Source organism: Ambystoma mexicanum, chromosome 9 (assembly GCF_040938575.1).
Source record: "Ambystoma mexicanum isolate Mex_15411 chromosome 9, UKY_AmexF1_1, whole genome shotgun sequence".
Classification (NCBI taxonomy): domain Eukaryota; kingdom Metazoa; phylum Chordata; class Amphibia; order Caudata; family Ambystomatidae; genus Ambystoma; species Ambystoma mexicanum.
In genome coordinates this window covers 193,692,401-194,740,624 of record NC_090931.1, presented here as the reverse complement: position 1 = coordinate 194,740,624, position 1,048,224 = coordinate 193,692,401, and the positions used below count along the sequence as shown (strand labels likewise).

The window sequence follows — 1,048,224 nt, the reverse complement described above, 5'->3', positions numbered from 1 at the left end:
AGGCTGATGGGATTTTGAAAAGTAATGGTGGTCCAAATATATATTAGGGATAAGGTACAATGAGGTGTGATTAATGACAACAACTTAAGAAAGTATCATATTGCAACAAGAAAGTAATAATATGGAAAAACAGTATAGGATGGCTGCTGCTTTTACATGAATGAACACACAGTCCTTCCTTTATGTTCAGGGCATGTATAGAGATGTTAAACGGGCTGCCATGTCAAACTAATAATAAGGGATAGTCCTTTATTTATGTTGATCATGACAATTTAATCAAGAATCATACCGCTACAAGACTGTAATAATGTATAAAAACGTAATAAACTGGCCACCATTTTTACAAGAACTAAGGAACAGTCCTTCCTTTATGGTTGGCACAGGTATAATAGACATTGCCGCCTCAAAGTAATAGTAAAAGACAGTTCTTCATTTTTGTATGTAAGGACAAATATATAAATGCCAAAATGGCAGCCGAACACTGGCTATCCAGAGAAATAAGTCAGGTAAGCACAAGTATAATAATCTTGATTAGATCACATGTATACCCTAAGGATAATGTAACAATAAGTAAAGTAATAGAGTCAAAGGTCAAACAACTATGTAAACAGATAAATATTGGCACTACGTCAACTAAGGAGGGAATTTGGATTTGTTTCAGCCTGAACAACCAGAAATCAAACAAACAGTTTGATTGTTAATGAGGAATTGAAACATTTCATAGAGGAGTGGAAGACACTGCAATAAATGACAATGATGGAAACCTCTTTTAGAAGACTAGCAGCGTAAGGTGTGGAGAATCCTGCGGATCCCCCACGAAAACCTTGCCTAAAGTCTCCCAGGTGGCCAGAAGAGGGCACACGCTTCCTGATCCCAATCCTGGGGGTGGTGTACTGCAGGAGGATCACCTGGGTGGAGACATGGCCCGGGGCAGAGGGTTGATTTTGCAGGGTGAGACAGGGTGAGACACAGAGTGCCGATGCATACATCCTCCCCATTCCCCTTGAGTCCTATGGGACTCGAATGGGAATGAGGAGTTACTTTTTCCGGCGCCTGACTTCAGGGACTGCCGGGGCTGTAATGCCCCGGTGATTCCCCATTGCCAGGCACTGGAAAAAAAGCATAACTTCAGCGGCAGCCTGCCGTTTTACCGGCACAACTACCGCCAGAGTTATAATGAGGCCCAGTATTTTTCCTTAAAGAAAAATACTCTGAGGAATTGGCTTATTGCCATTTTTATATATCTTGTCCTCCTACTAAGGATGGAAAGGTAAACTCTAAAGAAGCCACTCAATATAGTGCTGAACCCAAAGAACAAATATTTTATATTCCTACATCCTCATATCCTCCACAATGCCAAAGGCATGCCAAAAGGAACAGTGAATATGTGTCTTTTCCTGTCCCATCTACCTCTCAAAGGTTAAACCTTATTACTCCTCTTTCAATAAAATCAAGGGAGGAGAAAACATTCTTAAACTGTTTAAAGAAGTAAGAAAACGAAATCTTTCTAAGGTGGACTGCATGTCCCAGAATCCCTCATGGACTGTGACGAAGAAGAGGGCTGAGGAGGCATGCAGGAGTCAAATATCAAAGACAGGCAGGCAGTCCTGGTAGCTTTTGACAAGGTCAGATAATTAGCCTTAAAGGCCTTCACCTGAAGCAATTTAACCCACCCGAGGGGCATAAAAAGCTGTAGCAGGAAGGAGCAGTAGAGAGAATCTAGAGCATGAACTGGAAGTTCGGTAGTATCAGAAGCAGAAGAGGCAGAACACTAGGCTGCAAGTTCACTAGAAGCGTGAACATAGAATGGACGCCGGAGCAGAGGAAGAGCAGATTGCACCTGAAGACTTTGAGTTGGTCCTGTTCTCACAAACCCTGTTTGGCTATGGCAGCATTGGAAGAGACGGAAGGAACAGGCAGTCTTTCCAGGGGTGCCTAATTGCTGTGAATGCAGAGCTGAATACGTGAATTCACCCAAGGCGTGGGTGCAGAAGCAAGCCAAGGGAAGCTAGAGAGTGGAAGAATCTCCTTTAATGAGGCCTTATCAGAGACAGCCATGCAGCAGAGGGGTGGGGGTCCTGAGAGTGCCTGTAGAAGTAGAAGAAACAGCTGGGAAGCAAAGGCTGCCTGCAGTCACTGTTATTGTGGAGACATTAAAGGGAAGCTGCCTACTCCAAATAATCAAGAAGACTTTGCTGGTCATTGTAGCCAGCTTATATTATACCCGCTTGCACTTAAAAGCAAGTAAAGGTTGTTTGCAGAAGTGGGAAGTCATTCTAACAAAGGAATTGTATCACACATGTATTTTAACAAAGCTGAAGTACCCGAGTGTAGAAAAAGCATCTCTTTTCCCCATTGGTCCCCATTGTTAGATGTAACCTGTTGCTGAGAGGTCGCGTGTCTCTTGTTAAAGAAGAGAACTTTGCTGGTAACCGAAATTAAGCTGAGAGGAACCTGCTTGCACAGTTGTATTGGCAGAAGGGGGTTGCTGGAGAAGTAGGAAACCCTAAGCAGAAGCATCCTGACAACTGTATTTAAATATTCCGCAGGAGTTGCAAGAAGAAGAGTTGTTGTCAAGCAGAAGTGGTACTTTTGTCATCAACTTTACCCACTCTTTCCAGGAAGGGGGTTATCCAGGAGGACCGTTGGTGCTGTTGTTTTCTTTGTAGAACTTGGAAAGGGAATCTTTTCATCAGGCAAAGAAGGAGCTGTCACCAGTGGATTTTTATTTGTGTGAACCTTTGTTTCTTTGGAACTTTTCAAGACTTGATTTAAGACTTTTATTTCTTTGGAAGAAATTGACTTTGGGACATTCCTGGGGGAGCAAGATGCGCCCAGGCCCAGGACGAGTAGAAGTCATCCAAGACACTGGTTGTTTGGTAACCTTTTATTTATGTTGTTTCTATGTTACTTTGAATGTTTCTGTTGTTTAGTGTGAGGGTTAGTTTTGTTTATGCTAGGAGGTTGTCCCTTAGATCCTAGACTAGGTAGGGAATCCCCTGATAGAGTAGATTTAGCTAGTGTTTATGTTTCTAATTTTGTTTAAAATAAAATGCCAAACCTTGAGAAAACTAAGCAGACTGTTGAGTCTCACATTACCGACCCCTCACAAAGGTTAGTGAATTACCAAAAAAGCACATAAAGTAAAAAGGCTAGTAGTTAGGGCATTGTTTACATTTAGTACCATGCTGATTACTTTCCAGACCCTTGCATAAGGAGAAGACATGAAATTAAGGGGAGACAAGAGTAGACAGTGTTGATACTGAATGGGAAATGGAATAACAGGCAAAATGCAACTATATCAAGTACATATTTGGGAAGTATTTGCTAACTGATTGCTAATCTAAATGCATTATACATTAAGGATATATTCAATAATATGATATCTAATCATAACAGTGAGAGGTATCACATTTAATATACATAAGAAATACTAATTGAAAAAGAAATTGGGCCTCATTACGGGTCGGGCGGTCCAGAATTAACAGTGGCGGTAAACCCGCCGCCACTGTTAATTCCGGACCGCCCGATCCCGAGTCCTGCAGGCGGGAGGTGATCTTCCCGCCAGGTCTGACCTGGCGGGTTGAAACCCCTCCCGCCTGCAGGCGGACGTGGAAACACCAGCACCATCACGAGCTGGTGCCGGTGCTTCTACATCCCCATTCCCATTGAGTCCTATGGGACTCAATGGGAATGGGGATTAACACCATTCCGCCTCCGTGACTCCCAGGACACCGGGGCTGTAATGCCCTGGTAATTCCGGGAGTCACGGAGGCGGAATGGTAATACAAGTCCGGCGGTAACCAGGCGGTTTTACCGCCGCGGTTACCGCCGGACTCGTAATGAGGCCCATTGTCTTTAGGAACTACATAATGTAAATACTGGATGTATTGAACACAAATGACAATATGGTTTGTTCTTATATTATTGTTTTGTCATTTCAGTGCAATTCATTTTGCAAGAATACAATACTTTACTTTACATCATTTATATAGCGCACTGTAGACCCTTGGGCATTAAGGCGCTAACAATAAGACAAATGAATACAAAACATGACATCGCATCTACAGGGTAATCTCTCCATTATGGTTTTTGGCAAAGCAGTCTGTGAAATTTATGCGAATAGATATGTTTTCAGATCTTTCTTGAAACTCTCCGGAGAGCTTTGGAATCTCAATGAGCAACAAAGTTGATGCAAACTGCACTTTCAAAGTAGATACTAGATGAGGTTGAGAGTAAAAGGAATGTTGAATTTTTTGGTGCTTATATATAATAATTATTAAACATCACGTTAACTAACAACACTGAATCGAATTGCAATTGCCCTGAAGAAGAGCCAATTGACTCAAAACACATGTCTGCAACAAACAATTGCAAGGCAACAAACAATTTCAAGCTAATTGTGTTTGGCAACAAACATTTTCAAGCTACTTGTATTTATCATAATCTAATTGTCACAATAACAATAAATACACATTTGATAAATAAGAAGAAATTACTACAGTGAAGGTGTTTATTGTACTGTTAGCAAGAACACACAAATGTAAATTAATGATTATATATCAACAAAGTTGCGTGGTATACTATTAAATATACGTGATTTAAATGAATAAGAATTAGTGAACACACTAATTTGTGATTGTATCAACATACCTATTTGTAAACAGTGTGCTGCCCTATGACTTACAAGTATTTCTTTTTGTTGTTGTTCTAATCATATATAAATCACACCATTTCTTACTTGCCAAGAGTCAATTACTGTCTGGTACAGTCAGGTACAGTAGGTGGCCAGTGGTTGTACATAGAGTGGGAAGGTGTTTCACTCAGGCCAGGTAGTAGGAGGCCAGTGGTTGTACATAGAGTGGGAAGGTGTTTCACTCAGGCCAGGTAGTAGGAGGCCAGTGGTTGTACATAGAGTGGGAAGATGTTTCACTCAGGCCAGGTAGTAGGAGGCCAGTGGTTGTACATAGAGTGGGAGGATGTTTCACTCAGGCCAGGTAGTATGAGGTCAGTGGTTGTTCATAGAGTGGGAAGATGTTTCACTCAGGCCAGGTAGTAAAAGGCCAGTGGTTGTACATAAAGTGGGAAGATGTTTCACTCAGGCCAGGTATTAGGAGGCCAGTGGTTGTACATAAAGTAGGAAGAGGCCATGTGTTAGTGTGGGGAATATCAATGGGTTGAAAGGGTCAATGGTACTTTCCATAACTAAAGTTGCTCAGGAATATCAAGCCAAGAGGAAGGAGTGGAGATTGAGGCTGATTGGCTGAGGAAACAAAGATAGTCATTTGGAATGCACAGAGAATTATTTAACTGCCTTTAATCCAAGTTTTGTCCCAGGCAGGTTGTGTTATCTTTAGCTTCCAAATTTAGGCCCCAAACACTATACAATCCTGAAGGAAATCTACAGGAAAAAGAACAGTGCAGCAGGCGAACAACTTGAGCATTACAGGAAGATCTCAGCTGGAAGCACAGCTTTCTAGATATTTGGAAATGCTCTGATTACTTACCGGTAATCTTCATTACTCCTAGTCCTACTCTTCCTCGTCACAGTACTTACTTCATGAGGCACCCGCCTCCGACACAGGACCTTCTTCTATTTCTTTAAATCCCTATAACTCCTCCCCCACATCCATGTCACTCAGTTTCATATTACCAAGCCGGAGCATGGGACCTTCCCCGCAGGGAGGGTGAGGAGGGTCGTCAGTACTGTGACGAGGAAGAGTAGGACTAGGAGTAATGAAGATTACCGGTAAGTAATCAGAGCATTACCTCCACGTCCACTCTTCCTCGTCCCAGTACTTACTTCATGAGGTATACCAAAGCATCAAAGGGGAAAAGGTCCCAATGAGACAGAGCCAAAAACAGTGCAGCAAAACACACCCACAATAACTCTTAAATCACATCCCCACAGACAAAAACTCCAACCACGAAGGAACCAACCCCCGAGTGGGAGAAACTCAACCCATAGCGGTTGATGAAAATGCCTAGACCAGACAAGGCGGCAGCCATACAAATCTCTTGCAGAGAAAAACCCTCCTTACATCGGGCCAGGAAGCCGCGAAACCCCTGGTAGACCGCCCCTGATTGTGCGCAGGCACAGGCAGGCCAGAAGCCACATAGGCCCTAGAGATCACAACCCGGAACCACCGGAAAATGGAAACCACAGATGCGTTATGCCCAGCCCCAGCCAGACCACAAGCAATCAGAAGACTATCAGATTGGTGGAAAAGGCAAACCAAGCCGAATACTCCAACGCGTCCCGCCGGACATCAATGTTAAGCCGAGCCACCTCCTCAGGTGTTCTTGGATCATGAAAGAAGTCAGGGAGAACCAGACCCTGAGAGGTGTGAAACCCGAGAGACAACTGAAGGGAGAAACTTCGGACCACACCCCGGCACCACCGAGTCTGGCAGCACCCTCAGGAAAGGAGCGTGACATAAGAGAGCCCCAATCTCCCCAAGCCTACGGGCAGAAGTGAGGGCAATAAGAAAAGCAGATTTCAGTGTAAGATGTTTGATATCAATCTCGGAAATGGGCTCAAAAGGAGGCCCGTGAAGGAACCGTAATACAAGAGGGAGATCCCAAAAGGAAAACCCTTTATCAGCACAAGGAAGGGAAGAAGAAAAACCCTGGATCAACTTCCCCACCAACACCTCCCCATCCAAGTGACCGTCAGAGTCCCCCAAAAGGAATTTCATGGAGGCCCGCTGAGAGCGAAGCCTGGAAAAACTGCCAGGCCCCTGTCAAAACCCCTCCTGGAGGAACCGAAGGATAGCAGAGGCCAGAACGCAGGGGAGGGATCCCAGACTGCCCATACCAGTCTCGGAAATGGCCCCAATGTCTGCCTAACACCTTCAGAGTGGAGGGTCTAAGAGCATCCATTTGGACTCAACTACAGGATCTGAGAACCCCTGAGATATCAACCTAGACTGAGCAATAGCCACACCGCCCATTGCATCCGGTGGAATTCTAACCGCAGATCCCCTTGAAGGGGACACGGCCACCTCGGAACCAGCCAAGGTTCCTAGGAACGAAGCTCCAACAGAGAGGGGAACCAACTCCGGCGGCACCAGAACAGAGCTAACAACAACACAGTCACCCTGGACACTCAGATGCGCCAAACCACCCGGGGCAGAAGGGGAATAGGCGGAAAGGCATAAAGGAAAACCCCAAGGCCACTGTACAGAGAGGGCGTCCATCCCCCAATCCCCTCAACCTGAAACCGAGAGCAGAAGAGAGGAACTTCTGCTGAGGCCGGGGATGCAAACAGGTCTAGAACCAAGGACCCTAATCTGACACAGGTCACCGCAAAGACCTGGGCCAACAGGACCAGTTCTGCAGAGGAGTGAAAACCGGCGTCTGAGAAGATCCGCTTGAACATTGTCCACCCTTCTGATACGTGAGGCCAGCAGATACACCAGATGAGATTCCTCCCAGGTGCCTATCAGCGCTGCCAGAGCATTCAAGGAACAGCCGGAACCCCTTTTGCAGTTCACATATGCCAAGGCCGTCGTAATGTCCGATCGGACCAAAAACCGCCGACCGTCCAGCAACACCTCGAAGTACACCAGAGCTTGCACAATGGCACAACTCTTGCCAATTGGATGATCACCGGCTCTCCCCAGATCTCACAACCCTTGAGCTGAGAGGACCCCCAATATATACCCTTTCTGCTGGTGTTGGTAGTAGGAGAGGTCACAGGAGGAAGGACCATGCACACCTCAGCCTGTAGACCTGAAACCCCCCGCCACCATAGCAGGGACACTCGCAGCGCTGGGGACACTGAAAACAAAACTACGAAAGCCGAGATGTCGGGAGCCAGTGGGAGAGAGTATAAGACACCAGGAGACGTAACCGAAGACAGGCTCAAGGAACTGGAAAACATGCAAGACGCCACGTGCCCCCTAACTTCAGCAACAGGTGAGTCGAGACATACTGCCTTCTGAGAACCCAGCCCAGAACAGCCAGCAAGCGCCCCCCCCTGCACAACATCCAGAGTACGCTCTCCCCAGACGTCCGGACAAGCAGTGCAGGGTCTTGAGACCCATAAGCAGGTGACACATCCTAGAAGGCATAGGGACCAGGAACACCCGCAAGTAGAAAACTTGACCCTGAACAGGGAGAGGAACGGGCAAGACGGTAACCCACAACAACCGTTCGGAGAGAACGGATCCCATGGCCAACTACTTGGACCGTGAGCTGGGTACCAAAGTCCTAACCATGCAAACCTGGACAGGAGGAGACAGGAACGGCAACTGATACCCCCTCCAGAAGGAGCCCCCTCCAGAAGGAGCCCATTACCCAGGAAGCCGAACCCCAACGGTCCCATACACCTCCGAGAAGATAGAGACGAGGAGCCAGGGAAAACCGCCAGTCACTGCACTTGCACCAGAGGGAAATCACAGGACGTTGAAACAGGCCTGCGCCACAATATAACAGCATGCTTGTCAGCCCACAAAAAGATTTGACCTATCAAAAGGAAGATACTGGACAGGCCAGAAGTCCAGCAGACTATGGCCCCCTCAGCCGACAGAGGAGCCACCAGGCTGGCGTCAAAAGGGCAGAGTACTGTCACAAAGCGGGGCAAAGCAATCCATCCCGGATAGCCGACAACAAAGGCAACCCCCTACCTGAGGTATGCCTATACTGGAAAACCCACTGAAGTGACATCCCCCTCCACCGGCACCAGGGGCTCTGAGAACCCCTCTAAGCACAGACATGTGCCACCATGTGCCCTATCACTTCACACAAGTCTGAGAGGAGGCGTGAAAGCAACACGTCAGCACCGGAGGACCTAGGGCCTAAAAGAAGAGACACTGGGAACCCCCTGCATGGCCGTTACTTCCATGATCATTTTCCATAATCCCATGCCGGACAAGGGAAAAGCAAATCAACTCCTTTGACTTTCCCTTGCGCAGTTTAGAGGAAGAGGACAGGACAAGGAGTCTGCGTCCATAGCTAGCACAGACCCAAACACACCACTAACACACCACATGACTGAGAGGTGGCTTGAGCCCTGTATCCAGTAGCTGGTAGCCCCATGCTCTAAATCGTTCCAATGCATCGGTCTAGGAAGGATGAAGGACCGAGTCAGCACCGCTGAGACTCGAACCCGAAGTGTAGACTATGCCAGGCCGGTACCCTTCCGGCCGCTTGCAGATGTGTCCAAAATCTGCGCCGTATTCACAGGCAGCACGCAAGGAATGCAGCCAACATCCGGTGCATACTGGGCTGTGTGTGTCTGAGGAGCTGGTGGTATGTGACATGTCTGTGACAGAACAGAACCCCGCACTTTCAAATACTCTGTCACAGTCACCCCACGACAAGAAGCAGAGAGTCCTCACAACAAAAAAGGAAGGCTAGCCCATACTGCCAAGTGCTTGCCATCATTTCCAATAAAGATGTGTACACAGAGCACGAGGTAACGGCCTTTCAAAGGAGTCAAGATGGCCATACCAGCAAGAGAGGGGAAAACATCAAGCACAGTCCTCCCCTCTCCTTACCTTCCCCCAGAGAATGCAGCTGACATCCGGTGCATCCTGGGCCGTGTGTCTCTGAGGAGCGGGTGGTATGTGGCATGCCTGCGACAGAACAGAGCCCCCGCACTTTCAGATACTCTGTCACAGTCACCCCACGACAAGAAGCAGAGAGGCCTCACAACAAAAGGGAAGGCTTAGCCCATACTGCCAAGTGCTTGCCATCATTTCCAATAAAGATGTGCACACAAAGCACGAGGAAAACGGCATGTTGAAGGAGTCAAAATGGCCATACCAGCAAGAGAGGGGAAAACATCAAGCACAGTCCTCCCCTCTCCTTACCTTCCCCCAGATAATGCAGCCAACATCCGGTGCATCCTGTGCTGTGTGTGTCTGAGGAGCGGGTGGTATGTGACATGCCCGCGACAGAACAGAGCCCCCGCACTCCCAAAGACTCTCTGCGACTGTCACCCCACGACAAGAAGCAGAGAGGCCTCACAACAAAAGGGAAGGCTAGCCCACACTGCCAAGTCGAATCAAGATGGCCAAAACAGGAGGAGAGGGGAAAAACACCAAGCCCAGTCCTCCCCTCTCCTTACCTTCCCCCGGGCCGTGCAGGACCCGGGACACAATGCTCACGCTGCGGTCCGGAGCCCAGCAAAGAACCGAGCGAGGCAATCCAGCTCAACTGTGACCCCAAGCCCCGCAGGGGGCCCAGGAGCAGTGCCGCACCTGAGGGAGCCGAGGGCCCCGCCACACAGCCCCCCCCCAGGGGGCCAGCAATCGGTGATCCCTGGTGCCCCGCACCGGGAAGAAAAAGTCCAACCTGCCGTAGGCAGGAAAAATTTAAACTGAGTGACATGGATGTGGGGGAGGAGTTATAGGGATTTAAAGAAATAGAAGAAGGTCCTGTGTCGGAGGCGGGTGCCTCATGAAGTAAGTACTGGGACGAGGAAGAGTGGACGTGGAGGTAATATTCAGCATTCACTACTTAATGACCGCGAGATTTCGAAGTGTAAATAGCTGCAGCGACTTGTGGAAGCTTTGTATAAAGTCATAATTAACATTAGCATCGTTTTGCTGAAGAAGGCTTACTGGGCCGGTAACGATGCTGCGAAGGAGTACGAGGCTGTGCACGTATCTGCAGAGTGCGAGAGGGCGCGAGAAGGAGCCTGCAGTGCACGCAGAAGCCACGCGTTGAGCTCCAGAGCACGTCAAAGAAAAGTGAACGTTGCGCGGCTCAGATTGTGTCTGGAACTGTTATCAGATATCGCCTCGTCGCGCATGCGTGGAGATGACTGATGAGATTGAATGAACCTAAAATAGTATGAGTGCAATGAGCGCATCATCCTCGTCCCAGTACTTCGAGTGGGACTGGAAAAAATATGTTTGAGAAGCTCTTAAAGTTAAAGTCAATTTTTTAGGAAGAAAGAAATGAAACAAGACAGAAAAATGCATTCAATAAATACAAGTACTCTATCACAGACATGGAAACGTGCTAACAGTGTAGAATTAGGTAAAGGTTGTGTTATGAATAGGGTGGCCAACTCTTTGATAGTCTTTCGCGGGACACCTGCACACAAGGTGGCGATGACGTTGTTGCCAGGCACTCGAGAGTTAATGAGTGCAGCCCCCGCCGTTGGGGAGGCAGAGTTATTGTATTGGGGAGCGGGAAGGAGAAACGGGGAGTTCTGGGTAAGGCGCGAAGGCGCCAGTTCCTGTTAGAGATTAGATGAATAAAGAAGTTGTTACATCCACTCCGTGTGCGCGTCCTCCTTACTGGCCCTTCTGAGAGGGTAACACTGGCGACGAGGTCTTCCAGTGCGCACCGCGGAGTCCTCCTCCTCCTTGGCAATCCGCCACGCTCGTGCTCGGCAGGCCTACCGGCTCCTCCGCCGCATGCACCTCCTCCTGCTCCTTCGGTGGCCGCACACGTGCCACCACCTTCCTCTTTCCGCTACATCGGGGATTTTTACCACGTGCCCTCCGGCAACTGAAGTACGCCACGGCCTGACTCATCTCCTCCCGACGAGCTACCGTCGCACATCGCCATGAGCAGAAGGGGCTCCACCTCAGGGTCCGGGCCCAGCTCACCTCAACTGCCCCGTGCGACGCAACCGATTCAACTACGCCTACCCCCACCTTTCACCATGACCCCACAGTCCACAAAAGGGCCGCGATGGACTGACTGGATGGAAGATTTTCAACACTACGTACGGGGGTCCGGCGATGGCGAATCGCCCAACATCAGGGACATTTTCCTCAACCTGGTGGGGGGAGAGATCAAAACCGTGGTGAAAACGATTCCCGCTGCAGAACAAAACACCTTCAAGAACTTGATTAAGGCGCTAGACAAGCTCCTCATAATTGAAGTCAACCGTGACTATGAACGCTACTTATTCAACAAGTGCACCCAAATGCCACAAGAGACGGTAGATGAGTTTATCACCCGCCTTCGGGTAAAAGGAGCGAACTGTCAATTTGACGCGTATTCACTGGAAGAAGCCATTAGACTGAGGGTCATCGAAGGGTGCCTGTCTCCGGCCCTCAAGAAACAGCTCCTGAAGAAACCTCTCACTATCCAAGAGGTGAGTGAACTAGCCCGCATTCACGAGAGGGTGGATGCCCAGGCCACATCCATGTGCAATCCGGCCCACCCCCAATTGGACACTGCTGAAACCGTCGCGGCGCTGCAGCCATCCCGCCCGGGAGATAGAGGCTCATACCCGTACAGGACGCAGCCCATGCAAGCTCCTCGTCTACAGCGGCAGTGTTATCGATGTGGGATGTCGTTCCCCCATGCCGGAGCGTGTCCAGCGCTATCACAACGATGCTCGAATTGCGGGAGAGAGGGCCACTTCCAGTCCGTATGCCGGGAGGGCATACCATTCCCGCCGGTGAGACCCCTCACACAGGCCAGGATGCCGTTCCGTCCGCCGTCCCCACAATACCACCAGCCCAGATTCGGCCAACCAGGAGGGGGGCAGAGGCGGTACATCAGAGCCATCGATGAGTATCAAACCCAAGGTTACCCGTTGCAACCTGAACAACCGGATCAGCCACAAGCTCTCACCGACGAATATGACCACCCCCCGATAGACTTCAGATATGGGTCTGCCTACCATGACGTGCAAGATGCGGCGTACGATCCGCCATACGACATGTATGACCAGGACGAATTCGTCAACCTGATACAGGACACCGAAGAAGCCAGAGAGGCCCCCAAAATCCCTGTCAAGATGGGCAATCAACAGTTCCTTTTCATGATCGACTCAGGCGCCACCGTCAACATCATGGGTGAACAGGACTACGCCAAAATTCTGAACCCACCAGCACTGGAGGCCCCCCGTTCCAGAATTTTCCAGTGGGGTGCCGCAACGCCCCTACAGGCTGTAGGATGTTTCACACAACGCTTCCTCCTGAACGGCCGGCAGATCGACACGACTATCCACGTCATCCGGTCGCTCACCAAAAGCCGATGCCTCCTCAGTTACCACACGGCATCTCGTCTGGGACTAATCGAAATCCATGTGAGAGCGGGAGACGTCATTGCCGCAACCTCGGACAGCCTGAGCTCGAGAGACTCAGTCGGCACTGTCACGTGCCATCAACCGCTAAATGTGATCACACAGGCCGACGTCGCGAGTGGTTTCCCGAAGCTGTGCAAAGGCCTGGGCAAGCTCAAGGCCCCCCCCACCCGGCTACACATCGACCCTTCGGTGACCCCCGTCCCGCAACACCCTCGGAGAGTTGGATTTCACCTACAGACGGCAGTGTCGGAGGCACTTCACCAACTGCTCTCCGACGGTATCATCGAACCAGCCACCGGGCCGACGCCGTGGGTGTCACCACTTGTGATCGTGCCCAAGGAAGGGGGCAAGATACGTCTGTGCGTTGACATGAGGGTGGCAAACACCGCCATCCAACGGGAGAGACATCCAGGACCGTGCATCGAGGACATGATCGTCCAACTGAACAACGCCCAGATGTTCTCCAAGCTCGACCTCAATCAAGGTTACCATCAGTTGGAGCTGCATCCGGAGTCCAGACCCATCACCACATTCGCCACCCACGATGGCCTCTACAGATACCGGCGGCTGAACTTTGGGATCTCGTCCGCCGCAGAAATTTTTCAGGAGGCCATCCGGCAGGTAATCAGACCCATCAAAGGCACCCTAAATTACAGCGACGATATCCTCGTGTTCGGATCGACGAAAGAGGCCCACGACCGAGCCCTCCTTGCCACGTGCACGGCACTCCAAGATGCGGGTCTCACCCTCAACATCTCCAAATGCAGATTCAGTAAATCGAAGCTGAAATTCTTCGGTCACATCTTCTCCCGTGAAGGGATGCTCCCGGACCCTGACAAGGTCGACACCATTACCAACCTGAGCGAGCCGCGGCAAGTGGCCGAAGTCCGTTCGTTCCTCGGCATGGCGGGGTATTGTGCCAGATACATACCCCACTACGCGTCCCTCACGGATCCACTACGTAAACTCCTGCAAAAGGAAGCAGCCTTCGAGTGGACCCCCGCGTGTCGTGCGGCATTCTCTGACATCAAGCGTGCCCTGGCGGAGGCACACCGATTGGCGTACTTCAACCCGTCATGGCACACCGAAATTGTCGTGGATGCTAGCCCGGTGGGCCTCGGCGCCATCTTGGCCCAGACCAGCGGGGAGGACATTCACCCACGACATGTGATCGCATATGCGAGCAGGGCGCTGTCCGCCCCGGAACTTGCCTACTCCCAGGCGGAAAAGGAGAGTTTGGCAGCTGTATGGGCCTGCGAACATTTCCACAATTTCGTCATTGGCAAAAAGTTTACGCTCATCACTGATCACCAGGCCCTGTTGTCCCTGTTTGGGAACCCTCACACCAAGATGCCCCCTAGGATCGAGAGGTGGGGCATCCGCCTGCAAGAATACAACTATGACATAGTACACCGCCCCGGGGGTGACCTCAACCCCGCTGACTACTTGTCACGACACCCCGTCGGGGCGCCAGTGACCCGGGAGGGTGACGTCGCCTACGTACAGTTCATCTCCACCAACTCACTGCCACCCGCGATGTCCCTCGAGAGAGTTGCAGCCGCATCGGCGGCCGACCCGACCATGGCCCTCGCCATCAGCCTCACCTCCGCCAACAAGTGGCACGACCACCGCAGAGCGACGCTGGCGCACCCGGGGGTATGCAAACAGGAAATTGAGCGGCTGGCCAGGATACACAGGGAGCTGGCTGTGAAGGACAAAGACATCCTCCTCAGAGGGTGCAAGATCGTCATCCCCACCACGCTACGGAACGAGGTCGTGCACATAGCACATGAGGGCCACAGGGGTGCGGACAACACAAAGAAACAGCTGAGGTGCCATGTCTGGTTCCCCTTCCTGGACACGGCAGTAGAAGAATGGGTGAGAAACTGCCATGCATGTCAGTGCACTGCCCCTCCAGAACACCCTCCCCCGCTACAATATACACAGATTCCAGAACGCCCGTGGGAGCGCGTAGCAATGGATTTTTACGGGCCGACGGAAGCTGGCGATTACCTCCTGCTTCTCATAGACGAGCACTCAAGGTTCCCGATAGTCAAATCCGTCACCACCACTGCATTCCCACAGGTAGCGGCGGTGATAGAAGAGGCATTCAGCGAGTGGGGGATCCCGAAGATGGTCAAATCTGACAATGGACCGCCATTCTGTGGCCACGAATTCAGGACACTAGCAGAACACCTAGGGTTTAAACACATGAAGGTGACCCCTCGCCACCCACAAGCGAATGGCATGGCCGAACGCTTCATGGCGTCCATCAAAAAAACACGACAAAGAGCCATGCTGGAGGCAGTCGACCCTCACCAGGCGTTGTGCCGACTCTTAAGGGATTATAGAAACACCCCACACGAAGCCACGAACAAGACGCCTGCTGAACTAATGCTTCGATACAAGGTGAGAACCCGCATACCTCACAACTTGTCACCGGAAGAACCGCCTGACATAGAGGTGCTCCAAAAGGATGCAGAGGTAAAAGAAAAAGCGAGATGGGACACTGACTCACGCCGCCATGCGACGTTGCCAGACTTCCACGTAGGGGACGAAGTGCTCGTACAACAACCAACCCTCAGGAAGACAGATCCGCGGTTTGCCCCAAGCCCCATGAGGGTAACCGCAGTCAACGGCACTATGGTGACAGCGGAGGACCAACATCGAGCTGTCACCAGGAACTGTCAACACTTCAAACACTACAACAGACAAGAGGGATCAGGAGGGCCCCAAAGGTCTGTCTCTCCAGAACCTCGAGAGCCGCGGGATGACCCGTGGATTCCCCCGGGAAGAGACCCGGACGAGCCGAGTCAGGAAGAAGGTGCCCCGGAAACCTCGGGACCAAGCGCCCTTGACGAGAGGCCTCGGAGAGTCGTCAAGAAGCCGGTGAGACTAGTTGAAGAGTGTTGACTCTGATGTTTGGACATATTGTTTGGGGGTGGTGTTGCCAGGCACTCGAGAGTTAATGAGTGCAGCCCCCGCCGTTGGGGAGGCGGAGTTATTGTATTGGGGAGCGGGAAGGAGAAACGGGGAGTTCTGGGTAAGGCGCGAAGGCGCCAGTTCCTGTTAGAGATTAGATGAATAAAGAAGTTGTTACATCCACTCCGTGTGCGCGTCCTCCTTACTGGCCCTTCTGAGAGGGTAACAGACGTCACGGCATTCACTTTTGTCCCGCCCCTTTTTAAATGTCAATTTTTTTAATGGCTCTTACTTCCTGGCTTAATCGAAATGCAAATGGTTTGTACTTGGGAGGTGATGGTCACGTTTTTTACTTGCAAACATGACCATCACGACCCCAGGAACAAAGCATTAGCATTTCAATTAAGCCAGGTGTCAGAGCGTTACAGCTCAACCTGTGGCTCAAAAGGAGCCAGGGCTGCAGAGCCGCCTGGGGAAAGAAAGCAGCGGGCGGAAGCGCCGTGCTGTGTACATGCCCACTTCAGTTTGCAGAGTGGCTGTGCTGGACGCAGGTTGTCCCGAAAGTCTGGACAACCTGCTTCCCGCACAGCCACTCTGCAAACTGCAGGACAGAGTCCCTAATTGCAGGACAATCCCGCGAAATCCCGGACAGTTGGCCACCCTAGTTATGAATGTAAATAAATAGTTTTAAGTTATGCTAAGCATTAATCTCTTGATAAGCAGTGAACACCTGCCAGGTGCCAGTGGAGGTAAAACAGGGAAAGAAGGGGTCTACAAAAGGGAAATGTAGAGACTCAGGTGACTCAACTCTCATTCAAGCAGGCCTGCAACATCACTCAATACGACACAGAAAGGCAGAGGCAGAGAGAGTTAGTCAACATGTCTTTATTCTTCTCTTCACATAACAGGAACTGACATTTCTGTGTGTTCCCCACCCCTCCCCTTCCCACTGCCCCGTGTCCCTTCCCACGTGACATGGGTGTATGACAATACCACCCCCGCCCCGATACTAAATATAAAGTTCTGTTGCTTGAAAACATTTCTTCAATAAGCCAGTGCAGTGTTTTCCGAGTTCTTTGGGGTCTCCGGCTGACTTCTTCCAACAGCCTGGTGACGTGCAGGGTGATGCCTCCGTGCTGGAATCCTCTTGATCTCCTTCGTAGGGTGCGTCTCATTCTGAGGGAAATTCTAGGGAGCTGTGGTTTGCAATTGGTATGATTTCGGGCATTCGTCTGAAGTGCGAGCAAGTACCTTGTTATGTTCTTTCTGTTATCTTCAGAGGAGACAAGGGAGCCTTTTGTCCCCACTATGGTGAGGGGTTCTTCGTTGAATGCAGCCATGTTCTTGCGGCTTTGAGTTTACTTCACAATGACTACATCACCTGGTTCTAGATCATTCTCCTCCGCCCTTCTCTTCTGATCGGCGACTCTCTTCATGTCGGCCTTCTTTGAGGTGTCTTGCTGTCTCATTTCAGGTTCACCTTTGTACTTGGCCTCTTCAGAAGAGATGTGGGGTACTCGAGTTCTAATGTTTCTTCCAAACATCACTTCTGATGGTGTTTTTCCAGTGGTGCTGTGCAGGGTGTATCGGTAGTCTCGCATTAGCTGGCACAGTAGTTTCTCCAGAGGCTCTCCTGTGATTCTCTGGCACATGAATCTCTCTATAGTGCCATTTGCCTGTGGCCATAAAGGTGTTATTTTGTGATGGTGAAAACCCATGTACTCCGCAAACGTTTTGAAGTCCTGACCCGTGAAAGGAGGACAATTGTCTGTTTTTACAACTTTAGGGATGCCATAGGTGGCAAACATTCTATCCAACGCGGGAATGACCGTGGTACGCCGCAGTGGATGGCACAATCTGTAGATCTGGGAATCTTGAGTATTCGTCGACCACCACTAGGATGTGTTCACCTCCTTCCAGTGGGCCATAGTGGTCCACAGCAATTTCCTCCCATACTCCCTCAGGCAACTCCATCATGTTGAGAGGTTCAGGTCTGGTATGAGGGTTTATAACTGCACAGATGGAGCAATTCTTGAGCAGTTCCTCCACATGCGTGTCGAGTTGAGGGAACCACAGTCTTTGTCTCAACATCCTTTTGGTGGATACTATCCCTCTATGTCCTTCATGCGCCAATTCTAGGACCTTTTGTCTCAAGCTGTGAGGAATTAACAGTTTAGTGCCTTTTATCAGTAGACCTTCATCTGATTTGACAAGTTCTTCCTTTACGGCCATCAGGCATGTGATGCCCTGTTTTGCTTCTTCCCCCATGCTTTCTTTGATTTGTTTTGCCTGCTTCCAATGGCCGTCTCTAGGCATCTCATTATGATCGGCAGTACTTGATCTGCTTTGGATTCTCGTGCTATCTGCTCAGCGTCAAGGGCTTGTGGAGTGTTCCCTTGAACCACATATCTGATGTATTGGTCTGCAATGGATGGGTCTGTGTTGCATTCCTTGTTTGGGTGCTGTGACAGAAATTCTGCTGGATTTTGTTCCTTTCCTGTCCTGTGAACTATGTCGAACTGATAGTTTTGTAGCCTCAATGCCCAGCATGCTATCCTTGGGGGGCATCTTGGCCTGTGAGTTGCTGTATAAGAACAATAAGGCCTGGTGGTCTGTGACAACTGTAAACGGCTTCCCATATAAAAACAAATGAAAGTGTGCACAGGCCCAGACCACTGCGAGGCCTTCCTTTGCGGCTTGCGAGCAGGCCTGTTCAGTTTTGGACAAACTCCGGCTTGCGTATGACACTATGTACTTGGCGTGTCCATCCCTGTCATCCAGTTGTGTCAAGATGGCCCCAAGACCGACAGGACTTGCGTCTACTATTAGTTCCATGTGTTTTCTGGGATCAAATTAAGCCATGTTGTTGGCATCAGCGATGCGCTCCTTGGAATGCTTCTTGGCACTTGTCAGACCACTTGAATTCTGAGTTGAGCTTGGTGAGTGCTCTGAGGGGTGCGCTGACAGATGCAAAATCTTGAATGTATCACGTGCAATAGCTCGCTAGTCCCAGAAAAGATTGAAGGTCGGTGATGGAATTTGGTGATTCAGCACCTGTGAGAGCACTGACTTTCTCGGGGTCTGGTGTCATTCCTCTCTCGCGAAAATGTGGGCAAAAAATCGCAGTGTCCTCTTTCAAAATTCACACTTCTCTTTATTTAGGGTGGGGTGAGCTTTCTCCAGTGCCATGCATACTCGCATGAGCGTGTCATTGTGCTGTTCCTGTGTCTGACCAAATACCAAGATGTCATCACTGTAGTTCAGACAGTTGGGTACATGTTTAATCACATTGTGAATTTCTGACTGAAACATTTCGGCTGCAGAAGAGACTCCAAAACATATATAGACCTAGATGAGTGGCACATGTTGTGATGTATCTTGACTTTTTACTGAGCTCTAGTTGATGGTACCCTTTGTTGAGGTCTAGCTTTGAGAAAATTGTGGCTCCATTGAGGAAGTGTATCATGTCCATGATTCGTGGAGCTTGGTGACGTTCCCTCATGATGGCTTCATTTGGTCGTCGCATGTCCACACATATACAGATATCGGATGAGTCTCTTTTGGGAACAGGCACTACGGGGGACATCCATGGTGTGGGGCCTTCCGCTGGCTCAATGATGTTGGCCTCTAGCAGTTTGACTAGTTCGTTTTCGACCCGCTTCTGTATTTTAATAGGGATTCCTCTGTAGTGCCGTGCCACTGGAGTGATGCTGGTGTTGATGTGTAGTTCGAATTGCCTGTCTTTCAGCTTGCCTAGTCCTTTGAATAATGCTGGGAATACCTGTTCGATGCTTGCCATGGGATACAGGTATTTATGCACCATAAGTCTGTAAAGGACTTGAATTAGGCCCATTGCGATGGCTGCCTTGTAGCTGAGGATGCATCCGCTCTCCGTGGCCGCTTCTAGGACATGCATGGGTATGTCTCTGGCGTGGTCTTTGTACTCGCATGATGCCGTGAAGAAACCTTTGCAGGCTAATGGTGTCTTTGACCCGTATGCAAAAAGGAGTGCTCTAGCCGGCTGTAGGCGGGGAGCATTAGGTCTGCTGTTGTATACCTCTTCACTGATCACATTAACTGTGGCTCCCAGTGTCCACCAGAAATTCGGCTGCCGTCCTGTAAACTTGGATCATTAAGGTCTGGCTGTTCTCCTTGGCCGTCGGGTTTCCTAAAGCATGTAGATAACCCATTTTCTGTGGTTCTCCTTTGGGTCTCATGCTTTTCTTTATGTTGTCCTCTGAGGAGGCACTTGACGCACTGTCAGACTGTGATTGTTCCACTAGGTACCTGACATATCTTCGATGTCTCCTCCTTTGTCTTGATGATGCAGGTTTGTTGTCTATCCACTCGCTTGAGGTTCTTTCCTGTCTTTTGTCCAGTTGTTCCTCTCGATGTTTGCGATGGGAGAGGTGCTCTGGTGGTGTGTCGGGCTGAGTGGGCTCATGTGTCTCTGATCCCTGTCAGGTGTGGACCGTGCGTTTCTCCCAGCTCCATGCATTTTGCTGCAAAATATGAAGCAGACCGCTTTGTAATGATTTTCTCCCCTACATGCGCAGCATACCTGACCCATGGCAGGGCATTGTCCTTCGTGCGGGTATTCATGCCCACATTTGTAGCAAAATGGGTCACTGTTGCCTCTTGAGGTACCTTCAAGTTTATTCAGGCTTTCATGTTTTCCGTGGCTGATTTTGATATCATCAAGTCCTTCTACCTGCGCTGCTAATGCTGCGTCAGAGCGCACTAGGCGTAGGATTTCCTCCAGATTGCGTGGTTTTTGTAATAGCCATTTTCTGAGGTCAGCACTCTTGCATCCGACTATGATCTGTGAGCAGAGTGCTTCCTCGTTGGAGTATTTGTTGAAGTCGCAATGTTTCATTTTTATTCTTAGTCTCATTACAAATGCGTCCATGGTTTCGCCTTTGGTTTGTTTTGAGGTGTGACAAATGTGTCTTTCATAGTCCACGTTTGTGTGGGGTGTGAAATAGTCGGTGAGGGTTGTCTTCAGATTGATGTACATGCCTGTGTCCTCTTTAGGAAGTTCATGTAGTATGTCCCTCACATTTGAACCTATTGCATGAATTAGTAGACTGTGTTTCTTTTTGTCATCAAGTGGGCCCACAGCTTTGAGGCACACCTCAAAGTCTCTCAACCATCTCTTCCACTGGGGTCCCAAAGTGCCAGTGTCACTGAGATCAAAATGTAATGGTAATTGGGATAATAGGCTGTCAGACATTTTTGTGGGCAACACACGGGCAGGCGCTATTTGTACAGTTAGTGACTCCTCCTCAGACTCACCAGTCATCTTATTTTGCTGCTTCTGTGTGCGAGAGAGGGTTGGTACACTCATATGAGTGGGTCCAACATGCTAACAACGGGCCCGTCATTAATGGGCCCATTGTTAGCATCCTCCCCATTCCCATTGAGCCCTATGGGGGCTCGAATGGGAATGGGGATGCACAGGGTCTGGGTTCCCTGAATGGGGAAATAACGGGCCCTCCAAGGTCAGAATGGCCCGGTATTTCCCCATTCAGGGAACCCGGGCCCTGTACCCAGAATGGGGGTAGCCATGCCACAAATAGCATGCCGCAATGTTGTAATGACCCCCCATTGTATTAATCTGGTTGGAAAAGGCAGCCATAGAATCAAACATGACACCTAGATCATGGGCCTGGAAATATCATATCATAAGGCCGCCTTGTACTGTCTGTCCTGGAGAAATGACTCAAACCAGCGTAGGTCTACCCTTCTCAAGACCATGACATGTGTAAGGCAATGAACGAGGATACGATACTCTGGTTCACCTTATTATAGATGCCAGACATGCCAAAAGAATGAGGGCTGCCGGTTATTTGGCGTAAAGTAGGACAGGAGCTTCTCCCTTATCCACGGTAGTTTTGGTGCTCCTGGTTGGGCAGAATCTGGCCAGGCGGTCGTGGAAGAGGTGGTTTTGCTCCTGGTATTTTTGTACCTAAGTAAGAACAGCTCTCTCCACCAGTTTCACTTTAAGAGAAGATTAGCGATAGGATGGTGGTTAGATAGTGTGGTGGTGTTTGTGTTTGCTCTTTTTATGATGCAGGTGTTGGGGCTTACTTTAGCAGAGGAGAAGACCCGAGGAGTGGGAGAAATTACAAAGAGTTGAGAATGATGTGGCCAGGGAGATATATTCCTTCATGAAAGTCACTGGAGAGGGGTATCTATGAGCAGGTGAGGCCTTCATGTGCATGGTAATCCCCATGCCATCTTGTATCTTAATTGGAAGGAAACAGATCACGGCCGGGAAAACCATGTGCGTAGATGGGATGGAGGAACAAGTGTCCATGTTGACTGCTGTTGGAGAGGGCATAATGGACTGTTGTTTCTTTTCAATTTTGGCAATCAAGTCGGCCAGGTTATTTTCCGGGGCCTGTGAGCTTTTGGAGTAAGATTTCAGTTCCAAAAGACTTACGGGGTAATTCATGGAATAAATGTGCGCCGAAAAGGGGAGCGCAAACGTGAAAATCGCAGCGCATGCGTGCCAAAGCCACGCATGCAGCCGTTGATTGATTCATGGAATGCGCTGCGCTAGTAAAAGCTGGGATGTGTGCCAAATCCGTGGGTGGCGCAAGCGGGCGCACACGTCACTAAACGGCGTGCGCTACACGCACAGGGAAAGTGCACATAGCGTAGCGCACACAAGAAAAGTGGGCGGAACACAGGGCGTAACACGCGGAATGGGAAACAAAACGTGAAAATGTGGGCGTTATGGGGGAAGTACAGGAGGTAAATGCTCGCAACGCCCACACGCGCGCTAACAACACGTATTCATGGAATCGAACAGGGGAAAGGCATGCGCCAAAAAAGACGCGCTAATCCGGAAACACGTACGCCAGCAGGAAGCAGGCATAAGCGGCCCTGCGCAGCATAAAAGTGCGTGCAAACAACAAACAAGCTCAGACGCTACAATGAATATACCGTTCCTCGCAGCAGTGGTCGTGGGACACCGCAGGAGGAGGAGGATAGCCAGGCCCCGCATTTTTTTTACCCAGGACCAGCCTCTTTGGGATGCCTGATGACCAGGTGTATGGGAGGTACAGGTTTCCACCACACATAATCCTAGACCTGGTGAGGGAGAGGGAGGATGACCTCACATCACCCACCATGTGCTCGCAAGCACTGAGCCCCTTGGAAAATGTGCTCAATTTACTGCACTTCTTGGCTACTGGTTTATTTCAGCGGACAAGTGTCATAGTGGGGGGTGTGTCACAAGCCACGCAGTCACGCTGCCTACACCAGGTGTTGGCCATCATGACTGCACGCCCCTCAGTCCGCAGGCACCTATACATGCCCAGAGCACCTGCAGAAAGGCAGGCTGTTGTCCAGCAATTTTACGGGGTGGCACACTTCCCCAAAGTCCTAGGTGCCATTGATTGCACCCGTGCGGCTCTATGTCCACCCAGGGCCACTGAGCATATCTATCGGAACCGCAAGCACTGGCATTCCATCAATGTGCAGGTTGTATGTGATGCCAAGGCAATCATCACCTCAGTATATGCCAACTATCCAGGGTCCAGCCATGATAGTTTCATATTCAGAATGTCACCCCTAAACCGGGACCTGGAAGCTGGCCGGCATGGCGACACATTGCTAATTGGTGAGTATAAATGCCTCTGCACATGCATGCATGTCAGAAAAGGAGAAATGGGAAAACCCCACTAATGACAACCATTATCACCTCCCCAGGGGACAGTGCCTACCCTCTGAGCACCTACATGATGACGCCAATTCGGAACCCCACCACACCACCCGAGGTAAGATACAACACAGCCCATATTGCAACCCAGGGCATAGTGGAGTGCACATTCGGAGTGCTCAAGTCACGCTTTCGCTTACTTGACCGCTCTGGTGGGCAGCTGCGCATGGGAGGTGAAAGGGCACGTGGTGAGGCAGCCCGGACCCAGCTTGTGGCAAATTACTTCACCTAAAATCCCACCCCTGCGGAGTGCACACAGGCCTGGCACATACCAGCTGACAATCAATGATGAAGACAAAAGGGACAGTCAACTGTCACAACCATACCAGCATGAGATTGTTAATCTGGAAGTGCTACATTGTGTGCATCCCTAGCTACTCATAGACACTCAATGCTGCGTCACAAAAAGGCACAAATTCATGCAGCATGAAGGACTGCCTCCTTGCAAAATACCACATCAAAATAGTGGCATGTCACCCAACACCTCCCCAACACACCATGGCATGGCATGCAATGTGAAAGCAACCAAATGAATGCACAACACATGACACAAGTGTCACAAAGTGCACTGTCTTAAATGGAAACAGGCCACAGACAATATGCTCTCAATTATGAATAAAAAACAACACACATGAACAAATACCAGCAAGAGAAAACATCAGTACATGATGAAACAGTGGCAATATATTACAATAAAAAATAAAAGTAGTGCAAGTGTCACAACCTGACTAAGGCAGCACATCGACCCCTTCCAACTGCAGATTGTTGCTGGAAGGCAAATGTATCAGTGAACTGCATACAACATGAACTGCATCTGCAAAGTAGATGGGCTTGTTAAGACATGAAGAAGGTACATGTATATAAGGAAAAAGCCCGGGATGTAGAACCATACTTAAATGCACCATGCAGTGGACATTTGTACAACAATACCCACTGGGGATGTATACACAGTTTTGACTACAGACTGTCCACACAACTTATGGGAGCCCAATGTCACTGTGTAAGTTACTGTCATTTGCTCACACCCTTTGCAAGCCCATGGAAAGGGGAAGCAGGAGGGGTGTATGTGTCAGTAACCCAAGCATCTAACCCAAAGACAAGCCTGCATGTGCCCAGCTGGAATACACAGTGGATGACTACGGGAGCCACACAAAGCAACACACTGTAAAAAAAAAATATTTAAAAAAAAGAATCAAAAATGGCCATGTGTGGACCAGGGGAGGGGGGGCACCCAGGAGGGACGAGGTACAGGGTGCACCCCAACACCCACATGCGTGGATGTTGAGAAAAAACAAAAATACCTCCATGGGCTCATGGCCTGCACGGCTACGCTACAGTGGGAGAACTGCCGTCGCTGTCATCACCCTGTTGTGGTACATCAGAAGGTGACCGTGATATGGGAGGAGGCCACGCAAAGCCCTGGCATACTCCTCCATGGCAGCAAGCATGCGGGTCTGTAAGGTTTGGTTCTGCAGGATGATGGTACGGAGATCCCCATGCAGCACCTCACGGGTAGCATGCATTTCTGCCTGCATGGCCTCGTGTGATGCCCGGATCTCCTGACGGGTTGCCTGGAGCTCAGCTGAGAGTGTACGTGTCAGCTGCTCCAGCTGTTGTTCTGCCCTTGTACTCCGGGACACCTCAAGTTCACCCAGAGTATCTCTGAGGGACCTGTGTTCTAACCTGAGGGCCTCCAGTCCAGCCCGTCGGTCCTTGTCGGACACCAACATGTCCTCCCTGTGTGAGTGGCAAATGGAGTCTGTTGCCTGCTGCAGGAACTCCACATGCCTTTCAGGGGGGAGAATAGAAGTGGCCACCCTATCCATTGCTTGAGCCATCATTTCACACAATGCCCCCTGTTGTGCTGCTATAGTGTAGATGGAGTTCTCCCACACAGTATTGCCTGGTGGTGCACGGCCACTGCGTTGGCAGGCACCACACCTGGTTGGGGCAAGGTGATGTTCACCTTGCTGTGCTGGCACTGCCTGAGGCTGCAGGACTGCATTCCTCCTTTGATCTGCTGGCCCAGGAACAGGAGCAAATATTGTGGAGTGTGACCCTGCATCTGTAACCGCCACAGGCAGACTTTCCAACACTGAAAACCCCATAGAGGGGTCTACCCCTGGTGCAGGGGGGGTTGGACAGAACAGCATCCCTGCCAGAAACACTCACCTCCGATGGCCCATATGTCTGAATGTCCGATTCAGCACCTGATTCATAGAGGTCTCCGGAGGTGTACCCAGAGACACCCGTGGACAGTATGGTCTGTAGGAGTGATGTGATTTCACCCACAACCACCCCATGTCCTCCACTGGTGCCCGGTTGTGGCTGTGAGTCCTCCTGGGTCTGCCCCATCGCCTCCTCCTCAACAGCATCAAGTGCCTCATCATCTGCAAAAACATGAAAGATAACAAATGGAAACAGGCATGATCACCATAGCAGACACACGTAGGCATGACGAGGCAGAGATCCTGTACATAAATGACACATGTCCCACATGACAATAGCTATGGCATGCATGCACTGTCAATGAGTTGGAAGGGGAGGCAAAAAGCACACACTGATGACTGCAAGATGGAAAACCAACACATGTGCTGCATGCTGGATAGCAGTGGCATCAAACATTAGCCTGTGAGTGGCATGGACAATCCACATACATGACACATGCCGGCACACAGACAGCACGTACCATAGCCATGGCAGATTTGACAAGAACACCCAGATGGTAGCAAATCAGTACTGTCACCCATCCATGTGAGATGGACATCATGAAATAAAACATGTAAAAAAGAGTGAGAAAACACGCATGTGCCACATGCTGCAACAAAGCCGTGGCACATGCGTGTTTTCACTGATGCAGTGATGGCAGGCACATGGATACATCAATGGTTGGTCACTTCGACATGAGAAGATACAATTGTCATGTTCAACATTCAAACAGGGCCCCAAAATGATAGTTTGCAGGCCATGTGTAGGTGCACATTACTCAATCAGCCTGATTGTACAAATCTTTCCCCTTATAAGTCAATAAATGTTGGCCATTGTGTGGAGTGATCTATGACAGACGTATGTCACATTTGGGACAGTAGGCCACAAAAATGTCTGGTAAATATGCTAATCATTTCATCAATCAGGCTGAATGCAGAGGAAACAATATGAACAATGTTGTGGCAAGAGGACAGCTGAAGGCCAAGTGGATTAATCATGTGCAAAAAGTGAACTGTGGTCAGAAGGGATACTGTGAAACAGAAACACAAGGCTGGGGAATGGTTTTGAGGGACCACATGGGTGACCCATAGCAGTCATGACTAGACAGCCTCACCTGGCACTCAATCAGATCACATCACCCAAGCAACATACACATGGATTGCACACACATGCATGGTCACTCACCGGACATTGCTTCAAGATCTGGTAGGTCTCCTACGCCTTGGATCTGATCCTCTGTGATGAATGTTCCAGCGACAGACTCATGTTCAGTGAGTTGTTCCTCCTCTGGTGGAGACCCACCGCCAGTCACCAGAGTAGAGGCATGATTTGAAGCCAGCTTGTTCTTTGCTCTGCGTTTCAGGTCATTCCAGCGCTCAGAGCAATCATCAGCTGTGCGCTTCACAAATCCAAGGGAACTAAAGCGGTCCGCAATGGTCTGCCAGTGGGCCCTACGTTGAGCAGTCATAGTCTTGCACCCTGCAGTCACCACCATTTCGCGGCTATGGGCTGACACATAGCCCACAAGTGCATCTAGTTCTGCATCATTGAAACTAGGCTTCCTTGACGTGCCGGCATGGGTAGCCGTGTCTGGGGTCCCAGCCTGTACTGCAAGAGCACCCTCCTTCCTCTTGGAAGGTGGTGCGGACCCTGAGTGGCTTACGCCGCTCTGGTTGGTAGGGGCAGAAGCGCAGGTGGACTGGGCACTGGAAGTTGCCAAAGGCACAAAGACCAGAGGTCTCACTGCAGGCATTGGCTGCTGGGTGATGTTGGCAGGGCCAACCTCGGTGTGATGGGCTTGGACCGACACTGTCCTGGCTGGGAGACTCGGAGCTGTGGTGGATTGAGCTGCAGCTGCCCCTGCAGCCTCCTCACCCTGGCTACTTGGGGCAGCAGATGACATTGCTGTCCCAGATCCACGTGGCCTGGTGACAGCAACTTTCACCGCCACACATGGCTTAGACTTGGTGACACGGAAGTCAGCCTGGGAGTCATCCTTTGCCGGTTCTGTTGACAATATGGGCCGGTTTAACAAGGGCTGAGCTTGGATGGTGTCAGCTACATCACCCCGAACCATTAGCGGGGTTGTATAGTTGTCCCTGATTGGTCCTCCACACACTGGCCTCTTGGGCCACCCTGCACATCCTGGCCACGTCCCCTACCATGCCCACCTCTTTGAGGTCACCCACCTTTGCCTCCCTTACTGCTTGGTCGCCTCCCAACCATGGCACTGATGTTGTTGTGCGTATGGGAGTTGCAGTAAACAATTGTCCTGGGCAATTGGGGGTGAAAGGGGTAGGGTACTAGATGGAATTCGTACCCTGGTGCTCTAGCAAGGCTGTCTGTGACCCCTGGGGGAAGAGGACGGGTCACGCAACGCACAGGCACCCCGAAAACAATATTTAACGTGCACGCAACCCCTGGTAGACCACGTGCGTGGAAAAATGAACCTGCACTACGCTGTGGCACCCAGAAACACAAAAATAAGCGTACGTGTGGTACACGCAGCCTACAATGACCTCTGAATGGGTACGCAACACACGGGGGTCACCACAGTTGGAAAATATGTGCGCGACTCACCGTCTGCCTGGAAAAAGAATGTGAAAAAGACACGCGTGTGCGCGTTGGCAACACCCCCGCCAAAAGAAGAATTGAACGCTGTCTGAGTAAACAGGCAGTACGAACTGGAACCATTGTGAAGTTATCGCGTGTGAACCGACAAGAAGTACAAGAATCACCCGCTCGCTCTCCACAAAAAGCACATACAAGAAAATGGTGTCCTACACATACCTTTTAAGCCAGACCACACATGCAACGTCACTTACGTGCGTATGCGCTAAGTCCCTTTCCTCCAATTGCACGCAGTGACACCCGGATGTGCAGTTTTTGCACGTGTAAAATCAACATGCACCTGTGTTGAGGGAAACGCCCTTGCGTGTCACGTCACAGACGCGCTTACGCGCTAAGGGCCTTTCCTTGAATTACACGCTGACGTGCAGTTTTTTCACGTGCCAAATCACTCCGTATCAAGCTGGCCACGTGACAACACACGGAAGACCACGCTCCTGCCCAGAAGGCCATTTTCCTGCCCCCCAGAGTCCCGAGCACGCTCCCACCTGCCATCTGCTGCTGCCTGCCTGCCTGCTGCCCACGTGCCCTGCTGTTTGGTGCCTGCACGTCAGCCATCTGCAGGGGTCCAGTTGCTGTGTCCACCCCTGCTGGAACAGAAGACTCCAGACTGGTATATCATCGCTCCACAGCCCAGCCCCAGGAGCCAGTTGCCCACCCACACCTGCCTCGGGGGTCGCCATGGGGGGGCAAACACCATCCAAGACCACTGGCGACCCCCAGCCAGAGAGGCAGAGGGCTACCAGCTTCAGCGATAAGGAAGTTGGTATCCTGGCGGAGCAAGTTCTGGGGCATTATGATGCCCTCTTCACACAATCGCGCGCCGACAAGGAAGGACGGGAGAGGTTCTGGGAGGATGTAGTGGTTGCCATCAACGCGGAGGGGGTGGCAACCCGCGACATCAAACACGTCCGGAAGCGCTGGGAGGACTTCAGGTCCAGGATCCTCAGCAAGGCCCGGTGCCTCTTGAAGGCAGAGGATGCAGAGGGGTGCCGGGTAAGCCTGACCAACATCCAGATGAGGGTCCTGGAATGCATTAGCCCAGCGCTCCACATCCAGATCCTTCAGAGGCAGACCCGTCTGGAGAGTCGAGCGGTAAGTGGCCATGCATTGCTGTGTGAAACAGGGCATGTTGGAGTGTGCTGGTAGTCAGCTACTTGCCTGTATGTGTGACATAGGCCATGTATGGATGTGTGTGTGCAGGGACATCATGGTGCTGCATGTGAGACCAGTCATGCGTGAACCACATGGATGGTGCATGTGTTCCAATGCAACATGGGGAGCAGCATGCGGAATGCACATATGAATGCCTGCCTGTCTCTGTTCTTGGACATGGATGGGGTGTGAAGGATAGGTTCTGCTGTCATGGACATGTATGGTGTACATGTCTGTGTGTCTGAGTAGCGTGTGTGTGACTTTTAAACATCATGGATGCATGACACATGTCTGTGACGATGTGTTGATTCACTGATGCAGTCTAGTCATGCTTGTATTCACTGTGTCTGTGGTGTACGAGGCCAGATGCATGCCCCTCCGGTGATGTGTGTGAGTGGGATCAGTATGACCCATGATGCATGTGAGTTTGAAGACAACAGTTATGTCAATAGAGGCCCTTGTACAAGGATGCTAATGTTGATTGCATGAGCCGTGCCTGTTTCTGCATGTGTGTTGCCTGCATTGACCCATGTGTTGTGGAGGGACAGGATGGAAGTGACGTTTGACAGTGCCACTCATGTGCTATTGCTTCCTGTCTAGGGGACTATTGCACAGTACCCTGATACTTGTGTTCTATGTCTCCCTCTACACAGTGTCGAGTGAAGAAGAGGGCGGAGACGGCGCTGTGGAGCAAAGCAGCGGGGATGCCTCCACCGGCCGGCGACGCAAGGCCCAGCCACCCTGCCAGGAATTACCATCATCCGGGAGCGAGGGGACTGGTGCCGCATCTGCCACTATGGCTGCAGCGGAAGGGCCGGGTGAGCCCCCACAGGGGCTTGCGATGGCAGAAGACGGTGCAGAGCCATCCAGGTTGGTGGTCTACACAGAGGAGGAGGAGGCCGCTACTGAGCCGCACATGGGGCCTTATGGGGGTCGTACCACTGGTGCAAGTGGTGCAGTCCAGGGCCATGGGCAGGAGGCAGCACAGGTCGCCGCGGAGGAGCCTGTGCATGTCACTGTCCCTGACCCTGTGACTGCACCACCATGCACCAGCAGGGATGCCCCGTCCCAGGCCCGTCCGCAGGTAGGGGGGATGCCCACGTCATCTGGCACTCCACTACCTGCGGACGAGGAGACCCATGACCGTATGGGGTCCGTCCTGATTGGTGTTGCGTTGCGCACGCGTGTCATTTGTGATGACATGCGTGCTTCCTGAGGGGACCACGCATGCCATCACGAAGAGCTGCATGCAAACGTGGCACAGTTGGGAGGGGCCATGGTCGGAGGGTTCCTACATGTGTCGAGCACTCTGGCGGCCGTCTCCTCCTCTGTGGAGACTATGCGCCAGTTGTTCTCCCTGCCGTCTTCCGGCCCAGATTCCACCAGGGCTCCCTGTGGACCTGGCCCGACCAACACAGCCAGCTTGGTGGAGATCATATCCCTGCCGCAGTCGGGAGTCTGAGGTCCAGCAGGGGTGGACATCCCACCAACTGGAGACCAGCAGATGGAGGATGTGCTGGCATCATCGGGCAGGGCACATGGACAGCAGCAGCAGGCTCAAGGTGGGAGCGATGATGGCTCAGGGCCATCAACATCAGTGGGGCATGTATCGGCCGGAGGGCAGGAGGACCCTGGAATGGGAGTGTCTTCCGTGTGGCAGCGGTTGGGCCAGCGGATAGATGCGGAGCGGTGGCGGGCAGAAGAGGCATGGCTCACCATGGTCAGGGTGGAGTTCTCCATGCGCTTGGCGTTGAGGCGGGCTGAGTGCCTTGAGGCAACTCGCAGGGAGTTGGAACAGGCCATGACTGCATCCCTGCGAGACCTCGGGGCCAGGGGAGAGGCCCGCCTCTGGGACATCCACATGGAGTTCGATGATGCCCTGGCCCGGGATATCACAGAGTGAGCCATAGGACTTGCCCGCCGCCATTGTATATAGTTAGTTAGTGTTAGGTTTCCTTTCTGTTTTTATTTATTTTGGGGCGCTTGGACAATGCCCCACCTTTTTCAATAGAGTTGTTCATTAGGTAGAGTTTTTTGTAGGTTTCCTTTTAATGGTTGGGCTCATGGACCCTGGATTTGTACTTTGTATATAGTTCAACAAGGGATTTCACTTCTTTTTTTTTTTTGTTCCATGGATCAATGGTTTTGTCTTGTTTTTTCACTTTGGATTTGTTTTGACGGACAGACACTTTGGACCTATGTGCTTTTGGATTGATTTGGATTCTGCTTTCACACATTTTTATTTTATATTTTGGACATGCAGCTTTTTCTTCATTATCTCCATTTTTGTGTGTTTCATTTAATTCCCTGGCTTTTGTGTTTAATACATTTTTATTTCATACTTCAATGTGTGGTATTCTCTCTTTGGTTTCATGCATGTCACGATGTGTGTTTTCTCTATCACGTGCACCCATTGTGTGTGTGTGACGGAAATGTGTTGATGTGCATACTTGCCATTTGGGATTTATCATGTGATGGGGATTTCAATGTGGGGTGGATGTAATACCTGGTTGTGTGTTTGGACTGGGGTGGCGTGGGGTGTGATTTGGGTGGCCATGAGGCCCATGATTGTGGATCGTCATGACGTGTTGGGGAGACATGATTCGGGGCCTGTTTGCAGGTGCCTGTCACTGCTGGGTGGGTGAGTGGGTGGGGGGACATGAGTCGGGGCCTGCTGGCAGGTGCCTGTCACTGCTGGGTGGGTGAGTGGGTGGGGGGACATGAGTCAGAGCCTGCTGGCAGGTGCGTGTCACTGCTGGGTGGGTGAGTGGGTGGGGGGACATGAGTCGGGGTCTGCTGGCAGGTGCCTGTCACTGCTGGGTGGGTGAGTGGGTGGGGGGAAATGAGTCGGGCCTGCTGGCAGGTGCCTGTCACTGCTGGGTGGGTGAGTGGGTGGGGGGACATGAGTCGGGGCCTGCTGGCAGGTGCCTATCACTGCTGGGTGGGTAGGAATTCAGGGGGACATGTGTCGGTGCTCACTTGTGCATGGTGACACGTGGGCTGGCTGGGGGGCATGGCCAGGGTGGATGGCTGCCTGCGGGGCATGGCCAGGGGTGCACAGTCATATCAACCGGTAGCCATGAAATCAGTAGTGAGCAAAGGATTAAATGGGTGTGAGTCCTTTAATATAGGGGTCATCATACTATGATCAGGGGTTGCCCTGTCCCTTTCTACCTATTTGGGGTCCCTCCAGTTTGTATTAGATGTAGGATACTCCTTTTCCAACCTCGCCAGTTTTTCTTTCTCAGCCCCTATCTCTTGATATTATGCAAAGATCTGAGCATTTTGTCCGGTTATCAGGGTTTTACTGGCCTCTATGACTCGCTCTTGCGCTGCCACTTGTTTGTGGAGCCCATCATTCTCTTCATAGAGGGCCTCGTTATCTCTTTGTGCTGCCTGTATAGTTTGGGTAGCCTGAGCCAATGTTTGTTGTAGGAGACTCACCTCCTGAGTTTGTGCATTTTTGGTTTGGGTGTTCTCTTCCAGAGCACCTTCTACCCATCTGGCGAGCTGCAGTAGATTTCCATATTCTGTTTGAAGTTCATTTAGTTTCTGGAGGCCTAACTCACTTCCCTGTAACTCTGTTTTTAATTTACTTACTTCCTGCCATAGGGCATCTTTCCCCTGATTTATGGTGCCTCTCTGTTCAGCCAGGTCATCCCTTTGTTGCTTGATGGTATTTAATTTTTGGCACTCTTGATCGAATTCTGCTTGCGAGTGACGTTCTTTAATAATATATTTGCTATTCTCCTCTTCCAACCTTTTGACCTGATCTTGCAGCATGGTTATCCTTCCTGAGCAGTTTGTGTTATACGTTAATTGTTGAGTGCGTTTCTGTTGACTCTCTCCTAGAGAGTCAACCTTTTACTGACACTCTATTTTTACTGCCTCTAGTTGGGCCCCTATGTCTACATTATTCTGCTGTTGGAGGGCCAAGTCCTCTTTTAATTTTATGATGTAATTTCCAGATTCTGCCTCAAACTCTTGGCTCTTCTGTAATTTTTGTTCTGCTCATTTTAGTTCAGCCTGTATCTGAGCTAAAAGTTCAGATTGATTTTGGCCAAGCGTTGTATTTTCCTCATGCTTTTCCTGCAACACTCCCAGGTGGAGACACATGTAGGCCACGATTCTGGCAATTTTAATTGGCTCCTCTTTAATATTTGGGGTCATATATAACTCACTCATAGCTTGATGTAATAGGCCACCGTCCTGCCACGTGTCCAGGTTCATGGCGGTGACCTGTTGTGTTATTTTTGTAGCCAGACTTTTTCATCCTGTTCTAGCCACTCATCTCTGACAAATAACTTGTGCAGAAGGTGCTCCCTAGCCATATTGAGCTCTACTAAAGCAGTCATTTTGGAAATGTTCTTTCTTTATTGATTTATTTATTTATGTAAGGGTAACCTGTATTCTGCTGCTTTCTGTCTATGTTGGGTTTGATTTAGTTTTACTTTTAGACACAGGCCTAGTACTTGGAGTATTTGTTTTGGGGAGGCTCTTGTACAGTGTAACCCAGTATTTCAACCACACAAAGTATCACTACCCTGCAGGTTAGTCTGCTGTGTTAGACTGCCACCGGTGGCAACCAAACTCAATTGCCGGCTATGAGCCCCCAAGTTTGTTAAGGATTTCAATCGGGCGACACACACCTTGGTCTCAGCCTAGTATGTAGCACACAACTGAGATGTCTTTTTCTTAATTTTATGCAAATTCAATTTGAGAGGATACACAACTCGTATCACAACCCCTTTTTCAAATACCCTTGGTCACTATGGACCATGGACCAGGCCGGTTGGTGAAATTACAATATTTATTTATTTTTAAAATTCAAAAGAAATCATACAATTTTTAATATGGGACAGCACAGCAATCACCAATGGGTGACAATTACAATAGAAATGTATGCAATGCACTTGGTTAGCCTTCTAGTAGAACATATACAAAGCACAAATGAATTGGAGCACTTTTTGAATTAAGAGAGATAGCACCCAATTTAAGGTTTTCCCCCTGCAATGTTCCCTCAACCCACAATTAATACAATTCTGAATGGATAGAAAGAAGCAGAAGGTAGTCAGGAATAAGAGGCAGTAAACAGAATCAAAATCCTTTGCAAAGGCCTAAAATAACACTAGAATTTTAACAAATAATCAATTAATGTGTTGTTAAATTATGATATACATGTGTTTTATCACAATAGCATGTGGGATATATCACTGGCAATCACAAGGCAATGGATCAGCAAAAGGTATACAATTTGAAAACAAGTGGAAAGTTTAGAGCATGCTGCAGCCAAATGACACGTTGGAAAACTTGCTATTTGCCTAATTCCTGTATAAAATGCCATAAATGGTTTGTATGAAAAACAGGTGAAATACTCTGATTTGCAATGCAGTTTTTGGGCTGGGGAATTATTTATATCACAGAGACAATATAAAGGTGAAAGGATGATGGTAGTTGAAGATTTGGATGAGATTTTCAGGGTGGAATGAGGTTCCGTTTTAGGAAAATAGAGCAGTTGAAAGTGAGAAAATCGGTTTTGAAAGAAAGGCAAATTTGACTTAAACTAAATGATCTAGACTATATTGTTAAAGAGGAACGCAGTAAGCTCCAAGGTTGATTCGCGAGGTCAACCTTATCACCCCAGCGTTCAACTTTAACTGGAAATTAGTACGATTTCCTCACAATATAACCAAGAGCTTACGATTTACACCAGACAGAAATGAAAAGAGAGATGGTGCTAGCACTTAGAAAGTCAAGAGCTGGGTGCACAGATAATTCTAACAGATTTAACAAGTTACCAGGGTATAGATAGGATTGCTTAGAGAGTATAATACAGACAAAAGGGTCAAGATGGGGTAGACTATGGGTTATGGGATGCGGGATACTCAAAGTCCACTTTTGAATTTGGGATTTTGGACAGTCAACGGGGTCTGGCCACCACACGGCAGGCGTGCCTTACAGCAAACAGCTTGGCAGTTCTGGTCACCGGATGGCAAGAACAGCTGGGCAATTCTGGTCACTGGATACTAAAGGTCAGCTGGATGGCAGGATTGCAGCGGGCATGCAGTTAGTGGGCCTCTAGATGGTCTGATTTCAGGATGCAAAAGGTACCACTGCTTTCCTCTTTTTGTTAATGGGATATTAGTGGGTTTTTTCTGGATCATTTGCCTTGCTGGGGTAGGAATCAGCTATGCTTGGGTTTTGCAGTGGGCTTTGGAGTAGGGTCAGCAATGCTTCGGCCTTGTAGGGAAAATCTGGAATCAGCAAGATGAATGGAGATCAGGAATGCAGCGCAGGAATTCAGGAGCAGGTGTCTGTAGAGTTCTGTTGGGGGCTCTTATTTATAATGCATAGTGACATCGTAGACTATATGGTTGGGCAGGCTTAGCTAAGCACTCCTCTAAACAACTGGATTGGAAAATCAATGGTGGTTGCTACAGCTAGGATGTGACTCAGTTTAGGGGTTGTACTTTATGATGTACAAAGCCTTCCCACAGTCCTTTATGCCAAAGATCAGTCATAACAGAATTTACACATTTGTACAGTTGCGGCACGGTAACAAATCACTTGGGCAGATTATTTATTTTGTGTAGAGTATAGCAGTCCGATCCTCACGGTTGTGGGACCTTGTTTCGCCGTTCTACCAGTTTTTTGCACTTTTCAATGAGAATTATATTGCTTAAAATTTTATAACATTATACGTGGGTGTGGATTATCATTAGGCATGTAAGTATTAAAACCTTATAATACCCAATTATCTGCCATTTCTATTCCCCATGTGTCAGTGAATGCTACAATGAGCCTCATTACGAGGAAGGTGGTAGAGGGTTAACAGCGCCGTTAACCCTCTACCACCTCATTACGAGGTGTGCTTGCGGGTCACGCTAAGGACGTCTGGTGGAACCAGGCATCCTTAGCGGAACCCGATAGCAGACCAGGATGCTAACAACAGGCCCGTCATTAACGGGCCCATTGTTAGCATCCGCCCCATTTCCATTGAGCCCTATGGGAGCTCAAATGGGAATGGGGAATTACCGGGCCCTCCAAGGTCAGAATGGCCCGGTAATTCCTCATTCCTGGAACCTAGACCCGCTACCCAGTATGGGGGTAGCCATGCTGCTAAAAGCGGCATAGCTACCTCCATGCTCGTAATGAGGCCCAATGTCTTAAATTATAAACCACAAAATCACATTTAAATGGTGACATTTTCACATTTTTGCAAAGTCCTGCTGCAGAGCTAAAAGTCTTCAAAGTTTATTTATACAATAGTCTCTGGAAACAGATGGGCTGTATTGTTCCCCATATTTGGGCATAGCTTCCCCAGCTACCTCCTCAGTCCAAGGTTGTCACTGAGATTTCCTTTGAAGCTTCTGGTGGAAGTCACAAATAGGTGTGATATTTCTCTTCGCACTTTGGTGTCCTAGAATTCTATTGTACAAGGCTGGAGCACAGACAACAGTCAGTCCAACCTAGTAATTATCACTTGTGTTTTCTGGAAGTTTATGGTGTTTCCCTTTTGTTTCTGGTATCCTCTCATCAGAAACCTGTTTTTGGGCTGACATCCCCCATGCAGCCACTGCAGTTTGATTTCATTTGATTTATTTTTGGCTCTGAATTAGAGGAAAACCTGCTGAATAGAACCATCTCATACATGTATCTTCACCGCACAATCCCCTTTCACATTGCTAGGGAAGGAGAAGTTTTTGTTCAACATTGTACTTTTTAAAACAGGCCTTTTTTTTCTTAGTTTGCAAAACCCATTTTGATACATGTGGTGCAAGATGCTAGCACTTTTTAAATTTTTTTTTTCCATCTGCCTTTCCAATGCTGTTTTGCAGCCATATTTAGTTTCTGGTAGGCAGAAGTTTGTTTGAAACATAGATGCACCGGAATTGACATTTGATTCTTGACACCCTGTAGCTCAAAAAGTGAAGCTTTTCCCATGTGGCAGAAAATGAAGTTTCTTTGGAACTTTTTTCAGATTTGGCTTGACAGAGCCTGTCATTCAGTGGTCATGCTTGGTTTTGCCGAAGCACAATGTGAATGTAGATTAGCATGGCAGGGTCTTATTAATGAAATATTGTGATAAGGAATCAGAGGAAAAAGAGCATCAGAGCGGCATCATTTTTAAATGTGAATGATTCCCTTTTTCCATGGAACTTTGGGCTGGCAGCAAAGCAGCGCTGCTTTTTCACTCTATTTCTTTTCAATACGTAAGAACGCACTGGCAGGCTTCCTCAGTGCGCCCCCTTGTTCCATCCTGCCCAATATGTGCTTGGAAAGATGGTGCAGCCATCTTTTTGTCACTGCAAAACGTAGTTTTGAGGCCATGATGCTCAAAGGAGCCAGCGCAGCCATTTCGCTGGTGACTGAAGATGCAGAGCTTGGTGATATGGGGAAGTACTGCTGAGTGGGTAAATATATCCCACACATGCTACATGTGAACACAAAAGAGTGATTGCCCAAATTAACACAGAGAAGGAAGAGATTACCAATATGTCTAATGCAGAGACAACCAAACAAAAGAATTTAGAAAAAATGTATGATATCCTGCGAGAATATCAGGATGAAATCAAATTGAGAAAATTCAGGAAATATTACAGTGACGATAAAGATTATAGACAGGACAAAGTTTACATCTTCCACCCTAAGTATGATAATTTTGCTCCAAGACAGAAACCGAGTTCATCAAACACCACTCCAGCCAGTTCGGATCCTGATTTGGAGGAAGATATAAACTCAACTGATGCTAATAGTAAATAAGTGTCTGAACCTATATCTAGAGGAGGTCAAAGTTTTTTAGAACAGGTACGAAGGCACAAAAAAGGAAATCAAAGACTTATAAACACCAAACAGGTCAGATTCACAATACAACCCATAGCATCTACACCAACACAGAGAGCCACACCAGGGGCAGGAGAGGGGGGAAGCGGGAGTGGAAGCTCCGACGAGGACATAGCCCGTCCGGGGATCCTGACCAGATCCAATACCAAGAAACGCATGGTGAAATAAACCAGTTAAATTTGGTTTGTAATTTGTCAAGAAGACATCTAACAAATGCTGAGATTTCTGTTCTTAATAAGGGATTGTCATTTGCACCCAGCATGGGTACATACTTTGTGAATTTTCAGATAGATCTTTTTAAATTTTGAAGGAAACTCAAACTGAAAAAATTCTCTGCAACAAAGGTAAAAATGCTGAGCCCAAAGCCACACTGGATCCTCTTAGCACATATTCTATATCAGACATAACTAACATTGCAACACTGATGACACTGAATCAGGAAACCCCCTACAGACGCGGATACCATCTGTCGAGATTTAGGGGTCAATACAAGACATTTAGAGACCAGGGAGCTCAAACCAAAGTCCAAATTTACCCCCCAACTAGGGACAGACAATGTAATTGAAACTTTCCATAAAGTCATTACCAAAGACATTCATGACTACTTGGATAAGAACTTGCATAAAAAACGAAAACACAGATCTAATTTAAGTAGAGAGGAATCAGAAGCCTTAGAGGTATTAGCCAAAGACAAATCCATCACAATCAAAGAAGCTGATAAGGGAGGGAACATTGTGGTGATCAACACCACTGACTGTATCTCTATGGCCATGTCTCATTTAAACACTCTGGGATGTTATACTTTACTTAAATCTAATCCAACAAAGAGGGTTGTTGCTCAGCTTCTGGATTTAATCAAATTCTGGTATGACAAGGGGTTCCTAACGGAAGCAGAAAACACTTTTCTGACAAACATAGAACCCATCATGTCAACCATTTACTTCTTACCAAAGATACATAAGCCTTATACCACTTTACCGACAGTAAGGCCCATAATGAGCGACATAGGCTGTGCAACGGAAGGGTTATCGCAATATTTGGATGAAGCTCTTAAACCTTATGTTCTTCAAATGCAACCATACATAAGAGACAGCACGCACGTTCTGCAATTTATTCAAATTCTAAAATGGGAACCAGACTACTTGTTGGCTACTTTAGATGTTTTGGCCTTGTATACTAGTATAGGTCATAATTTGGCCGTACAAACCATTGAATATATATTTTGAAATTCATCTGCATCTTATCTAAAACATGTCGACATGCTAAAGAGTTTTCTGAAATTTACACTGGATAACAATGTTTTCATATTTAATGACCAATTCAATACACAAGCAAAAGGGGTTGCCATGGGTGCAGCTCTAGAAGAAAATCTAGTGGCACGTTAATGACGCATGCACCACCACTTCCAAAGCCTCCAGGAGGGGCGAGTGGTGACAATTAGTCAGAAAACATTGAGTGAAAAATTAGATGATCGAAAGACCGCAGTGTTCCTCATTAGCAGGGTGCTGACTGCGTGGAAAAACGGAACTGAAGTGCGGGGCATAGTTGTGCAGTATATGTATGACGCCCGACGTCAAGTCCGGAGCCATTGATCGAGCACTGAGTAAAAGCTGATCGACGATCGACGACAGAGCCGAGGTCACTATTCCCCCTGTCGATGGGAATATCTATCTGATGAGGAATCTGCAGGAGAAAGGCAATCCATTGAATGACTCCTTTCTCCTGGTATCTGGGATTCACAGTTTAATACAACCAGGGAGAATGACTCTCTTCCCTTAGCCCCTTTTCTCTTGTTTGCACGGTTCGACAACACCAGGGCGAATGACCCCCTTCACTGGGCCTTTCTTTCACTTTTATATCAAAGTTCAACAACAGCAGGGGGAATTATAATTATATAATTATAATTAGTTATTTATAACATGCTTAATATCCAGAGGTTTCTAAGCGCGGACCGGGGGATCGAACCTGTGTTTCTCCACGTCGTCTTGCTTCCCAGGTGAGCGTGTTGCCCCTGAGTGATCCTCCCAAATGACTCCCTTAACCAGGTTTCTCTCTTACTTTGGTGAAGCAGGTTGTGACAAATCAAATTCTGGGGTACCAGTGGTCCTGGGGTGAATATGGGTTTCAAAACCATCAATCAGCCCCACATCTCTAATACACCAGAATGGATCCGAACAGATTGGATTAAACAAGCATACATTTAAAATGATAATCCTCCTTGCCCAATTTTGGTAACGTGCACAGAAAAGCAGGCTTATCTCCTCTAAAGACTGTGGATCATTGGTTATTTGCAACACAGCAAAATACAATTATTATTATTTTTTTCTTTTTATTTGCCAGCTATACCTCAGTCTGTGACCTTCATCAGTCTTTTATCCAATTAAACAATAGGTCTAAGAAGATCTAAGTTAACTTAGAGGCTTAGTCCTACTTGGGTCATCGTTACTAGAAGATTTTTGGATAGAAGGTATCACCAAGACAGCATAAATAAAGCTATGAACAAATATACTACATACAAACAGTCAGAGCTGAAATGTGAACATTCCAATTTGAAACCAGAGCAGAAGCATATTGCTATTATTACTCAATTCTCCACAGATTCATCCACTCTCTATCAGTTGGTTTCCAAACACTGGAATATTTTGAAATTAGACAAGGATTTACTACCCTTTTTGTCTGAGAAACCTAAATTTACTTATACAAGAGCACATACGATCAAGCAGAAGATAAGCCCTTCCTTCTTGAACACCAAAGATGACAACACAAATGAAAATTGGCTCAATCAAAGTATGGATTTTTTCAAATGTGGTAGTTGCAATTATTGTAAGTATGCACATGGTAACTGTCAAACCTTCACAGACAATAATGTAAGTGTTATTAAGATCAATGGGTTGAATAACTGTAAAACATGCTATGTAGTACATGCCATTATATGTGTCTGTGGTAAATTATATATTGAGAGCACTATTAGACAACTTAGAATTCGAATCAGGGAACATTTGGAAAGTCTAAGAAATTCTGATCCAAAATCTCCACTGGCTATACACTGGCAGGAACAACACCAGTGGAGCAACAAAGAGGACATACGCTTTATTGGACTCATTAAGGCTAAGAAAGGAAAAAGAGGTGGAAATTTAAGGCTCAAACTAAGACAATTAGAAGGCAAACTAATCTGTTACCTTAGGAGCACTCAGGTTGGCTTAAATTGTGATCCTGAGATGCGTGTGTTTTTATGAACCCTGTCTGAAGGCATTGGATGGCTATACGAAGAATTTCCATATATATAAAAAGAAATTTGTATGTCACATTGGATGATTATGTATTGCATATTTTGCACTTTGAAACCCCTCTTCCTTTCCCAGGATTGGTATTAACCTAATTAGTGGCACATAATTTGGATACCGTACAAAGCATTTCATGAAGAATTTATTGACTATTTTTCTAACAGAATACTGGACATTGTTTGGTTTGGACTAATAATTCCCCCAACATGTTGTACTTGTGTAAATCTGTAATATTCATCAAATTAGATGATAGGGCTCAACTGTTTTTATCCCAATCATGTGAAAACCCATTGCTGTTGCATCTTTAACAACTTTATTTATTAACCCTATACTTTATATTATCGCCCCGGGCATACAATGGTTATGTGATTTTGAAATAATTATCTCATCAGATCAATGCCACAACAGTTATTAGCAACATAATTCAATAATACCATGACCTTCAGGCTAAATACTTTGGCTCATAGTGCTGTAATTCTATTACAACAATGGGAGCACTCCATTATTATAGGGTCAAGTCCACATTCTGCTCAGCAGATCGTGTATTTAGAATTTCTCTTTTTTCATACAATGATGGAAGAATTGGCATATGGCATTTTTGTTATAGATGGTACAGGTGATGTTCATTTTGTTCATATCATTTCTCCTGGAGCAGGATTCCCGTTAAAATTGAAAGGAAATGACGTATCAGGATCTTTGTTTATCTCTGACGTTATGCATAGGGTGACGCATGATGTCATCACGTTCCAAACGCCATTTTTTAATATTTGCGGATTTCTCATTCGAATCCCGCGAGAGGGAGAATGGTTGCAGGCATCAACCGTATATATTTTATGAAGGGATGAAACCCATTCAAATTATTGGAATCACTTCAGCAGGTAAATACCTGAATCCCACCTCATTTAGGTCCTCACTTCATACCATGATTCTCTACTAAAATATAAAATATTTTTTTAAAGGTTTTTGATAATATGGTAATGTACTCAAACAATAAAAGTTTCAAATTGATTGGAATTCTAAGAGATTTACCAATACCAACATTCCTTTCAGGGTATGCAAATTTTGCAGAAAGGAGTCTGTAGATACTGCTGAGGAGTTCTCTTAGCGCCAATCTGGTTAATCCAACCTCAATAAGATTGAAAATACTGGAAGGTAAGCTTTATCACACTGATTTCACTTGCCATCTTCTCACCAAAAAAGAGGTTTGTAAGGACTTTATTTATTTAGTATCTTACAGAGTCTGAACAATTCGACTTCTTTCAATTATTGTCCTCGAATACAGTGCACTTAAACACCACATGCGAAAATCTTCCGGCCCAGTTAAGGGACTCTGGAAATTATATTCAGGGTGAGCGACATTTTACTTTCAAATATTCCTTTCACAATTTTGATAAAGTTTCTCCAAGCACAACTGTCCAATCTTATCAACAATTTTTATCAGATCAATACCAAAGATCACTTTATGTACCGTCCAGCATTTCAGTTACTGATAGTAACCACGACAGGATAATGGGGAATCTTACCTGACACTTAAATGGATGTGGTTTTCTGGTTTCACAGTCCACAAGATATTCAGGAATACTTAACAAATTATAAACAAATATTTCCGAAACAACATGTTTGCATGTTACAGGGATTACTAATCATACACAAGGTTTTGAGTTTCTGTGGGGTATAGTCACCTAATACAATGACTATACAAAAAATTCTTTGTTCATGCTAATTTGCGGCTTTCCCCTTCTGCCCCTTCCTTGTACGCCATCTCTCTTCAAATCAACCTGTCTCCATTTGCCTCCATTCCTCCATCCCTGACATCCCTGACCTGACCTGTGAAACAATGTGGTATGGTTTTAACTATGTAATAATGATGATATTCGTGAAATCATGGGACGATTGTACAATATTATTTGGTTTGACTTTATGCTGCTCATTTCTTTTGTATGTTACGTCTACTGATGACAGCCTTGACAACGACCAGGGGGTCGAAACACGTGTCGGCTGTCCATCCCTTCAAGAATAAAATATCTGATAACAGCCTTGACAACGACCAGGGGGTCGAAACACGTGTCGGCTGTCCATCCCTTCAAGAATAAAATATCATCTTTTCTATTATCTGAAACTCTCAGTGATATATAACTGCTAAATTGGTGGACTATCTAAAACTCAGGGTGTTGAGCATGAGATACCTTCCCGAATTCCATTACAATTTGTAAATTTTTTCAAACTCTATGGGAAGTTTGTGGGAAATTGTGTACTCGCTGCCACTCACCAACCATTTATTCTAAGGTTCAATAGGTATCAAGAGATAATAACCTATGAGTGGTAATTAGCGCACCTGTAGCGATCGATCCCACAAGAATCAAACTCGTCTGATCCTCCTCACCTAAATCTTCTTCTGATGTCTGAGAAGAGAGTTCTTCTTGTGGGGGCGGGGGGTGCCTTCTTTCTGGTAGATCATTTATCCTTGAAGAGGTATGGCCTGGCCCAGGGGTAAGCCACTATGCTCGCTGAGCAACAGCCAGGGCAAGAGACACCTACCACAGAACAGGCAATTTAGGGGAAAAAGCTGAATAAGGCAGAAAAACCCCTCAATCTTCTATGCCTGATTCTTTGTAAAAGTGGTGGTGTGATGGTGTCTCAGAAGACATGGCTATGATAGTCAAGCTGGAGTATTCAGAGAATAATCAGTCCTCCTCAGAAGCGGACTGCTGCGGATACTTGTGGTGCAGTCAGGATACAGCAGAGTAGCAGGCTGCTGCAGGCAGCAGGATCAGAAGAGCAGGGTGTCAGGCGGCAGTCAAAGAGAAGACTGCTGAGGATGGACGTCCATAATAGTACAGAGCAGGAGTGGGAAATGCTGGCAACACGGTACATAGCAGAGGAATAAAGCAGACATCATACGGATGACTGTAGCGGCAGGAGGATGCTGCGCAGGCAAGGAAGCTGGAAGGAAGGACCCGGGGATCCAGAACAAAGAACAGGCGAGCCGAGAGAAGGCACAAACCAAGGCAGGAGCAAAGATAGTGCAAAGCACAGAGTGGAAAACAAAGTGTCTTATCCAAAGAGGAGAGAACTGGGGTTGTAACACGCAGCACTGCTGAGGGAGACAGACTGGATAGTACCGAAGGGTGCCATCTTGGAAAAGACTAGAGCGGGGCTGCAGCTCTAGAAGAAAATCTAGTGGCACGTTAATGACGCATGCACCACCACTTCCAAAGCCTCCAGGAGGGGCGAGTGGTGACAATTAGTCAGAAAACATTGAGTGAAAAATTAGATGATCGAAAGACCGCAGTGTTCCTTATTAGCAGGGTGCTGACTGCGTGGAAAAACGGAACTGAAGTGCGGGGCATAGTTATGCAGTATATTTAGGACGCCCGACGTCAAGTCCGGAGCCATTGATCGAGCACTGAGTCAAAGCTGATCGACGATCGACGACAGAGCCGAGGTCACTATTCCCCCTGTCAATGGGAATATCTATCTGATGAGGAATCTGCAGGAGAAAGGCAATCCATTGAATGACTCCCTTCTCCTGGTATCTGGGATTCACAGTTTAATACAACCAGGGAGAATGACTCTCTTCCCTTAGCCCCTTTTCTCTTGTTTGCACGGTTCAACAACACCAGGGGGAATGACCCCCTTCACTGGGCCTTTCTTTCACTTTTATAACAAAGTTCAACAACAGCAGGGGGAATTATAATTATATAATTATAATTAGTTATTTATAACATGCTTAATATCCAGAGGTTTCTAAGCGCGGACCGGGGGATCGAATCTGTGTTTCTCCACGTCGTCTTGCTTCCCAGGTGAGCGTGTTGCCCCTGAGTGATCCTCCCAAATGACTCCCTTAACCAGGTTTCTCTCTTACTTTGGTGAAGCAGGTTGTGACAAATCAAATTCTGGGGTACCAGTGGTCCTGGGGTGAATATGGGTTTCAAAACCATTAATCAGCCCCACATCTCTAATACACCAGAATGGATCCAAACAGATTGGATTAAACAAGCATACATTTAAAATGATAATCCTCCTTGCCCAATTTTGGTAACGTGCACAGAAAAGCAGGCTTATCTCCTCTAAAGACTGTGGATCATTGGTTATTTGCAACACAGCAAAATACAATTATTATAATTTTTTTCTTTTTATTTGCCAGCTATACCTCAGGCTGTGACCTTCATCAGTCTTTTATCCAATTAAACAATAGGTCTAAGAAGATCTAAGTTAACTTAGAGGCTTAGTCCTACTTGGGTCACGCATCTCCTTAAAATTAGAGCATTTTTGCCAGATCTTAGTGGGCCCCTAACCCTGTGTAGTTCTCCATTTTTGGTTCAAGCACCTTCCAGTAAAATTGAACAGCAGCTATCAGCAGTGAGATTTGTGTACCTCCAATTAGCCATTGCCACCAGTCAACCTCAAACAATTTCGTTTTAACCCTGGACAGATTGGTTATCAAATCATGAACTGAACAGATTTGGTCTTCCAGCAATTTGGTTGCATAGTTTCCCCAGATGTTCAAGTATTTGATAGGCTTGGATCCCAGCATCTTGCGAATTTCATTGTTCATATAATGGGTGTCCGGACAGCTACATTTGCGAAACAGGCTCACGATTTTCCAATCAGCAGCAGCTTTAAGTGAACGCAGACCAAGTTCTTTCTGCACCACCTGCATAGGAATTGATCGAAGCAGCCCTTGAATTTTTTTCCAGAAGACACCCTCCATACAATGCCATAAAATAGCTGGTATCTCCGCAAAACATTCAGCTCCATATGTCAACACTGGGACGACCTTTGCCGTATAGAAGTCGATGAGGGGTTTCAAGGAAAACTTACAGTACTTCCTCTTCAATATAGATGCCTGTGAGGCCAGCATGACCGCTTTTTTAAGATGTTGCACAAATGACACAGAGTCTTTACTACTAATGGTAATCCAGATCCCGAGGTGCTTGAAAGAACTGACTTGTTCAATTTCCATATTATTCAATGACCAATGATGAGTCTTTTTGGTCTTTGGCAACCGATCTTGTCCTAATATAATAATCTTTGGTTTTTTACTATTAATCTCTAGGTCATTAAATCTGGCATAGTCAAACAGTTGATTAAGTTGCCTTTGAAGCCCCACTGGTGTATAGTCCATCAGCATCAGAACAAGGTCATCCGCATATAGCGGGTGTGTTACTCTCGTAGACCCTATCTTCGGTGGGAAACTTCTACAGGTGGCCATAAATTCATCCAAGTCTGCAAAATAAAAGTTATAGAGCGCCGGGGCCAGAGCACAGCCCTGCTTCACACCTCTGTGTGTATGAATTTCTTCAGTCAGTTCTCCTTTCATAGACAATATACAATAATACAATTATTACCCAATGATAAAAGCAGTGTCCAGTCAAGGTTGTATACAAAATATCTACTTTATTATTGTCACAGCAAACAATCTAACAATACTACTAAATAAAATCCACCTGGTAAAGGAATGCAGAGAACGGGCAGTTCCTAAGAGGGAAAAGGGATGCACTCTGGATACTGATAGGAGGGTAATTTCTATGGTTAATAACCACAATAGTTTTTAATGGCTTTTTGGCTTCAGCTAAAAAAGAGACAGGGTCTTAAAATGTCTCTAAGGGCATTCTGGGAAGGACAAGGGGGACAAAACCACAATGTACCTCTTGCTGTAGTTGTTGTTGCTGCTCGACAGCATCGAGTCAGCTTCAGGGCACTTCTGTGACAGCTCTCGAGATGGGAGTCAGCCGCGGGTATCCACCGGCAAGACCGTTCGGTGAGTAAAGCATGGAAAACGGCTGCAGACGGGCCTTCACAGCAACTGGGAGTCAGGAATCATTGTGTCAGTGCTGATCGGCGGTTCTGAAGCGCTGGTCGAGACGTCTCGGGTTCCTTCAGCGACTGCGGCTTGGCAGTGGTAGCTCGGGGCTTGATGGCTTTTAGCATTGCAGGTGGTTTTGGATGGAGGCACTCGACTGGCTCGAGAATGTCCTTTAAGGCGGACGGCGGCAGGTGCTTGTCGTTGCACTTATACCAGTCTCTACAATGGGGTTGAGTTGTCCTTTAAGGCGGACGACCCAGAGCTAGGGAGTGTGTTGCAGGTGGCTGCCTTTTCCTTGGTTTCGTGTTCAGAGACCTTCCGGCACTCCCTGTCCAGGGAACTTACTGCAGAGCCTAGCAGGGCATGCTGTGTACCGGCTGCGAAACGGTTCTGAAGCGGCTGGAGGATGTTCAGAGTTCTTTTCAGAGTTCTTTTCCCCCTGTGTTCCCTGGGAGAAGTTAATGGGAGGGATCTTGCTTCCCTCTTTGGAGGTTCCTGGCCTTCCTTCATTGGCGGAAGCTGTAAGGCAGACTGCACCTTGAGCCAGGGTCCAAGGATGAGTTCTTCCTCATGCTTTAAGGAAAGTCTTCAGATGATCTGTCTGAAAGAGGGGCTTCAGCCCTCTCTTAAAGCCAAGTGTGCCATAGTGGTTGGTGTAGGCTATGCCTACCTTAGTTAACCAATCCTGGGGTCCTTAACAACACTTTTCTGAATGTGTGAGGTCATAACCAGAGTGCTTTGCAACAGGAAAAGGAAAGGGGGTCCTACAGGAACAAGAGGTGTCCCAGAACCAAAATGGCTGAACCATCCGCTTAACAGAATGAATTCTGGCTGGCTCCCTTGTGATACTAGGTCCCACCCACCTGCTTGTCTGATGTGAATAATGGCATTTGGGTTATTTGACCGTGGTAGAATTGTTCACGGCGGAATTGACCGTAGTCAATTTCATCCCAAATACATTTTTACTGCAGCCAAACAAACCAAACCCATGTCCCCCCAATTCCTCAGTACATCCCCCACACCCACTACTTACCCTTTTCTCCATCCGCCGCCTCTCCTGTACCCTGTAGCATCAGTTCTGTCCCTCTAACGCGGGTTGGATCCAACGCCGCAGAGTCCCTTTTTCTTTTTTCATTCTTGTTTTTTTTTCTTCCCCGCCTCTAATATTGAGGAAGCGGGGGACACTCCTGCACCCCCGAAACCCAGAAATGGCCAACATGGGGAGCAGGGGACTCCCCCACAACCCCTGCACTCCATGTTCAGTATTTTGAAAAATCAATTGAATGGTACTGACTGAAATCGGTCGAATGTACCATTCAATCAATTTCTTTCAAGCAAGCTGTCTAATTCTGATTAAAGAATCTCTCTGGTTAATGGTTCTCTGATGGGGGGTTCCTTTTTTAAAGCACCAGATGTACCTTGAAGATGCTGAGAGACCAGACTCTCTGGCTTCTGCAAATCACATTCTTGTATCATATGAATGGGGTCCCCCTAGTGGGAGTTGACTACAGCAACAGTGGACTCAGACATGTCAGTTGACTGTCACTGATACTGAGTGGCGGGAGATAGCTTCAAGTTGGCACAGTTACCTATGAAAGGTTTGTTGGGTTTCCTGTTTCCTTTGTATGCTCTCCAGCCAGACAACATAGGAGCATGTTTGAAGAACCCTCTATCGGTATGTTAATCGCTGCCACTAGCTGCAGGGTTAACAAAGGAGCAGGCCGGTTCCATGCAGCCCTTGTCAGTGAATCAGGCTATCCATGGCAGAGGGAAGCTTTTCTCCCCCCTCCTTGGGATGACGTTGTGCTCTCCTCTCCTGTCATATTCCAACTAAATATGTCAGGGGAGGACTGTACCTGTAGGCTGTGTCCATGCCAGAGTGCATGGGTCTATGCATTTGTTGTGGAGTGAGCATAGGAAAATATGTATGGATTAGCATCACACATTTTCCTGAGGCAGGTCTACCATTATCCATTTACTTGGAAATAAAAAAAAAGCAGGTGGCCCCACACCCACCATGCGTACGGTCGAATTCCTCACACAGTTCATGAAAACCAGGAGGAATGACACCCGTCCACTGGCTTCTCTCTCACTTTGGTAACACAGTTCATCAACACCAGGAGAATGACTGCCTTCCCCTGGCTTCGCTCTCACTTTTGCAATACAGTTCAACACCAAGGTGAATGACTCCCTTCCCCTGGCTTCTCTCACTTTGGACACACAGTTCAACAACAACAGGGGGAATGACTCCCTTCTCCCTGGTTTGTCTTTTGCTTTCAGACGTCCCAACAACAGAGTTCATATACTGATAGGGTCCTGACCCGGGTTCCTCCCCTGCGGCTCACTGTGCACTACCCTGCCAAGTACTGCCACGAGGAAGATGGCTTGTAGTTTCCTTCTGTTTTGGGTGTGGGTCTCAGACCTTTACTTATATGCTTCTTTGCTTCTGCAAACTTGGTTTACTCCCCTGCCAAGTATTGCCACTCAGAAGATGACGCATGTTCTCTTTGTGATATGTGCCTTTAAGGTTGGGGGCCTGACATATGCCCCTATTGGGGAACCACTTCACCTTATGGCTCTCCCCACTTCTCTCTAGCTCAGGGTTTGTATCCCAGCCCCTGAGTTCTAGATCATTCCCTTTTATATGATTGTGTGGTAATCCAGACCCTCTGGTAGCCCCAACGACCAGCCTGTTCACTCCTGTATGTTCTGGGACTTCTCTGGTGGGATCTGATCTGCCTCACTGTTTGCCATCACTCGGTCCAGATCTCTCCGGGCTTCCGCTGACTTCTCGAGCACTGCGGCAGCTCCGCAGCTTCTGACCTGTTGCAGTACACAGACCGCTTGGCCCGCCTCCCGCCATCAGGCCATCAGGTGTCGAGATGTGCCAGCATGGATCCATGTCAGCTTCCGTAAAAAAGGCATAGCCACACGGGGATGATGTTGACATATCTGCGGTTAGCAATTGGTAGATTGTCTCTTTAATGGTTTGGCATACACTTAGGTGAGGTGAACGCTCTTCAGCAAACTGTGAATATAGAATTGGGAGAGACAATGTAGGGGCATAGGAACTTTGAACACAGAAGAAATAAAGAACTGGCCTTGTGGAGTTGCAGGACAACTGTTAATTGGCAGGGTGCACAGGTTGAACTTTCCTCATGGGACTTTGGCACAGCAAACTACCCGGGACTGTTTCCCACGTGCAACTCCTTGTACATATTCACAGGGGCCCTCTAACTACCTCTAACTACCAAACGTTGCTGAACTAGTTTACCCAATGCATGGGAGTGGTAGGCTTTTTCCAAAGCAACACCTAAAACAACAGAAACCAATAACATGGTGGCCCTGGTCCCAGCTAATGTCCCTTGTAAGGTTCTAAGTACCCTGATACAAGGTGCAAAATTTGCACTCGCCACTAGCGGTTGGCTAGTGATATTTGAACCTTGGCGCGTGAGAAATAATGTGTTGTGCGCATGTACAGAATTGAGGCAGCGAGTTACTTTTTTATGGTTGTGCACCCTACCCTGATAGGATAAGTTGGGTGGTCGGGACCCATGCAAAATACTAACCTGTCCTCTTATTGCCCAACTCTCCTATATTTTAAATAACAAGAAAAACTATGTCAAAGAATAATCCAAAGAACATCCAATAGAACTGTGAGACCCCGACAAATGGACTCAGGCTATCAAAGCAGTGAATCGTTTTTTCGTGTTGCAGTCATGCACTTGGTGCACAATAAAACAAGCGTTGAGCAAGTGTGTATGGAAATAAAAACAAAGTTACTCACCGTAGCGACTAACGTACTCCTAGTCCATAGTCCCCCTCTCTTCCATATTTGTGGGATTTTTCATTCATCGGGATGGGACCGGAGCACTATTTGACAGCATCCAAAGAATACTGTCCTTTTTCTATTTTGACACAGGGCCAGCGCAAGTGGCTTTAGCCCCGCCTTCTTGAGCCTCACCTAGCACATCGCCCTTCAGTCCTTTTCTATCGGCAAGGTTGGTAGACATGCTTAGCAATATTAGGGAACTTTTTAGAGGGGAAGGCGGCCAGGCGGATGAAGGAAAGGGGAACATGGACTAGGAGTATGTGAGTCACTATGGTGAGTGGCTTTGTTTTACTCCTACGCCAGTCCTCTTTCTTCCATACTTTTGGGAGATTCATAAGCACTTATGTATGGAACTGGGTGGATGGAAAAACTCCCTTAATTAAAGAGGTTTCTGAGGACCGCCTGACCAAACTGAGCATCAGCTCAAGAGAGGTCAAGACAATAGTGTTTACAGAACGCTGAGGGGGAGGGCCATGTGGCCGTCTTCGAAATGGGTTACCAAAGAACGTACTTTTGGAAAGCAACCAATGCTGCATTACTCTGCATTACATGTGCATGGTTGCCCTCAGGGGCTTGCAGGCCCTGTACTGTGTAGGCTTCTGTAATGCAGGAGACTATCCAGCAGGAAACTGAGGCCTTCGAGGTTTGCATTTCCTTTGTATTTCCAAAAGTCACAAAAAGTTGAGAATAGGTTTTAAAGTCCTTTGTCCTATTCAGATAGGACCTGAGAGCTCTCCTCGCATCAAGGTTGTGTAAGACATGCTCTGCGTCTGACTCAGGGTTTAGAAAGAACACCAGTAAGGTGATAGGCTTGTTAATATGAAACTCTGAAACGGTTTTCGGAAGAAAATATGGGTGTGTGTGCGGCACGACTCTATCTTTATGAAACAACATAAAGGTGTCTTCAATCAAGAGAGCATGTAGCTCGCCAATCCTTCTGGCTGAGGCAATGGCGACTAGAAAGACCACCTTCCAGGCGATCAGTTTCAAGTCCGCCGTTGCCATGGGCTCGACAGTTTATGGCAGAGCACGTTGAGCACCACATTGAGGTGCCATTTAACCTGAGGAGGTTTGACGGGAGGGAAGAGATGAAGACCAGTGAAATTATGTTTTATCAAAAGGTTTGTAACGGCAAACGAAAAAGAATCAGTGTTGAGGTATGCCCAGATAGCCAACAGGTATGTCAAGCACGAGTATATGTGAATGCCTGTGGGTGCACAGTCCGCGAAGAGAGAAAGGGCAAAATCCACTGAAGCTTGACGAGGATCAATCTGTTTGTGTTAGCACCAGTGACAGAAGCGGAGGCATTTGCTTCTGTACTGTGCACGTGTAGTGGGTTTGCGTGCTGCCTGGATGATGCACATATAATCATCGGATAGGTTGAACTGTGCTAGTGACTTGAGTTCAGGAAGCAGGCTGCCAGGCTGAGAGATTGTTGGGAGGTATGCTACACTTGTTGATGGTTCTGGCGCATGAGATTGAGTATCTCCGGCAACTGGATAGGAGGAAAGACTGACAGCGTCTTGAGCTCCGAGAACCAGAACCTGGCTAGCCAACAGGGTGCTATAAAGATCAGAGTGCAGTTGTGCGCCTACTGCGGCTTCAACACAGTACGATTGATCAAGGGGAGGGGAGGAAATGTGAATGCCAACATTTCGGGTGCCAAGAGGGTCCCCCCATCTACGGATCAATGTAGTGTAAAGCTGCCAATGTAGGAGGTAGCGATATTGCAGGTGGAAGGGGCATTCTCGGATTCCAATCCATTCTTGGGAGTCAGGATTTCTCCCCACGGTTCCAGACAGTAAAGGTTTGGGCCTCGCATTTGCACCTAACGCAGCTGAAGGCGCCAACAAAACGACCAACGCTATTTATGTATTTATTTATTGCATTTGTTATACGCCCAACCCCGTAGGTATCACGGTGTAGGTTACAGAGGGCTTAATTCTCTTGTTACAGTTGGAGAAAGATGAAAACATGAAGCATAAGAAGTAGCAGAACAAACTAGTCGTCATATCTGGTCGGCATGAATGAGGTTGCAAATATGAGAGATGGAGAGACACATGTGATGTGGCGGTAAGTGTAGGCTGATGGGAATGCTGGTAGCACTAGGGTCAATGCTTGGCATCTTGTATTAATATTTGTTGAATAGCCAAGTCTTTAGGAGTTTTTTGAATCTGGGGTGGGAAAGTTCATTTCTCAACGCAACTGGGAGGGAGTTCCAGGTTTTTGGAGCTAGGACTGGAAAGCTGCTACCCCCTGCCCTCGTGAGTTTGAAACGTGGGCATGGAGTTGGGAGTTGCTGTTAGATCTCAAGGCTCTTGTCGAGGAGTTGGGCGTTACTGTGTTGTTAAGGTACACAGGGGCCTTCTTAGCTAGGATTCTGTGTGTGATACAGACTGTTTTGAATAATATTCTTGTATTAATGGGCAGCCAGTGCACTTCCCTTCTGGTATTGGAGATATGGTCTGACTTTTTGTTGCCAAGTGCTGCTCTTAGCGCTTTATTTTGTAGGAGTTGGAGTTTCGCCACATTGAATTTTGAGGACTCTAGTAGTAGTACATTACAATAGTATAATTTAGACAAAATTAATGCACAGACAGGAGTGATGCAGTTGTGTGGGGTCAAGAATTGGCAACTTAGTGCTATAAGTTTGGCGGTGATGACACTGAGCGGACGGCATTTTGAGACTCTCTGTGGTGACATGCATCACAGATCTTTCAGAGACTATGGTGGGTGTGGCTGTTATTTTAGGAGCCTATGACGATTCTTTAGCCCTTTTTGGGGGATACCCAACAGAGCCAGTAGAAGTGGATTTTGGACGGGCTCTGTCCTCTTTGCCCCTTCAGACTGGCCGGTACAAAGTTTAGACCCTCTGAGGGGAACCTTTGAAATCAATCAGGTTTTATTAGCCCCGGAACGGAGATCTTCTGCCTTGCTGTTGGAATTCTTAGCCCCTTTCGGGGGAACATATGGAATGACCCCGGTACCTTTAGCCCCCAGTGGATGAACCTCAGCGGAAACGCGTGTACCGAGCATAGACCCCGACTGGGGTACTTCGGGGTGAGCTCTGGTGGTGCTAGAGTCTTTACGACCCCTCTCTGAACCTGAGGAAGGAGTCATCCGGATGGGGTGCTCCGAAAAGCAAGGTACTCACCGGTCGATTTTTGTTTTTTCCTCAATGAACCTTCCTTCGAGTGCACGGACCGCAAGCGAGTCACAGTAGAAGCATGTGTTCCAGCAATGGTCTGGGCCTAGACACTTGAGCGAGGCAAGACCCTTATGCTCCGGCATAGGAAACAAAACGACTGCGGTACCAAGGCAGGAAGACAGCTTGAAGGACAAAAAGCAGGGTAAGAAAAAACGCAAGATGCTAAGTGCGTCCGATCCCGATCGCATGGAGAAAAGGACTGAAGGGCGTTGCGCTGGGCAGGGCTCAGGAAAGCAGGGCTAAAAATCACACATGCTGGCTACATGTATAAATAGAAAAATGACATTTTAAGAAGGTTTTGTGTACATAATGGTTACCTATTTGTTACAAGGTTTGCAAGAGTTGTATTCCCGGGCGTGTTCTATCACACTCCAAGAAATGATAATTTACAAAATGTCACAATCATTCAGCAGTATTTGTCATTAACTTGTGATAAGACTTGGCCAGATAAATGGAGAGTTCTCAATGCAACATTAGGCCTTGCTCATTTTTTCCTTCCATTGCCAAATTTTTAAGAAAGTCTCCTTTCCAAACTGTTCTATAGGAGCGGCTGTTCGTCTGGTACAACAGAAGAGAAAGACTGGACTATATATATATAGGGAGCAAGTCCATGAAGATAGGCTGCAGCAATTAGAGAAATTCACAGGGTTGATGACAGAAGCCCAGCTGTCAGCCATATATGTGAATATTGGAGAATTGGATGTAATTGAAGAATGAGCACTGTCACAGAGATATTGCTAACAAGACTTATAACTAAAAATTGCTTCCACAGGTCGAACGGTTGAGTTGGATGTCGCATTTTTAGAGGTCCATGCTCACCTGAATGCGCAGCTGAGGGCTAACCGAGATGAGGTCTCCCATCAATCCATCAATCCTGGACCCAAATCCTAATTGAAGCCTCTGGGGTGCAACCTGAACTCGGATAGTGCCAAACACTGTGGTTATTTTCCAGCTGGCAGTGCAAGTTCTCAAAGTGTACCCCCCACCCCCGTTCATATGGGCCCATCTTTGGAATTTGGCTCATACCTACCGAATCCAGCCCAGACCCTGCCCTAGGTCCAACCAGTTTTGGGCTAATTCACCAAGTGTCTGAGAGATAAGGGGGTGTAAAGGATCGAGCAGGTTTACAGTAAGTACTGCTCAATTGACTCAGGATGTGTGGATCGGAAATGGAACTGAATGCACTCTAAGGTCAATGGAAGCAACAAAGATCTAGTGTATGAACAGACTCAGAAATGGTCAGGTGTTGACTGCCAGAAAAAGAGTTGGAAATTGGAAGGGTTGACACTAAACCAAACAAGGCTGTTTGGTTTATGAACCCAGTCCATCAATTGACTGATACAAGGGTACAACTTCTTTTCGTCGCCTGCCTGTTTATCCCCAGGCTTTTTAACGTGCACATTCCATCAAATGTGCGCATCTAATTTTTTAGGGGGTGGGAAAGGGCAGGTAAGGGTTTGGGTGGGTGAGCAATAGCAAAAAATAAGTGTGGGAGGGGGGTTTAGGGGGTACCCCCCCACAAAAAAAAAACAATGAGCACATTCGATGGAATGTGCACGTTAAAAAGCCTGGGGATGAACAGGCAGGCGATGAAATGACATGGACCCGATACAAGGGGAGCATGGCTATGTGCCTATAACATGGCTGCTGGAGCTGAAAGCTCTGTGAACAGAAACCTTTCATGACTTGAATCCATATGACTTCATCAATTTAATGCCATAATCTAAGTTTACAGTTTCAAACAGTGGTGGGGAAAAGCGCAAGGCGACCGCTTGTTGAGGTGAAAATAGTGTAAGGGTCCAGAAGAAGGAGGCTGACACAAAGGTGGTATGTTTGAGGCTAAAGACTTATTAAATAAGAAGGCAAGAGAAAACCTATCTTTCCCTATTCCTAGGAGGGGTTTCTCTGCCTCAACTAAAGATATGGTGTCTGTCAGGATGTCTGTCAGCTCAAAAGTGTCCACTATCCTATATCAAGAAAGCCTTCTGTTCCTTACACTAATAACTAAAGAACAAAGCAGCAATGTTCCAGTCCCAGGAGAATGGCTCCCTTCTCTTGGGTTATGCTTCCTAGTTATTGAAACAGTTACCAAATCATACAACCGTCTAATGTCTCACATGTTGTCAGGGTGAATGACTCCCTTCTCCTGATAGTAAAGTTCCTTCCCCCGATAGTAAAGTTTCAAACTATTCTTCCTCACACACTGTCAGAAGGAATGGTTCCCTTCCACTTATAGTAAAGTTCCAAACAAAACTTTCTCACATTGGCCACAGCACTAGGTCTATCTTGGCCATTCCACCTCACACTGGCCACAGCACTAGGTCTCTCTAGGCCATTCCACCTCACACTGGCGGTCTCTCTAGGCCATTCCACCTCACACTGGCCACAGTACTAGGTCTCTCTTGGCCATTACACCTCACACTGGCCACAGTACTAGGTCTCTCTAGGCCATTCCACCTCACACTTGCGGTCTCTCTAGGCCATTCCAACTCACTCTGGCGGTCTCTCTAGGCCATTCCACCTCACACTGGCCACAGTACTGGGTCTCTCTTGGCCATTCCACCTCACACTGGCCACAGTACTAGGTCTCTCTTGGCCATTCCACCTCACACTGGCCACAGTACTAGATCTCTCTTGGCCAATCCACCTCACACTGGCCGCAGCACTAGGTCTTTCTAGGCCATTCCACCTCACACCACTGGCCACAGCACTGGGTCTCTTTAGGCCATTCCACCTCACACTGGCCACAGTACTAGGTCTCTCTTGGTCATTCCACCTCACACTGGCCACAGTACTAGGTCTCTCTAGGCCATTCCACCTCACACTGACCACAGTACTAGGTCTCTCTTGGACATTCCACCGCACACTGGCCGCAGTACTAGGTCTCTCTTGGTCATTCCACCTCACACTGGCCACAGTACTAGGTCTCTCTAGGCCATTCCACCTCACACTGGCCACAGCACTACGTCTCTCTTGGCCATTCCACCTCACACTGGCCACAGTACTAGGTCTCTCTTGGTCATTCCACCTCACACTGGCCACAGCACTAGGTCTCTCTAGGCCATTCCACCTCACACTGGCCACAGCACTAGGTCTATCTTGGCCATTCCACCTCACACTGGCCGCAGTATTAGCTCTCTCTAGGCCATTCCACTCTCACACTGGCCGCAGCACTAGGTCTCTCTAGGCCATTCAACCTCACACTGGCCACAACACTGGGTCTCTCTAGGCTATTCCACCTCACACTGGCCGCAGCACTGGGTCCCTCTAGGCCATTCCACCTCCCACTGGCCACAGTACTAGGTCTCTCTTGGCCATTCCACCTCACACGGGCCACAGTACTAGGTCTCTCTTGGCCATTCCACTCTCACACTGACCACAGCACTAGGTCTCTCTTGGCCATTCCATTTCACACTGGCAACACAGTACTAGGTCTCTCTAGGCCATTCCACCTCACATCACTGGCCACAGCACTGGATCTCTCTAGGCCATTCCACCTCACACTGGCCACAGTACTAGGTCTCTCTTGGTCATTCCACCTCACACTGGCCACAGTACTAGGTCTCTCTAGGCCATTCCACCTCACACTGGCCCCAGTACTAGGTCTCTCTTGGACATTCCACCGCACACTGGCCGCAGTACTAGGTCTCTCTTGGTCATTGCACCTCACACTGGCCACAGCACTAGGTCTCTCTTGGCAATTCCAACTCACACTGGCCACAGTACTAGGTCTCTCTTGGTCATTCCACCTCACACTGGCCACAGTACTAGGTCTCTCTAGGCCATTCCACCTCACACTGGCCACAGCACTAGGTCTCTCTTGGCAATTCCAACTCACACTGGCCACAGTACTAGGTCTCTCTTGGTCATTCCACCTCACACTGGCCACAGTACTAGGTCTCTCTAGGCCATTCCACCTCACACTGGCCACAGCACTAGGTCTCTCTTGGCCATTCCACCTCACACTGGCCGCAGTATTAGCTCTCTCTAGGCCATTCCACTCTCACACTGACCGCAGCACTAGGTCTCTCTAGGCCATTCAACCTCACACTGGCCACGGCACTGGGTCTCTCTAGGCCATTCCACCGAACACTGGCCGCAGCACTGGGTCTCTCTAGGCCATTCCACCTCACACTGGCCACAGTACTAGGTCTCTCTTGGCCATTCCACCTCACACGGGCCACAATACTTGGTCTCTCTTGGCCATTCCACTCTCACACTGGCCACAGAACTAGGTCTCTCTTGGCCATTCCATTTCACACTGGCAACACAGTACTAGGTCTCTCTAGGCCATTCCAACTCACACTGGCCACAGCACTGGGTCTCTCTAGGCCATTCCAGCTCACACTGCCACAGCACTAGGTCTCTCTTGGCCATTCCACCTCACACTGGACACAGGACTAGGTCTCTCTTGGACATTCCGCTCACACTGGCCACAGTACTGGGTCTCTCTTGGCCATTCCAGCTCACACTGGCCACAGTACTGGGTCTCTCTAGGCCATTCCACCTCACACTGGCCGCAGTACTAGGTCTCTCTAGGCCATTCCACCTCACACTGGCCACAACACTGGGTCTCTCTAGGCCGTTCCACCTCACACTGGCCGCAGCACTAGGTCTCTCTTGGCCATTCCACCTCACACTGGCCACAGTACTAGGTCTCTCTAGACCATTCCACCTCACACTGGCCACAGCACTAGGTCTCTCTTGGCCATTCCACCACACACTGGCCCCAGCACTAGGTCTCTCTTGGCCGTTCCACCTCACACTGGCTGCAGTACTAGGTTTCGCTTGGCCATTCCACCTCACACTGGTGGTCTCTCTAGGCCATTCCACCTCACACTGGCCACAGTACTAGGTCTCTCTTGGCCATTCCACCTCACACTGGCCACAGCACTAGGTCTCTCTAGGCCATTCCACCTCACACTGGCTGACTCTCTAGGCCATTCCACCTCACACTGGCGGTGTCTCTAGGCCATTCCACCTCACACTGGCCACAGTACTATGTCTCTCTTGACCATTCCACCTCACACTGGCCACAGTACTAGGTCTCTCTTGGCCATTCCACTCTCACACTGGCCGCAGCACTAGGTCTCTCTTGGCCATTCCACCTCACACTGGCCACAGTACTAGATCTCTCTTGGCCATTCCACCTCACACTGGCCGCAGCACTAGGTCTCTCTAGGCCATTCCACCTCACACTGGCCACAGCGCTGGGTCTATCTTGGCCATTCCACTCTCACATTGACCACAGTACTAGGTGTCTCTTGGTCATTCCACCTCACACTGGCCACATCACTGGGTCTCTCTAGACCATTCCACCTCACACTGGCCACAGCACTAGGTCTCTCTTGGCCATTCCAGCTCACACTGGCCACAGCACTAGGTCTCTCTTGGCCATTCCACTCTCACACTGGCCGCAGCAATAGGTCTCTCTAGGCCATTCCAGCTCACACTGGCCACAGCACTGGATCTCTCTTGGCCATTCCACCTCACACTGGCCACAGCACTAGGTCTCTCTTGGCCATTCCACTCTCACACTGGCCACAGCACTAGGTCACAATGGCCACATCACTAAGTCTCTCTTGGTCATTCCACCTCACACTGGCCAAGTACTAGGTCTCTCTTGGTCATTCCACCTCACACTGGCCACAATACTAGGTCGCTCTTGGCCATTCCACCTCACACTGGCCACAGCACTAGGTCTCTCTTGGCCATTCCACCTCACACTGGCTGCAGTACTAGGTCTCTCTAGGCCATTCCACCTCACACTGGCCACAGTACTAGGTCTCTCTTGGCCATTCCACCTCACACTGGCCACAGTACTAGGTCTCTCTAGGCCATTCCACCTCACACTGGCGGTCTCTCTAGGATATTTCACCTCACACTGGCCAGAGTACTAGGTCTCTCTTGGCCATTCCATCTCACACTGGCCACAGCACTAGGTCTCTCTAGGCCATTCCACCTCAAACTAGCGGTCTCTCTAGGCCATTCCACCTCACACTGGCGGTCTCTCTAGGCCATCCCACCTCACACTGGCCACAGTACTAAGTCTCTCTTGGCCATTCCACCTCACACTGGCCACAGTACTAGGTCTCTCTTGGCCATTCCACTCTCACACTGGCCGCAGCACTAGGTCTCTCTTGGCCATTCCACCTCACACTGGCCACAGTACTAGGTCTCTCTTGGCCATTCCACCTCACACTGGCCGCAGCACTAGGTCTCTCTAGGCCATTGACCTCACACTGGCCGCAGCACTGGGTCTCTCTTGGCCATTCCACCTCACACTGGCCACAGTACTAGGTCTCTCTTGGTCATTCCACGTCACACTGGCCAAAGTACTAGTTCTCTCTAGGCCATTCCACCTCACACTGGCCACAGCACTGGGTCTCTCTTGGCCATTCCACCTCACACTGGCCCTAGTACTAGGTCTCTCTTGGTCATTCCACCTCACACTGGCCACAGTACTAGGTCTCTCTAGGCCATTCTACCTCACACTGGCCACAGCACTAGGTCTCTCTTGGCCATTCCACTCTCACACTGGCCACAGCACTAGGTCACACTGGCCACAGCACTAAGTCTCTCTTGGTCATTCCACCTCACACTGGCCAAGTACTAGGTCTCTCTTGGTCATTCCACCTCACACTGGCCACAATACTAGGTCTCTCTTGGCCATTCCACCTCACACTGGCTGCAGTACTAGGTCTCTCTAGGCCATTCCACCTCACACTGGCGGTCTCTCTAGGCCATTCCACCTCACACTGGCCACAGTACTAGGTCTCTCTTGGCCATTCCACCTCACACTGGCCACAGTACTAGGTCTCTCTAGGCCATTCCACCTCACACTGGCGGTCTCTCTAGGATATTCCACCTCACACTGGCCAGAGTACTAGGTCTCTCTTGGCCATTCCACCTCACACTGGCCACAGCACTAGGTCTCTCTAGGCCATTCCACCTCAAACTAGCGGTCTCTCTAGGCCATTCCACCTCACACTGGCGGTTTCTCTAGGCCATCCCACCTCACACTGGCCACAGTACTAAGTCTCTCTTGGCCATTCCACCTCACACTGGCCACAGTACTAGGTCTCTCTTGGCCATTCCACTCTCACACTGGCCGCAGCACTAGGTCTCTCTTGGCCATTCCACCTCACACTGGCCACAGTACTAGGTCTCTCTTGGCCATTCCACCTCACACTGGCCGCAGCACTAGGTCTCTCTAGGCCATTGACCTCACACTGGCCGCAGCACTAGGTCTCTCTAGGCCATTCCACCTCACACTGGCCACAGCGCTGGGTCTCTCTTGGCCATTCCACCTCACACTGGCCACAGTACTAGGTCTCTCTTGGTCATTCCACCTCACACTGGCCAAAGTACTAGTTCTCTCTAGGCCATTCCACCTCACACTGGCCACAGCACTGGGTCTCTCTTGGCCATTCCACCTCACACTGGCCCTAGTACTAGGTCTCTCTTGGTCATTCCACCTCACACTGGCCACAGTACTAGGTCTCTCCAGGCCATTCTACCTCACACTGGCCACAGCACTAGGTCTCTCTAGGCCATTCCACCTCACACTGGCCACAGCACAGGGTCTCTCTAGGCCATTCCACCTCACACTGGCCACAGCACTGTGTCTATCTAGGCCATTCCACTTCACACTGCCCACAGTACTAGGTCTCTCTTGGCCATTCCACCTCACACTGGCCACAGTACTAGGTCTCTCTTGGCCATTCGACTCTCACACTGGCCACAGCACTAGGTCTCTCCTGGCCATTCCATCTCACACTGGCCACAGTACTAGGTCTGTCTTGGCCATTGCAGCTCACAATGGCCACAGTATTAGGTCTCTCTAGGCCATTCCACCTCACACTGGCCACAGTACTAGGTCTCTCTAGGCCATTCCACCTCACACTGGCCACAACACTGGGTCTCTCTAGGGCATTCCACCTCATACTGGCCACAGCACTAGGCCTCTCTTGGCCATTCCAGCTCACACTGGCCACATCACTAGGTCTCTCTTGGCCATTCCACCTCACACTGGCCGCAGCACTAGGTCTCTCTAGGCCATTCCACCCCACACTGACCACAGCACTGCGTCTCTCTTGGCCATTCCACCTCACACTGGCCACAGCACTAGGTCTCTCTTGGCCATTCCACTCTCACACTGGCCACAGCACTAGGTCACACTGGCCACAGCACTAGGTCTCTCTTGGTCATTCCACCTCACACTGGCCAAGTACTAGGTCTCTCTTGGTCATTCCTCCTCACACTGGCCACAGTACTAGGTCGCTCTGGCCATTCCACCTCACACTAGCCACAGCATTAGGTCTCTCTTGGCCATTCCACCTCACACTGGCCGCAGTACTAGGTCTCTCTAGGCCATTCCACCTCACACTGGTGGTCTCTCTAGGCCATTCCACCTCACACTGGCCACAGTACTTGGTCTCTCTTGGCCATTCCACCTCACACTGGCCACAGTACTAGGTCCCTCTAGGCCATTCCACCTCACACTGGCCACAGTACTAGGTCTCTCTAGGGGGCCATTCCACCTCACACTGGCGGTCTCTCTAGGCTATTCCACCTCACACTGGCCGCAGTCCTAGGTCTCTCTTGGCCATTCCACCTCACACTGGCCACAGTACTAGGTCTCTCTAGGCCATTCCACCTCAAACTGGCGGTCTCTCTAGGCCATTCCACCTCACACTGGCATTCTCTCTAGGCCATCCCACCACACACTGGCCACAGTACTAGGTCTCTCTTGGCCATTCCACCTCACCCTGGCCACAGTACTAGGTCTCTCTTGGCCATTCCACCTCACACTGGCCACAGTACTAGGTCTCTCTAGGCCATTCCACCTCACACTGGCGGTCTCTCTAGCCTATTCCACCTCACACTGGCCAGAGTACTAGGTCTCTCTTGGCCATTCCACCTCACACTGGCCACAGCACTAGGTCTCTCTAGGCCATTCCACTCTCACAATGGCCACAGCACTAGGTCTCTCTTGGCCATTCCACCTCACACTGGCCACAGTACTAGGTCTCTCTTGGCCATTCCACCACACACTGGCCGCAGCACTAGGTCTCTCTAGGCCATTGACCTCACACTGGCCGCAGCACTAGGTCTCTCTAGGCCATTCCACCTCCCACTGGCCACAGCGCTGGGTCTCTCTTGGCCATTCCACCTCACACTGGCCACAGTACTAGGTCTCTCTTGGTCATTCAACCTCACACTGGCCACAGTACGAGTTCTCTCTAGGCCATTCCACCTCACACTGGCCACAGCACTGGGTCTCTTTTGGCCATTCCACCTCAAACTGGCCCTAGTACTAGGTCTCTCTTGGTCATTCCACCTCACACTGACCACAGTACTAGGTCTCTCTTGGCCATTCTATCTCACACTGGCCACAGCACTAGGTCTCTCTAGGTAATTCCACCTCACACTGGCCACAGCACTGTGTCTATCTAGGCCATTCCACTTCACACTGGCCACAGTACTAGGTCTCTCTTGGCCATTCCACCTCACACTGGCCACAGTACTAGGTCTCTCTTGGCCATTCCACTCTCACACTGGCCACAGCACTAGGTCTCTCTTGGCCATTCCATCTCACACTGGCCACAGTACTAGGTCTGTCTTGGCCAATGCAGCTCACACTAGCCACAGTATTAGGTCTCTCTAGGCCATTCCACCTCACACTGGCCACAGTACTAGGTCTCTCTAGGCCATTCCACCTCACACTGGCCACAAAACTGGGTCTCTCTAGGCCATTCCACCTCATACTGGCCACAGCACTAGGTCTCTCTTGGCCATCCCAGCTCACACTGGCCACAGCGCTGGGTCTCTCTTGGCCATTCCACCTCACACTGGCCACAGTACTAGGTCTCTCTTGGCCATTCCACTCTCACACTGGCCACAGCACTAGGTCTCTCTTGGCCATTCCATCTCACACTGGCCACAGTACTAGGTCTGTCTTGGCCATTGCAGCTCACACTAGCCACAGTATTAGGTCTCTCAAGGCCATTCCACCTCACACTGGCCACAGTACTAGGTCTCTCTAGGCCATTCCACCTCACACTGGCCACAACACTGGGTCTCTCTAGGCCATTCCACCTCATACTGGCCACAGCACTAGGTCTCTCTTGGCCATTCCAGCTCACACTGGCCACAGTACTAGGTCTCTCTTGGCCATTCCACCTCTCACTGGCCACAGCACTAGGTCTCTCTAGGCCATTCCACCCCACACTGGCCACAGCACTGGGTCTCTCTTGGCCATTCCACCTCACACTGGCCACAGCACTAGGTCTCTCTTGGCCATTCCACTCTCACACTGGCCACAGCACTAGGTCACACTGGCCACAGCACTAGGTCTCTCTTGGTCATTCCACCTCACACTGGCCAAGTACTAGGTCTCTCTTGGTCATTCCACCTCACACTGGCCACAGTACTAGGTCGCTCTTGGCCATTCCACCTCACACTAGCCACAGCACTAGGTCTCTCTTCGCCATTCCACCTCACACTGGCCGCAGTACTAGGTCTCTCTAGGCCATTCCACCTCACACTGGCGGTCTCTCTAGGCCATTCCACCTCACACTGGCCACAGTACTAGGTCTCTCTTGGCCATTCCACCTCACACTGGCCAAAGTACTAGGTCTCTCTAGGCCATTCCACCTCACACTGGCCACAGTACTAGGTCTCTCTGGGGGGCCATTCCACCTCACACTGGCAGTCTCTCTAGGCTATTCCACCTCACACTGGCCGCAGTCCTAGGTCTCTCTTGGCTATTCCACCTCACACTGGCCACAGTACTAGGTCTCTCTAGGCCATTCCACCTCCAACTGGCGGTCTCTCTAGGCCATTCCACCTCACACTGGCGGTCTCTCTAGGCCATCCCACCTCACACTGGCCACAGTACTAGGTCTCTCTTGGCCATTACACCTCACACTGGCCACAGTACTATGTTTCTCTTGGCCATTCCACTCTCACACTGGCCGCAGCACTAGGTCTCTCTTGGCCATTCCACCTCACACTGGCCACAATACTAGGTCTCTCTTGGCCATTCCACCTCACACTGGCCACAGTATTAGTTCTCTCTAGGCCATTCCACCTCACACTTGCCACAGCACTGGGTCTCTCTAGACCATTCCACCTCACACTGGCCATAGCACTGGGTCTCTCTTGGCCATTCCACCTCACACTGGCCACAGCACTAGGTCTCTATTGGCCATTCCACTCTCACACTGGCCACAGTACTAGGTCTCTCTTGGTCATTCCACCTCACACTGGCCACAGTACTAGGTCTCTCTAGGCAATTCCACCTCACACTGGCCACAGTACTAGGTCTCTCTAGGCCATTCCACCTCACACTGGCCACAGCACTAGGTCTCTCTTGGCAATTCCACTCTAACACTGCCCACAGCACTGGGTCTCTCTAGGCCATTCCACCTCACACTGGCCACAGCACTGGGTCTCTCTTGGGCATTCCAGCTCACACTGGCCACAGCACTAGGTCTCTCTTGGCCATTCCACCTCACACTGGCCGCAGCACTAGGTCTCTCTAGGCCATTCCACCTCACACTGGCCACAGCACTGGGTCTCTCTTGGCCATTCCACCTCATACTGGCCACAGCACTAGGTCTCTCTTGGCCATTCCACTCTCACACTGGCCACAGCACTAGGTATCTCTTGGTCATTCCACCTCACACTGGCCACAGTACTAGGTCTCTCTTGGTCATTCCACCTCACACTGGCCACAGTACTGGGTCTCTCTTGGCCATTCCACCTCAGACTGGCCACAGCACTAGGTCTCTCTTGGACATTCCACCTCACACTGGCGGTCTCTCTAGGCCATTCCACCTCACACTGGCCACAGTACTAGGTCTCTCTAAGCCATTCCACCTCACACTGGCGGTCTCTCTAGGCCATTCCACCTCACACTAGCGGTCTCTCTAGGCCACTCCACCTCACACTGGCCACAGTACTAGGTCTCTCTTGGTCATTCCAACTCACACTGGCCACAGTACTAGGTCTCTCTTGGCCATTCCACTCTCACACTGGCCTCAGCACTAGGTCTCTCTTGGCCATTCCACCTCACACTGGCCACAGTACTAGGTCTCTCTTGGCCATTCCACCTCACACTGGCCGCAGCACTAGGTCTCTCTAGGCCATTCCACCTCACACTGGCCACAGCGCTGCGTCTCTCTTGGCCATTCTACCTCTCACTGGCCACAGTACTAGGTCTCTCCTGGTCATTCCACCTCACACTGGCCACAGTACTAGTTCTCTCTGGGCCATTCCACCTCACACTGGCCACAGCACTGGGTCTCTCTTGGCCATTCCACCTCACACTGGCCACAGTACTAGGTCTCTCTTGGTCATTCCATCTCACACTGGCCGCAGTACTAGGTCTCTCTAGGCCATTCCACCTCACACTGGCCACAGCACTAGGTCTCTCTTGGCCATTCCACCTCACACTGGCCGCAGTACTAGGTCTCTCTTGGTCATTCCACCTCACACTGGCCACAGTACTAGGTCTCTCTAGGCCATTCCACCTCACACTGGCCACAGCACTAGGTCTCTCTTGGCCATTCCACCTCACACTGGCCGCAGTACTAGGTCTTTCTTGGTCATTCCACCTCACACTGGCCACAGTACTTAGTCTCTCTAGGCCATTCCACCTCACACTGGCCACAGCACTAGGTCTCTCTTGGCCATTCCACCTCACACTGGCCGCAGCACTATGTCTCTCTAGGCCATTCCACCTCACACTGGCCACAGCACTGGGTCTCTCTTGGCTATTCCACCTCACACTGGCCACAGCACTAGGTCTCTCTTGGTCATTCCACTCTCACACTGGCCACAGCACTAGGTCTATCTTGGTCATTCCACCTCACACTGGCCACAGTACTAGGTCTCTCTTGGTCATTCCACCTCACACTGGCCACAGTACTGGGTCTCTCTTGGCCATTCCACCTCACAATGGCCACAGCACTAGGTCTCTCTTGGCCATTCCACCTCACACTGGCCACAGTACTAGGTCTCTCTTGGTCATTCCACCTCACACTGGCCACAGTACTAGGTCTCTCTTGGTCATTCCACTCTCACACTGGCCACAGCACTAGGTCTATCTTGGTCATTCCACCTCACACTGGCCACAGTACTAGGTCTCTCTTGGTCATTCCACCTCACACTGGCCACAGTACTGGGTCTCTCTTGGCCATTCCACCTCACAATGGCCACAGCACTAGGTCTCTCTTGGCCATTCCACCTCACACTGGCCACAGTACTAGGTCTCTCTTGGCCATTCCACCTCACACTAGCCACAGTACTAGGTCTCTCTTGGCCATTCCACCTCACACTGGCCACAGTACTAGGTCTCTCTTGGTCATTCCACCTCACACTGGCCAAAGTACTAGTTCTCTCTAGGCCATTCCACCTCACACTGGCCACAGCACTGGGTCTCTCTTGGCCATTCCACCTCACACTGGCCACAGTACTAGGTCTCTCTTGGTCATTCCACCTCACACTGGCCACAGTACTAGGTCTCTCTAGGCCATTCCACCTCACACTGTCCGCAGTACTAGGTCTCTCTTGGTTATTCCACCTCACACTGGCCACAGTACTAGGTCTCTCTAGGCCATTCCACCTCACACTGGCCACAGCACTAGGTCTCTCTTGGCCATTCCACCTCACACTGGCCGCAGTAGTAGGTCTTTCTTGGTCATTCCATCTCACACTGGCCACAGTACTAGGTCTCTCTAGGCCATTCCACCTCACACTGGCCACAGCACTAGGTCTCTTTCGGCCATTCCACCTCACACTGGCCACAGCACTATGTCTCTCTAGGCCATTCCACCTCACACTGGCCACAGCACTGGGTCTCTCTTGGCTATTCCACCTCACACTGGCCACAGCACTAGGTCTCTCTTGGTCATTCCACTCTCACACTGGCCACAGCACTAGGTCTCTCTTGGTCATTCCACCTCACACTGGCCACAGTACTAGGTCTCTCTTGGTCATTCCACCTCACACTGGCCACAGTACTGGGTCTCTCTTGGCCATTCCACCTCACAATGGCCACAGCACTAGGTCTCTCTTGGCCATTCCACCTCACACTGGCCGCAGTACTAGGTCTCTCTAGGCCATTCCACCTGACACTGGCGGTCTCGCTAGGCCATTCCACCTCACACTGGCCACAGTATTAGGTCTCTCTTGGCCATTCCACCTCACACTGGCCACAGTACTAGGTCTCTCTAGGCCATTCCACCTCACACTTGCGGTCTCTTTAGGCCATTCCAACTCACACTGGCGGTCTCTCTAGGCCATTCCACCTCACACTGGCCACAGTACTGGGTCTCTCTTGGCCATTCCACCTCACACTGGCCACAGTACTAGGTCTCTCTTGGCCATTCCACTCTCACACTGGCCGCAGAACTAGGTCTCTCTTGGCCATTCCACCTCACACTGGCCACAGTACTAGATCTCTCTTGGCCATTCCACCTCACACTGGCCGCAGGACTAGGTCTCTCTAGGCCATTCCACCTCACACCACCGGCCACAGCACTGGGTCTCTCTAGGCCACTCCACCTCACACTGGCCACAGTACTAGGTCTCTCTTGGTCATTCCACCTCACACTGGCCACAGTACTAGGTCTCTCTAGGTCATTCCACCTCACACTGGCCACAGTACTAGGTCTCTCTTGGACATTCCACCGCACACTGGCCGCAGTACTAGGTCTCTCTTGGTCATTCCACCTCACACTGGCCACAGTACTAGGTCTCTCTAGGTCATTCCACCTCACACTGGCCGCAGCACTAGTTCTCTCTTGGCCATTCCACCTCACACTGGCCACAGTACTAGGTCTCTCTTGGTCATTCCACCTCACACCGGCCACAGTACTAGGTCTCTCTAGGCCATTCCACCTCACACTGGCCACAGCACTAGGTCTCTCTTGGCCATTCCACCTCACACTGGCCGCAGTATTAGCTCGCTCTATGCCATTCCACTCTCACACTGGCCGCAGCACTAGGTCTCTCTAGGCCATTCAACCTCACACTGGCCACAGCACTGGGTCTCTCTAGGCCATTCCACCTCACACTGGCCGCAGCACTGGGTCTCTCTAGGCCATTCCACCTCACACTGGCCACAGTACTAGGTCTCTCTTGGCCATTCCACCTCACACGGGCCACAGTACTAGGTCTCTCTTGGCCATTCCACTCTCACACTGGCCACAGCACAAGGTCTCTCTTGGCCATTCCATTTCACACTGGCAACACAGTACTAGGTCTCTCTAGGCCATTCCACCTCACACCACTGGCCACAGCACTGGATCTCTCTAGGCCATTCCACCTCACACTGGCCACAGTACTAGGTCTCTCTTGGTCATTCCACCTCACACTGGCCACAACACTGGGTCTCTCTTGGTCATTCCACCTCACACTGGCCACAGTATTAGCTCTCTCTAGGCCATTCCACTCTCACACTGGCCGCAGCACTAGGTCTCTCTAGGCCATTCAACCTCACACTGGCCACAGCACTGGGTCTCTCTAGGCCATTCCACCTCACACTGGCCACAACACTGGGTCTCTCCAGGCCATTCCACCTCACACTGGCCACAGTACTGGGTCTCTCTTGGCCATTCCACCTCACACGCGCCACAGTACTAGGTCTCTCTTGGCCATTCCACTCTCACACTGGCCACAGCACTAGGTCTCTCTTGGCCATTCCATTTCACACTGGCAACACAGTACTAGGTCTCTCTAGGCCATTCCAACTCACACTGGCCACAGTACTAGGTCTCTCTTGGCCATTCCACCTCACACGCGCCACAGTACTAGGTCTCTCTTGGCCATTCCACTCTCACACTGGCCACAGCACTAGGTCTCTCTTGGCCATTCCATTTTACACTGGCAACACAGTACTAGGTCTCTCTTGGCCATTCCACCTCACACTGGCCACAGTACTAGGTCTCTCTAGGCCATTCCACCTCACACTGGCGGTCTCTCTAGGCTATTCCACCTCACACTGGCCAGAGTACTAGGTCTCTCTTGGCCATTCCACCTCACACTGGCCACAGCACTAGGTCTCTCTAGGCCATTCCACTCTCACAATGGCCGCAGCACTAGGTCTCTCTTGGCCATTCCACCTCACACTGGCCACAGTGCTAGGTCTCTCTAGGCCATTCCACCTCACACTGGCCACAGCGCTGGGTCTCTCTTGGCCATTCCACCTCACACTGGCCGCAGCACTAGGTCTCTCTAGGCCATTCAACCTCACACTGGCCACAGCACTGGGTCTCTCTAGGCCATTCCACCTCACACTGGCCACAACACTGGGTCTCTCCAGGCCATTCCACCTCACACTGGCCACAGTACTGGGTCTCTCTTGGCCATTCCACCTCACACGCGCCACAGTACTAGGTCTCTCTTGGCCATTCCACTCTCACACTGGCCACAGCACTAGGTCTCTCTTGGCCATTCCATTTCACACTGGCAACACAGTACTAGGTCTCTCTAGGCCATTCCAACTCACACTGGCCACAGTACTAGGTCTCTCTTGGCCATTCCACCTCACACGCGCCACAGTACTAGGTCTCTCTTGGCCATTCCACTCTCACACTGGCCACAGCACTAGGTCTCTCTTGGCCATTCCATTTCACACTGGCAACACAGTACTAGGTCTCTCTTGGCCATTCCACCTCACACTGGCCACAGTACTAGGTCTCTCTAGGCCATTCCACCTCACACTGGCGGTCTCTCTAGGCTATTCCACCTCACACTGGCCAGAGTACTAGGTCTCTCTTGGCCATTCCACCTCACACTGGCCACAGCACTAGGTCTCTCTAGGCCATTCCACTCTCACAATGGCCGCAGCACTAGGTCTCTCTTGGCCATTCCACCTCACACTGGCCACAGTGCTAGGTCTCTCTTGGCCATTCCACCTCACACTGGCCGCAGCACTAGGTCTCTCTAGGCCATTGACCTCACACTGGCCGCAGCACTAGGTCTCTCTAGGCCATTCCACCTCACACTGGCCACAGCGCTGGGTCTCTCTTGGCCATTCCACCTCACACTGGCCACAGTACTAGATCTCTCTTGGTCATTCCACCTCACACTGGCCACAGTACGAGTTCTCTCTAGGCCATTCCACCTCACACTGGCCACAGCACTGGGTCTCTTTTGGCCATTCCACCTCAAACTGGTCCTAGTACTAGGTCTCTCTTGGTCATTCCACCTCACACTGGCCACAGCACTAGGTCTCTCTAGGCCATTCCACCTCACACTGGCCACAGCACTGTGTCTATCTAGGCCATTCCACTTCACACTGGCCACAGTACTAGGTCTCTCTTGGCCATTCCACCTCACACTGGCCACAGTACTAGGTCTCTCTTGGCCATTCCACTCTCACACTGGCCACAGCACTAGGTCTCTCTTGGCCATTCCATCTCACACTGGCCACAGTACTAGGTCTGTCTTGGCCATTGCAGCTCACACTGGCCACAGTATTAGGTCTCTCTAGGCCATTCCACCTCACACTGGCCACAGTACTAGGTCTCTCTAGGCCATTCCACCTCACACTGGCCACAACACTGGGTCTCTCTAGGCCATTCCACCTCATACTGGCCACAGCACTAGGTCTCTCTTGGCCATTCCAGCTCACACTGGCCACAGCGCTGGGTCTCTCTTGGCCATTCCACCTCGCACTGGCCACAGTACTAGGTCTCTCTTGGTCATTCCACCTCACACTGGCCACAGTACGAGTTCTCTCTAGGCCATTCCACCTCACACTGGCCACAGCACTGGGTCTCTTTTGGCCATTCCACCTCAAACTGGCCCTAGTACTAGGTCTCTCTTGGTCATTCCACCTCACACTGGCCACAGTACTAGGTCTCTCTTGGCCATTCTACCTCACACTGGCCACAGCACTAGGTCTCTCTAGGCCATTCCACCTCACACTGGCCACAGCACTGTGTCTATCTAGGCCATTCCACTTCACACTGGCCACAGTACTAGGTCTCTCTTGGCCATTCCACCTCACACTGGCCACAGTACTAGGTCTCTCTAGGCCATTCCACTCTCACACTGGCCACATCACTAGGTCTCTCTTGGCCATTCCATCTCACACTGGCCACAGTACTAGGTCTGTCTTGGCCATTGCAGCTCACACTGGCCACAGTATTAGGTCTCTCTAGGCCATTCCACCTCACACTGGCCACAGTACTAGGTCTCTCTAGGCCATTCCACCTCACACTGGCCACAGCACTAGGTCTCTCTTGGCCATGCCACTCTCACACTGGCCACAGCACTAGGTCTCTCTTGGTCATTCCACCTCACACTGGCCAAGTACTAGGTCTCTCTTGGTCATTCCACCTCACACTGGCCACAGTACTAGGTCGCTCTTGGCCATTCCACCTCACACTAGCCACAGCACTAGGTCTCTCTTCGCCATTCCACCTCACACTGGACGCAGTACTAGGTCTCTCTAGGCCATTCCACCTCACACTGGCGGTCTCTCTAGGCCATTCCACCTCACACTGGCCACAGTACTAGGTCTCTCTTGGCCATTCCACCTCACACTTGCCACAGTACTAGGTCTCTCTAGGCCATTCCACCTCACACTGGCCACAGTACTAGGTCTCTCTAGGGGGCCATTCCACCTCACACTGGCAGTCTCTCTAGGCTATTCCACCTCACACTGGCCGCAGTACTAGGTCTCTCTTGGCCATTATACCTCACACTGGCCACAGTACTAGGTCTCTCTAGGCCATTCCACCTCCAACTGGCGGTCTCTCTAGGCCATGCCACCTCACACTGGCCACAGTACTAGGTCTCTCTTGGCCATTCCACCTCACACTGGCCACAGTACTAGGTCTCTCTTGGCCATTCCACTCTCACACTGGCCGCAGCACTAGGTCTCTCTTGGCCATTCCACCTCACACTGGCCACAGTACTAGGTCTCTCTTGGCCATTCCACCTCAAACTGGCCACAGCGCTGGGTCTCTCTTGGCCATTCCACCTCACACTGGCCACAGTACTAGGTCTCTCTTTGTCATTCCACCTCACACTGGCCACAGTACTAGTTCTCTCTAGGCCATTCCACCTCACACTGGCCACAGCACTGGGTCTCTCTTGGCCATTCCACCTCACACTGGATCCAGCACTAGGTCTCTCTTGGTCATTCCACCTCTCACTGGCCACAGTACTAGGTCTCTCTAGGCCATTATACCTCACACTGGCCACAGCACTAGGTCTCTCTAGGCCATTCCACCTCACACTGGCCACAGCACTAGGTCTCTCTTGGCCATTCCATCTCACACTGGCCACAGTACTAGGTCTGTCTTGGCCATTGCAGCTCACACTGGCCACAGTACTAGGTCTCTCTAGACCATTCCACCTCACACTGGCCACAGCACTAGGTCTCTCTTGGCCATTCCACTCTCACACTGGCCACAGTACTAGGTCTCTCTTGGTCATTCCACCTCACACTGGCCACAGTACTAGGTCTCTCTAGGCCATTCCACCTCACACTGGCCACAGTACTAGGTCTCTCTAGGCCATTCCACCTCACACTGGCCACAGCACTAGAGGTCTCTCTTGGCAATTCCACTCTAACACTGCCCACAGCACTGGGTCTCTCTAGGCCATTCCACCTCACACTCGCCACAGCACTGGGTCTCTCTTGGGCATTCCAGCTCACACTGGCCACAGCACTAGGTCTCTCTTGGCCATTCCATCTCACACTGGCCGCAGCACTAGGTCTCTCTAGGCCATTCCACCTCACACTGGCCACAGCACTGGGTCTCTCTTGGCCATTCCACCTCATACTGGCCACAGCACTAGGTCTCTCTTGGCCATTCCACTCTCACACTGGCCACAGCACTAGGTATCTCTTGGTCATTCCACCTCACACTGGCCACAGTACTAGGTCTCTCTTGGTCATTCCACCTCACACTGGCCACAGTACTGGGTCTCTCTTGGCCATTCCACCTCAGACTGGCCACAGCACTAGGTCTCTCTTGGACATTCCACCTCACACTGGCCGCAGTACTAGGTCTTTCTAGGCCATTCCACCTCACACTGGCGGTCTCTCTAGGCCATTCCACCTCACACTGGCCACAGTACTAGGTCTCTCTAGGCCATTCCACCTCACACTGGCGGTCTCTCTAGGCCATTCCACCTCACACTAGCGGTCTCTCTTGGCCATTCCACCTCACACTGGCCACAGTACTAGGTCTCTCTTGGTCATTCCACCTCACACTGGCCACAGTACTAGGTCTCTCTTGGCCATTCCACTCTCACACTGGCCTCAGCACTAGGTCTCTCTTGGCCATTCCACCTCACACTGGCCACAGTACTAGGTCTCTCTTGGCCATTCCACCTCACACTGGCCACACCACTAGGTCTCTCTAGGCCATTCCACCTCACACTGGCCACAGCACTGGGTCTCTCTAGGCCATTCCACCTCACACTGGCCGCAGCACTAGGTCTCTCTAGGCCATTCCACCTCACACTGGCCACAGCGCTGCGTCTCTCTTGGCCATTCTACCTCTCACTGGCCACAGTACTAGGTCTCTCCTGGTCATTCCACCTCACACTGGCCACAGTACTAGTTCTCTCTGGGCCATTCCACCTCACACTGGCCACAGCACTGGGTCTCTCTTGGCCATTCCACCTCACACTGGCCACAGTACTAGGTCTCTCTTGGTCATTCCACCTCACACTGGCCACAGTACTAGGTCTCTCTAGGCCATTCCACCTCACACTGGCCACAGCACTAGGTCTCTCTTGAACATTCCACCTCACACTGGCCGCAGTACTAGGTCTCTCTTGGTCATTCCACCTCACACTGGCCACAGTACTAGGTCTCTCTAGGCCATTCCACCTCACACTGGCCACAGCACTAGGTCTCTCTTGGCCATTCCACCTCACACTGGCCGCAGTACTAGGTCTTTCTTGGTCATTCCACCTCACACTGGCCACAGTACTTAGTCTCTCTAGGCCATTCCACCTCACACTGGCCACAGCACTAGGTCTCTCTTGGCCATTCCACCTCACACTGGCCGCAGCACTATGTCTCTCTAGGCCATTCCACCTCACACTGGCCACAGCACTGGGTCTCTCTTGGCTATTCCACCTCACACTGGCCACAGCACTAGGTCTCTCTTGGTCATTCCACTTTCACACTGGCCACAGCACTAGGTCTCTCTTGGTCATTCCACCTCACACTGGCCACAGTACTAGGTCTATCTTGGTCATTCCACCTCACACTGGCCACAGTACTGGGTCTCTCTTGGCCATTCCACCTCACAATGGCCACAGTACTAGGTCTCTCTTGGCCATTCCACCTCACACTGGCCACAGTACTAGGTCTCTCTTGGTCATTCCACCTCACACTGGCCACAGTACTAGGTCTCTCTTGGCCATTCCACTCTCACACTGGCCTCAGCACTAGGTCTCTCTTGGCCATTCCACCTCACACTAGCCACAGTACTAGGTCTCTATTGGCCATTCCACCTCACACTGGCCACAGTACTAGGTCTCTCTTGGTCATTCCACCTCACACTGGCCAAAGTACTAGTTCTCTCTAGGCCATTCCACCTCACACTGGCCACAGCACTGGGTCTCTCTTGGCCATTCCACCTCACACTGGCCACAGTACTAGGTCTCTCTTGGTCATTCCACCTCACACTGGCCACAGTACTAGGTCTCTCTAGGCCATTCCACCTCACACTGGCCACAGCACTAGGTCTCTCTTGGCCATTCCACCTCACACTGGCCGCAGTACTAGGTCTCTCTCTTGGTCATTCCACCTCACACTGGCCACAGTACTAGGTCTCTCTAGGCCATTCTACCTCACACTGGCCACAGCACTAGGTCTCTCTTGGCCATTCCACCTCACACTGGCCGCAGTACTAGGTCTTTCTTGGTCATTCCACCTCACACTGGCCACAGTACTAGGTCTCTCTAGGCCATTCCACCTCACACTGGCCACAGCACTAGGTCTCTCTTGGCCATTCCACCTCACACTGGCCACAGCACTATGTCTCTCTAGGCCATTCCACCTCACACTGGCCACAACACTGGGTCTCTCTTGGCTATTCCACCTCACACTGGCCACAGCACTAGGTCTCTTTTGGTCATTCCACTCTCACACTGGCCACAGCACTAGGTCTCTATTGGTCATTCCACTTTCACACTGGCCACAGCACTAGGTCTCTCTTGGTCATTCCACTTTCACACTGGCCACAGCACTAGGTCTATCTTGGTCATTCCACCTCACACTGGCCACAGTACTAGGTCTATCTTGGTCATTCCACCTCACACTGGCCACAGTACTGGGTCTCTCTTGGCCATTCCACCTCACAATGGCCACAGTACTAGGTCTCTCTTGGCCATTCCACCTCACACTGGCCACAGTACTAGGTCTCTCTTGGTCATTCCACCTCACACTGGCCACAGTACTAGGTCTCTCTTGGCCATTCCACTCTCACACTGGCCTCAGCACTAGGTCTCTCTTGGCCATTCCACCTCACACTAGCCACAGTACTAGGTCTCTATTGGCCATTCCACCTCACACTGGCCACAGTACTAGGTCTCTCTTGGTCATTCCACCTCACACTGGCCAAAGTACTAGTTCTCTCTAGGCCATTCCACCTCACACTGGCCACAGCACTGGGTCTCTCTTTGCCATTCCACCTCACACTGGCCACAGTACTAGGTCTCTCTTGGTCATTCCACCTCACACTGGCCACAGTACTAGGTCTCTCTAGGCCATTCCACCTCACACTGGCCACAGCACTAGGTCTCTCTTGGCCATTCCACCTCACACTGGCCGCAGTACTAGGTCTCTCTTGGTCATTCCACCTCACACTGGCCACAGTACTAGGTCTCTCTAGGCCATTCCACCTCACACTGGCCACAGCACTAGGTCTCTCTTGGCCATTCCACCTCACACTGGCCGCAGTACTAGGTCTTTCTTGGTCATTCCACCTCACACTGGCCACAGTACTAGGTCTCTCTAGGCCATTCCACCTCACACTGGCCACAGCACTAGGTCTCTCTTGGCCATTCCACCTCACACTGGCCACAGCACTATGTCTCTCTAGGCCATTCCACCTCACACTGGCCACAACACTGGGTCTCTCTTGGCTATTCCATCTCACACTGGCCACAGCACTAGGTCTCTCTTGGTCATTCCACTCTCACACTGGCCACAGCACTAGGTCTCTATTGGTCATTCCACCTCACACTGGCCACAGTACTAGGTCTCTCTTGGTCATTCCACCTCACACTGGCCACAGTACTGGGTCTCTCTTGGCCATTCCACCTCACAATGGCCACAGCACTAGGTCTCTCTTGGCCATTCCACCTCACACTGGCCGCAGTACTAGGTCTCTCTAGGCCATTCCACCTGACACTGGCGGTTTCGCTAGGCCATTCCACCTCACACTGGCCACAGTATTAGGTCTCTCTTGGCCATTCCACCTCACACTGGCCACAGTACTAGGTCTCTCTAGGCCATTCCACCTCACACTGGCCACAGTACTAGGTCTCTCTAGGCCATTCCACCTCACACTTGCGGTCTCTCTAGGCCATTCCAACTCACACTGGCGGTCTCTCTAGGCCATTCCACCTCACACTGGCCACAGTACTGGGTCTCTCTTGGCCATTCCACCTCACACTGGCCACAGTACTAGGTCTCTCTTGGCCATTCCACTCTCACACTGGCCGCAGAACTAGGTCTCTCTTGGCCATTCCACCTCACACTGGCCACAGTACTAGATCTCTCTTGGCCATTCCACCTCACACTGGCCGCAGCACTAGGTCTCTCTAGGCCATTCCACCTCACACCACCGGCCACAGCACTGGGTCTCTCTAGGCCACTCCACCTCACACTGGCCACAGTACTAGGTCTCTCTTGGTCATTCCACCTCACACTGGCCACAGTACTAGGTCTCTCTAGGTCATTCCACCTCACACTGGCCACAGTACTAGGTCTCTCTTGGACATTCCACCGCACACTGGCCGCAGTACTAGGTCTCTCTTGGTCATTCCACCTCACACTGGCCACAGTACTAGGTCTCTCTAGGCCATTCCACCTCACACTGGCCACAGCACTAGGTCTCTCTTGGCCATTCCACCTCACACTGGCCACAGTACTAGGTCTCTCTTGGTCATTCCACCTCACACTGGCCACAGTACTAGGTCTCCCTAGGCCATTCCACCTAACACTGGCCACAGCACTAGGTCTCTCTTGGCCATTCCACCTCACACTGGCCGCAGTATTAGCTCTCTCTAGGCCATTCCACTCTCACACTGGCCGCAGCACTAGGTCTCTCTAGGCCATTCAACCTCACACTGGCCACAGCACTGGGTCTCTCTAGGCCATTCCACCTCACACTGGCCACAACACTGGGTCTCTCCAGGCCATTCCACCTCACACTGGCCACAGTACTAGGTCTCTCTTGGCCATTCCACCTCACACGCGCCACAGTACTAGGTCTCTCTTGGCCATTCCACTCTCACACTGGCCACAGCACTAGGTCTCTCTTGGCCATTCCATTTCACACTGGCAACACAGTACTAGGTCTCTCTAGGCCATTCCAACTCACACTGGCCACAGCACTGGGTCTCTCTAGGCCATTCCAGCTCACACTGGCCACAGCACTAGGTCTCTCTTGGCCATTCCACCTCACACTGGACACAGGACTAGGTCTCTCTTGGCCATTCCAGCTCACACTGGCCACAGTACTGGGTCTCTCTTTGCCATTCCAGCTCACACTGGCCGCAGTACTAGGTCTCTCTAGGCCATTCCACCTCACACTGGCCACAACACTGGGTCTCTCTAGGCCGTTCCACTTCACACTGGCCACAGCACTAGGTCTCTCTTGGCCATTCCACCTCACACTGGCCACAGTACTAGGTCTCTCTAGGCCATTCCACCTCAGACTGGCCACAGCACTAGGTCTCTCTTGGCCATTCCACCACACACTGGCCCCAGCACTAGGTCTCTCTTGGCCGTTCCACCTCACACTGGCTGCAGTACTAGGTCTCTCTAGGCCATTCCACCTCACACTGGTGGTCTCTCTAGGCCATTCCACCTCACACTGGCCACAATACTAGGTCTCTCTTGGCCATTCCACCTCACACTGGCCACAGCACTAGGTCTCTCTAGGCCATTCCACCTCACACTGGCGGTCTCTCTAGGCCATTCCACCTCACACTGGCGGTCTCTCTAGGCCATTTCACCTCACACTGGCCACAGTACTAGGTCTCTCTTGACCATTCCACCTCACACTGGCCACAGTACTAGGTCTCTCTTGGCCATTCCACTCTCACACTGGCCGCAGCACTAGGTCTCTCTTGGCCATTCCACCTCACACTGGCTACAGTACTAGATCTCTCTTGGCCATTCCACCTCACACTGGCCGTAGCACTAGGTCTCTCTAGGCCATTCCACCTCACACTGGCCACAGCGCTGGGTCTCTCCTCGCCATTCCACTCTCACATTGGCCACAGTACTGGTGTCTCTTGGTCATTCCACCTCACACTGTCCACAGTACTAGGCCTCTCTTGGCCATTTCACCTCACACTGGCCACAGCACTGGGTCTCTCTAGGCCATTCCACCTCACACTGGCCACAGCACTAGGTCTCTCTTGGCCATTCCAGCTCACACTGGCCACAGCACTAGGTCTCTCTTGGCCATTTCACCTCACACTGGCCGCAGCAATAGGTCTCTCTAGGCCATTCCAAATCACACTGGCCACAGCACTGGGTCTCTCTTGGCCATTCCACCTCACACTGGCCACAGCACTAGGTCTCTCTTGGCCATTCCACTCTCACACTGGCCACAGCACTAGGTCACACTGTCCACAGCACTAAGTCTCTCTTGGTCATTCCACCTCACACTGGCCAAGTACTAGGTCTCTCTTGGTCATTCCACCTCACACTGGCCACAGTACTAGGTCGCTCTTGGCCATTCCACCTCACACTGGCCACAGCACTAGGTCTCTCTTGGCCATTCCACCTCACACTGGCAGCAGTACTAGGTCTCTCTAGGCCATTCCACCTCACACTGGCGGTCTCTCTAGGCCATTCCACCTCACACTGGCCACAGTACTAGGTCTCTCTTGGCCATTCCACCTCACACTGGCCATAGTACTAGGTCTCTCTAGGCCATTCCACCTCACACTGGCGGTCTCTCTAGGCTATTCCACCTCACACTGGCCAGAGTACTAGGTCTCTCTTAGCCATTCCACCTCACACTGGCCACAGCACTAGGTCTCTCTTGGCCATTCCACCTCACACTGGCCGCAGTACTAGGTCTCTCTAGGCCATTCCACCTCACACTGGCGGTCTCTCTAGGCCATTCCACCTCACACTGGCCACAGTACTAGGTCTCTCTTGGCCATTCCACCTCACACTGGCCACAGTACTAGGTCTCTCTAGGCCATTCCACCTCACACTGGCGGTCTCTCTAGGCTATTCCACCTCACACTGGCCAGAGTACTAGGTCTCTCTTGGCCATTCCACCTCACACTGGCCACAGTACTAGGTCTCTCTTGGTCATTCCACCTCACACTGGCCACAGTACTAGGTCTCCCTAGGCCATTCCACCTCACACTGGCCACAGCACTAGGTCTCTCTAGGCCATTTCACCTCACACTGGCCGCAGTATTAGCTCTCTCTAGGCCATTCCAGTCTCACACTGGCCGCAGCACTAGGTCTCTCTTGGCCATTCCACCTCACACTGGCCGCAGTACTAGGTCTCTCTTGGCCATTCCACCTCACACTGGCCGCAGTACTAGGTCTCTCTTGGTCATTCCACCTCACACTGGCCAAAGTACTAGCTCTCTCTAGGCCATTCCACCTCACACTGGCCACAGCACTGGGTCTCTCTTGGCCATTCCACCTCACACTGGCCACAGAACTAGGTCTCTCTTGGTCATTCCATCTCACACTGGCCACAGTACTAGGTCTCTCTAGGCCATTCCACCTCACACTGGCCACAGCACTAGGTCTCTCTTGGCCATTACACCTCACACTGGCCGCAGTACTAGGTCTCTCTTGGTCATTCCACCTCACACTGGCCACAGTACTAGGTCTCTCTAGGCCATTCCACCTCACACTGGCCACAGCACTAGGTCTCTCTTGGCCATTCCACCTCACACTGGCCGCAGTACTTGGTCTTTCTTGGTCATTCCACCTCACACTGGCCACAGTACTAGGTCTCTCTAGGCCATTCCACCTCACACTGGCCACAGCACTAGGTCTCTCTTGGCCATTCCACCTCACACTGGCCACAGCACTATGTCTCTCTAGGCCATTCCACCTCACACTGGCCACAGCACTTGGTCTCTCTTGGCTATTCCACCTCACACTGGCCACAGCACTAGGTCTCTCTTGGTCATTCCACTCTCACACTGGCCACAGCACTAGGTCTCTCTTGGTCATTCCACCTCACACTGGCCACAGTATTAGGTCTCTCTTGGTCATTCCACCTCACACTGGCCACAGTACTGGGTCTCTCTTGGCCATTCCACCTCACAATGGCCACAGCACTAGGTCTCTCTTGGCCATTCCACCTCACATTGGCCGCAGTACTAGGTCTCTCTAGGCCATTCCACCTGACACTGGCGGTCTCGCTAGGCCATTCCACCTCACACTGGCCACAGTATTAGGTCTCTCTTGGCCATTCCACCTCACACTGGCCACAGTACTAGGTCTCTCTAGGCCATTAAACCTCACACTTGCGCTCTCTCTAGGCCATTCCAACTCATACTGGCGGTCTCTCTAGGCCATTCCACCTCACACTGGACACAGTACTGGGTCTCTCTTGGCCATTCCACCTCACACTGGCCACAGTACTAGGTCTCTCTTGGCCATTCCACTCTCACACTGGCCGCAGAACTAGGTCTCTCTTGGCCATTCCACCTCACACTGGCCACAGTACTAGATCTCTCTTGGCCATTCCACCTCACACTGGCCGCAGCACTAGGTCTCTCTAGGCCATTCCACCTCACACCACCGGCCACAGCACTGGGTCTCTCTAGGCCACTCCACCTCACACTGGCCACAGTACTAGGTCTCTCTTGGTCATTCCACCTCACACTGGCCACAGTACTAGGTCTCTCTAGGCCATTTCACCTCACATTCGCCACAGTACTAGGCCTCTCTTGGACATTCCACCGCACACTGGCCGCAGTACTAGGTCTCTCTTGGTCATTCCACCTCACACTGGCCACAGTACTAGGTCTCTCTAGGCCATTCCACCTCACACTGGCCACAGCACTAGGTCTCTCATGGCCATTCCACCTCACACTGGCCACAGTACTAGGTCTCTCTTGGTCATTCCACCTCACACCGGCCACAGTACTAGGTCTCTCTAGGCCATTCCACCTCACACTGGCCACAGCACTAGGTCTCTCTTGGCCATTCCACTCTCACACTGGCCGCAGCACTAGGTCTCTCTAGGCCATTCAACCTCACACTGGCCACAGCACTGGGTCTCTCTAGGCCGTTCCACCTCACACTGGCCGCAGCACTAGGTCTCTCTTGGCCATTCCACCTCACACTGGCCACAGTACTAGGTCTCTCTAGGCCATTCCACCTCACACTGGCCACAGCACTAGGTCTCTCTTGGCCATTCCACCACACACTGGCCCCAGCACTAGGTCTCTCTTGGCCGTTCCACCTCACACTGGCTGCAGTACTAGGTCTCTCTAGGCCATTCCACCTCACACTGGTGGTCTCTCTAGGCCATTCCACCTCACACTGGCCACAATACTAGGTCTCTCTTGGCCATTCCACCTCACACTGGCCACAGCACTAGGTCTCTCTAGGCCATTCCACCTCACACTGGCGGTCTCTCTAGGCCATTCCACCTCACACTGGCGGTCTCTCTAGGCCATTTCACCTCACACTGGCCACAGTACTAGGTCTCTCTTGACCATTCCACCTCACACTGGCCACAGTACTAGGTCTCTCTTGGCCATTCCACTCTCACACTGGCCGCAGCACTAGGTCTCTCTTGGCCATTCCACCTCACACTGGCCACAGTACTAGATCTCTCTTGGCCATTCCACCTCACACTGGCCGTAGCACTAGGTCTCTCTGGGCCATTCCACCTCACATTGGCCACAGCGCTGGGTCACTCTTGGCCATTCCACTCTCACATTGACCACAGTACTAGGTGTCTCTTGGTCATTCCACCTCACACTGTCCACAGTACTAGGTCTCTCTTGGCCATTTCACCTCACACTGGCCACAGCACTGGGTCTCTCTAGGCCATTCCACCTCACACTGGCCGCAGCAATAGGTCTCTCTAGGCCATTCCAAATCACACTGGCCACAGCACTGGGTCTCTCTTGGCCATTCCACCTCACACTGGCCACAGCACTAGGTCTCTCTTGGCCATTCCACTCTCACACTGGCCACAGCACTAGGTCACACTGTCCACAGCACTAAGTCTCTCCTGGTCATTCCACCTCACACTGGCCAAGTACTAGGTCTCTCTTGGTCATTCCACCTCACACTGGCCACAGTACTAGATCTCTCTTGGCCATTCCACCTCACACTGGCCGTAGCACTAGGTCTCTCTGGGCCATTCCACTCTCACATTGACCACAGTACTAGGTGTCTCTTGGTCATTCCACCTCACACTGTCCACAGTACTAGGTCTCTCTTGGCCATTTCACCTCACACTGGCCACAGCACTGGGTCTCTCTAGGCCATTCCACCTCACACTGGCCGCAGCAATAGGTCTCTCTAGGCCATTCCAAATCACACTGGCCACAGCACTGGGTCTCTCTTGGCCCTTCCACCTCACACTGGCCACAGCACTAGGTCTCTCTTGGCCATTCCACTCTCACACTGGCCACAGCACTAGGTCACACTGTCCACAGCACTAAGTCTCTCTTGGTCATTCCACCTCACACTGGCCAAGTACTAGGTCTCTCTTGGTCATTCCACCTCACACTGGCCACAGTACTAGGTCGCTCTTGGCCATTCCACCTCACACTGGCCACAGCACTAGGTCTCTCTTGGCCATTCCACCTCACACTGGCCGCAGTACTAGGTCTCTCTAGGCCATTCCACCTCACACTGGCGGTCTCTCTAGGCCATTCCACCTCACACTGGTCACAGTACTAGGTCTCTCTTGGCCATTCCACCTCACACTGGCCATAGTACTAGGTCTCTCTAGGCCATTCCACCTCACACTGGCGGTCTCTCTAGGCTATTCCACCTCACACTGGCCAGAGTACTAGGTCTCTCTTGGCCATTCCACCTCACACTGGCCACAGCACTAGGTCTCTCTTGGCCATTCCACCTCACACTGGACGCAGTACTAGGTCTCTCTAGGCCATTCCACCTCACACTGGCGGTCTCTCTAGGCCATTCCACCTCACACTGGCCACAGTACTAGGTCTCTCTTGGCCATTCCACCTCACACTGGCCACAGTAATAGGTCTCTCTAGGCCATTCCACCTCACACTGGCGGTCTCTCTAGGCTATTCCACCTCACACTGGCCAGAGTACTAGGTCTCTCTTGGCCATTCCACCTCACACTGGCCACAGTACTGGGTCTCTCTTGGCCATTCCACCTCACAATGGCCACAGCACTAGGTCTCTCTTGGCCATTCCACCTCACACTGGCCATAGTACTAGGTCTCTCTTGGTCATTCCACCTCACACTGGCCAAAGTACTAGCTCTCTCTAGGCCATTCCACCTCACACTGGCCACAGCACTGGGTCTCTCTTGGCCATTCCACCTCACACTGGCCACAGTACTAGGTGTCTCTTGGTCATTCCACCTCACACTGGCCACAGTACTAGGTCTCTCTAGGCCATTCCACCTCACACTGGCCACAGCACTAGGTCTCTCTTGGCCATTCCACCTCACACTGGCCGCAGTACTAGGTCTCTCTTGGTCATTCCACCTCACACTGGCCACAGTACTAGGTCTCTCTAGGCCATTCCACCTCACACTGGCCACAGCACTAGGTCTCTCTTGGCCATTCCACCTCACACTGGCTGCAGTACTAGGTCTTTCTTGGTCATTCCACCTCACACTGGCCACAGTACTAGGTCTCTCTAGGCCATTCCACCTCACACTGGCCACAGCACTAGGTCTCTCTTGGCCATTCCACCTCACACTTGCCACAGCACTATGTCTCTCTAGGCCATTCCACCTCACACTGGCCACAGCACTTGGTCTCTCTTGGCTATTCCACCTCACACTGGCCACAGCAGTAGGTCTCTCTTGGTCATTCCACTCTCACACTGGCCACAGCACTAGGTCTCTCTTGGTCATTCCACCTCACACTGGCCACAGTATTAAGTCTCTCTTGGTCATTCCACCTCACACTGGCCACAGTACTGGGTCTCTCTTGGCCATTCCACCTCACAATGGCCACAGCACTAGGTCTCTCTTGGCCATTCCAGCTCACACTGGCCACAGCACTAGGTCTCTCTTGGCCATTCCACCTCACACTGGCCGCAGCAATAGGTCTCTCTAGGCCATTCCAAATCACACTGGCCACAGCACTGGGTCTCTCTTGGCCATTCCACCTCACACTGGCCACAGCACTAGGTCTCTCTTGGCCATTCCACTCTCACACTGGCCACAGCACTAGGTCACACTGTCCACAGCACTAAGTCTCTCTTGGTCATTCCACCTCACACTGGCCAAGTACTAGGTCTCTCTTGGTCATTCCACCTCACACTGGCCACAGTACTAGGTCGCTCTTGGCCATTCCACCTCACACTGGCCACAGCACTAGGTCTCTCTTGGCCATTCCACCTCACACTGGCCGCAGTACTAGGTCTCTCTAGGCCATTCCACCTCACACTGGCGGTCTCTCTAGGCCATTCCACCTCACACTGGCCACAGTAGTAGGTCTCTCTTGGCCATTCCACCTCACACTGGCCACAGTAATAGGTCTCTCTAGGCCATTCCACCTCACACTGGCGGTCTCTCTAGGCTATTCCACCTCACACTGGCCAGAGTACTAGGTCTCTCTTGGCCATTCCACCTCACACTGGCCACAGTACTGGGTCTCTCTTGGCCATTCCACCTCACAATGGCCACAGCACTAGGTCTCTCTTGGCCATTCCACCTCACACTGGCCACAGTACTAGGTCTCTCTTGGTCATTCCACCTCACACTGGCCACAGTACTAGGTCTCTCTTGGCCATTCCACTCTCACACTGGCCTCAGCACTAGGTCTTTCTTGGCCATTCCACCTCACACTAGCCACAGTACTAGGTCTCTCTTGGCCATTCCACCTCACACTGGCCACAGTACTAGGTCTCTCTTGGTCATTCCACCTCACACTGGCCAAAGTACTAGCTCTCTCTAGGCCATTCCACCTCACACTGGCCACAGCACTGGGTCTCTCTTGGCCATTCCACCTCACACTGGCCACAGTACTAGGTCTCTCTTGGTCATTCCACCTCACACTGGCCACAGTACTAGGTCTCTCTAGGCCATTCCACCTCACACTGGCCACAGCACTAGGTCTCTCTTGGCCATTCCACCTCACACTGGCCGCAGTACTAGGTCTCTCTTGGTCATTCCACCTCACACTGGCCACAGTACTAGGTCTCTCTAGGCCATTCCACCTCACACTGGCCACAGCACTAGGTCTCTCTTGGCCATTCCACCTCACACTGGCCGCAGTACTAGGTCTTTCTTGGTCATTCCACCTCACACTGGCCACAGTACTAGGTCTCTCTAGGCCATTCCACCTCACACTGGCCACAGCACTAGGTCTCTCTTGGCCATTCCACCTCACACTTGCCACAGCACTATGTCTCTCTAGGCCATTCCACCTCACACTGGCCACAGCACTTGGTCTCTCTTGGCTATTCCACCTCACACTGGCCACAGCACTAGGTCTCTCTTGGTCATTCCACTCTCACACTGGCCACAGCACTAGGTCTCTCTTGGTCATTCCACCTCACACTGGCCACAGTATTAGGTCTCTCTTGGTCATTCCACCTCACACTGGCCACAGTACTGGGTCTCTCTTGGCCATTCCACCTCACAATGGCCACAGCACTAGGTCTCTCTTGGCCATTCCACCTCACACTGGCCGCAGTACTAGGTCTCTCTAGGCCATTCCACCTGACACTGGCGGTCTCGCTAGGCCATTCCACCTCACACTGGCCACAGTATTAGGTCTCTCTTGGCCATTCCACCTCACACTGGCCACAGTACTAGGTCTCTCTAGGCCATTAAACCTCACACTTGCGGTCTCTCTAGGCCATTCCAACTCACACTGGCGGTCTCTCTAGGCCATTCCACCTCACACTGGCCACAGTACTGGGTCTCTCTTGGCCATTCCACCTCACACTGGCCACAGTACTAGGTCTCTCTTGGCCATTCCACTCTCACACTGGCCGCAGAACTAGGTCTCTCTTGGCCATTCCACCTCACACTGGCCACAGTACTAGATCTCTCTTGGCCATTCCACCTCACACTGGCCGCAGCACTAGGTCTCTCTAGGCCATTCCACCTCACACCACCGGCCACAGCACTGGGTCTCTCTAGGCAACTCCACCTCACACTGGCCACAGTACTAGGTCTCTCTTGGTCATTCCACCTCACACTGGCCACAGTACTAGGTCTCTCTAGGCCATTTCACCTCACACTGGCCACAGTACTAGGTCTCTCTTGGACATTCCACCGCACACTGGCCGCAGTACTAGGTCTCTCTTGGTCATTCCACCTCACACTGGCCACAGTACTAGGTCTCTCTAGGCCATTCCACCTCACACTGGCCACAGCACTAGGTCTCTCATGGCCATTCCACCTCACACTGGCCACAGTACTAGGTCTCTCTTGGTCATTCCACCTCACACCGGCCACAGTACTAGGTCTCTCTAGGCCATTCCACCTCACACTGGCCACAGCACTAGGTCTCTCTTGGCCATTCCACCTCACACTGGCCGCAGTATTAGCTCTCTCTAGGCCATTCCACTCTCACACTGGCCGCAGCACTAGGTCTCTCTAGGCCATTCAACCTCACACTGGCCACAGCACTGGGTCTCTCTAGGCCATTCTACCTCACACTGGCCGCAGCACTGGGTCTCTCTAGGCCATTCCACCTCACACTGGCCACAGTACTAGGTCTCTCTTGGCCATTCCACCTCACACGCGCCACAGTACTAGGTCTCTCTTGGCCATTCCACTCTCACACTGGCCACAGCACTAGGTCTCTCTTGGCCATTCCATTTCACACTGGCAACACAGTACTAGGTCTCTCTAGGCCATTCCACCTCACACCACTGGCCACAGCACTGGATCTCTCTAGGCCATTCCACCTCACACTGGCCACAGTACTAGGTCTCTCTTGGTCATTCCACCTCACACTGGCCACAGTACTAGGTCTCTCTTGGACATTCCACCGCACACTGGCCGCAGTACTAGGTCTCTCTTGGTCATTCCACCTCACACTGGCCACAGTACTAGGTCTCTCTAGGCCATTCCACCTCACACTGGCCCCACACTAGGTCTCTCTTGGCCATTCCACCTCACACTGGCCACAGTACTAGGTCTCTCTTGGTCATTCCACCTCACACTGGCCACAGTACTAGGTCTCCCTAGGCCATTCCACCTCACACTGGCCACAGCACTAGGTCTCTCTAGGCCATTTCACCTCACACTGGCCGCAGTATTAGCTCTCTCTAGGCCATTCCACTCTCACACTGGCCGCAGCACTAGGTCTCTCTAGGCCATTCAACCTCACACTGGCCACAGCACTGGGTCTCTCTAGGCCATTCCACCTCACACTGGCCACAACACTGGGTCTCTCCAGGCCATTCCACCTCACACTGGCCACAGTACTAGGTCTCCCTTGGCCATTCCACCTCACACACGCCACAGTACTAGGTCTCTCTTGGCCATTCCACTCTCACACTGGCCACAGCACTAGGTCTCTCTTGGCCATTCCATTTCACACTGGCAACACAGTACTAGGTCTCTCTAGGCCATTCCAACTCACACTGGCCACAGCACTGGGTCTCTCTAGGCCATTCCAGCTCACACTGGCCACAGCACTAGGTCTCTCTTGGCCATTCCACCTCACACTGGACACAGGACTAGGTCTCTCTTGGCCATTCCAGCTCACACTGGCCACAGTACTGGGTCTCTCTTGGCCATTCCAGCTCACACTGGCCACAGTACTGGGGGTCTCTAGGCCATTCCACCTCACACTGGCCGCAGTACTAGGTCTCTCTAGGCCATTCCACCTCACACTGGCCACAACACTGGGTCTCTCTAGGCCGTTCCACCTCACACTGGCCGCAGCACTAGGTCTCTCTTGGCCATTCCACCTCACACTGGCCACAGTACTAGGTCTCTCTAGGCCATTCCACCTCACACTGGCCACAGCACTAGGTCTCTCTTGGCCATTCCACCACACACTGGCCCCAGCACTAGGTCTCTCTTGGCCGTTCCACCTCACACTGGCTGCAGTACTAGGTCTCTCTAGGCCATTCCACCTCACACTGGTGGTCTCTCTAGGCCATTCCACCTCACACTGGCCACAATACTAGGTCTCTCTTGGCCATTCCACCTCACACTGGCCACAGCACTAGGTCTCTCTAGGCCATTCCACCTCACACTGGCAGTCTCTCTAGGCCATTCCACCTCACACTGGCGGTCTCTCTAGGCCATTTCACCTCACACTTGCCACAGTACTAGGTCTCTCTTGACCATTCCATCTCACACTGGCCACAGTACTAGGTCTCTCTTGGCCATTCCACTCTCACACTGGCCGCAGCACTAGGTCTCTCTTGGCCATTCCACCTCACACTGGCCACAGTACTAGATCTCTCTTGGCCATTCCACCTCACACTGGCCGCAGCACTAGGTCTCTCTAGGCCATTCCACCTCACACTGGCCACAGCGCTGGGTCTCTCTTGGCCATTCCACTCTCACATTGGCCACAGTACTAGGTGTCTCTTGGTCATTCCACCTCACACTGTCCACAGTACTAGGTCTCTCTTGGCCATTCCACCTCACACTGGCCACAGCACTGGGTCTCTCTAGGCCATTCCACCTCACACTGGCCACAGCACTAGGTCTCTCTTGGCCATTCCAGCTCACACTGGCCACAGCACTAGGTCTCTCTTGGCCATTCCACCTCACACTGGCCGCAGCAATAGGTCTCTCTAGGCCATTCCAAATCACACTGGCCACAGCACTGGGTCTCTCTTGGCCATTCCACCTCACACTGGCCACAGCACTAGGTCTCTCTTGGCCATTCCACTCTCACACTGGCCACAGCACTAGGTCACACTGTCCACAGCACTAAGTCTCTCTTGGTCATTCCACCTCACACTGGCCAAGTACTAGGTCTCTCTTGGTCATTCCACCTCACACTGGCCACAGTACTAGGTCGCTCTTGGCCATTCCACCTCACACTGGCCACAGCACTAGGTCTCTCTTGGCCATTCCACCTCACACTGGCCGCAGTACTAGGTCTCTCTAGGCCATTTCACCTCACACTGGCGGTCTCTCTAGGCCATTCCACCTCAAACTGGCCACAGTACTAGGTCTCTCTTGGCCATTCCACCTCACACTGGCCACAGTACTAGGTCTCTCTAGGCCATTCCACCTCACACTGGCGGTCTCTCTAGGCTATTCCACCTCACACTGGCCAGAGTACTAGGTCTCTCTTGGCCATTCCACCTCACACTGGCCACAGCACTAGGTCTCTCTAGGCCATTCCACCTCAAACTGGCGGTCTCTCTTGGCCATTCCACTCTCACACTGGCCACAGCACTAGGTCACACTGTCCACAGCACTAAGTCTCTCTTGGTCATTCCACCTCACACTGGCCAAGTACTAGGTCTCTCTTGGTCATTCCACCTCACACTGGCCACAGTACTAGGTCGCTCTTGGCCATTCCACCTCACACTGGCCACAGCACTAGGTCTCTCTTGGCCATTCCACCTCACACTGGCCGCAGTACTAGGTCTCTCTAGGCCATTCCACCTCACACTGGCCACAGTACTAGGTCTCTCTAGGCCATTCCACCTCACACTGGCGGTCTCTCTAGGCTATTCCACCTCACACTGGCCAGAGTACTAGGTCTCTCTTGGCCATTCCACCTCACACTGGCCACAGCACTAGGTCTCTCTAGGCCATTCCACCTCAAACTGGCGGTCTCTCTAGGCCATTCCACCTCACACTGGTGGTCTCTCTAGGCCATCCCACCTCACACTGGCCACAGTACTAAGTCTCTCTTGGCCATTCCACCTCACACTGGCCACAGTACTAGGTCTCTCTTGGCCATTCCACTCTCACACTGGCCGCAGCACTAGGTCTCTCTTGGCCATTCCACCTCACACTGGCCACAGTACTAGGTCTCTCTTGGCCATTCCACTCTCACACTGGCCGCAGCACTAGGTCTCTCTTGGCCATTCCACCTCACACTGGCCACAGTACTAGGTCTTTCTTGGCCATTCCACCTCACACTGGCCACAGTACTAGGTCTCTCTTGGTCATTCCACCTGACACTGGTCAAAGTACTAGTTCTCTCTAGGCCATTCCACCTCACACTGGCCACAGCACTGGGTCTCTCTTGGCCATTCCACCTCACACTGGCCCTAGTACGAGTTCTCTCTTGGTCATTCCACCTCATACTGGCCACAGTACTAGGTCTCTCTAGGCCATTCTACCTCACACTGGCCACAGCACTAGGTCTCTCTAGGCCATTCCACCTCACACTGGCCACAGCACTGGGTCTCTATAGGCCATTCCACCTCACACTGGCCGCAGTATTAGCTCTCTCTAGGCCATTCCACTCTCACACTGGCCGCAGCACTAGGTCTCTCTAGGCCATTCAACCTCACACTGGCCACAGCACTGGGTCTCTCTAGGCCATTCCACCTCACACTGGCCACAACACTGGGTCTCTCCAGGCCATTCCACCTCACACTGGCCACAGTACTAGGTCTCTCTTGGCCATTCCACCTCACACGCGCCACAGTACTAGGTCTCTCTTGGCCATTCCACTCTCACACTGGCCACAGCACTAGGTCTCTCTTGGCCATTCCATTTCACACTGGCAACACAGTACTAGGTCTCTCTAGGCCATTCCAACTCACACTGGCCACAGCACTGGGTCTCTCTAGGCCATTCCAGCTCACACTGGCCACAGCACTAGGTCTCTCTTGGCCATTCCACCTCACACTGGACACAGGACTAGGTCTCTCTTGGCCATTCCAGCTCACACTGGCCACAGTACTGTGTCTCTCTTGGCCATTCCAGCTCACACTGGCCACAGTACTGGGGGTCTCTAGGCCATTCCACCTCACACTGGCCGCAGTACTAGGTCTCTCTAGGCCATTCCACCTCACACTGGCCACAACACTGGGTCTCTCTAGGCCGTTCCACCTCACACTGGCCGCAGCACTAGGTCTCTCTTGGCCATTCCACCTCACACTGGCCACAGTACTAGGTCTCTCTAGGCCATTCCACCTCACACTGGCCACAGCACTAGGTCTCTCTTGGCCATTCCACCACACACTGGCCCCAGCACTAGGTCTCTCTTGGCCGTTCCACCTCACACTGGCTGCAGTACTAGGTCTCTCTAGGCCATTCCACCTCACACTGGTGGTCTCTCTAGGCCATTCCACCTCACACTGGCCACAATACTAGGTCTCTCTTGGCCATTCCACCTCACACTGGCCACAGCACTAGGTCTCTCTAGGCCATTCCACCTCACACTGGCAGTCTCTCTAGGCCATTCCACCTCACACTGGCGGTCTCTCTAGGCCATTTCACCTCACACTGGCCACAGTACTAGGTCTCTCTTGACCATTCCATCTCACACTGGCCACAGTACTAGGTCTCTCTTGGCCATTCCACTCTCACACTGGCCGCAGCACTAGGTCTCTCTTGGCCATTCCACCTCACACTGGCCACAGTACTAGATCTCTCTTGGCCATTCCACCTCACACTGGCCGCAGCACTAGGTCTCTCTAGGCCATTCCACCTCACACTGGCCACAGCGCTGGGTCTCTCTTGGCCATTCCACTCTCACATTGGCCACAGTACTAGGTGTCTCTTGGTCATTCCACCTCACACTGTCCACAGTACTAGGTCTCTCTTGGCCATTCCACCTCACACTGGCCACAGCACTGGGTCTCTCTAGGCCATTCCACCTCACACTGGCCACAGCACTAGGTCTCTCTTGGCCATTCCAGCTCACACTGGCCACAGCACTAGGTCTCTCTTGGCCATTCCACCTCACACTGGCCGTAGCAATAGGTCTCTCTAGGCCATTCCAAATCACACTGGCCACAGCACTGGGTCTCTCTTGGCCATCCCACCTCACACTGGCCACAGCACTAGGTCTCTCTTGGCCATTCCACTCTCACACTGGCCACAGCACTAGGTCACACTGTCCACAGCACTAAGTCTCTCTTGGTCATTCCACCTCACACTGGCCAAGTACTAGGTCTCTCTTGGTCATTCCACCTCACACTGGCCACAGTACTAGGTCGCTCTTGGCCATTCCACCTCACACTGGCCACAGCACTAGGTCTCTCTTGGCCATTCCACCTCACACTGGCCGCAGTACTAGGTCTCTCTAGGCCATTCCACCTCACACTGGCGGTCTCTCTAGGCCATTCCACCTCACACTGGCCACAGTACTAGGTCTCTCTTGGCCATTCCACCTCACACTGGCCACAGTACTAGGTCTCTCTAGGCCATTCCACCTCACACTGGCGGTCTCTCTAGGCTATTCCACCTCACACTGGCCAGAGTACTAGGTCTCTCTTGGCCATTCCACCTCACACTGGCCACAGCACTAGGTCTCTCTAGGCCATTCCACCTCAAACTGGCGGTCTCTCTTGGCCATTCCACTCTCACACTGGCCACAGCACTAGGTCACACTGTCCACAGCACTAAGTCTCTCTTGGTCATTCCACCTCACACTGGCCAAGTACTAGGTCTCTCTTGGTCATTCCACCTCACACTGGCCACAGTACTAGGTCGCTCTTGGCCATTCCACCTCACACTGGCCACAGCACTAGGTCTCTCTTGGCCATTCCACCTCACACTGGCCGCAGTACTAGGTCTCTCTAGGCCATTCCACCTCACACTGGCCACAGTACTAGGTCTCTCTAGGCCATTCCACCTCACACTGGCGGTCTCTCTAGACTATTCCACCTCACACTGGCCAGAGTACTAGGTCTCTCTTGGCCATTCCACCTCACACTGGCCACAGCACTAGGTCTCTCTAGGCCATTCCACCTCAAACTGGCGGTCTCTCTAGGCCATTCCACCTCACACTGGTGGTCTCTCTAGGCCATCCCACCTCACACTGGCCACAGTACTAAGTCTCTCTTGGCCATTCCACCTCACACTGGCCACAGTACTAGGTCTCTCTTGGCCATTCCACTCTCACACTGGCCGCAGCACTAGGTCTCTCTTGGCCATTCCACCTCACACTGGCCACAGTACTAGGTCTCTCTTGGCCATTCCACTCTCACACTGGCCGCAGCACTAGGTCTCTCTTGGCCATTCCACCTCACACTGGCCACAGTACTAGGTCTTTCTTGGCCATTCCACCTCACACTGGCCACAGCACTGGGTCTCTCTTGGCCATTCCACCTCCCAGTGGCCCTAGTACTAGTTCTCTCTTGGTCATTCCACCTCACACTGGCCACAGTACTAGGTCTCTCTAGGCCATTCTACCTCACACTGGCCACAGCACTAGGTCTCTCTAGGCCATTCCACCTCACACTGGCCACAGCACTGGGTCTCTATAGGCCATTCCACCTCACACTGGCCACAGCACTGTGTCTATCTAGGCCATTCCACTTCACACTGGCCACAGTACTAGGTCTCTCTTGGCCATTCCACCTCACACTGGCCACAGCACTAGGTCTCTCTTGGCCATTCCATCTCACACTGGCCACAGTACTAGGTCTGTCTTGGCCATTGCAGCTCACACTGGCGACAGTATTAGGTCTCTCTAGGCCATTCCACCTCACACTGGCCACAGTACTAGGTCTCTCTAGGCCATTCCACCTCACACTGGCCACAACACTGGGTCTCTCTAGGGCATTCCACCTCATACTGGCCACAGCACTAGGTCTCTCTTGGCCATTCCAGCTCACACTGGCCACAGCACTAGGTCTCTCTTGGCCATTCCACCTCACACTGGCCGCAGCACTAGGTCTCTCTAGGCCATTCCACCCCACACTGACCACAGCACTGCGTCTCTCTTGGCCATTCCACCTCACACTGGCCACAGCACTAGGTCTCTCTTGGCCATTCCACTCTCACACTGGCCACAGCAGTAGGTCACCCTGGCCACAGCACTAGGTCTCTCTTGGTCATTCCACCTCACACTGGCCAAGTACTAGGTCTCTCTTGGTCATTCCACCTCACACTGGCCACAGTACGAGGTCGCTCTGGCCATTCCACCTCACACTAGCCACAGCACTAGGTCTCTCTTGGCCATTCCACCTCACACTGGCCACAGTACTAGGTCTCTCTAGGCCATTCTACCTCACACTGGCCACAGCACTAGGTCTCTCTAGGCCATTCCACCTCACACTGGCCACAGCACTGGGTCTCTCTAGGCCATTCCACCTCACACTGGCCACAGCACTGTGTCTATCTAGGCCATTCCACTTCACACTGGCCACAGTACTAGGTCTCTCTTGGCCATTCCACCTCACACTGGCCACAGTACTAAGTCTCTCTTGGCCATTCCACTCTCACACTGGCCACAGCACTAGGTCTCTCTTGGCCATTCCATCTCACACTGGCCACAGTACTAGGTCTGTCTTGGCCATTGCAGCTCACACTGGCCACAGTATTAGGTCTCTCTAGGCCATTCCACCTCACACTGGCCACAGTACTAGGTCTCTCTAGGCCATTCCACCTCACACTGGCCACAACACTGGGTCTCTCTAGGGCATTCCACCTCATACTGGCCACAGCACTAGGTCTCTCTTGGCCATTCCAGCTCACACTGGCCACAGCACTAGGTCTCTCTTGGCCATTCCACCTCACACTGGCCGCAGCACTAGGTCTCTCTAGGCCATTCCACCCCACACTGACCACAGCACTGCGTCTCTCTTGGCCATTCCACCTCACACTGGCCACAGCACTAGGTCTCTCTTGGCCATTCCACTCTCACACTGGCCACAGCAGTAGGTCACACTGGCCACAGCACTAGGTCTCTCTTGGTCATTCCAACTCACACTGGCCAAGTACTAGGTCTCTCTTGGTCATTCCACCTCACACTGGCCACAGTTCTAGGTCGCTCTGGCCATTCCACCTCACACTAGCCACAGCACTAGGTCTCTCTTGGCCTTTCCACCTCAGACTGGCCGCAGTACTAGGTCTCTCTAGGCCATTCCACCTCACACTGGTGGTCTCTCTAGGCCATTCCACCTCACACTGGCCACAGTACTAGGTCTCTCTTGGCCATTCCACCTCACACTGGCCACAGTACTAGGTCTCTCTAGGCCATTCCACCTCACACTGGCCACAGTACTAGGTCTCTCTAGGGGGCCATTCCACCTCACACTGGCGGTCTCTCTAGGCTATTCCACCTCACACTGGCCGCAGTCCTAGGTCTCTCTTGGCCATTCCACCTCACACTGGCCACAGTACTAGGTCTCTCTTGGCCATACCACCTCACACTGGCCGCAGCACTAGGTCTCTCTAGGCCATTGACCTCACACTGGCCGCAGCACTAGGTCTCTCTAGGCCATTCTACCTCACACTGGCCACAGCGCTGGGTCTCTCTTGGCCATTCCACCTCACACTGTTCAAAGTACTAGTTCTCTCTAGGCCATTCCACCTCACACTGGCCACAGCACTGGGTCTCTCTTGGCCATTCCACCTCACACTGGCCCTAGTACTAGGTCTCTCTTGGTCATTCCACCTCACACTGGCCACAGTACTAGGTCTCTCTAGGCCATTCTACCTCACACTGGCCACAGCACTAGGTCTCTCTAGGCCATTCCACCTCACACTGGCCACAGCACTGGGTCTCTCTAGGCCATTCCACCTCACACTGGCCGCAGTACTAGGTCTTTCTTGGTCATTCCACCTCACACTGGCCACAGTACTAGGTCTCTCTAGGCCATTCCACCTCACACTGGCCACAGCACTAGGTCTCTCTTGGCCATTCCACCTCACACTGGCCACAGCACTATGTCTCTCTAGGCCATTCCACCTCACACTGGCCACAGCACTTGGTCTCTCTTGGCTATTCCACCTCACACTGGCCACAGCACTAGGTCTCTCTTGGTCATTCCACTCTCACACTGGCCACAGCACTAGGTCTCTCTTGGTCATTCCACCTCACACTGGCCACAGTATTAGGTCTCTCTTGGTCATTCCACCTCACACTGGCCACAGTACTGGGTCTCTCTTGGCCATTCCACCTCACAATGGTGGCCACAGCACTAGGTCTCTCTTGGCCATTCCACCTCACACTGGCCGCAGTACTAGGTCTCTCTAGGCCATTCCACCTGACACTGGCGGTCTCGCTAGGCCATTCCACATCACACTGGCCACAGTATTAGGTCTCTCTTGGCCATTCCACCTCACACTGGCCACAGTACTAGGTCTCTCTAGGCCATTCCACCTCACACTGGCCACAGTACTAGGTCTCTCTAGGCCATTCCACCTCACACTTGCGGTCTCTCTAGGCCATTCCAACTCACACTGGCGGTCTCTCTAGGCCATTCCACCTCACACTGGCCACAGTACTGGGTCTCTCTTGGCCATTCCACCTCACACTGGCCACAGCACTAGGTCTCTCTTGGCCATTCCACTCTCACACTGGCCGCAGAATTAGGTCTCTCTTGGCCATTCCACCTCACACTGGCCACAGTACTAGATCTCTCTTGGCCATTCCACCTCACACTGGCCGCAGCACTAGGTCTCTCTAGGCCATTCCACCTCACACCACCGGCCACAGCACTGGGTCTCTCTAGGCCACTCCACCTCACACTGGCCACAGTACTAGGTCTCTCTTGGTCATTCCAACTCACACTGGCCACAGTACTAGGTCTCTCTAGGTCATTCCACCTCACACTGGCCACAGTACTAGGTCTCTCTTGGACATTCCACCGCACACTGGCCGCAGTACTAGGTCTCTCTTGGTCATTCCACCTCACACTGGCCACAGTACTAGGTCTCTCTAGGCCATTCCACCTCACACTGGCCACAGCACTAGGTCTCTCTTGGCCATTCCACCTCACACTGGCCACAGTACTAGGTCTCTCTTGGTCATTCCACCTCACACCGGCCACAGTACTAGGTCTCTCTAGGCCATTCCACCTCACACTGGCCACAGCACTAGGTCTCTCTTGGCCATTCCACCTCACACTGGCCGCAGTATTAGCTCGCTCTAGGCCATTCCACTCTCACACTGGCCGCAGCACTAGGTCTCTCTAGGCCATTCAACCTCACACTGGCCACAGCACTGGGTCTCTCTAGGCCATTCCACCTCACACTGGCCGCAGCACTGGGTCTCTCTAGGCCATTCCACCTCACACCGGCCACAGTACTAGGTCTCTCTGGGCCATTCCACCTCACACGGGCCACAGTACTAGGTCTCTCTTGGCCATTCCACTCTCACACTGGCCACAGCACTAGGTCTCTCTTGGCCATTCCATTTCACACTGGCAACACAGTACTAGGTCTCTCTAGGCCATTCCACCTCACACCACTGGCCACAGCACTGGATCTCTCTAGGCCATTCCACCTCACACTGGCCACAGTACTAGGTCTCTCTTGGTCATTCTACCTCACACTGGCCACAGTACTAGGTCTCTCTAGGCCATTCCACCTCACACTGGCCACAGTACTAGGTCTCTCTTGGACATTCCACCGCACACTGGCCGCAGTACTAGGTCTCTCTTGGTCATTCCACCTCACACTGGCCACAGTACTAGGTCTCTCTAGGCCATTCCACCTCACACTGGCCACAGCACTAGGTCTCTCTTGGCCATTCCACCTCACACTGGCCACAGTACTAGGTCTCTCTTGGTCATTCCACCTCACACTGGCCACAGTACTAGGTCTCCCTAGGCCATTCCACCTCACACTGGCCACAGCACTAGGTCTCTCTTGGCCACTCCACCTCACACTGGCCGCAGTATTAGCTCTCTCTAGGCCATTCCACTCTCACACTGGCCGCAGCACTAGGTCTCTCTAGGCCATTCAACCTCACACTGGCCACAGCACTGGGTCTCTCTAGGCCATTCCACCTCACACTGGCCACAACACTGGGTCTCTCCAGGCCATTCCACCTCACACTGGCCACAGTACTAGGTCTCTCTTGGCCATTCCACCTCACACGCGCCACAGTACTAGGTCTCTCTTGGCCATTCCACTCTCACACTGGCCACAGCACTAGGTCTCTCTTGGCCATTCCATTTCACACTGGCAACACAGTACTAGGTCTCTCTAGGCCATTCCAACTCACACTGGCCACAGCACTGGGTCTCTCTAGGCCATTCCAGCTCACACTGGCCACAGCACTAGGTCTCTCTTGGCCATTCCAGCTCACACTGGACACAGGACTAGGTCTCTCTTGGCCATTCCAGCTCACACTGGCCACAGTACTGGGTCTCTCCTGGCCATTCCAGCTCACACTGGCCACAGTACTGGGTCTCTCTAGGCCATTCCACCTCACACTGGCCGCAGTACTAGGTCTCTCTAGGCCATTCCACCTCACACTGGCCACAACACTGGGTCTCTCTAGGCCGTTCCACCTCACACTGGCCGCAGCACTAGGTCTCTCTTGGCCATTCCACCTCACACTGGCCACAGTACTAGGTCTCTCTAGGCCATTCCACCTCACACTGGCCACAGCACTAGGTCTCTCTTGGCCATTCCACCACACACTGGCCCCAGCACTAGATCTCTCTTGGCCGTTCCACCTCACACTGGCTGCAGTACTAGGTCTCTCTAGGCCATTCCACCTCACACTGGTGGTCTCTCTAGGCCATTCCACCTCACACTAGCGGTCTCTCTAGGCCATTCCACCTCACACTGGCGGTCTCTCTAGGCCATTCCACCTCACACTGGCGGTCTCTCTAGGCCATTTCACCTCACACTGGCCACAGTACCAGGTCTCTCTAGGCCATTCCACCTCACACTGGCCACAGCACTAGGTCTCTCTTGGCCATTCCACCACACACTGGCCCCAGCACTAGGTCTCTCTTGGCCGTTCCACCTCACACTGGCTGCAGTACTAGGTCTCTCTAGGCCATTCCACCTCACACTGGTGGTCTCTCTAGGCCATTCCACCTCACACTGGCCACAATACTAGGTCTCTCTTGGCCATTCCACCTCACACTGGCCACAGCACTAGGTCTCTCTAGGCCATTCCACCTCACACTGGCGGTCTCTCTAGGCCATTCCACCTCACACTGGCGGTCTCTCTAGGCCATTCCACTCTCACAATGGCCGCAGCACTAGGTCTCTCTTGGCCATTCCACCTCACACTGGCCACAGTGCTAGGTCTCTCTTGGCCATTCCACCTCACACTGGCCACAGCACTAGGTCTCTCTAGGCCATTGACCTCACACTGGCCGCAGCACTAGGTCTCTCTAGGCCATTCCACCTCACACTGGCCACAGCGCTGGGTCTCTCTTGGCCATTCCACCTCACACTGGCCACAGTACTAGGTCTCTCTTGGTCATTCCACCTCACACTGGCCACAGTACGAGTTCTCTCTAGGCCATTCCACCTCACACTGGCCACAGCACTGGGTCTCTTTTGACCATTCCACCTCAAACTGGTCCTAGTACTAGGTCTCTCTTGGTCATTCCACCTCACACTGGCCGCAGTACTAGGTCTCTCTTGGCCATTCTACCTCACACTGGCCACAGCACTAGGTCTCTCTAGGCCATTCCACCTCACACTGGCCACAGCACTGTGTCTATCTAGGCCATTCCACTTCACACTGGCCACAGTACTAGGTCTCTCTTGGCCATTCCACTCTCACACTGGCCACAGCACTAGGTCTCTCTTGGCCATTCCATCTCACACTGGCCACAGTACTAGGTCTGTCTTGGCCATTGCAGCTCACACTGGCCACAGTATTAGGTCTCTCTAGGCCATTCCACCTCACACTGGCCACAGTACTAGGTTTCTCTAGGCCATTCCACCTCACACTGGCCACAACACTGGGTCTCTCTAGGCCATTCCACCTCATACTGGCCACAGCACTAGGTCTCTCTTGGCCATTCCAGCTCACACTGGCCACAGCGCTGGGTCTCTCTTGGCCATTCCACCTCACACTGGCCACAGTACTAGGTCTCTCTTGGTCATTCCACCTCACACTGGCCACAGTACGAGTTCTCTCTAGGCCATTCCACCTCACACTGGCCACAGCACTGGGTCTCTTTTGGCCATTCCACCTCAAACGGCCCTAGTACTAGGTCTCTCTTGGTCATTCCACCTCACACTGGCCACAGTACTAGGTCTCTCTTGGCCATTCTACCTCACACTGGCCACAGCACTAGGTCTCTCTAGGCCATTCCACCTCACACTGGCCACAGCACTGTGTCTATCTAGGCCATTCCACTTCACACTGGCCACAGTACTAGGTCTCTCTTGGCCATTCCACCTCACACTGGCCACAGTACTAGGTCTCTCTTGGCCATTCCACTCTCACACTGGCCACAGCACTAGGTCTCTCTTGGCCATTCCATCTCACACTGGCCACAGTACTAGGTCTGTCTTGGCCATTGCAGCTCACACTGGCCACAGTATTAGGTCTCTCTAGGCCATTCCACCTCACACTGGCCACAGCACTAGGTAACACTGTCCACAGCACTAAGTCTCTCTTGGTCATTCCACCTCACACTGGCCAAGTACTAGGTCTCTCTTGGTCATTCCACCTCACACTGGCCACAGTACTAGGTCGCTCTTGGCCATTCCACCTCACACTGGCCACAGCACTAGGTCTCTCTTGGCCATTCCACCTCACACTGGCCGCAGTACTAGGTCTCTCTAGGCCATTCCACCTCACACTGGCGGTCTCTCTAGGCCATTCCACCTCACACTGGCCACAGTACTAGGTCTCTCTTGGCCATTCCACCTCACACTGGCCATAGTACTAGGTCTCTCTAGGCCATTCCACCTCACACTGGCGGTCTCTCTAGGCTATTCCACCTCACACTGGCCAGAGTACTAGGTCTCTCTTGGCCATTCCACCTCACACTGGCCACAGCACTAGGTCTCTCTTGGCCATTCCAGCTCACACTGGCCGCAGTACTAGGTCTCTCTAGGCCATTCCACCTCACACTGGCCACAGTACTAGGTCTCTCTTGGCCATTCCACCTCACACTGGCCACAGTAATAGCTCTCTCTAGGCCATTCCACCTCACACTGGCGGTCTCTCTAGGCTATTCCACCTCACACTGGCCAGAGTACTAGGTCTCTCTTGGCCATTCCACCTCACACTGGCCACAGTACTGGGTCTCTCTTGGCCATTCCACCTCACAATGGCCACAGCACTAGGTCTCTCTTGGCCATTCCACCTCACACTGGCCACAGTACTAGGTCTCTCTTGGTCATTCCACCTCACACTGGCCACAGTACTAGGTCTCTCTTGGCCATTCCACTCTCACACTGGCCTCAGCACTAGGTCTCTCTTGGCCATTCCACCTCACACTAGCCACAGTACTAGGTCTCTCTTGGCCATTCCACCTAACCCTGGCCACAGTACTAGGTCTCTCTTGGTCATTCCACCTCACACTGGCCAAAGTACTAGCTCTCTCTAGGCCATTCCACCTCACACTGGCCACAGCACTGGGTCTCTCTTGGCCATTCCACCTCACACTGGCCACAGTACTAGGTCTCTCTTGGTCATTCCACCTCACACTGGCCACAGTACTAGGTCTCTCTAGGCCATTCCACCTCACACTGGCCACAGCACTAGGTCTCTCTTGGCCATTCCACCTCACACTGGCCGCAGTACTAGGTCTCTCTTGGTCATTCCACCTCACACTGGCCACAGTACTAGGTCTCTCTAGGCCATTCCACCTCACACTGGCCACAGCACTAGGTCTCTCTTGGCCATTCCACCTCACACTGGCCGCAGTACTAGGTCTTTCTTGGTCATTCCACCTCACACTGGCCACAGTACTAGGTCTCTCTAGGCCATTCCACCTCACACTGGCCACAGCACTAGGTCTCTCTTGGCCATTCCACCTCACACTTGCCACAGCACTATGTCTCTCTAGGCCATTCCACCTCACACTGGCCACAGCACTTGGTCTCTCTTGGCTATTCCACCTCACACTGGCCACAGCACTAGGTCTCTCTTGGTCATTCCACTCTCACACTGGCCACAGCACTAGGTCTCTCTTGGTCATTCCACCTCACACTGGCCACAGTATTAGGTCTCTCTTGGTCATTCCACCTCACACTGGCCACAGTACTGGGTCTCTCTTGGCCATTCCACCTCACAATGGCCACAGCACTAGGTCTCTCTTGGCCATTCCACCTCACACTGGCCGCAGTACTAGGTCTCTCTAGGCCATTCCACCTGACACTGGCGGTCTCGCTAGGCCATTCCACCTCACACTGGCCACAGTATTAGGTCTCTCTTGGCCATTCCACCTCACACTGGCCACAGTACTAGGTCTCTCTAGGCCATTAAACCTCACACTTGCGGTCTCTCTAGGCCATTCCAACTCACACTGGCGGTCTCTCTAGGCCATTCCACCTCACACTGGCCACAGTACTGGGTCTCTCTTGGCCATTCCACCTCAGACTGGCCACAGTACTAGGTCTCTCTTGGCCATTCCACTCTCACACTGGCCGCAGAACTAGGTCTCTCTTGGCCATTCCACCTCACACTGGCCACAGTACTAGATCTCTCTTGGCCATTCCACCTCACACTGGCCGCAGCACTAGGTCTCTCTAGGTCATTCCACCTCACACCACCGGCCACAGCACTGGGTCTCTCTAGGCCACTCCACCTCACACTGGCCACAGTACTAGGTCTCTCTTGGTCATTCCACCTCACACTGGCCACAGTACTAGGTCTCTCTAGGCCATTTCACCTCACACTGGCCACAGTACTAGGTCTCTCTTGGACATTCCACCGCACACTGGCCGCAGTACTAGGTCTCTCTTGGTCATTCCACCTCACACTGGCCACAGTACTAGGTCTCTCTAGGCCATTCCACCTCACACTGGCCACAGCACTAGGTCTCTCATGGCCATTCCACCTCACACTGGCCACGGTACTAGGTCTCTCTTGGTCATTCCACCTCACACTGGCCACAGTACTAGGTCTCTCTAGGCCATTCCACCTCACACTGGCCACAGCACTAGGTCTCTCTTGGCCATTCCACCTCACACTGGCCGCAGTATTAGCTCTCTCTAGGCCATTCCACTCTCACACTGGCCGCAGCACTAGGTCTCTCTAGGCCATTCAACCTCACACTGGCCACAGCACTGGGTCTCTCTAGGCCATTCTACCTCACACTGGCCGCAGCACTGGGTCTCTCTAGGCCATTCCACCTCACACTGGCCACAGTACTAGGTCTCTCTTGGCCATTCCACCTCACACGGGCCACAGTACTAGGTCTCTCTTGGCCATTCCACTCTCACACTGGCCACAGCACTAGGTCTCTCTTGGCCATTCCATTTCACACTGGCAACACAGTACTAGGTCTCTCTAGGCCATTCCACCTCACACCACTGGCCACAGCACTGGATCTCTCTAGGCCATTCCACCTCACACTGGCCACAGTACTAGGTCTCTCTTGGTCATTCCACCTCACACTGGCCACAGTACTAGGTCTCTCTAGGCCATTCCACCTCACACTGGCCACAGTACTAGGTCTCTCTTGGACATTCCACCGCACACTGGCCGCAGTACTAGGTCTCTCTTGGTCATTCCACCTCACACTGGCCACAGTACTAGGTCTCTCTAGGCCATTCCACCTCACACTGGCCCCACACTAGGTCTCTCTTGGCCATTCCACCTCACACTGGCCACAGTACTAGGTCTCTCTTGGTCATTCCACCTCACACTGGCCACAGTACTAGGTCTCCCTAGGCCATTCCACCTCACACTGGCCACAGCACTAGGTCTCTCTAGGCCATTTCACCTCACACTGGCCGCAGTATTAGCTCTCTCTAGGCCATTCCACTCTCACACTGGCCGCATCACTAGGTCTCTCTAGGCCATTCAACCTCACACTGGCCACAGCACTGGGTCTCTCTAGGCCATTCCACCTCACACTGGCCACAACACTGGGTCTTTCCAGGCCATTCCACCTCACACTGGCCACAGTACTAGGTCTCTCTTGGCCATTCCACCTCACACGCGCCACAGTACTAGGTCTCTCTTGGCCATTCCACTCTCACACTGGCCACAGCACTAGGTCTCTCTTGGCCATTCCATTTCGCACTGGCAACACAGTACTAGGTCTCTCTAGGCCATTCCAACTCACACTGGCCACAGCACTGGGTCTCTCTAGGCCATTCCAGCTCACACTGGCCACAGCACTAGGTCTCTCTTGGCCATTCCACCTCACACTGGACACAGGACTAGGTCTCTCTTGGCCATTCCAGCTCACACTGGCCACAGTACTGGGTCTCTCTTGGCCATTCCAGCTCACACTGGCCACAGTACTCGGGGTCTCTAGGCCATTCCACCTCACACTGGCCGCAGTACTAGGTCTCTCTAGGCCATTCCACCTCACACTGGCCACAACACTGGGTCTCTCTAGGCCGTTCCACCTCACACTGGCCACAGCACTAGGTCTCTCTTGGCCATTCCACCTCACACTGGCCACAGTACTAGGTCTCTCTAGGCCATTCCACCTCACACTGGCCACAGCACTAGGTCTCTCTTGGCCATTCCACCACACACTGGCCCCAGCACTAGGTCTCTCTTGGCCGTTCCACCTCACACTGGCTGCAGTACTAGGTCTCTCTAGGCCATTCCACCTCACACTGGTGGTCTCTCTAGGCCATTCCACCTCACACTGGCCACAATACTAGGTCTCTCTTGGCCATTCCACCTCACACTGGCCACAGCACTAGGTCTCTCTAGGCCATTCCACCTCACACTGGCAGTCTCTCTAGGCCATTCCACCTCACACTGGCGGTCTCTCTAGGCCATTTCACCTCACACTGGCCACAGTACTAGGTCTCTCTTGACCATTCCACCTCACACTGGCCACAGTACTAGGTCTCTCTTGGCCATTCCACTCTCACACTGGCCGCAGCACTAGGTCTCTCTTGGCCATTCCACCTCACACTGGCCACAGTACTAGATCTCTCTTGGCCATTCCACCTCACACTGGCCGCAGCACTAGGTCTCTCTAGGCCATTTCACCTCACACTGGCCACAGTACTAGGTCTCTCTTGGACATTCCACCTCACACTGGCCACAGTACTAGGTCTCTCTTGGCCATTCCACTCTCACACTGGCCGCAGCACTAGGTCTCTCTTGGCCATTCCACCTCACACTGGCCACAGTACTAGGTCTCTCTTGGTCATTCCACCTCACACTGGCCACAGTACTAGGTCTCTCTAGGCCATTTCACCTCACACTGGCCGCAGTACTAGGTCTCTCTTGGACATTCCACCGCACACTGGCCGCAGTACTAGGTCTCTCTTGGTCATTCCACCTCACACTGGCCACAGTACTAGGTCTCTCTAGGCCATTCCACCTCACACTGGCCACAGCACTAGGTCTCTCATGGCCATTCCACCTCACACTGGCCACGGTACTAGGTCTCTCTTGGTCATTCCACCTCACACTGGCCACAGTACTAGGTCTCTCTAGGCCATTCCACCTCACACTGGCCACAGCACTAGGTCTCTCTTGGCCATTCCACCTCACACTGGCCGCAGTATTAGCTCTCTCTAGGCCATTCCACTCTCACACTGGCCGCAGCACTAGGTCTCTCTAGGCCATTCAACCTCACACTGGCCACAGCACTGGGTCTCTCTAGGCCATTCTACCTCACACTGGCCGCAGCACTGGGTCTCTCTAGGCCATTCCACCTCACACTGGCCACAGTACTAGGTCTCTCTTGGCCATTCCACCTCACACGGGCCACAGTACTAGGTCTCTCTTGGCCATTCCACTCTCACACTGGCCACAGCACTAGGTCTCTCTTGGCCATTCCATTTCACACTGGCAACACAGTACTAGGTCTCTCTAGGCCATTCCACCTCACACCACTGGCCACAGCACTGGATCTCTCTAGGCCATTCCACCTCACACTGGCCACAGTACTAGGTCTCTCTTGGTCATTCCACCTCACACTGGCCACAGTACTAGGTCTCTCTAGGCCATTCCACCTCACACTGGCCACAGTACTAGGTCTCTCTTGGACATTCCACCGCACACTGGCCGCAGTACTAGGTCTCTCTTGGTCATTCCACCTCACACTGGCCACAGTACTAGGTCTCTCTAGGCCATTCCATCTCACACTGGCCCCACACTAGGTCTCTCTTGGCCATTCCACCTCACACTGGCCACAGTACTAGGTCTCTCTTGGTCATTCCACCTCACACTGGCCACAGTACTAGGTCTCCCTAGGCCATTCCACCTCACACTGGCCACAGCACTAGGTCTCTCTAGGCCATTTCACCTCACACTGGCCGCAGTATTAGCTCTCTCTAGGCCATTCCACTCTCACACTGGCCGCAGCACTAGGTCTCTCTAGGCCATTCAACCTCACACTGGCCACAGCACTGGGTCTCTCTAGGCCATTCCACCTCACACTGGCCACAACACTGGGTCTTTCCAGGCCATTCCACCTCACACTGGCCACAGTACTAGGTCTCTCTTGGCCATTCCACCTCACACGCGCCACAGTACTAGGTCTCTCTTGGCCATTCCACTCTCACACTGGCCACAGCACTAGGTCTCTCTTGGCCATTCCATTTCGCACTGGCAACACAGTACTAGGTCTCTCTAGGCCATTCCAACTCACACTGGCCACAGCACTGGGTCTCTCTAGGCCATTCCAGCTCACACTGGCCACAGCACTAGGTCTCTCTTGGCCATTCCACCTCACACTGGACACAGGACTAGGTCTCTCTTGGCCATTCCAACTCACACTGGCCACAGTACTGGGTCTCTCTTGGCCATTCCAGCTCACACTGGCCACAGTACTGGGGGTCTCTAGGCCATTCCACCTCACACTGGCCGCAGTACTAGGTCTCTCTAGGCCATTCCACCTCACACTGGCCACAACACTGGGTCTCTCTAGGCCGTTCCACCTCACACTGGCCACAGCACTAGGTCTCTCCTGGCCATTCCACCTCACACTGGCCACAGTACTAGGTCTCTCTAGGCCATTCCACCTCACACTGGCCACAGCACTAGGTCTCTCTTGGCCATTCCACCACACACTGGCCCCAGCACTAGGTCTCTCTTGGCCGTTCCACCTCACACTGGCTGCAGTACTAGGTCTCTCTAGGCCATTCCACCTCACACTGGTGGTCTCTCTAGGCCATTCCACCTCACACTGGCCACAATACTAGGTCTCTCTTGGCCATTCCACCTCACACTGGCCACAGCACTAGGTCTCTCTAGGCCATTCCACCTCACACTGGCAGTCTCTCTAGGCCATTCCACCTCACACTGGCGGTCTCTCTAGGCCATTTCACTTCACACTGGCCACAGTACTAGGTCTCTCTTGACCATTCCACCTCACACTGGCCACAGTACTAGGTCTCTCTTGGCCATTCCACTCTCACACTGGCCGCAGCACTAGGTCTCTCTTGGCCATTCCACCTCACACTGGCCACAGTACTAGATCTCTCTTGGCCATTCCACCTCACACTGGCCGCAGCACTAGGTCTCTCTAGGCCATTCCGCCTCACACTGGCCACAGCGCTGGGTCTCTCTTGGCCATTCCACTCTCACATTGGCCACAGTACTAGGTGTCTCTTGGTCATTCCACCTCACACTGTCCACAGTACTAGGTCTCTCTTGGCCATTCCACCTCACACTGGCCACAGCACTGGGTCTCTCTAGGCCATTCCACCTCACACTGGCCACAGCACTAGGTCTCTCTTGGCCATTCCAGCTCACACTGGCCACAGCACTAGGTCTCTCTTGGCCATTCCACCTCACACTGGCCGCAGCAATAGGTCTCTCTAGGCCATTCCAAATCACACTGGCCACAGCACTGGGTCTCTCTTGGCCATTCCACCTCACACTGGCCACAGCACTAGGTCTCTCTTGGCCATTCCACTCTCACACTGGCCACAGCACTAGGTCACACTGTCCACAGCACTAAGTCTCTCTTGGTCATTCCACCTCACACTGGCCAAGTACTAGGTCTCTCTTGGTCATTCCACCTCACACTGGCCACAGTACTAGGTCGCTCTTGGCCATTCCACCTCACACTGGCCACAGCACTAGGTCTCTCTAGGCCATTCCACCTCACACTGGCGGTCTCTCTAGGCCATTCCACCTCACACTGGCCACAGTACTAGGTCTCTCTTGGCCATTCCACCTCACACTGGCCACAGTACTAGGTCTCTCTAGGCCATTCCACCTCACACTGGCGGTCTCTCTAGGCTATTCCACCTCACACTGGCCAGAGTACTAGGTCTCTCTTGGCCATTCCACCTCACACTGGCCACAGCACTAGGTCTCTCTAGGCCATTCCACCTCAAACTGGCGGTCTCTCTTGGCCATTCCACTCTCACACTGGCCACAGCACTAGGTCACACTGTCCACAGCACTAAGTCTCTCTTGGTCATTCCACCTCACACTGGCCAAGTACTAGGTCTCTCTTGGTCATTCCACCTCACACTGGCCACAGTACTAGGTCGCTCTTGGCCATTCCACCTCACACTGGCCACAGCACTAGGTCTCTCTTGGCCATTCCACCTCACACTGGCCGCAGTACTAGGTCTCTCTAGGCCATTCCACCTCACACTCGCCACAGTACTAGGTCTCTCTAGGCCATTCCACCTCACAGTGGCGGTCTCTCTAGGCTATTTCACCTCACACTGGCCAGAGTACTAGGTCTCTCTTGGCCATTCCACCTCACACTGGCCACAGTACTAGGTCTCTCTAGGCCATTCCACCTCACACTGGCGGTCTCTCTAGGCTATTCCACCTCACACTGGCCAGAGTACTAGGTCTCTCTTGGCCATTCCACCTCACACTGGCCACAGCACTAGGTCTCTCTAGGCCATTCCACCTCAAACTGGCGGTCTCTCTAGGCCATTCCACCTCACACTGGTGGTCTCTCTAGGCCATCCCACCTCACACTGGCCACAGTACTAAGTCTCTCTTGGCCATTCCACCTCACACTGGCCACAGTACTAGGTCTCTCTTGGCCATTCCACTCTCACACTGGCCGCAGCACTAGGTCTCTCTTGGCCATTCCACCTCACACTGGCCACAGTACTAGGTCTCTCTTGGCCATTCCACTCTCACACTGGCCGCAGCACTAGGTCTCTCTTGGCCATTCCACCTCACACTGGCCACAGTACTAGGTCTCTCTTGGTCATTCCACCTCACACTGGTCAAAGTACTAGTTCTCTCTAGGCCATTCCACCTCACACTGGCCACAGCACTGGGTCTCTCTTGGCCATTCCACCTCACACTGGCCCTAGTACTAGTTCTCTCTTGGTCATTCCACCTCACACTGGCCACAGTACTAGGTCTCTCTAGGCCATTCCACCTCACACTGGCCACAGTACTAGGTCTCTCTAGGCCATTCTACCTCACACTGGCCACAGCACTAGGTCTCTCTAGGCCATTCCACCTCACACTGGCCACAGCACTGGGTCTCTATAGGCCATTCCACCTCACACTGGCCACAGCACTGTGTCTATCTAGGCCATTCCACTTCACACTGGCCACAGTACTAGGTCTCTCTTGGCCATTCCACCTCACACTGGCCACAGCACTAGGTCTCTCTTGGCCATTCCATCTCACACTGGCCACAGTACTAGGTCTGTCTTGGCCATTGCAGCTCACACTGGCGACAGTATTAGGTCTCTCTAGGCCTTTCCACCTCACACTGGCCACAGTACTAGGTCTCTCTAGGCCATTCCACCTCACACTGGCCACAACACTGGGTCTCTCTAGGGCATTCCACCTCATACTGGCCACAGCACTAGGTCTCTCTTGGCCATTCCAGCTCACACTGGCCACAGCACTAGGTCTCTCCTGGCCATTCCACCTCACACTGGCGGCAGCACTAGGTCTCTCTAGGCCATTCGACCCCACACTGACCACAGCACTGCGTCTCTCTTGGCCATTCCACCTCACACTGGCCACAGCACTAGGTCTCTCTTGGCCATTCCACTCTCACACTGGCCACAGCAGTAGGTCACCCTGGCCACAGCACTAGGTCTCTCTTGGTCATTCCACCTCACACTGGCCAACTACTAGGTCTCTCTTGGTCATTCCACCTCACACTGGCCACAGTACGAGGTCGCTCTGGCCATTCCACCTCACACTAGCCACAGCACTAGGTCTCTCTTGGCCATTCCACCTCACACTGGCCACAGTACTAGGTCTCTCTAGGCCATTCTACCTCACACTGGCCACAGCACTAGGTCTCTCTAGGCCATTCCACCTCACACTGGCCACAGCACTGGGTCTCTCTAGGCCATTCCACCTCACACTGGCCACAGCACTGTGTCTATCTAGGCCATTCCACTTCACACTGGCCACAGTACTAGGTCTCTCTTGGCCATTCCACCTCACACTGGCCACAGTACTAGGTCTCTCTTGGCCATTCCACTCTCACACTGGCCACAGCACTAGGTCTCTCTTGGCCATTCCATCTCACACTGGCCACAGTACTAGGTCTGTCTTGGCCATTGCAGCTCACACTGGCCACAGTATTAGGTCTCTCTAGGCCATTCCACCTCACACTGGCCACAGTACTAGGTCTCTCTAGGCCATTCCACCTCACACTGGCCACAACACTGGGTCTCTCTAGGGCATTCCACCTCATACTGGCCACAGCACTAGGTCTCTCTAGGCCATTTCACCTCACACTGGCCGCAGTATTAGCTCTCTCTAGGCCATTCCACTCTCACACTGGCCGCAGCACTAGGTCTCTCTAGGCCATTCAACCTCACACTGGCCACAGCACTGGGTCTCTCTAGGCCATTCCACCTCACACTGGCCACAACACTGGGTCTTTCCAGGCCATTCCACCTCACACTGGCCACAGTACTAGGTCTCTCTTGGCCATTCCACCTCACACGCGCCACAGTACTAGGTCTCTCTTGGCCATTCCACTCTCACACTGGCCACAGCACTAGGTCTCTCTTGGCCATTCCATTTCGCACTGGCAACACAGTACTAGGTCTCTCTAGGCCATTCCAACTCACACTGGCCACAGCACTGGGTCTCTCTAGGCCATTCCAGCTCACACTGGCCACAGCACTAGGTCTCTCTTGGCCATTCCACCTCACACTGGACACAGGACTAGGTCTCTCTTGGCCATTCCAGCTCACACTGGCCACAGTACTGGGTCTCTCTTGGCCATTCCAGCTCACACTGGCCACAGTACTGGGGGTCTCTAGGCCATTCCACCTCACACTGGCCGCAGTACTAGGTCTCTCTAGGCCATTCCACCTCACACTGGCCACAACACTGGGTCTCTCTAGGCCGTTCCACCTCACACTGGCCACAGCACTAGGTCTCTCTTGGCCATTCCACCTCACACTGGCCACAGTACTAGGTCTCTCTAGGCCATTCCACCTCACACTGGCCACAGCACTAGGTCTCTCTTGGCCATTCCACCACACACTGGCCCCAGCACTAGGTCTCTCTTGGCCGTTCCACCTCACACTGGCTGCAGTACTAGGTCTCTCTAGGCCATTCCACCTCACACTGGTGGTCTCTCTAGGCCATTCCACCTCACACTGGCCACAATACTAGGTCTCTCTTGGCCATTCCACCTCACACTGGCCACAGCACTAGGTCTCTCTAGGCCATTCCACCTCACACTGGCAGTCTCTCTAGGCCATTCCACCTCACACTGGCGGTCTCTCTAGGCCATTTCACCTCACACTGGCCACAGTACTAGGTCTCTCTTGACCATTCCACCTCACACTGGCCACAGTACTAGGTCTCTCTTGGCCATTCCACTCTCACACTGGCCGCAGCACTAGGTCTCTCTTGGCCATTCCACCTCACACTGGCCACAGTACTAGATCTCTCTTGGCCATTCCACCTCACACTGGCCGCAGCACTAGGTCTCTCTAGGCCATTCCACCTCACACTGGCCACAGCGCTGGGTCTCTCTTGGCCATTCCACTCTCACATTGGCCACAGTACTAGGTGTCTCTTGGTCATTCCACCTCACACTGTCCACAGTACTAGGTCTCTCTTGGCCATTCCACCTCACACTGGCCACAGCACTGGGTCTCTCTAGGCCATTCCACCTCACACTGGCCACAGCACTAGGTCTCTCTTGGCCATTCCAGCTCACACTGGCCACAGCACTAGGTCTCTCTTGGCCATTCCACCTCACACTGGCCGCAGCAATAGGTCTCTCTAGGCCATTCCAAATCACACTGGCCACAGCACTGGGTCTCTCTTGGCCATTCCACCTCACACTGGCCACAGCACTAGGTCTCTCTTGGCCATTCCACTCTCACACTGGCCACAGCACTAGGTCACACTGTCCACAGCACTAAGTCTCTCTTGGTCATTCCACCTCACACTGGCCAAGTACTAGGTCTCTCTTGGTCATTCCACCTCACACTGGCCACAGTACTAGGTCGCTCTTGGCCATTCCACCTCACACTGGCCACAGCACTAGGTCTCTCTAGGCCATTCCACCTCACACTGGCGGTCTCTCTAGGCCATTCCACCTCTCACTGGCCACAGTACTAGGTCTCTCTTGGCCATTCCACCTCACACTGGCCACAGTACTAGGTCTCTCTAGGCCATTCCACCTCACACTGGCGGTCTCTCTAGGCTATTCCACCTCACACTGGCCAGAGTACTAGGTCTCTCTTGGCCATTCCACCTCACACTGGCCACAGCACTAGGTCTCTCTAGGCCATTCCACCTCAAACTGGCGGTCTCTCTTGGCCATTCCACTCTCACACTGGCCACAGCACTAGGTCACACTGTCCACAGCACTAAGTCTCTCTTGGTCATTCCACCTCACACTGGCCAAGTACTAGGTCTCTCTTGGTCATTCCACCTCACACTGGCCACAGTACTAGGTCGCTCTTGGCCATTCCACCTCACACTGGCCACAGCACTAGGTCTCTCTTGGCCATTCCACCTCACACTGGCCGCAGTACTAGGTCTCTCTAGGCCATTCCACCTCACACTGGCCACAGTACTAGGTCTCTCTAGGCCATTCCACCTCACAGTGGCGGTCTCTCTAGGCTATTTCACCTCACACTGGCCAGAGTACTAGGTCTCTCTTGGCCATTCCACCTCACACTGGCCACAGTACTAGGTCTCTCTAGGCCATTCCACCTCACACTGGCGGTCTCTCTAGGCTATTCCACCTCACACTGGCCAGAGTACTAGGTCTCTCTTGGCCATTCCACCTCACACTGGCCACAGCACTAGGTCTCTCTAGGCCATTCCACCTCAAACTGGCGGTCTCTCTAGGCCATTCCACCTCACACTGGTGGTCTCTCTAGGCCATCCCACCTCACACTGGCCACAGTACTAAGTCTCTCTTGGCCATTCCACCTCACACTGGCCACAGTACTAGGTCTCTCTTGGCCATTCCACTCTCACACTGGCCGCAGCACTAGGTCTCTCTTGGCCATTCCACCTCACGCTGGCCACAGTACTAGGTCTCTCTTGGCCATTCCACTCTCACACTGGCCGCAGCACTAGGTCTCTCTTGGCCATTCCACCTCACACTGGCCACAGTACTAGGTCTCTCTTGGCCATTCCACCTCACACTGGCCACAGTACTAGGTCTCTCTTGGTCATTCCACCTCACACTGGTCAAAGTACTAGTTCTCTCTAGGCCATTCCACCTCACACTGGCCACAGCACTGGGTCTCTCTTGGCCATTCCACCTCATACTGGCCCTAGTACTAGTTCTCTCTTGGTCATTCCACCTCACACTGGCCACAGTACTAGGTCTCTCTAGGCCATTCTACCTCACACTGGCCACAGCACTAGGTCTCTCTAGGCCATTCCACCTCACACTGGCCACAGCACTGGGTCTCTATAGGCCATTCCACCTCACACTGGCCACAGCACTGTGTCTATCTAGGCCATTCCACTTCACACTGGCCACAGTACTAGGTCTCTCTTGGCCATTCCACCTCACACTGGCCACAGCACTAGGTCTCTCTTGGCCATTCCATCTCACACTGGCCACAGTACTAGGTCTGTCTTGGCCATTGCAGCTCACACTGGCGACAGTATTAGGTCTCTCTAGGCCTTTCCACCTCACACTGGCCACAGTACTAGGTCTCTCTAGGCCATTCCACCTCACACTGGCCACAACACTGGGTCTCTCTAGGGCATTCCACCTCATACTGGCCACAGCAGTAGGTCTCTCTTGGCCATTCCAGCTCACACTGGCCACAGCACTAGGTCTCTCTTGGCCATTCCACCTCACACTGGCCTCAGCACTAGGTCTCTCTAGGCCATTCGACCCCACACTGACCACAGCACTGCGTCTCTCTTGGCCATTCCACCTCACACTGGCCACAGCACTAGGTCTCTCTTGGCCATTCCACTCTCACACTGGCCACAGCAGTAGGTCACCCTGGCCACAGCACTAGGTCTCTCTTGGTCATTCCACCTCACACTGGCCAACTACTAGGTCTCTCTTGGTCATTCCACCTCACACTGGCCACAGTACGAGGTCGCTCTGGCCATTCCACCTCACACTAGCCACAGCACTAGGTCTCTCTTGGCCATTCCACCTCACACTGGCCACAGTACTAGGTCTCTCTAGGCCATTCTACCTCACACTGGCCACAGCACTAGGTCTCTCTAGGCCATTCCACCTCACACTGGCCACAGCACTGGGTCTCTCTAGGCCATTCCACCTCACACTGGCCACAGCACTGTGTCTATCTAGGCCATTCCACTTCACACTGGCCACAGTACTAGGTCTCTCTTGGCCATTCCACCTCACACTGGCCACAGTACTAGGTCTCTCTTGGCCATTCCACTCTCACACTGGCCACAGCACTAGGTCTCTCTTGGCCATTCCATCTCACACTGGCCACAGTACTAGGTCTGTCTTGGCCATTGCAGCTCACACTGGCCACAGTATTAGGTCTCTCTAGGCCATTCCACCTCACACTGGCCACAGTACTAGGTCTCTCTAGGCCATTCCACCTCACACTGGCCACAACACTGGGTCTCTCTAGGGCATTCCACCTCATACTGGCCACAGCACTAGGTCTCTCTTGGCCATTCCAGCTCACACTGGCCACAGCACTAGGTCTCTCTTGGCCATTCCACCTCACACTGGCCGCAGCACTAGGTCTCTCTAGGCCATTCCACCCCACACTGACCACAGCACTGCGTCTCTCTTGGCCATTCCACCTCACACTGGCCACAGCACTAGGTCTCTCTTGGCCATTCCACTCTCACACTGGCCACAGCAGTAGGTCACACTGGCCACAGCACTAGGTCTCTCTTGGTCATTCCACCTCACACTGGCCAAGTACTAGGTCTCTCTTGGTCATTTCACCTCACACTGGCCACAGTTCTAGGTCGCTCTGGCCATTCCACCTCACACTAGCCACAGCACTAGGTCTCTCTTGGCCATTCCACCTCAGACTGGCCGCAGTACTAGGTCTCTCTAGGCCATTCCACCTCACACTGGTGGTCTCTCTAGGCCATTCCACATCACACTGGCCACAGTACTAGGTCTCTCTTGGCCATTCCACCTCACACTGGCCACAGTACTAGGTCTCTCTAGGCCATTCCACCTCACACTGGCCACAGTACTAGGTCTCTCTAGGGGGCCATTCCACCTCACACTGGCGGTCTCTCTAGGCTATTCCACCTCACACTGGCCGCAGTCCTAGGTCTCTCTTGGCCATTCCACCTCACACTGGCCACAGTACTAGGTCTCTCTTGGCCATACCACCTCACACTGGCCGCAGCACTAGGTCTCTCTAGGCCATTGACCTCACACTGGCCGCAGCACTAGGTCTCTCTAGGCCATTCTACCTCACACTGGCCACAGCGCTGGGTCTCTCTTGGCCATTCCACCTCACACTGTTCAAAGTACTAGTTCTCTCTAGGCCATTCCACCTCACACTGGCCACAGCACTGGGTCTCTCTTGGCCATTCCACCTCACACTGGCCCTAGTACTAGGTCTCTCTTGGCCATTCCACCTCACACTGGCCACAGTACTAGGTCTCTCTAGGCCATTCCACCTCACACTGGCGGTCTCTCTAGGCTATTCCACCTCACACTGGCCAGAGTACTAGGTCTCTCTTGGCCATTCCACCTCACACTGGCCACAGCACTAGGTCTCTCTAGGCCATTCCACCTCAAACTGGCGGTCTCTCTAGGCCATTCCACCTCACACTGGTGGTCTCTCTAGGCCATCCCACCTCACACTGGCCACAGTACTAAGTCTCTCTTGGCCATTCCACCTCACACTGGCCACAGTACTAGGTCTCTCTTGGCCATTCCACTCTCACACTGGCCGCAGCACTAGGTCTCTCTTGGCCATTCCACCTCACGCTGGCCACAGTACTAGGTCTCTCTTGGCCATTCCACTCTCACACTGGCCGCAGCACTAGGTCTCTCTTGGCCATTCCACCTCACACTGGCCACAGTACTAGGTCTCTCTTGGCCATTCCACCTCACACTGGCCACAGTACTAGGTCTCTCTTGGTCATTCCACCTCACACTGGTCAAAGTACTAGTTCTCTCTAGGCCATTCCACCTCACACTGGCCACAGCACTGGGTCTCTCTTGGCCATTCCACCTCATACTGGCCCTAGTACTAGTTCTCTCTTGGTCATTCCACCTCACACTGGCCACAGTACTAGGTCTCTCTAGGCCATTCTACCTCACACTGGCCACAGCACTAGGTCTCTCTAGGCCATTCCACCTCACACTGGCCACAGCACTGGGTCTCTATAGGCCATTCCACCTCACACTGGCCACAGCACTGTGTCTATCTAGGCCATTCCACTTCACACTGGCCACAGTACTAGGTCTCTCTTGGCCATTCCACCTCACACTGGCCACAGCACTAGGTCTCTCTTGGCCATTCCATCTCACACTGGCCACAGTACTAGGTCTGTCTTGGCCATTGCAGCTCACACTGGCGACAGTATTAGGTCTCTCTAGGCCTTTCCACCTCACACTGGCCACAGTACTAGGTCTCTCTAGGCCATTCCACCTCACACTGGCCACAACACTGGGTCTCTCTAGGGCATTCCACCTCATACTGGCCACAGCAGTAGGTCTCTCTTGGCCATTCCAGCTCACACTGGCCACAGCACTAGGTCTCTCTTGGCCATTCCACCTCACACTGGCCTCAGCACTAGGTCTCTCTAGGCCATTCGACCCCACACTGACCACAGCACTGCGTCTCTCTTGGCCATTCCACCTCACACTGGCCACAGCACTAGGTCTCTCTTGGCCATTCCACTCTCACACTGGCCACAGCAGTAGGTCACCCTGGCCACAGCACTAGGTCTCTCTTGGTCATTCCACCTCACACTGGCCAACTACTAGGTCTCTCTTGGTCATTCCACCTCACACTGGCCACAGTACGAGGTCGCTCTGGCCATTCCACCTCACACTAGCCACAGCACTAGGTCTCTCTTGGCCATTCCACCTCACACTGGCCACAGTACTAGGTCTCTCTAGGCCATTCTACCTCACACTGGCCACAGCACTAGGTCTCTCTAGGCCATTCCACCTCACACTGGCCACAGCACTGGGTCTCTCTAGGCCATTCCACCTCACACTGGCCACAGCACTGTGTCTATCTAGGCCATTCCACTTCACACTGGCCACAGTACTAGGTCTCTCTTGGCCATTCCACCTCACACTGGCCACAGTACTAGGTCTCTCTTGGCCATTCCACTCTCACACTGGCCACAGCACTAGGTCTCTCTTGGCCATTCCATCTCACACTGGCCACAGTACTAGGTCTGTCTTGGCCATTGCAGCTCACACTGGCCACAGTATTAGGTCTCTCTAGGCCATTCCACCTCACACTGGCCACAGTACTAGGTCTCTCTAGGCCATTCCACCTCACACTGGCCACAACACTGGGTCTCTCTAGGGCATTCCACCTCATACTGGCCACAGCACTAGGTCTCTCTTGGCCATTCCAGCTCACACTGGCCACAGCACTAGGTCTCTCTTGGCCATTCCACCTCACACTGGCCGCAGCACTAGGTCTCTCTAGGCCATTCCACCCCACACTGACCACAGCACTGCGTCTCTCTTGGCCATTCCACCTCACACTGGCCACAGCACTAGGTCTCTCTTGGCCATTCCACTCTCACACTGGCCACAGCAGTAGGTCACACTGGCCACAGCACTAGGTCTCTCTTGGTCATTCCACCTCACACTGGCCAAGTACTAGGTCTCTCTTGGTCATTTCACCTCACACTGGCCACAGTTCTAGGTCGCTCTGGCCATTCCACCTCACACTAGCCACAGCACTAGGTCTCTCTTGGCCATTCCACCTCAGACTGGCCGCAGTACTAGGTCTCTCTAGGCCATTCCACCTCACACTGGTGGTCTCTCTAGGCCATTCCACATCACACTGGCCACAGTACTAGGTCTCTCTTGGCCATTCCACCTCACACTGGCCACAGTACTAGGTCTCTCTAGGCCATTCCACCTCACACTGGCCACAGTACTAGGTCTCTCTAGGGGGCCATTCCACCTCACACTGGCGGTCTCTCTAGGCTATTCCACCTCACACTGGCCGCAGTCCTAGGTCTCTCTTGGCCATTCCACCTCACACTGGCCACAGTACTAGGTCTCTCTTGGCCATACCACCTCACACTGGCCGCAGCACTAGGTCTCTCTAGGCCATTGACCTCACACTGGCCGCAGCACTAGGTCTCTCTAGGCCATTCTACCTCACACTGGCCACAGCGCTGGGTCTCTCTTGGCCATTCCACCTCACACTGTTCAAAGTACTAGTTCTCTCTAGGCCATTCCACCTCACACTGGCCACAGCACTGGGTCTCTCTTGGCCATTCCACCTCACACTGGCCCTAGTACTAGGTCTCTCTTGGTCATTCCACCTCACACTGGCCACAGTACTAGGTCTCTCTAGGCCATTCTACCTCACACTGGCCACAGCACTAGGTCTCTCTAGGCCATTCCACCTCACAATGGCCACAGCACTGGGTCTCTCTAGGCCATTCCACCTCACACTGGCCGCAGTACTAGGTCTTTCTTGGTCATTCCACCTCACACTGGCCACAGTACTAGGTCTCTCTAGGCCATTCCACCTCACACTGGCCACAGCACTAGGTCTCTCTTGGCCATTCCACCTCACACTGGCCACAGCACTATGTCTCTCTAGGCCATTCCACCTCACACTGGCCACAGCACTTGGTCTCTCTTGGCTATTCCACCTCACACTGGCCACAGCACTAGGTCTCTCTTGGTCATTCCACTCCCACACTGGCCACAGCACTAGGTCTCTCTTGGTCATTCCACCTCACACTGGCCACAGTATTAGGTCTCTCTTGGTCATTCCACCTCACACTGGCCACAGTACTGGGTCTCTCTTGGCCATTCCACCTCACAATGGCCACAGCACTAGGTCTCTCTTGGCCATTCCACCAAACACTGGCCGCAGTACTAGGTCTCTCTAGGCCATTCCACCTGACACTGGCGGTCTCGCTAGGCCATTCCACCTCACACTGGCCACAGTATTAGGTCTCTCTTGGCCATTCCACCTCACACAGGCCACAGTACTAGGTCTCTCTAGGCCATTCCACCTCACACTGGCCACAGTACTAGGTCTCTCTAGGCCATTCCACCTCACACTTGCGGTCTCTCTAGGCCATTCCAACTCACACTGGCGGTCTCTCTAGGCCATTCCACCTCACACTGGCCACAGTACTGGGTCTCTCTTGGCCATTCCACCTCACACTGGAAACAGCACTAGGTCTCTCTTGGCCATTCCACTCTCACACTGGCTGCAGAACTAGGTCTCTCTTGGCCATTCCACCTCACACTGGCCACAGTACTAGATCTCTCTTGGCCATTCCACCTCACACTGGCCGCAGCACTAGGTCTCTCTAGGCCATTCCACCTCACACCACCGGCCACAGCACTGGGTCTCTCTAGGCCACTCCACCTCACACTGGCCACAGTACTAGGTCTCTCTTGGTCATTCCACCTCACACTGGCCACAGTACTAGGTCTCTCTAGGTCATTCCACCTCACACTGGCCACAGTACTAGGTCTCTCTTGGACATTCCACCGCACACTGGCCGCAGTACTAGGTCTCTCTTGGTCATTCCACCTCACACTGGCCACAGTACTAGGTCTCTCTAGGCCATTCCACCTCACACTGGCCACAGCACTAGGTCTCTCTTGGCCATTCCACCTCACACTGGCCACAGTACTAGGTCTCTCTTGGTCATTCCACCTCACACTGGCCACAGCACTAGGTCTCTCTTGGCCATTCCAGCTCACACTGGACACAGGACTAGGTCTCTCTTGGCCATTCCAGCTCACACTGGCCACAGTACTGGGTCTCTCTTGGCCATTCCAGCTCACACTGGCCACAGTACTGGGTCTCTCTAGGCCATTCCACCTCACACTGGCCGCAGTACTAGGTCTCTCTAGGCCATTCCACCTCACACTGGCCACAACACTGGGTCTCTCTAGGCCGTTCCACCTCACACTGGCCGCAGCACTAGGTCTCTCTTGGCCATTCCACCTCACACTGGCCACAGTACTAGGTCTCTCTAGGCCATTCCACCTCACACTGGCCACAGCACTAGGTCTCTCTTGGCCATTCCACCACACACTGGCCCCAGCACTAGGTCTCTCTTGGCCGTTCCACCTCACACTGGCTGCAGTACTAGGTCTCTCTAGGCCATTCCACCTCACACTGGTGGTCTCTCTAGACCATTCCACCTCACACTGGCCACAATACTAGGTCTCTCTTGGCCATTCCACCTCACACTGGCCACAGCACTAGGTCTCTCTAGGCCATTCCACCTCACACTGGCGGTCTCTCTAGGCCATTCCACCTCACACTGGCGGTCTCTCTAGGCCATTTCACCTCACACTGGCCACAGTACTAGGTCTCTCTAGGCCATTCCACCTCACACTGGCCACAGCACTAGGTCTCTCTTGGCCATTCCACCACACACTGGCCCCAGCACTAGGTCTCTCTTGGCCGTTCCACCTCACACTGGCTGCAGTCCTAGGTCTCTCTAGGCCATTCCACCTCACACTGGTGGTCTCTCTAGGCCATTCCACCTCACACTGGCCACAATACTAGGTCTCTCCTGGCCATTCCACCTCACACTGGCCACAGCACTAGGTCTCTCTAGGCCATTCCACCTCACACTGGCGGTCTCTCTAGGCCATTCCACCTCACACTGGCGGTCTCTCTAGGCCATTCCACTCTCACAATGGCCGCAGCACTAGGTCTCTCTTGGCCATTCCACCTCACACTGGCCACAGTGCTAGGTCTCTCTTGGCCATTCCACCTCACACTGGCCGCAGCACTAGGTCTCTCTAGGCCATTGACCTCACACTGGCCGCAGCACTAGGTCTCTCTAGGCCATTCCACCTCACACTGGCCACAGCGCCGGGTCTCTCTTGGCCATTCCACCTCACACTGGCCACAGTACTAGGTCTCTCTTGGTCATTCCACCTCACACTGGCCACAGTACGAGTTCTCTCTAGGCCATTCCACCTCACACTGGCCACAGCACTGGGTCTCTTTTGGCCATTCCACCTCAAACTGGTCCTAGTACTAGGTCTCTCTTGGTCATTCCACCTCACACTGGCCACAGTACTAGGTCTCTCTAGGCCATTCCACCTCACACTGGCCACAGCACTGTGTCTATCTAGGACATTCCACTTCACACTGGCCACAGTACTAGGTCTCTCTTGGCCATTCCACCTCACACTGGCCACAGTACTAGGTCTCTCTTGGCCATTCCACTCTCACACTGGCCGCAGCACTAGGTCTCTCTAGGCCATTCAACCTCACACTGGCCACAACACTGGGTCTCTCTAGGCCATTCCACCTCACACTGGCCACAACACTGGGTTTCTCTAGGCCATTCCACCTCATACTGGCCACAGCACTAGGTCTCTCTTGGCCATTCCAGCTCACACTGGCCACAGCGCTGGGTCTCTCTTGGCCATTCCACCTCACACTGGCCACAGTACTAGGTCTCTCTTGGTTATTCCACCTCACACTGGCCACAGTACGAGTTCTCTCTAGGCCATTCCACCTCACACTGGCCACAACACTGGGTCTCTCTAGGCCATTCCACCTCATACTGGCCACAGCACTAGGTCTCTCTTGGCCATTCCAGCTCACACTGGCCACAGCGCTGGGTCTCTCTTGGCCATTCCACCTCACACTGGCCACAGTACTAGGTCTCTCTTGGTTATTCCACCTCACACTGGCCACAGTATGAGTTCTCTCTAGGCCATTCCACCTCACACTGGCCACAGCACTGGGTCTCTCTTGGCCATTCTACCTCACACTGGCCACAGCACTAGGTCTCTCTAGGCCATTCCACCTCACACTGGCCACAGCACTGTGTCTATCTAGGCCATTCCCCTTCACACTGGCCACAGTACTAGGTCTCTCTTGGCCATTCCACCTCACACTGGCCACAGTACTAGGTCTCTCTTGGCCATTCCACTCTCACACTGGCCACAGCACTAGGTCTCTCTTGGCCATTCCATCTCACACTGGCCACAGTACTAGGTCTGTCTTGGCCATTGCAGCTCACACTGGCCACAGTATTAGGTCTCTCTAGGCCATTCCACCTCACACTGGCCACAGTACTAGGTCTCTCTAGGCCATTCCACCTCACACTGGCCACAGCACTAGGTCTCTCTTGGCTATTCCACTCTCACACTGGCCACAGCACTAGGTCACACTGGCCACAGCACTAGGTCTCTCTTGGTCATTCCACCTCACACTGGCCAAGTACTAGGTCTCTCTTGGTCATTCCACCTCACACTGGCCACAGTACTAGGTCGCTCTTGGCCATTCCACCTCACACTAGCCACAGCACTAGGTCTCTCTTCGCCATTCCACCTCACACTGGCCGCAGTACTAGGTCTCTCTAGGCCATTCCACCTCACACTGGCGGTCTCTCTAGGCCATTCCACCTCACACTGGCCACAGTACTAGGTCTCTCTTGGCCATTCCACCTCACACTGGCCACAGTACTAGGTCTCTCTAGGCCATTCCACCTCACACTGGCCACAGTACTAGGTCTCTCTAGGGGGGCATTCCACCTCACACTGGCAGTCTCTCTAGGCTATTCCACCTCACACTGGCCGCAGTCCTAGGTCTCTCTTGGCCATTCCACCTCACACTGGCCACAGTACTAGGTCTCTCTAGGCCATTCCACCTCCAACTGGCGGTCTCTCTAGGCCATTCCACCTCACACTGGCGGTCTCTCTAGGCCATCCCACCTCACACTGGCCACAGTACTAGGTCTCTCTTGGCCATTCCACCTCACACTGGCCACAGTACTAGGTCTCTCTTGGCCATTCCACTCTCACACTAGCCGCAGCACTAGGTCTCTCTTGGCCATTCCACCTCACACTGGCCACAGTACTAGGTCTCTCTTGGCCGTTCCACCTCAAACTGGCCACAGCGCTGGGTCTCTCTTGGCCATTCCACCACACACTGGCCCCAGCACTAGGTCTCTCTTGGCCGTTCCACCTCACACTGGCTGCAGTACTAGGTCTCTCTAGGCCATTCCACCTCACACTGGTGGTCTCTCTAGGCCATTCCACCTCACACTGGCCACAATACTAGGTCTCTCTTGGCCATTCCACCTCACACTGGCCACAGCACTAGGTCTCTCTAGGCCATTCCACCTCACACTGGCGGTCTCTCTAGGCCATTCCACCTCACACTGGCGGTCTCTCTAGGCCATTCCACTCTCACAATGGCCGCAGCACTAGGTCTCTCTTGGCCATTCCACCTCACACTGGCCACAGTGCTAGGTCTCTCTTGGCCATTCCACCTCACACTGGCCGCAGCACTAGGTCTCTCTAGGCCATTGACCTCACACTGGCCGCAGCACTAGGTCTCTCTAGGCCATTCCACCTCACACTGGCCACAGCGCTGGGTCTCCCTTGGCCATTCCACCTCACACTGGCCACAGTACTAGGTCTCTCTTGGTCATTCCACCTCACACTGGCCACAGTACGAGTTCTCTCTAGGCCATTCCACCTCACACTGGCCACAGCACTGGGTCTCTTTTGGCCATTCCACCTCAAACTGGTCCTAGTACTAGGTCTCTCTTGGTCATTCCACCTCACACTGGCCACAGTACTAGGTCTCTCTAGGCCATTCCACCTCACACTGGCCACAGCACTGTGTCTATCTAGGACATTCCACTTCACACTGGCCACAGTACTAGGTCTCTCTTGGCCATTCCACCTCACACTGGCCACAGTACTAGGTCTCTCTTGGCCATTCCACTCTCACACTGGCCACAGCACTAGGTCTCTCTTGGCCATTCCATCTCACACTGGCCACAGTACTAGGTCTGTCTTGGCCATTGCAGCTCACACTGGCCACAGTATTAGGTCTCTCTAGGCCATTCCACCTCACACTGGCCACAGTACTAGGTCTCTCTAGGCCATTCCACCTCACACTGGCCACAACACTGGGTCTCTCTAGGCCATTCCACCTCATACTGGCCACAGCACTGGGTCTCTCTTGGCCATTCCAGCTCACACTGGCCACAGCGCTGGGTCTCTCTTGGCCATTCCACCTCACACTGGCCACAGTACTAGGTCTCTCTTGGTTATTCCACCTCACACTGGCCACAGTACGAGTTCTCTCTAGGCCATTCCACCTCACACTGGCCACAACACTGGGTCTCTCTAGGCCATTCCACCTCATACTGGCCACAGCACTAGGTCTCTCTTGGCCATTCCAGCTCACACTGGCCACAGCGCTGGGTCTCTCTTGGCCATTCCACCTCACACTGGCCACAGTACTAGGTCTCTCTTGGTTATTCCACCTCACACTGGCCACAGTACGAGTTCTCTCTAGGCCATTCCACCTCACACTTGCCACAGCACTGGGTCTCTCTTGGCCATTCTACCTCAAACTGGCCACAGCACTAGGTCTCTCTAGGCCATTCCACCTCACACTGGCCACAGCACTGTGTCTATCTAGGCCATTCCACTTCACACTGGCCACAGTACTAGGTCTCTCTTGGCCATTCCACCTCACACTGGCCACAGTACTAGGTCTCTCTTGGCCATTCCACTCTCACACTGGCCACAGCACTAGGTCTCTCTTGGCCATTCCATCTCACACTGGCCACAGTACTAGGTCTGTCTTGGCAATTGCAGCTCACACTGGCCACAGTATTAGGTCTCTCTAGGCCATTCCACCTCACACTGGCCACAGTACTAGGTCTCTCTAGGCCATTCCACCTCACACTGGCCACAGCACTAGGTCTCTCTTGGCTATTCCACTCTCACACTGGCCACAGCACTAGGTCACACTGGCCACAGCACAAGGTCTCTCTTGGTCATTCCACCTCACACTGGCCAAGTACTAGGTCTCTCTTGGTCATTCCACCTCACACTGGCCACAGTACTAGGTCGCTCTTGGCCATTCCACCTCACACTAGCCACAGCACTAGGTCTCTCTTCGCCATTCCACCTCACACTGGCCGCAGTACTAGGTCTCTCTAGGCCATTCCACCTCACACTGGCGGTCTCTCTAGGCCATTCCACCTCACACTGGCCACAGTACTAGGTCTCTCTTGGCCATTCCACCTCACACTGGCCACAGTACTAGGTCTCTCTAGGCCATTCCACCTCACACTGGCCACAGTACTAGGTCTCTCTAGGGGGCCATTCCACCTCACACTGGCAGTCTCTCTAGGCTATTCCACCTCACACTGGCCGCAGTCCTAGGTCTCTCTTGGCCATTCCACCTCACACTGGCCACAGTACTAGGTCTCTCTAGGCCATTCCACCTCCAACTGGCGGTCTCTCTAGGCCATTCCACCTCACACTGGCGGTCTCTCTAGGCCATCCCACCTCACACTGGCCACAGTACTAGGTCTCTCTTGGCCATTCCACCTCACACTGGCCACATACTAGGTCTCTCTTGGCCATTCCACTCTCACACTGGCCGCAGCACTAGGTCTCTCTTGGCCATTCCACCTCACACTGGCCACAGTACTAGGTCTCTCTTGGCCATTCCACCTCAAACTGGCCACAGCGCTGGGTCTCTCTTGGCCATTCCACCTCACACTGGCCACAGTACTAGGTCTCTCTTTGTCATTCCACCTCACACTGGCCACAGTACTAGTTCTCTCTAGGCCATTCCACCTCACACTGGCCACAGCACTGGGTCTCTCTTGGCCATTCCACCTCACACTGGCCCCAGCACTAGGTCTCTCTTCGTCATTCCACCTCTCACTGGCCACAGTACTAGGTCTCTCTAGGCCATTATACCTCACACTGGCCACAGCACTAGGTCTCTCTAGGCCATTCCACCTCACACTGGCCACCGCACTAGGTCTCTCTTGGCCATTCCATCTCACACTGGCCACAGTACTAGGTCTGTCATGGCCATTGCAGCTCACACTGGCCACAGTACTAGGTCTCTCTAGACCATTCCATCTCACACTGGCCATAGCACTGGGTCTCTCTTGGCCATTCCACCTCACACTGGCCACAGCACTAGGTCTCTCTTGGCCATTCCACTCTCACACTGGCCACAGTACTAGGTCTCTCTTGGTCATTCCACCTCACACTGGCCACAGTACTAGGTCTCTCTAGGCCATTCCACCTCACACTGGCCACAGTACTAGGTCTCTCTAGGCCATTCCACCTCACACTGGCCACAGCACTAGAGGTCTCTCTTGGCAAATCCACTCTAACACTGCCCACAGCACTGGGTCTCTCTAGGCCATTCCACCTCACACTGGCCACAGCACTGGGTCTCTCTTGGGCATTCCAGCTCACACTGGCCACAGCACTAGGTCTCTCTTGGCCATTCCACCTCACACTGGCCGCAGCAGTAGGTCTCTCTAGGCCATTCCACCTCACACTGGCCACAGCACTGGGTCTCTCTTGGCCATTCCACCTCATACTGGCCACAGCACTAGGTCTCTCTTGGCCATTCCACTCTCACACTGGCCACAGCACTAGGTATCTCTTGGTCATTCCACCTCACACTGGCCACAGTACTAGGTCTCTCTTGGTCATTCCACCTCACACTGGCCACAGTACTGGGTCTCTCTTGGCCATTCCACCTCAGACTGGCCACAGCACTAGGTCTCTCTTGGACATTCCACCTCACACTGGCCGCAGTACTAGGTCTTTCTAGGCCATTCCACCTCACACTGGCGGTCTCTCTAGGCCATTCCACCTCACACTGGCCACAGTACTAGGTCTCTCTAGGCCATTCCACCTCACACTGGCGGTCTCTCTAGGCCATTCCACCTCACACTAGCGGTCTCTCTAGGCCATTCCACCTCACACTGGCCACAGTACTAGGTCTCTCTAGGCCATTCCACCTCCAACTGGCGGTCTCTCTAGGCCATTCCACCTCACACTTGCGGTCTCTCTAGGCCATCCCACCTCACACTGGCCACAGTACTAGGTCTCTCTTGGCCATTCCACCTCACACTGGCCACAGTACTAGGTCTCTCTTGGCCATTCCACTCTCACACTGGCCGCAGCACTAGGTCTCTCTTGGCCATTCCACCTCACACTGGCCACAGTACTAGGTCTCTCTTGGCCATTCCACCTCAAACTGGCCACAGCGCTGGGTCTCTCTTGGCCATTCCACCTCACACTGGCCACAGTACTAGGTCTCTCTTTGTCATTCCACCTCACACTGGCCACAGTACTAGTTCTCTCTAGGCCATTCCACCTCACACTGGCCACAGCACTGGGTCTCTCTTGGCCATTCCACCTCACACTGGCCACAGTACTAGGTCTCTCTAGGCCATTCCACCTCCAACTGGCGGTCTCTCTAGGCCATCCCACCTCACACTGGCCACAGTACTAGGTCTCTCTTGGCCATTCCACCTCACACTGGCCACAGTACTAGGTCTCTCTTGGCCATTCCACTCTCACACTGGCCGCAGCACTAGGTCTCTCTTGGCCATTCCACCTCACACTGGCCACAGTACTAGGTCTCTCTTGGCCATTCCACCTCAAACTGGCCACAGCGCTGGGTCTCTCTTGGCCATTCCACCTCACACTGGCCACAGTACTAGGTCTCTCTTTGTCATTCCACCTCACACTGGCCACAGTACTAGTTCTCTCTAGGCCATTCCACCTCACACTGGCCACAGCACTGGGTCTCTCTTGGCCATTCCACCTCACACTGGCCCCAGCACTAGGTCTCTCTTGGTCATTCCACCTCTCACTGGCCACAGTACTAGGTCTCTCTAGGCCATTATACCTCACACTGGCCACAGCACTAGGTCTCTCTAGGCCATTCCACCTCACACTGGCCACAGCACTAGGTCTCTCTTGGCCATTCCATCTCACACTGGCCACAGTACTAGGTCTGTCTTGGCCATTGCAGCTCACACTGGCCACAGTACTAGGTCTCTCTAGACCATTCCACCTCACACTGGCCATAGCACTGGGTCTCTCTTGGCCATTCCACCTCACACTGGCCACAGCACTAGGTCTCTCTAGGCCATTCCACTCTCACACTGGCCACAGTACTAGGTCTCTCTTGGGCATTCCAGCTCACACTGGCCACAGCACTAGGTCTCTCTTGGCCATTCCACCTCACACTGGCCACAGCACTAGGTATCTCTTGGTCATTCCACCTCACACTGGCCACAGCACTAGGTCTCTCTTGGACATTCCACCTCACACTGGCCACAGTACTAGGTCTCTCTTGGTCATTCCACCTCACACTGGCCACAGTACTGGGTCTCTCTTGGCCATTCCACCTCAGACTGGCCACAGCACTAGGTCTCTCTTGGACATTCCACCTCACACTGGCCGCAGTACTAGGTCTTTCTAGGCCATTCCACCTCACACTGGCGGTCTCTCTAGGCCATTCCACCTCACACTGGCCACAGTACTAGGTCTCTCTAGGCCATTCCACCTCACACTGGCGGTCTCTCTAGGCCATTCCACCTCACACTAGCGGTCTCTCTAGGCCATTCCACCTCACACTGGCCACAGTACTAGGTCTCTCTTGGTCATTCCACCTCACACTGGCCACAGTACTAGGTCTCTCTTGGCCATTCCACTCTCACACTGGCCTCAGCACTAGGTCTCTCTTGGCCATTCCACCTCACACTGGCCACAGTACTAGGTCTCTCTTGGCCATTCCACCTCACACTGGCCACACCACTAGGTCTCTCTAGGCCATTCCACCTCACACTGGCCACAGCACTGGGTCTCTCTAGGCCATTCCACCTCAGACTGGCCGCAGCACTAGGTCTCTCTAGGCCATTCCACCTCACACTGGCCACAGCGCTGCGTCTCTCTTGGCCATTCTACCTCTCACTGGCCACAGTACTAGGTCTCTCCTGGTCATTCCACCTCACACTGGCCACAGTACTAGTTCTCTCTGGGCCATTCCACCTCACACTGGCCACAGCACTGGGTCTCTCTTGGCCATTCCACCTCACACTGGCGGTCTCTCTAGGCCATCCCACCTCACACTGGCCACAGTACTAGGTCTCTCTTGGCCATTCCACCTCACACTGGCCACAGTACTAGGTCTCTCTTGGCCATTCCACTTTCACACTGGCCGCAGCACTAGGTCTCTCTTGGCCATTCCACCTCACACTGGCCACAGTACTAGGTCTCTCTTGGCCATTCCACCTCAAACTGGCCACAGCGCTGGGTCTCTCTTGGCCATTCCACCTCACACTGGCCACAGTACTAGGTCTCTCTTTGTCATTCCACCTCACACTGGCCACAGTACTAGTGCTCTCTAGGCCATTCCACCTCACACTGGCCACAGCACTGGGTCTCTCTTGGCCATTCCACCTCACACTGGCCCCAGCACTAGGTCTCTCTTGGTCATTCCACCTCTCACTGGCCACAGTACTAGGTCTCTCTAGGCCATTATACCTCACACTGGCCACAGCACTAGGTCTCTCTAGGCCATTCCACCTCACACTGGCCACAGCACTAGGTCTCTCTTGGCCATTCCATCTCACACTGGCCACAGTACTAGGTCTGTCTTGGCCATTGCAGCTCACACTGGCCACAGTACTAGGTCTCTCTAGACCATTCCACCTCACACTGGCCATAGCACTGGGTCTCTCTTGGCCATTCCACCTCACACTGGCCACAGCACTAGGTCTCTCTAGGCCATTCCACTCTCACACTGGCCACAGTACTAGGTCTCTCTTGGGCATTCCAGCTCACACTGGCCACAGCACTAGGTCTCTCTTGGCCATTCCACCTCACACTGGCCACAGCACTAGGTATCTCTTGGTCATTCCACCTCACACTGGCCACAGCACTAGGTCTCTCTTGGACATTCCACCTCACACTGGCCACAGTACTAGGTCTCTCTTGGTCATTCCACCTCACACTGGCCACAGTACTGGGTCTCTCTTGGCCATTCCATCTCAGACTGGCCACAGCACTAGGTCTCTCTTGGACATTCCACCTCACACTGGCCGCAGTACTAGGTCTTTCTAGGCCATTCCACCTCACACTGGCGGTCTCTCTAGGCCATTCCACCTCACACTGGCCACAGTACTAGGTCTCTCTAGGCCATTCCACCTCACACTGGCGGTCTCTCTAGGCCATTCCACCTCACACTAGCGGTCTCTCTAGGCCATTCCACCTCACACTGGCCACAGTACTAGGTCTCTCTTGGTCATTCCACCTCACACTGGCCACAGTACTAGGTCTCTCTTGGCCATTCCACTCTCACACTGGCCTCAGCACTAGGTCTCTCTTGGCCATTCCACCTCACACTGGCCACAGTACTAGGTCTCTCTTGGCCATTCCACCTCACACTGGCCACACCACTAGGTCTCTCTAGGCCATTCCACCTCACACTGGCCACAGCACTGGGTCTCTCTAGGCCATTCCACCTCAGACTGGCCGCAGCACTAGGTCTCTCTAGGCCATTCCACCTCACACTGGCCACAGCGCTGCGTCTCTCTTGGCCATTCTACCTCTCACTGGCCACAGTACTAGGTCTCTCCTGGTCATTCCACCTCACACTGGCCACAGTACTAGTTCTCTCTGGGCCATTCCACCTCACACTGGCCACAGCACTGGGTCTCTCTTGGCCATTCCACCTCACACTGGCCACAGTACTAGGTCTCTCTTGGTTATTCCACCTCACACTGGCCACAGTACTAGGTCTCTCTAGGCCATTCCACCTCACACTGGCCACAGCACTAGGTCTCTCTTGAACATTCCACCTCACACTGGCCGCAGTACTAGGTCTCTCTTGGTCATTCCACCTCACACTGGCCACAGTACTAGGTCTCTCTAGCCCATTCCACCTCACACTGGCCACAGCACTAGGTCTCTCTTGGCCATTCCACCTCACACTGGCAGCAGTACTAGGTCTTTCTTGGTCATTCCACCTCACACTGGCCACAGTACTTAGTCTCTCTAGGCCATTCCACCTCACACTGGCCACAGCACTAGGTCTCTCTTGGCCATTCCACCTCACACTGGCCACAGCACTAGGTCTCTCTAGGCCATTCCACCTCACACTGGCCACAGCGCTGCGTCTCTCTTGGCCATTCTACCTCTCACTGGCCACAGTACTAGGTCTCTCCTGGTCATTCCACCTCACACTGGCCACAGTACTAGTTCTCTCTGGGCCATTCCACCTCACACTGGCCACAGCACTGGGTCTCTCTTGGCCATTCCACCTCACACTGGCCACAGTACTAGGTCTCTCTTGGTTATTCCACCTCACACTGGCCACAGTACTAGGTCTCTCTAGGCCATTCCACCTCACACTGGCCACAGCACTAGGTCTCTCTTGAACATTCCACCTCACACTGGCCGCAGTACTAGGTCTCTCTTGGTCATTCCACCTCACACTGGCCACAGTACTAGGTCTCTCTAGCCCATTCCACCTCACACTGGCCACAGCACTAGGTCTCTCTTGGCCATTCCACCTCACACTGGCAGCAGTACTAGGTCTTTCTTGGTCATTCCACCTCACACTGGCCACAGTACTTAGTCTCTCTAGGCCATTCCACCTCACACTGGCCACAGCACTAGGTCTCTCTTGGCCATTCCACCTCACACTGGCCGCAGCACTATGTCTCTCTAGGCCATTCCACCTCACACTGGCCACAGCACTGGGTCTCTCTTGGCTATTCCACCTCACACTGGCCACAGCACTAGGTCTCTCTTGGTCATTCCACTCTCACACTGGCCACAGCACTAGGTCTCTCTTGGTCATTCCACCTCACACTGGCCACAGTACTGGGTCTCTCTTGGCCATTCCACCTCACAATGGCTACAGCACTAGGTCTCTCTTGGCCATTCCACCTCACACTGGCCACAGTACTAGGTCTCTCTAGGCCATTCCACCTCACACTGGCCACAGCACTAGGTCTCTCTTGGCCATTCCACCTCACACTGGCCACAGTACTAGGTCTCTCTAGGCCATTCCACCTCACACTGGCCACAGTACTAGGTCTCTCTTGGCCATTCCACCTCACACTGGCCACAGTACTAGGTCTCTCTTGGTCATCCCACCTCACACTGGCCACAGTACTGGGTCTCTCTTGGCCATTCCACCTCAGACTGGCCACAGCACTAGGTCTCTCTTGGACATTCCACCTCACACTGGCCGCAGTACTAGGTCTTTCTAGGCCATTCCACCTCACACTGGCGGTCTCTCTAGGCCATTCCACCTCACACTGGCCACAGTACTAGGTCTCTCTAGGCCATTCCACCTCACACTGGCGGTCTCTCTAGGCCATTCCACCTCACACTAGCGGTCTCTCTAGGCCATTCCACCTCACACTGGCCACAGTACTAGGTCTCTCTAGGCCATTCCACCTCCAACTGGCGGTCTCTCTAGGCCATTCCACCTCACACTTGCGGTCTCTCTAGGCCATCCCACCTCACACTGGCCACAGTACTAGGTCTCTCTTGGCCATTCCACCTCACACTGGCCACAGTACTAGGTCTCTCTTGGCCATTCCACTCTCACACTGGCCGCAGCACTAGGTCTCTCTTGGCCATTCCACCTCACACTGGCCACAGTACTAGGTCTCTCTTGGCCATTCCACCTCAAACTGGCCACAGCGCTGGGTCTCTCTTGGCCATTCCACCTCACACTGGCCACAGTACTAGGTCTCTCTTTGTCATTCCACCTCACACTGGCCACAGTACTAGTTCTCTCTAGGCCATTCCACCTCACACTGGCCACAGCACTGGGTCTCTCTTGGCCATTCCACCTCACACTGGCCACAGTACTAGGTCTCTCCAGGCCATTCCACCTCCAACTGGCGGTCTCTCTAGGCCATTCCACCTCACACTGGCGGTCTCTCTAGGCCATCCCACCTCACACTGGCCACAGTACTAGGTCTCTCTTGGCCATTCCACCTCACACTGGCCACAGTACTAGGTCTCTCTTGGCCATTCCACTCTCACACTGGCCGCAGCACTAGGTCTCTCTTGGCCATTCCACCTCACACTGGCCACAGTACTAGGTCTCTCTTGGCCATTCCACCTCAAACTGGCCACAGCGCTGGGTCTCTCTTGGCCATTCCACCTCACACTGGCCACAGTACTAGGTCTCTCTTTGTCATTCCACCTCACACTGGCCACAGTACTAGTTCTCTCTAGGCCATTCCACCTCACACTGGCCACAGCACTGGGTCTCTCTTGGCCATTCCACCTCACACTGGCCCCAGCACTAGGTCTCTCTTGGTCATTCCACCTCTCACTGGCCACAGTACTAGGTCTCTCTAGGCCATTATACCTCACACTGGCCACAGCACTAGGTCTCTCTAGGCCATTCCACCTCACACTGGCCACAGCACTAGGTCTCTCTTGGCCATTCCATCTCACACTGGCCACAGTACTAGGTCTGTCTTGGCCATTGCAGCTCACACTGGCCACAGTACTAGGTCTCTCTAGACCATTCCACCTCACACTGGCCATAGCACTGGGTCTCTCTTGGCCATTCCACCTCACACTGGCCACAGCACTAGGTCTCTCTAGGCCATTCCACTCTCACACTGGCCACAGTACTAGGTCTCTCTTGGGCATTCCAGCTCACACTGGCCACAGCACTAGGTCTCTCTTGGCCATTCCACCTCACACTGGCCACAGCACTAGGTATCTCTTGGTCATTCCACCTCACACTGGCCACAGCACTAGGTCTCTCTTGGACATTCCACCTCACACTGGCCACAGTACTGGGTCTCTCTTGGCCATTCCACCTCAGACTGGCCACAGCACTAGGTCTCTCTTGGACATTCCACCTCACACTGGCCGCAGTACTAGGTCTTTCTAGGCCATTCCACCTCACACTGGCGGTCTCTCTAGGCCATTCCACCTCACACTGGCCACAGTACTAGGTCTCTCTAGGCCATTCCACCTCACACTGGCGGTCTCTCTAGGCCATTCCACCTCACACTAGCGGTCTCTCTAGGCCATTCCACCTCACACTGGCCACAGTACTAGGTCTCTCTTGGTCATTCCACCTCACATTGGCCACAGTACTAGGTCTCTCTTGGCCATTCCACTCTCACACTGGCCTCAGCACTAGGTCTCTCTTGGCCATTCCACCTCACACTGGCCACAGTACTAGGTCTCTCTTGGCCATTCCACCTCACACTGGCCACACCACTAGGTCTCTCTAGGCCATTCCACCTCACACTGGCCACAGCACTGGGTCTCTCTAGGCCATTCCACCTCAGACTGGCCGCAGCACTAGGTCTCTCTAGGCCATTCCACCTCACACTGGCCACAGCGCTGCGTCTCTCTTGGCCATTCTACCTCTCACTGGCCACAGTACTAGGTCTCTCCTGGTCATTCCACCTCACACTGGCCACAGTACTAGTTCTCTCTGGGCCATTCCACCTCACACTGGCCACAGCACTGGGTCTCTCTTGGCCATTCCACCTCACACTGGCCACAGTACTAGGTCTCTCTTGGTTATTCCACCTCACACTGGCCACAGTACTAGGTCTCTCTAGGCCATTCCACCTCACACTGGCCACAGCACTAGGTCTCTCTTGAACATTCCACCTCACACTGGCCGCAGTACTAGGTCTCTCTTGGTCATTCCACCTCACACTGGCCACAGTACTAGGTCTCTCTAGCCCATTCCACCTCACACTGGCCACAGCACTAGGTCTCTCTTGGCCATTCCACCTCACACTGGCAGCAGTACTAGGTCTTTCTTGGTCATTCCACCTCACACTGGCCACAGTACTTAGTCTCTCTAGGCCATTCCACCTCACACTGGCCACAGCACTAGGTCTCTCTTGGCCATTCCACCTCACACTGGCCGCAGCACTATGTCTCTCTAGGCCATTCCACCTCACACTGGCCACAGCACTGGGTCTCTCTTGGCTATTCCACCTCACACTGGCCACAGCACTAGGTCTCTCTTGGTCATTCCACTCTCACACTGGCCACAGCACTAGGTCTCTCTTGGTCATTCCACCTCACACTGGCCACAGTACTAGGTCTCTCTTGGTCATTCCACCTCACACTGGCCACAGTACTGGGTCTCTCTTGGCCATTCCACCTCACAATGGCCACAGCACTAGGTCTCTCTTGGCCATTCCACCTCACACTGGCCACAGTACTAGGTCTCTCTAGGCCATTCCACCTCACACTGGCCACAGCACTAGGTCTCTCTTGGCCATTCCACCTCACACTGGCCACAGTACTAGGTCTCTCTAGGCCATTCCACCTCACACTGGCCACAGTACTAGGTCTCTCTTGGCCATTCCACCTCACACTGGCCACAGTACTAGGTCTCTCTAGGCCATTCCACCTCACACTGGCCACAGCACTAGGTCTCTCTTGGCCATTCCACCACACACTGGCCCCAGCACTAGGTCTCTCTTGGCCGTTCCACCTCACACTGGCTGCAGTACTAGGTCTCTCTAGGCCATTCCACCTCACACTGGTGGTCTCTCTAGACCATTCCACCTCACACTGGCCACAATACTAGGTCTCTCTTGGCCATTCCACCTCACACTGGCCACAGCACTAGGTCTCTCTAGGCCATTCCACCTCACACTGGCGGTCTCTCTAGGCCATTCCACCTCACACTGGCGGTCTCTCTAGGCCATTTCACCTCACACTGGCCACAGTAATAGGTCTCTCTAGGCCATTCCACCTCACACTGGCCACAGCACTAGGTCTCTCTTGGCCATTCCACCACACACTGGCCCCAGCACTAGGTCTCTCTTGGCCGTTCCACCTCACACTGGCTGCAGTCCTAGGTCTCTCTAGGCCATTCCACCTCACACTGGTGGTCTCTCTAGGCCATTCCACCTCACACTGGCCACAATACTAGGTCTCTCTTGGCCATTCCACCTCACACTGGCCACAGCACTAGGTCTCTCTAGGCCATTCCACCTCACACTGGCGGTCTCTCTTGGCCATTCCACCTCACACTGGCGGTCTCTCTAGGCCATTCCACTCTCACAATGGCCGCAGCACTAGGTCTCTCTTGGCCATTCCACCTCACACTGGCCACAGTGCTAGGTCTCTCTTGGCCATTCCACCTCACACTGGCCGCAGCACTAGGTCTCTCTAGGCCATTGACCTCACACTGGCCGCAGCACTAGGTCTCTCTAGGCCATTCCACCTCACACTGGCCACAGCGCTGGGTCTCTCTTGGCCATTCCACCTCACACTGGCCACAGTACTAGGTCTCTCTTGGTCATTCCACCTCACACTGGCCACAGTACGAGTTCTCTCTAGGCCATTCCACCTCACACTGGCCACAGCACTGGGTCTCTTTTGGCCATTCCACCTCAAACTGGTCCTAGTACTAGGTCTCTCTTGGTCATTCCACCTCACACTGGCCACAGTACTAGGTCTCTCTAGGCCATTCCACCTCACACTGGCAACAGCACTGTGTCTATCTAGGACATTCCACTTCACACTGGCCACAGTACTAGGTCTCTCTTGGCCATTCCACCTCACACTGGCCACAGTACTAGGTCTCTCTTGGCCATTCCACTCTCACACTGGCCGCAGCACTAGGTCTCTCTAGGCCATTCAACCTCACACTGGCCACAACACTGGGTCTCTCTAGGCCATTCCACCTCACACTGGCCACAACACTGGGTCTCTCTAGGCCATTCCACCTCATACTGGCCACAGCACTAGGTCTCTCTTGGCCATTCCAGCTCACACTGGCCACAGCGCTGGGTCTCTCTTGGCCATTCCACCTCACACTGGCCACAGTACTAGGTCTCTCTTGGTTATTCCACCTCACACTGGCCACAGTACGAGTTCTCTCTAGGCCATTCCACCTCACACTGGCCACAACACTGGGTCTCTCTAGGCCATTCCACCTCATACTGGCCACAGCACTAGGTCTCTCTTGGCCATTCCAGCTCACACTGGCCACAGCGCTGGGTCTCTCTTGGCCATTCCACCTCACACTGGCCACAGTACTAGGTCTCTCTTGGTTATTCCACCTCACACTGGCGACAGTACGAGTTCTCTCTAGGCCATTCCACCTCACACTGGCCACAGCACTGGGTCTCTCTTGGCCATTCTACCTCACACTGGCCACAGCACTAGGTCTCTCTAGGCCATTCCACCTCACACTGGCCACAGCACTGTGTCTATCTAGGCCATTCCACTTCACACTGGCCACAGTACTAGGTCTCTCTTGGCCATTCCACCTCACACTGGCCACAGTACTAGGTCTCTCTTGGCCATTCCACTCTCACACTGGCCACAGCACTAGGTCTCTCTTGGCCATTCCATCTCACACTGGCCACAGTACTAGGTCTGTCTTGGCCATTGCAGCTCACACTGGCCACAGTATTAGGTCTCTCTAGGCCATTCCACCTCACACTGGCCACAGTACTAGGTCTCTCTAGGCCATTCCACCTCACACTGGCCACAGCACTAGGTCTCTCTTGGCTATTCCACTCTCACACTGGCCACAGCACTAGGTCACACTGGCCACAGCACTAGGTCTCTCTTGGTCATTCCACCTCACACTGGCCAAGTACTAGGTCTCTCTTGGTCATTCCACCTCACACTGGCCACAGTACTAGGTCGCTCTTGGCCATTCCACCTCACACTAGCCACAGCACTAGGTCTCTCTTCGCCATTCCACCTCACACTGGCCGCAGTACTAGGTCTCTCTAGGCCATTCCACCTCACACTGGCGGTCTCTCTAGGCCATTCCACCTCACACTGGCCACAGTACTAGGTCTCTCTTGGCCATTCCACCTCACACTGGCCACAGTACTAGGTCTCTCTAGGCCATTCCACCTCACACTGGCCACAGTACTAGGTCTCTCTAGGGGGCCATTCCACCTCACACTGGCAGTCTCTCTAGGCTATTCCACCTCACACTGGCCGCAGTCCTAGGTCTCTCTTGGCCATTCCACCTCACACTGGCCACAGTACTAGGTCTCTCTAGGCCATTCCACCTCCAACTGGCGGTCTCTCTAGGCCATTCCACCTCACACTGGCGGTCTCTCTAGGCCATCCCACCTCACACTGGCCACAGTACTAGGTCTCTCTTGGCCATTCCACCTCACACTGGCCACAGTACTAGGTCTCTCTTGGCCATTCCACTCTCACACTGGCCGCAGCACTAGGTCTCTCTTGGCCATTCCACCTCACACTGGCCACAGTACTAGGTCTCTCTTGGCCATTCCACCTCAAACTGGCCACAGCGCTGGGTCTCTCTTGGCCATTCCACCACACACTGGCCCCAGCACTAGGTCTCTCTTGGCCGTTCCACCTCACACTGGCTGCAGTACTAGGTCTCTCTAGGCCATTCCACCTCACACTGGTGGTCTCTCTAGGCCATTCCACCTCACACTGGCCACAATACTAGGTCTCTCTTGGCCATTCCACCTCACACTGGCCACAGCACTAGGTCTCTCTAGGCCATTCCACCTCACACTGGCGGTCTCTCTAGGCCATTCCACCTCACACTGGCGGTCTCTCTAGGCCATTCCACTCTCACAATGGCCGCAGCACTAGGTCTCTCTTGGCCATTCCACCTCACACTGGCCACAGTGCTAGGTCTCTCTTGGCCATTCCACCTCACACTGGCCGCAGCACTAGGTCTCTCTAGGCCATTGACCTCACACTGGCCGCAGCACTAGGTCTCTCTAGGCCATTCCACCTCACACTGGCCACAGCGCTGGGTCTCTCTTGGCCATTCCACCTCACACTGGCCACAGTACTAGGTCTCTCTTGGTCATTCCACCTCACACTGGCCACAGTACGAGTTCTCTCTAGGCCATTCCACCTCACACTGGCCACAGCACTGGGTCTCTTTTGGCCATTCCACCTCAAACTGGTCCTAGTACTAGGTCTCTCTTGGTCATTCCACCTCACACTGGCCACAGTACTAGGTCTCTCTAGGCCATTCCACCTCACACTGGCCACAGCACTGTGTCTATCTAGGACATTCCACTTCACACTGGCCACAGTACTAGGTCTCTCTTGGCCATTCCACCTCACACTGGCCACAGTACTAGGTCTCTCTTGGCCATTCCACTCTCACACTGGCCACAGCACTAGGTCTCTCTTGGCCATTCCATCTCACACTGGCCACAGTACTAGGTCTGTCTTGGCCATTGCAGCTCACACTGGCCACAGTATTAGGTCTCTCTAGGCCATTCCACCTCACACTGGCCACAGTACTAGGTCTCTCTAGGCCATTCCACCTCACACTGGCCACAACACTGGGTCTCTCTAGGCCATTCCACCTCATACTGGCCACAGCACTAGGTCTCTCTTGGCCATTCCAGCTCACACTGGCCACAGCGCTGGGTCTCTCTTGGCCATTCCACCTCACACTGGCCACAGTACTAGGTCTCTCTTGGTTATTCCACCTCACACTGGCCACAGTACGAGTTCTCTCTAGGCCATTCCACCTCACACTGGCCACAACACTGGGTCTCTCTAGGGCATTCCACCTCATACTGGCCACAGCACTAGGTCTCTCTTGGCCATTCCAGCTCACACTGGCCACAGCGCTGGGTCTCTCTTGGCCATTCCACCTCACACTGGCCACAGTACTAGGTCTCTCTTGGTTATTCCACCTCACACTGGCCACAGTACGAGTTCTCTCTAGGCCATTCCACCTCACACTGGCCACAGCACTGGGTCTCTCTTGGCCATTCTACCTCACACTGGCCACAGCACTAGGTCTCTCTAGGCCATTCCACCTCACACTGGCCACAGCACTGTGTCTATCTAGGCCATTCCACTTCACACTGGCCACAGTACTAGGTCTCTCTTGGCCATTCCACCTCACACTGGCCACAGTACTAGGTCTCTCTTGGCCATTCCACTCTCACACTGGCCACAGCACTAGGTCTCTCTTGGCCATTCCATCTCACACTGGTCACAGTACTAGATCTGTCTTGGCCATTGCAGCTCACACTGGCCACAGTATTAGGTCTCTCTAGGCCATTCCACCTCACACTGGCCACAGTACTAGGTCTCTCTAGGCCATTCCACCTCACACTGGCCACAGCACTAGGTCTCTCTTGGCTATTCCACTCTCACACTGGCCACAGCACTAGGTCACACTGGCCACAGCACTAGGTCTCTCTTGGTCATTCCACCTCACACTGGCCAAGTACTAGGTCTCTCTTGGTCATTCCACCTCACACTGGCCACAGTACTAGGTCGCTCTTGGCCATTCCACCTCACACTAGCCACAGCACTAGGTCTCTTTTCGCCATTCCACCTCACACTGGCCGCAGTACTAGGTCTCTCTAGGCCATTCCACCTCACACTGGCGGTCTCTCTAGGCCATTCCACCTCACACTGGCCACAGTACTAGGTCTCTCTTGGCCATTCCACCTCACACTGGCCACAGTACTAGGTCTCTCTAGGCCATTCCACCTCACACTGGCCACAGTACTAGGTCTCTCTAGGGGGCCATTCCACCTCACACTGGCAGTCTCTCTAGGCTATTCCACCTCACACTGGCCGCAGTCCTAGGTCTCTCTTGGCCATTCCACCTCACACTGGCCACAGTACTAGGTCTCTCTAGGCCATTCCACCTCCAACTGGCGGTCTCTCTAGGCCATTCCACCTCACACTGGCGGTCTCTCTAGGCCATCCCACCTCACACTGGCCACAGTACTAGGTCTCTCTTGGCCATTCCACCTCACACTGGCCACAGTACTAGGTCTCTCTTGGCCATTCCACTCTCACACTGGCCGCAGCACTAGGTCTCTCTTGGCCATTCCACCTCACACTGGCCACAGTACTAGGTCTCTCTTGGCCATTCCACCTCAAACTGGCCACAGCGCTGGGTCTCTCTTGGCCATTCCACGTCACACTGGCCACAGTACTAGGTCTCTCTTTGTCATTCCACCTCACACTGGCCACAGTACTAGTTCTCTCTAGGCCATTCCACCTCACACTGGCCACAGCACTGGGTCTCTCTTGGCCATTCCACCTCACACTGGCCCCAGCACTAGGTCTCTCTTCGTCATTCCACCTCTCACTGGCCACAGTACTAGGTCTCTCTAGGCCATTATACCTCACACTGGCCACAGCACTAGGTCTCTCTAGGCCATTCCACCTCACACTGGCCACCGCACTAGGTCTCTCTTGGCCATTCCATCTCACACTGGCCACAGTACTAGGTCTGTCATGGCCATTGCAGCTCACACTGGCCACAGTACTAGGTCTCTCTAGACCATTCCATCTCACACTGGCCATAGCACTGGGTCTCTCTTGGCCATTCCACCTCACACTGGCCACAGCACTAGGTCTCTCTTGGCCATTCCACTCTCACACTGGCCACAGTACTAGGTCTCTCTAGGCCATTCCACCTCACACTGGCCACAGTACTAGGTCTCTCTAGGCCATTCCACCTCACACTGGCCACAGCACTAGAGGTCTCTCTTGGCAATTCCACTCTAACACTGCCCACAGCACTGGGTCTCTCTAGGCCATTCCACCTCACACTGGCCACAGCACTGGGTCTCTCTTGGGCATTCCAGCTCACACTGGCCACAGCACTAGGTCTCTCTTGGCCATTCCACCTCACACTGGCCGCAGCACTAGGTCTCTCTAGGCCATTCCACCTCATACTGGCCACAGCACTAGGTCTCTCTTGGCCATTCCACTCTCACACTGGCCACAGCACTAGGTATCTCTTGGTCATTCCACCTCACACTGGCCACAGTACTAGGTCTCTCTTGGTCATTCCACCTCACACTGGCCACAGTACTGGGTCTCTCTTGGCCATTCCACCTCAGACTGGCCACAGCACTAGGTCTCTCTTGGACATTCCACCTCACACTGGCCGCAGTACTAGGTCTTTCTAGGCCATTCCACCTCACACTGGCGGTCTCTCTAGGCCATTCCACCTCACACTGGCCACAGTACTAGGTCTCTCTAGGCCATTCCACCTCACACTGGCGGTCTCTCTAGGCCATTCCACCTCACACTAGCGGTCTCTCTAGGCCATTCCACCTCACACTGGCCACAGTACTAGGTCTCTCTTGGCCATTCCACCTCACACTGGCCACAGTACTAGGTCTCTCTAGGCCATTCCACCTCACACTGGCCACAGCACTAGGTCTCTCTTGGCCATTCCACCACACACTGGCCCCAGCACTAGGTCTCTCTTGGCCGTTCCACCTCACACTGGCTGCAGTACTAGGTCTCTCTAGGCCATTCCACCTCACACTGGTGGTCTCTCTAGACCATTCCACCTCACACTGGCCACAATACTAGGTCTCTCTTGGCCATTCCACCTCACACTGGCCACAGCACTAGGTCTCTCTAGGCCATTCCACCTCACACTGGCGGTCTCTCTAGGCCATTCCACCTCACACTGGCGGTCTCTCTAGGCCATTTCACCTCACACTGGCCACAGTACTAGGTCTCTCTAGGCCATTCCACCTCACACTGGCCACAGCACTAGGTCTCTCTTGGCCATTCCACCACACACTGGCCCCAGCACTAGGTCTCTCTTGGCCGTTCCACCTCACACTGGCTGCAGTCCTAGGTCTCTCTAGGCCATTCCACCTCACACTGGTGGTCTCTCTAGGCCATTCCACCTCACACTGGCCACAATACTAGGTCTCTCTTGGCCATTCCACCTCACACTGGCCACAGCACTAGGTCTCTCTAGGCCATTCCACCTCACACTGGCGGTCTCTCTAGGCCATTCCACCTCACACTGGCGGTCTCTCTAGGCCATTCCACTCTCACAATGGCCGCAGCACTAGGTCTCTCTTGGCCATTCCACCTCACACTGGCCACAGTGCTAGGTCTCTCTTGGCCATTCCACCTCACACTGGCCGCAGCACTAGGTCTCTCTAGGCCATTGACCTCACACTGGCCGCAGCACTAGGTCTCTCTAGGCCATTCCACCTCACACTGGCCACAGCGCTGGGTCTCTCTTGGCCATTCCACCTCACACTGGCCACAGTACTAGGTCTCTCTTGGTCATTCCACCTCACACTGGCCACAGTACGAGTTCTCTCTAGGCCATTCCACCTCACACTGGCCACAGCACTGGGTCTCTTTTGGCCATTCCACCTCAAACTGGTCCTAGTACTAGGTCTCTCTTGGTCATTCCACCTCACACTGGCCACAGTACTAGGTCTCTCTAGGCCATTCCACCTCACACTGGCCACAGCACTGTGTCTATCTAGGACATTCCACTTCACACTGGCCACAGTACTAGGTCTCTCTTGGCCATTCCACCTCACACTGGCCACAGTACTAGGTCTCTCTTGGCCATTCCACTCTCACACTGGCCGCAGCACTAGGTCTCTCTAGGCCATTCACCCTCACACTGGCCACAACACTGGGTCTCTCTAGGCCATTCCACCTCACACTGGCCACAACACTGGGTCTCTCTAGGCCATTCCACCTCATACTGGCCACAGCACTAGGTCTCTCTTGGCCATTCCAGCTCACACTGGCCACAGCGCTGGGTCTCTCTTGGCCATTCCACCTCACACTGGCCACAGTACTAGGTCTCTCTTGGTTATTCCACCTCACACTGGCCACAGTACGAGTTCTCTCTAGGCCATTCCACCTCACACTGGCCACAACACTGGGTCTCTCTAGGCCATTCCACCTCATACTGGCCACAGCACTAGGTCTCTCTTGGCCATTCCAGCTCACACTGGCCACAGCGCTGGGTCTCTCTTGGCCATTCCACCTCACACTGGCCACAGTACTAGGTCTCTCTTGGTTATTCCACCTCACACTGGCCACAGTACGAGTTCTCTCTAGGCCATTCCACCTCACACTGGCCACAGCACTGGGTCTCTCTTGGCCATTCTACCTCACACTGGCCACAGCACTAGGTCTCTCTAGGCCATTCCACCTCACACTGGCCACAGCACTGTGTCTATCTAGGCCATTCCACTTCACACTGGCCACAGTACTAGGTCTCTCTTGGCCATTCCACCTCACACTGGCCACAGTACTAGGTCTCTCTTGGCCATTCCACTCTCACACTGGCCACAGCACTAGGTCTCTCTTGGCCATTCCATCTCACACTGGCCACAGTACTAGGTCTGTCTTGGCCATTGCAGCTCACACTGGCCACAGTATTAGGTCTCTCTAGGCCATTCCACCTCACACTGGCCACAGTACTAGGTCTCTCTAGGCCATTCCACCTCACACTGGCCACAGCACTAGGTCTCTCTTGGCTATTCCACTCTCACACTGGCCACAGCACTAGGTCACACTGGCCACAGCACTAGGTCTCTCTTGGTCATTCCACCTCACACTGGCCAAGTACTAGGTCTCTCTTGGTCATTCCACCTCACACTGGCCACAGTACTAGGTCGCTCTTGGCCATTCCACCTCACACTAGCCACAGCACTAGGTCTCTCTTCGCCATTCCACCTCACACTGGCCGCAGTACTAGGTCTCTCTAGGCCATTCCACCTCACACTGGCGGTCTCTCTAGGCCATTCCACCTCACACTGGCCACAGTACTAGGTCTCTCTTGGCCATTCCACCTCACACTGGCCACAGTACTAGGTCTCTCTAGGCCATTCCACCTCACACTGGCCACAGTACTAGGTCTCTCTAGGGGGCCATTCCACCTCACACTGGCAGTCTCTCTAGGCTATTCCACCTCACACTGGCCGCAGTCCTAGGTCTCTCTTGGCCATTCCACCTCACACTGGCCACAGTACTAGGTCTCTCTAGGCCATTCCACCTCCAACTGGCGGTCTCTCTAGGCCATTCCACCTCACACTGGCGGTCTCTCTAGGCCATCCCACCTCACACTGGCCACAGTACTAGGTCTCTCTTGGCCATTCCACCTCACACTGGCCACAGTACTAGGTCTCTCTTGGCCATTCCACTCTCACACTGGCCGCAGCACTAGGTCTCTCTTGGCCATTCCACCTCACACTGGCCACAGTACTAGGTCTCTCTTGGCCATTCCACCTCAAACTGGCCACAGCGCTGGGTCTCTCTTGGCCATTCCACCACACACTGGCCCCAGCACTAGGTCTCTCTTGGCCGTTCCACCTCACACTGGCTGCAGTACTAGGTCTCTCTAGGCCATTCCACCTCACACTGGTGGTCTCTCTAGGCCATTCCACCTCACACTGGCCACAATACTAGGTCTCTCTTGGCCATTCCACCTCACACTGGCCACAGCACTAGGTCTCTCTAGGCCATTCCACCTCACACTGGCGGTCTCTCTAGGCCATTCCACCTCACACTGGCGGTCTCTCTAGGCCATTCCACTCTCACAATGGCCGCAGCACTAGGTCTCTCTTGGCCATTCCACCTCACACTGGCCACAGTGCTAGGTCTCTCTTGGCCATTCCACCTCACACTGGCCGCAGCACTAGGTCTCTCTAGGCCATTGACCTCACACTGGCCGCAGCACTAGGTCTCTCTAGGCCATTCCACCTCACACTGGCCACAGCGCTGGGTCTCTCTTGGCCATTCCACCTCACACTGGCCACAGTACTAGGTCTCTCTTGGTCATTCCACCTCACACTGGCCACAGTACGAGTTCTCTCTAGGCCATTCCACCTCACACTGGCCACAGCACTGGGTCTCTTTTGGCCATTCCACCTCAAACTGGTCCTAGTACTAGGTCTCTCTTGGTCATTCCACCTCACACTGGCCACAGTACTAGGTCTCTCTAGGCCATTCCACCTCACACTGGCCACAGCACTGTGTCTATCTAGGACATTCCACTTCACACTGGCCACAGTACTAGGTCTCTCTTGGCCATTCCACCTCACACTGGCCACAGTACTAGGTCTCTCTTGGCCATTCCACTCTCACACTGGCCACAGCACTAGGTCTCTCTTGGCCATTCCATCTCACACTGGCCACAGTACTAGGTCTGTCTTGGCCATTGCAGCTCACACTGGCCACAGTATTAGGTCTCTCTAGGCCATTCCACCTCACACTGGCCACAGTACTAGGTCTCTCTAGGCCATTCCACCTCACACTGGCCATAACACTGGGTCTCTCTAGGCCATTCCACCTCATACTGGCCACAGCACTAGGTCTCTCTTGGCCATTCCAGCTCACACTGGCCACAGCGCTGGGTCTCTCTTGGCCATTCCACCTCACACTGGCCACAGTACTAGGTCTCTCTTGGTTATTCCACCTCACACTGGCCACAGTACGAGTTCTCTCTAGGCCATTCCACCTCACACTGGCCACAACACTGGGTCTCTCTAGGCCATTCCACCTCATACTGGCCACAGCACTAGGTCTCTCTTGGCCATTCCAGCTCACACTGGCCACAGCGCTGGGTCTCTCTTGGCCATTCCACCTCACACTGGCCACAGTACTAGGTCTCTCTTGGTTATTCCACCTCACACTGGCCACAGTACGAGTTCTCTCTAGGCCATTCCACCTCACACTGGCCACAGCACTGGGTCTCTCTTGGCCATTCTACCTCACACTGGCCACAGCACTAGGTCTCTCTAGGCCGTTCCACCTCACACTGGCCACAGCACTGTGTCTATCTAGGCCATTCCACTTCACACTGGCCACAGTACTAGGTCTCTCTTGGCCATTCCACCTCACACTGGCCACAGTACTAGGTCTCTCTTGGCCATTCCACTCTCACACTGGCCACAGCACTAGGTCTCTCTTGGCCATTCCATCTCACACTGGCCACAGTACTAGGTCTGTCTTGGCCATTGCAGCTCACACTGGCCACAGTATTAGGTCTCTCTAGGCCATTCCACCTCACACTGGCCACAGTACTAGGTCTCTCTAGGCCATTCCACCTCACACTGGCCACAGCACTAGGTCACACTGGCCACAGCACTAGGTCTCTCTTGGTCATTCCACCTCACACTGGCCAAGTACTAGGTCTCTCTTGGTCATTCCACCTCACACTGGCCACAGTACTAGGTCGCTCTTGGCCATTCCACCTCACACTAGCCACAGCACTAGGTCTCTCTTCGCCATTCCACCTCACACTGGCCGCAGTACTAGGTCTCTCTAGGCCATTCCACCTCACACTGGCGGTCTCTCTAGGCCATTCCACCTCACACTGGCCACAGTACTAGGTCTCTCTTGGCCATTCCACCTCACACTGGCCACAGTACTAGGTCTCTCTAGGCCATTCCACCTCACACTGGCCACAGTACTAGGTCTCTCTAGGGGGCCATTCCACCTCACACTGGCAGTCTCTCTAGGCTATTCCACCTCACACTGGCCGCAGTCCTAGGTCTCTCTTGGCCATTCCACCTCACACTGGCCACAGTACTAGGTCTCTCTAGGCCATTCCACCTCCAACTGGCGGTCTCTCTAGGCCATTCCACCTCACACTGGCGGTCTCTCTAGGCCATCCCACCTCACACTGGCCACAGTACTAGGTCTCTCTTGGCCATTCCACCTCACACTGGCCACAGTACTAGGTCTCTCTTGGCCATTCCACTCTCACACTGGCCGCAGCACTAGGTCTCTCTTGGCCATTCCACCTCACACTGGCCACAGTACTAGGTCTCTCTTGGCCATTCCACCTCAAACTGGCCACAGCGCTGGGTCTCTCTTGGCCATTCCACCTCACACTGGCCACAGTACTAGGTCTCTCTTTGTCATTCCACCTCACACTGGCCACAGTACTAGTTCTCTCTAGGCCATTCCACCTCACACTGGCCACAGCACTGGGTCTCTCTTGGCCATTCCACCTCAAACTGGCCCCAGCACTAGGTCTCTCTTCGTCATTCCACCTCTCACTGGCCACAGTACTAGGTCTCTCTAGGCCATTATACCTCACACTGGCCACAGCACTAGGTCTCTCTAGGCCATTCCACCTCACACTGGCCACAGCACTAGGTCTCTCTTGGCCATTCCATCTCACACTGGCCACAGTACTAGGTCTGTCATGGCCATTGCAGCTCACACTGGCCACAGTACTAGGTCTCTCTAGACCATTCCATCTCACACTGGCCATAGCACTGGGTCTCTCTTGGCCATTCCACCTCACACTGGCCACAGCACTAGGTCTCTCTTGGCCATTCCACTCTCACACTGGCCACAGTACTAGGTCTCTCTTGGTCATTCCACCTCACACTGGCCACAGTACTAGGTCTCTCTAGGCCATTCCACCTCACACTGGCCACAGTACTAGGTCTCTCTAGGCCATTCCACCTCACACTGGCCACAGCACTAGAGGTCTCTCTTGGCAATTCCACTCTAACACTGCCCACAGCACTGGGTCTCTCTAGGCCATTCCACCTCACACTGGCCACAGCACTGGGTCTCTCTTCGGCATTCCAGCTCACACTGGCCACAGCACTAGGTCTCTCTTGGCCATTCCACCTCACACTGGCCGCAGCACTAGGTCTCTCTAGGCCATTCCACCTCACACTGGCCACAGCACTGGGTCTCTCTTGGCCATTCCACCTCATACTGGCCACAGCACTAGGTCTCTCTTGGCCATTCCACTCTCGTACTGGCCACAGCACTAGGTATCTCTTGGTCATTCCACCTCACACTGGCCACAGTACTAGGTCTCTCTTGGTCATTCCACCTCACACTGGCCACAGTACTGGGTCTCTCTTGGCCATTCCACCTCAGACTGGCCACAGCACTAGGTCTCTCTTGGACATTCCACCTCACACTGGCCGCAGTACTAGGTCTTTCTAGGCCATTCCACCTCACACTGGCGGTCTCTCTAGGCCATTCCACCTCACACTGGCCACAGTACTAGGTCTCTCTAGGCCATTCCACCTCACACTGGCGGTCTCTCTAGGCCATTCCACCTCACACTAGCGGTCTCTCTAGGCCATTCCACCTCACACTGGCCACAGTACTAGGTCTCTCTAGGCCATTCCACCTCCAACTGGCGGTCTCTCTAGGCCATTCCACCTCACACTTGCGGTCTCTCTAGGCCATCCCACCTCACACTGGCCACAGTACTAGGTCTCTCTTGGCCATTCCACCTCACACTGGCCACAGTACTAGGTCTCTCTTGGCCATTCCACTCTCACACTGGCCGCAGCACTAGGTCTCTCTTGGCCATTCCACCTCACACTGGCCACAGTACTAGGTCTCTCTTGGCCATTCCACCTCAAACTGGCCACAGCGCTGGGTCTCTCTTGGCCATTCCACCTCACACTGGCCACAGTACTAGGTCTCTCTTTGTCATTCCACCTCACACTGGCCACAGTACTAGTTCTCTCTAGGCCATTCCACCTCACACTGGCCACAGCACTCGGTCTCTCTTGGCCATTCCACCTCACACTGGCCACAGTACTAGGTCTCTCTAGGCCATTCCACCTCCAACTGGCGGTCTCTCTAGGCCATTCCACCTCACACTGGCGGTCTCTCTAGGCCATCCCACCTCACACTGGCCACAGTACTAGGTCTCTCTTGGCCATTCCACCTCACACTGGCCACAGTACTAGGTCTCTCTTGGCCATTCCACTCTCACACTGGCCGCAGCACTAGGTCTCTCTTGGCCATTCCACCTCACACTGGCCACAGTACTAGGTCTCTCTTGGCCATTCCACCTCAAACTGGCCACAGCGCTGGGTCTCTCTTGGCCATTCCACCTCACACTGGCCACAGTACTAGGTCTCTCTTTGTCATTCCACCTCACACTGGCCACAGTACTAGTTCTCTCTAGGCCATTCCACCTCACACTGGCCACAGCACTGGGTCTCTCTTGGCCATTCCACCTCACACTGGCCCCAGCACTAGGTCTCTCTTGGTCATTCCACCTCTCACTGGCCACAGTACTAGGTCTCTCTAGGCCATTATACCTCACACTGGCCACAGCACTAGGTCTCTCTAGGCCATTCCACCTCACACTGGCCACAGCACTAGGTCTCTCTTGGCCATTCCATCTCACACTGGCTACAGTACTAGGTCTGTCTTGGCCATTGCAGCTCACACTGGCCACAGTACTAGGTCTCTCTAGACCATTCCACCTCACACTGGCCATAGCACTGGGTCTCTCTTGGCCATTCCACCTCACACTGGCCACAGCACTAGGTCTCTCTAGGCCATTCCACTCTCACACTGGCCACAGTACTAGGTCTCTCTTGGGCATTCCAGCTCACACTGGCCACAGCACTAGGTCTCTCTTGGCCATTCCACCTCACACTGGCCACAGCACTAGGTATCTCTTGGTCATTCCACCTCACACTGGCCACAGCACTAGGTCTCTCTTGGACATTCCACCTCACACTGGCCACAGTACTAGGTCTCTCTTGGTCATTCCACCTCACACTGGCCACAGTACTGGGTCTCTCTTGGCCATTCCACCTCAGACTGGCCACAGCACTAGGTCTCTCTTGGACATTCCACCTCACACTGGCCGCAGTACTAGGTCTTTCTAGGCCATTCCACCTCACACTGGCGGTCTCTCTAGGCCATTCCACCTCACACTGGCCACAGTACTAGGTCTCTCTAGGCCATTCCACCTCACACTGGCGGTCTCTCTAGGCCATTCCACCTCACACTAGCGGTCTCTCTAGGCCATTCCACCTCACACTGGCCACAGTACTAGGTCTCTCTTGGTCATTCCACCTCACACTGGCCACAGTACTAGGTCTCTCTTGGCCATTCCACTCTCACACTGGCCTCAGCACTAGGTCTCTCTTGGCCATTCCACCTCACACTGGCCACAGTACTAGGTCTCTCTTGGCCATTCCACCTCACACTGGCCACACCACTAGGTCTCTCTAGGCCATTCCACCTCACACTGGCCACAGCACTGGGTCTCTCTAGGCCATTCCACCTCAGACTGGCCGCAGCACTAGGTCTCTCTAGGCCATTCCACCTCACACTGGCCACAGCGCTGCGTCTCTCTTGGCCATTCTACCTCTCACTGGCCACAGTACTAGGTCTCTCCTGGTCATTCCACCTCACACTGGCCACAGTACTAGTTCTCTCTGGGACATTCCACCTCACACTGGCCACAGCACTGGGTCTCTCTTGGCCATTCCACCTCACACTGGCCACAGTACTAGGTCTCTCTTGGTTATTCCACCTCACACTGGCCACAGTACTAGGTCTCTCTAGGCCATTCCACCTCACACTGGCCACAGCACTAGGTCTCTCTTGAACATTCCACCTCACACTGGCCGCAGTACTAGGTCTCTCTTGGTCATTCCACCTCACACTGGCCACAGTACTAGGTCTCTCTAGCCCATTCCACCTCACACTGGCCACAGCACTAGGTCTCTCCTGGCCATTCCACCTCACACTGGCCGCAGAACTAGGTCTTTCTTGGTCATTCCACCTCACACTGGCCACAGTACTTAGTCTCTCTAGGCCATTCCACCTCACACTGGCCACAGCACTAGGTCTCTCTTGGCCATTCCACCTCACACTGGCCGCAGCACTATGTCTCTCTAGGCCATTCCACCTCACACTGGCCACAGCACTGGGTCTCTCTTGGCTATTCCACCTCACACTGGCCACAGCACTAGGTCTCTCTTGGTCATTCCACTCTCACACTGGCCACAGCACTAGGTCTCTCTTGGTCATTCCACCTCACACTGGCCACAGTACTAGGTCTCTCTTGGTCATTCCACCTCACACTGGCCACAGTACTGGGTCTCTCTTGGCCATTCCACCTCACAATGGCCACAGCACTAGGTCTCTCTTGGCCATTCCACCTCACACTGGCCACAGTACTAGGTCTCTCTTGGTCATTCCACCTCACACTGGCCACAGTACTAGGTCTCTCTTGGCCATTCCACTCTCACACTGGCCTCAGCACTAGGTCTCTCTTGGCCATTCCACCTCACACTAGCCACAGTACTAGGTCTCTATTGGCCATTCCACCTCACACTGGCCACAGTACTAGGTCTCTCTTGGTCATTCCACCTCACACTGGCCAAAGTACTAGTTCTCTCTAGGCCATTCCACCTCACACTGGCCACAGCACTGGGTCTCTCTTGGCCATTCCACCTCACACTGGCCACAGTACTAGGTCTCTCTTGGTCATTCCACCTCACACTGGCCACAGTACTAGGTCTCTCTAGGCCATTCCACCTCACACTGGCCACAGCACTAGGTCTCTCTTGGCCATTCCACCTCACACTGGCCGCAGTACTAGGTCTCTCTTGGTCATTCCACCTCACACTGGCCACAGTACTAGGTCTCTCTAGGCCATTCCACCTCACACTGGCCACAGCACTAGGTCTCTCTTGGCCATTCCACCTCACACTGGCCGCAGTACTAGGTCTTTCTTGGTCATTCCACCTCACACTGGCCACAGTACTAGGTCTCTCTAGGCCATTCCACCTCACACTGGCCACAGCACTAGGTCTCTCTTGGCCATTCCACCTCACACTGGTCACAGCACTATGTCTCTCTAGGCCATTCCACCTCACACTGGCCACAACACTGGGGCTCTCTTGGCTATTCCACCTCACACTGGCCACAGCACTAGGTCTCTCTTGGTCATTCCACTCTCACACTGGCCACAGCACTAGGTCTCTATTGGTCATTCCACCTTACACTGGCCACAGTACTAGGTCTCTCTTGGTCATTCCACCTCACACTGGCCACAGTACTGGGTCTCTCTTGGCCATTCCACCTCACAATGGCCACAGCACTAGGTCTCTCTTGGCCATTCCACCTCACACTGGCTGCAGTACTAGGTCTCTCTAGGCCATTCCACCTGACACTGGCGGTCTCGCTAGGCCATTCCACCTCACACTGGCCACAGTATTAGGTCTCTCTTGGCCATTCCACCTCACACTGGCCACAGTACTAGGTCTCTCTAGGCCATTCCACCTCACACTGGCCACAGTACTAGGTCTCTCTAGGCCATTCCACCTCACACTTGCGGTCTCTCTAGGCCATTCCAACTCACACTGGCGGTCTCTCTAGGCCATTCCACCTCACACTGGCCACAGTACTGGGTCTCTCTTGGCCATTCCACCTCACACTGGCCACAGTACTAGGTCTCTCTTGGCCATTCCACTCTCACACTGGCCGCAGAACTAGGTCTCTCTTGGCCATTCCACCTCACACTGGCCACAGTACTAGATCTCTCTTGGCCATTCCACCTCACACTGGCCACAGCACTAGGTCTCTCTAGGCCATTCCACCTCACACCACCGGCCACAGCACTGGGTCTCTCTAGGCCACTCCACCTCACACTGGCCACAGTACTAGGTCTCTCTTGGTCATTCCACCTCACACTGGCCACAGTACTACGTCTCTCTAGGTCATTCCACCTCACACTGGCCACAGTACTAGGTCTCTCTTGGACATTCCACCGCACACTGGCCGCAGTACTAGGTCTCTCTTGGTCATTCCACCTCACACTGGCCACAGTACTAGGTCTCTCTAGGCCATTCCACCTCACACTGGCCACAGCACTAGGTCTCTCTTGGCCATTCCACCTCACACTGGCCACAGTACTAGGTCTCTCTTGGTCATTCCACCTCACACTGGCCACAGTACTAGGTCTCCCTGGGCCATTCCACCTCACACTGGCCACAGCACTAGGTCTCTCTTGGCCATTCCACCTCACACTGGCCGCAGTATTAGCTCTCTCTAGGCCATTCCACTCTCACACTGGCCGCAGGACTAGGTCTCTCTAGGCCATTCAACCTCACACTGGCCACAGCACTGGGTCTCTCTAGGCCATTCCACCTCACACTGGCCACAACACTGGGTCTCTCCAGGCCATTCCACCTCAAACTGGCCACAGTACTAGGTCTCTCTTGGCCATTCCACCTCACACGCGCCACAGTACTAGGTCTCTCTTGGCCATTCCACTCTCACACTGGCCACAGCACTAGGTCTCTCTTGGCCATTCCATTTCACACTGGCAACACAGTACTAGGTCTCTCTAGGCCATTCCAACTCACACTGGCCACAGCACTGGGTCTCTCTAGGCCATTCCAGCTCACACTGGCCACAGCACTAGGTCTCTCTTGGCCATTCCACCTCACACTGGACACAGGACTAGGTCTCTCTTGGCCATTCCAGCTCACACTGGCCACAGTACTGGGTCTCTCTTGGCCATTCCAGCTCACACTGGCCACAGTACTGGGTCTCTCTAGGCCATTCCACCTCACACTGGCCGCAGTACTAGGTCTCTCTAGGCCATTCCACCTCACACTGGCCACAACACTGGGTCTCTCTAGGCCGTTCCACCTCACACTGGCCGCAGCACTTGGTCTCTCTTGGCCATTCCACCTCACACTGGCCACAGTACTAGGTCTCTCTAGGCCATTCCACCTCACACTGGCCACAGCACTAGGTCTCTCTTGGCCATTCCACCACACACTGGCCCCAGCACTAGGTCTCTCTTGGCCGTTCCACCTGACACTGGCTGCAGTACTAGGTCTCTCTAGGCCATTCCACCTCACACTGGTGGTCTCTCTAGGCCATTCCACCTCACACTGGCCACAGTACTAGGTCTCTCTTGGCCATTCCACCTCACACTGGCCACAGCACTAGGTCTCTCTAGGCCATTCCACCTCACACTGGCGGTCTCTCTAGGCCATTCCACCTCACACTGGCCACAGTACTAGGTCTCTCTTGACCATTCCACCTCACACTGGCCACAGTACTAGGTCTCTCTTGGCCATTCCACTCTCACACTGGCCGCAGCACTAGGTCTCTCTTGGCCATTCCACCTCACACTGGCCACAGTACTAGATCTCTCTTGGCCATTCCACCTCACACTGGCCGTAGCACTAGGTCTCTCTAGGCCATTCCACCTCACACTGGCCACAGCGCTGGGTCTCTCTTGGCCATTCCACCTCACACTGGCCACAGCACTAGGTCTCTCTTGGCCATTCCAGCTCACACTGGCCACAGCACTAGGTCTCTCTTGGCCATTCCACCTCACACTGGTCGCAGCAATAGGTCTCTCTAGGCCATTCCAAATCACACTGGCCACAGCACTGGGTCTCTCTTGGCCATTCCACCTCACACTGGCCACAGCACTAGGTCTCTCTTGGCCATTCCACTCTCACACTGGCCACAGCACTAGGTCACACTGGCCGCAGCACTAGGTCTCTCTTGGCCATTCCACCTCACACTGGCCACAGTACTAGATCTCTCTAGGCCATTCCACCTCACACTGGCCACAACACTGGGTCTCTCTAGGCCGTTCCACCTCACACTGGCCGCAGCACTTGGTCTCTCTTGGCCATTCCACCTCACACTGGCCACAGTACTAGGTCTCTCTAGGCCATTCCACCTCACACTGGCCACCGCACTAGGTCTCTCTTGGCCATTCCACCACACACTGGCCCCAGCACTAGGTCTCTCTTGGCCGTTCCACCTCACACTGGCTGCAGTACTAGGTCTCTAGGCCATTCCACCTCACACTGGTGGTCTCTCTAGGCCATTCCACCTCACACTGGCCACAGTACTAGGTCTCTCTTGGCCATTCCACCTCACACTGGCCACAGCACTAGGTCTCTCTAGGCCATTCCACCTCACACTGGCGGTCTCTCTAGGCCATTCCACCTCACACTGGCCACAGTACTAGGTCTCTCTTGACCATTCCACCTCACACTGGCCACAGTACTAGGTCTCTCTTGGCCATTCCACTCTCACACTGGCCGCAGCACTAGGTCTCTCTTGGCCATTCCACCTCACACTGGCCACAGTACTAGATCTCTCTTGGCCATTCCACCTCACACTGGCCGTAGCACTAGGTCTCTCTAGGCCATTCCACCTCACACTGGCCACAGCGCTGGGTCTCTCTTGGCCATTCCACCTCACATTGGCCACAGCACTATGTCTCTCTTGGCCATTCCAGCTCACACTGGCCACAGCACTAGGTCTCTCTTGGCCATTCCACCTCACACTGGTCGCAGCAATAGGTCTCTCTAGGCCATTCCAAATCACACTGGCCACAGCACTGGGTCTCTCTTGGCCATTCCACCTCACACTGGCCACAGCACTAGGTCTCTCTTGGCCATTCCACTCTCACACTGGCCACAGCACTAGGTCACACTGTCCACAGCACTAAGTCTCTCTTGGTCATTCCACCTCACACTGGCCAAGTACTAGGTCTCTCTTGGTCATTCCACCTCACACTGGCCACAGTACTAGGTCGCTCTTGGCCATTCCACCTCACAATGGCCACAGCACTAGGTCTCTCTTGGCCATTCCACCTCACACTGGCCGCAGTACTAGGTCTCTCTAGGCCATTCCACCTCACACTGGCGGTCTCTCTAGGCCATTCCACCTCACACTGGCCACAGTACGAGGTCTCTCTTGGCCATTCCACCTCACACTGGCCATAGTACTAGGTCTCTCTAGGCCATTCCACCTCACACTGGCGGTCTCTCTAGGCTATTCCACCTCACACTGGCCAGAGTACTAGGTCTCTCTTGGCCATTCCACCTCACACTGGCCACAGCACTAGGTCTCTCTTGGCCATTCCACCTCACACTGGCCGCAGTACTAGGTCTCTCTAGGCCATTCCACCTCACACTGGCGGTCTCTCTAGGCCATTCCACCTCACACTGGCCACAGTACTAGGTCTCTCTTGGCCATTCCACCTCACACTGGCCACAGTACTAGGTCTCTCTAGGCCATTCCACCTCACACTGGCGGTATCTCTAGGCTATTCCACCTCACACTGGCCACAGTACTAGGTCTCTCTTGGCCATTCCACCTCACACTGGCCACAGTACTAGGTCTCTCTTGGTCATTCCACCTCACACTGGCCACAGTACTAGGTCTCCCTAGGCCATTCCACCTCACACTGGCCACAGCACTAGGTCTCTCTAGGCCATTTCACCTCACACTGGCCGCAGTATTAGCTCTCTCTAGGCCATTCCACTCTCACACTGGCCGCAGCACTAGGTCTCTCTTGGCCATTCCACCTCACACTGGCCGCAGTACTAGGTCTCTCTTGGCCATTCCACCTCACACTGGCCGCAGTACTAGGTCTCTCTTGGTCATTCCACCTCACACTGGCCAAAGTACTAGCTCTCTCTAGGCCATTCCACCTCACACTGGCCACAGCACTGGGTCTCTCTTGGCCATTCCACCTCACACTGGCCACAGTACTAGGTCTCTCTTGGTCATTCCACCTCACACTGGCCACAGTACTAGGTCTCTCTAGGCCATTCCACCTCACACTGGCCACAGCACTAGGTTTCTCTTGGCCATTCCACCTCACACTGGCCGCAGTACTAGGTCTCTCTTGGTCATTCCACCTCACACTGGCCACAGTACTAGGTCTCTCTAGGCCATTCCACCTCACACTGGCCACAGCACTAGGTCTCTCTGGGCCATTCCACCTCACACTGGCCGCAGTACTAGGTCTTTCTTGGTCATTCCACCTCACACTGGCCACAGTACTAGGTCTCTCTTGGCCATTCCACCCCACACTGGCCACAGCACTATGTCTCTCTAGGCCATTCCACCTCACACTGGCCACAGCACTTGGTCTCTCTTGGCTATTCCACCTCACACTGGCCACAGCACTGGGTCTCTCTTGGTCATTCCACTCTCACACTGGCCACAGCACTAGGTCTCTCTTGGTCATTCCACCTCACACTGGCCACAGTATTAGGTCTCTCTTGGTCATTCCACCTCACACTGGCCACAGTACTGGGTCTCTCTTGGCCATTCCACCTCACAATGGCCACAGCACTAGGTCTCTCTTGGCCATTCCGCCTCACACTGGCCGCAGTACTAGGTCTCTCTAGGCCATTCCACCTGACACTGGCGGTCTCGCTAGGCCATTCCACCTCACACTGGCCACAGTATTAGGTCTCTCTTGGCCATTCCACCTCACACTGGCCACAGTACTAGGTCTCTCTAGGCCATTAAACCTCACACTTGCGGTCTCTCTAGGCCTTTCCAACTCACACTGGCGGTCTCTCTAGGCCATTCCACCTCACACTGGCCACAGTACTGGGTCTCTCTTGGCCATTCCACCTCACACTGGCCACAGTACTAGGTCTCTCTTGGCCATTCCACTCTCACACTGGCCGCAGAACTAGGTCTCTCTTGGCCATTCCACCTCACACTGGCCACAGTACTAGATCTCTCTTGGCCATTCCACCTCACACTGGCCGCAGCACTAGGTCTCTCTAGGCCATTCCACCGCACACCACCGGCCACAGCACTGGGTCTCTCTAGGCCACTCCACCTCACACTGGCCACAGTACTAGGTCTCTCTTGGTCATTCCACCTCACACTGGCCACAGTACTAGGTCTCTCTAGGCCATTTCACCTCACATTGGCCACAGTACTAGGCCTCTCTTGGACATTCCACCGCACACTGGCCGCAGTACTAGGTCTCTCTTGGCCATTCCACCTCACACTGGCCACAGTACTAGGTCTCTCTAGGCCATTGAACTTCACACTTGCGGTCTCTCTAGGCCATTCCAACTCACACTGGCGGTCTCTCTAGGCCATTCCACCTCACACTGGCCACAGTACTGGGTCTCTCTTGGCCATTCCACCTCACACTGGCCACAGTACTAGGTCTCTCTTGGCCATTCCACTCTCACACTGGCCGCAGAACTAGGTCTCTCTTGGCCATTCCACCTCACACTGGCCACAGTACTAGATCTCTCTTGGCCATTCCACCTCACACTGGCCGCAGCACTAGGTCTCTCTAGGCCATTCCACCGCACACCACCGGCCACAGCACTGGGTCTCTCTAGGCCACTCCACCTCACACTGGCCACAGTACTAGGTCTCTCTTGGTCATTCCACCTCACACTGGCCACAGTACTAGGTCTCTCTAGGCCATTTCACCTTACATTGGCCACAGTACTAGGCCTCTCTTGGACATTCCACCGCACACTGGCCGCAGTACTAGGTCTCTCTTGGTCATTCCACCTCACACTGGCCACAGTACTAGGTCTCTCTAGGCCATTCCACCTCACACTGGCCACAGCACTAGGTCTCTCATGGCCATTCCACCTCACACTGGCCACAGTACTAGGTCTCTCTTGGTCATTCCACCTCACACCGGCCACAGTACTAGGTCTCTCTAGGCCATTCCACCTCACACTGGCCACAGCACTAGGTCTCTCTTGGCCATTCCACCTCACACTGGCCGCAGTATTAGCTCTCTCTAGGCCATTCCACTCTCACACTGGCCGCAGCACTAGGTCTCTCTAGGCCATTCCACCTCACACTGGCCACAGCACTGGGTCTCTCTAGGCCGTTCCACCTCACACTGGCCGCAGCACTAGGTCTCTCTTGGCCATTCCACCTCACACTGGCCACAGTACTAGGTCTCTCTAGGCCATTCCACCTCACACTGGCCACAGCACTAGGTCTCTCATGGCCATTCCACCTCACACTGGCCACAGTACTAGGTCTCTCTTGGTCATTCCACCTCACACCGGCCACAGTACTAGGTCTCTCTAGGCCATTCCACCTCACACTGGCCACAGCACTAGGTCTCTCTTGGCCATTCCACCTCACACTGGCCGCAGTATTAGCTCTCTCTAGGCCATTCCACTCTCACACTGGCCGCAGCACTAGGTCTCTCTAGGCCATTCAACCTCACACTGGCCACAGCACTGGGTCTCTCTAGGCCATTCTACCTCACACTGGCCGCAGCACTGGGTCTCTCTAGGCCATAACCACCTCACACTGGCCACAGTACTAGGTCTCTCTTGGCCATTCCACCTCACACGGGCCACAGTACTAGGTCTCTCTTGGCCATTCCACTCTCACACTGGCCACAGCACTAGGTCTCTCTTGGCCATTCCATTTCACACTGGCAACACAGTACTAGGTCTCTCTAGGCCATTCCACCTCACACTGGCCACAGTACTAGGTCTCTCTTGGACATTCCACCGCACACTGGCCGCAGTACTAGGTCTCTCTTGGTCATTCCACCTCACACTGGCCACAGTACTAGGTCTCTCTAGGCCATTCCACCTCACACTGGCCCCACACTAGGTCTCTCTTGGCCATTCCACCTCACACTGGCCACAGTACTAGGTCTCTCTTGGTCATTCCACCTCACACTGGCCACAGTACTAGGTCTCCCTAGGCCATTCCACCTCACACTGGCCACAGCACTAGGTCTCTCTAGGCCATTTCACCTCACACTGGCCGCAGTATTAGCTCTCTCTAGGCCATTCCACTCTCACACTGGCCGCAGCACTAGGTCTCTCTAGGCCATTCAACCTCACACTGGCCACAGCACTGGGTCTCTCTAGGCCATTCCACCTCACACTGGCCACAACACTGGGTCTCTCCAGGCCATTCCACCTCACACTGGCCACAGTACTAGGTCTCTCTTGGCCATTCCACCTCACACGCGCCACAGTACTAGGTCTCTCTTGGCCATTCCACTCTCACACTGGCCACAGCACTAGGTCTCTCTTGGCCATTCCATTTCACACTGGCAACACAGTACTAGGTCTCTCTAGGCCATTCCAACTCACACTGGCCACAGCACTGGGTCTCTCTAGGCCATTCCAGCTCACACTGGCCACAGCACTAGGTCTCTCTTGGCCATTCCACCTCACACTGGACACAGGACTAGGTCTCTCTTGGCCATTCCAGCTCACACTGGCCACAGTACTGGGTCTCTCTTGGCCATTCCAGCTCACACTGGCAGTCTCTCTAGGCCATTCCACCTCACACTGGCGGTCTCTCTAGGCCATTTCACCTCACACTGGCCACAGTACTAGGTCTCTCTTGACCATTCCACCTCACACTGGCCACAGTACTAGGTCTCTCTTGGCCATTCCACTCTCACACTGGCCGCAGCACTAGGTCTCTCTTGGCCATTCCACCTCACACTGGCCACAGTACTAGGTCGCTCTTGGCCATTCCACCTCACACTGGCCACAGCACTAGGTCTCTCTTGGCCATTCCACCTCACACTGGCCGCAGTACTAGGTCTCTCTAGGCCATTCCACCTCACACTGGCGGTCTCTCTAGGCCATTTCACCTCACACTGGCCACAGTACTAGGTCTCTCTTGACCATTCCACCTCACACTGGCCACAGTACTAGGTCTCTCTTGGCCATTCCACTCTCACACTGGCCGCAGCACTAGGTCTCTCTTGGCCATTCCACCTCACACTGGCCACAGTACTAGGTCGCTCTTGGCCATTCCACCTCACACTGGGCACAATACTAGGTCTCTCTTGGCCATTCCACCTCACACTGGCCACAGCACTAGGTCTCTCTAGGCCATTCCACCTCACACTGGCAGTCTCTCTAGGCCATTCCACCTCACACTGGCGGTCTCTCTAGGCCATTTCACCTCACACTGGCCACAGTACTAGGTCTCTCTTGACCATTCCACCTCACACTGGCCACAGTACTAGGTCTCTCTTGGCCATTCCACTCTCACACTGGCCGCAGCACTAGGTCTCTCTTGGCCATTCCACCTCACACTGGCCACAGTACTAGGTCGCTCTTGGCCATTCCACCTCACACTGGCCACAGCACTAGGTCTCTCTTGGCCATTCCACCTCACACTGGCCGCAGTACTAGGTCTCTCTAGGCCATTCCACCTCACACTGGCCACAGTACTAGGTCTCTCTAGGCCATTCCACCTCACACTGGCGGTCTCTCTAGGCTATTCCACCTCACACTGGCCAGAGTACTAGGTCTCTCTTGGCCATTCCACCTCACACTGGCCACAGTACTAGGTCTCTCTAGGCCATTCCACCTCACACTGGCGGTCTCTCTAGGCTATTCCACTTCACACTGGCCAGAGTACTAGGTCTCTCTTGGCCATTCCACCTCACACTGGCCACAGCACTAGGTCTCTCTAGGCCATTCCACCTCAAACTGGCGGTCTCTCTAGGCCATTCCACCTCACACTGGTGGTCTCTCTAGGCCATCCCACCTCACACTGGCCACAGTACTAAGTCTCTCTTGGCCATTCCACCTCACACTGGCCACAGTACTAGGTCTCTCTTGGCCATTCCACTCTCACACTGGCCGCAGCACTAGGTCTCTCTTGTCCATTCCACCTCACACTGGCCACAGTACTAGGTCTCTCTTGGCCATTCCACTCTCACACTGGCCGCAGCACTAGGTCTCTCTTGGCCATTCCACCTCACACTGGCCACAGAACTAGGTCTCTCTTGGCCATTCCACCTCACACTGGCCACAGTACTAGGTCTCTCTTGGTCATTCCACCTCACACTGGTCAAAGTACTAGTTCTCTCTAGGCCATTCCACCTCACACTGGCCACAGCACTGGGTCTCTCTTGGCCATTCCACCTCACACTGGCCCTAGTACTAGTTCTCTCTTGGTCATTCCACCTCACACTGGCCACAGTACTAGGTCTCTCTAGGCCATTCTACCTCACACTGGCCACAGCACTAGGTCTCTCTAGGCCATTCCACCTCACACTGGCCACAGCACTGGGTCTCTATAGGCCATTCCACCTCACACTGGCCACAGCACTGTGTCTATCTAGGCCATTCCACTTCACACTGGCCACAGCACTAGGTCTCTCTTGGCCATTCCATCTCACACTGGCCACAGTACTAGGTCTGTCTTGGCCATTGCAGCTCACACTGGCGACAGTATTAGGTCTCTCTAGGCCATTCCACCTCACACTGGCCACAGTACTAGGTCTCTCTAGGCCATTCAACTCTCACACTGGCCACAGCAGTAGGTCACCTTGGCCACAGCTCTAGGTCTCTCTTGGTCATTCCACCTCACACTGGCCAAGTACTAGGTCTCTCTTGGTCATTCCACCTCACACTGGCCACAGTACGAGGTCGCTCTGGCCATTCCACCTCACACTAGCCACAGCACTAGGTCTCTCTTGGCCATTCCACCTCACACTGGCCACAGTACTAGGTCTCTCTAGGCCATTCTACCTCACACTGGCCACAGCACTAGGTCTCTCTAGGCCATTCCACCTCACACTGGCCACAGCACTGGGTCTCTCTAGGCCATTCCACCTCACACTGGCCACAGCACTGTGTCTATCTAGGCCATTCCACTTCACACTGGCCACAGTACTAGGTCTCTCTTGGCCATTCCACCTCACACTGGCCACAGTACTAGGTCTCTCTTGGCCATTCCACTCTCACACTGGCCACAGCACTAGGTCTCTCTTGGCCATTCCATCTCACACTGGCCACAGTACTAGGTCTGTCTTGGCCATTGCAGCTCACACTGGCCACAGTATTAGGTCTCTCTAGGCCATTCCACCTCACACTGGCCACAGTACTAGGTCTCTCTAGGCCATTCCACCTCACACTGGCCACAACACTGGGTCTCTCTAGGGCATTCCACCTCATACTGGCCACAGCACTAGGTCTCTCTTGGCCATTCCAGCTCACACTGGCCACAGCACTAGGTCTCTCTTGGCCATTCCACCTCACACTGGCCGCAGCACTAGGTCTCTCTAGGCCATTCCACCCCACACTGACCACAGCACTGCGTCTCTCTTGGCCATTCCACCTCACACTGGCCACAGCACTAGGTCTCTCTTGGCCATTCCACTCTCACACTGGCCACAGCAGTAGGTCACACTGGCCACAGCACTAGGTCTCTCTTGGTCATTCCACCTCACACTGGCCAAGTACTAGGTCTCTCTTGGTCATTCCACCTCACACTGGCCACAGTTCTAGGTCGCTCTGGCCATTCCACCTCACACTAGCCACAGCACTAGGTCTCTCTTGGCCATTCCACCTCAGACTGGCCGCAGTACTAGGTCTCTCTAGGCCATTCCACCTCACACTGGTGGTCTCTCTAGGCCATTCCACCTCACACTGGCCACAGTACTAGGTCTCTCTTGGCCATTCCTCCTCACACTGGCCACAGTACTAGGTCTCTCTAGGCCATTCCACCTCACACTGGCCACAGTACTAGGTCTCTCTAGGGGGCCATTCCACCTCACACTGGCGGTCTCTCTAGGCTATTCCACCTCACACTGGCCGCAGTCCTAGGTCTCTCTTGGCCATTCCACCTCACACTGGCCACAGTACTAGGTCTCTCTTGGCCATACCACCTCACACTGGCCGCAGCACTAGGTCTCTCTAGGCCATTGACCTCACACTGGCCGCAGCACTAGGTCTCTCTAGGCCATTCTACCTCACACTGGCCACAGCGCTGGGTCTCTCTTGGCCATTCCACCTCACACTGGCCACAGTACTAGGTCTCTCTTGGCCATTCCACTCTCACACTGGCCGCAGCACTAGGTCTCTCTTGTCCATTCCACCTCACACTGGCCACAGTACTAGGTCTCTCTTGGCCATTCCACTCTCACACTGGCCGCAGCACTAGGTCTCTCTTGGCCATTCCACCTCACACTGGCCACAGTACTAGGTCTCTCTTGGCCATTCCACCTCACACTGGCCACAGTACTAGGTCTCTCTTGGTCATTCCACCTCACACTGGTCAAAGTACTAGTTCTCTCTAGGCCATTCCACCTCACACTGGCCACAGCACTGGGTCTCTCTTGGCCATTCCACCTCACACTGGCCCTAGTACTAGTTCTCTCTTGGTCATTCCACCTCACACTGGCCACAGTACTAGGTCTCTCTAGGCCATTCTACCTCACACTGGCCACAGCACTAGGTCTCTCTAGGCCATTCCACCTCACACTGGCCACAGCACTGGGTCTCTATAGGCCATTCCACCTCACACTGGCCACAGCACTGTGTCTATCTAGGCCATTCCACTTCACACTGGCCACAGTACTAGGTCTCTCTTGGCCATTCCACCTCACACTGGCCACAGCACTAGGTCTCTCTTGGCCATTCCATCTCACACTGGCCACAGTACTAGGTCTGTCTTGGCCATTGCAGCTCACACTGGCGACAGTATTAGGTCTCTCTAGGCCATTCCACCTCACACTGGCCACAGTACTAGGTCTCTCTAGGCCATTCAACTCTCACACTGGCCACAGCAGTAGGTCACCTTGGCCACAGCTCTAGGTCTCTCTTGGTCATTCCACCTCACACTGCCAAGTACTAGGTCTCTCTTGGTCATTCCACCTCACACTGGCCACAGTACGAGGTCGCTCTGGCCATTCCACCTCACACTAGCCACAGCACTAGGTCTCTCTTGGCCATTCCACCTCACACTGGCCACAGTACTAGGTCTCTCTAGGCCATTCTACCTCACACTGGCCACAGCACTAGGTCTCTCTAGGCCATTCCACCTCACACTGGCCACAGCACTGGGTCTCTATAGGCCATTCCACCTCACACTGGCCACAGCACTGTGTCTATCTAGGCCATTCCACTTCACACTGGCCACAGTACTAGGTCTCTCTTGGCCATTCCACCTCGCACTGGCCACAGCACTAGGTCTCTCTTGGCCATTCCATCTCACACTGGCCACAGTACTGGGTCTCTCTTGGCCATTCCACCTCACACTGGCCACAGCACTAGGTCTCTCTAGGCCATTCCACCTCACACTGGTGGTCTCTCTAGGCCATTCCACCTCACACTGGCCACAATACTAGGTCTCTCTTGGCCATTCCACCTCACACTGGCTACAGCACTAGGTCTCTCTAGGCCATTCCACCTCACACTGGCAGTCTCTCTAGGCCATTCCACCTCACACTGGCGGTCTCTCTAGGCCATTTCACCTCACACTGGCCACAGTACTAGGTCTCTCTTGACCATTCCACCTCACACTGGCCACAGTACTAGATCTCTCTTGGCCATTCCACCTCACACTGGCCGCAGCACTAGGTCTCTCTAGGCCATTCCACCTCACACTGGCCACAGCGCTGGGTCTCTCTTGGCCATTCCACTCTCACATTGGCCACAGTACTAGGTGTCTCTTGGTCATTCCACCTCACACTGTCCACAGTACTAGGTCTCTCTTGGCCATTCCACCTCACACTGGCCACAGCACTGGGTCTCTCTAGGCCATTCCACCTCACACTGGCCACAGCACTAGGTCTCTCTTGGCCATTCCAGCTCACACTGGCCACAGCACTAGGTCTCTCTTGGCCATTCCACCTCACACTGGCCGCAGCAATAGGTCTCTCTAGGCCATTCCAAATCACACTGGCCACAGCACTGGGTCTCTCTTGGCCATTCCACCTCACACTGGCCACAGCACTAGGTCTCTCTTGGCCATTCCACTCTCACACTGGCCACAGCACTAGGTCACACTGTCCACAGCACTAAGTCTCTCTTGGTCATTCCACCTCACACTGGCCAAGTACTAGGTCTCTCTTGGTCATTCCACCTCACACTGGCCACAGTACTAGGTCGCTCTTGGCCATTCCACCTCACACTGGCCACAGCACTAGGTCTCTCTTGGCCATTCCACCTCACACTGGCCGCAGTACTAGGTCTCTCTAGGCCATTCCACCTCACACTGGCGGTCTCTCTAGGCCATTCCACCTCACACTGGCCACAGTACTAAGTCTCTCTTGGCCATTCCACCTCACACTGGCCACAGTACTAGGTCTCTCTAGGCCATTCCACCTCACACTGGCGGTCTCTCTAGGCTATTCCACCTCACACTGGCCAGAGTACTAGGTCTCTCTTGGCCATTCCACCTCACACTGGCCACAGCACTAGGTCTCTCTAGGCCATTCCACCTCAAACTGGCGGTCTCTCTTGGCCATTCCACTCTCACACTGGCCACAGCACTAGGTCACACTGTCCACAGCACTAAGTCTCTCTTGGTCATTCCACCTCACACTGGCCACAGTACTAGGTCTCTCTTGGCCATTCCACTCTCACACTGGCCGCAGCACTAGGTCTCTCTTGGCCATTCCACCTCACACTGGCCACAGTACTAGGTCTCTCTTGGCCATTCCACTCTCACACTGGCCGCAGCACTAGGTCTCTCTTGGCCATTCCACCTCACACTGGCCACAGTATTAGGTCTCTCTTGGCCATTCCACCTCACACTGGCCACAGTACTAGGTCTCTCTTGGTCATTCCACCTCACACTGGTCAAAGTACTAGTTCTCTCTAGGCCATTCCACCTCACACTGGCCACAGCACTGGGTCTCTCTTGGCCATTCCACCTCACACTGGCCCTAGTACTAGTTCTCTCTTGGTCATTCCACCTCACACTGGCCACAGTACTAGGTCTCTCTAGGCCATTCTACCTCACACTGGCCACAGCACTAGGTCTCTCTAGGCCATTCCACCTCACACTGGCCACAGCACTGGGTCTCTATAGGCCATTCCACCTCACACTGGAAACAGCACTGTGTCTATCTAGGCCCTTCCACTTCACACTGGCCACAGTACTAGGTCTCTCTTGGCCATTCCACCTCACACTGGCCACAGCACTATGTCTCTCTTGGCCATTCCATCTCACACTGGCCACAGTACTAGGTCTGTCTTGGCCATTGCAGCTCACACTGGCGACAGTATTAGGTCTCTCTAGGCCATTCCACCTCACACTGGCCACAGTACTAGGTCTCTCTAGGCCATTCAACTCTCACACTGGCCACAGCAGTAGGTCACCTTGGCCACAGCTCTAGGTCTCTCTTGGTCATTCCACCTCACACTGGCCAAGTACTAGGTCTCTCTTGGTCATTCCACCTCACACTGGCCACAGTACGAGGTCGCTCTGGCCATTCCACCTCACACTAGCCACAGCACTAGGTCTCTCTTGGCCATTCCACCTCACACTGGCCACAGTACTAGGTCTCTCTAGGCCATTCTACCTCACACTGGCCACAGCACTAGGTCTCTCTAGGCCATTCCACCTCACACTGGCCACAGCACTGGGTCTCTCTAGGCCATTCCACCTCACACTGGCCACAGCACTGTGTCTATCTAGGCCATTCCACTTCACACTGGCCACAGTACTAGGTCTCTCTTGGCCATTCCACCTCACACTGGCCACAGTACTAGGTCTCTCTTGGCCATTCCACTCTCACACTGGCCACAGCACTAGGTCTCTCTTGGCCATTCCATCTCACACTGGCCACAGTACTAGGTCTGTCTTGGCCATTGCAGCTCACACTGGCCACAGTATTAGGTCTCTCTAGGCCATTCCACCTCACACTGGCCACAGTACTAGGTCTCTCTAGGCCATTCCACCTCACACTGGCCACAACACTGGGTCTCTCTAGGGCATTCCACCTCATACTGGCCACAGCACTAGGTCTCTCTTGGCCATTCCAGCTCACACTGGCCACAGCACTAGGTCTCTCTTGGCCATTCCACCTCACACTGGCCGCAGCACTAGGTCTCTCTAGGCCATTCCACCCCACACTGACCACAGCACTGCGTCTCTCTTGGCCATTCCACCTCACACTGGCCACAGCACTAGGTCTCTCTTGGCCATTCCACTCTCACACTGGCCACAGCAGTAGGTCACACTGGCCACAGCACTAGGTCTCTCTTGGTCATTCCACCTCACACTGGCCAAGTACTAGGTCTCTCTTGGTCATTCCACCTCACACTGGCCACAGTTCTAGGTCGCTCTGGCCATTCCACCTCACACTAGCCACAGCACTAGGTCTCTCTTGGCCATTCCACCTCAGACTGGCCGCAGTACTAGGTCTCTCTAGGCCATTCCACCTCACACTGGTGGTCTCTCTAGGCCATTCCACCTCACACTGGCCACAGTACTAGGTCTCTCTTGGCCATTCCACCTCACACTGGCCACAGTACTAGGTCTCTCTAGGCCATTCCACCTCACACTGGCCACAGTACTAGGTCTCTCTAGGGGGCCATTCCACCTCACACTGGCGGTCTCTCTAGGCTATTCCACCTCACACTGGCCGCAGTCCTAGGTCTCTCTTGGCCATTCCACCTCACACTGGCCACAGTACTAGGTCTCTCTTGGCCATACCACCTCACACTGGCCGCAGCACTAGGTCTCTCTAGGCCATTGACCTCACACTGGCCGCAGCACTAGGTCTCTCTAGGCCATTCTACCTCACACTGGCCACAGCGCTGGGTCTCTCTTGGCCATTCCACCTCACACTGTTCAAAGTACTAGTTCTCTCTAGGCCATTCCACCTCACACTGGCCACAGCACTGGGTCTCTCTTGGCCATTCCACCTCACACTGGCCATAGTACTAGGTCTCTCTTGGTCATTCCACCTCACACTGGCCACAGTACTAGGTCTCTCTAGGCCATTCTACCTCACACTGGCCACAGCACTAGGTCTCTCTAGGCCATTCCACCTCACACTGGCCACAGCACTGGGTCTCTCTAGGCCATTCCACCTCACACTGGCCGCAGTACTAGGTCTTTCTTGGTCATTCCACCTCACACTGGCCACAGTACTAGGTCTCTCTAGGCCATTCCACCTCACACTGGAAACAGCACTAGGTCTCTCTTGGCCGTTCCACCTCACACTGGCCACAGCACTATGTCTCTCTAGGCCATTCCACCTCACACTGGCCACAGCACTTGGTCTCTCTTGGCTATTCCACCTCACACTGGCCACAGCACTAGGTCTCTCTTGGTCATTCCACTCTCACACTGGCCACAGCACTAGGTCTTCTCTTGGTCATTCCACCTCACACTGGCCACAGTATTAGGTCTCTCTTGGTCATTCCACCTCACACTGGCCACAGTACTGGGTCTCTCTTGGCCATTCCACCTCACAATGGCCACAGCACTAGGTCTCTCTTGGCCATTCCACCTCACACTGGCCGCAGTACTAGGTCTCTCTAGGCCATTCCACCTGACACTGGCGGTCTCGCTAGGCCATTCCACCTCACACTGGCCACAGTATTAGGTCTCCCTTGGCCATTCCACCTCACACTGGCCACAGTACTAGGTCTCTCTAGGCCATTCCACCTCACACTGGCCACAGTACTAGGTCTCTCTAGGCCATTCCACCTCACACTTGCGGTCTCTCTAGGCCATTCCAACTCACACTGGCGGTCTTTCTAGGCCATTCCACCTCACACTGGCCACAGTACTGGGTCTCTCTTGGCCATTCCACCTCACACTGGCCACAGCACTAGGTCTCTCTTGGCCATTCCACTCTCACACTGGCCGCAGAACTAGGTCTCTCTTGGCCATTCCACCTCACACTGGCCACAGTACTAGATCTCTCTTGGCCATTCCACCTCACACTGGCCGCAGCACTAGGTCTCTCTAGGCCATTCCACCTCACACCACCGGCCACAGCACTGGGTCTCTCTAGGCCACTCCACCTCACACTGGCCACAGTACTAGGTCTCTCTTGGTCATTCCACCTCACACTGGCCACAGTACTAGGTCTCTCTAGGTCATTCCACCTCACACTGGCCACAGTACTAGGTCTCTCTTGGACATTCCACCGCACACTGGCCGCAGTACTAGGTCTCTCTTGGTCATTCCACCTCACACTGGCCACAGTACTAGGTCTCTCTAGGCCATTCCACCTCACACTGGCCACAGCACTAGGTCTCTCTTGGCCATTCCACCTCACACTGGCCACAGTACTAGGTCTCTCTTGGTCATTCCACCTCACACCGGCCACAGTACTAGGTCTCTCTAGGCCATTCCACCTCACACTGGCCACAGCACTAGGTCTCTCTTGGCCATTCCACCTCACACTGGCCGCAGTATTAGCTCGCTCTAGGCCATTCCACTCTCACACTGGCCGCAGCACTAGGTCTCTCTAGGCCATTCAACCTCACACTGGCCACAGCACTGGGTCTCTCTAGGCCATTCCACCTCACACTGCCCGCAGCACTGGGTCTCTCTAGGCCATTCCACCTCACACTGGCCACAGTACTAGGTCTCTCTTGGCCATTCCACCTCACACGGGCCACAGTACTAGGTCTCTCTTGGCCATTCCACTCTCACACTGGCCACAGCACTAGGTCTCTCTTGGCCATTCCATTTCACACTGGCAACACAGTACTAGGTCTCTCTAGGCCATTCCACCTCACACCACTGGCCACAGCACTAGATCTCTCTAGGCCATTCCACCTCACACTGGCCACAGTACTAGGTCTCTCTTGGTCATTCCACCTCACACTGGCCACAGTACTAGGTCTCTCTAGGCCATTCCACCTCACACTGGCCACAGTACTAGGTCTCTCTTGGACATTCCACCGCACACTGGCCGCATTACTAGGTCTCTCTTGGTCATTCCACCTCACACTGGCCACAGTACTAGGTCTCTCTAGGCCATTCCACCTCACACTGGCCACAGCACTAGGTCTCTCTTGGCCATTCCACCTCACACTGGCCACAGTACTAGGTCTCTCTTGGTCATTCCACCTCACACTGGCCACAGTACTAGGTCTCCCTAGGCCATTCCACCTCACACTGGCCACAGCACTAGGTCTCTCTTGGCCATTCCACCTCACACTGGCCGCAGTATTAGCTCTCTCTAGGCCATTCCACTCTCACACTGGCCGCAGCACTAGGTCTCTCTAGGCCATTCAACCTCACACTGGCCACAGCACTGGGTCTCTCTAGGCCATTCCACCTCACACTGGCCACAACACTGGGTCTCTCCAGGCCATTCCACCTCACACTGGCCACAGTACTAGGTCTCTCTTGGCCATTCCACCTCACACGCGCCACAGTACTAGGTCTCTCTTGGCCATTCCACTCTCACACTGGCCACAGCACTAGGTCTCTCTTGGCCATTCCATTTCACACTGGCAACACAGTACTAGGTCTCTCTAGGCCATTCCAACTCACACTGGCCACAGCACTGGGTCTCTCTAGGCCATTCCAGCTCACACTGGCCACAGCACTAGGTCTCTCTTGGCCATTCCAGCTCACACTGGACACAGGACTAGGTCTCTCTTGGCCATTCCAGCTCACACTGGCCACAGTACTGGGTCTCTCTTGGCCATTCCAGCTCACACTGGCCACAGTACTGGGTCTCTCTAGGCCATTCCACCTCACACTGGCCGCAGTACTAGGTCTCTCTAGGCCATTCCACCTCACACTGGCCACAACACTGGGTCTCTCTAGGCCGTTCCACCTCACACTGGCCGCAGCAGTAGGTCTCTCTTGGCCATTCCACCTCACACTGGCCACAGTACTAGGTCTCTCTAGGCCATTCCACCTCACACTGGCCACAGCACTAGGTCTCTCTTGGCCATTCCACCACACACTGGCCCCAGCACTAGGTCTCTCTTGGCCGTTCCACCTCACACTGGCTGCAGTACTAGGTCTCTCTAGGCCATTCCACCTCACACTGGTGGTCTCTCTAGGCCATTCCACCTCACACTGGCCACAATACTAGGTCTCTCTTGGCCATTCCACCTCACACTGGCCACAGCACTAGGTCTCTCTAGGCCATTCCACCTCACACTGGCGGTCTCTCTAGGCCATTCCACCTCACACTGGCGGTCTCTCTAGGCCATTTCACCTCACACTGGCCACAGTACTAGGTCTCTCTTGGCCATTCCCCTCACACGGGCCACAGTACTGGGTCTCTCTTGGCCATTCCACTCTCACACTGGCCACAGCACTAGGTCTCTCTTGGCCATTCCATTTCACACTGGCAACACAGTACTAGGTCTCTCTAGGCCATTCCACCTCACACCACTGGCCACAGCACTGGATCTCTCTAGGCCATTCCACCTCACACTGGCCACAGTACTAGGTCTCTCTTGGTCATTCCACCTCACACTGGCCACAGTACTAGGTCTCTCTAGGCCATTCCACCTCACACTGGCCACAGTACTAGGTCTCTCTTGGACATTCCACCGCACACTGGCCGCAGTACTAGGTCTCTCTTGGTCATTCCACCTCACACTGGCCACAGTACTAGGTCTCTCTAGGCCATTCCACCTCACACTGGCCACAGCACTAGGTCTCTCTTGGCCATTCCACCTCACACTGGCCACAGTACTAGGTCTCTCTTGGTCATTCCACCTCACACTGGCCACAGTACTAGGTCTCCCTAGGCCATTCCACCTCACACTGGCCACAGCACTAGGTCTCTCTTGGCCATTCCACCTCACACTGGCCGCAGTATTAGCTCTCTCTAGGCCATTTCACTCTCACACTGGCCGCAGCACTAGGTCTCTCTAGGCCATTCAACCTCACACTGGCCACAGCACTGGGTCTCTCTAGGCCATTCCACCTCACACTGGCCACAACACTGGGTCTCTCCAGGCCATTCCACCCCACACTGGCCACAGTACTAGGTCTCTCTTGGCCATTCCACCTCACACGCGCCACAGTACTAGGTCTCTCTTGGCCATTCCACTCTCACACTGGCCACAGCACTAGGTCTCTCTTGGCCATTCCATTTCACACTGGCAACACAGTACTAGGTCTCTCTAGGCCATTCCAACTCACACTGGCCACAGCACTGGGTCTCTCTAGGCCATTCCAGCTCACACTGGCCACAGCACTAGGTCTCTCTTGGCCATTCCAGCTCACACTGGACACAGGACTAGGTCTCTCTTGGCCATTCCAGCTCACACTGGCCACAGTACTGGGTCTCTCTTGGCCATTCCAGCTCACACTGGCCACAGTACTGGGTCTCCCTAGGCCATTCCACCTCACACTGGCCGCAGTACTAGGTCTCTCTAGGCCATTCCACCTCACACTGGCCACAACACTGGGTCTCTCTAGGCCGTTCCACCTCACACTGGCCGCAGCACTAGGTCTCTCTTGGCCATTCCACCTCACACTGGCCACAGTACTAGGTCTCTCTAGGCCATTCCACCTCACACTGGCCACAGCACTAGGTCTCTCTTGGCCATTCCACCACACACTGGCCCCAGCACTAGGTCTCTCTTGGCCGTTCCACCTCACACTGTCTGCAGTACTAGGTCTCTCTTGGCCATTCCACCTCACACTGGCCGCAGTACTAGGTCTCTCTAGGCCATTCTACCTCACACTGGCCACAGCACTAGGTCTCTCTAGGCCATTCCACCTCACACTGGCCACAGCACTGGGTCTCTATAGGCCATTCCACCTCACACTGGCCACAGCACTGTGTCTATCTAGGCCCTTCCACTTCACACTGGCCACAGTACTAGGTCTCTCTTGGCCATTCCACCTCACACTGGCCACAGCACTAGGTCTCTCTTGGCCATTCCATCTCACACTGGCCACAGTACTAGGTCTGTCTTGGCCATTGCAGCTCACACTGGCGACAGTATTAGGTCTCTCTAGGCCATTCCACCTCACACTGGCCACAGTACTAGGTCTCTCTAGGCCATTCAACTCTCACACTGGCCACAGCAGTAGGTCACCTTGGCCACAGCTCTAGGTCTCTCTTGGTCATTCCACCTCACACTGGCCAAGTACTAGGTCTCTCTTGGTCATTCCACCTCACACTGGCCACAGTACGAGGTCGCTCTGGCCATTCCACCTCACACTAGCCACAGCACTAGGTCTCTCTTGGCCATTCCACCTCACACTGGCCACAGTACTAGGTCTCTCTAGGCCATTCTACCTCACACTGGCCACAGCACTAGGTCTCTCTAGGCCATTCCACCTCACACTGGCCACAGCACTGGGTCTCTCTAGGCCATTCCACCTCACACTGGCCACAGCACTGTGTCTATCTAGGCCATTCCACTTCACACTGGCCACAGTACTAGGTCTCTCTTGGCCATTCCACCTCACACTGGCCACAGTACTAGGTCTCTCTTGGCCATTCCACTCTCACACTGGCCACAGCACTAGGTCTCTCTTGGCCATTCCATCTCACACTGGCCACAGTACTAGGTCTGTCTTGGCCATTGCAGCTCACACTGGCCACAGTATTAGGTCTCTCTAGGCCATTCCACCTCACACTGGCCACAGTACTAGGTCTCTCTAGGCCATTCCACCTCACACTGGCCACAACACTGGGTCTCTCTAGGGCATTCCACCTCATACAGGCCACAGCACTAGGTCTCTCTTGGCCATTCCAGCTCACACTGGCCACAGCACTAGGTCTCTCTTGGCCATTCCACCTCACACTGGCCGCAGCACTAGGTCTCTCTAGGCCATTCCACCCCACACTGACCACAGCACTGCGTCTCTCTTGGCCATTCCACCTCACACTGGCCACAGCACTAGGTCTCTCTTGGCCATTCCACTCTCACACTGGCCACAGCAGTAGGTCACACTGGCCACAGCACTAGGTCTCTCTTGGTCATTCCACCTCACACTGGCCAAGTACTAGGTCTCTCTTGGTCATTCCACCTCACACTGGCCACAATTCTAGGTCGCTCTGGCCATTCCACCTCACACTAGCCACAGCACTAGGTCTCTCTTGGCCATTCCACCTCAGACTGGCCGCAGTACTAGGTCTCTCTAGGCCATTCCACCTCACACTGGTGGTCTCTCTAGGCCATTCCACCTCACACTGGCCACAGTACTAGGTCTCTCTTGGCCATTCCACCTCACACTGGCCACAGTACTAGGTCTCTCTAGGCCATTCCACCTCACACTGGCCACAGTACTAGGTCTCTCTAGGGGGCCATTCCACCTCACACTGGCGGTCTCTCTAGGCTATTCCACCTCACACTGGCCGCAGTCCTAGGTCTCTCTTGGCCATTCCACCTCACACTGGCCACAGTACTAGGTCTCTCTTGGCCATACCACCTCACACTGGCCGCAGCACTAGGTCTCTCTAGGCCATTGACCTCACACTGGCCGCAGCACTAGGTCTCTCTAGGCCATTCTACCTCACACTGGCCACAGCGCTGGGTCTCTCTTGGCCATTCCACCTCACACTGGTCAAAGTACTAGTTCTCTCTAGGCCATTCCACCTCACACTGGCCACAGCACTGGGTCTCTCTTGGCCATTCCACCTCACACTGGCCCTAGTACTAGGTCTCTCTTGGTCATTCCACCTCACACTGGCCACAGTACTAGGTCTCTCTAGGCCATTCTACCTCACACTGGCCACAGCACTAGGTCTCTCTAGGCCATTCCACCTCACACTGGCCACAGCACTGGGTCTCTCTAGGCCATTCCACCTCACACTGGCCGCAGTACTAGGTCTTTCTTGGTCATTCCACCTCACACTGGCCACAGTACTAGGTCTCTCTAGGCCATTCCACCTCACACTGGAAACAGCACTAGGTCTCTCTTGGCCGTTCCACCTCACACTGGCCACAGCACTATGTCTCTCTAGGCCATTCCACCTCACACTGGCCACAGCACTTGGTCTCTCTTGGCTATTCCACCTCACACTGGCCACAGCACTAGGTCTCTCTTGGTCATTCCACTCTCACACTGGCCACAGCACTAGGTCTTCTCTTGGTCATTCCACCTCACACTGGCCACAGTATTAGGTCTCTCTTGGTCATTCCACCTCACACTGGCCACAGTACTGGGTCTCTCTTGGCCATTCCACCTCACAATGGCCACAGCACTAGGTCTCTCTTGGCCATTCCACCTCACACTGGCCGCAGTACTAGGTCTCTCTAGGCCATTCCACCTGACACTGGCGGTCTCGCTAGGCCATTCCACCTCACACTGGCCACAGTATTAGGTCTCTCTTGGCCATTCCACCTCACACTGGCCACAGTACTAGGTCTCTCTAGGCCATTCCACCTCACACTGGCCACAGTACTAGGTCTCTCTAGGCCATTCCACCTCACACTTGCGGTCTCTCTAGGCCATTCCAACTCACACTGGCGGTGTTTCTGGGCCATTCCACCTCACACTGGCCACAGTACTGGGTCTCTCTTGGCCATTCCACCTCACACTGGCCACAGCACTAGGTCTCTCTTGGCCATTCCACTCTCACACTGGCCGCAGAACTAGGTCTCTCTTGGCCATTCCACCTCACACTGGCCACAGTACTAGATCTCTCTTGGCCATTCCACCTCACACTGGCCGCAGCACTAGGTCTCTCTAGGCCATTCCACCTCACACCACCGGCCACAGCACTGGGTCTCTCTAGGCCACTCCACCTCACACTGGCCACAGTACTAGGTCTCTCTTGGTCATTCCACCTCACACTGGCCACAGTACTAGGTCTCTCTAGGTCATTCCACCTCACACTGGCCACAGTACTAGGTCTCTCTTGGACATTCCACCGCACACTGGCCGCAGTACTAGGTCTCTCTTGGTCATTCCACCTCACACTGGCCACAGTACTAGGTCTCTCTAGGCCATTCCACCTCACACTGGCCACAGCACTAGGTCTCTCTTGGCCATTCCACCTCACACTGGCCACAGTACTAGGTCTCTCTTGGTCATTCCACCTCACACCGGCCACAGTACTAGGTCTCTCTAGGCCATTCCACCTCACACTGGCCACAGCACTAGGTCTCTCTTGGCCATTCCACCTCACACTGGCCGCAGTATTAGCTCGCTCTAGGCCATTCCACTCTCACACTGGCCGCAGCACTAGGTCTCTCTAGGCCATTCAACCTCACACTGGCCACAGCACTGGGTCTCTCTAGGCCATTCCACCTCACACTGGCCGCAGCACTGGGTCTCTCTAGGCCATTCCACCTCACACTGGCCACAGTACTAGGTCTCTCTTGGCCATTCCACCTCACACGGGCCACAGTACTAGGTCTCTCTTGGCCATTCCACTCTCACACTGGCCACAGCACTAGGTCTCTCTTGGCCATTCCATTTCACACTGGCAACACAGTACTAGGTCTCTCTAGGCCATTCCACCTCACACCACTGGCCACAGCACTGGATCTCTCTAGGCCATTCCACCTCACACTGGCCACAGTACTAGGTCTCTCTTGGTCATTCCACCTCACACTGGCCACAGTACTAGGTCTCTCTAGGCCATTCCACCTCACACTGGCCACAGTACTAGGTCTCTCTTGGACATTCCACCGCACACTGGCCGCATTACTAGGTCTCTCTTGGTCATTCCACCTCACACTGGCCACAGTACTAGGTCTCTCTAGGCCATTCCACCTCACACTGGCCACAGTACTAGGTCTCTCTTGGTCATTCCACCTCACACTGGCCACAGTACTAGGTCTCCCTAGGCCATTCCACCTCACACTGGCCACAGCACTAGGTCTCTCTTGGCCATTCCACCTCACACTGGCCGCAGTATTAGCTCTCTCTAGGCCATTCCACTCTCACACTGGCCGCAGCACTAGGTCTCTCTAGGCCATTCAACCTCACACTGGCCACAGCACTGGGTCTCTCTAGGCCATTCCACCTCACACTGGCCACAACACTGGGTCTCTCCAGGCCATTCCACCTCACACTGGCCACAGTACTAGGTCTCTCTTGGCCATTCCACCTCACACGCGCCACAGTACTAGGTCTCTCTTGGCCATTCCACTCTCACACTGGCCACAGCACTAGGTCTCTCTTGGCCATTCCATTTCACACTGGCAACACAGTACTAGGTCTCTCTAGGCCATTCCAACTCACACTGGCCACAGCACTGGGTCTCTCTAGGCCATTCCAGCTCACACTGGCCACAGCACTAGGTCTCTCTTGGCCATTCCAGCTCACACTGGACACAGGACTAGGTCTCTCTTGGCCATTCCAGCTCACACTGGCCACAGTACTGGGTCTCTCTTGGCCATTCCAGCTCACACTGGCCACAGTACTGGGTCTCTCTAGGCCATTCCACCTCACACTGGCCGCAGTACTAGGTCTCTCTAGGCCATTCCACCTCACACTGGCCACAACACTGGGTCTCTCTAGGCCGTTCCACCTCACACTGGCCGCAGCACTAGGTCTCTCTTGGCCATTCCACCTCACACTGGCCACAGTACTAGGTCTCTCTAGGCCATTCCACCTCACACTGGCCACAGCACTAGGTCTCTCTTGGCCATTCCACCACACACTGGCCCCAGCACTAGGTCTCTCTTGGACGTTCCACCTCACACTGGCTGCAGTACTAGGTCTCTCTAGGCCATTCCACCTCACACTGGTGGTCTCTCTAGGCCATTCCACCTCACACTGGCCACAATACTAGGTCTCTCTTGGCCATTCCACCTCACACTGGCCACAGCACTAGGTCTCTCTAGGCCATTCCACCTCACACTGGCGGTCTCTCTAGGCCATTCCACCTCACACTGGCGGTCTCTCTAGGCCATTTCACCTCACACTGGCCACAGTACTAGGTCTCTCTTGGCCATTCCACCTCACACGGGCCACAGTACTGGGTCTCTCTTGGCCATTCCACTCTCACACTGGCCACAGCACTAGGTCTCTCTTGGCCATTCCATTTCACACTGGCAACACAGTACTAGGTCTCTCTAGGCCATTCCACCTCACACCACTGGCCACAGCACTGGATCTCTCTAGGCCATTCCACCTCACACTGGCCACAGTACTAGGTCTCTCTTGGTCATTCCACCTCACACTGGCCACAGTACTAGGTCTCTCTAGGCCATTCCACCTCACACTGGCCACAGTACTAGGTCTCTCTTGGACATTCCACCGCACACTGGCCGCAGTACTAGGTCTCTCTTGGTCATTCCACCTCACACTGGCCACAGTACTAGGTCTCTCTAGGCCATTCCACCTCACACTGGCCACAGCACTAGGTCTCTCTTGGCCATTCCACCTCACACTGGCCACAGTACTGGGTCTCTCTTGGCCATTCCAGCTCACACTGGCCACAGTACTGGGTCTCTCTAGGCCATTCCACCTCACACTGGCCGCAGTACTAGGTCTCTCTAGGCCATTCCACCTCACACTGGCCACAACACTGGGTCTCTCTAGGCCGTTCCACCTCACACTGGCCGCAGCACTAGGTCTCTCTTGGCCATTCCACCTCACACTGGCCACAGTACTAGGTCTCTCTAGGCCATTCCACCTCACACTGGCCACAGCACTAGGTCTCTCTTGGCCATTCCACCACACACTGGCCCCAGCACTAGGTCTCTCTTGGCCGTTCCACCTCACACTGGCTGCAGTACTAGGTCTCTCTAGGCCATTCCACCTCACACTGGTGGTCTCTCTAGGCCATTCCACCTCACACTGGCCACAATACTAGGTCTCTCTTGGCCATTCCACCTCACACTGGCCACAGCACTAGGTCTCTCTAGGCCATTCCACCTCACACTGGCGGTCTCTCTAGGCCATTCCACCTCACACTGGCGGTCTCTCTAGGCCATTTCACCTCACACTGGCCACAGTACTAGGTCTCTCTTGGCCATTCCACCTCACACGGGCCACAGTACTGGGTCTCTCTTGGCCATTCCACTCTCACACTGGCCACAGCACTAGGTCTCTCTTGGCCATTCCATTTCACACTGGCAACACAGTACTAGGTCTCTCTAGGCCATTCCACCTCACACCACTGGCCACAGCACTGGATCTCTCTAGGCCATTCCACCTCACACTGGCCACAGTACTAGGTCTCTCTTGGTCATTCCACCTCACACTGGCCACAGTACTAGGTCTCTCTAGGCCATTCCACCTCACACTGGCCACAGTACTAGGTCTCTCTTGGACATTCCACCGCACACTGGCCGCAGTACTAGGTCTCTCTTGGTCATTCCACCTCACACTGGCCACAGTACTAGGTCTCTCTAGGCCATTCCACCTCACACTGGCCACAGCACTAGGTCTCTCTTGGCCATTCCACCTCACACTGGCCACAGTACAAGGTCTCTCTTGGTCATTCCACCTCACACTGGCCACAGTACTAGGTCTCCCTAGGCCATTCCACCTCACACTGGCCACAGCACTAGGTCTCTCTTGGCCATTCCACCTCACACTGGCCGCAGTATTAGCTCTCTCTAGGCCATTTCACTCTCACACTGGCCGCAGCACTAGGTCTCTCTAGGCCATTCAACCTCACACTGGCCACAGCACTGGGTCTCTCTAGGCCATTCCACCTCACACTGGCCACAACACTGGGTCTCTCCAGGCCATTCCACCTCACACTGGCCACAGTACTAGGTCTCTCTTGGCCATTCCACCTCACACGCGCCACAGTACTAGGTCTCTCTTGGCCATTCCACTCTCACACTGGCCACAGCACTAGGTCTCTCTTGGCCATTCCATTTCACACTGGCAACACAGTACTAGGTCTCTCTAGGCCATTCCAACTCACACTGGCCACAGCACTGGGTCTCTCTAGGCCATTCCAGCTCACACTGGCCACAGCACTAGGTCTCTCTTGGCCATTCCAGCTCACACTGGACACAGGACTAGGTCTCTCTTGGCCATTCCAGCTCACACTGGCCACAGTACTGGGTCTCTCTTGGCCATTCCAGCTCACACTGGCCACAGTACTGGGTCTCTCTAGGCCATTCCACCTCACACTGGCCGCAGTACTAGGTCTCTCTAGGCCATTCCACCTCACACTGGCCACAACACTGGGTCTCTCTAGGCCGTTCCACCTCACACTGGCCGCAGCACTAGGTCTCTCTTGGCCATTCCACCTCACACTGGCCACAGTACTAGGTCTCTCTAGGCCATTCCACCTCACACTGGCCACAGCACTAGGTCTCTCTTGGCCATTCCACCACACACTGGCCCCAGCACTAGGTCTCTCTTGGCCGTTCCACCTCACACTGTCTGCAGTACTAGGTCTCTCTAGGCCATTCCACCTCACACTGGTGGTCTCTCTAGGCCATTCCACCTCACACTGGCCACAATACTAGGTCTCTCTTGGCCATTCCACCTCACACTGGCCACAGCACTAGGTCTCTCTAGGCCATTCCACCTCACACTGCGCGGTCTCTCTAGGCCATTTCACCTCACACTGGCCACAGTACTAGGTCTCTCTTGACCATTCCACCTCACACTGGCCACAGTACTAGGTCTCTCTTGGCCATTCCACTCTCACACTGGCCGCAGCACTAGGTCTCTCTTGGCCATTCCACCTCACACTGGCCACAGTACTAGATCTCTCTTGGCCATTCCACCTCACACTGGCCGTAGCACTAGGTCTCTCTGGGCCATTCCACCTCACACTGGCCACAGCGCTGGGTCTCTCTTGGCCATTCCACTCTCACATTGGCCACAGTACTAGGTGTCTCTTGGTCATTCCACCTCACACTGTCCACAGTACTAGGTCTCTCTTGGCCATTTCACCTCACACTGGCCACAGCACTGGGTCTCTCTAGGCCATTCCACCTCACACTGGCCACAGCACTAGGTCTCTCTTGGCCATTCCAGCTCACACTGGCCACAGCACTAGGTCTCTCTTGGCCATTCCACCTCACACTGGCCGCAGCAATAGGTCTCTCTAGGCCATTCCAAATCACACTGGCCACAGCACTGGGTCTCTCTTGGCCATTCCACCTCACACTGGCCACAGCACTAGGTCTCTCTTGGCCATTCCATTTCACACTGGCAACACAGTACTAGGTCTCTCTAGGCCATTCCAACTCACACTGGCCACAGCACTGGGTCTCTCTAGGCCATTCCAGCTCACACTGGCCACAGCACTAGGTCTCTCTTGGCCATTCCAGCTCACACTGGACACAGGACTAGGTCTCTCTTGGCCATTCCAGCTCACAATGGCCACAGCACTAGGTCTCTCTTGGCCATTCCACCTCACACTGGCCACAGTACTAGGTCTCTCTTGGTCGTTCCACCTCACACTGGCCACAGTACTAGGTCTCTCTTGACCATTCCACTCTCACACTGGCCTCAGCACTAGGTCTCTCTTGGCCATTCCACCTCACACAACCCACAGTACTAGGTCTCTCTTGGCCATTCCACCTCACACTGGCCACAGTACTAGGTCTCTCTTGGTCATTCCACCTCACACTGGCCAAAGTACTAGCTCTCTCTATGCCATTCCACGTCACACTGGCCACAGCACTGGGTCTCTCTTGGCCATTCCACCTCACACTGGCCACAGTACTAGGTCTCTCTTGGTCATTCCACCTCACACTGGCCACAGTACTAGGTCTCTCTAGGCCATTCCACCTCACACTGGCCACAGCACTAGGTCTCTCTTGGCCATTCCACCTCACACTGGCCGCAGTACTAGGTCTCTCTTGGTCATTCCACCTCACACTGGCCACAGTACTAGGTCTCTCTAGGCCATTCCACCTCACACTGGCCACAGCACTAGGTCTCTCTTGGCCATTCCACCTCACACTGGCCACAGTACTAGGTCTCTCTTGGTCATTCCACCTCACACTGGCCACAGTACTAGGTCTCCCTAGGCCATTCCACCTCACACTGGCCACAGCACTAGGTCTCCCTTGGCCATTCCACCTCACACTGGCCGCAGTATTAGCTCTCTCTAGGCCATTCCACTCTCACACTGGCCGCAGCACTAGGTCTCTCTAGGCCATTCAACCTCACACTGGCCACAGCACTGGGTCTCTCTAGGCCATTCCACCTCACACTGGCCACAACACTGGGTCTCTCCAGGCCATTCCACCTCACACTGGCCACAGTACTAGGTCTCTCTTGGCCATTCCACCTCACACGCGCCACAGTACTAGGTCTCTCTTGGCCATTCCACTCTCACACTGGCCACAGCACTAGGTCTCTCTTTGCCATTTCATTTCACACTGGCAACACAGTACTAGGTCTCTCTAGGCCATTCCAACTCACACTGGCCACAGCACTGGGTCTCTCTAGGCCATTCCAGCTCACACTGGCCACAGCACTAGGTCTCTCTTGGCCATTCCAGCTCACACTGGACACAGGACTAGGTCTCTCTTGGCCATTCCAGCTCACACTGGCCACAGTATTGGGTCTCTCTTGGCCATTCCAGCTCACACTGGCCACAGTACTGGGTCTCTCTAGGCCATTCCACCTCACACTGGCCGCAGTACTAGGTCTCTCTAGGCCATTCCACCTCACACTGGCCACAACAATGGGTCTCTCTAGGCCGTTCCACCTCACACTGGCCGCAGCACTAGGTCTCTCTTGGCCATTCCACCTCACACTGGCCACAGTACTAGGTCTCTCTAGGCCATTCCACCTCACACTGGCCACAGCACTAGGTCTCTCTTGGCCATTCCACCACACACTGGCCCCAGCACTAGGTCTCTCTTGGCCGTTCCACCTCACACTGTCTGCAGTACTAGGTCTCTCTAGGCCATTCCACCTCACACTGCGCGGTCTCTCTAGGCCATTTCACCTCACACTGGCCACAGTACTAGGTCTCTCTTGACCATTCCACCTCACACTGGCCACAGTACTAGGTCTCTCTTGGCCATTCCACTCTCACACTGGCCGCAGCACTAGGTCTCTCTTGGCCATTCCACCTCACACTGGCCACAGTACTAGATCTCTCTTGGCCATTCCACCTCACACTGGCCGTAGCACTAGGTCTCTCTGGGCCATTCCACCTCACACTGGCCACAGCGCTGGGTCTCTCTTGGCCATTCCACTCTCACATTGGCCACAGTACTAGGTGTCTCTTGGTCATTCCACCTCACACTGTCCACAGTACTAGGTCTCTCTTGGCCATTTCACCTCACACTGGCCACAGCACTGGGTCTCTCTAGGCCTTTCCACCACACACTGGCCACAGCACTAGGTCTCTCTTGGCCATTCCAGCTCACACTGGCCACAGCACTAGGTCTCTCTTGGCCATTCCACCTCACACTGGCCGCAGCAATAGGTCTCTCTAGGCCATTCCAAATCACACTGGCCACAGCACTGGGTCTCTCTTGGCCATTCCACCTCACACTGGCCACAGCACTAGGTCTCTCTTGGCCATTCCACTCTCACACTGGCCACAGCACTAGGTCACACTGTCCACAGCACTAAGTCTCTCTTGGTCATTCCACCTCACATTGGCCAAGTACTAGGTCTCTCTTGGTCATTCCACCTCACACTGGCCACAGTACTAGGTCGCTCTTGGCCATTCCACCTGACACTGGCCACAGCACTAGGTCTCTCTTGGCCATTCCACCTCACACTGGCCGCAGTACTAGGTCTCTCTAGGCCATTCCACCTCACACTGGCGGTCTCTCTAGGCCATTCCACCTCACACTGGCCACAGTACTAGGTCTCTCTTGGCCATTCCACCTCACACTGGCCATAGTACTAGGTCTCTCTAGGCCATTCCACCTCACACTGGCGGTCTCTCTACGCTATTCCACCTCACACTGGCCAGAGTACTAGGTCTCTCTTGGCCATTCCACCTCACACTGGCCACAGCACTAGGTCTCTCTTGGCCATTCCACCTCACACTGGCCGCAGTACTAGGCCTCTCTAGGCCATTCCACCTCACACTGGCGGTCTCTCTAGGCCATTCCACCTCACACTGGCCACAGTACTAGGTCTCTCTTGGCCATTCCACCTCACACTGGCCGCAGTACTAGGTCTCTCTAGGCCATTCTACCTCACACTGGCGGTCTCTCTAGGCCATTCCACCTCACACTGGCGGTCTCTAGAGGCCATTCCACCTCACACTGGCCACAGTACTGGGTCTCTCTTGGCCATTCCACCTCACAATGGCCACAGCACTAGGTCTCTCTTGGCCATTCCACCTCACACTGGCCACAGTACTAGGTCTCTCTTGGTCATTCCACCTCACACTGGCCACAGTACTAGGTCTCTCTTGACCATTCCACTCTCACACTGGCCTCAGCACTAGGTCTCTCTTGGCCATTCCACCTCACACAACCCACAGTACTAGGTCTCTCTTGGCCATTCCACCTCACACTGGCCAAAGTACTAGCTCTCTCTATGCCATTCCACGTCACACTGGCCACAGCACTGGGTCTCTCTTGGCCATTCCACCTCACACTGGCCACAGTACTAGGTCTCTCTTGGTCATTCCACCTCACACTGGCCACAGTACTAGGTCTCTCTAGGCCATTCCACCTCACACTGGCCACAGCACTAGGTCTCTCTTGGCCATTCCACCTCACACTGGCCGCAGTACTAGGTCTCTCTTGGTCATTCCACCTCACACTGGCCACAGTACTAGGTCTCTCTAGGCCATTCCACCTCACACTGGCCACAGCACTAGGTCTCTCTTGGCCATTCCACCTCACACTGGCCGCAGTACTAGGTCTTTCTTGGTCATTCCACCTCACACTGGCCACAGTACTAGGTCTCTCTAGGCCATTCCACCTCACACTGGCCACAGCACTAGGTCTCTCTTGGCCATTCCACCTCACACTGGCCACAGCACTATGTCTCTCTAGGCCATTCCACCTCACACTGGCCACAGCACTTGGTCTCTCTTGGCTATTCCACCTCACACTGGCCACAGCACTAGGTCTCTCTTGGTCATTCCACTCTCACACTGGCCACAGCACTAGGTCTCTCTTGGTCATTCCACCTCACACTGGCCACAGTATTAGGTCTCTCTTGGTCATTCCACCTCACACTGGCCACAGTACTGGGTCTCTCTTGGCCATTCCACCTCACAATGGCCACAGCACTAGGTCTCTCTTGGCCATTCCACCTCTCACTGGCCGCAGTACTAGGTCTCTCTAGGCCATTCCACCTGACACTGGCGGTCTCGCTAGGCCATTCCACCTCACACTGGCCACAGTATTAGGTCTCTCTTGGCCATTCCACCTCACACTGGCCACAGTACTAGGTCTCTCTAGGCCATTAAACCTCACACTTGCGGTCTCTCTAGGCCATTCCAACTCACACTGGCGGTCTCTCTAGGCCATTCCACCTCACACTGGCCACAGTACTGGGTCTCTCTTGGCCATTCCACCTCACACTGGCCACCGTTCTAGGTCTCTCTTGGCCATTCCACTCTCACACTGGCCGCAGAACTAGGTCTCTCTTGGCCATTCCACCTCACACTGGCCACAGTACTAGATCTCTCTTGGCCATTCCACCTCACACTGGCCGCAGCACTAGGTCTCTCTAGGCCATTCCACCTCACACCACTGGCCACAGCAATGGGTCTCTCTAGGCCACTCCACCTCACACTGGCCACAGTACTAGGTCTCTCTTGGTCATTCCACCTCACACTGGCCACAGTACTAGGTCTCTCTAACCCATTTCATCTCACACTGGCCACAGTACTAGGTCTCTCTTGGACATTCCACCGCACACTGGCCGCAGTACTAGGTCTCTCTTGGTCATTCCACCTCACACTGGTCACAGTACTAGGTCTCTCTAGGCCATTCCACCTCACACTGGTCACAGCACTAGGTCTCTCATGGCCATTCCACCTCACACTGGCCACAGTACTAGGTCTCTCTTGGTCATTCCACCTCACACCGGCCACAGTACTAGGTCTCTCTAGGCCATTCCACCTCACACTGGCCACAGCACTAGGTCTCTCTTGGCCATTCCACCTCACACTGGCCGCAGTATTAGCTCTCTCTAGGCCATTCCACTCTCACACTGGCCGCAGCACTAGGTCTCTCTAGGCCATTCAACCTCACACTGGCCACAGCACTGGGTCTCTCTAGGCCATTCTACCTCACACTGGCCGCAGCACTGGGTCTCTCTAGGCCATTCCACCTCACACTGGCCACAGTACTAGGTCTCTCTTGGCCATTCCACCTCACACGGGCCACAGTACTAGGTCTCTCTTGGCCATTCCACTCTCACACTGGCCACAGCACTAGGTCTCTCTTGGCCATTCCATTTCACACTGGCAACACAGTACTAGGTCTCTCTAGGCCATTCCACCTCACACCACTGGCCACAGCACTGGATCTCTCTAGGCCATTCCACCTCACACTGGCCACAGTACTAGGTCTCTCTTGGTCATTCCACCTCACACTGGCCACAGTAATAGGTCTCTCTAGGCCATTCCACCTCACACTGGCCACAGTACTAGGTCTCTCTTGGACATTCCACCGCACACTGGCCGCAGTACTAGGTCTCTCTTGGTCATTCCACCTCACACTGGCCACAGTACTAGGTCTCTCTAGGCCATTCCACCTCACACTGGCCCCACACTAGGTCTCTCTTGGCCATTCCACCTCACACTGGCCACAGTACTAGGTCTCTCTTGGTCATTCCACCTCACACTGGCCACAGTACTAGGTCTCCCTAGGCCATTCCACCTCACACTGGCCACAGCACTAGGTCTCTCTAGGCCATTTCACCTCACACTGGCCGCAGTATTAGCTCTCTCTAGGCCATTCCACTCTCACACTGGCCGCAGCACTAGGTCTCTCTAGGCCATTCAACCTCACACTGGCCACAGCACTGGGTCTCTCTAGGCCATTCCACCTCACACTGGCCACAACACTGGGTCTCTCCAGGCCATTCCACCTCACACTGGCCACAGTACTAGGTCTCTCTTGGCCATTCCACCTCACACGCGCCACAGTACTAGGTCTCTCTTGGCCATTCCACTCTCACACTGGCCACAGCACTAGGTCTCTCTTGGCCATTCTACCTCACACTGGCCACAGCACTAGGTCTCTCTAGGCCATTCCACCTCACACTGGCCACAGCACTGGGTCTCTATAGGCCATTCCACCTCACACTGGCCACAGCACTGTGTCTATCTAGGCCATTCCACTTCACACTGGCCACAGTACTAGGTCTCTCTTGGCCATTCCACCTCACACTGGCCACAGCACTAGGTCTCTCTTGGCCATTCCATCTCACACTGGCCACAGTACTAGGTCTGTCTTGGCCATTGCAGCTCACACTGGCGACAGTATTAGGTCTCTCTAGGCCATTCCACCTCACACTGGCCACAGTACTAGGTCTCTCTAGGCCATTCCACCTCACACTGGCCACAACACTGGGTCTCTCTAGGGCATTCCACCTCATACTGGCCACAGCACTAGGTCTCTCTTGGCCATTCCAGCTCACACTGGCCACAGCACTAGGTCTCTCTTGGCCATTCGACCTCACACTGGCCGCAGCACTAGGTCTCTCTAGGCCATTCCACCCCACACTGACCACAGCACTGCGTCTCTCTTGGCCATTCCACCTCACACTGGCCGCAGTACTAGGTCTTACTAGGCCATTCCACCTTACACTGGCGGTCTCTCTAGGCCATTCCACCTCACACTGGCCACAGTACTAGGTCTCTCTTGGCCATTCCACCTCACACTGGCCACAGTACTAGGTCTCTCTAGGCCATTCCACCTCACACTGGTGGTCTCTCTAGGCTATTCCACCTCACACTGGCCAGAGTACTAGGTCTCTCTTGGCCATTCCACCTCACACTGGCCACAGCACTAGGTCTCTCTAGGCCATTCCACCTCAAACTGGCGGTCTCTCTAGGTCATTCCACCTCACACTGGTGGTCTCTCTAGGCCATCCCACCTCACACTGGCCACAGTACTAGGTCTCTCTAGGCCATTCCACCTCACACTGGCCCCACACTAGGTCTCTCTTGGCCATTCCACCTCACACTGGCCACAGTACTAGGTCTCTCTTGGTCATTCCACCTCACACTGGCCACAGTACTAGGTCTCCCTAGGACATTCCACCTCACACTGGCCACAGCACTAGGTCTCTCTAGGCCATTTCACCTCACACTGGCCGCAGTATTAGCTCTCTCTAGGCCATTCCACTCTCACACTGGCCGCAGCACTAGGTCTCTCTAGGCCATTCAACCTCACACTGGCCACAGCACTGGGTCTCTCTAGGCCATTCCACCTCACACTGGCCACAACACTGGGTCTCTCCAGGCCATTCCACCTCACACTGGCCACAGTACTAGGTCTCTCTTGGCCATTCCACCTCACACGCGCCACAGTACTAGGTCTCTCTTGGCCATTCCACTCTCACACTGGCCACAGCACTAGGTCTCTCTTGGCCATTCCATTTCACACTGGCAACACAGTACTAGGTCTCTCTAGGCCATTCCAACTCACATTGGCCACAGCACTGGGTCTCTCTAGGCCATTCCAGCTCACACTGGCCACAGCACTAGGTCTCTCTTGGCCATTCCACCTCACACTGGACACAGGACTAGGTCTCTCCTGGCCATTCCAGCTCACACTGGCCACAGTACTGGGTCTCTCTTGGCCATTCCAGCTCACACTGGCCACAGTACTGGGTCTCTCTAGGCCATTCCACCTCACACTGGCCGCAGTACTAGGTCTCTCTAGGCCATTCCACCTCACACTGGCCACAGCACTAGGTCTCTCTTGGCCATTCCACCTCACACTGGCCGCAGTACTAGGTCTCTCTTGGTCATTCCACCTCACACTGGCCACAGTACTAGGTCTCTCTAGGCCATTCCACCTCACACTGGCCACAGCACTAGGTCTCTCTTGGCCATTCCACCTCACACTGGCCGCAGTACTAGGTCTTTCTTGGTCATTCCACCTCACACTGGCCACAGTACTAGGTCTCTCTAGGCCATTCCACCTCACACTGGCCACAGCACTAGGTCTCTCTTGGCCATTCCACCTCACACTGGCCACAGCACTATGTCTCTCTAGGCCATTCAACCTCACACTGGCCACAGCACTGGGTCTCTCTAGGCCATTCTACCTCACACTGGCCGCAGCACTGGGTCTCTCTAGGCCATTCCACCTCACACTGGCCACAGTACTAGGTCTCTCTTGGCCATTCCACCTCACACAGGCCACAGTACTAGGTCTCTCTTGGCCATTCCACTCTCACACTGGCCACAGCACTAGGTCTCTCTTGGCCATTCCATTTCACACTGGCAACACAGTACTAGGTCTCTCTTGGTCATTCCACCTCACACTGGCCACAGTACTAGGTCTCTCTAGGCCATTCCACCTCACACTGGCCACAGTACTAGGTCTCTCTGGACATTCCACCGCACACTGGCCGCAGTACTAGGTCTCTCTTGGTCATTCCACCTCACACTGGCCACAGTACTAGGTCTCTCTAGGCCATTCCACCTCACACTGGCCCCACACTAGGTCTCTCTTGGCCATTCCACCTCACACTGGCCACAGTATTAGGTCTCTCTTGGTCATTCCACCTCACACTGGCCACAGTACTAGGTCTCCCTAGGCCATTCCACCTCACACTGGCCACAGCACTAGGTCTCTCTAGGCCATTTCACCTCACACTGGCCGCAGTATTAGCTCTCTCTAGGCCATTCCACTCTCACACTGGCCGCAGCACTAGGTCTCTCTAGGCCATTCAACCTCACACTGGCCACAGCACTGGGTCTCTCTAGGCCATTCCACCTCACACTGGCCACAACACTGGGTCTCTCCAGGCCATTCCACCTCACACTGGCCACAGTACTAGGTCTCTCTTGGCCATTCCACCTCACACGCGCCACAGTACTAGGTCTCTCTTGGCCATTCCACTCTCACACTGGCCACAGCACTAGGTCTCTCTTGGCCATTCTACCTCACACTGGCCACAGCACTAGGTCTCTCTAGGCCATTCCACCTCACACTGGCCACAGCACTGGGTCTCTATAGGCCATTCCACCTCACGCTGGCCACAGCACTGTGTCTATCTAGGCCATTCCACTTCACACTGGCCACAGTACTAGGTCTCTCTTGGCCATTCCACCTCACACTGGCCACAGCACTAGGTCTCTCTTGGCCATTCCATCTCACACTGGCCACAGTACTAGGTCTGTCTTGGCCATTGCAGCTCACACTGGCGACAGTATTAGGTCTCTCTAGGCCATTCCACCTCACACTGGCCACAGTACTAGGTCTCTCTAGGCCATTCCACCTCACACTGGCCACAACACTGGGTCTCTCTAGGGCATTCCACCTCATACCGGCCACAGCACTAGGTCTCTCTTGGCCATTCCAGCTCACACTGGCCACAGCACTAGGTCTCTCTTGGCCATTCCACCTCACACTGGCCGCAGCACTAGGTCTCTCTAGGCCATTCCACCCCACACTGACCACAGCACTGCGTCTCTCTTGGCCATTCCACCTCACACTGGCTGCAGTACTAGGTCTTTCTAGGCCATTCCACCTCACACTGGCGGTCTCTCTAGGCCATTGCACCTCACACTGGCCACAGTACTAGGTCTCTCTTGGCCATTCCACCTCACACTGGCCACAGTACTAGGTCTCTCTAGGCCATTCCACCTCACACTGGCGGTCTCTCTAGGCTATTCCACCTCACACTGGCCAGAGTACTAGGTCTCTCTTGGCCATTCCACCTCACACTGGCCACAGCACTAGGTCTCTCTAGGCCATTCCACCTCAAACTGGCGGTCTCTCTAGGCCATTCCACCTCACACGGGTGGTCTCTCTAGGCCATCCCACCTCACACTGGCCACAGTACTAGGTCTCTCTAGGCCATTCCACGTCACACTGGCCCCACACTAGGTCTCTCTTGGCCATTCCACCTCACACTGGCCACAGTACTAGGTCTCTCTTGGTCATTCCACCTCACACTGGCCACAGTACTAGGTCTCCCTAGGCCATTCCACCTCACACTGGCCACAGCACTAGGTCTCTCTAGGCCATTTCACCTCACACTGGCCGCAGTATTAGCTCTCTCTAGGCCATTCCACTCTCACACTGGCCGCAGCACTAGGTCTCTCTAGGCCATTCAACCTCACACTGGCCACAGCACTGGGTCTCTCTAGGCCATTCCACCTCACACTGGCCACAACACTGGGTCTCTCCAGGCCATTCCACCTCACACTGGCCACAGTACTAGGTCTCTCTTGGCCATTCCACCTCACACGCGCCACAGTACTAGGTCTCTCTTGGCCATTCCACTCTCACACTGGCCACAGCACTAGGTCTCTCTTGGCCATTCCATTTCACACTGGCAACACAGTACTAGGTCTCTCTAGGCCATTCCAACTCACATTGGCCACAGCACTGGGTCTCTCTAGGCCATTCCAGCTCACACTGGCCACAGCACTAGGTCTCTCTTGGCCATTCCACCTCACACTGGACACAGGACTAGGTCTCTCCTGGCCATTCCAGCTCACACTGGCCACAGTACTGGGTCTCTCTTGGCCATTCCAGCTCACACTGGCCACAGTACTGGGTCTCTCTAGGCCATTCCACCTCACACTGGCCGCAGTACTAGGTCTCTCTAGGCCATTCCACCTCACACTGGCCTCAACACTGGGTCTCTCTAGGCCGTTCCACCTCACACTGGCCGCAGCACTAGGTCTCTCTTGGTCATTCCACCTCACACTAGCCACAGTACTAGGTCTCTCTAGGCCATTCCACCTCACACTGGCCACAGCACTAGGTCTCTCTTGGCCATTCCACCACACACTGGCCCCTGCACTAGGTCTCTCTTGGCCGTTCCACCTCACACTGGATGCAGTACTACGTCTCTCTAGGCCATTCCACCTCACACTAGTGGTCTCTCTAGGCCATTACACCTCACACTGGCCACAATACTAGGTCTCTCTTGGCCATTCCACCTCACACTGGCCACAGCACTAGGTCTCTCTAGGCCATTCCACCTCACACTGGCAGTCTCTCTAGGCCATTCCACCTCACACTGACGGTCTCTCTAGGCCATTTCACCTCACACTGGCCACAGTACTAGGTCTCTCTTGACCATTCCACCTGACACTGGCCAAAGTACTAGGTCTCTCTTGGCCATTCCACTCTCACACTGGCCGCAGCACTAGGTCTCTCTTGGCCATTCCACCTCACACTGGCCACAGTACTAGATCTCTCTTGGCCATTCCACCTCACACTGGCCGCAGCACTAGGTCTCTCTAGGCCATTCCACCTCACACTGGCCACAGCGCTGGGTCTCTCTTGGCCATTCCACTCTCACATTGGCCACAGTGCTAGGTGTCTCTTGGTCATTCCACCTCACACTGTCCACAGTACTAGGTCTCTCTTGGCCATTCCACCTCACACTGGCCACAGCACTGGGTCTCTCTAGGCCATTCCACCTCACACTGGCCACAGCACTAGGTCTCTCTTGGCCATTCCAGCTCACACTGGCCACAGCACTAGGTCTCTCTTGGCCATTCCACCTCACACTGGCCGCAGCAATAGGTCTCTCTAGGCCATTCCAAATCACACTGGCCACAGCACTGGGTCTCTCTTGGCCATTCCACCTCACACTGGCCACAGCACTAGGTCACACTGTCCACAGCACTAAGTCTCTCTTGGCCATTCCACTCTCACACTGGCCACAGCACTAGGTCACACTGTCCACAGCACTAAGTCTCTCTTGGTCATTCCACCTCACAATGGCCAAGTACTAGGTCTCTCTTTGTCATTCCACCTCACACTGGCCACAGTACTAGGTCTCTCTTGGCCATTCCACCTCACACTGGCCGCAGTACTAGGTCTCTCTAGGCCATTCCACCTCACACTGGCGGTCTCTCTAGGCCATTCCACCTCACACTGGCCACAGTACTAGGTCTCTCTTGGCCATTCCACCTCACACTGGCCACAGTACTAGGTCTCTCTAGGCCATTCCACCTCACACTGGCGGTCTCTCTAGGCTATTCCACCTCACACTGGCCAGAGTACTAGGTCTCTCTTGGCCATTCCACCTCACACTGGCCACAGCACTAGGTCTCTCTAGGCCATTCCACCTCAAACTGGCGGTCTCTCTTGGCCATTCCACTCTCACACTGGCCACAGCACTAGGTCACACTGTCCACAGCACTAAGTCTCTCTTGGTCATTCCACCTCACACTGGCCAAGTACTAGGTCTCTCTTGGTCATTCCACCTCACACTGGCCACAGTACTAGGTCGCTCTTGGCCATTCCACCTCACACTGGCCACAGCACTAGGTCTCTCTTGGCCATTCCACCTCACACTGGCCGCAGTACTAGGTCTTTCTAGGCCATTCCACCTCACACTGGCGGTCTCTCTAGGCCATTCCACCTCACACTGGCCACAGTACTAGGTCTCTCTTGGCCATTCCACCTCACACTGGCCACAGTACTAGGTCTCTCTAGGCCATTCCACCTCACACTGGCGGTCTCTCTAGGCTATTCCACCTCACACTGGCCAGAGTACTAGGTCTCTCTTGGCCATTCCACCTCACACTGGCCACAGCACTAGGTCTCTCTAGGCCATTCCACCTCAAACTGGCGGTCTCTCTAGGCCATTCCACCTCACACTGGTGGTCTCTCTAGGCCATCCCACCTCACACTGGCCACAGTACTAAGTCTCTCTTGGCCATTCCACCTCACACTGGCCACAGTACTAGGTCTCTCTTGGCCATTCCACTCTCACACTGGCCGCAGCACTAGGTCTCTCTTGGCCATTCCACCTCACACTGGCCACAGTACTAGGTCTCTCTTGGCCATTCCACTCTCACACTGGCCGCAGCACTAGGTCTCTCTTGGCCATTCCACCTCACACTGGCCACAGTACTAGGTCTCTCTTGGCCATTCCACCTCACACTGGCCACAGTACTAGGTCTCTCTTGGTCATTCCACCTCACACTGGCCAAAGTACTAGTTCTCTCTAGGCCATTCCACCTCACACTGGCCACAGCACTGGGTCTCTCTTGGCCATTCCACCTCACACTGGCCCTAGTACTAGTTCTCTCTTGGTCATTCCACCTCACACTGGCCACAGTACTAGGTCTCTCTAGGCCATTCTACCTCACACTGGCCACAGCACTAGGTCTCTCTAGGCCATTCCACCTCACACTGGCCACAGCACTGGGTCTCTCTAGGCCATTCCACCTCACACTGGCCACAGCACTGTGTCTATCTAGGCCATTCCACTTCTCACTGGCCACAGTACTAGGTCTCTCTTGGCCATTCCACCTCACACTGGCCACAGCACTAGGTCTCTCTTGGCCATTCCATCTCACACTGGCCACAGTACTAGGTCTGTCTTGGCCATTGCAGCTCACACTGGCGACAGTATTAGGTCTCTCTAGGCCATTCCACCTCACACTGGCCACAGTACTAGGTCTCTCTAGGCCATTCCACCTCAAACTGGCCACAACACTGGGTCTCTCTAGGGCATTCCACCTCATACTGGCCACAGCACTAGGTCTCTCTTGGCCATTCCAGCTCACACTGGCCACAGCACTAGGTCTCTCTTGGCCATTCCACCTCACACTGGCCGCAGCACTAGGTCTCTCTAGGCCATTCCACCCCACACTGACCACAGCACTGCGTCTCTCTTGGCCATTCCACCTCACACTGGCCACAGCACTAGGTCTCTCTTGGCCATTCCACTCTCACACTGGCCACAGCAGTAGGTCACACTGGCCACAGCACTAGGTCTCTCTTGGTCATTCCACCTCACACTGGCCAAGTACTAGGTCTCTCTTGGTCATTCCACCTCACACTGGCCACAGTACTAGGTCGCTCTGGCCATTCCACCTCACACTAGCCACAGCACTAGGTCTCTCTTGGCCATTCCACCTCACACTGTCCACAGTACTAGGTCTCTCTAGGCCATTCTACCTCACACTGGCCACAGCACTAGGTCTCTCTAGGCCATTCCACCTCACACTGGCCACAGCACTGGGTCTCTCTAGGCCATTCCACCTCACACTGGCCACAGCACTGTGTCTATCTAGGCCATTCCACTTCACACTGGCCACAGTACTAGGTCTCTCTTGGCCATTCCACCTCACACTGGCCACAGTACTAGGTCTCTCTTGGCCATTCCTCTCTCACACTGGCCACAGCACTAGGTCTCTCTTGGCCATTCCATCTCACACTGGCCACAGTACTAGGTCTGTCTTGGCCATTGCAGCTCACACTGGCCACAGTATTAGGTCTCTCTAGGTCATTCCACCTCACACTGGCCACAGTACTAGGTCTCTCTAGGCCATTCCACCTCACACTGGCCACAACACTGGGTCTCTCTAGGGCATTCCACCTCATACTGGCCACAGCACTAGGTCTCTCTTGGCCATTCCAGCTCACACTGGCCACAGCACTAGGTCTCTCTTGGCCATTCCACCTCACACTGGCCGCAGCACTAGGTCTCTCTAGGCCATTCCACCCCACACTGACCACAGCACTGCGTCTCTCTTGGCCGCCATTCCACCTCACACTGGCCACAGCACTACGTCTCTCTTGGCCATTCCACTCTCACACTGGCCACAGCAGTAGGTCACACTGGCCACAGCACTAGGTCTCTCTTGGTCATTCCACCTCACACTGGCCAAGTACTAGGTCTCTCTTGGTCATTCCACCTCACACTGGCCACAGTTCTAGGTCGCTCTGGCCATTCCACCTCACACTAGCCACAGCACTAGGTCTCTCTTGGCCATTCCACCTCAGACTGGCCGCAGTACTAGGTCTCTCTAAGCCATTCCAACTCACACTGGTGGTCTCTCTAGGCCATTCCACCTCACACTGGCCACAGTACTAGGTCTCTCTTGGCCATTCCACCTCACACTGGCCACAGTACTAGGTCTCTCTAGGCCATTCCACCTCACACTGGCCACAGTACTAGGTCTCTCTAGGGGGCCATTCCACCTCACACTGGCGGTCTCTCTAGGCTATTCCACCTCACACTGGCCGCAGTCCTAGGTCTCTCTTGGCCATTCCACCTCACACTGGCCACAGTACTAGGTCTCTCTTGGCCATACCACCTCACACTGGCCGCAGCACTAGGTCTCTCTAGGCCATTGACCTCACACTGGCCGCAGCACTAGGTCTCTCTAGGCCATTCTACCTCACACTGGCCACAGCGCTGGGTCTCTCTTGGCCATTCCACCTCACACTGGCCAAAGTACTAGTTCTCTCTAGGCCATTCCACCTCACACTGGCCACAGCACTGGGTCTCTCTTGGCCATTCCACCTCACACTGGCCCTAGTACTAGGTCTCTCTTGGTCATTCCACCTCACACTGGCCACAGTACTAGGTCTCTCTAGGCCATTCTACCTCACACTGGCCACAGCACTAGGTCTCTCTAGGCCATTCCACCTCACACTGGCCACAGCACTGGGTCTCTCTAGGCCATTCCATCTCACACTGGCCACAGCACTGTGTCTATCTAGGCCATTCCACTTCACACTGGCCACAGTACTAGGTCTCTCTTGGCCATTCCACCTCACACTGGCCACAGTACTAGGTCTCTCTTGGCCATTCCACTCTCACACTGGCCACAGCACTAGGTCTCTCTTGGCCATTCCATCTCACACTGGCCACAGTAGTAGGTCTGTCTTGGCCATTGCAGCTCACACTGGCCACAGTATTAGGTCTCTCTAGGCCATTCCACCTCACACTGGCCACAACACTGGGTCTCTCTAGGGCATTCCACCTCATACTGGCCACAGCACTAGGTCTCTCTTGGCCATTCCAGCTCACACTGGCCACAGTACTAGGTCTCTCTAGGCCATTCTACCTCACACTGGCCACAGCACTAGGTCTCTCTAGGCCATTCCACCTCACACTGGCCACAGCACTGGGTCTCTCTAGGCCATTCCATCTCACACTGGCCACAGCACTGTGTCTATCTAGGCCATTCCACTTCACACTGGCCACAGTACTAGGTCTCTCTTGGCCATTCCACCTCACACTGGCCACAGTACTAGGTCTCTCTTGGCCATTCCACTCTCACACTGGCCACAGCACTAGGTCTCTCTTGGCCATTCCATCTCACACTGGCCACAGTAGTAGGTCTGTCTTGGCCATTGCAGCTCACACTGGCCACAGTATTAGGTCTCTCTAGGCCATTCCACCTCACACTGGCCACAACACTGGGTCTCTCTAGGGCATTCCACCTCATACTGGCCACAGCACTAGGTCTCTCTTGGCCATTCCAGCTCACACTGGCCACAGCACTAGGTCTCTCTTGGCCATTCCACCTCACACTGGGTGCAGCACAAGGTCTCTCTAGGCCATTCCACCCCACACTGACCACAGCACTGCGTCTCTCTTGGCCATTCCACCTCACACTGGCCACAGCAGTAGGTCACACTGGCCACAGCACTAGGTCTCTCTTGGTCATTCCACCTCACACTGGCCAAGTACTAGGTCTCTCTTGGTCATTCCACCTCACACTGGCCACAGTACTAGGTCGCTCTGGCCATTCCACCTCACACTAGCCACAGCACTAGGTCTCTCTTGGCCATTCCACCTCACACTGGCCCTAGTACTAGTTCTCTCTTGGTCATTCCACCTCACACTGGCCACAGTACTAGGTCTCTCTAGGCCATTCTACCTCACACTGGCCACAGCACTAGGTCTCTCTAGGCCATTCCACCTCACACTGGCCACAGCACTGGGTCTCTCTAGGCCATTCCACCTCACACTGGCCACAGCACTGTGTCTATCTAGGCCATTCCACTTCTCACTGGCCACAGTACTAGTTCTCTCTAGGCCATTCCACCTCACACTGGCCACAGCACTGGGTCTCTCTTGGCCATTCCACCTCACACTGGCCCTAGTACTAGTTCTCTCTTGGTCATTCCACCTCACACTGGCCACAGTACTAGGTCTCTCTAGGCCATTCTACCTCACACTGGCCACAGCACTAGGTCTCTCTAGGCCATTCCACCTCACACTGGCCACAGCACTGGGTCTCTCTAGGCCATTCCACCTCACACTGGCCACAGCACTGTGTCTATCTAGGCCATTCCACTTCTCACTGGCCACAGTACTAGGTCTCTCTTGGCCATTCCACCTCACACTGGCCACAGCACTAGGTCTCTCTTGGCCATTCCATCTCACACTGGCCACAGTACTAGGTCTGTCTTGGCCATTGCAGCTCACACTGGCGACAGTATTAGGTCTCTCTAGGCCATTCCACCTCACACTGGCCACAGTACTAGGTCTCTCTAGGCCATTCCACCTCAAACTGGCCACAACACTGGGTCTCTCTAGGGCATTCCACCTCATACTGGCCACAGCACTAGGTCTCTCTTGGCCATTCCAGCTCACACTGGCCACAGCACTAGGTCTCTCTTGGCCATTCCACCTCACACTGGCCGCAGCACTAGGTCTCTCTAGGCCATTCCACCCCACACTGACCACAGCACTGCGTCTCTCTTGGCCATTCCACCTCACACTGGCCACAGCACTAGGTCTCTCTTGGCCATTCCACTCTCACACTGGCCACAGCAGTAGGTCACACTGGCCACAGCACTAGGTCTCTCTTGGTCATTCCACCTCACACTGGCCAAGTACTAGGTCTCTCTTGGTCATTCCACCTCACACTGGCCACAGTACTAGGTCGCTCTGGCCATTCCACCTCACACTAGCCACAGCACTAGGTCTCTCTTGGCCATTCCACCTCACACTGTCCACAGTACTAGGTCTCTCTAGGCCATTCTACCTCACACTGGCCACAGCACTAGGTCTCTCTAGGCCATTCCACCTCACACTGGCCACAGCACTGGGTCTCTCTAGGCCATTCCACCTCACACTGGCCACAGCACTGTGTCTATCTAGGCCATTCCACTTCACACTGGCCACAGTACTAGGTCTCTCTTGGCCATTCCACCTCACACTGGCCACAGTACTAGGTCTCTCTTGGCCATTCCTCTCTCACACTGGCCACAGCACTAGGTCTCTCTTGGCCATTCCATCTCACACTGGCCACAGTACTAGGTCTGTCTTGGCCATTGCAGCTCACACTGGCCACAGTATTAGGTCTCTCTAGGTCATTCCACCTCACACTGGCCACAGTACTAGGTCTCTCTAGGCCATTCCACCTCACACTGGCCACAACACTGGGTCTCTCTAGGGCATTCCACCTCATACTGGCCACAGCACTAGGTCTCTCTTGGCCATTCCAGCTCACACTGGCCACAGCACTAGGTCTCTCTTGGCCATTCCACCTCACACTGGCCGCAGCACTAGGTCTCTCTAGGCCATTCCACCCCACACTGACCACAGCACTGCGTCTCTCTTGGCCGCCATTCCACCTCACACTGGCCACAGCACTACGTCTCTCTTGGCCATTCCACTCTCACACTGGCCACAGCAGTAGGTCACACTGGCCACAGCACTAGGTCTCTCTTGGTCATTCCACCTCACACTGGCCAAGTACTAGGTCTCTCTTGGTCATTCCACCTCACACTGGCCACAGTTCTAGGTCGCTCTGGCCATTCCACCTCACACTAGCCACAGCACTAGGTCTCTCTTGGCCATTCCACCTCAGACTGGCCGCAGTACTAGGTCTCTCTAAGCCATTCCAACTCACACTGGTGGTCTCTCTAGGCCATTCCACCTCACACTGGCCACAGTACTAGGTCTCTCTTGGCCATTCCACCTCACACTGGCCACAGTACTAGGTCTCTCTAGGCCATTCCACCTCACACTGGCCACAGTACTAGGTCTCTCTAGGGGGCCATTCCACCTCACACTGGCGGTCTCTCTAGGCTATTCCACCTCACACTGGCCGCAGTCCTAGGTCTCTCTTGGCCATTCCACCTCACACTGGCCACAGTACTAGGTCTCTCTTGGCCATACCACCTCACACTGGCCGCAGCACTAGGTCTCTCTAGGCCATTGACCTCACACTGGCCGCAGCACTAGGTCTCTCTAGGCCATTCTACCTCACACTGGCCACAGCGCTGGGTCTCTCTTGGCCATTCCACCTCACACTGGCCAAAGTACTAGTTCTCTCTAGGCCATTCCACCTCACACTGGCCACAGCACTGGGTCTCTCTTGGCCATTCCACCTCACACTGGCCCTAGTACTAGGTCTCTCTTGGTCATTCCACCTCACACTGGCCACAGTACTAGGTCTCTCTAGGCCATTCTACCTCACACTGGCCACAGCACTAGGTCTCTCTAGGCCATTCCACCTCACACTGGCCACAGCACTGGGTCTCTCTAGGCCATTCCATCTCACACTGGCCACAGCACTGTGTCTATCTAGGCCATTCCACTTCACACTGGCCACAGTACTAGGTCTCTCTTGGTCATTCCACCTCACACTGGCCACAGTACTAGGTCTCTCTTGGCCATTCCACTCTCACACTGGCCACAGCACTAGGTCTCTCTTGGCCATTCCATCTCACACTGGCCACAGTAGTAGGTCTGTCTTGGCCATTGCAGCTCACACTGGCCACAGTATTAGGTCTCTCTAGGCCATTCCACCTCACACTGGCCACAACACTGGGTCTCTCTAGGGCATTCCACCTCATACTGGCCACAGCACTAGGTCTCTCTTGGCCATTCCAGCTCACACTGGCCACAGTACTAGGTCTCTCTAGGCCATTCTACCTCACACTGGCCACAGCACTAGGTCTCTCTAGGCCATTCCACCTCACACTGGCCACAGCACTGGGTCTCTCTAGGCCATTCCATCTCACACTGGCCACAGCACTGTGTCTATCTAGGCCATTCCACTTCACACTGGCCACAGTACTAGGTCTCTCTTGGCCATTCCACCTCACACTGGCCACAGTACTAGGTCTCTCTTGGCCATTCCACTCTCACACTGGCCACAGCACTAGGTCTCTCTTGGCCATTCCATCTCACACTGGCCACAGTAGTAGGTCTGTCTTGGCCATTGCAGCTCACACTGGCCACAGTATTAGGTCTCTCTAGGCCATTCCACCTCACACTGGCCACAACACTGGGTCTCTCTAGGGCATTCCACCTCATACTGGCCACAGCACTAGGTCTCTCTTGGCCATTCCAGCTCACACTGGCCACAGCACTAGGTCTCTCTTGGCCATTCCACCTCACACTGGGTGCAGCACAAGGTCTCTCTAGGCCATTCCACCCCACACTGACCACAGCACTGCGTCTCTCTTGGCCATTCCACCTCACACTGGCCACAGCAGTAGGTCACACTGGCCACAGCACTAGGTCTCTCTTGGTCATTCCACCTCACACTGGCCAAGTACTAGGTCTCTCTTGGTCATTCCACCTCACACTGGCCACAGTACTAGGTCGCTCTGGCCATTCCACCTCACACTAGCCACAGCACTAGGTCTCTCTTGGCCATTCCACCTCACACTGGCCGCAGTACTAGGTCTCTCTAGGCCATTCCACCTCACACTGGCCACAGTACTAGGTCTCTCTAGGGGGCCATTCCACCTCACACTGGCGGTCTCTCTAGGCTATTCCACCTCACACTGGCCGCAGTCCTAGGTCTCTCTTGGCCATTCCACCTCACACTGGCCACAGTACTAGGTCTCTCTAGGCCATTCCACCTCAAACTGGCGGTCTCTCTAGGCCATTCCACCTCACACTGGCGGTCTCTCTAGGCCATCCCACCACACACTGGCCACAGTACTAGGTCTCTCTTGGCCATTCCACCTCACACTGGCCACAGTACTAGGTCTCTCTTGGCCATTCCACTCTCACACTGGCCGCAGCACTAGGTCTCTCTTGGCCATTCCATCTCACACTGGTCACAGTACTAGTTCTCTCTTGGCCATTCCACCTCACACTGGCCGCAGCACTAGGTCTCTCTAGGCCATTCCACCTCACACTGGCCACAGCGCTGGGTCTCTCTTGGCCATTCCACCTCACACTGGCCACAGTACTAGGTCTCTCTAGGCCATTCCACCTCACACTGGCCACAGCACTGGGTCTCTCTTGGCCATTCGACCTCACACTGGCCCCAGCACTAGGTCTCTCTTGGTCAATCCACCTCACACTGGCCACAGTACTAGGTCTCTCTAGGCCATTCTACCTCACACTGGCCACAGCACTAGGTCTCTCTAGGCCATTCCACCTCAAACTGGCCACAGCACTGGGTCTGTCTAGGCCATTCCACCTCACACTAGCCGCAACACTGGGTCTCTCTAGGCCATCCTACTTCACACTGGCCACAGTACTAGGTCTCTCTTGGCCATTCCACCTCACACTGGCCACAGTACTAGGTCTGTCTAGGCCATTCCACCTCACACTAGCCGCAACACTGGGTCTCTCTAGGCCATCCTACTTCACACTGGCCACAGTACTAGGTCTCTCTTGGCCATTCCACCTCACACTGGCCACAGTACTAGGTCTCTCTTGGCCATTCCACCTCACACTGGCCACAGTACTAGGTCTCTCTTGGCCATTCCACTCTCACACTGGCCACAGCACTAGGTCTCTCTTGGCCATTCCATCTCACACTGGCCACAGTACTAAGTCTGTCTTGGCCATTGCAGCTCACACTGGCCACAGTGCTAGGTCTCTCTAGGCCATTCCACCTCACACTGGCCACAACACTGGGTCTCTCTAGACCATTCCACCTCACACTGACCATAGCACTGGGTCTCTCTTGGCCATTCCACCTCACACTGGCCACAGCACTAGGTCTTTCTTGGCCATTTCACTCTCACACTGGCCACAGTACTAGGTCTCTCTTGGTCATTCCACCTCACACTGGCCACAGTACTAGGTCTCTCTAGGCCATTCCACCTCACACTGGCCACAGTACTAGGTCTCTCTAGGCCATTCCACCTCACACTGGCCACAGCACTAGGTCTCTCTTGGCCATTCCACTCTAACACTGCCCACAGCACTGGGTCTCTCTAGGCCATTCCACCTCACACTGGCCACAGCACTGGGTCTCTCTTGGGCATTCCAGCTCACACTGGCCACAGCACTAGGTCTCTCTTGGCCATTCCACCCCACACTAGCCACAGCACTGGGTCTCTCTTGGCCATTCCACCTCACACTGGCCACAGTACTAGGTCTCTCTTGGTCATTCCACCTCACACTGGCCACAGTACTAGGTCTCTCTTGGTCATTCCACCTCACACTGGCCACAGTACTAGGTCTCTCTAGGCCATTCCACCTCACACTGGCCACAGCACTAGGTCTCTCTTGGCCATTCCACCTCACACTGGCCGCAGTACTAGGTCTCTCTTGGTCATTCCACCTCACACTGGCCACAGTACTAGGTCTCTCTAGGCCATTCCACCTCACACTGGCCACAGGACTAGGTCTCTCTTGGCCATTCCACCTCACACTGGCCGCAGTACTAGGTCTTTCTTGGTCATTCCACCTCACACTGGCCGCAGTACTAGGTCTCTCTAGGCCATTCCACCTCACACTGGCCACAGCACTAGGTCTCTCTTGGCCATTCCACCTCACACTGGCCGCAGCACTATGTCTCTCTTGGCCATTCCACATCACACTAGCCACAGTACTAGGTCTCTCTTGGCCATTCCACCTCACACTAGCCACAGTACTAGGTCTCTTTTGGCCATTCCACCTCACACTGGCCACAGTACTAGGTCTCTCTTGGTCATTCCACCTCACACTAGCCACAGTACTGGGTCCCTCTTGGCCATTCCACCTCACATTGGCCACAGTACTAGGTCTCTCTTGGTCATTCCACCTCACACTGGCCACAGTACTGGGTCTCTCTTGGCCATTCCACCTCACAATGGCCACAGCACTAGGTCTCTCTTGGCCATTCCACCTCACACTGGCCACAGTACTAGGTCTCTCTTGGTCATTCCACCTCACACTGGCCACAGTACTAGGTCTCTCTTGGCCATTCCACTCTCACACTGGCCTCAGCACTAGGTCTCTCTTGGCCATTCCACCTCACACTAGCCACAGTACTAGGTCTCTCTTGGCCATTCCACCTCACACTGGCCACAGTACTAGGTCTCTCTTGGTCATTCCACCTCACACTGGCCAAAGTACTAGTTCTCTCTAGGCCATTCCACCTCACACTGGCCACAACACTGGGTCTCTCTTGGCCATTCCACCTCACACTGGCCACAGTACTAGGTCTCTCTTGGTCATTCCACCTCACACTGGCCACAGTACTAGGTCTCTCTAGGCCATTCCACCTCACACTGGCCACAGCACTAGGTCTCTCTTGGCCATTCCACCTCACACTGGCCTTAGTACTAGGTCTCTCTTGGTCATTCCACCTCACACTGGCCACAGTACTAGGTCTCTCTAGGCCATTCCACCTCACACTGGCCACAGCACTAGGTCTCTCTTGGCCATTCCACCTCACACTGGCCGCAGTACTAGGTCTTTCTTGGTCATTCCACCTCACACTGGCCACAGTACTAGGTCTCTCTAGGCCATTCCACCTCACACTGGCCACAGCACTAGGTCTCTCTTGGCCATTCCACCTCACACTGGCCGCAGCACTATGTCTCTCTAGGCCATTCCACCTCACACTGGCCACAGCATTGGGTCTCTCTTGGCTATTCCACCTCACACTGGCCACAGCACTAGGTCTCTCTTGGTCATTCCACTCTCACACTGGCCACAGCACTATGTCTCTCTTGGTCATTCCACCTCACACTGGCCACAGTACTACGTCTCTCTTGGTCATTCCACCTCACACTGGCCACAGTACTGGGTCTCTCTTGGCCATTCCACCTCACAATGGCCAGGGCACTAGGTCTCTCTTGGTCATTCCACTCTCACACTGGCCACAGCACTAGGTCTCTCTTGGTCATTCCACCTCACACTGGCCACAGTACTAGGTCGCTCTGGCCATTCCACCTCACACTAGCCACAGCACTAGGTCTCTCTTGGCCATTCCACCTCACACTGGCCGCAGTACTAGGTCTCTCTAGGCCATTCCACCTCACACTGGTGGTCTCTCTAGGCCATTCCACCTCACACTGGCCACAGTACTAGGTCTCTCTTGGCCATTCCACCTCACACTGGCCACAGTACTAGGTCTCTCTAGGCCATTCCACCTCACACTGGCCACAGTACTAGGTCTCTCTAGGGGGCCATTCCACCTCACACTGGCGGTCTCTCTAGGCTATTCGACCTCACACTGGCCGCAGTCCTAGGTCTCTCTTGGCCATTCCACCTCACACTGGCCACAGTACTAGGTCTCTCTAGGCCATTCCACCTCAAACTGGCGGTCTCTCTAGGCCATTCCACCTCACACTGGCGGTCTCTCTAGGCCATCCCACCATACACTGGCCACAGTACTAGGTCCCTCTTGGCCATTCCACCTCACACTGGCCACAGTACTAGTTCTCTCTAGGCCATTCCACCTCACACTGGCCACAACACTGGGTCTCTCTTGGCCATTCCACCTCACACTGGCCACAGTACTAGGTCTCTCTTGGCCATCCCACTCTCACACTGGCCACAGTACTAGGTCTCTCTTGGCCATTCCACCTCACACTGGCCACAGTACTAGGTCTCTCTTGGCCATTCCACTCTCACACTGGCCACAGCACTAGGTCTCTCTTGGCCATTCCATCTCACACTGGCCACAGTACTAAGTCTGTCTTGGCCATTGCAGCTCACACTGGCCACAGTGCTAGGTCTCTCTAGGCCATTCCACCTCACACTGGCCACAACACTGGGTCTCTCTAGACCATTCCACCTCACACTGACCATAGCACTGGGTCTCTCTTGGCCATTCCACCTCACACTGGCCACAGCACTAGGTCTTTCTTGGCCATTTCACTCTCACACTGGCCACAGTACTAGGTCTCTCTTGGTCATTCCACCTCACACTGGCCACAGTACTAGGTCTCTCTAGGCCATTCCACCTCACACTGGCCACAGTACTAGGTCTCTCTAGGCCATTCCACCTCACACTGGCCACAGCACTAGGTCTCTCTTGGCCATTCCACTCTAACACTGCCCACAGCACTGGGTCTCTCTAGGCCATTCCACCTCACACTGGCCACAGCACTGGGTCTCTCTTGGGCATTCCAGCTCACACTGGCCACAGCACTAGGTCTCTCTTGGCCATTCCACCCCACACTAGCCACAGCACTGGGTCTCTCTTGGCCATTCCACCTCACACTGGCCACAGTACTAGGTCTCTCTTGGTCATTCCACCTCACACTGGCCACAGTACTAGGTCTCTCTTGGTCATTCCACCTCACACTGGCCACAGTACTAGGTCTCTCTAGGCCATTCCACCTCACACTGGCCACAGCACTAGGTCTCTCTTGGCCATTCCACCTCACACTGGCCGCAGTACTAGGTCTCTCTTGGTCATTCCACCTCACACTGGCCACAGTACTAGGTCTCTCTAGGCCATTCCACCTCACACTGGCCACAGGACTAGGTCTCTCTTGGCCATTCCACCTCACACTGGCCGCAGTACTAGGTCTTTCTTGGTCATTCCACCTCACACTGGCCGCAGTACTAGGTCTCTCTAGGCCATTCCACCTCACACTGGCCACAGCACTAGGTCTCTCTTGGCCATTCCACCTCACACTGGCCGCAGCACTATGTCTCTCTTGGCCATTCCACATCACACTAGCCACAGTACTAGGTCTCTCTTGGCCATTCCACCTCACACTAGCCACAGTACTAGGTCTCTTTTGGCCATTCCACCTCACACTGGCCACAGTACTAGGTCTCTCTTGGTCATTCCACCTCACACTAGCCACAGTACTGGGTCCCTCTTGGCCATTCCACCTCACATTGGCCACAGTACTAGGTCTCTCTTGGTCATTCCACCTCACACTGGCCACAGTACTGGGTCTCTCTTGGCCATTCCACCTCACAATGGCCACAGCACTAGGTCTCTCTTGGCCATTCCACCTCACACTGGCCACAGTACTAGGTCTCTCTTGGTCATTCCACCTCACACTGGCCACAGTACTAGGTCTCTCTTGGCCATTCCACTCTCACACTGGCCTCAGCACTAGGTCTCTCTTGGCCATTCCACCTCACACTAGCCACAGTACTAGGTCTCTCTTGGCCATTCCACCTCACACTGGCCACAGTACTAGGTCTCTCTTGGTCATTCCACCTCACACTGGCCAAAGTACTAGTTCTCTCTAGGCCATTCCACCTCACACTGGCCACAACACTGGGTCTCTCTTGGCCATTCCACCTCACACTGGCCACAGTACTAGGTCTCTCTTGGTCATTCCACCTCACACTGGCCACAGTACTAGGTCTCTCTAGGCCATTCCACCTCACACTGGCCACAGCACTAGGTCTCTCTTGGCCATTCCACCTCACACTGGCCTTAGTACTAGGTCTCTCTTGGTCATTCCACCTCACACTGGCCACAGTACTAGGTCTCTCTAGGCCATTCCACCTCACACTGGCCACAGCACTAGGTCTCTCTTGGCCATTCCACCTCACACTGGCCGCAGTACTAGGTCTTTCTTGGTCATTCCACCTCACACTGGCCACAGTACTAGGTCTCTCTAGGCCATTCCACCTCACACTGGCCACAGCACTAGGTCTCTCTTGGCCATTCCACCTCACACTGGCCGCAGCACTATGTCTCTCTAGGCCATTCCACCTCACACTGGCCACAGCATTGGGTCTCTCTTGGCTATTCCACCTCACACTGGCCACAGCACTAGGTCTCTCTTGGTCATTCCACTCTCACACTGGCCACAGCACTATGTCTCTCTTGGTCATTCCACCTCACACTGGCCACAGTACTACGTCTCTCTTGGTCATTCCACCTCACACTGGCCACAGTACTGGGTCTCTCTTGGCCATTCCACCTCACAATGGCCAGGGCACTAGGTCTCTCTTGGTCATTCCACTCTCACACTGGCCACAGCACTAGGTCTCTCTTGGTCATTCCACCTCACACTGGCCACAGTACTAGGTCGCTCTGGCCATTCCACCTCACACTAGCCACAGCACTAGGTCTCTCTTGGCCATTCCACCTCACACTGGCCGCAGTACTAGGTCTCTCTAGGCCATTCCACCTCACACTGGTGGTCTCTCTAGGCCATTCCACCTCACACTGGCCACAGTACTAGGTCTCTCTTGGCCATTCCACCTCACACTGGCCACAGTACTAGGTCTCTCTAGGCCATTCCACCTCACACTGGCCACAGTACTAGGTCTCTCTAGGGGGCCATTCCACCTCACACTGGCGGTCTCTCTAGGCTATTCGACCTCACACTGGCCGCAGTCCTAGGTCTCTCTTGGCCATTCCACCTCACACTGGCCACAGTACTAGGTCTCTCTAGGCCATTCCACCTCAAACTGGCGGTCTCTCTAGGCCATTCCACCTCACACTGGCGGTCTCTCTAGGCCATCCCACCATACACTGGCCACAGTACTAGGTCCCTCTTGGCCATTCCACCTCACACTGGCCACAGTACTAGTTCTCTCTAGGCCATTCCACCTCACACTGGCCACAACACTGGGTCTCTCTTGGCCATTCCACCTCACACTGGCCACAGTACTAGGTCTCTCTTGGCCATCCCACTCTCACACTGGCCGCAGCACTAGGTCTCTCTTGGCCATTCCACCTCACACTGGTCACAGTACTAGTTCTCTCTTGGCCATTCCACCTCACACTGGCCGCAGCACTAGGTCTCTCTAGGCCATTCCACCTCACACTGGCCACAGCGCTGGGTCTCTCTTGGCCATTCCACCTCACACTGGCCACAGTACTAGGTCTCTCTAGGCCATTCCACCTCACACTGGCCACAGCACTGGGTCTCTCTTGGCCATTCGACCTCACACTGGCCCCAGCACTAGGTCTCTCTTGGTCAATCACCTCACACTGGCCACAGTACTAGGTCTCTCTAGGCCATTCTACCTCACACTGGCCACAGCACTAGGTCTCTCTAGGCCATTCCACATCAAACTGGCCACAGCACTGGGTCTGTCTAGGCCATTCCACCTCACACTGGCCGCAGCACTGGGTCTCTCTAGGCCATCCTACTTCACACTGGCCACAATACTAGGTCTCTCTTGGCCATTCCACCTCACACTGGCCACAGTACTAGGTCTCTCTTGGCCATTCCACCTCACACTGGCCACAGTACTAGGTCTCTCTTGGCCATTCCACTCTCACACTGGCCACAGCACTAGGTCTCTCTTGGCCATTCCATCTCACACTGGCCACAGTACTAGGTCTGTCTTGGCCATTGCAGCTCACACTGGCCACAGTGCTAGGTCTCTCTAGGCCATTCCACCTCACACTGGCCACAACACTGGGTCTCTCTAGACCATTCCACCTCACACTGGCCATAGCACTGGGTCTCTCTTGGCCATTCCACCTCTCACTGGCCACAGCACTAGGTCTTTCTTGGCCATTTCACTCTCACACTGGCCACAGTACTAGGTCTCTCTTGGTCATTGCACCTCACACTGGCCACAGTACTAGGTCTCTCTAGGCCATTCCACCTCACACTGGCCACAGTACTAGGTCTCTCTAGGCCATTCCACCTCACACTGGCCACAGCACTAGGTCTCTCTTGGCCATTCCACTCTAACACTGCCCACAGCACTGGGTCTCTCTAGGCCATTCCACCTCACACTGGCCACAGCACTGGGTCTCTCTTGGGCATTCCAGCTCACACTGGCCACAGCACTAGGTCTCTCTTGGCCATTCCACCCCACACTGGCCACAGCACTGGGTCTCTCTTGGCCATTCCACCTCACACTGGCCACAGTACTAGGTCTCTCTTGGTCATTCCCCCTCACACTGGCCACAGTACTAGGTCTCTCTTGGTCATTCCACCTCACACTGGCCACAGTACTAGGTCTCTCTAGGCCATTCCACCTCACACTGGCCACAGCACTAGGTCTCTCTTGGCCATTCCACCTCACACTGGCCGCAGTACTAGGTCTCTCTTGGTCATTCCACCTCACACTGGCCACAGTACTAGGTCTCTCTAGGCCATTCCACCTCACACTGGCCACAGGACTAGGTCTCTCTTGGCCATTCCACCTCACACTGGCCGCAGTACTAGGTCTTTCTTGGTCATTCCACCTCACACTGGCCACAGTACTAGGTCTCTCTAGGCCATTCCACCTCACACTGGCCACAGCACTAGGTCTCTCTTGGCCATTCCACCTCACACTGGCCGCAGCACTATGTCTCTCTTGGCCATTCCACCTCACACTAGCCACAGTACTAGGTCTCTCTTGGCCATTCCACCTCACACTGGCCACAGTACTAGGTCTCTCTTGGCCATTCCACCTCACACTGGCCACAGTACTAGGTCTCTCTTGGTCATTCCACCTCACACTAGCCACAGTACTAGGTCTCTCTTGGCCATTCCACCTCACACTGGCCACAGTACTAGGTCTCTCTTGGTCATTCCACCTCACACTGGCCACAGTACTGGGTCTCTCTTGGCCAATCCACCTCACAATGGCCACAGCACTAGGTCTCTCTTGGCCATTCCACCTCACACTGGCCACAGTACTAGGTCTCTCTTGGTCATTCCACCTCACAATGGCCACAGTACTAGGTCTCTCTTGGCCATTCCACTCTCACACTGGCCTCAGCACTAGGTCTCTCTTGGCCATTCCACCTCACACTAGCCACAGTACTAGGTCTCTCTTGGCCATTCCACCTCACACTGGCCACAGTACTAGGTCTCTCTTGGTCATTCCACCTCACACTGGCCAAAGTACTAGTTCTCTCTAGGCCATTCCACCTCACACTGGCCACAACACTGGGTCTCTCTTGGCCATTCCACCTCACACTGGCCACCGTACTAGGTCTCTCTTGGTCATTCCACCTCACACTGACCACAGTACTAGGTCTCTCTAGGCCATTCCACCTCACACTGGCCACAGTACTAGGTCTCTCTTGGCCATTCCACCTCACACTGGCCTTAGTACTAGGTCTCTCTTGGTCATTCCACCTCACACTGGCCACAGTACTAGGTCGCTCTGGCCATTCCACCTCACACTGGTGGTCTCTCTAGGCCATTCCACCTCACACTGGCCACAGTACTAGGTCTCTCTAGGCCATTCCACCTCACACTGGCCACAGTACTAGGTCTCTCTAGGGGGCCATTCCACCTCACACTGGCGGTCTCTATAGGCTATTCCACCTCACACTGGCCGCAGTCCTAGGTCTCTCTTGGCCATTCCACCTCACACTGGCCACAGTACTAGGTCTCTCTAGGCCATTCCACCTCAAACTGGCGGTCTCTCTAGGCCATTCCACCTCACACTGGCGGTCTCTCTAGGCCATCCCACCACACACTGGCCACAGTACTAGGTCTCTCTTGGCCATTCCACCCCACACTGGCCACAGTACTAGGTCTCTCTTGGCCATTCCACTCTCACACTGGCCGCAGCACTAGGTCTCTCTTGGCCATTCCACCTCACACTGGCCACAGTACTAGGTCGCTCTGGCCATTCCACTCTCACACTGGCCACGGCACTAGGTCTCTCTTGGCCATTCCATCTCACACTGGCCACAGTACTAGGTCTGTCTTGGCCATTGCAGCTCACACTGGCCACAGTATTAGGTCTCTCTAGGCCATTCCACCTCACACTGGCCACAGTACTAGGTCTCTCTAGGCCATTCCACCTCACACTGGCCACAACACTGGGTCTCTCTAGGGCATTCCACATCATACTGGCCACAGCACTAGGTCTCTCTTGGCCACTCCAGCTCACACTGGCCACAGCACTAGGTCTCTCTTGGCCATTCCACCTCACACTGGCCGCAGCACTAGGTCTCTCTAGTCCATTCCACCCCACACTGACCACAGCACTGAGTCTCTCTTGGCCATTCCACCTCACACTGGCCACAGCACTAGGTCTCTCTTGGCCATTCCACTCTCACACTGGCCACAGCAGTAGGTCACACTAGCCACAGCACTAGGTCTCTCTTGGTCATTCCACCTCACACTGGCCAAGTACTAGGTCTCTCTTGGTCATTCCACCTCACACTGGCCACAGTTCTAGGTCGCTCTGGCCATTCCACCTCACACTAGCCACAGCACTAGGTCTCTCTTGGCCATTCCACCTCAGACTGGCCGCAGTACTAGGTCTCTCTAGGCCATTCCACCTCACACTGGTGGTCTCTCTAGGCCATTCCACTTCACACTGGCCACAGTACTAGGTCTCTCTTGGCCATTCCACCTCACACTGGCCACAGTACTAGGTCTCTCTAGGCCATTCCACCTCACACTGGCCACTGTACTAGGTCTCTCTAGGGTGCCATTCCACCTCACACTGGCGGTCTCTCTAGGCTATTCCACCTCACACTGGCCGCAGTCCTAGGTCTCTCTTGGCCATTCCACCTCACACTGGCCACAGTATTAGGTCTCTCTTGGCCATACCACCTCACACTGGCCGCAGCACTGGGTCTCTCTAGGCCATTGACCTCACACTGGCCGCAGCACTAGGTCTCTCTAGGCCATTCTACCTCACACTGGCCACAGCGCTGGGTCTCTCTTGGCCATTCCACCTCACACTGGCCACAGTACTACGTCTCTCTTGGTCATTCCACCTCACACTGGCCAAAGTACTAGTTCTCTCTAGGCCATTCCACCTCACACTGGCCACAGCACTGGGTCTCTCTTGGCCATTCCACCTCACACTGGCCCTAGTACTAGGTCTCTCTTGGTCATTCCACCTCACACTGGCCACAGTACTAGGTCTCTCTAGGCCATTCTACCTCACACTGGCCACAGCACTAGGTCTCTCTAGGCCATTCCACCTCACACTAGCCACAGCACTGGGTCTCTCTAGGCCATTCCACCTCACACTGGCCACAGCACTGTGTCTATCTAGGCCATTCCACTTCACACTGGCCACAGTACTAGGTCTCTCTTGGCCATTCCACCTCACACTGGCCACAGTACTAGGTCTCTCTTGGCCATTCCACTCTCACATTGGCCACAGCACTAGGTCTCTCTTGGCCATTCCATCTCACACTGGCCACAGTACTAGGTCTGTCTTGGCCATTGCAGCTCACACTGGCCACAGTATTAGGTCTCTCTAGGCCATTCCACCTCACACTGGCCACAGTACTAGGTCTCTCTAGGCCATTAGACCTCACACTGGCCACAACACTGGGTCTCTCTAGGGCATTCCACCTCATACTGGCCACAGCACTAGGTCTCTCTTGGCCATTCCAGCTCACACTGGCCACAGCACTAGGTCTCTCTTGGCCATTCCACCTCACACTGGCCGCAGCACAAGGTCTCTCTAGGCTATTCCACCCCACACTGACCACAGCACTGCGTCTCTCTTGGCCATTCCACCTCACACTGGCCACAGCACTAGGTCTCTCTTGGCCATTCCACTCTCACACTGGCCACAGCAGTAGGTCACACTGGCCACAGCACTAGGTCTCTCTTGGTCATTCCACCTCACACTGGCCAAGTACTAGGTCTCTCTTGGTCATTCCACCTCACACTGGCCACAGTACTAGGTCGCTCTGGCCATTCCACCTCACACTAGCCACAGCACTAGGTCTCTCTTGGCCATTCCACCTCACACTGGCCGCAGTACTAGGTCTCTCTAGGCCATTCCACCTCACACTGGCCACAGCACTGGGTCTCTCTAGGCCATTCCACCTCACACTGGCCACAGTACTAGGTCTCTCTTGGCCATTCCACCTCACACTGGCCACAGTACTAGGTCTCTCTAGGCCATTCCACCTCACACTGGCCACAGTACTAGGTCTCTCTAGGGGGCCATTCCACCTCACACTGGCCACAGTACTAGGTCTCTCTAGGCCATTAGACCTCACACTGGCCACAACACTGGGTCTCTCTAGGGCATTCCACCTCATACTGGCCACAGCACTAGGTCTCTCTTGGCCATTCCAGCTCACACTGGCCACAGCACTAGGTCTCTCTTGGCCATTCCACCTCACACTGGCCGCAGCACAAGGTCTCTCTAGGCTATTCCACCCCACACTGACCACAGCACTGCGTCTCTCTTGGCCATTCCACCTCACACTGGCCACAGCACTAGGTCTCTCTTGGCCATTCCACTCTCACACTGGCCACAGCAGTAGGTCACACTGGCCACAGCACTAGGTCTCTCTTGGTCATTCCACCTCACACTGGCCAAGTACTAGGTCTCTCTTGGTCATTCCACCTCACACTGGCCACAGTACTAGGTCGCTCTGGCCATTCCACCTCACACTAGCCACAGCACTAGGTCTCTCTTGGCCATTCCACCTCACACTGGCCGCAGTACTAGGTCTCTCTAGGCCATTCCACCTCACACTGGCCACAGCACTGGGTCTCTCTAGGCCATTCCACCTCACACTGGCCACAGTACTAGGTCTCTCTTGGCCATTCCACCTCACACTGGCCACAGTACTAGGTCTCTCTAGGCCATTCCACCTCACACTGGCCACAGTACTAGGTCTCTCTAGGGGGCCATTCCACCTCACACTGGCGGTATCTCTAGGCTATTCCACCTCACACTGGCCGCAGTCCTAGGTCTCTCTTGGCCATTCCACCTCACACTGGCCACAGTACTAGGTCTCTCTAGGCCATTCCACCTCAAACTGGCGGTCTCTCTAGGCCATTCCACCTCACACTGGCGGTCTCTCTAGGCCATCCCACCACACACTGGCCACAGTACTAGGTCTCTCTTGGCCATTCCACCTCACACTGGCCACAGTACTAGGTCTCTCTTGGCCATTCCACTCTCACACTGGCCGCAGCACTAGGTCTCTCTTGGCCATTCCACCTCACACTGGTCACAGTACTAGGTCTCTCTTGGTCATTCCACCTCACACTGGCCACAGTTCTAGGTCGCTCTGGCCATTCCACCTCACACTAGCCACAGCACTAGGTCTCTCTTGGCCATTCCACCTCAGACTGGCCGCAGTACTAGGTCTCTCTAGGCCATTCCACCTCACACTGGTGGTCTCTCTAGGCCATTCCACTTCACACTGGCCACAGTACTAGGTCTCTCTTGGCCATTCCACCTCACACTGGCCACAGTACTAGGTCTCTCTAGGCCATTCCACCTCACACTGGCCACTGTACTAGGTCTCTCTAGGGTGCCATTCCACCTCACACTGGCGGTCTCTCTAGGCTATTCCACCTCACACTGGCCGCAGTCCTAGGTCTCTCTTGGCCATTCCACCTCACACTGGCCACAGTACTAGGTCTCTCTTGGCCATACCACCTCACACTGGCCGCAGCACTGGGTCTCTCTAGGACATTGACCTCACACTGGCCGCAGCACTAGGTCTCTCTAGGCCATTCTACCTCACACTGGCCACAGCGCTGGGTCTCTCTTGGCCATTCCACCTCACACTGGCCACAGTACTACGTCTCTCTTGGTCATTCCACCTCACACTGGCCAAAGTACTAGTTCTCTCTAGGCCATTCCACCTCACACTGGCCACAGCACTGGGTCTCTCTTGGCCATTCCACCTCACACTGGCCCTAGTACTAGGTCTCTCTTGGTCATTCCACCTCACACTGGCCACAGTACTAGGTCTCTCTAGGCCATTCTACCTCACACTGGCCACAGCACTAGGTCTCTCTAGGCCATTCCACCTCACACTAGCCACAGCACTGGGTCTCTCTAGGCCATTCCACCTCACACTGGCCACAGCACTGTGTCTATCTAGGCCATTCCACTTCACACTGGCCACAGTACTAGGTCTCTCTTGGCCATTCCACCTCACACTGGCCACAGTACTAGGTCTCTCTTGGCCATTCCACTCTCACATTGGCCACAGCACTAGGTCTCTCTTGGCCATTCCATCTCACACTGGCCACAGTACTAGGTCTGTCTTGGCCATTGCAGCTCACACTGGCCACAGTATTAGGTCTCTCTAGGCCATTCCACCTCACACTGGCCACAGTACTAGGTCTCTCTAGGCCATTAGACCTCACACTGGCCACAACACTGGGTCTCTCTAGGGCATTCCACCTCATACTGGCCACAGCACTAGGTCTCTCTTGGCCATTCCAGCTCACACTGGCCACAGCACTAGGTCTCTCTTGGCCATTCCACCTCACACTGGCCGCAGCACAAGGTCTCTCTAGGCTATTCCACCCCACACTGACCACAGCACTGCGTCTCTCTTGGCCATTCCACCTCACACTGGCCACAGCACTAGGTCTCTCTTGGCCATTCCACTCTCACACTGGCCACAGCAGTAGGTCACACTGGCCACAGCACTAGGTCTCTCTTGGTCATTCCACCTCACACTGGCCAAGTACTAGGTCTCTCTTGGTCATTCCACCTCACACTGGCCACAGTACTAGGTCGCTCTGGCCATTCCACCTCACACTAGCCACAGCACTAGGTCTCTCTTGGCCATTCCACCTCACACTGGCCGCAGTACTAGGTCTCTCTAGGCCATTCCACCTCACACTGGCCACAGCACTGGGTCTCTCTAGGCCATTCCACCTCACACTGGCCACAGTACTAGGTCTCTCTTGGCCATTCCACCTCACACTGGCCACAGTACTAGGTCTCTCTAGGCCATTCCACCTCACACTGGCCACAGTACTAGGTCTCTCTAGGGGGCCATTCCACCTCACACTGGCCACAGTACTAGGTCTCTCTAGGCCATTAGACCTCACACTGGCCACAACACTGGGTCTCTCTAGGGCATTCCACCTCATACTGGCCACAGCACTAGGTCTCTCTTGGCCATTCCAGCTCACACTGGCCACAGCACTAGGTCTCTCTTGGCCATTCCACCTCACACTGGCCGCAGCACAAGGTCTCTCTAGGCTATTCCACCCCACACTGACCACAGCACTGCGTCTCTCTTGGCCATTCCACCTCACACTGGCCACAGCACTAGGTCTCTCTTGGCCATTCCACTCTCACACTGGCCACAGCAGTAGGTCACACTGGCCACAGCACTAGGTCTCTCTTGGTCATTCCACCTCACACTGGCCAAGTACTAGGTCTCTCTTGGTCATTCCACCTCACACTGGCCACAGTACTAGGTCGCTCTGGCCATTCCACCTCACACTAGCCACAGCACTAGGTCTCTCTTGGCCATTCCACCTCACACTGGCCGCAGTACTAGGTCTCTCTAGGCCATTCCACCTCACACTGGCCACAGCACTGGGTCTCTCTAGGCCATTCCACCTCACACTGGCCACAGTACTAGGTCTCTCTTGGCCATTCCACCTCACACTGGCCACAGTACTAGGTCTCTCTAGGCCATTCCACCTCACACTGGCCACAGTACTAGGTCTCTCTAGGGGGCCATTCCACCTCACACTGGCGGTATCTCTAGGCTATTCCACCTCACACTGGCCGCAGTCCTAGGTCTCTCTTGGCCATTCCACCTCACACTGGCCACAGTACTAGGTCTCTCTAGGCCATTCCACCTCAAACTGGCGGTCTCTCTAGGCCATTCCACCTCACACTGGCGGTCTCTCTAGGCCATCCCACCACACACTGGCCACAGTACTAGGTCTCTCTTGGCCATTCCACCTCACACTGGCCACAGTACTAGGTCTCTCTTGGCCATTCCACTCTCACACTGGCCGCAGCACTAGGTCTCTCTTGGCCATTCCACCTCACACTGGTCACAGTACTAGGTCTCTCTTGGCCATTCCACCTCACACTGGCCGCAGCACTAGGTATCTCTAGGCCATTCCACCTCACACTGGCCACAGCGCTGGGTCTCTCTTGGCCATTCCACCTCACACTGGCCACAGTACTAGGTCTCTCTAGGCCATTCCACCTCACACTGGCCACAGCACTGGGTCTCTCTTGGCCATTCGACCTCACACTGGCCCCAGCACTAGGTCTCTCTTGGTCAATCCACCTCACACTGGCCACAGTACTAGGTCTCTCTAGGCCATTCTACCTCACACTGGCCACAGCACTAGGTCTCTCTAGGCCATTCCACCTCAAACTGGCCACAGCACTGGGTCTGTCTAGGCCATTCCACCTCACACTGGCCGCAGCACTGGGTCTCTCTAGGCCATCCTACTTCACACTGGCCACAGTACTAGGTCTCTCTTGGCCATTCCACTCTCACACTGGCCACAGCAGTAGGTCACACTGGCCACAGCACTAGGTCTCTCTTGGTCATTCCACCTCACACTGGCCAAGTACTAGGTCTCTCTTGGTCATTCCACCTCACACTGGCCACAGTACTAGGTCGCTCTGGCCATTCCACCTCACACTAGCCACAGCACTAGGTCTCTCTTGGCCATTCCACCTCACACTGGCCGCAGTACTAGGTCTCTCTAGGCCATTCCACCTCACACTGGCCACAGCACTGGGTCTCTCTAGGCCATTCCACCTCACACTGGCCACAGTACTAGGTCTCTCTTGGCCATTCCACCTCACACTGGCCACAGTACTAGGTCTCTCTAGGCCATTCCACCTCACACTGGCCACAGTACTAGGTCTCTCTAGGGGGCCATTCCACCTCACACTGGCCACAGTACTAGGTCTCTCTAGGCCATTAGACCTCACACTGGCCACAACACTGGGTCTCTCTAGGGCATTCCACCTCATACTGGCCACAGCACTAGGTCTCTCTTGGCCATTCCAGCTCACACTGGCCACAGCACTAGGTCTCTCTTGGCCATTCCACCTCACACTGGCCGCAGCACAAGGTCTCTCTAGGCTATTCCACCCCACACTGACCACAGCACTGCGTCTCTCTTGGCCATTCCACCTCACACTGGCCACAGCACTAGGTCTCTCTTGGCCATTCCACTCTCACACTGGCCACAGCAGTAGGTCACACTGGCCACAGCACTAGGTCTCTCTTGGTCATTCCACCTCACACTGGCCAAGTACTAGGTCTCTCTTGGTCATTCCACCTCACACTGGCCACAGTACTAGGTCGCTCTGGCCATTCCACCTCACACTAGCCACAGCACTAGGTCTCTCTTGGCCAATCCACCTCACACTGGCCGCAGTACTAGGTCTCTCTAGGCCATTCCACCTCACACTGGCCACAGCACTGGGTCTCTCTAGGCCATTCCACCTCACACTGGCCACAGTACTAGGTCTCTCTTGGCCATTCCACCTCACACTGGCCACAGTACTAGGTCTCTCTAGGCCATTCCACCTCACACTGGCCACAGTACTAGGTCTCTCTAGGGGGCCATTCCACCTCACACTGGCGGTATCTCTAGGCTATTCCACCTCACACTGGCCGCAGTCCTAGGTCTCTCTTGGCCATTCCACCTCACACTGGCCACAGTACTAGGTCTCTCTAGGCCATTCCACCTCAAACTGGCGGTCTCTCTAGGCCATTCCACCTCACACTGGCGGTCTCTCTAGGCCATCCCACCACACACTGGCCACAGTACTAGGTCTCTCTTGGCCATTCCACCTCACACTGGCCACAGTACTAGGTCTCTCTTGGCCATTCCACTCTCACACTGGCCGCAGCACTAGGTCTCTCTTGGCCATTCCACCTCACACTGGTCACAGTACTAGGTCTCTCTTGGCCATTCCACCTCACACTGGCCGCAGCACTAGGTATCTCTAGGCCATTCCACCACACACTGGCCACAGCGCTGGGTCTCTCTTGGCCATTCCACCTCACACTGGCCACAGCACTAGGTCTCTCTTGGCCATTCCAGCTCACACTGGCCACAGCACTAGGTCTCTCTTGGCCATTCCACCTCACACTGGCCGCAGCACAAGGTCTCTCTAGGCTATTCCACCCCACACTGACCACAGCACTGCGTCTCTCTTGGCCATTCCACCTCACACTGGCCACAGCACTAGGTCTCTCTTGGCCATTCCACTCTCACACTGGCCACAGCAGTAGGTCACACTGGCCACAGCACTAGGTCTCTCTTGGTCATTCCACCTCACACTGGCCAAGTACTAGGTCTCTCTTGGTCATTCCACCTCACACTGGCCACAGTACTAGGTCGCTCTGGCCATTCCACCTCACACTAGCCACAGCACTAGGTCTCTCTTGGCCATTCCACCTCACACTGGCCGCAGTACTAGGTCTCTCTAGGCCATTCCACCTCACACTGGCCACAGCACTGGGTCTCTCTAGGCCATTCCACCTCACACTGGCCACAGTACTAGGTCTCTCTTGGCCATTCCACCTCACACTGGCCACAGTACTAGGTCTCTCTAGGCCATTCCACCTCACACTGGCCACAGTACTAGGTCTCTCTAGGGGGCCATTCCACCTCACACTGGCGGTATCTCTAGGCTATTCCACCTCACACTGGCCGCAGTCCTAGGTCTCTCTTGGCCATTCCACCTCACACTGGCCACAGTACTAGGTCTCTCTAGGCCATTCCACCTCAAACTGGCGGTCTCTCTAGGCCATTCCACCTCACACTGGCGGTCTCTCTAGGCCATCCCACCACACACTGGCCACAGTACTAGGTCTCTCTTGGCCATTCCACCTCACACTGGCCACAGTACTAGGTCTCTCTTGGCCATTCCACTCTCACACTGGCCGCAGCACTAGGTCTCTCTTGGCCATTCCACCTCACACTGGTCACAGTACTAGGTCTCTCTTGGCCATTCCACCTCACACTGGCCGCAGCACTAGGTATCTCTAGGCCATTCCACCTCACACTGGCCACAGCGCTGGGTCTCTCTTGGCCATTCCACCTCACACTGGCCACAGTACTAGGTCTCTCTAGGCCATTCCACCTCACACTGGCCACAGCACTGGGTCTCTCTTGGCCATTCGACCTCACACTGGCCCCAGCACTAGGTCTCTCTTGGTCAATCCACCTCACACTGGCCACAGTACTAGGTCTCTCTAGGCCATTCTACCTCACACTGGCCACAGCACTAGGTCTCTCTAGGCCATTCCACCTCAAACTGGCCACAGCACTGGGTCTGTCTAGGCCATTCCACCTCACACTGGCCGCAGCACTGGGTCTCTCTAGGCCATCCTACTTCACACTGGCCACAGTACTAGGTCTCTCTTGGCCATTCCATCTCACACTGGCCACAGTACTAGGTCTCTCTTGGCCATTCCACCTCACAATGGCCGCAGCACTAGGTCTCTCTTGGCCATTCCACCTCACACTGGTCACAGTACTAGGTCTCTCTTGGCCATTCCACCTCACACTGGCCGCAGCACTAGGTCTCTCTAGGCCATTCCACCTCACACTGGCCACAGCGCTGGGTCTCTCTTGGCCATTCCACCTCACACTGGCCACAGTACTAGGTCTCTCCAGGCCATTCCACCTCACACTGGCCACAGCACTGGGTCTCTCTTGGCCATTCGACCTCACACTGGCCCCAGCACTAGGTCTCTCTTGGTCAATCCATCTCACACTGGCCACAGTACTAGGTCTCTCTAGGCCATTCTACCTCACACTGGCCACAGCACTAGGTCTCTCTAGGCCATTCCACCTCAAACTGGCCACAGCACTGGGTCTGTCTAGGCCATTCCACCTCACACTGGCCGCAGCACTGGGTCTCTCTAGGCCATCCTACTTCACACTGGCCACAGTACTAGGTCTCTCTTGGCCATTCCATCTCACACTGGCCACAGTACTAGGTCTCTCTTGGCCATTCCACCTCACACTGGCCACAGTACTAGGTCTCTCTTGGCCATTCCACTCTCACACTGACCACAGCACTAGGTCTCTCTTGGCCATTCCATCTCACACTGGCCACAGTACTAGGTCTGTCTTGGCCATTGCAGCTCACACTGGCCACAGTGCTAGGTCTCTCTAGGCCATTCCACCTCACACTGGCCACAACACTGGGTCTCTCTAGACCATTCCACCTCACACTGGCCATAGCACTGGGTCTCTCTTGGCCATTCCACCTCACACTGGCCACAGTACTAGGTCTCTCTAGGCCATTCCATCTCTCACTGGCCACAGCACTAGGTCTCTCTTGGCCATTCCACTCAAACACTGCCCACAGCACTGGGTCTCTCTAGGCCATTCCACCTCACACTGGCCACAGCACTGGGTCTCTCTTGGGCATTCCAGCTCACACTGGCCACAGCACTAGGTCTCTCTTGGCCATTCCACCTCACACTGGCCACAGCACTGGGTCTCTCTTGGCCATTCCACCTCACACTGGCCACAGTACTAGGTCTCTCTTGGTCATTCCACCTCACACTGGCCACAGTACCAGGTCTCTCTTGGTCATTCCACCTCACACTGGCCACAGTACTAGGTCTCTCTAGGCCATTCCACCTCACACTGGCCACAGCACTAGGTCTCTCTTGGCCATTCCACCTCACACTGGCCGCAGTACTAGGTCTCTCTTGGTCATTCCACCTCACACTGGCCACAGTACTAGGTCTCTCTAGGCCATTCCACCTCACACTGGCCACAGGACTAGGTCTCTCTTGGTCATTCCACCTCACACTGGCCGCAGTACTAGGTCTTTCTTGGTCATTCCACCTCACACTGGTCACAGTACTAGGTCTCTCTAGGCCATTCCACCTCACACTGGCCACAGTACTAGGTCTCTCTAGGCCATTCCACCTCACACTGGCCACAGCACTGGGTCTCTCTTGGCCATTCGACCTCACACTGGCCCCAGCACTAGGTCTCTCTTGGTCAATCCACCTCACACTGGCCACAGTACTAGGTCTCTCTAGGCCATTCTACCTCACACTGGCCACAGCACTAGGTCTCTCTAGGCCATTCCACCTCAAACTGGCCACAGCACTGGGTCTGTCTAGGCCATTCCACCTCACACTGGCCGCAGCACTGGGTCTCTCTAGGCCATCCTACTTCACACTGGCCACAGTACTAGGTCTCTCTTGGCCATTCCATCTCACACTGGCCACAGTACTAGGTCTCTCTTGGCCATTCCACCTCAAAATGGCCGCAGCACTAGGTCTCTCTTGGCCATTCCACCTCACACTGGTCACAGTACTAGGTCTCTCTTGGCCATTCCACCTCACACTGGCCGCAGCACTAGGTCTCTCTAGGCCATTCCACCTCACACTGGCCACAGCGCTGGGTCTCTCTTGGCCATTCCACCTCACACTGGCCACAGTACTAGGTCTCTCCAGGCCATTCCACCTCACACTGGCCACAGCACTGGGTCTCTCTTGGCCATTCGACCTCACACTGGCCCCAGCACTAGGTCTCTCTTGGTCAATCCATCTCACACTGGCCACAGTACTAGGTCTCTCTAGGCCATTCTACCTCACACTGGCCACAGCACTAGGTCTCTCTAGGCCATTCCACCTCAAACTGGCCACAGCACTGGGTCTGTCTAGGCCATTCCACCTCACACTGGCCGCAGCACTGGGTCTCTCTAGGCCATCCTACTTCACACTGGCCACAGTACTAGGTCTCTCTTGGCCATTCCATCTCACACTGGCCACAGTACTAGGTCTCTCTTGGCCATTCCACCTCACACTGGCCACAGTACTAGGTCTCTCTTGGCCATTCCACTCTCACACTGACCACAGCACTAGGTCTCTCTTGGCCATTCCATCTCACACTGGCCACAGTACTAGGTCTGTCTTGGCCATTGCAGCTCACACTGGCCACAGTGCTAGGTCTCTCTAGGCCATTCCACCTCACACTGGCCACAACACTGGGTCTCTCTAGACCATTCCACCTCACACTGGCCATAGCACTGGGTCTCTCTTGGCCATTCCACCTCACACTGGCCACAGTACTAGGTCTCTCTAGGCCATTCCATCTCTCACTGGCCACAGCACTAGGTCTCTCTTGGCCATTCCACTCAAACACTGCCCACAGCACTGGGTCTCTCTAGGCCATTCCACCTCACACTGGCCACAGCACTGGGTCTCTCTTGGGCATTCCAGCTCACACTGGCCACAGCACTAGGTCTCTCTTGGCCATTCCACCTCACACTGGCCACAGCACTGGGTCTCTCTTGGCCATTCCACCTCACACTGGCCACAGTACTAGGTCTCTCTTGGTCATTCCACCTCACACTGGCCACAGTACCAGGTCTCTCTTGGTCATTCCACCTCACACTGGCCACAGTACTAGGTCTCTCTAGGCCATTCCACCTCACACTGGCCACAGCACTAGGTCTCTCTTGGCCATTCCACCTCACACTGGCCGCAGTACTAGGTCTCTCTTGGTCATTCCACCTCACACTGGCCACAGTACTAGGTCTCTCTAGGCCATTCCACCTCACACTGGCCACAGGACTAGGTCTCTCTTGGTCATTCCACCTCACACTGGCCGCAGTACTAGGTCTTTCTTGGTCATTCCACCTCACACTGGTCACAGTACTAGGTCTCTCTAGGCCATTCCACCTCACACTGGCCACAGCACTAGGTCTCTCTTGGCCATTCCACCTCACACTGGCTGCAGCACTATGTCTCTCTAGGCCATTCCACCTCACACTGGCCACAGCACTGGGTCTCTCTTGGCTATTCCACCTCACACTGGCCACAGCACTAGGTCTCTCTTGGTCATTCCACTCTCACACTGGCCACAGCACTAAGTCTCTCTTGGTCATTCCACCTCACACTGGCCACAGTACTAGGTCTCTCTTGGTCATTCCACCTCACACTGGCCACAGTACTAGGTCTCTCTTGGCCATTCCACTCTCACACTGGCCTCAGCACTAGGTCTCTCTTGGCCATTCCACCTCACACTAGCCACAGTACTAGGTCTCTCTTGGCCATTCCACCTCACACTGGCCACAGTACTAGGTCTCTCTTGGTCATTACACCTCACACTGGCCACAGTACTGGGTCTCTCTTGGCCATTCCACCTCACACTGGCCACAGCGCTGGGTCTCTCTTGGTCATTCCACCTCACACTGGCCACAGTACTAGGTCTCTCTAGGCCATTCCACCTCACACTGGCCACAGCACTAGGTCTCTCTTGGCCATTCCACCTCACACTGGCCGCAGTACTAGGTCTCTCTTGGCCATTCCACCTCACACTGGTCACAGTACTAGGTCTCTCTTGGTCATTCCACCTCACACTGGCCACAGTACTAGGTCGCTCTGGCCATTCCACCTCACACTAGCCACAGCACTAGGTCTCTCTTGGCCATTCCACCTCACACTGGCCGCAGTACTAGGTCTCTCTAGGCCATTCCACCTCACACTGGCCACAGCACTGGGTCTCTCTAGGCCATTCCACCTCACACTGGCCACAGTACTAGGTCTCTCTTGGCCATTCCACCTCACACTGGCCACAGTACTAGGTCTCTCTAGGCCATTCCACCTCACACTGGCCACAGTACTAGGTCTCTCTAGGGGGCCATTCCACCTCACACTGGCGGTATCTCTAGGCTATTCCACCTCACACTGGCCGCAGTCCTAGGTCTCTCTTGGCCATTCCACCTCACACTGGCCACAGTACTAGGTCTCTCTAGGCCATTCCACCTCAAACTGGCGGTCTCTCTAGGCCACTCCACCTCACACTGGCGGTCTCTCTAGGCCATCCCACCACACACTGGCCACAGTACTAGGTCTCTCTTGGCCATTCCACCTCACACTGGCCACAGTACTAGGTCTCTCTTGGCCATTCCACTCTCACACTGGCCGCAGCACTAGGTCTCTCTTGGCCATTCCACCTCACACTGGTCACAGTACTAGGTCTCTCTTGGCCATTCCACCTCACACTGGCCGCAGCACTAGGTATCTCTAGGCCATTCCACCTCACACTGGCCACAGCGCTGGGTCTCTCTTGGCCATTCCACCTCACACTGGCCACAGTACTAGGTCTCTCTAGGCCATTCCACCTCACACTGGCCACAGCACTGGGTCTCTCTTGGCCATTCGACCTCACACTGGCCCCAGCACTAGGTCTCTCTTGGTCAATCCACCTCACACTGGCCACAGTACTAGGTCTCTCTAGGCCATTCTACCTCACACTGGCCACAGCACTAGGTCTCTCTAGGCCATTCCACCTCAAACTGGCCACAGCACTGGGTCTGTCTAGGCCATTCCACCTCACACTGGCCGCAGCACTGGGTCTCTCTAGGCCATCCTACTTCACACTGGCCACAGTACTAGGTCTCTCTTGGCCATTCCATCTCACACTGGCCACAGTACTAGGTCTCTCTTGGCCATTCCACCTCACACTGGCCGCAGCACTAGGTCTCTCTTGGCCATTCCACCTCACACTGGTCACAGTACTAGGTCTCTCTTGGCCATTCCACCTCACACTGGCCGCAGCACTAGGTCTCTCTAGGCCATTCCACCTCACACTGGCCACAGCGCTGGGTCTCTCTTGGCCATTCCACCTCACACTGGCCACAGTACTAGGTCTCTCTAGGCCATTCCACCTCACACTGGCCACAGCACTGGGTCTCTCTTGGCCATTCGACCTCACACTGGCCCCAGCACTAGGTCTCTCTTGGTCAATCCACCTCACACTGGCCACAGTACTAGGTCTCTCTAGGCCATTCTACCTCACACTGGCCACAGCACTAGGTCTCTCTAGGCCATTCCACCTCAAACTGGCCACAGCACTGGGTCTGTCTAGGCCATTCCACCTCACACTGGCCGCAGCACTGGGTCTCTCTAGGCCATCCTACTTCACACTGGCCACAGTACTAGGTCTCTCTTGGCCATTCCATCTCACACTGGCCACAGTACTAGGTCTCTCTTGGCCATTCCACCTCACACTGGCCACAGTACTAGGTCTCTCTTGGCCATTCCACTCTCACACTGACCACAGCACTAGGTCTCTCTTGGCCATTCCATCTCACACTGGCCACAGTACTAGGTCTGTCTTGGCCATTGCAGCTCACACTGGCCACAGTGCTAGGTCTCTCTAGGCCATTCCACCTCACACTGGCCACAACACTGGGTCTATCTAGACCATTCCACCTCACACTGGCCATAGCACTGGGTCTCTCTTGGCCATTCCACCTCACACTGGCCACAGTACTAGGTCTCTCTAGGCCATTCCATCTCTCACTGGCCACAGCACTAGGTCTCTCTTGGCCATTCCACTCTAACACTGCCCACAGCACTGGGTCTCTCTAGGCCATTCCACCTCACACTGGCCACAGCACTGGGTCTCTCTTGGGCATTGCAGCTCACACTGGCCACAGCACTAGGTCTCTCTTGGCCATTCCACCTCACACTGGCCACAGCACTGGGTCTCTCTTGGCCATTCCACCTCACACTGGCCACAGTACTAGGTCTCTCTTGGTCATTCCACCTCACACTGGCCACAGTACCAGGTCTCTCTTGGTCATTCCACCTCACACTGGCCACAGTACTAGGTCTCTCTAGGCCATTCCACCTCACACTGGCCACAGCACTAGGTCTCTCTTGGCCATTCCACCTCACACTGGCCGCAGTACTAGGTCTCTCTTGGTCATTCCACCTCACACTGGCCACAGTACTAGGTCTCTCTAGGCCATTCCACCTCACACTGGCCACAGGACTAGGTCTCTCTTGGTCATTCCACCTCACACTGGCCGCAGTACTAGGTCTTTCTTGGTCATTCCACCTCACACTGGCCACAGTACTAGGTCTCTCTAGGCCATTCCACCTCACACTGGCCACAGCACTAGGTCTCTCTTGGCCATTCCACCTCACACTGGCTGCAGCACTATGTCTCTCTAGGCCATTCCACCTCACACTGGCCACAGCACTGGGTCTCTCTTGGCTATTCCACCTCACACTGGCCACAGCACTAGGTCTCTCTTGGTCATTCCACTCTCACACTGGCCACAGCACTAAGTCTCTCTTGGTCATTCCACCTCACACTGGCCACAGTACTAGGTCTCTCTTGGTCATTCCACCTCACACTGGCCACAGTACTAGGTCTCTCTTGGCCATTCCACTCTCACACTGGCCTCAGCACTAGGTCTCTCTTGGCCATTCCACCTCACACTACCACAGTACTAGGTCTCTCTTGGCCATTCCACCTCACACTGGCCACAGTACTAGGTCTCTCTTGGTCATTACACCTCACACTGGCCACAGTACTGGGTCTCTCTTGGCCATTCCACCTCACACTGGCCACAGCGCTGGGTCTCTCTTGGTCATTCCACCTCACACTGGCCACAGTACTAGGTCTCTCTAGGCCATTCCACCTCACACTGGCCACAGCACTAGGTCTCTCTTGGCCATTCCACCTCACACTGGCCGCAGTACTAGGTCTCTCTTGGCCATTCCACCTCACACTGGTCACAGTACTAGGTCTCTCTTGGCCATTCCACCTCACACTGGCCACAGCACTAGGTCTCTCTTGGCCATTCCACCTCACACTGGCCACAGCACTAAGTCTCTCTTGGTCATTCCACCTCACACTGGCCACAGTACTAGGTCTCTCTTGGTCATTCCACCTCACACTGGCCACAGTACTAGGTCTCTCTTGGCCATTCCACTCTCACACTGGCCTCAGCACTAGGTCTCTCTTGGCCATTCCACCTCACACTACCACAGTACTAGGTCTCTCTTGGCCATTCCACCTCACACTGGCCACAGTACTAGGTCTCTCTTGGTCATTACACCTCACACTGGCCACAGTACTGGGTCTCTCTTGGCCATTCCACCTCACACTGGCCACAGCGCTGGGTCTCTCTTGGTCATTCCACCTCACACTGGCCACAGTACTAGGTCTCTCTAGGCCATTCCACCTCACACTGGCCACAGCACTAGGTCTCTCTTGGCCATTCCACCTCACACTGGCCGCAGTACTAGGTCTCTCTTGGCCATTCCACCTCACACTGGTCACAGTACTAGGTCTCTCTTGGCCATTCCACCTCACACTGGCCGCAGCACTAGGTCTCTCTAGGCCATTCCACCTCACACTGGCCACAGCGCTGGGTCTCTCTTGGCCATTCCACCTCACACTGGCCACAGTACTAGGTCTCTCTAGGCCATTCCACCTCACACTGGCCACAGTACTAGGTCTCTCTAGGCCATTCTACCTCACACTGGCCACAGCACTAGGTCTCTCTAGGCCATTCCACCTCAAACTGGCCACAGCACTGGGTCTGTCTAGGCCATTCCACCTCACACTGGCCGCAGCACTGGGTCTCTCTAGGCCATCCTACTTCACACTGGCCACAGTACTAGGTCTCTCTTGGCCATTCCATCTCACACTGGCCACAGTACTAGGTCTGTCTTGGCCATTTCACTCTCACACTGGCCACAGTACTAGGTCTCTCTTGGTCATTCCATCTCACACTGGCCACAGTACTAGGTCTGTCTTGGCCATTTCACTCTCACACTGGCCACAGTACTAGGTCTCTCTAGGCCATTCCACCTCACACTGGCCACAGCACTAGGTCTCTCTTGGCCATTCCACCTCACACTGGCCACAGCACTAGGTCTCTCTAGGCCATTCCACCTCACACTGGCCACAGCATTGGGTCTCTCTTGGCTATTCCACCTCACACTGGCCACAGCACTAGGTCTCTCTTGGTCATTCCACTCTCACACTGGCCACAGCACTATGTCTCTCTTGGTCATTCCACCTCACACTGGCCACAGTACTACGTCTCTCTTTGTCATTCCACCTCACACTGGCCACAGTACTGGGTCTCTCTTGGCCATTCCACCTCACAATGGCCACAGCACTAGGTCTCTCTTGGTCATTCCACTCTCACACTGGCCACAGCACTAGGTCTCTCTTGGTCATTCCACCTCACACTGGCCACAGTACTAGGTCGCTCTGGCCATTCCACCTCACACTGGCCACAGCATTGGGTCTCTCTTGGCTATTCCACCTCACACTGGCCACAGCACTAGGTCTCTCTTGGTCATTCCACTCTCACACTGGCCACAGCACTATGTCTCTCTTGGTCATTCCACCTCACACTGGCCACAGTACTACGTCTCTCTTTGTCATTCCACCTCACACTGGCCACAGTACTGGGTCTCTCTTGGCCATTCCACCTCACAATGGCCACAGCACTAGGTCTCTCTTGGTCATTCCACTCTCACACTGGCCACAGCACTAGGTCTCTCTTGGTCATTCCACCTCACACTGGCCACAGTACTAGGTCGCTCTGGCCATTCCACCTCACACTAGCCACAGCACTAGGTCTCTCTTGGCCATTCCACCTCACACTGGCCGCAGTACTAGGTCTCTCTAGGCCATTCCACCTCACACTGGTGGTCTCTCTAGGCCATTCCACCTCACACTGGCCACAGTACTAGGTCTCTCTTGGCCATTCCACCTCACACTGGCCACAGTACTAGGTCTCTCTAGGCCATACCACCTCACACTGGCCACAGTACTAGGTCTCTCTAGGGGGCCATTCCACCTCACACTGGCGCTCTCTCTAGGCTATTCCACCTCACACTGGCCGCAGTCCTAGGTCTCTCTTGGCCTTTCCACCTCACACTGGCCACAGTACTAGGTCTCTCTAGGCCATTCCACCTCAAACTGGCGGTCTCTCTAGGCCATTCCACCTCACACTGGCGGTCTCTCTAGGCCATCCCACCACACACTGGCCAAAGTACTAGGTCCCTCTTGGCCATTCCACCTCATACTGGCCACAGTACTAGTTCTCTCTAGGCCATTCCACCTCACACTGGCCACAACACTGGGTCTCTCTTGGCCATTCCACCTCACACTGGCCACAGTACTAGGTCTCTCTTGGCCATCCCACTCTCACACTGGCCGCAGCACTAGGTCTCTCTTAGCCATTCCACCTCACACTGGTCACAGTACTAGTTCTCTCTTGGCCATTCCACCTCACACTGGCCACAGCACTGTGTCTATCTAGGCCATTCCACTTCACACTGGCCACAGTACTAGGTCTCTCTTGGCTATTCCACCTCACACTGGCCACAGTACTAGGTCTCTCTTGGCCATTCCACTCTCACATTGGCCACAGCACTAGGTCTCTCTTGGCCATTCCATCTCACACTGGCCACAGTACTAGGTCTGTCTTGGCCATTGCAGCTCACACTGGCCACAGTATTAGGTCTCTCTAGGCCATTCCACCTCACACTGGCCACAGTACTAGGTCTCTCTAGGCCATTAGACCTCACACTGGCCACAACACTGGGTCTCTCTAGGGCATTCCACCTCATACTGGCCACAGCACTAGGTCTCTCTTGGCCATTCCAGCTCACACTGGCCACAGCACTAGGTCTCTCTTGGCCATTCCACCTCACACTGGCCGCAGCACAAGGTCTCTCTAGGCTATTCCAGCCCACACTGACCACAGCACTGCGTCTCTCTTGGCCATTCCACCTCACACTGGCCACAGCACTAGGTCTCTCTTGGCCATTCCACTCTCACACTGGCCACAGCAGTAGGTCACACTGGCCACAGCACTAGGTCTCTCTTGGTCATTCCACCTCACACTGGCCAAGTACTAGGTCTCTCTTGGTCATTCCACCTCACACTGGCCACAGTACTAGGTCGCTCTGGCCATTCCACCTCACACTAGCCACAGCACTAGGTCTCTCTTGGCCATTCCACCTCACACTGGCCGCAGTACTAGGTCTCTCTAGGCCATTCCACCTCACACTGGCCACAGCACTGGGTCTCTCTAGGCCATTCCACCTCACACTGGCCACAGTACTAGGTCTCTCTTGGCCATTCCACCTCACACTGGCCACAGTACTAGGTCTCTCTAGGCCATTAGACCTCACACTGGCCACAACACTGGGTCTCTCTAGGGCATTCCACCTCATACTGGCCACAGCACTAGGTCTCTCTTGGCCATTCCAGCTCACACTGCCCACAGCACTAGGTCTCTCTTGGCCATTCCACCTCACACTGGCCGCAGCACAAGGTCTCTCTAGGCTATTCCACCCCACACTGACCACAGCACTGCGTCTCTCTTGGCCATTCCACCTCACACTGGCCACAGCACTAGGTCTCTCTTGGCCATTCCACTCTCACACTGGCCACAGCAGTAGGTCACACTGGCCACAGCACTAGGTCTCTCTTGGTCATTCCACCTCACACTGGCCAAGTACTAGGTCTCTCTTGGTCATTCCACCTCACACTGGCCACAGTACTAGGTCGCTCTGGCCATTCCACCTCACACTAGCCACAGCACTAGGTCTCTCTTGGCCATTCCACCTCACACTGGCCGCAGTACTAGGTCTCTCTAGGCCATTCCACCTCACACTGGCCACAGCACTGGGTCTCTCTAGGCCATTCCACCTCACACTGGCCACAGTACTAGGTCTCTCTTGGCCATTCCACCTCACACTGGCCACAGTACTAGGTCTCTCTAGGCCATTCCACCTCACACTGGCCACAGTACTAGGTCTCTCTAGGGGGCCATTCCACCTCACACTGGCGGTATCTCTAGGCTATTCCACCTCACACTGGCCGCAGTCCTAGGTCTCTCTTGGCCATTCCACCTCACACTGGCCACAGTACTAGGTCTCTCTAGGCCATTCCACCTCAAACTGGCGGTCTCTCTAGGCCATTCCACCTCACACTGGCGGTCTCTCTAGGCCATCCCACCACACACTGGCCACAGTACTAGGTCTCTCTTGGCCATTCCACCTCACACTGGCCACAGTACTAGGTCTCTCTTGGCCATTCCACTCTCACACTGGCCGCAGCACTAGGTCTCTCTTGGCCATTCCACCTCACACTGGTCACAGTACTAGGTCTCTCTTGGTCATTCCACCTCACACTGGCCACAGTTCTAGGTCGCTCTGGCCATTCCACCTCACACTAGCCACAGCACTAGGTCTCTCTTGGCCATTCCACCTCAGACTGGCCGCAGTACTAGGTCTCTCTAGGCCATTCCACCTCACACTGGTGGTCTCTCTAGGCCATTCCACTTCACACTGGCCACAGTACTAGGTCTCTCTTGGCCATTCCACCTCACACTGGCCACAGTACTAGGTCTCTCTAGGCCATTCCACCTCACACTGGCCACTGTACTAGGTCTCTCTAGGGTGCCATTCCACCTCACACTGGCGGTCTCTCTAGGCTATTCCACCTCACACTGGCCGCAGTCCTAGGTCTCTCTTGGCCATTCCACCTCACACTGGCCACAGTACTAGGTCTCTCTTGGCCATACCACCTCACACTGGCCGCAGCACTGGGTCTCTCTAGGCCATTGACCTCACACTGGCCGCAGCACTAGGTCTCTCTAGGCCATTCTACCTCACACTGGCCACAGCGCTGGGTCTCTCTTGGCCATTCCACCTCACACTGGCCACAGTACTACGTCTCTCTTGGTCATTCCACCTCACACTGGCCAAAGTACTAGTTCTCTCTAGGCCATTCCACCTCACACTGGCCACAGCACTGGGTCTCTCTTGGCCATTCCACCTCACACTGGCCCTAGTACTAGGTCTCTCTTGGTCATTCCACCTCACACTGGCCACAGTACTAGGTCTCTCTAGGCCATTCTACCTCACACTGGCCACAGCACTAGGTCTCTCTAGGCCATTCCACCTCACACTAGCCACAGCACTGGGTCTCTCTAGGCCATTCCACCTCACACTGGCCACAGCACTGTGTCTATCTAGGCCATTCCACTTCACACTGGCCACAGTACTAGGTCTCTCTTGGCCATTCCACCTCACACTGGCCACAGTACTAGGTCTCTCTTGGCCATTCCACTCTCACATTGGCCACAGCACTAGGTCTCTCTTGGCCATTCCATCTCACAATGGCCACAGTACTAGGTCTGTCTTGGCCATTGCAGCTCACACTGGCCACAGTATTAGGTCTCTCTAGGCCATTCCACCTCACACTGGCCACAGTACTAGGTCTCTCTAGGCCATTAGACCTCACACTGGCCACAACACTGGGTCTCTCTAGGGCATTCCACCTCATACTGGCCACAGCACTAGGTCTCTCTTGGCCATTCCAGCTCACACTGGCCACAGCACTAGGTCTCTCTTGGCCATTCCACCTCACACTGGCCGCAGCACAAGGTCTCTCTAGGCTATTCCACCCCACACTGACCACAGCACTGCGTCTCTCTTGGCCATTCCACCTCACACTGGCCACAGCACTAGGTCTCTCTTGGCCATTCCACTCTCACACTGGCCACAGCAGTAGGTCACACTGGCCACAGCACTAGGTCTCTCTTGGTCATTCCACCTCACACTGGCCAAGTACTAGGTCTCTCTTGGTCATTCCACCTCACACTGGCCACAGTACTAGGTCGCTCTGGCCATTCCACCTCACACTAGCCACAGCACTAGGTCTCTCTTGGCCATTCCACCTCACACTGGCCGCAGTACTAGGTCTCTCTAGGCCATTCCACCTCACACTGGCCACAGCACTGGGTCTCTCTAGGCCATTCCACCTCACACTGGCCACAGTACTAGGTCTCTCTTGGCCATTCCACCTCACACTGGCCACAGTACTAGGTCTCTCTAGGCCATTCCACCTCACACTGGCCACAGTACTAGGTCTCTCTAGGGGGCCATTCCACCTCACACTGGCCACAGTACTAGGTCTCTCTAGGCCATTAGACCTCACACTGGCCACAACACTGGGTCTCTCTAGGGCATTCCACCTCATACTGGCCACAGCACTAGGTCTCTCTTGGCCATTCCAGCTCACACTGGCCACAGCACTAGGTCTCTCTTGGCCATTCCACCTCACACTGGCCGCAGCACAAGGTCTCTCTAGGCTATTCCACCCCACACTGACCACAGCACTGCGTCTCTCTTGGCCATTCCACCTCACACTGGCCACAGCACTAGGTCTCTCTTGGCCATTCCACTCTCACACTGGCCACAGCAGTAGGTCACACTGGCCACAGCACTAGGTCTCTCTTGGTCATTCCACCTCACACTGGCCAAGTACTAGGTCTCTCTTGGTCATTCCACCTCACACTGGCCACAGTACTAGGTCGCTCTGGCCATTCCACCTCACACTAGCCACAGCACTAGGTCTCTCTTGGCCATTCCACCTCACACTGGCCGCAGTACTAGGTCTCTCTAGGCCATTCCACCTCACACTGGCCACAGCACTGGGTCTCTCTAGGCCATTCCACCTCACACTGGCCACAGTACTAGGTCTCTCTTGGCCATTCCACCTCACACTGGCCACAGTACTAGGTCTCTCTAGGCCATTCCACCTCACACTGGCCACAGTACTAGGTCTCTCTTGGCCATTCCACCTCACACTGGCGGTATCTCTAGGCTATTCCACCTCACACTGGCCGCAGTCCTAGGTCTCTCTTGGCCATTCCACCTCACACTGGCCACAGTACTAGGTCTCTCTAGGCCATTCCACCTCAAACTGGCGGTCTCTCTAGGCCATTCCACCTCACACTGGCGGTCTCTCTAGGCCATCCCACCACACACTGGCCACAGTACTAGGTCTCTCTTGGCCATTCCACCTCACACTGGCCACAGTACTAGGTCTCTCTTGGCCATTCCACTCTCACACTGGCCGCAGCACTAGGTCTCTCTTGGCCATTCCACCTCACACTGGTCACAGTACTAGGTCTCTCTTGGCCATTCCACCTCACACTGGCCGCAGCACTAGGTATCTCTAGGCCATTCCACCTCACACTGGCCACAGCGCTGGGTCTCTCTTGGCCATTCCACCTCACACTGGCCACAGTACTAGGTCTCTCTAGGCCATTCCACCTCACACTGGCCACAGCACTGGGTCTCTCTTGGCCATTCGACCTCACACTGGCCCCAGCACTAGGTCTCTCTTGGTCAATCCACCTCACACTGGCCACAGTACTAGGTCTCTCTAGGCCATTCTACCTCACACTGGCCACAGCACTAGGTCTCTCTAGGCCATTCCACCTCAAACTGGCCACAGCACTGGGTCTGTCTAGGCCATTCCACCTCACACTGGCCGCAGCACTGGGTCTCTCTAGGCCATCCTACTTCACACTGGCCACAGTACTAGGTCTCTCTTGGCCATTCCATCTCACACTGGCCACAGTACTAGGTCTCTCTTGGCCATTCCACCTCACACTGGCCGCAGCACTAGGTCTCTCTTGGCCATTCCACCTCACACTGGTCACAGTACTAGGTCTCTCTTGGCCATTCCACCTCACACTGGCCGCAGCACTAGGTCTCTCTAGGCCATTCCACCTCACACTGGCCACAGCGCTGGGTCTCTCTTGGCCATTCCACCTCACACTGGCCACAGTACTAGGTCTCTCCAGGCCATTCCACCTCACACTGGCCACAGCACTGGGTCTCTCTTGGCCATTCGACCTCACACTGGCCCCAGCACTAGGTCTCTCTTGGTCAATCCATCTCACACTGGCCACAGTACTAGGTCTCTCTAGGCCATTCTACCTCACACTGGCCACAGCACTAGGTCTCTCTAGGCCATTCCACCTCAAACTGGCCACAGCACTGGGTCTGTCTAGGCCATTCCACCTCACACTGGCCGCAGCACTGGGTCTCTCTAGGCCATCCTACTTCACACTGGCCACAGTACTAGGTCTCTCTTGGCCATTCCATCTCACACTGGCCACAGTACTAGGTCTCTCTTGGCCATTCCACCTCACACTGGCCACAGTACTAGGTCTCTCTTGGCCATTCCACTCTCACACTGACCACAGCACTAGGTCTCTCTTGGCCATTCCATCTCACACTGGCCACAGTACTAGGTCTGTCTTGGCCATTGCAGCTCACACTGGCCACAGTGCTAGGTCTCTCTAGGCCATTCCACCTCACACTGGCCACAACACTGGGTCTCTCTAGACCATTCCACCTCACACTGGCCATAGCACTGGGTCTCTCTTGGCCATTCCACCTCACACTGGCCACAGTACTAGGTCTCTCTAGGCCATTCCATCTCTCACTGGCCACAGCACTAGGTCTCTCTTGGCCATTCCACTCAAACACTGCCCACAGCACTGGGTCTCTCTAGGCCATTCCACCTCACACTGGCCACAGCACTGGGTCTCTCTTGGGCATTCCAGCTCACACTGGCCACAGCACTAGGTCTCTCTTGGCCATTCCACCTCACACTGGCCACAGCACTGGGTCTCTCTTGGCCATTCCACCTCACACTGGCCACAGTACTAGGTCTCTCTTGGTCATTCCACCTCACACTGGCCACAGTACCAGGTCTCTCTTGGTCATTCCACCTCACACTGGCCACAGTACTAGGTCTCTCTAGGCCATTCCACCTCACACTGGCCACAGCACTAGGTCTCTCTTGGCCATTCCACCTCACACTGGCCGCAGTACTAGGTCTCTCTTGGTCATTCCACCTCACACTGGCCACAGTACTAGGTCTCTCTAGGCCATTCCACCTCACACTGGCCACAGGACTAGGTCTCTCTTGGTCATTCCACCTCACACTGGCCGCAGTACTAGGTCTTTCTTGGTCATTCCACCTCACACTGGTCACAGTACTAGGTCTCTCTAGGCCATTCCACCTCACACTGGCCACAGCACTAGGTCTCTCTTGGCCATTCCACCTCACACTGGCTGCAGCACTATGTCTCTCTAGGCCATTCCACCTCACACTGGCCACAGCACTGGGTCTCTCTTGGCTATTCCACCTCACACTGGCCACAGCACTAGGTCTCTCTTGGTCATTCCACTCTCACACTGGCCACAGCACTAAGTCTCTCTTGGTCATTCCACCTCACACTGGCCACAGTACTAGGTCTCTCTTGGTCATTCCACCTCACACTGGCCACAGTACTAGGTCTCTCTTGGCCATTCCACTCTCACACTGGCCTCAGCACTAGGTCTCTCTTGGCCATTCCACCTCACACTAGCCACAGTACTAGGTCTCTCTTGGCCATTCCACTTCACACTGGCCACAGTACTAGGTCTCTCTTGGTCATTACACCTCACACTGGCCACAGTACTGGGTCTCTCTTGGCCATTCCACCTCACACTGGCCACAGCGCTGGGTCTCTCTTGGTCATTCCACCTCACACTGGCCACAGTACTAGGTCTCTCTAGGCCATTCCACCTCACACTGGCCACAGCACTAGGTCTCTCTTGGCCATTCCACCTCACACTGGCCGCAGTACTAGGTCTCTCTTGGCCATTCCACCTCACACTGGTCACAGTACTAGGTCTCTCTTGGTCATTCCACCTCACACTGGCCACAGTACTAGGTCGCTCTGGCCATTCCACCTCACACTAGCCACAGCACTAGGTCTCTCTTGGCCATTCCACCTCACACTGGCCGCAGTACTAGGTCTCTCTAGGCCATTCCACCTCACACTGGCCACAGCACTGGGTCTCTCTAGGCCATTCCACCTCACACTGGCCACAGTACTAGGTCTCTCTTGGCCATTCCACCTCACACTGGCCACAGTACTAGGTCTCTCTAGGCCATTCCACCTCACACTGGCCACAGTACTAGGTCTCTCTAGGGGGCCATTCCACCTCACACTGGCGGTATCTCTAGGCTATTCCACCTCACACTGGCCGCAGTCCTAGGTCTCTCTTGGCCATTCCACCTCACACTGGCCACAGTACTAGGTCTCTCTAGGCCATTCCACCTCAAACTGGCGGTCTCTCTAGGCCATTCCACCTCACACTGGCGGTCTCTCTAGGCCATCCCACCACACACTGGCCACAGTACTAGGTCTCTCTTGGCCATTCCACCTCACACTGGCCACAGTACTAGGTCTCTCTTGGCCATTCCACTCTCACACTGGCCGCAGCACTAGGTCTCTCTTGGCCATTCCACCTCACACTGGTCACAGTACTAGGTCTCTCTTGGCCATTCCACCTCACACTGGCCGAAGCACTAGGTATCTCTAGGCCATTCCACCTCACACTGGCCACAGCGCTGGGTCTCTCTTGGCCATTCCACCTCACACTGGCCACAGTACTAGGTCTCTCTAGGCCATTCCACCTCACACTGGCCACAGCACTGGGTCTCTCTTGGCCATTCGACCTCACACTGGCCCCAGCACTAGGTCTCTCTTGGTCAATCCACCTCACACTGGCCACAGTACTAGGTCTCTCTGGGCCATTCTACCTCACACTGGCCACAGCACTAGGTCTCTCTAGGCCATTCCACCTCAAACTGGCCACAGCACTGGGTCTGTCTAGGCCATTCCACCTCACACTGGCCGCAGCACTGGGTCTCTCTAGGCCATCCTACTTCACACTGGCCACAGTACTAGGTCTCTCTTGGCCATTCCATCTCACACTAGCCACAGTACTAGGTCTCTCTTGGCCATTCCACCTCACACTGGCCGCAGCACTAGGTCTCTCTTGGCCATTCCACCTCACAGTGGTCACAGTACTAGGTCTCTCTTGGCCATTCCACCTCACACTGGCCGCAGCACTAGGTCTCTCTAGGCCATTCCACCTCACACTGGCCACAGCGCTGGGTCTCTCTTGGCCATTCCACCTCACACTGGCCACAGTACTAGGTCTCTCTAGGCCATTCCACCTCACACTGGCCACAGCACTGGGTCTCTCTTGGCCATTCGACCTCACACTGGCCCCAGCACTAGGTCTCTCTTGGTCAATCCACCTCACACTGGCCACAGTACTAGGTCTCTCTAGGCCATTCTACCTCACACTGGCCACAGCACTAGGTCTCTCTAGGCCATTCCACCTCAAACTGGCCACAGCACTGGGTCTGTCTAGGCCATTCCACCTCACACTGGCCGCAGCACTGGGTCTCTCTAGGCCATCCTACTTCACACTGGCCACAGTACTAGGTCTCTCTTGGCCATTCCATCTCACACTGGCCACAGTACTAGGTCTCTCTTGGCCATTCCACCTCACACTGGCCACAGTACTAGGTCTCTCTTGGCCATTCCACTCTCACACTGACCACAGCACTAGGTCTCTCTTGGCCATTCCATCTCACACTGGCCACAGTACTAGGTCTGTCTTGGCCATTGCAGCTCACACTGGCCACAGTGCTAGGTCTCTCTAGGCCATTCCACCTCACACTGGCCACAACACTGGGTCTATCTAGACCATTCCACCTCACACTGGCCATAGCACTGGGTCTCTCTTGGCCATTCCACCTCACACTGGCCACAGTACTAGGTCTCTCTAGGCCATTCCATCTCTCACTGGCCACAGCACTAGGTCTCTCTTGGCCATTCCACTCTAACACTGCCCACAGCACTGGGTCTCTCTAGGCCATTCCACCTCACACTGGCCACAGCACTGGGTCTCTCTTGGGCATTCCAGCTCACACTGGCCACAGCACTAGGTCTCTCTTGGCCATTCCACCTCACACTGGCCACAGCACTGGGTCTCTCTTGGCCATTCCACCTCACACTGGCCACAGTACTAGGTCTCTCTTGGTCATTCCACCTCACACTGGCCACAGTACCAGGTCTCTCTTGGTCATTCCACCTCACACTGGCCACAGTACTAGGTCTCTCTAGGCCATTCCACCTCACACTGGCCACAGCACTAGGTCTCTCTTGGCCATTCCACCTCACACTGGCCGCAGTACTAGGTCTCTCTTGGTCATTCCACCTCACACTGGCCACAGTACTAGGTCTCTCTAGGCCATTCCACCTCACACTGGCCACAGGACTAGGTCTCTCTTGGTCATTCCACCTCACACTGGCCGCAGTACTAGGTCTTTCTTGGTCATTCCACCTCACACTGGCCACAGTACTAGGTCTCTCTAGGCCATTCCACCTCACACTGGCCACAGCACTAGGTCTCTCTTGGCCATTCCACCTCACACTGGCTGCAGCACTATGTCTCTCTAGGCCATTCCACCTCACACTGGCCACAGCACTGGGTCTCTCTTGGCTATTCCACCTCACACTGGCCACAGCACTAGGTCTCTCTTGGTCATTCCACTCTCACACTGGCCACAGCACTAAGTCTCTCTTGGTCATTCCACCTCACACTGGCCACAGTACTAGGTCTCTCTTGGTCATTCCACCTCACACTGGCCACAGTACTAGGTCTCTCTTGGCCATTCCACTCTCACACTGGCCTCAGCACTAGGTCTCTCTTGGCCATTCCACCTCACACTACCACAGTACTAGGTCTCTCTTGGCCATTCCACCTCACACTGGCCACAGTACTAGGTCTCTCTTGGTCATTACACCTCACACTGGCCACAGTACTGGGTCTCTCTTGGCCATTCCACCTCACACTGGCCACAGCGCTGGGTCTCTCTTGGTCATTCCACCTCACACTGGCCACAGTACTAGGTCTCTCTAGGCCATTCCACCTCACACTGGCCACAGCACTAGGTCTCTCTTGGCCATTCCACCTCACACTGGCCGCAGTACTAGGTCTCTCTTGGCCATTCCACCTCACACTGGTCACAGTACTAGGTCTCTCTTGGCCATTCCACCTCACACTGGCCGCAGCACTAGGTCTCTCTAGGCCATTCCACCTCACACTGGCCACAGCGCTGGGTCTCTCTTGGCCATTCCACCTCACACTGGCCACAGTACTAGGTCTCTCTAGGCCATTCCACCTCACACTGGCCACAGCACTGGGTCTCTCTTGGCCATTCGACCTCACACTGGCCCCAGCACTAGGTCTCTCTTGGTCAATCCACCTCACACTGGCCACAGTACTAGGTCTCTCTAGGCCATTCTACCTCACACTGGCCACAGCACTAGGTCTCTCTAGGCCATTCCACCTCAAACTGGCCACAGCACTGGGTCTGTCTAGGCCATTCCACCTCACACTGGCCGCAGCACTGGGTCTCTCTAGGCCATCCTACTTCACACTGGCCACAGTACTAGGTCTCTCTTGGCCATTCCATCTCACACTGGCCACAGTACTAGGTCTCTCTTGGCCATTCCACCTCACACTGGCCACAGTACTAGGTCTCTCTTGGCCATTCCACTCTCACACTGACCACAGCACTAGGTCTCTCTTGGCCATTCCATCTCACACTGGCCACAGTACTAGGTCTGTCTTGGCCATTTCACTCTCACACTGGCCACAGTACTAGGTCTCTCTTGGTCATTCCACCTCGCACTGGCCACAGTACTAGGTCTCTCTAGGCCATTCCACCTCACACTGGCCACAGCACTAGGTCTCTCTTGGCCATTCCACCTCACACTGGCCACAGCACTAGGTCTCTCTAGGCCATTCCACCTCACACTGGCCACAGCATTGGGTCTCTCTTGGCTATTCCACCTCACACTGGCCACAGCACTAGGTCTCTCTTGGTCATTCCACTCTCACACTGGCCACAGCACTATGTCTCTCTTGGTCATTCCACCTCACACTGGCCACAGTACTACGTCTCTCTTTGTCATTCCACCTCACACTGGCCACAGTACTGGGTCTCTCTTGGCCATTCCACCTCACAATGGCCACAGCACTAGGTCTCTCTTGGTCATTCCACTCTCACACTGGCCACAGCACTAGGTCTCTCTTGGTCATTCCACCTCACACTGGCCACAGTACTAGGTCGCTCTGGCCATTCCACCTCACACTAGCCACAGCACTAGGTCTCTCTTGGCCATTCCACCTCACACTGGCCGCAGTACTAGGTCTCTCTAGGCCATTCCACCTCACACTGGTGGTCTCTCTAGGCCATTCCACCTCACACTGGCCACAGTACTAGGTCTCTCTTGGCCATTCCACCTCACACTGGCCACAGTACTAGGTCTCTCTAGGCCATACCACCTCACACTGGCCACAGTACTAGGTCTCTCTAGGGGGCCATTCCACCTCACACTGGCGGTCTCTCTAGGCTATTCCACCTCACACTGGCAGCAGTCCTAGGTCTCTCTTGGCCTTTCCACCTCACACTGGCCACAGTACTAGGTCTCTCTAGGCCATTCCACCTCAAACTGGCGGTCTCTCTAGGCCATTCCACCTCACACTGGCGGTCTCTCTAGGCCATCCCACCACACACTGGCCAAAGTACTAGGTCCCTCTTGGCCATTCCACCTCATACTGGCCACAGTACTAGTTCTCTCTAGGCCATTCCACCTCACACTGGCCACAACACTGGGTCTCTCTTGGCCATTCCACCTCACACTGGCCACAGTACTAGGTCTCTCTTGGCCATCCCACTCTCACACTGGCCGCAGCACTAGGTCTCTCTTAGCCATTCCACCTCACACTGGTCACAGTACTAGTTCTCTCTTGGCCATTCCACCTCACACTGGCCGCAGCACTAGGTCTCTCTATGCCATTCCACCTCACACTGGCCACAGCGCTGGGTCTCTCTTGGCCATTCCACCTCACACTGGCCACAGTACTAGGTCTCTCTAGGCCATTCCACCTCACACTGGCCACAGCACTGGGTCTCTCTTGGCCATTCGACCTCACACTGGCCCCAGCACTAGGTCTCTCTTGGTCAATCACCTCACACTGGCCACAGTACTAGGTCTCTCTAGGCCATTCTACCTCACACTGGCCACAGCACTAGGTCTCTCTAGGCCATTCCACCTCAAACTGGCCACAGCACTGGGTCTGTCTAGGCCATTCCACCTCACACTGGCCGCAGCACTGGGTCTCTCTAGGCCATCCTACTTCACACTGGCCACAGTACTAGGTCTCTCTTGGCCATTCCACCTCACACTGGCCACAGTACTAGGTCTCTCTTGGCCATTCCACCTCACACTGGCCACAGTACTAGGTCTCTCTTGGCCATTCCACTCTCACACTGGCCACAGCACTAGGTCTCTCTTGGCCATTCCATCTCACACTGGCCACAGTACTAGGTCTGTCTTGGCCATTGCAGCTCACACTGGCCACAGTGCTAGGTCTCTCTAGGCCATTCCACCTCACACTGGCCACAACAGTGGGTCTCTCTAGACCATTCCACCTCACACTGGCCATAGCACTGGGTCTCTCTTGGCCATTCCACCTCACACTGGCCACAGCACTAGGTCTTTCTTGGCCATTTCACTTTCACACTGGCCACAGTACTAGGTCTCTCTAGGCCATTCAACCTCACACTGGCCACAGCACTAGGTCTCTCTTGGCCATTCCACCTCACACTGGCCACAGCACTATGTCTCTCTAGGCCATTCCACCTCACACTGGCCACAGCACTGGGTCTCTCTAGGCCATTCCACCTCACACTGGCCGCAGTACTAGGTCTTTCTTGGTCATTCCACCTCACACTGGCCAGAGTACTAGGTCTCTCTAGGCCATTCCACCTCACACTGGCCACAGCACTAGGTCTCTCTTGGCCATTCCACCTCACACTGGCCACAGCACTATGTCTCTCTAGGCCATTCCACCTCACACTGGCCACAGCACTTGGTCTCTCTTGGCTATTCCACCTCACACTGGCCACAGCACTAGGTCTCTCTTGGTCATTCCACTCTCACACTGGCCACAGCACTAGGTCTTCTCTTGGTCATTCCACCTCACACTGGCCACAGTATTAGGTCTCTCTTGGTCATTCCACCTCACACTGGCCACAGTACTGGGTCTCTCTTGGCCATTCCACCTCACAATGGCCACAGCACTAGGTCTCTCTTGGCCATTCCACCTCACACTGGCCGCAGTACTAGGTCTCTCTAGGCCATTCCACCTGACACTGGCGGTCTCGCTAGGCCATTCCACCTCACACTGGCCACAGTATTAGGTCTCTCTTGGCCATTCCACCTCACACTGGCCACAGTACTAGGTCTCTCTAGGCCATTCCACCTCACACTGGCCACAGTACTAGGTCTCTCTAGGCCATTCCACCTCACACTTGCGGTCTCTCTAGGCCATTCCAACTCACACTGGCTGTCTCTCTAGGCCATTCCACCTCACACTGGCCACAGTACTGGGTCTCTCTTGGCCATTCCACCTCACACTGGCCACAGTACTAGGTCTCTCTTGGCCATTCCACTCTCACACTGGCCGCAGAACTAGGTCTCTCTTGGCCATTCCACCTCACACTGGCCACAGTACTAGATCTCTCTTGGCCATTCCACCTCACACTGGCCGCAGCACTAGGTCTCTCTAGGCCATTCCACCTCACACCACCGGCCACAGCACTGGGTCTCTCTAGGCCACTCCACCTCACACTGGCCACAGTACTAGGTCTCTCTTGGTCATTCCACCTCACACTGGCCACAGTACTAGGTCTCTCTAGGTCATTCCACCTCACACTGGCCACAGTACTAGGTCTCTCTTGGACATTCCACCGCACACTGGCCGCAGTACTAGGTCTCTCTTGGTCATTCCACCTCACACTGGCCACAGTACTAGGTCTCTCTAGGCCATTCCACCTCACACTGGCCACAGCACTAGGTCTCTCTTGGCCATTCCACCTCACACTGGCCACAGTACTAGGTCTCTCTTGGTCATTCCACCTCACACCGGCCACAGTACTAGGTCTCTCTAGGCCATTCCACCTCACACTGGCCACAGCACTAGGTCTCTCTTGGCCATTCCACCTCACACTGGCCGCAGTATTAGCTCGCTCTAGGCCATTCCACTCTCACACTGGCCGCAGCACTAGGTCTCTCTAGGCCATTCAACCTCACACTGGCCACAGCACTGGGTCTCTCTAGGCCATTCCACCTCACACTGGCCGCAGCACTGGGTCTCTCTAGGCCATTCCACCTCACACTGGCCACAGTACTAGGTCTCTCTTGGCCATTCCACCTCACACGGGCCACAGTACTAGGTCTCTCTTGGCCATTCCACTCTCACACTGGCCACAGCACTAGGTCTCTCTTGGCCATTCCATTTCACACTGGCAACACAGTACTAGGTCTCTCTAGGCCATTCCACCTCACACCACTGGCCACAGCACTGGATCTCTCTAGGCCATTCCACCTCACACTGGCCACAGTACTAGGTCTCACTTGGTCATTCCACCTCACACTGGCCACAGTACTAGGTCTCTCTAGGCCATTCCACCTCACACTGGCCACAGTACTAGGTCTCTCTTGGACATTCCACCGCACACTGGCCGCAGTACTAGGTCTCTCTTGGTCATTCCACCTCACACTGGCCACAGTACTAGGTCTCTCTAGGCCATTCCACCTCACACTGGCCACAGCACTAGGTCTCTCTTGGCCATTCCACCTCACACTGGCCACAGTACTAGGTCTCTCTTGGTCATTCCACCTCACACTGGCCACAGTACTAGGTCTCCCTAGGCCATTCCACCTCACACTGGCCACAGCACTAGGTCTCTCTTGGCCATTCCACCTCACACTGGCCGCAGTATTAGCTCTCTCTAGGCCATTCCACTCTCACACTGGCCGCAGCACTAGGTCTCTCTAGGCCATTCAACCTCACACTGGCCACAGCACTGGGTCTCTCTAGGCCATTCCACCTCACACTGGCCACAACACTGGGTCTCTCCAGGCCATTCCACCTCACACTGGCCACAGTACTAGGTCTCTCTTGGCCATTCCACCTCACACGCGCCACAGTACTAGGTCTCTCTTGGCCATTCCACTCTCACACTGGCCACAGCACTAGGTCTCTCTTGGCCATTCCATTTCACACTGGCAACACAGTACTAGGTCTCTCTAGGCCATTCCAACTCACACTGGCCACAGCACTGGGTCTCTCTAGGCCATTCCAGCTCACACTGGCCACAGCACTAGGTCTCTCTTGGCCATTCCAGCTCACACTGGACACAGGACTAGGTCTCTCTTGGCCATTCCAGCTCACACTGGCCACAGTACTGGGTCTCTCTTGGCCATTCCAGCTCACACTGGCCACAGTACTGGGTCTCTCTAGGCCATTCCACCTCACACTGGCCGCAGTACTAGGCCTCTCTAGGCCATTCCACCTCACACTGGCCACAACACTGGGTCTCTCTAGGCCGTTCCACCTCACACTGGCCGCAGCACTAGGTCTCTCTTGGCCATTCCACCTCACACTGGCCACAGTACTAGGTCTCTCTAGGCCATTCCACCTCACACTGGCCACAGCACTAGGTCTCTCTTGGCCATTCCACCACACACTGGCCCCAGCACTAGGTCTCTCTTGGCCGTTCCACCTCACACTGGCTGCAGTACTAGGTCTCTCTAGGCCATTCCACCTCACACTGGTGGTCTCTCTAGGCCATTCCACCTCACACTGGCCACAATACTAGGTCTCTCTTGGCCATTCCACCTCACACTGGCCACAGCACTAGGTCTCTCTAGGCCATTCCACCTCACACTGGCGGTCTCTCTAGGCCATTCCACCTCACACTGGCGGTCTCTCTAGGCCATTTCACCTCACACTGGCCACAGTACTAGGTCTCTCTTGGCCATTCCACCTCACACGGGCCACAGTACTGGGTCTCTCTTGGCCATTCCACTCTCACACTGGCCACAGCACTAGGTCTCTCTTGGCCATTCCATTTCACACTGGCAACACAGTACTAGGTCTCTCTAGGCCATTCCACCTCACACCACTGGCCACAGCACTGGATCTCTCTAGGCCATTCCACCTCACACTGGCCACAGTACTAGGTCTCTCTTGGTCATTCCACCTCACACTGGCCACAGTACTAGGTCTCTCTAGGCCATTCCACCTCACACTGGCCACAGTACTAGGTCTCTCTTGGACATTCCACCGCACACTGGCCGCAGTACTAGGTCTCTCTTGGTCATTCCACCTCACACTGGCCACAGTACTAGGTCTCTCTAGGCCATTCCACCTCACACTGGCCACAGCACTAGGTCTCTCTTGGCCATTCCACCTCACACTGGCCACAGTACTAGGTCTCTCTTGGTCATTCCACCTCACACTGGCCACAGTACTAGGTCTCCCTAGGCCATTCCACCTCACACTGGCCACAGCACTAGGTCTCTCTTGGCCATTCCACCTCACACTGGCCGCAGTATTAGCTCTCTCTAGGCCATTCCACTCTCACACTGGCCGCAGCACTAGGTCTCTCTAGGCCATTCAACCTCACACTGGCCACAGCACTGGGTCTCTCTAGGCCATTCCACCTCACACTGGCCACAACACTGGGTCTCTCCAGGCCATTCCACCTCACACTGGCCACAGTACTAGGTCTCTCTTGGCCATTCCACCTCACACGCGCCACAGTACTAGGTCTCTCTTGGCCATTCCACTCTCACACTGGCCACAGCACTAGGTCTCTCTTTGCCATTCCATTTCACACTGGCAACACAGTACTAGGTCTCTCTAGGCCATTCCAACTCACACTGGCCACAGCACTGGGTCTCTCTAGGCCATTCCAGCTCACACTGGCCACAGCACTAGGTCTCTCTTGGCCATTCCAGCTCACACTGGACACAGGACTAGGTCTCTCTTGGCCATTCCAGCTCACACTGGCCACAGTACTGGGTCTCTCTTGGCCATTCCAGCTCACACTGGCCACAGTACTGGGTCTCTCTAGGCCATTCCACCTCACACTGGCCGCAGTACTAGGTCTCTCTAGGCCATTCCACCTCACACTGGCCACAACACTGGGTCTCTCTAGGCCGTTCCACCTCACACTGGCCGCAGCACTAGGTCTCTCTTGGCCATTCCACCTCACACTGGCCACAGTACTAGGTCTCTCTAGGCCATTCCACCTCACACTGGCCACAGCACTAGGTCTCTCTTGGCCATTCCACCACACACTGGCCCCAGCACTAGGTCTCTCTTGGCCGTTCCACCTCACACTGTCTGCAGTACTAGGTCTCTCTAGGCCATTCCACCTCACACTGGTGGTCTCTCTAGGCCATTCCACCTCACACTGGCCACAATACTAGGTCTCTCTTGGCCATTCCACCTCACACTGGCCACAGCACTAGGTCTCTCTAGGCCATTCCACCTCACACTGCGCGGTCTCTCTAGGCCATTTCACCTCACACTGGCCACAGTACTAGGTCTCTCTTGACCATTCCACCTCACACTGGCCACAGTACTAGGTCTCTCTTGGCCATTCCACTCTCACACTGGCCGCAGCACTAGGTCTCTCTTGGCCATTCCACCTCACACTGGCCACAGTACTAGATCTCTCTTGGCCATTCCACCTCACACTGGCCGTAGCACTAGGTCTCTCTGGGCCATTCCACCTCACACTGGCCACAGCGCTGGGTCTCTCTTGGCCATTCCACTCTCACATTGGCCACAGTACTAGGTGTCTCTTGGTCATTCCACCTCACACTGTCCACAGTACTAGGTCTCTCTTGGCCATTTCACCTCACACTGGCCACAGCACTGGGTCTCTCTAGGCCATTCCACCTCACACTGGCCACAGCACTAGGTCTCTCTTGGCCATTCCAGCTCACACTGGCCACAGCACTAGGTCTCTCTTGGCCATTCCACCTCACACTGGCCGCAGCAATAGGTCTCTCTAGGCCATTCCAAATCACACTGGCCACAGCACTGGGTCTCTCTTGGCCATTCCACCTCACACTGGCCACAGCACTAGGTCTCTCTTGGCCATTCCACTCTCACACTGGCCACAGCACTAGGTCACACTGTCCACAGCACTAAGTCTCTCTTGGTCATTCCACCTCACACTGGCCAAGTACTAGGTCTCTCTTGGTCATTCCACCTCACACTGGCCACAGTACTAGGTCGCTCTTGGCCATTCCACCTGACACTGGCCACAGCACTAGGTCTCTCTTGGCCATTCCACCTCACACTGGCCGCAGTACTAGGTCTCTCTAGGCCATTCCACCTCACACTGGCGGTCTCTCTAGGCCATTCCACCTCACACTGGCCACAGTACTAGGTCTCTCTTGGCCATTCCACCTCACACTGGCCATAGTACTAGGTCTCTCTAGGCCATTCCACCTCACACTGGCGGTCTCTCTACGCTATTCCACCTCACACTGGCCTGAGTACTAGGTCTCTCTTGGCCATTCCACCTCACACTGGCCACAGCACTAGGTCTCTCTTGGCCATTCCACCTCACACTGGCCGCAGTACTAGGCCTCTCTAGGCCATTCCACCTCACACTGGCGGTCTCTCTAGGCCATTCCACCTCACACTGGCCACAGTACTAGGTCTCTCTTGGCCATTCCACCTCACACTGGCCGCAGTACTAGGTCTCTCTAGGCCATTCTACCTCACACTGGCGGTCTCTCTAGGCCATTCCACCTCACACTGGCGGTCTCTAGAGGCCATTCCACCTCACACTGGCCACAGTACTGGGTCTCTCTTGGCCATTCCACCTCACAATGGCCACAGCACTAGGTCTCTCTTGGCCATTCCACCTCACACTGGCCACAGTACTAGGTCTCTCTTGGTCATTTCACCTCACACTGGCCACAGTACTAGGTCTCTCTTGACCATTCCACTCTCACACTGGCCTCAGCACTAGGTCTCTATTGGCCATTCCACCTCACACAACCCACAGTACTAGGTCTCTCTTGGCCATTCCACCTCACACTGGCCACAGTACTAGGTCTCTCTTGGTCATTCCACCTCACACTGGCCAAAGTACTAGCTCTCTCTATGCCATTCCACGTCACACTGGCCACAGCACTGGGTCTCTCTTGGCCATTCCACCTCACACTGGCCACAGTACTAGGTCTCTCTTGGTCATTCCACCTCACACTGGCCACAGTACTAGGTCTCTCTAGGCCATTCCACCTCACACTGGCCACAGCACTAGGTCTCTCTTGGCCATTCCACCTCACACTGGCCGCAGTACTAGGTCTCTCTTGGTCATTCCACCTCACACTGGCCACAGTACTAGGTCTCTCTAGGCCATTCCACCTCACACTGGCCACAGCACTAGGTCTCTCTTGGCCATTCCACCTCACACTGGCCACAGTACTAGGTCTCTCTTGGTCATTCCACCTCACACTGGCCACAGTACTAGGTCTCCCTAGGCCATTCCACCTCACACTGGCCACAGCACTAGGTCTCTCTTGGCCATTCCACCTCACACTGGCCGCAGTATTAGCTCTCTCTAGGCCATTCCACTCTCACACTGGCCGCAGCACTAGGTCTCTCTAGGCCATTCAACCTCACACTGGCCACAGCACTGGGTCTCTCTAGGCCATTCCACCTCACACGCGCCACAGTACTAGGTCTCTCTTGGCCATTCCACTCTCACACTGGCCACAGCACTAGGTCTCTCTTGGCCATTCCATTTCACACTGGCAACACAGTACTAGGTCTCTCTAGGCCATTCCAACTCACACTGGCCACAGCACTGGGTCTCTCTAGGCCATTCCAGCTCACACTGGCCACAGCACTAGGTCTCTCTTGGCCATTCCAGCTCACACTGGACACAGGACTAGGTCTCTCTTGGCCATTCCAGCTCACACTGGCCACAGTACTGGGTCTCTCTTGGCCATTCCAGCTCACACTGGCCACAGTACTGGGTCTCTCTAGGCCATTCCACCTCACACTGGCCGCAGTACTAGGTCTCTCTAGGCCATTCCACCTCACACTGGCCACAACACTGGGTCTCTCTAGGCCGTTCCACCTCACACTGGCCGCAGCACTAGGTCTCTCTTGGCCATTCCACCTCACACTGGCCACAGTACTAGGTCTCTCTAGGCCATTCCACCTCACACTGGCCACAGCACTAGGTCTCTCTTGGCCATTCCACCACACACTGGCCCCAGCACTAGGTCTCTCTTGGCCGTTCCACCTCACACTGTCTGCAGTACTAGGTCTCTCTAGGCCATTCCACCTCACACTGGTGGTCTCTCTAGGCCATTCCACCTCACACTGGCCACAATACTAGGTCTCTCTTGGCCATTCCACCTCACACTGGCCACAGCACTAGGTCTCTCTAGGCCATTCCACCTCACACTGCGCGGTCTCTCTAGGCCATTTCACCTCACACTGGCCACAGTACTAGGTCTCTCTTGACCATTCCACCTCACACTGGCCACAGTACTAGGTCTCTCTTGGCCATTCCACTCTCACACTGGCCGCAGCACTAGGTCTCTCTTGGCCATTCCACCTCACACTGGCCACAGTACTAGATCTCTCTTGGCCATTCCACCTCACACTGGCCGTAGCACTAGGTCTCTCTGGGCCATTCCACCTCACACTGGCCACAGCGCTGGGTCTCTCTTGGCCATTCCACTCTCACACTGGCCACAGCACTGGGTCTCTCTAGGCCATTCCACCTCACACTGGCCACAGCACTAGGTCTCTCTTGGCCATTCCAGCTCACACTGGCCACAGCACTAGGTCTCTCTTGGCCATTCCACCTCACACTGGCCGCAGCAATAGGTCTCTCTAGGCCATTCCAAATCACACTGGCCACAGCACTGGGTCTCTCTTGGCCATTCCACCTCACACTGGCCACAGCACTAGGTCTCTCTTGGCCATTCCACTCTCACACTGGCCACAGCACTAGGTCACACTGTCCACAGCACTAAGTCTCTCTTGGTCATTCCACCTCACACTGGCCAAGTACTAGGTCTCTCTTGGTCATTCCACCTCACACTGGCCACAGTACTAGGTCGCTCTTGGCCATTCCACCTGACACTGGCCACAGCACTAGGTCTCTCTTGGCCATTCCACCTCACACTGGCCGCAGTACTAGGTCTCTCTAGGCCATTCCACCTCACACTGGCGGTCTCTCTAGGCCATTCCACCTCACACTGGCCACAGTACTAGGTCTCTCTTGGCCATTCCACCTCACACTGGCCATAGTACTAGGTCTCTCTAGGCCATTCCACCTCACACTGGCGGTCTCTCTACGCTATTCCACCTCACACTGGCCAGAGTACTAGGTCTCTCTTGGCCATTCCAGCTCACACTGGCCACAGCACTAGGTCTCTCTTGGTCATTCCACCTCACACTGGCCACAGTACTAGGTCGCTCTTGGCCATTCCACCTGGCACTGGCCACAGCACTAGGTCTCTCTTGGCCATTCCACCTCACACTGGCCGCAGTACTAGGTCTCTCTAGGCCATTCCACCTCACACTGGCGGTCTCTCTAGGCCATTCCACCTCACACTGGCCACAGTACTAGGTCTCTCTTGGCCATTCCACCTCACACTGGCCATAGTACTAGGTCTCTCTAGGCCATTCCACCTCACACTGGCGGTCTCTCTACGCTATTCCACCTCACACTGGCCAGAGTACTAGGTCTCTCTTGGCCATTCCACCTCACACTGGCCACAGCACTAGGTCTCTCTTGGCCATTCCACCTCACACTGGCCGCAGTACTAGGCCTCTCTAGGCCATTCCACCTCACACTGGCGGTCTCTCTAGGCCATTCCACCTCACACTGGCCACAGTACTAGGTCTCTCTTGGCCATTCCACCTCACACTGGCCGCAGTACTAGGTCTCTCTAGGCCATTCTACCTCACACTGGCGGTCTCTCTAGGCCATTCCACCTCACACTGGCGGTCTCTAGAGGCCATTCCACCTCACACTGGCCACAGTACTGGGTCTCTCTTGGCCATTCCACCTCACAATGGCCACAGCACTAGGTCTCTCTTGGTCATTCCACCTCACACTGGCCACAGTACTAGGTCTCTCTTGGTCATTCCACCTCACACTGGCCACAGTACTAGGTCTCTCTTGACCATTCCACTCTCACACTGGCCTCAGCACTAGGTCTCTCTTGGCCATTCCACCTCACACAACCCACAGTACTAGGTCTCTCTTGGCCATTCCACCTCACACTGGCCACAGTACTAGGTCTCTCTTGGTCATTCCACCTCACACTGGCCAAAGTACTAGCTCTCTCTATGCCATTCCACGTCACACTGGCCACAGCACTGGGTCTCTCTTGGCCATTCCACCTCACACTGGCCACAGTACTAGGTCTCTCTTGGTCATTCCACCTCACACTGGCCACAGTACTAGGTCTCTCTAGGCCATTCCACCTCACACTGGCCACAGCACTAGGTCTCTCTTGGCCATTCCACCTCACACTGGCCGCAGTACTAGGTCTCTCTTGGTCATTCCACCTCACACTGGCCACAGTACTAGGTCTCTCTAGGCCATTCCACCTCACACTGGCCACAGCACTAGGTCTCTCTTGGCCATTCCACCTCACACTGGCCGCAGTACTAGGTCTTTCTTGGTCATTCCACCTCACACTGGCCACAGTACTAGGTCTCTCTAGGCCATTCCACCTCACACTGGCCACAGCACTAGGTCTCTCTTGGCCATTCCACCTCACACTGGCCACAGCACTATGTCTCTCTAGGCCATTCCACCTCACACTGGCCACAGCACTTGGTCTCTCTTGGCTATTCCACCTCACACTGGCCACAGCACTAGGTCTCTCTTGGTCATTCCACTCTCACACTGGCCACAGCACTAGGTCTCTCTTGGTCATTCCACCTCACACTGGCCACAGTATTAGGTCTCTCTTGGTCATTCCACCTCACACTGGCCACAGTACTGGGTCTCTCTTGGCCATTCCACCTCACAATGGCCACAGCACTAGGTCTCTCTTGGCCATTCCACCTCTCACTGGCCGCAGTACTAGGTCTCTCTAGGCCATTCCACCTGACACTGGCGGTCTCGCTAGGCCATTCCACCTCACACTGGCCACAGTATTAGGTCTCTCTTGGCCATTCCACCTCACACTGGCCACAGTACTAGGTCTCTCTAGGCCATTAAACCTCACACTTGCGGTCTCTCTAGGCCATTCCAACTCACACTGGCGGTCTCTCTAGGCCATTCCACCTCACACTGGCCACAGTACTGGGTCTCTCTTGGCCATTCCACCTCACACTGGCCACAGTTCTAGGTCTCTCTTGGCCATTCCACTCTCACACTGGCCGCAGAACTAGGTCTCTCTTGGCCATTCCACCTCACACTGGCCACAGTACTAGATCTCTCTTGGCCATTCCACCTCACACTGGCCGCAGCACTAGGTCTCTCTAGGCCATTCCACCTCACAAAACTGGCCACAGCACTGGGTCTCTCTAGGCCACTCCACCTCACACTGGCCACAGTACTAGGTCTCTCTTGGTCATTCCACCTCACACTGGCCACAGTACTAGGTCTCTCTAAGCCATTTCACCTCACACTGGCCACAGTACTAGGTCTCTCTTGGACATTCCACCGCACACTGGCCGCAGTACTAGGTCTCTCTTGGTCATTCCACCTCACACTGGCCACAGTACTAGGTCTCTCTAGGCCATTCCACCTCACACTGGTCACAGCACTAGGTCTCTCATGGCCATTCCACCTCACACTGGCCACAGTACTAGGTCTCTCTTGGTCATTCCACCTCACACCGGCCACAGTACTAGGTCTCTCTAGGCCATTCCACCTCACACTGGCCACAGCACTAGGTCTCTCTTGGCCATTCCACCTCACACTGGCCGCAGTATTAGCTCTCTCTAGGCCATTCCACTCTCACACTGGCCGCAGCACTAGGTCTCTCTAGGCCATTCAACCTCACACTGGCCACAGCACTGGGTCTCTCTAGGCCATTCTACCTCACACTGGCCGCAGCACTGGGTCTCTCTAGGCCATTCCACCTCACACTGGCCACAGTACTAGGTCTCTCTTGGCCATTCCACCTCACACGGGCCACAGTACTAGGTCTCTCTTGGCCATTCCACTCTCACACTGGCCACAGCACTAGGTCTCTCTTGGCCATTCCATTTCACACTGGCAACACAGTACTAGGTCTCTCTAGGCCATTCCACCTCACACCACTGGCCACAGCACTGGATCTCTCTAGGCCATTCCACCTCACACTGGCCACAGTACTAGGTCTCTCTTGGTCATTCCACCTCTCACTGGCCACAGTAATAGGTCTCTCTAGGCCATTCCACCTCACACTGGCCACAGTACTAGGTCTCTCTTGGACATTCCACCGCACACTGGCCGCAGTACTAGGTCTCTCTTGGTCATTCCACCTCACACTGGCCACAGTACTAGGTCTCTCTAGGCCATTCCACCTCACACTGGCCCCACACTAGGTCTCTCTTGGCCATTCCACCTCACACTGGCCACAGTACTAGGTCTCTCTTGGTCATTCCACCTCACACTGGCCACAGTACTAGGTCTCCCTAGGCCATTCCACCTCACACTGGCCACAGCACTAGGTCTCTCTAGGCCATTTCACCTCACACTGGCCGCAGTATTAGCTCTCTCTAGGCCATTCCACTCTCACACTGGCCGCAGCACTAGGTCTCTCTAGGCCATTCAACCTCACACTGGCCACAGCACTGGGTCTCTCTAGGCCATTCCACCTCACACTGGCCACAACACTGGGTCTCTCCAGGCCATTCCACCTCACACTGGCCACAGTACTAGGTCTCTCTTGGCCATTCCACCTCACACGCGCCACAGTACTAGGTCTCTCTTGGCCATTCCACTCTCACACTGGCCACAGCACTAGGTCTCTCTTGGCCATTCTACCTCACACTGGCCACAGCACTAGGTCTCTCTAGGCCATTCCACCTCACACTGGCCACAGCACTGGGTCTCTATAGGCCATTCCACCTCACACTGGCCACAGCACTGTGTCTATCTAGGCCATTCCACTTCACACTGGCCACAGTACTAGGTCTCTCTTGGCCATTCCACCTCACACTGGCCACAGCACTAGGTCTCTCTTGGCCATTCCATCTCAAACTGGCCGCAGTACTAGGTCTGTCTTGGCCATTGCAGCTCACACTGGCGACAGTATTAGGTCTCTCTAGGCCATTCCACCTCACACTGGCCACAGTACTAGGTCTCTCTAGGCCATGCCACCTCACACTGGCCACAACACTGGGTCTCTCTAGGGCATTCCACCTCATACTGGCCACAGCACTAGGTCTCTCCTGGCCATTCCAGCTCACACTGGCCACAGCACTAGGTCTCTCTTGGCCATTCCACCTCACACTGGCCGCAGCACTAGGTCTCTCTAGGCCATTCCACCCCACACTGACCACAGCACTGCGTCTCTCTTGGCCATTCCACCTCACACTGGCCGCAGTACTAGGTCTTTCTAGGCCATTCCACCTTACACTGGCGGTCTCTCTTGGCCATTCCACCTCACACTGGCCACAGTACTAGGTCTCTCTTGGCCATTCCACCTCACACTGGCCACAGTACTAGGTCTCTCTAGGCCATTCCACCTCACACTGGCGGTCTCTCTAGGCTATTCCACCTCACACTGGCCAGAGTACTAGGTCTCTCTTGGCCATTCCACCTCACACTGGCCACAGCACTAGGTCTCTCTAGGCCATTCCACCTCAAACTGGCGGTCTCTCTAGGCCATTCCACCTCACACTGGTGGTCTCTCTAGGCCATCCCACCTCACACTGGCCACAGTACTAGGTCTCTCTAGGCCATTCCACCTCACACTGGCCCCACACTAGGTCTCTCTTGGCCATTCCACCTCACACTGGCCACAGTACTAGGTCTCTCTTGGTCATTCCACCTCACACTGGCCACAGTACTAGGTCTCCCTAGGCCATTCCACCTCACACTGGCCACAGCACTAGGTCTCTCTAGGCCATTTCACCTCACACTGGCCGCAGTATTAGCTCTCTCTAGGCCATTCCACTCTCACACTTGCCGCAGCACTAGGTCTCTCTAGGCCATTCAACCTCACACTGGCCACAGCACTGGGTCTCTCTAGGCCATTCCACCTCACACTGGCCACAACACTGGGTCTCTCCAGGCCATTCCACCTCACACTGGCCACAGTACTAGGTCTCTCTTGGCCATTCCACCTCACACGCGCCACAGTACTAGGTCTCTCTTGGCCATTCCACTCTCACACTGGCCACAGCACTAGGTCTCTCTTGGCCATTCCATTTCACACTGGCAACACAGTACTAGGTCTCTCTAGGCCATTCCAACTCACATTGGCCACAGCACTAGGTCTCTCTTGGCCATTCCACCTCACACTGGACACAGGACTAGGTCTCTCCTGGCCATTCCAGCTCACACTGGCCACAGTACTGGGTCTCTCTTGGCCATTCCAGCTCACACTGGCCACAGTACTGGGTCTCTCTAGGCCATTCCACCTCACACTGGCCACAGCACTAGGTCTCTCTTGGCCATTCCACCTCACACTGGACACAGGACTAGGTCTCTCCTGGCCATTCCAGCTCACACTGGCCACAGTACTGGGTCTCTCTTGGCCATTCCAGCTCACACTGGCCACAGTACTGGGTCTCTCTAGGCCATTCCACCTCACACTGGCCGCAGTACTAGGTCTCTCTAGGCCATTCCACCTCACACTGGCCACAGCACTAGGTCTCTCTTGGCCATTCCACCTCACACTGGCCACAGCACTATGTCTCTCTAGGCCATTCAACCTCACACTGGCCACAGCACTGGGTCTCTCTAGGCCATTCTACCTCACACTGGCCACAGCACTAGGTCTCTCTAGGCCATTCCACCTCACACTGGCCACAGTACTAGGTCTCTCTTGGCCATTCCACCTCACACGGGCCACAGTACTAGGTCTCTCTTGGCCATTCCACTCTCACACTGGCCACAGCACTAGGTCTCTCTTGGCCATTCCATTTCACACTGGCAACACAGTACTAGGTCTCTCTAGGCCATTCCACCTCACACCACTGGCCACAGCACTGGATCTCTCTAGGCCATTCCACCTCACACTGGCCACAGTACTAGGTCTCTCTTGGTCATTCCACCTCACACTGGCCACAGTACTAGGTCTCTCTAGGCCATTCCACCTCACACTGGCCACAGTACTAGGTCTCTCTTGGACATTCCACCGCACACTGGCCGCAGTACTAGGTCTCTCTTGGTCATTCCACCTCACACTGGCCACAGTACTAGGTCTCTCTAGGCCATTCCACCTCACACTGGCCCCACACTAGGTCTCTCCTGGCCATTCCACCTCACACTGGCCACAGTACTAGGTCTCTCTTGGTCATTCCACCTCACACTGGCCACAGTACTAGGTCTCCCTAGGCCATTCCACCTCACACTGGCCACAGCACTAGGTCTCTCTAGGCCATTTCACCTCACACTGGCCGCAGTATTAGCTCTCTCTAGGCCATTCCACTCTCACACTGGCCGCAGCACTAGGTCTCTCTAGGCCATTCAACCTCACACTGGCCACAGCACTGGGTCTCTCTAGGCCATTCCACCTCACACTGGCCACAACACTGGGTCTCTCCAGGCCATTCCACCTCACACTGGCCACAGTACTAGGTCTCTCTTGGCCATTCCACCTCACACGCGCCACAGTACTAGGTCTCTCTTGGCCATTCCACTCTCACACTGGCCACAGCACTAGGTCTCTCTTGGCCATTCTACCTCACACTGGCCACAGCACTAGGTCTCTCTAGGCCATTCCACCTCACACTGGCCACAGCACTGGGTCTCTATAGGCCATTCCACCTCACACTGGCCACAGCACTGTGTCTATCTAGGCCATTCCACTTCACACTGGCCACAGTACTAGGTCTCTCTTGGCCATTCCACCTCACACTGGCCACAGCACTAGGTCTCTCTTGGCCATTCCATCTCACACTGGCCACAGTACTAGGTCTGTCTTGGCCATTGCAGCTCACACTGGCGACAGTATTAGGTCTCTCTAGGCCATTCCACCTCACACTGGCCACAGTACTAGGTCTCTCTAGGCCATTCCACCTCACACTGGCCACAACACTGGGTCTCTCTAGGGCATTCCACCTCATACTGGCCACAGCACTAGGTCTCTCTTGGCCATTCCAGCTCACACTGGCCACAGCACTAGGTCTCTCTTGGCCATTCCACCTCACACTGGCCGCAGCACTAGGTCTCTCTAGGCCATTCCACCCCACACTGACCACAGCACTGCGTCTCTCTTGGCCATTCCACCTCACACTGGCTGCAGTACTAGGTCTTTCTAGGCCATTCCACCTCACACTGGCGGTCTCTCTAGGCCATTCCACCTCACACTGGCCACAGTACTAGGTCTCTCTTGGCCATTCCACCTCACACTGGCCACAGTACTAGGTCTCTCTAGGCCATTCCACCTCACACTGGCGGTCTCTCTAGGCTATTCCACCTCACACTGGCCAGAGTACTAGGTCTCTCTTGGCCATTCCACCTCACACTGGCCACAGCACTAGGTCTCTCTAGGCCATTCCACCTCAAACTGGCGGTCTCTCTAGGCCATTCCACCTCACACTGGTGGTCTCTCTAGGCCATCCCACCTCACACTGGCCACAGTACTAGGTCTCTCTAGGCCATTCCACCTCACACTGGCCCCACACTAGGTCTCTCTTGGCCATTCCACCTCACACTGGCCACAGTACTAGGTCTCTCTTGGTCATTCCACCTCACACTGGCCACAGTACTAGGTCTCCCTAGGCCATTCCACCTCACACTGGCCACAGCACTAGGTCTCTCTAGGCCATTTCACCTCACACTGGCCGCAGTATTAGCTCTCTCTAGGCCATTCCACTCTCACACTGGCCGCAGCACTAGGTCTCTCTAGGCCATTCAACCTTACACTGGCCACAGCACTGGGTCTCTCTAGGCCATTCCACCTCACACTGGCCACAACACTGGGTCTCTCCAGGCCATTCCACCTCACACTGGCCACAGTACTAGGTCTCTCTTGGCCATTCCACCTCACACGCGCAACAGTACTAGGTCTCTCTTGGCCATTCCACTCTCACACTGGCCACAGCACTAGGTCTCTCTTGGCCATTCCATTTCACACTGGCAACACAGTACTAGGTCTCTCTAGGCCATTCCAGCTCACATTGGCCACAGCACTGGGTCTCTCTAGGCCATTCCAGCTCACACTGGCCACAGCACTAGGTCTCTCTTGGCCATTCCACCTCACACTGGACACAGGACTAGGTCTCTCCTGGCCATTCCAGCTCACACTGGCCACAGTACTGGGTCTCTCTTGGCCATTCCAGCTCACACTGGCCACAGTACTGGGTCTCTCTAGGCCATTCCACCTCACACTGGCCGCAGTACTAGGTCTCTCTAGGCCATTCCACCTCACACTGGCCACAACACTGGGTCTCTCTAGGCCGTTCCACCTCACACTGGCCGCAGCACTGGGTCTCTCTTGGTCATTCCACCTCACACTGGCCACAGTACTAGGTCTCTCTAGGCCATTCCACCTCACACTGGCCACAGCACTAGGTCTCTCTTGGCCATTCCACCACACACTGGCCCCTGCACTAGGTCTCTCTTGGCCGTTCCACCTCACACTGGATGCAGTACTACGTCTCTCTAGGCCATTCCACCTCACACTAGTGGTCTCTCTAGGCCATTCCACCTCACACTGGCCACAATACTAGGTCTCTCTTGGCCATTCCACCTCACACTGGCCACAGCACTAGGTCTCTCTAGGCCATTCCACCTCACACTGGCAGTCTCTCTAGGCCATTCCACCTCACACTGGCGGTCTCTCTAGGCCATTTCACCTCACACTAGCCACAGTACTAGGTCTCTCTTGACCATTCCACCTGACACTGGCCACAGTACTAGGTCTCTCTTGGCCATTCCACTCTCACACTGGCCGCAGCACTAGGTCTCTCTTGGCCATTCCACCTCACACTGGCCGCAGCACTAGGTCTCTCTAGGCCATTCCACCTCACACTGGCCACAGCGCTGGGTCTCTCTTGGCCATTCCACTCTCACATTGGCCACAGTACTAGGTGTCTCTTGGTCATTCCACCTCACACTGTCCACAGTACTAGGTCTCTCTTGGCCATTCCACCTCACACTGGCCACAGCACTGGGTCTCTCTAGGCCATTCCACCTCACACTGGCCACAGCACTAGGTCTCTCTTGGCCATTCCAGCTCACACTGGCCACAGCACTAGGTCTCTCTTGGCCATTCCACCTCACACTGGCCGCAGCAATAGGTCTCTCTAGGCCATTCCAAATCACACTGGCCACAGCACTGGGTCTCTCTTGGCCATTCCACCTCACACTGGCCACAGCACTAGGTCTCTCTTGGCCATTCCACTCTCACACTGGCCACAGCACTAGGTCACACTGTCCACAGCACTAAGTCTCTCTTGGTCATTCCACCTCACAATGGCCAAGTACTAGGTCTCTCTTGGTCATTCCACCTCACACTGGCCACAGTACTAGGTCTCTCTTGGCCATTCCACCTCACACTGGCGGTCTCTCTAGGCCATTCCACCTCACACTGGCCACAGTACTAGGTCTCTCTTGGCCATTCCACCTCACACTGGCCACAGTACTAGGTCTCTCTAGGCCATTCCACCTCACACTGGCGGCCTCTCTAGGCTATTCCACCTCACACTGGCCAGAGTACTAGGTCTCTCTTGGCCATTCCACCTCACACTGGCCACAGCACTAGGTCTCTCTAGGCCATTCCACCTCAAACTGGCGGTCTCTCTTGGCCATTCCACTCTCACACTGGCCAAGTACTAGGTCTCTCTTGGTCATTCCACCTCACACTGGCCACAGTACTAGGTCGCTCTTGGCCATTCCACCTCACACTGGCCACAGCACTAGGTCTCTCTTGGCCATTCCACCTCACACTGGCCGCAGTACTAGGTCTTTCTAGGCCATTCCACCTCACACTGGCGGTCTCTCTAGGCCATTCCACCTCACACTGGCCACAGTACTAGGTCTCTCTTGGCCATTCCACCTCACACTGGCCACAGTACTAGGTCTCTCTAGGCCATTCCACCTCACACTGGCGGTCTCTCTAGGCTATTCCACCTCACACTGGCCAGAGTACTAGGTCTCTCTTGGCCATTCCACCTCACACTGGCCACAGCACTAGGTCTCTCTAGGCCATTCCACCTCAAACTGGCGGTCTCTCTAGGCCATTCCACCTCACACTGGTGGTCTCTCTAGGCCATCCCACCTCACACTGGCCACAGTACTAAGTCTCTCTTGGCCATTCCACCTCACACTGGCCACAGTACTAGGTCTCTCTTGGCCATTCCACTCTCACACTGGCCGCAGCACTAGGTCTCTCTTGGCCATTCCACCTCACACTGGCCACAGTACTAGGTCTCTCTTGGCCATTCCACTCTCACACTGGCCGCAGCACTAGGTCTCTCTTGGCCATTCCACCTCACACTGGCCACAGTACTAGGTCTCTCTTGGCCATTCCACCTCACACTGGCCACAGTACTAGGTCTCTCTTGGTCATTCCACCTCACACTGGCCAAAGTACTAGTTCTCTCTTGGTCATTCCACCTCACACTGGCCACAGTACTAGGTCTCTCTAGGCCATTCTACCTCACACTGGCCACAGCACTAGGTCTCTCTAGGCCATTCCACCTCACACTGGCCACAGCACTGGGTCTCTCTAGGCCATTCCACCTCACACTGGCCACAGCACTGTGTCTATCTAGGCCATTCCACTTCACACTGGCCACAGTACTAGGTCTCTCTTGGCCATTCCACCTCACACTGGCCACAGTACTGGGTCTCTCTTGGCCATTCCACCTCACAATGGCCACAGCACTAGGTCTCTCTTGGTCATTCCACCTCACACTGGCCACAGTACTAGGTCTCTCTTGGTCATTCCACCTCACACTGGCCACAGTACTAGGTCTCTCTTGACCATTCCACTCTCACACTGGCCTCAGCACTAGGTCTCTCTTGGCCATTCCACCTCACACAACCCACAGTACTAGGTCTCTCTTGGCCATTCCACCTCACACTGGCCACAGTACTAGGTCTCTCTTGGTCATTCCACCTCACACTGGCCAAAGTACTAGCTCTCTCTATGCCATTCCACGTCACACTGGCCACAGCACTGGGTCTCTCTTGGCCATTCCACCTCACACTGGCCACAGTACTAGGTCTCTCTTGGTCATTCCACCTCACACTGGCCACAGTACTAGGTCTCTCTAGGCCATTCCACCTCACACTGGCCACAGCACTAGGTCTCTCTTGGCCATTCCACCTCACACTGGCCGCAGTACTAGGTCTCTCTTGGTCATTCCACCTCACACTGGCCACAGTACTAGGTCTCTCTAGGCCATTCCACCTCACACTGGCCACAGCACTAGGTCTCTCTTGGCCATTCCACCTCACACTGGCCGAAGTACTAGGTCTTTCTTGGTCATTCCACCTCACACTGGCCACAGTACTAGGTCTCTCTAGGCCATTCCACCTCACACTGGCCACAGCACTAGGTCTCTCTTGGCCATTCCACCTCACACTGGCCACAGCACTATGTCTCTCTAGGCCATTCCACCTCACACTGGCCACAGCACTTGGTCTCTCTTGGCTATTCCACCTCACACTGGCCACAGCACTAGGTCTCTCTTGGTCATTCCACTCTCACACTGGCCACAGCACTAGGTCTCTCTTGGTCATTCCACCTCACACTGGCCACAGTATTAGGTCTCTCTTGGTCATTCCACCTCACACTGGCCACAGTACTGGGTCTCTCTTGGCCATTCCACCTCACAATGGCCACAGCACTAGGTCTCTCTTGGCCATTCCACCTCTCACTGGCCGCAGTACTAGGTCTCTCTAGGCCATTCCACCTGACACTGGCGGTCTCGCTAGGCCATTCCACCTCACACTGGCCACAGTATTAGGTCTCTCTTGGCCATTCCACCTCACACTGGCCACAGTACTAGGTCTCTCTAGGCCATTAAACCTCACACTTGCGGTCTCTCTAGGCCATTCCAACTCACACTGGCGGTCTCTCTAGGCCATTCCACCTCACACTGGCCACAGTACTGGGTCTCTCTTGGCCATTCCACCTCACACTGGCCACAGTTCTAGGTCTCTCTTGGCCATTCCACTCTCACACTGGCCGCAGAACTAGGTCTCTCTTGGCCATTCCACCTCACACTGGCCACAGTACTAGATCTCTCTTGGCCATTCCACCTCACACTGGCCGCAGCACTAGGTCTCTCTAGGCCATTCCACCTCACACCACTGGCCACAGCACTGGGTCTCTCTAGGCCACTCCACCTCACACTGGCCACAGTACTACGTCTCTCTTGGTCATTCCACCTCACACTGGCCACAGTACTAGGTCTCTCTAAGCCATTTCACCTCACACTGGCCACAGTACTAGGTCTCTCTTGGACATTCCACCGCACACTGGCCGCAGTACTAGGTCTCTCTTGTTCATTCCACCTCACACTGGCCACAGTACTAGGTCTCTCTAGGCCATTCCACCTCACACTGGTCACAGCACTAGGTCTCTCATGGCCATTCCACCTCACACTGGCCACAGTACTAGGTCTCTCTTGGTCATTCCACCTCACACCGGCCACAGTACTAGGTCTCTCTAGGCCATTCCACCTCACACTGGCCACAGCACTAGGTCTCTCTTGGCCATTCCACCTCACACTGGCCGCAGTATTAGCTCTCTCTAGGCCATTCCACTCTCACACTGGCCGCAGCACTAGGTCTCTCTAGGCCATTCAACCTCACACTGGCCACAGCACTGGGTCTCTCTAGGCCATTCTACCTCACACTGGCCACAGCACTGGGTCTCTCTAGGCCATTCCACCTCACACTGGCCACAGTACTAGGTCTCTCTTGGCCATTCCACCTCACACGGGCCACAGTACTAGGTCTGTCTTGGCCATTCCACTCTCACACTGGCCACAGCACTAGGTCTCTCTTGGCCATTCCATTTCACACTGGCAACACAGTACTAGGTCTCTCTAGGCCATTCCACCTCACACCACTGGCCACAGCACTGGATCTCTCTAGGCCATTCCACCTCACACTGGCCACAGTACTAGGTCTCTCTTGGTCATTCCACCTCACACTGGCCACAGTAATAGGTCTCTCTAGGCCATTCCACCTCACACTGGCCACAGTACTAGGTCTCTCTTGGACATTCCACCGCACACTGGCCGCAGTACTAGGTCTCTCTTGGTCATTCCACCTCACACTGGCCACAGTACTAGGTCACTCTAGGCCATTCCACCTCACACTGGCCCCACACTAGGTCTCTCTTGGCCATTCCACCTCACACTGGCCACAGTACTAGGTCTCTCTTGGTCATTCCACCTCACACTGGCCACAGTACTAGGTCTCCCTAGGCCATTCCACCTCACACTGGCCACAGCACTAGGTCTCTCTAGGCCATTTCACCTCACACTGGCCGCAGTATTAGCTCTCTCTAGGCCATTCCACTCTCACACTGGCCGCAGCACTAGGTCTCTCTAGGCCATTCAACCTCACACTGGCCACAGCACTGGGTCTCTCTAGGCCATTCCACCTCACACTGGCCACAACACTGGGTCTCTCCAGGCCATTCCACCTCACACTGGCCACAGTACTAGGTCTCTCTTGGCCATTCCACCTCACACGCGCCACAGTACTAGGTCTCTCTTGGCCATTCCACTCTCACACTGGCCACAGCACTAGGTCTCTCTTGGCCATTCTACCTCACACTGGCCACAGCACTAGGTCTCTCTAGGCCATTCCACCTCACACTGGCCACAGCACTGGGTCTCTATAGGCCATTCCACCTCACACTGGCCACAGCACTGTGTCTATCTAGGCCATTCCACTTCACACTGGCCACAGTACTAGGTCTCTCTTGGCCATTCCACCTCACACTGGCCACAGCACTAGGTCTCTCTTGGCCATTCCATCTCAAACTGGCCGCAGTACTAGGTCTGTCTTGGCCATTGCAGCTCACACTGGCGACAGTATTAGGTCTCTCTAGGCCATTCCACCTCACACTGGCCACAGTACTAGGTCTCTCTAGGCCATTCCACCTCACACTGGCCACAACACTGGGTCTCTCTAGGGCATTCCACCTCATACTGGCCACAGCACTAGGTCTCTCTTGGCCATTCCAGCTCACACTGGCCACAGCACTAGGTCTCTCTTGGCCATTCCACCTCACACTGGCCGCAGCACTAGGTCTCTCTAGGCCATTCCACCCCACACTGACCACAGCACTGCGTCTCTCTTGGCCATTCCACCTCACACTGGCCGCAGTACTAGGTCTTTCTAGGCCATTCCACCTTACACTGGCGGTCTCTCTAGGCCATTCCACCTCACACTGGCCACAGTACTAGGTCTCTCTTGGCCATTCCACCTCACACTGGCCACAGTACTAGGTCTCTCTAGGCCATTCCACCTCACACTGGCGGTCTCTCTAGGCTATTCCACCTCACACTGGCCAGAGTACTAGGTCTCTCTTGGCCATTCCACCTCACACTGGCCACAGCACTAGGTCTCTCTAGGCCATTCCACCTCAAACTGGCGGTCTCTCTAGGCCATTCCACCTCACACTGGTGGTCTCTCTAGGCCATCCCACCTCACACTGGCCACAGTACTAGGTCTCTCTAGGCCATTCCACCTCACACTGGCCCCACACTAGGTCTCTCTTGGCCATTCCACCTCACACTGGCCACAGTACTAGGTCTCTCTTGGTCATTCCACCTCACACTGGCCACAGTACTAGGTCTCCCTAGGCCATTCCACCTCACACTGGCCACAGCACTAGGTCTCTCTAGGCCATTTCACCTCACACTGGCCGCAGTATTAGCTCTCTCTAGGCCATTCCACTCTCACACTTGCCGCAGCACTAGGTCTCTCTAGGCCATTCAACCTCACACTGGCCACAGCACTGGGTCTCTCTAGGCCATTCCACCTCACACTGGCCACAACACTGGGTCTCTCCAGGCCATTCCACCTCACACTGGCCACAGTACTAGGTCTCTCTTGGCCATTCCACCTCACACGCGCCACAGTACTAGGTCTCTCTTGGCCATTCCACTCTCACACTGGCCACAGCACTAGGTCTCTCTTGGCCATTCCATTTCACACTGGCAACACAGTACTAGGTCTCTCTAGGCCATTCCAACTCACATTGGCCACAGCACTGGGTCTCTCTAGGCCATTCCAGCTCACACTGGCCACAGCACTAGGTCTCTCTTGGCCATTCCACCTCACACCGGACACAGGACTAGGTCTCTCCTGGCCATTCCAGCTCACACTGGCCACAGTACTGGGTCTCTCTTGGCCATTCCAGCTCACACTGGCCACAGTACTGGGTCTCTCTAGGCCATTCCACCTCACACTGGCTGCAGTACTAGGTCTCTCTAGGCCATTCCACCTCACACTGGCCACAGCACTAGGTCTCTCTTGGCCATTCCACCTCACACTGGCCGCAGTACTAGGTCTCTCTTGGTCATTCCACCTCACACTGGCCACAGTACTAGGTCTCTCTAGGCCATTCCACCTCACACTGGCCACAGCACTAGGTCTCTCTTGGCCATTCCACCTCACACTGGCCGCAGTACTAGGTCTTTCTTGGTCATTCCACCTCACACTGGCCACAGTACTAGGTCTCTCTAGGCCATTCCACCTCACACTGGCCACAGCACTAGGTCTCTCTTGGCCATTCCACCTCACACTGGCCACAGCACTATGTCTCTCTAGGCCATTCAACCTCACACTGGCCACAGCACTGGGTCTCTCTAGGCCATTCTACCTCACACTGGCCGCAGCACTGGGTCTCTCTAGGCCATTCCACCTCACACTGGCCACAGTACTAGGTCTCTCTTGGCCATTCCACCTCACACGGGCCACAGTACTAGGTCTCTCTTGGCCATTCCACTCTCACACTGGCCACAGCACTAGGTCTCTCTTGGCCATTCCATTTCACACTGGCAACACAGTACTAGGTCTCTCTAGGCCATTCCACCTCACACCACTGGCCACAGCACTGGATCTCTCTAGGCCATTCCACCTCACACTGGCCACAGTACTAGGTCTCTCTTGGTCATTCCACCTCACACTGGCCACAGTACTAGGTCTCTCTAGGCCATTCCACCTCACACTGGCCACAGTACTAGGTCTCTCTTGGACATTCCACCGCACACTGGCCGCAGTACTAGGTCTCTCTTGGTCATTCCACCTCACACTGGCCACAGTACTAGGTCTCTCTAGGCCATTCCACCTCACACTGGCCCCACACTAGGTCTCTCCTGGCCATTCCACCTCACACTGGCCACAGTACTAGGTCTCTCTTGGTCATTCCACCTCACACTGGCCACAGTACTAGGTCTCCCTAGGCCATTCCACCTCACACTGGCCACAGCACTAGGTCTCTCTAGGCCATTTCACCTCACACTGGCCGCAGTATTAGCTCTCTCTAGGCCATTCCACTCTCACACTGGCCGCAGCACTAGGTCTCTCTAGGCCATTCAACCTCACACTGGCCACAGCACTGGGTCTCTCTAGGCCATTCCACCTCACACTGGCCACAACACTGGGTCTCTCCAGGCCATTCCACCTCACACTGGCCACAGTACTAGGTCTCTCTTGGCCATTCCACCTCACACGCGCCACAGTACTAGGTCTCTCTTGGCCATTCCACTCTCACACTGGCCACAGCACTAGGTCTCTCTTCGCCATTCTACCTCACACTGGCCACAGCACTAGGTCTCTCTAGGCCATTCCACCTCACACTGGCCACAGCACTGGGTCTCTATAGGCCATTCCACCTCACACTGGCCACAGCACTGTGTCTATCTAGGCCATTCCACTTCACACTGGCCACAGTACTAGGTCTCTCTTGGCCATTCCACCTCACACTGGCCACAGCACTAGGTCTCTCTTGGCCATTCCATCTCACACTGGCCACAGTACTAGGTCTGTCTTGGCCATTGCAGCTCACACTGGCGACAGTATTAGGTCTCTCTAGGCCATTCCACCTCACACTGGCCACAGTACTAGGTCTCTCTAGGCCATTCCACCTCACACTGGCCACAACACTGGGTCTCTCTAGGGCATTCCACCTCATACTGGCCACAGCACTAGGTCTCTCTTGGCCATTCCAGCTCACACTGGCCACAGCACTAGGTCTCTCTTGGCCATTCCACCTCACACTGGCCGCAGCACTAGGTCTCTCTAGGCCATTCCACCCCACACTGACCACAGCACTGCGTCTCTCTTGGCCATTCCACCTCACACTGGCTGCAGTACTAGGTCTTTCTAGGCCATTCCACCTCACACTGGCGGTCTCTCTGGGCCATTCCACCTCACACTGGCCACAGTACTAGGTCTCTCTTGGCCATTCCACCTCACACTGGCCACAGTACTAGGTCTCTCTAGGCCATTCCACCTCACACTGGCGGTCTCTCTAGGCTATTCCACCTCACACTGGCCAGAGTACTAGGTCTCTCTTGGCCATTCCACCTCACACTGGCCACAGCACTAGGTCTCTCTAGGCCATTCCACCTCAAACTGGCGGTCTCTCTAGGCCATTCCACCTCACACTGGTGGTCTCTCTAGGCCATCCCACCTCACACTGGCCACAGTACTAGGTCTCTCTAGGCCATTCCACCTCACACTGGCCCCACACTAGGTCTCTCTTGGCCATTCCACCTCACACTGGCCACAGTACTAGGTCTCTCTTGGTCATTCCACCTCACACTGGCCACAGTACTAGGTCTCCCTAGGCCATTCCACCTCACACTGGCCACAGCACTAGGTCTCTCTAGGCCATTTCACCTCACACTGGCCGCAGTATTAGCTCTCTCTAGGCCATTCCACTCTCACACTGGCTGCAGCACTAGGTCTCTCTAGGCCATTCAACCTTACACTGGCCACAGCACTGGGTCTCTCTAGGCCATTCCACCTCACACTGGCCACAACACTGGGTCTCTCCAGGCCATTCCACCTCACACTGGCCACAGTACTAGGTCTCTCTTGGCCATTCCACCTCACACGCGCCACAGTACTAGGTCTCTCTTGGCCATTCCACTCTCACACTGGCCACAGCACTAGGTCTCTCTTGGCCATTCCATTTCACACTGGCAACACAGTACTAGGTCTCTCTAGGCCATTCCAGCTCACATTGGCCACAGCACTGGGTCTCTCTAGGCCATTCCAGCTCACACTGGCCACAGCACTAGGTCTCTCTTGGCCATTCCACCTCACACTGGACACAGGACTAGGTCTCTCCTGGCCATTCCAGCTCACACTGGCCACAGTACTGGGTCTCTCTTGGCCATTCCAGCTCACACTGGCCACAGTACTGGGTCTCTCTAGGCCATTCCACCTCACACTGGCCGCAGTACTAGGTCTCTCTAGGCCATTCCACCTCACACTGGCCACAACACTGGGTCTCTCTAGGCCGTTCCACCTCACACTGGCCGCAGCACTGGGTCTCTCTTGGTCATTCCACCTCACACTGGCCACAGTACTAGGTCTCTCTAGGCCATTCCACCTCACACTGGCCACAGCACTAGGTCTCTCTTGGCCATTCCACCACACACTGGCCCCTGCACTAGGTCTCTCTTGGCCGTTCCACCTCACACTGGATGCAGTACTACGTCTCTCTAGGCCATTCCACCTCACACTAGTGGTCTCTCTAGGCCATTCCACCTCACACTGGCCACAATACTAGGTCTCTCTTGGCCATTCCACCTCACACTGGCCACAGCACTAGGTCTCTCTAGGCCATTCCACCTCACACTGGCAGTCTCTCTAGGCCATTCCACCTCACACTGGCGGTCTCTCTAGGCCATTTCACCTCACACTAGCCACAGTACTAGGTCTCTCTTGACCATTCCATCTGACACTGGCCACAGTACTAGGTCTCTCTTGGCCATTCCACTCTCACACTGGCCGCAGCACTAGGTCTCTCTTGGCCATTCCACCTCACACTGGCCACAGTACTAGATCTCTCTTGGCCATTCCACCTCACACTGGCCGCAGCACTAGGTCTCTCTAGGCCATTCCACCTCACACTGGCCACAGCGCTGGGTCTCTCTTGGCCATTCCACTCTCACATTGGCCACAGTACTAGGTGTCTCTTGGTCATTCCACCTCACACTGTCCACAGTACTAGGTCTCTCTTGGCCATTCCACCTCACACTGGCCACAGCACTGGGTCTCTCTAGGCCATTCCACCTCACACTGGCCACAGCACTAGGTCTCTCTTGGCCATTCCAGCTCACACTGGCCACAGCACTAGGTCTCTCTTGGCCATTCCACCTCACACTGGCCGCAGCAATAGGTCTCTCTAGGCCATTCCAAATCACACTGGCCACAGCACTGGGTCTCTCTTGGCCATTCCACCTCACACTGGCCACAGCACTAGGTCTCTCTTGGCCATTCCACTCTCACACTGGCCACAGCACTAGGTCACACTGTCCACAGCACTAAGTCTCTCTTGGTCATTCCACCTCACAATGGCCAAGTACTAGGTCTCTCTTGGTCATTCCACCTCACACTGGCCACAGTACTAGGTCTCTCTTGGCCATTCCACCTCACACTGGCCGCAGTACTAGGTCTCTCTAGGCCATTCCACCTCACACTGGCGGTCTCTCTAGGCCATTCCACCTCACACTGGCTACAGTACTAGGTCTCTCTTGGCCATTCCACCTCACACTGGCCACAGTACTAGGTCTCTCTAGGCCATTCCACCTCACACTGGCGGCCTCTCTAGGCTATTCCACCTCACACTGGCCAGAGTACTAGGTCTCTCTTGGCCATTCCACCTCACACTGGCCACAGCACTAGGTCTCTCTAGGCCATTCCACCTCAAACTGGCGGTCTCTCTTGGCCATTCCACTCTCACACTGGCCAAGTACTAGGTCTCTCTTGGTCATTCCACCTCACACTGGCCACAGTACTAGGTCGCTCTTGGCCATTCCACCTCACACTGGCCACAGCACTAGGTCTCTCTTGGCCATTCCACCTCACACTGGCCGCAGTACTAGGTCTTTCTAGGCCATTCCACCTCACACTGGCGGTTTCTCTAGGCCATTCCACCTCACACTGGCCACAGTACTAGGTCTCTCTTGGCCATTCCACCTCACACTGGCCACAGTACTAGGTCTCTCTAGGCCATTCCACCTCACACTGGCGGTCTCTCTAGGCTATTCCACCTCACACTGGCCAGAGTACTAGGTCTCTCTTGGCCATTCCACCTCACACTGGCCACAGCACTAGGTCTCTCTAGGCCATTCCACCTCAAACTGGCGGTCTCTCTAGGCCATTCCACCTCACACTGGTGGTCTCTCTAGGCCATCCCACCTCACACTGGCCACAGTACTAAGTCTCTCTTGGCCATTCCACCTCACACTGGCCACAGTACTAGGTCTCTCTTGGCCATTCCACTCTCACACTGGCCGCAGCACTAGGTCTCTCTTGGCCATTCCACCTCACACTGGCCACAGTACTAGGTCTCTCTTGGCCATTCCACTCTCACACTGGCCGCAGCACTAGGTCTCTCTTGGCCATTCCACCTCACACTGGCCACAGTACTAGGTCTCTCTTGGCCATTCCACCTCACACTGGCCACAGTACTAGGTCTCTCTTGGTCATTCCACCTCACACTGGCCAAAGTACTAGTTCTCTCTAGGCCATTCCACCTCACACTGGCCACAGCACTGGGTCTCTCTTGGCCATTCCACCTCACACTGGCCCTAGTACTAGTTCTCTCTTGGTCATTCCACCTCACACTGGCCACAGTACTAGGTCTCTCTAGGCCATTCTACCTCACACTGGCCACAGCACTAGGTCTCTCTAGGCCATTCCACCTCACACTGGCCACAGCACTGGGTCTCTCTAGGCCATTCCACCTCACACTGGCCACAGCACTGTGTCTATCTAGGCCATTCCACTTCACACTGGCCACAGTACTAGGTCTCTCTTGGCCATTCCACCTCACACTGGCCACAGCACTAGGTCTCTCTTGGCCATTCCATCTCACACTGGCCACAGTACTAGGTCTGTCTTGGCCATTGCAGCTCACACTGGCGACAGTATTAGGTCTCTCTAGGCCATTCCACCTCACACTGGCCACAGTACTAGGTCTCTCTAGGCCATTCCACCTCACACTGGCCACAACACTGGGTCTCTCTAGGGCATTCCACCTCATACTGGCCACAGCACTAGGTCTCTCTTGGCCATTCCAGCTCACACTGGCCACAGCACTAGGTCTCTCTTGGCCATTCCACCTCACACTGGCCGCAGCACTAGGTCTCTCTAGGCCATTCCACCCCACACTGACCACAGCACTGCGTCTCTCTTGGCCATTCCACCTCACACTGGCCACAGCACTAGGTCTCTCTTGGCCATTCCACTCTCACACTGGCCACAGCAGTAGGTCACACTGGCCACAGCACTAGGTCTCTCTTGGTCATTCCACCTCACACTGGCCAAGTACTAGGTCTCTCTTGGTCATTCCACCTCACACTGGCCACAGTACTAGGTCGCTCTGGCCATTCCACCTCACACTAGCCACAGCACTAGGTCTCTCTTGGCCATTCCACCTCACACTGTCCACAGTACTAGGTCTCTCTAGGCCATTCTACCTCACACTGGCCACAGCACTAGGTCTCTCTAGGCCATTCCACCTCACACTGGCCACAGCACTGGGTCTCTCTAGGCCATTCCACCTCACACTGGCCACAGCACTGTGTCTATCTAGGCCATTCCACTTCACACTGGCCACAGTACTAGGTCTCTCTTGGCCATTCCACCTCACACTGGCCACAGTACTAGGTCTCTCTTGGCCATTCCTCTCTCACACTGGCCACAGCACTAGGTCTCTCTTGGCCATTCCATCTCACACTGGCCACAGTACTAGGTCTGTCTTGGCCATTGCAGCTCACACTGGCCACAGTATTAGGTCTCTCTAGGTCATTCCACCTCACACTGGCCACAGTACTAGGTCTCTCTCGGCCATTCCACCTCACACTGGCCACAACACTGGGTCTCTCTAGGGCATTCCACCTCATACTGGCCACAGCACTAGGTCTCTCTTGGCCATTCCAGCTCACACTGGCCACAGCACTAGGTCTCTCTTGGCCATTCCACCTCACACTGGCCGCAGCACTAGGTCTCTCTAGGCCATTCCACCCCACACTGACCACAGCACTGCGTCTCTCTTGGCCGCCATTCCACCTCACACTGGCCACAGCACTAGGTCTCTCTTGGCCATTCCACTCTCACACTGGCCACAGCAGTAGGTCACACTGGCCACAGCACTAGGTCTCTCTTGGTCATTCCACCTCACACTGGCCAAGTACTAGGTCTCTCTTGGTCATTCCACCTCACACTGGCCACAGTTCTAGGTCGCTCTGGCCATTCCACCTCACACTAGCCACAGCACTAGGTCTCTCTTGGCCATTCCACCTCAGACTGGCCGCAGTACTAGGTCTCTCTAAGCCATTCCACCTCACACTGGTGGTCTCTCTAGGCCATTCCACCTCACACTGGCCACAGTACTAGGTCTCTCTTGGCCATTCCACCTCACACTGGCCACAGTACTAGGTCTCTCTAGGCCATTCCACCTCACACTGGCCACAGTACTAGGTCTCTCTAGGGGGCCATTCCACCTCACACTGGCGGTCTCTCTAGGCTATTCCACCTCACACTGGCCGCAGTCCTAGGTCTCTCTTGGCCATTCCACCTCACACTGGCCACAGTACTAGGTCTCTCTTGGCCATACCACCTCACACTGGCCGCAGCACTAGGTCTCTCTAGGCCATTGACCTCACACTGGCCGCAGCACTAGGTCTCTCTAGGCCATTCTACCTCACACTGGCCACAGCGCTGGGTCTCTCTTGGCCATTCCACCTCACACTGGCCAAAGTACTAGTTCTCTCTAGGCCATTCCACCTCACACTGGCCACAGCACTGGGTCTCTCTTGGCCATTCCACCTCACACTGGCCCTAGTACTAGGTCTCTCTTGGTCATTCCACCTCACACTGGCCACAGTACTAGGTCTCTCTAGGCCATTCTACCTCACACTGGCCACAGCACTAGGTCTCTCTAGGCCATTCCACCTCACACTGGCCACAGCACTGGGTCTCTCTAGGCCATTCCATCTCACACTGGCCACAGCACTGTGTCTATCTAGGCCATTCCACTTCACACTGGCCACAGTACTAGGTCTCTCTTGGCCATTCCACCTCACACTGGCCACAGTACTAGGTCTCTCTTGGCCATTCCACTCTCACACTGGCCACAGCACTAGGTCTCTCTTGGCCATTCCATCTCACACTGGCCACAGTAGTAGGTCTGTCTTGGCCATTGCAGCTCACACTGGCCACAGTATTAGGTCTCTCTAGGCCATTCCACCTCACACTGGCCACAACACTGGGTCTCTCTAGGGCATTCCACCTCATACTGGCCACAGCACTAGGTCTCTCTTGGCCATTCCAGCTCACACTGGCCACAGTACTAGGTCTCTCTAGGCCATTCTACCTCACACTGGCCACAGCACTAGGTCTCTCTAGGCCATTCCACCTCACACTGGCCACAGCACTGGGTCTCTCTAGGCCATTCCATCTCACACTGGCCACAGCACTGTGTCTATCTAGGCCATTCCACTTCACACTGGCCACAGTACTAGGTCTCTCTTGGCCATTCCACCTCACACTGGCCACAGTACTAGGTCTCTCTTGGCCATTCCACTCTCACACTGGCCACAGCACTAGGTCTCTCTTGGCCATTCCATCTCACACTGGCCACAGTAGTAGGTCTGTCTTGGCCATTGCAGCTCACACTGGCCACAGTATTAGGTCTCTCTAGGCCATTCCACCTCACACTGGCCACAACACTGGGTCTCTCTAGGGCATTCCACCTCATACTGGCCACAGCACTAGGTCTCTCTTGGCCATTCCAGCTCACACTGGCCACAGCACTAGGTCTATCTTGGCCATTCCACCTCACACTGGGTGCAGCACAAGGTCTCTCTAGGCCATTCCACCCCACACTGACCACAGCACTGCGTCTCTCTTGGCCATTCCACCTCACACTGGCCACAGCAGTAGGTCACACTGGCCACAGCACTAGGTCTCTCTTGGTCATTCCACCTCACACTGGCCAAGTACTAGGTCTCTCTTGGTCATTCCACCTCACACTGGCCACAGTACTAGGTCGCTCTGGCCATTCCACCTCACACTAGCCACAGCACTAGGTCTCTCTTGGCCATTCCACCTCACACTGGCCGCAGTACTAGGTCTCTCTAGGCCATTCCACCTCACACTGGTGGTCTCTCTAGGCCATTCCACCTCACACTGGCCACAGTACTAGGTCTCTCTTGGCCATTCCACCTCACACTGGCCACAGTACTAGGTCTCTCTAGGCCATTCCACCTCACACTGGCCACAGTACTAGGTCTCTCTAGGGGGCCATTCCACCTCACACTGGCGGTCTCTCTAGGCTATTCCACCTCACACTGGCCGCAGTCCTAGATCTCTCTTGGCCATTCCACCTCACACTGGCCACAGTACTAGGTCTCTCTAGGCCATTCCACCTCAAACTGGCGGTCTCTCTAGGCCATTCCACCTCACACTGGCGGTCTCTCTAGGCCATCCCACCACACACTGGCCACAGAACTAGGTCTCTCTTGGCCATTCCACCTCACACTGGCCACAGTACTAGGTCTCTCTTGGCCATTCCACTCTCACACTGGCCGCAGCACTAGGTCTCTCTTGGCCATTCCACCTCACACTGGCCACAGTACTAGGTCTCTCTAGGCCATTCCACCTCACACTGGCGGTCTCTCTAGGCTATTCCACCTCACACTGGCCAGAGTACTAGGTCTCTCTTGGCCATTCCACCTCACACTGGCCACAGCACTAGGTCTCTCTAGGCCATTCCACCTCAAACTGGCGGTCTCTCTTGGCCATTCCACTCTCACACTGGCCAAGTACTAGGTCTCTCTTGGTATTTCCACCTCACACTGGCCACAGTACTAGGTCGCTCTTGGCCATTCCACCTCACACTGGCCACAGCACTAGGTCTCTCTTGGCCATTCCACCTCACACTGGCCGCAGTACTAGGTCTTTCTAGGCCATTCCACCTCACACCGGCGGTCTCTCTAGGCCATTCCACCTCACACTGGCCACAGTACTAGGTCTCTCTTGGCCATTCCACCTCACACTGGCCACAGTACTAGGTCTCTCTAGGCCATTCCACCTCACACTGGCGGTCTCTCTAGGCTATTCCACCTCACACTGGCCAGAGTACTAGGTCTCTCTTGGCCATTCCACCTCACACTGGCCACAGCACTAGGTCTCTCTAGGCCATTCCACCTCAAACTGGCGGTCTCTCTAGGCCATTCCACCTCACACTGGTGGTCTCTCTAGGCCATCCCACCTCACACTGGCCACAGTACTAAGTCTCTCTTGGCCATTCCACCTCACACTGGCCACAGTACTAGGTCTCTCTTGGCCATTCCACTCTCACACTGGCCGCAGCACTAGGTCTCTCTTGGCCATTCCACCTCACACTGGCCACAGTACTAGGTCTCTCTTGGCCATTCCACTCTCACACTGGCCGCAGCACTAGGTCTCTCTTGGCCATTCCACCTCACACTGGCCACAGTACTAGGTCTCTCTTGGCCATTCCACCTCACACTGGCCACAGTACTAGGTCTCTCTTGGTCATTCCACCTCACACTGGCCAAAGTACTAGTTCTCTCTAGGCCATTCCACCTCACACTGGCCACAGCACTGGGTCTCTCTTGGCCATTCCACCTCACACTGGCCCTAGTACTAGTTCTCTCTTGGTCATTCCACCTCACACTGGCCACAGTACTAGGTCTCTCTAGGCCATTCTAACTCACACTGGCCACAGCACTAGGTCTCTCTAGGCCATTCCACCTCACACTGGCCACAGCACTGGGTCTCTCTAGGCCATTCCACCTCACACTGGCCACAGCACTGTGTCTATCTAGGCCATTCCACTTCACACTGGCCACAGTACTAGGTCTCTCTTGGCCATTCCACCTCACACTGGCCACAGCACTAGGTCTCTCTTGGCCATTCCATCTCACACTGGCCACAGTACTAGGTCTGTCTTGGCCATTGCAGCTCACACTGGCGACAGTATTAGGTCTCTCTAGGCCATTCCACCTCACACTGGCCACAGTACTAGGTCTCTCTAGGCCATTCCACCTCACACTGGCGACAACACTGGGTCTCTCTAGGGCATTCCACCTCATACTGGCCACAGCACTAGGTCTCTCTTGGCCATTCCAGCTCACACTGGCCACAGCACTAGGTCTCTCTTGGCCATTCCACCTCACACTGGCCGCAGCACTAGGTCTCTCTAGGCCATTCCACCCCACACTGACCACAGCACTGCGTCTCTCTTGGCCATTCCACCTCACACTGGCCACAGCACTAGGTCTCTCTTGGCCATTCCACTCTCACACTGGCCACAGCAGTAGGTCACACTGGCCACAGCACTAGGTCTCTCTTGGTCATTCCACCTCACACTGGCCAAGTACTAGGTCTCTCTTGGTCATTCCACCTCACACTGGCCACAGTACTAGGTCGCTCTGGCCATTCCACCTCACACTAGCCACAGCACTAGGTCTCTCTTGGCCATTCCACCTCACACTGTCCACAGTACTAGGTCTCTCTAGGCCATTCTACCTCACACTGGCCACAGCACTAGGTCTCTCTAGGCCATTCCACCTCACACTGGCCACAGCACTGGGTCTCTCTAGGCCATTCCACCTCACACTGGCCACAGCACTGTGTCTATCTAGGCCATTCCACTTCACACTGGCCACAGTACTAGGTCTCTCTTGGCCATTCCACCTCACACTGGCCACAGTACTAGGTCTCTCTTGGCCATTCCTCTCTCACACTGGCCACAGCACTAGGTCTCTCTTGGCCATTCCATCTCACACTGGCCACAGTACTAGGTCTGTCTTGGCCATTGCAGCTCACACTGGCCACAGTATTAGGTCTCTCTAGGTCATTCCACCTCACACTGGCCACAGTACTAGGTCTCTCTCGGCCATTCCACCTCACACTGGCCACAACACTGGGTCTCTCTAGGGCATTCCACCTCATACTGGCCACAGCACTAGGTCTCTCTTGGCCATTCCAGCTCACACTGGCCACAGCACTAGGTCTCTCTTGGCCATTCCACCTCACACTGGCCGCAGCACTAGGTCTCTCTAGGCCATTCCACCCCACACTGACCACAGCACTGCGTCTCTCTTGGCCGCCATTCCACCTCACACTGGCCACAGCACTAGGTCTCTCTTCGCCATTCCACTCTCACACTGGCCACAGCAGTAGGTCACACTGGCCACAGCACTAGGTCTCTCTTGGTCATTCCACCTCACACTGGCCAAGTACTAGGTCTCTCTTGGTCATTCCACCTCACACTGGCCACAGTTCTAGGTCGCTCTGGCCATTCCACCTCACACTAGCCACAGCACTAGGTCTCTCTTGGCCATTCCACCTCAGACTGGCCGCAGTACTAGGTCTCTCTAAGCCATTCCACCTCACACTGGTGGTCTCTCTAGGCCATTCCACCTCACACTGGCCACAGTACTAGGTCTCTCTTGGCCATTCCACCTCACACTGGCCACAGTACTAGGTCTCTCTAGGCCATTCCACCTCACACTGGCCACAGTACTAGGTCTCTCAAGGGGGCCATTCCACCTCACACTGGCGGTCTCTCTAGGCTATTCCACCTCACACTGGCCGCAGTCCTAGGTCTCTCTTGGCCATTCCACCTCACACTGGCCACAGTACTAGGTCTCTCTTGGCCATACCACCTCACACTGGCCGCAGCAATAGGTCTCTCTAGGCCATTGACCTCACACTGGCCGCAGCACTAGGTCTCTCTAGGCCATTCTACCTCACACTGGCCACAGCGCTGGGTCTCTCTTGGCCATTCCACCTCACACTGGCCAAAGTACTAGTTCTCTCTAGGCCATTCCACCTCACACTGGCCACAGCACTGGGTCTCTCTTGGCCATTCCACCTCACACTGGCCCTAGTACTAGGTCTCTCTTGGTCATTCCACCTCACACTGGCCACAGTACTAGGTCTCTCTAGGCCATTCTACCTCACACTGGCCACAGCACTAGGTCTCTCTAGGCCATTCCACCTCACACTGGCCACAGCACTGGGTCTCTCTAGGCCATTCCATCTCACACTGGCCACAGCACTGTGTCTATCTAGGCCATTCCACTTCACACTGGCCACAGTACTAGGTCTCTCTTGGCCATTCCACCTCACACTGGCCACAGTACTAGGTCTCTCTTGGCCATTCCACTCTCACACTGGCCACAGCACTAGGTCTCTCTTGGCCATTCCATCTCACACTGGCCACAGTAGTAGGTCTGTCTTGGCCATTGCAGCTCACACTGGCCACAGTATTAGGTCTCTCTAGGCCATTCCACCTCACACTGGCCACAACACGGGGTCTCTCTAGGGCATTCCACCTCATACTGGCCACAGCAATAGGTCTCTCTTGGCCATTCCAGCTCACACTGGCCACAGTACTAGGTCTCTCTAGGCCATTCTACCTCACACTGGCCACAGCACTAGGTCTCTCTAGGCCATTCCACCTCACACTGGCCACAGCACTGGGGCTCTCTAGGCCATTCCATCTCACACTGGCCACAGCACTGTGTCTATCTAGGCCATTCCACTTCACACTGGCCACAGTACTAGGTCTCTCTTGGCCATTCCACCTCACACTGGCCACAGTACTAGGTCTCTCTTGGCCATTCCACTCTCACACTGGCCACAGCACTAGGTCTCTCTTGGCCATTCCATCTCACACTGGCCACAGTAGTAGGTCTGTCTTGGCCATTGCAGCTCACACTGGCCACAGTATTAGGTCTCTCTAGGCCATTCCACCTCACACTGGCCACAACACTGGGTCTCTCTAGGGCATTCCACCTCATACTGGCCACAGCACTAGGTCTCTCTTGGCCATTCCAGCTCACACTGGCCACAGCACTAGGTCTATCTTGGCCATTCCACCTCACACTGGGTGCAGCACAAGGTCTCTCTAGGCCATTCCACCCCACACTGACCACAGCACTGCGTCTCTCTTGGCCATTCCACCTCACACTGGCCACAGCAGTAGGTCACACTGGCCACAGCACTAGGTCTCTCTTGGTCATTCCACCTCACACTGGCCAAGTACTAGGTCTCTCTTGGTCATTCCACCTCACACTGGCCACAGTACTAGGTCGCTCTGGCCATTCCACCTCACACTAGCCACAGCACTAGGTCTCTCTTGGCCATTCCACCTCACACTGGCCGCAGTACTAGGTCTCTCTAGGCCATTCCACCTCACACTGGTGGTCTCTCTAGGCCATTCCACCTCACACTGGCCACAGTACTAGGTCTCTCTTGGCCATTCCACCTCACACTGGCCACAGTACTAGGTCTCTCTAGGCCATTCCACCTCACACTGGCCACAGTACTAGGTCTCTCTAGGGGGCCATTCCAACTCACACTGGCGGTCTCTCTAGGCTATTCCACCTCACACTGGCCGCAGTCCTAGATCTCTCTTGGCCATTCCACCTCACACTGGCCACAGTACTAGGTCTCTCTAGGCCATTCCACCTCAAACTGGCGGTCTCTCTAGGCCATTCCACCTCACACTGGCGGTCTCTCTAGGCCATCCCACCACACACTGGCCACAGAACTAGGTCTCTCTTGGCCATTCCACCTCACACTGGCCACACTACTAGGTCTCTCTTGGCCATTCCACTCTCACACTGGCCGCAGCACTAGGTCTCTCTTGGCCATTCCATCTCACACTGGTCACAGTACTAGTTCTCTCTTGGCCATTCCACCTCACACTGGCCGCAGCACTAGGTCTCTCTAGGCCATTCCACCTCACACTGGCCACAGCGCTGGGTCTCTCTTGGCCATTCCACCTCACACTGGCCACAGTACTAGGTCTCTCTAGGCCATTCCACCTCACACTGGCCACAGCACTGGGTCTCTCTTGGCTATTCGACCTCACACTGGCCCCAGCACTAGGTCTCTCTTGGTCAATCCACCTCACACTGGCCACAGTACTAGGTCTCTCTAGGCCATTCTACCTCACACTGGCCACAGCACTAGGTCTCTCTAGGCCATTCCACCTCAAACTGGCCACAGCACTGGGTCTGTCTAGGCCATTCCACCTCACACTAGCCGCAACACTGGGTCTCTCTAGGCCATCCTACTTCACACTGGCCACAGTACTAGGTCTCTCTTGGCCATTCCACCTCACACTGGCCACAGTACTAGGTCTGTCTAGGCCATTCCACCTCACACTAGCCACAACACTGGGTCTCTCTAGGCCATCCTACTTCACACTGGCCACAGTACTAGGTCTCTCTTGGCCATTCCACCTCACACTGGCCACAGTACTAGGTCTCTCTTGGCCATTCCACCTCACACTGGCCACAGTACTAGGTCTCTCTTGGCCATTCCACTCTCACACTGGCCACAGCACTAGGTCTCTCTTGGCCATTCCATCTCACACTGGCCACAGTACTAAGTCTGTCTTGGCCATTGCAGCTCACACTGGCCACAGTGCTAGGTCTCTCTAGGCCATTCCACCTCACACTGGCCACAACACTGGGTCTCTCTAGACCATTCCACCTCACACTGGCCATAGCACTGGGTCTCTCTTGGCCATTCCACCTCACACTGGCCACAGCACTAGGTCTTTCTTGGCCATTTCACTCTCACACTGGCCACAGTACTAGGTCTCTCTTGGTCATTCCACCTCACACTGGCCACAGTACTAGGTCTCTCTAGGCCATTCCACCTCACACTGGCCACAGTACTAGGTCTCTCTAGGCCATTCCACCTCACACTGGCCACAGCACTAGGTCTCTCTTGGCCATTCCACTCTAACACTGCCCACAGCACTGGGTCTCTCTAGGCCATTCCACCTCACACTGGCCACAGCACTGGGTCTCTCTTGGGCATTCCAGCTCACACTGGCCACAGCACTAGGTCTCTCTTGGCCATTCCACCCCACACTAGCCACAGCACTGGGTCTCTCTTGGCCATTCCACCTCACACTGGCCACAGTACTAGGTCTCTCTTGGTCATTCCACCTCACACTGGCCACAGTACTAGGTCTCTCTTGGTCATTCCACCTCACACTGGCCACAGTACTAGGTCTCTCTAGGCCATTCCACCTCACACTGGCCACAGCACTAGGTCTCTCTTGGCCATTCCACCTCACACTGGCCGCAGTACTAGGTCTCTCTTGGTCATTCCACCTCACACTGGCCACAGTACTAGGTCTCTCTAGGCCATTCCACCTCACACTGGCCACAGGACTAGGTCTCTCTTGGCCATTCCACCTCACACTGGCCGCAGTACTAGGTCTTTCTTGGTCATTCCACCTCACACTGGCCGCAGTACTAGGTCTCTCTTGGCCATTCCACCTCACACTGGCCGCAGCACTATGTCTCTCTTGGCCATTCCACATCACACTAGCCACAGTACTAGGTCTCTCTTGGCCATTCCACCTCACACTAGCCACAGTACTAGGTCTCTTTTGGCCATTCCACCTCACACTGGCCACAGTACTAGGTCTCTCTTGGTCATTCCACCTCACACTAGCCACAGTACTGGGTCCCTCTTGGCCATTCCACCTCACATTGGCCACAGTACTAGGTCTCTCTTGGTCATTCCACCTCACACTGGCCACAGTACTGGGTCTCTCTTGGCCATTCCACCTCACAATGGCCACAGCACTAGGTCTCTCTTGGCCATTCCACCTCACACTGGCCACAGTACTAGGTCTCTCTTGGTCATTCCACCTCACACTGGCCACAGTACTAGGTCTCTCTTGGCCATTCCACTCTCACACTGGCCTCAGCACTAGGTCTCTCTTGGCCATTCCACCTCACACTAGCCACAGTACTAGGTCTCTCTTGGCCATTCCACCTCACACTGGCCACAGTACTAGGTCTCTCTTGGTCATTCCACCTCACACTGGCCAAAGTACTAGTTCTCTCTAGGCCATTCCACCTCACACTGGCCACAACACTGGGTCTCTCTTGGCCATTCCACCTCACACTGGCCACAGTACTAGGTCTCTCTTGGTCATTCCACCTCACACTGGCCACAGTACTAGGTCTCTCTAGGACATTCCACCTCACACTGGCCACAGCACTAGGTCTCTCTTGGCCATTCCACCTCACACTGGCCTTAGTACTAGGTCTCTCTTGGTCATTCCACCTCACACTGGCCACAGTACTAGGTCTCTCTAGGCCATTCCACCTCACACTGGCCACAGCACTAGGTCTCTCTTGGCCATTCCACCTCACACTGGCCGCAGTACTAGGTCTTTCTTGGTCATTCCACCTCACACTGGCCACAGTACTAGGTCTCTCTAGGCCATTCCACCTCACACTGGCCACAGCAATAGGTCTCTCTTGGCCATTCCACCTCACACTGGCCGCAGCACTATGTCTCTCTAGGCCATTCCACCTCACACTGGCCACAGCATTGGGTCTCTCTTGGCTATTCCACCTCACACTGGCCACAGCACTAGGTCTCTCTTGGTCATTCCACTCTCACACTGGCCACAGCACTATGTCTCTCTTGGTCATTCCACCTCACACTGGCCACAGTACTACGTCTCTCTTGGTCATTCCACCTCACACTGGCCACAGTACTGGGTCTCTCTTGGCCATTCCACCTCACAATGGCCAGGGCACTAGGTCTCTCTTGGTCATTCCACTCTCACACTGGCCACAGCACTAGGTCTCTCTTGGTCATTCCACCTCACACTGGCCACAGTACTAGGTCGCTCTGGCCATTCCACCTCACACTAGCCACAGCACTAGGTCTCTCTTGGCCATTCCACCTCACACTGGCCGCAGTACTAGGTCTCTCTAGGCCATTCCACCTCACACTGGTGGTCTCTCTAGGCCATTCCACCTCACACTGGCCACAGTACTAGGTCTCTCTTGGCCATTCCACCTCACACTGGCCACAGTACTAGGTCTCTCTAGGCCATTCCACCTCACACTGGCCACAGTACTAGGTCTCTCTAGGGGGCCATTCCACCTCACACTGGCGGTCTCTCTAGGCTATTCAACCTCACACTGGCCGCAGTCCTAGGTCTCTCTTGGCCATTCCACCTCACACTGGCCACAGTACTAGGTCTCTCTAGGCCATTCCACCTCAAACTGGCAGTCTCTCTAGGCCATTCCACCTCACACTGGCGGTCTCTCTAGGCCATCCCACCATACACTGGCCACAGTACTAGGTCCCTCTTGGCCATTCCACCTCACACTGGCCACAGTACTAGTTCTCTCTAGGCCATTCCACCTCACACTGGCCACAACACTGGGTCTCTCTTGGCTATTCCACCTCACACTGGCCACAGTACTAGGTCTCTATTGGCCATCCCACTCTCACACTGGCCTCAGCACTAGGTCTCTCTTGGCCATTCCACCTCACACTGGTCACAGTACTAGTTCTCTCTTGGCCATTCCACCTCACACTGGCTGCAGCACTAGGTCTCTCTAGGCCATTCCACCTCACACTGGCCACAGCGCTGGGTCTCTCTTGGCCATTCCACCTCACACTGGCCACAGTACTAGGTCTCTCTAGGCCATTCCACCTCACACTGGCCACAGCACTGGGTCTCTCTTGGCCATTCGACCTCACACTGGCCCCAGCACTAGGTCTCTCTTGGTCAATCACCTCACACTGGCCACAGTACTAGGTCTCTCTAGGCCATTCTACCTCACACTGGCCACAGCACTAGGTCTCTCTAGGCCATTCCACCTCAAACTGGCCACAGCACTGGGTCTGTCTAGGCCATTCCACCTCACACTGGCCGCAGCACTGGGTCTCTCTAGGCCATCCTACTTCACACTGGCCACAGTACTAGGTCTCTCTTGGCCATTCCACCTCACACTGGCCACAGTACTAGGTCTCTCTTGGCCATTCCACCTCACACTGGCCACAGTACTAGGTCTCTCTTGGCCATTCCACTCTCACACTGGCCACAGCACTAGGTCTCTCTTGGCCATTCCATCTCACACTGGCCACAGTACTAGGTCTGTCTTGGCCATTGCAGCTCACACTGGCCACAGTGCTAGGTCTCTCTAGGCCATTCCACCTCACACTGGCCACAACACTGGGTCTCTCTAGACCATTCCACCTCACACTGGCCATAGCACTGGGTCTCTCTTGGCCATTCCACCTCACACTGGCCACAGCACTAGGTCTTTCTTGGCCATTTCACTCTCACACTGGCCACAGTACTAGGTCTCTCTTGGTCATTGCACCTCACACTGGCCACAGTACTAGGTCTCTCTAGGCCATTCCACCTCACACTGGCCACAGTACTAGGTCTCTCTATGCCATTCCACCTCACACTGGCCACAGCACTAGGTCTCTCTTGGCCATTCCACTCTAACACTGCCCACAGCACTGGGTCTCTCTAGGCCATTCCACCTCACACTGGCCACAGCACTGGGTCTCTCTTGGGCATTCCAGCTCACACTGGCCACAGCACTAGGTCTCTCTTGGCCATTCCACCCCACACTGGCCACAGCACTGGGTCTCTCTTGGCCATTCCACCTCACACTGGCCACAGTACTAGGTCTCTCTTGGTCATTCCCCCTCACACTGGCCACAGTACTAGGTCTCTCTTGGTCATTCCACCTCACACTGGCCACAGTACTAGGTCTCTCTAGGCCATTCCACCTCACACTGGCCACAGCACTAGGTCTCTCTTGGCCATTCCACCTCACACTGGCCGCAGTACTAGGTCTCTCTTGGTCATTCCACCTCACACTGGCCACAGTACTAGGTCTCTCTAGGCCATTCCACCTCACACTGGCCACAGGACTAGGTCTCTCTTGGCCATTCCACCTCACACTGGCCGCAGTACTAGGTCTTTCTTGGTCATTCCACCTCACACTGGCCACAGTACTAGGTCTCTCTAGGCCATTCCACCTCACACTGGCCACAGCACTAGGTCTCTCTTGGCCATTCCACCTCACACTGGCCGCAGCACTATGTCTCTCTTGGCCATTCCACCTCACACTAGCCACAGTACTAGGTCTCTCTTGGCCATTCCACCTCACACTGGCCACAGTACTAGGTCTCTCTTGGCCATTCCACCTCACACTGGCCACAGTACTAGGTCTCTCTTGGTCATTCCACCTCACACTAGCCACAGTACTAGGTCTCTCTTGGCCATTCCACCTCACACTGGCCACAGTACTAGGTCTCTCTTGGTCATTCCACCTCACACTGGCCACAGTACTGGGTCTCTCTTGGCCAATCCACCTCACAATGGCCACAGCACTAGGTCTCTCTTGGCCATTCCACCTCACACTGGCCACAGTACTAGGTCTCTCTTGGTCATTCCACCTCACAATGGCCACAGTACTAGGTCTCTCTTGGCCATTCCACTCTCACACTGGCCTCAGCACTAGGTCTCTCTTGGCCATTCCACCTCACACTAGCCACAGTACTAGGTCTCTCTTGGCCATTCCACCTCACACTGGCCACAGCACTAGGTCTCTCTTGGTCATTCCACCTCACACTGGCCAAAGTACTAGTTCTCTCTAGGCCATTCCACCTCACACTGGCCACAACACTGGGTCTCTCTTGGCCATTCCACCTCACACTGGCCACCGTACTAGGTCTCTCTTGGTCATTCCACCTCACACTGACCACAGTACTAGGTCTCTCTAGGCCATTCCACCTCACACTGGCCACAGTACTAGGTCTCTCTTGGCCATTCCACCTCACACTGGCCTTAGTACTAGGTCTCTCTTGGTCATTCCACCTCACACTGGCCACAGTACTAGGTCGCTCTGGCCATTCCACCTCACACTGGTGGTCTCTCTAGGCCATTCCACCTCACACTGGCCACAGTACTAGGTCTCTCTAGGCCATTCCACCTCACACTGGCCACAGTACTAGGTCTCTCTAGGGGGCCATTCCACCTCACACTGGCGGTCTCTATAGGCTATTCCACCTCACACTGGCCGCAGTCCTAGGTCTCTCTTGGCCATTCCACCTCACACTGGCCACAGTACTAGGTCTCTCTAGGCCATTCCACCTCAAACTGGCGGTCTCTCTAGGCCATTCCACCTCACACTGGCGGTCTCTCTAGGCCATCCCACCACACACTGGCCACAGTACTAGGTCTCTCTTGGCCATTCCACCTCACACTGGCCACAGTACTAGGTCTCTCTTGGCCATTCCACTCTCACACTGGCCGCAGCACTAGGTCTCTCTTGGCCATTCCACCTCACACTGGCCACAGTACTAGGTCGCTCTGGCCATTCCACTCTCACACTGGCCACGGCACTAGGTCTCTCTTGGCCATTCCATCTCACACTGGCCACAGTACTAGGTCTGTCTTGGCCATTGCAGCTCACACTGGCCACAGTATTAGGTCCCTCTAGGCCATTCCACCTCACACTGGCCACAGTACTAGGTCTCTCTAGGCCATTCCACCTCACACTGGCCACAACACTGGGTCTCTCTAGGGCATTCCACCTCATACTGGCCACAGCACTAGGTCTCTCTTGGCCATTCCAGCTCACACTGGCCACAGCACTAGGTCTCTCTTGGCCATTCCACCTCACACTGACCACAGCACTGCGTCTCTCTTGGCCATTCCACCTCACACTGGCCACAGCACTAGGTCTCTCTTGGCCATTCCACTCTCACACTGGCCACAGCAGTAGGTCACACTAGCCACAGCACTAGGTCTCTCTTGGTCATTCCACCTCACACTGGCCAAGTACTAGGTCTCTCTTGGTCATTCCACCTCACACTGGCCACAGTTCTAGGTCGCTCTGGCCATTCCACCTCACACTAGCCACAGCACTAGGTCTCTCTTGGCCATTCCACCTCAGACTGGCCGCAGTACTAGGTCTCTCTAGGCCATTCCACCTCACACTGGTGGTCTCTCTAGGCCATTCCACTTCACACTGGCCACAGTACTAGGTCTCTCTTGGCCATTCCACCTCACACTGGCCACAGTACTAGGTCTCTCTAGGCCATTCCACCTCACACTAGCCACTGTACTAGGTCTCTCTAGGGTGCCATTCCACCTCACACTGGCGGTCTCTCTAGGCTATTCCACCTCACACTGGCCGCAGTCCTAGGTCTCTCTTGGCCATTCCACCTCACACTGGCCACAGTACTAGGTCTCTCTTGGCCATACCACCTCACACTGGCCACAGCACTGGGTCTCTCTAGGCCATTGACCTCACACTGGCCGCAGCACTAGGTCTCTCTAGGCCATTCTACCTCACACTGGCCACAGCGCTGGGTCTCTCTTGGCCATTCCACCTCACACTGGCCACAGTACTACGTCTCTCTTGGTCATTCCACCTCACACTGGCCAAAGTACTAGTTCTCTCTAGGCCATTCCACCTCACACTGGCCACAGCACTGGGTCTCTCTTGGCCATTCCACCTCACACTGGCCCTAGTACTAGGTCTCTCTTGGTCATTCCACCTCACACTGGCCACAGTACTAGGTCTCTCTAGGCCATTCTACCTCACACTGGCCACAGCACTAGGTCTCTCTAGGCCATTCCACCTCACACTGGCCACAGCACTGGGTCTCTCTAGGCCATTCCACCTCACACTGGCCACAGCACTGTGTCTATCTAGGCCATTCCACTTCACACTGGCCACAGTACTAGGTCTCTCTTGGCCATTCCACCTCACACTGGCCACAGTACTAGGTCTCTCTTGGCCATTCCACTCTCACATTGGCCACAGCACTAGGTCTCTCTTGGCCATTCCATCTCACACTGGCCACAGTACTAGGTCTGTCTTGGCCATTGCAGCTCACACTGGCCACAGTATTAGGTCTCTCTAGGCCATTCCACCTCACACTGGCCACAGTACTAGGTCTCTCTAGGCCATTAGACCTCACACTGGCCACAACACTGGGTCTCTCTAGGGCATTCCACCTCATACTGGCCACAGCACTAGGTCTCTCTTGGCCATTCCAGCTCACACTGGCCACAGCACTAGGTCTCTCTTGGCCATTCCACCTCACACTGGCCGCAGCACTAGGTCTCTCTAGGCTATTCCACCCCACACTGACCACAGCACTGCGTCTCTCTTGGCCATTCCACCTCACACTGGCCACAGCACTAGGTCTCTCTTGGCCATTCCACTCTCACACTGGCCACAGCAGTAGGTCACACTGGCCACAGCACTAGGTCTCTCTTGGTCATTCCACCTCACACTGGCCAAGTACTAGGTCTCTCTTGGTCATTCCACCTCACACTGGCCACAGTACTAGGTCGCTCTGGCCATTCCACCTCACACTAGCCACAGCACTAGGTCTCTCTTGGCCATTCCACCTCACACTGGCCGCAGTACTAGGTCTCTCTAGGCCATTCCACCTCACACTGGCCACAGCACTGGGTCTCTCTAGGCCATTCCACCTCACACTGGCCACAGTACTAGGTCTCTCTTGGCCATTCCACCTCACACTGGCCACAGTACTAGGTCTCTCTAGGCCATCCCACCTCACACTGGCCACAGTACTAGGTCTCTCTAGGCCATTAGACCTCACACTGGCCACAACACTGGGTCTCTCTAGGGCATTCCACCTCATACTGGCCACAGCACTAGGTCTCTCTTGGCCATTCCAGCTCACACTGGCCACAGCACTAGGTCTCTCTTGGCCATTCCACCTCACACTGGCCGCAGCACAAGGTCTCTCTAGGCTATTCCACCCCACACTGACCACAGCACTGCGTCTCTCTTGGCCATTCCACCTCACACTGGCCACAGCACTAGGTCTCTCTTGGCCATTCCACCTCACACTGGCCGCAGCACAAGGTCTCTCTAGGCTATTCCACCCCACACTGACCACAGCACTGCGTCTCTCTTGGCCATTCCACCTCACACTGGCCACAGCACTGGGTCTCTCTAGGCCATTCCACCTCACACTGGCCACAGTACTAGGTCTCTCTTGGCCATTCCACCTCACACTGGCCACAGTACTAGGTCTCTCTAGGCCATTCCACCTCACACTGGCCACAGTACTAGGTCTCTCTAGGGGGCCATTCCACCTCACACTGGCGGTATCTCTAGGCTATTCCACCTCACACTGGCCGCAGTCCTAGGTCTCTCTTGGCCATTCCACCTCACACTGGCCACAGTACTAGGTCTCTCTAGGCCATTCCACCTCAAACTGGCGGTCTCTCTAGGCCATTCCACCTCACACTGGCGGTCTCTCTAGGCCATCCCACCACACACTGGCCACAGTACTAGGTCTCTCTTGGCCATTCCACCTCACACTGGCCACAGTACTAGGTCTCTCTTGGCCATTCCACTCTCACACTGGCCGCAGCACTAGGTCTCTCTTGGCCATTCCACCTCACACTGGTCACAGTACTAGGTCTCTCTTGGCCATTCCACCTCACACTGGCCGCAGCACTAGGTCTCTCTAGGCCATTCCACCTCACACTGGCCACAGCGCTGGGTCTCTCTTGGCCATTCCACCTCACACTGGCCACAGTACTAGGTCTCTCTAGGCCATTCCACCTCACACTGGCCACAGCACTGGGTCTCTCTTGGCCATTCGACCTCACACTGGCCCCAGCACTAGGTCTCTCTTGGTCAATCCACCTCACACTGGCCACAGTACTAGGTCTCTCTAGGCCATTCTACCTCACACTGGCCACAGCACTAGGTCTCTCTAGGCCATTCCACCTCAAACTGGCCACAGCACTGGGTCTGTCTAGGCCATTCCACCTCACACTGGCCGCAGCACTGGGTCTCTCTAGGCCATCCTACTTCACACTGGCCACAGTACTAGGTCTCTCTTGGCCATTCCATCTCACACTGGCCACAGTACTAGGTCTCTCTTGGCCATTCCACCTCACACTGGCCGCAGCACTAGGTCTCTCTTGGCCATTCCACCTCACACTGGTCACAGTACTAGGTCTCTCTTGGCCATTCCACCTCACACTGGCCGCAGCACTAGGTCTCTCTTGGCCATTCCACCTCACACTGGCCACAGCGCTGGGTCTCTCTTGGCCATTCCACCTCACACTGGCCACAGTACTAGGTCTCTCTAGGCCATTCCACCTCACACTGGCCACAGCACTGGGTCTCTCTTGGCCATTCGACCTCACACTGGCCCCAGCACTAGGTCTCTCTTGGTCAATCCACCTCACACTGGCCACAGTACTAGGTCTCTCTAGGCCATTCTACCTCACACTGGCCACAGCACTAGGTCTCTCTAGGCCATTCCACCTCAAACTGGCCACAGCACTGGGTCTGTCTAGGCCATTCCACCTCACACTGGCCGCAGCACTGGGTCTCTCTAGGCCATCCTACTTCACACTGGCCACAGTACTAGGTCTCTCTTGGCCATTCCATCTCACACTGGCCACAGTACTAGGTCTCACTTGGCCATTCCACCTCACACTGGCCACAGTATTAGGTCTCTCTTGGCCATTCCACTCTCACACTGACCACAGCACTAGGTCTCTCTTGGCCATTCCATCTCACACTGGCCACAGTACTAGGTCTGTCTTGGCCATTGCAGCTCACACTGGCCACAGTGCTAGGTCTCTCTAGGCCATTCCACCTCACACTGGCCACAACACTGGGTCTCTCTAGACCATTCCACCTCACACTGGCCATAGCACTGGGTCTCTCTTGGCCATTCCACCTCACACTGGCCACAGTACTAGGTCTCTCTAGGCCATTCCATCTCTCACTGGCCACAGCACTAGGTCTCTCTTGGCCATTCCACTCTAACACTGCCCACAGCACTGGGTCTCTCTAGGCCATTCCACCTCACACTGGCCACAGCACTGGGTCTCTCTTGGGCATTCCAGCTCACACTGGCCACAGCACTAGGTCTCTCTTGGCCATTCCACCTCACACTGGCCACAGCACTGGGTCTCTCTTGGCCATTCCACCTCACACTGGCCACAGTACTAGGTCTCTCTTGGTCATTCCACCTCACACTGGCCACAGTACCAGGTCTCTCTTGGTCATTCCACCTCACACTGGCCACAGTACTAGGTCTCTCTAGGCCATTCCACCTCACACTGGCCACAGCACTAGGTCTCTCTTGGCCATTCCACCTCACACTGGCCGCAGTACTAGGTCTCTCTTGGTCATTCCACCTCACACTGGCCACAGTACTAGGTCTCTCTAGGCCATTCCACCTCACACTGGCCACAGGACTAGGTCTCTCTTGGTCATTCCACCTCACACTGGCCGCAGTACTAGGTCTTTCTTGGTCATTCCACCTCACACTGGCCACAGTACTAGGTCTCTCTAGGCCATTCCACCTCACACTGGCCACAGCACTAGGTCTCTCTTGGCCATTCCACCTCACACTGGCTGCAGCACTATGTCTCTCTAGGCCATTCCACCTCACACTGGCCACAGCACTGGGTCTCTCTTGGCTATTCCACCTCACACTGGCCACAGCACTAGGTCTCTCTTGGTCATTCCACTCTCACACTGGCCACAGCACTAAGTCTCTCTTGGTCATTCCACCTCACACTGGCCACAGTACTAGGTCTCTCTTGGTCATTCCACCTCACACTGGCCACAGTACTAGGTCTCTCTTGGCCATTCCACTCTCACACTGGCCTCAGCACTAGGTCTCTCTTGGCCATTCCACCTCACACTAGCCACAGTACTAGGTCTCTCTTGGCCATTCCACCTCACACTGGCCACAGTACTAGGTCTCTCTTGGTCATTACACCTCACAATGGCCACAGTACTGGGTCTCTCTTGGCCATTCCACCTCACACTGGCCACAGCGCTGGGTCTCTCTTGGTCATTCCACCTCACACTGGCCACAGTACTAGGTCTCTCTAGGCCATTCCACCTCACACTGGCCACAGCACTAGGTCTCTCTTGGCCATTCCACCTCACACTGGCCGCAGTACTAGGTCTCTCTTGGCCATTCCACCTCACACTGGTCACAGTACTAGGTCTCTCTTGGCCATTCCACCTCACACTGGCCGCAGCACTAGGTCTCTCTAGGCCATTCCACCTCACACTGGCCCCAGCGCTGGGTCTCTCTTGGCCATTCCACCTCACACTGGCCACAGTACTAGGTCTCTCTAGGCCATTCCACCTCACACTGGCCACAGCACTGGGTCTCTCTTGGCCATTCGACCTCACACTGGCCCCAGCACTAGGTCTCTCTTGGTCAATCCACCTCACACTGGCCACAGTACTAGGTCTCTCTAGGCCATTCTACCTCACACTGGCCACAGCACTAGGTCTCTCTAGGCCATTCCACCTCAAACTGGCCACAGCACTGGGTCTGTCTAGGCCATTCCACCTCACACTGGCCGCAGCACTGGGTCTCTCTAGGCCATCCTACTTCACACTGGCCACAGTACAAGGTCTCTCTTGGCCATTCAATCTCACACTGGCCACAGTACTAGGTCTCTCTTGGCCATTCCACCTCACACTGGCCACAGTACTAGGTCTCTCTTGGCCATTCCATCTCACACTGGCCACAGTACTAGGTCTGTCTTGGCCATTGCAGCTCACACTGGCCACAGTGCTAGGTCTCTCTAGGCCATTCCACCTCACACTGGCCACAACACTGGGTCTCTCTAGACCATTCCACCTCACACTGGCCATAGCACTGGGTCTCTCTTGGCCATTCCACCTCACACTGGCCACAGCACTAGGTCTCTCTTGGCCATTTCACTCTCACACTGGCCACAGTACTAGGTCTCTCGTGGTCATTCCACCTCACACTGGCCACAGTACTAGGTCTCTCTAGGCCATTCCACCTCACACTGGCCACAGTACTAGGTCTCTCTAGGCCATTCCACCTCACACTGGCCACAGCACTAGGTCTCTCTTGGCCATTCCACTCTAACACTGCCCACAGCACTGGGTCTCTCTAGGCCATTCCACCTCACACTGGCCACAGCACTGGGTCTCTCTTGGGCATTCCAGCTCACACTGGCCACAGCACTAGGTCTCTCTTGGCCATTCCACCTCACACTGGCCACAGCACTGGGTCTCTCTTGGCCATTCCACCTCACACTGGCCACAGTACTAGGTCTCTCTTGGTCATTCCACCTCACACTGGCCACAGTACCAGGTCTCTCTTGGTCATTCCACCTCACACTGGCCACAGTATTAGGTCTCTCTAGGCCATTCCACCTCACACTGGCCACAGCACTAGGTCTCTCTTGGCCATTCCACCTCACACTGGCCGCAGTACTAGGTCTCTCTTGGTCATTCCACCTCACACTGGCCACAGTACTAGGTCTTTCTAGGCCATTCCACCTCACACTGGCCACAGGACTAGGTCTCTCTTGGTCATTCCACCTCACACTGGCCGCAGTACTAGGTCTTTCTTGGTCATTCCACCTCACACTGGCCACAGTACTAGGTCTCTCTAGGCCATTCCACCTCACACTGGCCACAGCACTAGGTCTCTCTTGGCCATTCCACCTCACACTGGCTGCAGCACTATGTCTCTCTAGGCCATTCCACCTCACACTGGCCACAGCGCTGGGTCTCTCTTGGCTATTCCACCTCACACTGGCCACAGCACTAGGTCTCTCTTGGTCATTCCACTCTCACACTGGCCACAGCACTAAGTCTCTCTTGGTCATTCCACCTCACACTGGCCACAGTACTAGGTCTCTCTTGGTCATTCCACCTCACACTGGCCACAGTACTAGGTCTCTCTTGGCCATTCCACTCTCACACTGGCCTCAGCACTAGGTCTCTATTGGCCATTCCACCTCACACTAGCCACAGTACTAGGTCTCTCTTGGCCATTCCACCTCACACTGGCCACAGTACTAGGTCTCTCTTGGTCATTACACCTCACACTGGCCACAGTACTGGGTCTCTCTTGGCCATTCCACCTCACACTGGCCACAGCGCTGGGTCTCTCTTGGCCATTCCACCTCACACTGGCCACAGTACTAGGTCTCTCTTGGTCATTCCACCTCACACTGGCCAAAGTACTAGTTCTCTCTAGGCCATTCCACCTCACACTGGCCACAGCACTGGGTCTCTCTTGGCCATTCCACCTCACACTGGCCCTAGTACTAGTTCTCTCTTGGTCATTCCACCTCACACTGGCCACAGTACTAGGTCTCTCTAGGCCATTCTACCTCACACTGGCCACAGCACTAGGTCTCTCTAGGCCATTCCACCTCACACTGGCCACAGCACTGGGTCTCTCTAGGCCATTCCACCTCACACTGGCCACAGCACTGTGTCTATCTAGGCCATTCCACCTCACACTGGCCACAGCACTGTGTCTATCTAGGCCATTCCACTTCACACTGGCCACAGTACTAGGTCTCTCTTGGCCATTCCACCTCACACTGGCCACAGTACTAGGTCTCTCTTGGCCATTCCACTCTCACACTGGCCACAGCACTAGGTCTCTCTTGGCCATTCCATCTCACACTGGCCACAGTACTAGGTCTGTCTTGGCCATTGCAGCTCACACTGGCGACAGTATTAGGTCTCTCTAGGCCATTCCACCTCACACTGGCCACAGTACTAGGTCTCTCTAGGCCATTCCACCTCACACTGGCCACAACACTGGGTCTCTCTAGGGCATTCCACCTCATACTGGCCACAGCACTAGGTCTCTCTTGGCCATTCCAGCTCACACTGGCCACAGCACTAGGTCTCTCTTGGCCATTCCACCTCACACTGGCCGCAGCACTAGGTCTCTCTAGGCCATTCCACCCCACACTGACCACAGCACTGCATCTCTCTTGGCCATTCCACCTCACACTGGCCACAGCACTAGGTCTCTCTTGGCCATTCCACTCTCACACTGGCCACAGCAGTAGGTCACACTGGCCACAGCACTAGGTCTCTCTTGGTCATTCCACCTCACACTGGCCAAGTACTAGGTCTCTCTTGGTCATTCCACCTCACACTGGCCACAGTACTAGGTCGCTCTGGCCATTCCACCTCACACTAGCCACAGCACTAGGTCTCTCTTGGCCATTCCACCTCACACTGGCCACAGTACTAGGTCTGTCTTGGCCATTGCAGCTCATACTGGTGACAGTATTAGGTCTCTCTAGGCCATTCCACCTCACACTGGCCACAGTACTAGGTCTCTCTAGGCCATTCCACCTCACACTGGCCACAACACTGGGTCTCTCTAGGGCATTCCACCTCATACTGGCCACAGCACTAGGTCTCTCTTGGCCATTCCAGCTCACACTGGCCACAGCACTAGGTCTCTCTTGGCCATTCCACCTCACACTGGCCACAGCACTAGGTCTCTCTAGGCCATTCCACCCCACACTGACCACAGCACTGCGTCTCTCTTGGCCATTCCACCTCACACTGGCCACAGCACTAGGTCTCTCTTGGCCATTCCACTCTCACACTGGCCACAGCAGTAGGTCACACTGGCCACAGCACTAGGTCTCTCTTGGTCATTCCACCTCACACTGGCCAAGTACTAGGTCTCTCTTGGTCATTCCACCTCACACTGGCCACAGTACTAGGTCGCTCTGGCCATTCCACCTCACACTAGCCACAGCACTAGGTCTCTCTTGGCCATTCCACCTCACACTGGCCACAGTACTAGGTCTCTCTAGGCCATTCTACCCCACACTGGCCACAGCACTAGGTCTCTCTAGGCCATTCTACCTCACACTGGCCACAGCACTGGGTCTCTCTAGGCCATTCCACCTCACACTGGCCACAGCACTGTGTCTATCTAGGCCATTCCACTTCACACTGGCCACAGTACTAGGTCTCTCTTGGCCATTCCACCTCACACTGGCCACAGTACTAGGTCTCTCTTGGCCATTCCACTCTCACACTGGCCACAGCACTAGGTCTCTCTTGGCCATTCCATCTCACACTGGCCACAGTACTAGGTCTGTCTTGGCCATTGCAGCTCACACTGGCCACAGTATTAGGTCTCTCTAGGCCATTCCACCTCACACTGGCCACAGTACTAGGTCTCTCTAGGCCATTCCACCTCACACTGGCCACAACACTGGGTCTCTCTAGGGCAGGGGTCTCCAACCTTTACCTTAGCTAGAGCTACTTGTAGTGGAGGCCAACAGTGGAGAGCTACTACTGGGCGATATCGGGGTGGGGATATTTATAAACCTCAGAATTTTTACCAAGATTTTTTTGGCTCGTTTATTTCCCCTCTATAAACAGATGGAATACCATATGCCCTCACGAATATATTAAGAACTTCAAAAACCTCTTTGTTGCATTATTATTTATTAGTAGCTCTCTCAAAAAGCCAGCTATTTGTTGGGCTACCACACAAATATCCTGTCATTTTTTTGCCCCTTCCTTTGCGTTTTATGCAGGCTTTCTACATGCTAGGCTCACTATTGTTTTCCAAATGTGCATTTCACACTTCCATAAAAAAAACAAAAGTAATTTCCAAATTGAAAAATGCTGCTTGCATTCACGATTTTTCTTTGAAATGTTTTTTTTGTCAGACACCACATATACTCCATTATTTGCCGGTAAGATAGCTCAGCGGGTTGAGCGCTCGCTGCTGCTATCTGAGCGTGATCTGTAGGTCGCAGGTTTGAATCCCGGCAAGGCCAACTCAGCCTTTCATCCTTCTGAGGTCAATAAATGAGTACCAATTTCGGTTGGGTGATATTGCATGTAAATATGTGCTCTGTAAAGCGCTTTGCTTTAAGGCGCTATATAAATAACACATCATTATCATTATTTGTGTGCCCCTCTGTGTTTCAGCACAAGTTATATTTATAAAGATGTTATATGCTTGTCAAATTGGTTAATCACAAATAAATGCTTCTGTTATGCTGAAAGCAGTTTTTAGGAAATTAAACTGTGCGTTCATGGATGCCAACTTTTGATTTTCTCTACAGGGGCCGAAATATCCCCAGCTCAGCCCTGAATATAAGCAAGCAACCAGCCCAACCCATACCCTGGCCAAACACATTTTATAGCACTTTTTTTTATAAGGCATTGCAAAAAGTCATGATTCACAACCTGCAGTTTTGAATATATAACATCTCAGCATCAGTCTGTCAACCTGCTGAGCTACACTGGTAGGCTTCTACTGTACAGCGTGTCTATGGATCGCTTAATGTACTAAAAGTGGGTGTACCTGTGTCATGGAAGTGATTTAAAGTGGAAATGTACAGTGTGGGATTTGGAAAGAAGCCACATGAAAGAAATTGCACCATTTTTTAAATATTATTTTGAACATTTCCAGGCGAGCAGCAGTGCTACTGTGATATTTTCATTGCGTGGTCACAATGATCCTGCCCCAGCCCCTCCAACATCTCTGGAAAACAAGAGCAGCGTGTCGTGGGGGTGCACAAGGCCAACTGTGGTACTACAGGCGGCCTGCAGAAGCAGAACGTGATACTGACATCTTTCAGTGGATTTACAAGCAGCTCCAAGTGGCACAGCAGCCAAGCTCTCCGCCTGCAATTGGCACGACCAGGGTTCGGATTCTGAACACGGAAAATGCACCATTAAATAATATAAGTTAGGAAAATGTGCATTTTTCGGTATTTTCAGCGCGGACGACTGAAAAGGCTCAGGCGAGCTACTAGTCGCCCGCGATCGACTGTTTGGCGACCTCCGCTCTAGGGCATTCCACCTCATACTGGCCACAGCACTAGGTCTCTCTTGGCCATTCCAGCTCACACTGGCCACAGCACTAGGTCTCTCTTGGCCATTCCACCTCACACTGGCCGCAGCACTAGGTCTCTCTAGGCCATTCCACCCCACACTGACCACAGCACTGCGTCTCTCTTGGCCATTCCACCTCACACTGGCCACAGCACTAGGTCTCTCTTGGCCATTCCACTCTCACACTGGCCACAGCAGTAGGTCACACTGGCCACAGCACTAGGTCTCTCTTGATCATTCCACCTCACACTGGCCAAGTACTAGGTCTCTCTTGGTCATTCCACCTCACACTGGCCACAGTCCTAGGTCGCTCTGGCCATTCCACCTCACACTAGCCACAGCACTAGGTCTCTCTTGGCCATTCCACCTCACACTGGCCACAGTACTAGGTCTCTCTAGGCCATTCCACCTCACACTGGCCACAGTACTAGGTCTCTCTAGGGGGCCATTCCACCTCACACTGGCGGTCTCTCTAGGCTATTCCACCTCACACTGGCCGCAGTCCTAGGTCTCTCTTGGCCATTTCACCTCACACTGGTGGTCTCTCTAGGCCATTCCACCTCACACTGGCCACAGTACTAGGTCTCTCTTGGCCATTCCACCTCACACTGGCCACAGTACTAGGTCTCTCTAGGCCATTCCACCTCACACTGGCCACAGTACTAGGTCTCTCTAGGGGGCCATTCCACCTCACACTGGCGGTCTCTCTAGGCTATTCCACCTCACACTGGCCGCAGTCCTAGGTCTCTCTTGGCCATTCCACCTCACACTGGCCACAGTACTAGGTCTCTCTTGGCCATACCACCTCACACTGGCCGCAGCACTGGGTCTCTCTAGGCCATTGACCTCACACTGGCCGCAGCACTAGGTCCCTCTAGGCCATTCTACCTCACACTGGCCACAGCGCTGGGTCTCTCTTGGCCATTCCACCTCACACTGGCCACAGTACTACGTCTCTCTTGGTCATTCCACCTCACACTGGCCAAAGTACTAGTTCTCTCTAGGCCATTCCACCTCACACTGGCCACAGCACTGGGTCTCTCTTGGCCATTCCACCTCACACTGGCACTAGTACTAGGTCTCTCTTGGTCATTCCACCTCACACTGGCCACAGTACTAGGTCTCTCTAGGCCATTTTACCTCACACTGGCCACAGCACTAGGTCTCTCTAGGCCATTCCACCTCACACTGGCCACAGCACTGGGTCTCTCTAGGCCATTCCACCTCACACTGGCCACAGCACTGTGTCTATCTAGGCCATACCACCTCACACTGGCCGCAGCACAGGGTCTCTCTAGGCCATTGACCTCACACTGGCCGCAGCATTAGGTCTCTCTAGGCCATTCTACCTCACACTGGCCACAGCGCTGGGTCTCTCTTGGCCATTCCACCTCACACTGGCCACAGTACTTTGTCTCTCTTGGTCATTCCACCTCACACTGGCCAAAGTACTAGTTCTCTCTAGGCCATTCCACCTCACACTGGCCACAGCACTGGGTCTCTCTTGGCCATTCCACCTCACACTGGCCCTAGTACTAGGTCTCTCTTGGCCATTCCACCTCACACTGGCCACAGTACTAGGTCTCTCTTGGTCATTCCACCTCACACTGGCCACAGTACTAGGTCTCTCTAGGCCATTCCACCTCACACTGGCCACAGCACTAGGTCTCTCTTGTCCATTCCACCTCACACTGGCCTTAGTACTAGGTCTCTCTTGGTCATTCCACCTCACACTGGCCTCAGTACTAGATCTCTCTAGGCCATTCCACCTCACACTGGCCACAGCACTAGGTCTCTCTTGGCCATTCCACCTCACACTGGCCGCAGTACTAGGTCTTTCTTGGTCATTCCACCTCACACTGGCCACAGTACTAGGTCTCTCTAGGCCATTCCACCTCACACTGGCCACAGCACTAGGTCTCTCTTGGCCATTCCACCTCACACTGGCCGCAGCACTATGTCTCTCTAGGCCATTCCACCTCACACTGGCCACAGCATTGGGTCTCTCTTGGCTATTCCACCTCACACTGGCCACAGCACTAGGTCTCTCTTGGTCATTCCACTCTCACACTGGCCACAGCACTATGTCTCTCTTGGTCATTCCACCTCACACTGGCCACAGTACTACGTCTCTCTTTGTCATTCCACCTCACACTGGCCACAGTACTGGGTCTCTCTTGGCCATTCCACCTCACAATGGCCACAGCACTAGGTCTCTCTTGGTCATTCCACTCTCACACTGGCCACAGCACTAGGTCTCTCTTGGTCATTCCACCTCACACTGGCCACAGTACTAGGTCGCTCTGGCCATTCCACCTCACACTAGCCACAGCACTAGGTCTCTCTTGGCCATTCCACCTCACACTGGCCGCAGTACTAGGTCTCTCTAGGCCATTCCACCTCACACTGGTGGTCTCTCTAGGCCATTCCACCTCACACTGGCCACAGTACTAGGTCTCTCTTGGCCATTCCACCTCACACTGGCCACAGTACTAGGTCTCTCTAGGCCATACCACCTCACACTGGCCACAGTACTAGGTCTCTCTAGGGGGCCATTCCACCTCACACTGGCGGTCTCTCTAGGCTATTCCACCTCACACTGGCCGCAGTCCTAGGTCTCTCTTGGCCATTCCACCTCACACTGGCCACAGTACTAGGTCTCTCTAGGCCATTCCACCTCAAACTGGCGGTCTCTCTAGGCCATTCCACCTCACACTGGCGGTCTCTCTAGGCCATCCCACCACACACTGGCCACAGTGCTAGGTCTCTCTAGGCCATTCCACCTCACACTGGCCACAACACTGGGTCTCTCTAGACCATTCCACCTCACACTGGCCATAGCACTGGGTCTCTCTTGGCCATTCCACCTCACACTGGCCACAGCACTAGGTCTTTCTTGGCCATTTCACTCTCACACTGGCCACAGTACTAGGTCTCTCTTGGTCATTGCACCTCACACTGGCCACAGTACTAGGTCTCTCTAGGCCATTCCACCTCACACTGGCCACAGTACTAGGTCTCTCTATGCCATTCCACCTCACACTGGCCACAGCACTAGGTCTCTCTTGGCCATTCCACTCTAACACTGCCCACAGCACTGGGTCTCTCTAGGCCATTCCACCTCACACTGGCCACAGCACTGGGTCTCTCTTGGGCATTCCAGCTCACACTGGCCACAGCACTAGGTCTCTCTTGGCCATTCCACCCCACACTGGCCACAGCACTGGGTCTCTCTTGGCCATTCCACCTCACACTGGCCACAGTACTAGGTCTCTCTTGGTCATTCCCCCTCACACTGGCCACAGTACTAGGTCTCTCTTGGTCATTCCACCTCACACTGGCCACAGTACTAGGTCTCTCTAGGCCATTCCACCTCACACTGGCCACAGCACTAGGTCTCTCTTGGCCATTCCACCTCACACTGGCCGCAGTACTAGGTCTCTCTTGGTCATTCCACCTCACACTGGCCACAGTACTAGGTCTCTCTAGGCCATTCCACCTCACACTGGCCACAGGACTAGGTCTCTCTTGGCCATTCCACCTCACACTGGCCGCAGTACTAGGTCTTTCTTGGTCATTCCACCTCACACTGGCCACAGTACTAGGTCTCTCTAGGCCATTCCACCTCACACTGGCCACAGCACTAGGTCTCTCTTGGCCATTCCACCTCACACTGGCCGCAGCACTATGTCTCTCTTGGCCATTCCACCTCACACTAGCCACAGTACTAGGTCTCTCTTGGCCATTCCACCTCACACTGGCCACAGTACTAGGTCTCTCTTGGCCATTCCACCTCACACTGGCCACAGTACTAGGTCTCTCTTGGTCATTCCACCTCACACTAGCCACAGTACTAGGTCTCTCTTGGCCATTCCACCTCACACTGGCCACAGTACTAGGTCTCTCTTGGTCATTCCACCTCACACTGGCCACAGTACTGGGTCTCTCTTGGCCAATCCACCTCACAATGGCCACAGCACTAGGTCTCTCTTGGCCATTCCACCTCACACTGGCCACAGTACTAGGTCTCTCTTGGTCATTCCACCTCACAATGGCCACAGTACTAGGTCTCTCTTGGCCATTCCACTCTCACACTGGCCTCAGCACTAGGTCTCTCTTGGCCATTCCACCTCACACTAGCCACAGTACTAGGTCTCTCTTGGCCATTCCACCTCACACTGGCCACAGTACTAGGTCTCTCTTGGTCATTCCACCTCACACTGGCCAAAGTACTAGTTCTCTCTAGGCCATTCCACCTCACACTGGCCACAACACTGGGTCTCTCTTGGCCATTCCACCTCACACTGGCCACCGTACTAGGTCTCTCTTGGTCATTCCACCTCACACTGACCACAGTACTAGGTCTCTCTAGGCCATTCCACCTCACACTGGCCACAGTACTAGGTCTCTCTTGGCCATTCCACCTCACACTGGCCTTAGTACTAGGTCTCTCTTGGTCATTCCACCTCACACTGGCCACAGTACTAGGTCGCTCTGGCCATTCCACCTCACACTGGTGGTCTCTCTAGGCCATTCCACCTCACACTGGCCACAGTACTAGGTCTCTCTAGGCCATTCCACCTCACACTGGCCACAGTACTAGGTCTCTCTAGGGGGCCATTCCACCTCACACTGGCGGTCTCTATAGGCTATTCCACCTCACACTGGCCGCAGTCCTAGGTCTCTCTTGGCCATTCCACCTCACACTGGCCACAGTACTAGGTCTCTCTAGGCCATTCCACCTCAAACTGGCGGTCTCTCTAGGCCATTCCACCTCACACTGGCGGTCTCTCTAGGCCATCCCACCACACACTGGCCACAGTACTAGGTCTCTCTTGGCCATTCCACCTCACACTGGCCACAGTACTAGGTCTCTCTTGGCCATTCCACTCTCACACTGGCCGCAGCACTAGGTCTCTCTTGGCCATTCCACCTCACACTGGCCACAGTACTAGGTCGCTCTGGCCATTCCACTCTCACACTGGCCACGGCACTAGGTCTCTCTTGGCCATTCCATCTCACACTGGCCACAGTACTAGGTCTGTCTTGGCCATTGCAGCTCACACTGGCCACAGTATTAGGTCCCTCTAGGCCATTCCACCTCACACTGGCCACAGTACTAGGTCTCTCTAGGCCATTCCACCTCACACTGGCCACAACACTGGGTCTCTCTAGGGCATTCCACCTCATACTGGCCACAGCACTAGGTCTCTCTTGGCCATTCCAGCTCACACTGGCCACAGCACTAGGTCTCTCTTGGCCATTCCACCTCACACTGACCACAGCACTGCGTCTCTTTTGGCCATTCCACCTCACACTGGCCACAGCACTAGGTCTCTCTTGGCCATTCCACTCTCACACTGGCCACAGCAGTAGGTCACACTAGCCACAGCACTAGGTCTCTCTTGGTCATTCCACCTCACACTGGCCAAGTACTAGGTCTCTCTTGGTCATTCCACCTCACACTGGCCACAGTTCTAGGTCGCTCTGGCCATTCCACCTCACACTAGCCACAGCACTAGGTCTCTCTTGGCCATTCCACCTCAGACTGGCCGCAGTACTAGGTCTCTCTAGGCCATTCCACCTCACACTGGTGGTCTCTCTAGGCCATTCCACTTCACACTGGCCACAGTACTAGGTCTCTCTTGGCCATTCCACCTCACACTGGCCACAGTACTAGGTCTCTCTAGGCCATTCCACCTCACACTAGCCACTGTACTAGGTCTCTCTAGGGTGCCATTCCACCTCACACTGGCGGTCTCTCTAGGCTATTCCACCTCACACTGGCCGCAGTCCTAGGTCTCTCTTGGCCATTCCACCTCACACTGGCCACAGTACTAGGTCTCTCTTGGCCATACCACCTCACACTGGCCGCAGCACTGGGTCTCTCTAGGCCATTGACCTCACACTGGCTGCAGCACTAGGTCTCTCTAGGCCATTCTACCTCACACTGGCCACAGCGCTGGGTCTCTCTTGGCCATTCCACCTCACACTGGCCACAGTACTACGTCTCTCTTGGTCATTCCACCTCACACTGGCCAAAGTACTAGTTCTCTCTAGGCCATTCCACCTCACACTGGCCACAGCACTGGGTCTCTCTTGGCCATTCCACCTCACACTGGCCCTAGTACTAGGTCTCTCTTGGTCATTCCACCTCACACTGGCCACAGTACTAGGTCTCTCTAGGCCATTCTACCTCACACTGGCCACAGCACTAGGTCTCTCTAGGCCATTCCACCTCACACTGGCCACAGCACTGGGTCTCTCTAGGCCATTCCACCTCACACTGGCCACAGCACTGTGTCTATCTAGGCCATTCCACTTCACACTGGCCACAGTACTAGGTCTCTCTTGGCCATTCCACCTCACACTGGCCACAGTACTAGGTCTCTCTTGGCCATTCCACTCTCACATTGGCCACAGCACTAGGTCTCTCTTGGCCATTCCATCTCACACTGGCCACAGTACTAGGTCTGTCTTGGCCATTGCAGCTCACACTGGCCACAGTATTAGGTCTCTCTAGGCCATTCCACCTCACACTGGCCACAGTACTAGGTCTCTCTAGGCCATTAGACCTCACACTGGCCACAACACTGGGTCTCTCTAGGGCATTCCACCTCATACTGGCCACAGCACTAGGTCTCTCTTGGCCATTCCAGCTCACACTGGCCACAGCACTAGGTCTCTCTTGGCCATTCCACCTCACACTGGCCGCAGCACTAGGTCTCTCTAGGCTATTCCACCCCACACTGACCACAGCACTGCGTCTCTCTTGGCCATTCCACCTCACACTGGCCACAGCACTAGGTCTCTCTTGGCCATTCCACTCTCACACTGGCCACAGCAGTAGGTCACACTGGCCACAGCACTAGGTCTCTCTTGGTCATTCCACCTCACACTGGCCAAGTACTAGGTCTCTCTTGGTCATTCCACCTCACACTGGCCACAGTACTAGGTCGCTCTGGCCATTCCACCTCACACTAGCCACAGCACTAGGTCTCTCTTGGCCATTCCACCTCACACTGGCCGCAGTACTAGGTCTCTCTAGGCCATTCCACCTCACACTGGCCACAGCACTGGGTCTCTCTAGGCCATTCCACCTCACACTGGCCACAGTACTAGGTCTCGCTTGGCCATTCCACCTCACACTGGCCACAGTACTAGGTCTCTCTAGGCCATCCCACCTCACACTGGCCACAGTACTAGGTCTCTCTAGGCCATTAGACCTCACACTGGCCACAACACTGGGTCTCTCTAGGGCATTCCACCTCATACTGGCCACAGCACTAGGTCTCTCTTGGCCATTCCAGCTCACACTGGCCACAGCACTAGGTCTCTCTTGGCCATTCCACCTCACACTGGCCGCAGCACAAGGTCTCTCTAGGCTATTCCACCCCACACTGACCACAGCACTGCGTCTCTCTTGGCCATTCCACCTCACACTGGCCACAGCACTAGGTCTCTCTTGGCCATTCCACTCTCACACTGGCCACAGCAGTAGGTCTCTCTAGGGGGCCATTCCACCTCACACTGGCGGTATCTCTAGGCTATTCCACCTCACACTGGCCGCAGTCCTAGGTCTCTCTTGGCCATTCCACCTCACACTGGCCACAGTACTAGGTCTCTCTAGGCCATTCCACCTCAAACTGGCGGTCTCTCTAGGCCATTCCACCTCACACTGGCGGTCTCTCTAGGCCATCCCACCACACACTGGCCACAGTACTAGGTCTCTCTTGGCCATTCCACCTCACACTGGCCACAGTACTAGGTCTCTCTTGGCCATTCCACTCTCACACTGGCCGCAGCACTAGGTCTCTCTTGGCCATTCCACCTCACACTGGTCACAGTACTAGGTCTCTCTTGGCCATTCCACCTCACACTGGCCGCAGCACTAGGTCTCTCTAGGCCATTCCACCTCACACTGGCCACAGCGCTGGGTCTCTCTTGGCCATTCCACCTCACACTGGCCACAGTACTAGGTCTCTCTAGGCCATTCCACCTCACACTGGCCACAGCACTGGGTCTCTCTTGGCCATTCGACCTCACACTGGCCCCAGCACTAGGTCTCTCTTGGTCAATCCACCTCACACTGGCCACAGTACTAGGTCTCTCTAGGCCATTCTACCTCACACTGGCCACAGCACTAGGTCTCTCTAGGCCATTCCACCTCAAACTGGCCACAGCACTGGGTCTGTCTAGGCCATTCCACCTCACACTGGCCGCAGCACTGGGTCTCTCTAGGCCATCCTACTTCACACTGGCCACAGTACTAGGTCTCTCTTGGCCATTCCATCTCACACTGGCCACAGTACTAGGTCTCTCTTGGCCATTCCACCTCACACTGGCCGCAGCACTAGGTCTCTCTTGGCCATTCCACCTCACACTGGTCACAGTACTAGGTCTCTCTTGGCCATTCCACCTCACACTGGCCGCAGCACTAGGTCTCTCTAGGCCATTCCACCTCACACTGGCCACAGCGCTGGGTCTCTCTTGGCCATTCCACCTCACACTGGCCACAGTACTAGGTCTCTCTAGGCCATTCCACCTCACACTGGCCACAGCACTGGGTCTCTCTTGGCCATTCGACCTCACACTGGCCCCAGCACTAGGTCTCTCTTGGTCAATCCACCTCACACTGGCCACAGTACTAGGTCTCTCTAGGCCATTCTACCTCACACTGGCCACAGCACTAGGTCTCTCTAGGCCATTCCACCTCAAACTGGCCACAGCACTGGGTCTGTCTAGGCCATTCCACCTCACACTGGCCGCAGCACTGGGTCTCTCTAGGCCATCCTACTTCACACTGGCCACAGTACTAGGTCTCTCTTGGCCATTCCATCTCACACTGGCCACAGTACTAGGTCTCTCTTGGCCATTCCACCTCACACTGGCCACAGTACTAGGTCTCTCTTGGCCATTCCACTCTCACACTGACCACAGCACTAGGTCTCTCTTGACCATTCCATCTCACACTGGCCACAGTACTAGGTCTGTCTTGGCCATTGCAGCTCACACTGGCCACAGTGCTAGGTCTCTCTAGGCCATTCCACCTCACACTGGCCACAACACTGGGTCTCTCTAGACCATTCCACCTCACACTGGCCATAGCACTGGGTCTCTCTTGGCCATTCCACCTCACACTGGCCACAGTACTAGGTCTCTCTAGGCCATTCCATCTCTCACTGGCCACAGCACTAGGTCTCTCTTGGCCATTCCACTCTAACACTGCCCACAGCACTGGGTCTCTCTAGGCCATTCCACCTCACACTGGCCACAGCACTGGGTCTCTCTTGGGCATTCCAGCTCACACTGGCCACAGCACTAGGTCTCTCTTGGCCATTCCACCTCACACTGGCCACAGCACTGGGTCTCTCTTGGCCATTCCACCTCACACTGGCCACAGTACTAGGTCTCTCTTGGTCATTCCACCTCACACTGGCCACAGTACCAGGTCTCTCTTGGTCATTCCACCTCACACTGGCCACAGTACTAGGTCTCTCTAGGCCATTCCACCTCACACTGGCCACAGCACTAGGTCTCTCTTGGCCATTCCACCTCACACTGGCCGCAGTACTAGGTCTCTCTTGGTCATTCCACCTCACACTGGCCACAGTACTAGGTCTCTCTAGGCCATTCCACCTCACACTGGCCACAGGACTAGGTCTCTCTTGGTCATTCCACCTCACACTGGCCGCAGTACTAGGTCTTTCTTTGTCATTCCACCTCACACTGGCCACAGTACTAGGTCTCTCTAGGCCATTCCACCTCACACTGGCCACAGCACTAGGTCTCTCTTGGCCATTCCACCTCACACTGGCTGCAGCACTATGTCTCTCTAGGCCATTCCACCTCACACTGGCCACAGCACTGGGTCTCTCTTGGCTATTCCACCTCACACTGGCCACAGCACTAGGTCTCTCTTGGTCATTCCACTCTCACACTGGCCACAGCACTAAGTCTCTCTTGGTCATTCCACCTCACACTGGCCACAGTACTAGGTCTCTCTTGGTCATTCCACCTCACACTGGCCACAGTACTAGGTCTCTCTTGGCCATTCCACTCTCACACTGGCCTCAGCACTAGGTCTCTCTTGGCCATTCCACCTCACACTAGCCACAGTACTAGGTCTCTCTTGGCCATTCCACCTCACACTGGCCACAGTACTAGGTCTCTCTTGGTCATTACACCTCACAATGGCCACAGTACTGGGTCTCTCTTGGCCATTCCACCTCACACTGGCCACAGCGCTGGGTCTCTCTTGGTCATTCCACCTCACACTGGCCATAGTACTAGGTCTCTCTAGGCCATTCCACCTCACACTGGCCACAGCACTAGGTCTCTCTTGGCCATTCCACCTCACACTGGCCGCAGTACTAGGTCTCTCTTGGCCATTCCACCTCACACTGGTCACAGTACTAGGTCTCTCTTGGCCATTCCACCTCACACTGGCCGCAGCACTAGGTCTCTCTAGGCCATTCCACCTCACACTGGCCACAGCGCTGGGTCTCTCTTGGCCATTCCACCTCACACTGGCCACAGTACTAGGTCTCTCTAGGCCATTCCACCTCACACTGGCCACAGCACTGGGTCTCTCTTGGCCATTCGACCTCACACTGGCCCCAGCACTAGGTCTCTCTTGGTCAATCCACCTCACACTGGCCACAGTACTAGGTCTCTCTAGGCCATTCTACCTCACACTGGCCACAGCACTAGGTCTCTCTAGGCCATTCCACCTCAAACTGGCCACAGCACTGGGTCTGTCTAGGCCATTCCACCTCACACTGGCCGCAGCACTGGGTCTCTCTAGGCCATCCTACTTCACACTGGCCACAGTACTAGGTCTCTCTTGGCCATTCCATCTCACACTGGCCACAGTACTAGGTCTCTCTTGGCCATTCCACCTCACACTGGCCACAGTACTAGGTCTCTCTTGGCCATTCCACTCTCACACTGACCACAGCACTAGGTCTCTCTTGGCCATTCCATCTCACACTGGCCACAGTACTAGGTCTGTCTTGGCCATTGCAGCTCACACTGGCCACAGTGCTAGGTCTCTCTAGGCCATTCCACCTCACACTGGCCACAACACTGGGTCTCTCTAGACCATTCCACCTCACACTGGCCATAGCACTGGGTCTCTCTTGGCCATTCCACCTCACACTGGCCACAGCACTAGGTCTCTCTTGGCCATTTCACTCTCACACTGGCCACAGTACTAGGTCTCTCGTGGTCATTCCACCTCACACTGGCCACAGTACTAGGTCTCTCTAGGCCATTCCACCTCACACTGGCCACAGTACTAGGTCTCTCTAGGCCATTCCACCTCACACTGGCCACAGCACTAGGTCTCTCTTGGCCATTCCACTCTAACACTGCCCACAGCACTGGGTCTCTCTAGGCCATTCCACCTCACACTGGCCACAGCACTGGGTCTCTCTTGGGCATTCCAGCTCACACTGGCCACAGCACTAGGTCTCTCTTGGCCATTCCACCTCACACTGGCCACAGCACTGGGTCTCTCTTGGCCATTCCACCTCACACTGGCCACAGTACTAGGTCTCTCTTGGTCATTCCACCTCACACTGGCCACAGTACCAGGTCTCTCTTGGTCATTCCACCTCACACTGGCCACAGTATTAGGTCTCTCTAGGCCATTCCACCTCACACTGGCCACAGCACTAGGTCTCTCTTGGCCATTCCACCTCACACTGGCCGCAGTACTAGGTCTCTCTTGGTCATTCCACCTCACACTGGCCACAGTACTAGGTCTTTCTAGGCCATTCCACCTCACACTGGCCACAGGACTAGGTCTCTCTTGGTCATTCCACCTCACACTGGCCGCAGTACTAGGTCTTTCTTGGTCATTCCACCTCACACTGGCCACAGTACTAGGTCTCTCTAGGCCATTCCACCTCACACTGGCCACAGCACTAGGTCTCTCTTGGCCATTCCACCTCACACTGGCTGCAGCACTATGTCTCTCTAGGCCATTCCACCTCACACTGGCCACAGCACTGGGTCTCTCTTGGCTATTCCACCTCACACTGGCCACAGCACTAGGTCTCTCTTGGTCATTCCACTCTCACACTGGCCACAGCACTAAGTCTCTCTTGGTCATTCCACCTCACACTGGCCACAGTACTAGGTCTCTCTTGGTCATTCCACCTCACACTGGCCACAGTACTAGGTCTCTCTTGGCCATTCCACTCTCACACTGGCCTCAGCACTAGGTCTCTATTGGCCATTCCACCTCACACTAGCCACAGTACTAGGTCTCTCTTGGCCATTCCACCTCACACTGGCCACAGTACTAGGTCTCTCTTGGTCATTACACCTCACACTGGCCACAGTACTGGGTCTCTCTTGGCCATTCCACCTCACACTGGCCACAGCGCTGGGTCTCTCTTGGCCATTCCACCTCACACTGGCCACAGTACTAGGTCTCTCTTGGTCATTCCACCTCACACTGGCCAAAGTACTAGTTCTCTCTAGGCCATTCCACCTCACACTGGCCACAGCACTGGGTCTCTCTTGGCCATTCCACCTCACACTGGCCCTAGTACTAGTTCTCTCTTGGTCATTCCACCTCACACTGGCCACAGTACTAGGTCTCTCTAGGCCATTCTACCTCACACTGGCCACAGCACTAGGTCTCTCTAGGCCATTCCACCTCACACTGGCCACAGCACTGGGTCTCTCTAGGCCATTCCACCTCACACTGGCCACAGCACTGTGTCTATCTAGGCCATTCCACCTCACACTGGCCACAGCACTGTGTCTATCTAGGCCATTCCACTTCACACTGGCCACAGTACTAGGTCTCTCTTGGCCATTCCACCTCACACTGGCCACAGTACTAGGTCTCTCTTGGCCATTCCACTCTCACACTGGCCACAGCACTAGGTCTCTCTTGGCCATTCCATCTCACACTGGCCACAGTACTAGGTCTGTCTTGGCCATTGCAGCTCACACTGGCGACAGTATTAGGTCTCTCTAGGCCATTCCACCTCACACTGGCCACAGTACTAGGTCTCTCTAGGCCATTCCACCTCACACTGGCCACAACACTGGGTCTCTCTAGGGCATTCCACCTCATACTGGCCACAGCACTAGGTCTCTCTTGGCCATTCCAGCTCACACTGGCCACAGCACTAGGTCTCTCTTGGCCATTCCACCTCACACTGGCCGCAGCACTAGGTCTCTCTAGGCCATTCCACCCCACACTGACCACAGCACTGCGTCTCTCTTGGCCATTCCACCTCACACTGGCCACAGCACTAGGTCTCTCTTGGCCATTCCACTCTCACACTGGCCACAGCAGTAGGTCACACTGGCCACAGCACTAGGTCTCTCTTGGTCATTCCACCTCACACTGGCCAAGTACTAGGTCTCTCTTGGTCATTCCACCTCACACTGGCCACAGTACTAGGTCGCTCTGGCCATTCCACCTCACACTAGCCACAGCACTAGGTCTCTCTTGGCCATTCGACCTCACACTGGCCACAGTACTAGGTCTGTCTTGGCCATTGCAGCTCATACTGGCGACAGTATTAGGTCTCTCTAGGCCATTCCACCTCACACTGGCCACAGTACTAGGTCTCTCTAGGCCATTCCACCTCACACTGGCCACAACACTGGGTCTCTCTAGGGCATTCCACCTCATACTGGCCACAGCACTAGGTCTCTCTTGGCCATTCCAGCTCACACTGGCCACAGCACTAGGTCTCTCTTGGCCATTCCACCTCACACTGGCCACAGCACTAGGTCTCTCTAGGCCATTCCACCCCACACTGACCACAGCACTGCGTCTCTCTTGGCCATTCCACCTCACACTGGCCACAGCACTAGGTCTCTCTTGGCCATTCCACTCTCACACTGGCCACAGCAGTAGGTCACACTGGCCACAGCACTAGGTCTCTCTTGGTCATTCCACCTCACACTGGCCAAGTACTAGGTCTCTCTTGGTCATTCCACCTCACACTGGCCACAGTACTAGGTCGCTCTGGCCATTCCACCTCACACTAGCCACAGCACTAGGTCTCTCTTGGCCATTCCACCTCACACTGGCCACAGTACTAGGTCTCTCTAGGCCATTCTACCCCACACTGGCCACAGCACTAGGTCTCTCTAGGCCATTCTACCTCACACTGGCCACAGCACTGGGTCTCTCTAGGCCATTCCACCTCACACTGGCCACAGCACTGTGTCTATCTAGGCCATTCCACTTCACACTGGCCACAGTACTAGGTCTCTCTTGGCCATTCCACCTCACACTGGCCACAGTACTAGGTCTCTCTTGGCCATTCCACTCTCACACTGGCCACAGCACTAGGTCTCTCTTGGCCATTCCATCTCACACTGGCCACAGTACTAGGTCTGTCTTGGCCATTGCAGCTCACACTGGCCACAGTATTAGGTCTCTCTAGGCCATTCCACCTCACACTGGCCACAGTACTAGGTCTCTCTAGGCCATTCCACCTCACACTGGCCACAACACTGGGTCTCTCTAGGGCATTCCACCTCATACTGGCCACAGCACTAGGTCTCTCTTGGCCATTCCAGCTCACAGTGGCCACAGCACTAGGTCTCTCTTGGCCATTCCACCTCACACTGGCCGCAGCACTAGGTCTCTCTAGGCCATTCCACCCCACACTGACCACAGCACTGCGTCTCTCTTGGCCATTCCACCTCACACTGGCCACAGCACTAGGTCTCTCTTGGCCATTCCACTCTCACACTGGCCACAGCAGTAGGTCACACTGGCCACAGCACTAGGTCTCTCTTGATCATTCCACCTCACACTGGCCAAGTACTAGGTCTCTCTTGGTCATTCCACCTCACACTGGCCACAGTTCTAGGTCGCTCTGGCCATTCCACCTCACACTAGCCACAGCACTAGGTCTCTCTTGGCCATTCCACCTCACACTGGCCACAGTACTAGGTCTCTCTAGGCCATTCCACCTCACACTGGCCACAGTACTAGGTCTCTCTAGGGGGCCATTCCACCTCACACTGGCGGTCTCTCTAGGCTATTCCACCTCACACTGGCCGCAGTCCTAGGTCTCTCTTGGCCATTTCACCTCACACTGGTGGTCTCTCTAGGCCATTCCACCTCACACTGGCCACAGTACTAGGTCTCTCTTGGCCATTCCACCTCACACTGGCCACAGTACTAGGTCTCTCTAGGCCATTCCACCTCACACTGGCCACAGTACTAGGTCTCTCTAGGGGGCCATTCCACCTCACACTGGCGGTCTCTCTAGGCTATTCCACCTCACACTGGCCGCAGTCCTAGGTCTCTCTTGGCCATTCCACCTCACACTGGCCACAGTACTAGGTCTCTCTTGGCCATACCACCTCACACTGGCCGCAGCACTGGGTCTCTCTAGGCCATTGACCTCACACTGGCCGCAGCACTAGGTCTCTCTAGGCCATTCTACCTCACACTGGCCACAGCGCTGGGTCTCTCTTGGCCATTCCACCTCACACTGGCCACAGTACTACGTCTCTCTTGGTCATTCCACCTCACACTGGCCAAAGTACTAGTTCTCTCTAGGCCATTCCACCTCACACTGGCCACAGCACTGGGTCTATCTTGGCCATTCCACCTCACACTGGCACTAGTACTAGGTCTCTCTTGGTCATTCCACCTCACACTGGCCACAGTACTAGGTCTCTCTAGGCCATTTTACCTCACACTGGCCACAGCACTAGGTCTCTCTAGGCCATTCCACCTCACACTGGCCACAGCACTGGGTCTCTCTAGGCCATTCCACCTCACACTGGCCACAGCACTGTGTCTATCTAGGCCATACCACCTCACACTGGCCGCAGCACAGGGTCTCTCTAGGCCATTGACCTCACACTGGCCGCAGCACTAGGTCTCTCTAGGCCATTCTACCTCACACTGGCCACAGCGCTGGGTCTCTCTTGGCCATTCCACCTCACACTGGCCACAGTACTTTGTCTCTCTTGGTCATTCCACCTCACACTGGCCAAAGTACTAGTTCTCTCTAGGCCATTCCACCTCACACTGGCCACAGCACTGGGTCTCTCTTGGCCATTCCACCTCACACTGGCCCTAGTACTAGGTCTCTCTTGGCCATTCCACCTCACACTGGCCACAGTACTAGGTCTCTCTTGGTCATTCCACCTCACACTGGCCACAGTACTAGGTCTCTCTAGGCCATTCCACCTCACACTGGCCACAGCACTAGGTCTCTCTTGTCCATTCCACCTCACACTGGCCTTAGTACTAGGTCTCTCTTGGTCATTCCACCTCACACTGGCCTCAGTACTAGGTCTCTCTAGGCCATTCCACCTCACACTGGCCACAGCACTAGGTCTCTCTTGGCCATTCCACCTCACACTGGCCGCAGTACTAGGTCTTTCTTGGTCATTCCACCTCACACTGGCCACAGTACTAGGTCTCTCTAGGCCATTCCACCTCACACTGGCCACAGCACTAGGTCTCTCTTGGCCATTCCACCTCACACTGGCCGCAGCACTATGTCTCTCTAGGCCATTCCACCTCACACTGGCCACAGCATTGGGTCTCTCTTGGCTATTCCACCTCACACTGGCCACAGCACTAGGTCTCTCTTGGTCATTCCACTCTCACACTGGCCACAGCACTATGTCTCTCTTGGTCATTCCACCTCACACTGGCCACAGTACTACGTCTCTCTTTGTCATTCCACCTCACACTGGCCACAGTACTGGGTCTCTCTTGGCCATTCCACCTCACAATGGCCACAGCACTAGGTCTCTCTTGGTCATTCCACTCTCACACTGGCCACAGCACTAGGTCTCTCTTGGTCATTCCACCTCACACTGGCCACAGTACTAGGTCGCTCTGGCCATTCCACCTCACACTAGCCACAGCACTAGGTCTCTCTTGGCCATTCCACCTCACACTGGCCGCAGTACTAGGTCTCTCTAGGCCATTCCACCTCACACTGGTGGTCTCTCTAGGCCATTCCACCTCACACTGGCCACAGTACTAGGTCTCTCTAGGCCATACCACCTCACACTGGCCACAGTACTAGGTCTCTCTTGGCCATTCCACCTCACACTGGCCACAGTACTAGGTCTCTCTAGGCCATACCACCTCACACTGGCCACAGTACTAGGTCTCTCTAGGGGGCCATTCCACCTCACACTGGCGGTCTCTCTAGGCTATTCCACCTCACACTGGCCGCAGTCCTAGGTCTCTCTTGGCCATTCCACCTCACACTGGCCACAGTACTAGGTCTCTCTAGGCCATTCCACCTCAAACTGGCGGTCTCTCTAGGCCATTCCACCTCACACTGGCGGTCTCTCTAGGCCATCCCACCACACACTGGCCAAAGTACTAGGTCCCTCTTGGCCATTCCACCTCATACTGGCCACAGTACTAGTTCTCTCTAGGCCATTCCACCTCACACTGGCCACAACACTGGGTCTCTCTTGGCCATTCCACCTCACACTGGCCACAGTACTAGGTCTCTCTTGGCCATCCCACTCTCACACTGGCCGCAGCACTAGGTCTCTCTTAGCCATTCCACCTCACACTGGTCACAGTACTAGTTCTCTCTTGGCCATTCCACCTCACACTGGCCGCAGCACTAGGTCTCTCTAGGCCATTCCACCTCACACTGGCCACAGCGCTGGGTCTCTCTTGGCCATTCCACCTCACACTGGCCACAGTACTAGGTCTCTCTAGGCCATTCCACCTCACACTGGCCACAGCACTGGGTCTCTCTTGGCCATTCGACCTCACACTGGCCCCAGCACTAGGTCTCTCTTGGTCAATCACCTCACACTGGCCACAGTACTAGGTCTCTCTAGGCCATTCTACCTCACACTGGCCACAGCACTAGGTCTCTCTAGGCCATTCCACCTCAAACTGGCCACAGCACTGGGTCTGTCTAGGCCATTCCACCTCACACTGGCCGCAGCACTGGGTCTCTCTAGGCCATCCTACTTCACACTGGCCACAGTACTAGGTCTCTCTTGGCCATTCCACCTCACACTGGCCACAGTACTAGGTCTCTCTTGGCCATTCCACCTCACACTGGCCACAGTACTAGGTCTCTCTTGGCCATTCCACTCTCTCACTGGCCACAGCACTAGGTCTCTCTTGGCCATTCCATCTCACACTGGCCACAGTACTAGGTCTGTCTTGGCCATTGCAGCTCACACTGGCCACAGTGCTAGGTCTCTCTAGGCCATTCCACCTCACACTGGCCACAACAGTGGGTCTCTCTAGACCATTCCACCTCACACTGGCCATAGCACTGGGTCTCTCTTGGCCATTCCACCTCACACTGGCCACAGCACTAGGTCTTTCTTGGCCATTTCACTCTCACACTGGCCACAGTACTAGGTCTCTCTTGGTCATTCCACCTCACACTGGCCACAGTACTAGGTCTCTCTAGGCCATTCCACCTCACACTGGCCACAGTACTAGGTCTCTCTAGGCCATTCCACCTCACACTGGCCACAGCACTAGGTCTCTCTTGGCCATTCCACTCTAACACTGCCCACAGCACTGGGTCTCTCTAGGCCATTCCACCTCACACTGGCCACAGCACTGGGTCTCTCTTGGGCATTCCGGCTCACACTGGCCACAGCACTAGGTCTCTCTTGGCCATTCCACCCCCACACTGGCCACAGCACTGGGTCTCTCTTGGCCATTCCACCTCACACTGGCCACAGTACTAGGTCTCTCTTGGTCATTCCACCTCACACTGGCCACAGTACTAGGTCTCTCTTGGTCATTCCACCTCACACTGGCCACAGTACTAGGTCTCTCTAGGCCATTCCACCTCACACTGGCCACAGCACTAGGTCTCTCTTGGCCATTCCACCTCACACTGGCCGCAGTACTAGGTCTCTCTTGGTCATTCCACCTCACACTGGCCACAGTACTAGGTCTCTCTAGGCCATTCCACCTCACACTGGCCACAGGACTAGGTCTCTCTTGGCCATTCCACCTCACACTGGCCGCAGTACTAGGTCTTTCTTGGTCATTCCACCTCACACTGGCCACAGTACTAGGTCTCTCTAGGCCATTCCACCTCACACTGGCCACAGCACTAGGTCTCTCTTGGCCATTCCACCTCACACTGGCCGCAGCACTATGTCTCTCTTGGCCATTCCACCTCACACTAGCCACAGTACTAGGTCTCTCTTGGCCATTCCACCTCACACTAGCCACAGTACTAGGTCTCTCTTGGCCATTCCACCTCACACTGGCCACAGTACTAGGTCTCTCTTGGTCATTCCACCTCACACTAGCCACAGTACTAGGTCTCTCTTGGCCATTCCACCTCACACTGGCCACAGTACTAGGTCTCTCTTGGTCATTCCACCTCACACTGGCCACAGTACTGGGTCTCTCTTGGCCATTCCACCTCACAATGGCCACAGCACTAGGTCTCTCTTGGCCATTCCACCTCACACTGGCCACAGTACTAGGTCTCTCTTTGTCATTCCACCTCACACTGGCCACAGTACTAGGTCTCTCTTGGCCATTCCACTCTCACACTGGCCTCAGCACTAGGTCTCTCTTGGCCATTCCACCTCACACTAGCCACAGTACTAGGTCTCTCTTGGTCATTCCACCTCACACTGGCCAAAGTACTAGTTCTCTCTAGGCCATTCCACCTCACACTGGCCACAACACTGGGTCTCTCTTGGCCATTCCACCTCACACTGGCCACAGTACTAGGTCTCTCTTGGTCATTCCACCTCACACTGACCACAGTACTAGGTCTCTCTAGGCCATTCCACCTCACACTGGCCACAGCACTAGGTCTCTCTTGGCCATTCCACCTCACACTGGCCTTAGTACTAGGTCTCTCTTGGTCATTCCACCTCACACTGGCCACAGTACTAGGTCGCTCTGGCCATTCCACCTCACACTGGTGGTCTCTCTAGGCCATTCCACCTCACACTGGCCACAGTACTAGGTCTCTCTTGGCCATTCCACCTCACACTGGCCACAGTACTAGGTCTCTCTAGGCCATTCCACCTCACACTGGCCACAGTACTAGGTCTCTCTTGGCCAATCCACCTCACACTGGCCACAGTACTAGGTGTCTCTAGGCCATTCCACCTCAAACTGGCGGTCTCTCTAGGCCATTCCACCTCACACTGGCGGTCTCTCTAGGCCATCCCACCACACACTGGCCACAGTACTAGTTCTCTCTTGGCCATTCCACCTCACACTGGCCACAGTACTAGGTCTCTCTTGGCCATTCCACTCTCACACTGGCCGAAGCACTAGGTCTCTCTTGGCCATTCCACCTCACACTGGCCACAGTACTAGGTCGCTCTGGCCATTCCACTCTCACACTGACCAGGGCACTAGGTCTCTCTTGGCCATTCCATCTCACACTGGCCACAGTACTAGGTCTGTCTTGGCCATTGCAGCTCACACTGGCCACAGTATTAGGTCTCTCTAGGCCATTCAACCTCACACTGGCCACAGTACTAGGTCTCTCTAGGCCATTCCACCTCACACTGGCCACAACACTGGGTCTCTCTAGGGCATTCCACCTCATACTGGCCACAGCACTAGGTCTCTCTTGGCCATTCCAGCTCACACTGGCCACAGCACTAGGTCTCTCTTGGCCATTCCACCTCACACTGGCCGCAGCACTAGGTCTCTCTAGGCCATTCCACCCCACACTGACCACAGCACTGCGTCTCTTTTGGCCATTCCACCTCACACTGGCCACAGCACTAGGTCTCTCTTGGCCATTCCACTCTCACACTGGCCACAGCAGTAGGTCACACTGGCCACAGCACTAGGTCTCTCTTGGTCATTCCACCTCACACTGGCCAAGTACTAGGTCTCTCTTGGTCATTCCACCTCACACTGGCCACAGTTCTAGGTCGCTCTGGCCATTCCACCTCACACTAGCCATAGCACTAGGTCTCTCTTGGCCATTCCACCTCAGACTGGCCGCAGTACTAGGTCTCTCTAGGCCATTCCACCTCACACTGGTGGTCTCTCTAGGCCATTCCACTTCACACTGGCCACAGTACTAGGTCTCTCTTGGCCATTCCACCTCACACTGGCCACAGTACTAGGTCTCTCTAGGCCATTCCACCTCACACTGGCCACAGTACTAGGTCTCTCTAGGGGGCCATTCCACCTCACACTGGCGGTCTCTCTAGGCTATTCCACCTCACACTGGCCGCAGTCCTAGGTCTCTCTTGGCCATTCCACCTCACACTGGCCACAGTACTAGGTCTCTCTTGGCCATACCACCTCACACTGGCCGCAGCACTGGGTCTCTCTAGGCCATTGACCTCACACTGGCCGCAGCACTAGGTCTCTCTAGGCCATTCTACCTCACACTGGCCACAGCGCTGGGTCTCTCTTGGCCATTCCACCTCACACTGGCCACAGTACTACGTCTCTCTTGGTCATTCCACCTCACACTGGCCAAAGTACTAGTTCTCTCTAGGCCATTCCACCTCACACTGGCCACAGCACTGGGTCTCTCTTGGCCATTCCACCTCACACTGGCCACAGCACTGGGTCTCTCTAGGCCATTCCACCTCACACTGGCCACAGCACTGTGTCTATCTAGGCCATTCCACTTCACACTGGCCACAGTACTAGGTCTCTCTTGGCCATTCCACCTCACACTGGCCACAGTACTAGGTCTCTCTTGGCCATTCCACTCTCACATTGGCCACAGCACTAGGTCTCTCTTGGCCATTCCATCTCACACTGGCCACAGTACTAGGTCTGTCTTGGCCATTGCAGCTCACACTGGCCACAGTATTAGGTCTCTCTAGGCCATTCCACCTCACACTGGCCACAGTACTAGGTCTCTCTAGGCCATTCCACCTCACACTGGCCACAACACTGGGTCTCTCTTGGGCATTCCACCTCATACTGGCCACAGCACCAGGTCTCTCTTGGCCATTCCAGCTCACACTGGCCACAGCACTAGGTCTCTCTTGGCCATTCCACCTCACACTGGCCGCAGCACAAGGTCTCTCTAGGCCATTCCACCCCACACTGACCACAGCACTGCGTCTCTCTTGGCCATTCCACCTCACACTGGCCACAGCACTAGGTCTCTCTTGGCCATTCCACTCTCACACTGGCCACAGCAGTAGGTCACACTGGCCACAGCACTAGGTCTCTCTTGGTCATTCCACCTCACACTGGCCAAGTACTAGGTCTCTCTTGGTCATTCCACCTCACACTGGCCACAGTACTAGGTCGCTCTGGCCATTCCACCTCACACTAGCCACAGCACTAGGTCTCTCTTGGCCATTCCACCTCACACTGGCCGCAGTACTAGGTCTCTCTAGGCCATTCCACCTCACACTGGTGGTCTCTCTAGGCCATTCCACCTCACACTGGCCACAGTACTAGGTCTCTCTTGGCCATTCCACCTCACACTGGCCACAGTACTAGGTCTCTCTAGGCCATTCCACCTCACACTGGCCACAGTACTAGGTCTCTCTAGGGGGCCATTCCACCTCACACTGGCGGTATCTCTAGGCTATTCCACCTCACACTGGCCGCAGTCCTAGGTCTCTCTTGGCCATTCCACCTCACACTGGCCACAGTACTAGGTCTCTCTAGGCCATTCCACCTCAAACTGGCAGTCTCTCTAGGCCATTCCACCTCACACTGGCGGTCTCTCTAGGCCATCCCACCACACACTGGCCACAGTACTAGGTCTCTCTTGGCCATTCCACCTCACACTGGCCACAGTACTAGGTCTCTCTTGGCCATTCCACTCTCACACTGGCCGCAGCACTAGGTCTCTCTTGGCCATTCCACCTCACACTGGTCACAGTACTAGGTCTCTCTTGGCCATTCCACCTCACACTGGCCGCAGCACTAGGTCTCTCTAGGCCATTCCACCTCACACTGGCCACAGCGCTGGGTCTCTCTTGGCCATTCCACCTCACACTGGCCACAGTACTAGGTCTCTCTAGGCCATTCCACCTCACACTGGCCACAGCACTGGGTCTCTCTTGGCCATTCGACCTCACACTGGCCCCAGCACTAGGTCTCTCTTGGTCAATCTACCTCACACTGGCCACAGTACTAGGTCTCTCTAGGCCATTCTACCTCACACTGGCCACAGCACTAGGTCTCTCTGGCCATTCCACCTCAAACTGGCCACAGCACTGGGTCTGTCTAGGCCATTCCACCTCACACTGGCCGCAGCACTGGGTCTCTCTAGGCCATCCTACTTCACACTGGCCACAGTACTAGGTCTCTCTTGGCCATTCCATCTCACACTGGCCACAGTACTAGGTCTCTCTTGGCCATTCCATCTCACACTGGCCACAGTACTAGGTCTGTCTTGGCCATTCCAGCTCACACTGGCCACAGTGTTAGGTCTCTCTAGGCCATTCCACCTCACACTGGCCACAACACTGGGTCTCTCTAGACCATTCCACCTCACACTGGCCACAGTACTAGGTCTCTCTTGGTCATTCCACCTCACACTGGCCACAGTACTAGGTCTCTCTAGGCCATTCCACCTCACACTGGCCACAGTACTAGGTCTCTCTAGGCCATTCCACCTCACACTGGCCACAGTACTAGGTCTGTCTTGGCCATTGCAGCTCACACTGGCCACAGTATTAGGTCTCTCTAGGCCATTCCACCTCACACTGGCCACAGTACTAGGTCTCTCTAGGCCATTCCACCTCACACTGGCCACAACACTGGGTCTCTCTAGGGCATTCCACCTCATACTGGCCACAGCACCAGGTCTCTCTTGGCCATTCCAGCTCACACTGGCCACAGCACTAGGTCTCTCTTGGCCATTCCACCTCACACTGGCCGCAGCACAAGGTCTCTCTAGGCCATTCCACCCCACACTGACCACAGCACTGCGTCTCTCTTGGCCATTCCACCTCACACTGGCCACAGCACTAGGTCTCTCTTGGCCATTCCACTCTCACACTGGCCACAGCAGTAGGTCACACTGGCCACAGCACTAGGTCTCTCTTGGTTATTCCACCTCACACTGGCCAAGTACTAGGTCTCTCTTGGTCATTCCACCTCACACTGGCCACAGTACTAGGTCGCTCTGGCCATTCCACCTCACACTAGCCACAGCACTAGGTCTCTCTTGGCCATTCCACCTCACACTGGCCGCAGTACTAGGTCTCTCTAGGCCATTCCACCTCACACTGGTGGTCTCTCTAGGCCATTCCACCTCACACTGGCCACAGTACTAGGTCTCTCTTGGCCATTCCACCTCACACTGGCCACAGTACTAGGTCTCTCTAGGCCATTCCACCTCACACTGGCCACAGTACTAGGTCTCTCTAGGGGGCCATTCCACCTCACACTGGCGGTATCTCTAGGCTATTCCACCTCACACTGGCCGCAGTCCTAGGTCTCTCTTGGCCATTCCACCTCACACTGGCCACAGTACTAGGTCTCTCTAGGCCATTCCACCTCAAACTGGCGGTCTCTCTAGGCCATTCCACCTCACACTGGCGGTCTCTCTAGGCCATCCCACCACACACTGGCCACAGTACTAGGTCTCTCTTGGCCATTCCACCTCACACTGGCCACAGTACTAGGTCTCTCTTGGCCATTCCACCTCACACTGGCCACAGCGCTGGGTCTCTCTTGGCCATTCCACCTCACACTGGCCACAGTACTAGGTCTCTCTAGGCCATTCCACCTCACACTGGCCACAGCACTGGGTCTCTCTTGGCCATTCGACCTCACACTGGCCCCAGCACTAGGTCTCTCTTGGTCAATCTACCTCACACTGGCCACAGTACTAGGTCTCTCTAGGCCATTCTACCTCACACTGGCCACAGCACTAGGTCTCTCTAGGCCATTCCACCTCAAACTGGCCACAGCACTGGGTCTGTCTAGGCCATTCCACCTCACACTGGCCGCAGCACTGGGTCTCTCTAGGCCATCCTACTTCACACTGGCCACAGTACTAGGTCTCTCTTGGCCATTCCATCTCACACTGGCCACAGTACTAGGTCTCTCTTGGCCATTCCACCTCACACTGGCCACAGTACTAGGTCTCTCTTGGCCATTCCACTCTCACACTGGCCACAGCACTAGGTCTCTCTTGGCCATTCCATCTCACACTGGCCACAGTACTAGGTCTGTCTTGGCCATTCCAGCTCACACTGGCCACAGTGTTAGGTCTCTCTAGGCCATTCCACCTCACACTGGCCACAACACTGGGTCTCTCTAGACCATTCCACCTCACACTGGCCACAGTACTAGGTCTCTCTTGGTCATTCCACCTCACACTGGCCACAGTACTAGGTCTCTCTAGGCCATTCCACCTCACACTGGCCACAGTACTAGGTCTCTCTAGGCCATTCCACCTCACACTGGCCACAGCACTAGGTCTCTCTTGGCCATTCCACTCTAACACTGCCCACAGCACTGGGTCTCTCTAGGCCATTCCACCTCACACTGGCCACAGCACTGGGTCTCTCTTGGGCATTCCAGCTCACACTGGCCACAGCACTAGGTCTCTCTTGGCCATTCCACCTCACACTGGCCACAGCACTGGGTCTCTCTTGGCCATTCCACCTCACACTGGCCACAGTACTAGGTCTCTCTTGGTCATTCCACCTCACACTGGCCACAGTACCAGGTCTCTCTTGGTCATTCCACCTCACACTGGCCACAGTACTAGGTCTCTCTAGGCCATTCCACCTCACACTGGCCACAGCACTAGGTCTCTCTTGGCCATTCCACCTCACACTGGCCGCAGTACTAGGTCTCTCTTGGTCATTCCACCTCACACTGGCCACAGTACTAGGTCTCTCTAGGCCATTCCACCTCACACTGGCCACAGGACTAGGTCTCTCTTGGTCATTCCACCTCACACTGGCCGCAGTACTAGGTCTTTCTTGGTCATTCCACCTCACACTGGCCACAGTACTAGGTCTCTCTAGGCCATTCCACCTCACACTGGCCACAGCACTAGGTCTCTCTTGGCCATTCCACCTCACACTGGCTGCAGCACTATGTCTCTCTACGCCATTCCACCTCACACTGGCCACAGCACTGGGTCTCTCTTGGCTATTCCACCTCACACTGGCCACAGCACTAGGTCTCTCTTGGTCATTCCACTCTCACACTGGCCACAGCACTAAGTCTCTCTTGGTCATTCCACCTCACACTGGCCACAGTACTAGGTCTCTCTTGGTCATTCCACCTCACACTGGCCACAGTACTAGGTCTCTCTTGGCCATTCCACTCTCACACTGGCCTCAGCACTAGGTCTCTCTTGGCCATTCCACCTCACACTAGCCACAGTACTAGGTCTCTCTTGGCCATTCCACCTCACACTGGCCACAGTACTAGGTCTCTCTTGGTCATTACACCTCACACTGGCCACAGTACTGGGTCTCTCTTGGCCATTCCACCTCACACTGGCCACAGCGCTGGGTCTCTCTTGGCCATTCCACCTCACACTGGCCACAGTACTAGGTCTCTCTTGGTCATTCCACCTCACACTGGCCAAAGTACTAGTTCTCTCTAGGCCATTCCACCTCACACTGGCCACAGCACTGGGTCTCTCTTGGCCATTCCACCTCACACTGGCCCTAGTACTAGTTCTCTCTTGGTCATTCCACCTCACACTGGCCACAGTACTAGGTCTCTCTAGGCCATTCTACCTCACACTGGCCACAGCACTAGGTCTCTCTAGGCCATTCCACCTCACACTGGCCACAGCACTGGGTCTCTCTAGGCCATTCCACCTCACACTGGCCACAGCACTGTGTCTATCTAGGCCATTCCACCTCACACTGGCCACAGCACTGTGTCTATCTAGGCCATTCCACTTCACACTGGCCACAGTACTAGGTCTCTCTTGGCCATTCCACCTCACACTGGCCACAGTACTAGGTCTCTCTTGGCCATTCCACTCTCCCACTGGCCACAGCACTAGGTCTCTCTTGGCCATTCCATCTCACACTGGCCACAGTACTAGGTCTGTCTTGGCCATTGCAGCTCACACTGGCGACAGTATTAGGTCTCTCTAGGCCATTCCACCTCATACTGGCCACAGTACTAGGTCTCTCTAGGCCATTCCACCTCACACTGGCCACAACACTGGGTCTCTCTAGGGCATTCCACCTCATACTGGCCACAGCACTAGGTCTCTCTTGGCCATTCCAGCTCACACTGGCCACAGCACTAGGTCTCTCTTGGCCATTCCACCTCACACTGGCCGCAGCACTAGGTCTCTCTAGGCCATTCCACCCCACACTGACCACAGCACTGTGTCTCTCTTGGCCATTCCACCTCACACTGGCCACAGCACTAGGTCTCTCTTGGCCATTCCACTCTCACACTGGCCACAGCAGTAGGTCACACTGGCCACAGCACTAGGTCTCTCTTGGTCATTCCACCTCACACTGGCCAAGTGCTAGGTCTCTCTTGGTCATTCCACCTCACACTGGCCACAGTACTAGGTCGCTCTGGCCATTCCACCTCACACTAGCCACAGCACTAGGTCTCTCTTGGCCATTCCACCTCACACTGGCCACAGTACTAGGTCTCTCTAGGCCATTCTACCTCACACTGGCCACAGCACTAGGTCTCTCTAGGCCATTCTACCTCACACTGGCCACAGCACTGGGTCTCTCTAGGCCATTCCACCTCACACTGGCCACAGCACTGTGTCTATCTAGGCCATTCCACTTCACACTGGCCACAGTACTAGGTCTCTCATGGCCATTCCACCTCACACTGGCCACAGTACTAGGTCTCTCTTGGCCATTCCACTCTCACACTGGCCACAGCACTAGGTATCTCTTGGCCATTCCATCTCACACTGGCCACAGTACTAGGTCTGTCTTGGCCATTGCAGCTCACACTGGCCACAGTATTAGGTCTCTCTAGGCCATTCCACCTCACACTGGCCACAGTACTAGGTCTCTCTAGGCCATTCCACCTCACACTGGCCACAACTCTGGGTCTCTCTAGGGCATTCCACCTCATACTGGCCACAGCACTAGGTCTCTCTTGGCCATTCCAGCTCACACTGGCCACAGCACTAGGTCTCTCTTGGCCATTCCACCTCACACTGGCCGCAGCACTAGGTCTCTCTAGGCCATTCCACCCCACACTGACCACAGCACTGCGTCTCTCTTGGCCATTCCACCTCACACTGGCCACAGCACTAGGTCTCTCTTGGCCATTCCACTCTCACACTGGCCACAGCAGTAGGTCACACTGGCCACAGCACTAGGTCTCTCTTGATCATTCCACCTCACACTGGCCAAGTACTAGGTCTCTCTTGGTCATTCCACCTCACACTGGCCACAGTTCTAGGTCGCTCTGGCCATTCCACCTCACACTAGCCACAGCACTAGGTCTCTCTTGGCCATTCCACCTCACACTGGCCACAGTACTAGGTCTCTCTAGGCCATTCCACCTCACACTGGCCACAGTACTAGGTCTCTCTAGGGGGCCATTCCACCTCACACTGGCGGTCTCTCTAGGCTATTCCACCTCACACTGGCCGCAGTCCTAGGTCTCTCTTGGCCATTCCACCTCACACTGGCCACAGTACTAGGTCTCTCTTGGCCATACCACCTCACACTGGCCGCAGCACTGGGTCTCTCTAGGCCATTTACCTCACACTGGCCGCAGCACTAGGTCTCTCTAGGCCATTCTACCTCACACTGGCCACAGCGCTGGGTCTCTCTTGGCCATTCCACCTCACACTGGCCACAGTACTACGTCTCTCTTGGTCATTCCACCTCACACTGGCCAAAGTACTAGTTCTCTCTAGGCCATTCCACCTCACACTGGCCACAGCACTGGGTCTCTCTTGGCCATTCCACCTCACACTGGCCCTAGTACTAGGTCTCTCTTGGTCATTCCACCTCACACTGGCCACAGTACTAGGTCTCTCTAGGCCATTCTACCTCACACTGGCCACAGCACTAGGTCTCTCTAGGCCATTCCACCTCACACTGGCCACAGCACTGGGTCTCTCTAGGCCATTCCACCTCACACTGGCCACAGCACTGTGTCTATCTAGGCCATACCACCTCACACTGGCCGCAGCACTGGGTCTCTCTAGGCCATTGACCTCACACTGGCCGCAGCACTAGGTCTCTCTAGGCCATTCTCCTCACACTGGCCACAGCGCTGGGTCTCTCTTGGACATTCCACCTCACACTGGCCACAGTACTACGTCTCTCTTGGTCATTCCACCTCACACTGGCCAAAGTACTAGTTCTCTCTAGGCCATTCCACCTCACACTGGCCACAGCACTGGGTCTCTCTTGGCCATTCCACCTCACACTGGCCCTAGTACTAGGTCTCTCTTGGTCATTCCACCTCACACTGGCCACAGTACTAGGTCTCTCTAGGCCATTCTACCTCACACTGGCCACAGCACTAGTTCTCTCTAGGCCATTCCACCTCACACTGGCCACAGCACTGGGTCTCTCTAGGCCATTCCACCTCACACTGGCCACAGCACTGTGTCTATCTAGGCCATTCCACTTCACACTGGCCACAGTACTAGGTCTCTCTTGGCCATTCCACCTCACACTGGCCACAGTACTAAGTCTCTCTTGGCCATTCCACTCTCACACTGGCCACAGCACTAGGTCTCTCTTGGCCATTCCATCTCACACTGGCCACAGTACTAGGTCTGTCTTGGCCATTGCAGCTCACACTGGCCACAGTATTAGGTCTCTCTAGGCCATTCCACCTCACACTGGCCACAGTACTAGGTATCTCTAGGCCATTCCACCTCACACTGGCCACAACACTGGGTCTCTCTAGGGCATTCCACCTCATACTGGCCACAGCACTAGGTCTCTCTTGGCCATTCCAGCTCACACTGGCCACAGCACTAGGTCTCTCTTGGCCATTCCAACTCACACTGGCCGCAGCACAAGGTCTCTCTAGGCCATTCCACCCCACACTGACCACAGCACTGCGTCTCTCTTGGCCATTCCACCTCACACTGGCCACAGCACTAGGTCTCTCTTGGCCATTCCACTCTCACACTGGCCACAGCAGTAGGTCACACTGGCCACAGCACTAGGTCTCTCTTGGTCATTCCACCTCACACTGGCCAAGTACTAGGTCTCTCTTGGTCATTCCACCTCACACTGGCCACAGTACTAGGTCGCTCTGGCCATTCCACCTCACACTAGCCACAGCACTAGGTCTCTCTTGGCCATTCCACCTCACACTGGCCGCAGTACTAGGTCTCTCTAGGCCATTCCACCTCACACTGGTGGTCTCTCTAGGCCATTCCACCTCACACTGGCCACAGTACTAGGTCTCTCTTGGCCATTCCACCTCACACTGGCCACAGTACTAGGTCTCTCTAGGCCATTCCACCTCACACTGGCCACAGTACTAGGTCTCTCTAGGGGGGCCATTCCACCTCACACTGGCGGTATCTCTAGGCTATTCCACCTCACACTGGCCGCAGTCCTAGGTCTCTCTTGGCCATTCCACCTCACACTGGCCACAGTACTAGGTCTCTCTAGGCCATTCCACCTCAAACTGGCGGTCTCTCTAGGCCATTCCACCTCACACTGGCGGTCTCTCTAGGCCATCCCACCACACACTGGCCACAGTACTAGGTCTCTCTTGGCCATTCCACTCTCACACTGGCCGCAGCACTAGGTCTCTCTTGGCCATTCCACCTCACACTGGTCACAGTACTAGGTCTCTCTTGGCCATTCCACCTCACACTGGCCGCAGCACTAGGTCTCTCTAGGCCATTCCACCTCACACGGGCCACAGCGCTGGGTCTCTCTTGGCCATTCCACCTCACACTGGCCACAGTACTAGGTCTCTCTAGGCCATTCCACCTCACACTGGCCACAGCACTGGGTCTCTCTTGGCCATTCGACCTCAAACTGGCGGTCTCTCTAGGCCATTCCACCTCACACTGGCAATCTCTCTAGGCCATCCCACCACACACTGGCCGCAGTCCTAGGTCTCTCTTGGCCATTCCACCTCACACTGGCCACAGTACTAGGTCTCTCTAGGCCATTCCACCTCAAACTGGCGGTCTCTCTAGGCCATTCCACCTCACACTGGCGGTCTCTCTAGGCCATCCCACCACACACTGGCCACAGTACTAGGTCTCTCTTGGCCATTCCACTCTCACACTGGCCGCAGCACTAGGTCTCTCTTGGCCATTCCACCTCACACTGGTCACAGTACTAGGTCTCTCTTGGCCATTCCACCTCACACTGGCCGCAGCACTAGGTCTCTCTAGGCCATTCCACCTCACACTGGCCACAGCGCTGGGTCTCTCTTGGCCATTCCACCTCACACTGGCCACAGTACTAGGTCTCTCTAGGCCATTCCACCTCACACTGGCCACAGCACTGGGTCTCTCTTGGCCATTCGACCTCACACTGGCCCCAGCACTAGGTCTCTCTTGGTCAATCCACCTCACACTGGCCACAGTACTAGGTCTCTCTAGGCCATTCTACCTCACACTGGCCACAGCACTAGGTCTCTGTAGGCCATTCCACCTCAAACTGGCCACAGCACTGGGTCTGTCTAGGCCATTCCACCTCACACTGGCCGCAGCACTGGGTCTCTCTAGGCCATCCTTCTTCACACTGGCCACAGTACTAGGTCTCTCTTGGCCATTCCATCTCACACTGGCCACAGTACTAGGTCTCTCTTGGCCATTCCACCTCACACTGGCCACAGTACTAGGTCTCTCTTGGCCATTCCACTCTCACACTGGCCACAGCACTAGGTCTCTCTTGGCCATTCCATCTCACACTGGCCACAGTACTAGGTCTGTCTTGGCCATTGCAGCTCACACTGGCCACAGTGCTAGGTCTCTATAGGCCATTCCACCTCACACTGGCCACAACACTGGGTCTCTCTAGACCATTCCACCTCACACTGGCCATAGCACTGGGTCTCTCTTGGCCATTCCACCTCACACTGGCCACAGCACTAGGTCTCTCTTGGCCATTTCACTCTCACACTGCCCACAGTACTTGGTCTCTCTTGGTCATTCCACCTCACACTGGCCACAGTACTAGGTCTCTCTAGGCCATTCCACCTCACACTGGCCACAGTACTAGGTCTCTCTAGGCCATTACACCTCACACTGGCCACAGCACTAGGTCTCTCTTGGCCATTCCACTCTAACACTGCCCACAGCACTGGGTCTCTCTAGGCCATTCCACCTCACACTGGCCACAGCACTGGGTCTCTCTTGGGCATTCCAGCTCACACTGGCCACAGCACTAGGTCTCTCTTGGCCATTCCACCTCACACTGGCCACAGCACTGGGTCTCTCTTGGCCATTCCACCTCACACTGGCCACAGTACTAGGTCTCTCTTGGTCATTCCACCTCACACTGGCCACAGTACCAGGTCTCTCTAGGCCATTCCACCTCACACTGGCCACATCACTAGGTCTCTCTTGGCCATTCCACCTCACACTGGCCGCAGTACTAGGTCTCTCTTGGTCATTCCACCTCACACTGGCCACAGTACTAGGTCTCTCTAGGCCATTCCACCTCACACTGGCCACAGGACTAGGTCTCTCTTGGTCATTCCACCTCACACTGGCCGCAGTACTAGGTCTTTCTTGGTCATTCCACCTCACACTGGCCACAGTACTAGGTCTCTCTAGGCCATTCCACCTCACACTGGCCACAGCACTAGGTCTCTCTTGGCCATTCCACCTCACACTGGCTGCAGCACTATGTCTCTCTAGGCCATTCCACCTCACACTGGCCACAGCACTGGGTCTCTCTTGGCTATTCCACCTCACACTGGCCACAGCACTAGGTCTCTCTTGGTCATTCCACTCTCACACTGGCCACAGCACTAAGTCTCTCTTGGTCATTCCACCTCACACTGGCCACAGTACTAGGTCTCTCTTGGTCATTCCACCTCACACTGGCCACAGTACTAGGTCTCTCTAGGCCATTCCACCTCACACTGGCCACAGTACTAGGTCTCTCTAGGCCATTACACCTCACACTGGCCACAGCACTAGGTCTCTCTTGGCCATTCCACTCTAACACTGCCCACAGCACTGGGTCTCTCTAGGCCATTCCACCTCACACTGGCCACAGCACTGGGTCTCTCTTGGGCATTCCAGCTCACACTGGCCACAGCACTAGGTCTTTCTTGGCCATTCCACCTCACACTGGCCACAGCACTGGGTCTCTCTTGGCCATTCCACCTCACACTGGCCACAGTACTAGGTCTCTCTTGGTCATTCCACCTCACACTGGCCACAGTACCAGGTCTCTCTTGGTCATTCCACCTCACACTGGCCACAGTACTAGGTCTCTCTTGGTCATTCCACCTCACACTTGCCACAGTACCAGGTCTCTCTAGGCCATTCCACCTCACACTGGCCACATCACTAGGTCTCTCTTGGCCATTCCACCTCACACTGGCCGCAGTACTAGGTCTCTCTTGGTCATTCCACCTCACACTGGCCACAGTACTAGGTCTCTCTAGGCCATTCCACCTCACACTGGCCACAGCACTAGGTCTCTCTTGGCCATTCCACCTCACACTGGCTGCAGCACTATGTCTCTCTAGGCCATTCCACCTCACACTGGCCACAGCACTGGGTCTCTCTTGGCTATTCCACCTCACACTGGCCACAGCACTAGGTCTCTCTTGGTCATTCCACTCTCACACTGGCCACAGCACTAAGTCTCTCTTGGTCATTCCACCTCACACTGGCCACAGTACTAGGTCTCTCTTGGTCATTCCACCTCACACTGGCCACAGTACTAGGTCTCTCTTGGCCATTCCACTCTCACACTGGCCTCAGCACTAGGTCTCTCTTGGCCATTCCACCTCACACTAGCCACAGTACTAGGTCTCTCTTGGCCATTCCACCTCACACTGGCCCCAGCACTAGGTCTCTCTTGGTCAATCCACCTCACACTGGCCACAGTACTAGGTCTCTCTAGGCCATTCTACCTCACACTGGCCACAGCACTAGGTCTCTCTAGGCCATTCCACCTCAAACTGGCCACAGCACTGGGTCTGTCTAGGCCATTCCACCTCACACTGGCCGCAGCACTGGGTCTCTCTAGGCCATCCTACTTCACACTGGCCACAGTACTAGGTCTCTCTAGGCCATTCCACCTCACACTGGCCACAGTACTAGGTCTCTCTAGGCCATTCCACCTCACACTGGCCACAGTACTAGGTCTCTCTTGGTCATTCCACCTCACACTGGCCAAAGTACTAGTTCTCTCTAGGCCATTCCACCTCACACTGGCCACAACACTGGGTCTCTCCTGGCCATTCCACCTCACACTGGCCACAGTACTAGGTCTCTCTTGGTCATTCCACCTCACACTGGCCACAGTACTAGGTCTCTCTAGGCCATTCCACCTCACACTGGCCACAGCACTAGGTCTCTCTTGGCCATTCCACCTCACACTGGCCGTAGTACTAGGTCTCTCTTGGTCATTCCACCTCACACTGGCCACAGTACTAGGTCTCTCTAGGCCATTCCACCTCACACTGGCCACAGCACTAGGTCTCTCTTGGCCATTCCACCTCACACTGGCCGCAGTACTAGGTCTTTCTTGGTCATTCCACCTCACACTGGCCACAGTACTAGGTCTCTCTAGGCCATTCCACCTCACACTGGCCACAGCACTAGGTCTCTCTTGGCCATTCAACCTCACACTGGCCGCAGCACTATGTCTCTCTAGGCCATTCCACCTCACACTGGCCACAGCACTGGGTCTCTCTTGGCTATTCCACCTCACACTGGCCACAGCACTAGGTCTCTCTTGGTCATTCCACTCTCACACTGGCCACAGCACTAGGTCTCTCTTGGTCATTCCACCTCACACTGGCCACAGTACTACGTCTCTCTTGGTCATTCCACCTCACACTGGCCACAGTACTGGGTCTCTCTTGGCCATTCCACCTCACAATGGCCACAGCACTAGGTCTCTCTTGGTCATTCCACTCTCACACTGGCCACAGCACTAGGTCTCTCTTGGTCATTTCACCTCACACTGGCGACAGTACTAGGTCGCTCTGGCCATTCCACCTCACACTAGCCACAGCACTAGGTCTCTCTTGGCCATGCCACCTCACACTGGCCACAGTACTAGGTCTCTCTAGGCCATTCCACCTCACACTGGTGGTCTCTCTAGGCCATTCCACCTCACACTGGCCACAGTACTAGGTCTCTCTTGGCCATTCCACCTCACACTGGCCACAGTACTAGGTCTCTCTAGGCCATTCCACCTCACACTGGCCACAGTACTAGGTCTCTCTAGGGGGCCATTCCACCTCACACTGGCGGTCTCTCTAGGCTATTCCACCTCACACTGGCCGCAGTCCTAGGTCTCTCTTGGCCATTCCACCTCACACTGGCTACAGTACTAGGTCTCTCTAGGCCATTCCACCTCAAACTGGCGGTCTCTCTAGGCCATTCCACCTCACACTGGCGGTCTCTCTAGGCCATCCCACCACACACTGGCCACAGTACTAGGTCTCTCTTGGCCATTCCACCTCACACTGGCCACAGTACTAGGTCTCTCTTGGCCATTCCACTCTCACACTGGCCGCAGCACTAGGTCTCTCTTGGCCATTCCACCTCACACTGGTCACAGTACTAGGTCTCTCTTGGCCATTCCACCTCACACTGGCCGCAGCACTAGGTCTCTCTAGGCCATTCCACCTCACACTGGCCACAGCGCTGGGTCTCTCTTGGCCATTCCACCTCACACTGGCCACAGTACTAGGTCTCTCTAGGCCATTCCACCTCACACTGGCTACAGCACTGGGTTTCTCTTGGCCATTCGACCTCACACTGGCCCCAGCACTAGGTCTCTCTTGGTCAATCCACCTCACACTGGCCACAGTACTAGGTCTCTCTAGGCCATTCTACCTCACACTGGCCACAGCACTAGGTCTCTCTAGGCCATTCCACCTCAAACTGGCCACAGCACTGGGTCTGTCTAGGCCATTCCACCTCACACTGGCCGCAGCACTGGGTCTCTCTAGGCCATCCTACTTCACACTGGCCACAGTACTAGGTCTCTCTAGGCCATTCCACCTCACACTGGCCACAGTACTAGGTCTCTCTAGACCATTCCACCTCACACTGGCCACAGTACTAGGTCTCTCTTGGTCATTCCACCTCACACTGGCCACAGTACTAGGTCTCTCTTGGTCATTCCACCTCACACTGGCCACAGTACTAGGTCTCCTAGGCCATTCCACCTCACACTGGCCACAGCACTAGGTCTCTCTTGGCCATTCCACCTCACACTGGCCGCAGTACTAGGTCTCTCTTGGTCATTCCACCTCACACTGGCCACAGTACTAGGTCTCTCTAGGCCATTCCACCTCACACTGGCCACAGGACTAGGTCTCTCTTGGCCATTCCACCTCACACTGGCCGCAGTACTAGGTCTTTCTCGGTCATTCCACCTCACACTGGCCACAGTACTAGGTCTCTCTAGGCCATTCCACCTCACACTGGCCACAGCACTAGGTCTCTCTTTGCCATTCCACCTCACACTGGCCGCAGCACTATGTCTCTCTAGGCCATTCCACCTCACACTGGCCACAGCACTGGGTCTCTCTTGGCTATTCCACCTCACACTGGCCACAGCACTAGGTCTCTCTTGGTCATTCCACTCTTGCACTGGCCACAGCACTAGGTCTCTCTTGGTCAGTCCACCTCACACTGGCCACAGTACTAGGTCTCTCTTGGTCATTCCACCTCACACTGGCCACAGTACTAGGTCTCTCTTGGCCATTCCACTCTCACACTGGCCTCAGCACTAGGTCTCTCTTGGCCATTCCACCTCACACTAGCCACAGTACTAGGTCTCTCTTGGCCATTCCACCTCACACTGGCCACAGTACTAGGTCTCTCTTGGTCATTCCACCTCACACTGGCCACAGTACTGGGTCTCTTCTGGCCATTCCACCTCACAATGGCCACAGCACTAGGTCTCTCTTGGCCATTCCACCTCACACTGGCCACAGTACTAGGTCTCTCTTGGTCATTCCACCTCACACTGGCCACAGTACTAGGTCTCTCTTGGCCATTCCACTCTCACACTGGCCTCAGCACTAGGTCTCTCTTGGCCATTCCACCTCACACTAGCCACAGTACTAGGTCTCTCTTGGCCATTCCACCTCACACTGGCCACAGTACTAGGTCTCTCTTGGTCATTCCACCTCACACTGGCCAAAGTACTAGTTCTCTCTAGGCCATTCCACCTCACACTGGCCACAGTACTAGGTCTCTCTTGGTCATTCCACCTCACACTGGCCACAGTACTAGGTCTCTCTAGGCCATTCCACCTCACACTGGCCACAGCACTAGGTCTCTCTTGGCCACTCCACCTCACACTGGCCGTAGTACTAGGTCTCTCTTGGTCATTCCACCTCACACTGGCCACAGTACTAGGTCTCTCTAGGCCATTCCACCTCACACTGGCCACAGCACTAGGTCTCTCTTGGCCATTCCACCTCACACTGGCCGCAGTACTAGGTCTTTCTTGGTCATTCCACCTCACACTGGCCACAGTACTAGGTCTCTCTAGGCCATTCCACCTCACACTGGCCACAGCACTAGGTCTCTCTTGGCCATTCCACCTCACACTGGCCGCAGCACTATGTCTCTCTAGGCCATTCCACCTCACACTGGCCACAGCACTTGGTCTCTCTTGGCTATTCCACCTCACACTGGCCACAGCACTAGGTCTCTCTTGGTCATTCCACTCTCACACTGGCCACAGCACTAGGTCTCTCTTGGTCATTCCACCTCACACTGGCCACAGCACTAGGTCTCTCTTGGCCATTCCACCTCACACATTGGCCGCAGCACTATGTCTCTCTAGGCCATTCCACCTCACACTGGCCACAGCACTTGGTCTCTCTTGGCTATTCCACCTCACACTGGCCACAGCACTAGGTCTCTCTTGGTCATTCCACCACACACTGGTGGTCTCGCTAGGCCATTCCACCTCACACTGGCCACAGTATTAGGTCTCTCTTGGCCATTCCACCTCACACTGGCCACAGTACTAGGTCTCTCTTGGTCATTCCACTCTCACACTGGCCTCAGCACTAGGTCTCTCTTGGCCATTCCACCTCACACTAGCCACAGTACTAGGTCTCTCTTGGCCATTCCACCTCACACTGGCCACAGTACTAGGTCTCTCTTGGTCATTCCACCTCACACTGGCCACAGTACTGGGTCTCTTCTGGCCATTCCACCTCACAATGGCCACAGCACTAGGTCTCTCTTGGCCATTCCACCTCACACTGGCCACAGTACTAGGTCTCTCTTGGTCATTCCACCTCACACTGGCCACAGTACTAGGTCTCTCTTGGCCATTCCACTCTCACACTGGCCTCAGCACTAGGTCTCTCTTGGCCATTCCACCTCACACTAGCCACAGTACTAGGTCTCTCTTGGCCATTCCACCTCACACTGGCCACAGTACTAGGTCTCTCTTGGTCATTCCACCTCACACCGGCCACAGTACTAGGTCTCTCTAGGCCATTCCACCTCACACTGGCCACAGCACTAGGTCTCTCTTGGCCATTCCACCTCACACTGGCCGCAGTACTAGGTCTTTCTTGGTCATTCCACCTCACACTGGCCACAGTACTAGGTCTCTCTAGGCCATTCCACCTCACACTGGCCACAGTACTACGTCTCTCTTGGTCATTCGACCTCACACTGGCCCCAGTACTGGGTCTCTCTTGGCCATTCCACCTCACAATGGCCACAGCACTAGGTCTCTCTTGGCCATTCCACCTCACACTGGCCGCAGTACTAGGTCTCTCTAGGCCATTCCACCTCACACTGGCGGTCTCGCTAGGCCATTCCACCTCACACTGGCCACAGTATTAGGTCTCTCTTGGCCATTCCACCTCACACTGGCCACAGTACTAGGTCTCTCTAGGCCATTCCACCTAACACTTGCGGTCTCTCTAGGCCATTCCAACTCACACTGGCGGTCTCTCTAGGCCATTCCACCTCACACTGGCCACAGTACTGGGTCTCTCTTGGCCATTCCACCTCACACTGGCCACAGTACTAGGTCTCTCTTGGCCATTCCACTCTCACACTGGCCGCAGAACTAGGTCTCTCTAGGCCATTCCACTTCACACTGGCCACAGTACTAGATCTCTCTTGGCCATTCCACCTCACACTGGCTGCAGCACTAGGTCTCTCTAGGCCATTCCACCTCACACCACGGGCCACAGCACTGGGTCTCTCTAGGCCATTCCACCTCACACTGGCCACAGTACTAGGTCTCCCTTGGTCATTCCACCTCACACTGGCCACAGTACTAGGTCTCTCTAGGCCATTCCACCTCACACTGGCCACAGCACTAGGTCTCTCTTGGCCATTCCACCTCACACTGGCCACAGTACTAGGTCTCTCTTGGTCATTCCACCTCACACTGGCCACAGTACTAGGTCTCTCTAGGCCATTCCACCTCACACTGGCCACAGCACTAGGTCTCTCTTGGCCATTCCACCTCACACTGGCCGCAGTATTAGCTCTCTCTAGGCCATTCCACTCTCACACTGGCCGCAGCACTAGGTCTCTCTAGGCCATTCAACCTCACACTGGCCACAGCACAGGGTCTCTCTAGGCCATTCCACCTCACACTGGCCGCAGCACTGGGTCTCTCTAGGCCATTCCACCTCACACTGGCCACAGTACTAGGTCTCTCATGGCCATTACACCTCACACGGGCCACAGTACTAGGTCTCTCTTGGCCATTCCACTCTCACACTGGCCACAGCACTAGGTCTCTCTTGGCCATTCCATTTCACACTGGCAACACAGTACTAGGTCTCTCTAGGCCATTCCACCTCACACCACTGGCCACAGCACTGGATCTCTCTAGGCCATTCCACCTCACACTGGCCACAGTACTAGGTCTCTCTTGGTCATTCCACCTCACACTGGCCACAGTACTAGGTCTCTCTAGGCCATTCCACCTCACACTGGCCGCAGCACTATGTCTCTCTAGGCCATTCCACCTCACACTGGCCACAGCACTGGGTCTCTCTTGGCTATTCCACCTCACACTGGCCACAGCACTAGGTCTCTCTTGGTCATTCCACTCTCACACTGGCCACAGCACTAGGTCTCTCTTGGTCATTCCACCTCACACTGGCCACAGTACTACGTCTCTCTTGGTCATTCCACCTCACACTGGCCACAGTAATGGGTCTCTCTTGGCCATTCCACCTCACAATGGCCACAGCACTAGGTCTCTCTTGGCCATTCCACCTCACACTGGCCGCAGTACTAGGTCTCTCTAGGCCATTCCACCTCACACTGGCGGTCTCGCTAGGCCATTCCACCTCACACTGGCCACAGTATTAGGTCTCTCTTGGCCATTCCACCTCACACTGGCCACAGTACTAGGTCTCTCTAGGCCATTCCACCTCACACTGGCCACAGTACTAGGTCTCTCTAGGCCATTCCACCTCACACTTGCGGTCTCTCTAGGCCATTCCAACTCACACTGGCGGTCTCTCTAGGCCATTCCACCTCACACTGGCCACAGTACTAGGTCTCTCATGGCCATTACACCTCACACGGGCCACAGTACTAGGTCTCTCTTGGCCATTCCACTCTCACACTGGCCACAGCACTAGGTCTCTCTTGGCCATTCCATTTCACACTGGCAACACAGTACTAGGTCTCTCTAGGCCATTCCACCTCACACCACTGGCCACAGCACTGGATCTCTCTAGGCCATTCCACCTCACACTGGCCACAGTACTAGGTCTCTCTAGGCCATTCCACCTCACACTGGCCGCAGCACTATGTCTCTCTAGGCCATTCCACCTCACACTGGCCACAGCACTGGGTCTCTCTTGGCTATTCCACCTCACATTGGCCACAGCACTAGGTCTCTCTTGGTCATTCCACTCTCACACTGGCCACAGCACTAGGTCTCTCTTGGTCATTCCACCTCACACTGGCCACAGTACTACGTCTCTCTTGGTCATTCCACCTCACACTGGCCACAGTAATGGGTCTCTCTTGGCCATTCCACCTCACAATGGCCACAGCACTAGGTCTCTCTTGGCCATTCCACCTCACACTGGCCGCAGTACTAGGTCTCTCTAGGCCATTCCACCTCACACTGGCGGTCTCGCTAGGCCATTCCACCTCACACTGGCCACAGTATTAGGTCTCTCTTGGCCATTCCACCTCACACTGGCCACAGTACTAGGTCTCTCTAGGCCATTCCACCTCACACTGGCCACAGTACTAGGTCTCTCTAGGCCATTCCACCTCACACTTGCGGTCTCTCTAGGCCATTCCAACTCACACTGGCGGTCTCTCTAGGCCATTCCACCTCACACTGGCCACAGTACTGGGTCTCTCTTGGTCATTCCACCTCACACTGGCCACAGTACTAGGTCTCTCTAGGCCATTCCACCTCACACTGGCCGCAGTATTAGCTCTCTCTAGGCCATTCCACTCTCACACTGGCCGCAGCACTAGGTCTCTCTAGGCCATTCAACCTCACACTGGCCACAGCACTGGGTCTCTCTAGGCCATTCCACCTCACACTGGCCGCAGCACTGGGTCTCTCTAGGCCATTCCACCTCACACTGGCCACAGTACTAGGTCTCTCATGGCCATTACACCTCATACGGGCCACAGTACTAGGTCTCTCTTGGCCATTCCACTCTCACACTGGCCACAGCACTAGGTCTCTCTTGGCCATTCCATTTCACACTGGCAACACAGTACTAGGTCTCTCTAGGCCATTTCACCTCACACTGGCCACAGCACTGGATCTCTCTTGGTCATTCCACCTCACACTGGCCACAGTACTAGGTCTCTCTAGGCCATTCCACCTCACACTGGCCACAGTACTAGGTCTCTCTTGGACATTACACCGCACACTGGCCGCAGTACTAGGTCCCTCTTGGTCATTCCACCTCACACTGGCCACAGTACTAGGTCTCTCTAGGCCATTCCACCTCACAGTGGCCACAGCACTAGGTCTCTCTTGGCCATTCCACCTCACACTGGCCACAGTACTAGGTCTCTCTTGGTCATTCCATCTCACACTGGCCACAGTACTAGGTCTCTCTAGGCCATTCCACCTCACACTGGCCACAGCCCTAGGTCTCTCTTGGCCATTCCACCTCACACTGGCCACAGTACTAGGTCTCTCTTGGTCATTCCACCTCACACTGGCCGCAGCACTAGGTCTCTCTTGGCCATTCCACCTCACACTGGCCACAGTACTATGTCTCTCTTGGTCATTCCACCTCACACTGGCCACAGTACTAGGTCTCTCTTGGCCATTCCACTCTCACACTGGCCTCAGCACTAGGTCTCTCTTGGCCATTCCACCTCACACTAGCCACAGTACTAGGTCTCTCTTGGTGATTCCACTTCACACTGGCCAAAGTACTAGTTATCTCTAGGCCATTCCACCTCACACTGGCCACAGCACTGGGTCTCTCTTGGCCATTCCACCTCACACCACTGGCCACAGCACTGGATCTCTCTAGGCCATTCCACCTCACACTGGCCACAGTACTAGGTCTCTCTAGGCCATTCCACCTCACACTGGCCGCAGCACTATGTCTCTCTAGGCCATTCCACCTCACACTGGCCACAGCACTGGGTCTCTCTTGGCTATTCCACCTCACACTGGCCACAGCACTAGGTCTCTCTTGGTCATTCCACTCTCACACTGGCCACAGCACTAGGTCTCTCTTGGTCATTCCACCTCACACTGGCCACAGTACTACGTCTCTCTTGGTCATTCCACCTCACACTGGCCACAGTAATGGGTCTCTCTTGGCCATTCCACCTCACAATGGCCACAGCACTAGGTCTCTCTTGGCCATTCCACCTCACACTGGCCGCAGTACTAGGTCTCTCTAGGCCATTCCACCTCACACTGGCGGTCTCGCTAGGCCATTCCACCTCACACTGGCCACAGTATTAGGTCTCTCTTGGCCATTCCACCTCACACTGGCCACAGTACTAGGTCTCTCTAGGCCATTCCACCTCACACTGGCCACAGTACTAGGTCTCTCTAGGCCATTCCACCTCACACTTGCGGTCTCTCTAGGCCATTCCAACTCACACTGGCGGTCTCTCTAGGCCATTCCACCTCACACTGGCCACAGTACTGGGTCTCTCTTGGTCATTCCACCTCACACTGGCCACAGTACTAGGTCTCTCTAGGCCATTCCACCTCACACTGGCCGCAGTATTAGCTCTCTCTAGGCCATTCCACTCTCACACTGGCCGCAGCACTAGGTCTCTCTAGGCCATTCAACCTCACACTGGCCACAGCACTGGGTCTCTCTAGGCCATTCCACCTCACACTGGCCGCAGCACTGGGTCTCTCTAGGCCATTCCACCTCACACTGGCCAGAGTACTAGGTCTCTCATGGCCATTACACCTCACACGGGCCACAGTACTAGGTCTCTCTTGGCCATTCCACTCTCACACTGGCCACAGCACTAGGTCTCTCTTGGCCATTCCATTTCACACTGGCAACACAGTACTAGGTCTCTCTAGGCCATTTCACCTCACACCACTGGCCACAGCACTGGATCTCTCTAGGCCATTCCACCTCACACTGGCCACAGTACTAGGTCTCTCTTGGTCATTCCACCTCACACTGGCCACAGTACTAGGTCTCTCTAGGCCATTCCACCTCACACTGGCCACAGTACTAGGTCTCTCTTGGACATTACACCGCACACTGGCTGCAGTACTAGGTCCCTCTTGGTCATTCCACCTCACACTGGCCACAGTACTAGGTCTCTCTAGGCCATTCCACCTCACAGTGGCCACAGCACTAGGTCTCTCTTGGCCATTCCACCTCACACTGGCCACAGTACTAGGTCTCTCTTGGTCATTCCATCTCACACTGGCCACAGTACTAGGTCTCTCTAGGCCATTCCACCTCACACTGGCCACAGCCCTAGGTCTCTCTTGGCCATTCCACCTCACACTGGCCACAGTACTAGGTCTCTCTTGGTCATTCCACCTCACACTGGCCGCAGCACTAGGTCTCTCTTGGCCATTCCACCTCACACTGGCCACAGTACTATGTCTCTCTTGGTCATTCCACCTCACACTGGCCACAGTACTAGGTCTCTCTTGGCCATTCCACTCTCACACTGGCATCAGCACTAGGTCTCTCTTGGCCATTCCACCTCACACTAGCCACAGTACTAGGTCTCTCTTGGCCATTCCACCTTACACTGGCCACAGTACTAGGTCTCTCTTGGTGATTCCACTTCACACTGGCCAAAGTACTAGTTATCTCTAGGCCATTCCACCTCACACTGGCCACAGCACTGGGTCTCTCTTGGCCATTCCACCTCACACTGGCCACAGTACTAGGTCTCTCTTGGTCATTCCACCTCACACTGGCCACAGTACTAGGTCTCTCTAGGCCATTCCACCTCACACTGGCCACAGCACTAGGTCTCTCTTGGCCATTCCACCTCACACTGGCCGTAGTACTAGGTCTCTCTGGGTCATTCCACCTCACACTGGCCACAGTACTAGGTCTCTCTAGGCCATTCCACCTCACACTGGCCACAGCACTAGGTCTCTCTTGGCCATTCCACCTCACACTGGCCGCAGTACTAGGTCTTTCTTGGTCATTCCACCTCACACTGGCCACAGTACTAGGTCTCTCTAGGCCATTCCACCTCACACTGGCCACAGCACTAGGTCTCTCTTGGCCATTCCACCTCACACTGGCCGCAGCACTATGTCTCTCTAGGCCATTCCACCTCACACTGGCCACAGCACTGGGTCTCTCTTGGCTATTCCACCTCACACTGGCCACAGCACTAGGTCTCTCTTGGTCATTCCACTCTCACACTGGCCACAGCACTAGGTCTCTCTTGGTCATTCCAACTCACACTGGCCACAGTACTAGGTCTCTCTTGGTCATTCCACCTCACACTAGCCACAGTACTGGGTCTCTCTTGGCCATTCCACCTCACAATGGCCACAGCACTAGGTCTCTCTTGGCCATTCCACCTCACACTGGCCGCAGTACTAGGTCTCTCTAGGCCATTCCACCTCACACTGGCGGTCTCGCTAGGCCATTCCACCTCACACTGGCCACAGTATTAAGTCTCTCTTGGCCATACCACCTCACACTGGCCACAGTACTAGGTCTCTCTAGGCCATTCCACCTCACACTGGCCACAGTACAAGGTCTCCCTAGGCCATTCCACCTCACACTTGCGGTCTCTCTAGGCCATTCCAACTCACACTGGCGGTCTCTCTAGGCCATTCCACCTCACACTGCCACAGTACTGTGTCTCTCTTGGCCATTCCACCTCACACTGGCCACAGTACTAGGTCTCTCTTGGCCATTCCACTCTCACACTGGCCGCAGACCTAGGTCTCTCTTGGCCATTCCACTTCACACTGGCCACAGCACTAGATCTCTCTTGGCCATTCCACCTCACACTGGCCGCAGCACTAGGTCTCTCTAGGCCATTCCACCTCACACCACTGGCCACAGCACTGGGTCTCTCTAGGCCATTCCACCTCTCACTGTCCACAGTACTAGGTCTCTCTTGGTCATTTCACCTCACACTGGCCAAAGTACTAGTTCTCTCTAGGCCATTCCACCTCACACTGGCCACAGTACTAGGTCTCTCTTGGACATTCCACCGCACACTGGCCGCAGTACTAGGTCTCTCTTGTTCATTCCACCTCACACTGGCCACAGTACTAGGTCTCTATAGGCCATTCCACCTCACACTGGCCACAGCTCTAGGTCTCTCTTGGCCATTCCACCTCACACTGGCCACAGTACTAGGTCTCTCTTGGTCATTCCACCTCACACTGGCCACAGTACTAGGTCTCTCTAGGCCATTCCACCTCACACTGGCCACAGCACTAGGCCTCTCTTGGCCATTCCACCTCACACTGGCCGCAGTATTAGCTCTCTCTAGGCCATTCCACTCTCACACTGGCCGCAGCACTAGGTCTCTCTAGGCCTTTCAACCTCACACTGGCCACAGCACTGGGTCTCTCTAGGCCATTCCACCTCACACTGGCCGCAGCACTGGGTCTCTCTAGGCCATTCCACCTCACACTGGCGGTCTCTCTAGGCCATTCCACCTCACACTGGCGGTCTCTCTAGGCCATTCCACCTTACACTGGCGGTCTCTCTAGGCCATTCCACCTCACACTGGCGGTCTCTCTAGGCCATTCCACCTCACACTGGCGGTCTCTCTAGGCCATTCCACCTCACACTGGCCGCAGTACTAGGTCTCTCTTGGTCATTCCACCTTACACTGGCCACAGTACTAGGTCTCTCTAGGCCATTCAACCTCACACTGGCCACAGCACTGGGTCTCTCTAGGCCATTCCACCTCACACTGGCCGCAGCACCGGGTCTCTCTAGGCCATTCCACCTCACACTGGCCACAGTACTAGGTCTCTCTTGACCATTCCACCTCACACGGGCCACAGTACTAGGTCTCTCTTGGCCATTCCACTCTCACACTGGCCACAACACTAGGTCTCTCTTGGCCATTCCATTTCACACTGGCAACACAGTACTAGGTCTCTCTAGGCCATTCCAACTCACACTGGCCACAGCACTGGGTCTCTCTAGGCCATTCCAGCTCACACTGGCCACAGCACTAGGTCTCTCTTGGCCATTCCATCTCACACTGGACACAGGACTAGGTCTCTCTTGTCCATTCCAGCTCACACTGGCCACAGTACTGGGTCTCTCTTGGCCATTCCAGCTCACACTGGCCACAGTACTGGGTCTCTCTAGGCCATTCCACCTCACACTGGCCACAGTACTAGGTCTCTCTAGGCCATTCCACCTCACACTGGCCACAACACTGGGTCTCTCTAGGCCGTTCCACCTCACACTGGCCGCAGCACTAGGTCTCTCTTGGCCATTCCACCTCACACTGGCCACAGTACTAGGTCTCTCTAGGCCATTCCACCTCACACTGGCCACAGCACTAGGTCTCTCTTGGCCATTCCACCACACACTGGCCCCAGCACTAGGTCTCTCTTGGCCGTTCCACCTCACACTGGCTGCAGTACTAGGTCTCTCTAGGCCATTCCACCTCACACTGGTGGTCTCTCTAGGCCATTCCACCTCACACTGGCCACAGTACTAGGTCTCTCTTGGCCATTCCACCTCACACTGGCCACAGCACTAGGTCTCTCTAGGCCATTCCACCTCACACTGGCGGTCTCTCTAGGCCATTCCACCTCACACTGGCCACAGTACTAGGTCTCTCTTGACCATTCCACCTCACACTGGCCACAGTACTAGGTCTCTCTTGGCCATTCCACCTCACACTGGCCACAGTACTAGATCTCTCTTGGCCATTCCACCTCACACTGGCCACAGTACTAGGTCTCTCTTGGCCATTCCACCTCACACTGGCCACAGTACTAGGTCTCTCTTGGTCATTCCACCTCACACTGGCCACAGTACTGGGTCTCTTCTGGCCATTCCACCTCACAATGGCCACAGCACTAGGTCTCTCTTGGCCATTCCACCTCACACTGGCCACAGTACTAGGTCTCTCTTGGTCATTCCACCTCACACTGGCCACAGTACTAGGTCTCTCTTGGCCATTCCACTCTCACACTGGCCTCAGCACTAGGTCTCTCTTGGCCATTCCACCTCACACTAGCCACAGTACTAGGTCTCTCTTGGCCATTCCACCTCACACTGGCCACAGTACTAGGTCTCTCTTGGTCATTCCACCTCACACTGGCCAAAGTACTAGTTCTCTCTAGGCCATTCCACCTCACACTGGCCACAGTACTAGGTCTCTCTTGGTCATTCCACCTCACACTGGCCACAGTACTAGGTCTCTCTAGGCCATTCCACCTCACACTGGCCACAGCACTAGGTCTCTCTTCGTCATTCCACCTCACACTGGCCACAGTACTGGGTCTCTTCTGGCCATTCCACCTCACAATGGCCACAGCACTAGGTCTCTCTAGGCCATTCCACCTCACACTGGCCACAGCACTAGGTCTCTCTTGGCCATTCCACCTCACACTGGCCGCAGTACTAGGTCTTTCTTGGTCATTCCACCTCACACTGGCCACAGTACTAGGTCTCTCTAGGCCATTCCACCTCACACTGGCCACAGCACTAGGTCTCTCTTGGCCATTCCACCTCACACTGGCCGCAGCACTATGTCTCTCTAGGCCATTCCACCTCACACTGGCCACAGCACTTGGTCTCTCTTGGCTATTCCACCTCACACTGGCCACAGCACTAGGTCTCTCTTGGTCATTCCACTCTCACACTGGCCACAGCACTAGGTCTCTCTTGGTCATTCCACCTCACACTGGCCACAGTACTAGGTCTCTCTTGGTCATTCCACCTCACACTGGCCAAAGTACTAGTTCTCTCTAGGCCATTCCACCTCACACTGGCCACAGTACTAGGTCTCTCTTGGTCATTCCACCTCACACTGGCCACAGTACTAGGTCTCTCTAGGCCATTCCACCTCACACTGGCCACAGCACTAGGTCTCTCTTGGTCATTCCACCTCACACTGGCCACAGTACTGGGTCTCTTCTGGCCATTCCACCTCACAATGGCCACAGCACTAGGTCTCTCTAGGCCATTCCACCTCACACTGGCCACAGCACTAGGTCTCTCTTGGCCATTCCACCTCACACTGGCCGCAGTACTAGGTCTTTCTTGGTCATTCCACCTCACACTGGCCACAGTACTAGGTCTCTCTAGGCCATTCCACCTCACACTGGCCACAGCACTAGGTCTCTCTTGGCCATTCCTCCTCACACTGGCCGCAGCACTATGTCTCTCTAGGCCATTCCACCTCACACTGGCCACAGCACTTGGTCTCTCTTGGCTATTCCACCTCACACTGGCCACAGCACTAGGTCTCTCTTGGTCATTCCACTCTCACACTGGCCACAGCACTAGGTCTCTCTTGGTCATTCCACCTCACACTGGCCACAGCACTAGGTCTCTCTTGGCCATTCCACCTCACACATTGGCCGCAGCACTATGTCTCTCTAGGCCATTCCACCTCACACTGGCCACAGCACTTGGTCTCTCTTGGCTATTCCACCTCACACTGGCCACAGCACTAGGTCTCTCTTGGTCATTCCACCACACACTGGTGGTCTCGCTAGGCCATTCCACCTCACACTGGCCACAGTATTAGGTCTCTCTTGGCCATTCCACCTCACACTGGCCACAGTACTAGGTCTCTCTTGGTCATTCCACTCTCACACTGGCCTCAGCACTAGGTCTCTCTTGGCCATTCCACCTCACACTAGCCACAGTACTAGGTCTCTCTTGGCCATTCCACCTCACACTGGCCACAGTACTAGGTCTCTCTTGGTCATTCCAACTCACACTGGCCACAGTACTGGGTCTCTTCTGGCCATTCCACCTCACAATGGCCACAGCACTAGGTCTCTCTTGGCCATTCCACCTCACACTGGCCACAGTACTAGGTCTCTCTTGGTCATTCCACCTCACACTGGCCACAGTACTAGGTCTCTCTTGGCCATTCCACTCTCACACTGGCCTCAGCACTAGGTCTCTCTTGGCCATTCCACCTCACACTAGCCACAGTACTAGGTCTCTCTTGGCCATTCCACCTCACACTGGCCACAGTACTAGGTCTCTCTTGGTCATTCCACCTCACACCGGCCACAGTACTAGGTCTCTCTAGGCCATTCCACCTCACACTGGCCACAGCACTAGGTCTCTCTTGGCCATTCCACCTCACACTGGCCGCAGTACTAGGTCTTTCTTGGTCATTCCACCTCACACTGGCCACAGTACTAGGTCTCTCTAGGCCATTCCACCTCACACTGGCCACAGTACTACGTCTCTCTTGGTCATTCGACCTCACACTGGCCCCAGTACTGGGTCTCTCTTGGCCATTCCACCTCACAATGGCCACAGCACTAGGTCTCTCTTGGCCATTCCACCTCACACTGGCCGCAGTACTAGGTCTCTCTAGGCCATTCCACCTCACACTGGCGGTCTCGCTAGGCCATTCCACCTCACACTGGCCACAGTATTAGGTCTCTCTTGGCCATTCCACCTCACACTGGCCACAGTACTAGGTCTCTCTAGGCCATTCCACCTAACACTTGCGGTCTCTCTAGGCCATTCCAACTCACACTGGCGGTCTCTCTAGGCCATTCCACCTCACACTGGCCACAGTACTGGGTCTCTCTTGGCCATTCCACCTCACACTGGCCACAGTACTAGGTCTCTCTTGGCCATTCCACTCTCACACTGGCCGCAGAACTAGGTCTCTCTAGGCCATTCCACTTCACACTGGCCACAGTACTAGATCTCTCTTGGCCATTCCACCTCACACTGGCTGCAGCACTAGGTCTCTCTAGGCCATTCCACCTCACACCACTGGCCACAGCACTGGGTCTCTCTAGGCCATTCCACCTCACACTGGCCACAGTACTAGGTCTCCCTTGGTCATTCCACCTCACACTGGCCACAGTACTAGGTCTCTCTAGGCCATTCCACCTCACACTGGCCACAGCACTAGGTCTCTCTTGGCCATTCCACCTCACACTGGCCACAGTACTAGGTCTCTCTTGGTCATTCCACCTCACACTGGCCACAGTACTAGGTCTCTCTAGGCCATTCCACCTCACACTGGCCACAGCACTAGGTCTCTCTTGGCCATTCCACCTCACACTGGCCGCAGTATTAGCTCTCTCTAGGCCATTCCACTCTCACACTGGCCGCAGCACTAGGTCTCTCTAGGCCATTCAACCTCACACTGGCCACAGCACAGGGTCTCTCTAGGCCATTCCACCTCACACTGGCCGCAGCACTGGGTCTCTCTAGGCCATTCCACCTCACACTGGCCACAGTACTAGGTCTCTCATGGCCATTACACCTCACACGGGCCACAGTACTAGGTCTCTCTTGGCCATTCCACTCTCACACTGGCCACAGCACTAGGTCTCTCTTGGCCATTCCATTTCACACTGGCAACACAGTACTAGGTCTCTCTAGGCCATTCCACCTCACACCACTGGCCACAGCACTGGATCTCTCTAGGCCATTCCACCTCACACTGGCCACAGTACTAGGTCTCTCTTGGTCATTCCACCTCACACTGGCCACAGTACTAGGTCTCTCTAGGCCATTCCACCTCACACTGGCCGCAGCACTATGTCTCTCTAGGCCATTCCACCTCACACTGGCCACAGCACTGGGTCTCTCTTGGCTATTCCACCTCACACTGGCCACAGCACTAGGTCTCTCTTGGTCATTCCACTCTCACACTGGCCACAGCACTAGGTCTCTCTTGGTCATTCCACCTCACACTGGCCACAGTACTACGTCTCTCTTGGTCATTCCACCTCACACTGGCCACAGTAATGGGTCTCTCTTGGCCATTCCACCTCACAATGGCCACAGCACTAGGTCTCTCTTGGCCATTCCACCTCACACTGGCCGCAGTACTAGGTCTCTCTAGGCCATTCCACCTCACACTGGCGGTCTCGCTAGGCCATTCCACCTCACACTGGCCACAGTATTAGGTCTCTCTTGGCCATTCCACCTCACACTGGCCACAGTACTAGGTCTCTCTAGGCCATTCCACCTCACACTGGCCACAGTACTAGGTCTCTCTAGGCCATTCCACCTCACACTTGCGGTCTCTCTAGGCCATTCCAACTCACACTGGCGGTCTCTCTAGGCCATTCCACCTCACACTGGCCACAGTACTAGGTCTCTCATGGCCATTACACCTCACACGGGCCACAGTACTAGGTCTCTCTTGGCCATTCCACTCTCACACTGGCCACAGCACTAGGTCTCTCTTGGCCATTCCATTTCACACTGGCAACACAGTACTAGGTCTCTCTAGGCCATTCCACCTCACACCACTGGCCACAGCACTGGATCTCTCTAGGCCATTCCACCTCACACTGGCCACAGTACTAGGTCTCTCTAGGCCATTCCACCTCACACTGGCCGCAGCACTATGTCTCTCTAGGCCATTCCACCTCACACTGGCCACAGCACTGGGTCTCTCTTGGCTATTCCACCTCACATTGGCCACAGCACTAGGTCTCTCTTCGTCATTCCACTCTCACACTGGCCACAGCACTAGGTCTCTCTTGGTCATTCCACCTCACACTGGCCACAGTACTACGTCTCTCTTGGTCATTCCACCTCACACTGGCCACAGTAATGGGTCTCTCTTGGCCATTCCACCTCACAATGGCCACAGCACTAGGTCTCTCTTGGCCATTCCACCTCACACTGGCCGCAGTACTAGGTCTCTCTAGGCCATTCCACCTCACACTGGCGGTCTCGCTAGGCCATTCCACCTCACACTGGCCACAGTATTAGGTCTCTCTTGGCCATTCCACCTCACACTGGCCACAGTACTAGGTCTCTCTAGGCCATTCCACCTCACACTGGCCACAGTACTAGGTCTCTCTAGGCCATTCCACCTCACACTTGCGGTCTCTCTAGGCCATTCCAACTCACACTGGCGGTCTCTCTAGGCCATTCCACCTCACACTGGCCACAGTACTGGGTCTCTCTTGGTCATTCCACCTCACACTGGCCACAGTACTAGGTCTCTCTAGGCCATTCCACCTCACACTGGCCGCAGTATTAGCTCTCTCTAGGCCATTCCACTCTCACACTGGCCGCAGCACTAGGTCTCTCTAGGCCATTCAACCTCACACTGGCCACAGCACTGGGTCTCTCTAGGCCATTCCACCTCACACTGGCCGCAGCACTGGGTCTCTCTAGGCCATTCCACCTCACACTGGCCACAGTACTAGGTCTCTCATGGCCATTACACCTCATACGGGCCACAGTACTAGGTCTCTCTTGGCCATTCCACTCTCACACTGGCCACAGCACTAGGTCTCTCTTGGCCATTCCATTTCACACTGGCAACACAGTACTAGGTCTCTCTAGGCCATTTCACCTCACACCACTGGCCACAGCACTGGATCTCTCTAGGCCATTCCACCTCACACTGGCCACAGTACTAGGTCTCTCTTGGTCATTCCACCTCACACTGGCCACAGTACTAGGTCTCTCTAGGCCATTCCACCTCACACTGGCCACAGTACTAGGTCTCTCTTGGACATTACACCGCACACTGGCCGCAGTACTAGGTCCCTCTTGGTCATTCCACCTCACACTGGCCACAGTACTAGGTCTCTCTAGGCCATTCCACCTCACAGTGGCCACAGCACTAGGTCTCTCTTGGCCATTCCACCTCACACTGGCCACAGTACTAGGTCTCTCTTGGTCATTCCATCTCACACTGGCCACAGTACTAGGTCTCTCTAGGCCATTCCACCTCACACTGGCCACAGCCCTAGGTCTCTCTTGGCCATTCCACCTCACACTGGCCACAGTACTAGGTCTCTCTTGGTCATTCCACCTCACACTGGCCGCAGCACTAGGTCTCTCTTGGCCATTCCACCTCACACTGGCCACAGTACTATGTCTCTCTTGGTCATTCCACCTCACACTGGCCACAGTACTAGGTCTCTCTTGGCCATTCCACTCTCACACTGGCCTCAGCACTAGGTCTCTCTTGGCCATTCCACCTCACACTAGCCACAGTACTAGGTCTCTCTTGGCCATTCCACCTTACACTGGCCACAGTACTAGGTCTCTCTTGGTGATTCCACTTCACACTGGCCAAAGTACTAGTTATCTGTAGGCCATTCCACCTCACACTGGCCACAGCACTGGGTCTCTCTTGGCCATTCCACCTCACACCACTGGCCACAGCACTGGATCTCTCTAGGCCATTCCACCTCACACTGGCCACAGTACTAGGTCTCTCTAGGCCATTCCACCTCACACTGGCCGCAGCACTATGTCTCTCTAGGCCATTCCACCTCACACTGGCCACAGCACTGGGTCTCTCTTGGCTATTCCACCTCACACTGGCCACAGCACTAGGTCTCTCTTGGTCATTCCACTCTCACACTGGCCACAGCACTAGGTCTCTCTTGGTCATTCCACCTCACACTGGCCACAGTACTACGTCTCTCTTGGTCATTCCACCTCACACTGGCCACAATAATGGGTCTCTCTTGGCCATTCCACCTCACAATGGCCACAGCACTAGGTCTCTCTTGGCCATTCCACCTCACACTGGCCGCAGTACTAGGTCTCTCTAGGCCATTCCACCTCACACTGGCGGTCTCGCTAGGCCATTCCACCTCACACTGGCCACAGTATTAGGTCTCTCTTGGCCATTCCACCTCACACTGGCCACAGTACTAGGTCTCTCTAGGCCATTCCACCTCACACTGGCCACAGTACTAGGTCTCTCTAGGCCATTCCACCTCACACTTGCGGTCTCTCTAGGCCATTCCAACTCACACTGGCGGTCTCTCTAGGCCATTCCACCTCACACTGGCCACAGTACTGGGTCTCTCTTGGTCATTCCACCTCACACTGGCCACAGTACTAGGTCTCTCTAGGCCATTCCACCTCACACTGGCCGCAGTATTAGCTCTCTCTAGGCCATTCCACTCTCACACTGGCCGCAGCACTAGGTCTCTCTAGGCCATTCAACCTCACACTGGCCACAGCACTGGGTCTCTCTAGGCCATTCCACCTCACACTGGCCGCAGCACTGGGTCTCTCTAGGCCATTCCACCTCACACTGGCCACAGTACTAGGTCTCTCATGGCCATTACACCTCACACGGGCCACAGTACTAGGTCTCTCTTGGCCATTCCACTCTCACACTGGCCACAGCACTAGGTCTCTCTTGGCCATTCCATTTCACACTGGCAACACAGTACTAGGTCTCTCTAGGCCATTTCACCTCACACCACTGGCCACAGCACTGGATCTCTCTAGGCCATTCCACCTCACACTGGCCACAGTACTAGGTCTCTCTTGGTCATTCCACCTCACACTGGCCACAGTACTAGGTCTCTCTAGGCCATTCCACCTCACACTGGCCACAGTACTAGGTCTCTCTTGGACATTACACCGCACACTGGCCGCAGTACTAGGTCCCTCTTGGTCATTCCACCTCACACTGGCCACAGTACTAGGTCTCTCTAGGCCATTCCACCTCACAGTGGCCACAGCACTAGGTCTCTCTTGGCCATTCCACCTCACACTGGCCACAGTACTAGGTCTCTCTTGGTCATTCCATCTCACACTGGCCACAGTACTAGGTCTCTCTAGGCCATTCCACCTCACACTGGCCACAGCCCTAGGTCTCTCTTGGCCATTCCACCTCACACTGGCCACAGTACTAGGTCTCTCTTGGTCATTCCACCTCACACTGGCCGCAGCACTAGGTCTCTCTTGGCCATTCCACCTCACACTGGCCACAGTACTATGTCTCTCTTGGTCATTCCACCTCACACTGGCCACAGTACTAGGTCTCTCTTGGCCATTCCACTCTCACACTGGCATCAGCACTAGGTCTCTCTTGGCCATTCCACCTCACACTAGCCACAGTACTAGGTCTCTCTTGGCCATTCCACCTTACACTGGCCACAGTACTAGGTCTCTCTTGGTGATTCCACTTCACACTGGCCAAAGTACTAGTTATCTCTAGGCCATTCCACCTCACACTGGCCACAGCACTGGGTCTCTCTTGGCCATTCCACCTCACACTGGCCACAGTACTAGGTCTCTCTTGGTCATTCCACCTCACACTGGCCACAGTACTAGGTCTCTCTAGGCCATTCCACCTCACACTGGCCACAGCACTAGGTCTCTCTTGGCCATTCCACCTCACACTGGCCGTAGTACTAGGTCTCTCTGGGTCATTCCACCTCACACTGGCCACAGTACTAGGTCTCTCTAGGCCATTCCACCTCACACTGGCCACAGCACTAGGTCTCTCTTGGCCATTCCACCTCACACTGGCCGCAGTACTAGGTCTTTCTTGGTCATTCCACCTCACACTGGCCACAGTACTAGGTCTCTCTAGGCCATTCCACCTCACACTGGCCACAGCACTAGGTCTCTCTTGGCCATTCCACCTCACACTGGCCGCAGCACTATGTCTCTCTAGGCCATTCCACCTCACACTGGCCACAGCACTGGGTCTTTCTTGGCTATTCCACCTCACACTGGCCACAGCACTAGGTCTCTCTTGGTCATTCCACTCTCACACTGGCCACAGCACTAGGTCTCTCTTGGTCATTCCAACTCACACTGGCCACAGTACTAGGTCTCTCTTGGTCATTCCACCTCACACTAGCCACAGTACTGGGTCTCTCTTGGCCATTCCACCTCACAATGGCCACAGCACTAGGTCTCTCTTGGCCATTCCACCTCACACTGGCCGCAGTACTAGGTCTCTCTAGGCCATTCCACCTCACACTGGCGGTCTCGCTAGGCCATTCCACCTCACACTGGCCACAGTATTAAGTCTCTCTTGGCCATACCACCTCACACTGGCCACAGTACTAGGTCTCTCTAGGCCATTCCACCTCACACTGGCCACAGTACAAGGTCTCCCTAGGCCATTCCACCTCACACTTGCGGTCTCTCTAGGCCATTCCAACTCACACTGGCGGTCTCTCTAGGCCATTCCACCTCACACTGCCACAGTACTGTGTCTCTCTTGGCCATTCCACCTCACACTGGCCACAGTACTAGGTCTCTCTTGGCCATTCCACTCTCACACTGGCCGCAGACCTAGGTCTCTCTTGGCCATTCCACTTCACACTGGCCACAGCACTAGATCTCTCTTGGCCATTCCACCTCACACTGGCCGCAGCACTAGGTCTCTCTAGGCCATTCCACCTCACACCACTGGCCACAGCACTGGGTCTCTCTAGGCCATTCCACCTCTCACTGTCCACAGTACTAGGTCTCTCTTGGTCATTTCACCTCACACTGGCCACAGTACTAGTTCTCTCTAGGCCATTCCACCTCACACTGGCCACAGTACTAGGTCTCTCTTGGACATTCCACCGCACACTGGCCGCAGTACTAGGTCTCTCTTGTTCATTCCACCTCACACTGGCCACAGTACTAGGTCTCTATAGGCCATTCCACCTCACACTGGCCACAGCTCTAGGTCTCTCTTGGCCATTCCACCTCACACTGGCCACAGTACTAGGTCTCTCTTGGTCATTCCACCTCACACTGGCCACAGTACTAGGTCTCTCTAGGCCATTCCACCTCACACTGGCCACAGCACTAGGCCTCTCTTGGCCATTCCACCTCACACTGGCCGCAGTATTAGCTCTCTCTAGGCCATTCCACTCTCACACTGGCCGCAGCACTAGGTCTCTCTAGGCCTTTCAACCTCACACTGGCCACAGCACTGGGTCTCTCTAGGCCATTCCACCTCACACTGGCCGCAGCACTGGGTCTCTCTAGGCCATTCCACCTCACACTGGCGGTCTCTCTAGGCCATTCCACCTCACACTGGCGGTCTCTCTAGGCCATTCCACCTTACACTGGCGGTCTCTCTAGGCCATTCCACCTCACACTGGCGGTCTCTCTAGGCCATTCCACCTCACACTGGCGGTCTCTCTAGGCCATTCCACCTCACACTGGCCGCAGTACTAGGTCTCTCTTGGTCATTCCACCTTACACTGGCCACAGTACTAGGTCTCTCTAGGCCATTCAACCTCACACTGGCCACAGCACTGGGTCTCTCTAGGCCATTCCACCTCACACTGGCCGCAGCACCGGGTCTCTCTAGGCCATTCCACCTCACACTGGCCACAGTACTAGGTCTCTCTTGACCATTCCACCTCACACGGGCCACAGTACTAGGTCTCTCTTGGCCATTCCACTCTCACACTGGCCACAACACTAGGTCTCTCTTGGCCATTCCATTTCACACTGGCAACACAGTACTAGGTCTCTCTAGGCCATTCCAACTCACACTGGCCACAGCACTGGGTCTCTCTAGGCCATTCCAGCTCACACTGGCCACAGCACTAGGTCTCTCTTGGCCATTCCATCTCACACTGGACACAGGACTAGGTCTCTCTTGTCCATTCCAGCTCACACTGGCCACAGTACTGGGTCTCTCTTGGCCATTCCAGCTCACACTGGCCACAGTACTGGGTCTCTCTAGGCCATTCCACCTCACACTGGCCACAGTACTAGGTCTCTCTAGGCCATTCCACCTCACACTGGCCACAACACTGGGTCTCTCTAGGCCGTTCCACCTCACACTGGCCGCAGCACTAGGTCTCTCTTGGCCATTCCACCTCACACTGGCCACAGTACTAGGTCTCTCTAGGCCATTCCACCTCACACTGGCCACAGCACTAGGTCTCTCTTGGCCATTCCACCACACACTGGCCCCAGCACTAGGTCTCTCTTGGCCGTTCCACCTCACACTGGCTGCAGTACTAGGTCTCTCTAGGCCATTCCACCTCACACTGGTGGTCTCTCTAGGCCATTCCACCTCACACTGGCCACAGTACTAGGTCTCTCTTGGCCATTCCACCTCACACTGGCCACAGCACTAGGTCTCTCTAGGCCATTCCACCTCACACTGGCGGTCTCTCTAGGCCATTCCACCTCACACTGGCCACAGTACTAGGTCTCTCTTGACCATTCCACCTCACACTGGCCACAGTACTAGGTCTCTCTTGGCCATTCCACCTCACACTGGCCACAGTACTAGATCTCTCTTGGCCATTCCACCTCACACTGGCCACAGTACTAGATCTCTCTTGGCCATTCCACCTCACACTGGTCGCAGCACTAGGTCTCTCTAGGCCATTCCACCTCACACTGGCCACAGCGCTGGGTCTCTCTTGGCCATTCCACTCTCACATTGGCCACAGTACTAGGTGTCTCTTGGTCATTCCACCTCACACTGGCCACAGTACTAGGTCTCTCTAGGCCATTCCACCTCACACTGGCGGTCTCTCTAGGCCATTCCACCTCACACTGGCGGTCTCTCTAGGCCATTCCACCTCACACTGGCCACAGTACTAGGTCTCTCTTGACCATTCCACCTCACAATGGCCACAGTACTAGGTCTCTCTTGGCCATTCCACCTCACACTGGCCACAGTACAAGATCTCTCTTGGCCATTCCACCTCACACTGGCCACAGTACTAGATCTCTCTTGGCCATTCCACCTCACACTGGCTGCAGCACTAGGTCTCTCTAGGCCATTCCACCTCACACTGGCCACAGCGCTGGGTCTCTCTTGGCCATTCCACTCTCACATTGGCCACAGTACTAGGTGTCTCTTGGTCATTCCACCTCACACTGGCCACAGTACTAGCTCTCTCTAGGCCATTCCACCTCACACTGGCCACAGCACTGGGTCTCTCTAGGCCATTCCACCTCACACTGGCCACAGCACTAGGTCTCTCTTGGCCATTCCAGCTCACACTGGCCACAGCACTAGGTCTCTCTTGGCCATTCCAGCTCACACTGGCCGCAGCAATAGGTCTCTCTAGGCCATTCCAGCTCACACTGGCCACAGCACTTGGTCTCTCTTGGCCATTCCACCTCACACTGGCCACAGCACTAGGTCTCTCTTGGCCATTCCACTCTCACACTGGCCACAGCACTAGGTCACACTGGCCACAGCACTAAGTCTCTCTTGGTCATTCCACCTCACACTGGCCAAGTACTAGGTCTCTCTTGGTCATTCCACCTCACACTGGCCACAGTACTAGGTCGCTCTTGGCCATTCCACCTCACACTGGCCACAGCACTAGGTCTCTCTTGGCCATTCCACCTCACACTGGCCGCAGTACTAGGTCTCTCTAGGCCATTCCACCTCACACTGGCGGTCTCTCTAGGCCATTCCACCTCACACTGGCCACAGTACTAGGTCTCTCTTGGCCATTCCACCTCACACTGGCCACAGTACTAGGTCTCTCTAGGCCATTCCACCTCACACTGGCAGTCTCTCTAGGCTATTCCACCTCACACTGGCCAGAGTAATAGGTCTCTCTTGGCCATTCCACCTCACACTGGCCACAGCACTAGGTCTCTCTAGGCCATTCCACCTCAAACTGGCGGTCTCTCTAGGCCATTCCACCTCACACTGGCGGTCTCTCTAGGCCATCCCACCTCAAACTGGCCACAGTACTAAGTCTCTCTTGGCCATTCCACCTCACACTGGCCACAGTACTAGGTCTCTCTTGGCCATTCCACTCTCACACTGGCCGCAGCACTAGGTCTCTCTTGGCCATTCCACCTCACACTGGCCACAGTACTAGGTCTCTCTTGGCCATTCCACCTCACACTCACACTGGCCGCAGCACTAGGTCTCTCTAGGCCATTGACCTCACACTGGCCGCAGCACTAGGTCTCTCTAGGCCATTGCACCTCACACTGGCCACAGCGCTGGGTCTCTCTTGGCCATTCCACCTCACACTGGCCACAGTACTAGGTCTCTCTTGGTCATTCCACCTCACACTGGCCAAAGTACTAGTTCTCTCTAGGCCATTCCACCTCACACTGGCCACAGCACTGGGTCTCTCTTGGCCATTCCACCTCACACTGGCCCTAGTACTAGGTCTCTCTTGGTCATTCCACATCACACTGGCCACAGTACTAGGTCTCTCTAGGCCATTCTACCTCACACTGGCCACAGCACTAGGTCTCCCTAGGCCATTCCACCTCACACTGGCCACAGCACTGGGTCTCTCTAGGCCATTCCACCTCATACTGGCCACAGCACAGTGTCTATCTAGGCCATTCCACTTCACACTGGCCACAGTACTAGGTCTCTCTTGGCCATTCCACCTCACACTGGCCACAGTACTAGGTCTCTCTTGGCCATTCCACTCTCACTCTGGCCACAGCACTAGGTCTCTCTTGGCCATTCCAACTCACACTGGCCACAGTACTAGGTCTCTCTAGGCCATTCCACCTCACACTGGCCACAACACTGGGTCTCTCTAGGGCATTCCACCTCATACTGGCCACAGCACTAGGTCTCTCTTGGCCATTCCAGCTCACACTGGCCACAGCACTAGGTCTCTCTTGGCCATTCCACCTCACACTGGCCGCAGCACTAGGTCTCTCTAGGCCATTCCACCTCACACTGGCCACAGTACTAGGTTTCTCTAGGGGGCCATTCCACCTCACACTGGCGGTCTCTCTATGCTATTCCACCTCACACTGGCCGCAGTCCTAGGTCTCTCTTGGCCATTCCACCTCACACTGGCCACAGTACTAGGTCTCTCTAGGCCATTCCACCTCAAACTGGCGGTCTCTCTAGGGTATTCCACCTCACACTGGTGGTCTCTCTAGGCCATCCCACCACACACTGGCCACAGCACTGGGTCTCTCTAGGCCATTCCACCTCATACTGGCCACAGCACAGTGTCTATCTAGGCCATTCCACTTCACACTGGCCACAGTACTAGGTCTCTCTTGGCCATTCCACCTCACACTGGCCACAGTACTAGGTCTCTCTTGGCCATTCCACTCTCACTCTGGCCACAGCACTAGGTCTCTCTTGGCCATTCCAATTCACACTGGCCACAGTACTAGGTCTCTCTAGGCCATTCCACCTCACACTGGCCACAACACTGGGTCTTTCTAGGGCATTCCACCTCATACTGGCCACAGCACTAGGTCTCTCTTGGCCATTCCAGCTCACACTGGCCACAGCACTAGGTCTCTCTTGGCCATTCCACCTCACACTGGCCGCAGCACTAGGTCTCTCTAGGCCATTCCACCTCACACTGGCCACAGTACTAGGTTTCTCTAGGGGGCCATTCCACCTCACACTGGCGGTCTCTCTATGCTATTCCACCTCACACTGGCCGCAGTCCTAGGTCTCTCTTGGCCATTCCACCTCACACTGGCCACAGTACTAGGTCTCTCTAGGCCATTCCACCTCAAACTGGCGGTCTCTCTAGGGTATTCCACCTCACACTGGTGGTCTCTCTAGGCCATCCCACCACACACTGGCCACAGTACTAGGTATCTCTTAGCCATTCCTCCTCAAACTGGCTACAGTACTAGGTCTCTCTTGGTCATTCCACTCTCACACTGGCGGCAGCACTAGGTCTCTCTTGGCCATTCCACCTCACACTGGTCACAGTACTAGGTCTCTCTTGGCCATTCCACCTCACACTGGCCACAGCACTGGGGCTCTCTTGGCCATTCCACCTCACACTGGCCACAGTACTAGGTCTCTCTAGGCCATTCCACGTCACACTCGCCACAGCACTGGGTCTCTCTTGGCCATTCCACCTCACACTGGCCCTAGCACTAGGTCTCTCTTGGTCATTCCACCTCACACTGGCCACAATACTAGGTCTCTCTAGGCCATTCTACCTCACACTGGCCACAGCACTAGGTTTTTCTAGGCCATTCCACCTCAAACTGGCCACAGCACTGGGTCTGTCTAGGCCATTCCACCTCACACTGGCCGCAGCACTGGGTCTCTCTAGGCCATTCCACGTCACACTCGCCACAGTACTAGGTCTCTCTTGGCCATTCCACCTCACACTGGCCACAGTACTAGGTCTCTCTTGGCCATTCCACCTCACACTGGCCACAGTACTAGGTCTCTCTTGGCCATTCCACTCTCACACTGGCCACAGCACTAGGTCTCTCTTGGCCATTCCATCTCACACTGGCCACAGTACTCGGTCTGTCTTGGCCATTGCAGCTCACACTGGCCACAGTACTAGGTCTCTCTAGGCCATTCCACCTCACACTGGCCACAGTACAAGGTCTCTCTAGGCCATTCCACCTCACACTTGCGGTCTCTCTAGGCCATTCCAACTCACACTGGCGGTCTCTCTAGGCCATTCCACCTCACACTGGCCACAATACTGGGTTTCTCTTGGCCATTCCACCTCACACTGGCCACAGTACTAGGTCTCTCTTGGCCATTCCACTATCACACTGGCCGCAGAACTAGGTCTCTCTTGGCCATTCCACTTCACACTGGCCACAGTACTAGATCTCTCTTGGCCATTCCACCTCACACTGGCCGCAGCACTAGGTCTCTCTAGGCCATTCCACCTCACACCACTGGCCACAGCACTGGGTCTCTCTAGGCCATTCCACCTCACACTGGCCACAGTACTAGGTCTCTCTTGGTCATTCCACCTCACACTGGCCACAGTACTAGTTCTCTCTAGGCCATTCCACCTCACACTGGCCACAGTACTAGGTCTCTCTTGGACATTCCACCGCACACTGGCCGCAGTACTAGGTCTCTCTTCATTCCACCTCACACTGGCCACAGTACTAGGTCTCTATAGGCCATTCCACCTCACACTGGCCACAGCACTAGGTCTCTCTTGGCCATTCCACCTCACACTGGCCACAGTACTAGGTCTCTCTTGGTCATTCCACCTCACACTGGCCACAGTACTAGGTCTCTCTAGGCCATTCCACCTCACACTGGCCACAGCACTAGGTCTCTCTTGGCCATTCCACCTCACACTGGCTGCAGTATTAGCTCTCTCTAGGCCATTCCACTCTCACACTGGCCGCAGCACTAGGTCTCTCTAGGCCATTCAACCTCACACTGGCCACAGCACTGGGTCTCTCTAGGCCATTCCACCTCACACTGGCCGCAGCACTGGGTCTCTCTAGGCCATTCCACCTCACACTGGCCACAGTACTAGGTCTCTCATGGCCATTACACCTCACACGGGCCACAGTACTAGGTCTCTCTTGGCCATTCCACTCTCACACTGGCCACAGCACTAGGTCTCTCTTGGCCATTCCATTTAACACTGGCAACACAGTACTAGGTCTCTCTAGGCCATTCCACCTCACACCACTGGCCACAGCACTGGATCTCTCTAGGCCATTCCACCTCACACTGGCCACAGTACTAGTTCTCTCTTGGTCATTCCACCTCACACTGGCCACAGTACTAGTTCTCTCTAGGCCATTCCACCTCACACTGGCCGCAGCACTATGTCTCTCTAGGCCATTCCACCTCACACTGGCCACAGCACTGGGTCTCTCTTGGCTATTCCACCTCACACTGGCCACAGCACTAGGTCTCTCTTGGTCATTCCACCTCACACTGGCCACAGTACTACGTCTCTCTTGGTCATTCCACCTCACACTGGCCACAGTAATGGGTCTCTCTTGGCCATTCCACCTCACAATGGCCACAGCACTAGGTCTCTCTTGGCCATTCCACCTCACACTGGCCGCAGTACTAGGTCTCTCTAGGCCATTCCACCTCACACTGGCGGTCTCGCTAGGCCATTCCACCTCACACTGGCCACAGTATTAGGTCTCTCTTGGCCATTCCACCTCACACTGGCCACAGTACTAGGTCTCTCTAGGCCATTCCACCTCACACTGGCCACAGTACTAGGTCTCTCTAGGCCATTCCACCTCACACTTGCGGTCTCTCTAGGCCATTCCAACTCACACTGGCGGTCTCTCTAGGCCATTCCACCTAACACTGGCCACAGTACTAGGTCTCTCATGGCCATTACACCTCACACGGGCCACAGTACTAGGTCTCTCTTGGCCATTCCACTCTCACACTGGCCACAGCACTAGGTCTCTCTTGGCCATTCCATTTCACACTGGCAACACAGCACTAGGTCTCTCTAGGCCATTCCACCTCACACCACTGGCCACAGCACTGGATCTCTCTAGGCCATTCCACCTCACACTGGCCACAGTACTAGGTCTCTCTAGGCCATTCCACCTCACACTGGCCGCAGCACTATGTCTCTCTAGGCCATTCCACCTCACACTGGCCACAGCACTGGGTCTCTCTTGGCTATTCCACCTCACACTGGCCACAGCACTAGGTCTCTCTTGGTCATTCCACTCTCACACTGGCCACAGCACTAGGTCTCTCTTGGTCATTCCACCTCACACTGGCCACAGTACTACGTCTCTCTTGGTCATTCCACCTCACACTGGCCACAGTAATGGGTCGCTCTTGGCCATTCCACCTCACAATGGCCACAGCACTAGGTCTCTCTTGGCCATTCCACCTCACACTGGCCGCAGTACTAGGTCTCTCTAGGCCATTCCACCTCACACTGGCGGTCTCGCTAGGCCATTCCACCTCACACTGGCCACAGTATTAGGTCTCTCTTGGCCATTCCAACTCACACTGGCCACAGTACTAGGTCTCTCTAGGCCATTCCACCTCACACTTGCGGTCTCTCTAGGCCATTCCAACTCACACTGGCGGTCTCTCTAGGCCATTCCACGTCACACTGGCCACAGTACTGGGTCTCTCTTGGTCATTCCACCTCACACTGGCCACAGTACTAGGTCTCTCTAGGCCATTCCACCTCACACTGGCCGCAGTATTAGGTCTCTCTAGGCCATTCCACTCTCACACTGGCCGCAGCACTAGGTCTCTCTAGGCCATTCAACCTCACACTGGCCACAGCACTGGGTCTCTCTAGGCCATTCCACCTCACACTGGCCGCAGCACTGGGTCTCTCTAGGCCATTCCACCTCACACTGGCCACAGTACTAGGTCTCTCATGGCCATTACACCTCACACGGGCCACAGTACTAGGTCTCTCTTGGCCATTCCACTCTCACACTGGCCACAGCACTAGGTCTCTCTTGGCCATTCCATTTCACACTGGCAACACAGTACTAGGTCTCTCTAGGCCATTTCACCTCACACCACTGGCCACAGCACTGGATCTCTCTAGGCCATTCCACCTCACAGTGGCCACAGCACTAGGTCTCTCTTGGCCATTCCACCTCACACTGGCCACAGTACTAGGTCTCTCTTGGTCATTCCATCTCACACTGGCCACAGTACTAGGTCTCTCTAGGCCATTCCACCTCACACTGGCCACAGCCCTAGGTCTCTCTTGGCCATTCCACCTCACACTGGCCACAGTACTAGGTCTCTCTTGGTCATTCCACCTCACACTGGCCGCAGCACTAGGTCTCTCTTGTCCATTCCACCTCACACTGGCCACAGTACTATGTCTCTCTTGGTCATTCCACCTCACACTGGCCACAGTACTAGGTCTCTCTTGGCCATTCCACTCTCACACTGGCCTCAGCACTAGGTCTCTCTTGGCCATTCCACCTCACACTAGCCACAGTACTAGGTCTCTCTTGGCCATTCCACCTTACACTGGCCACAGTACTAGGTCTCTCTTGGTGATTCCACTTCACACTGGCCAAAGTACTAGTTATCTCTAGGCCATTCCACCTCACACTGGCCACAGCACTGGGTCTCTCTTGGCCATTCCACCTCACACCACTGGCCACAGCACTGGATCTCTCTAGGCCATTCCACCTCACACTGGCAACAGTACTAGGTCTCTCTAGGCCATTCCACCTCACACTGGCCGCAGCACTATGTCTCTCTAGGCCATTCCACCTCACACTGGCCACAGCACTGGGTCTCTCTTGGCTATTCCACCTCACACTGGCCACAGCACTAGGTCTCTCTTGGTCATTCCACTCTCACACTGGCCACAGCACTAGGTCTCTCTTGGTCATTCCACCTCACACTGGCCACAGTACTACGTCTCTCTTGGTCATTCCACCTCACACTGGCCACAGTAATGGGTCTCTCTTGGCCATTCCACCTCACAATGGCCACAGCACTAGGTCTCTCTTGGCCATTCCACCTCACACTGGCCGCAGTACTAGGTCTCTCTAGGCCATTCCACCTCACACTGGCGGTCTCGCTAGGCCATTCCACCTCACACTGGCCACAGTATTAGGTCTCTCTTGGCCATTCCACCTCACACTGGCCACAGTACTAGGTCTCTCTAGGCCATTCCACCTCACACTGGCCACAGTACTAGGTCTCTCTAGACCATTCCACCTCACACTTGCGGTCTCTCTAGGCCATTCCAACTCACACTGCGGTCTCTCTAGGCCATTCCACCTCACACTGGCCACAGTACTGGGTCTCTCTTGGTCATTCCACCTCACACTGGCCACAGTACTAGGTCTCTCTAGGCCATTCCACCTCACACTGGCCGCAGTATTAGCTCTCTCTACGCCATTCCACTCTCACACTGGCCGCAGCACTAGGTCTCTCTAGGCCATTCAACCTCACACTGGCCACAGCACTGGGTCTCTCTAGGCCATTCCACCTCACACTGGCCGCAGCACTGGGTCTCTCTAGGCCATTCCACCTCACACTGGCCACAGTACTAGGTCTCTCATGGCCATTACACCTCACACGGGCCACAGTACTAGGTCTCTCTTGGCCATTCCACTCTCACACTGGCCACAGCACTAGGTCTCTCTTGGCGATTCCATTTCACACTGGCAACACAGTACTAGGTCTCTCTAGGCCATTTCACCTCACACCACTGGCCACAGCACTGGATCTCTCTAGGCCATTCCACCTCACACTGGCCACAGTACTAGGTCTCTCTTGGTCATTCCACCTCACACTGGCCACAGTACTAGGTCTCTCTAGGCCATTCCACCTCACACTGGCCACAGTACTAGGTCTCTCTTGGACATTACACCGCACACTGGCCGCAGTACTAGGTCCCTCTTGGTCATTCCACCTCACACTGGCCACAGTACTAGGTCTCTCTAGGCCATTCCACCTCACAGTGGCCACAGCACTAGGTCTCTCTTGGCCATTCCACCTCACACTGGCCACAGTACTAGGTCTCTCTTGGTCATTCCATCTCACACTGGCCACAGTACTAGGTCTCTCTTGGACATTACACCGCACACTGGCCGCAGTACTAGGTCCCTCTTGGTCATTCCACCTCACACTGGCCACAGTACTAGGTCTCTCTAGGCCATTCCACCTCACAGTGGCCACAGCACTAGGTCTCTCTTGGCCATTCCACCTCACACTGGCCACAGTACTAGGTCTCTCTTGGTCATTCCATCTCACACTGGCCACAGTACTAGGTCTCTCTAGGCCATTCCACCTCACACTGGCCACAGCCCTAGGTCTCTCTTGGCCATTCCACCTCACACTGGCCACAGTACTAGGTCTCTCTTGGTCATTCCACCTCACACTGGCCGCAGCACTAGGTCTCTCTTGGCCATTCCACCTCACACTGGCCACAGTATTATGTCTCTCTTGGTCATTCCACCTCACACTGGCCACAGTACTAGGTCTCTCTTGGCCATTCCACTCTCACACTGGCCTCAGCACTAGGTCTCTCTTGGCCATTCCACCTCACACTAGCCACAGTACTAGGTCTCTCTTGGCCATTCCACCTTACACTGGCCACAGTACTAGGTCTCTCTTGGTGATTCCACTTCACACTGGCCAAAGTACTAGTTATCTCTAGGCCATTCCACCTCACACTGGCCACAGCACTGGGTCTCTCTTGGCCATTCCACCTCACACTGGCCACAGTACTAGGTCTCTCTTGGTCATTCCACCTCACACTGGCCACAGTACTAGGTCTCTCTAGGCCATTCCACCTCACACTGGCCACAGCACTAGGTCTCTCTTGGCCATTCCACCTCACACTGGCCGTAGTACTAGGTCTCTCTGGGTCATTCCACCTCACACTGGCCACAGTACTAGGTCTCTCTAGGCCATTCCACCTCACACTGGCCACAGCACTAGGTCTCTCTTGGCCATTCCACCTCACACTGGCCGCAGTACTAGGTCTTTCTTGGTCATTCCACCTCACACTGGCCACAGTACTAGGTCTCTCTAGGCCATTCCACCTCACACTGGCCACAGCACTAGGTCTCTCTTGGCCATTCCACCTCACACTGGCCGCAGCACTATGTCTCTCTAGGCCATTCCACCTCACACTGGCCACAGCACTGGGTCTCTCTTGGCTATTACACCTCACACTGGCCACAGCACTAGGTCTCTCTTGGTCATTCCACTCTCACACTGGCCACAGCACTAGGTCTCTCTTGGTCATTCCAACTCACACTGGCCACAGTACTAGGTCTCTCTTGGTCATTCCACCTCACACTAGCCACAGTACTGGGTCTCTCTTGGCCATTCCACCTCACAATGGCCACAGCACTAGGTCTCTCTTGGCCATTCCACCTCACACTGGCCGCAGTACTAGGTCTCTCTAGGCCATTCCACCTCACACTGGCGGTCTCGCTAGGCCATTCCACCTCACACTGGCCACAGTATTAGGTCTCTCTTGGCCATTCCACCTCACACTGGCCACAGTACTAGGTCTCTCTAGGCCATTCCACCTCACACTGGCCACAGTACAAGGTCTCCCTAGGCCATTCCACCTCACACTTGCGGTCTCTCTAGGCCATTCCAACTCACACTGCCGGTCTCTCTAGGCCATTCCACCTCACACTGGCCACAGTACTGTGTCTCTCTTGGCCATTCCACCTCACACTGGCCACAGCACTAGGTCTCTCTTGGCCATTCCACCTCACACTGGCCGCAGACCTAGGTCTCTCTTGGCCATTCCACTTCACACTGGCCACAGCACTAGATCTCTCTTGGCCATTCCACCTCACACTGGCCGCAGCACTAGGTCTCTCTAGGCCATTCCACCTCACACCACTGGCCACAGCACTGGGTCTCTCTAGGCCATTCCACCTCACACTGGCCACAGTACTAGGTCTCTCTTGGTCATTTCACCTCACACTGGCCACAGTACTAGTTCTCTCTAGGCCATTCCACCTCACACTGGCCACAGTACTAGGTCTCTCTTGGACATTCCACCGCACACTGGCCGCAGTACTAGGTCTCTCTTGTTCATTCCACCTCACACTGGCCACAGTACTAGGTCTCTATAGGCCATTCCACCTCACACTGGCCACTGCTCTAGGTCTCTCTTGGCCATTCCACCTCACACTGGCCACAGTACTAGGTCTCTCTTGGTCATTCCACCTCACACTGGCCACAGTACTAGGTCTCTCTAGGCCATTCCACCTCACACTGGCCACAGCACTAGGCCTCTCTTGGCCATTCCACCTCACACTGGCCGCAGTATTAGCTCTCTCTAGGCCATTCCACTCTCACACTGGCCGCAGCACTAGGTCTCTCTAGGCCATTCAACCTCACACTGGCCACAGCACTGGGTCTCTCTAGGCCATTCCACCTCACACTGGCCGCAGCACTGGGTCTCTCTAGGCCATTCCACCTCACACTGGCGGTCTCTCTAGGCCATTCCACCTCACACTGGCGGTCTCTCTAGGCCATTCCACCTTACACTGGCGGTCTCTCTAGGCCATTCCACCTCACACTGGCGGTCTCTCTAGGCCATTCCACCTCACACTGGCGGTCTCTCTAGGCCATTCCACCTCACACTGGCCGCAGTACTAGGTCTCTCTTGGTCATTCCACCTTACACTGGCCACAGTACTAGGTCTCTCTAGGCCATTCAACCTCACACTGGCCACAGCACTGGGTCTCTCTAGGCCATTCCACCTCACACTGGCCGCAGCACCGGGTCTCTCTAGGCCATTCCACCTCACACTGGCCACAGTACTAGGTCTCTCTTGACCATTCCACCTCACACGGGCCACAGTACTAGGTCTCTCTTGGCCATTCCACTCTCACACTGGCCACAACACTAGGTCTCTCTTGGCCATTCCATTTCACACTGGCAACACAGTACTAGGTCTCTCTAGGCCATTCCAACTCACACTGGCCACAGCACTGGGTCTCTCTAGGCCATTCCAGCTCACACTGGCCACAGCACTAGGTCTCTCTTGGCCATTCCATCTCACACTGGACACAGGACTAGGTCTCTCTTGGCCATTCCAGCTCACACTGGCCACAGTACTGGGTCTCTCTTGGCCATTCCAGCTCACACTGGCCACAGTACTGGGTCTCTCTAGGCCATTCCACTCTCACACTGGCCACAACACTAGGTCTCTCTTGGCCATTCCATTTCACACTGGCAACACAGTACTAGGTCTCTCTAGGCCATTCCAACTCACACTGGCCACAGCACTGGGTCTCTCTAGGCCATTCCAGCTCACACTGGCCACAGCACTAGGTCTCTCTTGGCCATTCCATCTCACACTGGACACAGGACTAGGTCTCTCTTGGCCATTCCAGCTCACACTGGCCACAGTACTGGGTCTCTCTTGGCCATTCCAGCTCACACTGGCCACAGTACTGGGTCTCTCTAGGCCATTCCACCTCACACTGGCCACAGTACTAGGTCTCTCTAGGCCATTCCACCTCACACTGGCCACAACACTGGGTCTCTCTAGGCCGTTCCACCTCACACTGGCCGCAGCACTAGGTCTCTCTTGGCCATTCCACCTCACACTGGCTACAGTACTAGGTCTCTCTAGGCCATTCCACCTCACACTGGCCACAGCACTAGGTCTCTCTTGGCCATTCCACCACACACTGGCCCCAGCACTAGGTCTCTCTTGGCCGTTCCACCTCACACTGGCTGCAGTACTAGGTCTCTCTAGGCCATTCCACCTCACACTGGTGGTCTCTCTAGGCCATTCCACCTCACACTGGCCACAGTACTAGGTCTCTCTTGGCCATTCCACCTCACACTGGCCACAGCACTAGGTCTCTCTAGGACATTCCACCTCACACTGGCGGTCTCTCTAGGCCATTCCACCTCACACTGGCCACAGTACTAGGTCTCTCTTGACCATTCCACCTCACACTGGCCACAGTACTAGGTCTCTCTTGGCCATTCCACCTCACACTGGCCACAGTACTAGATCTCTCTTGGCCATTCCACCTCACACTGGCCACAGTACTAGATCTCTCTTGGCCATTCCACCTCACACTGGTCGCAGCACTAGGTCTCTCTAGGCCATCCCACCTCAAACTGGCCACAGCGCTGGGTCTCTCTTGGCCATTCCACTCTCACATTGGCCACAGTACTAGGTGTCTCTTGGTCATTCCACCTCACACTGGCCACAGTACTAGGTCTCTCTAGGCCATTCCACCTCACACTGGCGGTCTCTCTAGGCCATTCCACCTCACACTGGCGATCTCTCTAGGCCATTCCACCTCACACTGGCCACAGTACTAGGTCTCTCTTGACCATTCCAACTCACAATGGCCACAGTACTAGGTCTCTCTTGGCCATTCCACCTCACACTGGCCACAGTACAAGATCTCTCTTGGCCATTCCACCTCACACTGGCCACAGTACTAGATCTCTCTTGGCCATTCCACCTCACACTGGCTGCAGCACTAGGTCTCTCTAGGCCATTCCACCTCACACTGGCCACAGCGCTGGGTCTCTCTTGGCCATTCCACTCTCACATTGGCCACAGTACTAGGTGTCTCTTGGTCATTCCACCTCACACTGGCCACAGTACTAGCTCTCTCTAGGCCATTCCACCTCACACTGGCCACAGCACTGGGTCTCTCTAGGCCATTCCACCTCACACTGGCCACAGCACTAGGTCTCTCTTGGCCATTCCAGCTCACACTGGCCACAGCACTAGGTCTCTCTTGGCCATTCCACCTCACACTGGCCGCAGCAATAGGTCTCTCTAGGCCATTCCAGCTCACACTGGCCACAGCACTTGGTCTCTCTTGGCCATTCCACCTCACACTGGCCACAGCACTAGGTCTCTCTTGGCCATTCCACTCTCACACTGGCCACAGCACTAGGTCACACTGGCCACAGCACTAAGTCTCTCTTGGTCATTCCACCTCACACTGGCCAAGTACTAGGTCTCTCTTGGTCATTCCACCTCACACTGGCCACAGTACTAGGTCGCTCTTGGCCATTCCACCTCACACTGGCCACAGCACTAGGTCTCTCTTGGCCATTCCACCTCACACTGGCCGCAGTACTAGGTCTCTCTAGGCCATTCCACCTCACACTGGCGGTCTCTCTAGGCCATTCCACCTCACACTGGCCACAGTACTAGGTCTCTCTTGGCCATTCCACCTCACACTGGCCACAGTACTAGGTCTCTCTAGGCCATTCCACCTCACACTGGCAGTCTCTCTAGGCTATTCCACCTCACACTGGCCAGAGTAATAGGTCTCTCTTGGCCATTCCACCTCACACTGGCCACAGCACTAGGTCTCTCTAGGCCATTCCACCTCAAACTGGCGGTCTCTCTAGGCCATTCCACCTCACACTGGCGGTCTCTCTAGGCCATCCCACCTCAAACTGGCCACAGTACTAAGTCTCTCTTGGCCATTCCACCTCACACTGGCCACAGTACTAGGTCTCTCTTGGCCATTCCACTCTCACACTGGCCGCAGCACTAGGTCTCTCTTGGCCATTCCACCTCACACTGGCCACAGTACTATGTCTCTCTTGGTCATTCCACCTCACACTGGCCGCAGCACTAGGTCTCTCTAGGCCATTGCACCTCACACTGGCCACAGCGCTGGGTCTCTCTTGGCCATTCCACCTCACACTGGCCACAGTACTAGGTCTCTCTTGGTCATTCCACCTCACACTGGCCAAAGTACTAGTTCTCTCTAGGCCATTCCACCTCACACTGGCCACAGCACTGGGTCTCTCTTGGCCATTCCACCTCACACTGGCCCTAGTACTAGGTCTCTCTTGGTCATTCCACCTCACACTGGCCACAGTACTAGGTCTCTCTAGGCCATTCTACCTCACACTGGCCACAGCACTAGGTCTCCCTAGGCCATTCCACCTCACACTGGCCACAGCACTGGGTCTCTCTAGGCCATTCCACCTCATACTGGCCACAGCACAGTGTCTATCTAGGCCATTCCACTTCACACTGGCCACAGTACTAGGTCTCTCTTGGCCATTCCACCTCACACTGGCCACAGTACTAGGTCTCTCTTGGCCATTCCACTCTCACTCTGGCCACAGCACTAGGTCTCTCTTGGCCATTCCAACTCACACTGGCCACAGTACTAGGTCTCTCTAGGCCATTCCACCTCACACTGGCCACAACACTGGGTCTCTCTAGGGCATTCCACCTCATACTGGCCACAGCACTAGGTCTCTCTTGGCCATTCCAGCTCACACTGGCCACAGCACTAGGTCTCTCTTGGCCATTCCACCTCACACTGGCCGCAGCACTAGGTCTCTCTAGGCCATTCCACCTCACAATGGCCACAGTACTAGGTTTCTCTAGGGGGCCATTCCACCTCACACTGGCGGTCTCTCTATGCTATTCCACCTCACACTGGCCGCAGTCCTAGGTCTCTCTTGGCCATTCCACCTCACACTGGCCACAGTACTAGGTCTCTCTAGGCCATTCCACCTCAAACTGGCGGTCTCTCTAGGGTATTCCACCTCACACTGGCGGTCTCTCTAGGCCATCCCACCACACACTGGCCACAGTACTAGGTATCTCTTAGCCATTCCTCCTCAAACTGGCTACAGTACTAGGTCTCTCTTGGCCATTCCACTCTCACACTGGCCGCAGCACTAGGTCTCTCTTGGCCATTCCACCTCACACTGGTCAAAGTACTAGGTCTCTCTTGGCCATTCCACCTCACACTGGCCACAGCACTGGGGCTCTCTTGGCCATTCCACCTCACACTGGCCACAGTACTAGGTCTCTCTAGGCCATTCCACGTCACACTCGCCACAGCACTGGGTCTCTCTTGGCCATTCCACCTCACACTGGCCCTAGCACTAGGTCTCTCTTGGTCATTCCACCTCACACTGGCCACAGTACTAGGTCTCTCTAGGCCATTCTACCTCACACTGGCCACAGCACTAGGTTTCTCTAGGCCATTCCACCTCAAACTGGCCACAGCACTGGGTCTGTCTAGGCCATTCCACCTCACACTGGCCGCAGCACTGGGTCTCTCTAGGCCATTCCACGTCACACTCGCCACAGTACTAGGTCTCTCTTGGCCATTCCACCTCACACTGGCCACAGTACTAGGTCTCTCTTGGCCATTCCACCTCACACTGGCCACAGTACTAGGTCTCTCTTGGCCATTCCACTCTCACACTGGCCACAGCACTAGGTCTCTCTTGGCCATTCCATCTCACACTGGCCACAGTACTCGGTCTGTCTTGGCCATTGCAGCTCACACTGGCCACAGTACTAGGTCTCTCTAGGCCATTCCACCTCACACTGGCCACAGTACAAGGTCTCTCTAGGCCATTCCACCTCACACTTGCGGTCTCTCTAGGCCATTCCAACTCACACTGGCGGTCTCTCTAGGCCATTCCACCTCACACTGGCCACAATACTGGGTTTCTCTTGGCCATTCCACCTCACACTGGCCACAGTACTAGGTCTCTCTTGGCCATTCCACTATCACACTGGCCGCAGAACTAGGTCTCTCTTGGCCATTCCACTTCACACTGGCCACAGTACTAGATCTCTCTTGGCCATTCCACCTCACACTGGCCGCAGCACTAGGTCTCTCTAGGCCATTCCACCTCACACCACTGGCCACAGCACTGGGTCTCTCTAGGCCATTCCACCTCACACTGGCCACAGTACTAGGTCTCTCTTGGTCATTCCACCTCACACTGGCCACAGTACTAGTTCTCTCTAGGCCATTCCACCTCACACTGGCCACAGTACTAGGTCTCTCTTGGCCATTCCACCTCACACTGGCCGCAGTATTAGCTCTCTCTAGGCCATTCCACTCTCACACTGGCCGCAGCACTAGGTCTCTCTAGGCCATTCAACCTCACACTGGCCACAGCACTGGGTCTCTCTAGGCCATTCCACCTCACACTGGCCGCAGCACTGGGTCTCTCTAGGCCATTCCACCTCACACTGGCCACAGTACTAGGTCTCTCGTGGCCTTTCCACCTCACACGGGCCACAGTACTAGGTCTCTCTTGGCCATTCCATTTCACACTGGCAACACAGTACTAGGTCTCTCTAGGCCATTCCACCTCACACCACTGGCCACAGCACTGGATCTCTCTAGGCCATTCCACCTCACACTGGCCACAGTACTAGGTCTCTCTGGGTCATTCCACCTCACACTGGCCACAGTACTAGGTCTCTCTAGGCCATTCCACCTCACACTGGCCACAGTACTAGGTCTCTCTTGGACATTCCACCGCACACTGGCCGCAGTACTAGGTCTCTCTTGTTCATTCCACCTCACTCTGGCCACAGTACTAGGTCTCTCTAGGCCATTCCACCTCACACTGGCCACAGCACTAGGTCTCTCGTGGCCCTTCCACCTCACACTGGCCACAGTACTAGGTCTCTCTTGGTCATTCCACCTCACACTGGCCACAGTACTAGGTCTCTCTAGGCCATTCCACCTCACACTGGCCACAGCACTAGGTCTCTCTTGGCCATTCCACCTCACACTGGCCACAGTATTAGCTCTCTCTAGGCCATTCCACTCTCACACTGGCCGCAGCACTAGGTCTCTCTAGGCCATTCAACCTCACACTGGCCACAGCACTGGGTCTCTCTAGGCCATTCCACCTTACACTGGCCGCAGCACTGGGTCTCTCTAGGCCATTCCACCTCACACTGGCCACAGTACTAGGTCTCTCTTGGCCATTCCACCTCACACGGGCCACAGTACTAGGTCTCTCTTGGCCATTCCACTCTCACACTGGCCACAACACTAGGTCTCTCTTGGCCATTCCATTTCACACTGGCAACACAGTACTAGGTCTCTCTAGGCCATTCCAACTCACACTGGCCACAGCACTGGGTCTCTCTAGGCCATTCCAGCTCACACTGGCCACAGCACTAGGTCTCTCTTGGCCCTTCCACCTCACACTGGACACAGGACTAGGTCTCTCTTGGCCATTCCAGCTCACACTGGCCACAGTACTGGGTCTCTCTTGGCCATTCCAGCTCACACTGGCCACAGTACTGGGTCTCTCTAGGCCATTCCACCTCACACTGGCCAGAGCACTAGGTCTCTCTTGGCCATTCCACCTCACACTGGCCACAGTACTAGGTCTCTCTTGGTCATTCCACCTCACACTGGCCACAGTACTAGGTCTCTCTAGGCCATTCCACCTCACACTGGCCACAGCACTAGGTCTCTCTTGGCCATTCCACCTCACACTGGCCGCAGTATTAGCTCTCTCTAGGCCATTCCACTCTCACACTGGCCGCAGCACTAGGTCTCTCTAGGCCATTCAACCTCACACTGGCCACAGCACTGGGTCTCTCTAGGCCATTCCACCTCACACTGGCCGCAGCACTGGGTCTCTCTAGGCCATTCCACCTCACACTGGCCACAGTACTAGGTCTCTCATGGCCATTCCACCTCACACGGGCCACAGTACTAGGTCTCTCTTGGCCATTCCACTCTCACACTGGCCACAGCACTAGGTCTCTCTTGGCCATTCCATTTCACACTGGCAACACAGTACTAGGTCTCTCTAGGCCATTCCACCTCACACCACTGGCCACAGCACTGGATCTCTCTAGGCCATTCCACCTCACACTGGCCACAGTACTAGGTCTCTCTGGGTCATTCCACCTCACACTGGCCACAGTACTAGGTCTCTCTAGGCCATTCCACCTCACACTGGCCACAGTACTAGGTCTCTCTTGGACATTCCACCGCACACTGGCCGCAGTACTAGGTCTCTCTTGGTCATTCCACCTCACACTGGCCACAGTACTAGGTCTCTCTAGGCCAATCCACCTCACACTGGCCACAGCACTAGGTCTCTCGTGGCCCTTCCACCTCACACTGGCCACAGTACTAGGTCTCTCTTGGTCATTCCACCTCACACTGGCCACAGTACTAGGTTTCTCTAGGCCATTCCACCTCACACTGGCCACAGCACTAGGTCTCTCTTGGCCATTCCACCTCACACTGGCCACAGTATTAGCTCTCTCTAGGCCATTCCACTCTCACACTGGCCTCAGGACTAGGTCTCTCTAGGCCATTCAACCTCACACTGGCCACAGCACTGGGTCTCTCTAGGCCATTCCACCTTACACTGGCCGCAGCACTGGGTCTCTCTAGGCCATTCCACCTCACACTGGCCACAGTACTAGGTCTCTCTTGGCCATTCCACCTCACACGGGCCACAGTACTAGGTCTCTCTTGGCCATTCCACTCTCACACTGGCCACAACACTAGGTCTCTCTTGGCCATTCCATTTCACACTGGCAACACAGTACTAGGTCTCTCTAGGCCATTCCAACTCACACTGGCCACAGCACTGGGTCTCTCTAGGCCATTCCAGCTCACACTGGCCACAGCACTAGGTCTCTCTTGGCCCTTCCACCTCACACTGGACACAGGACTAGGTCTCTCTTGGCCATTCCAGCTCACACTGGCCACAGTACTGGGTCTCTCTTGGCCATTCCAGCTCACACTGGCCACAGTACTGGGTCTCTCTAGGCCATTCCACCTCACACTGGCCACAGTACTAGGTCTCTCTATGCCATTCCACCTCACACTGGCCACAACACTGGGTCTCTCTAGGCCGTTCCACCTCACACTGGCCACAGCACTAGGTCTCTCTTGGCCATTCCACCTCACACTGGCCACAGTACTAGGTCTCTCTAGGCCATTCCACCTCACACTGGCCACAGCACTAGGTATCTCTTGGCCATTACACCACACACTGGCCCCAGCACTAGGTCTCTCTTGGCTGTTCCACCTCACACTGGCTGCAGTACTAGGTCTCTCTAGGCCATTCCACCTCACACTGGTGGTCTCTCTAGGCCATTCCACCTCACACTGGCCACAGTACTAGGTCTCTCTTGGCCATTCCACCTCACACTGGCCACAGCACTAGGTCTCTCTAGGCCATTCCACCTCACACTGGCGGTCTCTCTAGGCCATTCCACCTCACACTGGCGGTCTCTCTAGGCCATTCCACCTCACACTGGCCACAGTATTAGGTCTCTCTTGACCATTCCACCTCACACTGGCCACAGTACTAGGTCTCTCTTGGCCATTCCACCTCACACTGGCCACAGTACTAGATCTCTCTTGGCCATTCCACCTCACACTGGCCACAGTACTAGATCTCTCTTGGCCATTCCACCTCACACTGGCCGCAGCACTAGGTCTCTCTAGGCCATTCCACCTCACACTGGCCACAGCGCTGGGTCTCTCTTGGCCATTCCACTCTCACATTGGCCACAGTACTAGGTGTCTCTTGGTCATTCCACCTCACACTGGCCACAGTATTAGGTCTCTCTAGGCCATTCCACCTCACACTGGCCACAGCACTGGGTCTCTCTAGGCCATTCCACCTCACACTGGCCACAGCACTAGGTCTCTCTTGGCCATTCCAGCTCACACTGGCCACAGCACTAGGTCTCTCTTGGCCATTCCACCTCACACTGGCCGCAGCAATAGGTCTCTCTAGGCCATTCCAGCTCACACTGGCCACAGCACTTGGTCTCTCTTGGCCATTCCACCTCACACTGGCCACAGCACTAGGTCTCTCTTGGCCATTCCACTCTCACACTGGCGGTCTCTCTAGGCCATTCCACCTGACACTGGCCACAGTATTAGGTCTCTCTTGACCATTCCACCTCACACTGGCCACAGTACTAGGTCTCTCTTGGCCATTCCACCTCACACTGGCCACAGTACTAGATCTCTCTTGGCCATTACACCTCACACTGGCCACAGTACTAGATCTCTCTTGGCCATTCCACCTCACACTGGCCGCAGCACTAGGTCTCTCTAGGCCATTCCAACTCACACTGGCCACAGCGCTGGGTCTCTCTTGGCCATTCCACTCTCACATTGGCCACAGTACTAGGTGTCTCTTGGTCATTCCACCTCACACTGGCCACAGTACTAGGTCTCTCTAGGCCATTCCACCTCACACTGGCCACAGCACTGGGTCTCTCTAGGCCATTCCACCTCACACTGGCCACAGCACTAGGTCTCTCCTGGCCATTCCAGCTCACACTGGCCACAGCACTAGGTCTCTCTTGGCCATTCCACCTCACACTGGCCGCAGCAATAGGTCTCTCTAGGCCATTCCAGCTCACACTGGCCACAGCACTTGGTCTCTCTTGGCCATTCCACCTCACACTGGCCACAGCACTAGGTCTCTCTTGGCCATTCCACTCTCACACTGGCCACAGCACTAGGTCACACTGGCCACAGCACTAAGCCTCTCTTGGTCATTCCACCTCACACTGGCCAAGTACTAGGTCTCTCTTGGTCATTCCACCTCACACTGGCCACAGTACTAGGTCGCTCTTGGCCATTCCACCTCACACTGGCCACAGCACTAGGTCTCTCTTGGTCATTTCACCTCACACTGGCCGCAGTACTACGTCTCTCTAGGCCATTCCACTCTCACACTGGCCGCAGCACGAGGTCTCTCTAGGCCATTCCACCTCACACTGGCCACAGCACTAGGTCTCTCTAGACCATTCCACCTCACACACACTGGCCACAGCACTAGGTCTCTCTTGGCCATTCCACCTCACACTGGCGGTCTCTCTAGGCCATTCCACCTCACACTCACTGGCCACAGCACTAGGTCTCTCTAGGCCATTTCACCTCACACTGGCCACAGCACTGGGTCTCTCTAGGCCATTCCACCTCACACTCGCCGCAGCACTAGGTCTCTCTAGGCCATTCCAACTCACACTGGCCACAGTACTAGGTCTCTCTAGGCCATTTCACCTCACACGGGTCACAGCACTGGGTCTCTCTAGAGGTCTCACTAGGCCATTCCACCTCACACTGGCGGTCTCTCTAGGCCATTCCACCTCACACTGGCCGCAGTACTAGGTCTCTCTTGGCCATTCCACCTCACACTGGCCACAGCACTAGGTCTCTCTTGGCCATTCCACTCTCACACTGGCCACAGCACTAGGTCTCTCTTGGCCATTCCACCTCACACTGGCCACAGCACTAGGTCTCTCTTGGCCATTCCACCTCACACTGGCGGTCTCTCTAGGCCATTCCACCTCACACTGGCGGTCTCTCTAGGCCATTCCACCTCACACTGGCAGTCTCTCTAGGCCTTTCCACCTTACACTGGCGGTCTCTCTAGGCCATTCCACCTCACACTGGCGGTCTCTCTAGGCCATTCCACCTCACACTGGCGGTCTCTCTAGGCCATTCCACCTCACACTGGCCACAGCACTAGGTCTCTCTTGGCCATTCCACCTCACACTGGCGGTCTCTCTAGGCCATTCCACCTCACACTGGCCACAGCACTAGGTCTCTCTTGGCCATTCCACCTCACACTGGCGGTCTCTCTAGGCCATTCCACCTCACACTGGCCACAGTACTAGGTCTCTCTAGGCCATTCCACCTCACACTGGCCACAGCACTAGGTCTCTCTTGGCCATTCCACCTCACACTGGCCACAGCACTGGGTCTCTCTAGGCCATTCCACCTCACACTGGCCACAGCACTAGGTCTCTCTTGGCCATTTCACCTCACACTGGCGGTCTCTCTAGGCCATTCCACCTCACACTGGCCACAGTACTAGGTCTCTCTTGGCCATTTCACCTCACACTGGCGGTCTCTCTAGGCCATTCCACCTCACACTGGCGGTCTCTCTAGGCCATTCCACCTCACACTAGCCGCAGCACTGGGTCTCTCTAGGCCATTCCACCTCGCACTGGCCACAGTACTAGGTCTCTCTTGGCCATTCCACTCTCACACTGGCCGCAGAACTAGGTCTCTCTTGGCCATTCCACTTCACACTGGCCACAGTACTAGATCTCTCTTGGCCATTCCACCTCACACTGTCCCCAGCACTAGGTCTCTCTAGGCCATTCCACCTCACACCACTGGCCACAGCACTGGGTCTCTCTAGGCCATTCCACCTCACACTGGCCACAGTACTAGGTCTCTCTTGGTCATTCCACCTCACACTGGCCACAGTACTAGTTCTCTCTAGGCCATTCCACCTCACACTGGCCACAGTACTAGGTCTCTCTTGGACATTCCACCGCACACTGGCCGCAGTACTAGGTCTCTCTTGTTCATTCCACCTCACACTGGCCACAGTACTAGGTCTCTATAGGCCATTCCACCTCACACTGGCCACAGCACTAGGTCTCTCTTGGCCATTCCACCTCACACTGGCCACAGTACTAGGTCTCTCTTGGTCATTCCACCTCACACTGGCCACAGTACTAGGTCTCTCTAGGCCATTCCACCTCACACTGGCCACAGCACTAGGTCTCTCTTGGCCATTCCACCTCACACTGGCCGCAGTATTAGCTCTCTCTAGGCCATTCCACTCTCACACTGGCCGCAGCACTAGGTCTCTGTAGGCCATTCAACCTCACACTGGCCACAGCACTGGGTCTCTCTAGGCCATTCCACCTCACACTGGCGACAGTATTAGGTCTCTCATGGCCATTCCACCTCACACGGGCCACAGTACTAGGTCTCTCTTGGCCATTCCACTCTCACACTGGCCACAGCACTAGGTCTCTCTTGGCCATTCCATTTCACACTGGCAACACAGTACTAGGTCTCTCTAGGCCATTCCACCTCACACCACTGGCCACAGCACTGGATCTCTCTAGGCCATTCCACCTCACACTGGCCACAGTACTAGGTCTCTCTTGGTCATTCCACCTCACACTGGCCACAGTACTAGGTCTCTCTAGGCCATTCCACCTCACACTGGCCACAGTACTAGGTCTCTCTTGGACATTCCACCGCACACTGGCCGCAGTACTAGGTCTCTCTTGGTCATTCCACCTCACACTGGCCACAGTACTAGGTCTCTCTAGGCCATTCCACCTCACACTGGCCACAGCACTAGGTCTCTCTTGGCCATTCCACCTCACACTGGCCACAGTACTAGGTCTCTCTTGGTCATTCCACCTCACACTGGCCACAGTACTAGGTCTCTCTAGGCCATTCCACCTCACACTGGCCACAGCACTAGGTCTCTCTTGGCCATTCCACCTCACACTGGCCACAGTATTAGCTCTCTCTAGGCCATTCCACTCTCACACTGGCCGCAACACTAGGTCTTTCTAGGCCATTCAACCTCACACTGGCCACAGCACTGGGTCTCTCTAGGCCATTCCACCTCACACTGGCCGCAGCACCGGGTCTCTCTAGGCCATTCCACCTCACACTGGCCACAGTACTAGGTCTCTCTTGACCATTCCACCTCACACGGGCCACAGTACTAGGTCTCTCTTGGCCATTCCACTCTCACACTGGCCACAACACTAGGTCTCTCTTGGCCATTCCATTTCACACTGGCAACACAGTACTAGGTCTCTCTAGGCCATTCCAACTCACACTGGCCACAGCACTGGGTCTCTCTAGGCCATTCCAGCTCACACTGGCCACAGCACTAGGTCTCTATTGGCCATTCCATCTCACACTGGACACAGGACTAGGTCTCTCTTGGCCATTCCAGCTCACACTGGCCACAGTACTGGGTCTCTCTTGGCCATTCCAGCTCACACTGGCCACAGTACTGGGTCTCTCTAGGCCATTCCACCTCACACTGGCCACAGTACTAGGTCTCTCTAGGCCATTCCACCTCACACTGGCCACAACACTGGGTCTCTCTAGGCCGTTCCACCTCACACTGGCCGCAGCACTAGGTCTCTCTTGGCCATTCCACCTCACACTGGCCACAGTACTAGGTCTCTCTAGGCCATTCCACCTCACACTGGCCACAGCACTAGGTCTCTCTTGGCCATTCCACCACACACTGGCCCCAGCACTAGGTCTCTCTTGGCCGTTCCACCTCACACTGGCTGCAGTACTAGGTCTCTCTAGGCCATTCCACCTCACACTGGTGGTCTCTCTAGGCCATTCCACCTCACACTGGCCACAGTACTAGGTCTCTCTTGGCCATTCCACCTCACACTGGCCACAGCACTAGGTCTCTCTAGGCCATTCCACCTCACACTGGCGGTCTCTCTAGGCCATTCCACCTCACACTGGCCACAGTACTAGGTCTCTCTTGACCATTCCACCTCACACTGGCCACAGTACTAGGTCTCTCTTGGCCATTCCACCTCACACTGGCCACAGTACTAGATCTGTCTTGGCCATTCCACCTCACACTGGCCACAGTACTAGATCTCTCTTGGCCATTCCACCTCACACTGGCCGCAGCACTAGGTCTCTCTAGGCCATTCCACCTCACACTGGCCACAGCGCTGGGTCTCTCTTGGCCATTCCACTCTCACATTGGCCACAGTACTAGGTGTCTCTTGGTCATTCCACCTCACACTGGCCACAGTACTAGGTCTCTCTAGGCCATTCCACCTCACACTGGCCACAGCACTGGGTCTCTCTAGGCCATTCCACCTCACACTGGCCACAGCACTAGGTCTCTCTTGGCCATTCCAGCTCACACTGGCCACAGCACTAGGTCTCTCTTGGCCATTCCACCTCACACTGGCCGCAGCAATAGGTCTCTCTAGGCCATTCCAGCTCACACTGGCCACAGCACTTGGTCTCTCTTGGCCATTCCACCTCACACTGGCCACAGCACTAGGTCTCTCTTGGCCATTCCACTCTCACACTGGCCACAGCACTAGGTCACACTGGCCACAGCACTAAGTCTCTCTTGGTCATTCCACCTCACACTGGCCAAGTACTAGGTCTCTCTTGGTCATTCCACCTCACACTGTCCACAGTACTAGGTCGCTCTTGGCCATTCCACCTCACACTGGCCACAGCACTAGGTCTCTCTTGGTCATTTCACCTCACACTGGCCGCAGTACTACGTCTCTCTAGGCCATTCCACTCTCACACTGGCCGCAGCACTAGGTCTCTCTAGGCCATTCCACCTCACACTGGCCACAGCACTAGGTCTCTCTAGACCATTCCACCTCACACACACTGGCCACAGTACTAGGTCTCTCTATGCCATTCCACCTCACACTCACTGGCCACAGTACTAGGTCTCTCTTGGCCATTCCACCTCACACTGGCCACAGCACTAGGTCTCTCTTGGCCATTCCACCTCACACTGGCGGTCTCTCTAGGCCATTCCACCTCACACTCACTGGCCACAGCACTAGGTCTCTCTAGGCCATTTCACCTCACACTGGCCACAGCACTGGGTCTCTCTAGGCCATTCCACCTCACACTGGCCGCAGCACTAGGTCTCTCTAGGCCATTCCAACTCACACTGGCCACAGTACTAGGTCTCTCTAGGCCATTTCACCTCACACGGGTCACAGCACTGGGTCTCTCTAGAGGTCTCACTAGGCCATTCCACCTCACACTGGCGGTCTCTCTAGGCCATTCCACCTCACACTGGCCGCAGTACTAGGTCTCTCTTGGCCATTCCAGCTCACACTGGCCACAGTACTGGGTCTCTCTTGGCCATTCCAGCTCACACTGGCCACAGTACTGGGTCTCTCTAGGCCATTCCACCTCACACTGGCCACAGTACTAGGTCTCTCTAGGCCATTCCACCTCACACTGGCGGTCTCTCTAGGCCATTCCACCTCACACTGGCGGTCTCTCTAGGCCATTCCACCTCACACTGGCGGTCTCTCTAGGCCATTCCACCTTACACTGGCGGTCTCTCTAGGCCATTCCACCTCACACTGGCGGTCTCTCTAGGCCATTCCACCTCCCACTGGCGGTCTCTCTAGGCCATTCCACCTCACACTGGCCACAGAACTAGGTCTCTCTTGGCCATTCCACCTCACACTGGCGGTCTCTCTAGGCCATTCCACCTCACACTGGCCACAGCACTAGGTCTCTCTTGGCCATTCCACCTCACACTGGCGGTCTCTATAGGCCATTCCACCGCACACTGGCCACAGCACTAGGTCTCTCTAGGCCATTCCACCTCACACTGGCCACAGCACTAGGTCTCTCTTGGCCATTCCACCTCACACTGGCCACAGCACTGGGTCTCTCTAGGCCATTCCACTTCACACTGGCTACAGCACTAGGTCTCTCTTGGCCATTTCACCTCACACTGGCGGTCTCTCTAGGCCATTCCACCTCACACTGGCCACAGTACTAGGTCTCTCTTGGCCATTTCACCTCACACTGGCGGTCTCTCTAGGCCATTCCACCTCACACTGGCGGTCTCTCTAGGCCATTCCATCTCACACTGGCCGCAGCACTGGGTCTCTCTAGGCCATTCCACCTCACACTGGCCGCAGAACTAGGTCTCTCTTGGCCATTCCACTTCACACTGGCCACAGTACTAGATCTCTCTTGGCCATTCCACCTCACACTGGCCGCAGCACTAGGTCTCTCTAGGCCATTCCCCCTCACACCACTGGCCACAGCACTGGGTCTCTCTAGGCCATTCCACCTCACACTGGCCACAGTACTAGGTCTCTCTTGGTCATTCCACCTCACACTGGCCACAGAACTAGTTCTCTCTAGGCCATTCCACCTCACACTGGCCACAGTACTAGGTCTCTCTTGGACATTCCACCGCACACTGGCCGCAGTACTAGGTCTCTCTTGTTCATTCCACCTCACACTGGCCACAGTACTAGGTCTCTATAGGCCATTCCACCTCACACTGGCCACAGCACTAGGTCTCTCTTGGCCATTCCACCTCACACTGGCCACAGTACTAGGTCTCTCTTGGTCATTCCACCTCACACTGGCCACAGTACTAGGTCTCTCTAGGCCATTCCACCTCACACTGGCCACAGCACTAGGTCTCTCTTGGCCATTCCACCTCACACTGGCCGCAGTATTAGCTCTCTCTAGGCCATTCCACTCTCACACTGGCCGCAGCACTAGGTCTCTCTAGGCCATTCAACCTCACACTGGCCACAGCACTGGGTCTCTCTAGGCCATTCCACCTCACACTGGCCGCAGCACTGGGTCTCTCTAGGCCATTCCACCTCACACTGGCCACAGTACTAGGTCTCTCATGGCCATTCCACCTCACACGGGCCACAGTACTAGGTCTCTCTTGGCCATTCCACTCTCACACTGGCCACAGCACTAGGTCTCTCTTGGCCATTCCATTTCACACTGGCAACACAGTACCAGGTCTCTCTAGGCCATTCCACCTCACACCACTGGCCACAGCACTGGATCTCTCTAGGCCATTCTACCTCACACTGGCCACAGTACTAGGTCTCTCTTGGTCATTCCACCTCACACTGGCCACAGTACTAGGTCTCTCTAGGCCATTCCACCTCACACTGGCCACAGTACTAGGTCTCTCTTGGACATTCCACCGCACACTGGCCGCAGTACTAGGTCTCTCTTGGTCATTCCACCTCACACTGGCCACAGTACTGGGTCTCTCTATGCCATTCCACCTCACACTGGCCACAGCACTAGGTCTCTCTTGGCCATTCCACCTCACACTGGCCACAGTACTAGGTCTCTCTTGGTCATTCCACCTCACACTGGCCACAGTACTAGGTCTCTCTAGGCCATTCCACCTCACACTGGCCACAGCACTAGGTCTCTCTTGGCCATTCCACCTCACACTGGCCACAGTATTAGCTCTCTCTAGGCCATTCCACTCTCACACTGGCCGCAACACTAGGTCTCTCTAGGCCATTCAACCTCACACTGGCCACAGCACTGGGTCTCTCTAGGCCATTCCACCTCACACTGGCCGCAGCACCGGGTCGCTCTAGGCCATTCCACCTCACACTGGCCACAGTACTAGGTCTCTCTTGGCCATTCCACCTCACACGGGCCACAGTACTAGGTCTCTCTTGGCCATTCCACTCTCACACTGGCCACAACACTAGGTCTCTCTTGGCCATTCCATTTCACACTGGCAACACAGTACTAGGTCTCTCTAGGCCATTCCAACTCACACTGGCCACAGCACTGGGTCTCTCTAGGCCATTCCAGCTCACACTGGCCACAGCACTAGGTCTCTCTTGGCCATTCCATCTCACACTGGACACAGGACTAGGTCTCTCTTGGCCATTCCAGCTCACACTGGCCACAGTACTGGGTCTCTCTTGGCCATTCCAGCTCACACTGGCCACAGTACTGGGTCTCTCTAGGCCATTCCACCTCACACTGGCCACAGTACTAGGTCTCTCTAGGCCATTCCACCTCACACTGGCCACAACACTGGGTCTCTCTAGGCCGTTCCACCTCACACTGGCCGCAGCACTAGGTCTCTCTTGGCCATTCCACCTCACACTGGCCACAGTACTAGGTCTCTCTAGGCCATTCCACCTCACACTGGCCACAGCACTAGGTCTCTCTTGGCCATTCCACCACACACTGGCCCCAGCACTAGGTCTCTCTTGGCCGTTCCACCTCACACTGGCTGCAGTACTAGGTCTCTCTAGGCCATTCCACCTCACACTGGTGGTCTCTCTAGGCCACTCCACCTCACACTGGCCACAGTACTAGGTCTCTCTTGGCCATTCCACCTCACACTGGCCACAGCACTAGGTCTCTCTAGGCCATTCCACCTCACACTGGCGGTCTCTCTAGGCCATTCCACCTCACACTGGCGGTCTCTCTAGGCCATTCCACCTCACACTGGCCACAGTACTAGGTCTCTCTTGACCATTCCACCTCACACTGGCCACAGTACTAGGTCTCTCTTGGCCATTCCACCTCACACTGGCCACAGTACTAGATCTCTCTTGGCCATTCCACCTCACACTGGCCGCAGCACTAGGTCTCTCTAGGCCATTCCACCTCACACTGGCCACAGCGCTGGGTCTCTCTTGGCCATTCCACTCTCACATTGGCCACAGTACTAGGTGTCTCTTGGTCATTCCACCTCACACTGGCCACAGTACTAGGTCTCTCTAGGCCATTCCACCTCACACTGGCCACAGCACTGGGTCTCTCTAGGCCATTCCACCTCACACTGGCCACAGCACTAGGTCTCTCTTGGCCATTCCAGCTCACACTGGCCACAGCACTAGGTCTCTCTTGGCCATTCCACCTCACACTGGCCGCAGCAATAGGTCTCTCTAGACCATTCCAGCTCACACTGGCCACAGCACTTGGTCTCTCTTGGCCATTCCACCTCACACTGGCCACAGCACTAGGTCTCTCTTGGCCATTCCACTCTCACACTGGCCACAGCACTAGGTCACACTGGCCACAGCACTAAGTCTCTCTTGGTCATTCCACCTCACACTGGCAACAGTACTAGGTCGCTCTTGGCCATTCCACCTCACACTGGCCACAGCACTAGGTCTCTCTAGGCCATTCTACCTCACACTGGCCACAGCACTGGGTCTCTCTAGGCCATTCCACCTCACACTGGCCACAGCACAGTGTCTATCTAGGCCATTCCACTTCACACTGGCCACAGTACTAGGTTCTCTTGGCAATTCCACCTCACACTGGCCACAGTACTAGGTCTCTCTTGGCCATTCCACTCTCACACTGGCCACAGCACTAGGTCTCTCTTGGCCATTCCAACTCACACTGGCCACAGTACTAGGTCTGTCTTGGCCATTGCAGCTCACACTGGCCACAATAATAGGTCTCTCTAGGCCATTCCACCTCACACTGGCCACAGTACTAGGTCTCTCTAGGCCATTCCACCTCACACTGGCCACAACACTGGGTCTCTCTAGGGCATTCCACCTCATACTGGCCACAGCACTAGGTCTCTCTTGGCCATTCCAGCTCACACTGGCCACAGCACTAGGTCTCTCTTGGCCATTCCACCTCACACTGGCCGCAGCACTAGGTCTCTCTAGGCCATTCCACCTCACACTGGCCACAGTACTAGGTTTCTCTAGGGGGCCATTCCACCTCACACTGGCGGTCTCTCTAGGCTATTCCACCTCACACTGGCCGCAGTCCTAGGTCTCTCTTGGCCATTCCACCTCACACTGGCCACAGTACTAGGTCTCTCTAGGCCATTCCACCTCAAACTGGCGGTCTCTCTAGGGTATTCCACCTCGCACTGGCGGTCTCTCTAGGCCATCCCACCACACACTGGCCACAGTACTAGGTATCTCTTAGCCATTCCTCCTCAAACTGGCTACAGTACTAGGTCTCTCTTGGCCATTCCACTCTCACACTGGCCGCAGCACTAGGTCTCTCTTGGCCATTCCACCTCACACTGGTCACAGTACTAGGTCTCTCTTGGCCATTCCACCTCACACTGGCCGCAGCACTAGGTCTCTCTAGGCCATTCCACCTCACACTGGCCACAGCACTGGGGCTCTCTTGGCCATTCCACCTCACACTGGCCACAGTACTAGGTCTCTCTAGGCCATTCCACGTCACACTCGCCACAGCACTGGGTCTCTCTTGGCCATTCCACCTCACACTGGCCCTAGCACTAGGTCTCTCTTGGTCATTCCACCTCACACTGGCCACAGTACTAGGTCTCTCTAGGCCATTCTACCTCACACTGGCCACAGCACTAGGTTTCTCTAGGCCATTCCACCTCAAACTGGCCACAGCACTGGGTCTGTCTAGGCCATTCCACCTCACACTGGCCGCAGCACTGGGTCTCTCTAGGCCATTCCACCTCACACTGGCCACAGTACTAGGTCTCTCTTGGCCATTCCACCTCACACTGGCCACAGTACTAGGTCTCTCTTGGCCATTCCACCTCACACTGGCCACAGTACTAGGTCTCTCTTGGCCATTCCACCCTCACACTGGCCACAGCACTAGGTCTCTCTTGGCCATTCCATCTCACACTGGCCACAGTACTCGGTTTGTCTTGGCCATTGCAGCTCACACTGGCCACAGTACTAGGTCTCTCTAGGCCATTCCACCTCACACTGGCCACAGTACAAGGTCTCTCTAGGCCATTCCACCTCACACTTGCGGTCTCTCTAGGCCATTCCAACTCACACTGGCGGTCTCTCTAGGCCATTCCACCTCACACTGGCCACAATACTGGGTTTCGCTTGGCCATTCCACCTCACACTGGCCACAGTACTAGGTCTCTCTTGGCCATTCCACTCTCACACTGGCCTCAGAACTAGGTCTCTCTTGGCCATTCCACTTCACACTGGCCACAGTACTAGATATCTCTTGGCCATTCCACCTCACACTGGCCGCAGCACTAGGTCTCTCTAGGCCATTCCACCTCACACCACTGGCCACAGCACTGGGTCTCTCTAGGCCATTCCACCTCACACTGGCCACAGTACTAGGTCTCTCTTGGTCATTCCACCTCACACTGGCCACAGTACTAGTTCTCTCTAGGCCATTCCACCTCACACTGGCCACAGTACTAGGTCTCTCTTGGACATTCCACCGCACACTGGCCGCAGTACTAGGTCTCTCTTGTTCATTCCACCTCACACTGGCCACAGTACTAGGTCTCTATAGGCCATTCCACCTCACACTGGCCACAGCACTAGGTCTCTCTTGACCATTCCACCTCACACTGGCCACAGCACTAGGTCTCTCTTGGCCATTCCACCTCACACTGGCCGCAGTATTAGCTCTCTCTAGGCCATTCCACTCTCACACTGGCCGCAGCACTAGGTCTCTCTAGGCCATTCAACCTCACACTGGCCACAGCACTGGGTCTCTCTAGGCCATTCCACCTCACACTGGCCGCAGCACTGGGTCTCTGTAGGCCATTCCACCTCACACTGGCCACAGTACTAGGTCTCTCATGGCCATTCCACCTCACACGGGCCACAGTACTAGGTCTCTCTTGGCCATTCCACTCTCACACTGGCCACAGCACTAGGTCTCTCTTGGCCATTCCATTTCACACTGGCAACACAGTACTAGGTCTCTCTAGGCCATTCCACCTCACACCACTGGCCACAGCACTGGATCTCTCTAGGCCATTCCACCTCACACTGGCCACAGTACTAGGTCTCTCTGGGTCATTCCACCTCACACTGGCCACAGTACTAGGTCTCTCTAGGCCATTCCACCTCACACTGGCCACAGTACTAGGTCTCTCTTGGACATTCCACCGCACACTGGCCGCAGTACTAGGTCTCTCTTGGTCATTCCACCTCACACTGGCCACAGTACTAGGTCGCTCTAGGCCATTCCACCTCACACTGGCCACAGCACTAGGTCTCTCGTGGCCCTTCCACTTCACACTGGCCACAGTACTAGGTCTCTCTTGGTCATTCCACCTCACACTGGCCACAGTACTAGGTCTCTCTAGGCCATTCCACCTCACACTGGCCACAGCACTAGGTCTCTCTTGGCCATTCCACCTCACACTGGCCACAGTATTAGCTCTCTCTAGGCCATTCCACTCTCACACTGGCCGCAGCACTAGGTCTCTCTAGGCCATTCAACCTCACACTGGCCACAGCACTGGGTCTCTTTAGGCCATTCCACCTTACACTGGCCGCAGCTCTGGGTCTCTCTAGGCCATTCCACCTCACACTGGCCACAGTACTAGGTCTCTCTTGGCCATTCCACCTCACACGGGCCACAGTACTAGGTCTCTCTTGGCCATTCCACCTCACACGGGCCACAGTACTAGGTCTCTCTTGGCCATTCCACTCTCACACTGGCCACAACACTAGGTCTCTCTTGGCCATTCCATTTCACACTGGCAACACAGTACTAGGTCTCTCTAGGCCATTCCAACTCACACTGGCCACAGCACTGGGTCTCTCTAGGCCATTCCAGCTCACACTGGCCACAGCACTAGGTCTCTCTTGGCCCTTCCACCTCACACTGGACACAGGACTAGGTCTCTCTTGGCCATTCCAGCTCACACTGGCCACAGTACTGGGTCTCTCTAGGCCATTCCACCTCACACTGGCCACAGTACTAGGTCTCTCTAGGCCATTCCACCTCACACTGGCCACAACACTGGGTCTCTCTAGGCCGTTCCACCTCACACTGGCCGCAGCACTGGGTCTCTCTTGGCCATTCCACCTCACACTGGCCACAGTACTAGGTCTCTCTAGGCCATTCCACCTCACACTGGCCACAGCACTAGGTATCTCTTGGCCATTACACCACACACTGGCCCCAGCACTAGGTCTCTCTTGGCTGTTCCACCTCACACTGGCTGCAGTACTAGGTCTCTCTAGGCCATTCCACCTCACACTGGTGGTCTCTCTAGGCCATTCCACCTCACACTGGCCACAGGACTAGGTCTCTCTTGGCCATTCCACCTCACATTGGCCACAGCACTAGGTCTCTCTAGGCCATTCCACCTCACACTGGCGGTCTCTCTAGGCCATTCCACCTCACACTGGCGGTCTCTCTAGGCCATTCCACCTCACACTGGCCACAGTACTAGGTCTCTCTTGACCATTCCACCTCACACTGGCCACAGTACTAGATCTCTCTTGGCCATTCCACCTCACACTGGCCACAGTACTAGATCTCTCTTGGCCATTCCACCTCACACTGGCCGCAGCACTAGGTCTCTCTAGGCCATTCCACCTCACACTGGCCACAGCGCTGGGTCTCTCTTGGCCATTCCACTCTCACATTGGCCACAGTACTAGGTGTCTCTTGGTCATTCCACCTCACACTGGCCACAGTACTAGGTCTCTCTAGGCCATTCCATCTCACACTGGCCACAGCACTGGGTCTCTCTAGGCCATTCCACCTCACACTGGCCACAGCACTAGGTCTCTCTTGGCCATTCCAGCTCACACTGGCCACAGCACTAGGTCTCTCTTGGCCATTCCACCTCACACTGGCCGCAGCAATAGGTCTCTCTAGGCCATTCCAGCTCACACTGGCCACAGCACTTGGTCTCTCTTGGCCATTCCACCTCACACTGGCCACAGCACTAGGTCTCTCTTGGCCATTCCACTCTCACACTGGCCACAGCACTAAGCCGCTCTTGGTCATTCCACCTCACACTGGCCAAGTACTAGGTCTCTCTTGGTCATTCCACCTCACACTGGCCACAGTACTAGGTCGCTCTTGGCCATTCCACCTCACACTGGCCACAGCACTAGGTCTCTCTTGGTCATTTCACCTCACACTGGCCGCAGTACTACGTCTCTCTAGGCCATTCCACTCTCACACTGGCCGCAGCACTAGGTCTCTCTAGGCCATTCCACCTCACACTGGCCACAGAACTAGGTCTCTCTAGACCATTCCACCTCACACACACTGGCCACAGTACTAGGTCTCTCTATGCCATTCCACCTCACACTCACTGGCCACAGTACTAGGTCTCTCTTGGCCATTCCACCTCACACTGGCCACAGCACTAGGTCTCTCTTGGCCATTCCACCTCACACTGGCGGTCTCTCTAGGCCATTCCACCTCACACTCACTGGCCACAGCACTAGGTCTCTCTAGGCCATTTCACCTCATACTGGCCACAGCACTGGGTCTCTCTAGGCTATTCCACCTCACACTCGGCGCAGCACTAGGTCTCTCTAGGCCATTCCAACTCACACTGGCCACAGTACTAGGTCTCTCTAGGCCATTTCACCTCACACGGGTCACAGCACTGGGTCTCTCTAGAGGTCTCACTAGGCCATTCCACCTCACACTGGCGGTCTCTCTAGGCCATTCCACCTCACACTGGCCGCAGTACTAGGTCTCTCTTGGCCATTCCACCTCACACTGGCCACAGCACTAGGTCTCTCTTGGCCATTCCACTCTCACACTGGCCACAGCACGAGGTCTCTCTTGGCCATTCCACCTCACACTGGCCACAGCACTAGGTCTCTCTTGGCCATTCCACCTCACACTGGCGGTCTCTCTAGGCCATTCCACCTCACACTGGCGGTCTCTCTAGGCCATTCCACCTCACACTGGCGGTCTCTCTAGGCCATTCCACCTTACACTGGCGGTGTCTCTAGGCCATTCCACCTCACACTGGCGGTCTCTCTAGGCCATTCCACCTCACACTGGCGGTCTCTCTAGGCCATTCCACCTCACAATGGCCACAGCACTAGGTCTCTCTTGGCCATTCCACCTCACACTGGCGGTCTCTCTAGGCCATTCCACCTCACACTGGCCACAGCACTAGGTCTCTCTTGGCCATTCCACCTCACACTGGCGGTCTCTCTAGGCCATTCCACCTCACACTGGCCACAGTACTAGGTCTCTCTAGGCCATTCCACCTCACACTGGCCACAGCACTAGGTCTCTCTTGGCCATTCCACCTCACACTGGCCACAGCACTGGGTCTCTCTAGGCCATTCCACCTCACACTGGCCACAGCACTAGGTCTCTCTTGGCCATTTCACCTCACACTGGCGGTCTCTCTAGGCCATTCCACCTCACACTGGCCACAGTACTAGGTCTCTCTTGGCCATTTCACCTCACACTGGCGGTCTCTCTAGGCCATTCCACCTCACACTGGCGGTCTCTCTAGGCCATTCCACCTCACACTGGCCGCAGCACTGGGTCTCTCTAGGCCATTCCACCTTGCACTGGCCACAGTACTAGGTCTCTCTTGGCCATTCCACTCTCACACTGGCCGCAGAACTAGGTCTCTCTTGGCCATTCCACTTCACACTGGCCACAGTACTAGATCTCTCTTGGCCATTCCACCTCACACTGGCCGCAGCACTAGGTCTCTCTTGGCCATTCCACCTCACACCACTGGCCACAGCACTGGGTCTCTCTAGGCCATTCCACCTCACACTGGCCACAGTACTAGGTCTCTCTTGGTCATTCCACCTCACACTGGCCACAGTACTAGTTCTCTCTAGGCCATTCCACCTCACACTGGCCACAGTACTAGGTCTCTCTTGGACATTCCACCGCACACTGGCCGCAGTACTAGGTCTCTCTTGTTCTTTCCACCTCACACTGGCCACAGTACTAGGTCTCTATAGGCCATTCCACCTCACACTGGCCACAGCACTAGGTCTCTCTTGGCCATTCCACCTCACACTGGCCACAGTACTAGGTCTCTCTTGGTCATTCCACCTCACACTGGCCACAGTACTAGGTCTCTCTAGGCCATTCCACCTCACACTGGCCACAGCACTAGGTCTCTCTTGGCCATTCCACCTCACACTGGCCGCAGTATTAGCTCTCTCTAGGCCATTCCACTCTCACACTGGCCGCAGCACTAGGTCTCTCTAGGCCATTCAACCTCACACTGGCCACAGCACTGGGTCTCTCTAGGCCATTCCACCTCACACTGGCCGCAGCACTGGGTCTCTCTAGGCCATTCCACCTCACACTGGCCACAGTACTAGGTCTCTCATGGCCATTCCACCTCACACGGGCCACAGTACTAGGTCTCTCTTGGCCATTCCACTCTCACACTGGCCACAGCACTAGGTCTCTCTTGGCCATTCCATTTCACACTGGCAACACAGTACTAGGTCTCTCTAGGCCATTCCACCTCACACCACTGGCCACAGCACTGGATCTCTCTAGGCCATTCCACCTCACACTGGCCACAGTACTAGGTCTCTCTTGGTCATTCCACCTCACACTGGCCACAGTACTAGGTCTCTCTAGGCCATTCCACCTCACACTGGCCACAGTACTAGGTCTCTCTTGGACATTCCACCGCACACTGGCCGCAGTACTAGGTCTCTCTTGGTCATTCCACCTCACACTGGCCACAGTACTAGGTCTCTCTAGGCCATTCCACCTCACACTGGCCACAGCACTAGGTCTCTCTTGGCCATTCCACCTCACACTGGCCACAGTACTAGGTCTCTCTTGGTCATTCCACCTCACACTGGCCACAGTACTAGGTCTCTCTAGGCCATTCCACCTCACACTGGCCACAGCACTAGGTCTCTCTTGGCCATTCCACCTCACACTGGCCACAGTATTAGCTCTCTCTAGGCCATTCCACTCTCACACTGGCCGCAACACTAGGTCTCTCTAGGCCATTCAACCTCACACTGGCCACAGCACTGGGTCTCTCTAGGCCATTCCACCTCACACTGGCCGCAGCACCGGGTCTCTCTAGGCCATTCCACCTCACACTGGCCGCAGTACTAGGTCTCTCTTGGCCATTCTACCTCATACGGGCCACAGTACTAGGTCTCTCTTGGCCATTCCACTCTCACACTGGCCACAACACTAGGTCTCTCTTGGCCATTCCATTTCACACTGGCAACACAGTACTAGGTCTCTCTAGGCCATTCCAACTCACACTGGCCACAGCACTGGGTCTCTCTAGGCCATTCCAGCTCACACTGGCCACAGCACTAGGTCTCTCTTGGCCATTCCATCTCACACTGGACACAGGACTAGGTCTCTCTTGGCCATTCCAGCTCACACTGGCCACAGTACTGGGTCTCTCTTGGCCATTCCAGCTCACACTGGCCACAGTACTGGGTCTCTCTAGGCCATTCCACGTCACACTGGCCACAGTACTAGGTCTCTCTAGGCCATTCCACCTCACACTGGCCACAACACTGGGTCTCTCTAGGCCGTTCCACCTCACACTGGCCGCAGCACTAGGTCTCTCTTGGCCATTCCACCTCACACTGGCCACAGTACTAGGTCTCTCTAGGCCATTCCACCTCACACTGGCCACAGCACTAGGTCTCTCTTGGCCATTCCACCACACACTGGCCCCAGCACTAGGTCTCTCTTGGCCGTTCCACCTCACACTGGCTGCAGTACTAGGTCTCTCTAGGCCATTCCACCTCACACTGGTGGTCTCTCTAGGCCATTCCACCTCACACTGGCCACAGTACTAGGTCTCTCTTGGCCATTCCACCTCACACTGGCCACAGCACTAGGTCTCTCTAGGCCATTCCACCTCACACTGGCGGTCGCTCTAGGCCATTCCACCTCACACTGGCGGTCTCTCTAGGCCATTCCACCTCACACTGGCCACAGTACTAGGTCTCTCTTGGTCATTCCACCTCACACTGGCCACAGTACTAGGTCTCTCTAGGCCATTCCACCTCACACTGGCCACAGCACTAGGTCTCTCTTGGCCATTCCACCTCACACTGGCCACAGTATTAGCTCTCTCTAGGCCATTCCACTCTCACACTGGCCGCAACACTAGGTCTCTCTAGGCCATTCAACCTCACACTGGCCACAGCACTGGGTCTCTCTAGGCCATTCCACCTCACACTGGCCGCAGCACCGGGTCTCTCTAGGCCATTCCACCTCACACTGGCCGCAGTACTAGGTCTCTCTTGGCCATTCCACCTCACACGGGCCACAGTACTAGGTCTCTCTTGGCCATTCCACTCTCACACTGGCCACAACACTAGGTCTCTCTTGGCCATTCCATTTCACACTGGCAACACAGTACTAGGTCTCTCTAGGCCATTCCAACTCACACTGGCCACAGCACTGGGTCTCTCTAGGCCATTCCAGCTCACACTGGCCACAGCACTAGGTCTCTCTTGGCCATTCCATCTCACACTGGACACAGGACTAGGTCTCTCTTGGCCATTCCAGCTCACACTGGCCACAGTACTGGGTCTCTCTTGGCCATTCCAGCTCACACTGGCCACAGTACTGGGTCTCTCTAGGCCATTCCACCTCACACTGGCCACAGTACTAGGTCTCTCTAGGCCATTCCACCTCACACTGGCCACAACACTGGGTCTCTCTAGGCCGTTCCACCTCACACTGGCCGCAGCACTAGGTCTCTCTTGGCCATTCCACCTCACACTGGCCACAGTACTAGGTCTCTCTAGGCCATTCCACCTCACACTGGCCACAGCACTAGGTCTCTCTTGGCCATTCCACCACACACTGGCCCCAGCACTAGGTCTCTCTTGGCCGTTCCACCTCACACTGGCTGCAGTACTAGGTCTCACTAGGCCATTCCACCTCACACTGGTGGTCTCTCTAGGCCATTCCACCTCAAACTGGCCACAGTACTAGGTCTCTCTTGGCCATTCCACCTCACACTGGCCACAGCACTAGGTCTCTCTAGGCCATTCCACCTCACACTGGCGGTCGCTCTAGGCCATTCCACCTCACACTGGCGGTCTCTCTAGGCCATTCCACCTCACACTGGCCACAGTACTAGGTCTCTCTTGACCATTCCACCTCACACTGGCCACAGTACTAGATCTCTCTTGGCCATTCCACCTCACACTGGCCACAGTACTAGATCTCTCTTGGCCATTCCACCTCACACTGGCCACAGTACTAGATCTCTCTTGGCCATTCCACCTCACACTGGCCGCAGCACTAGGTCTCTCTAGGCCATTCCACCTCACACTGGCCACAGCGCTGGGTCTCTCTTGGCCATTCCACTCTCACATTGGCCACAGTACTAGGTGTCTCTTGGTCATTCCACCTCACACTGGCCACAGTACTAGGTCTCTCTAGGCCATTCCACCTCACACTGGCCACAGCACTGGGTCTCTCTAGGCCATTCCACCTCACACTGGCCACAGCACTAGGTCTCTCTTGGCCATTCCAGCTCACACTGGCCACAGCACTAGGTCTCTCTTGGCCATTCCACCTCACACTGGCCGCAGCAATAGGTCTCTCTTGCCCATTCCAGCTCACACTGGCCACAGCACTTGGTCTCTCTTGGCCATTCCACCTCACACTGGCCACAGCACTAGGTCTCTCTTGGCCATTCCACTCTCACACTGGCCACAGCACTAGGTCACACTGGCCACAGCACTAAGTCTCTCTTGGTCATTCCACCTCACACTGGCCAAGTACTAGGTCTCTCTTGGTCATTCCACCTCACACTGGCCACAGTACTAGGTCGCTCTTGGCCATTCCACCTCACACTGGCCACAGCACTAGGTCTCTCTTGGTCATTTCACCTCACACTGGCCGCAGTACTACGTCTCTCTAGGCCATTCCACTCTCACACTGGCCGCAACACTAGGTCTCTCTAGGCCATTCCACCTCACACTGGCCACAGCACTAGGTCTCTCTAGACCATTCCACCTCACACACACTGGCCACAGTACTAGGTCTCTCTATGCCATTCCACCTCACACTCAATGGCCACAGTACTAGGTCTCTCTTGGCCATTCCACCTCACACTGGCCACAGCACTAGGTCTCTCTTGGCCATTCCACCTCACACTGGCCACAGCACTAGGTCTCTCTAGACCATTCCACCTCACACACACTGGCCACAGTACTAGGTCTCTCTATGCCATTCCACCTCACACTCACTGGCCACAGCACTGGGTCTCTCTAGGCCATTCCACCTCACACTGGCCACAGCACTAGGTCTCTCTTGGCCATTTCACCTCACACTGGCGGTCTCTCTAGGCCATTCCACCTCACACTGGCCACAGTACTAGGTCTCTCTTGGCCATTTCACCTCACACTGGCGGTCTCTCTAGGCCATTCCACCTCACACTGGCGGTCTCTCTAGGCCATTCCACCTCACACTGGCCGCAGCACTGGGTCTCTCTAGGCCATTCCACCTTGCACTGGCCACAGTACTAGGTCTCTCTTGGCCATTCCACTCTCACACTGGCCGCAGAACTAGGTCTCTCTTGGCCATTCCACTTCACACTGGCCACAGTACTAGATCTCTCTTGGCCATTCCACCTCACACTGGCCGCAGCACTAGGTCTCTCTTGGCCATTCCACCTCACACCACTGGCCACAGCACTGGGTCTCTCTAGGCCATTCCACCTCACACTGGCCACAGTACTAGGTCTCTCTTGGTCATTCCACCTCACACTGGCCACAGTACTAGTTCTCTCTAGGCCATTCCACCTCACACTGGCCACAGTACTAGGTCTCTCTTGGACATTCCACCGCACACTGGCCGCAGTACTAGGTCTCTCTTGTTCTTTCCACCTCACACTGGCCACAGTACTAGGTCTCTATAGGCCATTCCACCTCACACTGGCCACAGCACTAGGTCTCTCTTGGCCATTCCACCTCACACTGGCCACAGTACTAGGTCTCTCTTGGTCATTCCACCTCACACTGGCCACAGTACTAGGTCTCTCTAGGCCATTCCACCTCACACTGGCCACAGCACTAGGTCTCTCTTGGCCATTCCACCTCACACTGGCCGCAGTATTAGCTCTCTCTAGGCCATTCCACTCTCACACTGGCCGCAGCACTAGGTCTCTCTAGGCCATTCAACCTCACACTGGCCACAGCACTGGGTCTCTCTAGGCCATTCCACCTCACACTGGCCGCAGCACTGGGTCTCTCTAGGCCATTCCACCTCACACTGGCCACAGTACTAGGTCTCTCATGGCCATTCCACCTCACACGGGCCACAGTACTAGGTCTCTCTTGGCCATTCCACTCTCACACTGGCCACAGCACTAGGTCTCTCTTGGCCATTCCATTTCACACTGGCAACACAGTACTAGGTCTCTCTAGGCCATTCCACCTCACACCACTGGCCACAGCACTGGATCTCTCTAGGCCATTCCACCTCACACTGGCCACAGTACTAGGTCTCTCTTGGTCATTCCACCTCACACTGGCCACAGTACTAGGTCTCTCTAGGCCATTCCACCTCACACTGGCCACAGTACTAGGTCTCTCTTGGACATTCCACCGCACACTGGCCGCAGTACTAGGTCTCTCTTGGTCATTCCACCTCACACTGGCCACAGTACTAGGTCTCTCTAGGCCATTCCACCTCACACTGGCCACAGCACTAGGTCTCTCTTGGCCATTCCACCTCACACTGGCCACAGTACTAGGTCTCTCTTGGTCATTCCACCTCACACTGGCCACAGTACTAGGTCTCTCTAGGCCATTCCACCTCACACTGGCCACAGCACTAGGTCTCTCTTGGCCATTCCACCTCACACTGGCCACAGTATTAGCTCTCTCTAGGCCATTCCACTCTCACACTGGCCGCAACACTAGGTCTCTCTAGGCCATTCAACCTCACACTGGCCACAGCACTGGGTCTCTCTAGGCCATTCCACCTCACACTGGCCGCAGCACCGGGTCTCTCTAGGCCATTCCACCTCACACTGGCCGCAGTACTAGGTCTCTCTTGGCCATTCTACCTCATACGGGCCACAGTACTAGGTCTCTCTTGGCCATTACACTCTCACACTGGCCACAACACTAGGTCTCTCTTGGCCATTCCATTTCACACTGGCAACACAGTACTAGGTCTCTCTAGGCCATTCCAACTCACACTGGCCACAGCACTGGGTCTCTCTAGGCCATTCCAGCTCACACTGGCCACAGCACTAGGTCTCTCTTGGCCATTCCATCTCACACTGGACACAGGACTAGGTCTCTCTTGGCCATTCCAGCTCACACTGGCCACAGTACTGGGTCTCTCTTGGCCATTCCAGCTCACACTGGCCACAGTACTGGGTCTCTCTAGGCCATTCCACGTCACACTGGCCACAGTACTAGGTCTCTCTAGGCCATTCCACCTCACACTGGCCACAACACTGGGTCTCTCTAGGCCGTTCCACCTCACACTGGCCGCAGCACTAGGTCTCTCTTGGCCATTCCACCTCACACTGGCCACAGTACTAGGTCTCTCTAGGCCATTCCACCTCACACTGGCCACAGCACTAGGTCTCTCTTGGCCATTCCACCACACACTGGCCCCAGCACTAGGTCTCTCTTGGCCGTTCCACCTCACACTGGCTGCAGTACTAGGTCTCTCTAGGCCATTCCACCTCACACTGGTGGTCTCTCTAGGCCATTCCACCTCACACTGGCCACAGTACTAGGTCTCTCTTGGCCATTCCACCTCACACTGGCCACAGCACTAGGTCTCTCTAGGCCATTCCACCTCACACTGGCGGTCGCTCTAGGCCATTCCACCTCACACTGGCGGTCTCTCTAGGCCATTCCACCTCACACTGGCCACAGTACTAGGTCTCTCTTGGTCATTCCACCTCACACTGGCCACAGTACTAGGTCTCTCTAGGCCATTCCACCTCACACTGGCCACAGCACTAGGTCTCTCTTGGCCATTCCACCTCACACTGGCCACAGTATTAGCTCTCTCTAGGCCATTCCACTCTCACACTGGCCGCAACACTAGGTCTCTCTAGGCCATTCAACCTCACACTGGCCACAGCACTGGGTCTCTCTAGGCCATTCCACCTCACACTGGCCGCAGCACCGGGTCTCTCTAGGCCATTCCACCTCACACTGGCCGCAGTACTAGGTCTCTCTTGGCCATTCCACCTCACACGGGCCACAGTACTAGGTCTCTCTTGGCCATTCCACTCTCACACTGGCCACAACACTAGGTCTCTCTTGGCCATTCCATTTCACACTGGCAACACAGTACTAGGTCTCTCTAGGCCATTCCAACTCACACTGGCCACAGCACTGGGTCTCTCTAGGCCATTCCAGCTCACACTGGCCACAGCACTAGGTCTCTCTTGGCCATTCCATCTCACACTGGACACAGGACTAGGTCTCTCTTGGCCATTCCAGCTCACACTGGCCACAGTACTGGGTCTCTCTTGGCCATTCCAGCTCACACTGGCCACAGTACTGGGTCTCTCTAGGCCATTCCACCTCACACTGGCCACAGTACTAGGTCTCTCTAGGCCATTCCACCTCACACTGGCCACAACACTGGGTCTCTCTAGGCCGTTCCACCTCACACTGGCCGCAGCACTAGGTCTCTCTTGGCCATTCCACCTCACACTGGCCACAGTACTAGGTCTCTCTAGGCCATTCCACCTCACACTGGCCACAGCACTAGGTCTCTCTTGGCCATTCCACCACACACTGGCCCCAGCACTAGGTCTCTCTTGGCCGTTCCACCTCACACTGGCTGCAGTACTAGGTCTCACTAGGCCATTCCACCTCACACTGGTGGTCTCTCTAGGCCATTCCACCTCAAACTGGCCACAGTACTAGGTCTCTCTTGGCCATTCCACCTCACACTGGCCACAGCACTAGGTCTCTCTAGGCCATTCCACCTCACACTGGCGGTCGCTCTAGGCCATTCCACCTCACACTGGCGGTCTCTCTAGGCCATTCCACCTCACACTGGCCACAGTACTAGGTCTCTCTTGACCATTCCACCTCACACTGGCCACAGTACTAGATCTCTCTTGGCCATTCCACCTCACACTGGCCACAGTACTAGATCTCTCTTGGCCATTCCACCTCACACTGGCCACAGTACTAGATCTCTCTTGGCCATTCCACCTCACACTGGCCGCAGCACTAGGTCTCTCTAGGCCATTCCACCTCACACTGGCCACAGCGCAGGGTCTCTCTTGGCCATTCCACTCTCACATTGGCCACAGTACTAGGTGTCTCTTGGTCATTCCACCTCACACTGGCCACAGTACTAGGTCTCTCTAGGCCATTCCACCTCACACTGGCCACAGCACTGGGTCTCTCTAGGCCATTCCACCTCACACTGGCCACAGCACTAGGTCTCTCTTGGCCATTCCAGCTCACACTGGCCACAGCACTAGGTCTCTCTTGGCCATTCCACCTCACACTGGCCGCAGCAATAGGTCTCTCTAGGCCATTCCAGCTCACACTGGCCACAGCACTTGGTCTCTCTTGGCCATTCCACCTCACACTGGCCACAGCACTAGGTCTCTCTTGGCCATTCCACTCTCACACTGGCCACAGCACTAGGTCACACTGGCCACAGCACTAAGTCTCTCTTGGTCATTCCACCTCACACTGGCCAAGTACTAGGTCTCTCTTGGTCATTCCACCTCACACTGGCCACAGTACTAGGTCGCTCTTGGCCATTCCACCTCACACTGGCCACAGCACTAGGTCTCTCTTGGTCATTTCACCTCACACTGGCCGCAGTACTACGTCTCTCTAGGCCATTCCACTCTCACACTGGCCGCAACACTAGGTCTCTCTAGGCCATTCCACCTCACACTGGCCACAGCACTAGGTCTCTCTAGACCATTCCACCTCACACACACTGGCCACAGTACTAGGTCTCTCTATGCCATTCCACCTCACACTCAATGGCCACAGTACTAGGTCTCTCTTGGCCATTCCACCTCACACTGGCCACAGCACTAGGTCTCTCTTGGCCATTCCACCTCACACTGGCCACAGCACTAGGTCTCTCTAGACCATTCCACCTCACACACACTGGCCACAGTACTAGGTCTCTCTATGCCATTCCACCTCACACTCACTGGCCACAGTACTAGGTCTCTCTTGGCCATTCCACCTCACACTGGCCACAGCACTAGGTCTCTCTAGGCCATTCCACCTCACACTCACTGGCCACAGCACTAGGTCTCTCTAGGCCATTTCACCTCACACTGGCCACAGCACTGGTTCTCTCTAGGCCATTCCACCTCACACTGGCCGCAGCACTAGGTCTCTCTAGGCCATTCCAACTCACACTGGCCACAGTACTAGGTCTCTCTAGGCCATTTCACCTCACACGGGTCACAGCACTGGGTCTCCCTAGAGGTCTCACTAGGCCATTCCACCTCACACTGGCGGTCTCTCTAGGCCATTCCACCTCACACTGGCCGCAGTACTAGGTCTCTCTTGGCCATTCCACCTCACACTGGCCACAGCACTAGGTCTCTCTTGGCCATTCCACTCTCACACTGGCCACAGCACTAGGTCTCTCTTGGCCATTCCACCTCACACTGGAAACAGCACTAGGTCTCTCTTGGCCATTCCACCTCACACTGGCGGTCTCTCTAGTCCATTCCACCTCACACTGGCGGTCTCTCTAGGCCATTCCACCTCACACTGGCGGTCTCTCTAGGCCATTCCACCTCACGCTGGCGGTCTCTCTAGGCCATTCCACCTCACACTGGCGGTCTCTCTAGGCCATTCCACCTTACACTGGCGGTCTCTCTAGGCCATTCCACCTCACACTGGCGGTCTCTCTAGGCCATTCCACCTCACACTGGCGGTCTCTCTAGGCCATTCCACTTCACACTGGCCACAGCACTAGGTCTCTCTTGGCCATTCCACCTCACACTGGCGGTCTCTCTAGGCCATTCCACCTCACACTGGCCACAGCACTAGGTCTCTCTTGGCCATTCCACCTCACACTGGCGGTCTCTCTAGGCCATTCCACCTCACACTGGCCACAGTACTAGGTCTCTCTAGGCCATTCCACCTCACACTGGCCACAGCACTAGGTCTCTCTTGGCCATTCCACCTCACACTGGCCACAGCACTGGGTCTCTCTCGGCCATTCCACCTCACACTGGCCACAGCACTAGGTCTCTCTTGGCCATTTCACCTCACACTGGCGGTCTCTCTAGGCCATTCCACCTCACACTGGCCACAGTACTAGGTCTCTCTTGGCCAGTGTGAGGTGGAGTGGCCTAGAGAGACCACCAGTGTGAGGTGGAATGGCCTAGAGAGACCTAGTACTGCAGCCAGTGTGAGGTGGAACGGCCAAGAGAGACCTAGTGCTGGGGCCAGTGTGTGGTGGAATGGCCAAGAGAGACCTAGTGCTGTGGCCATTCCACCTCACACTGGCCACAGCACTAGGTCTCTCTAGGCCATTCCACCTCACACTGGCGGTCTCTCTAGGCCATTCCACCTCACACTGGCGGTCTCTCTAGGCCATTCCACCTCACACTGGCCACAGTACTAGGTCTCTCTTGACCATTCCACCTCACACTGGCCACAGTACTAGGTCTCTCTTGGCCATTCCACCTCACACTGGCCACAGTACTAGATCTCTCTTGGCCATTCCACCTCACACTGGCCACAGTACTAGATCTCTCTTGGCCATTCCACCTCACACTGGCCGCAGCACTAGGTCTCTCTAGGCCATTCCACCTCACACTGGCCACAGCGCTGGGTCTCTCTTGGCCATTCCACTCTCACATTGGCCACAGTACTAGGTGTCTCTTGGTCATTCCACCTCACACTGGCCACAGTACTAGGTCTCTCTAGGCCATTCCACCTCACACTGGCCACAGCACTGGGTCTCTCTAGGCCATTCCACCTCACACTGGCCACAGCACTAGGTCTCTCTTGGCCATTCCAGCTCACACTGGCCACAGCACTAGGTCTCTCTTGGCCATTCCACCTCACACTGGCCGCAGCAATAGGTCTCTCTAGCCCATTCCAGCTCACACTGGCCACAGCACTTGGTCCCTCTTGGCCATTCCACCTCACACTGGCCACAGCACTAGGTCTCTCTTGGCCATTCCACTCTCACACTGGCCACAGCACTAGGTCACACTGGCCACAGCACTAAGTCTCTCTTGGTCATTCCACCTCACACTGGCCAAGTACTAGGTCTCTCTTGGTCATTCCACCTCACACTGGCCACAGTACTAGGTCGCTCTTGGTCATTCCACCTCACACTGGCCACAGCACTAGGTCTCTCTTGGCCATTCCACCTCACACTGGCCGCAGTACTAGGTCTCTCTAGGCCATTCCACCTCACACTGGCGGTCTCTCTAGGCCATTCCACCTCACACTGGCCACAGTACTAGGTCTCTCTTGGCCATTCCACCTCACACTGGCCACAGTACTAGGTCTCTCTAGGCCATTCCACCTCACACTGGCAGTCTCTCTAGGCTATTCCACCTCACACTGGCCAGAGTACTAGGTCTCTCTTGGCCATTCCACCTCACACTGGCCACAGCACTAGGTCTCTCTAGGCCATTCCACCTCAAACTGGCGGTCTCTCTAGGCCATTCCACCTCACACTGGCGGTCTCTCTAGGCCATCCCACCTCACACTGGCCACAGTACTAAGTCTCTCTTGGCCATTCCACCTCACACTGGCCACAGTACTAGGTCTCTCTTGGCCATTCCACTCTCACACTGGCCGCAGCACTAGGTCTCTCTTGGCCATTCCACCTCACACTGGCCACAGTACTAGGTCTCTCTTGGCCATTCCACCTCACACTGGCCGCAGCACTAGGTCTCTCTAGGCCATTCCACCTCACACTGGCCACAGCGCTGGGTCTCTCTTGGCCATTCCACCTCACACTGGCCAAAGTACTAGTTCTCTCTAGGCCATTCCACCTCACACTGGCCACAGCACTGGGTCTCTCTTGGCCATTCCACCTCACACTGGCCCTAGTACTAGGTCTCTCTTGGTCATTCCACCTCACACTGGCCACAGTACTAGGTCTCTCTAGGCCATTCTACCTCACACTGGCCACAGCACTAGGTCTCCCTAGGCCATTCCACCTCACACTGGCCACAGCACTGGGTCTCTCTAGGCCATTCCACCTCACACTGGCCACAGCACAGTGTCTATCTAGGCCATTCCACTTCACACTGGCCACAGTACTAAGTCTCTCTTGGCCATTCCACCTCACACTGGCAACAGTACTAGGTCTCTCTTGGCCATTCCACTCTCACACTGGCCGCAGCACTAGGTCTCTCTTGGCCATTCCACCTCACACTGGCCACAGTACTAGGTCTCTCTTGGCCATTCCACCTCACACTGGCCGCAGCACTAGGTCTCTCTAGGCCATTCCACCTCAAACTGGCCACAGCGCTGGGTCTCTCTTGGCCATTCCACCTCACACTGGCCACAGTACTAGGTCTCTCTTGGTCATTCCACCTCACACTGGCCAAAGTACTAGTTCTCTCTAGGCCATTCCACCTCACACTGGCCACAGCACTGGGTCTCTCTTGGCCATTCCACCTCACACTGGCCCTAGTACTAGGTCTCTCTTGGTCATTCCACCTCACACTGGCCACAGTACTAGGTCTCTCTAGGCCATTCTACCTCACACTGGCCACAGCACTAGGTCTCCCTAGGCCATTCCACCTCACACTGGCCACAGCACTGGGTCTCTCTAGGCCATTCCACCTCACACTGGCCACAGCACAGTGTCTATCTAGGCCATTCCACTTCACACTGGCCACAGTACTAGGTCTCTCTTGGCCATTCCACCTCACACTGGCCACAGTACTAGGTCTCTCTTGGCCATTCCACTCTCACACTGGCCACAGCACTAGGTCTCTCTTGGCCATTCCAACTCACACTGGCCACAGTACTAGGTCTGTCTTGGCCATTGCAGCTCACACTGGCCACAATATTAGGTCTCTCTAGGCCATTCCACCTCACACTGGCCACAGTACTAGGTCTCTCTAGGCCATTCCACCTCACACTGGCCACAACACTGGGTCTCTCTAGGGCATTCCACCTCATACTGGCCACAGCACTAGGTCTCTCTTGGCCATTCCAGCTCACACTGGCCACAGTACTAGGTCTCTCTTGGCCATTCCACCTCATACTGGCCGCAGCACTAGGTCTCTCTAGGCCATTCCACCTCACACTGATTACAGCACTGTGTCTCTAATGGCCATTCCACCTCACACTGGCCACAGCACTAGGTCTCTCTTGGCCATTCCACTCTCAAACTGGCCACAGCACTAGGTCACACTGGCCACAGCACTAGGTCTCTCTTGGTCATTCCACCTCACACTGGCCAAGTACTAGGTCTCTCTTGGTCATTCCACCTCACACTGCCACATTACTAGGTCGCTCTGGCCATTCCACCTCACACTAGCCACAGCACTAGGTCTCTCTTGGCCATTCCACCTCACACTGGCCGCAGTACTAGGTCTCTCTAGGCCATTCCACCTCACACTGGTGGTCTCTCTAGGCCATTCCACCTCACACTGGCCACAGTACTAGGTCTCTCTTGGCCATTCCACCTCACAGTGGCCACAGTACTAGGTCTCTCTAGGCCATTCCACCTCACACTGGCCACAGTACTAGGTTTCTCTAGGGGGCCATTCCACCTCACACTGGCGGTCTCTCTAGGCCATCCCACCACACACTGGCCACAGCACTAGGTCTCTCTTGGCCATTCCTCCTCAAACTGGCTACAGTACTAGGTCTCTCTTGGCCATTCCACTCTCACACTGGCCGCAGCACTGGGTCTCTCTTGGCCATTCCACCTCACACTGGTCACAGTACTAGGTCTCTCTTGGCCATTCCACCTCACACTGGCCGCAGCACTAGGTCTCTCTAGGCCATTCCACCTCACACTGGCCACAGCGCTGGGGCTCTCTTGGCCATTCCACCTCACACTGGCCACAGTAGTAGGTCTCTCTAGGCCATTCCACGTCACACTCGCCACAGCACTGGGTCTCTCTTGGCCATTCCACCTCACACTGGCCCTACCACTAGGTCTCTCTTGGTCATTCCACCTCACACTGGCCACAGTACTAGGTCTCTCTAGGCCATTCTACCTCAGCCTGGCCACAGCACTAGGTTTCTCTAGGCCATTCCACCTCACACTGGCCGCAGCACTGGGTCTGTCTAGGCCATTCCACCTCACACTGGCCGCAGCACTGGGTCTCTCTAGGCCATTCCACCTCACACTGGCCACAGTACTTGGTCTCTCTTGGCCATTCCACCTCACACTGGCCACAGTAGTAGGTCTCTCTTGGCCATTCCACTCTCACACTGGCCACAGCACTAGGTCTCTCTTGGCCATTCCATCTCACGCTGGCCACAGTACTCGGTCTGTCTTGGCCATTGCAGCTCACACTGGCCACAGTACTAGGTCTCTCTAGGCCATTCCACCTCACACTGGCCACAGTACAAGGTCTCTCTAGGCCATTCCACCTCACACTTGCGGTCTCTCTAGGCCATTCCAACTCACACTGGCGGTCTCTCTAGGCCATTCCACCTCACACTTGCCACAGTACTAGGTCTCTCTTGGCCATTCCACTCTCACACTGGCCGCAGAACTAGGTCTCTCTTGGCCATTCCACTTCACACTGGCCACAGTACTAGATCTCTCTTGGCCATTCCACCTCACACTGGCCGCAGCACTAGGTCTCTCTAGGCCATTCCACCTCACACCACTGGCCACAGCACTGGGTCCCTCTAGGCCATTCCACCTCACACTGGCCACAGTACTAGGTCTCTCTTGGTCATTCCACCTCACACTGGCCACAGTACTAGTTCTCTCTAGGCCATTCCACCTCACACTGGCCACAGTACTAGGTCTCTCTTGGACATTCCACCGCACACTGGCCGCAGTACTAGGTCTCTCTTGTTCATTCCACCTCACACTGGCCACAGTACTAGGTCTCTATAGGCCATTCCACCTCACACTGGCCACAGCACTAGGTCTCTCTTGGCCATTCCACCTCACACTGGCCACAGTACTAGGTCTCTCTTGGTCATTCCACCTCACACTGGCCACAGTACTAGGTCTCTCTAGGCCATTCCACCTCACACTGGCCACAGCACTAGGTCTCTCTTGGCCATTCCACCTCACACTGGCCGCAGTATTAGCTCTCTCTAGGCCATTCCACTCTCACACTGGCCGCAGCACTAGGTCTCTCTAGGCCATTCAACCTCACACTGGCCACAGCACTGGGTCTCTCTAGGCCATTCCACCTCACACTGGCCGCAGCACTGGGTCTCTCTAGGCCATTCCACCTCACACTGGCCACAGTACTAGGTCTCTCATGGCCATTCCACCTCACACCGGCCACAGTACTAGGTCTCTCTTGGCCATTCCACTCTCACACTGGCCACAGCACTAGGTCTCTCTTGGCCATTCCATTTCACACTGGCCACAGCACTGGATCTCTCTAGGCCATTCCACCTCACACTGGCCACAGTACTAGGTCTCTCTGGGTCATTCCACCTCACACTGGCCACAGTACTAGGTCTCTCTAGGCCATTCCACCTCACACTGGCCACAGTACTAGGTCTCTCTTGGACATTCCACCGCACACTGGCCGCAGTACTAGGTCTCTATTGGTCATTCCACCTCACACTGGCCACAGTACTAGGTCTCTCTTGGCCATTCCACCTCACACTGGCCACAGTACTAGGTCTCTCTAGGCCATTCCACCTCACACTGGCCACAGCACTAGGTCTCTCTTGGCCATTACACCACACACTGGCCCCAGCACTAGGTCTCTCTTGGCTGTTCCACCTCACACTGGCTGCAGTACTAGGTCTCTCTATGCCATTCCACCTCACACTGGTGGCCTCTCTAGGCCATTCCACCTCACACTGGCCACAGTACTAGGTCTCTCTTGGCCATTCCACCTCACACTGGCCACAGCACTAGGTCTCTCTAGGCCATTCCACCTCACACTGGCGGTCTCTCTAGGCCATTCCACCTCACACTGGCGGTCTCTCTAGGCCATTCCACCTCACACTGGCCACAGTACTAGGTCTCTCTTGACCATTCCACCTCACACTGGCCACAGTACTAGGTCTCTCTTGGCCATTCCACCTCACACTGGCCACAGTACTAGATCTCTCTTGGCCATTCCACCTCACACTGGCCACAGTACTAGATCTCTCTTGGCCATTCCACCTCACACTGGCCGCAGCACTAGGTCTCTCTAGGCCATTCCACCTCACACTGGCCACAGCGCTGGGTCTCTCTTGGCCATTCCACTCTCACATTGGCCACAGTACTAGGTGTCTCTTGGTCATTCCACCTCACACTGGCCACAGTACTAGGTCTCTCTAGGCCATTCCACCTCACACTGGCCACAGCACTGGGTCTCTCTAGGCCATTCCACCTCACACTGGCCACAGCACTAGGTCTCTCTTGGCCATTCCAGCTCACACTGGCCACAGCACTAGGTCTCTCTTGGCCATTCCACCTCACACTGGCCGCAGCAATAGGTCTCTCTAGGCCATTCCAGCTCACACTGGCCACAGCACTTGGTCTCTCTTGGCCATTCCACCTCACACTGGCCACAGCACTAGGTCTCTCTTGGCCATTCCACTCTCACACTGGCCACAGCACTAGGTCACACTGGCCACAGCACTAGGTCTCTCTTGGTCATTCCACATCACACTGGCCAAGTACTAGGTCTCTCTTGGTCATTCCACCTCACACTGGCCACAGTACTAGGTCGCTCTTGGCCATTCCACCTCACACTGGCCACAGCACTAGGTCTCTCTTGGTCATTTCACCTCACACTGGCCGCAGTACTACGTCTCTCTAGGCCATTCCACTCTCACACTGGCCGCAGCACTAGGTCTCCCTAGGCCATTCCACCTCACACTGGCCACAGCACTAGGTCTCTCTAGACCATTCCACCTCACACACACTGGCCACAGTACTAGGTCTCTCTATGCCATTCCACCTCACACTCACTGGCCACATTACTAGGTCTCTCTTGGCCATTCCACCTCACACTGGCCACAGCACTAGGTCTCTCTTGGCCATTCCACCTCACACTGGCGGTCTCTCTAGGCCATTCCACCTCACACTCACTGGCCACAGCACTAGGTCTCTCTAGGCCATTTCACCTCACACTGGCCACAGCACTGGGTCTCTCTAGGCCATTCCACCTCACACTCGCCGCAGCACTAGGTCTCTCTAGGCCATTCCAACTCACACTGGCCACAGTACTAGGTCTCTCTAGGCCATTTCACCTCACACGGGTCACAGCACTGGGTCTCTCTAGAGGTCTCACTAGGCCATTCCACCTCACACTGGCGGTCTCTCTAGGCCATTCCACCTCACACTGGCAGCAGTACTAGGTCTCTCTTGGCCATTCCACCTCACACTGGCCACAGCACTAGGTCTCTCTTGGCCATTCCACCTCACACTGGCCACAGCACTAGGTCTCTCTTGGCCATTCCACTCTCACACTGGCCACAGCACTAGGTCTCTCTTGGCCATTCCACCTCACACTGGCGGTCTCTCTAGGCCATTCCACCTCACACTGGCGGTCTCTCTAGGCCATTCCACCTCACACTGGCGGTCTCTCTAGGCCATTCCACCTTACACTGGCGGTCTCTCTAGGCCATTCCACCTCACACTGGCGGTCTCTCTAGGCCATTCCACCTCACACTGGCGGTCTCTCTAGGCCATTCCACCTCACACTGGCCACAGCACTAGGTCTCTCTTGGCCATTCCACCTCACACTGGCGGTCTCTCTAGGCCATTCCACCTCACACTGGCCACAGCACTAGGTCTCTCTTGGCCATTCCACCTCACACTGGCCACAGCACTAGGTCTCTCTTGGCCATTTCACCTCACACTGGCGGTCTCTCTAGGCCATTCCACCTCACACTGGCCACAGTACTAGGTCTCTCTTGGCCATTTCACCTCACACTGGCGGTCTCTCTAGGCCATTCCACCTCACACTGGCGGTCTCTCTAGGCCATTCCACCTCACACCGGCCGCAGCACTGGGTCTCTCTAGGCCATTCCACCTCGCACTGGCCACAGTACTAGGTCTCTCTTGGCCATTCCACTCTCACACTGGCCGCAGAACTAGGTCTCTCTTGGCCATTCCACTTCACACTGGCCACAGTACTAGATCTCTCTTGGCCATTCCACCTCACACTGGCCGCAGCACTAGGTCTCTCTAGGCCATTCCACCTCACACCACTGGCCACAGCACTGGGTCTCTCTAGGCCATTCCACCTCACACTGGCCACAGTACTAGGTCTCTCCTGGTCATTCCACCTCACACTGGCCACAGTACTAGTTCTCTCTAGGCCATTCCACCTCACACTGGCCACAGTACTAGGTCTCTCTTGGACATTCCACCGCACACTGGCCGCAGTACTAGGTCTCTCTTGTTCATTCCACCTCACACTGGCAACAGTACTAGGTCTCTCTAGGCCATTCAACCTCACACTGGCCGCAGTACTAGGTCTCTCTTGTTCATTCCACCTCACACTGGCCGCAGCACTAGGTCTCTCTAGGCCATTCAACCTCACACTGGCCACAGCACTGGGTCTCTCTAGGCCATTCCACCTCACACTGGCCGCAGCACTGGGTCTCTCTAGGCCATTCCACCTCACACTGGCCACAGTACTAGGTCTCTCATGGCCATTCCACCTCACACGGGCCACAGTACTAGGTCTCTCTTGGCCATTCCACTCTCACACTGGCCACAGCACTAGGTCTCTCTTGGCCATTCCATTTCACACTGGCAACACAGTACTAGGTCTCTCTAGGCCATTCCACCTCACACCACTGGCCACAGCACTGGATCTCTCTAGGCCATTCCACCTCACACTGGCCACAGTACTAGGTCTCTCTTGGTCATTCCACCTCACACTGGCCACAGTACTAGGTCTCTCTAGGCCATTCCACCTCACACTGGCCACAGTACTAGGTCTCTCTTGGACATTCCACCGCACACTGGCCGCAGTACTAGGTCTCTCTTGGTCATTCCACCTCACACTGGCCACAGTACTAGGTCTCTCTAGGCCATTCCACCTCACACTGGCCACAGCACTAGGTCTCTCTTGGCCATTCCACCTCACACTGGCCACAGTACTAGGTCTCTCTTGGTCATTCCACCTCACACTGGCCACAGTACTAGGTCTCTCTAGGCCATTCCACCTCACACTGGCCACAGCACTAGGTCTCTCTTGGCCATTCCACCTCACACTGGCCACAGTATTAGCTCTCTCTAGGCCATTCCACTCTCACACTGGCCACAACACTAGGTCTCTCTTGGCCATTCCATTTCACACTGGCAACACAGTACTAGGTCTCTCTAGGCCATTCCAACTCACACTGGCCACAGCACTGGGTCTCTCTAGGCCATTCCAGCTCACACTGGCCACAGCACTAGGTCTCTCTTGGCCATTCCATCTCACACTGGACACAGGACTAGGTCTCTCTTGGCCATTCCAGCTCACACTGGCCACAGTACTGGGTCTCTCTTGGCCATTCCAGCTCACACTGGCCACAGTACTGGGTCTCTCTAGGCCATTCCACCTCACACTGGCCACAGTACTAGGTCTCTCTAGGCTATTCCACCTCACACTGGCCACAACACTGGGTCTCTCTAGGCCGTTCCACCTCACACTGGCCGCAGCACTAGGTCTCTCTTGGCCATTCCACCTCACACTGGCCACAGTACTAGGTCTCTCTAGGCCATTCCACCTCACACTGGCCACAGCACTAGGTCTCTCTTGGCCATTCCACCACACACTGGCCCCAGCACTAGGTCTCTCTTGGCCGTTCCACCTCACACTGGCTGCAGTACTAGGTCTCTCTAGGCCATTCCACCTCACACTGGTGGTCTCTCTAGGCCATTCCACCTCACACTGGCCACAGTACTAGGTCTCTCTTGGCCATTCCACCTCACACTGGCCACAGTACTAGGTCTCTCTAGGCCATTCCACCTCACACTGGCGGTCTCTCTAGGCCATTCCACCTCACACTGGCGGTCTCTCTAGGCCATTCCACCTCACACTGGCCACAGTACTAGGTCTCTCTTGACCATTGCACCTCACACTGGCCACAGTACTAGGTCTCTCTTGGCCATTCCACCTCACACTGGCCACAGTACTAGATCTCTCTTGGCCATTCCACCTCACACTGGCCACAGTACTAGATCTCTCTTGGCCATTCCACCTCACACTGGCCGCAGCACTAGGTCTCTCTAGGCCATTCCACCTCACACTGGCCACAGCGCTGGGTCTCTCTTGGCCATTCCACTCTCACATTGGCCACAGTACTAGGTGTCTCTTGGTCATTCCACCTCACACTGGCCACAGTACTAGGTCTCTCTAGGCCATTCCACCTCACACTGGCCACAGCACTGGGTCTCTCTAGGCCATTCCACCTCACACTGGCCACAGCAATAGGTCTCTCTTGGCCATTCCAGCTCACACTGGCCACAGCACTAGGTCTCTCTTGGCCATTCCACCTCACACTGGCCGCAGCAATAGGTCTCTCTAGGCCATTCCAGCTCACACTGGCCACAGCACTTGGTCTCTCTTGGCCATTCCACCTCACACTGGCCACAGCACTAGGTCTCACTTGGCCATTCCACTCTCACACTGGCCACAGCACTAGGTCACACTGGCCACAGCACTAAGTCTCTCTTGGTCATTCCACCTCACACTGGCCAAGTACTAGGTCTCTCTTGGTCATTCCACCTCACACTGGCCACAGTACTAGGTCGCTCTTGGCCATTCCACCTCACACTGGCCACAGCACTAGGTCTCTCTTGGTCATTTCACCTCACACTGGCCGCAGTACTACGTCTCTCTAGGCCATTCCACTCTCACACTGGCCGCAGCACTAGGTCTCTGTAGGCCATTCCACCTCACACTGGCCACAGCACTAGGTCTCTCTAGACCATTCCACCTCACACACACTGGCCACAGTACTAGGTCTCTCTATGCCATTCCACCTCACACTCACTGGCCACAGTACTAGGTCTCTCTTGGCCATTCCACTCTCACACTGGCCGCAGCACTAGGTCTCTCTTGGCCATTCCACCTCACACTGGTCACAGTACTAGGTCTCTCTTGGCCATTCCACCTCACACTGGCCGCAGCACTAGGTCTCTCTAGGCCATTCCACCTCACACTGGCCACAGCACTGGGGCTCTCTTGGCCATTCCACCTCACACTGGCCACAGTACTAGGTCTCTCTAGGCCATTCCACGTCACACTCGCCACAGCACTGGGTCTCTCTTGGCCATTCCACCTCACACTGGCCCTAGCACTAGGTCTCTCTTGGTCATTCCACCGCACACTGGCCACAGTACTAGGTCTCTCTAGGCCATTCTACCTCACACTGGCCACAGCACTAGGTTTCTCTAGGCCATTCCACCTCAAACTGGCCACAGCACTGGGTCTGTCTAGGCCATTCCACCTCACACTGGCCGCAGCACTGGGTCTCTCTAGGCCATTCCACCTCACACTGGCCACAGTACTAGGTCTCTCTTGGCCATTCCACCTCACACTGGCCACAGTACTAGGTCTCTCTTGGCCATTCCACCTCACACTGGCCACAGTACTAGGTCTCTCTTGGCCATTCCACTCTCACACTGGCCACAGCACTAGGTCTCTCTTGGCCATTCCATCTCACACTGGCCACAGTACTCGGTCTGTCTTGGCCATTGCAGCTCACACTGGCCACAGTACTAGGTCTCTCTAGGCCATTCCACCTCACACTGGCCACAGTACAAGGTCTCTCTAGGCCATTCCACCTCACACTTGCGGTCTCTCTAGGCCATTCCAACTCACACTGGCGGTCTCTCTAGGCCATTCCACCTCACACTGGCCACAATACTGGGTTTCTCTTGGCCATTCCACCTCACACTGGCCACAGTACTAGGTCTCTCTTGGCCATTCCACTCTCACACTGGCCGCAGAACTAGGTCTCTCTTGGCCATTCCACTTCACACTGGCCACAGTACTAGATCTCTCTTGGCCATTCCACCTCACACTGGCCGCAGCACTAGGTCTCTCTAGGCCATTCCACCTCACACCACTGGCCACAGCACTGGGTCTCTCTAGGCCATTCCACCTCACACTGGCCACAGTACTAGGTCTCTCTTGGTCATTCCACCTCACACTGGCCACAGTACTAGTTCTCTCTAGGCCAATCCACCTCACACTGGCCACAGTACAAGGTCTCTCTTGGACATTCCACCGCACACTGGCCGCAGTACTAGGTCTCTCTTGTTCATTCCACCTCACACTGGCCACAGTACTAGGTCTCTATAGGCCAATCCACCTCACACTGGCCACAGCACTAGGTCTCTCTTGGCCATTCCACCTCACACTGGCCACAGTACTAGGTCTCTCTTGGTCATTCCACCTCACACTGGCCACAGTACTAGGTCTCTCTAGGCCATTCCACCTCACACTGGCCATAGCACTAGGTCTCTCTTGGCCATTCCACCTCACACTGGCCGCAGTATTAGCTCTCTCTAAGCCATTCCACTCTCACACTGGCCGCAGCACTAGGTCTCTCTAGGCCATTCAACCTCACACTGGCCACAGCACTGGGTCTCTCTAGGCCATTCCACCTCAAACTGGCCGCAGCACTGGGTCTCTCTAGGCCATTCCACCTCACACTGGCCACAGTACTAGGTCTCTCATGGCCATTCCACCTCACACGGGCCACAGTACTAGGTCTCTCTTGGCCATTCCACTCTCACACTGGCCACAGCACTAGGTCTCTCTTGGCCATTCCATTTCACACTGGCAACACAGTACTAGGTCTCTCTAGGCCATTCCACCTCACACCACTGGCCACAGCACTGGATCTCTCTAGGCCATTCCACCTCACACTGGCCACAGTACTAGGTCTCTCTGGGTCATTCCACCTCACACTGGCCACAGTACTAGGTCTCTCTAGGCCATTCCACCTCACACTGGCCACAGTACTAGGTCTCTATTGGACATTCCACCGCACACTGGCCGCAGTACTAGGTCTCTCTTGGTCATTCCACCTCACACTAGCCACAGTACTAGGTCGCTCTAGGCCATTCCACCTCACACTGGCCACAGCACTAGGTCTCTCGTGGCCCTTCCACCTCACACTGGCCACAGTACTAGGTCTCTCTTGGTCATTCCACCTCACACTGGCCACAGTACTAGGTCTCTCTAGGCCATTCCACCTCACACTGGCCACAGCACTAGGTCTCTCTTGGCCATTCCACCTCACACTGGCCACAGTATTAGCTCTCTCTAGGCCATTCCACTCTCACATTGGCCGCAGCACTAGGTCTCTCTAGGCCATTCAACCTCACACTGGCCACAGCACTGGGTCTCTCTAGGCCATTCCACCTTACACTGGCCGCAGCACTGGGTCTCTCTAGGCCATTCCACCTCACACTGGCCACAGTACTAGGTCTCTCTTGGCCATTCCACCTCACATGGGCCACAGTACTAGGTCTCTCTTGGCCATTCCACTTTCACACTGGCCACAACACTAGGTCTCTCTTGGCCATTCCATTTCACACTGGCAACACAGTACTAAGTCTCTCTAGGCCATTCCAACTCACACTGGCCACAGCACTGGGTCTCTCTAGGCCATTCCAGCTCACACTGGCCACAGCACTAGGTCTCTCTTGGCCCTTCCACCTCACACTGGACACAGGACTAGGTCTCTCTTGGCCATTCCAGCTCACACTGGCCACAGTACTGGGTCTCTCTTGGCCATTCCAGCTCACACTGGCCACAGTACTGGGTCTCTCTAGGCCATTCCACCTCACACTGGCCACAGTACTAGGTCTCTCTAGGCCATTCCACCTCACACTGGCCACAACACTGGGTCTCTCTAGGCCGTTCCACCTCACACTGGCCGCAGCACTAGGTCTCTCTTGGCCATTCCACCTCACACTGGCCACAGTACTAGGTCTCTCTAGGCCATTCCACCTCACACTGGCCACAGCACTAGGTATCTCTTGGCCATTACACCACACACTGGCCCCAGCACTAGGTCTCTCTTGGCTGTTCCACCTCACACTGGCTGCAGTACTAGGTCTCTCTAGGCCATTCCACCTCACACTGGTGGTCTCTCTAGGCCATTCCACCTCACACTGGCCACAGTACTAGGTCTCTCTTGGCCATTCCACCTCACACTGGCCACAGCACTAGGTCTCTCTAGGCCATTCCACCTCACACTGGCGGTCTCTCTAGGCCATTCCACCTCACACTGGCGGTCTCTCTAGGCCATTCCACCTCACACTGGCCACAGTACTAGGTCTCTCTTGACCATTCCACCTCACACTGGCCACAGTACTAGGTCTCTCTTGGCCATTCCACCTCACACTGGCCACAGCACTAGGTCTCTCTAGGCCATTCCACCTCACACTGGCCACAGCGCTGGGTCTCTCTTGGCCATTCCACTCTCACATTGGCCACAGTACTAGGTGTCTCTTGGTCATTCCACCTCACACTGGCCACAGTACTAGGTCTCTCTAGGCCATTCCACCTCACACTGGCCACAGCACTGGGTCTCTCTAGGCCATTCCACCTCACACTGGCCACAGCACTAGGTCTCTCTTGGCCATTCCAGCTCACACTGGCCACAGCACTAGGTCTCTCTTGGCCATTCCACCTCACACTGGCCGCAGCAATAGGTCTCTCTAGGCCATTCCAGCTCACACTGGCCACAGCACTTGGTCTCTCTTGGCCATTCCACCTCACACTGGCCACAGCACTAGGTCTCTCTTGGCCATTCCACTCTCACACTGGCCACAGCACTAGGTCACACTGGCCACAGCACTAAGCCTCTCTTGGTCATTCCACCTCACACTGGCCAAGTACTAGGTCTCTCTTGGTCATTTCACCTCACACTGGCCACAGTACTAGGTCGCTCTTGGCCATTCCACCTCACACTGGCCACAGCACTAGGTCTCTCTTGGTCATTTCACCTCACACTGGCCGCAGTACTACGTCTCTCTAGGCCATTGCACTCTCACACTGGCCGCAGCACTAGGTCTCTCTAGGCTATTCCACCTCACACTGGCCACAGCACTAGGTCTCTCTAGACCATTCCACCTCACACACACTGGCCACAGTACTAGGTCTCTCTATGCCATTCCACCTCACACTCACTGGCCACAGTACTAGGTCTCTCTTGGCCATTCCACCTCACACTGGCCACAGCACTAGGTCTCTCTTGGCCATTCCACCTCACACTGGCGGTCTCTCTAGGCCATTCCACCTCACACTCACTGGCCACAGCACTAGGTCTCTCTAGGCCATTTCACCTCACACTGGCCACAGCACTGGGTCTCTCTAGGCCATTCCACCTCACACTCGCCGCAGCACTAGGTCTCTCTAGGCCATTCCAACTCACACTGGCCACAGTACTAGGTCTCTCTAGGCCATTTCACCTCACACGGGTCACAGCACTGGGTCTCTCTAGAGGTCTCACTAGGCCATTCCACCTCACACTGGCGGTCTCTCTAGGCCATTCCACCTCACACTGGCCGCAGTACTAGGTCTCTCTTGGCCATTCCACCTCACACTGGCCACAGCACTAGGTCTCTCTTGGCCATTCCACTCTCACACTGGCCACAGCACTAGGTCTCTCTTGGCCATTCCACCTCACACTGGCCACAGCACTAGGTCTCTCTTGGCCATTCCACCTCACACTGGCGGTCTCTCTAGGCCATTCCACCTCACACTGGTGGTCTCTCTAGGCCATTCCACCTCACACTGGCGGTCTCTCTAGGCCATTCCACCTTACACTGGCGGTCTCTCTAGGCCATTCCACCTCACACTGGCGGTCTCTCTAGGCCATTCCACCTCACACTGGCGGTCTCTCTAGGCCATTCCACCTCACACTGGCCACAGCACTAGGTCTCTCTTGGCCATTCCACCTCACACTGGCGGTCTCTCTAGGCCATTCCACCTCACACTGGCCACAGCACTAGGTCTCTCTTGGCCATTCCACCTCACACTGGCGGTCTCTCTAGGCCATTCCACCTCACACTGGCCACAGTACTAGGTCTCTCTAGGCCATTCCACCTCACACTGGCCACAGCACTAGGTCTCTCTTGGCCATTCCACCTCACACTGGCCACAGCACTGGGTCTCTCTAGGCCATTCCACCTCACACTGGCCACAGCACTAGGTCTCTCTTGGCCATTTCACCTCACACTGGCGGTCTCTCTAGGCCATTCCACCTCACACTGGCCACAGTACTAGGTCTCTCTTGGCCATTTCACCTCACACTGGCGGTCTCTCTAGGCCATTCCACCTCACACTGGCGGTCTCTCTAGGCCATTCCACCTCACACTGGCCGCAGCACTGGGTCTCTCTAGGCCATTCCACCTCGCACTGGCCACAGTACTAGGTCTCTCTTGGCCATTCCACTCTCACACTGGCCGCAGAACTAGGTCTCTCTTTGCCATTCCACTTCACACTGGCCACAGTACTAGATCTCTCTTGGCCATTCCACCTCACACTGGCCGCAGCACTAGGTCTCTCTAGGCCATTCCACCTCACACCACTGGCCACAGCACTGGGTCTCTCTAGGCCATTCCACCTCACACTGGCCACAGTACTAGGTCTCTCTTGGTCATTCCACCTCACACTGGCCACAGTACTAGTTCTCTCTAGGCCATTCCACCTCACACTGGCCACAGTACTAGGTCTCTCTTGGACATTCCACCGCACACTGGCCGCAGTACTAGGTCTCTCTTGTTCATTCCACCTCACACTGGCCACAGTACTAGGTCTCTATAGGCCATTCCACCTCACATTGACCACAGCACTAGGTCTCTCTTGGCCATTCCACCTCACACTGGCCACAGTACTAGGTCTCTCTTGGTCATTCCACCTCACACTGGCCACAGTACTAGGTCTCTCTAGGCCATTCCACCTCACACTGGCCACAGCACTAGGTCTCTCTTGGCCATTCCACCTCACACTGGCCGCAGTATTAGCTCTCTCTAGGCCATTCCACTCTCACACTGGCCGCAGCACTAGGTCTCTCTAGGCCATTCAACCTCACACTGGCCACAGCACTGGGTCTCTCTAGGCCATTCCACCTCACAATGGCCGCAGCACTGGGTCTCTCTAGGCCATTCCACCTCACACTGGCCACAGTACTAGGTCTCTCATGGCCATTCCACCTCACACGGGCCACAGTACTAGGTCTCTCTTGGCCATTCCACTCTCACACTGGCCGCAGCACTAGGTCTCTCTTGGCCATTCCATTTCACACTGGCAACACAGTACTAGGTCTCTCTAGGCCATTCCACCTCACACCACTGGCCACAGCACTGGATCTCTCTAGGCCATTCCACCTCACACTGGCCACAGTACTAGGTCTCTCTTGGTCATTCCACCTCACACTGGCCACAGTACTAGGTCTCTCTAGGCCATTCCACCTCACACTGGCCACAGTACTAGGTCTCTCTTGGACATTCCACCGCACACTGGCCGCAGTACTAGGTCTCTCTTGGTCATTCCACCTCACACTGGCCACAGTACTAGGTCTCTCTAGGCCATTCCACCTCACACTGGCCACAGCACTAGGTCTCTCTTGGCCATTCCACCTCACACTGGCCACAGTACTAGGTCTCTCTTGGTCATTCCACCTCACACTGGCCACAGTACTAGGTCTCTCTAGGCCATTCCACCTCACACTGGCCACAGCACTAGGTCTCTCTTGGCCATTCCACCTCACACTGGCCGCAGTATTAGCTCTCTCTAGGCCATTCCACTCTCACACTGGCCGCAACACTAGGTCTCTCTTGGCCATTCAACCTCACACTGGCCACAGCACTGGGTCTCTCTAGGCCATTCCACCTCACACTGGCCGCAGCACTTGGTCTCTCTAGGCCATTCCACCTCACACTGGCCACAGTACTAGGTCTCTCATGGCCATTCCACCTCACACGGGCCACAGTACTAGGTCTCTCTTGGCCATTCCACTCTCACACTGGCCACAGCACTGGATCTCTCTAGGCCATTCCACCTCACACTGGCCACAGTACTAGGTCTCTCTTGGTCATTCCACCTCACACTGGCCACAGTACTAGGTCTCTCTAGGCCATTCCACCTCACACTGGCCACAGTACTAGGTCTCTCTTGGACATTCCACCGCACACTGGCCGCAGTACTAGGTCTCTCTTGGTCATTCCAGCTCACACTGGCCACAGTACTAGGTCTCTCTATGCCATTCCACCTCACACTGGCCACAGCACTAGGTCTCTCTTGGCCATTCCATCTCACACTGGCCACAGTACTAGGTCTCTCTTGGTCATTAAACCTCACACTGGCCACAGTACTAGGTCTCTCTAGGCCATTCCACCTCACACTGGCCACAGCACTAGGTCTCTCTTGGCCATTCCACCTCACACTGGCCACAGTATTAGCTCTCTCTAGGCCATTCCACTCTCACACTGGCCGCAACACTAGGTCTCTCTAGGCCATTCAACCTCACACTGGCCACAGCACTGGGTCTCTCTAGGCCATTCCACCTCACACTGGCCGCAGCACCGGGTCGCTCTAGGCCATTCCACCTCACACTGGCCACAGTACTAGGTCTCTCTTGGCCATTGCACCTCACACGGGCCACAGTACTAGGTCTCTCTTGGCCATTCCACTCTCACACTGGCCAAAACACTAGGTCTCTCTTGGCCATTCCATTTCACACTGGCAACACAGTACTAGGTTTCTCTAGGCCATTCCAACTAACACTGGCCACAGCACTGGGTCTCTCTAGGCCATTCCAGCTCACACTGGCCACAGCACTAGGTCTCTCTTGGCCATTCCATCTCACACTGGACACAGGACTGGGTCTCTCTTGGCCATTCCAGCTCACACTGGCCACAGTACTGGGTCTCTCTTGGCCATTCCAGCTCACACTGGCCACAGTACTGGGTCTCTCTAGGCCATTCCACCTCACACTGGCCACAGTACTAGGTCTCTCTAGGCCATTCCACCTCACACTGGCCACAACACTGGGTCTCTCTAGGCCGTTCCACCTCACACTGGCCGCAGCACTAGGTCTCTCTTGGCCATTCCACATCACACTGGCCACAGTACTAGGTCTCTCTAGGCCATTCCACCTCACACTGGCCACAGCACTAGGTCTCTCTTGGCCATTCCACCACATACTGGCCCCAGCACTAGGTCTCTCTTGGCCGTTCCACCTCACACTGGCTGCAGTACTAGGTCTCTCTAGGCCATTCCACCTCACACTGGTGGTCTCTCTAGGCCACTCCACCTCACACTGGCCACAGTACTAGGTCTCTCTTGGCCATTCCACCTCACACTGGCCACAGCACTAGGTCTCTCTAGGCCATTCCACCTCACACTGGCGGTATCTCTAGGCCATTCCACCTCACACTGGCGGTCTCTCTAGGCCATTCCACCTCACACTGGCCACAGTACTAGGTCTCTCCTGACCATTCCACCTCACACTGGCCACAGTACTAGGTCTCTCTTGGCCATTCCACCTCACACTGGCCACAGTACTAGATCTCTCTTGGCCATTCCACCTCACACTGGCCACAGTACTAGATCTCTCTTGGCCATTCCACCTCACACTGGCCGCAGCACTAGGTCTCTCTAGGCCATTCCACCTCACACTGGCCACAGCGCTGGGTCTCTCTTGGCCATTCCACTCTCACATTGGCCACAGTACTAGGTGTCTCTTGGTCATTCCACCTCACACTGGCCACAGTACTAGGTCTCTCTAGGCCATTCCACCTCACACTGGCCACAGCACTGGGTCTCTCTAGGCCATTCCACCACACACTGGCCACAGCACTAGGTCTCTCTTGGCCATTCCAGCTCACACTGGCCACAGCACTAGGGCTCTCTTGGCCATTCCACCTCACACTGGCCGCAGCAATAGGTCTCTCTAGGCCATTCCAGCTCACACTGGCCACAGCACTTGGTCTCTCTTGGCCATTCCACCTCACACTGGCCACAGCACTAGGTCTCTCTTGGCCATTCCACTCTCACACTGGCCACAGCACTAGGTCACACTGGCCACAGCACTAAGTCTCTCTTGGTCATTCCACCTCACACTGGCCAAGTACTAGGTCTCTCTTGGTCATTCCACCTCACACTGGCCACAGTACTAGGTCGCTCTTGGCCATTCCACCTCACACTGGCCACAGTACTAGGTCTCTCTTGGTCATTCCACCTCACACTGGCCACAGCACTAGGTCTCTCTTGGCCATTCCACCTCACACTGGCCGCAGTACTAGGTCTCTCTAGGCCATTCCACCTCACACTGGCGGTCTCTCTAGGCCATTCCACCTCACACTGGCCACAGTACTAGGTCTCTCTTGGCCATTCCACCTCACACTGGCCACAGTACTAGGTCTCTCTAGGCCATTCCACCTCACACTGGCAGTCTCTCTAGGCTATTCCACCTCACACTGGCCAGAGTACTAGGTCTCTCTTGGCCATTCCACCTCACACTGGCCACAGCACTAGGTCTCTCTAGGCCATTCCACCTCAAACTGGCGGTCTCTCTAGGCCATTCCACCTCACACTGGCGGTCTCTCTAGGCCATCCCACCTCACACTGGCCACAGTACTAAGTCTCTCTTGGCCATTCCACCTCACACTGGCCACAGTACTAGGTCTCTCTTGGCCATTCCACTCTCACACTGGCCGCAGCACTAGGTCTCTCTTGGCCATTCCACCTCACACTGGCCACAGTACTAGGTCTCTCTTGGCCATTCCACCTCACACTGGCCGCAGCACTAGGTCTCTCTAGGCCACTGACCTCACACTGGCCGCAGCACTAGGTCTCTCTAGGCCATTCCACCTCACACTGGCCACAGCGCTGGGTCTCTCTTGGCCATTCCACCTCACACTGGCCACAGTACTAGGTCTCTCTTGGTCATTCCACCTCACACTGGCCAAAGTACTAGTTCTCTCTAGGCCATTCCACCTCACACTGGCCACAGCAATGGGTCTCTCTTGGCCATTCCACCTCACACTGGCCCTAGTACTAGGTCTCTCTTGGTCATTCCACCTCACACTGGCCACAGTACTAGGTCTCTCTAGGCCATTCTACCTCACACTGGCCACAGCACTAGGTCTCCCTAGGCCATTCCACCTCACACTGGCCACAGCACTGGGTCTCTCTAGGCCATTCCACCTCACACTGGCCACAGCACAGTGTCTATCTAGGCCATTCCACTTCACACTGGCCACAGTACTAGGTCTCTCTTGGCCATTCCACCTCACACTGGCCACAGTACTAGGTCTCTCTTGGCCATTCCACTCTCACACTGGCCACAGCACTAGGTCTCTCTTGGCCATTCCAACTCACACTGGCCACAGTACTAGGTCTGTCTTGGCCATTGCAGCTCACACTGGCCACAATATTAGGTCTCTCTAGGCCATTCCACCTCACACTGGCCACAGCACTGGGTCTCTCTAGGGCATTCCACCTCATACTGGCCACAGCACTAGGTCTCTCTTGGCCATTCCAGCTCACACTGGCCACAGCACTAAGTCTTTCTTGGCCATTCCACCTCACACTGGCCGCAGCACTAGGTCTCTCTAGGCCATTCCACCTCACACTGATTACAGCACTGCGTCTCTCTTGGCCATTCCACCTCACACGGGCCACAGCACTAGGTCTCTCTTGGCCATTCCACTCTCAAACTGGCCACAGCACTAGGTCACACTGGCCACAGCACTAGGTCTCTCTTGGTCATTCCACCTCACACTGGCCAAGTACTAGGTCTCTCTTGGTCATTCCACCTCACACTGCCACATTACTAGGTCGCTGTGGCCATTCCACCTCACACTAGCCACAGCACTAGGTCTCTCTTGGCCATTCCACCTCACACTGGCCGCAGTACTAGGTCTCTCTAGGCCATTCCACCTCACACTGGTGGTCTCTCTAGGCCATTCCACCTCACACTGGCCACAGTACTAGGTCTCTCTTGGCCATTCCAACTCACACTGGCCACAGTACTAGGTCTCTCTAGGCCATTCCACCTCACACTGGCCACAGTACTAGGTTTCTCTAGGGGGCCATTCCACCTCACACTGGCGGTCTCTCTAGGCTATTCCACCTCACACTGGCCGCAGTCCTAGGTCTCTCTTGGCCATTCCACCTCACACTGGCCACAGTTCTAGGTCTCTCTAGGCCATTCCACCTCAAACTGGCGGTCTCTCTAGGGTATTCCACCTCACACTGGCGGTCTCTCTAGGCCATCCCACCACACACTGGCCACAGTACTAGGTATCTCTTAGCCATTCCTCCTCAAACTGGCTACAGTACTAGGTCTCTCTTGGCCATTCCACTCTCACACTGGCCGCAGCACTAGGTCTCTATTGGCCATTCCACCTCACACTGGTCACAGTACTAGGTCTCTCTTGGCCATTCCACCTCACACTGGCCGCAGCACTAGGTCTCTCTAGGCCATTCCACCTCACACTGGCCACAGCGCTGGGGCTCACTTGGCCATTCCACCTCACACTGGCCACAGTACTAGGTCTCTCTAGGCCATTCCACGTCACACTCGCCACAGCACTGGGTCTCTCTTGGCCATTCCACCTCACACTGGCCCTACCACTAGGTCTCTCTTGGTCATTCCACCTCACACTGGCCACAGTACTAGGTCTCTCTAGGCCATTCTACCTCACACTGGCCACAGCACTAGGTTTCTCTATGCCATTCCACCTCAAACTGGCCACAGCACTGGGTCTGTCTAGGCCATTCCAGCTCACACTGGCCGCAGCACTGGGTCTCTCTAGGCCATTCCACCTCACACTGGCCACAGTACTAGGTCTCTCTTGGCCATTCCACCTCACACTGGCCACAGTACTAGGTCTCTCTTGGCCATTCCACTCTCCCACTGGCCACAGCACTAGGTCTCTCTTGGCCATTCCATCTCACACTGGCCACAGTACTCGGTCTGTCTTGGCCATTGCAGCTCACACTGGCCACAGTACTAGGTCTCTCTAGGCCATTCCACCTCACACTGGCCACAGTACAAGGTCTCTCTAGGCCATTCCACCTCACACTTGCGGTCTCTCTAGGCCATTCCAACTCACACTGGCGGTCTCTCTAGGCCATTCCACCTCACACTGGCCACAATACTGGGTCTCTCTTGGCCATTCCACCTCACACTGGCCACAGTACTAGGTCTCTCTTGGCCATTCCACTCTCACACTGGCCGCAGAACTAGGTCTCTCTTGGCCATTCCACTTCACACTGGCCACAGTACTAGATCTCTCTTGGCCATTCCACCTCACACTGGCCGCAGCACTAGGTCTCTCTAGGCCATTCCACCTCACACCACTGGCCACAGCACTGGGTCTCTCTAGGCCATTCCACCTCACACTGGCCACAGTACTAGGTCTCTCTTGGTCATTCCACCTCACACTGGCCACAGTACTAGTTCTCTCTAGGCCATTCCACCTCACACTGGCCACAGTACTAGGTCTCTCTTGGACATTCCACCGCACACTGGCCGCAGTACTAGGTCTCTCTTGTTCATTCCACCTCACACTGGCCACAGTACTAGGTCTCTATAGGCCATTCCACCTCACATGGCCACAGCACTAGGTCTCTCTTGGCCATTCCACCTCACACTGGCCACAGTACTAGGTCTCTCTTGGTCATTCCACCTCACACTGGCCACAGTACTAGGTCTCTCTAGGCCATTCCACCTCACACTGGCCACAGCACTCGGTCTCTCTTGGCGATTCCACCTCACACTGGCCGCAGTATTAGCTCTCTCTAGGCCATTCCACTCTCACACTGGCCGCAGCACTAGGTCTCTCTAGGCCATTCAACCTCACACTGGCCACAGCACTGGGTCTCTCTAGGCCATTCCACCTCACACTGGCCGCAGCACTGGGTCTCTCTAGGCCATTCCAGCTCACACTGGCCACAGTACTAGGTCTCTCATGGCCATTCCACCTCACACCGGCCACAGTACTAGGTCTCTCTTGGCCATTCCACTCTCACACTGGCCACAGCACTAGGTCTCTCTTGGCCATTCCATTTCACACTAGCCACAGCACTGGATCTCTCTAGGCCATTCCACCTCACACTGGCCACAGTACTAGGTCTCTCTGGGTCATTCCACCTCACACTGGCCACAGTACTAGGTCTCTCTAGGCCATTCCACCTCACACTGGCCACAGTACTAGGTCTCTCTTGGACATTCCACCGCACACTGGCCGCAGTACTAGGTCTCTCTTGGTCATTCCACCTCACACTGGCCACAGTACTAGATCTCTCTTGGCCATTCCACCTCACACTGACCACAGTACTAGGTCTCTCTAGGCCATTCCACCTCACACTGCCCACAGCACTAGGTCTCTCTTGGCCATTACACCACACACTGGCCCCAGCACTAGGTCTCTCTTGGCTGTTCCACCTCACACTGGCTGCAGTACTAGGTCTCTCTAGGCCATTCCACCTCACACTGGTGGCCTCTCTAGGCCATTCCACCTCACACTGGCCACAGTACTAGGTCTCTCTTGGCCATTCCACCTCACACTGGCCACAGCACTAGGTCTCTCTAGGCCATTCCACCTCACACTGGCGGTCTCTCTAGGCCATTCCACCTCACACTGGCGGTCTCTCTAGGCCATTCCACCTCACACTGGCCACAGTACTAGGTCTCTCTTGACCAGTCCACCTCACACTGGCCACAGTACTAGGTCTCTCTTGGCCATTCCACCTCACACTGGCCACAGTACTAGATCTCTCTTGGCCATTCCACCTCACACTGGCCACAGTACTAGATCTCTCTTGGCCATTCCACCTCACACTGGCCGCAGCACTAGGTCTCTCTAGGCCATTCCACCTCACACTGGCCACAGCGCTGGGTCTCTCTTGGCCATTCCACTCTCACATTGGCCACAGTACTAGGTGTCTCTTGGTCATTCCACCTCACACTGGCCACAGTACTAGGTCTCTCTAGGCCATTCCACCTCACACTGGCCACAGCACTGGGTCTCTCTAGGCCATTCCACCTCACACTGGCCACAGCACTAGGTCTCTCTTGGCCATTCCAGCTCACACTGGCCACAGCACTAGGTCTCTCTTGGCCATTCCACCTCACACTGGCCGCAGCAATAGGTCTCTCTAGGCCATTCCAGCTCACACTGGCCACAGCACTTGGTCTCTCTTGGCCATTCCACCTCACACTGGCCACAGCACTAGGTCTCTCTTGGCCATTCCACTCTCATACTGGTCACAGCACTAGGTCACACTGGCCAAGTACTAGGTCTCTCTTGGTCATTCCACCTCACACTGGCCACAGTACTAGGTCGCTCTTGGCCATTCCACCTCACACTGGCCACAGCACTAGGTCTCTCTTGGTCATTTCACCTCACACTGACCGCAGTACTACGTCTCTCTAGGCCATTCCACTCTCACACTGGCCGCAGCACTAGGTCTCTCTAGGCCATTCCACCTCACACTGGCCACAGCACTAGGTCTCTCTAGACCATTCCACCTCACACACACTGGCCACAGTACTAGGTCTCTCTATGCCATTCCACCTCACACTCACTGGCCACAGTACTAGGTCTCTCTTGGCCATTCCACCTCACACTGGCCACAGCACTAGGTCTCTCTTGGCCATTCCACCTCACACTGGCGGTCTCTCTAGGCCATTCCACCTCACACTGGCCACAGCACTAGGTCTCTCTTGGCCATTCCACCTCACACTGGCGGTCTCTCTAGGCCATTCCACCTCACACTGGCCACAGTACTAGGTCTCTCTAGGCCATTCCACCTCACACTGGCCACCGCACTAGGTCTCTCTTGGCCATTCCACCTCACACTGGCCACAGCACTGGGTCTCTCTAGGCCATTCCACCTCACACTGGCCACAGCACTAGGTCTCTCTTGGCCATTTCACCTCACACTGGCGGTCTCTCTAGGCCATTCCACCTCACACTGGCCACAGTACTAGGTCTCTCTTGGCCATTTCACCTCACACTGGCGGTCTCTCTAGGCCATTCCACCTCACACTGGCGGTCTCTCTAGGCCATTCCACCTCACACTGGCCACAGCACTGGGTCTCTCTAGGCCATTCCACCTCGCACTGGCCACAGTACTAGGTCTCTCTTGGCCATTCCACTCTCACACTGGCCGCAGAACTAGGTCTCTCTTGGCCATTCCACTTCACACTGGCCACAGTACTAGATCTCTCTTGGTCATTCCACCTCACACTGGCCACAGTACTAGTTCTCTCTAGGCCATTCCACCTCACACTGGCCACAGTACTAGGGCTCTCTTGGACATTCCACCGCACACTGGCCGCAGTACTAGGTCTCTCTTGTTCATTCCACCTCACACTGGCCACAGTACTAGGTCTCTCTAGGCCATTCAACCTCACACTGGCCGCAGTACTAGGTCTCTCTTGTTCATTCCACCTCACACTGGCCGCAGCACTAGGTCTCTCTAGGCCATTCAACCTCACACTGGCCACAGCACTGGGTCTCTCTAGGCCATTCCACCTCACACTGGCCGCAGCACTGGGTCTCTCTAGGCCATTCCACCTCACACTGGCCACAGTACTAGGTCTCTCATGGCCATTCCACCTCACACGGGCCACAGTACTAGGTCTCTCTTGCCCATTCCACTCTCACACTGGCCACAGCACTAGGTCTCTCTTGGCCATTCCATTTCACACTGGCAACACAGTACTAGGTCTCTCTAGGCCATTCCACCTCACACCACTGGCCACAGCACTGGATCTCTCTAGGCCATTCCACCTCACACTGGCCACAGTACTAGGTCTCTCTTGGTCATTCCACCTCACACTGGCCACAGTACTAGGTCTCTCTAGGCCATTCCACCTCACACTGGCCACAGTACTAGGTCTCTCTTGGACATTCCACGGCACACTGGCCGCAGTACTAGGTCTCTCTTGGTCATTCCTCCTCACACTGGCCACAGTACTAGGTCTCTCTAGGCCATTCCACCTCACACTGGCCACAGCACTAGGTCTCCCTTGGCCATTCCACCTCACACTGGCCACAGTACTAGGTCTCTCTTGGTCATTCCACCTCACACTGGCCACAGTACTAGGTCTCTCTAGGCCATTCCACCTCACACTGGCCACAGCACTAGGTCTCTCTTGGCCATTCCACCTCACACTGGCCACAGTATTAGCTCTCTCTAGGCCATTCCACTCTCACACTGGCCGCAACACTAGGTCTCTCTAGGCCATTCAACCTCACACTGGCCACAGCACTGGGTCTCTCTAGGCCATTCCACCTCACACTGGCCGCAGCACCGGGTCTCTCTAGGCCATTCCACCTCACACTGGCCACAGTACTAGGTCTCTCTTGGCCATTCCACCTCACACGGGCCACAGTACTAGGTCTCTCTTGGCCATTCCACTCTCACACTGGCCACAACACTAGGTCTCTCTTGGCCATTCCATTTCACACTGGCAACACAGTACTAGGTCTCTCTAGGCCATTCCAACTCACACTGGCCACAGCACTGGGTCTCTCTAGGCCATTCCAGCTCACACTGGCCACAGCACTAGGTCTCTCTTGGCCATTCCATCTCACACTGGACACAGGACTAGGTCTCTCTTGGCCATTCCAGCTCACACTGGCCACAGTACTGGGTCTCTCTTGGCCATTCCAGCTCACACTGGCCACAGTACTGGGTTTCTCTAGGCCATTCCACCTCACACTGGCCACAGTACTAGGTCTCTCTAGGCCATTCCACCTCACACTGGCCACAACACTGGGTCTCTCTAGGCCGTTCCACCTCACACTGGCCGCAGCACTAGGTCTCTCTTGGCCATTCCACCTCACACTGGCCACAGTACTAGGTCTCTCTTGACCATTCCACCTCACACTGGCCACAGTACTAGGTCTCTCTTGGCCATTCCACCTCACACTGGCCACAGTACTAGATCTCTCGTGGCCATTCCACCTCACACTGGCCACAGTACTAGATCTCTCTTGGCCATTCCACCTCACACTGGCCGCAGCACTAGGTCTCTCTTGGCCATTCCACCTCACACTGGCCACAGTACTAGGTCTCTCTTGACCATTCCACCTCACACTGGCCACAGTACTAGGTCTCTCTTGGCCATTCCACCTCACACTGGCCACAGTACTAGATCTCTCGTGGCCATTCCACCTCACACTGGCCACAGTACTAGATCTCTCTAGGCCATTCCACCTCACACTGGCCACAGTGCTGGGTCTCTCTTGGCCATTCCACTCTCACATTGGCCACAGTACTAGGTGTCTCTTGGTCATTCCACCTCACACTGGCCACAGTACTAGGTCTCTCTAGGCCATTCCACCTCACACTGGCCACAGCACTGGGTCTCTCTAGGCCATTCCACCTCACACTGGCCACAGCAATAGGTCTCTCTTGGCCATTCCAGCTCACACTGGCCACAGCACTAGGTCTCTCTTGGCCATTCCACCTCACACTGGCCGCAGCAATAGGTCTCTCTAGGCCATTCCAGCTCACACTGGCCACAGCACTTGGTCTCTCTTGGCCATTCCACCTCACACTGGCCACAGCACTAGGTCTCTCTTGGCCATTCCACTCTCACACTGGCCACAGCACTAGGTCACACTGGCCACAGCACTAAGTCTCTCTTGGTCATTCCACCTCACACTGGCCAAGTACTAGGTCTCTCTTGGTCATTCCATCTCACACTGGCCACAGTACTAGGTCGCTCTTGGCCATTCCACCTCACACTGGCCACAGCACTAGGTCTCTCTTGGTCATTTCACCTCACACTGGCCGCAGTACTACGTCTCTCTAGGCCATTCCACTCTCACACTGGCCGCAGCACTAGGTCTATCTAGGCCATTCCACATCACACTGGCCACAGCACTAGGTCTCTCTAGACCATTCCACCTCACACACACTGGCCACAGTACTAGGTCTCTCTATGCCATTCCACCTCACACTCACTGGCCACAGTACTAGGTCTCTCTTGGCCATTCCACCTCACACTGGCCACAGCACTAGGTCTCTCTTGGCCATTCCACCTCACACTGGCGGTCTCTCTAGGCCATTCCACCTCACACTCACTGGCCACAGCACTAGGTCTCTCTAGGCCATTTCACCTCACACTGGCCACAGCACTGGGTCTCTCTAGGCCATTCCACCTCACACTGGCCGCAGCACTAGGTCTCTCTAGGCCATTCCAACTCACACTGGCCACAGTACTAGGTCTCTCTAGGCCATTTCACCTCACACGGGTCACAGCACTGGGTGGGTCTCTCTAGAGGTCTCACTAGGCCATTCCACCTCACACTGGCGGTCTCTCTAGGCCATTCCACCTCACACTGGCCGCAGTACTAGGTCTCTCTTGGCCATTCCACCTCACACTGGCCACAGCACTAGGTCTCTCTTGGCCATTCCACTCTCACACTGGCCACAGCACTAGGTCTCTCTTGGCCATTCCACCTCACACTGGAAACAGCACTAGGTCTCTCTTGGCCATTCCACCTCACACTGGCGGTCTCTCTAGGCCATTCCACCTCACACTGGCGGTCTCTCTAGGCCATTCCACCTTACACTGGCGGTCTCTCTAGGCCATTCCACCTCACACTGGCGGTCTCTCTAGGCCATTCCACCTCACACTGGCGGTCTCTGTAGGCCATTCCATCTCACACTGGCCACACCACTAGGTCTCTCTTGGCCATTCCACCTCACACTGGCGGTCTCTCTAGGCCATTCCACCTCACACTAGCCACAGTACTAGGTCTCTCTAGGCCATTCCACCTGACACTGGCCACAGCACTAGGTCTCTCTTGGCCATTCCACCTCACACTGGCCACAGCACTGGGTCTCTCTAGGCCATTCCACCTCACACTGGCCACAGCACTAGGTCTCTCTTGGCCATTTCACCTCACACTGGCGGTCTCTCTAGGCCATTCCACCTCACACTGGCCACAGTACTAGGTCTCTCTTGGCCATTTCACCTCACACTGGCGGTCTCTCTAGGCCATTCCACCTCACACTGGCGGTCTCTCTAGGCCATTCCACCTCAGACTGGCCGCAGCACTGGGTCTCTCTAGGCCATTCCACCTCACACTGGCCGCAGAACTAGGTCTCTCTTGGCCATTCCACTTCACACTGGCCACAGTACTAGATCTCTCTTGGCCATTCCACCTCACACTGGCCACAGCACTAGGTCTCTCTAGGCCATTCCCCCTCACACCACTGGCCACAGCACTGGGTCTTTCTAGGCCATTCCACCTCACACTGGCCACAGTACTAGGTCTCTCTTGGTCATTCCACCTCACACTGGCCACAGTACTAGTTCTCTCCAGGCCATTCCACCTCACACTGGCCACAGTACTAGGTCTCTCTTGGACATTCCACCGCACACTGGCCGCAGTACTAGGTCTATCTTGTTCATTCCACCTCACACTGGCCACAGTACTAGGTCTCTATAGGCCATTCCACCTCACACTGGCCACAGCACTAGGTCTCTCTTGGCCATTCCACCTCACACTGGCCACAGTACTAGGTCTCTCTTGGTCATTCCACCTCACACTGGATACAGTACTAGGTCTCTCTAGGCCATTCCACCTCACACTGGCCACAGCACTAGGTCTCTCTTGGCCATTCCACCTCACACTGGCCGCAGTATTAGCTCTCTCTAGGCCATTCCACTCTCACACTGGCCGCAGCACTAGGTCTCTCTAGGCCATTCAACCTCACACTGGCCACAGCACTGGGTCTCTCTAGGCCATTCCACCTCACACTGGCCGCAGCACTTGGTCTCTCCAGGCCATTCCACCTCACACTGGCCACAGTACTAGGTCTCTCATGGCCATTCCACCTCACACGGGCCACAGTACTAGGTCTCTCTTGGCCATTCCACTCTCACACTGGCCACAGCACTGGATCTCTCTAGGCCATTCCACCTCACACTGGCCACAGTACTAGGTCTCTCTTGGTCATTCCACCTCACACTGGCCACAGTACTAGGTCTCTCTAGGCCATTCCACCTCACACTGGCCACAGTACTAGGTCTCTCTTGGACATTCCACCGCACACTGGCCGCAGTACTAGGTCTCTCTTGGTCATTCCACCTCACACTGGCCACAGTACTAGGTCTCTCTATGCCATTCCACCTCACACTGGCCACAGCACTAGGTCTCTCTTGGCCATTCCACCTCACACTGGCCACAGTACTAGGTCTCTCTTGGTCATTCCACCTCACACTGGCCACAGTACTAGGTCTCTCTAGGCCATTCCACCTCACACTGGCCACAGCACTAGGTCTCTCATGGCCATTCCACCTCACACTGGCCACAGTATTAGCTCTCTCTAGGCCATTCCACTCTCACACTGGCCGCAACACTAGGTCTCTCTAGGCCATTCAACCTCACACTGGCCACAGCACTGGGTCTCTCTAGGCCATTCCACCTCACACTGGCCGCAGCACCGGGTCGCTCTAGGCCATTCCACCTCACACTGGCCACAGTACTAGGTCTCTCTTGGCCATTCCACCTCACACGGGCCACAGTACTAGGTCTCTCTTGGCCATTCCACTCTCACACTGGCCACAACACTAGGTCTCTCTTGGCCATTCCATTTCACACTGGCAACACAGTACTAGGTCTCTCTAGGCCATTCCAACTCACACTGGCCACAGCACTGGGTCTCTCTAGGCCATTCCAGCTCACACTGGCCACAGCACTAGGTCTCTCTTGGCCATTCCATCTCACACTGGACACAGGACTAGGTCTCTCTTGGCCATTCCAGCTCACACTGGCCACAGTACTAGATCTCTCTTGGCCATTCCACCTCACACTGGCCGCAGCACTAGGTCTCTCTAGGCCATTCCACCTCACACTGGCCACAGCGCTGGGTCTCTCTTGGCCATTCCACTCTCACATTGGCCACAGTACTAGGTGTCTCTTGGTCATTCCACCTCACACTGGCCACAGTACTAGGTCTCTCTAGGCCATTCCACCTCACACTGGCCACAGCACTGGGTCTCTCTAGGCCATTCCACCACACACTGGCCACAGCACTAGGTCTCTCTTGGCCATTCCAGCTCACACTGGCCACAGCACTAGGGCTCTCTTGGCCATTCCACCTCACACTGGCCGCAGCAATAGGTCTCTCTAGGCCATTCCAGCTCACACTGGCCACAGCACTTGGTCTCTCTTGGCCATTCCACCTCACACTGGCCACAGCACTAGGTCTCTCTTGGCCATTCCACTCTCACACTGGCCACAGCACTAGGTCACACTGGCCACAGCACTAAGTCTCTCTTGGTCATTCCACCTCACACTGGCCAAGTACTAGGTCTCTCTTGGTCATTCCACCTCACACTGGCCACAGTACTAGGTCGCTCTTGGCCATTCCACCTCACACTGGCCACAGTACTAGGTCTCTCTTGGTCATTCCACCTCACACTGGCCACAGCACTAGGTCTCTCTTGGCCATTCCACCTCACACTGGCCGCAGTACTAGGTCTCTCTAGGCCATTCCACCTCACACTGGCGGTCTCTCTAGGCCATTCCACCTCACACTGGCCACAGTACTAGGTCTCTCTTGGCCATTCCACCTCACACTGGCCACAGTACTAGGTCTCTCTAGGCCATTCCACCTCACACTGGCAGTCTCTCTAGGCTATTCCACCTCACACTGGCCAGAGTACTAGGTCTCTCTTGGCCATTCCACCTCACACTGGCCACAGCACTAGGTCTCTCTAGGCCATTCCACCTCAAACTGGCGGTCTCTCTAGGCCATTCCACCTCACACTGGCGGTCTCTCTAGGCCATCCCACCTCACACTGGCCACAGTACTAAGTCTCTCTTGGCCATTCTACCTCACACTGGCCACAGTACTAGGTCTCTCTTGGCCATTCCACTCTCACACTGGCCGCAGCACTAGGTCTCTCTTGGCCATTCCACCTCACACTGGCCACAGTACTAGGTCTCTCTTGGCCATTCCACCTCACACTGGCCGCAGCACTAGGTCTCTCTAGGCCACTGACCTCACACTGGCCGCAGCACTAGGTCTCTCTAGGCCATTCCACCTCACACTGGCCACAGCGCTGGGTCTCTCTTGGCCATTCCACCTCACACTGGCCACAGTACTAGGTCTCTCTTGGTCATTCCACCTCACACTGGCCAAAGTACTAGTTCTCTCTAGGCCATTCCACCTCACACTGGCCACAGCAATGGGTCTCTCTTGGCCATTCCACCTCACACTGGCCCTAGTACTAGGTCTCTCTTGGTCATTCCACCTCACACTGGCCACAGTACTAGGTCTCTCTAGGCCATTCTACCTCACACTGGCCACAGCACTAGGTCTCCCTAGGCCATTCCACCTCACACTGGCCACAGCACTGGGTCTCTCTAGGCCATTCCACCTCACACTGGCCACAGCACAGTGTCTATCTAGGCCATTCCACTTCACACTGGCCACAGTACTAGGTCTCTCTTGGCCATTCCACCTCACACTGGCCACAGTACTAGGTCTCTCTTGGCCATTCCACTCTCACACTGGCCACAGCACTAGGTCTCTCTTGGCCATTCCAACTCACACTGGCCACAGTACTAGGTCTGTCTTGGCCATTGCAGCTCACACTGGCCACAATATTAGGTCTCTCTAGGCCATTCCACCTCACACTGGCCACAGCACTGGGTCTCTCTAGGGCATTCCACCTCATACTGGCCACAGCACTAGGTCTCTCTTGGCCATTCCAGCTCACACTGGCCACAGCACTAAGTCTTTCTTGGCCATTCCACCTCACACTGGCCGCAGCACTAGGTCTCTCTAGGCCATTCCACCTCACACTGATTACAGCACTGCCTCTCTCTTGGCCATTCCACCTCACACGGGCCACAGCACTAGGTCTCTCTTGGCCATTCCACTCTCAAACTGGCCACAGCACTAGGTCACACTGGCCACAGCACTAGGTCTCTCTAGGCCATTCCACCTCACACTGATTACAGCACTGCGTCTCTCTTGGCCATTCCACCTCACACTGGCCACAGTACTAGGTCTCTCTTGGTCATTCCACCTCACACTGGCCACAGTACTAGGTCTCTCTAGGCCATTCCACCTCACACTGGCCACAGCACTAGGTCTCTCTTGGCCATTCCACCTCACACTGGCCACAGTATTAGCTCTCTCTAGGCCATTCCACTCTCACATTGGCCGCAGCACTAGGTCTCTCTAGGCCATTCAACCTCACACTGGCCACAGCACTGGGTCTCTCTAGGCCATTCCACCTTACACTGGCCGCAGCACTGGGTCTCTCTAGGCCATTCCACCTCACACTGGCCACAGTACTAGGTCTCTCTTGGCCATTCCACCTCACATGGGCCACAGTACTAGGTCTCTCTTGGCCATTCCACTTTCACACTGGCCACAACACTAGGTCTCTCTTGGCCATTCCATTTCACACTGGCAACACAGTACTAAGTCTCTCTAGGCCATTCCAACTCACACTGGCCACAGCACTGGGTCTCTCTAGGCCATTCCAGCTCACACTGGCCACAGCACTAGGTCTCTCTTGGCCCTTCCACCTCACACTGGACACAGGACTAGGTCTCTCTTGGCCATTCCAGCTCACACTGGCCACAGTACTGGGTCTCTCTTGGCCATTCCAGCTCACACTGGCCACAGTACTGGGTCTCTCTAGGCCATTCCACCTCACACTGGCCACAGTACTAGGTCTCTCTAGGCCATTCCACCTCACACTGGCCACAACACTGGGTCTCTCTAGGCCGTTCCACCTCACACTGGCCGCAGCACTAGGTCTCTCTTGGCCATTCCACCTCACACTGGCCACAGTACTAGGTCTCTCTAGGCCATTCCACCTCACACTGGCCACAGCACTAGGTATCTCTTGGCCATTACACCACACACTGGCCCCAGCACTAGGTCTCTCTTGGCTGTTCCACCTCACACTGGCTGCAGTACTAGGTCTCTCTAGGCCATTCCACCTCACACTGGTGGTCTCTCTAGGCCATTCCACCTCACACTGGCCACAGTACTAGGTCTCTCTTGGCCATTCCACCTCACACTGGCCACAGCACTAGGTCTCTCTAGGCCATTCCACCTCACACTGGCGGTCTCTCTAGGCCATTCCACCTCACACTGGCGGTCTCTCTAGGCCATTCCACCTCACACTGGCCACAGTACTAGGTCTCTCTTGACCATTCCACCTCACACTGGCCACAGTACTAGGTCTCTCTTGGCCATTCCACCTCACACTGGCCACAGCACTAGGTCTCTCTAGGCCATTCCACCTCACACTGGCCACAGCGCTGGGTCTCTCTTGGCCATTCCACTCTCACATTGGCCACAGTACTAGGTGTCTCTTGGTCATTCCACCTCACACTGGCCACAGTACTAGGTCTCTCTAGGCCATTCCACCTCACACTGGCCACAGCACTGGGTCTCTCTAGGCCATTCCACCTCACACTGGCCACAGCACTAGGTCTCTCTTGGCCATTCCAGCTCACACTGGCCACAGCACTAGGTCTCTCTTGGCCATTCCACCTCACACTGGCCGCAGCAATAGGTCTCTCTAGGCCATTCCAGCTCACACTGGCCACAGCACTTGGTCTCTCTTGGCCATTCCACCTCACACTGGCCACAGCACTAGGTCTCTCTTGGCCATTCCACTCTCACACTGGCCACAGCACTAGGTCACACTGGCCACAGCACTAAGCCTCTCTTGGTCATTCCACCTCACACTGGCCAAGTACTAGGTCTCTCTTGGTCATTTCACCTCACACTGGCCACAGTACTAGGTCGCTCTTGGCCATTCCACCTCACACTGGCCACAGCACTAGGTCTCTCTTGGTCATTTCACCTCACACTGGCCGCAGTACTACGTCTCTCTAGGCCATTGCACTCTCACACTGGCCGCAGCACTAGGTCTCTCTAGGCTATTCCACCTCACACTGGCCACAGCACTAGGTCTCTCTAGACCATTCCACCTCACACACACTGGCCACAGTACTAGGTCTCTCTATGCCATTCCACCTCACACTCACTGGCCACAGTACTAGGTCTCTCTTGGCCATTCCACCTCACACTGGCCACAGCACTAGGTCTCTCTTGGCCATTCCACCTCACACTGGCGGTCTCTCTAGGCCATTCCACCTCACACTCACTGGCCACAGCACTAGGTCTCTCTAGGCCATTTCACCTCACACTGGCCACAGCACTGGGTCTCTCTAGGCCATTCCACCTCACACTCGCCGCAGCACTAGGTCTCTCTAGGCCATTCCAACTCACACTGGCCACAGTACTAGGTCTCTCTAGGCCATTTCACCTCACACGGGTCACAGCACTGGGTCTCTCTAGAGGTCTCACTAGGCCATTCCACCTCACACTGGCGGTCTCTCTAGGCCATTCCACCTCACACTGGCCGCAGTACTAGGTCTCTCTTGGCCATTCCACCTCACACTGGCCACAGCACTAGGTCTCTCTTGGCCATTCCACTCTCACACTGGCCACAGCACTAGGTCTCTCTTGGCCATTCCACCTCACACTGGCCACAGCACTAGGTCTCTCTTGGCCATTCCACCTCACACTGGCGGTCTCTCTAGGCCATTCCACCTCACACTGGTGGTCTCTCTAGGCCATTCCACCTCACACTGGCGGTCTCTCTAGGCCATTCCACCTTACACTGGCGGTCTCTCTAGGCCATTCCACCTCACACTGGCGGTCTCTCTAGGCCATTCCACCTCACACTGGCGGTCTCTCTAGGCCATTCCACCTCACACTGGCCACAGCACTAGGTCTCTCTTGGCCATTCCACCTCACACTGGCGGTCTCTCTAGGCCATTCCACCTCACACTGGCCACAGCACTAGGTCTCTCTTGGCCATTCCACCTCACACTGGCGGTCTCTCTAGGCCATTCCACCTCACACTGGCCACAGTACTAGGTCTCTCTAGGCCATTCCACCTCACACTGGCCACAGCACTAGGTCTCTCTTGGCCATTCCACCTCACACTGGCCACAGCACTGGGTCTCTCTAGGCCATTCCACCTCACACTGGCCACAGCACTAGGTCTCTCTTGGCCATTTCACCTCACACTGGCGGTCTCTCTAGGCCATTCCACCTCACACTGGCCACAGTACTAGGTCTCTCTTGGCCATTTCACCTCACACTGGCGGTCTCTCTAGGCCATTCCACCTCACACTGGCGGTCTCTCTAGGCCATTCCACCTCACACTGGCCGCAGCACTGGGTCTCTCTAGGCCATTCCACCTCGCACTGGCCACAGTACTAGGTCTCTCTTGGCCATTCCACTCTCACACTGGCCGCAGAACTAGGTCTCTCTTTGCCATTCCACTTCACACTGGCCACAGTACTAGATCTCTCTTGGCCATTCCACCTCACACTGGCCGCAGCACTAGGTCTCTCTAGGCCATTCCACCTCATACCACTGGCCACAGCACTGGGTCTCTCTAGGCCATTCCACCTCACACTGGCCACAGTACTAGGTCTCTCTTGGTCATTCCACCTCACACTGGCCACAGTACTAGTTCTCTCTAGGCCATTCCACCTCACACTGGCCACAGTACTAGGTCTCTCTTGGACATTCCACCGCACACTGGCCGCAGTACTAGGTCTCTCTTGTTCATTCCACCTCACACTGGCCACAGTACTAGGTCTCTATAGGCCATTCCACCTCACATTGACCACAGCACTAGGTCTCTCTTGGCCATTCCACCTCACACTGGCCACAGTACTAGGTCTCTCTTGGTCATTCCACCTCACACTGGCCACAGTACTAGGTCTCTCTAGGCCATTCCACCTCACACTGGCCACAGCACTAGGTCTCTCTTGGCCATTCCACCTCACACTGGCCGCAGTATTAGCTCTCTCTAGGCCATTCCACTCTCACACTGGCCGCAGCACTAGGTCTCTCTAGGCCATTCAACCTCACACTGGCCACAGCACTGGGTCTCTCTAGGCCATTCCACCTCACAATGGCCGCAGCACTGGGTCTCTCTAGGCCATTCCACCTCACACTGGCCACAGTACTAGGTCTCTCATGGCCATTCCACCTCACACGGGCCACAGTACTAGGTCTCTCTTGGCCATTCCACTCTCACACTGGCCGCAGCACTAGGTCTCTCTTGGCCATTCCATTTCACACTGGCAACACAGTACTAGGTCTCTCTAGGCCATTCCACCTCACACCACTGGCCACAGCACTGGATCTCTCTAGGCCATTCCACCTCACACTGGCCACAGTACTAGGTCTCTCTTGGTCATTCCACCTCACACTGGCCACAGTACTAGGTCTCTCTAGGCCATTCCACCTCACACTGGCCACAGTACTAGGTCTCTCTTGGACATTCCACCGCACACTGGCCGCAGTACTAGGTCTCTCTTGGTCATTCCACCTCACACTGGCCACAGTACTAGGTCTCTCTAGGCCATTCCACCTCACACTGGCCACAGCACTAGGTCTCTCTTGGCCATTCCACCTCACACTGGCCACAGTACTAGGTCTCTCTTGGTCATTCCACCTCACACTGGCCACAGTACTAGGTCTCTCTAGGCCATTCCACCTCACACTGGCCACAGCACTAGGTCTCTCTTGGCCATTCCACCTCACACTGGCCGCAGTATTAGCTCTCTCTAGGCCATTCCACTCTCACACTGGCCGCAACACTAGGTCTCTCTTGGCCATTCAACCTCACACTGGCCACAGCACTGGGTCTCTCTAGGCCATTCCACCTCACACTGGCCGCAGCACTTGGTCTCTCTAGGCCATTCCACCTCACACTGGCCACAGTACTAGGTCTCTCATGGCCATTCCACCTCACACGGGCCACAGTACTAGGTCTCTCTTGGCCATTCCACTCTCACACTGGCCACAGCACTGGATCTCTCTAGGCCATTCCACCTCACACTGGCCACAGTACTAGGTCTCTCTTGGTCATTCCACCTCACACTGGCCACAGTACTAGGTCTCTCTAGGCCATTCCACCTCACACTGGCCACAGTACTAGGTCTCTCTTGGACATTCCACCGCACACTGGCCGCAGTACTAGGTCTCTCTTGGTCATTCCAGCTCACACTGGCCACAGTACTAGGTCTCTCTATGCCATTCCACCTCACACTGGCCACAGCACTAGGTCTCTCTTGGCCATTCCATCTCACACTGGCCACAGTACTAGGTCTCTCTTGGTCATTAAACCTCACACTGGCCACAGTACTAGGTCTCTCTAGGCCATTCCACCTCACACTGGCCACAGCACTAGGTCTCTCTTGGCCATTCCACCTCACACTGGCCACAGTATTAGCTCTCTCTAGGCCATTCCACTCTCACACTGGCCGCAACACTAGGTCTCTCTAGGCCATTCAACCTCACACTGGCCACAGCACTGGGTCTCTCTAGGCCATTCCACCTCACACTGGCCGCAGCACCGGGTCGCTCTAGGCCATTCCACCTCACACTGGCCACAGTACTAGGTCTCTCTTGGCCATTGCACCTCACACGGGCCACAGTACTAGGTCTCTCTTGGCCATTCCACTCTCACACTGGCCAAAACACTAGGTCTCTCTTGGCCATTCCATTTCACACTGGCAACACAGTACTAGGTTTCTCTAGGCCATTCCAACTAACACTGGCCACAGCACTGGGTCTCTCTAGGCCATTCCAGCTCACACTGGCCACAGCACTAGGTCTCTCTTGGCCATTCCATCTCACACTGGACACAGGACTGGGTCTCTCTTGGCCATTCCAGCTCACACTGGCCACAGTACTGGGTCTCTCTTGGCCATTCCAGCTCACACTGGCCACAGTACTGGGTCTCTCTAGGCCATTCCACCTCACACTGGCCACAGTACTAGGTCTCTCTAGGCCATTCCACCTCACACTGGCCACAACACTGGGTCTCTCTAGGCCGTTCCACCTCACACTGGCCGCAGCACTAGGTCTCTCTTGGCCATTCCACCTCACACTGGCCACAGTACTAGGTCTCTCTAGGCCATTCCACCTCACACTGGCCACAGCACTAGGTCTCTCTTGGCCATTCCACCACATACTGGCCCCAGCACTAGGTCTCTCTTGGCCGTTCCACCTCACACTGGCTGCAGTACTAGGTCTCTCTAGGCCATTCCACCTCACACTGGTGGTCTCTCTAGGCCACTCCACCTCACACTGGCCACAGTACTAGGTCTCTCTTGGCCATTCCACCTCACACTGGCCACAGCACTAGGTCTCTCTAGGCCATTCCACCTCACACTGGCGGTATCTCTAGGCCATTCCACCTCACACTGGCGGTCTCTCTAGGCCATTCCACCTCACACTGGCCACAGTACTAGGTCTCTCCTGACCATTCCACCTCACACTGGCCACAGTACTAGGTCTCTCTTGGCCATTCCACCTCACACTGGCCACAGTACTAGATCTCTCTTGGCCATTCCACCTCACACTGGCCACAGTACTAGATCTCTCTTGGCCATTCCACCTCACACTGGCCGCAGCACTAGGTCTCTCTAGGCCATTCCACCTCACACTGGCCACAGCGCTGGGTCTCTCTTGGCCATTCCACTCTCACATTGGCCACAGTACTAGGTGTCTCTTGGTCATTCCACCTCACACTGGCCACAGTACTAGGTCTCTCTAGGCCATTCCACCTCACACTGGCCACAGCACTGGGTCTCTCTAGGCCATTCCACCACACACTGGCCACAGCACTAGGTCTCTCTTGGCCATTCCAGCTCACACTGGCCACAGCACTAGGGCTCTCTTGGCCATTCCACCTCACACTGGCCGCAGCAATAGGTCTCTCTAGGCCATTCCAGCTCACACTGGCCACAGCACTTGGTCTCTCTTGGCCATTCCACCTCACACTGGCCACAGCACTAGGTCTCTCTTGGCCATTCCACTCTCACACTGGCCACAGCACTAGGTCACACTGGCCACAGCACTAAGTCTCTCTTGGTCATTCCACCTCACACTGGCCAAGTACTAGGTCTCTCTTGGTCATTCCACCTCACACTGGCCACAGTACTAGGTCGCTCTTGGCCATTCCACCTCACACTGGCCACAGTACTAGGTCTCTCTTGGTCATTCCACCTCACACTGGCCACAGCACTAGGTCTCTCTTGGCCATTCCACCTCACACTGGCCGCAGTACTAGGTCTCTCTAGGCCATTCCACCTCACACTGGCGGTCTCTCTAGGCCATTCCACCTCACACTGGCCACAGTACTAGGTCTCTCTTGGCCATTCCACCTCACACTGGCCACAGTACTAGGTCTCTCTAGGCCATTCCACCTCACACTGGCAGTCTCTCTAGGCTATTCCACCTCACACTGGCCAGAGTACTAGGTCTCTCTTGGCCATTCCACCTCACACTGGCCACAGCACTAGGTCTCTCTAGGCCATTCCACCTCAAACTGGCGGTCTCTCTAGGCCATTCCACCTCACACTGGCGGTCTCTCTAGGCCATCCCACCTCACACTGGCCACAGTACTAAGTCTCTCTTGGCCATTCCACCTCACACTGGCCACAGTACTAGGTCTCTCTTGGCCATTCCACTCTCACACTGGCCGCAGCACTAGGTCTCTCTTGGCCATTCCACCTCACACTGGCCACAGTACTAGGTCTCTCTTGGCCATTCCACCTCACACTGGCCGCAGCACTAGGTCTCTCTAGGCCACTGACCTCACACTGGCCGCAGCACTAGGTCTCTCTAGGCCATTCCACCTCACACTGGCCACAGCGCTGGGTCTCTCTTGGCCATTCCACCTCACACTGGCCACAGTACTAGGTCTCTCTTGGTCATTCCACCTCACACTGGCCAAAGTACTAGTTCTCTCTAGGCCATTCCACCTCACACTGGCCACAGCAATGGGTCTCTCTTGGCCATTCCACCTCACACTGGCCCTAGTACTAGGTCTCTCTTGGTCATTCCACCTCACACTGGCCACAGTACTAGGTCTCTCTAGGCCATTCTACCTCACACTGGCCACAGCACTAGGTCTCCCTAGGCCATTCCACCTCACACTGGCCACAGCACTGGGTCTCTCTAGGCCATTCCACCTCACACTGGCCACAGCACAGTGTCTATCTAGGCCATTCCACTTCACACTGGCCACAGTACTAGGTCTCTCTTGGCCATTCCACCTCACACTGGCCACAGTACTAGGTCTCTCTTGGCCATTCCACTCTCACACTGGCCACAGCACTAGGTCTCTCTTGGCCATTCCAACTCACACTGGCCACAGTACTAGGTCTGTCTTGGCCATTGCAGCTCACACTGGCCACAATATTAGGTCTCTCTAGGCCATTCCACCTCACACTGGCCACAGCACTGGGTCTCTCTAGGGCATTCCACCTCATACTGGCCACAGCACTAGGTCTCTCTTGGCCATTCCAGCTCACACTGGCCACAGCACTAAGTCTTTCTTGGCCATTCCACCTCACACTGGCCGCAGCACTAGGTCTCTCTAGGCCATTCCACCTCACACTGATTACAGCACTGCGTCTCTCTTGGCCATTCCACCTCACACGGGCCACAGCACTAGGTCTCTCTTGGCCATTCCACTCTCAAACTGGCCACAGCACTAGGTCACACTGGCCACAGCACTAGGTCTCTCTTGGTCATTCCACCTCACACTGGCCAAGTACTAGGTCTCTCTTGGTCATTCCACCTCACACTGCCACATTACTAGGTCGCTGTGGCCATTCCACCTCACACTAGCCACAGCACTAGGTCTCTCTTGGCCATTCCACCTCACACTGGCCGCAGTACTAGGTCTCTCTAGGCCATTCCACCTCACACTGGTGGTCTCTCTAGGCCATTCCACCTCACACTGGCCACAGTACTAGGTCTCTCTTGGCCATTCCAACTCACACTGGCCACAGTACTAGGTCTCTCTAGGCCATTCCACCTCACACTGGCCACAGTACTAGGTTTCTCTAGGGGGCCATTCCACCTCACACTGGCGGTCTCTCTAGGCTATTCCACCTCACACTGGCCGCAGTCCTAGGTCTCTCTTGGCCATTCCACCTCACACTGGCCACAGTTCTAGGTCTCTCTAGGCCATTCCACCTCAAACTGGCGGTCTCTCTAGGGTATTCCACCTCACACTGGCGGTCTCTCTAGGCCATCCCACCACACACTGGCCACAGTACTAGGTATCTCTTAGCCATTCCTCCTCAAACTGGCTACAGTACTAGGTCTCTCTTGGCCATTCCACTCTCACACTGGCCGCAGCACTAGGTCTCTATTGGCCATTCCACCTCACACTGGTCACAGTACTAGGTCTCTCTTGGCCATTCCACCTCACACTGGCCGCAGCACTAGGTCTCTCTAGGCCATTCCACCTCACACTGGCCACAGCGCTGGGGCTCTCTTGGCCATTCCACCTCACACTGGCCACAGTACTAGGTCTCTCTAGGCCATTCCACGTCACACTCGCCACAGCACTGGGTCTCTCTTGGCCATTCCACCTCACACTGGCCCTACCACTAGGTCTCTCTTGGTCATTCCACCTCACACTGGCCACAGTACTAGGTCTCTCTAGGCCATTCTACCTCACACTGGCCACAGCACTAGGTTTCTCTATGCCATTCCACCTCAAACTGGCCACAGCACTGGGTCTGTCTAGGCCATTCCAGCTCACACTGGCCGCAGCACTGGGTCTCTCTAGGCCATTCCACCTCACACTGGCCACAGTACTAGGTCTCTCTTGGCCATTCCACCTCACACTGGCCACAGTACTAGGTCTCTCTTGGCCATTCCACTCTCCCACTGGCCACAGCACTAGGTCTCTCTTGGCCATTCCATCTCACACTGGCCACAGTACTCGGTCTGTCTTGGCCATTGCAGCTCACACTGGCCACAGTACTAGGTCTCTCTAGGCCATTCCACCTCACACTGGCCACAGTACAAGGTCTCTCTAGGCCATTCCACCTCACACTTGCGGTCTCTCTAGGCCATTCCAACTCACACTGGCGGTCTCTCTAGGCCATTCCACCTCACACTGGCCACAATACTGGGTCTCTCTTGGCCATTCCACCTCACACTGGCCACAGTACTAGGTCTCTCTTGGCCATTCCACTCTCACACTGGCCGCAGAACTAGGTCTCTCTTGGCCATTCCACTTCACACTGGCCACAGTACTAGATCTCTCTTGGCCATTCCACCTCACACTGGCCGCAGCACTAGGTCTCTCTAGGCCATTCCACCTCACACCACTGGCCACAGCACTGGGTCTCTCTAGGCCATTCCACCTCACACTGGCCACAGTACTAGGTCTCTCTTGGTCATTCCACCTCACACTGGCCACAGTACTAGTTCTCTCTAGGCCATTCCACCTCACACTGGCCACAGTACTAGGTCTCTCTTGGACATTCCACCGCACACTGGCCGCAGTACTAGGTCTCTCTTGTTCATTCCACCTCACACTGGCCACAGTACTAGGTCTCTATAGGCCATTCCACCTCACATGGCCACAGCACTAGGTCTCTCTTGGCCATTCCACCTCACACTGGCCACAGTACTAGGTCTCTCTTGGTCATTCCACCTCACACTGGCCACAGTACTAGGTCTCTCTAGGCCATTCCACCTCACACTGGCCACAGCACTAGGTCTCTCTTGGCGATTCCACCTCACACTGGCCGCAGTATTAGCTCTCTCTAGGCCATTCCACTCTCACACTGGCCGCAGCACTAGGTCTCTCTAGGCCATTCAACCTCACACTGGCCACAGCACTGGGTCTCTCTAGGCCATTCCACCTCACACTGGCCGCAGCACTGGGTCTCTCTAGGCCATTCCAGCTCACACTGGCCACAGTACTAGGTCTCTCATGGCCATTCCACCTCACACCGGCCACAGTACTAGGTCTCTCTTGGCCATTCCACTCTCACACTGGCCACAGCACTAGGTCTCTCTTGGCCATTCCATTTCACACTAGCCACAGCACTGGATCTCTCTAGGCCATTCCACCTCACACTGGCCACAGTACTAGGTCTCTCTGGGTCATTCCACCTCACACTGGCCACAGTACTAGGTCTCTCTAGGCCATTCCACCTCACACTGGCCACAGTACTAGGTCTCTCTTGGACATTCCACCGCACACTGGCCGCAGTACTAGGTCTCTCTTGGTCATTCCACCTCACACTGGCCACAGTACTAGATCTCTCTTGGCCATTCCACCTCACACTGGCCACAGTACTAGGTCTCTCTAGGCCATTCCACCTCACACTGCCCACAGCACTAGGTCTCTCTTGGCCATTACACCACACACTGGCCCCAGCACTAGGTCTCTCTTGGCTGTTCCACCTCACACTGGCTGCAGTACTAGGTCTCTCTAGGCCATTCCACCTCACACTGGTGGCCTCTCTAGGCCATTCCACCTCACACTGGCCACAGTACTAGGTCTCTCTTGGCCATTCCACCTCACACTGGCCACAGCACTAGGTCTCTCTAGGCCATTCCACCTCACACTGGCGGTCTCTCTCGGCCATTCCACCTCACACTGGCGGTCTCTCTAGGCCATTCCACCTCACACTGGCCACAGTACTAGGTCTCTCTTGACCAGTCCACCTCACACTGGCCACAGTACTAGGTCTCTCTTGGCCATTCCACCTCACACTGGCCACAGTACTAGATCTCTCTTGGCCATTCCACCTCACACTGGCCACAGTACTAGATCTCTCTTGGCCATTCCACCTCACACTGGCCGCAGCACTAGGTCTCTCTAGGCCATTCCACCTCACACTGGCCACAGCGCTGGGTCTCTCTTGGCCATTCCACTCTCACATTGGCCACAGTACTAGGTGTCTCTTGGTCATTCCACCTCACACTGGCCACAGTACTAGGTCTCTCTAGGCCATTCCACCTCACACTGGCCACAGCACTGGGTCTCTCTAGGCCATTCCACCTCACACTGGCCACAGCACTAGGTCTCTCTTGGCCATTCCAGCTCACACTGGCCACAGCACTAGGTCTCTCTTGGCCATTCCACCTCACACTGGCCGCAGCAATAGGTCTCTCTAGGCCATTCCAGCTCACACTGGCCACAGCACTTGGTCTCTCTTGGCCATTCCACCTCACACTGGCCACAGCACTAGGTCTCTCTTGGCCATTCCACTCTCACACTGGTCACAGCACTAGGTCACACTGGCCAAGTACTAGGTCTCTCTTGGTCATTCCACCTCACACTGGCCACAGTACTAGGTCGCTCTTGGCCATTCCACCTCACACTGGCCACAGCACTAGGTCTCTCTTGGTCATTTCACCTCACACTGACCGCAGTACTACGTCTCTCTAGGCCATTCCACTCTCACACTGGCCGCAGCACTAGGTCTCTCTAGGCCATTCCACCTCACACTGGCCACAGCACTAGGTCTCTCTAGACCATTCCACCTCACACACACTGGCCACAGTACTAGGTCTCTCTATGCCATTCCACCTCACACTCACTGGCCACAGTACTAGGTCTCTCTTGGCCATTCCACCTCACACTGGCCACAGCACTAGGTCTCTCTTGGCCATTCCACCTCACACTGGCGGTCTCTCTAGGCCATTCCACCTCACACTGGCCACAGCACTAGGTCTCTCTTGGCCATTCCACCTCACACTGGCGGTCTCTCTAGGCCATTCCACCTCACACTGGCCACAGTACTAGGTCTCTCTAGGCCATTCCACCTCACACTGGCCACCGCACTAGGTCTCTCTTGGCCATTCCACCTCACACTGGCCACAGCACTGGGTCTCTCTAGGCCATTCCACCTCACACTGGCCACAGCACTAGGTCTCTCTTGGCCATTTCACCTCACACTGGCGGTCTCTCTAGGCCATTCCACCTCACACTGGCCACAGTACTAGGTCTCTCTTGGCCATTTCACCTCACACTGGCGGTCTCTCTAGGCCATTCCACCTCACACTGGCGGTCTCTCTAGGCCATTCCACCTCACACTGGCCACAGCACTGGGTCTCTCTAGGCCATTCCACCTCGCACTGGCCACAGTACTAGGTCTCTCTTGGCCATTCCACTCTCACACTGGCCGCAGAACTAGGTCTCTCTTGGCCATTCCACTTCACACTGGCCACAGTACTAGATCTCTCTTGGTCATTCCACCTCACACTGGCCACAGTACTAGTTCTCTCTAGGCCATTCCACCTCACACTGGCCACAGTACTAGGTCTCTCTTGGCCATTCCACTTCACACTGGCCGCAGTACTAGGTCTCTCTTGTTCATTCCACCTCACACTGGCCACAGTACTAGGTCTCTCTAGGCCATTCAACCTCACACTGGCCGCAGTACTAGGTCTCTCTTGTTCATTCCACCTCACACTGGCCGCAGCACTAGGTCTCTCTAGGCCATTCAACCTCACACTGGCCACAGCACTGGGTCTCTCTAGGCCATTCCACCTCACACTGGCCGCAGCACTGGGTCTCTCTAGGCCATTCCACCTCACACTGGCCACAGTACTAGGTCTCTCATGGCCATTCCACCTCACACGGGCCACAGTACTAGGTCTCTCTTGGCCATTCCATTTCACACTGGCAACACAGTACTAGGTCTCTCTAGGCCATTCCACCTCACACCACTGGCCACAGCACTGGATCTCTCTAGGCCATTCCACCTCACACTGGCCACAGTACTAGGTCTCTCTTGGTCATTCCACCTCACACTGGCCACAGTACTAGGTCTCTCTAGGCCATTCCACCTCACACTGGCCACAGTACTAGGTCTCTCTTGGACATTCCACGGCACACTGGCCGCAGTACTAGGTCTCTCTTGGTCATTCCTCCTCACACTGGCCACAGTACTAGGTCTCTCTAGGCCATTCCACCTCACACTGGCCACAGCACTAGGTCTCTCTTGGCCATTCCACCTCACACTGGCCACAGTACTAGGTCTCTCTTGGTCATTCCACCTCACACTGGCCACAGTACTAGGTCTCTCTAGGCCATTCCACCTCACACTGGCCACAGCACTAGGTCTCTCTTGGCCATTCCACCTCACACTGGCCACAGTATTAGCTCTCTCTAGGCCATTCCACTCTCACACTGGCCGCAACACTAGGTCTCTCTAGGCCATTCAACCTCACACTGGCCACAGCACTGGGTCTCTCTAGGCCATTCCACCTCACACTGGCCGCAGCACCGGGTCTCTCTAGGCCATTCCACCTCACACTGGCCACAGTACTAGGTCTCTCTTGGCCATTCCACCTCACACGGGCCACAGTACTAGGTCTCTCTTGGCCATTCCACTCTCACACTGGCCACAACACTAGGTCTCTCTTGGCCATTCCATTTCACACTGGCAACACAGTACTAGGTCTCTCTAGGCCATTCCAACTCACACTGGCCACAGCACTGGGTCTCTCTAGGCCATTCCAGCTCACACTGGCCACAGCACTAGGTCTCTCTTGGCCATTCCATCTCACACTGGACACAGGACTAGGTCTCTCTTGGCCATTCCAGCTCACACTGGCCACAGTACTGGGTCTCTCTTGGCCATTCCAGCTCACACTGGCCACAGTACTGGGTTTCTCTAGGCCATTCCACCTCACACTGGCCACAGTACTAGGTCTCTCTAGGCCATTCCACCTCACACTGGCCACAACACTGGGTCTCTCTAGGCCGTTCCACCTCACACTGGCCGCAGCACTAGGTCTCTCTTGGCCATTCCACCTCACACTGGCCACAGTACTAGGTCTCTCTTGACCATTCCACCTCACACTGGCCACAGTACTAGGTCTCTCTTGGCCATTCCACCTCACACTGGCCACAGTACTAGATCTCTCGTGGCCATTCCACCTCACACTGGCCACAGTACTAGATCTCTCTTGGCCATTCCACCTCACACTGGCCGCAGCACTAGGTCTCTCTTGGCCATTCCACCTCACACTGGCCACAGTACTAGGTCTCTCTTGACCATTCCACCTCACACTGGCCACAGTACTAGGTCTCTCTTGGCCATTCCACCTCACACTGGCCACAGTACTAGATCTCTCGTGGCCATTCCACCTCACACTGGCCACAGTACTAGATCTCTCTAGGCCATTCCACCTCACACTGGCCACAGTGCTGGGTCTCTCTTGGCCATTCCACTCTCACATTGGCCACAGTACTAGGTGTCTCTTGGTCATTCCACCTCACACTGGCCACAGTACTAGGTCTCTCTAGGCCATTCCACCTCACACTGGCCACAGCACTGGGTCTCTCTAGGCCATTCCACCTCACACTGGCCACAGCAATAGGTCTCTCTTGGCCATTCCAGCTCACACTGGCCACAGCACTAGGTCTCTCTTGGCCATTCCACCTCACACTGGCCGCAGCAATAGGTCTCTCTAGGCCATTCCAGCTCACACTGGCCACAGCACTTGGTCTCTCTTGGCCATTCCACCTCACACTGGCCACAGCACTAGGTCTCTCTTGGCCATTCCACTCTCACACTGGCCACAGCACTAGGTCACACTGGCCACAGCACTAAGTCTCTCTTGGTCATTCCACCTCACACTGGCCAAGTACTAGGTCTCTCTTGGTCATTCCATCTCACACTGGCCACAGTACTAGGTCGCTCTTGGCCATTCCACCTCACACTGGCCACAGCACTAGGTCTCTCTTGGTCATTTCACCTCACACTGGCCGCAGTACTACGTCTCTCTAGGCCATTCCACTCTCACACTGGCCGCAGCACTAGGTCTATCTAGGCCATTCCACATCACACTGGCCACAGCACTAGGTCTCTCTAGACCATTCCACCTCACACACACTGGCCACAGTACTAGGTCTCTCTATGCCATTCCACCTCACACTCACTGGCCACAGTACTAGGTCTCTCTTGGCCATTCCACCTCACACTGGCCACAGCACTAGGTCTCTCTTGGCCATTCCACCTCACACTGGCGGTCTCTCTAGGCCATTCCACCTCACACTCACTGGCCACAGCACTAGGTCTCTCTAGGCCATTTCACCTCACACTGGCCACAGCACTGGGTCTCTCTAGGCCATTCCACCTCACACTGGCCGCAGCACTAGGTCTCTCTAGGCCATTCCAACTCACACTGGCCACAGTACTAGGTCTCTCTAGGCCATTTCACCTCACACGGGTCACAGCACTGGGTGGGTCTCTCTAGAGGTCTCACTAGGCCATTCCACCTCACACTGGCGGTCTCTCTAGGCCATTCCACCTCACACTGGCCGCAGTACTAGGTCTCTCTTGGCCATTCCACCTCACACTGGCCACAGCACTAGGTCTCTCTTGGCCATTCCACTCTCACACTGGCCACAGCACTAGGTCTCTCTTGGCCATTCCACCTCACACTGGAAACAGCACTAGGTCTCTCTTGGCCATTCCACCTCACACTGGCGGTCTCTCTAGGCCATTCCACCTCACACTGGCGGTCTCTCTAGGCCATTCCACCTCACACTGGCGGTCTCTCTAGGCCATTCCACCTTACACTGGCGGTCTCTCTAGGCCATTCCACCTCACACTGGCGGTCTCTCTAGGCCATTCCACCTCACACTGGCGGTCTCTGTAGGCCATTCCATCTCACACTGGCCACAGCACTAGGTCTCTCTTGGCCATTCCACCTCACACTGGCGGTCTCTCTAGGCCATTCCACCTCACACTAGCCACAGTACTAGGTCTCTCTAGGCCATTCCACCTGACACTGGCCACAGCACTAGGTCTCTCTTGGCCATTCCACCTCACACTGGCCACAGCACTGGGTCTCTCTAGGCCATTCCACCTCACACTGGCCACAGCACTAGGTCTCTCTTGGCCATTTCACCTCACACTGGCGGTCTCTCTAGGCCATTCCACCTCACACTGGCCACAGTACTAGGTCTCTCTTGGCCATTTCACCTCACACTGGCGGTCTCTCTAGGCCATTCCACCTCACACTGGCGGTCTCTCTAGGCCATTCCACCTCAGACTGGCCGCAGCACTGGGTCTCTCTAGGCCATTCCACCTCACACTGGCCGCAGAACTAGGTCTCTCTTGGCCATTCCACTTCACACTGGCCACAGTACTAGATCTCTCTTGGCCATTCCACCTCACACTGGCCGCAGCACTAGGTCTCTCTAGGCCATTCCCCCTCACACCACTGGCCACAGCACTGGGTCTCTCTAGGCCATTCCACCTCACACTGGCCACAGTACTAGGTCTCTCTTGGTCATTCCACCTCACACTGGCCACAGTACTAGTTCTCTCCAGGCCATTCCACCTCACACTGGCCACAGTACTAGGTCTCTCTTGGACATTCCACCGCACACTGGCCGCAGTACTAGGTCTCTCTTGTTCATTCCACCTCACACTGGCCACAGTACTAGGTCTCTATAGGCCATTCCACCTCACACTGGCCACAGCACTAGGTCTCTCTTGGCCATTCCACCTCACACTGGCCACAGTACTAGGTCTCTCTTGGTCATTCCACCTCACACTGGATACAGTACTAGGTCTCTCTAGGCCATTCCACCTCACACTGGCCACAGCACTAGGTCTCTCTTGGCCATTCCACCTCACACTGGCCGCAGTATTAGCTCTCTCTAGGCCATTCCACTCTCACACTGGCCGCAGCACTAGGTCTCTCTAGGCCATTCAACCTCACACTGGCCACAGCACTGGGTCTCTCTAGGCCATTCCACCTCACACTGGCCGCAGCACTTGGTCTCTCCAGGCCATTCCACCTCACACTGGCCACAGTACTAGGTCTCTCATGGCCATTCCACCTCACACGGGCCACAGTACTAGGTCTCTCTTGGCCATTCCACTCTCACACTGGCCACAGCACTGGATCTCTCTAGGCCATTCCACCTCACACTGGCCACAGTACTAGGTCTCTCTTGGTCATTCCACCTCACACTGGCCACAGTACTAGGTCTCTCTAGGCCATTCCACCTCACACTGGCCACAGTACTAGGTCTCTCTTGGACATTCCACCGCACACTGGCCGCAGTACTAGGTCTCTCTTGGTCATTCCACCTCACACTGGCCACAGTACTAGGTCTCTCTATGCCATTCCACCTCACACTGGCCACAGCACTAGGTCTCTCTTGGCCATTCCACCTCACACTGGCCACAGTACTAGGTCTCTCTTGGTCATTCCACCTCACACTGGCCACAGTACTAGGTCTCTCTAGGCCATTCCACCTCACACTGGCCACAGCACTAGGTCTCTCATGGCCATTCCACCTCACACTGGCCACAGTATTAGCTCTCTCTAGGCCATTCCACTCTCACACTGGCCGCAACACTAGGTCTCTCTAGGCCATTCAACCTCACACTGGCCACAGCACTGGGTCTCTCTAGGCCATTCCACCTCACACTGGCCGCAGCACCGGGTCGCTCTAGGCCATTCCACCTCACACTGGCCACAGTACTAGGTCTCTCTTGGCCATTCCACCTCACACGGGCCACAGTACTAGGTCTCTCTTGGCCATTCCACTCTCACACTGGCCACAACACTAGGTCTCTCTTGGCCATTCCATTTCACACTGGCAACACAGTACTAGGTCTCTCTAGGCCATTCCAACTCACACTGGCCACAGCACTGGGTCTCTCTAGGCCATTCCAGCTCACACTGGCCACAGCACTAGGTCTCTCTTGGCCATTCCATCTCACACTGGACACAGGACTAGGTCTCTCTTGGCCATTCCAGCTCACACTGGCCACAGTACTAGATCTCTCTTGGCCATTCCACCTCACACTGGCCGCAGCACTAGGTCTCTCTAGGCCATTCCACCTCACACTGGCCACAGCGCTGGGTCTCTCTTGGCCATTCCACTCTCACATTGGCCACAGTACTAGGTGTCTCTTGGTCATTCCACCTCACACTGGCCACAGTACTAGGTCTCTCTAGGCCATTCCACCTCACACTGGCCACAGCACTGGGTCTCTCTAGGCCATTCCACCACACACTGGCCACAGCACTAGGTCTCTCTTGGCCATTCCAGCTCACACTGGCCACAGCACTAGGGCTCTCTTGGCCATTCCACCTCACACTGGCCGCAGCAATAGGTCTCTCTAGGCCATTCCAGCTCACACTGGCCACAGCACTTGGTCTCTCTTGGCCATTCCACCTCACACTGGCCACAGCACTAGGTCTCTCTTGGCCATTCCACTCTCACACTGGCCACAGCACTAGGTCACACTGGCCACAGCACTAAGTCTCTCTTGGTCATTCCACCTCACACTGGCCAAGTACTAGGTCTCTCTTGGTCATTCCACCTCACACTGGCCACAGTACTAGGTCGCTCTTGGCCATTCCACCTCACACTGGCCACAGTACTAGGTCTCTCTTGGTCATTCCACCTCACACTGGCCACAGCACTAGGTCTCTCTTGGCCATTCCACCTCACACTGGCCGCAGTACTAGGTCTCTCTAGGCCATTCCACCTCACACTGGCGGTCTCTCTAGGCCATTCCACCTCACACTGGCCACAGTACTAGGTCTCTCTTGGCCATTCCACCTCACACTGGCCACAGTACTAGGTCTCTCTAGGCCATTCCACCTCACACTGGCAGTCTCTCTAGGCTATTCCACCTCACACTGGCCAGAGTACTAGGTCTCTCTTGGCCATTCCACCTCACACTGGCCACAGCACTAGGTCTCTCTAGGCCATTCCACCTCAAACTGGCGGTCTCTCTAGGCCATTCCACCTCACACTGGCGGTCTCTCTAGGCCATCCCACCTCACACTGGCCACAGTACTAAGTCTCTCTTGGCCATTCTACCTCACACTGGCCACAGTACTAGGTCTCTCTTGGCCATTCCACTCTCACACTGGCCGCAGCACTAGGTCTCTCTTGGCCATTCCACCTCACACTGGCCACAGTACTAGGTCTCTCTTGGCCATTCCACCTCACACTGGCCGCAGCACTAGGTCTCTCTAGGCCACTGACCTCACACTGGCCGCAGCACTAGGTCTCTCTAGGCCATTCCACCTCACACTGGCCACAGCGCTGGGTCTCTCTTGGCCATTCCACCTCACACTGGCCACAGTACTAGGTCTCTCTTGGTCATTCCACCTCACACTGGCCAAAGTACTAGTTCTCTCTAGGCCATTCCACCTCACACTGGCCACAGCAATGGGTCTCTCTTGGCCATTCCACCTCACACTGGCCCTAGTACTAGGTCTCTCTTGGTCATTCCACCTCACACTGGCCACAGTACTAGGTCTCTCTAGGCCATTCTACCTCACACTGGCCACAGCACTAGGTCTCCCTAGGCCATTCCACCTCACACTGGCCACAGCACTGGGTCTCTCTAGGCCATTCCACCTCACACTGGCCACAGCACAGTGTCTATCTAGGCCATTCCACTTCACACTGGCCACAGTACTAGGTCTCTCTTGGCCATTCCACCTCACACTGGCCACAGTACTAGGTCTCTCTTGGCCATTCCACTCTCACACTGGCCACAGCACTAGGTCTCTCTTGGCCATTCCAACTCACACTGGCCACAGTACTAGGTCTGTCTTGGCCATTGCAGCTCACACTGGCCACAATATTAGGTCTCTCTAGGCCATTCCACCTCACACTGGCCACAGCACTGGGTCTCTCTAGGGCATTCCACCTCATACTGGCCACAGCACTAGGTCTCTCTTGGCCATTCCAGCTCACACTGGCCACAGCACTAAGTCTTTCTTGGCCATTCCACCTCACACTGGCCGCAGCACTAGGTCTCTCTAGGCCATTCCACCTCACACTGATTACAGCACTGCGTCTCTCTTGGCCATTCCACCTCACACGGGCCACAGCACTAGGTCTCTCTTGGCCATTCCACTCTCAAACTGGCCACAGCACTAGGTCACACTGGCCACAGCACTAGGTCTCTCTTGGTCATTCCACCTCACACTGGCCAAGTACTAGGTCTCTCTTGGTCATTCCACCTCACACTGCCACATTACTAGGTCGCTGTGGCCATTCCACCTCACACTAGCCACAGCACTAGGTCTCTCTTGGCCATTCCACCTCACACTGGCCGCAGTACTAGGTCTCTCTAGGCCATTCCACCTCACACTGGTGGTCTCTCTAGGCCATTCCACCTCACACTGGCCACAGTACTAGGTCTCTCTTGGCCATTCCAACTCACACTGGCCACAGTACTAGGTCTCTCTAGGCCATTCCACCTCACACTGGCCACAGTACTAGGTTTCTCTAGGGGGCCATTCCACCTCACACTGGCGGTCTCTCTAGGCTATTCCACCTCACACTGGCCGCAGTCCTAGGTCTCTCTTGGCCATTCCACCTCACACTGGCCACAGTTCTAGGTCTCTCTAGGCCATTCCACCTCAAACTGGCGGTCTCTCTAGGGTATTCCACCTCACACTGGCGGTCTCTCTAGGCCATCCCACCACACACTGGCCACAGTACTAGGTATCTCTTAGCCATTCCTCCTCAAACTGGCTACAGTACTAGGTCTCTCTTGGCCATTCCACTCTCACACTGGCCGCAGCACTAGGTCTCTATTGGCCATTCCACCTCACACTGGTCACAGTACTAGGTCTCTCTTGGCCATTCCACCTCACACTGGCCGCAGCACTAGGTCTCTCTAGGCCATTCCACCTCACACTGGCCACAGCGCTGGGGCTCTCTTGGCCATTCCACCTCACACTGGCCACAGTACTAGGTCTCTCTAGGCCATTCCACGTCACACTCGCCACAGCACTGGGTCTCTCTTGGCCATTCCACCTCACACTGGCCCTACCACTAGGTCTCTCTTGGTCATTCCACCTCACACTGGCCACAGTACTAGGTCTCTCTAGGCCATTCTACCTCACACTGGCCACAGCACTAGGTTTCTCTATGCCATTCCACCTCAAACTGGCCACAGCACTGGGTCTGTCTAGGCCATTCCAGCTCACACTGGCCGCAGCACTGGGTCTCTCTAGGCCATTCCACCTCACACTGGCCACAGTACTAGGTCTCTCTTGGCCATTCCACCTCACACTGGCCACAGTACTAGGTCTCTCTTGGCCATTCCACTCTCCCACTGGCCACAGCACTAGGTCTCTCTTGGCCATTCCATCTCACACTGGCCACAGTACTCGGTCTGTCTTGGCCATTGCAGCTCACACTGGCCACAGTACTAGGTCTCTCTAGGCCATTCCACCTCACACTGGCCACAGTACAAGGTCTCTCTAGGCCATTCCACCTCACACTTGCGGTCTCTCTAGGCCATTCCAACTCACACTGGCGGTCTCTCTAGGCCATTCCACCTCACACTGGCCACAATACTGGGTCTCTCTTGGCCATTCCACCTCACACTGGCCACAGTACTAGGTCTCTCTTGGCCATTCCACTCTCACACTGGCCGCAGAACTAGGTCTCTCTTGGCCATTCCACTTCACACTGGCCACAGTACTAGATCTCTCTTGGCCATTCCACCTCACACTGGCCGCAGCACTAGGTCTCTCTAGGCCATTCCACCTCACACCACTGGCCACAGCACTGGGTCTCTCTAGGCCATTCCACCTCACACTGGCCACAGTACTAGGTCTCTCTTGGTCATTCCACCTCACACTGGCCACAGTACTAGTTCTCTCTAGGCCATTCCACCTCACACTGGCCACAGTACTAGGTCTCTCTTGGACATTCCACCGCACACTGGCCGCAGTACTAGGTCTCTCTTGTTCATTCCACCTCACACTGGCCACAGTACTAGGTCTCTATAGGCCATTCCACCTCACATGGCCACAGCACTAGGTCTCTCTTGGCCATTCCACCTCACACTGGCCACAGTACTAGGTCTCTCTTGGTCATTCCACCTCACACTGGCCACAGTACTAGGTCTCTCTAGGCCATTCCACCTCACACTGGCCACAGCACTAGGTCTCTCTTGGCGATTCCACCTCACACTGGCCGCAGTATTAGCTCTCTCTAGGCCATTCCACTCTCACACTGGCCGCAGCACTAGGTCTCTCTAGGCCATTCAACCTCACACTGGCCACAGCACTGGGTCTCTCTAGGCCATTCCACCTCACACTGGCCGCAGCACTGGGTCTCTCTAGGCCATTCCAGCTCACACTGGCCACAGTACTAGGTCTCTCATGGCCATTCCACCTCACACCGGCCACAGTACTAGGTCTCTCTTGGCCATTCCACTCTCACACTGGCCACAGCACTAGGTCTCTCTTGGCCATTCCATTTCACACTAGCCACAGCACTGGATCTCTCTAGGCCATTCCACCTCACACTGGCCACAGTACTAGGTCTCTCTGGGTCATTCCACCTCACACTGGCCACAGTACTAGGTCTCTCTAGGCCATTCCACCTCACACTGGCCACAGTACTAGGTCTCTCTTGGACATTCCACCGCACACTGGCCGCAGTACTAGGTCTCTCTTGGTCATTCCACCTCACACTGGCCACAGTACTAGATCTCTCTTGGCCATTCCACCTCACACTGGCCACAGTACTAGGTCTCTCTAGGCCATTCCACCTCACACTGCCCACAGCACTAGGTCTCTCTTGGCCATTACACCACACACTGGCCCCAGCACTAGGTCTCTCTTGGCTGTTCCACCTCACACTGGCTGCAGTACTAGGTCTCTCTAGGCCATTCCACCTCACACTGGTGGCCTCTCTAGGCCATTCCACCTCACACTGGCCACAGTACTAGGTCTCTCTTGGCCATTCCACCTCACACTGGCCACAGCACTAGGTCTCTCTAGGCCATTCCACCTCACACTGGCGGTCTCTCTAGGCCATTCCACCTCACACTGGCGGTCTCTCTAGGCCATTCCACCTCACACTGGCCACAGTACTAGGTCTCTCTTGACCAGTCCACCTCACACTGGCCACAGTACTAGGTCTCTCTTGGCCATTCCACCTCACACTGGCCACAGTACTAGATCTCTCTTGGCCATTCCACCTCACACTGGCCACAGTACTAGATCTCTCTTGGCCATTCCACCTCACACTGGCCGCAGCACTAGGTCTCTCTAGGCCATTCCACCTCACACTGGCCACAGCGCTGGGTCTCTCTTGGCCATTCCACTCTCACATTGGCCACAGTACTAGGTGTCTCTTGGTCATTCCACCTCACACTGGCCACAGTACTAGGTCTCTCTAGGCCATTCCACCTCACACTGGCCACAGCACTGGGTCTCTCTAGGCCATTCCACCTCACACTGGCCACAGCACTAGGTCTCTCTTGGCCATTCCAGCTCACACTGGCCACAGCACTAGGTCTCTCTTGGCCATTCCACCTCACACTGGCCGCAGCAATAGGTCTCTCTAGGCCATTCCAGCTCACACTGGCCACAGCACTTGGTCTCTCTTGGCCATTCCACCTCACACTGGCCACAGCACTAGGTCTCTCTTGGCCATTCCACTCTCACACTGGTCACAGCACTAGGTCACACTGGCCAAGTACTAGGTCTCTCTTGGTCATTCCACCTCACACTGGCCACAGTACTAGGTCGCTCTTGGCCATTCCACCTCACACTGGCCACAGCACTAGGTCTCTCTTGGTCATTTCACCTCACACTGACCGCAGTACTACGTCTCTCTAGGCCATTCCACTCTCACACTGGCCGCAGCACTAGGTCTCTCTAGGCCATTCCACCTCACACTGGCCACAGCACTAGGTCTCTCTAGACCATTCCACCTCACACACACTGGCCACAGTACTAGGTCTCTCTATGCCATTCCACCTCACACTCACTGGCCACAGTACTAGGTCTCTCTTGGCCATTCCACCTCACACTGGCCACAGCACTAGGTCTCTCTTGGCCATTCCACCTCACACTGGCGGTCTCTCTAGGCCATTCCACCTCACACTGGCCACAGCACTAGGTCTCTCTTGGCCATTCCACCTCACACTGGCGGTCTCTCTAGGCCATTCCACCTCACACTGGCCACAGTACTAGGTCTCTCTAGGCCATTCCACCTCACACTGGCCACCGCACTAGGTCTCTCTTGGCCATTCCACCTCACACTGGCCACAGCACTGGGTCTCTCTAGGCCATTCCACCTCACACTGGCCACAGCACTAGGTCTCTCTTGGCCATTTCACCTCACACTGGCGGTCTCTCTAGGCCATTCCACCTCACACTGGCCACAGTACTAGGTCTCTCTTGGCCATTTCACCTCACACTGGCGGTCTCTCTAGGCCATTCCACCTCACACTGGCCACAGCACTGGGTCTCTCTAGGCCATTCCACCTCGCACTGGCCACAGTACTAGGTCTCTCTTGGCCATTCCACTCTCACACTGGCCGCAGAACTAGGTCTCTCTTGGCCATTCCACTTCACACTGGCCACAGTACTAGATCTCTCTTGGTCATTCCACCTCACACTGGCCACAGTACTAGTTCTCTCTAGGCCATTCCACCTCACACTGGCCACAGTACTAGGGCTCTCTTGGACATTCCACCGCACACTGGCCGCAGTACTAGGTCTCTCTTGTTCATTCCACCTCACACTGGCCACAGTACTAGGTCTCTCTAGGCCATTCAACCTCACACTGGCCGCAGTACTAGGTCTCTCTTGTTCATTCCACCTCACACTGGCCGCAGCACTAGGTCTCTCTAGGCCATTCAACCTCACACTGGCCACAGCACTGGGTCTCTCTAGGCCATTCCACCTCACACTGGCCGCAGCACTGGGTCTCTCTAGGCCATTCCACCTCACACTGGCCACAGTACTAGGTCTCTCATGGCCATTCCACCTCACACGGGCCACAGTACTAGGTCTCTCTTGCCCATTCCACTCTCACACTGGCCACAGCACTAGGTCTCTCTTGGCCATTCCATTTCACACTGGCAACACAGTACTAGGTCTCTCTAGGCCATTCCACCTCACACCACTGGCCACAGCACTGGATCTCTCTAGGCCATTCCACCTCACACTGGCCACAGTACTAGGTCTCTCTTGGTCATTCCACCTCACACTGGCCACAGTACTAGGTCTCTCTAGGCCATTCCACCTCACACTGGCCACAGTACTAGGTCTCTCTTGGACATTCCACGGCACACTGGCCGCAGTACTAGGTCTCTCTTGGTCATTCCTCCTCACACTGGCCACAGTACTAGGTCTCTCTAGGCCATTCCACCTCACACTGGCCACAGCACTAGGTCTCTCTTGGCCATTCCACCTCACACTGGCCACAGTACTAGGTCTCTCTTGGTCATTCCACCTCACACTGGCCACAGTACTAGGTCTCTCTAGGCCATTCCACCTCACACTGGCCACAGCACTAGGTCTCTCTTGGCCATTCCACCTCACACTGGCCACAGTATTAGCTCTCTCTAGGCCATTCCACTCTCACACTGGCCGCAACACTAGGTCTCTCTAGGCCATTCAACCTCACACTGGCCACAGCACTGGGTCTCTCTAGGCCATTCCACCTCACACTGGCCGCAGCACCGGGTCTCTCTAGGCCATTCCACCTCACACTGGCCACAGTACTAGGTCTCTCTTGGCCATTCCACCTCACACGGGCCACAGTACTAGGTCTCTCTTGGCCATTCCACTCTCACACTGGCCACAACACTAGGTCTCTCTTGGCCATTCCATTTCACACTGGCAACACAGTACTAGGTCTCTCTAGGCCATTCCAACTCACACTGGCCACAGCACTGGGTCTCTCTAGGCCATTCCAGCTCACACTGGCCACAGCACTAGGTCTCTCTTGGCCATTCCATCTCACACTGGACACAGGACTAGGTCTCTCTTGGCCATTCCAGCTCACACTGGCCACAGTACTGGGTCTCTCTTGGCCATTCCAGCTCACACTGGCCACAGTACTGGGTTTCTCTAGGCCATTCCACCTCACACTGGCCACAGTACTAGGTCTCTCTAGGCCATTCCACCTCACACTGGCCACAACACTGGGTCTCTCTAGGCCGTTCCACCTCACACTGGCCGCAGCACTAGGTCTCTCTTGGCCATTCCACCTCACACTGGCCACAGTACTAGGTCTCTCTTGACCATTCCACCTCACACTGGCCACAGTACTAGGTCTCTCTTGGCCATTCCACCTCACACTGGCCACAGTACTAGATCTCTCGTGGCCATTCCACCTCACACTGGCCACAGTACTAGATCTCTCTTGGCCATTCCACCTCACACTGGCCGCAGCACTAGGTCTCTCTTGGCCATTCCACCTCACACTGGCCACAGTACTAGGTCTCTCTTGACCATTCCACCTCACACTGGCCACAGTACTAGGTCTCTCTTGGCCATTCCACCTCACACTGGCCACAGTACTAGATCTCTCGTGGCCATTCCACCTCACACTGGCCACAGTACTAGATCTCTCTAGGCCATTCCACCTCACACTGGCCACAGTGCTGGGTCTCTCTTGGCCATTCCACTCTCACATTGGCCACAGTACTAGGTGTCTCTTGGTCATTCCACCTCACACTGGCCACAGTACTAGGTCTCTCTAGGCCATTCCACCTCACACTGGCCACAGCACTGGGTCTCTCTAGGCCATTCCACCTCACACTGGCCACAGCAATAGGTCTCTCTTGGCCATTCCAGCTCACACTGGCCACAGCACTAGGTCTCTCTTGGCCATTCCACCTCACACTGGCCGCAGCAATAGGTCTCTCTAGGCCATTCCAGCTCACACTGGCCACAGCACTTGGTCTCTCTTGGCCATTCCACCTCACACTGGCCACAGCACTAGGTCTCTCTTGGCCATTCCACTCTCACACTGGCCACAGCACTAGGTCACACTGGCCACAGCACTAAGTCTCTCTTGGTCATTCCACCTCACACTGGCCAAGTACTAGGTCTCTCTTGGTCATTCCACCTCACACTGGCCACAGTACTAGGTCGCTCTTGGCCATTCCACCTCACACTGGCCACAGCACTAGGTCTCTCTTGGTCATTTCACCTCACACTGGCCGCAGTACTACGTCTCTCTAGGCCATTCCACTCTCACACTGGCCGCAGCACTAGGTCTATCTAGGCCATTCCACATCACACTGGCCACAGCACTAGGTCTCTCTAGACCATTCCACCTCACACACACTGGCCACAGTACTAGGTCTCTCTATGCCATTCCACCTCACACTCACTGGCCACAGTACTAGGTCTCTCTTGGCCATTCCACCTCACACTGGCCACAGCACTAGGTCTCTCTTGGCCATTCCACCTCACACTGGCGGTCTCTCTAGGCCATTCCACCTCACACTCACTGGCCACAGCACTAGGTCTCTCTAGGCCATTTCACCTCACACTGGCCACAGCACTGGGTCTCTCTAGGCCATTCCACCTCACACTGGCCGCAGCACTAGGTCTCTCTAGGCCATTCCAACTCACACTGGCCACAGTACTAGGTCTCTCTAGGCCATTTCACCTCACACGGGTCACAGCACTGGGTGGGTCTCTCTAGAGGTCTCACTAGGCCATTCCACCTCACACTGGCGGTCTCTCTAGGCCATTCCACCTCACACTGGCCGCAGTACTAGGTCTCTCTTGGCCATTCCACCTCACACTGGCCACAGCACTAGGTCTCTCTTGGCCATTCCACTCTCACACTGGCCACAGCACTAGGTCTCTCTTGGCCATTCCACCTCACACTGGAAACAGCACTAGGTCTCTCTTGGCCATTCCACCTCACACTGGCGGTCTCTCTAGGCCATTCCACCTCACACTGGCGGTCTCTCTAGGCCATTCCACCTCACACTGGCGGTCTCTCTAGGCCATTCCACCTTACACTGGCGGTCTCTCTAGGCCATTCCACCTCACACTGGCGGTCTCTCTAGGCCATTCCACCTCACACTGGCGGTCTCTCTAGGCCATTCCATCTCACACTGGCCACAGCACTAGGTCTCTCTTGGCCATTCCACCTCACACTGGCGGTCTCTCTAGGCCATTCCACCTCACACTAGCCACAGTACTAGGTCTCTCTAGGCCATTCCACCTCACACTGGCCACAGCACTAGGTCTCTCTTGGCCATTCCACCTCACACTGGCCACAGCACTGGGTCTCTCTAGGCCATTCCACCTCACACTGGCCACAGCACTAGGTCTCTCTTGGCCATTTCACCTCACACTGGCGGTCTCTCTAGGCCATTCCACCTCACACTGGCCACAGTACTAGGTCTCTCTTGGCCATTTCACCTCACACTGGCGGTCTCTCTAGGCCATTCCACCTCACACTGGCGGTCTCTCTAGGCCATTCCACCTCAGACTGGCCGCAGCACTGGGTCTCTCTAGGCCATTCCACCTCACACTGGCCGCAGAACTAGGTCTCTCTTGGCCATTCCACTTCACACTGGCCACAGTACTAGATCTCTCTTGGCCATTCCACCTCACACTGGCCGCAGCACTAGGTCTCTCTAGGCCATTCCCCCTCACACCACTGGCCACAGCACTGGGTCTCTCTAGGCCATTCCACCTCACACTGGCCACAGTACTAGGTCTCTCTTGGTCATTCCACCTCACACTGGCCACAGTACTAGTTCTCTCCAGGCCATTCCACCTCACACTGGCCACAGTACTAGGTCTCTCTTGGACATTCCACCGCACACTGGCCGCAGTACTAGGTCTCTCTTGTTCATTCCACCTCACACTGGCCACAGTACTAGGTCTCTATAGGCCATTCCACCTCACACTGGCCACAGCACTAGGTCTCTCTTGGCCATTCCACCTCACACTGGCCACAGTACTAGGTCTCTCTTGGTCATTCCACCTCACACTGGATACAGTACTAGGTCTCTCTAGGCCATTCCACCTCACACTGGCCACAGCACTAGGTCTCTCTTGGCCATTCCACCTCACACTGGCCGCAGTATTAGCTCTCTCTAGGCCATTCCACTCTCACACTGGCCGCAGCACTAGGTCTCTCTAGGCCATTCAACCTCACACTGGCCACAGCACTGGGTCTCTCTAGGCCATTCCACCTCACACTGGCCGCAGCACTTGGTCTCTCCAGGCCATTCCACCTCACACTGGCCACAGTACTAGGTCTCTCATGGCCATTCCACCTCACACGGGCCACAGTACTAGGTCTCTCTTGGCCATTCCACTCTCACACTGGCCACAGCACTGGATCTCTCTAGGCCATTCCACCTCACACTGGCCACAGTACTAGGTCTCTCTTGGTCATTCCACCTCACACTGGCCACAGTACTAGGTCTCTCTAGGCCATTCCACCTCACACTGGCCACAGTACTAGGTCTCTCTTGGACATTCCACCGCACACTGGCCGCAGTACTAGGTCTCTCTTGGTCATTCCACCTCACACTGGCCACAGTACTAGGTCTCTCTATGCCATTCCACCTCACACTGGCCACAGCACTAGGTCTCTCTTGGCCATTCCACCTCACACTGGCCACAGTACTAGGTCTCTCTTGGTCATTCCACCTCACACTGGCCACAGTACTAGGTCTCTCTAGGCCATTCCACCTCACACTGGCCACAGCACTAGGTCTCTCATGGCCATTCCACCTCACACTGGCCACAGTATTAGCTCTCTCTAGGCCATTCCACTCTCACACTGGCCGCAACACTAGGTCTCTCTAGGCCATTCAACCTCACACTGGCCACAGCACTGGGTCTCTCTAGGCCATTCCACCTCACACTGGCCGCAGCACCGGGTCGCTCTAGGCCATTCCACCTCACACTGGCCACAGTACTAGGTCTCTCTTGGCCATTCCACCTCACACGGGCCACAGTACTAGGTCTCTCTTGGCCATTCCACTCTCACACTGGCCACAACACTAGGTCTCTCTTGGCCATTCCATTTCACACTGGCAACACAGTACTAGGTCTCTCTAGGCCATTCCAACTCACACTGGCCACAGCACTGGGTCTCTCTAGGCCATTCCAGCTCACACTGGCCACAGCACTAGGTCTCTCTTGGCCATTCCATCTCACACTGGACACAGGACTAGGTCTCTCTTGGCCATTCCAGCTCACACTGGCCACAGTACTGGGTCTCTCTTGGCCATTCCAGCTCACACTGGCCACAGTACTGGGTCTCTCTGGGCCATTCCACCTCACACTGGCCACAGTACTAGGTCTGTCTAGGCCATTCCACCTCACACTGGCCACAACACTGGGTCTCTCTAGGCCGTTCCACCTCACACTGGCCGCAGCACTAGGTCTCCCTTGGCCATTCCACCTCACACTGGCCACAGTACTAGGTCTCTCTAGGCCATTCCACCTCACACTGGCCACAGCACTAGGTCTCTCTTGGCCATTCCACCACACACTGGCCCCAGCACTAGGTCTCTCTTGGCCGTTCCACCTCACACTGGCTGCAGTACTAGGTCTCTCTAGGCCATTCCACCTCACACTGGTGGTCTCTCTAGGCCACTCCACCTCACACTGGCCACAGTACTAGGTCTCTCTTGGCCATTCCACCTCACACTGGCCACAGCACTAGGTCTCTCTAGGCCATTCCACCTCACACTGGCGGTCTCTCTAGGCCATTCCACCTCACACTGGCGGTCTCTCTAGGCCATTCCACCTCACACTGGCCACAGTACTAGGTCTCTCTTGACCATTCCACCTCACACTGGCCACAGTACTAGGTCACTCTTGGCCATTCCACCTCACACTGGCCACAGTACTAGATCTCTCTTGGCCATTCCACCTCACACTGGCCACAGTACTAGATCTCTCTTGGCCATTCCACCTCACACTGGCCGCAGCACTAGGTCTCTCTAGGCCATTCCACCTCACACTGGCCACAGCGCTGGGTCTCTCTTGGCCATTCCACTCTCACATTGGCCACAGTACTAGGTGTCTCTTGGTCATTCCACCTCACACTGGCCACAGTACTAGGTCTCTCTAGGCCATTCCACCTCACACTGGCCACAGCACTGAGTCTCTCTAGGCCATTCCACCTCACACTGGCCACAGCACTAGGTCTCTCTTGGCCATTCCAGCTCACACTGGCCACAGCACTAGGTCTCTCTTGGCCATTCCACCTCACACTGGCCACAGCAATAGGTCTCTCTAGGCCATTCCAGCTCACACTGGCCACAGCACTTGGTCTCTCTTGGCCATTCCACCTCACACTGGCCACAGCACTAGGTCTCTCTTGGCCATTCCACTCTCACACTGGCCACAGCACTAGGTCACACTGGCCACAGCACTAAGTCTCTCTTTGTCATTCCACCTCACACTGGCCAAGTACTAGGTCTCTCTTGGTCATTCCACCTCACACTGGCCACAGTACTAGGTCGCTCTTGGCCATTCCACCTCACACTGGCCACAGCACTAGGTCTCTCATGGCCATTCCACCTCACACTGGCCGCAGTACTAGGTCTCTCTAGGCCATTCCACCTCACACTGGCGGTCTCTCTAGGCCATTCCACCTCACACTGGCCACAGTACTAGGTCTCTCTTGGCCATTCCACCTCACACTGGCCACAGTACTAGGTCTCTCTAGGCCATTCCACCTCACACTGGCAGTCTCTCTAGGCTATTCCACCTCACACTGGCCAGAGTACTAGGTCTCTCTTGGCCATTCCGCCTCACACTGGCCACAGCACTAGGTCTCTCTAGGCCATTCCACCTCAAACTGGCGGTCTCTCTAGGCCATTCCACCTCACACTGGCGGTCTCTCTAGGCCTTCCCACCTCACACTGGCCACAGTACTAAGTCTCTCTTGGCCATTCCACCTCACACTGGCCACAGTACTAGGTCTCTCTTGGCCATTCCACTCTCACACTGGCCGCAGCACTAGGTCTCTCTTGGCCATTCCACCTCACACTGGCCACAGTACTAGGTCTCTCTTGGCCATTCCACCTCACACTGGCTGCAGCACTAGGTCTCTCTAGGCCATTGACCTCACACTGGCCGCAGCACTAGGTCTCTCTAGGCCATTCCACCTCACACTGGCCACAGCGCTGGGTCTCTCTTGGCCATTCCACCTCACACTGGCCACAGTACTAGGTCTCTCTTGGTCATTCCACCTCACACTGGCCAAAGTACTTGTTCTCTCTAGGCCATTCCACCTCACACTGGCCACAGCACTGGGTCTCTCTTGGCCATTCCACCTCACACTGGCCCTAGTACTAGGTCTCTCTTGGTCATTCCACCTCACACTGGCCACAGTACTAGGTCTCTCTAGGCCATTCTACCTCACACTGGCCACAGCACTAGGTCTCCCTAGGCCATTCCACCTCACACTGGCCACAGCACTGGGTCTCTCTAGGCCATTCCACCTCACACTGGCCACAGCACAGTGTCTATCTAGGCCATTCCACTTCACACTGGCCACAGTACTAGGTCTCTCTTGGCCATTCCACCTCACACTGGCCACAGTACTAGGTCTCTCTTGGCCATTCCACTCTCACACTGGCCACAGCACTAGGTCTCTCTTGGCCATTCCAACTCACACTGGCCACAGTACTAGGTCTGTCTTGGCCATTGCAGCTCACACTGGCCACAATATTAGGTCTCTCTAGGCCATTCCACCTCACACTGGCCACAGTACTAGGTCTCTCTAGGCCATTCCACCTCACACTGGCCACAACACTGGGTCTCTCTAGGGCATTCCACCTCATACTGGCCACAGCACTAGGTCTCTCTTGGCCATTCCAGCTCACACTGGCCACAGCACTAGGTCTCTCTTGGCCATTCCACCTCACACTGGCCGCAGCACTAGGTCTCTCTAGGCCATTCCACCTCACACTGATTACAGCACTGCGTCTCTCTTGGCCATTCCACCTCACACTGGCCACAGCACTAGGTCTCTCTTGGCCATTCCACTCTCACACTGGCCACAGCACTAGGCCACACTGGCCACAGCACTAGGTCTCTCTTGGTCATTCCACCTCACACTGCCACATTACTAGGTCGCTCTGGCCATTCCACCTCACACTAGCCACAGCACTAGGTCTCTCTTGGCCATTCCACCTCACACTGGCCGCAGTACTCGGTCTCTCTAGGCCATTCCACCTCACACTGGTGGTCTCACTAGGCCATTCCACCTCACACTGGCCACAGTACTAGGTCTCTCTTGGCCATTCCACCTCACACTGGCCACAGTACTAGGTCTCTCTAGGCCATTCCACCTCACACTGGCCACAGTACTAGGTTTTTCTAGGGGGCCATTCCACCTCACACTGGCGGTCTCTCTAGGCTATTCCACCTCACACTGGCCGCAGTCCTAGGTCTCTCTTGGCCATTCCACCTCACACTGGCCACAGTACTAGGTCTCTCTAGGCCATTCCACCTCAAACTGGCGGTCTCTCTAGGGTATTCCACCTCACACTGGCGGTCTCTCTAGGCCATCCCACCACACACTGGCCACAGTACTAGGTATCTCTTAGCCATTCCTCCTCAAACTGGCTACAGTACTAGGTCTCTCTTGGCCATTCCACTCTCACACTGGCCGCAGCACTAGGTCTCTCTTGGCCATTCCACCTCACACTGGTCACAGTACTAGGTCTCTCTTGGCCATTCCACCTCACACTGGCCGCAGTACTCGGTCTCTCTAGGCCATTCCACCTCACACTGGTGGTCTCACTAGGCCATTCCACCTCACACTGGCCACAGTACTAGGTCTCTCTTGGCCATTCCACCTCACACTGGCCGCAGTACTCGGTCTCTCTAGGCCATTCCACCTCACACTGGTGGTCTCACTAGGCCATTCCACCTCACACTGGCCACAGCACTAGGTCTCTCTTGGCCATTCCACCTCACACTGGCCGCAGTACTCGGTCTCTCTAGGCCATTCCACCTCACACTGGTGGTCTCACTAGGCCATTCCACCTCACACTGGCCACAGTACTAGGTCTCTCTTGGCCATTCCACCTCACACTGGCCACAGTACTAGGTCTCTCTAGGCCATTCCACCTCACACTGGCCACAGTACTAGGTTTTTCTAGGGGGCCATTCCACCTCACACTGGCGGTCTCTCTAGGCTATTCCACCTCACACTGGCCGCAGTCCTAGGTCTCTCTTGGCCATTCCACCTCACACTGGCCACAGTACTAGGTCTCTCTAGGCCATTCCACCTCAAACTGGCGGTCTCTCTAGGGTATTCCACCTCACACTGGCGGTCTCTCTAGGCCATCCCACCACACACTGGCCACAGTACTAGGTATCTCTTAGCCATTCCTCCTCAAACTGGCTACAGTACTAGGTCTCTCTTGGCCATTCCACTCTCACACTGGCCGCAGCACTAGGTCTCTCTTGGCCATTCCAACTCACACTGGCCACAGCACTGGGTCTCTCTAGGCCATTCCAGCTCACACTGGCCACAGCACTAGGTCTCTCTTGGCCATTCCATCTCACACTGGACACAGGACTGGGTCTCTCTTGGCCATTCCAGCTCACACTGGCCACAGTACTGGGTCTCTCTTGGCCATTCCAGCTCACACTGGCCACAGTACTGGGTCTCTCTAGGCCATTCCACCTCACACTGGCCACAGTACTAGGTCTCTCTAGGCCATTCCACCTCACACTGGCCACAACACTGGGTCTCTCTAGGCCGTTCCACCTCACACTGGCCGCAGCACTAGGTCTCTCTTGGCCATTCCACCTCACACTGGCCACAGTACTAGGTCTCTCTTGACCATTCCACCTCACACTGGCCACAGTACTAGGTCTCTCTTGGCCATTCCACCTCACACTGGCCACAGTACTAGATCTCTCGTGGCCATTCCACCTCACACTGGCCACAGTACTAGATCTCTCTTGGCCATTCCACCTCACACTGGCCGCAGCACTAGGTCTCTCTTGGCCATTCCACCTCACACTGGCCACAGTACTAGGTCTCTCTTGACCATTCCACCTCACACTGGCCACAGTACTAGGTCTCTCTTGGCCATTCCACCTCACACTGGCCACAGTACTAGATCTCTCGTGGCCATTCCACCTCACACTGGCCACAGTACTAGATCTCTCTAGGCCATTCCACCTCACACTGGCCACAGCGCTGGGTCTCTCTTGGCCATTCCACTCTCACATTGGCCACAGTACTAGGTGTCTCTTGGTCATTCCACCTCACACTGGCCACAGTACTAGGTCTCTCTAGGCCATTCCACCTCACACTGGCCACAGCACTGGGTCTCTCTAGGCCATTCCACCTCACACTGGCCACAGCAATAGGTCTCTCTTGGCCATTCCAGCTCACACTGGCCACAGCACTAGGTCTCTCTTGGCCATTCCACCTCACACTGGCCGCAGCAATAGGTCTCTCTAGGCCATTCCAGCTCACACTGGCCACAGCACTTGGTCTCTCTTGGCCATTCCACCTCACACTGGCCACAGCACTAGGTCTCTCTTGGCCATTCCACTCTCACACTGGCCACAGCACTAGGTCACACTGGCCACAGCACTAAGTCTCTCTTGGTCATTCCACCTCACACTGGCCAAGTACTAGGTCTCTCTTGGTCATTCCACCTCACACTGGCCACAGTACTAGGTCGCTCTTGGCCATTCCACCTCACACTGGCCACAGCACTAGGTCTCTCTTGGTCATTTCACCTCACACTGCCCGCAGTACTACGTCTCTCTAGGCCATTCCACTCTCACACTGGCCGCAGCACTAGGTCTATCTAGGCCATTCCACATCACACTGGCCACAGCACTAGGTCTCTCTAGACCATTCCACCTCACACACACTGGCCACAGTACTAGGTCTCTCTATGCCATTCCACCTCACACTCACTGGCCACAGTACTAGGTCTCTCTTGGCCATTCCACCTCACACTGGCCACAGCACTAGGTCTTTCTTGGCCATTCCACCTCACACTGGCGGTCTCTCTAGGCCATTCCACCTCACACTCACTGGCCACAGCACTAGGTCTCTCTAGGCCATTTCACCTCACACTGGCCACAGCACTGGGTCTCTCTAGGCCATTCCACCTCACACTGGCCGCAGCACTAGGTCTCTCTAGGCCATTCCAACTCACACTGGCCACAGTACTAGGTCTCTCTAGGCCATTTCACCTCACACGGGTCACAGCACTGGGTGGGTCTCTCTAGAGGTCTCACTAGGCCATTCCACCTCACACTGGCGGTCTCTCTAGGCCATTCCACCTCACACTGGCCGCAGTACTAGGTCTCTCTTGGCCATTCCACCTCACACTGGCCACAGCACTAGGTCTCTCTTGGCCATTCCACTCTCACACTGGCCACAGCACTAGGTCTCTCTTGGCCATTCCACCTCACACTGGAAACAGCACTAGGTCTCTCTTGGCCATTCCACCTCACACTGGCGGTCTCTCTAGGCCATTCCACCTCACACTGGCGGTCTCTCTAGGCCATTCCACCTCACACTGGCGGTCTCTCTAGGCCATTCCACCTCACACTGGCGGTCTCTCTAGGCCATTCCACCTCACACTGGCCACAGCACTAGGTCTCTCTTGGCCATTCCACCTCACACTGGCGGTCTCTCTAGGCCATTCCACCTCACACTGGCCACAGCACTAGGTCTCTCTTGGCCATTCCACCTCACACTGGCCACAGTACTAGGTCTCTCTAGGCCATTCCACCTCACACTGGCCACAGCACTAGGTCTCTCTTGGCCATTCCACCTCACACTGGCCACAGCACTGGGTCTCTCTAGGCCATTCCACCTCACACTGGCCACAGCACTAGGTCTCTCTTGGCCATTTCACCTCACACTGGCGGTCTCTCTAGGCCATTCCACCTCACACTGGCCACAGTACTAGGTCTCTCTTGGCCATTTCACCTCACACTGGCGGTCTCTCTAGGCCATTCCACCTCACACTGGCGGTCTCTCTAGGCCATTCCACCTCAGACTGGCCGCAGCACTGGGTCTCTCTAGGCCATTCCACCTCACACTGGCCGCAGAACTAGGTCTCTCTTGGCCATTCTACTTCACACTGGCCACAGTACTAGATCTCTCTTGGCCATTCCACCTCACACTGGCCGCAGCACTAGGTCTCTCTAGGCCATTCCCCCTCACACCACTGGCCACAGCACTGGGTCTCTCTAGGCCATTCCACCTCACACTGGCCACAGTACTAGGTCTCTCTTGGTCATTCCACCTCACACTGGCCACAGTACTAGTTCTCTCCAGGCCATTCCACCTCACACTGGCCACAGTACTAGGTCTCTCTTCGACATTCCACCGCACACTGGCCGCAGTACTAGGTCTCTCTTGTTCATTCCACCTCACACTGGCCACAGTACTAGGTCTCTATAGGCCATTCCACCTCACACTGGCCACAGCACTAGGTCTCTCTTGGCCATTCCACCTCACACTGGCCACAGTACTAGGTCTCTCTTGGTCATTCCACCTCACACTGGATACAGTACTAGGTCTCTCTAGGCCATTCCACCTCACACTGGCCACAGCACTAGGTCTCTCTTGGCCATTCCACCTCACACTGGCCGCAGTATTAGCTCTCTCTAGGACATTCCACTCTCACACTGGCCGCAGCACTAGGTCTCTCTAGGCCATTCAACCTCACACTGGCCACAGCACTGGGTCTCTCTAGGCCATTCCACCTCACACTGGCCGCAGCACTTGGTCTCTCTAGGCCATTCCACCTCACACTGGCCACAGTACTAGGTCTCTCATGGCCATTCCACCTCACACGGGCCACAGTACTAGGTCTCTCTTGGCCATTCCACTCTCACACTGGCCACAGCACTGGATCTCTCTAGGCCATTCCACCTCACACTGGCCACAGTACTAGGTCTCTCTTGGTCATTCCACCTCACACTGGCCACAGTACTAGGTCTCTCTAGGCCATTCCACCTCACACTGGCCACAGTACTAGGTCTCTCTTGGACATTCCACCGCACACTGGCCGCAGTACTAGGTCTCTCTTGGTCATTACACCTCACACTGGCCACAGTACTAGGTCTCTCTATGCCATTCCACCTCACACTGGCCACAGCACTAGGTCTCTCTTGGCCATTCCACCTCACACTGGCCACAGTACTAGGTCTCTCTTGGTCATTCCACCTCACACTGGCCACAGTACTAGGTCTCTCTAGGCCATTCCACCTCACACTGGCCACAGCACTAGGTCTCTCATGGCCATTCCACCTCACACTGGCCACAGTATTAGCTCTCTCTAGGCCATTCCACTCTCACACTGGCCGCAACACTAGGTCTCTCTAGGCCATTCAACCTCACACTGGCCACAGTACTAGGTCTCTCTTGGCCATTCCACCTCACACGGGCCACAGTACTAGGTCTCTCTTGGCCATTCCACTCTCACACTGGCCACAACACTAGGTCTCTCTTGGCCATTCCATTTCACACTGGCAACACAGTACTAGGTCTCTCTAGGCCATTCCAACTCACACTGGCCACAGCACTGGGTCTCTCTAGGCCATTCCAGCTCACACTGGCCACAGCACTAGGTCTCTCTTGGCCATTCCATCTCACACTGGACACAGGACTAGGTCTCTCTTGGCCATTCCAGCTCACACTGGCCACAGTACTGGGTCTCTCTTGGCCATTCCAGCTCACACTGGCCACAGTACTGGGTGTCTCTGGGCCATTCCACCTCACACTGGCCACAGTACTAGGTCTGTCTAGGCCATTCCACCTCACACTGGCCACAACACTGGGTCTCTCTAGGCCGTTCCACCTCACACTGGCCGCAGCACTAGGTCTCTCTTGGCCATTCCACCTCACACTGGCCACAGTACTAGGTCTCTCTAGGCCATTCCACCTCACACTGGCCACAGCACTAGGTCTCTCTTGGCCATTCCACCACACACTGGCCCCAGCACCAGGTCTCTCTTGGCCGTTCCACCTCACACTGGCTGCAGTACTAGGTCTCTCTAGGCCATTCCACCTCACACTGGTGGTCTCTCTAGGCCACTCCACCTCACACTGGCCACAGTACTAGGTCTCTCTTGGCCATTCCACCTCACACTGGCCACAGCACTAGGTCTCTCTAGGCCATTCCACCTCACACTGGCGGTCTCTCTAGGCCATTCCACCTCACACTGGTGGTCTCTCTAGGCCATTCCACCTCACACTGGCCACAGTACTAGGTCTCTCTTGACCATTCCACCTCACACTGGCCACAGTACTAGGTCTAACTTGGCCATTCCACCTCACACTGGCCACAGTACTAGATCTCTCTTGGCCATTCCACCTCACACTGGCCACAGTACTAGATCTCTCTTGGCCATTCCACCTCACACTGGCCGCAGCACTAGGTCTCTCTAGGCCATTCCACCTCACACTGGCCACAGCGCTGGGTCTCTCTTGGCCATTCCACTCTCACATTGGCCACAGTACTAGGTGTCTCTTGGTCATTCCACCTCACACTGGCCACAGTACTAGGTCTCTCTAGGCCATTCCACCTCACACTGGCCACAGCACTGAGTCTCTCTAGGCCATTCCACCTCACACTGGCCGCAGCAATAGGTCTCTCTAGGCCATTCCAGCTCACACTGGCCACAGCACTTGGTCTCTCTTGGCCATTCCACCTCACACTGGCCACAGCACTAGGTCTCTCTTGGCCATTCCACTCTCACACTGGCCACAGCACTAGGTCACACTGGCCACAGCACTAAGTCTCTCTCTTGGTCATTCCACCTCACACTGGCCAAGTACTAGGTCTCTCTTGGTCATTCCACCTCACACTGGCCACAGTACTAGGTCGCTCTTGGCCATTCCACCTCACACTGGCCACAGCACTAGGTCTCTCTTGGCCATTCCACCTCACACTGGCCGCAGTACTAGGTCTCTCTAGGCCATTCCACCTCACACTGGCGGTCTCTCTAGGCCATTCCACCTCACACTGGCCACAGTACTAGGTCTCTCTTGGCCATTCCACCTCACACTGGCCACAGTACTAGGTCTCTCTAGGCCATTCCACCTCACACTGGCAGTCTCTCTAGGCTATTCCACCTCACACTGGCCAGAGTACTAGGTCTCTCTTGGCCATTCCACCTCACACTGGCCACAGCACTAGGTCTCTCTAGGCCATTCCACCTCAAACTGGCGGTCTCTCTAGGCCATTCCACCTCACACTGGCGGTCTCTCTAGGCCATCCCACCTCACACTGGCCACAGTACTAAGTCTCTCTTGGCCATTCCACCTCACACTGGCCACAGTACTAGGTCTCTCTTGGCCATTCCACTCTCACACTGGCCGCAGCACTAGGTCTCTCTTGGCCATTCCACCTCACACTGGCCACAGTACTAGGTCTCTCTTGGCCATTCCACCTCACACTGGCTGCAGCACTAGGTCTCTCTAGGCCATTGACCTCACACTGGCCGCAGCACTAGGTCTCTCTAGGCCATTCCACCTCACACTGGCCACAGCGCTGGGTCTCTCTTGGCCATTCCACCTCACACTGGCCACAGTACTAGGTCTCTCTTGGTCATTCCACCTCACACTGGCCAAAGTACTTGTTCTCTCTAGGCCATTCCACCTCACACTGGCCACAGCACTGGGTCTCTCTTGGCCATTCCACCTCACACTGGCCCTAGTACTAGGTCTCTCTTGGTCATTCCACCTCACACTGGCCACAGTACTAGGTCTCTCTAGGCCATTCTACCTCACACTGGCCACAGCACTAGGTCTCCCTAGGCCATTCCACCTCACACTGGCCACAGCACTGGGTCTCTCTAGGCCATTCCACCTCACACTGGCCACAGCACAGTGTCTATCTAGGCCATTCCACTTCACACTGGCCACAGTACTAGGTCTCTCTTGGCCATTCCACCTCACACTGGCCACAGTACTAGGTCTCTCTTGGCCATTCCACTCTCACACTGGCCACAGCACTAGGTCTCTCTTGGCCATTCCAACTCACACTGGCCACAGTACTAGGTCTGTCTTGGCCATTGCAGCTCACACTGGCCACAATATTAGGTCCCTCTAGGCCATTCCACCTCACACTGGCCACAGTACTAGGTCTCTCTAGGCCATTCCACCTCACACTGGCCACAACACTGGGTCTCTCTAGGGCATTCCACCTCATACTGGCCACAGCACTAGGTCTCTCTTGGCCATTCCAGCTCACACTGGCCACAGCACTAGGTCTCTCTTGGCCATTCCACCTCACACTGGCCGCAGCACTAGGTCTCTCTAGGCCATTCCACCTCACACTGATTACAGCACTGCGTCTCTCTTGGCCATTCCACCTCACACTGGCCACAGCACTAGGTCTCTCTTGGCCATTCCACTCTCACACTGGCCACAGCACTAGGTCACACTGGCCACAGCACTAGGTCTCTCTTGGTCATTCCACCTCACACTGGCCAAGTACTAGGTCTCTCTTGGTCATTCCACCTCACACTGCCACATTACTAGGTCGCTCTGGCCATTCCACCTCACACTAGCCACAGCACTAGGTCTCTCTTGGCCATTCCACCTCACACTGGCCGCAGTACTCGGTCTCTCTAGGCCATTCCACCTCACACTGGTGGTCTCACTAGGCCATTCCACCTCACACTGGCCACAGTACTAGGTCTCTCTTGGCCATTCCACCTCACACTGGCCACAGTACTAGGTCTCTCTAGGCCATTCCACCTCACACTGGCCACAGTACTAGGTTTTTCTAGGGGGCCATTCCACCTCACACTGGCGGTCTCTCTAGGCTATTCCACCTCACACTGGCCGCAGTCCTAGGTCTCTCTTGGCCATTCCACCTCACACTGGCCACAGTACTAGGTCTCTCTAGGCCATTCCACCTCAAACTGGCGGTCTCTCTAGGGTATTCCACCTCACACTGGCGGTCTCTCTAGGCCATCCCACCACACACTGGCCACAGTACTAGGTATCTCTTAGCCATTCCTCCTCAAACTGGCTACAGTACTAGGTCTCTCTTGGCCATTCCACTCTCACACTGGCCGCAGCACTAGGTCTCTCTTGGCCATTCCACCTCACACTGGTCACAGTACTAGGTCTCTCTTGGCCATTCCACCTCACACTGGCCGCAGCACTAGGTCTCTCTAGGCCATTCCACCTCACACTGGCCACAGCGCTGGGGCTCTCTTGGCCATTCCACCTCACACTGGCCACAGCACTAGGTCTCTCTTGGCCATTCCACCTCACACTGGCCACAGCACTAGGTCTCTCTTGGCCATTCCACCTCACAATGGCGGTCTCTCTAGGCCATTCCACCTCACACTGGCGGTCTCTCTAGGCCATTCCACCTCACACTGGCGGTCTCTCTAGGCCATTCCACCTTACACTGGCGGTCTCTCTAGGCCATTCCACCTCACACTGGCGGTCTCTCTAGGCCATTCCACCTCACACTGGCGGTCTCTCTATACCATTCCACCTCACACTGGCCACAGCACTAGGTCTCTCTTGGCCATTCCACCTCACACTGGCGGTCTCTCTAGGCCATTCCACCTCACACTGGCCACAGCACAAGGTCTCTCTTGGCCATTCCACCTCACACTGGCGGTCTCTCTAGGCCATTCCACCTCACACTGGCCACGGTACTAGGTCTCTCTAGGCCATTCCACCTCACACTGGCCACAGCACTAGGTCTCTCTTGGCCATTCCACCTCACACTGGCCACAGCACTGGGTCTCTCTAGGCCATTCCACCTCACACTGGCCACAGCACTAGGTCTCTCTTGACCATTTCACCTCACACTGGCGGTCTCTCTAGGCCATTCCACCTCACACTGGCCACAGTACTAGGTCTCTCTTGGCCATTTCACCTCACACTGGCGGTCTCTCTAGGCCATTCCACCTCACACTGGTGGTCTCTCTAGGCCATTCCACCTCACACTGGCCGCAGCACTGGGTTTCTCTAGGGGGCCATTCCACCTCACACTGGCGGTCTCTCTAGGCTATTCCACCTCACACTGGCCGCAGTCCTAGGTCTCTCTTGGCCATTCCACCTCACACTGGCCACAGTACTAGGTCTCTCTAGGCCATTCCACCTCAAACTGGCGGTCTCTCTAGGGTATTCCACCTCACACTGGCGGTCTCTCTAGGCCATCCCACCACACACTGGCCACAGTACTAGGTATCTCTTAGCCATTCCTCCTCAAACTGGCTACAGTACTAGGTCTCTCTTGGCCATTCCACTCTCACACTGGCCGCAGCACTAGGTCTCTCTTGGCCATTCCACCTCACACTGGTCACAGTACTAGGTCTCTCTTGGCCATTCCACCTCACACTGGCCGCAGCCCTAGGTCTCTCTAGGCCATTCCACCTCACACTGGCCACAGCGCTGGGGCTCTCTTGGCCATTCCACCTCACACTGGCCACAGTACTAGGTCTCTCTAGGCCATTCCACGTCACACTCGCCACAGCACTGGGTCTCTCTTGGCCATATCACCTCACACTGGCCCTACCACTAGGTCTCTCTTGGTCATTCCACCTCACACTGGCCACAGTACTAGGTCTCTCTAGGCCATTCTACCTCACACTGGCCACAGCACTAGGTTTCTCTAGGCCATTCCACCTCAAACTGGCCACAGCACTGGGTCTGTCTAGGCCATTCCACCTCACACTGGCCGCAGCACTGGGTCTCTCTAGGCCATTCCACCTCACACTGGCCACAGTACTAGGTCTCTCTTGGCCATTCCACCTCACACTGGCCACAGTACTAGGTCTCTCTTGGCCATTCCACTCTCACACTGGCCACATCACTAGGTCTCTCTTGGCCATTCCATCTCACACTGGCCACAGTACTCGGTCTGTCTTGGCCATTGCAGCTCACACTGGCCACAGTACTAGGTCTCTCTAGGCCATTCCACCTCACACTGGCCACAGTACAAGGTCTCTCTAGGCCATTCCACCTCACACTTGCGGTCTCTCTAGGCCATTCCAACTCACACTGGCGGTCTCTCTGGGCCATTCCACCTCACACTGGCCACAATACTGGGTCTCTCTTGGCCATTCCACCTCACACTGGCCACAGTACTAGGTCTCTCTTGGCCATTCCACTCTCACACTGGCCGCAGAACTAGGTCTCTCTTGGCCATTCCACTTCACACTGGCCACAGTACTAGATCTCTCTTGGCCATTCCACCTCACACTGGCCGCAGCACTAGGTCTCTCTAGGCCATTCCACCTCACACCACTGGCCACAGCACTGGGTCTCTCTAGGCCATTCCACCTCACACTGGCCACAGTACTAGGTCTCTCTTGGTCATTCCACCTCACACTGGCCACAGTACTAGTTCTCTCTAGGCCATTCCACCTCACACTGGCCACAGTACTAGGTCTCTCTTGGACATTCCACCGCACAATGGCCGCAGTACTAGGTCTCTCTTGTTCATTCCACCTCACACTGGCCACAGTACTAGGTCTCTATAGGCCATTCCACCTCACACTGGCCACAGCACTAGGTCTGTCTTGGCCATTCCACCTCACACTGGCCACAGTACTAGGTCTCTCTTGGTCATTCCACCTCACACTGGCCACAGTACTAGGTCTCTCTAGGCCATTCCACCTCACACTGGCCACAGCACTAGGTCTCTCTTGGCCATTCCACCTCACACTGGCCGCAGTATTAGCTCTCTCTAGGCCATTCCACTCTCACACTGGCCGCAGCACTAGGTCTCTCTAGGCCATTCAACCTCACACTGGCCACAGCACTGGGTCTCTCTAGGCCATTCCACCTCACACTGGCCACAGCACTGGGTCTCTCTTGGTCATTCCACCTCACACTGGATACAGTACTAGGTCTCTCTAGGCCATTCCACCTCACACTGGTGGCCTCTCTAGGCCATTCCACCTCACACTGGCCACAGTACTAGGTCTCTCTTGGCCATTCCACCTCACACTGGCCACAGCACTAGGTCTCTCTAGGCCATTCCACCTCACACTGGCGGTCTCTCTAGGCCATTCCACCTCACACTGGCGGTCTCTCTAGGCCATTCCACCTCACACTGGCCACAGTACTAGGTCTCTCTTGACCATTCCACCTCACACTGGCCACAGTACTAGGTCTCTCTTGGCCATTCCACCTCACACTGGCCACAGTACTAGATCTCTCTTGGCCATTCCACCTCACACTGGCCACAGTACTAGATCTCTCTTGGCCATTCCACCTCACACTGGCCGCAGCACTAGGTCTCTCTAGGCCATTCCACCTCACACTGGCCACAGCGCTGGGTCTCTCTTGGCCATTCCACTCTCACATTGGCCACAGTACTAGGTGTCTCTTGGTCATTCCACCTCACACTGGCCACAGTACTAGGTCTCTCTAGGCAATTCCACCTCACACTGGCCACAGCACTGGGTCTCTCTAGGCCATTCCACCTCACACTGGCCACAGCACTAGGTCTCTCTTGGCCATTCCAGCTCACACTGGCCACAGCACTAGGTCTCTCTTGGCCATTCCACCTCACACTGGCCGCAGCAATAGGTCTCTCTAGGCCATTCCAGCTCACACTGGCCACAGCACTTGGTCTCTCTTGGCCATTCCACCTCACACTGGACACAGCACTAGGTCTCTCTTGGCCATTCCACTCTCACACTGGCCACAGCACTAGGTCACACTGGCCACAGCACTAAGTCTCTCTTGGTCATTCCACCTCACACTGGCCAAGTACTAGGTCTCTCTTGGTCATTCCACCTCACACTGGCCACAGTACTAGGTCGCTCTTGGCCATTCCACCTCAAACTGGCCACAGCACTAGGTCTCTCTTGGTCATTTCACCGCACACTGGCCGCAGTACTACGTCTCTCTAGGCCATTCCACTCTCACACTGGCCCCAGCACTAGGTCTCTCTAGGCCATTCCACCTCACACTGGCCACAGCACTAGGTCTCTCTAGACCATTCCACCTCACACACACTGGCCACAGTACTAGGTCTCTCTATGCCATTCCACCTCACACTCACTGGCCACAGTACTAGGTCTCTCTTGGCCATTCCACCTCACACTGGCCACAGCACTAGGTCTCTCTTGGCCATTCCACCTCACACTGGCGGTCTCTCTAGGCCATTCCACCTCACACTCACTGGCCACAGCACTAGGTCTCTCTAGGCCATTTCACCTCACACTGGCCACAGCACTGGGTCTCTCTAGGCCATTCCACCTCACACTCACCGCAGCACTAGGTCTCTCTAGGCCATTCCAACTCACACTGGCCACAGTACTAGGTCTCTCTAGGCCATTTCACCTCACACGGGTCACAGCACTGGGTCTCTCTAGAGGTCTCACTAGGCCATTCCACCTCACACTGGTGGTCTCTCTAGGCCATTCCACCTCACACTGGCCGCAGTACTAGGTCTCTCTTGGCCATTCCACCTCACACTGGCCACAGCACTAGGTCTCTCTTGGCCATTCCCCTCTCACACTGGCCACAGCACTAGGTCTCTCTTGGCCATTCCACCTCACACTGGCCACAGCACTAGGTCTCTCTTGGCCATTCCACCTCACACTGGCGGTCTCTCTAGGCCATTCCACCTCACACTGGCGGTCTCTCTAGGCCATTCCACCTCACACTGGCGGTCTCTCTAGGCCATTCCACCTTACACTGGCGGTCTCTCTAGGCCATTCCACCTCACACTGGCGGTCTCTCTAGGCCATTCCACCTCACACTGGCGGTCTCTCTAGGCCATTCCACCTCACACTGACCACAGCACTAGGTCTCTCCTGGCCATTCCACCTCACACTGGCGGTCTCTCTAGGCCATTCCACCTCACACTGGCCACAGCACAAGGTCTCTCTTGGCCATTCCACCTCACACTGGCGGTCTCTCTAGGCCATTCCACCTCACACTGGCCACAGTACTAGGTCTCTCTAGGCCATTCCACCTCACACTGGCCACAGCACTAGGTCTCTCTTGGCCATTCCACCTCACACTGGCCACAGCACTGGGTCTCTCTAGGCCATTCCACCTCACACTGGCCACAGCACTAGGTCTCTCTTGGCCATTTCACCTCACACTGGCTGTCTCTCTAGGCCATTCCACCTCACACTGGCCACAGTACTAGGTCTCTCTTGGTCATTCCACCTCACACTGGCCACAGTACTAGGTCGCTCTTGGCCATTCCACCTCACACTTGCCACAGCACTAGGTCTCTCTTGGTCATTTCACCGCACACTGGCCGCAGTACTACGTCTCTCTAGGCCATTCCACTCTCACACTGGCCGCAGCACTAGGTCTCTCTAGGCCATTCCACCTCACACTGGCCACAGCACTAGGTCTCTCTAGACCATTCCACCTCACACACACTGGCCACAGTACTAGGTCTCTCTATGACATTCCACCTCACACTGACTGGCCACAGTACTAGGTCTCTCTTGGCCATTCCACCTCACACTGGCCACAGCACTAGGTCTCTCTTGGCCATTCCACCTCACACTGGCGGTCTCTCTAGGCCATTCCACCTCACACTCACTGGCCACAGCACTAGGTCTCTCTAGGCCATTTCACCTCACACTGGCCACAGCACTGGGTCTCTCTAGGCCATTCCACCTCACACTCGCCGCAGCACTAGGTCTCTCTAGGCCATTCCAACTCACACTGGCCACAGTACTAGGTCTCTCTAGGCCATTTCACCTCACACGGGTCACAGCACTGGGTCTCTCTAGAGGTCTCACTAGGCCATTCCACCTCACACTGGCGGTCTCTCTAGGCCATTCCACCTCACACTGGCCGCAGTACTAGGTCTCTCTTGGCCATTCCACCTCACACTGGCCACAGCACTAGGTCTCTCTTGGCCATTCCACTCTCACACTGGCCACAGCACTAGGTCTCTCTTGGCCATTCCACCTCACACTGGCCACAGCACTAGGTCTCTCTTGGCCATTCCACCTCACAATGGCGGTCTCTCTAGGCCATTCCACCTCACACTGGCGGTCTCTCTAGGCCATTCCACCTCACACTGGCGGTCTCTCTAGGCCATTCCACCTTACACTGGCGGTCTCTCTAGGCCATTCCACCTCACACTGGCGGTCTCTCTAGGCCATTCCACCTCACACTGGCGGTCTCTCTATACCATTCCACCTCACACTGGCCACAGCACTAGGTCTCTCTTGGCCATTCCACCTCACACTGGCGGTCTCTCTAGGCCATTCCACCTCACACTGGCCACAGCACAAGGTCTCTCTTGGCCATTCCACCTCACACTGGCGGTCTCTCTAGGCCATTCCACCTCACACTGGCCACGGTACTAGGTCTCTCTAGGCCATTCCACCTCACACTGGCCACAGCACTAGGTCTCTATTGGCCATTCCACCTCACACTGGCCACAGCACTGGGTCTCTCTAGGCCATTCCACCTCACACTGGCCACAGCACTAGGTCTCTCTTGACCATTTCACCTCACACTGGCGGTCTCTCTAGGCCATTCCACCTCACACTGGCCACAGTACTAGGTCTCTCTTGGCCATTTCACCTCACACTGGCGGTCTCTCTAGGCCATTCCACCTCACACTGGTGGTCTCTCTAGGCCATTCCACCTCACACTGGCCGCAGCACTGGGTTTCTCTAGGGGGCCATTCCACCTCACACTGGCGGTCTCTCTAGGCTATTCCACCTCACACTGGCCGCAGTCCTAGGTCTCTCTTGGCCATTCCACCTCACACTGGCCACAGTACTAGGTCTCTCTAGGCCATTCCACCTCAAACTGGCGGTCTCTCTAGGGTATTCCACCTCACACTGGCGGTCTCTCTAGGCCATCCCACCACACACTGGCCACAGTACTAGGTATCTCTTAGCCATTCCTCCTCAAACTGGCTACAGTACTAGGTCTCTCTTGGCCATTCCACTCTCACACTGGCCGCAGCACTAGGTCTCTCTTGGCCATTCCACCTCACACTGGTCACAGTACTAGGTCTCTCTTGGCCATTCCACCTCACACTGGCCGCAGCCCTAGGTCTCTCTAGGCCATTCCACCTCACACTGGCCACAGCGCTGGGGCTCTCTTGGCCATTCCACCTCACACTGGCCACAGTACTAGGTCTCTCTAGGCCATTCCACGTCACACTCGCCACAGCACTGGGTCTCTCTTGGCCATTCCACCTCACACTGGCCCTACCACTAGGTCTCTCTTGGTCATTCCACCTCACACTGGCCACAGTACTAGGTCTCTCTAGGCCATTCTACCTCACACTGGCCACAGCACTAGGTTTCTCTAGGCCATTCCACCTCAAACTGGCCACAGCACTGGGTCTGTCTAGGCCATTCCACCTCACACTGGCCGCAGCACTGGGTCTCTCTAGGCCATTCCACCTCACACTGGCCACAGTACTAGGTCTCTCTTGGCCATTCCACCTCACACTGGCCACAGCACTAGGTCTCTCTAGGCCATTCCACCTCACACTGGCGGTCTCTCTAGGCCATTCCACCTCACACTGGCGGTCTCTCTAGGCCATTCCACCTCACACTGGCCACAGTACTAGGTCTCTCTTGACCATTCCACCTCACACTGGCCACAGTACTAGGTCTAACTTGGCCATTCCACCTCACACTGGCCACAGTACTAGATCTCTCTTGGCCATTCCACCTCACACTGGCCACAGTACTAGATCTCTCTTGAGCATTCCACCTCACACTGGCCGCAGCACTAGGTCTCTCTAGGCCATTCCACCTCACACTGGCCACAGCGCTGGGTCTCTCTTGGCCATTCCACTCTCACATTGGCCACAGTACTAGGTGTCTCTTGGTCATTCCACCTCACACTGGCCACAGTACTAGGTCTCTCTAGGCCATTCCACCTCACACTGGCCACAGCACTGAGTCTCTCTAGGCCATTCCACCTCACACTGGCCGCAGCAATAGGTCTCTCTAGGCCATTCCAGCTCACACTGGCCACAGCACTTGGTCTCTCTTGGCCATTCCACCTCACACTGGCCACAGCACTAGGTCTCTCTTGGCCATTCCACTCTCACACTGGCCACAGCACTAGGTCACACTGGCCACAGCACTAAGTCTCTCTTGGTCATTCCACCTCACACTGGCCAAGTACTAGGTCTCTCTTGGTCATTCCACCTCACACTGGCCACAGTACTAGGTCGCTCTTGGCCATTCCACCTCACACTGGCCACAGCACTAGGTCTCTCTTGGCCATTCCACCTCACACTGGCCGCAGTACTAGGTCTCTCTAGGCCATTCCACCTCACACTGGCGGTCTCTCTAGGCCATTCCACCTCACACTGGCCACAGTACTAGGTCTCTCTTGGCCATTCCACCTCACACTGGCCACAGTACTAGGTCTCTCTAGGCCATTCCACCTCACACTGGCAGTCTCTCTAGGCTATTCCACCTCACACTGGCCAGAGTACTAGGTCTCTCTTGGCCATTCCACCTCACACTGGCCACAGCACTAGGTCTCTCTAGGCCATTCCACCTCAAACTGGCGGTCTCTCTAGGCCATTCCACCTCACACTGGCGGTCTCTCTAGGCCATCCCACCTCACACTGGCCACAGTACTAAGTCTCTCTTGGCCATTCCACCTCACACTGGCCACAGTACTAGGTCTCTCTTGGCCATTCCACTCTCACACTGGCCGCAGCACTAGGTCTCTCTTGGCCATTCCACCTCACACTGGCCACAGTACTAGGTCTCTCTTGGCCATTCCACCTCACACTGGCTGCAGCACTAGGTCTCTCTAGGCCATTGACCTCACACTGGCCGCAGCACTAGGTCTCTCTAGGCCATTCCACCTCACACTGGCCACAGCGCTGGGTCTCTCTTGGCCATTCCACCTCACACTGGCCACAGTACTAGGTCTCTCTTGGTCATTCCACCTCACACTGGCCAAAGTACTTGTTCTCTCTAGGCCATTCCACCTCACACTGGCCACAGCACTGGGTCTCTCTTGGCCATTCCACCTCACACTGGCCCTAGTACTAGGTCTCTCTTGGTCATTCCACCTCACACTGGCCACAGTACTAGGTCTCTCTAGGCCATTCTACCTCACACTGGCCACAGCACTAGGTCTCCCTAGGCCATTCCACCTCACACTGGCCACAGCACTGGGTCTCTCTAGGCCATTCCACCTCACACTGGCCACAGCACAGTGTCTATCTAGGCCATTCCACTTCACACTGGCCACAGTACTAGGTCTCTCTTGGCCATTCCACCTCACACTGGCCACAGTACTAGGTCTCTCTTGGCCATTCCACTCTCACACTGGCCACAGCACTAGGTCTCTCTTGGCCATTCCAACTCACACTGGCCACAGTACTAGGTCTGTCTTGGCCATTGCAGCTCACACTGGCCACAATATTAGGTCTCTCTAGGCCATTCCACCTCACACTGGCCACAGTACTAGGTCTCTCTAGGCCATTCCACTCTCACACTGGCCACAGCACTAGGTCACACTGGCCACAGCACTAGGTCTCTCTTGGTCATTCCACCTCACACTGGCCACAGCACTAGGTCTCTCTTGGCCATTCCACTCTCACACTGGCCACAGCACTAGGTCACACTGGCCACAGCACTAGGTCTCTCTTGGTCATTCCACCTCACACTGGCCAAGTACTAGGTCTCTCTTGGTCATTCCACCTCACACTGCCACATTACTAGGTCGCTCTGGCCATTCCACCTCACACTAGCCACAGCACTAGGTCTCTCTTGGCCATTCCACCTCACACTGGCCGCAGTACTCGGTCTCTCTAGGCCATTCCACCTCACACTGGTGGTCTCACTAGGCCATTCCACCTCACACTGGCCACAGTACTAGGTCTCTCTTGGCCATTCCACCTCACACTGGCCACAGTACTAGGTCTCTCTAGGCCATTCCACCTCACACTGGCCACAGTACTAGGTTTTTCTAGGGGGCCATTCCACCTCACACTGGCGGTCTCTCTAGGCTATTCCACCTCACACTGGCCGCAGTCCTAGGTCTCTCTTGGCCATTCCACCTCACACTGGCCACAGTACTAGGTCTCTCTAGGCCATTCCACCTCAAACTGGCGGTCTCTCTAGGGTATTCCACCTCACACTGGCGGTCTCTCTAGGCCATCCCACCACACACTGGCCACAGTACTAGGTATCTCTTAGCCATTCCTCCTCAAACTGGCTACAGTACTAGGTCTCTCTTGGCCATTCCACTCTCACACTGGCCGCAGCACTAGGTCTCTCTTGGCCATTCCACCTCACACTGGTCACAGTACTAGGTCTCTCTTGGCCATTCCACCTCACACTGGCCGCAGCACTAGGTCTCTCTAGGCCATTCCACCTCACACTGGCCACAGCGCTGGGGCTCTCTTGGCCATTCCACCTCACACTGGCCACAGCACTAGGTCTCTCTTGGCCATTCCACCTCACACTGGCCACAGCACTAGGTCTCTCTTGGCCATTCCACCTCACAATGGCGGTCTCTCTAGGCCATTCCACCTCACACTGGCGGTCTCTCTAGGCCATTCCACCTCACACTGGCGGTCTCTCTAGGCCATTCCACCTTACACTGGCGGTCTCTCTAGGCCATTCCACCTCACACTGGCGGTCTCTCTAGGCCATTCCACCTCACACTGGCGGTCTCTCTATACCATTCCACCTCACACTGGCCACAGCACTAGGTCTCTCTTGGCCATTCCACCTCACACTGGCGGTCTCTCTAGGCCATTCCACCTCACACTGGCCACAGCACAAGGTCTCTCTTGGCCATTCCACCTCACACTGGCGGTCTCTCTAGGCCATTCCACCTCACACTGGCCACGGTACTAGGTCTCTCTAGGCCATTCCACCTCACACTGGCCACAGCACTAGGTCTCTCTTGGCCATTCCACCTCACACTGGCCACAGCACTGGGTCTCTCTAGGCCATTCCACCTCACACTGGCCACAGCACTAGGTCTCTCTTGACCATTTCACCTCACACTGGCGGTCTCTCTAGGCCATTCCACCTCACACTGGCCACAGTACTAGGTCTCTCTTGGCCATTTCACCTCACACTGGCGGTCTCTCTAGGCCATTCCACCTCACACTGGTGGTCTCTCTAGGCCATTCCACCTCACACTGGCCGCAGCACTGGGTTTCTCTAGGGGGCCATTCCACCTCACACTGGCGGTCTCTCTAGGCTATTCCACCTCACACTGGCCGCAGTCCTAGGTCTCTCTTGGCCATTCCACCTCACACTGGCCACAGTACTAGGTCTCTCTAGGCCATTCCACCTCAAACTGGCGGTCTCTCTAGGGTATTCCACCTCACACTGGCGGTCTCTCTAGGCCATCCCACCACACACTGGCCACAGTACTAGGTATCTCTTAGCCATTCCTCCTCAAACTGGCTACAGTACTAGGTCTCTCTTGGCCATTCCACTCTCACACTGGCCGCAGCACTAGGTCTCTCTTGGCCATTCCACCTCACACTGGTCACAGTACTAGGTCTCTCTTGGCCATTCCACCTCACACTGGCCGCAGCCCTAGGTCTCTCTAGGCCATTCCACCTCACACTGGCCACAGCGCTGGGGCTCTCTTGGCCATTCCACCTCACACTGGCCACAGTACTAGGTCTCTCTAGGCCATTCCACGTCACACTCGCCACAGCACTGGGTCTCTCTTGGCCATTCCACCTCACACTGGCCCTACCACTAGGTCTCTCTTGGTCATTCCACCTCACACTGGCCACAGTACTAGGTCTCTCTAGGCCATTCTACCTCACACTGGCCACAGCACTAGGTTTCTCTAGGCCATTCCACCTCAAACTGGCCACAGCACCGGGTCTGTCTAGGCCATTCCACCTCACACTGGCCGCAGCACTGGGTCTCTCTAGGCCATTCCACCTCACACTGGCCACAGTACTAGGTCTCTCTTGGCCATTCCACCTCACACTGGCCACAGTACTAGGTCTCTCTTGGCCATTCCACTCTCACACTGGCCACATCACTAGGTCTCTCTTGGCCATTCCATCTCACACTGGCCACAGTACTCGGTCTGTCTTGGCCATTGCAGCTCACACTGGCCACAGTACTAGGTCTCTCTAGGCCATTCCACCTCACACTGGCCACAGTACAAGGTCTCTCTAGGCCATTCCACCTCACACTTGCGGTCTCTCTAGGCCATTCCAACTCACACTGGCGGTCTCTCTGGGCCATTCCACCTCACACTGGCCACAATACTGGGTCTCTCTTGGCCATTCCACCTCACACTGGCCACAGTACTAGGTCTCTCTTGGCCATTCCACTCTCACACTGGCCGCAGAACTAGGTCTCTCTTGGCCATTCCACTTCACACTGGCCACAGTACTAGATCTCTCTTGGCCATTCCACCTCACACTGGCCGCAGCACTAGGTCTCTCTAGGCCATTCCACCTCACACCACTGGCCACAGCACTGGGTCTCTCTAGGCCATTCCACCTCACACTGGCCACAGTACTAGGTCTCTCTTGGTCATTCCACCTCACACTGGCCACAGTACTAGTTCTCTCTAGGCCATTCCACCTCACACTGGCCACAGTACTAGGTCTCTCTTGGACATTCCACCGCACAATGGCCGCAGTACTAGGTCTCTCTTGTTCATTCCACCTCACACTGGCCACAGTACTAGGTCTCTATAGGCCATTCCACCTCACACTGGCCACAGCACTAGGTCTCTCTTGGCCATTCCACCTCACACTGGCCACAGTACTAGGTCTCTCTTGGTCATTCCACCTCACACTGGCCACAGTACTAGGTCTCTCTAGGCCATTCCACCTCACACTGGCCACAGCACTAGGTCTCTCTTGGCCATTCCACCTCACACTGGCCGCAGTATTAGCTCTCTCTAGGCCATTCCACTCTCACACTGGCCGCAGCACTAGGTCTCTCTAGGCCATTCAACCTCACACTGGCCACAGCACTGGGTCTCTCTAGGCCATTCCACCTCACACTGGCCGCAGCACTGGGTCTCTCTAGGCCATTCCACCTCACACTGGCCACAGCACTGGGTCTCTCTAGGCCATTCCACCTCAAACTGGCCGCAGAACTAGGTCTCTCTTGGCCATTCCACTTCACACTGGCCACAGTACTAGATCTCTCTTGGCCATTCCACCTCACACTGGCCGCAGCACTAGGTCTCTCTAGGCCATTCCCCCTCACACCAATGGCCACAGCACTGGGTCTCTCTAGGCCATTCCACCTCACACTGGCCACAGTACTAGGTCTCTCTTGGTCATTCCACCTCACACTGGCCACAGTACTAGTTCTCTCCAGGCCATTCCACCTCACACTGGCCACAGTACTAGGTCTCTCTTGGACATTCCACCGCACACTGGCCGCAGTACTAGGTCTCTCTTGTTCATTCCACCTCACACTGGCCACAGTACTAGGTCTCTATAGGCCATTCCACCTCACACTGGCCACAGCACTAGGTCTCTCTTGGCCATTCCACCTCACACTGGCCACAGTACTAGGTCTCTCTTGGTCATTCCACCTCACACTGGATACAGTACTAGGTCTCTCTAGGCCATTCCACCTCACACTGGTGGCCTCTCTAGGCCATTCCACCTCACACTGGCCACAGTACTAGGTCTCTCTTGGCCATTCCACCTCACACTGGCCACAGCACTAGGTCTCTCTAGGCCATTCCACCTCACACTGGCGGTCTCTCTAGGCCATTCCACCTCACACTGGCGGTCTCTCTAGGCCATTCCACCTCACACTGGCCACAGTACTAGGTCTCTCTTGACCATTCCACCTCACACTGGCCACAGTACTAGGTCTCTCTTGGCCATTCCACCTCACACTGGCCACAGTACTAGATCTCTCTTGGCCATTCCACCTCACACTGGCCACAGTACTAGATCTCTCTTGGCCATTCCACCTCACACTGGCCGCAGCACTAGGTCTCTCTAGGCCATTCCACCTCACACTGGCCACAGCGCTGGGTCTCTCTTGGCCATTCCACTCTCACATTGGCCACAGTACTAGGTGTCTCTTGGTCATTCCACCTCACACTGGCCACAGTACTAGGTCTCTCTAGGCAATTCCACCTCACACTGGCCACAGCACTGGGTCTCTCTAGGCCATTCCACCTCACACTGGCCACAGCACTAGGTCTCTCTTGGCCATTCCAGCTCACACTGGCCACAGCACTAGGTCTCTCTTGGCCATTCCACCTCACACTGGCCGCAGCAATAGGTCTCTCTAGGCCATTCCAGCTCACACTGGCCACAGCACTTGGTCTCTCTTGGCCATTCCACCTCACACTGGCCACAGCACTAGGTCTCTCTTGGCCATTCCACTCTCACACTGGCCACAGCACTAGGTCACACTGGCCACAGCACTAAGTCTCTCTTGGTCATTCCACCTCACACTGGCCAAGTACTAGGTCTCTCTTGGTCATTCCACCTCACACTGGCCACAGTACTAGGTCGCTCTTGGCCATTCCACCTCACACTGGCCACAGCACTAGGTCTCTCTTGGTCATTTCACCGCACACTGGCCGCAGTACTACGTCTCTCTAGGCCATTCCACTCTCACACTGGCCCCAGCACTAGGTCTCTCTAGGCCATTCCACCTCACACTGGCCACAGCACTAGGTCTCTCTAGACCATTCCACCTCACACACACTGGCCACAGTACTAGGTCTCTCTATGCCATTCCACCTCACACTCACTGGCCACAGTACTAGGTCTCTCTTGGCCATTCCACCTCACACTGGCCACAGCACTAGGTCTCTCTTGGCCATTCCACCTCACACTGGCGGTCTCTCTAGGCCATTCCACCTCACACTCACTGGCCACAGCACTAGGTCTCTCTAGGCCATTTCACCTCACACTGGCCACAGCACTGGGTCTCTCTAGGCCATTCCACCTCACACTCGCCGCAGCACTAGGTCTCTCTAGGCCATTCCAACTCACACTGGCCACAGTACTAGGTCTCTCTAGGCCATTTCACCTCACACGGGTCACAGCACTGGGTCTCTCTAGAGGTCTCACTAGGCCATTCCACCTCACACTGGCGGTCTCTCTAGGCCATTCCACCTCACACTGGCCACAGTACTAGGTCTCTCTTGGCCATTCCACCTCACACTGGCCACAGCACTAGGTCTCTCTTGGCCATTCCCCTCTCACACTGGCCACAGCACTAGGTCTCTCTTGGCCATTCCACCTCACACTGGCCACAGCACTAGGTCTCTCTTGGCCATTCCACCTCACACTGGCGGTCTCTCTAGGCCATTCCACCTCACACTGGCGGTCTCTCTAGGCCATTCCACCTCACACTGGCGGTCTCTCTAGGCCATTCCACCTTACACTGGCGGTCTCTCTAGGCCATTCCACCTCACACTGGCGGTCTCTCTAGGCCATTCCACCTCACACTGGCGGTCTCTCTAGGCCATTCCACCTCACACTGACCACAGCACTAGGTCTCTCCTGGCCATTCCACCTCACACTGGCGGTCTCTCTAGGCCATTCCACCTCACACTGGCCACAGCACAAGGTCTCTCTTGGCCATTCCACCTCACACTGGCGGTCTCTCTAGGCCATTCCACCTCACACTGGCCACAGTACTAGGTCTCTCTAGGCCATTCCACCTCACACTGGCCACAGCACTAGGTCTCTCTTGGCCATTCCACCTCACACTGGCCACAGCACTGGGTCTCTCTAGGCCATTCCACCTCACACTGGCCACAGCACTAGGTCTCTCTTGGCCATTTCACCTCACACTGGCTGTCTCTCTAGGCCATTCCACCTCACACTGGCCACAGTACTAGGTCTCTCTTGGTCATTCCACCTCACACTGGCCACAGTACTAGGTCGCTCTTGGCCATTCCACCTCACACTTGCCACAGCACTAGGTCTCTCTTGGTCATTTCACCGCACACTGGCCGCAGTACTACGTCTCTCTAGGCCATTCCACTCTCACACTGGCCGCAGCACTAGGTCTCTCTAGGCCATTCCACCTCACACTGGCCACAGCACTAGGTCTCTCTAGACCATTCCACCTCACACACACTGGCCACAGTACTAGGTCTCTCTATGCCATTCCACCTCACACTGACTGGCCACAGTACTAGGTCTCTCTTGGCCATTCCACCTCACACTGGCCACAGCACTAGGTCTCTCTTGGCCATTCCACCTCACACTGGCGGTCTCTCTAGGCCATTCCACCTCACACTCACTGGCCACAGCACTAGGTCTCTCTAGGCCATTTCACCTCACACTGGCCACAGCACTGGGTCTCTCTAGGCCATTCCACCTCACACTCGCCGCAGCACTAGGTCTCTCTAGGCCATTCCAACTCACACTGGCCACAGTACTAGGTCTCTCTAGGCCATTTCACCTCACACGGGTCACAGCACTGGGTCTCTCTAGAGGTCTCACTAGGCCATTCCACCTCACACTGGCGGTCTCTCTAGGCCATTCCACCTCACACTGGCCGCAGTACTAGGTCTCTCTTGGCCATTCCACCTCACACTGGCCACAGCACTAGGTCTCTCTTGGCCATTCCACTCTCACACTGGCCACAGCACTAGGTCTCTCTTGGCCATTCCACCTCACACTGGCCACAGCACTAGGTCTCTCTTGGCCATTCCACCTCACAATGGCGGTCTCTCTAGGCCATTCCACCTCACACTGGCGGTCTCTCTAGGCCATTCCACCTCACACTGGCGGTCTCTCTAGGCCATTCCACCTTACACTGGCGGTCTCTCTAGGCCATTCCACCTCACACTGGCGGTCTCTCTAGGCCATTCCACCTCACACTGGCGGTCTCTCTATACCATTCCACCTCACACTGGCCACAGCACTAGGTCTCTCTTGGCCATTCCACCTCACACTGGCGGTCTCTCTAGGCCATTCCACCTCACACTGGCCACAGCACAAGGTCTCTCTTGGCCATTCCACCTCACACTGGCGGTCTCTCTAGGCCATTCCACCTCACACTGGCCACGGTACTAGGTCTCTCTAGGCCATTCCACCTCACACTGGCCACAGCACTAGGTCTCTCTTGGCCATTCCACCTCACACTGGCCACAGCACTGGGTCTCTCTAGGCCATTCCACCTCACACTGGCCACAGCACTAGGTCTCTCTTGACCATTTCACCTCACACTGGCGGTCTCTCTAGGCCATTCCACCTCACACTGGCCACAGTACTAGGTCTCTCTTGGCCATTTCACCTCACACTGGCGGTCTCTCTAGGCCATTCCACCTCACACTGGTGGTCTCTCTAGGCCATTCCACCTCACACTGGCCGCAGCACTGGGTTTCTCTAGGGGGCCATTCCACCTCACACTGGCGGTCTCTCTAGGCTATTCCACCTCACACTGGCCGCAGTCCTAGGTCTCTCTTGGCCATTCCACCTCACACTGGCCACAGTACTAGGTCTCTCTAGGCCATTCCACCTCAAACTGGCGGTCTCTCTAGGGTATTCCACCTCACACTGGCGGTCTCTCTAGGCCATCCCACCACACACTGGCCACAGTACTAGGTATCTCTTAGCCATTCCTCCTCAAACTGGCTACAGTACTAGGTCTCTCTTGGCCATTCCACTCTCACACTGGCCGCAGCACTAGGTCTCTCTTGGCCATTCCACCTCACACTGGTCACAGTACTAGGTCTCTCTTGGCCATTCCACCTCACACTGGCCGCAGCCCTAGGTCTCTCTAGGCCATTCCACCTCACACTGGCCACAGCGCTGGGGCTCTCTTGGCCATTCCACCTCACACTGGCCACAGTACTAGGTCTCTCTAGGCCATTCCACGTCACACTCGCCACAGCACTGGGTCTCTCTTGGCCATTCCACCTCACACTGGCCCTACCACTAGGTCTCTCTTGGTCATTCCACCTCACACTGGCCACAGTACTAGGTCTCTCTAGGCCATTCTACCTCACACTGGCCACAGCACTAGGTTTCTCTAGGCCATTCCACCTCAAACTGGCCACAGCACTGGGTCTGTCTAGGCCATTCCACCTCACACTGGCCGCAGCACTGGGTCTCTCTAGGCCATTCCACCTCACACTGGCCACAGTACTAGGTCTCTCTTGGCCATTCCACCTCACACTGGCCACAGTACTAGGTCTCTCTTGGCCATTCCACTCTCACACTGGCCACAGCACTAGGTCTCTCTTGGCCATTCCATCTCACACTGGCCACAGTACTCGGTCTGTCTTGGCCATTGCAGCTCACACTGGCCACAGTACTAGGTCTCTCCAGGCCATTCCACCTCACACTGGCCACAGTACAAGGTCTCTCTAGGCCATTCCACCTCACAGTTGCGGTCTCTCTAGGCCATTCCAACTCACACTGGCGGTCTCTCTAGGCCATTCCACCTCACACTGGCCACAATACTGGGTCTCTCTTGGCCATTCCACCTCACACTGGCCACAGTACTAGGTCTCTCTTGGCCATTCCACTCTCACACTGGCCGCAGAACTAGGTCTCTCTTGGCCATTCCACTTCACACTGGCCACAGTACTAGATCTCTCTTGGCCATTCCACCTCACACTGGCCGCAGCACTAGGTCTCTCTAGGCCATTCCACCTCACACCACTGGCCACAGCACTGGGTCTCTCTAGGCCATTCCACCTCACACTGGCCACAGTACTAGGTCTCTCTTGGTCATTCCACCTCACACTGGCCACAGTACTAGTTCTCTGTAGGCCATTCCACCTCACACTGGCCACAGTACTAGGTCTCTCTTGGACGTTCCACCGCACACTGGCCGCAGTACTAGGTCTCTCTTGTTCATTCCAGCTCACACTGGCCACAGTACTAGGTCTCTCTAGGCCATTCAACCTCATACTGGCCACAGTACTAGGTCTCTCTAGGCCATTCCACCTCACACTGGCCACAGCACTAGGTCTCTCTTGGCCATTCCACCTCACACTGGCCACAGTACTAGGTCTCTCTTGGTCATTCCACCTCACACTGGCCACAGTACTAGGTCTCTCTAGGCCATTCCACCTCACACTGGCCACAGCACTAGGTCTCTCTTGGCCATTCCACCTCACACTGGCCGCAGTATTAGCCCTCTCTAGGCCATTCCACTCTCACACTGGCCGCAGCACTAGGTCTCTCTAGGCCATTCAACCTCACACTGGCCACAGCACTGGGTCTCTCTAGGCCATTCCACCTCACACTGGCCGCAGCACTGGGTCTCTCTAGGCCATTCCACCTCACACTGGCCACAGTACTAGGTCTCTCATGGCCATTCCACCTCACACCGGCCACAGTACTAGGTCTCTCTTGGCCATTCCACTCTCACACTGGCCACAGCACTAGGTCTCTCTTGGCCATTCCATTTCACACTGGCCACAGCACTGGATCTCTCTAGGCCATTCCACCTCACACTGGCCACAGTACTAGGTCTCTCTGGGTCATTCCACCTCACACTGGCCACAGTACTAGGTCTCTCTAGGCCATTCCACCTCACACTGGCCACAGTACTAGGTCTCTCTTGGACATTCCACCGCACACTGGCCGCAGTACTAGGTCTCTCTTGGTCATTCCACCTCACACTGGCCACAGTACTAGGTCTCTCTTGGCCATTCCACCTCACACTGGCCACAGTACTAGGTCTCTCTAGGCCATTCCACCTCACACTGGCCACAGCACTAGGTCTCTCTTGGCCATTACACCACACACTGGCCCCAGCACTAGGTCTCTCTTGGCTGTTCCACCTCACACTGGCTGCAGTACTAGGTCTCTCTAGCCCATTCCACCTCACACTGGTGGCCTCTCTAGGCCATTCCACCTCACACTGGCCACAGTACTAGGTCTCTCTTGGCCATTCCACCTCACACTGGCCACAGCACTAGGTCTCTCTAGGCCATTCCACCTCACACTGGCGGTCTCTCTAGGCCATTCCACCTCACACTGGCGGTCTCTCTAGGCCATTCCACCTCACACTGGCCACAGTACTAGGTCTCTCTTGACCATTCCACCTCACACTGGCCACAGTACTAGGTCTCTCTTGGCCATTCCACCTCACACTGGCCACAGTACTAGATCTCTCTTGGCCATTCCACCTCACACTGGCCGCAGTACTAGATCTCTCTTGGCCATTCCACCTCACACTGGCCGCAGCACTAGGTCTCGCTAGGCCATTCCACCTCACACTGGCCACAGCGCTGGGTCTCTCTTGGCCATTCCACTCTCACATTGGCCACAGTACTAGGTGTCTCTTGGTCATTCCACCTCACACTGGCCACAGTACTAGGTCTCTCTAGGCCATTCCACCTCACACTGGCCACAGCACTGGGTCTCTCTAGGCCATTCCACCTCACACTGGCCACAGCACTAGATCTCTCTTGGCCATTCCAGCTCACACTGGCCACAGCACTAGGTCTCTCTTGGCCATTCCACCTCACACTGGCCGCAGCAATAGGTCTCTCTAGGCCATTCCAGCTCACACTGGCCACAGCACTTGGTCTCTCTTGGCCATTCCACCTCACACTGGCCACAGCACTAGGTCTCTCTTGGCCATTCCACTCTCACACTGGCCACAGCACTAGGTCACACTGGCCACAGCACTAAGTCTCTCTTGGTCATTCCACCTCACACTGGCCAAGTAATAGGTCTCTCTTGGTCATTCCACCTCACACTGGCCACAGTACTAGGTCGCTCTTGGCCATTCCACCTCACACTGGCCACAGCACTAGGTCTCTCTTGGTCATTTCACCTCACACTGGCCGCAGTACCACGTCTCTCTAGGCCATTCCACTCTCACACTGGCCGCAGCACTAGGTCTCTCTAGGCCATTCCACCTCACACTGGCCACAGCACTAGGTCTCTCTAGGCCATTCCACTCTCACACTGGCCACAGTACTAGTTCTCTCTAGGCCATTCCACCTCACACTCACTGGCCACAGTACTAGTTCTCTCTCGGCCATTCCACCTCACACTCACTGGCCACAGTACTAGGTCTCTCTTGGCCATTCCACCTCACACTGGCCACAGCACTAGGTCTCTCTTGGCCATTCCACCTCACACTGGCCGCAGCACTAGGTCTCTCTAGGCCATTCCAACTCACACTGGCCACAGTACTAGGTCTCTCTATGCCATTCCACCTCACACTCACTGGCCACAGTACTAGGTCTCTCTTGGCCATTCCACCTCACACTGGCCACAGCACTAGGTCTCTCTTGGCCATTCCACCTCACACTGGCGGTCTCTCTAGGCCATTCCACCTCACACTGGCCGCAGCACTAGGTCTCTCTAGGCCATTTCACCTCACACGGGTCACAGCACTGGGTCTCTCTAGAGGTCTCACTAGGCCATTCCACCTCACACTGGCGGTCTCTCTAGGCCATTCCACCTCACACTGGCCGCAGTCCTAGGTCTCTCTTGGCCATTCCACCTCACACTGGCCACAGCACTAGGTCTCTCTTGGCCATTCCACTCTCACACTGGCCACAGCACTAGGTCTCTCTTGGCCATTCCACCTCACACTGTCCACAGCACTAGGTCTCTCTTGGCCATTCCACCTCACACTGTGGCGGTCTCTCTAGGCCATTCCACCTCACACTGGCGGTCTCTCTAGGCCATTCCACCTCACACTGGCGGTCTCTCTAGGCCATTCCACCTTACACTGGCGGTCTCTCTAGGCCATTCCACCTCACACTGGTGGTCTCTCTAGGCCATTCCACCTCACACTGGCCACAGCACTAGGTCTCTCTTGGCCATTCCACCTCACACTGGCGGTCTCTCTAGGCCATTCCACCTCACACTGGCCACAGCACTAGGTCTCTCTTGGCCATTCCACCTCACACTGGCGGTCTCTCTAGGCCATTCCACCTCACACTGGCCACAGTACTAGGTCTCTCTAGGCCATTCCACCTCACACTGGCCACAGCACTAGGTCTCTCTTGGCCATTCCACCTCACACTGGCCACAGCACTGGGTCTCTCTAGGCCATTCCACCTCACACTGGCCACAGCACTAGGTCTCTCTTGGCCATTTCACCTCACACTGGCGGTCTCTCTAGGCCATTCCACCTCACACTGGCCACAGTACTAGGTCTCTCTTGGCCATTTCACCTCACACTGGCGGTCTCTCTAGGCCATTCCACCTCACACTGGCGGTCTCTCTAGGCCATTCCACCTCACACTGGCCGCAGCACTGGGTCTCTCTAGGCCATTCCACCTCGCACTGGCCACAGTACTAGGTCTCTCTAGGCCATTTCACCTCACACTGGCCGCAGCACTGGGTCTCTCTAGGCCATTCCACCTCACACTGGCGGTCTCTCTAGGCCATTCCACCTCACACTGGCCGCAGCACTGGGTCTCTCTAGGCCATTCCACCTCGCACTGGCCACAGTACTAGGTCTCTCTAGGCCATTTCACCTCACACTGGCCACAGCACTAGGTCTCTCTTGGCCATTTCACCTCACACTGGCGGTCTCTCTAGGCCATTCCACCTCACACTGGCGGTCTCTCTAGGCCATTCCACCTCACACTGGCCGCAGCACTGGGTCTCTCTAGGCCATTCCACCTCGCACTGGCCACAGTACTAGGTCTCTCTAGGCCATTTCACCTCACACTGGCCGCAGCACTGGGTCTCTCTAGGCCATTCCACCTCACACTGGCTATGTAGCCACTGGTAGCCTGGCCTATAGATTTCCTTGAGGGGCTCTGCACCAGAGCTCTCTTTAGGGTGATAGCCCTTTTTTCTGCTCCTCTTACCCTGTGTCACAGTCACCCCACCCCCTTTTGCTCCATCTGTCCTCGCCGCCACATCCCGTTATAAAGCTTCCGTCGTGCTGCGACTCACTGTTAACAAATGCATTATGTCCGTGTATTGTTATGTTTAACTACTTTTTCATATCTCTATAGGGGCAAACGAGCGTAAAATATGCTAGTTGGGCCCATATGTTCCAAATGCCCTTGGGCGGTGCTCGACCCATTGCTAATTGGAGGGGTCCGGATTGGTTCCTACAGTTACCTGCATGGGATAATATGGGGCCACGTTGCTAAACTTTTCCAGGGCCACTTTGGGTTCCTAGTATCCCCCCTCCCCCGCCCCGGGCCCCCCGTATGAAGCATGGCCTCCCAGCAGATGGGCTGCCCGTCGGCATCTTCCCTGGTACTCTGGCCCCAGAGCCTGACCGCTCTCCTATTTCTCTGTGCCAATGTGATACCTATACAAGTAACACGCCATCCCCGGGTATTGATGCTAGAAGATTACAGGTAACATGGTAGTGAAAGCGCAGCAATCACAAACTATGAACAGAACTTGAGCCATGGGCGTACTGAAGGGGGTGCATTATTCCAGTCGCAGGTAATCTCAGGGTTCGGGATTGAGGGAGGGGGGGGGGGTACTATTTAGCTCCTGCCTGCAGCCTAAAGGAGCCTGGTTAGCTCCACAGCAACAGCTGCCAGGAGCTATCCCTGGCTCCCCAGGCCAGCCGAGGCTGAACAAACACACCTGTGTGAATTTAACTCTGGGCATTTGGGGGAATCTATAAATAAACATTATGACACATCTATACATTTAAAGCATACAGTGTCCTAAACAATGCACAACATTATATGTTTCCATATTATGGGGACATTAGATTTGCAGAACCCTATGTACTAGTTCCCCAGTGGTATCTCCTGGTCACTGGTTAATGCTGGATACCCAGGAGCTGCTTTTAGCTCCTGCTTATCCAATCTTAATTTTGCGCCCTGTAACCCTCTGCTTGCTGTTTCATGCCAAGCGCGAGTAACCCTCTGCATGTTCCATAATGCCACCTTGGAAATGTACAGCTGGGTAACTCGGCTAAGCGCACATCTCTTAATATCCAGCACACAATGCTATATCCTGACCTCTAAGCGCTATATAATGGAACAGGAGTTTCCATGGCGAGGTGGGCTAGAGAAGAACCTCTCCAAAGTCCGGCTCATTGGAAAGGTTCCAAAATGATGCGGTCCCCACCCCTGCTGAAACGCCCGCCGATGGGCTTTGCAGTTGCCCCTTGGAGAGGGGCGGCGTAGCGTGGCGTAGGGGGTTCGAGTCACTTCAGAAGCATCTCCTCCCCGGCTCTGGCAGAGGATGCGGGGCTTCAGGGGCCCGCGGGTGAGGCTGGGAGGGGGACCACTGGCAGTGGAGGAAGAAACGAGGCGAGCTCTGAACCCCCTCACGCCTCGGTCTATAAAAGGACTTGCTGCGCACTGGGTCAGGGCTCCTCGAGGGCTGCCAGCAGGCTCCTTCCTCGCATGCAGCGGTCTGCAGGCATCCGGGGAATGCTTCTTACAGCAGACGGAGGAGAAACGGGCTTTTAGTCATCATTGTCTGTGGCGCTCTTCCTTTCCCCAAATAAGGTGCCGGCGTATCGCGCCGCTGGCCTTAGAAGGGCCAGCCTCCCCGATGCCAGGGACGGGGGGAAGCGGGGAGGGGAGGGCGCGAGGGAGGGGGGATATGAGCCCCTGGGTGCTGGCCTTTTAGCAGCCGCTGCTTCCTCGGATTGGGCACTTTGCAGATTCCGGCGGCTGAGAGAGCATCCTTCGCACCAAGCCCGCGCCATCCTCTTGTAAGTGTAACCTGTACCAGGATTGTGTATAGCGAATTGCGCGGCTTTACAGAGCAGGAGGGGGTGTCTGCGTAGGTGAGAGCAGGGGGACCGGGGTGTTCAAGGGAGATCAGCCTCACCATGCCGTGTGTGAATCTCTAGATTGTGTTCGCGTTTCATGGCACTTCTGGGGACGAATTACAGAGAACGTGCGCCTGGACGTGTGGATGATGCACGCAGTGCGTGTGTGGGAGATGCAGGTGGCATACTCGGCACTTCCTTGTGTGTTAGTTGTTAGGAATATTTCAGTGTCTTTATACATAATTAATATTCCTAGATAAAGTATCTGTACAAACGCTTCGAGGATAGGGAGCGATTCTGGAAGGGTGAGTTTAAGGGAATAGGCTTTATTTATTTATGTATTTATTTATTTATTTATTTATTTATTTCTCCATGTGTAAAGCGCCTAAACCACGAGGCATCAGGGCGCTGTTGCGAACCAGGTACACGATAACAAAAGCTTCAACAGAGGAGTATGATGTAGGCAGTCTATTGTCCATTTACAGAGAAGAGGAGGAGGGAAGCGGGTACGGGGGTTGATAAACAGAACTAGGTGCGCGACCAGGATGTACAGAATAGCTTAAACAAGGAGCATGCCATTGGTGGGCAACCTCTTATCGGCATGAGGGCCCTCTGCCATGGAAAGCAGGAGGTCGAGCTGCAGGTGGCAGTGCTGGCACATCCTATAATTTGGCAGGACGGGGAGGATGCTCGTTTTTGGAAAAGAGAAGGCGAGCGAAGTTACTTACCTGCAATATTTGGTGAGCCAGCATCGGTGCCCTTCGCAGGAGCATCTGTGCTTGAGTCCTTTCACCGCTGGCGGGGAGGGGGGGTGGGGGGGGGGGGGGGTGTGGGGGTCTGACATAAAATCACAATCAGATGCAAAGACACCTGGGCCGCCTCCTGCTGGAGCCACCACTAGGAATCGGATGTTCTCCCGGGTCCATCTTTTGATCAATCTCGTACTGCTCAGCGATTGGCTGTCCTCGTGTTAATGTCTGGAGACAGACGCCTCCAGCAGGACTTCCCTTCTGGTGTATCTGGTGTAGAAAGGCCTGCCTGTCTCTGTACCGTTCCACTATACAACGTTGCATGTTCTAGGAGACATAGATTTCCCTTAATTATATGGAGTTTGCTCATTAGATTTCAGCACAAGAGAGGGCCCATCTCCTGAATCTTGGAAGCTAGTGTACTGTGGGCTTGGAAGCATTGGATCCTTCCCGCGTCTCTTTGCATCATGCGCTCCAAGGTAACATGGCGACATTGTGATGTGAGCAAGGAGGCTTTCGGGAAGAGCAGACTTGCCCCGGGACCTGCCCACCGCACAGCAGAATCGGTGCCATACGATGCCAGGCCCCTCACCTGCAGCTTCTGTCAGTGGCTACAGGCTACAAACCGACCACGAAGCTCAGGAAGTGACTCTGGCAATGGCCCCTAGCATCATGAAAGTGGCCATCATGTTCAGTCACGAATTTCAACTTCTGAAAAAGTGCACACAAAATGGCCTAAGGGCATCAGCAAAGACTTCCGAATGCCACGCAGCAGCACGTGCTTTACCATTGCTGAATGAATGAAAGGGATGTGTGTTTATAATCCTAAGGCTGCGTGCTCCTGATAAGATTTGGAAGTGGCAGTATTTTACTCTCTGTTTTTTCAAAGTTGGGAGTAACATTATTTTTTGGTGAGTAAACATCTAAGTCCAATTCCTAGTGGCAGTATTTTATAAGCGAGTAAATACATGTTTTAAATGGAAAACGGAAATGTTTTTTGTAGTAATGATTTCTTTGCACCTAGTTATTCGTATAAATGAAAGATCAGTTTTTCTTCTCCCGATCAGGCATTAATAATAGTAGTGTCTTCCTGTGGTACTGCATGCACTACTGGTGCAAACATATCCATGGAGCTGTGTGAGCGAAAGCAGAGGCACACGGCCCTACATGTCGGTTTCCTATTGGGGGGGGGGGGGCAGAAGACTCCCTATTTGTATTATTAGTTTGGAGTATTTGCCTATTTCTAGTAGCCGATACACCCCTTATCTGTAGAGCGGCTAAGAGTGCACTTGGAGCAGTCAACATTATCATACATTTGGGGAAGTCGAATTGTTAGGCATGTCTCCCAGTCATCCGTGGCATGCCAAGGAGGAACACTGGAGGCGGGGAAGAGGCAACATGATCAAATTCACTCTCTTGCTAGTCGGCCACTGTCGAAAGTAAGGGCGAGCATTAGTAAGACACCATTATCCGTAAATGCTGGATTCCATTTCAGAAAGCCAACAGTTGCAAATCTGATTGCCGGCAAGGTACCTCAGCATGTTAATGCACATGCTGCAGCCTGCAGACATCATTATGCAATAGCCGCATCTTCATGGCCGAAGGACGTGAGAGAACCCTTCTGTTCATCCAGAGAGGAATTCACAGAAGTATTCCCCAGTAGGCCACTCCATTTAGCTGGGAGCAGCTGTAAACTTAAGGGAACATTAACACAAAGATAGCAGAATCCAGAAGATACAGGACGTTGACCCAAAGGGGGTTAATTAAGTAGGCGTCAACATGAGGTGAGTTGGGTCACTTGCCCTGGAATACACAGGTGCACTCAAGATTTCTAGATAGCGATGCCAGTAAAAGTTTCTGCAGTCATCATGTGGTTTAGTAGCCTGGCTACCTACTTAATTATTACCTGTTAACAATACACGCCCTTAAGCCCCCGGGTCAATGGCTGCTCTATATAAGTTAGAAATAAATAAATAAGGAGTAGACTTGTTTACTACACTCTACAGTCGATTTGGCTGAGGCTCTGGGCACTGATAAATAACAGGTCTAATCTGTGTGCCTTTTACCATATTATGGGCCTCTTCTATGGAACAGGTTTCTCTCTGTGAAAAAAGGTTTGGCAATGTTCAAATTACATTTTTGGGCACATTGTGTTATATAGCGTCCTCATAACAATTTAGGACACATTCTTTTAATTGTGCTGACTGATTATTGTGTACCAAAGCTCTTACAGTTAAATATTGCAGTCACAACTGGTCTTATGAAAGTAATTTCCACTTAATGAACCGAGATGCATTGGTAAGTGCTTGAACGGCCTTTATAGAGCATGCATTGCGACAGAATCTAAAACAGAACGCAAGCAGTGGCAAAGCCAGTGGGTTTTGGCTGTGATATTGCAAGTATTTTACTTGGTTATTTATAACGCGCTTTAACACCCTGAGGTTTCCTCTAAGTACAACCGCAAATGCCCCCATAAACATCATGCCAGGAATAAAGGCTGGACATCCACCATGTTCACACAGTTACAGGCGATGCTAGCAGCCATCAAAATACTCCCAAAAGTAGCAGAGCAAAAACAAAGTTCTATCGGCGCAGTAGAGTTTCTACTGACGACAATGCAAGGGCTTATGACATCATTGGGCGCATTTCACCTCCCACAACAAACCCAGCCTTTACTGTCAGAAAGCCATCCTCGGTTCTGCAAGCTCACTGCACTCCTTTACTATGATCAGGGTCTTAGAATTGGACAGCAGAAACCAGCAGCGGACCTATTGCAGCAACGAATAGTCTTGCTTGGTCGTCAGCTTCATTCCAGCCTCTCCTCACCACTTTCCTTTCTGTCCTTTGTCGCAGAGGCTCATGGGAATAAGTGTTTCCACATTCCTTCCCTCTGCTTGGACTGGCAATTGCTCTCGGCCTAAGAGTTTCTAGTTTTTGCCAGTGAGAGAACCCAAGCACGGATTACTCCCTAATGCGCACTGGACTGCCACACCCACCCCTGCCCCATCTTCCCTGCTGAATAGAGCGACCAGGCCCACAAATTGGGGAACACCCTAGTGGCCGCTCAGCTCCAAACTCCAGACTAAGCGATCGATCAGTCGTTCGATCCCAGTGGCTGATCAAGATGAGGGCCGAACCTTTAACATGAAACTACACGCAAAGGAGACACGCCCTTCCAAGGGATTGCAAGACAACATGCAGAAATCTACACAACACGTACATTCATGCATGTGTTCGGCCCTCGATAACCCCGGTTAAAAAAGGAATTCGGGATCACCACTGTCTATATAAATACCTTCCATTTAGGTGCAGCGCCCTCTAATGTTTTCTGTATGGACCTGGAATGGGTTCTGGTTCTTGAGGTGCAATGTAGGTGACTTCTCAAATAAATACACACTTCATCTTACACACAGAGTGCATCTCGTTTATATTCTTATAACGCAGATAACAGCGGTAACATCTGGACTACATACACAGCTGTGCAGCACTTCTATACCACACCACTCCATAGAACAAACTTTCCTGTGCAGTTGCACTTTCCTAACACTTTAAGATATGCACATCGACCCCTCTATAGCCCACAGCCCACTGCACTTACACTTTTACAAAAGGCAGGATCCTATGCAGTAGGGCCTCAATGTATCCATGTTGTAATTATAATTGTTCTTTTATAACGCGCTCAATACCAGCAATTGGTTTCTAAGCGGAGGATCAGGATTCCAACCTGTGTTGCGCCGTGTTAAGATATACACGTTGCCCCGGAGCAGAGATGTTGCGGGGGGGGGGGGGGTGGCACTGAGGGGGCTATAGCACTGGCTCTTTTGGTTGTAGCCCCGGATAGAAGCTCAAGGGTTACAGCCAAAAAGGCTAGCTAGCCCCCAGTCCCGACTGTCCCAAAATTAGCCTAGCCCCCAATCTTTTCCAGACCTAGCAACACCTATCCCCCTCACCATTACAGTCATCCTGTCACTGTTCCTAGGTTTGCAACCTTTGTCACTCCTGATGTCTCACTTCAACTTCAAACAGCATTGTGACTAGCAAGGGATCATGGGAGTTGTAGTTTAAAACATATGTAGGGGCGCAGTTTGCAGATTTATCTAATGTTATGTTATGCAGTGCTGCTCTGTTATGCTAGGTCCTGAAATGGCATTGCACTCTGTTTTAGATCATGTAGTTGTGAACTTTGTGGACATTTTATGTTAGGTTATATATGGTATGCAATGTTATGGTATGCTTCAGCCCAAAGATTTGCCATCTATATTTAACTTTGGAAGTAGGGGCCAGCCAACTTCACGAGGGGATCCTGACCAGGTTGGACCTCTCAGCTGGAGATCAAGATGAATTAAGTTGTTATCCAGGGGATAACATAACACCTGAGACCTTACCCCCGATTCCTCTACGGCTAAAAGGGGAGCCGAGCTGAAGAAGACTCTTGGTTGGGATTTAGAGAAGGCGGATCTGCTTCCCGAGAGCAAAGCTCTAGGGTCCCAAGGGATGATCAGGAAGAGGCACGGGCCCCTGGAAGACAGAGCTTTGATCATGCTTCTGCGAACATCCCAGCAGTTGATTAGGACCATGGAAATCGTACTAAAGAGTCTAGTTTCTACAACCCACCCGATTCATTATGAAGAAAGATTGCGAGAGAGGGCGATGGATGACAGTTTTTATCCTGAGACCTCAGCTTGAAGAAAATTCGATTCAGATCATGAAAGGGGGCGGGGGTGCGGGTGGTGGTACCATGCAAGAGAGGTCTCTTGTTGAAAAAGGGAGAGGAACTCCTTCAAGTAGCAATGTTGAGGACTTCCATGGATTGTTACCCAAAGGTCATCCGTGCCGGTGCTCTGTATGTGATATGCCGATTCACTCGCACAAGCTCAAATCAGAGCTAAGCATGGGCTCTGGTTTTTTGCTTTGCAAATTACTGCCATTGGCAGCAATTCCTGAATTATTCCATGCATTGCCACAACACTCACTTAGGGTACATTGCATGGCATTAAAGCTGTGCATTTTTTAGCAATGTGTAACTTTATACTATGTATCAAGACCAGTCACAATGCCCTTGTCCGTTGACTGCCTCAGCTGCATATTCGCAAATCCAAAACGAGCCCTTCGCCTCATCCCATTAAATCCCATGATGGCCTTCATCACACCTGGGCAGCTATGTTCTTCCCAGCCCAAATTAGCACATTGGATCTGCACATACAATGCTCACTGCTTACCCACTATAGTGGTGACGTGCACAGTATAAACAACTACTAAGATTGGGTGGCAAATGGAGTCCCTTCCCAAATCTTCTATTTCAGTGATCTTTCCTTTCCAGGAGTTCGCCCATCCTCAAAGTCCTTGCAACGCCAAAATCAACAAATTAATATATTGACACCCCTGACACAAGTATACGTGAATGAGTGATTTCCCTGGTTTTAGCTTTAAGGTTGGATAGCTTGATTGTTCTAATGTATTCATTTCCTGGCATATTAGATACCCCACCACAAAGACCTAAAAGAAGGGTGGAACATGTCTGTGATTATTGAGCAGTTTTTGGAAAGGTCTATCTTTGGCCAACAGTGCCCCATTAATGTGCACCAGCCTTCAATTTGTGAGGACAAATGTTTCTTTAGAGCATATGTGCGTACCTTCCGCTCCACCCTGTGACCTCATCCTGTGGCAACCCATAGATGTAGCAGCAGAGAGGATGTTAAGATCACGGGTTATCACAGGACAGGTTTACTGGCCTCTGCATAGCAAAACAAGGAAAGGCAGCCAGCAGGGAAGCTTTAACCCCCCAAATGACTGCTTAAGAAAAATGATTAAGCTTTCTTGTCAAATTCGAAAGGGGGTGGGGGGCGACAAAGAGTAGAGTCCCATTTTAATGTAACAGCTTGAAAGGCCCTGACGCCAGGCCTGATTCTGAATCCCCTTATTATACCATGTTTTATTCTGCAGACCATGATTTTCAGAGTCTGGCAATTTATGATGCACAGGCCCAGAATCCCTAGGCTTACTTTGGGTCAGTCATGCCCCATTATCACCATATGAATAACCTCACCGGGCTAGGTGCTTGGTGACGGAGCATAACTGCTTTCGGGAAGTATTTCTAGTTTTTGGAGTACAGGAGTGGTTGTTGCTGGTGCAGGGGAGTCTCTGGCCAGGGCCGGGCAGACCACTTCCATGCAGCCTGCCCTTACCCCCTTTACCCTTCCCTGCACTGAGCAACAGGAGACCTGGTGCTGTGGACGTGCAGCACACAGAAATGGTGTTTGTTACAGATTCTACTCTGGTGAAATGTGTGCACATTGCATTTAATGCAGGCTTCAGTTTGATATTTGCACATTTTCCCCTGCCAGGAACTTTCCTCATTGCACTTAAGTGTTGGCTTCCTTTTAGTGGCTGATGTGGTCAATTTAGGGCAGGTATACTGGATGCTCCACTTCAAAAGCGTCTTATATAGAATCAACTTGACTGTTTTATCTTTCTATGGCCTATCATTTTGCTCCTATGATCGTAGGAGCAGATCGCAGAGCAAGAGCAAAGATAAGCTCCACCAGAGTTTAAGGTACCTACCTATAAACGCACCTCTTGGGTGGACGTCTGCTGCAGGCATGGCTTCCCATCCACACACTCTAAAATGCAGCTACGACTACAAAAGATTCAAACTAGCTGGACACATAACCAGTCTCCTGCACTAGCGCCCTCTTATGACCTCCCTCAGCGTCCATCCACATGCCTGACCTCTTGGGGTGCTTACTGGAGCCCGACCAGCTCACCTAATTCATAATCTTGGCCAAATGCACACACGCATTCTAAGCCTTTCTGAGAATGTTCCCATACCTGGACTTCGGTGCCAGAGGGAGTTCCCACCACAAGCGCTTAGAGGCCATACAAAGGTGAAAAGGCACTATATAAATGACGACTGTTGCATACAATATTGTTATGCTATGCTGTTATGTTATGTAATGCTATACCATAATCATATATGTAACCCTATGGTCATTAAGCTATGTAAGGCTATTCTGTACCATGCATTGCTATCCCATGCTATTTCTTATACTGTGTTGCTGTCATAATGTATTATGTGACGCCCTCATATTGCTATGCTAGACTATGATATGCTATGTTGTGCCATGCTATGCAACATGCTGCTTGCATGTCTACACACATGGGCCCTCAGCACTAACACTACCCTGCAAGTTCCTCTGTTTATAGTTTAGAGATTGAGTCACTACATATATATATATATATATATATATATATATATATATATATATATATATATATATATATATATATATATATATATATTTTAAAGTGCCTAAAGTGTGGCCTTAGGTAGTACCAGGGATGTCATTTAGGGGTTGCCAGGGGTCGCACTTGCGACCCCTGAGGTCTACCTTGCTACCCCTGTGGTCTCTATTGCTACCCCTAAAAAACGTTATTTTTTGTGTTTTTTTAATTTCATTTTTTTTAAATTGAAGCTCATGGGCTTTTTTTCTAGAGTGGCTCCCTTTCTTGTTGAGGTTTCTTAAATAAAAATAAATAAAACAAAAAAACAGGGGGTTCCACAAGTGTAACACTGAGCAGTGACCATAAATAAGAAAGAATAGGAATAACAAATAATGAGTCTTTCTGGAATTTTACACAATAATTGCTAGACTCATTAAAGCTTTATTTCAGGCAAACTGCAGGGGGCGAGTCACTGATTTAGTCTCTTGTTAAACACCTCAATTTCACAATGCAGACAAAATCCTTCAAAAAGCATTTAGAGTAGAATTAGCATTCATTTCAGAATATGTATTTGGCTTTTCGCAAGGTGCAGATATAGCATGTTTTTTTCTGCCGATACATATGGTGATCCATTCCTGTATGAAATGTATATCATGTTACAGTGATATTGTAACCATATATTTCATAGTGTACTTAGAAACAATGCTGTGTGATTCCAATTCCTGGTTTGTCAAGGGGTAAACTGTCGTGTTCCATCCCTTCCTTTGATGTCACTTCGGGGTGGGGTCACTTGCTGTGATGTCATCAGAGGTCAAGGGTCATGTGATGTCGCTTCCGCTACTGTTGGCATTTTGGTGAAATGACGTCCCTGAGTAATACCCCCGAAGGATTTAAATAAAAATAAATAAAAGTGCCCTGAAATTAGAGCTAGACTCCCCCTCTTGAATGCATCATTCGAGCAAGAGCCACACGTTCTCGTGTGGGAGCAAGGACCGCCTGATTGTCATGGGAAGGGTGTGCAGCCTTTGAGACTGACGCGAAGGCAGCAGGGATGGAGCGGGGTGCATTAAACTAAGTACTCACTGCCCCAACATCCTGCACACCCCGCCACACTTACCCACGCCAATGGAAGATGGCGTCTGTGCTGCTGTGAGCTGGGAGCAGCAGGGGCGCCAGCAGAATGGCCTCCTCTCCATGTGGTCGTAAGCATTGAGCTCCCAGTCTTCTAAGCACCCCCTCGCGTGCACCTGTTCTCATGTGTTCTGTTATATTAAGTGGAATCTGTACAGTGCTTCTCAGCACCGCGGCGCCACAGTGTTGTGTAAATGGCTAAGTGGAATGTAGTATTTTTTGGTCAGGCGTATTCACATGCAGAACTAGCTACCATCGCCAAAGGGTTTCGCAAAATAAGAATCGAGAAGCTTTGAGCACCACCTGAATCGAGCGACTGCATTAATGTTCCTACAACAAGAGCGCGCCATGTTGCCCCTTTCTTTGACCCTCGATAGAATGCATTATTGCAGAGGTTTCGGATTGAAGATACACATTTGGAACACACCCTGAAAGAGGAGTGGCTTGGGCCGAGTGGCGATTAAGCATCAGACAATCATACTTTCCTGTTTTCCACAGAAGGATCTGGCAAGAAAGAAATGTGATTTGAAAAATGCAGCCACCATAGGCCAGGTACGGCTGGGTTGCCTCATAATAGCAAGGACAAAATGCTGATGGCTTGTTTCACATTTTGGGTAGCGCAGGCCTCGGTGCTAGCAATACCAGCAGGACTCGCTAGCAATACCGGCAGGACTCGCGCTAGCTATACCGGCAGGACTCGCTAGCAAAATCGGCAGGACTCGCTAGCAATATCGGCAGGACTTGCTAGCAATACCGGCAGGACTCACGCTAGCTATACTGGCAGGACTCCCTAGCTATACTGGCAAGACTCGCTAGCAATACCGGCAGGACTCACGCTAGCTATACTGGCAGGTCTCCCTAGCTATACTGGCAGGACTCCCTAGCTATACTGGCAGGACTCGCTAGCAATACAGGCAGGATTCCCTAGCAATACCGGAAGGACTCGCTAGCAATACCGGCAGGATTCCCTAGCAATACTGGCAGGACTCGCTAGCAATACCGGTGAAAGTGGAGGAATAAAGGATGTCCATGGTGATGCAATGACGCTGGGACAGCAGGTTTGACAATGTGCACCTGCTTTTCGTACTCCTGGAATGATAGGTTGATTCACTCATGGGGCAATCTTTACGAATCCCAAAGAACCCCTTGTGTGAGCAGCGTGGAATCCTAATCCTTTCCTGAATCCCCGAGAACCCCTTGTGTGAGAAGCATGGAATCCTAATCCTTTCCTGAATCCAAAAGAACCCCTTGTGTGAGCAGTGTGGAATCTTTTCCTGAATCCCAAAGAACCCCTTGTGTGAGCAGCGTGGAATCCTAATCCTTTCCTGAATCCCCGAGAACCCCTTGTGTGAGAAGCATGGAATCCTAATCCTTTCCTGAATCCCAAAGAACCCCTTGTGTGAGCAGTGTGGAATCTTTTCCTGAATCCAAAAGAACCCCTTGTGTGAGAAGCATGGAATCCTAATCCTTTCCTGAATCCCAAAGAACCCCTTGTGTGAGCAGCGTGTAATGCTAATCCTTTCCTGAATCCCAGAGAACCCCTTGTGTGAGAAGCATGGAATCCTAATCCTTTCCTGAATCCCAAAGAACCCCTTGTGTGAGCAGTGTGGAATCTTTTCCTGAATCCAAAAGAACCCCTTGTGTGAGCAGCGTGTAATCCTAATCCTTTCCTGAATCCCAGAGAACCCCTTGTGTGAGCAGTGTGAGCAGCGTGGAATCCTTTCCTGAATCCCAAATAACCCCTGTGTAAGCAGCGTGCAATCCTTTCCTAAATCCCAAAGAACCCCTTGTGTGAGCAGCGTGCAATCCTTTCCTAAATCCCAAAGAGCCCCTTGTGTGAGCAGCGTGTAATCCTAATCCTTTCCGGAATCCAAAAGAACCCCTTGTGTGAGCAATGTGGAATCTTTTCCTGAATCCCAAAGAACCCCTTGTGTGAGCAGCGTGGAATCCTAATCCTTTCCTGAATCCCCGAGAACCCCTTGTGTGAGAAGCATGGAATCCTAATCCTTTCCTGAATCCCAAAGAACCCCTTGTGTGAGCAGTGTGGAATCTTTTCCTGAATCCAAAAGAACCCCTTGTGTGAGAAGCATGGAATCCTAATCCTTTCCTGAATCCCAAAGAACCCCTTGTGTGAGCAGCGTGTAATGCTAATCCTTTCCTGAATCCCAGAGAACCCCTTGTGTGAGCAGTGTGAGCAGCGTGGAATCCTTTTCTGAATCCCAAATAACCCCTGTGTAAGCAGCGTGCAATCCTTTCCTAAATCCCAAAGAACCCCTTGTGTGAGCAGCGTGCAATCCTTTCCTAAATCCCAAAGAGCCCCTTGTGTGAGCAGCGTGGAATCCTTTCCTGAATCCCAAAGAACCCCCTGTGTGAGCAGCGTGGAATCCTTTCCTGAATCCCAAAGAACCCCCTGTGTGAGCAGCATGTAATCCTAATCCTTTCCTGAATCCCAAAGAACCCCTTGTGTGAGCAGCATGGAATCCTTTCCTGAATCCCAAAGAACCCCCTGTGTGAGCAGCATGGAATCCTTTCCTGAATCCCAAAGAACCTCTTGTGTGAGCAGCATGTAATCCTAATCCTTTCCTGAATCCCAAAGAACCCCTTGTGTGAGCAGCATGTAATCCTAATCCTTTCCTGAATCCCAAAGAACCCCTTGTGTGAGCAGCATGGAATCCTTTCCTGAATCCCAAAGAACCCCTTGTGTGAGCAGCATGGAATCCTTTCCTGAATCCCAAAGAACCCCTTGTGTGAGCAGCATGGAATCCTTTCCTGAATCCCAAAGAACCCCTTGTGTGAGCAGCATGGAATCCTTTCTTTTTTTAAAATTTGTTTTATAGTTCATTAAAACTTTAACACAATAGACATCACAATTAATTTGTTACAAAACGTATATTACTTCTTCACCTCACACATCTTAAAATATCAAACACATATTAATGTATATTTTAATATTTAATCCTTGAATTTATGTGATGTTAATGATATTCATATATATTGGAAGCATACGTTTTAATAAAAATAAAAATTATATTGGAAACAAAAATATCAAACATAATGCAATTCTTCCTTGATAACGTTAAAATCTACGTTCTATGTTTAATAGCATTTCTTGCATCAAGAGTACACCCTAATTACCATTTCATAGAGTTAAATACTCATTCTTTACACAATTTTCATGGATTTATCGTAGATGGTTTCTCACATGTTGGATGTCATCAGTACAATAGTCAATGACGTTGTTTCCCCTTCCAACAGTCTTCCCCAAAACCACTCGCTGGAAATGAAATTGGGGCTGTGTACAGCATGGCCCACTCCCCTTCTGTCTGGATATTCCTCTGCGTCACAACCAACACATAGAGTAAGCAGAACGTAATGGTTGTGGTAGTGGTAGCTGCAGCAAAGTGTGCCAATATACCACTGCATCCCTCTTAAAGGCTACCTCCAATGTTGTAATGAGGCCCCTTGTATTTCGCCATTCTGTTCTCAATATTGCTCTTTTTACTCCTTGTGGCTTCTCTGCCAGTGATCGATCACAGTTGGGCAATATTTCCGTCACTGCCTTTTGTACAGTTCTTAAGTAATCGCCGGAGTCACTCCGTACCATTTGGCGCTCATCTTCGTACAAGGTGTTTTCTGAAGGAAACTGTATTGATCTATATATTTGAACCAGTTTCCACTCTAAGTAGACCGTCATGGAGCTCCTTCCTAGCTCGTAATGAAGTGAAGCCATTGGTAGTGATTGGGGTATATTCAGGACTTTCTTCCATAATCTCCCTTCTAATTTTATCCAGGACAATCCCCACACCTAGGATTCTATGTCAATTTCGTATAGCAGTGTCGGAATTACCTTCTCTTTGAAGAATATCATTAGGCGTAAGATCGAAAGCCTGCAATACTTGCCTAGTAAACTTTTCACCCGACGGGCCATCTGGTCTATTTTACCAAACAGCCTATGTCAGGCACTGCTATATTGGGGGATGCATTCAACATGAATCCCAGGCATTTGATTTCGCTGTTTCTTTCTAATGGTTCACCATTCAGGAACCATTTCGTGCATGTTATTTTATCCCAAGGGTCGCTGAAACGCGATACGCACGACTTTGTTGGTTTAATTATTACATCGTACTGTTTTTCGTAGGTTTCCAATCAATGTAGTAAACGCTGGAGACCTTGAGCAGTGTAATCAAACAATCAAATGTTGTCGGCGTATGCGATCCAGCAAACCCTGCACAGCCCTACTTTCGGGCATGCTAAAGGTTGTTCCATTAGGTCGTTATTTAGGTCTGCAAAATAGAGGTTGAAGAGGAAGAGGGCAAGAATGAACCCCTACCGCACATACCTTTCTGTGGGTATCGATTTTGTCAGGTGGCCTTGTCAATCCAAACATATCTGTACAAATGAGTTCTTATGTAAATGCATTACTACCGCAAGGAGGCCCGATGGGATGGACCACTTTATTAGTTTGGCCCCTAATCTACCTCCGTTTATGGTGTCAAATACTTTCGGCAAGTCAGCTTATGCAAAATATAAAGTTGGGTTATGCGATGACTAGGGCTTCACCCGTATTATGTTTATTATCAGGCCGTTCAATGAGGTGGACACCCTCTTCCTGAACCCTATCTGCGATTTACTATAGATTCCAGTGGATTCAGCCCATCTTTCCAATTCTTTTAGGATTATACTAGCAAACAGTTTGCAGTCAGCGTCTAGAGGGGCAATCGGGCAATAGTTTGCTGGTTCTGTCCGATTGCCCTTCTTATAGATTGGAATAATTATTGCTGTTCTCCAACAAGGTGGATAACTTCTTTGGTAGAGAACATTTTTTGAACAGGACCAGAAGAGCTTGAGACCCTAGAGCTACATTTGCCTTGAATATAACATTGTTAAGACCATTTGATCCTGCAGCTCTTGAGGTTGACAAGTCTTTTATCAGTCCTGCTATCATTTCATTGTTGAGGTAAAGTGACCACTCATCGCTATCCGGCCACTCGTTCTCTAGACTTACAAGGTTTTTATAAAGATTTTGGAAATGTTTACTCCTTTCCTCTAAAGACACTGAGTTGCTCTGCAGCTGGTCTTGGGTGCCCTGGTCTTTGTTTATTAGTGACCAAAAAGTTTCTAGAATTATTGGACGCCAGAGTTCTTAACATACATGCTCCATCTTTTTGATGTTTTACATATTTAGTCCCTCTCACCCAGTTCCAGTCATCTGCCATCCAATGTTTCTTTGCTTGCGTAAAGAGCGGTTCTGGTTTTAAACTCCTTTCTCAGAGTCGTACCACTCCAGGTGTTATACCCTTAATCATAGGTTTATCTTGATCCCACAACAGCATCTGAAAGTTATCAGGTGTGCAGAGAGCTTTGAGTTATGTCACCTTCATTTCTGCCATCCGATAACCCCAGTTTGGATCCTCCCTGCTCTGAAGGTCGATATCTTATTTCCACCCTGATTAATCACTGGTTTCTGTTTGATTGTGTCTCTTCACAATATCCGCTAGGTGACATTTTGCTGTTAACATATTATGGTCACTGTTAACTGTTTTCTTTATCCTCACATTAGCACATTGATTAAACATTTCCCTTAAAATTGATAACAGATTTGAATGCACCATTTTTCCCTGTTGGGGATGCCTGAAAATCTCCTTTTGTGATTCCATTTCCTATGATCAGACCCCAATCACTTGAATATGATCTCCATGCCTTCCCATTAGTCTTTGTTGTTGGATTTTTCCATCTGCCGAATATCATTAGGAAGGCAGTAGGAGTTTAAGTCGCCTGCAAGAATTACGTTTGTTGTTTCAATTTGTGAAAATGCCTCCAATAGAAAAGTTGATTGTTGTGATAAAAATACAGTCAAGTCAGAGTTTGTGGGGTTCCAATAGACGTTGATTAAAGTAATCCCTCCTTTCGTAACATTCGAATGACAATTTACTTTCACTGCTAAGATTCCAGGATGTTGATTTTGCAAGTATTCTGTCCTCCTTATTTTGGCGTTCCGTACTGCGATCAGCAAGCCACCTGTTGGTCTACCTGCATTTATACGTGTGGCGTGCTGATACAGTATAGAAAAGTCATCAATCCTTACACTCGTCATTAACCGGATCTCGAAGCAATATCCAGTCGTATTCCCAAATATTTTTTTGCAAGTAAGGCTGTTAGTACCACTTCAGAATCCCCACGTTTTCCAACTCAGCATCTTTATGCCTCTATTTGATAGCGAGACATTATTTTCCCCCAGTTTCTTCTGTGACCGCACATTGGAAGAATCAGATTCCCCCTGAACAATGGGACTTCTTTTTATAGTGCAACCCCACTCCTTTGATTCCCCTCTGTACAATTTTGTAAAGTCAATGGAATTGACATTGAAAAAGGGCCTAGGTGGCAGAGCATGGAGGAATGAATATATATCAGACCAGAATGGCTCAACCAACAGATACACTAGAATGACCAACATATAAGACTTCTTTAAACCCAGCTAGATTCAATAAGGCTTACAGAAGCCATTTTGGGAGCAATCTGTACAGATAAGCATTTTCCAGGAGGTCTTTCTGCAGTGTGTCTGGGTGCACTTATAATGATGGCTTCTGATGGTGGCGCAATTGCAATAATATTGGGGCACTATGTGGACACACATTTTCTATCAGTTCTAGGCCTCCAGCTCCATTACACCTTTCATTCATCTTATATTCCCTGTTCATTCTATCCCATCACTTCTACATGTTCCCCACTCTATGCTCTGAGCCACCTGGTCTTCTGGCATCAATAGGAGATTCTAGCGCCTCATCCCCTCCCTGCAGGATCCAGCTTCAAAGCTCATTCTAAAAAGTGCCAAGTTGGTCTCTTTCTTAAAAAGCCTGTCAGGGACAACGGGGCATGGTTTGAACAATGTAATTTTCCTGAAAAGCTAAGAGGTTTGGTGATCCCTAAAAGTTCCAGCCACCCAGTTAACTATGAAGTCCCATATTATTTCAAAACTGTACAGGTGGGGTACATAGACACCATACACAAGAACAATTATGATCTGCCTCAGTGCTTCTTTATAAAAAGCTTTCTTTTTAAATTTAGAAACATGTATTTATCTTTCCAGTCCCATTTACAAATCAATGCTTTGTCAACTATTTTCCAATTGTGTAGGATATTTTTGTGCAGGTACTCCTAAAATATAGAAAAATATATATTTTAATTTGCTAGAGTTCCATTCTGTCCTTCATACCGGTCCTGTTTAACAGGATACTGTCCACACTTTTTAAAAGTCATGTTACATTGTGTGCTCATGGTCCATCCTTTTGTTTTGCATCCCATCCCGTACATTTGAAGGCCATAGATGATGCCTCAAAATCTTCCTCTTCTCCCAATATGGCATTATAAAAGGCTTTTGGAAGTTGGCAACCCTACAGCAACTTGCAGAATATGTACCCTCTTTTTTTCACCGAGTGTTGTTCTACAATGCACATCTTTAAAGGAAAATCTTGGAAGACTAAGATTAGGGAGACTTGACGAGACACCTTTTTTTTTTAAATTAAAGAAGCCAACACCCAGCTCCCACCAGCAGTTTAAAAACATTGTGAATGAGCACATGTTCAAACGTTCTCAATTTTGTAAAGATTTTTTCCCGGGCCGGGATCGGGCCAAGTGGTTGGCTTGCACCCACCTGGATTTTCAAGTCACTGCCTGGCAAAATAGATAGAGGAGTCCTGCCTGCTGGCAGCAGTGAAAAAAATACATTCACTCAAAACAATTCTTGCCTGCCCAGATGCGGGCACTGTCGTTCTTGACTTCCTGTGACCCAGGTGTGGGTGTTGTGTGGTGGGGGGAGGGACCAGGGCACCAAGCATGGGTCTTATGTTGTGTGGTATGCAAAGGGAGCATGCCGGGCACAAGTCCTTCACTGGCTCTTTTAAAGACAAGTCTGAAGCTCAGGCGCAGCTCTGACTCGACTATGTCCATGAATGCCATGGCCCCAAAGTCGCATTTTCTGATCCAGATGTTCATTGGGGGGGGGTCGAGGGGGGGGGGGGGGTCAATAGATTGACAGCTTGAGAGCTCGGCCAGAGTGCAGGGTTATCTTGCTGGTCTGGAGCACAGGACCCCACTGGTGATGGAAGCTCTCGAGTATGGGGGGCAACTTTATGTGTAAGCCACAAAGCAATCAGAGACACAGAGCTGTCAATCTATCCGTGCTTAGCACATGGCCAATATTCACACTGGGCCGAGTCTTCATTCAGTGGGTGGAAGCGCTAACAGCTCAACAGTGTGAGATAGTTTTGTTTCAATGTGCTACATCCAAGCTCACCATCCTTCTGCCTTCTGCCCTTGCCAGAACCTCACTAAAATAATTCAGGTCAAATGGGAAGAAAAGCAGGAGGTGAGGGGAAATCTCCAGTTTGGAAGCCTATAAGCAGTTTATTTGCTGCTGACAAAGTGCCCCTTGGGGCAGATTTCCTCATGGTGTGTGGGCGCAGGGGCACATACAGACCATGGAGCTGAGCTCACACCAGCGCTACACCACTGTGGTGCCAGCAGAATGCCCCTCTTGCTGAAGACAAGATCATAGCAGCCTCACGACTTTCCTACTACACTTGGGTTCTTTTGTAGCCTTTCGAAGATGGGGCATCTTCCTAGCAATGGCACCAGAGTGAGTCATGCATAGCCCAGCCTCAGAAACCGACCAAAATGTTGTAGGTGTCTCCGCCCACATCTAACACCACTATGGATATTGCTTCCCTCAGGTCTCCCGCACAACCCTAAACATGGCCAACGTGGGACCCTCGTACGGAATGAGCCGTGATGTGCTTTCCAGGATTGAGAAGAAGTATGACAACGAGCTGGAGGGGCGCCTGGTGGAATGGATCGTCGCGCAGGTGGGGGCCGAGGCGGGCAGGCCCGAGGAAGGCCGGTCAGGCTTCCAGGCTTGGCTGAAGAACGGAATTGTAAGTAAATCCCACCAACATAGTGGGTCCTCATTCCCACTGCATGGTCCTGACCACCCCCACAGACACACTGGTGGACCCGACAAAGAGCCTATGTGTAGCTAAAACCTACAGGTCACATCGTTTTATGGGTTACAGCACATACTGTATATTGCACAGATCCGTGATAGTTCAACATGCCAATGAACCGGCTGTTCAGACTTTTTATTTTATACAAAATGATTCCCCTGCAAATACACACAGGCTGGAATGCCAATAAACAACATGCACTAGACCAGGGTTGTCCAACTCCAGGCCTTGCGTGCCAGATCCATGTCAGATTTACAGAATACCCCTCATTAATATTCATAACATGCTTTTGCATACAACGATTCTAAAATGTATCAACATTTTTCCTCATGAATATTAATGAGTGATATCCGGAAAACCCGTTAGGATCCCAGCCCTCAAGGCCTGCAGTTGGACAACCCTGCACTAGACTCTTATCAACCCCCTTATTCGGAAGAGTCTTGATTAGCTGCTGTTAGGGAACAGTCTGCCCACAAAAGCTATACTGTTAATCCCAAACAAAATGTATAAAAACAGTTCAAAACTCCAACATCTCATTCGTCTTGCAATGCCCAACCTCTCAGAGGTGCATTGGGTACTACAGAGATATCCTAAGCGTATAAGGAACGTGGGGTCAGCCGTGTCTGCAGCTCACTGGATTAATGAGCCTGCTGCTGGACATTACTGTGTGCGGTCACTAGCAAATCGCAGCAGGGGTCAGTAACCAAGCTATTCCCATTCCAGTGCTTCATTGAATTTATTTTCAGTCCCCCAAAAAGGACAAGACAAAGTTACATATGGACCTGGGTCTAAACATTGCCTCCCAAAGTACATTACAGGGCCGCCTGCCCAAGAGCGCCCCCAAGGACAGTCTCGCTCTTATCCCACCGCCATCTTCTTACTTTCAGGCAGGGGAGGGAATGGCCCCCACCCAAGCTGCTGCTCCAAGGACCCCACTCTGTCCCTGCCCCACTCCTTAGTGCAACGCCCTTCCACCACAGAGAAACGAGGCACTGCCTCAGCCTCTGAGCGTCACGCGTCATTGTGGTGGTCCACATAATGCCACGGATTCGATATTGAGGGCTATACGCCAAAGCCCTGTACATCAGGATCCATGGGAATAGTACACTCAAAAAATCACCAACACAAACATGTAGATTTCTTTGTTGTAGCACATATCACCGCAATTATATACGAGGGGAGATCCTCCCCCACCCCCAATCTCCGTTTATATTTTGTATTACCCCAACCCCACATATAAATGCAGTGTAATGTGCAGTGCGAAATTCAGCATTTTTGCGTTCGTGTTTTTCCTGTTCAGTATTTTGGTAGGATACCCATTGTCACGTCATCATAATACAATACGAGCAGTTACAATTTCATGAAATCAAGGAAGTAGGTGAGCTTTAAAAGCAAAATGAAAAACTGCATAAGAAGTCATAGAACGAAGAGGAAGAGCGTTCCAAAGTAAAGGAGCAAGAAGAGAAAAGGAGCGGAAACGACACCGAGCACAAGGGGGAAGGTGGTACAATTAGCAGAAAAAGAGGCTGAGACCGAAGTGATTGTAATAGAACATAGAAGGAAACCAGAAGAGAAAGATTAGGGGGAAGTCAGATTGTTAAGACATTTAAAAACCATACAGAGAAAGTTACATTTAAATCGAGAATAAAAACACAGGCAACCAAGAGATAGCAATGATGATGAAATAGAATCTCTTTGCGACAGTGACCAGAAGAATTAAAGATCGATTTAAGAGGAGCCAAACATGCAGCAGGAAAACCAAAAAAGTGTACAAGAACAATAGAATAAACAAGAGGAGATCAAGAGTTTATCAGCGTTGAAAGTAAGAAAAGGTCTAGCCTTATTGATAAAGAGTTGCAAGCGACAGGAGTGTGAAAGTAAGGAAATGTAACAAGAGAATGAGAGATCAGAGTCAGGAAAGAGACCAATATTCCGGGCAGATGAAGTAATAGGTAGCAAAGAAGGAGAAAAGGAAATAAAAGCAGGTAGAGAGGTGGAGGGAATAGTGGTAGCAAGAAAGAAGAGAACTTCAGTCTTAGAAGAATTTAAGGCAAGATAGTGGTTGGCCATCCATTATGTAATTGCTAAGAGGCAAGATAACGGAGTATCATGGATGTCAGGAGTAAAAAAAGAAAAAGCAGAGTGTCACCAGCATAAAAGTGGTGAGACATCCCAAGGACGAAATTATAGATGGAAGGAGAGATGTGTAAAGAGAGAAAGGAAAGGGGCCCAAGATCGAGCCTTGCGGAACCATTTCAAAAGAGGGGTAGACACTCAATGACAAGGCCACGACACTGAATATGTGCGAATGGTTAGGTACAAACTAAGCCAAGCAAGAACAGAACCAGAAAATCCAAATGAAGAAAGAGAAGACAGAAGCAGCACATGATCAATGGTATCGAACACAGCAGACAAGTCAAGTAAAACTAGAAGAGATGATTGTTTCGAATAACCAGCTGAAAGTAACGAATTGCAAACAGAAAGAAGAGCAGTTTCAGTAGAGTGAAATGAATGAAAACCAGATTGAAAACGAGGAAGTATAGAATGATAAGAAACAAAAGAGGATACCCAAGTGTAAACCAAATGCTCAAGAAGCTTTGGAAGATAAGAAGGAAGAGATATAGGCCTAAAGTTGGAAGTAAGAGAGGAGTCTTAGTCTCTTCCCAGAGCACTATTGTTCAAGCTCGATAATCCTACAGTATGTCTGCGAGGGCCCTTTGGAAAAGATTTCGGCAAACCTCAAAGTTTCACATATTTAGAATAAAGTTTGTCTTGATCACATGTTCAAACCGGTGCTTCAACAGAGGCCCCTCAAGTCATTAACCCGAAACATTGATGTTTTCATTGTTTAGTTTTACCAACCAATGCTCATGTCTGTAACAAATTATGTTCTATGCACAACAAGAACTAAGATTTTCCTGACTATTTCAAATAATCCAAACAGGTGCTGGGGAAGCTGATCAACAGCCTGCACCCAGCTGGATCGAAGCCTGTTAAGGTCCAGGAGCCTTCCCCCAGCATGGTTTTCAAACAGATGGAGCAGGTGGCCCAGTTCCTGAAGGCAGCCGAGAGCTACGGCGTAGTGAAGACGGACATCTTTCAGACTGTCGACCTGTTTGAAGGTAACAAAATGGAGGGCATGAGGGTGAGGTGTTGTGAAGCAGGGTGGGGCCCAGGCTAACATCTTTAAACCCATGGACCTTTAAGAAGATGAGGGAGCAGAGTAGGGTTGAAGTGAGAGGCCAACACTAGGATGTACCAAACCATGGGCTACGTCAAATGTAAGGGGGGGTAGGTATGGGTGAGTAGTGAAGACTAATGCCATATTGGTGGTGGGGGGTGACCAATCAGTGAAAGAGGCAGAAGAGTGAGACAAATCCAAATGGTATCTAATAACAGATGTAGGAGAGAGGTGGCAAGGCGTGTGAAAGGATCTAATGGACCCGACATGAGGTGAAAGGTTCAGTGGAGGAGTGAGAGACACTGCACTCGAGCACCAACTAGATCTACATGTGTTTGTCTTGCAGGAAAAGATATGGCAGCCGTTCAGCGGACCCTGATGGCGCTGGGCAGCATCGCAGTCACAAAGAACGATGGCCAATACCAAGGCGATCCCTCCTGGTTCATGAAGTGAGTAATGTTAGGCATGTACATCTTCTCCGCCACTGTGCCCCAATACACTTCCAAACATCGCTCCATTTTTAGGAACCATTAATAAGTCGAATAAGGGGGACCACACAGGTGCGTCCATGGTGTCCCTCCACACTTCTTGCATCAGTAGATGGGGAGGAGAACAGACAACATGTCAGCCGTTTGTATTTCATGGTCAGGTTAAAAAGGACAATGGACATTATTGGATGCTTTCAAAGCAATATCGTTGTAGAAAGAGCACACGTAAATATCTAAGTTTGCCAGAGGCAGGCAGCACAAGACCACATCATTATGTCTCCCATAGAGGTGGTCCCTATAGCTATAAAACATAAATGTTCTGCTGGAGAATTGGTGTTGTGTCGACAAGAGCAAAAGACAGTGAGTGGGAGGCATTGTATGCAGCTCTTTTCAAAGATTGGAGTACAACTTAATTTCTATTGAGGAAAAAAAATGATTGACTTTTCTAGTTATGGCGGAATTCGTTCTAAAGAACAGATCCCACAACCAGCTACCCTACTACCAAAACACTCAAGGCGGTCAGTGATATACACTGCTTAAAGCACACACTCGCTGCAAATAGTTATTGGTACAGCTGTACACCTGGTTCACTTAGAAAAATGTTTTTAATTGATATATGCTTCACAAAAAGTTTAAAATCAATAAAAAAAACAAGCCTGACAAATGTGCAAAAAACAGATTTTCTTACATTGCGTGTTGAAGAGAGCATACAGAAAAATACAGCTCAGTGGGAAAACACAAGATGCTCGATAATAATCAAATCCTTTTGTTCGGTTAGTAACAAAAGTGACAACTAGAATTAGTCTCCATGTATAGATCATTTGTCATGGGGTGTCAACACATATTAGTGTTTCTAGGTAATAAAGAAAGCACCAGAAGAGACTTCATCAGTTACCCTTCTTCAGGACGCTTGAAACATTAAGTGTCGGGGCAGGTTCACATTTTGCTTCACATTTTGCTTCGTGCACAAGGCCTTGTGCAACGGAGACTTTATATATTTAGTTGAGTATGTGCAGTCATATTTCAGAATCAATATTCTCTCATTAGTATTGTCTACGGGACTCGTGTTATAACTACGGTTATTTAATTTCGTTCTTACTTGCCTATTTTCTCAGCAATTTTAAATTGGCAACAGTTATCCCTTTGATCAGAAACCCGTCTCTAGATACTTTTCATCGTTCTAACTTTCTCCCAGTTTCTCTACTTCCAGGCTTGTCTAATATTCTTGAAAGGTTGGTTCTAGTTCTACTGTGGCCCTGTCTTAATTCAGATCATCTGTGATCCCCTTGTAGTTTGGGTTTAGGCGTAGCTACTCTAATGAAACTGCTCTAGTTTCTGTGTCAGCTTTTACCTGGCGTGTTGATCACCCCAAACACGCGCCTATTTTGCTTCTTCTTGATCTTTCTACTGGTTTGATACTCTCCTTTAAAACTACATTGCTGCATGTGCTCCCTTCTCTTGGTTTATCTGATACTGTACTGTCTTGGCTTTCTTCTTATTTACACAATCGCTCCTTTCAGGTTTCCTGTAAAGGCTGTCTTGTCTATAGATTTAATGTATAGAATAAACCTCTAGCCTCAATAATTCTGTCTTTTGACTTTCATGTCCAACGCTATGCGGGCGATATTATTGGTCTCTTTTCACGTATTGTCCTAATCAGCATCTTTCTAAATGTCTCTTTTGGCGAGTGTTGAATGCCGACTCAATGTTTGCACTTAAACCCTGCAAAAACTGAAGTTTTATTTCTTCAAGCTTCCATCTCTACTTTTAATCCTTTTTTAATTTTGTTTCATTCACTGCCATGAACAATTAGTGCCAGAAATTCAGCAATGCAGTTTCCATCTTATGCCAGAATAACGTACGAGTCAAGCTAGGAACCTTCTCCAATAGTTTGTTTAGCATGGGCAGGCCGGCGCTGGGGAGCGCTCTGCCTGGTTATGCTGCATTTAAATCACCCTTCTTTAGTTAAGCTGCCCGGTGTGCAATGATACAGGGTGCCGCTTTCCTCAATTTGCGATGGAACAGCTGGCAAGAACCGACCTTGTTGGTAGTATGACAACCCTGTTCTACAGCTTTTCTGGGCAGCACATGCAGATGGTTTGTCCAATAAGATTGATGAATTAAAGAGGACTACCTATTATTTGCGATTTGCTGAATTGATTAAGTGTTCTTAAGATAAATGATTGCATGTTTAATTGCATTGTTTAGTTATTTATTTATTGTCTAACAATAAAGATAGACAGTAATGATGATATATACGTTTCCCAGCAGGGCTCTGTCAAAATATTGGATAACATACAGAACACTTTAAAACATCCCACCTACCCTGAGCCATATTTACACACAATTCCAGTTTGCCACTGGCAAACAAATACATAAATGCATGTAAGCATTTGTACTTCAAGATGGCTTGAAGAATACCCGACAGTCCAAAGAACTGCTGACTCGGAGGCGGCCTCAATCGTTCACGTTCTGACGGCGGCTTGAGTTGGCGGCTTGAGTTGGCGTGGACGCTCTTTCAGGGTCCTTTCCTCAGGTCTGAGTAGCCCGAGGCTGAGCCTGCTTCCGCTTGTCCGCGTACGACGTCGAGTCTGCTCGCGGTGCCTGTCTGCCTGCTGTGGGCGTTCATCGTTCAGCCGCGGCCTGGTACCCTCACCTGCGGGACGTCAGCTGGAGCACACGGGTGCCGACGGAGTGTCGGCGTGCGCTGGTCCCTGTGCTCGAGGCGGCTCGCAGAGTCAGCCTGCTGTGTGCTTTCATCCGCGGCGGCACTTCTCCGCCCGCGGGACGCCCGCTGGAGTGCCTACGGAGGGCGGAGAGCGACTTCTGTCGGTGGTGGAACTCTGGGAGCGGACAGAGGACCAGCACATCCGTTGCTGACAGTTTGCAGTGGGTAATCAGCATATGGGGATAAAGTTGTGCAGCGCAGGGGGAGCCATATTGACTTGCAGTGATTACACTGCCCAGCAAGCAGCGCTGCTCACCTAAACTGAGCCCTCTCCCCCCCCCCCTTTCTACCCAGCCTCCCTCCCTTGGTCTGACATAATTGTATAGTCACCGTATGGAGAGGAGTCTATCTGGGTGTGTGTGCTGAATCTGCATAGTGCCTGCCTGAGGGGCGCTGGTATTTGGCGACAGCTGGTTCTGCGCCTTCTTAGCTTAGTAAGGACAGTGTAGGTCACGTGTTGAAATCTGGCTCAGATTTGGGCTTAGCAGAATCTGGAAACCGGCTAGAGAGAAGGTACCTTGATTTCTGCAATAAACACTGCTTTATGACATAATGGCGCCAGGGAAGAAAATGACACAAAATAAGTACAATCTGCGCAAGACAAAGAAACAATTGGAAGTGGAAACCCCGACGAACGAGGAGATGAGAAAACCCAAAACGAATAACAAGAAAAAATCCAGCATATCCATTCCCTTGGGACAGGGAGCCATAACGGGTTTCTTTGCCCCCCTCCCCATAACAGAAACTAACTCAACGATCATTGAGGACCCCGTTTTATCGGGTGATGGGGGTGGTGACCCAATGAGTTCCACTAACTTTGACGACATAGATAACAATTCGCTGTTAGACCTGTGTTTGAGCATTCAGCGGGGGATGACTCCCCAGATCTTCAGGCCGCTGGAAGACAAAGGTCTGCCACAGGATCATAATTCTATGTCATCTCCAGCCAACATCATGGGTCACGAGGTACCTTTGGGCCGACTGTCAGCCTCCCCTAATTTAGTAATGGTATCAATGGAGGATGGGCCGGATTCAGAGGAAGGAAATCTCTCTACCCTGTTCCCTGGGGCAAAGGAATTGGCAGAGATTCAATCCTCAGTGGCCTCCCTCCAATTTGCACTTAAAATTCTGCTCCAAATGACAGGGCGGATTCTTACGAATACTAATCCATCGCCTAATACACAAATAGAAAAAAAGAATAAGGAGGTAGAGGCGGAAATCAATCTATCGGAGGCCATAGGTATGGCTGAGGAAATAAATAAGAAAGCTGATAAAGATTCCTCGGTAATTGAGGACCTGAGTGAGACAGTTTTCTATTCCCGTAAACAACGCAAACTAGCTAAGAAAGCGCAAAAGAACAAGGAAAACACGATGCAAGGTACTAAAGAAGATAAGACGGCGTACATTGGTGGGCGCTCAAAAAAAGCAAAAAAAAGGGCAGCCAGAGCTAAGAAAAAGATGGGCTCTGGAGAAGGCCGCCTCTGCAGTTGGCTCATCACTGATCAAAATACGAACCTAGTCTCGCTGCCCAAATATGAACAACCAGTGATGGTGGATCTGACTGCTGATGAGGGAAGAATGCCGACCGTGGTTGAAACGGAGGACCAGGCAGACGAATGGGAACGATTTGAGGCCGACCTTCAAGAGGAGGAGGGAACACGGATTAGGGGTCCTGACCTGGTATCTCAACCTGAACCAGTCCCGGCTAATACCACCATTTCTCCCCTCAGACCAGTTAAGGATGGACCCGATCCTTCAGGGAACAGAATCTGCTTGATTAAAAACCTGTATAAAACCAGCGAACGCAGATGGCTGCCACGATCAGAGTTCCTAATACGTCTGCATTCGGTCCCTGAACTACGCGTCTTAAAATCAGATGATTTCCTATTTGTGGAACCATTAAAAGGCCTCAATCCTTGTGTGTCTGCAATACATTGTAAATTTATATCCACCGCACAGTTGCTTAGGAAATACCGTGAAGAGCTGAGGGCTGTGGATGTTGAGGTTGATGCAGACTTGGATGAAGTTGACACCAGTGCTGAACTTGTGGAAATAAGTGGGCCGGTCATACCAGGGGAGTACCCCTTGATACCTAAAGGAAAGAAAGTTGAAATTGCTGATGTTCAGTTGGTCTTAAAATGGCTCGCGGAATTTCTTCCAGAGGTATTGCCTAAACATTGAAATTTGACATTGTTATCGTGGAATACAAGAGGATTTGCGCATCTGTTGACGCCGGAGGGTTCGGTTAATTTTATTGTGAAACATAGCCTGATATGCCTACAGGAGACATGGGCAATGGACATTATATTACTTGATGGTTACATGAATTATCAATCCTATGCTAAGAAGGGCGATAAAGAGAGACCATTTGGAGGGCTTTTGATAGGTGTGATTAGCTCTCTGCCCTCGAGACAGATACCATGTAATGTTTGTGATAATATGCTGGCAGTAGAGGTTGACTACGGAACAAAGGTTGATAAGGGGAAGTTCCTTTTGATAAATATATATAATCCCCCGCATGCGGGAACTAGTGAACCTATTCAAGAAGCCCTTCATGAATTACTGGCCTCCTGGTCGGTTCTACCTGGTAATCAAGCAGTTATTGTTGTGGGTGATTTTAATTGTCGTATTCCCGCTGAGACAGGGAAATATCCTCAAAACCCCAAGTTAAGAGAGAAACATCTCCTAACACATACTAAAACTGACATCGAGGGGCCACGTTGGCGTCGGCTGCTCGACAAATGGGATCTGGAAATGCTGAATGGCTATACGAATAGTGACTACCCGGGGAAACATACTTGGTCCAATGGGCTATATAGTAGTACCCTTGATTACATCTTCATGTGCCCTAAAATGCTCCTCTTAGTGGAAGATATGTCTGTATCACTAAATAAATGGAGCGATCATTCAGCTCTCCACTGTTAACTAAACATCCAACAGAGAGCTTTCGACAAGTGCAATATGGGCACAGTTCATGCGAATAAATCAGGCTCCAACATTAGGTGGTCGGCTAAGAACATTAATCAGGCAGCACTGGCACTCGAGATGGATAAATGGCCAAACTTACCCGATTTCCATTCCATGTCTATTGAATCAATAGAAAATTGGATAAAAGCCTTCTCTCATACACATGCTTTGGTTCCGACCATTAGCATGTTTAGACCGGAGGGTGGGCCTCGCTCGTATAATAATAAGATTAGAGATGCCAAAAGGGACTTGAGACGGGAACTGCGTATGAGTAAGAAAAAGTTAGGACCATCTGATGTATTACGAGTGGTTGCGAGGAAAATTAAAAATAAATATAGATCTATTATTAACAATATAAAATCTGCCGTAAATACCTGGGCCCACCAGAGATTAGTGCAGACGATTTGTTCTAAAAACACTCGTAGTATCTGGTCACTTCTGGGGGATGCTAGGGAGTCAACGAAGGGCCAAATGGTTAATCCAATTAAAGCTGAGAAATGGGTTAAGTTTCTACTAGCCCGTAATACAATCCTACAGAGAGACGAATTGGGCTCTCAGATAACCTTGGCTCCCTATCTGGCCTTTGATATCTCATACGCGGCCATAATTACCAAGATAAAGACGCTCAAACCGTCCAGAGCTCCAGGACCGAACGGTCTAGCCAATATAGTTATGAGAAAGCAGCCCGAGTTTTGGGCGAGCGTATTGGCAATACTGTTTAAGAAGATAATGATACAGGGGCTAATACCGAGCTCATGGCAAACAGCAGTATTGATACCTGTTTTTAAAAAGGGCAATCGCCTAGATCCCACTAATTATCGGCTCCTCTCCATGCTGGACACAACGGGTAAATTGTTTGCTTCATTACTGCTTGTGGAATTACAATCATGGGTAGAAAGGGCCAACATTCTGTCCATTTTCCAGTGTGGATTTAGGAAGGGTTATTCAACGAGTCACAATTTAATGGTCATGAACCTGTTGAGAACTAAAGCACGCAATAAAGGTGCACCACCTTCATACGCTTTATATATTGATTTTAAAGCAGCTTTCGACACCATCCCTAGAGAACGTTTGTGGGCTAAACTTAACGGTCTCGGGTGTCCAGCAGGCATCCTGTATTACCTTAGATTGCTGCACTATAATACGTCAGTTAGACTGAAATTAGATCAAGAGGGACACCTGACTGATAAAGTGCTGCAGAACAGGGGGGTGAAACAGGGCTGTGGGACGGCCCCTTTGGTATATAATCTGTATGTCCATGACATACCTTTGGCCATAACGGCCGTCTCAAATTGCCCACCTAAGATTGGGGAGTTGGTATGCACTGTCCTGGCTTACGCAGATGACTTGGTCATTTTTGATCACACAATCAGTGGCCTATGCAGATCGGCCACCGCTTTGTGGGATTATGCGAATCATAATGGCCTTACTATCAATCTTGATAAAACTAAGGTATTACGATTTACCAATAAAAGAGTGTCACGCGTAAATCTCATGGTGGGTAAGAACATAACCCCTTATGCCCCACATTATCGGTATATGGGTATTGATTTTGAGCCTAGCGGCGACTATAGTATATGCAAACATTCTCGGAAGACGCGAGCAGCGCAGGTTACATCGCTGGTTGCGAACTTCACTAACAAGCAAGGAGGTTTTACGTTATGGGGCACCCGCCAACTCTACATGCAGGTTTTTACACCCATGGTGACCTACGGACTAGAGGCCCTGTTCGACCTAGATCTTAGCTGGCTACAAGTAATAGAAGGGAAATTCTGGCGGCGGGTCTTGGGCCTTGCCCCAGGAATTCCAATGGCCATTTTACGCCTAGAGCTGGGAATACCTTCATTGAAAGCTATAGTAATGAAAAAGAGACTGGGGTTTTTTATTAAAATGCGTAGTGGTACAACAAATCCAGTGTTGATTGCTGTGGATAAGGAAATATGTAAAAAACAAAATTCCCTCTCACCCGCTGCTATAATGTTAAGATATCTTGCTGATATAGGATGGACGTATCGCGTAGGTGACTATACCAGGCAAGTTCAGAGAGCCCTTGACAAACGAATAGATATGTGGGATTGGTTGGAGAATTTTGCCCACCTCAGTGCATTGAAAAGTTATGAATTTGTGAAATTCAGGTTGTACTCATATATGAGACCGCAAGACTACCTTAACTTATGCCCTTGCAAAAGACTGCGACGCTTTGTACTCCTATTAAGGCTGGACCAACTCCCGACCCTATGGGTCACGGGCCGGAGAGATCAATTGCTGTCGGCACTAAGGATTTGCAGATTGTGTAAAATCAATAATGTTCTAGAGACAGCACGACATGTTCCGACTCAATGTAGTAGTATGACAGACATAATACATCAACATATGGGAAAGTATACTCATGACTCTGCAGTAACCTCTAAGGCATTATTTTGGCATCACTGCCTAAATTCCGAAAATATCCATATTCTAACTGCTCTATACAACATTTGGTTGGTCATAGAGGGAAAACTGGGCATTAAGATCTAAATAGGTGGCCTTATCTACACTCAGGAGTAGTGATGGGATACACCTTTACTAGAACCCTTTTTGGGCTATGCGTTACTCTGTAATTGTGAATTCTAACTCCTAATTGTTTCTTCCAAATATTGTCAGTATTTCGTATCCTGGTGAGTCCTGATGTGATATTTACAGGGCTTGATATAGGTAGATTTAGGTTGTTTTAGGTCTTAGAATGTATGATTGTGACTAGGCTAGATTTATTTATTTATTGTTATTAGTATTGCCATTTTATTTAATTGTGAAATCTTAATCTCATTATTGTATTTATGTTGCTATGTATGTGTAAAGTTTATTAACTAAACTGTAACACATTAAATAAATAAATAAAGTACACAAACCATAGCAAGGTACGCACATAAATATCTAAATGCTTACATTTATATATTTGTTTGCTTGTCTTACTATGTTTTGTGTACTTCAAGATGGCTTGAAAAGTACACAACCCACAGTAAGGTACGCACACAAATATATATAATTTATATATTTGTGTACGTACCTTATGGTTTGCGTACTTTAAGCCATCTTTTTTAAACATTTCTCTGTTTATAAAAGATGGCTTGAAAAGTACACAATTCAAGCCATTTTTTTATAAAACTTTTATGACGGACAAAGTCCCTGGCGTCTTTGTCTGTTGGCAAAGCTTTATAAAAGATGGCTTGAATTGTGTACTTTTCAAGCCATCTCATCGGAATATGTCAAGGAGTCCCCAGGTTCGCCCAGGGTTAAAGATGCCTCAGTGACCGGGGCAGGGGGTGGGGAAACAAAAGGACAGTAAGTTCCTCTGGTGACCCCTCACGTGATGTGTCACCAGAGGAATTTACAGTGACTGACAGAAGTGCCAGCATCGCTGTGGCTGGCTGGCACTTCTGTCAGCTTGCCTGACTTAATGGCGGGTGAATCTCCCATTACAGCTGCGGCTGCGGCCGTAGTGGGATAATGTGTCTCACCAATGTTGTGGTGGGGCTGAGAGGGCCCGCCAGGGCCCCGGCTGAGCCCCACATTTTGGAGACTCACAGGGCTCGGCCCCAGCTGGCCCCCAGCCCACTTAAAGCACTGCCCCTGTGCATAACAACTTCCAGCTCAGGGCCCTTATTCATCTTTATGACCGCCACAGCCAGCATAAAACCTGCTTGTGGTTCACTTATATGGCTAGACACAATGGTGCATCAAAAGGAGCGAGGGACTTCTCAGTGAGCACATTCACATTTTGGAAATTCCTCTCACAGCATCTAACCAGAACCTAATGCACACAACCATACTTTCCATCTCCACCTTAAAGAAAATGCTATTTAATCAAGCATTATCCAATCTTAACCTGCGGACTCTCACCAGTGTCGAGAACTTATCAGGGCCTTTTGTGCATCTTGCACAACACTTTACATTTCCTCCTTCTTAGCAGGGAGCCCGCACTGCTGAAAACGGTCATTGGGCCCCCCTACATTAAAACTGTCACCATACCCCCAATTCGTTTGAAGGGTTTAAAGGGTAAGCGTCCCTCTAGAAAACACTTCAACAACAAACTAAGTAAATGACAGCACTGATGACATTTGGATCAGGATCGGGCATACAAAGTGGGAAGATATTGCAATGTCTGCAGGTCTGTTATCTGCTCCCCACTGAAAGTAAAGCCAATTTGTGACACTCTTGTGAGATAATGGTGGCTTGGAAAATGTCTTCCATGCAGAATTCAAGACAGAATTACTGAAATCTAAGCGATTTTCTCATTGCTCATCAAATGTAACATACCCAAGGGGACTTGATTGGTGGATAGGTGCATGTATGTTAACACGTGCACACAATACATTATAGAATAGAAAATATGCCTGATTATTAAGCCGGTCAAGTGGCACAGGAGCATGCTAACGCAGGTTCGAATCCCGACCGGGCCAAACTCAGCCTTTCATCTTCCGAGGTCGATAAATGAGCACCACACACGTGGGCAATAATAAGCAGCGCTCAGACACCTGAGGGTTTGCAGCGCTATATAAAATGCCAAATTATTATTATTAATCATACATCTGACTGGTATTTGACAGGACCAATAATTGCTGTCTTGCTGATTGGCAAATTGGACAAAAAAGATATTTACCTGTAATCCTAGTTCTCCATCATGGGCATCTTCATTAACATTGATACACTCTGGAATAGCTCAGCCTATGTCCGGTATCTCAAAAGACCTTTACAATAAACACAAATATATATGGACACAACAAACTACACATCAGAAAGCCAATTTTACTAGATCTGTAATATTTCTAGAACAAGGATTAGAAGCAATTATCATTTCCTCCTCGATCCACTGATTTTCATTAATATTCATACACTTTAGAAGAGAATAGCATGCTTAACCCTTCCAGGGGAAAGAGTGAAAACAGGACAGGAAGGAAGTGCACTGCCTCAAGACCCATATCAAAATAAACTCAAGTATGCCTGCCCCACCTATGCATCTTGTTTAGCATGTGTGCCCAGATAGCAATATCTAGCAAATATGTGGATGGGGTTACACATTGCCCCTACCAAATCACAACCATACAAATATTTCAGATTAGAGCAGCTCTCACACTTGCTCGTGGAACAAGCCCTAGGCCTGCCAAGTACAGTCTTATTTGCTCTTTGGTAGCAGAGTAAAATGTGCTCAAGCACCTTGAAGCATCTCATGTGCTTGATGGAATGACCAATAATGCTCTCAGACCCAAATAACCGGACAGACTCAAAGAATATGGCAAAGTACTACTTTATTATCAGCCCAAATAAAGTATGGGCAATGTGATGAACAAACTGTAGTCCACTCACACTTCAATTTTGGGTACACTAAGGCTTTATACCTTGATGTACGTCATCTATGACATCATTCTACATGGCAAACTTAAAAACCTATTGAAGGGAGCGATTGTTATGGGAACATACATCCCTATGTATCATATAAATATTAGTAATATCACTGGATGCCCCTTATCTGGATGCCCCTTATCTGGTAGGCATACCTCGAACCACCTCTAAATACATATCATAAAGATTACAGCAGAACAACAGCAGCTGGTTGGCCTGTGCAACATTGCATAGCATGTTGCTACATAGACCCTCCCAACCTTGGACATTCGGCTTGTTAGCAGCACGTAAGCAAAAACGAAACTCAGGTGCATGGAGCAACCTCAGACTACTACTCACTTGCCCAATTACTCCATCGTCTCGCATCGGTCAGGCCCTAAGGCAATGCTTCTCCTTTGTAGTTGACCTTGCAGCCTTTTCTCTGTTCTGGGACTTTCAAGGGAATGTAGATGTGCCATTATCTTCGTCTAGCGCTTAATGAATAGCCATTGTTTTCGACTTCTGAATCACATATGAGGAGAACACGATTAAGTCTATTTCAACCATTGGGTATGGTCCTTCATAATTAGCAACCCCATTGGCTCCATTAGAGCGTTTTGGGGGACCCAGGTAAGTTTTAAACTTTCTGGATGCAGTGAGAGTTACAATTTTTATGTAGACCAGAAGCTTCTAGGGTGGCATGTATTCTATCGTATCTGTCAGGAGATGCAGCCGCATGGCCAGTAACCTTGGTGGCTAGATGAGGTCCTGAGCTGCAGAATTTGGTGGTGTTCAAGACTGAGTTGTGTAAGATGTTTGATCGGCATATGTTGATGCATAATGTAGATGGTCGAGTTGCTAGAATTAAAACAAGGAAATAAGGACTTCATCAAATACATTACTCAGTTTAGAGCCCTGGTTTTGGAGAGAATTGGGCTGGAAGAAAAGAGAAACTCTCTTTTTTTATAGGGGTTTAAGAGAGGAACTCAAGAACGCTTTGGCAGTGATTACTGACAGACCAACAGTGGGCAAAGAACATATTACCTTGGTAAGACAGATCGATGTTAGATTGAGTGAAAGGAGGTTAGAGCATAGGAGGAATTTACCTAGAGTAAGAAACTGGATAAGGAGATATAGGATAAGGACTGAGCCCGGAGAGAAAGTTGCTAGGACCTGTGATAGAGTGAGTCACTTGAGGCCCCCTTTAACGAAGGGAGAAGGAGAAAAGAAGGAAGGATTATTTGTGTTTATATATATTGCGGGGACAGCAATCACTATGTAGGGAGATGCTCTCATACACCTTGAAGATTTCCACCCTTCTTGGCTAGAGGTCAACAGGTGGCCAACACGTTGCAGGTGGCTCCCCGCCCCCTCCCCCTCATATAACCCTGAATATATCCTTATTTTGGCAGGGCAAGTTGAGATGTGGTGGTCCTTGTGTGTTAGATTTCGCAAGCCACAGGTAACTTCATGGATAGGAAACTGTCCTCAACCCTAGGCGTGCCAATAGTGAAAGGAAATGCCTGAACTGGATAGAGCGGTAGATGGTACTCCATTGTCATCAGGACCAATCATGCATTAAATGAAGATTCTGGGGTTGGAAATCACAAGTAAACATTGGGAGGGGATAGTGTTTGAATTAATTGATGCCCTTTCAACTACAGTTGATTATGGCAATGCTGTGGTTAACTTTCACAATCTGCAGATCGATTGGGGTTGAAGGACTGTAGATTTTAATTCTGAGTTTTGTCAGACAGAATGCCTTTTGGGAATAAATCTAGATCATACGTTAGAAGGAGAAGCTTAGATGGGAATTTGTTTAATAGGTGGTGTTCTGGAGAGACAGCCTGTAGGAGCAGTGATGGAGGTGTTGCCAGATTGTTGTCAAGATTTCAAAGAAGTGTTCGATGAACAGGAGGCCAATGAATTACCTCCACATCGTGCCTTGGACTGTAAAATTGAATTAGAGGCAGGTGCTCTTATCCCACGTAGGATATATGCATTGTCTGAAAAAGAAAATCCATCTTAAGGAATACTTGAATGAAAACCTGGCCAAAGGCTTTATCAGACATGCCCAAGCACCAGCAGCATCACCTTTATTTTTTGTCCCCGAGAAGGATAAGACCATGCACACCTGCACTGACTATTGAGCATTAAATAAAATAATAAATCAAGAATCGCTACCCTCTTCCACTTATATCAGTGATTTTGGATCAGATTCAGGGTGCGAATATTTTTACTAAGTTAGATCTCAGAAGTGCATATCATCTAGTGAGGATACCCGAGGGAGACCAGTGGAAACGGCGTTTAGGATCAAATTTGGGCTTTTTGAATACCAAGTCAGGCCGCTTGGTCTCTCTAATGCCCGATCAGCATTTCCGTTTTTATTATTATTTTTTTTATAAATGAAGTGCTGAGAGTTTTGAGATATTTTTGTGTTTGTATATATTGACGATATCCACTGGTGTGTTACTCCAAGGTGGGAGCTGAGAACTGCCAGTGGTTAAAGGCATTTGTTGCTTGCTGGTTGTCGATTCCTCCAAGGTGGCAGTTGAGGATTGTCCTCTACAAGTGACCACAGGGATTTCAAAACCTTCCACACATTTTGCTCCAGGGGACGAAAGGCTCATGCCTCAATTTCTTGTTGTGCATGGCTCATTAGATCAATGCAGATGCCCAGAATGCTCTGCTGAGCCTTGTTGCCTCTCCATCTTTAAGCACCCTGCATGGCCATTTTTGCCAAATGCGACACTCCTCAAGGGTGTGGGAATCAGGGACTCATCAATGCGTACAGTGTGGCCATTGTGACTAATCTGGACAATTCGTCCCTTCTCCCCAGAGTGGAGCCACCCCTTTGAGGCCAGGGAATTGAGCCTGCATAACAAGTTTCCTTTTTCATTTACACTACTGCCTATCTGCTGTATCTATCTTTCACAGTTCTGCTTAGTTTGTGCTGTTAAAAAGTATAGAAGCAGTCAAAACGTGTATTTTTCAATGTAAACAAAATGATAACGTAATCCAGATTGGCAACTATTGTTATGAAATATTATACATATAGTCAAATTGATGTGTGCAATTTAGCAAACATACGTGTATTGTAAATGTGTTCCAAGATCCTGCATATAGACGTGGCTGTGATGGATTGCCATTTGCGAGGGTGCGAAAACTAACATTTTTATTTGTTTTACATAACATGATGCAGGTAGTTCAGTTTCTGAAAGTGAGATCTGCTAATCAGGCCCCCTTTCAGAAAATCACCATGCCAAAATGATAGTGCACAAGTGTGCCTTAGCCGGGACAGCCTCCTGGCGCACTCCGCATCAGCCTGCTGCTGGAATGCAAAGTGCCTTCCCGGAAGAGGTGGCTTTTTAATCTTCTGCACCTCTGGTTCCAAATTGAATGCCTTAGTCAGTCTGGTGGCATGTACATCTTTCAATAAAAGCATACATGGTTGGGGCACAACGAGTACTAAGAGCACAGTTCTACAGCCACAGCAATTTGATGATATACCAGTATCAGATCTGTGAGCAGGATGCAGCTATGACAGTGCTGATACGTATCAGCGCCTGTCCGGGATGTCTCCACTACTGCCAGTGGAGACAATGGCCCGTAAGCTGCCTTCTTTGCTTCCCAGAGGAAGGGTTACACCTTCTTTCAGAGCATTGGTACCCTTCCACAGCTGGTCACATGGGAACCAGTGCTTCGAAGGTACAACTAAAATAACAAAGCCACACTCACTCAGTGTGCTGACCACTGGAGTCCCTTTGAAGTCAGAAGGCACGAGAAGGGATAGAGTTGGAGTAGCCAGAAAGGAGAGGACGTCTGAGCAAGGAGCTTCACCCTCTTGGTTTCTGGTAGGGCTTTCTACCACTTTCTGTTCAGCTCCCCCCCTCCCCTCCATTTCCTGCAGGATAATGCACTCTGGGTATGAGGTTAAAAGGCAAAGGCCACTTGTACCAACAGCCTGTATTAGACTGCATGCAACAGGTTTGCTTTGGTCCAATCCCCGCTAAATGTTGCCTTTATGAAGAGGGGATCACTTTCTTCTTTGGTACATCTTTGGACTCTTGAATAGGCTGTATCAATAACTATTTCCAGATGAATCCTTCTTTTAAAGTCTTCTGCCATAGAGGTGAATTCCAAAGCTCCCAAGGCAAAGGAGAGTTCTGCCCCTAACCATCCTGAGGGAATAGTGGTTGTGACACTGCTGTTGAACCTGGTTGTGCACTTGAATCAAGGTCCTGCTCAGTGGTGGTGATGGCCCCCTGTAGGTGCCAGGGAACTTGGCTATGCAGAACTAAGGACTCAACATGTCCCTGGGGCTCTGGATTGAGTCTGCCAGTACACCAGAGGTCAAAGAGCAGCTCTGGGCCCCGATTTCCACATTTAACCATTTGGGAGCTACACCGACTTGGACATCACCTGCCTGTCCCAAGCTTCCTTGTGCTAAGTGTCATTGCTGCTTGGGCCACAGCGGTAGTTGAATCTAATCAACCAGCACACCAACCAGACACTGAATTACTGCCTCCGGAAGCCTTGTTCAAGGCAGTTGAGCCCCCAAGGACAAGAAACCAAAAAGATATTGCGAAGAGACCCTGCCTATCTGGTCCACCTTTTGGGAAAATAGCAATTTTTAAGCCCCCCCCTCATGCCCCTTCTCTCTCTTTTTCTACATTGCTGGTTCTGCCTTCTTTGTGTTTCTTTTGCAGGGGTGCGTCTGTAGTGTTTTTAGTTAGTTTGTTGCATTGATTAGTTCCATATTTTTAGAGAACCTAGATTGGAAATTCATTTATTTTGGAATCACAGCACTAAGGCTATTTCGGATATTACGGGTTTCAGCTAACGCCCCTCCTGAATATACAGCCTGCCCTGGGCCCACGTTACTAAAAGAGGAGAAGTTATACCTGTTGGGCTGTACCCGATTCACCCTTCTAATAGAAATCACTAATGGCTTAGGAGTAGTGTTGGGCTGAGTAGGCGGCTTAGCCACTACTCATGGCTGTACTATTGCATGGCAGTAGTCACTTTGTCACAGTAGATATTCAAGAGTTTCACTGAGAAATCCTATCGCCTCCAAATAAGGTACCTTGCCATACTCTGCTTGTCACACTTGTCTAGTCGCCACATCAAAGTGAGCTTTGCCTACATTTGATTTAGGTTCAAAACAATCGATAGACTTAGTCAACCCCACTTTAATTTTGTTCATTGTCCTTCTCCTCCCTTCCCCTAGGAAAGCCCAAGAGCACAAGCGAGACTTCAGCGACCAGCAGCTAAAGGATGGCAAAAATGTGATCGGCCTGCAGATGGGCACCAACCGAGGGGCATCCCAAGCAGGCATGACGGGCTATGGGCGACCAAGGCAGATTATCAGTTAGACAGCCGCTGCTGATCTACCCCAGACTTCCTCAAGAACGTGCCCTTTATCCCAAATGTAGCTTCACACACAGAAACCAGAGCGAACCACCACAACAGCCGGAGCTGCGACAGACCGATGACCAAGGACTATAAAAGCAGAGTCTCGTTCAACGGGATGTTTGAGATGTCAAAAAATGAATTTGACTTTAAGCAAAATTGAGCTAGAATGCAAGGGAAGACATGTCACCAAATAAATGTACTTGGCCACTACTGTTCAAGCAAGAGTCCACAGGAAAGTACAAGAAAGGTTTGAATTACTCTACTTGCCATTGTACATAGTTACATTGTGTATTAGAACTTTGACTTCCCAGCCAGAAACTCCTGCTAAATACTGATCTCTTAGCTGTGCAGGCATCCTGGTGCAAGCTCCCCTGCAAGACTTTCAGACTGGTCAAATAGGTCATTTCTGCTGGCATGAGTGTATGAGAGCTTAATAAAAATAAATAATAATTGTTTCTTACAGACAAGACACTTGGGTTCCTTAAGAATGCAGCTGATCTGATTCTTGCAGGGAAGTGGCCAATTAAAATAGCCTGCCGATCCCCGGCTTGCAGTGTTCCGGGTGTACTTTCATCCAAGAGGTTTTGGGGTCCAGCTAATACTAAGCTTCCCATCCCTAAGTATTCAGGGCTGGTACGGCCACCACTTGTAGTGACTGGAAGCCAGCACTCCCAACTTGCCAGCTAAGTGCATCACCACAGCTGGTTTGTCAAGGACTAAGCTGAAAAGTCAAGGGACTGTTAAGAGTCCCAGGGTAGTAAGAAGGGGTTTGGGTGCTTAACCTTGCTTATGAGCTACCACATTTGGAGGCATGCAGTAATGCACAGCCCTTTTAACAAAGAATGCTGGCTGGCTAACTATATAATTGTTCTACGGGAGTGGATAAGAACAGGTCTTCGTTTTAAAGAAGTGGCTATGTTCTCCAAAGATTTGACCAAGTACACATCTCCTATGGAGCAGTGAATACGCCTGGTACTTTCCAGTGCTTTGGCGTAACCACAAGCTTTTTTTTTAATAGAGGTTAAGCACATGTCCTTTCTAGATATTTGGATAACTACAGGTGTTCTTCAAAGCAGTGATGTGACACAAATTAATTTCTAAAGTAGTGGCTAAGTACACTTGCTTTTAGAACAGTGGCCAAGCACATGTGTTTTCTGGAAATGTGCCACAGGTCTTCTATCGAACTGTGACTCAGTACACACTTTCTTTTAAAGCAGGGCCCAACTACACATTTCTTTCTAAAAGAGTAGCTGGGACCAAGTCTTCCTGGAAGATACAGCCAAGAGCAAGCCTTGAAGAGAGCACTGCCTAAGCATAGGTGTTTTCTACAGCAGTGGCTAACCAGCGTTTTCGGTTGTTGAAAACAGTGGCCAAGCACAAGTCCTGTCTAGAGACCTGGCTAAGAACAAATCGTCTATAGCACAGTAACTAAGCACCAGGTAATTCCCAAAGCAGTGAATAAGCAGTTTCCTACGGCATTCAAGGCAACATATTTCAAATGCATAAATACACGTCACAGCTGGGCAGTAACAAACCCTGGGTCGGATATCGGGAAGCATGGCCTGAACCGAGACAAGTTCAAATCGAAGCAATAATGGCGCGTTTCCTTACACACAGACCACGTGTCCTGCAGTGCAGAACGGATGCACAGGAGCGTGGGAACTTGGAAGGGTCCATCGCTCTCACCCCCCAGTCCCCGACCCCAATCGGTGCTCTCATGCTGCTCGTCCCAATGTTGCATGTACACTGTCCTGCCATCCTCATAACACTCCGCAGCTGCCTCTCAGACACATCTGGGCCCAGAACACGGTCCCGTGTCAGATGTCTCCGAAATCCAAGCCAAAATAGCCAGCAATATATGTCCAAATAAAGTAAGACGGTTTTACTAAAGTGGTGTTTCTGTTTTGCTTCCTTCTTCGTGTTTTGGGGAATAATGGGGTGCTGCATCTTAATGTGTCTTTCAGTATTTGTCATTATACACATTAAAAACACAAATAGATCGTTGACTTTTGCTAAAAATCTGACATGCAAATAAACACACGCAGCTCGTCACAGATGGCCTCAAGAGCACTAGAAAGCTCTCGATGGCGTATGAAAGGGTTTTTATTAAATGTTTCAGAAGGGGCTCACTAAAGGCCGTCCCTCTGGCTCGTCTACCGTGGCCTTTGCCCTTCCTGGCCTATATTTCCCCGAATCCCAAGATGGTCACTAGAGAATGGTGAGGGCCTAAAGGTAATCAGTCTAACTTACTCCCACCGGGGTCTTTTAAGCGCAACCTAACAAGGATGCCCACAATAAGAATGGTAAAGTTTGGTGCCTTTCAATCATCTTCCTTGCACGCTCCTTGTTCACAGGTTCTATTCTTTCTTTTCCTCCCCCCTTTTTCCTCCGTCTTTCCCTTCGGTCTCTCTCGTGTTACTCCGCCTTACAACTCCTGCTGTCTGTTTTCCCCCTCATCCCTTAACTACACCCCTCTGTACTTCCCTTCAATACTCTCTAATCCCACTCCACACACGTTCCCCCCCAGTCACCATCCTTTCACTCTCCCATTCATCTTTCCCAGTCAATCACACTCACACCCCTACTCTCTCTAAGACTCACTGACATTACACACACTCTCACGCCAAAGTTCCCCTTTCAACAACCAGTACCTCAGCCTGCACACGCTTCCTGAAATCTGCATCTCACACTCCTCTGCGCAGTCCTTCCTCTGCTTGGTCTTTTGGTCCGCCTTCTCCATTGACCTCACCTGAACAACCCACACTGGCCTGTCCTGGTTGCCACACTCCTTTATCCCCGCCCTTCCCCTTCTATTAGTTCTCTGCATCAGCTGGTTCACTAGACCAATTGCTGACTTTCTTACACCCCCCATCCCCCGGGACGGGCTACAATAATCAGAGAACATACAAATACCTTAACCCATCCCCTTTTCGTATGCAGATCTGCCGACTTTTAGCAATGGCAGACCGCTACCCTAATTGCAGTACATTTCAGAGTTTGTATTTGGATTAACTGGAGCTTCTGGACAAGGGGACATTGTCATAGGTGCGCTGGATATTACCCTCGCCGCGCTTCTCTTCCTGGTAAACTGCATGATTGGTCTCCACCACAAGGAATACTGGTTACTTTGTGTTTTCATCCGGGCACGTGTAGAAGGGACAGAGCCAGAGTCCCCTCCCTACTCCCTCATTCCACCTCTGAGGCAGCTCTGACTCTGGCAAGTACTCTGGTAGGCCTCCTGCCCCAGGTTCAGAGGGACGTTTATCCCCCATTGACAGAGTCCTGTCTATTCTTCTGTCATAACTTCCAGATTTCTTTTATCACAATCAAAGAGGTGGGGTTCCTTCAATCACCTCATCAGTAGCACCCTGGGCGGAGGAGCCAGCCAATCAGGTGGCTCCGAGCGCGGGCTAAAACTACCAGTTAAATCCTGCGTTCCCTGTCCCTCCCCCATCCCACTTACCTGAATATGGCAGCGGGGATCTGCCGCTGCGGCTCCTTTCCCAGTATGGCCGCCATGGAAATGGAAGAGGGGCTCCGCATGGAGCCCCATCTTCCAATTCCTTGGCATCCATGCTGGCATAGTATTTTCTCTCAGAGAACGGGACACCGCAAGGCGTTCCGTTCAGAGAGAAAATACTTATTTTAAAAAAAAAACATTTAGCACCCATGTAGCGCACTACACGGGTGCTAATGTCGATATGCCCCTCGGTTGCTGGCCCCACCCTGTGGGTAACGGCCTGCCACCCAAATTAAGGGCCGAGTGTATTTAGGAGCCCCTTTTTCTCCATTATTGTCTGCGTTTGTGTGGATAAGAGGCTTGTATCTGCACAGCGGGAGCAACCCAGGCTGGGCACGCCTGCACAGGGAACACTTTATTGGCCACAGTGCTGCTCAGGCAGAACCACCCCTGGGGGTACAGTAAGTGTTAAATGCATGTTCCTGAAAGCCTTGTGGGCCATCTTGGGTTGCATCGAATTGGACATGGTGCGATTCAGAGTTTAAACCCTGTCCATTCTAACTAGATGTAGCACGAATTGTGAATTCAGGTCAAATAAGGCGAGTATAAGCTCCATGTCCTATCAGTCCCCTATGGTTTGTACAGGTAGGGATAAATCACTGTTGGACCATAAAATCTTCTCAAATTCTAAATTAAGGCAAGGTTGTTATTTTTGGCATGCAATTACACCTAAAAGCCACTTGCCAATGTAACCACATGCTCTCCTAATTTGAGTGTGTAGTTGGAGAACCACTAGCTCTTCAATTTCAATTTCTCTAAAAACACTTGATTCTCTACATTGTTCGGCAGAGAGTTTCAATAGAAGAGGGCGGCAATAATCGAGAAAAGCAGGGTTGCCTTTCCTCAAACAAGTGGTAATGCCGCCCAATTTAATATTCCTGGCCTCAACGACTGAAAAGGACCACAATGGAACAGCTGAAGGACAACCTTAATGGATATGTACAAGGCCTTCAATCTGACTTATTGCTCTAGTGGGTGAAATTAGTAATTTCCTTCAATGTGCTTGCCACAGATGTCACCCAAATAGGAACACACAGCTCAAAAAGAATAGATGGGTTGGCATGCATGTGGGACAATTTGAGGCGAGAAGTAGGAAATCTAGCTTTCTGCTGCCACCAATCACTGACCTCTCAGTCAACCTGAATACATGCCAGGGTTGCTAATGAGCGTGGAATGAAAACACAGCATTTGGGTTACAGTGGATATGCCGGCATTTAGTGATGTGGTGGCATCAGGTGCCTGCCCAAGATACCACTGGGAAACCAAGTATGGAATGCAAAGTAACTATGCGAAAGTAGAATACTGAAATATGTGCAGGCATACACCAAGTCTCAAGGCAATATTCACCTATTTTATGGTCGTCTAGTCACTTGTCTATAACTACTGCGTTTGTGTCTGCCCAAAATAACACAAATTGTTCAAGAAATAAGTAGTTGTATGACAAAGAGCCTTCTAGACAATCTCTTTAAATTCACTTGGCGACTTCCAATAAATCGAGAAATATTCCTTTTTAAAAGAAAAACCTTTATTTGTTGGGTGTTTATATATTCATTTCTTCATGGTCCACAGTTATTCCTTATTCATAACTTTTTTATTACACTCTTCAAAGGTATGTTTCCGTACCCAGCTGATGCAATTTATCAGCGTTAGGTTGCCCTGTACCGTCCAAATGGCAAAGTGCACCCACTTCAACAACAGCTACCATGTCAACAAACAGAATGAGCACGGTTTTACGCGGTCACCTTCACCTTCCACTATTGCAAACATTCGGAAGTTACTTCTTTCCACCCCACTTCTCTTCACACAGGGCCCAGTGGTTCAAGTGTCAATGAACAGTTAATTACCGGCTCAATGTTTGCCTCTAAAGAGTGAAATTTTGTAGAACGAATGCCTCCTCACAGGCTGAAACTGAAGGTGCTGTAATTATGCTACTACGCAATCTAATGTCATCACAGGGACTCTGCAATGGAACAAGGTTGACAATTACACGTCTACAAAGACACATCATAGAGGCCTGTGTGATCAATGGAACTTAGATGCTGTTCTTATGCCGCGCATACCTCTCTAACCATCTGATCTGGTTAGCCTTTCCAATGACCATTAATAAGTCACAGGGACCTGCACCCCCCTTCCTGGAAGTGATCAGTGGTAATTCTGATATTTAAGCAGAGGGACAGAAGTGACCGTATGAATTACCGACCGATATTGATCTTTAAGATATGCTAGAACGGCATATGTTATGCCGAGAACAGCTAGTTACTTATATTGTTCTTGAATCTTATAAACACCTCTACACGTGTTTCACCACCCTATGGTGGATCTTCAGAAAGATTTGTGTACTATTTTATAAAATAAAGGGTCTCATCTAACCTTTTCTATGAACTTGTTTACAGAAGAACTTGATATTTCAACATCCTGAGAATGTTTAAAAAAAAATCCTTTTTTAGGATATATAATGAATTCTGTATTTTATTTGGTGTTCTTAAATTGTTATAAATAAGGAATAACTAACTTTGGATCATGAAGAAATGAATATAGAAACACCCAAAAAATAAGGTTTTTCTTATAAAAAAGTAAAATTTCTCAATTTATTCGCCACGTGAATTCAAAGATTGTCTATAAGGCGCTTTGTCATACAATAACTTCTTGAACAATGGAAAAATAGAAGGCACATGTTAGCAAGGGATCTGTAATCTGCAACTCTCCAGAGGTTTTGCACTACAACTCCAATTGATTCCATGCAATTGCATATGCTGGCACATGCTGGCTATGGATGACAATAATTGCAGTCCAAAAATAAACAGAGTCATACATTTCAGACCTAGTATGGGAGGCTTTGGGTGTTTCTGAAATCAGTCTCCCATGCGGAGTGGGTCTGCTCGTTCAGAAATGTGAGTGGCACATGCGTGCAAGAAGGGGGCTTCAGAACAAATCTGTGAGTTTCTTGGGCCAGCCCCTGAACCTGGGCAAAGAGCAGTGCCCTGACAAGACAAACTTTGCAGGAGCGCCGCTGCGTCTTGTCAGCCCAATTACTAAGTCAAAGCAGTCCCTAAATCTAGCCTCAACTGCAATATACAGCAAGACAAATAAATATGTATTTCTTAGCAACCAAAAGGCTCCTGGGACTCCATGCTTTAACTACCAATATAAGCCTGCATTCCGAGGAAGCTGTCCTCACAGCACATTCTCTCTGTGTAGTGCTCTTTCCCGGATTCTCTCTCACCCAGCAACAAATAGCCTCACATTAGAACATTTCCCACTCTTGCTCAGTGGACTGCCATGGAAGTGGTAAAGGGGCACTGCCCAGAGCCCTAGCTGACATTAATACAGGCACCACCCCATCTGTAAAAAAGAAATTTGTTTATGGTGGAGGTGAATTTAACGTGTTCACCTGTTCCCAGCAACCTGTTTTTCCCTCCAAATAGTGGCAGTTCGCATTCTGGATGGTACCTTAGGGTGCCAATGGCAATAAAGCCGAAGGCGATCGACCGTATTACCAATTAACTGCCCTTATCCCTCAGTAATGGCTCTAGCCTTGCTCAGGGTATAACGTGCCGGTACAGCCTGTCACCGCAGGCTATTACCAAATTAACAAAATGGAGGTGCACCAGAAGAAACCAGTATGTTTGGAATGTGGTCACTAACTCACAGTTTTGGCCTACATTCTAAGCCCCCACCTGGCTGCAAGAACCATCCGTTGCCCCAGTCACCCTACCTCACTTCACTCGTGTTGTGTCACTGCTGCTGCCTCTGGCAGCCCCACTCAAGCTCTGCCATTTCTTGAGCCTGTCCTCCATCTCTCCCTTGCCAGCATTCCACGCTCCAAACGGTGTGCATTCCAAGTATGTTCCCAACGCCCGATCGTGACCATTAAAGTAAACACATCCACACATGCATCTCCACTGGTCACTGCAGCCGGGGTACAAACAGCCTTCTAGCTTGTGCCTGCAGGATATATCAGCGTAGTGATGGCCCTTATCCATCATACCCACCATGACTTTCCAGGATTTTAATTGGCATCGAATCCATTACCAGTTAACATAACCCACAGGTGTAGGCTTTCTAGCTAAGCAGGAGATCAAAATAGCACCGAAAGAAACTGCATAAGCAAGGCTTTGCCCAGACCTCTGCACTCGGAATCTAACTAAACGCAGCTGGTTCCTTGAAACATGTGGCAGCATATAAGATATATTGGATAAAGTGCTCCCTACCATATGTTAAGGATATTACAAGTCACAGAGTCCTTGGACCGAATGGAGCCAGGTTCTGCAACCTTTAGCTCTTCAGATGTTTTTGACTACAACTCCCATTACCCCAAGCCAGTATCATCAGTGGGGGAGGATCATGGAGTCATAGTCCAAAATACCTGGTTATCCACACATTGACGACCCCGGCAACAGAGGAATGAGGCCAAAGGCCGAGTACCTTTATAAGGTTACAGAATACAAAGGTGACTTTCAATCCCCGTTTTACGTACGGTAGGGGGTATTGTATACCTCTGAATGCATAGCCACACACTACTGTCTCTTAATACCTGCCACTTGCTTCATCTTTTTTAATTTTTTTATTTTTATTTATTTATAATATGTACATAAATACAGCAATATAACCATTAAATCTTATATAAAGGAATGCAAGAATAACAACGAAAAACCAAACAAAAACTAATAGAAATCATTAAACAAGTTCCAGATCTTCTCTGATGACAATTTGCATTTCAGTTTATATATCAGCTTTTCCGTCCTTGACAGACAATGCATCTCTTGTATCCAATCCTCAAAGGACGGAGGTACCAGACCTTTTCTCCCACGGAGAATCAGCCTCTTGGCCACAATGAATGCCCCAAAAGTCCACCTTTTAAGTGCAGAGCCGACATCTTCCATCCCCGAATCACCAAGGACCACCGTCCTAAAATCAAAGACAGACCTATCACCAGTAATCCTGTCAAACACATCACAGACCTTATTCCAAAATTCTCTCACCCTCACACAGCTCAACAGCATGTGTTCCAGCGACCCAACTTCCTGAACACATCCCCAACAATCTGCACTGTCAGACATGCCTCTTATATGCAGCGTTTCAGGGCACCAATACACGCGATTCAGAATCTTAATCTGGCGAGACCTTTCACTCAGATTCAGCGAACACAGAGAGACATTACCACACATATTCCGCCAGGCATCGATGTCAATCTCAGACCCAATTCTCTCACTCCAAACTCTCCTTAAATTGTCATTACTCTGATAATGTGACACGATTAACTTGTACAGTCTACTGGCCAAACCACCTCCCTTCTCATCTGATTCAGTCAGGAAAGCCCTCACATCCCAAGAGTCTGACCAGTCCACCTCACCTACAGCCTTCTTCAGGCGTCTATAAGCAGAGTCAGATAGTCCATCAAAATTCCATCTCTCTCTCAGCTCAGCAGCAGTCAACCACCGGTCTTCATTCCCCAAATCAGAGACCAGTTTAATATCCATCAAAAACAATTCAGGCCAAAAAACTGTCCTTGAATTATCCCTAATTCTAGGATTCAGCCAGATAGAGGCACTCCTGCACTTTAATGCGTCACGACCCAACAATGACATGACTTCAATCTATGAATAGCGCAAAAAAGACGTTGCCAACAGACTGCCACCAGGAATCTTTGCATTAGTGGTCAACAAGGCTTCCTGGCCCAGCGGCCCATAGGCACTCGATTCCGCCACCGCCCAGCCATCCAAAACACCTGACAAAAACGGAACAAAAGAATGAGCAGAAAAGGCCAAATGGTAGGCCCTAAAATTTGGAACACCTAAACCACCCAAATGGACTGGAAGCTGCAACTTCCTAAGTCTTGGAGGTTTTCGGTCCAACAAAAATTCCTGAATTAGACGATCCAAATCTCTCCAGTAACCACTCTTAATTTTCAACGGAACCATGCTAGATACAAAGTTAATTCTAGGTGTCAAATTCATTTTCAGGGCATTGACTTTCCCCCACAGCGAAAGATTAAGCAGCGACCATCTATCCAAATCCATCTTACAATCCTGAATGACTACCCTCATGTTTTCATCAACCATAAGGGAGACCGGAGACGTCAGCCACACGCCCAAATAGCGCAAGCGCACATCGCACCAGGAAAACCCTAGCCCCGTAACCAGAGTCTTATCACACCTGTTGGATAGGGGCAAGACTTCAAACTTCAAGCAGTTAATCTTGTATCCTGAACAATCGTGATAATTAGACAAGATCCTCATCAGACAGGGCAGGGACTCTTCCAAATTCTGCAACACCAACAAGCGATCATCCGCATAAAGCCAAGCCTTTTGCATAACACCCCAACAATTAACACCTTGTAAAACCGGTTCATTTTTAATGCAAACTGCTAGAGGCTCAATCGCCAAAATGAACAACAAAGCAGACAAAGGGCAACCTTGGCGCGTCCCTCTGTACAAACAAAAAGGTTCCGACACCACCCCATTAGTCTTAACGGCTGCCGCTGGATTGGCATATCGAAGAGCAACCCAAGAAACAAAATCCTCACCCAAGTTCATCCTCCTCAGCACCGAAAACAAATAATCCCAACAGACCCTGTTGAAAGCTTTCTCCGCATCAAGAGAAAAGACAGCGGCATCACAGTCCATTCTATCCGCCATTTCCATGGTTAGAATCAACTTCCTGATATTACTTGATGTACGACGATTTTTCATGAATCCAGACTGCTCTCCACCAATTAAAGCAGGTAGAAACTGTACCAGGTGCATAGCAAGAACCTTGGCAAGAATCTTATTATCAGTGTTGATAAGGCTAATTGGGCGATAACTAGCCGGATGGAGACTGTCCTTACCCTTTTTCAAAAACACCGAAATAGATGCATGGTTAGTACTTTTAGGCAGCGTCCCGACCAGTTTGCTAGAAACAAACATATCTCTCAATAGCTCTAAGGCCGAGTTCGGGAGGATCCGATAAAACTCACATGGGAGGCCATCTGGGCCCGGGGATTTACCCACATTCAGCCCAGAAAAAGCACTTTTGATCTCATCTACCGTTATCATATCTCCAAGAAGATCACGCTCAACATCCTGAATCCTGGGCAAATTCAAATTACCAAAAAAGTCTGCACCCCTACCAGTAATACCTGCCTCATTGCTATACAGATTCTCATAGAAGTCTCTAAAAAGTGTGTTAATTTTATGGGGGTCAAAAGTGATTCTACCCTCCTTGTCAACCATAGAAGCAATTGCTGACTCAAATTCTTTTCTTCAACCGGTATGCCAGCCATCTGTCACAACGTTCACCCTTTTCGAAATAAGTACACTTAGAATAGAACAAGCCACGTTTAGCCCTCAGTGACAAAAAGTCTTCCATTTCCTTTTTAAGCTTTTTCAAAGATGTCAATTTTACTGAGTCAGTAGGATCAAGCATCAAATCCCGAGAAAGCTCCCCAATACGTAGGTCGACATCCTGTCTTTTTCTCACCTCCCTCTTCCATTTACCACTAGACAGCCCCAAACAAACACCTCGCATACATTTAACTGCTTCCCACGTGTTCGCCACACTGACTTCCTCTGAGCGGTTCTCCACCACAAAATAGTTTGCTTCCGAAACAATCTTTTCCAATATTTCATCATCCAATAAGATTGAGCTGTTCAACTTCCATGAGAAAGTCCTCACACACCTAAATTTAAGTCTCACTTGTATCACAACCCGGGGCATGATCACTCAATAAAATATTACCCATATCACACGAGACAATACTTTCCGACACATTCCCACTAGTAAAAAACATGTCCAGCCTGGAAAACACCCCATGAGCACTAGAAAATAAACTGTATCTAACTTAACAGATGTTCAACTGGCTGATCAATATAATCAGTGTAGAATCTCTTTGGATTTAAAAAACTAATGTGCACCTTCTAACGTGTTACAGAAAAAGTGTGTGAACAGTTTAATAAAACGCCTCGAAAAAAGTACTTTTGTGCTTTGAAAGGTTGATTAATTGCAGCCAATTCAATTTTTAGAAAAGTAAGTAATGACATACAGACTCTTGCTCTCAAGTGTTGAACTCCATCAGTGCACAAATTAAACATTCCGCCATAAATAGTTCCCTGTGAATTAATGACTGTAAAAGTATCACAGAAAACTATTTTACAAGCAAGGCTTTATGTGCTGCAATGACAGCTGAAATCCTGCTCTCTGCTGGCACAATCAGCAGGCATTGTGACGTTACAACTGAAGCGCAATAACTTATTACAGAGGAGTTGTGATGTCCTTTTATTTCATTTCTTGCCATATGTAGGAATGCCACGTATTATATAACTTAAGAGGAACACGGATGAAAAACCCAGAGAAGGCACAAGGTGAGTGGGGTAATAGCTGGCTAGAAGAACAGCATCATTCGCCATCATTGCATCTGGCTGTTGCATAGGTGCATCCAATGAGTTCTGCCAACTGCAAGAGAAGTTTGTCAACACTTGTGTGACCACCTACATCCTCAAGTTCATTCAGAGATTCTAAAAAGAGGGTTGGGCTGCGCAATAGCAAATAGTGTAAGAGAGGAGAAGATCGGATGACAGCATGGATAGAGGGCTGAGGACAAACAGAGAAGTGATGTAATGAGGATAGTGTACATAGGAAGTAGAAAGTAAGCTTTGAAAAGGATTCCCAATGCAGCCCACGCAACGTTTTTGGCAAATTTATTTATATGATCACACATCAAAACACTTTTCTTGTATGCACACATTTTCTGGGAAGGTGGAATACGTCTCTCCCACCCCTGAATATCAGAGGGGAGCTGCACCCACTTCTCCGATTGGAGTTCCACAGTCCACAAGCAGTGGATGCCCAAAACCCGATCCCTTCACCCATCCCTGCCCTCTTCAAACCTTGCAAGCACAGTTTCAGCTCAAACGGTCTGCCCTCTCGGCTTGGGGGAAGCGGGGTCTGGCGCGTCCAGTCCTTTCTATGGTCACTGGGGGCTTCTGCCATCTATGCATCAAGAAGGACGTGAAAGTAGAATGATGCAAGTGGCACTGCCTGCCACCCTACCCATACTTCGCTTGAGCAAAATACTTGCGGTTTGCAATAATAAAGCCTTTTGCATACATACAGCCACGCAGTGCTTTGCGCTTCTGTACATGATAAAATTCCCTTTACTACCTCCAGCAAACACCACTCTGATTCCCACACCTCGGACATGGTAATGCTACTCCGCCTGGGCACAGGTATTTCCCTCTCCTGCCGAGATGGGGAACACTTGGAGATGGTTAGGGAGGAATGCATGGTTCTTCAGGAGGCATACTAGGGGACCATCGACACGGTCTAAATGATGTTATTCAGTCCTCCTGGCAACGCCCATGCCTTTTATTTGGTGATTCTCGGCAGAACCTTGGTGCCAGTCCATAGGAAAAGATGACTATGCCCCCCTAGCAAGATACACCAGAGGTCACATTGAAACAACCATGTGCAAACTGGCCACTTCACACGTGCAGCATAATGGCCCAGGTGTCATTTCAGGGCTGTGTGAAACCTGGTGCAAGCACCGGGCCATGGCGCCTATCCTCCATCTAACAGGACATGAGAATGCTAAAAGGATGGCTGCCCTGGTATCCCAATGCCATGGTACCGCTCCAGTGATCTGGCCCTTGGTGTTTCCCAGGCCCTGGTTTGACCGATGTTCTACCACTGAGGGATGTGGGAGCTTCCAAAACAAAATGCCTGCCCCTCCAAGTTGCCCATGGGTCTCTGGCATATGTGTGCACAGAATCACACTCCAACTGGCATCCTTTCAAACCATGATACGAATTTTAAGAAAAATGTAAGCAGCATTCTGTGAGCAGAGGAGGCCCCCGGCCTTCAGTCTAATTACGGTTCCTGTGATTTGTGGGACAGATAGCGTCCAGTAGAATTATAGCATCCCTCGTAGCAGAGCAGTTCCCCCTAGCACTCGCGGGAATTGATCTGTGCAGTCGATAGGGATTCGGGAATTGGGGACTGTACATGAGTCACCATCTCCTGCAAGTATCCCGCTCTGCTGTTCGTATAGGGGTCTTGGTTGTTGGAGGCTACAGAGTCAGTGGGCAAGGGTTCCTGCTCGGGGGTTTCTTCATGCAGGCTCTCTTTGTCAGTGCATAAGGGGAGGACATCCATGTCGATGCCAGACTCCAGATCCACCCCGGAGCTTGCCAAGCGGTAATCCCCTCGGCTCTGAGCCCATCCACAGCCAGAGCGTCGGCAAGTCAAGTCAATGTCCAGATTCTTCCTGGTCAAGTACACCTCCAGCATGTAGTATATGGACCAGAATACAGTGAAGCAGCCAAGCAGCAGCAGCGTCTGAAACGAGAGAAAGTCAAAAGTCAGTACAAGCAGGAAATCCCTACCTTCGGGAATTAATGGGTGAGGTTGGCTATCACAGAACAGTGGTAAATTGAAATAAAGTGAGCATTGGCGAGTGTAGTTGGCACCAACATAAGTACGGAGAGGGTTACTTATGCAGCATGGATGGTCCTTTTGGGGGCCTAGAGGGCGCAAGTGTGGCCCACAGTTTAATCACAGATGCTAGTGAGAGGCACCTACTAACAGGTAAGTGTGAAAGGGCATATCTAGAGCCAAGAATAGCACATACCAAGAGTGCATACCCCAAGGCATTCACTGTTGCCATCAATGAGAGACATGTTGAAAGTATCAGGAAAGACAAATGACATCAAAGGAAGGAAATAGGGGAGAGTGGGGCAGGAGGGCAGAGCTAGTGCCAATGAGTGCTTCAGGGCAACAGTACCAAAGGTATGGCTCTGATAAACAACAGATGAAAAGGAGTACAAGAGGGACTGCATAGTGCTGAAAAGAGGCTAAGGCGAGACCGAGCACTAGAGTATGCGCTCCTGCCAATGGAAGGTACAGGAACAGCATGTGTGCCAGTCTACTCCCTCCACCCCTGGAAAACCCAGGCTCGCACCATTGACAACATTTTACAACAGTTACTCTTGCTTCCAGAGACCCAAGACATCAACCATTATGCGAATCATTGCACCTTGGTGACTAAGAATCAAGAAATAGCCAACAACTACAAGAAAGAGAAAAGTATGGAAATTGAATGAAGCATGCTCTCCCCAAGAAAAAATAAGTACACAATGGTATTCAAACACACCGATACAACTTTACCATGCTGTATGCCTAAAAAGAAAATATTATATTTTACTTTTGGAGTTGGTCCACAAACATATCGAGACTTGCTGCTGTCAAATGAAATGCCTTCACAGAAATACCATATCCATCTTCAAGACACGGTGAGCGATTACAGACAGGGCACCAGAAGAGATGGAATGGGGACAGCCACGGCCATTCGCGGACCTCCTCGGAATGCACTCAGATCACAAAGTAATGACAGACGAGGTCTGCCAGATCCACCCACCTGCTGTAACCCCTAGATATTCTTACGTAGTCTCTGGCTTTGGCCTGGCAGTTGCCAATTTATACCAACCTTTGTAAACAAAGTGCACATGTCCACACCTATCTAAGCCTTATAGGGTAATGCCTTGATCCCTATTCATGCTTCAAAAACATGCAAGCGGTGTTCTCGGGGAGTCTCACCCAAACCCTAATCCTCCACCTCAACCTGGGTCTTACCCCGCAAATATGAAAGTGAGGCATGATCTAGGTCCCAGGCCTCGTACCATAAGACAGGGCCCCTTGCACCCTCAGTCCTCAACCTAAAGTTGAAAATGGTTACACATCCGGAGAGCTGCAAGGCTTCTGTAGGAAACAATGGGGAACTGACTATGCCCCTGCAACCTCTGCCCTACCCTCACCGCTTGATATAAAGAAATACACTTTGCAAGAGGGAGAACACAAACGGGAGTATGGATAATGGATTGAGAATGACTTGCCTTTGAATTAAATAAACATGGGAACACTCGTTTTCCTTTTGCGCTGTGGATAAGATGCTCTAGAAAACACATTCCACTCCCGAGCTTTTCAAACTAAGCACGCAAAAGAACAAGTTACTTTCTTACCTGGTAACATTCTTTCGATGGGATGGCCCGACGACCTATTGCATATCTATGACAGGTATGTCCACAGCTGTGCTGCTTCGGAAAATCTTTGGCGTCTGCGTCCTGCGTCGATGACGTTGATGCGCCGTCCCCGAGGAACTCCTCCGACAGCCGACGTCACCCGATGTGATAAGTAGGACGCACGTCGCCCATAGCCTCAGTTATAGTTTTTTCCCAGAAGGTGTGCCACCAGTTTTCTGCCAGTCAGACACACAAGGCCTTGCGGAACGCAAGCTGCAATCGCAAAAGTAATTTTGCAGCGGGGAAGGCAGGGAGGGAGCGATATGGAATATCGTTGTCAGACCATCCCATCGAAAGAACGTTACCAGGATAAAAAGTAACTTGTTCTTCGAGGGGATTGGGTCCTCCGACGTATTCCATATCTATGACAGACTCCCAAAGCAGTACCAAGCAAGGAGGTGGGAAAGAATTTAGAATACAAATTTAGCATGCCCAATCAAATTGCGGAATAGCGAACTGCCTTGCCAAAGGCCAGATCTTGCCCTCTGATGGAATCAAGGGAATAGTGACGTACAAAAGTATGTACTGAAGCCCAGGTGGCTGCATCACAGATGTGACGAATAGGAACTCCCCTCTGCAGGGCAGTAGACGCAGCCACTCCTCTGGTAGAATGGGCCCGCAAGCCAGCCGGAGGGTCCTTACCCGCCAAGCAGTAACACTCGGAGATAGCTAAAATAATCCAACGAGACAAAGTCTGTTTCGTCACAGCTTGTCCCAAACGCTTTCCGGCGTAACCAATGAAAAGTTGATCGTCCACTCTGACCCGGGACATGCGCGAAATATAAAAGCTCAGCGCTCTCCTAGGATCAAGCCTATGGAGCCTCTCTCCTCTTCCTTACCAAGATGTGGAGGAGGATAGAACGCCGGAAGAATAACCTTCTGGCTCAAATGAAAGTCCGAAACCACCTTTGGAAGAAAAGAAGGACGAACTCCAAGGACAACCCTGTCCTTCTGACACACAGTGAAGGGTGGCTTAACTGAAAGTGCCTGTAACTCACTCACTCTGCGAGCGGAAGTAACTGCAACCAAAAACACAGTTTTCAGAGTCAACAGCCTCCAAGGGCAAGAATGTAAAGGCTCAAACGGAGCACCCATAAGAAACTTAAGAACAAGGTTCAGATCCCAACCGGGCACCAGAAAAGGTGACGGACGGAACACATTAGTGAGCCCTTTCAAAAACTGCGAAATCAAAGGAATCTTAAAATAGGAACACTCTTCAGACGAGCGCTTAAAGATGGACAGCGCCGCCAGGTAACCTTTAATGGTCCCCACTTGCAAGCCCCTGTGGGCCAAAGAAAGTAAAAAAGACAGAACCATGGGATTGTCGCATTCAAAAGGATCCACATTCTCAACTCTGCACCAGTCGCAGAACTTTCTCCAACGGCAACGGTACAGAGACTTTGTTGCCGGCCACCTGGCCGAGAGCAACACCTCCATCACGTCTTCAGGGAGGTCCCAATCCTTCTACCTCAACCTTTCAGAAGCCAAGCGTGAAGATTGAGGGATCTGACCTCTCGATGGAGAACCTGACCCCCCTCCCATGAGAGGGAATCGTCTCGGTAGGGAAGACGACGTGGAGGGCAGATGGACAAGTCTAGAAGGTCCGGGTACCATGTCCTCCGGGCCCACGCTGGAGCAATGAGGATCATTCGGGAACCGAACCTCCGCAGCACTTGCGGGATGACGGGGACTGGAGGAAACACGTACAGCAGTGGGAATGACCACTCCACCACAAACGCGTCTCCTAAGACTCCTTTTGGAGGAAATTCCCGCGAGCAAAACCTTTCACACTTCCGGTTGACACTGGAGGCGAAGAGATCCACTTGAGGGGTCCCCCAAAGGGCGAAGATCTCCAGGAGAATCTCCTGAGCCAGCTCCCATTTGTGAGAGATCGTGCTCTGCCTGCTCAGAGCGTCCGCCGTCTCGTTGTCGTCTCCGGCCAGATGAACCGCCGAGATTTAAACTTCCTGCTGGATGGCCCAGAACTCGAGCTGCATCGCCTCCCTGCACAGCGGAAGTGACCCTGCCCCCCCTTTATGTTGAGGTAGTGCATGGCCGCCATGCTGTCCAATAGAATCGGGACACTCTTTCCGCGCACAGTCGGCAGAAAAGCCTTCAGGGCTAGCCTGACGGCCCTCAGCTCCAACAGATTGATATGGAGTCTGGACTCTGACGGAGACCAACGACCGCTGACTGTCAACTCGTTGGCATGAGCTCCCCATCCCGTGAGGGATGCGTCCGTCACGATCGTCACCTCCGGCCAGGGCGGCCAAAATGGGGCCCCCTTCATCAGATTGCCCTCGACGGCCCACCACAGAAGGTCCCGGGCAACCGAGGGCGGCACCTGAACAGGGTCCGACAGCCTGCCGGAGGACAGACCACTGGAGCTTGAGTGCCCACTGCAAAGATCTCATCCGCAGACGAGCCTCTGGCTCCAGAAGAATGCAGGATGCCATGAGGCCGAGCAGTCTCAAGAATTCGGGCGCTGGGAGATTCTGGGCAAGCTGAAACTTGTGCACCATCTGCTGAATGTGAAGAGCCCTCACCTGAGGAGGAAAACACTGCCCCAGGGACGTGTCGAGCACTGCTCCGATGTACTGGAGCCGCTGCGTTGGTGTCAAATGGGACTTCTTTAAATTGAGGGAGAAGCCCAGCCTGTGAAGGGAGTGGCAGGTGACGGACAGATGATCCAGGTCTTGCTCGGGAGAGCACCCCCTGATCAACCAATCGTCCAGGTAGGGGTAGACGTGAATCCCCCTTTCCTGAGATGCGCTGCCACCACCACCATGAGCTTGGTGAAAACCCTCGGGGCGGAGGTCAATCCGAACGGCAGGACCCGAAACTGAAAGTGCGAGTCGCCAACCGCGAACCTCAGGTACTTCTTGTGCTTGGGATGGATCGGCACATGGAAGTAAGCATCCTTGAGGTTGAGAGACACCAACCAGTCCTGAAGTTGAAGGGCCTGGAGGACTTGAGAAACAGTCACCATCTTGAACTTGTCCTTCCTGAGGAGTTTGTTCAAACCGCGCAAGTCCATGATGGGTCTCAATCCCCCGTCTTTCTTCGAAATCAAAAAATAAGGGGAATACCATCCCTTGTTCCTCTCGGCTACAGGCACCAGTTCTATGGCGCCTTTCTCCAGCAGGGCTTGAATTTCCTGCGCAAGGAGCGGATCAGGACACTTCAAAGAGGTTCCTTGGTGGATTGTCGTGAGGCCTCTGCCGAAAAGGAAGACAGTAGCCGTGGGTTATGATCTCCAGAACCCACACATCCGAAGTAATGGCTTGCCACTCTACTAGATGCTGCGCCAGCCTTCCCCCAAGCGGCGAACCAGGGGACCTGGCCTCATGACTGAGTGGTAGCGGCTGCGGCATTGCCTGAGGGCAAAGAGGCAACTGCCCAAGCGGCCTTGGCACCTCGAGTACCTTTGTTTCCACCTCTGGCACTCTTACGATGGCCTCTGACTGCTAGCTCCCCTCGCTTTACTGAAGGACGAGTAATAGCGAAAGGAACCTCCCCTCCATTGCTGTCCCCTAGGACGAAAAGGCGGAGGTTGGCGAACTGCAGCGCCCAACGACTTCGCTGCAGCTTTGGAGGACTGCAACCTCTCAAGGCTCTTGTCAGCCTTGCTGCCAAAAAGATGTTCACCGTCAAAAGGCATGTTGAGGAGCCGGGACTGCACATCAGGAGCGAACCCAGACTTCCGCAACCACGCAAACCTGCGCATCACGGTGCTCGCCGCCATGGACCGGCTGACACAATCCGCCAAGTCCAAACCCGACTGAACGGCCTCACACATAGCATCCTTGCCATCCTGAACCATAGCAAGGAAACCATCCCGTTCGTCCCCTTCGGGAATATGATCAGCCGCTAATGCAACACAGTTCCACAGTGTGTGTGTGAAACGAGACAAGGCACATATGGAGTTGGCCGCCTGAAGCGCCATACCCCCCAAAGAAAACACTTTCTTCGCCCAGCCGTCAAAACATTTGTCGTCCCTATCCGGAAGGATGGTAGGATAAGACGCCTGCTTTGCCGGGGCCGTAGCTGCCTGCACCACCAAACTCTCCGGGGTGGGTTGCCTAGACAAGTAGCAGGGGTCGCTACTGGCTGGACGGTATTTTCGCGACAAAGACTTGCCCACTGCCGGGAGACTCTCCGGAGCAGTCCAAGCCGCCGCCACCCTTCTCTGCAGAGCCATATGAAAAGGCAAAACCGGGTCAGTGGGTGGACCGAGATCAAGGATGTCCGTGAGATCATCCTGAACGAACTCCCCTGGGGGAGCTGACCAACCCAAGTACTCGGTAACCCGAGACATAAGGCGCCGATATGAAGAATCGGCATGAGAGCCGGGCTCCGGCCTACAAAATTCCACCTCCGGAGAGGTGTCCAATCCACTGGCAGCATGCAGCGACTGCCGCAGGTCATCAAACTGGCTATGGCCCGAGATAAGGTCATCTGGAACCGTAACCAGAACCAGGCCGCCATCAGAGCCTTCATCACCCTCTGAAATGTACTCCAGGCGGGGAGAGGAAGACCTCTGTGGACCAAAGCAGTGCCGGACCTTATCCATAGCCTTTCTAGGGGCAAACCCCGTGCCACGGGGCCCCTCAGACACCACTGCCTCGAAAGGCGTCGAGAGCGCCGAACGAGTCGGCGCCGGTGTCGACAGAAAAGGGGTCGAGGGCGCCGAACGAGTCAGCGTCGACAGAAAAGGCGTCGTCGACACAGTCCTCAAAGCCGGAGCTCCGAGCGTGTCTCTCGACAACCTAGGCGTTGACGACCCCCTCGGAGGCGGAGCCTCGAGAGAAATCGTCGACGACCTCTGCGCCACAGGTGTCGACGTCTTCTTCGAAGACGGCACTGGATCACACGGTCTCAAGCGCGTCAAGGACCGGGACCTGGTACGGGCATGGCGAGAACGGCTACCCTTGTTCGAGCGGGACCTCTCCCGCGAGCCGTGCCGACCACTCGAGCCCGAAGGCGTACGAGCGGTGTCTCTTGACCGGTGCCGACCAACCCCACTCGGAGGCGCGGACGGACCGGTGCCCTGCGATTCCAGAATCGCTAGCATCTGCTTCCCGAAGGAAGCCCATTCCTCCGTGTCGCTTGCATGGAGGGATAAGCGACCCGCCGACGGGCAGAGTCCTCGGAAGAGGACGGGGAAGGCGACCTATGCTGGCGCTTCCTGGAATGCCTCGAAGAGGCGGAGGAGTGGCGAGACCGACTCCTGGAAGGAGACCCACCGGACTTCCGACGATGACGCGGAGAGTCGCCCCTTGAGTCATCCGTCGAAAGCCCCGCAGACCTCGACTTCCGGGGCTTAGACACCCGGCCTACCGACAGCTTCTTCTTGCGTTCCCGCAAGGCCTTTGCAGTGAGCGACTGGCAGTCGACACAGTCGTCCGTATCGTGGGCCTCCCCGAGGCACCAGAGGCAGGCGTCGTGCGAGTCCGTGACCGGCATCTTGGACCCACAGTCCCCGCAGTTCTTGAAGCCCGGACGCGGGGTTGAAGATGAGAAAGACATCGCCACAAAGAGGTCTTCACAACAACCCGAACAGGTTCAACGAACCGAGAATAGAAAACAGCAAACTCCAACGAGTCGAGGCGTACCGAGATTCACGAAGTGAACACGTTCGCGGAAAAAACGGAACTGAGGCTATGTGTGTCGTGCGTCCTACTTATCACATCGGGTGACATTGGCCGTCGGAGGAGGTCCTCGGGGACGGCGCATCGACGCAGGACGCAGACGCCAAAGATTTTCCGAAGCAGCACAGCTGTGGACATTACCTGTCATAGATATGGAATACGTCGGAGGACCCAATCCCCTCGAAGAAGATTTTACATCTGTTCCAGGTGAGCACTTTCAAACTATTATTAGCAACTTGCAAAAAGGATGTGAAGTCTAAAAAATATCAAAAACTCAACCTCCATGGATAACCCCATAATTTAACAGCACCCAACTGTTCTTGTAATATAAAAAAGGCAAAGTATTTACAGGCTCCTATCACGGGATTGGTGAGGACTCACCCTGTGTAGTGCCGTCGGATTCTCTACTACCTTTTATTGCACTGAATGCTTTTATATGGGCCACCACTAATTAGGGCTAAAAGTACCCATTAAGTCAATAAAAAGCTGGATACTAAGCTTTCACATTTTAGCAATAACTTCTTCACACAGGGAAATGCGCTCATTTCACAGAGGAACGCGCTGCCATTATTTTGTCTGCCTGCAAACGACCTCTCGCATTCCCTTATGAGAAAACCAGCCGCCCCTGGATAGGACATTCTTGTTTTGTCTGCTATCGACACTTAAACTGACATTTCTCAATATCTAATCCAGGTTCTCAGGATGGCTTGAGTCTGGGATAGAAGTATTCTCTGCCCACTATATTTTACTTATTTTTGCGCTACTACATTACAAAGTCTTCCTCAGTCAGGGGTCAGCCGCCTGTACACAATGTGCAATATCAAGTCTTTGCTATCGTTTTTCAGACCGCCCCTTCTTCTAGAAACGCACCCGCATCATTCTTTATCTTGATGCGCGGCCGGCACAAAATGTTCAAGTCACTCCTTGTATTGTCCAGGCTGCATATGGCCAGATCGGCTACTTCCCTCTGATGCCACAGTTTGTTCTCGATACCCGCTAGACCGCCTTTCATTGCACCTTCAAGGTTATTCCTTCCGACCCGGTATCGTCAGCCCCCGTTTTGGGACGAGTGGCATTTCTTTCAATGTGACGTTCCTCCAGTGAGGCCTAGAGGGCTCCATCTGTTGGCCAGGCTGGACATATCCGCACCCTCATCACACTGCTCCACAAAAGTGCATCCAGGGGCGGAGGCATGTGGTATGGAAGCAACTTCCCTCATCTTGACATATCTTGGCTTAGCAGGCATGCATCTCCTTCACACTCTGGGTGTATGCTGGCGATGCATCTTTTTTAAAATCTTCTCAGCGTGCAGGCGCCTGTGGCATACAGCTAACCTCCCCCTTTTCATCTCAGTCATTTATATGGAATGTGTTGCAGGTATTCATTCAGAGGGTAGGCCGAATCACAGTACCAATAAGCAGCGATATGACCGGGAACTGCTGACCGTGCTGACAACACCACAGCCAACCTAAAGCTCATTGGAGAGCCTTCCCTCCCAAAGCCCTTTCTTTGCATTTGATAGCATGGCCACATGCCCCCCCCCCCTTGCTACTAACCTATTCCTTTACTCTCCTCTGAGGCCGGATTAAGCATCAGCTGTGGTCTCAGGTCCATTTTCTTTATGGCTAACTCGACTCAATGAGAGAACTGTATGCTTTGAATGAATGCTGCATATCAAATATGTATACAGTTATCTTGTCCGGTGAGTTAAACTTGCTCTTTGTCATACCTCTCACCGTAGTGATGACTTACTCCTTCTCCATATCTCCATAGTCCTTTTTCCACCAGACATGCACCCTCATTACGGCTTGTCCCCAGGATCAGAGCACTCGGTGCAGCAGAGATTAGAAAAACAAAGCTGAGGGATCTCCTGGCAGCTAAGGGTTTGTAGCTCACAGATCTGCTTGTGAGAAGTGAGGCACCAAGAAAGCGGTCTTCCAAGCAGCAAGATTGATGTTGCCGACTCCATGGATCCAAATGTTTGGTGCACAGAGCACCACATTCAGGTCTCAATATTAATGTGGGTTCTTAATCACTCAGGAGAGTTTCACGAGTCCATTAAAGTGCCTCTTCACAATGGGATTTTGCAATGAGCATCACCACAACGGAGCTATGCACCCATAGCAAAAAGATATGCCCGTTATGAATCTAGCATAACGTCAGATGTAGCCAAGGAAGCGTTGAATGACAGAACATAATCTAGGGATGCATGGAGGGGAGTAGCACGCTTCTGAAGGGACAAACAGCAGAATCGTACCCATTTACTGCAGTACTGCTGTCTGGGCTACTTGAAAGATCTTATTTTCTGCAGAAAGCCTCATGTTCCCACAAACTGTATATGTCCATACATTAAATATATGTAGGAACCAAAGTGCTCAGTGATTACAGAGGGCTTGGGGTGAAGAATTACCTGACTGAGAAGTGTTGGAGATACCAGAAGGGCAGAGGAGGGACGCTGATCATTCTAAATGATAGAAACAATACCTCATGGGCCAAAGAGTTGCAACCATAAGCATACTGCAAAGATTGCCCTAGTTTGTGGACTATATTGGCAGTCACAGGAAACAGTGTATATGTATAGAGGAACTGTCCCTCACAAAGGAGAAAGAATTCCCCAGCGAAAGGCCTCACTGGGATCCTTGTGCTGCATAAAGAGGAAATTAAGAATTCTGTGCAGTGATACAGACAAGAGGTGAGAGGCCATAGCCCTGAAGTTCTTCCTTCCGAGCTGCTGCTCCTGAGGAGCCTGTGCCATCTTGCTGAGGGAAGCCACCCTTGTGTCGAGGGACCCTGCCACATGACTGGCATACGGAAAATACTTTGTCCAATACCCCAATGCCAGGGTTGAAGTCTTATTAAGCATAGATGTTGCATGTTAAACGCCTGTATCTGAATTTGCCAAATGCAGAACGTGATCATCTAACAGTGGGCATGAGTGGAGATGCCACAGGGGAAAACACTAATGCTGAAATTACCCCTGCGGCAATGCAATGACGAATTTAAGACAATGAAGCAGTTGTCCCTCCAGAATGGAATCGAGGCAGAACCGGACATCGGGTTGGGGATGAAAGGGCAGGGGGGGCGGGGATGATGCAGAGGGAGACGGCCAATATGCAGGTGGCCCAAGGTAGAGCCCCGGCCCGAGAGAGCTGAACTTGTTTCTCATAGAATAAGAGTACTGCAGGGAATGGACAGGAAATCCACTGCAGAGTTGTCTCATGCAGAGTATAGCATGAGTTGCCATTAAGATACAATGACATGAGACCCAGAATCCCCTTGAACAAGAAGGCAGGAAGAGCCAACTCGGAACTGAAAAAAAGAGCAAAGATTGGCAATGATCAGCCTATCCCCTGGAGGACAGGCATGCACACCCAAGTGCTGCTACCATAGCAGATGAGCGACAGACATTGGGTGTTCTCCAGACAAGACTTTCCTGCAGTGACGGAAAGACAAAGTTGAGATCAGATCCAAAACTCTTCACATGGCTTGTGCTATTTGGGAAGGTGAGAGCATCTGAATGATAAGATAATCATATAAGACAGTATTCCGCTGGATAAATTACTTAATACAAAATATTCAGCCAATGTTATAAGTAATGCCCACTACATTTGTATTACATCTCATTAAAATACACACGTTTTCCCAACTACCCTTAACTATCTAATAACATTTAAAATATACCAACAAATCCTTAACATGCCATTTGAAATCCATCAATTACAACATTGTTTTTTCTTCTAAAGTTGGCATATTTAAAATATGTTTCTCATTTACTGTCACAATTTCCCCCATCCAATTATAAAAGCCTTCATAAAACAGATACAAAAAATACATTTCAGCTGCTGGGCTAGTACACTAGGGAATGCAGAGCTGTTCCTGGCCTTATTTTCAGGTTTCCATAGTGTGGAACTGCCAATCCCCTTCTGTGAGTTCTAGTGGGTGCAATATATTGGGTCCCAACTATGGTAGGCTAAGGCTAGGTGGTCTTCTGTGCTTTGCAATGGAAGCCTACCATGGGGCGGAGACCCTTGGTGGGTGACATGGGGATTCTCACCACACCACCTCTGGGCCCATCGTTCACTGATTCTGGAAGATACCCAGCTCCCAGAGTCACACTACCTTTGGTCACCAGAGCCAGTAAGGAACAAGTTACTTACCTGTAACTGTTGTTCTCCAGCATGGGTCTGGCATGGATTCACATGCTCATGAATATTCCCCGTCGTCAGGCTGGGAATCCTCGGTAAAGAAAAAACCAGTATCAGTTTCGTTTCTGATCTGTCTTTCGTAGTAATAACCAATCACTGGTCTCTGCGTCATGCTGACCACAGCCAATGACTGCCCTCTACCTAAGCACCGCCTCTGGCAGCCATCTTCAGATTTTTACCGCACGTTCATGTGTTGGGATCCTCGTGCTATTGCTCTCGAGCGTTAGTGCTATTTTTTCGCGCTTTTTACAAAAAACTTCGATTCTTTCGGTTAAAAGAGCCTCAAGCTCCACCGATCCTACATCCGATCAACGGGGACCCGTGTCGGATTCATCTGTGCCCCTCAAGGGTGAAGATTTCGTCGAGCTACACTTCGGAGGACTCCAGAAGCTTCTCAGGCCCTGTCTCGGAGATGGCCCAGGAGAAGGGAAGCTCGACGCCCGGAAAGCTGTTCAGGGTCTGCCCTGGATGCCAGCTGCAGAACGTCTTCAAGGAGGACGAACACTCTTTCTGCCTTTACTGCCTTCATGAGGACAAGACTTTGCTTTTCTTAATTATGCTGTGCAGATTACTCCGGTCCAATCCCTAATCAGATGGCATCCCACAAGGGTCCACAAAAAGTGGAGGAATGGGGAAGAGCTGTCAGAACAACAAACGGCCAGTAAAGATTGTCATTATAACTTATTCAATGCAACATGTGCCAGGGGCAACGGACTAAAAAGCCCCCCTGGAGAACACTCAATGCATTTCCTCCTTTAAGAGCCCAAGAAAAACATTTACATCATAAACACATGTGTTGAGGTGGGGGCGGGAGGGGGGAGGAGGTATTTGGTAAGAAAGTCATAGGAATATATTTTCCCTGGGAAAAAAAAATACAATTTCCAGGTGACAAAAGGTCACTAAGGGGCAAGGGTGAAAAGACCCTTTGGTATGAACAGTTTTCAACCATGGCTAATTATGTAACCATTTGTTCCAGAACAGCAGAAAAAAAAATCTGACACCAATGTTGTAGACGGTCTATGAAAACTCTCCCCAACCACGGCATTGGTTACTGGGACCACAACAGCATGAATGAGTGCATCGAAAATGGGTATTTTCAAACTTTGCATAGCAGCGGTAGCTTCTCTATCCTGCTTTGTTGGATATGGGGGACCAATCTATCTATTCTTGGGATCGCCCACATCCTGAACATAGGGGCAAGGACAATACTATACCGCTGGGCATCTATCTTTCAGGGGAAGCCACTGCTATCTGCTTTTTAGGTTCCAGAACAGTGCCTCCTATTGCTGGATGCAGACTTTCCTTTGTAAAACCCACTGCTGCAGATGTGGACCATCTTGAAAATAATTGTTTTCTTGAGGCATGAGAATGACATGCTGTCCTTTGGACGCAGGAATGAAGACCCTGTAAATCTCTCAGATGGCAAAAGCATGCTCTTACATAGTTTTGGACCAGGTAGCTGAGCTCTCCATAGCAGACTGCAGAGCACTTCTCCCCCTGTGACTGCTGCCTGAGGCCCCTCTATATAAAACCCTTCACCTTATATTGGAGTGTGATCTTGTGAGATCCAGACTTGAATGCTGTCCTTGCAGTAAAGAAAGCCCTGCTGTCAGACCGTGCAGAGGGCGAATATTTGGGTATACATCGCGTAGCGTTTAAAAGTCAGTGCACCATCATGCGCCCCATTCCTGAGGACCACCAGTTTAATTTGAAAACGGTTTTAATGATAGCCCGAATCTAAAATGTCCCCTGGTGGGGATGAAGCAGGACTTTAAAGATAACTCACCTTAAGTGTGTTGCTTGTGATTCTGTAGGTCTCCTTCTCAGAGATCTCGAGTCCCGGAGGACACGGAAGAGAAAAGCTGTTGTCCAAATACTGACCGCTCATAGCATGCTCTACCAGCCTATGAAAAAAAGAGAAAGTCAACATGGAGGGTGAATTGGAAAAAGAAGTGAAGATGTGAACCAGGCAATAGTGTGTTGGAATATAGAACAGAAACAAGAAACAGTGTGAGCCACCTGGAGGACAAATAATGAGAGAGAGCGAGAGAGCGAGAGAGCGAGAGAGGTGTGTGGGGGAGGGTGAAAAAACAGGTGTGTGTGGGTGAAAAACAGGTGTGTGGGGGGTGAACAAAACAGGTGTGTGGGGGGTGAACAAAACAGGTGTGTGGGGGGTGAACAAAACAGGTGTGTGGGGGGTGAACAAAACAGGTGTGTGGGGGGTGAACAAAACAGGTGTGTGGGGGCGTGAAAAAAAACAGGTGTGTGGGGGGTGAACAAAACAGGTGTGTGGGGGGTGAACAAAACAGGTGTGTGGGGGGTGAACAAAACAGGTGTGTGGGGGTGAACAAAACAGGTGTGTGGGGGTGAACAAAACAGGTGTGTGGGGGTGAACAAAACAGGTGTGGTGAAAAAAACAGGTGTGTGGGGGTAAAAAAAAGGTGTGTGTGGGGTAAAAAACAGGTGTGTGTGTGTGGGGTGAAAAAAAAAAAACAGGTGTGTGTGTGCATGTGTATTTTTCAATCGGCAAAGGGTTTGGGCAAAAGAGCACAAAATGCAAATCAGACGTTGGAATGTGGAGCAAATTATAGACCAGCCAGGGGACATAACCATTTTTACAAAAACTAGCCAGATGTATACGAAAATAAAAGTGGTGTGAACATTTATCTAATAGCATGTAATGAAAAAGATCAGACTGAACCGGGGCACCTGTCGGACTATTTGGTGTATGTGAAATGTCAGGAAAAAAAGCCATGTAAAAAGGGAGCAGCGGCAAGAAGCAGCCCAAGGTTTTCAGAGTGGGGAGGGGGATGAAAGTTACTCACTATAGCTACTTCTGTACTCTTAATCCATAGTCCCCTTTCCTCCATACTTCTGGATGTCCATCCTAGGGGGCCAGGACAGGAGCAGTTTGCATATACAGTCCTTCAAATTTAAAGATGGCACATCGTCTGTATTTGCATGCAGGGCAAAGGCCTCCATGCACGTTGGTTTGGCCTCCTGGCAATGTCCAGCAGTTCCTTTTCCTCCACACCAGTGGGGCTATTGACATCTTACTTGGGGCATGGGGGAATGGGCGTATGGCGGAGAGAGACTATAGAATAGAAAGCACAATAGTCAGCGTGGCTGATAAATCCTCTCCTAAGGAACATGCCCTTGGAAAGCCACAGCCATGGCCTCCGCACCAACTGAACTAGCATCAAGAACTTTAGGAGAGCCTTCTCCTGCAGCCTGATAATAGCCACCAGGCAATAGCAGAATTGGAAGCTTTCCTACCCGGTTGGCAACTGCCAAAATCACAATAAGGGCTCAATGTCTTTTCAACCATATTTACTTAGTAGTCTACCTTTAGTTCAGTCAAACTAAATGTAGTAGAGTTAAGTGTGGCTGATGAAACCATAGCTCACCCACAATAGGTTTATCATTCTTTCTAAAGGCTTTAGACCTGTTCAGATATAATTTAACCAAAACAGAAAGGTGATGACTTTTAAGGGTTGGAATGAATCAAGGGAACCCTCAAGACCATCGTTTTTCAGCCTACCATTACAGAAGCTTTCAAGATTTCAAGCTTGGTTAGACCCCAAAAGCATAGAATTTCAGAGCAGGGCGACTATCTGGAAAGCGAAGAGTACGCTCTGCCCACCATTGAGGCAGTGGAAAGCCTGTGGGCAGAACAACCTCTTGGTTGATATGAAAAGTAGAGACCATTTTGGAGAGAAAAGCAGGATGACCACATTATCCATATGAAAGACAGTTTAAGGTTCCAATACCAAACGTTAGTCCCACTAAGAAGGCAGTCTTCCAAAAACGAATTTTATGTCAGATGAGGCCATGGGTGTGAATGGTTCATGTGACAACCACGTGACTCAAGTCACCTTACTGGTGGAGGGAAGGGTTGACAAAGGGGCCGGTGCCACCACAATCCAGATAAGGCTGGAACGGAAACCCGGGCACCCTCCAACATGCCATGTACAAGAGGCAGGGGCTTGCCATATTGCCACCATAGGAGGTACTGTTCCATTACAGAAACTGATGGGGTGTTCCCAAGACCCAGTAGCCAGAGAAAAGAGGCAATAGGATGCTGGAGACTGAGGAGAAGAGGGGAGAAGCCTTCAAAGACGATGGAAGTTCTAGCAAGAGATCCAAGGGTTTGGGGAGAGCGAGTGAGAGATCCAAATAGTTGGGGAGAGAAAGTATGAGAGAGAGCTCCAGGAGGTTGGGGAGAGAGACCCCAGAGTTTGGGACTAGAGATGTCCAGGAGCAAGAGAAGAAGTAGGAGGAGAGAGCTGATGCCAATCGTAGAGGGGGGAGTTTAGGCCAACTCAGGGGGGGCATAATTATAAACATTCTTAATACCGGGATTCAAACCTGTGTTGTATGGGTTGTCTTGCTTCCAAGACAAATGTGCTGCCCCTGAGCTATCCTCCTGGCCCTTTTAGGCCAACCAAGGAAGGGTTTGAGGCCAACTGAGGCGGGAGGGGCAACCGAGGAAGGGGGGGGCTGAGGCCAACTGAGGATTGGGGGGAGGGGGGGAGTTGAGGGCAGCCAACTGAAGGGGGGGGGGGGGTTTAGACCAACTGAGAAGGTGGTGTTGGGGGAGTTGAAGCCAACCGAGGAGGGGAGAGGAATTGGGGCCAACTGAGGAGGGGGGGCTGAGATCAACCGACAGGTCAAGGGGGAGAAGGAGGGGGGTTCAGGCCAACCGAGGAGGGCAAAACAAACCAAGGAGGAGGGAGGGCAAGACAAACCAAGGAGGAGGAGGGGGCAAGACAAACCAAGGAGGAGGAGGGGGGGCAAGACAAACCAAGGAGGGGGAGGGGGCAAGACAAACCAAGGAGGAGGAGGGGGTAAAACTCAGAAGGAGGGATAGTAGAAACTAAGGAGAAAGGACAGAAGAAACTAAGGAAGTGGTGGCAAATCAGGCACTCAAGGTTTCGAAGGAAGAGGTCTTCGAGAAGAAATTGCTGAGAAGGCAAGGTGAGGAGGAAGTGGTGAAGCGTTGTAGAGGTGAAGGTGGAAAGAAGATCTGGGTAGAAGAAGAGTGAGGGAACCACATGTTTAAGTAAGGTGGGTAGAGGGATGAGCATGTAGAAGGACGGTAAGGAGGTACGCCAGGAGTCAGAGCAGCTCGAGGAAAAGACTTTGAACCCCCTTTGACGCAGGGTGAGGGGGTTCGGGAGAGGGGAGGGAGATGATCAAGGGGAAAGATGAAGGAAGGAAGTGGAGCAAGAAGGGGGAGGGGTTTCATGGCGGGGAATGAGGAGAGATTTAAGGGATGTGCGGAATGAGGACAAGGAAGGAATAGGCGTGGACAGAGAGGTAAGGAGTTCCAGTGCAGGGGGGCAAGGAGCTGAAGCGGGAGGGGGCACAAGGGGATGGAGGAACGGTGAGAAGGAAGTGGTCAGCAGACCGAAGGGAGCGGGAGGGAGAGTAGAAAGAGGAGGGAGGAGAGAAGGGGGAGCAAGACCATGGAGAGATTTAAAGACTAAGCAGAGAAAATGAAATGTAATGAAAATGAATTTAAATTCTATACTCTCCACAACAATGTTAGTACCTAATCTGCAATTGACTGAGGGCAGAAATCGTATTAAATGGTCAATACCGAATCTAAACATTCTGTCAGAAAAATAACTTTAAACCTTTTTTGCTCATGAAACGAACTCATCTCATTACCTTCAAGAAACGTACACCAATACATTAACGCTTTCCCAACAAGAAGTAGTTTTACCACCCACAGCATTCACCGAAATGCACACACATGATCCCGAAATTAGTGAGAGAAAAATGAAGATGAGACTTGAGATAAGAAATATCAAAGCCTCCTCCTTCCAAGAGCGCAAGAAAAAGGCTGCAGGCATTTGAATTTCCTACAAGAACTTTCTATTTCAACACAAATTACTCCTGATGCAAAAAGCTAATGAAACATGCTTGCTGCACTAATATCCAAGTCCAGTGCACAAATCTGGAATCTTCTTAACAAAGGAGCAGATACAGGGACTCCCTTGTTACTACTAAATGCAGCAGGTGAACTGGAATGGATAAACCATTTTTCCAACCTTTTTGCAGATCCTAATGGCACTACTATTTAACCAGAAGTCTATACCAACCTTTCAGCTACATAAAAATTTGATGTAACGGATATTCATTCACAAATTAAAAAGTGAAGCTCGTCAAGAGCTCCTGGCCCTAATGGGATATCTAACAGTAATATGAAAGCCTATCCTGATCAATGGTCTCAAATACTACTCGTTATATTCCAAACTGTGGAATACACGGGTGTTATCCTCAATTATGGAAGCAATCCATATTAATACCGATATTCAAGAAGGGTGCTCGCAATCTAACAACAAATTATAGACCCCTTGCGCTTCTGGATACCCCGGGAAAAATGTATGCAAGATTAATCTTAAGAGACCTGACTGAATAGCTAAAAGAATCAAACATGCTAGATACCTCCCAATCAGGATTTCTCAGAGTAGTGGGTACAGCTTCAATTGTACATATAGTAGCTGCCCTTAAAAAGAAAGCCATATCAAATCAACCATTATATATGGCTGTGATAGACTTCAAACAAGCATTTAATTCTGTCTCTCGCACACTTCTATGGCAGAAACTGAAATTGTCCGGTTGCACACCATATACTGTAAACTTGCTACAACAATTTTATACCAACACCTCTATTCGTGTCAAACTAAATCAACAAGGCTTATTATCTCGCCCGATAAAGACGGATCGTGGGCTAACAAAGATGCATTCTCGCAGCTACACTTTTATTTTTATATCAAAAATATTCACAAACACATAGCTTCAGTTAGAGCTTTCCCTCCTAAATTGGGTGATCAGCCTATAGCTTGGCTACTGCATGCTGATGATCTTATTTTGTTCGATCAAACCCCAATTGGTCTGCAAAGACAACTTGCTGCTCTTGAAAGATTTGGTGCAGATAATTCTACTACGAAATCAAACATTTTAATAATCCAAAACATCAAAGTAAACAATACAAATTCTGGCTTCAAAAGGCAAATCGGTACAGTAACACTTACCACCATACATGAATATAAATATTTGGGTTTAAATATCAACAATCATACATCTGAAAAACTATAAAGTTGAAATGAAGTACAAAATGCAATCATTGTGCTCACAAGCAAAAGTGATTCACCATAAATAATGGAACATTTACTTATCTCCCATTGTTGACATTTTATAAGCAAAACGTCATCACAGACTTATGGCGAGCAGTTTAAATGCCCAGAGTCTCATCCCAATTGGGATTATCTCGAGGACTTATTCTGGAAGAGTTACTGCCGGTGCCTAAAAGCTTTCCTATTGCTGTAATTCGCTATGAGCTAGGCCAGATATCCTTGAATGCTGTTGTATCATGGAACTCTATCATTTTATAGAAAATGCCTAATGAAAGACATTTAAGCTAACCATGATACCAATAATTGTGAATATCATAGAACATAAAGATAACCACCCGTTAAGCACATGGCAGAAGAGTTGCATAGAGAACATGAGAGAAGCTGACATTAATGAAATTATGCTAGTGTCTAACCCCTATTGGGGCAAAAAAAAAAAAAAAAAAAAGTTGGTATCACGACTGGGCTAAGACCGAGACTAACTGCAATCAATATAAAGTCTTTAAGCATTGCATTTTTGATCTCAAAATGTTCAACCAAATTCACAAATATCGAACAAGATTTCCCGATAAAATATATCCAAATCAAATGAATGATTTGATTTATGGCCGACAAGAACACTACTTGCTGCAAAAAAGAGATGAGAATCACGTGCACAAAAGTGCATGCGGATTTTGCAATCTTGACACTCAACCTGAAACACTAGAACATATAGTGCAATTTAGCACTATCTTCCATGAGGAAGAGTACTTTCACAAATTCCTTGGCAAATATCGCACGCCCAATGTAATGTGGATCATGATTATGAATGCGCAACAAATTGTTAAGTACTGCTACAATAGACTTTGTCCATAAAATTTAATGTGTTACTAGACGAAAGGATGTACAATATAGAGGCCCGAAACTTCAGATGTTTTTAAAGATGCAGCAAATGAAAATTCATAGCTAGAAATCATGTATGGTTGTATGTGAAGCTAATTTAAGACAATCTGCTCAGATGATTTTAGACTACCACTTGCTATGAGATATTAGATGAAGGGAACATACAGACGAAAAATATGCTTGTGAATTATAAATGCTTTCTTTTTATATCATTTATGATATTAAGATGTAAAATGAATTATATACTATTTGAAAAGATGTAATGTACAACTAAACCAAATAAAATTAAAAAAAATTAAAAAGGGAGGCAGCTGCAATTAAGGCGATGGCGCACAGTTCCCTGACGGACAATCTCTGAGAGGCTGGCTATAACCAAGTGCCAGCCTTCTATTAGTTGGGGTATCCAAACAAGGCATTTGCCAAGCTTTGGCTGCCTCAGCCAGCTCATTCTACCGAAGAGGTATTGCCTGATCTCCTGTTGCTGAAGAGGGCAGATCAGCAGCCCCATTTCCAGGAGGCTCTGGATGGTCCAGGCAGTACCTCCCCAGTTTAGGAGGTGGTGTTTGGTGTGTGGGGGAGGGGAGACGTCCTGTTGAAGGAGTATTAAAGGATTCACTGGAGCTTGCTCTTCATCCAGATGCTGAGGAGTTTACACCCTATTCTGATCTAGTACTGGCTCCATAGGCAAGGCTAGATGCATTGGAGGGAGACTGTTCGAGAGATGTCAGGAAGCAGCAGAGTTTGATCCTCATTTGCTGTCTGGTGTGTCTGGGCGCCAATCAACACTGGGTTGTGTGTGTGGCCTAGGACTCCCTCTCACACAGGCTGTCAAGGAGCACCTCTGTAGATGGATGGGATGGGATGTTTAGTGCCTCATCTGCATTACTTGCAGCAGTTTCTCAAGTGGAAAGGAAAACCAGTAAGCAGCCCCATTTTTCTTCTACAGCACCTTGGCTCTGCCCCTCCTTTGCTGGAGGATCTGAACAGTAGGGATCTTAGCTGTCCTTCAACAGTTAGCCATCACGCTACTGATGGTGATCACAATGCTTGCACTGGTGGAAACATTGAGGGTCCTATGGCACCTTGTACGGGTGGCAGCTGTAAGAGTGCAGAAGTATCAGACCGACACAAAGATGGTATCGTTGTTGCTATAGACCTTTAACAGAATAGTGTAGAAACCCGTCTCTCCCTAGTAATAAGAGGTTTTCCCTACCTCAACTAAAACTAAGGAACAAGTCAGGATGTCCAAAAACAAAAGGTGCACCATCATGTAAAATCCTAGCTTTGCCACCAACACTACAAAATAATAATACAGACGTCTTTGATCAATACAGAATGATGATCTGCTCCTTCTGGGCATTTGAGTTTCTTCAAAGTTCATAGATGGTTGCCAGGCAGGATGTTTTCCTTCCCCTGTTTCTTCAAATATTGTGGTGAAGAAGAGATACTGTACTTTTCTATCTTCACAATCTTCCAGTTATGTTTCACATGAACAACTACGTCTTAGGATATTGTAGGTATATTTAGCAAAGAAGAGGTATGGGGCTTCTCAGGCTTTGCCGTTCTCCACAAACATTTCACTGGAATTACCATGTCTCAAGATGTCCCAGCAAAGAAGAGGTATTGTACTGCTCGGTCTTTGCCATTCTCCACAGTTCATTCCCATGAGCTACTTCTCAGAACGATGTAGGTATTGTGCTTCTCTATCCTTGCCGCTCTCCACAGATGTTTCACTTGAACTACTACTCCTTTTATGGGTATGGGTCCCAGACTCTCACTGGTTTCCTGCTAGATTCTGCCCGCCTGGTATACTCACCTGCCAGGCACTATGATAATGATAATCCTTTTGGATGCCTTGTTTAGCTCGGAGGGATGGGGTCTCAGCCTCACACACGTCTTTCTCTGGTCTCCATCCACCTGGATATTAGTCTGCAAGGTACTGCGACTATGAAGTTTTCTTTGAAGGCTTGGTTTGGATTTGTGGGTGTGGATCAGAGGCTCACACCTATTTCCCCCTCCTATTCTGTCCACCTGGTATACTGGCCTGTCAGGTACTGTGACTATGAAGATGCCTATAAGCCGACATGGGTCCCCGACCGCTTTTTGGCAGTCCTCCCGTCTTTCAGGTCTACCGCCAACCGGCCTGACCTCACTGTAGAGCTTGCCGACAAGCTTCCGTTTTACGGTGGCCATGTGCTGCTTCCAGAGACTGAAGTGGTTCCTTGCTTTTGGGCTTGGTGCCCCAACTTCAGCCTTCCCGTTCAGCTGTTCGTCCAGGTGTCTGCTTCTCTCCACCGTCTGAGTACAACAGACGTGTTGGGAACATCTCTGACGGGTAAGTATCACGCTCTCAGTATATTCCATCTCCCGTCTCCTTCACTGCTGGGATTCAAATCTCCTGCTTCCTCCTGGGAGGGTCTCTCCCTCCATAAGGATCCTGCTTCTTTTTATGTTCCATTCACATTTGCTTGATGCAAATTGACTAGTGCGCTTGTACTCGTTAGAGGATTAATCCACACTGCTCTGCACTTGTTCCTCGTCCCAGTGTTAGTCATCCTTGTACTCAATGTTCTTCCTCGTCTCCGTGTTTCTTGGGGAAGTCCTACTTTATAAGAATCCATGGGAATGTGTGTGTCTTAGGTATCCTGCATGGTATAGTAGTGTAGTGTAGGAAGGCTGGAGTTGTTAAACGGAAATCATATTATGCCTCCTTTTTGATTTATATTGGCCTAAGCCTAGTTGCTCTGTGAAGAAAACCGTGTTGCAAAGTTCTGATTTTGTATCGACTTTGCTGTCATTTTAGAATCATCCGCCATTTTGATTTCTGTTTGTATGTTCTCTGTTCTGAAATGGTGGACTGTGTTTTCAACTTGCAACCAAGCCTGTCGACCTTTGAGTTCTGTTAATGTTAAACTGACCAAGAGCTGACTGTTTAGACTAGGTAATGAGGCCTTGTACTGAGTATGAACTGTTGTCCCAGCATTGCCTGTGCGCACAAGACTAATCCACGAATGCACGTCTAAGACAATGAAGTGCAAACGCCAAGCGTGGACACAAGGCGAACTCAATTGTAACATAGTTGTAAAAGATGCTTGTTGTAGGATCTGTGTAGGGGAGGACTGGCCGCGAGGCCCTCCTCACCTGCAGCCTTCTCCCCAGGTGAGGACCATGACTCGGTGGGCGTCCCCTCATGCCACCCGGGCCCAGGTGGAGGAGGGTTCACCCGCCGACGACATTGCCCACACGTATCCGTTCCCTGCATATACAAAAATTCAGTTAGGCCTAGAAGCCATCTTGTCTAGCAAAGATGGCGTGAGTTCAGCGCACTGTAGCGCGGCCCCCACCTTTGGAGGGCCTTTCATGCATCTCTGCCGCCGCAGCACCATGGCAGCTCCGCTGCGAGCGCGTTCCCATGAGAAAGTTGGGTACGAGCTAACACCAGATATTAACACTGTAACAGTCTGTTATCCACAATGTAATACTGCACCCCGTGTGACCTGGTCCGCGAGGCCAGGGCGACGCAGAAATGAATTCAAGTAGTGATATTAGTGAACTGCTCTTCTTAAACAGAATTTGCAAACTATGAATTAGCCATAAAAGTGAAATGTTTATATGACTTCACATTGTGACTGTACTAATGCTGCTAGATCACAGAGAAAGTGTCTTTAAGTCATATGTAGACACATGAACCCCTATATATCGTCTTAAGTCACCCATAGTGGCAACCGTCAATCTCTGTGGTCCATAACATAGTTCTACCTCATGTACCGTCGAATGTATATAAATACTTAAACACTGTAGTAGATATAATACCATGTAATGAAAAGGTACTCGGACCGAATGTATTAAAGAAATGTGTAACGAAATTGAAATATAGATGTGTGTTTAAATAAGATCAAAATAAGGCAAAACATTATAAAAGTTCTGCATTCAAAAGTCAGCAACGCACGAGGAAAAAACCTTTGTGAATATATGCAAGGCCATTCTCCCTCCCACCCTACGAAGCCTGCCAGACGAAGAAGCTAAGGCATGTGCCGCGCTCCCTCTCCTCCCCCAACCAAGCTGGAGCCGCTTCAGAGAGTCAGAGGCCCCGGTACCGCACCCAAGGCCACAGCCCGCCACCTGTGTTATTTACAGCGCGGTAATAAACCCACGTTTGAATCCACAGATCTACCAGCACCCTCTCGTAAATCCCACAACCCCCCTAGACCACCCTAAGAATCATGACCCCGTGCAAAGACGACCCCCAACGCTGGGACAAGACACAGAGACCCATTTATATAATAACTTCTAACGCAGCAGACAGACATGTATCATTCGGCCCAGGCCCCAGAGCCCAGCCCCTCGACCTAAAATACCGGTCAATAGGACACAGGTAAATCTCACCCCAACCGACAACCACCAGACCTCTCACGAGGTGCATTCCTCATGTGTTGCATTTATTTTATAAGATAAACTGCTGAGCGATTTATTGATGAACTTAAATGTCGTTTCTTGAATAACTGCAGTGTGCATGGCCTAGGGCAAACGAGTCAGGAAAGGTATTCATCTTTGTCACAGGCTGCCCCAGCATACCAACACCGCTCGGATGACCTCAAGCTGGCCTGCCAGGCCCAACCCAACCCACGAGGCTGACCAGTGACGTCCTCATGCCAAGACCAACCACGCTGCAGCAACACCTATAGTTAGTCGACGCCACCCAATCCCAATTCACTTGTGCCCCCTATAGTGTGTAGGTTCTGATGACGTTTTTTGTATTAGAAATACGCCTGTCTTTGCTATTGTCAGACAGAGCGCTCTCGGAGGTTGCAGAGTTCTTTGCATGCCCTACTCTTTGGATAAACTCCCACTTACGCTCACCCGCACTCTGTCTTGGCCTTATTCCCATTACGGGAGAGTCCCTTATTGTCTCTCATTGCGGGGAGGATCGTGCTGAAATTGGGGGCGCTTCCTTTCAGTGGTGACCCCGATAGCGTGATATCTCCAAATTATTTTTCCTAACTCCGTTTAACGACCCCCTTTTGGCACGAGAATCTCCGGTCAAAAAGGGAAACGCACGGTGAGCCGGCTCCGGGAAGCTACCCGCCAACGGCGACCGGTACGCTTAGAAGTGCGCACTCAAACTAGAGGGGGTACGAGATCCCCGTTGAAAAATCCCCTTTGAGTACCGCTCGCCGGAGCCGGGGTTGACTGTTGAGCAGAAAGGCCACACCGCCTGGACGGACCCAGTTTCGGAGACTATCGGTTCAAGACGGGCACGTGAGTACCGAGTGCGAGCGATCGTAAAGGGGAAGGGAGGGGAAACTGTGAACAGAAGAACGGGGACAGGTAGAGGAGGAGAATAACGGGGGTCTACTAAAGACGGGTCTTGAAAATTTCTTTATCTTTTTCTTTGCATATGGCCATTAGGAGTAAGAAGTAAATGAAGAAGTAGAAGTGACGGAAACCTAGCTCCGAAAGGGGGTGGAAGGCGGCGCCGCATAGTGCTATCTAAACTAGTACTGGGAATATATAAAGAAGTGAAAAATAAGTTATTAGTGTCTGGCAAGGGAAGACACAGAGTATATTTTAGTATTTGCTATTTCTTTCTATTCTTTTGCTCAGAGGGTAAGGGTCTGGACTAAAAGTGAGCCCGGGGTGAACTGATTAACATAAAATACCAAGACAGGGGGGAAAACAGCAGAAATAGGGATCAAAAATACTGGCACATGCAGACGGGTATCTAGTTACCCGAGTGGAACAACAGGGACAGCTGGACAGGGAGGAAAGGGAGGAAAAAAGCGAGGTGTGAGTGGGAAAGCATTGTGAGGGGTGCGCGCACCGTGTGAATAGTGAAGAAGAACGACTGACCGCGAGGGGGTGCCAGAGAGTGTGGACCATAACTAGCAGGTGGTTGATTGTGAATGAAAATTGCGCGGGATTGAACAGGGATGCGAAGACAATGAGGAATGGCGAGTAAGAAAGAATGTTAGTAGTGAATTTAACTTGCGTGATATCATTGAGAAGTCCGCTCTTGTCTGGGCCATAAAAATATACTTAGACATATCTATACGTAATCAAAAGCAAAGGAGGTTAACACGGTCAGTGCTATTGATTTAGAATATGGGGGCAGAAACTCCCTTGTCACATATTTGTACGAGCTTACCGGGATACGCTGAACGAATCAAGAAATACCACGATCAATGGGTAACAGAATTAAAAGGGGAAGGATTGCCCCAGATTTGGCCTGAGGGGGGGTCTTTTGAAAAAAGCGTTCTAGATATGGTACGAACGTGCATTCACCTCAAGTATAAGGGCAAACAGTGGCAAAACAGGAAGGAGATATTAGATCTCTGGAGACTATTTGAGGAAATACCCCCACCCAAAGCTCCGGCACCAAATATTGATCTACCTTCCACCACAGATAACCCACTGATGATTCCAAGAGAGGAAAAGGAACAGCTAAATACAGAACAACCTGTAGAGGTGATTAGTTTGTACCCGATATTACATAAACCGGCCCCCGCAGCAGGGTATAGTGATCCTACTTATGTGCCTCCCCCTACAACTACTACACCCCTAAGACCAACAGCCCCCCCACCATACGAAAGCACTAGAGAGCGTGCCCAGACAAGCACGCAGAGAGGGGACATAGAAAAGCTAACGAGCGATTTAGAATCGAGGCTCTCGATAGCAAAGGATGAACTCTCAAGAATAAAAGACATATGTGAGCGTACAGCATGCACTCCCACTCGATCAGGACGTGTATCCAGAACATCAAGTGAAAGTAGACAAATTGAGGAAGGATGGAAAAAGGGTGAAATATTGTTCAGAATTGAGGAAGAACCGACAAGAATAATACAGGTGGAAACACCAGAGGGGAGCATCGGTGATGTATCACGGCAGACAGGGATCAGAGAGGACCTGCTATGTGATGTCCGAGGCGAAATAGATGAGAGTGATAGGTTGAGTATGGCAGTAGGAGGGGAAAGCGAGGAGCTGGACGGTGCATGCTCGCTAGGAACAATAGATGACGAGTGGATGGGACGACTAAGGAATAGAGTGGGGAGGATGGCGTCATTGGGGTCAGCGACGACCAAAGTGGGTGAGGGCGCAACGTTAAAAGGAAAATTACAACTTCCACTAATACACAGAGGGGGAGGAAGACCAAACTATATACCCTGGGCCCAGATGGATAAAGCTAATTTGATGAAGTTATTGCCCCCGTTGTCCGGAGGGGCGAGCAAGTGGATATATGCATTCGAGAAACATACTGCCGGCATACCGCTGGCAGTAGGCGATGTGAAAAGCCTACTAGTATCAGCAGTAGGAGATCAAGCAGACAGAGTATGGGTTAAGGCTGGTTTCCCGGCCGTGACATTAGATTGTGACCGTCATGATGGAGCGTCTTTTAATACAGTGCGGGCACGGGTTTGGGATGCGCTGCGGGAGACGTTCCCAGATACTCCAGATTTACAGTCAGTAATGCAGTGTACAATGAATGACGGGGAGGATGCTATGGATTACATTCTCCGGGTGCAGGAGATGTGGAGAGCGGAAACGGGCACACCCTGGCACCAATCCACATCTCTATTTTATTTTATCATTAAGAGAGGGCTCCCAAAAGAGGTGCAGAAGGCACTCGATAAAATAGCGGGCGTTGAAGCAAAGGGGTGGCCAGAGATCCAAAGTATAATAGTGCACCATTGCAAAAGGATAAAAGAGAGAGAGAGGGAAGTAGCACAGAAAAGGTTGGCAGACGAGGCAAAGTTGGTACAATCAAAACTGGTGAAGGTTGCAGCAGCGGTAGCAGGGCTCCCACTCATGAGGGAGGGAGACGAAGGAGAGGAGGGGCAAATAGCAATACAAGGAAGAATAGCAGCAAATTGGGCAGGACAAGGACAACGACAGTGGACTGAGCAGGAGCAGAACGGAGGTCCAATGTGGCAAGAGTGGGCCCCACGAGGGGGTAGAGGTGGGTACAGGGGCCGAAGAGGGGGACAAGGGTATGGTGGAGTGGGAGGAAATGGATGGCAGGGTCCCAGAGGTCCACAGGGGAGCTGCTGGAACTGTGGGAGATGGGGACATTACTCGAGGGAGTGCAGAAGCAGACAAAACAACGGGTTCCAGGAGGCAGAACAGTACGGTCACCCACACCCAGGGAGCCCATACGGCCTCCCCATGGGACAGCACCAACAACAAGGGAATGCAGGGCAAGGAGGTAACGCACAACTACACGGACATCAGTACAGAACACAAAATCACCCACAGAATAATGACACTATACAATACATGCCAGGTAACACTTTCGCTACAGTAGCGAATGGAGCCCCCGCACCCGCGCCCTACAGCGGAGTATCAGTAGTTTCGGGGAACATTTTTGATCAGGGAGGGGCAATGAGACACCCCGCATAGGACAGCCCACAGAGAACACTTGCGTGTCCAGTCCTATCTACGACCCACAATGCATCAGAGGAACCATTGATAGGGGCGCAGATAGGAGACAAGCAATTCATATTCATGGTGGATTCCGGAGCGGAGAAATCATGCATTAAAGAGGGCCGGTTCCCGCTATCTAATAGGACGTTAGAGACGCAGGGGTTCTCTGGGGCTGTAATTGAAGTTCCTTACACAGAAGAATTGGATGTAACGGTGGGGGGGAAAACAGTGAAGGCACCCTTACTGTACTATGAACGCTCTCCAATTAATTTGCTGGGCAGGGATCTCTTGAGCAAACTAAACATGACCATATCATTTACAGAAAGTGGTATAGTATGTTCAACACCGGGCATATGTCCTCTACGCATAATGGCAGTAATGCAGGGTCACGCAATCATCACAGAAATTAGAGGATTACCAAAAAACGAGGAGGTGTTTATTGAGGGCATGCGAACATTGGCCCTCATAGTACCAGAACTAAAAAGAATGGATTGGAGGATCCCAGCTGAGTTCCTCTTTCGCCCCATAGTGTGCCCCGACACAGCCACTGGGGCAGTGCTATCATTGGATTTGCACGCAGTACACGTGTCAGCAAAAAGGATATGTGTAATAGGGATTGACATGGAAGGATGCGAATGGCGTACAGTACTGTGTACAAATGCAAATATCCCACTGCGAGAGCTGTCAGATGAAGAGCTCTTTTCAGACGCCGAGACAGACGGCGAAATAGTAATGGAACTAGCAATACCATGTGACATCGTGATTACGGCCAGAGAAACTCCAATTGAATTAATGGCAGTAGTTGGAGCACCACATACATTTTTTGATGATGACATGAGGTTATTACCAACTAACATATGGACGAACGGCCCCCATGATGTAGGGTTATTACATGGAGTTCAACCTGTGGTGATAAAACTGAAAGAAGGGGCAATTTTACCCCGGGTGAGACAATATCCATTGTCTCGCGAGGCAGAAGAGGGAATAAAGGAGACAATAGAGGCACTGTTAGCACAAGGAATAATAGTGCCCTCAAATTCCCCATGCAACACATGCATTTACCCGATCAAAAAGGTGAAGGGAGGTTCCTGGAGGATGATACAAGATTTACGCCCACTCAATGATGTGATTCAGAAAGAGTTCCCTCTAGTGCCGAACCCGGCCACAATACTATGCAACATCCCAAAAACAGCATCTCATTTCACAGTTATTGACTTAAAAAATGCGTTCTTTTCGATCCCCTTAGCAGAAGAGAGCAGGTACTTAACAGCATTTACACTAGGGGGGAGGAGATTTGAACACTGCAGACTACCACAAGGATATTGCGAAAGCCCAAGCATATTCAACAGGATATTACATGAGGATCTAGGGAACCTATCTGTAGAAAGTACGGTGATTCAGTACGTTGACGATTTATTGGTTTGTGCACAGAGCGAGGAAGAGTGTAGAAAGGATTCAATAACACTCCTGACATTACTGGCCAACAAGGGGTACAAGGTGGATAAGGGTAAGTTACAATACTGCCTAACAGAGGTCCTATACTTGGGACAGCTAATATCAAAGGATGGAAAACGGATCATACCAGACAGAGCAGAGGCAATTAGAGCCGTTGGAGAGCCCAAAACAGTAAAAGAGATGCAAAAATTCCTGGGCATGTGCAACTACTGCCGAGCTTGGATATTAGACTACGCAGCATATACAAGGCCCTTGTTACAGGCACTTAAAGAAGCACAACAGGAAAACAGACACATAGAATGGACAGGAGAAATGAACACATCATTTAACTCACTGAAGGAGCTAATATCAAGCGCTCCAGTTCTGGCAAACCCAGATTATGGACGCGAATTCTTCTTATTTTCACACTGCAAGGGAACACTGATGACCGCAGTGCTGACACAAAAGACATCGTTGGGTCACAAGCCACTGGCTTACTATAGCGGCACTCTGGACGCAGTAATGCAAGGACATTTCGCGTGCGAGCAATCTCTCGCTGCTGCCGCGTTCGCCATTGAAAAAAGTGCCACAATAGTAATGGGCTGTCCAGTAACACTGTTTGTGGAACACTCACTATTTGCAATATTAGAGCGATCAAAAAGCACATTAACAACACAACGCGCCACAGCATATGAGATAATATTGTCCAGTGCAAACATCCATATAGTAAGATGTAAAACTGTAAACCCAGCCACATTCATCACGGAGGCGTGCACAATAGAAGACATGCAGAACCACAACTGTGCCACATACACCGGTGACGAGGGTCAGGATCAGGTGGTTTTTGAGAATGCCCTGAACGAGGGAGAGGTGTACTTCGTGGACGGGTCGGCCTCAATTGATATGGAGACAGGAGAGAAACATGTGGGTATGGCAGTGGTACGATTAGAGGAAGGTGAATATGAGACATTAGTGCAATACCGCCTCCCATCACACTATTCAGCCCAAGCAGCAGAACTAATAGCACTAATAGAAGCATTGCATGCAGCTAAGGGGTGCGCAGTAACAATATACACAGACTCAGCATACATGACGACCACAGTACACGGAGGGCTGGCACGGTGGGGGCGGAGAGGGTTTCGACGAGCAGATGGAACACCTGTCCAACACGCAGAATTGTTAAAAGAATTGATTGAGGCACTGCAAGACCCCACGGCAGTGGCAATTGTGAAATGCCAAGCCCATACTACAAACACAGATCTTGTATCTTTGGGAAACGCGGCAGCAGACGCCGCCGCCAAAGAAGCTTCATACTTTCAGAAAGGTGAGGTAGGGGAGTACATGTTGCACCACACAGTAAGCCAAGAGGTCCCCACAGGATATAACATGATGCTCACACAAGAAATACTAGAGCTGCAAGAGGGAGCTAGTGCAGAAGAAAAATTGCTATGGACTAAGAGAGGATGCAGCAAATCACCAACAGACTTATTGTGGCGACAAGAGAGTTCAGGAAAAGCAGTGATGCCAGTTACGTTGTTAGAAATAGCCTTTCAACAACTACACTTCCCTGCACATAATGCTAAGCAACACATAGTGGCGGAGATACAAGAGGATTGGTTTGCACCTTGCCTCCAGGAACACATCACTAGGCTGGCATTGGAATGCACGACATGTCAAATTTACAACTCAGGAATGACATTACGCACACTGAGAGGTACAATACCAAAACCCAATGGCCCATTTAGAGAGCTCCACATCGATTATGTAGATATGGGAGAAAGGTGCAATGGGGCTCGTTACATGATTGTGGTCGTATGTCCCTTCTCAAGGTGGGTGGAAGCGGGCCCCTGTGCACGTCCTGACGCGAAAAGCGCCGCAAAGTTCTTAGTGAGGGAAGTTTTCCCGCGCTGGGGAATTTGCGACGTGATTCGCTCAGACAACGGCACTCATTTCGTTAATGAACTGTTCAAGGAAGTGACTACATTATTGGGAATAAAACACAAATTATGCTCAATTTATCATCCTCAAAGTAATGGCGTAGTGGAAAAGATGAACGGCCTGCTGAAAAGCAGGTTGTCAAAACTATGTTTTTCCCTAAAAAAGACCTGGATGTACTGCCTACCTCTGGCCCTGTTTGAATTGCGCAATCAGCCAAGCAAAGACCATCATTTATCCCCACACGAGATCGTCACGGGAAGGAGAATGCACACAACGCATTCGCCTCTCCGTGAACGTTCTGACGCACACAGAAGCGCTGCGGTATTAGGTGAGGAGTTTACCGACTACTTGAAAAAATTAGCACAAGCAGCGCGCGTAATTGCAAAACAACTTGCCCCACCCTTCACAAGAGAGGAAGGAAATGCAACAGAAGCAGTAACACAGCCGGACAAACAGTCACAGCTGATGCCAGGCGACTACATATATGTCAGAAGTTTTGTGAGAAGGTGGAACGCACCACGTTTCCATGGCCCTTATGAGGTAGTGTTTTGCACGCCCACGGCGGTAAAGGTGAAGGGCCTGAGATACTGGGTGCATTTGACAGATGTACGCAGGGCATATAGCGCCGTGGAAGGTGAGGTACAGGACGAGGCACAGGCAACAGCGGACAATGGAGTTGTGCAGAATGAATGATGGGAATTTTGTGTGCATTAAGTAATGAACATTGAACGCGACTGGCGCATGGCAAGTGTACTAAAATAAATATGTATATATATATATATACTTTTTACAACTTTTGAAGGTTTTTGTGGGTTTTGGAGAAGTTTCTTTTCACTTTCCTTTTTACATATGGAATAATGTACGGATAGTAATGATTGTAAAATTACCTTGTCTGTGGACACACCCCCTCCCCCACCCACTCCCATACTTTGTCGAAACAACGTCACAACGTTAGAAATGTTTACATGCTTGTACTTAATGCACTTTTGTGTTTCAAACAGGATTTACCATGGCATCGAATGGGCAGCCTGCAACTAATAGATTTGTTAGATTTAGAGAAATGTTAGTAGATAGATTTACATATTCATACGAATGTGGGTTATCAATGTGTGTTATTGTGTTCTTCATATCGATATTTTGCCTGGTGACATATTGGTTCATAGCGTTCATCTCTATCAAGATGAACGAGGGGGGAGGAGGGAGTAACATCACCCTGGCCCCTGGGACGAATTCAACTACAAGTATGAATATTAAAGAAGGTGATTTTTTGGTCTGGGATGGATCACACTTTGTATGGGGTTACTATACTGCAACACCCACTGCTGCCCTGTCACAATCAAGAAATTTCCAAAAAGAAATGGAAAATGACACAATGTCCCTACCTGAAATATATAACAGCCCCACTACCCTTCCCGCCCCGATACAAAACAGTGATTTGTTGTTTATTGAGGAAAATGGAAAAGTAATTACGATGACAGAACACAAGTTCCTATATGAGGAACTGGAAAAGGGGGGTGGGAAGAAGGAAGGGGGGCCTATTTTTTCACCTATCGAAACTAAAAGGTATAGGAGGAGGGAGAAAAGTAGGCGAAGAAGAGAGACAAGTAGGAGGGGGTATGATGAGTATTATGGGTTAGGCTTAGACAAGATGGAAGACCCACGACACCCCCACCAAGCAAATAAATGGTATGCAGATATGAGTGCAACAGCTAAACAGACAACCAATGAAAGCTGTTATGTCTGTTCGCTCATCCCCCATGCATCAGGCACACCCAAAGTGTTGTTGCCAAGAGAATTGCCCATTGTGGATGCCCAATGTCTCCTTCATCTCACACTGTGTAGAATAAAGAACACCTTCCAAGCACACGATGTCTCTTTCAAAATGATACAGAACGACAAAACGTGCTATCCAAAAGCGTCTGGAGTGGTCTGTCTTAAAGAACCCTTTTTTGCAATACAAGGGACACTATTTTCCGAAAACAGATGGAAAGATGAAGAAGTACTGTGCAAAGCGGAAGTACTGAGAGGTGTCCAACCAGACAAGCTGCTGTGGATGGAAAAAACGTGCACACCAATATGGAAAGAACACATCTCTAAACTAACATGGGTAACAGCGATGGAGAAACCCTTCAAGCTACAAAGTGAAATAAAAAACGAACTATGTTTCAAGGGAGAAGGAAAAGTGGCAATGGGAACGAATAAAAACTGTAACAAAACTCTCACCATCCCAGACATGAAAAAAGGAACAGCAGCACTAATGGACACATACTGGGTATGCGGGAATCAGGCTTACTTGCACCTTCCCCAGGCATGGAGTGGCAGCTGCTCAATGGCCACTCTGCACTCGGCCCTAATGGTGATTCCAGAAAGTCACGTCGACGAAAATAAAAGGACGCAAGGAAACGTGAACCAAGGTGCAACTTCTCCCACTGCAAAAGCGCACCTCTATGTCCTGTCCTCCGGAGGGAAGGAAGAGGAGCTATCACGGAACAAGCGAGCATCGAACTACATATCACAAGCATCATCCGATTTATTGGCACAGATCCCAGACAGGTATCGCCTGTTCAGCTCCGTGGAAACATTTTTTGCCTCACTAGTTTCAAGTGTCCAAGCAAGAGCAAATGCAAAATGGCTCCAGATCACACGGTGGGAACTGATTCAGCTGGCCAATGACACTGAAGAAGGGTTCAACATAATAAAGGTGGAACTACGAGCTCTGCGACTGATGACCATGCAGAACAGGTATGTTCTGGACCTGTTAACAGCGATGGACGGAGGTGTTTGGCGAAAAATAGGAAGTGCCTGCTGCACGTTCGTACCTTCTGAAGACGCAGAAAATGGATCCCTGTCCCACGTCATTGAAGCAGTACATAACCTAGGAGAGAGGATGAAGATGGAAGGTGGGGCTAAAGATAGCTCATGGTTCGACAATATCTTCTCCTGGGTTCCCTCATGGCTTGGAATGGCAATGAAGTTCTTGATACCAGTTGTGGTGTTCCTCCTCGTGGTGTTCTGCCTGTGCCAGGTGGGCCTCCGATGTTGTGCTAACGCAGTCCCTAACGGTGCAATGATGATGGTGACAATGGGCAACTCTGGTGGTACAATTAGGGCGACACAAGAAGTACATGTACAGACAGGAGCAGATAACACTCCCAGGTACCAGTTAGTGCCTATGTACCGTGATAAGTACATAGTAGACAAACTATGGCACACCACTATCAAAGAACCCCGAGATGTGGAACTGGAATGGTATGAGGAGGTCTGGGTAGACTTGGAAGAAACTGGTGACTGTATATATTTAACATGTACACCAGACGAGTATGCTAGAAGAGGTGAGAGCTTGAGGGGGGTATGTAGGGCATGGATGCCTAGAAAAGGAACACCTGCATGGGATGACGCAGTGATAGAGGAACAAGAATGTAGAAGATTGGAAGAGCTAAAGAATTCGTTACTTTAGTAACGAAAGGGGGGAAATGTAGGGGAGGACTGGCCGCGAGGCCCTCCTCACCTGCAGCCTTCTCCCCAGGTGAGGACCATGACTCGGTGGGCGTCCCCTCATGCCACCCGGGCCCAGGTGGAGGAGGGTTCACCCGCCGACGACATTGCCCACACGTATCCGTTCCCTGCATATACAAAAATTCAGTTAGGCCTAGAAGCCATCTTGTCTAGCAAAGATGGCGTGAGTTCAGCGCACTGTAGCGCGGCCCCCACCTTTGGAGGGCCTTTCATGCATCTCTGCCGCCGCAGCACCATGGCAGCTCCGCTGCGAGCGCGTTCCCATGAGAAAGTTGGGTACGAGCTAACACCAGATATTAACACTGTAACAGTCTGTTATCCACAATGTAATACTGCACCCCGTGTGACCTGGTCCGCGAGGCCAGGGCGACGCAGAAATGAATTCAAGTAGTGATATTAGTGAACTGCTCTTCTTAAACAGAATTTGCAAACTATGAATTAGCCATAAAAGTGAAATGTTTATATGACTTCACATTGTGACTGTACTAATGCTGCTAGATCACAGAGAAAGTGTCTTTAAGTCATATGTAGACACATGAACCCCTATATATCGTCTTAAGTCACCCATAGTGGCAACCGTCAATCTCTGTGGTCCATAACATAGTTCTACCTCATGTACCGTCGAATGTATATAAATACTTAAACACTGTAGTAGATATAATACCATGTAATGAAAAGGTACTCGGACCGAATGTATTAAAGAAATGTGTAACGAAATTGAAATATAGATGTGTGTTTAAATAAGATCAAAATAAGGCAAAACATTATAAAAGTTCTGCATTCAAAAGTCAGCAACGCACGAGGAAAAAACCTTTGTGAATATATGCAAGGCCATTCTCCCTCCCACCCTACGAAGCCTGCCAGACGAAGAAGCTAAGGCATGTGCCGCGCTCCCTCTCCTCCCCCAACCAAGCTGGAGCCGCTTCAGAGAGTCAGAGGCCCCGGTACCGCACCCAAGGCCACAGCCCGCCACCTGTGTTATTTACAGCGCGGTAATAAACCCACGTTTGAATCCACAGATCTACCAGCACCCTCTCGTAAATCCCACAACCCCCCTAGACCACCCTAAGAATCATGACCCCGTGCAAAGACGACCCCCAACGCTGGGACAAGACACAGAGACCCATTTATATAATAACTTCTAACGCAGCAGACAGACATGTATCATTCGGCCCAGGCCCCAGAGCCCAGCCCCTCGACCTAAAATACCGGTCAATAGGACACAGGTAAATCTCACCCCAACCGACAACCACCAGACCTCTCACGAGGTGCATTCCTCATGTGTTGCATTTATTTTATAAGATAAACTGCTGAGCGATTTATTGATGAACTTAAATGTCGTTTCTTGAATAACTGCAGTGTGCATGGCCTAGGGCAAACGAGTCAGGAAAGGTATTCATCTTTGTCACAGGCTGCCCCAGCATACCAACACCGCTCGGATGACCTCAAGCTGGCCTGCCAGGCCCAACCCAACCCACGAGGCTGACCAGTGACGTCCTCATGCCAAGACCAACCACGCTGCAGCAACACCTATAGTTAGTCGACGCCACCCAATCCCAATTCACTTGTGCCCCCTATAGTGTGTAGGTTCTGATGACGTTTTTTGTATTAGAAATACGCCTGTCTTTGCTATTGTCAGACAGAGCGCTCTCGGAGGTTGCAGAGTTCTTTGCATGCCCTACTCTTTGGATAAACTCCCACTTACGCTCACCCGCACTCTGTCTTGGCCTTATTCCCATTACGGGAGAGTCCCTTATTGTCTCTCATTGCGGGGAGGATCGTGCTGAAATTGGGGGCGCTTCCTTTCATCTGTGAACATACACTGTCATTGTATCACCGCGGAAATGGAAACTCATGTAATCCTTTTGCATATTATTGTATAAGCTGTATGTGAACTAGGCACAAACTCTAGACCACTCTAGAAATGGAGCGTTGCAATAACCTCAAATATGTCAGAGCAATGACAACGGCGAAAACCATGCTTAAGGAATATTTTCCTAGGTTTGGTTTGCCGAGGGTCATCTGGTCGGACAATGGCTCACATTTTATCAATGCTGTAATTCTACAAATATGTGCGGATTAGATTGATAAATGGTTCCATTCGGCCAGACATGCTCAGAGTGCTGGATTGGTAGAACGGCACAATGGAATCTTGAAGAATAAGCTCGCCAAGACGTGTGCCGGCACCAATTTGAAGCGGCCGGACGCCTTACCGATAGTGTTACTCTCCATGCGCACAACCCCACAGACTAGGACTGGGCTCTCCCCATACGAGGTGGTAATGGGCAGGCCAGCTAACATTTGGAATCTTCCTAAACCCAGGGCTTTGAGGGATATAGAGCATGTACTTCTTTCTGAATATTGTGAGCGGTTAACTCAAAATTTGTATTTGATTCATCAACAGGTGCGAGAAGCCCTCCCAGCTAAATATGAGGGGCCAGGTCACAGCATTTGACCTGGCGAGTGAGTGCTGACCAAGTCATTTGAGAGAGCATCCTGTCTCACACCGCAGTGGAGAGGGCCGCATCAGGTCCTATTGGCGCCACAGACCGCTGTACGAGTAGCGGGGAAGAAACACTGGATCCACTCTTCGCATGTCAAGAGGATACCGATACCTTTTCCTTTGCCACACGATGGAGAGGATAAGGAGAAACTTACTTGCTCTACTCCCGGCGATCAGTCGGCATTGAGCAGTACTGAGAGCGCTTCGGAAACACTCCCCGAGCCCGCGGGGCCTGGGGAAACAGCTGCTTCGTCTCCACACTCTTCTGCAGATCCTTTTGCACCTTTGTCTGGTTCTGCTGCAAATTCATCACTTCCATCAGGAAGCAACAACACGCTGTTCGCAGATCATACTGTACCAGGAGTCACAAGGTACAATCTGCGTCCACGGAGCTAGACTTGCTGCACGGTTTGGCTGTGCCCACGAGGGAGTAACCATAGGGCGTGTCCCTCGCCTGATCTTTTGCATCTGAAGGAAAGTAAGTGGATGGGGATAGGGAAAGACTAAGAAAACGCGTGATCAGGAGATCACCAGCAAACGGACTACAGAGTTTTCGCAGGAATCCTTTCCAAAAAGAGAACAGCTTCAAAGGAACAATATCTGTTATCGCCCCTACTCGAGCTGAACAAACAAGTGACTGTGTGGCCAAAAATGACAATGGAGAATCAAATACATGGTCTCTTAAAGCGTGTTTTCTTGTAATTGCGTTAACCAGTTTCATAGTATTAGCGGTCTTAGGATTTTGGTATATGGAAGAAGTATGTCCACTAGAAACATTCTTGCCTACCGAGAATGTTCCTACTGTATGTACACCTTTTGTGCACCTGCACAATATCCCCTAAAGACTCTCAGCATAGACTGAGTTATCACAATAATACATTACTGCTCATAATGAACGCAACTCATGCCATTTTGAATAGGACTAACTGCTGGATTTGCTACCATTTACCACAACATGGGGAAAAAGGGTTGGGCTGGTATATTCATCCTTTGCTTTTAACTACTGTATGTTATGCTTCTCTACGGGCACTATTCTTTGGCCGATGGAATGATAGCATCTCTAGACCTAGACCACAGATTATTAACATGTAGAGGGGCTGGACAATATTGTAAAAGCACAAATGTTTAGATGTTCAGCACTCTCTCTCCTCTCTTTGATGGGCTGGTACTCATTGCAGGGTTTTGAGAGCCAGATAGCCATCTGTATCTAGGTTTCTTTGTAAACTGCGTAGAATAAAAGATCTGTGAATCTTTATAGCCCGTGTTTGGTGTATTTCCTTTTTGTGGTACTCGGCCTCGATATTTCCTTGTTTTTACAGAGTGCAGTAGGACCATACTGCTTCTCCCAGACTTGTCTTGCCCCATAGGGTGTATCACCTCCCATGTGATCCTCCCACAGTGCACCACCCATAGGGGGACTATTGGACTGTGGCCTCACCACCCTGCCCCCATGGGAATAGGGACATCCAGGATTCGTCACCCAGCACTGAGGGTCCTTCATGGGATCATACTTGGTGGCGGGGAAGGAGAGGTTGTGGCATAATATAAGGCATTATCTCCTTAACCAGCTGCTTAAAGTTGTTGATTATAGCTGAAAATTGCATCAGGAGCAGGGAGCACTTGAACAACCTGTCCTCGCTAGAAGCTTGCGAGGATATTAATGTTTGGAGTCACAGACGTAGCACAGAGCTTGACTATCTGTGCTGGGCAGGAGTCACCCGTGCAATTTGAAGGTTTCACTGACAAGATGGTTTCCAACACAACTGTTTGAGATACTTGGGAGAAGGTAAAAGGGGATGACAAGCTGGATTTGGCATAGGTTGTCGTCATCTGGGTGACTGGTAATGAGGATTTGGTGGCTAGTTGGGTGGTCTTGGTGATGATTCTGTTGCGTAGGTCGATTTTATTTGCAAGGGCATCTTAAAGAGAACACACATCTTTGTTCTTATCTGGGTGTTGGTGGGGACAGGCATTTCCAATTCTTTTAAGATAGAAACAGTTCTTTGGAATTTGAGCTATCATTGGATATTCTGGCGTCAGTTGGCTTTGTGGGAGATTATTGCTCGTTTAGAGAGCTTGGTGCCATTGTTGAGGTTAGAGTGGTTAGAAGGGATGGAGTGTTTCTTGTAAAGGTGCTCTAATGCCATGACAAGGTCATCTGAGAAGCAACAGTTTAGTTTAGTTTACTCATTTGTACCGTGGACCGAACCCAGAGGTAACTGGGCGCCAGAATTTAAATGAGTGTTACATACACATAAAGGATGTTCAACAAACAAAAGGTGCAGGTTGAACAGTGGTTACAGGTAGGTCAAAGGTTGATACAATACAAGAAAGAGTATACGTATGCCCAAAAGATGAATCGCCAGAGGTTACAGTTTAGGCGACAGTACCAGTCTGACAGTGTTACAAGCAGACATACAGATAGGTTGTCCCGGCACATAAGTTTTGGGAGGAAATTTAGTCGACCATTAGTGTTTCTTAACGAGGAGCCAGCTCTTTACTTTGGCTCTGAAGGTCCAAAACAAGGGTTCCATTCTGATGGTGAGGGGGAGGGCATTCTAATGTTTGGCGGAGAGTACAGGGAAGCTGGCTCCTCCAGCTCTTTTTAGATTGAACCTCGGGATGGTGAGGCAATGCGAGTACACAGCTCTCGTGGGTCTGGTTGATTGGGGTTTGTTGAATTTGTCTGACAGGTACTTAAGGTCAGCATTTGTCAGATATTTGTGGGTAATGGTTAGTGTACGGAGGGAAATTCTATCATGTACCGGGAGCCAATGGGCATCCGGTCTGAAGCTGGTAAGCTTGTGTGGTTTGGGCATGTTAGATTTTAAGGGGGCATGCCAATCCATAGTGATGAGGAGGCTATGGTAATAGTGGTTGGCTAATTCTTAAGGGCTTTTGTTCGATGGTAGGCTGCAATTGAGCAGTGTAGTGAGAGTAGGCTTAAGTGTTACATGTGCACGTTTACATGTGTTTTGGATCTAAATGGGGTTGAGCTGTTGTGTGATGGTCAGGAGTTAATTAAGGTGAGAGATTTAATTCAATAAGGAAGTGATCCAACCATGATACTGGGGAAATGAAGGAGATGTTGATGGTAGTATTATAGGTGAGAATCCAGTCTAGGATGTGTCCTTTGGAATGTATGGGGACAAAACTAATTGAGTGAAATTCATGTCCTGTAGGGAATAAGCTAGTGTGGTTGCTTATGTGTCAGCAGGATCAATCCCAGGTTAAGGTCACCCAGTACAATTAATTTCATAGCTGGCTTCATGAGAGAAGTGATTAGGAGGGGGGATGTCTGATTCTGGAAGGCTGAGGGAGGTGGGTTGCCATTAAAGGAGAAGGATATTGTACCTGGCCTAAGTGTTGATTGTGTGTTTAAGGAGTAGTATTTCTTAGCGAGGCATGGGAGGAGAGGGAATACTTCTGATGTGAAGGGATGATTTGGCAGTAAGGGCAACTCGACCTCCTATAGTGTTAGTATGGTCAGTCCTAAAAATGGAGTAATTTGGAGGAATGGCTAGTGAGAGTAGAGGCCCTGATCCGCTGTGGAGGCAGGATTCCGAGATGGCTATCAAATCAAAGTGGTGGTCAATGATGAGGTCTTGGATCTCGATGCCATGTGCTTCAGGGGAGTAAGCATTAATCAAGGCGCATTTGAGCAAAAAAGGCTGGTTTGCCGAGTGTAGTGGTGCATTCTGGGAACTGCAGTCCTGAAACAGAAAAGAACATGGGCCAGAAAGACTACTGGGAGGAATTACCGAACAGAGTGGCACCATTAAGGACATTCAAGGCACATGGAAAGTGGTGGGGTAGGGACTACGCCCCCATCCCTACCTGTCATCCCCCTTTCGCATCTGGAACATGGCTGACTGGCTTTTGTCTTAGAAAGCCTCTGGCCTGGGAGGAGTCCCTGTCTCCCCTTGACACGGTCACAGAGGCAGTGCTCGTATAGTTTAACTGATAACATCCAAGGAAGCCAACCTGGTTTATACATACAGGACCTTCCCCTGTTGTGCGTCAGGGGCCGGAAAAAGCTTGATGGGGAAAAGGCGCAGTGCCATAAATGCTAGAGCCAAATGTGATCCAACCAAGCGGTCTACCAATCAGAACTAAAGAGCAAACTTGCTGGAAGGCAGCCAGTGCATTCTGGGGCAGGGGGTGGGGATAAGTATCAAGCTGCTGTACAGAGAGCTAATGGAGATAGCCCCACACTCCCAGTATAGGACTACAACGCAGAGGGGCTGATGCTTGACAATCCCCCAAGAACCCTGAGAAATGCACAGAGCCTGGGATGGAAGTTAAGTGGGAAAGATGCCAAGAAGTGGGAAAGATGCCAAGAACCAAGTCGTGTTGAGAAGTTTTAAAAAGTATCTAGAGTCCGAGAGAAGTCCTGAGAAACTATGTGAACCTAAGGTCTGTGAACCTTGAAACACCAAGAAACCAGTTGTAAACAGGCAACATCGAGAAAAGAGAAAAGTGGCAGAAGATCAGACTTTGATTAACTAAGTATCTGAGAGAGTGAGAAGAAACTCCACTATAGGTGACGTACTTAGTCTTAGGAAATAATATATATTTTTTTTTACTTTGAGACAGAATATCAAAGTCCATATTGTATTAAAATCCTCTTTACCTCGACACCCTTACCTTTGTCTATCCTGTACTTCGCCCAGGGCCCAGGAAGAGCCGTAGAGGGTCAGATGCCACTGCTTAAGAGTGCCCGTCATCAAAGGCTTTTCCCCTGCAGAAAACGAAACGGGAGAAAAACAGATGCCGTAACTGGAAACGAAATTCATTTTCATCCCACTTGGATGGGTCGATATGCTTGGCACAATATCAAAGCATAGACAGTTTCAAACTTCATTTTGCAAAGCTGCAGTGGGGGCTCATTTTACATAGGATAGAGCAGGTGGCATCACTTTAGCTTCATCAGTTGCTCAACCCCACCCAAAACCGCCATCACCTCCCAGCAGCCCAACAACAAGAACCTCTTGCTTTGACTTCACTCACGAACCATTCTAGGCACTCTACAGCACCAACAGCCCTGGATGTCCACACATTTGAGCCCATCCCAATAGCACTGCTCTAACACACTCACTGCACCCCGGATGCTTTCAGCCTCCAAGCTGAGCACATAGACATCTTCAGTCCATCCATGCACCTAGTATTTCCTCTAGATTTGCACTACACCATCAGCCCTCCCCGGTCCAGGGCTTCCAATGTTATCCTTGTGCAATCAGGAGCTAGTGCACTTTGAATTTGGATTCCACAAGCTAGCTCCTTCTAGTGCACCAAAACGCCCCCAGATTACTGCTGCCCTCTATACCTACTCCAATGCACAAAGGGCACCCTCCAGTTCCACCACAACCCCAGCAGGCTCCTGTAGGAAGCCCATGGCTCTCTTCCAGACCACTGGAGTATCTACACCTTCGTCCCCAAAGTACTCAACAGCACTGTTGGAATTACTCCAGGCACATTATGATCCTGCCCTCTCTTGCCACCTCCCACCCACAAGCCCTGAACCATCCTCTGCAGGGGCCACTAGCCTACAGATAGAGGCTTCTTTTAAGAAAGGTCTAACACAGCAAAAGGATGTGCTGTTTGATGAATGGTGGGTATGTGGCCTTGCCTCACTTACCAGTGTCTGTGATGGAGAGTCGGTACGTGCCTTCAGCCTCTTCTCCCCAGCACCTCACTGTGGAGAATGTCCAGTCCGAGTACCCAGCAGGATCCCTACAAGAATGGAACAGCCTTCAAATTATATGAGGACTTTCTTTTTACTTCTGGGGATATCCTGTACATCATGCCACAACTCCTGGGTGAAGAAAAAGGATCTCCACAACCTTAATGTTCACGTCTATGTACATAAGGTGATATTCTAATCCCCCTTCAGCCCATACTTCACACTTCACCCTGCCCATTCATTCCCATGCAAGAGCGCACCCACATTTGACGTCTTACTAAAAAATAAGGCAATGAGGTGACAGAAGAAAATCTCCCATAACGCTATTTTATGAAGAATTTACAATTTGTCTATTAAGCAGTTTAAACTGAAATGTTAGCAACATAAAACAAGAATCCTACTGCAAGAAGGGCTTCACTACAAAAATGTAAGTAGTACTATGGTCAGTCATCCCTCTACAGCAATAGCCACCCCCATTATGAAATAATATCGCCAATCACCCACAAGTAGCAATCAACCACACCCACTGCAGCCCACCCCACCAGCCACTGGATGCTAAACTAAGGAACTATGGCGAGCTCCGCTGGTTCGAGACCCGATGCCTGTACCTCCCCTAGACTTGGAGAAGAAAGGGGCAGCAGGACATGCTGGTCCTTAGGGAGAACAGAGCTAGCAGAGGTTTGTAGGCTAAAGACTATAAAGCACAGTCATGTTCCCCAGAAGACCAGACTGTCACAGAAGTCCATCTTCTAAGCTTTTACATGGAGCTCCTATAATGGCTTATGACGAAACTACTGCTGTTGTCAGTTACTTAACCTGTTGGCAACAAAAACACAGGATGTCACTAAATGGGGCTTGGATGTCCTCACTGTTTTGGCAAACTGACCCTGCTGTATTTCAAAAGCATCTAGTGTACGTACGTGTCCATGCTTCGAGTAGCTCCAATGAGAGAGGACACGCCACTGGGACAGAAGAGCTTTATCTCTAGATTTCCACGACGTGAATGTGTTATGGTCACAGTTACAGCCACATGCTCCAGTGTCCTCATGCCAGACTGCTCCAGTTCTGCCGCTGTTACTGAAGACAAGAGAAAGATGTGATTACTCTAGCAACAGCAAAAGCAATTCACACCAACAGATGGTCAAGCCAATAGCTGCCCACACCATGAGATGCAAATGCCACCAGCCGAACCCACAGACCTGCTATAGATAAAAATAACCCCCATGAACAGTCGCACCAGGACAACAACCAACCACATCATGAGAACCAGTCAACAGCAACCCGATCAACAGGCTTCTCTGCTATTGCAGTGTCCGCCTGAAGTTATTCCTACCAACCAGAGGCTTTGCAAACCACAGCCAAACATATCAAATGCCACCCCCTCAAGCACCTGTTTCCATCATCAGCGACATCCGTCCCCCTCTAACATAAATCTTCCCTCTCCAACAGCAAATTCCAACAATAGCTGCCACCTTCAACAGCCATGCCACTCTAAATATGCTTTCTACAGAGATGCCTATTAGCAGCCACACTTAACTGCCCTTGCCAAAGCACAGTCATCAACTGCAGCCATGCCAGCCAACATCTGCTACCTCCAAAAGCAATCACCCCAGCCAACAACTGCAACTACTAATCTTAACCAAGAACTAAACCCACGCCGCGATCGCCAAATGCAGTGCCCAAAGACCGCACAGAAAGGAGGGTGGATTCTAAATGCAACGCAATCTAAATGGAGACGACAAAGGCAGTGGAGGGGACACAGCCATCCAGATCAGTGGAGACCCGCGGTTCAAGGACAGCTGGAGTTAAGCTCCAGAGGAAGCGGGGCATTTGAAGCCAAATAACAGTTATAAAGCTTTAAATGCAGTATTTTGGCTTCCTTCGGGAATAACTGAACTATAAACAGTATTGAGTCACGTAAGGGAATCGATGAAAGTGACTAGTTTCAGTCAAATGGGCTCAATGGAAATGATCAGCCATGTTACATTTCACTGTCACAAGTGTAAAACACTGCAAGGAGGGAGTATGTTCTTTCGCAGCACTACATCCACTTTGGTTTTAGGGAAGATATGCTGGGATGAATGCTCAACAGAACACAAGAGGACAAACTGGTGAAGTTCTACACTTTAATTCATTGTGATTAAATGGTGCAGTTATCTACTGAACTATCTAAAGGAATCAACATAGAAACAATTGAAAATCAGCATCAGCACCATATCCGGCGGGCCGGAGAGGGTGTTAATGCCATCAATACCCGGGTTGCCAATCCAGTAACCCGGGGTGCTGAGAGCATTGTATTTTGATTGAATGAACGGGACGCTATGCAGCGTCCCGGTCATTCAATCAAAATACTGTACCAAGATGGCCACCATGGAGATGGAAGACAGGGCTCCATAAAGAGCCCCTTGTGGGGACCAGGTATTGCGAGATGCTCGGCCGCTGGCTCTCATGAAATCTAAGCAGGCATGCACGCACGCGCGGGTCCCTGCGCAGCGCCATTCAGGGCGTGGGATGTGCGAGAAGCGCCAACACCCCAGTGCTCCTCCTGCGAGACACTATAAGAATATCTTACAATGGTGCCCAATCTATGGACCCGTCCCGCCCCCTGCACACCATAAAGCTGAATAAACAGTTCACACTTCTTCAATTGGATTTTTTATCATTTCTCAAAATGATAAACTTTCAAAAAGACATATTCCAACAATGATTTTTCAGAGGTCGATAAGTTGCTCTATGCGTTTCAGGGACCTATTTCTTGCAAAAATTCTGTGATTTTCAACGCCCAGTGAATTTAGCAGCATAGCCCTTTTCCGTACTGCGGCGTAGGCAGCACCTCCTCACTGCTTCCAAGTAAGTTACAAATAACGGTTCCCACTGAGGCCATGGTATTGCAGGCCTACCTAGTGATTGCAAGAAGGCTGGGGTGGCGTTGCACCTAACATCTTATTCACCGAGTGTTTGTGTCCCTTTGCTCGTCACCAATTATGTTGTGGCCCAAATAATGACACTAAGCTGTGGTGAGCCTCAGAGGAGTAATAGAGCATTCATAGAGAAGTCCTTGTGCTGAACACAGTTGCTTCACTGTGATGGCGCCTCTGCAATAATTGGAAGATTTCTCAACTAAACAGAAGCATGTACATTATGTACAGGGTCCGAGTTCTTATAATGTCTGAAGCAAAATGAATAGCTAATAATGCACACCTAAATTTACAAATTATTCAAGATTTAATGTAACAGAATTAGGGTGCAGGGGAGGAATCACAACCCTGACACGAAGTTGATAACTAAATATATCACAATAGTGCCCAATGTATGGACACTCCCGTCCTCTGCACACCAAACGGCTAAGTAAACCGCTCACAGTTGTTCAATTGGAATTTTTATGATTTCTCAAAAATATAACTTTCAAAAAGAAATATATTCCAACAACGATTTTCGTTATTTTTCACTGGTCATTCTGTTGCTCTATGCGTTTCGGGGATCTATTCCCCTTCTTGAGGAGCTGAACTGTGGATATAAACATAAAACAATGGAATGCCTGACATCCTGTTTTCCATATTCCTAATGTTTCAAATCATATTATAAAATTCAACATGCAATCAACCCTAGTGATTACCCTGTCACAAGTTTACAGACTAGTTTTTCCACTACATAGTGATCCAAGTTCCCAATTTAAAAATGCCTCTCAGGACGTCCATGAACCACCACCACCTATCGTGATGTTAGGCTCCATAAGGACAACCCACCACCAATCTAGTGACCATATCAAATACCTAGAGTATCAAAATGTACCAGCTAACATGTGTAAGCCATACAACCAAACTGTGAAATCTTTAGAGCACAGGTCCAGCTAAAAGCCCGTTCTCACACACTTGACTCACTTTATGACAGGAACTGCCAAAAGTCCCAATGGTATATGGTCTATTTTCATAATGCTTGCAGCCAATATGCATGGTGAGGAATTTCACAAAAAACCTGTCTACAGAGGCTGGTGGGGTGGCAGGTGGTATTGACGGAGTACCGGGCGACTGCTGGGGCCTATGCGTACTCGGCCTTGCCGGTTGCGGGGTATATCTGCCCAGCGACACTGAAAGATAAGCTGTAGGCCACGTACCTGGCGAAGACCAGTCCCGCCTGGATACACGTTCTGCTCCCCGAACGGGGGTGGTGGAGAACAAGCAGCCATTCGGTCTGGCGCAGTGGCTATTTTGTCGGGCTGCATGCCACGTGCCCGAGTCGTGGTGCTGGCCTCGCTGGGCCTGGCCTCCTCCTGGACTCTTGACGGCGTCTTCAACTGCCTTGCTGAATAACACGTTTGGTTCTATGGGCATATTAAGAAGAGGAGCTTGTGTTTCAAGCTTAAACCCAGACTGGCGTAGTGTTTGATTAACGTGCCCTCAGCAATTATCCTCCTGCATTATCTGGTGAATCTAGGTTGTTCTTAAGGATGCAGTTTGCAGCTTTACCTTCTGCAACTGAAAGAGCCAGTTGAGACTTAAGAGGTTCTGGGACTGAAGCCATTTGTTGGGCCAACTCATCCCCCACTTATGGCAGTTGTAGCTCGCCAGTAAGGTGGTACTGTTGACGATTCTTGTCTGGTAAGCTGCCGAAGAGGCTACTTTCCTACCAAAAGTATAAATGTTTATACTTTCTTTATCCGGGGGTGCTGACTTTTTATCTCTCAAAATGTTTTCAACTAAGTCCTTGTCTACCTGTGTCCCCTGCATATCTATCTTAAAATGTTCTGCTGCTTTTAGAAGCAGATCATTGTATTGAATTTGATTGTCGACCGGTGAGTCTGCCAGCGGTGGGTCTGAATGATCCGGCAACTACATGAAGTAGATGTCCTCGTCCCAGTTGTAAAACTGGTTGACATCCCCCATGTCGCCTTGCCCTTCAGTGTCAGTATATGTTCCAGTGTCTTGGAAGTCCTGTGTTGACTCATAATAAGCAAGATGCCCTGGGTCCTGCTGAGAGGTGGGTGCTTGTGTGGTGTCTATGCGGGCTCTCTTGGTGGGGGACTGTGTAACTGCGGCCCCACTAGCTGGTCCGCTGCGTGGAGTAACCTGAAGATTTACTAACACCTCTTGGTGGTTGCCAAAGAAAATGGCCAGTGAAGATATCTGTCTCATGACCTTATCTATGAGTGTTCTGCAGACCACTGGGATGAACTTGGGATAACAGAGGGGGCAGGAGCGGAGGATGTTGGCTCAGGTGCAGGTTTTCTTTTATGCCTCATAGCCTCTAAAATGGTCCCCTACCCCTGGGTCATAGTTTCTAAACTAGAGCCTTCTTTTTGTGTCTTTGAGGACTTGTGGTTTTTTGACGCCCGACTTTTTAGTAGCGTGTCCAGGACATGTTTTTTGATGAGCTCACTCATCTTTGCGCTCTGTGAGGTCTTCGCATGAGCATTCGAAATGTCTTTCGAATGTCGTTTATCGGTATGCGAGTGGGCCGTTGACGCGTCTTTCGACACTAGGTCATCGGCATGTGTGGACTTCGAGGTTTTGTGCACAGCGTCAGATCCAGACTTGCCTGTCGATTTCGGGAGCCTGTCGTGAGGCGAGCGCAATGGCCCAGAGGACAGGGGACTGTCGGACCTCCCCCTTCACGCCATGTGTGGCACTCCGGTCTGCTTTAAAGTTGACTTTTGGCCATGGGTTGTGTGCTTTGTGTGGTGATGTTTGTTTGTGCCAGTGCTGTCGGGTGTCGTCCCGGTAGAAGAGCCACCAGCCTGCCTGATGGGGTCAGAGGCTTGCACGCAGGCATCCGACGGATCCTGTTCGCCCTCGGCATCACTAAAGTCACTGATGCTGCCGTCACTGTAGGCACCCTCAACATCTATGGCGGCTTCGGCCTGCATGGTGTGTTGGGCCCAGCGCTCGAGCCGCCAGCCTGCATGCATGATGGGGTCGGAGGCTTGCACGCAGGCATCCGACGGATCCTGTTCGCCCACGGCCTCACTAAAGGCACCGATTCTGCCGTCAATGTAGGCACCCTCAACATCCATGGCGGCTTCGGCCTGCATGGTGTGTTGGGCCCAACACTTTGTCTTGCAGTCCATAAGACTTTTGGACTTCAAGCGCTTGCAATATTTGCAGTGGCCTTCGTTATGGTCCATTGGAAGACAAAGATTGCACACCCGGTGCAAGTCTTTCCAGGGAAACTTTCCGTTGCAAGATGGGCAAAATTTAAATGATGTATTCTCCACTGCGTATGGGGAAGGCAGGAATATGCATTCTCTTCGGGAGACTACGAAATTAACCACCCCCCACTCTACCTACTGTGAGGGACAACGCCCGGTGCGGTCTTCCGAGGCCATCTCAGAAGTTCGTCGAGCGAGTTGGAGCAGTCATCAACGGAAGTAGTCCTGTAATAGTTCACAACTACTCCTCCTGGAGCAACCAATAGTAAATTAGTTCTGACTGATCATGTTTCAAAATAGAAATGATTTCTCTGCACATGAGCTAACCAGCAAGCACGTCACCTTTATCACGTGGTTAGAATAGGCCGATAGTTAGAAAATGTATGGATGCACCTTTATTGTTGATGACACCAGCCAATGAACAGTGAAGAAGTTTGAAACATTTGTTGTCTTTTCCTTTCTGTGATTGCTAACCAGCCATTTTCACTAATTGAATTCAAATGTCTGTAAGATGTTTCCCTGCCTTGGCAGTTATAATACATTTTCGTTTTTCTCATTTGCTGGCTCTTTGGGTGATTTTTATTCATACAGAAGGGACTCACCTTACACTGGCTCTGCCAATATATGCCAGTACCCACACAGTAAAATACTCCTGTTGGCTTTGCCATTAAAAATGCCATGCCACAATAAGAAAACATGTCCGACAAGTAGTAAAGCTTATATTTGCTTTATCATAGATGCCCAGTAAAAATGGATTCCACATTAAGAAATTGCTACACAACCTGGACCAAATGTCAGCCTAGCCACTCAATAACACGTATTATGCTTGCTTTATCACAGATCATCTGCGATGAAGCAAGCATCACGATAAGTGCTATTGCTTGGCTAGACTGGCATTTTGGTGCAGTTAGTCCAGCCATTTTTTTACTGTGGCATGGAAACTTTTACTGTTTACTAGTAAACTGACAGATGTCTAGAAAAAAGGTCAGGACAGTAAGAAAAGGATAGACTGGTGTAAAGACTGGAGGGGGATGTCTGTACTTCTGCTCTCTATATGGTAGAGAGGCACAGAGGACCCCTGCCAAGATTCTCTATTCGGTAGCTATGGTCGAGCAATCAAGGCCTAGTTTCGCAGGAGGTGATGCAGGCTGGTTCCTAAGTACAGAGTAGTCCCCAACCCCCCACAAAGGAATGTCCACACACTGTATTAGTTAAAACACAGTATTTATATAATATTCAAGGTTATGTACCCTATCACAATAACTCATTTTGTGCTCAGAAATTCAATAATGATAAATATATACAGTTCTAAAGTGGTACCACAATTATTATCAGATCTCATTAAAGTGCATCAACTATACTGTCAAAATGCCACAAAGATCAATAAAGAGGAAACCAGCAGTAGAGAGGGGAAGGAAAGCAAGATGCTTGAACAATTAGCAGAATACTGGCCTTTACCAACTAGGCACAATTCTGTGTGGAGTTCCCCCCCCCCCCACCTGGGCAACCTGTAAAGCAAAGATGTATCACAAGCCCAGTCCATATATTGTTCTACAAGTCTTATTTCCCTCTACAATAGTTCTACAGCCCCAGTGTACCTGGAATTGTAGCGTTCGTTGTCGGGGAATCAACGGCTCTTCTTGAGTGCCCTCCCTTTAAGGCAGGAGTCACGGGTCGAACGTCCGACGGAGAACAGGGTGAACTACGGCGGTGAAGTGGCAGCTTTGTTCCTAGCGGTGCTCGTCGACGATGGAGCGTTGGCGTCCTGCAAGGAAGAGGCGTGCGGGGCACCTCGGTGATGGTAGTTTCGGACCGCAAAGAGATGTTGAAGAACTGTGGCCCAGCAAGGGCGTCGAGTCGTCGGCGTCTCTGTGGTCTTTAGGTGGCGTGAAACCCACCGGCGGATGCTCCTCGGCGCGTCGACGGTCGGACCTTCTCCAGCGGGATAAAGCGGGCGGCGATGCAGACGAGAGTGTCCTTGGCTCAAATTAAGTTCTTAGGCAAACAAGAGCACGGCGGCTCCAGTTGGCGACGGTGGTCGTCGACAGTGCCGGACAACAGTCCGGCCGCTTCTCTTTATGGATTCCGCGGCAGTCCCAGTCTCCGGTCGGCAGCCTGTCGTAGGTCTGTCTACCAGGGAGCTTTGGCAGAGATCAGCTGGTGCACGATGGTCACTCATAGCTCAGGAAGGGGGCGCCTTACCAGGTTTCTCTGGGTCAGTTCTTGGGAGACACAGCAGCTTTCAGATTGTGAAGGAGAGCAACAGCAATTATTTTCTTCCAGCAGGGCTTCAAGGTTAAGCTTCAGTTTCACTCCAGTTACTCTTCAGCTTCTGAACACTAATTCTAGCAGTGAGAGGCCCCCAGATATACTAGTTGATCTCCCATTCATTCTGCTGGATCACACTCAGGCACCAATCGGCCAGAAGGGCATTCATGCAGGCAGGCATCCAATCAGGTGCATAGTGCATTCAGGCCATTCACTCCTCTCCAGACACTCACAGGTTATGTGTATTGGGACAAGTAGCCAGCCATTCAACACTCCACACTGCATTCATACCAGTTTCGGGCAGGGCTGTCTCAGTCATTGTGTCAAACACCAGATACTAGACACCCACAACATAGAATGCGTATTCGTCACAAACTCCATTCACCCAAGTCCCACCCACAGGGTGTACCCACAACATACAGTCACTGGGAAGGCTCCAGCCAGTCTGGCCTGGACTTCACAACACCACCATATATGGAACTTACACCCAACAGCCAGTCAGGGGGAAGGGACGGAGTCAGGGCTTCCCAGGAAATTGGGAAAGCAAAGTAATAGGCAATAGAAAGCAAGAGGCCACAGGGGCCATCTTGTTTCCTATCAGGAATCAACTGATTCCAATGGCAGGGCCTGGGTATCCCAAAATGGAGGATACTCAGGGCACCTGTCAAATTCAGCATGGAGCTGCCACCAGCCCATATCCTGCTCTGTGGGCCACACACAGGTGCCCAAAAACATACACTAGGGGCACAGGGTTGTACCCCCACCCATGGGTGCCATAAGGGTATACCATGGGTCTGTACACCAAACCAAAAGAGAGCCGCACCGCCAGGAGTCCAACATGAACTCCTGTGCAGAAAACACAACAGAACACACGATAAAAAGCAGTAAAGGACAAGGATACGGAGGCCCTGTCCCTCCGATGCATTTCCAGCATCACAACTGGTGGCACCAAAATGCCAGAACGCAATGACACTTCTCATTAATGATATTAGTGTTATTGTGTGCCTAGACTGGACCATTGCTACAGTTAGTCCGGTTTATGTTTTCTGATTGGCATGGCATTTTTTATTGGGCATCATGGTTAAAGCAAACATGATAAGCGCGTGTTGTTTGCTTTTATGTTGATGCCGAGTAAAAAAATGGCACGCCAGAGTCAGAAAATGAACAGACTAGCTATAGCAATGTAGGCTATTCTAGCCACATAACTCATGCTTGCTGTAACCATAATGCCTAGCAATAAACGCCATGTCAGAGGCACAAACTGAAACCAGACTGGCTACAATTCAGTCTGGTCTAGCCATGTAACAGCACTTATCATGCAAACAAAAGGGTTGTTACACGGCTAGAGCAGGCTGCACTGATGCAGCCAGTCCGGTTACGGCTGACGCCTCAGGCATGGCCTTTTTTTTTACTAGGCATGGTATAATGTTTGCTTTAACATTGATGCTCAGTAGAAAATGCACCCTCCCACCCCCCTGCATCGCCAAATCAGAGGCCTGCTTACCAGCACCCAGAGTAGGACAGACCTCCGATTTGCCGATGCAGGAACTCTAAGGGAAGCACTAAGGGGAGTGTCATAGCTATTAAAATGAAGGAATAACCAAACAAATTACAGGGGAGATGAAAGCTACTTATAGATTAGGAGTTTCAGTCTCAAGTTGATATCACTTACAATGGCAGACAGTTTAAGAACCACCTACCTAAGAAGGTTTTTGTGCATAGGAAAGGGGGGGCGGGGGGAGTGTATGAGTGTGTCAAACAATAGGAAGAAAATCATGCTGGATGTTGTGAGAAACCTGAGGGTATTCTCCCAACTAGACCTCGGGAGTCCATTGCTCAGGTGGCCAGGGAAGGGCTGACGCTCTCAGATCCCAACCCTGGGGGTGGACAAGCGAGGGTGTATCACCTGGGTAGGGGAGCCCGGGGTTATGTTCAGGAAAATGCCTGAGGTGAGACACGGTATTGTATTGGGGAACAATGAGAGGATGACAAGATCCCCAAGACCTTTTTAGGTTGCGCTACATCTGCCTCCCTTCCTCTAGTTGAATCTTTCTTACCCAGACACCATCATAGCCCCGTATGCAACCAATCCCCTAAGGTCTCAAACTTTGTTACACCTAGAAATGATCTCTCCCAGAATCCCTATGTCCTACCCGAATACTGCCAGTCATTCGCTTTCCCGTCACTCGTATTATTTCCCGCACTCCCAACCTGCTCATATAAAACACTGCCGTTCCTACAATCCTTGTTGATTGCAAGCTAATACTCCAGATCAATCCCGTTTACGTCACCAATTTGACCAATCTCACCCTTATGAATTAACCAACCCCCTTAGGACGAAGAAAATAATTTCTCATAACAAAACCGCCGTTTTGACACAAAAAAAGTTCTTAATCCGTGGAAGACAGACTAATTCTAGAGCTGTTTATCCAAGAGTCCCGACACGAGTCGGGCAGAGTCAGGCAATTGACTGGAATCATGCACATCCAAACGTCACTTTCTCTTCCCCACAGGGACAAATGTTGGAGCAAGATAGCACAGGCCGGGCAGGGCAGACCGCACAACACGAGAGCCAACTCAGCAGAGCAGTTCCTCCGCTGATTATTAAGCCGGGGAGAGACGCTTGTCTCAGTGGTACCAACCTTGACTTCAAGGCGAAGGAAAGCAAAGCGGGTCATCACAGCCGGTGAGTCGAGGGGAATATTGATAAGAAACCGAACTGTGTTAAACGAACAGTAGCCAACGGCTTATATGAACTTTGAAAAGCACAAAGATACTATTCAAGCAAGAGGGGGAAAACCAGCAACAGAGGAGGCCGGCACCACATGGGTGCTCACGCAAGAAACTCTGGGCGATTACCCGATAGAGACTACTGTAACCAGAAGGACTAGGGAAAAGGTGGAAGAGGTCAAAGTAGTCATACATGGGTCTTGTAAAATCCTCAGTACCATCGAAAGTCTTTGACCGACAGATGATTGGGAAGCTAAGGGAAACGAAAAGGTCGGCAAGAGTGAACCCAGCAGAGGGATGCTAACGAGAAGGGGCGAAGTGTAAAGTCCCATAGTGAACTGTTTCGTAAAGACGGCCAGAGTAAACCTGGAAAAGAGGGAGGCTAACAAAGTGGGGTGAACCCTGAGGAACTGTTTAAAAATACATTAGAATTTGTGAAAACATGAAGTATTGCAAGACGAGGAGAAGTTAACTGTACCCTTCTCATGCAGGGTCCGAGCCTGGCCGAGGGAGATCCACAGGTGGAAAGTCACTGCCCAAAGGTCATTGAGAAAGGAACTGGTTAATTGATTTAGTGAATACGACACGTGAGGGGTCTGCGCCCAGAAGAGGGGGATGAAGGGGGTGACGCCATCACCGAAAGCATTTGTGGAACACAACTTTATGTTTGTTGAAAGCATCAGGCCTGCAATGATAAGAGACTTTTGTTAAGAGACTTAACCATCCAAGAACCTGATAGCTGGTGCAGAAAGGTCGGCTTGTACTGGGAGATTCGCCTTGTCCTGTGCACAAAACATGGGGACGAGAGAACCCTGGCAATCACATCCTGACTTATTATTTGTGAACACTTATAGAGGGCGCTAGAGAGCCATCCAAGATGGCCGCCTCCTAGAGAGCTCCGTGTGGCTCTCCATTAATCCTGCGACATCCTCGCCTCTGCGGCATCCGATTCACCCAAACCTACCACCGGGTGCGCTCGGGAGGCGCCACTGATCACCCTGAGCCCAAAATCCTCTCCAACGGCGGAGCGCCTGCTGAGCTCCAGCCCGATCGCCAAGGCCCGCGGACCACGCCAGCAGCAGGCCGAGGGGAGAGGAGCAGTCCGGGTACGAAGTACAGAAGCCGCGGCGTGCCACCTGGCGCCCAGAGTCAGCAGCGACCCGCTGGGTCAGAGAGCGAGGCCACGTCAAGAAACGGGTAGACGTGCGCACGACAGCGCCAAGAGACACACGGTCTCCGTCCCCGCAGAGGCCTGGCAGAAAATCCGGCAGGGAGCGCCGAAGACTACGCTACCCCCGTCGGACACGCAGGTAGGATCCCCATTCGGCGCGCACGGTCGGCTTCTCGACCCACCAGACTGCATGAGCCCCTTCGCTTTCGCCAGACACCGAGAAAGGCTCAGGCCTCGGCGCCCATCCGAATAACGGCCACGCTCGACCTAACCTGCACATTGGCAGCATAAAATAAAAGGGGACCTCCACCCCAAGACAGCAGACAACAACCGAAGAAAATTCCCGCTGCCCCCACCATCCCCTCGCCACACAAGCCCTATTACCTGGCGACAACTCCCCACTCCAAGTTCCAACAGACTGTAGCCGGAACGCCCTCCAAGAGCGACGGAGGTCGCCCCCGCCACCAGGCGCCACGAGTCCCCCTCCAAAGTCGGATACTCCAAACACGTGCAGCACCAGCCACATAACCCAAGAGAACCAGGCCCCAAATCGGCCCAGCACTCAGATCGACAAGGGTGAACATCGTTGGCCTATTCTACAAAACAGTGTAAAACCCACCAACACCGGAGAACACCCTAAATCTCTCCCACACGGCGGACAGTACGAACAAACACCGGCACGGTGACCACCCTTCACCTCCAACGCGTCGGAAGCACCAGACACGTCACTAACGCCAGTGTGGAGCCGCCAGCTCCTTACCCGCCGCATTCTCAAGCACTCAAGGCAGAAACAAGAGCGTAATGGGAAAAACAGATAAAACCCAAAAGAAATTGAACTTCGAAGCTAGCCATACCAGCAAACCTCCCAACGAAGGGACCAGAGCAGCGTCCCCAACACCCGCTACTTCCATGTCGGAGGAGCAAACACCGAGCTTCGACATTAGGGAAATCCTGATGGACCTCAAGGCGGGAATTGGCGACCTAGGCAGCAAACTCAACAATCTCTCGTCTAAAGTAGACCAACTCCAACACAGGCTCGACAAGTACGCCGACAGGCTAGACACTGTGGAACAACGGGTTTCCGACCTAGATGACAGCACGTCGGCCCTGACCACGCGAATCTCCACCCTTGAATCCCAAATGAAGGCAGTCTGCGCCAAAAACGAAGACTTAGAAGGGCGCTCAAGAAGGAACAACATCAGAATTATAGGAATCAGAGAGAAACAACTTCAAGGGAAAATGGAAGACCATGTTGAACAGATCTGCACGGCACTCTTCGGGAAAGAATTCCTCTCCCAGCTGTTTGTAGTCGAACGCGCCCACAGAATTCCAAATTCAAGACCAGTCCCAGGCGCAAACCCACGGCCAATTATTGCAAAACTATTAAACTACAAAGATCGCAATGCGATACTCAAAGCAGGCAGGGAAAAAGGGAAACTCCAGTACGACGGAGATCCAATTCAGTTCTTCCCAGATTTCTCTCCCAATGTACAGACACAGAGACGCTCCTTCACTGCCGTAAAGAGGAGACTGCAAGACAATCAAATACTTTACTCAATGCTATACCCGGCAAAGCTTCGCATTCAACATGATGGGAAAGCACTTTTCTTCCACACACCTGATGATGCCAACGACTACTTGGACCGTGCCGGCTGCAGACCCGCCCCAAACAACCCCAGGCCTCAGCGCGAAATCCAAAGGCGCAGAGAACCACCATAATAATCGTCCCGGGCAGCCAAGAGAGGTGAACTCCTGCCTCCAGCACATCTACACAAGCTTATGCCGCAGAGATACACTCCTAGTCCGTAGGAGGGCCACCCTTACCTCTCGGGAGGCATCTAGTGCCCCAAGCACAGCAACCCTTATTGTTTGTTGATGGAAGGGGAACATTGCGGGTCTGTTGGGGGTTGCCCGCGCGTGGGAGGGAAGTTACGTACACCACACCACCTCCAGTTGAGGTGTGTACCCTCACAATGGTTTAACAGTGAGGAGCGTCCAGGTTCCGCGCCATCTCCCCCACCCCCCCCCCGTTTCACCAACGCCAGCACAGCGTCCAACCTCCGAATCTCCCGACTCCATTCAATCCGCTGGACTGTTCCTAGCTGCAACACCATCAACCTTGGGAAACAAACGACGAATCAACATAGACCCTAACCTATTCCATTCAAAGTCATAACCTGGAATAGAAGAGGAGGCAATGTCCCATCTAAAACCAGGAAAATCCTCCAATACCTTAGAAGACACGAAGTGGACATAGCCATGATTCAAGAAACACACTTGCTCCCAGGGAAGGATCACCAGTGGGCCAAGGGTTGGGGGTGTCACAGATACTTTTCCTCATACTCGTCATATTCCAGAGGAGTCGCGATCCTAATACATAAGAGGATTGGCTTTCGCCTTGTCCACACATCAAAAGACTCCGAAGGGAGGGCAGTCCTCGTAAGTGGCATCATAGAGGACCAGAAAATCACTCTCGTCAACTCCTACGCACCAAACGTAGACGGCCCCGACAACTTCAGCTGGGTACTATCCCGTCTCTCGTCCCGAGACCCTGCAACCATAATCTGGGGTGGAGACATGAACACAGTACTGGACCCGGTGAAGGACAGATCCCACGCTACCCCATATCCTCCGTCCAAAGCCTGCCTCCAAATAAAAGAAATATGCAAAGCATTCGACCTGAAGGATTCATGGAGAACAACAAAAGGAGAGCTGCGGGAATACACATTCCACTCCGCGCCACACAACTCGAGCTCCAGGATCGATTACCTTTTCACCTCAAGGAACGGCCCATGGACCAGCGGCTCATGCGATATCCAACCAAGAACTCTCTCGGACCATTCCCCGGTAACTCTCGTCCTCAACCCAGCCAATCCCAAACCTCCCCTACTGAGGTGGCGCTTCAAAACAGGCTCCATGCGAGACGAGGTCTTTGCCTCAGAACTGAAAGAGGAGATCTCAATGTTTCTAGAAGCCAACACAGGGTCAGCTTCCTCAGCCAGCACTCTCTGGGAAACTCTAAAGTGCTACATCAGAGGGGTCTGCCACGCCAAAGAAAATGGCATTCTAAAGCTCATACGGCGGGAGCTGGCAACCTGCGAAGAGAAGCTAAAACAGCTAGAACTTCAATGCACTAACACAAACAACCCAACAAGATCAGTCGCCCTGAGGGAAGGGCTACAAAAATTCATGAACGCTGCCGATCGCGAAGTGAAATTTCTAAACCGCGACAGACTGGTCAGGCAATACGGCGAAGGGCAAAAACCGGGCGCTCTTCTGGCAAACTTGGTCAGAGCTGACAACAAACTGTCCCCAATAGAAGGGATCCGGACCAAACGGACAGATAGTCCACACCGACGAAGATATGGCAGAAGAATTCAGGCTTTTCTATCATGAACTCTACAGCACTAGACATAACGGAGACCCAACCGCCGCATTGGAGTACCTAGAAGACACTGAGCTGTACTGGGTCGAACATCCCCTGCGGGAACCGCTGAACGAGCTAATTACAGAAGAGGAGATTACTGAAGCCATAAAAACCCTCCCGAACTCTAAGGCTCCCGGCCCAGATGGCTTCTCCGGGGAATTTTACAAAGCTTTTGCACCCACCATCGCTCCCCTCCTGGTGGCTGTATATGAAGAGTCGTTGGATAGGGGATCCCTCCCCCACTTTACCCGCGAAGCCAACATCATCCTTCTGCACAAACCAGGCAAACCACCAGAGGACTGTGCATCATACAGACCCATCTCCCTCCTCAACCTTGACAACAAGATACTCGCGAAGGTGCTAACCAACAGGCTACTACCACTGATGCCCACCCTGGTGCTGGCAGACCAGGCGGGTTTCATACCAGGCCGCAATACAACCTTTGGCATCAGGAGGCTGTTCAGCGTCATCGAAGCACTGGATCCTTCAAATCAAGCTATCGCAGTCCTCCTTGACGCCGAGAAGGCATTCGATTCAGTGCAATGGCCGTTCATGTTCGCTGTACTCACCAGAATGGGGCTGGGTGCCCGCTTCATCAAACTCGTCTCTTTATTGTACAGCAAGCCACGCTCCAACGTCATCGTAAGCACGGCAAAATCCGCTCCCATAGAGCTCCAACGTGGCACCAGACAAGGCTGCCCGCTCTCAGCACTCATCTTCGCCCTGGTAATGGAACCGTTGGCCTCCAACCTAAGAGAGCATAGACAACGAAGAGGACTCACTATTGGACCACACAAGCTCATTACATCCCTCTACGCAGACGACGTGGCATTGTTCATCCGCGATCCCGAAGAAAATCTGAACCCGGTCATGAGGGAAGTAGTCAAATTTGGGACAGCCTCCGGCCTGAAGGTCAATCCAGCAAAGTCCATTATATTCCCGTTGACCCCTGCTACCAAACCATTTGCTGATGACTTTCAGTTCACATGGAAAACGTCCAAAGTCCGATACCTGGGAGTCCAAATGTCCCTGAGTTACCACGAGGTGTTCCGCGACAACTACGAAGAGGTAGTCAAGTCCCTCCAGGATAAAGTGACGCGGTGGAAGTCCCTACCACTAACGCTCTGGGGGAGAGCCTCCCTAGTTAAGATGGTGATTCTTCCGAAATTGCTGTATCTGTTCACCAACATCCCTATACTGCTATCCCAAACCTTCCTGAAAAGACTGAAGAGCATGGTTCTTGAGTTGCTTTGGGCGGGCAAGCCAGCCAGAGTGGCACACGCAACACTGACACTTCCAGTGACGAGCGGAGGTCTCGCCCTCCCAGACCTGGAGAAGTACTTCTGGGCAGCGCAGGCACAATTCCTCAGCCACTGGTACGCCACCCATACAATCAGACCTCACGTGCAGGTGGAGCGAGCCCTGGCTACACCAAACCTGTTAACAGCTGTCGTCTTCAGCCAAATTCCCGTTCCCAACTACACCATGAATGCAATGCTCTCAACGTACAAAGTCTGGAGGAGACTAGCTCAAAAATACGGGGTACAAACACGATACTCTCCCCTATTGCCCGTCAAGTGCATCCCTGGGGTTCCACTGACATCGGAGAAAGTATTTCATCAGTGGGTTGACAAATTACGAATAAAGACCCTAGGAGACCTCTTCACAGAGAACGGCTTTTTAACACCACAACAAGCAAAATTGAAAGGCGGCAACACCGCACTTGACGTATTCCTATATTTCAGGACCCGGTACACTTTACAAGCTCTCATGCCGGACTTCCCCCGACAACCCCCAACCTGGCAACTGCTACACAATGCCATACAGGCGCAGGGCGAGGGCAGGTTGGTGTCGCAAATCTACAAATCCATCATTATAGATACGACACCTAACCTTATCCGGGCAAAGACCAGATGGGAAAGGTCCCTCCACAGAACTATTCCAGACGAAGACTGGACCTACATCCTGAAACAGACACAAAGAATAGCTCTCAACTCTCGCCTTAAACTAATTCATTTCAACTTCCTCCACCAGACCTATCACACACCAGCAAAAGCTAACAGGCACCACCCTGAGGCGGCAGCGAACTGCGAGAGATGTGGGACACAACCAGCAGACTTCGTCCACCTCGCATGGGATTGCCCCGAAATAACACCTTTCTGGAGCCAAGTCTTAGAGACGACAGCGGCAATAGTTGGAGAGGAGATACAGCCGAGCCAAACTGCAGCCTTACTTGGTATGACAAATTTACTCTCCGCCCCGTCAAGGAAATTGGCAGGACTCCTGTTGACACTTGCCCGCAGGAGAGTGGCCATGGCCTGGGGTCGCGGCCCCCCTCCAACATTCTCCGCCTGGCGCAGGGACATTCTTTACTGCCAGGATGTGGAAACGGACTTTATCAAATCACTACCCTTACATGCCCGCCCACCTGACATCTGGGGCCCATTGGTACTATTCCTGCTAAATGAAGCCGAGGAGACACCTGACTTTCGAGTAGACACCTCTGGCACAGGAACAGTCCAGCTGTGAAGACACAGAGCTAGCAGCACCGTCCACATGTCTCAAGTAACCTGAACAAGACAGCACAACCAAAGGAGTCACAAAATTGAGCGAGGAGACGGGGGGGAGGAGAGGGTGGGGGGAAGTGGGACATGGCGCAGAGTTAAATCCACCCTAATGTGGGTGTGTAGTTGTTTTGTGTTCCAAAATCAAAAATAAAGGTTTTAAAAAAAAAATTATTTGTGAACACTTCTTTTTTGAAACCCTATGCCACACTTTCTGTAATTAGTTGTAAGGCTTTGGCAATAGGTCTTTTTTTGTATAGGCATTTTATTTTCACAGGACGCCACAAGGACTGCCTTATTTTCATTTGATGGTCGACACTTGCTCGCATCTTAGATTTAGCTTAAGCTTAGGTATTTTTCCACCCTGCATTTACAGTTTAATAAACACCCTTGAACTGTGATCACTTGTGTCTGTCTTTACTGTTGCCACCATGATTTCGTTACAACGTACACCTCACAACATATTCCCATTACGAGTCAGCCCTTCAGAGGTCGTCAAATTGAGTACCACAAGAGGGTAATAGTGATGGTTATTATTACACGAAGCAGAACCACATGAAGTTCTATATTAAATCAGTAGGTCATTAATATTCATATGATTCAAAGTTGGACTTTGATATCCAACGCAGAAGGTAGCACAGACTACCCTCCTCCTTCTATGAGAAGGACTTGCGCAATGTCTTACTTTTCAGGTATTTCCACTCCTTTTGTTAACTGTGGCAGATTAAACAGCATATTTCCTTTTAGGGAGGAAGGCAAGCTTTTCAAAGACTGCATACTGTTTCACAACCAGACATTTAAAGAATTTAAGGGATGTAAACCTGTTTCAATCGCAGATGAAATGCACTCTACTTTGTGATGTCATCTCTGCAGAAGGACATGTAACTGATCCTGGACAAAAGCAGGCTTATGCAGTTAAGCAGCCATCAATCCTTAGGAAATTAGTTTTACTTACTTGTTTATTCATATAGGAACAATGCTAATAGTGTCACCATAGCAAAGAGCAGGCCAGGCTACCTTTAGAACAAGAAGAAAAGTATATCTAACACACATGGCTAGGCACTTACGCTCAAGTGTCTAGCCAAGGTAGGGCAAGAAGCTCGCACTGTGCATTTACCCCAAACTAACACACTTTGTCCCTATGCTCCTGCTCTGTACATTTCCCATCTGCCCCAAATGCCCTCGGAGTTTGTCAAAGTATCAGAACATCCAATGCCAGTCCACATGCACCAATCCCTACCCACTATGCATGAACTCAACTTAACTTGTTTTGCAGGAGTCCCACACTGTTAGCGTCTGTCCTTGTATGCAAGTTAACCATACTGCCTACGTAAGCCAAAATTATCAGCAGTGCTGGTGCAGGGTCCCTGAGCACTTCACAAGATTCTGATCACGGGATACAAGGTATTCTGGTAGTAAAATGGGGCTGTAGTAAAGGTTAAGCAAGGAAAGACCCGTTCAACCATCCTTCTCTGCCATGCCCTAGATTGCAGCGGAAACCACCTGACTCACCCATCACCCATCCAGGAGAAAGTAGTGGAAACCACACTACTCTTTCTTTCCAAAAGAGCAGATAAAGGTGCTCCAACACGGTCCTGCCCAGGCGAGATTAGTGAAAGCCTCCCTAGTATTTCTACTCCAGGGACAACAGAATGCACCATCATATTATTCCTTATAAAGGAGAAAGCAATTGAAAGCAGGCTGCTTTCTCTATTCGGCAAGAGTCTAAAGCAGTGGTCTTCAAACTGTGGGGGTGTCCGGGGGAGCACAAGGCTCCTTAAAAAGGATTGCAGTGACTGCTTTTAAAATAAAGCATAAACGGGTCTAACTTGGGGCGGGGGCTGACAATATTTTTTACAAAGAAGGGGAGAGGAAGGCTCTGTAAAAAATAGTTTGAAAACCACTGGTCTAGAGGAAGTTTTACGATTGCCCACTAGACAAGAGTGTTGAAACGTCCTCCTACCCGAGTTCAGAATACTAAAAGCCAACCTGCTCTCCTGCACCCATAAGGGAGTACTGAAAGATGTCATATCGGGATGCAGTTATATAATTGCGGTATAAATGTCGGCTTTACAAATAATTGCGGTAAAAATGCCATGGTTTGATCTGGTAAAGGTGTACCCCATTATACCATTTAAGGGGAGTGGGGGTTGTGGTGGTGCCCCCCACTCACCTTAAATGGTATAATAGGTCTGGAGGTTGCGGGGGTATCCGCTGCATTCTTTAAATGGATGGCGGCGGCAAAACCAGCCTTTTTGCCGCGATTTCTTGTGTAAACGACCATTTTCGCCACGATTTTAACACATGGAACCGTCAGATCATTTCCACATGCCCGAATAGTGGGGTCTGTCCGATTTCAATGTAGCATAGTGAGGCCATACAACCCACCTGCATCAAGAAGGGAGTACTGGAAGTCATCCTACTCTCCTTCACCTGCGAAAGGCTAGTGGAATTCCACCTTCCGTACGCTCCCAGGATGAACTAGTGAAATCCATCCAACCCTTTCCATCCATGAGAGTAATTTAAGCCCATCAGACTCATCCCACCCAGAAAGTATTGGAAATCAACCTATTATTCCAAGAAGCCCATATTTTGTGAACACTGGGATAAAATCCTATACATGAGACCAGGAAGTGGGGCGAGAGGGATCCCGTGGAAGGCAGAGTGATCACCTGCTTCATGATGTCAACTCATGAGTTGAGCAAGGATGGTGGGGTGTTTCCTGGGGGCCTCTGGCACATTCACACCCTCTAGAGCAAGTTGCTAAACATAACCCCAGTCTGCAGTTGTCAGATCTTTAAAATATAAAATGTTTCTCCACAATCGTGATTCATGGGTCCGATTCACAAACGGGGAGAAGGACCTGCATGCCCACGCGGTCTGCACATGAGACTGCGGACATAAATGTAAGCTTATCTGGCAGTCACAGACAGATTCGCTGGGGCAACGCAAACGAACTGAGAGTGGGTAGTAAAGGAGATCTACATGTTGCAGGGGAGATGCCTTGCTGGAATCAGACTACCACCATATCAGGGCCGCCTGATTCCAAAATGGCGGTGGTGTTCTCTCAAAAGGCCTCTGGGCACTTGGTGTAGATCCACCTAAATTCCAACATCCAAACCTTTCCCCACATTTTCAAGGACTGGAGTTGGAATACTAAACTATTCCCTCCTAGAATATTTACAGGAATAGGACCAACATAACTCCAGTGTTTGTCGTTTACTCCTTTTCCTTCGGAGTGAAAATGTGGCTTAGATTGTACCAAGGGGTACAGCATCCTTCAGAGGCACTACTCAGCGAACACTTGGGTGCATTGTGCCGGCCAAATAGTTTATTCATTTGGCCCACAGAGCAGCGGCCAAAACAAATAGTAATCAAATCTCAGTAGCTACACATGGAGGTGTGGCAGAGGGGGGTCCAATCCCAACTTCAGAACCAGCAAAACTGCACAGGTGACTACGATGAAACCCTCATTACCATCATTAAAGACAAAGCACCTATATGAAAGAGGCAGAGACTATGAAGAGATGAGGGAGTTTGGAGATAGGTGAAGAATGAGGAGGCATACAATGACAGTGAGGGAGGAGGAAGGAGGTGAGAAAGAAAGTCGTTGAAGATCTGTAAAGGCAGGATGACATGAGGAAGGAAATACAACGCGATTGTCTCGTAATATCAATTTATATCTAGAATTATAAAAAGGCCATACCCAGTACGACCTCGTCAGACCTGTAGAGCTTGGAGGGATTAAACCCATGGGTGGCTGGCAGAGGGAGTCTTGTGCGAGAATTCATTGACATATGGTGGGATGGGGCGGGTCTGAAACTTGTACATGCATGTAATTTTAGGCCACAATAATATACGTTTGTATTTTTGTACCACAGTTGTTTTATACACCCAGAACAATTTGTTAACCAGGTAAAGAAGAGTGGAGTAAGTTCCATTTCATGATTTTTGGCATCACTAAATTGCTTGGCATCACGGGTGGGCTTTTGCTCCCTTTCTTTCTGATCAATATTGGTTTGTTTTTAAATACAGGATGAAGTGCAGTGTTCTGGGACCAAGAAGCAATTCAAAATGCTTTTAAATCGGGGCATGAGCAAAGAGGCCTTTGTCAAACCACCTTAGAAAAGCTGCTAGTCACGATCCCAGCATTAGTTCGATCGAGGGGTGCATCATGTTTCCTTGTTTCTAGTAATGATGAGTACCAAGAAGGGGATTCTTTCAATCCAACCAATCAGGAACGGGCTCTCAGGACACTCTAGGGTGGGTTTAGGAGGTATGGCAGGAATGGTTAAGTAGGTGTGAGGCAGGAGGGGAGGTTGCTTGAAAGGTAAACCTTGTGTGGGTGGAATCTGGTGATTAGGGGTGCTTAGCAATAGCATTAATGTCCTGCTTTCCTGAAGAGTCCCTTCGCCGAAGGACCTGATCAAAGATGGCAGCCCCCACAATTAAGGTGTAGGTCACATGAGGACTTTGAGAGGAGGATGATGGAGCATGCGTGAATGTTAGACGCACCTTGTGTGCCAGCTTCCCTTCCAATAGACTGCAGAGGTCTGGTGCGTTACCTGATGTGCCAGGGACTCACCCAGGGAAGAGAGAAGAATTGGGAGAAGTATCTCTGTAATGGAGTAGAACCTCCTGCCAGCCTGCAAAGGGTTTCAGAGCAGTGTTCTTAGTATCAGTCAAAACGCATTTACAGATCAGAGTTGCCGGGAGGTGGCGATGGGCACACTACAATTTTATGGCATGTAACAGAAGCGCTCAGCAGCAATGCTGCCAGAATCAAGGATAGCAGTGTATGCATAATCACGATACAGAATGAGTAACTCAAATCTGCAGAAAGTCCTTTCAAGGAGCATTTTAAAGGTAGTTCGTTTAGGGATAGTTAGTGATAGTAAGTTAGAGTTCATTTTTAAGGAATAAAGAACATGAAAAAGAAAACAAAAGAAAAAAATAATCTTACTCCTTTCAGAACTGTAGCATGTGCTAGGTTCAGAGGTACCACAGGAGGAATTGTCCTTTCAGGTCTGACAGAGGATGTTTGAACAGAAGGTTAGAACTCAATACAATCGTCCTCATCTTGGAGGAATCAGCGGAAACTATAATATACACTCAAACATTTAGTGGAGTCCTGAAATATACTCATGAATAAGCTGAGGAAGCCTCCCGGTACTTCAAGGAGGTTGCCAGCTAAAATCGTAGCATAGTGCAGTGAAACCTGTAGTAAGATGAGGCGGGAGGACACAGGCCATCGAATCAATGTTGCTGTATGTGTTCCGCGTAGGGGCAGATTTAGTCCCATAGAAGCCACTGTGGCTTTAATTTTGATCATGTCACATTTTCCTTTTTCCCCACGGCTGAATGTACACCCCGGAAGCCTCAAGGTTGGGGTGGACAGGGTCGGAGGAGACTAGTGAGAGAAGGAAACTCCTGCAGCAGTACAAACATCTGAAATCCTGACACAAGACCACGAGAATCCTTGTTACCCAAGCTGCAATGTCAGCAGAGATGGTAAGAATGACTGCTGTGTGCTCCATGTGGGTGTATAGCATTTGAGGGGCATTCCAGCCAATCTGTGCATTGAATCCACATGTAAAATGTTTATTTTTCTTAAATGTCAGGATGGCATGAGGCCGAACTTGCCCTATGCGAAGGTGCTATTTTCCTACCTAAAGAAAAATAAGGATAGTCTGTGTCAGTAAGTTGAACTCCTGTCTGTGTCCAAAACCTATACTTGCCCTCACAACTAAGTACATACAATGTGTAGGGATGTCAGCAACCAAAGAAACAGTGTTCCAAATAAAGTTCTGAGCTTCTTCCAGCTACTGGTTTATTTTCAGCTTCCTCTTCCCCAAGTTCCAAACAGTTACAAAAAGGTCCTCAGGGGTCGCTTCCGCAAGAGTTCAACAGTTCAAAAAAGGCCTCTGTGTTCCAAGCCCGAAGAAGTCCGCTCCTCCAGCTTCAAAACTACAATCAGATTAAATCCCTTGGCTTTCAAAACAGTTACAGTTCACCTTCTTAATCATTCAGGCTTTTTACAATACACCTTTATCTTGGCTTTCCTTGGCTCTTTTCAAGCAGGGGTCACTCTGTCTAGGCACAGTTGTCGGATCACATGGTCCACCCATTACAGGTCACGCAACCGATGACCCTTGGTACTTTGTTATTCTTCTGTATTTTTTCAGGCTTTTTGCCAACACAGGTTCTCTCTGAGCCTGTGCCATAAGTCCACACTAATTTCAGAATCTCCTGTGCCGTCTCTTGGCTTTGGCACATCTATCTCATACAGACAGATTCTTCTTGGCAGTTTCTTGGCTTTGTCAAAACGGGTATTTTACACAACCCGACTCTCATTGTCAATCTTTTGCCTTTGCCATGAACGGTCTCTCACAGCACTCACTCTGTGGTGTTCACTCTTTTCCACCAACTTGCTTCACAATATTCATAAGTGTTCATTACTTGCTTTTGTCTTGTGCTGTATTCAAATATGGTTATCATATATTTCCTTTAGTTTGTTATTCAAAATTAGCTTGTTGCACTTTCAAAAATAAATGTTACACTTTGCAGCTTGTTCCGCATTCAAAAACCCTTAATTGGGTCTTCTAAAGTTACTGTAATAGTTTTCAGTTCGTTCAGCATTTAGGTATGCCTGTTTGCAGCCCCTGGAGCAACCCGGTATGAGCATTTCCTTCCTTCTTGCCTCACACTCACCGGTATACTGCTGGTCCTCCGGGTGTCTCATTCCTCTTCTTTGGTTTCCTTTCACTCCGCTTCTGCCTCACGGGAGCTCCAGCAAGCAGCGCTTGCAGTCCTCAAATCTCGCTGCACGTAGCTCTGCTCTTCCTTAGTGGATGCTACCAACAGTGATTGGGAGATGTTGATGCCCCACAGCTCCTGCTGTGGACACAGGCAGGGACAACTGCATGCTTCTCGACCGTCTCAATGCCCGCTCTGGCCGCTGTGTCTTTTACCCTCCTGCTCAACATGGCATCCTTCCAGCCGGTTCCTCTCCAGCCCGCACCACTTCTGCAAGCCACATCGTTCTCTCCATGCCGGTTTCCCCTCTCCGCTGTGCGTCTCTCATTTTATACTCCGTAGGCTTGTTAAATGGTTGCGGGTGCAAGTCCTTTACTTCAGTTGCCTGTTAGCTGAACATTACAATGGTACTCCTCCACAACGCACTTCCTCATCTCAGTACCAAAGTAGTGTGAAGGAATGAAAATGTGCATAACTCCCAGTTGCCTCCTCTTCGTCACAGTCTTAACATACAATGGCTGTGAGGTATTGTGTGTAAGAAAGAGGCAAAGACTGGTAAGAGCCTACAAAAGCAGGGGGAAGGGAGGGTTCCTTTTGATAAGGGGAAAGAGGGGTACCATGTCTCACCCAAAGACATCCTCTCCTCAATCGCCAAGTTCCCTCCACCCAGGTGATCCTCCCTCGCATATCAACCCCCAGGATCAGGATCCAAGAGCAATGGCCTTCTCCTGGCCTCCTGAGCAGAGGATGCTGGGGGAAAGTGCGTAAGGATGCCCTCAGATTCCTCACACCCAACACTTATCCCAACTCTTACGCAATAGTACAAGTACCATAACACCTTACAGAACTCCAAATCTGATGCTAAAGCAGTGACAACCAGTACCATAACCCAAATCCAAAATTATCTTTTTCTTGCAACATAAACCAGAACCCAAAGCCCATTTCCAAACCCAATGCTAGTGCAAGCATAACCAATTTCCTAGCCCCAATACAAGTCCTAACTGACAGTGCCCCTTATCCTAACCCTTCTAATCGTATAATCTGCACTGGTACCCATGTATATTTTTGCAGGGCTTGCACTTTGCTTCATTTAATTCATCATGTGGAGGCCAGCAGCTCTTGTGTTACTTTGGTTCTGTGTGCGTCTGCCCACTTTGGCCATGCTCTTGTCTCCTTCAGCTAGCACTCTTGCCTGGGAAGCCAGCGTGCATTACTATTTTGTGGTCCTACTCCCCCATTATCCACCACCACAAAGGACAGCGTTCCTAAGGATTTTTGATGGTAGGGTGTGTAAGGAAGGTATGGTATCAACAGTAAGACAGGCACAATTGACCACAGTTAAAGGGTGTTTATTGAACTTCAACAAAGATGTGATGAACGCCAATCTAACCCTAAATCTACAGATGGGAGCAAGCTACAACCATCAAATAATAATAATAATAATGCAGTCCTAGGAGTCTCGTCGAAGTAAAAGGGCCTATACTAAAATAAAACCTATTGCCAATCCTTACCACTAAATACAAGTAGTGTTGGATAGTAGTGTTCATGAAAAAGAAAAGTGTTCACAAAATGATATGTCAGGATGTTCAGGCCATTGGCCTTCCTTCCCCATGTTTTCCGCACGGGACAAGGTGGTTCACTCGAGCAAAGCGCACACTCTGGGGTCTTCGGCACGACGATACATTTCCATTACCAGCATCAGGGCCTTCTGTACCCAAGTCTCTTTACTTCAAATTCTCTTGATTCGGAGGGCCTGATGTGCCAAAACAAAACACAAAGTTTCTTTCTTCCCATACGTATTCAATTCTTGTGCTTCACCCTGGATCACCCTCAGCCAGGCTCAGATCCCCCTCGTCACAATGTTCAGAGAATATTCTTTCTCGGTTGACTCGCGGTGAACCCCGGATACCCCTCAGCCGGGCTCAGATCCTTCCTCTTACACAATTGGTCTCCCTCAGCCGGGCTCGGAGCAATTTTAGTTCGCATTTAAACTAGTGAAGACTTTCAAATGTGCACAGGGTTTAGCTTGACCCACTGCAGGACCACTTCGATCTCCAATTTCCCTTTCCACAGTTGCCAACCCGTTGGATACCTAAGAGAGACCTACTAATGAGCACTAATGTGGCGCCGGACCACTATGTCTACGGTATCTTTCTTGGCTTCCACAAGTTCATTCACTCCCCTGGTATTCAATTCTATTAATTTAGCTTTTTATATACTTTTCACACAGTTCTTTAGATTTCTTCATACAATGTTCCCGCTTGCAACCTTGGATCTAACACAGGCTGGTCTGGTATCAGTCTCTTGGTCTCAGCGGCCGTGCTCTAGTTACTGGTGCTGCTTTGTTGTAGGAGCCAAGGACAGTACCATGATGGCAACCGTTCATCCCCACTTTGGTTATCGACGCGGAAGAGCACCGGGTACCTCCAACACACAATGCAGGTTTGCTCAGCTTTAGTCTCCGGTATTCTGTTTCTTATTTTTCAAGGTTCACAAAAGTAACAGTCTAAAAAGGTCAAGGGCACTTCCATCCTTGCAACCCTCTCTGGACTTGCCATCTTTCTCCTCGTATTAAAAATGCCATCTTGGAATTGCTGCTTCCTCGTGTGCTTTGCCTTGCTAAGAGTGTGCTCTCGTGCTCCGCCTTTTATCCGTGTTGGGAAGTGTGATGGAATTCAGGTGTGCGTAATGATTAGTAATTGCGTAACCATTTTATTGGGACATGTCAGGAATACAGCTCTGGTGTTAGTCCGTTTTTGCTCACAGTGAGCTGTCCGTGAGAAAGTGTTTGTGTCGGGTAGGGGGGTTGAGTTCCTAAGTATCCTACCTGGTAGGATGGGGGGAAAAGGTGTTACAGGGAAGGGGATACCGCATGTCACCATCCGTTGTCCCACTCCATGAAGACCCCTCATGCAGGTGATCCTCCCGTGCAAGGCCACCCCCACGAACTGGATCCAAGAAGGATGGCTGTGTCCTGGCCACCTGAAGGGCAGATCCCCCGGGACTAGTGGGTGAGACCTTCAGGATTCTCACAGGTGTTTTTCATGCGATCGGCTCACGTCGCGGATTTTCTCCTTTGTCGGTACAGCACACTTTTCTGATGCAGTAAATATTGAGGACTGGGAACGGTGGGAGGAGGCTTGCCGACGGGAGTGTTTTGGTCTGTTTAGTATTCCTGGCCTGAGCCGATAGTGATATGTTCGGGAGTCACTGTGGTCCCTAGGTCCTGTATATAGATATATGTAGCTTGTGTATTTGAGTTGTAGAATTTGAATCCCTGCATAACTATCTGTTCAGGGACCAAAGCAATTATTCGAGAATCCTTGGCTCTTCGCACATTGGAAGCAACAAGCACTTGCTACCCAATCACCATAAAGCAAACCGTGTCATGCCCACATAGGACATCACATCTTAAAAATCCTCACACCACCACTGGCCCCAATGCACATTCACATCACCTTCTTGAAATTCCCAACTGCTTTCAACAAAAACTCTCCCCCCACCACCCTTTACACATAAAACACACAACACAAGCAGCACACACTCACCTGGACTGAGTAACCGTACCCAACGGATTTACATGAGCCGAGCACAGAACACTACAGAGCACTAGCTCTCTCCCATGCAAACAAATAGGTGTAGGGGACATTGCATGACCCCAACCCGCAGCTTGACACCTACTTTTCTAACTAAACAGACTGACTAACCAACCCCTTTGGGTTTATATCTTAACTCCCACCTTCCAGGCAAACCCAGCCCAGTTAGACTGAAGTACATTTCATCCACCCATATGCCCTCCCCCACCCCATATTTCACGTTCCTCCACTTTCAACTGCCCAGGCAATACTCCAGACACTATGTAAAAAACAAAACTACATGCCACACAAGCATGTGGCATAGGCGCCAGCACATCCAACCCCACAAACACCATGCTAGCGCTCAAATCAACCAAAAGGGGCATCAGTGACCGATCACTACCTTACCAGATCTTACACAGGATCACACAACATGCATACCTTTGAAGGAGTCAGGGCCCCCATGGCAAAAGGGACAAAGCCATACCCTACCAGATGACCAGGCCACTAACTTACAATCACATCCATATAACCTGCAAATGTCCAAAGATACTCGCACAACACTGGTTACTCCTTTACAAAAAAATCACTCCCAATCCACAACCATTTACATAAATGCTGCAAAACCAAGCATTTGGAGAACCGTGTTTGGTTATTCCACCATACACTGAACAGGCATGGTAGGACCTCTCCCACATCGGAGTCTATCCTGGGTGTTTTAGTCTTCCTGAGGTTAAAGAACAGCGTACCTAGTACCTGCAACATGTTTGTGGCCTTTCGTCATCCATGGAATTTGTGGTAGGGCAGAATGAGGAGGCAGACAAGGTGTCATTGTGATTAACTTCTTTCTTTATTCACAATCAACCTTCCTGTCCCCATAGTTTTTTGGCCCGACCCGAGAAGAAGAATAAAGAAGTCTAAAGGACGCTCACCCGGATGACCTGCAACAAGGTCTGTCCGTCATCCAGAAAATCTACTCTATCCTGATCTCGGTCCCTACCACTAAAATAGAATAGAACATAACAACCAAAGGGAGGGCCACTTGCCCCGTGAGTGAACGGCGGTTGGCTTCCACCCCATTGAGTCTGTTTATCAAAAGTGGGGTCCCTGATCCATGTTGCTCAGTTACACAAACAGACATCAGAAGGTCTTTCACCTTCGCCCACCTCAACTTGTGAGCTTGTTGTACGTCAATGGTCATATTTACAAGTTTGGCTGTATTTTGCTGGTAAATCTACCGAAACGCCACAAAAATTACCATTACCGCCACTTGATCCCAGATTTACTGCAGGATTGCAAGTGGTGGTAAGCAGAGTAAGCCCCCATTGTTTGGAGTCCATAGGGCTCCATGGGGATTTTGGTGGAATTATTTTGACGGTAAGGTGTTACCACTGCATTACCACCGTTTTCTCCCACACAGGTGAACTCGTAATGAGGCAAAATGCCTTTTCTTCCCTCTTTGGATTTGGCTAGACTCTTTACACCAGTCCCGGGCATCCGATAACATGGGTAACTGGGGCTGAAAGTCCTGTTCCAGGTAATCCTCTGGACTCACTTTCCAGTAACGACAACAATCAGTTATCTACTCCTGTTGTGGGTTCTCCCTTCTATGGGGTCTCGGGTTGAACATTCCAACCTGAGGGTTCTCGCTCTTTGGCCCAACTTGGGCTTGACGTATTCTTTGGGGTCATTCCCCGTCTCCTCACCCTGGAGTCATTTGGCTTTCACCCCACTCTGGGGTAGTTTGGCTCTCATACCACTCTGGGGTCGTCTGCTTCTCACCCAGTCCTGGGGTCGGTTTCGACCTTGCCGTCCACCTCCTGGCTTCCCTCAGCATCAGCGTACCTTCTCAAATGGTGCTCCTCCAGACGGGGCGCCTCGGGAAGTTGGCGCTCTCTTGTTTGCTCCGGTTCCTTTGCATTGACCGGAGCAGATAATCCTTTCCAGTAAGCTCCTGGCAGTGTATTGGCGGTGGTGCTGCATCTCACCGGTAGGTGGCCCCAGTTCACTTGGCTGGGGCTCTGGTCTCAAGCCTTCCGCTTCAGTGCTAGGGCATTCTTCACCCAGTATTCCGCAGCATCCACCGTGGGTCGTGCACCACGTTGCACACAGGGTTGTCTGCCCAGGCAACTCTCCCCAGGCCACATCTACCAGGAGGAGGGTTCACCAGTGTGGCTCTGCGCGTCTCTCTCTTCGCTTACGCTGATGCGGATGGCATCTCCTACCCCGCGACAGTGAAGGTGTGTGTTTTATCTTGTTCTCTAGGCCGGATTATGGATGGTGTCTGAGTGGGATTAGAAACCACACCAACCATTGATACATTAGGTGGTATCTCATTAAATATGTCCATTCCCATATAACTAACAAACGTATTGTATTCTTCAAGCAAGGGAGGGTAAAACATTCCTATCTAGGGAGTGCATGTCCTCTAAAGGGGGCAGGGGTGGATGGTCACTGATATATGATATGATAGGTTATTTATAACGCGCTTAATACCCAGAAGTTTCTAAGCGTGGACCCGGGGATCGAACCCGTGTTGCTCTGCATATTCTTGCTTCCAAGGCGAGCACGTTCCCCCTGAGCTATCCTCCCGAGACCTCCCACTGCCAGTGGGATCCCGCTTACCCTGTGCCCTAGAGGGTGTTCAGCTTAGTGGGCTCAACTACTTAGTACCAAAAGGGGGTGTCTCCCCCTTGGACAAATTCCCTGGATTTGTCCCAATTTAAAGGCTATGTCAATTCACCTGCCCCTTCCAGATAGTCCGCTTGGATTATCAGACCAGAGCACAGCTCACCTCCAACCACTACAGACTGCGGTCTTCCACATGTTTAGTGCCTCCCCCCACCCCCTCCAACCAGGCCCCCCTAGTTGGAATCCTGCACCCTCTGGAGCGAGTGTGCGCACTATGCCTGCACCATGGACCTTCATATCCGATGAGTGCACCCCAGCACCCGATTATCTGATAGTGGTTGAAATGCCAGGCCTGCATATTTTTCGCAAGCCTCCCTAACGTGTCAACGCTCCTCTCCAGCGACCCTACAATATTCAAAGGGCTGCCAGCCTGCCACAGCACATGCCACAGTGTTTTAGGAATCTCAAAAGTATACTTGCAGTTTATCTTTAAAGAAAAGGACAAGTTATCGTAAAACGGGGGAACAAATCGCTTTAGGATTAACGGTAGAAAAGCATGACTTCATGGAACAAACATGAAGTGCTTCCTGTGCCAGATTCACTCAGATTCCATTAACTCTTTGCTCAGATCCCATTCGTCCTTTAAAAACCTCCCCTGCCACACATCACGGATACCCCAGCAGGCCGGCAGCCTACCTTCCCAATTGTAGCCCCATAGCACTCTGCTCTCCCCCATGCTTATGCCCCCTATTCGCACCATCCCCTCTTTTCACCTCTAGGCTCCCCCACGTCCGGTAGCTCCGGTACAGAGAGACGTGTATGTGTTTATAGGGAGGATCTCTGGGCCAAGTCAGAAGCAAAAACATTGCCTAAAATGGAGAAGGAGCCAGGCAGGCGAACAGGTCTGGGACGGTGCCAGTGCTGGCGGCCAGAGTACTCGTGTACAGATGTTTAAAAGATTTGACTGCGAGATTACACTCATTTATAAAAACATTTATGAGGGACAGAAGGGAAGAGATATAGCTAACAGGAAGACAGAGGGAGGACGAGGTGAGAAACAGAGAGATAGAGATTGTGAGAGGGAGAGAGAGAGAGAGAGAGAGAGACAGAGAGAGAGAGAGAGAGAGATGGATGGATACAAGCAAGGAATGGAGCACAAGAGGAGGATAATAAGCGAGTGAGAGGTAAACATGTACAAGTAAAGGCAGAGACGTATAGTGAGGCAAGAGGGGAGAGTAGATGGGAATGTAGAGGGGAGTAAAAGTTAGAGGAACCGAGAGGTAAAGAAAGACCGAGGCCAAGAGAAAGGGTAGCAAGGGATGGCGAGAAGCAAAGGGAGGTCAGTGAACATGTCAAGAGGCACAGTGAGGGAGAACTGAACAGTAGAAGGTTCATAGGGATAGGGAGAGAGACAGGTTATGTTATCGAATATAATATTATATATATATATACATATACATATACACACACATACTGCGCCCATCCCCACCGTAGTATAGAGGAAGATTTAGAGTAGAAGCTAAAGAGGGACAGAGAAAGTCAGAGTAGGATAGTGGGAGGTAAATGATGGTAAGTGAGGGAAATAGGGATAGGGAGCGGTAGAGATAGTCAGGGTTAAAGAGAGATAGAGGGGTAGAGGAAATGTAGAGAGTGGTAGTGGGAGAAAGAATAGGGAGGGTGAGCCTACTTAATGGATGAGGTTGATGAAAATGCACCAGGGGAAAAAAAGATAGGCAGAGGGAGAGAGAGAGAAGGATAGGTCAGAAGCCCTAAACTGGTCCAGGGAGCTAGAGGGAGAGGTTAGAGAGGGATAGCGGGAGGTCAGAACAGCGAGATGAGGGATACAGAGGGTTCGGGGAAAATAGAGGGGTAGTGGCAGGTAGAGTAGGAGAGGGAGGTGGGGGAGTGCAACAATAGTACAGAAACAGGGAGACAGTGGGGAATAAAGCAAGAGGGGCAGAATTAGAGAAGTAGCAAAGAATAGAAAAGATATGTGCAGAGGATTTAAGCAGTATAGAGAAGAGGAGGGATAGGAAGATCATGTTTTTGGATAGCGCTTCATGCAGGGTTCTTCCTGCTTCCAAGTGCTGTAATAACACGTGTACCCAGTTTAGTGCATTCCAATTATCGAGCTAGGAAGCATGAGAGCTGAGTCAGCCTGGGTTCGAATTTGAAAACTGAAGGCTGACTCCACACCCATTCACTGTTAAAAAAGCAGCATATAGTCCTCAAGGAATTCTAAAGGTGGAGATTGCCTGTGCTCCCATTGTTGCTTGTAACGCACACAGTGACCACCAGTAAACACAATATTGCCTTCCATGTGTGTGTGAGAATGACACAGCTCCATATCAAACCTCTAGTAACTGTCACTGTAGTGGCGTCTGCCTTATGACCGTGCATGAATGGAGGATGGAAGACTATCACCTTGCATTAATGGCTCAAAAAAATGAGATTCTGCTTTTAAGGACGGTCGACCCAACTCCACCAGCCAGCTGCTGGTTGACCACCCGACTCTTCTATTCCTCAAGCCTGTATCCTGGGAGCCATCTCCGCTGCAGACCGTCTTGCCATCCACAAGAAAGCAGCCTTCTACCACATGAGATTGCTAGGACCGATTGTCCCGTTTCTTCTAATAACTCAAAAAACTGTTGGTCCTTGCTGTAGTTCTGCTGTGAATGGACTACTATAATGGTTTCTACACTGGTCTCCCTGTAAAGACGCTGCATAAACTGCAGAGTGCTCAGAACTATACTGTCCGCCTCATGCTGGACTTGAAAAGATCTGATCATTTACCACTTGGGTACTAAAATCGGTACACCGGCTTCCTACAAAGCTACACATGCACTTCAGGACCCTTTGCTGGACTCAAAGCCATCCATAGTCGTGCACCCATAGACCTCACCAAAGCTCTACCAGTCTATGGGTTGCCTACATGTTCAAGGCCGTCTTACCATCACCTCGTGTGTCTCCTGCCATCCAAAATATGCAAGTGCTGCAAGTGCTGGGGGGCAGACCTCTGCATAATCAACACGCCTCTGCTGGAAATGACTAGCACTAGACCTTCACCTTGAGACGGATGTGATCGCCTGTAGTTCAGATGAGCACTGAAGACTCAACAATTCCTTAATCCTTATGGATCAAAGAATTGCCCAACCGCATTATCCTTCGCCCCTTTCCACATCAGTCAACCTATAGTGCTCCTAAGCAACGGCATGCTGTGGAGTAGCACAATACAGAAACTACAACTAAATGGTGCAACTAGCACGATATTAACATAAACTCAGTTCATACTTTAGAGTGATCTCATTTGAATGCATAGCTGAAAGTTCAGCCAGTCCCCCCACCTCAATGCCAAGTCCTTTACTCCCAAACAGACGCGATCATTGTCCATTGTGCAGACCGTTGTTCAAGGACCCTGGCCCACTTCCAGGTTTACTTTGGCTGCAGCGCACTCCTCCTCAAAGGAACATCATTCACCAGAGTTCACATTTGGGGTTTGCCGCAACCACACCATGAATGGATCACGGTAATTGGGGGTTTCAGAAAGATCAAAAACCAAATATAAATAATCAGAACTGACTTTTTACATGCAATTTATTGCTATACACAGTGGACATCCTGAAATGTGGACTGGGTGATGCCAGTCGGTCGGTTGACAACCCTGTTCAGCCCTAGGGCACTTAAAAGTAATCCTCACAGCAGTATAGTACAAAGCAGCGCGTGGGACAGCCCCCTCAATATGCCTTTGTACGAATGTACTGATGGGTTCTATGAATGTATTCCTATTTATTTTGGTCGAATGGCAACTTCACAGAATTCTCTTGCCAGAGATTTGCAGATTTTTACCACCATTGCTGTGGGGTGGGCGGAGACCCCCGCAAACCCTCCTCCTACTCTCCTATCTACCTTTCACAAACTTACTTATTTGTGGCAAAAAAAAATGATTCGGCGAAATGGAGGTCTGTAAAGTTGCCATTCGGCTAAAGAGGGGTATACGCTACAGATGGGCCTTGCTCCATCCCTGTGCTTGCAATTCTTCCCTTCTTCCTGCTTTTGCATACCCACAATTCATTGCTCAGTGGCTCTGAACTAGAGGGGAACTTCCAGGGATGGATTCTGGGTGCTGCGGTGACAAGTGAGGGTCGTCGCCTTCCCAAACTGATGCTGGAGCCTCCCCACACAACCGAACTCGACTATCCCTACATCAAGACAATCACAGAATCAGTGGCTACATTTCAAATGTTCACTTTTTTTATTTCCCCATTTCTGAACAATAGGCTGAGTTGGGGGTGCGTTTAGGCCTCTTTCATTGGGTATGGATTATTCTTTCTTGTATTGAATAAACAATCTGTATTTGACACAATGTTTGGACTCCATGTTCTAAATAAACCTTTAAATTCAAATGTTTCCCTAACCCTTGGAAACCAGGCCTCTTGTTTCTGTGTCTCCAGATGAGATGTCTGCAATAATTGGCTCTCCAGATGTTTTTGGTTACAATTCCCATCAACCCTAGCCAGCATAGTCAATGGTAAGAGGTCACGCGAGCCGTAGTCCAAAACTAGAGAGCCGCAGGTTGCAGACCCCTGCCCTAGGTGGAGTTGCTTGTTCTATTCTGTCCGATGTATCGACTGGAGACAGGTCCAGTCGATACAGGTCCAGACCTCCACCGAGATCCGAACAGGCATAGTCACTTGGCACTGTATGTGTTTGCTCAGGCGGTAGGCCGCGTGCGGGGAGGGGTTGGGACTGGAGACAAATGGCTGTTAAAGGTTGTATCTCCCATTAGCGGTTGCTCTGGCATTCCAGACATCATAAGGCACAAGTCCTTTAACTCTCCATGCTTGAGATCCAAAGAAGTGAAAGTGCCCATGTCAGTCGGTGGACAGTGGTGTAACAGAGGAACAAGCAGAGAAGAAATAGGGCCAGTCCTGCCTGGAACGGCAATCTGGCAAACGCTGTTGGGGCTGGGGGCATAATGCAGGCCCTCTCGGCGTCTCTCCTCCAGTGCTCTGGCTCGGATCCTGGCTGGCAGACTCACGCTCCGTCCAATTAAATATTACGAAAACGGGTGATAACACCCATTACCACTGAACTTAAAAGCAGGAGACCGCACTCATAACATCTTGGAACGGTCAGCTTGTTGGGCTCGATGTTCATTGGGTAATCAACCTTCCTCGATAGTAGCATTAAGGAGACTTTGGAGCTATATCGAAGAAGACCCGTTTGAATTTGTTTTAACATGTTCAGATGATTTAAATGTATACAAGCTGCATCATGCGTTTAACAACAACAACGACTTAAAAACAATACCCTACCATAGGCGCCGTGTACACGGATGCCCCTGCACTACTTGAACAACGGGGCACGAGTGTCTTTTTGCCCCCGTTATGAACGATTTGTTTTCAAAAAGGGTTTTAAAAGTTTCATTGCAGTGCCATGAAACTTTTCAAACGCATACGAAACAAATAAAAACATGGGATTGAGAGCTGGGCGTCGGGGCTTTTGTTCTCTCCTGCCGGGTGCAGGCAGCTGAAGCGTTAGCAGGAATCTCGCTAAATTGGCAAATGCTGGTCACTTCAAAACGGGGAGCCGCCTATTCCCCACCCCAGCCTCGATAGTGGGGAGAGCGGACAGCCATGCTCCCTCTTTATGCTATTTCTGACTTGTATCCTCTTTACTTTATTATTTTTCTAGCTTTGACATTTTGCATTCACTTTATTTCCATTCTTACTTTATTTTTCTTTCGGAATCTTGTTTACAACCATCTCCCCCGTCTACCGTCCCTTTCCCTTTGCCTCTCATCTTCCTCCCACATCCCTCGACCCACACCCATGATTTTGATGCTGCCCCTCTCCGTCTCCCTCTCTTAAGCGGTAAGTTAGTCCCACTCTCACCCACGTTACATGTCCATGGCAGTTTTAAACCCTAGGTCAATTATTCAAACTTCAGTAAGTTGCATGTTAATGCACCTGCCGTGGAACGATGTGGGCAACCGGAAGGTCCAGCTGCCTAACAGGCTGGCAAAGAGCAATGGAAGAGAGCAAACTATGGATACAGGGGGAAGGCAGGTAGGTAAAGACATGGAGAGAAAGGAAAGGAGAAAAAGGCAGGGAGTGTGCTAGAGATAGAAATGTGGAGAGTGTATGAGGGATGGCGTGGTGGGTGGGGAGGAGAGAGAGACAGCAGGTAACGACTTGGGAAGGCGTGAGCAAAGAAGGAATGATGTATGCCTCAGGATTAATATGTGGACAAAGAAGGAGGCATGGGGACTGGCGGAGTGTGAATATGAGATGGAAGGAGCAAAAGAAAACAAAATGGATCATTTGAGGGATGGGAGAGGGAGTGACAACTGGGAAAAGATAGGAGAATTGGTACAGGGTAAAGCGGTGGGAGAATGGAGGAATACTGGAAAGAGAAGTGGGAAGAAAAGGGGAAAGTAATTGTGTAGATACGTGAAGTGGCCTTCATGGTGTCGGTATTATGCCTCCAAACATTTACACGCAGACAAAAACCCTTAGAAACAAAAAAGGTACTAAACTGAAAAATAATCAATACCTCTGCAAAGGCCACAAGGATCCAGGAATGGTTTGCACCACTACCCAACCTGTGCAGCAGAAACACAGGCCCTTTCAAGTGCAAGGCATCTCTGAGGCCCTCCTTGTAGCCAGGTTGAGAAAATGCGAACAAATGATTGTCTTATCACCCCAGATCCCTACTGACTGACAGATTCCAGTCAGTCTCTCGGGCAGCATCAGTGCCTTTCCACCTTTTCAGTTGAAATGGGCCCTGAGCCTCGGGAGGCCCCCTGAGAAGCTGCCCTGTGTTGGCAGTTTTAGGACACAGCAACACGCTCCTTTAATTCGGGAAATGAAACGTGTGCTTTGCAGTGCAAACATTACAGGCTGCCTTTGCTGGTGCCTCCAGGCAATCACCTCTCTCGGGCCTCTTGCAGTATCCAGCAACCTTCTCATAACCTTGTTAATGTTAAAGGTCATTTGTACCGCGCACTATCACCACCAGAGTGGTCCCCTGGCGGCTCTGAAAGAGGGGGGGGGGAGGGTGGGTTAGTGGGTGGAGGCTGGAAAAGTGCAAGATTGCAGTGATGTGCTGTTGGCAGCCTCAGCCCGGTGGTTCCGTCGGCTGGGCCTGGGGTGTATGCGGCCGGTAGTCGTCGTGTGCTGATGTGCGAGTCTATGTGTTTTTTTGTTTTGTTGTTGCAGTGTAGTGAAGTTTGTGCGGTTTGCTGCGCTAGAAGTTTGTGGTTGTGTTTGGTTTGGAGTTTGAGAGGTGTATGCAGAGAAGGAAATTGTTAATGGTATTCGTTAGTCATCTCTATCCTGGACTGAACCGGTTGGGCTCGTGTATTCTTACCCGACGGGATGCTTGTACACCCTGAGCCTCAGGAGGTACGTGCCCGTTTTTCCATTCGAGGCCGTTAGAGGATCTAGCTGTCCCCTCCGCCCGCTCCCTTAATAACCTTGCATGCTCCTCACCCCCTCCACATGACTAGCGCCGCTGCTAGTGTCCATACACCCGGTTGTGTGGTGATTGGTGGTATCTTGTTCGTTCCACAGCCTCGTGGAACCTAGTTGTGGCTGTACGGGCGGTGGGGGATGGTAAGGGTTGGCTGGAGTAGTTGTATCCATTTCTCTGGGTCTCGCGGGTGGACCCCTGTGTCCAGCGTCAGCCCTACTGGTGCCCAGGGTACTTCTGTCGGTTCTAGGGGTTTGTCAATGTCCTTTTTTGATGAGTCGTTTGTCTTATTGTTGTTTCGGTTTTAGTCTCCGGTGTTGAAGAGGCAGGTTTTTAGTAATTTTCTGAATTTAAGGTGGTCTTTGGTGTTCCTTATTACTTTTGGGATGTTGTTCCAGGTTTTCGCAGCTAAGTGGTAGAAAGCGGTGCCTCCGAGTTTCTTCTTGATGTGAGGTTTTTGTTCCAGTCGGATTTCGTTGGTTGACCTGAGCGGTCTCGTTGGCTTGTAGATTGTTATTTTTTTTGTAGGAATTCTGCTCCTTGTCCGCTGATTGCCCTGTGCGTTATGCACAATGTTTTGAAGATGATACGCTGTTTTACTGGGAGCCAGTGTAGTGTTATTAGGGCCGGGGTGATGTGGTCTCTTCTGGATAGTTTGAGGAGTAGTCTGGCTGCAGTGTTTTGGATCCGTTGTAGCTTCTTCAGTAGGTATTCCGGTATACCGAGGTAGAGGCTGTTTGCATAGTCGATATTTGACATGATGAGGCCGACGATGGTGAGTGTTTTGTGTGTGAAGGAGAGGAAAGGTAGTATTTTTGTTGCCGTGTGGAGGAGGAAGAAGCATTTCTTGACTGTTGCGTTTATTTGCGGTTCTAAGGTTAGGGTGTTGTCCATCAGGACTCCCAGATTTTTTACTACCTTAGATGGTGATGGTGTAGATCCCATTTCCGTTGGCCACGGGATGGCGGTTTTCTTCTCTTGGTCTTTGGATATGATCATGATTTCGGTTTTTCCTGGATTGATTTTCAGGTTGTTGGCATTCATCCAGTTGAAGACTTCTTTTAGACAGTCGGTTAAGTTTGAATGATCGGCTTGGGTGTCTTCGATCTTGTAGATGATTTGAGTGTCGTCTGCATAGTTGTAGCATTTGATGTTGTGTTTCTTGAAGATTCTGATTACTGGGGTTTGGTAGATGTTGAAGTACAGTGGAGATAGTGAGGATCCTTGTGGTACTCCACAGTCGTTGACTCGTGGGGTGGATTTGAAGGGTTTGATCCAGACGGTTTCAGTTCTGTCTGCTAGGAATGATTTAGTCCAGCGTAGCGCTGTGTCTGTTATGCCTATGTCTTCTAGTCTTTTGGTTAGGGTGTCATGGCTAACTGTGTCGAAGGCTGCAGAGAGGTCGAGCAGGATAAGGGCAGATGTTGTGTTGGAGTCTGCATTCGTTTTTAGGTCATCCCAAATGGATAGTAGTGCTGTTTCTGTACCTCTTGTGGGCCTGAAGCCGACTTGAGCTTGGTCTAGCAGGTGGTGTTCTCCAACGTATTCTTGGGTTAGTTTGTATACGTAGGTTTCGAGGAGTTTGGCTGGGTAGGGGATGTTGGAGATTGGTCTGTAGTTGGAGAGGTCATCTACGTCCCCGCTTGTGTTTTTAAGAAGTGGTTTGATGTAAGCCGATTTGAAGATCCTTGGTACTGTTCCTGTTGCCAGTGATAGATTTAGAAGGTTTCTGAAGTATTCTGCTGGTGTTCCTTGTCTGAGGATTGATTTGTAGATGTCAGGGGGGCAGGGATCCATTGGTGAGCCTGCTTTCTTGCTGTGTTTTATCAGCGTTGCGAATGCCTCTGCTGATATTTGAGGGTAGTTATTGAGTTTGTGCTGCGGTTCTGATTTAGGTTTGTTTGGTTGTAGGTCGCTGCTGGTTGGTCTCTGTTGGATGGTTTGTCGGATGTCATTGATTTTCTTTTTGAAGTGGTCTGCAAGGTTGTTGCATAGTTTCTCCGAGGGGGTTGGGGTGTTGTCACAGCCTGGTGGGTTTCTCATTTCTTTAATGATATGGAACATTTCTTTTTGTGTGTTGGTGGCATTTGTGATTCTGTCATCATAATGCTTTCTCTTTGCCTTTTGAATTTCCTTCTTGTATGCGCGGATGTGCTTCTGGAACATTGTTTTTTTGTCTGGATTGTAATCTTTCCTCCATTCCGTTTCCATCTTTTTGTTTTCTTTTTTCATGGTGCTTAGTAGTGGGGTAAACCATTTTGCCATTGCTCTTTTCAATGGACATTTAGTGTTTCAGCTTCCCGCTGGCTGCCTGTCCAAAACAATGTGTAGCTATTAGCCCTCCTTCGCTGCATTCCTTTGACTCCTTTGTAATTTAAGCACCCAACAGGTTCTTTGGAAAGTTTTTTTTCCAGCTGTAGGAAATGGGGCCCAAAAACAAAATGTTTAAATGGGCACCCACCAGCCCCGTCAAATTTTCCGACAGCTGTGCAGTTTCATACAGTTTTGTATTCACTTCTCCTAACCCTCCAGCCCTTACACCCCATAGTTGCTGGTTTTACTCGGATTTATGCAGGTAAAACTCAAGAACGATTCCATGTGTGACACAACTTCACATTCTGAGCAAGTGGAAATGTGCTTTGTATCAAATCACAGAACATTGGTATAGACCAGAACCTCATTGATTGTTGTCTCAGCTGGGAGACTGACTTGAATGGGCATGCATTATACCTACTTCACTGCCATCTTTTGGGTCGTTAGCATTTGTTTTGAAATTGCCATTTTGCAGCTTTTGTACATGGACACCATTATGAATGAATTTTTCAGATAGCAACTGTACATGAAAACATATTTGCACAGAAACAGTGCCTGCAATAGTGGTAATTTCAATATGCTTTGTTTTACATTCAGAATGCTTTGTTTGTACTAGTCTCTTGAAAGACACACAAAGCATTATACTGTGCTCCTTTAGACACCTTACAACAGAATCCCAACAATTTTAAGGTGTTTACAACTTATTGGTGCAAATCGTGCTAACCTTTGCAACATTAGGGTTAAGAATTTATAAGTGCAAAATTAAAAAAAAACTCGCCTCTGTACTGAAAATCAAAAGTCGGCACCCTCGTTCCCCACCTTTTAGACATGCTTCCATGCAGGGCTGGCCGTAGAAAAGGAGGACCGCCTGGGGTGCCATACTCACCCTCTCATGGTGGGGCGCCCCAGCCCAGAGTACTCTGGTGTAGCGGCGCCCCTCGGGTCCCCCTGCACGTTTTTTTTATGGCAGCCATTGCCCTTCTTGTTATTTTGAGGTGCACCTTGGTGATGTGTCGGGTTGTCACCTCCTACAGGGGCAGCATTGTACAGTCAGGTGGGCGTTTGTTGTCCTTCTGCTGTCATTTGGTGGTGCACAGCCACAGGCCAGACAACCTTTTGCTGGCGGTAAAGAGGTCTCACATTGTCCAGGGCAGGGAACTTCAGGGTGAAAGAAAAAAACGCCCTGGGGGGGCCGCTTGTTTACTTCCTGGCTGGCGTCGACCCCTGCTCGGCTTCAAGTCGACTTCATTAGTGCAAGAATGAAAGGCAGTTAACTTCCTCCTGCAGCCCCTCAAATCAGAATGTAGCATACAAAACTGCTCATTTGAATTTTGAATATCTATAGCGTGCTCAGGGCGGACCTAACCATATAAAAGCGCAGAACAAAACACTTCTAGCGCAAGAATGTACTTATTTATTTGTTAGGCACCGAAAGCCTGCAGGCATCGGGGCGCCACAAAAAGACGTATGTATAAGACACAATACGAAACATAGAAGCACAGGACACTTGGCAGGCTAAGGCATGAAAAGGAGCTGTCACTTAACTAGGGTAAACTATCTTCATTTGAAAAGGAGCGTTTTCAACATCTTTCTGAAAATGATGTGATTGGGTTCCAATCTCAGGTTCAGAGGGAGTTTGTTCCAGCTAACGGCTACGCGGTTGGGAAATGCTCTGCCTAGGCCATTTGCTTTCTTGTGTGAATGTACTACAATGAGCCCAAGCTTCTGATCTCAATGCTCAGACAAGTGAGTAACTGATACTTTTAGATCTAAGGTAGACCAGGGCTTTTCCGTACAGGCACCTGTGTGTAAGTGTCAGAGATTTAAACAAAACACGGTCTTCGACACTCAGCCAATGTAGCTCCCTTCCAGCATTGCTAATATGGTCTGGTATTGCTTTTTGCTTGATTATTCTCACTGCGTTGTTTTGAAGAAGTTGGTATTTTGTCATGCATTGTTTACTAGCACCTAGCAAAAGTGCATTACCATAATCCAGGCGGAATAAAATGGTTGCTCTGGCTATGGTGGTACAATTTACTTCGTTGAGTACGGGTTTGATTGCTCTCAACAACCTGATGCAGTAGGAGCAATTTTTGCTCACATGCATGGCTTGAGCATCTGAGCTCATTGAGGCTTCCAAGGTCAAGCCCAGGGTTTTAACCTTGGCCACTCTTTCATGTGTGTCTTTTATCAAAAATGATTCATATTCCGATGATCATTTAGCACTGGCCTGATTGGAGCCAAAAACCATCAGCTCGGTCTTGTTACCAGTTAAACACATCCACTTGTGATCCATCCATAATTCTATGACGTTATAGAGGTCCTTAACTGATTGGCTGTCCTTATAGTCCCCGATACGTTCCACCACTAGCTGGGTGTTGCCAGCATAGTTGGTGAAAAAGGCCTTGATGTTGTCCAAAACCTCACAGAGGAAACGCAGGTACAGATTGAATAAGAGTGGCGAGACACTAGCTCCTTAGGGAAAGCTGCAGAAGATGTTACTCATGCGAGAATGTATCGCCCCAGTGTTTCCTGGATATCCTGTCCGCGAGGAACAAAGTCAACCAGCCAATTGCCTTTTTGGAGCAATTGCCAACTTTCTCAAGTGCCTGTTGCAGTAGCTGGTGGTCAATCAGATCAAAAGCTGGACTGAGGTCCAGCAAGACAAGACCACCTGCCTTACCTTTATCCATGATTCCCAACATTTTAGTCTGCAAGTCAAGCATAGCGGTCTCAGTGCTGTGTGCAGCACTAAAACCCAGACTGTTGGCGATGCAGAATCTCGTTGGTCTCTACGTATGCCAGTAATTGCGCAGTACCAATCTTGTCCATTACTTTCAGGGTGAAATTGCAGTTGGTAATGGGTCTAAGGTTGCCCGGTTCTCGTTGGTCGAGATTGGGATTTTTCACCAACTGAGTAATAGTGACCCGTTTGAGAATAAAGGAGGATGAGAAGTCACCAGGTAAGCTGCCCTGTTACTAGTTAAACGCAAAGGTTTTTAGGGCCTTCCAAAACTGGGCAAGTGTCTGACAGTCCCTAATCTCCAGAGGTAGACTATTCCAGAGTCTAGGACCGAAGACAGCAAATCTTCTGTCTCCCCTGGAGACAAATACCGAATGGGGGCTGCTCAGCAGTAGCTAGTCCCTTGACCAGAGTGTCCTCAAGGGGTTGCGAGAACAGATTTTAGTGCTTAGGTACTCCGGGGCCAATCCCTTTATGCACTTAAAAATCAGACATGCCACCTTACATTTGATGAGGTCCTCATCTGCCAACCAGTGCAGTGTTCTGCAAAGAAGGGAAACATGCTCTGATATACCAAGCCTGCCAATCCGTCTGACTACTGCATTTTGGGCCTTCTGAAGCATGTACAATTGTTTGGCAGGGATACCCATCAGGAGGCTATTACAATTACTATTGCATATTGGTCATGCCCCCCACCACTGCTGCATGATCCTCCTCAGGAATGAAAGGTAAAACCCGACGAAGCATCCACAGGGAGTAGTAGACTGACTGTACCTTAGCCCCAACCTGTGCTTCGGTGCCAAGGTTCTCCTGCCATAGGCAACCTAAGTTCTTTATTTTAAGTAGCAAATTGAAACTCCTTGCCAAGGATATGTGGGGGAAAAAGATTCCCTTGCAGCCAGAACCTGTTTCCCAGGTCCGAACAGGATAAGCTCAGTGATGGGTCATTAGTAACTTAATGGTTTCATGCCTACATTCTGATGCGAGAGGAGGTGGAGTGGAGTGTGGTAGTTAATGTGCACTGCAGGTAGCTTTTCTGTTGCAGTGCTTGGGACGTTTTAGCTCCAAGATGTCACAAGCTGCTGGAGGCACACTGATAAAAAGGTGCCAATTTCACACATAAATGTGTTTTAAATTCCAAAAAGTCAGCACCGCATGCCACCTGCCTTTCGCAAGCCAGCCTGCCTTTCACCTCGAGTCACCAGAGGGTCCCGTCTGACCCCCACCCCATGGACTTCGGCATTAAGGTAGTCATAATAGGAAGGACATCTGTTTCTGCTCTCTGCTGAAGTGGCCGTTATGGGATGTACCGGGGTTGCAGAAGCGCCTTTGCGTGCGGAAAGGCTTCCTCAAATGGCCTTTTATAAACGCAAGGCCGGGAGAGAGGTTTTGCGGTGGTGGGGAAGCAGGGCAGTTGCATTGGATAAAGGTTCCTCACTCAGAATGGAGAGCCATAAATATGCTCAGAGTCTGAATGCAGTCTTTAAACATCACTTTTCTATGCATGAAGTGGGCATCAATGCTGGAAACGGAGCTCTCTAGTGCGGCTTGGTGTGCTGATACATTCGGAAGCTGCCCTTATAGTATACTAGAACGGGCAGCTCCTAGTGGCCCAGCTGCAGGCCCCTTAATTACTACTCATCACTTTCTTCCAGCAGAGCATTAGATCCTCTCCGCCAGGTAAATTGAAATACATCACACAAAACCGTTTTAAATTAGATCCATTTTAAGATGGTCATATTTAATGCACCAAAAAGGTTTTCTTTTTTGTAGAATGTGATATTTCCATCACTGCATTTATCGAACACTGAAACGCAAACAAGTAATCTTTTCATATATTACATGTTATACGTCGAACATCATTTTTTTGTCTTTTGCTGAATTGCATTCTGGTATTTGTAGTCTCCCTATCAAGATGGGGGAATAATGCTGCAACTGTACACTTGTCGCTAATATGGTCGTTAATATGTTTCTGTAGGCATTTTTATATTTCAGTGGGTACCTTATAAAAGGTATGTGCACTTTTCATGTCATCTTTATAAAACAGGGTATTATTGAAAGCCAGGCATGGTGTTGAGGGCAAGTGAGTCCTGAATATTTGCCCAGGATGTGGCAAGACTGGTCCTGGAGACTGCTGCAGTTATTTCCCCAGATAGTGGCCATGTGCTGCTTTTTAGGGCACATGTAAAGGATACATGTGGGTGGGCAGCGTAACCTTTTCAGAGGGCGGACGCAACCCCCTTGGGTGTTTTTAGGTTGGCAAGCTTGCTCAAGTACTTGGCTACCAGGATTTCACCCGGGTTGTCATGTTTCCAGTGCAGACACTTACCCACAAGATACATAAAATAATCATCAAAGCACATGCTCTGGATTTTGTTTTTTGAAAGGCCAATGCTCTGTTGTCTAGGTCACTTGCTTCTAAAGGGAAATGACAATTGAACTAAATGTGTATCTTTATGTTCAACTGTATATTCTCGTCTGCCAGATTTTGAATTTCCCTATGGGGGCAAAAGTTCCCACACACAGTGAGGTATGGGAGCCATACTCACCCCATGTCAAAACACCACATTTTACAGCACATGTTGCCACAAAAATGGGCAAGAGGGCGATAAAAGTATAACCTCCCAGCAAAGGGTCCCCTAAGCTGCTCAGCTGCCTTTGCAACCTTCTGCTATAGGATCCCCTACTATTCGACACCCGGCAAACAGTCTCTCTACATCGTGCTACATATTTTTAGAGATCTGTTAAGTGATTTAGACACCGCTAATTTCACACACGTCTGAGTAAACCAAGCAAATCATTGTATAATGAATTGCCCAGTTAAAACGTGTTTTTCTTTCCCTTGATGCATCTAATGTTTCGAAGACTGGCGCGCACGCTAAACGTCTGGCACCTGGAGAGCTTGCGGTGCTTTTCCAGCTTTGACACCGAGGTAGAGACACGCAAAGAACCTACTCCATTCTTGTTTTGAATGGATGGGGTGTACGGTAGTGATGCCAAGCAGGATGTTCTCTGCACCATATCGTTGCGTATTTTACATGATGCCAACTATTGTTGCCATACACTTTGTCTTGCCCAGGTGTTTGAAGATTAGCACGTGCATTTTTCTTTTTTGGAGGGGGCACCACATTTCTTTTTCGCCTAGGTCGCTGCCAGTGCCAAGGCCGGCCCTGCTTCCATGCCTTCACGAAATGGGTTGGAAGGAGGGATGAGAAGGAAAGTGGTCTACCACAGCCCCACCCCTAGTCTTGCCACCCCCCCCCAGCCCCTCCTCAGTACTAGTGGCTAATATAAAGTAACAGTTAGGCAGGAGGTTTGGCGTTCGCCCTGGTCGTGGGCCTCATTGAAAAAGTCTCCATCTCCGTGAAGCCTCACCTGTCAACTCCGTCTCTGGGAGCCCGAGGAGTGCATTAGGGGGCAGGGTAGAGGGCCTGCCTACAGCCAGCGTGGGTGTGGATGCCACCATCTCTGCCAGGGCCTTGTATCTCTTATTGTACATTTGGATTTCAAGTGCCTGCCGTCCCTGGTGCATAATGCAAAGACAGCCCCAAACGCCTGCTGGCACCCTTTGGGTTTTTCTTCCAACCTTATCGCCTGCTCCGCTTTCGCCTCTTGATTCCTGCTTCTGTAGATTTGGGGGGGAGGGGGGGAGAAATGGACTGCTTTGGCTCTGGAGGCTCAACCCCCTAATCCATGAACTGAGGGGATAGGCTCTGCCAATCGGAAGACTCGACGCAGAGCTCTTAAGTTTCCGCTGGGAAGGCTAGCCAGTACCGTTTTTGCTTGAAGCAATGAAACTGGTTTCTTTTTGGTTCGCATTTGAACTGTAAGAAAACTACACATAACAGAATTCCAGAGGGCGAGCTTCTTACGTATAGATGGGCACGTGAAAAAAACGTGTGAGCTGTGGTCGATGGCTCTCCATTGACCTCATGAAGATATAATTAGCGATCTGGACAATCTCGGCAGCTACTGGACCACTGGTTTGCACCCTAACCAGGTTTGTCTGGACAAGCACTCTGAAGTAAACTGCTGGCCAACGTTCAATGCTCAAACATTACAAATAAAACGGAGGTAAATAAAATGGAATAGTCAGAAACAAAGAGACGTATTTAGCGACAGAGAGGAGTCTGCACAGAGGTAAATGGACAAGCCACAGAGCAGAAGGAGGCGACCGATAAAATGTAAATACAATGTGGATATAGGGATGATGACCAGAAACAAATCCGTCCTGGAACGCCTGAAGCGCATGATGGATTTGATTTAAAATCTGTGATGCTGAGAAGTAAAACACCACAAAACAAGACACACATCATGCATCATAATTACATATGTAGCTGTAGGCTTCGTTTCTGCAGGAAAAAAAATGCTTTTCAGCTAATTGGCATACCCACCCTTCATTGCTCAGTGGTTCTGAACTGGAGGGGAACTTCCAGGGGTAGACACTGGGTGCATCTGTGGCAAGTGAGGCTGGTTGGATGAAATGGCGTATTCTCCTCTGCAAACAGTAATGGGATAGGACAGACTGGAGTGTTTTTGCCCAGCTCTGTGAGGGTTCTAGTGGAATAGCAGGGAGAGATGCAAGGCCGACCCGAGGGGAAACAGCAGGGTGCTCAGGAGTTCGATAGTAAGTAGGTCGTGCTGCAGGGCAGCCATGAGGTGGCCTGGCAGAGATGTACTTCTGGGTTGAAGGAGCAGGAATGCAGAGAATATTGAGCATCACAACCGAGGTTCACTGGCACAGCTGCATGTGGGTTCCAGTACTAGGGGAGACTGGTGACCTGCATGGCACACTGCGGCCCTGATCTAGCACTAGGATAGGACTCATTGCAGGGCAGGGGTGAGGCTCCTTGGAAACTGTGGGTCTGGGCAGTGTAACCATGAGGAATGCTGCCCGACTCCAGTGCAGGTCAGGCACGTCGTCAGCTCTGGACTGACACGGCTGAACATGTAGGTCAAGATTGTGGTGCACCTTTTGGTACACATTAGGGCACATGTAAGGAGTGAGTTGTGGATTGTGGTGTACGCGCGATACCCAGGAAGTACTCACCATTCCACTCCAGCTCCAGATTCTGGAGGATGCTGCGGTCCTCCCTCAGGATGGGGCTGGTATAGGAGGCCAGGTAAGGAACAGTATCCCAGACCTGGGAAAAAGGGGACAGATTAAATGAATTGCAAAGCAGGGGCATCTCTTTGGCTTCCATGTCCAGAGTTACCCTGGAGGATACCCTCCATGCCCCTACCTTAGCGGCATTGACCAGTCGCCAGGCGTTGAGCAGGCCGAAGCCGTGCTGGTGGCTATGGCTGAATCCGGCTCCATTTCTCTCCCAGACAGCATGGCGGTCTTCATACTGAAACGAGAAGGAAAGGAAGCGTCACTGGATGGTCACATAATCTAGAGTGGAATTCAGAATCACCTAGAACAGAGACAGGGAAGCAATTATATGGTAAGAGGATAAACATGGCTGGAGACAAACCAGGGGTTGCAAGAGGAAATGGCCAAACTGGCAGTGCCAGGGACTTAACAGAGAAAGGGCAGGGGCTGTGCTCTTAAACTGGTTAAACTGGATGTGCCCGAGTGTCTCCATTTGAGGGAAATGAGTTTGACTGGATGGGACAGGGGTTCTCATCATAAAAACATGGGTAGAATGAATGCACTAAGTCATAATTTTGAGGCGATTGGGTAAATCGATGCTTCATAGAGTTTCATCTGAGGAAAATTAGGGAATTGGTTCTCCATGAAGCAAAGGAACATGGGTAGAGTGTGGAGAGGGGGGCTGGGTTTATGGAGTGGGCGGGGTTCTCATCAAATGCATCCAAATATCTAAGAAAGCCCCATCCGGTAGTTCATAAAAGGAACGAGATCCAAGGGGGCCCACTGTCCCATCATGTTCAATTTTGCTTTTAGAAATTAGACTCTTGTCCCCTTGATAAATCCATATACACTACTTCGAAAAAGAGTTTCAGCTTTCTAAAACACCCACGCACACACTCACCCAACACGTCGAATATTGCCTAGTCTAGTTGTTCTGCAGATTTAAAGTAGCAGGCTAATTTTACATTTGTAAATGTTGGTGTAAATCTAAACGCACAGTGTTGCCATTGTTTTTCAACAAACGTCTGATCCTGTGGAAAAAGATTCCGAGCCAGAGAGGTGGTGCGCGGGATTAGAGCTCAGTGAGGCGATAAATCGCACCCGTGCTTCGCCAGCGCGCTCCTGGCTGTACAAGGGCTGGGGTGCATATGGAGGGGCAGGAGGAAGACTGACAGCGCAAGACCATCAGTGTGGTGGGACATCGAGCCCTGTGCACAGCAGTGAATTGCACCTGAACACGTGCCCACCAGTGCTCCCTGTGCATGGGTTGAGTGAGCCACCAAAGCTCTGTACGTTACAAGGGCAGACTTCACAAACAGACTGGCAGAGATGTCTATACAAGTGTAGATGTTGGCCCCAAGGGGCCCGGCTAGTGGGGCTACATGCTGGCCCTCTGAGGGAACACACAAGAAAGAAAAGATGCACACACCAGTGTAGTAATAAAGGGCGGGGGAGGGAAGGGGATCCAGAGGGATTTAAAAAGAAAAGGCAGTTGAAAAAAAGAGAGAGGAAGGATAGACACTTACAGCAATCCATTGAAAAGCACTGGGTGGCGCTATGGGGAGCCACCGCAGAAATTGTGCAGGGGGCCGGGCTGCTATTGCAAGGGCAGCTCAACCGACCTTGGGCCGGGACGCCTGTCGGGCCGCACAGGAGCAAGACCAGAAGGCCCCAGCGACATTTAAGGCCCGGGCAGCGTGGCAGTGGCTGCCCGGGCCCGTTAAAAACTGCCCGGCCAGGACCATGTGTGTGGGGCGGGCCAGGCCGTGCCCCAAAAGGCCCACCTCCTGGCCAGCGAGGCGAGCCTGTCATCGGAAAGAAATCCTCAAGTGCTGCGCATGTCATGAGCAGCCTGGGAGGGAATGCAGAGAAGGTCTAAGCGACTTGGCAGCCCACCCGGGCGTAGAGGAGTGTGACAAAGGAGGCCGGGGCCAATTGAGTGTGGGGAAAGAGGTTTATTGTACGGCCCCCGGAGGTGAGGAGGGCGGTTGGGCGACGCGTTAAAACAGAACGTCGGGACACCCGCGTTCCTCGCTCCGGGTGGAACAGACTCTAGATGACATCACAACAAGGAGGCAGTAAGGAACTCCCGGGTCGGTCCGTTGAGCAGCCCAGGTGAAGGAAGCCCCGGGCATGCCCAGCAGAGCGACCCGGGTGAAGATACAGCCCGCCCGCTACATTGCAACAACGCATTGCTGAAGGGTCGGGCCTGGAGGCAGCCTCGGCACACAGCAGCGTCTCCACAGCAACGGGGACGCCACCTGAGTTGTAAATGGTGCCCGGGCCACGCAGTGATTTTCGGTGGTACCCCCAGCCAACAGGGCCCACCTTAAAATTATATATATATATATATATATATATATATATACACACACACACCGCGGTCGTGATGTTGGGTGGGCCCCCCAACCAATGGGGCCCACCCTAAAAGAATATATATACCGTGGGTTGCAGCAGCGAGTGTGGCCGGTCCCCAGGTGCATAGGGGGCCACCCAAGACAGTATAAAGGATGCAGGTTGCGTGGTGGACAGGGCCTCCCTGGAAGAAGAGGAGGGGACCAGGCCTCACCCATCTGTGGGTCAGGGCCCAATTTGTCAGCCAGTGCCATCAGGAGCAGCCCTGAAGATGGGGAGTTGGGGTAATAATTAGAGGGTATGTTAAGTAGGGTAATTGTTACGTAGGAACAGATTAGATGCCATTAGTTTAAATAGGGGGTAGAGGGGAGGCACCCCGGCATGAGGTGGTGGGATAGGTTGGCGGCCTGCCCAAGGCCGCCTTGCAAGATGGAACCACCCACAGCAGCCATCCTCTAGCCTCACTACCCATGTGGGTGGTACCCGAGTTTAGGAAGGCTATTGGTTGCAGCAATCTCATCCTTAGGGTCCCCCAGAACCCTCCAAGGAAGGGTGAGCTGGTGTAGCTGGTCCCCGCTTAGATGGAGCTCACGTCAGGGGAAAGCCTAGGGTCTAAGTGTTAAGAATGGGTATGTTTAATAAAGAGGGGTCCGTATGATGATTGTTGTATTGAATCTAGTTATATATAATGTTAAATAAAGAGTTAAAAAAAATAAAGAGGGGTCCTCATTGGTATCCCTATAAAAGTTCACTCTGGTGTCTGTCTGTTATTCATCAAAGAACTCGGGGTGTAGCCCATCTACGGTTTACAGCAATTTTATTTGGCAGGTGCAGCTTCGCCCTACCCAGCGGGCTGGGCAGTGGGGGTGGTATTCATGGGAACTGTCTCTGCTCGAGGGAAGGGAAGAGTACACCCTGGCACGGACCAGGCCCGGGAAAACAGGGCTATACAGGGGTGGAGTAACAGACCATCAAAGAGCAGCAGGAGACCCTGAGAAAGCACTGCAGAGCTCTCAACTTTCCCATATGAAATGCAGGGAACAGCCATTTAGTCCTGTTTTTCTTTGAATTCTGGGAATCATAGTTATGTCTTTTCGGTTATAAATTTGGACAAGAACCAGAATGCCTAAAAAAAACAGAACTGGAAGAGACTCACATGCACAGAGAAACGGGAGAGCGCTGGCTCGCTGAATAGCAGAGGAAGACTGTCAGAGGTGGCCCACAAAGCTCCTCTGTGCATAGAAGACTAGCAGACAGTTGTGCACGACTGTCAGAGGGCATGTGCAAAGGGGAATTGCATGCATGCCCCATTCCATCCGCGAAAGGGTATTCAAGTTCCATTTTTTTTTTAATGGTGAAACTGTAGAATATAAACTGAAAACAAGCACTAGCAAAGCCAAGTTTTTAGTTTTGCATAGGATAGGCATTTTCCAAGCCCTCTCATAGCGTACTACGTGACCTTAAGATGGCAACAGTTGGCAAATGTTACTACCTAGGCATATTGTGGCAGGACCTAGCAAACGTCCAAGAGTCAAAACTGTTGGCTTTGAACAGGCATTCAGTGCAACAAAAACATGTAAGGACACACATACTGCTTATAAAACCAAGTGGCTTGAGGGCAAACTTGGTTAAGACATTTTATTACACCAAAAGGGGTCTTAAAGCTGCAGTCAAGCCATTACCTTTCAGAATGCTGCTCGGAAAGTACAGAGCTAGCTCAAAGAGATCCCAGGGTGATGCGATTTGAGCCGGGAGGGGCAGGTAGTGGGTGGGAATGGGCATGGGGACTAGCATGGTAGTCAATGGGCGTTTCAATAACCAAACACCCACAGTGTGTGTGTTGCTTCTCATGTCCCCTTTCTTTCCTATCATCACTTCCAATTACAATAGTTTTGGCTTATTGGTAGTAGTCCTTACTGCACCAGCTATAAGCCAAGTCTGGACTACCATCTCCAGAATAGGGCATGTTGGATTGTATTGAATGAGATCGCTAGGGAGCGCTGTGCAAGGCAGGGTGAGGCCATCGAAGAGTCCTGTGCAAGGTCAGGAAGTTCGCTGACGAGCTCTGAGCTGGACCATTCGTCTTGAATAGTCCGTGCACGGAGTTCATATTCTCAGACCACTGAGGAGCTCTTTGCAAGGACTAGGCGAGGATCCAGAGCTCGGTGCATGGGCTGAGAAGATCGCCAGAGGTTTCTGCATGGGCCAAAGGAGGGAGCGAGGCAGAGCTATGCACTAAAGGAAAACAACTACCAGAACACTGGGCATGGCACAGTGAGGACAACTTGGCGGTAAATGAGAGTGAGGCTCAACTGGACATAGCGGTAGGACAACCAAAGAGAGTACACCCAAGGTGAGAACAGTAGACCGTGCAATGCAATGAGACAACCAGAGCTGTTCACTAAGAGTAAGCTCACCAGAGCTTTGCATGGTGTGGGCAACCAGAGCCCTGTGGGCAGCACAGTGTTTTTGAGGCATGTTATTTCTTTTCGGTCATGCGCCTCAACAGAAGCCTGAGAACGTATTGATAAGAGTTTTCTTTATTCTCCTTAGTGTGTGTTCCTTTTCAGCAGACTATTTTTGACGTTGCTGGTTTGTCCTGGATTTCATTTTAGCGACATGGGCAGGCTAGACCAATAAAACTGCTGTCTGGCACTTTTTCATGACAAGGCTAGCTAGGATTGGTTTTGGCCTGCTTATACAAAAGAATAAGTTGACGTATGAGGAGATGCCTATATAGGAGGAGCTGACGAAACCCGTCGGCGGAAAGTGCACAGTAGACACTCATCATGCGATACATCTCCCAATATTCACATCAATGAGAGACTCACGTTCTGAGAGTTTGCAATAGGATTGCGTGGGGCGGTCGGTCTCTTCCCCGGAAGGCCTAGAATGTAGGTTCTAGCACGTACTTGCTAAGTATCTAATTAGTAATTTTCCTAAAGGTGGGAGGTCTGGAGGGCAGGTCAGGTGGTTGTGGTCAGTTCCTGTAAGATGAAGATTAATGCAGTGTTTTGTCTTGCAAGACACAATTATTTCTGGTTTGTAAAAACTGTAAATTGATGTGTGAGCTTTGTTTCTCTCAAGAGGGGGTACGCTGAAAAGGTGGAACCAGTAGAACCGTGCACTACAATGAGGCAACCAGAGCTGTTCACACAGAAAGAAATCACAATAGCTCTGCACAAAGCACAGACGCCTCCAGAAGCTGTATGCATGGCCGAGTAATGACTTCAGCTGTGGGCAAGACGTAGGGCCGAAGGATATCCCCCGAGCTATTGGCAAGGGCCAAAGGAGGGCCCCAGAGCCGAGGGCAGGGGCCAAAGGAGGGCCCCAGAGCCGAGGGCAGGGGCCAAAGGAGAGCCCCAGAGCCGAGGGCAGGGGCCAAAGGAGAGCCCCAGAGCCGAGGGCAGGGGCCAAAGGAGAGCCCCAGAGCCGAGGGCAAGGGCCAAAGGAGAGCCCCAGAGCCGAGGGCAAGGGCCAAAGGAGAGCCCCAGAGCAAGGGCCAAAGGAGAGCCCCAGAGCCGAGGGCCGAAGGATATATCCAGATCCGAGCGCAAGTACCAATGGAGTGACCCAGAGCAAGGGCCAAAGGATATCCCCAGAGCTATGGGCAAGGGCCAAAGGAGGGCCCCAGAGCCGAGGGCAAGGGCCAAAGGAGGGCCCCAGAGCCGAGGGCAAGGGCCAAAGAAGGGCCACAGAGCCGAGGTCAAGGGCCAAAGAAGGGCCCCAGAGCCGAGGGCAAGGGCCAAAGGAGGGCCCCAGAGCCGAGGGCAAGGGCCAAAGGAGAGCCCCAGAGCCGAGGGCACGGGCCAAAGGAGAGCTGCAGAGCCGAGGGCAGGGGGAGCCCCAGAGTCGAGGGCAAGGGCAGAGGGAGAGCCCCAGAGCAAGGGCCAAGGGAGAGGCCCAGAGCCGCGGGTAAGGGCCGAGGGAGAGCCCCAGAGCCGAGGGCATGGTCCAACGATAGCCCCAGAGCTGAGGGCAAGGGCCAAAGGATAACCCCAGAGCTGGGGACAAGGGACAAAGGATAACCCCAGAGCTGAGGGCAAGGGACAAAGGATAACCTCAGAGCTGTGGGTCGAGAGCCCCAGAGCTGAGAGCAAGCACAGACCGGAGGGCAAGGGCCAGAAGGATAGCCCCACAGCCGAGGGCAAGGATCAGAAGAACAGACCCAGGCCTATGGGCAAGGGCCAGAAGGATAGCCCCAGATCCGAGGGCAAGGGCCGAAGGATAGCCCCAGAGCCGAGGGAAACGGTTGAAGGATCGCCCCAGAGCTGAGGGCAAGGGCCGAAGGACAGCTCCAGAGCCGAGGGAAACGGTTGAATGATCGCCCCAGAGCTGAGGGCAAGGGCCGAAGGACAGCCCCACAGCTGGGTGGTGGGATTCCACCTTGAAGCGGACCTTTCAATGACTAGACATATCAATTCACTGGCCGGCTCCACTGCCAACACTGCAAAGCTCATCTAGCTGAGCAGGAAATTCCTTTCACCTGATAAATGCCTAACTGTAGCCTGTGCACTCATCCTCTCAAAACTGGACTATTGTAACGTCCTACTCCTGGGCACTACTGCTACTAACATTTCCAAACTACAATTACTACAGTACAAAGCGAGCAGCCCTGGGATCAAAACGCTCTGATCACAACACTGCATCTAGATGCGAGTCTCACTGGCTCCCCATCAAAGCATATTCAAAACACTAACCATCGGGCACGATGTCTCTACAGGGTCGCACCCAGCTACCTCAACAACTGCCTCACTCAGAACAACCCCACTCGGGTGCTAAGATCTAGCTGCAGAATGTTTCTGGTCACTCCCCACTTCAAGAACAAAAGATCCGGTGGGACCAGTTTTTGTGTCTTGGCTCCATCTCTGTGGAACTCTTTACCAGCACCCATTAGAAATGAACATTCCTACACTATGTTTAAACAACTATTGAAAACTTGGTTGTTTGACAAATACGAATAAACACTGTTCCTGGCTATCGCTCCCACTACCTGCTACCCATGTGAACTTCCACGTTTTTATTTCTGTACTTAACGCTGCGATGCCCTCATGTCTGGGCGTTGCCACAAATGTTAAAATAAAAAATAAGGGCCGAAAGAGCCACAGAGCCGAGGGCAAGGGCCATGGGAGAGCCCCAGAGCCTTGGGCAAGGGCACAAAGGACCCCAGCATTGCCAGCAAAGGGTGACGCCCAGGGCTGTGGGCAGAGGCAGAGTCTATTGGACAAGTTATTTTTCTTTGCTGTGGCTGCATTTGTCTTTACAGTGAGTACTATGACAAATTGCCATGTTTTCTCTTTGACCAACAGATGCTTTTATTCCAGCAGCACACTTTTGCCATTGCGTTTTACGTGCCATTCTCAATTTTGGCTTTGGTAATACTAGCGCACAGAGTTCATGAGCAGACTAGAACTCAAAAACGGCCCTTTGGCACTGTCACTTAGAGTGGTACAAACCGGAATGTGTCATTTTAGAACTGTGTAGAGGGCATACAAAAGTGCTACGTAGGTAAACCTAGCTGGCAGAACTCTCACCACTGAATGGTCGGTCACCTGCATCAACGATGGACAAACGTAAACAATGAATGAATACACTGAAGTGGAGGGAGGTCCCATCTCTCCTCCATGGGCCAAGACTGAAGGTTCTGAAAGGATCCCGACAGGTTTCGTGTTGGTCACCTACGCTTCTGGGGGGGCGGGTCAGGTTGCTGCGGTCGGGATCGGTATGGTTATGTCCCGTACTAGTCTTGCAAGATCAATAAAGCTCAATTCTACTACTGCAGTGTGATGTGTGAGCTTTTCTCCGACAAGCCCCACCGGTGATCACTGCAAAGACACAATGCAGGTGCAATAAAAGGTGTATATACCAACAACCTCACGTTGTTTAGACTGCATTTCTTGATGGAATACTAACATGTCTCAGTGATTTAGTAAATAACATGAGCAATTTAAGGATACCCACTGTATTGACTCGGAAGGATTAAGGTCGTGCCTGGTTTGTATGTACAAAGTGCAGACATTACGCAAGCGCCCCCAGGGGCTTAATGTTCTATATTAAAATACATTTCAAATTCAGAAAACAGCTTTGAGTCTTGGCAAAAAGAACCAGTTGTTGACTATATCTTCCCGTATCTATACTGTGATTGGCAATCCCTAGAAAAATATGACTTAACATCTAAACTCTCCTCTCAGCATGAGAAAGAATACGCATGCTTGGATATTTCAATTGTAAAAAGTCCTCCCAGCTTCTATGTAAGGTGTCACGCGGTGATTGGTCTGCTCCATTTTGGAGCTATTTGTGAAGGGGTGCCAGACAAAGAACACCCACCAGAAAGGCATGCACAAATACACTTATGACAAACACGTCACTTATCGATTCAGTCACTGCTTGTTGTGTGCGATCATGAACTGGCAAAATAGCTGCTCAATTCACAGCCTGCATAGCCTCTCTGTGAGCGCTGCATACTTGAACATTACCAATGGCAAGCCCCTGGTGCTAAAGCTGCACGCTTGTAGGTCATGGTGGTAACGCATGCATACTAATGTATGTTGAGTTTACCATCGCAGACTAATATGCTATGCCAAAACGTTGGGCAGAGGGGCCACTGTAGACCTATAACTTGGTATCATGGGGAGTCACAGGTGGTTGGCTTAAATGTGCCAAGTGGCAGCAGTCTAGTGTGTAGAGAATTGTCTGACGGTTGTGGCTGAATTGTCTCTGGAAGGTTTTTCCATCATGAGCTCTAGTGTGAGACAACAACCCGCCTTCTCACAATCAACCTCGACTCTCCTGAAAATGTGCCCCAAGAGGTGCCCCAGAAGCGCGCCCTGATCAATGACGGAGTTCAGTGCCCAGTCCTCTTTCCTACACTGGTTTCGCAAAAGTGGGGTGTTGGGTGGCCCCTTCACCTCGAAACGACTGTGCGTGGCCACTTAGGTTGAAGCTGCACACAGATATGGGTTTACATTGGGCACGATGTATACATGCCAACATGTCCCTTTCCATTCGAGAAACGCAAGCTGAAATCAATGGAACGGGGAACACATGCCATTTCACAAGGTTTTCAGAGCAAGGGAAGCCTTCTGTAATAGCCCAAACAGTATGGAATCTACTTTGTCATCTGATCTGGTGAGTGGTGGGCCAACGGGTTTCAAGATTGCCTAAAGCTGCCTCCTGAGCAGGGCAGTTTCTAGTCCATTTGGTGCAAAGGGCGAAACACTAAATTGCCCCCCCCCCCCGCATGACATGAGAGCCACTCCCAAACTACACGCCATAGTTAACACCTACCCAGCGTCACTGCTGTACAAATTAAACAGGTTTTTATTACATTGTGATTCAAGAACTTTCCATTAATGCCTCAGACAAAGCCGAGAACACACACACAGTACATACTAGTTTTGATTTTTTAAGCTTTGTGACAATTTTTAGTCTATGTTAAGGGCCCTCTCCTTGACTTTGCTGCTGTGAAAGCATTTATTGTACCGCCCTCGCCCACCACCCCCAAGCCTCTGTTCTGTATTGATTTCCCCCTGCAATCTCCGTATTTTAATAACATTTAGATATGTACCTGGAACTAAGAAAATGCTTTTCACTGAAGCCTGATGGATGCTGCTTTGTTGACTGATGTTCCATGCACACCTGTGGTGCTGGCGGTCATGTGCACTTGCAGGGCTCTGGAAGATCACTTTAATTAAAAAAACATTGTTCACTAGCGCGTTGCCAGTCCCTCATGGTGATCACACCAATCTCAGTCACGATTGTTGCCTACTCCCTTTACCTCTTCTTCTCCTCCATCATCTTCATTGCAGGCAAATGGGAGTGTGACATTGTGCCTTAAAGCATCTGAGCTTACTCTTCAAGAGACCCACATAATCAATTTTATTCCAGGTGTTAAAGTGGGCCTCATTATATCTGACCTCTGTTACATTAGGTGGGTTGAGAATGGGCATCAACAGACCTAGTTTGAGGTGCGAGACATGCAGCATTGTAAGTGAAGGACACGCATAAATCATCACATGCAAACTCTCTCTACTGCTCCACATTTCCAACAGCCATCCACCTTCCTATGGGAGACAACTTATTACAGGTAGGGAATGGCTCTGGCATATTCCAGCAATCATGAGTTGAGCTAGGGTAATTGCATGCTTGCTGCACACGCCGCATTTATAGAGTATGTCATGCTAGGTTTGCAGAATATCTCTTTGTGCCCTTGCGGCAGTACAAGACGAACGTGTGTGCAATCCAACACATTCACCACACTTTAGGAAAACAAGCATTCCATAAAAGCCCCCCCCCACTCCCCACTCCCTTTTGTTTCATGCAGTTCAATGTTACTCCCACGAGATGGGCATCTTTAGCTGGAGCAGCGCCCCAACAGCACTTGTGCCTTAAATTAATGCACGGCCGTAGGGTTCCTTGCATGACAGTGTGCCCGAGCAAAAGCTGGGAATTGCAGCAGGACCCCTGAAATGGCACCTTAAACTGCAACAGGGCCCATAGAGGGGCACCCAGAACAGCAGTAGGATCACAGCGAAGGCCATCTGACTGGCAACAAGGCCCCAGAAGAAGCCCTGGTAAGGCAGCATTGCAGGCACTGAAGTAAGTCCTGCACAGGACCTTTACACTAGAGCACCAGTGTTTTAGCTAGAAGATAGTTCTGTGGGGTGAGTGCTTGCTACCAATCTGTTATTTGCGTAATGGTAGGTCACAGTTTTGAACGACAGCCTTCCACCCTATTGAGGCTAATGAAGTGACCACCATTGAGTCGAGTAATTCTAACAAAAGCAATTGTGTTGTATGCTAAATAATAATCAACAACCGTTGGTTTTGTGACGGCATGTAATGGGCATTTGCCAGCAGGTTAGGAAATGGGCTGGAACATGTAGACAAGGCTCAGGGGTTAGCCTAGGAAACTCCCAGATCTGTTCCCGTGCCGAGCTCTCACGTATGAGTTACCCACGCTTCAGAAGACTCAGTATGCAAGACGGAATTCAGAAACAGCCAAAACTTCACATCCTTTTCAGATGGTGTCCAAATTGGTATGTATGATGTGCAATTTACAGAATGTTTTAATAAGGGTGAGTTTTGTGCCAAATAAAAGAAAACAGTCCAATTTTCGTTACTCGCTCAAAAGAGTTTCATGCTGAACCACTATCACAGACAGGTTTCAAATTTAAAATTGTGGGCTTTCTTATGTTCCCAAAATGCTCCTTGCTTTTATAGCCAGGCCACAAGTCCCCACCCTCTCCTCTCTCTAGCCTCGCCTCCTCAGGAGGAAAGGGTTCCCAAAGTAAATGTTTCCATTTCCAGCACTATTTGCCAGGCACTGCCATAACGTTACTACCGGGACATAAGATGGTAACAACTGGATAATGTGTACATGGGCAAATTCCTATATAATGCCTATACCCAAGCCCAGATTTCAGGGCAAAGAACAGATGCAAGGACACACCCCCTGTATATACATCAAGTGGCTTGAGCCACATCTTGTTAAGACTTTTTTTGATTACACCAGTATTACATTTACAACTACAACGGAGCCATTAACTCTCAGAAGAGTACTCCAAAATAACACTAGCAGGCCCTAAACCACACAGTTGATGCTATGGCTTGATAGAACTAGCTCAAATAGATCCCAGGAAGACCTATTTTGGGCGGGGAGTAGCAGATAGTGGGTGGGAATGGTTGCAGGGATTAGCACGGCAATGGGGAGACAATGGGTGGGTGAACAACCAAACACCACCCACAAGCTGTGTATCCCTCCTCACAACTCATTGTCCTCTTAGCAGTACGTCACTGCAATAGTTTCAGCTTATAAGTAGCACTTACACCCAACACAAAAAGAAAAGAAATCCAGAAAGGTGGATATGGGAAACGCTGGCGATCTGCAAGAGTGACTGAGACAATGAACCAGACGTTCCCCTTAGTCCTGGAGGAATACAGACTCCTTTGTGATCGTGACAAAGTGGGGTGCATGGAAAGGCACTGGAGTAAGATTTTGCAAAGACAGAAAAGAACAGCACCCATAATATAAAACTTTTTGCAGCGGTCTCTGAAGTTCGAAAGAGTACCGATTATCATCAAATCAACTGTTAGGTCTTTGCCGCAGTGGAATGTAAACCCACATTCAAACCAACGCAGAGCCCCCCCCACCCTCTCTTGAACTTTATTAAAGCATAAACTTCCTTCATAGCAAAAGGAACATCATGGCGCTGGAGGACTGATCAATACGGCTGAAGTGGCGGATGCCGGAAACCATCACAAAGGATTGCAGTGCAGCGTGATACTTTATAAAAAAAAAAAATATATATATAAGCTGGACCAGGCTGAAAGAGCCTCTCTGACTCGCGTAACGTAGGTTAGAAGAGGCAGAGTCAGCACCTGCTGCCGCTACGCCCCAAGGTAATCGCACCCGAGTGACATTTCGCATCCCAGGGAAATTTCACATCCCAGGGCAAATGCACCCCCTGGGGCAATTGCAGCCTGGGCACCCGCCCGCTTTGATTAGGCCAAGTAAAGGGCCTGCTCATGAGAACATCCAGCCAGGATTCCAGGTTACTTTGGTCCCATTAAGAGAGTTGGCGGTGCATGCCCCAATACCAGCATTTAGGGTTGAACAGACGCGTCTTTATTGCCACTACTGGCTCCTGGTTGCCGCTCTTTCTCCCTACTTAAGGAGCCCTCCAGTCTCTTTTCCTTTGCAGATGGGGAGCAGGTGCAAGTGGATCTTGGTCAGTTGACCTAAGCACCGCCCACCTTCTCAGCCCTGCCTCTTCCTTCCTGCGCTTAAATCTTAGATCAAGGGCGTCTCTCGCCCGGGCGTATGAAGCAAATGGCAGTCGAAGAAAAGGGCAATTTCTGTTTGGACCTGATTGGACCAGGACCCCAACCCCTGCTCAGACAGTAGGTAAGCATGCACCAAAATGTGTTTACTTCCTCTGTCCCCACAGGCCATCCCCAACCCTCTGGTCCCCGCCCCCCCCCCCCCCGTGATGTTCCCTTGTGCCCCCCCTTCTCGCACACAGATGTTGCCCGTTTTGCTTGATTCTTCAACCCTGATACTCCCCCCCCCCCCCTTCCAGATTACTTCTGCAGGAATCTGCTGATACATTCTGGTTTCACTATCACAGTCTTGTGGCCAGTGCTGGATTTGACATTTATGGACTTCATTGATTGACGGTGCGTCACCATTTCTCATTGTGGCCCTGAATCATGCTGTTCCCATCTTCATCTTGTATCTGGCTTGCAACATTATGTGTTACTACTTACTTCTGCAATTGTATTCGCTCTCCCCTCTTGCTTCACCACTCTTTTTGACTGCTTACTCTCTGTTCTCTCCTCCCCTTACTTTCTTCTATGCACTATCAGAATTGCCCCTGGACCTAGAATGATAACACCCTCGTTTGTCTCCTCCCCCCTCTCCTTACTTGTCCCACGCCCCCCACTCCAGCACTATCTGAAATGTCATCAGGCCTAGTACGATAAGCGCTTGTTTTGTTCCTCCCCTCCCTTTCTGCACCCCTCTCCCTCACCTTTTGGTTTTCTCCGGCTCTACCAGAAATGTCGTCAGGCCTAGTACGGTGATCGCCCTTCTGTTTCCATTTCCTTCCCACTCTCCCCATCCCTTCTTTATCGACGTCTTAGCTCTTGTACTTTCTAAAATGTTGTCAGGCCGAGTACAATAGTTAATTTCACATCCTTACTGTTCACGGCCTGTAAGAATGTGATTGCATTTTCCCTTGTTCCCTCCCTTGCTTTGAAACACATTGTGTATAGGCGCTATATGGGGCATGATTGTGGAAGTCCTACCTGACGGAAATGTAGCTAGGTTAATGGCCTTCGAGTGGGCTCTGGTAGCTACAAGCAGACAAAGCACTGCACATGTTTTAGAAAGGTGACATTTAGAAAGGGAAGGTAAACGAACTTTGCACAAGTAGTTGTGCGATGCATTTATTGGTGCAATTAGAAGGCTATTTAATTATAGCCGGATCAAAAGGGATAGTTATACCTGGGAATATTTGGGGGAGGCATATTTGTAGAAGTGCCCAGTCTGTTTCGTCATCTGGAACACCCCTGGTTTGAAGGAGACGCTAGATCTGGGTATAAATCGGGCCTGGGCCGTTGTTTCCTGTAAACGGAGAAGCCAAGGGCACCATTAGGCCATGTGACATGTGCTCTTTTTAGTTTGGAGTATTAGGCGTTGCAAGTGAAACTATTGCATTACGCCATTAGAGTGCAGATAGGGAGGAATAACGTATCACGAGGGACACACAGCTTGTAGGCGTTTGGTTATTTGCCCATCCATGGCCATGCTAATCCCTATGGCCATTCCACCCAGTTCCTGCCTCTCCCCGCCCAATCCTCCTGCGAACTAGGAGCTCGCTTTAAACAAGCTTCACCTGCAAAGTTCATGCTTTAGTCCCTCCCAGTCTTTTTTCAAAGCAGTCTTCTGTGAGTTAATGTCTTAATTGGAGTTGGAAACGTGCGACCAGTGTAATAAAAATGTCTTAACCAGGTCTGTCTTCAGCCACTCGATTTATAAGCACTTTGCGTGTCCTTCACTGAATTCCTGTTAAAAACAAGCATCGGCAAAGCCAACAGTGTTGACTTGTGTATATGTATTAGGCATTTGCCAGGCTATTAAATGCCTGGGTGCTCGCACCATTTTGCATCTGCTATCATCAATGGCCAGTTAATACCACTACGGCAGTAAGTGCCTTTCTAATGCCTACACAAAAGCCCCAACTGTTGGCAATGCTTGTTTCCTTAATCTGTGAGATGTATACATCTAGGTTTTTGGATTGTATATTCATGCTTTGTGATTCCTATTGGTAAATGTATGTTTGATGCATTAGCCTGGTGTCCTAAAGCTGGAGCAGGAAGGTAGCAGCATGTGGAGTTCCAAAAGTACCCAATACAAGCGTTTCCCGGAGCACGGACACCATCCATCCAAATTCCACGAGAGCAGCAGAGATGCAGCAAGTGGCTAGCTAAAAAGAGCCAATTTACCAGCGCCTGGCAGTGCCCTTACCTTGGTGGCCGTGAAGACAATGATGTGCTGGACGTCCCTCCAGGTGAGACAAGGTCGCACCTGCAGCATGAGTGCAATCATCCCTGCAGCAATGGGGGCTGCAGCCGACGTCCCCGTGTGGCCTTCTGTGCAGCCGGTGCCTTTCTGCAAATCCCAGTCAGAGGTCACCTGCAAGACGGCAGAGTACATGGTTGGAAGCTTGCCAGTATTAAATGCAGCATGCAATGATAGCACTGCTCCTATGCTCTTGAAGAAAGGCAAGCAAAGATTATGAAAACATAAGCACTGGGTATGTGCGAGCCAGTCAATGGGATCAGTACCAGAGTGGGTGTATCGGGAGGCTACTCTTTCTGTAGCCAGGATCCCACCCCAAAGTATCCAGTCATTCACAAAGATAATTCTCCTAGGACTATCCTTGGCTCACCATTAGGTAGCGCAGGCTGCACTCAAACGTAACTCAGAAACCCTGGTACATGCGGCCATGAAACCACTACAATTCTGCACTGTTAGTGGCTAAATAATCTAAAGTCCGAACAAAGACATTTAGAATATCGTGAGCATATAACTATTTAAACACCACCCCGGGCCCACCAAAAAAAAATAAAGGACGAAAATGGGAGCCATCAGAATAAAAATAATACAAATCAAAAGACTCCAAAAGGCAGGTATTATAGGTTAAAAGGTCCACAAAGGAGCAAAGCACGTCCAACCTGGCAATATGAAATCTAAGTGTCCGGCATATGGCCACACGGAAGCAGTTTTACAAAGATTAGAGGGAGGGGCGTGGGCCAAAGAGCAGCAGCTAGCGTTGCCACACACAGGTGTTCGAGGGTTGCGTTTGTTATTAAGTTGGCTCAAGAGGCATTTTAATTTCGCGCCATAAAATGCATTTCAGTACGAGGATCAGTGCAGTGCCAAGGCCACTCCCATAACGATCCGGGTTGGCTGGTGGCACAGAACGCACCCTGCTCCAGTACCTGTCGGAAAGGGGATGGTGCCAGCAACTTGTTCACACATGCCTGCGCTCCCCCTCCCATCGTTCAGGGCGCAGTTCCGCACTTGGGAAATAAAGGGTACCCAGCTCTGTGGGCTTTACAGTAAGGCAGCTCCTCTGCAGCTTTTCCCCACTTTTCTGACTGGCTCAAACCCACCCAAAACCAGAGCATGGAAACGTATAGAATACTTCAGACGTTGCATGGAGCTCGCTTTTAAGTTTTAGAAGCATCCATTTCATGGGATTGTTTTTTGTATACATTCGGCTTGATAACCAAATCTGAGACAAGCAGTTTATGCTGCCATCAAGGTGGTAATGTTCAAGTTTAATTCACAGTTGAACTGCAGAGCCGCCTAGGCCTCCGACAACATGCCCTAATGTTGCCCGACACATGGTAAGGCTCGAAGCTGGTCTTGCAGAGTGTGGGCGTTTTATGAACTGGCTACAGAACAGAACTCGTGCAGCATTACACTGCGCAGGATTTTAGCATTGCCAAAAAGATGGCCACAGGCAGGATGCAGTTATGAGAAATCTCGGGTGGCTCAGCCTTTGCTTTATGCAGGACAGTGGCTTGTGGAGCGTTGTCCTTTTACAGAACAGCTAAGCAGGGGCGCCAAGTACGCGGGTGCTCCGGGCCGGGCACCCGGCAGAATGAAGTCTGGGCTGAACCCAATTTCTAAAAATCGTTTTGGGTTTGGTGTATTTGTACATCTGTGCACAGCTATTGGAAAGAGGGGTGCACGGATGTAGAGGTACACCCAACCCAAAACATTTTTAGAAATGGAGGCATAGATGCAAAGCAAGTCTGTCCCAAGTCTGTCCCCTCAATTTCTAAAAATCTTTTTGGGTTGGTGTATTTGTACACGATTTTTAGAAATGGAGGCACAGATGCAAAGCAAATCTGCCCCTCAATTTCCAAAAATCGTTTTGAGTTGGGTGTATTTGTACATCTGTGCACCCCTCTTGGAAAGAGGGGTGCACAAATGTAGAGGTACACCCAGCCCAAACCGATTTTTAGAAATTGAGGCACAAATGGAAAACAAGTCCCTTGGCAAAAGGGCTTCTAGAATTGTAATACTATGCTTTTGTTGAGGCAATGCTAGTTCATCTTAGTGGGGCTGCAATACGTTTTATAGGACAACATCAGCACTTCTCAGTTGAGCTGCTACACTCTTATTGACAAGGCCCCAGCACTTGTCAGCAGATTTATTTATTTTTATTGGTTATTTATAATCCACGTAATACCCAGAGGTTTCTAAGCGCGGACCGAGGGATCGAACCAGTGTTGCGCAGACCGAGGGATCGAACCATGTCGTCTTGCTTTCAAGGCGAGCACGTTACCCCTGAGCTATCCTCCCGAGACTTTTAAGATCTGAAGTACATTTGATGATAGAGAACCAGAACTATTCAGCAAGTCTGACATCACCAGAATAACTCAACTGTCATGGTTATACAAGAGCTAATATATTTAAAGGGATGGAATTACTCAGAATGTAGCAGCACTATTCAATAACCCAACACGCTTAAGCATAGTTAATGTGAAAATACTACACTTCTCACTGTTGGACCAGTACTGCCACTTCTCACAGGGGCTTCTACACCTTTTATGGGGCAGCAGTGATCCAGCCTACTGGACAGCTTCACTTTTAATGGCACTTCTTAATAGGGCTACTATACTTCAATATGAAGTAACCAACACTACCCCGTAGGGAATTGCATACTCTTGATGCCACCGAAGCAGCACTTCCACCCACCACAGCGGCTTTATTTTTTAATGCCACAGTGCGTGTACTTTCTAAGCCAATCTGCTTTACATTGAAACAGACCAAATTATCATTTCTCAGCAGGACTGCAACACTATACCATTGTGTTCTGTATGTTGAGTGCTTCTTCACCACCAATGTGGGTTCATGGCACTTTCCCAGTGTCTAAATAGTAGATCTGGCTACATTCAATTGGCAACAGGCATATCCCGAGCTGCCTGCTGTACATAAGCTGCCGCCCAGAATGTTGGAAGCCGTGATGGGGCAAGGGATAGAAGGCTCGAGCCTGTAGGATAGCAGAATCAGCAGGGTCTTAAAACCTGCTCACTCGTTCTGGAGTCAGGGGCCATGGGGCACAATGAGCCTGATCCCACATACAGGGGATTTTTACCACTTTATCTCTCCTGAATGAAAGAATGAGCTCTCTCAGACACAAGTTATCACCCCTGCACACACAATGAATGAATATGGTATGGATTTATAGATCAAGAAAACTGGAGTGAGAATTCAGAGTGTTTTAACAGAAATATAATTGTCTTCCCAGTTGGGAGACTGTCTCCATTAATATACATGGGGTCAATGAGATGACCAAGATTGAAACTGTACGTTCAGTTGTGAGATTACCAGTAACGGGTATACTATGCTCCAAGGAGTGAGGTGGCCACTCAATATATCACACTGTTTAAAGGTGTGAGACCCATCCTGAATGCTTGCCCAAAAAGCCTTGGCCAGAGTTTCACACTGAAGTGAGCATGTGATCTGGGGGTCTGCAGCCCCCACACACGCATGGGATTCCCATGCACCCACTTGCGAGATTTGCCACAAATTAGTGAGATTGTGCTCCAAGGTAGGAGCCACACACACAGTTTTTGCTCTGAGGTTTGACACACTCACAGGATGGGATGGCATTTCGTTCTCCCACCCTAGTTGTGTTGCTCTGCTTTTTGACGGCTACTAGACCCTGGATGATAATAGAGGGGTGGAGTAGGGGCAGTGTTGGCCTACTGGAATGCAATGGAAAGCTTAAATCTCCTTACTTGACTTTAGTATATGCAGTACATGCTAGCCATTGTTTCCTCTGTTCAGCGCTCCCTCCACCCCCCTCGCAACAAGTTGGCGACTGCGTGCAAATGCGGTCAACCCACCCCCCCCCCCTGGGAAAGTCATAAGTCTGCTCCCCTGCAGCTCAGGATTTGGGCACAGAAGCCTTCAGCCAAAGGTTGCAGGATCATCACAGTCCATAAGGGCCCGCTATGAGAGTACAGGCAAGAAACCGCACACCTAATATGCAGCTTCCGGAAAAGTTACAATGTACATATACATAAACAAAACACTACCAATGACATCTGTGGTCTTCCAAGCACGTGCTCGGCTCAAGCTGGGCGAGCCTAGTAGCGCTCTGGCCTGACACCCCTCTCGGGACAGTGCCTCACCAAAGCAGGGGCCGGCCACAAGGCACCCCCCACCCCCACCAAGTGCTCGCCCACTAAAACAACTGTATTCCGGCAGCCTGACCCCAAGAGTCCGGGAGAGCACGTCCTTCGCCACTCTCCTGGCTTCCTGCATTCAAAATCACACATTCACTTCTTCTGCCGCACCACAGCCACACGGTGCTGTCCTTTTTTCCTTAGGTTATGCACCATGTTGAAAACATTTAATTAGGGACTTAAAGCAACTTTATTGTTTTTAAACGTCCGCTTTGTGTTGCTCCCTTTTACTAGCACAGATGTGCAAGGTAACTGGTGCTTTGCAAGCACTTTGAGTTGGAAATGTTCCAGCATGCATATGAAAGGCTCTGACTGCCACGGATAACACAGTGATGCTTCAGGTCAGAGTGCTTGGCAACAGAGAGGGGAATGATGACAACATATACTTCTAAGTCTCACCCATCTTCCGGTCTGCTGCACATCAAAGTGTCTCCCTAATTAAAGGGATAGTCCAGTAAAAAATGTTATTTAAAAAATAACTGGGGGAGCACCGGAGACCCAAAGTGATAGCCACAGCAGGCAGAAACACAACGCGGTTGTGTTTGAAAACGCTGCAGTTTTTCTTTCCGAGTTTCTCAGGCTCCTCCGAGCCGGAGGAGCCTGAGAAACTTGGAAAGAAAAACCGCAGCGTTTTCAAACACAAAGTTGTATTTATGTTTGCGGTCGCTTCAAAAGCGACCGCAAACATAAATACGTTTTTAAAGCTGCGGTTTTATTTCTAAGTTTTCCGGGCTCCTCCAGCCCGGAAAACTTAGAAAAAAACTGCAGCTAGTGCTTCTTTTTTTAAGAAAAATAAATAGCACTTACCGAGATTCAGCTGCAGCTTTCCTGCTCTGGTCTCCGGTCCGCGTCCTCCGAGTCCCGGCACCAATGAAGGAAAAGCCACCCAGCGGTAGCTTTTGTTTACTACAGCTGGCTGGCTTTTCCTTCATTAGTGCCGCAAAAGCAAAAGCCAGCACAGGCGGGCATCCATTTCACAAAATGGATGCGCCCATGTGCTTGCTTTTGCGAATTTTGAGCTTGAATAGCTCAAAATTTTCCATAGGAAGTTTAAAAAAAATAGTGCTAGTATTTTTTTTATATTGCCCATCTATTTTTAAATACATTTTTTTACTGGACTATCCCTTTAACTGAGCCCTATACAGCACTTGGTCACAAAATGGGCCTCCTTTGAAGTAGGGGGTTGCAGGCAGACTTTCGTCTCCTACAATTCACATACTTCCCTGCTCTGAAAGGAGTGGTTCCAGACAGGGCATTTGCTGCCCTTTCATGCCAAGGAGGGGTAGTTAGTACCAAGTTGACACATTGCATTACAAAGAGGTGTTGGGTTCTGGTCTCCATCGTTACTTCCTGCACCTGTCAGGGTCCCATACTATTCATGGTTGAGACATTCTGTCTGGAGGGGTGGATTGTCTTAGAATTATGCAAATTGACAAGGTGGGTCCTGGGAGTCTCTCTGCCAGACATTAGTCCTGGTTACAAGAGACTTACCCAGAGTCTTTAGCTCACTATCTTTCACAGAGAAGAAATATCCCAAACATATCAGTCTTTGTCCTGCCCTGGGGCAGTCCAGCTCCGAAATGCTAGGCAATGGACCCCTTGCTCACTATTCTTAGAGAGGCACAGATCCACCCTACTGATGAGGTCCAACCAGACCGAAACACGTGTCTGGGGTTTCTGTTGGTACTCTTGTTCAGAGGAGAATTACCTAGCATTGCCTTGCAGTAGTCCAGCCAGGTTGGCAGCCTCAGTTACTGCAGGCATCTTGCACGCCTGAGACGAGGGTTTTCTCCACCGCCTGGCGGGTAGAACTGAGAAACACGAGTTCACCAAACTTTGAGGGTTTTCTTACGCCTCACCTCCACTATACTTAAGGTTTTGCAGTCCAAACCCAATAGGCTCAAGAAGAAGGGATGAATATCCCGAAACGCGTCAGCCACGAATTGTATAAATGGACTATCATTGTTTACTGTTTTCATGTTTTTTTGTAGACAGTCATTTTGGCTTTTTCACTTCAAATCTGTATGGTGAATTTACTGTGACATTAATTAAAAACCTCCCCCTGTTTTTGGGTTTTTTTACAAAATCACTGAATGTTCAGTCTTACTACTAACTTGATCAGAATATCATTAATTAACTACAACAAATGCATTTAAAATTGCTGAACCATCAATTGATGGACTTATGATAGAGTGCAGGGGACGGGAGGGTTCCTAATTTTGGATCCTCGTCTTTTTTTTCTACTTATTTAGTAGTCCAGCTTGGACAGGACGAGGCCCTGTGCAATAGCGAGACCATTTTCAGTAGAGAGGAAAGGTTTGCAGGCAGTGATGAGCTTGGTCACATAGGCTGAGGTTGCAGAGATGTAGTTGACATGGCGTGCCATGGTGAGGGATGCATCCCTGCGTTTTTACAGAAGTGGCGACCGGGATAGAGTGGCCATCGATGTTGAAGTGGCTGAAGGCTGCGTCGGGCTAGGTGAGACGGGCAGATCATCCACTGAGAAGTAGTCCGTTTTCTCATGGTTTAGGCAGAGGTTATGTGAGGCCTTACAGATTTTGATGGTTTCATATATGCGATTTACTTTGGCAGTGTCCTGCGTGTGGTTCCCAGATAGGGGGATAAGGATTTGGGTATTGTCAGCATAGTCAGTGTAGGTGAGAGTCGAGGTGGTCGAAGGGGGGCTTAGTGTAAATGTTGTAGAGGGTAGGAGAAAGACAGGAGGCTTGTGGGACTCCACATGAGATGAGGGGGTGTGGGGGCAGGCATTACCAGCAAAGACTCGGGAGGATCCGTTTGCTATGAAGGCAGAGATCCATTTTGCTGCTTCAGAGGTGAAGTGGGCAGAGGAGGTGAGGTGGTGGCAGAAGGTCTGGTGGTCAATAAGGTGAAAGGTGGCCTAGAGATCAAGGAGGAGGAGATAAAGGTTTCCGGCATTCATAGCTTTGTAGAGTTGATTCTTAAGGTCAAGGAGGGCTGTTTCAGTTACATGTTTAGGGTGGAAGCCAGATTTCCGGGGGTTCAGGATATGGTGCGACTCAAGACGCCATGGATTTGCAGGTGGGCCACTTTATCAATGATTTTCAGGAGAAAGTGGAAACAGCCCGTAGTTGGTGGGGGATGCTGGGTCTAGAGTTCGTTTCTTCAGCAGAGGTCAGATCCATGACTCTTGAGTGGCGGGTACCGAGCAGGAGGCAAAGGAAGAGTTGACAATGTCGGCGATGAAGGGCAGTAGGGGTTCAGCACATTGCTTTACAAAAGGTGGCTGAGCAAAGGTCACCTTTACTTCTGGAAGGTTTGAGCCCATAGATTATAACCACTAGGTCAGATGCCGAGGCAGTTTGGAACTCAAATTGGGGGATTAGGTTCTGCGGGTGGGACTGGGGGTTTAGTTGTTGAGCTTCAGGTATGCTGGTGAGTTTCTTGCTAATTTTGGATTGCAGCTGTATCATTTTCCCAGAGAGGGCATCTTGGATATCTTTCACCAAAAGATGTCCTTCATCAAAGAGGAAGGGGGTTGGGGAGGGGGGCGCCACAAGGGATTCTAGATCTCAGAGGATTGTGAATATTTCTCTAAGGCTGGAGGAGGCATTTTGCTATTCTTTCATTTTAGGGGAGGAGGCTTTGAGGGAGAATATAGCATGCTTGTACTGGCGGAGAATGTCAGAGAAGTGGGCATTGATGGTAGTGTGGTCTTTTAGCCAAGCAGCTTCTAATGCCCTCTTTGTAGTGTGGATGGCACGAAGGTCGGTGGTGAACCACATGTTGCAATGACTGGTGTTTTGCGCTTTACGAGCTTTGAGGGAGACTAGCAAGTCAATTGCATTCTCTAATAACGAACTGTGGTGATTCACAAGGGTGGAGGTATCGTGGGGGTGGGGAAGTGGCGATTGAGAAGGGGGATGCGTCAGGGACTGGTGAGGTTGTGAGAGCTGCGGCCGAAGGTTGCGGGTTGAGGGGTGCTTGTTTTAGCTCTTTTGCTTGGTGTGGGGATGGATTAGATGATGATGTGGTGGTCTGACCATGGGCAAAGTAAATTAGAAGTGAGGGAGATGTCACAGTTATGGTCCAGGAGCCTCACTCTGGTCAGAGGCCCATAAATCGCTCTGGGACACTAAGTAGCGATAGCCTACATGACTGCATGACCCTAATGCACTTGATTTAGAGGGGGTTTCTGTGTGACAGTTTGCATAGGATAAACGCCAAAGCCCTCCATGCCCTCATCCCTAAGATCACCTCCTCACCCAACCATTGGTTGAGAACAGGGAACGGGCTTAGGGGAAAAGGATGGTAGGGCTACAGCTGTGGCAGAATCCACTCTCCTGTAGCAGTGCCCAGAATCACGAAAGAAATTGGTGCATTATTCTGTGGCATCATGCGACTGCTTTTTAGACACCCTAAAGCACTTTTATATTTTCATTCCAATTAGATCAGGCTAAGAGCTAGAGCACCCTTATGCCTCCCTTTCATAGAGACACAAGATGCAGTATAAACAAAGAATTTCATGTTTCCCAATTCTTAAAGTCCTGGAGCATAATGGTTAGAAGACATCAGCAGAAAACTTGGTGCTAGCATTAAAAAAAAAATGCTACTCTATTTTGGACCCATATTTTGTCAGATTATCCCCAACATATACAAGAATCCGGACGCCATACCCAACAGTGCCCCACACACACACACACACACACACACGACAATGGATTGCGGTTTAATTTGTTTCAGAAACGTATAAGAAAAAAAGAACTGCCGATTCCATAAATTCATCGCACACCACGTTCATCCACTCAGGACTGCCTTTGCAAAGGCTTTGAGGGTCCAGCCAGGCTTGCACGCCTAGCTCTGTTGACCTGCACCGCAGACCCCCGTAAGGTGTAGGCTGGCTGCAATCGCATGCATGCCGGTGGTTGATTTACACTGCATAAGGCTGTACTGTGATCAGTTTACAGTGTTAAGCCATCTCTTGAACGATAACCAATTGTTCAGCAGAATGCCCAGTTTCAGTGGCCATGAAGTGGGATTGTAATGAAGGCCCAATGTGAAGTAGAGGGATCATGCACGTTCTTGCATGCGTGCCTCTGAGCGACAGGAGATGTGGGAATTCGATAGGAGAGGAAAGCACACGAATTCCCCCATTTTCCAATACTTCTCTCACCTCCATGCATCACAAACGATGCAGAAGAAATGCAGAAAGGATGGAAGGCCCCCGCCTGCACCCCACCATGCCTCTTTCTGCACCCCACCTTGCCTGTGCCAGGCAATGCAGACTGTCCTACCTGCACCCTTTTCGGCTCACACCCAAACTAGTCTACCCTCCGCTGACTAAAATCTGGTCAGATTCTATCTACCCTGTCTGCACCACATCATGCATGCATACATCCTATCCTGATCTGCCAGCACCCTACCTTGCCTGCACAGCTCCCAGGAGACGCACTTGCACCAGTTTTTTTTACCTACTTGTTCCTTAAATGTTAGAATCCTTCATCATGGCCTAATGTGATCCTGTGCCCACGTCTAATCTTAGCATGGCCATTGTGTGAGCTACCCACTGGAGAGCTCCCGGCTAGACCGGTCTCCAACAGTGCCCGAGCATAAAGTCCCTCCAGCAGTGCCCTCGGTGCGAGTAGGTCGAGTAGTGCACTTAATGCAAGCTTCTCAGGAGATGCTCATACAGCCCTGTTTCTGTCTTTCCATTATGGGGTTTTTAGTTGAAGTTATTTATAAATCCAAGACTAAAAGTCTCAGAATGTAACGGAAAAGAACAGGCCTGTATCAGCTTCTCTCGAATGTCACAGACATGTCAGCAAGTATTTTCGTGTGGGCTAGTAATTTTAAAGCAATTAAGAATTGCAGGGCACATGGGGAGTAGATGGTGACGACAGGGCGACTGGCCAAAGAGGCACTTGGAGGGCTCTTTGGGGGGCTTGAGAAGTCTAGATGCACATACTGTACACCTCGAGCTGTGTCCCAAGACCAGCACCCCCACATCCCATGACCAGGAGCTCAGACCTCACTCCCAATCGTGGCCAAATGGAAATCAGAACACACAACAGACTTTGGGGATTGTATTGCATTGTATTGTTTATTTATTTAGAGCCTATACACAGGAAAGTGTTTCAAAGCGCTCAAGGAGGGTGGGAACATGGGGGAAAAACAGTCGCTCAGAGCCCTTGAATATTTGAGACGATAAAAGTCTGCAAAGGCAGAGTAAGTGCGGAAAATACATTGAACAGTTGAGACACAGCAACTAGGCCCGACAGCGATTCTGCAGTTTTACCAGTGCGATTAAGGGAAGAAGACAAGGGAGAACAGACTATCTTCAGGCCCGCTGCATTTGGATCATGCAATTGCATAAATGGTCACAGGGAGGCGGAGGTCCAAGTGCACCCAGCCGGCGGAGACTGGGTTAAGTGCAGAGAGCCACTCTCTTGGGTTATTTCCAAGTGCAGTGAAGGTGGGTGGGTGAGGGCCCTGAGGAAAGTGCGAGAGGAATGGCGGGGGTGCCCGGGACCGGTGATACTCTGGAGGAACACCAGGCAGCCAGTCACCAAACTGTAAGGAAGAGGAGGGAGAGATGGAGAGAGCAGAGTGCTAGGTTAGCATGGTAGAGGGGGAGAGAAAAGAGGCGAAGAGGGGGTCTTGAGGAGTTTCCGGAACTTAAGAAGGCCAGGCTCAAGACAGAGGGCAGCAGGTAGGCTATTCCAGAGGGAGGCACCTGCTGAGGATAAGGATCTCCCTCCAAATCTCTACTTGGAGAACTGGCTCACTCGCAGAAGGTTGGATGTAGATGAGCGGAGGGTTCGTGAGGGACAGTATTTAGGTAGGCAGTGTTGCAGGTAGGTAGGTCCCAGGCCCCAGAAAGCCTTGTGGACAATGCAGAGGGCCTTGAACGTGATCCTTGCAGCCACGGGAGCCAGTGAAAGGATTTCAGCGCCGGAGAGATGCAGTCCCTGGGCATGAGGCCAAGGATAAGTCTTGCGGTTCTGTTATGGATGAGTTGCAGAGGGCACAGGGCAGAAGCAGGGAGGTTGAGGAAGAGGCTGTTGCAATAGTCCAGTCTAGAGAGAAACAAGGCTCTGGAGACAGTGAGCCGCTGGGGGAAAGTGAGAAAAGGTAGAGTAGCTCTGAGGAGGTGTAGCTGCTAGTTGGACTTTTTATTGATGTCGAAGATGTGGGAGGAGAAGCAGAGTGGAGGCAGAGATAACCCTGAGATTTTTGCCCTGCAGGTGGGTGCGGGCGCAGGGCCAAGGGAGGCCAGCCAGAGTGAAAGTGGGAAAGTGGGAGCAGGGGTCCCAATGCGATTGATAGTCTTACTGGCATTGAGGCAGGAGTTGTTTGCAGCACACCATGACTGAATAGCGGACAGTCAAATATGAGCGAGGAGGAGGCGGCGGCTGAGGGTAGCCTGAAAGATAGTTGCGTGTCATCTGCATAACACTGGACGTTAGAGGTAAAAGTGGCAATCACATGTGACAAGGCAGCCATATAGACGTTGAAGAACCAAGGGGAGAGGTTAGGTCCCTGGGGAACGCCAAAGGTTGAGAGAGAAAGGCTCAGAGTTCCACCTGGGATGGGCGATTAGAGAGAAAGGAGATTAACCACGCCAGAGCCTGACCTGTGATTCCCAGGGTGTCAGAGACGTGCGATCAGGATGTTGTGGATCAAGGCCAAGGCCTCAACCAGGTCTATGGAGAATAGGCAGATATTAAAATAATTTAGGAGCAGGAGCGAAAAGCAGCTTGTGGGTATCAAGCATCAACAGTCGGCAAGAGCTACCCATGGAGAAAGAGAAACAAGTATATAGCATGTCGCAAATCTAACTTTTGGCATGACGACTATAAAAGTTTGGACCATTATATATTGCCCATCACGGTTTAAAGGTCTTCTAGATGTGTTGTAATGCTCTTATACACACTCCTGGAAACTCAAGAGTTAAATGTCACAAATGTACATTTGTATGGCACCAGTTGGACCAGTGAGTCAAAAGATAGCGCAGGTAGATTTTGGGTGAAGCTAGTCAGGCTCTTCTAGGTTAGAGGCAGGAGCTCCATAGCTCCGAGCCATTTCAGTTCCTGCTAGGTTGAGATCGCAAACATAGTGAGGTCCCAGCTGCTTTCCGTGTCCCGGAGCTCAGACAACACGTGCATCTCTGGTAATCTTAGAGCTCATACCAATCGCGGTTACCTAAACCTCAACCCTTGCAGCCATTTCTGTCGAGTAGGATCTCAGAAATCACCAGCAGTATCCCAGACAAGTACAGAAGCTCAAGCGAGCATGGGCCTCTGATGACCAAGTGTTCAGACCAGCACACCTGCCTTTGCTGACATGGATCACCTGGAGTTCTGATTAAACAGTGGTGTCAGATCGGAGGCCTAAGGGACATGCCTCTGATGACCAAGTGTTCAGACCAGCACACCTGCCTCTGGTGACTTGGAGCCCCTACCTCACGTGACCTAGTGCTCCAACCTGAGGCATCCCTGGTAACCTGGAGCCCAGGTTGAACCGCGGTCTCGGATGCAAGGCCAGACACGCGTGCCTCAGGCGACCAGGACTTTGCACAGCACATGGATTTTCTAACTACAGCCCACGCAGCTATACATGAGCTCAGCAGTGCAGGGAGGGCGTCCACTCTGGGCATCAGCTACTACTTCCCAAGAAGGGAACCAGCCTCAGTACACAAAGCTTTACAGCCTGGAAAACCTTCAGATGCGGAAACAATCTCTGCTGCGATTACAGGGCATTTCCAAATGTTTAACTAACACAAGGCGCCTGATGGTTGCCAGGCACGCTGTGTAAACGGGTATCATCCTTTTAAATATATATTTACATTAGAGAAAATCACGCAAGAAGCCGGAAAAAACGACTGGCTCTTCATTGAAGTGTGGCCCTGGCCCCTCCCGGCTCTAAAGACGCCGAGCTGAATTCAGAGGGCAGATTGGGCACAGCGACAAAATAAGACTTCTTCAGCTCATAACACGGGCCCCTGATTGGGCTAAACTCTGCAAAATCTTCTGCAGAACAAATTCACGGCCACGGCGGAAGCTCGGCTGGGCTCCAGAAAAGAGTGCGGACTGCGCACTGCCTGCCTGGCGAGACCTGGGCGCGGCTTGTCCTGGCAGCCTCTACACGGATGGGGCATGTGTAGGGTGAGATAATGGAGTTCTCTCTCCGGGACTCGTGGGGTTTGTTGTGCTGGGCGGTTTCCATCTATGCAACTCCGTATCTCCGTCAACGAAAGGGGCTTGGACAATGTGCATATTCAGGCACCGGTCACCTGAAATATCACTTGATGCAAAAAAAAGAAGTACTGCCAAAGTTAACAGTTTAGGTTTTTCTATAGGCATTTGCCAGCATCCGCTCTTTACTACCGTCATTTTACAGGCATTTGTCAACCTAATGATCTGCTAATGGCAGGCAGAGTTACCCAAACCAGTTTCATGTCTGCCTTCAATGCATAAGTACTCACACCAGGGCCAGGTTCTGCCATTAGTGCATGGGTACTCGCACCACTGCTTCATACCGTTATCAAATGGCTAGGTTCTCACACCATTGCTGGCACTGCCATCAAGTGCTGCGATTGCCATGATCTGCACAGGTACTAATTGCCAGTACACGACACGCACAGGTACTCCTGCACCTGCCCTGATTTCCCAACAAATGGACAGATGGTCACCCCAGAGGGTGCAGTGTTGTTGCACTCCTACGCATGCTTGCTGTAGGAGTTGAATATCCCTGTACTTTTACACTGCCTGCTTTCCTAGCCTCACTGCCTTTGACAATGGGGCAGTAAGGAGGAGAGCGGGGATGCTGTGCAACCCGGAAGGGATAGGACGTCCCTGCTCTCCCCAACATGGTGTGTTCTTGCACATAGGTTCATGGGAGCACTTGTGACGAAGGATCCACAAAAAAGCACACACAATACTTCCATAAGGTTAAAGCAATGTGTATTAACTGTCAGGATGGCCTTGGGAAAAAACCATACGAGAAGGGCTCTTCTTACAAAAACACATGCTATCAATAGGAATACTGGTCCAACTCAGGTCCTCTGGTTTATTGGCCGGACTCTGGGTATGGCGAGTAGTCCTTGGTTTCAGTTGACGAATAGGGGTCGGGATAAATGGATCTGTGTGTATTCTACAAATACATTTAGCAAGGATCTGACTGCAAGATCCTCGCTGCACGAGCCCGTCTCGCCGAACTGCCACTGTTGCCAGATCTACAGTGCCTGGTTGAGCCTCCCCCACCAGTGTCATCCTTTCCTTCCCCCTAGTCGCATTATATGTCTGGTCTAGGGGATCCATGTCACAATTCATTGCTTCCTCCGACAATGGGTCCTCCATACCTGCTGCCTCTAAATCACACATCAGACTAGGGGACACCACCCATACACCCCTCCACCTCAGGCCACGGGCACTCCACCTTCTCCCTGCTGCCTCCTACTCCCACTTCTTCGTGCCATTTTTGCCCGGATAAACCGCTCTACAGTATACAGCGTTTGGTGGAAATGGAAATATAGTGCACCAATGTGGGCTCCTACTATACGGCCAGCAATGTATTTGGGCAGTAAAGTCAGTGACACACAGAGGCGAAGAAAGTGGGTGAGCAAAGATTAAGTCAACTCTATGACCTCTAGGTGTTATGTATATACTATAAACAATAAGGCTTCTACCATAATGGGGCCAGGAAGGGTCCATGCAAGGCAACTGCAGGGCCTAACTAAGGAACCATCAATCTTCCTAGGATGCCCTAATCCAAGGAACAGTGTCAGGCTTTTAGCACCCAGGATGCTCCTTGATTCAGACTTATTTTCAGGGATACATAAGGCCCAGCCCCACTTCGTCTTCCAGGGCCAACCTCTCATTTTTCGTGATCTGGTCTAAGCCAGTAATAAGCCCTCAACATGTACAGGGTCTGAGATATAACCCTTAGCAGACTCATGGGGACTAGCCGTGGGAGTGGCATGCTGAAGAAAAAGGATAACAGATTCTGTAGTTGGCATGAAGAAGCAAAAGCATAGTAGGGGAAGTAGGAGACAGGGGTAGTAGGAGACAATGGCAAAACAGAAGAGAAGAAAGAACAGTTGTTCAATTTTAAGGATGAAGCCAGAGGTAAAGTCAGAGGCTGAAAGTGTAGAGTAAAATGCATAGTCAGCAGACTGAGGGGATTGATGACTGAGAAGATGGCCAGAGAGGGAACTGGATAGTCTGACAGATTTGTGGGAAGGAAGGGAGGTGGGTCAGAGGAGCAGAGAGGCGAGAAAAGACAGCTCATATGGAGTCAGATTGTTTTCTATGATCTTTCTGCTTTATTATGGCCACATTTCAGGTCTGGTGAGAGAGCCAGGACCTGGCGAGGGAAGAGTAACACGAGGGGGCAAAGAGTTATGGGTAAGGGGAGTTTAGGGAGGAAGCAGTGGCAGTAGAAAAAAGGCAAACGATGAGAAATGTCAAAGGGCGGAGGACGAGATGGATATTAACGAGATAAAGGAAAAACTATTTTAACTATGAGGATTATGCATGTTAAAAGACAATAAGGAAAGAGAAACGGGTGGCGGAGAAAAAAGCACTACCTACATTTATGTATGATAATGGACATGCGCAGCACATTGTATGTTGTGTGGCGAGTTGCAAGAACTTCCAATCTTGGTATGTGTAGGGGGGGTAGGTGGGCTGACTTATGGACTGGGTTGCTCCGGCTGCTACCCAATGTATCACCCAGAGAGTGGAAGGCATGGGAACCTGCTGGCTCGCCATGCCCATCAAGGCGTGGTATTGCACCTATTACAGAGTCCTGCTGTTACAGATCCTAAGAGAATACTATCAAAGATTTGTGCATCAGAAGTAACATTGAACTCGGAGGCAACTTTGCTAAACATTACCCTCCACTCCAGAAAGCAGCCAGATTACAATGCTGCCGCCGCTTCCAGTTACACCCACTGCAGATAATGAAAGAATGCTCCCCAGAACCACCGGCGTAGTGTGGAGAGCTGAAGAGGTCCCTCAACGTACATTTGGAGGAGTTAAATCGACCATGATCCTCACAGTGGGAAGATTCACATCCAGAGGCCTCAACTCACTGAGTGTGCAGAACGCAGCAAACCCCCACACAGGAGGCAGAGAACTTCCAAGATGGCGGTGATACTCCAGGCCGCACATGGACACAGCCTGCATAGGTAAGGACAATCTCTCAATTAGCCAATGCAAAGTGAGCCACCAGAGAGATAAAACAATCTGTTAGGGGGAGAAACGAATAAGAAACAAAGTGAAAACTCAGAAATGACACTGCAGTAGCAAAATAGCACAAACAAGTGCCAATTCTGTGGAAGCACTATAAAAGAGGGAAAGAAGGACTTGCAGGAGAGGCTCGAGCTGGGAGCGAAGTAGATGCACCTCCCAGAAGTCTTTGGATATACAGGGACTTTGTCCCTGACCCGTGGTAGCCCAAGCCTTGGACGACCTACATAGTCTACCTTAAGAAGGCACAGCCAGAGCTCATCCCCACCAGAGGCCTGACTGCTTGTGAGTGAAGGACCCCACAGTTGGGCCTGTGCTGATGAGGAGCAAGTCTGAAGGGAATGCTTTCTTGAGCAGACAAGCCCGTTCCAGAAGTCACTTTTGGCCGCATGTAAAGGACACAAAGAGAGGGGTGGCGGGACACTCAATAGAAGTGAATGCTAGAACCCAAGGTTTGGGAGGGACATACTGTGAGAATTCCTGAACCCAATGTCGGGAAGTGACCTAGTGTGAACATTGTTGAATCCAAGGTCTGGGAGAGGCCCGATAAGAAAGCGGATACAAACCACAGTCTGCAAGGGATCGGTTATGAAAGAAATGTTGTAAGACGTGGAGTATCCATTGAAACAAGACAAGGCTCATGTAAAGCCTCCAAGAAGGAATCTGATACAAGAAACCACAAAACCGGATGTCTGGTCGAGGTCTACAGAGAGCTGTTAAAAGTAGGCAGGCCGAAGGAGAGTCTGGGAATGCAAGTAAACGCTGAAGACCCTTCCCAGAATAAACTGTTTGCTTTATTAGCCCAGGGCTGAACTTTCTGAGTCTAGGACCTGTGAACTCTTGTTGGCTCAGCTTGAAGACCATTTTGTTTTTGAAGCTTAGGGCAGCCAGGACACTAAAAGGCTTAAGATAAGGTTTGGAAGTTTCTGTTGGCCACATTCTTTGGACACTGCTTTGCAGACTAGGATGTCCCAAAGAGTGGAATAGATTTAAAAGAACAGGTCTGAAAATGTATGATTTTCTCCAAAAGGTGTTGACTATCTATAGCAAGCCCCACTTTATGCTGGCCCACTCCTGACACGGTTGACTTTAGACATATCTATTGCTTATAGGTCATTCCCTAGATCAGAGTTGTCTAACTCCAGGCCTCGAGGACCAGATCCCATGTCGGATAGTTAGGATACTGCTTACTAATATTCGTGAGATAAGTTTGCATACAATGATTCTAAATGTATGCACATTTTTGCTCATGATTATTAATGAGATATCCTGAACACCCATCAGGTTTTCAGCCCTTGAGGCCTGGAGTTGGACAACACTGTGATCCTCTAGGCTTCTGATCCAGCCCCTTCTTTGAAGAAAGAGTAAATAAAGACCAATGTTAAACCAGAGCCAAAAACGGTCACCTACCACTGCTCTGCCTTAGCACAGTTAGAAGAAACATACACAGCTGAAAAGACCGAATTTGTCGGGCAAACAAGGAATGCAGTTACTGCAGGTCTGCAGCCGAGCTAATGAACACACACCTGGTGTGATGCAACATTCTGGAGCTATTAGAAATAGGGACAATTACACCCTAGTTATCCATTGGAGTAAAAAAAAAAAACATTACAACCAGAAAACAGATTTCCTAAAGTTTCTAGGAAATTGAACAAATCATGTAAAACACATCGGAGAGGACAGGATCACGTTACATCTAAAAGAAAAAAGTTCTTTAGATACGGAAACAGCAATTGCCTTTTGACTTAAATGGAAGTTCAGCCTTTTTTTTTAACAAACCACTTTCTATACCAAAAATGTAAATAAAAAACTGGTTCTGCAATACATTGATAATTTTTCAGCTACTGCCAAAAATAATTCAAATGTTGTGTAGGACACATACATGCAAACACGGACTCTCCTAAACACATTGTTGTGGCGAGCAGCACAGCCCACACATGTGCTTTCATTGCACAGGGGGCTGTCTGCCTGCCTGCCTCTGAGGAGGGGCGCATCCTCTGCTGCGAGTAAAGGCATAATAATGGAAGGCAGCTGCAGTCTGGCATAATAGCGCCGACACGCTGACCGACAGGAGAGGAGACCCCCTCCCGTCAGTCAGCGTGGCCACATAGTGGAGGGCCATTCAGTCCTCCATGGCAGTACAGCGCATGGGGAGGTTGAGCAGGCTTTTGTTACACAACGTATATATATGTGTATGTATTTATGTATGTATGTGCAAGTGTATGTTGGTGTGTTTGTTTTAGGTCTGCGTGCATGTGGAATTGCTGGACTCTAGGATAATGACTCGGCCACCGGTAGCTCAGACACCTACCACCGTAGGCACTGATTGCTCCAGAGGTTATGAGTCCAAAGCGCAGGACTCATGCACGTCTGGGGGCCAGTACAAGACTTTTGAAAAAGGAAAGCCCAAACGTCCCATAGTCTACCTTCTGGTGGTACCCAAATTGGCGGCAAACAAGATGGAGCCAAGGGACTCTACTCAATAAAAGTCTATTTTGGTTGAAAAATTCTGGAGGCTGCCCCTTTGTACGAAGAGAATCTTTGGCGGGGTGCTGTAGAATTCCAAGCATAGGCAAGAACTCTCCTGATAGCATTAAACGGACCTTTTGGGATAATAGAACAGTAATCAGGGTTTTGGGAGGTTGTGGTCGGGCAGGCCAATTTGCCACGAGTGGGATCTCAATTAGTCTACTCCCTTTGTTCAGCTCTGAAGCCCCATCTAGAACTGCCATAGCCAACACAACCCTAACTGGGGCGAATCTCACATCTTTGGGCCAACGTCAAACGGGAGCTAAAATGGCAAACTCTATGAAATTTGGGGTATTTTGACAGGGGAATGATTTTTTCTTTATCTTGTCTTCTTAATTGGGCTTATCTTGGCTGTATATTAGTTTTGTATTAGGATGTACTTTGATGGTCTTACGACCGAATAAAGTTATTTTGATGACGATGATGAATGAAGTATGCATCTGTGGGTAAAAGTGTTGTACGCAAGCGTGAGAGTATGCATGTGAAGGGGGTGGCAAAATGTACGGGTGAACCCTGCCATGTCCCAAACATCCCACACCCAGGTGTGGCAAAGCATTTATTTTTTGCTTTAACTTTGATGCACATTAAGGATACTTTAGTGTGCATCAAGTTCAAATGAAACATCAGTGTTATTACCTGGATGTAGTCCAGTCTGTCCACATAACAAAAACAACTGTTTGTGTTAACCTTGATGCACAGTAAATGCGCATCAAGTGTAAAGCAAACATGGTAAGTTTTATTATGTGTTAAGATTGGCCTGCATTGAAATGTAGGCTAGTCTATCCACATAATAATCCACAACTAATTTTGCTTTACACTTGATGCACATTTACTACAAACATGGTAGGTGGTATTAGTGGGTAGTCTCGCCTACATTTAATGTAGGCCAGTATAGCCACCTAATAACACTTAGCATTTTTGCTTTACCCTTGATGCACACTAAAAAATACCATGCCACATTAAGCATATGCAGGCTGTCACTACTAATAGTATATGACAATGCATTACTTACCGTAAAAGCATTTCTGATGGTTGTATCTGCTTAGATTCACATGCTGTGCATAGTCCGACATCCAGTGGTCACTGCAGAGTATTGCATTTTGTTTTTCGTAGTCGAAAAGGGGACGTCGACAAGGCGTGTATGTAACACTATCCCTATAGTGACGTGCAGTGTACCCACAATCCCAACGTGTCGAGGTCCCTCGGTTTGTATTTTTTCTGCCCTGAGGGAGCCTTATAGACGTGAGAGTACAGAAAAGAGAGAGAGATAAAAGGATGTCTATGTTCCTTCCATCCGAGTGGGGAGGAAGGGTGGGCGCATGTGAATCTAAGCAGATACAACCATCAGAAATGCTTTTACGGTAAGTAATGCATTGTCTTCTGATGTTTGTTAATCTGCTTAGAATCACATGCTGTGCATAGACTAGCGAGCAGTACCCGGAGTTGGAGGTGGGTTGAGAGAAGGAACAGTAGAGAAAAGGTGTCTTAATACTGCTTGTTCCACCTGTGAATCAGATCTAGAGTGAGCATCTAGACAGTGTTTTGTAAAGGTGTGTACAGAACTCCAGGTTGCCGCTTTGCAAATGGACTCAAGAGGGACATTTGCAATGAATGCTATGGAAGCCCCAGTGCCTCGAGTAGTGTGTGCTCTTGGCTTGAAGGGTAGTTCTCTCTTAGCAAGAGTGTAACAGAGGGTAATGCATTGTACAATCCATCTAGATATAGTGGATTTTGAAACTGCATCTCCCTCTCTTCCTGCTGCCACCGAGACAAAGAACTGATTAGTCTTTCTCAGTGGTCTAGTTCTTTCCATATAAAACATAACAGCCCTGTGCACATCCAGTGTATGCAGGCTTTTTTCTCCCAAGTTTGAAGGGTTTTGAAAGAACGTTGGTAGTTCTATAGATTTGTTTACATGGAACTTAGAAATTAATTTAGGTGCAAACCTAGGGTGTGTGCGTAGAACCACCTCATCTTTGTGAACTGTTACAAAGGGGTCTAGAATAGATAGCGCTTGTAGTTCACTTACTCTCCTGATGGAGGTGATAGCTATTAGAAAAGCAGTTTTAAGGATGAGGTCCTTAAGCGTTGCTTTTTGCATGGGTTCAAAGGGTGAGCCCATGAGCCTGGTTAGTACCACATTTAGGTCCCATCCGGGGGCTGGGTTAGCTATGGGAGGGTGTATTCTTTTAACTCCTTCCATGAAGGCCTTAATAACTGGGACTTTCCACCACAACACTAAGTTGAGAAGTGGTGTATGCGGAAAGTGCAGCCAAATGAACCTTAATAGAATTAAACACTAATCCTGAGTCTAGTAGGCGAGTCAGGTAGAGAACAATTTGTATGGGAGAGCAGTCAACCGGGTTGATGCTCTTATTTCTACACCATATGACGAATCTTTTCCACTTGCTAGAGTAACAGTGACAAGTGTTAGGCTTTCTAGCTTCCTTGAGAATGTCCATGCATCTCTGCGGGAGTTGTAAATGACCAAATTCTATGATCTCAGGAGCCATGCTGCTAAGTTCATGGTCTGTGGGCATGGGTGTAGTGTCTTGCCCTTGTCCTGTGACAGCATGTTGTACGGGCAGGGTAGTTTCACCGGTGGAGACAAGAGACATCTCCATCAGGTGAGCGAACCATGGTTGCCGGGCCCACATAGGGGCCACTAGTATCATGGTGAATGGTTCCTGGTGCATATTGTGCACTATCTTGTTGAGAAGGGGAGTCGGGGGGAGGGGGGTAGCGTAAACAAATTTCCCTGACCATGGTATCGATAGACCGTTCCCCCTAGATTGGTTCTGGGGGTACCTGGAGGCGTAATCTTGGCATTGGGAGTTCTCCAGAGTTGCAAAGAGATCCATTTCTGGGAATCCCCATTGTGTGAAGACGTCGAAGACGATGTGTTCTTGTAACCGCCATTCGTATTCTGCGGGTAGAGGGAAGTCTCTGCTGAGTTTGTCCGCTAGCTGATTGAGTTCCCCTGGTACATGTTGGGACAACAGGAACATGCGTTTGAGAGCCCACTTCCAGATGTTCTGGGACAGCTTGGACAGTCCTGGAGAGCGAGTGCCCCCTTGCTTGTTCAGGTAGTACATGGCTGTGGTGCTGTCTGTGGACCATCACTGTTTTCCCTTGCACGTGTGCCTGAAAAGCCTTCAGTGCTTTGAAGACCGCTAACAGTTGCAGCAAGTTTATGTGTTTGGATGCTACACTCAGAGTCCAAACTCTGTGTGCAGTTTGATGGGATAGATGAGCCCCCCCATCCTGTGAGGGATGAGTCTGTGGTTAGAGTGGCCTCCACTGCGGGGGGGGGGGTGAATGGTTTCCCTATGACAAGGTTTTCCTTCGACCACCACCGTAGCGAGAGAACCAATGCCTGCGAGACGACCACTAGATAGTCCCATTGTCCGCTGGCCTGACGCCACTGGCTGTTGAGCCACTCTTGAATTGGACGCATGCGCAGTCTCGCGTGAGGTACCAAATATATACATGACGCCATCATTCCCAGCAAACGCATTGCTTTGCGCACCGTCACCTCTCGACCGGCCACATATTGAGGGATCTGAAAACATATTTTGGACCCTCTTGTTGGCGGGGAAGACGAGGCCGTCCTTTGTTCGAATTAGAGCCCCTAGGAATAGTTTGATTTGGCTGGGCTCTAGGCTGGACTTCTTCTCGTTGATGGAGAAGCCCAGTTGGAACAAAAGGTCTACAGTCTTTTGGGTATTTGAGAAGCAAGTCTCGTAAGAATCCCCTGTTATGCGCCAATCGTCGAGATAAGCGTATACTGGATGGACAACCTGCGCAGGTGGGCCGCTGCCACTGCCAGTACTTTCGTGAATACCCTCGCCGCTGACGCTATGCCGAAGGGTGTATAACAAGGGGGGTGGTTACCGCTGTTCAAATTTGGACAATTCTCAAATGGTAGAATGTTATATTTAAAGGGAACTTGGGTGGTGTTTCAAAGTAGTCACCCTATTCCAGACTTGCAAGAGCTTGAACATGGACTCGCATTTTTCTAGGAAACAGAGAACAGATCAAATCATGGCCATTGTTATGCACCCTTATTCAATCAGGGGACATGTTTTTATTTACATGTAATTAAAAGAAAATCACAAACATCTTCAGGCAAGACAAACTCATTGTGCAACCTATTGCCATGGTGTATGGATCAAAGAGAAATAGACATTGTTCAACACTAGGATTGTCCTCATTCAAAGCAAAACATAGAATCTGTGTTTAGGAATATGACCAACATTTCTATTTAGTTAGAAGGATATTCCCTTTACATGAACCAGTCTGCAAAAAAATTGGTAGGTTCTTAATGTTTGAACCAACAATGTTGTTTATAAAAAGCATGTATATACACAAATGTGCTACTACTGTGGTCTGCTGGCAGAGCTAGGGTAGTCTATAGTGCAGTCAGTGTTTCTGGCATCAAAATATAATACAATTGTCCCAAACAGAAAATACACACAGAAAATTAAGTACATTGTGTTCTGTGGACGCCATTAAGTAGCTGTGTAGTGAACAATGCGGTCAAAAGGAAACAGAAAAGGGGAAGTACACATCTCAAGTGTGTTGTTTCCAGAGTTCGACTTTTTTTTCCAATTTAATTTAGAAAAAGCCTAGTTCTGTTTTGTAGTGAAGTCTTGCACATTAATGGGGTGATGGCCAATCCTTGGTCTACGTCGGGAAATGAACAATCCCTGATGTTTGACTGGAGGCAGGCACAGACCTGCTGCAGTGACGTTTCGGCTATAAGATTTGCAGCCGCCTTCTGGGCCAAAAGGATTGATGAGGCCTACAATAACGTGTAAGAAAAGAGATAGAAATGTTTTTGGTAGAGGACATGCTCGGGAGAAGGCATCCACAGCAAGTGCACTAAAGTCAACAGTTAAAAGAAAAAGAACACTAGAATACATATGTGGAAGTGCATTCTGGTCTAAAAGGGATTAAAACCAACTGACCTTGAAAATATCCGGGCTGGGGAGGGGAAGGAGGAGGACCAAGTTAGTATTGGGCCGCGTAGAATAAGGTCCAGTGGCTGGGTGTGTAGATTACCCAGCTAGGGCAAGCAGGAAATTAGCTGTGGTGCCCTGTGGTATCCATAGACCGGGCTGTAATGAAAGTACACCGTGGGGGGAAAAAAACAAAATAAGGGAAAATAAATGTATATCAAGGTACTACTGAGTTTCCACTGAGGTGCGAGTTAAAGAGGCATTGAGTTCTAATGGTCTGAAAATACTAGCATACCTCTAAATAGCATACCAGGCTCAGAGGAGTTGTTGTGGGACTGGAGCTGGGCTGGGTCCGTATGTCTTGGAGAGCAGTTAAGGACTCCTGAACAGGCGCCAAAGGAAGCCTTCGTTACATGGTGCCTCTAAAAAGAAGAGGAGAGCTGTTGTGAGCAAAGTGCTTGGGGCCAAAAACAAAATGTCAATTTTGTGTGAGCACAGAATGGTGGGGGGGCCGCTGGAAGGTGCAGCTTACCTGCAATCAGTTAGGGGATCCAGCTCACACGAGTACTGCTGCCCTGCGTTGGTGTACGTGCGGTCTGTAGGCTTGATCACCAGAGTATGTACCGCTGTGCGCATGCGTAAAGAAGCAGTGTGCACATCAGAACGGTGAGCTGCGTATCACGGCGCCTGCGTTGGGAGTAAGTGGAGTGGCTCTGGGACAGTGTCTGTAGTGTCCCTAGTGTAGAGCCACTAGTCTCCCTGCGCATGCGCCCGGGGGCATCATACGATATTATGTAGTGCTCGGCCGCGGATGGTCTGAGCATGAAATCCGCGCTAACAAGGTGCTGTATTAATTTGAAAATTTGTGTGTGAGGTGCCTGAATAACGGAGTTAAGGGGCACAGGGGCCAGTATGTCAATGCTGGACCATGTATTCGGAAGGTGCGGCTAGCTGAGACAAAGTGGGCTGGGTTGAACCAATGTGTGGGACAGGGCAAATGCCTATGTTGGAAGAGTTGTAGGGACATGGTCTCTTGGAGGCTATCCCTGCTGAGTAAGGGAAGCCAAAATTTGGCAAAAAACACATGTTGAGGACTGGCAAATCAGTTGTGGTGGTAGTTTTCGGACGGGGAGGCTTCATTAAGTCCGCGTTCAATTGTGTGCAATTTGAACATCCACCAGGCCTCTTTATAGTTGAGGGCATTTGTGATGTTGGAGGTGTACTGGATTTTGTCAAGGACCCACCATTTCAATTGCTCCTGTGTATGTTTGAATTCCATATAGTGAGAAACCAGTGGTGCTGTGATAGAGCGGCATCTTATTTTGGAGCGATGTTCCACAATGCGTTTAATGTACTGGTCTTGTTGTTTGGCCTACATAACGAAGCCCGCAGGGACACTCAATGGCGTATATTACGTTTGGAGTTTTGCAATTGGTAAATTGCCTGAGCGTCCAGTCCTGACCTTCAATTTTGAAGGATTTGATTTTACTCGTATATTTACAGACTGTGCAATTGCCACCGGGGTGGTGGCCTGTTGGTGTTCTGAGGTCCCATAATCCTGTTCTGGTGGGTTTCTTGGGCAGGCGAGCACGAGTGAGCCATTCACTAAGGTTTTTAGACCTTTTGAGTGCCATCCTGGGTATTGGTTCATCTGGGAGGTTTTGCTGGACCAGTGTCCAGAATTGTTTAATGATTTTTTTAATCCTGTTAGTGTCTGGTCCGAAGGTGGTCACACAGGTGATGTGATCTTCTGGTGTGCCATGATCCTTGGGTTGGAGCAACGTCTCCCTGGGGATGCATAGGACTCTTTTGCAAGTGTTTTTCACCAATTTTTTGGGGTAGCCGCGAGCCACAAGTTTGCTTTCAAGGTGTGCTGCATGTTGGCGATATTGTTGCGTTTCTGAACAGTTCCTGCGAACTCTGAGAAATTGGCCGAATGGTAAATTCGAAGGGTAGCACTCTGAACTGGTAGGTATTTTCTGTGCGCTGGCAACATTAAAATATGAAAGTATGCATCTTTCATGTCCAGTGTTGTCATGTAATCCCCTTGCCATAACAGGGGGATTACTTCCTGTAATGTCACCAAACGAAATTTGAGGTTTTACAAATTTGTTCGCATGGTTAAATCCTTTTTGGGTACAAAGAAGTACACTGAATAAATACCTCCCGTTACCTGTGATAGATGGGAGGGGACCCGAATCTTCGGGTCATTTGGTGTTGGTGGCTTAGGAACCTCTAGGGGTGGAGCCCCGACCTCTTCCCTTGCCACGACGCTGTCCTCTCTGGGTGTATTGCCCACTGGTTCCTTGATTGGAGGACCAGTTGCCTGCAGAGTACTGCTGCTGTTGCTGATGTGGTTGGCGTTGGCCTCGAAAAAAGTGTCGGTTTCCATAACCTTGCTTGTTGGGAGGCCTTGAAATCTGATCTAGGGTCTTAATGGTGTCAAATTCCTTTTTTGGAGTCTCTAGCGCGTCATCCACCGCCTTCCCAAAGAGGTTGGCATACTCTATTGGTTTGTTAATGAGAGATGCTTGTGTTTCGGGTTTAAACCCCGAATTACGTAGCCAGACATGACGTTTGAAGAGGATTCCTTGGACTAGGGAACGGCCAGCCGTTTCTGCAGCATCTAGAGTATTCTTAATGATGCACTAGTTGACTAAGGTTCCCTCGGTAACCGTGGCCAGAAGCCGAGTTTTTAGGGGTTCAGGTACCTCCTCAATGTCTTTGCGTAGTTTGCTCCATTGGGCATCTACTTAACTAGTCAGTAAGGAGTTGTTCGCAATCCTAGTGGAAAAGGCTGCCGAGGCTGTAATCCTTTTACCTAGGGCATACAGCTTTTTACCTTCTTTATCTGGAGGTGCCTTGCTGGTTGCTAGTGGGACCCCTGCCCTTTTTCTTGTATTAATTACTACTAGGGAGTCCGGTACTGAGTGACCCCTGATGTATAACGGGTCCGATGGAGAAGGACTAAATCATTTTTCTATCCTTGGGTTGACCCCTCTGACCAATGGGGGTGTAGAAAGCGAAGGAGTAATTCGTCTCTTTACGGAGGCAAGGAGGGGAATGGTTTGACTGACAGGGGGTTTCTCCTTGATAATCTTTTCAACGAAGTCTATGTCTGGAGAAATTTCCCCAGTCTCGATTTCGAAATGCGCTGCTGCTTTATGTAGTAGTGCATTAAAGGTAGGTTGATCGTCTATAGGTGACGTATTCCTGATTGGTGAGTCCTTCTGGGGGGTTGGCAGGTTTAGGGTGTCAGGGTCTGTAGACGCTGATGGGGACTGCCAGGGCTGTGAAGCACCTTCTTCTGGGTATTCTTCAAAACCCCCATCACCCATGTCTGGGTCATCCTCGAAACCTTTCTGGTCTATGTTTTGTTCTTGTTCGTTACCTAAGAATCATGAAAGTGGGAGTCCTCTTCAGTGAGGTCATACAAGTGTACATCCCCCTGTGGGGGGTTAAACAGCCTAGGGTATTTTGCCCTAGGATCCTCCAGAGGCCCCTCTCTTGGTCTTTTGGGTGTGGGCAGGTATTGGGTAGATATAAAATTCTCCAGTTTGTCCATGCAAAATTGGAGTCTCTCTAAGGTCCCTTGTGGTAGCCCAGAGCGGTCTGGGGGGGAAGGGAAGTCTTTCGGCCTGTAAATGCTTTGACCTATCCCATAACGTCGAGGATAAGCTCCCATCGCCTTCTGAAAAGCCTTCTAGTAGGATAGGAGTCCCTTTCAACGGAGGGGACGGTTCCTGCCTTCCTTCCGTCCCTTTTGGTGTTTCCCTGGCCTTGCGAGCGGCATTCGGCGTCTCTTTCGCCGTCCGTCTCTGGCCATCGTTGGAAACAATACACGCCAGGCTCTCGATGACTAAATGGTCTGTCGAGGGTTCCTCTGGCCTCGACGTTATAGGTGTCACGTCCTCTACGCCGACTGGCGTTCGCTGGTGGGGCACGTCTGGCGGTTTGGTGATAGCACCCTTATCTGGGGGTAGCCCAGTCGCTGGTCCCATCTGTGGTTGCGAGGGGGGCTTTGGACCCTTACGGTTCGTGGAGGCCGCCGGTAGGACCTGCGTCTCCGTTGGCGCTAATGCTTTTTGTCTTCGACGAGGAAGAGCCGTGGGCCGTATGCTTATGTGAGTGCTTGTGTGCATCTATGTCGCCTGGGTGTTCATCCCCATAAGCAGGGCGTGAACCGAGCTTGTCGGGGCCGGGGACAGACGAGGAGCGTGACCGCTCCCTAGAGGTGTGTACAACCTCCGATGCGGAGGTCGGGTTATCACTTTTCTCTCCACTTTTGGCGGCGGCGGGTGAGGAATTGGACCTAGACATGGCATAGGCTGCCCACCTCTTGACCCTGCAGTCCTTTAAAGTCTTGGGCTTAAGAAGCTTACAGGCCGCACAACCGTCTTCCTTGTGGTCGAGGGGCAAGCAACGGTTGCACCGTTTGGACTTGTCTTTCCAGGTGAATTTACCCTTGCAGCGAAGGCAAAACTTAAAGGGTGTCCTCTCCATAGCTGAGGGAACTGACAGACGTGATAACAACCCCGAAGGAAAAGGTGAGGAAAGAGAAAGGCATTCTTAAAGAGATAGCAAGAAATGTCCCACGACCCCACTCTCCCTAGTGTTCGAGGCCGGCGAGGCGAGGCCACGTGTTCGGCGACGCCGAAGGGTCTCCTCCGTCGAAGGCACAGCCGGCGAAGACCTTGTCGGCGGAGAACAGCTTCGTCGAAGGAGGAACGTAACGTTAAAGAACAACCAAAGGTTGAGTGAGTATTTCTAAATAACGACCAAATGGTCGAGTGAATATTTGCAATGTCTCTCAAGGAGCTCCGCGTAAAGGCGACCAATATCTGGGCGGAAAAAAGCAATTTGAGGGACCTCGACGCATGAGGGCGTGTGGGTACACTAACACTATCCCTATAGTGACGTGCAAACACTCCTTGTCGACGTCTCCTTTTCGACTACGAAAAAATTAATTCAATACTCCGCAGTGACCACTGGATGTCGGACTATGCACAGCATGTGATTCTAAGCAGATTAACAAACAGAAACTTTCTTACTGTGCATTGGCATTTTCTTCTTGGCATCAAGAGTAAAGCAAACAAGTCTTATTACATGGCTAGACTGGCCCACATTAGGGGAGCCAGTCTCCATATGCTTTCTTCCTGTGGCATGGCATTTATTACTTGGCAACAAGGGTACAGCAAACCTGCTAAGTATTGTTACGTGGTGTGGCGGATCAAAAGGAGGACAGATACCCTGAGGACATTTTTGACTATATGTTTACTAAAGGAAAAAGAAGGCCCACATTTCCCCCATCACTATGGAGCGTTCCCTACCTAGATTACCAACTAAGGTGCTCCTCTATTGTGAATCAATGTCCAAAAGAATCAGTCCGATGTCCAAAACTAACCTAACTGACCATACCACTATTACATTCAGCTAAGGTCAGGAGAATGCCTCCCCTTCTTGTGGTTGTGTGTTTGCACTGTTATTCTCTATTAAAGTTCTGGTCAATATATAATCCGTAAATATTTCCTCGTTATCATCTGTATTCATTCATGTAACTCCCTCAAGGAATTAGCAACCTTGTTCACCTCTTGTATGGTTTTTTTTCTTGCTCTTGTAGGTCTTTCTTAGAAGGCTCTAAATGTTCTTGTATAAGATGTATCCAGGGGACCCCCTCAGGGCTTTACTATACAAATCTCTCTCCATTATATTCCACTCGTTTCTTGGCCGTTGGGTGATTTTCCCCTTTTCCCAGGGTAGTAATACTCTATTCTACTCCTCTCACTAGGATTTCTGTGCTTCTTTTTATCACATTAACAAGGTTTGAAGTTATTAGCTTTCTTTCCACTCTTTCGTCATACTGGAACAGGTTTCAGTGAGACTATAAAGATTCCCTTTTGGCTTCCTGGTATTCCTGTTCTCCCGATTACCTTCTGTGTTGTAGGGGGAACGTCTCTGGTGTCTGCAGGTTCTGAGAACCTGCTTCTTCCTTTCATTTGCTTCTCGTACCGCTTTCCCCAACATCTGTTTCTTATGCATTGCCGTCTCCTTCTCGGCTTTTCGATACTGCTAAGGGTAATAGATTTGGGCGTTGCTTCCGCACTCGTGATCACGCCAACACCTAGCTCTCCACTCAAGTCTTCCTGGCTTTCTGCTCCTCGTACCTGCTGGGCATCCAGAGTTTCCTGCTCCAGCTCAGAGCCATCCTGAACTTTGCGGGTTCTGCGTCGTCTACATCAGCTTCACCTGCTTTAGGTATAACACACACAGGAGCCTTCCTCTGTCTGTCTCTGCCTTCGGCTCTCAAGCATGTCATCCCTTTTCAACAAACTCGGCCAGTCCATTGGTGACTTTGATATAAAGGGACAGTGTTGTCTTCTTGTTGGTAACAGTAAACGTTCACTTTATTTTCGTTTCATGGGATCGCATCTCTTAGACACATTTATCAATTGCTTGACATGTTACTATTCCAAATGGTAGAATCACAAACCACATAGCACATGATAATGGTTTATGTGATTCTACCATCAAGCAACTGATAAATGTGTCTAAGAGATGCGAAGCAAAGCCTCTCTATATTGACCGATTCTCGATCAATCAAGATCGAAGCCTAGTCCAGAAGGCAGTGATTGTCACTATTGAAGATTTGTATTTTATATAGTGTTTTTAGAAAATGGTAAAGTTTTTATAATTTGTATTTTTATGACTTAATAAATTACGAATTGATTAATTTTCTGACCAGTTATGTGTTTAATGTTGATAACTGTTGATTAGAGCTTTCCATCACCTGTTTAAATCAAGTTCTCACTACCCATCATAAGGTAGAGTTCCACCCTGGTGGTACGGATGGGATTCCCTCAAATTTAGTGACAAAAAAATGAACAGCAGCCTCTTTATTTGTGGCAGATGAGTGGATTGACATTTTCAGGTCCTCTGGAACTGCAGTTACTGAATAGGGTTAAAGAGCTTTTAAGAGTTAGGTCACAGAAGAGTTAGGGTTGGTTTTTAAGCAACTCAGATGGCGTGAGGTATGGAAGTGGAAGACCTGGATTCTTATTGCCATTTATACTTTCATTGCAAGATACTATTAAAGGCCTCACCATTCAAAGATGAAGAAGGCACTGCTACCGAAGAGGTCATGAAGAGGAATTCTCAGATCATAACGTTATCAACTGCTTTTTCTTTTTAAAAAAGCATTTATTAGAAATCTTGAGTTACATAAACTTGCCAAGTTTTAATGGTCCACCAGCACCAAGTTCTGCATGTTATCTCTAAAGAACATACATTACCTGGGCCCATACGTCCTATCCATTCACTAGTGGGCAGACACAAGGTGGGAGGAATGGGATGGGTAAAGGAAGGGACAACACAACGAGCAAAATCGAGCATTATCTCAGCAAGCATAGCGTAATTTGAAAGTCCAGAAATCACACATCTACTTTGTTAAAGGGGTCCCAAATTGACGTGTACTGCTTCGCTATTGTTTTTTAAGAAAATAAATGTTTACTCTAGCCGATAAAAGAATCCTACAATAAATCCACTGTTCAAATTTTGGTTTATCACTGCTCTTCAATTTCTTTAATATGTACATCTTTAGCTAGTATCAGAGCCTGGTATATTAACATTTGCTCTCACAAACAATGTGCTGGTCTGGTGGAAAAAAATAAAAAAAGACACCGCACCCAGAGTGTTGGTGTACACAGCACTACATAATTTGTAATAAGATTCAGGAATTCATCACAATATTGTGTAATCTTATCACGTTGCCTGAACACTTGGAGGCGAGAGCTTGCTCTCCTCCTTCACACCCCTCGTACATCACAGGACAAAAGTTTGCATTCTTTAATTCTCAATGGAGTCAAGTACAAACTGTAAATGATTTGCTGTTGAGTAGTCAATCCAGGTAAACTCTCATATCTACCATGTTCCTTCAGTCAGTCTTGTTCAGCGATCACAATGCCCAATTCACTCCCCCACAAGGGAACATGGTTTTTGGTGGAGGCTCTCCAACAAGTTTTCTTGGAAGTAGAAACTACTCAATGGTCATAACCTGTAAGTAGCAGAAAACTCAAGTCTTCCTTCAGAAAGCTCAATCTGCTCATAATCTACAGGAAGCCAGGAACACTACAACGAGTAAGACTATACATACATTAAAGTTGATATTTGAGGAAATAAGCATTATGTAGTATTTGGAGTTAGGGATAGCTTGTAGTTTAGCCTGCTGGGTTGAGCTATCTGGGACTATTAAAATTGAAGAGCAAAGAACCCTTCAGATGGATCAGAACAAGAAGAAACACTTGCTAAGGTCTTAATCAGACTAATACCCAGAGAAGGTTCACCTGGAATAAGCAGTTAAGAGGGACTAATAAACCATCAAACCAGTTGGGACCACCAATGAACATGTTCCAAACATTTTACCCTTGGAGACTCCATCCTCTGAACAATAAAGAAAGAGGCAGAAGACTGCACCCACCTTTCAGGGAGTAAGAACAGCATAACCGCGTCAGTGAAGACACGTGCTCAAACTAGATTGAGGAGGAGTCTGCTTCTCAGTCTGTAGCTCAGTTTGAGACTGTGAAAGGGTGGCATCATAGGTTCAGGCGGATAGGCCTGTGTTGCGTCTACAAATTCAAGGAAAGTGATCTCTGGCCCAAGGACCAACAGTCAAGATCAAGAAAGAAGCATGATGGGGCACTTTAAATACCCTGATATGGAGTGAACTGAAGGAAGCCTCTGGGTGCGGCAACCCTGGCCATCCACAATTTAGAATGGGGAAAAACGACTGGAACACCAAGCACCCTTCAGTTTAGAACTTAGAACTTGTTTATTTGAATCCTCTTCCTGGACACAGATTGCGGTAGTTACTCCCTCTCGCGTATAGGGAAATCCCACAGAGACCTTTCAGGAGTTTTTGTAACACAGGAGCAAGGTCAACCCATACAAGAAATATTGGAATCTTTACTAAGGAAGGTTAAGTTAGGTACAGTTTCATAAGGAACCAGTTCCTATCCAATTGTTATGCTCTCTCCTCCCACCTTACAACCATTTATAGCATTTCAGAATAAGCGATCCCTATTCACTGTTTGTGATCCCTCGCCCCACCCCTCCCCCAAGCGGTTCATCCATCCCATTACACAAGAAGAATACAACCTTTGAACCTCACTTTGCAAATCTGCCGTATTTTCTGCGTTTCTCCCACTGTGAAAACAGGGAGATGTACCTTGCCTGGGTCGTAGCAGCTTTCTCAGGAAAAGCATTCTAAATTAATGGGCAAGTGAAAGCTCATGTAATCTGTGCAATCTAAGAATGCCAAACAGGCAGCCTCAAAGAGAATTCATGTTTATATTTAGTGAGACCAAAGTTCAGGTGCAACCCTATGAAAACGTATGGTTACCTAAAATCTCTACTAGCATGCATGTGACCCCATGCAGCAGAGGAGCCAATCTATTATGCGCAATGCTGTCATTTTGGTATGTAATATCAAATATGAACATGTGTTAGGAATAGAGGTGAAGGTATGATGCAACAGCCAAAAAAACATTACTGTGTAAAAGCCGGCCCCTGATCAAGTCACTTGGAGGGTCTGCCACATCTACTGTGAAAAAGGACTAGGTAAATTGAAGCTGGTGAGAAGAATGCATGTATTAACCTCCTTGAAATAGGAGTAGAGCAAATTACTTTATTTCAATGTGGAAACATCAGATTGAGAATGGTTCTTTCCGGTACTGTATAGGAAAGGGCTCACGCCAAGATCCCCACCTCCAACACTGGTACAAACGGAACATTACAAGCTGCCTGAGAGTTTTTTTCTCAGAAAAAGAAAAAGTGGGTTGCCAGTTGGAAGCGGAGGCAGAGCTGACTGAGGGAGAGTGTGGGCCTCGGACAACCTCTCGGGCCTTGACCCCTCTTCCGGACCTTCACACGCAGATCCCAGCCATTAACCAGACAGCCTCCTCAAAGTAAACTATCCAGCGGCCTGCCCAGTCCATTACTGGGACACCAGAACCATCACTCTTTGCAGTAATGTTGGTCCGGCTGGTGGAGCACCTGTGTGGTGAGAAGACCGCATCCAGTGAGAAGTGCATGGAGAGGATACAGGAGCAGCTAGTCTGCGCTGCCATTTATTCTGGGTCGTTTTGAAAGGCTGAAATGCCTAACCTAGGCCTGCTGAGGTGATCTAGGAAGTGGTCACTTTGGGGGTGGGAGGGGTCAAAAAAATTGTGGGCTAAAGAGCCCTGGTTTAACTGGAATTACTACCAAGTAAGGTGAACTCTCACATATTCAAGGATCTCTAAAGATATATCAGAGTGCATACCACTGGCTTATATATGTGCCATGTAAACTATACCCCCCGCAGACCGCTTCAACAAACCTAGTTCATTTTTGGGCACAGGCTTAATTTTTCTGTTCCCTGTGTGAGGCAGACACAAAGTCCTAGCATTCTCAATATTAGCCATGTTTATTAAAAGAAAATGGGGTTGGAAAAAGTGCTATCTTGCCATAACCAAAAGAGGATGGCTCTACCTTTGAAACCAAAACTAAAACAAATTGACCTTGTGTCCAAAATATACCCGACCCTCACACTAACATACAAAATAATAAAAAGGTACAATTGAATTTCTGTTTTCACTTCAACCAAATTAGGCAACACCATAAACTATATATATGGGATATATTACTCACCGTAAGAATATTTCTGATGCTTGTATCCGCTTCAATTCATACGCTATGCATAGGCCGACATATAGTGGTAGTAGCAGAGTATTACATGATTTGTTTTCGAAACTTCAAGTGGGACGTCGACTTGGCATTTCAGCAATACTATCCCCTAGTGCGACGTCCACTTTACCCATGGTTCTTCACTCATCAAGACCCCTCAGATTGTTTTGTTTCTGACATGAGGTAGCATGAAGTGTTGCGTGAGTACATATATAATAAAGCAGAAAATAGGGATAGAGCAAGAACATCCATGCACCTTCTACTCCAGGAGGGGAGAAAGAGTGGGCGCATGTGAATCTAAGCAGATACAGTATCAGAAATAGAATTACGGTGAGTAATGTAACCCCTTCTGAGGATTGTGGATCTGCTTAGATCACATGCTATGTATAGATTAGCAAGCAGTATCTGGAGAAGGAGGTGGGTTGTAAGAAGGTACAGCAGCAAATATATGTTTTAGCACCGCTTGGCCCACCTGTGAATCTGCTTTAGAATGTGTGTCAATGCAGTAGTGCTAAATAAAAGTATGTATGGAACTGAAAGTGCCCCGTCTGGCAGGTGGCCTGTGGTGGTTCACAGAGTTGGAGGATGCTTTCCATCAAGGAAAGGTGTCAGGAGTTAGAGTGTATTTCTTTTATTTACTATGTTAAGTATGGCAGGGATCCGAAACTAAGATGGTGGAGTACAGGGTTAATCTGATTGGTGGACAGAATAGCCTAAAGTATTTTGCTTGAGCTCAGGGTTCTATAACTGCCATTCATCCATAGAAACTAAATGAGAGGTTGTATAATTTACAGCTCCTTAACTTAGGCCCAAACCAGAGCAAAGAGCTTCATCCCGAGAAGTAAGAAGACATCTGCTGAGAGGTTTTGGAATTTAAGAAGACCACGGGTGGGAGAGTAACAGTTTGAGAATACATTTGAAGTGAGTTTGAACAGTAAATAATATTCCAGCAACAGAGACCAAAGGAAATGAACTAGTATGATTTTCTGTGGGGAATCTTGAAGTGGCAATCTGTAGAACTGTTGTTTTTCCCTCTCTAAAGAAAACTGTAAATAAGTTACTGATGTGCACTCAGAGCGTCAAATAGTTTTAGTTGAGCACAATGTAGTACAAGTCTTTCAGAGGTTGTTTGTCGTGTGCACGAGAAATATTGAGAACAACGTTTTGTCTGAACTTCAGTTTACATGTGTGCAGGTAAATGCAGGCGCAGGTTTTAAGGAAGCTGACAGTAGTGGGGCGCATCGGTTTTCCATGAGGAATTGAACCAGCGTTCATGTTGAGGAGCGCAAGGGCGAAGTCGCGTGTGCGATAAAGACATGCGTGTCGGCAAAGAAGTATACTGAGGGACGCGGCGCATCTCTTTGAAGAGAGAAGACCTGCATTGCGCGTGTAGCAGTACGCAGAAATCATGTGTGCGTGGGCGGTAGCTTTGAAAGGGCGGAGTCATAGCAAGGAGATCATTCGCATTTCTCGGCCAGTGTGAAGTTGTTGTCGATGGCGCTCGTTCATGACTTTCACCCAGGCCTCTCAAGTATTCAAGGAAATAGAAAGAGGACAGCGCTACCGCTAGGGCTGCACAAGTGTCACGCTCGGCGACCGCGGCCGCGATCGCTGGTGCTTATGGAGACGCTGGCGCTGGAGCGGCCATTGTCATGGCCGCTACGCTGCCGCACGTTCTCCGGCAACGTTCTAGCGTTCGGACGTCTTTCCAACGGCGCTCTTTATCAGGAGCGCCAACCCGGAAGTCCGCGCGTTGCAACCCATTCGCGTTAGGCTTCCGGGTTAGTACGCTCCTGTCTCTGTCCTCCGCGTTCCACTTACCTCTCCCCTATTATCCCTTAGTCTTGGCTCTTCTCTACTAGCCTTGGCTCTGCTCTGCTTGCAGTCTAGAACTTCTCCTCGTGGTTTTCTACTCCCTCTTTTTCCCTTACCCTCTCAATCCTCCAAGCTTCTCTTCTTTCCTTGTATTCCGCTTCAGATTGTCCTCAGCCATTCCCCTGGTCTTCCCTTCCTGGTCGGTTGGTCTTGGCCTGCATATCATTTCAATCCGGTATCCAGCCTGCGTACTCCATCAAAAGGGGTTTTTTTATGCCGGTTGGCTTTTTCCCCTGCATTGGTCTGCCCCGGTTCGGGGGCCCCCCTTAGGCCCCGAGTCAGAGGGGCAGGGTGGCTTCCTCTCGAGGCAGACCCCATCTGCTTTCCAGAGAAGAAGCTGTGAGAAGGAGGAGATTTGGACTCCAGACTAAAGAAGAGTCAGCAGGTGAGCAGGAGGGCATAAGGGACACCGTGGTTGGAAAGGAATCCGTTAATTCAGGGAGCAAATCTGACAGTTTGCAACGCCAAAGAAGCAATATGGCCTCCCCTGAGCAGATCCAAGAATTAGTGGCCGCGGTCCAGGCCATGAATGTGGAATTGCAGAATGTTAAAGCCGATAATGCAGTTCTGCAGCAGATGATCTCCAATCGAGAAGCTAGAGATTCCGACCTACCTCCTATGTCGTTATCCACAGGCAAATTCGATGGTACCCCCAAACGCTTAAAAGAATTCTTGGAAGCATGTTCCGTTTACTTTGCATTCCGACCGCTGATGTTTTCCAATGACCAGGCCAAGGTGGGGTACATGATATCTAACATGAGCGGAAATGCCTTGGCTTGGGCCACCCCCTTTGTGACCAACAATAACCCTATTATTAGAGATTATGGGGGTTTTCTGGCCTTATTGCGTCAGGCCTTTGAACAACTTGAAGTAACCCAAGTAGCTGCAGAGGAACTTTTGGATGTACAGCAGGGCCCCCAGGATCTGTTGACTTACATCTCCACCTTTAAACGTTTGGCCTCGGACGCTGGATGGCCAGAAAGGGCCCAATATACTATTTTCCGTCGTGGATTGAAGGAGGAGATAAAGGATGAGCTGGCCAGAATAGCCCGTCCTACCACTTTGTCAGACTTATTCTCAATAGTAACACAGATCGACTACCGCCTTAGTGAACGCAAGGCAGAGAAGAAGAAGCAGAAGGGGTATCACAACCCTCCATCCAATGCCTACCCTATGCCCTCACTGTCTCATTCCAGTAATAAGGAGGAACCCATGCAAGTTGGTTCCGCTCGGTCCCCGTTAACCTCCGAAGAAAGAAGACGTCGGAGAGATGCAGGTCTCTGCATGTACTGTGGATCCGGCTCACACTTGCTTCGGAATTGTACGGAAGTACCTCCTAGACGCTCGGGAAACGAACGACCTCGGAACTGAAGGGGACAAGTAACCGAGGTCCGACAACCAGTCCCTATGTTACAGTGACAGTAGCATCTCAGTCATCCACCATGGACTCTCGCCTCATGGCAATATCTATCCGTTTGGAAACCCCAACAAAGGTCTTCACCACTACGGCGCTTTTGGATTGTGGAGCCGCAGGAATGTTCATGGACACTGAGTGGGCACACGAGCATGGTCTCCCACTACAAAAACTGGATGAAGTCCAGAAGGTTGAAGGAGTGGATGGTTCTCCCCTGTCGTCGGGGCCCATCACCCATTCCACTATCTCCTTGAAGATGTGCATTCTTCAGCATACCGAACAGATCCAATTTGATCTAATACGAGCAGCCCATTTTCCGGTTATCCTGGGTATTCCGTGGTTAAGGAGACACAACCCGCTCATCGACTGGACCCAAAATACCCTGGCTTTCACCTCCTCTTCTTGTAAGCAAAACTGTCTACTCCATGCCTCCGAAGAATTGGTACAGGTATTCACTCCTCAACAAGAAGGAGTACATGAAGTTTGTAAGATACCTTCGGAATTGGCCGAGTTCCAAGCTGTCTTCAGAGATAATCCGATTTTGGATCTCCCACCTCATCGCCCAGAAGACTGTGCCATTGAGCTGGTAGAGAACGCTTTAGTTCCATTTAGTCGTATGTTTTCCTTATCTCTGTTAGAGAAGAAGGCGCTCAGAAAGTACTTGGACTCTCATCTGACTAACGGTCTCATTCGTCCCTCTAAGTCACCGGCTGGAGCCTCACTTTTCTTCATACCAAAAAAAGATTCCTCCGAGTTAAGGCCCTGTATCGACTATAGAGGTCTTAATAAGGTCACGGTACGCGACCGATATCCAATGCCTTCAATAGCAGACATACTGGAAGCTGTACAAGGGTCAACCATCTTCTCAAAATTGGATCTCCGGAGTGCTTACCACCTTCTCCGGATAAGAGATGGTGATGAATGGAAGACTGCCTTTCGGACACCCTTTGGCCTTTTCGAATATCGGGTGATGCCATTTGGTTTGGTTAATGCTCCAGCCATATTCCAGCGTTTTATGGATCGCTTATTTTCTGATCTACTATTCCTCAATGTCATTGTCTACTTAGATGACATCTTGGTTTTCTCAAAATCCTTCTCGGAACATACCTCCCATCTTCAGACAGTGTTTCATCGTCTACAGATCCAACATCTATTAATCAAACCGGAAAAGTGCCTTTTCTACGCATCCTCTGTTCCTTATTTGGGATATGTCTTATCTCTGAAAGGCATAACCATGGATCCCAGAAAGGTGTCTTCCATTCTAAGTTGGCCAGCACCCACGTCGTTGAAGGAGGTCCAATGATTCTTGGGATTAGCCAACTTCTATAGGAAGTTTATAGGACATTTTTCTTAAATAGTACTGCCCATTACTTCATTGCTCAAGAAGGATGCCAAGCCTTTCCAATGGTCGGAAACGGCCAACCATGCCTTTATGGACTTAAAGAAGAGATTCTGTTCCGCACCTATTCTGGCACAACCTGATCAGCATCAGCCCTTTATAGTAGAGGCGGATGCTTCCGCAAGCGCCTTGGGAGCGGTACTTCTTCAACTCAAGGACGGACTGGAACACCCTATTGCATATCTTTCTAAGACTCTATCCGCGAGTCAACTGAACTACTCCGTAATTGAAAAGGAACTTCTAGCTCTCAAGGTGGCCTGCGAAGAGTGGAGACATCTACTTCAAGGCGGTTCACATCCTTTCACTCTACGTACAGATCATAAGAATTTAAAAATTCTTCGAAACATGGAATGTGTAAACTCCAGACAGGTTCGCTGGGCACATTTCTTCAGCCAATATGACTTTTCTATTTCCTATATTCCAGGCACTCAGAACAGCTTGGCGGACGCTCTATCGAGGTGTCAGTCCTCCGATTATCACTCTTCGTCTTCTGGTCAGAAGATGTTTTTTCGGAACCGAATAGTGGGAATAGTCTCGTCATTTCTTCAAGAAGTTAAGACCGCTACTCATCCCGATTTGGCAACCTCGGTGCCGGGCGTCTTACATCCTCAACTTCGTTGGTCTGAAGGACTTTTACTGGTGGGGAACGGTTGTACATACCTTCTAAACCCCTACAATTGAAGATTCTGGAATGGGGTCACGACCATGTTACAGCCGGTCATAGAGGTGTCAAAGGTACATTGGAATTAATCTCTCGCTCCTTCTTTTGGCCTTCTCTTTCTCACGACGTGAAACAACACTAAGTCGTGTATGATCTGCGCCCAAAACAAGAACCCCACTCATAAGCCTTATGGGTTGTTGATGCAACCAGTATTACCAAGCCAACCATGGTCTCAAATATCCACAGACTTTATAGTTGACCTGCCCCGATCCCAGGGGCTGACATGTCTCATGGTAACCGTTGATTCATTCACTAAGCTGGCCCACTTCTCGGCACTTAAAGGAGTACCATCCGCTACAGAAATGGCAGAAGTATTCCTTAGGGACATATTCAGAATCCACGGACTTCCGGATAAAATCATTTCTGATCGGGGCTCTCAATATACCTCTCGATTTTGGGGAGCATTATGTCAACGGTTGGGTATCGAGAGAGCCTTGTCATCCGGTTTCCATCCTCAGACGAATGGTCAGACAGAACGCCTCAATGCATCCCTGGAACAATACCTTCGATGTTATGTCAACAAGAATCAAGACAATTGGGTGAGTCTTCTACCCACCGCCGAATTCGCGTATAACAACGCTGTACATTCGGCAACTGGACTCAGCCCTTTCTTTTGTTCTTATGGCTTTCACCCGAGAAGCATACTACCAGTCTTCTCTTCTCCCTCTAATATACCCACCATCGAATCCTCATTGGATCAACTAACTACAGCTCACTCTACCGCCCAACGAAGTCTGGTATCCGCCAGAGGCAGGTATAAGGAAGTGTCTGATTGAGCTCGTTTACCGGGTCCTGATTGGAAGGAAGGAGAGCGAGTCTGGTTGTCCACCAGATATTTGCCTAAATGGGTCCACCCAACCAAACTTACACCCCGGTTTATCGGACCTTTCAAGATACTCAAGAAGATTAACCCGGTGGCTTATCGACTACAACTCCCCAAGTCCATGTCTCGGATTCACCCAGTCTTTCACTCCTCTCTCTTCCGTCTAGTGGACCCAAACACTCCTGTTAAAAGGACCACTAGACTTATGTGCAATCCACAGTCTATCCCTGAAGAATATGAAGTGTCTGACATATTAGATTCCAGATATCGCAGAGGCAGATTGGAATACCTTGTGTCGTGGAAGAACTACCCTAGTTCAGAGAATTCTTGGGAACCCTGGTCATATGTTCATGCTCCTAGACTGTTAAAAAGTTTTCACCGAACTCATCCGGGGAAGCCCGGTGGGTTGGGGTCTGGAGGGAGGCATACTGTCACGCTCGGCGACCGCGGCCGCGATCGCTGGTGCTTATGGAGACGCTGGCGCTGGAGCGGCCATTGTCATGGCCGCTACGCTGCCGCACGTTCTCCGGCAGCGTTCTAGCGTTCGGACGTCTTTCCAACGGCGCTCTTTATCAGGAGCGCCAACCCGGAAGTCCGCGCGTTGCAACCCATTCGCGTTAGGCTTCCGGGTTAGTACGCTCCTGTCTCTGTCCTCCGCGTTCCACTTACCTCTCCCCTATTATCCCTTAGTCTTGGCTCTTCTCTAATAGCCTTGGCTCTGCTCTGCTTGCAGTCTAGAACTTCTCCTCGTGGTTTTCTACTCCCTCTTTTTCCCTTACCCTCTCAATCCTCCAAGCTTCTCTTCTTTCCTTGTATTCCGCTTCAGATTGTCCTCAGCCATTCCCCTGGTCTTCCCTTCCTGGTCGGTTGGTCTTGGCCTGCATATCATTTCAATCCGGTATCCAGCCTGCGTACTCCATCAAAAGGGTTTTTTTTATGCCGGTTGGCTTTTTCCCCTGCATTGGTCTGCCCCGGTTCGGGGGCCCCCCTTAGGCCCCGAGTCAGAGGGGCAGGGTGGCTTCCTCTCGAGGCAGACCCCATCTGCTTTCCAGAGAAGAAGCTGTGAGAAGGAGGAGATTTGGACTCCAGACTAAAGAAGAGTCAGCAGGTGAGCAGGAGGGCATAAGGGACACCGTGGTTGGAAAGGAATCCGTTAATTCAGGGAGCAAATCTGACAACAAGTAACAGACATTTCTAGTGTAATTCGCAATACAAAAGACGTCAAAGCAGACTGTGCAAGACAATGAACCCTTTTCTGACTTTCAAGGAGTACGGTGGAAGTAAGTCTGGCAGCAAGCACAGTCATTGCAGGATCTTTAAGCAATTTAAAGAGACAAATATAGGAACCAAGTCAAGGATACAATGATTTTAACCTTAGAGAAAGGTTAGTCAGAGGGCTATGGCAAGTGCTCCACATGATTAATTGGGTTCAAGGCAACAGTCACCAAAAAGAAAATAGCAAACCTTTTCATAAACACGCCTCTAAGGCAGAAGAGGTAATAAGGTTATTCATTCAAGACATTATAGTAGTTCATATTTGTTCCACTACAGATACCAAAAAGCCAGGCCAGAAGGTCGGGAGGAGTCTGCTGTGTCTGAGTTTGTTATTTTATGCACTATCCCCTTTTCCCTACCCTGGGGTCTCTACTCTGCTGTGAATATAGGGTTGAGCAGGGAACTCCTGGTGAAGCCCTGTGGGATCAGCATCAGCTCCGCGGATTTCAGCAAGCCAGTCAGGACAGTAAGTATCTGCTTTGCAAATAGCATCTAGGGGTATGTTTGCAATAAATGCTAAAGTAGCTCCTTTAACTCTGGCAGAGTGAGCTCTTGGTGCGAATGGCAGGGTCCTTTGTTAATGAATAGCACAGTTGTATGCACTTGACTATCCATTTGAAGAAGACGGTTTGAGAAATGGGATCACCTTCCCTACCAGGTGCTAGGAAAATAAAAAAAGGGTCAGTTTTCCTTAGAGGTTTTGTTTTGTTTACGTAGTACAAGACTGCCCTCTTTACATCTAGTGTATGGAGGCTTCTTTCAGCAGGTTTAGAAGTATTTTGGAAAAAGGTAGGTAGTTTAATGGATTGGTTGACATGAAACTTGGATATTAATTTTGGTGAAAACCTAGGATGTGTTCCAAGGATTGTCCTTGTGGACAACAAAGAAAAGGTCTTGTACAGATAATGCCTGTAGCTCAGTAATAAGTCTCATCAAGGTGATGGCTACCAGAAAAGCGGTCTTGTAGGTTAAGTGTTTTAGGCTGGCTTTGTGCAATGGCTCAAAAGGCCGACCCATGAACTTTGGGTCCCACCCTGGTGGGGGTTAGAAATGGGAGGGTATAGTCTCTTTACTCCTTCCATGAAGGCTTTGAGGACAGGGACTTTCAACAAAGATGCTTTGTTTTGTAAAGTGGTGCATGCGGACAGAGCCGCTAGGTGTACTTTGATGGAGTTAAAGTCTAGGCCAGAGTCTAGCAGGTAAAGCACGTAGGGCCTCATTACGACCCTGGCGGAGTGGGTTTACGCCAGCGTTATTCGCGGCGGACCCGTCTGCCCTACTACGAGTTTCCGTAGCGCCATGGAGCGTTTTCCGCCTGGTTTTTCCGGGCGGAGAAATCCATGGCGCTACGGGACCTTGTCGTTAATTACGCCACCGTATTTTGAGGTGGCGTAATTAACGCCTTCCCCACTCCCATTATACCCTATGGGGCAAAAATGGGAATGGGGAAGGGTAAAATGGGGGATGGGGATTTACCGCCCCGCCAAGGTCGGAATGGGGCGGAAAATCCGCCAACCCCCATGGCGCTATCGGCAGCTTTCCGCCGTGCTCCATGGTGCATTTTGCACCGCGATTTCCGCCAGGGTCGTAATGAGGGCCGTAGTGTAGAATGTTGGATGGAGAACATTCAATCGGATTTCAGGATTGTGATCGGCACCATATTACATGTTGGGTTTCCGTGCCTCCTTTAGGATATCCATACACCTTTGAGGAAGTTTTATGTGCCTGAACTCTGACTTCAGGAGCCAGGCTGCGAAGTTCATAGACTGAGGATGTGGATTGAGTGTAGTTCCCCCCCCCCCCCCCCGCCAAGCCCCCAATGCTGGGACAGCATGTTGTAGGGGTATGGATGTCTGATTGGTTTGCACATTGCCAGCTTGAGCAGGTGTGGAAACCATGGTTATCTTGCCCACATTGGAGCCATCAGGATTAGTGTGGCTTGTTCCTTGTGCACCTTGTGCACTATCCTGCTGAGGAGTGGTGCTGGGGGAAAAGCGTAAGCAAATTTCCCTGACCAACCAATCCACAGGGCGTTCCCCCCTTGGACTCTGGTTGGGGAAATCTGGGTGAAAAGTCGGGGCATTTTGCGTTTTGGCTTGTGGTGAACAAGTCTAAAGGAGGACAAGCCCACAGGAAAAATATTTTGTCTCTTTTTTGCTGCCACTTGTGTTCCTGTGGTAGAGGATTTCTGCTCAGGGTGTCTGCTAGAGCATTGAGTTCCCCTGGAATGTGTTGCGAGACTAGGAACATTTTCTGCTCGAGTACCCACTTCCACATTTTCTGGGATAGCCTGGACAGACTTGGAGAGTGTGTGCCTCCCTGCTTGTTTAGGTAGAACATGGCAGTAGTGCGGTCTGTGAGGACATGTACCATTTGACCTACTAGATGCTGCTGAAAAGCTTGAAGATCTTTTAGAACTGCTAGAAGTTCTAGAAAGTTGATGTGGTTTTGGTCTCTGGTGTGCGTCTACTGCCCATGAGCTATGTGGAACTAGGTAGATGCATGATGCCATAATCACGAGTTGGTGCATTGCCTTTCGTATGGTTATCTGGCGACAGGCTAGATAGTGAGGTATTTTTAGCATGTTGAGAACTTTTTCGTTGGAGGGGAAGACGACACCTTTCCTTGTCTTGCACCAAGCAATTGTTTTGTCTGACTGGGCACGAGACTTGATTTTTTCTTGTTAATGGAGACACTCAATTGCAACAGAAGGTTGATTGTTCTTTGGGTGTTTAATTTGCAAATTTGAGGGGTCTCCCCGGTTATCAGCCAATCGTCCAGATAAGGGTACACTGGGATTGACTCTGCGTAGGTGCGCTGCTACTACTGATAGTACCTTTGTGAAAACCCTTGCAGCAGAGGACATGCCAATTGGCAGCGTTCTGCTGCTATCTGGAAGTGCAGGTTATTTTCTGTGCGCTGGAAACATTGAAATATGAAAGTATGCATCTTTCATATCCAATGCTGCCATGTAGTCCTCCCTGCTTTAGAAAGGGAATCACCTTCCTGAAGGATTGCATATGAAAATATTGTAGCTTGACGCACATGGTCGCTGGGCAGAGGTCTAGTACCGGGTGCATTGTTGGGTCTTTTTTTGGCACAAGGAAGTACGTTGAATAAATACCCTTGTTTACCTGGTTTGGTGGGACGATTTCTATGGCCTCCTTTTCCAGCAGCGTTTACACCTCCTCCAGTAATGGTTTTCGTCCTGTGTGGCCTTTCTTTGTTTTGGCGGGTGGTTGGCTGGTCTTTGTAGAAGCTTTATACAGTATCTGCCCGACACAGTGGATAACATGCACTTGTCTGAGGTGGCATCCTCCCATGTGTGGGTGAATTGTGAGATGCAACGTCCGAGTGGAATGGCATGGGAGGGGACCTGGAGTAAGTGGTCATTGTTTAGGAGGGGTGGAGCTCCTAGCAGAGGAGGCTCTACTTTTGCTTCTAGATCTTTTGTAACCTCTTTGAGAATTGGAGGGGGAGGACTGTCCCTGCAAGGTGGCCCATGATGTGGATTGGCTACCTTGCCCACAACTGGAGGAGCGTTGTGGGCCCTGCCCACGGAACCCTCTTGTGTTGAAAGACCCCCCTCTGCACAGTTTGTTGGACAGCAGCCCAAGAGATTTCAGGGTGTCATTCTTCCTTGGCACTCTTAAGGGCATCGTCAACCGCCTTACCGAACAGGGCGTTTGGTTCAATAGGCATGTTGACCAACGTGGCCTGTGTTTCAAGTTTAAATCCGGACTGTGAGCCATGCATGGTGCTTATTCAGCGTGCCTTCGGCTATGATACGGCCTGAATTGTCTGCAGCATCCAGGTTGTTGTTTAGGATGCAGTTGGCCGCCTGCCTGCCCTCAGATACAGTCTTTAGGAGTTGAGATTTTAGAGGCTCTGGGACCGTCTGTTGCTGCAGTTCGTCCCACTTATGGCAACTGTAGCTAGCCAAGAGGGTTGTATGGTTGGCTATCCTAATTTGATAGGCAGCTGAGGTAGCCACCTTTCTGCCAAAAGTGCAAATCTTTGTACTCGCTTTATCTGGCGGAGCCTCCACAGAGGTTAGAGGTGGGCCTGCAATCTTCCTAGTTGTGGTGACAACCAGGCAGTCTGGTTTCAGCGGACCCTCGATGTACAGAGGGTCAGTATGGGCCGGCCTGAATACTTACTTGAGCGGTTAACCCCTGCATCGAGAAAGGTTTGGTGTTAGGAGAGAGGGCTGAATGCATCTCTGACTAGATTGCAGGAGGGGAATGAACTGGGTTGCGGACCCCTTGTCTCCAAGAATGTCCCCCCCAGAAGTCTGTCAACTTGGTCCTCCTGGATGTCATGTTAAAATGTTCTGTGGCCTAGAGGAGCAGCCTGTTGTACTGGAGCAGATGGTCAACTGGGGAGTAAGTCACTGGCTGATCTTGGTCTGGTGAGTGGATGACGTAGACGTCATCGTCGTAATATTGGTTTTGGTCACCCTGGTCCTGGTTATACTGGTCCCCTTGACCTCCTTGAGAGCCAGGATAAAGTTATCAGTATTGGCAACAGGGGACATAAAGGCAGGGCTGACTGGGGGCCAGTGGTTGTGCACAGGGTGGGAAGATGTTTCGTAAGGAGGAGATGTTATAGGGTGTTGGGCAGGGTGTTTGTGCTCTATCTTCCTTAACCTTATGTTTTACAAGTCAAAATGGCTGAATAGTTGGGGAGCTGAGTGGCTGGAGTTTCAAGGAGCAATCACTTGGAATGCTCAGAAGGGGTTCTAACTGCCTTTCATATAAGTTGCTGAAGAGTCAGGTTGTTTTTAAAGTATTTCCCTAAAGTTAGGCCCAAAGAGTAGCAGTCACAGGAAGGTGTAACAGAAGAAGTCTGAAAAAAACAGTTCCAGAGAATTCAGGTGGGAGCGTAACATATTGAGAATCTAGAAATGCATAGGAAAAAAAGGAGTGTTTGAAATAGCTGATTGCTAAACTGTGAATAACATTTTCATTTAAGCAGAAGTTATAGCAGAACTCTAGACAGAAAGCCTATAAGTCTGCTAGTTGATAATCATGTGCGCGTATTGATGAACAAACAGTATCATTAGAACTGAAACCAGAGTAAAACTCAAAAGTCTGCAAGTGTGATAGTTGGAATTCTTGTGCTCAGTAAAGGAAACAAATAGAAAACGGTCCGTTTACATGAGTTCAGCATTAAACCAAAGGACAAAACTCTCTTAAGTCAGTGAACATTAACTCATGCCAAGACACAGAATGGAAATGTATACAGTTTAGGTAATTAGATTTAGTTGTTAGTTAGGGTAAGCAGGAAAAGCATTCAGAGACTTATACTAAGCAACCTTACAGCATCTTTTTCTTCTGAGGAAAGAAACAAAAAGTGAGACCTCACCTCTAGGCTATGGAAGGTGTGACAGGTAAGAGTGAATTTTATGTCACTGTATAGAAGAACAGATTGAGAAATCTGAAGTGATAAGATACTCTTATTGTTTCGCTGCAGAACATGGCAACCGGAGCAGTCAGCTTGTCAGTGAAACATCTGTCTTTTTATTACTTTATCCACTACCCCTTTTCCCCAGGGGTTTCTTCAGGAAGGTTGGGTTGGAGGCATCCGAAGGGGGTCTCTGGGATCAGCAGCTCCTGCAGAGAAGATAAAAGTCTGAACCTGACGGAATGAAATGCCCACATTGACTTTCTGCCTGAGCTGTTATGGATCCCACAGAACCCGCTTAGGGGGGAGGGGGGGGGGCGGGGGGGGCTGGGGTAAATCGGGTCATTAAAGAATCATTTTCGTGAATTAAGAGATGAGATGAGGGCAGGCGAGGGCTTCTAGAAGCGAGAACCTGGAGTTGAGTCAGAAAGTAGAAGAATTGAGTCTTATTTGAATTTACAAACTAAGGAAGTCCCTCAGCCCGGTGAGAGTTACGCTGGTTTGAAGCCTCTGGAGTTAGAGCAGACGTGGTGGAGCAAGCAGTGGGATTCACTGAGAGGGTCAAGTCACTTTCTGCTCCTGTGCCACTGGCCCCTCCTGCATGTTTTGGGGGGGAGGAGGGGGGGCTTTAAAGGTGCAAAAAATGTTTACGTAATGTGAACTTCACTTTTGGTGTTGACCTGAGGTATTCACCACAGATGCAGCTAAGGAAGCTTTTATTTTGTCTTATCTCACAGGAAAAGCAGCTAACTGGTCGGTGTTATTGGTTAGTCAAGGAAATCCAATATTAAATAATTTTAGTCACTCCAAGAAAGAATTCAATAAGATGTTTGATAGGCGTCAGCTTTCACATGAAGGCAAATTACTGGAGTTAAAGCAAGGAGGGAAGGATCTTGTAAACTACATCACGCAATTTAAGACTTTGGTTTTAAAGAGTGGGTGGCCGGAGGAAAAGCAAGCCTGTTTTATCGGGGTCTTAGAGATGAATTAAATGATGCTCTAGCCACCATTGTGGATAGGCCAACATCTTGTGAGGCGCTTATAAATTTGGTAATCCAGATAGATTATCGATTGGGTGAGAGAAAGGTTGAGAAGAGGAGAGGTTTTGGTGAGTTCAAAGGAGAGAGCAAGGAAGTGTCCAGAGTGGAGTCAAACAACAAGGATGTTAGAACAAGAGTCTTCATTAGACCTGGAAAAGATGGCCTTTGTCTAAGGAAGAAAAGGATAGGAGAAGACAAAGATATTTATTTATGTACTGTGGGAGAACAGGGAATTCTGAAAGGAACTGTCCATGGTGCCCACAAACCTCTTCTCAGTCATCCAGTTCCAGAAACAGAAGGTGGCAAACACTATCCAGGTAGCGGTACCTCATCTTAATCTAAATGTATCCTTGGCAGTTCAGGGGGAAGTGAATGGTAATGGACCAGTAGTAATTGATTCAGGTGCCACAGGAAATTTCATAGATTGGAAGGTAGATAAGGACATGGGGATTCCAGTTTTACGGAAGGAATGGGTAGAACAGGTTAGAGCAGTGGATTGGTCCCAATTAATCTCAGGTCCAACTACCCACAAGACCGTTCCTGTTATGAGCATTCAAGGGGGTCATTGGGAGGAAATTGCGTTGATACTCCTTTTTTGAAAGTAATCCTAGGCATGCTTTAGTTGACCTTCCATAACCCTAAGATTGACTAGGGAAGAAGAGTGGTGGAATTTTCATCTGATTTTGGTAGTGAGTTTTGTTTCAAGGAGTGATCAGAGTCTGGTCCATCTTGTATTTCCTCTGATATGGTGGCAGGTTTAGTTGACCTTGATTTGGTAGAACATTCCATGGGTGCAGTAGTAGGGAGGTTACCTGACATCTATAAAGATTTCTATGATGTTTTTGACGAGAAGGAAGCTAAGGAACTACCTCCACACAGAGATTATGATTGTAAAATTGATTTGGAACCTGGGTCTCATATTCCTTGTAGTCGGATATATGCCTTAACTGACAAGGAAATTGATCTGAAAGAATACATCCAGGAGGGATCTATGTGATCACTGCGCCGCCGAAAATGCCGACGGCAGTTACAGCGCAGCGCAGTGATCATATGGATCACTGTGCCCGCTTCCCCTGGCCTGTCTTACCCCTCCCAACCCCCCCACCCCACTTACCTTTCGGGCAGCAGACTTCTGTGTGTGCTGCTCGCACTCTGATCCCTGCAGTGTCAGCTCTTTCCACTAACGTGGGTTGAAGCTGACTCGGCAGGGTGCTTTATTTTTTCTTTTTTTTTTTATGTGTCCCCCGTTTGTTGAAATGGTAAGCGGGGGCCACCCCCACAACCCCCGACCCCCATTACTGCGCCCAGGAAGAATGTCACCCTCATTTTGTGGACCTCCAAAGTCGCAGTGACTGTGGGGGCGCACAAATGAGGGTGACATTTTTGTTAAATACCTCCAGGAGTATTCGAAAAAGAGGTCCATTATACATTTGCAGTCTCCGGCAGCTTCACCACAATTTTTTGTCCCTAAGAAAGAAGGAACTCTCCGTACTTGCATCGATTACAGAGCCTTAAATATGGTGGCCATCAAAAATCGGTATCCTTTGCCCTCGATTTCAGTAATGCTGGATCAGATTCAGGGGCAACTATTTTTACTAAGTTGGATTTAAGAGAAGTGTATCGCCTGGTAAGAGTAAGAAAGGGAGATGAATGGAAGACTGTTTCTCGCACTAAATTTGGGTTGTACGAGTTCCAGGTGATGCCTTTCGGCCTGTGTAATGCTCCAGTAGCTTTTCAATTTTTTATCAATGAAGTCTTGCAGGAGTTTGATATTTTTGTCGTCGTATACATAGATGAGTTATTTATTCTGAGAATTTGCAACGGCACAAGTGAACCTGAGGTATGTATAAAATAAAGGTCCTGGAGGGGAGGGGGAGCTGAGGGATGGTTGGGTCTGGTTGGAGGTGCTGGGCTGAGAGGTGTCCAGACACGCCCTCTAACCCGATGTTTAATCTCCAACTACTCCTGTGTGTGAAACTTTGAGAAAACTTTACCTTTGTATCCGTCTCGCATTTCTGACCCCTCACAGTTCCAAAAAAGGTAATGACAAGGTTTCTTTTACTGTTCTTTACAAAATCACTAAGTAAATGTTCCTTCTGCCACTCAGTGGAAATATATTGAAAGAAAATATTTTATAGTTTTAGGATGGTAAAGCAAAATGACAATGCATTACTTACCGTAAAAGCATTTCTGATGGTTGTATCTGCTTAGATTCACATGCTGTGCATAGGTCCGACATCCAGTGGTCACTGCGGAGTATTGCATTTTGTTTTTCGTAGTCGAAAAGGGGACGTCGACAAGGCGTGTCTGTAACACTATCCCTATAGTGACGTGCGTTGTACCCACAATCCCTCACGCGTCGAGGTCCCTCGGTTTGCATTTTTCTGCCCTGAGGGAGCCTTTTAGCCGTGAGTGAGTACAGAAAAGAGAGAAATATATATAAAAGGATGTCTATGTTCCTTCCATCCGAGCGGGGAGGAAGGGTGGGCGCATGTGAATCTAAGCAGATACAACCAGCAGAAATGCTTTTACGGTAAGTAATGCATTGTCTTCTGATGTTTGTTAATCTGCTTAGAATCACATGCTGTGCATAGACTAGCGAGCAGTACCCGGAGTTGGCGGTGGGTTATGAGAAGGAACAGTAGAGAAAAGATGTCTTAATACTGCCTGCCCAACCTGGGAATCAGATCTAGAGTGTGCATCTAGACAGTAGTGTTTTGTAAATGTGTGCACAGAACTCCAGGTTGCCGCTTTGCAGATGGACTCAAGGGGAACATTTGCAATGAATGCTATGGAAGCCCCCGTGCCTCGAGTGGAATGTGCTCTTGGCTTGAAGGGTCGTTCTCTCTTAGCAAGAGTGTAACAGAGAGTGATGCATTGAACAATCCATCTAGATATAGTGGATTTTGAGACCGCATCTCCTTCTCTTCCTGCTGCCACCGAGACAAAGAACTGATTAGTCTTTCTCAGTGGTCTGGTTCTTTCCATGTAGAACATGACAGCTCTGCGTACATCTAGTGTATGCAGACTTTTTTCTCCCGAGTTGGAAGGGTTTTGAAAGAACGTTGGTAGTTCTATAGTTTGGTTTACATGAAATTTCGAGATGAATTTAGGTGCAAACCTTGGGTGTGTGCGTAGAACCACCTTATCTTTGTGAACTGTTACGAAGGGGTCTAGTACAGAAAGAGCCTGTAGTTCACTTACTCTCCTAATGGAGGTGATAGCTATTAGGAAAGCAGTCTTAAGGGTGATATCTTTAAGAGTTGCCTTGTGCATGGGTTCGAAGGGAGGGCCCATGAGTCTGGAAAGTACCACATTTAAGTCCCATCCGGGAGCTGGGTTAGCTATCGAAGGGTGTATCCTCTTTACCCCCTCCGTGAAGGCTTTGATAACTGGTATCTTCCACCACGACACTTTAAGTTGGGAAGTGGTGTATGCAGAAAGTGCCGCTAGGTGGACTTTAATGGAATTGAACACTAAACCTGAATCCAGTAAATGGGTCAAGTATAGAATAATGTCAGTAGGAGAGCAGTCAACTGGGTTGATGCTAGTACCTCTACACCAGATAACGAATCTTTTCCATTTGCTAGAATAGCAGTGTCGAGTATTAGGTTTTCTGGCTTCCCTGAGGATGTCCATACATCTCTGTGGGAGTTGTAAATGTCCAAATTCTATGATCTCAGGAGCCAGGCTGCTAAGTTCATGGTCTGAGGGCATGGATGCAGTGTTCTGCCCTTGTCTTGTGACAGCATGTTGTACGGGCAGGGAAGTTTCACTGGGGGAGATAGGGACATCTCCATCAAGTGAGCGAACCATGGCTGCCGGGCCCACATTGGGGCCACTAGTATCATTGTAACCTGCTCCTGATGCATCTTGTGCACCACTTTGTTGAGAAGGGGAGTCGGAGGAAAGGCGTAAACAAATTTCCCTGACCATAGAATCGACAGACCGTTCCCCTTGGACTGGTTCTGGGGGTACCTGGAGGCGTAACTTTGGCATTGTGAGTTTTCCAGAGTTGCGAACAGGTCTATCTCCGGGAAACCCCATTGAGTGAAGACGTCTAAGACGATGTCTTTGTGTAATTGCCATTCGTACTCTCCGGGCAGGGGGAAGTCTCTGCTGAGTTTGTCTGCTAGAAGATTGAGTTCCCCTGGTACATGTTGTACCAGTAGGAACATGTTGTGTCTGAGAGCCCACTTCCATATATTCTGGGACAGTTTGGACAGTCCTGGAGAGTGAGTGCCTCCTTGCTTGTTGAGGTAGTACATGGCTGTGGTGCTGTCTGTGAGGACCATCACTGTCTTTTCTTGTAGCTGTTTTTGAAAGGCTTTCAGTGCTTTGAACACCGCTAGTAGTTCCAGCAGGTTTATATGCTTGGATGCTAAGCTCGGAGTCCAAACTCCGTGGGCCGTCTGATGGGATAGGTGAGCCCCCCATCCTGTAAGGGATGCGTCTGTGGTTAGAGTGGCTTCCACTGCGGGTGTGGCAAAAGTTTTCCCTAATAACAGGTTTTCTTTTGTCCACCACCGTAGCGAGAGAACCAAGGCCTGCGAGACCACCACTAGATCGTCCCATTGTCCGCTGGCCTGACACCACTGGCTGTAGAGCCACTCTTGCATTGGGCCATGCGCAGACGCGCGTGAGGTACCAAATAAATACATGACGCCATCATCCCTAGCAAGCGCATTGCTTTGCGTACCGTCACCTCTCGGCCTGCTACATAATGGGGAATTTGAAACAGCATGTTTTGGACCCTCTCATTGGAGGGGAATACGAGGCCGTCCTTTGTTCGAATTAGAGCCCCTAGGAATTGTTTGGTTTGGCTGGGGTCTAAGCTGGACTTCCTTTCGTTGATGGAGAAGCCCAGTTGGGACAAAAGGTCTACGGTCTTTTGGGTATTGGAGAAGCATGTTTCGTAAGAATCCCCTGTTATGAGCCAGTCGTCGAGGTAAGGGTATACCGGGATGGATAATCTGCGCAGGTGGGCCGCTGCCACTGCCAGTACTTTCGTGAATACCCTTGGTGCAGATGCTATCCCGAAGGGTAGTACTCTGAACTGGTAGTGTTTGTCCTCTATTTTGAACCTGAGGTATTTTCTGTGCGATGTCAACATTAAAATATGAAAGTATGCATCTTTCATGTCCAGTGTTGTCATGTAATCCCCTTGTGATAACAGTGGGATTACCTCCTGTAAGGTCACCATACGAAACTTTTGGGGTTTGACAAATATGTTCGCTGGGCGCAGATCTAATACAGGGCGCATGGTTAAGTCCTTTTTGGGTACAAGGAAGTACACTGAATAAATACCTTCTGTTACCTGTGATAGGGGGACGGGCTCTATAGCTTCTTTCTTCAGTAGTTCTTCCACCTCTTGAAGAAGAATGGAGAGGTGTTGCGGTGTCATGCGTCGGTTCCGTGGGGGTTTGTACTTCGGGGAACCGTTGAACTCGATGCAGTATCCGTGGGCTATGGTGGATAATACCCAACGGTCTGACGCGATTCCCTCCCATGCTGAAAGGAACGATGTTAGCCGGCCCCCGACCGGTGATGCATGGGAGGGGACCCGAATTTTCGGGTCATTTGCTGGTATTGGGCGTGGAACCTCTGGGGCTGGAGCCACGACCTCTTCCTTTGCCACGGCGTTGGCCTCTTTGACTGAACTGGGTGTTACCCTGGTTAGTGGGCCAGTTGGAGCCAGAGTAATATTGTTGTTGTTGGTTCTGCTGCTGTCTTTGGCCACGAAAGGAGCGTTTATTACCATAGCCTCGCCTGTTAGGGGGCCTAGAAATTTGATCAAGAGTCTTGATGGTATCAAACTCTTTTTTAGCATGTTCTAGGGCCTCATCTACTGCTTTCCCAAACAGATGCGTCTGTTCAATGGGTTTATTTATGAGGGAGGCTTGGCTTTCGGGCTTAAAACCTGAATTGCGTTGCCAAACGTGGCGCTTGAGAAGTATTCCCTGCACTAGGGAGCGGCCAGCCGTCTCAGCGGCATCTAGGGAGTTTTTAACGATGCCCTGGTTTACCAGTGTGCCCTCTGATATTATAGCTAGCAGGCGAGAACGCAGAGGTTCAGGTGCTTCCTCTGCTTCGCTGCGCAGCTTGTTCCACTGTGCATCTGCGTAGCTAGCTAAAAGTGAGTTGTTATTAGCAATTCTAGTAGAGAAGGCGGCGGAGGTCGTGATTCTCTTCCCCAGTGCGTAGAGTTTTTTGCCTTCTTTGTCTGGAGGTGCTTCACTAGTGGATAGTGGCACCCCTGCTCTTTTTCTTGTGTTGGTAACCACAAGGGAGTCCGGAATAGAATGTCCTCTGATGTATAAAGGGTCAGAGGATGAAGGGCTGAAGAGCTTTTCTATTCTAGGGTTGACCCCTCTTACTAAAGCTGGGTTAGTAAGGGAAGGAGAAATTCTTCTTTTAATAGAAGCCAGAAGTGGAATAGATTGGCTAACAGGGGCTTTTTCTTTGATGACTTTTTCTACAAAGTCAATGTCTGGAAGAGTTTCCCCTGTATCAATCTCAAAATGCGCTGCTGCCTTGCGCAATAGTGCATTGAGGGAAGGTTGGTCATCTATGGGAGAGGAGTTCCCATGTGAATCCTTGAGAGGAGAAGGGAGAAAGGCATCAGGGTCTGAATGTACTGATGGGGATTGCCAAGGCTGCACTGACGGTGAATGCCAGGGCTGCAAGGTAGCTGTATCCTCTTCAAACCCTGTAGCAGTGGTGTAAGGATCTTCTTCGAACCCCTCTTCCTCAAGTTCTACCTCTTCTTCTCCACCCAAACACTCCTCATCTTCTTGGAGGTATTGCTCCTCCTCAGTGAGGTCAACCAGCCTAGGAATCTTGACTCTAGGGTCATCCTGTGGCCATTCTCTTTGTCTTTTGTGAGTGGGTGGGTCTTGGTTTCCTAGAAACCTTTCCATTTTCTCCATGCAAGAATGGAGTCTTTTAAGGGTCTCATGGGGTACCCCTGAATAGTCTAGAGGGGGGAAATTAGTGTTTTCGCCTTCGAATCGTTTCGAACGCTCCCACAACGTCGACGAGAGGTTCCCGTCTCCTTCTGAAAAGCCTTCAGGTAGTTCGGAAGCGTCCTTTGGAGAAAGGGGGAGTTCCTGGCTACTTTTATGTTTTTTTGACGCGGTATTCGACGTTTGTTTCGTCGTCCGCGTACGTTTGTCTTCGGCGACAATTCTCGCTAGGCTCTCGACCACGATTTTGTCCGTCGAGGGCTCTGGTATCGACGTTGTGTGCGTTGCGCGTTGTACCTCGACGGTCGCTCTATGGAGCGTTGCGTCAGATGTTTTTGGGGTAGCGCCCGTGTTAGATGGAAGCCCAATCGCTGGTCGCAGTTGCGTTTGCGGGTGGGGCTTGTGACCTTTACGGTCTGCGGTAGACGCCGGAGTGCCCTGCGTCCCCTTCGGCGCTGATGGATCCTTCGTTCTCGACGAAGAAGAGCCGTGGGTAGTGTGTTTAGCCTTATGGGTTTTGTGTGCGTCCTTGTCGCCGGGGTGTTCATCCCCATAAGCAGGGCGTGAGCCGAGCCCGTCGGGGCCGGGGACGGACGACGAGGAGCGGGAGCACTCCTTCTGGGGGTTCATGACTTCCGTAACGGACGTCGAGTTATCGCACTCCTCGTCACTTTCAGTAACAGCGGCAGCGGGTGAGGAAACTGACTTCGACATCGCGTAGTCCGCCCACCTCTTAACCCTACGTTCTTTAAGAGTCCTGGGTTTTAAGAGCTTGCAGGCTGCGCAGCTGTTCTCTATGTGATCGAGGGGTAAGCAACGATTACAGAGCTTGTGCTTATCTTTCCAAGTATATTTGCCCCTGCAGCGTGGGCAAAACTTAAATGGTGTCCTCTCCATAGCTGAGGCAATAATAGCTGGCGATAACAACCCCAAGGGAAAGAAAGGGGAGAAAGAAAGACATTCTCAAAGAGAAGAGACAAAGTTTTAACCCCCACTCTCCCTACTGTAAATTGGCAGTCGAGGCCAGGCCACGTGTTCGGCAGCGCCGAAGGATCTCCTCCGCTCTTCCTCTCCGTCGAAAATCAGTTCGGCGGAGAAACAGCTTTACAGCTAACGTCGAGGGGGAGGGATCGTTATCGTATATTAAGTTATGACAAAAGGACCGAGGTCCGTGGCAAGTATAGCAATGTCTCTCTAGGAGCTCCGCGAAAGGCGACCAGAAACTGGGCGGAAAAAAACAATCTGAGGGACCTCGACGCGTGAGGGATTGTGGGTACAACACACGTCACTATAGGGATAGTGTTACAGACACGCCTTGTCGACGTCCCCTTTTCGACTACGAAAAACAAAATGCAATACTCCGCAGTGACCACTGGATGTCGGACCTATGCACAGCATGTGATTCTAAGCAGATTAACAAACATCAGAAATTCATTTTCAACAGCAAAGCAATAATGTTCGAGTTGGGTTTAAGGATGGCAAAGTAAACTGTTCAATGGCAGCTGTAAAGCAAAATTATTCTGTTTGGGTTTTAGGATGGCATAGAAACAATTTCAATTGCAACTAAGACTTGATATAACAAAGTATCTTTTTCAATACAAAACTGGACTCCCTTGTATACTTCCCCCATCAGGAGCTCCTCTCCTGAAACATCTAATTTCAACACAAGTCTGATGGTACCGAGTTCCTTTTCAACAAAACGTTATTCCTGGTATACTCCCCTGCCAGGAACTCCCCTACGATATGGATATCCTGGTTTACTCTTCTGCCAGGAATATCCACCTCTTGGTCTTCAGCATAACTCTGTGGACTTCAGTTAGTGCTTGCACCAATTTCAGCCATACAGATATCCCTTATATGAGGGTGAGCACAAGCTCTTTTTGTCAACCTTTCTTACAATATCTCTGAGCTTGGCAGTGCTTATTCTAGGTTTCCCCCAACTGACATCTAATTTCAGGAGAATTGTACAACATTAGCCGCCTTGTTTCCCTTTAAAATGTCTTTTTGGCAGTGCTTGTTCAATGCTTCCCCCAACTGACATCTCATGTCAGGAGAATTATACAATGTTTGCCTCTTTAGTTCCCTTTACAATGTTTTTTGGCAAGCCAGTTCTAGACTGCTCTATTTAACATCTCTAACGCTCACCTTGTCTCCACAGGGACGCCACTCGACAGGTCTGGGACGCTTCTGGGGTCACTCCACCTTCTCCAGGGCACGTGCTGCCAAGGGTCAGGGTCAGTTCTAAAACACAGGAGGTGGGTTTTCAGCTACCACTCTCTCCCCCCCAACCCCCCTCCCGAGGCCCACCTCCCCTGGTTCCCCTTGATGTTTCCCTTGGAATCCTTTTCACCTTGGTTTTCGTTAAGGTGCGCTCTCCATCCTGCTGGGCAGGGGCGCGTCGTCGTTGGGCACCGTTCCGCCGAGTTACTTCACTGGCGTGGCCCTTGAGTCCAGACCGGCTGAGACTCCACTTTCGAGGGGAGTCTTTCGTATTAAGAATTAATGTCCGTATTTGTAGATGTCCCAAATAACCTTCTCCTGCTGTATTGCAGATGCCGAATGGATGATGCTACAGACGAGCTGATACAGGAGACTGAGCTCGAGAAGTTAAAAGATGTGCAAGGTGCGGCGCGATGAGCGGCCTTGAAGCTGGCTAACCTGTGCTGCTGTTCCTTGCAGGTCGTGGATGAATCCTGAAGACGGTGATCGAGGGGACCAGACGCCGGATGAAAGAGGTTCGGTTGATGATGTATTTCCAGGAGAGCTTGGTAAGTAAGCTTACCTAATGTCTTATTCCTTATCCTTCTTCCCAGAGATGTTGCAGGAGAAAGACAGCGATGGGCGAAGCTGGAAGCTGGGCAGGTAAGGCTGGTGGGGGTTCTTCTCGGCTCGCCCGTGCAGACCAGGATGATGAGCAGGACCCGGTGAATGTCACGCTGCAAGAGCAGAATAACGCGAAGCGCGTGCCTCTGGTCGGGCGTGGTTTAAATATTTACCCAGCAGGTATCCTAGGTGCCTTTGGGGCGGGCACCGCCCTGGATGCTAGACTGCTTGTTGCAGTTCCCCATTGATCCTTGTGGGGGCAGCCATGTTCGTCCATTGCCCATTGAAACCCACACCTGCCAAGTGAGCCTGATGCCAACGGCGCCAGGATTGAGTCCAAGGCACCCGAGATGGGCTAAATTGGGCCCTTCTGGCCTTGCTAAAGTACTGTGGTGAGGGCCACGGAGCCCGAGTCCCTTGGCCTGGGGTTAAGGTCTGGACAATCTCTTATCAGGAGAATTTCACATTTGCCCTCTTGTTTTTTCCATAATGTCTTTTGACTTATGGCCGGGCTGGTTCCAGATTTCCCCCAACTGACATCTCATGTCAGGTGAATTGCACCATGTTTTCCTTCTTGTTCTCTCTGTAATTCTATTTGGTTGGTATTCAAAACCTTCCCTTAACTGTAGTTGTATCTTTCGGAGCACGCCAGATTTATCACTTTTGTTAGGACAACTCACGGGTTTCCTTTGGCGTCTCCGGCTCGTGACACGTTGCTGTGATACGGTATTGCTGCAGGGAGGTCTTCATTGACCTGTCAAATGCTTGTTCAGCTCCTTTGTCGGACTCAACCGTCTTCGCCGGTAAGGTTGCTGCCCTTGCGTTTGATAGCACTGTTAGCCTTCCTGTGGCTGCTGTTTTTCGTGGTACCTCCTTGGAGCTAGTCAGGCTCCGCCAGGTCTCCTGCAACCTCAGTACGTTGGAGTGACACTTCTGCTTTCCTCCGCGATTCTGCTTCCCGCTCTGCATACAATTAAAGTGTTCTGATGAATGACAACAGGCCATTAGAAACCCTGGCGTTCGGGTTTCTTCATCACAGGTAAGGGAAGAATACTAGGTCTCTCCTGTTGAAGTCAACACCCTCCCTTGACAGCCATCTCCTCCCATGTGATTCCCCCTCAGAATACCAGCCCCAAGGTCAGGATCAGGTAGCAGCCACCTTCCTCTGACCACATGGGAGGAGGCTTTAGGCTCGAGATCAGTGATTAATGACTCTGCAGGATTCATTACACCCGTTACTTCACCATTAGTTTCTCTGCTGTTGGATGTAGCAAGACTGTTTTTCCTGGAATAAGGATGCCAGCCCTTAAATCCCCTCACCCCCTTTGCCCCTCTCAAAGGAACTACAGGATCAGTAATCCCAGGAGTGGGCTGCTGAAAGGGAATCTGTATATAGTAATGAACATAATTAATCTTGTTTAATGTTCATGGTTGTGATTAAAAAAAAAAAGGAATACAAGAAAAGGTTTTAAACCATCATACTGTGAGAGTGCTGTAGTCACAGAGTCATTGTGCCTAGCCAAGGGGTAACTTGGAGAGCCCTTAATTCTCTAAGTGGAGGCACTCCATATATGCACCGTGTGGTTTCTTAAACATGAAAAGATTCAGGTGGCATACCATATTTGGTAACGACTGCCCCTCTCTTGTGCAGGTGCAGCACCACAGGACAGCACACAACACATCCCTTCCACTATATAGGGACCAACCATGCAGGAACAATGGAAGGAATGGGTGAGACATGCTTGCACATGCCTGAGGGAAGAACCAAATTACTCGGTTCATGTGCTGCATCACATCTCTGCCTCTGGTTGGTGCGTTCTTCAGACCCACAGACCTGGTTAACCATCACCGGCAATGACCATGACTCAGTATTTAATTGTCCCCTGCACAGATCTGCATTTCCAGAAACACAGACTATCATTACCACAATGCCCTCTCAGGATATCTGGAAAAACCAGCAGGACAACCCAGAATCTCTCCTGCACTCCACATTTCAATGGATTGCAAACACTATGGCAACATCTATGCTTTAATTTCTATAAAAAACGTGTTTGTTAGCACTGGCTCCTTTCCCAAAGTCTATGGCAGAGATTTCCACTAACCACACCCGAGTGCCTCTGTGCATCCCAACCATACAACTCCACCCTGGCTTTCTTCCCTGCTAGCACTGCTCATAAACTGCCATGCCCTAAAGATTGCAGCTCATGCAATGAACACTGAAGCTCCTGCATCTCAAAACCATTTGGAATCTCTCTTTGCTGACTATTCTGCCCTGTTCCTAGACTGCGACTGATCCTTTCTCTTATATTACCTTGCTCCAAAACCCACAACGCTCCCCTGATGGCTCAGTTGTTCCCTCTCTGCCTGCTGCCAGTGTATTTTCTCCTTTCCTTTTTGCTGTGTCCCTGAAGCTATTAACCCTGTTTCTTGTGCAGATTTTTGTGCAGCCCCTGCTTATTGTGCTGTGTCTTTGCAGCCTCCAGCATCTGTTACATGTGATGCTTCCCTTCAGTCTCCAATGTTCCCTGCTCTACCTTCTGTTCTTTCAGCTCTGTACAGTGTGGTAAGTCAGAAGGAATCAAACAAAGAGGTGGCATTTCAACTCAAGTTTTTTTATTTAACAAAAAGGAAAATAACCTTTCTATCCCTACAACTAAAGGGATTGCGCTACCTAACTGAAATCTAACTTAGATGCTCGTTGTCAGGGTGGTTGTCATACTAAAGCGTCCATCCTCTGTCCACAAACTATCCCCTGACCCTACCACTAACAAAAGGTATTCTACAAATAAACAAAAAAGGTAACTGGGAGAAGGACTCCCTTCTCCCGGTTCAGCCTTAAGGGCTGACTAATAGTCTCTGGCAATACCTTTGATAAGTCCTTGTAATTCCTCCCATGGACTTCTTTGGGCTTGATTAAATGTCCAACAAATATTCTTCTTCAGTACCATGTATATTCTTGGATTTTCTTCCTCTGGTCGACTGTAACAAGGGAGATCACTCCCAAAATGGTCTTGCTTTAGCCGTCAATTCTACAACTTCTCCGAGGATGGGGACTACTCCTGTGGCGACTTTTGTTAATGATATCCCTTGGGCAATTACTCGAAGAAGGGAGATTACTCCCATGGTACTCTACAGCCTTGATATCTTTTCTGCAGTCACTGTGACAAGGGAGATTACTCCAGAGGTACTCTTCACTCTTCATGCCTTCTCAGTAAATACTGCGACGAGGGAGATTATTTCAGAAGTACTCTTTGATAATGTCCAAACCCCTACGAGGTCTCCTGTGACTCCCGTTACCTTCTTTCTCATGGGGCCACATCACTGGATCTTCCAGGGGTGTTGGTCTTGCGTTTTCTTGCTGAACGCTCTCCACGTCTCTCTCTCCACTCCGTGCTGCACCACGTTGGCTACGCGCCTTACTGGGCCTTTCGATGGCAGCATAGTTTAAGAACTGCACTGTACACCTCCCCAGGGTCACGCCACCTTTGACCTTTCTCCAGCTTCTGCACAGGTCGGGTCTCCACTACAGAGTTCTTCGGAGCCTTCCATGACGTCCTCACGACCGAGAACTAGCTTCTCCTGCTCACTTCCTCATTCCCAGGTTTCAATCTCGTGGGGTTGACAGGATTCACGCCAGATTCCTGTCTCATTAAGTCCCTTCGTGCTTTTTATGTTGCGTTGCTTGGTCCTCCCCAGCAGAGTGCCAGAGTCCGTCTTCTGTATCGATGAGGTATTCGTAATCACTGTTAGAGCAAAGACGGTCCCTCTTTTTTGTTCACAGGGGGCTTGTGGGCGGGGAAACCAAAACATTATATAAACAGAAAGTCCCACAAGCTACCCCACCTTTACACACAGACGGCGGACCGGCAGAAGGGCGGGGGGGGGCGTGGGGGGTGTGTCGTCAAGCCGAGTGGGTTCAATATAGACCTACTGTTTATTAATCAGCAGATTCATGGGGTCAGAGTCACTTAAAAAACACATTTTATTCAAAAACAAATGTAATGAAAACCACCCATGGCGGAATGAGATTCAAAGTGCACAAAATATTACACAGAAAGTATATGACCAAATCACAAAAATGTATTCCAATCTAACATGCACCTATTAATGATGTATGGCTTCATTTATGGTGCTGTTAGCAACACACGTGAGAGGGCTATACATAATCTAAATAAAGACAGAAATCCATAAAGGTGAGGTAGCTTGTGGGACTTCGATTATATCGATGAGGTATGCTTCCTTGCAGCCACCTTTTCTTAGACCTGTCTAGACTTGGAAAAGGAGTAGTTCACATCACTCTTTCAATCTTTCTCTTCTCAGTACTTTTGCGGGATGACTTATGATCACTCTATGTTCCTCCTCGTGTTGGCATTGCCATGTCTGATATTAGAAGGAAGCATTACAATAATAGTCCGTTTTCTTCTCAGGTTGGTTCTTGGAAGATTGAGGATTGAATGGTCTCCAAGGTAAAGGGGTTAGGGTGTTTCATCATGGAACGCGAGTCCTTGCCCCCATTAGGGGAGTCTCTCCCTGTGAGGACCCACAGCCCGCCACCCCTAAGCAGGATTTTTGCGTAGCAGACTCCCCTCCCTATCTTCACAGGGAAGGGCTCCCCTCTGGGGAGAAGTGACGAGATTCCATGAATCGTCACAATAGTCTCAATCTTTACCCCACTTAGACTGTTTCCCATGCTTCCGTTTGTACCCTTTCTCCTCAGTTTTATCCCCGTGCTCCACAGTCTTGCCTTGCATAATTCATGCGTTTCCAGTCGTTTTCAAATCTGCTTTAATTAGCTAGATTCAGTTACCCTGTACCAGTACCTTGCCTCGGTTACCCTGTACCTTCTTGCTTTCCTGTTCTGAATGTGTTCCCTTTTGGGGAGCTTAGTGTTTGGTAAGTGTATTGTGCGGTCTGTACCTGTGCCTCTGTATATTCCTTTCAACAGAGATTGGCTCCTATACCCTAAAAGGAAATCTCTGCCCTTCCCTTGGTCTCGTACTACCTGTAGTCTAGTATATTTCATGTAACAGTGTGCTTTCTGTTCCCACCGGGCACAAACGGGCTTGTCTGATGCAAGTAAAGTCCTTGTTTGGGCCTGAGGGTCCAGATACAGAAGCCACTCTTACTCACTCTGCAAGACAGCGCAAGGGGGGAAGCATCTGTAAAAGTAAATTGCAGAGAAGCATTGAGCTTGCCTTATTTTCATGGGTAGTCTCAAGGCTGACGTACGTACTCCCCTAATGGGATTCCTTATTTGTCCAGTAAATGGTTACCCCATCCCTTCGTGTCCTCCATCATACTATGCCTTTCTTCCTGTTATGTTCTTATTTAACTGGTCTGTTTCTTCCTTCTTGTTTTCCCTCTGGTTGTATGCACTTGCAGGTATGTTTATATCAGCATAGCAGCCCCCAAACCTACCTAGGGTGTCCGGAGCATCTCCTGGCTTGCTGCTTCTCTGGAAATCCAGAAGCAGGAGTGAGTGCAGTAATTATTATTTGCACAGAGGGTGCCATAGTGTTGAAACCAAACTTCCTCACCTTTTTTGGAATAGCACCTACACTGGTATCTGTGGTTCTATGGTGCCAGATTGTTGCTCTAGGCTGGTGTGTCCTGAGAAGGGCGCGGCAGGGCGTGCCACACGCAAGATTCTGAAGATGCCTTTGAACACGCTCCACTCCCATCCACCGTTCCAATGGATGTCACACGAGTATGGTGGAAAAGGGATGGGACGTAAGAGTACATTATGTGATCAATACTACATAGTAGAATGTAATGACAAATGGGGAAAGTCGGTCAAGTACACTCAAAGCATTTGCAATCAGTGGCACAAGTCAGTCAGTGTTCATTACTACAAACTCACCATCTCATTTTTCGTTAGGCTTTGCAAGCACATCAAACTTGAGGGTGCTGTACTAAGCAATGTCAGCAAGTTAGGATGGGTCACACTGGGCATTGCACAATTCCTGCACATCCATGCACCAGGTCGCATGGACGTGGGCGCCAAGCCAAAGCTAAGCAACATTCCAGTTCCTTCCCACCCCCTTGAGACAAGACACCCTGCCACCGTCCAAGAACAACATATGTCATTTTGGCCCACAAAGCTGGATACTAGCCACCAAAAAGACACAAATAAGTCAGTGACAAATGCACCACTACCTCCCTCGTCTCACCTTCTCACCCTTTGGAGATCCTGAGAATGTTAGATACGCAAGCACCCAGGCCACCAAAGAATCAAACACATACCAACACCACTAATTTACAGATACTTGTCAAGTAATTTTTCTACATGAGTAAATTCAGGCAGAATTCTGAAATAACGAATGTCCGATGAATTTTAATAGTTAATCCACTTTCTACATCTGGGGTTTCAGATAAACATCCGAGTTAAAAAACTATACTGACTTTTCTCTTGCACTACTTGCTCGGACTAATGGAATGTACCATGGAGTTCACTAGCAATTCTAACTTTCTTTCAACATAAATGTTTTTCTTGCTACAGACCTTCCTCTTGCCACAGTACAACTGGGATAGCGCTGTCTTTACTCTTCACAAGACCACGTCTCATTGTCGCTTTAAAGACTAGCATATCCTAGACTCTAGACCCTGTACTGCCCCTTGACAATATATTAAGGTAGAATCCCTCCTTAGCCAGGGAAATGGGATTTTGGTTCACACAGAAAGCAAAAGTGAGAACAAATGCATCTACTTTAGAAAATCATTCACGTTTCTTTCAGGGTGGAGACACAACAGCTTCAAATTGATTTTTTAATTATGTTTTTGGGAATAGGCAAATTGTTTTCTGTGATGAATCTTGAGATTCTAGTGAGACCCGGGAGGTGAGCCCACTACGGGGTGGCAGAAAGAAGGATCTCACAGGGACAGACTCCCCTCTTGGGGATAGGGACTCATGTTCTGAGAAGGAACTCCCTTTGCATTTCACTCAAGGGACAAAGAAGGAAACCTCTCCCTCATCAGAATCCTTCTACAACTATTATAGTGGTATCTCAACTGAGGAGTGTCCTTTTGGTACCAATACGAGTAAGACCCAGAGTGTAATAGACAATGGGACACTGCCTGACACTGAGCCGAGGAAGCACAATATAGTGAAACAGAGCCTAGTCCAAACACAAATGACCAGGAATTTAGAGAAGCCTCAATGTGGTCTTATAAAGATGGGAGGAGCAAAGCTAACATGGAGAGAGACCCGGGAGTTTCGAACGGGTTATGCGGAAAAAGAGAAGCTGGTTTCCCCATCTATCGAGCAGAACGGTTGTCCGAGGAAACACCCGAAGGTAGAGAGCCTACCGAGAGGCTCTGCCATGGACGAGCATCCCAGGAGGGATTCGCTCGGAGTACCCAGTCAGAGGTTGAGGGAGAGGAGAAACTTTTGTGAACTAATGCTGTAGGCAGAGATGCCCCTGGAGGTACAGACGGAAGACACAACTAGAGAAGACTGTGTACCTGACATACGTGAACAAGGGAGAGAAGGGGAGAAACTCATTCTCCAAGCAGGAACCACAAACCAAGAAGTATGTTGAGCCATACTGTGGAAAAGACCAAAGTAAAGCACGGAAGCCAACCTACACTGAAGAAAAAGTATCGAGACGAGACACTAACCCAGTGATGCAAATCCGTACCCAGGAAGGTAAAAGGAAGCACGGGAGACGCAGGGAGAGGGGAGGTTATAGAGAGTGGCTATACCCTAATTGGCAATACAATAAGAATAGTAATAACTATGGGACCCCCGGTAGTAACAGAGACTATAAGAAGAATGAGATTAACAATGGCACCCCCTAATCGTCGTCCTAATAATAGTAAAGATGGAGACTAGAAGACGAGTGAGAGTAACTATGGGACCCCCCTCATAATTGTCCCAGTAGTAACGTAGACAATAAGAAGAGTGAGAATATCTACGGGAACCCTCATACTCATACTCATACTCGTTCCCAGTAGTGTTGAGAAACCAAAGAAGTGTGCAAATAACTAAAGGTCTCTTTATACTCGTCACCATAATATCGAACAGCACAAAAAGGAGTGAATCCAAACCCTGGGTACATTACCCACATCTCAGGGAAGACATCGAGAAACCAGGAGACATACGATTTAGTCTCTTCGAGCAAGAACCCATACTAGGAGAAAGAGGCAAAGAGACAGTTTGTCAACAGGAGCCAGACAGAAGAATCTACTGGTCAACAACCTTGAGGATAGTAGAATACCAAAGGAGCAAGAGAGACTATCCTAAGAGGATCAAGACACAGAAGAAGTTAGGGGTCAATAACCCTGTAGAACGAACAGGATGTGGAAAATTCCTGTAAAAGAACCGAACGAACTTGTGGAAAAGAACCAAACCCAAACGCTACTTGAGTAATTATCCTGGTCTTAAGTTGTTTAGAATTAGTGGTAGAGTCAGGATAGATTAGTTCTGGGACTGAGGACAGACTGTTTTGGATTTGTACACCGACAACGAGCACCCTAGTTTTAGTTGTGTTAGGTAGGGTTAACTCTTAGATTAGAGAAAGTTAGGCCTTTTCTCTTTTAATAAACACAGCTGAAACATGGTCAACCCTTGTCTGTCTCATCCTTCTGACACGCCACATTTCTTTGGGAGCAATGATCATTTCAACTCACAATCCAACTCAACCGCACTGTGGTGTTCTCCAGGATCTGAGAAGCATGGCTAGAAGAGCCCATACCCAACGGGTGAGAAGTAGAAAGGCTGAGTAGAGGATGGAAGATTATCGGAGGGAAAGAATCAGTGAAGGGTATATTTCGTCTACTCACGATGCTTCTCATTAGTTTATCTCCGCTGCTGAAGGTGACAGCAAGCATTGAGGCACACTCCTCAGCATAAAAGGGCATGTTACCCTCCTCATCAACAGCACCTGCAAAATAAACATAAAAGAGCATGCCTTTTAGCTGTCTAGGAACCACCAATCTAGTTAGCCAAAGACCAAACTCATACTCCCCAGGCGACAACTAGTACTGAAATCCACCCAGCACTCATAGAAAAAGAATTACCCAACTTGAATTGCCCACTACCCAAGACAAAGGGCCACACACTATTCTGTACCGTTTAGCAACCCTTGTCCATGGTACACACACTACTCTGGACCACCCATTGCACACACCCCAATGACAACTTACTTCTTAAGAACACCAAGTGCTTACTAGCTAATGACAATCAATACGCCGCACACCTCAGAAATTACTGCAATTAGCCACTGCTGGAGGGCATTAAAGACCTGCATCATGGGGACCGCTCACATTACTGCTGTGGAATCACACACTGCCTAAAAATCACTCAACATCTCTTGCACAGGAACCATCCACTACCAAAGGCCACTCTAACTTATAGAACCAGTAATCCTGCCACAATTCAGAGACCACTTATTGAATGGCCTGGGTCCCTTCCACAATTACCTACAGTCTTAAGATGGTCTCAAATCACATGTGCATAATACCGGTCACAAAGACGCGGAAAGGTGCTAGTCCTTAGACCACTTATGGGGATGATTACTGGCTCAAAAGCCTAGACCACACCCTGTACAGCGAGACTAAAGGGATACTGCCAAACCACCTATGATAATATAACATGCTCTACATGCAGCCACACCACCCCCTTGGCACTGCAATGCCACACTCCCACACGTTACCTATGGTAACAGTGTAGATGGAATTGGCGTAGCCATCGTAGTTACAGTTGTCTTTGTACTGCCCCCCGTTGCCACTGGCGACCACAAAAATGCTTCCGAAGCCCCTGCGGCCAGCAATCACTCCTTGCTGCAGTGCAATCTGTGAATACAAACGAGCAGATGAGAAAAGGAGAAAATGCAGTCTGCCCAAAGGTAAACAAACTCGAAAATAGGTAGCAACATGCTCTGCTATACAGTTATTTGGCATGCAATTAGACCTCAGACGAGTTTCTGTGAAGCAGAGGCTGTGTTTCCATTGGATTAAGTTTTGACTGTGGGAGCCAACCAGTAGTAAGGATCAGGTATTCAAGTGCAGCATCCCCAGTGAATATACACTCCCCTTATCCTAGCATTATTCTACTGGACTGTTCTGGGAATTTTCAATCAAGATATTAGTGGTACTATTCAGATAGCATGAACAAGGTTTGTTGAGATTGTCAGAAAGTCCAATTGGATCGCTTTGAGAAAGGTTGCCTGGATAAACCTGGTAACGTGCGTTTCGGGTCCTCTTGGAATGTTTGCTTAATGGGAATATTCTTATCTATCCCTTTGGCAAGGTTCACTTCTATAGCCCTTGGACTGCATGTTTGAACACGTCGAGAAAGTTTTTATATTGCTCTGGCTGCGAGACTGAACGGTTGGACGATTATTTGGGATCCGAGGGGGCTGGGGGTGCATCTGAGAATTACACATGACTGGTGAATCACAGTATTTGCTGCATCATGCATGTGGGCACTCAATGCACATGTAATCATACACACTGTAAGCATGGTTTCACATGTTATACTGAAAACTGGAGCAATATTTTGGAAAGGCCCCTGCCAGCACAAGAGGGAGAGATGCCAAAATGTATTTATTCGTAAGCCCCCTCCCCATCTCCGACGGTTGAATGATACTTTTGAAATGCAGTAGAAGGCTGCTAAATGGTACTACACATTTTTCTCCACGGATCACACATTGAGGAGATGAACAATAAGATCATTGGATTCCTTTGAACCTCGTCCAAATACAGCGCAGCAGAGTTAATCCCCTTGAGCCACAGCCCACGTGCATGCGATTGCTTTTAAAACAATCTCAAATAACTCCAAGATACAGCCCATATTGTCCCTGTGGACGACCCATAACAAGAGTGAATAGTTCCTTTAGTGTAATTCCACTGAGCCCACATCCAGAGGGTTATAGGATACAGGTATGGAGAGCCATTGGAATCCTTAATCACAGCACGTATTGGTACAGTCTATATGAAACCTACACACCTCTGAATATACAAATTAAATGCTATAGCCCATGCTACCCTCTACTAGTCAGGCATTGACGTGAGATTCAGATTATTTTACCCATTTGAACAACTACCTTGAAACTAGAATGGTACAGTCCATCACAGGGGCCTTAATGTTAGGCAACTGTTACAAGGCTGAGTAGTATGTCCCAATTGATTCCATTGGACAGCCACCCCAAATCACTAAATTGTACATCAGAGCATATCTTGCTCATCCAGTGTGAAATGGTATAGCCTATTTAATTCTGTTGAACTCTTACCCCAAGGGTTGTTGGTATAGTCCATGTGAACACTTTGAAAGCTGTAGGTATGACACTGACACAAGAGGAACATGTTTCAAAACAATTATTAGATTCTTGGGGCTTGGAGAAACTCCTACTTTGCCCTATAGCTATGACGGAAGTAGCCTCTACCATCAAATAATAAAGAAAACACAGTCCTAGTCAGTCTTTGTCAAATCAAAATGGCCTATACTAACAAAACCTAATGCCTGCCCTATCTCTCATACAAAGTGTGTAAATGGGAATATGTCTGCAGAGGAAAATCAGTGTTATAACAAAGGATCAAAGAGGCTGAGTTGGCTCTCCTCCCCACGTTGGACAGCACGGAGTAAGGTGGCCCCTGTAGACAGGATGACACACTCTGGCTCAGGTTCTCAAAACAAAGGCATTTCAAAACGTGGATCGAGGCCTGCCTGTCCTTCCACGTTAAAGTCACTCATTTCAGTGTTCAAAATGTTCTTTCATCGTTCAACAAAACGTTCACGCAAGTCTCCCTCAGCCGGGATCAGACCTCGCAATCACAGCACTTGCAGGGGTTCCCTTACCCAAGCTTAATTCACATTCGTTAAGGGTTCCCTTGCCCCAACTTATCACACTTTAGGTCTCCGTCAGTCGGGCTCGGACATTTGTCGAAGAATGTGCAAGGCTTTTACCATAGACCTAAGGACCACTCCGACTTTCTCTTCAGCTCGCACTGTTATTTACCCCAGTGTATCTTGGTCTTCGTAGTTCAGTGCCACAAGCACAGAAGTTCAAAGAACTCTCTCTTCAAGCATTCACCTTTTCACTTCCCCTTTGGCCGGGGTGAATCTTGACCATGACTTACGCATTTCAGAGTTTGTTCACTTTGCAGCTTTATAAAAAACATTTCACTGAGACTTTCAAGTGGGCTACTTCCTTTCGCTAGACCACTTTGCTACTCTGGATCACTGGCTTCACATTTATCAGCCACTTAAAAGTTCATCACTGGTTAGTTTTCTTTCACGTCTCATCAGCATGTGCGCAACCTTCACTTTTGAGATACACTGCTGCGGCTTCAATCTTTACTTAACACAAACTGGCCTTTCATGTCTTGCACTAACTCAACGGTTGTGCACTTTCCTTTCTTGTCTCTGCAGCTTTGATTCACGAGTCAAGGTTAATACCACAGGCTTGGCCTCGCCTCTCCAACTCGGTCGTTCAACCGGGAGGGTCACTGGCGTCCTTGAAACACAATGCAGGTTTCTTGTCTGGGATTTGGCTTTCTCTGCATTTCCTTCCTGGAAGCAACAGCCTTCTGCAGGGATCTTCAGGGTTTCCCTACACTTTTCTCTAATCCCTTGATCAGTCGTCCTGCTCCAGTGGGTTCGTCTTCGCCCCGGAAGTTCTGCTCCTTCTCGTGTTCCACCTTGCTCAGAGTGTGTGTCTATGTTCCGCCCTCCATTCGTGTGGGGAGAGCTAATGGGTATGATATATGTGATTAAAATCAAGTGCCTGACTTTGCCTGACCCGAATAGCGGGACATGTCCAATCAGATATGTAAGTGTTAGCCTTTTTACTCTCAATCGCCCTCTCCCTCGGCCCAGTGTTTGTGTAGAAAGAGGGAGAGAAGTTGGGATGTTTGAGGATCCTATAAAATAGGATAGGGCATTGGAACGAGAAAGGGGGGGGGGAATACCGAATCTCACCATCGGTTGCCCCACACCCCCTCCTCGAAGACCCCTCAGCCAGGTGATCCTCCCACACAAGCCCACCCCCAAGGTCTGGATCCAAAGGCGATGGCTGTGCCCTGGTCACCTGAGAGAGATCCCTGGGGACTAGAAAGTGAGACACCCATTGGTTTCTCACATACCATTCCGCAATGCGATGTAGCCGCATCTGTTTCGCAGGGAAACCGGGAAAGGAGATCAACGTTCCCCTGTTCTTTGCCTTTTCAGTGTTCCTACAGTGAAACAGTAGGGTTGCAGGTCTAAGAACCGTTGCTTGACTCAAGGGTTGGAGTCCTTTCGTTGGCTTATCCATACCAAAGGTGAGTGGTCAGTGATGAGTGTGAATTCTCTCTATAGAAGGTAGTATCTAAGATGGACAATTGCCCATTTGATGGCAAGGGCTTCCAGTTCCAACACAGTAGTTCCTCTCTCGGGGGAAGAATTTACGACTAGTGAATAAGATGGGATGTTCTAATCCATTGTGTATTTGCGATAATACTGCTACTAACCCTGTGAGGGAGGCATTTATCGGTAATATGAATTACTTTGGGAAGTCTACTACTTTTAATACTTGATTGTGGCATAAGGTTTGCTTCAGGTTATTGTAACAAGAATCGTCCTCATCAGTCCAACACATTTTCCCGGGTTCCGTATTTCTTAATTTGTCCATCAGTCTGTCTGTTCTATCACAGGATTGTGGGATAAACCTACAATAATATCCAATCAAACCTAGGAATGCACGGAGATCTCTCATGGCCTTGGGTGTGGGAGCATCTAGGGCGGCTTTCACTTTTTCTTGCGGGGGATGAACACTGCCATTCCCTACAAAGAAGCCTGGGTATTTCAGTGCTGACTGAGCCAGCTTACATTTTGTTGGGTTGGCAGTTAAGCCGGCCTCTCGGGGGGTTCTCATAATAGTAGAGTGGTGGAAAAGATGGTCTTCCCAGGTATTATTATAAATGACTATGTTGCCAATATAGGCCCCACAGAAATCGGAATAAGGTTGTAATATCCTGTCCATGAGTCGTTGGAAATTTGCTGGGGCCCCACGCAAGCCAAAAGGGAGGACTTTGAATTGGAATAGTCCTATTGGTGTTCAGAAAGCTGGTTTTTCCTCATCAGGTCCATACACAGGGACCTGCCAATATCCTTTGGTTAAATCTATGGTTGACAAGAATGTGGCATTTCCTAGTTTATCAAATTATCGATACATGGCATAGGATAGGCATCAAAGGCAGAGACGGTGTTGACCTGCCTAAAGTCTTGCAAAACCTCCAAGAGTGATAGGGTTTAGTCACCAACACAATAGGGGAGGACCATAGACTTGACAATATTTGCCTTTAACATTTTGTTAACCTCATCAATCACCACCTGCTTTCATGCTTCTGGGACTCTGCATGGCTTCAAATGGACCACTTTTCCCTTTGGAGTTCTGATATAGTATTAAGTACCATGTACTATCCCAGGTTGCTCACAAAATACATTGGGGTATGCAGTAATAAGGTCGTTCAAATTCCTTTGCTCATCTTTGGATAGTTCTTGGGGAATACGTTCCGAGTTGTCTATCTCCTCAGGTACCCAACAAGACAATATAGAGAAGGTAGTAGCAGAAGGATTTTCTTTACACTCTTTCAGGAGATATACGTGGGTCTTTTGCCTTCTGTCTGTTTGTGCTATTTTATACGTCCAGGTTCCTGTTTGCTCTAGTACCTCATAGGGCTCGTGCCACTTTGAAACACGTTTATTTTCAGAAGTAGTTAAAAGGACTAACACTGTCTGACCTGCTGAAAATGATCTTAGATTTACCTTCTTGTCATAGGTATGTTTTTGTTGGGCTTTCTCCATAGGAGTGCGGACTAGACTTCGGACGAGTTTCATATGCTCTCACAATCGGGTAGCTGTCTGTGAGGGGTATTGGCACCTCTTCTCTACCCACCCCCCCCCCATGTTTCCCAGAGCATGTCTAAGACATCTCTTGGTTCTCTACCATAGAGTAACTCGAAAGGGGAGAAACCGGTGGTGCCTGAGGAGTCTTTCCCACTGCAAACAGGGCACAAGGGATCATATGATCCCAGTCCTTCCTATCCTCATTAACTTGCTCAAAATTATTTTGATGGTATTCTTAAATCCGTGGGGTTGGTAAACTGAGGTTCTTAAGGTGGTCATGTGTAGTAATTCCTTAACTTCACCCATGAGCTTACTCATGAAATTGGATCCCTGATCCATTCGAATTTCCTTGGGGAAACCAACCCTAGAAAAGGATGGTAGCAGATGTTCTAAAATTTGCTGGGTGGTGTTCCGCATGTGGAAGGCTTCTGGGTAACGGGTGGCGTAATCAACGATTACGAGAACATATTTATTGCTCAGTTTAGAAGTTTCCAAAGGTCCAATAATATCCATCCCGATTCTAGAGAAGGGAACCTCTATTATCGATAATGGCATTAGAGGGGCAGGTAGGGGAATATGTGAGCTGGTTTGTTGGCATCTCTGACATGTCTGAATGAAGTTCTTTATGTCAGCATGGATAACCGGCCAATAGAATTTCCCAATGATGTGAGCATGGGTTTTAGATTATCCCAAGTGTCCCCCTGTCAAATGAGAATGTGCAAACTCTAGCACAATGTTGCAATGGGTTTCGGGTATTACTAATTGAGTCTTACTTAGGCCGTGTCTGGAGGTTTCCCTTCTATATACAGACCACCCAGCTTATGGCGATTTTGCAATTTGCAAAAAAAAACCGGAAAATTTGCCTTTTCCCGCTATGGCCGCTATAAATCATTAAATGAGCGCAAAAAAGACACATTAGCTTTATGTATCTTTTTCACGCTCATTTAATGATTTATAGCATCCACAGAGGGGTTGCCAATTGCAGCACCTCAAAGGTTAACAACTCCACTGAGCAAAAAGCAAATAAACCGAGGGGCTTCAGTTCAAAGGTGTGAACCAGGGTTGACACCTTTGAATTCAAGCCCCTCCATGGTGCCGATCGAGCTGTAGCCCTCTCCCCCCTCCACACCCCAAAATGTTAGGCTGTGGTGACTCAGCCTGGCTGTCCTAAAGAGCGTGGCCAGACAGAACGGGACACAAATGACAAAGGCCTTGCAATTAATTACCATAGCAGCAGCTGGCAATTCCTATACACAGTTATGTTAAAATCAAGTCAATACTGTTGGATTTGCAAATGCTTGTTTTAGCAGGACTTCAGTGAAGGACACTCATAGAAACTATCTTGGGGAAGGAACCCATGTTTTGTGTTTGGCAGAGGTACTGGACCTGATTAAGTGTAACAGAGTTATTCTAGGGAGGGTCTGCACTGACACCAAGCTTGCCGAGACCAAGCTTCGGCAACAGCAGTATCCCATATCCTCTTCACATGGCAGCAAGCTCCTGTAAAGCGCATTGCTGCCACAGCTGTGCTGTGACCCTCACCAGTGATGTGGCCTGTCCACCGCACTAAATGACTTAAAGGATTTAAGGTGCCAGGAAACCTGGCAGGATTACTGGCAAGAGTGCTTACTGGATCCCTTGAGCTTAAGAAGCATCTTGAGGGACCCCTTCCCCAAATAACAGTGTTGCTGTGGAGGATTAAGGCTTTGGGAGCAACTCACAGAACACTAGTAGCGATGGACCGACTGTGGGAGCACCTCAGAGTGTTATGCGGTTTCGAGAGTGCTTCCAGAGGAGCAGGCAGTGAATCTGGTAGAAAGCTGGAATAGGAACTGGGAAGGAGGTGATTTTCAGACGCAGGTGACCCACAGTGAAGACTAAGAGCTAAAGGAATTACATAAATGCCCTGATTTATGCAAAACAATTCTAGCAGTGCGCAGCAACGGACTGGGAGTATAGATCTGGGGGACGAATGCTGGCGAGGGAAGTGCCTTCAGCCTTGGAGGCAAGCCAGATGGCCTGCAGAGGATGCTCCTGTCCTCCGCTGAAGGGAGGATTCTCATGGCTCATTTGGATGGGAGACTGAGTCTTTTTGAGATTATGGTATCGACGTTGTCATCTTTAATTAAGATACACCTTCCATTTACTTTTATAGGGATCCCACCACCCCCATGCCATCTTTGGATTTCCTCTTTCTTCACTGCACTCACCCACTATCTATACCCAACGCTTCACTCCCCAGTCTTTTAAAATTTTCGATTTTGGTACTTATCTGCCAATTTAGGCTTTGAGGGTGCTTAGCTCCACTTCAATGTCATTGTTTTGAAATGTGTGGACCTAACCCCGGAGGACTGCCCGTACACATTGGGTTCACATGCCATGACTAAAGAGTGGTAGTGAAGCAGTGATGGGCTTCCAGAAATGGACCATAAGGGTTACCTTAACTAGGGACAGGTGTGCCTGGACGCACCTGTGTGAGAGGATCTCAGTAGGGGGATAGCAGAAGGGGCGCATTTTAGAATTTAGGTAGATCAGCAGAGCTGTGTGCGTGTGTGCCTGTATGTGTCTACATCCCAGTACTGAAAATGCAGGGGTTATAGCTGGGCAGCATTATGAAGGTACCAAAGCAGGAGTTGCGTAGAGTGCTGAAAGTCAGGACTGAGGTCGACTGGTAGAGCTATATTTAGGAACCCACAGAATAAAAGAGGAGCTGCAAGTCAGGACTGATGTGATTAGGGGAGATGGGATTGAGACCAAGTACTGAAACTGATGTAGCTCAGGAATGGACGGGGGTGCTCAGAAAGCTATGCAATCAGGGCCATTATAGTGCTTATAAATCAAGTGGCAGAAGGCATTAACTCAGAAGACTGCTTTGAAAAAACAATGACGGGCATTTCAGGCTCACAGTTTGATGCTATTGCTCGATAAAGTTAGCTCAAAGGTTTGTTAAAAGTTCTCCACATCACCTCAAACATTCCTGTTTCAATGTGCAACACTCTGTACTGTTCAAGTTCTCTGTTTTTGGATAAAAAAGATGTTAAATGATGTATTTTTCGACAATAAATAATGCCGCAAAATATGCAGTTGTGTGCCGCAATTTTTTCTTTTTTGTGCCGCAAAATTTTCCATTTAATGCCGCAATATCCTGGAGGGTCTGTATAGTAATCCCTGTTTCAAGAAGAAAAATGGACTTCCCTTTTCTCATCCTTCTCCCTCAGGAATCACTTGCAAGAAAGCCTCTGAGTACAGGATAATTTTGCTGGGCGAAGGCTAGGTCGGGAAGGTTGGTAAATTCATCTTCCCCTTTTGCTTCGGTGGTACGTATCCAATTGGCCTCTCCAAAGCTTAAGTTATCTCTCGGTTTCCTGGGGTTCAGTGTCTTGCTCATTTTGTCCCCAGCACATATTTCAAATGGGGTCTCGCCATGGTTCTGTATAAGAAATTGTAACGCCAGCTAGGAGGCCAGACCAAATTTCCAGGCTAGGCAAGATCTTGTGGCCACTCTTATATAATAACCCGCAGGGGGTTATTAGAAATAAGTCAGTGGGAATCATCCCTCTTTTCCCCGGGAAAGATCATGGCTTCTCTGCTGCTACATATATCAAAGCCTATGGATTCTTTTGTGGTGGTAGAGGGGTCTGAGCCTCTGTGGCCAAGTTTCTGGAATTTTAGGGTTCCCCAATTTGTCTCAATTGAGTCCTAGCCCATTTCTAACACCGTATGTAAGGGAGGCCTGGTATCACAAGTATAACACCGACACAAGAGGTACAAATTTCAAAATGTTAATTAGATTCTTGGGGTTTGGAGAAACTCCTACTATGCTCTATAGCAGGGGTCCCCAACCTTTTGAGGGCATTGAGCAAAATTTGTATATCAAATAAAATGGTGAGCAACATACATTTTTTGAAAGAACATATCGGCGCTTAGTTGGTGGAAAAATGATTGCAACACAAATTAGAAATAATAAGGCCTTTAACTTCATTTGACATTAAGTGGTTGTTTACAGGAAATGTTGAGTAAATTGAGTGGTCAGTAGGACATTTTTATACACATAAAACCAAGTCCAGTTAAAAAATATAGTAGGACTAAAACATTACCTGGGGTTTCAGGTTCTTGAGTGAAATACTTTTTGAAAATACAGTGCAAATGTTTGGACAGTACAATTGGTCACAAATGGAGCACTGAATTTCAGGTGTACTTTAGGATTCTGCCTGGGGGATCTTCTGGGATCTTTAGTGGCAAATTGTGCATTCCTAAGCATACAAGATCAGCTTGTTGGTGATGCCTAAAGCTCAACAAGGAGGCATTGAAAGGAATTACTAATTCACTAGATATTAAGATATTCTCTTAAACCTGTTAAACAGTTCAGAGCCCACAAAGGAAAGTGTCTGTTTGTTAGTCTTAGGTTGAAACTATCCAGGACAGAGCTGTTGGCAATCTGTCCCCAGGTTCAGGGAGTGCAGGTTATATATAGAAAGGCATGCCCCATGGTTCGAAGCAGAATGTAGAATCTAGAAAAGAAAATTGAACCATGATTTAATGAGTGGTGTGTACACAGCTTGGAAGAGTTATCGTTTCAAAATGGCATATAAAAATGGCCAAAAGACAAACAAAAAAGGATTTATATTGTTAAATAATGGGAGCTTTTTTGAATGACACCAAATAGTTTTGTGTTTAATGCAGTTGTCGAGACATGCATTATGCCATCCCCTGGGACAAGTGGTCCCTAATGGTTTTTATTGTGGTCTCTTTTGGTTTATTAAATCTTATCCAACTATCCAACTATCATATGCAGATATCTCAGCATCTGTCCGATATGCAATATTGGAGAATTATACATTGTTTTTCCCCACCAATAAAGGTGAAAAGCAGAGATATTAGCTGTCCCCAATTTATTCCTTCAGACGTTGATTCTAGTACTTCTCTTAATCCACCCTTTCTCAAGGGTTCATTTTATAGCTTGCTTCTTTATGCCGAAGACACAGCTGTTTTGGACTTAACACTGGCAGGTCACAAACAAATATGATGAAAACAAAAATGATGGTGTTTGGGAAACGGGTGAAAACGTGTAGCTAGTGTTTAAATGAATGTAGAGATGAGGTGGCAATCTCATTTTTATTTGAGCCCACTCTTCTCTAAGAGCAGTGCTTGGGTCAATTATTTTAAGAAGGCAGTTGAAAGGGCATCATTAAGGATTAATGGGCTTTTTTACATTTGTATTTCAAGTTTGTAGCATTCTGATTGGACATGTGCCTGGAGGAATATATTGCAAAGGTCTGTGCCATTATTTTTATGAAAGGAAGCAAAATCTAGGCTGGTTCAAACTGTCATGTCCTGGAGGTGTTGCAAAATAAATTCCTGTGCCAAATAGCAAGTCTCCATACAGACAGACACACCTGGTATCGCCTTATGAGATGAATCGGGGGTGTTCAGTTTGAAGGTGTCAGGCCACTTAAGATTTTGTACTCCTTTTTGAAACGCATATCTGGGGTTTTCTGCTAATCATAGAGGGAATTTCGATGTAAGTGCGATTGCAGCCTCCCTGGTAAAGAAAGACTTGTGGTACAGGGGCGCGCAGTGTTGTAAGGCACTGTCCATTTGGATGGGGGTGGGGGTGACATAACTAAATTTGGCTTATTAAGTCAACTCAAAATATCTCTTAAAGCAAGAGCTTGTCCAACAGGGAGCGAGGCAGATGTCCAAAATATCAATTGGCTTTCCTCTTTAGCTTTAAATGCAGATTTAGTACACATATAAAATGGCAAGGAGAAATCTGTGAAAGAAGGCCCCCAGAATTTTGGAGGATGATGCTAATGGTACAATTGAATGTACCCGCCCCTCAGTAAATTGAGGTGTGCAGGAGGAAGCACAAAGTGTGCCTGCAAAATCAGAGTTGATGAAGATTTGGTTCATTTTCCGTTAATTTGTGGTTGTTTCTGTTTTGCGTAAGCGTGGACATGCATGGGAGCTATGTTTTATATCATTAATTGTGATGAGGGTTTTTATATATAGCTTGTTTGAATATGCTAAAGCTGGTTTTTCCTTCAGCTTGTTCTATGTGAATTTTATGAAATATGGATTTTTGTTTAAATGTTGCTAAATTAATGGAGAAATACGATTACATAAATATTGATTAATACTGGTCACTACATGGTAGGCTTCAAAGATCACTACACTGGGGCTTTGGAGGTTACCTCCTAAGAATTATTTTGTCATGTAGTGCATTTTAAAGCTCATGGGCCTGATGAAAAAGTAGGTAGGAATAAAAATTATATTTTTCTGAAGGATTTGGAGCTTCTTATCTCTTCCCAAAAGGGATTTTACACAAAGCTTTGAGCATTTCATGACCACTTCATAGAGGAGTGTTGTGGTGGTAACTTAATTGGCTGGTTAATTTATTTATTAAGTCATTTAATTGGATTTGAATATAGGGCAAATTAATTATGAAATGTGTGGCATGCCATTTACCTTATCTGCCCATTATCCACATGCCAGGTGGGCAGAGTATCAAACGATGACCATTTGTCCACTATGACACTATGTAGGACACTGTGTACAAATAAATATTGGTCACACTAAAATGTAAATTTTTTCAATAAATATAATGCATGGTGGCATCATACAAAAATCTGACTTGTACAAATTGCATTGCATGCAAATTGTTTATTAAAGGTAAGTTGAGCATGCATGCCACTTATTTGCCCATTATGCTCCTACTAGTTGTACAAAGGATAGGACCATTTTCTCCGGGACCAAACATGTTTCAATCATATTGCTCAATAATACATTTGTCAGCTGGGCAAATTATCTGAAGAGGACAGGGTTTTAACAATGACACTGCTATAATAACGACATTTACTGAAAAAATAATTTGCATGGTGGGAACAAACTCAAATCTTGCATATATAAAAATAAGTCATCTGGAACCACAGCAGACTCATTGCCCAACATTCTTGCACAGTCCAGGACTGTCCTGGCCACACTGTGACTGAGGTCTCATCCCTTCAGCACCTCCTTCTAGCCCTCCACACCATGGCCCAGAGCAACTGGCGAGCAACAATTTAGGGTGCTACGAGCAACATGTTGCTCCTGAGCTACACGTTGGGGATCACTGCTCTATAGCTAGGACGGGAGTAGTCTCTACCATCAAATAATAAAGAAAACACAGTCCTAGTCAGTCTTTGTCAAATGAAAATGGCCTATACTAACAAAAGCCAATGCCTGTCCCATTCCTCATACACAAAGTGTGTAAAGGGGAATACGAATGCAAAGGAAAATCAGTGTTATAACAAAGGATCAAAGTAACAGTCAGCTCTCCTCCCCATGTTGGACAGAACAGATTACGGCGGCCCCCGTAGACAGGATAACACACCCTGGCTCAGGTTCTCAAAACAAACGCAGTTCAGAACGTGGATCGATGCTCGTCTGGCATTCCATATTAAAGTCACTTATTCCAATGTTCTAAAAGTTATTTCACAGTTGAACAAAAAGTTCACGTATGTCTCCCTCCGTTGAGCTCGGACCTCTCAAAGCTTTAACAGTTCACATATGTCTCCCTCAGCCAGGCTCGGACATCACGATCAACAAGTCCCAGATTCAACGCAGATCTCCCTCAGCCGGGCTCGTACCTCACAATCACAGCACTTGCAGGGGTTTCCCTTCCCCAAGCTTAATTCACATTGGTTAGGGTTTCCCTTCCCCTAAATTATCACACTTTTGGTCTCCCTCAGTCGGCTCAGACCTTTCACTGATGTCGAAGAATTGCAAATGTGCAAGGCTTTTACCATAGACCTCTGGAGGACCACTTTGGCTTTCTCTTCAGCTCTTACTCTTATGTTATTTGCCGCGGTGCCTCTTGGTCTTTGTGGTTCAGTACCACAAGCACAAAAGTTTAAAGAAATCTTTCTCTTCAAGCATTCACCTTTTCACTTCCCCTTTTGCCAGGGTTAATCTCGACCATTACGCATTTCAGAGTTCATTCTCTTAGCCATATTATAGCAAAACATTTCACATTAAGCGGAGACTTTCGGGCGGGCTACTTCCTTTCGCCGGACCACTCTGTATCACTGGCTTCACAGTTAACCACTTAAAAGTTCTTCACTGGTTAGCTTTCATTTGCATCTCATCAGCATGCGTGCAACCTTCACTTGTGAGATACACCGTTGCGGCTTCGATCTTTACTCGATACAAACCGGCCTTTCATGTCTTTCACTAACTCAACGGTTGGGCGCGTTCCCTTCTCGTCTCTGCGGCTTTGATTCACAAATCAAGGTTAATACCACAGGCTTTGCCTCCCTTCCCAAACTCTGTCACTCACCTGGGAGGGTCGCTGGTGTCCTTGAAACACAATGCAGGTTTCTTGTGGTCTGCGATTTAGCTTTCTCTGCGTCTCCTTCACAGTTTCCCAGAAGCAACAAACTTATATAGGGAACTTCAGGGTTTCCCTACCCCATGCTCTAATCCCTTGATCGGTCGTCCTGCTCCAGTAGGTTTGCCTTGATCCTGGAAGTTCTGCTCCTTCTCGTGTTCCACCTTGCTCAGAGTGTGTCTCCATGTTCTGCCTTTTATCGGTGTGGGGAGAGCTAATGGGTATGATATATGCAATTAAAGTCAAGTGCCTGACTTTACATCACCCAATTAGCAGGACATGTCCAATGAGATATATAAGTGTTAAACCTTTTTACTCCTAGTCGCCCTCTTCCTCAGCCCAATGTTTGTGTAGAAAGGTGGAGGGGGGAAGGGAGATTAGAGTTGGGACGTTGGAGGATTCTACAAAATAGGATGGGGCATGGGTGCGGGAAAGGAGGAATACCACGTCTCACCATCGGTTGCCCCACCCCCACTCCTCAAAGACCCCTCACCGATTTGATCCTCCCGCACTGGTCCACCACCAGAGTCTGGATCCAGAGGTGATGGCCGTACCCTGGCACCTGAGAAAGAGATCCTCGGGACTAGAAAGTGAGACACCCTTTGGTTTCTCACAAAGCTTACTCGAGAATAACTGGAACAGACCTTCTTCCTTGAAGGTCTACTCAAAAGGTTGAACTGTACAGCCATTGTCTACCCGTGGGTAGAAATGGCACCGTAGATTGAGACTCCTTTTATGTCCCACATCGGACTAATGAATTGTAGAGCCCGTTTGATCACTTTGGACTCCCGGAGAGTTGAACTGTACAGTACACACAATACCTTTAACATCTCCTCTGAGAGTTGAATGATACAGCTGACACAATTCCTTGGTGCCCTAAAGCTGGAGGGCTTTCATATAATATATGCTATCCCATCCTCCTGAAATCCCACCCGCCCCCCCCCCCCCATGACATTTACCTTGAGGGATGTGTGGCCCATTCTATGTTATCCCATGTAACTCCATGTACCAGAATGATATCTTTGAATTAGGGCATCCGATGGCTGAATAGTACAACCATTTAATTCATCTGATCATCCCATCCCGATGGTTACATGCTACATTCAAACTCAGGACTAAATCGCCCCAGGTATAGGGTTATAAACAGAATAATGCAGAATGTGGGCACTAGAACTGCCACCAGAGAGAGAAGCTGGAGGAATTGGTGGTGTGTACCTTTCCCAGGTGGTGCGGTCCATCCACTGTCTTCCCATCATCATCAGGACCCCAGCTGGAAAAGAAAGACCATCAGGAGATGAACAAAAGAGAAATATCTGTTCCGATCACAGACAGAAGGCAATGGGGAATCAGTCGAACGCCTCGTGCTTCTTACACAACAGGATCACTTTCCACAGACCACACTGTAGTCCAGCAATGCCAAAATTGAAATGGAGGACGGATCAGCAAACAGTGAACCACCCTCTAGTTTTCCTTCAGCCAATACCTGAGAAATAGCCTGCTGGGAAAACCTAGGGGATGAGGGAGATGCAAGTAAAAGGGAGACAAATAGTCATCTCGCCGGGACACAGGCAGCCCTTCATGACCCTGTCAAATAAGGCTAGATTTGCTGTGAACACACAAGCTGAGAAGACTGATAGGGATACAGCGCACCGACCCCCAAAGTAGAACATATTGAAAGAAAGCAATCATACACACAAATGTTTGTACCCATGGAAATGAACAGGTGGGTGTCTGAGTTTTTATATAAAACTGTCAGGCATGGTAGAAAACCAGCACTAGTGGAGAAAAGGAGAAAAAAAAAAAAAAAAAAAAAAAGGGTCGTGGACATTTAACCCTCCTATTTCACAGAACGGTTTACAGCGGTCTAGATATTTTTGTTGCTTGTATAGCAACCTAGTGTCACGGCAAAGGGCCGAAGGTAGCAGGGACACAGGAAAGAAAGATCATCATGTTGAGTCATATTGGCTGCTTGCTTATTGTTTTATGCCACCTAACGCTGCTTCCAAAAATGGAGGTGCAACATGAGGGAGGAGAACGGGAAAAGGACCCTGAATACACAGGGTGAGATAAGAGGCAAAAAGATTTAGCCATACTTTAGGTGGACGATTACGTCTGGATAAAGAATTTCCATTAAAAAGATAAATCCGTTCACAGAGCCTAAAAGGATCAGATAGTGGGACTGTGTTGCCCATCTTAAGGATCAGATTCTCTTGCTAACAAGTATGTAGCCTTCAGAGGCTTATGCGCCGGAAATTTGAGAGCATCACAACACTAAGCTGAAACTTATGAGAGGATTACCTGAATAAACTCTGCCCCACAATAAATATGCAGTTTTTACTGATATGAAACAAATAATTATGGTCAGTACAGTCTACATTTCTGCTTCATATGGGAACCATTTGGTTTAGTCAATTTAAGTTGCACCTCACTCAGCACTTGTTTGCGAGGGCTACGATTGGTCTTTTGGATTGAGCTTAAACCGCTTTGTTCTAAAAATCGCTGTAGATGACACAAACCATGACCCTGTTCCAAGTTACTCTGCTATTGAACGGCTGTTGAAGTTTGCAACTGATGGATAGTGTTGCTCCTGGGCATTTTTAGTTTGCACCAGTTGGGTGGTCTGGACGTTGAGAGCTCCCAATTGCAGCCAACCTGCGTGCATTTCATGCCTAGTGATTGCTTGACATGCAGGCTCACCAGGTGCTGCACATGTTGATTTTCCTGAACACTGCATCATTATTTCTGGTATGCTGGTTTTGTGGTAGACTTAGTTTCACTTGGTTGTTCCGACTATGCCACTTGTTCCTTGGATTGTCAATGTATGAAAACCAATCCCAATTAGAACTGTAACCTTTGATGAGTACGGAAAGGTAGGAAGCCATCACTATCAAAGTTATAGTGTAGGGAGAGAAGGAGGGGGAAGAGGGAGAGAAGGGGGGGCAGAGGGAGAGAAAGAAGGCGGGATCAGGGAGATTCTAGCAGACCAGATTGGTCCAGGCCAGAATCTAGAACCAATAAAGGAGGTAGGAAGCTGTGCCATTTCACCGGGGGCCAGGAAGCTTACCGTAGGAATGATGAGGTGTATCAGGGACCAGGACGCTAATGCAGGGAGGTGGTCATCAGATAGAAGACACCCCAGGGCCAACCCGGAGACCCCGTTTTAAGATATTGTTTGTAGAGGCCTCTGGTGAGGGCTGTATAACTACTAGTGTTAAGGTGGGCAACACACACAGCCCACAAGGGAAACCAAACCTCTTGTAAAGCAGAAACAGGGCAAAGAAGTCAGGCTTAACTCCGGGAAGGGGATGTAGACAGGCACAAAGCTACAATTAGCCACACATTGATCCAAAGAGAGGACCCCACATTTATTTATCGAAAAGACATCTATATATGTGTAATACAATAAATGGATATGTTTTTCAGTATATACGTACTTTAGGAACAAACCGAGTGAAAATATTTAGATTATCAAAAAAGGATAAAGGTGCATTACAACACTCCACAACCCAAATATTACAGGTAAACCTATACTAAAATATAAGTCAAATATCTAAGGTTAGGCACACAACAAATCGTGACAAGATGGGCAGAGGGAGAAGAATCAGACATCGAAACACACTGTAAAAATAGTACCTATGCAAAAGCAGTACATGTCATAAAAGACAGCACACACCTTACTATGTTGTAGATCCACTATAAGCACACGAGATATAGAGATAAAGGGTAGGAAGAAAAGGGAACCAAATATTAAAAACACAGTTAGGATAGAAATGTGGGATCCATAGTGCCAGCAACAACAACAACAACAGCACAGTAAGTCTAGCCCTCTTGGATGTAGTATTTGAAAAATACAAATGCAGACAAAGTTAAGGAAGGTTCTGGTCAGGGACCACGATACTAAAACCCATCTGAGGCCACCAAACGACAAGATACATTTTAGCAAGAATTACTAAGACATCACACTTCAGAGGTAAATAGTTACAGTGTGAACATGCATTCACATTTGTAGATGTCCAGAGCATCACCTTGCAAATACATTAAAAATCACAGGTAGTCTTTCGCCTCAAACTCACTGGACTCAAACTGGATGCAGAAAAATGTCCAGGTGCAGGTAAAAAAAAAAAAAATGGGGGGGGGGGGCGAGTTTCAGGAGTGTAGAATAATCCCACACAAATCAACAACCAAGTCTAGGCAATCTGCCTGTATGGGGAGAAAGCATGCAAGTCCCAGCTATACACACAGGTGCTGATTTGGTGGCAAACCATCTCAGAGCACGACCAGAGGTGCCCCAATGAAGAGAACTCCAGAAGAAGGTACAGCACAGCAGAATAAGCCCCTTTGGAGAAAAAAAAATGGGAAAATGTGGTTCAGACCCACATGTGAACAGACTGCACGCTGAACTACAGGGATCCCAGAAGTGAGAATCTCGGACTCCCAACCCTAGGACCCAGAGTTAAGTACTCATGACACTTGCTTCAAAATGTGAGTACCAGGAAGGCCAAACAACCCAGTAAGTACAAGTCTTTTCGAGGTGCAGTTTACAGGATCCTTTTCCCAGGGACTTAAATTCTCGGCCATTGATAACCCCAACAACGGGAAAGAAGAATACAATGCTTTTCCATGAGGTAGCCCTGAAGTCAAAAGCAACAGTGGGGAACACTCTAGGTTGGCAAGGGAACCCGGTAAAGCAGAATCTGATGCCTCGAATGACAAAGGGGTTCACCATCAGAAGACAGTCGCACAAAGAATACAAAAGTGGGGGGCAACCAAAGATTGCTCTGAAGAGCAGAGGAGGTGGAATGTTTGAGTCACGGCACCCATCCTGGCAATGGCAGAAACCTGCACCAAGGTGGACACCTTTGGCAGGAAGTGGTGGTAAAATAGCCTGGTGATGGTCCTAGCATGGAAGACCTAACTCAGCACACTTGTGATACCAGCAGGACAGAGGAAACTCAGGAAAAACTACCAGGGGACAAAAAATCAAGAGATCAGCCAGGACTCCACATTCAATCAAAATAGCCAAATCTGGTCCTTACATTGTAGCAATTGCAGGCATTCCTCCACCAGGTAAGTACACATGCTCTTCCAAAAAGTCTGGTAATAGAACTGAGCTTAGGAAAAGAGTTTCCCCTTAATACCACCAATCACAGGGGCTACCCAAAGTCAGCTTAACAAGCTCAATTGGGGGCTAGGGACAGAAGATCAGGAGGCCAAACCATCTGGTTGGCCCCAGAGTCTGCCACTCAACCAAGACCATCCACAGAGGATGCGATATGACCAGTCAATAAAATACAATATGAAGGCTACCTCACAGGCCTCGAAATGAGCTGTGAAGGGTCCGTAATGCAAGGTGGACAACTGCTTGTAGGTTTCTCAAAATATGCCATTTTATCAAAGACAATATAGTGAGAAAATACCTTGCTTGACCTACTCTACAGAGGAATTCCCTACCTAGTCTAAAGGCTAAGGGGACATTCTCTAGCATGGGTAAACTGGCCCTCACACTAAACAACCAATATACAACAGAAATGATATAGCAACACAATATAATAAATAATATTAACACAATATTGGAATGGCTTTCGCCACTCCTTGGTAAGGTCCCTTCCCCAGGCTTCAATGTCACTTCAAAATGTTCAACAAAATAAACGTTTTGAACCCGTTGTTGAAAGTTCAATGTCAAAACAAAAGTTCAAACAAAAATCCACTGGTAACAATTCTTTCTTCCTGAGTGAAAAAATCCCCTTCCAACTTCCAGAAACAAATTAGCTCCAATGGTAATCCTGGTTATGATAACTGTCTCTACTTCTCAATAAATTGCCACAGTTCAAAAGAAAGTGTGATATTCCTCAAATGTCGATAAAATACACTTACTTATTTACAACTTCTTCTGTTACAATTTACATTTGGCATATTTGTCAGGATGTTTTCTCTGTGCTGCTTCTTCTATTTCTAACAACCACACTTCTACTGTTGGTACTATGAGAACCGTCACCTTTGTCCCACAGTGCGTTACTGGTTCAACCACTTTAATATGACATCTGCTGACAACTTTGCATACCATAGACGACATCTTTGGAATTTGGATTGGGACAAGAAAAGAACTTGAAAAACAAATATATGACCACATCTCACACAAGAATTAAATTCACATTGGAAATAGGCAACCCGGACATCCATTTCTTAGAGGTTGTCATCAAGTTTGAAAATAATGAGCTAGAAACAGTATATCGTAAGCCCACAGATGTAACACATTGCATTACAAAAGCTTCCATCCTCAACACCTAAAGGATAACCTTCCTTTGAGCCAATAATTGAGGGTTAAGAGAATATCATCTAAGGAGAACAAGATAAAAGAAGCAACAGGTGAAATATCAGAGATTTAAAAAGAGAGGATACCCAGAGGAGGTATTAACCAAGGCAACCAACAGATGTTTGATTCAAAACAGAGAAAACTTACTAGCACCAAGGCAACACACAAATACTCCAGAGTTAATTCATATCATGAAGTTTTCAAGTCAGAGTAATCAGATAAATCGATTGATAAAAAAAAAGAACTGGAAAATAACATAACTTGACTCTCAACTCAACAAACCTTTCCCAAAACCTCCAATCATAGCCTATACTAGAGCTAGAGGGAGGAATTTTAAAGACAGCCTAGGTAAGGCAGAAAGAACAAAAGTCAGATCATCCGTTCCTGTCAAAACCCAAACCAGGCACTTTCCCATGTCTGCATTGTGGACATTGCAATAATATTCAGAAAGGAGATCACATTAGACACTTGAACACTGGTAAAAAGATAAGGCTAAGAGATTTTGCGACATGTGACTCCAAAAACGTAATCTATGGATTAATTTGCCCATGTGGCAAAATGTACATTGGCCAGACATCATGCAAAGTGAAAGAATACATTTTGGAGCACAAATCTAACATCCGTACAAAAAATGAGAACTCCCCACTGGCCAGGCACTTTACAGCAAGGAGACATTCGATTTGTAATTTTTTGAAACAATCAAAGAACAGGCGTTGGGGGAGGGGGGGGGGGGCAATCTCACAAATTTGATGTTCAATAAAAGATGTTTTGGATACATAAACTGGACACACCTGAACCTAAGGAAATGAATGAAGAGTGTTCACTAACACCATTTATATAATATTGCACCTTTACTATAATGAAGTGAGGAAGAAATCAATGTTAGAAATATATTCAACCAAACTGTAACATTACAAATGATAAATTGTGAACATATAAACCTGTTTTGATCCTGTACAGGCAAATGCCATGCTGCCAGATGTAAATATTGGGCATAGTAACCAGTCAGTTGCAACATTTATAAACAACTAGTTAAGGCAACATCTTCAAGTGACTTGATTACGTATCCAGTGGTAAGTACAATCTACTTCTCTTTTTCAAACAGAGACAGCCATTGAACTTATAATGAGAAAACCAAGAGGAAGGAAATCTTTTCACATTCGATCTATTTGCCAACTATTAGGAAGATTGAAGGGCACTGAAAATACAACTTCCATGAACTACTACTTGTGAGAAAGCCATGCACATGTAAGTCGGATAAATAGTCTGCATTAAAATAATGACTTTTTCTCTGTCAGTTATTGACGATTTTGAGAAAAACAATGATAAATACTCTTGTTAATAGGGATTGCCTGAGATGAAAATTATGAACTTTCCTGGAATAAAATCTTGAAAATAAGACTAGTGGAGAAAGCACAGTCTATGTAAGCGAGTTTAAATATCTAGATAAGTACAGGGAATTACAGGATAATTTGTCTAAATGATTACTATATCTTTACCATAGGGCGTGGACAGTACTATATCTTTACCATAGGGTGTGGACAGTACTATATCTTTACCATAGGGAGTGGACAGTGAGGATCCACAGATGAGATTTCGCAAAAATGTACCTGAAGTTGGCACATAGCACAGTCAAGCCAGGTGACAAGCCATCTCATCTTAAAACAATGGGCCTCATTACAAGTTGGCCGGTAAAAACTGGTCCATTACCGGCATGCCGGTAAGAGCGGGTCCATGCTCGTATGAACCCGCTAATAGCGGGTGAATACGAGTGCGCGAGCCCCCATGCCGGTAATGGTAATACCGGCATGCCGCTAAAGGCCCTCCAACCCCCCCATACCGGCATCGCGGGACCCGCCCATAGCAGTACCACTTCATACCAACCCCTAAATACCGGCATGGTAATACTGTGTTCGCAAAAAACGGACCCGGAAATTATGTCATCGCACAGGTACGGGAAATGGGCCGGCGGCCATCTTTAAAAACACAATCCATTGCCATACTCCCCAACCACCAGTTCTTTTGTGTTGTGCTGTGGCAGAATAGAAGCAGGATGTCCAAGGCTACCAGGAAGGTGACCCCGAGGAAGCGCAAACAGCGTTTTTCAGACGCTGAGCTAAGTATGCTTGCTGACACCCTTGCCCAGCATGCAGACACCATCAGGAGCACGGACATGAAGCATGCGGCCCAGACCAAAAAGAAGGAGGTGTGGCAGGAGGTCGCACAGAGGGTGTCGGCAGTGGGAACCACCCCAAGGAGTGTGCGCGACTGTCGGAAGCGGTGGGATGACCTCCGCCTCAGGGTGAGGAAGATCCTGTCGGAGAACAGGAGGGCCGCAATGGCGACAGGCAGAGGCCCACACTCCCCAGTGAAGTTGACGGCATCGGAGGAGACAGCCAGTACCTTTATAGATCCTGAATCCATAGAGGGAATCGGAGACCAGGAGGTGGGCGCCGCATCATCCACAGAAGGTGAGTGACCCATCACATCCGTGTAGGCTAAACCATGATGTGGCACAAGTGACGTGGAAGTGAGACTAGCCAAGGCAATGCATGTCTCAGGCCCACATCAACATATCCAGTCAAGAATGTGTGCCACACCCTGCTACACACACATGCTGAGTACCAATCCCACATGACCCAACCGTGCCCATGGAACTCACCACACATCCACCATACCAATGCCATGCCACCAGCCATGCATTGATTGCCCACATGCCCCCTCAGAACACCAACTGCCACACACCTAAAATAATTTGATGCATGAATGTATGAACATATCACAGCGCAATGGATTATCGCTGCCATCTGACACCATCACTGATGACCTGCATCTCTTCTATCCCCCAGGCACCGACGAGGAAGATGGCATGCAGGACAGGGGTGCAAGTTCATCCACTGCACGGCAAGGGACCAGGGCCACCGACACCACCCAGCCCAAGAAACTGCCCAGAGCAACAGGCAGTGTGCCACACCGGGCAGTAACCCTGCAGGAAACACCTGCACCCACTGTCCAGCAGCACAGCCTCCATTGACTCCACCTGTGGGGATTGTGTGCACCTGTGGAAGTTGCCTTGTATCCTGCTTCCTGTTTGCGGGTGGTCCGCGATGCCTGTATGGCCGGCATCGTGCAGCCCGTGATTACCGGCTTCGCGATGCCAGTATTTGCATGTATGCGTGGGTTGGAATTATCCCCTATTACCGGCATGCCGGTATTTGCTCTCTGAAGGTGCGCATGTACGCGTCTATGCCGCTATTATCGGCACTGTTTAGTGTGCTGCTAATACCGGGTTTGCGGGTCGGAATGCGACGGGACGGTAAACGATGCCGGTATTAGCATACCGGCACCGTTTTTGCCTTACCGGCATACCTCGTAATGAGGCCCAATATATACCATGTACAAAATATGAAAGTGTGAAAATGTGAACACTATTTGAAAATATTCAAATTTATTCTTTAGATATTTCTGAAAATTCTTAGAAGACTAACGAGCATCGGAAGAAGGGATTCTCCCAAAATGCGTTGAACAAAGTTTATGTTATAAATGCTGAAATTTAAGCGTGATTGTGATTAATATTCATTGACATTAAAAACATAGTTGAATTTTTATGAACACTGTGGCTAAAGAATGTACTTTACAAGAGTTACTACTAATACAGATATAAAATTACGATCATAATTTTGACTGCCTTTTTGACAGTACTATTGGTGTGCAGGGGACGGGAGTGTCGGTCAACGAAGGACACGGTTTCATTTATTAGTTATTTTAACGGTTCACTTGTGTTAGGACCGTGGTTTTCTCCGCAGCACCCTTACATTCTTATAAAAACACCTCATAAAATAATCTTAAATTTAATTTAAAAAATAGGTGTGCAGTTCGACCATTAATTGGAATTTGTAAACTTTACATACCACCACAGTTAAAGTGGAACTACTACTGCTTCGGTAATTGTGAATTATTATTAGGTATATTTTCAACCAGACATTCAACCTCTTCTGGTAGGCAAGGCACTTTTCCTTTCAATGGCTTTCTTAAAAGGGGCAGCCTCTTTGCCTCTTCAGTCGGTCTAACAACGTCAAGAACAACCTGCTTCTGCTCACAAGACTCTTTCCCTTCTAGCTTCAGCAGTCTGCTGCACCAGAGGCTGTCTTCTACTTCAGGGTATTCTTCACAAGTATTTAGTTCCCTTCCCCAGCTTTGTTCCCACCTTTCTGCCAGTTATCAGCACATACCGAGAAGCTTATGTGCAACTCTCTCAGCTTCAGGTAACAATGGGGTACTTGTTTCTTATGCCACTTGACTGATAACTTCACAAGACAGATAGTTGGTTCTTTAATGCTTGGCAATATAGGTTTCACTCTAAAAAGGGGAGGTCGACTGCGCTGGCTAATGCTTGTTCTTCTCTTTAAGGCATTTATATTCTTTACTTCTTGAAATAGAATAAATGTAAATTCTGGATATAGTATAGAGTTCAGTATTCAAGGAGAAAACACAATAGGGCACACGTGGCCTTTCACACAGTTTCTAAGGTTTAAAGTTGAAAAAACCTTGTGTTCCTGTACAATGGTAAAGCATGAAGTTCAGACTGCTTTCGGGAATTGTAATTAAGCACACACGATCTCCCTTTGTTATAGCTTTCACTCTGCTACTTTTAACTTGTATACAGACAAGGTTCGTTATTTGGTAATGTTTAGGAAGCATTCTCTCAGCTTAATTAGAGACACGCGACTGCTTGGTTATACAGCAAACAGTCTTGGATACACCAACAATGGGTTTCGAGTGCTTCAGCTTCTCGCGCGAATAGTGAGTTTCAACGTTACACACGAGTGCCTGATTTAATTGATGGGAAGACTTCTGCTACAACTACCAGTTTTTCCTTGCATTAACTCCACGCAAGTCAATTAGGAGCTGGTTAAAGTTACCGGCAAGGCATGCACAGTGCACCTGAATGCCGTGCTTCACTCAACGGCGCCACTGGTTCTCCCGCACTTCTACGGCTCTGCAATCACTGCAACATGGCTCACATGGGGAAAACTGTGCCTCCTGCACGTCTTCCGCTGCACAGCCTCTGCAATTGAGAGTTTGACAGAAAAGGACTCTCCCAGAGCTTGCAAGTGAAATCTGCTGTCTCCACGCTCCGGTATCCCTTCTATTCTGCCGCTTTCTTGTGATTTACCATCCTTGTGCTTCTCCTCTGCTACTGCTACTACAGCCAGCCTTCCAGTCCGTACTGCAGCTCCTACTCCTGCTTTCTTGCTGGGGCCTTTTAAGTCTCCCAGCTTGTGGAATAGGCTTCAGGTGTGAGCCATTAGCGTCAATTGCCCGACTCCTGCAATGGATACTAGGCTTAATTGCCCGACTACTACATTTGCATGCTTCTTCAGGCCTCTTCGTCTGTCCCGCTAGGATTCTGGGATTTGTAGTTTGTTCTACTGAAATTCGTTTTTTCAAGGCAGATGTTAATGCTTAATATTTTTAAAAGAGGGGCTGTAAGAAGACAACATTTCCATAATCCTTTACCTTGCACCTTTGGGATTGAGGAGGGTATTTAGTTTGGGACACCAATAAGGGTCTTGCTTTTGATATAATATGCTCTGAATTTATGATTTTAGCATTTACAACATTAGATCTCATAAGGTTCAGAGACATTACAATGACAATAAGCTATGACCTCCTTTGGTACAGTGGTAAGAGCCTCTCTGTCAGAGGAAAAATACTGTGTCTCATCCCATGGAATTGCCTCATCACCCTGGGCGCCGTCTCCTCCCAGGTGATCCTCCCGCAGTACACCACCCTCAGGGTTGGGATCAGGAAGAGTCTGCCATCCTGTGGCCACCTGGAAGGCGACTTTAGGTAGGGTTTTAATGAGGGATCCGCAAGATTCTTCACAGAGCCCACATAGAACAGCCATTTTAGGCCTACCTCCTGATTGTCCTAAACAAAGGAAGCCCCTAAAACTACCAACACACTATGTTGGGCTACCAATGCAGTAAATCGACAAACTAAACAGCTGCCACCAGCCTACTCTCTAAAGCCAATAAGGGTGACAGTCAACATAGGGCGAAGCACTCCCATGACTAGGAGCCTTCGGGGCAACCTAGGACTGTATACTCCAAACAAACCAAAAAGGTTGGCAGGCCAGAGCATTCCCGATTAGCTGCATACAGCACCCAACTGACATGTGTCAGTCAATTAAAAGTAACACAAATATTTCAACTGTCGTAAATTAAGAATAGACCGTGCTGGGATCGAGCAGAAGGCACGCATCTCATGTTATGTCTCAGTGAGCTCAGCACACTTATGCACTTCTGCTTTAGGGAGGTGGGATTGCTGATTCAAGGAATCCCTGTTCAGTAAAGTTGAATGGCACATTAGCAAGTTGAAGCTGCCCACCACTCAGGCAATGGGGTGGCCAGCACCAGGGATGCTGAACACTGCGTGGAACTCTCCAGTTGGGAAAGTAGTAGTAGTGCCATCCATCCGTTTGTCAGGTACTGCTGGGTCCAGAATCCAAACAAAGTGCTCTCTGTGCTATATTGGTCTCAAAGTAGTTACTTGGATGACTGGGTTATGGCAAAAGGCCATTGTGAGGGAAGTTCTGACATTTCAAAACACTCACCAAGTAACAACCAGGTGCATGGAACGCACTACCCTTACTTCATCCATTACTGTGAAATAACACAAGGGATCTCTATTAGTAGCCTAAGGGGTATAATAAATAAGTCTACATTGGCCATGAATGACTTTGAAGTTAGTGATAACCAATCAAATCATTGTTCAGGTTGCCAACTTTGGGTTGTATTCTACAAAACATTCTGTAACTTCTATTTTGCCAATTTACTGGTGCTGCCTGCCAGGAATGTGTCTTGCTTAAACATGATTCTTAAAGTCAGTAGGTATCACCAGCCCCTATCCTGTGCCATCTAGAATCCCTGAATGCAATGTGACTTGCCTCAGATTGCACCGCAGCAAGAGCCAATACTCCTGCAGTGGATCTCACATTGAAGAGCCTGGAGGAGGCAGCAGCTGAAGTACTGTCTGTGGATGGTGAGGGCCCTTTACGGTAATAGTTGGCTGATGGGAGGTGGGATTGGGGAATGAGAGGCATGATGACAGTACCTTGACTTCTGCTAAGTGCATTGTTCCACGTCCAGGTGCAGTCATATGTACGGTACAGCGGTCCTATTCCCGTCCAGGTGCAGTCATATGTACGGTACAGCGGTCCTATTCCCAGTAAAGCATCAGACGTCATGCATAGTCATGTGCAAAGTACAGCCTCACAGGAAGACCATAGAAGGCTTATGGTGCTCTCTAGGACTTTGGCTACTGCTGCCACCTACAAACCCCCAGTAAACCTGCAGTTGAAAAGTGTTATTGAGATAACCAACGTCAACAGGGTAGATGCCACAATATCACAGAATACCCCAAAACTGGCATTGAACTCAAGTTTTCCCTGGCATTGGATTTTACTTTTTTTTTTACCATTTACTTTCATATATACTCTCCTCGAGTTCAGCACCTGGATGTCTTAGCTTAGGCGATTCATGGTACCTACGACCAGATGGTATCTTTTTTCACTTGCTCCTTGCTAATCCTCCTTATTCTCCTTTTCTTTAACAACGCCTCCTACATTCTGATACATTGCAATTCTCGTTCCACGCAGCGTCCCACCCATTTCTGGACCCATAATCCTTCCCTCAGCTCTTCTTTTTTCTAGCTCCATTGGTCTTTGGAATGTAAGCTCATTGCGCTATTTCACTGACTCAATTCCCAAAACTTTACTTTGATTAAACCTACATTTTCTTTGCCTAACAAAAACATGGATGTCCCCCTCGAATATTAGCACTGCAGTTGCTTTCATCTCTCCTCATACAAACCTTTCCAAGTGCCTGAGAAGATGTGGCGGCACTGGCATTTTTAAAAACTCTTTTTTCGTTCGTCTAAATCTTCAATTTTTATCTCTTGCTAGGAATATAGTTGAGCTATATTTCCCCATCCTCATTCTCTAGATTTACTCATTATCTCAGCCCCCAGGCTCTTGATCCTCCTTTCAAGAGGTCGTGGATTGTCATCTTCCTTAGATCATTCCATTTGACTTACCATTCTTCTTGACAACTTCAATCGCCTTTTTTCTTCTCATTTTTCCTGTCCTTTTCATCCCTTTCTTCGTTCTTATGTTTCTCAATAGCCTACTCCCTTCCCATGTCTCACTCAGGCTCTTCCCTTGACTTGACCTAATTCTCAACCCTCGATTTCGAGGTCTCCATTTTCCCAGCTACTCATTAGAAAATGTTCTACTTTCTTTCACTTCTGCTCTTGCCTTCTAAAATACCCCTCCCACCACGACCAGTCCTTAGATATTTATGCTTTTTCGGCCTCACTATTTACAACCCTCCCCCCATCTCCAAATTAGCCTCGCCCTACTCTGCTTTATCCTCTTTCAATTCTGAGATACTTTCTACTCTTGATTTGCATCAACCCTGAACGTTTTCTCCCTATCAAACCTCCCCTCTACCCTGGCTTACTTCTACGCTTCTTTCAGTTTGTTCCTTGCTCCATTGCGCTGGAAAAACAATCACTACATTGCTGCTCTCTACCCTACAAACGCAATAGGACTTCTTTACTAGATCCTAAAATAAACTACTTCTCTGTGCTTACTTTTGCCCTGTCTCCTCATGCTATACATCTATTCCAACTTTTACAAACCATTCTGTGCCCTCCACCCCCTGGCCCTTCTCATTCTCCCCTATAGATTGAACTTGCTATTTCACCACTAATGCCTCAAATTTAAACTCTTCCCTCTCGCTCTTTTACTTCCCGCTCGTTCTTTTCCTTGCCTTCTACTTCTCCCCCTACTTGCTTCCTTTCTGTAACTTCATTGCTTTAATCTTTCACTGCTCCTTTTGACACCAATGGGTTTCCTTTCCCATCATGTGCCCATTCCACCACTTCTCTTTGTAATCCTTTAACTTCCTCTCATCCCTCAGGTCTAGCCCTGGCTTATTCTTTACCTTATGTATCTCTGCAAAAGTTCTCCCTTTTCCCTTAATCACCTCTCTCCACTTTAAAACATGCCACCATTATTCCCCATTCTAAAAAGAAAAACGTCTTTATAGTCATCTCTCACTGCTAACATTCATCCTAACTCCCTCCTTCCTTCCTTTTCTATCCAAACTGCTAGATTGAGTGGTCTGTGCACAAGTGGCAGTTTACTTCGATCATCATTCGCTCTCCAATTTTCAATCTGGGTTTTGCCTCCCTCATTCTACCAAAACTATTCTTTGCTCTCTGCTTACACTCTAAACCCTCTTCTATACTTATCCCTCATCTTTCCACTGACTGCATTCTACTGTGTTGATCACCATAAACTTCCTTCGACTTCCTGGCACCATTTTGCTTGTACCCAACTGATCAGACTTATGCCATTTCTTGGGTGGGCAAATTATCCTCGATCTTTCCTCTACTATTTGGTGTACTTCAAGGTTCTCCTCTGAGCACTCTTTTCGCTACACATTACTGCAATGATGCAAAGTTAAGGTCCAATTGGTCCCTTGTTTTAGCTTTACGCAACTCTTTGGCGAGCCTTATTGTTCCAATTATTACTGATTTTTGTTAATAAGAACTTGGTCACTGGGCTGCACTGTGGTTTTCTTTTGGTCTGAAGCTGATCAGATTGTAAACTTAATTTAATAGATTGTCTTTTTAAAGGAAAAAAGACGAAAACCAATTATGTTGCGCCCTCAGCGAATTTATTGATTGAAAGAATAATAAAGAGTACAAACTAATTTTTGTTGTTTGTCCATAGTTTTGTGTTTATTTTCAAAGTTATGAGTCAATGCCCTCTACACGCGTTTCACTGTCTAGTTTTCAGACAGATCCTCAGGAGGGAGTAGCAAGTCTTTTTTGCAGCTCATACAACATATAGAAGCCTTTTTCGGCACACTTAGTATCAAAAAGGAAAGAAAATATTTTGTCTGAAAATAAAGAAAAAACATTTTCACTTCATTGCCTTTGAATGTGTTGCAAACACTTACTGATATGGTTTGCCTCAAGTATTCTACTCAAATTCTAAACATTCAAAATTCTAATTATGATGCTCCCAATTTCATTTGTTATTCAGATTGTATTTGACATTTTCTAGTCTTATTTAGCAGGTATTTCCTCGTGTTATTGTAGAACAAATTAGCGATTTGGTAAACTTATTTATAAGGAAAAGATGCACCCACTTTCAATTTGCTCTTTGGCCAGAATATATAGTAATGATTTGCCTGGAAAAGCGTTTTTCCTTTTTTGTGTTATCCCAATTGTGGATAGGCTGAGAAGAAAAGCACACCAAAATGGTAGACTTGTTCAGCGTTCAGCTTGTGGCTAGCATTTCTAATGTGAGTCATATGATGTACCAACGTCTTATTGTTTACAGATTCCCTCACATTTGGCTTACCTTCTATTCTCGTAGTTTGCAGGTTTTTGCTGCTGCAGGAACAATCCTTGTGGATGCGGAATAGTGCGGCTTGATAACCATAATACCGTTCTGTTTCCTTTCGCATATACGATTGCACTGAAGCGCGGTCACGTGATGGTGTATGTCACATGATCGCAAGTCCGCCATCTTAGTTTGGGACCATTTCGGTTGCTTTAGTATTACTGGTTCGTTTATGATTAACTTTATTATTTTATTCAAAAAGCTAAGAGTTCTATTACTTGATTGTAGGTTTGCGATTCTTTCTTTACTTACCTATTTTTCGGGTGGTTTTTCAATGCGAGTGCCATTTTCCTAGTGGGAACAGATTAGTGTCCCTTTCAAAATATCGTACTAATGTATGTTGTATAATATCAAAATTATTTTTAGTTTGATACTTACTAAACTGTAGTTTCTTATGCTTAGTGCTTGCAATAAACATTAGCATGCATACTTTTGTTAGCTATACATTAAACTAACATGCATGAGCATTTTTGACTATTGAATTTCAAATATACTTGTAGGCTGAACAATGCTATTACAGTAAATGTATTAGTTCTGTGTCCGAATTCAGGCCCGTATGGCAACTGTCCAAAGTACAGATCCAATAAGCTTCTCTGGTTCTGAGGAGTTTCTCCAAATTGCCTCCTCTCTGTGGTTTAATTACTTTTTCGATTCCCAAAAAATTATATCTTTGTTGAGTTCATTTGCATGTTCCGTTAGATGATGGTACCCCAGTGGGCATCTCATATCTTTGTTATTTATGGCTCTCATATGCTCTTGAATTCTAGTTTTAAGTTTTCTCATTGTGCTTCCCACGTATACTTGTTTACATGTACATGTGATCACATGTACTACTGTTTTTGTATTGCAATTGATGAAGTTTTTGATTTGGTATTTAGTTCCATTCGACAAAGAAACACGTTATTTTCCCATTTTCTGAAAATTGACAACTAATGCATGTTCCGCATTAGTAGTTACCCTTGAGGGGTGTTTTGGTCCATAATTGAGTTAGTCCTTCTTGTTTCTTGGAGATAAAGTGTGAATGACTTAATATGTCCAATACTGCAATGTCATTATTTCTTTTTTCGGCATCTCCTGCCATTTATACCGTGATGACCTCCAGATCTTCATCTCGGTCTCCTCATTCTCCGATTCTTTTCATGCCTCTTTCTCAGCCAAACGTCCTCCTTTACTTACTCCCCCGCTGGTCTTTCCATCCCCCTTCCCTCTCGCTCTCTCTCCACTTCGGCTTGTAACCTAGATGTTACTTGGGAAATTACACCCTTTCCTCAACAGGTTTAAAACTGCTTGTTCATGTCATTTTCATCTCCAACATTCGTAAAGCCTATACTTAACTCTTTCCGTGCCACTAAATTTCTCATGACTGTTTTAATCTTTTCTCATCTTGACTACTGTACCTCCCACTTAGTTGCCCTTGCGACTTACCAGCTTGCTCCTCTTCACTGTAGCTACAACTGTTCTATTTGGCTCCTCTTTGGCCTTTCTCCTCATTCTTCTATTATGACCGGCCTTTCTTCTCTCTCTTGGTTTTGCTTCAACTCTTAACTTCTCTCTTCCACTTTCTTTTTATGGTCTTTTAATGTATTGCTCTACCTTACTCCAGATCTCACCTCTCTTCAATCATTATGCACGCCATCTTACTTTCTCCTTACAGTGTACAATCCCCATTGTGCCCAGTTGAGTTTTTGGTCTTTCTTGGTGTCTACGCCTAAACACTGGCACTCCCTGCCTCTCTCTAGCCAGTTCTCTTTCCATTTCTCCCAGTTTCATAATCCCCTAAAGTCTTACTGGCTTTCTTGGTAATTACATTATATTTTTTTGTATTCTTACCCATACTCTTTGAATGTTTGTACAGTTGTTTAAACCCTGTGCAGTGCTTTGGTGAAAACAGTATATAAATTAAACACAAGTACAAATTAAAAAACACATGTATAGGCAGAAAATCATTTGCATCCAGTAGTGACCGGCTTGTGGGCCAGGGGATGATAACCGTACACACACTCCTGGGTGCTGGGCATGCCTACAACTCAAAGGAAAAAGTGATACAGATGAGATACACAAAGCAAGGTGTCAAATGTTCACAGAACAGTCCCTGGGCTATAAAGGCAAGAAGCTAAGGTTGCGCCAGTCTCACCTGCAGCTATAGATGTCATTGATCTGGTAATGCTTGTTGAATGCAGTGGCCTCCATACTGTCAGTCAGAGGTCCATCCAGTACCCGGATACCTGTGTGCACACCAAACCAAAACAGCATGAATATAGGGGAGCCTTAGCCATTCGTCAGTTTCTCTTACATTCTAAGACGGAGTAAAGTAAAATATAGGATTACGAGAGAACAGGAAAGTGGCAGCAGAGTGATGTAAACAACAGTGTACTGATGCCTGGCTTCTAAAAAGGTATCGGGCCATAGATTTGAGATAATCAAGGCATTGGTGAAAATAGTTTTAGGATAGATAAAGCTGTTTTTACCTAATGCAGATACAATAAATACATGAAATGCAAAACTTAGTTCGGAAATTGGAAATTTAACTTTGCTAAGCTATCTGGCTTTAATGCTTAAACCACAAAACATGAATAAATATGCATGGATTTGTGTTGCTGTTTGTTATGAGCGATTTTCAGAATCAGGCCTGTGGGACAGTTGGAGAGGCCAACTAAGTGATGAGCAACAGCGTTTCATACTTGGTCCTTCCAAACACTCTCAAGGCAGTATAGGATAAACAGTAAGGCAGAGGCGATCATGGGCTGCTGCAGAAATACAGTTAACACTTCCAGACAGGCAGGTAAGAGTTTCACATATAATTATACAAATACACCATGCATTAGGCCTTACGACATTAGCAGATAAAACGTAATAAAATGCACCACAAAACAAATATATATCTACAGATCTATATATATATACTGTGAGAAACTGGAGGACGTTCTCACAGGTAGTCCTCAAGGATCCTTTGTTCAGGTGGCCAGGAGAGGGTCATCGCTCTTGGATTCCACTCTTGGCGGCGGACAAGTGAGGCAGGATCCCCTGGGCAGGGGGTCCTTCTAGGCTGGGGAGAGAGCACCTGAAGGCAAGACATGGTGTTCCCCCTTTCCTTACCCTGATCCATCTTACCCTCCCTCCATTGTCATGGGATATTGTTACACCTCCCGTCTTAACTCATGACTTTACATCGGAGAAGATGCCTGAAGTTAAGACACGAAACGTCCCTATTACGTACACCGAACCAGTCAACCCTCCCGATACTTCCATGGGATGCTATCACTCTAGTCCCATCACACCACAACTCTTTATCTTGAAAAAGAGTAAGAGAAAACACCAAGGGAAGTCAAACCATTATCCAATCCTTAAAAGCAACCTAGTTTTCCCTTCCTCTAAATCCAGAGGACAATTACTATATCTCCCATTGTCCTTAGGTGAACTAAAAACCTAGAATTCTTATTCACCTAGACATCCCTCCTTTTCTAACGTGTTCGTACACAAGATACCTACCGGAACAACAGGAAACTACAACTCCCAGAATTCCCTTACCCCAATGAGTTACCCATGGCTAAAACTAGGAAGAGTACCTCTAGAGATATGCAGTGGCCCTGTCCAACTAATGTGACCAAGCAGGGTCAAGCTCTCAATCACAATACAACCCATTCTGCCTTTAAAAGGACAGTCTATGCATCACAACTTCCCATCCCCAATTCTGAAAATTACTCAGAAGAAGAAGCGGCAACTAAGAAGAATAAAGATTACTCAAAAACATACGGAGAAACAGAAGACCGACCTCCTCATGCTAAAACTGGACTATCCCACTAAGGTTTATGGTCTTTTCAACAAAAACATTTCATCGAAAAGGAAATCCATCGAATATAAATGCATCGAATTGCTATCTTTTACATGTAAAAGTACATACCCATCAAAACCTGTCCATCGAATATAGGAATGGACACGTTTCGATGGATATGTACTTTTAAATGTAAAAGATAGCATTTCCATGCATTTATTTTACTTGTTAAAACGTTACATGGAACTCTCCAGTGCTGAAAACTTCAAAGTATTTCAGCACTGGCCAGCTTCATGTAACGTTTTAGTGTGTATTATTTAAGGGGGGGGGGGCGGAATCAAATTGCCAAGAGACTGATCAAAAGCTGATGAGCGCCAGAGAGAAATAAGCGAAATAAATACATTTCAAGAGGTGAGACCCACAGAGTCCACCTCCTCCAGGAGGTCCTTTCTTTGAAGTGCCGGACAGGTGCCTGCTTTTCCCTCCCAGATCAACGGCGGAGTTGGGGAGGACGCACAACCAAAGATAAACACAACCGGTGAGTTAGCGTAAGACATGAAATTTCGGTTTTTGAAAAGGAAAGATTGAAGCCGTAACAGTGCATCTCACAATTGAAGGTTGCGCGCGTGATGAGACGCGAAAGAAAGCAAACCAGTAGTGAACATTGAAGTTACTGATAACTGAAGCCAGTGATAAAGAGTAGCGGAGTGGTCCGGTGAAATGGAAATAGCCCACTCGAAAGTCTCTGCGAAATGTTTGAGGTCTTATTAAAAAGCCACAAAGTGAACAAACACTGAAATATGCAATGGTCAAGATTAATCCCGTCGAAAGGGGAAGTTAAAAGGTGAATGCTTTAAGAAAAAGATTCCTTTGAAGTTTTATGATTGCATTAAGGAACTACCAAGACTCCGAGACTGGGGCGAATACCATAAGGAGAGCTGAAGTGAAAGTCAAAGTGGTCCTGCAGCGGTCTATGGAAAAAGCCTTGCACAATCTAAAGTCTTCAACATCAGTGAAAGGTCTGAGCGAGACTGAGGGAGACCTGGAATAGGAAATAAGTTAGGGGAAAGGAACCCCAATGAATGTGAATGAAGCTTGGGGAAGGGAACCCCTGCAAGTGCTGCGATTGCAAGGTCGTAGCCCGGGTTATGGAGATCTACCTTGAATCGGGTACTTTTTGTTGAGAGGTCAGAGCCCGACCGAGACTTGTTGAATTGTGGAACTGAAAGTAAGCTCTCTTCTTTGGACACATGTCCTCCATTTTTGTTGTCCTGTGTTCCAACCAGTTTACATGTTTTTGTTCACGCCCTGATGCTTGCGAGGTTCGGCGTGTTATAAATATATAAATAAAAAAATAAAACATATAAAGTTACTTTAACGTGGAAGACCAAGCAGGCCTCGATCCACATTTTGAACTGCCTTTTTTGATAACCGAAAGGCTCACTCCGGCTCAGGTTAACGGGGGCCACCTTACTCCATGCTGTCTAACATGGTGAGGAGTGCTGACTCAGCCACCTTGATCCTTTGTTATAACACCGACTTTCCTTTGCATAAACATTCTCCTTTACACAATTTTTGTATAAGAGATAGGGCAGTGTGAGAAACCTGAAGGTGTCTCACCCACTAGTCCCCGGGGATCTGTCATGCAGGTGGCCAGGACACGGACATCGCTTTTGGATCCAGTTCCTGGGGGTGGACCAGTGCGGGAGGCTCACGTGGATGAGGGATCATCAGGGAGTGGATGTGTGACGCCGGAGGGTGAAACGTGGTATCCCCTTCCCTATAACACCTTTTCACCATCCTACCAGGTAGGATACCTTGTATCTCAACCCCCCCTTTCCTGACACAAACACCTTCTCACAGACAGTTCACCGTGAGCGACAACGGACTAATACCAGAGCTGCATGCCTGCCATGTCTCAACACCACAGTCAGGCAATTACGGATCATTACACACTTTACTTCCATCACACTACCCCACACAGATAAAAGGCAGAGCACGGAAGCACAATGAGCGAGACGAAACACACGAGGAAACAGCAGTTCCAAGATGGCAGCTTAATACTATGGGAAAGACGGTGAGACCGGAGAGGGTTGCAAGGAGCAAAGTACCCTTGACCTTTTACTTTTGTGAACCTTGGAAAGCAAGAAACCTCAAACCTGCAGTGCGTCGGAGGTACCCGGGGCTCTAGCGCGTCGATAACCAAGGCAGGGAGGAGCGATTGCTGCCGTGGTACTGTCCTTGGCTCCTACAACAAAGCAGCATCAGAAAAGACAGCATAAGACGGTGAGTGGGAGAGACCGATATCAAACTAGCTTGTCTATTGAACCAAGGTTGCAAGCGGCAACACTGTACAAAGGGAACACAGTGTGTGAGGAGTTTGTAAGGAGCAAAGCGAATAATTGGAAACCAAACGGAGTAGCCAAACTTTGTAATTGAACTTTGGGAGGCCAAGAAGAGATACTATACACAGAGTGGTCGGCGTTGTGTGGGCGCTCATTAGAAAGTATGTTAGGTATTCAACTGATGCCGAGTGTGAGAAAAAGGAATATTGAGATCAAAGTGGTCATGCAACGGGTCAAGCTAAACCCTGTGCACATTCAAAAGTCTTTGATAATATAAGGTACATCATAATTGGTCTGAGCCTGGCTGAGGGAGACTAATTGAGCGAAAGCAAAGAGTCTGTGCCCGGCTGAGGGGGATCCAGGGTGAACCGTGAGTCACCAGAGAAAGAATTCTCCGACATTGGTGCGAAAAGGATCTGAGCCCGGCTGAGGGGGATACAGGGTGAATACCCAACTTGAATACAGGTGAAAGGAAAAGAAGGTTTACGTATTGTTTTTGTACAGCAGGACCTGAGTCAAGAGACTTGCAAGAAGTAAAGAGGCTTGGACACAGAAGGTCCTGAACTGTGGAAATCCAACTGTATCCTTGTGCCGCAGAAGCCGGACTGTGTGCTTTGCTCGAGTGTCCCGCCTTTACCCGCGCTGAAAATGTGGGGAAGGGAGGTCAACGGGCCGAGCATGCCGACATATCCTTTTGTGAACACTTTCTATTTCATGATCATTACCCCAATTATTTGTAATTTAGTGGTAATGATTGGCAAGAGTTTTTTTTTAGTATAGGCCCTTTTATTTTGACGAGACTCCACTAGGACTGCATTATTATTTGACGGTCGTAGCTTGCTCCCATCTGTAGATTTAGGTTTAGATGGGCGTTTAGGCACAGCTCCACCTCACTGATGAGGCCCAACTAGGCTGAACACGTGCCTCGGGGTTGCTGTTGGCATTCTGGTTTCAAGGAGGTTTGCTAGGCATTTCGGTGCTGTACTGCCCTTGTGGGCGGGTCAAAGACTTTTTTTTGTCATTTATATAGCGCACATACCCCATAGGCATCTACGTGATTGTTGCTTAATAATTCGGTTACAGTAGGTGCTTGTAATTACACAGGTTACAATCATTACATATACAATAGGTGATTGTAGTTCCACAGGTTACAGTCATTACAAAAGCGGGTCAGATACATAGCAGAATGTAAGTTGCAGCATCATCATTAGTTAGTTACAGGTCATGTGAAACAGTGGTTAGTGTCATGGCCACAGGACAAGGGCCACTATCTTTATCATCTAAAGGGTCCAAATGGACCCAGTCCTGGTGCCTTTGGCGCCAGGCTCATGAGAAAGGGTGCTCTGCACACTCACTGTGTCTGGGGCACGTGCATCCAGGCCGGGCGTGGCCATTAAGAAACATTGGGGAGCACGCGCAGCAGTCTCTGGGAGTGGCAAGATGGAGCCACAAGGTGGGGCCAAAGGGGAGTGTCTGGGACCAGGCTATTTAAGCCTGCCCCACCCACAAGCAAGCGCTTCACGTTAGTCTGCTTTCTGCAGCATAACGCTTAACGCCGCCTGAAGCGGTTTTACCTGTTTCCATCTCATCTCAACGTGCATCTCGCCAGGTTTCAGCACATCATCTTCAGCGCGCACCTTACCTGACTCCAGCCACACCACTGCTTGAAGCGCAGCTTACCTGACTCCAACACGTCATTTTAGCACGCCAGAACGTTTCACCAGTGATCCTAACAAATATGCCATATTCATGAACCAATGTCGTCTTCACTTTTTGTGTCGTCCTGGGGCCTTCCCTAACGAGGGCTGGTCCATAACATTAGTAAAATCAGGATGATCCACTACTCCGAAATTCTGGAGAATTTCTAACAGGAATTGGAAAAATAGTTCTTTTATCTAGGGCTTGTCCTTGGGTGTGCCTAGCAAACAATTATCCGTCAGACAGGGAAGCCACAATCTGTCACCTTTAATCGTCTCGTAGCACAGACCAATTGGCCCGAAGAAAAAAGTACCACACTGTTTTATCGAGGATTGCGTGGTGAACTAAAGGATGTGCTAGTTCAAGTGGTCAACCCCCCCCGAGTGTTGTGCGGAGTACCTTAATCTGACGGTACAACTGGCCCAGAGGTTAGAGGACCCAAAAATGGACCGCACAAGAAATGAAGGGAGGTTGGTTTATATGCGACCCCGGGACAACCAAGTCAAAGCTCATGAGCCAACCGAGCCCATGCAGATTGGGGGATTACGGGCCCCTATCGCCAAAGCGGAGAGAAAAAAGGAGACAACTGTTAATACTGCGGAATAGCAGGACATTATCTCTGAGATTGCCCGATAACACCCCCCCCACAAGAAATTAGTAGGTGCAATGGATAACTGCAACGAAGAGAAAGAACAAAACCCAGAAAACTCCAACATCCGACAAGCGTAGGGCTCCACTTGTCGAGCGAAATGAAGAAAGTTGTACAGACCTCACACATGGCCATCCCGGTACTCTTGGTCCACCACCAACAACCATCAAAAGTACATGTCTTAGAAGCATATATTGATAGTGGAGCAGTGGGAAATTATATCGATCAGGATCTGGCCACACGGATAGGCCTTCCCCTCCAGCAGAAGCTACAATCGGAAAACGTCACCGCAGTGGATGGCTCTCAGTTGTCATCCGGCCCAGTGACGCAACATACCGACAAAGTGATGCTGATGTGTCAGGATGGTCAACGGGAAGACATATCTTTCGATGTTATTGGGGCCCCCCAGTTCCAGATGATCCTAGGAATAATGTGGCTAGAAACCCATAACCCCAGGATTGACTGGTGAACAAGAGTGTGGTACGCATTCTTGAGGAAAGGTCAGCAAAGACGTGAAGTGCCTGAAACTCTAGACGAAGCCTATCCTGGGACTCTCCGGTTCCCTACCCCCTGAATATCTGGACTATCTGGATGTGTTCCAAAAAGGAGCAAGCAAACACCCTGCCGCCACATAGACCTTACGAGTGCCAAATCGATTTGGTCCCCGGAGCACAAATTCCTTGCAGTCGAATTTACACTGAGCAAGAAAATCAGCATCTGGGAACTTGCCTAGATCAGTACCTAGCTAACGGATTCATCTGCCCGTCTAAGTCTCCTGCCTCCTCGGCTCTCTTCTTCGTACCCAAGAAGGAGGGCGACCTCAGAACTTGTATAGATTATAGGACATTGAACCAAATCACAGTTAAGAACAGATATTCCTCTGCCACTCATCCCAGAGTTGCTTGATCAGGTGAAGAATGTCAAATCTACACAAAACTGTACCTACTAGGAGCTTATCACCTTGTGAGAGTTAAAAAGGGCGACAAGTGGAAGACGGCATTCCGAACCAAATATGGGCTTTTCGAGTATCAGGTCATGCCCTTTGGGTTATGTAATGCACCAGCAGCGTTCCAATTCTTCATGAACGATGTGCTTCACGAATTGTTGGAGGTCTGCATCCTCGTTTACATAGACGACATTCTTATCTACTCAACGTCCAAGGAAGACCATGTTGGCCATGTAAGGGCAGTTCTGGAAAAGCTGTCAGCATCGGCTGTTTGCCAAATTGGAAAAATGCTTCTTCCATATCACGGAAGTAGAAATTTTGGGCTTCATGCTTACCCCACGAGGAGTTGACATGGACACACGCAAAGTGGATGCTATCCTTCAGTGGCCACCCCCAACAACTACCAAAGGAGTGCAAAGTGTGCTCGGATTTGCCAATTTTTACAGACGTTTTCACAGATTGTCCACCCAATCACCTCTCTACTGCGAAAGAATAAAAAGTTCTTCTGGTCCCCCGAAGCTGAAAACGCCTCCCAGGAATTGAGACAGGCCTTCACCTCAGCACCTGTTCTTCGGCATCCCCGACCTGACCTGCCTTATGTGGTCGAAACATATGCCTCCCGTGTGGCCATGGGAGCAGTATTATCACAAAAGGACCCAGACACAGGGCAGTTGCATCCCATAGCATTTTGGTGCCCTAAGTTTTCTGCACCGGAAATTAACTATGCAATCACTGACAAGGAACTACTAGCAATTAAAGGAGCCCTCAAAACATGGAGACATTACCTTTTAGGGGCAAAAAATACGGTCACAGTTATCACAGATCACCGTAATCTGCAATACTTGAAAACTGCTAAGGCCCAACCTTCGCGTCAGCTTCGCTGGGCTCTTTTCTTTGCTGAATACGATTTCGTTATTACTTACAGACCAGGAGTACGTAACGGAAAAGCAGGCGCCCGTCACGCATGGGAGAGGACAAAGACGCTTTTGCCGATGGCCATTATTCCCGGAGAATGGATTCAAAACCAGATTGCTGCAACCACCTGCTGGGAAGGCTTGAAGATTGATCACCAATCTCGGATGGACCAAACAGCACAACAGGAGTGGTTGGTTAAGGGAGACCAGTACTCCATCAAAAATAACTTACATTATTTTCAGGGAAGACTATATATTTAGGACAAGGAAATGCAAAACAAAATAGCAAACTACCACAAGTCGTTAGTGGAAGGACATCCTGGAATTGCTAAGACTCTGGCCAAAATCCAGAAGAACTATTGGTGGCCAACCTGGAGAAAAGACGTTGCCCAGTTTATTGCGACTTGCAGTGTTTGCGCGCAACACAAATCCCAGAAGTTAAGTCCTGCAGGGTTGTTGCGTCCATTAACTGTACCACCAGCACCATGGCATACGCTGTCTATGGACTTTATTACCGATCTGCCACCCTGCGACGGCTTTAATACAATCCTGGTCATAGAAGACTTATTCTCCAAGATGGCGCTTTTTATTTCGCTAAAGGGGCTTCCCACTGCTGCTGCTCTGGCCACTGTATTCTTGGAGCAAATTGTCAAATTACATGGTTTCCCAGTCTGTACTGATTTCAGACTCTGAAACTCAATTCGTCTCAGCTCTCTGGAGGAGGTGTTGTAAGATAGCCCAAATTGATCTTCGACTATCCACGAGTCACCATCCCGAAACCGATGATCAAACTGAAAGGACCAATCAGACTCTAGAGCAATACCTGAGGTGTATGTTGCCACAAACTGAAGGGTCCTGGAAAAGAATTCTCTGGTTAACCGAATTTGCCGGGGTAGATTGGAGAGGGGGGGGGGGGGGGGGCTAGGAAGCCTTTTTTGTTAAAGGGGGGCTTGACTCAAAAAGGCGTGTTGGCAAAGGAAAGAGTAAGAGTCAACAGCTACCCCAGGCCAACCTTTGTAAGGTAGGTGGGTCCAGAGCAACAGCGAGCTAGTAGTTGAAGACTAGCTAGTGAGGGTCACAGGAAAGAGGAAATTGTTTGTGAAAATGAATTAAATTTATTCATCGAAATTGACACATGTGTAAAAGCTGGTTTACAAAGAAACAAGGAAAAAGTAATTTAAAACGGTCGCATAGAAGCCATGGTTGGCTTATAATGGTGAAACAGGTAAAAGGCTTCTGTTAACATCACAGTTAGATTTGGTGAAGTTTAGTAGGATACGTGTATTGGGTTTGTTCCGAATACCACTATGGAATTTAGTAGTATGATATTACAGTCGACACATATAATACAGGTGTTTCTAGTTCGGAAAGAATCAGCCTTCACTGGGGGGAAAAATGTTCACCGATGAAGGGTCCGAACTGTCATCAGGACGAAGTTTTATGGCTGTTGAACGCCTATAGAGATACAACCAGTAATCGCTGGCATGTCTTCGGATAGCCGATTCCTGTCCGACGCCGCCAGGCCATCCGTGCAAGAGAAAAGGACACACAAGGTTAGAGACTGCATAAATATCTTACGCTTGGCCGCGCAACACATAAGCCTTGCGTTCGACCTTGAAAAACAAACTTACCTTCTAATTGGGAGCTCCGCAACTCCCTCTGGCACCATTTGGACTTGCTCCCAACACTGACTCTGCGTGGCCATCTTCCCACCTATTGGGGAGAGAAAAGACATTACAAGGGTTACGGACAATACTCACGGGAAAAAGACATTGCAAAAGGATACAGACAATAATCATTGTCAAGAACACTTACCTTCAAAGTGTACGGTCACAGCCAGTCTGGGCCGTCACACACACGGACCAGTGAAGCAACTAGGTACATCAGAGGCGCCCCTGCTGATGAGAAGCAGGACGGAGAGCTCATCCTCACAAGAAAACAGGTGAGACTATATGGGGAAACGCATGCTCACCTCATTTTGGAACGAAGGGTTTGAGGGAAATCACAATCCAACCACAGCATTCTCACTGCCTCTCGCATTCTCTCAGGGGCAGTGCCAGCAACCAAAGCAGCCCACACTACAGCAGCTGAGGAAGGAGTCCGATCCAGGGGAGCCAAGTCCAGAGAGGGCTCCAACCGTGCCCCAACGTCCCTGCAGAGACCAGGTGAGCCTAACAGTTAGTTACAATAGTTACAGGCAGTCTATGAAACAAGTAGGTAATATATAGATTACAAGGGATAGGTACCCAATTCCAGAGTGGCAGCAGTTGGCTGCCTGTGAGGCCACCAACCTTGAGTTAGCGGAGGTCTTGGTTGAACAGCCAAGTTTGTAGTCTTTTACGGAAGGACCGTAGTGATGGGTTTTGTCCTGAATGCCACAGTTTAGCCGCAAACAGGGACAAGCTAGAGCCGCCCGCTTTTTGTCGTCTGAACCTAGGAATAGCGACAAGGCCAGCATAAGTGGAGCGGGTAGGTATATTGGACTGGGTTTTCGAGACTGGATTATCAGGTAGGCCGGGGCGCTATTAGAGAGGCATTTGTGTGTAAGTGAGAGAGTTTTCAATTTGATCCAATCTCGGGCCGGGAGCCAATGTATGTTGCGTCTAGCTGATGTGATGTGCTCATGTTTGGGGATGTTCAGTGCTGCTCTAATAGCATTGTTTTGCACAGTTTGTAATTTGTTAATGTTTCGGGCATTTGACCCAGTAAAAAGGGAGTTGCAGTAATTGACCTTTGAAAAGAGAAGAGCTCTGGCCAGGGTGATGCAGTGGTCTGTGGATAGAAAAGGTCTGCTGGCTCTAATCAGATTGGAGGTGTAGGCTGCTGTGGACACTATCGCGTAGACTTGTCTGGTCAGGCTTTTGGATCCAGTTCCTGGGAGTGGACCAGTGCGGGAGGATCACCTGGATGAGGGGTCTTCAGTGAGTGGAGGTGGGACACCGGAGGGCGAGATGCAGTATCCCCTTCCCTAGAACACCTTTTCCCCATCCTATCAGGTAGGATACCTAGGAACTAGCCCTCCCCCTTTCCCAATATGAACACCTTCTCATGGACAGCCCACCGTGAGCGACAACAGACCAGCACCAAAGCTGTATACATGACATGCCCCAACACCATGGTCTGGCAAGGTCAGGCAATTATGGATCATTACACAAACATGACTTCCATCACACTTCCCCAAACAGATAAAAGGCGGATCACGAAAGCACATTCTGAGCATTGTAAACTGTTCCAAGATGGCAGTTTAAAACAAGAAGAAAGACGGCGAGACCGGAGAGGGTTGCAAGAAGGGAAGTACCCTTCACCTTTACGGACCGTGACTTTCGTGAGCCTTGGAAAGTGAGAAACCTAAGAACAGGAATTAAGGCTGAAAAACCTGCACAGTTTGTCGGAGGGACCCGCGGCTCTCACACGTCTATAACCCAGGCAAGGAGCGACGATTGCCGCCATGGTACTGTCCTTGGCTCCGACAACAAACCAGCTTGTCTAATGAACCATGGTTGCAAGCGGCAACATTGTATAAAGTGAACATTGTGTGAGGTGTTTGTAAGGAGCAACGTGAATAATTGAAAACCAAAAGGAGTAGCTGAACTTTGTAAATGAACTTTGGGAGGCCAAGAAGAGATACCATACACAGAGTGGTCTAGCGCTGCGTGGGTGCTCATTCGAAAATCTCAGTTAAGTATCCAATTGATACCAAGTGTGAGAAAAAGGAATATTAAGATCGAAGTGGTCATGCAACTGGTCAAGCCAAACCCCTTGTACATTCGAAAGTCTTTGATAGTTTAAAGTACATCACAATTAGTTCTAGCCCAGCTGAGGGAGACTGAGTTAGTGAAAGGGATCTGAGCCCGGAAGAGGGAGATCCAGGGTGAGCACCTAAATTGAACACAGAAAAACATTTGCGTGTTATTAATCTTTTGTACACCAGGCCATATGAGTCAAGACACTTGCAAGAAGTAAAGAAACTTGGACAGAGAAGGTCCTGAACTGTGAAAACCGAACTGTATCCTCATGCCACAGAAGCCAGTGCGTGTGCTTTGCTCGAGTGACCCGCATTGCCCTGTGCTGAAAATGTGGGGAAGAGAGGTCAACCGCCCGAACATCATGACTTATCTTTTTGTGAACACTTTTCTTTTTTTGTGAACATCACCCCACATTATTTGTAAATTAGTAGCAAGGATTGGCAATATTTATTTTTAGTATAGGCCCTTTTTATTTTGACAAGACTCCGCTAGGACCGCCTTATTATTTGATGGTCGTAGCTTGCTCCAATCTGTAGATTTAGGTTTAGAAAGGAGTTTATCACACCTGTGTGGAAGTTCAACAAACACCCATGAACTGTGGTCACTTGTGTCCGCCTTACTGTTAATAGCATGCCCTACCTTACAGCAGGTGTTAGGTTTCTTTAGTATAGGCCATTTTGATTTGACAGACTGACTGGGACTGTGTTTTCTTGATTATTTGATGGTAGAGACTACTCCCATTGTAGCTATAAGGCAAACGAAGAATTTAATGAAGGTTTTGAAACTTGCATCTCTTATGGCAGTGTCATACCTATGATACCATGCATTCCTCACAATACCAACCCACACAGAGTTTGGAATTTCATATTTTACAATAGATCCAGTAAAACACATTTCAATGAAGCAATGCCAAAAAACGTAAAATTATTTGAGAAGCAGTTGCAGAGCCTGACACATTCAAGGTATTGGGTGGTGGTAGGAAGTCTCAACGTTCCCCTGCACAGGTGCTGGCTACAGTCAACAGGTATGTAAATGCAGTTTAAAAACTTTTAGGAGCAGGGGTACACTTCCAATTCTACAACACTAGGAGCTACCACAGGAGGGACATCCTAGGCTAGAACTCTACCAATCACAGACAGAACAGGATATCGTTTAGGCAGCAGAATGTGCACCCATGCAAACACTATGGGGAAGCTGGGGCACAAACAGTGCTAGGTATATTATCAACCGAACCTCTAGTGTACCCAAATACCAGTGCTACTTACTTGCATTGTACTTCTATTATTGATTCCATTAGTTAAGGTGGGGGGGAGGGGAAGAGGTCGCAGGTACAGCAGTTGAATTAGGTGTCAGGCTTGGGGCTGGCTAGGCGGTGGTTGTGATCTCCGTTTCTGGGAGGTTGCCAGCAAAGGTGGACCAAGACAGACCAGACACCACAGGACAGCAGTGTTAAGGATTTCAATTGGGTGACCCACACTGGACCAGGAGCCTTGCCCCTAGCCTTGGATGTAGCGCACAATTGGAATGCTTTCTCTATTTTCTACGAATACAAATTGAGATGGCACACAAGCCGTCTCACACCCCCCTTTTTCAAATACCATGGGTCACAATGGACCATGAACCAGGCCGGTTGGTGGGAATGCAATATTTTTTTTTAAAAACTCATACCAAACAGAATCCCTCATAAAATAAGAGGCAAAATGGATTTTAAAGCCCTTGGCATAAAATGACACTTGGAATTTGACAAATAATTAATAAATGTACGGTTAAATCAATGAGGCAAATCTGATTTCTCACAATAGCAGGAATGTATAACCACTAGCAACCACAAGGCAAGGTATCAACAAAAGGCATACAGTTCAAAAGCAAGCTGAAAGTAAGAACACGATGCAGCCAAATCACATGTTGGAAAGTTGCATATTTTTCAATTGCAGTTTTAATGTCAAAAACGTTTAAGAAAAACGGGTGGAATACTCCAAATCAGAATGCGGTTTTTGGGCTGGTGAATAGATGCACATCACAGGGACAATATAGAAGTGAAAGGATGGCTATATCTGAGAATTGGATGAGATTTGCAAGATAAAAGGAGGTTCAGTTTTGGTAAAATAAAGCTGTGAAGAGGGAAAAATCGGTTTGGAAAAGAAAAAGACAAAGTTTACTTATACTATATTATTAAGAAGACAGTGCTGCCCATGAAACAGGTTAAGCGGCCGGATTAACCTGCTCCACATCACATTTCTCTTTATGTGGCAATTATTTAAATTATTCAAAATATTACAGAAGGGTTACAAGATGGGGTGAATGAAAGAATGGCGCCAACACTAGGAAATCACGGACAAGATGCACAAAGAATTCTGACAGTTGAACAAGTTACCAAGGCATGGATAAGGTTTCTTAGAGACAAGAACAAAGACAAAGTATCAAGATGGGGTGGGCTATGTGTTGCTATGGGATGGGGAATTACTCACAGTCCACACTTGAGTTTGGGATTTTGGGACAGTCAACAGGGTTCTGGTAACTGCACGGCGGGCGCTCCGTACAGCAAACCGCTGGGCAAGCCGGGTCACTGGATGAGATACAGCTGGATGGCAGGGGTACGGCAGGCATGCAGTTAGTGGGCAAAAAGCCGGTCTGGTCTCAGGATGCTCCCCAAAAGGGTACCACCGCTTTTCCCTTTTGTTGCTGGGGTTTTTAGTGGGATTTCTGGATCAGGGCCTTGCTGAGATAGGGTCAGCTATGCTTTGGCCTGGCAGTAGAATCTGGCAAGATGAATGTAGAATATCAGGATACACAGGCGCTGGAAATTCAGGAGAGAGTCCCCGGAGTTCTGTCAGCCTTCCTCATTTAGAAGGCATGGTGACATCATAGGATTATATGGTAGGGCAGGCTTAGCTGGGCAAGACTCTTAACCATTGGATTGGTCAGAGGTGATTGTTACCGCTTTGCTGTCAGCTGGTTGGATTTTTAGGGACATGACATCAGCTTTATGATGTGGGTTTACAATGCAAAGGATCATCCCACAGTTACTTTAGCTAAAATCATTCTTCACATAAATCACACATTTACTCAATTGTGGCATTTTTACAAATGATCTAGGCAGATTACATATGTCACACAAAGCATGACAGTCCAACTCTACAGTTTGTAAGACTGTTTCATCCGCCTAATAATTTTTAATCATTTTCGGTGAGAAGAACAAGTTACTTTCTTACCTGGTAACGTTCTTTCGATGGGATGGTCCGACGACGTATTCCATATCTATGACAGGTAATGTCCACAGCTGTGCTGCTTCGGAACGGCGTCTGCGTCCTGCGTTGATGCGCCGCCCCCGAGGACCTCCTCCGACGGCCGACGTCACTCGATGTGATAAGTAGGACGCACGACGCCCTGCAAGCTGCAATCGCAAAATAAATTCTGCAGTGGGGAAGGTAGGGAGGGAGCGATATGGAATAAGTCGTCGGACCATCCCATCGAAAGAACGTTACCAGGTAAGAAAGTAACTTGTTCTTCGAGGGGATTGGGTCCTCCAACGTATTCCATATCTATGGCAGACTCCCAAAGCAGTACCAAGCAAGGAGCTGGGAAAAGAATTTAAAACACAAATTTAGCATGCCCAATCAAATTGTGGAATAAAGGACCGACTTGCCAAAGGCCAGATCCTGCCCTCGGATGGAATCGAGGGAGTAGTGCCGTACAAAAGTATGTACTGAAGCCCAGGTGGCTGCATCACAGATGTGACGAATAGGAACACCCCTCGGCAGGGCAGTAGACGCAGCCACTCCCCTGGTAGAATGGGCCCGCAAGCCAGCCGGAGGGTCCTTACCCGCCAAGCGGCAACACTCAGATAGCTAAAATAATCCAGCGAGACAGTCTGTTTCGTCACAGCTTGTCCCAAACGCTTTCCAGCGTAACCAATGAAAAGTTGATCGTCCACTCTGACCCGGGACATGCGCGAAATATAAAAGCTCAACGCTCTCCTAGGATCAAGCCTATGGAGCCAATCCTCTTCCTTACCAGGATGTGGAGGAGGATAGAACGCCGGAAGAACAACCTTCTGGCTCAAATGAAATTCCGAAACCACCTTCGGAAGAAAAGAAGGACGAACTCTAAGGACAACCCTGTCCTTATGAAACACAGTGAAGGGTGGCTTAACTGAAAGTGCCTGTAACTCACTCACTCTGCGAGCGGAAGTAACTGCAACCAAAAACACAGTTTTCAGAGTTAACAGTCTCAAAGGGCAAGAATGCAAAGGCTCAAACGGAGCACCCATAAGAAACTTAAGAACAAGGTTCAAATCCCAACCGGACACCAGAAAAGGTGACGGAGGGAACACATTAGTGAGCCCTTTCAAAAACTGAGAAATTAAAGGAATCTTAAAATAGGAACATTCTTCAGACTAGCGCTTAAATATGGACAGCGCCGCCAGGTAACGTTTAACGGTCCCCACTTGCAAGCCCCTGTGGGCCAAGGAAAGCAAAAAAGACAAAACCATGGGAATGTCACATTCAAAAGGATCCACATTCTTAACTCTGCACCAGTCGCAGAACTTTCTCCAATGGCAACGGTACAGAGACTTTGTTGCCGGCCGCCTGGCCGAGAGCAACACCTCCATCACGTCTTCAGGGAGGTCCCAATCCTTATACCTCAACCTTTCAGAAGCCAAGCCTGAAGGTTGAGGGATCTGACCTCTGGATGGAGAACCTGACCCTCCCACCCTCCCGTGAGAGCAGATCGTCTCGGTAGGGAAGACGATGTGGAGGGCAGATGGACAAGTCGAGAAGGTCCGGGTACCACGTCCTTCGGGCCCATGCCGGAGCAATGAGCATCATCCGGGAACCGAACCTCCGTAACCTCCGCAGTACTTGCGGGATGACTGGGACTGGAGGAAACGCGTACAGCAGTGGGAATGACCACTCCACCACGAACGCGTCTCCTAAGGCTCCTTTTGGAGGAAATTCCCACGAGCAGAACCTTTCGCACTTCCGGTTGACACTGGAGGCAAAGAGATCCACTAGAGGGGTCCCCCACAGGGGCGAAGATCTCCAGGAGAATCTCCTGAGCCAGCTCCCACTCATGAGATCGTGCTCTGCCTGCTCAGAGCGTCCGCAGTCTTGTTATAGTCTCCGGCCAGATGAACGGCCGAGATCGAAACTTCCTGCTGGATGGCCCAGAACTCGAGCTGCATCGCCTCCCTGCACAGAGGAAGTGACCCTGACCCCACCCCCTTTTTGTTGAGGTAGTGCATGGCCGTGTTGTCCGTTACAATCAGGACACTCTTCCCTCGCACAGTCGGCAGAAAAGCCTTCAGGGCAAGCCTAACGGCCCTCCGCTCCAACAGATTGATATGGAGTCTGGACTCAGACGGAGACCAACGACCGCTGACTGTCAAGTCGTTGGCATGAGCTCCCCATCCTGTGAGGGATGCGTCCGTCACGAGCGTCACCTCCGGCCAGGGCAGCCAAAATGGGGCCCCGCCTTCATCAGATTGCCTTCGACGGCCCACCACAGAAGGTCCTGGGTGACCGAGGGTGGCACCTGAACAGGGTCCGACAGCCTGCCGGAGGACTGAGACCACTGGAGCTTGAGTGCCCACTGCAAAGATCTCATCCGTAGACGAGCTTCTGGCACCAGAAGAATGCAGGATGCCATGAGGCCGAGCAGTCTCAAGAGCTCGGACGCTGGGAGATTCTGGGCAAGTTGAAACATGTGCACCATCTGCTGAATGTGAAGAGCCCTCACCTGGGAGGAAAACACTGCCCCAGGGATGTGTCGAGCACTGCTCCGATGTACTGGAGCCGCTGTGTTGGTGTCAAATGGGACTTCTTTAAATTGAGGGAGAAGCCCAGCTTGTGAAGTGAGTGGCAGGTGACGGACAGATGATCCAGGACTTGCTCGGGAGAGCTCCCCCTGATCAACCAATCGTCTAGGTAGGGGTAGACGTGAATCCCCCCTTTTCTGAGATGCGCTACCACCACCACCATGAGCTTGGTGAAAACCCTCGGGGCAGAGGTCAATCCGAACGGCAGGACCCGAAACTGAAAGTGCGAGTCGCCAACCGCGAACCTCAGGTACTTCTTGTGCTTGGTCGGCATATGGAAGTAAGCGTCCTTGAGGTCGAGAGACACCAACCAGTCCTGAAGTTGAAGGGCCTGGAGGACTTGAGAGATAGTAACCATCTTGAACTTGTCCTTCCTGAGGAGTTTGTTCAAACCGCGCAAGTCCATGATGGGTCTCAATCCCCAGTCTTTGAAATCAAAAAATAAGGGGAATACCATCCCTCGTTCCTCCCCGCCACAGGCACCAGTTCTATGGCGCCTTTCTCCAGCAGGGCTTGAATTGAATTTCCTGCGCAAGGAGCGGATCCAGACTCTTCAAAGGGAGGTTCCCAGGTGGATTGTCGTGAGGCCTCTGCCCAAAGGGAAGACAGTAGCCGTGGGTTATGATCTCCAGAACCCACAGATCTGAAGTAATGGCTTGCCACTCTACAAGATGCTGCGCCAGCCTTCCCCCAAACGGCGAAGCATGGGACCTGGCCTCATGACTGAGTGGTAGCGGCTGCGGCGTGGCAACGAGGCAACTGCCCGAGCGGCCTTGGCACCTCGAGTACCCTTGTTTCCACCTCTGGCACTCTTAAGGTGGCCTCTTTGACTGCTAGATCCTCTCACTTTACTGAAGGACGAGTAATAGCGAAAGGAACCTCCCCTCCATTGCTGTCCCCTAGGACGAAAAGGCGGAGGTTGTCGAACTGCAGCGCCCAACGACTTCGCTGCAGCTTTGGAGGTCTGCAACCTCTCAAGGCTCTTGTCAGCCTTGCTGCCAAAAAGATGCTCACCGTCAAAGGGCATGTTGAGGAGCCGGGACTGCACATCAGGAGCGAACCCAGACTTCTGCAACCATGCAAACCTGCGTATTACAGTGCTCGCCACCATGGACCGGCTGACACAATCTGCCATGTCCAAACCCGACTAAACGGCCTCACACATGGTATCCTTGCCATCCTGAACCATAGCAAGGAAACCATCCCGTTCGTCCCCTTCGGGAATATGTTCAGCCGCTAATGCAACACAGTTCCACAGAGTGTGTGTGAAACGAGACAAGGCACATATGGAGTTGGCCGCCTGAAGCGCCGTACCCCCTGAAGAAAACGCTTTCTTCGCCCAGCCGTCAAAACGTTTGTCGTCCCTATCCGGAGGGATGGTAGGATACGACGCCTGCTTTGCCGGGGCCATAGCCGCCTGCACCAAACAACTCTCCGGAGTGGGGTGCCTGGACAAGTAGCAGGGGTCGCTACTGGCTGGATGGTATTTTCGCGACAAAGACTTGCCCACTGCCGGGAGACTCTCCGGAACAGTCCAAGCCGCCGCCACCCTTCTCTGCAGAGTCATAGGAAACGGCAATACCGGGTCAGTGGAGGGGACCAAGATCAAGGATGTCTGTGAGATCATCCTGAACGAACTCCCCTGGGGGAGCCGACCAACCCAAGTACTCGGTGACCCTAGACATAAAGGTGCCGATATGAACCATCGGCATGAGTGCCAGGCTCCGGCCTACAAAACTCCACCTCCAGAGAGGTGTCCAGTCCACTGGCATCATGCAGGGACTGCCTCAGGTCATCAAACTGGCTATGGCCCGAGATAAGCTCACATGGTACCGTAACCGGTACCAAGCCTTCAGAGCCTTCATCACCCTCTGAAATGTACTCCAGGTGGTGAGAGGAAGACATCTGGGGACCAAAGCTGTGCCTGACCTTAGCCAGAGCCTTTCTAGGGGCTAACCCCGTGTCACGGGGCCCCTCCACACCACCGCCTCGAAAGGCGTTGAGGGCGCTGAACGAGTCAGCGCCGGCGTCGACAGAAACGGCATAGACGTCGAGCGAATCTGCGTCGACGTCAGCTGCAGCGCCGCCAGCATGGACGCCGTCGACACAGGCCTCGAAGCCGGAGCTCCGAGTGCGTCTCTCGATGACCTAGGTGCCGACAGCGTCGAAGACCCCCTCGGAGGCAGAGCCTCAAGAGAAATCGTCGACGACCTTGGCGCCACAGGTGTCGACGTCTTCTTCGAAGACGGCAGAGGATCACGTGGTCTCGAGCGCGTCGAGGACCGGGACCGGGCATGGCGAGTACGGCTACTCTTGTCCGAGCGGGACCTCTCCCGTGAGCCGTGCCGACCACCCAAGCCCGAAGGCATACGAGCGGTGTCTCTCGACCGGTGCCGACCAACCCCACTCGGAGGCGCGGACGGACCGGTGCCCTGCGATTCAAGAATCGCTAGCATCTGCTTCCCGAAGGAAGCCCATTCCTCCGGTGTCGCTTGCATGGTGGGATAAGCGACCCGCCGATGGGCGGAGTCCTCGGAAGAGGACGGGGAAGGCGATCGATGCCGGCGCTTCCAGGAATTCCTCGAAGAGGCGGAGGAGTGGCAAGACCGACTCCTGGAAGGAGACCCACTGGACTTCCGACGATGACGCGGAGAGTCGCCTCTCGAGTCATCCGTCGAAAGCCCCGCAGACCTCGACTTCCGGGGCTTAGACACCCGACCTGCCGACAGCTTCTTCTTGCGTTCCCGCAAAGCCTTGGCCGTGAGAGACTGGCAGTCGACACAGTCGTCCGTATCGTGGGCCTCCCCGAGGCACCAGAGGCAGGCGTCGTGCGAGTCCATAACCGACATCTTGGACCCACAGTCCCCGCAATTCTTGAAGCCCGGACGTGGGGTTGAAGACAAAGTAGACATCGCCACGAACAGGTCTTCACAAAAAAACGAACAGGTTCAACGAACCGAAAAGAAAACAGCAAACTCCAAAGAGTCGAGGCGTACCGAGATTCACAAAGCGAACACGTTCGCGGAAAAAACGGAACTGAGGCTATGGGCGTCATGCGTCCTACTCATCACATCGGGTGACGTCAGCCGTCGGAGGTGGTCCTCGGGGACGGCGCATCAACGCAGGACGCAGATGATTTTCCGAAGCAGCACAGCTGTGGACATTACCTGTCATAGATATGGAATACGTCGGAGGCCCCAATCCCCTTAAAATATTCGACCTAACATCCTATAACTTTATACTTGTGTAGAGATTATCATAAGGCATGTAAGTATTGAATTTCACAGTGGCATCATGTACAATTTTCTCAAAATATCCAATTGTTTGTAATTTCTGTTCCAATATGGCAGTGAAGGCTACCACGTCTTGTTTAAAAATCACAAAAATTACATTTAAACTTTTTACATTCCTGCAAAGTCCTGTTGCAGAGATAAAAGTCTTAAAAGTTTATTAAATAGTCTTTTGAAACAAATAGTCAGCATTGTCTCCCAAATAAGGGCATAGCCTACACGGCTGCTCTTGAGTTGGCTTTGAAGCTCCCAGTAAAAGTTGCGAGGACGTTTGATTTCCTATTTCACACGCATGTGTACCAGAATTTCTATTGTAAGAGGCCTCTGCCCAGACAAAAGTCTGATGGGCATGGGATGTTTAGTGCTTTTGGTCCATTCAAAGTTTTAAAAGGTAGCAATTAGCACGCATGCATGTGTCCTAGAATCTATTGTAGCTCCTTTTGGGGGAAGGCCTCAGTTTAGCCAGCAGAAAAACCTATTCTGGAGCTTCCAAAATCCAGCCAATGTATTTTAATTCCTTATTATATTTTTTTCTGAATAAGAATCAAGCCCGTTAAAATAAAACATCCCATATATGTTTCCCAGCAAAGTCCACAGGCAAAGACACGTTTTTATTCAACATTGGTTTTTGACACATGGTGAATGCTGCTGGGATTTCTCTCTCAAATGAGTTTCTCTTCCATCTCCATTCCCACATTGTTCTGCAGTCCCAGTCAGTTTCTTTTATACAGCAGTTTGTTCAAGACACGGGTTCACTGAAATTGACATCTGACCATAAAACTAGGGTTTCTTTGAAGCATTGATTTTTGACATTTTGCAACCCAAAAGACAAGCGTTTTCCTGTGCGGCTGAACGTAAAGCTTTGGTTAATTTCCCAGTTCTGGCCTACCAAAGCCTATCATACAGGGATAATGCTCTCTCCTGCGAGAGCACAACCTGGATATGGATGGGCATGGCAGGGCCTCATTGATAAAAGCAATGTGATGTTGAATATATGAAATTAGCGTCAGGGCAGCATCCTTTTCAATGTAAAATATTCCCTTTTTAATAGGAACGTTTTGCAAACAGCAGAGCAGCGCCGCTTTTGAATTTGCTTCTTTTGGTGCAAATTCAAACACATACTGGTGGCCTTTCTCAGTGTGCTCTCTGTTCCAACTTGCCCAATAGTTGTTTGGCAAGATGGTGCAGCCATCATTTTGTAGCTGCAAAATGCAGTTTTGATGCAGGGCAATGGTGCTCAAAAGAGCCATCGCAGCCATTTGGCTGTTAAATGCTGGAGTGCAGCTTGATCATGGATGGGGATTCTACTGAGTGGGTCAATGTACCCCACAGCAGCCAAGACCCCCCCCCAATATCCCCCTCCCCACGATGAGGATGGACACCAAGGACACAACGGATGAACGCAGCCAATATTTCAGGGCCACAAGTTAAGGATCTGCAGATTCCCAAGCTCCAGCTCGGTATGGTGACCCTTGCAGTAGAGGGGCCTGGTTGATAGATTGTCAGCCCACAGGAGGGTCCCAGGGAGCTTCCGAAGTGTGATAGCAGGAGGCTGATGAAGGCCTGAGAGATTTCACCAGTCCAAGGGAGGAAGGCACAATTGAGGGTCTTCCTGGTTGCATTAGAAGAAGCCGATGTTAACCAGAGGATGGCTTGGGAAATGCTGCATCTCTTCAGCAGCAGTGCTCTGGGTGTTCAGTGCAATCTTTGTGCCTTTCGATTCTTGGTTCTAGTAGGAAAGCTTCAGAATTGCTACAGGGCTCCTCTGACTGTAAATCCAGGGTCAGGGTTTCCCCCGCCCACCAAGAGAATGAACCTGCACCATTCAAACCGGTAAGGGCAGTCCAATCATGGACAGCCACTCCAACACATATGCCCAAAAACAAACATTGAAGAAATGTTGATTTGGATCAGATGGTACCAAGCCCAGTTTCAACCAGTTCAGTCACACAAAGCACTTTGCCTGGGAGTCCAGGCCGGACCCAGCAAAGGTGCATGCTCCTAGATTGTAGTCATCAACTTAAGAGGCCAGGAATTGCAGAAAAGCCAGATGGCAAAGGACAGGACTTAAATCACATGGGTATGGTACACAAAATCGACATAATAAAGTCAAAAAAGATGGTACAAAGTAGTGCACCAGAAGAAGTAAAACGCTGTTCACCGCCATCAACCTGTCCAGCGATAAAAACAAATATTGCCAGACTTCAGAAAAAGAAATACAAGTTCCCCTGTAAAACTCCACTTAATGTGGCGTTTGTTACAAAACAAAAAGACAGGAAAGAATAATTAGAGAGATGGTCTTCCTGCAGCGGCAGCCTTAGGGACTGACCAGTGCCCCCAAAATAAATGCGTTGAGCAGGTAATAGCACTTGACAAAATTGGATGTTCTGTAATGAAATACAACCTTTTTGACTTCAGAGGAACACTTGACCAGCTTTTTCGTATGTGTGCAACTGGGAATAATCTCTCCAACACACCCATACATGCAAGCAAAACTGATCCTCCAAGACCTGCGCTTGAGTGCCACCCTTTGTTCTTATACTCGAGATTCAGAGTTGCAAGACCAACAGCCTCAAGGTTGAATTTCAAAAAGGTGTATGTGATTTCAGTCACCAACACGGTCTAGTTCTCTCCACTGTACCTGCCTGAGCCAGAAAAAACAATACTGTGCGTACAGCTGCTCTCCATCCAAGCTCCTGCCTGCACTCACTACAAAAAGTCAATGACTCAACATCAAGCAAAACTGAAGCATGAAGACTAAGGTTTTGAATGAATCATAACCACTGGCGTTGCGCACTGGCAAGCAATGTGTGGCCCTTGAGATGGTGGACTACAACTCCCTTGGTTCGTCACTATGCCGACTAGTGCTAATGAAAGTTTAAGTCCAAAACATCTGTAGAACCACAAATTGAGTACTTCAGCATTTTCTTCAACCTCCTATGCCATTACAGAAAAAACATTGTTGACACGCTCTCAAGCATGTAAAAATGGTGCAATGGCAACATTATGCAGCAAAAAGTTGCAAGGAACTGGTCATTTCAACTTAAAACAAAATTCCAATGACCGCTAGACAGCTTAAAAACAGTCTGTAGTGCGCCAAGAGATTAAAACAGAGACTCAACAGTCTTTGTCTCGCGCTACCTCTCAACATAAAAGACACGCCCACACAGCAAAGGTGTGCAAACATGACGAACCAGAAAATTACAATGCAAGTGGGAGGCAACAAAGGACCAATACACAATTCGGATCGCGATCAACACATCCAACCAAGATACCCCGAATCCCCACTTTCTCTGAAGGAATATGCTCTCAACCACCACAAGCCAAAAGAGTTGCAGAGTATTATCAGAAATCTTCAATCAAAACACAGCCTTCATCAAAAAAGACTGGCAGGACCTGCCAAAAGGACTAAGGAAAATCAATCACAGCAACGCAACAAGCAAACCTCTAGGACGCATACTGAGGAAGCCAGCTCAATACCTGGTAAAGTGTATAGGATACCTGCTGCCTCTGCATATATATGATACATTACTCACTGTAATCGCATTTCTGATGCTTGTATCTGCTTAGATTCACATGCTGTACATAGGCCAACATCTAGTGGAAGCTGCGGGGTATTAGTTTGTTTTTGAATCTCGAAAAGGGGCGTCGACACAGGGCGTGCCAGTAATACTATCCCTAGTGTGACGTCCACTGTACCCATGATCCCTCACGCGTGTAGGACCCTCAGATTGTATTTTTTCTGACATGAGGAGTAGCGTGAGTACAGATAATCCAAGCAGATAGATAGAAAGGTAAGACTACAAGCATCCATGCGCCTTCTCTCAGAGGGGAGGAACGGTTGGTCGCATGTGAATCTAAGCAGATACAAGCATCAGAAATACGATTACGGTGAGTAATGTATCCCTTCTGAGGCTTGTCGAATCTGCTTAGATCAGATGCTGTGCATAGATTAGCGAGCAGTACCTGAAGAAGAAGGTGGGATGTGAGAAGGGTCATGAGCAAATAAATGTATTAGAACCGCTTGTCCCACTTGTGCATCTGTCTTGGAATGGGTGGCAATGCAGTAGCGCTGAGTAAAAGTGTGAATAGAGCTCCAAGTAGCTGCTTTGCAAATGGTGTCAAGGGGTACATTTGCAATGAAAGCCAGAGTGGCCCCAATGCCTCTAGTAGAGTGGGCTCTCGGCGTGAAAGGCAGAGTTTTTTCAGAAAGGGAGTAACACAGCTGGATACAGTTAATAATCCACTTAGAGATGGCACCTTTAGAGACGCGATCCCCCTCTCTGCCTGTAGCTACGGAGACAAACAGCTGATCTGTTTTCCTTAGCGGTCTGGTCTTGTTTACATAGTAGAGGACCGCCCTACTAGGGTGTGTAGTTTCACCTCAGCCGAGCTTTGTGGATCTTGGAAGAAAGCCGGAAGCTCGATGGACTGGTTCACGTGGAATTTGGAAATAAACTTAGGTGAGAACCTAGGGTGTGTGCGTAAAACAAGTTTATCTTTATGGAGAGTAAAGAAGGTATCTTGCACTGACAGAGCCTGAATTTCACTGACCCTTCTTATAGATATAAAACGGCCTTCTTAGTAGCAATTACAAGTCAGGTGTTTGAGACTGCTTTTATGCATGGGCTCGAATGGGGGCCCACGAGTTTAAATAGCACCACGTTAAGGTCCCATCCTGGTGGTGGGTTTGAAATAGGAGGGTGAAGTCTCTTTATTCCTTCCATGAAGGCTTTAACTACTGGTACTTTCCACCACGACACCTTGTTATGGGAAGTGTTGTATGCCGACAGAGCTGCCAGGTGTACCTTCAGCGAGTTAAAAACCAGTCCTGCATCCAGCAGGTGGAGCATGTATGTAACAATAGTGGAAGGAGTGCAATCAACTGGGTTGATTGGTTTATTCTGGCACCAGATAACGAATCTCTTCCATTTGTCAAAGTAGCAGTGCCTCGTGTTTGGCTTCCTAGATTCTTTTAGATGTCCATACACCTCTGTGGTAAATTGAGATGTCTGAACTCTATGACCTCAGGAGCCATGCTGCCAGGTTCATTGAGTTGGGTTGAGGATGCACTGTTTGACCTTGGTGCTGGGACAGTAGGTTGTACCAGGCCGGAAGTTTGATGGGTTCGCACACCGCTAATCTGCGTAAGTGTGGGAACCACGGTTGTCTCGCCCACATTGGAGCAACCAAGACAAGCGTCATTGATTCTCTGTTCATCTTGTTGACCACCTTCCTGGAGAGGAGTTGGTGGAAAAGCGTACACAAACATTCCTGACCAGTTCATCCACAGGGCGTTCCCCTGGGAGTCTGGTTGGGGGGAACTTGGATGCAAATCCTGGGCATTGGCTGTTTTCACTTGTGGCGATTAGGTCTATAGTGGGGAACCCCCACTGAGAGAAGATATCTTCTAGGACTTCTCTGTGTAGACACCATTCGTGTTCCTCTGGGAGGGGGTCTCTGCTCAGAGCATCCGCTAGAAAATTGAGATCCCCTGGAACATGTTGAGTTGACAGGAAGATGTTTCGCCTGAGTGCCCATATCCAAATTTTCTGGGCAAGCTTGGACAGATTTGGCGATAGAGTCCCTCCTTGCTTGTTCAGGTAAAACATGGCTGTAGTGCTGTCCGTCCGGATTTGCACTGACAGATTTAGCAGGTAGGGCTCGAACGCTTGAAGCGCTCAGAATACTGCCAGAAGCTCTAGCAGGTTGATGTGATTCTTGGCCACTGAGTGAGACCAGGGACCTTGAGATGTGTGGCGGACATGGTGAGCTCCCCACCCTGTCAGGCATGCATCGGTTGTGACTACCGCCTGTATCTTGGGATCGTAAAAGGGTTTCCCCTTGGACAGATTTTCTCTTGTCCACCAGTGAAGGCTTTGTACAAGTGTTGGCGAAACGACCACTAGATCGTCCCACTGACCACTTGCTTGAGACCACTGTTTCGCCAACCATTCCTGCATGGGACGCATGCACAGGCGCGCGTGGGGGACCAGGTAAATACATGACGCCATTATGCCCAGCAAACGCATCGCTTTGCGTACCGTTATCTGGCGACCGGACTGATATTGCGGAATTTGCAGCAGTATATTCCAATTCTTTCCTCGGAAGGAAAGGTAAACCCCTTTTGAGTGTCTAGGATAGCGCCTAGGAACTGTTTGGAGGTGCTTGGCACCAGACTTTACTTTTTCTTGTTTATTGAGAAGCCCAATTCGAAGAGGAGGTCGATTGTTCTTTGAATGTTTGTTCTGCAAATTACTGGGGTCTCCCCCGTGATGAGCCAGTCGTCCAGGTAAGGGTACACCGGGATTGCCTCCCTGCCTAGGTGTGCTGCCGCCACCGCCAATACCTTGGTGAATACCCTTGGAGCCGAAGCTATCCCGAAGGGCAGTACCTTGAACTGGTAATGCCGACTGTCCACCTTGAAGCGCAAGTACTCTCTGTGCGCTGGGAACATGGAAATATGAAAATAGGCATCTTTCATGTCCAATGTTGCCATGTGATCCCCCTTTTTAGGAGGGGGATTACCTCCTGGAGAGTAGTCATGCAAAACTTTTGGGGCTTGACATACTTGTTTGCAGGCTGTAAGTCCAATACTGGGCGCATTGTTAAATCTTTTTTTGGCACAAGGAAGTAAGTTGAATAAATACCCTTGTTTACCTGGTGTCCCGGGACGAGTTCTATCGCGTCCTTTGCTAGCAGATTGACGATGTCCTCGAGGAGGATCTTCTGGTGGTCCAAAGAATGTATTTTTTGTCGTGGAGGATGGTTTCGGGGACGCTCTAACAGTTCTATGCAGTACCCTGCGGATACTGTGGACAGCACCCATCTGACTGATGTGATCCCTTCCCAAGCTTGGGTGAAGTTGGAAATGCGTCCCCCTACTGGGGTTGCGTGAGAAGGGACGCTGAACGGAGAGTCACTGTTTTGGTGGAGGTGTGCCGCCTCCTCTACTGGGGCTGCCTCTACCTTTACCACGTCCTCTTATTACCCCTGCCGTAACCCTGGGTAGACTGTTGGTTATTGTTCCACGGTGTACCCTGCCCCTGGGAATAGTTAGATCCTCTGGGAATTTTGGCCGCGTGGGCGACGAAAAATTGCCATTCCCCCTCGGATTAGGGGGTTTATTGGTTAGTTGGCCTAGGGATTTGAGCGTCTCATACTCGTCCTTGGCATTTTTCAGCGCGTCCTCGACCGCCTTACCAAACAGATCCGGCTCCACCGGTTTATCTAACAATGATGCTTGGGTTTCAGCTTTGAATCCAGTCTGCTGTAACCAAGCATGTGTAGGGGAGGAGTGGTCCAAAAGACCCCCCCCTTGCCCGCATCTCCACCCCAGGTGAGGGCCATGGCTCATCGGGCGTCCCCTCCTTACCACCAGGGCCCAGGTGGTGGATGGCTCACCTGTTGAAGACATTGCCCGCACGTATTGAATTTAGCTAGGCCTCAGAAACCATTTTGTCTACTAAAGATGGTGTGAGCTCAGCGCACTGTAGCGCGGCCCCCGCCTTCGGAAAGTTTCAGTTATCCCTGTCGCCGCAGCACCATGGCAGATCCGCTGCGAGCCCGTTCCCACGAACAAGACGGACATGAGCTAGCGTAATACATTAACATTGTAACATTTCACCTTCTGCAGTGTATCATCGCTCCCAGCATGACCCGGCCAGCGGGCCTGGGCGAAGAAGAGAACTGTAAAATGGTCATCAGATGGCAGAAAGTCTCTACATATTAATGCCAAGACCACTTGCAAAGTATGCTTTTCTCCACAAAATCTCTTATATTACAAAAACCTGTAAAATGTATAAACATAGAAAGCATGCTTCCATGATATAAGCAATGGCGAGCCCACACCACTGCAGTTGGGTACTAATAATGAAGGAGCGTTCCGGGGATCTATTTGTTACGTGTATCACTGGGAAACTTACACTCCATGGTTTTGCGCCAAAACTGAACTAATGCTGCTAGAGTACACGAGAGGACGTATGTAACCATACAGAGGACTCATGTGAAGGATGCGCGAGAATGCACTTGTCATGTGTGTATGTCTAAGCCCCTTATGTGCCACCACCGTCACATACAGTGGCGGGTCATTTTCTATGTACTCCACCAACCACATTTCTACCTCGCTTACTGCAAATGTATATGCATATAACCAAATACTGTAGTTGTTAAAACATAGTGTACGAATAAGGTGCCAGGCTGAATATAATTGAGACACATCCAGCAAAGTTGAAATGTATGTTTTGAAATAATTTGAATACGTATTATAGAGTGCTCAAATGTTTGTGATGTTTTTACCTAAAGTCGGCAACATACGAGGAAGATACCTTTCTGAAAATATGTGCAAGGCCATTCCCCCTCCCACCCTGCGAAGACTGCCAACCATGAGAGCAGAGGCCCGCGCCGCGCTGCTCCACCTCCCCCAACCAGACTGGAGCCGCTTCAAAGATTTGTAGCCCCCTCTGCAGCACCCAAGGCCACGGCCCGCCACCTGCATTATTTACAGCACAGCAGTAAACCTCCGCCTGAACACACACTTCCAAAGGCGCCCCCTCGTAAACCCCACAACCCACCGGATCATCTTAGACTTATGGCCCTGTGCGATCAGGACACCCAATACTTCGACAACACACAGCGGCACATCCATAACAACTTCTAACAAGACAGAAAGACCTGTACCGCCCGTCCCAGGCCCTGAAGCTTAGCACCTCGACCTATGGCCCCGGTCAACAGGACCCTGGTAACCATGTCCTGACGTATTACCATCAGACCCCTCACAAGGTACATTCCTCCTGTGTTGCATTAACCTGTAGAATAACCTATTGGAAGATTTACTAAAGAAGATAATATTGCAATGACTGAATGTCTGCGGTGTGCATGGCCTAGGGCAAATAAGTCAGGAAAAGACATTCATCTCTGACACTGGCCGCGATGGCACAACAACACCGCCCGGATGAACTCAGCCAACCCGCCAGGCCCAGCCCAACCCAGGAGGCTGACCAGTGACGTTTTACAGCCAAGGCCAACCACCTCGCAGCAGCACCTATAGCTAGTCATCGCCACCCAATCCCATTGAACTTGTGCCCCCTATAGTATGTAGGTTCTTATGACGTTTTTTGTAAATATATACGCCTGTCTTTGCTATTGTCAGACAGAGCGCTCTCGGAGTTTGCAGAGTTCTTTGCATGCCCTATTCTGATTGATAAACTCCCATTTAAGCTCACCCGCACTCTGTCTTGGCTTTATTCCCGATATTGGGAGAGTCCTTCTTGTCTCTCATTGCGGGGAGGATCGTGCTGGTTGGGGACGCTTGCCTTCAGTGGTGACCCCGAAAGCGTGATTATTATTATTATTCTTTCCCGACCTAACATTACCGTCCCCTTTTGGCACGAGAATCTCCGGTCGAAAAGGGATACGCACGGTGAGCCGGCTCCGGGAGGCTGCCCGCCAACGGCGACCGGTACACTAAGAAGTGCGCACTCAATAGAGAGAGGGTACGGGATCCCGGTTGAAAAATCCCCTTTGAGTACCGCTCGCCGGAGCCGGGGCTGACTGTTGAGCTGACGGCAACACTGCCTGGACGGACCCAGTTTCGGAGACTATCGGTTCAAGACGGGCACGTGAGTATTGAGTGCGAGCGATCATAAAGGGGGTGGAGGAGGAAATTTAGGACAGGGAACAAGGAGGGGTAGAAAGGGGGGCACGTAGGTCTACTAAGGACCATCTTAGACTTTCCTTGCTTTTTCTTTGCATATGGCCATTAGGATTAAGAGGTGAATAAGAGATAAAAGTGACGGGAACCTAGCTCCGAAAGGGGGTGGAAGGCGGCGCCGCATAGTGCTATCTTGACTAGTACTGGGAATATATGACGAAGTGGAGAATAAGTTAAAAGTGTCTGGCAGAGGGAAACACGGAGAATATATTAGTGACTGCTATTCCTTCTAGTCTTTACTTTAGGGTTGGGGGGGAAAGTAAAGGTGAGATTAGTACAAAACGATTAGTGAGAAAGTAAGAGAGAGAGTTTTACTAGAAGGGGGAAGAACTGATCAAAATATATATATATGCGCATCAATATATCTGAATAAGACGGACAGGGACAGCCGGCTAGGGAGGAAAGGGAGGGCAGCCTAAATTGTGAATAGAGTGTTACAGAAAGGTGTGTGCACCTCGTATGCGTCAGAAGACAATTTGGTGATGTGAGTGTGTAGAATGGCTATAAATGCATAGTAATTGAATGGTCATGGTAAGTGTGGCCGGATAAAGCTTCTTGAAGACAAAAATGGCAAGGTGAAGTGAGTGTGTACCTTTTTGATTTCCGGGTTGATATTTTCAAAATAAATGATGGTTTGCTCTTGTATGTGCCCCCCAAAGAGAATAGAATAGAAACCGTGTACAGCCAGTTCTGTATTGTGCAGGCAGAGGGAAGAGCACAAAGGAGCCCTTTATTGAATGTGAAGTAGAAAACGAAAAATAATATTGATTATACATCTACATTATAGTTGCGGACACACAGAGACACACAAGTACTAGGAGGGCACAAAGATGGGGGCCGAAACACCCTTATCACATATTTGTAAGAATTTACCAGGGTACGCGGAGAGGATTAAGAAATATCACGACCAATGGATAACAGAGCTGAAGGGAGAGGGGCTACCCCAGATATGGCCAGAGGGGGGGTCCTTTGATAAAAGTGTTCTGGATATGGTGGCCACATGCATCTGTTTGAAATACAAGGGGAAGCAGTTGCACAATAGGAGGGAAATATTGGATCTCTGGAGGTTATTTGAAGAGATACCACCGCCTAAAGCACCAGCAATAAACCCTGACCTACCATCCACCACAGACAATCCACTGATGATACAGAAAGATGCTAAAGAATTGTCAAATGTAGAGCCACCAATAGAGGTAATAAGTTTGTACCCGATATTAAACAAGCCTGTGCCCGCAGAGGGGTACAGTGACCCCACCTATGTGCCTCCCCCGACAACTACTACACCCCACCGACCAACGGCACCCCCGCCATATGAAAGTACAAGGGAGCGAGCCCAGGCAAGTACACAACGGGTGGACATAGAAAAACTAACAGATGATTTACAATCAAGGCTCTCAATAGCGAAAGATGAGCTCTCAAGGATAAAAGACATATGTGAACAAACAGCACTTAATGCAATAAGATCAGGGCGCACGTCTAGAGCGCCGAGTGAGAATAGAACACTTGAAGACGGGTGGAAAAAAGGTGAGATACTGTTCAGAATTGAGGAAGAACCGACACGAATAATCGAAGTAGGGACACGAGAGGGAGGTATTGATAATGAAGAAAGGCCTACAGGGGACAGAGAGGAACTACTATGTGATATAAGGGACGACTTAGAAGAAAGCGACAGGTTGAGCATGGCAATGGGAGGAGGAAGTGAAGGGGTGGATGGTACATGTTCAATGAGAACACTGGATGATGAGTGGACGGGACGATTAAGGAACAGGGTGGGGAAAATGGCATCACTGGGAACATCAGCAGCCAAAACGGGTGCAGATACACCGACAAAAGGAAAGCTACAGCTCCCATTAATACATAGGGGAGGAGGGAGGCCGAATTACATCCCATGGGCTCAGATGGATAAAGCCAATTTATTAAAGCTATTGCCCCCGTTATCGGGAGAGGCAAGTAAATGGATATACGCCTTTGAGAAACACACTGCCGGGGTACCCCTAGCAATAGCAGGGAGGATCGTGCTGGTTGGGGACGCTTGCCTTCACATGTCTCTTGATAAAAGTTCCTTCTGCTATCAATCTGCCGGCATTATCCGTGGCATCAAAGGTTGCTTTTAAAATGCAACCGGACACGGCTCTTCCCTCCGCCGAAACTTGTGCCAACTGGCTCTTTAGCGGGTCTGGGGCAGAGTCTATGAGTGCCGCGACTTCTTCCCACTGATGGCAGTTGTAGCTGGCCAACAGGGTGGTGGAGTTGGCAATCCTTGCCTGGTAGGCGGAAGTGGAGGCTACTTTCCTGCCCAAACTATACAGTTTCTTGCTCTCCTTGTCGGGAGGAGCCTCGGACGATGACAAGGGTGTTCCAGCCCTCTTACAGGTGTTTGTAACAACCAGGGAGTCCGGCTTCAGATGTCCCCTTATATACAGTGGGTCAGATTGGGCTGCCCTGAAAAGTTTCTCAATCCTGGGGTTCACTGCCTTGGTGAGGTTAGGATTTACAAGTGAAGGGTCTATTCTTCTCTGAATAGACTTAAGGATAGGGATGGCCTGAGCAACAGACCCCCTTTCTCCCACTAACTCCTCGGCGAAGTCCCTCTCCTCTTGAGCACCCTGGGTGTCAATGTGGAAATGTTCTGCTGCTCGAGACAGAACTTCATTCAGGAGAGGTTGGTTGTCGACAGGGGAGTCAGTAACCGGGGGGGTTCCTGCTCTACCGGGGAATCTACTCTGTAGGTTTCAGGGTCTTCCTCTTCCTCTTCTTGGTCCTCATCTTCCCCATAGTAGCCTGTACCAGTTTGCTCTTCCAACATGCCCAAATCTGGATCCTCACAAAAGGATGTCTCTCCTTGATACTGAGAGTAGGGCTGTACATAGAAGGGGTCCGAAGACCGTGTTGGTGTTTCAAACCGGGACTTTTTACTTGGAGGTATTGGATCCTTAGAGCCTGAGGGTGCTGACCCGTCGGGAGTATAAGGGTTTTTTGCGTAAAAATCTGCCAATGATGACATCCTTGACATGACTGTCTAGGTCATCACTAGACCATTCTCTAGAACTGGGAATGACTTCCTGGAAGTTTCTCTGACTTATCCTGACTAGACTTGCTGGTCGAGCAGGGGTCTTTGTGATAGCAGAAGACTTGGACCCGTCTGTCTGTTTATGACGAGTGGAAAGAGGCTGAGGCTGCTTCCTTTGTTGTCTTTCCCCCTCCCCGTGAGTGGAAGAGTGTTTTCCCTGCTTTTTCGCCCCTTTGGAGCCTTTCGACGCCTGGCGTCGAGGTTCGGGGGTAGTGTCCCTGTCCTTCGAACGTGGAGGTAGGGGCTCAGGAGCCGCCGTAACGCGGTATGTGGGCGCCGACTCCTGGAGTGCGGTCTGGGGATGGAAGTCGGCTTCGTCCTCCGACGATCGAACTTCTGTTACCTTGGGGAACGAGGCACTCTTGGCAACAGTGGATGATTGCCTGGAGTCATGCGGCGATCTAGATCGAGAACGGCCAGAGGACGCAGATTCGGACCGTTCTCTATGTGCCTCTTTCCGAGAACTCGATGTGCGCGTCGAGTCCCGGTTGGACTTCGTGTTTCGAGGAAGTGCGGTGGGAAGCGCTTGTGTCGCCGGGGGTCTTCCCCATAGCCCCACTGCCGGACGACCTTCCGAGGTCAGGGACTTGTGCTCGGCTGTCTTTCGACGCCATATTGCCCTCGCGGTCCGAAAGCACGGCGTCGCTGCCATCGCTGAAGGCGCCCTCCGCTGCCATGGCCTCATGGCGTGGTGGGCCCAACGCTTGATCGAACTGTCCTTAAGTGTTTTTGGTTTAAACCTACTACACGCTCTGCAGTTCGCCTCGGGGTGGTTCCTCGGCAAGCAGAGATTGCACGTGGCGTGTCTGTCGACCCAAGGGTACTTGCGGTTGCACTTGGGGCAGAATTGGAAGGGGGTACCCTCCATACGCACCTTGTGGCAGCGGGCTGGAAAGTGTAGGAATATATAAGAATGTACCTATATACCAAAAGAGTGTAGAGTATGTCCACCCCCCACTCTCCCTACTTGCAGGGCCGAGGCCAGAGGCCTTCCAAGGCCCGGGCCGAGGCCAGAGGCCTTCCGAGGCCCAAATCCATCGTGCAACTGTCGACGGTCGAATTCTTCTCCGGGCCGGCGTCGAGTGTGGAAGTTCGGTAACTCGACGTTGGGGGTGGAGAAATGGGTAAATATAACAATATTTAGCAAAAGTATGGCTAAGGCTAGGGAACTACTTGAAATGCTTCTGACCAGTATGGCAGAAAAAAACAATCTGAGGGTCCTAGACACGTGAGGGATCATTGGTACAGTGGACGTCACACTAGGGATAGTATTACTGGCACGCCCTGTGTCGACGCCCATTTTCGAGTTTCGAAAAACAAACTGTAATACTCCGCAGTTTCCAATATATATAAATATAGAAAAATAGATTATAGATTAGGAGTAGGATCAGGGATGTCATTTCACCAAAATGCCAGGGGTAGCAGAAGTGACATCAGACGACCGTTGACCAACATCAGAGGAAATGTCATTTGCCACTGGTAGTGATGGCACACTACTTTTCACCCCTTGACAAAACAGGAAGTGGCATCACATAGCATTGTTCCTCTGTACATGTAGAAAAGAACAAGTTACTTACCAACTGTAACGTTCTTTCGACTGGATGTTCTTCCCACGTATAGTTTCGCTGCTTCGGAAAAAATAATTCTCGGCAGAGGGCGCTGTGCACGAGGTTGTGGCTTTGATGTCCCTCGACGGTCTACGTAGCGTGTTGACGTCACCAGCAGTATAAGTAGCTTGTGCCACGCCCGTTGGCTTCAATTCTGTTTTTTCGTATAAACTATTAATCATTCAGTCGTGCCCCAGACTGTAAGCTCTTCGTGAATGTAAAATGTAAATCACAAACTGTACAGCGGGGAAGGATGGGAGGGGCAATGAAGAATACGTGGAAGGAACATCCAGTCAAATGAACGTTACAGTTGGTAAGTAACTTGTTCTTTGAATGGATTGTGTCCTCCCACGTATTCCTCATCTATGATAGACTCCCATAGCAGTGGTTATTTAGGAGGTGGGAGTACTATTTAGTTTATCATGGATAGAATGAAGTACAGCTTTTGCAAACAATCCCTCATGGGATGAAGAGGCATCTAAGCAGTAGTGCTTAACAAAAATATGGATTGATGCCCATGTTGCAGCTGAACAGATATCAACTACAGGGACTCCCCTCTGAAGAGCCGTGGAAGTTGCCATACCCCTCGTGGAATGGGCACGAAGCCCTTCCGGCGGGTCTTTCCTGGCTAACCTGTAACACTCCACAATATACAAAGTAATCCAGCGGGATATAGTTTGTTTTGTCACCGCTAATCCCAATTTATGACCAGTATAACCCACGAAAAGATGGTCATCCTGGCGCAATCTTAACATTCTTGAGATATAAAAACTCAGAGCCTTTTTGGGTCCAGTCTGCATAATATCTCCTCTTCTTTGCCCAAATGAGGCGGGAAGAATGTTGGAAGTGTTATTTTTTTGTGACAGGTGTTAGGGAGAATTCTCATAAATGGTCGATTTCCCTTACCTAGTGAGTCCCCCAGCAGCTTTTCTGAATTTCTAGGATTTATTTTTTCACCTGGTAAGAGTGTGAGCCTTTTTTTTCCTTACATGTGTTTTGCTGTGTGTGTTTTCACTTTTTGTGTGATCTTGGGCACTGGAGCCTCACCCATGTGCACCACTTTTTGTGTGCGTTACACAGCACCTTAAGTGCTGTGTAACGCACACAACAGGGTTGTCTTTGAGACTTCCCACTGACTCCATTTTTCTGGGGCTGACTACTGTCCCCCAGAAAAAGGTAAAGTTGCCATTAACTTTATATAGTCACTTTAAACCACAGACCCAGTACACCCAATCTTACATGGAGTTTTGGAAAGGGTTAACCCTTATCCCTTTTTGTCTGTGTCTCTTGGAGCTTTGTTTTGTTCCCTTAACATTAAGACTTGGCTGGTGGCAGTGGCATCTACCCTAACTTTTCTACCGCGATTATCTTATATAAACGTGGTAATGATTTAGGCTATTATATTAGCCTCGAACATAAACCCGCTTGACCAAATACATTTTATTTTGGTTCCGGCTGGGTTTATTCGCCATTTCTTTTTGTCAAAGTCTTTCGATTGTTTTACTCTGCGCGCCAAACCGGGGATGATTCCTTTGTTCACTGTCTTTTTGCGGGCTTCTGCACAGAAGCCCTCCTTAAGGTGCCCGATAGTCTAGGTAGGCAGGTTGTGAGGGAGGGATCTTAAGACCCCTGCCATGGGTTCCCTTGGTAACCCAAGTCGCACTATTGTCTGATTGGCTAAGGGGATTGGCCTTGCCAGGCCAGCCACCATGCTGTGTGATTGACAGCCAGGCTGTATGAATGGGGGAAAACTGCATAAAAAGCAGGTCTCTGGGACTGGAAGAGCAGAGTCGCCACTGGAACGAAAGAACCAACGAGCAACTGGAAGAAGAGGGGCCCCCTATCACAACTGAACCGCCCAGTGAAGCCCTGCTGCAGGTCTGAATCTCCAAATCCGCCGACAGAGAAGATCCTCCAGGAAACTTCTTCCCTTGAGTGGTGGGACTATCCAGTTCGCCCAAACTACAAGCCAGGACCCCTCCTCTGGTCGAATTCGCTGTACAGAGCTACAGTGGGCCGGATAGCCAGAAAGGTCAGACCCTGCTTGGGTTTTAAGGAGCGCACCTTTTATTCGTTGTTTGGCGCCGCTTCTGGTTTCTTCCCTGGGTAGTGCAGGACCCTACAGTCTTCCTACTTCTGATCAGTCCAACAGTCGCTTCAGGAACCGTGAGCCTGCAGGAACTACCAGGAACGTCTGCCTCAGCTACAGCCCCCTCTCAGCTTTAAGGTACTGTGCAAATCCGGTTGTGCATTTCGCTCAGCCGCGGTGAAAGTGTTTGAAATCTTTCTCCAATCCGAGGGCTTGTCCTTCTCTTTGAACTAACTTTTCTACCAACCAACCTCGTCCGGAATCTGTGCCACAAACTTTACCGCAAACTACTCTGAACTGTGTGATCTTGAGCAAAAGACTTTTGACCCATTGACTTTGGCTCTAAGCCTTTTCCATCTGATGATCTCACTGTAGTCTCTCTTGTTCAATTGCCCTGAGTACTTACCTGTTGGTTTTGCATAATTTCTAATAACTTTGTCTTTCCCTCCCTTTTAAATTGCTGGAGTGCCATTTTGCTCTTTCTGCATTTTGGGAGCTTAACTGGTCTGGAATTTAAGGGAAGTGGTGTGGTGCATTTAGGATTGTGATTTTTAACTTGCTTAGAAAGGTGAACTGTTATACGACTGATAAATATATATTCTTTTACTTAGAAAATTTGAGTCAGTGATTGCCGGAATCATAGTAATTGCTGTCCTTTGTGTAACTATCTTGTACTGCTCACTTACTCTTGAGATAAGTCTGGCTGCTCCGCTACTGCTACCACTATAACTGTGGTACAGGCTTGTACCAAAGGTGAAATTGTACTGTCACTTGTAGTCCCAATTGTGTGTAGTGTTCCCAAAGGGTACTGCATATAATTCTGCCTAACAACAAGTGAAAGCCAGAAACTACTTTCGACAAGAAAGAAGGTTTAACTCTAAGTACCACCATGTCTTTGTGAAAGGTAGCATACAGAGGTTTACATGAGAGAGCCTGTAACTCACTAAGCCTGCGGGCTGATGTTAAAGCCACAAGAAGGGCAGTTTTAAGTGTGAAGAGCCTTAAAGGACAGGAATGTAGAGGCTCAAAAAGGTATAAAAGTTAGGAATTTCAACACAAGATTTAAATCCCAAGCATGTACATGAAATGGCACTGGATGGTACACGTTGGTGAGCCCCTTCAATTTTCAAATAGGAAACTTCTTCCGAGAGAGCGCTTGAAAATGGAAAGTGTTGCCAGGTATCCTTTTATTGTTCCAACCTGGAGCCCCAGATTGGCCAAATGTAGCAGAAAAGAATAGGTAAAACATGAAGGAAGGCGAGGTGCGCACTCTAGGTCCTGGTCAATTAGACGTGTTGCAAAAAATATATATATCTGGGTTAAATCCCAAAATGAACAAGTTGCTCAGTGTTACCAGGATTAGATCCCTTCAGCTGCAGTTCTGTTGTCTTTAGTTGTACTCCTTCAAGCGCTTTCTTATCTCAAATAATCATCAGGAAGGCTGAGTTTCATTAGCCGGTGTTACTGATTAGTCTCAAAGAATTCTGGTAGTTGTAGTGAGAATGTTTTTCCAGTACAGGTGACCAGCAACCGACACCCCTCCAATAGCACAAGTCCTTCCCAAGTTTGGGGGAGGGGAGAGAACCATTTTTGGCAACAGATTAATTGACCAGGACTTGGAGTGCGTGCCTCGCCTTCCTTTTTCTTTACCTACTGTCATGGGAGTTCCGTGCTCCAGAGGCAGCGCCACCGGGGTGACTGTGCCCCACTTTGGAGAATCACATTGTTGGTTCTCTCCCCTCCCCCGAATTTGGGCAGGACTTGTGCTATTGGAGGGGTGTTGTTGCTGGTCTTCTGAATTGAAAAAACTCACTACAACTACCAGAAGCCTTTGAGACTAATCAGTAACACCTGCAAATGAAACACAGCCTTCCTGAAGATTATTTGTACAGGGATTTAGTTGCTGGCCTTCTGGCCGAACGCAAAATCTCCATTACGTTATCCGGGATGTCCCAATCCTTATTTCTCAACCTCTCGGAAACCATGCTTGAAGGTCAAGTGTCTTGACCTCTAGATGGAGAACCCGACTTTCCTCTTGCGAGAGAAGATCCTCTCTTTGTGGAAGACGTATTGGAGGGCAGATGGACATGTCCAGAAGGTCCGGGTACCACGTCCTCCTGGCCCAATCTGTGGCAATTAGGATCATGTGTTTCCCAAACTTTCTCATCCTCCCGATTACGTGAGGAATCACGGGGACAGGAGGAAACATGTACAGAAGTGGAAACTTCCAGTCCACCAGGAACGCGTCTCCTAGAGCTCCTCTCAGAGGAAATTCCCTTGAGCAGTACAGTTTGCACTTCCGGTCGGCACCGGTCGCAAACAGATCCACTTGCGGGGTTCCCCAAAGGGTGAAGACCTTTTGAAGGACTGTCAGCTAGTTCCCACTCGTGGAAGACTGTGCTCTGCCTGCTCAGAGCGTCCGCCGCTGTGTTCTTCTCTCCGGCTATTGTGAACTGCTGACAGATTCCTTCTTGTATTGCCCACAACCAGAGCTGCATTGCCTCTCTGCACAGTGGTAGTGACCCTATTCCTCTCTTGTTGAGGTAGTACATGGTCACTGTGTTGTCCGTCATTATCAGGACATTCTTTCCCTGTACAGAGGGAAGGAAGGCCTTCAGCGCTTGTCTGATTGCCCTCAGCTCCAAACTGTTGATGTGTAGTTTGGACTCCCATGGAGACCAACGACCACTGATTGTCAGATTGTTAGTGTGGGCTCCCCACCCCGTGAGTGAGGCGACCGTCACTACTGTTATCTCCAGCCATGGCTGCCAAAAAGATACCCCTTTGAGGATATTGTCGTTGCAAGCCCAACATAGAAGGTCCTGAGCAACTGTGGAACTTGCAAAAGATCCGACATATTCCCTGAGAATTGCGACCACTGAGATCGGAGGGCCCACTGATGGGATCTCATCCTCAGTCGGGCCTCTGGCACCAGAAAAATGCAGGATGCCATGAGACAGAGCAACCTCCGAAAATCGAAGGCCAGCAGATGCTGGGAATTCTGGAACTTTGTTTCCATCTGCAGAATGTGATGAGCTCTCACCTTGGGAGGCGAGGCACCCCCCTCCTCCCCCCCAAGGAAGTATCCAGGACTGCTCCGATAAACTGGAGTCTTTGGAATGGTACCATATGGGACTTCCTGGAATTGAGGGAGAAGCCCAGTCTGCGATTGAGAGATGTTCCTGAGCCTGTTTGGGGGAACACGCCCTGATCAACCCATCATCCAGGTAGGGGTAAACATGAATCCCCCCCCCCCCCCCTCTCCGGAGACTCGCTGCCACAACCGCCATCAGTTTGGTGAAAACCCTCAGGGCGGAGGTCAGCCCGAATGGCAGAACTCGAAACTGAGTGCGAGAACCGCCAACCGCAAACCTCGGGTACTTTCTGTGCTTGAGATGGATTGGCACATGAAAGTAAGCATCCTGAAGGTCCAATTATACCAACCAGTCTTGGAACTGGAGAGCCTGAAGGATTTGAGAGAGGGTTACCATCTTTAACTTGTCCTTCCTGAGGAACTTGTTCAAGTTTCTTAAGTCCAAGATGGGTCTCAATCTTCCGTCCTTCTTTGAAATGAGAAAGTAAGGGGAGTACCAACCCTTGTTCCTCTCCACTACAGTTACATGTTCTATTGCACCTTTCACTAGCAGGGTTAAGATTTCCTCCAACAGGAGCGTATCTGGAATTTTGACAGAGTTGGTTCCCGGTGGATGGTTCCGAGGCGTTCTTAGGAAGGGAAGGCAGTAACCTTGAGCTACTGTTTACCAGTGCCCAAGCATCTGAAGTAATGCCCCGCCATTCGTTCAAATGCTGAGAGATTCTGCCTCCCACTGGGGTATTGCGTGACAAGGTCTCAGTGATTTGGAGGCGGCTGCAGGAGCGGCTGAGGGTAAAGATGCCGCTGCTGAGGCCGATTTCGCACCTCTTCCACCAGGAGGGAAATTTCTTTTACCTTTCTGTGCAGCCTGTCCTCTTCCTCTAACAAATTAGTATCGAAATGAACAACCTCTCCAGGAAGATGAGTCCGAATAAGGTTTTTGAGGCTGTCGCATGGAGGCGCTAAGTGACTTAGCTGTCGCCTTGGAGGTCTGCAGTTTCTCTAAGCTTTCATCAGCTTTACTGCCGAACAGCCTCGAGCCATCGAAGGGCATGTTGAGTAGTCTGTCCTGCATGTCCGGTGCAAACCCCGAGTTCCTCAACCACGCAAATCTGCGCAGTACTGTGCTTGCAGCCATGGATCGGTTGCTGTCAGCAGTATCCAGTCCCGATTGGAGACACTCTCCCATTGCCTCCTTAGCATCTTTAACAATATTCAGAAAGCCTTTCCTTTCTTCGCCTTTTGGAATATGTTCAGCCGCCGCAACAATCCCACACGGTATGGGTGAACCTGGCCAGTGTACAGGTAACATTAGCGGACTTAAGGGCCATACTTCCTGAGGTAAACGCCTTGCGAGCCCAAGCGTCCACTTTTTTTTATCATCTCTCTCCACTGGAATAGATGGATAGGCTGATTGTCTTGTGGAAGTTGCAGCTTGGACCACTAGACTCTCAGACGTAGGGTGCTTACTAAGATAATCAGGGTCACAGCTTGCTGGTCTATATTTTTTGGGTAAGTTCTTGTTGACTGCTGACCCAGATTCAGGAGCCTCCGAGTTTGCTACCACTGTTCTTTGAAGGGCCCTATGAAAAGGAAAAACGGGTTCCTTTTTGGGGCCTCGATCCAGGATGTCGGTCATCTCATCCTATTCAAAGGTTGGTGATGACCTACCCCAACCCATATATAGTCAGCAACCCTGTTCATCAGGTTGCTGTACCCAGAGTCTGCATGTTCTGCAGGATCAGGTTTTGGAAATTGTAACTCTGGTGACGTATCAATGCCACTGGCAGAGTGAAGGGTGTCACAAAGATCTCTCCCTAGTACCAAATTTTACTCCCAATGGAGAAATATCCTCTGAGGTGCTTTCCTCCTCAAAAATGGAGGACAGACTTAAAAAAGTCTGATCTCGGTAAAGGTGTGTACCTTTTTTCTTCCTCTTGAATTTACCTCGAGGGAATCAAAGGAATCTTCGAAGACGACTTCGATAACAGAGTCAATGTCTCCATAGGCTTCAGCATCAAAGCAATCGGCACCGATGGCATTGATGAACTCATCCAATGTTTCGACGGTTTATGCTTCTTAGCCGGTGTCGGAGAATCACTCGACTGTCGAGTAACCTTTGACGTTTTAACATCGGGTCGAGAATGTCGAGTCTCTGCCTTACTACTGGTCTTAACTGAAGTAGTTTCTGACCTTCCTGCGTCGTCCAAAGGAGCAACTGGGATCTGGCTCTTACGAGGCTTCTTTGAGGGGGTTGGGCCGCATTCTCAAAGACCTTCATCGTGTGCACTCTAAATTCGTACAATTTTCTAGGGGAATCCGACCTAGTCGGACATCGTATCAGCTCGGTAGAGGTATCTGACAAAGAAGAGGGAGACCTGTGTCTCCTCTTCGCCTTCTTGGAAGAAGACGACGAACGTCCCGACCTACTCCTGGAACGAGACCTCTGCGAGTGCTTGTGCCGATCCGAGTCTCAACGCACCAGACTTCATAAGCTTCTTAGAAGAGGCCATCGAAGCTTCTCGCCCCACCGCCAATTTACCTTTCCGTTCACAAAGCTTTCTCCATCATCGACTGACAGGAGCCACAGTCGCTGGTTCAATGGACAGAACCTAAACACCAAAGGCAGAAACAGTGAGGGTCTGTGATCAACATTTTAGAACCGCAGTCAATACACTTTTTAAACCCTGTTTTAGTAGTGGAAGGGATCGAAGATGACATTTTCCTGAGGAAAATGCAAAGCGCGCCGTTAACTCGATTGGGAAGCTATCGGAAAAATGGAACTGAAGCCAACGGGCGCAGCACGAGCTACTTCTACTGCTTGTGACGTCGACACGCCACGGAGACCGCAGAGGGACATAGACGCCACAACCTTGTGCACAGCGCCCTCTGCTGAGAATAATTTTTCCGAAGTACCGAAGCTGGCAAGATACGAATATCATAGATGAGGAATACGTGTGAGGAAACAATCCATTCGAAATATGGTTTCGATATCACTAATATGATATACATTTCAGACAAGAATGGATCACCCTATCTAGCAGTAATATCAGTGTGTATAGGCCCAAAGCGCAGACATTCACTGCCTGCTAAGTGTCTGGCCACAGACTGGAAACAGCAATTGACCAACACAAGTCAAGGGTTCGACATTAAGGGGAGCTGGGAGCTATTTAGCTCCTGCTTGTAGTCTACAAAAGCCTGGTTAGCTTGACACCAACAGCTACCAGGAGCTACTTTTGGCCCCTGGAGCCAACTTAAGCAGACCAAACACACCTATGTGAATTTAACTCTGTGTGTTTGGGATAATCTATAAGAAAGAGTTGTGGCACATCTTTAAATAATGGACAAAATTGCGGTATGCTATGTACTTGCTCCTCGTTCCCCAGTGATAGCTCCTGGACACCAGTTATTGATTGGTAGTCAGGAGCTGAAAGCAGCTCCTGCTATCCAACCTTAATTTCGAACCTTGCAAGTCCAACCAGAAGACATTCAGAGGCTATTCCCCTTCATGCTTTTACACTTCGACAATACACACAGGGATGTTCTTGTCGATAGTGCACTTTGAACCACTGCATAGCAACCCACTCCCACCAGACACCAAGAGCCGGAATATCCCACAACCATTTTCACCATGGGCACTCCACCATCCACTGCGAGTTGCTAAGGGACCTCCGGCAACAGCTTTAAATGTCAGACACCCACTCCCGCACTCCAACAACTTGCATGTTTACACAGTGCCGCCCTCCAGCAACTTAAATCTCCCAACACCATCAACCTCAAGCAAACTAGCAACTTAAGTCTCCAGGACCCTCCTTCAACACCCCGACCGTGTGAGTCTCAATTACCCTCAAACATCTTATATCTGCACTCAATGCATTTCAACTCTTACATCACAGTAATGGCCAGGGGAAGGTAGCCGCTACCTGATTATAACCTTGGGGATGGTATCAGGGGGAAGGATCACACCGGAGGAGAAGGCTATGAAGGGGAACTGGTGACTCCGCTAGGAGAGACACAGTATTCATCTTCTGAGGATGAAAGTGAAATAATTACCAGATTCCTAATGGCATGATATCAATGTACCAAACTCTCCAATATTAATGCCCAAAGAACCTGTCAGGAGAAGTCATCTAAACAGAACAAAGCTGGTGCCTCAAGGGTTCGGGAATTAAAAAAGGGAGCACCTTGAATGGTCATAATTCTGCCTAATAAGAAATCCTCACTCTGATGTGGAATTACAAACTCCTTCCATAACCTCCCCTTACTCTAACAACTCACACTTCATAGAGCAGGCTGAATTAACTGAAAACAACACAAATTAATGTCACCCATTCTTCTATGGTCTTCAGTTCCCAGAATGCTAAAAGTACTGGGACGAGGAAGAAGAGCTCAGAGGTAATGATTCAGAACGCTATGTATTCAAAGGCGCGATCTAGTTTCTGCCACTCAAGGCACCTGAGCGAGATATTTAAATCCCACGATGAGGCACAGCTACGGAATGAAGGTGAAGCAGAGGAAGAAGGCCAAGGAGAAATGGAAGGCCGTGGGGGCCAAGGAAGCCAAAGCTATCCCAGGTGCAGGAGCAGCCACGGAAAAAGCCTTCCAGCAGTCACCGCGAAGGGTGAAAGTGAGTAGAATTGCAGAGTACACGCAGCGGAAAGCAGCGCACTAAGAAGCAGCCCAGGTGAAAAGGAGACGTGCTTCCAGAGCAGCGTATGGCAGGCCGGTGAAGTTGCAAAGATCAACAGAGCCGTCATCGCTCCCTAAGAACGACATGCAACTTATTTGAGGTTTACAGAAGCGGGAGAGATGGCAAACTGAATGCTTAAGGACCACCGCAAAGTCTGACATCAAGAGGAAGCCGCCACAGAGAACCAGTGAGTTGCCTGAATGTGAACGCTGACCCCACGGCGCTGCCTACAATAAAGTTGTTACAATATAACAATTTTAAATGCTGAACGATATTGATGAATCAAAGCAGAAACTAATATCGAATAAGTAAAGAAACCGAAGCAAAGCGGCAAAGATGAAAGTTCCCTTTTAAGGGATTAAGAGAGGGGACAGTTTATGACCAGCATTATAAAACAGCCAAGAGGCTGTCAAGACTAAAGGAGAATAACACCTCTAACCATTATTACCCGCAGCTAAGAGGCTACCAGAAAACCATTTTAAGAGAACCACTGGGAAAAGCTCATAAACAGCATTACCATCAGCCAAGAAATTATGAGAAAACCTCCATAAAGCAACCAAGGCATAAATCCCCTTATAAGAGATATGCCAAGAGACTGTGAAACCGTACTGAGACAACAAGGGCCGTAACTCTTCCTTTTTGATAAGGATTCTATATTCTGTTTATTTGGGGAAAAGTGGAACACAAGTTGTCAAAAGACTAAGAAAAAGCAGTTATTGTGTAAACATCCTTCCAAGAGCGGTTTGTGTGGTCGAGTCTTGGAAACGATATTGCCTCCATGTTTGAAAGTAGTTGTAGGTGTTTTTCTTTCTGGCAAGGTTTAGTGGACCAGGAAAGAAGATGGCGGTTTGATAAAATATCGTTGTGGCAAAAGATGTGTTGAAAGAACCTTTGTTGAATTAAGAAAATATAATTTTTTTGACAAGCAGCGGCATCACTAAGACAAGTTAATTTTGCTATCTTGACAAAAGTGTTTTGTTTCAAGAAGATATTTTGAGAAAGATCGATGTGCTATCTTGACAAGAAGTAGTTCTTTTGAAGAAGGTGTTACATGGTAACAGAACAATTGCATTGGTTTGAACTTGCGTTTATGAAAGAAAGTCAGTTATCCTTTCAAGAGGGATATTGTGGAAAACAAGTGGTTTTCAATTATCAACCCACTGTGGTGGATAGGACATTTGTTGTATTCCAAACAAAGATAGAGTGGTTGAAAACAACTTTTCTATTACCTCAAGCCAAACTTAAATATCCCAGAATTGATCCAGGGGAAGGAAATCCAACCCTGGTTGCAAGGATTGCTTTCAAGAACTTTTAAGTTTGAATTACGATTTTTTTTATGGAACTGCCATATTTTTTGTTGCTGTGTCTATTAGTGTGAGGGTCAGATATATTTTGGACACTAGGGCACTTTTCTTTAGTTTGCTACGTAGGGACCTTGGGAAAAATATGCATCAAACCTTTTGCAAACCCTGAGAAAACGTTACCTTTGGGTCCGTCTTGCATTTCTGACCCCTCACACTATTGATCGTTTAACTGTCTAGTTTCTCCCTGAGTGATGGTAAGGACATAAAGGCAATTGCCTCATCTATGTGACCTACTATAGTTCAGATTAGCGCTAAGGTGTTGTGTGAATTGCACCTTCCAGACACTCAAGCCACAATCAATCTCATTTTATGCCCCGATGTTCCTCTCCTCGATTCTCTCGATGGCTCTAGCTGCTATCCTCTCTCCAACTCCACCCACCTTCTTTCCTCTCCCTTCCTAGGTCTACCTTATCTGTTCCTCTAATGGCACTCTCTACAACCTGCCCCAAAATTTCAAAGTTACTCCTTCCTAATCTCCTCCCTGGTACTCTCTCCCTTTTACTATGTCTAATACTACTCTCCCCTTCCTGCCCTACAACTGACTAGTCTCCCCTTTCTACTGCTACTCTCTCCTTTTCACTCAACTACTACTCCACCCCTCCTCATTCACCCCCTTCCACTCACACACTACTGTCCACGGCAACATTCACACCTTGCACCCGCACTATACCACTTCCTCTCACGAATCAATACATCATCTTCTCTGAAAATTGCCTACACACTTGTTCCCACCATGCTTCCCCTTTCTGGTCTTTTGGTCTCCTACTGCCTCCTCTCAGGACCTCACCCTAACAAACCTACACTTACTGCTTCTTGTCCACGGTTTTATCTTCCCCCACACCCACCTACCCCATTTCCTCCCATTGGATCTTTTCCCTGAGCCTATCTCACCCTGTCTTCCCTGCCCAAGCTTCGATCCTTCCAGTTCCAAACAAAAAAAGGCAGTTCCTGTTTAAACAAAAAAGTTCCTCTTGTCAGGATGTACTTGTCAATGTACAGTTCCTTCATTGGGCGTAATATCAGAGACTTTCGAGAACGCTGAGCTCTTGGCTCCTCCCAGGCCCGGCTACTCTGATCTCTCAACCCCTCTCCTTCCCAGTACTCGTCTTCCTCTCAGTTCCTCCTTTTCTGTATTTATTTTACACTTTTCCTGTTTTAGCGTGCACACTTGGACCTTCTCCTTGCTTTGCTTTCTTCTGGTTGAGCCACACTTCTCACTTTGCTTTGCACAGTTGCACCTTTTCCTTTTTGTTTTCGGGTCACTCGCACCCTCTTGTTTTCGGGTCGCTTGCAACCTTTCCTTGCTTTCAGGTCACTTGCACCCTTTCCTTTTCCTTCTATTCTTTACAGTTCATTTTCCTCTTATCTCCATTTACTTCTGCACCACTAGCGCCTCTTTATGCTTTCTCTATTGCTTTCCGCTTTCTTTATTTTCATGCCACTTGTAAATCTTGTCTGTTTCCACTCCCGCTCCAGCCACCCGCACGCTCCAGAGTTTCTCTCTTCACTTTCCCGAAACTCACCGGGTATAGCGGCGCTTGCGAGCAGTCTCCTCGGGATACACTGGGTCGAGGTCAGAGTCTCACCACCTGCCACTCAGGCACCCGTGGGACTGGCACACATCTCCAGGGAAACAAGCATCTCTCTGGACTCAGCAGGTCGCAGTCTGCCTCACTCTGGCTCTCTGGAGACACTGCTCCCTAGCCATGCTGCAGCCCCTCAAACACACCGGGCCAGCGTCTTGGCACGCCGCTCACCTTCGGACCCTCCAGGCTTCTCCGACTGCAGCTCCCTGCTTCTTGGCTCTCCTTGGCTCTCCTGGTCCCGTCAGCAACTCCAGCTCGCTCTCTGCTTCTGGCAGAACCACCCTTTTTATAATGCAGCCGAGTCAATTGGAGTCAGGTATGCACACTTGGGGAAAGGTGCCTGACCTTGCCTGCATATTAGTGGGACAATTCAAAGGTGTTACATGGTAGGCCTCACTTTGTATTCCTATGTTGTTTATATCGGTAATCCTTGTTGCTCCCGATTACCTCTTCTTCGTCCCAGTACTTACAGGAAACGGGGCGATGGCGCGAGTGGAAAAAGCCGAACTGTGGGAGCCTGAACTTGTCACATCCTCTTTTCAGTACCAGGTGTGGGGGGACTTGTTTGGGCCCATTAAGATGAAGGAGTGATGCTAAATCCCTTTGTCTAGTGGAGAGGGATATCTGGGGGAAAAAGGTGGGTTCCCAGTAGATCTTCTGGGGTTTGAAGGAGAGACAAGGATAGTGAGTTGAAAAAGGACTTGGTCTCTCGAGATGTCCACAAGATTGTATCTTCCCTTTCTATGAGGGAAGGTTAAGGGGCAGGATGCAACTTGGGTGACAATATCCCATGAACAAAGAGGGTGGGTAGGATGGATTGGGGCAAGGAACAGGGTAATCACATATCTCGCCTTTGGACGCTCTCCCCACAGTCCCCAAGGACCCCCTGCCCAGGTGACCACCCTCGCTTGTCCGTCCCCAGGGTTGGGATCCAAGAGCAATGGCCCTCCCCTGGCCACATGAGCAATGGATCCCTGGGGACTACTTGTGAGAACGCCCACAGGTTTCTCACAGCTGCCTGACTCTAATGTGCCATGGAAGGACAGGCAAAAAGTACATGGCTCACGAAACGCATAAGGACAAGCGCCCCCTCAGGCAAGCTTCCCATGCCCATTTCAGTGCTCCAATGTTTGCTGCCTTGAACACTGAACGCCCTGAAAAAGCTGGAAATAATCTTGTTTGCACAAGGTCTCTCCTTTCCTATTTTTTTCAATTAAATTTAACCAAGACCTTTCATACAACAGTTCTTAACATGAATACAATTCTGCTCATTGCACCTTGAAAACTCTCCTTCCTGACACGCATAAAAGCTGTGCTCCCACCTGTTCATGGATTTTATGTTGACCTGAGATCCTTCCATTCAGCTCCTATGTATTCCTATTGCCAAGTCCTCTCAAAGAGCCTCTTCGACAGAGTGCACTCAAGCAGGTCTGGCTACTCCAATTCTCTTAAAAGGCAATTTACCATGTTTAATCACTTCAATTTACCTCTCCAAGATTTCCATTACGCCATTTTAGTTTGAAAAGGTTTCCTGTGTCTGCATACTTTAGTCAAGGAAAACAGATGAGCACAGGTTTTCAAACTCCCAGCTGCCCTACTCCAAACACCTTTGCTTTCAATGAAACATCCTGCAACCCTATGCACCCCTACCACACGCCTGTGGACCTCGAAAGGTATTAACAATACTCAATGTGCTCATCTCCTTTGGCAATGTTTGGCATCTGAGCGTTCCTTCCTTGTTCCCACTTACTCGAGTTATGCGACTTCTTATCCTGTTGTGGACTTTGAATTGCACATGTCCGGCCTGGGCTTCTCAACCCATCAGCTTTGCTGGCAAAGTGATTTTCTTACCCCCCTCCTGGGGTCCTTTGACTCGGTCAAACCTGGACTATAGGCCTGCTCAGCTGTCCCCCGTCGCCCCTTCATGGTTTCTTTGGACTCTCAGCTCTGCGTGGGCTTGTGGATTTCCCAACCCGTGTGGGCTCTACTGTGGCCTTTGCCCCCTCCACCTGCTCTTGGTATGAGGTTGCATATCTTTCTTCCAGTGGCGGTGGTTTTCCAGGGCTTTGGTGTCTTCTGGCCAGCACGGTTCTGCATCTTAAACCCGGCTTCGGTCTGCATTGTCCGGTTTGTTTCGGTGGTTTCTCCCTTTCGGGACTGATGGGTTTTGGATGTCGACCCGCTGTTCCTGCCTTGCTTTTGCTTTCTTCTGCTGTACCAGGCTCTCCACCTTGCACAAATCGGCAGTGTTCTGCAGACTTCCCAGACTCTCTGCCCACCACATGGACAACACGCTTCTTGCTTCTTGTTCTACCGGCGAGGGAGTGACTCCCTCCTCTGCATGGTCGCACAGGCAGGGGTTTCTCCCTCTTCAGCTGCTTCTCTCCCTCAGTATTGAAGTCTGCTGTTCTTTACGTTCCTCCTGGGAATCAAAGGAGGGTACATTGATTCCGCTCTCCACAGACAGACAGTAACAGGTTTGAGTCTGAAACCAAGGCTTCCACTCCTAAAGGGCCCTGTACATTTATGCCCGGTTCAACCCTCTTGTAACCAACGAATACTTGAGACTGGAGAGACAAGGGAGGCAAAATAAAACTTATTTGGGCATTCCTTGTCCCCAAAGAGAGAGGTTGCGGGGGAAATCATACCCAGTGGGATTGTGCTTACCCAGTTTCCTAGGGAGGGTTTTGCATAGCAGGCTCATCTCCCTAGTGCCAAAAGGGGTGGCTCCGCCCTGGGAGAAGGGATGAAATCACTAGATTTGCAACACTCTAGGCATTCCGGTTATTGCAAGACCTTCAAACCCCTTTTGTGAAAACATTGGAGGGAAATCATGCAGGCAGATGTTCTTAAGTGTGTGAACAATTGATATATGCTTGGTCAAAATGATGTAAGAAGGAAGCCCAGAGGGCTTTTGGTCCCTCTCCTCATTCCACTGTTGCCCTGGCATTCCTTGATAATGGACTTTGCTGTTGATCTTCCTAAAGACAAGGGGTGTTCTCTAATCTTAGTAGTGGGATATGTGCTAACGAAAGCTGGGGATTTTATTCCAATTAAGGGACTAGTCACTGGTACCAGTTTCACTCAAGCTTTTTTGCAGAACATTGTGCACCTACACAGCCTTTATACCCAGGTGATTTCAGATGGGTCACAGTTTCTCGAGGCTGTAAGGTTCCGGGAGTTGAGGTCAGTCTTTCCATAGGATATCATCCCCAATTCAAGAAGGGTAACCAGGATTTGGAAAAGTACCTCTAATGTTAACTCAAAACAGCAGAGAGTTGTGCGAGTCCAATCTAGCCAGCAGTATCTCACTATAATTATTATACCAAGGATTCAACTACCTTGTCGCTTTTCTTTTGCAACCAAGGTTTTCTTCCTTGTTTTTAAGGAAAACAATGGGGAGTAAAACGACAGTATTAGAAGCAAGTTTATAAGAAATATTCAGAGCAGTCTAGGCATCTAGCTCCCAATTATCAGGTTGGGGAGATGGATTCTGGTAACAGTGTTAACTGTGCTCGCTGTCCGGAAGAATCCTGCGGGAACACTGCAGCATTTGTTAGTCCACCGAGCAGTAACTACAGGAGAAGCTGGGCTGAGAAGCTTGTAACCTGCCATGAGCCAAAGTACTCTTCTAGTACGAACTGCTCTCTTATGGGTTGTTTTAATATATTTGGTAACAGGCTCTTCGTGCAGAGGTCTGGCCGAAGAGCCAATGAAGGTCTTCTTGGATTGTTGCAAGAGAGGCAGGTCTTCACTGGGACTTGATTTTGCAAAGCTAGTTCAGGGGGCTCTTAAGACTTTTCTTCTCTACATAACCATTTACCTGGAACATTGACTATTAGATGCATAGACATAGATGCCTTAGATTTCTAAGGCAGTGTATGTTTTTTTGTTACATTGTATCATTTTCTTCACTTTACTGTTACACTTTCACTTAAACTGTTTTCAAGCGTGGGTGATCTCACTTTGAGATAGCCAACTGTGTGTACATATACTTCTGCGTTTATACAGTTTTAATAATAGTTAGTTGCCGTTTACTTTGCATGCTTAGAGACTTAAAGGCCTATAACATAGTAGATCTGTATTCCAGTGTTGCTCGAGTTATTTGAGCAAACTTTGGCTATAATACCCAAGTGTCAATTGCCACGTTCATCAACTACATTAGCACAGAAGAACCATCTCACAGGGCTAGTTCTGGAAATCCATTATAACACCAAGGGAGGAAGTGTAAAGTGCAAAGGGGAGAAGCCTAGGGCAGATCTTTGAGGAACGTCTGCCGAGAGGCTATTGGGGGGTGGAGGGGTAGTGGTTGGTAGTTCCAAGAGATGGAAAATGAGACCAGAGTTTGGGCAGGGGTCGGGTCGGGGTGGGGTGTGGGTGTCTCTCAGCCAAGTGCAGTGTCCTTGAGTCATAAGAGAAAGAGCTTGAAGTAGGCAACGATGATCCATAGTCCCGAAGATTGCAGAGAGACCTAGTAGAATGAGGATGCAGGAATGGCAAGCAGCAGTTTTGAAGTTGGAGATGTGGGTGACCACAGTCAGTGTAATGTTCTAACCAGAATCTAGAATAGTACCTACTTGGCTATGCAGTAGAAGAAAACCCTTCTAAAGATTTTAGAGTTCTTGGGTAGGAAAGAGACCATAATGCATAATAAAGGATTGGTGGGGTCAACAGTGTTATTTATTTTAGTAGAGGTATGACTGTGGCTGTGTTATAGCAGGCTGGGAAGAAGAAACTTGAGAGAGAGATTGAACAGAGTGGAGAGCAGAGGGGACAGGTGCAAACTCCTCGATAGCTTGGGGTGCAAAGGAATACATTGGAACAAATGATGGGTTGGTCGAGTAGAAGTATGGGCAGTGAGTGAAGTTATTTTTACAAAGATTTATACTGTGAAGAGGGAAATGGGAGGGAGGGGTGGAGGAGACCAAAGGGTTTAGAAGGATTCAAGTATTTCAGGGATTTTCAAGGATAACTAGGATCCCAAGCTATCTAGAGAGACAGAGGGAAAGGGAGAAAAGGGGATATCAAGTATTCCTGGAGGGTAGGGCAGACCAAGCCTGGAGTGTCATCGATCGTTTTCAAATGTGGGAGTGGAGAGAGCTGGTGTAATAGAAGAATTTGGCCAAGTTGAGAGAGCTGGTTGGGCTCAGAAGGGTAACTTTGCTGTGTGGCAGGCAGGTGAGGGACTGCACTCTATGACAGCGGTGTAAGCAAAGACAAATCGCCAGGGAGATAAAGGGTTAAGAGCGCAGGTGGAGTCTGAAGGAGCAGGCAGGAATGTGATCCTTAAAAAGGGAGTAAGCAGTCCAGAGCTTGCATTTAAAGGCTTGAAGTTCAAGTGAGAGCTTATAGTGAGCCTTTGGCTTGGTTGAAATCCGGGGCAAACGAGTTGGGCTTAAACTTATGCTCAGTGATTGAAGAGGGAAGTAGTAGCGAGAGAGGTGGGATGTTAAGAAAGATTCTTTTTTCAACTTAACCCCCCCATAGTTTTCTATTGAACCCCATTCTTTTTGATCCTCTCGTGGATTTTTGAAGGGACGTAAGCCTTCAGCTTCACTTCCCTTTTGCTCATGTGTTACGGGAAGCTGATCAGTCTTTCAGACTATGAGTACTGGGAAACTGTTTCCCTTTCAAGAAAATACGTTTACATTGCACAGAGCACCTTACAGTGCAGTGGGGATACTTTGGTATCGCCTTTGCCTTTTACACATTGGATTTTGGTTACTTTGCTATATCTGCATAAAGACATGCTGGTGATAGCAGTTACATGTTTACAGTTGTATCGTTATTTCTGGTGTGCACGTTCACCATGTATTGCTACTAAACGTGGCTAGTGCCCCAAAATGGTCCTGCAATGAAATTATTTTGTTGTTCTTTTGCCATATTGTAGTTTGGCCTTTTTTCCTGCCTTCTCAGATCAGGAAAGGCCTTCTTAAAAGGTCATGCACTTGCTCAGGAAAGCTGCTGCTTTCACAGGCTTGTAAGCGTGTGTGAGCGTAGGTGCGTGTGTCCCAGGAAGGAGGATTGGCCCGTCTAGTACCAGTCCACATCGCTGGTGCTAGAAAGTCGGCTACTGGGATGGATGTGAAACCAGTAGTTGTCCTTGATTGGACAACTACTGGCGGTTAGAAGCAAGTCCAAATGCCCCATTGGTGAGGATTTGCACCATTGAAGCTGGGATAAGTGGTGGATTCGTGCAGCCATTCTTCAGATGTGCTTTGGAGCCAAGAATCCTAAGAACAGCAGGTCTTTAATGACCCGATGCCGACTTCTGCAGTAGCCCAGCAACCTCAACAGTGACTGGCCTGGTGAACCCCTGCTCCTCTGCCTGTCTCCAAAGACCCTTGTCGGTGCTTCAGGCCCTGCAATAGTGGGACCAACTAGTCTCGACGGCTTAGAGGATCATGCCGCTTAGTGCCTTTAGAAGTGTATGAACTGCACGTGGACTGACCAGCTCCCTTGTGGGGTACCTCTCCAGGAGCATCTTTGTTCCGTGTTCAAGCCCAGAACTTTGGTGGTCACCAGCTTGTGTCATAAGTCACATCCTCCCCGCACTTCAATTTTCTATCTTCAAGGGAACCTGTCCTAGAGCAGCTGATTTGACCGCAACTGAAAGGACGCCTGTCACCTGCAAACAGTGATCATCACCGGAACTCGCCTTCCTCCATTCTGTGAAGTGTCCTGATGAGGTCTGCATTGTTAGAATCCGCATTTCTTTACCGACAAGGATTTTATCTTGCAGTTGCACCAGAACAGAAGAATCCCGAAACCTGCAACCCCTGGGCACCTCTCACTGGAAAAAAGGACAGAAGAATGTGCTCCCAGTAATCCCAGTCGACTCATCGTGATCCCAGTAAAAGCAGAGTCAGGGAGTAAAGCACAACTGTGCTGGCACCCCCTCGCTGTTCTCCATAGGATATTATTGGGAACAAGTCAAGTCCCTTTGTCAACCAGCTCTTACTTACCTTTGGTCATCACACCTGGGTCAAGTATCCTGCCCCTCGGTTAGCTGTGGGTCTAGAAGAAAGAGGAGAGCTTACCGGTCTTCTAATAAATTGTTGTTGAATAGTTTGAAACTATTCTAAATCACCACCACAAGTCCATTGCATCCCTTTAGTGACCGCATATATGTGAGAAACCGTGTGTTGGAACCTTGATTTTTGGGGACTAGGCCCCATACATCTTAGGGTTTGGACTTTTTAAAGTACAGGGAATTGAACTTGTGAGTGGTTCACATCATTTGAGCTGCATCTGCATTACTTGCCCCTTTAACATGGGAAGTTATTTGATGATGTATAGTGAATGAACATACTGGTGCTTGTAAAGGTTTGTAATATGGGGTATTGTGTGATAATACTACCTGCTAATTTTATTTTTCAGTGTGTTCTAAAGGCATAAATAAAGAAATGCATTTTTAGTACTGACTGAATAAGCTGAATTATTGTGAATTATCATTTGGGGACTCATTGAGGGCCCCTGAGCGCGCGCTCACACTCCGAGACTAAGCCTTGACAACTCTCTAATCTATCTTGATTGAATTTTGGCCAAACTCTCAAAGCTCCCCGTTCACCATAACTAGGGTGGCCTCCTGAAATTTTCCCTCTAGGCCTGATTTTAGAAATCCATCTTAACAAGGGGGAACAGAGTTGGCAACGTGAATGACTGAGTGGTTAGAGGGGATTGGGTTGATAGTGAGAGCAGTGAAATTCAGAGTGGAAGATAGGAACATGAGATCCAAGGAGTTTGCTTTGCTATGGTTGGGAAGGTTGTGTAGTTGGACTAGTGAGTGGACCGACGGTGAAATCACGATTTAGCCGAGGGCCCTTTGTTCATAGTGGATAGGTTATGTTGACCCATTAAGTGGGAGGGGACATCAGCTGGGACTGTTTCAAGCAACAGATCAAGACCAGAGAAGAGGTTAAGGATGTATGGTGAGCTGTGGATAAGGATAGTAAGAAGGGTTAGAGGGAGGGAGAGGAGGTACACTGGGGTGAGCTCAAAGGATGAGTGATATCAGAAGGGAGGAAGGCTGATACTGTGTTCTTGCTGATCATGAGAACAGCCCCCCTCCTATTTTGGAGCAGCGCAGGGATTGGGAAAATGAAGCAAAGTCAATGTGTAGGGTTGCCAGGATGGCGATGTCACGAGTGGGGATTTTAAGGATGCAGAAGTAAACGCAGGACAAAGATGGCATGCTTGTTGGCACAAACTTATTTAACAGAAAAGGAAGAACCTTACCTGTCCCTATAAATAAGAGGGGTCAGTTACCCTGCCTCAAACAAAACTAAGGATGGCGTCAGAATATCTGTCAAAAACAAATAGTTCACGGTCCTCTCTGGGATGTTCTCTCACCCAATACGTCCTTATTTGATCTCTCTGCTGGGTCCCACTGGGACGAGGAAGATGGATCTGCACTTCCTCCCAACCACAGCCTCCAGGGTCTCCCAGTGCCGTTCCGGTCCTCCTCCGCGTACCTTCCAACTTGGTCCGGAAGGGTTTTGGTGCTCTGCAACACTGGTGAGCGTTTGGTTTCCGCTGGGCTTTTGCCGGCTGCTTTCAGCTGCTCCACCATGCTGGTTTCTCCCCGCACATCGCGTCCCGCCTGGACCACTCGGATGGCTGCCTTTCTGCCACGGGACATTGGGTTCCCCAACCTTATGGTACATTTTGGCTCTTCTCTGCCTTCTTGATCCCCACATTCCCTCTACAGGCGTTGGGGTCTGCAGCACATCCTCTCTGCACGGCTTTGCTCCCCAGCTTGATGCTCCTCTGGGGTAGGACTGACACTGAGGAGAGTCCTTTGTCCGTTTTTATGGCAGACTGACCCTCGAGTCTCGGATAGCTAGCATGTTTGTTTTGGTTCTGCATAGTGCTCTTCATTGCCCTGCTCTTCCTCGTGGCAGTACTTTTGAAATCATCCATACGGGTACTTCCTTCACTCTTCCTAGTTATAGTATCGTCTACATGATGGACAGGGCTGCTATGTGGGGGTGCTTGGGCCCCATCCATGTTGTTGGGTGAGCAATGCCTGGCGGCATGGTAGTTAACATACGGTGTTCTCCCCCGATAATCTTCCCTTCTCCCCGGGATAAGGGCCCCCCCATCATGGAATCCTCCCGCCGAGTACCACCCCCAGGGGGACTGGCTTGTAGCAGCCTCACCTCCCTGGCTCCATGTGAAGTGTCCGCCTCCCAGGGAGAAGTGACGATCACAAAGGACCCGTCACAGGATCCAGATCTCAGTGATAAGAATCCCCTCCAGATAAGGGATGTAGCGGAAACTTTTACTCTGTAAAAATAGGCAAATACTCCCAAAAAATAGAAATAGGGAGTAAAAATACTCCCAATAAAAAATAGGAAACAGACACGTAGAACATTGTGCCCCTGCTTTCACCCACACAGCTCAATGGATTTGTTTGGACAGTAGGGCACATAGTAACACAAGAAGAAACTGGAATTATTACTGCCTGTTCAGAACATGTAAACATGTACTTTTAACGTGTATGAATAATTAGATGCAAACAAATAATGATCACAAAAATATTTCCGTTTTCCTGTTTCCATAATAGAGTTTAGGGTTATAAAAATGAAAGTTATTAGCTAGACTGACTTTTCTTTTGCAAATGGCTTGGGCATGCTAAAAGCCCAAGGTGATTTCAGTAGGGAGGAAAGCAGAGATTGATGCATGGGTAGATGAAGGGAAATGGCTAGAATGAGGAAGGGGAAAAGGCGAAAGGCCACTGTGGTGTTTGAGAGTATGAAGGAGTAGGCAGAGGCAGGGGAAGGGAGGGAACTATAGAGGAGGAAAATGAAAGGATTGCTAGGAGCATGATGAGCAGAGGGCAGTAGGAAAGGTTGGAGGTGGGAGACCCAAAAGAGCACAGGGGTTGGAGCAAGCTTTGGCAGTTAGGGAGGGAGATCAGTGGAGGTCACAGTTGGGGCTCTTGGTCTTTACAATACAGAATGGGAGAAGACAGTAGTATCCCTGGGCCTCACGGCTCAGTATTGAGCAACAATAAAAACTAAGGCAATATGCTGATAGAAACCAGACACTCACAGTGAGATACAAGTACAAGCACGGAGGTGAGCTAGTGGTGGAGTAGGAGAATCTTCATCCTAGTCACTGTTCCATGCCTCTGCTATGCACACCTGGCAACAGGGTGCCAGGGAGTCCCACTATTAAAAGGAAAAAGCAACTGCCTTGACCAACGAGGGTGCAGCCTGTTTTTAAGATGGCTGCTCCTCACCCATGGTTGAGCAGTACATGGAATGTGTATCTGCTCAGTGGAGTGCTAGACCTATATTATACGAGGCTGCCCATAGACTGAGATAAAGATGGATAAGGAATGGAGAGTTTTCTTCAATGCCAAGCGTGTTTGGATTGGTACTTTGCTGCTGGCTTACTTCCCCAGAGGATCCCCTGCTTCCTCCTTCTGCGGTCTTCCTTCCTCTGGGTAACCTCTGCTTTCACCAGATACTGACCTTCTACCTCTGCATCCACCTGCTGCTTGCATCCTTCCTTCTGGTAACCGTAACCTTGGTCTACTTCCACCTGCTAAAATATTACAAATACAGCCTTAAATGCCCCAATAAGGTTATCATAGACTTGTTATAGTAATTGTATCAGAGCCCACTTGTCTAGTTGGTAGTAACATACACTAAGTGCACCTCAAATTACCCAATAATGTCCTTGATAACTACAATTTCTTTTAAATTTGTTTATTGCATTAAAATTGTAAATCAATTTTTTAGCAATGACATTTAGATATAGACTGTGGCAGAAAAAAAAAGAGAACGAGAAGTCGCAGCTTTAGAAGATTAAACCAATCAGCTAAATGTTCCAGAGTCAAAAGATAGTCACTCGAGAAATTGAACCAGGGCTGTAATATACATTTTCGTACCACCAATTAAAAGTGACCACCAAACCTGAGGGTCAGAAGCAGTGAAATCAGAAAATAAATGTCTAAAATAAAATGTGCAACAATCTTTCAGCCCGGTGCATTTTGTGACAATATGCGCCAATGTTTCAGCTTCGTCCACTTGTCTACAAAAGCGGCACTTATTGTCTTCCGATAGTCCTCGAATAGCCTGGATCTCTTGTGTCGAGTACAGATTCAACCGGGCCCGCAAGACGTGGTCTCTACATTTTTATCCGGGAAGTGTTTCAGGTATATGCACACACTATTCAGTTTCCAATTGTCCGAGGGCAAGTGCATCACCAATTGGCATTCAGACCCCACTTGCAGCATTTGAATCCAGTCAAACCTTTTCAGTTTTTCTTTCAGCCTGTTAGGGTTAGTCAAAAGTTGGTCAAGGCAACTGCCAATAACATCTAGGCAGCTGATCATGTCCTGGAACCAATCCTGCAGAGATGGGTTAGGTTGTTGTTTTGTCTCGTAAATCAAGTCCAAGGTTGGAGGTCTTGGTGAGGAGAACATTTTGCGAAACAAGGCCAGTCTGTTCCAGATGACTGAACACCTCAATGACGAGAGGCCCAGTTCTCGACAATGAATGGCAATCGGAGTGGATTGTGGGACCCCAAGATCACGCTTCCAGAAAAGACCCGAGGTGAGACCAAAAAGGGTCGGAGATGGAGAACATGGCGTCAGCCCCATAAACAACTGTTGGAATAACTTTTGCTTTATAGACGAGGAGCACAGACAGACCGTTTCTATAGACAATATACGTGGCAAGAGGCCAGGAAATCGTAGCTTCCCCCTCCAGCAGAGAAACCTAACCGCAAGTGGCAACTTCCTGTCTTAAACGGCACGTAGCAAGATCAAGAGTTGCTTTTTACAACATTTAGATCTGATAAGCAGTCAAAGGACAGGAAGCACCAATAGACATGCGTTACCCCTTCAGAAACCCAGTTAATATAATGGAGTTTGAAGTTGTGTGGAATGAAGTGACACGCTTTACCCGTTCATGGAACGGAAGCCCAGTTACTATAGCGGAGACACCAGTGGACACAGACAACACCTGTCTCTAAGTTTGCACATAGGAATGTTGTAGGTTCAAGAAAAGCAAAGGAACACTAAGCGTTAGGCCTTAAGCTTCCAGGTAGCGGAAATGACGCAAACATGCTAGACTAAGTCCTGTCTTAGATATAAAGTGCAAGCAGACTGGGGCAGAGGAGCAGAAGATTTTTGTGCAGTTCAGCAGACTCAAGTCCTGGGGGCTGGGACGAGATCGGTCACAGATCCCAGAGCAGATGCGAGAGAAAGAGATGAGCAGGTCCCTCCGGACAGGACGCCGTGGGCGGATTGTGTGCAGCACATCTTGTCCTAAAGCGTGAGTTAAATGTGCAAGTCTTGCTGTGTGCATTTTGAGACTAAAGGCGTTTGGTATGGTACACCACTCCACAGCATAGCACAGCATAGCTGAACATAGCATAAATCCCTGGTCACTCAAGCTGCTAAACTAAAATGATCACTTGTCCTTTTCTAGATAAATGTAAACCATGCTATTCGCTCACAGATCAGTTCTTTTCACATGTATGGTAATGTGCTATTTCGCAGTTGCTTTTGTTATAGCTTGTGCAATGCATAATTAGAGCTTGTAGAAGATAGATGTGATATTAAAAATATATGAACCTACTGCCCTCATTGTCAATTGCATATTTCTGAGTAATGCTTTAGAATGGTGTCTCCGAGTCCAAAGAACTTCACAAATTCCCTGGCTGTATTTGTTAAATTATGATAATGGGAGCAAACACTCAGGACGGCTGTCCCAAGCGCTAGGTCACCTCCTAGGGTGCGTATTATAAAACATGACTTCTGATTCCATGTCCACTTCCAAAAGCCTCAACTGAGGTGGAGAGAAGGGGCAGGAATCAAGCTTGACCACAGGCAATTAAGTCAGCAAGACTCTGCTTTCCTGCAGTACAGCGGTTCTCTCCTTGTTGGATACGCTGGGTCTCCAGCGTCTCACTCGGCATTGAGCCGCTCTTCGAAGGTCACAGGCTCTGCGACTGTTCTCTGGTCCGCTTCCCCCAGGCGTGCTCATGTCAGGGAGCTTCCCCAGTGTAGGGTACTCTCTACTTCGCCAACTACCTTCACTCATCCCAGTTAAGTATGCATGATCTTTTAAAGAGATATTCTCATTTCCTTTTTCATGCCGATAGGTTCCAGCATTACCTTGTATATGGTACATTATTCTTTGTATGTGTGTTAGAGGAGGTGGACATCACCTTAATGAATCATACTCTATATAATACAAAATATCAATATTGTAAGTATATAGACAAGGCCACATAAGCCACTGTCACAACACAGTGGTAGAATTATCAAAACAACCATGGGAACCTCCCGTGCTGCAAATCTGTGCCCAGCAGGAAAACTTTCTATCTCAGTCAGTTACACAAAACAAACGAACAATCATGAAAAACATCAATGCTTTCATAAAATCATCAAATTGTCTTAAATGAAGAGACCAACACAGGGTTGCGTGTCCAACAATGAATTTAAGACTTCTTAAGTCATTCATCAGGGACTTAGCAGCCTTGTGGTCTCCCAAATGAATGTCTGAACGAAAAAGGCCTTGCCTTAATTCCTCATTGCATCTTTAATCTAGAAAGATTAATACAGTACAATATTACTTGCGTGGAACGCTGGTTCATAGATATCTAAGGCGGCACTGAAGAACATTTACTTTGTCTTTCAGCGTGGCACCATGGGAACATCCCGTGGTCCCTGTGTTGGGTCCAGGTGTTTTGACATTAATCTTTGTAGCAATCAGTCTCATGTATGCACCTAGGCGATGTCGCTTAGGGAGTGTCTCACAGGAACGGGAGTCCTTGTCCCCTAAACGGGAAGTCTCTCCCAGTGAAGTCCTACTTGCCCAGAACCCTACAGAGAGTCTTGTGGAGTGGGCTCATCTCCCTAGCCTTGGGGAGAAGCGACAAATACCTTCAATTCGCACAATACATACACACAAGCACATAGTTACAAAGGTAAAATACTTATAAATGCATGTCACTTAATCCGGAACATATTCTTGCATAACATATTAGAGACAAAGAGTAAGGTGTTCAAAGTGCGGAGCGCTCACACTTCAAATAGAAAATGTTTATAGAACTGTGTTGCAAGTTGGTGCCCTATTGCAAATAAAAGTGGGGAAGAGAAAAAAAAAAAAAAAAAAAGGTTAAAGCACATCAAAGGGCTTTTTAAATTATATGGCACACTAGGACAACTATCAAGACCGACTTGAAATGTCCAGTCCATACATGCCATCATTATCCACACCTGCCAAGAATTTATGATCCCCTAACTAATGCCCACCTCACCACTAATCGCCAAATTAACGCTCAACCCACTCCCAACACCTCACCCTACAAAGATACCAACAAGATACCAACAGCCAACACCCACTTCAGCTTAACTGCCGACTCTTCAGAGTTCCTACCTCCCCTTTGAACTGCCAACACACAGATCAGCTATTATCTATTCAACCTACTCAAACTGGCATAAAAGGTGCAATAATAAATGCCCGCTCTATGGTGGCCCATGCCACAGATATAGCAGACTTAATCCACAACAAAAACATTGACCTCCTGGCCATTACAGAATCCTGGCTTCACTCTGCAGCAGATCCCGCAATTATGCGAGCCACTCCGGACAACTATACTCTTACAAGATTGGATCGTACCACCTCCAGAGGCGGAGGTCTTGCTATAATTGCCAAGAATAATCTAACTCTTAGACTTTCCACTCCCCATAACACAAACTCCTGTGAATCCCTCACTGCCAAACTTACCATTTCCAATACTCAAACTATCACCATTCACTTGATTTACCGACCACCAGGTCCTCTGGGTTCCTTTGAGGAAGACCTCACTAATATATTATCCGATAACCTTAAATATTCTTCACAATGCCTTATTTTAGGAGACTTTAACCTCGGATTCAGCGACTTACTAGATCCCAACGCTTCACAGATTAACAACTCCCTAGAGGACTTAGGATTCACCCAAAAGGTCACAGAACTCACCCACATTAAAGGTAGGACCCTCGATTGGATTGCTGAACATAATTGCCCAACTACTATCACTTCCCACACTACCCCAGCCTTGGTCTGACCACTACTTGATCTCCTTTACGCTAGAGGTCACACCTCCCACGAAGGCTAGCAGTATAGCACCCGCCGTTCCTACCAGAAACAAAAGAAACATTACTCCTGAAAATCTTATCCCCCTGATCCTTCCTACACTGAACTCTATCTCAGACTAGACTGACCCATCCACCATGGTAGAAATATACAATAAAGTGAGGCTTGCATCTCTTGACGTCATTGCACCATTAAAGATTAGAAAGTGCAAACCCTGTCAACACGTAAACACATGGTTTTCGCCACATCTGAAAGCAATTCGACAACAGAAACGTCTATGCGAAAAAATCTGGAGATCAGACCCTTCAGACCTTAACAAGAATAACCTGAATAAACTAGCCGCCCTCTACAAAAAATAAATTATACTAGCCAAACAAACTTCCTACAATGCCCGAATCTCCCAAGCCAAATCAAATAAAGAACTGTTCGCCATCCTCAAAGAGGTAGAATCAGCAATCCAAGTTCCTGACTCCTGTCTTAAAGACAAAAATTGGTGTCAAATACTTTGGCCAACAAGATAACAACTCTCCAGGTGAAGGATCAACAATAAAAAAAAAAAAGACACCCTCACTGCCTCCAAGACCAGTACTAATGCTACTATCTCCAGGTCTGGTACGAACACCACCCCACCACCTCAGACCACCCCGACTCCACCCATACCACTGACCCCGTGCTTCCACTTTCACAAAGTATCCATCAAAGTCGTCGAAAAAGTTATTCTTACCCTCAAACCGTCTAATTGTCATGGCGACCCATGTCCAGCTCAAATCATAAAAGATGCTGCCCGTGAACTTTCCCCATTCATCACTAAACTCAAACGCTTCATTCACATCAGGTACTATACCTAGCAACCTGAAACATTCCTGGGTCCTCCCCCTCCTTAAAAAACAAACCCTCGACCCATCCATCCCCATTACCGCCCCATAACTACAGTGCCATTCCTACTCAAACTTTTGGACAAAATAGCATATTTACAAATCCAGCATCATCTGGAACAAAACCACCTATTAGGAGTTCGACAGTCTGGCTTCAGACCGCAACACGGAACTCCAAATGCGCTCAGACCTCAAGGCATAAATAGACGCACTGAGAGACAAAGGTAAGACAGCACTCTTGCTACTCCTCGATCCCTCAGCCGCGTTTGACTTGGTAGACCCCTCTATACTCTGCAACCACTTGGTCTCCGTGGCCTGCTTCTCTCAGGAGGCAGTTGCCTGGATCCAGTCCTTCCTTGATAACAGGACAATGTGAGTTTTCTCTCCTCTTGCAGCTGCGGACCCCGCACCCATATCGTGTGTTGTACCCCAGGGCTCCTGTGTATCTCCTACTCTGTACAACATCTTCACAAAGCCCCTTTTCGATGATCTAGATGGTCTAGATATCACCTACACGAACTACGCGATGATACACAGATCCTCATCCCGCTGCCGGGAGATTATGACAAGGATTTGGCCTTTGTGAACAGAGTATACCTCATCATCCAGGCATGGATGGCTTCTCACGGTCTATGACTGAATGATGACAAAACAGAACTCCTCATTCTAGGCACCCCATCTAACATCAAAAAACAAGGTCCAAACTACTCATCATTCATAATTGATAACAATAATATTGCTGTAGCCAAGGTAGCTAAAACTCTCGGCTTCCACATAGACTCCACGCTCACCTTTGGTAAATAAGTAAATGCTATGGCCTCAGCCACATCTTATACTTGCAAGCTAATCAGAGCAGCCAAGCCTTTTCTCTCACCCAACAACTGCATCACCTTAGCGAGAGCCCTCATCTTATCTAAATTGGACTATTGCAATGCCCTCTATATAGGCAGCAACAAATACATTACATCCAAAATTCAGACCCTTCAAAACAATGCCTTAAGAGCTGCCCTAAGCTTCCCTAAATATGCCCATATATCTGACCTCAGGCGATCCGTCAATTGGCTTTCTACGAAAGACAAGATCCTCCTCAAAACCGCATCTTTGACACATAAATGCCTCAACCAATCAGCCGCACAATACCTCAAAGCTTGGTTCACTAGACAAACAGCCTCTCGCCCTCTAAGAAAAGTCAACTCTAACCTTCTATTAGTACCCAGATGAACAAGTTACTCTCTTACCTGGTAACGTCCTTTCGATGGGATGGTCCGACGACATTCCATATCTATGGCAGTAATCACCACAGCGGTGCTGCTTCGGAAAATCTTTCAGCGTCTGCGTCGCTACGCCATTCTCGAGGGCCTCCGTCGAGCCAACGTCTCCGGATGTTATAAGCAGGATGCACGACGCCCGTAGCCTCAGTTGTAGCTTTTTTCCCACGTGTGACACCAATCTTCTGCCAGTATGACCACAGAAAGCCTTGCGGAAACGTAAGCTGCAATCGCTTAAGAAATTCTGTAGCGGGGTAGGCAGTGAGGCAGCGATATGGAATACGTCGTCGGACCATCCCATCGAAAGAACGTTACCAGGTAAGAGTAACTAGTTCTTCGAGGGGATTGGGTCGTCCGACGTATTCCATATCTATGACAGACTCCCAAAGCAGTACCAACGTAAGGAGGTGGGTAAAGAATTTAGAATATACAATGCCCAATCAAACTGCACAGTAAAGGACCGCCTTGCCAAAGGCCAGATCCTGCCCATGGATAGAATCGAGGGAGTAGTGACGTACAAAAGTATGGACCAAAGCTAAGGTGGCTGCGTCACAGATGTTACGAATAGGAACACCCCTTTGCAAGACAGTAGAGGCAGCCATACCCCTAGTAGAATGGGCCCGTAAGCCTACCGGAGGGTCCTTAGCCGCCAAGCAGTAACATTCAGAAATTGGCAAGATAATCCATCGAGACAAAGTCTGCTTAGTAACAGCTTGTCCCAAACGACTTCCAGCGTAACCAATAAAGAGCTGATCGTCCACTCTGACCCGGGACATGTGTGAAATGTAGAAACTTAAAGCTCTCCTAGGATCCAGCTTATGGAGCCTCTCCTCTTCCTTACCAGGATGTGGAGGAGGATAAAATGCCGGAAGAATAACCTTCTGGCTTGAATGAAATTCCGACACCACCTTTGGAAGAAAAGAAGGACGAACTCCAAGGACAACCCTGTCCTTATGAAACACAGTGGAGGTTGGCTTAACTGAAAGTGCCTGTAACTCAATCACTCTGCGAGCGGAAGTGACCACAACTAAAAATACAGTTTTAAGGGTTAACAGTCTCAAAGGACAAGAATGTAAATGCTCAAATGGAGCACCCATCAGAAACTTGATAACAAGGTTCAAATCCCAACCGGGCACCTGGAAAGGTGACGGAGGGAACACATTAGTGAGCCCTTTCAGAAACTGAGAAATTAAAGAGATTTTAAAATAAATAAAAAAACACTCCTCAGACGAGCGCTTAAATATAGACAGTGCCGCCAGGTAACCTTTGATGGTACCCACTTGCAGGCCCCTGTGGGCCAAAGAAAGCAAAAAAGACAGAACTACAGCAATGTCACATGAAAAAGGATCCACATTCTTAACCCTGCACCAGTCGCAGAACTTTCTCCAACAGCAACGGTACAAGGACTGTGTTGCCGGCCGTCTGGCTGAAAGCAACACCTCCATCACGTCTTCAGGGAGGTCCCAATCCTTATATCTCAACCTTTCAGAAGCCAAGCGTGAAGGTTGAGGGATCTGACCTCTGGATGGAGAACCTGACCCCCCCTCCTGTGAGAGCAGATCGTCTCGGTAGGGAAGACGACGTGAAGGGCAGATGGACAAGTCGAGACGGTCCGGGTACCACATCCTCCGGGCCCATGCCGGAGCAATGAGGATCATCCGGGAACCAAACCTCCGTAACCTCCGCAACACTTGCGGGATGACAGGGACTGGAGAAAACGCGTACAGCAGTGGGAAGGACCACTCCACCACAAATACGTCCCGTAAGGTTCTTCTTGGAGGAAATTCCCGCAAGCAGAACCTTTCGCACTTCCGGTTGACACTGGAGGCAAAGAGATCCACTTGAGGGGTCCCCCAAAGGGCAAAGATCTCCAGGAGAATCTCCTGAGCCAGCTCCCACTCGTGAGAGATCGCGCTCTGACTGCTCAGAGCGTCCCATCTCTTTTTCGTCTCAAGCCAGATGAACTGCTGAGATCGAAATTTCCTGCTGGATGGCCCAGAACCAGAGCTGCATCGCCTCCCTGCACAGAGGAAGTGACCCTGCCCCCCCCCCCTTTTTGTTGAGGTAGTGCATGGCCACTGTGTTGTCTGTCAGAATCAGGACATTCTTTCCTCGCACAGTCGGCAGAAAAGCCTTCAGGGCAAGCCTGACGGCCCTCAGCTCCAACAGATTGATATGGAGTCTGGACTCCGACGAAGACCAACGACCGCTGACTGTCAAGTCGTTGGCATGAGCTCCCCATCCCGTCACGATCGTCCCCTCCAGCCAGGGCAGCCAAAATGGAGCCCCCCTCAGATTGCCTTTGTCGGCCCACCACAGAAGGTCCTGGGCGACCAAGGGCGGCACCTGAACGGGGTCTGACATCCTGCCGGAGGACTGCGACCACTGCATCTTAAGGGCTCACTGCAAAGATCTCATCCGCAGTAGAGCCTCTGGAACCAGAAGAATGCAGGATGCCATGAGACCGAGCAGCCTCAAGAACTCGAACGCCGGGAGACTCTGGGCATGTCGAAACTTGTGTACCATCTGCTGAATGTGAAGAGCCCTCATCTGGGGAAGAAAACACCGCCCCGGGGAAGTGTCGAGCACTGCTCCGATGTACTGGAGCTGCTGAGTTGGCGTCCAGTGGGACTTCGGTTGAGGGAGAAGCCCAGCTTGTGGAGGGAGCGGCAGGTGACAGACAGATGATCCAGGACTTGCTTCGGAGAGCTCGCCCTGATCAACCAATCGTCCAGGTAGGGGTAGAAGTGAATCCCCCCTTTCCTGAGATACACTGCCACCACCACCATGAGCTTGGTGAAAACCCTCAGGCGGAGGTCAAACCGAACGGCAGGACCCGAAACTGAAAGTGCGAGTCGCCAACCGCGAACCTCAGGTACTTCTTGTGCTTAGGATGGATCAGCACATGAAAGTAAGCGTCCTTGAGGTCAAGAGACACCAACCAGTCCTGAAGTTGAAGGGCCTGGAGGACTTGAGAGAGAGTAACCATCTTGAACTTGTCCTTCCTGAGGAGTTTGTTCAAACCGCGCAAGTCCATGATGGGTCTCAATCCCCCGTCTTTCTTCGAAATAAAAAAATAAGGGGAATACCATCCCTCCTCATGCTCCGCTACAGGCACCAGTTCTATGGCGCCTTTCTCCAGCAGGGCTTGTATTTCCTGCGCAAGGAGCGGATCCGGACTCTTCGAAGAGAGATTCCCTGGTGGACTGTCGTGAGGCCTCTGCTGAAAGGGAAGACAGTAGCCGTGGGCTATGATCTCCAGGACCCACACATCCGAAGTAATGTCACACCATTCTACAAGATGCTGCGTCAGCCTTCCCCCAACGGGCGAACCATGGGACATGGCCTCATGACTGAGCTGAAGCGGCTGCGGCAGTGCCTGAGGGCAAAGAGGCAACTGCCCGAGTGGCCTTGGCACCTCAAGTACCCAGTTTTCTACCTCTGGCACTCCTACGGTGGCCCCTTTGACTTGCAGCTCCTCTCGATTTACTAAAGGACGAGTAATAACAAAAAGGAACCTCCCCTCCATTGATGTCCCCTAGGACGAAAAGGCGGAGGTTGGTTGGCGAACTGCAGCGCTCAATGACTTCGCTGCAGCTTTTGAGGTCTGCAACCTCTCAAGGCTCTCATCAGCCTTGCTGCCAAAAAGATGTTCACCATCAAAGGGCATGTTGAGGAGCCGGGCTTGCACATCAGGAGCAAACCCCGACTTCCACAACCACCCAAATCTGCGTATTACGGTGCTCGCCGCCATGGACCGGCTGAAACAGTCTGCCATGTCCAGACCCGACTGAACGGACTCACACATGGCATCCTTGCCATCCTGTACAAGAGCAAGAAAACCAGCCCGTTCGTCCCCTTCTGGAATATGTTCAGCCGCCAAGGAAATACAGTTCCACAGAGTGTGCGTGAAATGTGACGAGGCCTATACGGAGTTGACTGCCTGAACAGCCATACCCCCCTGAAGAAAACACGTTTGCCCAACCATCAAAACGCTTGTCATCCCTATCAGGAGGGATGGTAGGATATAACGCCTGCTTTGCTGGGGCCTTAGCCGCCTGCACCACCAAACTCTCCGGAGTGGGTTGCATGGTCAAGTAGCAGGGGTCGCTACTGGCTGGACCGTATTTTCACGGCAAAGACTTGCTCACTGCCGGGAGACTCTCCGGGGCAGTCCAAGCCACTGCCACCCTTCTTTGCAAGGCCATATGAAATGGCAGTACTGGGGACAGTCGGTGGACCTTGGTCGAGGATATCAGTCAGGTCATCCTGCAAAAATTCCACTGGTGGCGCAGACCTCCCCAAGTAGTCCGTGACCCTCGACATAAGGCGCCAGTACGATGACTCGGCATGGGTGCCAGGCTCAGGCCTACAGAACTCCACCACCGGAGAGGTGTCCAGACCGCTGGCGTCGTGCAGCGACTGACGCAGGTCCTCAATCTGGCTATGACCAGATATAATCTCGTCTGGTGCCGTGTCCGGAACCAACCCATCTTCAGAACCCTCATCCACCTCGGAAATGTAATCCAGAGGCTGGAATGTGGGCACAGAATAAGGGACAAAGGCATGTCTAGCTTTGGCCAGTGATTACAATGGGTCTTTATCGCTGCTTATTGGCCGTTTCCCAACATATGGCCAACTTGGGATAGTAAATGCCGTTCAGTTTCACGTTGCATTACTCAGTGATTTCCCTCCTTTCCAATGAGGGTTATAGTATATTAATATGGTCAGTTGCTTTGTTCCATCTATGGGCACTTGGGTTACTTTAATATCAATATCTATAACCACCCATGATGCGTTGAGACAGATGCTTTCTGCCCTTAGTTGACTGGATTGGATTTTTCTATTTTGTTCATCCATGGCTTCTCTTTTCTCTTCTTTATGGCTGTGTTTTGCAGCGGCAAACGCTGCACAGGTGGGACTCATACCAAGTTCACCAACATATCAATCTTGACTTTACCAAGACATTACTGCTCCAGAACAGAGGGTTTTTTTTCGCTTCTTCCTTCGTGATCTCACAGAGGAGGAGTGTTTTTCTTCAATTCTGAAGGTATGAATTTTTTGTTTTTTGAATGTTGAGCTGTTGAGGTGAGCTGTTCTGTAGGTTAGCTCATATGCCACTGGATTGCAGTGAATGCCCTTATTAATTCAGGCTTTCCTCTCCCCATAACCCGCCTTGCTGGATTAATTTAATTGTAGATCCGCGGTCAGGATGCAGGTATGTTATGTTTTTTCACATCCCCTGACCGAATTAGGTTTCCACATGATGATTTCGAGTGAGCTTTACGTGAAGAGTTTTTTGAACTATTGTCTAAAACTATATTACAATTGCTTGTATGGAGTTACTGTGGGGCTCCTAGGCTGGGTCAAGGATTTTTTTAATTCTACTTTCTGGTTTTTTCTTCTTTCTTTTATCTTTCTGGTTTAGTTCTGAATCAGATCAAGATGGAACGCATTTACTATCTATGTATACAGAGGAAGAACCCGGCTACGAAAAGACACATGGAACAACATTAAGATGTCCATCTATTGTCTGTTCGAAATTGATTGCGTTCCTGATAAATTAGAACCATGTCTGCCCTGTCCTGAGGAAGACGACTGTCAAGTCTTCTCTCTCTTTTTTGTTTTAAAGCGATAGACGCCTTAGACAATTTTTAAAGGTCGTCGAAACTACCTACCCTTAGATACCAGTGCAGTACACGAGAATGATGGGAACTGCATCAGGTACTGGTCGTTGACTGTTTAGGTCGGAATGGTGACAAGTAGTGCAAATCTGTTTACAATTATTGCATTTTTAACTTGTCAGATCATTTTAAATATAATTTGGAATCGGGGACAATATTAGAAGATTACAGGGGACATTACTTCCTGTTTTCACACTTTGTGCGTTTTGTCTTCTCCCCTTTTCCCCTCTCCTTTTCCTCTCTTTTTTCTGTTTTTTTCCATTTTTTCTTTTTCAATATATATTTTTCTGGTTGGAATTGTTTGACATTAATTTTGAAAATTGGATTTCTTCTTTGTGCATTATGTCTCTAAATTGCAATTGACTGCACTTTATGTCTATCCCGCATTGCAGGATGATCAGTAGATAACTATGCACTTTTACTGTAGACATTTAACATTGATTGACTGTTTTTATGCTGTTTTACCATGGATTCAGCACTATGTTTATGTAATTTGACATGTGAATAATAAAGATTGATTGATTTTATACTATCCTTGACCTAGCCTATCCCCTCATTGAGCTCCTAGATTGAGAGCAATTTACCCCGCTAGATCTTTCTAGTGGTACGGTTCCCATGACCCCAATTTTTCTTGTTGCTTGTAGCCTTGGCCAGAGCATTTCTAGGGGGTTCCACCGTGCCATGGGGTACCTCCGACACAACAGCCTCGAAAGGCGTTGACGGAATCGGCATCGAGCGCGGCATCGACAGCATCGACGGCTTCGACACAGGCCTCAAGGGCAGAGCCCCAAGCGTGTCTCTCGACAGCCTAGGCGCCGATGAAGTAGACGACTTCCTCGGAGGCGGAGCCTCGAGAGAGAGTCCATCGACGACCTCGGCGCCACAGGCGTCAATATCTTCCTCGAAGACTTCACAGGTTCACACGGTCTCGAGGGCATCGAGAACCGGGACCTGGAACGGGCATGACTAGAATGATTCCCCTTGTCCGAGCAGGATCTCTCCTGCGAATCGCGCCGACCACCCGAGCCTGAAGGCGTACGAGCCGTGTCTCTAGTACGGTCACGGCCGACCCCTCGGAGGCGCAGCCGGACCGGAGCCCTGCATCTCAAAAAACACCAACATCTCCTTACCGAAGGAAGCCCATTCCTCAGGAGTCTAATGCTTGGTGGGACAAGCAACCCGCCGACGGGCCGTGTCCTCAGATAAGGACCGGGAAGGCGACAGATGACAGCGCTTCCGTGAGTGCCTCAAAGAGGCAGAGGAATGGCGGGACCTACTCCGGGACCGAGACCTCCCGGACCGACGATGATGCAGAGTCTCGCCCCTCAAATCGTCCGTCGAAAGCCCAGAGGACCTCGGGTTCCGAGCCTTGGCCACCTTACCTACAGAAAGCTTCTTCTTACGCTCTCACAAGGCCTTCGAAGTAAGCGACTGGCAGTCCACACAATCATTTGTGTTGTGGTCCTCACCGAGGCACCAGAGGCAAGCAACGTGCAAATCCGTCACCGACATCTTGGACCCGCAGTCCCCCACACTTCTTAAAGCCCGGCCGCAGGGTAGAAGAAGAAGACATCTCACGATACTTCACAAACTAACAGGTTTGAGGAACCCGAAAGAACAGAACTCAGGAGAGTCGAGGCGCGCCGAGATCTCCGAAGAAAACACGTTCACGGAAAAAACGGAACTGAGGCTACGGGCGTTGTGCATCCTACTTATAACATCCGGTGACGTCGGTTCGACGGAGGCCCTCGAGGACGGCGTATCGACGTCATCGACGCAGGAGCCAAAAGATTATCCGAAGCAGCACAGCTGTGGTGATTACTGTCATAGATATGGAATACGTCAGAGGACCCAATCCCCTCGAATTAAGCGTACTAAATCCGGTGGGAGTAGCTTCCCCGTCAAAACAGCACAATACTGGAACTCCCTCCCCACTGCCTGAAGGGAAGATTTGCCCTACTTACAATTTAGATCTAGTCTCATCCACTGGCTAAAGGAACATGACGTCTGACCTTACCTCACCTGCAACTTCCTAGCTCTTATTGTATATATGTGACCTCACTGCTTTTATTATATACATGTGCTTCACACTCATTCTTTGTATTCTTGGCACCTTTTGTATAATACCGATCCACCTGCCTGTTATACATGCATACAGCATTGTAAACATAGCTGTACTCCTTATTCATGTCCACTATGTAACATAAGCTTAACAACCCTCTTCATGCTTTCGCGCCCGAATACCCTTGGGTCTGGTGCGCAATATAAATAAAACAAACACACAATTCGGGAGACACTAGTCCAGTCCTGGTTTTAACTTTGCATTCTGAACCTTGAAGTCCTCATCTCCACCATTATAAACGAGGCACTACAAGTCTCAGAATGCACATTTAAAACCAGGTCTGGACTATTGTCCTACGCATTGAATGGATAATGTTGGCATGTATACCACTCCAAGCCCCTTGGCCAGCAACTCCAGGCAAGTCAGATGACTTTGGGAAGACTACTCTGCCAGATTGCTTCAGTTAAGTAGGCTTGGGGGTTAAAGGAACAGAAGTGAGTTTCGGGGTTAGAAGTGGGTCTGACCGTTGTCAGATTGGTCTTTGTTTCAGGATGCATGGTCGCTAAAGAGGTATTTAGCTGGACTTCAGGAGCCCGACGTATGTAGTGCCAAGCTGCTGTAGAAGGGCAGTAGAAGGGCAGATGATGCAATCGGCAGTGAGAAGTCTTCAGGTGACTTAGCAAAGGTTTGCTGGCAACAAGGAGACAAACAACTTCAGCTCTGGTGGGCTAACTCAGTCTGATGAACACAAGCAGGACAGCCAAGAAGAGGTCCCTCAAGGTCGCATTGGGAACAGCAGGTATAGTAGCTCTGTGTCCAGATTCAAGATGGGATCTGGAGACAGACTGGTGGATCCTACAAGAGACTGCAGCACTCTGAATAAAGACCAGGACAAAGAACCAGTTGACCCCACTAGCTCAAGGAACATGCCTGTCTAAAGCTTCAGCTGGCCACGGGAGGCAGACCTTCACCTTGCAGGAGTTGGCTTGGCAAAGGACTATTTCAGCAGAAGTCCCGGCATCCTTCAATATTCTGTCAAAGCACAGTTTTAGTGGTCAACTGAAAAATGGCTCCCAAACCACAGATACAAAAAATGCTGGGCAGTTGGGTGACCTCAACCCACCCATCAGCAAACATGTACCAGTCAAATGTAGAGGTTATCCAATCCAGGATTATCAGCACAGAGAAACTTGCAAAGTTAGCCAAAGTGATTTATGTAAATTAGGGTGTCCAAGATGGTGATGACCCTCGATGTTACTTCTTCCCTGGAGGGGGGCTCTTCCCTTGGGAACAGGGAGGTGAGGCCGCTACCAGCTAATCCCCCTGGGAGTGGTACTCAGCAGGACCATCCTATGGGAGGGACCACCTTTGTGGGAGAGATGAAGACTATCGAGGGAGAATGCATATGTTAACCACCAGGCATTGCTCACCCAACAACATGTATAGAACCCAAACACCCCCTCCCTCTCTTTCGCCTCTTTCTTCTGCTAGCTACCTCATACATGCTAACCATCTAGGACGCAAGAGTCAATCTGCCATAAAAACTGACGTCAGTCCTGCCCCAGAGGAGCACCGAGCTGTGGAGCAAAGCTGTGCAGAGAGGACACGCTGCAGACCTGAACGCATGGAGAGGGAATGCAGGGACAGTGAAAGCGTAAAGAGCCAGGACTTAGCCGAAGGCCGGCGAACCCGACGTCTGGTGGAAGGAAGGCAGCCATCGGAGTGTTGAGGCGGGATCCGACATGCAGGGAAAAACAAGCATGGCAGAGACAACGAAAGCAGAGAGCAGACTGCGACAGCCTAGGGGAAGCTTACCGATATTCCTGAGGACCGGAACACCTGCAGAACAAGTTAGATGGTATGTGGAGGGGAACCAGGAAGGCAATGGGAGACCCTGGAAGGCTGTGGTTGTGAGGAAGTGCAGCTCCATCTTCCTCGACCCAGTGGGAGCAAACAGAGATCAAATAAGAACAAATTGGGTGGGAGAACACCCCAGAGAGACCCCAAAGAGAGGCCTGGCAGGATTGTGAACTGGACCCGATAAAAGACACTATAAACCTAAGAGAGGGGTCTGGGACCTGAATATTGAGAAACGTGAAGAATTGTGTATGCAAGGGAATTTCTGGCAGAATAGTGAACCCAGGCCTTATCGAAAGACACTATAAACCTAAGAAGGGGGTCTGAGAAGCTGAGAGTTGTAAATGCGAGAACACCTAACAGGATAGTGAACCAGGCTTAAGTAAGGGACATTACAAAGCTGAGAAGGTGATCTGGGACCAACATAATGAGAAGAGAAGACCAAGAGGTGAGAAAGGTATCCTTTGGCAAAAGACAGAAGGAGAACAAACAAAGAGAAAGATTCTCTAACCAAAGCTGCCTGCAAATCATACAAACCCTTATATGCGCTCGTTTTCCAGCTGCAACATCACAAAGCGCAGCCACTTACGTCCACACTCTGAACCAGTGTCTGAAACGTACACCAATCGCAAACGTACTTTCCACCTCGCCCGACATATACTCTGCCAAGCCTTGCTGCGTTTAACCACGCGACACCTGTGTGCAGCCTATTGATTTCCCCATGTTTTGCATTTAGCCTGCCTCACCATCCTTGTGCAGCCAATTGATTTACCCAAGTATTGTGTTTAGCCTATGCTCCCAGAAGAACCTAGCTAATAAACTATCTTGCACCTTACACCCTTCAATATCAAGGGCACTCATGTGATAGCTACTAGCCACAACAGACTAACTTCACCACACTACCCTAGGCATAACACTACCGGACCCAAAAAACCAACTCTAGCCCACCAGATCCTCCACCCGTGAATCCGCTCATGACGTCCACCATCCCCTCATCTGGCCCAATCATCAGACCCCGCCCTACCCCAGCCTGCACACCCCAAGCCTCATACTCACGGACGCCATCCATCTGCCTCTCCAACCACTCATGGCATACTACCTCCAATAACACCAAACAGTCTCACTTTCACGTTACAAATTGCAAACAACCTCCCTAACTCATCTGACATCCCACCATCCCCCTTCCTACGCAAGGCATTCCACTTCACATCCAGCCCACAAGACACAAAACACATGCAGGCCCTAACCCACAGCCAACCTTGCTCCCTAGTCCACCGTAACATAAGACTAGTGTCTTGCCTAGCCACATCAAGACAACTTTCACTTCCCACTGCCCAAACACTCACCTGGAGGAATGCCCGCTATAACGCCAGAGCCATCAGCCATACACTCACCAGACCCTGTAATCATCCCCCTCACACCCTGCACAATAGGAACACCAAGACAACCTTGACCACTGAACAGGACAGTTGCACTCTGGCCATCCCCACATAACCCTACCCGCCAGTAACACCTTCACCAGCCTACAACATCCCAGCTGAACTCACCCCTGGCATGGCCGTTATATCTAGAGTCCCAACCACTAGCACACCCAAACCACACTCCCACACTACAACACCCAGTCAAACCATCTCTACCCTCAACCCAAAATCAAACAATAGAACATCTTATACAGGAGCGATCATCAATGACAGATGCCTCCTTGACCACGCTCTTGACATCTCTGACCTCAGTAACAAACTAGACCTCCTACCAATCACAGAAACATCTGACCCCCATGCTCTTGCATTAGCCAACACCATTGAGTCCCTAGGCTTCACACACCTCAATCAAGCCCCATCCACAATAAAGGCTGCACTCTAGATTGGATAGCAAATTTCAACTGTAACACCACCATTTTAACCAATGCTCCCTGCCCCTGGTCAGACCACAACACCATTACCTTCAATATCATCGAAACCGCCTGCTCAAAGGCCATGACACAACCAGCCCCAGCACCCCTCTCAAGAAACTCACGGAACATATCGCCAGCTAACTTACTACCATTACTTCTCCCACTAACAGCGCCTATGCACACAAACACACACCCGACCTTTATAGTCGATCTTTATAGCCAAACCCTTCTCAAAGCCATCAACACAGTAGCACCTTTAAGTGTAAGCAAGGCCAAACCAACTGCCCAAATCAACTCCTGGTACACAGCCAACCTCAAAATTCTACGCTCCTCCAAAAGAACAAACAGCACTTCACAGCCCTTCCCAAAACTTATAACAAAGCCATTTTGCAAACCAAAAGCTACATTTACAACAAAAGAAATCTTCCTACACGAACTAGAAACACCAGTTCCCCTCTGGACAAAACCACCAAAGATCTTAGCTGGTGCATAGACATACAAAACGCACTTCGACAAAATTACCCTACTCCAAACCAAAATCAGCACCAAAAAAGAAATATATACTCCTGACACCCATCCAGCCCACTGACCAACACCCCCTCACCCTCCCTCCACTCCTTGTTTTAAATTCACCCTGATCACAACTACTGAAACCACCAAGATCATCAAAGGACTGAAACCTTCAAAATGCCAAGGTGACATATGCCCAGCCACACTTAAGAACTGCGCTGAAGAGCTAGCCCCCTTCATCACAACACTAATCAACAATTCCTCCTCCTCCTCCTCCTCCTCCAATCTTTCCTTACTAACTGCACTATGAGAGTGTTCTCCGCCGCTGTGGCAGCCCCACCATCACCAGTCACATGCGGAGTGCCTCAAGGATCATCTGTCTCACCGACCCTGTATAACATCTTCACCAATCCCCTATATGACTGTCTTGATGCCGTAAGCGTCACGTTCACAAACTATGCTGACGATACCCAAATCCTCATACCCATCTCTGGAAACTAGGACACAGACTCCATCGCTCAACAAACTTTACCTCACCATTCAGGCGTGGATAGCTCAACATGGCCTATGCCTTAACAATGAACAAGCTGAGCTACTTCTCATTGGTGCACAATCTCGCCTAAAGACACTCAACAACTCTCATAAAACATTCAACATCGACACTAACACCATCACGGTTGCAAAAGAGGTAAAGACTCTGGGAGTATATTTAGAGTCCACCCTTTCCTTAACCAGACAAGTCAACTCCGATGCATCTGCAACAGCAAATCGATCCTGACAGCCACTTCCTATCCACCGACAGTTGCGTCACCTTCGCTAGGGCCTTCATCCTATCCAGGATCGACTATTGCAACTACCTTTTTTGCAGGTACCAATACCCGCAATTTAAAAAAAACTACAGATCATCCAAAATAACGCTGGAAGAGCAGCTACAAACATTTCCAAGAAAGACCACATCTCCACAGCCAGACGTAACCTACACTGACTCTCGGTCAGAGAACGCATTACATTTAAAAAACTAGCACTCACCCACAAATGCATCTCCAACACCGCACCAACATACCTGTCCAGGAAAATCACCACAGCCCAAACAACCAGACCTACCCGTGATGCCTACGCCCACTCACTTGTCCTGCTCAGATCCAAGCAGGGGAAGCAGCTTCCCGGTAATTGCTTTCAAGTTATGGAACACTCCCCCACCAGCCCTACGATCTGAAGCTTCCTACGGGTCCTTTCACAAAGGCCTTAAAACCTGCCCGTTTGCACAAGACCATCAAATCTAACCGAATACATAACAAACATGCCGCTTTAGACAAATGTATGCACCATTTTATGCAACCGTCACTGCAACCAATGCTATAAATGTATCTGTAATGAACTAATGCGCACAATATAATTAAACTAACTAGTGCATTTCCTGTCTGTAACCATTTGCAACCAAGCTCCCCAAGTAACCAGTGTCCAGATGCCCCTGGGATCGGTGCGCTTAACAAATGTCTAAATAAACAAATAAAAGACAAGACTAGGGGAAGAGAAAGAGATCCTTTGGCACGAGTTATGAAAAGACCAGAGGAAGGAAGATCTACCTTTTGGTAGTAATAGAGACAATATTGATACTATTTAAAGACTGCCTAAGAAAGGCTTGGGGAAGGGGGTACACCTTCCAAATCAAGCAAAACATCCGAGAAGGTATGGGGAAGAAAGCTCTCATCTCAGAGAAACAATACAGAGAAGTTTAGTAACGACCAGGGGAAAAAGGATATTACCCCCATCATTCATGAACTGCCTAAAAATCATCCCGAAGGAGGGAACCAGCCTTTTGGAGACAGGGTGTAGCCTACTTTATAGTTTTCTTTTGGAAGTATAAGGGACGGAAGGAACAAGTTACTTACCTTTAACTGTTCTCCAGCATGGGTCTGGCATGGATTCACATGCTCATGAATATTCCCAGTCGTCAGGCTGGGAATCCTTGGTAAAGAAAAGAAATCAGTATCAGTTTCGTTTCTGATCTGTCTTTCTTAGTAGTAACCAATCACTGATCTCTGGGTCATACTGCCCCCAGCCAATGACTGCCCTTTCCCTAAGCCCCTTCCCTGGCAGCCATCCTCAGATTTGGTAGCACGTAAAGTGGCAGTATGACCAAGTGAAGAGCCACAGAGGGGAAGGAGGGAGGGTTCTCATGTGAATCCATGCCAGACCCATGCTGGAGAACAACAGTTACAGGTAAGTAACTTGTTCCTTCTCCAGCATGGGGTCTGGCATGGATTCACATGCTCATGAATATAAGAATACATAGCAGTATACACATGCACAACCACGGGAGGTGGCAACAGGCTCAACATTAAGCAATACAACAACTCAACATTAAGCATCTCTTACCTCCTCACCAGGCTCACCTTAAGCGAACAGGTTGCGCAGCACTGCTTGGCCGACCCTGGAGTCCCGATCGACACAGTAGAAACTTGTGAAGGTGTGCGTCGACCTCCACGTAGCAGCCCTGCAGATGTCCAGCAGGGGCACACCAGACAGGAACGCTGTGGTAGCAGCGATCGCTCTGGTCGAATGGGCTCTCGGAAGGCCGGGCAGCGGTCGGTTTGCCAACCGGTGACCGTGCATGATGCAGCCGGAGAGGCATCTGGAAATGGAAGCCTTCAAGAGAGCCTTCCCTTGATTCACAGGTCCAAAGTTCACAAACAGCTGTGATGTCTTCCGAAAACTCTGTGTGCGGTCCACGTAGAACTTCAGCGCTCTAGCTACATCCAGCGAGTGCAGAGTCCTCTCGGCCTGCGACGAAGGCGACGGGAAGAAAACTGGCAACACCAAGGTCTCGTTGAGGTGGAAGTCCGAAGGCACCTTGGGCATAAAGGAGGGGTGCGTCCTCAGCACCACCCTCGTGTCGTGAAAAGTCAAGTATGGAGGCTTGTAAGATAGGGCCTGGATCTCTCCCACTAGTCGTGCGGAGGTGATGGCAACGAGAAATGCTGTCTTCCACGACAGGAACTTCAATGGCGCCGAATGCATAGGCTCGAAGGCCCCCCCCCCCAATGAGCCTGGTCAGCACCACGTTGAGCTCCCACGCCGGGGCAGGGGCCTTCACCGGCGGGAACGATCGGAATAGTCCCTTCATAAATTCCTTCACCAGGCGATGAGACCACAAGGACGCCCGTCCTGTAGTTCTGGTGTATCGGGAGATGGCAGCCAGATGTATCTTGATGGAGGCGTGAGCCAGTCCAGCTTTGGCCAGCGACAGTAGGTACGGCAATACTTGAGGGGCCATAATCCGCAGAGGGTTAATCTTCTGTGCACGGCACCAGACAGAGAACCTCTTCCACTTAAGTCCATAGCACTTGAGAGTTGAGGACGCCCTGGCTTTTGCAAGAACCTCTCTGCAGTCAGCCGGGATATCGTATCCTCCAAACTCTAGTGCTGCAGGAGCCAAGCCTGCAAGTTCAGCGACTCCGGTTCGTGATGAAGAATGGCGCCTCCTTCTCTGGGGAGAAGATCCGCGTCCGTCGCCAGCTTGATAGGTGGGGACGTTGACAAGTCCAGAAGGTCCGGGAACCAGATCTGTCTCGGCCACGCCGGTGCGACGAGGATCATCCTGCACCTGGACCTCTTGAGCTGGTTGATGAGACGGAGCAGTAACGGCAACGGAGGGAACGCGTACAGGAACAGGCCGTCCCAAGGCAACGAGAAAGCATCGTCCATGCTCCTCGGCTATGTGAACCTGCTGGCGAACCTCTGGCACTTGGAGTTCGTCGCCATCGCGAACAGGTCGATCTGGGGTTTGCCCCATCGTTGAAAGAGCCAATCCACCTGGTCCTGGCGTAGTTCCCACTCGTGGCACGAGCGCAGCTCCCTGCTGAGTCGGCAATGGTGTTTTTTATTCCTGCCAAGTGGAAGGGAACCAGAAACATCCCCTGGGCGACGGCCCAGTGCCACAGATCCTGGGCCTCCTTGGACAGGGCTGGGGATCTGGTGCCTCCCTGCTTCCGGATGTAGAACATCGCAGTGGTGTTGTCGGTGAAGATCCTCACCACTTTGTCCTTGAGGGACGGAAGGAACGATTTGAGCGCCCAGAACACGGCTCGTAGCTCCAGGATGTTGATGTGGAGAGACCTCTCCTCCGGGAGCCAGAGGCCTCTTGCGTGGAGATCTCCGGTGTGGGCCCCCCATCCCTCCAGGGAGGCGTCCGTCGTCACCGTCTCCTGATACGCCAGGGTCTGAGAGTCCATGCCTGCCGTGAGGTGCGCACGGGTACCACACCACAGAATCGCCCGACGGAACTCCTCGTCGAGCGGGATCCTGTCTTCGAAGCTGCCCGCCGCTTGAATCCAGCGGGCGTTGAGGAACTCTTGTAGCGGACGCATCTGAAGTCTGCAAAGGGGCACAAGGTAGATGCATGAGGACATCATCCCGAGGAGGGACTTGATGGACCTCACCCTGGCCACATCCGTGGCTAACAGGCGCTGCAACCTGCCCAAAATGTCCTTCGTCCCTTCTTCCGACGGAGATGCCAATCGCTCCACTTTATCGAGCTTCGCTCCCAGAAACAGTGCTACCTGCGACAGAACCAGGTGGGATTTGGGGTAGTTGATGGCGAATCCCAGTTCCATGAGCAGTCGGACGGTCCTCACTGTGTGTTCGACGGCGAGTTCTCTTGACCTTGCAGGGATTAGCCAGTCGTCCAGGTAGGGGTAGACGAGGATCCCCTGCAGGCGCCGCTGCGCCGCCACTGGACCGAGGCACTTGGTGAACACCCTGGGTGCCGACTTTAATCCGAATGGCAGGGCTCTGAATTGGTAGCGACGCCCCTGGACTACGAATCTGAGGAACTTTGTGTCCTTTTAGAATGGGGATGTGCAAGTAAGCATCCTCCAGGTCCTACAACGATAGGAAGTCGCCCTCCTCCAGCTGTCCCAGCACGTGCTGGAGGGTGACCATCCTGAATTTGTGCCTTGATGTACTTGTTTAACCGACGCAGGTCCAGGATGGGGCGCCAACCGCCAGTCTTCTTTCTGACGAGGAAGTACCTTGAGTATACTCCCGGAGCCTCTTGGGGACAAGCTCGATGGCACCTTTCTTGAGCATCGCCCTTACCTCCAACAGCAGTTGAGGGATGCGATTCTCCTACCTGGCCACAGGAGGAATGCAAGGACACTTTTGAAATTCTAGCGAGTGTCCGCGGGCCAGGGTGTCCAACACCCAACGGTCGGTGGAGATGGACTCCCATACGCTGATGAACTTCGTCAGCTGGCCTCCCACCGGGGTGCTTCGGTGGGGGCCCGAGGCTACGGCCGGTTCAGTCCTTCTTGGAAGAGGCCTTGCCGCCTTGGCCTCCTTGACGACGGCGGCGAGACCCTCCTTGCTTGCTGCGGTCTCTGTACGCCTCCTGGGACGAGGAGCGGGCCGCCTGGCGGTACGTAGAAGAGCCACCGCTGGATCCCTTGGAGGCTCCCTGTCTGCCTCCGGAGCTCCGAAAGGGCCGCCGTTGCTGAAGGACTCGGGCTATCTCTGTGTCAGTCTTCATGGCCTAGAGGGACTCATCCACTGCCTTCCCAAACAGGTTGTTGCCGTCGAACGGCATATCCAAATCCAACACTCTGGTCTGGACGTCCTGGCGAAAGTCCATAGCCCTGAGCCATCCTCGTCGAAGGCAAACCCCGTTGCCCAGCTGGCGAAATCCAGTATCGGCAATGTCTGTTGCCACCGTAATGGCGTGATCCGATGCCACCTCACCTTCCTGCAGAATCTGTAGGGCCTCCGCCCTTTTGTCGTCCGGTAGGAAGTCTAGCAGGGGAGCTATCTTGAACCAGAGCTTCCTGTCGTAACGGGCCACAATCGCTAAGGCATTGGCCGCCATAATCGTCGCCGACGAAATGACTCGTCGTCCCATGGAGTCCAACTTCTTGCCCTTGCTGTCCGGCGGGGAAGTGGAAGCTGAAGCCGCTGCACCCGCCGCCTTCTTCTTGGCTGCTGCCGAGACGACCCAATCCGGGCTAGGCTGGGCCCTGAGGCACAAGGGGGCGGCGTCGGGGACCCGGTACTTCTCGTACCTGTCCCTCTTGGCGGTGTCATGAAGGGTTCTTCAGGATAGCCAGCTCTTCGTCCCAGATGTCGTCGAGCAACGGTACCGCGAGGACCGTCTTTCTCTTGGCCTCCCGTCGTTGGTAAAGAAAGCCTTCCTTTTACTGTTCCTCAGGGCAGAGCTGGAAGAGCTCGGATGCCCTGGCTATCATGGCGTGGAAAGAGCCAATTTCATCGGGCGGAGAGGCCTGAGGTGGGGGTGATGAAGGAATGTCTGTTGTATCATCGGCACCGTCGTGGTCCGTCCCAGTCGTTGTATCCGTCGCCGTATCATCCCGAGGGGCCGGCGAGAGGGATGAGGGGTTCACAGGCCTTGTGGGCACGAAGAGCGGCGAGGGGTGGACTCTCCTCCGCTTGTTCGGAGGGCTTCCCCTCAGAACATAAGGATTGGATCGCCAACAAAATGGCCTCCGAGCTATCCTGGGGCTCGGGCAATGGCTGCGACGGGCGGGATGGCTGCTCCACTGGGCCCTCGTCGTCGCCATCTTCGGGTTGGGCATTTCTTATTATCATTTATTGTCTGCTTGCGTTTATTTATATGCCTTGCTACGCTACTATGTGTATTTTCAATCCTGTATCACTACACATTTACCAGCCTTGAAGACGACCTGTGTGTCGAAACACGTGTCGGCTGTTGTTAATTAAATATCAAACTACTTATCAAGCCGTTTTTTATTGTACTAGTGTAAAGCACACACTCACACCCTCTCCTCCTGTAATACTTTAATTCTATTCCAACCAGGGTGGATTGGTTGGTGGGAGTTGAGGTGCTGCTTACACTATCTCCTCAACTACTTTTCATACCATAACTTATTAGTGACTACTAGCGCACAGATCCTTATTTTCGAATCCACACCTGTTACTCGACTGCAGAGGTAGTTTCCAATGGTATGAGGTCAGGGAGAATTAGAATGGAGAGGGGTACGAGGCAGGGGTGCCCTCCGTCACCTCTTCTATTTGTGTTGGCTTTGGAACCACTGGCTGAGTTTATCGGGAGGGCTGAGGATGTGGTGGGTCACTCGTGCTGGGGGATAAAACAGACGATTTGATTATTTGCGGATGACATGCTCTTAGTCCTTAGCGATCTCAAGAAGTCTATACCGGCATCGATGGATGTTATGGCGGAGTTTAATCTTTGTTCTGGATACAAAATTAACTGGATGAAATCGGAGATTATGCCTTTGATGCATTCTGTTGATAGGAGGTTCGTGGTGGATTTGGGCTTCAGGTGGTGTCCAGATAGATTGCTGTATTTGGGGGTTTGGCTTACTCCGGGGATTGGTGACATGGTTAAGGAAAATGCGCGGGTCATGTGTAGTGGTTTGCGGACGGATCTTGAGAGATGGGGGTAAGGTGAACGCCTTAAAAATGGTATCTGCCCTGAGGATTAATTATGTTTTCAGCATGGTTCCTTTGATGTTCCCCAAGACGTTTTGGAGAGATTTGGACAGGTTGTTGCAGGAGTTCTTGTGGGATAGGAAACCCCCCCCACCCCCCTAGAGATTGAAATTGTGGAAGTTACAATTGCCATTGCATAAGGGTGGTCTTGGGGTGCCGAATTTCAGGGCACATCACCTAGCCTTCTTATCCTGCAAATCCTCCACAAAGGGAGCCAAAAATTCGGAAGTTTGGGTACAGACTGAAACCAGTTTCAATGGACCTCTTACTTCCAGAGCTGTGTTTACCTCGGTCTCCAGGAAGAGTTGTGGACACGATTTGTTGATAGATGACTTGAGGAGCGCATGGAAGGGCTTGTGTCGTTATTTGGATGTGGATGCTTTGAGGGAGCCTGGTGCTTCGGTGCGGCTAAATCCTGCTATCAAGATAGATGGCAGGGTGATTTTTTGGGTAGATTGGTTTCTGGGTGGGGTGAGGTGGGTTGGTGACCTGTTTACAAATGGTTGTTGGATGAACGCAAGGGAATTGCAGCAACAATATGTTATTGAAAACTTTAGAGCTTCTGACTTTGTAAAGCTCAAAAGAGCAATTGGTGTTGTGGATTTGGAGAAGAAAATTGCGTTGGATTTGTTTTCAAGGGATTTGGTGGGATCGGGTGGAGGTCTGGCCAGTCACCTGTAAAGTGTTTGTGTCGTGTTTTCAAGGGAATGATTCTTTAAGAGAGGGGTGGGGCAGGAGAATCGGATATCACGGAGTGCTTGTGGCAAAACATGTGTATGAAAGTGAAGTTGTGCTCGCTGGGACTCACGGAGAGATCGAGACAGATTAAAATTCTGAATCGCATTTATTGGACGCCTGAGAGAATGCATAAAAGAGGGATGTCAGAGAGTACAGATTGTTGGAGGTGTTCGTGTGAAATTGGTACACTGGAACATCTACTATGGGATTGTAGGCTGTTCTGGGGTGAGATTGGTCATATATGTGATACAGTGATTGTTGGTCTCCCGGTCTTGGATTTTAGTGTGATCATATTGGGGAGTGATGAGTCTTTGGATGATCTCTCTCGGAGTGAGAAGAAGTGGTTGTTCAGAGGGGCAATGACTGGTAAAAGAATGATCTTAAGGAACTGGAAGAATGCTTTGACATTGAATGTTGAGACGTGGCTGTCTGAGATGCATGAATTGGCAAATATGGAGAGAGTGATGTATAGGAGACTTGGTAAATTGGCTTTGTTTGAAAAAATATGGGCTAGATTTTTGCAGCTGTTCTAACATTGTGGTTGTTGGGGGGGTGATTGAGAGATTTCTTTGATTTATTGGGGGTTTGCGGTGTTGTATATCTCACTCTGTACATTGAACTGTGTAAAATGCTGTGCTTTTCTTGTATTGTTTGCCATGTTTTATTTGTTGTACATTGATTGCCTTTGGTTTTTGTTGTAGATGTTTAGTAAATAAAGTTTCAACAAAAAAAAAAATAAGATTAAAAGGGCTTAGGCCACTTATTACTAGTAATGAATTTCGTTTGCATACACATGTTTAACTGAATGATGAGGTCATGACCTACATGGACAAATCCTAAAAGGAGGTGTGTTCTACACATGAGCTGAAGATGGTAGCTAAGATAACAGTTGCCAATGAGAATGTAGAAATTGGAGAAAGATGGGCTTTCTTTGAAGATGTTTTTGTCCAATCAAATGTGGGAGGTGGACTATAATAAAGTATCTGGGAGTGTTAACTGTTGCAAAATTGTATATAAAAAGGTGTCAATTGATGTGGTTTGCTGAGAGTTTGGTTCTACAACAGCTCCCCGTATGATTGTACAATAAACATGCTTTTCGTATAAAATGTGTACTCGTTCCTCGGGTGGTGGGCATGCTTGAGTTAAGGAGATTAAGGGGACCATCCCCACAAATGTTTGTGCCAACAAGCATGCCACCTTTATATCCTGCATCTACTTCTGCACCCTTACATACCCCAAACCAGTCCTCACCAGTTAGACGCACGCAATTGATTTTCCCAGCTCTGGGTGAAGTCTGTAAAGAGGCATGCCAATGTATGACTATCCCTACACCCTTAAAGGAAAGAAGCTGGCCAAAAAAAGCTACACACAGGTAGGTCTTAAACAGGTGGCTGTTTTGGTCATTTTAGTACCCAAAAGGCTCCTTTGTGGTAAGAAAAAGCGGACAAGTTGAAAATATAAAAACACTACCACTTGCTTCTCAGGAGCTCACTGTAAAATGAGTTATAAATACACTTCACAGAAAAAGAAATGGGTGAAAGGGTTCCGCTGTACTGGCGACCTCACAGACAGAGCAGTACTTGTTCCAGAACTGAATTGCAGTGGCAACTGTGGTGTAAAAAATACCTTACTTGCCAAAAAAAGAGTGAGGGAAAAACCAATAAAACCAACAAATATTCTGGGGGTCCCCAAGAATGATGTAAAATGCAGCAAAAAGATAAAACTCCAAACATGGAATCTATAATTACGCTTTCTGTTCACTAAGGCTTACTAGGAAAACGCTTCCAGCAGGCCAACCTATGAACCAACACCTAATGAAAAGTGGCCCACATATGGAAGTCTTGGGATGCAGGGCTTGTGACAGCAATCTTGAGTGGCATTTAGCCAGGTTCCATGTGTTCCAAATTTTGCCAGATTGGAGATCAAACCCAGAAAGATATGAATGTGCTTGCGTGATCACACAATTAAGTCAAGTGGGGGGAACCCAGACTCCAAATACTGCCCTCTGTTTGTAGGGTCAACAACAGCCACGTTGCCTTCCCTAATATGGCGTAGTGTACACAAGACAAATACATTTAAATCAGTATTACTCTTTCATGCAACGCTGCATGGATGAAGGATGTGCATGTTGTAGGATTATGTATAGTTCTCCTCCTTCCATTACCATGACCTTGCGGCATGGTCTCTGACTCAACCCCTTGCTGGTGGGTTGCAGAAGCACTGGGCTAATGTTCTGAATGGGAGTTTTGCTAGTCATCTATGCTTTAGTCTTCTTGCATGAATCAAGAGATGAAAGCTGGGTGGAGGATTGGATGCAGAGTATTACAATTATGAATACAAAGGGTTTAACGCTTGAGTCACAGATTACTGCCCTAAACCTAGGTCAATCTTTATACTTGGCTCTTCAACTTTTAATAAAATATTGCACAAGTCTTTTTATAGGTAATATCCTTGCACCAGGATGGGTGGTCGGTCTCTACCCCTCAACCTCCCTCGCCTACACCATCACAAATCAAAAGACAACTTGCGTCAATTTCCAAATCCGCCAAGAACCACGAGTTAAAAAAATTAAAGGATTCAATGTCTCCGTTTGTGTTGCAGGAGATAGTTCTGTTCAATGCCAGTTTTCATAAAATGAAAAATTATATATTTTGACATTTTAAGACCAGACCACACATTTGCTTTGTAGATTACATCGAAGTGACCATTGTTGGGAACCCTCTCTGGTTATCCAGTGTAGCGAAGCAGACAGCTCAAGCAGTAGCATGTTAGGTGTTGAGCAGGCAAACCCCGTTTTAAGTATGGGGCTTGCAGGTAGCATAGCCAACTGCGTTGGGAAAAGCATGGTCGATAAATTTGAGCAGATGGATGTTTAAGGACAACTGGAAGTTGCACAAGTACTCCTGTCTCCTATTGGATTAATTTTAAGATATTTATACGCATTTCATGTGCCGTTTACTCTCACACATCACAGATTAGGGCATTGTGAATTGACGGCAGACTATTCCTGGCACTAGTCTTGCAGTCTCTAGCCTTCATTGAGCATCTGCTGCCTGTCGCTGGTGCACAACCCATACACAGCGTTTACTCTGCAGCATCTTGGCTTTACATCAAGGGTATGCAATGGGAAGCCAACACGATGCTTTGAACTGCAACTCCCACAACCCCTCTCCGTTGATTAAGCAGATGCACCAGCCCACGCAGGGGGTGTTAAGAGGGGCAGCTGGCATAGCGGGCCGTCCCTCTGGCCCCCCTTTCCGTTGGACTTGCCACCTCTCGCTGAGAGGGCAGAAGTGTGTGCCCCCTAGGGTACGGCCGGAATCAGCCTGGCCTATGGAGGCACTTAAATAGCATGGACTGACAGGGCCAAGTCCCTTTTGCAGCCCAGGCACCAGTTACAAAGACGGTCCTCGAGACGGAGGCACGCTGCGGTCTTTCCGCAAGCTATAACCACTGGCTGCATCAGCCAGGATGGGGGAGATGGGCACCGATACCACTAGGGACGGTTGGGACTCAACTGATGAAGTGGCCTTGTTTGCTCCATTGACTAAAATGGGAGCGACTGAACTGGCAGTCTTGCAGGTCGGGACATTCTCGCAAGAACGGAAATGGAAGTGAGAAGGACTCACCGGTTTTGAATGGGACTATGTAACACGGATTGACAGAGCCACCTGGGAAAGGATGATGTTTTTGGGCCAGGCATAATGGTGGCCTGAGCAGGGCTAAGACCGCCCATTAGGATGACTAAGCGACCACGTGTTTTCCAATAAATTGTAATGTTTTTCCAAATTAGAAAAAAGGTCTCCGTCTCATCTCATTATGTGTGGACAAAGTATATGATGTATTCTGGGTAGGGTGCCACAGTAGGGGTTAGCCCTGCTAAGGTTGTTACAGGTCCAAAACATTGGAGAGACACAGATTGGAGACCCGTGCTTTACATAACCCTCTGTCGCATGTCCCAGACACATGTCCTTCAAGGTTCCACTGAAAATTAAATTCACTTCGTTTTCTTCGCAGAGTCTGGTCATCAAACTACCCCTGCCACCCGTCTCACTTGTCATGCCCTGCTGGCACTGCAATCTGTCCCTATATCGCCTCTTACCCTGCAGCCTGTGTCTAGTTTGTCCCTCACATACCCCGACTCGCTCTGTCCAGCACCTGGGCCCTGCCTTTCCAGCAGTGTCAGCGTGCCTTGTCCACGGAAGGCCAAGGTCCCCGTGATTCACGGTAGTGAAGCATGGATCTCACCCATCAAGCAGTCGATCTCCTATGTGCTCCGGCTGCGTTGGCCCTGCCCGTCCTAAGGCTGCAGCCGCTGTGAGCAGGCTTTGCCCCCCCCCCCCCAGTCTTCTGCCTCTGGCTTCTGTGTCTCGCTGCATCCTCTTGGGTACACCGGGTTACCGTGTGCGGTCCTGTTCCCTCACTTCGCAGCTATCCTGACCCTTACATGGCTTCGCTGTTGAGCTCCAGCCTATTTCCGAGTATCCCTGGTAACCAACCCTTCAGACCTAGCTGTTGGGTCACAATGTAACCAGCATGACGTCATTACGGAATGGAGGAGACCACCTCCCACTGACGATCAGCGGTGAAAAAGGCAAAGTGCAGATTAGATTACAATTAATAACAATTCTAAACTGTGGTGTTTCAAATAATCTAAGAGAAAATCGGAGTAAATGCCTGAAAGCAGCATGCTCCCGTGAAGTCCGTATTACCGCTCCACCCACCCCTTCACTTACGGATGGACTGTCTGTGTCCAATTCCGAGCCGGGAGCGCTGCTGTCAGACGTAACATCAGTGGGGCGTGTGTTGTCTGCAGTGGCCTCATCAGACCAAGTACCAGTGGCATGGTGGGGCTGGAGGGGGCAGGCGGCAAAATAAATAAATAAGTGTACGTATAGGGATCGGCACCCCTGCAAAGCATTGGTGGAAATGTAAATAATGTAAAGGGGATCCCGTAAGGGGCGCGGTGGGGGTGGAGTTTGGAGGTAGGGGCGAAGTCCCGAGGAGGGGGAGCTGGCAGTTGGACTCCACTCAAAGGAAATGTTCAAAATAATATTTTTAAAAATGGTGCAATTTCTTCCATGCCGCTTCTGTCCAAACTCCACACTGTATATTAATTTCACTTTAAAATCACATCCATGCCAGTGGTGCACCCAAAATACTGCTGGTAATGCAGTGATTTTTTTAGTACATTAAGGGGTCCATAGTCACGCTGTACAGTAGAAGGCTACCAGGGTAGCTCAAAACTGGTTAATAGTATGACTTTTTTTGCAATTCCTTATATTTAGGGTGGAGGTGGGGGTATTTCTGCCCCTGTTGTGAAAATCAAAAATTGGCACCCATGAACCCACAGTTTAATTTCCTAAAAACTGCTCTCAGCACAACACAAGCATTTATTTGTGAATAACCAGTTTGACAAGCATGTAACATCTTCATAAATATAACCTGTGATAAAACACAAAGGGACACAAATTACAGAACGTGTGGTAGTCCCACAAAAAAAGAAAAAACATTTCAAAGAAAAATAGTGCATGCAAGCAGCATTTTTCAGTTTGGAAATTACTTTAGGTTTTCTATGGAAGTGTGAAATGCACATTTGGAAAACAATAGTGCGCCCAGCATGTAGAAAGCCTGCTTTCAACAGGGATGCCCCCACTCAGTTATGTTCATGGCCCAGTGATTCCCGTGGTGTCCCCTTCAGGCCAAAAGAAAAAAAATGGGCTGAGCAAACGAAGATTTCAGACGCGCCAATGACGCCAGTGAAAAGAGCACAGCACAGATTAGATCACCGAGCCCCCAGCTTCCCTCGGCAAAGCTGGTGGCTTGGTGAATCCTGGTTAGGGCTGAGGCTGGCCGGTCCAGAGATCCGGCCAGACATCTTGACGCTGGATCACAGGGCCAGAAAGATCGGGCCCATTGGCCAGCGCTGCTGCCAAGTACCACGCACCAAAGCTCTCTGGCACTGATTTCTCTGGGAGAGGCAAACTATACCATTACATTTAAACCATGTGAGGATCATGGGGCGGGGGTGTGTGTGGTCTTGGGATTGCACAGGGGGGGGGGGGGGGGAAGTCCCAGACAGCAGCAAATACCAGGGGAAAACTATTAAATTGTTGCATTCATGATGATCGGTGCTAGCCAGGGCTCAGCCCTGGCAGTCTCCAAATATTGCCGTTGCGCCAGGGCTCTCGAACTGACCTCCCTTACCGGCTTTCTTTAAAAAGGTGTGGCAATACTCTTCTTTGCCAGTAGATGTCACCTTCAGTAATGTTTAGAATCACATCATCAGTTAAAGATGATTTGAAATTAGATACTTTTCAAACGGGGAAGGGAAATCATAAGAGAATATATTGTTTGTTTTTTGCCACACATTGTATTAAAGTATTAACATTGGAATGCCTTTAATTAGTATGTGCGAATAATAGATTTCTTTCAGAAGAACTGTGGGATTCATGGGTGTACTAACCTCTTGATTTGATGTTCCGTTTCATATTTTAATAAACCAGATTTATTTCCCTTTCATTGGACATATGTAAACTCGATTGGCATATGTAAACTTTACTTACACAGGCCACTCCTCTTTCAAAAGGTTTAATTTGCTACTTTGGAATATTGCATCACAACGCATTACAGCCCCCCTCGATTTCTTATCCCACTTAAAGCACTGTTGGTGCTGATGACATTTGCGCTGGTGGGTAGAAGGCCACTCGACATCCCGCTGTATGTTGTGTCCCCCGCTTGCCATACTGACTGTGTGAGCGCTTCCCCTGCCCCACCCGCCCCCACTGCACATGGCCCAGTGCACAGTGGTCTCTGGTCTATAACTGTGCTTGCTCGTTTTTTGGGATGTTTCCCAAGTAAGGTTAGGACGCATTTCACCTACATTAAGCAAGGAAGAACAGAATATGGGCAAGATGGTGTGACCATGTGCAGCTAGCAATTAAGCACATAGCAGTAAAAAGGGATTCACTGGGTCTCTCAACGCCTACTTCCAACTCTCCCAATTTTTGCCAGACTCCTGAATTTCCATTTCCATTAAAAAATGTTGCTCTTTCTCCATTTTCCCCCCCTCGATCCCAGGTGAGTTGCTCTGCCTTGTGAAGCCCCCATTTTGCAACTAAACTAGTGCATTTTAAAACGAGTGCTCTTGCGCGCCATTGATGCTGTGCCGATCCCTGCAATCCCACTTCCCTGCCCACCCCCACCTGCCCTGATTGGTCACAGAAACCCTCTTAACACACACACACTCCCAGGGCAGTATCCTGCCTGGGCAGCCCCAGCGGCGAAGGACTGAGACAAAGGGCATCTCCTGCAGAAGCAGCTCCAGGCCGGGTTGGCTCATGTTCGCCTGAGGGGCCTGCGGCCATCAACCAGCAGCTACTGATAAGGTAAGTGAGGTTTCGGGCAGGTGGTGCAGCCATCAGTACTCTCCACTAAACTGACCAACCTAAATCTTTATTCTCTACTAGTGGTACCACCGGGCGTTTCCCGGGTCTGTAGCGGACATGCACATGGGGTCTGCTATAGCCTTATTGATTTTCGCTTTGCATCAGATGGAGCTTTTCCAAGTGATGCTCGTTTCTTGGGAAGCATGTTTCATTCACTTAATGGCTCCAGCACATTTAATACAATATCCAAGAAAGATTGATTGTGTCCTCTTCTCGTGAAGTAAACCTAAGTATACTGTAACTTTGGCATTTTCCAGATTTTACACTTTTCTGAATTTTGCCTCTTCTAGTACCTACTGCAGTGAATCGGGGTGACTACAGAGTACGTTTATTTTGGCATTCAAACAGACTACAATTTGCCCCAGTCAAATGAGGAATCCATGCAAAATTCGGTAGAAGTGGGTTCAACAGCGTGGATTTGTAAAGCCGGACAAACATCAGACAACCAGCTATAATATAATGTTTGTCGGGTGTGTGTGTGTGTGTGTGTGACAATCTTATCTCGCATTTAGACTGATTGTGTTCAGTTAGCCATGTCTTGGATTTAGTGTGTGTATGTTAGAATAATCTTATCTCGCATTTAGCCCGTGCGTGCGTGTGTTCGCGGGCGTGCGTGTGTTCGCGGGCGTGCGTGTGTTCGCGGGCGTGCGTGTGTTCGCGGGCGCGCGTGTGTTCGCGGGCGCGCGTGTGTTCGCGGGCGCGCGTGTGTTCGCGGGCGCGCGTGTGTTCGCGGGCGCGCGTGTGTTCGCGGGCGCGCGTGTGTTCGCGGGCGCGCGTGTGTTCGCGGGCGCGCGCGTGTTCGCGGGCGTGCGTGTTCGCGGGCGTGCGTGTTCGCGTGCGTGCGTGTTCGCGTGCGTGCGTGTTCGCGTGCGTGCGTGTTCGCGTGCGAATAATCTTATCTCGCATTTAGCCTGATTGTGTTCAGTTAGCCATGTCTCGCATTTAGCTTTCAGTTACCCATGTCTCGCATTCAGCCACATTGCTTTGTAAACCATACCTTTCAAGTGTTACTGCATTTGCTGTTGTGCCCCCATTTTAGGCCATTCTCCCTCTATCCAGGTGTCACATAGCTAGGGGTTACTACATTTAGGTGGATTGTGCTGGCTAGCCATATCTCACACTTCGGCGGATTTGTTCTAGTCCCATTTGATTTTGGACCAACTGTGTTAGTCAGCCATGTCTCATATTTGGGCGGATTGTGTCAGTTAGCCGTATCTCACACTTAGGCAAATTGTGTTTTAGCCCTACTAGAATTTAGACCAACTGCATTAGTTAAACATATTTCACACAAAGGCGAAAGGCAGGAAACAAACTTAGAATTCTATAAAGGTAGGCAATCTCACCAGGAACCTCAACAACCGTGAATAATACAGAACCCAGAACCAGACTAGTTGGTGAAACGACTCCAAGGGTAGAAACCAGGACCCCTACCAAGTCCTGCTCATCATCTATCATCTCTCCACACAACTACCCGAGCCAACTCAACAAGATCACACACAGGGTGGGACCACTGCCAACCACCAAACAGATTGAGCCACTCAACACCACCTCCTTCGCCCACAGAAAGAAAACTCATACGGAAACCACCACTGAAAGGAACCCAACCCAAAACCAACAAAGCTGACAATGACAAGCCAGACAGAAACATAAAATAATTAACACAGAAAGGCCTAAGCCCCCGTAACCCCAATTAACCCCAGATCACAGGAAGTCACTCGCAACCGTGAGACAACCTGAAAAATACCAGAAGACCAGACCATGGCACGTCAGAGTATCAGCTGACGCGAGAGAAAGCAACAAGAAAGGATATCCAAAAGGGAACCACAATAGACCTCTACTCCGACAAACTCCAGATCATCATCAGAATGCACAGCCACGACCATCACAGGAATAAGAGCCACCCCGGAAACAAGACTAAAATCACTCTACCTTACACCATACCTCGCAACAAGCGGAACAGAACAGATGCCCATACACAACAGCAGGATACCAGGAACTCATAGAAAAAAGGCAGAAACAACTGGAAGAATGAGTTGACGCACCCTCACTCCATCACCAAACCCCACGAGAACCACCATCATCATCCTGTATCCGAAGATGAACCTGAAATGGACATGAACCCAATTAGAAACCTAACTGACCTATTCAACGACGAAACAAGAACAAAACAGAACACTCAACAACCCAAAGACGATAAGGAGAATCGCAAACAAAACCACCCAAAGATGCAAACCACAACAAATCAAGTGACTACAAAGCGAAAACTGCACTGCAACCTAATCAACACAATATCTATGTCCAAACACGCAACCAAGATCTACGACCTACTCTGCGACGGGGAATTGACATCCTATTCATCACAGAAACCTGGCCAGCTGAAAACAACTATTAAGTCATACTACACAGCTTCCTACCTGAGAACTTCAAATGCAAACAGAAAAGGAAAAAGATGGGGGGACGACTCGCAATAGCTTACAAAGATCACCTAAAAATTAAAACAGCAGAGCAGTTAAACATCCAGAACTGCGAATCCCTCATCCTCCAACTTACCACAGGTACACAATCAAACCTTGCTTTCATAATAGTCTACAGTGCTCCAACCTACAATGTCGCATTCACAAACACTTTCATAGAAGCAGTCGCTAATCTAGCCATCAAACATAATCATATGATCATTCTCAGGGACTTCAACATATAATTCAAAGAAGAGAACCCCCAACTCGCAGAAAACTATAATCAAGCAACTGGAAACCATGAAACTTTGACAGATGGTGAAAGGAGCGACACACAGCAGGACACCCTGGGTACAATCTTCGCCCACAAAATGATCACAACAGCACCCCCCATCCAAATATTACGGAGTGACCACCTAACCATCCCGTTTGTGATCCAAATACCATCAAACCCATCCAAAAATCCACTAAAAGACCCACCAATTTGGAAAAGAAACTGGAAAACCATCAAGAACAGAAACCTAGAACAACTACTAGAAAACGCAATGCCAACAGCAATATCAATGGATGTGACAGACAGACGGAAAAGCAAACCTGATCCAGAAATGGATTGCAGAAACAATAGGTGCTATCTGTCCAGAAAAGCGCCTCTTCCCATCAAGAAAGAAAGCAGTGGCTAGATTGTTTATCCCCACCTAAAAGCAACCGTACACTAGAACCTGATTTGGAGGAAAATCAGGAAAATTCCGACCTAGACAAGAGTAAAATACCTACTACAAATTCTATCAGAAAAATCCGAAATTCTCAAAGCAAAAAAGCAGCATGACGAATGGATCCGAAAAGCCACCAACACCCAAAGAGAGTTATTCAACGTCGTAAATGAGAGGAAGTGAGACACTGTCTTTTTCAAAATCATAATATTTTAAGCATGACTGGAGGGTTGCGAGGTTCACAGATCAAGCACTACACCCTATAACCTGGTGAAAAACAACTAAAGGTGAAATGTCATATTTCGGGACTGCACTCTCCAAGAAAAACATTAGCATCGATTGTTGGGGATTAAAACGCACACTTTACGATTTTCATACCCTATTAGAAGAAAATATCCTCTCTTGGCTTTTTGTGCATGTTGATTTTATGAAAAGCAAATGCCCATTTGTCCTGTGCAATTTGTAAGGCTATGCAAAGCCAACTGAATGAAAATTGCATATTTCACCTTGATATGCTAATTTTTGGTGACATTGCACCCCATTGTGTATGTTAATGAGTCCCCCCTCACCCCCCCCACACATTTTTTATTTTTAGGACTTGACCCCTGGGCAAAATGAAGGGGCCATTAATTGCCCTACCTAGGTCCCCCTCGGCTTCCTTCTCGCTAAACCTTTTCCACTCTTTCCAGCTTTACTGTCTTCCATCTGTCCTGGTATTCTCTCTGCATAGTCCCACTCCTCTGTCCGCTCTCATTCAATTTACTCGATGCTTGACACAGCAATAATTAATTAATTCCCAAAAATGTGTTGGGTGGAAGGTTTTGAATTAATCAACCACAGCATTGCTCTGGGCAATTTTCCACACCACCTTTTTATTTTTAACTCACCGGCGCAATTACAGAAGGGGAGCAGCTAGATGTCAAAGTGGGTAGGAACTACATTACGTTTTGGGGAAATCAGTCATGGTTCTCTCACTTTATGTAACCGGAAGCACCGTTCCAGGATGGCAGTGAAGGACACCTTTATTTTGTAACTTCTTCCCTACTGGATATTTGAGGCTGGGCCGTGCTGGTAACACTCCAGTGTCACACCATGCTGCGCTTTCTCACAGGTGCTGGGTTGCTCTTGTGTCCCAGGCAGTCTGTACAAATGAACAACACTCATTGCCGAGCAGTCACAAAGCCCTGCTCTGCACCGATGTGCGTCTTCTGCAATTAATCAAGGATTGCTGCAGACACAATGTGTGTACGATAATAGGCAGGGGTGGGTGGCTCTACCCCTAGGTGTGTCACTTAAGAGGTGGGAATGGTGGGTGGTTGGAAGGGGGAGGCTGCTTAAAGCTGCATGCTGTGCGCGATAATGACCAACTAATGGTAGTTATTTAAAAGCATTTTCTTTCATTGTGTTCTTGTCTGTCAAGATAGCACTGTTGTAAACAGCAGTGTAGAGTGCATATAAGGAAGACATGTTTTTTGAATTGCTGGGGGGTTCAGAATGGGGTCTGTGGGAGTGCAGGGCGAGTTGAGGGGATGGAGAGTGAGTAGAAGGGGCAGGGTAGGGGACCTTAGTTCCACTTTTTGTTTTAATACTTCAACCACCTGGACCAGACATAGGCAAATAGCCTTTGTCCTGCCACCAATCAGAGCAGTGCAGCACGAAAAGCCATGCCGCACCCTCTTTACACAGAACCACAATCAACCACAGGCATGTTTCAGATTGGTTTGGCCTGATAAGTGAGGTGCAGTTTGGTTCCCTATGGTGCAGCAAGCAAGGGACCCATATCTGTGCATGCTCTCCCTCACTAAGGGAAACAAAATATTACCAAAACATATGATGGGTTGAAGGGGTCTTAATCTCAACAACTGCCATTATTCCTGACAACGTGCACAGCACTGTTTTGTAGCCCATCTACACCATTACAGAACTGAACCAGTCGTATGCGGTCATTGTTTATTATTTCCTGCACTCTTAGATACCCAACAGTGGGAGTGCCTCACACCTCCTCCAGGATGGAGGGCCAATAATAATAACAATATGCAAATCAGTCTTGGTGCTGCCACCAACAGGAGCAGTCCCGCAGCTGTAATTCATAGCATACGCCATGGCAGGCCCAGAGTAGAACAACCTGGATGTTGAGCTTGAGATAATGTATGAAATCCCACAGCTTGGCAACTTCCATGCTCCAAGGATTCACTTGAGCACATATCAAAACGGTTTGCTGTGATTCTATCGCCGAATTAACAGTGACGTAGAATTACAAAGTGTAACAAATCTTGCAAGAAAAAAATAACAATCCCTTTGCATTGTCCAATGTAAAAATATCTTTTTTCCGGGCGGACCCCCGCCAACTCCTGCCTTACATCTCCTACTCCTAAACTCTCCTCGTCTCCCTCCCCTTTATACCAATTGTAACCTAAATCTTATTTTTTTTTTACACTTAAAACTCACCCCCATTATTATACTTTCTTGCCTTTATTTCGATATTTTTTCTGCTGGTTGGTATTTTTTAACCCACTCTATTAATTCTAACAATATTTGTTCATCTTTGTAAATTCAGTGGTTATTATTTCCTGCATTATCATCACTGGGTTCCATCAAAACACGTCATGCAAACAATCGCTGTACACTTGTACCTTACTTAACTAAATTGACGTGCTGAAAACGCCAACTAGCTCACAACTCACGCAGTTTCCTCACCAAAACCACGTGCCTGATCCATCATCTGCAGCAGGATCCCACATATCCAAAAAAGAAACTAGCATTCCCCTCCCACCCCCATTTCCTGATCTACCTCAATTCCCTCTGTCTACACCATCTGCTCCTTCTGTCCTTTCCCTAGCTTCCTTCACACCTCAATATTCCCGGGTCTAGTTACATGCCCTCTGGAAAAGCCTTCCACTGGGAGACCACTACGGTGGTAATTGGCACAGTATAAAGGAATATCACTATACATTTTTATTTATTGGATGCTATTGGTTTATTTCAAGCCTTCCATAACCAAATTAAGTAAACAATTGCTCAAATAAACAACCACTTTACATTACTTTCAGGCTGGTACGTAAAGTTACCCATCAATAAACTGCTCGTACAATGGCTTTTGCACAAAGCTCCGACAGGTCCGTTTTTTTACATAGCATTTTGGGACTTCATGTCCTACACTGAAAATAGGAAAAACAAAACTTCAAGCACTATAACTAACCACTGACAAAAGCCACTAGTTCTGGTTTTTGTATAGTGAATATATTTTGTCTTGCCAGGAATTGGCATCACGTGGACTTTACTCACACTATTTGCCATTGGGTATAGTTATGAATTGCTCTTGTACCCAGGTTATATGGCAGGGACTTCCATCATTAACTAGAGATTACCACTATAACTCCAAGCATTCAAACCATATGCCAGTTTTTGCTATTATTTAAACAGGCACTCGCACCATTTGCTAGGTATAACCATCAAATACCCAGGAACACCATTTACCCGCTATGGCCATCATATGTCAAGGTATTCACACTGCTTGCTAGGTATTGCCATAATATTTCAAGGTAATCATTTGCCAGGCATTGTCACAATATGACCTGGCATTTGTGCCACTTTCCAGGTAGTGACGTCCATATGCTAGTTTTTGCCACAATATTCCCTGGAACTGGCTCAATCGCCCCAGATATTGACATTTGCTCAGGTACCCACGCCATTAAAAAGGCAATATACTCAAACCATTTCTGGAGCTGAAGAGGGGTGAGGTTTAGGGGAAGCTCACAGAAAACATAACCCTAGGAGAAGTGTCGTGTCAGGGCTTGGGTCCAAAGACCGTGGGGCCAGGTAGCTGGATGCGGTACAGTAGAGCAGGTATAGTGGACTCCTTTTTGCCACAGTGGGAGCGAAGCAAACATCCCTACACTCTCTCGGCCAGGCTGCCAAAAGTAGAGGGCATAAAAACCTTGTCATGCTCCTTGCCAATGTCGATAGCTCAAATTGACCGGTCGACAGGTGCACCATGGACCATTAAGAAGATTCCCTTGGTGCCACTTATGCGGTCTCATGCTAACAACATCTTGGTGGGTCATAGGAAGAGGCAGAAATAATAGACCAGAATCAATAAAATCATGAAAAAAGACTAGACTAAACATCTGTTTTTGCCAAGCGATAAGTCTGCAATGCCTCCACGCTTTGGATTTCTCTAGCTGCTGTGGCTAAAACTGCAGATATTTTAGCCATATGTAGCCAAGACTTGCTACATCATTATAATGAGAATCCTTTAGATTTGTAAAACACTGGCACACTTGTGAGGAACCCGACGGTGTCCTCACCTATTTCCCCCCGGTATACTCTTCTCAGGAGGCCAGAGAAAGGTCATCACCTTTGGATCCCACCACTGGGGGTGGATCACCTGGGTGGAGGAGGCTTGGGGAGTGGGGAAGAGGACATCCTTTTTTTTTTTTTTTTTTAAATATTTTATTGATTTTATATTTTAGAAAAACAAACAACACACAACACAATACAACTGTTAATTATTTACAGAAACACCAAAGAAAATACGAAAAAAAACCTCCCCCCCACCCCCCCATCAAGCCAGAGCCGGCTCCCTTGTATCCTCAGTCGGGGCACTGTCAGGTGGAACATTGTCCGTAGGCTCATCTTCCGAATTCTCAGATTCGTCCAAGCCCTGTTGTGGGTTGGTCATAGAGGCCACCAATTGTCGCCAGGCCAGCAAGGGCCCCATCTCCTCCTCGCCCCCTCTAGTGACCGCTTCAAACCATACCACGGATTCAGCCTCCGCCCACCTCATAAGGTCCGCCCACCACAGTTCCACTCTCGGCCTGCTAGCCGATTTCCAGTTCATGGCAATCCTGCGTTTGGCCAGAACATATGCCAGGTCCCTCAGCTTGCTCAGGTGCCTAAAGTGTCTGGGCCTGGGGAAGATCCCAAGCATACACGACCAGGCAGATCCCACGTCCAACACCACTCCCCCACCTGCGAGCTTCATCTTAACCTCCTCCCAAAATCTATACACTTCCGGGCAGGCCCAAAACATGTGTAGCAACCCAGCGTCCACCTCCCCACACCTGGGGCATTTTTGAGTGATCGAGCCTCCGAACCGTGCGATCTTCTGGGGAGTCAGGTAAGCCCTGTGAGTAATGTAGAACTGGAGTTGTTGGAGCCGTGCATTTCGGGACACCTTTTTATGATACCCCAGGACCCTCTTCCACTGACCCTCCGTCATGAGTCCACCCATCTCCTCCTCCCATTCATGCCTCAGTTGGGGCAACTCTTTCCCAGCCTTCGTTCTGAGGAGTTTGTATATCCGTGATAGTTCATGCCCGCCCTCTGAGACATCATACATAGTTTCAAGGGTGGCATCCGGATCATCTGCCAGTGCCGTCTCCGGCCATCTCTCTCTTACTCGTTTTACTAGCCTGGCATAGGTGATGTACTGGCCTCTGTGCACCCCCGCTCATCCTGCAACTTTTGGAAGTCCAACGCCTCCCCCTCCCGCCATATGTCCCCGAGCGTGGCCAGGCACACCGGCTCCCAGTGCCTCCGGACAGACTGAAACAGTTGGGAGTCGTTTTCGCACAGGGCCACCAGCGGGACCTGCCAAGATAGCGGTTCTGACCCCCCCATCAATTTCCATGTTCTGTACCAGACCTCCCATCCCAACCTCAATAGCCGCCCTCTTCCCGTCAGTTTATTCCTTTGTAGCCACACCACCTCTCTCAGGAAGTATGGGGCCGCATCCTCCCGCAGCAACCTAGATTCCGCCGAATCTTCATCAGACAACCACCTGGCCACATATAACAGCTGCCCCGCCAGATAATATAGTTCGAAGTTGGGCAAGCCTATACCCCCCTTCTCGTACGGGTTCTGGAGCTTCCACAGGGCCACCCTATTCCTGGAGTTACCCCACACGAAGCCTCTACACATACTATGGAGTCGTACAAATAGGCTCCTAGAGATCAAATACGGGACGTTCACGAAGAAATGCAGGAGTCTGGGAAGGACCACCATTTTCAGCAAAGCCGCCCTCCCCATCATGGACAGGGGCAATCTGGACCAGAATGTCATACTGTTCCTGACCCCCTCTATGGCTCTCTCTGTGTTATGCTTGTGTACCGCCTCAGTCCGGTGGTAAATATTTACCCCCAGGTACCTAAACGTGTCGGTCCGCCATGGTATTGGCAACACAGGCAGCCTCACCAGCGGGACGTCCCTGTACCCGCCCAGAGGGAACAGGCTAGACTTCCCGGGGTTCACTGATATGCCTGAGAGGACAGCGTAATGATCCAGTACCTCCAGTACGTACTGCAGGTTCTCCTCCGGGTAGCATAAGTAAAGCAGCATATCGTCCGCATAGAGAGATATTAAGTGGCTGCTGCTGGCGGTGTTAATGCCCACCTCTCCGTATTGTTGCCGCAGGCATATCGCCAGCGGCTCCAGCGCGAGTATATATAACATGGGTGACCAAGGGCATCCCTGCCTGGTCCCCCTGCTAAGTTGCCAGGCATCCGAGACTGCGGCCCCAGTCTTGACCCTCGCCACCGGGCTGCTATATAACAACTGGACCCATCTGATATACCCAGGGCCCACGCCGTATCCCTGCAGGGCCGCTTTCAGCCAAGGCCATCTCACTGAATCAAAGGCCTTGACCGCATCCAGCGACACTACCGCCATCTCGCCCGTGTCATCCTTAGTGTGGTCGATAACATGGTGCAGCCTCCGATGATTATCACTGATATTCCTGCCTGGGACATATCCCGTTTGATCTGGGTGGATCAGCTTGCCAATCACCTTCTTCAACCTGTTGGCCAGCACCGCCGTGAGTATTTTGCTGTCCTGGTTTAGCATGGACAGAGGTCTATAAGATCCACACTCAACAGCCGGCTTGCCTGGTTTCAGTAATGGGACAATCATGGCCTCACGGAGGGACAACGGGAGTTCACCCTGTTCGTATGCCTCGTTAAACAAGGCCAGCAGTGGCTGGAGCAGCTCCTGCACGTACACCTTGTAAAACTCACCAGGCAGTCCATCCGCTCCAGGTGCCTTACACGTGGGGAGGCCCCGGATCACCACCTCCAGCTCATCTGAAGTGATAGGGGCGTCCAGTTCCTCCCGCTCCAGGTCGTCTAGGGTGGGCAGACCAATGTCTTCCAGTGTGTTCAGGATGTCCTGGCTCCTGTCCTCCCCAGTGTCCTCATACAAACGTTTGTAGAACCTGAGGAATTCCTCGTTCACCCCATTCGGAGTGTTGCGAAGACAACCGTCCTCACCACGGATCTCATGAATAACCACTCGGGGGGACTCGCTCTTGTACAGCCAGGCCAGCAGTCTGCCTGGCTTGTCACCCCCCGCGTGCAGCCGCTCGGTGTATTTCCTATGGTTCAATCTACATAGTCGATCCCAAAGAGCGCTGCACGCCACCTGAAGGTCCCTCATCCTAGTTTTGTCTACCCGAGTGGCGTTCTCGAGACGAGCCAGGCTCTCCAGTTCCCTTTCGGTGTCCTGAAGCTCCCTCCCGATACCCCCTTGAAGTCCCTTGGATTTAGAGATGGCCACTCCGCGCACCACCACCTTAAAGGCCTCCCACAGAGTTCCCGCAGAACGCACGCTACCCGTGTTTATCTCAAAATATTCCCCGATGGCAACCCTCAGGTCTTCCCGGAATCCCTCATCCTGCAGTGCCTCCGACCGGAGCCTCCATGTGGGGACCCGAGGCCTAGGGGGTTGGTGTCGCCACTCTACCACCAGGGGCGAATGGTCCGACAATACTCGAGCCTTGTATTCCGCCCCCACTATTTCGCCCGCTATCTCGGCGGTTCCAAACACATAATCCAATCTCGTATATGAATCGTATGGCGCCGCATAGTGCGAATACTGCCTCTCTGTGGGGTGGAGTTTCCTCCACACATCTACCAGTCCCAGGTCTCCTAGCAATGTCCCGAGCGCCTTGGCCGCCGGCGACATTTTCCCTTTGGTATCAGCGGACCGGTCGATTTTGGGATCTAAGACGCAATTGAAGTCCCCACCCCACACCATCGCACCCCCTACCAAGGGGCCAAGTTTGCCATAGAGGGATCTAAAGTAGGCTGCAGTATCATGATTGGGGGCATACAGGTTGAGGATGTGTACTTCCCTGTTCTCCAGGAGTCCTGTTATCGCCACCATTCTACCCTCCGGGTCCACTATCGAGTCAAGCACCCTGAACGGCACGTGCGGCGCCACCCAGGTGATGACCCCTCTAGCATACGCCGAGTACGTGGCACCCACTACCTCGCCCTTCCACTTCCTCTTGACTACCTCCAATTTCTCCCTGGTGAGGTGGGTCTCTTGTAGCAGGGCTATGTCTATCCGCATCCTCTTCAGGTATAGCATTACCTTGTTCCGCTTGAGGTAACTATTGAGGCCTCGGACATTCCAGGTAACTATGCGAAGACTATCCGATGCCATCGGTTTGGTCTGTATTCAGCCCCGCCCTCCCCACAATACCCCCTTGGTCTAACACTCCGCCGGCTCTTCCGCCCTTGATCCCCATTCCCCCCTCCCTGTTTCCCAACTACAAACCACAGCAAACAACCCCTCCCATCCCAACAAAAGCCCAGCTCCATCCCTGGATCTCAGGCCCACCCGCGTCTGGTCTTATCCCGTATTCAAGGAGTAGGACCCCGCGGGGCGTCGCCGATCTAACAGCGACCTAACTAACTAGATATGTTACTACTGGGGACAAAGGAAGCCTCTAGGAGCTCCCAACCAAGTAACCACGGGTAGGCACGCCCAATGGGCCAGCCAGTCAGCACCATATCATACGCATCATATACCGTATAAATGACTATATTCAAGTCCCAATGTCTCGGCCCCATTGCCCTAGGCGACCCAGCCGTAAGCTACTTATCTTCCGAAGTCTCTGCCTGGATGTCCGATTCTTGAGGACTGCCCAGCGCGTCTAGCCAGTCCATCGCTTCAGTTGGTGTTTCAAAGAACAGGGATCTGCTTCTGTAGAAAACTTTCAATTTGGCCGGGTAGAGTAGCATGTAGCGATGGCCAGCTTCACGAAGTCTCCTTTTCACCGCCCCAAAGTGCATCCGACTCTGCTGTACTTGTAGCGTGTAGTCAGGGTAGGCCGTGATCTTGGCCGATCCTCTGTCAATCGTTCCCCCTTTTCGAAAGAATTCAAGGATTTTTTCGCGATCTCGGTAGTTCAGAATTTTCGCGATCACCGGCCGCGGGGGGGGGGGGGGCCCAGGAGGCGGCCTCCTGGTTAGGGCCCTATGCGCTCTCTCGACTGCAAACCCCTGGGTCAGTACCCCGCCGGTAATCTCCTGCAAAAACATGGATTCCACAAATTCCGTGGGGTCTGGCCCTTCCGTTCCTTCAGGTAGGCCCACGATGCGAATATTGTTGCGCCTGGCACGTCCCTCTGCCTGCTCCGCTCTGTCCTCCAGGTTGCCCACCCGTTGCACAAGGGCGTGTAGTTCCTTTTTATGAGCAGCGCAGTCTGCCGTGTTCGTGGCCGTCTCCTTCTCGATGGTCCCCGTGCGCTCCGAGATCGCCCTCACATCCAGTCTAAGCAGATTCACCTCCTCCTGGACGGCACCGATCTTAAGGTTTAAGCCTTCCTGTAGCTCTTTCATGGCGAGGCCCAACTTGGTTTCCCATGACACTTTTAAGTCCGCAATCGCCGCCAGCACCTCCTGTATCGTGCCCGATGACTCCGCGGCCGTCACGGGGGTCTCTTTGTTCTTGCCTCTTTCCGCCCCTGAGGGGGACTTGGCGTAAGCCTCCATCGTGGGCTGTTTGGCCTTGGGTTTCACACCTCTCGTGGCCATGTTGTTATATGAGTCGGGTGGGGGCACCGAGGGGGAGTCACGCCACACAATGTTCAAAGCCAGGCCCACCACACCCTGGGGCATCCAACACGCCCGGAGCACCCCAACCGCCGGGCCCACGGTCCCGTCGTCACAGCTACATCCGTTCGGCTCTCCAGCTCGCTGGGCCACCGTGCGTCCTAGGCGGCGCTCACGTGTTTTGGTCTCCAAGCAAAGGGACCCAAGGGTCCTGCACTCGTGATCGCGACACTGACTTCACGATCCTCGGTGTTCGCAGCGTGTCGCCGCCATTTTGTCTTGTCCGCCTGCTCAGGGCTCGTCCCAGTCAATCACATTTATTTCGGTTTCTAGGCCTTCTAGACATCACAAACTTTCACCGGGTGTAGTGGTGGCATTCACACACCTGGACATCGATTTCCAGCGTCGGCCGGCCCCCGTGGACGTACCCCTCCATCAGGATCAAAACAGGATCAGCGGAGCTCCTCCAGAGTGCGACCTCTTACATGGCCGTCCAAGCCACGCCCCGGGAAGAGGACATCCTTAGGTGAGACATGGTATTCCCCCCCCACCCCCCCCCCCATTTCCCTTTTCACCACAAACCCTCCCATCCTCCAAGCCTTCATAGGCTTTTGTCAGCCATTTCCCAGTATTCCCCAAAGTGCATCAATATGGTACTGGGATGAAGAAGAGGACAACTAGACCAACATATCCTCATTTTATGAAAACGAGCCAAGATCATCCCCAACTAAGTACTGGGATGACGACAACAAGAACAAAGCAGGACTACTGCTTTGCTGGTGAGCAGTCTAGTCCTTTTTGTAATGGAAATGGAGGCAGCAGCTTTAAAAGCTGGAAGCCCGACACAAATTGAGTCAGCTGTAGAAGCACAGTCAGCTGCGGGAACACAGCTATGTGCAGGGAGACCTCTCCAGTGTGGGGGCGTGGCAGGAGGAGCATTCGAGGCCAGTGAAGCAGTGCAGAGTGTATGCAGCAGGAAGCAGTGTTAGAAGAAGCTGGAGGCCAGCGGCAAGCCGCGAGAAGGAGGCCGGCTGGACCGAGGGAAGCAGTCCTATGTATCCTGCTTCGCCAAGGAAGCACTGCTGGGTGTACACTAGCTACAAGACCACCACCGGGAGAAGACACGAGAGACCGCAAGGCAAAACAGGAACCCATGGCGGCAGGGGGGACCCATGAGGAGCCATAAAACCAACCAGTGAGTGAAACCAGAGGGGGGGGGGGCGGTGGCTGGGGGAGGGGGGGTGGACACCCGGCAGGCAGGCGGTGATGCCGAATTAAATTAATGCAAGGCATTTTGAATACCGAACGAAATGAAAACTAAGCATTGTGAATACTGAACGAATTGAACGTAAATTGGAAACACTCCGGCATATTGAAAGAAAGATTGTGCAGAAAGCAACGGTTTTGAACTGCATTGGGATAATGAATTGCATTTACTGAAACCAGTGCCAACCAATCCAAGAGAGCACACAGAGTAAAGTTGAATGCAAGGTAGGAGAAATCCAACAGTGGTCACAGCAAAGATTGCAAAGAACTGTATATTATAAGGAAACAAACCTTGGCAAGAGTCAAGGAAACACAAGGAGGTTGAGCAAGCGTAAAGTGGTTAAACCAGCCCCCACACCATGTCAGGAAATTGCGACACATACACCGGAGGCAATGCTGTATATTATAAGGAAACAAGCATTGGCAAGAGCCAAGGAAATATAAGGTGTATCAATTGCCAGGTGGATAAACAACCCACAATCTAGTGTCAGGAGAGTGATCCATGTGACTGAGGCAAACCTCACTGCTAAGGAGAAGCTGTGGACTGGTGTCAAAGGAAAAGCAGTCCGGGAAGGGTACAGGTTACGTGACCTGTAGTGGGTGAACCGTGTGGTCTGACAACTGCGCCTAGACCGTGTGCTCTGAATGGAAAAGCCACTGAAAATACCAATAAAGAAGTTTGTGTTGTGCAAAGACTTTGTTATGATATTTAAGTCAAGTGTTTTGAAAGCTGGAAAATTTGAACTCTTGGGGAAAGAAACCCCTGTGATATTTTGGTTTAAAAGCTGGAAGATTTTAACTCTTGGGCAAGGAAACCCCTGTACTTGATGAACTACCTTGAACTTGGGGATGGGGAGCGGTCTACAAGGTAGAGAGCAAGAAGTCGTTCTTAACACTATTCATTTTGATGCCGACATCCCTACACATCGTATTGAGTTAGTTGTGAGGGCAAGTATAGGTTTTGGACACAGAAGACTTAAGATGGACTTCCTGACTAAGACCATCTTTAGTTTTCCTTATGTAGGGAAATCCCACCTTAGCATAGGGCAAATTAGGCCTTATTCCATCCTAACATTTAAGTTAAATACAACTTTTGAATACAAATTTGAATCTGTTGTCCGTCTTACTTCATGATGCCTTCACACACAAATACTGCACGACTACAGCACACAATTTGCTTCATGTTGCACTCATTTTAAATAGCCTGGTGCTGAATTTTGGCACTATATACAACACAAGACAACTTTTGAAAACCACATTAATCATTTCTTCTTTTTAAACATGTTACATATTCTCTTGTGCACCCTTTTATGCAGAGGCTAATAAGCTCATGCAGAAACCCTGGTAAAACTCTGGCAGATGTAATCACCTTTCAGGTAACATGTGACCAACTCTGGGCTAGTGACACCTGCCTTTCAGAGATGCCAGGATGTTCTTAGGAAATCTTATTTTCCCTATAGCTTCTGCTTGGAAAATGGGGTGTTCTAGTGACTACGTTGAACACCGATGTCTACGGTTAACCTCGATGTAATGCAGGCTCTGTACCAGACCACATTTTGTGACACAAGCAAAATATCTGTACCTCCCCTGCACCCCGTTTTCGCCATCTGCTAACACTGAACGCACATAGACACAGGCAAATACTAACATTTAAATATTACACACAGATGAACCAGACCATAGAATCAGAGCTACATAATGGAATCAGGACTGTGGTGCATTTTCTATGCTGTGGGCAAGGACGAAAATGACATTCTCACTACCGTTCTACTGGCCATTACTCTGGACTTCCGTGGTTCAAGGTACAGGCCAACTGAACAATTTGGAAAAGCTTATAGGTTGGGGCTCCTTCAGGCATGTATCAATCAGCCGGGTACACAGGACTGGCTCTGCCCAAGGTCTAGAGGCCTTTCAGATGTGTCTGCTTGTAGGGAAACATGCAGTCTGCTTTAGAACCCATAATGGCTCCAATTGCTTGGAGGACATGTGGTCTAGTGACAATGTGTGCAACTGTGGCCTTCAGGAACCTGCATTTGAATCCGGACTCCCATATTGTGTCATTTTAGGCAAATCACTTTGCTTTCCCGCATCAGAGTTGCCTGGTCTGGCAACATTGTGAATACTTAGAAATTGGCCACGTCAGTCATAGAGTATAAACAATGACAAAGTAACAGAACCAGAGCTGCTTCATGTTACAAAGAGACGTTGTCCCATTGTGGTGTATGCGTTTGGTATATCATTATCGCCCATTGTCGTTATGTGCATTCATATCCAACAGCCTGGTTTTGCATACTGGTCGTATATTAACACATCAGTGTCTTCTTAGATTCGAGTTCTGGCTTTCCCACTTGATCACAATGTGTGTTCCTGCGTACATCACATTACACAGTGGGGCGCCAACTTTTGTCATCTGCTTCAAAAGACAGCACTTTGACAGAAGCTATATTCCAGTATACCACAATGTTAAAAAAGGGACATTTCATGTACACTGCATTCAATGATTAGGTGGTTTAAAAAAAGATTCTTAATGCAAGCAACATTTCAAAAACAAAACAAATCCATGCACCGTGGGTTAAGTACGAGGATGTCCCTTGCAGGGTGGTGGACACTACCTGTGATATACCATATCAGTGGATTATTAGCACCATGGGTATCGGTCTGTAGCAGATATAGGCGTGTGCGTCAGAGTTCTGCTGAAAGTACAGGCACATTCGTGGCAGTACATGGCAGCTAATTCTTCTCGGCATGTTGTCCACACATTTCATGCTTTCTTTACTGCTTCCTTAAAGCTTTTCACAGTATCTGTAAGCTAGTCATTAGGTGTTCCGGAAAGATGGCAAAGACACATTTCCATCTTTACACAAATCTAAAAAGGGCATATGGATAGGAATACTTAGCAAAATATTTCGACTTGCGGTCTCCTTCCTGTAGATCATTCGTCCAATTAACTTTTCGGTAGACCTGGATTGGTTAATTACTCCCATCACTCTCTACTCTCCCTCCCAGCCCCATACCCTAAAAAGTGCACATTATAATAATAATCACCTTTTTGCAAGAGGAGGAAAATCCTCCAGAGTAGAAGGTGGAGTTATTCCCTATTACAGGGTTTGGAGGAATTCCCACTGTGAGAATTCTGCCTGCACCAGTGCTTCTAATTTTTGGAGAAAGTAGAGAATATACCTCCTGCAATTGGCAGGATGGATTTCCTCCATTTATGTCGAAACTATGTGTAGTTTGATAAAACTGGCTGGAATTCCGTTACCACCAAACTCATAATGAGCCAGAAGCGCAGTCTCAGGGGTGCTGCCCACACTATATTCTGCATGGTATCTTCATCTTGAACAGCCATCTACGCTACGTGGCCCTGGGGACATAGCATGCAGAAATATGATGTGCTGTCTGAACAAAGCTGCTGCACTGCCAGCTCATGCACATAGTGGGTACTTCCTTACGAGGCAGTACTCCTCCTGCCTTCTACAGCGTTAACAGTTTCTTCACAAGGTGTCCTCCAATAAGCGATTGCAGATTCAACAAGACACAGGGATGACTATAGGTGCTGATGCTGGACCTTCGGGTTCACTGAGCACCATTCATCATAGCTAGGGTGTACTTGAGAGTCTGATAGAACATAATGTAAATGCACACGGTTTGGGTCCATTTGACCTAATCACATCTGATCGAATTTCTTTGACCCTTTTTTTCGGTATAAAATGCGGGTGGAGAGCCCACGCCGCCCCCCCCCCCACACACACACACACACTTCCCCTCAACCTAATCTATACCCTTACCCACCCATATATATATATATATTTAATTACATTTGACCAAACAAAAATGTCAAAAAAAATCTTTCAAATGTTTTAGGTCAAATCATTTTATGTCAATTATGCTAGTCCCCACCATTACACTGAGCATTTGGTTGAAATTACTGATGAGTGCCATCCTCTCAATGCCCCAGCTAGAGGAACAGGGGCTTACAGAGATACTGAAAACAAACAATATTGGAACAGGGGTCGGGGAGGCGGGCGGCAGTGGGGAAAAGCAAAACAGAAATGACACAAACAGGAGTGCGAGCCATGAAGAGCAAGATACACAGACAAATAGAGAACAATGTAAATGGAGCAGTTACAGTAAACATTTCAGAATCGAACGTGCTTGACAACTCTTGCACGGAATCAGCTATTAAAAGCAATAAAAAGAAATTTTTTAAAAAAACTATCGCATGATGGTATGATTCATACCCAACGAGATATGAAACCCAGAAAGAAGTCATAGATGAGTAGCATTGTTGAACAAAAAGACACCTGCAGTAGAATCGCACACAATCTGACATCATAGATCGGTAGTGACGGACGCTGAAGTATCGGTAAACAAACGGATACATTGTAACAGCCAAGACTATTTCCAGGCTCAAATCAGAGGAAACTAGGACAAAGTGCTTTACAAAATCTCCCCTTAATTTAGCAGTCTATCCCCCGCCCCCTTTTGGTCCCGTCACTTGTCTGACCCACTAACCCAAAACTAACAGATTTGCAAGGACATAATGCCCTTTATATGCCAGGCAACAAGATCAAAGACAGCATCATTGAGGCAACTCTATCCTACTCTCAAGAGGATGACATTTGCTGAACAAATCGACCAACAAACACCCAGGAGTTTATTAGGCATCAATTGAGGAAGAGGTTAAGATTCTCAAATCTCATAGAGACTACTGCAGTGCAATGAGAACGCTGCTCTCTCCAGATCTGCCCCCGCCCCCGTCACCAAACTAAGCAACCTCGTCCTATGAGAATGTACGGGAACACAAATATCAACAATCACTACCAGTCAAAATACAACAGGTGCAGATCCTAAAGAAATTGACAACAGGTACGAAAAAAAAAGAAGAAAAACACCACAGCAATTTAAAACATCAAGAGGCCAAGGACTAATCTGCCCTCACGCTCAACCTAGTAGAAGAGAAGATCTTCATTCCCCCAAAGTGTGAGGGCTTGGTCCTGAGCCATGTGGACTGATCTCGTCTTGCACACCAAATCTGCTCCATCTCTGTAAACATGATCATCGAATCTGGGGTGGCTCAAGTCTCTGCACCTTTGCCAATACCTTTCAATATACACACGGCACAACTGGCACACATCCTCTGCAGATACGTTCTACACCAACTAAGCCCAGAGTATCACATTTTGTCGAACACCCACAAATCCACGTCAACCTTAAAGAGTGTAATGGTGGCCGTCAACAGCAGTATTCCCCCCCCCACACCCCCTTTACTTCCCCTATACAACTTTACTTTCCCTACACTTACTGAGTCTACCTCGACTTTACCAGACATTTACTTTGTCATACATTTACTTCTTCATGCCTTTACTTTTCCTTCATCTTCAGATTGTAAAAGGTGGCAATACATGTGGTTAAGTATAGCTAAAGAATTGTGTCAGGGGTCAATGGATTGCAGGTGGCTAGAATATGGGGGGGGGGGTATTTTCTAAAAAGAAGGGGGTGTAGGGGCTTTCCCTCTAAGGACAAAGTGAATGCTAGGGAAGTGACAAAGTGAATGCTAGGGGAAGTGGCAAACAGGAAAAGTTAAGGTATGAGAAGTAAATGTGACTAAGTGAATGTATGGCGAAGCAAATGCAGAGGAAGTAAAGAAATACAACTGAACAACTCAATGTCAGTATTGTCCAAAATCTGAGCTATGAACAGTTCAACTTGCTATGCCTTCATCGGTCAAAAACAAAGGTTTCCTCTAAGGCTCTGTCTATGTAACAGTCACCTGTTTAACCACCAGGACAGCAGGTTGTGGAGCTCGAGCCAGGCACAGCCATACACACTGTGATGCAACCTCTGGTGGGTGTTAAATGGGGGGAACCCTCAGAACGCCTCCAGCCCTTGTGGAGGGGTAGCTAGAGATAGTGAACCAGAAGGGAGTACAGGACAGATCCCCAAAATTGGAATGTGGTACCTTACTGCAAACCAAGCCTCAGTGTAGCTTTGATGCCCTAACCACGTCAAGGGAACCACAAACTTCAGCTGCGGATCCATGCCAGCACCCCAATTCAGAAAGAAGCTTCCTAGACCCTGCACTGGAATAATTCTGAATACGACGTTCCAGGGTCCAGCGTTCCCTCCCAGAGACCGGATTTCTGCACACTTACCTGGAGGAATCGGAAAAAGCAGGAATCAGAGGGACGTCTGTTCACGGAGGCACACATTACTACAAAAGAACACTCATGGACCAATGCTCGGCCAGGTGGCCACAACCTTGCGCCTGCTTATCTAACATGAAAGCAGGTCCATTTCAAGCCTCGGCATACTGAGCTACTTCACAACTTGTAAATAAGACAGAATATACACAGAACAACGAGCTACAGCTGGGGAAACGGGTCAAGAACTATAGTGAGGAAGTGGAACTGCCGAGTAAGAATCTCGAATGATGAAGCAAGCAGGGGAACAGACCAAAATAAATCAGGACTTGGCTTGACTAATGGAATCATGAATCACAGTACCAAAACAAAAACATGGGGACAGTGAGTTGGATCAGGAGACAGGGCAGCATTCGAGGAGAAGGCAGAATGAAGAGAATAGGTGTTCAGAGCATTAAGAAAGGAGGTATAGGAGAAAGGAAAGCAGCAATCATGGAGCGCTAGAGCTGCCTGCGGAGTGGTCCCCTCTGCCCTCCAAGAAGCCCACTGAGACACCTGGGAAAGAAGAAAAGGCCAACTCAGTGGAGGCACAGTTGGAAGAAGCCTAGACCCAGTGCAGGCTAGTTGAAACCACTTTTCTTCTAGGCCTCAGAGTGGCAGTCAGGATTCTCTCCAGATCCTGACAGAAATGTTCAGGTAGAATATAGATACTGGTCGGAGAGGCATACTAACCGTCAAGCCAAGAACAGTGGGTAGTAAGGCAGCTTAGACAATTTAGAAGGCTCAGACAGACATTCTACCAGAAGTAACGCTGGTAAGGGGTGTGTGAAAACCTACTACTTTTTTATAGACCAGCCCTACTGGCAAGAGCATAAGACCACTTGCCTATAACCAGCAAGAGACTGCTGCTTCGTCCCAGGAGGGATCAAAGGCAGCATCAGTCCCAACGACGTTGCTAGAACATCACCCCAGACATGCGAAGCAATTCTTCGTCATGAAAAAAGTGGATAGGAGTCTGGATACATTTTAGCCTGGGCAGAGGCCTGGGAGCCTTTAAATTTGCTATATCGATTAGGAAGTAGAGGCAAGGCCAGCAAATGGATCTTTAGATTATGAACTAAAGCACAGGCTTTACTCCAGTCTCCTTGTACCGTTTCCTAGCTAAGAATTCCCCCAAGTTACTGAAACATTCTAGGCAGTCCTCCCACCTATCCCTGAGAAACCAGATAGGGCTCCATCTAAGTTGGGGGCAAGGGGGTCACCTTGATCCTAGCGGGGATCCAGTGGTCCACAAGTCTGGGAGGTTGGTGTGGGTCAGCATACCTCCTAAGGAACTATTCAACTGTTAGGAAAGCCTAACAGCCAGGCAACCTATTTTGTTATCCCCCTCATCTCTGTAGACTCCTTCCCCAGAAGACGATTTTATGTTTCTCCTTTTTGGCTGTGCTCCAACTGGATGCTTAAAAAAAAAAAACATTGCTGAATCAGTCAAAAACCAAACTGTGTTCCGAGCCTCCTCAATCGTGACACCAACCGCACTAATTTCTCCGATGGCCACCGGCCATCTCCCACAGACAGTGCACAAGCTGGGAGTCATCTTCATTGTTGCTCTCTCCTTCATACCGTGAACCTACACCTTAGCAGACTAAGCCTTTTATCTTCTGCAAGTTTTCAACAGAAACCTACCTTGCTACTTCAAGCAAAGATGGACCTTGCTGAGGATGATGCACTGTCCTGCATTAAATTCTGTTGTTGACACCTCCTACTGACCAAGGAGTTTCCCTTGGTTTTGATTTTCTGTAAATTCTTCATCTACTAAGGCACCAAAGAGCGCAGATACACTACACTCCACACCCCTCCCCGAGAGTCCACTCTCAGTGGATGTAATGTTAAACCCAACCAACATCTGAGGTAGAGGACATGGCAGTATTATTTAGAGGCAAGCCCAGTCAAGTATGCAGAAGCACTGATTGCTTGGTTAGATCAACCCCCCCCCCCCCAACTCCCCACCCTCAAATACCCCCCCTTCCATCTCTCATGGCTTGCAGCAGATCTTCAAACAAACTGACAGGTGTCGGATAGAGAGTCCCACAAACATAGGTTTTAGATCCCCAACAAAACAGAAGTGCTTGAAGCGCTCTGGAAGACAAATGGCATTGATTTGTTCTGCACTGTTAAGCCTCTGCGCTCCATTACAAACAGAGCAAGAGGAGATGAAGTAGAAAGCTCTTTTCTTTGTAGCAGAGAGTACAACTAAATCTGGCAAAGGTTAAAGGTCTAGAGCCCTATATTGTTTCAATCTTGTCTGTATATTTCAGCTCCAATGGAGGCTGGAGTTAGGAAGGCCTCCCCTGCTACACCTGAATACTCAGAATTAGGAGACACTAAAGGTCTTCCAGGCATTGTTCCTGGAGGGTCACAAAGGTCACCAATGTCTTTTTAGGTCACCATTATACGGATATTCTGCTCATTAGCTGCCCTTAGCAGCTTTTAATTTTGACAAAGTTGACTGCCTTAGGACTGCTCCAATTTAGAGGCTGACCTGGTGATGAAAAATGCTGACTGGTAGGCTTCCATGTGCCCCAGCAGATGATCTAGAGAAATGTATGTATAGGTCCATGGTTAAAAACCTCCTCAGGAAGAACCCCCTTCCCGATGCAGAGAATGTAGAATGCAATTGATAAGATCAATAATGTAATTATTTGCTGAATATCAAGACAATAATCACTGTTCATAGCTATGCAACAAGGAACAAATCGCCATAAACTCCTTCAAAGTTGAGGTGCGTTAACAGATGTGAACAGCGTAGCAGTAGATCCTGCCTATATATTTTTTTTTTACATCACAGGGAAAGCAATACATTTTTGGCACATAAATGGCCACAGAATTTAACATTGGGAACAGAGTGGAGGACATGGGTCCTTTACAATGGAGTCACAGAATGAGACTTGAAGACCAGATGTTGCAGGTGAAGGTGGAAACAAACCAGGGACAACGACAAGACAGAATGACATAGGAACGGGATGGTGGAGAAAGTTATGAATTAAGGATGGAGGTGTCACGATTCACTCCCTTTGCCTTTGTTCCCACCACTTGGGGGCATGATTTGGGAACCGTTTCATATTGAACTTAACTTTTGAGCCCTACCAACACAGTACTGTGCTGATTTGGAAGCTCAAAAATCCCATTTTCCATTTCACTTCCCTTTCGGATACATTTTCGTATTTTGGCAGCCAGTTTTCTTTTTTACCCTAGAGACTACGCTTCCCAATATTTCTTGCTCACTGCTTCATCTCCCCCTGTGCAGGAACATGTTGGGTGGAGGATACGTAACACCTGTGGCTGCAGGTGTTAGCAACCTTCACACCTGAGGCGTGTAATCGTTGGCCAGCTCACAAAACCTCTGTTTGCTTCAGTGCAGTGTTGGTCATTGTAGCAGTGTTCCGGTTTGTGACCGGTCCCTTGTTACTGGTTCTCATGCATAGTGTCTAGTTCCTACTTTTTATCTTGTTCCAGGATTTCGAATTTAGTGTGCAGCATTAATTTCTGCTTCCTGGATTCCGTCTTCCTCAGTTTTACAGTCAGCACTTTCCAGTGCTTACCTTTTCCTATGCAGCCCGGTTTGTCTGTGTTATTTATTCTTTTGACTATGCCCTATTCTGCAATGTAACATTAATCCTTTAGACACCCGTCATTTATAGATTTACTATTTTGTACCATTTTCCTTCCTTCCCTGGATGGGAAAGGAGGGATATTTTGCACTTGTATTGTTGTTTTCCCTGCTCCTTTACCTTCTCTTGGAGCCTGTTCCTGGGTTTCCTCTCGTACCCTTTGTTCCCCATTGATTGTTAGGTGTGGTGTGCTGTTGTATCCAGCCCCTGTGTGAACGCCTACGTTTTCCTCACTATTATGTAAGCACTATTCCTACTTGTCCCTGGTTAGGAGACGTATGCAGTAAGTTATACGCCCTTTGCTGTTATAGCCTTTCCGAGTCCCTGTTTGATCTGCAGGGTTATTGGGCTTCGCTGACATTCCAGATGGTTTTTCTCGTCCTCAAGAGCACTGTCATTCAGTTACCTTATACAATACAATCAAGGATGTTAACTCACAGATCCTGTTATTGCTTGTCCTCTATTAGTGTTGACAGTGCCTGTAACAGCAATTGTGTGTGAGGAGCTTGCCTGCTTTCTTTGCATTCATAACAAGCCTCCAAGTGCTTACCCCCACATCCCATTTCATATATATTTGTATTCTTATCACGCTCTACTTGCACATCCTGGGGTTTAGTGTACATCTATCTTCGTGCCCGTTTCACACAAAGCTGATCACGGTGTTCATGTGCACATTTCCCTTGCCATATCAACTGCCTTTGTCCCCTCATGACAGGAGGGGTGACGGAAAAGTGCTGTAGGGCTGTCCATGAAGGGTAGGGAGAGAAGAAAACAGGGTGATGCAGTAGCATAGTGTGCTAGGAAATAGGTTCCTCAGAAAGAAGTGGAGCTTTGAGGTTGGATTTAAATAGTGGTAGAGTTGAAGTAGTACAGAGAGGAAGAGCATTTCGAGTAGGGGAATGATTAGAGACCAGAAACGAGAGTGAGCACATGGGTCAAGTAGGTGAGCGGGGGATGATCTTAACGAGCGAGGTGGAGTGTGAGGAGTGAGATGAGCAGATAAGTAAATGGGGCGAGTCCATGGATAGTTTTGAAGAGGAGAAGTTAATACTTAGCCGCTTGTTTCATAGATAGCCAGCCAATCTGGCGATGGGCAAAGAGGGTAGAGGAAGGCGAGAGTTTGCGGACCGCGAAGTTGAGGACTTTGCCAGTATCCTCTATGGCCATCCCAACTATGCTTTTTCATTTCTGGACAAAGTAGTCAGATCTACAAAGGACCAAGAAGGAGATTAGCAGTATGAAAGGAAGAAGAGGACTGATTTTTCTGATATTGAGGAGGTCGAGTCTGGCTGCAATGGCAGGTTTGGAGGTGAAGAGCAAGAAGTTGTGTCATGGCTCAAAAATGACAAGGTTATGAGCGGAAGCAGAGTAAGAATGGTAGTAAGAAGAGAAGGAGAGGAGGAGATACCTTTTTGGCTGGAAAATATGGAACTTCAGTCTTAGTGGAGTTTGACATTTTTGACAACAGCTCGTCGGATAAGGAGTGAAAAGAGAAGATCGGAGTGTCATCAGCGAGGAGTTGATAGGAGGAGCCGTTATAGGAGATCCAAGAGCTGAAGTAAAGAGAAGTGGACCTAGGAGAGACCATTGGGGAACTCTAACAGTAAGGGGGCAGAGTGTGGAGTTATGGCTGCTCCAGGACACCTGAAAGTGTCTGTGGGCAATGTAGGAAGCAAACCAAGCGAGGGCCTCACCTCCGATGCCAAGGAGAGATAATGTAGAGAGGGTTCCATGTAATGTCCCGCAAAAAACACATTGCCGAAAAATGGCCGTTTTTCTGTGGGGACATTATTACATGGAACATGCGGGGGGACACCCCCGCAACCCGCTGCCCCTGTCCCCATATATACGGTCACCCAAATAATATCACCACGACTTTTTACCGGCAATATCATTTACGGCGACCAATACCGTAGAGAGAAGGTCAGAATGTCAACAGTATTGAAGCCAGTATGTAGGTCGAGAAGACCAAGAATGGATGAAAGGTTTACATGCAGAGAGGAAGAGGTGAAGTTGCTGACATTGAGGAGAACTGTCTCGGTAGAATGCAGAGGCCGGAAGCAAGATTGAAGGGGATCTTGGAGGTTGTGAATATCAAGCAACTCAGTGAGTCAATTGGATACTACTCGCTCTAGGCTTTTGGAATAGTGTGGCAGAAGACAGGCAGGGCAAAAGTTGGCAGGCGAGCTAGAATCTAGACCAGTTTTCTGAAGGAGAGGGAAGACAGTACAGGTCTTATAGGATGAGGGGAAAATTGCATTGTCAAGAGAGGAGTTGAAGAGAGAAGAAAGATTTGGTGCAACACTGGGAGCCATGTGCTTCACAAAGCGCAGGGACAGTGGGGGCAGAGGAAGGGTAAACCATGAGGATTAGGGCAATAATTTCATCAAGGTTGGTGGCGGCAAAGGAAGACATAGTAGCAGGAGAGGGGGTAGAAATTGTGAAGAAAAGAGAGCAGGAGGAGGAGATAGAAGGTAATTAGAGAGGGTATTGTGAATGATGGACATTTTAGATTAAACGCAGAGAGCAAGATCATTTGCAGAACGAGTAGGGGAGATGGAGGTGACAAAATTGAGTTGAGAGATTTTTAGAGGCGTCTAGGTTGGGAGGATTGGGATACAATCAGAGACATATAAACATGATAGGCCTATATGCCTTGTGGGGGACCTTGGGTTTGCCAGTGTGAGTGGTAATATAGGCTCATCTACAAATAGAGGATTTGGCTCCTCTTGACATATTGAACCAGGGTGCCCCACCCTTCTCCAAGGCACATCCAGGCAGACTTGGCATGTACTCCATGATAACGTGGACAGATGGAACATGACCATAACATGTTAATCATCTTTTTATATCACATTTTGGGCATCTAACAAGAGCATGAAATGGGAGTGGTCTGTCCAGGTGAAGATGGCGCAGTAGAGAGAGTAGCGAAGAGCTGGAATTTAATCTTGCCGTTCCAATAGATATGTATAAAATGACGTGAACAATTTTTGTGTGATTGGTTATTTTCAAAATGAAGTTGTATTTGACCCACCAGACCCAGTTATAAAATCGTATGCTTTACAAACCACAGGCCACCGACACTCTAGGTCATGATGCGTCCCCCAGACTAACACACCCTCAGGAATCTACTTCAACCTACCACATTTATGAGCCATTTTACACAAACACCGAGACCCTGCCAACACAGAAGAGCTCACATACCGACTACCATGAGCCAACAAGCCATACTTCCAATCAACTATAGAGGGTTGGGGAAATGGCATCACTGCTGCCTCTTCCCTCTCCTTGTGAACTTCGAGTGAAAACTTCACAAGGAGAAACTTCCTTTCAACCATGAGACCACCATCAGTGCCAAGAGTCTGAGAATGGAAGACGTAATTTACGAGGAACAGTTAAGGCCAGAGGAAAAAAAAGCAGTTAACTGAAATTATTGCTTGAGTTTTCACCAAACCGTATCAAACCTGTTGAGGGATAACAAATATCTTTGCAAAATGATCAAAAACAAACAAAAAGAAAACCTTAAATATCCTAGTAGTGTTCAGTTTTCCTCTCACATGAGTGGAAAAATAGAAGTCGGTGGTAAAGGATAAGAGCATACTTAGTGGCAGCTATTTTTTTGTTAAAGCAACAGCTGTTGGTTGGAAATGTGTTTGCCAGAGATTGCATGCTTTTAGCTCATTGCTTGTGTCGCTTTATTGGTATAGTGAGTAGAAGTGGGAGAGTGAGCTAGTGAATCTATTTTTCTACCCCTTCATAATAAAAAGAAATGTACAAATAAATGATTGGCTTACATTTTAAAGAATTGCCTCTTGTTACAATGTTTTTCAGTATCTGCACATTCACAGGCACAATCAGGTGTTTATGCTCAACAGCGAAAATCTAATGGAGTAGTAGATGCTAAACAATTGAACTACTGACAGAATCTTACACAAGCGGTAACCATTTATAGATTTTTCACCGCAATAAAGTTGACTAAGCACACTACAGACTTGAGAAAATACAGAGGTGGTCACTTATTGTGATCAGCTTTGCTATGAAAAAGAAGAAAAAGAAAAAAGAAAACCAAAAAAAGAAGAATTGGATCTGAATTGGTTACCTTTGAATTTCAGTGGTTGAACATTTCTGGACTCTGCCAGGGTACTTAAAGAAGATTGAGGCAATTAAAATTCTGCTTTTGATAACAAACTTCATTTGGTTTTACATTAGAAGACATTCACCAGTAACCTCTGTGAAACCGAAGACATTCACCAGTAACCTCTGTGAAACCTTACAGAGGGGTGAAATGGAGCACGCGCTTTTGGGAATTGTGTCTGTGCGGTTCCACGTTCTATATCAGTGACAATATCAGAATATTTATAACAGTCGAAGAGTCTGCTTACTTTAATTGGTCTTATTCAACTTATTTTTTTTTAATATATTTGGTAGAGGAAGATCTGAATATGGGATTCCTATGGAGGGATTACTGTAGCTTTTGGTACGGATTCCCATATGTCATCATCTTGGTCTCTCTGAAAGCACACTGCACCTCACTTCATTACAGGACTACAAAAATTCACCCGCCTCACCCCTGTGGCCACGAAAATACACTGGCTACTTCTTAGAACACATGTTCAAGACAGTCTTAGTTATCTAAAAATCAATAACAGTCAAAACACAACTTTACCTAGCTGAGAACTCACAAGCCAATGCATCAACAGAACCTACAACTTTGCAAGAGCTGGGAAAAAATGATTGCAAGGGGGGTACACACACTCGTGACATGTTTATTTCTGCCATGCACTGTGTCTCTAGGACAAGTTACCAACAGGGGCAAAGACTGCACCCAGTCATAGGCGGTGAAGGACTCCTCCATACCACGACGAGGGGGGCCAATTTAGGCAAAATCCAGAACCAGCCCTGTCCCAGAGGCAAGTAGGGAAAGGTGGGGGGCATCACTGAAGCCCCACACAGGGCCCCCAGTACTTGTTCTGCCTCTTTTCTTTTACTTTTTCAGGACAACTCCCCCCAGAAGGCACCTGGGCACAACAAGAAAAACCAAGTGGGAAAAGAATAAAAAACAGGAATGGAATAGGACTTTTCTTCCCAATGTGACGAATCTGGAGTGTTTGTCCCTTCTCCCCAAGGGAGCGCCACCCACTATGAGGCTAGGGAGTTGAGTCCACTCCGCGCAAGATCCACGCTAGGGGGTTTCGGCAAGTGGGACCTCACTGAGAGTGAATACCCCTTAGGGGACAAGGACTCCCTTTCCCACAGGGAACTCTAAGCCAACCACTATATCTGCATATGTGGGACTGCCTTCCTTGAAGAATACTGTATCTTCCTTCTATGTTGCTCCAGGCAATGGTGGCTCAAACAGAGGCAATACTTTTAGACTAGTAGATCACAAGAGTGGGAGAGTAGGGTGCGCAGGGAAAGCCCTCGGACATAACAGTGCCTTGGAGAGGCGGAACTGGAAGAAGCAGCGGAGTCCGCAGCAATTGGAAAGCTGCAGAATGCCAGCACGAGACGCCAGAGAAGCAGCAACAAAGACAACGGGGAAACCAGTGTAGCAGCAGGGAGAGAAAAGCCTGTCCGACGTGGTGGCTTGACAACAGTCCTACCGTGGTGGGCCATGCACCAGATGAACAACACCAAGGCCATTACCACCGGGAGCGGTGACAGCTCCCAGACACCAGCGTCTGTGGAACGTAACGCAGTGAATGAGATGCGAGAAAAAACGGAGACAGAATTTAGAAAGCCAAACCAATTACCTGTGCCATTGCCAAGCCCTGCATGGTCACCCTGCAGGAACACAGGTACCAGGGTGAATGGGAAAAGCAGGAGGCCACTGGGGAAACTAAATGTAAGAAGTCAAACGTGTGAAAGCCAGGAAGTCGTTTTCCCCTTAATAAACCAACATAACTAACGAAGAATTCATAAAGAATGTAACGAAAAGGGCTGGTTGGGAAACAGAGGGAAAGTGGAAAAGGGGACCCTGGGAAAGAGGTAGAAGACCACCAGAACGGAAAGAGGTAGAAGACCACCAGAACTCAAAGTTAAAGAGTGGCGAGAGGACTCCCTGATACAGTGTTCCAGGTGTTGTAAATTAAGACCGTCAAGTGAACATAATAAGGAGGGGCATAAGCCAATAGGAAGAACCCAGGAGAGGGGAACTCCCAATACAAGTAAAAGTATACAAAACCGAGAGGTTGAAGCCCCAGAAACAGGAAAGCATAAACTTAAAAGAAAGTGTGAAAGAATACATCAAGGACAGATATTCTAAACAAACCAAAAAGAAGAACGTAAAACCCATGAACAGTTGGGAGGAGCTACATAAGGAAAACATTTTTAAATCAGACATTTGTATCTCGCGCATAAAAGGAAACACGCTAAACCATAAGAAAACGCCACACACAAGGAATAAAGGGAAATGACGAGGAGATAAGACATTCCTTTGCCCTTCTTTCGTTATTCATATTGGTGGTAGGGTCAGATAGAGTTTGGTTTGCAATGAGGACATTTATTTTGGACTTCCCGACGACTAATGAGTACCATGTGTTTTAGTAAGGCGGGGAAACCCCATAGCAATAGATCACTTTTCTTTTAATGAAATAAGGAACAGGCCTATGTCCAAAATGTGTGACTGCTTCCGACCCACAACTCCAAGCAAAGATGGACACCCATCACCCACCCTTCCAACCCCAAGTGAATGATGGGTCGACAAAAAGCAAACTGAGTGAGAACAGACTGCAGGGAACAGGGGAGACCAAAATCCTCCCCAAACCGAATTGAAAGCAAACCTTACCAGTACATGAAGAACCACAAGGAAAACGAGCAGCCTGAGCACCTGGCTGCTACTCTGCTCTGCAAATGGAGATTGGAAAGGGGGTGGGGCTAAGTGGGCTTTAAAAAAAACGTTGCACCTGTGTAACCCAGTCCGTGGGGAAAGAATGGCCACAGATTGACCAACAGAGTCAGGAGAGTGCTGGAACCAATGAAAGGGAGGAGGCAGTGATGGAACCAGAAGAGAACAGTATAAAAGGAGAATTAATGAGAGTGTGTGGGTTGCAGGAGTGAGGCCAGGCGGCATGGAGGTGGACACAGAGACCAGACAGAGGACAGACGGTGGAGCGGAATGCAGAATGGTTTGTGGCAGAGTTGGTGTGGTGCAGTTGAGGTACTGGTTGAGAGGAAGAATGGTGCCAGCTGAGTGTAGAGTGGTGAGGGGTATAAAAGACGAGGGAGAAAGAAGGGGGGGGGTTAGAATGATAGAGTATCGTAGGAGGGTGGAGAGAGTGCAAGGCGGTAGTGGGAGTAGTGGTGATAGAGTGAAACAATAAGGGGGCGCATAGTTGGAAGAGATGGAAGGAGAGTGTGGTAACATTAGGGCACAGAGGTGTAGATAGGAGATGGCGTGTAGGAAAGATATGAGGGCAGTGGAGAAAGGCGAGGAGAAGAGGAGAGCAAAAGAGGGTGCCGATATCGGAGGGACCGAAGTGGAGAACGTGGAGAGGAAGAAGACCAGAAGGTGGGAGTGAAGGCAGAGGTCAGAATGGGGCAAATGAGAGTAGAATGGAGGGTGTGGACAAAGGAGTAGTGAGATCAGGGAGAGGAGAGAGAAGAAACGTGTGCATGAGAAAGTGGTCCACGGTGCACCTTACTGGAACAAGAAAATGGTCATCAACATTGCGCAAACCTGGGAAAGGTTAGATTAGTGATCCCCGAGAAGAACCCTCGAGGGAGCCAGATAGAAAGGGCTTTTTGCATTTAGTCCTCACCTACAGCTTTCCTTAGATACTAGACGTTACCGATCGCGCCCTGAAAAACCTGGGATTTAAGGATGCCTGTGTGAGAGCGGAGGGAGGTCACCAGAAGTTGAGAGGCTAGTCCATCAGAGTCCCATGCCCGCACCATGCCATGCCCGCAGCACCCGGGCGAGAATGATATTTACCATTTTGAAAATAAAAACCCTTGAAACATCATTTGGAGTCTGGAAGTTATTAAAGTCCTCTGTGACACAAGGCAGGTAAAACTGAATGCCTCCTTATAGTTCAAAAAATGCCTGAAAACCATACACTTCAAAGAACATCTCACCAATAACTGATTGCTCCACTCAACCCTACTTCTACCAATCCAGAGCCTCCCACCCGCTCTACCTCCCTATTCAAGATACTCTCTACCCATGCACCCCAACTGTAACCCCCATGGTGCTTCCCCAATGTACAGTGTTCGGCTGCTTCACAACTAGGTTCAGACTTTATAAATCCCATAAATAAACAGATATTGTGGCAATGAGCATTATAAAAAATCTTAAATTCGAGGAAAATAAACATATGCCCACACATGTTTGGCCACACATGTGACCAATCGACGTTGAATCAAATCACTAAATAAATAATAATTAATGTCTTGAGAAATCACAAAAGTGTTCAATTCCGAAGAAATATGCAAATATTACAAAACCAAACGAAAAGTGCTTTAATCATAAATATTCTACAACTAAAATATTTATTCTGAAGATTATAGCAGAACATTACTCAAGTCCTTTCAAACTACATGTATTGAAATGACGCAGATGCTTTTTATTTTTTAAATTTAAGCTACAAAAAAAAAAAAGATGGAATTTCTGTTGGCATAAGAACGAATAACCCTCTGCTTTTCAACTGGTATCTTGCCAAGTTGGTTTTTTATCATGAGAAGAGAAACATGGGCATGTACCAAATCCTACGAATATCCTCTCCCTGCAAACACTCTTAATCATGTTGTAGGTAACCCCTTTATCATCAATCAATAAAGGATGATATTGTTGAATGATCTGTGAATGCAACTAAAGCTTGCTCTTTGCACAGCTTTGTGAGATACTTCTAGTTTGGGAAGTTATTCTATGGGTATAGTGGAGTTCCAAAATCTGTTATATAAAAATACACAGATTGATGAACTGATTAATATTTGGAGATGGGCAATGTAAACATTTTCTTGGATACAAAATGTTGCAAATACATATTTTCACTAAACGGGAGAGAGCGCACTATCACAGATAGCCATGCAACAAAAGAGTATTATATTTATTACAAAAGTACAGAAAGAGGTAAGTGGAAAATATGAGACTAGCACATTTCTACTCCCCAACTAGGGGGTACATTGTTGGGCAACATTAAGAATACAACACAAAAGGGGAGTAGAGCGCGGAGCCAGAGGGGTAGGAAACAGTAGGTAGGGCGTGAAGGGAAGAAGTATATTCAAAGAGTCTATTTTTATGACTGGATGTTATGCCCTTGATATTCTAATTTTTCATATTCATTTTCTGAAATCCTGCCTACATAGAGCAATTAATAGACATGAAAAAGCGGTGCTTCTCTATATTCAAGTTGCATGCATCATTGTTGCATTTCCGCTTGTAAACCCTGTTTTCAGGGAAGCATTGTAGGAAAATAAATAGAACAGTTTGAACAGTAAACTATCGCTGCTTTGTTTTCAACAAAGTAGTCAAAGGTAATATACCTGCAATGTGTTTCTAATTATTAAGGAGTGCACACTATTTCATATTTTCCTCGAAATATCCAGGCTTTGAAAACAAAAATTGCCAGAAGTCTTCCATGGAATACTGTTCTGAGAAACATCTGGAAATATTCATGAAAAGTAGTCACATAACCTTGCACTGATAGGGGTCAGATCATGTCGCACCACAGGGTGCTTAAACCATTACTAAAAATGTGCGCACATATTTATAAAATGTTCTCAGCGATTTGTAAACAGTTTTTTTTAAAACTGTAAACATCCGCTCATCAGTGACATGCTGTGAATGTGCGACAGTACATTTGGCAGTCAATACATGAATTTATGCAACGTCACACAAAAAAAGAAAACTTACTGCTGCATGCTTGACAAAAGGAAACAATCACATTAATATGGAACATAAAGAATGACACTGCAACGTGCAGTAAAAAAAAAACATGCATTCCTTTGCAAAAAAAATCCACTTCTCTATTCAATCTAAGAAGGGAATTTTGTTACAGTACTGTACCCTGTACAGCCTGATGTTCAGTGGAATAAGGAGCGGTTTTCTCCGTTTCTAACACCCAACTTGTGGGTCTGTTATTTTAGCTTTCTTTATGCAACGCATATCCTTCATAATGTCATACTAGGTTTCTGCATGAATTTTAAAATGCATTATTTCTTTTCACTTCTAAAGCGTGCAAACAACTCTAGGGCATTGAGGCGCTGCTACAGATACAGGTTATTTTCATGGACGGTGGTGAGTTCTCCATAGTGAGTGGTTACAGGTTATACCTATGTTAGGTTGCCTATTCAGGAGGTGTTATGCATGATGGAGAGATGCAGGTAGAGGAAGGCAAGATAACAGACAACAGCAATAGTGTTACATACAGGTCCAGTCAAACAGCTGTGTTCTTAAGGCTTTATGGAACACCCAGGCTCTTAGTGTGGGGGTGAGGGGAAGGGTTCCACGGTTTCACTGCAATGAAGGGAAAGCTAGAGCCACCCGCTTCAGCCCGTCAGACTTTGGGTAAGAGTAGGCGGTGGGAGTAGGGTGTTCTGGTGGGTCTAGTCGATTGTGCTCTGGAGAATTTCTGGGAGAGGAAGGGGGCAGCATTAGAAAGGCACTTATGAGTGATAGTTTTGTGAAGATAATGCATTTTCTGATAGGTAGCCAACGTGCTGCTATTGCGACTGCTGTGATGTGCTTTTTTTTGGGATGTTGAGCGCAGCTCGAAGGGCATTATTTTGTATGACTTGTAGTTTGTGTAGGTTTCCGACTGAGGCAAGTACTAAGAGGACTTTTGTAAATCACTGTATTACACACTATTGCTTCTTGACACAAAAGTTAAGAGATCATTCTCCATTGACTGGCCAGTTACCCACAAATGCAACCAAAGGGGTTCTTGGGAAATGGAAGACTGGATATGGAAGGCCAGGGGTCTACCTATTGCAAGGTTAAGGGGAGACCCCAATTGGTATGTTTTAAAGTAAGTCTACCACTTTTGTTCAGGATTAATGCTTTATTTCATTAATAGGAATAAAAGGACCGCAACAGCTGCCACTGACAAAAAGGGGCTTACATCACACCTGAACATTTCAGAGTAAGAGAAGACCTCAAATCAATCCGAGGGTGCAGTCCTTGACCCACATACCTGCAACGCGGCTGCCATAGGCCACACCCACAGCACAGAAGCTGTTGTTGGGCACAGCGGCGATCTCACCAGCACAGCGTGTCCCATGGTGGTTGTCGTTCTCGTTGTCCGGGTGAGGCATGGGGTCTGCGTCATTAGAGTTTAGATCGTAGCTTCCTTCGGGGCTCTGTAATAGGACCAGGATAAGCACATTTCCTTACTGAATGATGCACAGGGTCAAATGCAAAAAAATTACAATAGGATACCTATCAGACCATGAGGAAGCACAGCAACCATAACAGTGGTACAGCACTCTGTGCCAGCTTCTGTTACAGGTCATTTGAAGTTCCAAACACCCACGCCTTGGCTGTCTGCATTAACACCATACTACCATATGCTACTATTCCCTCTCCATTCTCCTTAAGGCATCTTTTCCAGGCCATATGTAGGTCATCCGCAATCCTCAAGATGTTCTAGGCTACAACTACCATGATCTCTCAACAGTGATAATGCTATTGAGGGCTAATCAGAGTAGCAGGTCAAAATATCTACAGGTGGACAGGCTGGCTACCCCAGATTTATGAAAATTGGAGATGGCCCTCTGACAGCTGCAATTCTGTAGTATCACTTTGGACATCGCAGGACAGTGCCTTTTCCTGAAAATAATCGAGCTTCTTAAGATGAAACATATGACAATTCATGGAGCTGGCTAACCTCAGAACACCCACCTCCAAAGTCCTCCCTTTGGTAAATGAAGCAGCTTGCAGATTATTATGGAGCTTGCAGGAAGTTAAATACAGTAGTCTATTGTAGGAATGTAGCTGGGATAGGGTGGAATAAAAATAATCTTGGGCACCAAAACAATTGCAGTTCATGACTTACTGCAAACTAAGTCGTAACAAGCAGATTTTTTGGAAAGGTGAACATTTTAAAGAAAGTTTGGCCAGTACCATTGGTCAAGGCTACCAGCGAGACAGGGCATCAGTCAGTTAAGTGGCCCAAATGAACCCACACCGTCCTACTGGACAGATCGTTTGAACAACGCAGGTTCAACTCTACCATCACATAGAGATGCAATGGTGTGTAATTGAATTCTGGATGAAAGCTAAAACTGTGGGTGAAAATTAGGAGAATATTCCTTGTGTATAGGCGCGTTACAAATGCCATATCATGTGGCGTTTGTAGAGGTCAGAAGTGCCCTACATTAATCTGGGTGCACGATTGCATTGGGCCCATGCCGGTTAGGTTGATACGAGTGTACTTGTGCAGCTTGATTGGCTGTAGGGAGCATACTTACGTAGTTTGAGTGGATGTCGGCTAGTGTATGCTCAACTCCATCATCCACTACCACCACGGTTACTCCTTGACCCGTAACGTTCCTCTCCCAGACTCCAGTAACATTAATGTCCATCCCGGGCCTCCGGACATTGTTCTAAAAGATAAAAGCAAGATGTTGGGCATGAAGTCAACCACTCTTTTAGCCCTCCAGACTACCTAGAGTTGAGCGCAAAGGAGGTAAAAAAAAAAACGGACTGATGTAAAGTTTACTGTAACAGCAGGTTTAGTACAGATTAAGGAGCACTGGAAAGCTGTTTGCAGACCTCCGGCGATTAAATAGTCAGCCCTTATGTGTATTGGCAAATAAGTGTGGCAGTCCCAGCAGTAAAAAAGCAGGCGGGATTGAGGTGAAGATGGAGGTGCTCTGGCAAAGTAGTTCTTATTTGAGTTTCCAGTGCTGGAATAGCAGGAAAAACCTGCAGGTCAACAGTGAGGGGCATTTGCATAACTGTCTGTGGAATGCAATGCTGGGATATTAGGAGTTGAGGTGCACTGGTCTGGAGTGTGGACCCTAGTGCTGGAATAACAGGAGATGCCACAGGCCAGGATTGAGGAGCATTAAACAGAAGTCTGTGGGAGCCACACATTCAACATTGGGGTCATTATCCCTCACTATCAGGAGGAGAGGACTTCAATACCCTTTTTTGATTTTTTGAGTAGGCGTGAGGATCCAGAACACCACAATTGAGAAAAATATTAGCCAAACTACCACTCAGCTCACCAGGTGCCACTGATGGGGGTATTTAGGGTCATTGAAGGTAACGCTACGCTTGGAGCGCCTCAGGTGCCTTTGTTCCGTGTACCAGCGCACACTGTTGTGCTGTGCCAAGATAGTCTCCACAGCTGCTCTCACACTGGCCCGGTCACCTTGGTGTGCAGGCCTGCCAAAGTCTGTGAAGAGGTAGTGGTCTTTCAGCTCCCCAATCTGGCCCTTATTCACGAGTCCTGCAGTCTGCGCAAGCTCATCCGCCACATGTGCCAGCTTCTCTGTGCTCTGTGCATCGTTGGGAATCTGCAGGCAAACTGCCCAGGACAGAGATGGCATATCCCCCTCCGGAGGTTCTGCAACCCCACAGGACACAGACAGGAGAAGGGTAGCAATGGAGAGCCAGAGGCATGTGGCTATGCATTTGCGCGGGTTTGCCATTGCATGGGCACACCCCGGCACTAGGCCTATCCTTGGCCACAGCAGACTGCATCTCTGTAGGGGGGTGAAAAGAAAAAGGAAAAGTCACACTGTACTGAGAGATCACAAAAAAGCAGCAGTTTCACAAACATTTCAGGGAAACACATTTTCTGACATAGAGCAAACCACTATTTTAAGATCAGTAACTACTCCCAAAAGGGCAGGAACATGTCGTCAGTGGTTGTACCAAAAGGGAGTGATGGGCATGAATTGCCCTGACAGGTTATGGAGTTACATCCACTGCTGCTCACCATTCGAACATTTCACTCAGGCATTTATGGAGTAACTTGCAATTGTAGTGTTTATTTAGCTATTGATTTACTAACATGATTAAAAGGTGAGGACAACTGCACAACTTCTTCCTGGGTCGAAGGATAGGAAGAATACGAACTTAGCATGTTAAATAAACACAAAACCAGTCTGACTTGACTTTCTAGAATTATTTGTACAAAGAATGTGCGTGTTCGCAAATGAAATACCATCATACCTTCACAACAAACTGAAACCCATCACCCACACAAATGCCAGACAAGCAGGCCAAAATCTCCTGCACATTACACTCTGCAAACTAACACGAACACAAAACCAAACCCAGAGCCTGAACACCCTACCACTACACCACTCTTACATCACCTCTTTCTGAAAAAGCCTCAAAACATACCTCTTTCCCCACTACTAATGCCGATCCTCCTACTAGATTAGGAATGCTTTCTGGGCTAGACTGCAAGAGACGCACTAACGCCGGCCCGCCCCGCATACAGACAGAGGCCACGTAGGAAGCCGGTTGCCCGACCTGGGCAAGATTATGCAGATGAACGGATACCATACTGCAAAGGGACCGTGAGTGTCGTACAGCCCCTGAGCTGGAAATAGACACAGACGCCCAACACGCCACCCGATTAGAAATACGGAATTTGCGCCTTACTTCAAGCTTTGAATGCCAACTAACCAACCCACTAACAACTTCACCCTCTGCATAAACCTCTCAAATTCTAACCAAACACAACCACAAACTTACAACAGCAATCCGCACAAACTTCACACTGCAACAACAAAACAAAGGATGCATAGATGCGCACAACAGCACACAACGCCCTCCGACAGTACAACACCCCAAGCCCAGCCAACGGAATTCAGGGCTGAGGCCCCCCAACAGCACATCACTGCTCTCTTGCACTTCTCCAGCTCATCCCCACTAACTCCCCCGCCCCCCACCCCTCCTTTCTTTCAGAACCACCAGAGCGCCAGGAGACCACTCCGGTGGTGATAGTGCGCGGTACAAATATCCTTTAACATTAACTAATAGGCCAGCCTCACCAACTCCCCTGCCATAGCCAGTCTATTCGAATATTTCCATGCCGTTCGGAAAACATTTTGCAACTTCTGTTTCACAGCGCACCTCTAATTTTGACCATGTAAGGCCCTACAAGACACACTGCGTAAGGTCAGTGTTGAACAACAATTCAAATTTTAAAAAACTATTTGTAACCTTATTTTACTGGCTATTTGTGCCTTGCGAGTACTCTCTGTACTGTTTGGGCACTGTCAGTTTCAAAGCATTTCTACATTCACGCTACCTTAGGTGAGGGGATGCAGTATCTCAGGGTAGGCAGCGGGCCAATGGGATTGAGCCTCATTCACTCTTAAGGATGCACATTGCGTAGCAGCCGGACAAATGAGGTCCCTAGCTGCCTGCTATCACCAATAATAACATTGGGAAGTCAGGGAACTCCCCACATACACTTTAAAAATCACAACCTCATAAATCCAGCCAACAAAGTCATGCTTTGAAGCACAGGAACCATTCTAATTCCTTTCTTATCATGTTGATATTGCAAAGTAAGTAGATTAACAGCTGTTGGCTGGCAAGATCATTGGCAGGCTATCGGATGCGGCAGGAACAGACCAATAATTAGCAATTAATACCAGTAGTTCACCGCAAAGCCTCCACAGTCACACCACCATCCATTCACCGGCCCACTTCCATAAGGAAACGATAAATATCAAGAATGAATCAGGGTTTTGTGAAAGGTCTCACACACACACACACACACACACACACACACGCACATGCAAGCACGCAGTGACGCAAACACACGCATTCACGCATGCAAGCACACACTCATGCAAGCACAGTCACGCAAGCGCGCGGTCACGCAAACTGCAACGGGAAGATGACAAACTGCCACTATCCACTCACCGTACCCTCCAACTGCCCCACTAACAGCAGTCACTTCCAAGTGGCTACATAAATGCATGGAAGAAGTTGCGCTTTATAAACACTGCATTGTAATGCATAGGCAGTGTAAGGGTGCAGAAGGAGGAGACTGACACAGGTGGCATGATGGTTGCTAAAGACTTGTAAGAAAATAAAGATAAAACCCTACCTGATCTTAGTTCTAAGAGTGGTTTCCCTGCCTCAACTAAATGTTAAGGATTCCATCAGGATCTCCGTCTGAAGCAAATAGTCCACCGTCGTGTGTCAAAACTTATTTCCTTCCTTGACACTCTAAATCAAAACTAAGTAAAGTGGTGAACTTTTCAATCCAGAAGAATGGCTCCCTTCTTCTGGATGATTGATCAAAGTTCACTTCCGAGTGATGATAAAGGAAATGTTCTTCAAAAAGGTCAAAACCAAAAGTCTCAAAAAGCTCTCTTGATTTGGCACTCCGCCAATGCTCATGGTAAAAGAAGGTCTTGTATCTTTTACAGTTTTGGGGTAACCCCCTAACCCTCCTCAGGTTTCTCAACACTTAAACAGTGCCAGGAGTAACAACTTCCTTTTCCTGGCCTTATGCGTGCAGTTCACAATACCAGGGGAAATTACTCCCTTCCTCTGGCCTTTCCGAGGCTCTTGACAATGCCAAGAGAATGACTCCTTTCTTTTGGCTTCTTTCACAAAGTTCATCAACACCACGGGGAACGTCTCCGTTCTCCTGGTTTTTCTCAAGCTCTTTACAATGTTCACAGACTTCACAGACCATCTGGTTCACTCCCCGGCTAGGTACTGTGACTATGAAGATGACTTTGGAGGCAAATCATTATTGGGTAAGGGTCCCAGACACTTCTTGGCACTTTGTTTTACAAGGAATATACCATACTACTGAAGGTAGTTTCTAACTTTCACTGGGTCACAGGCCCTGTTTCTCAGGCTTCCCTTGTCTCTCAGACGCCCCCACCTACACCCCAATACCTTTGTGGTTCATGGTTGGGTCTTCTCTGCCCATACCGGAGGTTTCCTCTGCTTGATTCGGCTTCCTGCTTTCTTGTTGGCTCACGGGTTCCTCCATGACTGCAGCGGCGAGATCTGGGCGGCTGGAGGCTCTCTCCACATAGGCACAGCTGCTTGTTTCCACCTTGCATCCGTCTCTCCAACGTTCTGATCAGTCTGCCACTTGCAGACCAAAAGAGGACATCCCTTGAGCCGCTCTCACATCCCGATCCTCAGCCCTCTCTTCCACCGTAGCTTTCTCCTTCTCTGCTGATGGAGGGAGAGCTTCCCATCGCGTTCCTCCAGGGAGGGTCGAACAATGTCCAGAGTCCTTCCTCAGTCTATATGCTCCCACCCTGAGCATATAGACTCAAACGCTTACTATGGTTCTGCAGGACACTTTCATGGCTGCAAACATCTTCATCCCAGTATGAATATGTTCACTCTATTCGGTTTGCTGGACTCTTCATCGTCCCAGTTTTCCAGGATACATCAGGCAGGTAGTTCCTACTCTTCCTTGTCTCAGTGGTTCTCACAGGGGGTTGGACTATCCATTCTACAAAAGTACATGGAAGTGTGGGGGACTAGTGTACTGTGCCCAGGGGGCAGAGGTTGAAATGTAGGTTGGGTGTACTGCATTTTCCCCGAAGAGTCATCCCTAGTCCCATGGGGGGTGAGGGCAGGAGAGCAGCGAATTCCTCCACATGAGATCATCCCACTGAATACCACCCCCCAAGGCGATGATCAGGTAGAGGCCTCATGGGAAGGGGCTCCCCCCTAGACGAGTAGGGACGAGTTAAATAGAAACAGCTTTCTAGTCAGCCTCAAGAGATGAACATTTCAGTGACTGCACTATATAAAATCCCAACTGATCTATTAATCTATCCCTCTTTAGCCGTCTCCCTCTCTTTTACTACTCATCGGTCTACTGGTCTCTCCACCCATTTGTATTGCGGTAGCTACCCATCTATCCCTTATTATCTATTTCCATGTATTCCTACCCATTCCTTTTGAGACACCATCTATATCCATCTACCTCTATCTAGCTCACTCCTTTTCTGTACCTTAATCTACTGACCCAACGCTGTGCGTTTTCTCTCTCTCTCGCTCTCTATTCAAAGACTTTCACATTTCAAGTGTATTCAGAGATAATTGTCAGAATGGCTATTTTTTCCACAGGTTCTGAAGTCTCAAAAAAAATATCTTTCCCTGTTGTCCTTCACCATCTATCATGGACAATGCAATTCTCCTTTTTGCAGATCTTTGGAGTTTGTGGGTACTGTGGAGGATCAGAAGGTCACAGACTCTTCAAGGACATTGTTACTTCAGGTTTTATTAAAGAATAAATGTACAGGCCTAGCCATCCCTAAAGGAATGGGGGGATTCTCTACCCAAAGGTATAACTAAGGTACTCATCAGTAGTCTCTCTCAATGTTCAAAAGTATAAGTCCACCACCCAAACTCTACCCATCTGACCCCATCACTAATTCAACAAAACAAAAGGGCAGGAGAAGGACTCCCTTCTGCTGCTTGGTGCTTTCCACACTTCTATTCTTAATAGAAGATCTTTCCAGATTCTTTGGCCACTATCAGTTCATAAAGTCATTTACTCAAACTGGCCCGCTTGTTTCTCCTTTTGGGCCCAAGTGTCCATGATTCAGACCGATTGATCCCCAAGGCTATTCAAGCCTTACACTCTTCATATTCTCGCTTTCTTACCTCCCATTCGTCACCTTTTGCTATAAAATTGATTCTCTCCGCTTGGCATGGTCGAGATATATGCCCTTTATAACCCAGCCCTTCAAGTATCTCTATATCCTCTTTTACTCGGATCACTCGCATTCATGAATATTGAAGTTGTGCTTTTCTCACTTTCAGTTTTCTCTTTTTCACGATATGTTATCTCACATTTCCTTACACACGTACAGTTCAGGTTTATCAAGCAATTCACAGTTCCCATGAGCCTTAATTGTATCATTTTCTTTCTCAGACTTTTAAAGTTCAATTTCAGCAAACTTCCTCTCACGGCTTTCTCAATATCACGGAGACGAGTTAGCCAGTTCAAATGCTTGTGGCGGATCGTCCCGGGCCTCCCCAGTTTCCTGTTCCCTTTCTCTTTATCAGAAAAAACTTTCTGGGCTTCTTACAGGCTTTACATTGGCTTTGCTTCTCCACCGCACGGTGGTTTCCACTTTCCTTAGCATCTCTCACATCTACTCTTCGTTCATTCGCTAGGCGACTCAGTATGGTAACAGTGAGCTGCCACCACCACATCTCAAGCCTCCCTTGGCTTGCACCTTCTCAGGATCCCTGCTTTGTAAGGCCCACTTATCGTATTCTTTCTCAGCCTCGCAGCTACGCTGGCTTATCAGCATTCGCCTTGCTGCCTCCCAGCAAGTGTTTGTATCTCGCGGGAGCCGCGTCCGGCTGCGTATCCGTCTCCTCTCAACGTCACATAACCAGGTGACCTCTCCTGCTTGGCAACAGCTTCTTCTCTCGCTTCCCGCCCTCTCCCCTTTCTCACTTCATGTCTGGCGAGTCTTCATATTTCAATTCACTGGTCTCAGTAGTACCTCAGTGGATTGGATAATTCAGCTTAAAGACACAGTTTCTTTTCCTTCCAAATGAGAGCATCTGTTTGCTTCTTCATTGTCCCAGTTATGATAGATGTTATGGTTTGACATTCCCATATATATGCCTTCATGTTTTCTGGTGCAGGGAGTACCTCAGAGTGTCACGCCACTTACCCGCCATTCTGCTTGGAGGCGAAGGGCTTGCGGGATTCCCCTCCCAGTGCATCTATCCAAGATGGCAGTTTTCCCACAATGGTGCAACTGTTACCTGGACTCCTTGGGAGCGTAATACCTTCCCAGCCTGTGGACCCGATACCTTGGAGCCTTTAGGATTCTTTTTGTTTGAACAAAAAAACAAAAAAAAAAAAAATAGAAAGGTTATAACATCTATTAACTAAGATAATACTTCATGGGATGCGTATTCCCTTAATTCACTCCCTTCAAAGTCTAGGACTGAATTCCCCTCTCACCTGTGTTGTATTATTGTGGAACTCTTCATCCTGCTTTTCTACAGGGCCGCGTTGAGATGGATAAATAATTATTATTATTATAAACAATGGTAACTTGGGTTGCTGATGAACTCTATAGCTTCTTGCCTTGAAATGTCTATTCTTTTTAGAATTAGTCTTGGGTAAGTGAGCAGGTGAAGATACTGAAATCTTTAAGGGCTTGAATTGATTCATACTTTGGAGAGATCTCTCCTTCTAATTACTTTTGTTCTTGTTCTCCTTTTCGCAGGTTCTAGGAATTCAGGGAAAGAATTATGGCTGCGGATCGCTGCAGAATTACTCAGGATGAGAACATTTTCTTAAAACGTACGTTCGCCATTACGGTGTAACTGCAGCCTTTTAGGTGGAGCGTGGTAACAACTGTGAGGTGAAAACTTGAAGAACCTTCAGGTACGTAAACGCTTATAAAAACGTCTTCTCTGTTAAACTGTTGTTTTTTAATTAAATACCTTGTGTTGTCTGCAGGTTTTTGGAAAGCTGAGGAAAAAACCTTTGGAAGATGCAGTGGCTGTGCAAGAAACATCTGACTGAAGATGCTGCGAGCGAGTAAAAATTCTTAACTGAAGATAACAGCGTCCGAGATAACTTCTATCGGGTAAGTCTCTTCTGCGAACTATGGTACTCTTTAGCTTTTCGTAAAACTAATGTCTCTATTATCTCTTTTTCTTCACAGGTTCTGTGAGGAGAAACGCTGGTAGCCTTTCAGCAGAGGCGGGGCTCAAGTAGCTCCTCTGCAAATATGAATAGAACTGTGCTGCTACTTGTAAATGGGTATTGCGGCGGCCATGTTAAGTGTATGGAATTACTGTTGAACATCACGGAAGTCTATGGAAGTATATGCTGTGGATGATGTAAATGCCATATGTGCCAGGCTAACACCCACCCTTGACCTGCTGATTGATATAATGTTCGCTGCCTAGCCTGACTGCCTGAGGGCTATGGTTGCTTGCGGGATTCCGCTTGTCAGGGCACCGCCATTGTTTTGGCTATGCGGACATTTCCGCTTGCCCTCCAAGCCTCACTTCGCCCTGTAGCACTATATCAAGACCCGAGCCAGCCGAGACTGCGCGTCTCAACGCGGTTCACAGCTAGTACGTTCCCTGTTGGCTTACGCTCCTTGTGCTAGTTGTTCTTCCCCTGTCCTGCTTGGTTCCCTCCTCTCTGCTCCTGTCTGCATGCTCTGCTTGCTTCTTGGTCCTGCTCTGCTCCTTCGGTCCTCTCCAGGTCTGTTCTCCTCCCAGTCTCCCTCCTGTTGCCTGCCTTGGGCCCCTCGTCTCAGCCCTCTGCCTGCCTTGGGTTTCCTCCTGCTGCCTGCCACCTCTGCAAGCTTGTGTATCCTGTGGAGTCCTTTCTGGTTGAGCTTCATCGACTTTGCTCTGCACTTCCAAAGGTATAATTTGCCTGCGCAGCCTTCTTATACCATCCAGATTCTCCGAGGTCTTCCCTGTCAGTGCTTGCATTGTTCCAACGCCACGTAAATAAGGGAAGTGCCGTCCCGTGGCTTTGGAAGCTCACTCAGCACTGACCCCTGTCCCAGAGCTAGGGGAGGGTGTTGGGTTGGTTCCCTGCTCCGCATCAACTTCTCAACACCTACATTGGCAGTCTGGCTTCAAGATCCAAGCAAGAGCCCCGGCGAAGAGGAACCCAGCGCCAGCGTGACGCTCAAACACACAGGAGCAGGAGTCCTTGTCCCCAAAGGGGGTGGGGCGTCTCTCCTGGTGAGGTCCCACTTGCCTCGACCTCTAGGCAGGGTGTTGCAGAGCGGGCTCAACTTCCTAGCCTCAAGGGTGGGTGGCTCTCCCTTGGGGAGAAGGGATGAATACCCTTGATGTATCTTAATACATATTTCTGAATAGCAAAGCTGATTCTCGCTGTGGTCGTCTCTGGGCAGTCACTGTTGGTGCAGGTATTCACCCTAGGGCGGGGGTCTACAACCCATGCATCTCCAAATACTGCAACTCCCATTCGATGTAGCCAATGGTCAAGGATTATGGGAGTTGTAGTCCAAAACATCTGGATATCTGGAGAGCCCCAGGTTGCAGGACCCCCTCCCCAACCTGCCCTAGGATGAACTCTACTTTGCGTTATAACATAGCCCAACGCATTTACAAAAAAGGAAGCCATCACTTGGTTTTCACAGGTTAAGCAGTTGGTTCTGGGTTGCAGTCAGGCAGATATGTTGGAAGACGTTTGGTGGGCACATGACCACCTTCTTGCCCAATTGCCCTGATCCTATGGGGGTGGAGGGGTTCAGACCACTCTTGATTTCCTGCTCATCGCCCAATGTTTGCACGTACCAAAGGGATCTCTCTTCGAGTCTACCAACCTTCTTTCCACCTTAGTTCGAGGTAGCTCCTGGCAGACCACCTTGATGTCGCGCCGCACACTTGTTCTTCCTCCCATCTCAGACTCCACACACACAGAATTTTTGGTTCATCTGTCCCCCTCTAATCCCCTCTCTTACGCCTCTTTGACGTGAACTCTCTTCTAAAAATGATGAACATTAAAAAAATTAAACAGTAGGGGATTTTACCAAAACGAACCAAAAGAAAACCACAGAGGTAAAAATAAACGTAACCACCTCCTTAAATTGACGACACTTCTGCATTGCATCCCTTAAAAGGTCCCATGTCACAAGAGGACACATTTGTCATGTCCTCACCCCTAGACCGGAGTGTTGTTGACATGGATAGAAGATTCACCTATGCCACTCTAAGGCCCTGCATCAAGGAGCGGGTGGTGGCACCCAGCCCCTCTAGTCGCTGCGACAGGTGGGGGCATCACTGCAGCAGTCTCATCCCACTCCGTCAGGCTACCATTTTATCCTACCAAAGGAAACCCATCTATAAAGTGAAAACAACCCAATGCCTGCCACCATTTGTCCCTTCATAAATAGCAGCTCCTGTCCTCACTTTGTGTCCACGGTTTTGCCCCCATCTCACAAACGTGAAATGCCAGTCCATGACCACTATGGAGATGCCCCAGGTGACACTCTGCGCTGGTGTGCGGATTACAAATCATATCAAGAGGTCAGGGGTGGCCTCATTTGAGGTTTAAATGTTGCGCCAGGGCATGATTGCACGTGCCATATAAAAGCGTACAGTATTTTCACAATATAAGATGTCAAACACAAAGCTCTACCATAAGAGCTACAATCCTCAGGGAGCTCGTTCGAGCAGCCATCTTGGGTACAGACGTCTTCATAATGAATCTGCGTGAGAAGAATTAAACTGTAGATTGAGAACTCTGCAACATGCTCTCCAGATGCGGATACAAGGGTCTCCTACATGGCTCTCCAACAATCTACGGTCCTGGGCACTTTACACTATAGCTTAAAATTGCTCTTGCGCTTGAGTCCGGCCGAGGCCCATTGACCCATTTCAATTAATTGCACACTGTGTGTCCTTCAACACCATATTCCTACTTCTCCATTTATCTCACTTTCTATGTGTCTCGTGCTGTGTCTCATTCTCCATTTCTAGATGTCTCACTCCACACTGTGAGAAACCCAAAGGTGTCTCACTGGTCTCCGGGGATCTGTCATCCAGGTGGCCAGGACACGGCCATCACTTTTGGATCCAGTTCCTGGGGTGGACCAGTGGGGGAATATCACCTGGATGAAGCTGTCTTCCTGGAGTGGAAGGGGGCCACTCCAGGTTGAGACGTGGTACCCCCGCCCCAAACATTTTCTCACACCGTAACAGACAGCACACTAGCACCAGAGCCGTTTACCTGACATGTCCCAACACACCGGTCAGGCAGAGTAAGTCAATTGACAATAACCACGCACAACTGACGGCCCTTTACCGTCCATGTAGGGATAAAAGGCAGAGCACAGGAGCACACTTCGAGCAAGGCCGAATGCATGAGGAAACAGCTACACCAAACCGGCAGTTCAAACGGAGGAGAAAGGCGGTAAGACCAGGAGGGATGCAGAAGGGGGAATTGCAAAAAGGGAATGACAAGACCGGCAGAGATAGCTGACGTGTGGAGCAACAAATGTCAACGGTGCACGGGGGCCTCCTGTATTGATAACACAGACGGGGGAGGCATGCTGGCTACCGTAGTACCGTCCTTGACTCCAGCAGCAAGCCAAGCGGACTCAAGAAAGTCTGCGAGTCGGAGGAGGCTGATGGGAAACTGAGCTGCCTTTAAGCCCAAGGTTGCAAGTGGCAATACTAGATGAACGCAAGAACTTGAGAACAACGAACTTGCGTGTTTGAACTTTTGAGAAAGCCCAGAGAAGGGCCAGCCGTAGAAGTGCCCAGTGAAGGACTCTCGCTGGCCCTCATGTAGTGAAACTGCAGGTACCAGAAGGCCCTAAGAAAGGGGGGCGTGAGGTGTCGGAGTGGTCCTACAAGGGTCACGTCAAATCTCGAAAGTCTCTGACCCATTGCCAAGAGAAAGCTAGGGGAAGGGAACCCCCCCCCACTTTCTGAAGAGAATGTATTATAAAATAAGGCAAGTGTCAACCCGACGGAGGGATGCCGAAAGAAAGCTAGGAAAAGGGAACCCCGGCTTTCAGATGAGATGGGCAGATCATGAACTGTATACAAAAATGGCTATGTGAACCCTACGGAGGGATGCCAAGGGAAAAGCTAATGAGAATGAATCCTGCATTTTGATAAAACAAAGTGAACTGTGCATTTGGCAAACGTGAAACCGGCAGAGGGATGCCTGCGAGTTGGAGTGAAGAGTAATATACCTGTGAACATTGTGCGACAAGCGAGAACCCGGACGAGGGTTGTCCGCAGTAGGAAGTGATTTAAAAAAGACATTAAGACCCTTGAATATTGCAAGGTGCATTTGAAAGGCCGTAGGGAACCCGACGAGGAGAGACCCAAGCTGCAAGGAGGATCCAAGCCCGGCAGAGGGATATCCGAGGGGCGAAGAGCCATCGCACAAGGTGCAAGATTTGTTTGTTGTTTTGATCCATCAGGCCTTCTAAGGCAAGAGAATTTGTAGAAAAGAGACTCGACTCCTAAATGTTCTGGGATCATTGAACTGGAATTGTGAACCTCGTGCTGAGAGGTCAGGAGTGTGATGTGCTCAAAAGTCCTGCCTTGCCCCCGTGCTAAAACCTGGGGAAGCGAGACCCAGCCATACCATCCTGACTTATTTTGTGAACACTTCTTTCTTTTCTGGTAAACATTATCCAACACTCTTTTTGTAACTTAGTGGTACATACAGCCTATAGGTTTTTTTAGTATAGGCCCTTTTTAATTTTGACAAGACGCCACTAGGACTGCCTTATTATTTGATGGTCGTAGCTTGCTCCCATCTTAGATTTCGGTTTAGATAAAGTTACTTACCAACTGTAACGTACTTTCGATTGGATGTTCCTCCCATGTATTCTTCATCTTATGATAATCGTATCCCAGCTCTGCTGCTTCGGAAACATTTTTTCACCAAGGGGCGCTGTAGTCGAGACCGCGGAGTCGAAGTCCCTCGAGGGCCGCCGCCCAGCATCGACATCATCCGCTGTATAAAGGGCTCGAGCAGCGCCGGTTACCTCAGTTCTGTTTTGACGGTGTTCATGGTCGCAACAGCTAATCAGGTCTTAAGTCCTCAGGCTCTTAAGGAAGTTAAGTGCAACTTGCGTAAACTGTACGGAGGGGTAGGTTGGGAGGGTCGATGAGGAATACGTGGGAAGAACATCCAATCGAAAGAACGTTACAGTTGGTAAGTAACTTGTTCTTCGAATGGATTGTGTCCACCCACGTATTCCTCATTTTATGATAAACTCCCATAGCAGTGGTAAATTTGGAGGTGGGAGTACTGGAAATTTTAGTTATGGACTGAATGAAGGACAGCCTTTGTAAATAGCCCTCCTTGATATGAGGTGGAGTCCAAGCAATAATGCTTCACAAAAGGTGTGCATTGACGACCAGGTGGCCGCAGCACAAATATCCTGCACCGGGACACCCCTCTGAAGTGCCGTGGAAGTTGCCGTGCCTCTGGTTGAATGGGTCCTTAATCCATCTGGATGCTCTTTCCCAGCCTGTTTATAGCATTCAGAGATTGCTAGAATTATCCATCTGGATAAAGTTTGTTTGGATACTGCACGGCCCAATTTGTGCCCAGTATATCCAACAAATAGTTGGTCACATTGTCGGAGATTTGCCAATCTGGAAATATAGAAACAGAGCCCTTTTTGGGTGCAGTCTATGCAACCTTTCCTCTTCCTTACTAGTGTGAGGTGGAGGATAAAAGGAAGGTAAGAATTATTTGTGACAGATGAAAATCAGACACTATTTTAGGCAAGAAAGATGGTTTGACTTCTAGGATAACCTTGTCCCCATGTAAAATGGTGTGAGGAGGCTTACAAGACAGTGCCTGCAACTCACTTACCCTGCGGGCTGATGTTCTAGCCACTAGCAGAATTGTCTCAATAGTGAGCAGTCTCAATGGACAAGAATGTAAAGGCTTGAAAGGAGCACACATGAGAAATGTTAAGACTAAATTTAAATCCCAGATGGGCACCTGAAAAGGTGTTGGAGGGTATACATTTGTCAGCCCCTTCAAGAATTGGATGTCTAAAGGCATTTTAAAATAGGACACCTCTTCCGAGGAGCGCTTAAAGATAGATAGCGCTGCCAAGTAACCTTTTATAGAACCAACTTGGATCCCCAAATTGGCTAAATGTAAGAGAAAAGAAAGTACTGTTGGAGTATTACAAATAAATTGATCCACATTGTTATCTCTGCACCAGTTACTGAACTTGTTCCAATGACACCGGTACAGGGATTTTGTTGCTGGCCTTCTGGCCGAAAGCAAAATCTCCATTAAGTCATCCGGGAGGTCCCAATCCTTATATCTCAGCCTCTCGGAAACCATGCGTGAAGGCCGAGTGTCTTGACCTCTGGATGGAGAACCCGACCTTCCTCTTGTGAGAGAAGATACTCTTTGTGGAAGACATATTGGAGGGCAGATGGACATGTCCAGAAGGTTCAGTACCACGTCCTCCTGGCCCAATCCGGGGCAATTAGGATCATGGTTTTCTTGAACTTTCTCAACCTCCCCGATTACTTGAGGAATCACAGGGACTGGAGGAAACGTGTAGAGGAGTGAAAATACCCAGTCCACCACAAACGCGTCCCCTAGAGCTCCTCTTGGAGGAAATTCACTTGAGCAGTACAGCTCGCACTTCCGGTGGGCACCGGTCGCGAACAGATCCACTTGAGGGGTTCCCCAAAGGGCGAAGATCTCTTGAAGGACTTCCTGAGCTAGCTGCCATTCGTGGGAGACTGTGCTCTGCCTGCTCAGAGCGTCCGCTGCTGTGTTCAGCTCTCCGGCTAGGTGAACTGCCGATAGAGAGATTCCTTCTTGCATTGCCCAGAACCAGAGCTGCATTGCTTCTCTGCACAGTGGGAGTGATCCTATGCCTCCTTTTGTTGAGGTAGAACATGGCCACTGTGTTGTCCGTCATTATCAGGACATTCTTTCCCTGTACAGAGGGCAGAAAGGCCTTCAGCGCTAGTCCAAAAGGTTGATGTGTATTTTGGACTCCAATGGAGACAAACGACCACTGATTGTCAGATCGTTGGTGTGGGCTCCCCACTGAGGCGTCCGTCACTACTGTTATCTCCAGCCATGGTCGCCAAAGAGTTTCCCCCTTGAGGATATTCTCCTTGCCAGCCCACCATAGGAGATCTTGAGTCACTTTGGTTGGGACTTGTAGGTGATCTGACATCTCCCCTGAAAACTGGGACCATTGAGTCCTGAGAGCCCATTGCATCTTGGCCTCAATCCAGCCTCTGGCACCAGAAAAATGCAGGATGCCATGAGGCCCAACAACCTTAGAAAGTCGAAAGCCGGTAGATTTTGGGCATTTTGAAACTTCATTACCATCAGCAGAATGTGGTGAGCTCTCTCCTCGAGAGGCAAGGCTTTACCTGAGGAAGTGTTCAGGATTGCTCCAATGAATTGGAGTTTTTGGCTTGGAATCATTTGTGACGTCTTGTAATTTAGGGAGAGGCTCAGACTAAGAACTGGCAGGTCAAGGCCAAATGTTCCTGGGCTCATTCGGATGAACTCGCCCTGATTAGCCAATCGTCCAGATAAGGGTAGACATGAATCCCACTTCTTCTGATACTCGCTTCCACCACCGCCATCAGCTGGTGAAAACCCTTGGTGCGGAGGTCAGCCCAAATGGTAGAACCCGAAACTGATAATGAGAACCACCAATTGCGAACCTCAGGTACTTTCTGTGCTTGAGGTGGATTGGCACATGGAAGTAAGCATCCTGAAGGTTCAATGAAACCAGCCAGTCCTGAAGCTGAAGAGCCTGAAGGATCTGAGAAAGGGCCACCATCTTGAACTTGTCCTTCCTGAGGAATTTGTTCAAATTTCTCAAGTCCAAGATGGGTTTCAATCCTCCATCCTTTTTGGGGATGAGAAAATAGGGGGAGTACCAACCCTTGTTCCTTTCCGCTACAGGTACATGTTCTATTGCACCTTTCTCTAGCAGGGTTAAAATCTCCTGCACAAGGAGAGGGTCTGGAATTTTTACAGAGTTGGCTCCCGGTGGATGATCTTGAGGTCTTTGATGAAAAGGAAGGCAGTAACCACGGGTCACTATCTCTAGTGCCCCGCCATTCATCCAGATACTGAGTGATTCTGCCTCCCAACGGGGTCTTGTGGGTGAAGACCTTAAAGTGGCTTTGCAGCAGTGGCTGAGGAGGCAGTCGCCGCTGCTGAGGCTGATCTAGCACCTCTCCCTTTTACAGCAGGAAAGTTTTTTCTCTGTTGGCCTCTTTGACTAGCCTGCCCCCTCCCTTTTCCAAAAGAGTAGAAACAAAAGGGGCGACTCTTCCAGGAAGATGAGCCTGCGTAAGAGTGGTGAGGCTGTCTTATAGCGGCACTAAGTGATTTTGCTGCCGCTTTCGAGATCTGCAGCTTCTCCAAGCTTTCATCTGCCTTGCTGCCAAACAACCTCAAGCCATCAAAGGGCATATTAAGTAATCTAGATTGTACATCAGGTGCAAACCCAGATTTTCTTAGACTGTGCTAGATGCCATGGACCTGCTTATACTATCCGCAGTGTCAATCCTGACTGAAGCCTCTTTACCATCCTTCACTATAGCCAGGAAGCCATCATGTTCCTCACCTTCCGGGATGCGTTCAGCCGCTGATGACATGCAGTCCCACAGGGTATAAGTAAATCTTGCTAATGTGCAAGTGAAATTGATTGATTTAAGGGCCATGCTGCCCGAAGAAAAAGCTTTCCGAGCTCAAGCATCAACTTTATCATCGTCCACATCTGGTGGTATAGATGGGTAAGACGACTGCATAGTGGAGATTGCAGCTTGAACCACTAAACTTTCAGGAGACGGGTGTTTGGATAAATATTTGGGATCTCAAGCTGGTCTATATTTTGGTACCATCTTTTTATTTACTGCAGAAATCGAATCAGGAGTATTACCAATTATCATTACCCTTTTTTGCAGTACCTTATGGAAAGATATAACAGGATCTTTTAAAAAGGACCCTCACTCAAGATGTCAGTCAAGTCATCCTGGTCGAAATCCGGGGAGGCCGCTTTCCAACCCATAAAATCAATGACCCTTCCCATAAGATTCCTATAACTGGGATCAGCATGATCTGTAGGGTCTGGCCTTACAAAATCCACTTCAGGTGAAGTGTCTAAGCCACTGGCATTTTGTAGACCGTCATAAAGGTCTGTTATTTTAGACTGTGGGTACACTAGTTCTTCAGGGACCTCTCTGGCTCCAAATCGAACTCCAGCTGGAGTGACATTCTCTTCAGAGGAATGTTCCTCATATATAGATGACATGGATTAAATAAATTCCTGTCTAGGTTGAGGGTTGAAAGCCCTTTCAGGTAAAGGTGGAATTGGTCTAGGTATGGACCATGGTGTCGACTTGGGCCTTGGAATCAAAGAAGGCCTCGATAAAGGTGTCGAAGGAGGCTACGGTACAGCTAAAGGTGTCAACGTCATCTTCGTCAGCGGTCTCGACGCTATGGTCGTCGACAATGTCAAGTCGAGTTTTGGCTTCGGCGCTGATGCCGCTTCTGTTAGGCGTCGGGGAACTTTCCCGCAAAGACACTCTTGACTCTTTCACAACTCTCGCGTTTGGATCTTGATTTTCCTCTGTCACTTTTAGAGTGGGAAGAGGCATGATCACTACGCTGCAACTTAGAGGGGGCCTTCTTGAATACCTTTAGCATCGAAGCCCTGAAGACCTCCCATTTTTCTGGGGAATCGTGCTTTGATGGGTAAGTCACTCTCCTCTCAGAGGAGGACGAGGAGGAAGATGATCTAGGACGTCGCTTTTTTGACTTTTTAGTCGAAGATTTTCTCGACCTTCGACTCGTGACGAGATTTTCGACTGGATTCATCCGAATCCTTTTGTGTTTTTGAAGACTTGTATTTCTCCTCCCCCACCGCCAGCTTACCTCTGCGTTCCCTAAGAGCCTTATTGGGCATGGCCTGGCAGGACCCGCACTCGTCAACCCGATGGTCTGCGCTGAGGCACCAGAGCCAATTCCGATGGGGGTCGGTTACATCTTCCTGCCACACTTCAGACATTTTTTTTTAACCCTGTCTTGGTTGTGGAGGGAGTAGAAGACGAGGACATCGTCCAAGAAATTTCTGATGCGCCGTTCGGAACACGAAGCAGTTGCTTCAGAAAAACGGAACTGAGGTAACGGGCGCTGCTCGAGCGCTTTATACAGCGGATGATGTCGACGCTTGACGGCGGCCCTTGAGGGACTTGACTCCGTGGTCTCGACTACAGTGCCCCTGGTGCCCCCTGGTGAAAAAAAAATTCTGAAGCAGCAGAGCAGGGATACGATTATGATAAGATGAGGAATACATGGGAGGACACAATCCATTCGAATAGGCGTTTATCTCACCCATTGGTGGAGTCAAGCGCATCTGTCCCCACAGGCCATCCCCATCCCCTCCAGTCCCCCCCGTGATGTTCCCTTGTGCCCCCCCCACTACTTTCACACAGGTGTTGCCTGTTTTGCTCGATTCTTCTACCCTGCTCCCACTCCAGCCTACTTCTGCAGGAGTCTGTTCTGATACATTCTTGTTTCACCATCACAGTCTTGTGGCCAATGCTAGATTTGACTTTTAAGGACTTCATTGATTCACAGTGTGTCACCCTTTCTCAACCCTCATGCTGGACTTCCTTTGCATCTTGTACTCACGGTGGCCCCGAATTACGCTGTTCCCATCTTCATCTTGTATTGCTTGCAACATTAAGTGTTACTACTGACTTCTGCAATTGTATTTGCTCTCCCCTCTTGCTTCTCCACTCTTTTTGACTGCTTACTCTCGGTTCTCTCCTCCTCTCCCCTTCTCCATTTTCCTATCCCCTCCCCTTACTTCCTTCTATGCACTTACTCTATGAGAATTGTCCATAGACCTAGTATGAGAGCAACCTAGTCGGTCTCCTCACCCCTCCCCTTACTTGTCCTCCACCTCTAGCCCCTCCAGCACTATCTGAAATGTCGTCAGGCCTAGTACGATAGTCGCTTGTTTTGTTCTTACCCTCCCTTTCTGCATCCCTCTCCCTAACCATTAGTTTTTCTGCAGCTCTACCAGAAATGTCTTCAGGTCTAGTACGGTATCGCCTGTCTGTTTCCATTTCCTTCCCACTCTCCTCCTCCCTTCCTTCCTCATCTATGACTTAGCTCTGGCACTATCTGAAATGTTGTCAGGTTGAGTATGATAGTTAATTTCACATCCTTACTGTTCATGGCCTGTAAGAATGTCATTGTATTTTCCCCTTGTTCCCTCCTTTGCCTTGAAGTGCTTTGAAACACATTGTGTATAGGCGCTATATAAATAAACTATCATACCCATTATAAAATTCAATAAACACCTTTAAACTGTGATCACTTGTGTCTGTCTTTACTGTTGTCACTTGAGTTCCTTACACCACACACACACACACACACACACACACACACACACACACACACACACACACACACACACACTTCAGTTATGTTCTCACACCCTCTTTAACACTTTGGAGTCTGGCCTTCGGAGCATGTTCTGCTGAAACATCTCAGTGTATCCACCCACAAGGTTAGTATAATGATTCGCAAGTCACCAACTTTAAATTTGATTCCGTCAGCGTAATGCAACCATCTCTCAGTGTCTGATCAGTCCCCTTCCTGCACTAATTGACTCCCAATGTCTGCGCCTTATTCTTGCACCTGCTGGCCGCACTACCTGTTTTTTTTTCGATCATGTGTTCAGCACTTTCCACTTTTCCCCTGCCCCTTGCACTTTCCCCCTTCCCTCTCCCCGCTCCCCTACCCTTCCACGTTCTCAATGTCACTGGGCCTAGTAAGATCATTGTTTTGTCCTCCCATGTACCACTCCCTTGCCTTGCCGCACCCTGGGTGCGATATAAATATATCATTTACATATAAGAAAAGATACAGCTAAGAAACAAGCTTAAAAAGGTAATTGCCCAGGCTTTCCATATCAATCGTTTCCTCGTTAAACTCTCAAGAGACCCCATGCATTAACAGGTGGATCCCACTTAGCGAAATGGTGTCAGGAGCTGCAGGTCAGTCTCTCCTTTTGTTCTGCAGGGTGGGCCCTAAAGAAGACATTATGGGTACAGTGGGTGGTGGAGAGAAGAGGGAGGCTCTGCTTTCCTCAGCAAAGGCTGCAGGAGCTTAGTCCTTCATTGTGCTGGAAGTGAAAAGAAATGCTTTCATTTTCATCTCGTCACCTAGTTAACAGTACTGCTTTTCAGGCTTTGAGAAGTGCAGGTACTCAAAACCTACACACAAAAAAGAAGTGCAGGTACTGAGGGCCAGGTAGGACCCGCACATTTAAAGTACTGTTTGAAGGGAACAGGAGTCTAGACACCATTTACCGGCTCTAACGTCATTTGGTCAAAGAATTGTAGAACAATATGCGATCACATCATTGAAACAGTTGCAGCATGCAAAACTCATGACAACATGTCTGAAGAGCACGGATGGGCATCAACGTCAATGCTGGGGTAAACTCGGTGCTGTAACCGAGGTCAGAGCCAGTCTCCCATACCTGTTGCTTTCTCCTTCCCATCCGCTTTACCTTCTGTAAACTCATTCTGGTTTCCCCACCACTACTACCTCCCCCCACATGGCATTGCCGCTCTCGAACCCTCCTTCCTCTGCAGGGTTCTCCAGTGCACTTGCACGAGCTGCGTTCAGGGGCCTCAGGTGGCGACGAGGACAGGATTGCGACATGAGTCCATGAAGAGGTCCCAGCGGACGCACGGTGAGTTGGGAATCTAACCGCCCCCCGAGGCTGACGTGGCAAAATAGGATATTTTATTTCTTTGCCATGAAAGTGCTAATATACATATAAAAACAACCACGCCACTGAAGTGGTTTGCGTGTTTGTTATATTCAGACTAGAAAAGTTCGTGCTACTTCAACACAGTTCGCCGTGCCACATCAGAGAGGAAGTGACATATGCAGTGCTGCCACATCTGCAGTTGACTCATCTGGAATATATTAATTTAAACTCTCCGTATGCATGCCAAGTGCAATGTGGTTTGAGTACTCATAGTTGCAAGTTGTGCAGGATTACCAGTTTCACCATTACAGGGGTGGAGGGCGTTCATTCTGACCTCAACTGGGAGAAGCCAATAATGCCTGCTCTGTTAACTACCCCCCCCACCCCCACCCCCCCCCCCCCCAACACTGGCTTTCATTTGGGGGTACGGCTTCAGTGACAGTAGCACCTACTTTATTTGTTGCATGGGTAGGAAGGCACATACCAGTGGAAGGGCTTGTAGGTGCATGGAATGTGCTTTGGTCCCTGTCCTCGTCATTGCAGGAAGGTGAGTGAAAGGAGGTGTAAGAGTGCAAGGCCACTTTGGTCCTTCCCATCAATACCCGCTTCTTTCTTAAGCAGGACAAGATATTGGTCAATAGGCACAGGCTACCATAAGCAATTCCAGATCCAGTCCTAGAACAGATTCACAGGAAGAGTGCAGTAACACCCTGAATCCTAATGAAGCTGTGATTGGTGGATTTTATACAAGATACTCCAAGTGCCTGTCTTGACAGAGCATCAAGGACAGCTTCTGGCAAAATATCCCATATAAGGGACCAGCCGCCTCCTAGGGAACTAACTCCACAGGATAGGAGAGATACACGGGGAGGATCTTGAGAATCCTTTCTTCCAGGAGAAAACCCAGGTCAATAGTCAGCAGGAGCGGAGAGAGAATATGGATAGTGCAGTGGAGATCCCAGTCCTTTATCCACCTCTAGGTGGTTATTTGGTGCAGGAATTTAGTATGCCATCGGAAGTCTGCCTGTATCGCAAATGAAAGGCGGCGAGGGGAACCTGTCTCCACATCCCCTTCAATCATTGGTGAAGCATGAAGCATAGATGCTCCCCAAAGCGGGAGATCGCTCTATGTGCGAGGACGGGTCTGCCACGAGCTACTGTATTACTCCTTTTGGAAAAACCTTGACCTTGCCCAGAAATGCTTACTTTGCACTTTGTGGCTGCAAAGACCAGAAAGGAGATTCTTTGGTTTTAACCAATCAAAGCTAGTCCAAGAAGAGTTCCTTGAATACCCTGTAGCAGCACCGCGTCAGTGGTAATCTGCACCTCTGATCTTGCTACTAAAAGAACTGCCATTTGAAGTATTACTTGAGGATTTAAATTGTGTTTTTTTCCACACCATCAACTGACTGGGGGCATTGGGAGGAACATGGGGGGGGGGGGGGGGGGAGGAGGGAGGATTACATGGATTATTGGCAGGATGCCCCTTGTTCTTTATGTATCCAGTCTTTTTACCAACATATTTCACAGCAGTTTTTATAATCGACCATTTACAGTTTTGCAGTGAAAGTGCAAGAGGGTGTGGCAATATTGTTTTGGGGCAGAGGGCAGGGGGAACGGCGGTTTGGGTAAGTGGGGCTGTGGGTGGTCTCAACCTGGCATTTTTGCGCCAGTTAAAATATGGATGTTTAAAAAAAAATAATAATATTGATTACAACTCAATCGCCCGAGCTAAAGACAAGGCTTTCATGAGTGCAGAGTGACTCACCCTTTTTTCTTACAAACGTTTCCTTTTCAAACCTTCTAAATTTACTTTTACATCTACGTACCTGTCCAATCTAAGAAGCAGAAAAGACGGACACTCTACTTCCCGGAACAAGTGTGTTCTGGGAAGTACAGAGTCCGTTTTTCCATGTGGAGCAAGAGGGAGAGCAGAGGACAACATTTGCCAATGCCACTAGCCATTGGCTAGTGATAATTGAATCTTGGCGAGTAAGAAATGGGGGGGGGGGGGGGGGTGTGTGTGTGTGTGTGTGTGTGTGTGTGTGTGTGTGTGTGTGTGTGTGTGTGTGTGTGTGTGTGTGTGTGTGTGTGTGTGTGTGTGTGTGTGTGTGTGTGTGTGTGTGTGTGTGTGTGTGTGTGTGTGTGTGTGTGTGTGTGTGTGTGTGTGTGTGTGTGTGTGTGTGTGTGTGTGTGTGTGTGTGTGTGTGTGTGTGTGTGTGTGTGTGTGTGTGTGTGTGTGTGTGTGTGTGTGTGTGTGTGTGTGTGTGTGTGTGTGTGTGTGTGTGTGTGTGTGTGTGTGTTTTATGTGGCGAGTGACGTTTTATGGCTTTTACGTAGCTTGCAACTTGTAATTTTTATCTATGGGCAGTGTCTCTCCATATTGCTCCAAATGATAAACTAAATTTGCTAATTAAATTTCCTCAACCACCTCGATTAATGCATATTAAAACGGTCTGAAGAAAATGTGCATCGATCCTGTAGCTCCAAATCAAATGCGGTTGCCTAACAAAGACTCAGTCAAATCTCAGGCTACTCCAGTTCAGGATCAAACCTTACACTGACCCAAAAGATAGGCATACAGAAAAAACATTGAAAAAAATAAAGCGCCATGCCCTGGATCTATTCTCCTGCTCCCCTCCTCCCCATCACCCTCAATTGTTTCAAATTAAATCTCACTGAACAAATTCTGATCAAATCTCTTATCCTCACACAACCTCGAATCACAAAGCTCTCCTCCACAGCTTTGAATGATATTTGGTGTTGGATTTGAAGTGAAAATACATTTTGGAAACGTTTGATAGAAAAAAAAGTTTGAAATCACAAAACATTCAGCAATGCAAAGTATACAGAAGGATGTATAGTCTAAAGGCAATGTTAGTACTGTAACTGAAGAAACAAAGCTTCAAAGACAAAGCAGCCATTACCCACCAGACTAGCCTACGTTCAAACCTCACTCCAGCCCATACATGGGTCAGAATGAAATCTGCATCCCTGTGTACGTTTTGGGTCAAATCTCACATCTCAAAGCTACCATAACCATTGCTTTGCTTAAGGATAAGCTCTCTACTACATAGCTACGGATCACATGCCTAAAGTAGGGCTCACCAAATTACCTGTCTTTAACACATCCCTTGAGCATTCTTCCATTGGTGGGGCATGTCAAAACCAAGCAAAACAAACACTCTAGTATCACATTGAACAACTACGAAAACTATGCAATTAAAAGGGGTTTGTAAATTTAAAAAAAAAATAAGCAAACTTTCATAAAATGAAAAAAAATGGATTATCGTTGACAAATGTCCCTATCTGATAGGCTTGACAAATGAAAACTTAACCAAGGGAGTTAGACACAAATATTTGTACATGTTTTTTAAAAGTCGTCAGATCTGGCACTTGCCTCTTCAAGGTGAACATGTGACTAAATTCACTTTCATAAGGTGCTTTAGGGGTTTGAGTTCCAGAATGCAGCATGTTCTCAGTGGGGCTTTTTCCAATGCCTAGCACCATTGGGATTCAGCCCCAGTTGTTCCTTGGTCTGTGGGTCCTGCCCACGTCTCCTCCCCTGTTGCCTCAGAAGTTTGTCCATGGGCCTTCACTCCAGTGATGGTTCAAGGCATTGGCTTCTCTTGTCCTCGATTGCTTTCAAATATCAGGACTCCATTCGTCGGCTTCCTCAGCCCCAGCAGGTCACGTCTTTTGCTTCCTGCTCAGTCTTGCCTTCTCTCCATAGCTTGGCCTCTCCACTTCGATTCATTGTTGTCCTTCCAGTCACACGTGCAGGACAGGGCTTCTGGGACTCCCACACTACCAACCAATACAACTTGTAAGGAAGACTCCTCCCACGTCGTTCCATGGCCTTTTCAGGCCTGCAGCAGCGCAGGCTGCTCACCAGACTTGAGTCAGGCAAGACTAACTCCAGCTACCATCTTCCCCCTAGATAATGGCAGTTTAGGTTACTTCCATCACACAGTTTTTTCAACGTGCTTGTGGTTGGAAGACCCCTCAGTGTGAACAGTGGGAGCTGCACACACCCTCCACAGTTTGGACAAAAAAGCAATTGGTGCTATAGTTTGCATAGGTCAGCATGTGCAAGGCATAAAATAAGCAGTGTTGCATAGCAATTTTTTATGCAATTATGTAGGTTTGCTAATTAAATTGGCACTTGTGTAGCAAAGTTAACTATTTACGTTACCCTGTTCGATGAAGGCACAACTTGCCCTGCATTCTGCTCTTGCCACTCTTCTCTGTTCGCTGCAAGCTCAAAGGGGCTAATGGAGAGAGCGTGCAGTAGTAATACTAATTGCCAAAGACCTATGTGGGAGTGCTAGGTAATAATTGATTTTCTTTTTCAAATAACTGCAATCCAGCGGCAGCCCAAGTTAACAGCCCAAGCCAACTTCATTGGCTGGCTCCCCTTGTCAGGGTGCCAATTCCTCTTAAAAAATTAATACAAAGTTAACTAGATGTTAACGCAAAGTAGCGGTCAATAGTACATCTACAGATCTACTGCAATACCATACACTGTAGTCAGCCTCCACAGCTCGCTTTGCTCTAGGATTACGATTGCATTATATATTATCACCTGTGGGAGAGAACAGGCCAAACATTTTCCAGAGCTTTTTTATCATATCTATTTGTGTCAATTCATGCAGCTAACCTTTTACATTTTATAGACACTCAACCAGGGCTCACAATGTCCTTTCGGCCACTAGCATATTCTAGTAGATTGTACGAAGGGCGAGTACCATTTGCAGGGGATGTTTGAAACTTTTATTTAACATTTACTTTGTTTGCCGTAAATGTAAAATACAAGTTTCACTGTGCATGGCTGGCATCTGGGTGGCAGCAGTATGCCAAACAAAAGGTGTGTGGTGACATGCACCCTTTTACAGAAAGCACATTTAAATGTGTTGCCATGCGACAAGTGTATTTTTCTGAGGTCGAGTAGGTAAACAAAGTTACTCGACCTGCAGGTTCAAGTAGAATTTTAAAGAATTTGCAAGGCACAACTCATCTGACTAATGTCTTACTTCATCAGTAAACAAAACTGCTGTATTTTTGCTCATTTTATCGCTTGGGTACAAATACCTCTGGTGACATTACAAATATTAATACAATATTGATCAATTGGGTTTTTTTGCTAATCAAGAACATTTTAATTAGCAAACTCTGCTAATCAATTTTTGAAAACTAATTTATGCCTCAATGTGCACTGCCACAACAGCCAATGAAGGCTTATGTTGTTTTAAGAAGATTTCGCCACATTACTTCCACTCTGAAACAGTTCGACCGGCAACCGCTTCCTGCATGCATTCATTCATTTCCAGATTGCCCATCTTGCCTAGGCATCATGTTCTCTTCATTCATAACCAACCTAAGAGTACGTTATGGGGGTTGTTTGATAAGAAGTGTAAATATTATGTTATGTTGATTTATAGCGTGCACCACTACCACCCAAGGGCAATCTCCATGCAGGGGACCACCAACGTTAGCACTTGCATGCGGTTTGGGCCTCTGCAGGCAATTCCATACCTTTACAAAACGTATGGAATTGCTAAATTAAAAAGTAAAAACAGGCAAAATCGCCTATATCATTTTATGCCCCGTTTTGTAAAACTGTAAATGCTGACTGCCAACTGGTCTTTCCAGACAGCATTTACAATGGATTCCTAAATAATCCTCCTCCTGCTTTAGAAAGAGGATTTGCATGTGGTAAATGGAGGCGGATTCCACAGGAATTAATTTGCTTTGCACATGGTGTAAAACAAATCTGGCCTTGAGGAAAGCACAGCGGAAACGATAATTACTCTTTGCACCCTTCTCAGTCTTCAAAAGTATTGAAAGTGACCCAGAGAAGCAAAGCAAGGTGAGAACGCATTACACAGTGCATTTATGCTCTACCCAGTGCCAAATACCCATACTGGAGTCTTCTCTTTCTGTCTCGCAATACATGGCCCCTTGCCCTCTGCCCAAGTCTCCCACTTCTGTAGATTCCAGATGTGCAATGTAAAAAAAGTTGTATCATTTATTTTTTCTTGTCTTCCAAATTATCAACTTTTGTTGCATAGCTGGTCAGATAGCACAATGAGCCAAGTGCTCGCCCCCGATATCTGTATGCAGCCTGCTGTGGCAGGTTCGAATCCCGGCAGGGTCAACTCAGCTTTTCATCCTTCCGAGGTTGATAAATTGAGTACCACTCTGTGGGATAATAAGGTCTTCTGTTATTTCAGCGCTCTGAGACCTATGGGTGTGTAGCGCTATATAAGAAATTATTATTGCCAAGCGCAAGGAGGCTGCCAAAAGGGCAGGTGAGCTGTAGAAGATCACTTGTGTTGCACTGTGTCCTGAAACGTTTCTTGGTCTCCCACCTTATGCCTCAGATCCCTTTCAATCTATCCATCCTTCTCAACAAAGAACTTTTAAAGACTCGCTCCTCTAAACAGCTCTGCCTCATTAATTGATCTCAGCTGGCTCCATTTTCTATGCATTTCTAGTTCCACTTTATTTACATAGTCCTTAAATACGGCCATGCCTCTCGTCCCAAACTTTAATAATCTCAATAAATTGAAGGTCCCTACTCAGTATCTTCATTATATTCATCAATTCTTGCTGGCCCAGCCTTTTGCCGCATCCAGTTACATTTTCCTTTCTTAAATATCATCAATAAAGTCTTTACTCCTGGAAAAAACATCCAATGCAAGGATTTTTATTTTGAAATTGCACCTTTTGCTTGATTGACGCAGGTGTTAAATCTATGAAATAGAATTAGCAAAAACTGAAAGTCTCAGGCAGTTTCGGAGGGTGGCCAAGACAACACGTTTAGGGTTGAGTTACCTTAATGTTACATGAAAACCTTTGAAATGATAACACTGCCAATATCTCTGCCTTACATTCCATCGTGGTTTAGCCTGTTCCTGGAGGATAAAAACCAGATGCAAATCTACAGAGGTTCCACCCCACAATGATCAGACCAGCCGTAACTGCTAGGTCACGTCCCTTTTGTACGAGGCCACAAGCAACCCCAGACACGATCTCTCGTCATGGTGGTAGCACGCGACTTCAGGGGCAACAACCGCCATCCTTGTCTTGCCACACTGAAATATAGAAAAGCTTTAGGTAGGGCCAAACCTGATATTTCATTGGTTAGTCCCATTTAGCATAGCAAGCTGCAAAATGATGGCATGGCAGGCTGTCCGAAGCCATTGGCAGCGACTATGATTAATTCAAAAGCTCGTAATCCGTGTTGCAAAGTCGCTCTTTGTGTCACGGATATGCCAAGGCACGAGCTTGCTTTGTCGGAGTTCCAAGCCACAGCTCACTGATCATGCCCAATAGGGCTGCAAAACATCTGGGGGTGGTTAGTGGTCTCGCTGGTAGTTCTGTGCCTCCAGCTTAGGATCGGTTATCTGCAGGTTGGGATGGTTTCTGTGGATCAATTCCTTTCCTCTCCCACTCTGTGTGATCTTGTTTTTTTCACTCTTTTTCCCCATCTCGCCACTACAAGATTGAGTGCAACTTGGCTTGGTTTCCTTCCTTTACAACACGGAACACGATACTCTCATTGAAAGACAGTAACTAAATACGCCAGTGGCTCCAGCACTCACTGCATTAATATATGTATAGCATGTGGGTCAACGGTTTCAAAGCCAGTAAAACAACTCAGTGGGTCAATGCACACGAGACCAGTCTACAAAATGCGCACAACGGGGCCAAATCGCGGTTAGATATCGCCATGGAAATGTAATAAACTCGCTGCATAGCTGTGTGCAACATACGGATCACATGCCTGAATCCCAGTATGTGGGCTAAGACACACTCCGTGGAAATGTGAACTTGCAAGATAGACCTTCGAAAACTGGTAACCGAGTAGGTTAATGCACCAGTCCGTGGCCGTCCTGTGTATACTGCGATAAACAGTTGGACGACAAACGTTAACCTATCCGGGGTTGATCACAGGAGCAACACCGATGAATGTACTACTCAATATTAACAAGCAGCAGGACACCCACTTTCCGGTCAGAAGGGCCATATACACCGACAATAGTATTCCTTTTGTTGGACACAGAGTACGTACCTGCGTGGGGGTTTCCATGGCCGTCAGCTGCTACGGGATGCATTTGTCTGCAGGAAGTCCTGGAAATTACAAAATATATTTCAGTGGATGCGTCGTGTTCCCGTGGGAAGCCCCTGCCGCTTGTGCAACGCCCTCCAGCGAGGCTAATGCACGTCTCACTCAGACTGCTGCTTGCACACCTTCTGCATGCATCACACCGTCCACGGCAGGCACAACCTGCACAACCGGGTCCAGACCGGCCCCAGGCTCAGCCAGTCAGTAATTAATCCCTGCCTCACCCCAACACCGAGGGAAAAGCAGCAAACGTACACATCACGAAAACGTACGCTGCAGCCGGAGCAGCTGCGAGATCCCAAATGCAACCAGGCCCCTGATCCGGCCAAGAAGCACCAGAGACGGGCACCTGACACCTACCCAATCTTGTGCCAGTCAGTATATTGAGTAATGTTGACACGGGCCATGCACCCAATGCAGCGATTCAATTCATTCGAGCTCGTAAAAAATAAAAATAAATAAAAAAAAGGCACCGGAAGAGCGAGCATGTGCTACCTATGAGCAACAAACAAGGCACTACGCCATACAATTGTACGGCATGCATGCCAGCTTCCACATAAAATGTAAACTATACATTGTAATCGCATGACATATGACCCACTATGCATCAAAAGATCTTCCAAGCGGTTTCCTACTTTACATTTTGATAAATTCCCAAACGTACAAAGTTAATATGACATTGGTATATTTATGTAGCACCAGATGTGTGTTCCAGGCCCCGAGACCTGCGTGAGCCACTCGGCTCATTCCACCAGCTACCCAGGTAAGGCCCGCAGCCCCCAGGCCCCCCCCCCCAACAAGGACAGAAACACCCGCAGCCAGGCCCGCCCCCTCCCCCCCCCCAGTTTGCCACCACCTACCCAGCTGCATCCCAGCCCCCCCATTTTCCCCTCCCTCCTGCCTCCCAACCCGCCCAGGCACATTCTCATTGGCCCTCTCACCCTCATCACGGGTCCTCCCAGGGCAGCCCTCTGCCCGTGCAACCCTGCGGCTAAGGGCCCCAACGCCAAGGGCGGCTCCAACAGAGGCGGCTCCAGGAACCGTCAGCAGGTGTCTGCAAGGGAAACCAGTGGCCAGCTGTCAACCAGCAACTACAAGGACCAGTAAGGTAGGGTGGCTTGGGTTGGGAGAGGTACAGCTCTACCCTAGATATCCGACCACTTGGCAAAACCAATGTTTATCAATGTGATCACCCCCGTTACCCCAAACTGCATTGATAGCAGGGCCTCTGTGCCCAAATTGCATTGTATGATCTCCAAACTGCATTGAGATGCCTCTCTCCCACTGTACAGGTGTCTCAATTTGATAAGCCTCTCTCCCACTATACAGGTATCTCAAATCTAGCTCACTCGTAAATTTAGCAAACTCTCAAGTGAGACAGAAGCCACCAGTGAATTACGGTGGTGGGTCACTCTGACTAGGGCCTACTGCATCACAAGGCAAAAGTCGTAGCTGCGCCCGTCCAAGCCACCCTCCAACCAGCAGATACCCTTCCCAACCCACAGAACCGCGTTCAGGGAGACGGACAGTAAAGAGAGCCACCGATAACACCCAACTTAATAACCCTTACCACCCCCCCTTCCCCTCCTAGGACAGCGACTGAACGAGTCGCCAACTCCAGCCGGAATACCACCCACAGACGGAGCTCAAACTAGTAGCGGACACCCCCTCACCCGCCACAAGACAACCAGACCAAATCAGGACCAACTAGACGTCACCAAACAAAGACTAAACAACTCTTAATCCTACAATGCCGCGCAAATGACCCATTCCAAGGAAAAGACGAAGAGATGAAAGAACAAACACTCTAGAACAACAACCATAGACTGGATCCCCACAGACAGGAACACAAACCGAAGGAACTCTGAGAGAAGAGAAAAATCCCTCTACCCAACTCCATACCTCGCAGATAACCGACCACCACGGCAATCCAACCCAACATTAGAAGCAGCAACATCAAACAACCTAACACAAGCAAGTAGAAGAAGGATGACCAATACAAACAACAAACAGATGACCGACCCAATAACCCCCTACATCACCAAAGCAAAAGGAACTCCCAATCAACAACCACAACTCCCGGAAGACGAACCCGATAAAAACACAAAAAACCCAAGACAAAACCTACAACTCTTCGAAGACGCTGACACCCCGAATCCCACAGCCCAACAAGTGACCGACCAGGAAGGAAACCTCAACACCGAGCAGAAGACGACCTCGACAAAGCCCAAACCAAACACTACCTCCAAACTTCACTGCACTCTAATAAACGCAAGATCCATGTCAAAACACTCAGAGATCTTCGACTTACTCGACGACGGCATTGACATCCTGTTCATCACAGAAACATGGCTGGACGACAACTACAAAAACTACAGAATCTACAAAATTCTGACCGACTTCAAATGCCTACAAATAAACAGAAAAAACAAAAAAGGAGGCGGCATCGCTATAGCATTCAAAGAACACTCGAAAATAAAAACTGACAAACCACTAACATCCTCAACTGCGAAACCATGGAAATACACCTAACAGCGAGCCCAAAAACCAACATCACATTCATCCTGGTATACAGACCACCAACATATGATGCAACATTCGTCAATAACTTAATAGAAGCCATCACCAACTTAGCCATCAACCACGAGCACCTAATCATCCTGGGGGACTTCAACATCTGGTTTGAAGACAGCCACGCCAACTCCCAAAATGCACTAATTGAACAACTCAGCACCATGAAACTATGACAACTAGTCAAAGGAGCAACGCGCTCGGCAGGACACACCCTAGACGCAATTTTTGCCAAAGAAAAACTCAATACCACGGCACCTCCGATACAAATACGGTGGAGCGACCATCTCATCATCCCATTCGTGATCACTTTGCCTACCCAAGCCTACATCCAACATCTGAAACTCACAACCACCACCAAAAGAAACTGGAAACATGTCAAAGAAAGCAACCTATTCGAACAACTGGAATGAACGAAACCCTCAACTACAGAACTGGAGCTAGCTGACCTAGACGGGAAAGCAGAGATACTGCATAAATGGATCGCAGATACAATAGACAAGATCGCCCCAGAAAAACCGTTCACTCCATCAAAAAAAAGAGCAATGGCAAAATGGTTCACCCCACTATTAAACGACATGAAAAAGGAAAACAAAAAGATGGAATTGGAATGGAGGAAAGAATACAACCCAGGGAAAAAAAAAAAAAAACAAACACTGTACCAGAAACAAATCCGTGCATACAAGAAGGAAATTCAAAAGGCAAAGAGAAGACATTACGATGACAGAATAAACAATGCCACCAACATACAAAAAGAAATGTTTAGCATCATTGAAGAAATGAGAAACCCACCAGGCTGCGATAACACCCCAACCCCCTCAGAAAACAACCTGGCAGACCACTAAAAAAAAAAAAAATCAATGACATCCGTCAAACCATACAAAAACGCACAACCAACCACAATATACAACCCAACAAACCTAAAACGGAACCACAGCACAAACTCTGAAGCTTTCCTGAAATATCAGCAGAGGCATTCGCAATGCTGGTAAAACGAAGCAAGAAAGCGGGATCACCCATGGACCCCTGTCCCCCCCAGGCATCTACAAATCAATCCTCGCGCAAGAATCGCCAGCAGAACACTACAGAAACCTTCTAAATCTATCACTATCAACAGGGACTGTACAGAAGATCTTCAAATCAGCATACATGAAGACACTCTTGAAAAACACAAGTGGTGACGTAGATGACCTTTCCAACTACAGGCCGATCTCCAACATCCCGTACCCAGCAAAACTTCTAGAAACCTACGTATAACTAACCCAAGAACACGTAGAAAAACACCACCTGCTGGACCGAGCTCAAATCGGTTTCAGACCAGCGAGAGGGATGGAAACAGCACTACTATCCATCTGGGACAACCTCAAAACTAATGCAGACTCAAACACTACCTGAGCCCTTATTCTGCTCGACCTCTCCGCAGCCTTTGACACAGTTAGTCACGACACCCTGACCAAAAGACTAGATGACATAGGCATAACAGACAGCACTACGCTGGACCAAATCATTTCTAGCAGACAGAACAGAAACCGTATGGATAAAACCTTTCAAATCAACTCCACGAGTTAACGACTGGAGTGCCACAAGGATCGTCACCATCTCCACTATATTTCAACATCTATCAGACTCCGGTCATCAGAATCTTAAAAAAAATACAACATTACATGTTACAACTACGCAGATGACACTCAGATCATCTACAAAATCAAAGACACCGATGCCGACCATTCAACCCTAACCGACTGTCTAAAAGAAGTCTTCAACTGGATGGATGCCAACAACCTGAAAATCAACCCAGGAAAGACAGAAATCATGATCGTATCCACAGACCAACGAAACCACCATCCCATGGCCTACGGAAATGGGAAACGCACCAACACCATCGAAGGTAGTAAAAAATCTGGGAGTCCTAATGGACAACAACCTAACCCTGGAACCACAAATAAATGCAACAGTGAAGAAATGCTTTTTCCTCCTCCACACGGCAAGAAGAATTCTACCTTTCCTCTCCTTCACACACAAAACACTCACTATCATCGCCCTAATTATATCAACAAAAAAAAACCAAAAAAAAAAACCGACTATGCAAGCAGCCTCTACCTCGGAATACCAGAATACCTCCTGAAGAAACTGCAACAGATCCAAAATGCAGCTGCAAGACTACTCAAATTATTCAGAAGAGACCACATCACTCCAGCCCTAAAAACACTACACTGGCTCCCAGTAAAACATTACATCACCTTCAAAACAATGTGCATAATGCACAGGGCAATCAGCGGACAAGGAGCAGAATTCCTACAAAAGAAAATAACAGTCTACAAACCAACGAGACCCCTCCGATCAAGCAACGAAATCCGCCTGGAACTCAAACCATACCTTAAGAAAAAACTTGGAGGCACCTCCTTCTACCACTTGGCCGCAAAAACCTGGAACAACATCCCAAAAGAAATAAGAAACACTGAAGATCACCTAAAATTCAGGAAATCACTAAAAACCTGGCTCTACAACACCACATACTAAACCTGGAAACCAAAACCAGAAAAAGGAGGACTAAACTGAAAAGACACGGACATCCCCGACCCGAGAGAGTAACTCCCACGGCACCTGGACGGGTGACACCGGATAGACTGAAACACAGGCGGCACGCACGGAGACTGAGTCAACTACCCCAGACAATCCCACCAACACTTTCGCCCGCCCCTTAGTTACCACAAGGTACCACAGTAGTGTGGAATTATCTAGATATTGGCAATCACCACACTACCTGAGATGTTGACATTGGTAGGTGCACTGCCCACAGGAGTATGACAGGAGGATAAGGGGAGCTATGAGTGAGCATGTTAGAGGTGGGGGCCAGAGGAGTAAGGAACCTGTATGCCAGTCGGACCCAGATCAGGACAGAGCCGCATCAGGGGAGACTATGCAAGCCGAGCGCCTCAATTCAGGATAGAGACCAAACTATCCAACCCTACTAACAATTTCCCTTTCTGCAGACACCTCTCAAACTCCAGACCAAACAACCAAAACCTACAGAACAACAAACCGCACAAACTTCACTACATTGCAACAACAAAACAAAAACACACATAGCCTTGCACAACAGTACACGACGACTACCGACCGCAAACACCCCAGGCCAAGCCAACTGACCCACCGGGCTGAGGCCGCCAACAGCACATCACTGCTCTCTTGCAATTTTCCTGCTTCCTCCCACTAACTCAACCACTCCTCCTCTTTCAGAGCTGCCACAGCGCCAGGGGACCACTCCGGTGGTGATAGTGCGCGGTACAAATAAAATGTCCTTGAACATTAACCGGATGGCAATAAATGGCCGCTCCTAATAGCAGCTTGTGTTATGCTAACCAGGATCTCTATGGTTCTCAGCCATTTCACTCCATGTGATGTTAAAACTACCAATTAATAAGGTCCCGTGATTTCGCAGACGTTTTGGCAACAAGGACAGCCCCAAACTTCAGCACCCTGAGACAATGTTTTAATCATGCCAAAATGCAGAAGGAGCACGTTCAGATCTTCTATAGCATCCACGTGCGGTGGAGAGACTTTTAAATAAACTAAACACCAGAATTATTTTAATGCTGCTTTCAAAGGCCATTGCAGGGATTGAAATAAAAATGTGATGACCAACGGCACCTTAATGTGCTATGTTTGGACCATCCCGGTCCGTCACGCCAAGGTTGGAACTGGGTGCTTTTGTAGTCACCTTTCAGTTCACTGCTCCGTCAAAGTTTGAGTCTGCTATTTTCCACACACAGCACCAGTCTCAGCATGTCTTGGCCTTTGCTCACCTCTTAGTACTAGGTGCGCCTAGCATGATATACCCTCATGAATAGCAACCCAAGATACACACACACAAACTGTACACTTCTATGTGCCTCGTGCACAAGCCTCATTACCGAGCCACCACCAGGTCCGAAATGTATGCTTGCAACATAGTGGAGGGTGCAGCCTAGACCCTGGGCCCTCAAATCGTAAAGGTGTGAAGGCCACCCACTAGCCAAATGACAAAAAACAGTTCTAGAATGTCTTATGAAGAAGAGATTTACACTTGATCTTAGCCAAAAATACAGAGAAGCATAGCAACACATGCAGCCATTTAACCTCACATCCAAATTTGGAGGTTGTCCAAATGAATATATTTGGTTCATTGTTACAAACACTTTAACTTTAGGGTGTGAGGATGTGTGTTGTGAAAATTAAATGAGCACTAAACCCATTGTGGATTAAGCATTTGGTGATTCAAGCATACAACCCTTTATCAGACGTTTTTCAAAGATATGTATTTATTCATAAGTTTAAAAAGCACCTTGGTTATATGCAAAGCAGCCACAAAAACTGAACGGTGCCATCTGTCCGCTTTCTATTTCTCACAGTTATTTTGACAGAGTACAATAGGAGTGTACTAGACTGGCCACATATACACTAAATTACAGGGTTTATCTAGATTATGATGAGTTTTGCTCGGTAAGACAATTGTAAAGTCTGTATCATAACCAAAATATATACACCGGAAGTGATAATAGGAGAACAGTCAAATTCTTACAAAATTAAAATATATATATATATATATATATATATATATATACAAAAATTCTGTTGCAGAGCACAAGCACCTTTGCGTTTTTCAAATTATTCTTCCTTCATGGAATTGGTAGCGTTTAGATTAAAAGCGATGATCCGTTTTTTTTTCTGTGAGCAGCATAGCAAGATTACACTTTGTGTGCTGGCCTCTGTGCAAAATATCAGCAGCACTACCAACGCAAACACAAGTTGGAATAAAAAAACCTAATTGCAGAGTCTACAGCCTGATCCTCCAGTCCCAACACCACCACACTACCTACAGAGCTTGTCCGCATCCACCAGTGTACTGTGAATGCTTGATGAAAATGTCTCTCTCCAAATACCAGGGCAGTCTTCAATTTGGGGCGGGGCAGGGGAATTGGGGGTGATGTCACTGACTCGGCCTCTGTTCTCAGAACCATAAAAATCAAGGCACCCTGTCATTTATTCTCTAGTCGTGCTGCTGTCAGCAATGGCAGGGTGTGGCCCTAGCAAACATACTTGACAATGTGACAAGACAGACAAATTTACCATACAATATGCTGGGAACAGCTCGTTACATTTTAAAAATCGAGATTACCTAATGATCCCTTATTCTAGGGGTCTGCAATATTTGGCTCTTCAGATGTTTTGGACTACACATCCCATGATCTCTTACCATTCACTATGGCAGCTACGGCTGATCTGGAGAAGTATCCATACCATCTGGAGAGCCAAAGTTTGCCGACCCCAGATTTTTTGCACATTTACATACACACCTAGTTAATGTCAGATAGGTATGTTGGCATGACAGCATTTGGCAAGAGGGGAACTGAAGTTAAGCAGGCTCTTCTAGGCCAACAGCAGGAAGCGGACAAGTACACCGTCAGCTACTTGATTTACACAGAAAACGCGCAAATAAGAAATATAGCGAGATCAGCATTAGCAAGGCACTTTGAAAATGCCCGTCTAATCCGCAACTCTACAGATGTCCGTGACACATCAGTGAAACCAGCAGCCCATCATTAAAGCCTCATGGGTGTGTGCACTGGTCGGTTTTTCCGGGGTGGCATCCCTGCACTATGGATTTGCTTAGCTAGGACATGGGGTACCACACCCAGACAGGTGATCGGGCATCATTGGATGAATTCCAAAAGAGCCAGCGCCTTTCAACTTTCTTGCTGATCTAGTGAGAAGGCTGTATTGCACAACGATTTATACCTAAAAAAAGGTGAAAAGAAGCAGTTTTGGCTTTTGTGTAGGCATGGGCAAGACGTTTATACCGAGAAGTATGAAACATACAGTAAACAACAATCTAGAGACTATCTTAGAGCAGACAAACGATGACAACCGAAGATAATCGCTTAGTGAACACATAAATTGCCCTTAAAAATCAAAAAGATTATCCTTAAGCATTGGCATATTCTAGAAAAATTCCTGCAAAGCTCACACGCCCTATGCTTGCATTCAAGCGGAGCAAAAACCTTAAAGATCAGTTGGTACGTTTGTTTTTACCACAACCCTCACATCAATGCCTACTCTTACCCAATTGTGGGGGCATCCACCATCTTGTGGCAATTGCGCCATGTGCTCACAGACTAAAGCTGGCACCACAATTGGACTTGGTCTGCCGTGGCAAAAAAGAACCACACCTAACCAACTGCAAAACCAATAAAATCATCTATGCTATTGTCGATCCTTGTCATCTTTTGTACATAGGAAGGTCAATGAGGAAAGCTAAAATAAGAATGAGCGAACATAAAAGCTGCATCAAAAATAGAAACATCAAGGCACCTTTAGTAGACATTTTATATCTATGAATCGTAAGGAAACAGATTTCCAGTGGACAATTTTTGTTTCAAACCGGAAGAATACAAGATGTAGAGCAAAGACTTATTTTCAGAACACCATCGCACATCAAGAGTCTGACTGAAGAGCTAGTATTTTCATTTCAAAGAGCCATACGTGTGTGTCCGTTTGTCATTCATTGTACGTGAACTTTACCTTGTATAATGGCAACGGCTACCTATGACAAATTCTAGGGCTGTTCTGAAACCTTTTTCTATTCAACCGATGTAGCCTTCTCATTTACCTTATGTGAATTGTACTGCACCTTCCACAAAGACAACTGCTGTCAATGGTGAATATTTTGGACTGGAAGTTATCCTCTTTTTTCTGTATCCAAACCCATGTATTCTCATTAGTGAAGAGTGATAGTATCTACAGCCTTCCATGTTAGATATTGCTTATATAGCCATTATATATTTTTTATATATAACCCTTTTTATTGAGTTTTATAGAAGCAAAACAATATGAACATATATAAGAGGAAGCAGGGTCAGTAGATGTACCATACATAGTACCAATCATAAGCCTTTCTTGATAGCACCGAGACAGCAGGCATCGGGGCGCGGTAGGAGTAAGGGAGTGAGAGGGGGAGAAGGAAAGGGGGTGGGTGGGGACTCAATGATCGTCCATCCATTTCCCCCATATTTTCTGGAATTTATTGGGGCAGCCTCTCGCTTTGTAGATGCAGTGTTCCATGGATGCACACCTGCTTACTTCGTTGGACCATCAGTTTATGCACATTGTTTCAGCAGAGCCCCAGGTTGCGACAGTCAATCGTTTCCCCACTCCGAGTGCCATGCAAGGAATGATTTTCCATATTTGGTAAAGTCCACCTCTCCCCAGATCCCTAACAATATCAATTTCAGGTCGTTTGGGATTGGGGACCCCAACACCTTGGAGATCCGGTCGATGCATTCCACCCAAAAGGTCTGTAGCACCTCACAGTCCGAGACCATGTGGAAAAAAGGTACCGCCCTCTCTCTTGCATCGAAGACAGACCCCATCATCTGCCCCACCCCACTTGGGTGGGACAGATGATGGGAGTAGTAAGACCGTTTCAGTATTCTGAGCTGTTTCAGCCTTAATTTGGCATCAATGCCTGTATCTCGGGAAAACATCAATGAGTCTACCCATTCTTCCGATTCCAGCCTGCCCAGATCCCTTTCCCATTTTTCTTTCAACCTAGTAAGTTCCTTGGTGCCAAAGGAGTTGAGGGCCTGGTAAAGCGTGGAAGTGACCCTGGAGGGGATACGGTCCAGGAGGACATTCGTTTCTAGAGGAGAGCAGGTGGGCACGTCGGTCAGGTTCGGGAATTGGGCGTTCATGGCATGAGCGAGCTGTGTATGCCTAAAGCGGTCCACAGGCTGTAACCTGAACTGCTCCTTCAGTGAATCAAAGTCCAAAAGGTGCCCCTCATGGACTATGTGAGCTAACGTGCGTATGCCCTGCTTTGCCCAGTTTCCAAAATATCCCATTCTTTGTATTTCTGGGAGGTGTGCGTTGTGCTATAGGGGTTGGGTTAGTGTCGGTTTTGCACCCCATCCAATGTGTCGGTGTTCCTCTTTCCAGGTACAGCGGATATGGAGTAACATTCTTGGTATTCCCCGACACTATTGTCAGCGTATAGAGCCTGGAGGGGGGCGATGGAGTCCATAGTGCCAAGTTCCATGCAGATGTGTGGGGTCGTCGAGTAGCCAGTCCTTCACCACCCCCGTTTGTGCGGCCAAGTAGTATGTACGAATGCAGTGTTGTAAGAGTGATTCTGGGTGGTTTCCCTCCACAAAGCAGTGTCCATAGGGTCTTGTCAATCATTGCAAAGGTTTTGAGAGGAATCGGGAGTAGAGGGTTCTGTAGGACGTACAAGAGTCGCAGAAGTGTCATCATTTTAAACTTTGCCACCCTGCCCATTAATGACAGTGGAAGGGACTGCCAGTGAGAGAAGTCTTTAGCAAATCTATCCACCACTGGTTGTAGGTTGAGCTGGAGGAAATCATCCAAAGTTGGACTAATACGTATGCCTAGATATGTGAAGCCCATGATTGAAGGGTGATATGGACAAGGTTCGGTGTTTGCGGCATCCCCCCCACCCCTCCCCATGGATTGGGAAGTACACAGTCTTCTGGCTGTTCACTCTAAGGCCTGTAAAGTCTTGGTATTCCCGGAGAGTTTGGGACACAATCGGGCAGTTGACCACAGGGTTGCGGAGGTAGATTAAGACATCAGAAGGAATAATAGGGGGGGGGGGGGTGAGAGAAGGGGCAGCCCTGCCTGGTTCCGCGACCCAGTGGAAACATCCTAGATGACCTGCCATTCACTCTCACAGTCGCCTCGGGGGATTCGTACAGAAGCTTGACCCAAGACACGTAGCCATGCCCGAAATTTGTCCATCTCACGATTTCCCACAGAGCCTCCCACCCCACCGAATCAAACGCTTTGTCAAAATCTACAGCTAGCAGAGCTAGTGGATCTGGTATCTCAGGGGCCCGTTCCATGGAGAGTTGGATTCTGCGTAGGTTTATGCAAGTGGATTTCTTAGGCATAAATCCACACTGGTCCATATGAACGAGGGATTCAATCACCCCAAGTAGTCTGTAAGCCAGGACTCATGCAAGGATTCTCGCCTCCCCATTTATCAGCGATATAGGTCTATAGGAGGCACAATATTCCGTGGGCTTCCCTGGTTTAGGAATCTCCACTATGCATGTGAGGTCCAGGGGAAGTTTCCCCTGTTCCTTGCTCAGGAGGAACATACGGTGCATGTGTCCAGTTAACGTGCCACCTAGGTGTTTCCAAGTTTCCGCTGGGAAGCCTTTGGGCCCCGGAGTCTTCCCTGTTTGGAGCTGCGCTAAAGCGTCCTGCACCTTGTTCTCTGTGATTTCACAGTCGAGTTGTTCGGCCTGCTGTTCAGAGAGTCTAGGGATTGCAATTGGGTCTAGGAGGTTGGAGTAGCCGGGCATGGGGTCCTCCATTGGCGGGGAGTAGAGTTGTTCATAATAGTTTGCGAAAGCTTCCGCAATGTCTGCGTCCGCCGTTAGTAGTTCACCATTGATCGACCGGCTGGCTCGTATGTGCCCCTTGCTTTGCATGCGTCTCTCTAGCCAGGCCAGAGTCTTGCCTGCCTTATCCCCTCTTTCATAAATTTGGCTCCAGACCGACCAATGGGCAGACCATGCGTTGTCTAGAGCTATGCTTCTTAAGGCCTCCTGTGCCGTTATCAGGGCTGTTCCGAGCTCAAGGAGTTGTTCTTCCCTTCTAGACACCTGTCTCTCTGCTTCTATGATCTCCCGAGTGTGGTGTATGCAATAAGCCGACACCAAGGAGATAGCTTCCCCTCGAAGGACTGTCTTGTATTCCTCCCACCTCGTAATCGGGCAGTCCACTGATCCCTCGTTTAGCTTGAAATATTCTACAGTCTTGTCTGAGAGTCCCTCCACGATTTCAGGCAACCCTAAGCAATAAGTATTCAGGCACCAAGTGGCGTCCGGTTTATGTTGTGTGCCTTTCAGCTTTATCAATAGGGGATAGTGGTCTGAAATTCCTCTCACTAAGAATTCTGCGGATGCAAGTCTGTGGGACATATTCCGGGGGATGAAAGCGTAGTCGATTCTCGAGAAGGTCTTGTGTGCATTGGAGTAGAATGAGAACCCAGTATCGGTGGTGTGCAATGTCCTCCAGATGTCAGATAGTCCCATGGCTTCTGCGAAGGTGTCTAGTATGCTCAGGGCATCCCAGAAACTGTTCCCCCTGTGATCTATCCCGGGTAACCTCCATAATCTTGTTGAAGTCCCCTCCAGAGGCCCATGAATCTGCACGCTCTTATAGCAATATTGTTTGTAGCTCACTGAGGAGCTCCTTTGTGAGTGTGGGGGAGGGGGGTGTATGCCGCGATGAGACCCCACTGCCCCCCCCCCACATGTCTCCGAGCACCACCACAAATCGGCCACAGGGATCAGCTCATACTTTTTTGATCTGAAAAGACACTTGTTTATGAATAAGAATCATTGTGCCTCTAGCGCCTCTTGAGAACCCAGCCTGGTATGTGTGCGGGCAGTTGGCCCTTTTGAAGAAACCACAGTCTGTACAGACCAGATGCGTCTCCGGGAGCAAGGCTACGTCGGGAGAAAATCGGTTAAGGTATTGGAGCACTCATTTTCGTTTGATGCTGGAGCCCAGGCCATTAACGTTCCAGGTCAACAGAGACAGTTGGCCAGTTTGTGTCATGTTTGCGTGTACAGTGTGTCGTGACATCTAAGAAAGATCATGCATCATATGGACCTCCTTAACCTCGAATGTCCCCCCCCCCAGCCCCCGGGCCCTCCCGACCTGCTGCTGCCTTGTAACCATGTAGCATAAACCATAATTGCCTGGTCACTCCAGACCCAAAGTATGGGCGTTTCATGTTCACTGCTCCGGCTGGAGAAGGTGTCATAGCCTCTTTCCCCCTGGTTTGATAGCAAGTGTAACTTATCTTCTTCAGTAAATGCCAGTCCGACCCCCCCCCTATACCGGCGCCCTGACCTCCCAGTGTCTCGGTACTATACTCCCAACCTCGTTGCCACTCCATGACCTCTCAATGTAAACCATGAAGTATGAACATCCCAGGACTGCGGATCCCCGGTCCCCACGCCAACTAATAGACCGAATGAGTTAAGTGCAGACTCTACATTTTCAACAGGCATTTGTAGTACACCTTTGTGTATCTTCTCCCCGGTCCAACAAACAATACCCCATAAACACCCCCCACCCTGCAACTTCCTTCCAACCAGAAGTACATGTCGCACAAAAGTATGAAACTTTAAACTTCTGAACATAGATTTGGGGAGGGGGGGTGGGGGGTATGGAGTCCCCGGGGGCTAATCTAACACACTCTCCCCCTGCGCCCCCAGCCAGGGCTGCCAATCTTAGGATTCAGGTAAAGGCTGAGCGGTAGGGCCCTTTAAGTGTGGGGGTGCCTTCCATCGTGGTGCTCAGTGCTCCATTTCAGAGAGGTCGTATGTTGATATCCTTCAGGTGGTGTTCAGCTTGTCTTGGGGATCCAGCGCTCATGCCGGCTGTGTGGCGACAGGGTTTCTGCTGGAGTCTGGCTTCCTCCGCCGGTGTCCCTTCAAGGTGTGCGGTCCCTCTGCACCATGGGCTGGACAGGACATGAGTTTCCAGCCAGTCCCAGACCTCTTTCGGATAATGGAAGACGTGGACCTTGTTGTTGTGGTGGTGGTAAAGCTTAAGAGTGGCCGGGAAAAACAATGCATACTTGATGCCAAGGGATGTAAGCTCCTTCACAGAATCAAAAGATTGGGGAGACTTTTGCACTTCCCTCGTATAGTCTGGGAAGAAACCGATGCGATTACTATTGTATGTAATCGGCCCGTCACCCTGGCCATATGTAGGAGTGTATCACGATCTTTGTAGTTCATGAGGCGGGCGATCACCGTGCGAGGGGGAGCCCCAAGTATTGGCCTGCCGGTGGGAACTCTATGTGCCCGTTCAATTGAGAACAAGTTAGAGAGTTTTTTGGTTGCCATAAGGTCCGAGAGCCAGTTCTCCAAGAAAAGCTCCATAGACGGTCCTCCTTCCTTCTCCGGAAAGCCGAGTATACGCAGGTTGTTTCGGCGGGATCTGCCTTCACCATCCCCTGCATGCGTCTCGAGGGTGATGAGCTACTGTGCCATCCATTCCAGGCGTTCGTCCATTTTCTTGATGGTGTCTTCTTTGTCGGATAGGAGTTGCTCTACATTATATGTTGTTAACTGTGTTCAAATGGTTCACTCATTATAGAGAAGATGACGGTCTGATAAAAGTAATGTTTACACTCCATTTGAATTAGGGTTTTCTAAAAAACTCAAGCAGCCATTTATTGAGAACCAGCGTCTACATATCAATAAAGAATGTCTATTTTTCTATAGTACTTAGTCCATTCCTAGCTTACCCACATTCATGCCCTCCAGGTGCGGTAGGTTCATAAATTAGATGCAATTCATCTGGTCTCTGTATTGCCGCCAGGCAGAAATTTTAGAGGCATTCAATCATGCCTGATGGATTTGCTACTAGTGCAGTATATTAGTGAATAGTCTCCGTTTTGGTATTTAACCACCCACTTCACACTTTACACTGTTTGGACATGGTGGATTAGCACACGTAGAGACTGTTACAAAATCTTCCTCCAAGATGGTGGTATATATTCCTAGTAATACGATTTTTGGCATTCTAGTTCTGAATAAATCTGTGAGAAACCCGACGGTGTTTCCCCCCCCCCACCCTCCCCATCTACTCCCCAGGGATCTTCCATTCAGGAGGCCCGGGAAGAGACATCGATTTTGGATCCAGACCCTGGGGGTGGACAAGCGAGTGAGGATCACCTGAGTGGAGGGTCACAGGGGATTGGGTGGAAGATACCCGAGGGCGACACTTGGTATTCTCCCTCTCCCCATTTTCCGTCAGAAACGCCTTCCTCAGCCTTCATGGGATATTTTCAGTCCCATTCCATCTCCACCTCCCCATTTCCGACAAATACTGGGAAGAAGAAGAAGCAATGGAGAGTAGTGAGGATTACCTGCACGAAACACCAGGAAGACTGCCACCTACTACCATTAGGTGGTCCCCTTAATAGAGTCAGGCATTTAACACCGACTACTCACACCCAACTCCACTGGACTCCTGTTTTAAGTATAAAAAGGTGTGGTTTTGCACAAAGGAGCGAGCTGTGAATCCTGCCGAGAAGCCTGGAGAATCTGCAGGAGAGCTGCGTGCCAAGACGCCGGCCAGGTGCTTGTGAGGGGTTGTAGCATAGCTAGGGAGCCAGAGTGAGGCAGCCTTTGTCCTGTTGGTGTTGTGAGGAGAAGTGCTTGTTCCTTTGGGATGTGTACCGGACCCAAGGGGGTCTGAGGGGCAGGTGATGAGACCCTGATCTCGATCCCATATGCACGTAGAAGACGGCTCGGCAGACCCGGTGAGTTGAGCAATAGAAACTCTGGAGCGTGCAGCTAGCTGGAGCGGAAGGGGAAAAGACAGTGCGAGCGACACAAAGCGGAAACCACGAGAGATAACGAAAAGTTAATGGAAAGCGAAAGAAAGGCGCTGAGAGCGCGAAAAGGGAAGAGAAGGACTTCAAATAAGATAAGGGTGCGAGTGATCCGAAAGGGGGGAAAGTTGCAAGTGGGCAACGGAGAGCAAAACAAGTGTGCAAGAGGCACGGAAAGGAAAAGGACAGGTGCAAGGGTGCACAAAAGTAAATAAGTGGATGTGCAAGAAGCACAGTGAATGAACCAAAAGGAAGGTGTCAAGGGCACGACAAAGCAAGAGAAGGAAACAAGGAAGGTGCAAGTGCGCACAGCAAATTGTAAGATAAGGGGTGCAGGAAGCACCTGAAGGAGGAAAGGATAGAAGAAAACAAGTACAGGAAATACATACAGAGAGGGGCCAAAGAACAGAGTGGTCGCACTTAGGAGGAGCAAAGAACCTAGCGTTTTTGCAAAGACTCTGTTGTTACCCCATGAAAAGGTTGTGTGTGAAACGAACTGTAAATAAGAGAAAGACATCTTGACAAGTTGACTTTTGTGTTTGATACTGAAGGGGCCTAAGCTTGGGAAAGGAACCCTGAGAGGCCTAAGAGGAATGACGTTGTTAAACTGAACTTGTTTGGAACTGAATGGGCCTGAGATTGGGGATGGGAACCCTAAGAGTCCTGAAAGAAACGGTTATATTTATGTTTTGTTTGAAACTTGGAAGGATTGAAGCTTGTGGAAGGGAATCCCCAGGAACTAAAGACAATGGGTGTTGTTTGAACATAGTGCACAAACATTGTGGAGACGAGCCAACGAACAACCTCTTTTTGATTGTGCTGAACTTGATATTGACCAAGCCACACCTGGTGACCCTCTGAAACCAGCCTTGGTATAAATTTCTTTTTGAATCGCTATTATTCTTTAAAAAGAATTCCTACCACATTTTATCACAGTGTTTGGGCAAGCATAGGTTTAGACCGATGGATTTTGGAATTTTAGACATCAACGGCCCTTAACAACATCAGTTGAGAGTACCATCCCTTTAGAGTACCATCCTTTAGAGGTAGAGCTAGTTAGGTATTACACAAACCCCAGCATTATAGTAAATAAAGGTTTTGAAACTATAACACTTGAGTCGGTGTCTCGCATGCCTGTCACACAGCATCCCTATACAAATTGACGCCATCATGGCTCCCATATCTTTTTTTCCCCCCATTCACCTTCCGGCACACTGGCAGCGGCTCGTAGAAGGAGAGCTCCACATGTCCACTTCAAACCACAGTATGTGTTAGTTACATGTCCATAAACTCTAAATATGTGTGTCTCACACACACACACACACACACACACACACACACACACACACACACACACACACAAATAATGGATGTTCTCTACACTTCCCTATTCCTACTTAATTTAACTGTGCATATTGTTCAAAGAGTACTTCTCTGGCCTCACCATTTATTGAAAACCATCACCTATGCATTTTTCTTGTGGTGGACGAGTTACATTTCCTCAGATTTTCTGACCACAATGTGGCTATATTACACATGTCCAACATTCCTTTTCCATTAGCAGATTGACATCCATATATGTATGTTTTTAGGACACACTCTTTTCACCAATGTGGTCTGCGTTACCCACCCAATGATTAAATCATTCAGAAATTATCTAGTCCAATTTACAGTCTAGGATTTCCCAGAGAGAGATTAGCCACATAAGCAAGGTAAAACGTAGAGGTCAGTAAACCTGATATAGTAACCTGGGAAGTAGGGCAGCCTGGGCTAGGGGGTAAGCTGCTTACTGTAGACAAGAGCGTGAGGGACAGCCATTGGTACTTTGCCTAACATTTTAATAAAAACCCTTGAACCATCTCTGCGAGTTTGCATGTTCTTTTGGCCATCTGTAACGTGTGGTGTTATCTTGGGATTCATCAAGCCCCAATATGGAGGCTGCCCATGAGAGAAGAAACAAAGAGGAGATTCCTGGTGAAGGAACTGGATCACTCAACCAAAAGCTCTGGAAGCTGGGGTTAGAACTGGAATTCCTAAGCCTTGATCCTCTATGAGAGGAATCAGAAGACTCCTAGGGCTCAGTCAGTTCAGATAGTTCTCCAGAAAGCAGAGAAACAAAAGAGCTGCACAGCTACTAGGAACACAGTGCACTGCCCAAATGTCAAAAGCACAGCCGCACTCCGGCTGCAACCCTGGAGCCACAAAAGAGACTTGTATAACTGTGCCGTGGAGCAGCACATTGCAACTAATTTGCAAAACGTCCCTAGGATTTCACCACAATGCATCCCCTAACATGAAAAGGGACATTTGCAGAAGCGCTATTGTAGGGCAGTCCGCGTGGCTAAAAGACATGTGGCTTGCACCCCACCCCTCCCCCGGAGCAGGAGACCAATGCTAGTGGGGGGTTGTGAGGATAAAAAGGGTGACAAGAAACAGGAAGGTGTGGGCTACTGTGGTGAGGTCAGAGGGGGTAGCCCAAGAGACCAGCACGAGGAAGGAAGTTGGACTGGGTTGTGGAGGAGTTGAGAAAGGAGGGGTACTGGTTGGTGAGAGTGAAAGGAGGGTGACTGGTTAGAAGGTGGGATGGAGTAGTAGTGGTGTGGTGTGGAGAGCATTAGTAGACTTTGAGAGGGAAGAGGGGAGGGAGTAACATCAGAGGGTGGTTGTAGAAGGAGCAACAGAGGAGGAAGATGTAGGGAAGGAGCAAAGAGAAGGTGGGAGGAGCTGCAGCAAGGAGAGTAGCGGGAGGAAGGGAGAGTAACACATACACAGGTGTAGAGGAACCTTCATGGCGTACCAGGAATAAGACTGAGTGGGGCTTTAGTGCCTTGAAGGAACAACCCCGAGAAGTAACCTGGAAGTTAGAGTAGGTTTTGTCTAGGGAGACCAGGAGAGGGATTAAACTGATAAGATTGCCTTTAGGCACTTATTTACAGCTAGGACAACATGGATAGTACAGGTCCATAAGCTCTATATAGGGAAGCCTGGGATAGGGTTGAAACTGCTTACTGTAGACAAGAGAGCAAGGGACAGCCCTTAGTGCTCTGCCTAACCTTTTAATAAAAACCCTTGAAACAGCTCTGGGAGTTGGCCTGTTCTTTAGACCATCAGCGACAATAGCCAAGAACAAAAAGTCACCCCCTTATGCATTCACCACATGCATACAGCACAACATTTCTTTCTCGCCAAGAATCAATTAGAACTCATCAATCGCTAGTGGTGGGTAGAAACTTTCTGGCCTGTACAGATGATATCAAATTGAAAACAGTGCTAAGGGTAGCTCTTTAGTGATAACGGACATGGAGTATAATGCATTTGAATGTTGTCAACAACTAAATGACAAGCACAGATAGGTTACATAATATTATGAAGAATATTCATATTTTGTCAAAACATGTTCAGGAGCATCGCTGGATCAGCTATATGACTAAGCAATGTTTAACATCTCCTAATCCAACTACACCTTTATTTTATATGGTATCAAAAAGGTACACAAGGATCCACTTAAGCCCTCTAAATTACCTACACAGTCGTAACAAAACATAGTAACTTTAACCCCTTGGTTTGTATTTAGACATTTCTTCAACCATTTGCAAGCCACGACAACATATGTCAAAGATGCCTCTCACTTTTGGGAAAGATTTTTATCCACTAGACCGGATCCTAATGACATCTTGTTCACTAGACACGTTAGAAATTCATATAGTTCAATGCCACATGCAGAAGGCATTGAGACTACAGAATGGATGCATCACCATGCGGAAAACAGTGAGGCGAACAAAGAATCCCTTTTATATTTATTGGATATGGTATTAACTAACAACTATTTCTGTTTTAAAAATCTTATTTTAAACATTTCTACAATCAGACCCACAAGGACCCTGTTGCATGTAAAAATGTTCATGTTTAATTTCGAAACTATACAAAAGATACTATGAAGGCACACCTTGCTTACAGTAATTTGGAAACGCAGAAGGCGTGTTATTCAATACATCTGAATAGGTTGTGGGTAAGGGGGAGCAATTGTAGTTCTGGCACAGGAAACTGCTACGGAGTATGGAGAGAAAAGGTTGTTCCAAATTTGGTAGACCTCCTGTCTCCTACACAACATATATTTTTAATTCTACTTACCAACACACGTGTACCAATGTATCATAAGAATAGGCCATCTTCTTGATCCTCAATTGCTAAGGTGATGTTTTATTGCCCTTATAACTACCTACCTTCAGCTACCCTACACCAAATTCTTGAAACTAAAGACATTTTGTTGATGCACCCTTTACAGATGCATGCATCATAACATTTGAAGAAAATGTACTGTGTACCAAAAAGGTTTTGTTCCTGATGAAGGGACTGATCCCGAAACGTGTCAAGCTCATTATATTTTGTATGATTTTTGTATATTGAATACCGTTTACTACAACCGTTGCAAACAGCACTATTTAATTCTGGTTAGCCCAGAGAAATCTATGAATGTTAAGTTCTCTCTATAACGGTTATAAAACTTAGACAAAGTCTTTTTCAGCACAATTGGTGTGCAGGGCACGGGAGTGTCCACCAATTGGGAACTACTTTTTCTCTCAACGTTTAATTTTGAAACCAATGTGATTCACAACACAACATGAAAAGACAGTTTAAAACATTGATTCAATTAATTTGGTGATATTTTTGGAGTATGGCACGGAACACCACAAAAGCCAAACAACTTTTTGTCAGTATTTAAACAGTTCATGATCACAACAAATTCAGAATTATTGTTGGCTCCCCAGGCGTTCAGTTTTTGGACATTAAAGTGGAAGTGAAGGGTGTTCATTTTCAACAAATCTATACCAAACCAATTGATCGCAGTAATTTATTGCATTACTTGAGTATTCCCCAACCCCCAATCAATTAAAAGCTTACCATATATTCAACAGAATAATACAAAAATGTTAGTGAAAATGAAACTTATCCAATAGAGTGCAAGTAAACGCAACAGAAATGTGTTAATCTGGGGCACCCATGAATAGAATGGTCAATAATTGACAGCAAAATGGATCATTTTCAGGATGTTACTTGCAAGACAATTTTCTAACTAGCTCCAAAGTAAATATGGGTATTGAAATGTTGTATTCAAAGTTCTAAGTTTAAACAATATGCAAGGACAATCTAAATTTCAACATGATTCAAGGTCGAAAGAAATGCAGAGCAATCCCATTGTTGCATTCCAGCGGAGCCACAATTTTACAAGATTTGTTAGGTAAAACTAAAGAAGAAACTGCAAAAGGTATTTACATAGCAAGGAAAATTAAAAAAATGTCCATGTATAAATAAATTGTGGTAATTTTAGTAATGTTATTAAAGGAAAATGGGTACACCATCTTACCAAAACCGATAACATTGTTACTTTTGAAAGCTCTAAAATCATAGGGTATAAAATGCCTCTGTTAGATGTATTACGTTGGACAGTCACTGTGCTTAATTTGTAAGAAAAAGTGTCGGGCCCACATCTTTTCTAGCGTGCCCGTGACACTGCTGGCGACCAGTTCCTCACCATTGCTGCCTCCACCCACAGCTGCTCCCCACAGTGTCAACACATTTGGGCTTAAACTACAGCTTGCACCTGCTCATCAGGGTCGGTGGATGCTTTGACTATCATTACTTCATAATCAATCTGAGTCTGAGACAGTACGTGCCTGGGCTCAGAAATAAGTGCCAGGGTTGAGCCCTGGCAAACACCCCCACAAATGAAGCACTTGACAGTCCATCAGAAAAGCACGGATCAAGAGGAACAAGCAGAAACATGATATGTGAGAAACCTGAGGTTATTCTCCCAAGCAGACCTTGAGAATCCCTTATTCAGGTGGCATGGTAAGGACTGGCACTCTGATCCCCACCCTGGGTATAGACTAGCGAGGGAGGATCACCAGAGTAGGGGAACCCCGGGGTTATGCACGGGGGAATGCCCCAGGTGAGATGCGGTATTACACCGGGGAGGAAGATGAAATATCTGGGGTCGTTCTAGGTTATTCAAAATCTACCAACCCCTCCGCATCCGATAAATCCCCTAGGAGCCCAAACCTTGTTGCATTTGGAAACCACATATTCCAGAATCCCTGTTTTCCTGTTTCCTACCCGAACACTCCCAGTTATTCTTCCCGTCCCTCTCCTTATTTTCCGAACTCCCAGTCTTGTGACAAAACACTACTGTTCCCACAATCTTCCCTGTTCGTTTCACGATAATAATCCTGGTCATTCCCGCTTGTTTCACAAACTCTGCCAAACCCACCCTTCTGAGTTTATCAACACCCCTAGAACGAGGGCTACGATTCCTTGTAACACCTTTTCCCCATCCTACCCTGTAGGATATTAAGAAGCTCTGCCCCCCACCCCCTTTTCTACACCAACACTTTTACACCATGAAAGACAACAGACTAACACCAGAGCCGTTTATCTGACATGTCCCAACACATGGGTCAGGCAAAGTCGGGCAATTGACAATTACTACGCAAACCTGACGGCCCTTTACCTTCCCCACAGGGATAAAAGGCAGAACACAAGAGCACACTACAAGCAAGGCCGAACGCAAGAGGAAACAGCTACATCGGAGCGGCAGCTCAAACTGAGGAGAAAGGCGGCGAGACCTGGAGGGACGAAGGGGGACCTGCCCCTGCCCTTTTCAACTCAGACCCACAAAGCCTCCAAAAGGGAAATCATAAGACCAGGATTCATAGCTGGCATGTGGAGTAACAGATGTCAACTGTGCACAGGGGCCTCCCGCATTGATAGCACAAGCGGGGAGGCACACTGGCTACTGTGGTACTGTCCTTGACACCAGAAGCAAGACAAGCAAACGGGTTCAGCACAAAACGGTGAGTTGGAGGAAACCGATAGCAAACCGAACGGTGTTGAGCCCAAGGTTGCAAGTGGCAAATTTATATGAACGCAAGGAAGAGAACAAAGAATTTGTGTGTGTTTGAACTTTTGGGAAAGCCCAAAGAAGAGCCAGCTGCAGAGTGGTCAGACGCAGCAGGTGTGCTCATTAGAAGGACTCTCGCTGGCCCCTTTTGTTTTGTGTTGAAACTGCAAGTACCAGAAGGCCCTAGGAAATGGCAGCGTGAGGTCTTGTTAAGATGGATTTCTGAACTCTGACCTGGTGGACAGAGGTTCAGAAGGCCAGCCTAGTTTCTTAGGACATGCTAACCTTCTGGACAAGCCATACCAATCAAGGTAAGATTGGTGGCGGTCAAGACTAGGTATCAGGAGGGGTGAGGATGATCGAAAGCCCACAATGAGCACACACAGTGAAGGATAATACAAATTACTTTCAGTCAGATGTATATCAAAAATACATACACATTTATTAAAGGCAGTTTAAATCAAACGCAAGCAAAGATCAACAGTAATACTTAAACCAACACAACACTATTATTAAACATATATACAGATACCAATGGCCTAAAGGAATGGCACACAGTAAGGAAAGGGAGCAAACAGTGTGAATATACGTTAGGGAGTGCTTCACTTATCAAACCAAACTCCAACTAAGAGGCAGTCCAATCCCTAAGAAGAGTGGAGCCTTGTGCTCAAAAGTACTTTTGGTGTAGACACATGCGATTGTGCGGTAGAGTGAAAACATGGTCTCTTCCAGGGGCTGTAGCTACTCAGAAAGGTGGGTGAGGCAGTGACGAATAAGTTCCCACTATTCAAGGAGGGACTCCACAAGAGGGGAGAAAAAGGACCCAAGAGTTGGGAACAGGACATAGCACAGGCTACACAAGTATAGAAGAGTGGCCCACAGGGGACACTCGTGCATAAAAATGGATGAATGCGCCAGGGGGCACCGGTAAGGGTTGCAAGTACTCACCGACCCAAGGCGCCCTCCAGAGACTGTTAAATTAGCAAATGTGAACCGGGTTGAAGGGTGCCTGCGAATCGGGATGAGGTATAATACAACCGAGAACGTGGTGTTAAAACAGTGTGAAAGGCCGTAGTGAACACAACAGAGGGAGGCCCACGTATTGTAAGCTACGGCAAGTGTGAACCAGACAGAGGGATGCCGAAAGAAAGCTTGGGGAAGGGAAACCTCGCTTTCTGAGATAAAGCAAAGCATGAACTGTGTTAAAAACTCATGATCTGTGTTAAAGAAGGCTGTAGTAAACCAAACCGAGGGAGGCCCGCGTTGCAGGGAGGATCTGAGGCCGGCGCAGGGAGATCCTAGGGGCGAAGAGCCATCGCCCAAGGTGCACAACCATCGAAGGAACTTTTCTTTTCTTTGTTGTTTTCATCTGGCAGGCCTTCTAAGGCAAGAGACTTTGTAGAAAGAATTTTGGCTCCTCAAGGTTCCGTTATCATTGAATGGAATAGTTAGCCTTGTGCTGGAGAGGCCCAGGAGTGTGTTGTGCTCAGAAGCTCCGTCTTGTCCCGTGCTTAAAACGTGGGGGGAAGGGAGACCCAGCCATACAATCCTGACTTATTTTGTGAACACTTCTTTCTTTTCTGGTCAACATTATCCCCCATTCTTTTGTAACTTAGTAAAAATTGGCAACATGTTTTTTAGTATATGCCCTTTTTATGTGACAAGACGCTACTAAGACTTCCTTATTATTATTTGATGGTGCAGCTTGCTCCCATCTTAGCTTTCGGTTTATATTAGGCGTTTTTCTCACCCATGCTTACAGTTTAATAAACACCCTAGACTTGTGTCCGTCTTTACTGTTTCCACCGTGTGTTCCTTTCAATAAGAACAAAGTATTAAACAGTAGCTAAACATTCTTGGGAGTTCAAATCAGCAAGATAGGTATTAAATTCTCCTACCCATACTGGTGTGACAGATTAAGTTAAATGGTGGAATGGACGAAAAACTAAATTTCAACAGTTTTATTTGACTCAGGTATGTGGTAAATGGAGAATGATGTTAAAGTTCTGCCAAAGTTGTCAGAGAAAATGTCCCCACAGGCCACTTTCATCGAACGGTAGCCTATCAGGGAACTGCGCATGCGTTTACTTCACACTACACAATGAGGAAGAGGGGATAAAAGACGGCCGAATATAAGGTAAAGAGGTGGATTGGGGAAGGGTAGGCTATGTGTATGTGCGCGCGTGGGGTGCCTGCGTGTATGTTGTTAGGAATGGGGTGGGTGGCCCCCGCCCAATACTCAACTCAGCCTGGGGGGAGAAACGGTGGGGAGGGGACCAGAGCTGCCCCTGGCAGCATGGAGCGGCAAGGTAGGGGGTTCAGAAAGGAAAAGATGGTTCCCAGACAGCACCAAAAATCAGGCCCGGGGAAAGCACGCTCTGATGAAATCGGCCTGCTCGGAAACAACGTAGAACAGGGGTTAGATGGTAAATGTTAAAGATGCAATACTGTAGGAATTGTTTGAGCTAGTTTAATTGTTGCCTTGCTGTAGTTTGTGTATTGGCATCCAATATTGTTTGTCAATAGTTGGAATGGTTTTCCTGCAACACCAACATTCTTCTTCATGAACAAACACACTATGACCATGCCCCAAAATGTGTACTCGCCACTAGCCTCTGATCAGTTTTGGACAGTAAGACATTATTTGCTGTGTCCATTTGGGGGACGAAGGGGGAATGGGAATGACAGTTTATGTCTGGCTAGCAATTGCTAACTATGCAACGCAATTGAACACCCTTCAGGGTTCGAAATTGCTGGGAGCTGAAAGCTATTTAGCTCCTGCTTCTAGCCTAGGATAGCTGGTTGGCTTAAAACCAAGTTACCAGGAGCTTCTTTTGGCTCCCCAGGCCAACTGGTGTCTTACAAACATGCATATGTGAGATTCACATTTGAGTGGTTGAAAATGTAAATAAAGAATCGTTTTTGCTGAACATTTATAAATACTAATTTACTTCCAGAAAATGGAGCTAGTCGTCAAAACACAAGATCTCTTGGCATACTTTTGGATTTAAATAAAAAAGGTTGCCCTACTGTCTGTTTTTACTGAGTCTGAGACCCACGGTCACTGAGAAGTACATGGACCAAGCTTGATTTGCACGCATTTAGTGAAATTAGAGACCATGCTTCGCTCGAGCAGAGCATCCGAAACATCACCACTGTGAACTATGGCTGTCAAAATGAAATATATATATGCTGTGATTTGCAAACACTTTACTGTTAAGAGTTGTAATAAATTAAATACTCTGTTTGGAAATATGGTATAGTTGTTTCCAGTCCATAGGGCATCACATTTGTTCAATATGTATTCACTCCTACCCCAGATGCCCATGGAGTAGGGGTTACCCACCTTTCGTTATATGGGAATTATGCAAACAGGACCACATAAAACCATGCTAAGTGACTCAAAAACATGTTTGTAGGATTTCATGATGTACTGTTTGGTTCAGGCTGCACCCTCTTTAGGACACGCTCAGCTCACTGATCAAGTCCCTTGTTAGAGCCTCAGACCCCAGTTTTACATCCCACTTTAAGTACTTCCTACTACACCATCCACCATCCATATCCCCTCAGATATAGCTCTAAACTCTACCCTTCTCATCCGCTCACAGGCATGTACCCATCCTCCCTCAACAATTCCATGCGAAGGTTTCACCCCAACCACCAACTCAACTGCCCCAGATACATTCCCACACGCCAGTCACTTCCAGACATGCCACTTTCCACACACAATCCACACCCAATCCACACACAGGTATCCACTCAGTCACACCAAGACAGGAACAAGCCCATCCTACCACACCTGTGCATCCTGAATCAAAGACTTACAAGCACATCCATCTAACCCACAATCTGCCAAGAAACCGCTCTACCTTCCCTCCATACTCCCAAAAGCACATGTCCATCATTGCTCACATTGCCCCACAGGCACAGAAGAGTAGGGGTTAAGGGGGGGGGGAGTAGTGTAAACCTAGCTCGAGAGCAACAGAGCGCTGTACAATCATTCAAGCAACAGGAAGCTAGTGTACAATGGGCCCAAAGAGGTGATAAAACCAGAGACAGAGTAACCCAAGTTGTGCTTGGTGCAATTGTGGATTCTCGTCTTGACCACTATTGTGTGATCTTGGGCAAGTCTCTTTGCTTCCCTATAGTGCAATTTCTTTATCTGCCAAATGTGCAAGTGCTTAGATCATCAGTGTAATGTGGTACATTAAATCAAAAAGAGCAGGAAGAAGCAAGAGCAGATCCAAACTAGCAGCTAAATTGAGGACTTTAGAAACAGACCTAGGCACTAATGTAAATTTGTAAATATTTGTAATTCTTTAAATATATTTACTGCATTTTCTCCTGCCAAACTGTACACATGTTCCTTCATTGTCACACTGTAATTATGTAATGTAAAGTATAAGCAACCTGTAACCAAGCTTTGAATCACCTTGCTGCTCATGCGCCCTCATACCCTCGGGTCTGGTGCGCAATACAAATGAATAAACTAAACTAATGCAGGCTTCCCCATTTGACCAGAACTAACCATGTGCAACTCACTGAACACCAGTATAAAGTGCAATATAACAACAAAATAATGTTGAGGGGTGGTCTGGGTCCAATGACTAAATCATAAGCTTTGGGAGGAGACATCCTGGATCACAATTAACACTTGCTTGGGGACACTTGATGTACCATTATTTTTTAGCAACTTGGGTTGCAAATCATGCATATTTAATTGTGTACCTATCTTGAGTAGATTGGTGGAAATGCGCAAATGTGCGACTTATACAAATCAGGGCCTATTTGGGGATTCCCCGAAGAAATATCTTGTTACGCTCCACCTTCCTGCCCTAATAACACTTCATTTTGTACCTACGGTTTGACTTGCTTCCGGTGTTAGCTAATACGGGAGCGTGGCAGAAAATAAACGGAGAGGAGCGCATCTGTCGCCTCTGTGCTACGCACGTCGAAACAGTGAGCCATTTGCTGACCAATTGTGCGGCCCTTCGTGCTCTTCATGCAAGGGGATACGCAAAATGTGTCAACTATGGCTCCAACCAGTTATGGAGCACCTTCTATTGTGCAGAGTCCTATGTTGTTAGGGCGTCTGCTTATAATAAACTCTTATGTACACATTTTTTAAGTGATTATTTTATGTTGTGATTTTGAAATGATATGGCTGCTTTTTTGTTTTAGGAAATAGTTTTTTTAATTGTTTGTGATTTCTGTGTAATGCAATTACAAAAGTGTGTTGTGTGCGAAAGGACGCTAAATGCCTCCTGTATCCACCTAATAATAATAAATAAAATTAAAATAAAATTAAAAAATTACCCATTAACATGACTGTCAAGAGGGAAACCTAACAGGGAGGTAGGACAGAGACAGTCCTACCTCCAAGGTGGACTGTGGCAGTTGTGATGGGCCCAATTACTGCCCCTCTCTTGTGCCAGAATGTTTCTTTGTAGACCAGTGTTGCCTCATGCCTTACCTCCAATATCAGTTACTTGCCAGTGTCTCTCTTTTGCCTTTCGAGGGCCAGCACCCGACAAGAAAGTAGAACCATCAAAGTACAAATCCAGAACCCTACACACATATGATAACTCTGTTCTCTTAAGACTACAAAAGAAAGTGGTGACAACGACAGTCATGAATTGATTTGCAAGCTGAAAAAGTGTGACGGGGAGAAAGTCGCATGGAGAATCCGCCTCCATACATGGCAGACAGAAGGACCTCACGGAGCTGCTGTGCCACATCGGCAAGCCAACACAACAAACATGGCCCCTAAACCACAGAGGAGAAAAAGGGGAGAAATGCCTACCCTGCCCAGCGTACCAAGTCCGCTTCTCTGTCATTCAACCGATTAAGCTTGTGTCAATTGCTGCTTTTGCTGCCACCTTCATTCCCCCTCCCACTCCCGCGACGGACTCCCACACTGACTCTGCCTTTGCTAATCTTAATCTCTCGATCACCAACACCCTGGACATCCTTGCCATTGTTATGAGGATCTGCATGAAGCCTCTCTACAAGCGCAACACCTGGTATGCACCGACCTAGCCTCTCTCGCACGCAAGTGCAGAGTTGCTTAGCGGAAGTGGCGGGCATCAGGCACATCCTCCGACAGACTGGCCTGCCGCCTGCTCTAAAGGCAATACAGACCCTCCATCCGCTCGAAGAAGAGGGTTCATATCCAAGCCTGCATCTCTGGGGCCACTAAAACAGGCAAACTGTTTAAACCTGCAAGGAACGTGCCAATCCTACGGCAGCCTCCACTTCTCCCCTGCCATCCATGACCTCCTGTACTAGACTGGCCTCCCACTTCTTAACCAAATCTCAGAACATCCTGTCCTCGCTCTCCTCTACTAACCCCCCCCTCTCCTCCCTCCCCAGCTCTCAGACCTCCCTTTCCCCCCGCCTCCCCTTCTACTCTCCTCTTTCTCACCCATAGCACCGGATGAGGTCTCTATGTAAAGTCACCTCCAAACAGGTGCTCCCCACTCCTCCTGAACTATTAAGGGCAACATTGCCTCCCTTGCACCAGACTTGGCCAATTTCTGTAATTACTCCTTTGCCACCGGCTCCTTCCCACTACCCCTCAAGGACTCCCTTAGGCAGCCTCCCATCAAAAAACAACTCTGCCGACCACTCCTGCCTGGCTAACCACCACCCTAACTCCATTACCCTGTTCCTGGGCAAACTCCTGCTGGACAAGGCGGCCATCTTCCAACTGATCCAACACACTCTCCCCCTCTCCTGCTAACACCCCTGTCTGCCGCAGTGACTGGCTTCCTGGTTCCCTCCGAGTTCTACAGGGCACTAGCCCCCAGCATAGTCCACCACCTCCTCACACTTGGTATGTGGACCCTCTCCCCCTGCAACCCATTAAATCCCTGGCACTTGTGCAGCTGGCCTCGCCTTAGCACTTGTCTAGGCCCCTGTGCCCCCCGTCCAGCTCCCCCCTTTTCACTTGCATTCTCTCCTCTTTACCCTGCGCTTCCCTTCCCACCATAGTACTTCATGCAGACCGGCACTGCCAGACCCCCAAACCCCGCCCGCCCTTGTTACTGCACTTGCACGATCCGAATGTCACAAGGCCTAGTAGGACCGTTCTTCATTGCCCCCGCCCTTTTTTTTGTCTTGTGGCACCTTGATACACCATGTGTTGTATAGGCGCCTTACAAATATTCAATAAATACAAATATTCAATAAATAAATGAAAGACTTGGCGCAGGGCCCAGGAACACAAGGACTTGCTTTCCCGGGAAGCCATCTCCATTACACAGCATTTTCCCTAACCTGTTTGATCCCTTATCTGCCTTGCTCTTCTCCTGCTCTGGGCCTTCCTGCCATCTGGTCCAGCTTCCTGGTCGCCCCCCAAAATTTCCAGGAGTCTGTCCCCTCCAAACTGGTTCTTGCTTTCAGTACTCTTCTCTCCAGTGCGTATTCCTATCTGCCTCGCCTATTCTGCCCTGGATCCTGGGCGCTCCGGTCATCCAGTCTGCCTCCTGGTCCACTGTTGGATCCATGTTCTCCACTGGATAGCTGGCAATATCCAGACTACCTATACAAGTCCCATGTGCTGCCAAGAAGAACGTCACCCATTCACTGTATCTGCACTATGTAAAAAGTGGGTGACTGAGCTGTTGTGGTCTCGGGAGCATCGGTCAACATAACCTAGGAGTGTTATCATCTATCTGCCTTTGGAGCTTCTATTCCCACATCAATAATCCAAAACCCTGCAAGAGATCTGGACGCAATCAAGACAAGGAATCCCGCAGCCTCAGGAGACAGTCTGCAGCATCAGCGGGACGCACAGCTTGATGCACACAACAACCATATTCAGATCTTTCTGTCCACTCCACAGTTAGGGCAATGGAAGACACTGCTATATCCACAGCACCACTGAAGTTGGAGGGGGCACCAGCCACCATGCCCTACTGTATCAGTCTGGCAAAGGCATGCAAATAGCAATTCCCACAACACTTCCCACCAGAGTCATAATTCTTGTCCATCTGTGACACCAAGGAACTGTTAAGACCAAAGCTTATCTAAGAGACAAGCTATCCAAAGAATCGATCAGCCAGTAGAGGAAACGATGGGCACTGGAATCCTATGTCAGGCCACCAGCAGAGCTGACCGCCCTGCTCCCATTCTCACTCATGAGAGAGCAAACTCACTGTGGGAAGAAATCAGTGCACATTTCTGTTTACTATCAGGAGGAACGCATCTACTAATATTAGTTAACAAATACAGATACCCAGTAGGTCGAAGCGGTCTAATCCAAAAGCACACATTCTACTTCTGAAGACTGAGCAAATACTGGCAAACCAAGGTACACAAGGCAGATAATGGGTAACTAATTTGAGGTTGGGACTTTTAAAATGACTTTGATCCCTTGGGGTCAAGTGCATCAGCCTCACCCCATGATGGTGCAAGCCAACAGAGAAGACAAAAGGTTAATTAATACACAGAATTAATGGTTTATTTATTTTATTGAGCATTTGTTAGGTGCCTTGTACAACAGAATTGCGTTTCAAAGTGCCACAATCCTAAAAACAGGGGAAACAATGCAAAACAGTAAATATGGTCATGGTCCTACTAGGCCTTGTGGCATTCGTATGTGCAAGTGCAGTGAGGGAAGAGGAGGAGGAGGAGGGAGCGGGGGGCGGGGTAGCAGAACAGTGGAGAAGTGCTGGAGGAGCCAAGGAGGAGATATCAACTGGGATGAAGGGCATGGAATCCTGTGAGATTCAGGAGGATCAGGCCACCGGTCACAGCAGCAGTGGGATTATTAACAGGGAAGAGAAAGAGGTAGAGAACAGCAGAGTTTTGAGCAATTTCCAGAACTTAAGGAGGTCCGGCTCAAGTCTGAGAGGGGCAGGGAGGTGGTTTCAAACAGAGGCGCCAGCCGAGGAGAGAGACCTGCCCCCCACTCTCTGCTAGAAGAAGTGTTGGACAGGCGCTTAGGGCTCTAGCAGATTAGCATTTGGGGAGGGAAAATTGGAGATTGCGTGGTCAAAGGCGCCAGACAGCCTTGTGGATGATGCAGAGGGTCTTGAATTTGATCTTTGCAGCCACCGGGAGCTATTTTAGGGCTGGAGAGATGCGATCCATGGGCTTGAGGCCAAGGATAAATCTTACAGCCAAGGATTAGCCTTGCGGCCCTATTCTGGATTAGCTGGAGGTGTCGTAGGGAAGAAAGAGGGAGATTGAGAAAGATTGTTGCAGTAGTCCAGCCTGGTTCTAAAGTATAAGGCCACCAGCAATGAACACCAGGGAGCAGCATTTGATTTGATTTTTATTTATTTATTTATTTTTTTTAAACAGGGGGTACCCCATTGTATTCCTTTTGTTCCCTGAACTTCCCATCATTTACTTCAGTTCCCCATTAGACACTGTTTAAAGATGTGAAAAGATAATACCTCTGCCTGTGACATTCACTGAGCAAAATAGTTACTGCATAACCCGAAAAAGGGGATCATAGACCTTCTGAACGATCTACTTGAAACTAGTTCAACTATCGCATGACTCCACATCTAACTGGGTGTGCCTCAGCTACACTCTTCTCTGGCCGTGCTCCTGCTTCAAATATTCTAGCACATAGCACCTCGACCTCTGCTCAATCAACTCATCTGGAAATTGAAAAGAAGAAACAAAGAATGAACACATGAGCTCTCTAAAACATGCCAAGGATTGGCCATGAGATTAAGTCCTAAAACAGACACCGACAAGAAAAGGATAGCAACACAATGACGACAAGCCCACTGAGTCACCCGTACAAAGGGAACCATTCTAACCATAGAGAGCCCTAAATTCTCTGCCAGTTGTAACGTACCACTGTTCAAGTAACTAGATAATTATCCATGTATGGGATGCGGCAGCCCTATAAAAACCCTCAGACACTGCCAAATTGATTGCAAAATATATGCACGATCAGGTTTACCAGTTGGAAGCCCTGTTCAAGGGCTCTGCAGATGTCTCCAAAGAGCTACACAGCAATCTAGTGCCTGAGCCAATTATTTTTTTTTAATCTCTTTTTTACCTTTTAAAAAATGTAAATAAACAAATAAACACACAAGTAACATGCAATTCAGCAGAATAAAACCATCCTTATAAGTAAATAACAATCAGAATAAAAAGCAATAGCACATTTGAAGCAAAAAATGAATCCAAATCACTAACGATGGCTTTCCAAATAACAGAAAAAGACAAAAAAAAAAAATTAAAAAAATAAAAACACACATGGGACGTGACCAGACACACATACCCAATACAAACAACCACCCTACCAGACTACATTAAGCAAATTCTCATACACTCCGTCTAATCTTCAGTCATAAAATTCATTAATGGTCCCCACTGTTCCACATAGACATCCTCTCTATGCTGCTTTTTAAACTTTATCTTTCCTGAAATTTGAAAGAATGTGTACATTAACTAGCCATTCGGCCACACGTGGTTTTTACCTGGTTTTCCAGACTTTTAATATTTGTCTGGTTGCGACCAATAGGACTTTACGCTTCACAACCAATAAACCTACAATGTTGTGGGGATTTCAAAAGCACTGTAGATGGGGTTCTCGGAAATACAATATTCCAAATCAAATCAATTCTATCCAGCGCGTCATTCCAAAAATCCCTCACCCTGACAATTCCACATCATATGTAACAAGGTACCTTTCTCCTTCTGACATCCCCATCAACTTTCAGCTTCTAACATCCCCAATCTGTGCATCCGAACTGGCGTCCAATAAAGGCGCCCCAATATCTACTGCTGAATATAACGCAAATTCAAGTCAACTTTCGCCCTAACAGGAATTTTCTACAGATTCTCCCATTCCTTCACTGTAATAACCCTACCGAATTCCTCAGACCAAGTGAGCCTCAACTTCTCCCATGATCCTGCCAGATGTGTCTCTAATGGAAAAAGTTTTTAAAAAGTTGACCCCTTATGTGGCGCAGACTTGAGGAGATTGCACCCTTCCGGCCTCTGAGCCAATTATCTTGATGCAAAACCAGGTATCAAGGTAACAGTCACGTTGTCATGCAATTGGCTGAAAGAATAATGTCTGGTCGCTGAACACTAAATTCCTAAAAACTGTAGTGTGGGTCGGATTTCTGCCCACACAAAAGATATGCCATGTCATGTGCAAAGGCGCACCAAAGTTGCTGTGCCAGCACATGTGTCCCCATGCCTCATACACACAAGGTCATGCCATGCGCAAGATGTGGAAGGACGATAGCATCACTGCAGGGTTTGAAATTAACTGGAACTTGGAGGCAATTAGCTCATGTTTGTAATAGCGAAGATGCATTTGACTCGTCATGTCAACTATTCCTGTACAAACATACCTATGAGACATTAACTCTGGTTGTTTGGTAAAGCGTTTCAAGGGGAGCATTAGAAGACTAAACGTAAATCATAATGGGTCATATATAAAAGGACAAAATGTTATAGTGAGCATGTCATGTGCAAGTTACTTTTTTGCTATCTCTTTGTCGCCCCAGAGAGAGCTTCTGCTTACTGGGTGATGCATGATATCCAGGAGCTACTTGTGGTCCTCCTCATCAAATCCATATTTCAATCCCTGTAACTGGGTAACAAGGAATCTCTTTGAGGGATCCAAGAAGCAGTTAGGTAGAGAACACAGCTCTGTGGTATTGGTCCGCCGCCTTTGTATGCCATGAAATACAAGCCAAGTATGACGCGCACTGTGTGAGTCCAGTACACGACACTGCATTTAGAACGAGGAAATCGTGGAACCAGGAAAAAAAGGGGTGAATTTCTGACTTTACAAACTGAAATGAGTGAAGCACTTTAGAGTAAGGACTTGGTGAGGTACAGGCTTTTTCGTTAGTAGTTGGTGAGGTTTTTGAATGGGCAGTCAAGGTCGGGCTCTTGCTGTCAGGTGTGCCAAGTGTATAGTGCCAGGACACTTGGTAAAGCCATGGCTTTGGAGTTAATAGGCGTTGACGGGGGTGTGATTTCCGAGTCAAAGTATACACAGGCCACGCGCTGTGGGGCACATGGTGGCGACATCGGCTGGGCTTTGGTGAGGGGAGTATAAGATGCGCAGAAGTCCTAGGGAGAATGACTAACTGGACAATTTGGAGAGGACCACAATGCGGTGGGGGCAACAGGGAAGCTAGATTAACTGATGACAGTACATTTGGGGTATTTCAGAAGTTCATAACAACCCATGTTTCACTACCGAGGCATTAGAAAAGACACCTCCCTAGGCGACCTCCACGCACCCCCAGCTCAGGTATTGGAATACTTCCCGACACAAACTAAGCCAATGACAGCAACGTAACTTCCGGATGTAAAGACACTAGTGGCGGACTAGAGAACCAAATGACCCCATTGATGATGGCACATGCATTGAAACCTTAACGTACAGTCTGTTTCAAAATGGTAACCAGAACACATTTTGCCAATGCCAAGATTTCCGTCGTTTCCACATCCTTGGCCCAAATAGCCAATTCTGGATGGCGAGCGCTCGTGGAAATAAAGAAAAATCACCAATTCAAAGATGGTCGCCAAAATTACAGGAGAAACCTTTCTTGGTCGCACCATATTTTGAATACGTGAGTGACCGCATTCAATCCCCTTTCTATGTTTATTACGTTATCCTTTTCGAGGACCGCGGCAACCTGACCCGCACGGAGTTGGTCTGCAACGAGGTAGAATGGGGCCTCATGAGGCAAGTACTTGGACGAGGAAGAGTGGAGGTAATGGGGTGCATTGAGGAGGGTGCACGTTAAGCTCCAGAGGTGTGCATCCAAATGTAAAACCCTCTCCTTTGTTGACTTTTAGGCACGCGCGCAGTCAATTATATTTGGTAGGTGTGTGATGAAGAAAATAGTGGGATGTCACAGACTGTTGTGTTACCCCATCAAAGACAAAAAGGAAGATCTTCCTGGAATCATTCTTGAGTCATCAGGTGACTCTATCCTAGAGTATCCATGGCTAGTTCAGGGAGATCATCCGAAACCACCCTTAAGTATGTGTATAGGCTGAAATATTCAAATGAGACGACTCTAGAGTTATCACAGAAACTACTCCAAGAGGAGTTCTGATTACTTCCAGTGATGATCTTTTATTACTCCAGGATGACCCCCATGACAACTTCAGGATGGTGCGGATTACTCCAGGATGACCCCATGACAACTTCAGGATAGGTGGGGGGGGGGATTACTCCAGGATGGGTTTGAAATTGTGAACGATTATTGCAGACAACTTCAGGAGGATGTATTTAGGAAAAGGGTTTTGATTCCTTGTGTGTAAGATGGGTGGTATTACTATAGGGTTAGACTTATGGATAGTGTACTGGAAAACATGGAATTTGCAGCTGTTACTTGCCATCTTTGCTAGAGCACTCAAATGTCATTAACTAAGGTTTGCCGATCTAGTATACAAAACTACAAATCCACCCCCCGTCACGAACCAACCTCTAAACTCCCTCATTTCATATCTCACCCTCTAGCTAAAATGGCATCACACCCAATAAACTCCCGCAATTACAAATCACTGCGCTAAAATAAACACTTTCAGTGACCTAAACAGAAGCTCTACCTGCATGACAAGACTGTCGATCACTTCACCCAATTTAACTATGAGCAGCTAGCAATTAGTTCGACCATTCACCACACCCAAGAAAACATTAGCTGACCCAGAAATCCAATAGCACAAAAACATGTACCATTTACAAGTTGGCACCAACCTACAAATTCACCAGAACTATAATAGTTCTACACACAAGATCACTTGCATCTTGAGTTTCAGAGAGCAGCATGTGAGCTACAATTACATTGTAGATTAGTAGCAGTGGCTGACGTAGCAACCAAACTCGGTTGTGGGGATGTTCCAATTCCATTTATTTTTAAAACCATAATCTGAAAGATTGCACAGGTGTGTGGTAACGTGTAGGTGCCACTTCATGGTCCAAACAGGCATGACCGTCATACTGTAACAAGAACACACTGTTAAGAAGACGTGGTGATAAGAGTTGAGCTTGTCAAATTAGATCTGTCCGACAAAACATTTGTAACAGACAATTAACGGGTTACTTTATAGTCCAATATTTTGCAGTTGCACAGCTACATCTCTGGGAACTGCAACATTACACAGACATCTGCCGATTTATTGCTGTCTATCAATTGTCCAGGTGAAGCAATAGGCAGGTTCTGAGGAACAAATGAAGAACACTAGCCATCCCTGCCAAAAAGGTTTTCCAGCTTTTGTGAACAGCCATTAATACATTTTGGAATAGGCAGTTTTCACCCAACAGCTTTTACAATATAATTCTCTTATTTTTTTTTCACTGCATCTTCTTTTTCCAGATTCCACCAGTAGCTGCCTTTTCTCCTCTACCTTTCTTTTTAATGCCTCAATTATAGCTTTTCGTTATTTCATCAAATGTTTCCTGTGTCTTAATACTGTTTCTTGGCTGCGGGTATGAAAAAGGCAAGTTGAAACTTCATAATGCGACTACCAATACAACAAACATTTTGCCCGAGCTGTACACTGGGGTGACTCCCCTTAAGCGTGACCCTATCCGCCCCCCTGGAGTTTTGCTTATTCTTGCTCTCCTTGGCGCTTTCCCTCCCTCCCCATGCAGCTACCCACAATTCAGTGTAGCTGCACACATAACAATGTGTATGGGTACATACCGTTGAGAGTGCGCCGTGACCACTATAATGTATAAATAGTGGCGAGCTGCATCACCAATTCCACAAGGTCTACGCATAAAGACCTTGAATGAATAGGACAGAAAATGGATTGGTATTTGCGAATCACACTCTACCTTGGACATCCTAGATTAGTTCCCCCAACCCGTTGACTACATTTTCAGGATTGCATCCAAGGTGTAAAAAACAAAAAAACAAAATCAAAAAAGATAGTTTAGGAATTTCGATTTGGGAACCAATCCGGGATGTCCAAGCACCACTAAAAACTTTTAGCATAACGTGCCAGCCATTGACAGGTCTCTCGGGGCTCAACCCTTCAATCATCAAGTACTATCAGAAAATTGTTTCAAGATATTTTCACAATCAACTTCAATTTCAAGGCCTGGAAGACGGCTTAGGGCGAAACATGTGTCGGCTGACTTTATGGGAATAAATCACCAACAGATGAATACCCTTGAATACCCTGATCATTTACTTTAATTCTAAAAGACTGTATACCTAACTTTAAGGAGGTAGAGTGTGATTCGCCAATAGAAATCCATTCTCTGTCCTAGCTGCACACATACTCTGACCTGGACTACAGTCCCCGACGGCGTTCAACCCATAGCGCTTCACCAATAACATAAGAGAAATAAGTACACCATCTATAGGTACTCTAGAGGAAAGAGGTGCTGTAAATGAGGTGGGCATTGTGTAATCTGTATGTGTGAAAAAGGGGAACGACTCCACATAGGGACGTCAGATGTACCCTCCTCCCCCAAACATCAAATAGATTAAAAAAAACACATTGCTTACCTAACTAGAAAAACATGACTCCTTGAAATCTTTTTCTTTACGTATTTCTCTTCTACTTTCATCGATACCCTCTATCAGCAATTTCCAATTAACTTCACCAGGAATTGCAAAGGCTCAAATTCCCCATCCTTTCAAATGCACAGAGAATTGTCTGAATCAAAGAGTGCCATGATGATTTGGAGTTATTGCCTAAAAGAAGAAATAAAATATGTAAATTTAGTAAGTGCCAAGTATTTGTGAACCAGGTCTGTACCCAAAACCATTAATTTATAGTGGGCTCGCTATGTATGTTCCTGCCTGATGTGTCCCGATTTATGAGTGAAGCGTCTCTTGGTGCTTGGTTAACTTCCTCCAAGACTTCCACCCATTATGGCTTTAACTAGTTGCATCGGTTCGCAAATTTAGAGGTGTGTGTTCTGGAGAGGTAATACGTTCTTAAATGCCAAGCTCTTGTACCTAAAATGCTGCAGTCATTTTGTGTGTGTTCTTTAAAAGACAAACACATGTTTCAGTTTTTTTAAATGTAAATATCAACCATAGAGAGCCCCACCTTGCAGACAGGAAATAGGAGGATATGCAGTGACAGAACCAATGACCAAAGTGATCTTTACTGGGGGAACAAAAAGTAAATATTACACCTTAGCAGGAAGGCCTTTGCTAACATGAGCCAGGCACTATCCTCCAGAAGGGTCACAAGCCCCCCCCCCCCATAAGCATCACTAATGTGCAATAAATTATGCACTACAGCTGAACTAGTGCAGCGCTCATAGCAGTGGAAAAATCCTGCAAGAAGTAAACCAAGCTATGGTTTCTCACACATGCACCATGGCTGGATACATGTAGATAACCTATTACGTAGAGGGTCGGGTGCACCTATCTGAGGAAGGCATGGACTATTTGTGTGGAACATTGTGGGGGCATTGGAGCAGCAACAGCATTAAAGCCAGAGAGGGGCAGCCAGTAGGAGCACTTATCCCCTACTTGGCAATGGTTTGAAAGCAATCAGCCTGATCCGTATAACAGTAATTTTGTGGAACTGGGAAGAAGTCGCCCCACCCATGAAAAGGGGGCATCTGTATGCTGAACAGCTAGGGCGTCTTATGGCAGAGGCCTTCAAACTGGGGGGCCCAAAGGATGCCAGTTGGTGGGGGGCTTGAAGGATTATGGTGACTTTTTAATAGAAAATATAAGAATTTGTGGCGGGGGGCAGAAATTATTTGACTCAAGGGGGGGCTCCACATAAAAAGGCTTGAAGACCACTGCCATAACCTTTTAACTGCCATGGGTTTTCCCCCCCTAGTGCCAAAGCCTTATTTGGTGATTTTGGTATTTCGCCATTCAATGCCTTCTACCATTTTCTGTTTCATTAACCCCCGTTGGTGCCAAGGAGGAGGTATCTCGTCCTTGGCAACAGGGAGGTAATCCCAAGGACAAGATAAATCGCCCTTGGCACTTAAGGGGTTAAGGTAATAAAGTGACCTCCCACTTTCAAATAGCAAAGCAATTCACAGCACTCCTTTCACGCCCAGGTCAGAAAATTCCCGCTACTGCGCCAGTCCTGATACACAAGGCTTCTGAAAAATCCAGACAAGCAAGAGAATAGCTCAACATCATCTAACGAGAATGAACTGGTCCCATCATTAGATTTAAAAAAACCCATAAAAAGCATTCACCCCAGATCATAAACAATGATCAGAAAAGATATTTTCAAAATTAATGACAGGGATCACTATCCCTAGCAAGCATTCAATAAAGTTTACAGGCAAACCATCACTGCTGAGGTCAAGTGGTTAAACAAAATTCGTGGGGAGCATTAAAACTCTCCTTTAATGCAAATTCAGTTGCTGGACAATTAAATGGATGCCACTTTTTTTTTTAGTTGGCTGGTTTTCAATGGCTTAAGTGAAAGCAATGATCAGGTTGCAAGCATTGCGAAGAGAAATAAATAGATGGGGGCATCTGTCCACTGTTGGTTAGAGGACTCTTTCTCTCCCTTCTTCATGAGAGCTTGGATGGCCAATATCTGCAACCATGCTCTGTGCGCCGAATCACAACAGCAAATCTAAGCCCAAAGCACCATGTGCCACCAGAAGGAGGAACGCAGGAATCAAAGAACTCATTCATCAGGGCATTTCAACCATCCCCAGCCTGAGACTACACCTGACGTTGTGTGCAGCACACCCTGTACCAAACAGCGGCTCAAACAGTCTGCCACACACTTCAAAACTTAGCCAGCCTTCATGCTAGCCAAACAAAACGTTGCCACTCGGCACCCTGTTTCAGAATTAAGCAATATTAAAGATGCTGCGAAAGTCACACACGCTTCGCACAAGCCACACATGAACAATCCCCACACAAGGGAAATCTATGCCGGCGGATGTCTGTGCACTGGCATGCAGCTGTCTGGGCAACTTATTGAAAATTACAAGCATTGTGCCCTCTATATACAAGAGACACATTCTCACAGGGGCTATGCGACACTGCAATGTTCTTAAGCAGACGACAATCTGGAGTATCGCTGGGTCCGTGCAACTCTTTCCTTCCCAGTAAAGCACCGGAATCATTTTGCTCCTACCCACTGCAGGTGCGGTCATGTGTACGAGTTGTATATGCACCGTACCGGAAACATAGCAACGTCGCACACAAGGGCACATCAAGCACGTGGATAATGGACCACTTAGCAACCAGGGATTTTGCAAAGGTTTGTTTAGTACATTAAGCTTCTGCCGTTTAAGGCGACACATGCACTGTCCCCTAGGGACCAGGGAGGATAAGTGCTCATCCAAACTAGCAATCGAAACATATGTTAACATATAGCGGTGCCAGCAAGATATCAATTAGGTTTTTTTGCCCTTTTTAAAAAAAATTGTTTTTCTTGATAAAAAGATAATCACTCTACGGGCAGTGGTCTTGTGGTCTTCAAACTTGTTTGGCCACAAAGCCTTCACTAAGAAAAAAGGTACCTGGCTTTGGCCCCTCTATCCACATGGACTCCAAAATGTTTATCTGGTGTAGAATGGTGCCAAATGGAGGTGTGGGTGCCAAACAACATTCTTTCAAAATCATTGCTTGCAATAACTCAAATTAATGAGGGCAAATATTTGTAAAGGCAGCATTCTGAGTTTTTTGCTACAGGGGACGTGACTAAAAGTAGCGTTGGATATTTATTTCAAAGAGTAACATAGGACATACTTTTTTTATTTTATTTTTTTTTTTTTTGCCATTTTGCATCTAACTTTATTTCTTTTGGTTTTACATTTTTTAATTTTACATAAACAACCATGAACATGAATAATCCAATAAACACACAGCCAATCAATACAATGTAAATAAGCAACATATCACAACCAATTTAAAAATAACCATCAGTGTACTAAAAATAGAACCGGTTGAAGAAGAAGAGAGGAAAAAAGGAAAGGAAAGAGAGAGAGGAAAAAAGAGAGCAAATGCAGGAGAGAAGGACTAAGAAAACTAATTACATGAACCATATAACAAATTCAATTATAAAACAACCAATGCACGTCCTATAGATAACATACACACAGTAGTGTACAAGGATGTGTATATATTGTCCCAGATCAAAGTTCTGTTTTACCCATAGGTGTCAAGAAAGCAGCCCCAGATGTCCCAAAACTTGTCAATGTCATCAGAAAGTTTGTAAATAGCTCTTTCATATGTCGAAATTGTAAGAAGCTCCTCCACCCAATCATCAATGTTGAAAGAATTACTCGATTTCCAGGACCTCAAAATGAATTTTTTAGCAACCATACATGCACGTAGCAGCCAAACCTTCTTACCAAAGTCAATTTCCTCCAGAAGAGAATCATCGCCTAAAATCAACAATGAGGCATTCATGGGGATTGCAATGTCTAAGACCAAACTTAATCTCTCACATACCTTTTCCCAGAACTGCATCGTTTTAGGACAGGACCAAATCAAGTGGCTCAGAGATCCTCTAGAACACTTACATTTCCAGCAAAGATTATTGTCCAAAAGTTGTCTCCTGAATAGTTTCTCCGGCGTCCAATAGGCCCTAAACAACAACTTTGTTTGAGAAGCTCTGAGGGACCAATCCAAACTCACCAAACGAGTGTTTCCACAGCACCTTCGCCAACACCTGAAGTTCACATCTTCCCCAAGTTCCTCCGCCCATAGAGCAGGCAATCTCGGATCGCCCTTCCGAGTAGCTTTTATGATACTATACATAGTAGAAGCAGGGTGAGATGCACCGAGGCATACAGTTAAAGCTGCCCAGGCTGGACTCTGAGCAGTAAATTGTGGCTCCTCAATACAAGCTGAAATAATAATCTTCAACTTACGATATTCGGCAAATGAGCATTCTGACATATCATACCTCTGGCCAAGCTGAGCGAACGTTAACCAGTTTTCCCCATCAAACAAATCTCCAATGTATTTGATACCAGCCACAAACCATTCCATCCAAAACAGAGTTTTGCCCTGATACATCAAGGCTGGATTATTCCATAAGGAAGCATCTGGATGTAAATATGGATCTGCACTCAAACGGGTTGAGAGTTCACACCAGCAGTCTTGTAAGAAGGAAGTAAGGGCGCTGATTTTTCTTGATTTATTCCTTCGAGTGGTTAGCAGAGCTCTCGGGTCTAATTGGGATACAGCACTGCATTCCCAAGATAAGAGGTCAAAATGCTCAGACTGTACATCTCCAGAGTCAATAACTTTGCATAAATGTCGAGTGGAAAAGGATAAATGGTAGTCTGAGAAATTAGGCAAGTTCATTCCCCCCAATTTCAATGGGAGTTGAAGTTTCCAGATTGCAAGTCTCGGAGGCTTCCCATTCCAAATAAACTTCTGCATAATCCCATTGATCTCCTTAAAGAAGTTTCCTGGTATCTTAATGGGGAGCATGCTCAGGAAGTAATTTATCCGAGGAGCCAGGTTCATCTTCAAACAGTTGATTCTGCCCCATGTCGACAACTTCAAAAGACTCCACCTCATCAAATCTGATTTTAGCATCGGAAGAATCTGAGCAAAGTTAATGGCAGGTAACTTCACTACATCTGCTCCAATCCATATGCCAAGATATTTCAACTTTTCAGCACACCACTTGAATTGAAATTGAACACATGTATGTCGTTGACACAACCCATTGATTGGAAGGATCTCAGATTTACTCCAGTTAATCTTATATCCTGATATCACGGAAAAAGAATGAATGTCTTGCATCAAATAAGAAATACCAACAGCCGGGTCTTGCAGGGCAATCAACAAATCATCAGCATATAACCAAACCAAATTATTCCGATCATTTCCAATTACCGGCTGAAGGCGTACATTCGCCCTTAAGCACACTGCTAGAGGTTACTTAGTACAAAAACTTGATTACTATCAATGCAGTCACTTGCAAGTTGGACAGTGGCATAACGGAGAGCTAGTGTGAAGGGTGGGCCTGCCTTTCAGCAGCCAGCCATCCATCCATCACTATTGGGTTCAATTTGTGCAATAACCTGTGGTTGGCTTTCTTCCAGCTTTGACCGATATACGGTACGAGGTGCTGAAAGCTAACAGCACATTGACTGCATTTGGATAAAAGGAGTAAACTGCATTGTGCCAAAATTCACCCCCCCCCCCAGGACAATTTTTTAAATTGACTCCAGTAGGCGGTCACTTTGAAGTTCATTAGTCCCTCCTGGAGGTGTATTGGGAGGTGGGCGGGCCCCTACATCCGATAGGAAAGGCTGAACCACTCAGTCATTGATGCTACAATTGTCCTCTGGAAAGTACTTTTGAGAGTGGTTCTGAGATGGTTTCCCCATAAGTTCAGCAACACATGAAAAGATCATACTCCACCTCCTCAAGAGCATCTGCTAATAATGAAACACGTCGAAATGCAGACATTAACCCTCCTCCTCCAAAGCTCCAACTTCTTCTTAAATGCTGACATTTTTGCGTTCATAGCCAATGATGCGTTTTCTTTTCTGTGCCTTGCAGGGAGAGGTTTACAAAATGTAGCTTTTCAAAGAGGTCACCATAGTAAGCTAACAGTACAAGCCAGTGTGAATCACACAGAGGCTCTTCTTTCATCTGGTCTAAACCCAGGAGAAAGCGTCTCACTTTGTTCCAGAGTTCCTAAACACAATATAAAACCTTTCCCCCTGGAGAGCAACCTGACTTGTGTGTGAACCAAAGCATCATGTTCAGCTCCCATTTCTGCACATAATGTGGCAAACAGATGGGCTCTTGTGCGGTGCATCTTAATAAAATACACAATCTTACAAAAAACGTCAGCACCTCAAGGAGTCCATTCCCCATATTGCGCACAGGCAAAGCTTCCCGGGGATCACGCAGTGCCTGTGTCCACAATATATGTGGAGCTAGTATCAACACTTTTGCTTTTAACCCAGTTCTAGCACCAGACATTGAAGGAGCACCATCCAAGCAAATACCAACACACGCTTCCCACTTTAGGCAGTGGGAAGGAAGTAGTTAACAATGTCAATGCAGTTGCTCTGCCCTGAATTGGTTTACAAAATATTTCTCCAATATTTCAAGCACAATCTCAATTCTGTACTGATAGGACAGGTCAGTGATGTGGCAGAAAAGTGTGGCGTCAGACAAAGATACTTTGCATTTCTCTGCTGCACCGTCACTAAGCATTACCCGGTTGACAGTGAGAATTGTTGGCAGAATTACTCTCAGCATCTGTAAAGGCCCCCCCCAACCCACCAGATAATGTGCTAAGAAGCTTCCAAAGCATTTGCAGGTACTGAGGTCACATTTAAGTGCATTTTGCTTGTGTGTGCCTTGTAGCTGCCATACAAACAAATCCATGTTCTTTTTTGCTAAGGTTTTGTTTCCAAAAGCGCCTTGAGTGTTGGCTTCAGGCTTGCTAACGTAGCGCCACAAACCACACACTGCAGCTTAACTTGTCAGCAACTGTGATCCATGTGAACCCAAAAAGAGACATATTTCTGGTGTCCGTTTCCACCTCTCCTTCCGCTTTTCGTTTGAGATTCCTACCATCTTTGGGCACTAGGAAACTAGCCAGTTCTACGATCTTTGGGCACTAGGAAACTATCCAGTTCTATGTGTTATTTCTGTCACAGGTTTCCCCCTTTCTCACCTGTTTTCGTTGCCTGATGACTTCTTTAGGAGGAGTCTTCTTTCGTATGGTTCAGGTCTTATACAAGCCTGCTCGGCCGTCCTCAGCTTCCAGTGTTCGTTCAGCTTCGATGTCCGGGATCAAGGGGAAACTCCAGGAGACTCAAGAAAGGGATAAGAAGCATGCAGAGGCGTTGCAAGGATTCCGGGAAGGCTGGATAAGGAGGTGGAAAGGTAGATTGGAAGAAGGGTTTCCTGGAACCAGGAAACAACAGAATAGTACAAGGAAGAGTGCGGGTCACAGCTAGCAGCAGCGTTGAGACGTGCGGGCCGCGGGGGTGTGGTCTCTTTATAGAGCACGCTGTGTAGAACGCAAGACTGGTGAGCGGCGTTCTGGGCTTACCGCCATATTGGTAGTATTATGGAGTGTAGACCCTGACGTGTCAGGGACCAGGAAGCCAAGAAAGGGCGAGTTTGATGGTTCATGACAGCATGCCTCCTCCGAAAACCTGTTCCGCCGGGTTTGCCCGGGTGTATGAGATGGAACCTTCTGAGTAACCTGGGGGTATTTAAGTTTGAGATAGGTTTCCAAGTGCATTCACTGGGGGGATATCCCTTCCATTCCACCATGTACTGGAGTTGGCCACGTCTATATCTGGAATCACAAATTCTGGAGACCTCATACTCCAGTTGATCATTTAGGAGTACTGGATTAGGCCGGAGATTAGTTCGAGAGGTCTGGACGTAGGGCTTCATTAAGGATGTATGAAAGACTGGGTGGATTTTCTTCCAGGAGTCTGGTAATTTGAGTCGAAAGGCCACTGGATTGATGATTTCCTTCATAGGGAATGGCCCATAATACCGGTGAGCCAATTTATTTGGTCGCAGATGCTGTGGCAGCAGCTTCGAGGATAGCAATACTTTATCCCCTATTGAGTAGGAAGGGCTCGGCCTTCTTTTGGAGTCCGCATACAGCTTGGTTTGGGTCCTGGCCTCCTCTAATTGTTCTTTGGCTTCTCTTTGTACATTAATGAGTGTTTCAATCCAGGAGTCGACTGTTGGAACTGGTGTAGGATGTGGAAGGACAGTAGGTAGAACCGAAGGGTGGAATCCATGGCTACAGAAAAAAGGGCTGGTCTTAAAGGCCGAGTGATCCGAGTTGTTATAAGCAAATTCAGCCACTGGTATTAAAAAGGGACCAATCGTCCTGGACCTTGGTAGAGAAGCAACAAAGATATTGTTCCAGGGTTTGGTTTACTCGCTCAGTAGCTCTATTGGTTTGGGGATGGTAGCCTGAGGAGAGGGCACGTTGAATTCCTAGTATCCGGCAAAGGTGTTTCCAGAACTGAGAAATGTATTGAGGCCCTCTGTCCGATACGATCTTGGAAGGGAGTCCATGTAGTTGGAATATGTGTTCTAGGAAAATTCCAGCAAGTTCTGACGAGGATGGCAATTTATACAGGGGTGTAAAATGAGCCATATGAGTAAACAAGTCAATGACGACCATGATGGTTGTGTATCCCCTGGAAGGCTGTAATTCCACAATGAAGTCTGTTGCTATGAATTCCCAAGGCCTTGTTGGTAGTGGGGGTAGCTGTAATAGACCCGCCGGTCTTTTGTTGTCGGGTTTGTTTTGATTACAGACAGAGCTTGCCTGAACGTACAGTTGTACGTCAGCTTTCATTCCGGGCCACCAAAATTGCCTTTGTATTAGTCGGAGGGTATTGGTAATACCACGATGTCCGGAGTAAAGGGTATCAAGAGGTTTATTATCCTTTGTTGAAGTTTTTGTGTTGGAATAACCAAGGCATTATCTTTGAACAGGTATCCATGCTTAGTCTTCAATTTCCACTGGTTCTTGTCCGAGATGTCCTTCCAGAAATCAGAGGATTGAGTTTGCATGCGGACTTCATCTAGGAGACCGATTGCCTGAGCTACAAATATTGTATGGGGAAACATCTTAAGAAATGTTCGGTCTTCAGGAGGTTCATAGTCAGGACGCCGAGACAGGGCGTCAGCGATTATATTTTGTGTTCCAGGAACATGGTGAATCTGGAACTGGTATTGGGCAAAGAAGAAGGCCTAACGGCTGTTCCTGCATTCCAGGGCCTGTAATACGGAGATTTCGATGGTCCGTGCGAACCTGGACAGGATGTTTAGCTCCTAGAAGTAAATTACACCACTCGGTGAAGGCTTGACAGATGGGTAGCAGTTCCTTTTCTAAAACCGAGTAATGAGTTTCCCTGGGGGTCAATGTCCGTGAAAGATGGGCAATAGGGTGTTCCAGTCCGTCATCGAGTTCCTGTTTCAGAACTGCTCCGATGGCATAGTTAGAGGCGTCTGTTTCCACTAGGAAGGGTCGATTTATATCAGGTTGAGCCAGGGTGGGGGCTTGTGTAAACTCGGTTTTCAAGCGTTGGAAGGCCTTCTCCTGGGCTGATGTCCAATGAAAGGGAGTATCTTTCTGCAACAAGGCAATTATCGGGAGAACAATCTCGGAGAAGGATGGTATGAATTTTCGATAGAAATTAGCTTGGCCCAGGAAAGACTGGATCTGTTTTACAGTGGTCGGAGTTGGCCAGGATAGTATGGCTTTAACCTTAGATTGATCCATTCCTATGCCGTCTGGGCTAAGGACAAATCCTAGATAGTGGACGGTGGAAACATGAAAAAAGGCACTTCTCGGGTTTTGCTAGAAGCTTGTGCTCACGTAGTCTTTGTAGTACTGCCTTAACATGTCCTTCATGCTTGAGAGGGTCCTTAGAGAATACCAGAATATCGTCCAGATAGACGATGACGAAGAGAAAAAGCATATCCGAAAACACCCGATCCATAAAGCGTTGGAAGATCGCTGGAGCATTAGCGAGTCCAAAGGGCATGACCAAGTATTCATAGTGACCAAAGGGTGTTCTGAAGGCTGTCTTCCATTCGTCTCCTTCCCTAATACGGATCAGATGGTAGGCACCCCCGAGATCCAATTTGGTGTAGATTACGGCTCCTCTTACGGCTTCCAGGATGTCTGAGATCAGGGGTAACGGATAACGATCCTTAAGGGTGCACTGATTTAGACCTCGATAAATCAAGGCAAGGTCTGAGCTCTTTGGTATCATTCTTAGGGACAAAAAATAGTGAAGCTCCGGCTGGAGATTTGGATGGGCGTATGGTTCCGTTTTCTAGGTTAGTATCTATGTATTCACGAAGGGCCCTTTTCTCAGGTTCAGACAGAATAAACATCCTTCCAAAGGGGATCAGAGCTGAAGTTTCGGTTTCAATAGCACAGTCTTCTGGCCTATGGGGTGGTAAGGCTTGAACAATAGCAGAAGAGAACACATCGCTGTACTCCTGGTAGGCTTTAGGAACCTGGACGATGTTGGAGACCGTGAGATGACCTTGCTGGGTTGTTGAACGTTCTTCCGATGGTGTTGGAGAAGGATCCAGGAGTAGAAATGAGACATGCAAAATTCAGAACCTAGGAACAAGGAACCTGCTGTCCAATTGATGAATGGATTGTGTTTTTGTAGCCAGGGCATTCCCAATACCATTGGGTAATGGGCAGATTTTATGATGTCAAACTTTATCTTCTCTCGATGATGGTTTATTGCAAGCTCAATTTCCTTGGTCTGAAGGGTTATAGGTCCAGAAGAGAGAGGCCTGCCATCAATTGCTTCTACAGGTTGCAAGATTGTCCGGGATTCGTAGGAAATATGAGGTTTAAGGACCCATTCTTGATCTATGAATATTCCCATAGCCCCACAGTCCACGAATGCCAGAATGGGGTAGGTTTCCTTCTTGGATGGTGAAGGCCTGTAAAATGACCAGAGAGTTTTGTACAGGAGAGTTCAAGGATGGTATAGATGTGGAGCCTAAGATAACATCCGATTACTCTTTCAATTTGTAATCGTTAGCTATTTATTTTGCAACAAACCGTATATCAAATTACACAATGACAGTTACATTCATATAAAATGTGGCTCTTTGAACCTAGAACATACACATCCCTCCAAACAAACTTCATTCACAACTTCTTTATGCATTCATCATATTCACAAACGATAGAAAATGATATTTTGTTTATATCACAATAACAGTGGCAGTTAAAGCATTTCTTAATTCAACACTTGATTGATTTTACAATGTGTCCATCTGTCAGCATTCAGAGGATAGAAAAACTGTTTGTCGACATGTTTCGGTTGAGTTCTTAGCGTGGGCAGTTAATTCCCTTAGTAGATTATATTCAACCTTCTTCAGGACAACAGACGTTTGCCAAATCCGCGTTGTCTCAGAGAAAGGTGGGGGTGTGAGTCAAGGAGGCCTTGGGTCTCCTCTGATTTTTTCAGTGGGTGGCGTGTCGGTTCTTTGGAATGAACCCCGACGTGGAAAGTCTCAATTAATGTGCTTCACGTCGTATGTCTCGATTAGAATGAAAGCGCTCGAGAAAATAAACGAGCTGTAGGTTCGAGCAAATTAGGGGATTCTTGTAGATGCTAGCTCCATGAGGTGAAATAGACTAACTTATTAAATTCCCTGTAATAGATCCCGGGGGGAAGAGTATCAACTGATGATAGTCAGCCACAGGTAACAGTATCACGAGGCCTGTGTTCTCCTCAGCCTGTTCGTCAATGAATAAATCTGTATACGCTCCTCTGCAGTGTGTACACTAGTGCTCGCGGCGTCTCGCCGTGTAACAACCACGCGGCCGCTCGGAATTCCGCGTGGTTGTTCATTGACGAACAGGCTGAGGAGAACACAGGCCTCGTGATACTGTTACCTGTGGCTGACTATCATCAGTTGATAGAGAAAGGACCTAGGCTAGTTAGCCTTCGGTGTGGGCCGCACACCTAAATTACCCCAATAGGGTTAAAACATTTGATTTAGATTGTAAATGACAGTAAAGCCATCTTTAATAAAGTTGCTTCAAAGTTCTTTTATATTTTATTCAAACTTGCCTTTATTTAAGGAATGGTTAAACTTCACCAATTCGTTTTGTGCTGATGCAATGGCAAAGGAAATTAACCTAGGGCTAATGCATTTCGGAAAGGTAACTTTCTTTCTTCAGAGCCAGGTTAAATTTACAAAAACATATACAAAAAAATCTTTGTTAGAACGTTTGGAAAAACATCAGATATATATGCATTCAGGAGAACAGGGTACCCACAATTGACAAACACGTACATGAAGTTTAACCATTCGTTAAATAAAGGAAAGTTTGAATAAAATAACAACTTGCAAAATAAAAGAACTTTGAAGCAACTTTATTAAAGATGGCTTTACTGTCATTTACAATATAAATCAAATGTTTTAACCCTATTGGGGTAATTTAGGTGTGCGGCCCACACCGAAGGCTAACTAGCCTAGGTCCTTTCTCCTTCAGCACACAACGTGTGTCCCACACGGTGACACAGTATAATGGGCTGCACCCTTCGAAGTAAATCTAAGAGTATACTCAACAGATACTAATTCAAACAAAACCAAAGAAACAAGCTGTGCACCCTCTCCCATTCTTCAATTCTATCATCAGTTGATACTCTTCCCCACGTGATCTATTACAGGGAATTTAATAAGTTAGTCTATTTCACCTCATGGAGCTGGCATCTACAAGAATCCCCTAATTTGCTCGAACCTACAGCTCGTTTATTTTCTCGAGCGCTTTCATTCTAATCGAGACATACGACGTGAAGCACATTGAGACTTTCCACGTCGGGATTCATTCCAAAGAACCGACACGCCACCCACTGAAAAAAATCAGAGGAGACCCAAGGCCTCTTTGCCTCACACCCCCACCTTTCTCTGAGACAACACGGATTTGGCGAACGTCTCTTGTCCTGAAGAAGGTTGAATATAATATACTAAGGGAATTAACTGCCCACGCTAAGAACTCAACCGAAACATGTCGACAAACAGTTTTTCTATCCGCTGAATGCTGACAGATGGACACATTGTAAATCAATCAAGTGTTGAATTAAGAAATGCTGTAACTGCCACTGTTATTGTGATATGAACAAAATATCATTTTCTATCGTTTGTGAATATGATGAATGCATGAAGAAGTTGTGAATGAAGTTTGTTTGGAGGGATGTGTTTGTTCTAGGTTCAAAGAGCCACATTTTATATGAATATAACTGTCATTGTGTAATTTGATATACGTTTGTTGCAAAATAAATAGCTAACGATTACAAATTGAAAGAGTAATCGGATGTTATCTCTGGTCTGGATGGTCTAATTTTCTTTAGCTTTATTGTATTACCCGATAGACCACAGACAAAAAAGCAGGCGTCCCTTATATTTTCCTCTATAGATGTGGAGCCTACATCTCTCTCGTGAAACTGAGCTCTATCTAGGATCGGGAGCTGGAGTTTCCCGAACGCCGCCGAGGGGCGATTGGACATTCCCTGACTAAATGCTTGTCTGAGGCACAGTACATGCATAAGCCAGTATGGATCCTTCGCAACCTTTCTTGGGGGGATAGGGGTACACGGAAGGCCCCTAGTTGCATGGGTTCGGGTTTGTTTGTGGGGACAGAAGGATCTTCGGATTTCGAGGAGGTCTCCAAGGGGTTCTTCTGGAGGGGTGACTTGGTCTTACTTTTCTCTGCCTTCCTTTCCTGGATGCAAAAATCAATCTGCAGACCAAAATCCATAAGTGCCTGATAAGAACTTGGACGTGTCACCCTGGCTAATTCATCCTTGATATCTTCATTTAACCCTCTTCGAAAGAGTTAAGCAAGCTTCAGATAGCCAACCCGCTTCTTTAGCCAGTTGCATGAATCGAGTCACATAAGTGAGCATGTCCTGAGAGCCTTGCTGGAAATCGAGTAAACGTTCTTGAGCACCAACGACCTGTTCTGGGCGGTCAAACATGGATTTAAGTGCTTGGATGAATCTGTCATAATCATCCAAAAGGGCATCTCCGGAATTAACTAATGGTGTGGCCCAGGCTAATGCGTTCCTGGAAAGGTGTGAAATAATAAAGCCCACTTTAGCCCTGGGGGTAGAAAAATAAGGTTTAAAGGTAAAGTGGACCAAACAAGAATCCAGGAATCCACGGAGGGTTTTTGCAGAGCCATCATATTTGTCGACAATGCCGCCCAATAGCACACTGTCCTTTGTGGCAGAGTCACAGGATAGTACCAATTGTTTTAATGTGGCGTTCTCAGCTTTCAGGTTTTGTACTTCCGTGGTTAGTTCTTGCATGCCGCGCATAAGATCCTGGAAGGTCGCCTCCATGTCTGTATCGACTTCGGTCAGGTGGCGTCTCAATTCCTTTCTCACCTGTTTTCGTTGCCCGATGACTTCTTTAGGAGGAGTCTTCTTTCGTATGGTTCGGGTCTTATACAAGCCCGCTCGGCTGTCCTCGGCTTCCAGTGTTCGTTCAGCTGCGATGTCCGGGATCAAGGGGAAACTCCAGGAGACTCAAGAAAGGGATAAGAAGCATGCGGCGGCGGTGCAAGGATTCCGGGAAGGCTGGATAAGGAGGAAAGGTAGATTGGAAGAAGGGTTTCCTGGAACCAGGAAACAACAGAATAGTACAAGGAAGAGTATGGAGCACACGTCCGGCCACAGCTAGCAGCAGCGTTGAGACGCCGGGGGTGTGGTCTCTTTATAGAGCACGCTGTGTAGAACGCGAAGACTGGTGAGCGGCGTTCTGGGCTTGCTGCCATGTTGGTAGTATTATGGAGTGTAGACCCCAACGTGTCAGGGACCAGGAGGCCCAGAAAGGGCGAGTTCGATGGTTCATGACAATTTCTGCATTTTAAAGCCCGAACACAAAAAAGACAGATTTTTTCCCAGCCATTTTTGTACTGACAAGTGCAGAATTCACATACTGACCCTCCTCCTTCCCCACCCGCTCATTAACTCGTCAATAGGGGGGGGGACCCCCGAACCCCTCCAATTTCCCTCCCCCAACACACGCATCTTACCCACATGCGCATACAGTCCAAAACACACTTCTGCCTCCTGTGATGACTCTGCTGGGTCTCACAGCGCCTGTCAGCCCCTGCACACACACTTTTGTAACAGGGGCTTGACAAGTATGATCGTTCGATTTAGAAAGACCGCTCCGAGCGGTCACAGAGCGGTCTTTCTAAATCGACACCCCCCACCCCCGAATCGGTACAGTGAAAAAGATATTTTATTCACTTAGTACCAATGATCCATCTAAAAAGGAGCCGGACTCTGAAAACATTGCAAACCCCACATGTTAATTTATGACACGCTATTTTTTAAAAACCATTTCGTTTTCAAAAATTAAAAATTAAAAATGCTGATTTAAATTGAAAAAACACCACATAAGATTTAAAATTAACCACGTGAAAAGGCTGGGGGGGCGGAAAACAAAACCATGTGAACAGCTTGGGGGGAAAATCAAACTCAGCAGTAATGGGTCAGAAATGCTGCTTGGATTAAATAAAAAAAAAAAACACCACATTGATACAAGTCTCAGAAGACTCCCTGTTCAGATCGTGAAGTTCTAGCTCAAATTTTTTGTTGAAGTGTGGTCCTGGACTAGGCCACAGGGCGGCAAAAACCACACCTGGATGCACATTGCACAGGGCCAATATAAACCTTCAGCACTTCTACTCAACCAATATTACATAGGGAGAAGAAATCCTTACTTGCCTGCGTGACTGGGTCAAGTGCTTCACTGGATTTTCTTGCGGGACACAGGCGGTTAGATTGAAACACCGACGCTTGGAGCGATGCTGCTGCAATGAAAACAGTGAAGGATACATGGGTCTACCTGAGACTTCAAAAATGAGCAGGGGTTAAAACCAGCTCTTGGGTGTTAGGCATCCGCTAGTAAGCAGGACGTAACGCTGGGAAACCAGGAGAGAGTACACGATGCACTGTAAAATGCAACTCCCACATGAGACGTGAACTTTCAGTACCGCCCCAAACTGGACATGAGAAAGGAACAGCCTCAAAAATAGGTTTGAAATCCCTGATTGTGACTCCTACTATACCTTTAAAATTACCCCACCATCACCCACAGCAAAATACAGTCGTTTTAAAAAAAAGACATTCTTACCGTCGGGAAGTCCTAATACAGATGTCAGGATTTTTATGGTGCCATTGCTGCTGGGGACTTTGCTGTCCAAGATGGGATGATTAAGCCAATTTATGTTCCTGCAATTGAAAAACTACAATAAAAAACATATTATAAATGTACCAGATTGACCGTACCAATATGTGCGCACTACACTCTGCCAGTCGGAACACATCCTCCCCTGCACACAAAAGGGACCTAGGGTGCAGGGTCCAACCAGGAAATCTCCAAAAGTTCCCTATAGGCCAGTCCACCCCAGCTGGTAGAGAGAGCAGTCAAGAGCACATACCTGAAAACGTGACTCGTACTAGACAAAACAAAATAATAGAGCGAGCGAGCGAAAAAGCATCAGCTTGTTACAGGTTACCCTGAACAGTTTTGAAGTCCAGCCTGCTGGCATTAAAATCATTCATCTACATATCTTACATAGAATATGACACAGTAGTTAACTCACTGAGCCAACTTTCGGAAACATCGAGTAATAGCCATGTAGTTTATACTGCAGTTAGGTGAAAGCGCTGACGTAGCAGCAGACTGCCGTGGCTGCCATGCCAGACACGAGGGCCCCTGGCTTCTCTGCAACATATGGTGCCACATGCAGGCCAAGGCCTGGCACCCACGGCAGGATGATATACACGAATTCCACTTTAAATCACTTCTATGGCAGCGGTGCAACCAATGTACTGTTAGTAATGCAGTGATTTTAGTATATCATGGGATGCATAGACTTGCTCTATAGTAGATGGCTCCCAGGGTAGCTCAGCAGGTTGACAGAACATTGCTGAGACTGCTGAATTTAACCAAAACAATAACAAAAAAAATATGCAACACTTGTTAAATCGATAGGGCCTTTTGCAATTACTTTAAAAAAAGAAAGTGCTATAAAATGTGTTTGGCCAAGGGATGGGTTGGGGTATTTCGGTCTCCGTTTGGCACCCATGAACCCAGTTTAATAACTGCTGTCCGCACAATGGAAGCATTTATTTGTAAACATTATTTATGAATATATAACCTGTGATAAAACACAAAGCAAGGGGCACACAAATTGTATTGGTGTGGTGCTCAGAGAGAAGAAAAAAAAAAAATGTAAAAAAAAAAAAAAAAACACATCTCAAAGAAAACTAGTGAACGCAAGTTTCAGCAGCATTTTTGAGTTTGGAAAACTTTTTTTCCTTTGAATGTGTAAAACACACATTTGAACAATAATGTGTCCAGCATGTAGAATGCCTGCTTTCAACAGTGACAACACCCCTCCCCGCCACAGTGCTGTTCATGGCCTATTGATTTCCGTGGTGTCCCTTTCAGGACAGAAAAAACAAATGGGATGAGCAAACATAGCCGGAAAAGCGCGAGTGACGGCTGGAGAAATTAGCCCTGCTTAGATTAGGTCACCGAGCCCCCAGCTTCCCTCTGCAAAGCTGGGGGCTTGATAAAGCCCGATCATGGCTGAAGCAGGCCAGGTCCCAAGATCCGGCCAGACATATGATGCCGGATCTCGGACCCGGCCAGCGCTGTCCCATGGACCAGAGGGGTGATGAGGCAGAGGGACAGCCAAAGCAGGGGGGACCGTGTTGTACGATAACCGGCTACCCCACGGCAGATTGCTGGAGAGCCCAGAAATCTTCTGTGGGGGAGCTGGATATCATACAACACTGGCAATGCATGCTTCCGTTGCCGCTCGCCTCTTCCCCCATGGCCAAGCAAGGTGGGGGCACAGAGGGAACCAGCATTGCAGTGATCCAGCCCCCCTGCTCACCTTTCCCCACGCGTTAGTCTTTGTGGGTCCAAAGGGGGAGAGGGAAGCAGAGGGACCGACAAAGGCGTGAAACGCTTGCTTCCCGGCACTCCGTCCAACTGTGGTGTGGCGGTCTGAGCCAAGAAGCGGCATCCCTTACCAGGCAATAAGACGCTGGCGTCAGCAGCAGGAAGCAACAACGCAGCGTGGACACGTAATCCAAATTCAGGAAAGAGCACGTCCATGCTGCATTTATTTTCCGCACCCTCATCACGTTGCACTGACTGAGCATGCATTGTCTCTTTTCTCGCTGTCCTGGATCACACGCCCCACAGATTGAAGACCTCTGCATACAGTATGGCTATTTTTTAGGGCTAAATACTCATGGTAATCTTGCTGGCAAGACTACATAGGAGTTTGCATTTTCACTGTATACTAGCAAACCAACATGCAGGCACCTAGTCAGTGAGACAACGCAGGTAAATCAAGTAAGTCGCAGGTAAATCAAGTAAGTCGCAGGTAAATGAAGGAAGTCGGTGCTATACAGAAATAAAGAAATATGGGAGTGGGGGTTAAGAGACATCTTGTGGCACAGACTCTGGCCGGTACAGCTCAATGCACTGCCTGGCAGCACTGAGCGATAAAGTCAGGCACATCTCCCTGCAATGTTCATAACCCCTCACCTTGTAAAGGCAGTAAAGTTACAGAAATCATACCAAGGGAACTGCATGCCGTCGTAGTGAACTCATTGATGTTATAACAGTGAAAGCCGTGTTGCGCAGATAACGGCAGCACTTGCCATTGGGCCGGCTCTCGTCGGATCCAAGATCCGGCACCAGATGTGCAGCCGGATCGCGTGATCCGACCAGAGTCAGCCGCCGCAAACCCTAAATCCATGTTCTGCGCTGGGTTACTTTGGAAAAAAAAGTAAGAAAAGAAAGCGCCTGCACAGAGTAGGGGGGCAGAGCAGCTCATTGCCGCCATGAGCTCTCTGATGGCTCCACCCGCCTACGTGTACGCAGCAGGACTTTGCTTTTCCTGCAGCTGTGACCTGTATCAAACTAACTTCCTCTGGTGACCCCGTGCAGGGTGCACAGGGTCACCAGAGGAAGTTACAGTCCTCAGCCACGACTCAGTTTACTTATACAATGTTTGTCGGATACATGGACCCGGATTATTCATGCAATGTTTGTCGCATACTTGTATCCAACAAACATGGCATTTAAAAAAAAATACACAGGTAGCCGTCAAACATTGCATGAATAAATAAATACCCCCATTATCATTAAAACTATCCCACACGATGCAGACACCCAACTGCTTTCAGAGGGGAACTGCAGGAGCTGTGCCGGGTGTGGTTCAAGTAAAAGAAAACGTTGCTTATGGAGAACAGAAATCAGCAGGTTTTAAGAATGAGGTTGCAGGACAATCCCTCGATTTAAACCAGGATTTCCCCACAGATTATTTGCTCTTTCACCATTAGCTAGAGTAATTGCTCCTTTAAATGATTCTTTAACAGTATGCTTAAAATAATCCTCTGTATGAGCTCAGATCACAGTGTAGACTAACATTGCTGTTGGTAGTTTAGGTGCACAGATGGATGTTACGGTTTGCTCCCTTGTGCGGGTCAGACTGGGCCGTAAAATTGTCTCTGGCACCAATGAAAAAGTGGCCCATAGTTGTAAAAAGCAATTCATTCCTTTTCTGACCATGTTTGAATAGTACCCAAGGGGGAAGCTTTTTTTTATAAAATGGGATGCAAATTGTGCATTTTAAAGAATATTTACTCAGCAACACTGGTGAGTGGAAGACCCTGGGACCGCTTTGGGCCCTTCTTCAAATAATTATTAACCCCCAGCTGCCTGTCCCCCCCGACCAGCTTCCCGTGTTTTTTCCGCCTCCTCTCGCCCCCCGCGATTGTCCACCTGATAGACAAATCTGAAATCCCCAGGGCAGCCCTCTGCCCGGCAGCCCCTTCAGCTAAGGGCCCCAAGGCAAAGGGCGGCTCCAAGAGGTGTTGGGCAGGTGTCAGCAGGGGAAGCCAAGGAAGCCAGCAGCTAACAGACACCAACAAAAACTGTAAGTGTGGCAAGGTTGGGGTGTAGAGCAGTTACTCTACACCAGAAAGCCCCTGCCACTCTACCTTACCTTCCCATAGCATAGACTGCCATAGACTTAGCCCATGCATACTTAGAAGGTTGTGTGACCACCAGCCGGATATCAACCATGACAGTGTTTAAAATGCTGCCTATACTGCATCCTAACATACTAGTCAATGTTAACAAGTGTCACACCTGGAGGGAATTGTGGACGCTGGCCTGCGTCGCATCTAGTTAGGTTGTGAATATCGACTTCTGCCTACTTGGATAGAATTAGGAAGGCTTAGCATACACCACACTTGATAGAACTCCAATTGAAATGTTAGAAATGTGAATGTTGGCATGCGCCGCAGTTAGAATTCCTAGCACTGCCTCCCATCTAGATGGGATTGGGAGTATTAGCAAGCAGCATACTCAGATGAAACTGTAAATGTTGGCATGTGCAATACTTAAGAAGACGTAATTCCTAACTTGGGCCTGCGTCGCATCTAGACAGAATTGTGAACGTTAGCATAGGCCACACCTAGATGGAACTTCAATGTTAGCATGTGCCACACTTCGAATTAAGAACATTAGCCTGCGGCGTATCTAGACACTATTGTGAATATTAGTATGTCCCACACTTAGAATTGTGAACATAAGACTGTGCAGTATCTAGATAATATTGTGAAGATTAGGGAGTGCCATACTGGGACTGAATTATGTAGGCCAGCAAGTGCCACACTTAGACAGAACTGTGAATGCTTGCATGTTAAATGTCACATAACCCACTAACCAATATAAACTCAAACTCTCTGAATACTTAAAAAAAAAAAGAAAAAAAATAACAACCATCTCTCGCACAGCAAGCTGCACGCTCTTCACCACACTGCAACAACACATAAGTCGCACCAACAGCACACGCGGACTGACACTGATCCAATACTCGCACCAAAGCTCAGCACCCAGTGTCTACCGAGTTGAAGCTGCCAACAGTACACCACTCCTCTCACTATCCTACTCCCTCTCCACCTTACTAACCCATCCCACCTTCTCATTTACAGATCCTCCAGAGCGCCTGGGGACCAATTCCATTGGTACATGCGGTATATAAGTACCGTTAACATAACACTGGTCAAAACTATTATTCGCATAGTGAAGTAAGTGCCATGGAAGTGGAATTGATATATAGTTTGGAAAAGAAGCAGCATGAAAGAAATTGCGCCATTTTAAACATTTCCTTTGATCGGAGGTCAACTGCCAGCTCCACCCCCCCAAACTCCGCTTCTTTGGGCACCGCCCCTTCAACTCCACCCCTACCCCGGCCCTTGTGTGACCCCCCCACCAAATTTTTTCAATTTCCACCACTGGATAAGGCCGAATCTGCCCTGAAATTCCCTTGGCATGTGCGGCGCGGCCATCAACCACTTCTGTTTGGGGGTGGCTGAAGCCGAGGATAGGGATACCAGCCAAGAAGACACACAAAGATGCACTGTCGGTGCAACTAAAATCAAAATAGGAAAAACAAACCCATCAGTGTTTTGTTCTCCCTGTTCCCCTCCCTTGCTGCGCTGTGAAACACATGTGTATGAGCTCGATGTAAATAAAAATATCATTAAATATACCTGGCACTAGGGGCGTGGCTACGAGGGCCATGTAGGAGGACGTGATCTGGAGGAGCTCCCGAGATCCTGTAATGATCCGGGCGAAAAAGTGCATAATGATGGGCCGACGACCGCTGAAAATACACATGTCGGTGTGTGAATGATCGGGCCACGCGTGGTGAACTCCTGGATGGTGCAGGAAGAACGGCGGCAGAGATCTGTGCGGAAAAGGTAAGGAGCGCCGGAGACGAAAGAAACAAAATGGCCAACCAATGTCCAGAACAAAGGAAGGAGCAGGCCGCACGGTGACCGAGCGAAAGGGGCGTACTGAGTGCACATTCGTCATTTGTGCAAAATACAGGTCCTCTGGGTCATGTCGACTAGAACGATGAAGCCGAAGGCGAAACAGCCTACCTTAGATGACTTCGCTAAGACGTCCCCGGGGCAAGACAATACCAAGAGCAGGGACAAGCCGCCTGCAAGCGGCATGACGACTTCGGGCGCTAGCCAAGAAGTCCTAGCTGCGATTGCGGACCTAAGGGCGGCCTGGGAATCTAAACTCGAACTAGCTGAACTTAAACTCGAACTGAAAACGGCACTGGACCTCAAGGTCGGAGAGGTGCTGGAGGACGTTAAATCTACTCCGACAGGATGTCAGGGCCTTGGCGGAGCGCACCGAGTCCCTTGAGAAGGAAGTTAGCCCGAATACTGCGGATTGCGCCTCCCACAAGGACGAATTGCATGCCCTGATACAAAGAGTGGGCAACTTGGAGAGCAGAGCGGAGGAGGCGGAAGGACGAGCCCGACGAAACATCCGCATCGTGGGCCTGCCGGAGGGATTGGAGGGCCATGATCCCACGGAATTCATTGAATCCATGCTACTGCAAGAGATACCCAGAGGAGCCCTATCCCAAGGATTTGCAGTGGAAAGGGCACATAGAGCTCTAACAAGGAGGCCGCCGCCGGCGAACCCGCCTAGGCCAGTGATAGCCAAAATTCTTAATTACCGAGATCGGGAGAGGATATTGGAACACTTTCGTAAGGGAGGAACGATTACACGAGGAGTGGCAAACATCACGGCTTACCCGGACTATACCCTGTCTGTGCAGCGTAGCCGAATGAACTTTGGGACGGTAAAGCGGAGATTGAGAGAGGCGGGCCACAAATATATGTTACTGTATCCGGCAAAACTGAAAGTCATTCATAAACACAAAACTTTGTTTTTTGAGACCCCGGAGGATGCCATGGGATGGCTCGATGCGCAAGGATGTCCCCAGGAGTCAGAGGTTCGGACGGAGAAAGAGCATGGAAGAGATAAGTAATGCACGAAGAAGGTGCCACAAAATGGCGCGGCACGTGGGACTTGAATATAGTCGTTTGGGCAGCCTTCAGTAGAGAAGGTCAGACTATTGCACTAAATGTTACAAGCACTGTAGTTATTATTGAATTAACGGGAGCCTTACAGAGCGGTTCTCTTTACCCCACAACAATCTTAGTTAAGTGGCCATTAGGGCGACTTCACCCTACTGAGCTCTGTGCATTGTTTGGTGCTTGCAGGGCTAGATGTGGGGGTGCCCGAGTTCCGAGAATGGAGCTGGGCAGCAGTTGGGGTGTGTGATGTTGGGGAAGGGACGGGTGGTAAGTTGGGAATTTGCCGTGTACATAGTTATGGGGAGTTTGAGCTGGTACGAGAAGCTACAAGCAAAGATGGAGAGCTGTATCTGTATCACGTGGGCAAAGGGGAGTCGCTACACGGAAGGCAAGAAGACACTCATGAGCCATGGGGGACCTTAAGATCATAACATGAAATGTCAGGGGACTCAGTTACTTAAAGAGAAACAAAGTCATGATGTACTTGAAAAGACAGAAGATTGATATTGCGTTGTTGCAGTAAACACATTTGACCCAGCAAAAATTGGAACTGGTGGGGAAGAAGTGGAGAGGTACTGTAGTAGGCTCTTCGTATCTGCCTACGCTAGGAGAGTGCTGGTCTGGGTAGCACCGCACGTTCCGCTCCAACTTACACAAGAGGTGGTGGACATGGGGGGGGGGGGGAGGTTGGTCATATTAAAGGCTTTGGTAGAGAATAGAGAGGTGTGCATTATAAATACGTATGCCCCCAACCAAAACACTGCAACGTATTTTAGAACCCTGTGTACTCATCTGGGCGCGTGTATGGGAGGAGCGGTTATCTGGGGAGGGGATTTCAACTGCGTGCTCAACCTAAAAGGCAGACAGATCTGATGGGAAGATTGATAGGCCCACCCCAGCGGCCAGGGTATTGCAGACATTACTAGATGACTTTGGGCTGGCGGATGTTTGGAGACTGAAACACCCTAATAAAACACAGTACTCGCACTACTCAGCTCCGCAGCACCTGCACACGAGGCTGGATTACTTTTTTTCCACGCCAGATGTGGTGATAGAGACCACCCAAATAGACTATAGAGCGAGGGTCCTGTCGGACCACTCGCCTCTGGTGCTGAGCTGGCAGTACTGCCGACCCAGGGCGCGGATACCGACATGGCGCCTCCGGGCAGAGCCGCTCTGAGACCCAGTCTTCAGGGAAGATATCAGGGATGCGATCACACAGTACTTTGAGGTAAACACAGGCAGCGTAGATTCAGCGTGTACGCTCTGGGAAGCCTTTAAGGTGGTATTGCGGGGTGCTGCGATTGCTAAGTCAAAAGGCCTACAGGGTGGGGTCCTAACGGAACTAGAGGAAGCGGAAGAGAAACTGGAGCGCGAAAGCAACAGGGCGGGAGGGGATGCAGAACTTGTACTCGAGTTGCAGCAGAGGTGCGCAGAGCTTTGGGAAAGGCTCTGCAACCTTAACTACAAGAAGTATGTCGAGAGGCAACATGCAGGTGGGGATAAAACTGGCCGCTTGTTGGCGTGGTTATATAAGAGCGAAACCCCCAGGCCCCCGGTTAGGACAATAACTAGAGAAGACGGGGAGGTGGTTGACACCCAGGAGGGAGTCAACGATGCATTCTTGGACTATTATAGGACATTATATGAGGACAGAGGAGGGGACAATCAGGATGAGATTAGAGAAACTCTAAGAGACATGGAATTACCTAAGATTAGTGCTGAAGAAAGGGAGGAGCTGGACGCACCGATTACCTTAGAGGAATTGGATGAGGTGGTGAAGCAGCTGCCCACCTGCAAGACCCCGGGCGCGGACGGATTCCCTGAAGAGTTTTACAAAACATATAAAAGTGGAAGTACTCCCCCCCGATGCTAGAGATGCTTAATGAGTCTTTTGAGATGGGTCGGCTACCGGAACCGCTCAGAGAAGCATTAATTGTGCCGCTCCCTAAGCCCAACAAGCCAGGGCATAGCTGCAGCTCCTATAGGCCGTTGTCAATGTTGAACCAGGATAGCAAGATCTTGACGGCGGTCCTGGCCAATAGGCTGCAGAGGGTTATTAGCAAACTGATACACCCGGACCAGACAGGTTATGTCCCCAACAGAAATATAACCCACAACCACAGGCGACTCCACCGGGTGATCGAAGAGGGAAACAGGAGCGAGGGGGAAATGGCGGTGGTGTCCCTAGATGCAGTCAAAGCTTTTGACTCAGTGAGGTGGCCATGGTTGCTGGCGGCCCTGGAAGAATACGGGATGGGGCCGGGTTATGTTAGGTGGGCAAAATTACTATACAGTGAACCATTGGCCAGAGTACGCACAGGATCGGTGATATCTGAGAGGTGGCAACTCAGTAGAAGCACCAGACAAGGGTGCCCCTGGTCCCCGATGTTATACATTCTAGCCCTGGAGCCCCTGGCAGTGTACCTCAGACAACAATATGACATGGTCGGTATTGAGGTAGGGGGGAGAGAAACACCTAATATCCTTGTATACTGACGATTTACTACTATATTTGAAATATCCGGAAGAAAATCTTCATTATATTCTAGAGGTTATGGAAAAGTATGCAGAACTGTCCGGCATAGCGGTAAACCCCCAAAAATCGAGCATGTTCCCATTGGGGAGCTACATAGGAGCCCCTCAGGAACGGTTGCCAGTGTTGTCCGTACCTTGGGCGTCTGATTCCTTCCGCTACCTCGGAATAGATGTGTATCATACGGTGGAGGGGGAACACTTACATAACACCGAGGTGGCTGTGAAAAAAATCCGAACAAATATGAAGTTTTGTGAGAAGCTGCCGCTGGCGATGATGGGACGGGGGGCGATGCTCAAAATGGTGGTCCTGCCCAGGCTGTTACATTTCTTCAGTAATATACCATACTTGATACCCAAACAGTTTTTTGTCAAATTGAACAGCATGTGCAGGGACTTCCTCTGGCATGGCACTCGCAATAGAGTGTCGCTATGGAAGCTACAGAACTTCCATGATAGAGGGGGCATTAAGCTGCCGAATTTTGAGGCCTATTATGTAGCTAGTCAGTTGCAATATGTAACCAAATGGCTCTCTGATGAAGTAACTCCTGAGTCTAGGCTGTTTGGGCAGGACTGCACCCCGTTTTACCTAAATGAGATTATCTGGGTGCCTAGACTCGAAATGAAAGAAAGCCCGGGTATGCTGTTGCTTGGGTGGAAGATGTGGCACAGAGTATGCCAACTGATGGAGAACCCGTGCCCGTGTTCCCCACAGGTGCCGCTAGTCACCTTAGCTGGGGGAGACAACCAACTCAGAATGATAATTAGGACCTATTGGGAATCGGTTGGGCTGGTCACGTTGGGAGATGTATGGCAAGAAGGGATTATCAAAGATTTTGAAGAACTGGGAGAAGAGACAGGTTTGCATAGAGGCCAATATGTCACGTATCTTAGGCTAGTGCAGACTATTTGGAAAACCTGGCCAGAGACTGTACTGGCGGAGGAGCCAGACGTCCTAATGGAAACAATATATGACATATCAGAAGGAGGGCACGAGATCTCTAGACTGTACGAGATGGTGATGACCCGGGTGTGGAAGGATTTGACTCATTTGAGGCTGGACTGGGAAGCGGAGGTGGGGGCACAGATGACCGATGGAATGTGGGAACGTGCTATAGGATACCACAAGAAGGTGTCCAGAAACGCCAGATTGCAGCAGATACAGTTATACATAACGCATAGAGCCTATATGACCCCGAAGAGAATATCTAAGTTTGTAAACGCAGAAAGACAAGCATGCCCAAAATGCGATGAAGAAGATACTGATATGACACACATGTTCTGGTCTTGCCCAGTGATTGAAGCCTTTTGGGGGGAAGTGGCACGGAAACTAGCAGATAAAGGGGTCACGCTCAACATAGATACGGCCTGGGCCTGCCTGTTGGGAGGATTTCCCAGACCACGGAATACTAAACATCTTGGGAAACTGAGGGACCTGGCATGTGTGCTTGCTAAAAGAAGGATTGCCATGGGCTGAAAGCAGAGCCACAAGCCACGGGTTGAGGTATGGTGGCGGGACTTGCAAAAATGGGTGGCGGCTGAAACGGTTGTGTGGCAGGAGGCATGTACCAAGTGCGGGGAAGAAGAAGTGGGTAACCTGATGGCTTGGAGAATGTTAATAACAGGACTGTTTGGCACAGTAGTGTATTCTGCAGCTTCGGAAGGAAGCGATACCCAGCCACACGCAGCGGATACAGAACGAGAAACGCAAACAAGCTCTTGAGGGAGGGAGGATTTGGGGAGCAGTAACATGCGTTAATTGATGTTCACGAGTCTGTTGTAAATAATGCTGCAAGTTTGGTTTGTATTGTTTATTTGTTTTAAAAAAAATATATATATACCTGGCACTTCTCCGAGGTGACTAAGCACATCATAAATACGCAATAAAAAATAAATACCTGCCCGTGCACGGCGTGGAGCGCTCCTGCCTCCGCGATCCTCCTCCTAAGCACGTGGACGTCCCACGTGAAAACGTCATGACAACGTAACAGATACACTTTATTAAGCCGTAAAGGCATTTCAGAAAGTATGGGCAAACTTTCAAACAAACACACAATGCTAGCGGGTCTCATAGGGACTTTAAACGTGTGATTGATAATGAAAGCAATACAAGGCCTCCGTTTAGCCTTCTCTTCCACACATTGCAAAGGGCTAAATGAACAATCCCCTTCCCAGGGAATGCCAAATCGTGCCCACCCCCCTCCCCCAGGAGAAATAAATAACTGAACAGTTATACTGGAAATTCATACCCATATGCGTCTGTCTGCATAAGACACATATCCCCATCTGCTGCACATACCAAATCCTCCAACCCCCTCCCTCCAGCGGAGAGGATAACTGTTGGCTGACTGTATACTGGTACAGTGTTAGTCCCATTGGGACGGGAGGAAGGCACTGTGCCCGCCCAGCCCCATTCCATAAAACACTCTCGCACATCTGCATGCGAAAACCGCAAAACGAACTGAATCCACTTGTACTTTTAGTAAATCTCAACCCCCAAAATACACAATACCCCCTCCACAATATTGCCTCACCCCAATCCGCCTGTACTTTAAGTAAATCTCATCCGATGCACATTAAAAACCACTAAAATACACAGAAATACCCCCTCCCCAATATTGACAATCAACATAAGATCATTTTAAGACTTACCAGAAACCAAATAACAAACTATACGAAATGTACTATGCAAAGGAGGAATCGCTCTCGTAGTTCCTGCAAAAAATGATGACGTGAACGTTGAATCCCACGTGATGAAGAGGACTTTGAAACCCACATGATGCAGAGCTGCCCACGTAATGAAGTGAACGTTTAAACCCACGTGACACAGAGCAGCCCACGTGATGAAGTGGAGGCGGATTGTTACTAATGACAGTTTCTCGAATGGGAACTAGAAAACTAACCTTTACGAAACGCTCATGTCTTGTTTTCAGGCAGCATCAGGTGAGTGCATGCGATCCAGCTCTTGTAGTGAATTTTATATGCATTTCTTTTAGCATCCATCAATTTAGACGTTCTTATCCCTTTGTTGTTATATTGTTAGAGGATCCGTTTTGCAACCTCTAGGAATGCACGTTGAAGCTGTAATTCCTTGTATTGCACTTATCACTTGTTGAAATTAAATATTGTAAGTACGTGATTTTTTAAACATTGGTTTTGAAATTACACGGGTCAGCCTTTTGTTGGCATAGACACAGTAGCTGCTCCGAAGCTCATTTACGGTCCGGTTCAGGCTCTGCAATGCCTGCAGAGGCAGTAACTGCTGTGCAGCTACTACACTGACCCTGTACATATATAATAGTACCTGCACAGGCTAAGTCTCACAGACGCAGTAACTGCTGTGCAGCCACTACACAGACCCTGTACATATATAATAGTACCAGCGCAGGCTAATGCTCCACGCAGTAACTGCTGTGCAGCTGCTACACAGACCCTGCTCTGGTGTAAGTGACTACATATATAATTATACCTGCACAGGATAATGCTCAGAGAGGCAATAACTGCTCTGCAGCTACTACACACACCCTGCTCTGGTGTAAGTGACTACATATATAATATTACCTGCGCAGGCTAATGCCAGCAGAGGCAGTAACTGCTGTGCAGCTGCTACACAGACCCTGCTCTGGTGTAAGTGACTATATATATATATATATCAGGAAAACTAGAGGAAACAGGGCGGACCGCACTCGCCGTGAATCTACGGAGGGTCCTACAATCCCGAAACGGGAGAGGACCCAAGGAAAGAATGCAAAGCTCACGCGTGAAAGATAAAGTAGTAGTTTTAATAGTTTAAAATAGTGAACAAAGCCTGCACGAAGTGTACAGGACCAAATAGAGGGGGGAGGGGGGGGAAACAGCAGAACAGACAAAAGCAGGACCCCCGGTAAACGGCCCAACCACAACGCGTTTCGCGCTCAACTGAGCGCTTGATCACGTGGCACCACAGAATGGAGAGACACAAATAGCAGTTGCATGTAGTCCATCATCTATGTTAATTGGAGGAAGGTACTCTGGAAGACTGTAATAATGGCGGCCATGTTTGAACAGAAAATCAACATGGGCCTGCAATAAAATGCATAAAGTGTCCTGAGAAAAACTACAGAAACACAGTAAAAAATAAAGTGCCATACAGTCTTCCAATGAGCCTAAAAAATCCAATAGGAGATTCCAATGGATAAGACTGATTATTGTATAAGGAAATAATTTAAAAATTTGCCAGGCATAGATATATGTAAGATAGCATACATTGCAGCTCATTGGTCTAGATAGACTGTTCAGAAGGCTCAGTGCCAGAATACAAAGCCAGAAACAGCTTTGAAAGCTATGATGGTAACATGTAAAGCAGCAATAAATATATCATATTAATACATAAATATTGTACATTTTGACCAAAATCAACATAAAATGCAAATGCAAGTTAATCAAGGGCAGCATGTAAAGATGTGCAAAAAGGCAAGATCACATAGGCCCTGATGGCATAAAGTGCAAGTGCAAATCAGTTAACAAGCAACATAAAAATTATACATATAGGCAGATAAAAATACCATAATAAAAGCTAGTCAGCATTAGGGCTATGTTATAGAACTTTGGTGCAACAAGCAATGTACCATATTGATGTAGGCAGAAATGCGCATTTGGGCCCAAGATGACATAAAGTGCTAATGCAAGTTAGTCAGAGATGGCATGAATACATGTGCAAAGAGGCAAGATCACAAAAGTATTGGCAGCAGAAAGTGCAAGTGCTGATCAATTGGTAGGCAGCATAAACATTATGCAAGCCAACTAGATTATGTAAACAAATATGATTAACAGCAATTTAAGACATTCAACTGGAAAATGATATCACAGCTGAGGCAATGAGCATTTATATAAGGCTGGCATGATACCCAAATTAGAGCGGGTGAGCTTGAAATAATAATAATAATCTTAACAAAACCAGATAGCCACAATGGAAAAGGTGTTGAAGAACAACAAAAGTTGGACATACAGGACTACAGCAAAAGAATATATAGACATAAGAAGTGTCAAATGTGCAATAAGGTCACAAAAATAATAACAATAATGACAGCCAGGAAAATACAACAGCAGGGATAACCTATCTTATTGTTGGAAATCTAAAATTCAAAGAGAAAAAAGAAACCAAAGAGAGAAATAGGGGGGAAGAAAAGAACAATGGTAGTAAATATAAAGAATATAATCAACTAATCAGGGTAAACGCGGAAATACATCAGTGATATAGGAAACAACAATCTTAAGTAGATAAATCGCACATGATGGAACCTACGTTCCTATAAATGTATGAAGCTCCTCGTCAAGATTATGGCCAATGGGAAACTTAGTGTCGAAATCCAGAATATATCTGGTTTCTAGCTGTCTCAGTTTAAGTACACGATTCCCACCTCTGGGGTGAATCGGAATGTGCGCCACTGCAAAGAATTTGAGGAGGGAATGATCATTATTGTGCTTTTCTTTGAAGTGCTTGGCCATAGGATATGCGGGATCAGAGTTTTTGATGGCCCTAAGGTGCTGTAATATTCTAAGCTTGAGCTTGCATGTAGTACTCCCGACATACCATCTCATGCAAGGACATGAGAGCACATAGACCACAAAAGTGGTATCACAATTCATTGAGTATCTAATCGGCTGATGACATTGGGTGACCGGATGCAAGAAAGATTTGCATGAAATAGCATGAATGCAAGCCTTGCATTTGCAACATTTAGAAAATCCTATTGGGGATTCCATCAACGATTTCATATAAGGTGGATTGGTATTAATGGGTGACAAGAAGCTGGAAACCAATTTGTCCCTAAGTGAGGGTACACGTTTATATGTGATGGTAGGACGTTTAGAGAGAAGGGGACCCAGATCCTTGTCAAGGATGAGAATTCGCCAATGACGTTCTATAATTTTGCGAACATGATTAGATGCATTGTCAAATGTGACAATCAGGCGGGGGTCATCATTGACGGTAGTTTTGACGGGCTTGATACTGTATAGTAGGTAATCCCTAGAAAGTCCACGTACCTTAGTATAAGCCTGTTCTATAATTCTGCGCTCATAGCCTTGCTTGATAAAATCCTTGGCCGCCTGGGCACAATGATAATCAAAAGATACTAGATCTGTGCAGTTCCTACGATATCTAATAAATTCCCCATACGGAATACTGCGTTTGCATGATGTAGGATGACAACTGGTGGCATGTAAGGGCAGGCCAGTATTAGTGGGTTTTTTGTGTAATGCTGTGCATAAACCGGTTCTCTCAAGGGTCACCACTACATCGAGGTAGACAATTTTGGTCGTACTGTTGCATTCTGTGAAACTCAAATTGGACATGTTGGTATTTAATAATTTCACAAATAAGAGCCATTCCACCTTAGTACCCTTCCATATGACGAAAACATCGTCAATATATCGCCACCATGCAACAATATGTGTGGCAAAACTCGATGTAAGTAGATCGCTTAAGAAAGTGGCCTCCCACCATCCCATTGTTAAGTTGGCATAAGACGGGGCAAAAGTACTACCCATGGCGGTGCCTCTTACTTGGCGAAAAAAAGAACCCTCAAATAAGAAAATATTGTTATTGAGGCAAAAAGAGAGCATTTCAAGGATCATAGAACTATGGCTGTAGAAATTCAATGAGCGAGTATCAAGAAAATATTTACAAGCATCCATACCAACTTGATGGTCAATGGAGGTGTAAAGAGAGACAACATCAAGGGTTGCTAACAGTAAGCCCTCCTCCCAGGGTATATTAGAGATGTGTTGTAAAAAATCTTTGGTGTCCCGTAAATACGAGGGTAGAACTGACACAAGAGGAAATAAGGTTTCATCAATGAATTGAGCCAGATGTTCAAGAAGAGAACCGCACAAGGTAACAATGGGCCTGCCTGGTGGATGTGCAAGAGATTTATGTGTTTTTGGTAAAAAGTAGATTGTCGGTATGGTAAAACAAGATGGAACTAAAAATTTAGCAAGATCATCATCAATAAGACCAATTTCAACCCACTTAGCACATAGATCCTTAAGTTCAGATTGTATCTCGTTGAAAGGATTTTTCGAGAGTTGGGCATAACACAGTCGATCTTTGAGTTGGCGATTGGCCTCCAATACATAATGTACACGATCTTGGATTACAATGTTTGAACCCTTGTCGGCCGGTTTAATAATAATATTCGGCAAGTTTTGTAATTCACTGATGGCCGTAAGCTGAGCAGAGGTGAGATTATATTTGCTCTTGCTGGTACTGTTACGTAATTTCCTAAGGTCACTGATACAAAGATCATAGAATGCTTCAATACATCCACCGACAGAAAATTGTGGGTTAAACCTAGATTTCTCCTTAAATTTGGTACGCACATCCCAGTCAGGGTCAATGCCAAACTCAGTGAGATAAGTATTTGAAGGATCAAAGTCAGAGTCTTCAAGGGAAGCCAAGTCCATAAGGGATGGAAGATCAGAAATCAGAAGATCAGTATGCCCGGTGCGAGGTGTTGATAATTTTGGCATAGTGGGATTGAGGGAGAAGAATTTCTTGAGTCTGATCTTTCGAATAAATTTATCCAAATCAATACGTGACTGGACATAATCAAAAGTTTTAGTAGGACAAAAGTTAAGCCCAAGAGAAAGGACAGAGGCTTGGGCTTTAGTGAGGATATGCGAAGATAAATTGATGATTTGGCACAGCTTCATATTGTCACTGGTTATTTTTTGGTTCCAGAGCGCGTTGCTCTGCTCTCTTGGCTTGCTTCTGGCCCGTTTCCCACGCTGGCCTCGCCGAGTTGTTTTCCTCCTCGTGGTTTCTGTCCCCTTCCTCTTCCTTTTCCTCTGCCTCGCCCCCTTCCCCGTTGTTTATATATAATTCCCTTCCTTGTGTATATATATATAATACCTGCGCCGGCTAATGCTTGCAGACGCAGTAACTGCTGTGCAGCTACTACACAGACCCTGCTCTGGTGTAAGTGACTTTCACAACGTGTTTGTGTAGGGTGATGGAGTTCTTTCTATGAATTGTTTGCCGATTCTTGTGGCGTAGTAGTTTAAAAAAAAAAATGTTTTGCCTTGAGGACTGTTGCTTTTAGGGGTGTACCGAATAGTGAAATTACTATTCGGCCGAATACCGAATAGTTAGCAAAACTATTCGGCCACAGCCGAATAGTGAGCCGAATAGTTGGTTTTTTAAATACATTGTCCAGCACATGAGAAATACTGCTTCGCAAGACAGTAAAGAGCATGTGAATGCGCGCATCATGGATGCACATTCAGCTGCCCTTTTTCAACCCCATTTGAGCATTTGCACAACCAAAAGAGGCCCTAGAAATAATTTTTAAATTGGTCCCATATTACACATTTTCAGCAAGCCTAACCCTTTTCCTATGGGAAAATGTGGGCAATACTGCGATGCGCTGCAACGGAGGGCGTGGGGGGGACATGGGAGAACATCACGAGACAATGGAGGGGGTGGGGGGACATGGCAGAACATCACGGGACAATGGAGGGGGTGGGGGGACATGGCAGAACATCACGGGACAATGGAGGGGGCGGGGGGACATGGCAGAACATCACAGGACAATGGAGGGGGTGGGGGGACATGGGAGAACATCGCGGGACAACAGAGGGGGTGGGGGCCATGGCAGAACATCGCGGGACAACAGAGGGGGTGGGAGGGACATGGGAGAACATCGGGGGACAACGGAGGGGTGGGGGGGACGTGGGAGAATATCGCGGGACAACAGAGGGGGTGGGGGGACACCATAAAAATAAAAAATAAAAGCATTGCAATGATCCTGCTAGGATCGGACTCCAAGTGGCTTGCTCTGTCCCACTATCTCTCTCCTGCGTATCCTTCTATCTCCAACCTCTTTTTCTCTCTCTCTCTTCCTTACACTCTGTCTTCCTCTCTGCCTGTCTCTCTCGCCCTCTAGGTGCCTCTCTCTGTCTCTCTCTCTCTCTCTCTGTCTCCCTCTCTCTCTTGCACTATTTTAATCTTTCACACTGTTTCCCTGTCTGTTTCTTCCTCTCTCACTCCTCCCTTTGATTCCCTCTCTCCCTTTCTCTCTCTCTCCCGCTTTCTCTGCCTGTAGCTCTCTCTCTGTTTCTCTCTATCTGTACCTCACTTCCTCCCTCTGCTTCTCTCTCTGCCTCTCGCTCTCCCGCTGTCTCTCGCTCTCTCTCTGCCTATCTGTGCTTTACTCCATCCCCCCTCCCCCTTCTCTCTCTATCTCTACCCCTCTTCCTCTGCTGCTCGCTCTGCCCGGCCCCTCATGTACCCCCTTTGCAAGCGATGCCCTTCACAGCCTGTATTTCTCGTATTGCCTCATGCCCACTAGGTGATGGTTTTAAAGGAAGACGTGCCCTGGGCGAGGGTACGCTTAGCCTTTGCTTTTATAATGCCAGCCATTTGCTTTGTGTGCATGCCAGCTCATCTCTGCCCTTTGCCTAGTACCGTGCCAACCTTTGGAGCTTTAGTTGAAGGCTCCAAGCATCCCGAACACACATCACTTCCCAGAGCTAGACATGCGTCCATGCTGCTATTTGTTTGCTAAATCAAAGAAACAGGATAAGCCTCGAACTTTAAAATAGGACTACAACTTGGCAGTGACATTGGTAGCGTGGCGGGGCAGAGTTCTGCGATGTACTCTTGTGGGCAGTGACTACATATTCTAGAATGCTAATGCAGGTCGAAAGCTGTTTTCCCAAATGCAAGCCATGCCATTGTATTGCAAGTAAACGCAGTTCAAACTGTGCCAGTGCATTCGTCTTTCACCATGTTATTGGGGGGGGGGGGCGAGGAGGGTGCATGTAGGGGCCCACTCTGAGAAGTAATCCAAAGGAGCAGTTCTAGTCAGAGGTTCCATGGGTAGGAGGCGTGGTCCTTCCAGATCCCCTGACCCCGTACTCTCCATCCCACCACTGTTCCCCTAACACACTGCTTGCTAAAGGTACTCCAGTTGTTTCTGGTCGCAGCATAAAAAATGAAAAAACACGGTTGCTGAGTTTTTAAGGTTAAAAGCAGAGTGAAAGCAGCAGCGACAGAGGCACAGAGGCGTTCCCTGTGGTTGGGCATGGCATGGTACTTGAGAAAGGTGATACTGGTTTTTTATGCCGTACTCCCCGCCCCTCTCGCCCTCCTCCCCCTATACCTCCCCCTCCCGCAGGGCTCCACAGCACATAGAATGGCACAGACACGGAGAGTACGCTTTATCAGAAGAGCTGGACTCACAACACACTTATACATTTTTATAAATATACGAACAAAAGACTTACCTGATGCCGCCACGATGTCCGTCTTTCTTCTGGTCGTCTTCTTCCAGTCTCGGCCTCGGTTCAGGGTATTTTCCTTGTGCTGCTTACAGCAGCCAGTAAGCTATCGGTTTACTGGCTACTACTGCTTTTCCCACTGTCCTACTTTCTAGGATTGGACGATTGGCAATCATAGAAAGAGGACTTAAAAAAAAATGTTTATTTTTTTGAATTTTTTTTTTTTTTAACTTCGGCTTCGAGCAAGTATTCCAGGAACCTTCGGCCGAAGCCGAATAGCTGATTTTCGGCCGAATACTTACTCGAAGCCGAAGTTCGGTACAGCCCTAGTTGCTTTGTACATTTTGAGTTGTCTTTGGTATTTTATTTAGTCTTGTCTGGTGTATTGTTCTTGTTCTCTCCATTTTGTTTCCATTTAGCAGTTGTTTTTTTGGTGTTTTTTTCAGTTCTTCTGTGAACCATTTTGCTGCCAATGTTTTTGGTGGTGTTGCTTTGAATGTTTTAGCTGGTGCTAATTGGTCAATGGCCTTGGTGATCCAATTGTTGAGTGTGTCTTCTGTTGTATCTATGTCTGTATCGGTGGGATCTCTTTCACCTAGGTTGTCGTGGTGGGTTGATAGCATGGCGGCCTTGTCCGCTAGTTTTGTTGCAAAGTTGGGGTTGTAAGAACATGGTCTGTAGATCAGTATGAATACTATGTTTGATTGGTCGTTGAGTTCTGTCTTGATTAGGAGGGATTCATAGTCTTCCACGTTGGTTGTGATGATTCGAGATGCTCAAGTGTGTTTTTTGTGTGTAACTGCGATTCCACCTCCTCTTCGGTTTTCTCTGTTGGCGTGTATTAATTTATAATTGTTTGGTATTGCTTCATTCGCGATGGCTTTATAGTTGTCTGATAGCCAGGTTTCTGTAAGGAAAAGCACGTCTGTGCCTCCTTCGCGTAGGAGGTCATTGGTTTCTGTTGAGTGTTTTGCCATGGATCTAATGTTGAGGAGGCTGCAGTGTAGTTTGCTGGATTTCCCTTTTGTGTTGTTGTTAGTATTGCTTGTTCTGACCAGTGTGGTGTTGGTTGGATTTCCATTCCAGGTGGGTTTTTCCCGGTTGAGTCTTTTGGGTGGGGTGGTTCTTTGTTGGTCAGTCTCTTTGTCGATTAGACCGATAAGGTTTATGGCGGGGTTGGTTTGTTTCCGGTTGGTAAATAGGGTCACTACCCCTCTGTTCCAGTCTTGGTGATCTAGGGGGTGTAGAGTGAGTGTGATGGTTTCCAATTTGTTCCTTGTTCTGGTTGGGGTATTGTCCATGGTGGAGGGATGGTTTATTAGTTGTCATCCGTTTGGTGTCCTGGTTGGGTCTGTAATCGTGAAGCTTGTTGGCTGTCAGTTCATTGTTGCTGTTCTGTTTTTGTCTACCACGTTGTCGTATGTGGACAGGTAGCGAGCATTGTAGTCTGTCTTTGCTCTGTTATTTGTATGTCTCCTTGGGCCATCTCAGATGTTTGTCAAGTTTTTTGGGGTTGTGGGATCATGCTGGTCCGTGCCTTCCAGAGTGGTTTGGGATTTCCTATTATTTCTATTGTCTTTTCGGGTTTCTTTGTCTTTCTTGTGGCGAGGCATGATGCGTGGGTTGTGTTACTTAGTGGGCGTCCTCTTTCGATTGGTGTTTTTCATGGTCTTTTGGGTTTAGTCTTTGCTGTTTGTGGTTTGTTGTTGCTTGTATTTGGTAGGTTGTGGGTAGTTGATGGGATTTTGGGGTTCCGTTTGTTTATTGCTTCTTTTTTTTTTTGGATCATTTTCTTATGATTTTTCTTTTTTTTATCCTTAAGGTACTTTTCGTTATGGTTGTTGATTATTGGATTTTGTGCAAAGCAAACATGAATATTGTGTGAAGGAGTGCATGTGAATACTAGCATATATTGGTGCAGTCATGTTAGGGAGAATTATCATTTCTGTGCTAATTCCATTCAACCTTAGAGACCCCCAGCTCTTTTGCTGGACTGTAGGACTTTTTAATTTTAACCCTGGAGTGAGTGAGATCCTTTTCCCACCGCATCATGTGTTTTGACCTTTGGATTATGTGTTTTCACTGTTTTGGGAGTCTGACAAACTCCATATGCATCTACTTTTTGTATGGTGACACACATCAACTTCAGTGCAGTGTCACCGAGAAATCCTTTAGATTTCTCATAAGGTTTAAAATACCTTTTCTTGTGTGAACTATTGTTCCCAAGAATAGTAAAGTGAAAATTACTTTACTTACCTTTTCTCTTTGTGGGTCCAGCACACACCATTTTATGTGGAGTGCTGGGGGGTCACCTAGTAGCCCCTTATCCTACATTCTCATGTAACATTTGTATGTTGCCCTCCCTACTTTTAAATGACTAGTGGCAGTGGTTTAATTTTTCCTACCATTGTGTTTTTCAACCACAGGCTGAACCCTCAGCTGCGGTATAGCACCCAGTGGTGACCATTTTATCAAAACGGCCCCTGTCTTCTTTTTTTGCCATTTTCTGTTTGTGAGGTCTTTCTTGGGTTTTACTCTGTGCGTCAAACAGATTGAAGCCCTTTGTCTTGCCGTTGGCACACTTCAGCCCTGAGTCCCGCCTCTGGCTCCAGTGTGTCTGGAAGGACAGGATGTGAGGGAGAGTCCCGAAACTCTCCTGTCCTTTGTCTCTAGGAATGCCTAAATGCAACCAGTCCTGAATGGCTGGCTGGCTGTCCTTTGAGGACAGCAACCCTGATGTGTGATTGACAGCCTAGGCTATGCATGAATTGGAGAAACCTGCTTAAAAGTCGAGGGTTTTGGGACTAGAGGCAAAGTCGACCACTGGGAGAAACACCCGACGAAGAAACCGTGAACGAAGATTGCTTCATCCTCCTGGACCTTTGAATTGCCCGGTGAAGCCCTGCTGCTGTGCTGAAACTCCCTTTTCAGACAGAGAAGCTCCGGAATGGACTTCTCCCCTTGGGTTAGTGAGACCAACTAACCCAGAGACGAACTCCACTGGACCATCTTTCCTGTCTGGCTGGACTTCTTCATTGCTGCAAGAACCAAGTGCTAGGGGTTGAGTAATCCGTAGTCGAGTGAAACGTCTGAAATCTGGCTAGAAGCTCCAGGAGTCTCCTAAGGACCCTCCAGAAGCAGGACGACCAGAGCTAGAGTCCCCTCACCAGACCTAAGGAGTGAAGGAAGCCCAACCGGTACCAGAGATCCGCAACAGTGCTGTTTACTAAGCGCTGAAACCCGCAAAGTGCCGCTAAACCGAAAAGAGCCTGTAGCCGCCAACGACCTCCGAAGTACCACCGCAGGAGCCCTACAGATGTCCTCCCTCTTGTCCCCACGACTAAGGCTCAGGAATACAGGTTCTGCAACGCTGTAGCAGGACAGAAGCCAGCTGGACCACTCTTCTTCAAACCAGAGGTACTGTTTAGACTTAGGGTACTTACCTCACTGTCTTGTAGCCTTGCTTCTCTCAGTTGGGAATTGCAGTGGCTTACTTTTAGAGTTGATTCCAACTCTGTTTTCACAGCTTGCGACCCTACAAGTGATTTTCTAACAAACTCTCTAACTTTGTGCAAGACATTTGATTCTAAGAAGTGCGTCAGCTCCATAGACTGTTTCAAATTGACTTTGGCTGTCCTGGGTCCTTGCAGACTCTTCTAGCCCACTGACTTTGATATGGTTTGTCCCTCATAGGTGGTAACTTGTTTTAGACTGTTACTGCTGGGAAAGGCTTGTCTAGATTTCATTGGAAGATTTATTTGTCCTCACATATACTGAGAACCTGTTTAACCTTTTTCCTTCCTTAAACCTATCCTTTCTGCAACCTCAGAATCTGCAAGTGTGATATATAAATGTCATTACTGTCCTTGTGATTGAAGTCACCCCATGGTGTAGCAATTGTGTATGAAGCATATCCAAAGATTATCCACTAACTTGCTCTGATTCTGAAAAGTAATTTAAAAGTGATTTACATTGTTTTTTTTTTTTAAACGGTAAAAAACAAATACAAACTGGCAGCGCTTTTTGCAACAATCACATGAACATCAATTAGTGAAGACCACTGCTACCCCAATCCCTCCTTCCTCAAGAGCTTGTTTGTCCTTCTCATTCCGTATCTGCTGCGTGTGGCAGGGTATCACCTCCTTCTGAGACTGCAGAATCCGTTATTGTTCCAAACAGTCCTGCTATTAATACTCTCCATGCCAGCAGGGTACTCACTTCTTCTTCCCCACACTTGGTACATGCCTCCTGCCATACCACCGTTTTAGCCTCTGCCCATTTCTGCAATTCCCACCACCATACCTCCTCCCGTGGCTTATGGCACTGCTCCCATCCCATGGCAATCCTTCGTTTTGCGAGCACATATGCCAAGTCCTTTAATTTCCCAACATGTTTAAGTTTCCTTGGTCTGGGAAACCCTCCCAACAGGCAGGCCCAGGCCGTATCTATAATGAGCGTGACCCCTTAGTCCGCTAGTTTTTGCGCCACTTCTCCCTAGAAACTCTCAATCACTGGGCAAGACCAAAACATGTGTGTCATATCAGCATTTTCCTTATCGCATTTTGGGCACGCTTGTCGTCCCGCATTTACAAACTTCGATATTCTCATCGGGGTCATGTAAGCTCTGTGCGTTATATACAGCTGTATTTGTTGTAATCTGGCATTTCTTGACACCTTCTTGTGGTATCCCATAGTACGCTCCCACATCCCATCTTCCATCTGTCCTCCCACCTCTGTTTCCCAATCCAACCTCAAATGCGTCAATTCCTTCCCAACCCGGGTCATCACCATCTCATACAATCTAGAGATCTCATGCCCCCCTTCTGATATGTCACATATTGTCCCCATTGTGGCGTCTGGTTCCTCCGCCAATACAGTCTCAGGCCAGATTTTACGAATATTCTGCACCAGCCTTAGGTACGTGACATACTGGCCCCTATGCAAGCCCGCCTCTTCCCCTAGTCCTTCAAAATCCTTAATGGCCCCCTCTTGCCAGACATCCCCCAATGTAACCAGCCTGACCGACTCCCAGTAGGTCCTGATTATCATCCTTAGTTGTTTGTCTTCCCCTGCCAAAGCAACCAACGGCACCTGCGGGGAACACGGGTACGGGTCCTCCATCATTCGACATACTCTACGCCACATCTTCCACCCCAGCAACATCATTCCCGGGCGCTCCTTCATTTCTGACCTAGGCAACCAAATAATTTCCTTCAGGTAGAACGGAGTGCAGTCCTGTCCAAACAGCCTAAATTCGGGAGTTACCTCATCAGAGAGCCATTTGACCACATATTGCAACTGACCAGCTACATAATAGGCCTCAAAATTAGGCAGCTTAATAACCCCTTTTCATAGAAATTCTGCAACTTCCATAGCGCCACTCTATTTCAAGTGCCATGCCATAGGAAGTCTCTGCACATACTATTCAGCTTGGCAAAAAACTTCTTAGGTATCATGTACAGAATATTGCTGAAAAAATGTAAGAGCCTCGGTAGGACCACCATTTTGAGCATCGCCCCCCCATCCCATCATCGCCAACGGCAACTTTTCCCAAAACCTCATGCTTATACGGATTTTTCCCACAGCCACCTCGGTGTTATGCAAATGTTCCTCCTCTACCGTGTGATACACATCTATTCCGAGGTAGCGGAAGGAACCAACCGCCCATGGTATCGGCAACACTGGCAACCGCTCCGGAAGGGTTCCTCTGTAGCTACCCAAAGTATATTTACATTGTTACATGAATTGCCTTTCTAAAGAACGCTTATTTAAAAAATGTTAAATGACTATTTATAACTGAAACCTTGAGTCTAAGTGTTACTTGGCTACTTGTATTTACAGATTTCATTTGTACAGCTCTACAGCTCAGTTATCCCTCTTGCGATAGGCCTGGCTGCTCAGTCACACTGCCAACCTGTGTAGTTAAGACCTATACCAAAAGGTGGGCTTACCTAATACCAAGCAGATATGTGTTGTGTAGTCTCACACAGTGGGACAAAACCAATTCTTACCTAACAAGTCAGCATGGAAATGTATTGATTGTGAGGGTGCTGGGTTCCAGCTTTTGATTGGGGTGGCAAAGGATTCTCCCCCAGGGGGTGCATGCTATGTTTAGGCCTCTTTCTTCCGCTTTGGCCCAACATAGTCTCAGGCTTTATCCATGCCACAATGGGGATTGTGAGGGTGATGGGTGCCTGCTTTTGACTGGGATGGCAAAGGATTCTCACAGGTGCATGCTATGTTTAGGCCTCTTGCTTCTACTTTGGCCCAAAATAGTCTCAAGCTTTACACTTGCCACAGTGGGGATCATTCAGCATAAGTGCAACTAAGCAAAAGCAGAATGATAATCTGTATTGGTCCGCATATCATCCTACAAACTCTGATGTTCTGAAGTAAGCATTAAGTCATCCCCAAATCATCAAGAACAAACATGTTTCATGGCAATGCTCTTGAAGTGATCAGCAGGTCATCCTAAAAGCATCAGGAACAAAGAGTTTTCTAAAATGGGGATAATGTTAGCATATTCATTAAGTCATCCTAAGCTCATCCCCAAATCATCATCCACCATTCTGAGATATTTGCTGATGACTTTAACAGCGTGATGACGTCTGATGATGTGGGAATGACTTCTAGTGTAGTTTGATGATCATCAGATGACCCCAGGATGGTCTCTAAAGTCATCCTTTTAGACCAGGGCTCTCCTCGTGTTGTGTCTTGCACTGTTTTAGAAAGAAGTCCGGCTTAAGTGCGCAGTGACAAGAAGGCATGCGTGTGGGTGCACGCGCCTCTGCATTAAAGATATCCTGCCCAGCTGGGACCCGGGCATTTTGGAAATATGTTGAGTTCAAGCACCAAAGTTCTTCTGATTAATCTTTTTTTAAGCGCTTTGAGAGTGTCACCGGGGCGCACGCTCCCCTGCCCCCCATTAATATCGTATCAATTCCTTAGGTCAGATTGGTTTTATATTTTCAAGACACCCTTGTTGGCCTTCCAACTCCTACAGCGCTTTGCGACCACCATACCAATGGTGAAAGGTGCTATACAAATGATACAATCAACTTCACTGCGCATGCATATTAAAAAAATGTTAATTTGACTCTTGAGCATTAAAATAGTCCTCATATATTTTTTTTAAATGTGTATTTGGTTTAGAATAAACCTTTATTTACAAAACAGAATTAAAAAAAAAGCATCGAAGCAAAAACATCAGCTCAGTACATTATATTTCATAATAATAAAATGCACAGAATTAAGCAATAGAAATTTTCATTTGGACACAGTTAAAAACACTATAAAAGGAAAATGAGTCCAACCTTAATGAAATTACGTCAAATTCATACTCTTAATAAATGCAGAAACCGCAAGACTTTCCCGGCATTCTGAATATTTAATCTCATCCATAATCGGCCAACCTGGAATGTAGACCCGAAGTCTCCCTATAAATGTCATCCTACGATCGGTTAAAGCCTCACAATTTAACAGCAAATGTTTAATAGTTAACAAAATCTGCAGCCACTATTGATTTCAGTAATAGCATTTCTCCTAAGTAAAATGTCCTTCGTTGGAAACAAGTTCCAACAAAGCCTCATCTAAATTGTCCTATAATACTGGTTCGGGAATTGTAAAAACAGGTTAGAGACAGTCCCCCGTCTTTTATGCTCATGGGCTAGTTGTCTCATTGATGGATGAGTGTGAAAGAGATTGGTCATAGTAATACAATCTAAATCAAACCGGGCCCTTTTAACTTTAGTCGGATTCACGATTAATGTGTCTTTATCCGATGAGATTCTGGATAAAATGACTTTACATTTCTGGCCAAACGGATCCAGAAACTGTGAATTCCTTAGGGAACTAGTTGTGCTCTTAAATGCTGCACCCATAACCTCATATAGAATCAGGAATAGGAGAGATCTGTTTTGAAAATAAGACTAGCAAGCGCCATTCAATGCGAGCTCTTGAGGTGATTTCCTAACTCAAATCTAATAGCCGCTAAATGGATCATATTAGGGACCCTCAATACCCAACGCCATTTAAAAATATGCTTGCCATATATATATATATATATATATATATATATATATATATATATATATATATATATATATATAGTTTCAGAAAGATTTCACCTTCCTAGAATATTAGTGCCGGTTTTGGGGAAAATCGTCTGATTTTCGATCAATCTTAATTACTTCGTTCTGAAGCAGAGATGCTTTTTGTAACTGAATCTCACAAATGTTCTTTAAGCCCTCCTGGGCACTAAAATGAAAGCCCAAGTAGGTAAAACTGGACTAGTCTTAATCGCTGCGTTTTCCACAGTCCAATATGGACTACATTTTTTGGTCTTCCCCTTTGTGAAGGCCAGAATCCTGGTTTTACTGGGCTTTATTAGAAGCCTGTTCTTTGGCATATTTAGAAAAGATGTTCAGAAGTCTTTGCAGACTGACCTTGGATTTATCAAGTAGCAGGAAATCGTCAGCGTAGGCCATCCATGATATTTTACATAGGCAAGGTGGTCGGCTGCATCAGACAAATATTGATTAAATAGCCATGGGGCCAAGACACAACCCTGTCTTAGTCCCACATAAGAACGTATTCTGTTAGATAAATCGCCTTTTTTGTTTAAACGGATCTGGACGCCAGAGTTATAGAGGCCCATCAAAAGCGCAAAAGGCTGTTCGGCATGCCGCAGCCTGCTAATTTGGCGCACAGTCTATTCTGGTCAAAAGCTGCGGAAAGATATATTGAGGCCAAATAAGTACAGCCGGCTGGCTCAGACCAGGCCGATTCTTGGATAGTTTTCAGAGTTAAGCCGTTAATATTCATTGAATGACCTTTATGAAAAACGGGCTGAAGTGTATTCAACCTATGCATAGAGGTAGCCCATTTGTCCAAGTGAATTAATAACAGAGAAGAAAAGATCCTATAATCCATGTCAATTAGCGAAATTAATTGGTAGTTTTTGGGCTCAGACCTGCTGCCCCTTTTAAATATTGGTACAACGTGAGCTGTGCTCCAAGAATCTGGCATCACTCCAGTTTTAAGGATACTCACAAATTGCAAAAATAGCAAATTATCCAAGTTCAACGGGGCAACCTTGAAGGTGTTATTCGTAAGGCCATTCGGACCCAGAGCTCGTGACTTCTTACATTTCTTTAATAACTTATAAATATCTTCTATGTCAAATTTGAGCAACCAGGTATTGCCAGATTTGACAGCGCATAGTGACAAATCATTGCCATTATTCACAGGGGCAGTTCCACCTAGGTCCTGAAAAAACCGGATCCACTGATGTTCAGGGACTGCATTTAATTGAGAAGTGGTAGTAATAGAATCTTGGTTATTAATTAAGGACCAAAACGACCCCACATTGGAATTAATCAAGATTTGGAGCATGGTTTCAGCGTCGTATGGCATCATTAACGCTCTCTTTGACTTACAAAAAATCTTACATTTTTGCTTGACTTTCTTAGCAGAATTCAATTTTGTCACGAGATCCTGGGGTAAGGCCTTAAGTCTCCTAATGTATTTTCTCATACTAGATTTTGCTGTAGCCAACTCTCCATTATAAATAGTGTTTGAAGTAACTCGGTTAAATAGTTCGCTCAAAATTTGTATTGTCCCGAGCGTTCGGGCATGTGGTTTTAAGCAAACTGTGATCAATCGTAAAAACATTTCATATGCACCGTACCTCAGTTTTCCGCACTTTTACATATGCAAAATCAACAGGCGGGGTGCGGCCATGTTGTGCTAATTTTATCCGTTTATCCATCGCCCTAACTTCATGTGCCCCTGCGGCACTAAATCATATCACCCGCCCCTGAAGCTGACACCACTATTCTTAGTGATATTCTCCACCTATTTTCATGATGTTAGTGGGCAGCATAGCCAAACGTGCCCTGTCATCACCTACGTCTTAACGTCATTTGACACAGAACCTGGACTATCAACATCACAGCGCGTCCCAAATTGGAATAGAAAACACTATTTTTAAAGGAATCATCAATACTCTGAAATTTATAATGTGCTTTTATTGCACAAAAACCTCCCGGAGAACAACCATGATCCGCTAATTTCAATTAAGCACCAATTTTTCAATGTCCTTGGGTTAGAGCATCAAAACTTTATCATGAAGCACACGGTGTTCCTTTCGGGAGAAGATGCGCATTCAACGCACCTTGAATCGCAAGGCTTCGGCATCCGCTTCTTGCTAGACCACCGTAAATGATGACCGGTTGCTCCTTGTCGCTGGTACCGCCAAAGGGCATATCGGTCCCAGGCGATCGTCCCACATGAGCGTAATGGAAATCCATCTGTTAAGGCGTGTCTGCCACTGCTGGCTGAAAAATCCATCTCTTGGTATCTGGAAACTATGGCATTCGCAGAACGACAAAATATAGCTGTGTAGAAAATATATTTTAGTAGCCGTTCTTTATTCAAACGTATCCATTTACCCTGTAATTCTGCAGCGGATGAAACCTAATAACGAACATAAACGACAAACAATGGAAACACACACAGCAAGGCTGAAACACGTGTATGGGGTTGCTGTAGGTACTCTTGTTCCGTAGGGAATTGCCGTAGCATTTCAGTGCTGGACTGCACATGTGGGAGGGACAAAGACTGATATGCAAACGGATATTTCCCATCTGTGAAAGGTACAATGAGCAAAATGCAATGGCTGCGGACTCTCAAAGTGGAAAAAAAAAGCCACAGAACAGGTTTCATGCCATGTTCATTCGAGAGAGGTGCGCCTGCAACCTTTTTTAATAATGTAATGGAACTGGCTTGGAAAATGTTCTACACCCGACACATCCAATAATACAACGTTGATAGCACACCCTGATATGCCATGGGACAAAGTGGTTTAGATATCCCTAGACTGCATACAGGTTGTGTTTGCTGGTGTCGCGTTATAAATTTAATCTGCAGAATAAATTGTTGTATACAGTTTTTTCGTCAAATGGCATTCGCTTGTCGTTGAATTGTTCCATATGCATACATCACAAATGCCGTTTCGTATCGCAAAATAAATGTTGAATAGTTATACTTAGATTATATTTGGTTGCGCCATTCTCTTGGCGTAACGCAGTGTCCGCTCAGAGCAGCGGTTGCATAGATTGAAAGTAAATGTTACAATGTCTAGTTTCAAAATAGTGAATGTTATAATTTCTGCTGGTATTCGACATTTCTGTCCTTCAAACCATAGCGATTCCTCCCTTTCGTCCAAGGTCGAATTACAATTGAACCTTGTTTAGAGCGTGTTTGCCTGGTAGACGCGTAGGTAGACGCGTAGGTGTGAACTACCCACAAGCAACATCACACAAATTGACCTTCACTCCATTGGAGCGGTGAACCCGGCCGACCAACGTGGCATTAGAAATATGCTCAAATAATAAACAAATGTTTTGCTGGCATCACCGATGCCGCGCGCTCATGAATACATTTTTACCCATCAACAGTGCTAGTGATTTATTTATTTTTGGACAACAGTTACACTGAATGTAAGTAAAACAGATAATACAAGCCACTGAAAGTCTGGTGTAACCTAAGATTCCATTTGTGTCTGTCTGAAACAGACCATGATATGATATTGCATTTATAACGCCCCTATGCACAAATGCTTCAAGGCGCGATGAGGCAATGCAGGGTGAACAGAGGGAAGACGGAGACAGCAATCTTACTAGTGTTGGGAAGTAGACGATCCTTGCCCACCCTTCCCCCTCTTTTGTCACTCTCGAAATATAACATATGTAATAGCCAAGGGGGAGGTGTAACCAACCCCTGCGACATTCCGTTACACCGCACCCCGTCGCAAATAACACATACACTATAGTTTCTTGCCCAGCATTAGGAAACAATTTTGAAATAGCCTGAATCACATTCCCCAGCGCCTCGCTCAGCCAGCCCACACCATCGCCTCCCCCCTTGCCACCTCTGCGCGAGCCCTGTTCTCATGCAGAAATGTGCTCTGCGGAGAAAGTGAGCCACTGACAAGTGATAAGCCAAGTGCCCATTGATCTCCACTAAACTTCCAGTGCACTCACAGTCTCCACCCCGCCAGGCCAGAGCCCACCAGCTCAGACCCTGCAGTTCCTTTCATGCTGATATCCATCAGACCCTCCCGTGCCCCGATCAGTCAGGGACCCACATAACAGCGCTAAAAGCAACACACGTCTACCAATAGCCTGAGGACCCAAACAGGGCAGATGGCATATCAAACCTTTAGGTTGTGCACCTGGGTACAAAGATTGTGTTATCAAATAGATTCCAAAGAGTAGCGGTTAGAATGGCAATATATTAGCTCATTTCACTGAAGTATCTCTGTTCATGCAAGATTTTATGTGTGCCATTATTTCTGCATTATCAGTTTCTGTTGTGTTGTTTAGTTAGTTAGGTGCATTGCTCCCTTGCCCTGTAACTTCATACTGCGTAAATGAACCCTGCTGACCCACGTGTGCAAAAGAGCGATGGAGAGAACTTGAGATCGCGCGTCCAGTGGAGGGGGGAAGGGGAAAAGTGCGGGGCGAAAGCGGGAGGGAGCAGTTTGGGCAAGAGGGCCTCCCACCGGGTGCCACCAATTATGTGCGAAGAAGAGACCGATAGCATATGTAGATTTCATAGTTCTGGCGAGGGAACTACAAAAAGGGTGTCCTAACTTCTTCCTACTAGATTTAGTGAGGAGAGCAGAACAGTCGACGGAGAAGCATCTAGAAACGATAGGAAAGACAGACAGCCCGATACAGTAGGTAGGTTGTGGAGAGAAGAAGAAGGGTTGTGCAAGGCATAAAAAAAGCGGTATCGCATCGCAATTTGCGATACGATACCGCTGGTTTGCGTTTTAAATGTAATATGTCGCAGAAACTGCAATATGATTTATGGCACCGAGCGCAGAGTTTAAAAGGCACAGATTACTGTGCCTGTTTATTTAAACTCTGCGCTTGGTGCACTGACAGTGTGCAGGCAGCAGGCAGCAGCTCCCGGGCTGGGCTAACTACATTGTATCAATGTATGAGCGGCATCGAAGTCACGCGGAGAAGACTTGCACCCCAGCTCCACTCACAGACCCGGCTTCCATCCAAGGTAAGGAGTCATGCTGGGGTGCTTAGGGGAGGCTGGAGAAGGGGGAGCCCCTTGTCTGCGGGGCTTGGTGTTAGCAAGTGGCCACAAGAAATATTAATTCCAGCCACTTGCTAGTACCCAGCCCCACAGTAAAATGGCATGCTGGCAGATCGCCTTTCAAATATTCTTTCCTTCTTGTGATTCGCGAGAAGGAAGGAATATTTGAAATGCCCTCTACAAGCAGGCTATGTTATTACTGCAGGCCTGGGTGCTTAGAAAGTGGCTGGAAATAACCCAGGCCTGCAGCATACTTGCCAACATTTTGTGGCCAAAAACATTTAGGATTTTTCAAGTTTCAAAACTAATGCTTACATCACAGGAAAATACAAAACATACATTGTTCGCACCACTGGAGCGTTCTAAAATACACACCCCACCCAACAGCACAAGATGGAAAGATGTTCAAATGTTAAAAATGTATCATTCTGAACGTAAGTAAACACCAATTACCTACCTTTACAGAAGGTAATCACACAGAGCTGGTAGGCAACGTTTGTCACTGCTCTGTAGCAGCAGCCCGGGCAATACATATTTATTCCTGCAGTGCAAGATAAATAACTGAACAACATGGAGACTGATACCCTCCTCAGTCTGATATGCAGATGATGTGCGATGGTGGCACGCTCTGCCACTTGCCTTCACTGGTGGTTCACCTAAGGCCTGTCCCGGCCAGAGTGCAGGGCAACGTCATGTAGCTGTCAGGTCACTGGATTGGTCTGAGCCCATCACTCTGCACAGAGCGTTGAACTGAAAAATGTTTACAGAGCTTTTTTTATCAGATCTATTTATGTAGTCCGTTCATGCAGTGCACCGTTACATTTTACACTCATTGCACAAATGTATTACTTCAGAGGTACATAGAAATGCTGTATTCTTGCTAATTGTATGTCTTGGGGTAAAACTAACTTCTGGTGACATTCAAAATAGGAGTATAAAATTGCTAATCAAATATGTTTATTTGCTAATCAAAAATATTTTAATTAGCAAATTCTGCTAATCAATTTTTGAAAACTAATTTATGCCTTGTTGTGGAGGGGGCGGGGGAACACATGGAAAGTTCACAGGGAGTGGCTCATGAAAAGCAAAACCCAGAGTTAAACTGTATGGCATCCTAGATTAGGCACTTCTTGCCAAAAAGGTGACAGAGAATACATTTGAAAAGACAAATTGGATGCTATTTTGACATATGTCGAGCGCTGGAGAACCCCAAAAAATCACACACATCAAAAAACCAAAATACTATGTGAATATGTAAAAAGGTGGCCACTCGCCGAGGGAGGTGTTTGGCAAAATAATACACAGCGAAAGCAAAACGTTCTGTTAATTATGGGGTTGACACAGGTCAGACGATTGATCATTGCTATGAAAATCTTACCCACCATAGGCCTTCAACGTCCGTGCCATGGTCGAGCAGAGGGATTTACAGACACCAAGCCTCGGTGTACCTTTGCTTGATGGCAAATATCCATTTGCCTATCAATACTTCATAAACCCAAATGGGCAGTGCAGCACAGATGTGCTAGGGCAATTCTGTTGTGAAATGTATTACCCATAGCAACCACAGACATGTGTCTTATCGATCGAGGACCATTAATATAAATTAACGGAAGGCAAAATATATAAATTAATGACTCATAAACTAGATTAAATCTGCATAATCAAATACATCTTAAAACTTTTTATAGCATTGAAATTCGAGTTTAATAGCATTCCATTGTTATGCACAATGTACAAACATTGGGGAACATACACTGCTGCAAATCATTTATACCGGGAAGTCATCTGTTCAACAAGTTCAGCTTTAGGTGGACAGGGCTCCTTTTGCAATGTCTTTTGGCATTGTATGTGTCCTAGTAACAAAATCAGGATGAATTCCGTGAGTATGCATGGGCCACACAGTCAATATGAAATCTTTCACAAATTCGAATTCCATTTCCTTGTATATTGGCTTGGCCACCCATTTTTTGCTTTGTTTTGCAAAGGCCAAGGTGTAACGAAGCATCCCAAAGTTTCCGGTAGTTCTCGATTGTTCTCTCCCTAAGTTCTCGTTGTGCGCTAATACAGCTAGTAATGTTCGAGCTGGTATACTGTCTATTGCGAAATGCAACCTTTTGGGCCTGTACTTTAGGCACATATTGTGAAACACCTCCAAATCTCCAGTTTGACAGAATTCTGTGAGTCCCTTTAGGTCTCTTGAAAGAGTTTTATTGAGAGCTTTGTGTGGAGGTGAACATGGCACCAACCACTTCTTGCGTTCCTGCTCCGCCGATAAAGGTCCATGTGCACATTCGTGAAAATGTTGGTTTTCTGTCCATGAGTGAACGTTGGAACAGTGGTGCATCAATGAGCGCCATTTTTCAAGTAGAATTTCCACAGACCCATCACAAGTTTTGGAGCTCCACCATAAATGGTTGCTGAAAGACTGAGACCACTGTAAAATATTTTCCGAACCCTTTTTTTCACCAGCAGCTGTAATTTCTTTGACTGATTTGGCAATGTGCCATACATCAAATTGATGACGAATGTTTGGAAACTGCTCTCGTATTGCCTTGGCTATTGAAATATATCTGTCAGTGGCTATGAGGTCTATTTGCATTCCCCTCGATTTGATAATTTTCGAGGGATTTGATGAAACCATGTTTCTCCATGGCCACAGAGGATGTACATTGGGACACCTGCACAATCTCCGAACTCACAATTTTTTTTTTTAGTTTCCCTGTCTTGAAAGTGGTATGTGCAGTACACTGCTGAAAATATGGGGCTGTCACACTGTCCGTTGCCAGCTAGCATGAACCGTTTGCCAGAGAATGTGCTTTCAAATGACATCTGTTCAATTTTCCAGGCTTGACTAATAGCGGGGAATAAGAATTCCCTTTTGATATTTGTAGTACTGGGTTTTAGCAAGGAACTCAAGTCCCACAAATTGACAGAAACTGGACATCTTACTGAAAGTCGAGCCACTGAAATGTAAAGCTGCCGAACACAACAGGTTTCCAGCTGGCACTTTGCCCTGAATCGGTTGAGCGAACCATAAAAATGTATCATGGAGGTGGACACAGATGGCTTGGATTTTCAGGTTGGTGCCTTGGAATACACGAGTCGCATCCAATGGCTCCCCGCATATTATCCCCCTGAATGGATGTACACATTTCAGCATTTGTATAATCTCTACCAGGCAGCTGTCGAATACAATGTATTTGTGCTCCTTTATTTGCCAATCGTCCTGCATGAATGTGGTTTGTGACTCAACTGTGGTGGACAAATCGCCCAAACTGTAGTCGAGATCTTTGGCAAGTTCTCGGTCAAATGCGTTGAAGCTTCAGTCTCTGTTAGTTCAGCTTGTTATTTGCACATGAATTGGAGAAATCGTCAACATCGAATGTTTATTGGGTGGAACCTTTTTTGCGGGTGTAGATTGTGTCAAGTGGTCTGCGACGAATTCCAATGCATCTTCATTATATTCAGTTTCATCTTGTCGAGTTCTCACATTGTGGCAATGGTCCAAGAACACTTTGCTGGCTTCGCCAGTCACATTCAGTTCAGTTTCAGGCCATTGAGCATGAGCATCACGAGTCTGCTTATTGACTGGACCACTCTGCGGTTCAAATAGTAGTTGCTCCATGGTGAAATCTGTTTGGCATGCGACATCTTTGTTTTCGTTTGTTGTACGTGTCTTTATACTTCCTTCTGGGCCTCTAGGAGATGTGTTGTAAAAACATGTTTAATGTATAGCACATATACAGCAGATAATACTTTAAATACAAAAACATGTTATGAAGAAAACACCAGCCCAAAACACTTCTAGAAGACAAAATTGTTTGTTAGTTACCCTTGTTTTCTTGATTTTCTGTGAAACCGTGGTCTTTTCTGTAACGACCGCACCAGCAAGCTGATCCACGACCTCTGATCCGTGTGCCTCCACTTCTAATTCCACACCTTGTGTACATTCCTTGAATAGAATAATCATTTTTTTAAAAAGTCAATCGTATTGGAAATTAAGATCTTTCATCACACACAGCGCTTACACACATACCCTCGTAAACAGTGTACGTCATTTAGTCAAAATATAAATTTCAAATTTCACCTGATAGATGGCAAGTGTACTTGATCAGAGATCACCGTGCAAAGCATACTGATTGTAATGTTGCCCTCAAACATTTTGCAATGTATTCCGCATTAGGGAGGAAGTGTAACATTAGAACTGAAATCATAAAGGTTTGAAAGACTGCACGTTTATATTAATGTCACTGTCTAATGGTGTCCTATGTAGGATTACATTTCTTTCATTCAAGGGAACTTTAAGTATGCATACCACATAATGTGGACCAGCTGCAAAAGACGATGTAATTGTAATCGAAGTACCTGCATCCCCCTGTAAGACAGTTTCTGGTTTTAAAACGGATGAAAGCAGCGAATTGAAACTGAGGCAATGGGATGCAGACAATGGTACATATAAAGAGAAACCCATAAATGACACCTAGTGTAAACAACTGACAGAATACATAAACGATTTCATATTATTTGAAATTCCAAGCATAATACATTCGCGTAAATGAAAAGTGAAATAAAATTACCTGATGGGCGCTTGAAGTTGTTGCTGACTCCGGAAAATAAATGGATGCAGAATCTTGCTCCTTCATTTTCAGTACATTGTCATAAAGGGGTACAAGGGGAAATTAGATTTGCATTAGATATGTGGGAAGATCCAACTGTCGAGAATATGAACTTCTGCAAGTCTGTAGGGCTTACCATTGGTGTACTCGACGTGTCGGTGGTTTCGTCACTTGCGAGGGTCTGTGCTTCCGTCAGTATGCTTTCCTTAAAAAAATTGACATGTCAAGCAACCGATTACGAAAACATTATGCTTCTTTTGAAGGGCACTATGACATTGTTTTCCATGGTCATAATTACTTATTTGAGGCTTCATAAACCAGGGACAGATGTATAGTAAAATGTGGTATAGTTAAAATGTAATACAATCTGGTAAATATGCAAACTTTAGTAAGACACATGTACACCGAAAGCACCAATCCGTTCATGAAGTTACCTTTTCAGTACCCCACTGCCTACAGCTAATTCATCATCCGGGACTCACCTGAGTCAGCGTGTGCATCAATAGAGTTGGAATTGCATTTGGAGGCAATTTACGAAACATTCTGGGTCGATGCTTTTTTGTGTACTTCGATTGGTCAGTAAAGTGCAGGCTGCAGATGCGGAATCGATTGGCCCTCAAGACAGCCTGTGCTCTACTTTCAATCTCGTCATCCGCAAAACCAAAATATCGAACCCATCTTATTAAATCAATATCCTTTGGGAATGTATGCAGGATTGTGCCCTGACCTATGACATGCCTCCTAGAACGGCAACCCAAAACCATCCAAGCAGGCATTCTTAAAAATGTTATGAGATTTGCATAAAAAAGTAGAAATTATTACAAAAAAATTGTATGGAATTATATTGTAGCTTTCTATGCAATCTTTGTTTTGGTCAAAGAAGCAAAACCTGTGTGGCGTAGTCGATTATACACTAGGTTAACTTTCATACAGAATTGATTGATCTGACGCAAATCGTAACGTGTTATCCATCCGTTGAATGTACTTTCATGCATCAAAACAAAACATGCTTATAGACATGGTCCGAGAAAGATGTGATTCTATTACAGTGAACATTGATGAAATGTGCTATAGCTCAAGATCAAGACACTTGAAACATTAGACGATGGCAAAGTCATTGAGATCAATGAACATTACACTTCTGGGTACATTCGGTTGAAATAGATAGATAATTTGAGATCAGAAATAGATGAATATGGAGAAGTTAATATGTGACCTGCCCTTACCTTGACTAACAAACAATTAGATTCAGCAAGCAGGGGAGTTAGTAGCATGAGAACATGTAGCACAATCAAGAGTTGACTTCCAGTGCTCAGAGATGTTCTCTGGATAAATATCAAGGGGGTTTCTAAAGGATTAGAAAAGTGGGTGTTTCTGGCGGGGTCTGCTAGAGGGGAGCCTGGAGACACTGGGTCTGGGGAGGCCATCTGAACAATGGCCCCTGTGCGGAAGATATCTTTGACGTGTACATGGTGTTTGGCACCTTGGCCGTTCCCATCCTGCTAGCCCCCTTGGGAGCACACGGCCACAGGTGCGAACTGCCATTGATAGTGGAGGGGGGATGGATGGGCAAGAGGCATGCGTAAAAGAGCTGGAACACTGCTGAAGGGAGACAGACTCTTGTGGCTTGCAGGGGCACGGTGTGTTTGAGGGAAGCCAGGAGACACCTGGTCTGGGGAGGCCATGTGTACAATGGCTCCTGTGCGGAAGATACCTTTGACGTGTACATGGTATTTGGTAACTTGGCCATTTATAATGGAGGGGGGATGGATTGTTGCAGAGGAGGTGAGCGTAAAAGGGCACCAACCATTCTTTCATGTCCCTCATAGACAGTGAGCGTGTCCTTGATTCACTGAAAAATGGAAACAACTGTTCATAAAAGCTCTTTTGTATTTTATTTTGTTGCTGGTGTTGATGGCAAAAATATACTACAAATTTTAACGCGGAATCCAAGCCCTCCATAAAGCCACCATGTAAATGAACGGTAGGCCTCCAGCCTGTACCACATGGGGAAGTGAAACACACATACTGTATTTAAATGAACCTGATAAGTGTACAAACCTTACTTGAAAATGCACTTTGTATCCTATGCCATAGTTGACGGACAAATTTTAATTCATGGATCAATCAACTTGGGCTTTGATGTGTAGACACATTACAAAACACCCATGCAATCCATAACATTTGGCGCACAGAGAAATATTGTTTCTTACTTGAAAGTGAAAGACACATAAAATGAACACTCTTATTTCCCCAAAGCGCTAGAAATGTATTCACTTGGCAGACTACATTAATTTGGCAGTAATAGATCAAAGTTACGACAATATAGGAGACACACATGAAATGTTAATGGCCTCCGTGGTCAAAATGACATCAAATCTAGAGTACACTTACTCGTTACTTGGATTGCGAGGGCGAACTGTTGCGCAAAGTTTGTGCATAAGCACCATCATAATCCTCAACACGGACATTGTGAGGCAGGCTGCCCTGAAGTCATGCAGTTCGCTAATGCATAGCGGTGGTGTGTCTTCTTCCGATATGTAGGCCAAGCATCCAGAGTTTTCTCGGCAGCAGCAGTTCTCCTCCTCGGTTGGCACGACTATGCGACTAGGCTCTGGCTCAGGATGCAGTGATTTGTCTTCCCAACTGTCATCCATTGCCTCATCGTTTCCACATCTTTCTCATCAAGTAATTCCGCCTCAGAATACTCCGGCTCGTACTGGTAGGGCTGTATTGTTGCCATTATAGAACAAAATTGAAATCACTAGTAATGGTAGTATAAGTATCTGTTCGCAGGCGCTCCGTGCAACGAAGATAGCTGAACACAGCAGAAACCAGTCACAAGCTATACAAAAATAAACAGTGAAACGATTGAAAAAGCAACTCTGATGATGTCGGATGAGAAACGGTCTTTTACTTATTGAGGAAAGCGGCGTCCTGCTATTACCATGGAGACACGTCATTAGCTGGCGCACAGAGAATGTTGATACAAGATGGGCATTTGCGTTGTGAAATGGGCTGCACGCATCTAGAGATGTCAGCTTCAGGGGTGGGTGATATGATTTAGTGCTGTGAGGGCACTTGAACTTAGGGTGATCGATCTACGGAAAAGATTAGCACAAGATGACCGTGCACCACCGGTTGATTTCGCATGTGTAAAAGTGCGGAAAACTAAGGTAAGGTGCATAGGAATTTTTTTTTAGATCGATCGCAGTTTGCTTAAAATCACATGCCCAAACGCTCGGGACAATAAGATGTTTGAGCGCACTATTCCTTTAACCATTTCAGGCATGAAGTCATCAAACCTATTCACATTAAAAACCTAAATTTTCCACTCTAACGAAGTTGTTAGCATAATAGAGTGCAGTTCCTGATTCAAAATCGCAATGTTAGTCAGACCATCAAATAGCGTTGCCTGTAGCAGCAGTTCTTAAATGAGACAAGTTAGTTCGTTCCATGGTAATTATTACAATATTATATTCAGCTTTTAGGATGCCATGATCACTCCATTCATTCCTGAGCACAGTGAACAACCATTCGACAAATAATCAACAAAAATGTAGTCTAAAATCGAAGAGCTAACACCACTAAACCATGTTTGCATATTGTTTGCCTTACCAAAGTCCATCCCATTTAATGGATAAAGCCCCAACGCCTCTAGAAGCATGCACCAGCTTCTTACCGCTTGGGATTTGAAATTCTGGGAGAAAATAGCAGACAATTCAATCAGATAATTTCCCATATCCTGTAGAGCACAGTTCGCATTTAAGTCCCCCGCGACCATGACCCTTCCATCGGGCTTACTGGTTGACCGCAATGGAATGCACTCGGAGATTGCCTCTAAAAAGTGATTAAGAACAGCAATCCCCTTGTGCCATTATATGTTGACCACTAGACCTTTGAAAATCGGGTCAACTGATGACAAATCAATTGCCATGGCCCCAAATGAAAGTTTGTCAAGAGTAACAGTAGTCATCCCCAGAGACGAATCCACACCAAATAAGAGCCCTCCAGGTGCCCTTTCACTCTTCCTAGCCCTTGCTGCTTGGTTAAACATCTGAAAACCATCTAGCACCGGAGCCTCAATCAGCCAGAATGCAGTTTTCCTCTTTGAGAGTAGACCTAGCACCAGGTTAGTAAACAAATGGTGGCTTCTCCTCATATTCCACGATTTTATACACAGGGACATATCTCTCTTCACTGGAGAGCCACCAATAGGTTGGCTATAGATCTGCTTTTTGCCACATTGTTGATGTGAACGACGGCCAGTCTATTGTATTGCTTATTCATTTATAAAGCGCACCAGGCCCTTGGGCATCTGGACATGTACAAGTTTCAAGCAGCACATATTTCAAAGGTTACATAGTAAAGACGTAAGATACATTAGCATACATATATATACATTAGATGCATTAATTACAGATAACTAGTAGACATATTCTAGTCAGGATTTGGTTCATTAGGCAAATGTGGTCACAGGAGTGCAGCCGGGCCCTTAGGCATCTAGGCGCATTACATATTTCCAAGATTACAGGTGCCCATAGTTACAGATGCTATGGACCTAGGATACATTTATATACATATTACAAGTGTTAATTACAAGTCTATTATTGCCATGAAGTTGTTCATCAACATTAACCACTGTTCTTACCCCCTGGCTAGTGGGGTGAACCATTGTACGGAGACCCCCTCGTCGTCCTATGTCCCTGTCCTTTTGCAAATTTTATACTGCAGACATCAAAACCAAGAGTTTGTAGGCTATGCCTTTTAGAATAAACAAGCTCCTTCACTAAGTTGAAATTAAAATGAATAATAGAGCTTTCTAGGTGGTTTCTATGAGGGAATGAAACCGTGTCTATGACAGAGGAGGAGAGTAAACCCAGGGCGGGATTTTGGCAAAAATCAACAAAATAGTCCTTTTAAGCAAATTGGATGTCGGGTCCCAATAGACTAAGCAAACCTGGATGTCGGGGGCCAATAGACTAGTTAATTTTAATAGGAACTCACTTTTACTTGGGGTCAATTCTTTCCTATAGCCCTCATGATTTCTGCCCCAATGATCATAATTTTCCCTGGCTTGGTGCAGTATACTATAGAATGTAGGTCTACTATACTCAAGACTACTCGAGTTATCCCCAATCGGCTGTTGTGGGTTAGCCATATGTAGTCTCCCCAAGGGTTGCCCCACACCCGCTGCTAGTTTTGGATATAGATTGGGCACTACATTCCCCAAGGCACATTCACCGGAAGCAACACATTGCCTGTGCTTTTCTGCACAGCCAAAGCCAGAATTAGTAAGTTGGCCCGGTGCCTGAGTGTCGGGGCAATATGGTATATGCAACCGGTTCCCCAGGTTTCTAGGAAGGAGGTAAGCCAGTCCAGTGCCTGCTCCGAGATGCCATGGGTGTCATGGAGCCTTTTTAGGAGGATGGAATAGTTCACTGTGTCAAAAGCGGAAGAGCGATCAAGAAGGATGAGGACAGCAGGGGAGTTGGAGTCAAGAGATGCAAGCAGTTCTTCACAGGTGTTTTGAAGAGCAGTTTCTGTGGCTCTGGATGCTCGGAATCCAGACTGGTGGTCATGTAGGCCGCCAACAAGTTCTGTATGAAAGTTGAGTTGGGTGAAGGCCAGCTTCTCAAGCAGTTTTCCCAGGAAGCGGTGATGGAAATGGGCGGTAGTTGGCTGGGCAGGAAGGGTCTGCAGGTTTTTTTTTTTTTAAGGAGGGGGCACTTAAGGGAAGATGGAAAAGAACCAGTAGCAAAGGAATGGTTGCAGAGATCAGCCAGAGCAGGGGCGAGAGAGGTGATAATTTCCTTGATGGTTCTGGAGGAGCAAGGTGCAACCTGTTTGGACGAGACAGGGAAGACAGGAGTGAAGGAGAGGAAGGAGGAGGGTGAATGGAAGGGAGGAAAAACAGTAGGGTGGTTAACCTGAATCTAGGCAGTACAAATTCTGTAATATGTTTTCCTGTTTATTTGATATAAATGTTATTCGACCTACAGAGGCCGATAGAATTGGGGGGGGGAGCTCTCTGAAAGTCACACTTAGCAGAAGATCCATCTAAGATCAAAAAATTTTAGTTGACCTGCACGTAGTCCTATCCTTTTCCCCTTCAACAGATAACACAGTGCAATCAAGTAGGTTATTAATACACTCGGAGCTGTTGGAGAGCAGCAAAATGCTTTGGACAGCCTGTGCCACAGAATTCCGAACCGGTAGATCACACATAACACCAATACTTGACCTCTGATTAATGACGAAGGTATGGTTGTAGCACTATCCTGGAGTTCTGAGCCCGTGTGAGATGTAAAGTCTGCAGTGGGTGGCTTCACAGTCAATGATTCTAACATTCTCCCTTCTTCCAGTAGTGGAAACATAATAGCCAGTGAGAACGGCTTGGAGTTTAGTCGTAGAGCGCTTTGCATGTTTGTTCGTGACAACAAAGGTCTTTTCTTGGTATTTTTACCTTTGTCAATTTAATTAGTAAGGGCAAATCACGGGACACATCTGACCCCTTACTAGCCTCTTGATGATTAACCAAGTTTAGGGGGAGCATAGGTTGCTTAGTCAAATCGATAATAACACTACCTGTGTTAATTGGACAGGGGGGCAATAAGCCATCTTTCAGTTTGCTGCACTGGGAAGCAGATGCAGCTGAGGTAAGAACCGAAACAATTTCAAGAGACTGGTCCACGATCTCAATTACATCATCAGGAACAACACATTTTTTCAGGGAAGACCGGGGCCCGCCTCCACAGTTTACCAAGCGGTCTAGGGCCGAATGAAATCGCAGCCCAGAACCTAAGTTAAGTTTAACATTCACCTCGGATATCATTAAATTGGTGGTCTTCAGCTCATTCCAAATATTATCATACAAAGCAACAAAGGAGCTTAAGACCGTATTTAGTGCAGAAACAGTGGGGTGGGTCAGACAAATTATTTCATCTTCTTCACGAAGTGTGTTGTGCATTGCAGCATTTCGAGACAGGGCAGCTGCTTCTGCTGAAGACTCTGACCTAACGCGAGCATGGCCACCTGGTTCATTGGTAATAGAGTAATTCTCAATAATGTTGGTTAAACCAGTAGGCGAGCCCAAGTTGGACGCATCGCATGTTTGTTGAATTACACTACCATTTGTCGGAATACCCAAATGTGAGTTATTTTCCAAGTCAGCAAATTCAATTATGCTGAGGTTCGGTAAGATCTTTTATCCTGCCAATCACACCTTCTTCCTTCATGATCCTTCAGAGTGATCCAGCATACAAATGCCTTTTACTGGTACCACAGATTTTAGTTCATACTTGTTCCAATTGATTTCGCGAAGTAGTGGTCCATAAATCAATTCGAGAGAAAACAGTAGGTCGAGGGGTTTTGAGGTCAATGGATTTCTTCTTAGAACTAAGAAACACCCCCCCCCCCCCCCCAGGCCTTTTGCTCGGTTTGCCAATTCCCACATTTTCAACACTGGCCGGATTCAGCTGGCCATTAATCTTCAAGATATACTGGGTGTTGCCCTTCAAATCATGGTTTGTGGTAAGCGCTTGCCGTTCCTCCCAGGAGTTTACAGAGGTAGGAGTAAATTTGCACAGTGGGACGGACTCCAAAGGCATGTGATTACTGCAGCTTGCAAAGCATTCTGGAGCTAGTAGTTCTGATTGATCTTCATGGACAGACTGGCTTCTGAGGCCCGACCTCATGGTAAGAGTGTTGGCAAGGACTTAAGCATAAACAGAACACAGTGGACCGACACAGCACCAGAGTAAGATTAGAGAGAGCCTAGATCAAAGGGAAATATTCCCTGCAGTCTCTAGGACATTCTGTATCAGTAATCGAGGAAGAACTCCAGGGATGTCAAATGCACTCACCAAGAACACCAGAAGCATTGCAACGGTATTCATTACACCAAACGCCAAGACCACCGAGGCCACCAGGTTGCCTCGACCAGCAGACTGTAGACTGGTCTCTTTTCAGACCACTTTGCGGCCTTTTTCGGAGGGGATGCCGGTAATGTAGGTGCTTCATTGAAGGAGGAGCTTGAGGAACAGGAGCAGCAGCAAAGGTAGAGAGACCAGCAGCTTCTGCAGACTGGCCGCTTGTCAGACCACTTTCATATTTTTATGCACACAAACTAAATACAAATACATTTTAAGTTCCTGTAAAAGAAGGAAGCTACCCCAAAGCCCCAGGTACGGCTGCTGGGACTTTCTTCCTTTTTTTATAAAGAAATTCCTTGTTAAATATAGAGTACATTTCAACTTACACTTTAAAAAAAATGCCCAGCCCACCTACTCGCCCCTGCAGAATGCTCCGAACAGGCAAATAATGTAAGTGCTGGAGCCTCTTTGTAGACTTACGTGGCAAAGGATACTAGCACAGGAGCATTTACTGTATATACTACATATTGTAACTATTCCAGCAATATGATGGTCTTATTTATATGACAAAACCCATTGGCTCTGCCAGTGCTTTAAAAGCTGTAGTCATTTCTACTTGGGTATCTTGTGCTCCAGCTAGGCCCTGTTCAACTGATTCAGTCCACTTCCGTTATCTGTCCCTGGGGATTACTCAAACACCCTTTGGTTATGCAACACTCCCCCTGTACTGCTTTCCTTTGTTCTCTGGCATGGGGGAAGGGCGTCATCGGATTACCTAGGCTTAGGCCTCCAGATAAGGGCCATACCAGGACGTTTTACGCATGACAATCTTGTAAATCCAACAGCTTTATTATTTTCTTGCATACATTTACACACAAGTTTAGAACAAAGGGCAGTGCAAAGGTCAGTTTACTTGACAGAAACCAGAACACTTCTTTTGATTTTTATCTACATTAATGTAATTGCATGCCATGGAGAAAAACCTCAGAAACAGAATTTATTTCTCTGAAGCCTTTCAAAAAAGGAAACTGCAGACCGGGTTAAAAGGAATGGTTTCTTTCCATGCAGCTTCTGCTGTGCTGTGTAGATGCTCATGGAGCAAACGGAAGCATTGTGCATATTTATTTCACTAGCATTTTAGGATTGTATAATTATTTAGAGGGGGTAACTAAGTTGGTATGGAGAATTAATCTTTTGTAACAAATTATGCTTTTTGTTCCAGTGAAAGCAAACCAGTATTGCACAATTGTATTTTTCTGAGGTCATTTTTCTGAGGTCCTCTGCTGTGTGCATAATCATGCAGAGGCAGATTATTTTTACACTTAAAATTTAATTTACACTCTCATTATAAAAACGTGTGTAAAATGAGTATGAACGCATTCAACCTTGCAGTCAATGGGGTACATTACTATAAATGGTCAGTGGCAGCAGAGCCTTTGCTCAATGGTGAGTGATTGTCATTACACCAATCACAGGCCTTTAAGCCTCTCAAATCTTCAAGACTACAATTAAAATATCCAAAACCTGACTCTCCAGGAAGTGGAAGCACTGTTCAAAAACAAACAAATGAAAGTTACATTTGTAATTAAAATGGAAATTTAACAAAACTTGTCCCCGTGATAATCCAGATGGGTATTTAACTTCATGTAGTGCTTCATACGTGGTTTGTCCAACATCTAGGCACTGTGATTATTATACCTCAGTCGATACTCAGTTTACCAACCTCTGAAGGATGTTAGCCAAAAGATAACTCAGCCGGTTGAGCGCTCGCTGCTGCGATCTGTGTGTGATCTGTAGGTTGCAGGTTAGAATCCCGGCAAGGCCAACTCAGTTTTTCATCCTTTCGAGGTCGATAAACGAGTGCCAACTTCGGTTTGGTAATAATTGTGATATGTATGTTCTATGTACAGCCCTTTGCCCGTGTAAGATTGGCTGCATCCACGCTTGGTGTGCCATCCACATGCCAGAAATGTTGTTCATTTCATGTCACTCTCTTGCAAGCTTTCCACAGTGCCAGGGGATCACTTGGTGGTGTACCACTTTCTGAGGAGTGACTTCAAAAGGCAGTTCAAATGTGGCTCAGTTCCACACCAGGAATCTGTCACCAATGTCAAGACACAATTGCTTGGTGTGGCACACTCTGCTCACGCAGTCGGTGCAGTATCCTAACGACACAGCCTACACCTAGTCGATATGGCAGGCCCTAGACCAGGGGTCAGGGTCTAACATTTGTAGGCAGGGGTTAGGCAGAAAGGGAACCTGACTTTTTAACCCACTGGAAAAATAGTCTTTAAATCGATATGGCCAACATCAACACTATGTTAATTCTGAGCCTCTAGAGCAGAGGTCTTCGACCTGCGGTTCTCCAAATGTTTTCCACTACAATTCCAATCTTCCCTCAGCATTTGATTATGCTGGCTGGGACTGATATCAGTTGGCGTCCAAAACATCTAGGGAGCCAAAGGTTACAGACCCCTGCCCTACAGCATAGTACTATAAATCATACAAATGCATGTGTGATAATTAAACTTGGTGATGGAGGGTAGAAAAACATTTGAGAACCACAGCCAAAGGCCATCTAGCAATTCAGGATACATTTTAGAAACTGTTATCTTTGGAATGCACTTCAGGGAAAAATATTTACACAGTCGCCATAATTATCTATCATGTAATAATACATTCACAATGAGAGAAATACAGAATATGACTTTACAAATACATACAAAAATCAGTAATCCTAAAATTCCAGTTCTTGGTATATAGCTCACTGAACACCTTTTGGGAATAGGAATATGCCCAGGAGCAGGCAAGTACCCCTAGAGTCACTTTAGGATCGTTCCAGGACAGGTACAAAATTGTATAGAAATCAATAGGCTTATTTGGAGGTAAGTCTGCTTTACACCACAGGTGCAGATTCCACAGCAAACAACTCCAGGGAAGATCAGAACCGACTCCAATCAAGACATCCTATGGTTATTTGCAGAACTAGATTCCCCAGGAAGTCCTAGCAGAGCAGGAGGATCTCCAATGTAAGTCAGTGTCGAATGAAGTTGACTCTCCTCCTAAGAATCTCAACCCCAGACCAGAGGGAATCCTGATGGTATCCGTAATAATCACACACCCCAGATCCCCGGGATAAGTGCTTGTATCAACAGGTTTGGGGAAAAGGGCTCCAGCATGAAAAAACAACCCACGTGACTACAAACTTCTTTCTGAGATGCTGTCTGCAGGATCCGGTGCTCGGGGGCTTGAACCCTTAGCCAACAATGACCCCCACATCCAATGACGGGAACAATTGCCCTTCCTGTGACCATGACCTTGAAGCCAGGAGTGAAGAATCCAGGGAGGAGAACCTGCAAAGATGGATTCTGGTGGCTTGGTGGACAGGAAAAGCTGGCAGACCAACCATTATCACTGTCCTGGGCTGTTTTCTGCTGGAGGCATTCTGACATCTCAATGTCATAGCACCTTATTAGGCCCACAGCACAATCCACACCCAAGAAGAAGATGCTGGCAGTAAACAGCAGTCAGTGTTGGTAAACGGTCCAGAAAATGGTTCCAGTTTGGAAGGCTCGACCCAGCAGATGAGGGGCAGCATAAGGAGAATTCAGGAAGCCCAGACTGGACCTACAGAAGCAGAACAGCCAAACTGGGATATGCCCAGACAACTTTACCCAGCCAGTGTGTCCAGTTACGGGTTAATTAATGACGGGAATCGCTGAACAACTTCTTCAGCAGAACTACTTCTTCCAGGTAACTGACCAAAATGGGAAAAGAGAGGCAGGGACTAGGCAGGGCATTAAGTACTACTGCAAAAAAAGGGCTTGTCCACCACTAACTACAGGCGTCCTAGGACAAAGGATCAGATGCCCCAATGGCTACTCAAAAGGTGCATTGGACCACCAATGCTGTAATATGTCTTGACCCCTCCCCCCCCTGCGTATGCTAAAAATAAAGTACAGCTACCACCAGCCTTCTCCCTTAAACCTATGTAGGGTGATAGCCTAGGGCAAAAAGGGGGCAATTGGGGCGACCTAATTCCATATATCTTAAGCAAGGTAAAAAGGGTACAATGTTAGGGGACTTCAAGAGATGTTCCTAGGCCACCAAAAAGAAGTCAGTGATACACAAAATAAAGGGGGGGTAATGCAAAAAGTTGAGGGGCACTAAAAAGGCTCTGGAGACCACTAGGGGGTGCGGATACAGATGGTCGCCCAATAAGATGCTCCCTGCTCCTGGTTGTTATACGAAGCTATGCCGCTATCCTGGTGTGTGCGGATGACCCATTTTGAGGGGTGGAATACTCCTGAAATATATGAGCACTGGCTGTATGGTTCCTCTCCCCAGTTGTTAGTTCGATCTCAGGAGCAATGCGGCCAGGCGTGTAGTCGCGGTGACGCCATGGGACATCAAGATGAGGTGGGTCCTTTTGAAGAGATCACACTGTAAGGCCCGCACCCATGGTGATTGGAAGGCTCGAGCACTGCTGATTGTAGCGGCTGCATAGGTGGCGGGCGGCTGTGCAGTCCTTCAGAGGGGAGAGCTATGAGCTACAGATCGGAGTTTGGCTCCAGTACAAAACACTCAGGCCGCATGAGACGCCCCTCTCCAGGTGAGCCGAGCGCCATCTGCGGGGGTGAGGCCTGAAGGCTTAGGGAAGCCCGGGGGATCCGTGTGTCCGTGGATGCCTGAGGGTGGCAGTGTTGAAACCGGCCTTGAAGATTGGCATATGTCCAGAGCACAGCGTGATAGGTCGCTGGGAGGACGGGAGCTGACGGACCTAGATCCTCGCGATTTTGGCCACATTATGGATGTCGCCTCAGTCTGGCTGATGTCCCGGTGAGGTGCAGCTTGTCTGTTGGAGGGGCAGACAGGCTGTGGTATTACGGAGACGTATGAGTGAGTAGGGGCCGAAAACCTGGATTAAAGCCGCTGGCGAGCGGGTTACTTACCTTAGTTGCGGACACCCTTATATTCCCTTGCTGAGGTTGGTGGGGGAGATGCCAGGAAAAGCTCGGCCAAGGGGAGGAAGGGCCCTCCCCCGCCCCTTGGGGTGACTGGGGAGGTTGAACAGTGGTTTGCAGCTGGGGGCTGCCTAACTCCTGCATGCCTTTTGAGGTTCATTAGTGGTGGCCTGGATTAGGCATGACGCAGGTGAATGCCCAGCAAGAGGGTGGGGCGGGGCCTGGGGGCTCTCCAGACGTACAGTCACAGTGTCTTAGCGGAAATAGTCTTTTAGAACAGAGTTGAATACTACTATGTCGGTGATCAAGGAGAGAGTGGAGAAGGTGGAAGAATGGGTGGAAGCCTTGGAACATAACCAGCTTTCGACAGAAGTCCTTGAGGTAAAGATGGAGACGATGGTGAAAGATCTCAACCTAATGGAGAGGGAGATGTGAAGCAAACCGGACGATGTGGAGCATAGAGAATGGAGGAATAATATATGCCTGTGGGGCCTCCCTCAGAAAAACTGTGAAACACCCTCTGATCTCATGAGACTGGTGAAGGACTGCTGAAGATTTCTGGACTGTGGTGCTCGACAGGATAATCGAGGTGCCGATTCTGGATCAGGGTCTAGATCTGTTGTGGCCAAATACCCCTATGTTCAGGCTAAAGAAGACATCCTTAGGAAAGCGTGGACCTTGGGATCTTTTGACTAAAAAGGTGCCTCGATCAAGTTGTTTCAAGACCTATTGGCATATACCCTGGATCAAAGGCGACAATGTAGGTCATTAACATCTTGGCTACAGACGGAAGGGATTGGATACAGATGGAGATACCACTTTGCTCTATCCATTGAGTTCAAAGGTGAAAATTAAGAAATTAAGGAAGGGATACGGGCAAACAACTTCTCCAGGAACGGCATGGTGCACAGAATCAGGCTGGACAATTGCAGATGAGAGTGATTCAAGAATGTCTTTGCACAGTTAGGAAGAAAGTGATTAGTGCAAGAAAGTTCAGAAAGACAAATGTCTCTTTCCCCGTAGACTGCATCATAGATCTGTCATGTACAATAGGAAATGTTGGTTACTTATGACCCATTGTTTAGGGTTGTGGCCATCTGGTGTCAGGAGGGGGGTATATTTAGTTGGGATGTGACCGAGTAAAAAGCACATGTTGGGGGGGGGAGCGTGGTTTGGGGATCAGCACTCCTAAATGCCCAGGGTTATCTGGGCGTCACATGGGTTAAGTTACTGTTTGATATTGACATGTGGTTTATACACTTGTTTTGGTTCTTGCATTTGGAGTATGGAGGTCTGGGTTGGGAATGGGCTGGGGGAGGGTTTGTTCTTTCTAAGTACAGTTATGGAAACCAATTCTTTGTGTTGCTGGGTAGGTGTAGGGTTGGTACTATTTGAAAGATTGATCAGGCAACATGGGTGACATCAAGGGGGAAAGTTTAATGTGAAGGGCGTCAACTCGCCCCATAAATGTTCCCTGCTGCTTAGGGACTTTCAGGAAGCTTGGGGATTTTGTTTGTTCAGGAGAGACACTTTAGGAATGGAGAGGAGTCCCGCCTATGCGACCAGACAGTAGAACAGATGTTCTGGGCATCAGAATGGGAGAGGAAAAATGGTGGAGTGGGCATTATTCTTGCGAAATCCCTGATACTGAAGGACACCCAGGTGAAGCGGGTGAACGATGGGGGGGAGGGGGTTACTCATGGTTAAGGGGTACCTGGATGAGAGGAGGATTTCGCGGAGTTCTATGTATGCAGCCAATATAGGCCAGTTACCTTTTATTAGCATGGCCTTTGCTGCCATGGAACAATGGTCGGAAGGATTGACAATAGGGGGCTGAGATTTCAATATGATCCCGGACCCTTAGTTGGATTTGAAATTGGGGAGGCCGGGTGCTCAGAATGGGGAGTTCACAAGCCTTATTAGGGAGCACTTATGGCTACACGTTTGCAGATATCAGAACGGCCTTCACCACACAATACACTTATGAGAATTGATCTACTTCTACTGTGAAAGGGACACAGAGGATCCATTAAAACAGTTGGAATTGAAACTCTAGCCTAGTCTGTCCAGAACCTGATGGTCCTCCCATTAATCTTGGAGAGCCGTAAGTGTTGGGCCGCAGATGGTGTTGCAATGACTCACTCCTCCGAGACATGTTTTTTAGAGACTTTTGGGGGTTGGGGTGCAAGTGGCTCCTTGAATCCCCAAAAATTGAATTCTGGCTTAACAATGTGTGTCTGCTGAGTTGGGCCAAGGTGGAGATCACGTGATGTGAGGGAGGATGGTAGTCTTCATCGGGTGGTTGTAGATCTTGGATTTTGGACTACACCCTGTAGAGGAGTGTTGCAGAAGTAGAGCAGGAATTTGTATAACTTGCACTATAGGTCTCTCTGACTCTGGTTGTGATTGTGACCGCTTTATTTAATGTTCACATAAAATGCTCTGCATCCCCATTCTTCAGGTCAGCACGGCGTAATTTTGCAGTGATGAATTGCTTGCAGATTGAATTATTCTTGGTTGTTGGCCCCTGTGAAAGCTGGGCCGTTGTCAGTCTTCTGTTTGTTGGGGACCCTATCAGGGGCCAATAATTTCTCCAGCTTGGCTCTTGTTATCTCGGCTTTGGGTGGGGTACCGGGAGAAGTCATCGAAAACGTTGGGTTCTTGCCGTAAACTAGGGAGCAGAAATCTGTGCTATCTTTGCCCCAGGGCAGTCCTCCTCTTTCTTGCAAACGAATGGGCAGAGGCTGGTCTCCTCTTCGGAAGGCCTGACACATTAGACAAGTAGGCTACTTGGGCCCTCCTGTCCTCATTTGGTAACTGGAATCTTTTGCGCAGTCAGCTCTGTGTTTTGACAATTTCCTGGTTCCTCTGGTGTGCAAGCTGTATCATGTGGTCCACTAGTGAGTGTGGGACAATGAATCCCTGGTCCGAAGTAGCAGGTATTTCGGTAATTTGAAAGGTTGCTGATGAATGGTCATCATTGCTGAGATTCTGGCTTGGAATCCAGGTGTTATATTTATTTATTTTGCATCTATATAGCGCTTAGCCCTTAGGCATCAAGGCACTTGTACATGTAATACAAACCATAACAATGATACAGTTTGAGCAATAAAGACTGAGGACAAAGAACATTACATACCTCAGCATATGAACTAAGCTATAGTTTTTTTTGCTTGGACTAGATGACTTCTTGTTACTTACTCGTACAGTGTTTTGGTCTTGGGAGAAGAGTCACGTTTTGAGGCCTTTACAGAATAGCCTGAGTGAAGGTTCGGTTCTTAATGAAAGTGGAAGCACATACCACTGTTTGGCTGCTACAACTGGGAAGCTAGGGCCACCAGCTCTTTTTAATTTCAATCTTGGTATTGAGAGGAGCTGGGTATGAATGGACTGTGTGGGTCTAGTGGACTGTGGTTTCAAGAATCTTCTGGTGAGGTATCTAGGTGCAGAGTAGGCCAGGCATATATGAGTTATCGACAGGTTTTTAAAAAGAATGTGCTCTCGCGTTGGGAACCAGTGTAGACTTCTTCTGGCAGTCGAGATGTGATCTTTCTTTGGGATGCTCCAACACCATTATTTTGAATGATCTGCAGTTTTATGATGTTGGACGTGGTGGTTCCTGCGAAGAGAGCATTGCAGTAGTCTTGTCTTGAGACAATCTGTGCTCTCGCTAGTGTGAGAGAGCTTTCTGTGGAAAGGAATGGTCTACTAACGGTAATTAGTTTAGTAGTGTATGTTAGCTGCTGAGGCAATGGCATTTACCTGCCTTGTTAGGGATAGAGAGGAATCTAGGAAAGCTCCCAGGGTTTTTACTTCTTTGGCGACTGTAATAACGTTTCCGTCAAAGATAAAGGAGTTGTATGCTTTGTCAAGTTTATTCAGAAGTGGCTGGGACCCAACCAAGAGTAACTCCATCTTATCATCATTTAAGCAAAGTGAAATCGTGGTAGTCCAAGCCTGAATGGATTGGTAAATCGTGCTTAGGGTGTCAGAGACTAGGTTATACAAGCCTGAAATAGGAATGAGGATTTGGTTAACGTCTGCATAGTTACTGTCAGAGATGCCAAATGAGTCCAACTGGTCGAAGAGTGGTTTTGTGAATATATTGTAACGTGTAGGGGAGCTCCACAAGCGACCGGAGTTGGGAGGGAAGAAAGGATGCAATCCAGGCTATAGCATTAGGTGAGAAGTAGCCTGCAATGGGGAGATGTTGGCAGAGGATATTGTGATTTACCAAGTCAAATGCTGCGATGTCCAAAAGGAGTAGGAGGCCGAGTTTACCTTTTTGTCTTTAAATTCATCTATTTGACATAGACCCAAGAGGTTGTTGGCTTGTAAGTGTTTCTGAATTTGTAGATGAGCCGTTCTGTCTAAAATTTTAAGTAGGAATGGTACCATTGTGATGGGCGGTAGTTAGTGGGTGTGTCTGGGTCTATGGTGGGTTTCTTTAGGAGTCGTAATACCCAGGCATCTTTAAGATTGGTAGGCACAGTACTGGAGGCAAAGGAAGCATTTCTGTACGACGAGATGAACGGTGCCAATACTGGAGCGCATCTTTAATGACTTGGGCCAGACATGTCTCCTTGGCATGTGGATGGTTTTAGACCCTGGATGAGTTGGATTATTTCCAATTCCGAAACAGGGTTGAATTCGAACAAAAGGATATGTGCGGGGCTTGGAGCAGGTTTAGGTTAACTTGTGTCCAATAAGGTTTTAGAAAGGACAAGCTTGTTTTTTTTCTCTAGTATTTTATTCTGAAGACCGGTAATTTTCATGAGCAGAGCATTCCACCTATCGCCTACCATCTTCTGCCTCCCGCATTGCTGCCCATATGTTCACTCTACCCCCATGGCATTCATGAACATCTGACTCAATCTGCCCTTAGTCACTCAACTCCTCACTTATCAAGTTTACTAGCGCCCCCAACCCCAAAGTGCTGCTTCCGAAGCCCACTCTCTTCCTACCATCAGCCATTCTACTCATCTCCCTGATTCCCCCCCTCTCACCCATCACCTTACCTCTCACCCCAGCACCTCGTGTCCTCCTGCCTTGATTCTGCCAGCCAACCATGCCTGATTGAGCCCAGTCTGACTGCACTCTTTGCATTTAAACACTGCACCCCAGGCCCACATGCACCCTACAGATTGTCCCCTCACCCCCAACCCTCCCCCCATCTCTTACAGAGTCCGACAACCTCCACACTGACCACACCCTCCCAACATGACTGGATGCTCTCTAAGCACAAACACACTGACTGCACCTTGTACCCATTACTGGGCCAACTAAGATCACTGTCTGCACGATACCCAACTCACCAACCGCCCAATAACCTACAGGTGATCACCTATCCTCTAGCCATCAAACTTAGGCAACCCAGGCTCTCCCATCGGACCACTCACCCACCCATTGCATGATGCCCTACTACCATCCTGCCCCCTTCAACTAACCCACAACTTGCTACATTTCCCTCAAAGAGCCCCTGACTCTCCGGTGTCCTACTCAATGTCCGCTCCCTGGGCACCCATGCAGTTGAGATCCACTATCTCATTACTGACCGAAATTTCAACCGCCTTGCTCTGACTGAATCATGGCTCCATAGTGCTTCAGGCCCATTACTCGGCGTAGCTATCCCACCCAGCTACTCCATCTACAGGGCTGACCACACCAACGCTGTCGGTGGTGGAGACACTCCCATCGCCTTCTGACCTCCAAATACGCATACAGCTTTTCCTGGCATCTCCCCCACCATACCCCTCAAGCCCCCATCCAGGGATGCGGAGCGCTACTCCTTAAACTCAAAACCAACCCCCAGACCTCCTCTCTACCGTCAACCCAACTCTTCCAACACCCCAGGCACAGATAGCCCGCTCCTCATCCACACCCTTCTTCAAACCCAGCACCAAATGCATAATATTAGGTGACTTTAACCTACGATTTAATGATCCTTTGGACCACAAAACCACCACCACGGCCCAAGCATTCCACGACCTGAACCTCTCCCAACTTGTTACTGCCCCCACACACACCAAAGGGCGTACACCAGACTGGATCTTATCTACTAATGCCTTCATCGATATCTCGTGCATTAGCCCAGCGCCTTAGTTGGACCACCAGCACCTGATTGATTTCAAGCTTCACCATGCCAACCCCAACAAGCCCTCATCCCTAGTGCCAACACAGATCATGGTCAGAAGCACTAGGAAACTCACCCATGACACTCTTAAACCTACGATTCTTGCCTCCCTTGACATCCTTCCAACTGAATGCAAGGACCCCTCTGTACTCGCATTCCCACTACCATCAGTGCCTTCTCACTACGCTAGATCACCACACCCCACTCAAAACAAGACTATGAACCCCTCAACGCCTCCAACCCCTGGTTCATAGGCCACCTTTTGCAGATAGAAACGTGCCATCGAACACTCACACAAGCACCAACCCTCCCCGTCCACTGCCACCCTGCTTGCCATGGCCTGTAAGGCTTACAAAATGTCAATCTCTGACACCAAAGCAACCTTCTATGAGAAAAGAATCGCCAATGCTAGCTACAATTCCAAGGAACTCTTTGCCATCTCGAGGGAGCTCGAAAAACCCAGGTGTGCACTATTTCCCTAACTAAAGTAGACAAGGATTGGTGTACCACGATCCATACTGCCCTCTCCACTACAATGAATTTGCTGTGCACCAAAATCACTTCCAAGAAAACCTAATTAGCTGCCAAAGCCCCCTCCAGTCCCTCCACATATCAACAAGCCAGCACAGCCCCAACATCCAGACTGAGTTGCACCCCTGCTTCTCTTTCCACCCAGTCACCCAAGACATGGTCCTAGACACCATCCATGCCCACAAACCTTCCAATTGCAAGGTAGACACCAGCCCAGTGCACATCATTAAGCTGTGTGCACCCAGGCTTACCCCTATAATTATGAACTTGGTCAACACTTACTTTAAGAGCTGTGAAGTACTTACCAATATCAAGACCGCATGGGTCACCCCGCTCCTAAAAAAAAAAACTTTCACTGGATACTGCTGTACCCACTAACTACAGACCCATCAGTACAGTTCCCATTTTGCTAAACATTCCTGACCGCATTGCCTACATTCAAACCCCACCCTTCCTTGAACAACACTCTGTCTTCGGCTCCAGACAGTCAGGTTTCCGACCTAAACACAGTACAGAAACGGCCTTCCTTGACCTGAAATTGCAGCTTGACAGTATCTGTGACAAAGGTAACTTTGCCATCCTGATCTACCTAGACCTGTCAGCTGCCTTTGACTGGGTTGTCTATGACCTCCTGTGCAAAATCTCACCTATCTTTCACTTCTCGACTGAGGCAGTCGCTGGATCAAATCATTCCTTAGCGACCGCACCTCTAGAATGTTCATTGACTCCCACTCTGCTGATCCTATCTCCGTCCCTCCTTGGTGTACCCCAAGGCTCCTGTCTCTCCTCCACACTCATACATTATTAAAATTCATTAATAAAAATATTATATATAATATAATAAAATATTAATAATTTGTTTGCTGTTCGTAAAGATTGTATGTTCAACATCAATGCATACTAATAAGTACTATTTAAATATTAATTTTTCAGAGATTTTCATGAAAAATAATTGTGATTTGCCCCTGAAGAAGTGATTGTTCACGAAACGCGTTGGGCCTACAATAAAAGCATCAAGTTTTATGACATTTCTTGTGTATCCTAAATCATTGTGATGTGCATTACAATTGATATATGTATATGTATGTTCACACCTAATTTTGATTATATCCAAAGACATGTAAAAATCGCCTTTCTTTGAAAAAAAGAAAGCCAAAATTAGCAATTATATATTTCTTTGAAAACTAGGACTCTTAATTGAGCCTCTTTGATAGAGTGCAGAGGACGGGAATTCCTATACACGGGAACTTGTCTGCTTGTCTCATATATCACAACCCATATGCCAGGGTTGTTTATTATCTCCTCCGCACCTAAAAACACATCAAAAAATCTCTTAATGATACTTCATACAAAATGATCAAAAACCAGATCTACATGGAGTGCATATCGATATTTTCACTTTAGTACCTCTGCTCATTCTCAATGGGGGTTTGACTTGTGAAGGCCGCTCCTTGTGGCTGACCTCTTTTATTCAGCTGTGTCAGTACGCCCTTAGGCCACAGGGACCGGCCCCTACCAGTTGCTCTGTTTGTTTCTGAGTGTCAGAGTATGCCAGGGGTTACAGGGCAGGGCATCTTTCTTGCTCTGAAAAGCCTCCTGGTGTCTTAATCTGGTCCCAGATTGTGTAGATTTTCGGGAAGGTCACGAAGAAGCTCAGTCATTGTTGCTAGCCCTGAGGTGAATCAGTGCAATAGTTGGCTATCCACAGAAAGCTGCTCAGGTCAATGGCCGATTGAGTGCAGGATGTGGGCTTTGTCGCTCACCTTCTTTGGGCTGGGCTGCATGCCTTGTCAGTCAAAAATGTATCCACAAAACTTGAGGGTTGATTTTCACTACCGCACTTTTCTCTGTGCAATGTGAGGCAGTTTTGTTTAAACCACTGGAATGTTGCTTTAGGTTTCTACAGTTGCTTTTCCTTAGCGCTGGATTGCACCAGCTTGTCGTTGCTGATGTTTTTGCACCCTTTGAGTACTGAAGGGTGCTTCTGATGGCGTTTTGAAAAATGCCAGCTAACGCAGAGACCCCGAAGCTTAGCGTTTTGTTCAGTCTAAGTTTCACATGAGTTGGAAAAGGTGCTTATGGCTCTGGATGCTTTGTCTAGCTTTAGTTAATAATATCCTGCATTGAAATGCAGTTTAGAGAAGAACCTCACTGCGCCGAGGTAGTTGATTATGTTGTCGACTGTTAATGTGATGTGTTGCTCCTACAAATATGACAAATTCCACTCGTTGTTTGGCCTTTCGGGCAAGCACATGGGGGACACATGGCGTTGGACCATCATTTTTTTACTATGCCGCCCTTCTCCAATTTGTTGAGCTCCTCCTTCACTTTCAGAGGTGAAATGGAATGCAACCGTGTATGAGACAGACTAGTTCAACGGTGCGCTCAATATGGAACTTAACTGTCTGATTCTTCAGGCACCCGGTTCTATGGAAAAGTGATCACTATTTGTTAAGCAGGCCTTCCAGGTCTCATTAATTGACCTCAAACGTGAATTTTATTAGTTCAGTAATTCAGCGACCATGCAACTGAGTAACCAGTCTCCCCGCTTCCATAGCAACTATTCTTTCTTAACTGCAGTAGACCCAGTAGAAAATTTCTGGCGTGAACACGCACTTGAAGGGAATTGGGTTGTTTTTGCCATGGAGGCACGGCCTTCGCTGAAGTAAACTGAACTTGGATTCAGGTAGCACTTTTGCAGATGCGCCAGAGTCTGACAGCGTGGATGAGCATGTCGTTTATGCTCACCCAGCAGACTGGAGGCTTGAATTTCCAGGGGATTTATTACATTTTGTGGGGCAAATGGCCCCTCTCCTTACGCCCTCTTAATTTCTCTCTCTCTTACCTTCCCACAAACCACCTCCCTAACGCAGGCAAATTAAGCCCCTAGTTAGTGCTAGAGCTTGTTGACCCCTACTGTCTAATATCTACCTTGACCTAGTGATGCCCTCCCTAAAGGCAGGCTCTCTTTTTCCCCTCAGGAACTTCTAACTTTCCCTACTCTCGTCAGATGTTAGTATGCTAATGAGAAAGTTAGGGCTTGTGCCTTACAGCTACTCCGTATACACTGTTCCTTTTCCCCTGTGAGATTCTTGGTATATCGCATGTATGAAGAAAACCTAGTCTTTGCTGTATTCCTACACGCCTGTGATTGAGTCCCCATCCAGGAGCAGCTCCACCCTCCTCATGGTGTCTTTGCCCATTTTCCTCTGTGTGCTGGGACGTGACCATCTGACTTTGGAGAAATGGTTTAGCTTGTTCCATCTTCTACAGACATATACCTTGGCCGGCAGTCGTGGAAGTGGTGTGGTTGTCTACAGTGTGAGCATGTGAGCCTCCATCCTTTCCGGTACCTTTCCTATGTCTCTGCTTGACACATCTATAGCCATCTAAATAATACGTTTCGGAATGTGGTGAATAAACATTGACACATTTTGCAATTAATTGATCCGGACCTCTGTTCGCATTCAAGAGTGTCAATTTGCGATAGTACCTGGTACTTGCCTTAAGAAAGGATGACTGACAACCCCCAACTGGGCATTTATTATCAACTGGGATTACTACCTCTATGTTGGCATTATCCTTGTGGGAATTGTACTGCATGTCATTTTACTACAAAAGCCACAGAATTCAGACATGTCAACAAGGTGTATGGATGCTTAAAAGTCACATATTGTAAAACAAAAAATGTGATCTGTGTGATATGACTGTGAACTGCATTTTGTTGGTAAAACCTTGAGACCCAGACACACTAGAATTAATGAGCATCACTCTTGTATCCGTACTTCCTTGGTGGCACATCATAAGGAGGCAATGTATATCGAGAATGAATTGAGATTGCTAGTGATTGAAAAGGTTGAGGTGAGTGACAGGGGTGGCTCAATTGAACAACGGCTGTCAGAGAGAGAACAATTCTAGATATGCCATTTACAACCACATGTGGTAGATATGAATGAATTCCTACATCGGAGCATCCTACATGGTTGCTAAATCTTGGACCCCTCTGCATTTTTGATTGAAGCCCATTCGGACCGTGGTTTGTTTGTTTGTTTGTTTGGACATATATTTTTGGTTTACACATTTTTGTGCTTCTGAAGGCATGTCCCTTTTGTGCGCGCACTCCAGAATAAAGACACCTCACTAGTGAAATAGGCCAGGAGATAGCGTTGCAAGGATAACAAGGTTTATTTGTACAGAATACAAATATCAGCAAAGGACTCTGCTGCTCGACAGTGCTCTAACTCTTACATTCACAAACATGGGCTTAAAAACCCTAAACGTGTCATGCATATAGTCCAAAATGGATGCCACTGATTTGAGGCACCCTACACATGAGCCTGCTCCATATGGGATTCCATGCAGTAATTGGTTGTTTTTCCTTCGTCGATCTGGATCCACGTGGGTCAGCTGGGATCATCCTCGCGGTGAAGGTCGGGCACACATTAATACATTGTTCCTATCTAAACTAAACATGCTAAGACTGAATATTAACTCATTGTGGCAATGCACCTGGGCAGCACGGGAAATGGGGGAAGGGAGGATAAAATACTCATGCTGGCCCACACATTCAAGACATTGTTGATACAGCAGTTCCCGCATTCAAGGTCTCCGCACTGGGGTTTGATCTTTAATTTATCCCTTCCGGTACCTCGTGATACAAGGGATTTGTGTTGCTGCTAGGAAGAAATACAGCCGCGCGTGCTTAGATCTTCTGTGGACACTTAATGAGGGTTGCCATCTGGGAGTCTCATACTTATCAAGGAATGCAAAGGTGTAGTGGTCGAGTCAGTGGTGTGGGGCTGGCTCCGGCCTGGCTGGGTGGGGGTTAGAGGCCTATTGTAGGTTTAGTGGAGATGAATGGATACAGCACAGAGCCTGGTGTTGTCTCGCGATCTTGTAGGGCGCATTCCGCTGGAAGATACTAAATATTTGCAACACTGAAGGGACGAGGAGGAAGTAGACTTCCGTGGGAAGGAAGCTCTTGCGAAGCCAGTGTACTATACAGAAATTGGGCCTTGTGAACAGCGCAAGCCTGCAGTTTATCCCTCCTGGGCCTAATACAAAATGGAGTCGAGGGCTATGAGCTTTTCTAGTGTCACACATCTACCGCTAAGCGCTGCAGGGCCTGTACATGTTGCCTGATAATGTGGATTGCTCCCCCCTTGTATGTTAAATCACCTCATATGGTGTTCGTTCTATTTGGAAGTGCCTAGCGGGGTGGAATAGGCTAATTTCTATCCCAACCTTCCCCCCCATTTTGTTACTTCTACAGTAACAAATTAATGTCCCCGCCCCCATACTCCCACAAATTTGCACGCCTCTCTGCTTCGTCTCACGCGGACGTTCCCTTTATGGGCATCCATGCCCTGCACACATGCCTCAGACTTTCCCCATTCTGTGCATACTGTTCAGGTGTGCAGGTCATGTATATGCATCCTGCATCACCCGCCTAATCCACCCACACCGCCTTAAAGTTTTCCGGATCCATTGGAGGTATAATGATTTTGTGGTACAAGTTGTCAGCTACGTCACCAAGAGGGAGGAGGACCATGTGGTGTGCCGGGCCGTTATTTGTCTCAAGTTGAATCTGTACTTCTTTTGTATCACGTGGTACCTTATTATTCCCAATACTGGCCATCATCATTGCACTTGTACTCCAGAGACCCCCGGCCAGCCCATAGAGCTGAGGTTTGCTCCGAAGTATTTTAAGACAAGATAGCTGCACCCTTGAGATGGATGGGGGTGCAGATTCAACACCAATCAATAAGGAAAACTCAATGATTTGGCAAAGGGAGTCCGTTTAATGAGAAGTACAAAAAACAGGGAGTCATGGAAATCAGCAGTGATGCGATCGTCCTTCCTGCTTCAACTCCAACTAACTTCATAAAAATCATAGCATTTATACAGAAAACTCTTCATGATTGACGTATAACACTCAAAAGTTAATGTACAATTCTATTGGTTAGGAAAAGGTAACTTTAATATAGGTACTAAATCTGTATATGGTAACGGAGTGAGGGGATTGGTTAAACACTGTCAGGTGGGCGTCTAAGCCCTTCCTTCAAAAATGACTACTGTAGACGTCACTAAAAGTACGACGTCTCATTGGTTCTACTAACTATAGGACCCTAGATTATTTGGTCCATTGTGATTGGGTTGGCACCAACCCCATGCATATTCTTCCACTTCGCTTAGCAGCACGCAGAACGGTCGACCAGGTGCGGTGTGCCCCCTAGTTACCTGGCCTTTCTCCAATTAAGGTTACAATCAATCATCACTTCAGCAACTGTGTGTCAATTATTTCGCTGTGGTTGGCCTTGAAACTGCATCTTCTGTATGGAAAAGTTCTGATATCTCTGCCTGGGCGGATGCCAAGCGTAGGTGTGAACCTGTGCTTCTTCTCGCTCGGCTGGTCACGTGCTTCCCGCACCATGAATTTGTCTTGTTTCTCTCAATTTGTGTATTTGATTCTTATTTAGCTCAGCCACCTGCCTATGCTTCCTTATCTTGACCTTTCAGAGACAGGATATTCTGTTCTTAAGTTTCAATTATATGTGGCTACTGTTCGTTCCTTCTATTGGTATGACCTTGGCTCTCCTGGCACGAGTTGCATCTGCCGAGTTTCGATTCGGCCGCCTCTTCTCGTTTTGCTAGAATATGAATCTCTGCTCATTAGCCCTTTAGTAACCTGAGTTGATTCTGCTTTGTTTGCAAAGTGGAATTGCATATACTAACGTACTTCGTTTGAGGTAGATTTATGTATGATGGTACTTGCCGCGCTAGTCTTCTACTTAGCATAGCAAGCCGTACCGTTTTCTTAGCTTTCTTGCGGTTCCAAGCATATGTACAGGGGTAAACTGATCAACTGTATTCATTTTGCTTACAGCTTAACTCTCTTGTATTTTTGATAGCATTCTTTCACTTTAGGTTCATGATCTCTTTTCTCTTGTGTCATTCTCGGGTTGTCATTTCTTCTATCTGTGAGTCCATCCGGGTCCTCGTGACGTCACCATTCATCTTCCATTAAGACCTTTTTGGTTTCTTCCGGGACTGTACTTAGGCAATCTTCATTTCGTCTCATTTGCTGGTAGGGTTTTCTTAATAGATACCTTACTGTCCATGGTTTTATGGGTATCGGTACTTCAATAGGCGTTGTTCTACTGATAGGTACTGGGCAGAGCCCCACTGCGGCTCTCTGCTGGTTTATTTGCTCATCATACGTCACATATTTTGGTGTGAACGTTCCTGGTACTTCAAAATGGGCGACTGGAGTGCAGGCTTTATTTGGGACCTCCTCTACACACTATTAGGCACATCTTTGGCACAACACCAGAGACCCAATTGGCACGTGCAAAAGATCACCAGGATAACCATGAAGATGGGGACCAATATTTTTACCATGATGGAACCCAGCTAAAGGCCATGGTGCACCAGTCTTCTTCCTGGACCCAAGCTTCCTTTTTCATTTTCACCCCAAGTTCATACACTGCCGCAATATCGTGTGATAGTGTTTCAGCCTCTTCAGAAGGTACGAATGTGCAACATTAACTCCTGATCTTTTTGCAAACACCCCCCCTCCATGGCCGTCAGTAGGTCCAACACGTACCTATTTTGCATAGTCATTAGTCTTAGAGCCCTTAGTTCCACTTTTATGACATTGAACCCCTGTTCAGTATCATTTGCCAGCTGGATCAGTTCCCACCAAACTGTCTGGAGCCATTTTGCATTTGCTTGTGTCTGGATGCTGGGTATTAAGGATGCAAAAAAATGTCTGCTGAATTAAAGAGCTTGTATTCGTCTGGTATCTGTGCAAGCAAGTCAGATGATTCTTGAGATGAGTACGTTTATGACCGTTCTTTCTCCTCAGCTGACCATGGCGTTCCTTTTCAGGGAAGATGTGGAAGAGGTGGCATAGTGGGCATTACCTCTGTGGTCAGGGGCACTGCCTGTTCTTCATCAGGCAAGGGTCCCCCCTTTAGGTGTTCTTCTGGTACTACTAGCAGGGTTGAGTGCAGTGTTGCAAGCGAACAGTAGCCCCTCCAAGATGGCGGGAGGTGCAAGTACGCCTTCTGGGCGCATATCCAGTTCTGATCCATCAGCGCCGCAGTGCCTTTTTTCAGAGATCTGGAATTAATATGGTTCTGTTACATTGTTTGTTTGATCCCACTGAGACAGTTCCCTCGCTGTAAACACATAGTTTGTAGCTTTCTTCTTGGTGCACTTTCACTGGCATCTCGATTCCTGTGATCCATGTCAGTTTTGCAACATGCTCTGTCCATATTTGTGCGCACGCTTGTTGTACAAGGGCTAGTGTTTTTTCCGGATATCCGACAAGTCCTTCTGCTTTACAGACCAGAGTTGTCTCTTGCCACTTACTGCCTGTATACTTTGCCCCTTGTATGGCCAAATGTGCTTCCTTGAAACAGTTTGGGTTGGTGGAACTCGTTGTGC

General features: G+C 50.4%; 2 protein-coding genes across 4 annotated transcripts; one reads left to right on the top strand and one right to left on the bottom strand.

Annotated features, from left to right (window-relative positions):
* Positions 1–509,561: 509,561 nt before the first annotated feature.
* TAGLN (transgelin) lies at positions 509,562–549,991 on the top strand. The gene is made up of 5 exons (XM_069614477.1): positions 509,562–509,804; positions 527,695–527,895; positions 530,909–531,086; positions 531,492–531,594; positions 547,917–549,991. The coding sequence occupies exons 2-5, from the start codon at positions 527,716–527,718 to the stop codon at positions 548,059–548,061; spliced, it is 606 nt and encodes a 201-aa protein (XP_069470578.1). The 5' UTR covers positions 509,562–509,804; positions 527,695–527,715; the 3' UTR covers positions 548,062–549,991.
* A 10,291-nt stretch (positions 549,992–560,282) lies between these two features.
* Positions 560,283–995,040, bottom strand: PCSK7 (proprotein convertase subtilisin/kexin type 7). Of its 3 annotated transcripts, XM_069614474.1 has the most exons (20): positions 994,929–995,040; positions 982,936–983,033; positions 982,523–982,612; positions 966,829–967,017; positions 928,416–928,474; positions 900,302–900,781; positions 899,540–899,674; positions 898,264–898,429; positions 769,872–769,962; positions 752,157–752,211; positions 737,400–737,538; positions 736,528–736,628; positions 669,323–669,490; positions 654,086–654,193; positions 653,893–653,986; positions 605,967–606,123; positions 605,002–605,096; positions 604,011–604,104; positions 575,317–575,434; positions 560,283–561,935 (listed from the first exon to the last, which is right to left on the bottom strand). In XM_069614474.1, the coding sequence occupies exons 5-20, from the start codon at positions 928,431–928,433 to the stop codon at positions 561,543–561,545; spliced, it is 2,412 nt and encodes an 803-aa protein (XP_069470575.1). In that variant the 5' UTR covers positions 928,434–928,474; positions 966,829–967,017; positions 982,523–982,612; positions 982,936–983,033; positions 994,929–995,040; the 3' UTR covers positions 560,283–561,542. The 3 variants fall into 3 exon arrangements, with proteins under 3 accessions (XP_069470575.1, XP_069470576.1, XP_069470577.1); XM_069614475.1 differs by lacking the exon at positions 982,523–982,612; XM_069614476.1 differs by lacking the exons at positions 928,416–928,474; positions 982,523–982,612.
* Positions 995,041–1,048,224: the final 53,184 nt, after the last annotated feature.

Bases quoted from the DNA above. Each gene is read 5' to 3' on its own strand.
- TAGLN (XM_069614477.1), top strand. From the start codon at position 527,716: ATGGCCAACGTGGGACCCTCGTACGGAATGAGCCGTGATGTGCTTTCC. The intron at 527,896-530,908 runs GTAAGTAAATCC...TAATCCAAACAG, and splicing joins CTTGGCTGAAGAACGGAATT to GTGCTGGGGAAGCTGATCAA. The intron at 531,595-547,916 runs GTGAGTAATGTT...CCCTTCCCCTAG, and splicing joins GATCCCTCCTGGTTCATGAA to GAAAGCCCAAGAGCACAAGC.
- PCSK7 (XM_069614474.1), bottom strand. The intron at 669,491-736,527 runs GTGAGTAGACGA...GCCGTCTTGCAG, and splicing joins ATAAACTAATGAGAAGCATC to GTGACCTCTGACTGGGATTT. The intron at 575,435-604,010 runs GTAAGGGTGTCG...TTTTTTTCATAG, and splicing joins GAAGTACAGGATAGACAAAG to GCTGGTAGAGCATGCTATGA.